Source organism: Schistocerca gregaria, chromosome 1, assembly GCF_023897955.1.
Source record: "Schistocerca gregaria isolate iqSchGreg1 chromosome 1, iqSchGreg1.2, whole genome shotgun sequence".
In the NCBI taxonomy this organism is placed as follows: Eukaryota; Metazoa; Arthropoda; class Insecta; order Orthoptera; family Acrididae; genus Schistocerca; species Schistocerca gregaria.
This window is the reverse complement of record NC_064920.1, coordinates 666,944,643-668,098,075: the sequence shown is the minus strand read 5'-3', so window position 1 is coordinate 668,098,075 and position 1,153,433 is coordinate 666,944,643. Positions and strand designations below refer to the sequence as shown.

General features: G+C 42.4%; 2 protein-coding genes and 2 pseudogenes across 11 annotated transcripts; 1 reads left to right on the top strand and 3 right to left on the bottom strand.

Moving 5' to 3' along the window:
• The first annotated feature begins 43,561 nt into the window (after positions 1-43,561).
• LOC126301277 (uncharacterized) lies at positions 43,562-122,465 on the top strand. The gene is made up of 3 exons (XM_049991705.1): positions 43,562-43,601; positions 101,750-101,902; positions 121,570-122,465. Exons 1-3 carry the CDS (start codon positions 43,590-43,592, stop codon positions 121,879-121,881), a joined length of 477 nt encoding a protein of 158 aa, XP_049847662.1. The 5' UTR covers positions 43,562-43,589; the 3' UTR covers positions 121,882-122,465.
• Positions 122,466-401,309: 278,844 nt separating this feature from the next.
• On the bottom strand, positions 401,310-1,132,670 carry LOC126362232 (protein piccolo-like). Of its 10 annotated transcripts, none has more exons than XM_050007864.1 (14): positions 1,132,553-1,132,670; positions 876,450-877,408; positions 533,175-533,236; positions 515,474-515,592; positions 492,384-492,590; positions 490,182-490,481; positions 489,356-489,691; positions 488,030-488,265; positions 482,051-482,181; positions 463,708-463,842; positions 456,388-456,480; positions 443,990-444,055; positions 436,060-436,185; positions 401,310-404,751 (listed from the first exon to the last, which is right to left on the bottom strand). In XM_050007864.1, exons 1-14 carry the CDS (start codon positions 1,132,661-1,132,663, stop codon positions 401,429-401,431), a joined length of 6,204 nt encoding a protein of 2,067 aa, XP_049863821.1. In that variant the 5' UTR covers positions 1,132,664-1,132,670; the 3' UTR covers positions 401,310-401,428. The 10 variants fall into 10 exon arrangements, with proteins under 10 accessions (XP_049863821.1, XP_049863819.1, XP_049863820.1 ...); XM_050007862.1 differs by lacking the exon at positions 456,388-456,480 and adding an exon at positions 455,997-456,116; XM_050007863.1 differs by lacking the exon at positions 456,388-456,480 and adding an exon at positions 455,997-456,116 and having other exon boundaries at positions 463,708-463,839.
• LOC126289165 (5S ribosomal RNA) lies at positions 605,840-605,957 on the bottom strand (annotated as a pseudogene).
• On the bottom strand, positions 1,057,004-1,057,121 carry LOC126288213 (5S ribosomal RNA; annotated as a pseudogene).
• Positions 1,132,671-1,153,433: the final 20,763 nt, after the last annotated feature.

Below are 1,153,433 nucleotides of genomic sequence, written 5' to 3'. Positions count from 1 at the left end.
AACATCACGCATTTGCAGTAGCGAAAACAAGACAGAGTTTAATTTCTATGAATTGTTGAAATCTAATGACACATAAGAGGTAAATCAAAAACCAAAGGCAATATTTTTAAAAGGAACGTATTATTGGGAAAACAGCGTTACAAGTAGCACCATTTCCCGCCAGCAGTGGTGGACGTGGGGAGAGAGATGGCGGAGTTTTGAAATTTGTAAGAATTGGTGTCATGAACTGATATATATATATATATATATATATATATATATATATATATATATATAATGATTATAAAGGTAAATACATTGTTTGTTCTCTATTAAAATCTTTCATTTGCTAACTGTGTCTATCAGTAGTTAGTGACTTCCGTAGTTTGAATCTTTTAGTTAGCTGGCAGTAGTGGCGCTCGCTATATTGCAGTAGTTCGAGTAACGAAGATTTTTGTGAGGTAAGTGATTTGTGAAACATATAGGTTAATGTTAGTCAGGGCCATTCTCTTGTAGGGATTATTGAAAGTCAGATTGCGTTGCGCTAAAAACTATTGTGTGACAGTTTAAGCACAGTCTTGTATAATTTTTCAAAGGGGACGTTTCAACTTGCTCCACCTTTGACGAGGTTCGCCGTGCAGGATTAGCCGAGCAGTGTAAGGCGCATTCAGTTCTGAGTGGAAGCATTCAATCGTTTTGCCATTGTGAAATCTGTTCCCGACAGCACTCTGTTTTAGCGCGCCTTCACTATTATTGCAGTTCTGCGATTTTCTGTCCTCCTGAGTTCAGCTTTCCATGTATGTTTATGAATCGGCATTTTCTTAATAGCGAACTTTCTGTCAGGACCAGAATCATAATGATGAAACGCTATGTAACGTGGGAAAGAAACAAAACATATGACTGGATAAAAAGTGACTCAAGATAAATTCATTGCGATGTACAGTACCTGCAATGACGACACATAGTATGAAACTATATCAAGTAAAGAATTATGACAAATGTTTCTCGCAAAAATACTTGTGACAAGTGACAGTAGCTGCTCAAGTCAGTGATTAAATTCCCAAACAATTAAACAGTTGTATATTATACAAGATGGTGCAGGGAACTATCCCTAATTTTTAAGTTGGTATTGCGAAGGAAGAGGGGGCAATGTAAGAGTGGGGATGAGCTCCAAGGTCACAGTGGCAGTGAACGTTTACTTCGTACCGCGTGGTCAAACGAACAACGTGCTTTTACTATCGGAACCTATTTTTCCTAAAGCCGTACTGTTGGTGTAGTGCAGTGTGCCATGTGCACTCGATATCAAATCCCCCCTCGAAACGGTGTGCCCGGCCGTAAATCGATTCTGTTATGGGTAGAGAAATTTCGTCGATGTGGCGGTGCAATGAAAAAGAGAACATAGAGGAACTTAGAGCTCTTTAAAAACAATGAGTGTGTAAGAAGGTCAGTGTTGCAGTTTCCTAAATGTTCTGCTCTCAAGTATGCGTCGTCGCTTGTACTGTCTAGCCTTACTGTGCGTCGGATTCTCAACGAATACGTTCAGTTTCATCCGTACAAAATGCTGATCGCTCAATAACTGTTACAACAGGAAAAGCAAAATCAACGACAAGCCTATGAAGACATGATTGAAAACGTTCCTCAAGACTCGCACATTTTCTTCAGTGAAGAGGGACACCTTCCCATTTCTGGATGTGTTAATAAACAAATGGTTCAAATGGCTCTAAGCGCTGTGAGACTTTACACCTGAGGTCATCAGTCCCCTAGACTTAGAACTACGTAAACCTAATTAACCTAAGGACATCACACACATCCATGCCCGAGGCAGGATTCGAAACTGCGAACGTAGCAGCCGCGTGGTTCCGGACTGAAGCGCCTAGAACCGCTCGAACATAGGGGCCGGCTGTTAATAAATAGAATATGTGTTATTGGAGTTGTGTAAAATCTGGAAAAATTCATTAGAGACCTCGCCACAGTGATAAGGTACAGTCTGCGTTACCGTCAATAGAGGACTGTATGTGAACGTGATCCAAAACGTTTTTCAACTAGCACTTCAACAAACGCATTGGGGGCTCGTTTGCTTTCAGCAGGATGGTGCCATGGCCGCACTGCTCAACATTCTATGAATGTTTTGAGGGAAATCTTTTATAGTCATTTGACCCCACGGCATGGCGACATTCCATGGCCTGCACGCTCGCGTGATTTAAGTCCGTGCTACTTCTTTCTTTGGGGTTATCTCAAAGCTGAAACACGACCCAAGGACCCTGGAATCCTTGTAGGATGCCATGCGCCTTGAAATAGGCCGTGTTCCACAACTGCCTTGAAATAGGCCGTGTTCCACAACAGATGTTCCACAGAGTGATGCAGAATTTCGGAAAACGGCTGCAGCTGTGATGGCAACGAGAGACGTCACTTGCAGGATTTGATGTTCAAAATTTAATAAAATTAAACTTCCAACTGTATTTTATTGAGATAGTAAATAAATATTTTCTAGCATTTTAGTTTCTTTTTTATCAACTTTTATAGTTAGGGATAATTCCCTGCCGCACCCTGTTTCGATAAATTTAAATAAAAAGTAATTCTTAGTTTATTTAAACATGGCCTTATAATGTACTACCGCTTATTAGCTTTTCAAAGCAACCAAACATCCACATTTAACGCAACAAGTACAAAAATTCGTATTTAAGGAAATCAATACATATTTTTTGAAAATACTTCAGTTTAAGAAATACACTTTTTATTCACCTCTGCTTGAAAGAAGAAACGTTATTTGTCTCCAAGGAACTAGGCAACCTTAGTCGTCCATGTATAACCGAAAAGGCTGAAAGAGTGTGCACCGAAGCCCTGGCACTTTACACCAACATTCATGTAAGTGCCGTAACTCTCAGAGACTTGTGAAACTACGCAAAGACGGAGAGCAAGTGAAAACATTCAGAGAATAGTTTCATTCGGTCGTTTCATTCTATTGAATAAAGCGACTGAGCGATAAAGCGATCAATTGACCAGTCGGTTGCCCCGTTACTGTGGATCTCATAAACGATTACCATGCGACTGAGACAGTCTCAAAACGCGAAAAATGTGATTTCGACATTCCCTAATGTTCGTCTTTGTGTTTGTCTGCCAGTTGCAGTGGTACCCAACTTTGTGATACATCAAAGATTCATTGGCGATTACAAATGCTGAACCGTGGGTAAAGTTCAACTCATGGACAATACCGTCGATCATGACGCTCCATACAGATCACGCGCTCAGCTGTTTCGATGTTCTTGTCCGTTTCCACATATGTCGCAGACAGGTACACGTTCACTTGTAAAGCGATTCATCATCTCGTTCTTTTTTAGTTTTATACAGCTATTTCCTTACGGCGTCTGCCTTCTGCATTCCGCAGCTGTATCCCCGGAAGAGAACAGAAAACGAATCACACTTCTCATTTCTTTCGTGATGTATATGGACAAAGAGCACCCATAATAAAATGTTCTAATATCACTACGAATAGAGCTATTATCTGAACTAACACGGTTGACACACGAGACACAGTGACGTAAAGGTACTTCGTTGTCGAGTCAGCAATATCAACGTAAGGAGGAGAAAAAATGCTTTTGCTGATTGACTTACACTCGTATAAATAAAGAAGTGCTACAAGCAACAGGAGAGTGCCTTCACGGCAGATTGTAGTGAGAGCTGGGCATCTTGTGAACTAGCGTACCAACATCGATATCTGTGACAGAACGGCAGCCGAAACACAGAGCGAAAGCGGCCGTTAATGCATTGTCCTGGTAGAATTAAAACCGCTAATGGGAAGAAGTAGTAGAACGGCCGTGCCTATCTTGCGTGTTGGCAGCCTTCACGTAAGCAGACAGTGCACTTTTCCCAGCACAACGGCTGTCAATAGGTCTAACAACGAGGCAACGTTTGAAAGATCTTTCAACTTGTGTACTCTCCCTTCAGACTCAATGAGCTGTTGCTCCACACAAAATCCTTCACTAGACACAGTTCTTTCTCCCTAGTTCCAACCGCCCAGTATTCCTGCCTCAATTTACATCTGCCATTTCCAAACAAGTAATAAAGAGATTCTAGAGTACAATTAGTGGTAAACTACATTTTAAAATCATTCGTCATTCTTTAACCCAATAATCCATTTAATCAACACTCGTAGATATACGCATGCTTTACAGAAAACAATTGTCTGGATGAAAATCGTGAAGCGCTCTTATTTGCAACCAGAATTCCAACGCTTTCCAAATAATTCGTCGTTCCTGAAGGCTCTCAAAACGCACATTTCGTGAATCCATCAAAGACACCCTCTATGTGTGGAGCTCTTACGGTGGTTGATATATTTCAATCTGTAACCGATACAGACGAAATGTCCAGTTACCCAACTCCGGCCACTTATTTGCATCGTTCGGTGCAATCTGCGCAGTACTACAGAGACATTATAAGAGTTGTAAATGCAACGATGTCACCCCTACTATCCTTTAAACAAGGGTAATGTGTACCTGTTGATCTCGTGTAGATATTAAACCAGTAACTCACCTCCCTCCCCCCCCCCCCCCTTTTTCCCGAAAGCCCCGATTCTATAAGGTGTCGACCTCTCATGTATACAACAGCTTCGAACATTCGACCACTTTGTAAACTAGTTAATGTGTTAAGGGTAGATGCAGGATAAAATTGGGAAAAATTCGAATTGTTTGGGCGCCTGCGCCTGTCATGCTCGCTCTTTCTTTCCACACCTTCTCTACGCCGGAAACTATTCGTGCGTTAATTTTTCGTTCACACAGTCGAAACGAACTGCAGATGAGTCTAGACGGCTGTGAGAAAGACTATCTTTGCTTGTTCCGTTTTACAACGAGGCTTTTTTTATTACTGCATGCTACACACTTATTTCAGTTTTAGTTTTGCATATATCAACCTGTTCTGCTCTAAATAGGCCCAACAGTGGACGTATATTAAAAAAGTGAAGAAATATCGAATTTGGCATGTAAAAGTTATAGGAAATATAAATAACAGTGTTTCAGATGCTGCTCCTAAGTGTGCAGAACAATTTTCGGCTAAGTCATTGAAGTTACCGAGGAAGAAAATTAGTGAAGGAGTTGATGACGCTGTGTACAGTGCCAATGGTGAGTTTTCCAGTGGGTTCAGTTTACAGTTTTCAGGCACCTAGCCAATCCTGAACTGCTGAAAAATGTGTACATGGGAAAACACAGAATACAAAGGAAAGCTACAATCACCTTATATGGGTGCGTTGTCCAAGAACAGCATTTGAGTTCTCAGTTGTTATGAAGACAGTTGCATGTGATGCCTGTCCAGTGCTCAGTAGTGAAACTGTAGGTAGGGTTAAGTCCCGTAGAGACTAAGATTCCATCCAGGTGAAGTTATTCAGCTGTATCGGTGAAGGACGACTGAACAAAGCTCAGGCAACAGAAGGAAAATGCAAAAGCTGACTAAGCAAAGGGGGCAGGGGAAGGGATTTCTCCAGAAAGACGAGGAGGGAGAAATTAAATATTATGGATATGGGTAGCATTACTCTCAAGAGGTATAGCAATACTGCCAAAAATTTAAACAAAAATTATAAATGTGAGTTGAAGTAAACTGAATTTTTTGAGCTACTTTTCCACAGGAACTATCAAAGTTAACATCCTGAAATTTCGCACAGTTCTTAAGAATTAGTTACTGAATAATCATGTGCGGCACTTTTCCGTTAGTTTTTCTCCGATAAAAGTTCTCCTTTAGAAATTGAGAAAAATAGGCAGTCCCGGGCAACACAAAACTGAAAAATTACTTTCAAAGCAACTATGACCTTACACAAAAATCTGTTCCACAGATTTTATTAGCCTCTTATGTAGATGTAAACTGTGAAATTGCAGTTTAATTGCTTGATTAGTTTACGAGGAAAGGTACCTTGTAGAAAAAAAGGTAATTAAAAATTTAGATCCTCATAAAATGTAAGCTGATGGGCATTTTCAAACAAAAATTGCACAGAATGTCGAGTATTATGTTTACATAATAATCTCAAGTTTTGCTTTTTTAGCTGTAATATTTGCCTAACGTCTGTTTAACCTTAAGTTTATGGTTGAAGACGCAAAACCCTAATTGTGTTAGTTTCATTAGTTGTGAATGACTCATCCATACCCTACGACAAAGTCAAAACCAAAACTTTTAGGAAAAGGTAATTTTCACATATCTCATTGTTTATGACGTCATATTTCCTGACCTGTGGGCACAATGTTATAATTTTTCAGGTGCATTCAGTGGTATATACGGATACCGCTTGCAAAATAAGTTGCGAATTTAGTTGGTACTAAACAATTAATAAATTAAAACGTCATGCCTGATGTTGAAGTTTTACTGCGTAAACAGCGAAAATGTTTCTTCATTTCATTGTTTTGCGTGGGGTTTCAGCGAGAAAAAGTTTCGAAAAGGTGTGAAATGATGTGTAAAGTTTGTTGGACGCCGCTACGTGCTCTCATTCTCAAATACTGGACGAATATAGTCCGGGTAGTTTGCGCGCTGTGGGCTACGCTGCGACAAGGTATGTACACGATTTGTAACTAATATTCTCATTGTTTTAAACAGTAATGTACGATTATACCTCGAAATGGGTGGGCAATGAAAGCATTTTAATTTTTAAATTCTGTCGATAATTACATGCAATATTGAAAATCAAATTTTAGCTGCTCCTGAAAGCCATTAGACAGGCAACCCACAACAGAGAATGGGTGACAGTTGCTTGTACATTAGTTTACTAACAAAGTTATAAAAGAAATTTAAAATTTCATTTATCTTAAGTTTTTCTATCACTTTACACGAAGCTGCGTTTCGTTCTACAATACGAATCGGATGACGAAGTAGTTTTCTTATCTTTAGTTGTACAACAAATTAAATACAATGCTTCAATATATTCTGAAAAGAATAACATTTCGGCCGTAATATAGTGCTTTGTGATGGTCAAAATAATTTTTGGAATGGTTTGATGTCTGGTACGATCATACAAAACTTTAAAGGAAATTACCTGTGGACCGATTTATTTTATCTGTAGTTTCGTGTTCTTACAACCCAATATCCGAAGAGAGGCCAAACCGACAGCTTCCACTTGCAATTTCTTGAGATTGTGTCGAGTAATAACCCATCCAAGTATGATCTTTTTGCTGACTCATTCGTTAACAAGTGACAAGTATCGTGTGTTCATCTAAAATTCATCTCCTTAAGTCAGGCTCATCTACTTTCGTTCAGTAGTAGATAAATCTCCCTCTTGATTTCAAGCATGTTTATATTTCAATACCGTTAACAGCTCGTATACTGCAGGAATTCCTCAAAGATTTCAGATCCATTCGCTGCTACAGCAGCTCCGTTGCTAGAGACGAGAACAAAGAGTCTAACAACAAATGTGAGGGAAGAACGTTTTAAGACGTATATTTCAATACATACAAGACATTCCCAGATCAGCCCCCGATAGAGTGCTTGTAGCACCAGGTCCGACATCAGCTCTGTCCCAGTGCCAATATCGAGTCCACCAAGGAGGACCAGCTACACTCATGCTCATAAATTAAGGATAATTGCAGAATGTGGTGCCACACAACGTGGCACTACACGAAACTGGCGCTAATAGCATAGCCACATAGGGAGCACACACGACACAGATCTGCAAGTCCACGGTATTGGTGATAAGTTGAGAAAACCGTCCTGAAACACATGTGCTACAAATCGCCACTGTTTCCTGCGCATGTACCCCGACATCAATATGGGATATGCTCACCATGCACACGTACACAGGCCGCACAACACGTTGGCATACTCTGGATCAGGTGGTCGAGCAACTGCTGGAATATACCCTCCCATTCTTGCACCAGTGCCTGCCGAGCTCTTGAAGTGTCCTAGGGGTTTGAAGACCTGCAGCGATACATCGACCGAGAGCATCGGCAGACATGCTCGATGGGATTTAGGTCTGGAGAACAGGCAGGCCACTCAATTCTCCTGATATCTTCTGTTTCAAGGTACTCCTCCACGATGGCAGCCCGGTGGGACCGTGCGTTATCATCCATTAGAAGGAAGGTGGGACCCACTGCACCCCAGAAATGGCGGACATACTGGTGCAAAATGACATCCCGATACACCTGACCTATTAAAGTTCCTCTGTCAAAGACATGCAGGGGTGTACGCGCACCAATCATAATTCCACCCCACACCATCAAACCACGACCTACATACAGGACCCTTTTAAGGAGACTAAGGGGTTGTTATCTGGTTCCTGGTTCACGCCAGATGAAAACCAGGCGAGAATCACTGTTCAGACTATACCTGGACTCGTCCATGAACATAATCTGGGACCACTGTTCCAATGAGCATGTACTGTATTCTTGACACCAGGCTTTACGGGCTCTCCTGTGACCAGGGGTTAGTAGAATGCACCTTGCAGATCTCCAGGCGAATAAACCATGCCTGTTCAGTCGTCTCTAGGCTGTGTGTCTGGAGACAACTGTTCAAGTGGCTGCAGTAAGGTCCAGAGCAAGGCTACGTGCAGTACTTCGTGTCCGTCTGCGGGCACTGATGGTGAGATATCGGTCTTCTTGTAGTGTTGTACACTGTGGACGTCCCGTAGTGTATCGCCTGGATACGTTTCTTGTCTGCTGGAATCGTTGCCATAATGTTGAGATCACAGTTTGTGGCACACGGAGGGCCCGTGCTACGACCGGCTGTGTTTGACCAGCCTCCAGTCGCCCTAGTATTCTACCCCCATAACGTCATCAATATGTGTTCTTTGAGCTATTTTCAACACACAGTCACCATTAGAACATCTGAAAACATCTGCACTCTTACTCGCTGCACCGAACTCTGACATGCACCAACACACCTCTGCGTATGTGGACTGCTACCAGCGCCACCGTGCGGCGACCGCAAGTCAAATGCACTGCATGGTCATACCCCAAGGTGATTAAACCTGCAAACTGCCCGCCAGAGCGGTGTTTCACCATTTATTAGCATTATCCTTAATTTATGAGCATGAGTGTAGTTGTGGGCCAGATAGCCTCAGGAGGTGACAACGGCTTTATGGCACCCTTCCCAATCGAATGAGTACATGCATCCAGGCCAGAGGGTGTGCAACGTCATACTGAGATGTGGGCTCATACTGCCAAATTCTTTGTAATTCTGACTCGATGCTGTAATCACTGAAATAACATCACATATCCTCTCTACCTTCTTCCTTTCTGGATGCTTCATTTTTTGTGAGGCAGTAGAATAATGAGGCAGCTAAGTGATAAACACATCAACAATGTAGATCTATAGGAAGGAGGAAGATTGAGCCAAACTCTGATATAATTGGAGGAGGAGGCTGTTGTAGAGTGTGAGATTCAACGTCAGGTAAAGATAATAGGAGGCAAGTCATGAAGGAAGGCCAATGTCCACAACTTATTACAATTTCTTTTGTCACTGTTCGTCTTTTGGCATTTCTTCTAATACATGTGTCACCTGAAAAAGACCTAATTACGCTTGATGTGAATTAATTTGACGATCATTAACTTACGAAATACAACAGAGGGCCCATTATTGAACCTTGCGGAATTTGGTTCCCTTCCGACGATTAGAAATATATCATCTGTCAGCAGTTGATGTATTATTAACTGCAACTTACAGCATTCGTTTTGTTAGGTGCAGCGTTAACCATCTGTGAGGTGTATCGTTCACTCCACAAAACTTCAATTTCATAACAAAATATTGTGGCTGACACAGCCACATGCCTTGGATAGGTTACAGAAACCGACTGGTACTAACTTGTTATTTATTTCTTGTAAACTCTGGTGAGTGAATGTATTCATAGAATTATCAGCTGAGCAACCCTTCTGAGACACAAATTGTGAGTTGATAATTATTTTATTAGTAATATATTGGGAACTGCTCTAGGGCATACAATTTCCTGAATTTTTTTAATGATAGAAGCATTGAAAGAGTTCAGTAATGATTGACATTAGACCTTCCATCTGTCTTGTAAAGTGGTTTAACAACTGCGTAGTTTAGTCTCGCTGAAAAACGTGCCTGGTTTAATGCTGTATTACATATTTCAGACAAGACGGTACATATTTCGTGACAGCAACTTCAGAATTTCATTGGAAACACCATAATCTCTATGTGTTCTCTTATTTTTGAGAGATATGTTGTTTCATTAATTTCAGATGTGTAGGTGGGTGAGAGTAGCTGATCATTGTATTTCGCAGAAGTTACTTCTTCAACATACTGCCTTTATTTTTCTATTGAACTGTTTGAGACTATTGTCTCTACAACATTTAAGAAATGAATATTAAAAACACTTGCTACCTCTGCAGTAATACTTACAACCTTCCACTGAAATCAACAGAGGTGATTTGTTCTGTGGCCTGTTCTCCTGACTTTTGTTTTACTATGTTGTGTATAACTTTAATTAAGTTATCCAGACAAGTAAATTCAGACATAATGTGCATAATTTAAGACTCTCAAACTATTTTTCTTAATAATGTAAAATAATTTTATGGTAATCAATTTCAGCAAGAGCGTTACTTCCTCTTGTTAACATGTAAATTTCCGATTTCTGTGCACCAATATATTCTAAGCCCATTAATGACCTATGTTTCTTGCGTGGCTTTTACATTTCCTTGCTAATGTGAAACGTGGGCGTAAGTAGAGACACGGGGGCTCCAGGGCAGCTACATAATGTGGACTCCCCTCCTAAATGTCTACCTCCACTCCTCCCCATTACCAGGTCAACAAGACGTCGCTCGCACATAGCCTTTGTCAGCCAGCCATTGGCAACCACCTTTCCTTTCACACCCACACACAATACAGTACACCATTAGGCCCTTTCCGCACCCCGCCCCCCACCCCCTCCCCAGCTGCTCTCCACCCATCTGCGTCCAAAAGCGAAAAAAGTAAGAAAAACTTAAGAAAGAAACAGTCTGTTTTATTTTAAACAGTTCGCTGAAGCGAAATACAATCTTAATAATTTTTCCATGATTTGTCCACATGTGAAAAGTTACATCATTACACACGGCAAATACTGCACATTAGCCCAGGTACATTTCAATTACATACAAAACCAAACTATTCCTTATGAGAATCTTTAATTAATAAGACAGACTTCTTACGTTCAGAATAAAAACGTAAATATTAATTAATTAAAAACTGAATAACTTCACAAAAAATAAAACAAAGCTAATGCTATATTGCAAGACGACACAAGGACGAGTAAATAATTTCAAAGAAGAACGTAAGTTTGACTGAGCATTTAAACATGTAAACCGCTAATAAAATGTATATGTTTTGTGACCTAATTTCTTGTTTTACTGGAATGAGTTTTTCCTCGTTATTTTATGTACAAAGTGGTCCATTATTTTGGAAAATAAATTTTTCGCACTCCTTCAGTTTCTACATAGATCCACACATCTACATCTTCTTTTATACTCTCTGTTACTATAAACTGCGTGGCAGATGGTACTTTTTTTATTGAACTTGGACTTAAAGTCTGTGTCTGTTCCATTCGCCAACGGAGCGTGTGAGGAATGGATGCCGATGCGCCTCGCTGCGAGCTGCTATTTCTATAACTTTATCTGCACGATCTTTAGAGGATGCTACATAGGGAGCTGAAGAGCATTCGCGGTTTCTACTTTGAAAGATGCTTCTCCTTCTTGAGAAATGTATGGCTTGTTGTTTCGAGTTCTGCCAGAAAAGATTTTTCAACATTTCTTTTAGACTCTCCCACCATTCAAACAAGCCTTCGACTATTCACGCGATCTTTTCCCTATTACTAGTGTTTACAAACCATGTACCCAACTCATTGTACTTAAAAAAATTAACTTGGAGAAAGAAGGGCCAGTTCTTGATAGAAACATAGACTGTGTTAGATAGGACAGGACAGCTTTCAAAAATGTTGTTATCAGTAACAGTTGTGCTAGAAACAGAAGGGAAATGTCACGAGAAAAAGTTATTGGAAAACTTAAGGGCCTCGCCACAGGTGGTAGATACGAACGTTTGCATCTGCAGGGTAATTCCGTGATGATGTTACAAATTTTCAGAGCTAGTGGAGAAGGACCCTGTACTAGAAACTACCGAGTCGAATGTTACCAATGAAAAACGTTCTGATACCTCTGATAGTCGAATACATGTACCGGTAGCGTTGGTGCTACGACTGTAGAGTAGACAAGTTCCAGAGGTGGTAGTATGGGAAGAAACAAGGAAAAAAAGGCTAATAAACATGGGCTCTAAATTAAATCCCTCGAGAGTTATGAGAACTTGCTCAGTACTAGAGAAGGTCTCACGGTAGCGAACGCAAACAATTTTTCGTAGCTCTTAAGGTATGCATTGTAGTGTCCGTGTTTACTAGAGTTTTTGTTTTTTTGTCTCCATTACACCACCTCTGAGAGCTGCCTTCCCTACAATCTGAGCAACAAGAGCATCGATACATGCGTTCCACTGTCAGAGGTATCAGAAAGCTTTGTGCTTACAATCTTCTCCTTGTTCGTTTCCGGACGAGGATCCCTTACTTCAAACTGATACATTTATCCTTCTTCATTATTCCCGAAAGTATGTAACATATAACAATATATTTACTTTTGTGCGTTAACATACAGCTATAATAGGCGGTGGAAATATATTTTCATAGAAAAGCACATAATGATATACATATATTGTATTTTAGGCCAATAGACATAACTAGTTACTGTAGTGGTTTTGAGTACCCTTCCTGGTCAGGTCTAAATGACTATTGAAAATATAATTGTTTTTGGATAGCTCAACATGAATTTCCTAAGGGATCGAAGTTTATCATGCATTTACCAGTAGAATAATGTGCGGAGAAACTATTTTGCCGTATGCAACTTCCGTCCGATATCGACGAAACAATTTGTGACTGTGAATCATCAAAATTTGCAGAAACATAACATATGGTCATGAAGTAGTGAGACATATGTTCTATGCTAAATAATTAGTCCATACACAAGTTCCATTTAACTTTGAATTTATGGCAGTCGATATATAACGAACTTACATCTTTTAACATTTCCAGATACACGTCGCACAATATAGTTTCTCACATTAATCTACTGCTATGCAGTACGGCACTTATACATTACACTAAAATAATATTTTTTAAACAATAATAATACGGTGGCAAGACATGCGTGTCCGACACAAATTACGAGAGGCAGAAGAATGAGTAACTGCTCATCGAGAATATCTCATACATCAAAAGAATGTGTAAAAATGTTCTACTTTTGTCCACCTTTCGGTTAGTGAATGATTTAAAATGGTAGGGCAATTACATAATGTTACAAACATCATCACCGAATCACCCCGTATAACATATTTCACTCCTTACATCCAGGTATTTGGTTGTAAACAAATGTTGGCAATCACTGGATGAAAAGGTATTACTTTCAGGCCACTTACTGAGTTTTGTCAGCCTCTCGTCCCCACTAAGCTCGTCGAAGGGCTTCTCTATAGCTTTAATACGTTTGTTAGGCACTTTACACTCAGTAGTTCATCTTTCACAGGTGTTGCAAGTTGGGTCTTGTAGTTTGCCGTACGATCCTTTGATGCTGGTTATTTTTGAAAGCAACCGACTGAGGTGGCATAATGGTATGATACTGGACTCGCATTCCGGAAGACAGAGACTGAAATTCTCCTCTGCCCATCCACATTGAGCTTTTCAGTGTTTTCGTGCCAAGCAGCTTGAGGGAATTGCCCTGATGGCGCCTCTGAAAAGGACAAGATCAGTTTTCTAACCCACCATTCACGCACCCGACTTGCGCTCCGTTTCTAATGACCAAACCGTCAACGGAACGATCTACCCTAATTATCCTTCCTTTACTTCCGATAGCGCCGTTCATATGACGTCATAATGCCATTGCAACGTCTGTACTCTCATAGTTCAGGGCTTAGGTGTCGTATTAATGATTTGTAGGGATTTACATTGAATCTTAAAACGATAAAATTATGATTTTAACTCTATGAATTATGCTTATTAGAGCTTAATAACGTCATTGAATCTCTCTTCAGCTATATAGATGGTTTCTTATCGACCAGCCCAAAATGTTGGATGTAGCGTTACCTTTGAGGTACCCACAGAACAAGTTTTTAAATCCTGTTAACTCAGGTGGTCAAAAGATTTGTAGATTTTCTCAGCTGTGTCTAAGAAAAGGGCTGCTTCTCGATTAACTAATTAACCTCTAGAGAGTCTTTAAGAACTAAATCTAATTGATCTAATTGGTGACTTGTTTCTTTTTTGCACACCATTGTGGAATTCACTCTTGGTGGACGCTCCATGATAGCCTTTACCGGAACACTTACTCACGGCTAGTCCCTTTGTTCAGTTAACTGATACACGAGTCCCATTGCAGATTGATCTCTGACCTGCGTAAAAGAGGGAAACGATTTGCATATCATTACGTCTGAATGGTCACCAAAACAATCTTTGATTAATTTAATATCGTAAAAGACATCTCTTGACTGCTGTTACTAATTTTTACACTTTTCCGTGCCATTATAAGTTGTCCTTTTCCTGAGTTTTCTTTCCATGCACATCTTACTGTCGGGGCCATTGCCCCGACTGCTCCAGCCTAGGTGAGTCCGTGATATTATCGCTGGATTATTTCCTTAATAGGGAGGTGTTTATTTTCTGCATACCTTCACAGAGTAAACAACATTTCGTGACGTGACGCAGTTCTCAACAATAGAAGGAGATCTCTCTGCAGCGGACCATGCCGTTGCTTAGCACGAGTTTGAGACGAAGCAACTAGCGGCCAACATGAATTTGTCCATCCTCAGTCAGCAAGATCTTAGGAAGATCGTGAAATGGAGTGAGAAAACGGAGCAACGATTGCAACCAGAAGGTAAAATGTCAACTTACATCTGAGTTCCCCAATCCATCGCACCCAAAACACTAACTTCAGATCCATTACATCTTTCTCTACATGCGTAACATAAATACTAACAGGCATGTTTAGTTCAGGAATATGGAGAGTTGTGACATTGCAGCTATAATCTGGCTAATTTGATTTTGCAAACGAGTCGTGCAGATGCTTATCGAGGCTTGTCCGATGCAGCTCCTATAGCAAAAGTATGAGTTTTCTAAATCTTGTACATAAGGATCTCTGTATTCGGTAGTATAGACACTGTTCGACAAGTCGAGCAACTCACCATTTTGTCTTGGAACACACATTTTTCGTACACGTACCGTAAGAAATACATTGTATGACAATTTCTAACGATTACAAACGAATTTAAAACATTACGTTAAATTTTTGCTACAAAACTAATTTGTCCCTTTAAATCATAAGTGTTTTATAAAAGGAATTCAATACGATCTGAAATTGTTCGTTTCTGTTTATGTATAATCAGATGAGGTGGGTCAGCTTTCGTCTTTGTACCAGACCAGTACAGTACAGTTGTAAACGGAGTGTGCCAGGATTAAGCTAGAAAATAAAGAAAGTAGTAAAAGTGTAAAATCAAAATTACGCAAAATGAGAGAAGTTTGCGCAAAATTCTGCTAGAAGCAAATTGTATAAATTATACTATTATGAGAGTTTTAGAAGTAGAATATTTGTATACTGAACTGGAGCTAACAGTAATTTCTTTTAAAATTAACTTTTACGTATATAGGTCCACGTATTCCATACCATATCTACATTAATGGAAACTGTCAGTATTTATTTGTATATTTTTCATTACATTATATCATGTCACATTACAGTACCTCGGTTTTTAAGCATACTCTACACACTGAACGCCTTTTCAGAATTGAAGTCATTGCGAGATGGTCCTTCAGTATTAATCATCAGAAGTTTACTAATACATTCCCCAGAAAGAAAGTTTCTGATTTCTGTTTTTATATTGTTCATGTTCGGCAAGTCTGCGAAGAAGAGTAATTTTGCGATACGTAAAGGCAAACCCGCTTCGGCTTATTGTGGGCTGCAAGGAAGCATATGATAGGCCTTTATTGTACATCTACGCGCAATTAATCTCCATGGCACACTTTACACATGTATCTAAAAATAAATTTGTGAAGTACTCTTGAAGACAGTTTATTGTAATTTTTGTAAACTGTTTCTTTCATGTTCTTTTTCACGAAATAATGTTGATCCCGTAGACGAAAATGTGGTCTCTTAAGACGACTAATACACGGTTCATTACAACCGAGTATAATTCTCTACTAACTACACTCCTGGAAATTGAAATAAGAACACCGTGAATTCATTGTCCCAGGAAGGGGAAACTTTATTGACACATTCCTGGGGTCAGATACATCACATGATCACACTCACAGAACCACAGGCACATAGACACAGGCAACAGAGCATGCACAATGTCGGCACTAGTACAGTGTATATCCACCTTTCGCAGCAATGCAGGCTGCTATTCTCCCATGGAGACGATCGTAGAGATGCTGGATGTAGTCCTGTGGAACGGCTTGCCATGCCATTTCCACCTGGCGCCTCAGTTGGACCAGCGTTCGTGCTGGACGTGCAGACCGCGTGAGACGACGCTTCATCCAGTCCCAAACATGCTCAATGGGGGACAGATCCGGAGATCTTGCTGGCCAGGGTAGTTGACTTACACCTTCTAGAGCACGTTGGGTGGCACGGGATACATGCGGACGTGCATTGTCCTGTTGGAACAGCAAGTTCCCTTGCCGGTCTAGGAATGGTAGAACGATGGGTTCGATGACGGTTTGGATGTACCGTGCACTATTCAGTGTCCCCTCGACGATCACCAGAGGTGTACGGCCAGTGTAGGAGATCGCTCCCCACACCATGATGCCGGGTGTTGGCCTTGTGTGCCTCGGTCGTATGCAGTCCTGATTGTGGCGCTCACCTGCACGGCGCCAAACACGCATACGACCATCATTGGCACCAAGGCAGAAGCGACTCTCATCGCTGAAGACGACACGTCTCCATTCGTCCCTCCATTCACGCCTGTCGCGACACCACTGGAGGCGGGCTGCACGATGTTGGGGCGTGAGCGGAAGACGGCCTAACGGTGTGCGGGACCGTAGCCCAGCTTCATGGAGACGGTTGCGAATGGTCCTCGCCGATACCCCAGGAGCAACAGTGTCCCTAATTTGCTGGGAAGTGGCGGTGCGGTCCCCTACGGCACTGCGTAGGATCCTACGGTCTTGGCGTGCATCCGTGCGTCGCTGCGGTCCGGTCCCAGGTCGACGGGCACGTGCACCTTCCGCCGACCACTGGCGACGACATCGATGTAGTGTGGAGACCTCACGCCCGACGTGTTGAGCAATTCGGCGGTACGTCCACCCGGCCTCCCGCATGCCCACTATACGCCCTCGCTCAAAGTCCGTCAACTGCACATACGGTTCACGTCCACGCTGTCGCGGCATGCTACCAGTGTTAAAGACTGTGATGGAGCTCCGTATGCCACGGCAAACTGGCTGACACTGACGGCGGCGGTGCACAAATGCTGCGCAGCTAGCGCCATTCGACGGCGAACACCGCGGTTCCTGGTGTGTCCGCTGTGCCGTGCGTGTGATCATTGCTTGTACAGCCCTCTCGCAGTGTCCGGAGCAAGTATGGTGGGTCTGACACACCGGTGTCAATGTGTTCTTTTTTCCATTTCCAGGAGTGTAGTAATCTCCACAGATTTGGAAAAACCTTTCCCATAAATCGTAGCTTGTGCCGAAATCTTTAGCCAGAGTACCTCTAACACCTAATTGCTCTTGCGAAAAATTCTCCACAAAATTCTCCACGTTTCGCTCAACAGAGGTGAATAAATCTGAGTTTACTTACTAGAAACACACACAAGGAGAAACATGGAAATCTTCATGTTGCATTATTTACGCCTTGGAACGTGTTTTGGCAAGGATCGACATGTGAGAATACAGCTGATGCCTTCGCATATCGACTACTCAGAGATGGAATGATGGCTTACCTACTTACCGTTACCCAAACATGACCGTATCCAGGTTTCTCAGCCGGCTCCACTTCCTACCAATTTGCTTTCATGTAACTTTAAAGTACTGCACTTCTTTTCTAGGTTTCTTTATGGCTGTCGATATATGTTCGATGTCTGTCACATTGCTCTGCCTCAAATATCGCATCAGACAACCACCATAAAATTCTGGCAGTTTTTTTTTCCTCGCAACAGGTCCACCTGCGGTATCCGAAGAAGAATCGCCAACAGAAATAAGGAACCAAAAAACTTTGGAGTCCATTGTCTCGGGACAGTCTCTACCTCAAGGCATTGAATATTTTTTCAGAAGAGTGATCGGGATTGGAAAGGCCTGCTTTCGAGTCACTAAATTATATGCTGCTTTAATTAGAGCACTACTTCCGACATCGCGTCAGACGTGATCGAAAGTACGCTCCTTCGAGTGACCTCGTTGTCAGCTGGGAAACAAGTTTTCGACGCTAATTTCTGTTTCTCCATTGATTGCCGTGACCATGGTCTGTGACATTATAAGGCAGAGCCCTTGGGAAATGACCAGTATTCAAGAAGTCATACTCTGTTTTGTGAAATATTCATTTTTTTTTCTTCTCTGTTATTTGAGGCAACAACAAGTGAATAAAAGTTCGAGTTCTGGATAACGAACATCTCAAAAGTATTAAAACATAATGTTTAGATCACAGGAAAAACAATAGCACTGCAGTTTATTACTAATTAAAGAGAGGCTACTTCTCAGCTCCAATGCGCAATTACATTTTAATTTATTTATTTGATCTTCTCAAAAGTTATCGTAATACACAAATGACTCACTCCTAAGTCGATATCTCAGCACAAAATACATCTATCTGTATCTTGGAAATGCCTCTGTGGGAGCTGTCGAATGTTGCTTCCTGCGCATACGAAGAGTCATACCAGAAAGATGAATACCGACGTAAGCACGAAAAAGGCAAACATTTGGCGGCGGATTCGCGTCAGCAATATATTTACAGTAGTAGCTTTTGATCTTCAACGATTACTTTACTGGATTAAAATTGCACAGATTTACATAAAAAATACTCATGAGTAATACACCACTCTCACACTGCAAAAGTAGTTACTTTTCAACGCGTCTTCGTAGTATTTGTACTTCATGTACTTCATCTGCTTCGTTACTTCATTTGTCTGTAGATAAAACATAATTTTCCCAAAACAATTGTCTCCTCACTTTCTACCTCAAATCTCTTCATACCGTGCTTTAATTCCTAACTTAATTTTCAACCTTCTTTTGCAGTGCCGTATAACTAGAAAACCTCCAGAACTCTCAATACCGACGGTTCACTTTCATAACTAACTTCTGAACATAACAGCGCGTGTAGCCGTACTCGATTTTTGACTTGGCAAGTGCTATAGTTTTTAAGCTGCTCTCTCTTCTTCACTAGTAACTGGTAGCCCCTCAGCACATTGGCTCTTCAATGGGATGGGGGTAGTAGCTAGTAAACTATAAAAATGACAAAGATGTTATTTAATTAACTCACATCAACACTACAAGCCGCACGAAAGAAGCCTTCGCTGTCCGAGAAGACATCAAGCATGAATGGATGACATGGTCCACAATAACGTTCATGTAGTCCGCAGCTGTCATAATGCCTTTGGTTACCACCATAGGTCCGATGGAAGCCCAGATGAAGATCATCCACAGCATAAAACTGCCCCCCCCCTCTCCCCCACCAGCGAAGTTTATGTTTCGAGCAGCGTTTCGCCTGGATGATGGCGTATCCGGGACACGAGTATCGATTTGCTGTAACGTATTTTAAGGACTATAATACGCTACGCATATAACACGCACCTCGATTTTAAGCAATTTTTAAAAAAAATACCATTTTTATTATTAGACTGCAAAACTAGACTAAAAGAATTCTTAGTTTATAAAACCTATCTGCCTTTTAAAATCCCTGAAAATTTTTGTCCTCTTCACCTGTAAGTGCCATCGAGAGCGTTACTTATGCTGCACTTCTTGAAAGATTCAACGATAATGTTTTATCCACTGACACACTTGTTTGATGGTAGGTCGTTTCAAGGCTACCTTTGGCGTGAATTCATGTTGGGTTTCATCCATCAACCATTTGTTCCATTCCTCTCTCATATACATCAAGAGATTGCAGTTGTGAAGTAGGTCCTCCCTAAATAACAGCAAGCTCTGTATTTCCCTGTCTCAGTTTTTCTCTCACAGAATTTTTCAAATGACTGCTAAACTGATCTAGCACAAGGAGGGAACTCTTCTTCGATAAAGCACCTTTCCTTGTCTCCCACACTCCGTTAATCCATAATTTCATACCAGCCTCATCCATCCAACCCTTGTCATGTACGTTAACAACAACATCTGGCGGAATTTCAAAAGGTTTTGGCATTGTTTTGCTTGAAAATGATAACTGGACTAAATTTAATACATTTAATAAATTTAATATGAAAGGACAACAGTATAGTTCATTTTTTCTCGTGTACTTGTTTTTATATTTACAATTTTACCACCTCTCATGGTAATAGAGGAGGTTCGGCCATATTCGCTATTTGGTTTACTTCCACACTAGTTTTCTTTCGATGTCGAATAATAAAGCGATAGAAAGATAATATTTTCTCCATACTCTTGTGGCATTTTCTGAAATATTTTTGTTTTGGTTGGCGTGCTAAGTTTACCACGCTTCATAAACCTGTAGCATCAACGAACTCCATCCTTAAAGTCTGTCAAATTCCACTATAGAGCTAGCTTACGAGCTGGTATTTGAATCATTTTTGTGTTAATTTCAGTGCCATTTTGACGATATCCTTGAATCCATTTCAATACGTCGTCTTCTCGTTTTGGTCATTTTGCATTCAGTCCTCTATCGCACATTTAGTCTTCCTCATTTATTCAGCTCTTGTTTACTATCCTGCCAATCGCGAATGGTTTTTTCTGTTGATGAAGGGCCGAAATGCCTCTCAGCCGATTTGTTCCATATTCTTCTGCAAGCGCTATTACTTTCAATTTATAGCCCTTATCTTATTCATACCTTTTATCTCTTTCCATTAAAGAAATAGCTACTATCAAAAATATTGTACGGTTCCCGAAAACACAAACCAATTCAAGCTTACTGGTACCGTAGACTGCAATGACGCATCACAGGCTAGACAGTGTTCTGGGTTTTTGATGACTGGGTGGGGAAAAGACAGTAGTAGCGAGCTTGTGAATTCCGTCAACTCATGTTCGACACATCAGTGTACTTCTGTTGCCAGATAAGAGATAGACTTCTCGCGGAAACGAATATATGGCTATTTTAAACCTGTCAGGAATCTTAAATCAAACACTGGACATTTTCACATTAATTTCGAGTATAAGGCGCACCTGAATTTTGGAGGCAAGTTTTCGAAGAAAAAAATGCAACTTATAGTCCACAAAATAAGGACAACAAAAATGATTCATGCGACATGTTTACAATGACCGACGGTCCATTCTCAATGTTGCTGTGCCCAGTGCAGTCGCGATGTCAATGTCGTTGGGTCAATATGTGAACTATCTGCAGCAGATCCCATGTTCGTTAATTTGCACTGAAAGGTGTGCTCCGAAACACTTGCATCTGTACAAGCACAGCACTCTGTCGTGATATTGAGTACAGATCGCCACCTGTCGTGCTTACAGAGCGGGAAGCCCTCCCACTTCTATGTTCATTGATCTGACGTGGGCGTCCAACGCCTTGTCGCCTACTCGTGAAGTCATCGTCCTTCAACCACTTTCCACAGACGCTCACGACACCAGCACAGCACACGTCTTCGCCATTTCCTAGGCGCTAGTTCCCAGGCTCTTTGCTAAAGTCGTTTATGTCAGTGGATTTCGACATTTGCGGCCTCTCTGCTCTCTAGAATGATTCCCCATTCGTCCTTGTCCCGTGTTTATGTTTTCCTTACCACATAACGTGCCCGGAACGCCACCGGGAGGCATTCGATCTCCCGGACGACACTGCTCATAACGTTTTGGTTAATCAGTATAGTACACTACATGTGCATTTTTCAGTACGATCTTATGCCTGAAAAAATTTCATTCGCAGTGCCCCGCCCGTCCTCTTTCCTCCTTGAATCCAAACATAATCTCCAGATAAACTCAGTATCAATGATACCCAAGGCTTTTCAAATCCTATTATTAAGCAATGCTTGATAAAATTACTTCGCTTGACTCAATTTAATTACTAAGGCGTGTCACAGGGGAGTGTTATGGGACCATTGCTTTTCACAATATATATAAATGACCTAGTAGATAATGTCGGAAGATCCATGCGGCTTTTCACGGATGATGTTGTAGTATACAGAGAAGTTGGAGCATTAGAAAATTGTAGCGAAATGCAGGAAGATCTGCAGCGGATAGGCACTTGGTTCAGGGAGTGGCGACTAACCCTTAACATAGACAAATGTAATGTATTGCGAATACATAGAAAGATGGGTCCTTTATTGTATGATTATATGATAGCGGAACAAACACTGGTAGCAGTTACTTCATTAAAATATCTGGGAGAATGCGTACGGATCGATTTGAAGTGGAATGATCATTTAAAATTAATTGTTGGTAAGGCGGGTACCAGGTTGAGATTCATTGCGAGGTCCTTAGAAAATGTAGTCCATCAAGAAAGGAGGTGGCTTACAAAACACTCGTTCGGTCTGTACTTGAGTATTGCTCATCAGTGTGGGATCCGTACCAGGTCAGTTTGACAGAGGAGATATAGAAGATCCAAAGAAGAGCGGCGCGTTTAATCACAGGGTTATTTAGTAAGCGTGGTAGCGTTACAGAGATGTTTAGCAAACTCAAGTGGCAGACTCTGCAAGAGAGGCGCTCTGCATAGCGGTGTAGCTTGCTGTCCAGGTTTCGAGAGGGTGCGTTTCTGGATGAGGTATCGAATATGTTGCTTTCCCCTACTTATACCTCCCGATGAGATGACGAATGTAAAATTAGAGAGATTAGAGCGCGCACGGAGGCTTTCCGGCAGTCGTTCTTCCCACGAACCATACGCGACTGGAACAGGAAAGGGGGGTAATAACAGTGGCACGTAAAGTGTCCTCCGTCACACACCGTTGTTTGGCTTGCGGAGTATAAATGTAGATGAAGATGTATATGTAAAAGCGAAAAATTTTGACGTCCGCTAACCGGTCAGAGACAAATTGTGATCACAGCGAATTCTCATTTATCTATTACAGTTTATTCACGAAGGACGATATGTTCATGAATATTTGGTAAGCTTCCATTGTGAAAGTTTGTCAATAGTGTCTCGGTAATGCTGTTCAGTTTCACCAATTACAGTCCCTTTTTTGTCGACAGCAAAATGAGGCAGGTGGACAGTCGCTCCTATGAGGCTAGCAAAACCACTGGCCAACTCTCAGAAGAACACGTTGTGCAACTTTCCATGGAATGTGGATCGTTACTTCGCAGCCCACCCACGCAGAGCTGTTACCGAATTCCGTCGCGATACTCGCTTTCACCGAGTCCATAAAAGTGTTACGACCTGACCACGTCTCTCTCCACCGCACAGTTTGGATGCTGTCATCCAACTAAACTGCAATACCGCTCAGCTGTAATTCCGTTCAGACGTTAAAAGTTAACTTCCCAAAAAATACCAAGTGTGGAGAAAAATAACCAATTAAATATTACTGTTTCGATCTTCAGTCGAAAGAGTCGTTTGATGCAGCTCTCCACGCAGTAATGCTGCATGCCCTCGGGAAAATAAACGTAGTTTCCCCTTTCTTTCAATCGTTCGCAGTAGGAGTATAGCAAGGCTCTGAAGGCTAATTTAAAAGACCAGGCAGTCAATCATACCGACTTTTTGCTGCCCCTGCAACTTCTGGAAGGGCTGCTGCCCCTCTTGACAGATCAAATGTTAGTGTGGCCTCTCTACGGATGCACCTTCGATTAGGTTGTACTTACGGTGCGACAATCTCACTGAATTCCGCAAGCTAACCTGACTCTGCAGAGCCCATAGTTCGTGGGGATGCACATTAAATAACATTTTCAAATAACGCACCTGTAGCTGAACGGTCAGTGTACGTGAATGCCACACACAAGATCCATTCACGGCACCTGTTTCCACCAGAGATTTCGCTCGTGGATCATAGCACACAGGCTCTTGACAATAGCTGTCTGACGGATGGAGCAGTAGCGGCGTAAGCTTTCTGTAAAAATGTATATCTAAATGAAAATACTGAATTTCCTGTTTTTCAAAAACTTTCTCCTCGTGTAACGTGTGCTCTAGATATCGTATTTAACTGCTGAGCAATACGGACTATTGGTTGGCCTGTGTTGCGCATGTGAACAGTGTCGTGTAACAAAACTTTAAACTTAGTGAAATATTGAATTTGAAATAATGTAAACTAATCTAATTAAATGCCAAAAATAACTAATAGTGTGCTCAGTGAAAACTATTTAACTGAAATTCAACACTGAAGTACGTTATGAAAGCTGCGTGGCATGAAGTGCAATTTCTGACTTGAAATGTTCACAAAAATAAAATACTGCTCTGCTAAGAAGAAAAATGCGTTTGCAGTTATTAGTACTGTTCACTGTAAGTTAATCTGTTTGCTTAGCACGACACTTGATAATTCTGACTGCTAACAGTTTTCTCATAACAATGCAAAGTGAGATCTGCCCTGAAATAAAAGTAACTTATGTCATGTTCAGCCTGTGGTTATATGTATGGTGTACAGACGTCGAAAGTAAATAAAAATCAACAAGGGTAGCAGCTAAAGAAAAGATTAACAAAAGGTAAAATGCGATTCTCGCTACTGGCTTCTGTAGCTGAAAATTTTAGCTTTGTGCCCTCTGATCTATTATGTGGTGACACGCACAACACTAAAAGATTTTCTGCTGTGAAGTATGGTCTTTAATTTGCAAGACTATGTTTTCATAATTCTGATCTGGCTTTTTAGAAATGGAACACTGTATCATTACTGTAGCTGATTACGAAATTAAACATGTATTCCTCTACTTTCGTGTCTGAAATGCACTGAAAATTACTCTTATTATATGACAGAAATTACGGTATGCAGTGTTTGTCAAACATAAAAGCTGCAGTGGATTTTTTAATATTTGAACACTACTGATTGCCACGGCTAACACGTGAGCATGAAACTAAAAATGAAAATTGATTTTAATATTGCTAGCCAGACCAGATTTCAGCACAGCAGTCTTCGATATTACACAAGTAAAGTTTTAACACTCTGTTTTACTTTAATTATTTACGTCACTGATATTGTACTAGCAGTTGCCCATGCCCGTGTGAAAATAACATAATAAAATCTACAATTTTCCTCTGAGGTCTCCGAGAAGCTGAAAGAAATAATTTTAATGTACCATTACCTGCCCGCTTAGTTGCGAAAAAACTGCTTTCATTCAGTTACGGTTAGAATTTGGCGCGGCAGCGGCTCCCGCGATCGTGGCGCAGCACTGCGTCACGGAAAATTCTAAATTCACTGAAAACGGCTAAAAATGTGGAATGAAATTCTGGGCAAGCTATCTACAAATTAATACAAGCATTTGAAACAATTTCTATATTCAAAATCAACATAAAATTCAAAGTACACGCCTTTTTGGTACATCAGTATCCAATGGCGCCTTTCTCGATAAAAGAACAAAAGGAAGATAACTAAGCGTTCGAGAGAGCGTCACAGGCTCTTACATCATTCACGGCAACAAGAAGACAGAGATAGTAATGTCTAATCCTCCACTAATTATAAGAAATTTAATATGCAAATATATATCTTTGTTATGTTTTTAATTATCATTGTCTGCAAGATGGGCATACATAATATTACACAAACATCTAAATGAAAAATAATTATTTCCTTTTTTACAGAATCCACATAATCGATAATTATTCATACAGAAATGAAATATAATAACGCAGATATTTTTTTTTTACATATATTAGACCGATTTTACAAATGTCTTGCCAGGAGACGTCATATACTGTTGTAACCTTTTTGAGACCAGAGACGTGGTTATTGAGTATGGGCAATGTGGAATTGGGTAAAGGTCTGGGTAAAGTTTGTCAGTAACCTACTTTGCAAACACAGTTAATTAAAGTCTTAATTGGTTTCTTTCATTTTTTTACACCATGTATGGTTTGTTGACCAGATCCCTCCTGATTATTCAATTTCTCTATAAAAAATATGGCAGTAGTTGTTGCGATTAACAGCATGCATTGCACTCTGCATGGATCCCAACATTACTTTTGAAATGTTTTTAACATGTTGTTGATCACGCAGTTGCAGTGGCAAGACGAGGTAAGTTGTTTGTTGCGTACAGGAGCTTTGCAGTTGTTAAGAGTTGTCAGAGGATATTTCAGAACTCGCAGTCATATACTTGAGAATTGATTTCTATATGATTTGTAATAAGAGTAATTAATTTCTGTTTCTTTTTGTTCTCAATCATAATTATATTATTGTCACATATTTCTGTACATCTTTCAACTTAGCAAACAATAATTATGAATATACCGAGTTTAAAAAATATTACAAATACAGTTTCAATGTTAAAGATGTGGCTGTGTTGAATTTTATAATTTTAAAGTCGCAGTACATTATTATTTTTTCAGGTTATACTGTGATTCTAAACTTTACGACATGGTTTATGTTATTCTTAAAGCTTTGTTTGTTTCTATGAAAATTCTGTTTTGGACATCGTTCAGACAAATACTGATTAATATCTATTAAACAGAGTTTTCTATTGAGACGCATTACTTACGTAGATGAATTTGTCAACTGGAAGTAGCTTTACTATGTAATAATTTTTATAATTTGTAGTGAAAGTGATTTCTAGTACTGGATGTAGATGTAGACGTAGACAGGTATTTCTGCTTCTCCAGACAATTTTCCTTGTGGACATTATATCAATATTTGTTCACTTTGTAGCTATTTGATTGTGTGCGTCTTATTTTTTTTTTTTTTTTTTTTTTGTTTGCAGCAGTTTCAAGAAGTTCTTCATATTTCTGTTACTTTGTTTGAAGCTCTCGACTAAACATCGTTGTGTGAATTGTGCATGTGCATATTGGTTTCATGAGAATAACATTTTTTCATTGTTTTTACTAGCTTCATAGCGTTGTTGCTATTAAATTTATGTGTAGTGCGTTCAGTTTCTATTTTTTATCATACAAGTATTGACCCTGGACCAATTGTAAACAAAGTCTAACAGAGTGAGATCTCCCTTTCTTATCATAGCGTGATCAGAAAATTTAGTTCCTGGTATTCCAAGTTTTCCCTGAAACATTTCATCATTGCAACACTCGATATAACTGGCGAACAGCAACATCAAGTTATTATTTTTGGACCCCTATTTTGCAATGACTTGCAGATAGGTTAACTCACTTTCTGACTTCGTACTTATCTCATTAGAAATAAATACCTTCTCCAAGGCAATAAAAGCATCGGTAGTATGCAGTCTCTTATGGTGATAAATTCTCTATTTGAAATTTAATATTACACCCATATTTATCATAGTTTTTAGGATTCTATTCCAAATATGATATAGGCGATACTAATTTCAACAGGTCAAAGTTATTCCGAGATGTTATCCTGAAAGCTTCTGCAGTTAACTAATATTAGCCTTATGTTTCCATTTCTAAAGACCGCGGAAGTCGTTACTACTCTATTAAAGAAAAACAGAAGTGATCACCTCTTGACCTATTACCCCAAAGCGCCCTATGAAATGAACAATTTCTCTAACTTGTTAAAAAGTACATCATGGCCAAGTCACGTCTAGTCTGCTACCAAGTAAAGTTTCGTGTAACGTGAACAATTCTAAGGCAGCTTGTAATTCTTACCCACGTGACTAACACCCGAAACGATAAACCTATTGTTGATCGGCCATGGATAATTGAGAATTGTACAGCCATGTCACGCACGTTGGGCCAGGAAGTGGGAGTGCTTGAAAGATGACAAGTGTCGACACGGACCTTACCACGGCGTGAAGACCACCATGGATTGTCAGCCCGGAGAACCTTTTTGCAGCTTCTCTTGACAAGGCAGTGGTGACCCTAACGATAACAATGGACGTTGGAGAATCACCGCGTCGTCTTTACAGACGAATCCTGGTTCAACGTACAGCATCACAACGGATGTTTAAGTGTGTGGAGGCTCCAAAGAGAATCAAGGTTTTCATGTTGCGATTATCATTATACTGGCCGAGCATCTGGCATGATGATATGGGGTACCATTGTTTATACAGTGAGATCACCTCTTTTTCACACAGCCGGTAATTTTGACTGAAACCGTTATATTTCTGATGTAAACCCAGCGACGTGCCCTCTGTTGGCTGTCTCCCTGACAGTATCTCTCAACATCTTCTGCAAGACTGCATGAACCTCGTGCTGTCCCGACCTGCCGTGATATAGAGTGAGTTTGAGTTTTGGATTGTTCTCTCACCCACTGTAAACGTCTGGTCATGGCTTACAGAGAAACTGGAACTAAGATTAACGAACTCTGGCACACAGCTGAAGCAGCAAGGAATAACGTGCTCCTTTGTTATCTGAGCTTAGTTCAACTTCACGCCTAGCCAGGATAGACCTGTTGTTGATGTCACGGGTGGCAACTCTGTGTACTACGTTTCGCGGCTTGTACACTCCAAAATTACCTTCAAATTTACTTATTACAGTTTATATGTACGATAAATAAAATTTCGTTATTTCGTATTCTTCCTGGTGTTGCAATTTCTGTTGTTAGCGGTACAGAAGACTTCAGTGAGGTTTGGGGGCTAATGTTAAAAATCGCAATGTTTGTCTCTATCTTGCAAGCAAGGATAGCTGTTTTCACCATTGTTAATTGTAGAAAGGAATAAAGACTGAAGCCTGGAAGCAGGTGATAACATCAGTGGTGGCAATGTGAAGCACTGCTTGCAGTTGGTTGAAACCTAAGCGTCCAAAATCTGTCAGAAGAGCCTTCTCTTTATTTCGGATGAGAGCCTCACAAACATAACGCACGTTTCTTCCCTGATTTCACTGAGGTTTGCATGGGAACTAGCCAGCCTTTCAACGGAGCACCAAGTAATAAGAAATCCCTCTATGAATTCAAGGACTATCCCTTGCTAGAAGATAGGCCCAATATGTGTTCTAAGACTCTCGAAATGGACATCAGCAATAACATCAAGAGATCTACATCCCTCACAAGACGTTTTGCCTAAGACTGCGTCTGACTATTGTTCCAATGACGGTTACTATTGTGCACTGTTACAATGATAACAACCGAAGGATCACAGATCTCTTAAAATGCCCGGCATAACTCTCAGTGTAACATTAGGAATTATATGCAACCCTGAAAGACAATAGCATATAATCATCTCGACAATTCCTGTATACACATCGGACAGTCACAAGTTTCACCAGTTGTGATGGCTCGGCCTGATGAAGGAGTGACATCAGCAACAATCAGGGTCACATGTCTGTTGTTAAGGTGAACAGCTTAAGCCAGGCGACTATACCCATGTTGACAGTCAGTTCAGAAGTACCGTACGTGAACCGCCGTTCACCGTGTTCGAGTATATGCGCAATACTAAGATATGACAGGTGATCCTAGCTATTGTAAACACACACACAAGTAAATAAATCGAGCTACCTTAAAGAAACACAAAATATGATAGGTACAACTATCTGTAATGCGCCAAAAAAACTTGTTGCAACTTTTTCACTTCGCATTACGTAATAGAGCCGACTCACCATAGTCTCGACAAGAAAATGGATGTTTAAACTTTGTAAAAGATGTGGTTTAATGTGTATTCCTTTGACATGTTACAGTATTTAGACCAAGAGAAAAAGCTGACGGAAGCCAGGTCGCAGTCAGAGATGCTCCATCACTAGAGCGAGTGGGTAGCAACACCAGTAAGCGACGCTATAACTGCTGCAGCTGGCCACCAGAAACGTTACCGAAGGCCACGAAGAATGGAATTAACATGTACAAGGGATAATCACCGTTCTAAGATCCTTCGAAAAATGGTTCTTAGTTCGATCCTTGAGGAAGGAAGCGTGAGTACTCGCGGTTATGACACAGACTGGTGACGTTTGGTCGTAGTCGTGTATAACAGGACACTAACGCTGTACCGATAAACGGTACAAAATATTTAATCATGTCACGACAAGTCAGATACAAAACAAAGTAAAATGAACACTGTAAAAAAAACTCTAAAACTGCGCGTCAAATTAGCTGTCATAACGGTACTTTATAATGAAGTGAAATAATAATGGTACAAACAGACGTTATAAGATAACTGTTGAAACGTTCCCTTAGAACAATTTATACACGACTGTGCTTAAACTGACACACAATATTTTTAGCGCAACGCAATCTGACTTTCAAAAATCCCTACAAAAGAATGGCCCTGACTAACAATAAACTATACCTTTCACAAATCACTTACCTCACAAAAATCTTCGTTACTCGAACTACTGCAATACAGCGAGCGCCACTACTGCCAGCTAACTAAAAGATTCAAACTACGGAAGTCACTAACTACTGATAGGCACAGTTAGCAAATGAAAGATTTTAATAGAGAACAAACAATGTATTTACCTTTATAGTCATAATATATATATCAGTTCATGACACATATTCTTACAAATTTCAAAACTCCGCCATCTCTCTCCCAACGTCCACCACTGCTGGCGGCTCACCTCCAACTGCGCAACGATACGTGCTGTTAACAGCCAATTGCCCAACACTACAATGGCGGACAACAATGCAAACTAGCCAAAGACTGCACACAGCACAGCCAATGATTTTCAAACAAAGCGCTACGTGCCATTACCAATAAAAAACGTAAAAAGCCTACTTACACTGTATAGGATCTTTGTGGTAACTAATCGTTTTTTTACTTGCTGGCGAGATAAACTAAAAAGACCAGCGTTATTACTCACTCTCTGTTCTAGTCTCGAAGCTTACGCACGCTACGGCGGCCATTTCGTATTGTAAGTTGTAAATTTTAAATAATATATGGTAATTTATGCTGATCGTGCATTTTTCTTTCATATGCCTAGTGACATTCATGAGGGAGTAAAAATGTTATTTGTAAGGTTTTGAGCACGCGAGATAAACAACAAGAACGGTCGAACAATCGATCAGTCTTGGCAGACATCTTGCGTGGGGAAACTTTCATTATAATTTCATTGCGTTCCGTCATCAACGGACGCTTGAAAAGACTCGCAACTAATAGTTAAGAAAAAAAAGTGAATATATTAATTTATGTTGTATTCAGTTAAAAACTAAGAACACTCAGTTAAGTTCAGGCATTGGCGGATTCTCGGCAACAGGAAGATTATTACGTTTTTTTAAAAAAACAAAAGGGGGAAATACTGTCTTTCCTTAAAAGATTTCTTTTAATTAAATTGCACCACAGTAAAGATATCATTCAGCAGTATTTCAATGTAATAAAACGAAATATAATGCCTGAGAGTACGTTTAGTTTTTTTGTCATTATGAACGCTCCACGTTGACATCAGTTTTAACCAATTCTAAAAGCGCCTCACGCAATCCTATATTAATAAGGCGGTGAGTCGCGCGCTGTTAAATAATCAGAGCTCAGAGAACTATTTTACGAAAGTATAGAATCCGGTCACCCATATTATCCTGATTCTTTCTTGTGTCCGCTTCGCCAAATAAGTGATCTCTTCACGCTCTAGCCGGGCGTAAATATCAGTGCAGTTAGGCGGTAAGATCTTCTAACACTCTTTTCGTCACATTTGTTTTGTACAACATAAGTATACTTGAGACGGTGTCCGGATCGGGGCTGTAGCGGTACAACGTGTCATAGTTTGATTCTGAATTCTCGTTCGTCATCAGTAATGATATACTCCGACATGTTAATTGAAATTAATTTGTTGAAGATTCGGCAGCCAGTCTTGAGGTCGGGATTAGTACTGAGAAGTGTTGGTGTCTGCGTGGCAGTCCAACGTGAATCCTGGAGCTCATGATAATTTAGATTTGGAAGATAGATAGGTTCGTTTAAATGGCTCTGAGCACTATGGAACTTAATGGGACTTAACATCTGAGGTCATCAGTCCCCTAGAACTTAGAACTACTTAAACCTAACTAACCTAAGAACAACACACACACACCCATGCCCAAGGCAGCATTCGAACCTGCGATCGTAGCAGTCACGCGGTTCCGGACTGAAGCGCCTAGAAACGCTCGGCCACCACGGCCGGCGATAGATAGGTGGGCGTCCGTGTAATGCTACGCATTGTGGATTATAAGTACGGAAACACCGTACGCGATTATATGATAGATCTGTTTATGAATTTTGAAGAATAGTTGGTCGTACCGCCTATTAGATTTGTAGAGGTTTCTTGTCTTTAGTTAGGGATTTATGTGAATGTTGGAGAACTCATCCGTTAACTATCCAATATTTTGGATACTTTGGAGTATTGGTCGCTTGCACCATAGAAGGTGACACAGCTGATATAATAGTGGTTGTAAAGTAATATGGGCTATTATTATTGCTTGTTCTAAGGTATTTGAACAACGCTTGAGAACCCCAAGACCACCTACTGAGGTGAGACTTGTAGTTTTGAGGTCTGGACGGCGCAACTTTGTCATTGTGTCCGCCTCTGGTAGATGAGTGGTCAGCGCGACGGAGTGCCATTCCTAACGGCCCGGGTTCGACTCCCGGCTGGGTCGGAGATTTTCTCCGCTCAGGGATTGGGTGTTGTGTTGTACTTACCATCATCATTTCATCCCCATCGACACGCAAGTCGCCGAAGTGGCGTCAACTCGAAAGACTTGCACCAGGCGAACGGTCTACCCGACGGGAGGCCCTAGCATTTACATTTATGTCATTGTACGTTAACATATATCGGGATTGTCTTTGGAAACATACTATCTTCCTATATTGTGGTAGAGCGAAGGCAGAAAACGATCCAATGAAGAACCATTTAAAGGAGGGACGAAAGGTGATTATCCTTTACGATTCAAGTCCTGTAATTGATTTAGTAACTTCAAAGTGTAGTGGGTATGCGAATGTCAACGACTGAAGAGGTCTGAATTTTACTAAAATCTTAAATTAGAATACAAAGTGGTGGTGACTCAAACACTATAAACTGTAACCATAGAGATTTTCAAGAACTGTTTTCTGCGTACGTCGTTACTAGTACAGAGAAAGTACTGAAGAAAGTTTTTATTCTTTTACTAAAGAAAAAGAACGAGATAAATAGACTAAGATAAAGAAAGCGGGAGAAAAGGCGATTTTTTCAGAGTTGCTTTAGGGAAAGTTAATTAAAATTAAGTTAATCCCATTTATTGGACTTCACAACGCCAAGAATATAATATTACGTAAAAACCGTAGTAAACCAAAGATTTAGCTATACTTTATTTGAGAAATAAATAATAATAACTGTATTAAGAAGAAAGAATCTTTGGAAAGCAAAAGATAGTACAAATACTTAAAGAGAAGCAACATTACGAAAGAATAGGTTCACAATAGATTTGGTACACTGGAATAAAATTGTGAATTCTCAGGCTGCGAATAATACAATCGCTGATTCGCAACGGAATGTATATAAGACGTAATAATAATACCATTGCGTCATCAGAAACTAATGGCATAAAAATGCATAATATTTCATGGAAGTATAATACGCCTGTAGGATTATTAAACAAGGTTGTGTGTGCTCATATTGAACTGGAATAGTACTCTACTGGTGTTTGCCAATTTAGTTTCGTACTAGAAGGACGTCATTGTTTTATTTGTGCGATTGCATATCATACAAGTAAGTTTAAGCAGACGACAGCAATGTGGTGGAATCAGTCACAGTGAAAGTTACATTTTGTGATCACCAGTAGTAGACGTTTGTTAGTGGTAGTGGTGGTTCATACTAAAACTCAGCATTGGCAGAAGGGTCGAGAGCTAATGAAAATGGACAAGTTACGATCCCACCTGATAGTGTAGTATAGCAGATTGATATTTCTCAACCGAGTATACAATCGTTGGGCGGACAAGAGAATGTCGAGAGCCCGAGAGAAATCAACTGCGAGAAAGCAAACGAAAGTGTCGCGCGCAGGTAGACTTTACAAATCCAAGCGATATGCTTGTAAAGCTATTCCGGAAATTAGAAATGATGGAACAGCAAAGAAAGAAAGAACAGGAATTAATGGAACAACAGAGGAAAAGAGAGCGCGAGGAGGATGTCCAACGCCAGAATGAGTTTTTCTAAAATGTTGAGACACCGAGCGAGGTGGCGCAGTGGTTAGCACACTGGACTCGCATTCGGGAGGACGACGGTTCAATCCCGTCTCCAGCCATCCTGATTTAGGTTTTCCGTGATTTCCCTAAATCGTTCCAGTCAAATGCCGGGATGGTTCCTTTGAAAGGGCACGGCCGCTTTCCTTCCCCATCCTTCCCTATCCCGAGCTCGCGCCCCGTCTCTAATGACCTCGTTGTGACGTTAAACAACACTAACCTAACCTAACCTAAAATGTTGAGACTAACCTGATAGCCAAAGTGGACGAGCGGTTAATCAAACGCGATAAGCGTTGATACAAAAACTGAATCGTGCTCTCGACGATAGGGATCAACGCATATTAAACATGTTAACAGCGAGACAGAAAAGGATGAATCTGAGGTATTGGAAGTGAACAGAAATTTACAGGATTTACCCGATAAAGTAAATACTTTGGACGGAGAGGTACCAGAGGTCAAAGAGGTGCAGGAATATCTCGATGCCAAAGTTAAGTAATTAACCAAAGGCATCAAGGAAATCTCTTTAACTATTGAGCGAAAGGTAGAAGCTGAAGTGAAGCTTGTAATGGTTCAAATGGCTCTGAGCACTATGGGACTTAACTTCTGAGGTCATCAGTCCCATAGAACTTAGAACTACTTAAACCTAATTAACCTAAGGACATCAACACATCCATGCCCGAGGCAGGGTTCGAACCTGCGACTGTAGCAGACGCGCAGCTCCAGACCGTAGCGCCTAGAACCGCTCCGGAAGCTTGTAATGCTTGACCATGTTGAACACAAGAGTCAGCAAGGTATGAACATTTGGGAAACTGACTACCGTAGCCGGCCCCTGGTGGCCGAGCTGTTCTAGGCGCTTCAGTCTGGAACCGCGCGAACGCTACGGTCGCAGGTTCGAATTCTGCCTCGGGCATGGATGTGTGTGATGTCCTTAGGTTAGTTAGGTTTAAGTGGTTCTGAGTTCTAGGGGACTGAAGACCTGAGATGTTAAGCCCATAGGGCTCAGAGCCGTTTGAACCTTTTTTTGGCTACCGTACGATGTGGTCCTACATAGGGCTCATACCACAGTTCCAAGTACAGCACAGTAAACGTTGCCCAGACGATCACTGTGGTCACCTGGCTACACATTACCGCAAGAAACAAAATTTAACCACCAAACCAGAAACCTTGAACTTTGGCGCTCCTTTGTCAGCCTGGTACAGGACCTGGATCACATCTCCAGAAAGTGAATCTTAAGAGAAACATATATAGAGTACCACGTGTTGTGGACACGACTGTTTGCCAGCACTGGAGGAGAATTTAACAGCAGTAACTGTTAAACAAAAACTATAGTACAAATGTATCGTACACTTCCTCTCTGAGGAAAAATATCATTAGTGAAAAACATGTTTAATGAAAAACATGTTTTCCTTTTTGAGTCATCATTGTCACGAAATTTGTGAAAAAATAAATAACACGCTAAAGCACAATAGCTATTGTAAATCTTATTGACAGTTTGGTCAAATCGATGATAATATTGCACTTTCTTTCGACAGATAATATTTGAAGAGGACAATGTACAGGATTTACCGATACGCTGTACAAAATATTAAATCGTGGGCCAACAAGTCGGACACAAAACGAAGTAAACGAAAATTGGAAAACTGTAATTTATTGAAAATATCGCGAGGGGACTCTGAAAATGCGCGAGTCAGAATGAGAATTTGTAATGAAACGAAATAATAAAAAAAGCGAAAGACCCTATAAAATAATTGTATAGAACCTATGCAGCAATGTATATGATCTTTTACTCGTTGTTGCAAGAAACCGCAAAGACCAGCATTATTATATACGCTCTCTGTTCTAGCCTCGAAGAAAACTCATGCTACGGCGGCCATTTCGCGTTGTAAGTTGTGAATTTTAAAGAATATATCGTAATTTGTGTTAATTGCACATTTTTCTTTCATGTATATAGTGACTTTCATGCAGAAGTAAAAATAAGGGTTATTTTTCAAGGTTTTTAATATGCTGGATAAACAACAAGAACGGCCGAACAATCGACCACTCTTGGCGGACATCTTGCGTAGGAATAATTTCTTTATAATACCATTGCGTTGCGTCATCAACGGACGCTTTAAAAGACTCGCAATCATAATTAGTGAAGAAGCGGAAGTGCATTATTCAATTTATTTCATTTTAAAGTAAAACTAAAAACTTTCAGTTAAGTATAGACATTGGCCGCTTCTCGGCGAAACAAAGAATATTTCTTTTAAAAAGGAAATACTTTCTTTAATTCAAAGGTTTCGTTTAATTTATTTTGATGCGGTAAAGATATCCTGCAGCAATATTTTAATGTGATAATACGAAATATAATCGCTGAGATTACGTCTACATATTCGTCTCTATGGACGCTTCACGGAGACATCAATTTTGTGACAGATTCTAAAAGCGCCTCACGCAGTCCTGTATTAACAAGGTGCTGAGTCGCGTGCTGTTAAATAATCAGAGCTCAGAGAACTATTTTACGAAAGTATAGATTCCGATCCGCCATATTAACATCATTCTTTCTTGTGTCCGCTCCCCCAAATAGTGCTCTATTCTCGCTCTGGCTGGCGTAAATATCAATTAAGTTAGGCGTTAAGATTGTCTTACATTCTTTTCGCCATATTCGTTGAGGTCACCGTAAGTATACTCGAGACGGTGTCCGGACCTGGGTGGTAGTGGTACAAGGACCTAGGCAGGAGTGACTGGAAGAACTCGGCGTTTACTCTCATCGTTTCTAATCTTACCTGACGTTAGCTCTGTCAAGAATGTGGCGAACTTTGTGGAACAGCGCACCCTGTAAATGGATATTTCCCCCGCCCATATACTGACATTCGAAGCTGTATACTGAGCAATGTTACGGATCTTTCCACCATACTACTGCCGACGAAGCTTTGAAACAATTGTACATTATACCGCTGCCGCTTGGAATTCAGACGAAGGAACTATGCGGTGATAAATAATTTTTAGCAAACCTGTGACCATAAAGAGAATGATCAGTTATTTCTCACACACAATTGTATTTGCATGCTACGAAGTAGTGTCCACACGACCAGATACTGCATCGATTCATTTATTATTTGAAATTTCTAGCGCATTTCGTCACGCATGTGCAGCTCGAAAAGCTTTCCATATCTTGTCATCTGTACTCACTGAGATTTTTCACAAAGACAGGTTTCGCAGCTCATCAGCAAAGAGTAACAGAATGTGTAGAGATGTGTTGTTTCATTTGTTAGTCCTGATACTAATTCATTAGTTCACAAAATAATATACATATAATAACTAACTGGAAATAAATAGAAAGATCAACTCCGCCCATCTTTGAAGTATTGAGCATTGGGTCGGTGCATAACTTCGTAGGGTTTTCCGTAAGTCCAACAAACAAAACAGATCAGATAACAGAGTCTTTAGTCATCAATAATGTATTCTTCTTCACTGTTTATAATAGACTTCCAATGCAGGGGTAACTTTTCGATTCCGCGATTGTAGAAATCACGTGGTTTTGAGGCAAAGAACTCGTCAAGGCATGTTCAGGAGCAGTTGTGGAGTTAGGTGTCGGAGTCGTTGGCGACCGCTGACGACCTCGCACCTGTGGAGGCCTCGCAAACAGTTGTTGAAGCTGTTACATTTTTAGCTGGCTTGTTGTCCGTCTCTATTTCCGTACGAATGTAGTAATATTTATCTAGGGTTGTCTGGCAACATTATGACAGTTAAGCTCCAAGACAACATACATCTAAGATGTACACGTATGCGGCAGCGCGCCAAGCATGTAAGTTTGGGACTGCACACTGGTTCTGGTAGGCCTATTACATTGCGCGATTCGTGCGAATCAGCTCATGCGCACTAGACAACAGCAACATATGTAACTTGAAGGAGACTGGCTGTAAAGTCGTTCACAAAGACTAAAAAAATTTTGTAAGATAAATTATAAATTACATACTTCGAGAGGAAGCTGATCTCCATATTAAAGAGAGCTGCATGTTAAACATAAAATACACTTACTTTTCTTTATACCATATTCACAGCCCGCTTGGTAGGCACAGAATTTCCGAACTGACACTTCGATCCAACAACGAGCAAATACAGCAATGGTCTGTGGAAGAGACAGTACAGGCACGAGTGTTGTCTTCGCGAGTAAAGGGCAGCTCTCTCAAACCAATCTTACTAAGTGACACTTCACACCTTTTTCAAGTTATTGAACTGGTACAGTTTTAGCCATACATACTAAAGGAACCCCATCCTATGGTAAGTCAGTGTAAAAATACATTTCTTGGCATATTTATTTGGCTGCTAACATATTGACAGACTGCAAGAAAAAAAATTCTGTCATGTATCATAATCCCGCCGCCTATTCGCTCTATACTATGACAATGAGCACTTTAATTACCCTACTGTACTTATCGAAGTACTTAGCACAAAATGTTTTTTAGGTCATCATGTCTTGAGGACCCTCAAGAGGCAGAGACCTAGAGAGAAAATGGAAATCCGGCGCATCAAAAAGAAAAAGAAAGGCTGAGACGATTATATCTAACCAAGGTATGAGTTCGAGTATGATGCATTTTTTTTAGAAAACTTAAGGTGTAACTGCTCCAGAGGCCTCCGATGAAGCTCTTATCCAAGTGTCTTTAGTATCTGAAACAGAACCAGCTTCAGGGTCGAAGGAACCGGTTACCCTTCCTGATACATCATCAGACTTGGGTGAAACTGCTCTGATCCGAGATTGCGAGCTGATTAAAGACTTCAAAAGTGATAATCAAGAGCAAATCATTTATATAAGAGTGTCATTTATAGAATTAGATCCGGGGAACTGGGCATGTCTAGTAACAGATTCACAGCGTCATGGTTAATTCTAAATGGTCCCCAACAAAACCTAGAGAAGCCTGATGGAAGTTACCGCAAAGATGCAAATAAAAGACATTTTACTAATTCGTGTTACTATAAAACTGAGTAACGTTGAAAAGCAACATCGCAGTTGGTTAGCTTACTCTATATCTCAAGGCAAAATTTATTGCTTTCCATGTCAATTTTTTTCTCATTTGCAGACACAGGCGGTAAAAGAAGGATGTTGTGACTGGAAAAATCTGAGTGGGATATTGCAAATGCATGAACAAAGTCAAGGACACATGGAGTGCATAGAATTCTGTAACGGAATCAAATACGGAAAAACAATAGATAATGAAAACGAGAGACTGATTAGGGAATCACAAAAGTATTTGTATAACTTGTTAGAAAGATTTATTGATGTTATAAAATACTTAGCTTGACACAATCTGGTGTTTAGGGGGCGTCGAGAGTACCTTAACCTGAATAGCAGAAACAGTGAAAATTTTATAGCCCTACCTAAATTGTTATCCAATATTCTTATACTAAAAGAACACATGCAACGTATTAACGAAAAGTAACTTTGTCAGCATACGAAATGGATTAATTACATTAATGTCCAAATTTGTTATCAACGAAATTATAAAGAGTCAAACAAGCAAAAAATTACGCTTTCATGCTCGATTGTACCAGGGATTCGAGCCTTGTGGAACAAATATCTATAATATTAAGATTTTGAAGAGCTTTTAACAAACGCCATTTTAAAGGAACTAGAAAATAATGAACAACACATCGAAAACTGTCGTGGACAGGGATATGATAATGGTGCCAATATGGCTGGGATTAATAAAGGTGTTAGAACAAGAACACCAAGTCGTATTAATCCACGAACTTTGTCACGCCTTGCGGATTCCATTGTTGGAATTTCCTTTTCCTAGATGCCGCTAACGCTTCTACAAAAGCTAAAACGTTTTGTGGCTCCATCAATAAAGTTTATATGATTTTTTCAAAATCAAGCAAGTATTGGGACCTTCTGAAAAGTAAACTGAAATGGCCATTGAAACCTTGCAATTTGATGATGTCATCGAACGTTTGAGTGACCTGAAAAATAGAACTGGTGATTCCGAAACTCTTAGAGACTGTGAAGTACTCTTCAAGTAAATGTTAACTTTTGAGTTTATTGTTGCAGTACACGTGTGATACAAGATTATACTACGTGTCAACAATATAAGTAAACTATAACAATCGGTTCAAATGAACTTGAAATTCGCTACTGATACTTTACGTTCATTTCGTGAGTGGATTCAAGAATTCCGTAACACAGAATTTGAAACAAACGTTGCAGAACAAAGTAGTTACGAAATTGAGTCTCAGTTAAAAAAAAGAGTGCACAGAAAAAACGAATGTTCGGTTATGAACAAATTGATAAACCTATACAATCTGCTGGAATGCAGAACAGAGTTATCTTTTTTAACAAAAGATAGACGCTGTAATAGTCTACACCGAAAGGAACGATTTGGTTATATTTATGATATTAATTATTTAAACTCGTTATCCAAGGACGACCTTCGCAAACATCGTAATGATTTAGGTACAATACTGCGAGAAGGCTAAAATAGCGACACACAGAAAAAAAAGGTTCAAATGGCTCTGAGTACTATGGGACTTAACAGCTGAGGTCCTCAATCCCCTAGAACTTAGAACTACTTCAACCTAACTAACCTAAGGACATTACAAACATCTCTGCCCGAGTCAGGATTCGAACCTGCGACCTTAACGGTCGCGCGGTTCCAGACTGAAGCGCCTAGAACCTCTCGGCCTCTCCGGCCGGTGACACACTGCCTTTCGAACTTTATGAGGAACTCCAATTTTAAAATCGTACTTACAGGACTCAATCAAGGACGCAAAACAACTTATTCAGTGCATGTTAGAAAATATGGAAGAAATATGTCAGAATAATTCTCACAGTTCCCGTCAGTACAGCTTCTGCCAAGAGAAGTATATCAAAGCAAAAATTGATTTAGACATACTTAAGAAGCAGGATGTGCCAAGAAAGACTAATCTGCGTTGTCAGTACTATTAACCGAAGCGGAGTTAGCGGCTGGTATTAACTACGTCGTAATCTTAAAAAAATTCAGTAAGGCAAAAATTTCTAAAGCTAAAACCTTCTGCCTTGTAACGCCGCGTCATATTTCCTTATGAAATAATCGACATTTGAGCTCCTCTGCTGGGACCTACTTCAGGATGTTTCAGTGTCCACTACTGCTAGAACACTATTGCTAGTGCCGAAACGTCGATTATTTTAGAAGGAAATATGACGCGGCCTAACAACCGAGAAGATTGTAACGGCCACGAAAGCCTGCAGACTTACCTAAGCTGGACGTTTCGTTTATTTTAATGTGTGTTTGTGGTATGTAATTTTTGTCATTAAAATTTTTGTATAATTATTATTAATGTATAATTCAGCTCATTCAATTTAACATTTTCTTTCAGACTGGAAAGTAAAAGGGGCCTCGCAAAGCTGATTCGTCGTCGGCGCTCAGTTTACGCCTAGCGCCGACACTGTTCTGGAGCACGTTTTCATCTGGAATGGAAGTTTCTCGTAGGCTGTTCGATAGAGAGCGGAAAAGGTGAAAATCTGAGGGCGGAAGGTCAGGTAAGTAAGGTGGGCGCGGAATGACTTCAGAACCCAGGTCCTGTATAGTGTTGTCTGTCAGTGTAGCAGAATGAGAGCGGTCGTTATCGTGGTATAGCATCACTTCATGCAGTCTTCCTGGTCGTTGTTCCTGGATTAAGGCTGTAAGACGTCTCATTTCAAAAAATGTTCAGATGTGTGTGAAATCTTAACTGCTAAGGTCACCAATCCCTAAATTATTCTAAGGACAAACACACACACCCATGCCCGAGGACGGACTCGAACCTCCGCCGGGACCAGCCACACAGTTCAAGACTGTAGCGCCCTAGACCGCTCGGCTAATCCCACGTGGCACGATTCATTTGTTGGTAATAATGTGAGCAGTGATGGTTACATCTCAGGGAAAGAATTCGTAGTACAACACACGTTCCTGTTCCACCAGATGCGTAACATTATCTTTTTTTGGATGCGCGCTCGTCTTGTACTGGAAGTTGCTGCTTTGTTTGGACTCAACCACTACTTTCTTTTCCTTATGTTAGCATAAAGATATCATTTCCCGTCACCAGTAACGATCCAGGATAGGAAAAGTCGGTGTTGTTCACGAGCCAATTGATCACGAGCCAGCAGAGATGGGTATATGGCCATCCGCTGATTTTTTGCTTTTGGCTTAGAGCACGCGATACCATACACTCTATTTTTCAACCTTCCCCATTGTACGCAAGTGTCGCACGATGGCGGAATGGTCAGAGTTCATCACATTCGGCAGTTCTACAATGCACTGACGTGGGTCATCGTGGATTAATGCTTCAAACGATCTTCATCAAATCCCGAATGTCTTCCTAGAGTCACTAATGTCAAAACAGTCCTCCATCAAAAAAGAAAACTACTTTCCTGCCATGCTCTCTGTCCAATGGCATTATCCTCATAGACGGAGCAAATGTTTCTGGCTTTCTCCGCTGCTGCCACCCCTCTATTGGCCCCAAACAGAATATGTCACATATATTCCAATTTCTCGATTTGACCCTCGTTTTTCTAGCGTCCGCGGCTCCACTCACTATCCCAAAATGACATGTAAAGTCAGGTAGCAACAGTGAACTGCAAATGAAAAATGAGAATCGAAAGAGAAACCCATAGCAACCGGAATACCAACATGCCAAACAAAAACGCTACCAACTTATGCACCAAACTAATAAAAATAGTTTTCTCTCTTGCTAATTGTACTTCAATGGCTATATGGTTGAATGGTACAATTTAATCTATTGTTTTAAAATATCATGGTCTAGAACATTGTACAATACATGCATCGGTACTTCAGCGGCAATATAGGCTGTAATGAAACAGTGGATACACCGGTTCCCGTGAGATCACTGAATTTAAGTGCTGTCGGTCGTTGTTGGCACTTGGATGGGTGACCATCCAGGCCGCCATGCGCTGTTGCCATTTTTTGGAGTGCGCTCAGCCTCGTGAGGCCAATTGAGGAGCTACTTGTCCGCATAGTAGCGGCTTATGTCAAGAATACCATCATAACGACCGGGAGAGCGGTGTGCTGACCCCACGCCCCTCCTATCTGCATCCGCCCCTGAAGATGATATGGCAGTCGGATGGTCCCGGTAGACCACTCGTGGCCTGACGACGGAATGCTTTTCTTTTTAAATATTGTGCTCTGCAACAGTGTACAATACATACACCGAACGAGGGACTGGGAACTGGGAGGAACGGGATTAAAAGTGATATACTGAGGCAACGATACCACATGCGTGGATGAGAAAACGATGCGTGTGTGTGTGTCCTGGTCTGGTAATTCCCGAAAGGCGGCCACAGCCAGGGGGAAAGAAAGTGGCGCCGTCAGCGATCGTGGGCGGCATTACAGCACGGGCAGCGGGCGGTCCATCGCGGGCTCTTGTGCAAGAACTGCATCTCCCACGCAGGCGGTGGGCGCGCTGGGTCACCAAACCGCGGGACCTGCGCACCTCTTCCGCCTCAGCCGCTATCAGTCCACAGACGGCCGCCACCATGGACGTTCGGGTGAGTACGCGCGACTGGTCCGCCACGGGGGCGCTTGTTAACGTCGTCGACTGTGCAGGCACTGGAAACTTCTAACATTTCAATCTTTTGGAGCAAATTAACGAACCTCGTCTCAGATTAGTAATAGTGCCCAACGTCTTCAGTAATTTGTTTGATGTATTCGAATGCGCTTTAGTTTTTACCATCTATAGCTTCTCTAATATGACGGACGTTATTCCCTGATGGCTTATAACATGTCCTATCATCCTGTCCCTCCTTCTTCCCAGTGTTTTTAATATATTACTTTCTCCGCCAACTGCGAGGAGAACCTCCTCAAGGCTTACCTTACCAGTTATTCTACTTTTTGAGTATCCATCTGTAGGACCACATCTCAAACATTTCGAGTCTCTTCTTCTTCGCCTTACCTACTGTGCTCCTAACGTACATTCATAGACATTTCTCCCTCAGATTAAGGTCGATGTTTGGTACTAGAATAGTTTTCTTGGTTAGGAATGCCTCTCTTACATATACTAGTCTGCTCATTATCTCCTATTTGCCTCGTCGCCCCGTGCGTTACTTTGCTGCGTGGGTAGCAGATTTCGTTCAAATGGTTCAAATGGCTCTGAGCACTTTGGGACTTAACTGCTGAGATCATTAGTCCCCTAGAACTTAGAACTACTTAAACCTAACTAACCTAAGGACATCACACACAACCATGCTCGAGGCAGGATTCGAAACTGTGACCGTAGCGGTCGCGCGGTTCCAGACTGTAGCGCCTAGAACCGCTCGGCCACCACGGCCGGCGGTTGCAGATTTGCTTTGAAGCCATATTCTGTAATCATTAGACTGTTCAGTCCATTCAACACGTCCTGTAATTCTTCTCCACTTACGCCGATGGTAGCAATGTCATCAGCAAATCTTACCATTGATATCCTTTCACCCAGAATTTTAATCCCACTCTTGAACCTTTCTTTCATTCCGTCTTTGCTTCTTCTATATGAGCATGAACAACAGGAGCGAGAAACCCTTGTCTCACATACTTTCTAATCCGAGTGCTTCGTCCTTGCTCTTCCATTCCACTTGTTTCCTCTTGGTTCTTGTACATACTGTACCCGAGCCGTCTTTCCCTATAGCTTACTACCATTTTTTTTCAGAATTTCGAGCTTCTTGTAACGTTTGTCGAACGCTTTTTCCAGGTCGACAGACACTATCAACTTGTTTTTATTTTTCTTAAGTATTGCTTCCATTATCAATCAAATGTCAGAATTGTCTCTCTGTCTGAAAGACAAAATGAGCATCATGTAACAAATCCTCAATTTTCTTCTCTGTTCTTCTGTATATCTTTATGGCTTATACCGACAAAATCTGCATACAACAGCATCTCTTTCCCGGTATCGGCAGGGAGATCTGACTTTAGGTTATGTAGAACTGTTTGTTTGTTGCACGAATTCGTGTTCCTTGGCGACGGTTTTTTATGTGAATAATAAACGGAAATTAATCAGTAGTATATTCTTCTCCTGTATGTATCCCCCTTTGTCTCTACCGAAATAGACTTTTCATTCCACTATTGAAGAAATTGTATGATTTTAGTCGTCACTACAAATTTGAGATTAATCTTCAATTCCCGGAATATTATTCGGTGAGAGGTTAGAAGAAGTTAAAGGTCGAAAATGCAAACATACGAAAGATTCGAATCACCTCTTGGGAAAGTTCCTGGATAGGTGCTTTCAGTGACACGTGCTCGTGTGTTATCGTGTTGTGCTTCACGTGCTCCAGTATTTTTGACCTTTTTTCAGTTATATTTTTCGTTACCAAACCAAAGTGTTGGAAACGTTTCGGGACCGTGAGGTGCGATTCCAAAGCAAGTCGCTACTAGACCATTTTCAAATCACTGTTCTAGAATACGAAGTCCTGGTAAAGTAGACATGAGAGCAGACAATCGAATGACTTCAGAGAAGCAGTGCGAGGATCAGCTCAGAACAACCTACACTGAAGTGTAAGAGAGATTCTCAGGAACTTAAAGGGGAAATTTTGGTAGATGGAAGCGATTATTCCCGCGAGACACTGTTGGGTAAATTTAAAGCACCGGTATTCGAGGACGACTGTGTAAATGTCTACTGTCTCCGTCGTGAATCACGTGCAGCGATCGTCAGGGTAAGATAAGAGACAATAGGACATGTATTGATAGTCATCCCTCCCCGTTCACAAGGCACAATCGAATGAAACAGGAAAGGAAGTCGGGTGATATATAGTTATGAAGACTCCCCCTGTTCCCTCTTCACGCAATGTGCAGTATCTGATGCTGTGGATAAACACTCAAAGAGAGATAAAAAGACGACGCACCACTAAGAAATTATCCGATTGGGACGGAAATAGGTAGAGGTGCTGTGCATACGCCCGCATCTCGTGGTCGTGCGGTAGCGTTCTCGCTTCCCACGCCCGGGTTCCCGGGTTCGATTCCCGGCGGGGTCAGGGATTTTCTCTGCCTCGTGATGGCTGGGTGTTGTGTGCTGTCCTTAGGTTAGTTAGGTTTAAGTAGTTCCAAGTTCTAGGGGACTGATGACCATAGATGTTAAGTCCCATAGCGCTCAGAGCCATTTGAACCATTTTTTTTGTGATGTGCATACACAGAAACACTTACAGCACAGCGGTACGTCGACGTATTTTACGCCGCGTTTTGTTGCCCTTCGTGGCAAGCCATCCTGCCCTTACATTTAGGCAAATAGTGTCAGCCAGCACACGGCTAGATTTTCTACTGCTTGTCCTCATGCTTGCCAGACCCTACCTTGGACAGCAAGGAGTCGCTGGATTTCTCCCCAATTAAGAACGATTGCAACATTATGGACTGGGCCCTCCAGTCAGCTCGGGATTTTGGCCATCTCACGCGCCAGATGGACAGATTTTGGCACGATATCCCTCACAAGGACATCCAATAACTCTGTCAATCAATGTTAGGCTGAATAACAGCTTGCGTAAGGGTCATAGGTGGACCAGCGCGTTATAGGCATGCTCAATTTGTGAAGCTCTTTCTCCTGAATAAAGCATCCAATTTTTCTGAAATTGTAATCATTTGTCTGTCTGCACATGTAAATCACATCTACCGATTTCCGTCTCATTCGGTTAATTTCTTCTTGATGCATCGTTTTATTTGACTTTTTTTCTTTGCTTGGAGTGTATATGTATGTGAGGCAGTTTAGACAGGCCATCGCAAGTATATCCATAAAGAGTAAGTATACCGAGGTGCTGTTTTCTAGAAGTTATAGCAAAGACATATGGCGAATTTCCTCACGATCGTAAGTAATTTTTATCGTTTATAGTCGCCGAATTACGACACCGACTTTGTTTTCTTCTAATGAGACTACATACTTTTTCTGTGGTATTTTAAATAAACTTCTAAGAGAACTTCAACTGTATAACTTGTACGGATGGGACTTGATCAAACAATATCAAGATAATAGCGCCACAAAACAGAAGAAGAGGTTGCACAAAGGTCTGTCTTATTATATCAAATATAAGCAGCCATGTACCACAGGTTCTGTTCGTGTGTTTGTTATCACGGCTGGTATACCAGGTGCTCAAAATGTTGACCTTAAGCATTGCTACACGCTGTAAAGTGATTCTGGAGAAACAATATTCCCTTTTCAATTTCATCTGGAGTTAATGGTAGCACAGGCCCGTGTTATGTGGTATTTCATACCTTCGGGAGTCGTCGGTGTTTCGTAGTAGACCGCTTGTTTTAATTCTTGCTCCAGATAAAAGTACTAACTGCTACTTTTGGAGTGTGCAGACCATTTTGCGTTTCCTGAACGATCGTTCCAATCCTCTCCAAATGTTCTCTTAATAAGGTCTGCCATTACACGTGCCGAAGGAGAGGAACACCTGCCATGTTGCTGCTACTCTGACTGTCCTGTGCACAGTGGGGCGCCTTGCAAAAACTGCGGCAGCAACAATTGTTAGGAACTCGAGATACTTGAGTAGATTTCCATAAATAAAATGTGGCCAATTGTGTGGGTCTTAAAAAAGACCCACCAATCGTTGCTATAACAAAATCGTTATTTTTATCCACTTCTGTTTGTCGGCACTGGTTTTCAACTGATGACTAATAAATGTTGCGAAGATTGACTTCTCCATGGTTTGTAAACAATACTTCTTCCTTAAACAAGATTTTGCATAGATGTGCCCCATCTCTTTGCACTTCTCGTAATTAACATTCGGAGAACTGTAATCAATTTTGCAAGTCATTGCCATGAAGCTGTAGATGCAGTGGAATGTGAAGAGGATGAAATACTTTGGAATGCAGCTTTCGCGGAACACTCGTTTGGTTGATCCCCCTCGTACTTCCGAGATGCCTGTTAGTGACATTTTCAGTGTGCGTTACTGCTGCTAAGATGTTAGTTTCATTTCTTTCAGAAGCTACTACTCTTTTTCCTTGGCGTATTTTACTCTCCACACTTCCGTTTTATAGAACTCTTTTTATAATGTTTGCAAAGACAGATCCTGGATTCTTTTCAGCATTCAACGGTACCACGTCTCCAATAGTTTGGTGACGTTCGCCATAAACGATATTCACTTTTTCGACTTTCATATGCATTGTGAATGTCTCAGTAGTAATTGCTGCAACAGCAAAACACAGACGGACAGGCTTCAGACACAAAGGCAACACAAGAACAATACCTGAGTCGTTAAAGAACAGACATTTGTGGAATCTCTTTTCCTGATCGCTGGACAATGGTTTGCGACGCAGTTATCTTGATACTATATAATCAGTTCCGTAAATATCATGTCGTTCAATTTCTCCTAGAAGCTTCTCTTAAATCCCACAGAAAAAATATACAGTTCCATTAGAAATATGAAGCCTGTCCTGTAATTCGGCGTCTACAAACGATAAAATTACTTGCCAACATCAGTAACTTTGCCATACTGTCCACTATAACTTGGCCAAAACCGCATCTCGTTATATTTATTCATTATGGATATACTTAGGGTTGCCTGTCTTAGCTGCCTCAAAGGGTGATTCAGCTGCTCCTACCAATGGGTTGTATGCAATCCACACCTTCAAAACCCTCGCGAAATTTTCATATTATCACACTCGCTGTTAATTATACAAAAAATGAATGGGACCGTTTGTAAGAAACTTATTGTAGATAAATTTTGTACGTGGATACAGTTTTCGAATTATTCAAGTAAAACGTACAAAAATGACCTTCAAACGCACATTCACCTCCACACTCGTCTCTCCCATGTTGTGGCACTCGCTCTTACCACTGTACAAAAATTTCCGACTGCACGAACTATTCCCAATATTCGAGGTTTTTCGGTCTCTACTCATTGTGCTGTTACACCACCAGCATACTCGGCTATTTCGTTAACATTATCGATGTAAATGTGCCCATTAGGGTAATGAAAGAAAAACGACTTTTGTAAACGTTATGACAAAACTAACTGCTATGACAATACGATACAAACTTAATCCTTGTAAGCATAGTAGTTTCGTAATGAGAATACCTGACGAATACAACGAAATAATTGTTTATTTTATGCTGCTATAGTTCACAAAACTGTTAGGTTAAATTCCCACAAACGCCAGTTTTACAATTTTTAAGTGCTCGATAAGCCGGTGGTGTAGTAAGACCAATCAAAGAAGACCAAAAAAGGGCGAAGTGGAAAATAATCCTGACCAGAGGGGACTGAGTGTGGGAGTGGGGGTAGATTTGAAGGTTGCGTTTGTTAGTTTTTCTTGAACAACGGGAAAATATGGCCTCCAGCGAAAATGTACGCCAGCATAATATTTAACTACATGAAATTTCCTACAAAAAGGTCCTGTTCAACTTTTCTATAGGATTAACAGTTTATGCATGGCGAACGAGAAATACCGAAATTTAGTGCATGATATTTGAAGGCGTTGCAAGTTCAAATGGCTCAAATGGCTCTGAGCACTATGGGACTTAAAATCTTAGGTCATCAGTCCCCTAGAACTTAGAACTACTTAAACCTAACTAACCTAAGGACATCACACAACACCCAGCCATCACGTGGCAGAGAAAATCACTGACCCCGCCGGGAATCGAACCCGGGCGTGGGAAGCGAGAACGCTACCGCACGACCACGAAATGCGGGCCGTTGGAGGTTCCACAAATCACATCGCTAGGGACCTTTATATATAACTCTGTTATTACAGAATTTGTACAGTTATAGATTGCTTTGAACCTAAGACAGTGGTGATCGTTTTCTTTTTATCTTTATCTTTATCTTTGGCTGACGGCCTGCCTCTATTCATTTGCTTTCACCTTTCTAGATTCAAGATTTTGTTGTTGGATACGAAATTTTGACGTTGATAGTAGCCTGAAATTTTTCTTGTCCTTTATGGCGTTTCCCGTGACTTTAAATTTTCTCCAATCCTTTCTTGTCTACTCTAGCCGTCCTGTGGGATTCTTTAATTTGGAAATGAAATTAAAAATTTTCTTCATTAGCCTGTTGTCACTCTTTCTGTCCATGTGACTATTAAACTTGAATCTCCTCTTCCTTGTTGTGGTTATGATTGTTTCTGTGTTTCTATATAGATCTCCTTTTCTCCTCCTCGATCAGTTGTTATCTTTATTGTCCCTTCTTTTATATGCCTAAGTCCACCTGCTTGCCTACCACGCTTCTGGCCCGGGTTCGATTTCCGGCCGAGTTAGAGATTTTCTCCACCCGTGGACTGAGTTTTCTGTTGCCCTCATCATCATCTCATCATCACCGACGCACAAGTCTCCAGGTGTGGCGTCATCTGAAATACGACCTGCACCCGGCGGCCGAGCTTCCTCGGACGGGGCCTCCCAGCCATCAATGCCCCACTATCATTTCATTTATGGTTGTAAAATTTTTCTGAGTATTTTCCTTTCTTTCTTTTCCGGCTCTTCTTTTCCTCTTTCAGTCAATGTTAAGCATTCATATCCGTATAATGCTTCTGGTTTAATTACTGATGCGTAGTGTTTAATTTTTTTGATAATCCCATTTTCTTCGATTTTTCTTTACTTGTTGTTATCTAATCCATGTGACTGAATCCATTTCCTCAAATACTTAAACTTATCAGTTTTTTTTTTTATTTTCACATGTTGTGTTTGTATACATTTTCCTCTGTTGTGTTTATGTTGATGTATTCCGTTTCCTCATACGATATTTGTAATCTGGTTTTAGCTGCAGTTTATCTTACCGTCTGTTTCGCCCTTAGAAGTTATTATAATATCGCCAGTAAAAGCGAGAATTTTGACGTCAACCTTCCTCTTCCTTGTTCTGGATAGATTCCTTTGATGGTTTGCTCTTTTATTTCTTTATTTCACTCTTTCATAATCTTGTCTAAGTCCAGATTGCAGAGAATCTGTGAGATCTCATGGCCCTTCCGAACACCTTTGTTAATTCGGAATGGTTCAGAAGCTTCTCCTAGGAATTTAACTTTTGAAGTTGAGTCTGTGAATGTCTGTTCGACTAACTGTCTGGTGGTTTTATCGATACCTCCCTTCTCCAGTGTCAGGAGTACTGTCTATCTGTCTACAGAATCGATGGCTTTTTTGAGACCAGTGACTGTAACGCGCGTGTTAAGGTTCTGCATTGTTCTGATCCTGATGATTGTTTTCAACTTAAAAATTTGTCCTGGACACGATCTATTTTTTCTGAGCCGCGCCTGGCACTCAATAATAGTGTGTCCTGCTTTGTCTTCTGTCTTATTCAGTAGAGTTTTAGATATAATTTTTTAGATTACTGGAAGTACAGATATGCCTCGGTAATTGTTGGAGCCTGTCCTTCTCCCTTCTTATGTAATGTATGAATTATGGCGTGTTTCCAATTGCCCAGCATTCTTCGTTTCTCCCAGTAATTTTTAATAATCTCTTAAATGGTTTGAGCTGCTCACTTCTCTCCCAGTCTCCACGTCTCAGCTAATATCCTACCTTCACATGGCTCTCTATTGTTTTTCACATGACCAATGTATTGTTCAGTTTGATATAGTGGAGGTGGTTCTGAAGGTAGGTTTTCATTTTTCATTTTGAGGCTGAAAATTAGTCGTTGTGTTGGTTCCTCGCAGTTTAAAAGAGCTCTGAAATATTTTGCTTATAACTAACAGTTGTCTTTATTGTTGGTAATCAGTTTCCTTGTTGCATCTTTAAAGTGAAATCTCGCCGGTTTGTACCCTGTTATTTCTCCTTTGAAAACTTTCAGAAGCCCCTTTTATTCTTCTGTCTGAAATTTGTATCTATTCCCACTAATCATTTTTTGTCACAGTTCTGTTTCTGCGTTCGAATAGTTTTTTTATGTCTATTTTCTGATCTCAATGAACGTGTTCCAGTTTCTTTCCTTTTTAAAGGAGTTCCATTTTGTCCAAGCTCTTAGTCTACGCTCTATCGCTTTATCACATATCGTATTCCACCATCTATGTTTCCTTCTTCTTCGTGGTTGTTCTCGTTCCTTCACCGTGTGTATAACTGATTCTCTGATCTCATTCCAATTTTTCATCATTTTGGGGTGAAGCTATTTAACGAATTCATCCCTGTTGTCTGACAGAAATTTTGTGGAAATTCTATCCCGTATTTTAATCTTTATGTTGAAATTTGGCTTTGATTTCTGTTTAAAAGTGGTCCGAATCTATGCCTAGTTCTCTACTGAGCAGTACGTTAATGATTTATCTACAGTTTGGTTGGCTATTGTCACATGATCCAGTTGATATGAATCCCAATGTCTATTAGGAGAAGACCAAGCCCTCTTTCTCCTTGTTAATTATCTGAAAAAGGTTGACATTAGCTTTAAGTCGAATTGTCTGTAGAAGTTTGTGAATCTTTCTTTATTCTTAATGACGCGCTTGTGTGCAGGAAAATTTCCTGCTATTGCCTTTTATCTCTTTCGTCTGCCGATCAGTGCGTTGAAGTCTCTTACAACTAGTTTTATGTGGTACTTTGGTATTTTTTATGACTAATTTCGTAGTGTTCCCAGAATTGTTGGACTTCTTCCGGACTTTTTCTCTTACCGTTGTTGATGGGTGTATGTGAATTTATGATGGAATAGCCCTTTTTTGCTGAGATAAGCGAGGTAAGTGATATTCGCTCAGACTGGGAAACAAAATTTGTCATTGATTCTAATAGGTTTCGTTGGACCAAGAAAGCTGTTCCAAGCATAGTGACTTTCTGTTTATTATTTATTGCTAGTCTTTCTTTAAAAATCCTGCATCCCAATGATTGAAATGTGTTTTCATCTCCGTATCTGGTTTCCTGAAGTTCTAGCATGATTATGTTACGTCTGTTTAATACACTCGCAATTGTTCAGGTTTCTCAGTCTTTCATAAAATATTGATATTCAATGTGCGCTGCAGAATTTTTTCCTTAGTCCGAATGCAAGAAGTTGCACGAAGATCCAAATCTTCCTCATATGATATCTTAGGCCCTCCAGAGTCCGATGGCCAAGTTGCATCACTGTTTCCATTGATGAAGGATTGTTTACCTAGAGGAGCGATTTTCCATTTAGTGTTTACCATCATGCCTTACTTGAAAGTAAATTAGGAAAGGGTGTTACATCTGTTATCGAATCACCAAACTGGTCTTAACAGGCCGCCAAATGTGGGGACAGACACCTTTCATAGACGACCACTTTTGTGACAGACGCTACTGATTTTTTAAGCCGCCGCGTAGAAGCTTGTTGCGCCAGACGCGACGTGAATTTTTGTTCTGCCTGGTGGGTTGCCTTTTCCTCTAGATCCGCCGTACTGAATTCCATCCTCTCCGTCTTTACTATCGTTGAGGAGAAACTGACACATCGGCCTTCTCTGACGTTGACATTAGTATCTCAGGAGTCAGTGTAGCTTAGTACGCGTGCAAGTCATCGGCGGGTATGTAAAAGATTATACCCGCAATTCTCTGTGTAAGGTGGAACAGCTACCAGAGTGCATTAGTGTTGTTCGTGCTTAGCGTTGTCACAAAGCCTGGTAGCGTATACAGGGTGTTTCAGGACCTCACCGAAAAACTTTGACGAAGGATAGGTCGCAGAAAGAACATCACTTTCTATCATGGAACATATAGTGTTAAGTGCGTTCTTAAGGTTATAATAACGAAAAATCACAACTGACAGAGATTACCGTTTATTATTATTCAACATACTGTGAGTAATTTACATCAGTGTTTCAAAAAGTTCGCCCGTGCCTCAATACATGCTGCACGATTTCGTATCAATGCCCGGACAACTCTGAAGAATACACCAGGATTCGCTCAGCAATGCTTTTGACACGTCCCTAAAAAAGGTAATCGAGGGGCGTGAAGTCAGGCCAAAGCACTGGCCACGCAACTGGTTCTCCTCGTCCTATCCAATGTTCCCCAAAATCGACAGCCGTGCTCGCACATCAACGCCGAAATGTGCTGGCGCTCCATCGTGCTGGAACCAGAGGCTTCTACGCAAAGAAATCGGCTAATATTCCAGCAGTTCGGGGTCTGCAGGAACTGTAAGTAAACCGCTCCAATAGGTGCCACTATCACAGGCCTTGAACAGTGTTCCACAACCTTTGTTAGACTATTACCCTGAGTGCAACAAAATCATACATCAGTGTTTCGCCAAGCTTTCTTAGATCATTATTCCTGAGTGCAACAAGATCTTAGATAGTACGCCCCCCCCCCCCCCCCCATCCCCTGACCGTCACCAACTTGAGCACCTAACTAAGCATCAGATTGAAAAAGAACTTTCTTAGAACAATTTTATTTTAAAAAGAGTGAAAGATGAATGATATTTTGTGTTGTGGGTGTTTTTATTAAGTTACAAACTAATGAGTCAATGAGACAATTGGTGCAGTTTCTCTCTAACAATCATTTTTACATTTGAGTTGTTTTCAGTAAAAGCACATCTTAAATCATGCTCCAGATCCATTCAGGTATATCAACAATATCATAATTCAGTCCTGGACTTTGCAATTACTTGTTTTTATTTTATTGCTATCATAGACAAAAATCTATTTTCACATCTACAAATCTTGAATCTCACATTTCTTTTCCACGTTTCATGTGTTGTGTTCAGGTAGCGAGAGAGAGAGAAAGAGAGAGAGAGAAAGAATGATGAAGCAATTCCGAGTGCATTTCCAGTACTAACTACTTCTCCTTCTCAGATAAGAAAGCTAACTAGTAACATTGAAGGTAGGCACTTGTTACAAAACATGCTTTCCCTGCACTACTACTTTCCCTAGTGGCACTTGCTTTACCTGAACCTCCATTTAAAATCAACGAAGATAAAATGTTTGCACTATACCTACTTTTCGTAAATAATTGGATTTCTGGAGTCTTTAATTCTGAATTTGTAGAAATTGGAAGATTTCGGACTGTTAACGCTTTGTGTCTGTCTATTCTAATAATTATTATTAATAATATTAATACTGTGTACAGCGCTATAATAGCCTTATATAAGATGTTGTAGAGGAATGGCCAATATTCAGGGATATGACAGGAACGATCATTCGAAGCAGAAAAGTCTAGTAAACATGAGGTCTGCCGTAAGAACTAAACCACTTCTTCATCTTCGATACTGAGGAACAAATATGTATACATGTTTTGGGAGGAGACAGTATGGACCAAAATAACAAAAAATTGTTTTGTCCACGAGAGCTCTAGAATGCATACCTTAAGCACTAAGGGCACTTGTTCACCAGGAGAGATGTGTTCACACTAGCAGAGATGAGCCAGTGTCATAGCTCATAAGGTATACTTTCAAAATATGGAAAGCAAAGAGCTTGAAGCGATGTGTTTCACAGCATCGAAGATGAAGAAGTGCTGATAGCTCTTAAGGTATGGACTTTAGAGACTCTGTTCAATAGACTTCCTTGTTTCAAACGGTTGTTCCTGTCATATCCCTAATTATTGACCATTCCTCCTGGGACACCCTGCGTACTGTTATCGTGCTGTCAATTAGTTTATTTATCTCTCTCTAAGAGAGCAATGAAGCAATTTACGATCTGCTGCGGAAACTATCCACAAAGTGGAGAAGACATTTTCATGAGACATTGCATTTGTTATATATATGTCATACTTTTACCACGATGAATGATTGGTACAAAGCACAAAGTATGTGCGTAGTAGCTGGCCTATGTGAGAAACCTGTAATCTCCACAATGCTAATAACTGAGAAAAAATTATTATTGATACCTTTTTTGTGGGGGCGTCAGTCTTCTGACTGGTTTGATGTGGCCTGCCACGAATTCCTCTTCTCGCTAACCTCTTCGTCCCACAGAAGCACTTGCAACCTACGTCCTCAGTTATTTGCTGGATGCATTGAAAACTTACATAGTCAATATTAATCTTAGAAAATTGTGGTAGTAATAAAGATCTTTTAAAAATAATTTAGTTTCATTACTGAATCACAATAAAATCCTTTTGTTTTTACCCATCAGCAAATTTCATTTGCCAGTCAGAGGGCAATTACCAGTAGGTTGGGAGTCATTGTCCTACAAGATGACTATCCACCATTCCCGCGCACACGTTTACGGAGAACTTTCATTGCTGGACTATTATCAGTAACTGCATGCGGGTTGTCATAGCCCCAGTTGTGCCCGTTGCTGCTGTCAATGACCCCGTCACGTCTACAAAAGGCTTTATATGTAAATAAAACATGTGTGTGGACTGCATCATTCACTCTTTAGTGGACAAACCACTGTACAAACTGCGTACCTTGTTGATAATCGGCTATGGCACGAAACTACCTGAAAATTCAATGCTAAATCTATGGATCGCTTCACCCTGGAAATGTAGTGTTCTCACGTCACGTCTGCTACCACCAATATACTGATGGCGCAGACTCCTTGTTTCTCGTAAGCGTCCAAGAATTGCAGCAAAGGTACTGTGATGTAGGTGTCTTTGTTAGGGAACCGATTTTCGTAAGTACGGAGAGCTGCTCCTTTCATCCCCCCCCCCCCCCCCCCCCCCCGCCTCACCGCCTCACCGCCTCACCGCCTCACCGCCTCACCGCAACACATAATCACGTTAGTAGTGATCTCATCAAATCCTTAATCCATATTTCGCTGAGAACTAACAGCAAGAAACCTGAATTCATGACTAGTAAGCTGCATGACAATGAAGATACCCTTTTACAACAACGCGAGCTGAATAAAGCACTGGTGGAACACTCGCCACTGAAGATACAGTATTACAACACAGTCTGAGTGACAAAATTGGCACAGATTAGAAAGCTCACTCGGACCGGCGCAGTTGGTCGCTAGGCGGCGGTGTGCAACATGACCATACATGTTATTCATAAACGACGGAGTAAACCGTACACAGGGCGTATCACCTAAACTTTGGACCTTAAGTATTGCGGAAATGCAAAGTGCTATTGGTGTGCGGCTTCTACAGAATGGGTTGGTAATCAGGGGCACCTGTTGTTAGCCAATAAACAGATTGTAATAATACCTAGAAGGTGTACTTTTGTGCAAAACATACACTTTTTTAAATGGAACAATGCCTGTTGACATTCACAGACTAAATGTAGGGTAAATTAGAATGTCAGTGGTGTTTGTTGCAGGATTCTACTACCAGTCGTTTACGTCATATCGTATTTTGAAAAGTTTCTATAGCCACACTTGTTGTGCTATTCAACCTGCTTGGTTGCTAGGTACGATGTTGTTACGTTTTCTTACAGTGCGCTTGTGTACCTTGAATGTATTGCGACTTGTTGGTCAGTTAATGTGTGACAGTCCTAGCGGTACGTCGTGAGTCGATGATGTGGTTTACCAATGCACAAAAAGCCGACATGCTCATGACGTACAGAGAGTTAGGAAGATGGTTCAAATGGCTCTGAGCACTATGGGACTTAACATCGGAGGTCATCAGTCCCCTAGAACTTAGAACTACTTAAACCTAACCAAGCTAAGGACATCACACATCCATGCCCGAGGCAGGATTCGAATCTGCGACCGTAGCGGTCGCGCGGTTCCAGACAAGTGACGACAGGAAAGAGGAAATTAATGCTCTTGCTGCTGTTACAGTTGATCCGCATGTGTCAGGCAAGTGTCATACAGATTATCCATCGACGTAGGTTCGATCCGTATCAGATCCCCCGCCGAGAAGAGCTGCATGGAAACGATAATGAGAATCGTGTTTACTTCCGCACATAGGCATTAAGACAGGGTACTCCTGAAGTACAGGTATCTTGTTTAGAGGTGAAGCCACATTTACCAATCATTGCCAGGTAAACCGCCGAAGTGTGTACTATTGGTCTGTTGTCAAACCCCGTTGGCTTCGTCAGATGGAACGTCAGCGTCCATGGAGTGTAAAAGTGTGGTGTGGGATAGTGAACCATCAGCTCATAGACTCTTCTTTCATAGATGAAACACTGAATGTGCACAAATGTTGCAGCCTCCTAACAGACCATCTTCCACGGATACAAGAAGACATTCCCCTACAGACTAGGAGAAACTTTGGTTCTAATACGATGGTTGTCCAGCCCATAGTGCACGAAGTACTACAGCAAGTCTTCACGAATTGTTCAGTTCGTTGGACTGGACGCAGAGGACCCGTACCTTGGCTGGCTCGTTCCCAAGATTTGACACCTGTAGACTTTCTTCTGTGGGGAAATGTGAAAGACACTGTCTACGAGGACATACAAACTACACCCGATGATATGCAACTACGTATTACTGCAGCCTGCTCCGACATCTCCGCTGAAATGCTGGCACGTGTGCAGCAGCCGTTCCACACCAGACTGGAAGCGTGTATTGCCGCCGGCAGTGATCATTGTCTCTTTACTGGACAGACTCCACATAAGTGTTGTTGATTTTTAGTGTGTAATACCACAGGTATTGTACAAGTGTCGGTGTGGAAACTCGTCGAAATACTATATATAGTAAATAAGTCGCACTGGAATCCTGCAACAAACACCACTGACATTCTAATTTACTCTACTTTTAGTTTGTTAATGTCAATAGGCATTGTTACATTAAAAATGTATGCTTTAAAAAATACATTTTTAAAGTATTATTACAATCGGTTAATGGGAAACAATACGAGCCCCTCACTACCAGTCCCTTCCATGAAAACCGCACGTCAATAGCACTTCCACTTCTACACTATTTGAGGTGCAAGTTTTACCTTATTCACACTGTATTTTTCTTAACAAAAAGTGACTAGTTCTGTGATCTATCATCCCTCAGAGTTTGTCGGTGAGTTCGTGAAACATCGTTTTCAAGGGACATGAACAGTGACAAATGTTGAGTGATCACTGTGAAGAACATGGAGACGGATACTCTTGTGAAACAACATTTTCGGCACGTGATAGAATTTGAAAGCGATTTCGTTGTAGGTCTCCATTTGGCCAGCCAGTCGAATCGTGTAATATTCATATTTGTGTGACATTCGGATGTGACAGCAGCCCGATATTGGAGTGCATGTGAAGGTGGGAGCTAGCATACTCGTCATCAAGATTCCGGTCGACGTCTTCTGACCAGCATAAGAGAGGACAGCCGTATTGTGCACAGAGCACGTCATAACCCATTGACATCTATGCCTACCAAGTAGTGGATTCCTTTCAACATTCCGTGCTATCCCACACCGTTGGTCGAAGACAAGCAGAAGCCAGATTAAGGAATTACCGTCCCATGCGTAGGCTGCAAATAGTACCACAACACAAACAGCTGTGCTGGAGTGAAGCCGTGACGCAGAGGCACGTACTGCTGGTGAACGGAGTAGCAATGTGTGCAGTGATGAATCATATTTTTGTACTACCCATGGTGACTACTGTCAGCGGATATTGTAGCGACCTGGCGAGAGGTGCCACTCATCCAATGTTTTGGATAGGCATAGCGGTGTTTTACCTGACGTCACGGTGTGGGAAGCCGTCATGTATGACGGCTGGAACTCTGAGAGGACAACGGTGTCGCAGTACTCATATTTAATGGATTTTTAATTGACTGGATTTGACTGATAACTCTTTCAACCTTCCATTCCCGAGCGCTTCGCAAATAATATCGTTATAGTGCGGGTGGGCCGTTAATGAAATAGAGGCCTAACATAAAATTCCCCCATAATTCGCAACAGAATATTACTGAAATGTCTTCCTGTGACTCTGAATGTGCACCTGACTGTCAACATACATGTAATTCCTACCATGACTGCAGTTCAAATGTCAAAGAGCAATACCACTTTCAAAGAGTAATAAATTCTCTGCCGGCCAGAGTGGCCGAGCGGTTCTAGGCGCTACAGTCTGGAACCGCGCGGCCGCTACGGTCGCAGGTTCGAATCCTGCCTCGAGCATGATTGTGTGTGATGTCCTTAGGTTGGTTAGGTTTAAGTAGTTCTAAGTTCTAGAGGACTGATGACCTTAGAAGTTAAGTCCCATAGTGCTCAGGGCCATTTGAACCATTCAATAAACTCTCTCCACTACGAAACATTCATTCAACAACAGAAAAACTGCATTATAGCGTAAATTAGTAAATTAATCATCACATCTACACATTGTCACTCAAATACTGTATTTCCATGAAGTGGAAGTCCTACATTCCAACACTACTTGTGACATATATTCTGAAATAAGAAATACACTCATTGCGCCTCCTAATCCTCAACCATCGTAGTATTAATAACAAACTGATTTTATTATTCTGGCCTGGCGCAACTAATGACGTTTCGTCAGTCTCGCAAGACTACAATACCATGACCGACGCACTGCAATGTTGCTCTTGAGTTATTTGTTTGAACAGCTAGCTTCTGTACTCTGTTTGTGGTTGGGCCGATTGTCAGATTGCCGCTTACTGTGCTCGTTAGAACATGTGTGGGACCATCTCGGACGTCAACTCTGCTCCATTGCCGGCATTCAGGTTATAAAGCACCAGTTATAACAATCGTGGGCCGGCTTCCCTCAGGACAGGACACAACGGTTTAATGACACGCTTTCCAACCGAAGCAGCACAGCATCCAGGCCAGAGGCAGTGCAACATCGTACTGATGAGTGGGCTCTTATTGCTGAGTTCTTTGTAAAACTGGCTAGATTTTGCAATCACGAACATCACATACCGTCTCTACTAGTGAAGTTTCATTTTGTTTCCTCCTGCACTTCTGCGTGCTTCACATTTTTTTGCCATGCGGTCTTTATCCGTTGTGGTTCATCTTGCGCATGTTTTGCGGTACTTCAGTTTCTTACAGATAATGCTATGAACTCTACTAGTACTAACTTGAACCTTGTCAATTATCATTTTAACAGTCACACGGCGGTCGGCACGAATTACGTCATCAATTCGACTTTCAAGTGAGGGAGTTGAAACTACATCTGGTCGGCGAGAACGGCGTTCGTTACTCAATGAGTCGCGACCATTTTTGAACTGCTCTACCCACTTGTAAAATTTACACGATTCATACAACCTTCATCATAAACTTCAGACATTCTAAAGTATATCTTCAATGGTTTCTCGCCTTCAGCAAGTAAAAAACGAATAACAGAACGTTGTTCAACTAATGTGGACGTTTCAAGCAGACTGGTCATCTTGAAATGTATTTTTGAGATTATAAACAAAACACTGTTGATACATCAGCTGATCAGGGATCATCCCAGTGATGCCAACTTAAAGCCATGTTGTTGTTGTTGTGGTCTTCAGTCCTGAGACTGGTTTGATGCAGCTCTCCATGCTACTCTATCCTGTGCAAGCTGCTTCTTCTCCCAGTACCTACTGCAACCTACATCCTTCTGAATCTGCTTTGTGTATTCATCTCTTGGTCTCCCTCTACGATTTTTACCCTCTACGCTGCCCTCCAATTCTAGATTGGTGATCCCTTGATGCCTCACAACATGTCCTACCAACCGATCCCTTCTTCTGGTCAAGTTGTGCCACAAACTTCTCTTTTACCCAATCCTATTCAGTACCTCCTCATTAGTTATGTGATGTATCCATCTAATTTTCAGCATTCTTCTGTAGCACCACATTTCGAAAGCTTCTATTCTCTTCTTGTCCAAACTATTTATCGTCCATGTTTCACTTCCATACATGGCTACACTCTATACGAATACTTTCAGAAACGACTTCCTAACACTTAAGTCTATACTCGATGTTAACAAATTTCTCTTCTTCAGAAATGCTTTTCTTGTCATTGCCAGTGTACGTTTTATATCCTCTCTACTTCGACCATCATCAGTTATTTTGATCCCCAAATAGCAAAACTCCTTTACTACTTTAAGTGTCTCACTTCCTAATCTACTTCCCTCAGCATCACCCGACTTAATTCGACTAAATTCCATTACCCTCGTTTTGCTTTTGTTGATGGTCATCTTATATCCTCCTTTCAAGACACTATCCATTCCATTCAACTGCTCTTCCAAGTCCTTTGCTGTCTCTGACAGAATTACGATGTCATCGGCGAACCTCATAGTTTTTAATTCTTCTCCATGGATATTAATACCTACTCCGAATTTTTCTTTTATTTCCTTTACTGCTTGCACAATATACAGATTGAATAACATCGGGGAGAGGCTACAATACTGTCTTACTTTCTTCCCAACCACTGCTTCCTTTCATGTCCCTCGACTCTTATAACTGCCATCTGGTTTCTGTACAAATTGTAAATAGCCTTTCGCTCCCTGTATTTTACCCCTGCCACCTTTAGAATTTGAGAGAGAGTATTCCAGTCAACATTGTCAAAAGCCGTCTCCAAGTCCACAAATGCTAGAAACGTAGGTTTGCCTTTCCTTAATCTTTCTTCTAAGATAAGGCATAAGGTCAGTATTGCCTCACATGTTCCAGTATTTCTACGGAATCCAAACTGGTCCTCCCCAAGGTCGGCCTCTACTAGTTTTTCCATTCGTCTGTAAAGAATTCGTGTTAGTATTTTGCAGCTGTGGCTTATTAAACTGATAGTTCGGTAATTTTCACATCTGCCAACACCTGCTTTCTTTGGGATTGGAATTATTATATTCTTTTTGAAGTCTGAGGGTATTTCGCCTGTTTCATACATCTTGCTCACCAGATGGTAGAGTTTTGTAAGGACTGGCTCTCCCAAGGCCGTCAGTAGTTCCAATGGAATGTTGTCTACTCCGGGGGCCTTGTTTCGACTCAGGTCTTTCAGTGCTCTGTCAAACTCTTCACGCAGTATCGTATCTGCCATTTCATCTTCATCTACATCCTCTTCCATTTCCATAATATTGTCCTCAAGTACATCGCCCTTGTATAGATCCTCTATATACTCCTTCCACCTTTCTGCTTTCCCTTCTTTGCTTAGAACTGGGTTTCCACCTGAGCTCTTGATGTTCATACGAGTGGTTCTCTTGTCTCCAAAGGTCTCTTTAATTTTCCTGTAGGCAATATCTATCTTACCCCTAATGAGATAAGCCTCTACATCCTTACATTTGTCCTCTAGCCATCCCTGTTTACCCATTTTGCACTTCCTGTCGATCTCATTTTTGAGACGTTTGTATTCCTTTTTGCCTGCTTCATTTATTGCATTTTTATATTTTTCTCCTTTCATCAATTAAATTCAATATTTTTTGTGTTACCCGAGGATTTGTACTAGCTCTCGTCTTTTTACCTACTTGATCCTCTGCTGCCTTCACTACTTCATCCCTGAAAGCTACCCATTCTTCTTCTATTGTATTTCTTTCCCCCATTCCTGTCAATTGCTCCCTTATGCTTCTTCTACTGTATTACTATCCCCTCTTCCTGTCATTTGTTCCCTTACGCTGTCCCTGAAACTCTGTACAACCTCTGGTTCTTTCAGTTTATCCAGGTCCCATGTCCTTAAATTCCCACCTTCTTGCAGTTTCTTCAGTTTTAATCCAATGGTCATAACCAACAGATTGTGATCAGAGTCCACATCTGCCCCTGGAAATGTCTTACAATTTAAAACCTGGTTCCTAAATCTCTGTCTTACCATTATATAATCTATCTGATACCTTTTAGTATCTCCAGGGTTTTTCCATGTATACAACCTTCTTTCATGATTCTTGAACCAAGTGTTAACTATGATTAAGTTATGCTCTGTGCAAAATTCTACCAGGCGGCTTCCTCTTTCATTTCTTAGCCCCAATCCATATCCACCTACTACGTTTCCTTCTCTCCCTTTTCCTACACTCGAATTCCAACCACCCATGACTATTAAATTTTGCCGGCGGGGTTGGCCGATCGTTTCTGGGCGTTACAGTCTGGAACCGCGCGACCGCTACGATTGCAGGTTCGAATTCTGCCTCGGTCATGGATGTGTGTGATGTCCTTAGGTTACTTAGGTTTAAGTAGTTCTAAGTTCTAGGGGACTGATGACGTTAGAAGTTAAGTCCCATAGAGCTCAGAGCCATTTGAACCATTTGACTATTAAATTTTCATCTCCCTTCACTATCTGGATAATTTAATTTTTTTCATCATACATTTCTTCAATTTCTTCGTCATCTGCATGCTAGTTGGCATATAAACTTGTACTACTTTAGTAGATGTGGGCTTCGTATCTAGCTTGGCCACAATAATGCGTTCACTATGCTGTTTGTAGTAGCTTACCCGCTTTCCTATTTTCCTATTCATTATTAAACCTATTCCAGCATTACCCCTATTTGATTTTGTGTTTATAACCCTGTAGTCACCTGACCAGAAGTCTCGTTCCTCCTGCCATCGAACTTCACTAATTCCCACTATATCTAACTTTAACCTATCCATTTCCCTTTTTAAATTTTCTAACCTACCTGCCCTATTAAGGGATCTGGCATTCCACGCTCCACTCCGTAGAACGACAGTTTTCTTTCTCCTGATAACGACATCCTCTTGAGTAGTCCCCGCCCGGAGATCCGAATGGGGGACTATTTTACCTCCGGAATATTTTACCCAAGAGGACGCCATCATAATTTAATCATACAATAAAGCTGAATGCCCTCGGGAAAAATTAGGGCTGTAGTTTCCCCTTGCTTTCAGCCGTTCGCAGTGCCAGCACAGCAAGGCCGTTTTGTTACAAGGCCAGATCAGTCAATCACCCAGACTGTTGCCCCTGCAACTACTGAAAAGGCTGCTGCCCCTCTTCAGGAACCACACGTTTGTCTGGCCTCTCAACAGATACCCCTCCGTTGTGGTTGCACCTACGGTACAGCTATCTGTATCGCTGAGGCTCGCAAGCCTCCCCACCAACGGCAAGGTCCATGGTTCATGGGGGGGGGGGGGGGGGGGGGGGGGGCTTATAGCCATAAACGTACCAAAATGACAATTTTTTCCCCGGTCCAATTTGTCTCTTTAATTATTGAATGAACCTTGTACTAAACGGAAACGAATGAATGTAGGCTGCAGTAGTTGGGAAGGGATAATAAGACTTGCGCAGGACAGACGAGATGGCAAACCTCTGAAAACCCCTTGCTCTCTGTGTTCACTCTCTGTCGAACTTGTAATTGCCTTCTGTGCCTCAGATCCAGCGTGAGGCCTCGAAGTTGTCACTTTGTCGGCCATTCAAAGCCGCCGAGACTGCTGTCTGCGTCTGCTCTTCCTCATCTCGTCCGAGAATCCTCCCTAGACAAAAAAAAAAAGCATTACTGGAGTTCTGTGGCAACAATTAAAACTTTGTCACGAAATATGTCTAAACACAGCTAAGGCATTACGGGTCTAATGCGTCGTTGTCTTATATCTTTGAATCACGTGGCTATCCAAAGTATCGGATACTTCCTTCCAAGATATAAACACGATTCAAAAATTTGAGCAACTCTTGTCGATGATTCGCACTGATTGCTCACTTTTCATCTTACCGCTCACATTTTAGTCTTTCAAGCGATACATACAGCAACCGTTAGTTCACATCAACTTTCCAAACAAAAGTTATTTATTTGTGCGTCACGTTGCATTCTCTTTTAAAGTCATCATGGATTAGTACAAAACAAAATTTTAATACGGGTTCTAGATTGTGTTTTTTATTCTAGTTTCCGTCTAGACTGCACATTCAGTTCATATAATTCAAAGGTGTTTAATTTCATTTGCCGTATCTGACGACGGCTGAACGCCGAAAAATGTTCTGTAACTGGAATTAAAAAAGTCAAAGATGCACTATAAACGGAAATAAGTGTTAATGGTTCTTTTGCATTTTGTGGTTTTTAATATTTTCACAATCGACATATTGGTTTTCGTGGTCAGTTATTAATAGAGTATTGCTAGGCCGTGTACATGATTAAAGGTATGAGTCGCCAATGCTGGCGTGCATAAAAATGCGTACAACAGCTTGTAATCAGACTTCGTAAATCATTAAAAGCTAATGAAGGTAGCTGCTATGAGTGATCATGCAAATTTACATATTGGCTGCTACAATGGCGGCCGATCAGTTGCATCACCTTATCAAGACTTCCACGTCTCCTCGTCTCAGTCTAATGCTGAAGCAGATCAATACCGGTTGGAACAAAGTAGATGCAATAAGAACATTTCAGAGTTTAACTGATATAATGACACAGAATCTCTACATTAAAATATCGGTTCTCCAAACAAAGCGTGCGTCTACAACGCAAGCTAAGCCAGAAAAGAGTGGGTGACACAAGCTCCCTCGCTAAATAAACTAGAATCATTTGTTTCAATAGACATTAGTTTGCATTTGAAGTGTCACAAATTACGTTTACATAATTTTCTTACTACGTCGCGCGTTCCACCTGCGGCGCGATAGGTTATGCAATTAATTTCGAAAAAGGGGTATCACACGGTGCATGATATATAATTAGAATTAAGTAAGATAAAGTTGAAATCTAGACCGGTAATTGGCATAAAGATTAGTACAACTGCTATGTGAAACCTTTTTTGTCAAACTGGCATGGCACAAATGTATGCTTGTGTATAATCGTATAGCGCCAATAACATTAAGCCACCAAAAATCTCACAAAACAGAATTAAAGCACAGGAAGAGCAATATGAAAACAGTATATCATAGAGACGTTCTCAGCATGTATAATACATGAATTGCGGCATGCATTTGTTGATGCAGAACATACGAGATCCTTAGTAAGATTGCTTTAAAATGATTGTCAAAAAATGTGTGTGAAATCTGATGGCACTTAACTGCTAAGGTCATCAGTCCCTAAGCTTACACACTACTTAACCTAAATTATAGTAAAGACAAACACACACCCATGCCCGAGGGAGGACTCGAACCTCCGCCGGGACCAGCGGCACAGTCCATGACTGCAGCGCCTGAGACCGTTCGGCTAATCCTGCGCGGCAAAATGATAGTCATTACTCTATTTCGTTGTCAGGAAGAGCTAAATCTTTGGTGCGTCTAAATTATTTATGGAGGCAAAAACACTTACACAACGTTTAGGGAAAAGGAATTTCTTCGTACCCCAGTGTTAAGCCCAGTTGGTACATATTTCTCTCATTCTGTGCTTTTCCTGCGGCTACGACGTCACATTGATCTAAGTGGATTTGTGTCGTCTGTGACGTGCGCAACTGCTTTCTTTGTGTTTAGTGATGTTTCGCTTAGATGCATCTGGTGAAGCTCAGAGTCACCAAGTCAGATTGGCCGACGTATCAGGCCATCCGTTGTTAGTCTGGCACACAGGTTCCATTCCAATCTTGATATTTACCCGACACCAAAGGTGAGCGTTTTGTGACTATGTTTGTTCGGGAGAATGATTACATAGTTAAATGTTCAACATTTTCGACCATGAGAAATAGCTATATACGAAACTTGATCAACAAATAATAGAAATTAAACTATTGTGTATTTTTCGGATTTTCCACGTTTGTTCGAAATTTTCTGACTGTTGTCAGGTTTATCGAACGAACGGGAGGATAAAAATATGGGATACTCCTGGTAGTGGTACGAATTTTAGATTTGGTTATCGCGAAACACCTAACTCAAATTCAAGAGCAAAAATTAGAAAATATCACTTTCAACATCATCTATCAACTCACAGCAAGTATAAGCGAAGTACTCTAGTGCATAACGGTGGCGCATTTCACATGAAGACAGGCGAACACTCAATCTTGTGTAAAAATCATTATTCGAACTCCATGTAAAAAATTCTAATAGGTCTACAACTGTGCTTCCACCGTTTTGCAGTAGACGGCATTAGTGCAAAAAATGTTCAAATTTTTGTGAAATCTTATGGGAATTAACTGCTAAGGTCATCAGTCCCTAAGTTTACACACTACTTAACCTAAATTATCCTAAGGACAAACACACACACCCATGCCCGAGGGAGGACTCGAACCTCCGCCGGGATCAACTGCACAGTCGATGACTGCAGCGCCTTAGGCCGCTCTGCTAATCCCGCGCGGCTTTAGTGGAAAGTGGTGGTGCAAGTCGTAGATCGTGAGTTTCATACAGTAAGCTTAGGCATTTGAGAACATAACGCCATCAGAATATTAATAAATTTTTGATTGCATCTTAAAGTTATTCTTGGCTGAATTTGTCAACTTACGAGTCCAATTCTCATCATCTGCTGGAGGTTTTAATTTTCAGCTTTGATATGAAGAAATCTGTGGCTGATCCTCATAAAAAGCTGGGTACGACCTATGATGAGACGCCTGATAGTGACAAAACTTTGCAGAAAATAATTTTCCATGCTTCAAGAACGGCGATTTTGACGTTGAAGACAGGCATGGTTGTGAAAGAGTGAAAGCTTCCGATTCTAGTACAGCCGACGAGAACAATCACAGGAGATCGTTATCAAAAGTAATTGATGTATTTGAGCCGAGCACTGGAAGACAAACGGCCACAGCGCAACGATATACATGAAAGGGTGATGTTTCAGCATGACAGTGCTCGAGCCCATGTCGCAAAACCCGCCAAAACATAACTGGAAACGTTGAAATGGGAAGTCCTACCCCACCCGCCGTATTCTCCAGACATTGTTACCTTTAACTAACAAAGTTTTAGTTCAATGGCACACGACTGGCTGCCCAGCGCTTCCTGTCATATGAACAATTGCAAAATTGGATCGATGCATGGATCTTCTCGAAAGACACCCAGTTCTTCCTCCGCCGGATTCGTATGCCGCCCGAAAGGTGGGAGAAAGTAGTGGCCAGCGATGGCCAATACTTTGAAACGTAAATTTTTTGTAAGATGCTCACAATAAAGCCTCAAACTTTGAGAAAAAACGGTGGAAGCAAAGTTGTAGCCCCAGTATATTTCTCTCTTTCTTCCTGTTTTGATTTGTGACAAGGTCGAGCTAAAAAACTGATTCAGTAGAAAGCCAGAAACTGTATTTGGGAGGAACAGAAAGGACACCATAGTCTGACAAAACTAAACGATTACATTACTAGAAATAATTATTAGAACAAATTATACATGTCAACAGGAGATGCGAGAGATTTAACGAGTTAAATTCCGCTATAAAAGTAAATTTTCTGCTGTTGGATCTAGTAACAGATTCCAACAATATTGTTTGACGGATATTTATTGACAATAGAATTTTCACAAGTTTTGCGAAGACAACACATATGTTATGAAATGTTCCCAGCAATGAGAAACTCAGCTCCACTGTCTTTACATAACTTTAGATGCATCATAACATTCCGTCGACCACATACATACTGATCGCGGAATGCTGTTAAAACGAGGTGTACACTTTCTGTGCAGTCTCACATCTTGGAAGATTTCGTTAGCGCAGGTACTGAAACTAAGCACTTCAGTATGTATTATTATAGTAATGTAGAGATAGAGGCCGTCAAGGCATAGGAAGACAACATCCGCGCAAATATTACGGACAGCTGGTCGGCTGCGGATGGTTGTAACATTGACCCTTCTTAACAGAAACTCATTCCATCACGTACTGTAGGAAGCGCTCGAATTTTCATAGAAGAAGGAGAGAAGGTACTTACTAGTACAGTGCATCTGCAGATCCGGTTTCAGACAGAAAGGAGAACCAGGATCTAGTTAAACGACTTTCTCCTTGGTTGCCCTGAACTCGCTCGCAGAATGGCCCGGAAACACCCGCCAGAGACGCCTTAGGTGGAGGAGTGAGCTCTATCAATGCATCTGAACGAGCTGCTTTTTTCGCCGAGTTTCTGCCCGTTCGCGTCGTAGCGACGGGCGCGTGACACATGATCTAGGTCTACTTTCTCTACAGGAAGGTGGTTCGGCTGCAGTTTCCGCGTGTATTTGCTTTCCCGACAGTCACTCTCTGCACGGACCGTGCGTGTGGTCACGGAAGCCGATTCGTTTGGTCATGACAGCGCGCTAGGAATTTTCCTTGCGTAATCGTGTGGACCAAGATTGCTGTAACACGTCTCTCGTTCCATGTCCATCCGAGTACTCTCTGAATAAAGCGTTCATATAGGCCGTAGGTGCATCACAATACTTCTGTACACGATGTCACTAAAGTCAAGGGATAGCGATTTGCACGTATACAGACGAAGGTAGTGTCGCGTACACAGGGTATAAGAGGACAGTGTACTGGAGGAGCTGTCATTTGTACTCAGGTGATTCACGTGAAAAGGTTTCCGGCATAATTATGGCCGCACGCCATAAATTAACAGACTCAATGCAGAATGGTATTTGGAGCTAGACGCATGGGACATTCCATTTCGGAGATTGCTAGGGGTTTCAGTATATCGATAGTGCGACGAGTGTGCCGAGAATACCAGATTTCAGGCATTTCCTCCCACCACGGACAAAGCAGAGGCCGACGGCCGTTTGTTAATGAGTGAGAGCAGCGGCGTTTGCGTAGAGTTGTCAGTGCTTACAGACAAGCAACACTGCGTGAAAACACAGGAGAAGTCAATATGGTATGTACGACAGATGCATCCTTTAGGACGATGTTGCGAAATTTGGCATTAATGGCAACAGATCTACGCGAGTGCCTTTGCTAACAGCATGACATCGCCTGCAGCTCCTTTTCTGTCCACCTAACATTTATGGGCGTAATTGAGAGGTCAGTTCGCGCACAAACTCTGCACCGGCAATACTTTCGCAATTATGTACGGCTATAGAGGCAGCTTGCTCAATATTTCTGTAGGGGACTCAAACGACTTGTTGGATCCATGCCACGTCGAGTTGCTGTACTACGCCGGGCGAAAGGAAGTCCGCCACGATAATAGGACGTTTCCCATGACTTTCCTCACTTCACTGTATTCAACCAATACTTTCTTCATAGTCTGTCATTCTCAGTAATAAGGTTTCCGAAAATAAAAGTAAAAGTGTTATACCTTTCATTGCCTTTATGAGGTGCACTGTGCCTTCAATAAATCTCTACAGCTCTGAATCTATATAAGCTAGACGGGAATTATCGTCTAATTAGACATGAGTTGATGAAAAAAAAAGCCTGGCATCGAAAAGACGAAATTTCTGTCATTTAAGCTTAAACCTTTGAGAGCCAGTTTCTCTTACAAAGAAGAACCTTCAAGCTAGAATTTTATAAGTGATTCTGACCGTGGATTTAGATATTTGTCAATGACTAAATCCAGGTTTACTTAAAGGTGAAGACGCTCAAATGGGACTTAACTTCTGAGGTCATCAGTCCCCTAGAACTTAGAACTACTTAATCCTAACCAACCTAAGAACATCACACACATCCATACCAGAGGCAGGATTCGAACCTGCGACCGTAGCGGTCGCGCGGTTCCAGACTGTACCGCCTAGAACTCTCGCCCACCACAGCGGTGAAGAGGGTAGAATGGTTTAAGAAGAAGACAGAATGATCACAAATGTGCGAACAAAAATCGTATTCAACATCTTAGATTTATAAATGAAATGAACAGCCTAGAACTCCTACTTCATAAAGATCCACAAACGTAATGGACACTCCTTTATTTACATCGCAGTTGTCTCAAAATGAAACAGTGCACTGACCAAACTGGCTTTTATGGGCTGCTGCAGACCGAAGGCAGCAGTGAGTAACAGCAAAGATAGCATTTGAACTACAACACCCAGTTCTGTTCCAGGGAGGCCAATATGTCAATATGAAAGTCACGGTACTTTTTTGAAACGCTTACAAAAAACTAACATAGATTCAGCCCTCTTTACAATAACTGATAGGAAGAGCATCACTTTTTGAGAGACGCGTAATGGTGCAGAGTCCAGCACGTGAATGTTGGTATTTTGTTCAGTTGATACGTTCCCTTGAATTAGTCTCAAGTACACCAAGAGCGGCCATCGTTGACGTCACTACAGATAAATACGATACATACAAAAGCCGGAAGTGTGTTGCTTCCAAGGAACTAAGAATCGAGCGGTACCCTCTATTGCAGCAAACTTCCGTCGTAATGACTCGTCACGCTTCATATACACTGGAAGGTAAGTATACGGCATTGGAAAAAATAAAAAATAACTACCCAGTCTCAATTGTAAAATCTCTTCACCACACGACAATCGCATTTTTTTGTTATTAGTATACGTAAAGTTCGGAACTCAAATATCAACAAATATCAGTCTGCAAAAGCAGTTAATGTGCAACTCTCAAGAATTCTCGATCAAACAGAATTTGTAGTTTTCCGAGCTTCTGTAATATTTTAAGGCCAGGTGTACTTTTCGACAAGTAGCGTGGCTCCGTAGCAGAATTTTCGCTAGCTACATACAATTCCCGGTTTCGATTATCGGCCAACGCAAATTTTTAAACAAAACTGTATGTTCTATGAGCATTTCCGTGAAGCATAAAATACATAAAGATGGAAAAAAGTCGGTAAAGCTCAAGGTTGATAATCGCTGGATCACTGGTTCGAGTATTACTTCGGTAATTATCTTTTTCGTATCCTCCGTTCAGCTTGAATACCTGCATCATTTAAATATATAATTAATCGAATATACGCTAATTAACGAATAGCCGTTTTTAAAAAAATTGAAAAATCGACGTCGTCTTATTAATAGTTACATAGTGCATACAAAAATCCAGTTTTCATTGCAAATATAAAATCTTAATTATCGGTCTTTTATAAAAGATTGTAATAAAGATTGTATAAATTAAAAACATTATAAATCTATTTTTTCATCCTTCTTCATAGGAAAGTTGGACAGCAGCAGAAATTATTAACGAACAAGTTAACACAGTAAACACAGGGGCTAGCCGGAGTGGCCGAGAGGTTCTAGGCGCTACAGTCTGAAACCGTGCGACCGCTACGGTCGCAGGTTCGAATCCTGCCTCGGGCATGTATGTGTGTGATGTCCTTAGGTTAGTTAGGTTTAAGTAGTTCTAAGTTCTAGGGGACTGATGACCTCAGAAGTTAAGTCCCATAGTGCTCAGAGCCATTTGATCCAGTAAACACAGTATTATTTCTCGAAGTATATGAAGACTCATTACAAATAATGCACCAAGAAACAGAGTCCAGCTCATGCAATAGTAACAACGATGAGCTCTCTCAACTGGAGCACGAACGATGGTGGTGGAGCCGTGACTGGGGCGGATGAGGAGGGGTGGATCAGGGGGTGGGGTGGGGTGGGGTGGGGGGAGCGTTTGCGTAGCGTCACGTAGCGAAGAGGCACCAAGTGCGAGTGGGCTGTCTGGCTGCCGCCGGCGTCCTATACATTTTTTTTTTTTAATTTGAAACTTTCATTTTCACCAGATGGGTGCAAGCGGGCTCATGGAGGGCTTAATCTCCTTTGGAACCTTAGCTTAAACTTACGTTTTGCTGTTGTGGCACTCCTTATTTGTTAGGTTGGGTAGGGAACTTCCTATTATCTGAACCTACTTCCCTCCTTATTCCCTACTTATTCCCTACTTTCCCTCTCTCTCTCTCTCTGCCAACTTTGACGCCCTTTGGGTGATATCGATACAAGATACCACGTTAAAGATGCTCAGAAGAGTTCAAAATAGATTTTTTGAGGTTTTTTGAGGGAGGTGCAAATTAATGCTTTCGCAATTAATTTACACTTCTCTCAAAAATTCTTAAGAATTTGACGTCGATTAATATTTCAGTTCCGAACTTCCCGTGCCATAAATATATAAAATTACAGAAATCCGATAGCCATGGTGTCTCCTTGTTAGACATAGATTGTTATGCAACCAGTTTATATATGTGACTGCTAACATGACACCTCTAGCAAAAGCTCATTTTTGTACGTTTTTGTATGGTAATATGAAAGTCTTTTCGTGTTGTGTAAGTCCTGGTTGACTGATTTCGATATTTTCTTTCATCACTTGAAGCAACGAAAGGTTTCCATTTTACACTATAAAAAATTATCAGAATCATATGTCAGGTTTGTGAGCTTGCTGTGATATTCTCGTGTGTCGTTAACATCGGCACCTCACTAGTGTGCACACCCTGCCATGCTTCCTGAACTTAGCGCTTGCTGAGCTTCTGACAGACGGTCGACGGAGTGTCTGTGTACTTGTCATGTTCCAGTAAGTGCCTTTAACGTTATTTGAGACAATTAGACGAAATATTTTCATTCAATAAAATTATGTTTATGAATAAAGTGAACTGTCAAGTCACTGAATAACCTGACAGAAGGCTCGCTGACGAATTAAAATCCCTTAACCCGTTTTTCTGTCTGTATTTGAAGGCTAATCTGAGGAACTACTGTAAAGATTTTGATACGATTTGCGCTAATAGATACACTGATTTACGACGCAGGTTTCTGTATGTAATTCATTACTGGTACGCCAGACAAGTCGTCCGTCAGTAGATGCTTAGTGGCAGCAGTGTGAAGCTGCGGCAGGTCGCTAGTTGCATTGTAAAGAAGGTTCTCTAGAATGCGAAAGTCTAGAGAATAGCTTAATAATCACAATAGATATAGTATTTTTGAGGTCTAACATTCGTCGCCATAATTATTACTTAAAACACGTCTGCATTTTACTGATCGGAATAAAAGTTGTTATTGCTTGCGCCAAAACATGTTTATGTGTTAGATGATAGTTGTTTGGATAACAGATGACCCGTATTTCTATAAAAGGTACACATGTTGGACAACGGCTTCTGTGCCACCCAATTATTATGTTATTCTGGATGGTAAGGTCGCATACCGGTTGTTGTTGTCCAGCAAAGGACTTAAAGAGACCAGTGCCTTCTTGCCCTCGGAAACGTACTTCACATACGACAGTTACCCACGGACTGGCTGAGGTCAGACACACTAATGTCGCGACTCTTGCCCATCCCCTATTCACCTGTCACTCCGACGGCCAGAAAAAGATCTGACGGCATCCAAGTCATCTAAAATATCTAACGGTTCCATTCATTATACCGATAGAAGTACTCTCTCTCCAACACGCAAGCTGTCTCTAATTCAGTTGACCTTGCAGAATAGTTTTTTTCCGGCTATATCAAAGGGCTGAAATTGGGAGTAGTACAGTAAAAGCGGAAGTGCTCAGCTCTCTTTTTAAAAGTTCCTTTTCCAAGAAAAACTCATGCATATTGCCCCAGTACCATTGAAAAGATGAATAAATAGATATCAGGGTCAGTTGAGTAGAGCAACAGCTAAAACATTTAAAACTGAACGAATTTCTAGGGCCTCATGGTATCCATATCAGATTTTTTACTGAATCTGCAAATCAGTTAGACTCTTTTTTAACTATAACCTACCGTAGACCCCTCGAACAAAAAACCGTGCCCATTAACTGAAAGGAAGCACTGGCCTATCCTTCTACGAGAATGGTAGAAGAAGTGATTTGCAAGACTACGTCCACTACTGTTGACCACCATTTGTTGTAAAATTTTAGAACATATTCCTAGCGCATACGTAAAGATGTATCTCGGACAAAATGACCTCCACCATGCCAACCGGCATGGATCCCTGAAACGCCAATCATGTGTAAGCCAGCCGGCATTTTTGGATGTAGGCACTCAGGTGGGTGTAGTATTTCTTGATATCCGAAGAGCATTTGACACGATACCACATCTCTGCTTATTATCAATGGTGCGATAAGCCAGATTTTGGTAGGGAGGACGCAGTAAGTTATCTTGGCTGGAGAGTCATCTACAAACGTAACTTCGGGTCTGTCCCAAGGGAAGTGTTTTGGGACCTTGCTGTTCATGTTGTACGGTAATGACCTGCAGGCGATATTAATAGTAAAGTCTGACTTCTTGCGGATGATCCAGTTATTTATAATGTACAGTCTGAAAAAAGCTGCACAAATATTCAGTCAGATCTTGATGAGATTTCAAAGTCGGGCTACTTTCTCTAAACGTTCAGAAACGTAAAATTATACACTTAGTGAAACGAAAGAAACGTAGTATCCTACGACTATAATATCAGTGATTCACAGTTGGATTCGATCATATGATGCAAACATCTTGGTGTAACAGTTTATATGGATATGAAATGAAATGATTACATCATTTCAGTCATTGTTGAAGCAGGTGGCAGACTGTAGTTTATTGGTTGGATACTAGCGATGTGCAATTCGCCTTCGAAGGAGACTGCATGCAAAACTCTCTTCCGACTTATCCTAGAATATTGTTCAAGTGTGTGGGAAATGTACCAAATAGGGCTAACAGGCGACATTGAACGGACACCAAGAAGGGAAACACGAATGGTCACAAGTTTGTTTGACTCGTGGGAGAATCTCATGAAGATGCTAAAAACCTGAACTGGCAGACGCTCGAAGATAGACGCAAACTATATGTGAAAACATACTTGGAAAGTTTCTAGAACCAACTTTAAGAGATGAACCTAGGAATGTTCTGCAAGCCTCCCTACGTGTCGCTCCCACATCACCGTGACTAGGGCTCACTTACTCATGTTACCCTGAACATGTACCAGGATGTTTGTTTTAATATCTAAGCAGTCATTCAACCTGCGCTCCATATTCGAATGGAACTGGAAATGTCTCTAATGGCAGGTACGAAGGGACGTACCCTCTGCCATCCACTTCATAGTGGGTTGCAGAATATAAATACAGATATAGATGTTGACAGAGCACAGACATTAATCACGTTCCTATAAAGTGTATTACAAAATACCTGATATAAACACTGTGCATTTACGCGAGTGGATTCTAACGTATTAGGTAATCCACTATTAGCAATAATTATCCCACCAGACAAAATATTAGTCACTACAATATAAGAGCACACTAGTTGCTTTGGAGCGCTGTGCATGCTGTAGACCTCGGACGATGCGGTCATGTGACTCTCCAACATTGACGTAAGTCAAGACAGTAAATGTGCGTGTCAGTAAGATGCTTCAGCGTGGAGAAGTGAGAGAATGGGAGAAAGGAACCATCATATTTGGACATGCCCATGCCCACCCAACAGGAACTGATGATGTCAGCGAAAGCGCGTCCATCTCAACTAATGTCATACCAGACAATGTGAAAGAAGGTGCATGATATTGATTGGACATGTGGAATCGTGTATATTGCAAAAAGACCTTGCTCACTTTGACACATGAAGCGAAACGTCTCCAGTGGGCCCACATTCACAGAAATTAGACGGTAGTTGACTTGAGGCATGAATTGTGGTCGGACGAGTCACGATGTTGGCTCTTTTTCTGTGATGTGTTTCCCCGAGTGCACCACTGGCTTGATTACGCTTTTAACCTGTAGTGTGTGGAGGCTATTCTCATGGTGCCCTAGACATCAGAAGATAATTCATGGTGTTGGTTGCAGCAAGCTCAGCCCCTACAGTTTAGGTGACACGGGACTTCGCAACTCTGTAACTCACTAGCCACGCCAGCAGAGGGCGCTCTGGCCAAGTCACCAGGAGGCAGGGTACACGGCATCTCTTCACGCACGCGCCTTGTACCGTGCGTGAAATACGCCCGCAAGTGTCCATGCGCGAGGCAGCTATTTAGGCTGGTACACGAGCTCTGGAGAGCAGTTACGTCGCTGCCAGCAACCTCATGTTCTCCACCGCCCCGCGCCAAGGACTGGGCCGTTTACTTTTGGAAAGCACTCCGCCTCCTCAGCTGGGACTCTATGTGATTAGCGACGTGCTCGATGACATTTTGTATGAATATTCTGTTCTTCTTCTATCCGTGAAGATAGTGTCAGACGGGAAGTTTCTATCCTTGTTGGATTTAGATATTTCCTTACTGTTAGCTCTCAGCCGGCCACGGTGGCCGAGCGGTTCTAGACAATTCAGTCGGGAACCGCGCGACTGCTACGGTCGCAGGTTCGAATCCTGCCTCGGGCATGGATGTGTGTGATGTCCTTAGGTTAGTTAGGTTTAAGTAGTTCTAAGTTCTAGGGGACTGATGACCTCAGATGTTATGTCCCATAGTGCTCAGAGCCATTTGAACCATTTTGTTAGCTCTCAATACTTCTGAAGGGCGTAGAACACCGAAAGAGCTGCTAACTGTTTATTTTTCTTGACTGAAGCTTTGGCTTGGAATTGGTTAAGCTGGATTGAGAAACTATTTTTTCATTTTAACCTGAAGTTATTAGTACTTCAAGACTCTTTCAAGTACCACTGAACTTATTTATTTACATTGTAATTCCTGCATTCTAAGTGGCCTTGTTATTTACGAACCATCATTTACTTTTTTCACTTATTGAAGGACTAGCATCCATTTTGTTTCACTTGCTGAAGAACTGTCCTTTCATTTGTTTCATCGGGAAGAATATTTTTGCGGAAATTATGTTGAATAAACTTTGATTTGTTCCCTTTACTGGGGCTGCTTACTTGTGCAGACGCATCAGATTTAGTTCAGGCCTGATGTCGTTCTGTGATTCAAATTCAAATGGTTCAAATGGCTCTAAGCACTATGGGACTTAACATCTGAGGTCATAACTCCCCTAGACTTAGAACTACTTAAACCTAACTAACGAAAGGACATCACACACATCCGTGCTCGAGGCAGGATTCGAACCTGCGACCGTAGCAGCAGCGCGGTTCCGGACTGAAGTGCCTAGAACCGCTCGGTCACAACGGCCGGCTCATTCTGTGATGTTTTGGGGATGTTTTTCGCACCTTGACTCGGGCCCACTTACTCGCGTTATCGTGAACATGTGCCCTATCTCCATGATGAGTAAGCTGTGAACTTTACTGTCTTCTAGCATAAAAGCCGAGTTAACAGGACTGGACTAACCAACAACCAGACTCGTTATTGCAGCTCGACTGGCCCGCTGCATCACCCGATCATAATCACATAGTCTGGGACTATTTGGAACAATGGGCAAAACTTGGATATCAATGACGCCGCATTCTGGTAACTCTAGGAAGCGTAATAATCAGTTAGTGACTTCAGCTGGATGTAGCGTACCCGGAAATATTTGTCGACTCTCTTTCTCGCTGAAACAAGATCATCATCAATGTTAGAGTATTTATGATGCGGTATTAGCGTGACATCTCCTGGGGATTAATAACATTTTGTCCAACGTGGGCATGTACAAACCGAATAGCTTATAGGGAAGTCTCGAATAATGATGACCTCTTCTACTGCTTCAGTCAATTAATTAGAGAAATCTGCAAGCGAAGTGTGGTTGCTACGATTACTCTCGTAACACAGCACTAACATGGTGTGGGATTAACCAATATAGAATCTGCAGAAAAAGTTACCAGAAATGACATAACATAGTTACCCTTGAATGATACCTTAGAAAGATATGTTGACAGTGTTTTAGTGATATCTTAAGGGCTGTCCACACCAGCCCCTTTACGTAATAAGAGTTCCCCGTTGGCTTTGCGCTGACACACTTATCAACAGGAAGTGGCCGCGTTTAGCGGCTATCCCATAATTCTGAATACGTAACCACTGGAGGCTGCCAGAGAGTGATTCATTGACTTGGTTGTCGGAGAGCCTGGAACATTTTCGTCCGTGAGTTACAAGCACAACCGGTACAGCCCTCACTTATGCAACAGGACTGTAAAAGTCACGCCTAGGTTCTGAACCGTTGCATTCGATACTGACTAACGATGCACCCGTTACAAAATTAATCAGTACTCCTTAGTTTCTTTACTGACAATCGTTACTCACTGCAACCCTGATATGTTGGTTTCGCGAAGCAGTGAGCGTGCAGATTTTTGTTGACTAAAGGAATCGTACGACCGGATAGCAAAGAGCTGGAAGAGCAGAGGTGTCCGCAAGTATACTCCATTTTAAAATGTTGTAGACAATAGGTGAGTTGTTTGCATACCTGCTGTGGCTGCTGTAAGTCATTAGAATTAAGGTTTTGCTACCAGTAACCATCAAGATTGAACACTATCTAGGCTGCTAAATCCTGCAGTAAATAGTAATCCAGTATTAAATTGTATTTATGGTCTGCTGCATCAAACCCTACAATAAAAACAGACTACATATGCGGCTCCATGCGCCTGGCTGACGCTTTCGACGTCTCTTGCTGTTAATGCCTACTGCTGCTATCTTCAAATATTTGCCAAAAGAGCTACAGTGTTATTTGAAACAAGACAACAGCCAATGTTTATGTATGGAACATACGATGGGCGCCCAACAAGTAACGCGACACATTTTTTTCTGAAAACAGGTTCTTTTTATTCAAGTTTCCAATACACCATATTAATCCCCAGTCTTTTGGCTACAAAAAACTATTTTTCAACGTAATTTCTGTTCGATGCGACGGCCTTACGCCAGCGTAATGGGTGGGCTTGTATTCCCGCATGGTGCTTCTCTACTGGTTGACTTCGCAGTCAACTTCTTCCTGCATCAATAACCTCGCCATCATTCGCGCCAGCAATTTCTCACAGAAGGTCTTTCGTTACTCTTAACGGTCTTCAATTAGGCGGCGAGGAGCCCAGCGTGCTCACACCTTTGAGTACCCCAGCTGGTGGACGAGTGTTTCAGCACTACCAACACAGACGTCTAGTTGTGCAGCGAGGAGTTTGATTGTGATCCGTCGATCACCTCGAATGAGAGTGTCGACACGTTCCAACATTTCAGGCGTCACAACTGTGTTGGGACGATCGGCACGCGGGAGATATGACCGGTTGGCGCGACCTCGTTGCGACGATGACAGACGTTTTGCCCAACGACTCACCGTGCTTCTGCTCACTGCCAGGTTTTCGTAGACATTCTGAAAGTGTCTATTAATGTATGTGATGCTCTGATTTTCCGTCAAGTAACTATGTCACTGCTTCCGTTACAGATGCCACTTCGAGGGTTACGTATAGCGCCGCCAGCTATCGGAACTTAAGGAAACTACAGTGGCTGAAGCAGCAATACTCCAGTTGTCCTTGTCCCATAGGAAAATCCGCATTTTTTTCAGCCGAAACTGACGGAGGAAAAAAGTGTTGCATTATTTATTGAACGCCGCTCGTATAAAACTCGAAAACGTACACGAATTAAAACCACTAACGAAATAAATCTACTTCCGATTACTGTATGAACAGAACTGCTATTTGTGATATATATATATATAAACCTCGAAAAAATGCTCTTAACAAGAAACGCGTTGTTATTTTACGTCTGGTGGCCAGGAATGCGCATTGCGAGAACTAATACAAGAGACGAAGGTAGCACATCTAACAGCAAAAAATTCGTGTAAAACCATTTTTTCATAGTGTGGAGGTGTTTCTGATTATGACTTGACACAGTGTGATAAATGTAAAAAATGGTGGCATGAGGATTATGAGGGGTTAGGATGATATCTCAGTGGTCACTTCCAAAGAATATCACGTGCGAACTTTTGTCCGTCTGAAAGCTTAGTCTTACCGGCTGTGCAGATAAGGGCACGCAGCTAACGCTTTTGTTCAAATAGTTCAAATGGCTCTGAGCACTATGGGACTTAAATTCTGAGGTCATCAGTCCCCTAGAACTTAGAACTACTTAAACCTAACCATCCTAAGGACATCACACACATCCGTGCCCGAGAGAGGATTCGAACCTACGACCGCAGCGGTCGGGCGGTTCCAGACTGTAGCGCCTAGAACCGCTCGGCCATTCCAGCCGGCCTTAACGCTTTTGTATTCTCGCTCTTATTGTGTCTGTCACAGGAGTAAAACGCATTCATTTTAAGGATGATTAAGATATGGGAACTTAAAAGAGACAGATTTGTGCAAAAATAGTTGTATGACGATAAAAGATTAAGTAGAAACCCGCACTTTTCCTTAATTGCGTACTGCACGGAGAGGTTAGCAAAAGTTGAACACATTGCAGAATTATTTCCTACCAGTTGTCAACTATTGTAGCTCTACATTCTCTTTTGTAAAAGTTTTCCGTTCTATTTGTTAGTGTATGATATTTTGAGAGCTTTAATTGGGTGAAATCCCTGAGTTTTTTTTCAAGTCGATAACAGCTGGAATTATTTGTGTGATTTCTGGTGAGGGACAGCGGGACTGGAAGCTGATACCCAGCAAGACGGCGCAGTGGTAACGCAAAGGACTCGTACACTAGGGTCCAAATTTAAAGCTGCAAACTGCTATTTCCCCGTCCGATACCTGATTCACGATATAATCATACAAACTGTCAAAAGATGTCGTTACGATCGTGTTCCGCACGGAAGACGGCGTTCCGATCAACGGGCAACCACGCCAGCAACGATTTCGGGCGCCTATCAAGCAGGCTAGTGTTTGCAGGGTAGTCCCACATCCACAATCGCTGTGTACAGTCACAAACAGTGCAGTATGGCACATAGAAGATGCCTACGGACTCTCTGGTGTAGAGGGCCACAGTAAGAATGGAAGTAGGAGAGTCGCAAACTGATGTGGCCCCATGGCTTAACCTGAATCGTTCTGTTGTTTCTCGAATGACACGACATTATAGCGGCCTAAACTTTCCCGGAGACCAAGATAGGGCCGAACACGTGTGGCGTCAGAAAGAGCTGTAAGGGCACGACGGTACTGCCTTAATATTGCACTAGAACTCGCAGCTGACCTCGCAGCATCTCCTGGACGTGTTGTATCGAGGCAAACGGTGTATAGGAGGCTTCGTCAGAGTGGCCTTCATTGTTGGAGACCTGCTGTCTGTTTACCTCTGGCGGGTCTTCACAGAAGGGAACGTCTAGAGTGGAGTCCTCAAAATGCCACCTGGACGATTGAACGGTGGGTCAATGTTCTTTTCACAGATGAGTCCCGATTTGGTCTGGAGAGTGATTCTCTATGGATTCGCATCTGGAGGGCACGTGGAATACGATTTCGGGATCCAGACATTGTGGAAAGAGACCCAAATCGAGGAGCAGTCCTAATGGCGTGGGCAAAGATTGTATTGCCCACTCCAACATCTCTTCATGAAACTGTACAAGTGAATCAGCAAGATTTAACTGCTGTCAGGTATGGTGAGGTGATCTTGGGATCTCATGCGCGGTTGTTGCGAGGTACTGTGGGCCGAGACTTCGCATTGACGACTATAATGTTCAAATGTTCAAATGTGTGTGAATTCTTAAGGGACCAAACTGCTGAGGTCATCGGTCCCTAGACTTACACACTACTTAAACTAACTTATGCTAAGAACAACACAAATACCCATGCACGACGCAGGACTCGAACCTTTGGCGAGAGGGAGTGCGCAATCCGTGACATGGCGCCTCAATGCGAGCGGCCACTCCTAGCGGTTGTTGACCATAATGTTCCACCTCATATAGCACGGGTGGTTGATTAAAAAAAAAAAAAAAAACTGAAGATAATGACGCATGGACTGGCCTGATCGCTCTCCAAATTTGAATCACAAAGAGCATATCCGGGATGCATTCGGAAGACGGGTTGCATCACTTCAGCATCCACCAACCACTCTCCAGGACTTGCGAGTAGCTCTGCAAGAAGAATGGGCGTTACTACCTCAACATTGTTGACATGATCGCAGCATGTCCTGTCGTTTTAATGCCTGTATTGGCACCAGAGGTGCTCATTTCCCATACTGAGCACATTAACCAGTTGTCAGAATATGTATGCAAATCCGTTAAGTTGAAAAAAAAAAAACAACAACCGAGGAACATTTGTGTCTACCGTTATGCATGTAACTACGTTCTGCATGCTTTACATTGTTTCTAGTTTACTATACTGTTTTGTGGCAAAATAAACGCAGCCTTGCAAAATTTCCGTTCGCTGCTCTAATTTTGGACACCATTGTATTTAGGAGCGTCCTTCTAGATATGTTCCACAAGGGTTTCCCTAAATCGCCTAAGGCAAATGCTGAGACAGATACTTTGTACAAGACGTGACCGATTTCTACCGTCATCCTTGCCCAACCCGAACTTGTGCTCTGCCTCTAATGACGTCATCATCGTTGGAGCGTTAAACACTAATCTTTCTTCATTCTTTCTCTCGATCATTAACCACGATCTCTATCACGAAGACGGACGTCTGATGTTCGCGTTGTTTGCGGTTCCAGGTGCTCCTACTAATGTGCTACTTAATAGAATCTTCATTTCGTTTTCTTCTCCTACACAAAAGGGTGAGCCAGAAGCAAGTTCTTGAAAAAGAAACACATTAACACTCGGCAACTCTAAACTCTGTCTGGAAGGAACAGCAACTTGCACTGAAGCACCAAACATTAACATTACTACCACTCTCTTAACAAGTTTTTGTATGTCAATCCTTGTGATTGGAGGTCTGAAGGACTTCGGCAGTTTTATGTATGTCCGTTCTTGTGATTGGAGATTTGAGGGATTTCGGCAGTTCACTTATGTAATTAGACTGAACACCTACAGTCGTCAATACGATGTTATTTTTCATATGACTACAAGTTTCAGTGCCTCTGCGCAGGATCTTCAGGACTTACCTGATGCTGAGGGGGTTAACACCAACCGTATACACGATTCATCTGTACCAGGTTTTCGCAGACTACCTGTAACAACCAACTACATCTACATCCATACCCCGCAAGCCACCTGACGGTGGCCACTATCGGTTCCCCCTTCTATTCCAGTCTCGTATTGTTCGTGGAAAGAAGGATTATCGGTATGCCTCTGTGTTGGCTCTAATCTCCCTGATTTTATCCTCGTGGTCTCTTCGCGAGATATACGTAGCAGGGAACAATATACTGCTTGACTCCTCGGTGAAGGTACGTTATCGCAACTTGAACGAAAGCCCGTACCGAGCTACTGAGGGTCTCTCCTGCAGAGTCTTCCACTGGAGTTTATCTATCGTCTCCGTAACGTTTTCGCGATTATTAAATGATCCTGTAACGAAGCGCGCTGCTCTCCGTTGGATCTTCTCTATCTACTTTCTCAATCCTATCTGGTACGGATCCCACACTGCTGAGCAGTATTCAAGCAGTGGGCGAACAAGAGTATTGTAATCTACTTCCTTTGTTTTCGGATTGCATTTCCTTAGGATTCTTCTAATGAATCTCAGTCTGGCGATCAACTTTATATGATCATTCCATTTTAAATCACTCCTAATGCGTACTCCCAGATAATTTATGGAATTAGCTGCTTCCAGTTGCTGACCTGCTATACTGTAGGTAAATGATAAGAGATCTTTCTTTCTATGTATTCGCAGCACATTACACTTGTCTACATTGAGATTCAATTGCCATTCCCTGCACCATGTGTCTATTCATTGCAGATCCTCCTGCATTTCAGTACAATTTTCCATTGTTACAACCTCTCGATATACCACAGCATCATCCGCAAAAAGCCTCAGTGAACTTCCGATGTCATCCACAAGGTCATTTATGTATATTGTGAATAGTAACGGTCCTACGACACTCCCCTGCGGCACACCTGAAATCACCCTTACTTCGGAAGACTTCTCTCCATTGAGAGTGACATGATGCGTTCTGTTATCTAGGAACTCTTCAATCCGATCACACAATTGGTCTTTTAGTCCATATGCTCTTACTTTGTTCATTAAACGACTGTGAGGAACTGTATGGAACGCCTTGCGGAAGTCAAGAAACACGGCATCTACCAGGGAAGCCGTGTCTATGTTCCTCTGAGTCTCGTGGACGAAGATCGCGAGCTGGGTTTCACACGATCGTCTTTTCCGAAACCCATGATGATTCCTACAGAGCAGATGTCTAGTCTCCAGAAAAGTCATTATACTCGAACATAATACGTGTTACAAAGTTCTACAACTGATCGACGTTAGAGATATAGGTCTATAGTTCTGCACATCTGTTCGACATCTCTTCTGGAAAACGCGGATGACCTGTGCCCTTTTCCAATCCTTTGGAACGCTATGCTCTTCTAGAGACCTACGGTACACCGCTACAAGAAGGGGGGCAAGTTCCTTCGCGTACTCTGTGTAAAATCGAACTGGTATCCCATCAGGTCAGGCGGCCTTTCCACTTCTGCGCGATTTTAATTGTTTCTCTATTTCTCTGTCGTCTATTTCGATATCTACCATTTTGTCATCTGTGCGACAATTTAGAGAAGGAACTACAGTGCAGTCTTCCTCTATGAAACAGCTTTGGAAAAAGACATTTAGTATTTCGGCCTTTAGTCTGTCATCCTCTGTTTCAGTGCCATTTTGGTCATAGAGTGTCTGGACATTTTGTTTTGACCCACCTACCGCTTTGACATAAGACAAAACTTTCTTAGTATTTTCTGCCAAGTCAGTACATAGAACTTTACTTTCGAATTCATTGAACGCCTCTCGCATAGCCCAACTCACACTACATTTCACTTCGCGTAATTTTTGTTTGTCTGCAAGGCTTTGGCTATGTTTATGTTTGCTGTGAAATTCCCTTTGCTTCCGCAGCAGTTTTCTAGCTCGGTTGTTGTACCACGGTGGCTCTTTTCCATCTCTTACGATCTTGCTTGGCACATACTCATCTAACGCATATTGTACGATGGTTTTGAACTTTGTCCACCAATCCTCAGCACTATCTGTACTTGAGACAAAACTTTTGTGTTGAGCCGTCAGGTACTCTGAAATCTGCTTTTTGTCACTTTTGCTAAACAGAAAAATCGTCCTACCTTTTTTAATATTTCTACTTACGGCTGAAATCATCGATGCAGCAACCGCTTTATGATCGCTGATTCTCTGTTCTGCGTTAACTGTTTCAAATAGTTCGGGTCTGTATGTCACCAGAAGGTCTAATATATTATCGCCACGAGTCTGGTCTCTGCTTAACCATGTTGTCTCTCCGACCATGCTGACTTTATAGTTGATGGTTCGAGAGGCAAATCGTTGTTACAGGTATATGTGAAAATAGTTATAGATGTTGGCCAGTGATGAATCGAGTAGGTGAATGGTATTAACGGTCTCAGTGTCAGTTAAGGCCTGAAGATGGAGCACTGAAGCTCCGAAACTGGTAGTCATATAACACACAGCATCGTAAGGACGGCTATAGGTGTTCCATTTCATTACCCTCTTAACAGGTTGCTGGTCCACCATTTTAACGCAATACAGAAGCGAAATTGCATTACACGTGTAGATAAATCCTCGGTAAGTTTCCAGAGGTATGTGGTTCCAGATGTGTATGCTCAGCTCCCGCAGTTCGCTTAAAATCCGGGCCAGTGGTCTGCGGGAGCGGAGTTGATGTCCGATAGAGTCCCAGACGTGTTCTATCGGGTACAGATCACGAAAATGTGGTGGCCAAGTTCGCGAAATGAATTCACTATCGTGCTCCTCAGACAACTGAGCTACGATTCTGGCCGGAGAATACATCAAGCAGGTAGGGACGCAGGTGATTCCCAATACTCTTCACGCCCTCCTGGATCTTTCAGTTACTGTCATAGGTCCCCCGGATGCCCAGGTGAATGTCTGCAATAGCATAATACTCCACCCACCGGCCTGCATCCATGGTGCACTGTATGTTTTGAACAGCCGTTTGCCTGGATGATGGCGTATTAGAAACGTGGTTCATCCCACCAGGCGACACGTCTACACTGATCGAAGGTCAATCTTGATGATCCCGTGGCCACCCCAATCGGTACTGACAACGTTGTTGGGCTTACACGGAAACACGCAGTGGCTGTCTTGCTGCAGAGTCCTGTGTTCGCCGTATGCTGAACGATGTGCTTCAAAGCGCACCAGCGTTGCACTCCGTCGTCAGATCTGTCACAGATTACCGCCTACCCTGCTTCACAGAGCGGACAAACCTCCGATTTCCACGTTCGGTGATGAGGCGTGAACGTCCAACGCCTTGTCACCTGGTCGTGTCTTCACCGTCTCTTTCAAAGTCGCTTATGTTATCGGATTTTCCATTTTGCGGTACATGCCGTCGCTAGAATATTTCGCATTCGTCTCTGCTCTGCTTATACAGGGTAGTCCATTGATAGTGACCGGGACAAATATCTAACAAAATAAGCATCAAACGAATAAACTACAAAGAACGAAACTCGTGTAGCTTCAAGGGGGAAACCAGATGGCGCTATGGTTGGCCCGCTAGATGACGCTGCCATAGGCCAAACGGATATCAACTGCGTCTTTTTAAAAATAAGAACCCCGACTTCTTATTACATATTCGTGTAGTACGTAAATAAATATGAATGTTTTAGTTGGACCACTTTTTTCGCTTTGTGACAGATGGCGCTGTAATAGTCACAAACGTATAAGTACGTGGTATCACGTAACATTCTGCTAGTGCGGACGGTATTTGCTTCGTGATACATTACCCGTGTTAAAATGGACCGTTTACCAATTGCGGAAAAGGTCGATATCGTGTTGATGTATGGCTATTGTGATCAAAATGCACATGGGGCGTGTGCTTTGTATGGTGCTCGGTATCCTGGACGACAACATCCAAGTGTCCGAACCGTTCGCCGGATAGTTACGTTATTTAAGGAAACAGGAAGTGTTCAGCCACATGTGAAACGTCAACCACGACTTGCAACAAATGATGATGCCCAAGCAGGTGTTTTAGCTGCTGTCGCGGCTAATCCGTACATCAGTAGCAAACAAATTGCGCGAGAATCGGGAATCTCAAAAACGTCGGTGTTGAGAATGCTACACAACATCGATTGCACGAGTACCATATTTCTACGCACCAGGAATTGCATGGCGACGACTTTGAACGTCGTGTACAGTTCTGCCACTGGGCTCAAGAGAAATTACAGAACGATGACAGAATTTTTGCACACGTTCTATTTAGCGACGAAGCGTCATTCACCAACAGCGGTAACGTAAACCGGCATGATATACGCTATTGGGCAACGGAAAATCCACGATGGCTGCGACAAGTGGAACATCAGCGACCTTGGCGGGTTAATGTATGATGCGGCATTATGGGAGGAAGGATAATTGGCTCCCATTTTATCGATGACAATCTAAATGGTGCAATGTATGCTGATTTCCTACGTAATGTATCAATGTTACTACAAGATGTTTCACTGCATGACAGAATGGCGATGTACTTCCAACATGATGGATGTCCGGCCCATGGTTCGCGTGCGGTTGAAGCGGTACTGAATAGCTTATTTCATGACAGGTGGATTGGCCCGCACGTTCACCGGGTCTGACGACCCCGGATTTCTTCCTGTGGGGAAAGGTGAAGGATATTTGGTATCCTGATCCACCGAAAACGCCTGACAACATGCGTCAGCGCATTGTCAATGCTTGTGCGAACATTACGGAAGGCGAACTACTGGCTGTTGAGAGGAATGTCGTTACACATATTGCCAAATGCAATGAGGTCGACGGACGTCATTTAGAGCATTTATTGCATTAATGTGGTATTCACAGGTAATTCAGCTGTAACAGCATGCGTTCTCAGAAATGATAAGTTCACAAAGGTACATGTATCTCATTGGAATAACCGAAATAAAATGATCAAACGTACCTACGTTCTCTATTTGAATTTAAAAAATCTATCTGTTACCAACTGTTCGTCTAAAATTGTGAGCCACGTGTTTGTGACTTTTACAGCGCCATCTATCACAAAGCGAAAAAAGTGGTCCAACTAAAACATTCATATTTCTTTACGTACTACACGTAAATGTAATAAGAACTGAGGGTTCCTATTTAAAAAAACGCAGTTGATATCCGTTTTACCTATGGCAGCGCTATATAGCGGGCCAACCATGGCGCCATCTGGTTTCCCCCTTCAAGCTAGACAAGTTTCGCTCTTTGTAGTTTCTCTTTTTTTTTTTTGTCGTCTCTAAAAAGGGCCATCACAGAAGTTGGGAAGGAAAACAGGTACAAAGAAGGTAGCTGCGAAGAAACCATGGGTAACAGAAGAAATACTTCAGTTTATTGATGAAAGGGGCAAGTACAAAATGTTCCGGGAAAATCAGGAATACAGAAATACAAGTCGCTGAGGAATGAAATAAATAGGAAGTGCAGGGAAGCTAAGACGAAATGGCTGCAGGAAAAATGTGAAGACATCGAAAAAGATATGATTGTCGGAAGGACAGACTCAGCATACAGGAAAATCAAAACAACCTTTGGTGACATTAAAAGCAACGGTGGTAACATTAAGAGTGCAACGGGAATTCCACTGTTAAATGCAGAGGAGAGAGCAGGTAGGTGGAAAGAATACATTGAAAGCCTCTATGAGGGTGAAGATTTGTGTGATGTGATGGAAGAAGAAACAGGAGTCGATTTAGAAGAGATAGGGGATCCAGTATTAGAATCGGAATTTAAAAGAGCTTTCGAGGACTTACGGCCAAATAAGGCAGAAGGGATAGATAACATTCCATCAGAATTTCTAAAATCATTAGGGGAAGTGGCAACAAAACGACTATTCACGTTGGTGTGTAGAATATATGAGTCTGGCGACATACCATCTGACTTTCGGAAAAGCATCATCCACACAATTACGAAGACGGAAAAAGCTGACATGTGCGAGAATTATCGCACAATCAGCTTAACAGCTCATGCATCGAAGCTGCTTACAAGAATAATATACAGAAGAATGGAAAAGAAAATTGAGAATGCGCTAGGTGACGATCAGTTTGGCTTTAGGAAAAGTAAAGGCACGAGAGAGGCAATTCTGACATTACGGCTAATAATGGAAGCAAGGCTAAGGAAAAATCAAGACACGTTCATAGGATTTGTCGACCTGGAAAAAGCGTTCGACAATATCTAATGGTGCAAGCTGTTCAGGATTCTGAAAAAAGTAGGGGTAAGCTACAGGGAGAGACGGGTCATATACAATATGTACAACAAGCAAGAGGGAATAATAAGAGTGGACGATCAAGAACGAAGTGCTCGTATTAAGAAGGGAGTAAGACAAGGCTGTAGCCTTTCGCCCCTACTCTTCAATCTGTACATCGAGGAAGCAATGATGGAAATAAAAGAAAGGCTCAGGAGTGTAATTAAAATACAAGGTGAAAGGATATCAATGCTACGATTCGCTGATGACATTGCTATCCTGAGTGAAAGTGAAGAAGAATTAAATGACCTGCTGAACGGAATGAACAGTCTAATGAGTACACAGTATGGTTTGAGAGTAAATCGGAGAAAGACGAAGGTAATGAAAAGTAGTAGAAATGAGAACAGCGAGAAACTTAACATCAGGATTGATGGTCACGAAGTCAATGAAGTTAAGGAATTCTGCTACCTAGGCAGTAAAATAACCAATGACGGACGGAGCAAGGAGGACATCAAAAGCGACTCGCTATGGCAAAAAAGGCATTTCTGGCGAAGAGAAGTCTACTAATATCAAATATCGGCCTTAATTTGAGGAAGAAATTTCTGAGGATGTACGTCTGGAGTACAGCATTGTATGGTAGTGAAACATGGACTGTGGGAAAACCGGAACAGAAGAGAATCGAAGCATTTGAGATGTGGTGCTATAGACGAATGTTGAAAATTAGGGGGACTGATAAGGTAAGGAATAAGGAGATTCTACGCAAAATCGGAGAGGAAAGGAATATGTGGAAAACACTGATAAGGAGAAGGGACAGGATGATAGGACATCTGCTAAGACATGAGGGAATGACTTCCATGGTACTAGAGGGAGCTGTAGAGGTCAAAAACTGTAGAGGAAGACAGAGATTGGAATATGCCAAGCAAAGAATTGAGGACGTAGGTTTCAAGTGCCACAAGTGCCACTCTGAGATGAAGAGGTTAGCACAGGAATTCGTGGCGGGCCGCATCAAACCAGACAGTAGACTGATGAAAAAAAAAAAAAAAGCCGCACGGTCTTAGGCGCCTTGCCATGGTTCGTGCGACTTCCCCCGTGGGAGATTCGAGTCCTCCTTCGGGCATGGGTGTGTGTGTTGTCTTTAGTATAAGTTAGTTTAAGTGAATTAGTAGTGTGTAAGCCTAGGGACCAAATGACCTCAGCAATTTGGTCCCATAGGAACTTAACAAATTTCAGTTTTCCTTAACCCGTCCGGCGTCCGCATCAGTTCCAGGTGGCATTCAATCTGCTACTGGTCGCAATTTTTGCCCCCTTAGCTGAGTGGAAGCCGGCACGGTAACTCAGCGTTTCAGTCAGAGGGTTAGCTGCCCTCTGTAATAAAAAAACTGAGTTAATCGATCAAGACGAACTGGCACCGGTGTCTTGCGACGTCCGCCCCGAGTAGATACAACGAACAAAAACGAACAAAAATGAGATTAATAATTTTTAAAAAGTGGTCAGAGCATCTGACTGCCATACCACGGGCCCGAGTTCGATTCCCGGATGGCGCAGAATTTTTTTCCCTTCGGGTACCGGGTGTTGTGTTGTCATTTACCATTCATCATTAACACGCACGTCGCCCAGTGTGACGTCAGCTGGAAAGACTTGCAACTCGGCCGCCGAGCTTCCTCACGTGGGGACTCCCAGCCATCTATGCCATACAATATTTCTGTGGTCATGCTGTTTAGGGTAACCAATGTATATTAAGGAGATGATAGGACTGATGAAAGAAGTAGATGGGAAGTGCGTTATTTCAACTATGGGTTTATTCTAACGGTCTGATGGGTCGAATTATCCTATGTTTGACGCCAACGCGCAATAACCACGTACAGACGACAGGTGGCAACACTAGCAGTTCCAGATACTTAAACGTGTCAGGGAGATGCGGAAAACAGTACTGTCATTGTCATAATGCGGAAAAGAAGCGATTTATGTGATTCCAAAAAGGGCATGCCCATTTGATTTCGTCTCAAGGTTATGCATTTCCGAAAGAGCTTAACTGTTCAATTGCCACCGTGGTAAAAAGAATAGCATAGATGGCAAAATGGCTCTATCCAAGACCAGTCCCGAGGTAACTGTGGTGCACCATGGGCCACAGATGACGGAAGTGAACGAGGGCTGTGGTGATGTGTACTGGCAAATAGACGTGTAGGAGTTGAGCACCTGACGCCCAGATGAGCCAAGGGGCTATCAACAGTTTCTCCTCAACGCCCGTGCAGCGAACGTTGTTGCATAAGAACTTCGCAGAAGTCAACTAGTTCATGTATCCAAGCTGACTTCTGTTCATTGGCGACGAAGGCTGGAATCTGCACGGGAATATCGCAACAGGACGTCCACTGAGTGGTGACAGGAGGCCTTTCCAGATGATTCACGTTTTGTGGTCCGTCGGACAGATAGCCGTTGTAAGGTGAGTAACGTCTGAAAGCAAACACCCTGTAACAATCGTCAGAAAGGTCCAGCCGGAGGGCATTCCCTGGGAGATCTCGTCATTCTAGAAGGCACAATGGACCAACACAAGCATGCATCTACCCTTGGGGACCATGTCCACACCTTCACCCAGTTTGTTTTTCCTCTTCACACTGTCACCTATCAGAAGGAAAATGTGCGTGTCACACAGCTCGCAGTGTTCATGCGTGGTTCGAAGAGTCCCAGGAAGGGTTTACAATACTCCATTGTCCACCAAACTCCCCACATTAGAACCGAATCGCGAATCTGTGGTACCACCTCTATCGTGCTGTCTGCGCCAAGGGTCTTCAACCCAGAAATAGGCATGGCTCAACATCCCTGTTGGTACCTTCCAGAACCCTACTGACTGACCTGCGCATCTCGCTGCTGTCCTCGCTGCAGACTTTTGGCAGGTGGTAAATTAATGTGACTGGACGGTGTAGCTGCCGCCACAAAAATAGGCAATAAGCTAGCTCTCTGTTATGTTGTGCAACGATCCTGACGCATATCTTACCAACCATATAGTGTATCTTCGAGGACTACTTGCCAGACATCTGCTTCATTTGTCTGGTCTCCAGCATGTGAGCGATCTTGGGACGCTCTGAACGTTCCCGCTCTCTTGTACAAGGTAGAATTGTTCTGACCAATGTCCATCCTAGTTCTGTGGCCGTTGTTCGAACATCGACAGGGGTGAACTTTGATTCCCAGGCAATACGAATGCTTGGAACATTCTAAGGAACAGAATACTTCAGGCAGGAGCAAACGTAGGACTCGGTGCTGGAATGAGAAGAGCCTGTGACTGCCTCCCTTCTCCTCCTGTAAATATTACTTGCGGTCGCCCAGATTTTGACGTGCCACAGATGCCTATTATTCTAATAATAAGAACAATAAACTACACAAAAAGTATAACGCAACAGTAATAATTTATGCTTACTCATTTTTTTGGCGTAACATCCAAGAAAGTAAAATTCAGAGAAATATACCATATGAAAATCACTCGTCAGAAAATTTGAGAATAGCTTGCGTCATGTAATTAATTTTAGAACTATAACAGTAAACAAAGTCTGACAACTTTGATAACGTCACTGTTTTCACAATACGAAATCGAAATGTGTACTCAGCGCTATCAGCATTTCACTTGGCACTGCGGCTGTACGTTGAGGTGACAAAAGTCACGGGATGCCTCCTAATACCGTGTCGGACCTCCTTTTACCTGGCGTAGTGCAGCAGCTCGATGTGGCATCGACCAAACAAGTCTTTGGAAGTTCTCTGCAGATATACTGAGCCGTCCTGCAACTATAACTGCCATAACTGCGAAGGTGTTGCCGATGCAGGATTTCGTGCACGAACTGACCTTCAGATCATGTCCCATAAATGTTCGATGGGATTTGTGTCGGGCGATCCGGGTGGGTAAATCGTTCGCTCCAACTATCCAGAATGTTCTTCAAGGCGGCACTGTCAGCCATAAAAATCCCATCATTATTTGGGTACATGGTGTGCATGAATTGACTTTAAATGGGCTCCAAGTAGACGAACATAACCATTTCCAGTCAATGATTGGGTCATTTGGACCAGAGGACCCAGTCCATGCGATGTAAACACGGCCTACACCATTATGGAGCCACTACCAGCTTGCAAAGTGCCTTGTTCACAACTTGGCCCCACGGTTTCTTAGGGTCCGCGCCACACTCGAATCGTACCATCAACGCTTACTAACTGAAACCGGGAGTCAACTGACCAGCCCACGGTTTTCCAGTTATCTAGGGTCCAACTCATAAGATCACGAGCTCTGGAAAAGCGCTGCGCCTATGTTGTGGTGTCAACAAAGGTAATCTCGTTGATCGTCTGCTGCCATAGCCCATTAATGCCAAATTTCACCTCGCTGTCCTAACAGATACGTTCCTCATATTGATTTCTGCTATTATTTCACGCAGTGCTGCGAGCCTTTTAGAATTAACAACTCTACGCAAACGCAGCTGCTATCGGTCGTTAAGTGAAGGCCGTCGGTTACAAGGTTGTCTGTGGTGATAGTTCATGCCTGAAATTTGGTATTTTCGGCATACAGTTGATCCTGTGGATCTCGGAATACAGAATTTCCTAACTGTTTTCCAAATGAAATGTCCCATGTGTCTAGCTCCTCCTACTATTTCACGTTCAGAGTGTGTTAATTCCCGTCGTGTGGCCATAACCACGTCTGATACCTTTTCGCGTAAATCACTTGAGTGCAAATGGCAACTTAGCCAATGCATTGCCCTTTTATACCTTGTGTTCGAGATACTACTGCCATCTGTATATGTGCACATCGACTTTTGTCACCTCAGTGTAAACACAGGTCCGAAGACTACGGCTAGTGGCCGTGTAAATTATCGGGATATTTTTTTCATTCAGTTGCTTCCATCAACTTCCGGGTAGTTAGACTTTCCGTTACTTTATTTTTCATAGTGGACGGTCTCACCCCGTTCTGTCCTGTCTTACTCAACTTCCTGTGTTTTTTTGGTTCTACCTGTGGACTCACGATCCAGGCTGCATTTGTTGTTGACAAGCAGGTATGATCAGCTTGTGAACGTGTGTCTTTAAACGGCTATAATGTTACTGGTCGGGTCGTAAGGCCGTCCACATGGGCAGACTATCACACAACCAGCTGAAAAGCATCCTCTGTTAAATGTAACTTGTAATTTATAGAATTCCTCGCTGTTTTCTGGACTCTCAGTTTTCACGCTTCTTTATTCCCAAAAGTTGGCTATGAAATTTGAATTTTTTAATTTTTATTTTTGGGAGTGGCAGGGGAGGGGGGGGGGGGGTTCGAGGGTGGTGGAAGGTCATGTCCGCAGTGACCTCTTCCCTCCATTGGATACGCATCTACCTGAGTTTTCGAGCCGCAAGATTCCTTGTCTCAGTGGTGTGGAAGGGGTTGCTTTCTGCGCCACAGGCGTCGTAGCTGTTTGCGGTCATTCTGTGGCATAAGTAGACTGTGCACCTTTCCTGACCGCAGTGCAGTGTCTTAACCTTTCAGAACAATTAACAGATGTTTTGGACACTCATAATCATGTGTCACTTCTTGTACCCTGTGAAAGTCGTCTGTGCATTTCAAACTTTCATATCTTGCCACTCTATTTTGCTTTCAGTAAATCATGGAAAGTGTCTTTACAATACTTTAAACGTTTCTACTCTAATCAGCTTTGATTAATCGATATAAGCTCTGTCACAATCTATTTTCGTGGTCGCTGAAGCGATTTCGCATCTTTGGAGACTCAATCTGTTTTTCGATCAAGGAGAAGCCTTCACGGGTTACAAGCCACGAAGCCGTGTTTGTTGTAAAGTACATTCGTCAATATGTTTCTGTTCTGTATTCTTACGTCGAGGAGTCCCGCTCTGTATTTCGAATTGCGAGGAATAATTCCTTTCCTTGCTAGTCATCTGCGCTGATGTGGACAATCTACGATGATGAAGGAATTGGGTGAGATCATTTCAATTATTTGCCGTGGAGAAGCTTAGGTAAAGTGGTTAGATTATTTCGGCATTGCTTACTCGTGATTAGGAATGAGGCAGTATTCTTGTATTTGGTAGAGTGGAAACTGGAAGATTGCTCATATTTGACGGAATGGAAGCTAATTATAGCGACACAATATTTTTTGAATTCGTTGCGCTGTAGATTCAGAGTTTTCACCCTGTCCTAAATAAACGAAAAAGTTACCGTTTTGTTTAGAGTGGTGTACCGGTAACGTAATCTTCTGATTATTAAATGTAAAAATTGAATTTTGTATCTACCATGTTACTTGTGTTTGGTAATAAGTAATAACATGCACTGATTAGCCAGAAAATTATGATTTACGTAATAGGCAATATGTCCCCCTTTGGCAGTGGTAACAGCGGAGACGCGTCGTGGTATGGCAGTAATGAGGTCTTGGCAGGTCGCTGGACGGAGGCACCACATCTACACACACGTCACTTAATTCCCGTAAATTCCAGGGAGAAGGACGGTGAGTTCTGATGCCACGTTCTATCACATCCCAGTCGTGTTCGATCGGGTTCAGATCTGACGAGTTGGGGGGGGGGGGGGCGGGGGCACATCAATTGGAACTCGTCATTCTGCTCCTCGTACCACTCCATCACAGTCCTGGTCTTGTGACATAGCGCATTATCTTGTTGAAAAATGCCACTGTCGTCGAGGAACGTGATCGTCATGCAGGCGTGTACGTGGTCTGCAACCAGTGTACGATACTCCTTGGCCGTGATGGTGCCTTGCACGAGTCCATTGGACCCATGGATGCCCATGTGAATGTTCCCCATAGCATAATGGAGCCGCCGCCAGCTTGCCTCCGTCCCGCAGTACAGATGTTAAGGAGCTGTTCCCTTGAAGACGACGGATTCGTACCCTTCCTGCAGCATGATTAAGAATGTATCAAGATTCATCGGAACATGCAATGCTCTGCCACTGCGCCAATGTCGCGTGCCGATGGTCACGTGCCCATTTCAGTTGTAGTTGCCGATGTCGTCGTTTTAACGTTAGCACATGCACGGGTCGTCGGCTGCGGAGGCCGTCGTTAGGAGTGTTCGGTGCACTGTGTGTTCAGTTACACCTATACTATGCTCAGCATTAAAGTCTGATGTTAGTTCCGTCGCACCTGTCCTGTTTACCAGTCTGCCCAGCCTACGACGGCCGGCATCTGTACTGAGGCGTTGCCGCTCAAACCCACAGCGTAAGGGCATGCTTTCACCTTGGTCTCGCCACGTGTTGAAGACGCTCACCACAGCACTCCTCGAACACCCGACAAGTCTTGCAGTTTACGAAATGCTCGAGCCGAGCCTCTGGGCCATTACAGCCTGCCCTCTCTCAAACTCATACAAATAGCGCGCCTTCCCCATTCTTACACATGGACAGCACTTCACTGATACTCCATGAACCGTGCGTGTGTCTGACTAGAGTCTTTCCTCACCACTTGCTGGACGGATTTATATCTATATTAAGTCGCTGGTCGTAATGATCTGGTTGATCTGTATACATGCTTATTCCCCCATTCTTTTGGAATTATATAGATATAAAACCAGATCATTCTTTGTTACTTGTTCACAATATAGTGCCACAGTGCATGGTCACCATCTTGTTTTATATCGTCCACGAATTTAACGGAAACCACATAATGAGCTGTAGTCATAAAACATGTGTAACAAGAAGAAGCTTCTCTGTACATGCTGCCAGGTTTCAGTTATATGTAAAGTAACTCGACAGGTTCTGTTTTGGGGCTGCTGCTTTCTAAGTATTGTGTGGAGTGATGTCACACATTACTGTGATGTCAGAGAGAAATGATACTCCCACATTCTCTGCTAATTTTGTCCTCCCCTATAGCTGAGTGGTCAGCGTGACGAATTGCCTTCCTACGGGCCCGGGTTCGATTCCCTGCTGGGCGAATGTAATAAGGCCTGCACCAAGGCGGCCAGACTGCCCCGTAAGGGGCCTCCTGGCCAATGACGCCAAACGCTCATTTCCATTTGTGCCAATTTTGATAGCTTAATTATTCTTTGTATTTAAAACCAGTAATTATAAAAGTGAGGAAACATCCTCAACTGCACAGCTAGGTTCTATAAGCAGAAAGCTAACACTTGTTCAATCTGAATCACTGTGTTGATGAATCATTACTTACGACTCCATACTCATTCGATAGCTGTGCTAAGCCCATTATGAATTGCGCTATATTATGTATGTGCGAGTGTGTGTGTATGTGTGTGTGCTACTATTTCTATTAAACAAAGAAGTCAGACTGTGCATGTAATTTTTTTCTGGAGCATAAGATTTAGACTCATTGCAGAGCTTAGGAGTTTAGAGCTTAACTCTCACTATTAGTTCACATTTTCCGTTTCGTCTTCACCACACTACTTGTTGTCTGCTCGCTGTAGGTCAATTTTGACAAACAACTGCCCCATCAGGTGTCCCTCTCAGCATTTGCCTGCACATGGACTACATCAGGTCTGAAGAGATGGGCAAAACCATTCTTTTCAGAGATCAGTACGGGTCCACTTACTCAATTGATTGAATTAGCTCTTTTTCGTGACTCATTCACAAAAATAAATGAAAGGAAGACACCTTGCATCTTTAATTTAGTTTACTGAACCACAACTTTATCTTATCTGCTCCTGTTTTAAAAGGACTTAGAACAAAGAATAATAAGTTTATGTTACATCCCAGTAGTTTTGAGTTTTAAACATTCTACATATCGCCTACTGTAAAAATTAAAAGTATTACAAAAAATTCTAAATATTTTTTATCAATTGGGAAAATTGTGAAAGTAAGACTGATTCTTGTTCTGTTTTCATACTTTTATTGGAATAAAATACAATAGAAGACTTATAACATAATTGTGATTAATCTATCTACAGCCATCATTTTCAATCAGTAGGACCATATACGTATCCAAGAACGAAAAATTAATATTATGATTTATAAATAAAATTTGACTTATTCTATTCGAAGTATTTTAGTTTTTTTGCATATTTGCTTTGCACAGGCCACTGATGTAGCTGGGATACATAATATTTTCTGGACCAATTGATGTAGCGTTGAGTACTGCAATTTTCTACTTTCCAACCAGTTTAAGGGATCGCTGTATCTAGACAAATCAGCCTCAGATATATATATTTGTCTAGTTCGACAATTGCGACACGACTCGATTCGTGACTTCCTTGGAGCTGAGAACACACTCCAAACGACTGTTCATATTTTATCTACAACAGCTGAGATATAATTTGTTGGTACCTCCATAGAAACCAGAAGTTATCTCTTTCAGAGGCCAGGGACAAATTCTAAGAAAAATAATAACAAATGATCAGAAAATATAAAGAGTAAACTCATTCGAATTAGGGAATACTACCTCACTCATGACAGAAACATCCATACGAAAGAGAGCAGAAAGCTTCAATTACATTAACAGAACAATCTATGGAACCATAAGAACTAAAGTAAGGAAGGAAACTCTACCTAAATACTACAAAACAATGTCAGTGCCAACTACGACAGTTGGGAGCAGATAATTGAATCGTGGAGAGTAACAAACAGAAATTTAAAAAAATTGCAGGCATTGGAGATGTGATTCTTTAGAAGAGTAGCTGGGACACACTATCTGACAGGAGGATGTGTGCTTGCATAAAAAAGAACTGGGAGTAAAAAGCTTAAATGAGCAGATCAAGGATCATAGGAACAACTGCAAGCACTGTATCACAAGAATCGAAGACGACAGAGTACCAGAATTAATGATGTGTTACTACCCAGTGGGCAGACGATATTTAGGAAGATCGAAGGAAAGGTATGAAGATCAACAATTTCGACCAAGAATGTGTAATAAACAAATGCATAATACATATAGAAAGTAGAAGGAGACATTTCATATTAAAACTATTATAAGTTTTTAAGTGATTGTGATTTAATAAGTACTGAAACTACATATAAAACCCTGGTCCAATGTAAGAGGGATCATGATCAGGTTAATTAAATAAATAAATAAAAGTAAATAATATATACATGGACTATCAAATATGTAAAAAGTAATTATATAAATATATGCCATTATTATTATAAAGTAGAGCCAATGTCGGGTGGATATACACTGAGTCAAGAAAGGGAGTGACTCAAATCAGCTGATGATGTGGACCAGCAGTGAGCTGTTGAGAGGGAAATGACTCCTGAATGGCTTCATGATTCACTCTATTCAAGCAGTGGCAGAAGATCACTGCTCACGAGACTCACATCATAGCTGATGTCACATTCCAACTACGATGCTCTTTTAAAGAATTAGAAGTAACTAACTACTCTCTCAAACATTTATTTGACTTATGAAATTTGAGATTTTCTTTTCAAATCTTTTCTAACTGTGTACAAAAAATTTAACACAACACACTTATGGTCTGTCAAGCCGAGAAACTGCCTCAATCTGGCCTACAAAAACTATCTAAGCTAGAGCTCAACGGTGTCACGTGAGATTTGCAGTATTCATTCACTCAATTTCTGCAAACTATTAGTTCTAGAGAAAAAAAACGAATAGTATCTTTTTTGTAGGAAATGTAATGTAGTTTAATTTCATACTGGGATATGTTTTCGCTAGAGGTCGCGTTTTTCGAGTGATTCAAGAAAAGCGTACAAACCCAACACTCACCACCCTCAGGACATCTAGTATGTAATTCATAGCATTTCCCCCTACCATTGTGGAACTACAAATTATTTCTCATACCTTTTTTAGTTTTCATTGTTTGAGCAATTAAGCAGACGGATTAGTCATCTATTTGTTAAAATTATTAATTACTAATAGTTTGCGCAAAAAGAGCAAGAGAATAATGAAAACCTCACGTGACGCACACACATTGTAGCTTAGGTAGTTTTTGTAGGCTAGTTTGAGGTAGTTTCCTGGCTTGATAGACCATAAGTTACTTACATCAAATCGTTCATGTTGACTTCCTCCACATCATTGTTGCAAACAGTTACCATTTGCACCCTACATCAAGTGGGAAAGTATCTTCTGCGTTAACGTAGTGCCCTGAAGAACAGATCTTTGCCGGCCAGGTGGCTGAGCGGTTGTAGGCGCTACAGTCTAGAACCGCGCGACCGGTACGGTCGCAGGTTCGAATCCTGCCTCGGGCAAGGATGTGTGTGATGTCCTTTGGTTAGTTAGGTTTAAGTAGTTCTAGAGGACTGATGACCTCAGAAGTTAAGTCCCATAGTGCTCAGCGACATTTGAACCATTTTTTGAACAGATCTTTCTTCCTTTTCTATTCTTTTCATGGTTGAGAATAGCAAGGTTTGCAAGACCATAAAGGCATATCGTCAATAGCTCGTTTTTTGCGGCTTCAGAAATGTTTCCTTCGGTGTGGAACATGGGTCTCTGTTGCAGCAGCCTCTCGCAGAATCTTCGTCATGCTCACTACTGTCACCAGACACTTAGGATCAGGTGAGCCACCGCTCCTTTTTTGCAGATCACTGATCGTTCACTCCTTGGAAGGATCTGGCTTTTTGAAGCAGTTCAGGAGCGTGCCGCCCACATCTACAACTCTGTAGGGCGTTACTGCAGATGCCAGCGCTAACTTGATGCACATGTGTGATTGTTGCAGGTGTTGTGGGCTGGTGTGCTGGTGGCGCTGCTGGTGGCAGAGCTCGTGCTGAGCGCACCTCAGTACAGTGGGGACCCAGGCGAGGGCCGCACATTTGGCCTGCTCCACAAGAAGAAGAAGAAAAAACTTGGATGCCGTGGACGCTCCTTGCAGGTGAGCCACGGTTGTATATCGCTAACCAAAGACTCGTAAAAGCTTCCGTTTTCAGCCCCATGCAGTTGTACTTATATCAATATTTCGAACTTTTTTTTTCCAAGGATCCTGACGAGAGCGGTTCTTAGAAAAATGTTGGGACACGTCAAAGTACTAGATTAATAGATGTAATACAGTTTTCAAGTGCGTCTGTAGCTAGGTGCTGTACATATGAACAAATCTATCTTAGCTGGAGTACCCTAAGGTTACAGTCGCGCGGGGTAGACGCCTGGTCTACGCGCCTTGCAAGGGTTTGAGAGGCTCCCCCATCGGAGGTTCGAGTCCTCCCTCGGCTATGGGTGTGTGTGTTGTCAGCGGAAGTTAGTTTAAGTTAGGTTGAGTAATGTATTAGCCTAGGGACCGATGACCTCAGCAGTTTGGTCTCATAGGTACTTACCACAAATTTTCACTTTCCTGATGTTACAAGAAACTCAGTATAGGTTTAGATCCCCATGTCTGAACAACAAACGTTCTTACACGCTGCCTGACAAAAATGTCAAGCATGTTTGAATGCCAATGTAGCATCGTACATGTACAAACCATTGGCAGGTGCGTAAATGATTACAGTAACAATTTTCCATGACAGCTAAAATGGCCACCAGAGTGCGTTAAAGTTCTTCGTATTGAGTATTGTTACCAGGTCTATTAAGGTAGGGCAAGCTGTCCTAAAATTGATACAGCTGAACCTTCCCAAAAAATGATACACCCAGTCTGTTCATAAGAAAACAATACCTATAACAAATATTACTACAGTTAATTAGGAATACTTAATCACAATTTCTTTTTCTGTTAGAAACTTCAGTTTGGAGTTAAATTTTAACGAACAGCACTTTTAGACTGAAAATAAACGTTCACACAGCTCTTGAATGTTTTCCACACTTAAGCATATACTGACCAAGTACTCACCAAATTTCTGTTATATACACAGAAAATTGTTCTGTGTCTACCGAGTTATTCATATTGTTACATTTATTACATGGAAATAATTTTAGGCGGTCAATATAATCCTTAAATATGAAACGCTCCATTCCAAAATATTGTACCGTAGATTCCCAAAAGTGATACACTGTCGCCTACAGCCCAACCACCATCCACACAGCGGCGTACCGCGGGTTACCACTCTTCCCATATGCCAACAACAGAACTGCCAGAGACCACACCTCCAGCACTAAACTCATTGCTGAAACAGAAAAGCCTCAAATAAAATAAAAAATAAATAAAAAAACGGAGTAGACCGAAAGCAGGAGAGGCAGAAAGCTATGACTGTGATCGAAACAGTCGGAAGAGCACAAAAAATGAAGTAAACTGAGCAGACAAATCTGTTTCCAGAACCTCTTTGAAGAGTTACAACAGCAAGGATGATGTCGATCCCTTTGGAGAGTCCACATTAGATCCTTTTGTAATGACTCAGTCAGTGCACGTAAGTGGAGGAGATTATATCTCCGCTAAATTTTGAGGAGGAAAGAGGAATTCATAGAGCTACAGATATGTCTGCAACTGCGACAAACGCTGGACTTTGACCTAGGAGTTATGTCTCTTACTTCTGTGCACAAGGACAAAACAGTTTTTTCCAGTTAAATGAGAAAGACATTTCTGTTATTAATAAGAGCGATGTGATAGGGAAACAAGCAATTCGGCATGCTGCCACTGGAATGGGAAATATCAAACGAGACATCTGCTGTGTATTTAAATGTTCTGGTGATCTTCATGAAAAATATGAGGTAGTCATTATCTTTGGCGTATCCCTTATTTTTGTATTAGTTTCAACAAATTAAGTATAACTGTAAACAGTTCCTACCCTTGCTGGTTGACTTTATAATATTAAAAATAGGAAAAAAAGAGGGAAAGAAATTTCTGCAGTTCTCTCTGACGTACATTTCATGCCGTAAATATCGTGGAAATATCCCCACAGAAAAACCCCAGTGATATATATGTATAGCTTTTTTTGTTCTCTAACTCATTTTAGCACCTTCTATCTTCAGTGTACATAACAATATCACATGTGTATGATATTTTGAACGAGCTGTATGATATTTTAAAGAATTAAATACAGTGTCAACTTAAATCAGCTTAAAATCTCTAACAATTACCGTTTTTTGCTAATGGTTCATCGTTTTCTTTCAAAAATACAGACTAATTTTTCAATTTTGTGTCGTTTTTAGGTCACTTTATCCTGTATAAGGAGCATGAACACCATCAGATGTTGAGGGATCATTGTGAATAACACGGAGATGCTGTGTGCAAGTGTCAGACTGTGTAATCAGCACCTCAAAGGGTTTGAAAGGCCGGCCGATGTGGCGCTTCAGTCCGGAGCCGCGCTGCTGTTACGGTCGCAGGTTCGAATCCTGACTTGTGCATGGATGTGTGTGTTGCCCTTACGTTAGTTAGGTTTTAGTAGTTCTAAGTCTAGGGGACTGATGACCTGAGATGTTAATTCCCATAGTGCTTGGAGCCATCTTTTTTTTTTAGTTTTAAAGAGGCCTCATTGTGAGTCTTTGTTTTGCCAGCTGACTAAATCGTGCATTAACCAGAGTTATGGGGCATTCTGAAATGACAAGGCCCGACTTTGGACTGATTAGGAACTGAGGACAGACATATAGTTGCCAAGGATTAGGTCGACCACGTCTGCATCTCCACAACGGAAGATCATTGTACCGAGCACCAAGCACGCTGCAAGCCTTTACATCTGCACCCGCCATCCGAAAACAAATAATAGACTCCCTGCAACATTCTGTGCCATCTTGCGCTATTGATGGGAGACTAGCAACAGCCACAGTAAGGAATTAACGTTCGAAACGTAGGTTGCAGTTTACACAACACAAACCTGTGCCCTTGGAGTGGTGTCGTGACTGGGAAACACGGACAGCTGATGAATAGCTTCACATTGTCTTCAGCGATGAATCACAGTTTTACACTACGCCGGATGATCATCGCCAGCGTGTATGGCAGTGGACCTTGGGAGAGGTCCCGTTCTTCCAGTGTTTTTGAGAGGCTAGGTGGTGGAACTCATGGTGTCATGGTGTTGGCAATCATGAGGTGTGAGTTCGTGCACCGACTGGTAGTGACTGAGGGAATTCTGATGGCTCAACAGGGCGTCATGGGCGTCCTGCGTCCTCATGTATTACTTCTCAGTATCATGGTGCCATTTTTCAACAGGACACTGCCCGTCCTCACCATGAATTGCCTATGTGATGTTGAGGTACTCCCGTCGCCCCCAAATACCCAGGTGTGTCCCCAATAGAGCACAGGTTGGACCTGTTTGGACGGCAACTCTTTCCCGCCCCAGTATCTAGGATATAACCATTTAATGAGAAACACGTTCTCAAAAGTGTGTATCTGCAGCACACAGGTTTATTGTAGCTGACAAAAAGACTGTAGAAACGGTAAAAGGAAGTAATTTGGAATCTACCAAGTTACAAAAAGATAAGTATGTAGAAAAGGTTATACAGTAGGAGAAAAACCATCTTAGCAAGAGACCAGTCTCGGAGGACAGACGAGTGGTGCGTCTGTGGAGGAAGGTGGAAAGCTAAAAATCGTATCCACAAAGTGGATTGCCCATAACACCAGAAGAGAAAAGTCTAACACTGAGGAAAACGAATGCGCATATGTCGAAGATCCAGGATTCGGCTCTAGTATTCGAGACTTTTCGACCATCGTTGTTGTGATTTCAGTCGACGATACTAAATTCTTCACCGGCTAACTGTAAGGTTCGGCAGGAAATACCGTACGTAAACACACGGATCGAAGTCCCTCATCAGCTCTATCTAGCGCACAAGTTAAGCGACATGAGAAAGAAGTTGACATGTTTCCAGTGACATCATGCTATTCAATTTTTCGTCACCAAGATCTACTCTGGCCGACAACCTACCATCAATAACAACCATGGCGAAATGTATGTCAGTGTATTATGGTTACGGATTGCAGAAGCCACTTCTGCATATTCAGTATCGGCAAAGATAGCAAGAGAAAAAAATGTAGATTAATCAAATTTCGCGAATACATTTTTCTAGGTAACATATTTAAGTGATTAACATTGCAACATCACAGGTTAAAGAAAGCGCGAGATATTCCATTGCAAATGTGAAATGCTGGTACATTAATAACCGATGTAACCTCCAGAATACTGAATAAAGCCTGCAAATGTGCATGCATTGTGTTGGACAGGTGCCAAATGTCAGTTTGTGAGATGGAGATCCATGCCTTTTTCACTTTGTTGGGCAATACAGCGACGGATAATGCTGTTTGTGGATGACGCTGTAGTTATCCGATGATGTCCAATATGTGCATGGTTGGAGACAAACATGGTGACTAAGCAGGCCAAGGCAACATGTCGACTCTCTGTAGAGCATGTTGTGTTACAATAGTGATATGAGGGCGAGCGTTATCCTGTTGGAAAACACCTCTAAGAATGCTGTTCATGAATGGCAACACAAGTTGAATCACCAGACTGAAGCACAAATTTACAATCATGGTACGTGCGATAACTACGAGAGTGCTCCTGCTGTCATAAAAATTGCACCCTAGAACATAACTCCAGGTGTAGGTTCAGCGTGTCAAGAAGGCAGACCGATTGGTTGGAGGTCCTCAAATGCCCTCTTTCTAAGCGGCACACTTTTTCATTGACACAGAGTCAGAACCAGCTTTCATCTGAAAACGCAACAGGCCTCAACTCTGCCCTCCAATGAGCTCTCGCTTGACACCACTGAACTCGAAAATGGCGGTGGTTTGGGGTCAGTGGAATGTATGTTACAGGGCGTCTGGCTTGGAGCTGTCCTTGACGTAACCGTTTGTAACAGTTCGTTGTGTCACGGTGGTGCCAATTGCTGCTCAAATTGCTGCTGCAGATGTAGTGCGATGGCTAACAGCTATAGGCCGAATACGATGGTCTTCCCTCTCGGCAGTGTCACGTGGCCGTCCACAGCCCGGTCTTCTTGAGACCGTACATTCTCGTCAGCAATCATGTACAGTAGCTGCGTTCCTGTCAAGTCTTTGTGCAGTGTTGCAGAAGGAACATCCAGCTTCTTGTAGCCCTATTACACGACCTCGTCCAAACTCAGTGAGGTGTTGATAATGGTGTCTCTGTCGCCTTAAAGGGATTCTTGGCTACATCAACCACCACATCTATCTCAAAGGTATCTAACTCCCACGACCGTACAGTATGTGTTTGAAGCAAACTTGATTTGAAACCTCGTAGTGCCGGTATTAGCGCCAGTCTTATCTAATTGGCGCGAAATTTTAATAGACATCGTCTTTTAGATGTAGAAACACACCAACTTTCGTTTATGTCGCACAACCCTTTCTTGGTGTTGTATTCTTTTTTTGCGTCAAGGTATACGATGATTTTTGTAGCTCTAACTTACCTTGAGTCGCCAGTTGTCTCGGGAATTGTATGTCATGTCGGTGACGGAGTCTCTGATAGCTAGACAGAAAAGTAAACACGTGGAACAGCACTGACATTTCTGCAGCAACACTTTGGTGACGGCGATCAGCTCTAGAATTTGATCATTACTGACGATTAAAGGTGGTCTGTTCACTTAGCGTTGGCAAATAAGCAGAAGTTGTGAACTGCTCATCTTACACCGGAAAAAAGAAGAAGTCAATCGTGTCGTCGTATTGAATATTCATGCAAGAACTGCTTCAGGCAAAGCACGTTGTTGCGGATCGATGTGGGTTACAGGGCAGAGAAGGGTCTTGGCTTCTTACTCAGAGATGCAGCAGTAAGCACTGAACGTTATTATAAAATCTGTAGGCTTTGTGAAGGGTCATTCATATGAGTAATGCACAGCGTAAGTATTGTGCAGACCCACAACACTCTTGTCCACATCGCTTGTATTTTTTTTATACCAGAGGAAATTCCCACTATTTGTTCAAGTTACTCATAGTGATAAGGAGGTTCCTATGGATGTCACTCTTGTTTCCAGTCCCAGGTGAATGACTTCTCTGGCCCAACAATACATATGTAGGTCCTTTGATAAGTGCTTTATTCTTCTAATGGACACGTTCAAAAACACGCTAACTTCTCTAACTGCATGGACAACTCTTTCCTCCAACTATTGTTTCTTCCTGCCTATGTTCCTGGGAACACTTTCTGCATAATCATCGAATACTGACGGGCACTGTGGTGATCAATGAAATCTACTTGTATTTATTTTCTGGCATATAATCGAGGTGCCAGCAGTAGAGACCCATATTTATAAGTCTGTTCGATGTACTCACCTCACGTAATGTAGTTTTGACAAGCGTTGCCGGTCCACGGCTTCAGTTGAGGTCTGAAATGATATTGAGGTTTGAAAAACAAACAAAATGTTAGATAATTTTTGCTTACTATCAGCACTCAGAATAAATAGAAATACACTCCTGGAAATGGAAAAAAGAACACATTGACACCGGTGTGTCAGACCCACCATACTTGCTCCGGACACTGCGAGAGGGCTGTACAAGCAATGATCACACGCACGGCACAGCGGACACACCAGGAACCGCGGAGTTGGCCGTCGAATGGCGCTAGCTGCGCAGCATTGGTGCACCGCCGCCGTCAGTGTCAGCCAGATTGCCGTGGCATACGGAGCTCCATCGCAGTCTTTAACACTGGTAGCATGCCGCGACAGCGTGGACGTGAACCGTATGTGCAGTTGACGGACTTTGAGCGAGGGCGTATAGTGGGCATGCGAGAGGCCGGGTGGACGTACTGCCGAATTGCTCAACACGTGGGGCGTGAGGTCTCCACAGTACATCGATGTAGTCGCCAGTCGTCGGCGGAAGGTGCACGTGCCCGTCGACCTGGGACCGGACCGCAGCGACGCACGGATGCACGCCAAGACCGTAGGATCCTACGCAGTGCCGTAGGGGACCGCACCGCCACTTCCCAGCAAATTAGGGACACTGTTGCTCCTGGGGTATCGGCGAGGACCATTCGCAAGCGTCTCATGACGCTGGACTACGGTCCCGCACACCGTTAGGCCGTCTTCCGCTCACGCCCCAACATCGTGCAGCCCGCCTCCAGTGGGGTCGCGACAGGCGTGAATTGAGGGACGAATGGAGACGTGTCGTCTTCAGCGATGAGAGTCGCTTCTGCCTTAGTGCCAATGATGGTCGTATGCGTGTTTGGCGCCGTGCAGGTGAGCGCCACAATCAGGACTGCATACGACCGAGGCACACAGGGCCAACACCCGGCATCATGATGTGGGGAGTGATCTCCTACACTGGCCGTACACCTCTGGTGATCGTCGAGGGGACACTGAGTAGTGCACGGTACATCCAAACCGTCATCGAACCCATCGTTCTACCATTCCTAGACCGGCAATGGAACTTGCTGTTCCAACAGGACAATGCACACCCGCATGTATCCCGTGCCACCCAACGTGCTCTAGAAGGTGTAAATCAACTACCTTTGGCCAGCAAGATCTCCGGATCTGTCCCCCATTGAGCATGTTTGGGACTGGATGAAGCGTCGTCTCACGCGGTCTGCACGTCCAGCACGAACGCTGGTCCAACTGAGGCGCCAGGTGGAAATGGCATGGCAAGCCGTTCCACAGGACTACATCCAGCATCTCTACGATCGTCTCCATGGGAGCATAGCAGCCTGCATTGCTGCGAAAGGTGGATATACACTGTACTAGTGCCGACATTGTGCATGCTCTGTTGCCTGTGTCTATGTGCCTGTGGTTCTGTCAGTGTGATCATGTGATGTATCTGACCCCAGGAATGTGTCAATAAAGTTTCCCCTTCCTGGGACAATGAATTCACGGTGTTCTTATTTCAATTTCCAGGAGTGTATATATCGAATGCATTCGAATATGTCCATCATTAGTGTTGCTATAATGCCGTTGGTCGAACACTAATGGCACCTGAAACTGTCAAATCAATCAACCCCCCTCCCCCTCACCCCACGGCTCCCGTCACTGCCAAATTTGCCCATAGCTTCCCACGTTAAATAGAGGCCGTTTATTTTATAATGGTTGCTTCTCGTGTCACTGTCATACTGCCAATCAAGTCATTCATCAAGGTTAGAAAGGGTTTTAGGTTCGAATGATGTTTTATACTATTTCAAATTATTCTAAAGGCCAAGACTAAGCAAGTTTCAGTACATCAGAATAGAATTTTGGAATCATCACGGACTGGCGGTTCTGTTCGCTTACAAATCATGTTTATGACATACTGATTTAATTATTCTCACACTGCGTTGGAAGGGCTGAAACGTTAAAAACATCTCCATAAAAAGCCAAAACAAAATCTGAACAGAATTTGGTTGCTATGTATGTCAAATAATTCCATTTAATTAGTAGAGTACAAATTTGAAGGATTTCGTCAAGGGAAAGTATTGTGAAACTTATGCACTTTCTTCGATGTTTTAGCTAGTTAATATTAATTAGCTCATGAATTTCAAGAAAAACCAGTTTTCTGAACTTAAGTATTTTGGCCATGTCCTCTGACTGACGCTCCCCAGCATCCCCAAAACGTTTTTAAAGAAAGAAAAGGAAAACCTGAGATGTGCTCAGTACCAGGCTTGGTGGGATTAGTCCACGGAAGCCGTCCGCCACAAAAACCTGTTATTTACCTGTTAATGAGAGCTGGTTTTGATTTTGAATAAGTGTTATTAATTACAGGCGTAATTTCCAAAAATAAAGGAGGATATTAGGGTTTAACGTTCCAAAAAGACAGCCAAAATCCAAAACACAAATCACAATACAGCCAAACAAAGCAATAATGAGACCCACACTTTCTTGTGAAATGCCGATTGTAAAACTGCTAATATAAAAAGAGGCGGAGCGTTTCACACAATTTTATCTTCTAGCCGAGATAGTCTGCTATGTATGTGACAGCCAGACCAACTTTTATGACATGAAAATTTGAAAAATGACAAACAAACAGCTTTATGTCTAATGGAATCGGTTAGCTACAGATCGAGTGCTTACATTCGAACTTAGACTCACAAAAAGAGCAGAGAATTCGATAGAATTACATCACAAAACGAATGGGTGGAACACGTAAAACGTATCGTTGTGGATATTAGATGTAACTGTTGTTAATGTATGAAGAGAGAGGGTTAGATTAATGTGGGAAATTAAAGACATAATGATATAAGTTCAAAAGCTGACTATTCAAAATACATCTTAAACTAACGATTATTAACTGAAGCTCTCACCCCATCTCACTACACTCAGGTTTGATTTAATAATGTGAAGTCTTTCAAATGAAGTGCAGCAAACATAGGCTGACCATACCTGCTACCAACAATAAATCTGACACTTTTCGTGAACCTACAAACCACAGGAAGTTGATGAAAGGCTATATAGGAGGGGAAAGATTGTCCAAAAATAAAAAATAACATCAATATTGACTTTATCGAATGTAGGTGGAAAGAACAGCAAGGCACAACGTCACCACCCCCACTCCTTCAATTTATATGGTCGCATAGCTGTAGTCTACTCTTCACAGCTATGTTTACTATCTTAGAGGTTGGTAAATACTAATACTCTGATATGACAAAAGTCACCAGATGGCGATATGCACATATAAAGGTGGCGGTGGTATCACATACACAAGGTACAGAGTGGCAGTGCAGTGGTGGAGCTGTCATTTGTACTTAGTTCATTAATGTGAAAAGATTTCCGACGTGATTATGGCCGGTTGATGGAAACTAACAGATTTTGAATGTGGGCTGTTTTGAACGTGGAATGGTAAAAAATGGTTCAGATGGCTCTAAGCACTATGGGACTTAACATCTGAGGTCATCGGTCCCCTAGACTTGGAACTATTTGAACCTAAATAACCTAAGGATATCACATACATCCATGCCCGAGGCTGGATTCGAACCTGCGACCGTAGCAGCAGCGCGGCTCCGGACTGAAGTGCCTAGAACCGAGCGCTTCACAACGGCCGGAGTGGAATGGTAGTTAGAGCTAGATATATGGGACATTCCATCTGAAAAATTGTTAGGAAATTCAGTATTCCGAGATCCACAGCGTCAAACGTGTTCCGAGCATACCAAATTTTTGGCCTAACCTCTCACCACGGACAACGCAGTGGCTGACGGCCTTCACTTAACGACCAAGAGCAGGAGCATATGTGTAGAGTTGTCAGTGCCAATAGACAAGCAAAACTGCGTGAAATAATCGCCAATGTCAACGTGGGACATACACCAAGCGTATCCGTTAGGACAGTGCGTCGAAATTTGGCGTTGTGGGCTATGGCAGTAGACGGCCGACGCGAGTGCCTTTGCTAACAGCACGACATCGTCTGCTGCGCCTCTCCTGGGCTCGTATCCATATCTGTTGTACCCTAGACGACTGGAAAACTGTGGTCTGATCAGATGAGTCCCGATTGCAGTTGGTAAGAGCTGATAGTAGAGTTCAAGTATGGTGCAGACCTAATGAAGTCATTGACCTAAGGGGTCAACAAAGCACTGTGCGAGCTGATGGTGACTCTATAAAGGTGTGGGCTGTTTTTACGCGAATGCAGTGGGTCCTCTGGTTTGTTCGGCTACTTGGAAACCATTTGCACCCATTCATAGGCGTCATGTTTCCAAAGGACGATGGAAGTTGTATGGGTGGCACTGCACCATGCGAGCGGCCCACGATTGTTCGCGAGTGATTTGAAGAACATACTTCACCATACGAGTGGAAGATTTGGCCACTCAGATCGCCCGACATGATTCCCATAGAACATTTGTGGGACATAATTGAGAGGTAAGGTGGTGTACAACTTCATGCACCGGCAACACTTTTGCAATTATGGAAGGCCGTAGAGGCAGCACGGCTCAATATTTCTGCAGGGGACTTTCGACGACTGGTTGAGTCCATGCCACGTTAAGCTTTTGCACTACGCTGCGCGAAAAGAGGTTCGCCACGATATTATTAGATATCCCATGACTTTTGTCACTTCAGTATAGTGGGCAATAGTTAATCGTGAGTGCACATTTCGATTTTATACGGTATAAATTATGAAGATGCCAACGTTAAGAAAGTTTGTTACCATCATAATTCTTAACCCATCTGCATGACATAGGTACGGGATGTTCAAAAAGTCTCTCCGCAGTGCTGTATGATAGTTAGCCGCAGGTGCCGTATGTCGCAGTGAATATACCGAAATGAAACTCAGTGAAATACAAGTTATTAATATACTGAATATTAACTTTTACTTGCAAATTTTCACGTTAAGTGTTGAAAGTTCTCGCCCTGTAGTTGAATACACAATTCAATTCGTCTAATCATGTTTCCAAACACTAGGTGTAACATTTCATCTGTAACAGAAGCAGAGAAAGTGGATATTGCAGTTTTCAATTCACCGGTGGATTGAACGGTTTTTATAGACATTTGCTTTCGCTGCATCCCAGAAGTAAACGTCAGACGGAGTTAGGTCAGGCGATCGTGGAGGCCAAAGTCCCTGTGAAATTATGCGATCACCAAAAACATCAACAAGCAGTGGCATTGAAACCGAGCTGTATGCACGGTCGCACCATCCTGTTGAAAATAACCGTTCAGTATTTCACTTCACACAAGTTCTCCTATGAATGGGTACAGAATATCACTGCAGTTGTGCGTTTATTGTTCCGAGACCAACAATCCGACGTCTAGAAAAAATGGTTCAAATGGCTCTGAGCACTATGGGACTCAACTTATGAGATCATCAGTCCCCTAGAACTTAGAACTACTTAAACATAACTAACCTAAGGACACCACACACATGCAAGCCCGAGGCAGGATTCGAACTTGCGACCGTAACGGTCTCGTGGTTTCAGACTGTAGCGCCTAGAACAGCACGGTCACTCCGGCCAGCCCGACGTCTAGAAATTGCAATTCAAACTCCTATTTTCACAGAATGAAGTGGTTCCTCACGAATACACAAAGGATATGCACTACTCCGCATAACAGAATTTTGCGACTTCATGTACCCGGATAAGTGAAACCTCGCCTCATCAGTGAAAAGCTTTTCATTAAAAATATCCCTTCCATTTTGTTGAAAGAAATGCTTGAACCATTGACAATAATGCACTTTCTTCCATTTTTCAGTTCTTGCACGACTGTCACTTCTATGGGAAAAGTTCTATTTTCTCCTTACAGCCGTGTGGGCCGTTGCGACACTGACATCGATTTCCAGGGCGGGTTTTCTTACTGACTTGTTCTGACTCATGGACATTTTATCGGAAATATCAAGTAGTTTATCCTCAGACAAAACGCTATGACGAACACTTCTCGGTGAATCTGTCACTAAACCCGTACTTCGAAATTTGTTAATCAAATCTCGCACAGTATCGCGATGTGGGAGTGTTGTCTCCTGGAAAACTGAACTAAATGTTTGACGAGCTGAAACTCTGTATTTATCGCCAGATTTGAATACTTGTTCGACTAAAAATACACGTTCTTCAATGGGTAGCATTTTAACAGTGACAAAAGCGAAATAAACGAACAAAGGAACTAAACTTGAACGTGCACGTAAACACGTAACGACACACACCAACGATACTACTGATGCTGGCTGAGATAAAGTGGAACAGTGGAATGTTGGGAGAGTCCAAGTGAAGGGAAGAAATCCAGGCAGGCGAACAATCATACGGAACACGCAACTAACAATCATACGGCACTGTGGAGAGACTTTTTGAACACCCCGTATATTTCAAAATCCTGGACAAATTCTTTTCGAACGATGCATGTAGCATGTTACTGAATTGCAAACTGAGTTATGTAACAAATAAAAAGTCAAATACACTACTGGCCATTAAAATTGCTACACCACGAAGATAACGTGCTATAGACGCGAAATTTAGCCGACAGGAAGTAGATGCTGTGATATGCAAACGATTAGCTTTTCACAGCATTCGCACAAGGTTGGCGCCGATGGCGACACCTACAACATGCTGACATGAGGCAAGTTTCCAACCGATTTCTCATACACAAACAGCAGTTGACCGGCATTGCCTGGTGAAACGTTGTTATGATGCCTCGTGTAAGGAGGAGAAATGCGTACCGTCACGTCGTATTGTAGCCTATCGCGATTGCAATTTATCGTATCGCAACATTGCTGTTCGCGTTGGTCGAGATCCAATGACTTAGCGGAATATGGAATAGGAGGGTTCAGGAGGGTAATACGGAACGCTGTGCTGGATCCCAACGGCCTCGTATCACTAGCAGTCTAGATGACAAGCATCTTATCCCTATGGCTATAACTGATCGTGCAGCCATGTCTCGATCCCTGCGTCAACAGATGGGGACGTTTGCAAGAAAAAAAAAAGAAAAGAATGGTTCAAATGGCTCTGAGCACTATGTGACTTAACATCTATGGTCATCAGTCCCCTAGAGCTTAGAACTACTTAAAGCTAACTAACCTAAGGACATCACACAACATCCAGCCATCAGCACGAACAGTTCGACGACGTTTGCAGCAGCATGGACTATGAGCTCGGAGATCATGGCTGCGGTTACCCTTGACGCTGCATCACAGACAGGAGCGCCTGCGATGGTGTACTCAGCGACGAACCTGGGTGCACGAATGGCAAAACGTCATTTTTTCGGATTAATCCAGGTTCTGTTTACAGCATCACGATGGTCGCATCCGTGTTTGGCGACATCGCCGTGAAAGCACATTGGAAGCGTGTATTCGTCATCGCCATACTGGTGTATCAACCGGCGTGATGGTATGGGATGCCATCGGTTACACGTCTCGGTCACCTCTTGTTCGCTTTGACTGCCCTTTGAAGAGTGAACGTTACATTTCAGATGTGTTACGACCAGTGGCTCTACCATTCATTCGATTCCTGCGAATCCCTACATTTCAGCAGGATAATGCACGACCGCATGTTGCAGGTCCTGTACGGGCCTTTCTGGATACAGAAAATGTTCGACTGCTGCCCTGGCCAGCACATTCTCCAGATCTCTCACCAATTGAAAACGTCTGGTCAATGATGGCCGAGCACTGGCTCGTCACAATACGCCAGTCACTACTCTGGTATCGTGTTGAGCTGAATGGGCAGCTGTACCTGCACACGCCATCCAAGCTCTGTTTGACTCAATGTCCAGGCGTATCAAGACCGTGGTTGGTTGTTCTGAGTACGGCCAGAGGTGGTTGTTCTATCTATGCACCAAAACTGCGTGAAAAAGTAATCGCATGTCAGTTCTAGTATAATATATTTGTCCAATGAATACTCGTTTGTCATCTGCATTTCTTCTTGGTGTAGAAATTTTAATGGGCAATAGTGTATTTTAAGAGAATGATAATAATAATGTATGATGGGTGGGGAGGCGGACCGCAGGAGCAGTAAACAGTTATTTTCCCTATTACCGAATCGCGCCTGCGAGTAGTGGGGCATCACGTCGGAAGGTGGGTCGTGTCAGAGGACAAACTGCAGAAGTGGGCAGACGCAGGAATGAAATTTGTCGCCATTGAATTATGACCGATGCGGTGGGCGCTCTGCAACAGAGCAGTCACACCAGCACGGTGCTACGGCAGGGCGACTAAAGGGAGACAATGTAACTGGACGCTAGCGGTTGCTGAAGGTGGTTTTCATGTCGGCCATCACACAGAAACGTGCGTCTGGTGACTTATGCAGAGCTGCGAACCTTTGGAACTCACAAGCTGAAGCGGTGGAACAGCGGTAGCACGAGGTGATAGAAGTGGAGACAGCCCAGGGAGCAAGAGAGGTGTCGAAGTAGATCGGCAGAACAACCGAAAACAGAAACAAGACAGTCGAAATGGTCCCAGCCCGTAGAGTCAAAAGAGAATTCTGACAGGGTAGTCTAGGATAATAATCCTGGCTCCTTTATACTGGAACTGATATGGCACATGATGAAGTTAATGTACAGACAGAAACTCCGGGACCTTAAAGCCTCTTTTCAGAGGTCACACATTGCTAGAGCCGGTGCGCTACAGGGCGCGTCTAACATACCCATCCCTAGAGCCTCGCGTAGAAGTGATTTGACGGCGCCGACTCGAAAATGGCTATGTCTTTGCCCCTGTGTTGATACCTGCCTTATAGAATACTTAAGCGGACGGACAGCTTAGATCAAAACTAGACCGCCTTTCGACTTGACTCGCCATTATGACTTAGTTTGCTTCACATAATTCCCATTCCCGAAAATTCAAATAGCTGTATCTCAGCTGCCGTTGACGGCGAACCGTGTGCTGATAATACGAGAGGTATTCCGAAAATAACGTCCGATCTGGCGAGAAACGGGAACCTCAGTGAAAGTCCCATGTAGATTTGCGCAGAAGTGTTGGACAGCGTCTCTAGCATGCCTGTCGATCGCGTCACGTCGCTCTTTTGAGTTCTGAGCGCACAGTGAGCTCGGAAAAATGTCATGCAGCCCACGTAATATAACTCTCATGAGTTTCCTTCTTCATCAGAAGTCTCGGACGATCTCTGCAGGGGCAATGAATAAGCTCCTGGCGCGATTTTGATGGGGAGTGTTTGATCACCAATAATACAGCTCGTAATTGGGTCTCACTGAGTTTCATCTTTACACACCTGAACCGCTGGCCATGAAGACATAGTTTATGCACAGACAATGAGCTGCAGCTGGGCTGGGTGGCCGAGTGGTTCTAGGCGCTACAGTCTGGAACCGCGCAACCACTACGATCGAAGGTTCGAATCCTGCCTCGGGCATGGTTGTGTGTGATGTCCTTAGGTTAGTTAAGTTTAAGTAGTTCTAAGTTCTAGGGGACTTATGACCTCAGTATTTGAGTTCCATAGTGGTCAGAGCCATTTGAATGAGCTGTAGACCAGTGTAGAGAACTGCCGGAAAGCACAAGCGGCTGCCTAATATGACGATGATATTGGAAAGCTACGACAAAAGCCTATGTCGGAGCGACGATTATGTAGAGAAGTAGATGGAAGGTGTAGCTAACTGTTACAAATAAAACATTTGAGATTTTCGGAATGGTTTCATTTCGCGACCGATCGGATCTTATTTTCCGAATAGCCATTAAAATCGTTCATAGTATCACCTGTTAACGTTTGCCCTTCGCCTCGTGAAATATCATTTAATCACCAAGTACGTATAACTCCGGATAGTCTCATTAAGTTATTTCGTGCGAATAGCCAATTGTGAAGGAAGCCGAAGAACATTACTATACACCGATGAAGAAAAACGTTATGACCACCGGCTTAATAGCGTGTTGTTCCACTGTTCAAACACAATACAGCAGAGATACTGCTTAGCATAGATTCTACAAGTCCTTGACAGCATTCCAGAAGTATGTGGCACCAGATGTCTACGTGCAGGTTAAGCAGTTCCCACAAATTACGTAATGATGGTTTACGGGCACGCAGCTGGAGCCCCATACGTGTTCAAACGGGTACAGATCAAGTACATTTGCTGGCCAAGACATCAATATGAGTTCGCTATAATGCCCTTCGAACCACTGTACCACGATTCTGACATTGTAACACGGACTGTTATCCTGCTGGAAGATGTCATCGCAGTATGGGGAGGCTTGGAGTATCAAGCTATACAAGCGATCCGCAACAATGCCCACATAGTTAACCGCTGTCATGATGCCTTCTATTACCACCGCAGATCCCATGGAAGCCCAACTCAATGAACCCCATAGCGTAATTCTGTTCTCACCTGTCCGCATCTGTGGCGCGGTGCTTGTTTCGTGCAGCCATTTGCCTGGATGACGACGTGTAAGGACCTAACCATTGACCTGACGAATAAGAAATGCGATTCATTCGACAGGCGACACGTTCCTATTGATCTGTTGTGAAAACTCAGTGAAGCTGTGCCCGCTGCAGTCATACCTGACGATATCGTCGGTTCAACGCAGAAACACCTAGGGGTCGTGCGAGGCCTACGAGAAAGACAGGCCGCGGCGCGTACGTCACGAAGGTAGTCCTGCTTCCGCTCGCTCGCTCAAATCAGCAGACAAAATGCGTTTCTACACCTGTTGACTCGTAACTAGGGATGTCCGTACAAACGAAAACTGAATCTTCTGCTGGAATCCGCTATTATGGAATCTTGCTGTTATTAGTCCTATAATGATGTGAAGTCCATGGGCCTACTTTTAATTTGTTACGGATGTACTGGCGTATAATAAAATAAAATCATGCTAAAGATGATTATCAGTTGGAATAAGGCACCACTTCCAGCATGTAATGAGTTCAGTTAAGCAGAAAAGATGAAATGCTATAAACAAGCCGTTATACCGTTTATATCGAGTGTTGGTCTAAAATTAAATTTTGTTGTAGTGCTGTTAATCAGTAAGACTTCATAATAGCAGGTTCCAGTGGAAGATGCAATTCACGTTAGTATTTACATACCCAGTTGCGAGTTAACAGGTTTAGAAACGCATTTTGTCTGCTGAGCTGAGCGAGTGAGTTCAGGACTACCTTCGTGACGTACGCGACGCGGCCTGTCTTTCTCGTGGGCCTCGGGTCGTGTGATGTGTAGCTCCATCTTCAATAATGGCCTTTGAACGGTGTCCTCCAGAACATCTGTGCCTGCACAAGCTTTGTACTCTGCCGTCAGATCTGCCACAGACTTCTACATGTCCTGGATTATACAGTGGGAATCCTCCGACCTCTATGCTTTGTGATGAGACGTTGTCTTCAAATACCATACAGCCTACTCGGTATTTCATCATCCCTCAACCACTTTCCACATGTGGTTACGACAGTAGTACGCGGCCAGCTTCGCCGTTTCAGAGATTCTCATTTCCAGCAGCAGAGTCACAACAATGTGCCCTCTTTCAAAACCGCTTATATCAATGGATTTCCGCATTTGCGAGCCGTATCTTTTCTATATTGACTGCCCATTCGTCTCTCTTCCGCTAACATTCCTTCCTTACTACATCACGTGCCGGCAACACCACCAGTAGGTATTCATCCTTGCGGTGAGTAGTTGCTCTGAGCACTATCGGACTTAACTTCTGAGGTCATCAGTCCCATAGAACTTAGAACTACTTAAACCTAACTAACCTAAGGGCATCACAAACATCCATGCTCGAGGCAGGATCCGAACCTGCGACCGTAGCGGTCGCGCGATTCCGGACTGTAGAGCCTACAATCGCTCGGCCACCCCGGCTGGCGGTGAGTAGTGGTCATAATGTTTTGCCTTATCAGTGTAATGTCCCAATGGCAAAAAGTGCCGACGAAATTGTTACTTTAACGTGGAAGACGTTGTCGCGACAAGTACTGCCTGCAGCCAGCCACTAGAGCGCTCTACTCTTCGCCGTCATAATTCAACTCCTGTCTCCTACAAAAATCTCGTAAAAGTCTGAAATTAATGTTTAGCTTAGATCTCAATAACATCTTTAAGAACGGTGAAAGTTTGCTCAACACTTTAATTAGGGCAAGGGGTAGGTTAATTTTTTTTTAACGAATGGTATTTTACGGTCTTGAAAACAGCTTCAAACGTATCACGCCATGTGTCGAAAGCTATGGAACTGCGTGATTTCTCATTTCGTTGATTACTGAATTATCCTGCTCGGCCATGGATTTTGTAAAGTAGTGCGTTGCATTACGTTTGCTATGCATATGCTTCGGAAAACGGCGTTCTTTGGAATTTTGTCAACGAAATATAAAGTGTCTAGCTCCTACAGGAAATACCGTAAAAATTTTCAAGTTCGGGTATGGTGTATATCTCTATAATGTTCCAAGTATGTTAAAAGCCTGAATGAAATTTTCACACAGAAGCGGAGTGTGCGCTGATATGAAACTTCCTGGCAAATTAAAATTGTGTGCCGGGCAGAGACTAGAACTCAGAACCTTTGCCTTTTGCAAAGGTCCCGAGTTCGAATCACGGTCCGGCACAAAGTTTTAATCTGCCAGTAAATTTCATGTTAAAAACCTTTACTTAATTTCAGTTAGGGCCGGAATTACTTTTTTTCTTAAAAAAAAGGCGAAATTTTTGCGTCCGGGAAAGTTTCATACTTGACGTGGTAAGTGTAAGACTTTGTATACAGCCAAATGGCAACACCCTAGGTAGGAGCTGACAGTACCAATCTCTCAGTGATGCACTGGTTGCAGGAGCTTCCCAGTCCTCCAGCTGTCAAATGCCAACTACGAGGGGCCTTCATTAAGTAATGCAACACATTTTTTCGGACATTTTCGGTTGAAAAATTGCGAATTTTTTTTGTGGGACATCGTGCAATATACTCGCTTCACATCCTATAGTTTCCCAATGTTCCGATAGGAGGCAGCGCTATACGTAGCCTCCAAAATGCTTACTCGAGAGGAGCTCACAAAAATTCACTGGGCTGTTCTTCTTCATCCTTGCTACAGCGCAGATATCGCACCTTCTGATCCTATCTGTTTGGTCCAGTGAAGGATGCACTCCACGGGAAGCAGAACGTGGACGATGGGAAGATTATTGATGCAGCAAGATGTAGGCTCTGACGTCAATCACTAGAATGGTACCATGCGGGCATAAAGGTCCCCCCAGTAAGGTGGCATAAGGCCGTCCCAGAGAACAGAGATTATGGTTAAAAACAGGGTTTTATAGCCGAAAGAGTAGGGACTAATATGGTATATTTGGATGCTGTGAAAACCAACCCGCTTTCAGAAAAAATATGTTTCGCATTACTTGTTGAACGTCCCTCGTACTTCAGATCGGACTACAGCGTTCCTCATCCAGTATCCGTGGAAATGATAATAATTTCGGTGCTTCTGGAACAAGCTGCCTGCTTGTTTGCAGGAGGGCCGCACGTTCGTGGTGGTGTACAACAACGTGAACAGCGGCGGAGGCGGCTACGGGGGCGGCGGTCACGGTGACGGAGGCGGCGGCGGCGACGACGGGGACGACGTGGACGAGGGCCCGGGGGACTACGGCGACCCCGCCGCCAGCAACGACGATTGCGACACGGGGAGCGGAGGCCTGTTCCACGGCGGCCTCCTCGGCGGCCTGCTGGGCGACCACGGCGGCGGCGGTGGGTCCCGGTACTTCAACGCCGACCGCTACCTGCGCTCCTTCTACCGCGCCCTCAGGCCCATCTACAGGCTGTTCTGACGGCGGGCACGGGAGGCGTAGCGTTCAACAGCATCTTACTTTCATCAGGATACTGATCTCAAACCTCACAGAGTAATTTGTTTCCTGTCCCATACATCATTTGCTCTACGTATCGTAATTATTTAAAATGATTCACTTTAGTGTCCAGCAACATAACTCATTTATGTAGATAGTACGCACTGCCCATTTACAAATAAATAAAGTCGCCATTATAAACCACTGTTTAGCAAACGCCAATGTTTATGCTATCTTTCACATTTTGTACGATAGATATTACCAAATAAAGATAATGTATTACGAAGAACTGTCGAAACGAAACACTTTCCTTTTGTATCCTAACGTAATATCTTCTTATTTAGTGTGTACTGGCAGCAGACATAAAATTTTTATCATACATTTTTATCATACATTTTATCATACATTTTCGAACCATTATCAACTTTCAAGGTAATTCGATTTGTAAAAAAATTACTCTTGTAATTGTTGACGTTATTCATTTGATTTTCGATGGGCCATTTACACGAAATTTCATAAGTAAAAATCGTAGTTCTTTACATAAATGTCCAAAAGATGATTGTGGATGAACACCACATGTTATATGTATATACAAATTAAAACTGCTTGGTAAGCATATGCGACATTAGCTAATAAAGGCACGCGAATGTATTGACTTACTGATTTGTTTCCATCAGAAACATACAACGCCTCGAAATAAGGATGGAAGATTAGCGTGTTAAGTGCCGCCGGCGAAAAGATCATTAGAGACAGAACACAGAGTTGGACTGGGCCAGTGAAGGGAAGCACATATGCTCCAGCCTTTCCAGAGAAACCATCCCCACCTTAGGCTTAAAATATTTGTGCAAACCACGACAAATAATTCACAATGGTCAGCCTCGACTATAAACGCTATTTCTCCTGAACGTAAGTCTGGTGTCTTTCTTACTGCTACGCCATCTCACGCGAACCAAAGTGTTAAACAAGATGTAGTGTAAACGTTGCACCGTACTTACAGGTAAAACATTGACTTTAGATGGTATACTAACCTGCTGTTGTAAATAAGAGAAGTCCTTCCAGTCAACAAGAAATGACACTAGATCCTTCAAACAAAATTTGGTTTACTCGTTTTAAATGTCTTTCAATAGATTGGATTAGAAACAGCTTAGGTTAACAGCCTTTAAAACAACTATTTTCATAACGCTTTGACTCACTTAAAAACTCTCCAGCAACGTGAAAAATAGCGACGACGGCGAAATCTTTTTAAGTATCGATATATCGGTATTCAAATAGATCGCTGGGTAGTAGCGATGCTAAGCGACAACATGAAATAAGAAACTACTGTTATTCATTTTAATGAAAGATCAGTCATTGTAGATTTATACACAGGTTTTGTTAAGAAATGAAAACTTTACTTACAAGTAATGAAAGTATTATTGTTGTTTACTTTCATCTTAACATTAATAGTGATATCAGGAAGATCCATCCAGATAACCAAATATGTCAACGCGTCGCGTCCAGGATATGGGAATGCACGTCAGTCCTGAGAATGTGCTTGACGGATTGACGACGGGAGCTAGTGTGCTGGTTTCGCACATTCGACTAAGTGAATACCGCGCTGGTACGCACATCCTGCCTCAATTACATGATATGCCAACAATTGAAAAACGTTCTCACACTTTCACACAGGATAACACTAGATGCAGACCTTCAGGGTACACAGACTCCGTCACTGGACGGAAGGTATGGCGACAGGAATGGCATTTGTGACCCTCTATCACTAACATTGATAATTACAGATTAACTCGTGGACCCTGTAAAGACATGAGATAATGTCAGGAAAAAGAACAAGAAGAAGAAGAGTAGAGGTATCAGAAATATTAGTTTTAAATTGGAAACATTATTTGGAAATTACAATTAACAATTTTTGTGGTACTATTTATGTAGTACAGCTACCAACTATCTGGCACACTTTGCACACCATTCACCTTGAAGAGTGATACGTGCTGGAGGCAAACGCTTCACATTAAAAGCCACACCCCCTTTTACCTACGACATCATCACCATCATTATCATCATCGTCATCATGTGACAAGCCTCACCCACTTTCTATGATGTCATCGCACTTCTCCCCAGCTCCTCCTCTTTCTCCCTGCCTTCCCTACCATCCCCCCTTCCTCTCCTTCAATTGTAGCCTAGTATTTTACTCACTATTAAAACGAAACAGTCACAGCCCAATATTTTATGACCTATTAAAATGAACATCCAATCACAATGTAGCTGACATGTTCACAAGTATCTGAATGTTTTGTACCTGGTTCAAAGATATGTGACAATGCAGTTTTTTTACCCCTCTATTGTTTAAGAAACATGTTTATGTCAGATACTGGATCTGTTATCTCATAAGCGCATCCACATTACAAAAAATTAATTAAGCTTCGCCTAAAATGAAGGGACAATGGCCCTCAAAATTAAATATTTTCACATCTGAATTGTTTATTGAAATACACGATGCTTGTCATGTGCCACAGTGTTATTTCCACATCTAAAATATCTGCAAAAATACGCTAAAAACAAAAATGCAATGTTTAGTCAAGCATCACAATCTTGTTTCCTCACACACACACACACACACACACACACACACACACACACACGCGCGCGCACACACAAAACACGTCAACATCGATCCCTAAAACATGACTGATTAAGTGCCCTCTGTGTTATTTTATCTCTAAATTGTGTGTGTCTGAATTACTGTCAGCTACTAGAATAATGCAGTTAATGTATGAATTACTCTTGTAAGTAGGCTGTTTAGGTTTTTTTATTGGTAACGCCGCCGCCACGTAGCGCTCTGTATAAAAATCACTGGCTGTGCCGTGTGCAGTCTGTGGCTGGTTTGCAATGTTGTCTGCCATTGTAGTGTTGGGCTGCGGCAGCTGGATGTGGACAGCGCGTAGCGTTGCGCCGTTGGAGGTGAGCCGCCAGCAGTGGTGGACGTGGGAAGAGAGATGGCGGAGTTTTGAAATTTGTAAGACTGGATGTCACGAACTGCTATATATATTATGACTATTAGGGTAAATACAGTGTTTGTTCTCTATTATTTCATTCGCCAACTATACCTATCAGTAGTTAGTGCCTTCCGTAGTTTGAATCTTTTATTTAGCTGGCAGTAGTGGTACTCGCTGTATTGCAGTAGTTCGAGTAACGAAGATTTTTGGTGAGGTAAGTGATTTGTGAAAGTTATAGGTTATAGTGAGTCAAGGCCATTCTTTTGTAGGGATTTTTGAAAGTCAGATTGCGTTGCGCTAAAATTTGTTGTGTGCCAGTTTAAGCACAGTCTTGTATAATTTTTCTAAGGGGACGTTTCACTCTTGATGTTTAAAACGTGACTGTTAGCCCTCAAATTAACTGTAATAATGCTAATTGAACCACTGAATTGTTTTGCAACTGTACAAAATGCAAGTGGCATGCTAAGCAGGAAGCTGACATTTCGTCCTATGCCTGATCAGAGGATGAACAAAAATAAACCTGAAAAAGCACCATTTTCTAGGAGGAGGGAGGGAAGTAATGCATCATTTTCAACAGTAGAAAAATATATCAATATTATTGACTCCCTAAACAGCACCCTCTAATAATTTTTTGATATATTGATCATGCACTCACGTTGCACTGTTGTAATATACACTGATGTCACATTATTCGACACTTTAGCTTTAATACCGGCATTTCCATCGTAAGCTCATTTGAGGCTACGTTACTCGTGGTACAAAGAGCAAACTGTTGCACAGCCGAATAGTAATCAAGTGATGGATAAAATGATCTTGAAACCGACTAGCACGATGCTAAATGGAGCGTGCCCATCGCGTCCACAGTGATAGCGTAACTGATTTCAACAGCCAGAAGAGCCAAAGTACAAATAAGCAGGGAATTTAGTGTCTCGGACTGTACTAGACAGAATGTCAGGAACATGTGAGTATTTAGACAACAGTGCACAGCAGACACAGTGATCTTCTGTAATGGGACTACGTACACCCAGTGGTGAATCAAGAACGCCTTCCGGCTGAAAACTTCGTATAAAGGCACTTTCTGAAATTAAACATTAGGCTAGCCAATGGGGCTGACAAGTTCTGAAAAGGGGAGCATATTTGGTCACCACTACGGGGGCATCAATCAAGCTATCAACTGCAGTGAAACCTTAGCCTTCCTTCCACTCATTCCCAAATTGTGGCCTCTCCATCAGCATCGCTGATGCCGCTCGAAGGGCATCTGTACTAGTAGCATGACCCGACGAATACGATGAAGTGTTACCAGCCGCCGCCTGTTTGAAGTCTACTGCTGCGAGTCAGAAGCCGTCCAGTTTTGGAGGGAACTCTGCGAGCTACATTCCTGCATGACACACCTATGATTACCCAAAGATAAAGGCAAGGCCGACCTTTCGTGAATGAAGAGCCAGTCTGCCCATCTGTGCGGTATTCAGCTTGGGAGCAGGGTGGCTGTGCCATCACTCCTGGACAGCAAAAATAGTGCCTTACCGGCTGTAGGCTGGGACCATCTCTCGAGTTGTTCTCTATGAAAGTGTTGGGTCATCTACCTAGATGCCATCACGGCAACCGACTATGGCGGCATGTAGATTTCCGGGGATGGGCGTAGCTACACTCAGTGAAAACACCGAGGCACCGACAGATGTCCACAGCCAAGTCAGGTTGCGTAGACATGCCGACTATTGTATGCTTCTACGACAAATCTGCAGCACTGACCTCAGACTACATCAGAGGCCACACTATCCGGTTCCTCACTGGGCTCAGACGCACTACCCTCCGCCTCCATCCAGTGGGGTGTGGAACGGTCGCCGCTATGCAGTACTGGGAAGAAGACACAGTCATTATAAAATTATCGGAAATAAATGACTGTTAACTGAATGATGTCTTATTGGCACATTTACACACCAAAGGATTATACCCCTGCTCTATCTTACACTCATGTATGAGGCCGCAGCTGGCAGCATCCTACGAAACCATGAGTACCTGATTTATACAAGTTTTTCAGTAATGCAGCACCTCAACAGCCTCCAATTCCGCGGGGAAGAAATAATGCACCATGTGCTACACTAGAAAAAGACACTCCTGGAAATTGTAATAAGAACACCGTGAATTCATTGTCCCAGGAAGGGGAAACTTTATTGACACATTCCTGGGGTCAGATACATCACATGATCACACTGACAGAACCACAGGCACATAGACACAGGCAACAGAGCATGCACAATGTCGGCACTAGTACAGTGTATATCCACCTTTCGCAGCAATGCAGGCTGCTATGCTCCCATGGAGACGATCGTAGAGATGCTGGATGTAGTCCTGTGGAACGGCTTGCCATGCCATTTCCACCTGGCGCCTCAGTTGGACCAGCGTTCGTGCTGGACGTGCAGACCGCGTGAGACGACGCTTCATCCAGTCCCAAACATGCTCAATGGGGGACAGATCCGGAGATCTTGCTGGCCAGGGTAGTTGACTTACACCTTCTAGAGCACGTTGGGTGGCACGGGATACATGCAGACGCGCATTGTCCTGTTGGAACAGCAAGTTCCCTTGCCGGTCTAGGAATGGTAGAACGATGGGTTCGATGACGGTTTGGATGTACCGTGCACTATTCAGTGTCCCCTCGACGATCACAAGAGGTGTACGGCCAGTGTAGGAGATCGCTCCCCACACCATGATGCCGGGTGTTGGCCCTGTGTGCCACGGTCGTATGCAGTCCTGATTGTGGCGCTCACCTGCAAGGCGCCAAACACGCATACAACCATCATTGGCACCAAGGAAGAAGTGACTCTCATCGCTGAAGACGACACGTCTCCATTCGTCCCTCCATTCACGCCTGTCGCGACACCACTGGAGGCGGGCTGCACGATGTTGGGGCGTGAGCGGAAGACGGCCTAACGGTGTGCGGGACCGTAGCCCAGCTTCATGGAGACGGTTGCGAATGGTCCTCGCCGATACCCCAGGAGCAACAGTGTCCCTAATTTGCTGGGAAGTGGCGGTGCGGTCCCCTACGGCACTGCGTAGGATCCTACGGTCTTGGCGTGCATCCGTGCGTCGCTGCGGTCCGGTCCCAGGTCGACGGGCACGTGCACCTTCCGCCGACCACTGGCGACTACATCGATGTACTGTGGAGACCTCACGCCCCACGTGTTGAGCAATTCGGCGGTACGTCCACCCGGCCTCCCGCATGCCCACTATACGCCCTCGCTCAAAGTCCGTCAACTGCACATACGGTTCACGTCCACGCTGTCGCGGCATGCTACCAGTGTCAAAGACTGCGATGGATCACCGTATGCCACGGCAATCTGGCTGACACTGTCGGCGGCGGTGCACAAATGCTGCGCAGCTAGCGCCATTCGACGGCCAACTCCGCGGTTCCTGGTGTGTCCGCTGTGCCGTGCGTGTGATCATTGCTTGTACAGCCCTCTCGCAGTGTCCGGAGCAAGTATGGTGGGTCTGACACACCGGTGTCAATGTGTTCTTTTTTCCATTTCCAGGAGTGTAGTAACCACAGGGTGCAACACATGACGCAGAGTACAGCGACAGAGTTCAGACATTACTTTGACGTGGCTGCTTTGCCATAGAAACATCTCACCGGGCGTCTTTATGTTACTCCTACGTTGCATTCAGATCAACTGTCGTCAGCCAAGCTCACGAATTAGACTCGGTTCTGGTAAAGCCATTTCTGGTAAGGTAGGACTTTGCGAGGAAAGGCAGCTGGACCTGATGGCATACCAGTCCGATTTTACACAGAGTACGCGAAGCAACTTGCCCCCCTTCTTGCAGCGGTGTACCGTAGGTCTCTAGAAGAGCGTAGCGTTCCAAAGGATTGAAAAAAGGCACAGGTCATCCCCGTTTTCAAGAAGGGACGTCGAACAGATGTGCAGAACTATAGACCTATATCTCTAACGTCGATCAGTTGTAGAATTTTGGAACACGTATTATGTTCGAGTATAATGACTTTTTTGGAGACTAGACATCTGCTCTGTAGGAATCATCATGGGTTTCGGAAAAGACGATCGTGTGAAACCCAGCTCGCGATCTTCGTCCACGAGACTCAGAGGAACATAGACACGGCTTCCCTGGTAGATGCCGTGTTTCTTGACTTCCGCAAGGCGTTCGGTACAGTTCCCCACAGTCGTTTAACGAACAAAGTAAGAGCATATGGACTATCAGACGAATTGTGTCATTGGACTGATGAGTTCCTAGATAACAGAGCGCAGCATGTCATTCTCAGTGGAGAGAAGTCTTCCGAAGTAAGAGTGATTTCAGGTGTGGCGCAGGGGAGTGTCATAGAACAGTTGCTATTCACAATATACATAAATGACCTGGTGGATGACATCGGAAGTTCACTGAGGCTTTTTGCAGATGATGCTGTGGTGTATCGAGAGGTTGTAACAATGAAAATTGTTACACTTAGAAGATGCAACAAGTCCACTAAAGAGACAGCTTACACTACACTCGTTCGTCCTCTGTTAGAATATTGCTGCGCGGTGTGGGATCCTTACCAGGTGGGATTGACGGAGGACATCGAGAGGGTGCAAAGAAGGGCAGCTCGTTTTGTATTATCGCGTTATAGGGGAGAGAGTGTGGCAGATATGATACACGAGTTGGGATGGAAGTCATTACAGCATAGACGTTTTTCGTCGCGGCGAGACCTTTTTACGAAATTTCAGTCACCAACTTTCTCTTCCGAATGTGAAAATATTTTGTTGAGCCCAACCTACATAGGTAGGAATGATCATCAAAATAAAATAAGAGAAATCAGAGCTCGAACAGAAAGGTTTAGGTGTTCGTTTTTCCCGCTCGCTGTTCGGGAGTGGAATAGTAGAGAGATAGTATGATTGTGGTTCGATGAACCCTCTGCCAAGCACTTAAATGTGAATTGCAGAGTAGTCATGTAGATGTAGATGTAGATGTAGATGTAGTAAAATGCAGGAGGATCTGTAGTTAATTGACGCATGGTGCAGGGAATGGCAGTTGAATCTCAATGTTGACAAGTGTAATGTACTGCGAATACATAGAAAGATAGATCCATTATCATTTAGCTACAAAATAGCTGGTCAGCAACTGGAAGCAGTTAATTCTATAAATTATCTGGGAGTACGGATTAGGAGTGATTTAAAATGGAATGATCATATAAAGTTGATCGTCGGTAAAGCAGATGCCAGACTGAGATTCATTGGAAGAATCCTAAGGAAATGCAATCCGAAAACAAAGGAAGTAGGTTACAGTACGCTTGTTCGCCCACTGCTTGAATACTGCTCAGCAGTGTGGGATCCGTACCAGATAGGCTTGATAGAAGAGATAGAGAAGATCCTATGGAGAGCAACGCGCTTCGTTACAGGATCATTTAGTAATCGCGAAAGCTTTACGGAGATGATAGTTAAACTCCAGTGGAAGACTCTGCAGGGGAGACGCTCAGTAGCTCGGTACGGGCTTTTGTTAAAGTTTCGAGAACATACCTTGTCCGAAGAGTCAAGCAGTATATTGCTCCCTCCTACGTATATCTCGCGAAGAGACCATGAGAATAAAATCAGAGAGATTAGAGCTCACACAGAGGCATACCGACAATCCTTCTTTCCACGAACAATACGAGACTGGAATAGAAGGTAGAACCGATAGAGGTAGTCAGGGTACCCTCTGCCACACACCGTCAGGTGGCTTGCGGAGTATGGATGTAGATGTAGATGTAGACGCGTGTCACACAAAACTCTTTCATCAGCAAGAACCAAATACTTACTAAACTGCTGCTCCGAGATGACGAAATACGACAGGATTTATGCTGTTTGTCATCAGAATTCACAAAAACGGCTATCAACTACTACAAGTGGAAAAATCTTAGATTATCAGTTCTGTCTTTCATTTTACGGAGTGATTGCCTCAGAAGTTGTACGTGTACCACGGAAGTGGGCCCAATTAACTAATACTATGTATCGGAATTAGTACTGTCGTGCGAGTGCTGATGTAAGAGACATTTTATGGACAGTTTACAGAATGGGGAATGGGTCTTTTACTATCAAAAAACTATACAGGTCTGTCGAATATTACAATTCAAAGAAAATTTCTGATAGTAACTTCATTAATTTCTAAGCATACGAGATGACGGAGTATTCTATGATATTCATCGAGATGAACGGAACTGCTTTCATACGTCTCTCCGCGCTTTCAAGTTAAGTTTTACACGAAAATAAAGCAGGAGTATGGAATAAAAATCGCTACTCGTTTCTCATTCCTTGTCAGGTATTCCTTCACAGTTTGAGTGGAAAAACAACAGCGCATCAGTGTCTGTTGTTTTCAACTTTGCCATTTGAAGCAACGAGGAGGAGTTTTAGCTACCCTGTTCGTTTGCACATTCTTTATTCTCCGTCAGAAACGTAAATCTGTTTTATGCATCCTCTTGTTGGTCGTGTGACAAGTACCTTCTTCGCATGTCCTATAGCGACTTATCCCACACGTTCTCCTTATAGCGTGTAAGCTCTACACGCTTGCAACTTATTGCATAGCGGCTGAGTCCAAAATAGTTGACGGTCATTAAACAGTAGCATTTTTCTGCATTTTATCTGTAATTGTGTCATCATGTATGTAAAAAGAGGTATTTGATACTACTGAATATGTTCAATTCCTAAACGCACGAAAATTAAGCTCTGTGTTATTCTTCCTGTGGGATTGCTCTAAAATCGTAGCTTTTTTATACGTTTCTTCCGCAGGTACGCAGGTGAGATGCTACGAGCCTAAGACAACCTCTTTTACTGATACACAAACAAAAAATGCTCATATCAAGCGGCTGGACGTGGCGGGGCACAAAATGTATGGGGAGCTAAGAGTCTATGCGTGGATGGACAGACAGAGGAGATACGACTGTCATTTTTGATATTTCAAATGGAGTAATGCTTTGATTTCTCTCCAAAATAACGTATCCCGATTAAACAAATTCAGTGACATTAATATTTCGTTTGTCTGAGAAGAAATCACAGAAGAAAAATGGATTTCAGACTGGAATTAGCAACACAAGCACGTATATTGCAGTAAATGTCAGTACGTGGTTGTTACACAGCTGTGGAACCAACAAGGAATTATATATGCTAACAGGTATGTGGATACAACGAAGATAAGTGCATTAGGAGACCCCCATACGCCCAATAGAACAGTAGTTCCTTAAATATTCTCTTGACTGCAATTTATCACGGAATAAGAAAAGAAACATCGACTGTTAATGTCACCCAAACAGGAATTCCCAGCGAATATTGCAGATTGTCAAGAACAAAATAAGTAAGTCCACTACTGGACATATGCCCCTCCAAACGCTTCACGTTTTCGTGTCCTAATCAGCTGAAATAGAATTTGAACAGCTGGTTTTGAGATCGTTCGTCCATGTCGTCAATTGTCTTCTCAGGTCGTTCTATAGTTTCTTAGTCACTACTCTAAGATTCGTTTTTCTGTGCAGCCATCTAATTCGATTTCCTTTTGAGGTCATCATTTCGTAATCGAAGTATTCATTTCTTCATGTTTTATGGATTACTTTCCGATAGAATAATTTAAATCTTTTGTGCTATAGATCTGTAGTGAGGAGTTCTTCAAAGATGTGGAGCATTTCACAAGAATTTGCAAAAAAAATTAGGTATCAAAATTCTCCTTCCACAGACTATAAGTGAAATTGTCCTCATAGACGTAGAATACTTCAAAATATCTTAAATATGTTCTATTTAAATATGTTATAACTTAAGAGATAATAACAAACGTATCATAGCGCATGTAAATATACATTATACTGAGGTAAATTTGATAATTCGTAGGCTTTTGTAGCCACGTATAATCCAACAGAAAATCTGTTTACTACATTTATTTACATTGATCATGTTGGTACACTGAGGATGGGCAGAAGCCTGATTTTACGCGAAACTCACGTTATTTGATTTCCTTAACTACTCGTACAACAGCCGATTCTACTAAGAAATTCGTCAATAGAGCGAAAGTAGTTGGCCACCAATAAATCCATTAGGCTCCTCTTAAAATGAATTTTATTAATAGTTGTACTTACTACTGCTGCAAGTTATTGAAAATGTGTATTTCTGAACACCTTTCTGGACCAAAACATGTGCTTTAAATCTTTATGAAGATCCTTCTTTTTTATGTTACTGATCCCAAAAACAGAGCTTTTGGTTTGAAAAGCGGATGTGTTACTTACGACCAATTTCATTGAACAATAAAATCATTGGGAAACAGTAGTTAGTATTCCTAGTTCCCTGAACAGGTGAACAGGCTTCTGTAGGACGTTTAAGAGTTCACACCACAAAATAATAATATTTTGTACTAGACGTCTTTGAACTCGCAAAACTTAAGCTTCGTTTGATGAGTTAACCCATAAAAAGCAATTTTTTGCAGTAGTGAATGTGAGAGTTGGACCGACTGCACTCATTGTTTGAAAACTTTTAATTTTGGAATTATCAGTTTAATAGTTTAGTAGACAATTTGTTATATGCTGATAATTTGTTGCTTATTCACCTGATAATTCACGTGCTTCGGTAACTACACTCATCAACGCGGTCGTTATGTTTAAATTTTTGAGCCATGTCTATTTTAGAACCATTGCTTTTGTTGAAAATGAGTGACGGTGCAAATCTGATCGATATCTTGTTAACAAAACGCGTATCTAGACAGTGTGCTATCAAGACAATGCAGAATGCCAGTCGGAAGTGTGTTCCGCTGTCTGAACTATCATGTCACATCTTTTGTTATACTACTAGTATGTTGTTTAGAGACATTCTGACATTAGTGTAAGCATTACGTAAGATTTTTGTATGTCTGTAATTTCCTTTTTGGTAGTTCACTAAATAGTGGGCTTCTGAAAAGGCTTCGACCCAGTTCCATGGTCTCGTCTTGAAAAAAATATTTGATCTTGAGAAGTATCACTTTAAATATGCGATTATCTTCTAGTACTTTATGCGACGACGGTCACGAAGGTATTTCAAAGTGCAGTTACCGGGTTCGAACATCAGTGATCATCATCAGACTGTCTATAAATTAAAAAAAAGAACAAGAATCATGCTAAAATCAATCAAATTTCTCAAGTAACTATTTACGTAATGATAAAACAAGGATAAAATTATACATACATGTGTATGCACAATAACTAAAGGTCAAGCTTTTATAGGCGAAGTGCAATCTCTTCGTTGTCTATTCACAGATGTCTTCATCCGCGAGAAGAATAGCCACTTCGACGGAATACATGCTTACACTCATGAGAGTGAAGTGATACGTTTTCACCCTTTTTTGAAAAAGCTTATGGCAGTGCATAGAATGATGTATTACTCTTGTGAGTTGTAGAGCAGAAATAATTAAGCACAGCAAAGCGATGTAGCATGGGATGTTAGAGATCATTACAGAAGATTCTAGAAACGGCACCGTTGACGTCGATGCAACTATATGCTCAATTTATCTGACGGTAAGACATGTGTAGCAGCTCTGCCTGAGGGACAGCAACAAATAGCGTTTTCATTGTTCTTCTGAGCTCTTCAAGTTACAAGTATAATTTAAGCGCACCGAGTCCTCAGTTTACCCACAGGTGAAAATCCCAGAGAGAGAGGTGGCCAGGAGATTGCACTCTTCAGCAACTTGTTCCTTTTCTAATTCAATAAATTTGAGGACCCTTGTGTTGTCATACACAACGATTTCAAAGCATTGAAAAAAGGTATTTTGAACAGAAGTAAAGAAATAATGATTGAGCTTGGTCAAACAGAAGAAATATCTTTCATGAGGTTTTTTTTCTTTTTTAGCAATGATAAAAGCTCAGGCTTACCTGAGTCTGCGCTAGCAAGCTGAACCAGTAATCTTAAGAGAGAATATAGAAAGACGGAAATGAATACTACGAAGTGTACTATTGTAAATAAAATATCTGTCAACAGAAATAACTGCTACAACATATGTAATCACACACTTTTTTCTAGTAGGCCGCTGTGACCGAGCGGTTCTAGGCGCTTCAGTCCGGATTCGCGATGCTGATACGGTCGTAGGTTCGAATCCTACCGCGGCCATGGATATGTGTGATGTCCTTAGGTTAGTTAGGTTTAAGTAATTCTAAGTCTAAGGGACTGATGACCTCAGATGTTAAGTCCCATAGTGCTTAGAGCCATTTGAACCATATGAAACATATCCACTGCTAGGGTAACGTACTAGTTACACAGCAAACATTGTTTCCTGGATAATATATTTCAGATGGTTCAAATGGCTCTAAGCACTATGGGACTTAACATCTGAGGTCATCAGTCCCCTAGACTTAGAACTACCTAGCCTAACTAACCTAAGGACAATACACACATCCGTGCCCGAGGCAGGATTCGAACCTGTGAATGTAGCAGCAGCGTGATTCCGGACTAAAGTGCCCAGAACCTCTCGGCCATAGCGACCGGTTAATATCTGCCCTCGATACGCATTTTACATAGTGCAGTGAAGTGATCGTTCCTATCAATCACTCCCTACTCTGTTTCTCACGTAAGTGGTGCCCAAATACGTACACGAGCGATATTCTTATTACGACCCACTTCATAATCTCTATGTCGCACGGCCACAGATATCGCTAGTCAGTGGAACGTATTTTAAAAAATACATGTTGTAATACGTGGACGCATGTAGCTGCATGAATTATAATTATTACGAACGATTGGCAGTACTCATAACTTTACATTCTGCTTATTGTCCTCTCGTCATCAAAAACCTCTTGTATTCGTGACATGGTTGTCAAGGCCCAATGCGCCTATCTTGCTGAAAATGAACTGGTTAAATGAATAGAGCCAAAACATATCTTTGCTACAGAATCAATAAAATAGAGTGGCATCGCTGAAAATATATGTCACTCTATTTTATTCATTCTGTAGCAAAGGTATGTTGTGTGACCATTAAGCTTGTCTATTTTACATTTATTTTAACAAAACTGTTTTATTTTGCTGTTTAATCTTTATACAGTTGTTTTAACATGTTTGCTTTACGTAAGTATTTTTTGTTGTACACTACCGTCCTTTTTTTTTTTTTTTTTTTTTTTTTTTTTTTTTTTTTTTTTTTTTTGGCGTTGGCGTAGCAATGGTTTGTAACAATATCACTTCTGATTCTGAAATGACTTTAAACTCTTGAAACCGGTAAAGAACAAGATAAAGGTTTTCTTGTGCAGCTGACGACTGACGTTTTATCTTTGTTGAAATATACTGTAGCCGTTGAACTACAGTTATGAACTAAATCATAAATGGAGAAGCTTAATATCAGACGGACTGAAACAGTTATCTACGAACGTTCCCAGTGTTACAAAGCAGAAGGTCTCTCTAACAACCAAGTGGTTTTCTCGTATCCATTGTGAGATCCAAGGTCGTCATGCGATGGCAAATAGCGTGGGGCACTTAAAGCTAGTTGCGGTGTTGAATATGTACGCAGAAGTATCCTGTCGGGCATTGTCAGATGTGCAGCCTGCGTGAAAATGAAACCGAGTACAGCAGTGCTGCGTAAGTGAGCGAACATTTCTGCATCCTAAGTGGAGTCATTAGCCAGGCAGTGGCGGCAGAACTCGCACGACAACAATTCCAGGAAGCTGCGCGCCGGCCCATCGTAAAGCGCGGCCCTGGAAGGTGTGTGGTCTCTCTGTGGGTTCTGTAGAGGCCGTTCTCGTATTCTGCCACCCGTGCCGCTGGTAACACACTGGTGACCAGCCCTAAAAATCCCAACACCAGGAAGAACAATTAATGGCGAAATTTTACTTATTATACGAATACACTACACGGGAAAAATCCACGATTCAGTATACAGAGCTGAAACCTGGTCTCTAACTCGCCTAGCTCGTTAGCCAAACTGACCTTGGATGACAGATACGGGGGCGTCTTCCCATTCTGTTTCAACTCCATACTAAAGTTCATCAATTGCAGTTTCTGGCGAGTGGTGGCCTGCCAATCTCTCGGCGCCTCATGACCAGATGTTTATAATGTATGAGAGATCTGGAGATCATACAGACCAGGCAATAGTCTAACACCATTGTATCGAGACAGACCAGGACAGAATGGGCAACATACAGTTTCACGTTATCTTGTTGTAAGACTATGTCACAGTGACCTCGTTGAAAGGGCACCGCCAACGGCCTTAATATGTCAGAAATGTATCGCCTGATGTACAAGTTACTGGCTATGCGAACCAGATGTGATCGTGTTGTGAACTCAAAGGCACCGCATACTACTACAGCTGGCCTTGTACTCATATAAGATGACAAATGCAGTTTGGTAACTCTCGTTCTCTCCAGAGTCTCCACAAATCGATACCTCCTGAGGCTGCAATGGACGCCAGAGAGTCGTCAGGAAACGAAACACACTGGCCAGTCACATTACTGCGCCCACCTGTCAAAACTTTAATAACCACTTTTTGCACCGAGGACAGCTGCGAAACATGCAGGAAGAGAGTCAGGGAGGTTATGGGAGATAGAGTCAGGTATGTGGAGCTATACTGACTCAAGTGCCATGGGAGTTGCGTTAGGTTTCTCGGTCGACGATCGAGGTGATCCCATAGGTACTCGATTGGTTTCTGGAGCTCTTCAAACCGCACACGCACACTGCGGACTGTGTGGCACATTGCATTGTCGTGATGGAAGATGCCATCAAGCTGAGGTAAAACGGACTGCTTGCAGGGGTGGACATAGTCCCCTAGGATAGAGGCATATTTCTGTTGATCAGTTGTGCCTTCCACGGTGACGAAATCACCCAGGAAATGCCACAAAAACAAGTCCCAGACCATAACGCTCTCTCCTACGGCCTGGGGCCACCCCCCCCCACCCCCACCCCCTGCCATGCAACTCGGTTTTTGAATGTAGATTACCCTCCTCCTCGACCCCCCCCCCCTCCCGCCCCACCACACATACACACTGCCTTATCCCCTTAGCGTGGATATAGGTAGCGCTGTAATGCCTATAGCTCACTGGATTACCCCATACGACTGCTTCAATTTAGACAAAAGAGAACAATGTACTGTTTCGCTTAACGACGACAAATTTCGTGATAATCGATGCGTTGACTCTATTCTCGTTCACAAAAGGTTCTTGGAAAATATTGTACCAAAACATGCACTGCCAGTAAATTTGTGGCTGTGCAACAAGGATTTCAATGACAAAGTCATTGCCCATTCATAGCTGCCTTCCACTATGTTGAAACAAATAATATTTAGTCCTGACATACGTACACAAAGAATAACCGAAAACTAATCCAACGCTAAGTCGATGTAGAATAAATTTTGTTATGCTTTCCTGGCGAAAACCATGATGTGTCAGTCTGGCTTCGTCCAACCTGCGGCGAATTGTCAAGTGAGGAGTGGTACGTGAAAAGATTGTAAGTGGAAATTTCATATTTGTCCGGAGAATGGAAAACAGTGTATTCCTCTCTGTACATAATTGATTTGTATCTAAAGAACTGTGAATGTATTCCGATACCACAAAAGTGTGATCCGCTCCGCATCACAGCAAAAAAGAATGAGACAAATTAGATGCCGGCCGCTGTGGCCGAGCGGTTCTAGGCGCTTCAGTCCGTAACCGAGCGACTGCTACAGTCGCAGGTTCGAATCCTGCCTCGGCCATGGATATGTGTGATGTCCTTAGGTTAGTTAGGTTTAAGTAGTTCTAAGTTCTAGGGGACTGATGACCTCAGATGTTAACTCCCATAGTGCTCAAAGCCATCTGAATTTGAACAAATTAGATAATTTAAAAAAATAAAAAATGTCGTGTGACTAGGGCCTCCCGTCGGGTAGACCGTTCACCGCGTGTAAGTCTTTTGATATGACGCCACTTCGGCGACTTGCGCGTCGATGAGGATGAAATGGTGATGACTAGCACAACACAACACCCAGTCCCTGAGGAGAGAAAATACCCGACCCAGCCGGGAATCCAACCCGGTCCTTAGGATTGTCAGTCAAACGGTTCAAATGGCTCTGAGCACTATGGGAGTTAACATCTCTGGTCATCAGTCCCCTAGAACTTAGAACTACTTAATCCTAACTAACGTAAGCACATTACACACACCCATGCCCGAGGCAGGATTCGAACCTGTAACCGTAGCAGTCACGCGGTTTCGGACTGAGCGCCTAGAACCGCTAGACCACCTCCGCGCTGACCACTCTGCTACCGGGGCCGGTCATTAGATAATAAACACGTTATTAAGAACATTCTAAGTGCCGTACCAAGAAACTGATAGGTTACAGGTACCGATAACAAACTTTTTATAAGCTGTATCTTGAAGAAAGAAACTGAACCAGCTACTGGTAACAATAATATTTATTTACTCAATTAGCGTCTTTTCCGATTTCGGACGGACTGGTTCGTCCTCAGACGGCTGTACACATTTATGTTATATTTGTTGCTTTTTACAAAGGTTGCTGACTATTTTTTTTTCAGACAAGCCCCCCTCCCCCTTCGCCAACGGCCTTCTGTCTGATGGAGCATAAAAGAACATGATTCAGCTGAAAAGGCCGCCTGCAGCCACTCAGCGAAAGTCCAGTAGCAGTATTGCTGTCCGAATTCCAGCTTTCGGCGCCCATTAACAGCTGTCAGTATGGGTGCATGAACTAGGTACCTGCTGTGGAGGCTCATACGCAGCAACTTTCGCTGAACGGTCGTTGGGGAGACGCTGTTGGTAGCCCCTTGATTCATCTGGGCAGTCCGTTGCTGAACAGCTGCGCTTCTGTTCGCCCATACACGTCTCGGTAGCCGTCGTTCACCATTAGCATCCATCTATAGTCCGTCGAGCACTGCAGTTACCTCGAAACTGGATTAGGATAGCGCCATGTTGCCATGCACGATCTACTTTAACCACTAAGGCACGCGAACCGTTTACAGACTTAGCCAAAAAAAAAAGGTTCAAATGGCTCTAAGCACTATGCATATTTGACATTGGCAGTCCCATAGACTTAGAACTACTTAAACCTAACTCACCTAAGGACATCACACACATCCATGCCCGAGGCAGAATTCGAAACTGCAACCGTAGCAGCAGCGCGGTTCCGGACTAAAGCGCCTAGAACCGCTCTGCCACAGCGGCCGGCAGACTTAGCCATTTCGAGAATATGTACCCCCGACACACTTTATATAACCTATACTGCTAGTGCTGCCACCGGCCGTCTGTGAGTGGTATTGTACGTTGACGTTTAACATAGATGCTAGTCAAATTTATCTGACTGGATCGTGTATAATGTCACGTTTCAATGACGGGGAGCTCATGTTAGACGCTGAACCCCTGGGCAGAACACGCACTCTCAACTTCCATGCATTTAGAACAATTAGTTAACATCAGATATGTAATAAAGCCTAAGGTTCAGCCTTTGTTTCAAACAACCCCAATGCTAAATCGGCAATACTATCCGCTGCTGTTTGTGGCGTACGTGGCGAGGAACGTGAGCGCCACTGCTTCGCTGACCACACATCTAGACGACGACCAAGGACCGTATTTGGGATTTTACGGTCGGTGACGTTTTCATCGTGGTTAGGAGACTCACGTAGAAACCACCCTGAGTGAGATGCACTCGTAATATACCCAGGTTCTCTTTGATTGCATGTATCAAAGAGCATACACAGTTCTGAAATCATGGTCATTTGTTTGCTAATGTGCACCAAATCTATTGCATAAAATCCATTTTCATTTTAGTCACAGGTATCATTCATGGTGTTGTAGTTTTCACAGTCATCGGATCTTTAAGGCACAGAGTTCGCTGTCGTTAGCTCTACATAAAATAATCTAAGTAGTTTTATCTAAAATCATTCTTGAATACATCCGTTTTAATACCAGTTTCACAGTACTGTGAACAATGTTGATTTCCCCGGACCTCTAATCCTCAACAGCGCCATGTTTCTCTCTCTTTTTTTTCAATTTTTGTCTGACTCAAATAAATTTTAATAAAATAGCTGCGAAATTCAGGAAGATACGCAGCTGAATAATGCTAGATGGGAAGGCTGGTATTTGACAACACAAGAAAATAAATGTGATGTCATGAGCGTAATTAAGCGACAATACTTGACGTCGTTTGATTGCACGATTACCCATCAATGGAACCAGCGACCACCACCAAATATCTGACGATACCCATAATAATGAAATATTAGTGAAATTATCGACGTTCGCGCTTATACTGAGATGTAACAGCACTTGTTCTTCCTGTATATCATCCGGGGAGGGAAAAAGAAAGGATAGGGGAGCGGTTGGAATACTATTTCATTGCATTGTTGCGTCATCTGGAGGGAGACAATTACCAGTGTTCTGCCATAAGGTACAGCGTAATGCATCACACCAAACCACTCGTTTTCAGCATCCACTGTCTAGTGTTGCTTATCATTTACTAGAGAAACGTTTGTCTTAGGAGGAGCTGCTCGACTACTGTGCGCCATTCTTTGTAACACTCACTGCAAGTCTTGATCTAGTCGGACTTCTGGTAGCACTCTTGTACTCAAGAGTGATTCCCTTCACTCATTTCATGTGATTGTTTACACCCAACCTCCGCAATGCTCGACGGTCCCTGTTCGTCAGTGCATGAGGTCTGGCTGGTCTTTGTCCAGCAGCCGACTAGGGCAGCTTTAGAAGGGGTGAAATGTCAGTGAGCACAGGTGATGTGGAATGAAGTATTTACGTTCAAAGTCACCTCGATCTCTTGACCGTCGGCAGTTAATGCTTGTCTACTGACAAGACGATAGTCCCCACTTCGTTGTGTAGTGATGGGTCCGCCTTTCGTGACATATGGTTGTCAATTCCGCATTACATAACAGTGGCCAGATACTACTCTTCAAATAGGGTGTGCCGTTTCCGCATACAAATTTCGACACAATCATTCTGGGACCAAGGTTCCCTATTTCAAATTGATATATTTGTCCTTCTCTGTCACACCTGAAAATATGTGTCATCATCTGGTGAAACTTTGTATTTGCACTCAGTTCCCAGCACTTATAGTGAAGCTACGCAGCTCATCCCATTTTCTGTTCTGAATCGAGTATTTGTTCCCATGTTTCTCTTAAGCTCTTCATCTATATTTATCAGATTTTCCAACACTTGTATATCGTTAGACTCCTTACCCTCGATGTTCCAGAAATTTGGAGGCACAACGTGATTAAAAAATAGATATATGATTTTCCAGTTAATGCTCCATAGACTAAACCCATAAACACCTCTGTTGTCTACTGAGATGAGGAGACGAAACCATTAAGAAAGTGGGCTCGGATTCGGAAGGGATGGTTTCCAAATCAACGTCTTACCAACCTTATTTAGGTGCTATTGATTCTGAGTGACTCATTTGCTCAAATAATTCCTTAAACAGTGCCACAGCCCTTTTCTCCCCGTCAGTTATCCAAACCGATCTTGTGCTCCATCCTCTACTAACATCGACATCGATGGCACGTTATACTCCGCCCTTGCTTCCCATCTGCCTCCCCAGCGCACAGCTTCAAAGTACGGACGCTTCTCTTCTGCGTTATCTACCCGTCTGAAACTGTGAATTAGGACGGGGATGTTAATTAACCGCGGTGTTCGATTTCTTGTCGTGTATGTTAACAGAGAAGTGAAGAATCTGCGAAAAGCTTCGGCAGCTAAACGTCTTAGCCATTTGGCACCCACTACCTGGAGCCATTCGCACTTTCACGTCCTTCTGGTTCAAGCAACTCAGTTTGTTTCTAGCCAACAAAAACAAGTGCTTATACATTGTCTAATTGGGTTTACAATTGCAGGTATTTGTATATGTGTAACACTAAAATGTAAACGCATCTGAGTGTTGGCGGCTTTTTTTTATGTGTCGAACAGTCTTCCCACCATCTCTAATATGGTGTAAGAAAGCCTTTGGCAATAGGTTTCAGTCATCTGGGAATGGATAAGTACAGGTCCTTTAAGGTTTCAGGCGGCGAATCTTACACTGTTGCTGCTGCAAAAATTGTAGTAGCAAGTTCTGGGAACAATGATAGAGATGGATAACGAATACGGCCCCTTATCTTCAAAGTTGACCACAAACGTTCAAAACTAGCCCTGGGCGAAGCGAGCTGTTAGGCACTGTCGACCTGGAACCCAGAATCACATTGAGGAACAAATACTGTGGCATGAGATTGACCTGATCAGCGAAAACGGCCCGTAACAGGGGAACGTGGTGCCGAAGTCATAACACTTGGATTATGGAACAGTAGAAGAAAGTCTTTTGGTCGGATGGGTTTTGTTGCACACTGTTTCCAACTTCTGGCCGAGTTTACGTCTGAAGACTGAAACATGGCAAGGGTTCGGTGACGATTTCGGCAGCCGCGTCGAGGCGTTCCATGGGCGCCATGGGTACTCTGTATGGTAGCATTACTGCCAAGGATTATGTGAGCATTTTGGCTGATCAGGTCAATCTCATGACACAGTGACATTGGAATTCTAGCTCGTCCGGCAATTCCTTATTTATAGAGCTCTCTTCCTGTTGTTTCGGCGGTTACATGTATCCCGGGTGCGTCTTTAGCAGTTATGTCCTTTATTTCTCGATACTGTCAGTCATAGTCACTCAACACAACCATTCATCCGTGTTGTGACTTAGCGGATGATGTTTTTCCTTTTTCTCTGTATGTGGCATAGAACTTAGATACGTTGCCTCTTGAAACACCAACCTCTTCTGCATTGTTAACGGAAGCACCCACAATACGAGCACCAACTATTTGCCCACGTTCGGCTTCACTCGGCTCCGACATAACGCACTCACAGCTACACGGAACACTGTTCTGTTTTGATTGACACTTGCAACCTGTTGAGGCCATTGCACAGGTGCCGTTCGTAGTCAAATACAACAGCGCATCCTGTATGCTTGCCTACCACCTGCATTTATCATGAAGCATACATTTCTCGCGGTGTTTCTGTATTTTAGCCCAATCTTTGCAACAGTACATCTAACCATGCGTTCTACATATCCTACTTTATGTTCACTTAACGGCACAGATGTAAAAAGACTTACGTTTAATATGGCATACAACATTTAGAAGTAAGTATAAGGTAAATAGCGGAACGCAGAAGTATCCGTTGTACAAAAAGCAATATTTATATTAGTTCATTGAAAGTAGAACTACAAAAACAAATTGCAGTTGGGTAGATTTGAACAGAAGATACTGCCAGAAATGGGCGTGACGGAAGGAGTGGAAGAGTAAGAGCAACGTGACATAAAAAAGTAATGAGCAGAGGGGGCAAGAACGTGGTGTCACTCTGGAGGGGTTACATGAAAATACTGACATGAGAATTCTATCTGAGAAACGAAAAGAGAAGCATGCGAAACTGGGAGAATATGAACACATTTGTTGTACTGTTCTACTCAGAGAAAACGGACCTTACGTGTTAAATTTCGGGGAAAAGTTTTGACTTGACATCAAGAGTGTTTCAGATTATTCTTAATTGGAACGGAGCACTGAAGTATGCGCAGATTGCAGGGTAGCTTGTCCCAGGAGCCGACAGTGACAGAGAAGTAGTCTGTGAGTGTTGTTTGTTTAATTGATGGGCTCAGCTGGAATACTGGGTAGGTGAGAGTGTTGCGATTATGCTGCGATGACAGGTAGTTAATCTCTGATGCGAGATCTTGGGTGCACGCACACTAAGGAGCCGTTGAAATGTATCATTTGGTGATTATGCAACCTGTCTCAACAAGACCATCCTAAATGAGCGTATCAGGCACTGACAGTGTCACAAAGACGGATGTGGCAGATGCAGTGCTGATGCTTTCATCACTTGTGCCGTGTTGGATTAAATGGAAATAGTAGATGTTCGACACAGAAATTTTGGAAGAAGCTGTAATATGCAAAAAGCATGACGCGTAATGAAAGAAAAAATCGCCCGCTCTATGTTACTAAAAAATAAAGATATATTACCTCAAAGAATGAACTCACTATAGGAGTTTCACGTCAAAAGTTTATTTAAAAAGTCTAATGCTCTGGAGACGTTACAAGAAAATACGAGGGTTGTCCAGAAGGCAATGCACAGTATCTTTTTCTTCAACAACTCTTTATTGAACATAGTGAGAATTACACACAAGAAAGAATGGTGTTTCATCTAAACACCCTATTTTTCCACGTTATCTCTCTCTCGTTCTATGGTCTTCCTCCAGTCCGAAACAAGGGTGTGTATGCTCTGCGGGTATCAATCCTTGTCCTGGTGGCGGAGCCAATGCTTCACTGGATGAATTATCTCCTCATCGTCCTCAAAATGTCTTCCACGAATGGCATCCTTTAATGAATGACAACATCAGCTCGCTGCAACATGTCAGGTGTGACAGCTGTGGATGTCCGACCGCAGCAAATCGTGGAGCTCCGCCGAACCGCCTTCTGGTGATCTCACCCTCCGTGCCCAGCAACTAACTGCGCTTCTGTCGACAGCCGATGCTCCACTGACTTTGCACAAGCGTTTGTGAATGTTCCCCACAGTTCCTTTCTCTGAAGAGCGAAATTCAATGACGGCACGTTGCTTGTAACGTACATCACCTACAGACGCTATTTTGATAGTATCCTGCAGCTACGCTATCTGTCGGAAGTGACAGAAACTTGGCGCGCTCACTCAGGCGGCTTCAAATAACACATACTTAACGTTTCGAATTTGTAGCGTTGTGAGGAAAAAAAATGCGCTGCATTACTTTCTAGGCAACCCTCGTACTAACATGAGAATTCTTAGCAGTTTATAATTAGTTCCGCAAATTACGAGAGGAATGTACCGCATCGTAGATATAGTGGCATCTACTCGTAGTTCAAGCTCGCCGAGAAAGCGAGGCGAGTGTTTTCCCTGTGTTGACACGTTAATTTCCGTCCGGTGTGCAGGGAAGTCCGTACACGGGCTGTAGCTTCGTTACAATCCGCTGGCGTACCGTGTCGCGTTTCATAAGCACAGAGCGGTGTTTGCCTCATGTAGGTGAAACGCGCTCTAAGCACGAGGCACCGCCCGACAGTCTGTTTCACCACAACGAGTCATAGAAGAACGTAGCGCAATGCATTCTATTTGTTTGCGGAACTGTGTCGACACCGTTTAATACCTTTCAAATATTTCTCGTTACTAGGAAACACGTAGGGTAAATATCTGTCTGTGCGACCTGGCAAGTGGTAAAAATGAAATATAAATGATTGGGTTGTAAATTAGAATAACCATTGAAAAAACTCTCACAAGGATGCAGGCTCTTAAGTATCAGTAAATCCCCACTCCCTATTCTTTAAAGAATCGAACTCCCTTGTATAAAACGTCAAATCTACCGAACTGTGTGTCGTATAATGATACAATTTTGCAGGTGCATTCAGCGTTATACGTGGATACGTCTGCGAAATTTGTTGTGAACAGAGTTAGTGGTAAGAAGTAATATATTAAAACGTCATGCCTGATGCTACAGTTTTACTCCATGAACAATGAAAATGGAGTAATCAGTAAGCTTTTTTCCTTCCTTCATTTAGTGGAGGTTTTCACCTAGAAAAAGTTTCGAGAGAGTTAGAAATTATATGTAAAGTTGTTGGAAATCGCTAAGTACCCTTATTCTCAAATACTAGATGAATATAGTTTGGGTAATTTGTGTGCTGTGAATTACGCTGCCTAAGTTTCTAACCATAATACTTGACTTATTGTGTTAAACATTTAGCTCTTAATAAGTAGATTAAGGAAGAGTTTTAAATTTTTCAATTCCATCGGTGACTGTATGAAACAGTGAAAATCATATTTTTGTTTCCCTGGAGTCCGTTAGACAGGCAAACTGCAACTGGGTCTATGCCCCTGGTTAGCCGTACAAAATATAGACATTTAAAAGAAAAATCAAAAAAATTTGCTGTTTTCTGTATCTGTATCATCGGTTTCAGCTTGAGTGACCTACCTAATCCATCTTTCGCTTGCCAGCAATACGTGTAATGTCTCTGTTAGGAAAGGTTTGAAAGCCTCATCTTCTTCTTCTTCTTATAAACTGCCTACGGGTAAGAGGGCATATTTCAGTGACAGTTGGGCCATGCCTGAAAATCTTGTGAGCTGTGGGAGACATACGATGCCTTGGATATAAATCAATATACAGTCTTGCTGATTCATCAGTATAAGCAGCAAATTTGTTTGTCTATTTTATGTCCACTGGAAATAGCTTCTAGCATAATCCTGAACAGATCAGTAGCAGATCTACAACTCTTATATTTGCTGATGTTTCAGGGTCTGCAAAAAATCTTCTACTGGTATTTCTATCATTTCTGTTTCCATAGCCTTGCTTGGCAACTTATACATTAACCCTATCGATTTCTAAACATTTCTTGTGTAACTTTATTCCTCTTTTGAACAAATTCCTTTTCCTTTTTTGAACGGATTTGCCACTTCTTGATATTTATTATATATAACGAACGCAACAAAAATTCGAAGCATCTAATTCGGGCATGGAGTGTGGACAAGGCGAGCTGAACAGCTTCTGTATTTACTACTTGGGCTTTGACAAGCTACTGAAGTTTTTTCAGTTAGCCTAACAAACGGGGCTTTGCACTGCCTGTGCTGTCTCTGTTCCTGTATTGCAGACCTTTGCATCTACCATAGTTGTCAACACTGCGTGTTTTATGGATAAATCTTCCTCTGATCTTTCAATTTTTATTTCTCGCAATGTTCCACTTTGCCTGTTGATATAAACAATTTCTCCACTAGTAAAATCATCTGTTTCATGAACAAATCTAATTCTTATTGGCCTGTAACAGCGATGAGATGATGTTGCAGGATGTTTCTAAACAGTCGAGCCTTTATTCGTGCGGCTAATAAGTTGGAGAGGCACTAAAGATGACTGAAACATGTTCGCAAGGGAATCATGGTTGTTTTCAGATTTTGGTTTGAACTGAATTCGCTGTGAAACATAACAACACCATTTATAGAAATGTTCCAATGAATTTAGGTCATCATTTGGAAGATCATTTAAAACCTCTTCCAAGCTTAATATTAATCGCTCACATGTGTGATTAATCAAGGCTACAAGCTGAATCTCCGAACATGTGGCAGTAACCTGGTACGATTCAGTCACAGGGTAGCACTGCCCTTTAACCTCTAGAAGGATACTATAACAGGGATAGACTTTCTTCTCAGCTGTTCAGATTATTCCACATTGTTTCCTTGTCGGCGAGGCTTCCACAAAGATTGACGAGGCTTGGATGTGTGAAAGTAGTTTTTGTGCTTTTAAGTCTCTACGACTTCGGTCTAACGTTCGTCTGCATTTACCTCCTGGTGTAGGAGATGAAGTAGCCTAATATATTTCAACTCCTGGGACCCTTCAACACTTCCAGATTCTCAGAGCTTAATTTGACTGTCATAAGTTACTTCTGTAGCTCCAAAATTGTTTCTAAATAACTCTTTTGCCTTTTATTGCGTTCGCTTAACTCTACGAACGACTTTGATGACCGATCAACTCGAGTTTTGCAACATAGAACTTTAATGGTACTTTTCAACCAAGTATTTTTTTCTTAAAAAGTTGCTTTCAGCTTTGTGAAGAGCAAGCCATCGCTTCATATACGGCAGTCTAAGTTTAAAACATTTATTTTCCTTATCAGGGAATGTAGTCTCGGATGATACATAATTTTCCGTAACGTACAATCTTTTTACAAACTCTTTTCCAGAATATCTCTTCATAAGGTCATAGAGGCCTTTTCTTATCATTATTTTGACTTTGTAAGGATATAGGATAAAAACAAAATGCTTTCAGAATTCATTACACAGGTGACATTGTTTATAGCTGGCATGACATTAATGTAAAACAGTGGTACAAAATCAATTTCCGGTATTCAGCAGCTACTTTTTTTAAATTTACAGTAGAGGAATGATTTTTTTTACGTTATATACACAAATATGCAGGTAAACACCCTGAACTGTAACAGAAAGGAAGATAAATAATAAAACTAATAAATAATATGAATGAAAATAATTGTAAATAACGTTACATATCCGGATCTTGGGAATCTATATTGCTTTTGACCACACTTGAAGTAAAAACATAGTTTAACACTTTCACAAACGTAGTGTGGCTTCAGGCCAGTAGAGAAGCTTCAGATGCAGTGTAAGCGAGATGTAAATACAAATTAGCTCTACCGTGTATCGGTTCACAATAAACAAATAACATACTGCCTGAGCAATGCCCCATCTATCAGTCTACTGCAGAAAGTTATGCATTCCATAAATCATTCGCATTTGAAAAGTGGCCCCTATGTTCAACGTCCCGAATGGTTTTAGCGTCAGACATACAACAATCATACTAGACTGCTGTTGTTGTTGTTTTGGTTTTCAGCCCAAGTGTTCGTCTGATGCAGCTCTCCATGCTACTGTATCCTGTCCAAGCCTCTTCACCTCCGAGTAACTACTGCAACATAGATCCTTCTAAATCTGCTTATCGTATTCATCTCTTACTCCCCACGCTTCCCTCCAGTACTAACTTGGCGATCCTTCGATGTTCCAGAATGTGTCCAAGTAAACGACCCCTTCTTCTAGTCAGGTTGTGCCACAAATTTCTTTTCGCGCCGATTCTATTAAGTATCTCCTCATTAGTTACGTTATCTACCCATCTAATCTTCAGCATTCTTCTGTAGCATCACATTTCAAAAGCTTCCATTCTTGTCTAAACTGTTTATTGTTCACGTTTCACTTTCATACATGGCTACAAGCCACTAAAATTCTTTCAGAATCATTACTCGATCTTAACAAATTTCTCTTCTTCAGGAACGCTTCTTGTACCATTACCAGTCTTCATTTTATACCTCCTCTACTTCTACCATCATCAGTTATTTTGCTGCCCAAATTCCCTCAGCATCATCTGATAATTCGACTATATACTATTATCTTCGTTTTGCTTTTGTTGATGTTCATTTTATATTCTCCTTCCAAGGCACTGTCCATTCTCTTAAGCTGCTCTTCCAAGTTCTTTGTGGTTCTGACAGAATTACAATGTTGTCGGGAAACTTACAAGTTTTTAGTTCTTTTCCCTGGACTTTAATTCCTACCCCAAATTTTTCGTTTGCTTCCGTTACTGCTTGCTCAGTGTACAGATTGGATAACATCGGGGGGTAGGCTACGACCCTGTCTCACTCCCTTCTCAACCAATGCTTCGCTTTCATGCCCCTCGACTCTTATAACTGTCATCTAGTTTCTGTACAACTTGTAAACAGCCCTTCGCTCCCCATATTTTATCCCTGCCACCTTCAGAATTTCAGAAGGGTGTATTCCAGTCAACATTGTCAAAAGCTATATCTAAGTTTACAAATGCTATACGTAGTACTTGCAAAATACCTACGGTCTTCTAAATCAGGCCAATCAAATAATAAGTATTGTAAACAATCTAGCATACTGACTGAGAAGAATAATTCATTGGTGTAATGCATATTGCAGTATGGCGTCTATAAGCGCCAATCGCACATACATCCGTGCTCATTTACTCTCGAAAGCAAAATGGTGGTGTTTCTGCAAGTAATTTAGTTTCATATATTTCATAATGCAACGAGATAAAGAAAAAGAGACTAAAAACCATGGAGGTAAAAAATGGGAGATGGCGCTACAGACTTACGCTGTATGTTGTTTTGAAGCCAGAGTAGGTGGAGCACTGCCGCCATTTTAAGTAGCCCAAAACATTAGCAGACTACGGTTTACCAGCGATCCTTGTTCATTATTTCTGTCGTGTGCGGGCACCAACTGATGTAAATAATGAAAAGTGCAGACCTTACATGAATAACATATTGTCAGGAAGGCAATTTTTAATGTTTTTTTGTTGTTGAATGTGTATTTGCTCTAGTAATGCGGGATAGAGTGATGTCACTGTGAAGCGTCACAGCAGTGAACTGCCGGCCGCGGTGGTCTAGCGGTTCAGGCGCTCAGTCCGGAACCGCGCGACTGCTACGGTCGCAGGTTCGAATCCTGCCTCGGGCATGGATGTGCGTGATGTCCTTAGGTTAGTTAGGTTTCATTAGTTCTAAGTTCTAGGGGACTGATGACCACAGATGTTAAGTCCCATAGTGCTGAGAGCCATTTTAACCATTTTTGAACAGCAGTGAACTATGGGGGTATGAATGCGGTGAACCTAATGTTTTGGGCTAGTTATAATGGCGCACATCGGCTTCAAGTTTGTGACATAATGCCTTTCACCTTCTTTTTTTACCTTCATGCTGAAAACCCGTGCGCGTAGCGTCTTTGTGCTATTACGGTCGCTACGGCATAGATTATTAGTGCCCACGAGCTTCCGATATTGAACTCAAGTGATACGTCAAGTTGTGATATCGCTGTTAGATGTAGTGCTTAAATTTTTAACAAATGTTTCAATGGAATATTCTATGCTCTTTTGTAAGTGCAAGGTGGTACAGTTATCGCAGGACGAGAGCAGTTAAAACGGTGAACCTACGTTTATACTTGTTGCGTGTCTTATTCATAAAGGAAATGTTTTTTAAACAACCATATTTCTGGGGAATTTGTGTCCCCATCCTTCAGTTTTTACAAAGTCCCAATTTTCTTAACCTACATCACATACGCATGTCTTCAGTAATATCGAAAATTCTGTAACATTCAATTTTCCACTCTCTTCCACGTTTACCTACAGCTCTTTGATCTCGTCTAGTGTCCTGTAGAATGTTTTGTATAGTGACCTTTTAAGACAATCTATTCATTCAGTAATTTAACTTATAGAATATCAATTCCGAGCCGTGCCCGACTGCTAGTGCTCATCCCTTTTGTGAACGGCAGTACCTGTTTTCCGGTTTCACTAAAAGTGCACCTACGGTGTCAGCAGCTGTGGCCTGAAGTGCAATTACTAATAACGGTTCTAAGAATAATGGGAAATGAGGACGGCCACTCGATCATCTGATGTTTATAGGTAGTGAGAATGTCGTCCTTAATTTCTTTCGGTTCATAAATAAATTTTGATGATGTTCTGTTACGCTCGTAGCGATTTAAAATTTAAGTTTTGATGTTATTAGTATGAACAATAGCGAAAGCCTCAAAAATCATGACATGTTTGGAAATGATAGCCAAATATATCTGAGAAACAACAAAGGAAATACAAAGAATCGTAAGTCAAATGTCGGCAGTCGTGAAAGTACAGCTGCAATGTGCGCGGCTTTTTCGCGGCATTAGATTTTTCAACATCGCTAGTGCATTTTTACTTAAATATTGCTACTCGTTCTACCTGCAGCAATTTAACGTGTATCTTATGTTGAACAGGTCCTTCTTGTCTGTTGTAGGTTTCAATAACGACTTTAGTATATAGAAGGTATTTGATGTCGTAAATCTTGTAGTTTTCATTTTGGGTGGCAACGTGACACAGTAAGCAGCTTGAGGTCGTAATTCCTTCGTGTTGTCGTCTCGATTTTTAAACTGGTGGACGTTGATGACAAGGAAACCCTTTTCTATCAGCGCATCTTTCAGTTCTTCCTCCGTAACTTCGGCAGGTAGACGTTTGACAACCACTTTGAGGTCCTTGTCCTCTGCGGCCTGATCTGTAAAAAAGTGGATGTCATTCGACACAAAGAAATTGATGGCCCGCCGTTGATCTTCATAGGAGTCAAAGTGATACTTGATCCTGTCTCGTTTGAAGATGGCCTTAAGACTGCAGTCAAAATTCGCTTGCAGCGCCTTGTTGTGTTCCATGTAGTTCTTGGTATGGTAAACAGTAACGGGCGGGACTTTACGTAGTAAGTTCCGGCCAGAGCCATCTGTCCCCTCTTTATCTGCTTCGAGACTGACGTCACTCGTCTGGTCCATACGGTCTGGAGCATCCGTAGTATCTGCCGTCGCAATAGCCGCATAACGGTTGGAAGTTTTCAGTTCTTCTGGACGTTGTCGCTTCCGAGAGTTGTTCTGCTTAGGAGAAGCGTTGAGTTGTTTTCTTTGGCGAACTTGTGTAAAATCGCCCTCTTCGTCGGTGGGCTGCATGGTCCCAACTTCTTCAGAGGAGACTCCCTCTATTTCGTCGTCGTCTTCTGGTGGAGAATATTGCTCCACGTCGTCTACTTGTTCTTCAGGCTGTGAAGTAGGAACTGTACTAGTGCGGTTGTCGCATACTTCCTGACTTTGCAGAATCGTGTGTTGTATTTCACGCCTTAGTTCCCGTTGTTGCCGATCGCTCTGTGTTAGCTGATGTCTCTCGTCATAGGAGTTTGACGTACGTTGTGCTCCGCTCTGCATTCGCGTAGCGCTCGTCGTGGTCCTGTCCTCATTATATTGCCTGTCAGAATCCGTTATCGTTGCAGGGGTCGTCGCCGTTGTATCCGTCGTGTGGGGAGCGGCCGCCGGGACGGACGGCGGGGCAGGCCCCCCGACCGGCTGCCTCGGACGCTTGCGCTTCATGTCCGCACTCATCGGCATCGCGCTCAACTGATATGGCTGGTGTGTCGCCTTTCGGAACAAGATCCTGGAAGTGCCGGGAGGTGGCAGCACCATACGCTACGACCACAATCCTTCGTCCACACATCGATGCGAACGCTAGCGCCAACACTGCCCAATAATTGTGGGACATGGCCCACACCTTGGAACCAACATTCAGTTGATTTCGTATACAGCCAACGTAAACATGTCTGACGCACAGATTGTGGCCAGTACATTTGCAGTTTTGAGCGTAAATCCTATTGCTCCACTGTTCCTGAGACATTTCGAAGAAAAAAACCTCAACTTGGAAATAGTATGATGACGACGACGAACGAGCTAAATAAACTCGGTTTCGAAACGATAAAGATAGAAAACGAACAAGGTTGGCGCCAATGAGCTGTTGGCTTGTTGATATTGGCCCAACGTTCTTTGATGTTTGGTTGGAATAATGACAAGCAATGGAGCTGTATCAACATTGGGGCAACGCTGGCTCCAATGCTATTTCATTGATCCACAAATTGGACCAACATTGTTGGCGCCAGTGTTAGTCCCAGTGTGTAGACCCGGCCAGAGCGCTAGTGGGAAGTGTCCGGTCGAAGTGTTCACGTTTCGCTAGGGGGGCCGACTGGAAGACGTGCATTTTAAAACAATTTCGTGGAGCTCGTCTAAGGAGGGTCAGCCGGTAGCCTCTGGATAGGACAGGGCTAGAGTCGTGGGCTGTATGTGTGTGTGTAGGGGGGCGGGAGGTTGAGGGTGGAAAAGAGATGGGGGAGGGGGAGATGGGGTGGGGGGGGGGAGCGAATAAGAAGCCATTAGTGAGTGATCCTCAGTGATCAAGAGAGTTGTTTTCCGGTTTTTATCAGAAGTGAAGCGACTTCATGAGCAGTCATTTGCTAGGTTGACTGAGGCATCATAGTAGAACGTGCAGACATCAACTAGCTGGATGTATTGTTTGTTCACAAACAGACAGATTTGCTCACTTGCAGAAGAGAATAAAATCGATTTGTTCCAGTGGAAACTTGTGATGTTAGTGTGTGCTTCTCTCTTTTAACTTTAAGATTATTATCCTGTTTTGTGAATGAACGAGATACTTGGAACCGGTTCAAGGCGGTATAGTGATTTCGTGCTTATATTTAAATCCAGTGGTCGGATTTGGGCGTGTTTGAAAGTACATTGTTCATTTGGTTTGTCATACTGTCGGTAATTGCTTTATAACTGTTGGAGGTATTTTAATTACATCTTTGCAACTACAAGAAACTGTCTTTTCGTCACCAAACACGTTTCGAGTTGTTGAAGAAAAGCATAATCAGTGGTATTTAATGAAAGATATTTATAATGAAAGACATTTACAAATTGGCTTTCTTTCTAGATCGAAAAACAGTTCTTTACATATGATGCTGATTTTTATTACATCAGGAACCACCTTCTATTTGTTCGTTTCTGAGTTTCCTTCGTCTGACACTGCTGGTTCTGTCCGAATCTCACTTCGGTTTGGGCAGAATTATCTACATGCACATCATGCTCCACAAGCCCGCTACGGGACGTGGCGGGGAGTACATCTGGTACCACTAACTTCAACTAACTGCCACTGACTTCCTTGTTCTACTCGGGTATGGTGCGTGGAAGAATGATTGTCGGCCCCTGTATTGGTTCTAATTTCTCGAATTTTCTCGTCATGGACATGACGAGAGATGTATGAGGGAGGAAATAATATGAGGTCCGACTCTTCCCGGAGACTGCTGTCTCGAAATTTCAATAGTAAACTTCTCCGTGCGTGATTCGCAACCTTCCAATGGAGTTTGCTGAGCATCTAGCTGATGCTCTTGTGTCGATTAAACAATACTGTGAAGAAGGGCGCTGCAGTTCTTGTTGTGAAACACACCACATCATAGCAACACTACTGTATGTATCTTTCTGGACACATATGCCTCCTGTGTTTTGTGTAGTACTGCCAACTTCACTGCCAACTTCTTCTTATTGATTCAGCGGAACTGTGTTATGTCATTTAATTATACAATTATATATTTATTTAATGTGTAAGAGAAATCGAGGTGTGGTGATGAAGATTTAAATGGTGAGGGGGTTGGTTGGGGGGAGGGGGGAGGGAAGAGAGGCGAGGAAAAAAAGAGGAAAGAATAGTGAATGTAAAATAGTGGAATAGAAACTGAGTTAGATTGGTGTAGCATCTGGTTTCCAACATTTATCTGGCCATTAGTAACTGTTTATTTTGTGTTAATGCTTTGTATGTATAGAAAGTTCCTTGGGAACGGAAAAGGTGTCTGTCTTTACTCGTATTTCTAATATTCATATCTAGTCCTATTCAGCAAGCCTATTGCATTCTTGTTTAAGGCGATCTGCAAATGTTGAGTGATTTGGTACGGTATTTCCATGTTCTGATGTGCTTTTTCTACCGCGCGTCAAATGTTTTGCCATCCATCTACACCGTCCCCAGTGAAATACTAAGAAAAGACTTAAAACAGTATTTATAAAGAAGAGACATTTTAAAATTGAATAATAAGTGGACACTAGCCGCTCAGGAGGACATGCACTTTTCTCATGTATCTGTATTATAATTATGATTTCTCTGTGTAAGTTTCGAGGTCAAATAAATATAAAGATGCACTCGAAACAAAATGATCTAAAGAGACGACAAGATGCGCTCTTTTGTTAATTTTTTTGTCGTCTTCACTTCTTCTCTTGTCTTGTTTGCGTGTAGACGGACATCTTGGGCGTGCTGGCAAATGTAAGCATTTTGTACTAATTAAGCAGATAATATATTGATTTAACATTATTGTTAACTTTTAATTTGTAAGAGATTATCCCGATTTCATGTCCGCCTTCCTTGAATTAACCTGCATTCGAGGAATTTACAGCGCAACAATCGCAGCGGCCGATGCAGCCAACGACGCCATTACGTGGCGTCATTAACTTATAAAAATTAGCCGAAGCAAAAAACTCACCAGCTATTAATATAAGATACATTTTTCTCCACAGCCGCCTACGTTGCAGAAACTACGTAGCTTTAAGATTCTTATTTTCAGTACAAGAGCCGACAGCCAGAGCCAGGACTCCGACTACAATGCAATGGTTAACGGAGGTAAGAAAAAATAAACTCACGCGTGTGTGGGCCGCAGTTGTAATTAATAACTAAAGATTTTTTGCTTTAAAGTGAACTGACTAGCTGAGGAAATTAATATGAAAAGATTATTCCATTTTTTTAATTTATATGCTCATGTTTTAAGATTCTATATCTACATCTACATTTATACTCCGCATGCCACCCAACGGTGTGTGGCGGAGGGCACTTTACGTGCCGCTGTCATTACCTCCCTTTCTTGTTCCAGTCGCGTCTGGTTCGCGGGAAGAACGACTGCCGGAAAGCCTCCGTGCGCCCTCGAATCTCTCAAATTTTACATTCGTGATCTCCTCGGGAGGTATAAGTAGGGGGAAGCAATATATTCGATACCTCATCCAGAAACGCACCCTCTAGAAACCTGGACAGCAAGCTAAGAGTCTGCCACTTGAGTTTGCTAAACATCTCCGTAAAGCTATCACGCTTACCAAATAACCCTGTGACGAAACGCGCCGCTCTTCTTTGGACCTTCTCTATTTCCTCCGTCAACCCGATCTGGTACGGATCCCACACTGATGATAAATACTCATGTAAAGGTCGAACGAGTGTTTTGTAAGCCACCTCCTTTGTTGATGGACAACATTTTCTAAGGACTCTCCCAATGAATCTCAACCTGGCACCCGCGATAACAACAATTAAATTTATATGGTCGTTCCATTTCAAATCGTCCCGTACGCATACTTCCAGATATTTTACCCGAAGTAACTGCTACCAGTGTTTGTTCCGCTATCATATAATTATACAATAAAGGCTTCTTCTTTCTATGTATTTGCAATACATTACATTTGTCTATGTTAAGGGTCAGTTGCCACTCTCTGCACCAAGTGCCTATCCGCTGCAGAACTTCCTGCATTTCGCTACAATTTTCTAATGCTGCAACTTCTCTGTATACTACAGCATCATCCGCGAAAAGCCGCATGGAACTTCCGACACCATCTACTAGGTCATTTATATATATTGTGAAAAGCAATGGTCCCATAACACTCCCCTGTGGCACGCCAGAGGTTACCTTAACGTCTGTAGACGTCTCTCCATTGATAACAACATGCTGTGTTGTGTTTGCTAAAAACTCTTCAATCCAGCCACACAGCTGGTCTGATATTCCGTAGGCTCTTACTTTGTTTATCAGGCGACGGTGCGGAACTGTAGCGAACGCCATCCGGAGGTCAAGGAAAATAGCATCTAGCTGGGAGCCTGTATCTAATATTTTCTGGGTCTCATGTACAAATAAAGCGAGTTGAGTCTCACACGTCATCAACGTAACAAATAATTATCATTGAAGATTAAAATTGTTAAAAAAGAGACAACTTCACAAAAGCATTTAATTGTAAATTAAAATAGAATGAAATATCATTTTGAATAAGGCCTACCACGTAAGTCGGCAACGATCACCATTACCAATCAATTTCTGTAGTAAATAATAAAGTAAAGTACGACGGCCGACGGACGCGAGACATCCCAAAGTAGTTACGTTGCTACGAGGCTACTACAGAACAAGTGACTGTTGTAATCTTTCTCGCAAGTCAAAGTGAAGCTGGCGACTGTCATTGACAATGGTAGTGTTTGCACGGTCCAGGCACATTAACGTGAGCACGGCCTATGTTCGACGTCAACTCACAGCCGACTGCTGGCAGCACTAGCAGTGGACGGTATATACAGCATGTTGAGGGGAACACAGAAAAACAGTGAAATAGTTGTACGGCGGAAACGGTGTCGTCCAAAAGGGCATGATCACTGGCTTTAGGACCAAGGGTGGAAGCATTTCCGAAGCGGCGAAGTGTATGAACTGTTGCGCGCCACCGTGATTGAAGTACAGGGTGATCAAAAAGTCAGTATAAATTTGAAAACTGAATAAATAACGGAATAATGCAGATAGAGAGGTACAAATTGACACACATGTTTGGAATGAAATGAGGTTTTATTAGAACCAAAAAAATACAAAAGTTCAAAAAAATGTCCGACAGATGGCGCTTCATCTGATCATAATATCAATAATTAGCATAAGAAAGTAAGACAAAGCAAAGATGATGTTCTCCACAGGAAATGCTCAATATGTCCACCATCATTCCTCAACAATAGCTGTAGTCGAGGAATAATGTTGTGAACAGCACCGTAAGGCATGTCCGGAGTTATGGTGAGGCACTGGCGACGGATGTTGTCTTTCAGCGTCCTTATAGATGTCGGTCGATCGCGATACACTTGCGACTTCAGGTAACCCCAAAGCCAATTATCACACGGACTGAGGTCTGGGGACCTGGGAGGCCAAGCATGACGAAAGTGGCGGCTGAACACACGATCATCACCAAACGACGCGCATCTGTCGGACATTTTGTGAACTTTGTTTTTTTTTTGTTCTAATAAAACCCCATATCATCCCAAGCATGCGTGTCAATTTTTACCTCTCTGTCTACATCAGTCCGTGGTTTATTAAGTTTTCAATTTTATACTGACTTTTTGATCACCCGGTGTATAACGCATGGCACGCTACTAAAAACAGGCTCCGCGGCAGCTATATTGCACCACGGGCGATTGAGGACAGTGGTGAAAGACGGCTACGGTCTAGTGTAGAGTGAATAGACGTGGAACTGTTGAGCTACTGAACGCCCAGATGAACCAAACGCCTACCAACAGTGTCTCGTCAACGAACGTTAGCGAACTTTGCTGTTTAAGGGCCTCCGCACCCACGCTGACAGCTGTTCACGGGCAATGAAGACTGGGATTTGCACGCCAATAATGCTACTGGACGTCAGCTGTGTGGCAACAGCTAGCCTTTTCAGGAGAACACGTTTTATGCTTTGTCGGACAGACGGCCGTTGCCGTGTATGGCCCTGCAACCGTTGTCGCAAGAGTCCAGGCCAGAGCAGGGAGCGTTATGGTCTGGGATGTGTGCTCATGACATTACCTGGGTCATCTCGTGATTATGGAAGGCACACTAGATCAATATAAAGATGCACCTACCCTCGCGGACCATGTCCACCCCTAGATGGTTTGTTTCTCCCCGGCCTGATGGCACCTACCAGCAGGACAAGGCAACATGTCATACAGCTCGCAGTGTTCGTGCGTGGTTCGAAGAACACAGAGATGAGTTTACCGAAATCCCCTGGCCACCAGACTCCCAGAATTTAAACCCGATCGAGAATCTGTAGGACCACCTGAATGGGGCTATAAGCGCCATGGATCCTCAACCGAGAAACCTAGCTCAGCTGCCCACGGCACTGGAGTCGGCGTGGTCAAAAACCCTGTCAGTACCTTCCAGAACCTCACTGACTCTGTTCCTGCACGTCCGCACTGTAGAAGTTGGATAGTCAGGCTTTTCGCAGGTGGTCACATTAATGACACTGGGCCGTGTGTATAGAGGCGTACGCAGAAGTAATCCAGGTAAGAGTGCGTGAACACTGGCCGCGTTGCTGCTCAGGCTGCGAGAGACGGAAAGCAACGTTTCAAATTCCCTACTTAAATTTTAAGATTCATTTTTTGAGCTCATGTTCCAAATGACTTTAATGTTCTTTTTGGCAGTCTTTTTAATCTCCCCGAACCATGTTTACAGAGTATGCTATTCCAAAACATCACAAATTTATTTCTTAGTTCAAGGAGGGTATTAATTATTAGAATTTAGACCTGAAATTGATATCTAGGCATTATATAAGCACATCTGTGCTGCAAATGCTGTACTGCATTTAGATTTCTGGCTGAAATGGGTAGCAGTCACAGGTGACACAAAACTGAAAGTGGAATAATGTCCAATAACCAGGTTTAACGTAAACAATATTGACTAATTTATTGTCAATATATTACACATAAGTTAAGCGCCCGCTGCTTCGCTCGTGTAGATTGTATAGTCAATATAGATTTTTTCCTTTAGTCGAATGTTTATGTTGTTCAAAAATCACATTTACTAAACGTTCCATGCTAATACAATTTTTTATAGATTTAACTTTAAAAATGTTTTGACATAACGAAACATTTTCATAAAAATTATCATCCCCTTAAGTTTTGAATTTCCAAAAAAATGCTGAAAAACTTAACTTTTATATCGAATTGAGAAACCAAGTACAAGTTTTCAGAGATTTAGTTTCAAAAACGTTTTCGTAATGAAATATTTCCGTAAAAACTTTCATCTCCTATTTTATCCTATTAGGAGTTGAATTTTCAAGAACATTGAAACACTTAATTTTATTTCCAACCAAGAAACCGAATACGAAATTTTCTTAAACTTACTTTAAAAATGCTTACATACACTACCGCTCATTAATTTCAATACACCCAATCAAATGACATCTAGTTCTCTGTAGATAAGGTTTAACACAGTGGGCACGTTTGAGTAAGCAAAGGAATAGTACAATAGTTGTACGCATGTCATGATTTTTGTTTGACGTCATCGAGATACAATAGTATCCAACAAACCATGTTGCGTATATAAACGTTATGTGCCTATCTGATATGTTTGTTTACCTATTTACCGACGGACGTCGCATTTGGTGCACCTGTGTTGTCCTCTGTAGTGATGTGATGTCCGCAGCGAATGGCAAGCATTGCTACGATACATAATATGTGGTTCCTGCACGTCAGTTCCTTCGTGACATTGAAGTGTGCACACGAGTGGAGTGGAGAAATCCATAGCAAAATGTGCTGCAATTGTAGCACTTAGCCAAGCGGGTTTCTCTATTCGCCAAATTGCGAAACAGTGTACTGTGTCTATACGGGGAGTGCAATACGCCCTTCACCGCCAGAAGACAACAGGTAGCAATAAGGACATACCATGACGAGGACGACCTCGTAAAACAGCTAAAAGTAGTGGTAAATATTTCAGAATTACCAGTAAAAGAAATAGATTTAAAGCAGCGCCCCAAATTGCTGCAGAATTGGTAGAAAAGAACACGACATCAATATCTGTTGCAACAGTAACAAGGAGACTGGCTGAAGCAAGCTTGAAAGGATGTGTCACAGCAAGAAAAGCCCTTCTAAGGCCCATAAATAAACAGAAGAGACTTGAATGGGCTAGAAAACATCGTAATTGGACATCGAAAGAGTGGACGAAGATGTTATTCCCCGATGAATCGAAGTTAGAGATTTTTGGAACCAGAAGGAGAATATTTGTTCGCCGATTTGTAGAGGAAAGGGTAGCCCAGGAGTGTGTTCTACCTACAGTTAAACACGGTAGAGGTTCTATTGTGGTTTGGTGATGTTTTGACGGAGATAGAGTTGGCGACATTGTGAAATTGGAATGATGTACGGATCAGAATCTGTACCACCGCATACTTCATTATCACGCAATACGAAGTGGATGGCGTTTAATAGGGTAAGGGTTCACCTTACAACAGAATAATGACCCAAAACATCGGTCGGCATACTGTACGAACAACACTGCATCAAAGGAAAAACAGAGATTACTGAATGATATGGTATGGCCGTCCCAAAGCCCCGATAGTAATCCCATTGCAAATGTCTGGGATGAAGTGGACAGCCGTATCAGGTAAGTTAATATATCCAGCAAGGAACATCTCTGGAATATTGTTAAGGATGTGTGGAATCATATAGATTCACGATACCTACAAAAACTGATTGACCACATGCCTCGAGTTTGTGACGTAGTCATTAAGTTCAAAAGAGGATACTTTGATGAAAGTGGAATATAATGGTTGTGATTGTATTATATATGTGGAATTTATTATAATTATATTTTGTGAGAAATAACGTTTGATTTGTGTTGTAAATCTGAAATACCAGGGTCTTTTGAAATTAAAGAGCGGTAGTGTAATCAAATATTATCACAAAACTTTTCATCCCCTCTTTCACCCCTTAGGGTTGAACCTCCGAAAATACTGAATCAAGAATTTTCTTATCGTTTACCGAGGATTCAAATATCAGTTTTCATAGGCATTGCTTTAAAAATACTTTAAAATTTATTGTACAAGGATTTATTTAAAAAATCTTTACCATTTCACCCCATAGTGATTAAATTTCCAAAATCATGAAATACGTATTTCCTTATTTCTGACCGAGAAATGGAATACCAATTTTTGTAGCTCTAGCTTCAAAACTATCTTAATAGTGACATATGTTCAAATAACTTTCCATTCTTTTCTTCACCCCCTCAGGGGTTGAATTTCGAAAAATCCCTTCTTAAAAGCTGCTTACAGGATAAGATCAACACCCTCTCCAAATTTCAAGTTTCTATCCTTTACGATTTGGCTTGAGTGGTCATGAGTCAGTCAGTCAATCAGTCAGGACATTGCCTTTTATAAATAGAGATTCATACATCTTCTGTATTTATGTCCTAAGAGTTAAATAAACGCTCGCTGATGATGCGAGAACTGTGATGACGCGTATCTGGAATAAAAGGAAGAGTCAATTTGTTCTTTCAAGAAGGAAAACTCTGTTAATTATACTTTTTTGCAAGTAATGTAATTGAGATAAAGTTAATGATACTCGTAAGTTCCTGGTTTCCTTTCTACTTTGAAAATTATCATCTATCAGGTACTCTAAGAGATACTGCTCTCAAAAACTTTAATAGATATAGGGAAAAGTGCCATTCAGAAATTCATGGTCAATGGCATGTGGAAAAATCCTCTTACAAGAATTACATTTCAATAAACATTTCATCGTGGCATTAAATTCTACTGTAATCTCTACTTAAGTGTTGTATTAGTGTGCTTTTTTTTTATATCTGTACGTAAAACGAAATGTCCTGAATGACTCACTGACTCATCACCCAGCCCAAAACTCTAAGGATAGAATGTTGAAACCTGGAGAGGGTGTTGATTTTGTACTGTACGCATCGTTTAAGAATGGATTTTTCGAATAGTGGATGAAAGGTTTTTTGAAAAAAGTGAAGCTAGATCTACGAAAATCGCTATTTGGTTTCTCGGTCAGAAACAAATTAATACGGTTTCAAAATTTTTGGAAATTCACCCCTATGAGGGTGAAATAAAATGAAAATTTTTATGACGATATTTCGTAATATTATAACATTTTAATGCTAAATCAGCGGAATTGGTATTTGACTTCTCGGTGAGAAATAAAGACATAGTTATAAGGGGATGAAAGTTTCTGCGGAACCATCACACAAGAACTCAAAAGGCAGTATTAAAAAATGTCCGACTCCAGCTACCAGAATTACTGTCTGGTCAGAAGTATATTCGGAAAAGATCAAGTTTCTATGGAGTTAATTCGCGTGGAAAGTTTAGAAGTTGTTGCAATTTATGAACTAAATCAAACAAAGCTATTTGATAGTCACCACGTTTAATCGTCTTTGTTAAAATTGCGTAAAAAAAGAAACGGCCTCCCGATAAGCGGTGGTGGCACTTATTGTTTAACGTCCCGTCGACAACGAGGTCATTAGAGACGGAGCGCAAGCTCGGGTTAGGGAAGGATTGGGAAGGAAATCGGCCGTGCCCTTTCAAAGGAACCATCTCGGCATTTGCCTGAAACGATTTAGGGAAGTCACGGAAAACCTAAATCAGGATGGCTGGAGACGGGATTGAACCGTCGTCCTCCCGAATGCGAGTCCAGTGTGCTAACCACTGCGCCACCTCACTCGGTTCGATAAGCCTAATATGTGTTTACAAATTTATTTTTGTACTAATTGCTGCACAAACTCGAGTGAAGTAGCGTGCGCTAAGCTAGTTGTGGGTAAAACTCATGTTATCAAGGACGAAACTAGTAACTAATGATTTTTGCTAATTTCAATAATTTTTTCTGGAATTTGTAGTTAAAAAACTTCAGAACCAACACAGCCAAAGAAACCTCTATATTCCTTACGGATACCAGCACTAGAAATGATGATCAAGGAAAAATGATTATTTAATTAATGGTTCTGTTTCCACAGTCTGCATATTTCTTCAGAATCCACAGGTGCCATACTTATCTATCGGTGTAAATGGATTGGCATTAAGAATCAGGAACGGATAATTTGAGATATCTGTACCATTACTGTGTAATTTTGAAGTGCATAAAGTTATTCAAAGTACCGTAAACTATAAATCACAGAATTATTGTTCATTCTAGTGCTATATTTAACAATAGTACAGAAGGGGCGTAAAAGTTAAGTAGTAAGGTGTTTAGTTATGTTTGTCAGAAAATCAGAGGCTGTCTTGTTAGCAAGGAAAACACACTTATAATAAAGATTACTTTATTTGAACCGTACTACATTTGAGCAAACTTATTTACTTTGAAAAGTGGCATTAAGGGTATTGTATAATTTAGGCCGTACAGTTAGAAGGAAAACACACAGAAGGTAGCTGTCAATAACAGAGTTCAAAGAAACCGGCTGCCTTAAGAGTATTGCATTCACTTTCGATGTTTTTATCTCTGTATTTCTGTTCTTTACTCTGTTTATGATTTGTTATTTTGAGACTGCCACTGTCTTGCCCTCGTGCCATTACATATTTCTGCTCACCGCGGAGAAGTGGCTGATACAGCAGCATTTATCAGCGATGAGTGTTGCATTTATCAGCGATGAGTGTTACCTTTGGAGTTGATAATGTATGGCATAGAAAAAAACTTTCACCATCTATGAAGGCTCAGCCCGGACGAGAAAAATGAATGGAGCTGATAAGCAAATACTGCAAGACAGACAGTTGGATATGGAGGTACGATTCGGGAAAAAATTACAAACCTTCGCAAGAAAGGTGTACCCAAAAGTATCTTAAACTTACTATGTAGAGACAGCATGCAGTTTGCTTTATCTTGGTTTATTGCTTCGACCTATTATTACTTCTAAATATATACGACTTAGATATAAAAGTTGCGTGTGAATGAATAAAAAACAGTAACCTCAGCATTTTGGACAAATCCAGATAAGAAACAAAGCTTATGTCTGTTGAAGAAAAATCTCACAAGAAAGCAAGATAATTCATCATAAGTCTACAGAGACAACAGGCATCCATACAACGTAGCACATGTAAAAGTTTATCTCCGTTGTAATTACATTTTTATCAATTTTGCAGCACAGCTTTAGAAATACTGCCCCACTGCAGAACGACTAGTCAAAATTACTAAATAAATACAGACAAAGAGTAACAAAGTACTGTTAAACACAGAGGCTGCACAAAAGCAAAATAAGCGTACTAATTATTTATTCACTTACTTTATTTAATTGTCATTTACAGGATTATTTTAAAATTTTCACATTTTTACACTACGACAAATGCTGCTACATTCAAATAAATTAAATATTTACATTTTTTTAATTTTTGCCGTCTGGTTACAGTTATTGCATTAGTTTAACATGTTTCTAAAACTCATTTTACTGACTAGCTTATCGGCCCCAGTGTTATTGCGGGCCACACTATCAATCACGAACACAGTCGCTGTAGTATATATATTTTAACAGGTGTTTTCACTTCGACTTAATGATAGATTTCCCTTGAGCTGATGCACGCACCCCTCTTGTGTTGGTAACCCTGAAAGTCACTAAGGTGTTAGGAAATATTGTAATATCAGAAAATAAGTATACTAGATCTATAAGAATAAACGTGTTCATGTTATTTTAATTAATATTTACAGTCGCTGCAAGTAAAGCTATTTTACTGTGGAAGATAGTGCGATTTTACACATTTAAATGCAAAACAATAAATCTGAATTTGTGGCGTGACATTCAAGTATGTCAGAGATACTAAGGCCTATTACGAAGTAGCAACTTGAGACGCTAGAAATAACAAAACAACAACGACAACACGGGATTATAAAGGTCAATAGTGTATCTTATAAGAACAAATAGCATATGAAACTAATAATGCTGCCACTCACAATCCTCAGTGTGCCCTCCAAACTATTCGATGACTGAGAATTCCTCAAGGCAGCCCACAAATCTGGCAAAGGTAGTTCTCAGTTGTCACACGATTACCCAGTAGATACAGCTAATATGAAGATCACAACTCCGTAGTTTTTTTAGTAGTACACTCACTGATATTTCTCATTTCCAGTAGTTCTAAAAGCGTTGAAAATATGGAAATAAGTTTCGAGGCAAATGATAAAACTTGAAGGGAGGAGTATTCTGTCGTTTTCTCGACACATCTTTTCTTTATCTACTGAGATACTGAAGCAAAAACGCGTTTGTCTGTCGAACTAAGCACTTTTTAACGGCATTCAGACAGGCTTTAGTGGTATCGTGTCATATTGGTTATAACAGCTACAAAGAACAAGATTGTGCATTCTGCATCCTCTTACTCGATGTTTAAATTGCAAATTGGTGCGGAATAGCGGTATACGGCAATCTACGCTTTAATTTTTTGAACACTGCCCCATCCGTTTGCTTCTTGTTACGTAATTTTATTGCAAACCGATAAACGTCAGAAGTGACAACATTTACGCCTTCGTCTGCAATTACTGTTTATTTTCCACTGTTGGCCGCTTTCCGCTATTACATCATTTTGGAGCGGTAGGTAGCGTGCGTGACGACAATTCACCAAGCTGTCGAAACACTAGCATGTGGCGGGCAAACATGGAACTTACGAGTAGTTAGGTGTACAATTGTGAGTTCTAAGTTGCCCGCCATATGCTAGTGTATCGACGGTTTGGTGCCTTTGATCTTACCACGTTAAGCACGAATTGAAAATGCCTTAATAGCGGAAATTGGCCAATAGTGGAAAATAAGCAATAATTTCAGTAGAAAGCGTAAATATAGTCATTTCAGAAATTTTGTGGAACTGTTGTACCAGTCCGAACAAAAGTAATCAAAGGAAATGGCCCATATCGTCACATTCTTCTTTATATCGATGGCCGTTAGGGAAGAACTTAGGGCTCTTTTTTTAATTAAAGATTTCAATGAAAAAAAAAAACATTCGAATATTGACTAAGAAGGAAGAAGAAAATACTCCCACCCCCCCCCCCCCCCCTTTTCATACCACTAGCGCATTCCTTACGGAAGTGCTCGAGTTTCGGTGTCTAGGTAAAAGACTTGTGCTCGGACTGCGCAGAACGACACGGCGCCCTCAGAGCAGGCCGAAGGTGCCGCCCAGGCCATGGGCGACGCCGGCCCCTGCGCTGGCGGCGCCGCCCACCGTGTAGTGGCTGACGTCATAGCCGGCGTCGGTGTGCATCAGGTGCAGCGGGCGGGCGCGCGGCGGGCAGCCGTAGCCCACGTCCAGGTTGTAGTGCTTGTACTTGTGCGCCGTGGAGCCCTGCAGGCCCTTCTGCGAGCCGTGGCCGTGCGCGTTGAAGAGCGCCACGTCGGCGCCGCCCTTGATCTTGCCCGGCATGGCCGGCAGCGGGGCCGGCGCCTCCCCGCCGCCCTTCTTGCCTTGGCCGGACTTCCACCCGAAGTAGTGCGGCTGGTACATGCCGTAGGCCGGGTACTGCGGTGGTACTGCCGACCTGCAACCGACACACAAGTCTGCTATAGTTAGCTGCTGCTTATGGGACCTGAATCACTGAATACGATATTGCAGTGCCTTTGTTGTTCAGAAGTACAATGCAATGTTCCTTCAGGCATCCGTGCACTTCCAGAACAACATTCCATCGTACAAATGAACAACACAAGCACTGCAATACCGCATTTATCCGCGGACACCAGGCAAGCGACTTTCAATTGAAATGTCTTCCCTGTACGAGAACATACATGATGAATGAACGAGTGCAGGTCGTAGAACCATAGCTGACAACATATGGATGTTTGGTTCAAATGGCTCTGAGCACTATGGGATTTAACTTCTGAGGTCGTTAGTCCCCTAGAACTTAGGACCATTTAAACCTAACTAAACGAAGGACAGCCGGCCGCGGTGGTCTAGCGGTTAAGGCGCTCAGTCCGGAACCGCGCGACTGCTGCGGTCGCAGATTCGAATCCTGCCTCGGGCATGGATGTGTGTGATGTCCTTAGGTTAGTTAGGTTTAAGTAGTTCTAAGTTCTAGGGGACTGATGACCACAGCAGTTAAGTCCCATAGTGCTCAGAGCCATTTGAACCAAACGAAGGACATCACAGACATCCATGCTAGAGGCAGGATTCGAACCTGCTACCGTAGCGGTAGCGTGGTTCCAGACTGTAGCGCCTAGAACCGTTCGGCCACTATGGATGTTTGGGTGGAGCAGCGCATCGTGCTTGGACAGCCTAATGGCGGAGGGTACTTATTTCCTGACTGCCAAGACTCACGCCCTCACGTAGTTTGAAGGCATGCCCAGTACTATTTATTCTACCGTGAAGAGAATATCGTACTTGACTATTGGCGATAACCCCAAGATAATCGTAGAATGCTTGAGCACAATCCTCGCTATCAACAATTCTTCGCAAATTACTTGCGCAGTGACTTTATAAAACCCCTTACCACTTGGGGTGTACCGGGCGGAAGACGACCCACGTAGTGGACCTTGAAACGAGGCGAAATCGTTATCGACTTGGTACCAATGAACATTGTCCACATATGGAAAGCGCGTGGAATAGCGCGCAGGATTTATTTTTCATCATCATTTTGATTTATTTTCTTTTGGCAGTGTGTTCGTTGTTTAAGAAATATAATTGTAGTAGTTTCTATTCTCTTATTTGTTATTGGATGGTTCGAGGTCACTCATTTGGTGGAAGATGGACGCAGGAAGTAAATGTGATTTTTTAAAATTATTTCATTTTGAGATGGTTTATGTTATTTAAGTTGTTTATAGTGGCTTTTTATTAACAGAAACAATATGTATTAAAATTATATTCCAAATTTTGAGTTGAAGAAAAAAGAAAGTAAGTGAATAAATAGATAAATAAATAAACAAAAATAAACAATATAAAAAATAAATAAATGAAAATAAAATTGGAGGGCGCACTCACGGACAAAGGAGGAGGCATTATGGTCAAGCCTCAGCTTTCGACACTTACCCTCCCTGTCTCCAAAGCCTACAGCTGGCCGCGTTTTATAGTTGAATACATTTTAAAAAAGTAGTCAGAGAATCTGCAAAAAAATTAGATAAAAATGGTAAAGTGGCCGCACGCGGAAAGCGAGAAAACCAGGATCCAGACCCAGTGCGGCACAAATTTTCACTACCGTCATTCCGTTATACAGATTATGGTTATCCATACTCGCAGCTGCGAATACATTTCATGAAAGACTGAAGGATGATACTGAGTAAATCAGGAATGCTACAAAAATTCAGAATACTCAGTAATAATTATAATGAAATCAATACCCCTAGCTGCATACAGGCGTTGATATAAGTCAACGGGGACGGTTGAAAATGTGTGTCCCGACCGGGACTCGAGCCCCGGATCTCCTGCTTACATGTGAGGCGCTCTACCCATCCGAGCCACCGAGGACACAGAGGATTGTGCGACTGCAGGGACTCATCTCTGGCACGCCTCCCGTGAGACCCACGTTCCCAACTTGGTTTATATCCAGGCTAAGCATGTCTCTCTGTGATGCGAACGTGTTGCTATATTTTGTTGCATTTCAGGTTAAAAAAATGTATAGTACTGCGAACCAACGTATAATTAGCTCAAAAACATCAGTGCCAAACGCAAGAGTAACTGGAAAAATGTGCAAGAAGACGACACTTCTATAAGTAAGCAGAAATCAGAGAAAAATGCTGCCACTGACGATATTTTAATTCAGTAAAACGAAACGCTTATGCTATATTTGTAAAGGCGAATTCTAAAATACATTTAATAATCTCTTCAGTCCAACAACATACATGCTACAACTCAATTTTTTTTTAGCTCAGGGAATAAACTAAATTCGTTATGTCTGATTCAACCATACACTCGTACTATAAACTATGTGCTTTCAGTGCATCACTTCGTTTCGTTTCTGCATGTTTCCATTAGGTGACAGTATCAGGTTGAAGAAAGATAGCCGCGCGGTCCAAGACACCTTGCCACCTTTCGCGCGGCTCCCGCCGTCGGAGGTTCGATTCTTCCTTCTGGCATGTGTGTGTCTGTGCGTGTGTGCGTGCGTGCGTGCGTGTGTGTGTGTGTGTGTGTGTGTGTGTGTGTGTGTGTGTGTGTGTGTGTGTTTTCCTTAGCGTAAGTTAGATTAAGTAGTGCGTAACCCTAGAGACCGACGACCGCAGCAGTTTGGTCCCAAAGGAAATTACCACAAAATTTGAAGAAAGATATCTACTGTACTGTCAGCAAGTCTTCGAAAAATATAGGTAATGTCTGCTCATTTTTTAGTAATTTTGGACCAGAATGTGTTTAAACATTTTGTAATTTGTTATGAAACTGCACACTATCTATTAAGTGATTATTTATTTCATCACAATCAATACAACGAAATTTTTATCGACGTAGCATTACGACTATATTCACAATGGAAACGATATGTGAGTCATTGCAAAGAGGAAAAATCGTATGAATTGTTACACATCATTACTGAAGCTAAATCCGGTTCCCGCCCATATCGAGCTTACTTCTGTAATAATTGCATACATTTCGTGCGGCTCAATGGTCAAGCGCAGGTCTTTCAACAGCACGCTACTCGGCAAGTTGCGGAAATATAATCTGCCCCAGTCATTCAACTGGGCAAAGAAGCCCCACAGCTTAGCGCAAAATCCGAACCACGTGTCGTTCGTGGCGACTCCTCAAATCCTTGAGAACTGCAGGCTAGGTTAAACGCAGAGTGCAAATTTCCATAATGCCATGAACTCTCAATTTTCAGGCACGCACATTATCGCTAGACCAGCGGACCCTGTGCTTTCTGTAATTCAAGATACCAAAGACATTACCTATCACTGGGCATTGATTTATATCAATGGGGCAAGTTGAAAATTCGTGCAGGACTGGGATTCTAACTGCTTACTAGGCAGATGCGCTGACTACTACCCCATCTGGACACACTGGTCACCACAATCGCACGGGCTACCCTAGGGTGCTTACTGTCAGATCAAAATTCTCAACTTACACCACACACCACTAATGTATTGCCCCCGCTCATTAGCCTTATAACTCACGGCATCTCGCCAATTCCCATAAGATTTCGAGCTTGTGTGCATCTCTCTTTCAGACAGACACCACATGCATAATACAGGCGATGATGGCCAATGATTCCTTCAGTGCAAGTACACCAAGCTCGAACTCTTATGGGATTCTGCGAAATGTGCGAGTAATGATGGTGATGGACAAGGGGCACTACGTCTGTAGTGTGTGGATAATCTGGGTCTGATGAGAACCCTGCTACGGTAGCCCGTACAGCTGCGGTGATAAATGTGTCTAGCTGGAGTAGTTCTCAGCGCATCTTCCTAGTAAGCAGGAAACACATGCTCGAATTGCACTTCGGCAAAAATTTTCAATTTGCGTCATTTATATAAATCGATGGCCACTGGCATCTAAAGTCTTTAATTCCGTTTTGGCCTGACTCCGAAAGAACATTCTGCTCCTACAGGGTGTTTCAAAAATGACCGGTATATTTGAAACGGCAATACAAACTAAACGAGCACCGATAGAAATACACCGTTGTTGCAATATGCTTGGGACAACAGTACATTTTCAGGCAGACAAACTTTCGAAATTACAGTAGTTACAATTGTCAACAACAGATGGCGCTGCGGTCTGGGAAACTCTATAGTACGATTTTTTCCACATATCCACCATGCGTAGCAATAATATGGCGTAGTCTCTGAATGAAATTACCCGAAACCTTTGACAACGTGTCTGGCGGAATGACTTCACATGCAGATGAGATGTACTGCTTCAGCTGTTCAATTGTTTCTGGATTCTGGCGGTACACCTGGTCTTTCAAGTGTCCCCACAGAAAGAAGTCACAGGGGTTCATGTCTGGCGAATAGGGAGGCCAATCCACGCCGCCTCCTGTATGTTTCGTATAGCCCAAAGCAATCACACGATCATCGAAATATTCATTCAGGAAATTAAAGACGTCGACCGTGCGATGTGGCCGGGCACCATCTTGCATAAACAACGAGGTGTTCGCAGTGTCGTCTAAGGCAGTTTGTACCGCCACATATTCACGAAGAATGTCCAGATAGCGTGATGCAGTAATCGTTTCGGATCTGAAAAATGGGCCAATGATTCCTTTGGAAGAAATGGCGGCTCAGACCAGTACTTTTTGAGGATGCAGGGACGATGGGACTGCAACATGGGGCTTTTCGGTTCCCCATATGCGCCAGTTCTGTTTATTGACGAAGCCGTCCAGGTAAAGATAAGCTTCGTCAGTAAACCAAATGCTGCCCACATGCATATCGCCGTCATCAATCCTGTGCACTATATCGTTAGCGAATGTCTCTCGTGCAGCAATGGTAGCGGCGCTGAGGGGTTGCCGCGTTTGAATTTTGTATGGATAGAGGTGTAAACTCTGGCGCATGAGACGATACGTGGACGTTGGCGTCATTTGGACCGCAGCTGCAACACGGCGAACGGAAACCCGAGGCCGCTGTTGGATCACCTGCTGCACTAGCTGCGCGTTGCCCTCTGTGGTTGCCGTACGCGGTCGCCCTACCTTTCCAGCACGTTCATCCGTCACGTTCCCAGTCCGTTGAAATTTTTCAAACAGGTCCTTTATTATATCGCTTTTCGGTCCTTTGGTTACATTAAACCTCCGTTGAAAACTTCGTCTTGTTGCAACAACACTGTGTTCTAGGCGGTGGAATTCCAACACCAGAAAAATCCTCTGTTTTAAGGAATAAACCATGTTGTACACAACACACTTGCACGTTGTGATCAGCACATGCTTACAGCAGAAAGACGACGTACAGAATGGCGCACCCACAGACTGCGTTGTCTTCTATATCTTTCACATCACTTGCAGCGCCATCTGTTGTTGACAATTGTAACTACTGTAATTTCGAAAGTTTGTCCGCCTGAAAATGTACTGTTGTCCCAAGCATATTGCAACAAACGGTGTATTTCTATCGCTGCTCGTTTAGTTTTTATTGCCGTTTCAAATATACCGGTCATTTTTGAAACACCCTGTAAGTCTCATTCGGCGAAAGGTATGAAGGTTAAAACAATTTTGTTTAACTGTTCGGAGTAAGTGAAACTGCGGAGTCGACCGATTGCCCTCCTGGGTGTGGGAGTCATGTTAGGGGCCCTTTGAAGCGGAGGAGATGTTTTACGTGTGTTGCGAATATCGCGTTGGGAGTGAGTGGCTGATATGCTAGTTCAGGAAGCTTCAAAGATTTCCGAACTCCGGTGCCACGCAATGGTGTTGAATTTCGCTTGTATGTGTTTATACATTAAACCGGGGGCATAGGAACAACTGAGGGGCTTCGTCCCGCCGTAGTCCTCAGTGGTTCACAACCCCACAACACGCCACAGTGGTCCACTCACCCCATCGCCGCCCCCCACCGAACCCAGGGTTATTGTAGGTTCGGTCCCCAGTGGACACCCCCCCCTCCCCCCGGGAAGGTCTCATACCTGATGAGTGTAACCCCAAAAGTTTGCGTGGTTGAATAATTATGGTGTACGAATACATGGAAACGGTATTTGCGCAGCAATCGCCGACGCAGCGTAACTGAGGCAGAATAAAGGGAACCAGCCTGCATTCGCCGAGATAGATGGAAAATCAGGACAAGACGTAACTGAAACTATTTTTCGGCTTGGCATTTATTGATAGAGTTGTTGGAGGCTTTCCTGAGGGATGTACTGCCAAATTGTGTCCAAATGGTGAATTATAACACCAAAATCGGGAACTGGTTGGATAACCCTGTCCATAATGCTCCAAAAGTTCTCAATTGGTGAGAGATCCGGCGACCTTGCTGGCCAAGGTAAGATTTGTGAAACACGAAGACAGACAGTGGACTCTCATCGTGTGCGAGTGGGCATTATCTTGCTGAAATGTAAGCCTAGGATGGCTTTCCATGGAGAGGAACAAAACGGGATTTAGAATATCGTCGAAGTACCTGCTATGAAAAGAAATGGCTCCCCAGACCATCATTCCTGGTTGTCGAGTCACATGGCGGGCGACAGTCAGGTTGGTATTCCAGCGTTGTCCGGAGCGTCTCCAGATATGTCTTCGGCCTGGTATCTCATTGAATGGAGTAAAACTTCCTCCAGTGATGGGTCCCGCTTCGAAGTGAGACTCAACGTCCAATGAAGACGTGTCTAGAGACACCCCGGACAGCCGTGGAGTACCAACCTGACTGTCACCCGTTTTACGGCTCGACGAAGTCACGGTTCACAGTACTACAGAAAAAATCGGAAAAGTGCTAATTTGCAATTATAACACCCGAAAAAGTTTTTTGCCAGTTAATATCCGACTGTCTGTCTGTGTGCTAAGAGCACATTTTCTCAGGAACGATTTGACATGTCGAGTTAAATACTAAGGTGTATGGTACCTTGGCGGAGTGATAAATGTAAGCTTTTAAGTCAATGCAAACAAAAGATACAGCCACTTGTGTCATATTTTGATACTCGCAAACTCAATTATCAAAAGCTATAGGATACTTCCTGTTGGCCTAGAATCAAGAAATTTGGGAAGGAACACGGTTTGAGGGTACAAATGAAGGGCAGTATCCAAAAGCTGTGAATTTGTAATTACATTACACGGAAAAAAAATTGTCGTTTGTCATTCGACTTCAAATACGAGGGCTATTCGGAAAGTAATAAACGATAGGTCGCGAAATGGAAACCACAGTGAAAATCAAAACTGTTTTATTTGCAGTAGTTAGCTACACCTTCGAGCTACTTCTCTACGCAGTCGCCACTCAGACTTAGACGTCTGTCACAGTGTTGTACCAACCTTTCAATTCAAAAATGGTTCAAATGGCTCTGAGCACTATGGGACTCAACTGCTGTGGTCATCAGTCCCCTAGAACTTAGAACTACTTAAAGCTAACTAACCTAAGGACATCACACACATCCATGCCCGAGACAGGATTCGAACCTGCGACCTTAGCTGTCCCGCGGTTCCGGACTGCGCGCCTAGAACCGCGAGACCACCGCGGCCGGCCCTTTCAATTCCCTCGTTATACAAGACAGCCTCCAGTGCTTTTCGACAATTTTCTACGCTGGACTGCAGCTCGTTGTTTGTGTCAAGATATTGTCTTCATAGCCAGCGCGGTTCATTTGAGCGGAAATGAACCTCAGGGGTAGCCAATTACGGGCTGTATTAAGGGTGATCAAACACTTCCCACCGAAAACGCCGCCGCAGCATCTTCATTCCCCCTGCAGAGTGCCGCCGAGAATTGTCGTGTAGAATGAACCGCATTATAGTTATGTTATGTGGATTGCATAACTTCAGGCGAAATCTTTCGCCAGGCCCCCATACTTGGCGGGAAACGCTAATTTCTAGACATCTCTACGTTCTCACTGTGAGCTCAGAACTTAAAAGAGTGGCATGATGCGGATGGGCGTACTAGACACAGTGCCCAATACATCTGTGCAAATCTACATCAGATTTTCACTGTATTTTCCATTTCACGACCGATCGCTCCTTACTTTCCGAATAACCCTCGTATTTTCGAAAGTCTTGAAATCCCTGGCACCAATATCTTGCCAGTATCAATGACGATAACAGGCAACAATCGTCGGAATCTCGACTCCCAGGATGGATGATCTACATACATAAATCAGGTTGTACGCAACCCTTAGAGCGCGAGTCTTACTCGCGCCTGCACAAAAAAATTTATACCCTTTTGACATTATATCCAGATATGCCTGTTCGAATAATGAACTGTTGTACAGTCACTGACTTTTCAGCCAAATAACAGGCAACGTATTAGCGGGGTAAATGGTGTCCCAGTTGGGAATATTTGAAAAGGGATTTCCGGTTCCAATATTTACAACCGAGAGAAACCTTCCGAAAATTGGGTCAGAATTTAATTCTCGAACCGTACGTCAACAACAAAAATTGTAAGTCTAGTTTATGTGAAGACAGAGGAAAGTGTATGACCTGCCCGACATTTGCAGTGTCGTATGTCAAAGTGGGAGTGGCACCGAGCTGCGGCACGTACCGCGCCGGTGTCGGCTGGGAGGCCGCGGCGTCCCTGGCGTGCAGCAGCAGGCCGCCGCCGTGCTTGCCGAGCAGGCCCAGTGGCGTCTTGATGAGCCCCCCGTGGTGCTGCGCCAGCCCGTGGTGGCCCTTGAGCAGCCCCCCGTGGTGCTCCACCAGCCCGCCGCGGAAGTTCTTGTAGAGCCCGCCGTGGTGGGCGGCCACGCCGTGCAGGCCCTTCACGACGCCTCCGTGGTGCGCTGCCAGCCCGTGCAGGCCCTTAATTTTCCCTCCGTGGTGAGCGACCAAGCCGTGGGGCCCGAGAATCGTTCCACCGTGATGAGCACCATACAGGCCCGGATGAAGGAAGTACCTACGTTCAAAAGTACAATTTCAAGCTCTCGAATACTGCGATGTTATACTTAAGAGGAAGAACTGCGGAACCAGTCACAGTAGAGTCACAAATACACAACTGAAAAGCCGGCTTGTAGTAAATGTCAAATTCATATCAAGCATACCAAATGACTGGATAAGAAGATGATTAGTATTTCAGCGCAACTGTACAAAGTAGACAGAAGTTAGAAGAGCAGCGCCGGTACAAGGACAAGTAAACATGGGGGGACACATCATTTCTAAAGCACTTCGACAGACATCGAGAAAAGTTGCAGGAACTCGCTAGCCAGTAGCCGCGTTTTCAGTACAGACAGAAGTTACGCCAGTAGAATAGCAGTGCCGGTATAGTACAGGTTAGCATTGGGCGATAAATCCTTTCTAGAGCACTTTCACAGACACCGAGAAAAGTTGCGGGATCTCGCTAGCCAGTAGCCGTGTTTTCAGTACAGTATTTTGAGATGATACTCCGCAGCTGATAAGTACTAGAACAGCAAGGAGAGTTCTTAACAGCTAGGCGTTCCTGACTTCTGGCGTTAGGTTTCCCATTTGGGCGACTTACATTAGAAGTCATACCCACTCCATCCCCTTAGCAAACCACTGGGATTTGATAACAGTCACCCAGGGAAGCCCCAAACCCCACCAGTGATCGGCAGTTGTGTGGGTTATATTCAAGCTCATGATGTAACTCTGCAGTGGTAAAGTGGTATAAAATTGGCAGGTAGGAAACCCGTTCCCTCCCATGGACCAATGAGGATCAAGCATCCCGGCTTTCTGCCCAACTTTATCTTTTACAACTGGGACATTAGTGGAGGCAGGGGGGAGGAGGATTCACTCTGGAGCTAGGCAGCATAGGAGAGGTTGTTGGCTGTGTCTTTTTGTTAATTACGAATTGTTATTAACAAACAGACCTACATCTACATCTACATTTATACTCTGAAGGCCACCCAACGGTGTGTGGCGGAGGGCACTTTACGTGCCACTGTCGTTACCTCCCTTTCCTGTATGGTTCGCGGGAAGAATGACTGCCGGAAAGCCTACGTACGCGCTCGAATCTCTCTAATTTTACATTCGTGATCTCCTCGGGTGGTATAAGTAAGGGGTAACAATATATTCGATACCTCATCCAGAAACGCACCCTATCGATACCTGGACAGCAAGCTAAGAGTCTGCCACTTGAGTTTGCTAAACATCTCCGTAACGCTATCAAGCTTACCAAATAACCCTGTGACGAAACGCGCCGCTCTTCTTTGGACCTTCTCTATTTCCTCCGTCAACCCGATCTGGTACGGATTCCACACTGGTGAGCAATACTCAAGTATAGGTCGAACGCGTGTTTTGTAAGCCACCTCCTTTGTTGAGGGACTACATTTTCTAAGGACTCTCTCAATCAATCTCAGCCTGGTACCCAAATTATCAACAATTAATTTTATATGATCATTCCACTTCAAATCGTTCCGCACGCATACTCCCAGATATATTACAGAAGTAACTGCTACAAGTGTTTGTTCCGCTATCGTATAATCATACAATAAAGGATCCTTGTTTCTATATATTTGCAATACATTACATTTGTCTATGTAAAGCCCTCGTGAGTTCAACTCGATTTCTAAACAGAAGGAAACACTGCACGGCATTAGCTTCAGAATTGCTACAAATTCGTCGGGCAATAGACCGCGCCGTTCGAACTTTCAACACAACTAGGATTGCTAAGAGTATTCTACGACTTCCACGCTGCTGGCAACGGGTTATACATAATGCTGGTGACTACTCTGAAGGTCAGTAAAACTTTGAAACACGTATCTATTTTATACGAGCTGTAAATAAATAGTTGCCTCCATTAAAGTTCCAACCCTCGTAGCTACCCAAAGATGATTACAATTTCATATTAATTGGATAATTTACTCAAGAGAAAGAGCTTCACATATTGAACAAGTTAATAACGCGTTGGTCCAAGCAGTTAATTCGTCTTGGCGTCGATTGATGGAGGTGTTGGATGTCCTCCTGAGAGATACTGAAGCTCTTTGTCTCGAATAAATCATCTATTTTTTCCGAAATTGTAATCATTTGTGTCCTGTACATGCACAATCACATCTATCGATTTCCGTCCCATTCCGATAATCCATTTGTGATGCGTCGTCCTTCATGCCTCAGAGTGTAGAATCACAATTAACCTAACTCAAACTTGATAAAATTTGCTGCCAATCTTTGAATAAATGCAGCAACCTGCTATTAGTCTATCTCGTTGGGTTGGGCTAGTGGACGATACTATTTAAGCACTGCATTCTTTTGCATCTGCCTGAATGTCTCTTTCCATATCACAAAATTTTTTCAGTCTTGAAGTACGGTAGTATAAATTCTGATCAAGAAAATTTTTTATTACTGCAAAATGGGGAAACGCTTGTGATATGGAAAGCCAAGACGGGAAGACGAAGCTCAGTGTAGCAGGGACTGCGGATGACTTACCCTCCATGGTGTCCCGCGACGACGCCGGCAACTCTGGGGGATGGACCGGCTTGCCGCCCCCAGGCAGGATGCGGCATCATAGCTGGCGCCACCACCGCTGGCGCCATCGCTGGCCACCCTGAAACAGTGCGGCCGCCACGGCACACATTCAGTGTAGGGTAGTGAGGTTCACTTTTTTTGCTGCTTCTCTAGTTCATCCAAAGAACGGAACCTTTAGACTAGAAGTGTAGTAGAGAGTCACTGAACCACTGCCTGCCTTTTCTCAAGTCGAATTCAGCTAGTGAACAAATAGGATTAATCGACCATGCCAGACGTATAAAATAGCTTTAAAATGCAGGCCACGTCCAATGTATACGTAGACGTTCAATTTCCATTACTCCAACAGGGAAGCTTGTTCCTCCAGTAGGGTCTAAGCAGAAGACTCCTAGAATAGAATAACGGAAAACGCAAAGAGCTATATGGTTTCGGAGCATTACATGATGTAGAAGGCAGTTGGCTAACAACCTTCACGAACTGAAGCGCGACAGGAAGTGCTGCATGGTTGTAATCAAAGTATAGCTACTCACAGAGATCGACTGTGGGCTGTAATTATCGGCCGGCCGGAGTAGCCGAGCGGTTCTAGGCGCCACAGTCTGGAACCGCACGACCGCTACGGTCGCAGGTTCGAGTCCTGCCTAGGGCATGGATGTCTGTGATGTCCTTAGGTTAGTTAGATTTAAGTAGTTCTAAGTTCTAGGGGACTGATGACCTCGGATGTTAAGTCCCATAGTGCTCAGAGGCATTTGAACCATTGTTTTGTAATTATCGTACGGGACAGAAGCTTGGTATATAACGTAAAACTGATCTACCTTGGAAAAAAATTAGTTCCAGTTATAGCCACAATGGGCAAATCTGGCGCTGTAGAGCATCTCGTCTATGTCCATGGTGCTCATATTTAACACACTGTGTAACCGGCGGTTAATAATATCGACATTACGCCTTCCTCATTTGTTTGACCTTTTCTGTCAACGTCCCGTTCCTAATCTATTACGTATGGGAAGTTTCTACATGTCTTTCTTGCATTCACAGCACCAGATACTCCCCTGGTAACCAAAATTGGAACTATTTTTTTTCTAGCGTAATTCGGTTCCCCATTAACGCATCAGAATATCTACCAAGTTTCGCTGCCATACGACAATTACAGCCCGCACTGAACCTCTAAAACTAACTGCATATTAATCATAATGACCTGGTACATTAGGTCCAGTGAGAGCGAACTTTGAACGTCATTTCGCTCTACGTGGTATACAGAACGTTCAACATCAGACTTGCAGATCACTATCACTCACGGATGTATCTCGTTTAGGTCTAAAGCAGCTGTGTCACAGGAAGAAAGGAAGGCTGAAGTTTAATACTATAAAATATCCTACGACACTCCTCTCCTTGTGCTCCAGCGTAGTTGGAAAACGATGATAAAGGAAACATTCCATACTTGATGAATGTTCCATACCTGGATTCACCTTAAGTGATTTAGGGACACAACAAAACGCCATGTTGCCCCCAAATACGGGTCCGGTGTCTGAGCCATCTCGGTCTGCACGTAACTGGATCAAATGGTCGCTAAACGTCTCCGCTTTCCCATCGCTACCAACACAACCACACTCTTTCATCGGTCTTGGGGGGAACACGGCCTAGACAGAACGTAGCTTGGAGCCTGTATCTATGGTAAATAACCTGGTTATGAGCAAACGGGTGACAGTTATGATACATCACCAAGAATGTCCTGCCAGCCCAGAAAGTCACGTTCTGGAAGGAGGCTTAAATCTTTCGCTCTGACACTCTTATGGCACGCGTATCAACGACCGGTACTTTCAAGTAAGTTTTTTTGAGCGGTTGTCGCTAGGGACGATCTCAAGTAATAAAGCGAAACATTCGGCTAAAAGTCGTAAGTATTGAATTTCCATTATCCGTAAACGACACATCATTTCTGTATATGTAACATGCATGTGTGGTTTTTTTTTTACAACAGCATTCAACTCACAGTTACTTTGCACTCAGAAATTGTTTAGAAGATTTTCAAAATCGCTTAGAATCTATTGTTAGATCCTTAAACATTTTAAGGCTCTGACTGCTGATCGGGCTTAGTAATGAACGTCTAGACTAGTCCGCCCTCCACTAACCTCTTCCTTTTACAGCTTGGATCTTTCGTGGAAGTAGATATCAAAATTTTAATATGATGGTAACATAAAAAATAAAACAAATTTATGTTACTGTAGTACAGTTTATTGCGAGGCAAAGGTACAGATCTAAAACTCCTCCTTCACGTACCGAAAATTAATGAACCAGTGACTGTCTAAACGTTCTCTCTGACGCTCATGTTACCATGTAAGAGAAACGTATGAGATGAAAATTACAGAATATTAATGCAATTTTCTATCGTTCTTCCTAGAATATGACCTTAAAAGAAACATGGCCTTTTTCATGTTGTAGAACACTTTAACATACATCTCGCCCTTTTAAAATTTCTTAGCTTCTTCCAGACAGTCAATGACAGTACGTTGCAAAATACAAGTTTCCAGTACGATTAAGAGTATACAGCGGCGTGCTGTCTTAAATAACTTTCATACATCGATTTGTGAACTACAACCTGAATGTGACGTAGAAAATATCAAACTGGATCGTTATATCGTGAAGTGCTGTACAAAATTTATAAAGAGCGTAACGCTGTGGACTTCCCATGTTAATAATGAAACATCATCGCCTTAACAGTAGTTCCTAAGTCTGACAACATTTTGTGTGAGATATGGCCCTAGAGCTCTCTCGTTGACTTTTTCGTTTGCTACTTCAAAGAGAGCCGAATATGGTACCGAAGTCTACCGTTCTGGTTACTGTTCAAACATACATACACACGAAGGAATAAAGAATCGTAACATTACACTGGCAGTCCAGCGACCAGTTGTGTATACTGTGCAACGGTAACGAATAGGGCAGCTTTAGGTGTATAATTAAAATCTCTACGCTAAGTCATCTATTCGTCCAGTAATCATATCCTACAAAGGACCAGTAATAAAATTTCTGAAGACCTATTTCCGACTCCGGCAGCTGGTAGCCGGTTAATTAAGCTGGTGAAGGGTCGGCAGCGCCTGGTCCTTTCTTTTCCATTATCTCCCGAGTACCAGTGCTAGTGTTGTTACCAGAGGTGGCTTTAACTCAAGTGAGGGAAAGTAAATTTGGGACTTGTGACAAAGTTTTCCTAGGTATGACTGAACTATCACTGTGAGGAACACTCTCCACTCCGAAACACCGGCGTATAGCTAACCGAATCTTAACAGATACACGTATCTGTTGCTCCCCGCTGTTAATGTTTAAGAAGTTTGAATTCTGTTTCTTCGGATTATAGGGCGGCATAACATTGCGCGTAGCTTGGGTCAGTGCTATGCATTTGGCGGAATTCAATCCGAATGAGACTCTGCGGCTCCTTAGCGGTTCTAGGATAAACATACAGTAGATCGATATTAATTGCATAAGAATACAAACAGCTGTATTGGTCCTATTATTTTTGCAGTTACTGCGTCAGGAAATTTGAATCAAACCACAGAGAACGCTTTACTGCTCATAAAATACCAGTTGCTGTAATGAGATCATTTTATTTTTTAATTGACACGATCACTCTACGTGATTTTAATGTCTTCACTGAACAATACAAAGACAGTACCAGATTCACGACACCTGCAATGTCAACGAAATAAATACAAATTTACGAGTGTCTTTCAATAAGAAATTCCCAATATTGTTTTCCAGAATATATTCATCCGTAAGAATTAGAGTTTGGTGGAAATAACAATCAACTTTTGTTTACATTAGTACAGGATTTTTCTACATGGTCTCCATGATGTTCTATGGCCTTACCGTAGCGTTGTGTAAGAGCAGATGTTGCCTACTGGTAAAAACTTTTGTCCCGTACTCATACCAATGTTTCCAATGCATGAATCACACTTTAATCATCTTCAAAGTGCTTCCCACGTAGAGAATTCCTAAGTGGTCAAATTACGAGGGCTGTTCGGAAAGAAAGGTTCGGTCTGTCTCGAAATGTAAACCACTGCTAAAATCGAAAATATTTTATTTGCAAAACTTACCTACACTTTCCAGCTACATCTCCACATAGTCACCGCTCAGACTTAGATATTTGTCGTGCCATTGTATCATCTTTCCAAACCCTCGTCATAGAAACCAACCTTCTCTGCTTTCCGCCAATTTTCTAACGAGGAGGAGGAGATTAGTGTCGAACGTCTTGTCGACAAAGAGGTCATTAGAGACGGAGCATAAGGTCGGATTAGGGAAGGATAGAGAAGGGAAGAGGCTGTGCCCTTTCGAAGAAATCATTCCAGCATTTGCCTTAAGCGGTTTAGGGAAATCACGGAAAACCTCAATCACGATAGTCTGATGAGGGTTTGAACCGTCGTCATTCCAAATGTGAGTCCGTCCAATTTGCTAATTACTGCGTCACCTCGCTCGGTACAAATTCTCTGCACTGGCCTACAGCTGGTTATCTGCACCAAAATGTTATCTTCACATTCAGCAGCTACAGGTGAGCAAAGACGAAAGGGGAAGCCGATTATGGACTGTATTGCGGGTGATCAAACACTTCCCATGGAAAACGCTGCAGAAGGATCTTCATTGCCTCTGCAGAGTGCGGCCGAGACTTTTATTGAAGAAGGAAAACATGACTTATGCGACGTCTTTAAGTGCTCACTGTGAGCTCAGAAGTGAAAAGAGCGATATGACACGGTCAACGGGTATACTAGAGACAGTGCCCAAATCATCGGCGCAAAGCTTCAGCTGATTTTCTCTGCGATTTATGTCTCGCGCCCGATTAGACCTGCTTTCCTAATACATTCACGTCCGACGACGACAGGTCTTGGCGATAGGGTGGATGAGGAAACGATGTGCAACCCCATTGGCGATGTGTTCCCGTATTCTGAGACTTGTGTGTGCGCGTGCATTGTGAGAGTAAGGTTTCTTTTGGATTCTTGTCAGATAGAACAGTTCAGAAACGGCTGTTGAGTTTATTCAGAGTCTTCACATATGCTTCTGAACTAACTGTTGATTCTTCTGGCAACACATTCACGAGAATGACACCAATACTATCTCAGAAGACTGTCGTCATGGCATTGCCAGCAAAAGGAGCTGCCTTAATTTTTTTTCTTTTTTTGTGATTGCGGATGGTTCCACTCCACTGACTACTTTTTTGTTTCTGGCTGAAACTGAAGCACTCAGGTTTCGTCACCTGTTACGATCCGTGAGAGAAAGACCTCTGCATTGCTCTCAAACGGCTCCAACAGTTCAGGTGAAATAGCTTTTGTTCTAAATCCGTGGTCGGTTGTGAGCATAAGTGGAATCTGTCCTAAGCGAACCATAAACTATGCAAGAGTCACAATCACTGCGTACGCACCTCCAACACTCGCCGATAGCTCTGGAGCCAAATGTCGAGTTGTGATGCGCAGGTCTGCACGAATAACGGAATCCGCGCTATTCACCGTGTCGCGAGGAGTGACTGCCACGATGCTCCGGGCGAGTCCAGTCACACAACTCAGTTTCTGAACTTCCTGACGCTTTAACTCTCTTTAAGCCACCGAGCGAGATGGTCCACACTGGACTTGCCTTCGGAAGGATGACGTTTCAAACCCGTGTCCGGCCGATCTGATTTAGGAGTTCCGTGATTTCCCTAAATCGCTTCAGGCAAATGCCGGGATGGTTCTTTTGAAAGAACCCGTCCGGTTTCCTTCCTTAGTCCGAGCTTGCGCTTCGTCCCTAATGACCTCGTTATCGCCGAGTCGTTAAACAGTAATCTCCGACTCCTATCTTTGACTATCGGCCAACAGTACTCCTATCGACTGCATCATTACAAAATGCGGCTTACAAACGTTTATGGATGTTCGGCACGGTTTCTTTTTCCACAGTTACAAATTCAGTTACAGCTCGTTACTCGAACGCGTGACCTGCGTAGGCGCCGTTTTGATAGTTCACTACGGCTCTGCCATTTGTAGGAATTGTTTGGAGCTTGAGGCACTCACAGAAGAAACCCCAGATTTAAATCACCTAAAAGGATGTTTTCTTACATATATTAACAAAAAATTGTAGCACTGTTTATTGAACGAGCCTCGTATAACTATTTAGAGTCGTTGTTCAAGTTTATAAATAACATTTTATATTTGCCGACTCTGATAATCAAAAAAAAATTGCTGTTCTTGGGTTCAAGTATGGCTTTCAAACTACTGTTTCTATTACGGAGGCATACTTGTGCTTTCCGGTAAGAAGCTTAATGGTAAGTGGCAAGCACCGGAAACAGAAAGCTCATCATTCGGGATTTTATCAACAGATGTACGATTCCGGCAACTCAGAATCAAGGCGTTGTACAACGGTGTAAGCCTTTCGATCGTCATTTAGATTAAACAATTATTTTACCTCGTAATCTTCCTTTTTTTCGGCGTTTGTTCCTCGGTAGCTAGACCTGCTGACGGTGGACAGTCATCAATCCACGACTCGCCTATTATTCCCTCCCTATAGCTCTAATTTACAGTTGCTGTGTGTGGCCCATCTGCATGTGAATCGTATAAATATTGTTCCGAGTAATACCATATTTTAGCTATTTGTGTTTTGTGTTTCTGTGACGAAAATTGGGGAGCTATCCCACACTTGCCTAAAAAAAACTGCCCAATACCGTTCTCAGAAAAGCCTGTGTAACATACCAACGATTATTAATAGGGTCAAGGATTCGATCCAAGTTTGGCTCACCCTGTACCACAAGATGGCGTGAAACTTCACAAGCTTCATCTTTAGTTTGAATCAGTTTATAATAAAATAACAGAGTGACCGAGTGAGAAGTGACAATGACAAACAGTATACTCGTATTCAAAATGTCATTAATTCAAATCTCAGACCAAAGTACCTGATTTGGGTTTATGAGGTTTTTATAGATGTTTTTACACAAAAGTTGCAGTGATTTCTCGGGAAACACTACAGTTAATTGAACCACTAAGCTTTTTAAATGGCCAAACATACACATAAAATTGACGAGAAAATTGTGTATCACTAGATACAGTCACGAAAAATGGTTCAAATGGCTCTGAGCACTATGGGACTTAACATCTGTGGTCATCAGTCCCCTAGTACTTAAAACTAATTAAACCTAACTAACCTAAGGACATCACACACATCCATGCCCGAGTCAGGGTTCGAATCTGCGACCGTAGCGGTCGCGCGGTTCCAGACTGTAGCGCCTGGAACCGCTCGGCCACCCCGGCAGGCAGATACAGTCACGGCGATTGGTTTAATACATGACGCACGTGCGGCTTGGGACCCATAAAAGTCTGCGGTGATCAGCGGAAGGGAACACCGTGGCAGAGGCCACTATCATAGCCTGTGACTATCGCAACCTGTGCGGTAGTGTTCGACTTGGAGGTAAGCCGCCTCGAATCCTAGTGACGGATGAAATTTTCATTGCCAGTATTTGGGCAGCAAGGGGGGGGGGGGGGGGGGGGGACAGGCGGTGAGGTATAGTTCCTGATCACCAGTCTTTGCGTCGCTGTCCTGAATGAAATTCCAGACCTCGCCGCAGTTTCTCATGGACAAAGAACATATTGACGGCGATCCGGAACGTTAAGTTCGGCAGCCCCCTTGGTGCTATTTCAGAGGAGAAGGCTGTTTGTCAACGCCTGATTTCGCCTTCTCCTTTTTCACATCATCAACACACAACGCAGATATAACACTACACTATAAACACAAAAATAACATTTCACTCATGAACATTCAACAAATACACATACGACACAGCTGTGGCATATCCTCAAGAAAAGAGGCCAATTTGCGCGGAGGAAGACCACTCTTTCCGACAGGCGCTTGGGATATCGCAGCCAACAACGCCAGACGACTTTTAATTTAACTGTATGGGGAGGGCACCAACTGCCTGTCGAGGTCACTGTGAACCATGTCTCTGAGCAGTACCGTGCTGTGAGCCTTCGCCTCACGAGAAGCCACGAGATGGCGACACGGAACTGGAGGAGCTGGCAGCGCCGCCTGTGCGCCCTAGACCAGAGGGGATTTGTATGGAATGCGGACTGCTACGCATCGAAGCGGCTACCCGCGAAGCCGAGCTGCTGGCGTGCTAGTGTCACGTTACGGAGCGAGCGGCAACACGGTGGGTCGCTACTTCTTCTGCAATCTGTACGTTGGCCTGCTGTGAGAGTGCACCTAAGTGTTTCATCGATGCGGAAGGACAGGCGCAGGCATCCTGAGCACATGTTGTCTCCTGTTACTAACGATGCTGTTGTTAGTTACGCCCCTGCTGGGACTGCTGGCAAGTGGTTCACCAACTGTTACATTAGTGTGGTCAAACGATAAGATTTTGTAGCACATTTTCGTAATGTGTCATTTTTAATTATGTAGTTGTGTAGCGGTTGTGTGAAATATTGTTGTCCTTCAACCTAAGAGTCGTGATCCCCGAGGGAGGGGGGGGGGGGGGGGGGAAGGAGGAGGGGTAGGTCTCAGTGTCTTTCTTGGGAAACCGCGATCGCAGGAGGAAGCAGTTGCAGTATGGCCGATGATGTATACTATGTGTCGAGTGTCTGCCTTCGTGAAACCACATTGTAAAATCGTTAACGTTCAGAGATGGTACTTATTTATAATAATGAATACGAATTTAAAACTATTGAAAACTTCCAATACGCCAAGATTTGCAGCAGTGAGAAATGATACGATGTCTGCGGAAGGAAGTAGAGCGGTGAGAGGGTCACAAAGTCCTGTACAGACTGCAACGAGTTCATCTCTGTGAGGTTTGCGTGGAGGGGAGAAAGGACCTTCTTAGCTCTCAGGTCGAACGGCAACACGGGGAATTCGTGAAAGCGTATTTAAAAGTTGCTCACGTTGAAATGTAACACAAAATGGTTGCTGCCAGAGACACACACATATCTCTTAACAAAGACTTCGCAACACGGTTACTACAATGCATTTCAGTATCCTTACTTCGAACTGGACAATAGAACGCTAACGTTTCTACCGAGCGGCTCCAGAGCGGTTTAGCTCACTGCAGATTGTACAGTATTTGACACACCGTGTGTTATTTCTATTTCCTCCATTCTGTGACTTCATCGGGATCCTCAAAAAAATCGTCGTTGCTTATCCCCTGTTTCATTTATCATTTGTTTTGTATTGTTAATTGTAATTGCCGTGAAGTGACTCATTCTTATTTTGATCGTGATTTATAAACGAATTGAAAAAATCTTCTAAAAACCTAATACAATGATTTTAACAGAATATACGGAACATTATCGCAATTAATTAAAACGAAATGTCTTATTTTGAAAGTGATTGAAAAAAAAATGAAACAGCCAGCCCAGTCCAGGTCTGAATACTAAGGGTTCTGTAAAAAAAAAAAAAAAAAAAAAAAAAAAAAAAAAAAAAAAAAAACTAAGAAAAGTAAAATTTATTTCTTATTAAAATTACACAGTTTCTTGTTAACATTAATTCTGTACTGAACGTAGATATATTTATAACAAATACACTGTGTTAATGATGGATAAACCTGAAAGCTGTTTCCAGGAACCGATCGATGACTAAATAAACAAAATCCAGTAACTTTGAGAAATTCGATAAATGATCTACTTTTAAGCAAATAGACATTAAATAGGATAATGTGTTCTAGACCCAAAAAATACTAAGTAAATTCTTTCCCACTCTTCAAATGAGTGTTAAGCACTCATCTAGAGGAATCGGAGTGATGTCAAGGATTAGCCTGGCTGCTCGCACCTATGACGACTTCACAGGTTGTCTCTATGAAGGCACATTTTTAAGATTCTCAATAAAGGTGCGCGCATGACGCCGAGGATTTTTCCGTGCTGGGGAGGGGCTCAGAGGGGTCCATTGTCGTTTTATTCACGCATGTGTCAAAGGAGGGTGGGAAACAAAGCCTCATAATATAAGTAGCCTTTTTTGCTGCGGGTCACTTTCAAATTTCGTCGAATGGTTTTGAATGGTGCCTAGTGGTTCCAACCTGACACGAGAGTAAAAATTGCGGTAGCATTGCATTCCAAAGAGGTGCGATCACGTTCAGTGGGGATGCAGTCCATAGTGAAGCGTTGTAACGTCTGGGGGATGTAAGCAGTTTCAGAGATCGTCAGGAACGTCGTGCTGTTGCTCACCTCGCTGAGGACTCATTTCCGACCGCGAAATGTGTCTGAAACGTCGTCCCAAGGGAAAGGGTAGTTTCACTGACGTCATTTTTGCCACATCCTGAGGGGTGTTCGTGTCGATTCTGGATGGCAGTGCTCTGAAATTCTTTAGTCTGCTACCCATAAGAAATCGCGTGATTCCAATACTGGGTGCCACGGTCCTGACCTCCATCGTAGAGTCAACAAAAGAAGGGGTGAAATGGATGTGAGAGGTGGTGTGACAACCTTCCCATCGCGTGACCTGCCCACAGTGCTTCTGGACAGAATTATGGTGAAATCTGTTGCCAAAGTGACATCATTAACCCACCTCATGCGTCACATGAACTTCTGAGCTGTGGCTTTTTTTTCGTATGTGTCGATACCTTGCTTTTTGAAGCGTTGTCAAGGCCGCGGTTGACGTGTCTGAGCTCCACGCTCTTACGACCATCACAGAGGAAGGTTGTAGGCACCTTTCAGCTTGTGTGTCGCATTGGGGCTTATTTATGGTGTTTCGAAAAAGTTATTCTCTAATTGCGTTGCGCAAGGTATCAAAAGGTGGTATGCTTTTTAGCTTTTTTGCCTCCTGTTCACCTAATATAATTTCAAACGCATCCAGACCTGCTGGCAAAATAAGATTTTGGGTATCTTTATACAGCTTCCCTCCTTTAGCGACACAGTATGCAACTCGGTAGCTAGCTAGTAATGCTATCTCGTTAACACTGGGTGCCTAAGATTAGTTGAAAATATCTTTAAATCAGAAAAACAAGTAAATAATCAATAACATAATACTATCTTAAATTAAGAAATAACAGTACTATTTTATTCCCTGAGTCATAGCAGTTAGCTGTTGGTTAAGGATTTTCAGTTTGCTTTCGAAGAAATTCAAAGGTTTATCAGCTACTTTACTATGTTTAGTTGAGAGATGAAGGATAAGCTTTGATGGTTTCATACACACGTGGCAATATTACGTGGCAAATTACACAGTGTGGTTTATTATTAATGACAGATGAAACCACACTTTAAGTAATTGACGTCATGAAGTCTACTTCTTTATACTTTGATGTTCTTTCGCCACTGCCGCTTGTGCCACTAGTGGAGAGCTGCAAAGATCTTTTACAAAACCTCTCCACCTTATGCTCTCTCGGAACGAAGCGCAAAGACACAATAACCGCGTCCCTAATCACTGGCGTACTCGGACGACGGACTGAAGTGAATGAAAACGCGTGCCTATGCGACCACGGACCACTTCTTCACCGTGGCACTGCTACTGCCTTACACAAGTGCATTTGATTTTCTGATCAGCGTAGTATCAAAATTAAATGCGTTACCTTTAAAATCACTGACATAGCTTCATTACGGGTCTCGGATGGGTGGGGGAGGGGATCGCAAGATTTTTTTTTTTTACTTCGAAAGGGGTACTCTGAAAGGGAAGGGGGGGCATACTCAAAAAGTTTGAAAAGCACTGTGGTACACTTATCAGGCTGCAAGTAAATGGTTGCTGTTTAGTTTTGCTACAAGTAAAAACAAGTGTGTTCCTTAAATTATAAAAACACATTCGATTAATTAATTTTTCAATTCAAAAGCAAGTTTATTTTTCTTATAGTGAAAGATAATAAGTAGAGGGGTTACTCATAATTACTCTACTCTTAACACAGTTTTCCAAGCCGCCAGTCATCTTGCTGGTTTGACGCCGGCGCCACAAAGTTCGCTCCTGTGCCAACCACTTCATCTCAGAGTAGCACTTGTACCCTACGCCCTGAGTTGTTTGTCAGATGTATTCCAGTCTCTGTCTTTCCCTACCGTCTTCATCCTCTACAGCTCCCTTTATTACCATGGAAGTTACTACCTGACGTCTCAATACATGTCCTACCATCCTGTCCCTTCTTCTAGTCAGTGTTCTCCACATATTCCTTTCTTCGCCGATTCGGCCGAGAACATCCGCTTTCCTTATCTTAACAGCATACCTAATTTTCAACATCATTCTACAGCAGCACATCTCAAATATTTCGATTCTCTTCTATTCGGATTTCTCCACAGTTCGTAGCTACTACCATACAATTCTGTCCTGCAAAATTACATCCTCAAAAATTTCTTACTCAAATTAAGGGCTATGTTTGATACTAGTAGATTCTTTTGGCCAGAGTGCCCCATCGCCTGAGGTAGTATATTTCTTATGTCCTCCTTGTTCCATCCGTCCTGTTTACCTTGCTTCCAAGGTAGCAGATTTCTTTAAATTCGTCTACTCCGCGGTCTCTGATTTAAATGTTAAGTTTATCGTTTCTCCCTTATCTACTGCTGCTCATTACTTCCGTCTTTCGTCGGTTTACTCTCAGTCCATGTTCTGTACTCCGACTGTTCATTAAACTCAGCAAGTCCTGTAAATCATCAGTTTCTCAAAGGATAGCAACGTCATCAGCGAATCTTATCATTTATATCACTTCACTTGGAATTTTAATATCACTCTTTAACCTTTCTTTTCTTTTCGCCATTGCTTCTTTGATGTATGGATTGAGCAGTAGAGGAGAAAGTCTGCATACCAGTCTTACATCCGTTTTAATCCAAGCACTTCGTTGTTGGTCTTCATATTCTCCCTTGGTTATTGTGTATTATCCTTCTTTATCTATAGCTTATACCTATTTCTCTCAGAATTTTGGACTTTTTATGCCATTTTACATAATCGAACGCTTTTTATAGGTAGACATGTCCTTTGAAAGTATCTTGATTTTTCTTAAGTCTTGCTTCCATTACCAGATCAATGTCAGAAGTGTCTCCCTGGTGCCTTTACCTTCCGTAAAGTAAAATTTATATACATCTAACAGATTCTCAGTTTTCATCTATCTGAGCCCAGCTTTAGCTCAGACTCGAACATTGTGGCCGTTTTAATGGGTACTGGTGGGATCTCCGTAGCACTGAGCGAGGCTTTCTGTCCTCTCCTCAGCGGAGTGTGTGAAGTGTGTCTCTGTTTCCTATATATGACCATGGTCAATGTTTGTACAGTGGAGTAATTTTATTGTTAAAGCTGGTGATGATTAAACTCGGCGGTAGCACATATCGTTCGTCTTCCGATAATCAAGAGGCTTCAAGAGACTACAAGTGGGATCCAAAAGTGGCTACAACTCCTTTCCTGTGGAAGGAGAGGCTTTGTAAACGGCCACTGCACACACTTTCTTTACGAATTGCTACGAATCAGTTGACTCATGGTGCAGATAAGTTAAACGTGCCAAACTCACTGCTGCATTTGCGAATATTGAGCCATTGTCATTGCCTATCAGCTGCCACCGTAGATTGCTACGTCGTCTGCTACATTTAAATGACACCGCACATTCAGACAATTAGGTTGACTCCCCTTGTAAGTTACAGGCAAATAATTTCCTTAATAAATATACATTTTCAATGGCTGAATGTTGACAACGTTGTTCTCATACTCATTTTAGCCACAAATCAAGCTCCATCTAGTACTTCATTTTCAGGAACAATTGTTATCATAGTGACTAACTCATAACATACACTATGTGATCAATAGTATCTGGTCACCTGGCTGACTTACAAGTTCGTGGCGACCTCCATCGGTAATGCTAGAATTCAGTATGGTGTTGGCCCCCATTAGCCTTGATGACAGCTTCCACTCCCGCAGGCATAAGTTCAGTCAGGTGCTGGAAGGTTTCTTGGGGAATGAGAGCCCATTCTTCACGAAGTGCTGCACTGAGGAGAGGTATCGATGTCGGTCGGTGAGGCCTGTTACGAAATCGGCGTTCCAAAACATTCCAAAGGTGTACTATAGAATTCAGGTCAGGACTCTGTGCAGGCCAGTCCATTACAGGGATGTTATTGTTGTGTAACCACTCCGCCATAGCCCGTGCAATATGAACAGGTGCTCGATCGTGTTGAAAGATGCAATCGCCATCCCCGAATTGCTCTTCAACAGTGGCAAGCAAGAAGGTGCTTAAAACATCAATGCAGGCCTGTGCTGTGATGATGCCACGCAAAACAAAAAGGGGTGCAAGCCCTCTCCCTGAAAAGCACGACCACATCATAACACCACCGCCTCCGAATTTTACTGTTGCCACTACACACTCTCGCAGATGACGTTCACCTGGAAATCGTCATACCCACCCCCTCCGGTCGGATCGCCACCTTGTGCACCGTGATTCGTCACTCCACGCAATGTTTTTCCACTGTTCAAGCATCCCATGTTTACGCTCCTTACACCAACTGAAGAGTCATTTGGCATTTATCCGACGTGATGTGTGGCTTATGAGCAGCCGCTCGACCATGAAATCCAAGTTTTCTCACCTCCCGCCTAACTGTTGCAGTACTTGCAGTGGACCCTGATGCAGCCTGGAATTCCTGTGTGATGGTCTGGATAGATGTCTGCCTATTACACATTACGATCCTCTTCAACTGTCAGCGGTCTCTGTTAGTCAACAGAGGAGGTTGGTCTGTACGCTTTTGTACTGTACGTGTCCCTACACGTTTCCATTTCACTGTCATCGAAAACAGAGGACCAACGGATGCTAAGGAGTGTGGAAATCTCGCGTAGAGACGCATGACCGAAGTGACACCCAATCACCTCAGCACGTTCGAAGTCCGTTGAGTTCCGCGGAGGGCCCATTCTGTCTCTCACAATGTTTAATGATTACTGAGGTCATTGATATGGAGTACCTGGCAGCAAAATGCACTTAATATGAAAAACGTATGTTTTTGGGAGTGTACGGATACTTTTGGTCACATAGTGTATAACCGCGCGAAGCGGCGAATGAGTTAAGATAGGCCTTTACGAGGGTAATCGCAAAAGTAAGGTCTCCTATTTTTTATAAGTACATAGACCTGTTTATTTCTACAATGATTTACATCAGTTTACAGCTTGAACGTTTAGCTATTTTTCGACATAATCACCATTTCTGTCGATGCATTTTTGTAGACGCTGTGGCAGTTTTTGTATGCCCATGTCACACCAGCTCGCCGTCATGCTGAAGAAGGATGCCGCCACTGGCGTGAGTGTTGCTTGGTCTCAGGTGTAAAATGGTATGCCCAGGTTTCGTCAATTGAGTCCAGAAAGTTGTCTTCTTCGGCTGCAAGGCGGTGAAGAAATGCGCGGAAGCATCAACTCGTTGCAGCATGTGGTCCTCAGTCAGCATGCGTGGCACCCATCTTCCGCACACCTTCCGGTAGTTCAATGTTTCCGTTAAAATTCTGTGAGCCGTGCTTCGGGAAACCTCAGGAACCAACGTGCAGAGATCATCCAGGTTGATCCAACGATCTTCACGCATGCTTTGCTAAACCTTCAACACTGTCTCCTCATAAATTGGTCTCCCGCTCCTTTGTTCGACGTGAATTTGGGTACGACAAGCTGCAAACTCTCTACACCACTTACGAACATTTTTGACATCCATGCGCGACGCACCATACACTTCCGTCAATTGCCGATGGATTTCAATTGAAAAACCGAGTAACTGCGCGCAGTTCGCACTTGGCGGTAACATCCAACAGGAGCTCCATTCTCAACGACTGCCAAGCCAAGACAGCGCTCAGCGCGGCGTGCGCATGTTTACACTCTTCATAACAGTGTGACCAACTGCCACACGAACAAATTTCTATACTTATAAAAGAAGTAGGAGACCTTACTTTTGGGATTACCCTCGTATAATATTTTTGGCTATCTGGCCTAATCTTGAGACCTGCTAAGTCTGAAACATAGTATTGAATGATTAGGAAACAATCATTCCAGCCGAATAGTGCGTGTGTGGAAACAGTAATATTGTGCAATACGGGAGAAACTCAACTGCGCGACACCTAATGCGTCCTGATAACGCACTTTGAAATGTGTGTGTGTGTGTGTGTGTGTGTGTGTGTGTGTGTGTGTGTGTGTGGTCAACACTTGAAAAGACTGCGAAATAGGTTTCTTGTTGCTTATGAAGAACACTCCCTTATAAGGAATCGTTGCATTTTCTACCTCTTATTGGCTATCATTCGACAGCAGAGACTTCAGAACAACCTAATGTGAACGGGTGGCCAGGCAGTCTGAGGGTGAACATTGATGAAGAAAGACGCACAGTGTGGGCGCGTGCTGTAAACAGTATTGATTTTAATTAAGTTTTACTTCAGTTGTGAACGACTGTTACTCACAGCTACTGTGAATACACATGGTGCGCATTCCACGAGTATAACTAATAAAAAAGAAGCATTTTGCAATCACTAAAATATGTTTGAATACACATTGCCGATAGCCAATCTGCCTATTAATCACTTATAGCTATCCTATTTGCTGGCATTGTGAGCCTATTAACGATCTACGACCGCATCACACATTCTGTGTAAGGCACACGTCTGCAGAAGACATGAGGTTAGTGGATACGATGTTCGCGACGTGCACCTTAAGTGTTCGTGCTCACCTGTAACGCTTTCGTGGAATGTTTGGCTCACACTATCACGTTTCCGCCACTAATGAAGAGAGCAGATCTGAGCCATGGATGAAGTACACTAAGGTGATAAGTAGTGGGGTAGGTCCTAATATCGAATCGGACCTTCCTATGCGCGGCGCAGTGCGGTGACTCGACGTGGCGTGGACTCAGCATGTCATTGGAAGCTCCCTCCAGATATATTGAGCCTCTCCTGCCGTCCATAATTGCATAAGTGTTGCCGGTGCAGAATTTTGTGCACGACCTGATCTCTAGACTTTGTCAAGTAATCTGGGTGGCTAAATAATTCGCTTAAATAGTCCAGAACGTTCTTCAAACCGGTGGCGTGACGCATTGTCGTCTATAAAAATTCGACTGTTGTTTGGGGGCATGAAGTCCAGGAGTGGCAGCAGACGGTCTCCAAGTAGCCGAACATAACCGCCGGCCGCTGTGGCCGAGCAGTTCTAGGCGCTTCAGTCCGGAACCGCGCTGCTGTTACGGTCGCAGGTTCGAATCCTGCCTCGGGCGTGGATATGTGTGATGTCTTTACGTCAGTTAGGCTTAAGTGGTTCTAAGTCTAGGGGACTAATGGCCTCAGATGTTAAGTCCCATAGTGCTTACAGCCATTTGAACCATTTTTGAACATAACTATTTAGAAACAATGATCGGTTCAGTTAGACCAGAGGACCCACTCCATTCCATATGACACTACCTACATCTGTATATGTGGAACCCATGACTGTCTCCTCAGTGTACTTTAGTTGTGTTTGATAATTACTCTGAATACGAGTGCTACATATTCCAGGAGTATTATTGTAATAAATAATAAGTGTGTTGGCAATACTAAAATATGACTTCTCATTGCCAATAGCCAATCTGCCTATTAATCCTTTGTAGCGATCCTCATTGCTCTCAATGTGAGTGCTATTAACGACCTACGACCGTGTGATATCTTCTGTCTATGGGAGGCATCCGTGGAAGACACAGTGTTGGTGGGTAGAACGTTCTTGGCGTGTACCTGAAGTCATGCAACGCTCTCGTGAAATGTTTGGATGTTACAAGAAGCCTACATCACCACATTTCCGGTGGTAATGACGAGAGCAGATTTGCACCTTGAATGGAATACAATCTTAGTTATATGACAACTTAATCAAAAAGTTTACATTTCTGTTAAATTTTTACTAACTACGATAGTATTTCACACTGATATCAGCGGTGACTTGTAATCATCGAATCACTATTACATCCCTAACGTTCATTTGCGGACGGAGGTTTACTGTTCAAAGTATTTTTTTGAGCCATGTGGTAGTTTTCGATATTAATTATGAATATACTCTGTAGATCCATGTGAGTGAAAATGGGAAGAGAGAAAACGATTTTAACTGACGAGGAGAACACGGCAAGAGCTGTTATCCGATTTCCGAAAAACTTCTCTCGGTGGAAAATCAGCAAACACGTGTGTCGGCTTATCCGTAGATATTTGACCCTCTCTGAGAAAATGACAGTCAATGTTTTCAAGGTACTTTCTGTACCCTTTCGAGAGCGGTGGCAGAGTGGCTAGCATCGCTGTTTCATACATTTTCGATCCGCGTTCGAAACCCGATTATTATTTTTGTTTTTGTTTTCCTTTTATCTCCCTATATCCGCAAAAGATTACTATGCGAATGTTCTGTCATGTGTGTTGAAATGACGTTGTCGTTATTCGTCTAAAATTGTGTGTCTGGTGAATGAATTTAAAAAATAACAATACATTAACGGAAAAACTAGCTAAAATTGTTTCTAGTGAAATTCCTGAAGTGTATTATGATTCATAATGAATTGCAACCACCAGTTTTCGGAAAGGTGATCTGTTAAGCGTGGTTAGTCACGAAATAATTGCCGACGTGTGAAATCTTCAGCAGTATTAACGATGTTTTTCTCCCGAGTGAGATTCATACGAAGAAATGTCACAGTGATTAAGCTGTCTTTGCGAGATAATTGTGGTGTTCGGAATGTCCATGTTTTGATTGTTACTGCAATCTATATCATCCAAGGGAACGCACCAAATCTTCCTGAAGAGTAAAAAAAAGAATACAATATAGGGTTTAAGGGAACATTGTATGACCTAACCCACCAATGTTAAATTATCGAATCTTGTGACCCATTATCTCGGAAACTTTTTAAGACACCAACTTACAATTTTCCATAACTATTGAATGCACCTCTCTAGATACACTGAACTAGAATTATTACCAAAATTGTATTGTGGGGCATGTTATCTTTTTTTTTAAACATTCAATTTTTTGACAGAATTTTGTAAATAAACGAACAGAAAACAAAACAACTCAGGATGTTTTCATACTCTAGTTCCATATGTGTTGAATCTCACACTTGGCATGCTCTGAAAATTTCATGTCTCTGCCATCAGTACTTTTTTAGAAAACGGGTCATTTATTGCAAAAAATGTAGTTCAGAGATATTGAGGTTTAAAACTTTTTTTATTACAAATCCGTACACAGACTTACATTTCTGCGTCTTTCATGCACTAGAACTGCCCTGGCCCATAGTCTGTGTCTTTTTCAGTGTCACAACAGCCCAGTGCTTGCCTCCTCCTTTCCTTTCTTGCTTCTTTGTCATTTTCTGAGCAGCTAAGTCTGCTTCACGTACACGAATATCATCCAGTTTCCGCAGTCATTTACCTGTGTTCTGTCCAGAACCTTAAGTCTTTCGTAATTCCCACCATTAAAAGTTATTACAGCGTCAGACACTGTTAACTTTACAGTCATAAGACCAACAAATACATTTTTAGGCACACGGCACCACACAACATTATTTAAGGACTCATTCTCATTCTGGGTCTTCCCATGTAAACACTTCTTTAGTAGCTCAGAGATTTCGCAAATCTCTGTCCGTCTCCGTAGCGCAGCGGTAGCGTTACCTCCTACCATGCAAGAGGGGGCCGGGTTCGATTCCCGGCAGGGGACTGGGTGTTGTGTGTCACATCACTTTCCTCATCACTGACAAGCAAGTCGCCGAAGTGTCGTCAACTAAAAAGACTTGCAATAAGGCGGCCGAACCCCGAAGGGGATATCCCGGCCAGTAAATGCCATACGATCATTTTATTTTCCCAAATCTCTGTAAATAGATTTGATTGCCTCCATTACTGCCAAAGGAAGAGAATGTTTATGTGCAAATTCATGTAGGGTGCCAGAAAATTCAGCTTGCCTATATTTACACCAAGTGTTTGGTGGAGGTAGACACAAAGCATGACATGGCTTTTCATCAGTTGATATTTGATGAAAGAAAATGCTCCACACAGCTCTTTTCATCTTCTCTAGTCACAGTTGTCTCTAATGGCCTTCCATAATATTCCTGTAATTCATCAGTTAGTTAGTCCATTAGCTTACTACAAAAATAGGCGGTAATAACACTACTTTCAACGAAAACTAGTATCAGAAACAAAGGACCGATTTGCTTATTCGTAATGCCAACTTCTGAGACGTAGCAGTGGGCACAAAACAACGCAATTCACAACCTTCTAGATTGTGTAGTTCCCAAGATATGACTGCTCAACTGTGCCAGTATATGTGTAGCCACAAAATTTGATAGTCACACGTCAACATTCAAAATATTATTTGAAGGTCTCACAACTGCCTGATTTTAAAGTATTATATACCAAAATGTTCAGGAAATCCTAAGTACGTTATGGAGTAGGAAACAGAAAATGTCAAATTTCAACGAATTTGACGTGCAATGTCCCCTTAAGAACAAGAATAAGAATGATATAAAAGAATTTGAGAAATGAAAAAGACTATAACCCCTGAAAATACCGTAGATACTTGTATTATAGAATAAGTATATGACACTTATTGTCAAATCCAGCTTTAATTTTACAATTAATATAACACCCTTGTATCCCCAAACTTAATAAGAAACTTTCATGTAGTAACCTTCTACAGATATGGGTAGATAAATTTAAAAAATAAAACAAAAAAAGCACCAATTGGATTTCCAACACAGGAGGCAAAAGTGAAATGCTGTGATGGTAGCCACTATGCCACCAGTACAGCTGAACTTATCATGCACTAAAAGGCATTAAAATTACGTTTAAAACTTTGACGACTGTTTTCTCATAAATGGTCGAGTACCTAGGGCTAACCCGAGACACTTGATCGCTTATTTTGGCTCCTCTCCGACTGGGCAAAGTTTCTGGGAAATAGGGTTGTGGCACTCGCCGTGTTCTCCTCGTGTGTATGAAATTCAAACCCTTTCAGTTGTACTTTTTAACCACATTCGTCTAGGATTATTTTAGCAAGGGCGGAAATGGCCTTGCAGTTGAGACATCTATCCACTCAGCGGCACACATCCGCATCCAGAAACCACCACTCCTTCCCCCGCCCCTCCCCCCGCCACACAGTAACATTAAGCCTAGTGCAGAGTGAATGTCAGTAAAAGATATTTGCATAGGAAATCGTGAAACGTTTCAACAGGTCCAGTATAGTACCACTGTGACATGGCGCTTGTTTTCAGCAAATACAGAAGGTTCCAGAAAAATGCAGACACTCTTTGATAGTCAAGATTAATGGAACAACATGAGGTACCGTTACAATTCTTGCGTGAAGGGAATGTTAATACAAGTGTTCAAAGTTATTCCCATTAGCAGGCAAACAACGTCGATGCCGCTGAATTGTCGACCCAACTACGGCTGTCAGTGTTGCCGGTGTGATAGCCGCACAGGATGCCTCCATGGTTTCTCGTAGCTCGTTCAGTGTCGCTGGCTTCTCTTGACAAACATTGTTCAAGACTGTCATAGGATAGAAGTCAAGAGGTGTAAAGTCTTGAGAACCTGATGAGCACTCAACAGCTCACCTTCGACCGTTCCATCGTCCAGGTAGATTTTCATCTAAGTAGGCGCTGTCATCTCTGTTGTAGTGAAGAGAAGCGCATTCTTGCTGTAGGTAAAATCTTTCATTTCCATACACGTCTCGGATGGCAGACAAATCGATGTTTGCTACATATGAAGATATACCTCAGAAGAATGGGCTAATCAGAGCGCGCGATGACGGACCGCACCAAGCATTAACACACAGTAGGTTAACATGTTGACGACTTGAACCTGAGGATTTTCAGAAGCCCTGTACACGCAGTTGTGGTAGTTTGAATTGCGCCTCGTTAGGCTAGATGACCATCCCTGCAAATTGTTCATCCTCGCAAAACATGCGTTCAAACCACGCTCAGTATTCCATCCTGCGATTCGGATCATCCTCGTCCAGAGCGTGCAGCGATCTTGGAACATACACTTTCCACTTTGCAGGCTTCAGAATTCGTTGTACACTTGATCGGCTTACCCCGCTTTCACGTGCACCCTGCTTCACACGATTCTGTGGTGACGTAGTAAAATGTTGCAACACAGCAGCGATGGAAGTTGGACTTGTTGATGTTTTTGGTCGACCAGACCTTTCCTTACGCTCATCCTGAAAAGCACTATCAGCTTCAAATTTATCCCGAATACGATAAATTGTTGTCTGTGTCGGTAGCTGAGTTCCGTACACATTACGCCACTGCCATTGTTCCTCCATCATGTTTTCGTACTTCCATTACCATTTCAATATGACCTTGCGTTTCTCAAACGACAATATTACTTCGTGCATTGCTGGAAAACGCACACCGTGAGCTCTGGAGAAAACAATAGGCTACGCTACCGCTCAAAATTGCAACGGTATCTGTCATTTTGTTCAAAGATGTTGAGAGGTTCCAGAGTATTTGTACTGAGAGCTCAAAAAAAAAATACTTTTCACTTGATTCCTAAACATGCTGGTTTACTTCCTTGGGTGGCCTGTGCGAAGCGATCATCGGAGGACGCAGCACACTGCGTTTCCGGCTGGGGGCTGCAATTCCCTGAATTCTGAGCGGTTCTTATAATAGGCTTAAGCGCCTTGAGTGTCGCTGCAGTTTATGTGTTTACCGTTCCGGAACGTTCGGAACGAAGACTCCTGGCACCAACTGACTGCAATGTCATCTTGATTCTGAAAATCCTTGTGGACTGTGGCCTGCTGGGTGCGACTGTCTCGCACCGGATGGCCGGTGGCAGGTTGTTTTCATAGCCGGTCAAACGGCAAGTTCAGTGTCCTCAGCTGAATAGCAGATGCATGATTGGTCAACTTAAACTGATGCTAGTTGACGTCATAAAGCGCTGCTCTAAATTGGAGGGAATGGTCGCTATTGGCGCAAATGATGTTCCGAGACAGTGTGGGGGAATTTTGGAATTAGCACTGAATGCTGATTCGCGGTTTTAGAGGAGAGTAGGGAGTTGAGCGATGCTGGCTTCGCTCTTGCATCGCATCACAGAGAAGATTCGGGATCTGATCTTCGTCGGCGTCGGACAGTCTTGCGACTTGGCCGCTCTTTTTCGGAAGAACTTAGAAAGCTTCGGACAGCCTCCGAGGCCAGGGGTTGACACAGAGTTGCTGCATGTCAGAAGTCGGCGCCTACATCACCAGAACGCTGCCTACCGACAACGTGCTGCAGATTTCAGTACTGGTACAGTATATTGCGGCTCCAGCATTGTAGGACCTTATCAGTTTTATACTGAATCCTCAGCAGCATGCGCGTCCGCTTTGCTACAAGTCCACCTTGCTTGTTTCTTCATGTGATCCCATTTGAGCTCTCACTACTAATTGCAATACTGCTATATAGTCGTGAGATTAATATTTGATTCATTAGGACCTCCAGTCATTATCGCCAGTGTATTGCATCACAAGAGAAGGAGCCCCTTGTTCTCGAGCCAACGCTTATTCTCATAATATTTCAGTTTACCCTAGCCTTTAACCTACTGTGTGTGTGTGTGTGTGTGTGTGTGTGTGTGTGTCGACAATTACGTGCATCTGTGTTCTGATATATACTATGTTGTTGTTGTTGTTGTTGTTGTTGTTGTTGTTGTGGTCTGCAGTCCTGAGACTGGTTTGATGCAGCTCTCCATGCTACTCTATCCTGTGCAAGATTCTTCATCTCCCAGTACCTACTGCAACCTACATCCTTCTGAATCTGCTTAGTGTATTCATCTCTTGGTCTCCCTCTACGATTTTTACCCTCCACACTGCCCTCCAATGCTAAATTGGTGATCCCTTGATGCCTCAAAACATGTCCTACCAACCGATCCCTTCTTCTAGTCAAGTTGTGCCACAAACTCCTCTTCTCCCCAATCCTATTCAGTACCTCCTCATTAGTTATGTGATCTACCCATCTAATCTTCAGCATTCTTCTGTAGCACCACATTTCGAAAGCTTCTATTCTCTTCTTGTCCAAACTATTTATCGTCCATGTTTCACTTCCATACATGGCTACACTCCATACAAATACTTTCAGAAAAGACTTCCTGACACTTAAATCTATACTCGATGTTAACAAATTTCTCTTCTTCAGAAACGATTTCCTTGCCATTGCCAGTCTACATTTTATATCTTCTCTACTTCGACCATCATCAGTTATTTTGCTCCCCAAATAGCAAAACTCATTTACTGCTTTATGTATGTCATTTCCAAATGTCATTCCCTCAGCGTCACCCGACTTAATTCGACTACATTCCATTATCCTCGTTTTGCTTTTGTTGATGTTCATCTTACATCCTCCTTTCAAGACAATGTTCATTCCGTTCAACTGCTCTTCCAAGTCTTTTGCCGTCTCTGACAGAATTACAATGTCATCGGCGAACCTCAAAGTTTTTACTTCTCCATGAATTTTAATACCTACTCCGAATTTTTCTTTTGTTTCCTTTACTGCTTGCTCAATATACAGATTGAATAACATCGGGGAGAGGCAACAACCCTGTCTCACTCCTTTCCCAACCACTGCTTCCCTTTCATGTCCCTCGACTCTTATAACTGCCATCTGGTTTCTACAAAAATTGTAAATAGCCTTTCGCTCCCTGTATTTTACCCCTGCCACCTTCAGAATTTGAAAGAGAGTATTCCAATCAACATTGTCAAAAGCTTTCTCTACGTCTACAAATGCTGGAAACGTAGGTTTGCCTTTTCATATTCTAGCTTCTAAGATAAGTCGTGGGGTCAGTATTTCCTCACGTGTTCCAATATTTCTACGGAATCCAAACTGATCTTCCCCGAGGTCGGCTTCTACCAGTTGTTCCATTCGTCTGTTAAGAATTCGCGTTAGTATCTTGCAGCCGTGACTTATTAAACTGATAGTTCGGTAATTTTCACAACTGTCAACAATTGTTTTCTTTGGGATTGGTATTATTATATTCTTGTTGAAGTACGAGGGTATTACGCTTGTTGCATACATTTTTCTCACCTGATGGTAGGGTTTTGTCAGGATTAGCTCTCCCAAGGCTGTCAGTAGTTCTAATGGAATGTTGTCTACTCCCGGGGCCGAGTTTCGACTTAGGTCTTTCAGTCCTATATATAATGTATCTCATTTTAATATTTAATCCGCTTATCATTACGTAGATAAAGGCAGAATCCCATTTTCAGTTGTTTATTATGATAAAGCTCTCTTTTTTTGAGTAGATTACCATTTTTATTTAATTATTGTGAGTGTGCAGTCCTTACTTTACCAACTAGCAGGGTCCACCATCATCTCCTTCTGTTACCGTTGTGCGCATAATTCATTAGCTGATAGATAAGGAGGGGGTCGAGTGCATGTCGCGTTCTCATGCAAAATTCCTCTGAATTAAAGAGGTACAAACTTGTAATAGGTCTATGATTAAGGAATTTGTGGCTAGTGCACTCGACCAGATGTAATTTCGATGGATTGCTCACGCGCTGCCTGCGATATGTAAGCTATAAGAGAATCGCAAACCAAAGAGCAGTGTTGTGTGCAGTAGGAACTGTGTAGCAGTAGGAGTAAGTACACTCCTGGAAATGGAAAAAAGAACACATTGACACCGGTGTGTCAGACCCACCATACTTGCTCCGGACACTGCGAGAGGGCTGTACAAGCAACGATCACACGCACGGCACAGCGGACACACCAGGAACCGCGGTGTTGGTCGTCGAATGGCGATAGCTGCGCAGCATTTGTGCACCGCCGCCGTCAGTGTCAGCCAGTTTGCCGTGGCATACGGAGCTCCATCGCAGTCTTTAACACTGGTAGCATGCCGCGACAGCGTGGACGTGAACCGTATGTGCAGTTGACGGACTTTGAGCGAGGGCGTATAGTGGGCATGCGGGAGGCCGGGTGGACGTACCGCCGAATTGCTCAACACGTGGGGCGTGAGGTCTCCACAATACATCGATGTTGTCGCCATTGGTCGGCGGAAGGTGCACGTGCCCGTCGACCTGGGACCGGACTGCAGCGACGCACGGATGCACGCCAAGACCGTAGGTTCCTACGCAGTGCCGTAGGGGACCGCACCGCCACTTCCAAGCAAATTAGGGACACTGTTGCTCCTGGGGTATCGGCGAGGACCATTCGCAACCGTCTCCATGAAGCTGGGCTACGGTCCCGCACACCGTTAGGCCGTCTTCCGCTCACGCCCCAACATCGTGCAGCCCGCCTCCAGTGGTGTCGCGACAGGCGTGAATGGAGGGACGAATGGAGACGTGTCGTCTTCAGCGATGAGAGTCGCTTCTGCCTTGGTGCCAATGATGGTCGTATGCGTGTTTGGCGCCGTGCAGGTGAGCGCCACAATCAGGACTGCATACGACCGAGGAACACAGGGCCAGCACCCGGCATCATGGTGTGGGGAGCGATCTCCTACACTGGCAGTACACCTCTGGTGATCGTCGAGGGGACACTGAATAGTGCACGGTACATCCAAACCGTCATCGAACCCATCGTTCTACCATTCCTAGACCGGCAAGGGAACTTGCTGTTCCTACAGGACAATGCACGTCCGCATGTATCCCGTTCCACCCAACGTGCTCTAGAAGGTGTAAGTCAACTACCCTGGCCAGCAAGATCTCCGGATCTGTCCCCCATTGAGCATGTTTGGGACTGGATGAAGCGTCGTCTCACGCGGTCTGCACGTCCAGCATGAGCGCTGGTCCAACTGAGGCGCCAGGTGGAAATGGCATGGCAAGCCGTTCCATAGGACTACATCCAGCATCTCTACGATCGTCTCCATGGGAGAATAGCAGCCTGCATTGCTGCGAAAGGTGGATATACACTGTACTAGTGCCGACATTGTGCATGCTCTGTTGCCTGTGTCTATGTGCCTGTGGTTCTGTCAGTGTGATCATGTGATGTATCTGACCCCAGGAATGTGTCAATGAAGTTTCCCCTTCCTGGGACAATGAATTCGAGGTGTTGTTATTTCAATTTCCAGGAGTGTAGTAGCTAGCAGTCTGGTGTATCGTGCTGGCTGGGCCAGTCGTGTGGAGCGATGGTGGTGCCTGAGCGTTGTAGTATAAGGTAAAAGCAGCCTCGCGCATATGTAGTATTGTTATATGAAGTCCCATGTAAATGCTTTTAAAAAGAAATCTCTTAATAATAATCTTTCTTATAAAAATTAACCTTTGACAATGATTCAACTCAATTTAAAGATTTTACTTTCTCCGTTTCATGTTCATCCTGATTATTGTGAAGAAAAATCTGGTGTTTCTTTTTATAAATGACTAATCTATCGGCCAGCATTGCACTGAGCTGTGGCAGAAAAATTTCTTATAGGAGCAGATAGATACGCGTTATCTGGCGACCTTATTGAGGTAAGAATTTTCAATTTATTCAGAATGAATTTCCAGGGCCATGACGGAGCAGTGCTGACGTCCAAAATTTACCAGTTTAAATCACAGTCAATTATTGAAAGGTTATAAGTGAGCCTCAATTTTATTGAGAGATTAGTTACATTGCATTATTGATAGGTCACGGAGTTTTTTATTGGTAGGTTACGCTGAATGTGAATGATATAATTATTTATTTTATTTTACTCTTCTCCACCCCGCCACCTCGCAATATTAACCATCAAATAGTTCTACATTTTTCTGGCTAAAATGGCTCTGAGCACTATGGGACTCAACTTATGAAGTCATCAGTCCCCTAGGACTGAGAACTACTTAAACCTAACTAACCTAAGGACATCACACACATCCATTCCCAAGGCAGGATTCGAAACTGCGACCGTAGCGGTCGCGCAGTTCCAGACTGTAGCGCCTAGAACGCTCGGTCACTGCGGCCGGCCACTTTTCTGGACCATTTGTACTGAATGGCATAGTGCAGGAGAAACAGAGGGACATCTGTAACGCAACTTACCTCCGTAGCCGTAGTATGGATAGGCGTGGTAGTAGACGGGGAGTTCCCTGTAGCTGGAGGTTCGCTGCTGGGCATCCGCTATCTGCATAGGGGACAGGGGCCCACCCGCCGGTTTCAGCGACGGGGCACGTGTGGCGGTGGGCGTCGGCGCTTCTGTCACTGCGGGGACGGCAGGCGCGGTGCCGGGGGCGGACACGGCGGCAGCTGCGGCGGCAAAAGCGGCGCCGGGGGCGGAGGGCCCGCCGGGCCCCGTGGCCAGCCCGCGCTGACCGCCAGCGCCACGGCCGCTGAAGGTCTCCTGGCTCTCGAGCTGCTGGCGCAGCGTGTACGAGTGGTAGAAGTCCTTGTAGCGGGGCGGCGGCGGCGCCGGCGGCTGGGCGGCGGCGGCCAGCGCGGCTGCGGCTGCGGCTGCGGCTGCGGCTGTGGCGCACAACACGGCCACAACTAAGCGCGTCATCTGAAACCGGGAAAACAATCAGGCACTCAGACTTGGCGCTGCTCACTGTCCTCTTCGCCTCCTTCTCCTCCCTTGCATTTCACGCCTTCGTACGAATCAGCTGCACAATGGCTGGAATTCACGATATCCAGTTTTATTTCGCTACTCGTTAAGTTCGTTGATTTGAAAAAAGCGTATAGAGACTGAAGATGGCAAAACGAATTGCCGAAACTGGTTGCTATCAGAATAAAATAAAAAGTCTTAAAGTGTACTGCTGTTGGTAAAGTTGAATTGAATTGAAATGAATTACAATGTTGTCGTCAAACATCAAAGTTTTAATTTCTTCTCCCTGGCTTTTAAATTCCTACTTCAAATTTTACACTACTGGCCATTACAATTGCTACACCAAGAAGAAATGCAGATGACAAACGGGTATTCATTGGACAAATATATTATACTAGAACTGACATGTGATTACATTTTCACGCAATTTGGGTGCATAGATCCTGAGAAATAAGTACTCAGAACAACCAACCACGGTCTTGATACTCCTGGGCATTGACTCAGACAGAGCTTGGATGGCGTGTACAGGTACAGCTGCCCAAGCAGCTTCAACACGATACCACAGTTCATCAAGAGTAGTGCCTGGCGTATTGTGACGAGCCCTTTGCTCGGCCACCATTGACCAGACGTTTTCAATTGGTAAGAGATCTGGAGAATGTGCTGGCAAGGGCAGCAGTCGAACATTTTCTGTATCCAGAAAGGTCCGTATAGGACCTGCAACATGCGGTCGTGCATTATCCTGCTGAAATGTAGGCTTTCGCAGGTATCGAATGAAGGGTAGAGACACGAGTCGTAACGCATCTGAAATGTAACGTCTACTGTTCAAAGTGCCGTCAGTGCGAATAAGAGGTGACCGAGACGTGTAACCAATGGCACCCCATACCGTCACGCCGGGTGATAACGCCAGTATGGCGAGGACGAATACACGCTTCCAACGTGCGTTCACCGCGATGTCGCCAAACACGGATGCGACCATCATGATGCTGTAAACACAACCTGGATTCATCCGAAAAAATGACGTTTTGCCAATGGTGCACCCTGGTTCGCCGTTGAGTACACCATCGCAGGCGCTCCTCTCTGTGATGCAGCGTCAAGGGTAACCGCAGCCATGGTCTCCGAGCTGATAGTCCATGCTGCTGAAAACGTCGTCGAAATGTTCGTGCACATGGTTTTTGTCTTGCAAACGTCCCCATCTGTTGACTCAGGGATCGAGATGTGGCTGCACGATCTGTTACAGGCATGCGGATAAGATGCCTGTCATCTCGACTGCTAGTGATACGAGGCCTTTGGGATCCAGCACGGCGTTCCGTATTACGATCCTGAACCCACTGATTCCATATTCTGCTAACAGTCATTGATCTCGACTAACGCGAGCAGCAATGTCACGATACGATAAACCGCAAACCCGATAGGCTACAATTATCTTCACCAAAGTCGGAAACGTGATGGTACGCACTTCTCCTCCTTACACGAGGCATCACAACAACGTTTCACCAAGCAACGTCGGTCAACTGCTGTTTGTGTATGAGAAATCGGTTGGAAACTTACCTCATGTCAGCACGTTGTAGGTGTCGCCACCGGCGCCATCCTTGTGTGAATGCTCTGATAAGCTAATCATTTGCATATCACAGCATTTTCTTCCTGTCGGTTAAATTTCGCATCTGTAGCATGTCATCTTCGTGGTGTAGCAATTTTAATGGGCAGTAGTGTAGTCTTTTGCTCCCTGTATTTCACCCTCGTCACCTTTAGAATTTGAAAGAGAGTTTTCCAATCAACATTGTCAAAAGCTTTCACTAAGTCTACAAATGCTTTTAACGTAGGTTTTTCTTTCCTTCTCCTATCTTCTATGAGAAGTTGCCTCACTTGTTACTACATTGCTCTGATCCAAACTGATCTTCCCCGATGCCGACTTCTACCAGTTTTGCCATTCTTCTGTTATGGATTCGTGTTAATATTTTGCAACCGCGACTTATTAAACTGACAGTTCGGTAATTTTCACACCTGTCAGCACCACTTTCATTGGAATTGGAATTATTACATTCTTCTTGATGTTTGCGGGTATTTCGCCTGTCTCATACATCGTGCTCATCAAATGGAAGAGTTTTGTCATGGCTAGCTCTCCCAAGGCTATCAGCAGCTCTAACGGATTGTTGTCTACTCCTGGGGTCTTGTTTCGACTTGAATCTTTGAGTGCTGGTTGTGTTATTCTTAGGTCCCGAAATACGTTGACAAAATAATTGGATTGCTGCAGTGCTCATTATCGAGACCGGCTTGACACCCTGAACAACACAAATAAGAGACAAATTGCACTTCGTACTTTTAAAAGTATTCCAAACCAACTAAATACATGAAATAAACACGAAGTGGCCGTTTTCGAACAATTGTAAGTCACCCTTTCTCATTCACAGCGTACCCTTGTGGTAGTAGTTAATCTATATCCCACGGTATTTTTATACAAATAATAAGTCACGGACCTAACAAATTTGGATGAAATTTCTCCTCGGGTTCCTAAGACCCGTTTCAGTGTCACTACCTTTTCATTCCCAACCCTGAGCGATGCAGGTGGCTCTTAATCCGCCAGCGCTTCTTTCCAGGTGGTGAGTAACCAGTGATTCTTTAATGAATCGAACTCCCCTCCATAAAAGGCTTCAAGCTTTAGATTACTTTACAGATGTGTCAATGTATTTAATGTTTGAGGTTAAGCATGTGAGCGAGAAAACTTCAGAAGAGATTTGAAATTACGTTTTAAGTTTGTTGGAAGTAACTAGGTGTTCTAACTGTCGAATACTGGATTAATATGGTCAAGACAGTGTATTACGCTTCTTTTTCACCTCCACCTGCGCCGGTTTGAGAGTTAGGTGGTCCTTACCCGACAGTGCTTCTTCCCAGATGCCAAGTTATATATGTACCAAGTTTGGTTGAAATCGATCCGGTAGTTTGGGATGACATGTTGAACACGCATTCACACATATTTTGCAGAATAAAGAGATTAGCAGAAGAGGGATTTTATGTTTGCCGGGAGAATTACTGCAAGGCATTATTTTGACTCTGTTCTTTTTGTAAACCGTTCCTTTCATGCGCTACAAGGTCCGAAGTACGTCTTCCGGTCACGATACGAAGTCACGCACCCTTTGACAATGTACGGTGTGTGAGGCAGATTACGCGACGTACTATGCCGCAGATTTAATTGAAAACCTCGCCAAGTGGCTCACTTTTCACTTATACCACTGTCGGATAGTTAATGGCTCCACGACCCGCTCTGAGGTCTCTCTCTTTACCAAACAAGTTCACGCTCAACAGTCCGCAACACTCGCCGAGAAAAACGCGAAACTGTCTAAGCAAAAATCCACGCACTTCATATTCTCTCTGCTACCGTAATGCAATAAATAACTCGATTGACGACAAATAACAGACTACTCCCAACTTCTGAAATGTGCAAATAAGACTCCATCGACGTCCAAATGGCATCCGACGTCTGCTCACCGCAGGTTGCGAGTAAATCCTCTACTTAGCAAGGTCCAGACCGGTGCACAAAATTACTTTACATTTAAACATTCTACTGCGTCCGCATCAGAAGCAGAATGTAGGCATTTTCACTGACCACTGCCCACTCCTGCTTTTAGCACTTCTGCAATGTGCTGTTTCTTGAAATGGTTCAAATGGCTCTAAGCACTATGGGACTTAACATCTGAAGTCATCAGTCCCCTAGACTTAGAACTACTTAAACCGATCTAACCTAAGGACATCACACACATCAGTGCCCGAGGCAGGATTCGAACCTGCGTCCGTAGCAGCAGCGCGGTTGCGGACTGAAGCCCTTAGAACCGCTCGGCCACAGCGGCCGGCTTCCTGCACAGGCTTTACAAGTTGTCTCCGATGGGTGTTGGAAACACCGGTCGTCCTGGGGAAGTCACTCGAGATTGAGCATGTATCAGATGCCCAGACCACTATCCGTTCAATAGAATAAAAATCAGCTTCAGTTGCCACTAATTTCTTATTCATTACACGACCGATTTCGGAACCTAAAGCTCCATCTGCAGGTGCCACGAAATAATTAATAAAATACGGATGTGTGCCAGTCCGGCCAGTCAGTCATGAGGGGTCACACGCACGCCAAACAAACCCACGGAGCGTAGGATCAACGACCAGGACGCCCGAATCGACAGCCGACAAGGAAGTCACTTCCTCGTATCGGAAATGCACTGAGGTATTTCTCGTGGCGTTATGGTGTGGGGATCGATCGAGTATGACTTCAAATCACCGCTGGTAGTGACTGAAAGGAGGAGGATTAGGTTTTAACGTTTCGTCTACATTGAGTCATTAGAGACGGAGCACAAGCTCAGAATGTTTGAAAGATGGGGAAGGAAATCGGTCGTGCCCTTTCGAAGGAACCATCCCAACATTTGCCTTGAGTGATTTATAGAGATCGCGGGAAACCTCTCATGCGGCGATATCGTGCGGGACAATGCTGGTTCAGACATTGCACCTGTCTCTATGATCTGCCTGCGTGGTGTTGAGGTATTCCTGTTGCCAGCCAGATCCCCAGACCCGTCACTGTGTGGGAACAGGTCGGATATGAACTCTCTCTGACTGCCGGTATCAAAGATATCAAGGACCAGTTACAACAGTTATGGGCCAGCTGCCACAGGACAGAATACAACGACTTTAGGACGTCTTTTCCAACTGAATCGGTGCGTGCACCCAGACTGGAGGTTATGAGAACAAACCGCGTCAAGAGCAGCAGAAACAAGAGCCACCGTGCTGACAGACAACAGTGCTCGAGGCGCCATCGCACTGTTCTAGTGCATACTTATATTCAGCGAACAATCGGACCGATAAACTAATATCTAGAAGGGCTAATGTCCTGCTGTTGTGAAATTACAACAGGTTATGGTAAACTTTTCGTGTTCTCAAAAGAGCCATAACTTGATAGTCTCACAAACAATCCGCTGCGTAACCTTTCCTTGTGTACATAATTTAGATGGCGGTACTCCTACTCTCGCTTTGGGTTTGCACTGGAATGCTAATCATTTGCACAGCCAAATATGTAGTAAACTTCATGCCAGTCTTGTGTTTGTTGCATGCCGCCTTCACTGTGTTTCAGTTTTAATGGCCAGAAGCATAGATACACCGCTCATGTCCGGTGAGTCTATGATGAACATGATTGTGAAACTATAAACGTAGAGGCTGTACAGGAATTCAGTGATGACATGATATCCGTTATATGCTGCCTCTATCGAAAGTTTTGTAATGAACTAAAATTTGGCAACTGCATACTTCGGAAAGACGTTCTGTCGAAACAACCTAGGTTTACTCTTGTAGCTTATCTCCTTTTTCATCAATAAGAGATACTTTCATCCTTAAACAACCGGCAGTATTCCGTAAATCCTTTAATTATAGTTCATGGGCAAAGTTTTACTGTTAATGGTAATGAGTTTGACATTAGTTTAGTTACGTATCTAGCAAAAGGGAAGAAGACTAGTCAGAAACAGAAATTGAGTACACTTTCAGTACCGGCGTTAAGCAAACGTACGAGAAGGAAGTGGGCTGTTCGTATGACTGCATCACATTGAAATAAGAGACACAGTGATCTCGCCGCGGTATCTTACGACAGAGAGTCAACGGCAAGAAAGATTCGTGATGAGAATCGTGCAATGTTTAAGTGACGCTGGCAATTAAACGTGAGTACAGCCTTCATAAAAGCTCACGTTTTCCACCTACGCCGTGTACTTCATGTTGGCTGTAATAATAATAAATATCTGCCCCTGAAAAGAACGGATTACATGGCACTGCTGACTGGGAGAGCTAAACGACAGTTCAGTCGACTGACTTAGAAGGAATTACTCAACTTTTTTTGGCACCTTTGCGAAGTTTGATTTGAGTACCCGACTGATGAAGGTAGATCATTACTAATTGTTGTTAATTTGAAAAACTGCAGCTGCATCTAGCTTGCTAATATTGCTGGCCTTTCATGTATTTAAAGTTCTGTTCCAGTTCTTCTAATAGCTTATCAAACTGATTTGTCGCCGAAAATTATACACCAGCACCCAGAACCACTCACTTCTGTAATCGATTAGTTAAGGTCGGATCCCTCTTGTAGACAGCGAGTAGCAGGCGGAAGTATTCTCGCAGCACTGGCGCTTCAGGGAAAACTTTCTGGCGGAATACTGTACACGTTTGACAGCACGTACAGGCGGAAACCCGAGGAGATCATAAACAAGCCTGATGTGGCTCTCATCACAGTGCAAGTCTTTCGATCTAACGCCACGTCAGCGACTTGTGTGTCGGTGTCCCTATTGTCATATGAAAGCTTCTCCTTAGCTTGAACTCGTGTGGCTACATTCGCATTTATGTTCGAGCACCCGACGATGAACACTATGAAGAAGAAACCAGAGTAGATCACCTGGAAGGAAACACAGGAACATTGATTCCGACACCAGTGTCATTAATTTGATCAATGTGAAGTTGCTGTAGCGTTCAGAAAGTGGATTCACATCGCTATGGCAGTCCTGTGGAGGACGCATCAGCAATAATCAGTGACAATGGAATATTCAGAAGCCAGTGGAAACTAGTGCATTAAAAACACTCAAAGTATCCACAAAAATGCAATCTACTGCAAGATTCTCTTGGTTGTCATTTCTTTTGTGAAACACTTTGGGAAGTAAACTAGTCTTCCCTTCGGATCTCCGTATAGCGACTCCTCAGGACGGAGTTGTCAGAAGAACGCAGAATAATGTTCTTTGAATCTGAGCGCAGAATGCCAGAAGCCTGTATGTCGTAGGTAAAACAGAGAATTTGAAATTAGGTGTGAACAGGCTGATGTTAGACTTGATAGTGATTAGTGAAGGGTAATGAAAAGAGGACAGTTTTCTAGTAAGATGACTGCAGGGTAATAACGACGTCATTAATAAATGGCATAACATAGTTAAGAACACAGACACTATGAGCAACATTAACTCAGCACCAAATACACCTGTACGTGTTTACGTGCTCATGTCACAATCTGATGGCGAGCAGACAGCGGCAACATATAAGTAAATGGAGGAACTGGCAGAATATGTCAGGAGATATTAAAATTCCATAGCCCTAACGTATTGTAAAATTGTTATAGGAGAGCTGGGGAATATGGACTACAGGAAAGAAATGAGATGAAAAAGAGGTTGTCAGCTTTCTGACAAATGTTTCCACCAGGAAATACAGGAAGACATCAACTGGAATACATTGTAGTGAGAGTTTAAGAAAACAACTTCTGGACGACAAAGCACACCCAGGTGCGGACCTAGACACAGATTATAACCTAGTAGTTATGAACATGATGTTGAAATTCAAGCGGACAGGAAAAAAAAGAAGTTACTATGAAATGTAATATCGAAAATTTAGCACCGATTGAGGTGAAGCAGCAATTGTCTGAGACAGTAACCAATAGCCGAAGTAAAAGGGACGCGACTGCTTGCATAGGAGATGAGTGGAATATACTAAATAAATACATAATCAAGGTTTCACAAGTACAGTAGTAACAAGAGGGCAGGATGCCATGTATACTCTTATCAAAAGTATCTGGGCACCTATTAGTCGACATTTATATGGGGCATGTTGACCCTTTTCCTTTATGACGGCTTGAACTCTGCTGGTGCACTTTGAGTGGGGCATCCGAAAGTCCGTGGAGGAATGGCAGCACATTCTTCCTCAAGACCCTAAACCAAAGAACGTAGTGATATTGGATGTTGCTGGCGGTCTGAAGTCGACGTTGCAACTCATGCCGACAGCGTTCCTTGGATTTAGGACGGAGCTCAAGAGAGACTAGTCAATTTCAGGGATGTTACTGTCTACAAACCAAATGGTTCAAATGGCTCTAAGCACTATGAGACTTAACATCTGAGGTCATTAGTTCCCTAGACTTAAAACTACTTAAACCTAACTGAACCTAAGGACATCACACACATCCATGCCCGAGGCAGGATTCGAACCTACGACCGTAGCAGCAGCGCGGTTCTGGACTTAGGCGCCTAGAACCGCTCGGCCACAGGGGCCGGCTGTCTACAAACTATTGCCTGACAGATGCTGCTTCATTACAACGTGTATTGCCATGTTGATACAAACAATAATCGTCTCCAAACTTCCACTACTAATAGCAGGACACAGTATGTTGATATCCTTACACATTGATCTTTATCTTAAGCACAATAAGGGGACTAAGCCAGCAACACAGAAAACACCTCCATACCATAATGTGTACTTCACTGATAGAACTACACACGGTGGCAGATAACGGCCTCCAGGGATTGACCACATACAAACCTTTGCATCGGATTCACACTGTGTAAAGCGTGATTCATCACTCCAGATCACTCGTTTCCAGTCATTCACGGTCCAGTGGCGTCGCTGTTTACACGTCCTCAAGTGTCACTCAGCACTGACTGCCGAAAAGTGTGTGTTGTGAGAAGGTGCTGGAGCACTGCGAGCCTAACTTTTTAACCCCCTAGGCACAGTCATTGTACTAGCTGGACTGTTGCTAGCAGTTTGGAACTACGGGTGATTCCTTTCTCTGATTTCATATTATTTGTATACATCCACCATCCGCTATGTTCGACGGTCCCTCTGTCAGAACGCGAGGTCTACCTGGTATGTGTTTAGGTATGGTTGTTTCTTCGCTTTTCCACATCACGGTCGCATCAGCAACAGTGAACGTCGGCGGATTTAGAAGGATTGAAATGTCTATGACAAATGTGTTACTCAGTTGACAATCATTGACTAATTCACGTTCAAAGTCAGTGAGTCCTCCTGACCGATCCATTATGCTTTGCGGCTTCTGACAACACAGTACTCTCCACCTCCTTTTATAATGGCTGGTTCGCTACCGTGGAATCAAGTAGCCAAATTCGCTTTACGTAAGAGTGCTGCGTACTTTTCATCAGATAATACACTACTGGCCATTAAATTTGCTACACCACGAAGATGACGTGCTACAGACGCGAAATTTAACCGACAGGAAGAAGATGCTGTGATATGCAAATGATTAGCTATTCAGAGCAATCACACGAGGTTGGCGAGGGTGGCGACACCTACAACATGCTGACATGAGGAAAGTTTCCAACCCATTTCTCATACACAAACAGCTGTTGACCGGCGTTGCCTGGTGAAACGTTGTTGTGATGCCTCGTGTAAGGAGGAGAAATGTGTGCCATCACGTTTCCGACTTTGATAAAGGTCGGATTCTAGCCTATCGTGATTGCGATTTATCGTATCGTGACATTGCTCCTCGCGTTGGTCGAGATCCAATGGCTGTTAGCAGAATATGGAATCAGTGGGTTCAGGAGTGTAATACGGAACGCCGTGCTGGATCCCAACAGCCTCGTATCACTAGCAGTCTTGATGACAAGCATCTTATCCGCATGGCTGTAACGGATCGTGCAGCCACGTCTCGATCCCTGAGTCAACAGTTGGGGACGTCTTAAAGACAAAAACCATCTGCACGAACAGTTCGACGACGTTTGCAGCAGCATGGACTATGAGCTCGGAGACCATGGCTGCAATTACCCTTGACGCTGCATGACAGACAGGAGCGCCTGCGAAGGTGTACTCAACGACGAACCTGGGTGCACAAATGGCAAAACGTCATTTTTGGGGATGAATCCAGGTTCCGTTTACAGCATCATGATGGTCGCACCCGTGTTTGGCAACATCGCGGTAAACGCACATTGGAAGCGTGTTTTCTTCGTCGCCAAACTGGTGTATCACCCTGCGTGATGGTATAGGGTGCCATTGGTTACACGTCTCGGTCACCTCTTGTTCGCAATGGTGGCACTTTAACAATGGACGTGACATTTCAGATGTGTTACGACCAGTGGCTATACCCTTAATTCGATCCCTGCGAAACCCTACATTTCAGCAGGATAATGCACGACCGCATGTTGCAGGTCCTGTACTGGCCGGATTATACAGTGGTATCTAGCAACAGTGTGTGATAGGGATAAGGCTGTGGATCTTTCTCCACATGGCAAAACGAACGTCTAACAATAAAACACGAACGGACATAAAATATGTGGAGTTAGGTCCGTGCTTAAAATCCACATAAAAGGTGTAAAGAGTAATAATGTGAAGTTCATAGCCTGGCAAAGTGAATAAAACACAGTGGTATAACATCCAGAACAAAAGCTTAAAAATAACCTCACATCTATAAATCGAAACCTTCCATCATGACAAAAAATTGAAACATAGCCGTAAGTGTAAGGTAATTAACAAAACAGTGACTATTAATTAAAACCTCCATAGCCGATAACACATCCGGAGTGGGATCTCCATGACGCCGTCTCCTTGCTTTTCTATATGAAGCAGTTCTTGTTTTCCTGCGGCAGAGCTTTCGGAAGAAGGCCCTGTCTCCTCGCCACTGGTGGCCGGCGCACACGACCGCACGCCGAGCTGTTGCGACGCTCGGCGTTGCTCAAACTAGTAGGTTTCCGATTACATCAAAATAAGCGTTCAGGTTAAACTCATGCTGTTCGTTAACCAGTAATTCTCGTTGCCGTTTTCTTTGTACATAAATTTAGATTTTATTCGAGAAGGTTCAGTAATAGTCCCTTTGGTGCCTTATGCAACACTTCCATATTGTCCTCTATAATTCTTGCTGCATATTTTTCTTAATTGTATGCAGTTCATGTTTTATTGTCAGACTCTCATTTTATAGTGTGAAGTAATTTTAATTAATGACAAGGCATACTGCCCGTTAATTATTAAATTTACGATACTGGTTACTCATGTACCCTAGCTACAGTGCCCTCTGCTGGCTGTAGTTAATATGTATAAAAACAATACGCATTCCAGATCATAACCAGCACTTACTATGTATTTAGATGTATAAATTTTGACGTTAATTCCTACATCAGAATATTTTATTGTATGTTTGGCTGGTATGAGGGCCGTTAATCATATAATTTTTTAAAAATTTTTCTTATGTATCACCAAGCCTGTTATAGATTTTGTTCCAGATAGTTGAATTTAGTTCATTGTACAGTATTTTTTATTTGTAAGTTCATTGTACAACTATTTTTTATTTGTATCGATCTGAAGATGACAGTAGCCGAAACAGGTAATACTGAAATGTGAAATTTGTGTGATTAAGGCGGACCTTCACTCATAAAGTCTCTCATTATGATCGCGGACTCATTTACGGACTTTATGTCTTCAATTGATATTCCAAGACTTTCATATGAAGGTATCTATGCCTCAACACGTTCTTAAATAAGTGCATCATTTAATTACCCTCCGCGTGACCTCCGGATGGTGCTAGCAAAACAACCTCTCGGTCAAAGGACACACAAGATATCAGAGTATCCTTTTCAGGCTCCATAGGTTTGTAGAATTGGGCCATATGTTTAGCAGATGCAAGACACAGGTTATGAATACTGAATAATGATGAATGCCGAATAATGACTTGTTTAACGGCAAAATTGGAAACTATACAGAGGAGTAGAACAAGTAAATGAATTTTTCCAGTCGAAAGTAAGGTTACACAGGATGATGGAAACACGGAATGAATCAGAAGGATATTACGACAGGGTAAGAAAGATTTTCTCAATATAAGAGCTCTACTGATATCAGATACTTATGCGGAAAAGAGGAGGAAGTTCCTGAAAGTGTGCGTCTGAAGCTCAACATTGTATGGATGTGGAACAAGAACCATCGGAAATCCAGATTAGAGGAAACTGGAAACATTTTAATATGGTGCTATTGAAATTGTTATAAATTAAGTGGACAGATACAGTACGAAGTGCGAAAGTACTACAAAGAACAAGTAAGAAAAGAAGTCTTACGAAGATCTTTATCAGAAGAAAGGACAAGTTACTGGGACGTCTTCTACAGAATCCATGAATAGTTAAATTGGTGCTGAAACGAGACGCAGAGGAATGAAACAATAGCGACAGACAAAACGGAAAACTGTTATAAAGGATACTGCACGTGAGAGGAATGTAAGGCTGAAAAGGTCAGCACAAGGTATTAAAAGCTGGAGGACAACATCAGATCAGTAGCAATACTGACGACTTAGAAAAAAAGGAAAAGAAGGACTGTCTAGTGTTTCACGCTGACTTTCCCACTCAATGCATTGAGCTATATGCGTAATAACGGGCTGTAGGAGCAGACTAACACAAAATGAATAATTCCTTTATAATGATAGTAGAGTTCTATTAACCAAAGTGAACATGCATATGTGTAAAGTATACTACGAACTTCCCTGTTTCAAAACATGAAGTAAATAATGGCTCCCACTGTTGATATAGATAAGCGCCACTAACAAATGGTTTAATTGGGAACTCTCCAGAATGGCTCTACAGAAAAACATCAAAAACTAACTACCAAATTAAGATAAACCAAGAAGAGTGCCCACCTTTATTTGAGTTACACTGACGGGTGTATCAAATTTCGAAATGACATACTGCTTGGTACTGCTATCGAACAACTTTCGTCTTGTCCAGTCATCTGCATCTACGTCCACATCAGTGTTTTGCAAAAAGCTGTAAAAGGCATTGTAGAGAGTATATTTTGTGTCATATGTTGGAGTTTGTTTCCGTTGGATTCACAGACGCAGCACTGTGAATATGTATATACGTTTCTGTACACACTATTTAGACTCGTGTTAGCTGTTTCTATGGGGGCGATATCTATTGAATTAAACAAAACTTGCAGATTTCAGCCTAAAAACCAGTCCTTGAAAATTTCTTTGCAGGTCTTCACCAGTTGTTAGCCCTCTTTATAGAATATCTACGTGTCAAAATTTTTCACACTTCGTTTACACTCTCTCACTTTTCAACAACGTATGACCATCAAACTATCTTTCTTTGTATGCGATCAATATCCTTTGTTAATGTGATGCGATATTGATATAACACATCTGAACAGGATTTCAGTATAGTCCGTCTTCTGCAGCATCCCAACTGCAACAAACTGTTTTTGAGACTGAAGGAATGTGTTTTCAGAAAATCTTATTTGGAGTGATTGTGGCAATCTGTGAGTCGGTCGGCAGACCTAGTGGGTATGTAAGACAAGTTATAGATCCTCTGAGACCCAAGGGCTACTGGCCTAATTACATGCTTCTGACGCTCAAAGTTAGTGGTTCACAGCTATCGACAAAGTTGTTCTTCTAATACAGAGAGGACACAGGTGTTCTGGAGTGCATTCCCGTGCACAAGCTTAGAATTCAGGTCAGATTCTTCCGAATTTTGTTGGCGAATGCGGGTGTGATTGGTAGGCCAACGCCTCGTATTAGTTTGTAAAGTTATTCGCTGTCTAGAGGAGGTGCTTGATAGAAGAGACGGACGTGGTAAAGTTTAAAAAACTGAATTTGTTTTATAGAAACTTGTTTTGATTTTGTTGTGACTCTCAACTTATGTAAGTCTGATCAGTTATGTTTTGTTTTTATGAAGATTTCAGCGGGAAGTGCAAGGAAAAAAATGAAAACGGTGTATTGACACAGCGGTGTACATTTTCAGCAATGCTTTCTACCTATAATGGATATCTAAGGGTAGTTGAGAGTAAAGGTCAAAGATTCTCGTACTTAATTTCTTACCCAGCTATCACATAGTGACCACGAAGTCTCACTAGAAAACAGAATAAAATATTTCCTGCTTCTGTGCCCGTGAGAGCCTGCACAAGTAACACAAACATCCAAGAAAGGAAACAGGAGTAATTCGCTGAATTACGACTCATATAACTAACGTCGATTTGCGGTAAGATTTTGAAATATATATTGAACTCGAAAATTATGAATCACCTCGAAGAAAACGATTTATTGACAAACAACCATTTACAAAACATTGTTCTTGTGAAATGAGGCTGTCGACAGGTGGTGTCGAATTGATACCATATATTGAGGTTTCCAGAATTCTTTTGAGACTGTTCACAAGCGACTTCTAATTAAATTGCGTCCTAAGGAGTATCATCTCAGTTGTGTGACTGGATTCATAATTCTTGTCAGGAAAATCACAGTTGGTAACAACTGACGGAAAAGTCATCGAGTGAAATGGAAGTACTACCTGGCGTTCTTCAAGGAAGTGTTATAGGCCCTCCGTTGTTCCAGATCTACAAAAACGATTTAAGAGACACTCTGAGCAGTACTCTTGGGTTGTTTGTAGACAATGTTGTCGTTTGCCACCATGTAATGTCAGCAGATCATCAAGACAAATTGCAATATGATTTAGACATGACGTCTATACGATGTGAAAAGTGGCAAGTGACTCTAAACAATGAAAAATATGAAGTCCGACACATGAGTCCCGAAAAGAATCCAACAAATTTCGGTGACAGGCCAACACACACAAATCTGAAGGCTGTAATCAACTAAATACCTAGGGACTACAATTAGGAATAACTTACATTGGGAAAAAAACACGTAGATAACGCTGTAGAGAAAACAAACAATAGACTTCAATTTATTGGCAGAACACTTACAAAATCCAAAAGTTTTACTAACGAGACTACTTAGTGCTTACACTATGCTTGTCCGCCCACTTCTGGAGTATTGCTGTGCAGTGTGGGATCCGCTTCGGACAGGATTGAGAGCACATCGTAAAGTTCAAAGACGGGCTGCGCATTTTAGTGTCACGAAATATGGGAGAGAGTGCCACGCATATGATACATGAACTGATGTGGCAGTCATTAAAACGAAGATTTTTTTGCTGCGACAGAACCTTCACATGAAATTCAATCACCAACTTTCTCCTCGGAGTGTGAAAATATGTTTTTGGCGCCACCTACATGGGGAGAAACCGTCATCATAAAAAGATAAGAGAAATCAGAGCTCACACAAAAAGATTTAAGTGTTCGTTTCTCCCGCGCGCTATTGTAGAGTCGAACGGTAGAGAAATTGCTTAAAGATGGTTCGATGAACCCCCTGCCAGACACGTAATTAGGAACTTCAGAGTAATCATGTAGATTTAGGTGCGGGTGTACATTGGATGTTCCAGATTTCGAGAGTAGACAAACCGAACTGTTTCAGAATTAGCGCAAAAAACGATGCCAGTATTTGGGACATTCCAGTCTCGTGCAAAACTGCCCAGTGAGATGCATGAGATAAATCAGGTACCATATTAGTCAAACCTATAGATAGGTGTAATTCGAAAAATCAGATGTAATAAGCAGTGCATATGCCTATTGAACGAAGCTGACAATATTTTCTTAGAGATGCTACTACAGGGTGTTTCAAAAATGACCGGTATATTTGAAACGGCAATACAAACTAAACGAGCAGCGATAGAAATACACCGTTTGTTGCAATATGCTTGGGACAACAGTACATTTTCAGGCAGACATCGCTGCTCGTTTAGTTTTTATTGCCGTTTCAAATATACCGGTCATTTTTGAAACACCCTGTACTAATGGTAAAAATTAAGGATGGGCTAAGTAAGTGGCGTACTACTTCAGTATAAATTGATATCTGCAAGAGCACCTACTTCTCAGTCCAACAAGTCATTAAACATCGAATTTTCAGGAAAATTAACTACACTTATGGAAACTATAAGTGGAGTATTTTCACAAGAGAGGTATTTGTACAAGGTGACACATAACGGATTTCGGGTGTATTGTTGCAAACGATTGTCAGTTTCTTACCTTGTGGTGATCAGACGTGGGTAGCCGGAACCTAGAGGACAAGTATGCCTCCGCTCACCTCACATACCCATTCGGTCAAATATCGGGCCACTGTCACGAATTGCCAAAAATCTGGATATTGCCTGATTCGACCAGCCGGCCAAATTGAGATCAATTAAGCCACTTTCACATTCTTTCAGGCGCTGATTACTGTTTCTCATATGAGTACGCGCCACCTGCATGTCCTTCACAGTGATCACTCGACGTCTGATGCTACTCGCGCCTCTTATATTCCCTACCAGGCCTGGTAACAATATTAAACACGAACAATACTAATGCACTCCGGCAACCGTTCTACCTGTTAGAGAGAATTGCAGCTCCACTCTTTGCATACCCCCCCCCCCCCCCCCCCGACTGAGTGTAAGTGCACCAAGTTACACTGATATCCCACCATGTCTTCTGGCTGCTTAACTTTCGTTGGCAGGCAGTGTAATTATGGAGAACTACATTTTGTTACCATTTGTAGAAACAAAGCAAGAGATGCTGTGAAATTCGTAGCTTTTATGATGGAAGGAATTACACTTATGATTGTGTGGGATTCTTCTGCTGAAACGTTACAATGTAGTGCTGATCTGCTGTTTCTTTGCGTCAGTGACGTAAGGAACACTTAATCATGTACATACCGAAAGTTGTTGCCTATTCACAACATGACGGACAATGTATACGATACGAATACAGTGTCTGATCAAAAGTATCCGAACATGTGGAACTGACTACTAGATGTCACAAGATAGAGAGAGAGAGAGAGAGAGAGACAGACAGAGACAGAGAGAGTATAAAAGGAGGTGGAGAGAACTGTGTGGTCAGCAATAGCATAACGTGTCGCTCAGGAATACTCAGTGACTTTGTACGTGGACTAGTCATTGGATGTCAGCTGACAGCAGGGACATTTCGAGTCTTCTGAAATTGCCAAAGTCGACGGTGATTGTAATGTGAAGTGATGAAGAGTAAAGGCAAGGGAGCGACCACAGCTAAACCAATACCAAGCAGGCGACCTCATGTAGTGACAGACAGGGACCGTCGAGCACTGTTGGGGTGAGGGGGGGGGGGGGGGGGGGGTTATGTTACGAAGTTCCTGACACATTTGTAACGTGCTGAAGAATAATTCTGGGTGGCGCCGAGGGCGTTGTCGAACTGGGTGGTCTTAGAAGCACACTTTGCCATTTTATTCACGCATGTAGGACGAAAAAAAGGGGGGATGAAAAAGCGTATAAACACTTTTGCAAAAATATCTGTCACACCACACTCCAGAGGGGGCGAGATCACGTTTAGTAGGGTTGCAGTCCCTCGATGTCCTTAGAGTCGGGTTGAAATGCCTAGGAGTGGCAGCAGTGGCCAGATTTGTCAGGAACGTCGTCCTGTTGCTCGTCGCACCACGAAATGTAACTTTCGACACTGAAATGTGATGGAATGAACGCTCCAGGAGGAGAGATGGTTTCATCGACGATCATCATGTCACCCCTTGAGGGCCCTTCATGTCGATTCTGAGCGGCGGTGTGTCTGAAATGTTTTCCTGGACCACCCACGCGAAAACCTCGTGACTGCAACGCAAGGTGCCGCGGTTCTGACGACCATCGCAGAGGAGTCAAAAGAAGGAGCTGAAATGTAGATAAAAGGCAGTGTGGTGGCCTTACCATGGTCTGACACGTCCAAGGGGGCGTTTGACAGAATTGTGGTGAAATTGTGTGCCAATGTGACATCATTAACCCACCTTACAGCTCACATGAACTTCTGAGCATGAGTCGCCACCTTGCTGTTTGAAGCGTCGTCGAACCGGAGGGTGAAGTTGCAGGGTGCCACTCTTTCGAACCAATACAGAGGAACATTGCAGGCTCCTTAGAGTCAAAATTCATACTTATGCGTTGCAATAATAAATAATCACAGAGTTTTGAAAAAAGTTACTCTTTAATTTTGTAGCGCAGTGTATTAGTGTCTGTTGTGTTCCTAGCGTGGATAGTAGCGCAAGAGATTGCTTAGCCTATATCAAAGATTTCGATCCTTACTACCGTTCCACTTCCAGTTCTTGTATCGGTCTCTTGCTCGGTTTTAGCAAATCAAACGAAGCATATGTTAGGTGACATCGTCTCTGGGGACAAAACATAGGCCGGAACTTCTGTATTTGGAAAGCAGTCTTAAAAAAGATTGGAAAGCCTCGCTTTCAACATAAGCCGCGATTAGTTAGCACCGAGTGGCAGCATTAGTGAAGAGAAATACGCACCGCAGGACGTGCAGAATCGTTGCAGGTTAGCTGGGAGCAAGGCTACATAATCAGTCCGGCAGAATAAAATAAAAACCGAACCTGCACGACCATGTGGTTGTGAGTTCGGGTGGAAAGATACTGCAGATATTACTTGTGTTTTTGTGAGTGGTACTCTATCCAACATAAAGTGCATGCCTTTGTCCTGTCAAGGAGCAACCAGTCCAGCTGGGGACGTAGAACGATATCCTCCACCAGCTTACAAGGAAAAGAATTAACACGAAACGAATGGGACTGAAAAGAACGTTTACATTCGATCTGCCCAAATTTCAATACAGTACAGAAAAACGATTTCATGCTAAGATTTGCTCTTGTAGATAACTACTTAATGAAAGTATGTATTCAGTACATTACTGGTTTTTGGAAGTAAAATCTGTTATTATATTTTGAATTGTCGTTTTCATCGCCTTTGCGACAATTTTCTCGATGTCATCCTTTGTTTTATTTCTTTTACTGTTTCAATGCGCATCTAAATAGCTGTGCGTACGTTTCCGACATAGCGGTGATAGGAAATATAATGTTAATTTCGTTATAACATTCATCGCCGTCGTCCTCTACATAGATGCGATCTTTTGAACTTTGAACGAATGTCCAAAACATTTTCGTCTGTCAAAATCAGCATTGTACAAACGTTAACATTGAATACCACAAATTCATCCAGTGGTACTGGCTCAAATGGCTGTGAGCACTATGGGATTCAACATCTGATGTCACCAGTCCCCTAGAACTTAGAACTACTTAAACCTAACTAACCTAAGAACATCACACACATCCATGCCCGAGGCAGGATTCGAACCTGCGACCGTAGCAGTCACGCGGTTCCGGACTGAAGTGCCTAGAACCGCTCGGCCACCGCTGCCCGCCATTCAGTGGTACCTTAGAACACTCTAATAAGGTGGAAACTCTCCATATTTCTCTGCCGTTGCGCGTGAAAAATAAATTCACATTACCTATTTTTAAAAACAAAAAATACAAAACGTTTAGGATACAAAACTTACTGATTTAGAAACAATTCACTGATTTCGACTCCCATTACCGAATTCGGGAAATGAAGTTATTTTCCAAGCGTAGTGCCCAAAGACAAACGCTGGCACAGCACCGGATAAGCTAAAGTATATATTGTTCGATGTAATGGAACAACTTAGCTAATAAATTTGGGGACGTCGAGACTGCAGAAAACAGGTACATTTATACATCCTGGTTGCGAAATTTTTACACATTTAAAAGATTTCTATTTCTGGGTAACGAGAAAAATGTATGAAAAGTACATATTATTGGCAATGAGACGAAAGATCCTGGGATTTGCAAAAACTCTGATTCCACTAGGTTACCTCTACACGTTGCAGTTTTTGTGCAATATAGAGTTGAATTGTAATTCGTGTGGTAGGCGTTTCCGTGATCCGCACTGTTTGTCATACGGAAGATAACTTTGCACCAGTTAGGTCATTGCATTCGAACTGAATACACTGAGGTGACGAAAGTCTTGGGGTAGCGACAGGCACATATACAGATCACGGCAGTGTCGCATACACACGGTATAAAACGGCAGTGTGTTGACAGAGCTGTCATTTGTACTTCGTTCATTCATGTGAAGAGGTTTCCGACGTGATGATGGTCGCACGACCGGAATTAACAAACTTCGAACGCGGAACGGTTGTTGGACCTAGACGGCGTGGGCCATTCCATTTCGGAAATAGTCAGGGAGTTCAATATTCCGAGATCCACAGCGGCAAGTTTGTGCCGAGAATACCAAATTTCAGGCATTACCTCTCACCACGCACACACTGCGGCAGTGGCCGACTCCCTTCAGTAACAAGAGCAGCGGCACCAGCGTACAGCGGTCACTACTGACAAGCAACACTGCGTGAAATAACCGCAGAAATGAATGCGGGACGTACAATGAACGTATCAGTTAGGACAGTGCAGCGATATGTGGCGTTAATTGGCTGTGGCAGCAGACATCTACATCTACATTTATACTCCGCAAGCCACCCAACGGTGTGTGGCGGAGGGCACTTTAGGTGCCACTGTCATTACTTCCCTTTTCTGTTCCAGTCGCGTATGGTTCGCGGGAAGAACGACTGTCTGAAAGCCTCCGTGGGCGCTCGAATCTCTCTAATTTTACATTCATGATCTCCTCGGGAGGTATAAGTAGGGGAGAAGCATTATATTCGATACCTCATCCAGAAACGCACCCTCTCGCAACCTGGCGAGCAAGCTACACCGCGATGCAGAGAGCCTCTCTTGCAGAGTCTGCCACTTGAGTTTGCTAAACATCTCTGTAACGCTATCATGCTTACCAAATAACCCTGTGACGAAACGCACCGCTCTTCTTTGGATCTTCTTTATCTCCTTTGTCAACCCGACCTGGTACGGATCCCACACTTATGGGCAGTACTCAAGTATAGGTGGAACGAGTGTTTTGTAAGCCACCTCCTTTGTTGATGGTCTACATTTTCGAAGGACTCTCCCAATGAATCTCAACCTGGTACCCGCCTTACCAACAATTAATTTTATACGATCATTCCACTTGAAATCGTTACGCATGCATACGCCCAGATATTTTACGGAAGTAACTGCTACCAGTGTTTGTTCCGCTATCATATAATCATACAATAAAGGATCATTCTTTCTATGTATTCGCAATACATTACATATTACTTGTGTCCATGTTAAGGGTCAGTTGCCACTCCCTGCACCCAGTGCCTATCCGCTGCAGATCTTCCTGCACTTCGCTACAATTTTCTAATGCTGCAATTTCTCTGTATACTACAGCATCATCCGCGAAAAGCCGCATGAAACTTCCGACACCATCTACTAGGTCATTTATATATATTGTGAAAAGCAATGGTCCCATAACACTCCCCTGTGGCACGCCAGAGGTTACTTTAACGTCTGTAGACGTCTCTCCATTGAGAACAACATGCTGTGTTCTTTTTGCTAAAACTCTTCAATCCAGCCACACAGCTGGCCTGATATTCCGTAGGCTCTTACTTTGTTTATCACGCGACAGTGCGGAACTGTATCGAACGCCTTCCGGAAGTCAAGGAAAATAGCATCTACCTGGAAGCCTGTATCTAATATTTTCTGGGTCTCATGAACAAATAAAGCGAGTTGGGTCTCACATGATCGCGGTTTCCGGAATCCATGTTGATTCCTACAGATTAGATTCTGGGTTTCCAAAAACGACATGATACTAGAGCAAAAAACATGTTGTAAAATTCTGCAACAGATCAACGTCAGAGATAGAGGTCTGATTCCGATTTCTGCACTTACAGACTCGAAAAGTTCCAAATTTTCTCTCAGTTGTTCTGCCACTAATGCTGCCGAGTCGAGAGGTCGGTAAAAGGGGCCAATTATTAACCTATCTCGGTTGTTGAGTGTAACCTCCACCCATAATAATTCACAGGAACTATCCTCTTCTACTTCACTACAGGATAAACTACTACTAACAGCGACAAAAACGCCACCACCGATTGCATGCAATCTATTCTTTCTAAACACCGTCTGTGCCTTTATAAAAATTTCGGCAGAATTTATCTCTTGCTTCAGCCAGCTTTCTGTATCTATAACGATTTCAGCTTCGGTTCTTTCTATCAGCGCTTGAAGTTCCGGTACTTTACCAATGCAGCTTCGACAGTTTACAGTTACAATACCGATTGATGCTTGGTCCCCGCATGTCCTGACTTTGCCCCGCACCCTTTGAGGCTGTTGCCCTTTCTGTACTTGCCCGAGGCCATCTAACCTAAAAAAAACCGCCCAGTCCACGCCACACAACCCCTGCTACCCGTGTAGCCGCTTGCTGCGTGTACTGGACTCCTGACCTATCCAGCGGAATCCGAAACCCCACCACCCTATGGCGCAAGTCGAGGAATCTGCAGCCCACACGGCCGCAGAACCGTCTCAGTCTCTGATTCAGACTCTCCACTCGGCTCTGTACCACAAGTCAGTGCCGCAGATGGTGAACTCTGCTTTCATCCCGCTATCGAGACTGGCAGTCTTCACCAAATCAGATAGCCGCCGGAAGCCAGAGAGGATTTCCTCCGATCCATAGCGACACACATCATTGTTGCCGACATGAGCGACCACCTGTAGATGGGTGCACCCTGTACCCTTCATGGCAACCGGAAGGACCCTTTCCACATCTGGAAAGACTCCCCCCCCGGTATGCACACGGCGTGCACATTGGTTTTCTTCCACTCTCTTGCTGCCATATTCCTAAGGGGCCCCATTACGCGCCTGACGTTGGAACTCCCAACTACCAGTATCAGCCCGAGACAGAGCCTGAAACCGGTTCGACAGTCAAACTGGAGAAGCCTTCCGTTCAGTCCTCCGGAATGTCTTTCGCCCCCTGCCACACCTCGAGACGACCTCCCACTCTACCACAGGTGAGGGATCAGCCTCAATGTGGGCAGTATCCCGGGCAGCCACAGTCATAGTCCGATCGGGGGATGCGTGGGACGAGCTCGCAGTCCCCGAAAAACCCCCATCCAGACCCCCACAGTGATGCCCATTGGCACCAGCCTCAAGCTGTGTGACTGAAGCCAACACTGCCTGAAGCTGGGAGCGAAGGGACGACCGACGCGAGAGCCTTGGCTAACAGCACTACATCGCCTGCAGCACCTCTTCTTGGCTCGTGATTTTATCGGGTTGTCTGATCAGATGACTCCCGATTTTAGGTGGTAAAAGCAGAGAGTACGTTTAGTGTGTGGCCCAGACCCGACAAAGCCCTAGGCCAGTGCTGTAGCTTGCATTAGAGAGGCCCTGTATCAAAATTTGTCGCGGGGCCCTTTTACCCGACTGCGGCGAATCTCAAATGGAGGGTAAAGAGTTTTCACGAAAAAAACAAAAACTCCCATTTTGAATAAAATAAATATTTTTTTCATTAAGTATAGTTTACATACGTAAGTAATTACTTACAATCGAGTCTTCTAGGAACCAAGCTAGTCAAACAACTCAAATGTAAACTTTTCTCGAATTATTTTCGGCAAACTTACCTATTAAGTCATCCATAGCGGAAGACTATTTTAGGTTTTCGAAATGTTCTGCCTCTATAGACAGCACTGACAAGTCTGAAATCCGTTCTTGGTTCCTAGATTCCTAAGATAGTGTTTAATCAATTTTAATTTCGAAAAACGTCTTTCATCTGTTGCAGTTGTTACAGGAAGGGTTGAAAATAGGAAACAATCTGTTATTACCTCCGGAAAATTGGTTTCAAGGCTATTGAATTTAATCAGTAATAATTCCGTGAGTTCTTTAATGGAATGGATTTTCTGAATTTCAGGTTTTAAGCACATTTTCAAAGAAATTAATTGTTCATACAGATCAAATGACATGTCTTTATTGTATTTAGCAGTCAGTTTTCCCGCTTCCTTTTTTATTATTTCATTTGAAAATGAAAAGAGTTTCTCCGGTTGCAACACTTCTAATGTATTACTCAAATAACACAGGCTATAAAATCTTTGCTTAGTTCGCGAAATTAATACACGTAAACGGCAGTAGCACACATTAACTTTGAAGTACGACTCCTGGTCTGAAATGTCTCATCTTCTCACAACTCAACAAAATATCACTTCGTCATCTTCCGTCGCTTATTTCTGAAAACAGTTGTAAGCCCCCACTCTTTTGCTAGGTGTCTGAACTCGTTTAACAAACCATGGAATGAATTTTGATTTATTATTTCGCTCAGTCTGTTCAAAACATTACTTAGTAAAATACTAGCTTTCTGTATATCATTGTTTACACGCTTAAGAGCCTTAGAAACAGAACTAATAATTTCAAATAATGAATTAAGAAAGGCGACAATCACTATATGCTCATAGTTCTCTAAAATATTAATTATTGTTTTACATTCGTCACGATTGTCTTTTTGGTGGAAATAAAATTTAACTGGTACAATTTTTTCATTATAAATGAATAATTTTTCTTTACAGCCGATAAAGCGTCGTGTCTTGAAAACCATCTAGTAGGACATATCTTCTATAGGGTAATTTTATATTTTAATTATTTTTCATTACTCGCATTGACCAGCGTTTTATACTGTTGACAAAAAAGATATATATATTTATCCAATTTTTTGAAAAAATGGACACTGCAGGAACACATTTCGCGGCATCACTTAAAATATAATTTGCTGTGTGTTCTTCACGCTGAATATAATCGGCATTTGGTGCATGTTCTTTTATAAGGGCTTGTAACATTTGCTCCATCGTAACACTGCACTCCACATTTGGACAAATCAAATCCGTATTCATTTAAAGTTTTAAAAATTTCAGTTTTAAGCCTTTCTGCACTCTGCACTACAATACAGATATAAATCGCAAAAAGGACTCACACATTTTTATTTCCTTAGACACACGATAATCATTTTCTGATATCGAGACTTATCGAAAAACTGCAGAAATTTGGTCAGTTTTTGACAGGTCTTGCGTTGTATCCAAAATAATCGCTTTAAGTGGAGCGTTTTTAATTTCTAAAATAATATTTTCTCTAACTGCGGTAGCAAGTAAATTAACAACCTAATTTTGAATCGTCGGACTTAAGTAATTTACACTCCTGGAAATTTAAATAAGAACACCGTGAATTCATTGTCCCAGGACGGCGAAACTTTATTGACACATTCCTGGGGTCAGATACATCACATGATCACACTGACAGAACCACAGGCACATAGACACAGGCAACAGAGCATGCACAATGTCGGCACTAGTACAGTGTATATCCACCTTTCGCAGCAATGCAGGCTGCTATTCTACCATGGAAACGATCGTAGAGATGCTGGATGTAGTCCTGTGGAACGGCTTGCCATGCCATTTCCACCTGGCGCCTCAGTTGGACCAGCGTTCGTGCTGGACGTGCAGACCGCGTGAGACGACGCTTCATCCAGTCCCAAACATGCTCAATGGGGGACAGATCCGGAGACCTTGCTGGCCAGGGTAGTTGACTTACACCTTCTAGAGCACGTTGGGTGGCACGGGATACGTGCGGACGTGCATTGTCCTGTTGGAACAGCAAGTTCCCTTGCCGGTCTAGGAATGGTAGAACGATGGGTTCGATGACGGTTTGGATGTACCGTGCACTATTCAGTGTCCCCTCGACGATCACCAGAGGTGTACGGCCAGTGTAGGAGATCGCTCCCCACACCATGATGCCGGGTGTTGGCCCTGTGTGCCTCGGTCGTCTGCAGTCCTGATTGTGGCGCTCACCTGCACGGCGCCAAACACGCATACGACCATCATTGGCACCAAGGCAGAAGCGACTCTCATCGCTGAAGACGACACGTCTCCATTTGTCCCTCCATTCACGCCTGTCGCGACACCACTGGAGGCGGGCTGCACGATGTTGGGGCGTGAGCGGAAGACGGCCTAACGGTGTGCGGGACCGTAGCCCAGCTTCATGGAGACGGTTGCGAATGGTCCTCGCCGATACCCCAGGAGCAACAGTGTCCCTAATTTGCTGGGAAGTGGCGGTGCGGTCCCCTACGGCACTGCGTAGGATCCTACGGTCTTGGCGTGCATCCGTGCGTCGCTGCGGTCCGGTCCCAGGTCGACGGGCACGTGCACCTTCCGCCGACCACTGGCGACAACATCGATGTACTGTGGAGACCTCACGCCCCACGTGTTGAGCAATTTGGCGGTACGTCCACCCGGCCTCCCGCATGCCCACTATACGCCCTCGCTCAAAGTCCGTCAACTGCACATACGGTTCACGTCCACGCTGTCGCGGCATGCTACCAGTGTTAGAGACTGCGATGGAGCTCCGTATGCCACGGCAAACTGGCTGACACTGACGGCGGCGGTGCAGCTAGCGCCATTCGACGGCCAACACCGCGGTTCCTGGTGTGTCCGCTGTGCCGTGCGTGTGATTATTGCTTGTACAGCCCTCTCGCAGTGTCCGGAGCAAGTATGGTGGGTCTGACACACCGGTGTCAATGTGTTCTTTTTTCCATTTCCAGGAGTGTATTTCATCATATCGCTTTAACAGAAGTTCTTTTAATATAGGCTCATATGCGATAGTGAACGTAAAATTGAAATGAAATTTTCAGGTTCAGAATTATGGCCTCATAAAGGTAAATTTCATAAAGCTAATGTAATTATGACATTAATAACGCAATGCAATACATATCGCCAGGAAGTAATTTTACTACTCATTTCACTTTACAGTAAAGTATCGATTGTATTACCTTGTAACCAATTACTGAAAGATAGACCCGCATTAATCTGCTGCCGTGAGTTTTAATTGTCAGACACACATTGTGTAAAAGTGCCTCTAACTGAAACACCATTAACCCATGCGGAGGAGTGTGATTTGCTTTGACCATCTGCAAGCAACCAACAGAAGTGACAATACGGTTTGTTTAAAATATTAGAAAAACATATCCAAAGCCTTGAAATTTTTACAGATGAATCCAAAAATAAAATGAAGTAAAATTAATATTGAGAATTTTTGGAACTTATTCAAAACTATAGGGTTAAAAACGTTAATAAAAATATTTAATTTTTAAATTAATCTTTAAATCAGATCCGATGAACCCAAAGTGTTTCACAGGCCTTCTTGATGACGTGGAACGTCAACGCGGGTCATATTTTAAATGCTGTTCAGTCTTAAGATCGCTGCAGTGTGGGGGGTGCAAGGTGCAGAAGATGGATGAACAACAGTGCCGTGGAAGGAGTGAAATAAATACACCAAATTTGCGCCATCTCATTCAGTGCAAGCAAAACGCAGATACACACACACACACACACATCATTTTCCTATCGTGCCGCGCGGCTGCTACGGTGGAGATCCGACGAATACAAGTGATATTGCGTGGAAACACTTTTTTTTGCAGAGTCTTTGCAACTCGTATGTGGTACATTTTTCTATCAAAGAATATGAAATTAAAATAAAGCCGGTTCTGATACAGATATTTCATGAGTAAGAGAAGACTGACATTTAAAATACGGTACTAATTAAACTTTTACGATCCTGTTACGTGCCTTGAGGCGTTGAAAAAGTAATAGACAATGTACCAGGAAAACTTTCCTTGCACATCTAGTAATATTAGAAATTCAACTTAGCGCTCAACAAAGCGATAATAACAGCAATAAAACTCACCTCGTAACTGATACTGTAGCGCAACGCAAATGATCACTGCATAGATTGGCTGATGTTTCGAAGCAGCACGAAAAGTTGTAAGCATCACGGGCATGATTCCTTCAGAACATAGGGGGATCGTCAAAATGTGAATAAAATAGTGAAGTATAGGGCTTAATTTGGGCCGGAACACGCCGGAACGCAGGCACCGGTGAACGTAGTAGTGATTGGCATATGTGTTAGGAAAGAGTCTTAGCGATTTGTTTGCAAAAACATTCTACACGAATATCAATTTGCGATAGCTGCAAAACTGCAACGTGCATTGATTGACCTCTCTGTATTTGTAATCCTCTGTGAGTCTAGTGTATAACGAGAGATATTTCTGATTACTCATGTTACACTTCTGTAAAGTGTTACTTATGTACTACACTATAGTGTTCCTGTTATTTTCCGATATAAAATATGTCTTTCTTTTCTTTGACGAGATATTTTTTAGTACTCTGCATTCGTGGCAACCGAATGTTGAAAAAAATACTATGCAAGCATATTGACCTATGATATTTTCCAAGGCCATCAAGATTAGAAGCTAACATTAGCTCCAGGACGAAAAAATGCTTGGGGAATATGTAACCAGTAAAGTCAACCCATCGAACATACCATTCTGCAATTTATATAGCTGGTTCAGACGTTTTCATCTAAACTATAATCCATAAACTCATCGATCTTACTCGAAAAATTCGATTATCTTCCTTACTTATAACGATTTTCCATCGGACCAGTTCTCCCAAGGAACTATTTTTTTGCTACTGCAGATATCAGCTTTTATTTTGTTTTCATTACGCGTGATAAAAGCGCTAATATCTCTAAACGAGCTTTTATAATCCTTGATTGAATGTACCGCACACACTGATAATCGCAGCTTCCGACATACAATACTTTAGAAAAGAGTGAACAATGGGTAGTTAGCTCTGTAGTTGTATTTCTTGCATTCATTTCGGAAAAAATTGCTGTAACATTGGAAGTACGTTAAAATGGAATTTAATTGCGTTTGGGACTGAAAAAGAGTTCGTAATTCGCCTTAACCGAAATTCATGTTAACCGATAAATTTTACTATTAGAACTAATGTATTCCTGTCTGGACCAAACGTTTTTCGCGTTAACCGTGAGTCCGTCTTGGGCGTTTTCGAGCTAACGAGGTTAAACAGTAATGTCGTACTATACTGATTACAATTTTATTTTATTAAATGTGTACTTAATAAATTCTGCAGTGACTGATTTTATTTTTCATCGCCCTTTCCGCACCAGATGAGTTGGCTGGAAGAGGTCTCTTCCTGATATAACCTCATTGTTGTTCACAAATTTAATGTATACCATCTTGTTAACTGTGTACGATAAAAAATTTATTTAATTAATACTTTCTGCACGAAGCACGTAAAATTAAACATCTACGTACATACGCCTAATGTGGGAAAACTTGTGTACGTAAAATTATGGAATGTATTTTCTTATAAAGGTGCGTACTGCGTATGTACAAATCTAGGGAACGCGCTGCTCGCGTGTATTTACTAGTGCAAATTGTTCGACTAGACGACAGAACTAGACGTAACTTTTCGCACGCCGCTGTTCTCAAGCGACATGCATCGCATGCGCACCCTTAATCTAATCCTATGATTTGTTACCATAATTCTAATAAAATTATGTACGTTGTACATTTCCGCGACGGCATTTACTGATACCTATGAGCCCTACGTTATACGCCGTGGAACGCTACGTAGCGTGACCTAAATTACAAACAAGAATTATTTTTTTCCGTGGTGATAGATACGTTTTTAGTACTTATCATTGCAAAGTAAATCTCTCACAGAAACTGATTCTGCAAAAAATGAAGAAATTTTGGGCAGTTTCCTTATAACTTCCTCCGTTTAGTTCTTCTTTTCATAGTTCCATCGGGGTAATCTCTCTTTCTTTCACTTATTTCTTTCACAATTAAACTTAATAACGAACAAATAATCACTTGATTTACGCTGTTTGAACGTCATGAACTGTGTGCACAGATAGAAATAAACGCATATATATTGTTCTCGTTCAACTGAAAATTGTAATTATAGTTGTTTGAGAAGTTCTGTGTTGTCAACATTTGGCCATCCGTTTACTTAAACGTTTAGGGTACGGCCTAAGACTTAGGCGCTCACCTTGAGTGAGATTGTAGAAAACATTTTACGAATTTTTGCAAACATATGTCGGGGCCCCTGTAGCCCGGGGTCCCCGTGTCACCGATATGGTTGATACAGCAGTAGCTACGCCCCTGCCTAGGCCCAAGTTGTCAACAATACACTGTGCAAACTGGTGGTGACGGTGGTGGCTCCGAAGTGGTGTGGGCTGTGTTTACATGGAATGGACTGGGTCCTCTGGTCCAACCGAACCGATGATTGGTAGCCGAACATGGTTATGGTCGACTTTTTGTTCCGAAACAAGGATGGAATTTCAAAATGGTTCAAATGGCTCTGAGCACTATGGGACTTAACATCTGAGGTCATCAGTCCCCTAGAACTTACAACTACTTAAACCTAACTAACCTAAAGACATCACACACATCCATGCCCAAGGCAGGATTCGAACCTGCGACCGTAGCGGTCTCGCTATTCCAGACTGTAGCGCCTAGAACAGCTCGGCCACTCCGGCCGGCGATGGAATTTCCATGGATGACAACACGCCCGGTCACCGGGCCACAGTAGTTTGCGATCGGTTTGAAGAACATTCTGGACAATTCGAGCAAGTGATATGGCTACCAAAAATGTGGAAATTTGTGTGAAATCTTATGGGACTTAACTGCTCAGGTCATCAGTCCTTAAGCTTACACACTACTTAACCTAAATTATCCTAAGGACAAACACACACACCCATGTCCAAGGGAGGACTGGAACCCCCGCCGGGACCAGCCGCACAGTCCCTGACTGCAGCGCCTCAGACCGCTCTGTTAATCCCGCGCGGCGATATGGCTACCCAGATGGCCCGACATAAATGCCATCAAACATCTGTGGGATAGAATCTAGAGGTTAGTTCCTGCAGAAAATCCTGCACCTGCAACACTTTCGATTATGGATAGCTAAAGAAGCGGCATGGCTCAATATTTCTGCATTGGACTTGCAGCGAGTTGTTGCGTAAATGTCGCGTCGATTTGCTGCACTGTACCTTACAAGCTGCACTGTACCTTACAAGCTTTTGACAACGTTGACTGGAATACTCTCTTTCAAATTCTAAAGGTGGCAGGGGTAAAATACAGAGAGCGAAAGGCTATTTACAATTTGTCAGAAACCAGATGGCATTTATGAGCCGAGGTGGCATGAAAGGGAAGCAGCGGTTGGGAAGGGAGTGAGACAGGGTTGTAGCCTCTCACCGATGTTATTCAATCTGTATAATGAGCAAGCAGTAAAGGAAACAAAAGAAAAATTCGGAGTAGGTATTAAAATACATGGAGAAGAAATAAAAACTTTGAGGTTTGCCGATGGCATCGTAATTCAGAGACAGTAAAGGACTTGGAAGAGCAGTTGAACAGAATGAACAGTGTCTTGAAAGGAGGGTATAAGATGAACATCAACAAAAGCAAAACGAGGATAATGGAATGTAGTCGAATTAAGTCGGGTAATCCTGAGGGAATTAGATTAGGAAATGAGACACTTAAAGTAGTAAAGGAGTTTTGCTATTTGGGGAGCAAAATAACTGATGATGGTCGAAGTAGAGAGGATATAAAATGTAGACTGGCAATGGCAAGGAAAGCGTTTCTGAAGAAGAGAAATTTGTTAACATCGAGCATAGATTTAAGTGTCAGGAAGTCGTTTCTGAAAGTATTTGTATGGAGTGTAGCCATGTATGCAAGTGAAACATTGACGATAAATAGTTTGGACAAGAAGAGAATAGAAGCTTTCGAAATGTGGTGCCACAGAAGAATGATGAAGATTAGATGGGTGGATCACATAACTAATGAGGAAGTATTGAATGGGATTGGGAAGAAGAGAAGTTTTTGGCACAACTTGACCAGAAGAATTTATCGGTTGGTAGGACATGTTCTGAGGCATCAAGGGATCACCAATTTAGTATTGGAGGGCAGCGTGGAGGGTAAAAATCGTAGAGAGAGACCAAGAGATGAATACACCAAGCAGATTCAGAAGGATGTGGGTTGCGGTAGGTACTGGGAGATGAAGAGGCTTGCACAGGATAGAGTAGCATGGAGAGCTGCATCAGACCAATCTCAGGACTGAAGACCACAACAACAACAACCTTACAAACCATATTTGGACGTATCCCAAGACTTCTCATCTCAGTGTGTATTACAGAATTATGCCAGAAATGGATATAACTGGTGTAGGATGGTACTTCTGCGAGTTAGGCGTGCTACCTGTTGCGTAAAAACCGTGCTCCTTTTTTTTAATGGTGTGAAAGACTGTTCCGCTCAAAAGATAGGCCGTAAATTGAGGTTAACAGAGGAGCTAATTCACTTGCAACTCGTCCTACGCGCCGTGGGAAATCATCACCTGGAATGCGCTTTTTGATTTGTGCCGCCATTTCGCAACAGTTGGAGTTTGCGCTAACGTCGGTTGGGCCATTGGCGAGAACAAGGAGGTGCGTACGCGGCGGAATCAGGCAGGCCTTTGTGCGGCCCGCGGCTCGAAAGGCACAAAGGGATGCCGCCCGGCGCGGGGCACTGTCCTCTCACAGCTGAGCCCGCGCTCTGGCCGGCCGCCTGCTTACGTCACGCTGCTCAGGACCGCGACTCGCTGCGCTGGACTCTTCGCGTGCCGCAAGCGGGTTTGGCGCGAGACGTGCGTGCGGCTTTCGCTTTCAAACCTGCGTAGACACTCTAGGGCTACCTCTACGCTCTGCAAAACCACGTACCGATATTTGGCGAAAGCAACATATACCATCTACGACTCTGCTATCTTTCTTTTTTTCAACACCCTATCGAGACATCTTACTCGATATTTCTCAGTCCTCTTTCATTCCACGTGCCTACGAGAATTTTATTAGAAGAAAGATTAAGGAAAGGCAAACCTAAGTTTCTAGCATTTGTAGACTTAGAGAAAGCTTTTGACAATGTTGGCTGGAATACTCTCTTCCAAATTCTAAAGGTGGCAGGGGTAAAATACAGGGAGCGAAAGGCTATTTACAATTTGTACAGAAACCAGATGGCAGTTATAAGAGTCGAGGGACATGAAAGGGAGCAGTGGTTGGGAAGGGAGTAAGACAGGGTTGTAGCCTCTCACCGATGTTATTCAATCTGTATATTGAGCAAGCAGTAAAGGAAACAAAAGAAAAATTCGGAGTAGGTATTAAAATCCATGGAGAAGAAATAAAAACTTTGAGGTTCGCCGATGACATTGTAATTCTGTCAGAGATAGCAAAGGACTTGGAAGAGCAGTTGAATGGAATGGACAGTGTCTTGAGAGGAGTAATAAGATGAACATCAACAAAAGCAAAATGAGGATAAGGGAATGTAGTAGAATTAAGTCGGGTAATCCTGAGGGAATTAGATTAGGAAATGAGACACTTAAAGTAGTAAAGGAGTTTTGCTATTTGGGGAACAAAATAACTGATGGTGGTCGAAGTAGAGAGAATATAAAATGTAGACTGGCAATGGCAAGGAAATCGTTTCTGAAGAAGAGAAATTTGTTAACATCGAGTATAGATTTAAGTGTCAGGAAGTCTTTTCTGAAAGTATTTGTATGGAGTGTAGCCATGTATGCAAGTGAAACATGGACGATAAATAGTTTGGACAAGAAGAGAATAGAAGCTTTCGAAGTGTGGTGCTACAGAAAAATGCTGAAGATTAGATGGGTAGATCACATATCTAATGAGGAAGTATTGAATAGGATTGGGGAAAAGAGAAGTTTGTGGCACAACTTGACCAGAAGAAGGGATCGGTTGACAGGACATGTTCTGAGGCATCAAGGGATCGCCAATTTAGTATAGGAGGGCAGCGTGGAGGGTAAAAATCGTAGAGAGAGACCAAGAGATGAATACACCAAGCAGATTCAGAAGGATGTGGGTTGCGGTAGGTACTGGGAGATGAAGAGGCTTGCACAGGATAGAGTAGCATGGAGAGCTGCATCAGACCAATCTCAGACTGAAGACCACAACAACAACAACATCAATTCGGTTATTCTCGTCACGTCTTTCAAGGGAAATGGCCTGTACGACGAAACGTTGTAATCTACATGGTGCACGAGATATATACGGGACAAATTGCAGGACACGTTCCTCACACGTAGACGAAGAAATTATGTTGTTACATAAATGGCCTGTACGACGAAAGGTTGTAATCTACAGGGTGCAACAGAAATGTACGGCACAAATTGCAGGACACTTTCCTCAGACGTAGACGAAGAAAGTATGTTGTTACATGAGCTTGAGTCCGGAAACGCATTTTACAGCTCATTTACTCCATGGGAAACACGCAAGAACAGAACATCAGAATCATGGGGAACATGCACGCTTGGTGATGTCTAGTTTACCTTGTGTTCTGCCGGTGCTCTGTTTTACATGTTACACGGTTTTTCGAAACTCCTTCATCAAAGAAGACGAAGTAAATATTCCTGAATTCCAATCAAGAACAACTGCCAAGATGAGAAACATAGAAGTAGATATCCTCGGTGTAACAAAGCAGCTTAAATCAGTTAGTAAAGGCAAGGCCACCGGTCCAGATTGTATACGAGTCAGGTTCCTCTGAGAGTATGCTGATAAAATAGCTCCATATTTAGCAGTTATATACAATTATTCGATCACAGAAAGATCCGTACCTAAACACTGGAAAACTGCTCAAGTCACACCAACACCCATAAAGGGAAGTAGGAGTAATCCGCTGAATTACAGGCCTATATCACTAACGTCGATTTGCAGTAGGGTTTTGGAAAATATACTCTATTCAGACATTATGAAGTACCTAGAAGAAAACGATTTATTGACACACAGTCAGCACGGTTTCAGAAAATATCGTTCTTGTGAAACACAACTAGCTCTTTATTCTCATGAAGTAATAAGTGCTATCGACAGGGTATGTCAAATTGATTCCATACTTTTATATTTCCAGAAGACTTTTGACACTGTTCCTCATAAGCGTCTTCTAACCAAACTGCGTGCCTACGAAGTATCGCCTCAGTTGTGCGACCGGATTCGTGATTTCCTGTCAGAAAGGTCACAGGTCGTAGTAATTGACGGAAAGTCATCGAGTAAAACAGAAATAATATCAGGCGTTCCCCAAGGAAGTGTTGTAGGCCCGCTGTTGTTCGTGATCTATATTAACGACATAGGAAACAATCTGAGTAGCCGTCTTAGATTGTTTGCAGATGATACTATCACTTACCGTCTTGTAAAGTCATGAGATGATCAAAGCGACTTGCAAAATGATTTAGATATCTGTGTGGTGCGAAAAGTGGCACTTGACCCTGAATAAAGAAAAGTGTGAAGTTATTCACATGAGTACTAAAAGAAATCAGCTAAATTTCGATTACACGATAAGTCACACAAATCTGAAGGCTGTAAATTCAAGTAAATCCTTAGGGTTTACAATTACAAATAACGTAAATTGGAACGATCACATAGATAATACTATGGATGAAGCAAACCAAAGACAGCGATTCATCGGCAAGTACACTTAGAAGGTTCAACAGGTCTACTAAAGAGACTGCTTACACCACGCTTGTCCGCCCTATTCTGGAGTATTGCTGTGCGGTGTGGGATCCACATCAGGTGGGACTGACGGATGACATCGAAAAAGTACAATGAAGGGCACCTCTTTTTGTATTATCGCGAAACAGGGGAGATAGTGTCACAGGCATGATACGTGAATTGGAGTGGCAACCATTAAAACAATGGCGTTTTTCGTTGCGACGGGATCTTCTTATGAAATTTCAATCACCAGTTTTCTCCTCCGATTGCGAAAACATTCTGTTGCCACCCACCTACATAGAGAGAAATGATCATCATGATAAGATAAGAGAACTCAGGGCTCGCACAGAAAACTTTAAGTGCTCGTTTTTCCTGCGCGCCGTTAGAGAATGGAACGGTAGAGAGACAGCTTGAAGGTGGTTCATTGATCCCTCTGTCAGGCACGTTATTGTGAATAGCAGAGCAATCACGTAGATGTAGATGTCCCTATTGCTATGCGACGTACGTCATTTGTAACATTAACTGTTCTCGACAACAGTACCACCATTGCAACTACGTGGAATTAATCACAGACTTGACTCGCGCAATGGCAGAGTACACAAATGCAGAAATGGCAGATGCCCATTTGATTTATGTTGATGTATGAATTAGCTGACGACAATGCCGCTCGAGCTCAACGTTTTTACTGGGAGAGATTTCCAGGACGAAGGTCCGACAGGAAAACGTTTGAAGCCATTGATCATCGTCTTAGGTAATATGAGGTATTTAAGCGGGATTCTCGGGACCTGGAAAGTCCTAGGACGAGTGCACCGCACGGAAGGTGCCAATTCTTCATCCAGTTGACGGCGACCTTATTATCGGTACAAGACATGTAGCTACAACACTGAATATTGGCCCCATGGCTGTGTGGCGAATGTTTCACGAGGACCAGCTGAATCCATACCATGTATAGCGTGTGCAGGCACTATCAGCAACGCACGAGTACTCTTCTGAAAATGGTTTATTCAATGAAGTGCCAACTCAGATTTTAGTGTAACAGTGCTGTCCACAGATATGGCGTTGTTTCAGCGTTATCAGATTGTAAATATGCGATTACACTACTGTCCAAAATTGTGGAATATGCGAAGTAGGTCATACTACCGATTTAATACCTGACACTTTCGAACATTCAATAATTTTCACAGATGCTCAACATACAAAACAAGCGAAATATTTTATGCAATCAACGTATGGTAAAAAAGAACCGACAAAAGAGGCACGATTATGTGGCACGTAAGACGTTCAATTGCAGCGCATTTAACTGAGTTTCTCTGATGGAAGTGGACTCACAGGCTCACAAAGGAAAAATCGGAAGCTGACTAAATGTATTTAGAGTGGGAGAAATACACAAAACAGCAACTAGCTTTATGACTCGAGAAGTATAGTGACACCTACTGCACTAGTGTGAGCATTTGAAGTTTGTGTGGTCCACATAAATTAGAAAACATACAGTGCTCTCACAATACGCCTTTTGTGCTTGGGAAACCTAATCCGCTGTGTACGTAACAGCAGCAACGCCCTCCCGCTCCATCTTACACATCCACCAAATGCTCTAGGGCCCTTGCAGAGTAAAGATAAAGATGAAAAATTCTTTCTGGTAGCGCTCTGAGTCCGTTCCTTTCCTCTCTCTGCAAAGTCTTTCGCTTTATGCTTCATTCATTCGCCGCACATGCATTCGTCCGCCGGCTTCAGAAATGCGGCGTGCAAGACTCTGTTCTGATCTGATTCAGGGTCGTTTTTCCATCAGTTCCATCTAAACTGAGTAATGTTATCAGGAGAATTAAAATATGGCGCTCCAGTCTTACAACGGTTAGTTGCTGTGGACCGTGCAAGTAAGCTACAAAAGAAAACAGATCATCTATAGTTAAAGATAAATTCGTTGGGGAAGCAAACAGCGTACACCACTAAAACTGCACAGCGATTGTAGAAGTAAGACACACGCTAACTGGAATCATTTTTGATCGTTAACGGTAGAGATATTCGTTAAGAGTAGGCCTATACCATATTCTAACTTGGAATACAATAGATTTCGCAGCATAGAACATATTGTAAGATACTTTATATTGGTATTACTAGTACCACTTCTAGTACTAATCGAAGACCATGTCACAGCCAGGACATTAATGTTGCTCATCATAGAGGTCAACAACATATAAGATGACGAAATATTTTGGCTCATAGGTGATAATTCGATGTAGTGACACTGGCGTCTTTCATGTCACACAAAATTGCCCAATTCTGATTCGTCTTCTGTACGATGTGAACGTAACTATCGACACATCCAGAAGAATATTCATTTTGCAAAAAGTTCTAAATCATTTTCAGATAACACCCAAAGTTGAACACAAACACAGTTATATGTTGATTTTGTGAAAACAAAGAGAAAAAATGATTTTAGAGAAAAAAATAAATCACTGTGATTGTTCCATCAACAACTTAAATTATTCGTAGAATGTGATGAGTGGAAAATACTAAATGACAGAGCACACGAAGTCTCAAAATAGCTGTTATGTAAGAAACGAAGAAGCTGTTTACTTGAAAAAAGCGATTTGTCGCAAGGAAATAAATTCGGTCATCTTTTATAAAAATGAAAAAGATGTACTTATCTTCTTGGATAGTCTGTCGCTAAAATAAAAGTTATCAACAGTGAATATGTAAAACACTTATGCTGGGTAATACTTGTAGATTTCTACAGATGCGATCAAGATATTTGTAGCAATAGTGGGTTCATTCGACTAAAAGGTTATCTTCGTAATTTATTCGGATAAGATAATACATTAGACGCTTAGAAAAATCTTATTACAGTTCACGAACTACAGCGAAGTCATCTGATGATAGCTCATACCTTACAGTAAGTAATAAGAGAATAAATATGGATATTCATATCGAAAGATTTGAAGAGATTATGTTATATGCAACAATACCGATATTATACCCGATGTGATAGTCCTAAAGGATTTTAGACTGTCAACCAATCATAGACTTGTAGGACGCTAAGTAAAGGCAGATACTATATTCGACAGAGACAGTCTAATTGTACAGAATATCACAATATCAAGAATGGAAATTATAAGAATGTTCAAGGATAGCGAGATACACTAAAAAGAGCAAGGTATACAAAAATTAAATGAGACAAGAAAGTGACGTATTGCTTGTTGGCTTTCGTCTCGTGAATATGTAAAACGGTGTAGGAACGAGAGTCCTTCAAAATACTAGCCACTCGCACCGGCGAAACGTCGGAAAAATTATCAATCTAACGTCCACTGAGGAACACCAGAAGAAAGCAAACAAAACGTCAACAGCTAGACAAGAGAACCTCAACATTGCTTTCAACAACTGAGGAACTGAAGTGTGGGTACAGCACAAGAGCGCAAGAGAAGGAAAAAAGGAAATGTTAAATGGTACGAGGCAAATATCGAAAGTAACGCCAAGAGTTTCGAGTAGCTGGTGATTGATACATGAAAGAAAGTGCTGAATTAAATTACCACTAAATGTCTTGTAGTGGATGAGAGACAACACAATGGAAAATTTTATTAGAGTAAAAATTAAAAACAATAATACTATAAAGAAAATGAAGCATACTTCTGTTGAGAAGACATTAAATTTCTTCAAATAAAATAGATGGAATCGTAACTAGCAGTAGAGAGAAACTTAATTAATGAAAACGCACCAGTTGCTTTTAGAGAGTTTCACTGGCAGATTTGTACGCTGAGGTGACAAAAGTCATGGGATAGCTATACACACATATACAGATGGCGGTAGTATCTTATACATATACACGGTATAAAAGGGCAACGCATTAGCGGAACTGTCATATGTACTCAGGTGATTCCTGTGAAAAGGTTTCCGACGTGATTGTGGCCGGACGATGGGGATTAACAGACTTTAAACGCAGAATGGTAGTTGCAGTTAGACGCATGGGACATACCATTTCAAATTGTTAGGGAATTCAGTATTCCGAGATCCACAGTCCCAAGAGTGAGTCGAGAATAAAAAATTTTAGGCCCCACCACGCGGCGTATGCATAGAGTTTTCAGTGCTAACAGACAAACAACACTGCATGAAATAACCGCAGAAACCGATTTGGTACTTACGACGAACATTTCCGTTAGGACAGTGCGGCGAAATGTGGCGTTAATTGGCTATGACAACAGACGATCGACGCGAGTGCCTTTGCTAACAGCACATCGTCTTCAACACCTCGCCTTGGCTCGTGACCATATCATTTGGATCCTCAACAACGGGAAAACCGTGGCCTGATAGATGAGTCCTGATTTCACTTAGTAAGAGCTGACAGTAGGGTTCGAGTGTGGCGCAGACCCGATGAAACCATGGACCCAAGTTGTCAACAAGGTACTGTCAAGCTGGTGTTGGCTTCATAATGGTGTGGGCTATGTTCACATGAAATGGACTGGGTCATTTGGTTATTTTCGGCTATTTGGAGACCATTGCAGTAATTCATGGACTTCCTATTCCCAAACAACGATGGAATTTTTATGGATGAAAACGCATCATGACACCAGGCCACAATTGTTCGCGATTGGTTTGAAGAAGATTCTGGACAATACGAGCGAACGGCTTGGACACCCAGATGGCCCTACTTGAATCCTATCGAACGCTTATGAGACATAATAGTGAGGTCGTTTGTGCACAAAATCCTTCACCGGCAACACTTTCGCTACTATGGACGGCTGTAGAGGTAGCACGGCTCAATATTTCTGCAGGGGACTTCCAGTGACTTGTTGAGTCCATGTTTCGTTGAGTTGCTGCACTTAGTCGGGCAAAAGCAGGTCTGACGTTCCGTTAGAAAGTATCCTATGGCTTTTGAGAACTCAGCGTAAATACTGTATATGAACAAAGATGAAAAACAAGGCTTACTTGTCTAAGGTATAAGTACAGATAGGGTAGAAAACTCACATTGTGATGTAGAAAAGCAACGTCAAATGATAAAAAAAGTTAGTCGTGTGTATTTAAAATGTTATGTGCTCAATGAGATAATGAGAAAAATAGATGCGCCATGCTATAAAAACTGTACAATTCAATGCATTAAAATATTGTATATTTGAAAGCTTTCTTTTTTTCATCTCCTGTTATGCACAATATTTATATATCTGTCATATTTATGGCAGTTCTCAGGAACACTTGAAAATGGTCTAATGAAAAGGCCGAAACCGGTTGTGTACTCAGAGAAAGTTATCAGCAACAGGAGTGGTTTTCATTGACGAAACAAACAGTAGCGGAATCAGCACACCCTCCGAACATGGAGAAACTAATAACACAGTGAAAACTGCACAAATTTTCGAAGATTTCTGTAAATATTCACGAGCCGAATCAAGAACATATACAGGCGATAGTAATGCCAGACGCACATAAAGTCACTCAACGTATCACGAAAGGAAAGACATTTGGTGATGATGATGTCCCAGTAGGAATGGTTTATGCTGAACGATGAGTAATATGGGAGTAAAATGGTAAAAGTGTTTACAAAATGTCTGAGGAAGAAGATATTCCTAAAATTGGGACACTTTGCTATAAACTCAACTTCACAATAAAAGAGGCAGGAAAAAAAATAACTATGGACCTATCAGTGTTCCCTTCGTAATGTACCAAACATTCACTAATACAGAAACTACATCGAGATAAAAACATATAATTTTATTCAGGCGATGGAATAAGCCGGCTGGAGAAGTGGGCATAGTACAGTTAACCATTTGCAATTCGTGAACAAAATCATAGAGCATAGCAGTGAGTATTACCTACCCATCTGTGTAACATTCTTTGAGAAACAGGACACTAATTCCACCTATGGTAGTATAATGAAGAATGTACGTTTTAACTTCATCCGGACAATGGGGAATTCAGACCCGAAAGAGGAGTGAGGCTAACTGATTCCATATCAGCAAAAATTGTCTCAACCGCGCTAGGGTAAGTTGATCAGGTTCCTAAAGAGGGAAGATGAAGAAGGGGTACGTAATATTAAAATATAGCTGAAACATTGTATTGTTTTCCTATAAGCAAATTTGACGAGAAAATTGAAGATTGTAATGGAGTGATTTTAAAAGTACGTTTGATTGCGCTGTAATAACACAAAATATAACTCACCGAAAATAAAGCAGAGCACGTTAACAGTGAAGTAACACAACCAGTTTGTGACTTTTGTACTTAGGTCAGCTGACGACGATTGGATGGAAAGCAAATTTTAAAAACAGAAGAATAAGCATAGTCTGCAACGCTTTTGATAAACCAAAAAACCTTTCAGAACTGTCTATCCTATTTTCCTGAAAATGAGAGTGTAAAGTCAACATCTTTATTACCAGTTCTGAATTGTGCAGGGAGATGCGGACTTCCAATCAGAAAATTATTCAAAAAGTGGCAATTATTCTGTCGGCAATGGACAGAGTCATGTTCAAAATCACTATGAGAGACGGGAAAGCAAGCATATTCGTATGAGTGAGGGAACAGATTGGAGTGGAAGTCATTATGGTCTCAACGAAAATTAAATGAGAGTGATCGGGAATACTACCTGGCGAATGGATGTTATAGGGGCAAAGGAAGGTCTTTGGTAGCTGTTGATACCTAATGGTTGTGCTGATAATGATGGTGGCGATACCGAGGTATGTGAGCAGTTATGTATTTATCATCTTAGTTTCATTAATACAAAGTCATCTTTGAATAAATATTTTTAATGTGAGAAATGTATCTTTCAACTATAAGCTCTCTTAATTAAATACTATTGGACTGTTTTTGTGTTTTCCAGGAGAATGTTATGGTTGTTTCTGACATCATATGGAACGAAGTAACCAAACATGTTAACATAAAACGATGGAATCCTGCTTGCTGTGTTGGGTCAGATGAAGCAGACTACGGCTTTTCTTCGTTACAACACACGGACGCAGGTTCGAATCCTGCCTTGGGCATGGATGTGTGTGATGTCCTTAGGTTAGTTAGGTTTAAGTAGTTATAAGTTCTAGGGGACTGATGACCTCAGATGTTAAGTCCCATAGTGCTCAGAGCCATTTGAACCATTTGAAGGTTTGGAATAGTCTGAATTACATTCCGTTTTCTCTTGTTCTGTGGTCGCTGTAATATTTACACAAATAGAGTATAATGCCGCCCATACACCTCTCTCGCTTTTAAGTTATTATTGTATGACATCAGTGCGATAGCACTTCTGTCTGAGTATTGTAAAGCTTTTAAACACTGAATACTGTCACGCGATGTGTAAGGGAATTCACGTCCTGAGCTCAGCTGATTTATAAAATAGGCAATATTCTGTACTGGCTAGGGCTGTACGTGAGTCCCTTTATTATATTTTATAAAGTTTAAATCATTAACGAGCGATTCTGGTAAAACTACGTTATCATCTTCTGTTAGACTCAAGCTCATCTGTTTTTCCACTCACTATTGTCTTAATATTCCACATACAGTAAATACCACGCAAAAGCAAGTTAAGGTGCGGAAATTTGGAACTGTTGAGGTCATCGGTCCCCCAAGTTAAGATGCAACGTTCTCAAGGAAACCTTATATTGCGTAATTGCAGGAGCGGTCATTCGTCACACAAAAACATGGCATTTGACTTTATGACGGATAAAAGGTTAGAAGGTGGACAACGAAACTCTTTCCTTCACCTTTCCGTCGTTTCATTGACAGTCGTAAGCCGCCAAGGAAACGGGGACAGATAATTATCACTCTTCCCCCCCCCCCCCCCCCCCCTGGATTCACAAGAGCAGTCTTTCTCGCATTTCTTGCAAGGCAGCAGTACTTATTATTGCATGCTCTAGGAATTATATCAAGACACACGCAGCTCACAACCGTGCAGAAGTCTCGAATAGAATAGAATTTTGTAGGTTTGCAGGCTTGAATGGGTACGGTTTTCCTAAAAAAGACGGCAGAGTAGACTTTGTCCATAAAAGACCAGTCTCTCTGAAAACGGTACTAGTTAAATTTTAATCGTTCATGGCCATAAAGGCTAAAATTAAGAAGGCAATTTTTGGTAATCTGGTTCTCTAAAATCAGACTTTAATTTTTTGTAGTCGTTGTAATCAATAGAAGTTGTCGCTATAATTCTGAATACAGAGTGAAATCTTGTGACTGACTGTAGATTCTGAACGCTTTTGCTACCTGACCAGCAAAATTGTAATTTTAAGTAGAGGCATTCGGACAGTGTTGGTGGTTGGGGAAAATATCGCCGGCCGGAGTGGCCGTGCGGTTCTAGGCACTACAGTCTGGAACTGCGAGACCGCTACGGTCGCAGGTTCGAATCCTGCCTCGGGCATGGATGTGTGTAATGTCCTTAGGTTAGTTAGGTTTAAGTAATTCTAAGTTCTAAGGGAACTGATTACCTCGGAAGATGAGTCCCATAGTGCTCAGAGCCATTTGAACCATTTTGAAAATATCGTCCAAACGCAGAATGTTGAAACTTCGATGGACAGCTCGAGTCACTAAATTAAACTCCGTCCGAACAGGCCTCGGAAGGCCCAACGGTACCGACCTGCCACCGTGTCATCCTGAGCCCACAGGCGCCACGGGATGCGATTATGGATGGGTATGTGGTCCGCACACCGCTCTCCCGGACGTATATCAATTTACGAGTCCAGAGCCGCTACTTCTCAAGTAAGTAGCTCCTCAGTTTGCCTGACAAGGGCACAGTGCACGCCGTTTGCCAACAGCGCTCAACAGACTGGATGGTCACCCGTCCAAATGCTAGCCCAGTCCGACAGCGCTTAACTTCGGTAATCTGACGGGAACCGGTGTTACCACTGCGGCAAAGCCGTTGGCCAATCGAGTCACGAAGGAAGAACTGTTGAACCGAATTGGGGAGAAAAGAGTTGTATGACACAAACTGAGTAAAAGACGGAATAGGTTAATAGGAGATATCTTGGACATGAAGGAATAGTTAATTTGTTAATGGAGAGAATCGTGTAAGTAAAAACTGCTGATGGAGAACAAGGTTTGAATAAAGTAAGCACTGTCAAGTTCATATAGAGTGTAGCAGTTGTCGAAGAGGCTTGCACAAAATACCGTAGCATAGAGAGCTGCGTCTTCGAACTGACGATTACAGTAACATGATGTGTTTACCTTGCAATTAACTTGCTGCTTTAATTCGGAATAGGATGTACAGGTCTTCGTTATCTGTAATTCTAAGGTGGAAATCTCATACGGAACAATTTAAACTCAGGTACTAAGAAGGAACAATTGCACTATTTGTTAATGCACTTCGTCTCTCGATGATGGACAAAACATTTTACTCAAAAAATGGATAACAAGCTTCTGGGTTATCTTTAATAGCCACGCGGGATAGCCATGCGGTCTCAGGCGCCTTGTAACGGTTCGCGTGGCTCTCCCCGTCGGAGGTTCGAGTCCTCCCTTGGGCATGGGTGTGTATGTTGTTCTTAGCGTGAGTTAGTTTAAGTCAGATTAAGTAGGGCGTAAGCCTAGGGACCGATGACCTCAGCAGTTTGGTCCCATAGTCCTTACCACAAATTTCCATTTTTATCTGTAATATCTGTTCGTAATGGTAAGCAATAAAATCAGTAAAGACAATTAACTGTTGAACAGGAAGTGACTTAGTCAGTGGATTATAATGGTTAATATCTGCCGGTACCTTCACGCAGGAGAAAAAAATGGTTCAAATGGCTCTCAGCACTATGGGATTCAACATCTGAGGTCATCAGTCCCTTAGAACTTAGAACTACTTAAACCTAACTAACCTAAGGACATCACACACATCCATGCCCGAGGCAGGATTCGAAGCTGCGACCGTAGCAGTCACGCGGTTCCGCACTGAAGTGCCTAGAATGGCACGGCCACCGCGGCCGGCTCACGCAGAAGAAAGGGAAAAGAGTTTAATGTCGTGTCGAATTAGAGATCATTGTAGTTCGGATATATCAAGGCCACAGGAAGGAAGAGACAGTGGCAGGCATTGGCCTGACGATTTCCGGAAAGGATGGCAGAGACAGAGGCAAAGCAACTAGAAAACGAACAAAAGTGAAAGCGGTGAAATGTTAAGATTGACTGCTTCGGATGTGAGTGACAAAGCAGCAATAAAAACATAAAAAATTGAATATTGTACTGTACATTAAAATTCGAGGAAGACTAGGGAGCTGAGGTGACAGTTCTCAAAAATACCTCTTCACAAGGTAGTCTAAGAAAGTAAGACTTAGTAAGAGAGAGGAAAGAGCTATGATATCCGTCATAACCTCGCTTAGTCAGCGTAAGAGCGTTACAGATTTGCAGCGGGAGATGTAGCAGGAAGGACGATATCAACCAGTAAACGTTTACCGCTGATTTTCCTAGAGTGTACGTTCGAGATGAGGTTACAAACAAATTACTTCCAGGCACAGACGTCTCATGTCACAATCAAGACTAGAGTCACTCAAGTTCCGACGTAGATAGGCGTACCGACTGCTGCTCCACACCCACCCTCGAATGCAAGAGAAAGAGGATAAGGCGATACTGGTAGACGCCACAAACTGGTAGACCGGAAGACTTAATTTAAGAGACATACGCGAAAGTGCCATGTAGGACGTTGTAGCAGCTTCAGACAAATCTGCAGAAAAACTTCGGAAATTATGTCTCCGTTGAAGTGTAAAACGTGAGACACGTACTATGTTCTACGTTCTTTGTACGCAAATCGTTACGTAATTATGCGATTACCGTCACAACGGTAAAAAAAAAATGTTGATCCTCCAGCGTGTAAGAATGAGGTGAAAGGCAGCGCGTAATCAGTGGAACAGGTGCAGTTCCGCAGTGAAACCAAACGGGACGGCGCGCGGTGCGGGAACAGGTTCTGTCCTTCCGGCTGCTTACCGTGTGGCAGGGCGTCGTGGGCGCGGTCGGTCGGCTGCGGTCCTGCGCGGCTGCCCAACTGCCCCTTGCCGCTGCCGCTGCGGCCACACTGGCCGGCCGCGTCAGCGGAAACGCAGCGCCCATTCACCCGCCGCTGCAGATTCCTCACCATAACAACATTCTTGCTGCGCCAGACGCGGCGTCTTTAAAGAATTCCGTGAGGAGACTTTCTACGAACTGTAGTACCACTGGCCTCCAAGAACACAGTCGGTCCTGGCTACTGACCAAATTCGATCACTGAGTTGCTTCTGAAGCGAATTTGGTTTCACCAAAATATTCAAAGTTATTCGAAAACAGGAGATTTTTACGTGCACTCTTAGGGTCAGTGTACCCGATGGAGATTCCAAAGATATGGCTTACCACTTTCAACATTGTCATTTAATGTCTAAACCAATGACCAACCACTTCCAGCGAACCAAAGAGTTTACTTTATGCTGTCAATTTGCCCTTAGCGAACCAAGGTTCAAAATGGCTCTCAGCACTATGGGACTTACCTTCTGAGGTCATCAGTCCCCTGGAACTTAGAACTACTTAAACCTAACTAACCTAAGGACATCACACACATCCATGCCCGAGGCAGGATTCTAACCTGCGGCCGTAGCGGTCGCGCGGTTCCATACTGTAGCGCCGTGAACCGATCGGCCACTCCGGCCGTCACGAATCAAGGGAAATCTTTTGAAGATGTTACAGCGCACCTGACAATTGCATCAAGACAGTTGAGTGATTATTACACTATCTATCATCTTCGTCTAAACCCAAATAAAACCCAACTGTTTGCGTTTAATATTAAGCACAACCAGACTCAACCTAAACTTAACATCACACGGCAAGGGATACAGTTAGTAAATATGCACTATCTAAAGTATGTGACAGTCACTCTGGATCATACTTTGACGTAGAAGCAGCGCTGTGTGAATACGAGAATAAAGATGGAAACCTGAAATATCCTTCTCAAGAAGGGGCTCTCGACCACAGACCCTGACAACCAAGGAAGTGGCAACACGTTACAGTGCTGCAGTGTATGCTTGCCCTGTCTCGTACAAATATGGCCACGCAAAAGTAGCTGACAAAGCGCTAACGAAACGCGTAGGCTTAATACAGTTTGTTTGAAACCTTAGCCACTTGTAAAACACCAGCACACTATCAGCTCCTAGGCATAGAACCACCAGTTATTCGATGTGAAATAACTACCAGTGGAATAACAATAAATCGGGATCATCTGGAAAATTCATTTCCTACACACATCGAAAAAAGTTTTGCATCACCTAGGTTCTAAGAGTTCCGGAACCTGTACAGAAAATTGGAGTAGAGAACAACATAAACATCATTTCCACCCTTTTTCTTACTCTTGAAAACCACACATGACATGTTGTACCACCATACAGCGAGACCTTCAGAGGTGGTGGTCCAGATTGCTGTACACACCGGTACCTCTGATACCCAGTAGCACGGCCTCTTGCGCTGATGCATGCCTGTATTCGTCGTGGCATACTATCAGTAAGTTCAGGAAAGCACTGTTGGTCCAGATTGTCACACTCCTCAATGGCGATTCAGCTTCGATCCCTCAGAGTGTTTGGTGGGTTACGTCGTCCATAAACAGCCCTTTTCAATCTATCCCAGTCATGTTCGATAGGGTTCATGTCTGGAGCACATTCTGTCCACTCTAGTCGAGCGATGTCGTTATCCTAAAGGAAGTCATTCGCAAGATGTGCACGATGGGGGCGCGAATTGTCGTCCATCAAGAGGAATGCCTCACCAATATGCTGCCTATATCGCCGCACTATCGGTCGGAGGATGGCATTCACGTATCGTACAGCCGTTACAGCGTCTTCCATGACCACCAGCGGCGTACGTCGGCCCCACATAATTCCACCCCAAAACAGCAGGGAACCTCCACCTTCCTACACTCGCTGGACAGTGTGTCTAAGGCGCTCAGCCTGGCCAGGTTGCCTCCAAACACGTCTCCGACGATTGGGTGGTTGAAGGCATATGCGACACTTGTCGGTGAAGAGAACGCGATGCCAATCCTGAGCGGTCCATTCGGCATGTTGTTGGGCCCATCTGTACCGCGCTGCATGGTGTCGTGGTTGCGAAGATGGATCTCGCCATGGACGTCGGGAGTGAAGTTGCGCATCATTCAGTGAGTCATAACACGACGTTGTGTGGTTGCACGAAAAGTATTATTCAACGTGGTGACGTTGCTGTCTGGGTTCCTCCGAGCCACAATCCGCAGGTAGCGGTCATCCACTACAGTAGTAGCCCTTGGCCGGCCTGAGCGAGGCATGTCGTCGACAGTTCCTGCCTCTCTGTATCTCCTCCATGTCCGAATAATATCGCTTTGGTTCACTCCGACACGCCTGGACACTTCTCTTGTTGAGAGTAAAAAAGTGGACGCGAACGAACCGCGGTATTGACCGTCTAGGCATGGTTGAACTAGAGACACGAGCAGTGTTCCCCCTTCCTGGTGGAACGACTGGAACTGATCGGCTGTCGGAACCCCTCCGTCTAATAGGCGCTGCTCGTGCATAGCTGTTTACATGTTTGGACGAGTTTAGTGACATCTCTGAACAGTCAAAGGAACTGAATCTGTGATACAATATCCACAGTCAAAGTCTATCTTCAGGAGTTCGGGGAACCGGGCTGATGAAAAAACTTTTTTTTGTTCCGCGTACATGAGAACGTTCCAGCGGTCTTAAGGTCGAGGTCCAGAAGAAGCTTCCTCAACACCACTTCAGCGTTGCGAACAGCAGCAACCACAGCAAGGCAACATTTGTGGATTTCTACCTGGCCTCTCCCTTCGGAAACGCTCCCACCTGGGCACAAACAGAATTGGGTCGTTTCGAAGTCGCTCAGCCACCTTCATGCTGAAGTTGGAAGATCCAGGAGTAACCTCCAGAAATGACACTTCCCTGTGTATACCACTAACTATGATAATGGAGAACCACAACCTACTGCGTCGTCAACTGTGCCCTGCATCTTGCACAGAGGAACAAATTCACTTTGCGACTGCGAGTGCAACTGAAATTGAAGCTTTTGGTCAAAAGTTATGTAACTTGATTATCCTTTCTTTCAGTTGCTTTTAATAGTAATAACCGTCTGTTTGCTTCTGACTCTGATAAAAAACCAAATTCTATTCAGTCGGCACCTCTCATGTACCGCCATGTGCAGGTGCAGATCCAGGGGGGAGGGGGTCATGGGAGTCTTGGAGCTGATGTCTGCCCCCTCACTTTACTAAAAGCTTTTATATTTTTATGTATGTCAATTTCCAAATTTCACAGCTAATCACAGGGGCATAAAGAAGCGTGACAACTAAGGATCTCGAAAATGTCGAGGAATTCCAAAAATAAATTACAAGCTAAATCTAATACATGATACTTTCGATTTGTTTGGATGAGACTCTGACCACGTACTGGAGCTTGCGGCCTGATCGCCTACAAAGAACGTTCCAACCAGGCAACAGTGCACATCACAGTCTGACAATAGCTGCTGACAGCAACAAATTCGGCACGGTTCTTGTGTATCGGGAAACTAAAGGAAGTTTAGTAAGACAAGACAGAAAACAGGAGACGCTATGTCAAGGAAGAAAGTACAGCAAGGCTGCCCTCCCGAATGCGACTGGAAGAAACAGCAGTTCTCCCAATTACATGCTCGCATAACCATTGTCTACACACCTGTGTTCACTGCCGTAGTGCCAAGTGAAAGCACACTTCTATTTAATGTTCTGTGAATTATTATTATTATTATTATTATTATTTTGTCATCAGTCTATCGACTGGTTTGATGCGGCCCGCCACGAATTCCTTTCCTGTGCTAACCTCTTCATCTCAGAGTAGCACTTGCAACCTACGTCCTCAATTATTTGCTTGACGTATTCCAATCTCTGTCTTCCTCTACAGTTTTTGCCCTCTACAGCTCCCTCTAGTACCATGGAAGTCATTCCCTCATGTCTTAGCAGATGTTCTATCATCCTGTCCCTTCTCCTTATCAGTGTTTACCACATATTCCTTTCCTCTCCGATTCTGCGTAGAACCTCCTCATTACTTACCTTATCAGTCCACCTAATTTTCAACATTCGTCTGTAGCACCACATCTCAAATGCTTCGATTCTCTTCTGTTCCGGTTTTCCCACAGTCCATGTTTCACTACCATACAATGCTGTACTCCAGACGTACATCCTCAGAAATTTCTTCCTCAAATTAAGGTCGGTATTTGATATTAGTAGACTTCTCTTGGCCAGAAATGCCTTTTTTGCCATATGTCCTCCTTTCTCCATCCGTCATTGGTTATTTTACTGCCTAGGTAGCAGAATTCCTTAACTTCATTGACTTCGTGACTATCAATCCTGATGTTAAGTTTCTCACCGTTCTCATTTCTACTACTTCTCATTACCTTCGTCTTTCTCCGATTTACTCTCAAACTATACTGTGTACTCATTAGACTGTTCATTCCGTTCAGCAGATCATTTAATTCTTCTTCACTTTCACTCAGGATAGCAATGTCATCAGCGAATCGCATCATTGATATCCTTTCACCTTGTATTTTAATTCCACGCCTGAACCTTTCTTTTAGTTCCATCATTGCTTCCTCGATGTACAGATCGAAGAGTAGGGGTGAAAGGCTACAGCCTTGTCTTACTCCCTTCTTAATACGAGCACTTCGTTCTTGATCGTCCACTCTTATTATTCCCTCTTGGTTGCTGTACATATTGTATATGACCCGTCTCTCCCTATAGCTTACCCCTACTTTTTTCAGAATCTTGAACAGCTTGCACCATTTTATATTGTCGAACGCTTTTTCCAGGTCGACAATTCCTATGAACGTGTCTTGATTTTTCTTGAGCCTTGCTTCCATTATTAGCCGTAACGTCAGAATTGCTTCTCTCGTGCCTTTACTTTTCCTAAAGCCAAACTGATCGTCACCTAGCGCATTCTCAATTTTCTTTTCCATTCTTCTGTATATTATTCTTGTAAGCAGCTTCAGCCGGCCGCGGTGGTCTCGCGGTTCTAGGCGCGCAGTCCGGAACCGTGCGACTGCTGCGGTCGCAGGTTCGAATCCTACCTCGGGTATGGATGTGTGTGATGTCCTTAGGTTAGTTAGGTTTAAGTAGTTCTAAGTTCTAGGGGACTAATGACCACAACAGTTGAGTCCCAAAGTGCTCAGAGCCATTTTTAAGCAGCTTCGATGCTTGAGCTGTTAAGCTGATTGTGCGATAATTCTCGCATTTGTCAGCTCTTGCCGTCTTCGGAATTGTGTGGATGATGCTTTTCCGAAAGTCAGATGGTATGTCGACAGACTCATATATTCTACACACCAACGTGAATAGTCGTTTTGTTGCCACTTCCCCTAATGATTTTAGAAATTCTGATGGAATGTTATCTATCCCTTCTGTCTTATTTGACCGTAAGTCCTCCAAAGCTCTTTTAAATTCCGATTCTAATACTGGATCCCCTATCTCTTCTAAATCGACTCCTGTTTCTTCTTCTATCACATCAGACAAATCTTCACCCTCATAGAGGCTTTCAATGTATTCTTTCCACCTATCTGCTCTCTCCTCTGCATTTAATAATGGAATTCCCGTTGCACTCTTAATGTTACCATCGTTGCTTTTAATGTCACCAAAGGTTGTTTTGACTTTCCTGTATGCTGAGTCTGTCCTTCCGACAATCATATCTTTTTCGATATCTTCACATTTTTCCTGCAGCCATTTCGTCTTAGCCTCCATGCACTTCCTATTTATTTCATCCCTCAGCGACTTGTATTTCTGTATTCCTGATTTTTCCGGAACATGTTTGTACTTCCTCCTTTCATCAATCAACTGAAGTATTTCTTCTGTTACCCATGGTTTCTTTGCAGCTACCTTCTTTGTACCTATGTTTTCCTTCCCAACTTCTGTGATGGCCCTTTTTAGAGATGTCCATTCCTCTTCAACTGTGCTGCCTACTGCGCTATTCCTTATTGCTGTATCTATAGCGTTAGAGAACTTCAAACGTATCTCGTCATTCGTTAGAACTTCCGTATCCCACTTCTTTGCGTATTGATTCTTCCTGACTAATGTCTTGAACTTCAGCCTATTCTTCATCACTACTATATTGTGATCTGAGTCTATATCTGCTCCTGGGTACGCCTTACAATCCAGTATCTGATTTCGGAATCTCTGTCTGACCATGATGTAGTCTAATTGAAATCTTCCCGTATCTCCCGTCCTTTTCCAAGTATACCTCCTCCTCTTGTGATTCTTGGACAGGGTATTCGCTATTACTAGCTGAAACTTGTTACAGAACTCAATTAGTCTTTCTCCTCTTTCATTCCTTGCCCCAAGCCCATATTCTCCTGTAGCCTTTTCTTCTACTCCTTTCCCTACAACTGCATTCCAGTCGCCCATGACTATTAAATTTTCGTCCCCCTTTACATACTGCATTACCCTTTCAATATCCTCATACACTTTCTCTATCTGTTCATCTTCAGCTTGCGACGTCGGCATGTATACCTGAACTATCGTTGTCGGTGTTGGTCTGCTGTCGATTCTGATTAGAACAACCCGGTCACTGAACTGTTCACAGTAACACACCCTCTGCCCTACTTTCCTATTCATAACAAATCCTACACCTGTTATACCATTTTCTGCTGCTGTTGATATTACCCGATACTCATCTGACCAGAAATCCTTGTCTTCCTTCCACTTCACTTCAATGACCCCTACTATATCTAGATTGAGCCTTTGCATTTCCCTTTTCAGAGTTTCTAGTTTCCCTACCAAGTTCAAGCTTCTGACATTCCACGCCCCGACTCGTAGAACATTATCCTTTCGTTGATTATTCAATCTTTTTCTCATGGTAACCTCCCCCTTGGCAGTCCCCTCCCAGAGATCCGAATGGGGGACTATTCCGGGATCTTTTGCCAATGGAGAGATCATCATGACACTTCTTCAACTGCAGCCACATGTCCTGTGGATACACGTTACGTGTCTTTAATGCAGTGGTTTCGATTGCCTTCTGCATCCTCATGTCGTTGATCATTGCTGATTCTTCCGCCTTTAGGGGCAATTTCCCACCCCTAGGACAAGAGAGTGCCCTGAACCTCTATCCGCTCCTCCGCCCTCTTTGACAAAGCCGTTGGCAGAATGAGGCTGACTTCTCATGCCGGAAGTCTTCGGCCGCCATTGTTGATAATTTATCAAAATTTAGTCAGTGGCGATGATCGAACCCGGGACCGAAGACGTTTTGATTATGAATCAAAGACGCTACCCCTTTTTTTTCTTTTTTTGTGTTTTCTTTTATTTTTTTATCATTATTTTTTTCAAAGCCAAACTCAAATTTCTTTTTCCTTTAAGAACAAATTATGAGGAATAAATAAGGAAAGTTTTTTTTTGTTTTTTTTTTTTTTGCAAAAGCAAACAAAGACTCCAATTATACCGGTTTCTCCTTCTAGTAAACAAAAATGAGTCTCCTTCGTCTTGTTGGCGAAGAAGCAATCTTTTGTAACAATTTTTTTTTTTCAAGCCAAATTCAAATTTTTTTAAGAACAAATTATGAGGAATAAATAAGGAAGAGTTTTTTTAAAAATACGTAAAGTCGTCGTGCGACTTGTAGTTAAAGTCCAGTTCTTTCAGGAGCTCCTGTAAGTGTCTCCGCCTACAGCGTGCCAGCTCGTCCACACGTGTCTTCTCATGGCGTAGGCGTGGGTTCTGGGTAGCAGATCTATTCAGTTCGGCTCGGTTTATACAGTTTTCAGCTTATCAGGGCTTGGACGTTCCAGCTACTAGGTGGGTCATCGAAAGTGCTCCGTAAGAAATTGGAAAAATATTGTTTATAGCGTGGGTTGCGTATCAGGACGCAGTGTCGTTCGTTGAGATAAGTCCAATATCCTAGCGTAGACTTGTCGCCAGAAGTAAAAAGATAGCGGATCGTGTGGCCACAGATCCAATTCGCAGAGTGAGTTTTGGCGGAGGGGTAGAAAGTCTTATCGGGGTACAAAAGCATGTGAACGTCGAACTGAGTCGGTGTCTGGCGAGTAAGAAACGCCAAAATTCGCCGCGCAAGTGTCCAGACGTCGAACGCTGTGCCACAGTGGAACCGGTGGGCATCCGTGTCATCCACTCCACAGTGGGTACAGAGGGATGAATCGGCGAGATGGATGCGGTGCAGACGATCTCGGTTACCTTGTTTGCCATTCACGGTGAAGTAAAACTACGATGATTAAACGTCTGATTCAAGAAAACGCGCATGGATCGCCTTCCATATTTGTCGCCACACGTACTGTGGATACTTACGTTTGATGGGGTTGGACGGGCGGCACTGTTGCAACAATTCGGAGACTGTTTTCGTGAGGTACAAACGTGTAAGTGGTAAGGACCGGTAGATGTAACTGAACTCCAGGAAAAATCGTTGGATGTAATAAAAGGGGGTTGGAATGGTCGATACCAGTACTGGGGCGGACAAGGAGGCCGGCGCAAAGTTGTGAAGCAGGAGGCTAGTAAGGCTCTGCCAAAGTTTTAGTTGAGAGCTGACGTGCAGTGCCTTGGCACGAGTCGGCACGTGGATGATCTCGTAGCAGTGCAAGGGATTCATACTGCACCTTGAATAACATCCCCGAGCTGACGAAGGAGCCGAGAGCCATCAACAGTCGTCTCGCCAGGAGATTTGGGACTGGTAGTACTTGAGCCACGTGTGGTATACGGGAAGCATTATACATGTTCACGTATTGCGCGCGTTGGATAACGTCGAGAGCTCGTAGCCGGTGATCTGCGAGATTTGCTCTGAGTGTCTGTAGCAAGTGTCTACCATTGATAGTCGCTGAGCGGCGCAGATCTGCTGTGAAATCAAGTCCAAGACACCGTATGGTGGCGGCGACACTAAGGGGGGCAACGCATCTCTCCCGCAAGCCCTCACCAATGAGTAGGACCTTGGCTTTTGACACGTTGAGGCAGCTCCCCGACGCTTCGCCGTAAGTCGCCACCCATGTCAGTGCTGCTCGTACTTCATCTTCACTGCGCAGATATAGTGCTGTGTCGTCTGCGTAGGCTGTACAACAAAAACGGTGACCGTGCACAGTCATACCTTCCAAACGTTGGCGCATGCCCTGGAGCAGGGGTTCCAAGGCGAAAGCATACAAAATCGTGGAAAGAGGGCAGCCTTGTAGTACAGATCGTGCGATGATCACGGTCGGTGTAAGGCGACAATTGTACATGATTTTAGAGGTTGCACTACTCAACAGGCGCATAACCACTGTGACAATACCGCCAGGAAAACCCATATGCTGAAGAACTGTCCGTAACTGGGAGAGTAGGCGTTACAGGAGGGGCGCCTGTTGCTGCCAGATCGCGTGACTGGGCGCAATGTGGGAGATCACCGTCAGACATCGGGTCGACATCTCGCGGGGCGTCATCGGAAGTCGTTCGTCGTCGTTTCCTGTGTTTATAAGGCGACCGCTGTTTTCTGATGTGGCCTTCTGAATCAGAATGTGGTCGCCCGTCGTCTGACACCGAACCCGTCTGGACAAAGGCAGACGTCGGCACGACACCGAAGTCGACGTCCATGGTTCCAACAGGAACATCGGTTTCGGTCTGCAACCCGGACGGTCCTGAGGCGAGCGCTGGAGGCGACGCCGTGCTGGTGTCGTCGGCGCGCTGTGCTGCGGCGGGTGGCGTTGACGATGCTGCTGGCGCAATCGGGAATGGCACGACGGGGTCCTGTCCAACCTTGGCGTAGGTGATGGGTAAGGACGTGACCGTCGAAGTCTGGGTTTCTTCACGTAACGGCGTCTCTATTAAACGGCGGTGTAAACATTCGGAACGTACATGTCCCTCCTGGCCACATCCTGCGCACGTTCGTGGCTGTCCATCGTACATGACGATGGCCCTCACACCGCCAATCAGCACGTACGATGGGACATGTTTCGTCAGCTCAATTTTTATTTGCCGGACGCCATTTAATACGGGGTAGGTTGTAAATGTTTGCCACTTCTCCGCGACGTGAGCCAAGACGGTGCCATATGGTTGGAAAGCGGCAATGACCACATCCTGAGGCACCTCGAGAGGGAGCTCAAACACCCGCAATGTCCGGAGACCGAATCCAGCATGGGCGACTGTCACAGCGCCCATATGTCCATCAGAGTGTTTAAATTTTAGTCCGGTGGCATCACGGTGAATTATGTCATTGTAAATTTCCTCCTTCAATATCTTGATGTAGACAACACTTCCAGTGATGGAGAAATGTATGCCGATTACGTCCTGGGGGTTCAAACGTAGATCCTCACGTATGAACTCTTCGACTTTGAAAGCTCTGGGTCGTGGATGATTGGCCTGAAACGTTACTTTGATCGTTGCACAAACACCGCGGAAGTAAACACCGCCGAGAGCGGAGCGTCGGACGGCGCGCGGAGCAGCTCCGCACGCTAGCACTTCACTTCACTGACCCCTACTGTATCTAGATTGAGCCTTTGCATTTCCCTTTTCAGATTTTCTAGTTTCCCTACCACGTTCAAGCTTCTGACATTCCACGCCCCGACTCGTAGAACATTATCCTTTCGTTGATTATTCAATCTTTTTCTCATGGTAACCTCTCCCTTGGCAGTCCCCTACCGGAGATCCGAATTGGGGACTATTCCGGAATCTTTTGCCAATGGAGAGATCATCATGACACTTCTTCAACTACAGGCCACATGTCCTGTGGATACACGTTACGTGTCTTTAATGTAATGGTTTCCATTGTCTTCTGCATCCTCATGTCGTTGATCATTGCTGATTCTTCCGCCTTTAGGGGCAATTTCGCACCTCTAAGACAAGAGAGTGCCCTGAACCTCTATCCGCTCCTCCGCCCTCTTTGACAAGGCCGTTGGCAGAATGAGGCTGACTTCTCATGCCGGAAGTCTTCGGCTGCCAATGCTGATAATTTATCAAAATTTAGTCAGTGGCGGGGATCGAACCCGGGACCGAAGACGTTTTGATTATCAATCAAAGACGCTACCCCCTTTTTTTTTTTAAACATGTGCACGGGAGCAGAGTATAATTTACTTAAAATTTTCGCCCGAACAGGGACTTGAACCCTGGACCCTTAGGTTAAAAGCCTAATGCTCTACCGACTTTTTTTTTTTTTTCAAAGCAACAGTTCTGCAAGGTACCAGTTAAACATATACAAATGAGTGTTAGTTAAACAAATTATTAGAATAACATTAAATACAACAAAATATAACATCCTTTTTTTGTTTCTTTTTTTGTAATAATTTGTATTGAAGAAACTAAAAGTACATATATATTCACTATGCAAGAGTTCTTCAAGGTACCATTCCATTTAAACATATACAAATAACTGTTAGTTAAGCAAAAAATAAATAAATACATTAAAAAGAAAAAAATTAAATACAACAAAGTATAACATATTCTGTCTTTTTGCTTTTTTTAATTATTTTTTTATTATTTTTATTTTATTTTATTTTATTTATTTATTTATTTATTTATTTTTTTGTCGATGCATGGGAACGTGGATAAGGGTGTTGCATCATGTGACAGGTATGCATGGTACACCCCAGCTTTGAGGGGGGTCAAGGAAGACGCTGCGGAGATAACCGGCAAAAGTTTGTCGGTAAGATGGTTTTCGGGTGAGGGTGCTATGTGAGGTCACAACTTTGTACCAGAAGTCAAGGACTGTATGCGGACCATTTTGAAAGAGGTATTCTAAAGCCAGTCCTCGAAACCAGATGAGAGTATGGTGCTTAGCAAGAGGGTAGTGAAATGTCTGGGGCAACAACAGGAAATCCGGGGTTACCGTCGTTGGCGGGGCACGGAGGTAAAAGCCCACGATTCGTTGGATGAGGAGCCATACCTTTTGTTTCAGGGGGCACGTAAGACGGTGCTCGTCGGTGTCTTCGAGCTGACAGTCAGGGCAGAGTGGGGAGGTGGCCAGTCCTATGCGATAAAGTCGACTGTTAGTCGGGAACTTTCCATAAACTAAAACATACCACAGTGCAGACACAGACGACGGTAAAAAGGTTGCATGCACACACCCCCAAACTGTGCGCCAGTTAATGTAAGGATGCCGTAGCACCATGGGGTCGCAAGAGTTGGACAGCATAAACAAACGATAATAATCTTTTGTACGGGGAGGACGGGCGACTGGAAGATCGGCCCGAACGTAGCTGAGTTCTATGAAACAATTGGCGACGTGGTACAATAATGGAGAAATAGGTGCCACATTGATCGGTGGATCGAGAGAAGCTGGTCGGAGGATATTTAAGAGACTGCGTGTTAAGGACGGAACCGTCCCCTGCCAGTGCCGCAACAGAGTGTGGACAAAGAGTGCAGAAGATCGTGCCCGCACGTTGACGAGTCCGAGGCCACCTTTTGCAGGAGGCAATGTTAAAGTGCTGTAGCGGACTTTGAAAAGTGCCCCTGCTGATACGAAATATCCAAAGGCTGATTGGATGCGGCGGCCAAGGAGTAACGGCATTGGGAGGATCTGGGCGACGTGTACCAGTTTAGGGGCTACATACATGTTGACATAGGACACACGTTGGAGTAGGTTTAAGTTACGGTGCACTTGACCGCGGACATGGTGCCGAATCGACTGCAAAAGCCGCCGGTATGCCAGGGCCATTGTGCGGTGTGTGGAGCTCGTAAATTCGATACCCAAGTAACGAAGGGTGGTACTGACTGGGAGGGGGTTCGGCACCATAGCCGGGAGGCCGCGCCCAATGTGCATCATAGTCGATTTACGGACATTAAGAATGCTACCAGAAAGATGTCCATACTGGTGGATCCATTGGATGCCGTCAATGAGTTCCGTGGAGGAGCAGGTGAGAAAGAGGAGATCGTCCGCATAAGCCCTACAGTGAAAAGTGTAGTCACGCAAAGTGAGGCCCTGCAGTCTAGAGGTAAGTCCAGTGATGAGGGGCTCAAGTGCAATGGCATATAGTAAAGTAGACATAGGGCATCCTTGACGTACAGAGCGGCGTATAGGAATCGGTCCTACAAGCCTCCCATTGACTTGTACCATCGAGACGGCGGGAAGTAGTAACCGGCGAATGGCATCGACAAAAAGTAATGGGAACCCCATACGTGTCGCCACCATGAGGAGGAATGGGTGTCGAACGCGATCAAAGGCACTCGTGAAATCGACGGATACCAGTGCTGCACGAAGGCGACAAACCGACGCCAGTGCAATGAGGTCACGGCATTCTCCAAGGGCTGTTTGTAAGGTGGCCCCACAACCACGTGCAGTCTGCTCAGATGAAAGGACCGTAGGTAAGACGGTGCGCATGTGCGCTGCTAAGAGCCGTGCATAGATTTTATAGTCTGCATTCAGGAGTGTAAGGGGGCGATATGCAGAGACATGAGACCCTCCCTTCGGTTTAGGCACAGGTAGAAGAATGCCAGTGACGAATTCAGGTGGAATTGGGAAGGATGGAGTAAAGAGTTCCTGAATCATTTCCGTCCAGCGAGGAAGCATCAACGTGGTGAACGCCCGGTAAAACTCCACTGGGAGACCATCTGGTCCTGGTGATTTGTTCTTGGCCCCTCTGTTGATCGCATCTACTACCTCTTCTGCGGTGATTGCAGACATCATGGACGTTGACTCCGCTACGGTGAGTGTCCGGTCAGGGGAAGGACGGAGATCATCAGGAATGGGCGTCGCCATCTGTTCATCATCATAAAATTGGCGATAATGTTCAGCAAAGGCAGACACCACCGCCGCCTGTGTTGTGTGGTGAACACCATCGGAGGTCGTGATGTGGGAGACGAAGAGTCGACGTCGACGACTGTGGTCGGATGCGGCATGGATTGTGGGTGGGGTTTCGTCGTGGAGGAGGTCTTGTCGTCGGGAACGCACCACGACACCATGCAGTCGTGGACGTTGAAGAGAAAGGAGACGAGCTTTGGTACGTTGTCGTTCCCTATGGGTGTCAGGTGATGGAGGGAGTGCATCGAGCTCACGGAGGACGGCGTAGTAAAAATTTGTGGTGTCTCGATGCCATGCTGCTGCTTCCTTGCCACATTGTATGAAGGCCTTTCTGATCGCAGGTTTGGCACATTTGAGCCACCAATGGAACGTGGATGTGTACTGCGGAAGGCGTCTTTCGCAAGACGCCCACGTAGTGGCAATACATTGTCGGCAGTGTGGATTATTAAGGAGGGAGGTATTAAGCTTCCAGTAACCTCTGCTGCGCCACACTGACTGAGGTGGCAGAGCCAGGGAGCAAATGATGGCGCAGTGGTCCGAGAATGCAAGGGGCCACCGTTCAGCTTGGGCGACGTCACTGCCAAGGTGGGCAGAGACATATAACCGGTCCAGTCTGCTCGCAGAATGTGCTGTATAATGGGTGAAACCGGGGGTATTGCCATGAATTTTCTCCCAAACGTCCACTAGGTGAAAATCTTCGATTAAGGTGAGAAGCGCCGGGCATGGCGAATAACCAGGCATTTGGTCCTGCGGATGGAGGACACAGTTGAAATCGCCTCCCATGATAAGGCGATCATAGCGTCCAGAAAACAGGGGCGCCACGTCATGTCCGAAGAAAGTGGACCGCTGCCGACGGTTCGTGGAGCCAGACGGAGCGTAGATATTGATGACGCGCGTGTCGAAGATGGTAACAGCCATGCCTCTTCCACAGGGAAGGATTGTCGTGTCCTTGAGTGGGATTCCTTCACGTATGTAGAAAGCTACTCCACGCCCTGATTGATCACATGTGGACGTGTATGAGTCGTAGCCGTAGACTGGTGGTAGTGTGGCAACGCGTACTTCCTGAAGAAGGGCGACGTCGACGTCAGAGGCCCGAAGCATGTCACATAGGAGTTGCAGCTTGGGTACAGTGCCGATCATGTTGATGTTCAGCGTGGCAAACCGATACGTTTGTTTCAGTGGTGGTGGACGCGCATCTACCATCACCAAGGCAAGTAAGAGGAGGGCACCGACAGGAAGTCCCGTCCCATCAGGTGCAGGGCCTCGCTTTTGATGTTAACAGGCAGCCTTGTCCGGCGGAGGCAACTCATCCGGAGGAGGGGGGGTATCTTCCTCAATCTCGTCGGCCCATGCTCCTATGCCATGGGTCCGTCCAATGTCCATGGGAATTGCGTCGTGGTGAGAGAGATCTGGAGTTGTCGGCGGGGAGACAGGCGTCTCAACCGGCGCACCGATCGTTACATTGTGCGTGGCGACCTCCATAGAGGTCCCGTCCTGCGAAATGTCTTGATCATCGTGAAAGTTGTCCGCCGACCTCTGCATGGAAATGTCGGTTGGTTGGGTGTCGTCTTCGTCGTTGCGGGTGGCGACGCTTTGAGAGCCCGTGGGTGAACGGCGACGGCGTTTGCGCCTACGTGGCGAGCGTTGTTTGCGCACGTGTTCCTCAGTGTCGGACGACGGCAAGGAAGAGCGTCGACCTGGTTCGAATGCGTCGGTGGGTACAATGAAATTGTCAAACAGGTGTTGTGAAGAAGTACTGTTCTCCTCAGCGTCCGGTGCGGGAGCCTTTTCGGCGGCAAGGTTGTCAGGTGGGACGTCCGCACCGTCCATAGGTGACTGGGACGGTGGGACGTGCCGATCGGAAGGAACGGGCGACGGACTGGACGAAACTGTAGACGTGGCAAGAGCCGCTGCGTAAGTGACCGGTAGGGCGGTCATAGTGGGTGTGACGGACGCTTCCGACAACGGGAGCTGCGCGACACGTCGTCGAATGCATTCAGACCGTAGGTGACCTTCTTTCCCGCAACCGGAACAGGTTCGAGGTTGGCCGTCGTACATTATAATGGCACGGCAGCCTCCGATACGTAGATAAGAAGGCACGTGTTTCTGCAACTCGATGCGGACCTGTCTAACACCGTTTAAAACGGGATAGGTCTGAAATTGTACCCATCGTTCGGCAACATGTTCTAGAACGTTGCCATAGGGACGGAGCGCCTCGATGACGACGTCTGCAGGTAGTTCGAACGGCAGTTCGAATATCCTTATCGTCCGTGTGCCGAGACCTGCGTGATCGACGGTAACGGGTCCGACGTTGCCGTCGGAATGGCAGAAGCGCAGTCCACGTTTTGCCTCTTGAAGCACCTTGTCGCACGCTGCATCGTTGATCATTTTGACGTAGACGGTACTGCTAACTATCGACAAGTGGATACCAATTAGATCCGTTGGTGGTATCTTAACTTCATCGCGAATAAATCGTTCTACCTCCAGGGCCTTGGGTCGGGCAAAGTCGGAACAAAAGTTGAAACGTAATGTCTTCTTCCGATTAGGGTTGTGCGCCATGGTGGTCTAGAAGGGAAAACGGCACTTACAGCGGCCGAAGTAAACACAAACACACCGTGCGCGCCTCGCCCGCAGCGCTCTGGCGCGTGACCGCCTCGCAGCACTGCCGGCGGCAGACTGCCAACTGTTTTTTTTAATGGTTCAAATGGCTCTAAGTACTATGGGACTCAACTGCTGTGGTTATCAGTCCCCTAGAACTTAGAACTACTTAAACCTAACTAACCTAAGGACATCACACACATCCATGCCCGAGGCAGGATTCGAACCTGCGACCGTAGCAGTCGCACGGTTCCGGACTGCGCGCCTAGAACCGCAAGACCACCGCGGCCGGCCCATCTGATAATTTATCAAAATTTAGGGAGTGGCGGGGATCGAACCCGGGACCGAAGAGGTTTTGATTATCAATCAAAGACGCTACCCCTAGACCACGGGTACAGACGTACGTGTGTGAATTATGGCGTATTAATGGTTGAAAAAGTTTATTGATATCATAGTTCTTAAATCAGTTTCAAGACACGATTACTTCTTGAAATTTAGACTAATAACTTGCAAGTGCTGTATTTCTCTGAGTAGCAATTCTTTGGTTGCTAAACAAATATACCAGCGATGTACCGGTGGAAAAATCATCTTCATTGTTATCTACGTCTACACTCCGGAGGCGGTGTGTTGCTGACGATACTGGTACATTGTGTACCACTGTCTCTTCCCATCTCTATGTGTTCCAGTCGCGAATGGTTCGCGGGAAGAATGGTTACTGGCAAACTTCCGTGTGAGCACGAAACTTTCTAATTTTACGCTTCTGGTGATGTAGAACGCCTCTCTTGCAGAGTCTGCCGCTGGAGTTGGTTGATTATCTCTGTGATGATTTCCTGCTCACTAAACGAACTTGTAACGAAACGTGTTGCCCTTCTTTGATCTTCTCTATTTCCTCTATCAATCCTATCTGCTACGAAGCAGTATTCAAATATAGACCGAACGAGGGTTTTGTAAGCCACCTCCTTTGCTGACGGACTAATTTCCTGGAGATTCTTCCAAAGCGTCTCATTCGCATCTGCCTTTCAAGCGATTTGTTTTATACGATCCTTTCAACTTTAAATCCCTCCGTATGCATACTACTAGATATTTTATGGGAATAACTGCTTCCAGTGGATTTCTGCAATAGTGTAATAACACAATAATGGGTCTTTCTATTTACACGCAATACGCTGCTTTTTTACGTTAGGGGTCAATTGTCGCTCCCTGCATCAAATGTCGATCCTCTGAAGGTTTTCCTGCATTTCGTTAAATTTTTCTAGCTTTACGGCTTCACTATGTACAAGAGCATTATCGCGAAAACTCGTGGAACTACCGATACTGTCTACTAAGTTATTTATATATACTGGGCAAAGTAATGGACTTGCAACGCTCCCTTTGGATAGGCCCAATGTTATTTTTATGTCTTAAGACTTTTTGTCCATTGGGGACGACACACCGTGTTCCTATTGCTAGAAGCTCTTCACTCCAATAATACAGTTGGTCTGATATTCCGTAGGCTCGTAGTTTGTTCATTAGGTGGCAGTGCGGACTTGTATCGAATGCCTTACGGAAGTCCAGGAACACAGTATCCACCTGGGTGCCTGTATCTACCGCCTTGTCGATCTCGTGGACGGACAAAGCCAGCTAGGTTTCACATGATCGTTGATTTCGGAACTTATACTGATAACGACAGAGGGGATTTTTAATCTCCAGGAATGACACAGTACGTGAGCATAAAACATGTTCTAAAATGCTACAACAGACCGAAGTCAGAGAGATAGGCCTACAGTATAGTGTGTCTGTTCGATGAGCTTTCTTGAAAACGGGGATGACACGTGCTTCTTTTCCGATTATCAGGAACACTTCACTCCTCCAGCCACATACGGTACACTGCTGCTAGTAGAAGGGCAAAACATTACAACAAATAATTTCGGTGTCAGATGGAATGTTATTATCTCTGTATTAAAACAGTAGATATGCTAAAGTTGATCTTGTTTTGCACATTCTGGTAGCTTCACTTTTTTTAGCGTTGAATAGAGTTTGGGCAGATTGGCGTGTGTTCGTTCATTATTTAATAATAACCATTCAAGTGAAGAAATTAGTGCACAAAATTATTATTTTCCTTTGGTACTTTTTACTGTAGAGAAGGCATAGGAGTTTAATCCTTCTTCGAAGCTGTAAAACGAAGTAAGCGAAAAAAGCTTATTCCTGGATAACTTCGACTTTTTTTCTGTATCCTAAAAACTAAAACTAAACTCCTCCCGAAAAGGCCATCAAGGCCCAACGGTACCTACCGGCCGCCGTGTCATTCTCAGCCCATAGGCGTCATGGATGCGGACATGGAGGGGCATGTGGTCAGCACACCGCTCTCCCGCCCCTATGTCAGTTTCCGGGACCGGAGCCGCCACTTCTCAATCAAGTAGCTCCTCAGTCTGCTTCACGAGGGCTGAGTGCACCCCACTTGCCAACAGCGGTCGGCAGACCGGATGGTGCTAGCCCAGTCCGATAGCGCTTAACTTCGGTGACCTGACAGGAACAGGTGTTACCACTGCGGTAAGCCCGTTGGCTCTATATCCTAAAACTAACCATAATCATGAAATACGGCACTAGGAAATAACCCGTTCGTACCTCTCTCGCTAATGTAAATCCGTTTTGCGTGTTTCGACTAACGATTCTATCGAGAACCATGCTCAAATTGTAGAGTGTCTGATTTTCAAAATTATTAAATAATTTTTCTTTCACTAAGCAGTCAGCAATTTTTCTATCCCTCTCAATAAACGTAAGACATACAGAAGGAGATTTTACAGGGTCAAGTTCTTTCGCACGCTGTATGTAGAATCGCAGTGGTATCCCGTCTGGTCCAGTGGCTTTTACTGTGTTCATCAATTTCAGTTGCTTTTCTATCCCATGGTCACTTATTTTGATACCAGTCATTTTGTCGTTCGTGCTTCGATTTACAGGAGGTACTCCAATACCATTTCCTTCCGCGAAACAGTTATGGAAACAGAAGTCCAGTTTTCCTCCTTTTCCGAGTCGTTCTCCATTGCAGTGCCATTATTATCACAAAGTGTCTGTACCGTTGGCTTTAATCATTTTACTGATTTAGTGCAAAACTGAAGCATCTTAAGATTTTCTTATAATTATTACTTAATCAAAACATGCATTTTCTTGTACTTAAACAGTTTCCTAATCTTTTTCTTTCGTCTTAATGGTCAACTAGGGACCACGTCAACTGACTGTTTCTTTCCGAGCTTTCACTGCAGCCCAACGCTCGTCCATTCGTTGGCGGTGATATTTTTTTCTCTCTTAGGTCTACACCTTCCTTTTTTTCAGTTTCGGATTTTTCTTAAGAGGATCTCGCTCCTGGATATCGTCAGGAGAAATTTCCAGTTCTCGTAGATCTTTTTCAACTTTTGTAAACAATGCAGATTTAGTTTTATTATTCTGAAAGTAATTTAATATCCTTTTAGATATCTTTCCTGGGCTCATTCGTGTCACGTGGCCATGGATGGAAGATATATTTTTCCGAATCGTTTTATTTATTTTCTCTATGTACTTGTAGTTTGTCGTTGTGACGCCTTATGTACTCGTTTTCTTTGATGCAACCCAGAATTTTTCTCAAAATCTTTCTTTCTTTGGCCTCAACTTTCTCCATTAGACATTTACTATTTTTTTATTTACACGTCAAGTAGGATCAAATTGAGAGGCAAATCTCCAAGCTCATGGAACGTGTCAGCACATGAAATTACAACATAAAAGTAACTGATAAAAATGAAACGTTTTTGAACCCAAAATAAGCCAGTCCATAAGTTTAAGTAAACGCAGTCAACAATATATAAGAATCAGCTTAATTTTTCAAGGAACTCCTGGACAGCATAGAAGGATTGAGTCAAGAGAAAACTCTTTTGTTTCGATCTGAAAGCGCGTAGATTACTGCTGAGACAGATTCGTGAACAGGAGTCGACAAGAGGTTCGTGTACTTACATCACTGATTGTCCGAACCACCCGTTTCTGAGCCAAAAATGTCCTTTTAGAATGGGAAGAGTTACCCCAAAATATAATACCATATGACACAAGCGAATGAAAATAAGCAACGTAGACTAAGATCAACACTGATCCCTGGGGCACCCCCAATTTGACCATATCCCACTCAGCCCCCATATCCTAGCCTTTGTTAATACTATGGAGAATGACCTTTTCCTGTCCGTTGCTGAAGTAAGAGGTGAACCAATTGTCTGCTACTCCTTGTATTGCGTAATGGTCCAACTTCTGGAGCAATATTTTGTGAACAACACAATTAAATGCCTTAGTCAACTAAAAAATATGCATAACGTTCGAAACCTTTTGTTTAACTTATCCAGTACCTCACTTCATATACCGTTCGAATAGTAAAAATTAAGTCTCTGAACAATATCTTGAACGTGGGGTTTCAATGACAGTTTACCATCTATTTGGACACCTAGAAATTTGAACTGTTCAGCTTCACTAATCATATGCTCATTGTGTGAAATTAAAACGTCAGGTGTTGTTGAATTGTGTGTTAGAAACTGTAAAAACTGAGTCTTACTGCGATTTAGCATTAGTTTGTTTCTCACAAACCATGACCTTATGTCATGAACTACACTGTTTGAAACCGAGTCAGTGTTGCACACTGTCATCAGCAATCAGAAATGTTTTAGAGTTACCCATAATACTAGAATGCATATCATTTATTTAAGTAAGGAATAGGAGTGGCCCCAACACTGATCCCTGGAGCACCCCCCCCCCCCCCCCGCCCATCCCATTTGACTGTACCCCACTCAAACCCCACACCATAGCCATTCTCAATACTATGGAGAATGACATTTTGCTGTCTGTTGCTAAAGTAAGAGATGAACCAATTGTGAGCTGCTCCCTGTATTCCATAATGATCCAACTTCTGGAGCAATATTTTGTGATCAACACAATCAAATGCCTCAGCCAATTAAAAAAATATGTCTAGCGTTCGAAAGCTTTTGTTTAACCCATCCAATACCTCACAGAGGAAAGACAAAATAGCATTTTCAGTTGTTAAACGACTTCTAAACCGAACTGTACATTTGGTAGCAAATCGTGTGATATAAAATGATCAATTATCCTTACAGACACAACTTTTCCAATACTTTAGCAAACACTGATGCCATAGAAATAGGTCTATAATCGTCTACATTATCCCTTTCTTCCTTTTTATAAAGCGGCTTTACTAATGAGTACTTTAATCGTTTAGGAAATTGACCATTCCTAAAGGAAAAATTACAAGTATGGCTAAATACAGGGCTAACATGTGCAGCACAGTACTTTAATATTCTGCTAGGCGCTCCATCAATACCGTGAAAGTCCTTAGTCTTCAGTGATTTAATTATTGACTCTATCTCCCCCTTGCCTGTATCACGGAAGAGTATTTCAGACATCAATTTCGTAAAGGCATTTGCCAAGAAAGTTATATGATTCCCTGTAGAAACTAAAATACTAACGCGAATTCTTTACAGACGAATGGAAAAACTGGTAGATGCAGACCTCGGGGAGGATCAGTTTGGATTCCGTCGAAATGTTGGAACACGTGAGGCAATACTGACCTTACGACTTATCTTAGAAGAAAGATTAAGAAAAGGCAAACCTACGTTTCTAGCATTTGTAGACTTAGAGAAAGCTTTTGACAATGTTGATTGGAATACTCTTTTTCAAATTCTAAAGGTGGCAGGGGTAAAATACAGGGAGCGAAAGGCTATTTACAATTTGTACAGAAACCAGATGGCAGTTATAAGAGTCGAGGGACATGAAAGGGAAGCAGTGGTTGGGAAAGGAGTGAGACAGGGTTGTAGCCTCTCCCCGATGTTATTCAATCTGTATATTGAGCAAGCAGTAAAGGAAACAAAACAAAAATTTGGAGTAGGTATTAAAATTCATGGAGACGAAGTAAAAACTTTGAGGTTCGCCGATGACATGGTAATTCTGTCAGAGACAGCAAAGGACTTGGAAGAGCAGTTGAACGGAATGGACAGTGTCTTGAAAGGAGGATATAAGATGAACATTAACAAAAGCAAAACGAGGATAATGGAATGTAGTCAAATTAAATCGGGTGATGCTGAGGGAATTAGATTAGGAAATGAGACACTTAAAGTAGTAAAGGAGTTTTGCTATTTAGGAAGTAAAATAACTGATGATGGTCGAAGTAGAGAGGATATAAAATGTAGACTGGCAATGGCAAGGAAAGCGTTTCTGAAGAAGAGAAATTTGTTAACATCGAATATAGATTTATGTATCAGGAAGTCGTTTCTGAAAGTATTTGTTTGGAGTGTAGCCATGTATGGAAGTGAAACATGGACGATAAATAGTTTGGACAAGAAGAGAATAGAAGCTTTCGAAATGTGGTGCTACAGAAGAATGCTGAAGACTAAATGGGTAGATCACATAACTAATGAGGAAGTATTGAATAGGATTGGGGAGAAGAGAAGTTTGTGGCACAACTTGACTAGAAGAAGGGATCGGTTGGTAGGACATGTTTTGAGGCATCAAGGGATCACAAATTTAGCATTGGAGGGCAGCGTGGTGGGTAAAAATCGTAGAGGGAGACCGAGAGATGAGTACACTAAGCAGATTCAGAAGGATGTAGGTTGCAGTACGTATTGGGAGATGAAGCAGCTTGCACAGGATAGAGTAGCATGGAGAGCTGCATCAAACCAGTCTCAGGACTGAAGACAACAACAACAACATACTCTTTGCCTTCCTGATAAGATTTTAAGCACCTTACAATACTGTTTGCAATGGGCTACTGTAGCTTGATTGTTTCTACTTCTAACATTTTGATATAATTCCCACTTTGTCCTACATGATATCCTTATCCCACTAGTCAGCCACCAGGGCTCGCTATTACTGCTAGTACCCAGTTTAGAACGTTCTAATGAAAAGAAACTCTCAAAGAGCATGAGAAATGTGTTAAGGAAAGCATTATATTTATCATCGTATGTTATCGGTACTATAAATATCCAGCCACTCTTGTTCCTTAACAAGGTTTAAAAAACCCTCTATTGCTATTTGATTAACTTTTCTACATAGTTTGTAATTATATGTGACATTTGTTTGAGTACAAAAGCCTTTTAGTGTTAAAATTTGTGCATCATGGTCTGAAAGGCCATTCATCCTTTTACTAACAGAATGCCCATCTAGTAACGAAGAATGAAAAAAAAAATATTGTCTATGTCTGTACTACTCAAAAAACGGTTCAAATGGCTCGGAGCACTAAGGGATTTAACATCTGAGGTCATCAGTCCCCTAGAACTTATAACTTCTTAAACCTAACTAACCTAAGGACATCACACACATCCATGTCCGAGGCTGGATTCGAACCTGAGAGCGTAGCGGTGGCGCGGTTGCAGACTGACGCGCCTGGAACCTCTCGGTCACATCGCCCGGTGGCTGTGCTACTGTTCCCCTACACCCTAGTTGGAAAAATCACAGTCTGCATCAGATAATATGAATTTGGGAGATCTACCAACACCCTTTTTCTTGCACCATCATACACAAAATTTATACTGAGGTCACCATGTAATTAATTTCTGGTACTTCCTACAAAGTGAATCAAGAACCCTCTCTAGTTTGAGCAGAAATGCTCTGAAGTCAGAGTTATGGGACCTACACTCCTGGAAATGGAAAAAAGAACACAAGCAATGATCACACGCACGGCACAGCGGACACACCAGGAACCGCGGTGTTGGCCGTCGAATGGCGCTAGCTGCGCAGCATTTGTGCACCGCCGCCGTCAACACGTGCGGCGTGAGGTCTCCACAGTACATCGATGTTGTCGCCAGTGGTCGGCGGAAGGTGCACGTGCCCGTCGATCTGGGACCGGCCCGTAGCGACGCACGGATGCACACCAAGACCGTAGGATCCTACGCAGTGCCGTAGGGGACCACACCGCCACTTCCCAGCAAATTATGGACACTGTTGCTCCTGGGGTATCGGCGAGGACCATTCGCAACCGTCTCCATGAAGCTGGGCTACGGTCCCGCACACCGTTAGGCCGTCTTCCGCTCACGCCCCAACATCGTGCAGCCCGCCTCCAGTGGTGTCGCGACAGGCGTGAATGGAGGGACGAATGGAGACGTGTCGTCTTCAGCGATGAGAGTCGCTTCTGCCTTGGTGCCAATGATGGTCGTATGCGTGTTTGGCGCCGTGCAGGTGAGCGCCACAATGAGGACTGCATACGACCGAGGCACACAGGGCCAACACCCGGCATCATGGTGTGGGGAGCGATCTCCTACACTGGCCGTACACCTCTGGTGATCGTACTAGTGCCGACATTGTGCATGCTCTGTTGCCTGTGTCTATGTGCCTGTGGTTCTGTCAGTGTGATCATGTGATGTATCTGACCCCAGGAATGTGTCAATAAAGTTTCCCCTTCCTGGGACAATGAATTCACTTTGTTGTTATTTCAATTTCCAGGAGTGTATAAACAACAACAATTAGAAGTTTACTTTCACTAAATTTAACAGCCCCTTCACGACATTCAAATACCTGTTCAGCGCAATGCAGTGATAGGTCTATGGGCTCAAAAAGAATACTGTTTTTTACGTATATAGCCATTCCCCCTCCCCGCAAGGAAACCCTTGTAAAACATTTGTTTTTCATTGTAAGAGTGTCTGCCGTATATAGAGCCTTCAATAGAATTGACACGAAGGCTTCTTTCTAGGGTTAGGCTCTATCTTTCACATAGATATTTAAACTTCTCTGCCTGCTAATTTATTTTCGCATTTTAGTCCGACCTCCAGTTCTCTTGGCGCTGATTTTATGTTCGTCACAAAGAGTGCCTTCAGCTGGTTAAGCTGTTTTGCTGCCGTACGTATGTAGACTGACAAAATCATGTGGATTATTTATGACGAATTTCTTTAGCGAATATGTCTATTGTAACAGCACAGTTGAAAAGCCTAGCACCTTGAAGAGGTACCTACATGACGTCCATCGGTGAACACCATATATTATTCGTACTTCCCGCTTTTGTGCAATCAATACTTTCTCTTCAAGTGATGAGTTACTTCAGAAAATTATTTCGTAAGAGATTACTGAGTGGAAATATCTGTTTGTGAGACCTGGGAGTTATTGTAGAGAGGAATTTACAGCTGATATATTTCCGTCCCAGATTCGGAGGTTTTTTTTCCAATATGTAGGGCATTTGTTATTGGACCCTCAGTGTTGGTTAGACCATTAATGAGGCAGGACCTTCCGCTGTTGTTGCATACTCCGTCTGTTTGCAGATTACATTCCGCTGTTGTTGTGTACTCCGTTTGTTTGCAGATTACATTAACGAGCTTCAAACAGGAGTGACTTATTGCCAGTTGTCTGTGTGGATACTAGTTTAGTTTCTTAATTTCTTGCATGTTTGTGTACTTACCAGGCACAGTCTAGCGTTCTAATAACTCTATAGTGTACAGTTTTCCCGTCTTTGGTATGGTTAAGGAATGTGATTACTATGTTCAGCTGCGAGCTAAGTTGGTGACCTTTCACAGACTCCAGGTGGTGGTGTTTCGGTCACAATGGTCGAGGCTGTTGCCAATGAGCGTCACGGTGAGGGGCGATTTGAAAAACGTCCAGTGCGTTCCACTTGTGCACAGATCGGTCCAATACTGTGGCCGCCCCGGATACAGTCCACACTGAAGTTGACTCCTCACCCTTAGTCGAGTGGGTGGTCGTTCCAAGGTGTGGCAGGCAGCAAAAGACTTTCCGAGGGGCCCAGTCGGAGAGCCTCCCCAGTTCATCTGACGGGTAGGTTTCGGGCGCAATCTATGGCTAACGAAATCCCTCAACCAAATGCATAGCTTGCCCTGTTCCAGAGGAGGCATCTACCAACAAGGTCTGGGCATTCACAGAGAACACGTATATCTCTTAGGGGTATAGCTGAGAAGGAGGAAAAGGAATCTAGTTTCCACTAGTGTGCGTACCAGGAGGATTCATTTCAGGTTTGGAAAGGCTACTTCGGGATTCCATGAAGATCACAGGGCGCAACACCCAACCTCAAGTCGGAACTAAAAATGTGTGTCTCTTTGCAACAGGAGAGATGCTCTCTGGTTTCGGCAGCTAGCTGAAGTGGTAAAGATTGCCAGTCTTGCTTATGAGATGAAGGCGGAGCTCACTGTCTACAGCATGGCTGACACAGCTGACGGTGGTCCTTTGGTAAAGACCCGAGTGGAGGGACTGAATCAGAGGTTCAGATGGTTCTGCGATGTACTTGTGGCAACAAGGTTGTTGTAGCGAGACTAAATACTGTAACTTCCAAACCCACCCAAAATAAACGCAAACTACATCTGTTTAAATAAGCAGAAAAAATTCGCTTGAAGCCTTCCTAAGAGACAGTCTCCACTACCTCCAATCTGCCTGTGTGAGCGTAGATCATTTGTGGTTGGGAATCAAAGGAATGGTATCGACGGCAATTGAGAGGTCTGTACCAAATAAACTACACTCCTGGAAATTGAAATACGAACACCGTGAATTCATTGTCCCAGGAAGGGGAAACTTTATTGACACATTCCTGGGGTCAGATACATCACATGATCACACTGACAGAACCACAGGCACATAGACACAGGCAACAGAGCATGCACAATGTCGGCACTAGTACAGTGTATATCCACCTTTCGCAGCAATGCAGGCTGCTATTCTCCCATGGAGACGATCGTAGAGATGCTGGATGTAGTCCTGTGGAACGGCTTGCCATGCCATTTCCACCTGGCGCCTCACTTGGACGAGCGTTCGTGCTGGACGTGCAGACCGCGTGAGACGACGCTTCATCCAGTCCCAAACATGCTCAATGGGGGACAGATCCGGAGATCTTGCTGGCCAGGGTAGTTGACTTATACCTTCTAGAGCACGTTGGGTGGCACGGGATACATGCGGACGTGCATTGTCCTGTTGGAACAGCAAGTTCCATTCCCGGTCTAGGAATGGTAGAACGATGGGTTCAATGACGGTTTGGATGTACTGTGCACTATTCAGTGTCCCCTCGACGATCACCAGAGGTGTACGGCCAGTGTAGGAGATCGCTCCCCACACCATGATGCCGGGTGTTGGCCCTGTGTGCCTCGGTCGTATGCAGTCCTGATTGTGGCGCTCACCTGCACGGCGCCAAACACGCATACGACCATCATTGGCACCAAGGCAGAAGCGACTCTCATCGCTGAAGACGACACGTCTCCATTCGTCCCTCCATTCATGCCTGTTGCGACAACACTGGAGGCGGGCTGCACGATGTTGGGGCGTGAGCGGAAGACGGCCTAACGGTGTGCGGGACCGTAGCCCAGCTTCATGGAGACGGTTGCGAATGGTCCTCGCCGATACCCCAGGAGCAACAGTGTCCCTAATTTGCTGGGAAGTGGCGGTGCGGTCCCCTACGGCACTGCGTAGGATCCTACGGTCTTGGCGTGCACCCGTGCGTCGCTGCTGTCCGGTCCCAGGTCGACGGGCACGTGCACCTTCCGCCGACCACTGGTGACAACATCGATGTACTGTGGAGACCTCACGCCCCACGTGCTGAGCAATTCGGCGGTACGTCCACCCGGCCTCCCGCATGCCCACTATACTCCCTCGCTCAAAGTCCGTTAACTGCACATACGGTTCACGTCCACGCTGTCGCGGCATGCTACCAGTGTTAAAGACTGCGATGGAGCTCCGTATTCCACGGCAAACTGGCTGACACTGACGGCGGCGGTGCACAAATGCTGCGCAGCTAGCGCCATTCGACGGCCAACACCGCGGTTCCTGGTGTGTCCGCTGTGCCGTGCGTGTGATCATTGGTTGTACAGCCCTCTCGCAGTGTCCGGAGCAAGTATGGTGGGTCTGACACACCGGTGTCAATGTGTTCTTTTTTCCATTTCCAGGAGTGTAGTAAGAGATGGTACACAAAACATGTCAGAACACTGTTGCAGAAGTAACGAAATAAGCTTGACACGTTTTAAAGAACGCAAAGCCCCCAAGTTTGGCGAAGCTGAACATAAACTCGAAATTTTAGTGCGAAGAGATGCTTTTAATAGTTTCCATAACGAAACTCTGTCTCCAAATCAAGCAGAAAATTTAAAGGGATTCTACTCGTACGTAAATTACACCAGTGGCAAAACGCAATAATACCTTCACTGGTGATGATTTTGATAACAGTGCCACTAACACAGATACTGAAGACGGTTTTCCAAAATTCCCTCACAAAAGGAGACAAAGTAAATATTCCAGAATGCGAATCAAGAACAACTGCACCGCGCGGTGTAGCCACGCGGTCTGGGGCGTCTTGTCACGGTCCGCACGGCCCTTTCCTCGTCGGAGGTTCGAGTCCTCCCTCGGGCATGGGTGTGTGTGTTGTAGGTTAAGTAGTGTGTAGGCTTAGGGACCGATAACCTCAGCAGTTTGGTCCCGAAAGTCCTTACCACAACCAGAACAACTGCCAACATGAGGCGGTCGCAGGTTCGAATCCTGCCTCGGGCATGGATGTGCGTGATTTCCTTAGGTAAGTTAGCTTTAAGTAGTTATAAGTTCTAGGACTGATGACCTGAGAAGTTAAGTCCCATAGTGCTCAGAGCCATTTGAACCTTTTTTTTCTTTCTTTTTTTCCAACATGAGTAACATAGAAGCAGATATACTCGGTGTAGTGAAGCAGCTTCAGACACAGTAGCACCATACTTCGCAATTATATGCAACCGCTCGCTTTTCGAAAGATCCGTACCCAAGGACTGGAAAGATGCACAAGTCACACCAATACTCAAGAAAGGAAATAGGAATAATCTGCTGAGTTACAGACCCATATCTCTAACGGTGATTTGGAGTAGAATTCTGGAACATATTCTGTGTTCGAACATTTCGAGTTACCCCCGAAGAAAACGATTTACTGACAAACAATAAATATGGATTCAGAAAATATCGTTCTTGTGAAACACAACTGGCTCGTTATTCTCAGAAAGTAATGAGTGCTATCACAGGGGATGTCAAATTGATTCTATATTTTTAGATTTTCAGAAGGCTTTTGACACCATTCCTCACAAGCGACTACTAATAAAACTGCATGCCAGTTGTGCGACTGGATTCGTGATTTCCTGTCAGAAGGGTCACAGTTCGTAGTAACTGACGGAAAGTCATCGAGTAAATCAGAAGTAATATCTGGCGTTCCCAATAAAGTGTTATGGGCCCTCTGCTGTTTCTGATCTACATATAAGATTTAGAAGACAATCTAAGCAGCCCTCTTAGATTGTTTTCGGTTGATGCTATCATTTTCCGTCTTACAAAGTCATCAGATGATCAAAAGAAATTGAAAAATGATTGCGACAAGATATCACTATTGTAAGAAAAGTGGAAATTGTTTCTAAATAAGGAAAATTGTGAATTCATCCACATGAGAACTAAAAGGTGTCCGGTAAACTTCGCTTACACGATAAATCAAACAAATCTAAAGGAATTACAATTACGAATAACTTATATTCGGACAACCACGTAGATAATGTTGTGGAAAAATCCAACCAAAGACTGCGATTTATTGGCAGAATACGTAGAAAATGCAACAGGTCTACTAAATAGACTGCTTATATCAAGCCTATCCATCCCTTTCCGGAGTACTGCTATGCAGTCTGAGATCCGCGCCAGATAGGGTTGACAGAGGGCATCACGAAAGTTCAAAGAAGGACAGCTCGTTTTTCGAAATAGGGGAGAGAGTGCCAAGGATGTGATACATGAATTGGCGTGGCAATCATTAATGACAAAGCGCTGTTCGTTTCTGCAGAGTCTTCTCGTGTAATTTCAATCACAACTTCCTCCTCAGAGTGTGAAAATATTTTATGGGCACTCACTAACAAATGAAGGAATGATCATCATAGTAAAATAAGAGAAATTTGAATGTGGTGATGACCTTTCTTCTCAGTGAAGCTTCGAGGACGTAAACAGGGTACCAAGATTTTGAAATTTTGTAGCTAATACAGGAATCACCACATTGTTATAAACGCTGAAGGTGTCCATGTATACAGAGCTAATTCATCCATGCATTCACTTGCACACTGTATTCTTCAAATCCTGGTGATGTGATCATGCCTTATACACATTTTGAACCCTCCAGTGGTGATGAGTATTGGTATCATGTGAAACCATTATTAATAAATTTCATTAGTTCATGCACGACAATTTATATTTTATGTGACTAGGATAATTTATAGTTTTAACACGTAAATATAACAATTTATTTTCTCTAACTTTCGTTAAATATATCAGTTGATTCAAATAATATCTTTACCAGAGATGTAAATAATTAATTTCTTTGTATTTATACGTAGTCTTTGTTCTCTTGCGTAGTTGACGAGAAGAGTGGTAGAAATTATTGGAATTTTTCTTAATTTAATTATTTTTATAAAATTTTTATTTGAATTACTTGAAGATAAGGTTCCATCTTAGATGTTATAGAAAGAGTTAGGTTTTACTTTTTGTAGGAAACAATCAAGTTCAGTTGTAGATGTTGTAAAGAGTAGTCACGTTTTATATGAATTTAAATTTTGTGAATTAATTATTGTAAATTTTGTCAATCGATCCAATGAAATGTTTTAGAATATATAAGCTGAAAGTGTGAAATTTTTCATTCCTTAATCAATGACTTGACAAATATCTACAATCCTGAAAAGTTGGATTTCTTTGTACAAAAGTATCTACATCTACATCTACATTTATACTCCGCAAACCACCCAACGGTGTGTGGCGGAGGGCACTTTACGTGCCACTGTTATTACTTCCCTTTTCTGTTGCAGTCGCGTATGGTTCGCGGGAAGAACGACTGTCTGAAAGTCTCCGTGGGCGCTCGAATCTCTCTAATTTTACATTCGTGCTCTCCTCGGGAGATATAAGTAGGGGGCAGCATTATATTCGATACGCCATCCAGAAACGCACCCTCTCGAAACCTGGCGAGCAAGCTACACCGCTATGCAGAGCGCCTCTCTTGCAGAGTCTGCCACTTGAGTTTGCTAAACATCTCCGTTACGCTATCACGGTTACCAAATAACCCTGTGACGAAACGCGCCGCTCTTCTTTGGATCTTCTCTACCTCCTCCGTCACCCGATCTGGTACGGATCCCACACTGATGAGCAATACTCAAGTATAGGTCAAACGAGTGTTTTGTAAGCCACCTCCTTTGTTGATGGTCTACATTCTCGAAGGACTCTCCCAATGATTCACAACCTGGTACCCGCCTTACCAACAATTAATTTTATACGATCATTCCACTTCAAATCGTTACGCATGCATACGCCTAGATATTTTACGGAAGTAACTGCTACCAGTGTTTGTTCCGCTATCATATAATCATACAATAAAGGATCCTTCTTTCTATGTATTCGGAATACATTACATATTACTTGTGTCCATGTTAAGGGTCAGCTGCCACTCCCTGCACCAAGTGCCTATCCGCTGCAGATCTTCCTGCATTTCGCTACAATTTTCTAATGCTGCAACTTCTCTGTATACTACAGCATCATCCGCGAAAAGCCGCATGGAACTTCCGACACCATCTACTAGGTCATTTATATATATTTTGAAAAGCAATGGTCCCATAACACTCCCCTGTGGCACGCCAGAGGTTACTTTAACGTCTGTAGATGTCTCTCCATTGATAACAACATGCTGTGTTCTGTTTGCTAAAAACTCTTCAATCCAGCCACACAGCTGGTCTGATATTCCGTAGTCTCTTACTTTGTTTATCACGCGACAGTGCGGAACTGTATCGAACGCCTTCCGGAAGTCAGGGAAAATAGCATCTACCTGGGAGCCTGTACCCAATATTTTCTGGGTCTCATGAACAAATAAAGCGAGTTGGGTCTCACACGATCGTTGTTTCCAGAATCCATGTTGATTCCTACAGATTAGATTCTGGGTTTCCAAAAACGACATGATACTCGAGCAAAAAACATGTTCTAAAATTCTACAACAGATCGACGTCAGAGATATAGGTCTATAGTTTTGCGCATCTGCCCAACGACCCTTCTTGAAGACTGGGACTAGCTGTGCTCTTTTCTAATCATTTGGAACCTTCCGTTCCTCTAGAGACCTGCGGTACACGGCTGTTAGAAGGGGGGCCTTTCGCGTTTTCTGTGTAGAAACGAATTGGTATCCCGTCAGGTCCAGTGGACGTTCCTCTGTTGAGTGATTCCAGTTGCTTTTCTATTCCTTGGACACTTATTTCGATGTCACCCATTTTTTTGTTTGTGCGAGAATTTAGAGAAGGAACTGCAGTGCGGTCTGCCTCTGTGAAACAGCTTTGGAAAAAGGTGTTTAGTATTTCAGCTTTACGCGTGTCATCCTCTGTTTTAGTGCCACTATCATCCCGGAGTGTCTGGATATGCTGTTTCGAGCCACTTACTGATTTAACGTAAGACCAGAACTTCCTAGGATTTTCTGTCAAGTCGGTACATAGAATTTTACTTTCGAATTCACTGAACTCTTCACCCATTGCCCTCCTTACGCTAACTTTGACATCGTTTAGGTTCTGTTTGTCTGAGAGGATTTGGCTGCGTTTAAACTTGGAGTGAAGCTGTCTTTCCTTTCGCAGTAGTTTCCTAACTTTGTTGTTGAACCACGGTGGGTTTTTCCCGTCCTTCTCCGTTTTACTCGGCACGTACCTGTCTAAAACGCATTTTACAATTGCCTTAAACTTTTTCCATAAACACTGAACATTGTCAGTGTCGGAACAGAAATTTTCGTTTAGATCTGTTAGGTAGTCTGAAATCTGCCTTCTATTACTCTTGCTAAACAGATAAACCTTCCTCCCTTTTTTTATATTCGTATTAACTTCCATATTCAGGAATGCTGCAACGGCCTTATGATCACTGATTCCCTGATCTGCACTTACAGAATCGAAAAGTTCGGGTCTGTTTGTTATCAGTAGGTCCAAGATGTTATCTCCACGAGTCGTTTCTCTGTTTAATTGCTCGAGGTAATTTTCGGATAGTGCACTCAGTATAATGTCCCTCGATGCTCTGTCCCTACCACCCGTCCTAAACATCTGAGTGTCCCAGTCTATATCCGGTAAATTGAAATCTCGACCTAAGACTATAATATGCTGAGAAAATTTATGTGCAATGTGTTCCATCTTTCTCTCAGTTGTTCTGCCACTAATGCTGCTGAGTCGGGAGGTCGGTAAGAGGAGCCAATTCTTAACCTAGCTCGGTTGTTGAGTTTAACCTCCACCCATAATATTTCACAGGAACTATCCTCTTCTACTTCACTACAGGATAAACTACTACTAACAGCGACAAACACGCCACCACCGGTTGCATGCAATCTATACTTTCTAAACACCGTCTGTGCCTTTGTATAAATTACGGCTGAATTTATCTCTGGCTTCAGCCAGCTTTCTGTACCTATAACGATTTCAGCTTCGGTGCTTTCTATCAGCGCTTGAAGTTCCGGTACTTTACCAATGCAGCTTCGACAGTTTACAATTACAATACCAAATGCTGCTTGTTCCCCGCATGTCCTGACTTGGCCCCGCACCCTTTGAGGCTGTTGCCCTTTCTGTACTTGTCCGAGGCCGTCTAACCTAAAATACCGCCCAGTCCACGCCACACAACCCCTGCTACCCGTGTAGCCGCTTGCTGCGTGTAGTGGACTCCTGACCTATTCAGCGGAACCCGAAACCCCATCACCCTATGGCGAAAGTCGAGGAATCTTTAGCCCACACGGTCGCAGAACCGTCTCAGCCTGTGATTCAGACCCTCCACTCGGCTCTGTACCAAAAGTCAGTGCTGCAGATGGTGAACTCTGCTTTCATCCCGCTAGCGAGACTGGCAGTCTTCACCAAATCAGATAGCCGCCGGAAGCCAGAGAGGATTTCCTCCGATCCATAGCGACACACATCATTGGTGCCGACATGAGCGACCACCTGCAGATGGGTGCACCCTGTACCCTTCATGGCATCCGGAAGGATGTCGCTTCTCTGTGTTCATTTAAGATATCTGGAATCGACTCTTTGGTCGCTTTAAGGCTATTTAAGCGCAAGACGCTATGGGGAGAGGGCTGTGCGTCTAATGAGAGGCCGATGGTCTCGTCTGTGCTGCTAAACGATGTGAAAATGGCTTTGGAATGTAGCAGCCTGCAACCGGATACGCTACAGCATCAAACGTTAACCGCTCTGCCTGTGTTTGGACGCCCATGTTATCTGTTTCGTATTGACCACTGGTACACAACTTATTGAACAGTGGTTACCTGTGTGAATGAGATTTGCCTGTTTTGGTCGCACTTGAGATACGGGCAAGGAGTGTATATCTAAGTGCGTGTCTGTTGGTTTGTTGGTTTATTGGCTCTGAGCACTATGGGACTTAACATCTATGGTCATCAGTCCCCTAGAACTTAGAACTACTTAAACCTAAATAACCAAGGACAGCACAGAACACCCAGTCATCACGAGGCAGAGAAAATCCCTGACCCCGCCGGGAATCGAACCCGGGTACCCGGGCGTGGGAAGCGAGAACGCTACCGCACGACCACGAGCTGCGGACTGCGTGTCTGTGTACTCCTAAATAACCACAGGTACGATTTTCTGGCTGTCTGCTGTTACTTAGGTAATGTGTTCAGAGGTAAACGAATGGGGGCTTAATGATGAAAAATTTATTGTGTGCTACAGTCATGTCTTGTGGTAATTATTGAGTGTGTGTTTATGGAATATATATGACTAATCGGCTCTGGGGATGTGTTATGAGTTAAGTTACGAGGGCGTGATTTAGTATTATGACCATCTAGTTTTTAGTATATTATCACTTCCTGTTCTGGCAGTAATAAGCCTGTCTGCACAGATTATTAATCAGAAGTAGTGCAGATATTTAAACTGGTTAATTCTGAATGTGAATGGCTTGTGTGTCCCTTGTGGCTATATTAGTGTTTTGGAATTTTTCTAATGTTTTAAGGATTGTCTTTCTCTGGATACCGCCCAGTTGCTGTGTGGCTTTATGTTGTTGTTTCAGTGATACAATCAGTGGTGCGTGTCGTCCGTGTCTTTAAACGGGGGGGGGGGGGGGGGGGGGGGGGCTACGCCTTGGTGGCGGCAGTTCGAATTATAACATATAGGGCGGTCGCTGTGTTTGTCAGTAGACTCGAGTTATTCGACGAATTTGAGTTATTTGCACCTGGTGACGCCGAGGTGTCCAACTTTATTTCTTCAGCACTCTTTTCAGCTTTCATTTAGGCTCGATCTGAGGTGTAGCTTCCGCGCACCTCTGATGTGCCACTATTTGTCGCTGAAATTTTGTAATACCTGAAAGATGCCTTTCATTGTACTGGGTTTTTAATATCTTATTCAGAAAGAGAAATTGTAAGTTGTTTCTGCTATTATAACGTAAAAGGGTGTCCTGCTTCTAAGGGAGTTTTTCAAAGTAAACCATTTACAGTTTGTATGGTTCTTAAGATTTACGTAAAGAGGGTTTTAAAAGTATTCATTGTTTGGGGTGGGCTTTGACACCCGTAGACATCTTGTCTGTTTAGTAATGTTTCAAGTTCTAGGGCAATTATGAATATTATTCTGGGGTAGCAGTAGATTGCTGTTGTCATGCTATTGTTAAATAAAATCTGTTGGAAATTACAAGCCAGAGTTTGTGTTTGATTGGTAATTATTTCCTTGTCTTTATTGAGTTGAAGTATCCTTGAGCATGTGTCCCACGTACCACTGTCAACTTGCGTGATCTGAAATTCCCCGTCAAGTCTTCAGTAAAAATCACAACGCAAACAAGACATCATTCGACTGACATTTGACAACAGTAAAACGTATCAGACACGACACTGATCTCGTACAACACAGGCAACAACTCACCATTGACTGTACGACATTGCTTGATTAGTTTTTGTAAAGGAGGAAGTCTACAAATGTGAAGATGCTTGTCATATCACTGATAATCGAGCAGGGAGGTGTCCCTACCCGAGTCAAGTAACCACATATTGGCTCATGGTTTAAAACAGCAAAACGAAATGGTAATTTGAGCTAGAAAAAGCCTTTATTATATCCATTGAGTGGCCCCCGGCACTTCTTACCATGAGCCGCCACCCTATGGCGTCAGCTCCATTTTACCCTGTCTCAGAGTACAGAACAATCTTGCACTCCATAACCTGACTGATCACACCGAAAACATATTGTGCTATCAAATGCTAGCTGTTTATATTTATTATCAGGAGGTATGTTTTTAGCCGCAAAGGACTCCAACATAAAATCATGAATGTCACAAGTGTTGTCGCTAAATCAAAGGTTTCTTATACTCGCCACTACTTTATCGAACTTAGTAAAAGTTTGTGGTTTATTTGTGAAGCGAATATGTCATCGATCTTCTGGATGCATACCTTCTTTCTTTCTTTCATTTGCTTGTGCCGTTTTTCCCGCGGATACGAAGGGTCAGCATGGTTAATCGGATGTGGCAATGTTAGTTGAAGGGGTGGCCGTATGCTCGTCCTGCCGCCACCCCGTACCCCCCCGGAAGGAATTAGTGTACCCCAACTGCCTCACTAGTGGAATCCAATGAATAGAGCGGAAGTGTTCATATGTCTGAGAGCCGTGTAACTGAGGCGGGACGTGGGGAGCAGCCCGGTATTCACCTAGGGGGATGTGGAAAACCGCCTAAAAACCACATCCAGGGTGGCCGGCACACCGGCCCTCGTCGCTAATCCGCCGGGTGGATTCGATCCGAGGCCGGCGCGCCTACCCGAGTCCAGGAAGCAGCGCGCTCGGCTAAACCGGCAGGTTCTCGATGCATACCTTTTAGAATATTATTTACTGCCTCAATTTCGGTAACTCTAAAGGAAAGAAGTGTCATGGGTAAGCGAACATCCTTAGTATATCCGACGAGTAGCTCGCTATGGTTTTGAACATGATAGAAATGTTTATCGCAAACTGCTAATAAAAGGCCTCATCTACAGTGCTGCTCAATTTACCACAGGTTAACGGCTAAATAATTTGAAATATGACTGAACTGGTAATTTGTGGAACTTTGGCCTGATTCTGCAAACAAACGGTTCACCACAAAAGATAAACAGTTTCCTTACTAATATCTATTGATAACTTATCAATTCTCTGTACTATAGGCAAAAGCGAATTAGTTAATTTGTTGTACAATTTCCAACTTCCCTCCTTTTCGTACAATTCGATCCAAAGGTTCCAAACCCCGCACTGTAAATACTGTAGTTGGATCAGGAAGAGGATCATCATCTTTATCCTGGCCAGAGGCATCTTGCCGGCTCACCAAACTGGCATTGAGCTGTAAGTCAATGATTTTTACTGTGAAGTTCTTCAAACAGAGGCGCCCATTTAGAGTAGAATTTTACCGTACTTGAATCCTGAGGCATGAACACACATGTGCCTGACTCCTAAGCACCATTGAATGTGAAGGTACAGTTCCCAGACATAACTCAGCTTTCACTTCCACGACAGACAGCGCAGCAAACTACCGTACACTATGCGCAAGTGTAGACTTAACTCATCTGTGCTGCCTTTTACTTTTAGACCACATACTTTGAGCTCGTATTGGAGTTGGTTTTTAGTCACGTCGGATATCGCCAGCACAGCTCGCCCGTCCAGTGCGGATTCCATCGTTGCAGCCACCTGAAATGAACAAAACAAATATTACACTTTGCCTGCACTAGGCAACCTTATTCTTTATCAAAAATCCTTAATTTAATTATAACATCAGCACACTATTAGAACCACGCTCTGCTAGCACTTAAATGGGAGAGAGCTTTGATCTGGGTGTAATAAAGTACCGAACATACTCATTTGTCACAGAGGACAAATTTAATATAAACGATAATGAACAATATTTATTTGCCATGGAGGCCAAATTTAATATAAACAATGACAAACAATCAAACTCAATGGATCATCACAATACACCACAGTAAGTTAGCAAAATTTTAAATTTCTGTCCTTTGAGTATTTCAGAGAATTTCCTACTTCATTTATAAAAAATCAAAACCCTTGAACTTGATAAACATTAAAAAAACTCCCAAAGTGGCATGCAATGGATTTAGCAATTATTTTGGCTACTTGAAAATCAATATTACAATAACACAATACGAATAACACTTCCAAACAACTTTTAAAAAGTTTTGAAGACAGCAGAATATGTGACATCTACATTTCTTTTAAAATAAGAAATGGGACATCGGAAAACCAACAAGCACAAACAATTATTCTCAAGAAAACCAAGAACAAATTCAAAGCAAATAAAGAGGCTGAAAACCGTGGATCAGTTAACACACAGTAACTAGCTTGAGCTAGGCCGGCACCCGAAACGATTGTTTGATTCAGTACAGATTCAAAACACACACTGGAAATGGCCAAAATAATCGCCGTTAGTATAAGCCTAACCAGATTACGGTAAAACCACTAAACGAAACTCAGTAGAAGAAGCACAGGGGTTTTAACGAGCTGCAGCGAACACTTTATCGCACACAAGACATGGTGCTTCCCATTGATTCCTGCATCAGGTATTGGATATTTAAATACGGCGTATGTGGCCATGTCTGCCATTCAAGGCAGCAAGAAACACGCGTAATCGAACTCCAAAATATGACTCACTGCTGCAAAGGCAGAGGGAATAGACGACCATCCGGTATGTATAAGCAAACTCCCCAAAGTAGAACATCCACCAGGCAAATGCGGCGAGCGGACCTGCACAGCTATCAAGTTTAGGCTGTGACCCACGCAGACTCCTTCACTGATAGTCAAACCCTAGCAGACATCTACTGTGAGCTGCACATGCACTTAAATCCTACTAGAGGCGCTGCTAGGCCGCCACCTGATGTGATGCAAAAGAAGCCGTAGCTAGGTAACTAAACGCAAAGAAGTTCTGCAAGCAAAAAAATCAATACAAGTATCTGCATATGGCTCAGAAGCAATGTCAATTATACATACTGTAAATGGTTAGGAATTGGAAACGAATAACCTGCATTATCGCTTATTTTTAAAGATTGTTCAGGAAATACAACACGAATTCTAGTTTAAATGGCATTGTTGTGAGATTGGTATGAAAATGGCCCCACGCTGTCAGAAATATAATAAAAGTATTTGAGGAATTAAATTACAACATTTGTCGTAGCTGCATCCATTTTCTGGTAGCACTCCTTTAAAATGCCACAAGTCACATAATTTTATAGATCGACGGAATACAGTAATGTCTGAACGTCCTGTTGGACGATGTTATGTAGGTCCTCTGTGATAATACACTGAAACGCCAAAGAAACTGCTATAGGCATGAGTATTCAAATACAGAGATATATGAATAGGCAGAATACGGCGCAGCGGTCGGCGACGTCTATATAAGACAACAAGTGTCTGGCGCAGTTGTTAGATCTGTTACTGCTGCTAAAATGGCAGGTTATCAAGATTTAAGCGAGTCTGAACGTGATGTTGTAGTCGGCGCAAAAGCGATGACACATAGAAACTCTGAGGTAGCGATCAAGTGGGGATTATCCCATACGGCCATTTCGCGAGTGTACCGTGAATATCAGGAATCCGACATCGCTGCAGCCGGAAAAAGACCCTGCAAGAACGGGACCAACGACGACCGAAGAGAATCGTTCAACATAACAGAAGCGCAACCCTTCCGCAAATTGCTGCAGATTTCAATGCTGGACCATCAACAAATGTCAGCTTGCGAAACATTCAACGAAACATCATCGATATGGGCTTTTGGAGCAAAAGGCCCCCTCGTGTACTCTTCATGACTGCACGACACGAAGCTTTACGCCTCTCCTGGGCCCGTCAACACCGGCGATGGACTGTTGATGACTGGAAACATGTTGTCTGCTCGGACGAGTCTTATTTCAAATTGCATCGAACGGATGGACGTGTTTGGGTATGGAGACTACCTCACGAATCCATGGACCGTGCATGTCAGCAGGGGACTGTTTAAGCTGGTGCATGCTCTGCAATGGTGTGGAGCATATGCATTTGGAGTGATATGGGACCCCTGATACGTCTAGATAGGATCCTGACGGGTGACACGTACGTAAACATCCTGTCTGATCACCTGCATATCCATTGGGCATTCCGACTTGGGTAGTTCGAACAGGACAATGCGACACCCGACACGTCCAGCATTGCTACAGAGTAGCTCCAGGAACACTCTTCTCAGTTTAAACACTTTCGCTGCCCACCAAACTCCCGGACATGAACATTATTGAGCATATCTGGAATGCCTTGCAACGTGCTGTTCAGAAGAGATCTCCACGCCTTCATACTCTTCAGGAGTCATGGACAACCCTGCAGGATTCATGGCGTCAATTCCCTCCAGCACTACTTAAGACATTAATGGAGTCCATGCCACGTCGTGTTAGACACTTCTACGTGTTCACAGAGGCTCTACACGATATAGGGCAGGTGTACAAGTTTCTCTGGCTCTTCAGAATATTACATTACTGGTGTATAGGCAGAAGGAAACTGAGATTGTTGTTTACAAGTACAGCAGCCTCAGTTTGTGTAATATACTAGAAATACTATTGTAAACTAACTAATCTTCTTTCTTCCTATGTAGCAGGAATAAAGGCTTTATAAACTAAAAAATGGCTTCTCATTTGTTTCTGCTAAGTCTTATTAGTACCCTCTATAACCACTGCACTCAAATAGCTATTCAGTTCAATAATACAATTACAGCAGCTTAGTACACGGGTCTTCAGCCTACAGAATTGTTGTTAAAAAAAGAGAATAATAAATAATATTTGCAGGCCATAAAATCAGTGACATAAATGGTAAAATGGCGGAAAATTGTGAAACTTAAAACATAAAACAAAGGGTTGGCAATGCTAATAAAATACACAGGAAGCAGATAGGTAAAATAATAGACAGACAATTAAAAAAACACTGCAACAGTCCGGTTTCTGTACACAAGAGATATAAAAATCACACCCAGCGACAGCATGATTTCTGTTCACAACACTTTGGAAAAGACGCACAACACTGAACACTCATTTGCACACTGCACTAAAAAGTTGGCACAAATATGACACACTACAGCCAAGGGCAGATGAGGGGAACCTGGACAGATGATGGGAGAGAAAAGGGGGCAGGAGACGAAAAACGAAAGTGGGGGGAGGGGGGAAGGAGCCAACGGAGAACAAGGACTCATACAGGTGATGCTGATGCTCCACACAGCGATCGGCCACAGTTATTATAGACTGGCCCACACTGTTTTTGCCACACTCGCAAGGAATGCTGTAAATTCCTGGTACTCTCAGGCCGAGATTGTCTTTCACGGGTCACAACATTTCCTTAACCTTCCTGGGTGACCGGAAGACTGGTCTGATTCCCTGCTGGCTCAGGACTCTACCGGTCTTGCTGGTCGTTGCATCGCAGAATGGTAGCAGCCCGATGTGCTGGTCCTCTTGATCTGTTCGAACAGCGTCCTTCCTAGATTTCTTCGCTAAAGTAGATCTGATATCACGATCAGAACATCCATTTTTCTGAGTACCGTCGTCAGATGGTTCATCTCGGAGCCGAGATGATTCTTGTCCGAAATAGTCCTTGCTCTGTCTACCAAAGTATTCAGCATTGCTCTCTTCTGAGCTGGGTGGCGAAAACTACGCGCCTTTAGATATAAATCTGTATGCGTCGGTTTTCTGTACACATAATGTCCGATACGTCCATCTGATTTTCGCTCCGCTCCACTAGCACATCTTTTCCACCTCCACTGTAAATCTTATGTTCTAGTGTATACCATTCAAATGATCAACAAACTGCTGCAGTGCCTCATTGCCTCAAGCTCGGGATTTTATCCAAATTTGACGTGGCAAGTAAACCGAGAACTTTTTATGCGATCACTTAAATATGTTACTAAGACAAATGTATTAAAAAAATCATTATTAATTACTTTGCTGTTGCGATTTTGTTTTTCATCAGTGAAATTGAGCTTATGGAGAGCGACTTTATTGCACTGTTCATATATATATATATATATATATATATATATATATATATATATATATATATATATATATATATATACTCTCTTTATCCTTAAATTACTGTTACGTAAATGTAATAGCAACTTGAACCCATCTAGGTGCATCTATTCAATTTCTTTGGCTTCCAAATGATATACCATCATGCAGAACTCGTAGGTATTTCTGTTTTATGTAGTAAGGTGAAGAGCTCAATTTTCGTATTTAATGAGCTTCGTACGTTTTGATGGTAAATTGCAAATGCATTACGAATGTTAGGTTTAGTCCTGGCCATGCTGACGTATTTCGTTTGCTGTTTACTGTCGCTAAAATTGAGCTGAGTGCTGGTCTCGATCCCTGCCAAAGCTTTTTGTGCCCTGTCCTCTTCTGAAATCTATTTGACCCTTAGGAATGGTGTTCTGCCTTTCCAGCCGCCATTGTAACATATGTTCCAGTTTTTGTTCTAAAATCTTATGCACACAGAAATGCAACAAACCCGTATGGAGATGTAACATCTGGTGACTTACGTGCCTTAAGCTGTGTAACAAGACATGTTGATTTCATTTCTGATGTATCTACTTCCCTACACAAGACATCATTTATTATTTGGAATCTCGCTTAATTCTATCGATGGTAAGGGAACATCATTTGGCCAACGCGCTGTGCTCTTATCTCGTGCTGTTGCCCTGACGATTTCTGCAACAATGAATTTTTTATTTAAATAATGTTGCAGTTGGTCGTCACTGTTCCCTACGATGTTTAGTGTGTCCAGTGTGGCTGAGTGGTTTACTCCAGCAAGTTTCTGGGCTAAAGACAGGAATTATTCTCTCCGTTTTTAGGTCGACGTAATTTCTTTATTTTGTTCCAGACTGTGGTCATTAGGCCTGTGTGTTTACTGGGTCTCTCCACGTCTTCCTCTTGTTATTTTTGAGAGGGCGTTTAACTTTGGCTTATACATTAAGGAGGCTGAGAATTAATTGTAGCTCCTACCTTCTACGTGGCTCCCTGCGTTCCATAACTACTGCCTTACCTTCTCTTTCCCATGATACATATTGATGCTCTGGTGACGCACTTAGTAAAGTTAGTTGGGTGTGTCTGCTCTTGAACATTACAATTATATTATTTTGGACGTTCCGGTATCTGTTTAGTGTACACAGCACATCCAATTTTTCTAATATTCCATTTATATTGCGAGAAGACTGTGCCCCTGTGATAGGACTTTTCTTTTTTCTTTTTTACGCCTTATTAATGTAGGTAAATAATCTGCCTCCAGCAGTTCTCAATTCAGACGACGAAATGCAATGATGGCTTACGAGGTACTAGCATACTTCTCTCTTGGATTATGCTAATTGTGTTTATGTTTAATTGTTTAAAATAACGAGGTTGCACTCTTTTCTTTTGTTTTTATTTAGCAACAATTCTGCCTAATCCGTTATGGGACTGATCTCAGATCGCACGAGGAGCAATTTAATACTAAACAGTAATTTTTGGCTCTTCGACTGCATTTTTTTTTTTTTTTTTTTGTGGTTGAGCACTGCTGATGTCTCAGTTCGTCGATTTCTAAAGAGAAAGGTATAACGGTACTATGCGGGCAGGCGTGTCAATTAGCATCATATTAATTAAAATGGGGGATAAGTAATATTTTGGAAGAATTAAAAGGGGAAAGTAATACGAAACTTTAATAACTGCACAGTATTACTAAGAAGCAATATAATGAAAAGTAATAAAAAGCAAAGTAGGAAAGACCAAGCGTGACAGATAGATATAGGGGCGCGTTTGTTTTTTAATACATATAAAAGAACATGTAACACACTATTGAGCTCTCTACCTTCAGTTGTCGCGATCGGGCTAGTCGATGAAAAAGTGGTACGATTCCTTAAGGAGATAATTTAAAGACTCTTCAAGCACGTTTAAAATACATTACATGTGACGAAGTGATCAGAGACGTTTATTGTCGGGCGAAGTGAAAATGATTCCGACAACAATTCGAATTAACTTTGTGTTAGCTGGGAAAAATACTCTTGGGAAACTATTATGTTTGTGGAACCCACGAAAGTTGTACGCAACGGAAAAGCTATAGCATTTTATAAAATTGTGAAACGCGTGTGCGCGGAACATTAAGAGAATCTTATCCTTGGGCGGTTGCGGGGGTAACTGATACAAACAACGCGCCAGCATAAAAATAGTTCTCTTATTAACTGCCAGATATTAATTAACGGGAACCTAAAATACTAAAAACAGCGCATACACCGTTAAATTGAACCCTGCGTGTGAAAGACAATCACATCAAACATTTCGAGAGCGAAGAATAGACATTTAAGTGCCGAATTGAGAGCCTGGGTCGTGTCGATATTTGGACATTATATGACACGCGTTATTCAGAACACGATATCGACCATTCTAATACTAAAAAGAAGGATAGGATCATCACCTGCAATCCCGATTCATATTTCATATTTAGTTAGTGAAAAGAAAAGTGTTAATAAACAAACTACATTTCAATTTTATCCACGATTTTGGCTTCATTACGTAGTCTTGACTACATGATAAACAATACCTAAGGACGTTGTATACAACGTATCGTCATAATATTTAGCCAACCAATATTGTGGGACACAAAAAATGTAAATACTTGGAATTGTCCTTACGGCGGATGTATAATGTATGAGTGCGACGAACTATATTGGGAAACTGAACATCCATTACGTACTTGCATGTTTATCTGCGAAAATGGTCCATAGAGTTCGAATAGAATCTCTGGAACATTGCAAACCATTCAGATTAATCGAACATCTAAATACACATAATGCTGGTATCACCAGGATGTATTCTTTCTCCTCACCCCCGTGACATTAATTGAATTAAGAGTCAGCCGGGAATAACATTTAAATCAATTGACGACCATTGAGCTAGCGTCACGAATTTTCAAACGTCCACTGCCATGTATGAAGGCGAGTGACACCACGAGTGCTAACGTCGATCGAGGGGTGTCGTCATGATGGTATTGAATGACATTGAGCGGTTACAAAGGCTATCCAACATCCTAAACATAGCCAGTAATGGAACTGTCCATATGAAATGTGACAGATTTATATTCTATGCCATGATTGTAGAAAATAGAGCTTCCACACTGATTCATCATTTTCCTGTTATGAAAAAATACTTCCAGGCATATGCTGCTATTCAGGGTATATATTAACAAAATGAAGTCTCAATTAGACTCTGTGGTAACAATTACCAGTCGTTAAACAACTATAAACAATTTGTTTTTATTCAAGCTGAATTGAGCTCAGTCAAAGAAGGACCACCAGCCACGTGGAACAAGTCAAGGCGTATGTTAATATCGTGGAGCAGCTATTAGACTCAGCAGTTATAATTACCAAACGTTAAACGACTATAAACTATATGTGCTTACTCAGTCTAAATTGACACTGTAAAGGAAGAACCTTCAGCCATATGGAACGAATCAAGGTATACATTAACAACATGAAGCAGTTATTAGACTCTGCAGTAATAATTGCCAGTCATTAAACAACGGTAAAGCATTTGTGCTTCCTTGAAGTACACTGAACATAGCAAAATTGACAGGAAAGCAGCAACCTTAGAAAAAAGCTGGAGCTTCCTCAGTTAAAGGAAGCAGATGCTGTTTATCTTATACAGCTAGCTTATTATCACCAGGGCTATACTGGTACCACAGAACCAGTAGTTACCTGTGTAGAATGAGACTAGAGACCTGTTTACATTCTTGCCGAAGCCTTCCCGGAAGAATTGGCATTTGTGCATTGGCAAAAACAGTCTGACCCTAAACATTTTTCAAGATGGTTTATAGAGACATCAGGCATTAGTTTGTCAAGCACCTTATCATTATTCTACATCCATAGTATGATAAATAAAGGAGCTTTATTAAAACATCCAACATATCGTTCAGAAAATTTTTGAACGTGGGGCCAATCTGTGAAAATTTTAAATCGTTGGAATACTTTTGAGCAATCGCAAAATTCAGATACTTTTGTACACAACAGGCTGTGTTACTTTTCCGGTGAGGCGGTAGTCAGTGTATTTCGCAGTGTGCCACCAAGCACAATCCTAGCTGTGCGCCAGTCAGCTGTTTCGTTTCAAAGACGCTGCCAGGCGCGCACCTCGCTGCGGCCTTCTGTGTACAATGCCAATGCTGTCGATGTGAGAAACAATCTTTTCTAGAAATACCCTTCCAAAATCAATGCACTCCCAAAGTATAAACGGAAGTGTATTTTATATTATTGTGAGAAGTGTCACAGTTCAGATAGCAATATTATTTACATTAAAGGGAAAGGAAACAAAACCACTGCAATTTTTTTGGATATTGTACAGCACTTTATCTATTACCGGGTATCCATGTCAATAAATTTCCTTCCACTAACCATCTTTAATTGTTAAATTTCCCCAACTTGATGACGCCATGCATTCAAGGTCATTGATGATATCTCGTATGCACGTGACTGGATCATTGTCGAAGTCATGTGTCCAACATCAATGATCATGTGTGATGTCACCAGGGTTCAAGGTCGGTAAAAATGATCCAAAGGACCCATAGATATACTACTTTCGAAATCTATATTTTATGAATTGCTGCTGCAGCAACCTCATTGCCTGTTCTGTATTTGGCTGCCACAAATAAATCAATTGTTCTTGTCTCGTAACAAAACCCTTAAGGATATATTATTTTTTGGAGCTTTTGCAGTGATTTTTGGATGAAAGAACATGAAGCTATGCACTCTTTTGGCGAAAGTAAAGCACCTCAAACACTGAGACCTGAACGTCCAGTACTACCTGCGCTGTTCTAAAAAATCTGACAACGTTGGAAGGAGGCAGATAGCTCTGCAATTAAGAGGTAACTTACTTAACCCACTTTTATGAATGTATATCACAAATGGTTACTTCAGTCTTTCTTTCGTACACCCTGACCAGTGGTGACCAAGTATTCTTTAGTGGGTCAAGCAAACCCATTCATGGACAGTTAGGGGTTGAGGAGGGGGGCGGGGACAAAGACAGGCCTATCCACTGATTTCGTCTATTATGAATTAGAAATAGATCTTTCAGCACATCCGTTAAGCAAATATCTATACCCATAATGAGATTTTCACTCTGCAGCGGAGTGTGCGCTGATATGAAACTTCCTAGCACGAGAACTTCTGTAAAGTTTGGAAGGTAGGAGACGAGGTACTGGCAGAAGTAAAGCTGTGAGGACGGGCCGTGAGTCGTGCTTGGGTAGCTCAGTTGGGAGAGCACTTGCCCGCGAAAGGCAAAGATCCCGAGTTCGAGTCTCGGTCTGGCACACAGTTTTAATCTGCCAGGAAGTTTCATCTATACCCATAGTTTGGACAGGTGTACTAAGCAGTCAGTTCTGTGTTATTCTACAAAGAGAAATCGTTCGTTAATATTAAAAGCCGTAACAAATCAATAGCTGGCTTTTTCCCGACCATGCTGACAAACGTAATATGGTTGCTGTAACGTTCAAAGAAATCTTGAGTCTCATTTCGAGTAAATACCGTACTCATGCAATTATACCCTGCGCAACAAAGTTCAAGGATCACATTTTTTGAAATCACGTAATTGTCTCCAACTGCGCCGCATTGGTTTAAAATTTGGCTCAAAAGTGCCTACAATCTTCTTGTGTAATGGTGCAAAAGCTTGGCGCCCTGCGACATTACACTCGAGCTCTGCGCCGCATCAAACAGCAAGGTATCGACACATTGAAAAAAATGAAGAAGGAGGAGGAGGAGGACGGGCCACAGCTCGGAAGTTCACTTGAGCTGTAAGGCGAGTTAATGATGTCGCATTGGCACCAAATTTCACCACAATTCTACCCAACACCACCGTGGACGTGTCAAACGATGAGAAGATCTTCCCAACCCATGTTACCCAGATTTCACCTCTTCTTTTGATGTCTCTGCGATAGAGACCAGAAACGCGGCAGCTAGCCTTAAAATCACGCGGTTTTCTTTCAGGTGGCCAGGGAAAACATTTCAGATATACGGTCACTCAGAATCGACGTGAAAAGGCTTCACGGGATGGCATAAAAAGCGTCAATGAAACCACCCTTTTCCGTTGTGCAGTGACCCTCACACACTTCGCAGTTGAAAACGAAAGATCGCAGCGCGATGAGTAACGGGAAGATGTTCTTGACGACCTTTGACTTTGCTTACATCCGCGGGCATTTCATCGCTTCTTTAAGGACGCTGTGATGTTGCATTCCAACTGACAGTGATCGCACCCCTTTGGAGAGTGCAATTTCTGCTCTCACGTACAGGTTGAAGCCACTAGGGATCGTTCAGAGCCATTCGACGAAATCTGAACGTCATCCAAAGCAGTAAAGGGTACTTACGCTTTTTCAGCCCTCCTGTTTCGCGCCCTCCTCTGGCGTAGTCACGCCAGAGTAAACCTTAACATGCGCCTGAATAAAACGGCAGAGGGTCGTTCTAAGACCCCACAATTCGGCAACGTCCTCAGTGTCACTCACACAACTTTGTTGAGCGCGTTACAATAATTGCATAAGTATCCTTTACTGCTTCTGATGACGTTTAAAAAAAAAAAAAAAAAAAAAAAGGTTCAAATGGCTCTGAGCACTATGGGACTTAACATCTGAGGTCATCAGTCCCCTAGAACTTAGAACTACTTAAACCTGACTAACCTAAGGACATCACACACATCCATGCCCGAGGCAGGATTCGAACCTGCGACCGTATCGGTCGCGCGGTTGCAGTCTGAAGCGCCTAGAACCGCTCGCTCACTTCGGCCGGCGGATGACGTTTAATTTTCGTCGACTGGTATCACGATCACTAGATACAATTTTTGTATCTGTCAGAAACGTCGCCCCCTATTCACCTGCGAGGCCACTCTGGCGCCTCAGGGTTAGACAACACCCTCCCATAGTGTGTCTGCAGCTACAACTGACTCAGCAGTCGACAGAGTCCCACGCACAGCTAACACACAATCAAGGTTTGCCTGTCTGAACTCACCGCGCTGTGGATGAAGGAGAGACGCCACAAACAAACAAAAATACACACACAACTATATATAATCTATGGCCAGAGGTTCATCTAACTATTCTGCATACACTCGCACTCACACCATCTAGTTACAAATAAATAGACAGCCAACACTCAGTCACTCAGTGAGTAGTGTGAGTCTGGGAGGGTCCCAATCACGTCCCCACACATTAACCATATGTCGTCATACTGTACTGCTTTCAGCTGCAGTGCAGTATGTACACTCAATAGCAAAAGAAACTGGGCAGCTCTAGGCAAAACGGCTGAAAAATAGGACCATTTCGCAATAACAGCAGAAAAACACGACCAGGACGTGACGTCCGTCAGAGAATGAAGGTCTCTGATTTAGAAAGTGCGACATATCCGACTCTCATTTTGAATACACCCATGCCTACTATGCTAAGAAATACTTACTTTATAACTGAATGTTCGAATCGCTGGGACAGCACCTAGATACGAACAGATGTGAGGGACAGAGGCTACAATACTTTTAACCAAGCACTGATAAGGAGCACTATCAGCCATTCAGGCTTAACTAAGATTGGAACGCCAATTGTACCAACCTTTTTTTTTTTTAGAAAACCGGTTATCTTCGTCTTTTGCTGCGTGAAATGATAACTTCACACGTTTTGGAATGAAGGTTGAAGCCACAACATTATCTTCCATGAGCGTATGGACTTATTGGTTTTGGCGTAACCACAAACACCGGAACGAAGATGAGAATCGAAAGACCAGAGAAGGCTGTGAAGTAACGGCGGCCAGCGGTGCGCGGAGTCGGACCGCGCCACTGAACACGCCCCTTGCAAAAGCTGCATATAAACGCAGCCCCTGCTAGCCTCGGCCGCACATGATCAGCCCGAGTCTGCAACGTGATTAGTGCTATGCTGTCAGATTAAGTGTCTTCTTGGATTCTGCGTATACCAAGAAATTCACTGTTTTCACGTCGCCTCTCGCTAGCAACATTTGCGGAAAAGAAAGTTAAGTGTTGTCAGTTTGCTTTCTGGAAATAAAACTACTGCTTTTATTTGTTTGAAATTGTTATATAGCATTCCGAGAACGCTGCATCCCGTAGGCACCCTATTAGCGACGAGTGGGCAAGACCCCACATCATATATTCAATGAGGCCAATATATGTATGTTTCTGTGTAACACAGACAAACACTCAGCGAAGTAAGGGTACAGAAAAAGAAATGTCGGGTACGGCCTTTCTGCCATACATTCCCAGAGTGACGGACAGAATCGGCTGTATATTGCGCAAACATGGCGTAAAGACGATTTTCAAACCGACAAGGAAGATCAAAGACTGTCTTAGATCGGCAAAGGAGAAAAGGGACCCACTTCCAATGTAGGGAATATACCATATACCATGCACGCGCGGAAAAGTTTATGTCGGAATGACTGGAAGATCAATGAACATCGGGATCAAAGTATATAAGAGACGTTGCAGGTTGTGGCAGGTGGAGAAATCGGTCGTGGCAGAGCACGCACTGAGTGAGACCGACCACGTAATAAAATTCGCCGACACGAAAGTTCTGGCTGTAGAGAAGCACTAACACACGCGCTTGTTCAGAGAAGCTGTAGAAATACAAAAACAAGTGAACAGTTTCAACAAGAAAGAGGAAAGTCTTGAGGTAAACGGATCCTGGCTTCCCGTACTGCAGCGAACGACCGTCGCAGGTAGCAAGAGGATGACCCCACCGGAAATAACCGAGGAGCAGCTCTCGGACGTCGGTGCGCCATGTACATACAGTCTGCGGCCGCGATCTCGGCTCCAGTTCACCACCGGAAATGGAGGGAGAAGCTTTGACAATGTCAGCCACTCGTGCTGGCGAAACGTCAGTAAAATCATTAGAAGAACGTCGTCCGAAGAACCCGATACAGAAGCCAATAGGCAGTTTGTCAACAAGTGGCCAAGAAAGGCTTAACAATTTTGTAAGTGGAGACCATTAAGTGGACCTCAGTAGCGATGTATGTTTTTGGTTCAGTTGTAAGAATATGGAACTCAGCATAATGTAATTAGGGGGGCTACAGAGCTGATAGTATTACGTAGGTGGTAACGTTTTTCTCTGCGTCTCGTGGGTCAAGGGGAGGCTCATTAATACTTTTATAAACTATTTTGGAAGTATTCAAGTGTTGAGAGTTGATCCGGGTCCGCTGATAAATATATCTTGCAATGGTATAACTGCCTCTTGTAGTGAGAGTGCGCATGTTATCATACTGGGACTGCGTTGACGCTAGGCACCGCGATCATAAGCTGCAGAAAATAAGAAAATGGCTATGACGAGGATTTAGTCGTTGTTCGTCACTTAGGGATAAATCAACAACAGATGCAACATACTTTCTTTGGTGCCTGAATGAATAATCTGTTCCATTCTCACATCATCTAAAAACGTTACTTTAGCAGTTTTCGAGTTCTTAATGACTTTGTCAAGTTCTTCCATGGCGATCCCAATTTTTGACACAGTTTTTCAGTTAAGCAAGAGCTAATCAGGAACAGAGAAAGGAGACAGGTCGATTTTCCCCAGGACCTATCTTGGATAGGAATATCCTCCAAGAGTTTTGATTAGTTCAGGGCATGTCGAACATGATTTTGTTTATCTACCGTTAAATATTTCAGCTACATTTCTCTACCAGAGGATTTAATTTAATCAGAGAACGATACTCACATAACAAAGCGTTAGATTAGGTCCAAGAACATAATTATGTTCTGTCCACATGTTCAAGGTGATGTTATCGTCTGGAACCGTTGTTTATCGCTTCTGTGACAAGGTATCAGTCTTCTGCAGACGAAATTAAGTTGTAGATTTACTTAAAAAATTATTCAATGCCACTCAGTATTTAATCAAAATACGTATTCACCAAAAATTTGAATTTTGTGGGATGAATTAGAGAAATGTGGCTAATAACAAGTTTATAATTGAGGAATTTCATAAATCTTTCACTTTCAAATCTAAAACGCACTGCATCAGGTATATGAGTAGACTCAAAATGCAGAGGATTTCTAAAGGTTTCATTGGCCATTTTCCATATGGCAGTTTAAAGAAGAGAAAAAACTCGGATGCAATATAGTATTCTTCCAACCAGCTTGGAACCAACATCGCTTCAGACGGCAGTCACACCACCAGTGCTAGCAAGCCACTGCCGTAGTCTCTGCTCTGTCATTATCATAGTGATGCCTAATATAGATAATTTGTAACGTAAAAGATGAGATTCGTTATGTTTCCTCCGTGGAATGACCTTTCTGGACTCGAAATCGTAAATTTGATAACCCAGAGGCTTCACACCGTACGCGAAAATCACTCAGATTATTTAACACACAAGGAAACAGCAAATGAATTTAGCTGGATAATTCTGCGCCACTGCAGGAAGTAACTTTGGCTGGTTCTGAGCACTATGGGACTTAACATCTATGGTCATCAGTCCCCTAGAACGTAGAACTACTTAAACCTAACTAACCTAAGGACATCACACAACACCCAGCCATCACGAGGCAGAGAAAAATCCCTGACCCCGCCGGGAATCGAACCCAGGAACCCGGGCGTGGGAAGCGAGAACGCTACCGCATGACCACGAGATGTGGGAAAGTAACTTTGATCACGGGTTTATGAAGCATGCTATGCGACGTTGCCAATTGTACTAGCCATAACAATAAAACGTTTGCACTGCAGATGGTTTCCATGGGCGGACTTGAAAGTGATGAGCAGAGCACATGTCTCAACGTTTCGCCACTAAGTTGACCCAGGAAAAAGTATCAGGAGTAATGGCTTACTCTCATTTCTGTAACTAGGCTTAGAGGCTACAATGAAAATCGTAAATCAATAGCTGTAGCCGTTATTGTTTTTCTTCCTCAAACATACTGCAATCTGAAAAGCTCATTCATCAGACGAGATTCATTTTTTTTAGTATCTATAATGGTTGCTATGTAAGCATTACGCGAACTTAACACGTCTTTTGATCTTTACATACATAAAAAAATTATTTCCTGAGAACACTGTCACTGGCGTTACCCCCAAAACAGAGCAACGCAAATGAGAAGACAACAACAATGTGAGAATCCACAAAGAAATTCCGTAAGCTATAAACATTAAGCACCATATCATTGAAGTGAACTGTTGAAAGAAACAGTGCGACTATTCCGAAAAAGCGTTGCAAAGGCATAAAGAAATTAGAGTAGGAGGTGTAAACGGGAACACAATACGCTAACAGTCTATAGCACTACAGTTCTGTAGTGATTTTTTTGTATATATACGGGTGTGTAGATTCGTTGTAGTGTCTTCTACGTGTGTGTACGTATTGCCACAGGATGCCTCAAACCAACTCCCACAGACATTATTTATCCCATTATAGGCATAGCACCACCCACTATCCGCAGACAAGTAGCCGCCGAGATCGAAAGATCAAAACAAAAGAATGATCCACGACACCCGATGCATATGCACGAGAACAACGTGTCCGGCTGAAATCCCGCAGGAGTTTCGTTGAAACTACTGAAGAGCTCGCCACCAAGCCCGTCGCAAGGCGGCTATCTCTTTGGGAAGAAATGGTGCCACACTCCACAATGGAACTACTTGAGGAGGGATCTGCAGGATTTCAACTACCTTTTACAACTTGGAGGTCATTAAACCGGCTGCGTACTGGAGTAACTGGGTGCAAATCAAACCTATTTAAATGGGGTTACAGTGATAGCGATAGGTGTGAATGCGGAGCAATACAGGACTTGGACCACCCACTGATTTGCCCAGATATGTCTATAACATGCACTAAAGATGATATTTTGGAAGTCAATGACAAAGCAAACTACGTTGCTAATTAGTGGGAAGGGAAGATATAATTGGTGCATCCGGATACGGAAGAAGAAGAATACGCGTGTGTGTATCCTATGTTGGCACCAGTCGCTGAGCAATATGTGTGAATACACTTGTGCTGTTAATAAAAATTTAAGATAACATGAGGCTGTGTACAACATATTCACCACAGTTTCTTTCCATGGACAAGAAATTCTATCTTTGATATTGTTAAGGCTTTCTACATTCAAATCGCTTTAGAATGTCTGTATAAACATAAAATAAATTAGAAACAGATCGGTGTGAAGCAACTTAATCGAAGTATCTCAGGGTTGAAATGGAATGCCTTATAGCATAAATCATATAATTTATACTTCCGAAAATTCGCGTGGAGAAACACCTTTTGCGGGGTATACTTATTATTAATTTAAAGCTGAGCACTTTAAGTGTGAAAAATCCCATCACTTGAACAAGAGATAGCCGTGAAGCGGAAACCACAAGAACCTCTTTTGATATGGATACTACTCTTTACAACATGTATGAAATTAATGACTTTAGTCTGTTTATTGAAGAAATTAATTATAACCCATCTCCTTTTGGCTTGAAGCCACATAATGTTGGAGTAATTTGAAAAAGAATCTGCCTTCTTGTAAATGGCGACAAGCAATACTAATTACAACTCAGTCTGTACCGTGCGTAATTAATCTCTGAAAAATATGCAACTAATTTTTCATACATGCTACTGAAATAAGTGGTTTGGTTACAAATCACAGTATACATTTACCAGAAATACGTTACAAGATACATACGTCTTCATCCACGTCATTCTCGTAGGAAGCTTCGAACCAGAGGAAAAATACGAAAATCTATTTCTGTTGTTTTCATTGTTCTCAGTATCTTTACTGCAAAACATAGATTATCATTAGACATCGATACAGTTTTGCATTGACATCATGGTGAGATAATTAATATTTTTATGTACTCTTTTGTACACAGAAGCCAGTCCAGTTTTTTCTTAATTTATAGCCAGATGGTTTGATATAAACTACTTGCATAGGCCATCACAATATTTATTTGAGAGTCAGCGAGGAGCAGTTGCTAGAGCACACTGCCACGTTATGTGGCAACCTGTAAAATCCGGTAGTGCTCATTGTTTTATCCAGCCCTTGGAGCGTTTGAAACGTCCCACAACAGTCGTAAGCCCTGCACACTATTGTATGGATTTAATAACGCCTTCAACACAGCTCTTGTGCACATTTACTTGTCTGCAGATACGTTGTACACCAACTGTTTTTTAACCGAAAAAATTTGTGTATGCAACCAGCGCAAAACTAGGGCCACTATAAGACATGGAAAATAACGATCTCCCAGATGAAATTACCGTGGACAAACATGAAAAGTCATTGGGTAATCGAAATATGAAACAGAAATACAGAAACTTCAGCAAAACGTAAAACCAATTCAAACGAAATAAAATGGTTTAGTCCCCATTTAACGAGTGTCATAACGACCATTAACTCCCATCGCCACTGATCTGCACTACTAGGATGTCTTCGGTTAGTTATTCAGTCTTCTTCTGTCTCCGTACAATATACTTTGAGGAATAACACTGCGGATTACCAATCAACACCGGAAGCTCCCATCGTCAAATCAAACACTTGTGCGCTAAATAACAACACTCGCCATCAAATGTCGAATATTGACGGTAAAACTCAACGTAGATATAGAAGTAGATATAGAAGTTATTCTTGTAGTTTTTTCGTAACCGAAATGAGTTGGCCACTTCCTATGGTTCCCAAATGTCAGATCTGATAAATTGATACGAGTATACTACCAAAATAAATCTGTGTCCACTCTGCCACTAGGACCTCCCTTCTGCCCCCAACTGGGAACAAAAACCGACTCCTCGTTGCCACGAGTTCTTAGCTTCCAATGAAATATTTTAAGACCTATGCATTTTCGATAGACAGCGCTCTAGCTACCGTTTACTTGACAGTCATCACTATCGGGAGCTACCGCCATAATACCTCGCACCTCTGCATTTAATCATGATTTCAGAAGGCAGAAACTATCGAAGAACATCCATGCTCTGGTACAAGGACATAACTTATAGTTATTTCAGCCCTTCCCTAAGCGAAATATAGCTTGTCCAATCTCCATATAGCGTTCTCGCTTCCAACGCCCGGGTTCCCGGATTCGATTCCCGGCGGGGTCAGGGATTTTCTCTGCCTCGTGATGACTGGGTGTTGTGTGATGTCCTTAGGTTAGTTAGGTTTAAGTAGTTCTAAGTCCTAGGGGACTGATGATCATAGATGTTAAGTCCCATAGTGCTCAGAGCCATTTGAACCAGCCAATCTCCATAGAGAAACTGGTATGCTACTGAAATTAGTCACTGTGTCCTGATATTCTCTGGATGCTAAGACGTTTGTGTGTGTGTGTGTGTGTGTGTGTGTGTGTGTGTGTGTGTGTGTGTGTGTGTGTGTGTGTGTCTGTATGTGTGAGAGAGAGAGAGAGGGAAAGAGAGAATGTAAATCTTACAGAAAAGTAGATCCCAGTTGCTTTTGTCTTAAGGAAGAGAGAAAAGGAATAAGGCAAGAATGTTTCAGAATACAGAACGGGAGTGTCACTCCAGAGAGAATGAGAGAGATAGTGAGAAGTGAGAGGGGAAATTAAGGATGACTAAAAGTTTTAAAAAACTATTTACATATTTTTACGAGGCTGCAAGGAGTAGCAATAGAAGGGAAAAGAGAGGCGAAGCCCTCCCCCCTCCCCCAATAATTTAAGAAAATTATTAGTTACATTATGAAATTACAATGAAATGAACACTCTTAGCTGCTTACAAGCGTTGACGTACGTCAACGGGGACAGATGAATATGTGTGCCCCGACTGGGACTCGAACCCGGGATCTCCTGCGTACATGGCAGACGCTCTATCCATTTTTTTTTTTTTTAGTGTCATTTTGTTCGCTTTTGTTCGTCGCGTTTGCTCGGGGCGGACGTCGTAAGACATCCATGTAAGTTCGTTGATGATGGATTAACTCATTTTACATTAACACATTTTCATCTCTCCCCGTTTGACGTATGTCAACGCCTGTAAGCAGCTAAGAGTGTTCATTTCATTGTAATTTCATTCTAACTAGCTGCTTGGTCATCGATAGTATCTGTTCTTTCGGACATGCCCGAAATAACATATACCATATTAGTAAATATATATATAGTTACATTATGCTTTGTAAAACCTCAAAATTATGTTGGAATTTGCATTTTTCTTGTTTGATGATAGTTACCTTTTAACATACATTCAGCAATGTATTAAAACAAATAATTAATACCGTAGTAAGCAGGTTAACCGAAAACGAGTGGTGTGAATCATGATAGCATTACGGTGCTGCGGTCACACTTACAATTTGTCACGGTGCGCGAACCCTCGGATAAAGTCAGGCGCCGGTGGGCCAGCGCTGCGTCCGCGGCGACATCAAACGGACTGTAGCAGAAGCGCCTAGAACCCTTCGCCTCGCGCCGCCTTGACGCTTCGAGACATTACGACGCCGCAGCTATATAAAGCCCACCCTGCTGTCGCAGTCATTCAGTGTGGATAGTGTCGTTCAGTGCATGCTGCAGACGTGTTTAGTGTTCCGACATTAGTGTCGAGTGGACTATTTTATATGACTATATTTTATTCGTTTACTTTAGTCTCTTAGTGTATTGTGAATTAAGTTTGCAATGGATTAATTTGTTACCAAAAAGACGCGCTTGGAACTCGATGATACTGCAAGTCAATCTCCAACAATTATTTGTCGTCAATTGCTTCGTCGTCTTCAAGCAAGAACTGTTCACAGCCGAAGGGAAGACCATTTCAGATGTCTTGGTTGATCAAATACACATAGCTAGAATATGAAGCATCTACTGAAAAAGTTTTTTACAAAACCTGCAAAGAGGCAGATTTTTCAAAACTACAAAGACCCAAATGCTAAAAATCTGCTACAATTTTCTTAAAAAAAAAAAAAAGAATATGCATTACTTCCGTAGGATTTTCTAAATGGAAAAAGGCTTTGGAAAAATTCCGTCTTCATGAAAATACGTTTACGCATAAATAAGGCGTTCTGAAACTAAATTCTATCACTAACCGAAGTGTGGCCTCCCAATTGGATGAACAGTTAGATAGTGGATACGAAGAAAGTCCGTTTAGCGTTTGAGACAATTTTTACTAACGTGCAAATTTTATGCCGACAAGGACTAGCAATTAGGGGACACGAAGGTGAAAACTCAAATTTTTTTCAATTGTTGGAACTCCGAAAGAATAACATACCTAAGTTTAAAGATTGGTTAGGGCGTTCGGGGTATAAGTGGACGTCCCACGATATTCACATCATTGTTCTACTAGGAAAGTCTATGTTGAGAAAGGTATTGGCTTCGATCAAGAAGGCTGAAAATTTTTCTATTATGGTTGACGAAACAAGTGATTCTTCGATTCACGAACAAGTGTCATTTTGTATTTGTACTGTCGATGATTCCTTAATCATCAACGAAGACGTTATTGGCTTATACGTGACCCCCAACACTGAATCGCAAACTCTGGTTAGCATTTTAAAAGACGTTTTTGCTCTTCTTGATTTTCCGATGGATAACTTAAGAGGACAGTGCGATGATGATTCCTCGAATATTACAGGTAAGTTCCAAGGACTAAAAAAAGGTAGTTTTGGATATACAACCAAAAGCACGTTATGTACACTGCATTGCTCACAGTTTAAACTTGGCAGTTGTAGACAGTCTCCGCCATCTTACGTCTATGAGAGATATTATGGCTTTGGCCAAGGACTTTATAAACACCGTAAGGGAATCCAACAATAGTATGGGACTTTACAGAAGGATACGCTGTGAGAGTACCAATGATCAAGCTGATCTATGACCCCTTTGCCCGACTCAGTGCACTATGCGAGCTTCTAGTATCTTGAGAATAACGAAAAACTTTGAAGAACTTCTAGAGTTTTTCTACACATTTTCTGCAGGGGACGAAACAGAGGCAGGTTACAAATGTGAGGGCTACCTTGAGTCAGCCGATGTTATTCAATCTGTATATTGAGCAAGCAGTAAAGGAAACAAAAGAAAAATTCGGAGTAGGTATTAAAATCCATGGAGAAGAAATAAAAACTTTGAGGTTCGCCGATGACATTGTAATTCTGTCAGAGACAGTAAAGGACTTGGAAGAGCAGTTGAATGGAATGGACAGTGTCTTGAGAGAAGTATATAAGATGAACATCAACAAAAGCAAAACGAGGATAATGGAATGTAGTCGAATTAAGTCGGGCGATGCTGAGGAAATTAGATTAGGAAATGAGACACTTAAAGTAGTAAAGGAGTTTTGCTATTTGGGGATCAAAATAACTGATGATGGTCGAAGTAGAGAGGATATAAAATGTAGACTTACAATGGCAAGGAAATCGTTTCTGAAGAAGAGAAATTTCTTAACATCGAGTATAGATTTAAGTGTAAGGAAGCCTTTTCTGAAAGTGTTTGTATGGAGTGCAGCCATGTATGGAAGTGAAACATGGACGATAAATAGTTTGGACAAGAAGAGAATAGAAGATTTCGAAATGTGGTGCTACAGAAGAGTGCTGAAGATTATATGGGTAGATCACATAACTAATGAGGAAGTATTGAATAGGATTGGGGAGAAGTATGTGGCACAACTTGACTAGAAGAAGGGATCGGTTGGTAGGACATGTTCTGAGGCATCAAGGGATCACCAATTTACTATTGGAGGGCAGCGTGGAGGGTAAAAATCGTAGAGGGAGACCAAGAGATGAATACACTAAGCAGATTCAGAAGGCTGTAGGTTGCAGTAGGTACTGGGAGATGAAGAAGCTTGCACAGGATAGAGTGGTATGGAGAGCTGCATCAAACCAGTCTCAGGACTTAAGACCACAACAACAACAACAACAACAACAACCTTGAGTCAATGTTACAATTCAAGACATTTGTTTTTACGTCTTTATTGCCATGCAATGAACCCAGTAGAGGATGCCAATGAAAAAATTCGAAGCCCTCATCTAAGTGTTGCTGATCTGGAAAAAATATCTGAGGACTTGATTTGTAAATTGAATGGAAGGCGTGATAGTTTTGAACGCTTTTGGGAAAAACCTTCACAAGTTGACGATCCTTCGCTTCCTCGGAATCGAAGTATACCAAAGAAGTATGAAAACAATGAAGCCAGCTGACCGCACATTTTCAAAACCGCAAAAGAATACTGCAAAGCTATTTACATTGACGTTTGTGAAACGGTGCAATCTTGCATTACTGTGCGGTTTACTTCAACTGGACTCACACAGGTCATTGCAGTTGAACAAGAGTGCTTGCTTTTAGTAAACAGAGGTGAAACAAATTTGGAAAAATCAACTACATCTACATCTACATTTATACTCCGCAAGCCACCCAACGGTGTGTGGCGGAGGGCACTTTACGTGCCATTGTCATTACCTGTCTTTCCTGTTCCAGTCTCGTATGGTTAACTGAGTTTTTCAAAAATGACCTAGACACTGGGAGACTGCGATTACACTTGAATATATTAGCCGATATCGCTAGTAAAAAATGACTGGTCTTCAAAAGCACTCATGATGTAAGAACGTACATTACACAAGAGCCTACAGTAGGAGAAATGTTGTGTGAAGTAGTGAAGTGCACTAAGCTTCTCCAAATAGTTCCAATCATAACAGCAACAGCAGAATGGTCATTTAGCGCCCTTAGACGTCTGAAGTCATATCTCCGATCAACAACGAGACAGGAGCAATTGAATAGTTTGGCTGTTCTTCATGCCCAACGAGATGTTTTGGATGCATTGGGTATCCAATCAGTCATCAACGACTTCATATTCAGTAATCAAGTCAGCCGGTCGACATTTGCACTTTTCTGAAGACACTCTAGCCCTAACAATGGCATTTAGAGCAACATTAACCCTTAACCGGAACTGTTGGTCATTTTGGACCAGTCGACAACAATGAAACCGTCTAACACAGGAACCGCGCGGAGTTTCAGTTTCGTGAGCCAGTTTAATCTCAGTGCATTGTGAGGTGCACCAGGGAGCGGGAGCTCGCTACTTGAAATTTACTGGAAGTGGAGGTAAGCGCCACCCCTGGGTCCAATTTGACCCGCGATTCCAGATACGGGATGTTTTTAGTCAGTATATACTGTCTTATTTTGTGGTGTTTCGGGTACTTAATTGCCACAATGCAGCGGAGTCTCACTGAAAAAGAAATCTGTGAACTATTTTTAGACGAAAATTATTCAGTCACGGAATCTTTAAGTGATTTTCAACCTTATGACGAAGAGAACATAAGTGACAATGAAAATACACAACAAGAAATTTCTACTTATTCAAGTAATTCATCGTCAGATGATACAGTAGAGAGAGATAGCTGGCTGTCAAGTACTGTGTATTTTCGAGGAAAAAAGAAATCGATACAAGTGGTCTACTCATCCACCAGCTAGGTCCAGAGTCAGAAGCCGCAGCATCACCACTCGCCTGCCTGGTGTCATCTGTACAGCTCGTGAAAAACGGGACATGTCACCAATTTCATCATTGCTGTTGCCGATATCAGATGAAATGATAGCACATATTTGCACTCATACTAATAAGAAAATAACAGAATATTCAGAAAAATATAAAACTAATGCTACTTAACACTAACCGTGTGAGTATTGTGGAAATTAAAGCATACTTTAGTTGTTGCTAGTATCAGGCGTATTCAGATCTGACCATGAAGATGTAGAAAGTTTATGGGCAACTGATGGAACAGGATGAGATAAATTCAGAATAACGGTGTCAGTAAGGCGATTTATGTTCCTGTTATCTGCTTTGAGATTTCATTATGTGAATTCTAGGGACAAAAGAAGAACTAATGATCAGGCTGTTCTCATCTCATAAATATTTGGAAATTTCATTCAGAACTGCCAAAAAAATTACAGTTGCTTAGAAAATTTGACAGTTGATGAAATGCTTTGCCCTTTTAGAGAGAAATGTTTTTTTTTTTTTTGTTTAAGCTTTATATGAAATCGAAGCATGCTAAATATGGTATCAAGATTATGTGCCTTTGCGACGCTAAAACACACTGTTTATACAATATTTTTATCTATATGGGCAAAGCAATCACTAATAAAACAAGTCAACTTTCAGTTCCAACACAGAATGTACAGCAGCTTGCAGAACATTTATTTGAAAGAAACAAAAATATAACTGCTGATAACTGGCTCTCCTCTGTGAAGCTAGTTGACAAACTGATTGAAAATTGTCTGACTGACGTTGGAACGATGCGCAAAAATAAAAGGGAAATACCACCAGAATTTTTAACCAATAAACAATGGGTAGTAGAATCTACGTTATTTGGTTTCGTGAAGGATAAAACATAGGCATCTTATGAGCCGAAAAAGAATCGAAGCGTAGTGTTGATCTCATCAATGCACCATGACAGTTCTGTCAATGAAAACAATGGAAAACCTGAGATAATTGAATTTTACAGCAGAAAAAAGGTGGTGGTGATACATTAGATCAGAAACGCGCCAGTTATTCAGTCTGTAGAAGAACTCAACGATGACCACGTGTAGTTTTTCCAGCAATATTGAATGTTGCGAGTGCAAATGGACTCATATAATGAAAGGCATCAAATGCTGGAAAACGTATGAAACGTATTCATTACATAAAAGAAATGGACTAAATTTGATAAGGCCATTTATCACAGAAAGAAATGTGGAATATTCTTCATTTTCAGTAGGTTTGAAGAGTAGAATAGATAATTTTCTAAGGGCTACTGATGAACCACAAAATGACCTACGACTAGAAGTTCACCTTATAGTCAAAGTGGCTCACAAAAAGAGGAAGATGTTATTTATGTGGTCCAAAAACTGACAGCAAACTATCACAAAAATACAACAGATTTTTTTTAAGTTCACCTGTAATCGACACTTAAGATGTAAGAATTTTATTCACCGTAGTTCATTTTACAATGATATTGGCTTCGTCATACAAGATGTACTAGTACATACAGAATAATAAAATAAATTTATGTCAATACATTATAGAATACATTTGAAGCATGGCAGTGTACCAAATTACAAAGGATAGCTTTTAAAAGTTAACGCAACAAGCTATCTTATAATCCAATATAATATGGTATTTTATTGTTTATAGTATAAACTTTGTAATTACATACGATTAACCACAGCACAAAATAATATGTTTAACTACAGACATCTTTTAAATGCTTATATTCTCCTCAGGCATCTCAAAGAATTCTTTAATGTCGTAGAATGGATGGTCTGACAACCAGCTGTACCACCTAATTTTAAAAGAATTTATATCCATAGACTGAACATGAACTGGCATTTTATTGAACATTTTGAGTGGGTTAACTTTGTGGAAATTTCCTGTTCTCGCTAATATGTGGCGCGATATGTGTAAATTACCGTTAGCCCTAGTGTTATGTTCGTGTATTTCCCTTCTGGCAATAAATTCTGAAATATTATTTTTAATATAGAGTACAGACACATAGATGCATAAATTTAGTTTTGTAAGTATTCTGAGTCTGGAAAAAAGAGGACGACAGTGCTCCCTATGGCCTCTTTTACATATTATACGTATGACTTTTTTTGTAATTTCAATAAGTTTTTGATGTGAGGGGAGTGCCCCGATATAATCAGACCATATGAAATATGTGACTGGAATAGCTCAAAATATGTCACCCTGAGCTACTCCAAGCTCACTAGCTCCCTTAGTTTCAAGAGAAGGTATGCCACCTGAGATATTTTTTCACATACATGATTGACATGTTCCTCTTAATATAGTTTTGAGTCAATGTGAATACCTAAGAGTTTTACCGACTTATTGCCTACTTCATTTGATGTTCCCATTAAAAAGTTGTTGTGTTTTGTCAGGGTTGCATAGGAGCTTATTGGCTGCAAACCAGTCTAGGGCCATACCTAGTGTTTCTTTTGTTAGGTCATTCAGATCTGAAATGTTCTGATGTGTGGTAAGTAGTGTTGTATCGTTAGCATAACACACAACAGGGTGAGCTATATTTTTAGGTAAATCATTAATAGCGACAATGAAGAAGAAGGGTCCAAGGATAGACCTTTGTGGTACACCTGTGCTGATTTCCATGATGGAAGAATTTAAATTTCTGACTAAAACGAATTGTTTTCGGTTACTAAAATAACAATTTATCACAGATAAAGTGCTCCCTCTCACCCCATAAAACTCTAGTTTCCCCAGTAGTATGTCAACAGGAATGCAATCGAAAGCTTTGCTTAGGTTACATAATACCATGTTATTATTTTCAAAAGCTGTTAAGGTTTGGTCAATGATTTCCAAGATGGCCCCTGTTGTGTTCTTCCCCTTTCGAAAGCCAAACTGATTGTTACATAGGATATTGTGTTTTTCAAAGAAGTTGCTTATTTGTGTGTGTATCAGCGCCTCAAATAACTTTGAGAATATTGGAACAATGGAGACTAGCCTGTAGCTTTGGGGGAGATGTTTGTCTCCTTTTTTAAAAACTGGGACAACTTTTGATACCTTGAGTGCATCCGGAAAAACTCCAAATTCTACACATTTATTAAAAATATAAGCTAATGGTTTGGCCATTAAGTGTATCGTCTTTTTAATTATGTTATTTGATAACCAATAACAGTCCATACTTTCAGAACCTGAAAATTTGGATACAGCTTTTATAACATCAGCAGGTGTGACAGCCCTCCATTGAAATGCCAGGTTAACAGGCAGTGGTGTTCCAACAAGGTTCATTGCAGATGAATTTGTTGCTTTGATACTGTTACTTATTTCTTTAACTGAGTTTAAAAAGCACTCATTTAATTCTTCAGGATCAAGGAGAGCTGTTTCTGTGCATTTCGGTGCATTCTCTTGTTTTATTATTTGCCAGGCTGCCTTGCATTTATTGGGAGCTCTTTCTATATAGTTCTCCACTGCTTGCTTTTTTGCCAGAGGAAGTTTAGCTTTATATTATTTTTTGCATTTCAAAAATGACCTATGAATGTTCACACTCTCTTCTGCCCCTTAGTCAGAGGCCTGTTTATGCATCTGGTACAGCATACACAAGTTTCGTCTAATTTCTTCTAGCTCTTGTGTGAACCAGTTCAGAATTATTTTTTTTTCATTTCATTTTGATATCTAATTTTTTTACTGGTGAGCAAGAATACTATAAATCTGTGTACTTTTTAACCCTCTATTGCACTGTGTATATTTAAATATACATATTTTCAGAACTCTGTACTGGCTCATGTAATGTAACTGTGTCACTGACGTGCAGTGTATACACAGATATACATCTGTGTTTTTCGTGTATCACGTCAGATGGCAGCACCTGCTTATGGCAGTTGAGTAAAAGTTCGCAGAACTGTTGGTATGTCTAGAAGGCTGTGGGTCTCTGGGCGTGCGATTGTTGGAATTTATTTATTCGTGAGTGACGTGTCTTTTGAGCTTTTCTTTCGCCGTGTTTCTATTGGAAGAATCCACAAAAGCTATAAACGTATTGTTTCTTTCGAAATAATTGTTTCTTTGCTTTTCATTCAAACTTTTGTGTGTGTGTGTATTTGAATGAACAGTGTGCAGTAAAGGTAAAAGTGGACAATACGTGAAGGAAACATGGATACCCGTTTATTTTACGGAAAAAAGACAAGGGAGAAGCTACATTCCTCCATAAAGCAGTGACGAGGACTGTTTTGACAGTGATGACAGTGATCTGGATAAAACCTACGTTCCTGAACGGTTTACAGGTGAGTTAGAAATTGACTAGCAATTTTCATTAAAAAAAATCATGTTACATCAATATGAGAAGTTGATTGGATTTTCGCTACAGTGCCAACATTTACTTGATCTAATATACAACTCTTTACAGTTCTTTTCATGTGTGTTCTTTTTCTCGTGACAATATATCAATTGTTGATGTCCCAAATGTGTTCCATGCTTTTTATCTAAAAAATCGTGGCTGTGACTTAGACCAGCATTGTAGCCTAGTCAGCTTCGTATAGTTTCCCAGCACCATCTCTTGTTCAGTTTCTGATGACAAGTAATTCACACTCTACTTTTCAGGCTCACAATCAGGTGACAGTAGCAGCAATGAAGAAAACTGTGATGAGCCAGATGAAGTGGTATCGCCTTGTGTTCCAAACACAGAGCAGATAGTTGAACCTGAAGTTGATGATAATCTTCCTCAGGCACAATCTCCATCTCATTGTAATGTGCCGAAATTGAACCTTATTTGGAAGACGAACACGGTAAAATCCGTATTTCCTTCTTCTGTTCGGACTGGAGAAATTCCACCATCTACAGAAGTATTTTCACCACTAACGTACTTCAAAAAGATTTTTGACTCAAGTATCATTGACTACATATGTCAACAAACAAATCTGTATTCGAAGCAGTGTGATGTGGCCAACACCATCAGTGTTACCTCTACTGAAATTGAACAATTTATTGGTATTGCATTCTACATGTCACTGATTGCTATACCTGGGAACAGAAGATACTGGAACAAGAAATGTGGTGTGAAACAAGTGTCTGATGTAGTGACGCTACGCAGATGGGAACAAATAAAGAGATATTTACATTTTGCTGACATTGTGCACCTGACAGACTGTTCAAGGTTAGAATGCTACGCAAGACGCTGCGAAAAAATTTATGAAAAATACCAGTTGAAGAATACCTTGCAGTGGACGAACAAATTGTGCCATTCAAAGGTCACAGTAGCTTGAAACACTATAATCCCAAGAAACCAAAGAAGTGGGGCTACAAAATATATTGCATAGCAGGTGCCAGTGGTATTATTTATGATTTTGAAGTCTATTCTGGACCCGTCAATCAACCCAGTCATCTTCCTAATGTAAACGCCAGTGGAAATGTAGTGCTTAGATTGGCTGAAAGAATACCAAAGTACAAACATCATAAACTGTTCTATGATAACTGGTTCTGCAGTCCAGAGCTTCAAGTTGAGCTGCTAAAATGTGGTATTCGCAGTCTGGGAACAGTACAGTTGAACAGAGTGAGAAACAATAAGATGCCATCTGATGCTGAAATGAAAAAGCGGGGAAGAGGCACATCTGTTGAATCCACTGCATCAGTTTCCGGATATGACCCGATTCTTGTGAAATGGTAAGACAGCAGGTGTGTCAGGCTTCTGGGCACCTTTCCAGGTACACACCCAGAAAGCCAGGTTGCAAGATATGACAAAAAAACAAAGCAACACATCCAAATAAAATGCCCAAAGATTGTGAAGGAGTACAAACAAGTTTATGGGAGGTGTTGACACTATTGACTCCTTATTAGCTCTGTACAGAACGAAAATCAGGTCAAAGAAATATTATATGAGACTATTCTTCCATTTATTGGACATGAGTTGTGTTGTTGCTTGGCTACTTTACAAGAGAGCCTGTCATGAAAATAGTATTGAAGAGAAAACCCAGATGGCTTTGTTTGATTTCAAGATTGATATTGCTGAATCCTTATGCTGGTCAGGAAAACCATCCAAGAGACAATCGCTGGATAGCTCACCAGGCAGTGGCACCAAAGAGAGAAGGCAGCCAAATACAGCGAATGCTGACATCAGGAAGGACAGAATCGATCACTGGCCTAGCTACTGTGAAAAATCTGCCAGATGTAAATATAATAAATGTCAAAAAATAACAAAAGTAATGTGTACCAAATGTAACACCTATTTGTGTTTTGTACCAGATAGAAATTGTTAATACAATTTTCACAATATATAAATTCTGGAAATATGTAACTGTGTAGTACTGACATTTTGCTAACTGATCTATACCCAACTTTTATAATGTTTTTTATTTTCGTTTTTTAAATAAAATTTCCTTTAAAGTCTTAATTTGTTGATGTAGCATCTATTTTGAACTCTGTTCTCCAAAAGTGTAGTACCTTATACAAAGTAATATGTATGTACTCATTACATCCGTATTTGTGCAGTGTATATTTGAACATACAGACTGATATTTTCCAAAATATATGTATATACTAGAAAGTTTATCATCATCTATTTTTCATTCATGGGCACTATGAAGTATAATTCCAAAGTTGTTATTGCAAAATTCTTAGTTTTACTGTTCTTGTGCAATAGAGGGTTAAAGAAGTTACCAAATCTAATTTCAGCTTCCCTTTTTCCAGATTGACAATTATATATAAAGTGCCAATCTGCACTTGCTAATCTATCAACAAACATATTTATGTACTCTTCCTTCTGTCTACTCCTTCAGATTCTTCGGTTTTAACTGGCTGCCTCTTACAGAGTGTGAGGAGTAGTGGCTCATGATCTGCAAGCCCACTTCCGTAAGTCTAACTGTAAAATCCTCCCTATGGAAATTCACAATAATATTGTCTATACAGGCATTCTTACGTGTGGCACAGTTATTTGTACAATAGAGGTCTAATGATCTTAGCATATTCAAAAATGTTGTAGCAACTGGTCTCTGTGTGTTTACCATTTCTATGTTGAAACCACCACATACAGCAATTCTCGTTTTACTCTTCTATATTTTTTAAATTATGAATTCACATTTTTCAATAAACAAATTTACATCTCCATCTGGTGATCTATATAGATTAACTTACATTATATTTTCATTCATTAGTTTTACACAACTAAACTCCCCATCTAGCTCTGTGGAGTATGTAGAAACATCAGTTCTGGAAAACATTACTCTTTCTTTGACAAAAATTCCCACCCAACCATTCTTTCTCTGTTTTCTACATATCATGTCTCGCACAACATACCCTTGGGGAATGAACATATTTACTTGTTCTTGTGTTAACCAGTGCTCAGATACACCTATAACATCTACATGTTCAGTGTTACATAAATGGTCTAATTCTAAAATTTTATTTCTGATACAACATATGTTAACTTGTAGAAAAGTAAGTAGTTTGTCTCTGTCTGTATTCCTCTGAGAGCAATTTGACTTTATATTTGAAGTTTTAGGTTCCGTTAATGTCTTTAATCTTGATGCACTGTGATTATATGTGTTATGATAGTCACATACCAGTTCATCCACTTGATGACTCACTTTGTTAACCACTTTTTTCTGTGAAACCACTGCTGATCCCACCAAAAATCCTGGTCCCTCGGTTGTGGTTTCTTTTTTCAGGAGGACTGCCATACTCCACGTGTTGGTATGCTCATCCCTTGAGCTTGATTTGCTGTTCTTTTTGCAAGTAGCCTTGCCTTCTTTCCTGCCACCTCATTTGCTGCTTCTTCAAACTTTTGCACTGTCCTCTTGGGTAACTTTATTGCTTGAGTAATTGTCCTCTCCACACAAACAGAGTTTACTTTTAAGGATTCGGTTGTTATTTGTGCTGGAGTTGTGCCAGTAACAATTCTCACTGATTCTTTATCTGAGACTTCAGTATCCTTCGATTTAAGTTCTATTGCTGTTTTGTACACTTTCCTGTTTGCGCAAAAAAGGTTTTCTGTACCAAGTGCCATTCTTAGTTCAGGTACTGATATAGATTACATTTGGACACTTCAGTGTTTCATTTTCATTGTTTTTGTTTCTGATTGAGCGTGTAAAGAGTCCCTATCTCTGTCAAAGGGAAGTTCTGAAAATCTCCATAGTATATCTTGGTTTTTAATCTAAGCCTTTTTTGTAATCATGTAGCATTCCAAAGTAAGGTACTAAAATTGTTGTAAAATGTGACATGGGACTTGAAGTTAAAAAAATAACACTATGTAAAATTTTTGCTCAATAAAAGTTGATTTATATTTGAAAAAAAAACTTATTTTAATACAATCATTACGCATTTTCATAAGATGTAAGTAGGCTCTTTAGATTTTTATGCTGGTAACGCCATGAAGAGCTCTATATGAAAACCACTGACTGTGCTGTGTGAAGGCTGTGGTTGGTTTGCATTGTTGGAATTTGCTATTGTAGTGTTGGGCAGTTGGCTGTTAACAGTGCATAGCGTTGCGCAGTAGGAGGTGAGTCGCCAGCAGTGGTGGACGTGGGGAGAGAGATGGCGGAGTTTTGAGAGCGGATGATATGTATGCATGTACATCAGAGACAGTAAAATTGTAAGACTGGGTGCCATGAACTGCTATATATATTACGACTTTTGAACACTATTAAGGTAAATACATTGTTTGTTCTCTATCAAAATCTTTCGTTTGCTAACTATGCCTATCAGTAGTTAGTGCCTTCAGTAGTTAGAATCTTTTATTTAGCTGGCAGCATTGGTGCTCGCTGTATTGCAGTAGTTCGAGTAACGAAGATTTTTGTGAGGTAAGTGATTTGCGAGAGGTATAGGTTAATGTTAGTCATGGCAATTCTTTTGCAGGGATTATTGAAAGTCAGATTGCATTGCGCTAAAAATATTGTGTGTCAGTTTAGTGTTGATCAGAATAGGTAAAAAGCGAAATGTCTGAGTACATTCAGTTCTGCTCAGCTGTTTGAAAATCAAATAGTGTAAGAGGTTTATCAGCACAGTATTTCATTAATTTTTCTCAGGGGACATTTCATATGTCGGCCCTTAGCCAAGCATACCTCACTGGAATATCCTGATTATTTTCTTGTAGTTTGTGTAATTAATGTAGCTACTGTTTATTGCTAGCATATAATTTTAGAGAGAATTTCCTTTGTAGTAGTAGTTTTTCATTGTTGTACAGTAAAACAGTTGTGTCATGCATGTAGATTTGTACCAAGTATTTCGCAGCTGTGCTTGCAATTAACTAGATATTATTTTCAGTGCTATGCTAATGTGTTCTCAGTTTTTGCTCTTCAAATTGTGCTTTTCTTGTTATCGTGTGAAATACGTGATCATTATGGCGTGTGCAAAACGTAACACTAGGCTCCAAAGCAAACTGAGAAATTATAGTGACGACGATTGTAGCTTATCAGCACCACCGTGTAATGAATTAACAGACATTCAACATAGTAATCTGGTAATTGTGCATAGGGAAATGGAGCGGGAGGTAAATAATGGTGTAGACAGTGAAACAATTAGTGAACAGGGAAGCATTATCGATTGATCTGTCAGCAACAGCCTCAGGAATCCGAAATGACAGGACACAATCTTACATATACTGTACATTCAGGTTTTGTGTCCTGACCGTATTCTCAAAAAACAACCCCTTGAGAAAAATTCCAGTATTCTTTACCGACATATACCGCATGATAATAAGGGTTCAAATTGAAACTCTGAGTACTAGGAAGAGAAAAGGTTTGCACCACAATTCATATGTAAAACCGTTTATTGACAGATAATCTGCTTTTTAACTTAGTCTTTGTTACCAAATTTTTCACTTCACATTACTAATACGCTTTGTCACACTTAGAAACTGGTAATAAGCAACAATGTTTTGAAGTTAACTATCCAGTCTAGAACCTAGGGAACATATTTAAACAGAAATTACGAAAGCAGTCTTATAGTGAACAGACGACACAGTATTATTATTCGTACATTCTTGCTTGTTAGTTGCACGATTACATAACGAATATACGGCTTACATACTTAAAACATATGCTGCTAATGAGATTTTAATGCATCATTTTGGTTTACTTGAAAAGATATTCTTTATTTGAAGTACATTCTGTGAGATTAAAGATGACTTAGCATTTGGATTCTTTGACAGCTACACGACTATATCACGACGCTACTAATATGTGACATAATTTACATTGTTGGTTTTGCGGTGTGTCTGTTTTATATCTGCACAGTTTTTCTGAATTCTTCTGGAAAGCAAAACATGTTTTAGTAGTAACTTCTGTGGTAGCTTACAATGAGTAACCCTTTTTCGTAGCACAACAATACATTAACTACGATATCTATACGCAAAGCATTTCGCTTTTGTTTATTACGAGGTAAGTACATTGACTTCCACAGAAATTTGCTTATGGACGACGATAATTACGACACTTGACACATTTTCTACCCTTAAGTATTGACAGAGATTATGTTACAGCAAGACGCACAATTTAGCGCGGCAGTACACTATTTGAGTGACTAATTTTGTACTTAAAACATTTCTTTTTAAAGACTTTTGAATTACAAAGAAAGCGTTACTTTGTGTACCATGTGTTTGGCAACCACAAGGAGCCCTAGCTAATATGGTATTTGCTTATACAACTTTACACATAGGTACCATATTTCTCTAACAGAATTACACAGCTATCTGATTATTTAACAGAGAAACAAACATTTTTTTACTACATCAGTGACAGATGTTTACGTTATTACACAGTTGGATAACTTCACACTTATGAATTGTACTTTGTCTGTACTTTGTGAACTCTTCATATTTTTTCGGAACCATTGTGACACTATGAGAGCTTTGAATGTCATATTTGGTAAGGGATCATGATTTTTGAAGTACATTTTTAGGTAGATGACTTTATTGAAGGTCTTGAAATTATTGAAAGACGCTGCAACGATTTTGATATATGATAGATCTGTTATGATATTATTACGACAATGATGTATATTATGCTGTTAAAGGTATGTTTATGATCCATAAGATGATGCTATATGAGGCATTTGATTATGCTACGTATTTATTATGATGAAATATTGAAGAAGTGTTGATGAATATGCATATGTGTAATAAGGCAAGGAATAATGAGTAGTGGTTAGGGACTCTGATTTGTGAAAATGGATGTTGGAAACCAAGAATCGTACTTTAAGAGTTATGAAATGTGTGTACATGCGTGAATGTTTCACAATGCCGGTGAAAATTTTTTGGACACTGTTCTATTTATAGGATTTTGTTTCTACACATTTGTAGAAATGTGAAATTTTTTTGTGAGACTGTCACTGTAGCGCAAACTGCTGTAATAAACATTTCGGTAAGAAAGCTATGTGACCTTCACGTAATGCGTCGTGGGCGCCCAGCTGTGCCACCTGCCTGGTGAAAAAGCCATTAGGTGGGAAAAAAAGGAGACCATTAACCTCGATATTGACATTCCTTTGTATAACGCATCGCAAATACGACAATTTATGATATTTACTAAAATGCCTAATGAAATGTTTAGGTATAAGTAATAGCATTTGCTGCTGTTGTTTGCCAGGCATACGTCTACTGAATTTTACATTGTATTAAGCCAGTTTTATGACTGATTTATTTTTATTTTTACTGCACATTGGCTCATATTAGTGGTAATGTTGCATTTGCTATGCTAATTTAGATATACTGCTGTTTTCTTTGCCAATTTCCATTTTTTTGCCATTGCTGTTTGTGTTAATTTGTTATGTGTGTTGCTGCACTGCCTTGTCCCTTAGTTTAGCATCTGAGCTCAGTAGATTTAAGTTACCTTAAGAGGGGGTAGGCTATATAAGAGAGTGAGTTGTGATGTATAGGAAGAAATGCATTAACAAGGTATGAAAAAAAGTGAAATAAGAGGAAACATCTATGAAATGAAGTTTTGGATTGGACTGCAGTACCAAATGTCACACTGAAAACAAACCCTGACCTGTCCTTTTGTGTCATTCCGCTATGTGTCTGTGTACCTTGTGTATTTGTGTTCTTCCTGTCTTTATGTGTTTAGCTGATAAGAGTTATGTTGTAGAATTTTTCTAATAATATTTTTACTTTGTAAAGATGTTTAGACATTATTTATTCTGTTTTGTTTTAATGCTCATGTGTGAAGTTGATTATTCTTATCTTTTATGTGTGTACTTATGACATAATTCCTGTAACACTGATGTATATGTTATTTCTATTCTATTGTAAAGTCCGTATTACTACAAATGTTATCTGTATTGTGATGTTCTTTAATGATGTATATTGTACCTTTGTAATTGTATTCTTATGTTGTAAATTTATAATTGTATAGACACCAGTTCTTCAAATTAAGTTACATTTCACTGCACATGTTTCTGTTGGTCATAGTATATGCACAGTAGATGAGAAGTTGTGACTGTTAGTGTGTTCGTGTTTGCATGTGTGTTGATAATTCAGCAAGGGACTGGTTAACAGCATTGCTGGTTCTAAGGACATACCAAACAGTTTGTTATTTGCACAAGTGGTGGATTATGGACTTGCTATATTGTCTGCAAGAGTCTTTGATGGTGATTGTGCACCTGCACAGTTGTAACAGATGGCTGCTGGCTGTCTCTGCAAGGACTACAGTGGGTCTGCACCTTCGACGGCCCACCAATACCATAATTTCTACAAGGATTACAGTGGGTCTACACCTTTGCTGAGTCACCAGTACCATTACTTCTACAAGGACCGCAGTGGGCCTGCACCTCTGGTGGTCTCACCAATACCGTAATCTCTAACGGGACTACAGTAGTCTGCTCTGTGATGACCTACTGATCAATATTCTCCAAAACTTCGACTGACTCTGCTGTGGGTTTGCTCTGTTGTGGCCCATAACCTGTCTGCATGTCAAGAGTCAGCATTGTCTTTCCATTAGAAGGACAACACTACTTCTTCAAGACTACATGGAAATCCACTACTTCCATGTGCGTTTTCTTTTCCTGCTCAGACTTAGAGAAAAAAAACTGTAATTACTATTATGATAAATGGTCAGGACTGTCTTTATGAGAACAATTTTTGCTTTTGACCAGCAGTGTATCAATAAGTGTGTCAATTTGCTATCTTTGTTATTGTAATTACGAAAATTTTATTCAAATCTGTATTGGCCACTGCCCAAAACAACTTGTAAATTTTTTTGTGGGGAGCATGGGGGCTATGCAAGTAGGCTGTTTAGATTTTTATGTGGGTAACGCCACGAAGAGCTCTATATGAAAACCACTGACTGTGCTGTGTGAAGGCTGTGGTTGGTTTGCATTCTTAGAATTTGCTATTGTAGTGTTGGGCAGTTGGCTGTTAACAGTGCATTGCGTTGCGCAGTAGGAGGTGAGCTGCCAGCAGTGGTGGACGTGGGGAGGGAGATGGCGGAGTGTTGAGAGTGGATGATCTGGACGCGTGTTCATAAGAAACAGTAATTTTGTAAGACTGGATGCCATGAACTGCTATATATATTATGACTTTTGAACACTATTAAGGTAAATACATTGTTTGTTCTCTATCAAAATCTTTCATTTGGTAACTATGCCTATCAGTAGTTAGTCCCTTCAGTAGTTAGAATCTTTTATTTAGCTGGCAGCATTGGTGCTCGATGTATTGCAGTAGTTCGAGTAACGAAGATTTTTGTGAGGTAAGTGATTTGTGAAAGGTATAGGTTAATGTTAGTCACGGCCATTCTTTTGCAGGGATTATTGAAAGTCAGATTGCGTTGTGCTAAAAATATTGTGTGTCAGTTTAGTGTTGATCAGAATAGGTAAAAAGCGAAATGTCTGAGTACATTCAGTTCTGCTCAGCTGTTTGAAAATCAAATAGTGTAAGAGGTTTATCAGCACAGTATTTCATTAATTTTTCTAAGGAGACGTTTCAATGAAATTGGTTTAAGAATCATGAAAGAAGGTTGTATACATGGAAGAACTCTGGAAATACTAAAAGGTATCAGATAGATTATATAATGGTAAGACAGAGATTTAGGAACATGGTTTTAAATAGTAAGACATTTCCAGGGGCAGATGTGGACTCTGACCACAGTCTGGTGGTTATGAAATGTAGATTAAAACTGAAGAAACTGCAAATAGGTGGGAATTTAAGGAGATGGGACCTGGATAAACTGACTAAACCAGAGGTTGTACAGATTTTCAGGGAGAGCATAAGGGAACAATTGACAGGAATGGGGGAGAGAAATACAGTAGAAGAAGAATGAGTAGCTTTGAGGGATGAAACAGTGAAGGCAGCAAAGGATCAAATTGGTAAAAAGATGAGGGCTGGTAGAAACCCTTGGGTAACAGAAGAAATATTGAATTTAATTGATGAAAGGAGAAAATATAAAGATGCAGTAAATGAAGCAGGCAAAAAGGAATACTTACGTGTCAAAAATTATATCGACAGGAAGTGCAAAATGGCTAAGCAGCGATGGCTAGAGGACAAATGTAAGGATGTAGAGGCTTATCTCATGAGGAGTGAGACAGATACTGCCTACAGAAAAATTAAATAGACCTTAGGAGAACCACTTGCATTAATATCAAGAGCTTTGATGGAAACCCAGTTCTAAGCAAAGAAGGGAAAGCAGAAAGGTGGAAGGAGTATGTAGAGGGTCTATACAAGGGCTATGTACTTTGAGGACAATATTATGGAAATGGAAGTGGATGTACATGAAGATGAAATGGGAGACATGATACTGCGTGAAGAGCTTGACAGAGTACTGAAAGCCCTGAGTTGAAACAAGGCCCCCGGAGTAGACAACATTCCATTAGAACTACTGACAGCCTTGGGAGAGCCAGTCTTAACAAAACTCTGCCATCTGGTGAGCAATATGTATGAGACAGGCGAAATACCCCCAGACTTAGAGAAGAATATAATAATTCCAGTCCCAAAGAAAGCAGGTGTTGACAGATGTGAAAATTACTGAACTATTAGTTTAATAAGCCACAGCTGCAAAATACTAACACGAATTCTTTACAGATGATTGGAAAAACTGATAGAAGCCGACCTCAGGGAAGATCAGTTTGGATTCCATAGAAATTTTAGAACACGTGGAGCAATACTGACCCTACGACTTATCTAAGAAGAAAGATTAAGGAAAGGCAAACCTACATTTCTAGCATTTGTAGACTCAGAGAATTCTTTTGACAATGTTGACTGGAATACTCTCTTTCAAATTCTGAAGGTGGCAGGAGTAAGATACAGGGAGCGAAAGGCTATTTACAATTTGTACAGAAACCAGATGGCAGTCATATGAGTTGAGGGGTATGAAAGGGAAGCAGTGGTTGGGAAGGGAGTGAGACAGGGTTTTAGCCTATCACTGATGTTATTCAATATTGAGCAAGCAATAAAGGAAACAAAAGAAAAATTCAGAGTAGGTATTAAAATCCATGGAGAAGAAATAAAATCTTTGAGGTTCGCCAATGACATTGTAATTCTGTCAGAGACAGCAAAGGACTTGAAAGAGCAGTTGAACAGAATGGACAGTGTCTTGAAAGGAGAGTATAATATGAACATCAACAAAAGCAAAACGAGGATAATGGAATGTAGTCGAATTAAGTCGGGTGACGCTAAGGGAATTACATTTGGAAATGACACACATAAAGCAGTAAATGAGTTTTGCTACTTGGGGAGCAAAATAACTGATGATGGTCGAAGTAGAGAGGATATAAAATATAGACTGGCAATGGCAAGGAAAGCGTTTCTGAAGAAGAGAAATTTGTTAACATCGAGTATAGATTTAAGTGTCAGGAAATCATTTCTGAAAGTATTTGTGTGGGGTGTAGCCAGTATGGAAGTGAAATGTGGACGTTAAATAGTTTAGACAAGAAGAGAATAGAAGCTTTTGAAATGTGGTGCTACAGAAGAATGCTAAAGATTAGATGGGTAGATCACATAACTAATGAGGAGGTATTGAATAGAATTGGGGGGAAAAGGAGCTTGTGGCACAACTTGACTAGAAAAAGGGATCGGTTGGTAGGACATGTTCTGAGACATTGAGGGTTCACCAGTTTACTATTGGAGGGCAGTGTGGAGGGTAAAAATCGTAGAGGGAGACCAAGAGATGAGTACACTGAGCGGATTCAGAAGGATGTAGGCTGTAGTAGGTACTGGGAGATGAAGAAGCTTACACAGGATAGAGTAGCATGGAGAGCTGCATCAAACCAGTCTCAGAACTGAAGACCACAACAACAACTATATCACTCTGAAAAGAGTTACATATTCACTGATCTATAATAGTCTATAAGCACGATTATTATTGTAAATTAAATAAGTTTCTATGAAAATACCATGCATGTTTATGTTTTGTTTCTTTTCCAAAGCCAAAAAATGAGTCAGGCTTGTCAAGTTTCCCGGAGTGTCGAGTTATCGAGAGTCCAGTTTTTGGGGTTCTAATGTTGATAATATGACTTTAAAATGCTTAAAAAAACTTTAAAACTCAATGTTTTTCATCTAAAATTTAAAAAATTTCCTGTGCCAAGACCACCAGTATTGCCACCCCTTCCTCCTCCTCCCAATATTTTTTCTAAGTCTGCACCTCTGGTACTGCCTGTTGACAAGAGTTTCCTCAATTCTGTGAAGTACTTATGCTCTTCTCCCAGAAATCCAACCCAAGTAGGAAACCCATAGCTGTCCATTTCTTCTTCTCCCTGCTACATACTGTTTTCGACGTCTTGTCTGTCATGATATGTTAATCAATTTTAGACTGTCTTTGATTGTGGAAAACATCTTCTAATCAATGAAAATTATGTTTTCCCACACTGTGATCAGATGAAGTTCTGGAATAAAACAGTTTTCTTTCAGTCTTCCTGTTCCACAGTGGATCTTCGTGAATGCAGTCCAGCTTTCTTTAGCAGTCAGTGAACTATTGTCAGATGTTTAATCCCAGATACTGACCATATCACTTCTGGTGTCATGTTACACATCCAGTGTCAGAATATCCACTTCGGCGACTTATATTCAAGGTCAAGGTCACTCTCACTCCCACTCCCCGGAGGAATAACCTCCCCTCCTTCCCCCAAACAATTGTTTGATTTACATTCAAGGTCATGATTTATCTCTACAGTGGCCATGTGACATAAAATTGGCGGAAACAGTGAGAAAGCTCTCCTCTCCCCCCTGAACCAATGAGGATCAAGCGCCCACTCCTTCCCCTCCCATCTTCATCTTTTATAACTTGCACACTTAGGTGGGTGGAGTTTATTCAGGAGCTGGGCAGCAAAGGAAGGGGTTGTAGGCTGTGTTTCTGACAGGTGCATTTGCAAAATGCTGAATAAAGTTGCATGGCTGGCACTGAGGGTGTTGCTGAAATAGAGGGTCTTAGAATGATCATTTGCCATTTTATTCTTGCACATGTGGATGTTTCACTCCCATGTATCATGCCACAGGAGGATTAAAAAGAGTAAGTACCATTTACTGCTTCGGATCATGTTCAGATTTTGTCGAATGTTTTTGAATGGTTACAACCTGTACAAGAGAGCATAAATAGTGATCAGGCTGCACTCCAGAGGGGTGTGATCATGGTCAGTAGGGATGCAGCCCCAAAATGGCCTGAGGGAAGCGTTGAATCATCCGAGGGCGTCAGCAAGGTCAAAGGTTGTCAAGAACATCTTCCTGTTGCGCATCACATTCCGAGCTGTTGTTTCTGACGGTGAAATGTTTGGGAAGCAACGCCTCAGGGGTGTTTTCACTGACGCCCCATTGTGCCACCCCGTGAGGTCGTTTCAGTTCTGAGCGTCGGTATATCTGAAATGTTTTCCTGGGCCACCCATAAGAAAATCGCGGTATTTCAATGTTGGGTGCCACGTTTCTGATCTCCATCGCAAAGCCGTCAAAAGAAAGAGTGAAATTTAGGTTTGAGGGGCTCTGTCGACCTTCTCATCGCCTGACACATCCACAGTAGCGTTGGACAGGATTTTGATGAAATTAGGTGCCAATGTGATATCATTAACCCACCTTGCAGCTCAAATGAACTTCTGAACTGTAGTCTTTTTTCCGCATGTGTCGAAGCCTTGCGGTTTGAAGATTCGCCGAGCCCATGGGTGACTATTACAGAGGAAGGTTGTAGACACCTTTGAGATAAATTTCAAACAACTTGCAGCAGTGAAGGAAAATGCCAAAGTTTCAAAGACGCGATACTTTAATTCTTTGCACAGTGGAGACTGTCACAGAAATGAAATGATTCCGGAAAGTGGCCCTTCAGTACTGTTGCGCAACACAGCTTTTCAGTTGTTGCTGGAGAAAACCTGTTTCTAATTTACTCTGGATCCTTTCATGCACCGATCACTTGCGCTCGGCCGGCAGCGGTGGTCTAGCGGTTCTAGGCGCTCAGTCCGGAACCACGCGACTGCTACGGTCGCAGATTCGAATCCTGCCTCGGGCATGGATGTTTGTGATTTCCTTAGGTTAGTTAGGTTTAAGTAGTTCTAAGTTCTAGGGGACTGATGACCACAGATGTTAAGTCCCATAGTGCTCAGAGCCATTTGAAACACTTGCACTCGCTTACAGCTGTTGGTAGTACACTGAGAAGTTTGCAGGCGAGATAGCTCAGCGACTAACTGTTACGGAATCCTTCCACCAGGTAAAAGGAGAACCATTTTCAGCAGCAGCCCACGCACCATCTAAAGAGAAGAAACCACCGCAATTTCAGAGACATTAGCTAGAGTACGTACTTTTCCATATAGCAACAATCAACACAAGGAGCTGATGAACTCGAATGCGTGGTTTTCATATTCAGCATTCAGACTAGTGCTTTTATACTGCGGGTCTAACAGATTTCCTGCAGCATAGATAGACCTGCAGGTGGATTTTGATCTGTTTGTATTTGCAGATATAACACATAGTTGGTCTTTTGGAGATAGCACTGAGCTATTGTTTTTTAAAAGGTCCACCTCTACTGCAATTTTACCCTCGAAACTTCACAGAAGTTCTCCTGTGAAACTTCTGGGACTAACACTCCTGAAAGAATGAATACTGCGGAGACATGGCTTATCCACAGCCTGGGTGATGTTTCCAGAACGAAATTTTCTCTCCATGGCAGAATGTACGCTGATACGAAACTTGCTGACAGATTAAAACTGTGTGCCGAACCGTGACTTGAATATGGGGCCTTTACCTTTCCGGGCAAGTACTGTTCCAACTGACTTAACTAAGCATGACGCAACACGTTCTCACAGCTTTACTTCCACCAGTATCTCGTCTCTTGCTCTGCTGCAGAGTGAAAATTTCGTTCTGGAAATGTCTTACTGTGTTGTCGAAACGAACTGAAGGGAGAACAATGGATTCTAGATGATCTCTTCTTTTTTTATCAGACTCTCAAAACTTATTAAATCTCCAGCCCAAGGAGTTGATGACGAAGGTCTCAAAGTTGAAGCCTAATTTCCAGATTTTTCAGTCTGCTTTGGTTCTAACAGAGCATGAGGTACATCAATGAATTTGAATGCTTTTATTATTTTCTTACCGAGCTGCAATAATCCCTGTACTACTGGTACAGCCATGATGTCTTCGATGAGGAGCCTGATATGAGCAGCACATTCTACACACATATTTTTCTTCCACCATTCTCCACGCAGCCCAGATATTTCTTGCACTGGCACCATTGCGAACATGTCTTCCCCTATCTTTTGAACTACTGTGATAAGGCTGAGGCGATTAAGTTGGCCTGTTTCTCTGCATCCATCAGTATGAATTTTCTTGAAGAAAATTGGTTCTGGTATCGTGACAACAAAATTAATAATTTTGTATCTGTAAACATTTGTCCATCCACCAGAAATTAAAGCGAGGGCATTTGATCGTTTATCTTGTCTGTGACATCGACTTGAACACTTCGATATTCAGCGTTGAGCAACATTGTCGCAATAGCATGGTGGTTATTTGCCTCGTAGCTAGGACGAATTAAATGAAAAGCTTTCCTCCAGTATTGGGTCTCCAGCATTCATAAAGAGCTCCTGAAGTGTAAACAGCTCTAGTGGCGACTTTGCCTGAACCTCTCTCAGAAATTGTAAGAGTGCGCGATGAAACTGATGAAGTGACGCTCGAGAGACTAGATTGATCATCAGGTGAAGTTGCAGAGGTAGTAGACATCGACGTTGCACTAGTTGTTTGAGAAGTGGAACTCGAAATTTTTTATGATCTCTGTAAGACTCCAGAGCCACACATTTGATAGGTTGTGGACGGAGTCTAGACTTCTGAAGGTGATCTCATAGGCGAGTAACCAGTGCATTATGCTATATGGTTCTGCAGTTCTTACACGTGGATCCGTCTAGTTTTTGATGGTCCCATTTTACAATTCCCGCATTTCTGTACGACGCCACATGCTGAAGAACACTGTTCCCATACAAACTTTCCTTGTTTTGCATGGCCTTTTATATCCCCATTCAGTTCCTAGACTATACAGCATCTCCAGTTTCTGGAGGAATCCAGTAAAACACTGATCACATATGTAAACAAAACGAACGAAATGAGATGACGCCCGAAAGGTATGCAACACTCCAATTGTAAAGGTAAAACAATCGCATGTGAATGTTGTTTATTTGTGAGAAGAAGTAGACATATCTATCAGCTTTGTTAATCTGGATTTGCCTCTTTGGTCTCATTGCTGTTTTTCTCGGTGTTTGGTTGCTGGCTGTAAACCGGTCTTATAACAATTTAGAAATTGTGTACACAACACTGAATTACTTATGCCTGCTGTTTCAACATAACAGTGAACGTGCAATATAATCACTTTGCCATTAGCTAAAAGTAACCACCCCTGTCACATCCCACCGGAGGTAGACGTTGTCTCTGCTGTGCGATGGCGATGCACATGAACTCTCCCACACAAGGAGACTGTCTCAACTTGGGGTCATGAGTTTTAGAGCCCTTCCAGGATGAGGAAGGACTCGTTATAAATAGACTAAAGACCCCCACCCCTCCATCCACCTATCGCCGCTTCTGGGTGCCAACGCTCAGCCATTTCCGAGGAAAATCGGTTTGAATAACGTGACGCGATTCATAATCGGAACTGTTGCACAATCAATCACTGGTAATATTTTTTACGACTGTCACAGTAAAGCATACTTCGTTGGCATTTAAAAGTTCAGGCCCCTGTTCAGTCAAATTGGCGACAAACATATTTTGAAATATTGTTAGGCTCAATTGATTCATAATCGAGGTATGTATTTTGATAGAATCTTCGTGCAATGATGTTTCCCTCTGGTCTTTTATTAAAACTGGAACGTTTTCCAAGTGCTTGATCAAAAGTTTCACCTTTGTCAAATTTTATTTATACATTTTTACCATTGCTCACTTATTTCGTAGTGTTTTTATAGTGGCTCATTGCTGGTTCTGATCTGATGTTTATTGATGCTGGATTTGTTATTATCGAGCAGTTGTTAATTGAAACATTTTGCAGTCTGTTCTATTAATATCTGAGCTCATACTGTGCTTTATTTAATTTATGTTGAAATAGAATTACTGGGGTGGTGTGAGGCCCTATGCAGCGACAAGACTGGAGTAATTTTAAAATAAATTTTTTTCCCAATTGAGATGCTACGGGTTTTTTTTTACTTCTTATAACTCCCAACTCCGCATTTGCTAAGGTTTTTTAATTCTATCAGAGTTTGGTTGCGGGATGAGTGAAGCATTATACCACAAATGTCATAAAAGTGAAATTTATTTTGTAAGTTTTTTGTGTACTGTGTATTTTCCAGTGTCTTTTTGTTTCTAGATAATTCTGTTATCAATGATGATTGCAAAGGAGGCAGTTGGAATTGGACACCTCAAGAAAGACCAATTAGTTTATGAATCACAAATACACAGCCATCTGGTAGAAGTCAGTGTTAGCGAATTAGCGCAGCATCTCTGTGGCGTCTGCTGCAGCTAAGCCTCACTATACCTGGCAACGTAAATCAAACTATCGCTGTTTGTCTCGGGTCTCTTACCAGTGTACAACATAATATGGTATTTACTCGCTTCAAGATAGTTGTCCCTTGCAGTCTCATTTATTTTGGATAGAAGTTCGTTAGATTTACATGAAATTAATACTGTTATAAAGCAGGGAACGGAAAATGAAGAGTTCCAATGAAATGTTAGGGGACTCACCTCATTGTTTTCTGTAATCTAGTCAGGAAGAGAAACTCAGTGACATAATTTATGGCTTGTTTATGGCCACTTGCATGCACCAAAATTGACAATAAGTATATTTTTGTTCACTCTGTTTGTATGGCTTGTCATAAGTAGGGTTTGACAGTTCAGTGTCTTGATAAATATTTTCTTACTTTGGCACTCTCAAGTTATTAGTGATGATGCACCCTCCTTTACTTCTATAGAATTTAAGAAATTTTGTTTCATAAGTGTTGCACTATCACCATGATCTCGTGCTATCCTCAACCATCATTTGCCAAATGTGTTAATCAGAACGTTCAATCAGTGCAGATTACTTATCATAGGCAAGCTAAGAATAACTGAGATAAATCTATCAACTGGCTTGATTTTGCTTTCAGTTCCACTGTGCATGAGGTGCATATGTCCACCTTGAAAAATTAATGCTTGCCTACCTGATTAACTGTCTGATATCCAATCTTTGGTCCATCAGTGACAACCTTCCCAAGGAAACTGATTATGACACCATTAAAGGAATTGGAGTAACGCTATTGATAACATTCATTTTACTCACAGGAGGTAGGCCTGTGGATATAATGATTTTAGGCAACCTGTCTCAAAGTGATCAAGGATCCTGTTTTGGAAAGAACTTTTAGGGAGGGATATGAAAGCAAAAGTGCAAAATAACCACTTTGCTCGTGGTTAAGTAAGCACCTGCTTTGCATCCCAACAGGGGCAGGCACTCTCTCTGCCACGTCAACTTAAGGGTAATCCACATAAACTCACTCTCAGTGATTTACCATCAATACTTGCAGAATGGTCACCCAGGGACAAATGAAGGAATTTATGTATCACATGAACAAAAAGGTGGGAATTTAAGGAGATGGGACCTGAATAAAATGAAAGAACCAGAGGTTGTACAGAGTTTTAGGGAGAGCATACGGGAACGATTGACAGGAATGGGGGAAAGAAATACTGTAGAAGAAGAATGGGTAGCTTTGAGGGATGAAGTAGTGAAGGCAGCAGTGAATCAAATAGGTAAAACGATGAGGGCTAGTAAAAATCCTTGGGTAACAGAAGAAATATTGAATTTAATTGATGAAAGAAGAAAATATAAAAATGCAGTAAATGAAGCAGGCAAACAGGAATACAAATGTCTCAAAAACGACATCGACAGGAAGTGCAAAATGGCTAAGCAGGGATGGCTAGAGGACAAATGTAAGGATGTAGAGGGTTATCTCACTAGGGATAAGATAGATACTGCCTACAGGAAAATTAAAGAGACCTTTGGAGATAAGAGAACGACTTGTATGAACATCAAGAGCTCAGATGGAAACCCAGTTCTAAGCAAAGAAGGGAAAGCATATAGATGGAAAGAGTATATAGAGGGTCTATACAAAGGCGATGTACTTGAGGACAGTATTATGGAAATGGAAGAGGATGTAGATGAAGATGAAATGGGAGATACGGTAGTGCATGAAGAGTTTGACAGAGCACTGAAAGACCTGGGTCGAAACAAGGCCCCCGGAGTAGACAACATTCCATTGGAACTACTGACGGCCTTGGGAGAGCCAGTCCTGACAAAACTCTACCATCTGGTGTGCCAGATGCAGGAAACAGGCGAAATACCCTCAGACTTCAAGAAGAATATAATAATTCCAATCTCAAAGAAAGCAAGTGTTGACAGATGTGAAAATTACCGAACAATCAGTTTAATAAGCCACAGCTGCAAAATACTAATGCAAATTCTTTACAGACGAATGGAAAAACTAGTAGAAGCCAATCTCGGGGAAGATCAGTTTGGATTCCGTAGAAATACTGGAACACGTGAGGCAATACTGACCTTACGACTTATCTTAGAAGAAAGATCAAGGAAAGGCAAACCTACGTTTCTAGCATTTGTAGACTTAGAAGAAGCTTTTGACAATGTTGACTGGAATACTCTCTTTCAAATTCTAAAGGTGGCAGAGGTAAAATGCAGGGAGCGAAAGGCTATTTACAATTTGTACAGAAACCAAATGGCAGTTATAAGAGTCGAGGGGCATGAAAGGGAAGCAGTGGTTGGAAAGGGAGTAAGACAGGGTTGTAGTCTCTCCCCGATGCTATTCAATGTGTATATTGAGCAAGCAGTAAAGGAAACAAAAGAAAAATTGAGAGTAGGTATTAAAATCCATGGAGAAGAAATAAAATATTTGTGGTTCGCCAATGACATTGTAATTCTGTCAGAGACAGCAAAGGGCCTGGAAGAGCAGTTGAATGGAATGGACAGTGTCTTGAAAGAAGGATATAAGATGACCATCAACAAAAGCAAAATGAGGATAATGGAATGTAGTTGGATTAAGTCGGGTGATGCTGAGGGAATTAGATTAGCAAATGAGACACTTAAAGTAGTAAAGGAGTTTTGCTGTTTGGGGAGCAAAATAACTGATGATGGTCAAAGTAGAGAGGATATAAAATGTAGACTGGCAATGGCAAGGAAAGCGTTTCTGAAGAAGAGAAATTTGTTAACATCGAATATAGATTTAAATGTCAAGAAGTCATTTCTGTAAAAATTTGTATGGAGTGTAGCCATGTATGGAAGTGAAACATGGACGATAAATAGTTTAGACAAGAAGAGAATAGAAGCTTTTGAAATGTGGTGCTACAGAAGAATGCTGAAGATTAGATGGGTAGATTATATAACTAATGAGGAAGTATCTCCTGGTAAACCTTCTGGGATGTAAGGTCGTGGTCCATGAAACTCTTTAGCTCCTAACGTTTCATCCAGAGCTGCGCTGGACATCTTCAGAGGGGTGTTTCTCCTCTGGTGAGTCTTGTCTACTGACGGATCGGACGTCTGAGAGCGACTTGTATGTCGTAGAAAGTGGGCGTGGCCGGCGTTACACGTGATATGCAGAGATAATCTTTGCTGTTAATATACTTTTCGGGATGTGAGGTCGTGGTCCAGGACTGCGCTGGACTTCCTCAGAGGCGATGCTCCGCTGAGTCTTGCCGACCTGATTTTCAAATATTAAATTGTGTTGACTCAGGAATGTCATTAGTGTAATATAAATAACTTTCTCAGCTACATTAGAAATTGCAGGTAAGATTGAAATGGGGCAGTAGTTTTAAATTTTAGATTTATCACCTTTCTTGTAAATCGGGATTACTTGTGCTATCTTTAGACTATCTAGGAAACAGCCTGATGCAATTACGTCATTTACTGCTGTGGCCGTGGCATCAGATATGTTGTCTATGCATCTTTTCAGTGTACTGATAGACAATCCATCATAGCCTGCTGATTTTGTATTTTTTAATGACATTACTATGTTTTTGACTTCCTTGCTGTTGGTTGGGGCCAAGTATATGCTTTGTTTGATTGGAATGCTTTTATATCTATGCTGAAGATTCTTAAAATGGTCATTGACAGATTTTTCAACAGAAGAAAAGTACTCATTAAAATCCTTTGCAATCTGACATTGACATTTCATGATATGCCCTTTATGGTTTATAGTAAAATCACTTGTTGATCTGTCCTTACAATCCCTAAAGCTATTTGTTACTTTCCAAACAGCTAAACCAGTGTTAGTAGAGTTTCTTAACATTGTGGCTACCTATTTACTCTTAGTTTCTAGCAGAAGATCTTTATAGTAACCCTGATAATTCTTAAATTCTACATTTAGTCTATTATTATTGTTATTATTTATCATTGCATATTGGAAAAGTCTAAGTTTCTCTCTTGCTGTTTTTACTTCATGATTTATCCAGTTTTTTTATCTTTTTGCGGTTATTTACTGTAAAGGTCATTTCTAGGCAACTAGACATTGAAGCAATAATAAAAATCTGATGAAAAATCACTGAAAGTAATACTATTTTTTTTCACCCCATTGTAAGCTGTTCAGCAAACTGTGGAAATCTTTAACATTGTCGTCATTGGTAATTCTTTTTGTCACATATTGTTTCTCTTTTCTATTGACATGAAGATTTTCAGCTTCTATCAATACCTGTATTGCATGGTGGTCAGAAACGGCAAGCTTCAGAACTGATGCACTGCATGTAAAGTGGGACATGTTAGTTATAATGTTGTCAATGCATGATTTTACACTATTGACCTCTCTAGTGGGCTCATTTATCAAAAATGTTAAATTAAATTGAGCTAGTATTAGCATTAGTTTTTTAGATACAGAGTCATTGGACAGCAAGTCAATGTTTATATCTCCAGTTAGTATTATGTTAAACCAGCCATTTTTATTGCAGTGTTTACTGTCAATATCAACAAGCAGGTCATTAAAAACATCAAAGAAACTATCTAGGCTACCAGATGGAGCTCTGTACAGGCCTATAATAATTAAGTTGTCTTTCCCCCACTTATAAATAATTGCTGCTAGTTCTATTACACCCTCAATGCTGAAATCACTTACATCTATTACACTATAATTACTACCACTGGCTGCAAAGATAGCTATCCCACCACCACGTTTCTCTTTACTTCTGAAGGCAGAGCAAAAGATCACAGAGGTTGGCTTACATACACTAATCTGTCATGGGACACGTTATGCCATGCCTCCTTGAGCTGTATACGTAGTTCTGTAAGACTTGTTGGTTGACTAGTCACATGAGTCACCTCTCGTCCCATTGTATCCCACACATGCTCGACTGGAGACAAATCCGGAGACTGTGTTGGAGAGGGACCTTGCTGAATGTCTTGTAGAGCACATTGAGTTTTACAGGCAGTGTTTGGCCGAGCATTATCACATTGGAACAACATATCCCCTTCCTGTTGCAAGAATGGCAAAAGAACTTGTTGGTTGACTAGTCGCATGAGTCACCTCTCGTCCCATTGTATCCCACACATGCTCGACTGGAGACAAATCCGGAGACTGTGTTGGAGAGGGACCTTGCTGAATGTCTTGTAGAGCACATTGAGTTTCACAGGCAGTGTTTGGGCGAGCATTATCACATTGGAACAACATATCCCCTTCCTGTTGCAAGAATGGCAAAAGAACAGGTTTAACAACATTCTGCATGTACTGAGCACTTGTTAACATCCCCTCCAAACACACCAAAGTTGAACAATAGTTATAGCTTATCGCACCTCAGATCATAAGTCCTGGGGTACATCTAGAGTGTGTTGGACGAATGCACCTATGAGATGGCACTTTGCAAATCTACATCGAACACGCAAACGACAATCACTTACGTGCAGGCATCCATCTTCCAATTGATTCTTTGACAGCACCAATAGAGGTGTGTGCGCAATTTATGTAACATCAGTGGAAGACTGGCTAGAGGTGTGTTGTCCTAGTCCCAGTTATAATAACCAGATCACAAAAGTTCATGTTGATAAGTCTGAGTTCACAAGCCCTCTTATCCCTGCTGCGTTAAGTGTAGGGTCTGCCACTGCTGTCCTTACAATATGATGATCCTGGTGGGCGTCTGTGCTGGGTGGGCATCCAGAACATTGTCTATGAGTGTGAGAATGCTCATATGGCCACTGGTACCAGAACTGTTGCACAGCTAATGCAGTACATCCAGTGTGTGTGGCAATTCTCCAACAGGACCGTTCCACCACTCGGAAGGCCACAATTTGACCCTTTTCAGACTCAGTTGGCTGTAGGCACCATGAATGCATCTCCATGGCATGCATGGTTGCCTGCTTGCTTCAACTCCTTGCACCACACTGAACCTTCTGTTTGTGAGCATTCTGTGTTAAAGGGAAGACACAGATGGTGCTATGGTGACTATGTCACTACGCTCTCTGCTGGCGGATGCCGTTGAAACCATTATCAGTACATCTACTATCCCCAGCTAGTGTATGCTGTCATCAGATCAAAATCGACTTTGTCTTTCCGAGTGTACCAATTTTTTTCTGGCACTGTACATGCGAAGCCGATAAACTCCTTGAAGACAAACTGTAACCATGCTATGTGGCTGATTAAACTTTGGTTGTGTGCTTTGAATGTAATAATGATGATTTTTAATTCAAATGTAATGAAATATTACTTTCATCCTAAAGTACATTCGACAAATTGAAATACTGAAACACAAATTTATAAAATCCTTACAGTAACACCTATCAGTTATTTCCATTCAGTTTAATGAGAAAACAGGAAACACGTTAGCTATGCGATCTGACGTATAATTAAATTGTTATTTGGTCTTTTAAATTATGAATTATTGTGACGCCAAATTTTCTGTGTTCTGAGTGTGTACATATATTCTGGAATGCTTGTCCTGTTTTGTTAATCCAAATGTTGTAAGTTATTTTACATATATTCGAACTATTTGTTATTCTAGAATGATGTCCTGCTTTATTAATTCAATTTATCATCCATTTTATCATATACATGACATAGGAATTATCACAGGGAGAAAGAGAGCGAGCGAGAGAGAGAGAGAGAGAGAGAGAGAGAGAGAGAGAGAGCATAATTTATATTTTTAACCATCAAGTGAAATAACAATTTCGTAATTACACTTTAAGATTTTCTTAATTACACTTTACATATTTTGTCTTATTTTTGCATGCAAGTTTGAAAAAAAAAAAATCAAAGGTTTATACGAAGAAATCAAAAGATGAGCAGTTTCTATTTAGATAGCAAAGAAATTCATCAGCATTATAGAAGCTTTGACCTAATAGTAGCCTCTTTAATTCTTCTTTAAATATATGTGAATTTTGTATGTTTTTGATTCCTTTTGGTAGGGTATTGAATGTTATTTTGGGTACATACATCACACTATTTTGGTACAGGGCTTTTGAATGTATGTTTATATGTAAATCATGAATGTTTCTCGTTTTATAGTTGTGTACTTCACATGAATATTCTTGATTTGACTTGAGGAAACATACTGATTCATAGATGGATAAACCTATGAGAGTCAAATTTTCAACTACTTAAAGAGTCCTCTATATGGATCTCTGCAGGCAACACCCTTCAGAATACTAATTGCTCGCTTTTGGAGCTGAAAGCAACTTTTTGTGAAATCTGTTTTCACCCAAAACATAACAGCATATCTTACAATGAAAAATTGAGTATGGAATCTAACAATATTATGAGAAGGAAAGTTGTCACTCACCACATAGCAGAGATGCTGAGTTGCAGATAGGCACAACGAAAATATTTTCACACTTAAAGCTTTCGGCCAATGGTATTTGTCAACAGTAGACACATATAAGCACACACACACACTTATGGTCATGCAAACCCAACTCATACACATGATTTCAGTCTCAGGCAACTGAAACCACACTGCGAGCAGTAGCACCAAAACCTGCTGGGAGTGGCGACTGGGTGGGGGAAAGGAGGAGGCTGGGGCAGGGAAGCGAAGGATGGTATGTTGGGGATGGCGGACAGTGAAGTGCTGCAGGTTGGGAAGAAGGCACGGGAGAGGTGGGGAGGGGGGAGGAAGTAGTGGAAAAGGAGAGAAATAGAGAGAAATAAATTAATAACATAAAATATAATACATAAATAAAAAATTCTGCGTGTGGTGGTGGAATGATGGCTGTGTAGTGCTGGAGTGGGAGTAGGAAAGTGGCTGGATGGGTGAGAACAGTGACTAATGAAGGTTGAGGCCAGGAGGGTTGTGGGAACGTAGGATATATTGCAGGGAAAGTTCCCACCTGCTCAATTCAGAAAAGCTGGTGTTGGTGGGCAGTATCCACATGCCACAGGCTGTGAAGCAGTCATTGAAATGAAGGATATCATGTCTGACAGCGTGTTCAGCAACAGGGTGGTCCACTTGTTTCTTGGCCACAGTTTGTCGGTGGCCATTCATGTGGACAGACAGCTTTTTGGTTATGCCTACACAGAATTCAGCACAGTGATTGCAGCTTAGCTTGTAGACCACATGACTGGTTTCACAGGTAGCTTCACTAACTCTCTTAATAATAAGGATCGTATTGTCTGCAAAAATTACTGATTCTGCTCTTGTTAGGCATGGGGTACACCACAGTTTACTTTCTGATATGTTGACTAATATTTTGTGCCATTATGTATTATTTCAACACTTTGATATCTGTTGCACAGGTATGATTGAAACCAGCTGTATGCTTTTCAATGGAATCCATAGCAATACAGTTTCCCTAGCAAAATATCATGGTCAATGATGCCAAATGCCTTGGATTGATCTAAAATATTCCACAGTTTAAGTCCTCATTATCCACTGCAGTTAAAACTTGTTCCAAGAAGTGACACATAGCTCTTTCTGTAGACCTGTTTTTTGTTAACCCATTCTGTGCATTTGTTAGAATTTTGCATTTTTTTAGTAAACTCAACAGTCTCTAATACACAGTCCTCTCAATTACTTTAACAAAACCTGATAGTTGTGAGAATGGTCAAGAATTTTGTATGGTATATGGACAGTATTTTTTATAAAGTGGCTTTATTATCGACTGTTTTAAGTGCAGAAGGGAATTCACCAGTTTTAAATGATGTATCAATAATTTCAACTAGTTCAGTTGTTTTGTTTGCACTACGTTTTATGATCTTATCAGGAATACCGTCACAGCCACAGGACATTTATTTTATTTTTCAGCTTATTAATTGCATTTCTTTCTTCTGAATGCTGGGTACAAAAACATTGTCTTTTCGTTTGTGGGAACTTTCGACTTATGAAATTTTGAGTTTCCCAGGTTCTTGATAAGATTTTGAGAAGTGTTGATGTAGCAGCCATTGAACATATTGGCAACATATAGAGGGTCTTTATGGAAATCAGGTCGCTTAGCTGCCGTAATAACCTGAACACCACTTGTATGAAACTCGTATTCATTCTAACTGCACAATTACATATATACAGACATAAACAAGCCTCACGAGCGTCACCGTTCGAAACGTAAAACCACACTGCACAAAGGTGCACGCCAAGACCCGCATCCTAAGAGCGTGTCAGTGCGCAGATATACCACTCTGCTCTATTCTGGTGGTCGATGACAGCCACAGAACCCCCCACCCCCCCTTCCAGTGTGGAGCATGATGAGAAGAGGAGATGAAGTTTGGCGTGGTGATCAGTCTGTTGGGTTGAAGTCGCGGTGCACACCGGTGGCCGTAGTGGGTGCCCAAAACGGGAAACTGGGATCAAGTCGCCCAGCGATGCAGGGGTGTGGTGTGCCACGACTGGTACGCAAATGCAGAGGTGGCCGTCATCGTCGATTCAAGCAGTGATTGCCGCCTCCTCCACGCCTGTCAGTACCGCAAACGTGTGTAAGGTAAGAGCGTAACCTGGGTGGCTGAATCATCAAATGTGCGGATGTGCGGTGGGGGGGGGGGGGGAAGGGGGGGGACGTGCAGGACGAACAGTGTCCCATCTCATAGCTGCAGAGACATGTTCTCGACCGGAAAAGGTGACACGTCGACGTGGTAAACGGCGACGCTGGCGTTGTCGGTCTGCATTGGCAGGTCGACGGAAACACTAAGGTGAGGGGAGGGAGGAGTGAAACCAACACACCTGACCTGGTGTCACATGCATCATCTCACGCATCGTCACACACGTCATGGGTAACGGAGGGGGGGTTCGGCATGTTTGAGGTATTAGAGATGGAAAGTGGCACAAGAGTGTGGTCGGGGTGGAAGTTGTTTTCTGAAGTTGTCTCATTGTTGAGGTGCCAAGGTGGTTTAAGGCACAAGACGAACACTGTTGTATTCTACTGTTGCACAGAATGTCAAAGGTCTGCGGCGAGCGGCTTATCACTTTGTGTGGGCCCGAGTAGGGAGGGTGTAGTGCGGGTCATACCGTATCATCGCAAACATGTAGGTCTTTGTGCACGAAGACACGAGGGACCGTGTGTCCTCGTGGAGGCGGGGGGGGGGGGGGGGGCATACATTCGCAGCGAAGTATTGGATGCGTTCTATAAGCGTCGGAAGTTCTGACTGCGGGGGAGGACTGGAATCCTCGACAAATTGTGCTGGGAGGATGAGGGGTTCCCCATACAACAATTCCACTAGGGAGGCTTGCAAATCGTCTTTTTAAGCCAAACGGACACCTAGTAGTACCTAGGGAAGGACTTCGGACTAAGATCTGTTGTGGCTCATTAGTGCTGCTTTTAATGTGGGGTGCCAGCGCTCGACCAACCCATTGCATTGTGGGTGGTAGGCAGTTGTACGTAATTTGTTTGCACCACATAGATCACATAATTTGCCAAAGAGCACAGCTTCAAATTCTTGTCCTTGGTCCGTCGTGACCGAAGATGGGCAACCGAACTGCGCAATCCAGGAGGCGATGAAGGCCCATGCAACAGAGTCAGTGGTAATGTCTGTTATTGAAATCGCCTCCACCCACCGACTAACACGGTTGATGATAGATAAAATGTATTGGAAACTCTCAGAAGGAGGGAGCGGTCTGACCAGGTCAAGATGGACGTGACAGAACCTGCCTTTCGGTACCTCAAACAAGCCCAATGGTAGGTACGCGTGACAGCCGACCTTAGCAAATTGGCAAGCTATGCCTGTCCATGTCCAGTTTTTGCAGCCTGCTCTAACCCCAGTCCATACAAATCACTCAGTTATGAGGCGTGTGGTAGCCCAAATACCGTGATGTGCTAGGTCATAGATAGCGGCAAATAACTTAAAGCACTAGGGTGTGGGCAGCACCTGTGGACACGTCACAGAGGACTGGTAAAGCTGAACCTGGAATTCGGTGGGGCTCAATTGAGAGCAAGGTACACTTGCTATTCAGTAACGATTGAATGTCGTCATCCACTTGTTGCTGGGCAGCTAGGTGGTCGAAGTCCTAAGAAAATGAAATTGTACCAACCCGTGACATGTAGTCAGCAACTCGATTGTAGGATTACACACAGCGTCTGCCAACGGCTTGTGGTCTGTATATATGGTCACTGACCCACTCTCAATGTCCTCTCGGAAATGCTGAACTGCCTCGTAAATAGCAAAGAGTACTCGGATGAAAGTGGACCACTTACGCTGGGAGGCTGACAACTTCCGCGAGAAGAAACGTAGCGGTTGTGTGGAGCCTGCCATGTGTTGCACGAGCACAGCGCTGATAGAAGCATCGCTTGCATCAGCTGTGATTGATATTGGGGCATCAGATACTGGGCGCGAGAGCATGACAGCATTCGCTAGTGCCTATTTTAGTGCGACAAACTTGCGTCGCATGTCGTCGCCCCACGGGACGTTGCGGAACCCTGAAGTATTCTTTCCGATGGGTGCGTCGGTTAACAGAGCCGGTAGGAATGCAGCGTGCGGGATGTGCCGCCGAAAAAAAAAGTATCATCCCTAAGAAATGACGTCGGTTGCAGTAAGTCTCGAGCAGGGGGTGGTCGCGTATAAAGCCGAATCTGCCTGATGTGGGGCGGGTCCCTTCTGCGGAAACAGTATAGCCCAAAAATGTCACACTAGGCGACCGCAACTGAGATTTATTATCGTGGATTTGGACTCCATTCTCGGCAAGAATACTAAGAACTCTAGATATGTACTGTTTGTGTTCCTTGAGGATAGCTGATGAAATGAGGATGTCATCCAAATACGCGAACAGTATGGGAGTAAAGGATGGAGTCGATAGATCATTGCCAAGTCTGTGCAGCATTTTTGAGGCCGTACGGCATGTAACAGTATTCGTACAGTCTGAAAGGGGTGAGAATTACTGTTTTAGGGATATTGTACTGGTACATGGGGATCTGACGGTACGGTTTTTGGTAATCAAGTACATTGAAAACTCATGCACCATGGAGTTGTTGGGAGAAATCTTGTATGTTTGGTATAGGGTAGCTGTCTAAAATCGTTTGGCGTTCAGCTGTCGGTGGTCGCCACACAAACGAAATTAACCATCCTTCTTGGGCACTAGATGGATTGCTCTTGGATGGACGGACAATGCCTGAATCTAACAGCTCCTGTACAGCGGTTTTTGCATGCTGTAATTTGGTGGCATTAAGGCGTCGAGCCTTATTGTGTACTGGGGGGGGGGGGGGGGGGGGCCTTCCGTGGTGTTTAAACGGTGACAGGTACCGTTAGTAATCGCGCCTATCACCTGCAGGACACCCTGGGGAAACATGCTGGGACTGTGTGGGGTAACACGCACTACGTTAGAGGTAAGAATGTCTCTGACCTGCCGGAAAATGCATCATTGCGGAGGTATGTGCGCCTCTGTGGAGTTCTCGTGGGTGTATCCCTGCGGTGTGGAAGCATCCCCTGCTGCCTCCCATGTGTGTGACAGTTCGGCTGATGTGGCGGTGATCAACTGTTGCAGGCACGCGTTTTCGGCGCGAAGGTCGGTGATCTCAAGGCACTGGATTGTCAGGCACGACAGAGCGGCAGAGAGCTCTGTCGTGAGATGGGCGCATTCAGCTGTCATGGTGGGCAAGATATCATAGTGTGTGGCAGGGGGTGGGGGGTAGGTGGCGAAAATCCCTTGTATCCTGTTGCTGGAAGCGTGATGCAGGAGGGCTGCTGCGTTGAGGTCTGGCGAGAGCCCGAAGTTATGCAGGAAATCCATACCGGCAACGGGGCAGTCGACATCCGTGACGCAAAATGTCTAGGTGTAGCGTAAATCAGGCGAGAGATTTAGTTGGAGTTCGGCTGAACCATGGACGCGAATTGCGGAATTGTTGGCTGCTCATAGCAGCATGGCGGGCGTCAATGTCGAAGATGGGGCGCTCGACTTAGGAATGATGCTAGCATTGGCACCCGTGTCCACGAGGAAATAGAGTACGCTCGTCCTGTTGAGGAGGTACAGTCTGCTGGCATGGTGGGCAGCGGAGGTGATCAGTCGATAATGTTTTTGGCGCACTAAACTGCCGGTGCGAGCCATGGCGCCTATTCTGACTCACACCTCCCATTTGGGTAGTTGGAGGGTGCGCGACAGGAACGTGCGGCGTCACTGAACGTGATGTGATACCAGCATAGTGCGTAGTGTATAGCGGGAGGAGCAACCGGTCAAGGAACCGTAACAAGTATGGCCGTCTGGCCACCAGGGGGCTCCATCGGCTGTTGCTGTGAGCTGCGCGGCCATCCTCTGCCGGCCGGCCGGTGAAACATAGTAGACGTGACGGCAGTGTCGCCAACATTCAGAGTGTTGGAAAAACTGGAGGACGTTATCTGGCGATGTTTGATGATGGAATATGCCTGGTCCGCCAGTCATTTTTTTTCCTCCAGAGCAGCGTTTTGGTAAGCCAACAGGTGTAGTTGGAGGTCTGGCGGTAATTTCACAAGCCACAACACACAGTGTGCGAGGTCAGGGAGTTGCTCCTTGCTCACCTGGGCCCTTAAATGGTGCCAAAGTTGTGAAGGCATACGGTCCCCTATTGGCACATCGTGAATTATGTAGTGGATAGCTTCTGCTGGAGGGTGCGATAAGCGCTCGATGATGTGAGCTCTTAGGATGGCATATTTGTGCTCCCTTGGTGGCTAGAGCAATAGGTCACTGACCAGGTCAGGTTCGTCGTGGAGGTGAGTAATTAAACAAATGCAACATGTGTCATCTCCCCACACTCTGTGAATGTCCAGAATATTGTCCACTAACATAAACCATGTTATAGTGTTGTCCTTCTGTAGTTGTGGCAGCTTTTGAAACCGCCCTACAGGTGGCAGCTGTAGGGTCGAGTGTCTGTACTGTAGCGCAATTAGGTCTCTGACCACATGACACACATGGTGCGGCACCAAATGCAGTAGGCGTGGAAGTCGCGGCTGCTGTAAACACGGTCGCATGCTTTTGGTATGTTGGGAAGGTAGCAGTATGCGCTTCGGATGGAAGTTCCTGGTCGTGTGTTGGGCTGGTATGTAACATATTCATACGGGATGTTGCTGAGGACTGTGGTGAGGGAAGTTCTTGTTTCACCTGTGGTATGAAGTCCGGAAACTGCCACGCGTTTTGGTGCACTGCAACATATGTGGGCCACGGTGCGTGAACTGTACTAGAGGGTTGTGTTGTGCACACAGGTTTAACACTGTAATCAGAGCCATTGATGGCTGAATTACCAGCAATTCATCCATGAATGAAATTGTAGACAAACTCATGGCGAGCTCCAGGTCACAAATCACGTGGTGGTTCATAGGTGCGTAACGGTGGCAGGAGGAAAGATGAGAAACGCGTGTACTGTGGTCGTATCTAAAAATTCCGGGGTAACCACTATGGGAATCAGGTCGCTTAGCTGCCGTAATAACCTGAACGCCACTTGTATGAAACTCGTATTTATTCTAACTGCACAATTACACTTATACACACATAAACAAGCCTCGCGAGCATCACTGGCCGAAACGTAAAACCACACTGTACAAAGGTGCGCGCCAAGACCCGCGTCCTAAGAGAGTGTCAGAGTGCAGAGATACCACTCTGCTTTATTCCGGTGGTCGATGAATGCCACATCTTCAACAATGTTTCCTGCCTTTTTTATGATAAGTTTATTTTTTGTCACTTTGGATTTACCTATGTTTTGGTTTATGGCATTCCAAACTAATATGGTTTTATTGCTGCCTTTTCTGATATTTAAATCGTTGTTCAGCTTTTTGGTGCATGAATAATTTTTCTGTAGACTTTTCTATAGCAACTAAGATATGGCTTTAATGCTGCATTAAGGTTTGAATGCCAACCCAGATTTCTAAGAGTACCTGCAGATTTCTTAATTCCTGCAGTTAACCATGAATTACATTTGAGCAGATTTGTACTTTTCTAAGGGGGAAAGCGACATCAAAGCAGTATTTATAATTGCAGAAAAGTGACTCATATTTAGAGTCTACAGTGTTGTTTGGTCTCTGTTCCATTCAATGCTGCCAACATGCTATGAAAATTCCTAAGGCTACTTTCATTAATGTATCTTGTTTCTATATAGCAGAGATGGGCAACAGGCGGACCGCGGTCCGTATAAACGTGTCTGAAAAACAAAAACTTAATTTCTCGGCAAGTAGCGCCTCCCACCACGCGTCACTGCTCACTCGTTCAGTTGTAAACTAAACAAGGCCGAACCTGTCGTTTTAGTCAAAAAGAGCACAGTGGGCGGTAGGTCTTTACTTCTTTTCGTCAATCGCACGCAGGCCGCAGAGCAATTATTCACTTGTTTTACAATTTGTCGCGTGGAAAATCTTTCCCTACATATATACTTACATTAATAATGGGTCCTAAAAATCGAAAAGTGGACACTGAAAATAGGAGATTTTTGACTGAATGTGCTGAACAATATTGTTTTACGCTGCTTGATGGACCTCAAGCGGTTCCAGTTTGCTTAATATGAAATTAAACTGTCGCTGTAATTAAAAGTGGCAATTTAGAGCGACACTATGAGACAACTCATCAGCAATTCGACAAAAATTTCATCTTAGCAGTGAGGCTCGTAAAGAAAAACTACAGGTAATATAATTCTATTAGATAACATATAAATGTGATAGGTATAACTGCTTTGTAAACTTATCACTATAAAATTAAAATTTAAATTACAGGAATATATCACTTCGTACGAAAAAAGCACGAAATTTCTGGTTCACTGCATGAGTGAGCAAGAAAAATCGGCAGAAGCAGCGTTACGTGTGTGCTTGACACTTATTAAACACCAAAAACCATTTTCAGATTCTTAAATAATGAAAGAATGTACGTATGTTGGAAGTAGCCTCGGCACTTTTTGAAGAAAAAAAGGATGTTGTCGCTGCAATACAAAGTATTCTAATGTCGGCAAGAAGTAATACAAGAAGAACGTAAATTTTATCTACTGATATTAAAAGCACTATGCTTGAACTTTTGGAAAATGCACCATGGAACGCCATTAAACTTGACGAATCATGTGACATTGTTGATGATGAACATATATCTATTTTCATGAGATTTTCCGACATTGAAAATAAGATATTCTGGGAAGAATTGCTCACAATATTGCCTTTGGAAGGTAACACTCGAGAGGAAGATTTATTTAAAGCTATTGACGAATTTATTAATAATTCCAACATTCGTTGTGATAAAATAGTGTCATTTTCGACTGACGGCGCCCTAATAATAATAATTTTACTATCATTCGGCCGTCACAGCAACAGACAACGTCATATACATACTAAAATACAATTAATAGTTTGAAAGAAACAACAGGTTTGTTGTTAACATTAAAGTATTATATTACAGTTGATAAATTCTCTTATATCATAGAATGGGTGGAGGGCTAGCCAGTCATGAATTGTTTGTTTAAATAATTGTTCAGGTAATCCTTGAACAGATTGAGGAAGATTATTAAATAATTTGTACCCCATGATTTCGTAGCTGTTGAGTGACTTTGACAATCTGTGGTAAGAAAAATAGAGGCACCTATTCCTTCCTGTATTGTGGCTATGTACATTTTCTCTGGTTTTTGTTTCTGGTAATTTCTTCTTCGTATAAATTAGGACATAGTATATGTACAAGTTTATAACAGTCATGATTTTCTGTTCACAGAACAATGGTTTACAGTGTGCCTTTTACGCAGAACCAGTAATTATCCTAATAGCTTTTTTTTTGCAGTATTAATATGTCATGTACACAGCTAGAGTTCCCCCACAAAATAATTCCACATACGTTGTTATACTTTGAAAGAATGAAAAATAGGATGTTCCAACATATTTTTGAGGAACACAATCCATAAGTCGCCTTAACAGGTAAATAACTCTTGACAAGTTACCACTAATATATTGTACATGTTGACCCCAAGATAATTTATCATCAATGTATACCCCCAAAAATTTGGCATAACTTGGATCATCTGACAGAAGCTTGTCTCTAAGACTACAGACCATCTGCTGTGTTTTGTTTTCATTCAGCAGGAGTCCATTTGCCTTGAACCAATAGGATGCTTGGTCAATTGTCTTTGCTGCACTAGTTTAAAGGCTATTGAAATCATCACTAGTATGAAGAAATGTTGTATCATCTGCATACAACACAGTGGTGGACTTGATAAATGACAGCAGATCATTTATCATTATCAGAAACAAAAAGGGGCCCAGCACAGATCCCTGTGGAACACCTACCTTGACTTGTTCTATACGCAACATTTCCCTCCCTACACAAACAACCTGCTTACGATTCTGAAGATATGGTTTTATTAATTTAAGGCTGTTATGTCTAATTCCACATAATTCCAGTTTTTCTAGGAGTGGCTTATGCTTTACACAGTTAAGAGCTTTGCTTAGAGCACAAAATGTGAGTTGAGCATAGCCCTTATCCTCAAACACTTGATGTAAGTATTTGACTACAAAGTCTATAGCATCCACAGTAGACAACTTTTTCCTAAAACCATACTGAGATTCACTAATTATTCCTAATTTTTCAAAATAGACAGATAGCTGTTGGTAAATTACACATTCCAGTATTTTAGAAAAAGCTGAGACTATGGAGATTGGTCTGTAACTGGAAAGTGAGTCCATATCTCCCTTTTTTATATTGGAACTACCCTAGCCACTTTGAGTTTTTCGGGAAAATGTCCATCAGATATGCATTTATTTATACAGAATGTTAAGGGGTACACAATATAGTCTATTACTTTCTTTAGTAAATTACAGGATATGTCATATATATCTACACTGTCTGAAGATTTCATCTGTTTTACAATGCTTAGGAAATGACTAGATGAGACCTCGGAGAACATAAACATACCTGTGTCTGTTGGCGTTCTGCAAACATTTTTAGAAAGTAACTCTGATGAACTGATATCAGGTTTCATTATAGTATTTCCTACATCTTCAACAGATTTAATAAAGAAATCATTGAGTTTTTGGGGACTTATATTAATTTTTTTGCTTCTTACATCTTTAGCAACACCATTTATTTATTTCCATGCAGCTTTACACTTATTTGCGGAGTTATCAATGGTATTGAAATTATGTGCTTTTTTGGCTTCCACAATGGCTTTTTTATACTCATTCCTGCATTTTATGTAGGCTAATCTGGCATGTTCTGTTTTCTGATTGCTACATATATTGTGCAACACCATAACTTGGTTTTTCATATTTGATAATTGTTTAGCGAACCATGAATTTTGTCTGTTTGTAGCCCTGTTTGTAAAGCCTTTGTCAGTTAAATTGCATTTCTTTATGGGGATGTTGTCATTAAATTGTGTTAGAAATGTTTTAAAAAATCTCTCAAATAATTGTTTCCCTGACAAATCAACACTAAGACTATAACCTGTGTCACCATGACATTGATTGAACCAGTCTCTCTCAGCAAGGGACTTACAGAGCTGAACAATTTTGTCATCTATGACAGGTCTGGTGATTATAACTTTTGGGACAGGCTTAGGAATATTACTATTATCAATACAGAACCTGCTTGTATAGTTTAAAGATACAGAGTCATGATCTGGAAATGGAAACACTGTAACATCACATGATTCTTCTGTAGTTTTAACGTTGACAAAAATATTGTCAAGACATGCTTTATCTCTTATGGGCCTGTTATTGACTGAGTGCAAATTGCACTGTCTTAGAGTGTTTTTCAACTCAGTCACAGTACATTTATGTGTTGTTATATCAAAATCTGCATTCAGATCTCCACCAATTACTATGTCATAATGCAACCATCTGGTCCCTCTTAGTACATCTAACAGCATGTCCAATTTTTCCAGAAATACATTGATGATACTCTTAGGTGACCTGTAAAGGGATACTATTACTAACTTAAGACTGTCCATAACTATACCAGTGGCTTCAAAGTTCTGTTCCTCACATAAATAATCTAGGTCCAACTTAACAATGGAGCATCTGAATGACTGATTAATATATATTGCCACACCACCTCTTATATGCAATTTCTACGGTAACTATTTGCTACATTATAGTTATCAAGTTTGACAACTGGAAGTACATTCTCAGTAACCCAATGTTCACTCAGACAGAAAATATCAAATTTGTTATCTAGTCCAAAACGGTTTACAATAAATAGTCCTTGAACATTCAGGTAGCAAATTTTAAGATCATAATTGTGGTTTATTTTAGACTGAACGTTTTGGTGTGGTGTTATGAAATTTGTTACACTACTTATCTCGTGGGCTTCTTCATCTTGCTGCCTTCCACTAAAAAATCTTTTAGACGGACAGGAGGTGCTGTTTTCTGTCTATCCCTAACACTTGATGCTGCTTCTCCTGCTGCAATTCTCTTTTCTCCTTTTAGATGATTGGCAAAGAAAAAGTTGTGGTAAAGAAAATCAGGGATCAGAATCCAGGTCTAATATTGTATCAGTGTATAATTCATCAAACTGCCCTTTGTGGAAAACTCAATGCTACACTGAAAGAAGTGATGGACAGCTTGGTGCAGTTGATTAATTTTATGAGATCTCATTCTTCTTTTCAACACCAAAAGTTCAAGAAGTTTCTTTCAGACTGTGATACAGTGTATTCTGACTCATTGCAATACAACAATATTTGTTGATTAAGTAAAGGTCAAGTTGTTGAACGTTTCTGGTTAATAAAGGAAGAAGTAACCTTCTTCTTGCAGATATTGGATACGCAGGGAGCAAAGAAGCACTTAGAATTCATAACAAACCAGCGTGATATGCTATCTGTGGCTTTTCTGAAGGATATTCTGAAATATTTAAATTCGCTTAACATTCAAGTTACAAAGGAGTGGGAAATTAATATGTAATCTGATACAAAGCGTGTCTGCTTTTCATCGCAAGCTGGAAATTTTTGAAAAAGATATTGCAAGGCACGAATTTACTCATTTCCCAACAATTCAAATGAGTATAAAAAAGAGAACTGAAGAAGACATTGGAGTGTTTGTACGATTTGTGCCCAATCTAAGGGACGAATTTGCTACAAGATTTCAAGACTTTGCAGAAATTGGAAAGCTGTCTCAATTCCTAGAATTTCCTTATGTAGTTGATGCATCGGCAGAATGGACTGATGTGCCTGCTAAGTTGTTCAGCGTTTCAAAGTCTTCACTTCAAGTGGAGATAATCGACTTGCAAGAAGATATTTCTTTGCAAATGTATAAAACTGTATCCACTGAAGAATTTTGGGGTAAACATGTTTCAGAAAAATATGAAAATTGTGAGAAAGTAGCCATCAATCTGGCCACTATGTTTGGTTCGACATATATTTGCGAATTGTCATTCTCGAAAACGAATTTTTTGAAGAACACATGTTGACAGACGCCCACCTCGAAGACATACTTCGCATTTGCTGTACTACTCGTACACCGAACTTTAAAAAACTTGCTCAAGACCGTCGATGTAATTTCTCACATTCAATATATTACAATATTAACAGAGAACTACTTGTTTTACTTGGTTTACCCTTTTTTTGGAAACTATCTCGTCTTGAAAACAAAATAAAAAACAGTATCTTTTAAGTATTAGTTTTCTTTCTGGACCTCCATAAAAAAATTTAGACTGAATCCGTACCCCACCGAAAACTACTTGCCGACCCCTGCTATACTGTTTCCACTGCTATGTTTTTCCCTGCCATATTTTTTAGTAAGAGCTTGATTGCCATGTGGTCAGAGAAACCAGTTTCTGTTCTTGAACCTCATAGCTACATGTCTCTTTGTTAATAAACACCTGATCAATTGTTGTCTCACACCCATCTCCAGATCTGGTGATATTAGTTACTGTGGCTTTTAAATTATATGAGGTGAAGACATTTAGCAATTGAACCTTGGGTATATTATTATTACTTCTAAAGTTGACACTGAAATCGCTCAGTACAACTGTTGATTTTGACTCATGTCTCAAGTTATTCATTAGATCTTCAAGATTTTTTAAAAATAAAGGAATATTCCCAGAAGGTGATCTATTTGTACAGACAATTACCAAGCCACAGTCAGTCAGTTTACAGATACAGTACTCAAATTCTTTTCTATAACTGTACATTGCTTAACTTTACTTCTTTAGAACTAAGATTGTCTCTAACATAAATACATTTACTTCCACATCTGTACTTTTCTCTCCAAAAACTGCTTATGATTTTAAATTTGGGAAGAACTGCTGTACATATTTGAGAGTTTTGCAACCAGTGTTCACTGGCATGTACAACAGATACTTGGTTAAAACTGTTACTTAACAATACTTAAAGTTCATCCAACTTACTGCATAAACCTTGTGCATTATGATATAGGAGTGAAAACTGATTATGAGATACAAAGTTAATTTATTTATTTATTACTTATTTTATTATTATTTATTTATTACTTATCTTAATGCTGCTTTTTTTAGGTTCTTTGACACTAAAAAATTCTTGAGGTGATTTGGTGCCTCACACTTCTTCTAATTGGTAGTCTAGAAATTGTTGCTGCTGCTGTTGTTGGTTACTGTGGTGAAGTGGTTACTAAAGGTGGTTGTGGTGTTGGTTGACCTTCTGCTGTTGTTGCTAGGACTGTTGTGGTGGTTCCTGGAATACTCAATGCTGAAACTGTTGGTGGTGCTGTCGATGAAGCTAGTTGTAGTGTTGGTTGGGTTTGTAGTGTTGGTTGGGTTTCTACTGTTGTTTGTGCTATTACTGAACTGGGTACTGCTGCTGATGTTGGAGTACCCACTACAGTTATGGTCTTTTTATTCTTTTTTTTATCTAGCAAATGTACAATTTTATGTCGAAGGAGTGACTTTCCACTTGCATGCAAATGCAAACCATGTTTAATAAAGTCTTCTCTCTGCAAGAAATCGACAGATAATAAATGCATGTTTATGAATGATTTACATGTTTTTTGAACTGTCTCTTTGCTCTAGCAATTTCTACATTCACAAAAGAACTTTCTATCAGGTCATGTCTGTGTGGAATTGCAACGACTGCTACTGATGCATTCTTGTTGCAACTCAGGGTTTCTTTCAAGTTATTTGTGGCTTCTATTACTTCATTTCTGTGTAGCTCATTGGCACCCCCAATTATTACACTACATTGTTTAGAATTAGATGTTTTTGCACCTTTAAGTTTCTAGTTCCTTCAGCCAAATATTGTAACTCATTCATAAAACTCTGTAACTTTCAATTGAAATTATTGCAATTACCTTCTTAAACAATGTAAACAACTAAATTGTGATTGTTAAAAACCATATCAGGAGATGCTGCAAAAGCCATAAAGAGGTCAGTTCTACAAAGCTCAGTGTCATGCAGTTTGTGATGCAAATAAATAATTTTTCTATAAAATTTCACATTTTGTCTACATCACTTCTGTAAAAAATTACTAGCTACGACAAAGATAGTCTGAATATGATGGCCAGTACAGGATCTAATTCACAGGTGAAGCAGAATGCAGCGAACCAATACCCTGATTTCTTGAAACATCAAGAATTTAATTGGAGTGTAAACTCACCCAACAAGGTAGTTATATTTTAATCTGGTGGGGAACTGGAATCCCTTGAAATTAGTCAGGATAGTCATATTAATCACTTCTAAGTTACAGGTACCATCACATGAGAAAATACTAAATTGAAAGTCAGGCATAACATTGGCAATAAGGACCATAAGTGAACTAGGTGGGTGGATATAAAAGAATGACGAGCCACTTATCAGTACATAAAATTATTTATGTCATCAGCACTGAAGATATAAAAAGCTTAAGTGCAGTAGTCTACTCTAATATTGTAGTGAAAGAAATATGTTGTAGGTCATGCGAAAAACTTTTTGTATTCATTTGTGAAGTGTTATTCTTCTTAGTAATCAATATGGCAAACCAGGATGAACATATTAAGAATGAGTTAGTTTAAAATGACAGTGCTGAACGTAATGATAGCCACAGTGAAGGAGAATTTATCATAGACAGTAATAATGAACATAATCAAGTTGTAAAAAGAAGAAACCGTAAACAGAAAGGCTAGCAGAACAGTAGGTATTTGCAGTCCATTTTGAGGTTTTGAACACGAGGAACTTTTGAGACCAAATGTTGATGTTATGGAACAATTTAAGAATCAAAGCAAAGAATTAGCAAATGAACTAAATAGCAGTTTGGGAGAGAGGTTAGAATAAATGCATCAAATAATGACTTGGGCAGTAAAGTTGAAGCAACCCACAGTAAACTATATGACACAAATTCAGAAATAAAAGAACTAAGAAACAAACTTATAAACACTAAAGTTAAAATTATCAAAACAGAAAAAGACCTCAGAATCTATAAATCAGTTGTAAAATTGGTACACAAATGGACCAATGCATGAATAAGTACTGTAGAAGGCCACGTATCTGAGGTGCAATGAATTTCACAAGTTGGGCAAATAAATGAAAATTTTGGAATTTTGCATAGTATCCTAAATCAAGAAAGGGAGATGTTAAGATCAGAAATTTGTCAATATGATAAAAATCTTGAGTGTAAAATTAACATACAGAAAATGAAACCAAAAATTGATTAGTTACAATTAACAGTAAAGTTGCTGAAGTGAAAAAAATTGTATCTATAGCAGTATGGATGCATGTAATAGTAATGTGGTTATTGTTTGCAAAACACTAACGGAACTGGAAGAATATTTTGCTACAAAATTTTTTAACAATAACTATATCATAATGTGGGCTATCAAACCAAAGATTTTCCCAGTTGTCATAAACTTCACTGTGTTGATTGTCTACAAAATTTGCAAGAAAACGTTGTTAGTGGTATAAATGATGTGATCAAAATTAAGTTTTTAAAAATGTTTTTTGATGGCAAGCATTCTCATGGGCTAATAAATATTTTAATGTAAATGTTGCTGACAGTTATCTTGCGAAAAGTTTTTTAAGTAAATTTTGGTCAGTACTTGAACAAGCTAGGAATAAAAGCAATTTTTTAAATGAAACATGTTACAAAGAAGCAGATGGCAGTATGAAAAATTTCACATTCAGATATATGGTTTGATGAGCTTATGCAGATAAATGTATTAAACAGGAGCTTACCAAGAAAAATTCAGAGGGGATTAGTGTATGGACCAGACAATTCCATCGAACAATTTTTAAAGTGTGTAGTTCAGATAGACAGAGCCTTAAAACAAACAGAGGACATGACTGTAATCAGAATGGATTTAGTGGCACTCAGATAAAGGGGCTGGAATTGGAACTATAATGACATTGGTATAGGTCAGGAGTGCACGGTGCATCAGAGGCTGTTACTCATGTAGCTGACTATGGTGGGGTGCACACAAGGGTTTTTTAGATTAGGCAACTCTACATCCAATATACATAATGACAGGAAACCCAGAGGTATCAGTGCAAGATCAAAAGAAATGCCTCCCATAGGTGAAAGTATAAATATTCTAACGGTAAGTTGCCAATTCATTTGCAACAAAGTGACAGAGTTTGAAGTGCTCATGAAAAGCAGTGAAGGTCACATAATACTAGGTTCAGAAAGTTGGTTAAGACCTGAGATTGATAGCAGTGAGATTTTTGGTGAAAATTTAAATGTGTATCAAAAGGTGGGAATTTAAGGAGATGGGACCTGGATAAATGAAAAGAACCAGAGGTTGTACGGAGTTTCAAGGAGAGCATAAGGGAGCAATTGACAGGAATGGGGGAAAGAAATACAGTAGAAGAAGAATGGGTAGCTTTGAGGGATGAAGTAGTGAAGGCAGTAGAGGATCAAGTAGGTAAAAAGACGAGGGCTTGTAGAAATCCTTGGGTAACAGAAGAAATATTGAATTTAATTGATGAAAGGAGAAAATATAAAAATGCAGAAAATGAAGCAGGCAAAAAGGAATACAAACGTCTCAAAAATGACATCAACAGGAAGTGCAAAATGGCTGAGCAGGGATGGCTAGAGGACAAATGTAAGGATGTAGAGGCTTATCTCACTAGGGGTAAGATAGATACTGCCTACAGGAAAATTAAAGAGACCTTTGGAGAAAAGAGGACCACTTGTATGAATATTAAGAGCTCAGATGGAAACCCAGTTCTAAGCAAAGAAGGGAAAGCAGAAAGGTGGAAGCAGTATATAGAGGGTCTATACAATGGTGATGTACTTGAGGACAATATTATGGAAATGGAAGAGGATGTAGACAAAGATGAAATGGGAGATACGATACTGTGTGAAGAGTTTGACAGAGCACTGAAGGACCTGAGTTGAAACAAGGCCCCCGGAGTAGACAACATTCCATTAGAACTGCTGACAGCTTTGGGAGAGCCACTCCTGACAAAACTCTACCATCTGGTGAGCAAGATGTATGAGACAGGCGAAATACCCTCGGACTTCAAGAAGAATATAATAATTCCAATCCCAAAGAAAGCAGGTGTTGACAGATATGAAAATTACCGAACTATGAGTTTAATAAATCACAGCTGCAAAATACTAACGTGAATTCTTTACAGACGAATGGAAAAACTGGTAGAAGTTGACCTCGGGGTAGATCAGTATGGATTCCGTAGAAATGTTGGAACACGTGAGGCAATGCTGACCCTATGACTTATCTTAGAAGAAAGATTAAGGAAAGGTAAACCTACATTTCTATCATTTTTAGACTTAGAGAAATCTTTTGACAATGTTGACTGGAATACTCTCTTTCAAATTCTGAAGGTGGCAGGGCTAAAATACAGGGAGCAAAAGGCTATTTACAATTTGCACAGAAAGCAGATGGCAGTTGTAAGAGTCGAGGAGTATGAAAGGGAAGCAGTGGTTGGAAAGGGAGTGAGACAGGGTTGTAGCCTATCCCCAATGTTATTCAATCTGTATATGGAGCAAGCAATAAAGGAAGCAAAAGAAAAGTTCGGAGTAGCTATTAAAATCCATGGAGAAGAAATAAAAACTTTGAGGTTCGCCGATGACATTGTAATTCTGTCAGAGACAGCAAAGGACTTGGAAGAGCAGTTGAACAGAATGGAGAGTGTCTTGAAAGGAGGGTATAAGATGAACATCAACAAAAGCAAAACGAGGATAATGGAATGTAGTCAAATTAAGTAAGGTGATGCTGAGGGAATTAGATTTGGAAATGAGACACTTAAAGTAGTAAAGGAGTTTTGCTATTTGGGGAGCAAAGTAACTGATGATGGTTGAAGTAGAGAGGATATAAAATGTAGACTGGCAATGGCAAGGAAAGCATTTCCGAAGAAGAAAAATTTGTTAACATCGGCTACAATTTTAAATGTCAGGAAGTCGTTTCTTAAAATATTTGTATGGAGTGTAGCCATGTTTGGAAGTGAAATGTGGACGATAAATAGTTTAGACAAAAAGAGAATAGAAGCTTTCGAAATGTGGTGCTACAGAAGAATGCTGAAGGTTAGATGGATAAATCACATAACTAATGAGGAGGTATTGAATAGAATTGGGGAGGAGAGGAGCTAGTGGCACAACTTGACTAGAAGAAGGGATCAGTTGGTAGGACATGTTCTGAGACATCGAGGGATCGCCAATTTAATACTGGAGGGCAGCGTGGAGGGTAAAAATTGTAGAGGGAGACCAAGAGATGAATACAGGGGTTGTGTTCGGGGAAGGAGACCAGGCAGCAAGGTCATCGGTCTCATCGGATTAGGGAAGGATGGGGAAGGAAGTCGGCTGTGCCCTTTCAGAGGAACCATCCTGGCATTTGCCTGAAGTGATTTAGAGAAATCACGGAAAGCCTAAATCAAGTTGGACAGACACGGGATTGAACAGTTGTCCACCCGAATGCAAGTCCAGTGTCTAACCACTGCGCCACCTCACTCGGTCTAGATGAATACACTAAGCAGATTCAGAAGAATGTAGGTTGCAGTAGGTACTGGGAGATGAAGCTTGCACAGGATCGAGTAGCATGGAGAGCTGCATCAAACCAGTCTCAGGACTGAAGACTACAACAACAACATCGAAAGGGTAGCAAATGGGAAATGCAGGTGGCATGTTAATTGCAGTAGACAAGAAACTCAAAACCCACTTGGATAGAAATTGAAGCTGCATTTGAGATTGCTTGGGCAAGACCAAGTGTCAGAGGTAGGCATAAAATGATAATTGAATCCTTCTGTCGCCCACTGGACTTACCTCCTGATGTAACCAAAATGTATAGAGAAAATCTCCATGCACTTGTACATAATTTCCCTAATCACACTGTAATCATTGTTGGAGACTTTAATCATCCAACAATTAATTGTGAAAATTACACTTAAGTTACTGGTGGGTGTGATGAGATATCCTGTGAAAATTCGCTAAATGCCCTTCTCAGAAAACAACTTAGAACAAATAGTTAGGAACACCATTCATTATGGAAATATGTTGGATGTAATGGCAACAAACAGACCTGATCTCTTTGAGGATGTCCACATCCAAACTGGTCTTAGTGACCATGTCATGGTTGTGGCAAAAATGATTACCAAAGTACAGAGGACAGGTGTACAGTCACTGTAAAGAAACTTCTAAAGGAACAGAATTACTGCATAATAAGTGTAAAACAAAGTTTAGGGCCATAGATAGAGAGATGCTGAATGAAATGTATTTGGCTGTTGCAAGCAATGTTTAATGCCTTCTGTGACTACCATAGCAGAATATTGTCAAGCGATCTTTCACAGAACCCAAAGAAGTTTTGGTCATATTTAAAGGCTGTTAGTGACACCGAGGTTCATGTCCAGTCGCAAATGAATGAGAGACTAATTGTAATTGAGGGTAGCAAATCAAAAGCTGGACTGCTTAATTCCATTTTCAAATATTCCTTTACAAAGGAAAGCCCAGGAGAACTGCTCCAATTTAATCCTTGTACCACTGAAAAGATGAATGAAATAAGTGCTAGTTTCAGTGGTTTTGTGAAACAGTTGAAATCTGAAATATGGGGTGTCAAGTGAAATTTGTGATTGGATTGAGGTCTTTCTGGTAGGGAGGACACAGAATGTTATCTTGAAATGGAGAGTCATTGTCAGATGTGGAAGTAACTGTGGGTGTGCCCCAGGGAAGTGTGTTGGGACCTTTGCTGCTCATATTATGTATTAATGACCTTGCAAACAATATTATTAGTAAAATCAGGCTCTTTGCAGATGATGCTGTTTTGTATGGGGTGTTTCCATAAGAGCATCTGAGAATTTAACAGGACATAAAGGATGCTCCACTGAACAGTTTGAAGTAGGGGAACCTGGGGTCCAAGAAGCCAGCTTAAGGAGATATGGAAGTAAACTTGTCTACCGCTTTGTGTAGCGTAACTGTTTTCCAGCTTATTTACAACTAACATGTGTAAACGTTTACAAATACTGTGTTGTTCAATTACATGCACATACTTTTCTTCCTGCAAGAAAACAAGGAGGATGAGCCATATGTTCTACCTGGCCATCTGAATGACCACCTGTACTTGAGGTTGAAGCAAAGAGTTCTACCTGAGTTGTTGGAGAGTGTACCCTTGGCTGTTTGTGACAGAAAGTGGATACAACATGATGGTGCACGACCTCACTGCAGTAAGGATGTCCCTGCCCATTTCACTGCTGTATTTCCTGGTCACTGGATTGGAAGGGGAGGTCCTATTCCATGACCTGTGAAGTCACCAGACCTGAATCCCTTTGGTTACTTCTAAAGTCATTGCATATGAGACCCCAGTGGATTTGGAGATGGAATAGTTAGCAGAATTGTAGCTGCCTGTGATTTGGTTTGAAACACATTAGGAATATTTGTCGGGATGCATCAGAGTCTTGTTCACCGATGTCATGCTTGCATTGAGGTTGAAGGCCATCAGTTTCAGCAAATTTTGTTAGGTACAAAAGGTACATTTACTGTGTCAATGATAGTAATTGCAGTTAACTGTAAATAATGTAAATAAAAAAGTACACATAATGTGATTTTATTCCTATCATCTCCTTAAGCACCAGAAAGCAGTGCAACAGACTTGGTGCAGTTTTCATGGATTTGAATAAATTTACCAGTGATAAATGCGTAGGACAAGATGGGCTGCATCTAACCAGGCTAGGATTAGCAACATTCAGCAATATGTACAGTGATATTTGTAAGATCATTCTTAGTAAGGGAAATTAGTATGCAGAGACGGGGGTGTAAAAATTGATAACAAAGTTGAAATAAAAATACACAAACAGCATTTTGAAACATATGTGATCAGGAATATTCAAAAAAGTAACAATATGTTTGTAATGCACTTGAACATAAATGGGTTAAGTTCAAACTATAGAAATGGCGGAGAAACAAAATTTAATGACTTGCATATCATTTTGTCAGAAATACCAAATGTCAAGGTTGTATGCTTGAACAAACACTGGATTACAAAGAATAGTATCAAAATCTTAAATAACCTTGATAAATTTTATATTGCCAGCAACTTTTTAACACTAGGAGGTTTGTGCGTACTTGTGGGAAAATCAATGGAATATGTAGAGCAAGATTCGATTTTGATTCCCTTAATGAAGAATGTATATTTGAAAACTGCTGTGTAGGCTTACGGCAAAATGTTGTAATTTTATCTGTGTACAGAATTCCAGGCACAGAAATAACAAAACATTTTTTGTCAAAATTTCAGTGTCTATTGTGAAGACTTCAAAAAGAAACCAAGAAAAGATTCATAATAACTGCTGATTTCAACATAGATCTAGCCAATGAAGCCAATAACTCAACAAAATCCACTGATATGATTAAAATATCAGGTTTCAGTGCAAATTTCACTGATTGTACACGCGTAATCAAAATGTCTCCAATAGATATAGATAACATTTTATCCAATTATTCTCATATTGAGGCAAATAAGTTTTGTTTTGATTTAGGACTTTCTGATCACTGAGCTCCATTTATGCATTACCAAAACCCATAGAACCTTGCTCAAAAAAACCTGCACCAAATGCCAGTTGAGCAAAGAAAATATGAACTTATTCTATCGCAGATTAAATAACGTGGAGTGGGCTGTAGACCATAGTATTTCATGCTCTGAAAATTTTGGTACTTTCTTGAAAAACATCCTACACTTTTTTAATGAAAATTTCCCCTTTATTGTACATCATAAAAAAGTTGGAAATAAAGTAAAGTGGATAACTGAAGGAATAAAAATCTCTAGTGCAAGAAAAATACAGCTACATGGGAAACTAAAAAATAACAAAAGTCCTGATTTTGTTACCTATGTAAAAAACTACAAAAATATTTTAAAAAAGCTGTAAAGGCAGCCAAAAAACTGGCATATAATAGATTTATGTTGGACAGTGTAAACAAATCAGAGGCATTATGGTCAGCGATCAAAGTTGAAAAGGTGCCACAAGTAGAGGCCACGGTATTTCTGAAATCAAGATAGAGAATGAAACTGTTGTAAATCCTGCTCACGTTTCAGATTTATTTAATAACTTCTTTATAAATGTAAACAAATCTAACATAAATGTAGAACATTAACCAGGCAAGGAAAATTTCTTCAAAACTGAGCCATTTTGGAGGTGAATTTTTTAGTACATTTGCCAAAACTACCATAAAAGATATAGAAAATGTGATACTATCTCTAAAAAGTGAAAAAAATCAGCAGATGGGATGGGATATCAACAAAAGTGTTAAAAACAGTCTCTAAAATAATTGCTCAGCCACTACCTCCAATAATTAACCAGTCCCTTCAATAAGGTTATTTTCCAGACACACTGATGTATGCAGTAGTTTAGCTACTATTCAAAAACGGCACAAAAGAACATAGGAGAAACCATTGCCCAGTCTCTCTTCTTCTATCACTATTAAAAATATTTGAAAAGGTAGTCACCACACAAATTCAAAATTTCATACAAAAATTTAAAATAATCTCAAAAAATCAGTATGGATTTCAAAAAGGCAAAACCACATTATCTGTTATAAATCATTATGTTGATAAAATTAGCTCATCTGAATGCCACAGGAATTTTTTTTGTGACCTATCAAAGGTCTTTGATAGTGTGAATCTCTCCTTGCTACTCTGTAAACTGGAGAAGTATGGAATTAGGGGCATGGCATTAGAATGGTTTAAGTCCTAGAATAAAAAAAAAGTATGGAATTAGGGGCATGGCATTAGAATGGTTTAAGTCCTAGAATCAACCAAAGAGAAAGAGTGGTTATATCATCTGAGAGAGGAACTTGTACTTCAAAATGGAAAACCATTTCACATGGAGTACCCCAAGGTTCTGTCTTAGATCCCATTCTGTTTCTGTTTCACATAAATGATCAGCCACTTAATATTAAGTATCATTCATCTTTATTTGCAGATGACTCATCTGTAATCATTGGAAGTAACAGTACTGATCAAATTCCACATACTGTTTTAAATACTTTAGAAAAATTAGATACCTGGCTTTTTTTAAAACGGGTTAAAATTAAACATGGAAAAGACTCAGTTAATGCAGTTTAAACAAAACAAGCAGAATTAAATGATATTCAGGTCACTCACAGGAAACAGGATTTGCAGGAACCTAGCTGTGTGAAATTCCTAGGAATGCAACTAGATAAAAATCTGTAATGGGGATCACATATACAGTACCTTGCAAATAAATTAAATAGCCTAGCATTTGCAGTTAGGATATTGTACATGCCACCAGTATGAGCATAAGAAAAATAGTATATCACAGCTACTTTGATTCAGTAATAAAGTATGGAATTGTATTTTTGGGTAACTCAAACCTTATGTGTCGAATACTAAAACTTCAAAAAACCATCATCAGAAATATGTACAATGCATAGCAAAAGAATCATATCACCCACTTCTAAAAAATATAAGTATATTAAGTGTTTCCTCACTATACATATATGAGTTGATTATCTTTGTACACAATAACCCTGATTTATTTGCAGCAAATCATTTTCAACATGATTAGAACACCAGAAATCAAAATAATTTTATGCTGTCCACCCACCCTTTAAAACTTTATGCTCAATCTCCACAGTACATGGATATGAAAATTTATAACAAAGTGAAAGTAAGAGACATGCTCAGCATAAATTTAGAAACACTGAAAAAATCCTTAAGGAGAAACTTGTGCAGAAATGTTGCTATTCAGTAGAAGAATTAATAAATGAGAACCTGAACATTTGAGCAGGAGAGAGCAAGTATTTAGGACTGTTAATTTTTAAAAGTTTGTTACTTTTGAAGACAAATTATCAATTGCTTATTTAACTTATTATTCAGTACCAAATATTATATTACTGATATTATAAGGCAAATTGTAAACCTGTTTTTGTGTTTTGATGAGTCTCCTGTACATTAAGTCAATGGCTTGAAATTATATGTTATGAGGCAATAAACTTCTCTTCCCTTCTCTTCTATTCTATTATAAGCTGGGCTCTCTGATTCCAGGTTCCCTACCTCAAATTGCTAAATGGAGCACCCTCTATGTCCTGTTGAATTTTTGCACGCTGTTATAGAAACACCTGATATAATGAAATACTATCTGAGAGAAGCTGCATAAATATTCAGTCAAATCTTGATGACATTTCAACGAGGAGCAGATATTGACAACTTGCTCTAAATGTTTAGAAATGTTAAATTTTGCACTTCACAAACTGAAAAAATGTAGTATCCTATGACTATAATATTAGTCACTGTTGCTGCTGGCCAACTCATACAACTACCTGAGTGTAACACTTTGTAGGGGTATGAAAGGGAATGATCACGTAGGTTCAGTCATGGGTAACGCAGGTGGCAGACTTTGATTTATTGGTAGAATACTGGGGAAATGCAATCAGTCTATGAAGGAAATCACTTACAAATCATGCATATGACTGGTTCTAGAATATTGCCCAAGTTTGTGGGACCCATACCAGATAGGAGTAACAGGGTGACACTGAACACATACAGAGAAGGGCAGCACGAATGGTCACAGGTTTGTTTAATCTGTGGGAGATTGTCACAGAAGTACTGAAGGAACTGACATGGAAGACTCTTGGAGATAGACATAAACTATCCTGAGAAAGTCTATTAACAAAGTTTCAAGCACCAGCTTCAAATGATTACTCTAGGGATATACATATCACTCACATAGGGGTCATGAGAGTAAGATTAGAATAATTAGTGAATGCACACAGGCACTCAAATAATCATTCTTCCTGTGCTCCATATGTGAATGGACAGGAAGAAACCTTGATATCTGGTACAGTGGGATGTACCCTCTGCCATGCACCTCACAGTGGTTTGCAGAGTGTAGATGTAGATTTCAGGAATAGGGGAGGAGCTCTGAAACAATAATTTTTGTGGAAGAGGGTAGAGAACTCCACCATAATGGAATGATAGAAATAGGAATGGTAATAGGCTACATAAAAGTAGACACAGACATTGGAAAGGGAAAAATAGACCATTCAATCATAATAAGTATGAAAATAGAGGTAATGATTCAGTAAACAAATGAATGTTCCAGTGGAAGCCTGTCCATTTAGGGTGAGGAAAAAAGAAAAAGACATGCAAAGTATTTTAACAGGAATTGTGAGAGAAGGGAATTTTGGTGAATTTGTTGCTTAGCATGTTGATGCTGATGCAGTTGATAATCGTGTTCATAGGGGGAAAATTAGTATTAAATATTAGTAATAAGGGAAGTGAAGAGGATGTATTAGGTTGTTGTACTGAGATTAGTGAGGAAGATGGAACTGTTATTAGTAGAGACTCTGGGCATTGTAGAAGATGTTTATGTGGCAGTAAACAACGTAGGGAAAAATAGATTGCTACTTACCGTAAAGAAGACACATCAAGCTATAGACAGACACAATTAAAAAGACACTTACATAAAGCCTTTGTCTGCAGCCTTTATCAGTAAAGACACACACCCACCCACCCACTCACCCACCCACCCACCCACACACACACACACACACACACACACACACACACACACACACAAGCACACCTCATGCACACATGACTGCCAACTCGAGCATCTCAGACCATAATGTAACATCATGTGGGATGCAGGCAACAATCTGGAGGGGATGGGAAAGGGACATTAGTGCATGGGCGGGGAGAGAAACAAATGCTGTCTGGTGGAATGTGCAGGGACTAGACTTCCAACCATTGCAGAATGTTGGGCAGGGAGGTGGGTGAAAAAAAGGAAAGGAGTGGGGAAAGATGGGCAGATGTATCAGCAGAGAGCTGCAAATAAAGATGGGAGATGATAATGGAGAGGAGATGATAGGACAGAGGGGGTGAAAACTGTTTGGTGGAGGATGTGGGGACAGTATGTTACTGTAGATTTAGTTCACGATAATTATGGGAGTGGAGAATTTGATGTAAGGATAACTCCCACCTGTAAATTTCAGAAAAGCTGTTGGTGGAAGGAAGGATCTAGATGGCTTGGGTAGTGAAGCAGCTTAATGGCTTCAAACAGCATTATTCTATTACGCATCACAGTATTTCACTCTGTGGAATTCAAATGTCTATATTTTGTAATGGAAGCCATCAAACCTATGTTTGAGACAGTGGAAATTAGAATGTCCTATGATGCCTCTCCTGGTGCCTCTCCTACTCACAGTCAACTGGTTTGACATCCTACTTCACTTTAAAAAAGTCACAATTAATACGGGATGGGATTATTTGTAACCAGGAAAATAAGAACTCTTCAGGAAATTTGTGCTCTTTATTGCATGTTTTTTTTTTTAATTTTCCTATTTGAAACTGAAACATTTGGGGGGTTTAGATCTGGAGCTGTTACCTCCGACGAACTGTCAATATAAACCCATCCAAGCAATAGCAGTGTCACCTGGCGAGGAGTGGCTGCTAGTCAGACACATGCATGGATGCATGCTGCATGTAGGATCAGTGAGTGTGCTGTCCATGTGTAGAATGGAGAAGGTGCACAATCTATCTGAGTTTGACTGAGGGCAGACTGTGAAACTGCATGACTTGTCAGGTGTTTGAGGAGGGCTGTGGTGAGTGCCTTCAGCATGTGGCAAAACCAAGGAGAAACCATGTTGACATGTCATAGGGTTGGCCAACTGCTCCTCATTACCGATGCCGGACATCATATACTGGGCAGACTGATAAAACAGGACAGGCAGCAAGCTGTGGGGTAACTAGAATCAGGCTTGGGCAGAGTACAAGTGTATCCGGACACACAATGCACTGAACACTCCTAATAATGGGCCTCTGCAGCTGACAACCACTGCATGTGCCAATGTTAACAGCACCAAGAAATCGGCAACTAGGACTGAAATGGATACGTGACCGTTGGCGCTGGACATTGACACAGGGGCCAGAGTGTAGCATGATCTGATGAATCCTGATACTTTCTTTATCATGCAGATTGGAGGATGTGAATCTGTCATCTTCAGACAAACAGCTCCTTGACATCTGTACTGCAGGACAGAGACAAGCTGACAGTGGCTCCATTATGCATGAGGGAACAATCATGTGGGCATCCATGGAGCCAGTGGAGCTGGCGCAAGGTAGCATAATGGCCAAGGAATATTGTACACTGGTTGCAGACCATGTTCATCCCTTAATGACTATCATCTTTCAACAATATAATGCGCCACGTCAAAAGGCCAAGAGTGCAATGGAGTGGTTTGAGGAACTTAGTGATGAGTTCCAGTTGACTTTCTTGCCCTCCAACTCACTGGATCTGTACCCAACCGAACACATCTCAGATGTGTTCGATTGTGGCATCAGAGTTCGTAATCGCCCTCCCCAGAATTTATGCAAATGTGACACGTGTGCAGATGTGGTGTCAGCTCTCTCCAGTGACCTAGAAAGGCCTCATTGCTTCAATCCATGATGTGTTTCTGCTGTTATATATGCCTATTAGGTAGGTGGTCACAATTTTCTGGCCGATCAGCATATGTACAGTCGTGGACAAAATGAGTGAGACCCCTTCGCCTTGATGCTAATGATACACTGATTATGAGTTCTCATTGTACTAGTTATTCTATGGAGAAGAATTTGTATGTGGAGGAAGTGCTTCTGTAAAACTATTATTTAATAACCTGTATAGCTACATTATATATGCATACAGCTGTATAAACTGTTCTCTGTTAAATACGCTCATGTAATACGACTGGTTCATTATACTCACCACCAACTTGCAGCAAAAAACAAGAATAATGTTTCACCCACAGTTCTTATGGGAAATACTATTTGGCGGGAAGGGGGAAGGGGGGGGGGGGGGGGTGAAATGTAGCAAAATGGAAAATGGGGCAACACATAATGCAGAGAATGATATCTGATCTGGAAAACTTTATACTAAGTTGCAACATATATAAGCAAATGGGTAAACTCAATGTAATGTAACCATGTTATGTGGCTGATTTAACCTTGTTTGCATACTTTCAATGCAATAATGATGATTTGTGACTGAAATGTAGTGAAATATGGTTTTTATCCAAAAGTACACTCAACAAACATAAACAAATGCTTAAACACTCATTTATAAAATTCTTGTAGTCAAGCATGTTAGTTATTTGATTCAGATCAATGAAAAGACCCGAAAGTCATATTATCAACCAAATCTGACCTGTAAATGAAGTGTTATTTTATCTTTTAAATTATGTATTATTGTCAAAACCAAGGTTTCTGTATGTTAAATCTTTTATTTGGAACTATTTGTTACTCTGGAATGTTTATCCTGTTTTGTTAATCAAAATACTGTAACTCATTCATAAACATTCTGTAACTTTTAATTGAAATGTAAATAATTAAACTCTGTTTGTTAAAAACTGTATATGGAAAAGATTCAGTAGTCAGATAGAGGTCAGTCATTGGTTTCATTTTCTCAAGCTCAGTGTGAGATGACTTTTGATGCAAATAAACAACTTTTTGACAAAATTTCACATTTCAGCTACACCATTTTTGGAGAAGTCTGGTGAGTCTAGGATCTAATTTACAGGTGAAGCAGAGTGTAGCAAATAGATATCCAGATTTCTTCAGACATCAAGAATCTAAGTTGAGCATTAACTCATGTAGCCCAACAAAGTGGTTATGTTTTGAGTATTGAGTTCTATTGATTATAAAAATAATTTGAGTTGGTCCTGTAATTTATTGTGTATTCAGGGTAAGCCCAAGTTTCATTTTACCATCTGCTATTTTAGTTGAAGCCATGTGAGCATTCTCATCCAAATTTTACTTGTATATGCTTTTATGGAACTAGCTTCAGTATGTCCATTTCAAATCAAGCTATGTATATTGCTAAAGGTTTCTGTCAGCCTATGCTACAGTTATTCCTGTTTATTAAGCTTGCGCCTGATTTGTAAATTTCTCATTGTTATTTGTGCTGGCTTTGTTTAACTTATTTTGGTACTCATATTTAATTTTACTGTTGTTAAAGCCAAGTGGGCACTGTCCTTTAAATTTTATTTGTACATTCTATATCATTATCTATTTATTTCACCGTGTTTTATAGGGGCACATTCGCTGTTCTGATTTGATGTTTAATGATGTTGGATTTATTATTATTGAGTATTTGTTAACTAAAACATTTTTCTCTCTGATCTAGTAATACCAGAATTCATGCTCTGCTTTACTTTATGGCGCAGCACGGGATTAGCTGAGCGGTCTAGGGCACTGCAGTCATGGACTGTGTGGCTGGTCCTGATGGAGGTTCAAGTCCTCCCTCGGGCATGGGTGTTTGTATTTGTCCTTCGGATAATTTAGGTTAAGTAGTGTGTAAGATTAGGGACTGATGAATTTAGCAGTTAAGTCTCATAAGATTACACATACATTTGAACATTTTACTTTGTGGCAGTTATCGACTGCAAGAGTCGACCGCTTCATCTTTGAGAATGAACTTCTTTGAAAACTGTTGATCTTAGTGTGTTCTGAACTCTGTATTCGAGCGGATGTGTTCGTACTGACTGATCAAAATAAAGTTAATTCATTATAAATGAGCGAATACTTAATGCTAGGTTTGATATTACCATACGTAACATCTCGATTCCCACACTTGTGACCCCGATGCTCATGAATGCCGCTTATGATGCCAGAAATGTGCATTGGAACATCACCATGGACAAACAATGCAACAACCCTTTGTCGGATTTCTACGTCCATCAACTTCGCATCTCGCCACATCTGGATCCAGTGTACAGGGAGTGTAAATTCCTGACTCTTGTGTGAATCATGCTTTTTGGTAACTTTCGTCACCTTCTCACACATCGACAATGCGACCGAGGATCACACGTCGTCCGTCGAAACCTGCTCAACGCGTCGGTAATTTCACTTCTGGACAGTGCAGTGCACCTTTGACGATTAATTTGGACTATTTTGACTTGCTTTTGTGTAATGAATTAACTTTGTGCAGTGCTTCAACATCAGACAATCATGCCAAACAATGGACTGCAACAAACGGGGACTATGTTGCAAATCCCAATTCGCACGATCTCCGAACTACACCCAAATCACATGCCTGGTCCAATTCACAAATGCCTGTCATGGCTAACCGCATCTTCCACACCATGTGCAAATTCATTCAACCTGGTTTCCACACAGCCCGTCTTCCAGAGTTCGAATGTTCGCGCCAACTTTTCCTCCACTTCTCCACACTTGTACACCAGAGCGAAAGCTGCTTTAATTCAGTGCCTGTCACCAGCATGAGGAAGAATTTCATCAAGAACATCCTACCGATCAACGACCGTGCACCGATTTCACCAATGACAATGCCAGCTGTTTCTCAGTGCAACACTGAACATGCCATGCCTCCCTCTACGAGCATCCGAGCCGCATCGACTCTGCTCGACCATTACCGACAGTGATGTCATGGCCGCCACCTGCTGGCCCACTGACCTCAACCCAGTCAAAACAAACAGCTGCGCCACATACAACTCCGCCATGGCTACCGCACCCGCATCTTGTCCACAACTCGCCGACACTACACACGCTTACCGCCCGGCCGCACATTATTCAATCATGCCTACAACTTGTTCACCCACCCCAGAAGACGATTTCAGCCATATCAATGCTTCATACAGCAGTGAATGTGTTCTCACTCTGCCGCTGCCAACTACTCAGTTTCACATTTGCGATCGCACAAACGATCTCTTCTACTCAAACTGTTACGTCAATACTGTGCCGCCGACCTTGTCTTGTACACCAGGTTACCCTTTTATAGAGACAGATTCTGATTTCAACCCCATCTTACTCAGTGATACACAGCAGACTGCTTTACAACATACATTTTCACCTTAAAAACTGCGACAGTTACGTGAGCAAATTGTGACATACAGCTTGTTGGCCCAAGATCAGTTACACATGCTGCAGCTGACACCAACCGAGCACGACATGCAACAAGATGCATTTTCACCTGAACAACTGCAACAGCTACATCAGCAAATTGCGACCTACAACTTGTTGGCACAAGATCAGTTACACATGCTGCAGCCGACACCGACTGAGCACGACATGCAACGAGATGCTCCTGTCATTGTTCTGCCTCTGACTGCTGATGATCCTTCGCCGTTACTACCAGCTACAACTAATACTCTGACGATCATGCTACAGGCATCTATGTCCCATATGTGACAACTGTCATCAACACGCTGCCTCAAGTGGATTTTCTACGTTACTGATGTGATACAAGCAACTTATTTACGCCGCTGCCACCTTTCCTTCGTAGTTCCAGACACTTCGTTTATGTACCACGGCATAACCAGCCGAATTCCAGTGTCGCTTGCTTTGCTGCTCTCTTCACTACCTCCGCAATGCATGACCAACAAATCTGCCATTTCTGCTTCGACAAGTGAGCATGTTTCCGCTCAGACACATGACCGTGCAGCAGTTTCACGTGAGCAACTTGCAGCTTTACGACTTGACCACAGCGCTGACAGCGACAGCACACATGCAGCTCCAGTTCCATCGAACTGTGTCGCCTCTCCCCCATGGACCAGTAGTTCATCCGCCGATTTGACTTCTTCATGTTCACACTATGTCTCATCGCCTTCCTGCTCCGACCATGGTTTCGCCGACCACATGTGCCTTCCACCACCTGTCGCCATCGCCATGCCTCGTGCACAGGGCTCACGGCCACACCCCCCAACCTTCAATCACAGGTGTTTCGCACATCAAAACACCGACTCTGTCAACTCCACTTGGAACATCCTGCCATCTACTGCTGTAACACACTCACCATCCACGGGCTCTGAGGTGACGCTTCCATCTACACCGAAGTCATCCGCTGCCAAGGTTGCTGTTTTCTCCCTTGCTGCGGCATCAAGTGCCTCTATAACTCCATCGTTACCACGAGTGTTGCTCATCTGGCATCTCTTACGCAACCTGTTAAGCCACAGCATGCTTGCTCCTTTATGTCATACGGCCAATAACAAACTGTTACTGGACACGTTGGACTTACCGTGGCACTCAACAGCAAATACTTTGGCAATACATTGCACCGCATCTTCGACACACTCCGCGCCTCTGATCAGATCAAAACTCCCTTATCCAGTATGCTGAGGGACTCACCAGGGCTTCACAGACAGGCACTAACTATCCTCCAGGCATAATCCACAAACAGACCACCCTTACCACTTCCTCACACATCCCCAGTTCTCCCACCACCCTCTGGAAACAGCCAAAAAGGAGTGTACCCTTCATCACCCAATACTGCCCAGGATGGGAACAAGTGAACCAAATTATTCACCAGGGATTTGATTACCTATCATCATGCCCTGAAATGAGGTACATCCTAACCGAGATCCTTCGCACCCCTCCTAAAAGGGCGTTCCATCACCCACCCAGCCTCCACAACCTTCTAGTCCTCCCCTGTGCTACTTCTAGTCCCAGACCCTTGCCACAAGGATCCTATCTGTGTGGAAGACCCAAGTGCAAGACCTGCCAAATCAATCCACTCAGCAATTCCTATTCCAGTCCTGTTACAGGCTTATCCTACCCCATCAGAGGCTGGAGCCATGTCATATACCAGCTCTGCTGCAATTATTGCACAGTATTTTATATTGGTATTAGTACCAACCAGCTATCCACCAGGATGAATGGCCACTGCCTAACTGTGGCCAAGAGCTAAGAACATCACCCTGTGGTACAACATGCAGGTGAACATAAAACACTTGATTTCGATGCCTGCTTCACTACCTGATCCATGTGGATACTCCCCACCACCAGCAGCTTTTTGAATTACGCAGACAGAGTTATCCTTACAACAAATTCTCGGTTCCCAAAATTATTCTGGCCTCAAGCCAAGTAATATACTGTCCCCACACCTGCCACCCAACAGTTTCCACTCCTCTGTCTATCACCTCCTTTGTATTTCATCTCCCACATTCTTTGTGTGCCACCCTCTGCCAAAACACCCACTCATCTTCTACCACTCCTCTCCTTCTTGCTCTATTTTCCCAACTTCTTGCCCCACAGCCTCCCAACCCTGTGCCTGTTGGCAGTCTAGCCCCTGCATCATTAAGAAATTTGATTGATAATTTAAAATCCAATAGAGAAATAAATTGCAGTGAGAAGTATTTCCTCATATATCACCAGAATACCCAGCAGTCACAAAGAAGGTTTTAGACCTTGAGGTTTTGCTAGATCATCAATTTCATTTTGTCAGTGTTCTATGTTTCTTGGAACACTGATTAAAGGCATATCAGATTGTTTTATTTCCAGTACCAGGCTACACACTAACAAACTAATGCTGCAGCAGAAATCACAAAAAATGAGGTACAGCTGTTTTAATTAAAACTTCATTGAAATTCAAAACTATTGACAGTTTTTGGTACATCAGTGCAAAAGGAGACTTTGAAGCAGCAGTTGTAGAAATCAGTGGTGCAAATAGAGTTGTTGTGCGTAGCTATCACTCTCAAAATGGAAACTTTTGGGCATATATCAATAAACCTGAAACATATATAAATAGGATACAAGTAGGAAAGAAATCAGTAGGCCTTTGTGGGGATTTCAACATCGACTTTCTTGCAACAAGTAGGGGAAAAGAACTGTTGCTCAACCGAACAGATACTTTCAATTCAAAACAAACAATTACAACCCCAAGAATTACAAAAACTTCTGCCACTGTTGTGGACCAAATATTTGTTAACAAACCCTATATACAGCAAACTGTGCAAATACAAATTTTAGTGATCATGAAGCCCAATTGGTAATCCTCCCAGGATGTTTACCACCCAGCCAAGACCATAAAACAACTGTGACTGCAAGAAGGCTCAACACACAGAGCATAGAAACACTCAGTCACTTATTATCAAGAGAAAGGTGGGAAGAAGTTTCTCAAGAGCATGACAACAATAAAAAACAAATCTGAAAGTAAACTCACAGATAACAGAAAGTATAAAAGTCTCAAGCAACACAAAATGAAAATTGCTCAATTACTGGAAAAACTACAACATATCCCTTCTCCTCAACAGTTATGTAGAATGTGTAGTATATAGTGTATGGATACATCATGTACCAGGCAAAAATAAAGGCTAATGATGAGTTTATATCAGAGTCATAGCGTAAAAGCAAAGCAATCTGTAAAATAATAAAGCAGGAAGGGAATATTACAAAGGAAAATGTCACCCAGGACTGTGACAGCAAGGGAATTACTGACCTACAGCAGATTGAAAATCTCTTGAGTATGAAGACAATAGAAAAAATCCAATAATTAATAACAAGAGTGGTAGGTAGCCCAAACAGCTAACAGGAAAAAGTAAATTCTTGATTGATCTCTCTCTATGAAACATCACCATATGAAATCATTAACATAGCAAAAACTTTCACAAAAATGTAATTGATGGTATCCAAGACTTCACCATAAAGGAATGTGTTATTGACATTGCAACACCCCATAAGGAGATAATTAACTCATCCTTCTCTACAGGAAACTGTCCTGATAGTCTTAAAATTGACAAAGTGACCCCTGTTCATAAAAAAAGGTGACAAAGCAAATTTGGAAAACCACAGACTAATCTCATTATTATCAGTTTCTGCCAAACTCATTGAGGGAATCATGCAATGAAGAACCAAAGAAACTGGTACACCTGCCTAATATTGTGTAGGGCCCTGTGAGCATGCAGAAGTGCCACTCAAGTGGACTCAACAATGACTGAAGTAGTGTTGGAGGGTGTTGACACCACGAATCATGCAGGGCTGCCTATAAATCCATAAGAGTATGAGGAAGTGGAGACATCTGTCAGAATGCACAATGGACATTAAGTGATGCTGCATTGTCCTGCTGGAATTGCCAAAGTCTGTCAGAATGCACAATGGATATCAATGGCTGCAGATGATGAGACAGAATACAAACATACATGTCATCTATCAGAGTTGTATCTAGACATATCAGGGGTCCGATATCACTTCAACTGCATATGCCCCATGCCATTACAGAGCCCTCATAAGCTTGAACAGTCCCCCACTGACATGCAGAGTCCATGGATCCATGAGGATGTCTCCCTACCTGTACATGTCCATCCACTTGACACAATTTGAAATGAGACTCGTCAGATCAAGCAACATGTTTCAAGTCATCAACCATCCAATGTCAGTGTTGGCAGGCCCAAGCAAGGTGTAAAGCTTTGTGTCATGCAGTCAGCAAGGGTACATGTATGGGCATTCGGCTCCAAAAGCGCATCATTGAAATCTGCAGCAATTTGTGGAAGGGTTGCACTTAAGTCACATTGAATGATTCTCTTCAGGCATCATTGGTTCTGTTCTTGGAGGATCTTTTTCTGGCCGCAGCGATGTCAGAGATTTGATGTTTTACCTGATGGTACACTTGTGAAAAGGTCATATGGGAAAATCCCCACTTCATTGCCACTTCAGAGATGCTATGTCCCATAGCTCATACACTGAGTATAACACCACATTCAAACTCACTTAAATCTTGATAACCTGCCATTGTAGTGGCAGTAACTGATCTACCAACTGTGTCAGATGTTTGATGTGTTGTATAGACAATGCCGACCACAGCACTGTATTCTGCCTGTTTATATATCTCTGTATTTGAATACACATACCTATACCAGTTTATTTTGGCAATTAAGTGTATATAACAGATTAATGGAATTTCTGGATAAGAACCAAATCCTCGCTGATGCCCAGCATGGTTTCTGGAAAAATAAATCTACCACATATAATTTCTTATGAAATCCTCTAGAAGCACTCGATTAGTTGCTGGGTTTTGTCAGATCCAAGCAAACGTTTTGACATCTTGGACACCAAATTGTGTTGGAAGAATTCCAAAAGTATGGCATGAGAGGCACCGCACTAAGATGGTTCTCCTCATACTCTACAAATTGGGAACAGAAGGTAGTAATAACACATGAACTAAATGGGAGCACTAGTACAAGTTTTTCAGATGCAATAATACTCAAAAGTGGAGTCCCTCAAGGATCGATGCTTGGGCCTATCCTTTTCCTTCTATTCATAAATGACCTTGATCTAAGCATAGAATTGCAAATAAATACCTTGTTTGCATATGACATTAGCATCCTTCATACAGGGAAAATACTAACATAGATTTAAAAAAAAAAAAATAAAGTTACAGATCAGCTAAATGACTGGTTGGAGGAAATAAACTAATCATAAACACATCCAAAACAACTATGCTTATTTTCTATTTAAAAGGGGAAGCCTGCAACACCTCTGTGACAATAAGCACCAGAAGATTGGGTTGGTTTGGTGGAAGAGACCAAAAACGAGGTCATCAGTCTCATCAGATTAGGGAAGGAAGTCAGCCGTGCCCTTTCAAAGGAACCATCCTGGCATTTGCCTGAAGCGACTTAGGAATATCATGGAAAACTTAAATCATGATGGCTGGATGCGGAATTGAACTGTCATCCTCCTGAATGCAAGTCCAGTGTGGTAACCACTGTGCCACCTCACTCTGTAGCACCAGTGGAATTACTCTCTCAGTGGAAACAAAATTTATAGCTTATGGCTTCAACATGATTTTAAATGACACACACATATAACAAAAACAAATACAACACTAAGAAAAGTATGCCACAGCCTACGTTTACTTGCACACAAAACAAGCTTTCACACTGTTCGAATTGCTTACATTGAATAGTTCCACAGTATTGTGCAATACGGAATTATATCTGGGGTTGCACATTGGCCAACTCAGTCATCTTCTTGATCCAAAGAAGAACTATAAGAGCAATGCACCATGCACAGCAGACTGACTCCTGCAGGAACCTCTTTCAGAAGTTTTCAAGTGCCCCCCTCTCACCTGTCTTTATATTCTAGAACCTTGTAAGTATGTGAGGAAGAATTTCAAAAGGATGGATAAAAACTTTAATGTACATGAACATAATACCAGGCAAAATGACAAGCTCTGCATCCAGTCAGTAATGACAACAGCCTTTAAAACCTCCACCAAAAATATACGATAGTGTGCCATGCAAAATGAAATTTATTGTTTCATTTCCACTGTTTCATACATTGCTAAGAGCATTCTTATTACATCACTCCTTCCTTTCAGTGCCAGAATTTTTCAACCATCTTAAGTACAATAGTCTTAAAGCAAGAATGTGCAAAAATTGCTACTGCTGATAAAGTAGGATCAAATAGAATCAATTTATTGTATTGTTAAAATAAATGTTGATGTTATACGTAACTTGTATTTGTGTGTTTGTGACTGTGTGCATTCTCATGTGCAAATAACATCCCATACTTTGTAGAGATTTACTGGATGAATAAATAAATTTAAAAAAAATAAATTTTATGTTAGCATTTGGTTCATTTTAAATTATATCCCTGCCATCTCCTGTAAACTATTTTTAACAACATTTGTCCTGAAGTCAGTAACTATTTTAACTGATTGCCACTGAGACATATCCGTACTGTAAGGTGCTATGTTATTTATCCCAACTAACTGTGCATTCCAATAAATAAGAAAAGACTGAGGTGATAAACTATTGGAATTTGAGCACGTGAAATTAAAAACATGCAGGAGCAAGATGGATGAACAAGGTCGGTTCAAAAAATTCCAGAACATTCGTAACTTCTCGCCAATGATGTGTTTGAGCAAAATGCACTTGGCATCCCTCCACACACCTGTGTTTAATGTGTAACTGCTGAAAGATTCATTGATATATATCTGTTAGTTATTGGTCACACAGCTTGCAAATTTCAAGAGAGATAGAGGAGCAACTTATCTGTATTAAATTTTGCATGAAACTCAAGAAAACCTTTACAGATACTCACCTATTGATGGTGAAGGCCTACAGGAATGAGTGCTTAAGCTGTAGTCAGTGTTATGAATTTTTCATGTCGTTTATAAATGGCTGGAGGCTGGACGGAAGTTAAAGATGATCCTCGTTCAGAAGGTCCTTCAATGTCTATCGAAAATGCTCATGTCTGGAATGTCAATGAAACTGTGAATGCCAATTGAAGATTTACTGTCCCAGAAGTTGTAGAAGAATGTAACATTTCAGATAGATCATGTCATGAACTTGGAATGCATAGTGTTGCTGCCAAGTTTGTCCCATGCCTCATGAGTCAAGACCAAAAAGATCTTTGTCTTGCAGTCGGTGAAGAACTTTCGAATTGCACAAATGAAAATGAGATGTTCCTTAAGAGAATCATAACTGGGGATGTGACATGGATCTATGGTTATGATGCTGAGACCAAGGTTCAGTCTTCACAATGGGTTGGGAAAGGTTCTCCAAGACTAAAGAAAACTCCTCAGCTCAGGTCAAATATCAAAGCCGTGTTGATCCTTTCTTTGCCTTTGAACAATTAGTTCATCATGAATTCATGCCACAGGGACAAACTGTTAACTGATGGTATTATTGGGATGTGTTGTGACACCTGTGAGAATACATGAGAAGGCAATGGCTTAAAATGTGGCAAGACACTTCATGGCTATTGCACCATGATAACGCATCTACACATTCATCTCTGTTGTTGTGTGACTATTACACAATGAGCAAAATCACTGTGCTGCTTCAACCTCTGTCCTCTCCAGACCTGGTGCCTGCAGATCTTTCTTCACTTCCAAAGTTGAAAACCCCCATTAAAGGATGAAGATTTGCAATGATAGACAAGATGAAAGAAAATTCGCAGATGGAGCTTTACGTGGTACAGCATGAGGCATACCAAAACTGCTTCCAGAAGTGGAAACAGCATAGGGAGCAGTGCATCAGTTGCGGAGGAGAGTATTTCAAAGGAGACTATGCACAATAAGTAAAAGGTACACACACAAAAATTTTGTGGAGTAAGTTCCAGATTTTTTGAACAGATGTCATATATGGTTGATGACTAATGAGTGGAAGTCTAGTTGCTGATAGTGATGAATCCTCCTGGATAAACCGTGTGAACATAGCAACTAAAAGACTATGACAATTTCAAGCTACTAAAATAAAAGATTTTTTTCTTATAAACAAACACCAATTACTGCAGAAGATAATTATTTGCATAAGAAAAATCAGAATGTGTTTTATTTGAAGATGTATCATAAAAGTAATGAAGTTTGTACATTGATGTGTCAACAATTGCAGATTGTTAGTTTGTAATGAATTGCTTGTGAGGACACAAATGTCTCTAACATGCATTATGGGTGCTATACAATTTAGAATTTTGAAATGAATACATGTTAAAAAAGCTTTATAATGAGTGTTTCTAAGTTTTGATACATTCATTCCTTTTGGAAGTTATAGATGATGTTATATAATTGTAATAATCTCTGAGGTGAAATATTGTCTTTGAATTACTTCTGAAAAATGTTTTTTTTGTTTTTGAAAGAAGGAAAACACACATTAATTACTAAAATAAAAACAAAAGTTTTATTGTGACTTAAAATCCACATTATACAGAGCAATGTTTTGTTCTTTAACAATAAAAGAAGCAGTTTCATGTGTGTATAATTCATATTTGACATTACCCAAATTTTGTCAACTTTCATAATACAAAAACCCTACCTCAAGGCTCTGACAATGTAATCCTGCTTATTGTCATTATATTGTCCTACAAATAATTTATTCCTGTGTTAATACTCAACGGCATAAAATAGTCCAGTAAGAAAATTGATTTTTCATCTACTCCTGCCTACACAGTATGAAATAACTGGAGAAAACTATCTACTTCCTTGGATTTAATATGTAACAGAACTTTACAGCAGATGTTGCAACACTACTCACTGATAAAATATACTACCAATAGTGCCTGTCATGTTTCTCCAACAGATTTTAAGACAACTAAATTGCATTCAGTCACAGCCTTCTCTGATATGTCTATATCTTTCACCCTGAATAAAACTAAATGTTGCTAAATTTACTTGAAAAATAATATTTTCATGGAAAAGTATCACTGTGGATAAGTATAATGAATAACTTAGCATTGGGAGTAGAGCAAAAATTAAAGAGAAAACACAGTTTTCTAAAAACCTAATGTTTTATGGGAGACTGGACTATGATGCTATTTTATTGCAGATTTTACAAAGGTATATTACTAAATTTCTGTTGTACAACATCATATGACATGTCATTACAAGTGTCTGAGCTCCTCAATGTCCTCATACGAGTCTCACAAGTTTTGAAGCATCAGAGGGACCAGTATCTGAGGATATCATCCCTTACAAATATGTGATGTTAGGAAGACTTTCATCTGAGTAAAAATAGATAAAACTGCATTTTCTGCATTTTTATCTAAGAACATGTTGTGACATAAATATTATATATCATTCTGAAACTAAAAAGATAGCAAATAAAAATTTTACACAAACGTATATACATGTATATAATGTAAAACCAAATTGAGGGATAGGTTTTTCTTCTCACACTGTGGCTCACTGCAGCTCAGTGTCAGAGATGTAGTATATCATGGACTGATCCAAATTTACAATTTCTTAGCAGAGTTGAACATTCGTTACACTTTTTTTAAGAAAAAGAAAGGAAATAGCTCTAAAAGTTTTCTATGTTCTGAGCAATCTCTTTCTTTCTTTGCAACATTTTTGTTAGTAAGGAACTGAATTCTTCTTATATTATGGCTATACACACACTCTGGACTACATTACAAAGCATTTTACTACAGGAGAAACAACAAAATGATAGTGTTATGTTTATCACTAATAGCAATCACAGTTTTTCCTTCCACTCCTTTTACATGAGTATCATAAATTTGAGGTGACAGTAAATGTCAATTTTTTTTGGTGCACTGATCTGCCCTTTATACAAGTTCAAACTGTCTAACATGCTGTTCCCTGCAATCTGCAGATCAAAGCAAAATTCAAAGTCTTTATTGAGTTATCTTATAAATTTATCTCAAAATTTATGTAGCATTTGTTTATTTCTTATGGATAGTATATTAAATACAATACACTCTATAAGTGATTTCTCATAGAATTTCACTTTATGTTATTTCATCATGTAACTATCCACAGCAGTCAGAATGATGTCCTTGTTCTGACAATTACGTTTATAATGACTGTGTTTGGCTGTCCTCATAGTTGGTAAACTGTAAAGTATTTACACAGAAAATTTTCCTTCATTGAGTGCACAGATTATAGCAAGTGCTTCACACATAACTCATGAGTTATAAACCCCTGAACGATGCTCAGACAAGAAGCTTTTCATATGTAAAGTTTAAACAACATCCTTATTCAAGCATTATGGTACAAGAAATAATAAAAAGTCAAACAAGTGAAAAGCATTATTGTGGTAAGTACACTTCAGTACAACATCCTTAGATAACTTAAAATATGCTAACAAGCAACAATTTGTTCCAGTGGATGTTGATAACTACCATGTTTCACTTCAGACACGATTCCAATGTCATTCCTATCTTACATATCAGATTGCCCGGGACCTGCAACATTCAGATTGCAAAATTAGTTTATACACTTCTTTAGATTATAGAAAACTAAAGAAAGAGATAACTATAAATTAAAATCATATTTTTTTCTGAAATAAAATTTGTTTTTGGGAAATACTGAGTGATAAACCTCTGTAAATGAGTTCAAATTATTTTAATAACATATGTTTGACTGTTAAAAAAAATGCAGCAAGAAAACTTGAAATTCACCCACAAGAACTAGCAAAAAACAAAACTCAAAGAATGATTCAGTTAGTTTGATGATTAACTTTAGATGGTAGCTACTGAAATCAGAGCATGCATCCAAATCACTACACATATCAGACCACAAATACATGCTAGATATTGACAGTAAAATCCTCGTAGCCTATACCTCGCCTAATGTAACATTAAAAGTATCTATCTAGTGTCACTTCTTACAAAAAACTAAGAATATATCACATCCAAAGAGCAACTTTGAACTGCCAAAAGCAGTTAACAGTTGCCCTACGTTAAATATGTAACTGCACTTAACTGCATGTACTTAATAGGGCTGCATTAAGGAATTGTCGTGTGTCTTATATACATAACAATTGTATCACCACAATTTGTGCATAATGGATTTCCTGCCTTACTAATATTACAGAAAGAATTTTTGTATGTGTTGGACGGAGGGATGTCAACGGCAATGGATCTAAAGGAAGGAAAATGGTTCAAACAAAGTTAGGTCTCAGAAAAACAGCAACTGTCTTGAGGGTTAACTATAATGGTGCAGGGAATTATCATTCACTGCTTTTACTGTACCACGATCGTAGTATAATCAACAGAACAGAAACTCCAGTGGTCCACGTAGATGACATTTTTGAGAAAACTTAAGTTATAGTCCTTTTGAACCTAATAATTAACTGCTTTACAAAAGTTTTTCACATGACATTTTTCTCTGTAAGTGCCTCTGGTTTGAAAATACTACTTTAGATCTGTTATGTGTTTTGTTCTTTTATAATTCTTAAGTGAACATAATATGTAGGACCTATATATATTCAGTGACAAACATAATAGGTAGGATTTACATATTCAGGGACTGCTTCTCATCAAGATTGAAAATTATGTACTTCACGGCTGCATGGTTAATATTTTATTAAACATCATTGAAATTTCTTTGGACTCCCTCTCTTTATTAATTAAACATGTTTACTAAATTATGCTATTATCTTATTTATAAGAACAGCTAAAAGTAAATAATCCATGAATTGACTCCAGAAAAGCAGAGATAACTTATAAGTATTATTTGAAACTATATGCTGTGAAATTTTGTACCATTTCACCAAGAAATTAGAAATTCATAAATACTACACTCTAGTGGAACAGTGTGTGATCATTTATAAAATCAGAAAATTAAAATTACTGGAGGACCAATCAGCAAAGCAGTCTAATGACATATTAAACATAAGTCTTTGAATCAGATGGTCTAGAAATACCATTCTGATTAGTGGACACATATTGGCCAGACAAATCAACAAGCTCTGTTTTTTAATGACAGTTTATCTGCCATCATAGTTGCATGTTATTTCTAAGACAAAGTGTTTCCAGTTACTCAATCATCTTCTAAATCTGTTGTCTTGACAACCTCATCTATTACAGTCGCAATTCTACTGTATCACCTCATAGTGAAAATTGACCTGAAAATGGTTGTGTACACTGAAATAGGCTATCTCTCAATTTACATGCAACTGTGTCAGCAAATAATACGTCACTAAAATGGCAATCCTTAAAACTATTGAGCTTGAATAATTTTACGCCATGTACGGCAATTAATGTGACCTCATTTTCACAATGTAAGATGAAGAACATCAAAATATGTTAATATCTATGCCTGTTGTTCAGAGATCTTTCTACCTGTTTCTTCCTTCTTCCACATTAAAAACCAAAGGAATATTACAGCTTACAATCTAAGGATATTCTCAAACTAGCCAATATTGTATTTAGAGATGTGTTCACAATTACTTGGTACATCAATTGTCTTCCATTAACTGGTTCATCCCCTATTTTAAGAAAGTGAAAGACTCACTATATACAACATAAAAAATTCTCACAAAATAGAACATTTCTTCGTGGTTCAAACAAAATTGCATGTATTAACAAATTAAATTATTTCCCATTAATGTACAAAAATATCAACTCGATAAGAAAAGCCAGCATGGCCCCAGGAATTCTAATGAAGATGTGTAAAGCTTAAATCATCACCCATAATAGTATTGATTAAGTGGAAAGATTGTGGAGTATTTTGGTAATACTTCTAGAGATAATATCACTCATGGTTCATGCATGTATATTTATGGTGTTTATATAAACCCACAGGGTACTTATATTTCTAGTTGTTGTTTCAAAAAGTGTATTGAGACTTCAGTTTAATGTCTTAAGACGGATATTACTGTGTCTCTTAATTTTTTGTGGTCGAATATGGATGCCAAAGGATAGTGTCTAACTTCCAAATCTGTCTAAGTATAACTAAATATTTCATATTGATCAGGATACTGGGTAAAGACAAAATTCTACTGGAAGTAAAATAAATTATTATTCATTTTACTTTTTTGAAGAAGTAATGCTTGAACAAATTACTTATTACATCAAAAACATAAACCAGTTTGATAGATTTAGATCATTAGAGATCATTAAGGCAAATTGATATTTATCTTAGTAAGTGTTCCAGGATATACAATAATGGAAGTAGAATTTCAATGAATGAATAAATTACTTTACCACAAATTAAGAGTCTTAACTTACTTTCATGGATAAAATACTTCTAATTATTGCCATCAGAAACAGAAAGAGATGAAATAATCATTCTTAGTTTCAGAACTTTTAGTTCCTTCCTCACTAAGGAAGAGGGTTAGGCTGTGAAAGGTTAGAAAGAAGGGCCATGCCAAGTAGCTACCCATTAGTTGTGAAATATTTTGACCTGAATATGTGCCTTCCATGAGCACTTCTCACTTAATTTTCATATCTTCCCTAAACATCTTCTTGGTTTCCTTTACTACAAGAACACATGTAACATAAAATCACATTACATTCTCTTAGCACAGCTGCCACATCTTGACTGAAATAAAGCAGTACTAATGTGCAGGGGGTGGTCAGAAATACGGAAACATCAAAAACACATCACCATACTTAATACAGTGTAGGAAACCTATTGACATTCACAACAGCTTGCACTCGTCTCAGAATAAATAAATACAGATCATCTATAGTTTTCAATGGAATCTTACACCATTCTTCCTGCAAAATAGTGACAAGTTCAGGTAACAATGAGAGTGGTGGATAGCAATCAGATTTCCTTCTCTCCGAAGTAGACCACAAAGGCTCAATATTATTGAGATCTTGTGGCTCTGCTGGCCAGGGGAGAGGCAACAATTCATCTTCATGCTCACAAAACAAGTCTTGGACAACACAGGTTGTGTGAACAGGGACTCTGTCATCTTGGAATACAGCACCACCACCGGGGACAAACATTGTACCGTGGGATGGACCTGGTCAACCAAAACAGTCACATAATACTTGGCAGTAATGTGACTTTGCAGAGTAACCATGGAACCCATGCAATACCATGATATAACTGCCACAATCATTGGTAAGCCCCCAGTGTACTTCACTCTTGTGACATAACTTCAGTATGAAACAGTTATGAAACAAGCCTCATTCAACCAAACGACTTTCTTCCATAGCTTCGTAGTCCAGATATTATAGCTTCAGCACCATGTTTTCCTGTTATGGACATTTGCATCACTGATGAGCAGTTTTGCAATTCCTGCTCGCCCTGCTTACAGATCTCCATTTGTGTTGTTCTGGTGCTCATTGGATTTGTAAGTGTAGCATTTGGTTCTGCAGTGACTTTGCAGCTGCCATACTCATTTTTCATCACAAATCCTCTTCAATGACTGTCCATCATGTTCACTCAACAAGCACTTTCATCCACACCATAACTTAGGAGATGATTTTTTTCCAGTTTTGGTGTAGGCAGTATAACTCTTCAATACAGTGACTGTCAAAACACCAAACATTTTGGTTACCTTGATTATGGAAGCAGTCACTATACAAGCACTATCAATTTGTGTATGTTCGAATGCACTGAGCTACAACCTAATGCACTCACAACTACACAGAACATTGTGCTGACCACAATGGCACTCGCAACATATTGAGAACATTGCACAGGTGCCATTTGTCCTCAAATTCAGCACTGCAACCTGCAGGCTTGGCTACCATCTGCAGTAATCTTCAAGTATGCATTTCTCCTGGTGTTTGCATGTTTTTGTCCACCTCTTGTATTAGTGCCTGGTGTACAATGTATGCCTGCACAATCCACTTAATGTAAATTATTTGTACGTATTGTGTCTGAGTTGTAAATCACATCATATGCACTGTATTCAAGTGGTTTATAGTGAAATGGGCATTAATTTTAAAACTTAGTGTAAGTTACAATATTTTTGTCAATTACATTGGAATTTAGCCCAAGTTAAAACAGATATCAAGCATATTATGTCATTTGTGAATGAATATCCAACAGTTAACAGTAGCCTTTTGATTCATATTCGGTCATAAATAATGTCTATATATCAGTGTCAAACACTATATTAAGTGGCCCGTTAGTCGCAAAACAAGTGAAACAATAATGAATGAATCTCAGAAAGTACAAGAAAGTAATATTATTTGGTATTTAAAACAGAAAAAGACTTGATCATTTTACTGTAAATCACTGTATGTATGTGATCAACAGCAGTTCGGCATTTGATTTCAAGGCTTTGGAGAAAAAATACTACTTTCAATGTACTGTAATTTATTACGAGAGAACTTAAAGGTTCCAATATTCCCACTTCAGTTTAGCCATTTGTTTTGCTACATGAAGCTGAAAAATGTACTGCTTGAAATTGAGTCCAAATAAATTCATGGTCCAGCAATGAATTCCAGTGCCATATTTCATAAGCATAGGATGTCATAAATAAAATTGCTATTATGCTGTTCTAATATTTGAGGACTGATTTGTAACAATGGGCTCATTATATCACTTCATTCCTAAGTAGTTATTCATAAACAGTATGTTGCTCTATGGGTGAAGTCAGGAAAGTTGACTGCACAATTTTTGAAACTAAGTTGTGTCATGTTATACCCATATCAGACATCATCTTCTGAGGGTCAAGCAAACAATACAAAATATCAAAATATTTTGTTGGCTCTCACATACATACACAAAATAAAACAAGAGAAATCAAAGCTCCCACAGAGAGATTTAACTGTTCAATTTTTCCACATGCAGTTCACGAGTGAAATGATTGAGAAATAGTCTGAAAGAGGTTTCATGAACCCTCTGTCAAACTCTCAAGTGTGAACTGTAGAGTAATCATAATGATATAAGGTAAGTGTGAATAGAAATACTCTGCATGTTGGGCATATTTGGCAGGAAACTCATCTTGCCAAAATGCCCATCATGTATCAATTGCTGGTGCAACCTCAGTCAGATGATAGTCTAATCTCTTATCACAGTAGAATCTAGTTAGGACTATCCATATTACACAAATATGGTAGTCTCATTTTAGAATCTGCATCCAAAAGGTGCCTTCAACACTGACCAACATTCTGCTTTTGGGAACAGCAGAAATGCCTCTTGGTAACTGATACCATTTCCTGATGGATAAATATACAGTGTGTCGCAGAGGATCCAGACTCTGGGGCCAGATGATACCTATAAATCATCTCATCTTCAGTAGCTTCTTTGGGAAAATTATTCCTCTGTTCAAACAAAAAGCAAGCTACTAAATTGATTCTTCTATGTGGCAAGAAAATGTCCTGAGTATCCAATTTACTGTATGTCTTTTCATGTGATTGGTACTGTGATCAGCAAGTTACTTCATGCAAGGTACTAAATGAGATGAAAAAATTGTTTTCTGCTCTCATTGTCATTATATTTAAATCAAAAAATATACCATCTTACAAAATTAACGGGAACTAAGAAATTCTGACCTTCACATATAACTGAGTGTATTCTAATGGAGAGCTTATGTACTATCTTATTGATGGTCAGGCTGTAACATTATATTCATGCATTGTGTAATATTTACCTTGTGGAAGCCACAGCATAATCATGAGATTATCTCACAGTATCACTTTCAACCAAATTAATAGTTGAAACTTCCTAGCAGTTTGAAACTGTTTCCAAACTGGGGCTCCATCCAAAATGTGAAAGGTAAGTTCCTGGTCTGGCATGCAGCTTTAATCTGCCAAGAAGTTTCATAAGAGTGCACATTCCACTGTAGAGTGATAATTCATTCTGGAAATTAAGAGCTGTACTATTCTTTACCATTTCTTCCCTCAATAATGATCTGTTACCAGTTACTATTATCTGTTACCTATTATTACATGTCTGTAAAACCTTACACTCACTCCTCGCCCCCCTCCCCACCCCTTCCATACACATACCCTGCCCCCCTAAAATACATAATTGTTGCTGTAGATAGTAAGTTGGTAAATTTCTGTCTGCACCATTAGTTCAGTAAATTCCAATAGAATAAAAAAATGAAACTAAAATAACCATTCCATCACAATATATCTTAAACATTCTCCTGAATTACAATTCAAGGACTATCTCAAATAAAAATATATGTAAATATCATCTTAAGTAGAGCAGATCCAAAGTAAAAGTCTTAAAAGAAAACACATTGTAAGTAGAAAAATGCTAATGAGTTTCGTCTTTTGCAACCTACCACCTGGAATTCGCATAGAGTCTATTGTGTTATCACTGTTGCTTTTTGTTATAATGGAAATTGAAAATGCAGACTATTGGACTGAAGATATATGTTTATGGTGTGTTACAGTTTATATTACATTTTTATCAATAGTACATAGAAGCACTTGGCCTGGGAGGAGAACAAACATACATGCATTTCTGAATGCGGTGGTGGTGGTGCAGAAACCAGTTGTGAAATCAATGTCTATTTCAATTTCTAGATTAATAAGATAAGGATTTAAGTTAATGAATAAAAGAAATACTTTAATCAAAACATTACAGAATTTCTTGAAAGGATTCATAAACAAAAGTACTATTACAATTTGGGAATGTTCTTTGTCCATTCTATTTAAATGATAGGGAAGAGAATACCCGTACTTACTGGAAATGTAAAATATGAAAGAAATTGTAATCTGCCCCAGAAACTTAAACATTTGTTTACAAATCTAAAAGTATATGTTTAACATGGCATATATACTATATCCTAATGCATTATAAAATCTACCACAAATTATGACTAAAGCATTATTTTCATTGCAGGGAAAGAACTGTATTAAACAGAAAAATTCTGTAACATGCTTACTTTTGCAATTAAAAAGAAAAAAAACGAATTACAGCTAGAAAACAGAATTATTATGCATGTGTCTATATATAATCTCTTCTTGGCATATGTTGCAGGAAAAGTGCAGTAGCGTCTACTCTTGATTTCGTTAATTGCATTCTCTGGATGTCACACTAAGTGATACCTTTATGGATTTACACCGGGTCATATTATACATAAAAGACAACATTAGCTGTAAAAAACTACTTGTGTAGGCAGTCGTTTAGAAAGTTCATAAAGATGCCTCTTATACAATTCATAGAAATGCTGCTGTTTTCAAAACTGATGTTATACAACATAGCTGCCATTTATCTATTTCCTTTTGCTTAGTATGTATCAAAATTTATTAGCAAGTGTAAAAAGATAACAGTCATCTATATGCTATTACAATAGAGCACAGTAACCCATAACAGAAAACAGCTTCCACCCCAGCTTTCAGTCACATGTTCTTTTTCAGTAACAGAAAACATTCACGCACACAACTACACAGAAAACCAAATACACATTCCTGTGGCCACAGCAAGACTTGCCATGATTATAGGAATGTCTGTTGAATGTCTGTCTGGTTGTGTGTGCAAATGTGTGTACTATTGTTGGAAAATGAGCTAGTCTCAAAAACTAGCTTGAATGCTGTTTTCTTTCCTGTCTTACTGTGCTCTACATATTGACCCACTACAGGTGAGTGGTTACCTATCCCTTATTTCACACATTGCTCTATCCAGAAATAGCCACTGTTGTCATTAGAACAGAGGTTTTATTTAAAGTGAATACTACGCTACTATAGGGATTTCCAGTCTCTATATACAAATAAACTGACAATTTGTAGAATAATGGCTAATATATGTTTTTTTTTTTCCTTTGGATTTTTGTTTGTTCCCAATTTCATGCCTTGCATTTGTAAGAGACCTTGGCACCCTAGAGATGGAGATGAAAGCTACATGAAAACCGTTTCCGTACCTTGTATTTGTGTGAAAGGTAATTAATATGAAACTGGCTTTTATCAATAGAGACAAATGCTATTAAGGAAGAAGTGGACTGAAGACATCGTAAGAATTCCAGTAATTTGGTGAGGCTACTTTCAAATATCAGTTTTTTACAACATTCTTGTTACTTGCCTCTGTAGATGTAATACTTCACTACTTTTTCTGCATCACTCCACATGACAACAATGAGTATGCAGAATAAACTACAATTTTATCTGCACACTAACATAAAGGAAGATAATTCTGAATCCAAAATACTGAAAATGGAGCATTTTACTAACCACAGCAATGTGATCCCTTTCTGGTCCTTACCAAAATGTGTACATAGAGATTTTCTACACATTTACTTACAACACTGGTTTATTATTTATGCTGAAGCAGCTTGAGAAACTGAAGTAAATCATCAGCAATAATTTTATGTAAGAATATGTGCTCCAATAGGATTTAGTGCTAGACAGAGATTTAATTAAATTAAGTCCAGTGCAGTACAACTTCATAAATGAGCTCATTAAAGTGCATTGTCCTAGTTGTCCTTACTTTCATTTTAGCTGTTTTAAATCCAACAGTAGGTAGCAAATATGGGGACAATTAATTCTCAATAGGCCTACTATGCACTATTATTCTATTTCAAATCCTATACTTACACTACTGGCCACTAAAATTGCTACACCACGAAGATGACATGCTACAGATGTGAAATTTAACCAACAAAAAGAAGATGCTGTGATATGCAAATGATTAGCTTTTCAGAGCATTCACACAAGGTTGGCACTGGTGGTGACACCTACAACGTGCTGACATGAGGAAAATTTCCAACCAATTTCTCATACACAAACAACTTTTCACAGGCGTTGCCTGGTGAAACGTTGTTGTGATGCCTCGTGTAAGGAGGAGAAATGCGTACCATCACGTTTCCGACTTTGATAAAGGTCGGGTTGTAGCCTATCGCTACTGTGGTTTATCGTATCGCTACATTGCTGCTTGCACTGGTCAAGATCCAATGACTGTTAGCAGAATATGAAATTGGTGGGTTCAGGAGGGTAATTCGGAACACGATGCTGGATCTCAATGGCCTCGTATCACTAGCAGTCAAGATGACAGGCATCTTATCTACATGGCTGTAATGGATCGTGCAGCCACATCTTGATCCCTGAGTCAACAGATGAGGACGTTTGCAAGACACCAACCATCTGCACGAACAGTTGATTGACGTTTGGAGCAGCATGGGCTATCAGCTCGGAGACCATGGCTGCGGTTACCCTTGATGCTGCATCACAGACAGGAGCGCCTACGATGGTGTACTCAACGATGAACCTGGGTGCACAAATGGCAAAACATCATTTTTTTTGGATGAATCCAGATTCTGTTTACAGCATCATGATGATCACATCCGTGTTTGGCAACATCACGGTGAATACACATTGGAAGTGTGTGTTCGTCATCGCCATACTGGCGTATCATCCGGCATGCTGGTATGGGGTGCCATTGGTTACACGTCTCGGTCACCTCTTGTTCACATTGACGGCGCTTTGAACAGTGGACATTACATTTCAGATGTGTTACAACCCATGGCTCTACACTTCATTTGATCCCTGTGAAACCCTACATTTCAGCAGGATAGTGCACGACTGCAAGTTGCAGGTCCTGTGCGGGCCTTTCTGGATACAGAAAATGTTCAACTGCTGCCCTGGCCAGCACATTCTCCAGATCTCTCACCAATTGAAAATGTCTGGTCAATGGTGGCCAAGCAACTGGCTCATCACAATATGCCAGTCACTACTCTTGATGAACTGTGGTATCGTGTTGAAGCTGTGTGGGCAGCTGTACCTGTACACGCCATTCAAGCTCTGTTTGACTCAATGCCCAGTCGTATCAAGGCCGTTATTACGGCCAGAGGTGGTTGTTCTTGGTACTGATTTCTCAGGATCTATGCATCCAAATTACGTCAAAATGTAATCATATGTCAGTTCTAGTATAATACATTTGTCCAATGAATATCCGTTTATCATCTGCATTTCTTCTTGGTGTAGCAATTTTAAAGGCAAGTATTGTATTTGCAATCTTCTGTGTAGTAAGGGCCGCAGTTACCATTAATGTCAGTCATTCATCTGGTGGAGAGTCTGCTTTTCAGCTAGATGAGAACTACAGTCCTGAGCTGCTATGAGGTGTTTTTTTTAAGTAAGTACTGTTTTGAAATTTAAAAAAAAAGACGTGCTAAGATATCTCAATAATTTTATTTTTATATGAAAGTCTTTCCCTTAATCTACGCACTGATGCCATTACAGTTTGATTCTTCCTTGCTTACGTTGTGCACTGAGTGTTTAAGATGCCTCCAATAATCGTGAGTCCCGCCGACTGTGAAGTACGGGCTGTTATAAGATTTCTTAGTGCTAAAGGCCTAAAAGTGATTGATATTCATTGTGAGATCTGTGCAGTTTACAGGAAAAACATTATGAGTGATGGAATGGTATGAAAGTGGGTGAGAGCATTTAAAGATGGCCGCACAAATGCGGATGATGAACAACGGAGTGGGCGTCCTTCGATCATTAATGAAAGTTTGGTGCAGGAAGTAAACAATAAGGTGAGAGAAAACAGACGCTTTACGATTTCCTCCTTGCGGGATGACTTTCCTAATGTTTCTCATAGTGTTTTGTATGGCATTGTGACCGAGTACTTGAATTACCAAAAATTGTGCGCACATTGGGTACAGAAAATGTTGACGGATGTGCACAAAACCAAACATTTAGACAGGGAATTGACTTTCCTTGAGCAGTACCACAATGACGGTGATGATTTCTTAAGCCAAATTGTTATGGGCGATGAAACATGGGTGGCGTATGTCACACCAGAATCAAAGCAACAGTCCATGGAAGTTGGGCAAGGGAATTGTTTTGCTGCAAGACAATGCCCGTCCGCATGTGGCGAATCAGACCAAAGATCTCATCATATCTTTTCAAAGGGAAACTCTAGATCATCCTCTGTACAGCCCTGATCTTGTGCCCAGTGACTACCATCTGTTCCTGCACTTGAAGAAACACCAGGGCAGTCAGCGTCTCAAGATGATGATGATGAAGTCAAAACAGTGGTGATGCGGTGGTTAACAAGTCAGGTGGCAGACTTCTGTGAGAAAGGTATTCAAAAACTGGTACAGCGTTATGACAAGTGCCTCAGTACTGATGGAAATAATGTAGAAAAGTAGATTAAGGTACAGGCTTTCATGTGAAAATAAAATTATTGAGATATATTAGCATGCCTTTTTTTAAATTTCAAAACGGTACTTACTTAAAAAACACACTTCATATTTCGTTTTTATTTATATTCGTTCCCAATAGCAGAAATATTATGATGCACTTCATTGTTGCTCTTCATAGAAAATGTAGGAATACAGTAAAAACTATTTCACTAAATCATTTATGATGATGATGACGATAATTACTACCATGAGTGTGACACTATTCCCCTCCTAGAGGTAACACTCACAGCTTTAAGACAAGAATCCATCATCTCAGATTTAGATTACTTTAGCTGTGAAATGTATAAGGAAAATTATCTGTACCACCACACACTGACTGACATGGATGGTATTAACAATTAAATCCATGTAGCTCCATTAAGGAATTTAACAGCCCAAGCAGGAGGGTCACAAAGGAGACACTACAAAGCTCTTAACTTCAAGATACTCCAATAGTTTTACCGTATTACATTATAAAAGCTACAAGAAATTTTACATCAGAGATATATTTGACAAGGCAGAGGTTGGTGAAATATACTATGGAAAGTAAATGATAAACTGATAACACAAAACTTATATAACAGTATTAATAATGACAACTACTCACCAAGTAAGGAAACTTCAAGCAGTTTATAGTCACATAAACAATAAGGTGGTCATTGTGGGTCACATTTTGAACTGAACAACCTTCTTCAGAGTGCACATGGGCATGTGCATGACCACCCACCCACTCATTCCCATTCTCCCTCCTAAGAATCCTTAAGTGCATTTTCTCTGATGTTTGAGCATATATTTGCAATTTTGTTTTTGTAATGTATAGCTGGAATCAGCCCAAATAAATACTGGTCATCACGTCTTTTCTGTGATGCCCAGTATCAATGGAAAGTGTGGTTTGTTTCCCAATACAAACAAATTGATTTTTTATGCATAATTTTGCATGAACATTGAATAGAGCAATCCCAGATTAGTCTACTGTGATATCTGTTTTATCAATATGTGTTAACAAGGACAGTAGAACATGAAGAATAGCCTGTATTCCAGTAGTAACTGAGCAGCACTGCTACATGTTGGTAGCAGTCAGCACAGGCTGGGACAGTGTTGTAGCAGCTTGAGTAAAAGTTATTCTTCAAGTTTTACTGTCCCTGTGTATACTTGTCAAAAAGCAAATATCACACTAAACTAATCTGGAGACACTCAATCAAATTGACACATAAAATTCTGCTTTAAAAATAATTTTGTTTGTAATGGGAAACAACACTGGGCATTGCATGAAAGACATGATGAGCAGTATTTGTTTTGGCTGACTACCACTACACACTGCAAAACTAATTGCTAATATCTGCTGCTGAAACACAAGTGGAGATTCATCTGATGACTATTTGGAAGAACACCAGAGGGAGAGGGGGAGAGAGAGAAGAGAGAGAGAGAGAGAGAGAGAGAGAGAGAGAGAGAGAGATTTTTGATCCATTACTGAAGATCATAACCTCAAAATTTGAGTAATAACATTCAACTTCTTGTTGATTCATATCTATATTGACTATTCAATACTTCCTTCACATAGTGCATTGTTGTCTTTATTAACACTATTTTTTTATCTTTCACAAAGGTTTTCCATTATCATAAAAATTAGGTAATATTTGCTTCCTTATGTTTAAACTCACTAATAACAAACAAATGACATTATTAATACCACAATTAATCAGATCCTATAAAACAATTGTCCAATAGAAATTCAAGCAGACTCTAGTATATTCAGTCACTGTGATATAACTCACTTATCTGTCTGAGTGCAGATATTTACTGTTAGTTAATTACTATATCAAACTAGTTTACTATACAGTCTGACAATTACCCATTCTTATCATAAAGAGGATGGCACACTATGAAATTTTATGTCTGGCATATTGTGATATACATACTGAAAAACATAGCAATAAATGTTTAAGAACATTGTTTAGTAATGACCAACGAAACAAAATTGCCATGTGTTATAAAGGATGAAAGAACAATAGTAAAATATATCTTTCATGGTCCAAAGGTTGTGTAAGTGGGTCTCAGAAAAGAAATTAGAGAGAGGGGGGATTGAAATCAATCTGCAGTCACTGAAAAAAGTAGACCTACACCAGAGCAACCTGACTTCTAAAAACTTAATGCAATATGTTATCCAAAATTAAACTATTGGTGATAATAATATTTTTATATGTGTAATGGAGATATTCTTGTGCAGTTTTTACATTGTTACTGATGTTTTTGTGAGTAAAGTAAAAATAACTTTAATCATTGCCATGTATTTCATGTATGTTACAGTCCAATACTTTAAAATGGAGGTATTTTTGTCTCAGCCAGCAACAAATAATACTAGCAATGTCTTTTTAAATGTGTTCCTACTTTCATTACTATAATATAATTATTAGCCATTTGTGTGATTCTCTATTACGTTTGGGCACTGCAATGCTTATTCCAACTACAATTCAAATCACTGTACATTATTAGACAAACAGCAAGCATGGTAGCTCTCAGATCATCTAAGTGTTTAAATGTAAGTGGTGACAAAAACTGTTACAGAATTTCAGAAAAATTGCACTCATTGTCACCTGCCTGGTGTTGCTTATGCTATTTTTCAAATCACATGCTGATTGTGGTAATGTACCATAAGATCCTAAATCTCTGAATTCCCACGTCACAATAGCTTCACTAGCAATAACTAGCAAGGTAGACTAGCAGCTGCTAAGAGCAATAATTGTAACAATGAATAATTTTCCTTTCCCTCTTTTCATCTCTAATCTTTGACTGAGAAAACTGAAGCATTACCTCAATGTAGTACAATTTGACTTCCTGGTTGTCCATATTGTCCAAGGAAACCAAGATGACACTTGACAGCAGTGCCTGAGAGTGACTATAAATGCATTTCCCATTTATGGTCAGTCTCATCAGCCTTCACACAAGCATCATCTTGGTCTGTACAGACAATAGTTTGTCCCTGTTTAAGCAAATGACTATAACTTATTGGTTTACTAAATATATTTTCACTCCTGATACTCTCTACAAAAGTCATGCAGTTGTTTTCTACTTTTGTTAGTATTATATTTCAACAAATGAAAAAATGAAGCTCATGGTAACCATATTGATTAGCCTTATAACACAGTCTACTGTCAAGAGTTGTCATTGACTTTCACTACATTTTATTTCAAGGAGAAAGGTTAAGCTTTAGAATTCAAATTGACCATGAACTTCATACATGCTTCTGAATGTCAAAGGCATCCAATGTTATGCAGCTATTATGTACTGTAATAAAAATGAAAGTAATAGTTCACACAATATGACACACACACTAGTTGTTAGAGTCAGTGCAAGGGTAAATGCAAACATCTCTTTGAAGCAAACTGCACCTTTGCAAGCATTTTATGTGTCAGTTAAAGTTCAGAATAAAATCTGATGCCATCATAGAATGAAGAACACTGACTAACACCAGTTAATGATTATTTAGTTTATCTGTGCTCAAAAATGCAGGGTGCAGAGACAGTGAGTTGATTTCTCTGTTTATTGGTGTACAAATTTTGTAACTCATGATTATGAGTTAAAGAGAAAGTAGTTACAACATGGTTATTTGTACTTCTCCCAACTTTCTGAACTGATTTTGTGCAAATATTATGAATGCTTATTATTTTGAATGTCATTATTGTTATGACAATTTTTGTAAAAGGGAGCATCAATTATGAAATTTTAGAAGGAACTCTAAAACAGTAATTGTGTGTCTTAATAAATAAAAGTTTTGTTCCACATTAAAAAGCTCCCCATTTTTCTCTTTTTTTCATTTCTGAAAGGTGGAGTTTACTCCAGAGAGACAAAGTTCATAGGCTTTTCAAATTCAGATTACGTCTAACAAAAATTTTAAAATGCAGTCCAAAATTACCAAGAAATAATTAATAAGTGATTAACTACAGTACGCATCAAAATTATTAGAAGACTAAAGTCACAAAATTTATAAATGAGGGTGATGCCGAGTACCTCCTGGGTATGACCCAGCTGGTCGACCTGCTACAGACATCTCAAATGTCTACCAAAAGCTCGAACGTTTGAACAAGTGATCACCCTCTGTTCACAGTCTGCCTGTCTCATCTCTTTCACATCATGAAGCTTGGGCTGAGGCAGGGGTCACTGCACTGGACTCATTTTCTGGAATTACAGGAGCTTCAGGTAGGGGATCACTCTGAGACCCAGCCTTGTTCTCTTTTGAAGTCTCTGCTGATGCAAGATCCTTTGGCAGGTTTTTTGAGCTTGGTATCCTGGGACACTTAGCCCACAGTCCATTTATAAGACCTGTGCTGAAACCATGCGGTTGGGTGTGTTCTTGTAAAAGCTTAAATGCTTTTGAAGGAACAACATCATATTCAAAAGTTTGGTCAGTTCCATAATATGCATTTTGATTCCCCCACGAATCATAATAATTGCAATAATCATAATAATTTGCACCATACATGGCATGTGTTGGGGGCATCACTGGGTTGGCAATGTTGCTATTGGCAGTGTTGGCATTATTATTATTATAATTAATGGAATGTTGAGTCTGAAAACAAGATTGGTTTGAAGGCAAGCAAAACCCATTGCTTTCTTCTGAACCAGGGGAACTGACTGTGTCATATGGATCCATATCTTCTTGCAGTATACGTAGTGCAGCTGCATGTAGTTTTGCCAGAGGTAATTTCTTCAGACGTTTACCTTTTTTCTTTTGCAACAAACTTCGTATAAGCTCTTTTACTAAACGATCAGTAATAGTTGGAGAAGCAGGAGACCCAATGCCTGAAGAAGATGATAGACTATCTGGATCACTTGAACTATTCTGACGCAGTGGTAGTGTAAGTTGATCTTTCCTTGATTTCAGGGTCCCAACTGATTCTGCGTGTAAATCTTCTGCTTTATCATCATCCTCATCATTTTCTTCATCTTCTTTCCCACATTCATCCTGGAGAAGTTTGAAAAGACGAGAATGTGTAGCTGCTCTCTGACATTTGCTTAACAGCTGTAACTCATTTAAATTTAATTCAGACTCTGTGTCTGCATCCGATATGGGACGACTTAAGTCAGATGTTACTCCAGAATCATCTTCTTCACTTTCTTCCTGAGATTTTGAATTACTGGTTCTCATCTCATTTCTTCCTTGACTATTTGTTTCTGTGGAGTCTCTTCTCTGATTACCTCTATGTGTCCCACTGGCAGTTATTGGCTGTGTTTGGGAATTTTCTAATTTGTTAAAAGTTTCATTATTGGAAATAATTTTACTATCAGTAACAATATTAAGAATCTTATCTGTTATGTCACTGCTGTCATTATTATTTGTATTTTCTGACTTGCTGTTTCTCTCAGAAACATAGTTTGTTGCAGGACTTTCAACTTTTTCTTTTGGTTTTATTGATATATTCCTCTCTCTTGTACTACTACTGGAACTGATGCTACTTATACTCTCAGAATTAGAGGAACTCTCATCTTCACTTGTATCTGTGTCTTCCAACTCATGATTAGCAGTATTAACCATGGCATGTTCATCCTCTTTGTCACACCGTTGTTCGTAAGTTGATATTTCTTGAATTTTATTACTGCTCTGTACCTTCCTATTCTGTTCACCTTTGTCTTTTGTTTCTTTTGTTGTTACACCTTTAGCTTCTGAAGTCTTGTTACTCTTTTCATCATCAGTATTAGACCCAATCAGTTTTTTAGTATGTGGAGCAAGTTTTACAGTTTGAATACTTGTACTACTGGAATCATCTTCCCAGTGACTGAAAGCACAGTCGCTATCATCACCCTTCACTTTTCCATCATCATCATCCTCTTCAGATACATTATTCAAATTCTCTGATGTAATATGTGACTTTGGAGGTTGTGGCTTTTTGTTGTTTGTTTTCTTCAGAGGCAGTGACAGACAAACAGATATATCAGAGTCAGACTCAGCAGTTTCATATACATCTAAATCTGATGCACTCCTTTGCCTGTTTAAATTATCCTCTAAACTCCCATGTCTTGAAAGCTTTGATATTTCAGATTCTTCTTTTTTGGTTATATCATCTTGCTGGTTAAAATGTTTATCCACATCTTGCTTCCACTGTTCTACTTTATCATTAGAACTAGATCGTGCTGTCAGACAAACAGTTACTGATACATCAGCTTCTTTTTGAGCTGTTGCCTTATTATTCACATTTGGTTTCAGCTCTCTTAACTTTGTGTCACCAAGAACTTCATCTTCCTTGGGAATCCTTTTCACCTGACTATCTCCAACGATCAGTGTTGTTACCTCTTCATCATTTTCTGATCTACTGAATTTGAGTTTTAGTGGCAAGCGTACTGTTACTGTTGATGAACCAGGATCCATTGCATCATAATCAACGTCACTGTCATCTTCACAATTATCCAGCGTTGCTGTTGAACTGTCACCATCTTCGCTTAAGTTATGAACATCAGCTTTCTCAGCTGAGTGAATGCGCTTAGTAGACTCTACATCACTGCATTCACTTTCTTCAAAAATCACACTTAGCTGGTGTGGAAGGCAAGTCTCTTCTTCATTGTTATAATGTCCTCTGTCACTAACCTCTTCAAATTCATCATCTCCATCTGAATCTTCTTCTCTTTCTGTTTCATCATCATTCGTTTCAGAGCTATGAGAAAGAACATCTGAACCAGAGTTATTGTTATACACATTTATATCAGAAACAGACCGAATCATTTGCAGACTGTTACTACTACTTTTAGCTGATTCATCTGCTTCATTTCTATTCTCATCCTCCACCTCAGTATCTGAATCACTAGTATCATCTTCTTCAGAGCTACTACTATCATTTTCATTGGTTGATTCTTTCTTGCCATTGGCTTCATTACATTTTGGTGTGACGCTCTCAGAAGTCTTGTCTGGTTCAGTTACAATTTTATGCAAATTTTCTTTTTCATTTTTACAAATCTCATTTGTGTTTCCTTCTGGTACATTACGTGGATTTCCTGATGGATGATTCATGTGCGGAAGCATTACTGGAGGATGTCCCTGGGGAATTCCATGTGCAAAATTTGCCCCATAATATGCCATTTCATCAGTGGATGAATATCCAGAACATTCATCAGAATCACTTCCACTATGTGGGTATCTAAATTGTCTTGATGGAGCAAAATGATGAGGTGAATAGACTGGAGGATATGGTGGAGGAGGATAACCATATGCAGCCATTTCTGCCATGTAAGCATACATAGCTGAATATGGGTCCCAGTAGTGTGGAGAAGGAGCTTGTGAATTCTTCTGTCCTTCCAAATTAGAAACAGGGTAGTATCTCCACCAGGCCTCAGGACCCCAGTAAGGAGGTACAGGTGACATATTAGGATCATAAGGATACCACTGCCCAGCAGCATTCTCATCATAGCCTTGATGTGAGACAGAGACAGGTGCCTCACATTCGTCTGATGACGGGGCACTAGCTACAACAAATAAAAATCAGAAAGGGAAGATATAATCTGTTCCTTTTATTTAGTATGCAATTTGCCATCGAATAAAAACAGCTAATTAAAAATATCTGAACAAAAATCCAAAACCTATCTCTGATAATAATTCATTGTCTCTCTATTATAACAAAATAATGTAGTTAGATATTTACATTAGTGAAGCTAAATCTGGGACACTGAAATACCTTTATATCTATGATGATAAATCACAAGGTATCATTTATATTATTATTTACTTCTGGAGTGTTTATAGATTGGTCTATCAATGATGGTAGTCACAGTTCTCTTAAATTTTTTAAAGAATTATGTTAACAGGTGCAAACCTCATGTTATTAAATGTATGAATTATATCAAATTAAGAACTACAATATAATTCTTGCAGCGATTACAGATTCACAGTACTCCAGTAGCAGATTGTGGTCATAAGTATTAACATATTTATATATCAATGGAGAAACAAGATTAAAGAAGAATATTCAACAACTCCTTGCCTATTCTTAAAAATTATTTATACAGCAAGCACACTGTGTACTGAAAGTAATTTCCAAAATAATATGTTTGATATATTATTAATCTTATTGTTCCCAAAAATAAAAAATAAACTCTGTATTTAGGAGATATATGAATGATACAGTTTATTGAAGCACTTTATTAAACAAGTGCAAAAAATATTTTTATGTGACATAGCTTCAGTTTTATTTTGTCATACGCAAAATATGACTTTCAACTTAAAATTTTCTTCAGTGGTGTGGAATAAAATGTAGCAGCCTAGAAATATTCTTCTAATTAATCTAAACACATTCAGTTATAGAGAGAATAAATTGCTTTGAAGAATGTCGCAATATATTAGAATGTCGCAATATATTAGTTTGTAAAAACAGTGTTATATGAAAAAGAAGTTAAAGATTAATTTAGATACTGATAATTGCTATGCCTTTATACAGAACACATTTGATGAAATTTATCAGATCCCTTGCACCAATAATGAATCCCAAGTATACATATGAGGTGGTATTCAACATTAGGAACAACTGAGAGATAAATTGGATGGAGAAATTACATAGTAGAAATGTAAGAAAGGTGAGAGAGAGAGAGAGAGAGAGAGAGAGAGAGAGAGAGAGAGAGAGAGAGAGAGAGAGAGAGAGAGAGAGAGAGAGGAGAGAGAGAGAGAGAGAGAGAGTGTGTGTGTGTGTGTGTGTGTGTGTGTGTGTGTGTGTGTGTGTATGAGTGCGTGCATGCATTGTTGCATGATCAGTTCTCCAATTCAGTACTGATATTTCGTAAAACAATTGTTTGATAAGAGATACAGATTAAATGTGTAATTTAATAACTTTGTCAGTTCAGCACTGAAGACAAAAGAGATAATGGTTATGCAACCTGTACATTCATGTGAGCAAGAGCAATAGAAGATAAAGGGCGTAAGTATAGAAAGCCAAATACCGAAGGTAGGTATTACCTTATGTTTAGACTTTGTGCATGTCACTTCTGGTAGAATTTGCTATAGATTTCTCTGTCAGTCAAATACGATGTGAAAAATTTAAATGTGAAACTGAGGAATGATTTGCCTCTTAAATTTGCATAGATTAATGTAACAAAAAATAAATGAAGATGGAGAATAACCTCACTGTCGAACAAGCCATTGAATTTAACTTGATATTTAAATTAAGTGGAACTTTAAAAATACAACAAAATGTTCAATATCAACATTATTCATATAGTGTAGCTGCAAGCTACAAAACATTGGCATGCTTAGTCAAATTTCAAACAGTGAGGATTTAAAAGCCCAAAAATATATTTTCCTGGTTGTGTCTTTTAACATCAAATTTCAGAAATAAACTTGCAATATGTATTTGAAGGTAATTTTCACCAATTATAATTGACTTTTTTCCAAACTTCTTTCATTGAGTATGAAACAGACTCACAGGTATTTGCTGAAAAGATGTTTTTAGAAATTTAAGTTATGGTTTCCTGTAAAACAAGATGAGTTTCTTCTAGTTTCTTCAACATGAGAATATAAATTTAAAAGCCACTTTCCTGTAAAATAAGATCCCTCTGTTCTATTATACTTGATGTGAGAATATTTAATGATGTGAAAACTTTTACCTGGCTAGACAAATATCTTACTTTCTGCCTTTCTGAGCCCCCTATTCTCTCCAACCTAGTAAGAATTGGAAAATGCTCAGGACTGAATGCACAGGTACTCTACAACTCAGTATAAGTCATTTAGGATTAGAATTGTTTGCATACTCATTTCATAAATCATATCAATCAGTAACAATGCGAAGTTCTTCATAATTGTACCAAAAAACTGATACTGTATTGTTTGCCCTTCACATCAGTTACCTGATCTATTTATCCCAATTAGAAGTATTTGAATAGTCTCCTCAAATTATTTGATACGTGTGAATCATTTTCTTGTGACATGTTTTTGGCTTCATCATATTTTTTGTGACATCTCTCTGGCTAAACTGAAGTTCTGGATAATGTCAACAACCTAAATCCCATCACAAACCTGTTCCAGTACTCTCTAACTATGGGTTTTCTATTAACTGGCAAGGAATAAATAAACTTGGTATTCATTTCAGCACCACTTCTATGATGTGATGAATGTCAAAGGAAGCCTGTTAGGTATTTTGAACTGTTCTTCATAACATTCCGTTTGGTTTATACAGCACAGTTGTTTAACCTCAGTGAAAGCCTCCACGTTTGATAAGAAAAATTTCCAATACTCCAAACTGACATCAGTGATATAGATTCACAGTTCATTTACTTTTACATTTTGACCCTTAACAAAAATTGTCACTATTTAGCAATTTTCTTAGATGATTTGGATGCATCATTACTGCTGTAGTGTAACTGTTGCAAAGAATAAATTCGTTGGTCTACATCAACTATATGCACTATCCTCAAAGACAACTAAAACATTAAGGAGATAGATGCGTTAAAGAGAATGACAAACAGTATCTAAACAATGGTTCCATATTCTGGATGACATCAAAGTAATGGCATGGTGACACTATTAATGAGAACATCATTTGTGAGAATGCAAGAATGATTTTTGCTGGCCTCATTAAGAAGACGCCAGGATCATCAGTGGCCGAAGAAGTGTTTAAGGGAAGCCATAGGTAATTCGAGCAGTTTAAGAGAAGAACTGGCATCCACAGCAATGTGAGGCATAGTGAAGCAGCCAGCTCCAACACAAAGGCAGCAGAGAACTTCATCAGCAACTTCAAGATGCTCATAGACTCTGATGATTATCTGCCGCAACAGGTTTTTAATTGTAACAAGATGGGTCTATTCTGGAAAAAGATGCTGAAGTGTTCCTTTATAACAGTAGAGGAGGATACTTTGCCCTGTCACAAGCCAATGAAAGTCCATCTCACACTCCTGTTTTGTGCCAATGCCAGTGGTGATCTGAAAATTAAACTGCTGCTTGTTTAACATTCAGAGCCCTCAAGAAATGTAAAGTCCAGAAGAGCAGGTTAAATGTGATGTGGAGGTCCAACAACAAGGTTTGGCTGACATGTGGTTTTTTTGTGATTGGACCAATGTAGTGTTTGGTCCTTCAGTGAAAAAATATTTGCTGAGATGAATCTGCCACTTCATGTCTTGCTTGTTATGGACAATGCTCCTGCCCATTTCCAGGCCTACAAGACCACCTCCTTGAAGAATTTCAATTCATCAGGATCACTTTCTGCCTCCCAACACCACTCCATTACTCTATCCTATGGACAATAGATTATTTCTAACTTTAAGGAACTCTATATTAAAGCACTCTTTGAATTGACTGAAGCTATCAATCTCACTCTCAGAGAGTTTTGTAAATATCACTTCAGCATCACTGCCTGCATCAAGACGATCAAAAAGGTGTGAGAAGTGGTTACCAAGAGAACTCTCACTTCTGATTCAACGAAGCTTTGGCTGGAGTGAATTGTCGAATGCAGCTCTGAGGCATTTGAGTCAGTACCTGTGTAGCCTGTAGTCAATGAGACTGTGTCTTTAGCCAAGAGCATGGGACTAGAAGTGATAACAATGATACTGATGAGCTTGTGGATGATCATAGCCAAGAAATGACCACCGAAGAGCTTATGGAGTTGCAGTGCATTTCACAACTAGAATATGTGGAGAGGAGTTGTTCAGGGGAGGAGGAGGAGGAGGAGGAGGAGGAGGAGGAGGAGGAAATAACAGCACAGCAGCAATCTTCTGGTGCAATAAGAGAAATGCTGAAAGCATGGGAATTAGTTGCATCATACACTGAAAATCATCACTCCAATAAAGAAGAGGCTACATGTGCTACAAATTTACTTGATGATAATGCTGTGTCTCATTTTCGCCAAGTGTTGAATCATCTACAGAAACAAATGGCTATAGATAGCTTCCTTGTAAAAAAGAATAACTTCTGTATCATGAATAATTAAGTACATGATACTGTACATACAATTTTCTTTGAATAACTGACTTGAATAATATAAAATGTTTAGTACTTTTTCAGCGTAGAATGCATTATTGTATTTTACATTAATTTATGTGGGATAAATTGTTTTGCTTAATGAGTGTTATGTGCTAAGAATAAGATTCTGGAACGAGTTATGCTCACTATGCGAGGTTCCACTGTATACAAATCTCTCATTGCAAGTTGATCCTGTAATCGGCAGGTACATTTTGTAAATCAGTACACGGAAGGAAGGTCACTGCAGTTGCCAGTTCATGGGGTAGTGTGGCTTTAAATATACAAGGGACTAGAAAATGAAAATATTTAATGGCTGAAAAGAAATGTAAAGCTGAAATACTCAGTTACTGTCTTTTGACAGAGGATAATGTACTGGCATATGTTAGTCCAAGGGCACATTTTGGAGCAAGGGGGGGGGGGGGGGGGGGGGGGGGGGGGGGGATCTCGTGTAATTGTTGGACTCTAGTAAAAAATATTTTATTAATAAAGAAAGCTATTATCATCTCTTATATCAATGAACAGTTAGCTGGCTCAGTAGCAGCTGATTACATGAAATTAAGATGCAAAAATAAGTATATATTTTTCACTGTCTATCAAATGCTAAGTCACAGAACATATTAAAAATTATAAAAGCACCTTGGGTGATTGTACAGTAAATAATAACTGCAGCTAAATAGGAAGTAATATGTAATTGTCAACAAAATGTTGAACTGAGCAATCAGCAATAACTAGAATTTGTTGAAGTGGAGAATGCAGTTATTAAGATTGAGCAAGGGACCTAAAATACTTGTGAGGTTGGACTGAAAGGACAATATTCTGCAAATTACTTAAGATTAGCTGACATAATTTAAAATGATTAACTTTATATAATTTAATATAGCTATGTTAATCAGTGAATTTCTGATGGTAACTTGGCTGGTCACGATAAAATACAAACAATGACATCAAAGCAAAAATAACATTTTCAAGTAATTGGTCTTGGCAGAAATAGGCCTACTGAAAATTATGAGAGTTTATTACTGCATTCTCCATAAAAAGGATTGGTTTTACAAGAAGTTGGATTAACTGATAGGAAAAACACTGAAAATCACTTGTGACAGGTCTGAAAACAAATGTGTCTATAGTGTAAAGAAAAACAAAAAATATCTTTTCAGTACCTGTCAAATTAAGCAATAAAACTGATAATTATGAAAAAGGAAAAGAGAGCTGACATGCATGACTCAGTAATGAAAACAGGAGGAGATGGCAGACAGCAAAATCAAAATATTTCAAGACAAATGATCAAAAATTTTAGACAATTGGCCATTCAGAGGTGTTAAGAAATATATGTGAAGGGTAGAAGATTATAATAAACTCTGAGACAGATGAACTTATTTTCATTATGATGATAAAAAGATAGTCTACATACTGTAGTCTATATACAAAACAACAACATGATTTTTATAAACTTGTAAACCTTCAACACGTAAGAAGGGAAATGTGAAACAAAATGTGGTTGAAATCTGTAAGCAAAGTAAAAATTTTAACCATTCAATTTCTATGCTAAACCAACTGAAAAACTCAAACTGAATTAAATATTGAAAAATATTATTTTTGCAACTACATGAAAGGGAAGTTACAGTTTAACATTCTACCTGTAGGGTAGAAGAGGCCATTAAATACACAGCACACACTTAGATTACATTAGGTTGAGTATGAAAAAGTACCTATGTCATTTTGAAAGAAACCATATTAGCATGTGCTATGTGATTTAGAGAAACTACAGAAAAAAAAAAGTAAAACAGTGTGAGAATTTGGAGCCAACCCTCCAGCCAAAGTGCCTTAATCACTATATCATATCACTTGATTTTTGTAACCTAAACCCATGAGCATCAATATATACACCCTCTGCCTGCTATGCCATTTAATGGTAAATTACATATGCTGAGTACTGCATCAGAAAGTTGAAGAGGTATTAGATAAACATGCATTTTATTTTTATAAAAGTTTGGGTACTGCAAAAAGTTAATTTATATGGATTTATATCTCATAAATACGGTTCAAAAAAAAAAAAAAAAAAAAAAAAAAACTTTGACCTACCAATGTGGCATAAATCCCTTGAAATATGGAAATGTATAGAATGATATTATAAAAATAACTGCTGTATTTGAAAGCACTAAGAACCCATAAGAAATTGAACATGATTAAAAACAAAACTATCTTGGGAGAGGCATATCTATAATTGTCTCCTGGTCCTACAAACAGTATTGAGAAAGGCATATCTATAACTGTCCCCCAGCCCTGCACAGAGCAAGAAACAACAGAAATTAAAACACTAGTTGAATGTAAAAGGGAAAACTCTGAATGTCTCATAGATATAACAAAGTGAAAGGAAAATGTGTGATAATTTTTTGCAATAATGATGAAATAAAACTGAAAGCATCTATCTTGTCACTGACAGTAAGTGTAATTTATCCAGTACCTGGATACAGTGTTTCCAGATGTGATCACCTAGAATCAGAGTTATACACTATGAATGAAGGGATAAAAAATTAAAAAATAAAGACTGTTGGGGAATTACAGTGTTGGAATGTAAACCAGTGAATTTTTTTGTGCAAAAATACACCAAGTAATTACATCAGTCATTGACAGGAATATCACTCAAATTGCTGTTATAATGAATTACATTTGAGGAAGCATTACAATAAATTTGCATGAACTTTATATTATCATGTGTGATGTCCGGAATTAAAAAAAAAAGGGGGATTGTTATTTTTTTGTTTTTTGTTTTGTTGAAAGGAAAGAAAGAAAAAAGGGTGAATAAAGGTGAAGGGAAGTGGTTCTATTTTTACTGGAATGAACTTATTGATGGACATCACAAAAATTTATTTTACCTTTTTTTTTTTTTTTTTTACTTATCGAAGAAGACAACACAACACATATAAAAGAAATCGTTTCACAAGACACTTTCTAGCTCGACTGACTCTTAAGACTGAACAAGACTCGACTGACTCTACTCTCTCTCTGGACCACAGCCTCTTCACGTCCCTCTGGACCAGAGATTTCAACTGTGATTCGCACGCCGATTATTTAATTAATCGTACAGCCGCTGGGCACGTGCTTGGCGCGTCATTTAAATGGGGTTAAACGCACACCGCGAGAGGCGTGGGCTAGCGGTGTCTTACAGGTATCGCCACACATGAAATGAAAGACATACTAATCAGCAGGAGATATTTGTAGTTTTCAACTTTCTTCTGAGTAGCAACCCTGCCAACAATCCAACAAAGATGATGTTATGCTTTGCTCAACACAAGAGCATTTTGTGTTTTTTTTTTTTTACATGCAGCCCATGGTTCAGTCTTTTTTCTCCAGAAAATGAACGATGCTAAATCATCAGACAGTAAACTTGCATGGACTACCAGGAATTTATAAATATGTGAAATTAGTAAATATCTTATGTTACAGCGTCTATGATAAAAAGAACTGTATATCGATATGTATGCAAAACAGAAATGAGTAAGCTCCTTTGGAGAAAGCTAAATCATACATTGTAAGCAGTATATTCAATTGAGAAACTAGAACTGTATCTATTACATTTCTAAAATTCTAGTCAAGGGTACTAAAAGAGTTATCTGAATAATTTTCAAATCAGAACATTTTATGTAAGAAAATAAGTCTGTGTGTTGAGGACTTGCCTGTGTAGACAAGGCTGGCTTATTTAATTGGTGAAATGGGAATTCTGTTTAGCAACACGAAAAGTGATAAAACATGTCATATGAATCCAATTTCAATATTCTAAGCTGACAACAATTAAACTCATCGTTGTATATTATATTATAAAGCTATTTTAAAGGAATTAATCAAACTGATTCATTCAAGATTTGTGATTTCAACACTCATGCTCAAAAGGATTACATAAGCAATCAGCAATCACATTTATTAAAAAGATCACATTTCTTACACACAATCCATGGTAAAATGTAATTTTCTTCATTAAATGAAAATTCTGGCCTTTAAACAACAACTCATAATGCTTGAAATACCATGAATTTGAATTTCCTTCCATGGATATTACATTTATAGAAATGTATCTTTAAAATTTATAATGGCAACTGTGTTTCAGTCATCTTTACTACCATATAGCTAGCAATGTATAGCTCTAGTATGACCAAAGATAAAATTTCATGTTGTCCATCCTCAGTAACCACTTTTCTAAAACTAAAAACCCAAAAAATATAGTTGTTTAGCAATGAAACTAAATATATATATATATCAATTCTAAGTAAATTAACTCTGGAAACTAAACTAAAAAGTGAACATTGAAATTCATAAAAGAATTTTTGATCAAACAATGGCATTAAACTCTGATCTCAAATTACATTGTATGATGCGACTCAGTCAGATCACGTTTGCATTTATTAAAGTAAATATGACAGCACAACATGCTCTTCCACGTAACAGGCAAAAAACTTAAGTTTCTCTTTCAAAATATTCAGCACCCTATTCTGCAGTTCCATATAGATGCACATATTTTCCTTAAAAATGTCCCAGACAATTATGGGAAATACATTTCATTTAACACTTGGTGATAACATATAAATGACTTCATACTATCCATCATACACCATTTTCCATGATACACTAGTAATGAAGTAAGTTCAGAAACAAAATTTCTCATGATGTGTGTCTCATCAAATGTGACACCTGGCATAAAGCATTTCTTGCAAATCTCAAAAATATGGAATTACATTGCATTAATATGAATGTCTGGCTCTGTAATGAATTTTGTCAGTTATATGTAATGAATCTAAACAGTATGATTTTATAAAAATAGTAGAGTGGGAACAAAATTATAACTGCATTTGTTATGTACAGTTATAAATTCCAGAATTTACTGTAAAATAATTGCTGCTCCACATCTGGCTAAATTTCATGAATAACTTGTTCAGATTACAAAGCTTTATATATCATTCCTTTAAGCTAAGTTTTTCTGTCAAGTCAATGGTATTTAGAATATAAACAAAGGCAAAATTCAGCAGGATATCATACTCACAATGTATCTGAATTCAAATGTAAGTCTGCCATCACAATTGCACTCAGAGGTACATCAAATCTCTAAAGTTTACATTGTAGTCTAGTTGCTTTGCTCCCCTTATAATTTTCCAGTGGAACTTGATAGTATTTTTTTCCTTCAAATTTCAAGTTGGTTTGACATTCAGAATGTCACATTAAGGAATCCACACTCATTCTACTCACAATAAAACACACTGTTCAGTCTGTCACACACCATGACCCAAATCAGTCTTAAAAAAAATAGAAGAAATCTGTTTAATCAGTCATTGCATTAGAAAACACTTAATGAAACATGAAGAGAAATTTAGTAGAAGGGCTATCATATAAAAAAGTGTTGATTTAGTGTACCTCAGCTATCAAACTTGTGTTTTTTATCAGAGTACAGAGACACTCATTTCTACAAATGCTACAACTTGACTGGTGTGTGTGTGAGGGGGGGGGGGGGGGGGGTAGAATACAGTAGGCTAGAGCTGTTTAGTGTTGTCACTTTTGCCACTCCTTGTGCAATTTATCACTGCATTTTGCAGCTGACCAGGTCAACTTGTCCAGTATAATCTGCTCCATCTCTAAAGCTCTGACTGCATCTGGTCCATGAGCAGATGTTTATCTCATCCTAATAAGCTCTGCAGTTAGTAGAACACCTTGTTTATCACTATCTGAGGTAATAAATGTCTTTTTTGTATTAATTTCTTGTGGTGTATTACTTGAGTGAAAAGAAGGGGAAGGCAGTTGTGCCCTCTCACATTACACACTCATAACAGAAGAGTGCCAACAGAAGACCATAGGCGTAAAAGTGAACAGTTGCTTACAACATTCACTACCATTTTTTAATGGGCCCGTCTACTCCTCAACACTTCTTTCTCTATACAGTGACTAGTTACCTTTCATAATAATTTCCCATAATTACAGCAATGCTTTTATACTGATAAAAACAATGTTTTTTCACTCTGTAATTTCTTTCCTTCTTTTCTTTGTGCTGCAAGCAAAAACACTGGTTTAATGATCTGAAAGGAGTTCTGAACTCAGTAATATTGTGAATGTGGCTTTGTTGTTGTAATGGAAAACATTTATTGCAAAAACTGACTTAGGAGTTAGTTCTCATTTGTAAAATACGTCCTATGGATAAAAATAAAATAAACTAAAAAATTAATTCTAATCTTGCATTAACAAGGACAGCAAACAGACGTACTCTATTCAGTGGTCACAAAATGAGTATTCTAGGGGACTCTGTTACTTACATGTGAAGTGGAAACAACTGAGAACCAATTCATGACATGGAAGAAAGGATGGCTGAGAGGATGGTCTACTTAGTGAAGTAAAGAAGGACACACAACATGGAAAAAGAACATTATTGTGATAACACATATTGGAGGTTTAACATGGTTCTCTTGGGCACAACAGGAATATTGTAAGGCACTAGTGAAGTTCAAGACAATCAGTAAACAAAAAAATAAAGGAATGACATAAAATGGAAAAATTGGATTTGACAACAACAAATAAAAATTCAAGAAGAAACTGATTGCTTTTCAATCTAAAATAAGAGAATCTGCTCCAACCACAATGCTTTGATCAAAAACAAATTACAATGGCAAAGAATATTAGTGTTTAGCATTCTGTCAACAATGATGTCATTAGAGAAGGAGCACAAGTTCAGATTAGGAAAGGATGTGGATGGAAATCAGTTGTGCCCTTTCAAAGAATCGATCCTGGCATTTGCCATAAGTGATTTAGAGGAATCACAGAAAACCTAAATATGGATGCCCAGACAGTGATTTGAACCATCATCCTGCCAAACGCAAGTCCAGCGTGCTAAAAAATGTGCTACCTTGCTCGGTACAAATTACAACTAAAACACAAAAAGTGATACACAAAATTTTAGAAATGACAGATTATTAGCAAATTTCCTGATGAAAGGACAATCAAAATACGTGAGTAGTGGTGTGTGCTGATGATTCATTGTCTTTATAGTTAGTGTCCTCTCTCCTGAAAGCCAAAGCTAACTGCTCTTAAGAAAGTAAATAAGTTTATCCCATAGTAGGACCACAATAATGCAATGTCCATTCACTGTCCTAGAATTGCTTCTGAACTGTGTTCCAATAATGACCTTACTATGTGAAACAAAAATGACAGGGGGTTTCTCTATTATTAAGTATTGTTCTCTTGGGTCTAAGAAAACTGGTTTTAACACAAATATTTTAAAGGCTGATTTCAGCCCATGTTGACTAATTCATTTTCAAAAATGAGACCTTTTCATACTTTCCCTCTCACCCTCTCTGCATGAGTTTTTTTCCCCATTAATCAGTCTTCTGACTAGTTTGATGCATCCCACCATGAACTTCTCTCCAGCACTTTCCTCTTCATCTCAGAGTAGGAATTACACCCTACTCCTCGATTGTTTGCTGGATGTATTCCAATCTTTGTCTTCCCCTACAATTTTTATCCTCTACAGCCCCCTCTAGTACCACGGAAGGTATTCCCTGATGTCTTAAAACATATCTTATCACCTTGTCCCCCCTTCTTGCCAGTGTTTTCCAAATGTTCCTTTTTCTGATGATTCTGCAAAGAATCTTCTAATTCCTTATCTTATCAGTCCACCTTATTTTCAACATTCTTCTGCAGCATCACATCTCCAATGCTTTGATTCTCTATTGTTCCAGTTTCCCCACTGTCCATGATTCACTATGTGCACAAGGCTGTGTGCCAGATGAACATTCTCAGAAATTTCTCCCTCATATTAAGGCATATGTTTGATACCAGTAGACTTCTCTTGGCCACAAACGCCCTCTTTGATTGTCCTAGTCTGCTTTTTTGTTCTCCTTGCTTTGTCTGTCATGGGTTATTTTGTTTCCAACATAGCCAAATTCCTTAACTTCATCTCGGTCATGATCACCATTTTTGATATTAAGCTTTCCATTATTCTCATTTCTGCTGCTTTTCATTTCTTTTTTCTTTTCCTGGTTTACTATCTGTCCATATTCTGTACTCACTGGACTGTACATTCTGTTCAACAGATCCTGTAATTCTCCTTCACTTTCATTGAAGATAGCAATGTCATCAGCGAATCTGTATTGATATCCTTTCACCCTGTATCTGACTTCCAGTCTTGAGCCTTTCTTTTATTTCTGTCATTGCTTCTTCTATGCATAGATTGAACAATAGGGGTGAAATATGGCAACTTTGTCTTATATCCTTTTTAATCTAAGCATTTTGTTTTGGGTCTTCCAATCATATTGTTCGCATATGGTTCTTGTACATACTGCATATTACCTTCAGCTTACTCCTATTTTTCTCAGAATTTTGCATATCTTGATCTATTTTACATTGTTGAGTGCTTTTGCTAGGTTGACAAATCCTATGAGAATATCTAGATTTTTCTTCAGTCTTGCTTATCAAGTGCAATGTCAGAACTGTCTCTCTTGTGACTTTACCTTTCCTTCAGCCAATCTTTTCATCATCTAATAGATCCTCAGTTTTCTTGTCTATTATTCTTGTCAGCAGCTTGTATGCATGAGCTGCTAAGCTTATTGTGTGATTGTTCTCACCCTTATCTGCCCTTGCTATCTTTGGAATTTTGTGGATGCTATTTTTCTGAAAGTGTGATGATACATTACCAGTGTAATGGACTATACACACCAACTTGAATTTTTGCCACTTCTCCCAATGACTTTAGGAATTCTGGCAGAATGTTATCTATCACTTCTGCCTTATTTGATGTCAAGAGAGCAACTTTGAATTCTGACTGTAATACAGGGTCTACCGCACTTTCCACATCACCTCCAATTTCTTCTTCTGTCACATTCTTCCATGTCGACTGCAGTTTCTTTTTCTACCACATCATCAAGCAAGTCCTTCAATGTGTTCTTTCCACCAGTCCACTCTCTGCTCTGTGGAATGTGCGTTCACCATCCTTTCTTTTAACTTCACCAAAGGTTATTTTGACTTTTATATATGCTGAGTGTCTGTCCTCCTGATACACGTTTCCCTTTTGAATTCCTGCAGCCATTTCCCCTTGGCTACCCTAGTTTGCTATTCATTTCATTCCTGAGTGATTTATATTGCTTTATTCCTGTCTTTCCTTGAACATTTTTGTACTTCTTTCTTTTGTAAATCAACTGAAGTGTTTCCTCCCGTGCCCAAGTTTTCTTCACAGTTACCTTCCTTGTACCTATGTTTGTCTGTCCAACATCTGTGATTGCCCTTTTCAGTGATGTCCATTCCTCTTTAAATGAACTGCTTACTCTTGGTATTCCTTATCACAGAATCCACATCCTTAGAAAACATCAAATGTGTCCCATTATTCCTCAGAACTAATTCTTCCAGATGATTCTCTTAAATTTCACTTTACTCTTCATCATTACTAAATTGTGATCTGAGTCTATATCTGGACCTGGGTATGCTTTAAATCCAGTATCTGATTTTAGAATCTGCCTGACCATGATGTAATCAAGCTTGAAGGTTCCCTCCCATATCTCCAAGTCTTTTCCAGGTATGCTTCCTCTTACTGTGATTTTTGAACAGAGTATTTGATGTTACCATCAGAAATTTATTGCAGAACTTGATTAGTCTTTCTCCTCTCTTAATACTACTGCCAAGCCAACATTCTCCCATAATCCTTTCTTCTATTCCTTCCCCTACAACAGCATTCCAGCCTCAAATGACTGTCAGATTTTCATCTCCCTTTACAAACTGAATTACACATTCCATATCCTCAAATGCTTTCTCTGGCTCTTCATCTTCTGCTAGCAACACTGGAATGTATATCTGAACTATTGGTGTTGCTACTGGTTCACTGCTGAATCTTATAAGAACAACCCTGTTATTGAACTCTTTACAGCAACTCACTCTCTGCCCTACTTTCCTATGCATAATATGTCCTACTCCAATTATACCATTTTTTGCTGCTACTGATATTATCCCTTATTAACCCAACTGGAAATCCCTATCTTCTTTCCATTCCACTTCACTGACCCTCACTAGATTCAGATTGAGCCATTGCATTTTCTCTTTTCAGATTTTCTAGCTTTCCTGCTACTTACAAACTTCTGACATTCCATGCTCCAACTTGTAGAGTGTTATCCTGTTGTCAGTTATTCCACCTTTTTCTCATGACCAACTTACTCTTGACAGTTGCCTCCCAGAGATCGAAATGTGAGACTAATCAGGAACCGTTTGCCAATGAAGGGATCATCATGACATTTTTCCAATTACAGGTCGTATGTCTCGTGGGTATACATTATGTGTCTTTAATGCAGTTGTTTCCATTGTCTTTTACATTCTCATGCTGATGCTCACTGATGATTTTTCTGCCTTTAAGTATAGTTTACCATCCCAAGAGCAAGAGGTTGTCCTGAACCTCTGTCCATTACTCTGCCCTCTTTGACAAGGCCAATGGTAGAACAAGGATGACTTCTTATGACAGAAGTCTTTGGCTGCCATTGTGATGAATTTTATTCAGAATTTAAGCAGTGGCTGTGTTTGATCAAGAACCCAGGACATTTTTGATGACTAATCAAAGGCACTACTCCTAGACCACTGGACCAAGGACAAACTTACTAAGGAATAACTGATTACATAAATGTATCAGCACTTTAAAGGAAAAACAGCCTACTTACACCTATCTAAATAGCAAGCAACTCATTGTTACAGCTTACTGTCTGCAGGATGCATGTGGATTACCATTCTCGAGTGTTAATTGCTCAGCTTTCCCTAAGAGACTTTTCCCCATAGGTATGGGCAATATTTAACATAACTATTAAGATAACACTGAGTCACAACAATTGGGCAAATAAAAAGTTCCAAATTGACCTCTATTAAATTTTCAGTAGGGTACAATCCATTAGGAGAAAATAAGTTTTCAGCTTTCACCTCATTCCTGGATAGATATCAGGAAAGTACTCAGTTTTTTGTGCTCTGTGTTTCTTCTTTCTGTTTAAATTTAAGTAATTTTTAACAAATAACTATCATTTGTGTCTTATTACTGTAATAGCCAGCCTCAGAGTTCTATCTCACAACTTGTTATGCACAGATAACTCCATGGGATCAGAGTATTATTTGTATATCTGCAATGTATTTGTTCCTTCAGAATGTTCAGTCACTGCTGTTCTGTGTTGCAGCCATGACTCATTAATAGGTCAGCTTGAACAAGGTTTATTCACAGCTATAAAATATTCATTTCTTAGGTAACAGTTATCAGGGACAGACTGTCAAACATAGAGTCTTTCCACAGTGCAAGCAGTACCACTATCCCAACACAGAAGCCATGACATGTTTACTGCTCCAACTACATTGTGCATTCTTGACTGCAGTATTGTGGTTGTAAATGTGTTATGCAACTGTGATATACCATGGGAAAGTATAATATAAAAAATTAAGTTGGTGACTCTTCGATGTCAATGTGATATTTGTGATCATCAAAATGACTAAGTATCCTGAGGAAACATCTGGAGCAAAGTGATCCAACAACTCACAATTAACATTATACTCACATAACCATGAAATCTGTAGAAAAGGTTATGTTTCTAAAGTATAGTTTGTCACTGAATGCACCATAAATACATTGTTTAGAATCTTAATCATAATGATTTTCTTAACCATATAAAACACTCAGAAAACACAGTTACAATAAAGTGAACTCTTTTGTTGTATTCAGTGCACTTCATGGCACTTATGGGACATATTAAATAATTAACAGATTTCTGGAACCTATTACCTGGTAGGAAATGGAATGTTATAACCTATTATTCATAATTAATAGTTTAGCCCATCCCTACCTCCACATCCCTCATGCTCACACAAAATGGCTGCAAGTTGTTTAATTACTTGGAGTGCTGTTGGTGTGAAAGGTTTAAGAAGTTTACAAAAAAAAAAAAAAAAAAAAAAAAAAAAAAAAAAAAAAAAAACAGTTGTGTGCCCACCAAAAATAGCTTTCAATGGACCAGCATTTGTACATTGCTGCACTGTCATAAAATAAGCATAACAATGAATTATATTTAATATTCATAATAAGAGACACTTGCCACAGAAGTAGAACAGTTTGAAATTTCACTGACAAATCACACGTTTAGCATACAAAATGCATTAGTTCTACAAGGGTTATCTTGCAAAGAATCAATTATTTGACAAAGATTGAATCATAGAGAAGAAATCACATTGCTTAATAAATGTATGTACTGTAACTGTAATGATATGTTACCTGCATAAAGCAATAGTTTGTCTGCTGGGAAAATTAATCAAAAAGTAACAATCTAGTAAATAAAAATGTGTCTGTCATATGATTCAAGATTCTTTACTCCAGAGAATCCTCAAAAATGTGGCAACCAGATCAGTATTTTAGTTCAGGGAAAGTAACTGTATCAAAATGAAGCTGTTCTGAATTTCCAAATAACTCAGTCTGTTGATCTTGGTTTAAAAATTCCATGATTGTGCTAATAGAAAATTTAGAATGAAATAACAACAATGTGACAAGAATAGATAACTACTCACCACATAAGGGAGGCATTGACTGGCAGACAGGCACAGTGAAAAAAGATTGCTAGATATTATTAGCTATCAGAGTAAGTCCTTCATCAGGTGTAGATAAAACACACACACACACACACACACACACACACACACATATATTCACACTTGCGTATCATAACACACATAAACATCTCCACTGTCACCTCCATGCTCTAAGGCCCTCTCCATTATGCTCTCCAACCCTTCCAACCCTCATACAAAGGTTTTCTGCTACTCACCCAACCAACACAATATCCTCCTCTGTTCTTATTTCACCCCTACTTCTAATCAATTGCCCCAAGGCTTACATCCCTGCATGTGAATGTCCAGGGTGGAAGAACAACAATATGAAAAGCATAGCATGCCACTCACCACATAGAGGAGCCAGGTAGGTTCAATCAAAAGACACTGTGCCAGTATGCCCCATTGGGGCCAAGAAACAACTGGACCACCAGTTGCTAAGTATGTTGCGCAGTTGAATGTGCTTGACATCAATGATTGCTCCACAGTCTGTGCTTTCTGGTTTATTTCTACCAACTCCACTTTATTTGAAATGCACAGATTAATGGAATCAAAGGGGCTCATTTTTTTTTTAGGTTAGAGTCAGGTTACAAACAAACAGTATTGAAAGAATAATCTTGTGAGCTGTTATTGCAAAATACTTCTCTGATGATTGTAACAGTCTACAGAGGAGAAATATAGACGTGTTATCGAGCTACCTGTTAGACAAGAAGAAGTGTGTAGATTTCAATGTAAATGAAAAAATGAAAAATTAAGTAGAACTATTATTATTTGGGCATTTCAATCTAATTTCTGTAATCAGTTTTCCAACTTGTGGCCAGCAAAATAGTAAGACACTGATTGACAACTTTTTTACAGGCAGTGCTCAGGCTGAAAGAATTAATGTGTACCTAGCTACTAATGGACTATCTGATCATGGTGCACAATTAATGGACAGAAACAGTACGGTATCTTACAACTCTGAGACAAGTTCACACAAGGCAGTGAGGCTTATTTAATGAAACAGGATACAATGTAAGCTGAAAGGGATGGTAAGCTGAATGGGACAGTAAGCTAAAAGGAATGGTATGGGATGGGGTGGATGTGGGAAGAGATGCTACTGTCAAATTCAGAATTTTATAGTAATTTTTTGTCAATATTTGAAAGTTGCTTTCCTAAAATATTATCCAGAAGATCCATTAAAAAAAGTAAGCCATGGATAACTAAGGGAATTATGTAATGGCCAGAGTAAGTCAAGATCCAATATTACTTGCATGCTACAAAAAATGCTGTATTACTTTGAAGAAAGACATTAAAATGTCCAGAAGTAGGCATTCCCTGACAGAAATAAATAATGCAGATACTAAGATTAAAACTAGTGCACAAGATTCCTCAACAATTAAACTAAATGACAATGTTGGGACTGATAATAGTTCACAGGTTGCAAATACTTTAAACAATAACTTTCTAAACATAGCAGGAAATATGATTCAGTTAAAGAAGCAAGGGAATATATCAAAAATATAATTCCACAAAACCTTAAGCAACTAGAAGTAGCATCAACATCTTTCACTGAAATTAATACAATTATAAAAATTTTGAAAAAAAAGTTCATATGGAGTTGATGCAATTTCAGACAGAATTCTGAAAAGTTGTTCCAACTTCATCCTATCACTTGTAAATGTGAGTGACCTTCAACTTATCATTCAACAAGCAAAATTTATACGTTTTGCAGATAATACTAGTGTTATTGCAACTCCAATTAGAGAGGTAGCAACAGAAGAGGTGGTAAATGATGTTATCCAAAGAATTATTAAGTGGTTCTCTGAAAATGGACTCCCCTTAAATTTTGAAAAAAACACACTACATTCAGTTCTGTACAACAAATAGAGTCATGCCAAAAATTGATGTAGCACATGAGCAAGAGTCAGTAAATAGGGTAGAATGCTCAAGATTTTTTGGTGAACAAACTGATGAAAGCTTCTGGAACAAGCATATTACTGAGCTTCTCGATTAAGTTCAGTTACTTTTGGAAACAAACAATTCAACCTCCTCATATACATAGCATATTTCCACAAAGTAATGTCTTACTGAAGAATTTTCCATGGTGGCTCATCAGTTAGGAAGAAAGTATTGATTGCACAACAGTGAGCAGTAGGAATAACATATGATGTTAACCCATAGATGTCATGTAGGTACCTCTTCAAAGAGCAAGACATTTTAACAGTGCTATCACAGTAGATATGTTTACTAATGAACAAGTCATAAATAATCCATCACAATTTGAGAAGTACATTGATGTCCATACCCACAACACTAGAGGGAAAATGACCTTTATTATCTACTTTCAAAGCTGTTAGTGGTTCAGAAACAAGTTCAATATGCTGCAACAAAAATTTTTGATCTACTCAATAACATAAAAATGTCTGACAGACAGCAAAGCATGTTTTAAATCTAACTTTAAATCATTTTTCCCACACAAATCCTTCTATTTGCATGACAAACTTCTACTTAAAAACTGCCAGAAAAAACATTCAAATGATCTATGGAACATGTAACTAACTGACAGATGGGAACTCACCCTGCAACATATCCTTCATTCCCATAAGTCCCGTCTTCAAACTTTGCTAGTCTCAGTTCTACAACTGACTAACCATTCACTATTCACACTCCATCCCTAAATATGCCTTGATTCCTAGCAGTACACCTGCACAGTTATCTCCCCTTTTCTACTTCTCCCTTCTCCATTTTGGCTCCAAATCACAGCCTGCAAATACTGCATCTAGCCACCCACTACTCTGCTCCACAGCCTCCTTGCAAGCTCCCACAGGCAGCAATATCATCTTCCCACATCCTTACCCTGCTATCCCCAGATGGGGTCCTCATCTCATACCTCTTCATTTCCCCTCTCCCATCTCAACCAAGTTCACAGTAAGTCAGGTCTTAAGTGTCCCAAAACAACATTGATCATTTGTATGTGAATTGTATGTGAATGTGTGTGTGTTTTGTTTTGTGTTTGTATGATAAAGGACTTAGGCCAATAGCTATTAATCTCTACCAGAAACAGAGAAATAAATTTATGAGTAATAAGATGATTAATGTCACACTTAAAGTTAGTATAAACCAATGTGGAGCTCCAAATTTGTAAATCTTACTTTTACATTGTTACTGTAACTGTTTCCATATACCATTAGAAACATGTGAAATACATATGCATGATGATGTTAGGTCAATATCCTTCATGCATAAAGAGTGTTTCATAAACAGTATTTATTTTCATTATTAATTATATTGTGGTCTAAGACAGCTGCAATGTAGATTCTTCAGAGTAATTGTATATTTAACTTCTAAATTAATAGTCAATCTATAAATGGACATACCTATGAAAATATTGTGACAATACCAACTGTAAGGACTACAATAAAATTAAATCATTCACAAAAATGGGGTGAGAAATTGCCCCTAAAGGTGGATGAAACAACACATCCTGGTCAATGGCATAGAATAGAGAAGGCAATGGGAAACATTCCCTTGTGTTAAGGATATCCCAAGTAGAATGCAGCCATAAAAGTTGGCATTAATTAGGATTTAACTACTGATCATGGATCTTGGAAGCCAAGGTCTGGCAGAGGAGATAAGAGGAAACTTAGGTCATCATCAAGCAATATCTCTCTAAAATGGAGATGAAAATGGGAACATGGAATGTATGAATGCTACTGAAAGTGTGAAAACTGGACGACGTGAAAGATGCAATGAGGAAGAAGAGACAGATACATTATGTCTATGTGAAACAACGTGGGAGAGAAACGGAGATTTCTACTGTGATGAGTTAAAAGTAATTTATAGTGGTGATAAGAAAAGAGGAAAGTATGGAGTGACAGTTGTAATATGAGGAAAATTATTAAATAATGTTTGTGGTACTTACCATGTCATCGACTGTTCGATGCTGATACAAAAAGAAATAGTGCACCTGTGTACTTGTTAATATTTTCCAACATCGGATCATGACTTGGAAGATGCAGAGACTATGTATGAAGATACTGAAGAACTGACAAAAGGAAAAGATAATGTTGCAATAATGGGTGATTTTAATGTCATATTAGGATCCCATGCAGGCAATACAACAGCAGGAAATTTTGGCTTGGGGAAGCAAATGAAATAGGTGAAAATTTGGTAGATTTCTGTAATCAAAATGATATGATTATTACAAACACACTATTTGAAGTCCCTCTTAGAAGGTGTACATGGGAGGTACCAAACAAAAGGCAATTGCAGTTAGATTATATTAAGGAAGCAAAGGTAGAGAAACCAGATAAAATCATGACACAGTTATCTAGGTCCAGACATAGATAGTGACCTCACACCAGTGCTAGCCAAGAGCAACATTAGATATAAAAGAACCTAGAGATCTGTCAAAAATAAATTGAGAATAGAAGGATTGAAAGAAGAAGCAATAATCATAGTTTTGGAGGGGAAAAAAAACAATAAAATAGCTAATGAGTGATGAGCCATACAGTGGAAGAATAAGAAGATGAGGAAAACAGAAGCAACAAATGAGGATTTAGAAACAAAGAAACTGGAGCTCAGAAAACTTTGGATGACAGAAGAAATACTAAATCTAATTTGGGAATAGAAAAAGCTTGGAAAGAAAAACAATTTAGATGACTACAAAAGAATCAGAAATTACATCAAAACCAAATGGAAAGAAGAAACTGAGAAATGAACAAAAAGCATTGCTGAAGAGATAGAAAAAGGGAAAAGATGACAAATTTTATAAGAAAATCGGAGCCCTTCAGTACAAACATACAAGTAAATCAGTGGGCCTAACAGTTAAAAACAAAGAGAGAATATTACTGATAGACAATGACGAGTATGTGTTCATTAGAAAGAGTGCATAGAAGAGATGTTTTATGATAAGGACTTCAAGAATGAAAGTAATCTAATTGAAGGCATTAATGAGTGTAAAAAAGATGTGGAAGATCCTACTATCATGAAACATAAATTTGAACATGCACTCTGGAGTCTCAAAGAAGGAAAAGCAACTAGTGTTGATGACATTCCTGCAGATTTGCTGAAAAATTTCAGTAACAACATGAAAAAAACCAATTATTCAGAACAGTAATTGAAAGCTATGAAAGAGGAATCATGCCAGAAGACCTGTCCTTTTTTTCCCCCCAAGGGAAGTCTTTCCGCTCCCGGGATTGGAATGACTCCTTGACTCCTTACCCTCTCCCTTAAAACCCACTTCCTTTCGTCTTTCCCTCTCCTTCCTGAAGAAGCAACCATCGGTTGCGAAAGCTAGTAATTCTGTGTGTGTGTTTATGTGTTTTGTTCATTGTGCCTGTCTGCCGGCACTTTCCCGCTTGGTAAGTCTTGGAATCTTTGTTTTTAATATATATATATATATATATATATATATATATATATATATATATATATATATATAAAATAGAAAGAAACTTCCACATGGGAAAAATATATTAAAAACAAAGATTCCAAGACTTACCAAGCGGGAAAGCGCCGGCAGACAGGCACATGAACAAAACACACAAACACACACACAGAATTACTAGCTTTCGCAACCGATGGTTGCTTCTTCAGGAAGGAGAGGGAAAGACGAAAGGATGTGGGTTTTAAGGGAGAGGGTAAGGAGTCATTCCAATCCCGGGAGCGGAAAGACTTCCCTTAGGGGAAAAAAAGGACAGGTGTACACTCACACACACACACACACACACACACACACACACACACACACACACACACACACATCCATCCGCACATACACAGACACAAGCAGGTGCGGATGGATGTGTGTGTGTGTGTGTGTGTGTGTGTGTGTGTGTGTGTGTGTGTGTGTGTGTGCGCGCGCACGAGTGTACACCTGTCCTTTTTTCCCCCTAAGGGAAGTCTTTCCGCTCCCGGGATTGGAATGACTCCTTACCCTCTCCCTTAAAACCCACATCCTTTCGTCTTTCCCTCTCCTTCCTGAAGAAGCAACCATCGGTTGTGAAAGCTAGTAATTCTGTGTGTGTGTTTGTGTGTTTTGTTCATGTGCCTATCTGCCGGCGCTTTCCCGCTTGGTAAGTCTTGGAATCTTTGTTTTTAATATATATGAGGACAACAGATGCTTAATGGAAGTGGAGACAAGGGTAGCACTGGCAAACCAGTCATTATTATTAAGAAAAATATTTTAACCAGCAAACATACAAACACAGATGTCAGAAGACCCCTTGCAAAATCATCTGTATGAAGTATACTGCTGCACGGAGGTGGAAGTCGGACTCTGGGTAAATTGGAAAGGAATTAACATGAAGCTGCTGAATGTTAATGTGGGGGAAAATGACAAGAATGAGCTGGATAGAAAGAAAAGCCAACATGGAACCTGGAAATCTTAATGGAAGTAAATGAAGAGAGAAGATTATATTAAAGGAAACAGAAAAGAGATAAATAAAATTTATTGGACATATCATTAGGAAGAATACCTTTATCATTATCGAGTGAGGTGGCAACAATTGTACATGCATCTGGGAGGAAGATTGTTCAAACCCGCATCCGGTCATCCTGACTTAGGTTTTCTGTGATTTCCCTAAATCATTCAAGCATATGCTGTGATGGGCCCCTTGAAAGGGCATGGCTGACTTCTTTCCCTATCCTTCCTAATTCAAAGAGACCAATGATCTTACTATTTGGTACCCTCTCCCACATCAACCAACCAAACTTTATCATTAATATTCTTTAAGGGTAAGTGCTAGAAAAGAAAGGAAGAGGACAGCCTTGGATGAATTATAATGCACCAAGAAGAGATAGGATGTAACAGCACATAGAAATGAAATGGCCAGTCATTGACAGCGAGAGTGGTTGCACCAGCAAGGTATTAACCTTTAGAATACGTGTGTCACAAAAAGTTAAAGGTAGAACTTTACAAATTTACAACACTGAATGTAGACAGAATATAACTCAAAGGACCAAGAAAAGCAATAATTATTATGAACAAGCCACAGTACAGAATCAAGTGAATAAATCTGAAATATTATCATTTTCTTTTGTGAGATGCCAGGACAAGAGCATTTGCAGGATCTGAGCTGGAAAAAGAGGGAGGAGGGTGAGGGTGGGGGTCTCACATTAATTTCATGGTGAATTACACCGGTCCACAAATTTCCACTTTTTATTCTTCTTCTTCTTCTTCTCTCTCTCTCTCTCTCTCTCTCTTTTTTTTCTTTCCAGTGCAAAAGCATTGTGACAAGGACCCCTCTGCCACAAGTGAATGAAGTGGGCACTTCTGGAACAATTTGGCAACACTCGTTTACACCATGACTCATGTTTGAACTATCCAGTCACATGAGCACTGTCAAATATAGAAACCAGATGCTATTTCAGTTGTAATTTGTCACAGATGCATACTCTTGTGCTGGATTAGTTCACTTGTTACTTGAATGAGTGACATGATGATTGACAGAGAGTGTATGTGAGGTGAAGTGTTTCAAACTGAAGAATTGTGTTACTGTGCACCAGTGTGCTTTCATAAAAAATGCCCTACATCATCAGTAACAAATCTGATAACTTTTGTTATGCTTGTGCAGATGTTATTTGTGGTTTATGAAGGTGACAATTGACTAAAGCAGTGAAAGAAGCATATTCCTTGTATTTTCCGTGTTGTGTTGGAGGCCAAGATAAATTATGAGCTTCACAAGTGTGTTTCACTTTATCTTCTTGTACACTGAATGCTTCGATTGATGGAAAAAAGTTTCCACTGAGTTTGATATGGCTGCATTGGATTTGTTACTTCTGTATGGTAGCTCCCTTGAGGAAGGGAGACAATACCAAGAGGAAGATGAATATTCAGTACCCTGCATGCCACCTTTCATTCGCCCTGTGGCTCATGATAAAGGATTGCCATTTCCTGTTCCCTCATGTGTACTGCAAGCGGTGATAGCAATGATGCTGAGCTGACACATATAGCCAAAAAAAATGCAATCATTTCTACATTTACAACAACATCACAATCTGGAGAACCACACAAAATCCCACAGTGTGAACTCAGTTATCTGATTAGGGATTTAGATCTTCCAAAGTGTAAAGCTGAACTCTTGCCTCATGACCGCAGCAGTGGAATCTCCTATGACAGAGTGTGTCTGTGTTTTGACAGCATCAGAAAAAGCTTGAGTAATACTTTAATGCTGAAGGTGACATTAACTCTCCCCTCGTCTGCTGTGACACTGACGTTTTGCTGGGAGACCTAAACATTACACACAAAGCAGACAAGTGGAGAGACTTTATAGATGGCTCTCAAACAACACTGAAGGAAGCAAGCACTGTTGCACAACAGCAATGAAAGACCATTCTTCCTTGTTGCATGTGCTGCCTCAGCTAAAAACGTTATACTACATTGAACTCCGTTGAAAACTTTGTTAATTAAAATAAGCATGAATGGCTTGTATGTGGATATTTCAAATTTATTGTGATGCTGTTGGCTTTGCAAAGGGGTTACAGTAAGTATTGTTGCTACTTGTATGACTAGGACAGTTGCACAAGAGAAAGAAATCACACAAAGGGGGAATGGCTTCCACAAACAGATCTGGTGCCAGGTCAAAAAATATTGCTGAAGAACCTCTAGTGAGTCAAACAAAATTGACCTCTCCACCTCCTCCGATTGCATGTTAAGTTTGGAAACATCACAGCATTTGTTAAGACTGTGCATATGAATGAAGCCACATTTCGTTATTTTTGTAAGAAGTTTCCACTATTGAATACAGAGAAGATCACGGAGGGGACATCCACTGGCTCACAGATATGCCAACAATTGGGCAACACACAGTTTGCGTTCATCCTAAGTCCTGATTAGCCGCATGAGTGTCATTTTTTCTATGATGTGACAACTTTATTCTTGGGAAACAGGAGAGCCCAAAATTAAAACGACCTTGTGGATGAACTCATTCACACTTACAAGATTGTTAGCTGCTACAAGATCATTAGCTGAACATAGTCCTGAATATGCAGTTCCTTACCCCCACCTCAATGTGTTCCCACAGAACTGTGGTGCATTCAGTGATGAGCACCAGGAAATTTCTCTCATCAAGCAGCAGTACACAGGGTAGTGGACTACTGCTGTATTTGTTGATTTCTGATGAATGCTACAGAGAGATGCTCAATGGTGCGAATAAACCAGGTAAGTTCAATTAATGTACATATCCTACTGATTACACTAGCACAATACATAAAACATAAAGTCCCAACTTACTTGTACCATCGAGCAAGGAGATAATTTTAATCATGATATTCATGTTCAGTGGATGAAAATCTTTAAAAACCATTTACTTTGGTTTCTACAAAAAAATCCACTGTGGACCAGTGTTATGAAATATTTGAGATTTCATGACAAATGACTTTGGATATTCCAGGTGGTATTCTATACCAGCTATTTGTTTTGGCTTTATTTAAAACTGATACCTGATACTGGATATCTGTTGGTGCAGGATGCAAGGGAGCCTGGTTTACAATGAATTCTTTTTCTGGGGGCAGGGGGCAGCAGTTGCACTTTGCTGGAAATACGCGTGGAACAGAAATATGGTATATGATTTCTAGCCCCTATTCTGAAAAGTAGCTCTTTCGAAACCAAATTTGATACTCCAGTAAAAGATTAAGAGGAATAATTACTGGCTAAGTTAATTAGGCAAAGTAATTACAGGCATTATAGAAAAGAAACAAACTCACATTGCAATATAACAAATAGAACTTACATCAGTTAATATGTGCAGTGCTATCATTCACTGATACTAGGGTGAGAACTTAAGAAAACACTGGATGTACAAAAGTGAAGGTGTTGGGTACCAGTATGTTGCAATGAAAACATGAGCCAGTAATGAGGTTATATAAAAGCTTGGCCCAAAGCAACAGCAAGAACAATATGTTTTCCTGAATGGGGTGACTTCAATAACAACAAGTGTAACTTCAGGGGCGCCCCAGGGCAGCATAATAGGTCCGCTGCTTTTAACACTTGGTATTGACAGTGGCACTAGACTGTTTGCCAATGATGCTATAATCTACAGGAAAGTAGTATCACACGAAAGTTGTGAACAAATCAGTGAGGATTTGCAGAAAATAAATGCTTGGTGTAATGACTGGCAGTTATCTTTCAATATTATTAAGTGTAACCTACTGCATCTAACAAGGCAAAAATCCCCATTAATGTACGAGTACAAGATAAATGCCCAGTCTTTGGAAGCAGTAACATCCATCAAGTATATGGGTGTGACTATTTGAAATGATCTCAAATGTACTGATCAAATTACACAAGTAACAGGAAAGGTGAAGTCTAGATTGAAGTTTATTGGTAGAATCCCAAAGCGATGCAGTCCTTCAACAAAGGAAATTGCTTACAATATGTTAGTTCGTCCAGTCTTAGAGTATTGTTTGTCTGCATGGGATCCTGACCAGTTGTGTCTGATTCAAGAGATTGAGAAGGTCCAAAGAATAGTGACGAGATTCACAACTGGTACATTTAGCCATCGTGAGAGTGTTACAAATCTAATTGAAAGTTTGAAGTGGGACACACTTGCAGATAGATGACGCGCTATACAGTGGAGACTGCTCACTAAATTCTGAAATCTGATCTTCGCTGAGGCTGTAGAGCACATATTATTACCACCAACCTTCAAATCGTGCAATGATCACCATTCAAAGATAAGGGAAATTAGAGCTCATACTGAGGCATTCAGACAGTCGTTTTTCCCTTGCGCGATCTGCGAGTGGAACAGAGGGGGTGAAATACGACTTTCGCACAAATTGTGCCCTCCATCACACACCGCTTGGTGGCTAGTGGAGTATTTATGTAGATGTATGTAGATGTATTCATTTTAAGATAAAAAAAAAAAAAAAAAAATGAGGATTTGTATCAAATGAGGAAACCTACCTACGAATCTCAAGTTTTTCAAGGGAATAATAACCAATAGTTCACCATGCACACTTAGTTCTGTCTAAAATTTTACATATCTGAAAAATAATGCACAGCAGAAAGTCTAAGTTCAAAAAAAGATGAAAAGGTACTGAGAAGAGATTAAACTGTAAGGTGGAAATATTTTAATTTTTACATACTGTTACCTGACCAGTTGTGTCTGATTCAAGAGATTGAGAAGGTCCAAAGAAGAGTGACAAGATTCACAACTGGTACATTTAGCCATCGTGAGAGTGTTACAAATCTAATTGAAAGTTTGAAGTGGGACACACTTGCAGATAGATGACGCGCTATACAGTGGAGACTGCTCACTAAATTCTGAAATCTGATCTTCGCTGAGGCTGTAGAGCACATATTATTACCACCAACCTTCAAATCGTGCATTGATCACCATTCAAAGATAAGGGAAATTAGAGCTCATACTGAGGCATTCAGACAGTTGTTTTTCCCATGCGTGATCTGCGAGTGGAACAGAGGGGGTGAAATATGACTTTTGCACAAATAGTGCCCTCCATCACCCACCGCTTGGTGGCTAGTGGAGTATTTATGTAGATGTATGTAGGATGTAGATGTATTCATTTTTAGATACAAAAAAAAAAAAAAAAAAAAAAAAAAAAAAAAAAAAAAAAATGAGGATTTGTATCAAATGAGGAAACCTACCTACCAATCTCAAGTTTTTCAAGGGAATAATAACCAATAGTTCACCATGCACACTTAGTTCTGTCTAAAATTTTACATATCTGAAAAATAATGCACAGCAGAAAGTCTAAGTTCAAAAAAAGATGAAAAGGTACTGAGAAGAGATGAAACTGTAAGGTGGAAATATTTTAATTTTTACATACTGTTAATGATTTCACAGTAGGTTCAAAAGATCCCTATGACAAATCAAAAAACAGAACATAGAACAACTGCTGGCACATAGCTAGAAAATATAATGAAGTAATGACCCTATGCTGCTAAGCTAATGAGAAAGAAGAACCTCAATTTTTTACATGTAAATAGCTTTCTATCTGAATAAGAAACAAATATAAAAAATGCTGATATTTGCAATGAAAGAGCACGAAAATTGTGGGATATAAAACAAGTGATACATAATCAAAAAGACAAGTCGATAGTTAATTTAAAAAGGAAACTGTAAAAACTTGAGTTGGTTAAAAGAAATCATAACAAGATCACTACGAAATTTTCTATTTGTACTAAGAATATGACAAAAACAAATGAACTTGGTAAATCTCTGTGGACTGAAATATCCTGGACCAAAGCACAAGTTTTAAACTGGATACCTCATACTACTGAATTGAAGTGAGGAGAGATCCCCAAGTGGATTAGGAAGTTCCTTCAACATGAGCACAGAGGCTGGAGGTGAACCGGAAATACCATATACAGGCCAGACTACTTGAAGAATACCACAGTACTTCAGTTCATAACACACTTTCAGCTTTACACATATAAAAAATGCATCACAACTGGGCAAGGTGGCACAGTGGAGGGACAGTGACTTGATACATGGGAGGAGTATATTTTAAATCCTTTGTGACAACTCTTCTTTATGTTCCCTACATTTTTCCTTAAATCAGCTGAGGTGAATATTGGAATGGCTTCTCTAACAGCTTGATGGTCAATTCCTTTTCCACTCAACCAAGTTAGGCTTTTTTTTCATTTACACCCACTGTAATCTCTGTTTCTCCTCTTATTCTCACCAACAAATGATATAATAAATGTTATTACATTTCTTGCCATTTGGAAAAACATTAAGAGAAATAGAAGATACCTGGGGGCCACAGAACAACAATATAGTTAAGTATCTAATGAATAGATTCAGTGGACAAACAGGATCAGGTATGGATATGTGAGTGGGTTATGTGCACAGATATTGAGAAAAGTGTTAGTCTTCTGAAGTCAGTATGTTACTATTTTGCAATAGAGAATTCTGCATAATGGGTGAATATTGGGGCTCAGTTTCATAGCATAGCATCCATAATTATTGTGTTAGGAAGTAAGTCCTTTTGGTCATCCATTATAGAAGAGGTATCTTTAACAAATACTGTACAACAACAAGCAGCAACACCAAAAATTTAAAGAAACACAACTGTTTCAAAAGACATTGACACCTTCGTCTCATCTTCTCATACTGCTTCAGTTTCTGTGTCTGGAAACAACTGATATTACAATTGGAAAACCTGAATGGTAAAACATCAAGCAGAGTTACATCAGAATTCAATTTATAGATAACTTTTTATACAAAATGGACTATATATATTTCAGTGTGGTACTCTGACTTCACAAACTGGGCCTGGTTGTGGTGGAACGTGTACTAAAAAACATAGGTATGTGACAAACATAAAAACTGCTGTTAAAAATAATTGATAATGAGAAAGATAAATTATGAACTAAATTCAGTTTTTGGCATCCACTAATTTTCTTTAATGAACCATGTATTACTAGTAACAGGAGTTACTTCTTTTTGGAAATCTTTCTTTATTAAGTTGTAACTCCTCATTATTTTGAGATAATTAATTCCCATGAGACAGATGTGAACAGAAATACAAAAATATGAGTATAGAGACTGAGAGAAATCTTTTTCTTTAAGCTATATGTAAAACTGTTTTATTTTAAAATATGAACTCGAGGCTTTCTTCCATATAACATTATTTTAAGCACCAGTATCTCAAGAAAAGAATGTTTTATTGGTAGCAAAGCAGTGTCTTGACACTGTCAGTGAATTTAAGGTGATTATAATATGACACTGCAAGGTCCTGGTTGGGATACAAATAATGAAAGGAGTAAACGTAATTACACAACATATAGTCAAGGCACTAAGCAGTTGCAGGGAGCTGTGTGGGATTAGCCAAGCAGTCTAAGGCGCTACCATCATGGACTGTGCGGCTGGTCCTGGCGGAGATTCGAGACCTCCCTCAGGTATGGATGTGAGTGTTTGTCCTTAGGATAATTTAGGTTAAGTAGTGTGTAAGCTTAGGGACTGATGACCTTAGCAGTTAAGTCCCATAAGATTCCACACACATTTGAACATTTGAGTTGCAGGGACACAAACAGTAACGAAGATGTTGCTGAGCCTATGTTACTTAGGTTCAAATAATGACTGTGCCTGAAAGTTCAGCATCATTGTCAATCTTGTTTACATACCTTTTGATCACTCAATGCCTTAAGTGCACACTATTTACATTACTCAAAATGATTATAGAGATAATAAGAAATTTTGTGTCATAAACACTATAACATAATAAATTAATTGAAGATCCACATTGTTAGGCTGCATCATATTCCCTGCAGACCCACATATAAACTAATTGTTGTAATTTATTTTACTTACCACAGTTCTCGGGTGCTGTCATTGCCTGCAGCATCCTAAATGAACGAGAAGGAATACAACCTCCAGTATATTTCTTAGGCTCCTGAACTTGTTGCTCAGATGGTGGAATATATGGCTGAGGAGATTCTGCAGAAGCACACAGATGAAATGTATAGTATATCTGGTATTTATAAAAGATAATCATTTTATTTTATTTTAAGGCAAATTAAGATTAAAGAAATTAATTTCTTAATCTGTGGCAAAACCAGCACTGATGATTAAACAGTGGCGCGTAATTACATCCATCCTAAACAATGTACAACACACCTGTTGCCACAGACCAACACCTACCACTGATCTTATTTCAGGACTCTGCTTGATGATATAATACCTGCTTGACTACAGCCTATCAGAAAGAATTGGCTATATCCCTCTACAGACACCCAACATCCAGCAGAGCTACAGCTGCCACGAAAAAAAGAAGCTCTACCTATGTTATAGTAAGCTGCTGAAAATATTCTATAACAGGTAACTTACTACATTTTAAAGTATATACTTCAGTACTTTTGAAATCATGAACAGCTGTGTTGATAAAACACCAAATGGCATTTTGAAATGAAACATTTATTTGAAAAACCACAAAAGCGTGGCAATACCCCAATACTGTCTGTGTAAAACAAAAACACACTTACATCACAGAAAATATATATATAAATAAATAAAATAGAAAGAAACTTCCACATGGGAAAATATATTAAAAACAAAGATTCCAAGACTTACCAAGCGGGAAAGCGCCGGTAGACAGGCACAATAAAATAACACACAAAAACACACACACAAAATTTCGAGCTTTTGCAACCGGCGGCTGCTTCATCAGGAATGAGGGAAGGAAAAGGAAACATGAAAGGATGTGGGTTTTAAGGGAGAGGGTAAGGAGTCATTCCAATCCCGGGATTGGAATATATATATATGCGAGTGTATACCTGTCCCTTTTTCCCTCTAAGGTAAGTCTTTCCACGCCCGGGGTTGGAATGACTCCTTACCCTCTCCCTTAAAACCCACATCCTTTCGTCTTTCCCTCTCCTTTCCTCTTTCCTGATGAAGCAACCTTTGGTTGCGAAAGCTTGAATTTTGTGTGTGGGTTTGTGTTTGTTAGTGTCTCTATCAACATACCAATGCTTTTGTTACATCATCTTTGTTTTTTAAATAAAATAGGAACTAATGACTCATCAACAGTTGCAAAGAGCAACACACTGCTGCAATTTACTTTTCCACACGTTCGGCCCTCCATGGAACTAGAGTAAATGCACCTGCTGATCGTCTTGTGCTTCTGTCCCTACCATTATCAGCATGACTATAAGCTTCAGTATGGGAATTGGCATGGGTTTCAAAAAAGACGATTGTGTGAAACCCAGCTCGCGCTGGTCGTCCACGAGACTCAGAGGGCCACAGACACGAGTTCCCAGGTAAATGCCCTGTTTCTTGACTTCCGCAAGGCATTTGATACAGTTCCTCATAGACATTAAATGAACAAAGTAAGAGCATATGGACTATCAGATCAATTGTGTGATTGTATTGAAGAGCTCCTAGATAACAGAATGCAGCATGTCACTCTCAATGGTGAGAAGTCTGCTGAAGTAAGAGTGATTTCAGTGATTGTCAGTGTCATAGGACCATTGCTATTCACATTATACATAAATGACCTTGTGGATAACATCAGAAGTTCACTGCGGCTTTTTGTGGATGATGCTGTAGCATATCCAGAGGTTGTAACAATGGAAAATTGTACTGAAATGCAGGAGGATATACAATGAATTGATGCATGGTGCGGGGATGGCAATTGAGTGTCAATGTGTAATGTGCTGCAAATACATAGAAAGAAAGATCCTTTATCATTTATCTACAATATTGCAGGTCAGCAACTGGAAGCAGTTAATTCCATAAATTATCTGGGAGTAGGCATTAGGAGTGATTTAAAATGGAATGACCATATAAAATTAATCATCAGTAAAGTGGATGCCAGACTGAGATTCATTGGAAGAATCCTAAGGAGATGCAATCCGAAAACAAAGGAAGTAGGTTGCAGTACACTTGATCACCCATTGCTTGAATACTGCTCACCGGTGTGGGATCTGCACCAGATAGAGCCGATAGAGGAGATAGAGAAGATCCAATGGAGAGCAGCGTGCTTCATTAAAGGATCATTTAGTAATCACGAAAGCATTACGGAGATGATAGATAAACTCCAGTGGAAGACTCTGCAAGAGAGACACTCCGTAGTTCAGTATGGGCTTTTCTTGAAGTTTCAAGAACATACCTTCACCGAGAAGTCAAGCAGTATATTGCTCCCTCCTTTGTATATCTTGCGAAGAGACCATGAGGATAAAATTAGAGAGATTGGAGCCCACACAGATGCACACTGACAATCTTTCTTTCTACGAACAACACAAGACTGAAATAGAAGGGAGAACAAATAGAGGTACTCTAAGTACCCTCTGCCACACATCGTTGGATGGCTTATGGAGTATGGAAGTAGATAATAATTTTTAGATCAATAAGAATATAACACTAAAATGATGTCCTTCAAAGAAATATGACGGATATGCATCAAGTTGCATCCAGCTCAATTACCAGTTCATCTTGCCTAAATTCATTTGCTGAGTATCGCATACTAAAGATACAAACCATCCTGTTTCTACTTAGATCCATACTCATCACAGTGGATGGCATCTCCCTATAAATCAATGTTCCACATTCCAATGGCCCAGCTGCCATCAAGCACTACCTCTCACAATGTCCTTCCAATTCCAAACCCACTACCCCATTTCTCACACATCTAACCAGTTATATCCTCACACACAACTACTTCTCCTGTGAGGGAAAGATATGTAAACAAACTTGTGGCTCAGCCATGAACACTTGCATGGCACCTTCCTATGTTCTTTTGTTTATGAGTCACCTAGAAGAAAACTTCTAGGATCCCAAAATTCCAAACTCCTTGCTGGTTCATGTTAATTCCACTTCATGGTCTAGGCCCAGGGCTAAGACATTCCTCACTCATTCCTCCAAAGGCCCATTTGCTTCACCTGGTCTCCTCAGCCAATTTGTCACCATCCTGGATAATAACCTTCACCTCTCTGATGGCCCCATCCACAGTTCCAAACCTCTGCTTATATCAAGCCCACCAGCCACCAACAGTACCTGCAATTTGACAGCTGTCATCACCTTCACACCAAAAATTCACTCCCATATATCCTGGTTGTTCGCAGCTCGTGGTTTCGCAGTAGCATTCTCGCTTCCCAAGCATGGGATCCCAGGTTTGATTCCTGGTGGGGTCAGAGATTTTCCCTGCCTCAAGATGACTGAGTGGTGTTGTGTCGTCTTCATTATCATTATTCATCCCCATTACGGTCGTTGGAAAGCAACGGCAAACCACCTCCACTAGGACCTTGCCTAGTACGGCAGTGCGGGTCTTCTGCATTGTTCCCCTATGCTTTGTCAAGGAGTATGGGACTTCATCATCATCATATCCTGGTTATTTGTAGACAGCATATCTGCAGTGACCAAAATTTCCTTGTCCACTATTCTGAAGGTGTCAAAAGGGCCTTCATGGACAGGTGCTATCCCCCAAAACTAGTCCGCAAAGAGATATTCCTCACCACATTATCAGACATCCCTAATTCTCCCACCATCCCCAAAAACTGGCTGCAAAGGAGCACCCCTCCCCCCCCCCCCTTCCAGCCACCAATTACCCAATATAATCCCAGACTGGAGCAAATGAATCAAAACTTTCGCAAGGGCTTGAACTGCCTATTATCTCAATCAAAAAATAGGGACAACCTATTCACAATTCTTCTCCAGTCCTTTTAAAGTGGTATTCCCCCACCAAAACTAACTACACAACATCCTGGTCCATTGCTGTGCTATTCCACTCTCACTAACAATCCTTTACCATCATGATCACGCCCCAGCAAAGATCTAAGAGCATAAACTGCACAATTCACTTGTCCAGCATGTCCTACTCTAGTCCTGTTCCAGGCTTATCCTACCCAGTCAGATGCAGTGCCACCTGTGAAAGCAGCAATGTTAGTTATTTGGGAATGGTATAAATAGGAAGTGAAAGGAAGACAAGGCAAAATAGATGTAGGAAAAATGTGAAGATATTGAAAAAGAAATAGTCATTAGAAAGACAGATGCAGTGTATAGGAAAGCCGAAATAAACTTTGGTGAAATAAAAAGCAAGAACATCAATATTAAGAATGCAATGGAAATTCCATTGTTAAATGCAGAGAAGGGGATGGATAAGTGGGAAGAGTATAAGGTCTTAATGAGAATGAGGATTTGTTTGACGGTATGGTAGAGATGGGAACTGGTATGGAAGACATGGGTAATCCAGTATTATAGTCAAAGATCAACAGAGCTCTGGAAGATTTGTGATCAATAAGACAGGGCAGATAGACTAAAACCATCAGGAGAACTGGCAACAAAATTACTAAAAAATTAGAAACCTATCAACACAATCCTGAAGACAGCACAGGCAGGTAAGTATGAGAACTATTGTACAGTCAGTGTAATGTCTCATGTAGCCAGGTTATTGACAACAGTAATATACAGAAAATGGACAAGAAAATCCAGGAGCTGCTAAATGTTTATCACTTTGGTTTTAGGAAAGATAAAGTCACCAGAGAGTCAGTTCTGCTGCTATGCTTGATAATTAAGAAAAATCAAGACACATTCATTGAGTTTGTTAACCTAGAAAAAGAGTTCAACAATGTAAAAGGGTTCAAGATGTTTAAAAATATGAGAAAAATAGGAATACGTAATATGGAAAGACAGGTAATATACAAATTTACAAGGAACAAGAGGGAATAATAAGAATGGAAGACAAAGAATGAAGTGCTCAGACATTTCAATTTGTACATCAAACAAGCAATGACAGAACTAAAAGAAAGGTTTAAGAGTTGATGAAAGGAAATCAATAATATCACTGATGATATTGCTATCCTCAGTGAAAAAGAATAGGAACTGCAGACTTGCTGAATGGAATGAGCAGTCTAATGAGCACACATTATGGATTGAGAGTAAATCAAAGCAAAACAAAAGTTATGTGGAGTCATATAAATGAGACCAGGTGATAATTAACACCAAAATTGGATACCGCAGAGTAGACAGGCTAAAGGAATTCTGTTACCTTGGAAGCCAAATAACACATGATGGATGAAGAACATAAAAACAGAGTAGTACAGGCAAAGAGGGCACTCCTGGTCAAAAAGAGTCTACTAGAATCGAAAGTAGGCCTTAGTTTGAGGAAGAAATTTTTGAGAAAATACATTTTGAGCACAGAATTGTATAGTAGTGAATCATAGACTAAGGGAACTCAAGAACAGAAGAGAATTGATGTGTTTGAGATGTTGTGCTACAGAAGGACTGAAAATTAGCAACTGAGAAGAATTGAGGAAGTCCTCCATAGGATCTCCAAAGAAAGGAACATAAACCGCTGACAAGATGACAGAACAGGACAACAGGACATGTTCAGACATCAGGGAATAATTTCCATGGCACCTGAAGCAGCTTTAGATGGCAAAATTTGTAAGGAAAGACAAAGATTGGACGACAGCTAGCAAATAATTGAATAGTAGGGTGCAAGTACTACTCTGGGGTGAAGAATTGCACAGCAGAGGGGAAAAATGTGCTTCATAGGAATGAGATCAGATGACCTTGTGTAGGAAGGGGTGTGGGGGCTGGGGCAGAGGGACACAACACTCATGTTCAGTGAGTGTTCTTTAGAGAGTTCTTACACTATTTCAGACTGATGGAGTGATTCATTGACTTGTTGGTGGTACAAATCACAAGTAGCTTCCAGAATTGTTTACTGGTAAGCGACAATGGCTGATATATGAGCCAACCTCATTTCATCCCACTTAAACATTCCCAGCACAGGAATACCTCCACTACCTGACTGAATAGTATGCTGTTGTCAAGGTGGGTGCATCATAACATGTGGATTACAACATACTTGTTCCCACAGCCCACCAACCCGGTGAGTTTTTCCCATGTGTCGTCTATTCAGTGGTGGTGTTACCACATCAGTGCTAACCTCTGTGCCTTGTGACAGGTGGGAAGCAGAGTCACATATGTGGAGTGGTGGCATCTGTACCTCATATTAAGGCTCTTCTTCCAGATGATTCAGCTATTCATTGGTTGTTACTAAGAGATGAACTGATGACAGATTTACTGGACTGTGGCCTCTTCTCTTAAAATCTGTTACAGTGAAAGGCAAATACTGTCATTGTGACTTTATTACCCACAGCCGCCATCTTTGGTTGCAGCAGTTTTTGCTAAATTGAAAAGCCCAGTGCTTGCACAAAACAGCACACAACTCTCACAGAAAACAACAAAGCTACTGCCTCAAATTAAATGGCTAGCAATTGACAGCAGGCAGTTGCTGCCTACGAGTAAGTGTAAATGACTTTTTGCTGTAGTTTGTCTACTGGTAAATTATCTCATAATAAACAACAAATAATTTCATGTTCCAAAACCATAAAAACTATCTCAGGGGTCACACAAACAAGAGTACATATTCTTTGAAAATCACAGAGGTATGCTGGTCTTTATCATACGACTGAGGAATATGATGATTCTCTCCTCAAAAATTAAAGTGATGAAGCTCATGCTATTATCTCTCTATCACTCATGAGATCTTACTCTATGGATCAGCCATTAAAAAAGCCAAAATCATTACCATTTTTTTGCTAGCAAATGAGAGAAAAGTGACATGTTATGTTTACAGTGTACTTCATCAGTCACTGAAAAAGGCAGGTGCCCTTTATAATTACTCTTATTCCTGTTCCCTTTCTTTCTTATAATGCATATTATTCAACTGAAACACTTTCACATCTTATCTTTTCTTCAAAGCAAAATTTCCAGTCTGCAGTGATGCATGCGATGTGGTATGTACTACACTTAGCATGCAGGTTTCATTCTGACACCAACTCCTAAGCTGTGACTAACATTTTGTCACAAGAGACTGGTGAACACCTAAGTAGACAGGCACATGATAAATTTTTAAACAGCATGGCAGATGTTGTCTGCTTACATTTTGTCCCTATCTCATTCCATATTCTCTGTCTCTGAACAACTGGCAGAGCTGGCGTTTGTTCATACTGCCACAACCACTCATAAAATTAATATACGATATATGCAACCCAATCATTCTCATTTTTAGTCTAATATGTGTCGAGCTTCTTTTACATTATCCATATCAAGCATCAAAAAGGCAAAATAGCCATCACCAACACAAATATCAACATTAAATGTACAACAGAATCCTAAATTGCACACAACAAATAGAACTGGTATAATAATAATATTGGCTGGTATGTTATGTGGTACATTTTCTGTTGTTGAGTATGCATCTTCCCACAGTTCATCTTTGTGCGTGCTCTATTCTTGGAGCTTGAAAATAGTGGTGAGTAGGTAGTATTGAGTGATTGGAGCTGTGTATGTAAAGGCTATTTGTGTGTGTGTGTGTGAGTGAGAGAGAGAGAGAGAGAGGAGAGAGAGAGAGAGAGAGAGAGATGGGGGGAGGTCAGTCATAAACACACACAGACACACACACACACACACACACACACACACACACACACACACACACACACACATGCACCAGACAACATGCATGCAACTGAAATTCAGAGACAGTGCTACAAAGATCAACTATGATCTGTCTGTCTATAAGATGAATGGTTGACTTTACTCATATGATCAGTTATTTAAATGCAAGTGTATTTTCATTATCCAATACAAAGCAGATTTATGTTAAATAAACTTCAGGTTACTTTATAAAATATCTTACATAATTAAAAATAATTGCTTTCATCGCACCTGTCATGATACTTTCCACACATGGAGGTCTGGAAAAAATATTTGACAGTAAATATTTACTATGTACCTGTAGCTGGCTGTACACTGGCTGGCCTTTGTGGAGGTCCTCGAGATGGGGCTGGAGCAGGAGGAACTGTAGACAGATATGTTGCATATGCATCACCTATCTAGAAAGTAGTATAACATTTACATGCAGTCCAAGGCAGTTACTGAATTGTTGGAATAAGTAATTGAAAGCTGTCCTTTTGGAGTCTTTTAGTTTCCTGTAGTATTTACTGTAATATGACTGAGCATTATTTGCTGAAAAATGCTAACTTTGAGAACTTAATTTTGTTCTTACATAAAATTTAACACTGTAATTCAACAGTGTACACAACAGAAGATATTTCAGATACAGAACACAGTGGAAACTGCATAACAGCAAATGACTGACAGAAAACTCATGGAAAAATATTATTAAAAAGTAGATTCTATATATTGTGCTGGTGATAACTAAATGATACTCTATGTTAAGCTGATGGTGCCCATTACTGACTCAAAATCAGAATTATACACAGCCAAAGATAATAATGACAGCTTTATTTTCATAAGTGAAGCTCAGATGAAGTGGCCTAATCGCATGAATGAGAGAATATAATATTGTAACATACAGCACAACACATACAATGTAGAATGTCTAAAGTGAAACCTGGTGCTCAACATATTTTACAATTTTGAATCCTTTTCTCTCTTTTTTATTTGCATCTGCATACATCTGTTAAGTATTCGAGTTTAGTTTTACCTTCAGGTGCAAGCTCCATTTTACACTCAAGTTTATGGTATTCTGTGATAAATGGTTATACACTCCTGGAAATGGAAAAAAGAACACATTGACACCGGTGTGTCAGACCCACCATACTTGCTCTGGACACTGCGAGAGGGCTGTACAAGCAATGATCACATGCACGGCACAGCGGACACACCAGGAACCGCGGTGTTGGCCGTCGAATGGCGCTAGCTGCGCAGCATTTGTGCACCACCGCCGTCAGTGTCAGCCAGTTTGCCGTGGCATACGGAGCTCCATCGCAGTCTTTAACACTGGTAGCATGCCGCGACAGCGTGGACGTGAACCGTATGTGCAGTTGACAGACTTTGAGCGAGGGCGTATAGTGGGCATGCGGGAGGCCGGGTGGACGTACCGCCAAATTGCTCAACACGTGGGGCGTGAGGTCTCCACAGTACATCGATGTTGTCGCCAGTGGTCGGCGGAAGGTACACGTGCCCATCGACCTGGGACCGGACCGCAGTGAGGCACGGATGCACGCCAAGACCGTAGGATCCTACGCAGTGCCATAGGGGACCGCACCACCACTTCCCAGCAAATTAGGGACACTGTTGCTCCTGGGGTATCGGCGAAGACCATTCGCAACCGTCTCCATGAAGCTGGGCTACGGTCCCGCACACCGTTAGGCCGTCTTCCGCTCACGTCCCAACATCGTGCAGCCCGCCTCCAGTGGTGTCGCGACAGGCGTGAATGGAGGGACGAATGGAGACGTGTCATCTTCAGCGATGAGAGTTGCTTCTGCCTTGGTGCCAATGATGGTCGTATGCGTGTTTGGCACCGTGCAGGTGAGCACCACAATCAGGACTGCATACGACCGAGGCACACAGGGCCAACACCCGGCATCATGGTGTGGGGAGCGATCTCTTACACTGGCCGTACACCTCTGGTGATCATCGAGGGGACACTGAATAGTGCACGGTACATCCAAACCGTCATCGAACCCATCGTTCTACCATTCCTAGACCGGCAAGGGAACTTGCTGTTCCAACAGGACAATGCAAGTCCGCATGTATCCCGTGCCACCCAACGTGCTCTAGAAGGTGTAAGTCAACTACCCTGGCCAGCAAGATCTCCGGATCTGTCCCCCATTGAGCATGTTTGGGACTGGATGAAGCGTCGTTTCATGCGGTCTGCACGTCCAGCATGAACGCTGGTCCAACTGAGGCGCCAGGTGGAAATGGCATGGCAAGCCGTTCCACATGACTACATCCAGCATCTCTACGATCGTCTCCATGGGAGAATAGCAGCCTGCATTGCTGCGAAAGGTGGATATACACTGTACTAGTGCTGACATTGTGCATGCTCTGTTGCCTGTGTCTATGTGCCTGTGGTTCTGTCAGTGTGATCATGTGATGTATCTGACCCCAGGAATGTGTCAATAAAGTTTCCCCTTCCTGGGACAATGAATTCACGGTGTTCTTATTTCAATTTCCAGGTGTGTATTTCCTGTCATGAACAATGATAATAAATTTTGACTATTATCAGCCAGTATACTGTCCCTAGTATACTTAGTATAAGCAAAAATTTCAAACCTATAATCAGATACTTTTCTCAAAAACTTAATAAAAAGATACCTTCTGGAAGCAGAGGCAACTTAAAAGTTCTGCTGTCCCTTTTAGCACTCATACAAAAAGATGCAAAAACATGGTATAAAATGTTAATCCAGATATTTGGTACTTGGCCTCATGAGACAGAACACTCATTGACGGAATACTGATTGCCTTCTCAAGAAAACATGAAAACTAAGAAAGTACAAAAAAACATGGTTATGCAGCATAGGTTAGTACGGTTGCAGCTAATCATGTACATTGCCATGCATAATCCAAAACTAATGAAACAAAATAATTTTTATTGCAACTTTAAATCAGAAAATTAGCACTAACACATGCAAATTCTGTAGTTATATCTTCCTAAGGTGGCATATTTTGTTAGTAGTTAACAGAAAATAAAGTAAAGATTTTCTCTGAGTAAAGCCCTAGCATTGCTATAAATTTCTTGCATTTTATGACAATTACAGTACATCTAAATATGTGGTGTTTTCATGTTTTGTAAACTATTACTTCATCAGATAGATCACAGTGTCAAGTGTTTTGTTTGTTTAAGAGAATATTAAAAATAGAATGAGAAGCTCCAACATTACTTTAGTTCCTAAAAAATAAGGAAAAACAAAACTGGTTTTGACTTTACAGAAATACAAGCATACAAAAGCAAAAGCATTTGCAAGTTTTCACAGAGACTTAATTGATACGGTGAAAAGGGATGCATGGAGAGGAAGCATATCATCCTTTCCTTTTAACTGAGGTGTAGGTCATAACTATACTTTTCTTCCAAAACATTACTGCTTCTTCAACTCAAGACAGTAAAAGTCTGTGTAACTCCTAGGTTCTGGCTGGTTGGTTGATTTGGGGGAGGGGACTAAACAGCAAGGTCATTGATCCCTAGGTTTTGTTGCTGGGTAAATGCTATACATTTTTTCTTTTTCTTTAACATATCTCAGTAATTGGCTGAGAACAGTGCTGTATTCAAACAATAAAATTAAGATGTAATTGTTTGTAGAATTTTTTATCCATTTGAAAATATGTTTCCTGGAAATCTGATTGCCTTGTGGATGGAATCATGTGAAGTGTGGCTACAAAATAATAGGACTGATTCTTTCACAGAGTACAAATGTGCCAAAGATGAATGACCAATAGCTGTGAGGCCTTCTCAGTTGAATGCAGTGTCTGTGGTGTCTGTAAATAAATCAGTGTGGCCAAGGCCATATTATTATTTTGTTTTGACAGAAAAATGATAAGTTAATAATAGAGCAACAAATTCTCATGAAGTTTCACATTGAATTTGGAAAAACTGCCACTAAAACCTATTGTTTGCTAAAAGAAGTGTATGGCAAAGACTGTTTATCCTGTATGCGAGTTTTTGAGTGGCTCAAGCATTTCCAAGGTGGCCAAGAAAATGCTGAAGAAGACTCACACCCAGGACGTCCTTCAACAACAGAAACAGATGAAAATATCTCAAGAGTAGGTAATCTGATCAAGCTGACCATCAGCTGAGTATTTGATCGATTGCTAAAACAGTAGGAATTGACAATGAATGCACAAGGCAAATTTTACATAGCCAATTTACCATGACAAAATTGTCAAGATTTGACAAAAAGAAGCTAATGAAAATGTTTGTACTGACACTTTGATTACCACTGAAAATGATCCTAATTTCTTGGAAAGAGAGATAACGTGTAGCAAACTAGATTTTTCACTTGTGATCAATTAAATAAGTGTCAATACATGCACTAGAGGGGCCTGGCTTCACTAAGAGCAAAGAAAGGCTGCAAGAGCAAATCTAAATTCAATATTCAAGGTATTGTGTAACTACACTGGGTTCCTGAAGGTCAAGCTATTAATCAACATTACTATTTTGAGGTTCTTGCTCAACTCCATGAGAAAATAAGGAAAAAAGGACTTGAATTATGGAAGAACAAGTCATGGACTCTTACCAAGACAACACACTTGCTCATACTGCATTGTATAGTTAGAGGTTTCTAGCAGATTACAGCATCCCAGTATGAAACAGCCCATCTCTTTCACCTGACCTAGCACCATGTGACTTTTATCTATTCCCAAAGGTTACATCTGTCTTAAATGGAACAACATTTCAGTCCACTGAAGCAGTGAAAGAAAAACTGGCATGTGCCATCAAGCAGCTCACATAGGAAGACTTCCAGTACTGTTTCCATCAATTGAAAATTTGCATGGTACATTGTAGGGATACAGGAGGGGAGTATATTGACAGTGACAGTAAATAAATAAATATGTATGTGTTTGAAATAAAGTGTTTTACAGCAGTAGTTCTGTTATTTTATAGCCACATCCCATAAGAGGTGCATACAACACTTTCATGACATTGAATTTTATTTGAACTCAGAATCACCCAATTCTGTATCAAAAGCTGAAAAAGTGACAGGACAAACATGTACTCTGTTTTGTTGCTATATGTGAACTAGAGCATTTAGCATTTTTATGTAATGAAAGGAGGAAAGGAAACTAGGGTTTCATGTCCTACCACCTGATAGGTTATACAGGGTGTATACGTGGACAAGGATAAGAAATTCCCGGATATCCCGTTTAAAAAATATGCTATTTTCCGGGCTAAAATACACTTTTTCCGTGCTAAGCAACAGTACATTTGCCGTAGATTGTCCCTCGGAACTGTAAAACTTATCAATCCTATGAATGGTTAACGTTTTATAAAATCGCGTAGTACTTCTTGGGGAAAAAAAAGAAAAGACGGGGCAGAGAAGTTTTGGACAGACCTTTGATTTACAGCAACATATACGCTGCATATTTTCGTATTACGAAAGTATAAATTGGAATTGCACCAAACACAGCGCCAGACGATGACAGCAGCTATTCAGAGCATAGGACACGTGTTTTAGTGAGCCAATAGTAACTTCACTTGTTACATAGGGCGAACACACGAGAGGAAAAGTTAACGGTTTACATTAATGTACACAGTACCATATATCTACAAGAAAAGCTAAGCTTTCACATATAATATTGGTCTCTAAGATTAACACGCTACAACAGAAGCTAAGCTTTCACATGTAATATTGATCTTTTTTTTATGTGTGTTACACTTTTAGATGCATCACGCAAATGTGCCAGTAAATTTAAAATTATGACATAAATGTCTTGCGGCTCGAAATTTTTTATAAGTGGCTGGTCCTCAAACTGTTCAGTTTTGTACGCTCTGTGATTTAGATATCCATCCCACTTTCTCACACGTAACATAATTCATCTTGAGTAAAAAGAAATTTACTTTGAAAGTAACGCTTATCTAACCACCGTTCGCAATACTATCTGGAGACTTTTAGAAATAGGTTCGATTTACCAGTTGCCAGAGAGCGCCAGGAAACAGACATTATTGTACGTGTGCAACTGCAGTGGTGTAGGAAGCCCACATGTTAGTGTGTATAAAGCACTAAGAGAGCTTAGATTACACCGTAAAAGAAATAGGGCATCAGAGGATACTCCAAAGAGCATCGGAATTTCGTAAACCATACTAAAATGAAGGGTGACGAAAATTTAATAGTCATGGGTGACTGGAATTTGGAAGTAGGAAAAGGGAGAGAAGGAAATGTAGTAGGTGAATATGGACTGGGGCAAAGAAATGAAAGAGGAAGCCGCCTGGTAGAATTTTGCACAGAGCACAACTTAATCATAGGTAACGTTTGGTTCAAGAATCATAAAAGAAGGCTGTATACATGGAAGAAGCCTGGAGATACTGACAGGTTTCAGATAGATTATATAATGGTACGACAGAGATTTAGGAATCAGGTTTTAAATTGTAAGACATTTCCAGGGGAAGATGTGGACTCTGACCACAATCTATTGGTTATGACCCGTAGATTAAAACTGAAGAAACTGCAAAAAGGTGGGAATTTAAGGAGATGGGACCTGGATAAACTAAAAGAACCAGAGGTTGTACGGAGTTTCAAGGAGAGCATAAGGGAGCAATGGACAGGAATGGGGGAAAGAAATACAGTAGAAGAAGAATGGGTAGCTTTGAGGGATGAAGTAGTGAAGGGAGCAGAGGATGAAGTAGGTAAAAAGACGAGGGCTAGTAGAAATCCTTGGGTAATAGAAGAAATATTGAATTTAATTGATGAAAGGAGAAAATATAAAAATGCAGTAAATGAAGCAGGCAAAAAGGAATACAAACGTCTCAAAAATGACATTGACAGGAAGTGCAAAATGGCTGAGCAGGGATGGCTAGAGGACAAATGTAAGGATGTAGAGGCTTATCTCACTAGGGGTAAGATAGATACTGCCTACAGGAAAATTAAAGAGACCTTTGGAGAAAAGAGGACCACTTGTATGAATATTAAGAGCTCAGATGGAAACCCAGTTCTAAGCAAAGAAGGGAAAGCAGAAAGGTGGAAGAAGTATATAGAGGGTCTATACAAGGGCGATGTACTTAAGGACAATATTATGGAAATGGAAGAGGATGTAGATGAAGATGAAATGGGAGATACGATACTGCGTGAAGAGTTTGACAGAGCACTGAAAGACCTGAGTCAAAACAAGGCCCCTGGAGTAGACAACATTCCATTAGAACTACTGACAGCCTTGGGAGAGCCAGTCCTGACAAAACTCTACCATCTGGTGAGCAAGATGTATGAGACAGGCGAAATACCCTCAGATGTCAAGAAGAATATAAAAATTCCAATTCCAAAGAAAGCAGGTGTTGACAGATGTGAAAATTACCAAACTATCAGTTTAATGAGTCACAGCTGCAAAATACTAACGCGAATTCTTTGCAGACGAATGGAAAAAACTAGTAGAAGCCGACCTCGGGGAAGATCAGTTTGGATTCCGTAGAAATGTTGGAACACGTGAGGCAATACTGACCCTACGACTTATCTTAGAAGCTAGATTAAGGAAGGGCAAACCTACGTTTCTAGCATTTGTAGACTTAGAGAAAACTTTTGACAATGTCGACTGGAATACTCCCTTTCAAATTCTGAAGGTGGCAGGGGTAAAATACAGGGAGCAAAAGGCTATTTACGATTTGTACAGAAACCAGATGGCAGTTATAAGAGTCGAGGGACATGAAAGGGAAGCAGTGGTTGGGAAGGGAGTGAGACAGGGCTGTAGTCTATCCCCGAAGTTATTCAATCTGTATATTGAGCAAGCAGTAAAGGAAACAAAAGAAAAATTCGGAGTAGGTATTAAAGTCCATGGAGAAGAAATAAAAAGTTTGAGGTTCGCCGATGACATCGTAATTCTGTCAGAGACAGCAAAGGACTTGGAAGAGCAGTTGAATGGAATGGACAGTGTCTTGAGAGGAGTATATAAGATGAACATCAACGAAAAGCAAAACGAGGATAATGGAATGTAGTCGAATTAAGTCAGGTGATGCTGAGTAAATTAGATTAGGAAATGAGACACTTAAAGTAGTAAAGGAGTTTTGCTATTTGGGGAGCAAAATAACTGATGATGGTCCAAGTAGAGAGGATATAAAATGTAGACTGGCAATGGCAAGGAAAGCGTTTCTGAAGAAGAGAAGTATGTTAACATCGAGTATAGATTTAAGTGTCAGGAAGTCATTTCTGAAAGTATTTATATGGAGTGTAGCCATGTATGGAAGTGAATCATGGACGATAAATAGTTTGGACAAGAAGAGAATAGAAGCTTTCGAAATGTGGTGCTACAGAAGAATGCTGAAGATTAGATGGGTAGATCACATAACTAATGAGGAAGTATTGAATCGGATTGAGGAGAAGAGAAGTTTGTGGCACAACTTGACCAGAAGAAGGGATCGGTTGGTAGGACATGTTCTGAGGCATCAAGGGATCACCAATTTAGTATTGGAGGGCAATGTGGAGGGTAAAAATCATAGAGGGAGACCAAGAGATGACTACACTAAGCAGATTCAGAAGGATGTAGGTTGCAGTAGGTACTGGGATATGAAGAAGCTTGCACAGGATAGAGTAGCATGGAGAGCTGCATCAAACCAGTTTCAGGACTGAAGACCACAACAACAACAACTAAAATGCATAATTCAGCTTGAAGTGCAAATTGGCTTTTTCCAGATTCACAATGAAGCAGGTCCCATCTGATATTAACCTTTTCAGTGTTGTTTTTGGGATGTAAATTTCCTTGGAGTACCAGTACTATACGATCTCATTTTTGGTTCTTTATTATGGTTTAATGCCATACATGGCAAAAGATGATAAGGTGCACTTGAAATTCAGCGAACAGTTGGAACTAGCCAATACTGTAGAATGAATCACTTCGTTTCAAATATAATGATCGCCACGGCGGAAAGATTAATCAAGCCAAATTTCTTTAGCAAACTTGCAAAAATAACTTCATTGTTCTGCAAGGCAATTAATGCTTGACTGCTACTAACTTGGAAATAAAATAAAATCAGAAAACTGAAATTAAAAATATATTTTTGCCCCCTGTTATTATGTGAATGTATTTTAATTCACTTGATAGCTTACGGCCACAGAAATCCATTTTGTTTTCATTTGACGTGGGAGCTGTAAACGAAGAGAAGCAGCGAAATCACTTAACGTAAACACCGGTCACGTGCAGGTTAATCCCCTCCCCACTACAACTCAGAAAACTCAGTGCAAGCGCGAATCTGACAGCTAGGCGCATGAGTAAAATTTTTTTCGTTTGCATCTGGGGGCTTGCTGCTACTACCGATACAGCTAACAGCCAAACTACAAGTAGCGGGAGAAGGTACTGCTTATACCCGAGTCAAATGCGCATGCGCAACAGACCGCTGGGAATTGGGCAAACGAACCTAAGGTGAACAGTTGTGACGTCATGCTCATAGCAAGCAGTTCATTGTTACGAAAAATTACAGTCGGCGCCCTATGGCCTTTGACATATTTTTGGTATTTGCTTGTGCGTGCACGGGGTTTCATTGTAAATTGCACATTTCCTTTGCCACTAAAGTTTTATTTTTTTCCCTCTCATTTATATTTTATTGCTGCCGTGTCATTCTCCAGTAGCAGGATACAATAACGTTCTTTGATAGAAAATCAATTCTGCAGTAAAAATTACAAAAATTTAACCGAAAGCTAAAACAACGAAAAATTCCCGGAATTCAGAAAACTTCCCGGGTTTTTACCGGTTTTCTCCCGGATGAAAAAATTCCCAGGTTTTTCCCAGATTTCCCGGTTGTCCCAGGTCATATACACCCTGTTATATGCTTCATTTAGGAAAGGATGAGAGCAGAAGGCAGCAGTGGAAAATTAAACCTGCTACTTCTGAATGCAAATATAGTATTTCGTCCACTCCCCCACCTCACTTTGGTGATGTGATATATCATGCTGGAGAGAAATGGAAGACAATGAATCATAGTTAGTGAATAAAGTAGCAGGATTGATAATGGAAAAATGAAAATTCCAAATTTATCTCATTAAAGAAATGAAAAGATAGAAACAGAATATATGTAAGTGCAAGGAGTTACAGAAACTGAAATAAGAAGGGACACCAACATTAAAGGGAATCCTAAAGATTAAATTAAGTAAAAGACAATTGAATGGGAGCAGAAATGAATGAAATATTAGACAATGTTCATAATAAATTTTCACTTCTACTGTGAGTTAATTTCAATGTAATTATAACCCTTTTACTTTCATAATCAAACTTCTCTTTTTTCCTAATTTGTTTTACATTACTCCCTCCCCATTAACATTCTTATGACTGTGTCACATTCTCTGCTTTCTCTTTCTCTATGCCCCCTCCTTCCTACAACCTTTTCAACAGATTTCTTCTCCATCTATCTATATCATTCTCCTCTCTCTATCCTTCTCACTGTTGCTTTCCTGTGGGCAATTTTGTTAGCTCTCCATATGCTGCCTTTACTTTTTCCCCAGTGGTATAGTATATCCTCAAACAGGAGGATTAATGTCTTGTCCATCAACTTTTTCAACTTTGAGAAAGAACTGATTGACTCAAAAACTAAAGAAACCCTTGTGTTTTCTTTACTAGTTGCTTATAAGCCTTGATAACTTCGGCATTTGGTGCTATTAGCCTTCATATATTGCCAAAAATGCTCGGTGCCAATTTAAAATGAAACTACTTCTGATGAGATGTTTATGACTGCATTAAAATTGTTAAAAATATCACCTAAAATGTAAAATGGAATAGGTAATGTTGGTTTTCATTTGTTTCAAGTGATTAGTGTGAAGCACTCCTTCTTGTGTGGATGCAAGTACAAATCAACATCATTTGGATACTATGAGCTGTGTAGAAGTTGTATCCCCTCTCCAATTAGTTTCCTGTTGACAGATACAACTGGGTGTTGACATCACAAAAATCAACGAAGGCTCAGAAATAACACATAAATTTATCTGCCACGTATTTTGCCAGGGTTTTTCAAACATTGGCCACATTATGAAAATGCTTTACATAAGGCAAGAAGTCTATAAAGCTACGGAGATGTTTTTGAAAGAATGGCTTAGTTGAAAGGTGAGTATGATGCAGCATTGGAAAGAAAACATGATGACGCTGGATTTCCATGTTGTGTTGAATGAATCCCAATGCCATATTGTCAGGATTAATGTTGATTTATTATTTCACAGTACTGGAAGAAGAAATTTCTTGTATCTTGAAACCAGTCATATCTAAATACAATAATTCTGTACAAATTCTAAAAATGATGTGGCACATTGTCAATCCAAATTTAGCCATCTGCATCCTAATATATGTGTAGAGAACTTGTAATCTTTTTTATAGTTAATTACCAGTGTTACAGTCTGGCATTGGACTTTGTAATCAGCTCAATGCCTGTATTTTGGAGCTAGGTACATAAGTCACCACACAATATGACAATGTCACTTGTTGTGATCAAACCAGATCAACTGGAACCTGTATGACATGTGTAAGTAACCTGGAATACACTATGGACCCACCATTACTCCATCATGATACTGGAATATTCGAGATACATGACATTTCTACAATTCATTCTGGGTCTTTAAGCAAACCATGCAGAAGCTCGTAGTTCTGAGTAACCCACCAATGAGGTTTCTCCATGATCTTTTGATATAGTGATTAATTGCTTAAAGCTTTGTACATGCTTTATTAAAACTGTAGGGCTAGTCACATAATTGGCTTGTGACAACAGTGCAAACAGATGCTCATAGTCCCTCAGTTCAAGGGAATTTTAACCATTAATATAACAACCATAGATGTTTGTGTGTGTGTGTGTGTGTGTGTGTGTGTGTGTGTGTGTGTGTGTGTGTGTGTGTGTTGGACAATTTCTTCTAGGTGTGTAATTTTTTTCTGTTGTTCACTGAATATTCTGAGCTGGACTTCCAGTTGTTATGTTAAGATACAACTGAAATACAGTGTTTATATAATGATTTTTGTGCTGTCTCATATTCATGTTTTCCATATAAAACAAAACTTTTACACAATTTGTATCATTACAATTATATTTCAAGATTTCATTGTTGCAGAGTTGTCGTGTGGTAAGGGTTTTCTGAAACAATTTTATTTAAGCCCCTCCATTTTTAATAGTCTTCTCTAACACACTGCACCAACATTCCATTAGAAAGGAGAATACTACCATATCAACTTTCTCATTATCTCACTTTACTACTTTTTTATTACTTGTTTTTACTATGCATGGATTCATGCATGGGAATGTCACACTTGAAACATTTGTCTCTCATAACTATGAAAACACATGCAGGGATTTCCAGCAAACACCATCTATCATGTCCCCTCACCAAAGTCTGAACCACTTGCTCCATCAGTCATGCTTTGAAGCATACGAAAAGCACGCGAGGGAATTGCTGGCCCTCTGTATCTGGGATCTGATTCATTGTGCAGAAAAGAGTCCTCGTCCACTAAAGGAAACAGCAAAATTAAATGTTTTCAGCAGTAGCTCATGAAAATATAATGTATAAATATGCAAAGAGCCTGAAAGGTTTACCAAAAACCATTCCCCACAAGAAATTTCTATTAGCTGCAATATAAATACATTGTAATACAGTGTTAAAGACCAACAAGTCTGCCATCTACTGTCTGCAGAAGCTTGTGCTGAAAGAGGAGGTATATTTACTTCCATCACCGGTTTTCATCTGCCTGAAAGCTAATACTAAATTTAATTTTTTATACCACTTTCATCCAACATCTTGAAGACTCTCGAAGGGATATGACCACCTCTGTACCTTGGATTCTCTTCTTCCAACAAATGGCTTTCTTCTGCAACTGTCATTAAGTAAAAACAGAAAGTACTATACCTGAATATCACTCTCAGTGAGAAAATTACAAATGTAATCACAGTATTTCAGTTTCATGTTATTCTAAAGCTAGGATCCAGGTGAGTAGTTTTCAGTTGGACTAGAATCTCATTAAATGTACTCTCATTATCTGACAGTAAAATAAAAATTTCAGCTAGTTTTTATGTTATTTATGTCACTAAATGTGGCTCAGCAAGTAGTAGTCCTGATTTATTCAACCAGTAATAAAAGATTAAAGTTGAAACAAGATGATGACACTTTTGACAGTAGGAAGATGAGCATGTTTTTGTCACATACAATTAGCAGGAAAGTTTAGTAATAGGTTAGAAACAAATATAATATTTTACCTATTGGTCTTATCTATGAACAGTTGACTTATTTATAAAAAAATACTGATATATTTGATATACTTGGCTGCTGAGGAGATGAATATATATTTTTTTCGGTATTCTTACATCTAAGTGCAATTTCTTCAACATTATAATGGATAAACTGTAAAAACAATTAAGCACCAAATAAATAATTTAGGAGTAAATGAGACCACTCACTAAATTGTAAAAATGTTGAGATGCTGACAGGCTCACACAGAACAGATTGGAAAACTGCTAGTTTTCAGAAGAAATCATTTGACAATCTAGCATTCACACACACACACACACACACACACACACACACACACACACACACACCATGTGTACATACTTCACCTCTGCTCCTACACCAAGCTGTCTCGGCACACAATTCTGTGTATGTTGCCGGCACACATGCGTGTTTGTGTGTGTGGGTTAGGGGGAAGAGGGGGGGGGGGGGGGGGGGAGGCACCCCCTTGCGTGCCCATGATTGTGTATTTGTACCCTAACCCATCAAAGGATTTCTTCCACTACCTAACAAGTTTTCATTCCCTTTGGAGCGTGACTGTCAATAACTCAACGTTCCTGCCGTCTGGTGAGTGGTGTTCTTTACTTATAAATTATTAATGTTTTGCCATAAATTTCCTTACTATATCAATAAAGCACTAATAAATTTGCTGTTTGTTAATTTATTTAGAAAAGTCAGAAACATAATTGTATTGGATCTTACTGGCTGATAGGGTCTCATTATACTAAAAAGTTTCTGGTTATGTCTAACACATATTTTATAACAATAGAGTTTGAAATATTATATTTTTCTTTTAAGATATTTGCCCTGACAATAATAAAAGTAAGGATACTCTGTTTGTTCTAAAACCTTTGAAAGCAGTTATTAGCTGATGGACCCAACATGTACTCATAATAACTTTGAATCAGCCAATAGCTTAACATAGCACCTGTGGAAATGTTAGCTTATACGAAGTCATGAATTCCATGGCAGTAATACACCCTATGTGTCATGATGAATGAAGCACCAACAGTTACTTAACAATTTATTTTATTGCAGTATATGACTGACTCAGTCATATCCTTGAAAGACAGAGAACAAATGTCAGATAGGTGGCAAGATTACATTGAATGTATGCACAATGGACAATAACTGTCCAGTTGTGTGAGGGAAGTCAGGTAGAATGTTTTATGGAAGAATTAACTGACTCTGTATTTATGTTGCATAGGCACAGCTCTAGGTTTCCATACTGGGGAAGGGTGTGACATTTAACATTCGGAACTAACTTAGGCCTCTGTCTATGCTACAGATCAGTCCAACACTTTATCACAACAAATCACACTAAAATACACATTTTGGAGATAGCTTCAATGCAGTGAATGTTAGCTTCACTCTATGCTTAATATTGTTCATCTTTTCAATTCTAAATTTGAGATATTTAATGTTTTGTATGTTGCAAGATTAAACAAAGATGTTTGCATGAAGTCATGGGTCTTGTGCTGTTATTTAGTGATAGATACAAGCTGAGCAACTGCCATGCTTATTTAACTGTTAGAGGAACTAACAGACATTACTGCATTTGTTGGTTATTATATTTACGTGAGTATATTATGAAAATACGTAAATGATTTATGCAATAAAGCACTCCGTCTTCAGGCCACAAGTGGCCCATTGGGACCATCCAACCACCATGTCATCCCCAGTTGAGGATGCGGATAGGAATGGCATGTGGTCAGCACACCGCTCTCCCGGTCGTTATGATGGTTTTCTTTGAATGGAGCCGCTACTATTCAGTCGAGTAACTCCTCAATTGGCATCACGAGGCTGAGTGCACCCGGAAAAAAATTACAACAGCGGATGGCGGCTGGATGGTCACCCATCCAAGTGCCGGCCACATCCGACAATGCTTAACTTTGGTGATCTCACAGGAACCGGTGTATCCACTGTGGCAAAGCCATTGCTGCTTCATGCAATACACCACATTAAAGATGACATCAAAGTGCAGATTTTTAAAACGGTTTGTTGTGGTAAAGTGCTGGAAAATGTTATGTTGCTGGGAAAACATGTTAACCCCCTTCTTAGGTAATTACAAAGGGAAATTGCTTCCTATCATCTAATAACCCATGTTTTGCTTACCTTAATTCACTTATTCATAGGTGAAAAGAACTTGTCTCCTTACGTGCGCAGCAAAATGGGCTATGACCATTTCATTGAAATTTGGAAGCGTTAACAGTTCTTTTTCAAGAGAGCACACCACGAGCATCATTATTCATAGTATTTATCATGACTGTTTTCACCAGTTATAGCATCCACTGAGAAGCAGTATTCTGCCTCTCTAGTCATCATTGTGATGATCACTATTATCGGTAGCAGGTTAACACTTTCAGGAAAAGTTTTTACCAAGTTTTTTTTTTCATAAAGAAATTCATTAAGGTCACCTGGTGCTTTCATGAATCCTATTGTCTTTACAACAAATTCAGTTCATGACATAAGTCTGAAGGCTATAATTAAAACAAATTAACAAATGCCTTAAGTTCTTTTTTAGGAACAAAAATTGATATTTTGAAAACATATCAGTTCTAACAGCTGTGCAGTTGACAAGTGACCATTAAAATTGAATCAGTCAGTGATCTGAGTCATGATGAAGCCAAAGGTGTCTCAAGCGCATATCTTTCTTGATTCTGTGAAATATTGGTTCTTAATGCTCCCATTGATGGTCAATGTCAAGTGAGGTCCTAATATAACATGCTAGATACTTGCTGCAAAGTGAAAGACGTATTCAGTAGTTTTCAGTGCATCAGTATTCCTTTGCTGCAGTTCATGGAACAAAATGTCACAATGAGGTATGACTTTATTTAAAAAATGTAACCAGAAGAGCAAATATTTGTCTTGAAGAAAACCTTTCAGTTCCATAGTTTTGTTTATTGACCTGTAACCATTTTCACAGTTGTCAGTAATTTGTTCCCTGCACTTAGCAATTTCGTTTTGGTATTTGTATGGAGCAGTTACAATCTGTAATTTGAAATTCCATGTGGTGGACTGAGGACAGGTAGGAATACGTTTCTCACTATTTTATCAAGAACAGCTGTGCATCTCAGAGACTGGGTAAAAAAATACTTGCTTACTGCCTGTCACATAATGTTCAATTCTTAAATTTGAATGATGTGTGTGACAGTGAATGAAGTGAGCTTTTTCATATACAACTTTAATCCTAGTCAGAACTCCACTTTTGTGGTCACTCATATCGGGAGAACCATCGTAACACTACCGGTAACCTATCATGTTTTTTCTGGTGCCTCATTTACCTGCTGAGAAGAGCTACAGCTCCACCATCTGGTGGAAATCTTTCATTTATATTCCCCAGTATCTTATATCAAATTATTAGGGCCAGCTGTGATAAATTTGCACAGGCTGTGGTTTCATTAACTTTGATTGTGAGAATTTGTTCACTCCTGATAAGATTAAGGCATACCCCATAAACTCATTACAGCAGTTCATTGTGTTGCTTCAATATACTATCCAGTTTTTACATTAGACCATCTAGCCCTCAAAAAATTCCTGGATTCTTGGAATTTTCTGTTTCATCATGGCCCCTTAAGGCAAGCATGGATTTACCACAAAATTTAAAACAGTTTTCCCAGTACATGCAGATTCCTTGACACATTTTCCTTGTCTTTATATTAAGCAAGTAATCACTATCTACTTGGCACACTTTTTCTACAATGAAAATTTCATAAAGCAATTTTAATGTTGTTTCCTGGAATTATGTTTCTCTTTCTTACTTTCTTTTCTTCCCATTGTGTAAAATTTCCACTCTCAGTCCAAGCACTATCACTACAATTTCTAACAAGATAAGTGACATGGGAAAATGCAGTTCTCACTTCCCAAACACACAACCACTCAGCTGCATTGGACATTGCTCTATTAAAATTGTGTATATACATCCTTGCCTGGGTGTACACCTAATAAACTGCACACTGAATTCATATTGTGCTGTTTTCAGACTTACAGTATGCTGCAATAATTCACAAGGAAATTAAACCCACTGGGACTCAAGCACAATACACTCTCAAAGAGAAGTTTGATAATAATGTGCTTTATCCCACAAACACAATCAGCAAGCAAGAAAACGAAGTAACAGGAGACTTTTTGCATGTTTATTTCTTCTTTATATTTGTGAAAATCTTGCTTAGGTGGTGACACTTGTATTACCATATTATATCACATTCTATAAGACATTTACAAACTTATTCCTACAGCATATGGAACTGCCAATGCCAGAAAGAACAAAACTATCTGAAACACCATCAAAACATTAATACTAAACATTGATCAATGATGATACAAAGCATAATTGAGGTATAAAGATAAGATACAAAGAGATAAGAATCCAATAGAGAAGTTTCAGCCACTTTATTCATTCCATTTTGATGTAAGCAGTGGAACACGAAAATCATGTGGATGGTGGTAGGACCCCTTAGGCTGAATGGACAGATTCTTTGGGATCCCATAAGAGCTATACTACATAACAGCCATGCCCCTGAGGTCTACAGCACAGAACTATCCAATATTTCAAGGTGCAGCTGTAAGACCAGTTACTATATGTTTGAAAACATTATTTGATATCAACAGTTCAAAAAATTCTGGTGGTTATTTTTTAAATCTAAATGGGGAAACATGCAAAATGCAGCCTGATAATTTAAATTCTGTAATAAATTATTGAGCATGGCTCAGATTCTTTAACTAAGAGCTGTATCTGGTCTATAGTGTGACAGAACACTACGTATCTGAACGCAAATAAGTCAGCAGGGGACAACAACAAACTACCATAGTTGTTATAGTCAGTCAGAGATACAATAACTAGATTACTACATGTGATGAACAGAATATGTGAAAGCAGACACATACCATCAAGTTTCAAGCAAACCATTATCGTCAAACTACCAGTGAAGGTGAAAATGTTACACAGAAAACCTAAGTAAAATTGGAGAAGTACTGAATGGCAAACATTTTGACTCTATAAAAGGTAAACATTCCAATGAAGCATATCTAATCTTGTACTTACTAATAAAAGGAAGCATAACGGAAAAGCAGGAGACTTCCATTCTATTTGTGGACCTCAGTAAACATCTGAACAATGCAAAGTGAAATACCAGTATTATGAAAAAGACAGATTGCTACTCGTCATACAGCGGTCATGCTGTGTCGCAGACAGGCACAACAAAAAGACTACTAAGCACATAAGCCTTTGACCAGAAGGTGGTCTACTAAACACGTAAGCTTTTGGCGAGAAGGAAGTCTAGATGTTTGAAACCCTCACAACAATAGGCATAAGACACAGAGAGAAATAAACAATTACTAAAATCTGCAGTTTGTGCCCTCTCTAATAAGCTTAAAGTTGAAGGTATTTTAAATTTAATCTTCATTTCTTCCAAATTGTCACACTTCAGTACAAGTGTCAACACTCTGAATGATCCCTGCTTAATTACTTCCATCAAACTTTCTTTTCAAAATTCTCATTATTTCACATCCAACAGTCACCTCTCCTTTGCCTTTTGTTATGAGAAGTTTTGTTGTCCTGTTTTTGAAGAGGAATTATTAAATGCTACGATCTTGATATGTATGAGACCAATAACAACTATTTTATGTTGTAAGTGAAATAAGTGATTTTAAGTCTCTACTCAGAATCAAATATAGCTATTAATGTGAAATGCATGATTAATTGCTAAATTTATAGCATATTTACAAATACAAATGTATTGTCAAATCATACAGCATGTTTAGATCCCTTCCACTATTTTATCCCCATGTAGTTTCTCCAATCAGTATACGTCATCTATCTTTTGTCAAATTCTTCCTAGTTAAAAAATCTCAAAGACTGCATGCCATTACTATCCAAATTGTTGAGCAAGTAACGAATTTCAGTTATATTGTATAGTACATACAGGTACAGACAAACAACTCTCCATACCTTATTTATGATTCTTTTTTCCCTAGTCAGTCTCCTCTCCCTTTACTCTTTCTCCATATCTGCTCTCCCTTTCTCTCTTTGTCAGAACAGACGAAAGACAGTTTGTCATGGACAGGGAGATGAAGTCATTTTTGTTAATTGCTCTCGCATTATGCTAGTCCCATTTATTATCTCTCTCTTCTCACTATTTACTTCCCCTTTCTCTCTGGCTGTCTTTCCTCTCTGTTATCCATGTGTCTCTTCCTTCAAGCAAAGCATTTGTTGTGGAGACACTCCACTTTTCAATCTGCTTCTGGTACTTGCTGCTCTTCAAGTATAAGTTGTAACACCCTGTTAATTTCTTATGTAGTTTAGTTCAATGTATAATTTTTTTCTCCTGTGGCTCATGTTTTGTATGGTTCAAAATGACTCTGAGCACTAGGGGATTTAACTTCGGATATTGTCAGTCCCCTAGAACTTAGAACTACTTAAACCTAACTAATCTAAGGACATCACACACATCCATGCCCGAGGCAGTATTCGAACCTGCGAGCACAGCGGTCGCGCGATTCCAGACTGTAGCGCCTAGAACCGCTCGGCCACTCCGGCTGGCATGTTTTGTATGTTTTTGTCAACATTTCTTGTTTGGCTTGGCCATATATCCTGAATTTGTATTGAGCTTTGTGTTCCTCCTTGCCTCTAACCTTGTCCACTGAAGGAAAAATTTTGTTTTGGTTTGTGTGTAAATCAATATTCATTTTATATGCTGTTGGTTCTTCACTGATATTTATTCTTGTTCAATAACAGAACAGTTACTATATTCCAAACTATTGAGTATTTGATGGCAATTATATTATATAATCAGTTGAGAATGTTTCCAACTCTTACCCTGAGCTTTGAATCTGTTCATAAGTGCACGATCATCCTCACTCAGCTGAAGTTTTCTCAGTTGCTGCACTGGCACGCCTTGTGTTGACTGATTGCCATAAGGATACTCCATATGCTGACTATTCTCATTGCCTGCTGACAAATTCAATGTGATATGTGTTATTTACAAATTTCTTGACATCCACACATTAACATACATGTAGAATATTTTTTAAGTATTAGTTAGCAGCTGTGTATTAAACTTAAATCTGTAAGTGTTGTAAGATATTTTCAGTTTGCAATAAAAAATGTATAAATGCCTCTGATTAGTAAGTGTTTTAATCTTAATGAACATCAGTCAGTGTAAAGTTCAACAAACTGGTTTTAAATGTGTGAAAATCTATACTAATCTATAGATACATGCACCCTGATGTTCCTTGTTCAGCATTTCGGAGAGTGTGTGTATGTATAGCAATAATTAATCTTTCTTTGCCATTAATGAATATAGCACAGGAAAATGCTCAGATTCCTCTGTATGATGTCTTGTCTTATCCTTAAGATCACCAAAGTGTAATCTGATATACTATAAGTATTCTTGATTTTGTTAGTACATTTCTTGAAGTATTCATGATCTTCCTTCAGCACATTACCTTTTCCCAAACAACAATATCAAGAGATAAAAATGCAGACTATGCTCTTTTATCACAAACATTGTTGCTTTAGGAGTTTCAAACATTTCTGTTTGAGTCTTTCATGTACCAAATAAGACTGCAGTTATACATAATACAGTTTTGATAAAACTAGTTATTTTAGTCCAGTGTGAACTGAATTCCATGTAACAGAAATATTCTACTATGTGTTGTACAAGCACATAAAAAACTCTCTTTCAAAGAGAAATTCCATTTTCCAATAGTCCTTCCAATTAACTGAATCTCACCACTTGTTGGCTGTTTTTAATGTATTCATTCATCTTCTAGCATTTTACATGCTATGAGTGTTGTCATTGTTTGTACACAGTAAACAATATCAGTTCTAAGGAAAACAATGTAAACTAGATAACATAATACTAAAGACAACACTCAGTCAAGCCAGATAACCATAAAATACAGTAAAAGGGGTAACAATATAGACATGTTAGTTGGCATACAAATTCACAGTAAGATAAGAGTCAGAATATAAGGTCTTCCTTCACACAATGAAGGAACTTCTCAATGGCATAAAATGCATTTTCGTCAATACTGTATGTCATCCCTAGATATCTTTAATGAGACAGTGCATCCGGACTGAATTCTGAAAACAATCCCCAAGGCTATGGCTAAGTCATGTCTCCATGATATCCTTTCTAGGACTGCTAATTCTGCAAGGTATGCAGGAGAACTGCTGTGAAGTTTCAAAGGTAGTAGATGAGGTACATCTGGTAGTAATGCTCTGAGGGTGGGCCATAAGTCTTGCATAGATAGATCAGTTTGTAGAGCACTTGTCAATGAGAGGCACATGTCTCAAGTTTGTATCCCAGTTTAGCATACAGTTTTAACCTGCCCGGAAGTTACAAGATAGTAAATTGAAATGTTTAATACCAAGGTATCTTTAATAATTTTTTTATTTTTGTTTAGTGTACCAGTGGGCTGGTCAATCATTTGATTGTGACAAGTATTATGCTGAGGTAATGATCATCATAATTTATAGTTCTGTCAATTTTCTTCTATGTGCAGAAGAAATTTGAGAACAAATACTGTGGAAACCACTGTAATAGTCACCAATGGCATAAGTGACCTACAGGATGTGCTGTTTTTAAGACACCTACTATACAACTCACTGCTTTCTTTTGCCACACAAAAATATTTTTTTTTGTCACAGATGACTTGCCCAACAACAGTATACAGTATGCTTAAAGACTGTCTATAATGTCTGTGAAAAACAGATAACATACAGCCTGCATTCTATATATCAAGGATGTCTCAATTTTTACCCCACATCTTGAAAGACCTTTTTCATACTGGGCTCTATGGAACATGTTATGTAAATGAATGATTTTTTATAAACTAAACATTGGTTCACATCCAAACTTGTTCACTTTTTACCATCACCAACTTACGCATAATACACTGTTGTATTGTAACATGTCTTTTGCTTGTATAATTAGAGATACTGAGGGTGTATATGATTTTAAAATGTCACCCGACAAATGTACAGAGGATGTACAACTACATTTAGGTGACATGGACAAAAACTGAAATCTTCACTCAGCTGTGGGATGTCTGTTCCACTGAATGCAGAAGAATCTATGAAACTACTCAAAGAACATGGCAGTGCTTCTCAATTGATAAACGAGTTTAGGAATTGGATATAAGTACTAATCTTCTTCTGCCCCTAATCTCTGTCCATCTCTTCCTCCCATTCTCTTTATCTGTCTCCTCATCCTCCCACCTCTCTCTGTCCATTTCCTGCTCCTCCCTCCCTCTCCCTCCAACTCCTCCTCCACTCTGTCCATCTCCTCCTCCACTCTGCTCATCTCCTCCTCTCCCGACCTAAGTCCATTTCCTACCCCCACCCTTTCCTGCCCATCTACTCCCCTCCCCCACCCCACCTCTGATCTTCAGCCTCATTTATTGTTATTGCAAATTCAGACGTAGCAGTAGTAGTATTCTGATCATAAGCTGATAAGCCATAGATACAACTTTTCTGTTTCCTGCAAAAAAAACAAAGGCAACAAAACAGTACATTACTGTGTATACAATTTTTGTTTGAAAATATATATAATGAGGAAGAATATGCATGGAAGAAAGAGTTTTTCCAACTCTTTAAATGCCCTTCTATCAAGATTAAACCCAACTGTGAGAAAGAAAACAAAACTGCAAAGACTGGCAGCAGAGCATAGGCCAGCATTTTCTTTCTTGTGGCCAGTTTTAACAGAAAACCTATACTTTGCTCTTTAAAAAAATATGTAGTCTCTGTCCATATGAATATTTGTTACAGTATCCCGTAAAAATTTTAAGTAAATTACTCAACAACTTTCCGAGATTTTTGCGAACAACATTTCCCTGCTACACTTGTATATTATATACATTAAAAAATATAAATAATATAATAGAGGGAAACATTCCACGTGGGAAAAATATATCTAAAAACAAAGATGATGGGACTTACCAAACAAAAGCGCTGGCAGGTCGATAGACACACAAACAAACACAAACATACACACAAAATTCTAGCTTTCGCAACCAACGGTTGCTTCTTCAGGAAAGAGGGATGAGGCTGTGGCATTACCAGTGCCGCCCCGGTGGCACCTTTGCAGAGCTGACTGGACACTTTTCAGCCAACTGGCTGTTTTGGAACACCGTGCCAGCGTCCACGAATGGGTAGACCATGTTGCAGCCGTGATCTCACATGCTGCTGAATTGTCAATCCCACGGTCATCCGGTCATCCCAAGAGGCGTTCTGTCCCTTGGTGGACCACTGAGTGCCACTCAGCCATCCGCGCCCGCCGTGCAGCACTGCGCTGCTTCAAGTGCCGTCCCTCAGCTGACAATCTTGCGGCCTTTCGGGTGGCAAGGGCCAGAGCGCGGCGAGTGATTAAAGAGAGCAAACGACGGGCATGGCAATCGTTCTTGAATGCCATCTCTCGCTCCACTAGTTCTACGAAAGTATGGGAAGCCATCAGGAGGATTTCCGGGAAACTCAGCCAGCTACCTGTCACGGCATTGCTGCATCAGGGATGTCTCCTCACGGCGCCGAGAGACATTGCCCAGACACTGGCCATGCATTTTGCGGAATCTACCGCCACTATTAACTGTGATCCAGATTTCTGCCGCTACCGCACTGCCATCGAAAGGGGTCACTTGGACTTCCGGTCTCTAAATTCTGAACCCTATAACTGCCCCTTCACAATGTGGGAACTGGATTCTGCGCTGTCTGTGGCTCATGATACTGCGCCTGGTCATGATCAAATCCGGTACAGCATGCTGCGGCACCTGTTGCTGCCATCCAAGGAAGTTCTCCTGAACTGTTTCAATATGATATGGTTATCTGGCACGTACCCTGACTCGTGGAGGGAGGCAATTTTGATTCCCCTCCTCAAACCAGGGAAGGACCGAACACATCCCAGTAGTTATCGGAGTATTGCCTTGACGAGCTGTGTTGGGAAGACGTTGGAACGCATGGTCAACCGCCGCCTGGTTTGGCTGCTCGAGACCAGGCAGCTCCTTAGCTCCTCTCAGTGTGGCTTTAGGAGATGTCGTTCCACTATAGACAACTTGACCCTGCTTGAGGCCGCCATCCAGCAGGCCTTTCTACGTAACCAGCATTGTCTAGGGGTCTTCTTTGACATTAATAAGGCGTATGACACTACTTGGCGCCGCCTTATCCTCAATCAACTCCATGAGTGGGGCTTTCGTGGCCGTCTCCCCATCTTCATTCGGTCCTTTCTTTCTCACCGCCTCTTTCGGTATCGGGTTGGTAATGTGCTATCGGATTTGTACGTGCAGGAGAATGGTGTTCCTCAGGGCAGCGTTTTAAGTGTCACCCTCTTTGCCGTTGCTATTAACAGTATCACGTCCACTATCCGGAGTCCTGCCCAATGCTCCTTGTTTGTGGACGATTTTGCTGTTTTCTGTTCTTCCTCCAGTCTTGTCAGTGCTAGTCGGCAGTTACAGCTTACGATAAAGCGCTTAGAGGCATGGACTGCAAAGACGGGTTTTACCTTTTCTGCAGACAAATCTGTGTGTGTTCATTTTAATCGTTCTCGGCGTCTTTTTACCTCCCCTGAATTGCGTCTGAGGGACACCGTTCTTCCTTTTAGAGACACTGTGAGGTTCCTGGGCCTCACTTTTGATTACAAGTTGTCGTGGTTGCCTCACCTTAAAGACCTCAAGGTGCGGGCCCTGAAGGCACTGAATATTTTGAAGTGTCTGAGCCATCGGTCCTGGGGAGCAGATCGGGCGCGTCTGCTGCAGTTTTATAGGGCTTTCGTCCGATCGCATCTTGACTATGCTTGCACCGTGTATGGGTCAGCAAGGCCTTCGTATCTGAAGATCCTTGACGCAGTACACCATGAGGGTATCAGGCTGGCCACTGGTGCCTTCCGTACCAGCCCCATCCCCAGCCTGTGTGCTGAGGCAGGGGAACCGCCGCTCTCCATCCGGCGGAAACTCCTCATGGTGCGACGGGTGTGTCATTTCCTTGCCTGTCCTACCTCCCCTGCGTACCCTACCGTTGCCCGACCGCCTATGGAACGTCTCTTTTCCAGTCGTCCCAGGGCAACAAAACCATTTGGGATTCGTGCCAAGCATTTGCTTGAGTCCCTTGGTGTGGAGCGTGTGGGCCCCCCAACGACAAGGTTTTACTCGCCTGCCTCCCTGGTTGCTCCAGAGGCCCAGCATCCTTTTAGACTTGTCGGAGAACCGGAGGAACTGCACTCCGGCGTTTGTTTTTACCTCCTTATTTTACGATATTTTAAACCAGCATCCGGACCATGTACCTGTATTTACAGATGGCTCTAAACAGGGGGACACTGTTGGTTCTGCTGTTGTTTTCCCTGATCGAGTCGTCAAGTTACGGCTTCCTGCGGCGTTTACCATCCTCGATGCCGAATTGTTTGCAATCTTGCGGGCATTGGAGCAGATGAGATGTGTTACCAGTCTTAAGTTCCTCATCTTTTCTGACTCCCTGAGTGCCCTTCAGACCATGCAACACTTGTACCCAGCGGATACGGTCGTCCAGAACATCCATGATGCCCTACTCCACCTGCAACGGCGGGGGAAGGAGGTTTCTTTCTGCTGGGTGCTGGGGCACGTGGGTATTAGGGGAAACGAACTGGCGGATGTGGCTGCCAAAGATGCATGTTCCCTCCCTCACACTGTTGAATGTGCCGTTCCCCTCCATGCTGTAACCTCCCTTTTGCGTTTTCGTGTTATGCATCAATGGGAAGAGGAGTGGTTGGCAGTTTCTGACAATAAGCTGCGTCTGGTAAAGGCCACTACGCAACCATGGCGTACGTCCTACCAGTCATACAGGCGGGATGAGGTTCTCCTCACTCGCCTCCGCATTGGACACAGTCCCTTCACGCATGGTTTTTTACTCCGGCGGGAGGACCCCCCAATCTGCAGTGCTTGTGGCATCCAGATTACTGTCCGCCACATTTTACTTGACTGTCTTTTATTCTCTGACCAGAGGGCGGTGGTTTCCTTGCCACCGGATGTGCCCTCTATTTTGCAAAACGACGCAGCGACTGTGGTTAAGGTCTTACGGTTTTGTGTCCTGTCCAATCTGTTGCCTCGGATTTTAGGGAGAAGGTTTTAATGTGCTGCTGGGTGACTGGCTCACCCAGGTTTTAGGTAAGAGGTCCGCCAGTCACGATTACCTCCTTGTTTCCCTTCGGTATCTGTTCTCTTTTCCTTGTGTTTCCTTTCCTTTTTTAGTGTGTTTCTTCTCCTCTTGTTTTGCCTCTGTATGTGCGCATTTGGAACTGCGTCAGGCCTGTGTCTTTTAGCCGTTCTCCTTGTTTGGCGTCCGTCTTCGTCCCTTCGCCGCTTGTGTTCCTGTTTCTATGCGTTTGGGCGCTGATGACCACGCTGTTTAGCGCCCGTAAACCTCAAACACACACACAAGAGGGAAGGAGAGGATGTGGGTTTTAAGGGAGAGGGTAAGGAGTCATTCCAATCCCGGGAGCGGAAAGACTTACCTTAGGGGGTAAAAAGGACAGGTGTACACTCGCACACACACACACACACACACACACATATCCATTCGCACATACACAGACACAAGCAGGCATTTGTAAAGGCAAAGAGTTCGAGCAGAGATGTCAGTCGAGGTGTAAGTACAGAGGCAAAGAAGTTGTTGAAAGACAGGTGTCTGACATTTGGTATTACCCCCAAAGGCCTCACACTTAAAGTTCCCATCTCTGGCTGCAATCCTTCTTTCCATCAGTCCTTATACCAGTTCCAAACAGCACAATCCGTAGCCCTCACCCGGCTAATCCTTCACCTATACATCGACTCGGCCAATGAACACACCCGTCAACTCCTATCCCAAATCAAAGTCCTCAATCTTTCCTCTCCCACATCCACACCGGCTGTTCATAGAATCCTCCTACAGGCCAACCACAAATTAGAACAACATGCCACCCTCCACCTCAAAAAACTATCCAATCTCCTGGTTTCCCACCTCCGGAAAGGCAACTCACTCACCCTTCACAACCTTTCCAGCAAACGTCAACCTCCTCTCATTGCACACAAACCCAGTCTCTCCCATCTCCTCAATCTCCCACTTCCAGCTCCACTCCCTCCAAAACCTCAAAATTCCAATCAACACAATCTGGAACCACAAAACCCTAATTCAGTAGTTAACCTTTCCTCCAAACGTCTCTCCCAATCCGAAACCTCTGTCCTATCCAAAGGCCTCACCTTCAGCCCCACTCCCAGATTCAACCAAACAGCCCTCGTCAAAGATTTACTGTCCTACACTCATACTCTCTGCTGGAAATATCACTTTGCCACGAAGAGAAATGATCCTAATCCTACTCCTAATGATCCAGCTCTCCAAGACACTGTCCAAATTGAACCCTGCCTGGAACAGTTCCATCCTCCATCACAGCAGGACCCACCTCCTCTTCCTCAAAATCACCCTCTCCCAACCTTCCAGGAATTTCTGACTTCCAAGCCTTGCCTCTCAATCCTTCTTAAAAAACCTTAATCCTACTCCCAACATCACCACTGCTGAAGCCCAAGCTATCCGTGATCTGAAGGCTGACCAATCCACCGTCATTCTTCCGGCGGACAAGGGTTCCACGACCATGGTACTTGATCGTCAGGAGTATGTGGCTGAGGGACTGCGTCAGCTTTCAGACAACACCACATACAAAGTTTGCCAAGGTAATCCCATTCCTGATGTCCAGGCGGAGCTTCAAGGAATCCTCAGAACCTTAGGCCCCCTACAAAACCTTTCACCTGATTCCATCAACCTCCTGACCCCACCGACACCCCGTACCCCTACTTTCTACCTTCTTCCTAAAATTCACAAACCCGATCATCCCGGCCGCCCCATTGTAGCTGGTTACCAAGCACCCACACAACGTATCTCTGCCTACGTAGATCAACACCTTCAACCCATTACATACAGTCTCCCATCCTTCATCAAGGACACCAACCACTTTCTCGAACGCCTGGAATCCTTACCCAATCTGTTACCCCCGGAAACCATCCTTGTTACCATTGATGCCACTTCCTTATACACAAATATTCCACACATCCAGGGCCTCGCTGCGATGGAGTACTTCCTTTCACGCCGATCACCTGCCACCCTACCTAAAACCTCTTTCCTCATTACCTTAGCCAGCTTCATCCTGACCCACAACTTCTTCACTTTTGAAGGCCAGACATACCAACAATTACAGGGAACAGCCATGGGTACCAGGATGGCCCCCTCGTACGCCAACCTATTCATGGGTCGCTTAGAGGAAGCCTTCTTGGTTACCCAGGACTGCCAACCCAAAGTTTGGTACAGATTTATTGATGACATCTTCATGATCTGGACTCACAGTGAAGAACAACTCCAGAATTTCCTCTCCAACCTCAACTCCTTTGGTTCCATCAGATTCACCTGGTCCTACTTCAAAACCCACGACACTTTCCTTGACGTTGACCTCCATCTGTCCAATCGCCAGCTTCACATGTCTGTCTACATCAAACCCCCCAACAAGCAACAGTACCTCCATTATGACAGCTGCCACCCGTTCCACATCAAACGGTCCGTTCCCTACAGCCTAGATCTTCGTGGCAAACGAATCTGCTCCAGTCCAGAATCCTTGAACCATTACACCAACAACCTGAAAACAGCTTTCGCGTCCCGCAACAACCCTCCCGACCTGGTACAGAAGCAAATAACCAGAGCCACTTCCTCATCCCCTCAAACCCAGAACCTCCCACAGAAGAACCACAAAAGTGCCCCACTTGTGACAGGATACTTTCCAGGACTGGACCAAACTCTGAATGTGGCTCTCCAGCAGGGATACAACTTTCTCAAATCCTGTCCTGAAATGAGATCCATCCTTCATGAAATCCTCCCCACTCCACCAAGAGTGTCTTTCCGCCGTCCACCTAACCTTCGTAACCTCTTACTTCATCCCTATGAAATCCCCAAACCACCTTCCCTACCCTCTGGCTCCTACACTTGTAAATGCCCCCGGTGTAAAACCTGTCCCGTGCACCCTCCCACCACCACCTACTCCAGTCCAGTAACCCGGAAGGTGTACACAATCAAAGGCAGAGCCACGTGTGAAAGCACCCACGTGATTTACCAACTGACCTGCCTACACTGTGAAGCTTTCTATGTGGGAATGACCAGCAACAAACTGCCCATTCGCATGAATGGACACAGGCAGACAGTGTTTGTTGGTAATGAGGATCACCCTGTGGCTAAACATGCCTTGGTGCACGGCCAGCACTTCTTGGCACAGTGTTACACCGTCCGAGTTATCTGGATACTTCCCACTAACACCAACCTGTCAGAACTCCGGGGATGGGAACTTGCCCTTCAGTATATCCTCTCTTCTCGATATCCGCCAGGCCTCAACCTCCGCTAATTTCACTCCTCACCTGCCTTTCAACAACTTCTTTGCCTCTGTACTTACACCTCGACTGACATCTCTGCCCGAACTCTTTGCCTTTACAAATGTCTGCTTGTGTCTGTGTATGTGCGGATGGATATGTGTGTGTGTGTGTGTGCGAGTGTACAACTGTCCTTTCTACCCCCTAAGGTAAGTCTTTCCGCTCCCGGGATTGGAATGACTCCTTACCCTCTCCCTTAAAACCCACGTCCTTTCGTCTTTCCCTCTCCTACCTGAAGAAGCAACCGTTGGTTGCGAAAGCTAGAATTTTGTGTGTATGTTTGTGTTTGCTTGTGTGTCTATCGACCTGTCGGCGCTTTTGTTTGGTAAGTCCCATCATCTTTGTTTTTAGATATATTAAAAAATATACAGATACAGCCCACATCCCTCTACACATTTATTAGAGTAACATTTAAAAATTTGAAGTAAATTTGTCAACAACTTTTTGAGATTTTTGGTAACTATATTTCCACTTTATATATTATGTAGATATTTGCATGTGAAGTAAACTGGGTACAAACTTTTTAAGATTTTTGGTAACAGCATTTCTTTTTTATATATTATATATGTTCATATATTTAAAAACACATAGCCTATGTCTGTCCTAATGTTCAGTAGAATGTCAAGTAAAAATCAGACATAAATCAGTCAAGTACTTTTCTAGATTTTTGTTAACAACATTCTCCCTTTCCATTGAAGTGCCAAATAAACTGGTCTAGGCAAGCGTTTTCAAATACAGAGATATGTAAACAGGTAGAATACGGTGCTGTGGTCGGCAATGTCTATGTAAGACAGAAAGTGTCTAGCGCACTTGTTACACTGGTTACTGCTGCTACAATGGCAGATTATCAAGACTTAAGTGAGTTTGAGCGTGATGTTATTGTCGGCACATGAGTGATGGGACACAGCATTTCTGAGCTAACAATGAAGAGGGGATTTTCCCATATGACCACTTCACAAATGTACCATGAATATCAGGAATCCAGTAAAACTTTAAATCTCCGACATCGCTGTGTCTGGAGAAAGATCCTGCAACAATGGGACCAATGACTACTGATAAGAATGTTCAACATGACAGAAGTGTAATTTTATCATAAATTGCTGCAAATTTCAATGCTGGGCCATCAAGAAGTGTCAGCACGCAAACTATTCAACAAAAAATCATCAATATGGGTTCTCAGAGTCGAAGACCTACTTGTGTACCCTTGATGGCTACATGAGACTAAGTTTTACACCATGCCTAGGTCTGTCAACACCAACATTGGAGTTCTGGTAACTGTAAACAAGTTACCTCGTTGGACGAGTGTAGTTTCAAATTGTATCAAGCAGATGGACGTGTACAGGTATGAAAACAACTTCATACGTCCATGGACCTTGCATCTCAAGAGGGGACTGTTGGAGGTGGTGCAGGCTCTGTAATGGAGTGCGGCATGTGTAGTTGGAGTGATATGGCACCCCTGATATGTCTAGATACGACTCTGACAGGTGACCTGGATGTAAGCATCATGTCTGATCAGCTGCATCCATTCATGCCCATTGTGCATTCTGATGGACTTGGGCAATTCCAGCAGCACAATGCAACACCCCACATATCCAAAATTTTCACAGAGTGGCTCCAGGAACAGTCATCTGAATATAAACGCTTCCACTGGCCACCAAACTCCCTAAACCTGAACACTATTAAGCATATCTGGGATGCCTTGCAACATGCTGTTCAGAAGAAATCTCCTCCCCCCTCATACTCTTATGGATTTATTGACAGCCCTGCAGGTTTCATGGTGTAAACTCCCTCCAGCACTATTTCAGACATTAGTCAAATCCATGGCATGTCGTGTTGTGGCACTTCTACCTGCTCTTGGGAGCCCTACATGATACTAGGCAGGTGTACCAGTTTCGTTGGCTCTTCAGAGTATAAAAACGTGTGTACTGAAAAGTAACATTGTGTCAAAATTTCAAAGAAACTGTTGAAGAACTTTTAGATATTTAAGACTTTGAACAAATGAACATTTACATTTTTATTTATATAGATAACTGGAGATAAGGTACAAAATGTGTACCCCAGATGAGAAATAGATTGGGTATTTTCCTTAACAGAACAAGTGCAATACAGAATTTTGAACTTAAAAATCAAATCCATTGCTAAAAGAAAATTTGCTTAATACAGTTTGTAGATAGTGTCACAATTTAATTGTGGTATGGAGTCCAAATTCATTAAGACTGAAATGGAGTCATAATCTTTTTCAGTGATGTGCCCATTTATGCAGCATGTATACATGTCGCAAAAATTAGTTCGTATGAAAGACTGTCTAAGTTTTAGTGTGAATTCAGTGCCAAGTATCTCTTCATATAAGACATTAGTTTGGATATTCCATGGGTTGAAACTAACACAGGGGACATGAACTGAGTAACCAACAAACCTGATGAATGATTTCACCTTTATAATTTGAAAATGCAGTTTCATAATAAAATAATGCTTCATGACTGTGTGAAATAGCAGTATAGTTCCAACCCATTCCGGAATCTTGGTCAGTTTATCATGAACTGTTTTTGAATTTTACTTGTTCAGACAACAATAATAAGTACATAAGGCCCAAAAAATGTTTGCCAGTATAGTAACTACAGTAGTGCTATGCCGTCTTCCAAAACGTTGATTCCATAAGATCTTCATATGATTTTTTGAGTCCATTACTCAACAGCTCCTCTTGAAATGAGAAAAATTAAACAACTTATCAGATAAACACTGTAAAGAGACACCCTCCTCTAGCATTACTTTTCCTCAACAGAAGAAGTCAATACCAGAACTAATTTTCAAATTTTTGACACGTCAGTATTACCTCAACTGTTTATCTGAAAAATTTCATATAATTTTATGCACAACATGTTATATTTCAAGTTAAAAACACTTGTTTTCATTGTTACAATTCATGTGTACTAGCTCTGTATGTACAGTTAATTTTATTTTTTAAAGAAATGTTTGAAATAACAAAATACTTGACACACTTAAAATTTCCATTATCAGATGCCTAGGCATGAAAAACTGGAGCCAACTACAAGAAAAGAAGACAAGTAAAAAGCTTATGGTAAATCTTACTCCTCTTGTATTTTTTTTTTTAAAAAAAAAAAAAAAAAGTCTTTACCATCGAAAATATTGTGACAACAACAAACCAGGGAGGGGTAGATTACGACACAAACACAGCAATTTGGACACAGTCAGATATTCCATTTTTAGCTAATATTCTCATCAAAACAGAAAGATGATAAAAATTAACAGCACAGAAAACTTACAGGGGTACAAGACAATGATCCAAATTTGAAGACCTCTCTTCACTACATGTCTTTTGGCACCACATTCCTATTAAGAAGTGTACTGAATACTATTGTTTGAGGATAATATACAAATGAGAAATGTTGCTAGCATAAATCTTGAAAAGTTCTTGCCCAAATCACTACAAATTTCTGCATGCTACTCTAATAAATGTTCTGACAAGCATAGGTTTGTTTTAAACAACAATGTCCAAGTTTTCAGTTAAATCCAACTGTGAGAAAGAAAATGCTGTGCTGTGAACAGGTGCGCTTTCATTTTCTTTCTTGCAGTTAGTTTCAACTATGATAGCAGGATATTTAAACAAGTTGTCTTCCCATATGTTCTGTTTCTCCAGATATATAATTTTAAACAAAAATTGTATACATAACAATGTACTGTTTTTTCCTTCCTCACAGCGATTAACAGAAAACTGTATATTAGAAAATTTCCATTTATGGCTTATTATATTATGACTAGAATATCACTATGGAACTTGCATCGACCAAAATTCTGTAATGCTTCTGAAATAAACAATATTATTTTGGAAAAAAATTGTAGAAACACATAAGGAATACCAATCAATCAATACCATGGTCACCACTGAACATGCAGTTCAGTACCACAAAAATGTCTTAAATTCACTGACGCAGAATCCAGCTGGCTTTCCACCACATAGAATGTAAAACAGGGCTGCTCCTACTGTTCAATCTGTATGTCAAAGGACCAACAAAAGAAATAAAAGGAAAAATCAGGACTAAAATTTGGGGTGAGAGGATATCAATGATTCACTATCCTCATTGGAGGTGAAGAAGAATTAATGGATTTATTGAAAGGAATGACAGTCTAATGAGCACATAATACAGACTGAGAGTAAACTGAAGAAAGACAAAGGTGATGAGAAGTAGAAGGTATGAGAATTGTGAGTAACTTATTGTTAAAATTGGTGATCACAAAGTAGAAAAAAATTAACGTATTATGCTGCCTTGGAAACAAAATTTCTATAGAAAAACAAACTTTGTATAAATTCACAGAAGGTTCTCTCTCGTAGCACAATTTTTGATCAAACCTTGCATAACACATCATTTCGTCAAATATTGATGAGGGTAACTAGTGATGTGCAGTGGATTATATTTTGGTGCAATCTTCTGTGGATGCAATTTGTTATTTTCTCTCTCAATGAGACAAGTGTGGTTTTGAAGCTTTTTGATCGAATTATTTAACTGATGATGCAGGATTGCACTTGCAGAGTGCATTTTGTGAGAGTCACTTTAATACGCATAGCGGCAGTCTGTCTTCAACATGAAAAATCCTATCCTATCAGTGTGGATTTGTTTCTTCTCTCTTTGGAGTAGGTAAACACATTGTTCCGCTCTACCTTGTAGTCAATAAAACAGGAAGATTTCTAAGTGAGAGAAATTTGTTGGCATCGAATATAAATTTCACTTTCAGGCTTTGAGTGTAGCCCCGTATTGAAGTAAATTGTGAACGATAAACATTTCAGGCAAGAAGAGAATAGAAAGTTTAGAAATGTTGTGCAACATTGAATGCTAAAGATTAGGTGAGTGGTTCGGACAGCTAGTGAATTGAATTGTGGAAAAAAACAATGTATTATACAACTTGACTAAAAGAAGAGGTCGGTTGGTAGAATACATCTTCAGTCATCAAGGAAATGACAGTTTGGAAATGTTTGGAAGTGTGAGGCATACAGAGACCAATGCCAGACTACAGTCAGCAGCTTCAAAAGGATATAGGCTATGCAGAGGTGAAGAGGCTGGCGTAGGATAGTCTAACGTGGAGCGCTGAATCAAACCAGCCTTTGCACTGAAGATCACCACAAAATCAACAGTAAGTTACTACTTACCGCTGTTCAAAGATTCTTTAATAAGCTGTCAAGACTTTAAAACCCCAAATGAAACCATTTAGCATTTTATTTCTGCGAGTAGATGCTCAGTGAGATTTGCCACTGTGTCCTTTGGGGGTCAGTTCAAAAACCCTGTGTACTGCACACCGTTACGGTCAGGCAAAAAATTGAAATGCATGCCAGTTGTGAGCGAGACTTCAGGCGTGACGGCCGTGTATGTGTTTGCTGGTTCGCGTGGCTGTGTCTTGAGTAATTCTATTTTGAAATGGAAGCTGAAACCGAGTCAGGTCGGATTACACGTAGTGACCGGCGTTCCGACATCAAAATCGAATCCCTGCCTGGAGAGAACCAAACGGAAATGTACAACGCTTTGAGAGAGGTGTGTGGGAATAATGTAGAGGATCTTAGCGTAGCATCATGGCAGTCTGCTCGTTTCCGTAAACGTCCCGAAAGCACTGAGGACAGTCCATGAAGTGGAAGACCATCAACTGCAACAGCCGGGAGAGCGGTGTGCTGACCACATGCCCCTCCATATTCGCATCCAATGACGCATAAGAACTGAGGACGACACGGCAGCTTGATTTACTCAAGCTCTCTCTTGACACTGAACATTTTTGGATTCAGAGGTGTGACTGTAGGTTCTATTGATTGAGCCTGAGGAAGCACTAACTCTGAGCAAGCACTATACTCTGACAAATCAGTCTATATATTTTTCAAAAAATAAAAGAAGAATTGAGCCACAGACTGAGAGTAAACTGAAGAAAGACAAAGGTGATGAGAAGTAGAAGGTATGAGAATTGTGAGTAACTTATTGTTAAAATTGGTGATCACAAAGTAGAAAAAAATTAACGTATTATGCTGCCTTGGAAACAAAATAACCCATGACAAATAATATACAATGACCATAAAAGCCCAAGAAAAAATGGCATTCTTGGCCAAGAGAAATCTACTAATATCAAACATAGGGCTTCAGTCTGAGGAAGAAATATGAGGGATATTGATAAGTAATGCAACACATGTTTTTCTCATCCAGTTTTAGTTTAAAGCTATGGAATTTGTTGTGGGACACCATGGAATATTCCCACTTTAGCCTCTTTAGTTTCATGAAGTTCCAATAGGTGGCAGTGCTAGATGTAGCCTTAAAACTGGCATCTGTAATGGAGTGGCACTTCAAGCAGAGAGCTGTAATTGAGTTTCTTTTGGGAGAAAAGAAGAGCATCATAGATACTCAAAGGTGCTTGCAGAATGTTTACCGGGATGTGCCAGTGAACAAAAGCACAGTAAGTTCTTGGATGAGGCATCTGTCATCATCACAACTAGGTTGTGCAAACCTGTGGGATCTCCAATGTGCCAGCTGCCTGCACACAGGTGTGGCTCCTGCAGAGTTGGAACATGCAGATACTCTCATTCAAGGTGACCGATGGCCCACAGTCACACACCTCCCTGTTCAACTGGATGTCTCTGTTGACAGTGCTGACACACTCATCCACCAATTGGGGCATTCAGAGGTGTGTGCCTGCTGGGTTCCTCAATGCCTAACAGAAGACTTCCATCTGTTTGCCCCAATGAAGGACGCACCCTACAGGAAGCAGTAAATGGATGCTGGAGAGGTTATTGATGCAGCAAGATTTTGGCTCTGACTTCAACAAGTAGAGTGGTACCATGCAGGTGTACTAGCCCAGCCAGTAATGTGGTGGAAGGCCATCACATTGAATGGAGATTATGTTGCAAAAATATGGTGAATAATATGGTATGTTGGAATCCTGAATAAAACCAACCTGCTTTCATAAAAAGAATGTGTTGCATTACTTACTGAATGCTACATGTATCTGAGACTGCACATCTGAAGCACAGGTTTGTATGGTAGTGAATCATGCATGGATTGTGGGGAAACTGGAACAAAAGCAAACTGAAGAATTTGAGATGTGATGCTACAGAAGAATGTTGATATTAGATGGCCTGTAAGATAAAGACTCATTGAAGGGAGGAAGGTAAGGAAATACTCTGACAAGAAGAAAGGACAGGACGATAGAACATGTCCTAAGACATCAGGGAATAAACTTGATGGCACAAGAGGGAGAGCTGTAGAGGGTAAAAAATATAGAGGAAGACAAAAATTGGAATACAACAACAAATACTTGAGAATGTAGGTGGCAAGTGCTGCTCTGAGATGAGGAGGTTGACACAGGAGTGGAATTTGTGGCAGCTCACATCAAAGCAGTTAAAAGACTACTACCTCAGAAAAGCCGAAAAAATAAAAACTTATCCCAACTAATTTACCAATTCATTTTAAGTAATTGGCTTTCCCAATCAAGGTTTTATTTACAATAACAAAAACCAAGGATCAAAGTCAGACGCTCAAATATATCGGGACTCATTTACAGTCAGATCGTTTCTCCCATGGTCAGTTGTATGTTGATCTTTCATGAAGCAGTAGTTCAGAGAATCAGTTCATACTCTTACCACAGAATATCAAAAAAATGAAAAACAGTGTGTATTCTCCAGTTCTGTAATTGCATTTTGCACAAAAAGTTTTTCAAAAAAAACTGTAAAAACCAAAAATGAAAAAAGGAAGTCTTTTTCATTCCTACCATACATACTTTATTATAATTTCGAGTTCTGTATGTTCAAAGTGGGTGAAGTCACAATTTATATCCTGACACAATTCCCAGGGATAGCCCGGATTAGGATGTATATCTGGTTCCCATATATATTTAGCAATTGCTTACACTGTCAGGTGCACCTGGAGAGCCACGGAACTACATATATGAAATACTACATATACTACTACTGTATGTAATACTACATACATGGAATACTTTGAAATACTTCAGTTACAAATTCATGAAGAAATTCAATACAACCATTTGCAGTAAGTGTGGAACTGCATACACAGATAATTTAAACCAACTGCAACAAGCAATTTGCAACTGTGCTCAGATGCAGTAATTTCAATATGTCTATGTTGTCAGTAGATTAATATGGAACATTTTCAGTAATTTCAGCATGTCTGTATTGTCAACAGATTAATCTGGAACAATGCTTTGTCATTATGACTATAAAACATGCTGCCTTATTCTTACTGCAATATCCAATACAAGGGAAAACGTACAAAGATAAATCCCATGTTGTTAATACAATCAAGAACAGGTGTTGAGAGGTAGCTACATTAACAAAAATATTTAAAAATTTGCAGAGGCTGGTATGTTAACAGATAATTTTCTTTGGAAAATTTAATTTTAAGTATGTCAAAATAAATTTTGAATTTTCCATTAGAAAATTATCCAACATCTTGAAAAATAAAAATGATCTCTTCAAATATGCCATACTTGAACATTATTGAGAGAGGAAAATGATGTGTCACATTATGATCCAAATTTAGTCCAGTGCACAGCCTTCACATGTCATATGCTTCACCACACATAATATAGGTATTATATACTTGTTATATTACAGCAACTACCTATTTTGAAGTCTTTTTTTTTCATTTATAATTTTATCTTAAAAATTTCTCTCATAACAATTCATGCTACTGGAGACATCATATGATGTTTTTTTCCACTCTACACCATTTCTATACACATAGATCACTCACCATCAGTATTGTCAGTATCTGTTATTTTTTGCAGCACTCTGAATGATCGAGACTGGATTGGAGCCCCATTTGCACCAGGAGGGCCCCAGCTCTGCTGCTGTTGTAACTGCCTAGGATTGTGCTCAGCCACACTGAAGAGACATAAACTGCATGTAAGTTTGTTAATTTTCAAAACTGGAGGGGTTAGATATCAAAAATTAACACACAGGATGTGATTACTAAGCTAAAAATGGAAGTATGAAATCGGTATGGCACAGATGAAAATAAATATCAGGCTGAAATTCTGCACCTAAATGGTCTCTGTAGGTGAGTGGCAATAATAGGAAACAAAAGTTTGCTACAAATTCTTTGTAAAATAGTGAGAAATATATCACAAATTCTCTAAAAAGATTTAGTGACTCAGTTGTTAAGAAAGTTTTTTTTAATGAGTTTGCTACGATCATTTCTACTTTGTCTTTTTGTTCTACTAGGGGTATCTGTCTGAAACAAGTTGAAATTTTCTGTCAGAAATTCTAGTTTTACTTTGCTAATATTTATCAGTCAAAGTTGAAAATTACACACAACACAGCAGTGTAGCAACTTCATTTTTTGTGCTGTTAAAATAGTTTCTACATTCTTCATAGATTTGAAAATTACACGAGTTGGAGGGAGAATCAGTAGAAATCAGATATCATAACTGTTGACAGAGTTATTAATACACAACATTTATTTTAATTATCTAGTCACACAGAGTATTTCAGATAAGAAGATAATATTGTCTGTATATCCAAAAGGCAAAATACCAAATACCACTTACAGGCACTTTTAAAAGTAGAAAAACATATACCTAACCTTTTGATCTGTTACTTCCTTCCTCAAAGAGGATAGAGGGATAGTTGGAGATCTTTGGAAAGAAAGAACAGATCATTCAAACCCTAGATAGAGAGGTACCCGCACCTCCTGGGACAACAATATGTCTTTGTTTCCATCCTGGGTCCCTCTTAATGTGGGCTCTGATGTGTCACATTATGATTCAAATTTAGTCAAGTGCATAGCCTTCACATGTCATATGCTTCACCATACATAATATAGATATTATATACTTGTTATATTACAGCAACTATTTCTCTTACTTTCTAAAACTCACCTGAAGAGAGAACTAACAGAGTTCCTTTCATTTTGACACTGTTAAATTTGTCTACTGGCAGTCTGTGGAATTTCACCACATGTGATAAGAACTGGCAGATCGTTTTGTCGCATTGAAATTTTATGGTTTTTATTCTATGTACAATATTTTTTCAAGTTATACTAAATCAGTAATCATTTTTGTTGCTGACAGTCAAAATCGCTATCAGCTGAATAGTGATCTACATAATCACAACACAATACAGAGAAATAATTTTCACATAGACTGTCTCCACGTCTATGGCTCAGAGTGAGTTATGTACTCTGGTGCAAAGTAATTCAACGAGTTTGTGTTTAACATAGAGCAAGAAACTGAGAATAATAATTAGTCCAAAAGAAAATTAGAAGCATCTACTATTTCTACAAATTATCTGAATGCTAATATTTAAAGATTAAAGTTCTATTAACTACATGGTGAATACCAAAGTTGATTGTAAAATTACATGACAAGTAGTAATGCACTGTAAACATGAATCAGTATTTACAGATGTAGATAACTATTTTCTTTGAAAAATACCGTTGCAATATTAACAAACCAATAGGAAATAAACAGTAACTATTTAAAGTAAATTACAAAAGAAGAACTTTTTATTTGATTAAATTTAGCGGACGTAAGTACGAATGGCATTAAACTGTATACCAAAAGATATGGTTAATATGCATGTGGAGTAAGTTTCTGTTCTATGTTTGTCCTTTCTTGATACTTACCTTAACTCATTCCCTATTTCTAGGGGATCTCCTTCTTTATGAGATCTACAGAACATAGTGAATAAATGAATGGAGCTTTTGCTCAGACTGGACAAGGTTGGGTGTAAAAAGCAATACACTTCATACCAAATGTATGCTTATTATCAAAAATATGATCATATGGGTTGTCAAGTGAAAGTTGTGACTGGGTTGAGGATTTTTTGGTAAGAGGGCTGCAGCAAGTTAACTTGGACAGAGAGTTGCTGACAGGTGTGGAACTAACTTCAGGCATGCCTCAGGAAAGTGTGTGAGGACCCTGGCTGGCCATCTTGCCTATTAATGACCTTGTGGACAATATTAAGAGTCTCCTGAGACTTTTCACAGATGATGCAGTTATTTATAACAAATTGGTATGTGAAAGAAGATGCACAAATATTCAGTTATATTTGATAAGATTTCAAGTGGTGCAAAAATTGGCAATTTGCTTCAAATGTTCAAAAATGAATAATTGTGAACTTTATCAATGAGTGACAGGTGGAATCAGTTAATTTATACAAATACTTGGGTGTAACAATTTGTAGGGATATGAAATGGAGCAATCAAATAGACTCAGCTGTATGTACTGCAAGCGGAAGACTGCTGTTCATTGGTGGAATACCAAGGAAATACAGTTTACCAAACAGACTGCTTGAAAACACTCCTGTGATCCATCCTAAAATATTGCTCAAATGTGTGGGACCTGTACCAAATAGGACTAACAGGGGATTCAGGAAGGGTACGTAGAAGGGACGGATGAATGGTCACAGGTTTGCTTGACCCTTGGAAGAGTGTTATAAAGATGTTAAGATTCATAAGTCTAGATTCTTTATTGCCATTGACCACATACAGTAGAATAGGCTTTTACAATGATAGTAAAGTACCAATATTGATCACATTACATGTAAAAATTAAATATCTTATATACCACTACAATCTTAATTATTAATATCAATATTGTCAATATCATAGAACTCTTTTATATGATAACATGGGTTTTTTGCTAGCCAGTCATATAATTTTGTTTTGAACGTTTTAAAAGGCAAGGATTGAGCGGCAAGAGGAAATTTGTTAAAAATTTTGAGGGCATTTACTTTATGGGAGTTCCCTGTTATTGCTAGCCTGTGCCTTGGAATGTCAATATTTGCCTTACTTCTAGTATCGTGCTTGTGAATTGTTTCCCTGATGATACGTTCTTTAATGTTATTCCTGACAAAGAGTGCAGCCTCATAGATATACAGATTCACCACTGTTAGTAACCTAAGCCTGGTAAAAAGAGGGCGACAGTGTTCTACAGGATCAGCATTACACATTATACGAACAATTTTTTTTCGGACTTTTAAGATGTTACTGATATGAGGAGAATGTCCCCATATGAGTAGGCCATATGATATATGTGACTGAAAGAGTCCAAAATATGCTACATGGAGATTATTATTACTGACCATATCTCTCAGTTTCCACATGAGGTAGGTCACTCTTGAGATTTTTTTTGCAGATTTGGCTTATATGCTCTTCCCAAGTTAGTTTGGCATCAATATGTATTCCTAAGAGCTTGACACTTTTATTTTCTATATTTTTAGATAATCCTAACAGAAGCTTTTGGGTTTTGTCTGGATTACATACAAGTTTATTGGCTGCAAACCGTTTTAATGCAGAGTCAAGAGTTTCTTGTGTAATCTTATCAAGGGTTGGGATGTCATGGTGTGAAGTAAGCAGGGTTGTATCATCTGCATAGCAGATTACAGACTGTGATACAGAATGGGGCAGGTCATTGATAGCCACAATGAAAAAGAAGGGGCCAAGGACAGAGCCCTGTGGCACACCTGTACCAATTTCTACTAAGGGGGAATGCTCATTTCTAATTGAGACAAACTGTCTTCTGTTGGTCAAATAGGAAGAAATTATTGCTAATGAAGATTTTTGTATACCATAATACTCCAGTTTTGTTAATAATATGTTCAAAGGAATGCAATCAAAAGCTTTACTTAGATCACATAATACAAGTGACACCATCTTCTTATTTTCAAAGGCCATTAAAGTCTGATCAACAATTTCCAGAACAGCTGCAGTGGTATTTTTACCTGGTCTAAATCCATATTGATTGTTGCAAAACAGATCATGCTTTTCAAAATAACTGCTTAATTGAAAGTACATGAGTGATTCAATTATTTTTGAAAATATTGGCACAATAGATACGGCTCGGTAGTTTTGGGGGAGTTGTTTATCACCCTTTTTGAATACGGGGATAATTTTAGAGATTTTTAGCAAATGGAACTGGCAGACACTTGAATATAGACATGAACTATCCACGAAGACTCAATTAGATGGTTTCTAGAACCAACTTTAAGTGATGAATCTACGAATATATTACAATCTCCTATATATGGTTTCTAAGAAGTAGTTATGCCTGTACATCAAATATGACAGGAACAGGAGAAAGTCCTAATATCTAGTACAATGGGCTGTATCCTCTGCCATGCACTTTACGGTTGCTGAGTGTGGATGTAGAGGTAGATAAAGATGTAGATTTAAAAAATGGTGTGGTATGGCTAAGGAGATAATCCTGACATTCACTTGAATGTGGTTTAGGCTGAGATGTAACTTGCTTGTTAGGAGATCTGCATAATGAAATATTCAGTAACAGATTCATATAGGAGCAGTTGATACACTTTTCAAGTAAATTATTCAAATTTTTCATGTTGTATGTAATGTACACCAGGAGATGCATTCAATACCTTCACTGCCCAATAATGATGATGATTTTATTGATGACAGCACCCCTAAAACAGAGTTACTAAACACAGTTTTCTGAAATTCCTTCACAAAAGAAGATGAAGTAAATATTGCAGAATTCTAATCAAGAACAATTGGCAACATGAGTAACTTAGAAGTAGATATCCTCGGTGTAGTGAAGCAATGTAAAACAATTAAGAAAGGTAAGGCCTCCAGTCTAGACTATACATCTTCAGACTATGTTGATACAGTAGCACCATACTTTGCAATCATATACAACCACTTGCTCATAGCAAGATCTGTGCCCTAAGACTGGAAAGTTTCACAAGTCACACTTATAACCAAGAAGGGAAATAGGAATAATCCACTGAATTACAGACCTATATCAATAACATGTATTTGCTGTAGGATTATGGAACATACACTGTGCTCGATCATTATGAATTCAGAGTTACCTACAATAAAACGATCAATTGAAAAATAGCCAAAAAGGATTCAGAAAATATAATTCTTCTGAAACACAACGAGCTCTTTATTCTCAGGAAGTAATGAGTGCTATTGACAGGGGATGTCAAACTGATTCCATATTTTTATATTTCCAGAAGGCTTTTGACACAGTTCCTCACAATCGACTTCTAATTAAATTGTGTGCCTATGGAGTATTATCTAAGTTGTATGACTGATTTCATGATTTCCCATCAGAAAGGTCAAAGTTCATAATAACTGATGGAAAGTCATAAAGTAAAACAGAAGTTTTATCTAGCATTCCGTAAGGAAGTGTTGAATGCCATCTGTTGTTCCTGACCTATATAAACATTGTAGGAGACAATCTGAGCAGCCCTCTTAAATTGTTTCCAAATAATGCTGTCATTTACAACCTTAATCTTTGGGATAACAATTACAAATAACTTAAACTGAAAAGTGAATAACTTGAATTGGAACAATCACATAGATAATGTTGTGGGGAAGGCAAACCAAAGACTGTGATTTATTGGCGGATCTCTTATAAAATGTAACAGGTCTACTGAAGAGACTGCTTACACTATACTTGTCTGCTCTCTTCTGGAGTGTTGCTGTGTGGTGTGGGATCCAAATCAGATAGGACTGATGGAGGACATCAGAAACGTTCAAAGAAAGGCAGCTCATTTTGTATGATTGTGATACGGTAGAGAGTGCCATCGACAAGGATACATAAATTGGGTTTCTGGACATGATTAGGTCAAGGAATTTACCTGGGAGGACCAAGCATAATGGTGGGCTAGAATGGATCCAAGTAATCAATTACTGTTAATTGTTGTTAGGGTTTGTGAGGTAAGTAGTCATTAAAAGAGATTTGCAGTACATTTATCAACTTACATTTCACTGGTTCCAGGACCGCTTGGAGTTGGGCTTGTTGGTGACACTGAAGGATTAAATTTATTGTGAACATAGACTGGCTGTCTCTGTTGCACATGTTGTTGTGCTGATGGCTTTGATTGGCTGGGTGCTGGTTCACCTTCAATTTGGATTGGTATGATTCTCGTGTTTGTCTGCTGATTTGTTGCTGAAGGGGTTGACTTATTTGCCTGAACTGGAGCATCCCGTCCCTCCACCTGAAAGAAAGGTTTTTAAAACCTCACAATAGTCATCACTTCAGGTTTTTCATCAAAAAATGTGCAAAACCCACAGTAAATGTACAAAATATGAATGTTAATAACTTTTTGGTCCATAGAGTGTACACTTACCAGTTGGCAAAATAGAAATGACAGAAGAAGCCTAACAAATACAAATTTTTGAGCTCCACATCAGCTTGAAATAATGCAATCCATGAAGTTGTAAATGAATCTCAGTATTTCTCTTCTTTTACTAATAATACAGAAGATGAAATGATAGGTGATTAACAAACTAAATGAAAAGCTCTGATATTCCAGAAGATTCAAATATGATAGAAAAGAGAAATCAGACTATAGTAATATATTCAGTGTATGTAATTACTTCATACTAGCTTGTGGGAGTAAGCACAGAAACTTTTATTATGTTTCAATCAGTCCTTCTACGTGACCAGCTCTTTCACAGAGTCAGAATATGTATTCAGTCCAAGATATTGTGCTATAATTATGTTCCTTGAAACTCTTGTACCTTCAAAACATGTACAAACAAATAAGAAATTTTAATTTATTTGAAGTGCACTTTCTTGTCCTCTCCCTTATGGGCTCAAATCAAAACTTTACACTCTCAGTATTGTTTTTCATAGCATAATCTATTTCTAATCAACTATTTAATTAGTACTAATCTATTATTTTGCCACAAGTAAAAATTCAAGTAAATAGATAGGGTGACATGCCAAGTAGTGCTCTCAGAAACAAGTGAAGTGCAAAATACTATTCCTGGCTCAAGTTTGTGTGTTCCTTTCTCACAAAGGAATAAGGAATTGATTGAAACATGTCACCCCCCCCCCCCCCCCCCCCCCCCGTCTTTCCAGGCTTCCAGAACTTGGATCTTCATCTCCTGAAGATGAGCATTGACTTCCAACTTGTTCCTCTAGTTATGTACAGTTTTCTCAACAAAAATTTCCTCTTCATACAACTAAACAACTTTTTCAAAAAGTCTGTGTTTATTTATTTTTAAAACTGCTGCTATGTGGTACAGATAATGTTTCACAAGAAAACTTGTGATGTGGCATTGGGGAGTAATCACACTTACTTGTATGGGTATGATCCGTGTACCGCTTGGTGCGGGTGTGGGTGTGGGTGTAGGTGTTGGTGCTGCTGCTGCTGAGGGTTGTCTCTGCACAGGAGTTTCATCACGGTTGACCCAAGTTGGCACTTGTTGCTGCTGGGGGCGCTGACTCATCCATGGTGTTGGTGCTTTGTTCAGTGAAACAGGAGACAATGGACTGGCAGTCTTCTGCTGATCTTGCTGCTGCTGTTGCACAGGAGGTATGTAAATGGAGCCCACTTGAGCTCTTCCACCTTGTGGCTGTACAACAGGTGGGATGTAGATGCTTCCAGGTTCACTTTGTGGCGATGCAGGTTTTGCCTGTAAACATGAGGATTTTATACATGCTATCGAGTCTAGCAGTTCTTTTACACTTTCAGGTTTAGTGAAAAGAACTAATGAAACTGAATATTACCTGAACAGGATATATATTATTTTTATTGAATGGGAAGTAAAACCCAATTGTTAGTTGTCTAATCATATGGCTGTCAACAATAATTCACAGAACATCAACACATTCTCAACTGTACATTGTTGAACACAGAAGAAATTAAATTGTGATTTGAATATGACAAGAAATATGAAACTTATAACTGGAGTGCAGCTATATTATCACAATATGTCTGTTTTGGACCAAACATCAATAAGACAATCTACTGTTTATTGTATATGACATACCAGAATGATGTTTATTGTTGAGACTTTATTAAATCTTACTCCACTATAGTTTCTGAAGTTACTTTTATAAAAACTGTCTGTATAACTGTATGATTAATTTTACTCCATCCATACAAATGAAGGGTCACCTTACCTGTGTTTGAGACCATTGTGGTGGCTGTGTTGTGGCTTGATTCTGATTAACTGGCTGAGGCTGAGGAGGTGGAACTGGAACTTTCTGCACTTGTGGTTGTGAGTGAGGTGGAGAAACTGGTGCCTTCTGCACTTGTGGTTGTGTCTGTACCTGTGGCTGTGGAGGAGGAGGTGGGGGAACTGGTGGTGACATTTGTTGGTTGCCTGTTGGAAAGACAGCAACTGGCATCTGAGGTTGCATAGCAGCCAAAGCTGATGGTGGGAGCTGACCATGTGCCAGTGGTGATGTTTTTTGTTGTACCTGGAAAAGAAATTTGGCATTTTGATGGTAATGTAGTTAAAATATGTGGAAAATAATTTATACAGAAAAATCTGTACAATCCAGAATTCACACGAGATGAAAACCTACGTACATGGATAAATACCCAGAACAGATCCACATTAGTTCAAAACAAAGGTAAGGAATAAGCAAGAAATGTTATCTAACATACAGATAAATATATAGGGCTATGTTACTGAATAAGGAATAAAAAGAAATTTTTAAATTCATCAATGTGATTTGTAAATCTGTAAGTGGCACAATCACTCATGTTCAGTATCAAAGGACTAATCATCCATCAAAAGAGGGACTGTTTCGAAATCACACTGGACCTGCCATATATTCCTTGTAATGTTTCTTGACACAGCAGTCTACATTCCTATTAAATTTCTAAATGGGCCCATTGTTCAAACATTTTATTTTGTTAAATAAATAAACATGTGGACTGAAAGCTAGTGTTTTTGGTGACTTTCATTCATATTACCTGTCACTTACTAAGAAGACATTTTGTTGCTATTTATTTGATCATAATTTCATTTTGAAGATATTGCTCTTGATAGTTGTCTTTATCAAGACAATTAGGTCTTACCTGATAATAAACATAACCACCAAAATGGATATTTCCGGGATGTGAACAAAAAATGAGATCATACAAGCACTCTTCTGCTGATTAAAAGGGATGGCATATAAGTGCACTTAAAAATGAGAAAATCATCTTATGAAAAATTACTTTTGTGTATTGGCATATTCTTTCAAAAGAAAGACTTTACTTAATCTAGTGCTGTACAGATAATAATATTTATTCAGCTACCAAGCTTTCATTTGGCAAACATTCCTGTCACAAAAAAACTGAAATCATTTCCACTGACAATATAGAATAAATGTGATCTAGAATCAGTCAGTGTACATTTTCTTCACACATCCTGTGTATTTGTATATTATTAAATTTTAATTAGAGTAAATGGTTTATGTTTTCCTTTTTCTCACTGCTGATAAACATATGCTAAACACTTCTCCAATAACACTCAGTTGAATGTTATCAGTTGTGACATATAAATTAGATAAGGTCTTTCACATAATGTGAAAGTGAATGCCACTGTGATAACTGAATATCACAGTATGGAAGTATGATTAAAGCTGGGCTTCTACAAAAAAAAGAGTGATGAGTGGGTATACATGATACCATTAACCACTTCACAGAAAAATAATTTAGGAAAAGAAACGATATTTTAACACAATCACCGTAGTGGACAGCATTACAGCACCATATGAAAAGTTTCTTTTTTAGCTCTGAACTAAAGATCAGCAGGCAGCAACATTCTGCCACAAACAACTGTTTTTGTACATCAGATTGATATCCATTCATGTCATCTCAAAATACTTGTTTTCCACTTTTGTTTTATCTGTGTTCCCTCTCTCTTCATTTCGATTCTCCCATTCACAAAAATTATTAATCACTACCCTACACATCCTGTATTTATTCTGACCTCAAGTCTTCTCCACTTTCTTCTGCCTCCCCCCCCCCCACCCTCCCTCACCATTTACAACCTCAACCTCAACCCCCTTACAACCCCACCCTCCATCCAGCCCCTCTACACACAACACTTTTCTAGCTTCTTGTTATTTCCTCTCATTTCAATATGACTGAAACTCCAATCTAATTTTTAATATGCATCTCTGATGAAGACTGTAACTGCAATATCTTTGTAGACATAGTGCCTTACATTTAAAAAAATTGTATTTTGTCCCCACCAAGCAGAAAATTTTTTACTCATGTGAAAATAATGCAATTAAATTTCTGAGACATTTAGTAGGCAACAAGTCACTTTTACAGTAAATTATTAAATTTGTTTACTTGTAGAAAATGCATTCCAAGTTACTCACTGGCTGTTCTGGTACACCTTCTGCATTAGCATTTCGTGTTATGCGTCTCTGCATCCTGGGGCTTCGAATCTGTGACAGGTCGAGGCCCCCTGGTGTGTAAGTGAAGGGCTTCTTATCCTTGGTCATCATTGCATTCTGAATGGCAGCAGGTGGCTCATAGGTGTTGCCTGTCTGCCCTATACGTCCACCTGTGCGTGTATCTGGAATCTTGAATATGGAAAAAAAAGGTTAGCTTGCAAAGGCTGTCAAATAGAAAGTGTACATATTAACTAGTTAGACAAATAAGTAGATGTATTAAAACATAGACAGTTTTGTTCACAGTACGGTACTGTGAATTATAAGATCCACATTTTTTCATCTGAGAGTGTAAATCAACTATATGTTATAATCAGGATGAGTTTTACTTGGTAACAAGTGGAATGAAAGCATCTAGAACAAAATTCAAAAAACTCATTCTTTTAATAATGACAGACACTGTGTCCGTTGGCTGCAATGCAATTGATCAAGCAGAATCCTTTTTTTTATTTCATCTGAGAAGAAATTTGTAATTTGTTTCATATACATCTCTGGAGAACATATTCATTCAAGTAAAATTTTCTCCCTCCAACACATTTTTGAGGTTAGGTAACAAAATAGTTACATGGGGACACATCAGATCCAGCCTGTGCACACAGAAGTTCCCATTTCCTTCAGTGGCTTCTCATCTTTGTAAACACACAGATTTGCCTGCAATGTGTCGTGAGGTGGCTTCTTTTCATCTTCAATTATATAAGAACACCAGAAGTTCTTTGATTTGTGTTTCCACATTTCCAAACACAATTTTGCAATTTCCTCCTTCAATCCTGTTTCTCTGGAGACAATGAATGTGACAGCTATAGTGAACTCTTCATGCAGATGTTCTATGTGTATTCATTCTTCTACATGTACACACACACACACACACACACACACACACACACACACACACACACACACACACACACACCAAAAGCCAGAGTAAAATGCATGAAGGAAGGTATGTTGTACCAAAAATAGAGACTTTCTGTCATCCTTCATCTGTAACTTACTTTTTGTTGATGCATTTCTCAATCAGTTGGTAACCTTGACTCACAGTGGAGACAAATTTTTAAATTCTTTACAGAGAAACTGAAGAAGAAGCAACTCTGCACAAGTTAAACATGGTTAAATAAAAAGTGTAAATACCACTTCAATTTAACCCATTAGCTGTTACATGTCACAATGTAAATCACACTTTAGTCATGTGGCAGGCCTACATTAATAATTATTGCTACAGATCTCTAGAATACTAACTGATTCATAGGTCCTGTCAGTATATGAAAAACACATGAGTGAATACTGTGCAGTTACATGCACAGAAGAAGAATATATTTATATGGGTTCTCAATCACTGTCCCTGGACTATCAAAAGTCAGTTAATTTTTGCTTATTATTGTTATTGGTATAGTATCATCAGCTTCAGAGTAAGTTCAGCTTCACCTTTTTAAACATTTTTTCATATATAAACATCTATGGCTGATTCTAAGAAGGTCCAAAGTGATATTGCAGCTACAGTTGGCCCTAAGGATGCCAATAATTTGTTACACTCATTGCTGGCATTGAATTTTTAATAGAAAATGCACATGACATGTTGGAAGGTAACGGCAGCAAAGTTTTGAAAGCAGTGTCAACCATGTTGTGGTGAATTATGCATTGATAAGAAAAGGAAGCTTAAGGCTGCCCCAAAGACTGGGAGAAAAACACCAATGAGATTGCATTGACAGGCATACACTGGTTGCAAAGAAGTAGAAGTGGCAAAGTTACTCAGTGTTCTGTAGGAGCCAAAAAACTATGTTTGACATTTACTTCAAATATGTGTCAGAAATTCATCCAAAGAAAGTGTTATACATTTTTACTGATGATAGGCAGTCAATGCTTAACACATTTTGTTAAATGATGCCACTGGATTAGAGGAAGACTTATTTAACCAGTCTTGTGGACATTATTCCACCAAAATGTCCTGGGAAGATCACTAAGAAATCCTAGAGAAATTATATGGAAAAATAAAGCATGCGGAAAATAAAATTCTAACTACTCTTTTGATGCCCGATCTAGAGTGAAAAATATTGCAAATAGAAGGATGAGTTCTGATTCAGAAACACTGCGCATTTTTGAATAAAATGAGAAAGGAAAAATGATGAGAAGGACTTCATAAAAGAATTTCTTAACAGTCTTCCAACCTTGTTATAGCAACACTGCAAGAAATCCTTCTCCAAGCTTTACTACTACACAATCCAAATTACTGTTTTACAGATTCTATAAGAAAAAATGCAATATGGAAGAAAGTTTCACAACACACATGGTTTATGAACACACTAACACTAGCTTATTTTCTCCCTAAAAAGATCAGTGTGACTTGTGTTGCAGTTACAGGCTCAGAAACTTGAGTGAAGGTGGCTCAAAGCACTACAAAGAACAGAGGGAGTGTGCAGGGCTGCAAAGAGAGACAAATAAAAATTATGGCCAGCAGAAGCTCTGCTGAGAGTATACCATGAATGCAGGGGTCATTAATTTAGCTCCAATTTTTTACAGACAAGCATATTTTACCATAAAACAAAATTTGCTGTTTGCAACTTTACATTGTATAATTCAGAAATCCATTATGTAGTATGAGACTGGATTGATGAAACTACAGATTAAAAAGCTGCAGTAAGTTTGTGTCCTGTTTCACGAACATTCTGTGCAGAAGGATTAAGGGATATCCTGACAATATCTATAGAATTCAGTTCATTGTATGTATCAGAATAGAAAGGTGGTATTAGGAACTGATCTTTTAAGATTAGCAACTGATACAGGAGCACTGATTACACAGACATTTCTGGAGAAATGTCATTCTCACAGCTAATGCAGCGCAGTCCATAGTTCCATCTAGTGCAAACTTAGGCAGTGCACCCACTGGAGTGATGTGGCAATAGCTTGCAACATAAGATAGAACTGTCTTAATGAAGCAGCATGTACTGGACTGACTGACTGTTGAGTTGCATGGGATGCACATCACTGCCAGATGAGTGCAGAGTACTCCTTTTTTGTCATGTCCGGGATAGTGAGAATTTATGAATGTTTCTGCTTTGGTTGTCTCAATACCCAGGAAAATGATAAATGAACTTGGGTTCAATAATAATTTTTGTTGATCTAGTGCTAAAGTATCCATGCATTTATGATCACAGCAGTGTGGAATACAGCAACATGAATGCTCTAATTAAAGCATTGGAAGGAACTGCAGGTGAAATATATTAGACAGGTAAATTTAACTGAACAATGTCTGAACAGACCCCAGAAGACCCAACAGTACCAACTGACCACTGTGTCATCCTCAGCTGATAGGCATCATTGCATGCAATTATGGAAGCTTATGTGGTCAGCACACTGCTCACGGCCATTGTCAGTTTTCGTGACTGGAGCCTACTTTTCAATCAAGTAACTCCTAATGTCACCTCCTAAAGGCTGAGTGCAGCCTATTTGGAAATAACACTTGTCAGACACATGTGGTCAACCCATCCAAGTTCTAGCCAATCCCAACAATGCTTAACTTCAGAAATCTGACAGGAACTGGTATTACCAGTGTGGCAAGGGTGTTGGCTAGACACATACAGTAACTGAAATTAATTTAGTTTGTTTGTCAAAGAGAAGAGAATAACTAAACAGAATTACATAAGGCTTTTTTATACATAAAACATGATTGAAATCTTGTTACTGATTTACAATATAATGTAATCAATTCATTTCATTTTCCAGCTACATACACACTTCATTCTGAATAGACAATAGAGAACCATTTGTCGGTCATTTTTGGTTTTCTGACTTTTGATGTGAATTCTCAATATGGTGGCCTACACTGTTCGGCACAGATGACTTACAATATATACCATCATGAATCTGTATAAAGTTGCTAACGAAAAAAATAGGTTGAACTATCACATTGATTTTATTCATGTCACAGTTTACTGAAGTATCCAGTTCCCAGGTCTTTGATATTAACAAACACCAAAAACACAGACAAAAAGTCCATAATTAAATATATCTTTCATTAGGTGATTTTCTATGAGGATGGGGACTCATTGAGCATTTTATAAGAGGTAAAGTGTCATCCATTGGGGAAAAAAAAACTGAGGTTTCGTTTCCAAAAGATATTTGCATTTTAATACAGCTAACAATACTATGAACTGGAATTATAAGATGCTGATACATATTTAGCAAGATCATTAACCTTGATGTTCTTACTGTCGAAGCTACTAATACAATTCTGTAGATTCCTTAGTTTCCAGTAATGGTAAGCCATTTCCATACAGGATTACTGATTAGGTATTTGTAAATACTCAGACTGCAGAAGTTCTCATATTGCCTTTAAGGTTTCGACCATAATTCTTCAAATCTAGTCTGCCCTCGAATTAAAAAGGAAGTGGGATACATATTCAACAATTTATGCACCTTACCACCACGTTCACATGAGTAGAATGTTATCAGAATATGAATTGTGTGTCAAAGGTTTAAAAGACTCCTATATTTAAAGTTTTTAGAAACCTTTACACTTCTCTTATTTTTGACATGTTTCATCATGCTTCTTCTGATAAAAATTAAAAAAGAGAAAAATTCGTTTTCAATTATAATGGAATCCAATAACACATATTTTAACATGCAGCTTAGGACAAGATAGTTCAAATAATTACAAAAATTCAAAATTGTGTGATTTCTGAAGTACACAACAGGTCGATGGTTGGATACCAGGAAACAAGTCTAAAGTAGTTACTGTTGATGTGAAGATAACCACCTAATTTATTAATTATTCATTTTATTATGTTTTAGAAGAATTTACCTATACAATTACCAAAAATAACAATCAAGACAGAACAATGAAATTAACAAAACTGTACATGTAAAGGGAAATACATATGGCAGCTCACATTCTGAATGCTTTAACACTGTACAGTATAACTCTATAGTTTAACCAACAGGTGGCATTGGTTTACCACAAATATAGTATAATATACTATGTCCACAAACAAAGTTGAGACACAGCATAGTGGCTGCTGGGAGTGCCCGTAAAGGGATTTGCCATATTCAGTCACTCCCATCAGACACCATGCCGAGTGTCAACTTCGTTTGCATGTTTAACACCTAGCAACCTAAAATTTTAAAAATTCCCACTAAATAGCACCATGTTCCTAGGTGTTTGCAACTGGGTTTGGGATGTATTGGAATCTGTGGCAAACAATTGTAACAATGTGGATAGCCATATTGCGCTTTCACTCTGCAGTTATAGCAGTTTAAAATGGAAATGGTGGCTGCAGGCAGTGGGTACACATGCTGATCTGGTGGATTTCAAAGTATGTATGCAGTAAAGACTGAAAAAAATTAATGTTTGAAGATTGTCTCAATTAACAAAAAGATGTCTACAATTTAAAATATCTGTGTGGCAGGGAGGTCATAATGATGGAGTACAGTGCACAATATTTCAGGCATGTAGTACCAACTCTTCCAACTCCAGGCATGTAGTACCAACTCTTCCAACTCTTGCAAATTTCACTCTTCTGCACTTTGTTTTCTCTCTCTCTCTCTCTCTCTCTTACACACACACACACACACACACACACACACACACACACACACAGAGAGAGAGAGAGAGAGAGAGAGAGAGAGAGAGAGAGAGAGAGGGGGGGGGGGGGGGTGCAATATTTTAAATTCGTAATTACTATGTATTTAATGTGGCGGAGGTGCTGGGGTACTTGTTGTCACTGGAAGGCTCTGACAGTCAGCTTTCAGATTTGGATAATGATGGTCCTATTCTTGGTAACAGTACACATATTAATAGTGACAGGGAAGAAGATGCCAACAATGACTTATTAAATGAGGTAAATATTCTTAATAATGTTATGAGCTAAATCTGTACTGAAGATCGTTCAGTTATAATGAAAAAATGGAAATCAGAAACAATTATGCATTTAGCTGCAATGACAGTCAGATATTTTTGTCATTGTGCATCTTGGATGGAACATAATACTGTGATATATTTTGTCTAGGATGCTACAGAAGTTGTAAACAACCAAAAATCTTGGAAGTGGAGGCATTACACCAAATCCTTCACAACCACAACCTTATCCATAGATTAGCTCTCAACAATGGGCAGGTCTTCACTATTTTTCACAGTACATAGATTTGTCTATGTTAAGAGAAAATGAAATCAGACATGCCCTGCTGTATACTAAGTATCTTGAAACATATCAAGAAGAGGTGTAACAGCAGTGAAGGCCTGCTTAAAATAAGGATGGATTGCAAAAGCAGTGGGATGTATGTATTATAGCAGATGCTCTGTCTGGAGATAGTTGTATTCATTTAAGAAAGTCCCTAAGAGTTGTATTTGACAATGATTTACCTGAGAATGAGAGACAAACAGATTGACCAGGGAAAGTGCATCCATTCCTGGAAAAAGTCAGAAGATGCTGTTTCCAATAACCTAGATATTTCTACATTTCTGTTGATGAAATGAGGTTCTCTTTCAAAGGCCACTGTGGTTTCAAACAGTATTTTAGAGGGAAACCAAATCTATTAAGTATAAAAAAAATATTTGCCTTGGGAAATCCTAATAGAATAGTGTCTGATTCTATTTGTCACCTACATAAAACATCATTTTGCCAGGAGTTGCTTGTGCATGGCATCAGAAATGCTTCAGCCTTGCTACTTGCAAGATCAATATATCCTGCCCCTACAATTTCTGCAATAAGATTTTTGTGTCCATGAAACTAGCTGATTTGCTGTGAGAAATGCTTTGGTTCTTCAAGGATAATTATGAATAATGACACTGACAGGCGTGCCCTGCTAATATCAGATAAATTCTACAGAAAGAGGGATGATGGTCAAGTGAATGGTGGTAAGAAATTATCAAAAGTTCTCAATTACAACATGGATGAACAACAAAAATATTCTGGTGCTTTCTACTGCACAATGTTTTGAGCCCAGTGACACATGCCAAAGGTGGTCCAAGAGAGAAAGAAAATATTTATATCTTCAGAGGTGCAGTGTAACCAAAATTATAATCTCAACATAGGTGATGTGCCTCTTATAGCGGTTAATATGTGCATTTGTAAAACTTGTGCCTTGAACTTTGTACTTTTTCAACTGGTATTAAATAATAAAAAAACAACTACTACAACCCTTTAGATTACATTAAAAATTATTTCCTGCTGTCATGAATGGAAAAGATCCCCAACAACATCTACTTTTTTTAAAATTAAGGGACATCTCTGAATTTACTAGGCTCCAAAGTACATTATACTACGTCAGGTTATAACTGATCATCTTAGCAACAAACTAAAGCAAAGTATAGAGGAAGAAACCTAAAGCCGTAGCTGCCTTTGAAATAAACGGTTGTAGTTTCGTCATAAGTTGCACTGAGAAGTGTTTATTTTTTATTTGTTGATGGGACTATTTTCGGGCACCTGTGTCCATTTTCAAACCATCCGTGCTTTTTCAACTGGTATTAAATAATAAAAAAACAACTACTACAACCCTTTAGATTACATTAAAAATTATTTCCTGCTGTCATGAATGGAAAAGATCCCCAACAACATCTACTTTTTTTTTAAAATTAAGGGACATCTCTGAATTTACTAGGCTCCAAAGTACATTATACTACATTTTCATTTATGCCCAAAGACCAACATAGGAACCTTTTCACGATTTTTATTTAACTTAGTGAATTTTTTTCCATATATGAACTCAGGAGGCTATGTAAGACCTCATATTTTGATGTCCTGCCATAAGACAGGACAATATTGCTTGCAAAATAATTATCCACCGTGTCTCTGTTTCTTATTGCTGGCAACTTTCTCCATTTTCCACCAAATTTGTGGCAGACTCAAATCCTTTCACACTAAAAACATCTTCAAGGCAGTGACACATCTCTCTTGCATACACAATTATGCAAAACACAATGCACTAAATTTATATCAATTGCAAAATCCAATTTCAGATTCATTGCTTACTGGAACATATGCCATATGTTCATATGTAAAGAAAAACAGTTACTGAATGTTATGTGAATGATTCTATTGCTGCAGACAAGAAAAATTGATGCCTACAGTTTATAGCTACACCTGACACTAGATCTTCAGTTGTCTGTCTGTAGCTTTAAAATGGAAATAATTCTTAATGCAATGTTAATTTAGATTGTGACTGTAACAGATTTCACTGACCACATAAAAAAAAGGAACGTGAGCCACAACTTCACATAAAGCATGGCAATAGTGTTGCGTGTGGCACTTTGTAGTCCATAGTGTCCAACTACCAGTGTACAGCACTTGGACGAAAATATGGAATAAACATGAGAAATGCTTGCTTGAACATAAATGCAAAAGCTAGCCAAGCCAGCAGGTTGCATGTTGTATGTGACCATGAACAGCACACGTGGAATGTCCTCATATTCTGCATGTGTCATTTGTGGTCAGAATAGTGTTCTGTGTAGTTGTGAGTCCATTATGTTGGAGCTAAGTGACTAAATTGTTGGTGCTCGTATTTTGGGTGCTTCCATTACCAGCATAGTCAAAGTGCTTGTACTGCATACAAGGAAGTGGTGAAAAATCTTCTGCTAACTCACAATGCTGACGAAAGTGTATGTTGAGTGATCATGACAGATGGCCACTGAAGAGGATTGTGACAAAAAATAAGAGGACAACAGCTGCAAAAGTCATTTCAGAATTGACTGTCATACTCATGAATCCTTCCAGCACCAAAACAACTCTCAAAGAGAGCTCCATGTGCAGGGAACTGCAGGGTGAAATGGAATTCCAAAACCAATCATCAGAGATGCAAACACCCACAACAGGAAAAAGTGGTGTAGAGGCCGTAAAATCTGTACTATGGAACAATGGTGAAAAGTTGTTTGATCGGATGATTCCTGCTGCATACTCTTTCCAACTTTTGGCAATATTATGTCCAAAGAGTCAAATGTAGTGGATTCAATGATGATCTGGACAGCCATATCATGACAGTCCAAGGGCCCCATGGGTGCTCTGCAAGACTGCATTACAGCCAGGGATTGTATAACCATTTTGGCAGATCAGGTCCCTCCCATGGTTCAATATTTGTTCCCCAAAGATGATGCTGTGTTCCAAGATGACAGGGACCCCTATTCAGCTTGCATTGTCCAGGACTGGTTTCGGGTGCACAAGGATAGATTGTTGCATCTCCTCTGGCCACTACGGTCACCAGAACAGAATATTATTGAGCGTTTGAAGTGTACTTTGGACAGAAGTTTGTGTTAGTCGTTATGCATCTCTGTCATCATTACTTGTACTTGCCACTATTTTTCAGGAAGAGTGGTATAAAATTCTCTTGAAAACACCTTACAGGACCTATATTTCTCCATTCCAAGACGACAAGAATCAGTTTTTAATGTCAACTGTTTTCCTACACAATATTAGGAATTGTAATGTGTTATGTTTTTGGTATTTCCCTGTTTTTGTCCACGACCTATATATCACCTGTTTACTAGACACTGGAAAGAAATATGTCTCCCCTTTCAGCTTTAAAAACAATATCAATAAGTTTGCTACATTTCACATGCAGCAATATGCACTAGATGATCAAAAGTAACTGATCTCTTATCTGTGGACATTAATGTGTAGTGTGTCCATCCTTCACTTTATGGTGGTGTGCACTCTACTAAGTCATTAATTCTTCAGGCCCAATTGACATTTTTGTAAGATTAGATTACTGCACTAACTTTATGGAAAGATGATGTTGAGCAGTCAACAAAAATATTTTGTGAGAGCCTCTTTTGTAGTTTCAGCCCATTCTCTTTCCCATTTTTCTTTTGAAGGGCACCTTAACTTTTTCTGATCACAGGTGAAGGGACTCTGCTGTAGCTTTCTTTTGCATTTTCTGGAGCTGCTTGTTTCGCAAGCTTGTAAGCCAACTCATTCCCATGAGTTCCTACAAGTGTCCTCATCCCTTTGAAGTTAATATGCCATTTTCTCTGATGCAAATGCATAATTTTGTTTCTGATCTCAATCTGTCTGTATTACAGCTACCATTTTAACATTTATTTCTCATAAGTTCTCTAGTTTCTTCTAGGCTCAAAAGACTGCCAATGCTCTGCTTGGTTATGATGCACCCATTTTTAGTGTGTACTTCAACTGATAGGCAGGTGTGCCATTATGGTTACTACCACTCCAGAACCTGTTTTGTTCTCTGAATAGTTCCCATCATTATAAACATCTACTGCCTATTCCTTGAGTTTGTAATTTTCTCCTAAAGTTACTGTACATGCTGGATGGGACCACTGTTTGTAATATAAAGGAGTGTCTATGAAATGGGCCGTGTGTTCAGTTTTTATATTCTTTAGCTATTGCCTAAAATTTAATAGCTAGAGGTGTAATGCTAGTTAGAATGCACAATGCTACATTTGATGTCATTCCTTGTGCCATAGCACTTTTTATGTTGATCAATTTCTGGATTCTTCATGCAATTATATTTTGTTCTTAGTGTATGACTCCAAACAGAAGCTACATATGCCAATATTGGTATTATAGTGCCATTGTAAATTATTTCCATTGCTCCAGAACCAAGTTCCGAGATGGGCCTAGCTGATTTAGGTAAAGAGTAAGTAAGTTTCATGCATTTTTCAGTCACATACTGTATGTGCTCAATAAACAAATTTAGAATCAATAATTATACCAAAGTATCATAACCTTTCAACTTGTTGCAAATCATTATTGTGCAAAACAATACTAACTCTTGCTGTGTCTTTTGCCTTCTCCTTGTTAATGACATTACTTTCAACTTTTGATCAATAAACACGGATTTTTTGTTTTGGGTCCAAGCTGAGAGTTTTTTCCATTTCTCTATGCAAAGCTCCTCAGTATTAGTGACAGTTTCTGCTTTGGTCAATATGATTAAGTCATATGCAAGTGCTACTATGCTTGTGTCAGCTGTGTAATGCAAATACAGCAGAGAATTATACTGGATATTCCAAAAATCTGGGCCACAGCAAGCTTTCTGAACATCAAGACTGGCTATTATTACGTACTGTCCTTGTATTGTGCTTTCCTCTACGAAGTTCTTAACAGCCAACATGCATTTACTATCCCTTTCTGTGGAGTAAATCCATACTTATAGTTGCCTAGGATATCCTTAGAGGAGACACGGTGCATACTCTGTTATTGCTTTTCCCTCTATATACAGAATGATGATGGAACAAAATTTGAACATTTCCATACTGTTTTCTTGACAAGGTTTGAGAATTGGTACTATTTTGGCTCTTTTTCACCATCTCAGAAAGCAAGCTTTCTTCCACAACTATTATATAAAGAGGCAAGATAGTTGGGAAAGCACTATACAACTGAAGAAGAATCTTACTAGTAACACCATTTTCATCAGGCATCTTCTTTGCAGACAAGTTCGTTATTATTTACTCTATCTTTGTCTCTGTAAAAGCTACATCATCTACTGTTCCGTTTGGTTGTCATGTTTGAATTTTTATTAGTGTATGATATTTCATGTCTTTTATTATATGGTCCTCAGGCACAAAATATTTGAGCATGTAGGTTGCAGTTTTGATTAAATCTATTGTTGTCATGTTGTCATTTTTCCTTAGAATTGTCATGGGAGTATTATCTCTGATTTTCCCTGGAGCAATTTTAAGAGACAGACTGCATTCCAAGATGTTATTTTTTGGGGTCAAGCTGCAGTATTGCTTTCAGGACTATGCTTTTGCTTTCTGAATAGCTGTGCTGTTCCTTCTTTTCTTTACAATACTGTTGGCGCCATAGCCTCCCCCCCCCCCCCCCCCCAAATTCTGGCCTGTTTCTTTCAAGTTGTGTACCAATTCTTAAATTCAATAAGGAGGCCACACTGAACCATGAAATACACTTCCATATCATAGCACCACCTCCTCCACACTACACTGTTGGCACTACACATGTAAGCAGGTAATGTTCTCCAGGCATCTGCCAAACCCAGATGCTTTCATTGGATTGCCAAAGGGTATAACATGACTGATTACTCCAAACCACTCATTTCCAGTTACATGCAGCCCAGGAGCATCACTTCCTATATCACCACATGTGTCGTTTAATATTAACTACAGAAATGTGGTGGCTTATGAGGAGCTGCTCGACCACTATACTTCATTTTTTTAACTTCCTGCATGCAGTCATTGTGCTAGCTGCACTGCTGTTAGCACCTAGGATCTTGCCAGTGATTCCTTCCATTGATTTCATAGAATTTTGTACAAACATCCTCCACAATGCTCGTCGGTCCCTGACCATCACTACTTGAGGTCAGCTGGTCTTGGCTTAGCTGTAATCGTTTTTTAATGGTTCCACATCACAGTCACGTCATAGACAATCGACTTGGTCAGCTTGAGGAGGGTATAATTGTCCCTGATGGATTTTTTACTCAGGTGATACTCAATGACCAGTCCATGTTCAGAGTCATGAGCTCTCCTGACTGCCCCATGCCACTGTTACTGCTTCTATACTGGCAACACAGCGTTACCCACCTCCTTTTCACTGGTTGGTCTCCCTCTTGTGATATTTAGTGGTCAGTTTCACATTATATTGGGGTATACAGACACTTTTCATCACACAATTTATGACGTAACATGCACCAAAGGTGTTAGCCAGCAACTACATTTTTCACTAAAAGCTTTTCGGGGTGTATGATGGATTACTTATTTTCGAACTGCCACAGTAACTATAATCAATAATGAAAAGAGAGCAAGTTCAATTGTCAAGTTGCAATGTGAGACTATAAGGTACGAAAGAATCAAATGCTTTTATCAAAAAGTTTTCTCAAAATTAAGTGAGAAAAACTTCATGCTACCATTACTGCCGGTAATCCTATCATTTATTACCTCATTCATGTACTGTATCAAAACTGCCGAACCGTGGTTTTGGTGGAGCGCAACGTTGTACGGGTTCTTACATCTGTTTGTTGCTCGTTTCTGTCGGCATTGTTATTAAATTAGCACTGATCGCTTTTCCCATTTTCTATTATGACATAGTATTTCTAAGCAATGGGAATTTTACGAATACCAATTTCTTGTTTTTTTTGTTTTTTCTTTTTTTTTAAAAAAAAAAAGATTTATGTGAAAGCCAAATTTTAGTGCTGCTGCTACAGCTAATTGATATTTCTGTTCTTACCCAATTATTAATACAAAATTTAATTAAGAACACATGTTATAACCGAGGCAAAAAAATAACGGTATCGGTTTTTAACAGGTCGGTTTTTCCTATCCCTAGTCCATTACCTGCACTACTACTTCTTCAGTATGCTGATAAACTTTTCTGCCTGTACTACTCAAACCTGGAAAACCGAGTCTACAGTTACGAACCTGACAGGGACAGCGTATCGTCTGGTTGCTATTTACTACGAGCTCGGTTTCCTCGAAGAGTGGCAACAAATCTCGAGACGTCCAACAAAAATTTCTTACAGAATGCTAGTTCACGAAGCTATTCAAAGAAAAATGGGAAATCAAGAAACCTATTTGAGGTCATTTACAGGAACTTGCAACGATTCTCTCCAAGGACAGTCAAGGTTGTTATACGACGGCATCTCTTACGAATGGATCTCTTCCTGGAAATTACTGTCTCAGCCATGTCGTGTTTTGTTGCTGCTTAAAGGGATTGCTGGAGCATTTGAGCTCATTTTATTATCTTGAACGAGCAGTAACTGGTATAGCACATTTTTCTTTTTTAAAAAGAGGGCACGGTAGAAATAATATCAGGCTTATAGGAATAAAATTATGTTATTTCTTTGAAGCTACTCGATTAAAAATAATCTTTCAAAAAGTTTTGTCACACCGGAAAAGAAGTAAGTCGTGCAGGACACATTGACAAACGAACACGGTGTAACATACCCTACATCAATATAGCGTACCTAACATAAAGTCTTTCCCTTGTTTGTTTTGCTGAGAACCGAAATTTCATTACAGCTCTAAAGCGCAAATTTTGCACTTCTATGAACGGTTCTATGCATTTTAGACAAGTTTTTCTCTCTCCAGTGAAAATCATGTTTTGCTACTTAACGAAGTATTATTTCTTCAGCCTCTAATTATGGAGCTGAGAGGGCGATGGTGGGGGATGTCTGTCGGTAAGCGTCCTTGTCTAACTGTCATAATCTCTGCGGGAGATACGATGGAAGCAGTGAATTATTGTTGAATCGACTTCCTTAAATAAAGGGTCTCTAAATTTACTCAACATCATTTCGCAGACTAACGTTGCCTTTCTTCCAAAGATTTCCATTAAAGTTTTTTGAACATCATTAGATTAGATTAGATTAATACTTGTTCCATAGATCATGAATACGACACTTCGTAATGATGTGGAACGTGTCAGGTTAATAAAAGATGTCTGTACAAGAAATTACATTACACAAAATATTGCATGACACTAATGATTAAGTTTTTTTTTTTTTTTTTTTTTTTTTTTTACTTTATATCTAAAAATTCAGCCAATGAGTAGAAGGAGTTGTCATCTAGAAATTCTTTTAATTTATTTTTAAATGTTAGTTGGCTATCTGTCAGGCTTTTGATGCTGTTTGGTAGGTGCCCAAAGACTTTTGTGGCAGCATAATTTACCCCTTTCTGTGCCAAAGTCAGATTTAACCCTGCATAGTGAAGATCATCCTTTCTCCTGGTGTTATAGGTATGCACACTGCTATTACTTTTGAATTGGGTTGGATTATTATCAACAAATTTCATAAGGGAATATATATACTGTGAGGTTACTGTGAGGATCCCTAGATCCTTAAATAGATGTCTGCAGGATGACCGTGGGTGGGCTCCAGCAATTATTCTGATTACACGTTTTTGTGCAATGAATTACCCCAGAATATGATGCCATACGAAAGCAGTGAATGAAAGTAGGCATAGTAAGCTAATTTACTGAGATTCTTATCACCAAAATTTGCAATAACCCTAATAGCATACGTAGCTGAACTCAGACGTTTCAGCAGACCATCAATGTGTTGCTTCCAGTTTAACCTCTCATCAATGGACACACCTAAAAATTTTGAAAATTCTACCTTAGCTACAGACTTCTGTTCAAATTCTATATTTATTACTGGAGTTTTGCCATTTACTGTACGGAACTGTATATACTGTGTTTTATCAAAATTTAAAGAGAGTCCGTTTGCTGAGAACCACTTAATAATTTTGTGAAAAACATCATTTACAATTACATCACTTAGTTCTTGGTTTTTGGATGTTATTACTATACTTGTATCATCAGCAAAAAGAACTAACTTTGCATCTTCATCAATGTGGAATGGTAAGTCATTAATGTATATCAAGAACAGTAAAGGACCTAAGACCGAACCCTGTGGGACCCCGTGCTTGATAGCACCCCAGTTTGAGGAATCAGCTGTTTTAACATTACACGAACCACTTATTTCAACTTTCTGCATTCTTCCAGTTAAGTATGAATTAAACCATTTGTGCACTGCCCCACTCAAACCATAATGATTTAGCTTATCTAAAAGAATTCCATGATTTACACAATCAAAGGCCTTTGAGAGATCACAAAAAATACCAATGGGTGATGTCCGGTTATTCAGAGCATTTAATATTTGATCAGTGAAAGCATATATAGCATTTTCTGTTGAAAAGCCTTTCTGAAAACCAAACTGACATTTTGTTAGTACTTTATTTTTACAAATATGGGAGGCTACTCTTGAATACATTACTTTCTCAAAAATTTTTGATAGAGCTGTCAGAAGAGAGATTGGGCGGTAGTTGTTGACATCCGACATATCCCCCTTTTTATGCAATGGTTTTACAATGGCATATTTCAGTCTATCAGGGAAAACACCCTGCTCCAAAGAGCTATTACATACGTGGCTGAGAATTCTACTTATCTGTGGGGAACAAGCTTTAAGTACTTTGCTGGAAATGCCATCAATTCCGTAAGAGCTTTTACTTTTCAGTGAGTTTATTATTTTACTGATTTCAGAGGGAGAGGTTGGTGGAATTACAGCTGTTTCAAACTGTGCAGGTATCGCCTCTTCTATTAATAGCCTTGCCTCTTCTAGTGAAGATCTAGATCCTATTTTCTCCACAACATTTAAAAAATGATTATTCAAAATATTTTCAATTTCTGATTGTTTGTTAGTGCACTTGTCATTCAATTTTATTGCACTAAAGTCTTCCTGTGCTCTTGGTTGCCCTGTTTCCCTTTCAATAATATTCCAAATTGCTTTAATTTTATTATCAGAGTTACTGATCTCAGACATGATACACATGCTTCTGGACTTTTTAATAACTTTTCTTAGTACCGCACAATAGTTTTTATGATATTGAACAATTTCGGGGTCAGTACTCCATCTTGCTGTTAGATACAGTTCTCTTTTGCGGTTGCAAGATATTCTTATTCCTTTAGTTAGCCAAGGTTTATTATATGTTTTCTTGGAATTATGTTTAACTATTTTCTTGGGAAAACAATTTTCAAATACCCTTAAAAATGTATTGTGAAATAAGTTATATTTCAAGTTTGCATCGGGTTCCTTATACACTTCATCCCAGTCTAGCTGCTGTAGGCTTTCCCTAAAGTTTGCAACATTTATATTGTTAATTGAACGCACTGCTTTGAAAGTCTGATTTATTATACTGCATGGAGCTATGTCATGTACTGTAACAAGCTGTGCACTATGATCTGAAAGACCATTCTCAACAGGATAAGCATTTATGTCCTTAAACTTATCTTGGTCTATAAAAAAGTTATCTATCAATGTACTGCTGTTCTTTGTTATCCGAGTAGGAAAATCAATGACGGAGCTCAAATTGAAAGAACTGAGTAATACTAAAAGGTCATTCTTCCTATTACACTCTTTCAGGGAATCAACATTGAAATCCCCACAAATGATAATTTGCTTCCCCCTGTCTGACAGATAGCACAACAAAGCATCCAAGTTTTCCAGAAATAGCTGGAAATTCCCTGAGGGGGACCTATACACTGTTACAATTATGAAAGTGCCATCCTTTAGTTTAAGTTCAGTGGCACATGCTTCCATATGTTGCTCTACACAAAATTTTTTAGTTTCTAAATTTTTTGCACTGTGGAAGCTTTTGACATATATGGCAACTCCTCCTCTCATCATATTATCTCTACTTACATGTGCAGCTAATTTGTACCCATTGATGCTAACCTTTTGCATATCAGTGACAATGTGATGCTCAGACAGGCATAGTACATCTATTACATTCTCAGTTTCTATATCTTCTAAACAAAGCAGAAGCTCATCAATTTTATTGTTCAATCCCCCAATATTTTGATGAAATATACTAACATTTTTCATTTTACTTTTGCAACTATCTTGAACTTTTTTGACATCTTTAGTACTTGCATGGCTGAGTTTCCCACTGGACACTGATCTTACACTAAAAAAGAGTTTCCACCATGAGATGTAGTTCCTCCCCCCTTTAAATTTCCTGCTATCAGCCCAGCCAGTTTACCCTTCCCTTTCCTCCGTTACATGCTGTTTCCATTACAAATGCATCGCACTTTCCAAGGACATGCTCAACAGAGATAAGTCATTCGTGCTGCGCTTTCCTTGTTAATCTCATTTCATAGTATTTCGTCGTAGATCACATAACTAATGAGGAGGTATTGAATAGAATTGGGGAGAAGAGGAGCTTGTGGCACAACTTGACTAGAAGAAGGGATCGGTTGGTAGGATATGTTTTGAGACATCGAGGGATCATCAATTTATTATTGGATGGCAGCGTGGAGGGTAAAAATCGTAGAGGGAGACCAAGAGATGAATACACTTAGCATATTCAGAAGGATGTAGGCTGCACTAGGTACTGGTAGATGAAGAAGCTTGCACAGGACAGAGTAGCATGGAGAGCTCCATCAAACCAGTCTCAGGACTGAAGATCACAACAACAACAACAACAGTGTTTCGTCGTATACGCCTTAGACGATATGGTTGACTCCAAAAGATTGCAAATTATTTTGTAATCGGATACCGTCTCCTTTCTCATTTCATATTCAATTACTACCAACATTGTATCACAAATCTCAAAGCGACAGTTTTCTATCACGATGTCACGGAGTTTAGATATTCGGTTCAAAATGCTCTGAGCACTATGGGACTTAACATCTATGGTCACCAGTCCCTAGAACTTAGAACTACTTAAACGTAACTAACCTAAGGCCATCACACAATACCCAGTCATCACGAGGCAGAGAAAATCCCTGACCCCGCCGGGAATAGAACCGGGGCGCGGGAAGCGAGAACGCTACCGCACGACCACGAGCTGCGGACTTAGATATTCGGAAGAAATCTAAAATACAAAGTGTGTTAAAAAAAGAAATTTTGCTGTGTCAGCTTTATTGTTTATAGTACAACATTTAAAGCACTGTCCCTTCAAAACAGTCTCCTCTACTGGCAATATACCGCTCCCAACGTTTCTTCCAGTTTTGGAGCGCCTCCTGGAACACATTTTGTGGGATGGCGCGCAGATTTCTCATCGCATTGCTCCTCTATGCTTTGGAAATGACGTCCTTTTAACCTATTTTTCAGTTTGGGAAACAGGAAAAAGTCTGCTAGGGCTAGCTCTGGAGAATACGTTGTATGGGGCTCAACGGGAATGTGGTGTTTTGCAAGATAGATCCAGCCAAGGAGTGACGCGTGAACTGGCGCAGTGCCATGATGCTACATCCAATTCTGGTTTTTTCATAGTTCAGGCCTCTTCTTGCTCACAACATCCCTCATGCGCACTGGGATTCTCTGGTAGACTTCCTTGTTTACCATCTGACCACGTGGCACAAATTCATAATGGATATTACCTTTGTATTCAAAAAACACAATCAACCTCACCTTGATCTTTAACCGACTCATGCGTGCTTTTTCGGACGAGGTGACCCCTTGCCCACCCACTGCGCCGACTGCATCGTCGTTTCAGCATCATAGACGTAAACCCATGTCTCATCGCCCGTTATGATGTTCTTAACAACGTTTTGCTTGTCATTAACAGCGGCAAACAGTTCCTCGCACATTTCAACCCGGGTCTCTTTCTGATCTTCAGTCATCAAACGCGGTACGAATTTTGCCCTGACGACGCATTCGTTTGTCACTCAAATGTTGATGGTATGATCCCCCTCTCCTCAGCAACTTCCCGAACAGTTAAACGAAAATTTCCGCGAATCACAGCACGAACACTATCCACATGGCCAACATCATCTGTTGTCGTGGAAGGCCGTCCAGATTTGAAATCGTCACAGGCCGAAACTCTGCACTGTTGGAAGCGTTTAAACCACTCGTAACACTGTGTGCGACTCATACAGTCCTCCATGTAGGCTTCGCTAAGCATTTGGAACGTCCCTGTGAAAGTTTTGCCAATTTTGTATCAGAATTTAACACACACACTTTGTGCTTCAAGTTCCTTCATTGCACAAACCCGACGAGCAGGCTGTACACGTACTTACTTCAGAGGCTGTGGTTCGCTTGCTAATTGTCAGAGCGACACGAAGCAAATAGCAGTTTGTTATCCAAACCTGACGCTAGATGCGCTCAGTAGCCGGCACTCTCTCTGCTGCTTATCTCAGTATTTCAAAAGTCCGGTTTCTTTTTGAACGCACCTCGTATGCGTTTAGAACGCGACAAGTTTGCAACGTCCATGCGACCACGTTTAAATTCATCTATTCAATAACACTGATCAACTTGTTTTCTCTCTCACGAGCACCAGTAGTTATATTCAATGCAGTTTTTATTGTGTTTTCCAATATGTGTTCGGAATTTTTCCATTACCTGCAGGTTGTTTTTAGTTCACCTGTTTAAAATAAACGTTCTTTTTCGTCCTTTTATCTATTGTCAAACAAAGGCTCCTGGAGCATTGTAAATATGGTGGAATAAATGAGCTAACTCAAATGTTACCGGTGCATCCACGGACGGTGTACAGTTATGTGCAAATGTGATCTAGTGTAGCAAGCATTTATCAGATCGGTGACAGTTGTGAGATAAACGTTGAATTGATTTGTCCATTGACTTTCCTATGGCATTCTGTATCGTTCTGTACTGTCATTTACTGACAAAATACCAGCTTACCGAGTATCGGACTAGATTTGTGACGGGATTCAGAATTTTCATGCCGATAGAAGTCAGCACAAGTAATTTCGGGAGCACCTCAATGGAGTATTATGGGGCCGTTACTGTTCAGTTTACAGTGGACACACACACACACACACAGCTTCTTGCCTGCAGCATCGTCCATGTATGCTTATGTCACATATTGCATAAAGATAGGGCTCTGCTGTTTTACACGATACGACTTAAGAAAGGATGTTAAAATTATCTTTGATATTCAGCCGTGTGCCATGCCGTTGGTCCCGAAACACGTTGACAAATGAATCATGTATATATCAAATTTTGTTGAAGTGATTTCATTAAAATAATCACGAAAAATTCAAATCTCGCACTTACTCTCCCTTCCCCCTTCAGTTCCTTTCCCCTCTCTTCCACCTTCTTCATCACACTCTGTCCCTTTTCCAACTGTCTTCTCACACCCTGTACATCTTCCACCTGCCTCCTCTTAATCTGTCCCTCTTCTGCCTGGTTCCTCAAACCCCCTCTGACTTCCATCTGTCTCTTCACACTGTCTCTCTATTCCATTTACATACTTTTCCTCTTCCACCTCACACTCTCTCCCTCTTCCACCCTATTCCTTTTCAACGTGCCAACTACCCCCTCTCCATCTTCCATCTGCTTCATAAACCACCACCCCTCACTCTGTTCATCTCCTTCTGTCCCTCAGTCCATTTCTTTCTCTTCCTCTCTCTCTGTCTGTCTCCTCCCCCCTCACTCTGTGCATCGCCTCCTCCCCTTCCCTCTGTCCACTTCCCCTCCCTCCTCTCTGTCCATCCCCTTCTCCCCCCTCTGTCTATCTCCAACCATCTACTTGTCCCACCTGACACTGCCCCCCCCTCCCCCCACCCCACCGCTTCCACACAGCCGAGGCCGTCCACCCATATACGGCCTGCAGTGTATTCCAATACTGTCAGCACAACACGCCGGTCCTGTCGGAAATCCAATTGGACACACGGTCCTCTGGGTATTTCACAGAGAAGAAACACTATTTTTCCACCCTCACCTCCACCTCTGTAGGCGGCAGGTTACCTTATCCTCATAATGCTTCTTTACAGACATTAAGTGATATGTGTACCATGTATGAGTGAAATTGATCCATTGGTTTAGGAAGAGAGGTTGAAAATGGTTCAAACGGCTCTAAGCACTATGGGACTCAACATCTGAGGTCCCCTAGACTTAGAACTACTTAAACCAAACTAACCTAAGGACATCACACACATCCATGCCCAAGGCAGGATTCGAACCTGCGAGCGCAGCAGCAGCGTGGTTCCGGACTGAAGCGACTACAACCGCTTGGTCACAGCGGCCAGCAAGAGAGGTTGAATATATACAAAGATACGATACAGCTTATAGATACATAAATGACCAAATGGTTAACGTTAGAAAAACTGTGAAGCTACTCTACTGGCCATTAAAATTGCTACACCAAGAACAAATGCAGATGATAAACGTGTATTCATTGGACAAATATATTATACTAAAACTGACGTGTGATTACATTTTCACGCAATTTGGGTGCATAGATCCTGAGAAATCAGTATCCAGAACAACCACCTCTGGCCGTAATAACGGCCTTCATACGCCTGGGCATTGAGTCGAACAGAGCTCGGATGACGCGTACAGTTACAGCTGCCCATGCAGCTTCAACACGATACCACAGTTCATCAAGAGTAGTGACTGGCGTATTGTGACGAGCCAGATGCTCGGCCACCATTCACCACACGTTTTCAATTGGTGAGAGATCTGGAGAATTTGCTGGCCAGCGCAGCAGTCGAACATTTTCTGTATCCAGAAAGGCCCGTACAGGACCTGCAACATACGGTCGTGCATTATCCTGCTGAAATGTAGGGTTTCGCAGGGATCGAATGAATGGTAGAGCCACGGGTCGTAACACATCTGAAATGTAACGTCCACTGTTCAAAGTGCCGTCAATGGGAACAAGAGGTGACCGAGACGTGTAACCAATGGCACTCCATACCATCACGCTGGGTGATACGCCAGTACGGCGATGACGAATACACGCTTCCAATGTGCGTTCACCGCGATGTCGCCAAACATGGATGCGACCATCATGATGCTGTAAACAGAACCTGGATTCATCCGAAAAAATGACGTTTTACCATTCGTCCACCCAGGTTCGTCGAGTACACCATCGCAGGCGCTCCTGTCTGTGATGCAGCGTCAAGGGTAACCGCAGCCATGGTCTCCGAGCTGATAGCCCATGCTGCTGCAAACGTCGTCGAATTGTTCGTGCAGATGGTTGCTGTCTTACAAACGTCCCCATCAGTTGACTCAGGGATCGAGACGTGGCTGCACGATCCGTTACAGCCATGCGGATAAGATGCCTGTCATCTCCACTGCTAGTGATACGAGGCCGTTGGGATCCAGCACGGCGTTCCGTATTACCCTCCTGAACCCACGGATTCCATATTCTGCTAACAGTCATTGGATCTCGGCCAACGCGAGCAGCAATGTCGCCATACGATAAACCGCAATCGCGATAGACTACAATACGACCTTTATGAAAGTCGGAAACGTGATGGCACGCATTTCTCCTCCTTACACGTGGCATCACAGCAACGTTTCACTAGGCAACGCCGGTCAATTGCTGTTTGTGTATGAGAAATCGGTTGGAAACTTTCCTCATGTCAGCACGGTGCAGGTGTCTCCACCGGCGCCTACATTGTGTGAATGCTCTGTAAAGCTAATCATTTGCATATCACAGCATCTTCTTCCTGTCGGTTAAATTTCGCGTCATCTTCGTGGTGTAGCAATTTTAATGGCCAGTAGTGTAAGAGAAAAATTTCCTGCTCTTTTATAGAATTAAAGAGGCATATCAATCCAACTTTATAATAACTTGGATCACATAGATGATACATTACTAGTAACATTTTGCGAATTAAGTAAACATTCAGAGAGAGAGAGTGCACAACCTGCTTTGAGAGACTTACCTCAGTGGCAATACGAACGGCAGGCAAGGCTCCAGCACCTGGAGGCGGCGGTGGGGGTGGCGCTGGCGGTGCAGGGGCGGGGAAGGGCGGTGGCGCTGGCGCTGCGCTCACTCCATCACCTGCGTGTAAACACAAGGCACGTAAGACGACACGAGCGATCTGGAAACAAGTGTGCGACTTCCGATGACTGGCCAAAAGATTTGCGCAGCGTCAACTGGTATAATGTGACAGCAAATACAAACAAATTATCATCTGAGGCATAGCTAGGTAGTTTGGCACCAAATGGGGACTTTTAATTTGACACCCTCTTTCCTCCCCCCCCCCCCCCAAACCACACAAAAACGCGAAATAATTTTTTGGAGGATTCAGTTTTTTGGTGGAAGTGGTTAAGTAAGCAGAGTACAATGTTAACTATTTTGTAAACAGTTCTTATCGTTGAAAACAAGTAAAACACATTTTTGTAAATAACAGAGTTTAACTGGTTGTTAATGAGGCAATATAAATAACCAAAAATCGATGCCTATAGTTACACTGTTTTTCGACGAAACTGCCAAAATACACTCCTGGAAATGGAAAAAAGAACACATTGACACCGGTGTGTCAGACCCACCATACTTGCTCCGGACACTGCGAGAGGGCTGTACAAGCAATGATCACACGCACGGCACAGCGGACACACCAGGAACCACGGTGTTGGCCGTCGAATGGCGCTAGCTGCGCAGCATTTGTGCACCGCCGCCGTCAGTGTCAGCCAGTTTGCCGTGGCACACGGAGCTCCATCGCAGTCTTTAACACTGGTAGCATGCCGCGACAGCGTGGACGTGAACCGTATGTGCAGTTGACGGACTTTGAGAGAGGGCGTATCGTGGGCATGCGGGAGGCCGGGTGGACATACCGCCGAATTGTTCAACACGTGGGGCGTGCGGTCTCCACAGTACATCGATGTTGTCGCCAGTGGTCGGCGGAAGGTGCACGTGCCCGTCGACCTGGGACCGGACCGCAGCGACGCACGGATGCACGCCAAGACCGTAGGATCCTACGCAGTGCCGTAGGGGACCGCACCGCCACTTCCCAGCAAATTAGGGACACTGTTGCTCCTGGGGTATCGGCGAGGACCATTCGCAACCGTCTCCATGAAGCTGGGCTACGGTCCCGCACACCGTTAGGCCGTCTTCCGCTCACGCCCCAACATCGTGCAGCCCGCCTCCAGTGGTGTCGCGACAGGCGTGAATGGGGGGACGAATGGAGACGTGTCGTCTTCAGCGATGAGAGTCGCTTCTGCCTTGGTGCCAATGATGGTCGTATGCGTGTTTGGCGCCGTGCAGGTGAGCGCCACAATCAGGACTGCATACGACCGAGGCACACAGGGCCAACACCCGGCATCATGGTGTGGGGAGCGATCTCCTACACTGGCCGTACACCTCTGGTGATCGTCGAGGGGACACTGAATAGTGCACGGTACATCCAAACCGTCATCGAACCCATCGTTCTACCACTCCTAGACCGGCAAGGGAACTTGCTGTTCCAACAGGACAATGCACGTCCGCATTTATCCCGTCCCACCCAACGTGCTCTAGAAGGTGTAAGTCAACTACCCTGGCCAGCAAGATCTCCGGATCTGTCCCCCATTGAGCATGTTTGGAACTGGATGAAGCGTCGTCTCACGCGGTCTGCACGTCCAGCACGAACGCTGATCCAACTGAGGCGCCAGGTGGAAATGGCATGGCAAGCCGTTCCACAGGACTACATCCAGCCTCTCTACGATCGTCTCCATGGGAGAATAGCAGCCTGCATTGCTGCGAAAGGTGGATATACACTGTACTAGTGCCGACATTGTGCATGCTCTGTTGCCTGTGTCTATGTGCCTGTGGTTCTGTCAGTGTGATCATGTGATGTATCTGACCCCAGGAATGTGTCAATAAAGTTTCCCCTTCCTGGGACAATGAATTCACGGTGTTCTTATTTCAATTTCCAGGAGTGTAGAAAGTCGTGCATGTTTCGTAGTGGACCTACAGTAATTCTTAATTAGTTTCAGTTTTGAAAAAATCCTCTCATTTGACGCTACCTAAACAATGTTGAGAAAAACCTTAATGCCAAAATGAGACAGGCAAGAGAATCGGAAAATTCATATTCAGCTACGAACTATAAGAACCTTAAAGGTTTCCAACCCTGAGACTCTTCTTTTGGAATTTTGGCAACTTGTAAATTACTGCTCAGCTTACTTGTTATTAATACACATTCCGAAGCTTAGTGATTCTTCTATGACAATTCTCCATAAACAAAAAGAACACAAAACCAGAAATTACACAGTGAAGGAAACATAGTTTAAGCATATAAGTGCTGTTGTTATTTTGTGCTAAGTAGAGATATTAACTGCAAAATGTACAAATGTTCAAATGTGTGTGAAATCTTATGGGACTTAACTGCTAAGGTCATCAGCCCCTAAGCTTACCCACTACTTAACCTAAATTATCCTGAGGACAAACACACACACCCATGCCCGAGGTAGGACTCGAACCTCTGCCGGGACCAGCCGCACAGCCGATGACTGCAGCCCCTAGACCGCTCGGCTAATCCCGCGTGGCTATTAATTTCAAAATTAAATTTAATTTAAAATCCAATATCTCTACTTAACACAAAATAACAACATCATGATAGCTTCCACAGCCAAACAAAATCGTAAAACAGTTTAGTTCAAAATGGTTCAAATGGCTCTGAGCACTATGGGACTCAACTGCTGTGGTTATCAGTCCCCTAGAACTTAGAACTACTTAAACCTAACTAACCTAAGGACATCACACACATCCACGCCCGAGGCAGGATTCGAACCTGCGACCGTAGCAGTCGCATAACAGTTTAGTGACTGATAAGCAATCTTAGCAATGCCCCCTTGACAAAAAATATATTATACCAAACCAAATCATTTCCATCGTCGGCTCAAATAATGTGTGAGAATAATTTTTGTTTACGCGCTATTTTAGAGGTAAAATTTGTGTAAGCATGCGAAAGGGCCAAGCCCAGTCCATAAGCCCTCGAGCTGCTTTCCCGCTTTCCTCAGTATCAAGAATGAAACAACGAATATATATATATATATATATAGGTTGTATATATATATATATATATATATATATATATATATATATATATATATATATATATACACAACCTAGCAAGCTTTTTCACACCACAGGTCTGATATTCGTCGAATAACTTCTGGTGCTTCAGTATCAAGTATCACACTGTGCACCCTTGTGATTAAAACCCTGTCTTCTGTGGATTGTGCAACTGGATTGTGCAGCTGGATTGTGCAGTCTTTGAATTAGAGACTAAATGGTTGCCTGGGTGTGTTGCACAAAAGGCATTCATGAAGTGGGGTTGTCACTAATTTATTATGGAATTAGTTGATGCTCATTTGTGTCTGGATGTTCATTAATTACCCAGGTAAAGACCGTTGTGGTATCAAGTGGCTGCAGTCGAAGCTATTTGACTTCCAAAAATTACTGTTGTTTCTGTTTTCTGGTACTAAACTGTTTCAGATGATAAAGTTGACATTCTCCTATATGCATCTGGGGCTCAGGAAGATGGATGGAGAGCATATCATTGTACAAGGTGTGTGGTGGAGCAGCGGGCGTGACACAATCAGATGTTACTAAAAGAGAAGCAATGTTCCATTTATATCAAAAGCAATGTTAATGAATATAAAGATCATTTGGTTACCACTGAGTCTTCTATAAGTCGCAAACAAAATTTGTATACCCATTTATGTCTTCATTGTATATACTCTTAAGTTTAAAGATTTTGTAGTTGATTTGGTTATGCTTATTCTGCCTTGTGAGAAAGTGTCGAAGGGAGACAGTTGATTACTGGTTTGAATAAGATTGAGGTAATTGAAATTCCTAAGAAAGAACAATAATTCAAAGACGTGCGTAAAAGGTTCCATTTTTAAGAAGTTAAATTGTAAATTTTACTGTCAGTACTGATATGATTGTGGCATATTCTTTTACACATTGGTTCCATTAAGGAAATAATTTAATTGCAAGTTTTTACACTGTATAGGATAACTGTATTTAGTATTGTTGTTGGGTTATCAGTGAGAAGTTTTGTGTGAGTTTGAAACTTTAAAATTAATATTTGAAGTGTTAATGTTCTCCCCACTCCATCAATCGCTCCAGTCTTTTCCATTGTGGCCCATCTACCTGTTAAAACAGGTTTTCACAAGATTTTTTATCGTATTGTATCACAGTGTATGTACGATGCACCAAATGATTTTGATGTGCTCAAAGCGTGAAAAGCGTATGGCATATTCTCCAACGTCTTAAATTGATTTCCTTCACCCTATGGCAGTTTGGTCTTTCTTTCCTGCAGGTTCTAGCAATTTACAAAAAATTCAACGCCTCTCAGTTTAAAGGTACACATACTTCACCTTACATTTCCATCCACAGAGTCATCAGCTAACATTGTATTCTACATTTCTCGCCCATAACGGGCAGACCATGAATCAAGCCCATTGCTTGTCTCTCGGTTATCATTAGTAAAGACAGGCCCCTCTTGCGACAACTGATTCATCTTACTATCTTGTTTCTCGTGACGTATAGGCAACTGTTGAAATAATTTTGTCAACAGTACTTTGTCCTGTCAGCTTCTACCCATATGAAACCAACCGGCAGCATACCTTGTTTGTTGACATCGCTGTCACCGCTGGAAGAAAACCAAGCAGAGAACTGCTTATACTTGGTCATTCACTACTAACTCATATGATTGTAAGGAGATGTTACAGTGTTTTTAGTACCTTATCTCATCAAATTACTAACCGTGTGAATACAGGTATAATTACTGATGGTTACAAGGTCTCTGTTTATACAGCGTCCGTATCTTCACATCACAATTCCCTTCAGACTGGCATGCATGTGTGTAGGAACAGGCACTATTATGACGGTTACAGCTGTGGTAAATAATACGAAAGCGATTAACTTTTTGCGAATACGGATTGACGTCAGCTGTTTGTGACTGATGAAAATTTGTGCCTGACCGAGACTCAAACGCCGGCCCGAGTGGATGCCGGCACAGTAGCTCAGCGTGTTCGGTCAGAGGGTTAGCTGCCCTCTGTAATAAAAAAACTGAGTGACTGGATCAGTAACGAACTTCAATGGGCGTCAGGTGACGTCCGCCAAGTGGCCGAGCGGTTCTAGGCGCTACAGTCCGGAACCGCGCGACCGCTACGGTCGCAGGTTCGAATCCTGCCGCGTGCATGGATGTGTGTGATATCCTTAGGTTAGTTAGGTTTAAGTAGTTCTAAGTTCTAGGGGACTGATGACATCAGAAGTTAAGTCCCATAGTGCTCAGAACCATTTGAACCACTTTTGAGACTCAAACCCGATTTCCCGCATATCGTGAGCGGTCGCCTGAACTTGTATTTGTTAGTCATAACAGTACTGTGTACAAATCCCAGTGTACGCGAAGAGAAATAGTGAAACGTTGTGCAGCGTCTGACTGTACGAATGAATTGGGGAAATGAACCAATATCCAAGGTACGTGAATACCTTTAGATATTTTACTCACAGTCACAGCACTCGCATTTTCATAGGGTACGCATTACTGACTACATTTTTCTTTAACAGTAGCTGCTGTTTTTGAAGGTACAGGCGAACACGAGTGTCAAGACGTTTCTTTTTATGGTGCTGTAAAATGTTGCTGAGAATACCACACAGTCCGATATGAAATTCAGCTGCATACCTCATGTGGCATAAAACGCTAGTAATGTAGTGTACCAGATACTGGAAAAAATCATGTGATGTCAAATATATTTCTTCTCTGTCCGGGGACTGGGTGTTTGTGTTGTCCTCATCATTTCATCATCATCATCATCATCATCATCATCATCAACATCATCATCATCATCATTCGTGACAGTGGCTAGACTGGAATGAGAAAAGGACTGTGTACAAATTGGGACTTTGTACGGGCGCTGATGACCGCGCAGTTGAGCGCCCCACAAACCAAAACATCATCATCATCAAATATATTTCAGCACTAAACAACTAAATGCTACAGTTCGCTCTCGTGCTAACGTGATAAGTTGCATTTAGTTGTGAACAAACAGTTATGGCAAATTTCTTGCAGTACGTAAAAAAATGGCCGTTTGTTCATAAGTTAAATTGCTATCTTGTAATTACATACTTAAATGAGACGTTATGTTTGAGACGTAATTCAGAGATGTGTTATAACCAAAGGAGCGTAAGTTTACCACCACAATGGCTACCGAGGCGCCTTTCAAATTGTCTGCTGTTCACAACAGACCACTTATGGGACTGTGAGGCCTTGTTCTCGATACTCTAATGAGCCCGAGAAATCGCTACACACAGACACCTGTGTGACGGAAGTAGAAGTAAACCAGCATTCTCAGTGCAGTTCATCAAAGCGCGTGGTCTCTCCAATCGCACACTGGATGGTGCGGCTTGTTTACTCTGTGCAGTCTGCCCACGTGCCTCGAAGGCCGCCACACACGTAACTGCATACTTGACAAGCACACATGCACAAGCGTGCTAGCGCAAGCATGCTTGAGGGTGTGTAGGATAAATCTGCGTAAGCGTCGCGACTGTACAAGCAGCTTCATGCTTGATCGATTTTCGATTACGCATGCCAGTCCAAGCATTCAAGCGTGTGCATCCTTGACGTGTGTGCCAAGAATAGCCAGGCTCTTGCAAGCATTTGGCAGTAATTTTATTTGATTTAGCTATTGTCTGACCCTGTTAAATTACATTCTATAGAAAGGTTGTCCTGTATTATAGGACAAGTTAAAGAATTCATTATTACATGAAAAAAAAAGCAGGGGAGAACAGTAATGCTGTCAAACAACTTTTGTCCCATGGCTAACGCGAGCAGTTACCATGGGAATAATACCGAGTGATCAAAAAGTCAATATAAATTTGAAAACTGAATAAATAACGGAATAATGTAGATAGAGAGGTACAAATTGACACACATGCTTGGAATGACATGGGGTTTTATTAGAAGCAAAAAATTACAAAAGTTCAAAAAATTGTTCGACAGATGGGCTTCATCTGATCAGAATAGCAATAACTACATAACACAGTAAGACAAAGCAAAGATAATGTTCTTTGCAGGAAATGCTCAATATGTCCACCATCATTCCTCAACAATAGCTGTAGTCGAGAATAATGTTGTAAACAGCACTGTAAGGCATGTCCGGAGTTATGGTGAGGCATTGGCCTCGGATGTTGTCTTTCAGCAGCCCTAGAGATGTCGGTCGATCACGATACCCTTGCGACTTCAGGTAACCCCAAAGCCAATAATCGCACGGACTGAGGTCTGGGGGACCTGGGAGGCCAAGCATGACGAAAGTGGCGTCTGAGCACACGATCATCACTAAACGACGCGCGCAAGAGATCTTTCACGCGCCTAACAATATGGGGTGGAGCGCCATCCTGCATTTTGGTTCTAATAAAACCCCATATCATTCCAAGCGCGTGTGTCAATTTTTACCTCTCTATCTACATTATTCCGTGGTTTATTAAGTTTTCAAATTTATACTGACTTTTTGATCACCCAGTATTTTCGGTTCTTCACACACTATCCACTCCACATATCAAATTTCCTCTTTCTTTGTATTTCTTTGTAATAGAAGAAAAAAGGCTGCCTAGGCCATAGCATCGTCGTCTGAAGTCGATATTTTCTGACAAACAAACTGATGCTTGTACAAGCCTTGTGGAGACGCGAGGAATTTGTGCATGCTTGCGCAAGCACTCTTGATTTTACGCGTGGGGCCTTAAGAGTCATTTCATGCTTTAGACGGTGCACGCATTCTCACTTTACGTCAAGAAAGGTTGTCAGAGCGGGAAGTTGACCGCTGAATTGGCGTACACCACAGCGATGACATTCGAACATTCAGTTAGTATCGTGTCTCTCGAAATATTGAAGATCTGCCTCGCAGTCGTCGCTCACGCTCAACAACACTATCTGATGACCACTACCTACAAAATATGGCGCACAGATACCTTGAGAAGAATGCAACAGAACTGCGCGCTATCTTCATGCACGCAACTGGGAGGGCTGTATCGACCGACCGCACTCAAATGTCACCACACGATCAGTAGCCTCTTGGCGTCCATATAACTTTTCCCTCCTCCCCCCCCCTCCACCCACCCGCTCCCCGAGCACAGTGTTCAACGGAGAAGGTGGATAACGGAACACTTGGATCAATGACGTCAGTTCTGCTTCACCGACGAGTGCAGGTTGTGTCTGACAGCTGATGATCGTCTTAGAGGAGTGTGGAGGCAACCAAATACATGTGCACGGCTCAGGAATGCGGACCCATGGGTTCACCAAGCCAGGTGGATCAGTTGCGTTGTGGACCGGTATCACGTAAGGGTGTGGGATCCTCTCATCGTTATCGAGGGTAAATACATGGCTATTCAGTATCGGCACAGGACCGTCCAACCTGTTGTCCAGCCTGCAGTCAATGTGTCGACGATGCGTTGTCTTTCACAACAATAGTGCACGAGCATAGCGCTACCAGCTCATAAACATTTGAATGTAAGCCCTCGCACGTTCGTAGACACGAGAGTGCTGCCTTTCCTTTCTTGGGCAATATTTTTTGTTTATTATCATGTCTCTCGGTTCATAATTAGATAATAGTTATCATAACTGCAATGTGCTGATATGAATGACTCGTGTGTATCACACAACCGCTGATGCTGATCTACTTCAGTCACAGTGATAAAGAGTAAATAAAGTGACTAAATTACTTCACATTGGTCCATTCACATACACAACTTCGCATGAATATACTACTCAGGATTCAGTAAGTTTGTATCGATGTGTTTATTAATGGCAGCTATACTGACCCCGGTGACGAGTAACAGAACCTTGGCCTATTTTCCTCGGAGCATTTTCTTCCCACTCTGTAGCTCAGTAATTCTATTTTGACACACCAGTAGCATGAGTTATGATTTTCTTAAGCTCCTGTAGTTTTCTTTTATAGCTGTGACGTCCAGGCTCTTATTTCTTCTCTAGGTTCATAATATATTATATACGTTCACAGTGGTTTTTCCACTATTTTATTGTAACACTTAAGTTTGGCATCTTCCTTTTTCTGCTGTTTTCAGCCGCTTCATGGTCTATAACGACACACTGACGTGACAAAAGTCATGGGATACCCTCTAATATCGTGTCGGACCTACTTCTACACGGCGTAGTGCAGCAGCTCGACGTGGCGTGGACTCAACAAGTCGTTGGAAGTCCCCTGCCGAAATACTGAGCCATGCTGCCTCTACAGCCCTCCATAACTGCGAAAGCGTTGGCGTTGCAGGTTTTTGTACGCGAGCTGACCTCTCGGTTACGTTCCATAAAAGTTCGATGGTATTCGTGTCGGGTGATGTGGGTGGCCAAATCATTCGGTCGAATGTCCAAAACGTTCTTCAAACCAATCGAGAACAATTATGTCCCGATGACATGGTGCATTGTCATCCATAAGAATTCCATCGTTGTTTGGGAACATGAAGTCCGAACGCAACCACTTCCAGTCAATGATCGGTTCAGTTGGTCCAGATGACTCAGTCCATTCCATGTAAACACAGCTAACACCACTAAGGAGCCACCACCAGCTTGCACAGTGTCTAGTTGACAGCTTGGATCCATGGCTTGATGGGGTCTGCGTCAAACTCGAACCCTACCATCAGCTCTTACCAACTGAAATCTGGACTCATCTGACCAGTTCATGGTTTTCCAGTCGTCTAGGGTCTAACCGGTATGGTCAAGAGCCCAGGGGGGGGGGGGGGGGGGGGCGCTGCAGGCGATGTCGAACTGTCAGCAAAGTACTAGCTCAGCTGTCCTAACGGATACATTCGTCGTACGTTCTCACATTGATTTCTGCGATTATTTCATGCAGTGTTGCTTGGCAGCTCCATGCAAACTCCGCTGCTCTCGGTCGTTAAGTGAAGGCCGTCGGCTACTGCGTTGTCCGTGGTGAGAGGTAATGCCTGAAATCTGGTATTCTCGGCACACCTCTGACATTGTGGATCTTTGAATACTGAATCCACAAACGATTTCCTAAACCGAATGTGTCATGCGTCTATCTCCATCTACCATTCCGCGTTCAAAGTGCGTTAATTCACATCGTGCAGCCATAACCTTTTCGTCAGGCGGGCCGGAAGCCTTTTCAAAAGAATCACCTGAGTACAAATGACAGCTCCGTCAATGCACTGCCCTCATGTACTTTGTGTACGCGATACTACGGCCACCTGTACATGTGCATATCGCTATGTCCTGACGTTTGTCGCATCTGTTTTGTGTAATGGTGATAAAACCTCCCACGACGATGGAAGAGGGCACATGTACAACTTTAGATTTGGGACACAGATTCGGAAAGGCTAAGTACTGAAGAACAACTTGTTCTGGGAAATATGTAAGTGAAGTAAGAGAACTTACGAATCGTTATTTGTACACTTTAGTAAACTTATTCATATATATCTAGTTGCTAATGTTGTAAGGAAGAAAAACCTGATCAAAAATCGTTCAAATGGCTCTGAGCGCTATGGGACTTAATTGCTCAGGTCATCAGTCCCCTAGAACTTAGAACTACTTAAACCTAACTAACCTGAGAACATCACACACATCCATGCCCGAGGCAGGATTCGAACCTGCGACCGTAGCGGTCCAGACTGTAGCGCCTAGAACCGCTCGGCCTCTCCGGCCGGCAAAACCTGATCAACATGTGGCGTTTCATCTTGAGGGTTGGTAACATGAAATTCCATTAGCACGCGGCATATGGCTCTCATGGGCGAGGAATCTTCAATCAGTACTATATCAATTGCACGTGCAATTATGTTCGGGAAGTAATAAGCTAACAGCAAATAGACCACCATCACTCACAGAAAGTGCAAGCAACTCACGTCATGCTGGAACAATGGGTGCTGCGGCGATGTATGTTCGACCCTCTCTTAACTGCCTATGTGCCTGAAACGGATGAAGCCTGTTTTACCACAGGCAGAATCCTGAGTAATAGCTGTGGTCATTTATAAGCCTTGTGTGTCTCCACTATAGTTGTCTAGGGTCAGTACAGTTGAGCACAGAACTTGTATTTGGACACCGTCAGAGGTTGGTTAACAGTTGTAAGATAGGCACAAATTTCAAGAATGTAGATGTTGCATGTAGGAAGTTAGGAAGATAAGTGTTTAACATACCATCAACGATTACATGATTAGGGAGGAACACAAGCTAGGGGTAGGCGTCCTTTTAAAGAAACCATCCAGTAATTTTTAGTAATTTTTGAGAATATTTGTCGTGAAGAACAGCGGTTTATCTGTTCGAGTTGCATTTGACGTTCGTGGAATTCATAACACGTGCTCCGTTCACCGCCTACCAACATAGTATCAAGTGTAAATATGGTCAGTAACTGACCGAAACGGGTGAAAAAAAAATAAAGGTTTACTGAGGTCGAGACTGTTTATGCTGATTTTAAATTTACTTTAAGCAATTTAGGGAAACCCGGAACAGCTGAATCTGAACGTGTGGACGGTAATTTCAAGCTCCATCCTTCCGAATGTGAGTCCAGAGTCTTATCATCACAGTGCCACAAAGCTCGAGGCAAGATCTACACAAGCTCGAAAATGAAATTTAAAAATTGGAAGAGTTTCATCAGATTCTGTGAAGACTGAATTATTGCGCTTTCGGATAAAACAAGGACGAAGGACGTATAGATGTGAAAACAGACAAGCAATCTATTATCACAGGCGTTAAAGATTCTGAAGAATGTTTTATCAAATAACGGAACGATAAACTGAAAGTAAATTATCAGAGCAGTAGTTTTGCTTAAGGGAAGGTAGGGGGCACTCGAGGAGTAATTCTAGCGCTGTGGTTAATAACAGAAGGCAGATTTATGAGAAACAAGGAAACATATGACTACATTGTACCGTGCTGGGATACATGCCCTTGTTCAAAGATGGACCAAAACTGTAGAGATGGGCGGAGATTACATTGAAAAATGACAAAATGATCCTCAATGTTGTGGTTTTCAACCTATGTAATTGCATTTAAATTTCCTGACAATTAAACGTAGAAAAAAAATAGGAGGCATTACTTTTTGACTGACCCTCGTATTTGTAGATTCAGAGAAGTCTTTTGATAATACGGAATACAATACATATTTTCCATTCTTAGCTAATGTGGTGTCCAACTACAAGGACAGAGCGCTAATCAATTTCATTTTGTAAAGCAGACTGACGTAGTCAGTATTGACCGAAACGTACAAGAGACCAAAATTAAGACATCAGTAAGGCAGGGTTGATCACAATTTGTGTACTTCATTTATTTATTTATTTATCGTACCGTTACAAGAACAAATAGTAAGAAGTAAATATAGTGAACATTCGTGTAGAGAAGAGTCAGAGTGAGAAGGATGTCGTTGTGAGAGTTGTTTGTAATCATCAGTAGGATGACATAGCAGTGGTCACTGAAAATGTAAGGGAATTCAGTTATGTGCTCAGTCAAATGGAACTTGTGCTAGCTGGTCGCTGTAACATGTGCTCAAGCAAAACAAAAACTAAGGTAATGACGTGTGCAGCTGGTGAATAGTTAAATGTTAATCTTGGACAAGATACTCTTGAAGAGTTGGATGAAATTTGGAATCTCGTTAGTATAATGGATAAAAGAAGGAAGATGCAAGAAAGAAGTAGAAGTGGGTGTTACACAAACCAGTAGTCCTTGCCATAAAAAGACAGCTGCTGAAAATCAGGACTATAAACACTGAGATAAAAAAAAGATGGATTAAAAGTCATGTTTGAGGTCAATGGGCGCAAATGTTGACTATGATGAAGACAGAAATGAAATGATTACAAGCGTTTAAAATGTGATGCCATAGGAGGCTGTTGGAGATGGGTGGGAAATGAATACTTTCTGCCGTCAGTCAGAGAGAAGAAACGCTTAATATAGACCATAATAAACCGAGACAGAAAATCAACAAAAGTTTTGCATCACCTCTTTATTTATAAATTCAAAAAGTGCTTGTGAGGCATTTTCAGTGTGTCCACATCCACCCATGGGAGTGGCGGGAGGCGTGTTTTCACAGTACTTCTGAGCAACGTCAGTACCTGATAGAGCGTCCCCTGGCTCGGATGCAGGCTTAAATCCATCGTGGCTTACCATGGATAAGATCATGATCCAAATTGTCCCACTCGTCAATGGCGAGTCCCGCAGAGTACATGGTCGTTGTCGACGTCCAAAACCACTTCGTTCCATCGATCCCACACATGTTCGATTGGGTTCTTGTCCGGGAAATAGACAGATCACTCCTTTCTGGCGATACTAGAATGCTGAAGCAACGTGTTCAAGAGAACAGCACGGTGAGTACGCGAGTTATCATCGAGGTGAAAATCTCACCAAACGTTTGGCGATATCGTCCCACAGTTGGTCACAGTATCTCGTCCTTGTACCGTAAAGCAGTGAGACTGCCTTCAACAACCACGAGAGATGTACCGTGACCCTTGTTGCACATGTCGGACAGTGTTGGAAGCTTTCGATATTATCGGGCTGTCTCCATGCACGTCTGCGATTATCAGGGTACAAAAAGATCCGAGTTTCGTCCGTAAATAACACAAGCGTCAATCCCGGGGCGCCCAGTGAGCATGGTGTCTTTCTAATCTGTAACGGAGCCGTGGTGTTACGGAGTACGGCGTGGTACTCGCTTCATGCTATCGTCTCTTACCAGTTTGACGCGATACGAATACGTGACGTACCATAGCCCCTTCGAAAGTCAAATTCAATTCTGGAGCACTCATACAATGGTTTCTTTGATTCAGAAGTTGTAGATATCCATCATCCAATGCGTCCGTCGAATTTGGACGGTCTGTGCGATGTAAGTTCTTAATACTACCTGTCAATTGGAGCCCATTCCACGTTAACACCATATCGCTCACTCCAGTGCACAAGTCGAGCAATTCCCCTGGTTGACAGTAATTCCGCGCGTAACTTTAAATCCGATCACTGGTCGCGGCTGTTCTACGTGGGATCATGGCAGTTCACTCTACTGTTCCACAGACGTCGCTAATGCGACCCTACTGGTGCTTTACATTCAACTGAAATGCTGCAATCCATTCGACTGCAGCGTGCTATCCCTAGGCAGCGCTCAGCTAGGCATGGCTCTCGTGGCCACTTGTTGACAAACTGCCTATTGGTGTCTGTCTCGGGTTCTTCGGCCGACGTTCATCTAATGATTTTACTGACTTTTCGCTAGCACGAGTGGCTGGCATTGTCAAACCTTTACCTTCCATTGCCGGTGGCGAACTGGAGCCGAGCTCGCGGTCGCAGACTATATGTACCCGGCACGCCAACGTCCGAGGGCTTCTCCGCGGTCATTTCTGGTGCGGTTCTCCTCTTCCTACCTGCGACGGTCCTTCGCTGCAGTACGAAAAGCCAGGATCCGTTTACCTTAAGGCTTTCTTCTTTCTTGTTGAAACTGTTGGTGAGTTTTTGTATTTCTACAGCCTCTCTGAACAAGTTCGTGTGATAGTGCTTCTCTACGGCCAGAACTTCCGTGTCGGCAAATTTTATTAGGTGGTCGGTCTCACTCAGTGCGTGCTCTGCCATGGACGATTTCTCCACCTGCCCCAACCTGCAATGTCGCTTATGTTCTTTGATCCTGGGCATCGCGTTGAATTGAACTTGGATGGCCGGCCGCGGTGGTCTCGCGGTTCTAGGCGCGCAGTCCGGAACTGTGAGACTGCTACGGTCGCAGGTTCGAATCCTGCCTCGGGCATGGATGTGTGTGATGTCCTTAGGTTAGTTAGGTTTAAGTAGTTCTAAGTTCTAGGGGACTGATGACCACAGCAGTTGAGTCCCATAGTGCTCAGATCCATTTGAACCATTTTTTGAACTTGGATGAGAGAAGCGAGTACGTCATTCCATGCTGCTTCAAATCTACGCCAGGCTTGATCGGTCATATTGGGTGGCGAGCTATGGTGTGCCAGTCTGTCGACAACCCATGGAAAGATGTTCCGATTGGCAGAGAGACCTTGAAATGCGCGAGCAGGTCAACAGCCGAACAACCTCTGTATGGAGACAGGTCATGACAGAGAGAGCAACATGCGATCTTTGGTAACGTTGTTGAAAGATGACGTCACGGAAAGCTTGAAAAGAAGGCACATCTGTCGCCCATACCTTCTCGGAAACGTAACCGCTGTTTTCCGGGTCACCGATTATGTGACCGAGAGATGATTGTGTTGTGTGTCAAGTGGCACAGCATTATCATCACAACAGGTGCTGGGCGCTGTATGACTGTGACCACTACTTCCTGGCAATGTTCATACTACTCGGAGCCTCCTCACAGGAATCTGTCTATTGGGATATTGAACGCAGATTTGGGACTTGTCTGAAAAGCCATTCCTGTGTCCAGTGCTGCTGGCTGCACGACATCGGCAAGCCTCTCTCTGGTTGCGCTAAAGGAAAGCTGCATCAGTGGCCGTCATGTTGGCAGTCCATATTGCCCCAGACGTTATCGCTCTGTCTGTTCGGGGGGCCGGGAGCGGGTGAGGGGGGGGGGGGGGGCGAAAAGTAACGCCTCCCAATTTTTATTCTGTTGTCGCATTAGGTTGAGGTGTTACATGCCATGCATATTACACATGGACTGCCTCACTTCGCTAGGAGGTGTTCCAACTTGAAGTGTGTAACAAGACGGCGTGAAGAAAATACGTCTGTGCGTAAGAAATCTGTGCCTGAGAAACAGCGTGCTCTAATCGAGTTTCTTACTGCAGAAAACGCGCCACACTCGAAGCACCCTCTCCTTCAGCATGACAATGGCAGATCTCACACGAACGCTGCGACATCTGTAACCTTCCGACGCCTTGTGTCCACGGTCATCGATCATCCTCGATACAGTAACAACATGGCCCCATCCGATTTTCACCTGTTTCCAAAAATTGAAGAACGTCTTCGAGGATTTCACTTTGATAGTAATGAAGCTATGCAAGCAGAGGTGAGTCAGCAGGCATTGTGCACCATAGTAAACGTTCCATGGTTCGTTAGGAACACAACGATTCACAATGACTTAAAATAGACACTGTCGCAGAAGAGATTCGATCCATGCCGGATAGCTTTTATGCCAGATTTCCTTCCTCTAGCAACAACATTCGTTCGTGAATTATCTATATGAAACACCACAAACATAAAGGTCCTAAATTTATACTATTACCGCTTCTGGAATCCAGACTGGGGCTGACATCCGGCATGCAGTGAAGTAACCATTGTTCGAACATATTGTATTTATGTATGCTGCCCGTCACACATCATTGTAAATAGTGTACTGTAACACTGTAAATTGTAATGTTTAAATTGCAATACTGTGCATCGTAAACAATGTTTTGCTCTTTTTATTTCAAATGTCATGCTGCCCTATTGTTACATATAACGTTAAAATTATTTGTAAATCTTCTGTTATTTATAGTTACTAAGGACCTAGTCCTTGTAACTCAAAACTTGAATCCACGTTCTATACTCGTTTGTATTTTGTCATTTTGTGGGGTTTTTATTGCCTACATGGCAACTGTTTTGCCCCATTACTGTCATTTTCAGCTAGATAAACGAAATATTATGTAATTGGGTGGAAAAATCCGCGGGTCGGGACTCTACAAAATAAAAACCGAGTTTATGGCTTCATTAACAATGTCAGACATTCTACAGTGATAGTATCTACAATACTGGTCTCACGCTTGGAGAAATGTGTTCGTCGCCAAGGTTACTACATTGAGAAATTAATATGTAGACATGAAGTATGGAGTTGTAGAATGCTAATAACGTTTGTTTTATTTCAAAAAGCATTCAGGGTTTTCATATAAAATATTCGGAGGCATTACTTTTGAGCAGGTCCTCGTATTTGTTTTGCTTCAAGCAAGTCCATTTCCGGATACGGTGTATGTAACGTGACTGCACGATACTGCACGACCGAGCGAACTATGGGTCCGCCTTCTCGGACACTAGTCCCGTAGGGACGTTGAGGTCCTGCATGTATTGAGTATGGTTCTCCTGTGGTCTATATTCACACAGCAGACCTAGGATTCCAACCAACGCGATCTGGAATAGCGCGGAGCGACAGACCGCAGTCTTGAAACGCCGCTTTCGAATTGTAACCCACCTTGGTAGACTTTTCTCCTTCTTAAACGAGACATAAGACGATGATCTAACAAACAACCAACACTGAAATGAGAGTTTTGAACGAGAAACCCACTGTCTAGCCCTTCCTTATGTAGAAAATGCGATTGCCGATAATCTTACATACTTTGTGCGAACGATCTGATATGTTAACCATTTGCGTAGTCAAGCAAGAAGTACACTTCCTGCTAATCTGACGCTTGTGGCACATCCACCGTGTTTATGGTGTTGCTGCTTGAACACACGACAGTGTAGTTGATACTTCTTTCACTTTCTATTTCGTATATGGTGTTTAGTCCGGCACTAGCCCTATTAAAAATACTTTAGTGTTTGTAATATCAATTATCGGAGTACAGCCTTTTGACGTACAGAGCCTTATAAACCGAGAGTCACTTGTAACTCTTCAGAATTGTTAGTTTTCTTATGTTTCTGCTTTGTCTCCGTGCGTCATTGCTCCAGCATCAGGAGGAGTTGGGGAGAAATATCAACCTTACCTGGAAAGAAAATACAGAGAGTAAGCTTGGAAGGGCTAGGCAGAACTTACCCGCAGGTGTCCCTGGTCCTGGGCTGGGTGAGCCTCCTCCGGAAATCTGACTCGACTGTCGTCTGCAAAACAAGAGAGAACAAATTTTACCTCACATATTAAAATGCTGCACTTTATAAAATATGACAACAAAATGTAAGAAACAGAGCTGTTCTCAATGGCCGGCCGCTGTGACCGAGCGGTTCTAGGCGCTTCAGTCCGGAACCGCGCTGCTGCTGTGCTCCAGGTTCAAATCCTGCCTCAGGCATGGATGTGTGTGATGTCCTTAGGTTAGTTAGGTTTAGGTAGTTCTATGTCTAGGGGACTGATGACCTCACATGTTAAGTCTCACAGTGCTTACAGCCATTTGATATTTTTGTCCTCAATGACCATTTTTTTTCCGGCGCATTCATTGCTCCATCAGATTTCTGGCGTGCAGCCCTACCGACTCCATTTGTTCCATTGATATTCGGACTGTGTACCATCCGGCCATCTTCCGAGTGAGTTATGCGACTCAAGCTAAAGCCTTATATCGTCTTTGTGGTTGATTGTAGTTTCTTGGGTTTCTTTTTTATTATATTCTCGATCTTCCTTCTTGTATTCTTCATTCGATGAGTGGTTTAACCCTTAAATATGTGACTAACGACAATGTACATGTTTCCGCCTCTTTGAAGCTGACTTTTGCGCGGGGGTGCATATGGTCACAAACATTAAATAAGAAACACAATTTAACCGTCTTAGTTCCTCTGGGATCAACATAGGCCTATAAGCACATTGGAAAATCATATCTCACTTATTTTCAAAGTTTTTTTTTCAGAATATCTAACTTCCTCTCTCTCTCTCTCTCTCTCTCTCTCTCTCTCTCTCTCTCTCTCTCTATCTCTCTGAGTCAACTATGTCCAATGACTTTTTGTTTAATTTTATATTTACTGACGTTTTGTTCAATTTTATATTTACTGACGTTTTGTTCAATTTTATATTTACAACACATTAAAATTTATTAATTATTTTGCACTAAGTACCACCTCAATCTAAATTTCATTTTTGTTTCTTGAGTGTAATGTTTATGAAAATAGAATCATTATTGTTACATTGAACAAATTTAGTGTATCTTTTTGCGTTAATTCGTTAAATAACTGCCAATATATCCTGAGCAAATTACTTGGGATCGATAGGACCCCAGCTGCACTCAGTGAGAGAAAAAACACCTGGTAGTAGGCCGGTTAAATGCGTAATGCCTTTTTTGCATGACAGAGTGGAAGAGAAGAGTCCTCTTGTAAGGTTTAGCGAAGCAGCACGACAACGGAGAGAGAAAGAAAGAATGAGAGACAGCGCTCTTCGGAGTTTCGCGCGACCAGGAGCGTCTAGATTTGTCAACGTCTTGTTGCCATCCTCGGCGAGAGGATGGGCCTTGTAACAGCGCTGACCTTCCATCTAACTTACTCACTCGACGGAAGAAACATCGCCTGAAACGAGCCCACGCTATGTCTACAAACGACGGCGTGCCACAGTTCAACGACCGAGACAAATTACTGGTACCAGATTTTATTTTGATTTACGAGGGAGACAGCGATAAACTGTTGATCGCTGCCTCTTTTTTAAATCGAAATAAAATCAGATTAATTCGATAAATTATAAACAATGGATCCAACAGTACACACAATTGTAACTGAAAAAAAACAGGTCTGTGTTCAAATCAGTTTTCATTATATGTTTGTTACAATGGGTTATAATGATAGGTTACCTGAACGTAGGAGAAGTTGAAAATTAAGAGAGGAAGATTCAGGTTTTTTCGATCATCTTTTAACAGAAAACCACTCATACGGTATAGAATTTACATTCTGTAAAGAAAAGTAGAAAAGTGCCCCTGTTAGAAATACTTGAAATCAACAAACATGACACAGAATGCCAGCTTAGTACTAAATGCTCAAACTTAATTTTCTTTCTCCCCTCTTTTAAATTAAGTTTCAATTACAAAGAACAGAGTGAAATTGTAAATTCAGAATAATTTTTCATCAATTGTTAAATGTATCTCTACAAAAAACCTTGTATCCTTTTTTGGTTAATGTAATTACTTCTACGCAATAAAAAAATGCAATATTTTCCTATGTAAACACTCCACAAGTCAGGTTCGTATCTTCTGTGTAAATAAAATCCGTGTAAGTAGCACTTCACTGTTTCTGTGTTCACGACACACAGTTGTCACCTGAAGAGGCCTAAGAAGCCTAAAGGAAGTGGGTGACCAAATAAACTAATTTTGTAGAACATCAATAAGTGTTTCTTATTTAATATAATAATGGCTTTAATAGAAAGCACAGAATCTAATAAAACATCCTCTGGTCAATTTTACGACAAAAGTAAGGAAAGACTTAATCAAGCCTGATACAATAGATAAGTGGTTAAAGAATATTTGGAATAGAATTCATTTACAAAACGGAGCAGCGTTTACGTTTCTTTTCATTATTGAATCGTTGTGTTCTGGGGTTTACAACAGCATTTTGCAATACGTAACTGACGATGAATATTGGTAGTCACAATGGCACTTAAGTACTTTGGCTTAAGTAATATCAAAAAGTAGAGTGGCAGTCTGGGGCATGCGTTATGGGTGTTGAATTCTAGTTAAAGAATGGAAGGATGAAGAATAATATTTAACAGCTCGTCAACGACCACTGATCGGAACTGATCAAAGATGGAGAAGGAAATGCCATGACCTTGCTGAAGTAAACATTAGGATTTCATTAGAAACGATTTAGGGAATCCACGGAAAAACAAAAGCAGGACGACCAGACGGAGATTTTAACCCTCGCGTAGCCAATTCTTACTCTAGTGACTTCATGGCACAGCTATTTTGAATGTGGTAGGAACGATACTAGCCTGGTGAAACAGTGTGTACGGAAGAACTTGACGGACGGATGATCAGATTAGATTAGATTAGTACTTGTTCCACAGATCATGAATACGACACTTCGTAATGATGTGGAACGTGTCAGGTTAATAAAAGGTGTCTATACAAGATATTACATTAGACAAAATATTACAAGACACTCAATATTTTTTTTTGTGGAGGTAGGGAAATTACAGACTTACTATATCCAAAAATTCATCTAATGAATAGAAGGAGTTGCCATTAAGAAATTCTTTTAATTCCCTTTTAAATGCTATATGGCTATCTGTCAGACTTTTGATGCTATTAGGTAAGTGACCAAAGACTTTTGTGGCATCATAATTTACCCCCTTCTGAGCCAAAGTTAGATTTAACGTTGATTAGTGAAGTAGCCATGTACACTGCCATTACTTTTGAATTCGTTAGGATTGTTAATAACAAATTTCATAAGTGAATATATATGTTGTGAGGCTACAGTGAAGATATCTAGCTCTTTAAATAAGTGTCTGCAGGATGACCTTGGATGAGCTCCAGCAATTATTCTGATTGCACGCTTTTGTGCAGTGAACACTCTTTTACTCAATGATGAGTTACCCCAGAATATGATGACGATTGGCAAACAGATTCAGAATTGTATAGTGGATGCATCTAGCAGGAGAGCTCCACGTTTGAGAAAAGAAAGAGAATTTGTCTTATTTAAATTCATTCATCATAATCGATGTTTTTCGAAAGACTATAACTGTAATGAAACATTTCACCAGTTACTTTTTTCATGCAAGCACGACGCCTTTAAGGAATTTATTACCATTTTCAAATGCAACTATTTACACTGGTATTGTACGTGACGTCTGAGGGTGTTATTTTACTTCGCTTGCCAGGCAGCCGTCTTTTTATGATCTTACTGTGATCGCAAAATATAAATGTGGAACTTTTTACGCACTAATGTTAAAGAATAGTTAGAAAATAGTATTTTCTAAGTTCGTGTAAAAAATTCCAAGATTTATATTTTCCGATACAGTAAAAATAGAAAAGTCTATTGCAGGGCAAGAAAAGCAAAACATCACACGCGCAGGCATCACATGCAATAAATAGTTGCACTTGAAAACAGGAATAAATTCATGAAACTCGTCGTGCTATACTTGCAGTGTTCTATTTAAATCGAAATTTCTGTAGCTTGTAGTTATATGTAGCACAGTAGAGGCAGTACGCGAACTGGCTTGTGAGACATGACGCAGTTTCCGTCTCGAGTGCACGTGCTGAGAGGAAAGACGGCAGCGGACCTTGCCCACATGGTCTGCCTTGGCCGGCCATACTGGGCAGAGACCCGAGGCCACGTGAGCTCTAGTTATCACAGGTCGCGTCATCATTTATACACAGCTACCTGCTATCAGCAACGTGCAACCCGCGTAAAATACTTTCATTTCTAATCCAGGAAGGTATTCATAAAATGAAAAGTAATGTGTTCAAAAAATGGTTCAAATGGCTCTGAGCGCTAAGGGACTTAACATCTGTGGTCTTCAGTCCCGTTGAACTAGGAACTACTTAAACCTAACTAACCTAAGGACATCACACACATCCAAACCGGAGGCAGGATTCGAACCTGCTACCGTAGCTGTCACGCGGTTCCAGACTGAAGCGCCTAGAACCGCACGGCCACACCGGCCGGCTAATGTGTTCACAGGCTCACACAAAATTACATGGCGCCGAAACCTTAAGAGAACAATAGAAGCATTGTTTAACAGGTAGGAGGAAGTTGACAGTAATTATATGCATAAAAGAATTAATGTACAGAACACTACACAATAAAGATATTACTTATAACGTTACTGAAGATTGATGTTTCCGAAATCAGCAACTTTGTGGTAAGTATCAGAAAAGCCGTTCGGGGAACCGTGAAGCGCATTCATAAGAAGAATAAAATTGTCGATGCAGACGCGTACAGCTGGGTTCACATCGATTTAAATGGCGAGAGGTACGCTATTACACCATAAGTTTAAAGAGATAGCTACACATTAGAACCTATCACACACCTTTTTCCATACATGAGTGTGCTAGACTAAGCTTATTAGATTGGAGCAGATGCGTCCGAGCAACAAAAGATAAATTAAGTACAAATGTACTGTTCTGAGCAAAATATTTGTAAAATTTCCGTTAGCCGCAAGGCAAATTCTAGAAGTAGAAGTCTGTTCCCATATATTCCTAACTGGTATTCAACTTGCCTCGCTTCGATCTTTTTCTCTGCCTCGTGATGACTGGGTGTTGTGTGATGTCCTTAGGTTAGTTAGATTTAAGTAGTTCTAAGTTCTAGGGGACTGATGACCATAGATATTAAGTCCCATAGTGCTTAGACCCATTTGAACCATTTGAACCCTTCGATCTTTTCTTTGGTGTATGGATGGCAAAACAGAGATTTTCATCATACCCTGTTGAAATTACGTTGGCTGTGAATAATAGTTGAATAGTCGATTGGCCATATTTTAGCTTTATGACAGCGTCCATTCTCGTAATCACATTTCCAAACAATTCAGTTTTCGGAAATATAGTGGTCCATTTGTCAGTGAAAGCTGCAAACAAGCAGGAGTGGTATGGATTCTCAGTCACAAAGTCGACGTTCCAAAACTTCCACAAATATTCACTCTGATTGGAATCATTAGTACTTCGGTGTCATGAGGCGAATTGAAGGTGTCATCATACCCAGAAGATAAAACTGCAATAGAAGCGATATTGGAGTGTCTAGCTCTTAGCCAATCTTCGTAACACGGGACGCAACGCTTGTAGCGGATACTTGCGTGGACGTAAGCTAGCGCCTTCACGACATTGTACGTAGGGGCTGTCACGGCTGATGAGGCAGACTAGGAAGCTACCGAACGTAGACCTAAAACATTCGTTCGCTGCCAGCATCATCATACTTTCCTGAAACAAGGTTGCCATGTGCCACCTACAGCACCCCTCCCCCTCACTCACCCAGTTTCCCCATTTTCGGATTCTAGGGTCGCATGCAACTTAATTGGTTCAATAGAATCAGAGGATCGATGCCTTTAGATTTACAAACAGTAGCCGACAGAAATATTTTCGTCGCCTCATCCGAGAGTTAGCTATCCCTCTTACTTCTGTACGACGTATTTTGCGCCGTAGTTTGTATTTCAAGCCATACGGTATTCAGTTAGTACAAGCCGTTCATGAATATGATATACAAAACGTGTTAAGTTCTGTAGCCGGCCATTGTGTCCGCGTAGTTCTAGGGGCTTCAGTCTGGAACCGCGCGACCGCTACGGTCGCAGGTTCGAATCCTACCTCGGGCATGGATTTGTGTGATGTCCTTAGGTTAGTTAGGTTTAAGTAGTTCTAAGTTCTAGGGGACTGTCCCATAGTGCTCAGAGCCATTTTTTTTTTTTTGTAAAGTTCTGTGAATTCATTCTGAGGGTGGAGACTGAAGATAACAATTTTTTTTCACGTTTAGAGTCCAGTAATGAGGCAACATTCCATTTAAGTGGAACAGTGAAGCACTACACCAGCCATGTATCACAGCGGAACACGAGAAAGCCTCTCCTTAGCTCCACGTATTTTGCGCCTCACGTATTTTACGGCTCACTTTTTTGGGGGAGAAAAGATGGTTACAGAAGTCGCGTACTTGAATATATTGGTCTGGCTTTTCCCACAGCTGCGAGAACATGACAAAAACCTTAGTTTTCAGCAGGACGGAGCACCACCATACTGGTATAGCTATGTAAGAGCATTTCTTAATAATGAGCTGTTCCAACGACGGATCGACTGTAAAGGGAGTACGGATCTCGCATTGCACCACTGACCTCCAAAGTTTCACGTTATGTGAATCTTTTGGAAGTTTGTGAAAGACTCCTCTTATGTGCCAACCCCCCCCCCCCCCCCCCCCCCCCCCAATGTACTTTGAGTGAACTCAGTGATGCCGAAAAGAAAAGCAGTAAACGTGGTAACTCCAGACATGCTCGCAAAAGTATGGGACCATTTTGACACTCATCTGGATGATGGTACATGTATCCGGTGGAGGCCAAAAGTAGGGGACGATTTTGACAGTCATCTGGATGATGGTCGTGTGTCCGGTGGATGGTAAATATTTGATTAAACTTTTTGCAGCACTGTGTAGACTTTTTGAGTAGGTGGCATTTGCCTGATCAGTTTGCTTGTCTTCCTGCTGAGCACTGCGTTGAGCGACACTGATTGGCTGCAGGCAGCAGCGTTGGCGGCCATGTGTTCGCCACAGCCAAGGTCGTCGGTGCCAGGCGAGGCCGCGGCGTTCTGTTTGTAGCCTACATGGCTCTGCCCGCTGCCGGGCCTTAGCCTATTCCGCACACCCGCACTTCCATTCCTGTCATCCGCAAGGCCGCGCGCCCCTGGGAGACCTGTCTCAGCGGCGTGATCTATTGCCGGCCCTTGCGAGGGAGCAAAGATTTTCGTTACGCGCAGCACCTGCTCTCCGCGTCTTTCTCCCTTTTATAGACAATGAGGTCCGTGTCACGTAAGGAATGTTTCGGTTTCACTGTCCGTGAGAGTGGAGTATGAGACAACTGGGTGACGGTCACGTATTTCGTGCAGAAGCAACCTCAGTCGAGAAACGTGAAAGCCTGCGTATCTGGATCTGGAGATTATGAAGCATTTTAATGTAGTGTAAAATGATTGCATCAGAAACATACCATACTTCAAGTACATTTTGTGTCGATATTCTCCAGATTTTGCAAACGTCATAAAGTTAATGAAAGCTGGTACTACATTACTACTGAAACAAAGAGCAACATCAGTTTTCACATGCTTAAAGTATTGACTGAAGTCGCATCCATTTGTGACTGGTTATACAGGATGGTCAGAAATAGTCTGAAAAGCTCGTATGGGTGTTTCAGGGTAGGTAGTGCTGAAAAATAATTGTTAAGAAAAAATTCGTTACGCTGTGTTAATTAGCATTGAAGTTAGTCAATAACGCCGCTGTACGCAAAAATTCAAGCTTGTTCTTTGTTTGGTTTCCCAAGAGAGCAATTCAAAAATTTGACATGAGACGTAAGTAAGGATCGAACCCGAGCCAAAGGCTGAGCAGTCTCGTGCGCTATCATCTACGCTATGAGAACAACTGACATTAATTGTATATTTTGGGCCATTTGAATTTACGCACGCTACGGCCTGATTGCTAACTTCAATGTTAACTAACTCAGAAACGGCTGAAGGTCTGGATTTTTTTTTTTTTTCCAACGATTACTTCTAAGCACAACATATCCTGCAACGCCCTTAGAAACTTTTCATACTGTTTCTCACCACCCTGTACAATTATAAAAGTTTTACAATTATAAAAGTTTCCTTGCTTCAGTACATGCCATATAAACTGAACCTCGTGGAGCCATGAAAAGTACAGGAAGCCTTCCTATATTTCACAGCACTACACACCCTTTACTTGTAATTATTTTATTTGGATATGTAAGAATGCAGTAACAAGCTGTATTTTATTTGTGAAAACAAATAGCTTCACATGCAATCGAAGAGCCCCAATTTGAAAAATCGTAGGAAACTCACTCCATAGCCCACTTTGGTAGCTGTGTTGCATTAAAAATGTATGGCAGGATTGACGTTCATTAGCATGAGGTCCTCAGTAATGAAATAGATCCGATCCGACCTTTCAGCTGAAAGGCACCTTACAAATCCTTCATGGAAGCAACTTCGATGAGGAGGGCTTGGGAGGTATTTTACCTTAAGAAACTTCCTTACCGTTGTAAAATAAACTCGTGGACATTTAGGAGCAGTTTCAGGAGTGAATACTGCATCTTCACATTCATGATAATAATTTTGTGAATAATAACGCGCTCCTGGTCTGAATGCTAATTCTAATTGTTTTAACTGTTAAAAAGCATGAACTCGTTAGAGGTTTAGTCGCTGCTAGAGACTGTGGGTATTGGTATGAGAATGTGAGCGCCCATCTACCAGTGGCAGGAATTAAAACCAACGTTACGAGATGGTTGCTTTTGACGTTGTTATGGTCTTCAGTCTTAGGACTGGTTTGATGCAGCTATCCATGCTACTCTATCCTGTCCAAGCCTCTTCGTTTCTGAATAACTAGTGCAACTTACATCCTTCTGAATCTACTTACTGTACTCTTGGTCTCCCTCTACGATTTTCAGCTCCCACACTTCCCTCCTGTACTAAATTGGTGATCCCTTGATGTCTCAGAAAGTGTCCTATCAACGGATCCCTTCTTTTATTCTTTTCTCCTCAATTCTATTCAGCACCTCCTAATTAGTTATGGGATCTACCACATTTCGAAAACTTGAATTCTCTTCTTGTCTAAACTGTTTATCGTCCATGTTTCACTTCCATACATGGTTACACTCCTCTCAAATACTTTCAGAAAAGACTTCCTAAGACTTAAATTTATATTCGATATCAACAAATTTCTTTTCTTCAGAAACGTTTTTCTTGTCGTTGCCAGTCTACATTTTATTTCCTCTCTACTTCCGCCATCGTCAGTTATTTTACTGCCCAAATAGCAAAACTCATCTACTGCTTTAAGTGTCTCGTTTCCTATTCTAATCTCCTCGGCATCACCTGACTTATTTCGGCTACATTTCATGATCATTGTTTTGCTTTTGTTGATGTTCATCTGGTACCCACGTTTCAAGACGCTGTCCATTCATTTCAGCTGGTCTTCTAACTCCTTTTTTGTCTCTGACAAAATTACAGTGTCATCGGCAAACCACAGTTTTTTTTTTGTCCCTGGACCTTAATTCCTACGCCAAATTTTTCTTTTATTTCCTTTTTTGCCAGCTCAGTGTACAGACTATATTAAAATTAGAAATTTGTACATCGCTTTTAGCAGGTACTGCACAACAGTAGTGCAGTCTGTTTCAGTACATAGGGAACTTTCTGTAATCTGGAAGCATATAAAAGAAATGAGTTTTGTGAAATACCACAGAGTATATTTCAATAGCGTTGCTAATATGCTTTCCTAGCGATGCGCAACTAGCACGTTTCCTAGAGAGCTGCAAACTAGCGCCACCGAAACTGTGCATATCACGACTAGGTGACTGTGACTTGTGCAGGTGGAGCTGCATGCAGCGTTTGTGGTTTATAGAGGATATCTGACAGCGCGGGCACGATGGACAGTGTAGTTCCCTCCAAAAGCATCGAGGGATCTGTTCGCTTATATTTCATCTAATGGGCCGACTGCCATTAGTGTTCTCTTGTGCTCCCACTCCACGGATCATTACGGAGAACATTGTCATTTAAGCCGAGATGTTAGCATATGGTCAGCACAAGCTGAATTGCACGTGTCACGATGTCGTTGATAAAGCCCACAGCCATGCGGATTCAAATCTCTGCGTGATCACGATGTAACGTCCCCAAACATAGAGGTCGGTAGTGTTTGTACGAGATGGGAAAAATAAAACTGGCCCTGACGAGTGGGTACCATTGGACGTGGAAAAAAAAAGTTCAGATGTGTGTGAAATCTTATGGGACTTAACTGCTAAGGTCATCAATCCCTAAGCTTACACACTACTTAACCTAAATCATCCTAAGGACAAACACACACACCCATGCCCGAGGGAGGACTCGAACCTCCGCCGGGACCAGCCGCACAGCCCATGACTGCAGCGCCCTATTTTTTTTTCTTTTTCATTTTGTTTATTTTAGTTCGTTGCATCTGATCAGGGCGGACGTCGTAAGACGCCCTTTTAAGTTCGTTGTTGAGCTATTAACTCAGTTTTTTTTTTATTACAGAGGGCAACTAACCCTTTGACCAAACACGCTGAGCTACCGTGCCGGCAGCCAAGACCGCTCGGCTAATCCCGCGCGGCTTGGACGTGAATCTGTGGTAGCATTAACGGAGGAGGAAAGGATCTAAAGTTACTTCCAATAGGAGGGAGCAACTGCCCACACAGCCCGCCAAACCTACGAGCACATTTACACAATATTCACGCTTGACAGAGTTGTAAGCAGACGTCAGGCTGGTTGCGTTCCTAGCTGGCAACTAACGTCACTTGATCTAACAGTGTGCGATCACTTTGTGTGGGGAGACCTCTACATCTACATCTACATCTACATCCATATTCCGCAAGCCACCTGACGGTGTGTGGCGGAGGGTACCCTGAGTACCTCTATCGGTTCTCCCTTCTATTTCAGTCTCGTATTGTACGTGGAAAGAAGGATTGTCGGTATGCTTCTGTGTGGGCTCTAATCTCTCTGATTTTATCCTCATGGTCTCTTCGCGAGATATACGTAGGAGGGAGCAATATACTGCTTGACTCTTCGGTGAAAGTATGTTCTCGAAACTTTAACAAAAGCCCATACCGAGCTACTGAGCGTCTCTCCTGCAGAGTCTTCCACTGGAGTTTATCTATCATCTCCGTAACGCTTTCGCAATTACTAAATGATCCTGTAACGAAGCGCGCTGCTCTCCGTTGGATCTCAAGTCTAAGGTGTATCGCAACAATCCTCACAGTCTTCAAGAAGTGCAGCAGAACATTTCGGATGAGACTGCAGAAAATTCGGCAGTCCAACTTCGATCCGCCTTCAGCTACTTGCTGACCAGGGCCCAAAAGTGCAATGAGATGAATGATGGTCACTTTCAACATCTGCTACAGTCAGGTTAGTACTGTACTTCCTTTCCTCTGCTGCGTTTCTTTGTACCCTGGTGCTCATTTCCCCGTGTCACTCTTATTTGCCCCACCCTGTATGTATAGATAATTTGATTTCTCATACATAAATTGTGAAACAAAGCTTTAATTAGGTAAAAAAATTTCTTTATCAGTGTTCTCGCCTGACATGACTTACGAAGCAACGGTAAAGGGAGTTTGGTACTGTGTGCTGTGAGAGTCCTGGTGCCGACTGGTGCCCTAATAACGAAAGTCACCAGTTCATATTCATTATCACCAAGACGCGCCTTATCAGCACTCTAATGGTAAGCCATAGGAGGTCAGAATTTGATATGGGAAGTTAAATTGTCGCCTGGTGTTACGTGAATCAGAATAAGGTGCTTATTCAAAAATAGTGCCTGTTCATTATGGGAAGAAACGACCAGTTAGTTACGTTATGTGGGTACTATTGAAACTTCTCGAGAAGTACTGCGGCCGTTTGCATTGCAACCAATTTCTTTTCGAATACTTTTGTAGTTCGGGATAAGTCCTTAATATTTGCCTTTTTGAAAACCACTCTCACATAGCACTTAGTCACTTCAATACCAATGTCCAGTGAAACCGTTGGTAACATCAATACGAAAAATATACAGACACAGTGGCGTATAAGGTGGTAATCTAAATTAAGAAGCAGAGCGCAATGAATCAGCTGACCACGACTACATGTTTGGCTTGTGAGAGATTAGAAGTTTGTAAAAAGGCACAGCAGTGACATGATGAGAAGGAAAACAAAAACACCAAGTGACATAGGTGTTTTGTATCACTAGGCTGGTAAATAACAAAATATTATATGCTTCGTACGTTCTACTGTTCCTATGACTTGAGAAAACGTTTCTACTCTCCCAGTATTCTCAAATGAACAAAACACGCACGCAGACACACACACACACGCAGACACACACACACACACACACACACACACACACACACACACACCACACCACACCACACCACACCACACACACACACACACACACACACACACACACACACACATACACACATGCTTCTATACATACACTTTCAAGAAACTAACCAAATTACAAGAACAAGTGCACTGAATTAATCACAGATGATTCCGACACGGTTATTCTTAACGTATTAAAAAAAAAAAAAAAGGGTCAGACTTAAAATGAACCATAGGAAATTAAAATAACTATTTCCTGCAAAATCTTGTTGTTACAAAATATTTTCACCTCACTTTACGATCGCAAGATTAAAGCCGAGACACTGCTGAAGATTTTAACTGTAGCAAATAATGACGAAAACTGTGCACCTAATGATCTTTCCTCATAGAAATTTGGGATGATAGTCACAAGATTTAACCTGTGTATTCGACCGACAGTGAAAGGAGGCGTCGATAGGGAACACGACGACACGCCAGGGGCTGGAGGAACGCCCACCTGTTGCTGAACTGCTGGAGCGCGTTTCCCGGCTGAGGTCCGCGCTGGAGGCTGCTTCGGAGATCACTAGCTCCAGCGCGGAGTCACCGTCGGCAGCGTGGCCACGCTCTGTGATCCACTTTCTTTCCAGCAGTAGAGGGGGCGAGGACAACAACGTCTGTGTCTGTGGATGCGCCGCCTGCCGACCTTGGGCGATTACCATGACGTACTGGATTGCATGGCCTCGAACACCTGTCACTCGGCTTTAAGAAAAATCAATCGCCTCTGGCGCTATCGATACATTTAAGACTTCTCAGTGATCCACTGGTGTCAAAAGGTGGAAGTGAAGAATCATGCAATTTTCTATAGAAGTTGCGCTATGATATCGAGGGTAAAAGAGAGGAGAAAGGATCTAGAGTTTAGCGTCTGTCGACATTGAGATAATTATAGGTGGAATGCTGAAATAGGGGAAGATGGGGAAAGAAACTACCTTTGGTGTTTTTAAAGCACCTGTCCCAGGATTCGCCTGAACTGATTTAGGGAGACCACTGAGCTACTCTTATTAAAAAAATAAACTTAAACTGTGGTAAAAATTATCTTGGCAGAAGTATGTTAAAGTGCACGAACACTTAAGGTAGCGATACAGAACGTCAAGGGCAGCAAAATGAACAAATAGCATGTAACACAGGGACGCATCAGCTGAATTACTTAATGTTACACTAAGATTCATAAACCACATTTCGTACACTGCTATATTTCGTAAAAGCAACAATACAGCGAGGGCCTGTGCCCAGCAGTAGTTACGAAATATCCTACTGTAATTAGGGACTCGATACTCTTCATCCCTAAACTGTAATTCTGTGAGATCACTCTTCAAGAGTTGTACTGTAAATCGTTGTGCGGAACGCATCGGGCAAAATAAAAACGGAATCGTGACTGATGGCAGGAAAATTATTTCATAAAGAAATCCACTGTTTCGACATTCGCTGGCTTTGACCAACTCTTTCTATTGGATCAAATGAATATTGTAAAAATTATTATGATCTTGCTATTGGTTATACTGATCAAATGTTTATTTGAGTTTTTAATTCTGCAATCGCTAGACATTTAATGAAACGTGAGTAATTATCATTACTATCAACATTCGTCAAGATTATATTCAGTTTATGATATAAATATCAGAAATTATTTAAAATATATTAATATCAGAAAATTATTGTAAACGAAACCGAAAGGCATAAAATTTCATCTTCTCAGTAAAGGAGATGGACCTATAACGGTCTTTATCAATAAGGTAGAATTCTACTAGACTTCTTCGCTGTTTGAGAGGAAATGTGGCTTCAAATAGTAGCAATTAATCCAAGCTAATGATATTTAGCTATCCCACTTTTCGCTGAGTAGCAAAAACGTAAACATATTTGTGATACCAACTACTCATAACTAACTGATAATAGAAAAAAACTTGTCAAGAAAAAGAGCATTGAGAACTCGGAGATGGAAACGTTAAGGCGAAAGAATAAAAGATTGCGGACATTGTCATTCACGTAAAGACTGATGAAGTAAAGAAGCTATTTTTTAAAAAAGTTGAGATCGCTATTCCTGGTTAAAAAGACAACTAAAAGTGATGGAAACGTTGCTCAAATGTTATCCCTGGTCAGTATTACAGTACGAAGCAGGTATCCAGTTCCCAACATCCTGAATACGCTTGAGACCATCGAAATGTGATTTGTAAAATTATGTTACCGATAAAAAATGACTGATTCCTCAAAAGAGCTCGTAAAAGTAGAGGAAAAATAAAAATCATATAAGTATATCAAAAGACTCTACACCTCGTCTAAGGTAAGACACACAGCTAATACTACACAGCAAAATAAAGGGCGACGACAGAACTGACGGACTACAGATATTTCGGCTTAAGGTATCAGAAAACAGAAAAGTATTCAGAAAGGAGACTAGCAGATATACGACAGCACTAGTAGCGGGGTTAATGCGATTCAAGTGCAGTTTAGGTCCCACCTATATCAGTACTGTGAGTGTACAACACCTCCCCCCTCAAGGTCATCATCATCTTTCCCACCCTATTCGCCCCCTCCCAACCAGTTTCGGATGAACCGCGTCATGAGTGAAACACACCTGCCAATTTTTCCATACAGCCACCTTAGCTGAAAAGAAGAACTGCATATTGGAGGGTGGTCATTGTGTTGCATACTGATGAGGTGCCAGTGTAGGGCGCATAGTAATAAGTCAGGCGTGTTTGGTGTTGCGGTTTCTAGGTGAGCTGGATCGTGTTGTGGGTGTTGTGTTGTTCGGTTTTATAATAATGAGCAGTCCTGGGCACTCGGTCCTGCTGTTCATGTCCCTAGCGGACCCTGCCTGAACATTTTTGTCGTCTAATATGAAAATGAGGTTTGCGGAAAAATTAATATCGTGGGATTTTGCCTATCATACTGCATGTATTGGCCATTGGGAACACATGGCACATAACTGTAGCCGTTTCCATAAACTTAAGACATGTGCAAATTTTTGTATCCTGAACAGAATGTGTATCACAGAAGTCATAGTTGTGGAAAATTTTATTCAAAAGTAATGTGATATTTAAGTAAATTATTGTTTTTGTCATTTTTCTCTCGATGTATTTAGAGCATATAGGGCTCCATTTAATATTATGTGTGGCTTTTTCCTCGCAAAGAATGAAGAGGTTGTCCGATCTTTGATGCGATAGCATGAAGCAGATCACTGATGTAAGAAATCTGTTGTTAACAAACTGTAAAAGTGCTTCAGCCAATGATAAGTCAGACATATAGTAGTAGGTCCACATCATTTTTTCTGAAACTGTTTCGTTCATACTCATTTCTGGTGGTTCCAAACAACATGAAAAGATATTTTGTGAAATGTCAGCACTACATATTATTTCCAGTTTCATGATTGCCTTTTATAAGAAAATTGCCAGAGCATAAGAGGGATTGCTGTACGCAGAAACCAGTACATATCAACTGAGCAGAAAAGTTCATGAAATTTAAAAGTTTTTCATATAAAGATCAGTAAGTATCGTTTGTCGTGTACATGGACTTTGAATGGCTCCTCGTCCCTGTGACTGGCTGTGATGGTGACTACAAAAACAACTCCCATGTACCATTTGCTGCAGCATCATTCCTCTAGCCACATCAGATGATATAAAGAAACTCATAAATGCCTGTTTGACGATATAGTTTGCTACCTAACTGGGGTATTGTACACAACTTACCGACTCCCATCGCATTTAGCCATTAACTTGAGTGAGTGCGATATACGTGATGAAAACGAAATAGCAAGTCTCCAGCCGGTGCGCATTGAGATATTTTATTTTCGCAAGCAGTATTACGCAATATGTCTTAGATTCGGGTAGGCATCACTCGAGACTTCGCTTCAGTTGAATATGCATCTCTCACGTTCGATGATGTGTAATTTCAAGTGTGGTTATGAATATCTGGATTCATGGGATACACTCTTCTATACTACGCTCTGCGTATCCAATATACTTACGGTGGACGCGGAATGTGAGCATGTGCATACGAGGCACGAGGTACGAATTTAATACAGAATTATGCAAGGACACAAAGGTATGAATTATTGCAGCTGTATTTGAGCAACATACAGTCTGCGTCCTGGGTCAGAGTGGCAAACAATGCTCAAAAGCACAACCCGAGGCAAATAATCAACGACTAAGTGAACTGTTCAACTACAGTTTTTACCAATTCATTGGACAGCGATTTCTGTGTATTACAGTCTGACCCAATCATAAAGATTTTTAACGCACGTTTCTGGTGTAGGATATGTCTTGGCATGTCTTAACAGTTTGTTGCTACTAAGTTATGTGGTTGCCGACGTATACTGTTACTCTCTCTTGGGGAATACTGAAAGCATCTTGTTATTGAGCAAATGTGGTGTCGTATATTTATTAAGTGAACATGATTACAGATATGTAGCGTATTTAGGCATCCACACGTTTTTTCCTTTCCCTCTTAATGTTGTTGTGTGATCTGATTTGACAGCTAATGTCCGTATCGTAATTTAGTGATTTAGTGCATAACTTACCTTCAACAGATTGTTTCGTCTTTCCTCTGTTGTAAAGATTTAGACATGTTGGTGCTACCGCAAGATCTTACAAAGCAGGTGCTTCAATGGTGTGCAATGAGTTTGTACAAGAGTGTGGATAATTTTGTACGCTACAGACTGCATCGACAATCTGAGAACTATTGTTCCTGATAATTTTACCTAAGCTTTGTTGCCTGTGGCATCCCAAGTTAGCATGTTCTGAAAATCTTCTCTAGGGCCTGTGGTAATTACACTGCATGTCACAATTAAAGGGTCACTTTTTCGTAATTCTGTGGTTGTCTCTGGTTGCGATGCATAAGTTTTCATCGTAAACTGTGAAAAAGTATTGCGCTCTACAACGTCTCTTGGGCAAGCTGTCGACACATAAGAAAAGAAGACCAGAACTCAGAAGTTCATATGAGGTGTAAGATGATTTACTGATGACACACTGGTACCAAATTTCACCATAATTCTGCCGAACGCCACCGTGAAACTGTCACACGATGGGAAGATCGTCACACCAGCTCTTACCCACATTTCAGCCGCTGTTTTGACGCCTCTGCGGTGGAGGTTAGAATCACGACGCCCAACACTGAATTCACGCGGTTTCCTTACGGGTGGCAGAGTAACACATTACAGACACACCGCTGCCTAGACCCAATCCAAAAAGGCCTCGGGAGGTGGCATATAGGGCGTCAATGGAACCACACCTTTCCTTGCGGCGATTATTCCCACACATGTCGTATTGGGATAAGCAACAACGTTCTTCACAGCATTTAACATTGCTTATACCCCCAGACATTTCAATTCTTCTTTGAGACATAGTGGGACTTCGTTCCCATTAAACGTGACTACAGTTTTTTTCCCCGCCTACCGACTGGAATCACTAGGAATCGTTCAAAACCATTCCACGAAATTTCAACGTGATCGAAGCAGAAAAGCGTGCTTATGCTTTTTCAGCCCTCCTGTTTCACGCCTTCCTGTGGCGTGATCACGGAGGGGTGCGACATTAACACATGTGTAAACAGCTGCAAAAAGTCCCTATAAGACCACCCCATTCAGCAATAACCTCGGAGGCACATGCCCACTTTTATTTAGAATTTTAAAAATGCGCCTTTGCAGAGAAAATCTATAGAGTAGCCCTAGGCACCTACAAGCAGGCAACCACTTGACACTCCTCTCTAAAATTACTTCACAGGTTTTCTCCGTAAATGCACATTTTTAAACTTCTCAGTAAATGTGAGTGGGTGCCACTGAGGGTATTGCTGAAATCGAGGGTCTTAGAGGGACTCTTCCTGTTGTTCATACATGTGTCAATGTCTCACGCCTCCATGATAATGCCACAGGAGGGTGTGAAACAGGACAGCTGAAAAAGAATAAGCACACTTTGCTGTTTAAGATCACATTCAAATTTCGTCAAATGGTTTTGAACCGTCCGTAGTGGTTCCAACTTACACACAAAAGCAAAAGTTGTGATTGTGCTGCACACATTCAATGGGGATGCAGCTCCAGTGTTCTCAGAGAAGGGCTGAAATATCTGGTGGTGTCAGCAGTGTCAAAGGTTGTCAAGAACATCGCCTTGTTGCTCTTCACAACTGTCGTTTCCGACCGTGAAATGTACGGGAATTAACGCCTCAAGGAAAGGGATGGTTTCATTGATCCCCTTTATGCCCTCCCCCCCCCCTCCCCCCCCCCCCCCGCCCCCCCGCCTGGCCTTTTCGTTTCGATTCTGAGCATTGGTGGGTCTGAAACGGTCGACCACTCTGCCCTGGGCGTCGTAGTTCTGACCTCTATCGCTGAAGCGTGAAACGGAGGGGTGAAATTTGGGTAAGAGGGGATTTGAAGATATTCTCATCGTGTGACAGGTCCATGGTGACCCTCAGCAGAATTGTGACGAAATTTGGTGCCAATGTGAAATCATTCAAATGGTTCAAATGGCTCTAAGCACTATGGTACTTAACATCTGAGGTCATCACTCAACTAGACTTAGAACTACTTAAACCTAACTAACCTAAGAACATCACACACATCCATGGCTGAGGCAGGATTCTAACCTGAGAGTGTAGCAGCAGCGCGGTTCCGGACTGAAGCGCCTAGAACCGCTCGGCCACAAGGAGCGCCTTATGACATCATTAACCCACCTCATACGTCACATGACCTTCTGAGAGCTCTGGTCTTTTTTTTCGCATGTGTCAATACCTTGCTGCTCGAAGCGTCGTCGAGCCAGAGGATGACGTCCCAGGGTTCAAATGGTTCAAATGGCTCTGAGCACTATGGGACTTAACATCTGTGTTCGTTAGTCCCCTAGAATTTAGAACTAATTAAACCTAACTAACCTAAGGACATCACACACATCCATACCCGCGGCAGGATTCGAACCTGCGACCGTAGCAGTCTCGCGGTTCCGGACTGAAGCGCCTAGAACCGCTTGGTCACCGCGGCCGGTGACGTCCCAGGGCGCCATGCTTTTTCAGAGGAAAGTTGTAGAAACATTTGAGAGGAATTTCAGACTTCTATGTCGCAATGGAATAAAATCTCGGGGTTTCGAGAAAGTGACCATTTAACAGTGTTGCGCAGTGTATTTAGTAAACAAATTTATGTAACTCCTCCCTTAATTACCGAAGACTGTAAAGTCTGCACTTTCTTAATGTACTTATTCCCCATTTGGGGGAAATTAAATGAAACTGCAGGGATAAAGACTGACGAAAAGGATCCACAATTGATGTTTGGTAAACCACTGAACGAGTTACGCTGTCTGGGACAAGATGGCCAGTCTACCGGATCGCGTGCACTGTTAATCGCCGTATCGGAGACGGATATTTGTTTTAATGACGGCTGTCGCCAGCACGGCTGCTACTTGGCACGTGTCTAATCTGTCCTCACTTCCAGCTGGCGAGTCCTGCCGTCGATACAGCACACGTGCCGAGAGGATGCGGCTGGCTGCTCTTATTAGCTGAGACTTCTCCACTGCCGTGACGTTAAGTTCTACGAGTAGCATCTCAATGCATGACAGTCTTATTTTCTAAGTTCACGTCTTGGTCTTTAAAGTGTTCCATGGAGTTTCGGTGCCATTTGCGGATAACACACTACATTCTCTGAGAGTAACATTTTACATGCCGAAGGAGCTGTAACTTTTTGTCAGCACTCAAAAGTCATTAAATTGGGATTTTGTCACAAATTCTTGGCAGGTGTTTAATATTGTCGTCTGAAAAACACTTCAATGATACAACGAAGTATTTCACGCAAATTTTTCAAAGTAGTTTCGGCTGCCTTTTAATATCCAAGATGTTCGGATGCCTGAAGTAGGCATGCGTACGTGAAATTCGATGCATATATACAATTAATTGTTCCTTGCAACAGGTTTTAAAAGTTGAGCGAATGGTCTCATATGTCACCACTGCCAGTTCCCACAGTATGATGACTATGTCAGCGTAACGATAACAGGGGTAGGACCAAAAATTAAAGTTGCAAGAAAGGGGAAGAAACACTTAAAAATGCGTATAAAGTAGGACAGGAAGTGACGTCTGAACTGGGAGTTGTCAGACTTCTATGAGCAACCCATCTACTAACACAGCTTAGAGTCTTCTCCTGTTTTACACTGAATAAGATTTCATGTTCTTATAACACTGACAAATTTAAATATGTTTACAAGAATCTTGTATCTCAAGATTCTGTGTTACATCCATATCTACAGTATAAAACTGCCATCAATGAGAGTTGATTTCAGCACCACAGTGCTTTACTAGGCGTGCTGCTATTGGAGGCGGAAGGCCCTTGCCTTCATCGATCTTTGAACTGACTCAGCTTCTTGTACGGAAGATTTTCAGTGTAACGTGGGCTCCAAATACTGATTCCTATTTTGTTTCATTTAGTCGAGTTTTTTCTTCTGTTGTGATCAGCGACTTCTCGTATTTCTATGGGAAGCATTTCACATTGCATAAATACTTTTGGGTTTGGACATAAGTCATTTCACTTTCGTAGAAATATCATAGCAAAAGCTTTGGTTGCCATTTCGGAATCCGTATACAGTATTCTTGATTCACTTTACACGCATATTATAGAAGTAGAGGATTGTATACGGAAGCAAAACACGTTCAGATGAAATTAAGAGAAGGATACCGAGTTTTGCTCAAGTCAGAACAGACTTCAATCCTCTAAGTGTGTATTTTTCGTGTGCGCTCCTCTGCCTCAGTGTACAATTTCTCCCAGGGCCACGTACCTTGCATTATCATTAAAATATTCCTTTGTCGATTTTAGTTTATTGAGCATAACTAAAGTGGATTAGGATCGATAGAGTGGAACTTCGCGTATTCCCCCCTATAAGATGTCTATTTTCGAATATCTCTTCTTGTGCATACTCTACACTACCTTGTTGGTCTTTTCTTCGTTGTGCTTGGCAAGAACTCTGGAAAATATGAGGCTTTGAGAGGAGTCGCGTTTGGTGTCCGAGGTGTGCGTCCAATTGACCCTAGTTGTGGAGAGGATACGGCCAACGGTTGCGCAAGATTAATCATGAATTGTAATCTGCTGTTTTTTTGGTGAACAGAATGTATGCACTAAAGTGTGCAACGTCCAACAAGTGGCGAAAAATGTTTTTTCAGTGCGCTCTTGGCCACTTGGTGGCTTTGTAACTGGGAATTGCTCCTATTCAAACCTTTCATATTTTTTTTGTTGCCCTTGATAACACTTCGTTTTTGCAGGATGTCAATCTTTGAATTTACTTTTGGAAAGGTGTGTTCAGTGAACATGTTCACCATCACGAAATCTCCCTTGTCCTTCCATTTTATCAACATCTGCTTGTTTCTGTGCACCGTTAAGTATTCGCGGTTCTTTTTGGTGAAGTCTGGGAATTCCTTTCTCTTTTTCTGCAGTGAACCAACAACGTCGGTGTTCTTATTCTGTAGTTTGTCAGCTAAATCTGGACTAGAATACTAACTGTCGAGGGAAACACACGGCTCAATTTCGGCCGGAACGTGTAGGAACGGCATTCCGACACCACAGAGGCAATTTTTTTTTTTTTTAGTTCATCGGAACAAGCCGGCACCGGAGATGCACGTTTATTAAATTATACAGCAACTGTATATCATAAATTACCATTGCGCCCGCACCAGTGAAGATGACAGGCGCGTGGGGCGAAGTACAGTGTGTGTGTGTGGCAGGGGGGGGGGGGGGGGGGGGGGTACACAGTATATTCAAGACAATTGGAGCATCATTCTCAAGTTGTGATTGCTATATACCGAAACCATCGTGTCGACTGTCTTTTGTTTAGGGTTGTTTAAGGTTGTCAACAACCTCAGAGATCTACAGTATAAACAGGATAAGATGAGCTTCATTCCAGAGTCGTGTTCGGTACAATGCGCTTTTTGTTTACGACTGCCAGCAACCTCAGCGATTTAGTAGTATGGTGACGTGTTATGTTTTCAAAAATATAAACTCTTGGTTCTTATTGCTGTACGGCTGGTGGTGGTGATGGGAGCGGGGGTTTGTGCGGTTGAAGAGATGCCTTTCGGCCTCTAACATGTTAGAAATTAAGCGCTGGGTAAATACATTTTACTAGCAAATCGCAAGCAAGCTTAAACATAATTTGACATTTCTTTTCTTTTCAGGTTACGACTGCCACAATTTGTGTTCTTACCAATATAAAAAATGAAAAATACAACTATATTATCTTGACTGGCGAGTGGTACCCTGTAGAAGAGATAGTATTAACTAGTAGCAATATACCACCTGCCTGCCTGAACTCGTCGTTACCATTAGCTACAAGCTACAGAATGCTGTGGAGTGTTTAAACAGTCGAATCTATTGAAAACGAGCATTTAAAATAAAAGTTTGTTTCCAGTATTGTAGATTGTTTTCTTTTAGTGTTTAGCCCTGAGATTGGTTTGCAGCAGAGCGCCATTCCTCCCTTCTGTCTGCATTCCTCTTTATTTCCACGTATGTGTTACATCCAACACCACTCATGATCTGTTGCATGTATGATATCCTTGGTCGACCCCGGCCGATTCCTTCCCTCAATAGCTCCTTCTGCTATTGTTCCAATGATGTTGTTGTGTCGTAGGAAGTTTGTCTCTTCTTGTTTGGATGTGCCTCCACAGAGATCTGGTTTCCTGTACTCTTCTAAGCACCTCTTCATTTGTTACTTTCTCTCTCCAGCTGATCTTCATCATCCTTCTACAGCACCACATCTCCAGGGCCTCTAGCCTCTTCTCTCTTCTCTTCCAATTGTTCAAGTTTCACATCCGTATAGGGCCACACTCCAAACGAAACCTTTCATGATACGTTTCCTTATTTTCAGACTGATGTTGTTGCTGGTGAGTAAGTTCCTTCTCCGATTAAACGTAATTTTGGCCTTTTGTATTCTGGTCGCAATTACTTTCCGGCTTCTACCACCTCTTGTGATTTTGCTTCCCAGGTAAGTAAATTCCTCGATTACTTCCAGCTCCTCTTTTCCAATTCTCATGCTCAGAAGTTCATATTCTGCTCCTGCACTGCATACCATAACTTTAGTCTTTTTCTTGTTTATTCTCATTCCACACTGATTGTATAGAATTTTTTACATTTCTCTGAGGACTTCCTCTAGATCTTCTTTTGTCTCCGTGACTATAGCAATATCATCTGCATAACGTAGCATGTCTATCTTCTGCCCATTAATTTTGATCCCCACTTCAGTAGTTTCTCGAACTTTGTCTATAGCTTCCTGAGTGTAAGCATTAAATATACGAGGAGAGAGCACATCCTCTCATTACCCCTTTTCTAATATTTGCTTGTTCATCGTGACGCTACCTAATCACTGCCACCTCATTCTTATAGAAACTGAGTATCACAGGGATGTCTTTGTACTTTATTCCACTTTTCCTCACTTTTGTAAATTAGAGGTCGTTTTAAGTCAAACATGGAGTGATTACTTCATATATTCTATTTTGGTCTAGGAATACATTTCTTTCGCAGAATCTATGCCATACTGTTTAGTGTGCCTCCAGACACTGACAATCCCGACGTGTGCTGTTACGCGCGATAACCATACAGAACGAAGCAGTAGGACGGATCAAGTTTGTACTCCCAGTTATATTTCAGAACTTACGGGTCTTGCTTCCCTGCTTAAACAAAAAAAGAAAGAACGACTTTTTATCCGCGTACTCGCGGAGGTGCCAGCTGTCCGATGGTTGAAACTGTGAGCGCGATTGGTCGCAGGACTCAATTTGAGACGCGGCACACGTTTGTAAAAATAAACATGTGCGCTGGGAGGTCGGAGAGAAGCGATTTCGGCGCAGCGGGGCGTGCGGCCCGCTTTTAGAACAAAGACGCCGCTTTGCCGTAACGGAGGCACAGCCTCATTACTCGCTGGCCGTACTCCTCTGCGCCGCGCATTTATTTAAAAATAAGCCCGACGGCGTTCTTCGCATTCGCACGGAGCCGCCGAGCGACGCACCAGTCATTAACCTACTTAGGCTACAGACATTGTTCCTCATCGAGTGCAAAGGAGACGAGGAGGTTGGTTAGTTGGTTGGTGCCACGTCGTCTTGGCGCCTCCTAGAACAAACTAAACTGCGATCAACAACATCCGGACATGTGCCTCACATCATTATTAAAATTTTTCTCGCATTCATGTCTAACGTAATTTTGGGTCATTCTTTATCTTTATTAGAAACAACCCCACTATCAAATGCCGGCCGGGTTGGCCGAGCGGTTCTAGGCGCTTCAGTCTGGAACCGCGCGATTGCTACGGTCGCAGGTTCGAATCCTTCCTCGGGCATGGATGTGTGTGATGTCCTTTGGTTAGTTAGGTTTAAGTAGTTCTAAGTTATAGGGGACTGATGACCTCAGAAGTTAAGTCCCATAGTGCTCTGAGGCCATTTGAACCACTATCAAATGCATGTTTATGTTTGGATGACCAACGGGACTTCTACCCAATTTACCATAACTGGCACTCTTCCAGTGTCCATCTATTCCCACATTTGAAATTAAAGAAAAAATGAATGACTCATGCGCTACTCAGTTTAAGGCTATATTCAGTCGAAACTTCCTCCAACATAAGTCCATGGCGTGTAAACTAGAAGAATCAGAGCTCATGGGGAGGTTTATCGACAGACGTTCTTGCCAGCCACCATCAGCGATAGCAACAGGGAAATGAAAGAAAATGATAATGGTACAAGAAATACCCTCCGCCACATACCATAAGATGACTCGCAGAGAATGGAAAGATGTAGATATTTTATTCACGAATAATTTCATCCATAATGAGTATAACTCCCTGGCTGTAACAGCAACGTCATTAACTACTTGCCATTTTTAACTATTTCTTCCCTTTCTCATTAGCTGTTTTCAGTGAGGGTCATCATCAGATCGTGTTGTGTTCCTGCCTGGTAAACTATGAGCGCACGCTGAATAGTAATGTCTCCATTTTTTAAATGTGAGAACTCAACTAAAACAAACGTTGTTAACATTGAACATTCTTACACTTCACATCTACGTATTTGTCACAACATAGTTCTGGCCACGAATACATTTCTCGCCACGAGAGACCGGCTTGTTGATACTGTCACTGCAGAATGTTTGACTTTGTTGACGGAGCTACCACTCCATCTCTGCTTGCAGCGCCTCGGCACTGTCAAAGTGAAGTACACAAAGGTGTTCTTTAAGTTTTGGAAACGAATGACAATCTAATGGGGCCAAATAGGGACTGCATGGAGGGTGATCAATGACAGTGAACGCAAGGCGTCGGACTGTTCCTGATGTCGCAGCGCTCGCGTGTGGACTGGCGTTGTCATGCAGAGGGAGAGGAGGTTCCATGCGTGGACAAACTCTCGCAATTCGAAACTCGACTACTGCGCGCTGTTTCTCACGCACCGACATAATTCGTTACAAGTCGCCATGCTAGACGCTACAATTCGGATTCCTCTAGCTGCAAATGTGTACACACTAAGAATACAGACGTAGAATGTCAATGACGTTTGTTTTATTTGAAAAGCTTTAAGAGATTTCACATTCAAAACCTGGAGGCGTTACTTTGCAGCTCGTCCTCGTATGTGTCATATGGCGTTAGCAAGTAACTGGATTCCGCGTGAAGTACGATGCAAAATGTATGACGATTTTTTTGTGTTTGCGGCAGGTGTTGAAACTTATGAGGTAGTTTTACCGTCGCACGACTTACTTCGCATTTAATGTTAGACTACACTATGCATACGCCCATCACAGTTACGTACCCGAGGCAGACTTAAGGCATCTCACACGTATGCCATCCGAGTGTTATCCGTCAGATAGGCTTACACTAGGGCACGAGCCACACAAACTAAGTTAAATAAAAAGCAGCATTCACCTATTTTCGATAGCTCAGTTTTGTGTTATTTCACTGACTCTGCCTACATACGACTCTGCTGCCTTGACACATGCATTGCTATGACTGCCTAGTACCATCTTTCGTGCTATTTTAACAGTTAAATATATTTTTTGTGCACAATATGATCCCTCCACATTTGTTTATTCAAATCATTACGGTCAATATTTACGTTGTAGAACATATGTCTTGATGCAGCAAAAATATATCAAGAATAAAATAAAACGAAGTAAATAAGTAATTTAATGTCAACCAACCATAAACTTTTCCAGCTAATCTGCTGGCGTTACAAACTGTACAAAGTTCTTGCCAACTTGCAACTAGCTGTCAAAACAAAAATCTATACTCAAGCATGTTTGTGCAGCTCTCGCCGGTTTAAAAATGAAGAAAACAAGTAATACACTGTACTCCGTAAGGCTCTAACGAGATCGGGACTTATATTGATAACTTAGTACAAATTTCGTGTCAACCGTCTTCCTGTTACCAGCGCCATTATTACAGTGTGAGTTCTTTTAGTAACCACATTCACGTCGAGCAGCAAAATGTGACATTATTGTGAAACGATCGAACTAGTTTCACTCTGAAGTGCACTAAAAATGGACTGTGGTCCTCTGTTGGATGCTGTGACTTCGAAAAAGGACGAACGTGATTAAATGGTTCGAAGAGCGACGATTGCCTTTCCATGGTTCGGGTGCTACAAATGAGGCTGTTTTCATACGAGGCCGTCTTTTTTTTTTTTTTTTTTTTTTAAAAAAGGATCGGTGGTAACTGTGGTGTGTGTCTACACGGTGCTGTGTGTTTACCATATGATGCATGTTGGTGCTTTCGCTGTTCATTCGCTTGGCATTCTCTTATGACGCATTAATATCAAAAATGTAGTACGTACTGTATTACCAGTTGATATTTATTCCATCCTCTTGTGAAAGAAAAACAGAAGTTTAGCATTATCTTCGTTCATTCGGGACAATTCGTTGGTTGCATGACATGTCAGATAAATTTTTGGAGTTAGCTATTTTTTTGCCCTTTACGTTCTATAGTGCACTCAAATCTCATAAGGGATTGGTAAGCCAGTATTAAGTTCCGCCGCTGTACAGCTAGTGCGAATTTGTCAATTAATTGTCAAAAAATTTCATCAGCTTCATATCTCGGTCATTATTAATATCAATCTCTATTTTTAAAGTCCCACGATTTGTCACGGAACCAAGATTTGAAATGTTTCTTCAGCTTGGGAAATATACCTTGCTTTATTCGTGACATTTCGTCACAGGGGAGTGTTATGGGACCATTGCTTTACACAATATATATAAATGACCTAGTAGATAGTGTCGGAAGTTCCATGCGGCTTTTCGCGGATGATGCTGTAGTATACAGAGAAGTTGCAGCATTAGAAAATTGTAGCGAAATGCAGCAAGATCTGCAGCGGATAGGCACTTGGTGTAGGGAGTGGCAACTGACCCTTAATATAGACAAATGTAATGTATTGCGAATACATAGAAAGAAGGATCCTTTATTGTATGATTATATGATAGCGGAACAAACACTGGTAGCAGTTACTTCTGTAAAATATCTGGGAGTATGCGTGCGGAACGATTTGAAATGAATGATCATATAAAATTAATTGTTGGTAAGGCGGGTACCAGGTTGAGATTCATTGGGAGAGTCCTTAAAAATTTAGACCTTCAACAAAGGATGTGGCTTACAAAACACTCGTTCGACCTATACTTGAGTATTGCTCATCAGTGTGGGATCCGTACCAGATCGGGTTGACGGAGGAGATAGAGAAGATCCAAAGAAGAGCGGCGCGTTTCGTCACAGAGTTATTTGGTAACCGTGATAGCGTTACGGAGATGTTTAGCAAACTCAAATGGCAGACTCTGCAAGAGAGGCGCTCTGCATCGCGGTGTAGCTTGCTCGCCAGGTTTCGAGAGGGTGCGTTTCTGGATGAGGTATCGAATATACTGCTTCCCCCTACTTGTACCTCCCGTGGAGATCACGAATGTAAAATTAGAGAGATTCGAACGCGCACGGAGGCTTTCAGACAGTCGTTCTTCCCGCGAACCATACGCGACTGGAACAGACAAGGGAGGTAATGACAGTGGCACGTAAAGTGCCCTCCGCCATACACCGTTGGGTGGCTTGCGGAGTATGAATGTAGATGTAGAAATAGTAGCTCTCATGAGAAACAGATGTAACCTTTTAAAACTAACAGCATGTGAAATACTTTCTCGCTCTTGTAAGTATCTGTCCCATGGTACAGAAAGTGAATATTTATTTCGTTTCTAATTTTCTGTTTCATTTAACTAAGTTGTAGGGTGCTAGCGACCGGCTCTGTCCTTCCATCGCGTCGGTGCTTCAGGCTTTCAGCGACGCAGCCGTATTAGTTGGTACGAAACTTCCTATGCCGCACCGGAACTCAAACCCGGGATCCCTGGTTGGTGACCGCTGCTGCACGTGAATGGCCACATATTCTATGCATTGTAACTCTAACGTATGATACTATAAACGATCTGGCAAAAATACCTCGGCGCCGTGTGAATGCTACCACAGATCTACCTGTTTTCATAAATGTTAGCAGCAGCGCCTTAATTGCTTTATTCTGGTAAAGTCTGTACTTGGTTGACATCTTCCGAACTATAGACAACATGTCTTGTGTGTAACTGTGTCATGTGGGTAAGTGGCACCTGTTTGTGGATGAGTATGCAATGAACGGAATAGAGTGAAACCCAGTGCCTCTCAAAAGGCACCCTGTGAGCAGTCGAGTTTAATGTGTTCTTCCAATGGACGGTTCTTCGCATACAGAACCTTGTGCACTAGCTGTAAGAGTATGAGTCACTTTGGAAAAATGCAACCCATGGTATTGGCGGGTAGTATAATGATGATGATGATGATCATATAAGCAGCTCTCTTCCACCAACAGGCCAATTCCATTTCTCCCTCTAGTAACCTTGCAAACGGTTACTTTCAGATTAAACGCAATCACATAATGACAGCCAATAATAAATAATGCCAATCAAAAACAAGATTTGTTCTGTCTCTAAAAGGTTAAGTGGTTATATAACCGAATGGAAGACTGAATTTCGTTCTAGAAGTAAAAAGTCTGCGAGTACCCAGAAAGAACATTTTTATTTCTTAATACATGCATTTCTCGATATAGTCCCAGCAGCTGGTAAAGATTTGTGTAATCTTGTTTTAAATTACAAAATAAACTATCTGTAAGGGGCGATCAAAAAGCTTCCGTTATAAGGCCATACAGTTCAGAAACGGTATGCCAGTGAGGCAAAATCGCTGATCAGGTTGAAGATACCAGTTCGGTAAACCACCGTGTCCTGCTGCGTGAAGAAGGTCGCAAGTGCCTGCTGCATATCCTCGTCCGACAGAAATCGTCGATCGTTCAAGGCCTTTTTTTAATAGACCGAAAGCGTGATAATCGCATGAGGAGAGATCAAGACCGTAGGTCAGAGTCTCTCACCTGATTTGGTGCAACTTCTGCGTTACGTATTTGGTATATGGATACTTGCGTTATCATGGAGCAGCAGTAACCCTTGGCTCAGTTTTCCCGGAAGTTTCGCCTTAACTGCATGACGTAATTCCTCCAGATCTCTCTTCGATCCTAGACACTCACAGGAGACGTGTTGTTGTTCGCTGTCTTCTTCCCTCAGCTCTTAATGAGCTCAACTTTGCACGAAGAATACCGTATTCTCTGTCGGGTATAAAGACACCGTGATTAACAGCATTGCACATCGTGGCGCGTGTTTTATTGCTTGTAGAGGCAACCTCAATCCGTATTAGGAAGGACTTATTAACAGAAAGAATGGAAATTCATTCTTAACTGGACGAAATCGATAGAAGTACGTACAATTCTTAACTATTGCTCCTCAGTATTACGGGCGAGATAGAGAAGTACCAAAGAATAGCGGCGAGTTTCGTCACTCGTTGGTTTAGTAAGCATTACCCAGATCCGCGTCAAACTCCATTGGCAGACCTGCCAAGACAGGCGTTGTGCGTCAACGTTAAGTTCCGAGAGCGTTCGTTCCAAGAAAAGTCAGGCAAGATACTACTTCCTGTCGCGCACATGTCCTGCAATGAACACAACAGGAAAAACAGAGAAAACGATAAGTTACCGACGACGAGTTTATTATAGGCAGCGCTGAAGCTCTATTGGGGGAAATGGTGGGGAAGAGAGACGGCCGTGTCCTGTCAAAGAGAACCACTCCGGTATTTGCCTCTAGCGATTTAGGGAAAACAAGGAAACTTATACCTGGAAGGCGGGGCGGGGATTTGGAGTTCTGTCCTCTGTAATACGAGTCCCGTGCCTTGCCTTCCCACTGCACCACCTTGTCGATCTGTACTCGCCGACAGTTGGTCTTCCCACCGAACGGGAAAGGAGGTAACAGGCAGTGGTGCCAGAAATGCCCTACACCACACACAGTCAGGAGGCGTGCATAGAACTAGATGCATTTGCGATGTACGATCTGCATATTCAATTTGTTCATTTCAAGAACTTTGTTAATTGGAGCTAAGTATCTTTTTAGTGAACACCGTTTTTATGTTTCGATTATGCCGTGTCCAATGGTTTAGATATTTCCTAGGTTCGATCACGCTTGACCCACAACTTCCTCTGTTTTCGTTTGCATTGCTTTTCCTTAATTTATGGAAACCAGGGAAACTAGGTAGCTATCTACGCATACCCGAAAGCTTGTGAGCTCTGCTAAATAAAAAAATTCACATGAGGTGGAATATTCGGTAAAATATCGGCAGTGACAATTGATCGCTGTCCTGCTTCTCTTGGGAAATCCCACAATAATGCACATCGTGTGAAAATTTAGCTGCGCGCTGACGGCTACTGTTAGGCGTGGATCACCTCCCCCCCCCCCCCCCCCTCCGTCCCTCCCTCCTCCCCCCACCCTCGGAACATAACTTGCCGACGTCCTCAGATTTAACATGAGATGGATGCCTATGATTTTGGTAACAACAACAATAAATATATAATGTGTTTTAGTATTTCAATAATAATAATAATTTGTTTAAGCAGCGCTTAGAACAAAGCGTTAATATAACTCCCAAGAAAATGCTATTCAGACGATTGCATAGTTATAAAAGCATTCGTTCGAAAAATTCAAATTACACGTCTTGTGCAATTAATTTAACAACCATAATAGCAACAAACTGTCTCAAATCTAACAACGTCATAATTTATATGATATAAAATCGAAGCATGTACTCACCATGATCAGTATTAAGCGGAAAGTTTAACGTAGCAGTTTTAGGGGGGAATTGTTCCGAACTACAGATGCTTAAGATACCGGCGCAGATCGAGCGCTGGCCGCTGGGACCGAGCGATTCTAAGCGCTTCAGTCTGGAGCTGCGCGACCGCTACGATCGCAGGTTCCAACCCTACCTTGGACATGGATGTGTGTGATGTCCTTAGTTCTAAGTTCTAGGGGACTGATGACCTCAGAAGTTAAGTCCCATAGTGCTCAGAGCCATTTGAACCATTTTGAGCAGATCGAGCAGGACCGACCACATTTACGATCTTGTGAAGCTCAGTAAGTAATTGAGTGATAGGCATTGCCAGTGCATTGTGCACTCCGTTTTGCTTTGGGTTGTGGTTTGCCCGTTGCATACTTTCCTTATTTTGAAAACAAGTGAAGAGACCAAACGTGGTCCATGAAGGGGTTAGAATATGGTTCTCACAACACCAGGAGGGATCGACGTGTCAGTTCTAGTTTTGCAGAAGCGTAGGCTGGCAGTCTTTGCTCCACCGTACCTCTCCTCACTCCTCGAGAGGTCAGAGTTCTTGTTTGTTTACGCTAATGGCCGACTGCCACGTTACAGGGTCCGCACAGCATCTAAATTAGCAGCTATGACTGAAGAGATAATAATAGATCAAGTCATCAGACAATGATGTAGCTTGAATGAGGTTTTCACTCTGCAGCGGCGTGTGCGCTGATATGAAACTTCCTGGCAGATTAAAACTGTGTGCCGGGCCGAGACTCTAACTCGGGACCTATGCCTTTCGCGGGCAAGTGGTCTACCAGCTGAGCTTTGGAAGGTAGGAGACGAGGTACTGGCAGAAGTAAAGCTGTGAGGACGGGGCGTGAGTCGTGCTTGGGTAGCTCAATTGGTAGAGCACTTACCCGCGAAAGGCAAAGGTCCCGAGTTCGAGTCTCGGCCCAGCACACAGTTTTAATCTGCCAGGAAGTTTCAATGATGTAGTTTGTCACCGACATTCTTTAAATTCTATATTGAAGATCTCAGAAGAAAATGGAAGAATGTAGTACATGACAGTATGCAATGGAAAAGAAGCCGTCATCTCAGCGCTATACTATATGCAAATGATGTAGTCTCAACACAGCGTAGGGAAGCAGACTTGTAACATTCGGTGTATACATTATATGAAAACACCGGCAAGCCCCCGATCCTTTAAAGGATCGAACTGAGATGTATAAAGCAGCTTCAGGTATTTGATTACTTTACAAATGAGTTAATGTGTTAAATATTTGACTTTAAGCATGTAAGCGAGAAGAGGTTTCTTACAAGTCTGTTGGAAACCGGTGAGAGATCTCATTGTGAAACACTAAATGAATATAGCCAGGGTAATTATCTCTCTTTTTTAAGTAGAAGCTAGTTTTTGACGAATCTCAGTATTTATGTCATATCTCCTGAAGTGTTTGATGTGTTTGTCGTACAATGATAAAATCTCCTGAAGCGCTTGTCGTATAATGATACAATCTCCTGAAGTGCGTGTCGCGCAATGACTCAATTTTGGGTGATTCAGCGGTATATGTACACACTATCTACAAACAGTGTTGCGACTAGAGTCGGTAGTTAAGATGTAACAAATTAAAACGCAACGCCTGACGCTGAAGTTTTACTGCGTTAATGCTAAAGTTCAGTAAGCGATACATTTTTTCCTATCATCATTTTGTGTGGGGAACTGTCAACGAGAAAAAGTTTCGTCAGAGTTTTAAATTATGTGTAAAGTTTGTTAGAAGTCAGTAAGTGCTCCCATTCTCAAATACTGGATGAATATAATCGCTATATTTGCACGCAGTCAGTTAAGCTGGCTCAAGACTATCACACAGTTGCTAACTGTAATAATTGACTTACTGCGTTAAACTTTTATCATAAGACCATATCTCTAATAGAATTTTAAATTTCTAAATTCGGTTTATAATTACTCAAAAACATTGAAAATATTTTTTCCCTTGAAGCCATTAGGCAGGCAACCTGTAACTAGGACTGGTTTCCGGGATAGCAGTTCAGTAATACAGATTCGCCATTGAAAATAATCTTTCGAAAATACCCAGCCTGATTAAAAATGTATTGGAACAAGTCTCCAGTTTTAGAAGCTTAGGGCGCAGTATAAATTTCAATAACGGTAATGATGTGCAGAATAAACTCAGTAAATTTCAGCACTTACAAATATGTAGAACGATACGTAAATCTTAAAGACTAGACAGACAAACTTAAATTTTAACAAAGGAACAGCTCTGCCTGTCTTTCTCTATGGTAGTGAATCTTGGAATGAGAAAAGGAAAAAAGAAACGCAGAATACGCTCTGCTGAAGCGAGATCTTAAAGATCTGTCAAAGGTTGCTCACGGGGGATGAGAAATGAGAATACACGAGAAGAATTAAATATATTTGTCTAGAACGACAAGTGGAAGCATACAGGGAGAAATAGAGGCAACATCTTATACTCGTGGAAGACGACAGAATTCCAGTCGTCGTAAACAAGTAGAAGCCCTCACGGAAAAGAGTCTTCACTCCGTCTCCAGGCCGCGAGTGGCCTACCAGGACCATCCGACCGCCGTGTCATCCTCGGTGGAGGATGCGGATAGGAGGGGCGTGGGGTCAGCACACCGCTCTCCCGGTCGTTAGGATGGTATTCTTGACCGAAGCCGCTACCATTCGGTCGAGTAGCTCCTCAGTTGGTACCAAGAGGCTGAGTGCACCCTGAAAAATGGCAACAGCGCAAGGCGGCATGGATGGTCACCCATCCAAGTGCCGACCACGCCCGACAGCGCTTAACTTCGGCGACCTCACGGGTACCGGTGTATCCACTGCGGCAAGGCCGTTGCCAAAAAGAGTCTTCGGAAGACAGAAAAAATAGTATCGCACTGTGAAGTAGGATCAGGTATATTGCCTAAGCCTTCAAGTGAAAAAGAGAAAAAGAATTATGTAAAAATAGGTCTGTAGACTATGGCTATGCGAGCGCGTAAAGTTTGAGGAACGCTGTTTTTCTTTCTCTCATTCCTTTCCATCTTCAATCGGGAAAGTCTGTTGCGGTTACTTTTTGTCTTATTGTAGCGTCTTCCCCCTTTTTTTTGGTACTATTCAACAACACACGCTTTGCCGATTCTACTTGTGGAATCACGAACGTTGTCGGATTTGTTGCTGTCAGTGGCCGTGGTCAGCCTGTGAATGGGCGCATTCTCCTGCAGCCGGTCAAGATGTAAGACCATCCGCGTGAAATAGCCCCTAGCCGATCTACTAGGAAGTCTCGTGTGTTAAGCAAAGCCTGTAATTTTATAGAGTGCTTGTCATTTTAGGAATTCTGGGGCTCTCAGTTTTCATGTAAAACTTGCCGAGAAATTTGGTTATTGATACAAGTAATTGGCCAGGGTGGCCGTGCGGTTCTAGGCGGTTCAGTCTGGAACCGCGCGACCGCTACAGTCGCAGGTTCGAATCCTACCTCGGGCATGGATGTGTGTGATGTTCTTAGGTTAGTTAGGTTTAAGTAGTTCTAAGTTTTAAGGAACTGATGACATCAGAAGTTAAGTCCCATAGTGCTCAGAACCATTTGACACAAGTAAACATATAAACGCCTTTAGTAAAATGTTCTTTGGTGGAAGAAGGGCTGTAACCCTCATAAATTCCCGGTCTTGGATCCGCTCTCGGCTGCTGCTATGGGCAGTGCGGCGGTGCGGTGCAGCGTGCAGCGCAGACAATGCAGCGCAGCGGCCTTCGGGGAGCCCACTTGCCCGGCCCGTCCGCCGAAGGCGACCAACAAAACTGGAGTCCGGTTTTCCGAGCGAGCGGACGGTGCCTTGGCAGCGGGCGTCGCGACGCCAGAGCGTTGCACCGCGGGAGAACACGGCAAGGCGCCAGCTGACTAAATTTGGACAGAGCCGCCGCCGTACGTCACGAGCGGGGCCCACGCGCCGCCTGCGCCGCTTCCACCCGCCGCCGCAGACGCCGGCCGGCCGCCAGCCGCGCCTTTCCCACTGCGAACGGCCATCGACGTACAAACATATTTACTAAGTGAACGACAAAATTATGGCTCTCGCTCAGGGATATTTTCTATGTTGTTCTGGTCTTCAGTCCTCAGACTGGTTTGATGCAGCTCCCCATGCTACTCTATCCTGTGCAAGCTTCTTCATCTGCCCGTACCTACTGCAACCTATATCCTTCTGAATCTGCTTAGCGTATTCATCTCTTGGTCTCCCTCTACGATTTTTACCCTCCAGTACTAAATTGGTGATCCCTTGATACCTCAGAACATGTCCTACCTACTGTTCCGTTCTTTTTGTCAAGTTGTGCCACAAACGCCTCCCCAATTCTATTCAATACCTCCTCATTAGTTATGTGATCTACCCATCTAACCTTCAGCATTCTTCTGCAGCACCACATTTCGAAAGCTTCTATTCTCTTCTTGTCCAAACTACTTATCGTCCATGTTTCACTTCCATACATGTCTACACTCCATTCGAATACTTTCAGAAACGACTTCCTGACGCTTAAATCGATACTCGATTTTAATAAATTTCTCTTCTTCAGAATTGCTTTCCTTGCCATTGCCAGTCTACATTTTACATCCTCTCTACCTCGATCATCATCAGTTGTTTTGCTCCCCAAATAGCAAAACTTCTTTCCTACTTCAAGTGTCTCATTTCCTAATCTAATTCCCTCAGCATCACCGACTCAATTCGACTACATTCAATTATCCTCGTTTTGCTTTTGTTCATGTTCACCTTATAATCTCCTTTCAAGACACTGTCCATTCCGTTCAACTGCTCTTCCAAATCCTTTGCTGTCTCTGACAGAATTACAATGTCATCGGCGAACCTCAAGGTTTTTTTTTTCTTCTCCATGGATTTTAATACCAACTCCGAACTTTTCTTTTGTTTCCTTTACTGCTTCCTCAATATACAGATTGAAAACCATCGGGGAGAGGCTACAATGCTGTCTCACTCCCTTACCAACCACTGCTTCTCTTTCATGTCCCTCGACTCTTATAACTGACATCTGCTTTCTGTACAAACAGCCTTTCGCTTCCTGTATTTTACCCCTGCCACCTTCAGAATTTGAAAGAAAATATTCCAGGCAACATTGTCAAAAGCTTTCTCTTAAGTCTACAATTGCTAGAAACGTAGGTTTGCCTTTCCTTAATCTTTCTTCTAAGATAATATTTTCTATAGTCTCTATAAAATAGTACACACACTGAAGAGCCAAAGAAACTGGTACACCTGCCTAATATCGTGTAATTCCGCAAAACGACGTCACATGCACTCGACTAATCTATGAGGTACTGCTGGAGGGAACTCACACCATAAATCCTGCAGGAGTGTCCATAAATCCGTAAGAGTACGAGGGGTGGAGGATTCTGAACAGCACGTTGGAACACATCCCAAATATGCCCAATAACGTTCCTGTCTGGCGAGTTTGGTGGCCAGCGGAACTGTTAAACCCAGAAGAGTGTTCCTAGAGCTACTCTGCAGCAATTCCGGACATCTGGGGTGTCGCTTTGTCCTGCTGGAATTTCCCAAGTCCGTCGGAATGCATAATAGACATGAATGGATTGCAGGTGACCAGAGAGGATGCTTAGGAACGTGTCACCTCTCAGGGTATTGTCTAGACGTATTAGAGGTACGATATCACTCCAACTGCACACGCCCCACACCATTACAGAGCCTCCACCAACTTGAACAGTGCCCTGCTGACATGCAGGGCCCACGGATTCATGAGGTTGTCTTCATACCCGTACACGTCCATCCGCTAGATACAATTTCAAACGAGACTCGTTCGACCAAGCAACAAGTTTCCAGTCATCAACAGTCCCGTGTCGGTGTTGACGGGCCCAGGCGAGGGGTAAAGCTTTGTGTCGTGCAGTCATCAAGGGTACACGAGTGGGCATTCGGCTCCGAAAGCCCGTAGCGATGATGTTCCGTTGAGTGATTTGCACGCTGACACTTGTTGATGGCCCAGCATTGAAATTTGCAGCAATTTCCGGAAGGTTTGCACTTCTGTCACGTTGGACGATTCTCTTAAGTCGTCGTTGGTCCCGTTCTTGCACGGTCTTTTTCCGGCCACTGCGATGTCGGGGATTTGATGTTTTATCGGTATCCTGATATTCACGATACACTCGCGGAATGGTCGTTCAGGAAAATCACCACTTCACCGCCACCTCGGAGATGCTGTGTTCCATCGCTGATGCACCCACTATAACACGTTCAAACTCACTTAAATCTTGAAAACCTTCCATTGTAGCAAGCAGCAGTAACCTATGTAGCAACTGCACCAGACACTTGTTGTCCTATACATGCGTTGCCGACCTTAGTGCCTTCTTCTACCTGTTTACATATCTCTGTATTTGAATTCGCATGCCTATACCAGTTTCTTTGGCGCTTAGTGTATACAGTTACCTGTCTCCTTATATATATATATATATATATATATATATATATATATATATATATATATATATGTGTGTGTGTGTGTGTGTGTGTGTATACAAGGTCTGTAGGTCTGTTCAAAAGCCTGTGTTTAATGTGTAACTGCCGGAAGTTCCATTGCTGCATATCTGTTATTTATTGTTCAGTGCTGTATTGCGTAGAACGTCGTGTCGCACAATTTGCAAATTTTGAGATGGCAAGAGTTAAAGGAGCAGCGCGTGTGCTTTAAATTTTGCAAAAATGTTCACTCTCAAAGTGAAATCCTCGAAAGTGTCCAAAGTTGCGGAAAGAGATGAAATCTGATTGAACCAAGTCGGGACTGTGTGGAGGATGATCGATGACAGTGAACACAAGGCATCCAATCGCTGCAGATGTCGCAGAATTGTCATGCTGAAGGAGAGGGTGTTGTGTTCCATGTGCGGACCACTCTTCGAATTCGAAACTCGATTACAGCATGCTGTTTCTCACGCACCGACATAGTTACGATACACACCCCCTTATTACACGCTGCAATTCGGAACCCACTAGAGGCAGTGGGCTACAAATATGTAGACATTAAGAGTAAAGAAGTATAGTATTAATAACGTTTGTTTTATTTAAAAAGTGTAAAGAGTTTTCACGCAAAATTTATGAGACATCAATATTCATCACGCCCTCGTATATGTCGCTGCCTATAACTGAGCTATCTGATTAGCAATTCAATTAAACCTTAGATCACTTCGCGTGACCAACTCTCTTCGAATCATTTCAAGGTCATATTCTCGCCATCGGCCCGTACACTACGGCAGTTTGCCAGTGACACTGCCGGCCGATCGCCACTGCCCGCGGGACTAAATATAGATCAAACAAACCTATTATTGTGACCGAATATACGGTTTTATTTATTTTCACACATACCATATATAACAAACCGCGCATGTCCCTATCTCTGGCGTGTTAAGGCTTGAAACCAATATCTAAGTCACGAGACTCTGGGCAGAAAGCCGAGTGCCTGTCTTCACTCGCTCTGTGAAGTGGAGATGACAGTTACAGTTTTACTCATATATAGCTGAAATCAAGCATTGATTTTGACAATTCAACGAATTGTAGTGCTACTATTATACATGTAGTAGTGCAGTTAACGTAGTTTCTCCGAAATAACATAAGAAAGCAATGATTATCGTTTTTAGATCTGATCAAGTTGAGAAGTATTGCCAGTTCTTTTTAAAAGCCACAGAATAATTGTTGTTTAGTGAATACTCTTTTTTGGCACCGTGAATTCTTGTCGTTCATCATTTCCACAGGAGTGGTAGACAAAATAATAATTCCGCACACAGCATTAGTTTTTCTAACGATTCCACAAGAATGTGTGTGGGAGAAATGTTACATGCTTTTGTAAGAAAGGAAATTCGTTTATGTGCATAATGTCAGGTATTTACACAAAATAAACGCATATAATTTCTTACTTTTTCTCAATCCATTACAGATATCGAAACGATATCAAAATAGGAAGCGAAATATATACAAAACGTTGATTATACTTGTGTAGTGAGCTAGATACTAACGATATGTCGTATTAAAATCTTAGCTATTCATCAAGTTTTGCGTCCAAGAACCAACACCCATCCTAACTTTCAACTCATGGAAATAGCTCTGCAGGTATTTTGAAATAGCTCCGTTTCATAATTGAGATTTTCATCAGTTTGTGAAGTGTGTAGGGTCAAAACACGATTTCTCTGGGCATATATTCACTGGGGAACTGTAATTTTGTTGCTTGTAAACGGGAATGTCAGTACGTTTCACCTGGTCACATTTAAAAACGATAACCATTGCACGAATGTTAAGAACTTCGGAGAAATCAGATTAACTGCACAACTACATAAGGCAAATTATTTTCCTGTTGAAATCAATGCTTCATTTCAGCTGTAAATGAGAAAAACTGTATCAACTCCACGCCATACAGTGCGTGATAGCAGAAACTCGGCATCCTGCTCCGAGTCACGTGATTTAGATGTTGGTTTCAATCGAGGCCTACGAGAGAGATAGGCAGCGGCGCGCACGTCACGAAGGTAGGCCTGCGCTCGCTCAACTCAGCAGACAAACCTCGTTTCTACACCTTTTAACCCATATTCAATTGTGTGTGAAATCTTATAGGACTTAACTGCTAAGGTCATCAGTCCCTAAGCTTACACAGTACTCAACCTAAATTATCCTAAGGACAAACACACAAACACCCATGCCCGAGGGAGGACTCGAACCTCCGCCGGGACCAGCCGCACAGTCCATGACTGCAGTGCCTTAGACCGGGCGGCTATTAACCCATAATTAGGTGTGTACGTACAAACGAGAATTGCATCTTCTACTGGAATCCGCTATTGTAGAGTCTTACTGTTATTAGTCCTACAATGATTGGAAGTCCATAAGCGTAATTACAATTTGTTGCTGTTGTACTTGGGTGAAATAAAATTAAAATCACACCAAAATGATTATAGTTGCATAAGGCACCACTTCTTGTATGAAATGAAGACTGCTAAACAGAAGAGTGTAAATGCTACAAGTAAGCCGTTACACCATTTATATCGAGTAATGATGTAAATTTTGATGTAATACTTTTAATCATTAAGACGTCATAATAGCAGATTGCAGTAGAAGAAGCAATTCTCGTTAGTACGTACATGATCAGCTGCGAGTTAACAGGTCTAGAAACGCATTTTGCCTGCTGAGCTCAGCGAGCGATGGAGTTCAGGCCTACCTTCGCGACGTACGCGCCGCGGCCTGTCTTTCTTGTGGGCCTCTGTTTCAATGTAATGACGTCACTCGCTGTCTATGTTATCTGTGATCTATTTATTTTCACAGTTCGACAATGATGTCGCCCACTAGCTCTTTTGCACATATCGATATTCGGACGATGTGCAAGAACAGTAGACTTACGAACTGAACATTCCGAAAAAAACAAATCTCATTTGAACTGACTTGAAGCGCACGTAAGGCGGGTGCATCAGTATGTGATTCGAAAAGACCGAAAGTAATCTCAACCAGTTATCGCGTAAAACGTACTGTCAGAAGAGAAGGTGTTGACCAACATAATTCTGATTCGCTACGTTTTTATACTGCCAGCATCAATTACTTTCGACTGGCTTCGAGAAGCGCTCAGGCGCATGCATTATCATGCTGTGCGCAGACGAATTGCAATCGAGTTGCCAGTAACGCGCGCACTGCCGACAAAACGTCGCTTCGATCCGCTGTGAATGTGCTGGGCATTCTAAGACCTTGCGTTCGTTGTGCGTATCTGCAGGTTACGGAATAATACCGGCACCTGTTCTAATTTTTTTTCTTTTTTGGGAGTTTTTGGGACTTGCTATTGTTGCCTATGTTTCTTTTTTTTACATCCATACTCTCTAAAATAATAATATAGCGCATGCTATCACTCACTTGTCAACACAGATGTTACTACGAAGGAATACGACCGATATAGCTGAGTGTTCTGCCGCCACACCTGCATTTTAATGCATTAACAGAGATGAGACTTCTGCTAACAATTAACAGACTCATGCCGTATCATTTGGTTTTCGTAACAAACGCACATTGGTGCGATTTGTAAATCGATTACCGTCCTTACGTCTCCCTCGTAAATACACAGTTTATATGAGGATGTATTGTTACTGTTCGTCTTGTTAACGCTGTAGGAAGAAGAGAGCGTGAAGTGCAGTGTGCACTTCAGCTAGGGTAGCAAATGGGGCGTCATCTTTATTGCTCCCAGACAACGCAAGAATAACTATGAAGTGTCCTGTTGCTTTTCGATTTAGTCTCTAAATTAAATTCAGGACACTGAGGAGTACACATCTCTTCTCGCCTTGTAATTTGTAATCAGACAAAAACTGTTTTGTCACGACGATTCGAATCTTCCGAGTTCGTGCTGAGAGTCGCACCAACGTAGAGAGATCGCCCATAGAACTATTTGTAGCCAGTTGACTGGTACGAAGGTATAGGGTCTAATCTTATTTAAAGTACATCTGCATCTACATCTACATCTACATCCATACTACGCAAGCCACCTGACGGTGTGTGGCGGAGGGTACCTTGAGTACCTCTATCAGTTCTCCCTTCTATTCCAGTCACGTATTGTTCGTGGAAAGAAGGATTGTTGTCTTCAACTGGAGTTTATCTATCATCTCCGTAACGCTTTCGCGATTACTAAATGATCCTGTAACGAAGCGCCCTGCTCTCCGTTGGATCTTCTCTATCTCTTCCAACAACCCTATCTGCTACGGATCCCACACTGCTGAGCAGTATTCAAGCAGTGGGCGAACAAGCGTACTGTAACCTACTTCCTTTTTTTCGGATTACATTTCCTTAGGATTCTTCCAATGAATCTCAGTCTGGCATCTGCTTTACCAACGATCAACTTTATATGATCATTCCATTTTAAATCACTCCTAATGCGTACTCCAAGATAATTTATGGAATTAACTGCTTTCAGTTGCTGACCTGCTATTTTGTAGCTAAATGATAAGGGATCTATCTTTCTATGTATTCGCAACACATTACACTTGTCTACATTGAGATTCAATTGCCATTCCCTGCATTTCAGTACAATTTTCCATTGTTACAACCTCTCGATACACCACAGCATCATCTGCAAAAAGCCTCAGTGAACTTCCGATGTCATCCACAAGTTCATTTATGTATATTGTGGATAGCAACGGTCCTACGACGGGAAGAGGCTGGCTGAACCCATACAAATAAAGGAACAAGAAATCAGGTCCTATGGAACTACTGTTCGCAAGCAACTCGAACATAAACGAAAACTCATCGAAAGATGGAAATAGATGACTACTTCAGGTGTTGTAGGAGGCGTTACCCATGTTTTCTTTGCGATTCGAGGTATGTAAATTGGCCAGATTTCCAGTTTGTAAAGCTTTGGTAAATATCATATATTGTCGATTATACTTACGTCCAATCGAATTACAAAGGTTTAAAAATTCGAACAAGAGAAATTATCACGATATTTCATTAATGATGTGCACTAAGTCAGCCAAGTCATCCGGCTAGTAATCGCCACAGAAATCATTTGCAGATATCGTTACTGCTCGGAGAGTAACTCGCATCCTGTCGCGAAAGCTTTGCTCCTGTCGCTACATGGCCGCACTTGCCCTCGGTCAACACGCGGGCCCGAGCCCAGCGGATGCCGGGGCGCGTGTCGGAGACGCCTTCCGGCGTGGGTCACGGTATGGATATAATTAGCGGGCACAGCCCGTGGCGCCGGTGATTCAGCAGTGACGTCAGCGGCCGGCCAGCCTGAGTCCATGCACGGGCTTTATCAACATCCGGAAGCTGCCCTCTGCCACCAGACGATCTTACATCATGCCCTCGAATACCACCCACTAACAAGCGTTTCACTTTGGTTCCTGCACTGAATCACTAACCGAGACACGAGAAGATGAGGCAAAGCGTAGGTGTTGAGGGTGCGGAACTTAATCGAAACTGCACGGCTTGTTACTAAAATAGCATAGCGGTAGGGTGTAGCACCAACTCAGATCTGGATACTTCGCGATGCATTTTTAGAACAAAGTCGTTTTGCTTTCTGTTGAGATAAGAGATCACAGCTGTAGGCGATCCTCTGTCTTCATCTGCATGCATCTTCTAACAGCATCTTCAAAGAGCTCGTTATTGGTAGAAAATTTCGTCGGTCTGACGCGCACACATGATCCGTATTTTGCCTATCTGTGACTCCTGTCGTCTTTGATAATACATTAGCAAAGAGCTGTTGATCATGAAGCACAGAATTCAGACATATTCGCCTTGAAACTGGAGTACAACGAGCAAGGCAGTGTTTCATTTCTGGTTCAAATAGAACCGAATATTACTGGTAAGACTGATGGTATAATAATGTGAACAGAGCATCACTTTTCGCGTAATTTAAATACCAAAGTACGAAATATTTTAAGCGAATTACTGAAAAATGTCTTGAAAGAGGCTTCGAAAACTTCTCATGTACGTATGTGCAGCTACAAATGAAAACTGTAAACAGAAAACTGTATATAGAAGCAGTTTTCACTATGTGTTCCTGCGAACTTAAAATTTACCTGTCTTTCATGATGTAAAATTTGTCTCAGGTCTCATACTAAGTAAGCCTCGTATAGTCGTCGGCTTTCAGTTAGCAGGTTTTAAATTGATCCCATTTTTAATGTGTTCCTTTAGGACTACTGCTGCTAGCTATTAATTGGTGTGGCAGTTTTTGACAGTGTTGACTGAAAGATTTTGCTACTTTCCATTTTTTCCAGTAATGAAATGCTTTTTAATAGGAGTAGCACTTGTGTATGTTCTTTTAATTCATGACAGTGGCGCGTTGGCCCACATCGCCATATACGTATATTCCCACTAAATTAAAAACTTCCATGACATGGAACGGGATAAATTTTCATTGTGTTTTACATTTTACACATAACTTTCATGTCGCCGGTTTCCAGTTAGTTTTACTGCAGTTCTGTACTACAGTTCTGTACTGCTCCTGTTCAATATCTTCCTTTACCACTCATTATGTACTTTTAACGTTTTCCATGTAACTTTCTATGTGATGTTTTTTTCATTTTGAATGTAAACCATTAATTCAAATTGTGAATGGCCGGGCTAGTTGCCCCGCATTCTTCTTCCAGTCAACACTTGGCAATACTTTTACCGCTCTGGTTTAGCAATTTACTTCCCCGTTTGTGAACGGTACTCCGTGCTCTGCGCTCGCTGGTGATACACCGTCCTGTACACGTTCACCGCGGTGCTCTGGGTCACAGCACAGAGTGTAAGTGTCCCTGTGTTTGCTGCATATTTCTGTGCCCAGGCAGTCGTCCACAGCATTGTCTGGTGCCACTGCGCCATTGACTTAGGCTTTACCACACCTAGCCCGACTGCTGCTTTCTAAAGTGGTGTATGGAACTTCTTTTTTGCTTTTTTATGTGTACTATTGTGTGTAAAAACTATTATTAACTCCGGTCTCTTGTTTGTTTTGTGAATAACGCCTGACGATGCGCATATAAGAGCCAGAAACCGGTCGTGTTTTAAACAAGAAATGAAGCGGTATTTTCAACCTCCGCTACTCTTCAGTGGAGTGTGCGCAGCTTTGAAACTTCCTGGCAGACCAATACTGCGTGCTGGACCTGGACTTGAACCAGGAACCTAGACAGCGGAGTCGACAGAGCATTTGCCGTGAAAAGCAAGGTTCCGCGTTCGAGTGTCAGGCCGACACAGAGTTCTAATCTGCCAGGAACTTTCACAACACTTTATAGTTAGAACATTACTGAATTTAAATGGTACAACCTATTGCCAAGGACTACTGCGACATAAAACACAAAGCAATGTATATGCTAACGTAACACTGTTATTATGGGAAATTTATAACATTTTCTGACAGATTCTTTTCGACAGGAAAAGAAAACTTACCCGCTGCAGTTTTGTCCACTTGGTTCAGGGTTAGCTTTGCCATAGAGATTTGATTTAGCCGTACGCTTAATCGCGTCAGCAATTGACCTTAATTCCTTAAGGTACACTCCTTTTGCCTTGGAATATTCACTTGCTAATAATGAGTCATTTACGATTCGGGGGGAGGGGCGGAAGGGGGGGTTAATTGATTTCCTCGTTCAGCTTTAATACCGTTCATCGTAAATGGATTTGAACCGACGCTGCTTGAATGGCGACAGATTTTATTCAGACATATTGTCAAAATACTACTAGAACGCTCTGTACGTTCCGAACTTGCAAAATGAACAAAAGTTGTAAGTAGGCTGTTTAGGTTTTTATGTTGGTAACGCCACGTAGCGCTCTGTATGAAAATCACTGACGGTGCTGTGTGCAGTCTGTGGCTAATTTGCATTGTTGGAACATTGTTATTGTAGTGTCGGGCAGTTGGATGTGAACAGCGCGTAGCGTTGCGCAGTTGGAGGTGAGCCGCCAGCAGTGGTGGATGTGGGGAGAGAGATGCGGAGTTTTGAGAGCGGATGATCTGGACGTGTGTACGCCAGAAAAAGGAAATTTGTAAGACTGGATGTCATGAACTGATATATAAGGTAAATACGTTGTTTGTTCTCTATCAAAATCTTTCATTTGCTGACTATGCCTATCAGTAGTTAGTGCCTTCAGTAGTTTGAATTTTTTATTTGGCTGGCAGTACTGGCGCTCGCTGTATTGCAGTAGTTTGAGTAAAGAAGATTTTTGTGAGGTAAGTGATTTGTGAAAGGTATAGGTTAATGTTAGTCAGGGCCATTCTTTTGTAGGGATTATTGAAAGTCAGATTGCGTAGCGCTAAAAATATTGTGTGTCAGTTTAGTGTTGATCAGAATAAGTAGGAGACTAATGTCTGAATACGTTCAGTTTTGCTCAGCTGTTTGCAAATTACATAACGTAGAGGTTTAACAGCACAGTCATTCATAAATATTTATAAGGAATTGTTTCAAAGCTATGTGATCAAGTAGTGGAACACGACAGAATGCTGTATTTCACACATTCTTTCAAGACTCCTCTGTTTCGTCACATGACAAAATCTTATCAAGAAGCGTACTTAAAGGTAGACCATGCCTCTTGCCGTCAAGGGCACTCGCTACGTAAGGGGTTAATAAATGTGGCTTCTGTCTTGCTTCATGTGACTGTGTTTTTTCTGTAGTCGGTGCTGAGGCTAGTGGAAGAGAGTCATCAGAAAACCACACCTTTTCTTTATCTCTAAACAAATTGCCACAACAAATATTGTGCACTTTGACTTGAGCCCTTGTAGAAATTCTGGATTAGGCCACTTTTTAAGTATATATAGCTGCTGCATCACTTCTACCTTCAAATTCAGTTCACGAGAGGAACACATTTTTTATCGACGTCTGGAGTTTCGTTTTTTAACGAATCTCTCATTATTTAATTTCAAATCTACGTTAACAATCCGCAAGCCACCTTATGGTGTGTGATGGAAGGTGCGTTAGTACCAATGTCACTTCCGCCGTTTCCTGTTCCAACCGCGAATGATGCGCCCGAAGAACGATTGTTGGTAAGTCCTCGTTCGTGCTCGAATCCGTCTATTATTGCCTTCACAGTCTTTTCGCAAAATGTACGTGGGTGGAAGCAATATAGTAGTTGACTGCTCTAGGAAAAGTACGCTTTCGAAATTTTAGTAGTAAACCATCTCGTGATGCACAACACCTTTCTTGGCCAGACGTTTCAAGATGGAGAATTCCTCCCTTGTGCGGTTGTCCTTCACTTGTTGCCTATCGCCGATGGATTTGTCTACGTGAGGGCAGCGGACGAGTGGGTGGTGGCGCCCGTAGAGTGTGTCAGCGCGTTGTGTGAGGACGGGGCGGCGTGATTCAGTCGGCTGTCGGTCGGCCGTGTCCCGGTTTCTCTCCCCAGTCCCCAGCCGCGGATAAGAGAGCGGCCTCTTGACACTGACCCACACTACGTGGCCGGCTGATCCTCTCCTCTCTTATCCTAACACCTCGCTCTCTCACACACATTTCTTCCGGATTCTAAACGCTACTATGCTTATCGAACATTACGACGAAATCAATAACACAAGTAATTGCCGAGTCTTCCTCGTATCTGCATCTACATCTACATTCTTACTCCGCAGGCCACCATACGGTGCACGGCGGGGGGTAGCTCGTACACTGGTAGCCATTCCCTTCCTGCTCAACTCGCAAGTGGAGAGAGGAAGAAACGAGCGTCTGTAGGTACATTCTGTGATGATGATACAAACGCTCAAAAATGATAGAGAAGGGTAAAAGTATCAATTTGGGGTAAGGAATCCAGATCCGGAAACGACGTATTCGAAACTTATAAACGAAAATCGTTGCGATACCTACACACATACTACACACGTTCCAGGAACATATCTCACATGTTATTCGCCATCGAATTTGTTTTCAACATGATGGACCCCACGTCACTTTGGACTGTGGGCTTGTGAATACCTAGATCAGACATTCACTGAAAAGTCGATAGATACAGGAGGTCCTTTTTCGTGGTTACCGCACTTGATATCTTTTTGTGGGGCAATGTGAAAGGTCTGGTGCACGATGCGCCTGTCGAGACTGAAGAGTATCTCCTGGCAAGAATTCTCGCTGCCTTCGCCGCTGTTCAAAAGGCAGGTACGACAGACATTTGTGCGACGATCCCTTGCCTGCATTGACGCTGGAGGACGCCATTTTGAACAACTATTATAAATGTAGCAGCTTATGAAACCAGTGCAGGCAAACTGAATTCAGGCCGGCCGGGGTGGCCGAGCGGTTCTAGGCGCTACTGTCTGGAACTGCGCGACCGCTACGGTCGCAGGTTCGAATCCTGCTTCGGGCAGGGGTGTGTGTGACGTCCTTCGGTTATTTAGGTTTAAGTAGTTCTAAGTTCTAAGGGCCTGATGACCTCAGAAGTTAAGTCCTATAGTGTTCAGAGCCATTTGAACCAAACTGAATTCATAATTACGGTACTGTAGACGTGCAGTTTTCTGATATTAAGTTACGGGGAAATTATCTGAAGGTATTGGGGAGTATTCAGTAGGAATTCTGTACCTCATGGTCAGGGTTCGGAAGTTGGGGCCCCTAGTTTGAACGTTGCGCGAAGTTATGGTGGAACTTGAATAAATTTTCGATTATACCTTTCGACTCAATCGTTTGCGGACTAGAGCCCCTTTCCTCATACTGATAAATTCACACTTCTCCACCGTCCCTGAAAGTTTGTAACATCTGTGCGCACACTCTGTAGACGTCGTGCTAGAAGCCAAGACAATGGTATTCAGGCATTCTCAACGATTAAGAAAAGATGTAACGTCACCTTCTCTTGATACAACATCTAAGACGACACATGAGACAGAACTGGTAGTGGTGCTGAGTCTTGTGAATCAGCACAAGATTCCTTACGCGAGCATGAAGTAACGTAACTATATACACTATGGCAGACAGCGCCGTGTGAGTTCTCATCTAAGCAGTAATTACAGCATTGCTCACACAAAAGCGTCTTTGGCGACCTGCCACCATTGAATCTGGCCGACAAAGAGACAAATGTTTTAGTAATGCCAAGATCGGTTTCTGGAGAAGCATACACTACGACGTGACGCAATGGAAGGGACGACTGAGAAACATTCTTAAAAGGCAAGGACATTCATTACCAATGCTGTGGGCGCTTTAGAATAGATAATTACGGATGTGAGTAGTCTTGCTAGTAGACTTCCATATGTGGTTAGTTCCGTGCCGCATGTTTACCCTTCCCTCTTTGGTTCATTGCCAAATCAGTTAATGCTTGCGTATGTTCCCATTCAAAATGAGTAGACTGGTTCCTACGTTACGTGTTGGGAGCAACTTCCATTTACCACACCTATAAAGTGATACACCTTGATTTCTTTTCAGAGGTATTTTTGTTACCCTGCCCGTTTTTTCTTTTCAAATCGTAGTTTCGCGTTGGTAACAGGAATAATTTTTCGACGTCCAATTTTCTGATTGCTACCTCTTTATCTTGTTTTGGCATCTGAACTGTAATGAATTAATTACAATGACTTTTGTGGGAGAATAAGTTTAATGTCGAACTGTAGGTGTAATGCCTAATTCATCAAAAACCTGTGTACAAGATGATTGTTGATGAGCACTGTTTATTCATGTTGTAGACAGTTGTTTCAGTTTGCCATTTTAGCCACAGTTTCACAGTACTTTTTATGAAAATTGTTTTGAATACTCTACTACAGTTAAGAAATAATAATGACGCCCATAAGACACTACATTGTACACTGGTGCATAAGCAACAAGAATAGGTCCCCCATGACGTACTGTATTTAGAGGAGAGAGAGAAATATGTGATGGTTTGCGACACCTTCTGAAGTTAACGAGCTGAGCTGTCTGTTTCTCGACTGCTGTCAGGCAGTTTCATTCCATTTCCATTGAACTTCATCGTGTTCTCCTACAGTCCACATGACGGTCGCTATTAACGTCGGCCTTCAGTAGACTCTGCATTGCACAGTCTGTCAGTCTCTGAGATTGAAACGCCATTTTCGTGTGCAGTGAACTGAACTATCTCCGACATTCTATCCGAGCTGTGTAACTCGCCGCTCCTGACGCAAACAGCGATCTTGCATCAGATCTGGAGGTTGCGGTTATGCATGCCGTACGAGACACGCGCGAGGTAACACATATCGGGACATGTTGCTCAAACTGTGTCAGTATAGCATGCAAAGCGAATGTGTTTTTTCTGATTGCTGCATATAAGTAAGAATTATCTTGATAAAAGAAAGGAAGAGATCGCATGACATTATTCACGGATAAATACCACTGCACTGTAAGTCGCTGAATTGGTAAAGAACGAATTAGAGTTTAACGTCTCGTAGACAAGATCGTTAAGAGACGGACCGCAAGCACGGATTAGGGAAGAGCGGGAGGGAAATGGACCCTGCTTATTCAATGGATCCAACCCGGCATTCTTCTTTAGTGATTAACCCCTTAATGCCGAATGTCGTGAATCCACATCATACGAAAGCGACGCTAATAAATGGTAGGTTAATGTTTTTGAGCGCCACTGACGGTAGGAGCAGATTCTACACGAAGCTACCAACGGTTCTGACGTGTACTTCAGTGTTCGTAGCGTTTTAGGTACTTCTACAGCGACTTGCTGTTCACACCTTTGATCACACACACACACACACACACACACACACACACACACACACACACACACACACACACACACATACGAGATGCCTTCGTCATTCGCTGGACAATTACAGCTAGATACACAAGGTAAGTTCAGTTCATAAAATTATTTGTTTGTTTCATAATATCTGTGACGCGTCTTACATTACATTTTGACGTGATAAAATAGTCACACCACTTGTATGAATATCAAGAGCTCAGATGGAAACCCAGTTCTAAGCAAAGAAGGGAAAGCAGAAAGGTGGAAGGAGTATATAGAGGGTCTATACAAGGGCGACGTACTTGAGGACAATATTATGGAATTGGAAGAGGATGTAGATGAAGATGAAATGGGAGATACGATACTGCGTGAAGAGTTTGACAGAGCACTGAAAGACCTGAGTCGAAACAAGGCTCCCGCAGTAGACAACATTCCATTGGAACTACTGACGGCCTTGGTAGAGCCAGTCCTGACAAATCTCTACCATCTAGTGACAAGATGTATGAGACAGGCGAAATACCCTCAGACTTAGAGAAGAATATAATAATTCCAATCCCAAAGAAAGCAGATGTTGACAGATGTGAAAATTACTGAACTATCAGTTTAATAAGTCACAGCTGCAAAATACTAACGCGAATTCTTTACAGCCGAATGGAAAAAACTAGTAGAAGCCGACCTCGGGGAAGATCAGTTTGGATTCCGTAGAAATGTTGGAACACGTGAGGCAATACTGACCCTACGACTTATCTTAGAAGCTAGATTAAGGAAGGGCAAACCTACGTTTCTAGCATTTGTAGACTTAAAGAAAGCTTTTGACAATGTTGAATATCTCTTTCAAATTCTGAAGGTGGCAGGGCTAAAATACAGGGAGCGAAAGGCTATTTACAATTTGTACAGAAACCAGATGGCAGTTATAAAGAGTCGAGGGACATGAAAGGGAAGCAGTGGTTGGGAAGGGAGTGAGACAGGGTTGTAGTCTCTCCCCGATGTTATTCAATCTGTATATTGAGCAAGCAGTGAAGGAAACAAAAGAAAGATTCGAAGTAGGTATTAAAATTGATGGAGAAGAAATAAAAACTTTGAGGTTCGCCGATGACATCGTAATTCTGTCAGAGACAGCAAAGGACTTGGAAAAGCAGTTGAACGGAATGGATAGTGTCTTGAAAGGAGGATATAAGATGAACATCAACAAAAGTAAAACGAGGATAATGGAATGTAGTCAAATTAAGTCGGGTGATGCTGACGGAATTAGATTAGGAAATGAGACACTTAAAGTAGTAAAGGAGTTTTGCTATTTAGGAAGTAAAATAACTGATGATGGTCGAAGTAGAGAGGATATAAAATATAGACTGGCAATGGCAAGGAAAGCGTTTCTGAAGAAGAGAAATTTGTTAACATCGAATATAGATTTATGTATCAGGAAGTCGTTTCTGAAAGTATTTGTTTGGAGTGTAGCCATGTATGGAAGTGAAACATGGACGATAACTAGTTTGGACAAGAAGAGAATAGAAGCTTTCGAAATGTGGTGCTGCAGAAGAATGCTGAAGATTAGATGGGTAGATCACATAACTAATGAGGAAGTATTGAATAGGATTAGGGAGAAGAGATGTTTGTGGCACAACTTGACCAGAAGAAGGGATCGGTTGGTAGGACATGTTCTGAGGCATCAAGGGATCACCAATTTAGTATTGGAGGGCAGCGTGGAGAGTAAAAATCGTAGAGGGAGACCAAGAGATGACTACACTAAGCAGATTCAGAAGGATGTAGGTTGCAGTAGGTACTGGGAGATGAAGAAGCTTGCACAGGATAGAGTAGCATGGAGAGCTGCATCAAACCAGTCTCAGGACTGAAGACCACAACAACAACAACAACAACAGCAACAACAAAATAGTCACACGTGGAAGTGGAAATAGAGTTTGTAAAACACATTCTTAGGTGCTTGTGTACGTTTCGGGGCACATGCAAGAGATGCAATCAAAGAAGTGAAAGTAATCTATAACACCGGAATACTTCAGTGGCCAATTGTGTCCATTATATGCGTATATATTCTTTAAGTTTCCAATAATTAGTGTGAACATCCGACCTCAAGAACTATTTTGATTGATTACGTTTCACTTTTATTGCGATGTGGAAATTCTGAGTAATTGCCAATACTCTGAAGCTTTCACTTTATTGGCGATGGAGTCCCGAGGTTTTATGCTCCAGGAAACGGAAATGGAGATTTTAGAATTCCCTGTAATAAGCAAAATGATCTACTGGAAGTCAAATCCATAACAACAGAGGCACTGTGCCAGCAGGAAAAAGACTTGACAAGCATAAAGGGAGATTAGCCTTCAAACAGGATAGAAGCAGAACTTCTATGCAAGAAGCATCAGCGCCCAACAAAACGGATTTCAGGTACGTCTACCCAAAATGACGCAATCGACCATTGGCTTCAGGTTATAGACACAATATAAATGTATAAAAGACCAAATTGTCAGTGAGAGACCGTATTATTGTGTAGTAAGTGTAACGTTCGTTTTTTCCTAAACAACTGTCAAGGTGTGGGTGTCGAATGGATAAAGATGATAAATTCTGGTGTTAAGCGCTGTTATAACACAGAACAAGCTGATGAATAAACAATTTAACACTGGTATCAATTATCGCATCGACGTTTTAGCGTAATGTAGACTTGTGCGTTCGTTATCCCACACAGTAATAGTTAAATACCGGGGATGTTTGCCGCAGATTGCACAGAATTTTCTAATAATCGTGGTACAAACTCGGTGGTGTCACCTTTCCTAGAACTTACATCGCTCCAGAGGCTGAGAGGCGAGAGTGACCGATTTCCACTCTTCGCTTCTTCAGTGAAAATTAAAATGATTCATAAATCGCAAATAATCAGTAAATAATGTAGATTATATGTAATATAACTGTAAGAGAGCAAAACATCGCATCACTTCATGACACTGTCATTTCTCTAGGAGACGATCTATAATAATTACCAGTGTTACAGTCTTCCTGTGGGAACACTTTATAAACCAAGTTCGCAAATATTCGTGCAGTGATAACTAGGTTTAGCAAATTAAACCGCCACGTTCGGATCTGAAAAATATTTAAGGGGCAGGTTGCACGGCAGTATGCAAATGAAAAAGAATACATATAAAGAGACTACATAGTCTGCTTCTTAAATATTTTTCAGGTCTGAAGATGGCAAATTAATTTTCTGAAACTAGTTATCAGTATCGAAATATTTGCTATTTTGGCTAACAAAGTGTTCCCACATGAAGACTACTGCTGCACTGAAATAGAATACAGTTCGAGAACAGTACGTTACGAACACAGAATCATTACTTTGCAAAGCACTCACAGGCTGTACGAGCAGTACTCGTATGAGTATCTGTACGTAGCGCGTCGAACAAATGTCTTGCTTGATGTTTTCATGTTGTGTCACTTGCTGTGCTTCTCGGATCTCAGTCAGTTACTCATTTGTACTGAATGTTGGAGTACACTGGTAGGCCGGTCTCAGACTAGTCACGATAACAGAGGCTGGTACCTCCGGCGCAGGTCAAAGTCGTGTCTTGCTACATCGTCAACACACTTGTTGTTTCAGATGTTTCACTCGCTCAGCCGCAGACGGGTATGGAAACTATCAATATACGTCTTATGCAAACAGTCCTGCTAGAATATTGTGGTACAGGGAGTACCGCACCACAATCGATTAGCAGCGCTCAAAACACTCGTAGAGCAGCAGCTGTATGGGTTGGAAGTACAAACTGTACCAAGGTCCCCCAGCGGCGCAGCTGCTAACTCACTGGCATCGCGTGTGTCGATAGCGACCAGTCGCTGTCTGGTTAAATACCGGACCACTGCGCTACGGCGTACAGTTCTATTCAGTGGGCCGAGCCGTGTACAGTCTCCAGTCACCGCCGAGTCTACACGCTGCAGTGTTCATCCGTAGTTTGGGCTCTGCGAAGACATCTCTCAGAGGCATAGTGATAGGGCTTAAATATTTTGGAGGACTAGTAATAATTGTATTGGACACTCCACAAGAAGAATGCTTTGAGTATCTCTTCATATTTAATAAATATCATTTTATTACGAATTGTTGGGAAGCTTTCTGACTGAAGATAACTTATGCCGTCCTTCTGCGTTCCCAACAAATGCACCAGAACTAATTTAGATCGCTCTGGAGTCTGGAGTATAAGGTTGTCAACTAAAGACACCTCCTTCCGACTGTAAATATGTACAGTGCTTTATCACAGAGCTGCCTGCATATGTACACCGCTTTATCTCAGCGCCACCATCATATGGGCAATGCTTTATCTCGGCGCCAACTTCCTGGGTGCCATGCGTCTCGTTCAGAGGAGTCCCGATGTTTCTACAGAGTCTGCGCAAGGAGACGGACGATTGTACTCCAGAAGTCGCAGACACATGCGAGTTGACGCGCTCAGAAGCATGACCCGCTTTATGATAGCAACATGCCTTGAAAACATACATCTGCACACTCCTGATGTTATATTTCAGCACGAGAATATCCTACCTAATGTTTCACGGAATGCGCAAGAACTTCATGCAACTTTCCCCTCCCTCTAAAGAGCCATTCAGCAGGCATGTCTAAGGCGAGGGGCATACAGCGAGGTAATTATGGAATTGCCTAGTACACATCCGCACTTGACTTGTTTGGTTTGACGACACAACGATTGGAAATAATTGCTACATTTCATACGATTCATGAAAAATTAATTACATAATAAACAGAGATGAATTAACACTTTAAGTGCCACTGGAAAAAAATATATACCACTGGTCTCAAATGCGGTTTATTACTTTATTTATTACAAACAATCGATTTTAGTGGCATTAATATATTCACAGCTAAGGTGACGACGGGGCGTGAGTCGTGCTTGGGTAGCTCAGTTGGTAGAGCACTTGTCCGCGAAAGGCAAAGGTCTCGAGTTCGACTCTCGGTCCGGCGCACAGTTTTAATCTGCCACGAAGTTTCAGTATGAATATCATTTGTATATTTCTAAGCCGTTGTGCTTGAGATACAAGCAAACAAGTGAATAGCGGTAGGAATATTTACTGACGATCCTTGAGAGACTTGTCTTCCGAGTTGGTTTTGTGTTCAGTTAGCGCCTGTGGATTTACTAGTTGTCTCATATAAAAGTTAAATACTTGAAGTTCATCAGGACTTTTCTTACGGTATAAAGTATAAAATCAGTCAAGCGAACCTGGGGGGAGGAGAGGGGGGGGGGTGGTGGTCGTGTGTAAGCATATTTACGGCTAGTTTTCTTCCGTGTTGTTCATGGAAGCATACTGATTGCCATTATTCACTATCTAGCTACACCCAATTGTTCTGATTATATGCTGTAATATGGAATGCTGTAATATGAAATGCTGTTTCTAAATAAGGGTGAACTTTGCATATAATATTGCTTTCACAAATTGTCTAGAAGTCTTAGCCGCTGAGTTATTATAAATTATTTCCGCTGACGCGAACATGCCGGATGAGTACTGAAACATGTAACACGACGAAAATAGTTTATGTACATACTCGAATGTAATGGACACGCTATTTATTCACTTTTGGTTCGTTTGTATAATTAGAGATATGATATCGACATTAGTTAATTTTTGTTTTAGATCTATAAGAATGACATCATGGAGGGGCAGGTGAAATTCTGGCTCATAGTGTAATGCACTGCTCGGGAGAGGTTACAGAAGAGCACGAAGAAGATACAGCATTTGGAGGAGACTCTGATGCAGATGATGTAGTTGCTATCTCTGCCGTTTCAAACACTACTATAGTAACGATGGTAGTCCGGGTAGCACGGTGTCAAGTGGATCAGTGGGTGAAATGTATAGTACAGATTCAGTAGGTAGCGTAGAATGTTCGCCTCTGCTTGAAGAATCATTTCGTGAAATGCGTGAAACACTGTGATACTGAAGTGGCTGCAAATATGGATTCATATACATGACCTAAAGTTGGTTGTGAAACGCAGGCCTTTGGGATATGTTTTCCTTCTGAGCGCATATGTGTAGTAACGAAAGTTGACATTGGTAATTTCCTGCAGATGTTTTCGAACTTACCACTGAAACTTTCGTCTATGATTTCGTGTTCCTGATCCACTGATATGGATATTTAGTACCCCATAAATCTTGGTGAACATGAAAATCTATATAAGTAGAAATGTTTGTTTGTTTAAAATATTAAATCTCCAAAAGTTCTTCACCGATTACTTTGAAATTTTGACACAACGTTCCATTAGAATACGCGCGTGTTTTATGTACTTACTGAAGACCCATCTGTAATATACAAATACTTATGTAATCTGTAAACGGAAATGTTGTCACTAAAAATCTCGAAGGGTTCTTGACCGCATTACTTCAAATTTTTACACGATACGCAAATAAACATTCAGACAGAAGTAGGCTACATATTTGTTAAACGACAGTCTTGTGCTTGTGGCTCATGAGCTTGTAATTATAATACTACGACAGAGTCTGAATCGTTCGAAACTTTGTAATCCTACCGATTTGCTGATTAAAACTATGCGAAATACTAACACTGAAGCTACTATCCTCTCAAATACAGCTGCTGGAGAGGTCATTCTCATACCCCGTATACCAATCACCCAAACCAATTTACCTCTTAATTTTAAGCGACTTCAGTTCCCAATCATGGTTTCGTTTGCAGTGACAATAACCAAAGATCAAGGTTAGAGACAGGGGTAAGAGGACAGAGAAGGGTGAGGAGGAAATGGACGTAGAGAGGGCGGAGTAGGGGATGACAGAGAGGGGGGAGAAGGAGATGCACAGAGAAACAAAGAGAGGGGAAAGAGGGCATGGACAAATAGGGGGAAGGCGAGGAACTTTGACGTAATTCCAATACCCATATTTAGGAATTCCGAATCACTGCCCAGTTTCAGGAAATCACTTTGACATCTGCTGCTAATATGCCAGCAACCAAGGTAGCATTGTGAAGTTGAACATATTAGAAACGTGTGCTTTCGCTTTTTTTCTTTTCCATTTCAGCAGACAGTGCCACAGCATCTTGCAGTCGGGTACAGTTGGTACGTAACAGATCGAGCAATTTTCTGATTAGAGTACACACGGACGTGTATTTTATTGTTCTGCTGGCTAGGTCATTTCGACACTCGAAGGGTTAATCCGAATTTTAATCAGTGTGCTACGTAACGCTGAACGTATTTTCAAGTGTGCGGAACTTGGTGAGCTGAGCCGGCGATGCGGCCTGTGAGGGAGCGCGGTGGCCGGTACGCCGTAACCCGAGCGGGCGTCCGCGGTTGCGCCGCTCTGCCTGGCGAGGCCGTCGCCAGGTGGCAGCACCGTCAAGCTCCCGCAGCGCCGCCCTCCACGCGTTATTGTTTACTCGTGGTCGCTGCTCTGCGTCACCAGCATCCGAACAATACTTCCTTCTTATTCATGAACCGAATCACCACTACGGAGGCGCCAATGTGGGACGACTCCCCACACGCTTAGTCACCTCGCGGCTAGAAATGATCCATTCTCTGCTCTGCAGCAACAAACAAATGAGAAATGGTCAGACTAACTTGCTGTCGAAGACGAGGCTGCTGGAATGCGAACATCGGCCGCGTCCTTATAACATTTGCCGTAATAAGATTCCTCTGCATCGATTAGGGAAAGCATAAAGTACCTAAATCTAAATGGCCGGATGGGATGTGACTGTCTTAGCTCCCAAAGTTGCCTCCAGTGCACTACATGTTAACAAAGCTCTAGAATTATTTGAACAACACTTTGATTAGTAGTCGTCAAACGGCGGACCGCGGGCCGCATGCGAACCGTATCGTGCCGCCAGCGGTCCTACCAATTAAAAGACGAATCCAAAACCATCAAGTAACGTTAAGATTTACGAGCGTAGTTTTCCCGCTCATAAGAAACAAGTACTTAGCGACAGCAGTATTTTAATATGTGCTTAATTTTATTTGACGTTGGTGAATTCGACCACGAGCTAACTTTGCCCCTTATGTGTGCGGGGGAATGTTATATTGTTTGTCTCCCAGTACTGACAACTCATGGGAGTGTGTGACTCGAACCGATCACCTGCTATAGTATAAATTTCAAGCGGAAGTGACATGGACGCGTAATTGCGCATTATACAAGCGGCCATCTTCAAATGCGGTACATATTTTTAGCAAAAAATATGAAATTAAGTTAATGATGTGACAGTTGTGAAATGATGAAGGAAAATAACATTCAAAACACTCAGTAAAAACTCGTGATAGTGTCTCATATTTAATCATGTATTTAGGTAGGAGTACAATTACTGTTATCAATCAGTCCGTTATCCGCTCACAGAGACAACACAACACCACTTCGCCGGGCAACTGGCGTCACAGCTTTGGGATCGCTGAAGGTGGCAGCAGTCTGATACAGAGAACAGTCGACACGAAGTATTCCGAATGGCGCCAACAAAATGGCTCTGAGCACTATGGGACTTAACTTCTGAGGTCATCAGTCCCCTAGAACTTAGAACTACTTAAACCTAACTAACCTAAGGACATCACACACATCCATGCCCGAGGCAGGATTGGAACCTGCGACCGTAGCGGCCGCGCGGTTCCAGACTGTAGCGCCTAGAACCGCTCGGCCACACCGACCGGCCTGGCGCCAACATTTAACAATTAGTGAATATGGGCGAGTGCCAACTCGTCGCACCCTTACTATAGCAAGTCTGTTAGGGGCTCATAACATACTGATTGATGTAGTTTGCCAACAAATAATGAGATCGGTATATATGTGATCCGAGATGATGGCCCACAATTGGATTCTTCGCACTTGGTCACAAATGTTTGACAACCACTGTTCTAAATGGTCAACATGTGTTGCTGCGGCGGGACAAGAAAGCATAGTCGAGGAGTAGCTGCTTCATATCCATCCATGACGTCAACAAGAAGACCACACGGCACTTACATTTTTCTAATATTTTATCCTTATGGAATGTGAAGTTGAGAATTCAAATATCAGTCACACAAGGCAATTACATGCAACTCTCAATAATTCTCGAGAAAATCACTTTGAAGTTTTGAAGTTTTCCCAATGCCTTTAGTAACCTACCGCAACTCTGATTTTGCAGTTTGACTCTGTGGTAGAATGAGTGTCTGCTCTATGGACACAGTCTGGGCTCGATTCCCGGCAGATTCAAATTTTTATTCAAAGATGTGTGTTCTACGAGCATTTATGTAAAGCATAAAATGCGTAAAGGTGGAAAAATTCGTAGCGCTCGAAACGTGAAATCGCTGGTTCGAGTCTTGTTTCGTTTATTATTTTTTTCGTTTCTTTTTTATTCAGTTCTGTTTAAATATAGAGCTCATCAAATATATGCAATAATTGGCATTTTATGAAAAATGCATGTCTTCTCGTTTCTAATTACATATTACACAGAAAAATCAATTTTCACTACAAATATAAATTCTTACTTACGGATTGTTTGTAAAATATTGTTAATAGAGGTTGCTTTCATTAAATAAAAACATTACAAATAAAATTTTTTATCTTTATTTATTTTACTATTCATGGTGAGCGCGTAGAAAATGCACCTTTGGTTAAAAATTTACCACAGCTAAGAATCGAACTCGTGCCTCCCACACGGAGGGCAAGTGCTCTACCACAACGCCGTGTTTCCTTTCCAAAAGTTTGTCTTACTTTAGGATGTTAAATTCACCCTGACGAACTTGGAAGTCGATTTTCTAGAGAATTGTTGAGACCAGCGTCTCATTGCTTTGTAGGATTGACATCTGAGTTCTGAACTTTACGTACTAAAAATATAAAAAATTTCAAAAATCCGATTGCCGATTGATCTCCCAGCAAGTATAAGTTTTCTCCGACACCTACTTTTTTTCTGATTTACAGTGTCGTCCTTCAGCGGGAGCCATGTGTGGCGCTGCCGGTACAGCCATCATGTTTTAACAATAATGCAGTGTCTGGCACCAATTTCGAGACGCAGAGTGGCTTCCATGGAAATAGCGACCTATACGACTGTTAAAGAATAATTATTATTGTCATTAGTTCCTCAGAAACACATCTAAAAAAGACGCAATCTGCAAACAATGGTCGCTATTTTTTCTGAGTGACCGTTGTCCTTAAAAAATACATTTGATGAGGTTGCAGCAAGGAAGGGAGGAATAGAGGGTCAACGCCCAGTCAAGTACGAGAGAATTAGAGACAGAGCCGATGCTCAGGCTGGATGAGAATTTGGAAGAAAATTATCTGTGTCTTTTCGAAAGAACCATCCTGTCATTTGCCTTAAGTCGCCAGAGAAACCACGGAAATCACAAATGTCACTGGCCGGACGGGCGTCTGAATCCGACTTGACGCTGCAATAACCATTGCGCCATATGGCTCTCTGCAGCTTCCCATGTTTTGTATTGTAATGCCTGTAGAGCAACTGCAAAATCTTTTTTGAACGAGTGACAGTGTCCGCCTGCAGAACAACTAAGACGAATACCATTGCGAAGTAGTGAAGCAAATCGAACGTACCAACCCATGTTAGCTCTACAATGCATGTCTCCGCGATTCTCATGAAGTGACTATAAATTTACAGTTCAAGTTCTCTCTCACGAAAGTATATGTCCAAAAAACTTTATTAAATTTATCAAATACGAAATTAGGTGTTCCATTGGACATATAATGATTATTTCTGCTGATAGTTGCTGTGGTCCTCGTTTTACGTTAGCGTAACATTCTGTTCCGTTTCTGTCAGTTGCGGAACTATGAACGTCATTTTCGCAGTGGTGCCGAGTGCCAAAGCAAGGCTGTTACCTCGCAACATACCTACCAGAAAAGATAGTGGCTGCAAGATGCGCTAACGAATAAACGACACCGGCATAGCCATACCCAGAACTGTTACCGCTACGCCGCCGTATCGGCTCTTTTACTTACGACCGAACGCAGGACCGTTCAGCCTGTCTGCAATCATCGACTGTGACGACGGCATCGTCTTCCAGTAGGCCAGTTGTGTGAACAATTTATTAGGATGTAACTCAACGTGGAAATTATTGTTAAGCGTACTCCGTGTGAGAGAATTATATTTTGTCTGTATCAAGTGATAGTTAATGTTCAGAGACAGCTGTAACTACTCATGAAATTCCTGTGGAAATGGATTATATAAATTTATTTTTGTAACAAAATCACTCCGCCTGGAGGCCACAAGTGGCCCATCGGACCATCCGACCGCCGTGTCATCCTCAGATGATGATGCGGATCGGACAGGCGTGTGGTCAGCACGCCGCTCTCCCGGTCGTTACGATGGGTTTCTTTGACGCTACTTTTCGGTCGAGTAGCTCCTCAGTTTGAATCACGAGGCATTTTTGCAACAAAGTGAACTAATATTTTATGTGTTGTAGTAGCCACTCGATATCCTCCTGTAGCAAACTAAAGAACCCATTGTTGTACCGACAAGTGTACTTAAAACATGTAGAACATTCTGTGCTGTGCACGGCCAGTTGAGGCCCAAGAGACAAAGGTGGTCACTTGGGATACCAAAGGCGCCGCTAATCAAGAATATGTGCACGGAGTGTATCACAATTAACTGCAGAAATAGCCCGTTTCCACGCTCAAGTTTATTTTTAAAGACCGTACTAAGATCCCAAAGAATGGCAGCAAACGTGTGTGCGAGAGAGCAAAGGGGGCGTCGAATGAAATGCCACTTGTGTGGAAAAAATGTTCTTCGACCAGCTCTCTGGATTGAAACGAATGATGTCTGCAACAGTGAATAACCGATTAGGAATAATCATGGCTTCGAGTATCTATTGGCTGCGAGTATTATGTTTATTTTTCTCATTCATGTACCTAATGTCCTACACAGTCTTCTAACGGCAGCTGTGAATCAAACCAACGGAACAACTGTAAAGGTGAGGGAGCAACATGAAGCAGTGGTGAGACACTGAATTTGTATTTGGGAGGACGATGATTCAAATTCCCGTGTGGCCATCTGGATTCAGATTTTCATCGGTTTTCCTAAATCACTCAAGGCGAATGGTGAGGTTTTCCGTTTGAAAGCACACCTCCCGCCGATTGCATTCATCTTTCCCGACTTTGAGATTGTGACCTGTCACTAATGATATCGTCGTCGACAGGACGTTAATCTTTAACCTTTCCTCTTTCCTTTCACCTCTATGTTGGTACATAGCCTGGTTGAAGAAGATCCTGATGCAATGAATGAATACCAAGTTACTGTTTACAGTCTCGGTACACATATTACACTACGTACTAGACTCCTGTGCAGTCGTATTTTGCGAGGATATTGTTGACAGGTCTTACATGCTGGAATCTGTCCCATCTCCAAAGTAATAACCGCCGTGACGTCAAAGGTGCACCAATGCGCTACTTTTCCGATATGCGATATTTTCTGTTCATCAACAGACTTTGCTTCAGTAGGTGGATTACGTTATAAACCTCTCAGCTGAGTCTCACTGTAGGGACGTGTGACACGTTGATGGCTGTCCATTCGTTAAATTGACACTCTAAGCTTCCCATGTGGCGGAAGAGTAAAGAAAAGATCGCCAACAATAAGCCAGAGCGTCCCTATTACGGCGCATTCTAAAGGAATGTGTGCTTCAAGCAACAAGGGAGCACTATTGAGGTGAAACCTTATGATGGAGCAAGACTAACCTGACCGGGCTGCGTAGGTTGTTATGCCCAACAATTAGTACTCCGTGGAAGCTGCAGAAAAAGGCGCTGCAAGCGACAGGAAAAGGCGCGATGTTCATTGTCCTGAGGCACTTACGTTCATCTTTGTTCTACACGTAGGAGAATAATGTCGACAAACCATTTTCCCTTTGCAACCGTCGATTAGAGTGCACTGTAGCACGACAGCGCCCTGCCATTAAAGACTCGCACGCCTGTCACTCGACCACGGTACGTTACTGCACTCGTGACACAAAGTATCGATCCTCAACGTTTGGGGCCCAATTCACACAACAAAACTACTTTTGCTGGTACTGTTAGACCGAGTTCCGCTCTAGGGATGTTAAATCATTAATGAGATATCGACATAAGGTATAATAGAACACTAACGCAAATGTATCAAGATAAAGAAAGAGTTACCTGATTTAAGGAATCGTCCAGAAATTTGTCGGAGTAGAACTGTATCAGGTAGGCTACACGGAGTTTGAACAGTACTTCACTCAAATATGAAAATTAAGGAAAGGAGATTAAATTATAACGAATCATTGACGACGACGTCATTAGGGACAGTACGACGATTCTCTAGAGAAGCAAAGACAAATAATTAGGCAAACGGTAGACAAATATTCAAGGTTATTCATTAGCTCTCCAACATTATATTGTACATTCCGATGATCGCAACTGGGAGAATAACCATTGGCGACAAGTGTTCCCTACAGCAGAAAGGAGCACAGGTATTGTTTTTTTCGCCCTCAAATGGCGATCATGCGCCTTCAGAGGAATGCTCTGACTCGGTTTCCTGTGACCTAGGCCGTGCAGGGCATTGTGTATAGAAACAAAGGCAGATGACGACGCGGCTCTTGTTTACATTCATGGCGCGCGAAGCGTGTGCGTGTCGCCACTTTGTGCAAAAAAACCGCAAGAAGGGACGCGTGTTTTTCGCGTGAGGAACAGGGCGTTTATTGTTGAGCAGGTGTGCCGAGTCCACAGTGAGTGTACACGGCAAACACGGGGCCGAGCAGCCTGGGCTCGGAAATCCCGCGATGCGCCCTCCGCCGGCGCGTCCGACAGCGCATCGTGTCTGCGTCACTGCGTTGGTCTGCCTCCAAGAGACGGGCAAAAGGAAACCAACGTTCACAAACGGTATGTATGAATATGGCTTTCTGCAGTCACTTAATTAGTTCGTTATTCCAGTGTTATGGCTATTTTCTCTGTACCTAAAAATTAAGCGTAGTTCATGAGATCTTGGTGTAAGAACTCAGCCAACAATTAGATATGACCTACGCAATAATAATACTGTTCGATTTTCATCTCGCTTAATCGCTTTGTCAGAGTATTAAAGCTTATTGTTTCATAATATAATATTCGTGAAAAGTAAAGCAGGAGAAAAGATTTTCAACGGAGAAAGAACCGCACCACATACATTTCTAGAAAGAACGTGACCAGTCTTTAAAATCAAATATCAACTAAAACTGAATACATAAAACATCAAATTTCTTTAGTCAGTTGGCAAAGTTCTTGAGCAAGGAATGGGGAGAATTTAGAATTTTACGTCTCATAAACGCTCAGACTATTGGAGATGAATGGAAAATAAGTCCTTCGCAAAAGTGATTCAAAGAAACCAGGAGAGCTAAGACGGAATGGTGAGCCTGGGATCCAAGCCCTGTCTCAACCAAACATGAATTATGCTGGCGGCGCACGTAATTTCAGGCAACGATTCGATACTCGGTTGCTAAAAGTGTTTTTCTGGCAGTTAACATGCGTTTCATCTCTAGCAACGTTTTATGCCTTTCCGTGGTTCAGATTCCAAGTTAACATCCAGCTCTCCATCCTATACCTGACTGAATGGAATGTTTTCCATATCGGAGTACAGATACGCCATTTTCTAACAGTACCACCTCCAGTAAAAGCACTGTGGTCTCCAAACTAGGGCCTTAAACACAGTGCTACCTCTGTAGGTAAACTCTTGAGACATAAAACCTTCTACGGCTTCTTCTCAGTTATGGCCTTCGCAAGATGTGCTAGCCGCCTTGAGGTTCTTTGGCTCCGACCGCCACCTCTAGGCGGTTGGTCTAAGACCACACGGACCGGCCGGGGCAGGCAGTGGGCTTTCAGCCTTCTACCAGGTGGGTACCGGAGTACTTGTAAACTGCCGGGTGCAGTCAGCTGACGGAACAGCGGGGAGTGAGCTGTGCTAGTGGTTTGATTCTTGGCCACGTTTCCCGTAGCATGTTATTAGGTGACACTTCTGCTGGAATCCGGATTAGCGCCCAGAACTATAAAAACAGTTGTTATTTGCAATGCATTGAAGTATATTCGGTTTCTTTAAGTCGCTTGTTTAATCCAGGATTGTGAATTTCATACAGACTGTTTTGAGTTTCCGTTTCTGAACTCATTTGGTTGGTTTTAAATAAGGAAATTTGTCCAGAGTACAGAGGCGGTGCCTGCGTTTTAGTAGTGGCCGTTACTGACATGGGCTGGGGCTTGTGTTTATGAAGTTGTTACCACTATGGCTCCTGCGCGTTAATACTGTAGCACCCAGTTGTAAGAAGTGTATTCCTGGCGTAAGTTTCACGGTGTTGCATTCTATAGTAAACGGATTTCATATCCTGGACTACATATGGTGTCATGAAGTGCGGTACAAAAAGAAAGTTATGTATTATATTTTAAGAAGTATCATGTAATGATTATTAGTTCGGTCTTATAAGTTATTTTACGTCTGTGGGGTTTCTTTGTGGTTTTAGGATGTAAGTTGGGCTACTCATTAAAGTCGTTTAATGATGTTTTATTTTACGTTATTTTATTGAAAGGTTTGTTAAATGTTGAGCCTTAATGTGAGTAAGCTTTGTTTTAAGGCATATTCTATAGTATATAATGATTTTTTGCGGGGTATGGTTTCTGGACTTGTTCATGTTTTCAGAAGAGTTTAACTTAAGTGTTGTGACTGTGTTACGGTATCCATCTGGGGCGGACCTGCATGGAAGTAAAGAAACACAGGTGCAAGCTTGTTCGACAAGATTGTGACCTTATGTCTCGACCGTGCTATCATTGTTTATTTTTCAGGTGATCAGAGTTATTTTCTTTATAAAATGCAACTTAGTGGCCAGTATGGAACTTTTTGACGCTTAAATAGCTCCCGGTGCTACTCTCTATATTGCGGTATTCCTGCAAACTGTTCTCCTCTGTTCCACGGCTTCGCTTCTTATATTTTCTATTAAAATGGTATGTGTTTTATTAATAAATATTATTAATTGTTATTCTGCGCTTCAGTAACTCAGATCTCGTTCCACTACATGCGGTGGTACAACAGGTACACAACCAGAACTGAAAGGCGGTAATTGATTTCATTGCAGCGTAGAACCAAAACCTCAAGAACAGTAGGCTATAACCAGAACTTAAATTAATGGTGAACAAGTTGGAATCAGTGTGTATCTGCTATTGAAATTAAAGGCAGAAGCACAATGCGATGCGATTGGAAGGACAATGAAAAACACCAGCACATCAGTCGAGTGAACGGAAATGGAAGTACGTCAGTGAAAGATCAAGGTGACGACTGTTGGAGCTAATACAATTGGAAGCAGGCTGAGGAGGTCTAACATGGGAAGAATGTAGACAACAACATAACAATTATAAGAAGTGTTAAACAATTGCATATCACGCTGTGGAAACTGTAGTTGATAAATGATGATGATTTGTTCCACATCACCGAACTGCGAACATCGCATTTTAATTATATGCCTTTATTCAGTCTACGATATTGTTCACTGTAAGAAATGGCCATCTCCCTCATATACAGTCCCAATTACTGAATATCTAAACCTAGCCAGAAACATAAAGGTGTTCTGTTCTTGAAGATTTAGAGGAAATATGACGTGTTATCTTCTTGTGACTAAGACGAACAAGAAATAATTCAGGAATCTCTACAATTTTCTTTCACATGAAACATAAAGCTGCTCTGTTCTGGAAAATTTAGACGTTATCTTCATGTGAGACTAAGATGAACAAGAAATAATTCAGGAATCTCTTTAGTCTTCGTTCACATGAAAATATAAAACCACCAAATAACAACAGGAGGAGCGACCAATAATTGCATAGAAACCCCATAGGAAACTTTATTAGACACACGAAAAGTATCCCTACCGTGTTCCATCCGCAAATAGGTCGAGGTAAAACATCACTTAATTAAAAAATCACATAATTTCTCTGTACGCGCCCTAGTTGCTCTGCTCTTGTGGTTTCCCTGCAAGAGCCGGCCGCTGTAGCCGAGCGGTTCTAGGAACTTCAGTCCGGAACCGCGCTGTTGCTACGGTCGCAGGTTCGAATCCTGCCTCGGGCATGGATGTGTGTGATGTCCTTAGGTTAGTTAGGTTTAAGTAGTTCTGAGTCTAGGGGACTGATGACCTCAGATGTTAAGTCCCATAACGCTTAGAGCCATTTGAGCCATCCCCCCCCCCCCCCCTCGCAAAATATACGACAGAGTAATCTGACTCAAACAGCTCAGCAAAGTTATCCGAAAAGGAAACAAGAGGTTCCTAAGCACTCTTTCGAACTAACTGGCAACAAATTAGAACCCAGTGTCTGAAGACCTTAGAGCTGTTCCTGAATTGACATGGCGAAGATCCCACTCACTTGAAAAATGCTTCGGATCACACTAAGGTTTGTATACGCTGCCTTTTAGAGCTGGAGCTGCGTATCATTTTGTTGCACGTAACGTAACGGCTGATAGCTTGGACTGTTCTGATGGATTGATTCTCTTGCTGTTAATATGTGCTAAGATGTTCCCCCCCAGAAGAAAACAAACCGGAAGAGCGCGTTGGAGTTCTCTAAATTCATTTTGCACTACGTAACACGAAGAACGGCTTCCTTTCTCACAGAGGCGCAATTGAAAGAGAGCTCTCGTTTCATAAATCAACATCTGTGAAGACGGATTTCCAGAAACAGTAATCTGTGGAGATGCTGTCCCTTGTCACCAGACAGGCCACAACCCCGATCTGTGGCACTTATGTTCGTCCTTGCATGAGCTTCGTACATGACTAGGAGAGGTGCCAAGTGAGTCAGCTTTCTTCGCTCTGTCCTCCATCCAGTGAGGCGCGGAATGAAGCCAAGGCGCTGTCACTGCAACCAGGCGACGCATCTGAAGAACAGGAAAAGCTGTGTTCCCCCGGTCGCGAAAGTACATGGTGGGTCTGGGGTATACCGTTACTCAAAAATTTGGAAGCTAGTGTCTAAGAACAGTCCCTATCTTACTCTGACACAGTATGCGAGTAACATTTGTATGACTGCAGAAGCATTGTTAATGTATGTATGACAAAATAGAAACAACAACAACAAGAACAACACCTGCAGTGGAGAAAATTCTTTCCCTCACTCATAGCACTTCTCAGTTTGATTCACGATAGAGCCGTTCGTTAGTTCATGACAGTTAGAGTAACCAATGATCTCGTCTTATTATTTTTCTTATGGTATTACTTTCCTGTCTCGTACAAACCCCTCATTCGTCGTTTGCCGTGACAATGGTTCTTACGGAGTGCGAAAGTGTACGAAGCAGAGACGCCCTCTAAATGTGAGTTGGTGTCCGGGAGAAGTGCGAAAATGTGGTAAAGTATGGTGGTCGCGGAATGTTCAATGTCATGCGTCTCTCATAGGGACAGAAGTTTAGTTTCGTGTCTTGGTGTTTCCCGTCAGTGGATGCCACGTAGAGTTGCTCTCGGTGGACAGAGATGTTTGCTGGAACGCATCTGCTGCAAATGATGCTGAACGTTCGGTCAGCAGAGATTGTACGGAGATAGAATTGGATCGACCCTTAATAAAAAGTTTCCAATATTAGGGATAATAATTTTAGTAATTTTCGTTCATACAGTGATTACAAAACTGAAACAAGCAGTAAGTAAATGAAGTTGAGTTCTAATATCGATCTGCTTAATAGACAACGTAATTCTATAGTACTTAAAGAATTTCTATACAAAAAATTACATTAGACTTCGGAAATAAATTAAAAATAATTAAAGGACTAAGATATAGCAATCGTTATTCTCTATTCTAATTTAAAAGAAGGAATTCAGTAGAAAGAAACAACAGATGATAACAGCACATCTGTGTCCTCCTCAGAAGATACTAAACCACACCGATAATAAATGGGCCGTCATGCTCTAAGTAGGTAGGAAGCCACGGGTACGTGCTAGACTCAAATACAGATTCTGTTCAACAGTAAAGACAACGTTCGACCTTTAGAATAGAGTACAATTTATAGTATATTTTGCAATCTATGTGGCAGATTATATGTAGGTTAATCTGGTAGAGCTATATCTACTAGGCTGCCTGAGCACAAAAGGAGTTGGAGACTGAAGAAGAAAGATTTCACCTTGGTTGAACATGCTCTGAATGAATGTGATTGGGGTGGTTTTCAACGTAATGTTCTCCACAAAAGGACTAAAGGCAGAAAACTGATATTACTCAAAATTCTGGATATTAATAAACACCAGTCAAAGAATCCTGACAGAGTTCTTAATGATCAATCACAGTTTCATTATTAACACTTACTGAAATAGCGTCAACCAGCTAATATTTTTTTCTCTCTCACGTACGCGTGCTATAATCGATACACGCCCACATTTCATAGACTCCTTTCTCTCCCCTGCCCACACCACCTCTCTTCGGCCATTCACAAGTTGTTTTCAGTTATTTAATGCATGTAACACAGCAGGCTGTGCTAATACTCACTTGTACGCCGTTTCTGGCTTATACTTCCTACATTTTTAATCTATGACTATAAATTAATAAAAGATTTATATGTTCAAGTCTTCTTTGTGAATTTCATTATGCTTGTGTTTTTGTATAGACATATAATTGTAAAACGTCACATCTGTTTGGAAAAATAATCTTTGCATAGCCATAAGCTCTCGCAAAGTGTTGCGTGAACCATCTGTATAGTCTTAAGTTAACTGAGGATGGCCTAGAAATCCGGAGGCCGGTTATGAAGCGATAAATCGGAGCCCTGGTGAAATAGTACAAAGGGCAACGGAAGCTTTTGCTTGCTGGCACTGCACATTTTGGCAGCTGTTGGAAGGGAAAATGGCGGGGGAGGCCGGGGGTGGGCGAATCAAAACAACATATGCCGTATGCGTTAGTGACGTACAGATCGTGTATTTCAGTATTCGTGTTGAGTTGGCTGAGTGAAATTTCAGGTCAACCAGTGGATATATTTTTGGGGTGATGGGATCTTCAAATGGGCTGGACATCGGAAAACACAACGTCTCATTACATGTAGTGAATCTTACACAAAAAAGATGACTTTCCATAGGTCTATAATCATAAGCTAGATGAGATGAGAAAATTGCCGGAAGTCATAACCGTCTCCTTTAACAGTTGGCACGCATTCTGTCCACATATAGAGTATACTATTATAAAAGAAAGTAATTAACAACCATGAAAAAATTTAATAACGAAAATTGTCTACTTCTTTTTCATAATATTTTCACTTCGTCAATATATATGCTACCAAATAAAAAAAGTGAAGCACCCAGAACGGGAGGAAGAAATGAAATGAGACTGAGATGGTAGTGATTATAAAATTGAATCAAATTTACGAAGAACTTGGCTGTATGAGCAAATTTGTCAGTATGAACTTATGTCCCCTGGACCGAATGCATGTACTGGTTCGATTGGGAACGGTGTCATAAAATCGATGCATCCTTTTCTACAGCAAGCCGGCCCACAACTGTTGTGATTGTTCCTTGATATCCTGTACAGTGGAAAAGGGATGGAGTTCACGTCGGAGCTGGTCACACATTAAGTTCGTTGGGGAACAAAGGGACAGAAGAGGGACATTGCTGGCCACGGAAGTACGTCAACAGACAGTCATAGACACATGGAATATGTAGAAGAGTACTGTCCTGTTGGAAAATGGTACGGCAATATTATCGCATGAGACGTAAGACATGAGAACGTAGGATGTCCGTGACCGTTGTGCCGACAGAGTTCCCTCAAGCACCTGCAGCCGTGCACCTCACACCATGACTCCAGGAGTCCAAAACATTGGAAGAATGGATTCTCGTCATCGTACTCCCCGACGATGGTCATCCAGCGCCGTGCAGAAACGCAATTATTTGCCAAACACAATGCCATGCTACTCATCAGCAGTCCATGATCCCAGTCAAGGCACCACTCCAAACTCAGCTGTTTGTGTTATAGTTTTAACAGAAATATTCCCCATACAGTTGCTGCAAGTCTCTGACCAGTGGTATGGGATGACACAGAATATTGCAGGGAGTCAATTACTTGTTTTCAGATATGAAGGTTTTATGACATGCTTGGTACACAATAAGGAGTTCCTAGCTTGTGATGGTCAGACGAGGTCGATCGGAACATTTACAATGAGTCTGTCAACCCTCAGGTTCCAAACCGGTCATATGAAGACCCACAGTGATGCCCCGTTTCAAACTCTGTCAGGTGCTGATAAATCATACGAGCATGCTGCATCTCAACATGTGATAGTCGTCGCACCGCGTGACGGGACTGCGTCTTATCTCGATTGTTGGTGGCGTCTGACAACTGAGAGTTGTGTCTCCAGTCTGTGGTGTGTTTCTTGTACTGATGTTCCGGATGCCCTAGTTGTGGTTTCCAGTCTTCCTTAGACCATTACCTTTGAGTGCAATCAGTTATTAGGTAGTGGCATTGCCCTCCCCCCTCTCCTCCTCCCCCCCCCCCCCCCCCCCCACCGAATTATCACCAACTTTAGCACCTAACTAAACTGCAGAATGAAAGCCTTTTCTTGGAACATCTTTATTTTTAAAATGATGAAAGATCAATGATATTTAGATTGTGTTTGTCTCTGTGTGTGTGTGTGTGTGTGTGTGTGTGTGTATTCTTGTGTGGGTGGGTGTGTGTGGGGGGGGGGGGGGGGGTGTTTGTTTGAGGAAAGAATTCGTGGTGCATCGAAAGTGCTACCCACAACTCCTTCTCAGATAAGAAAGCTAACTATTCACAGTGAGGGTAAATAGATGTTGCGAAACATACTTCCCCTGCATCACTCCCCACCATTGTGGCACTTGTTTGACCTGTACACTGCAACCCTATTTTAAATCAAACAGATTCAAATGTATGTACTAGATTTAGTATTTGTAATGACTTGATTGCTGCATTCCGTGCTTCTGAACTGGCAGAAATTGGACAACTTCAGCCTGTTAGTGCGTTGTATCTAACCACTCTAATAAAAACTAAACGAAAATCCGCCCGAACAGGCCATGAAGGCCCAACGGTACCAATCGGCCGCCGTGTCATCCTCGGCCTACAGACTTAATTGGATGCAGATATGGAAGGGAGTTTGGTCAGCACACCGTTCTCCCGTCAGTTTACGAGACTAAAGCCGCTAATTCTCAATCAAGTAACTCCTTAGTTCGCCTCACAAGGGCTGAGTGCATCCCGCTTGCCAACAGCGCTCGGAAGACTGGATGGTTACTCATCCAAGTTCTAGCCCAGTCCGACAGCGCTTAACTTCGGTGATCTGATGGGAACCGGTGTTATCACTGCTGTAAGGCCATTGGCCAAGCACTCTAATAATAATAATAATAATAATAATAATAATAATAATGACACTGTGTACAGCACTATAGTAGCCCTTATGTAGTTACTGTTGTGTCGTGTTGTCGATTAATTCATTTTTCTGTCTAGAAGCGAGTAATGAAGGAATTTGTGGACTACTGCAGTTACAGTCTACAACATTTTCTTGAGATATTTAGTATTTGTTACGTATATGTCGCACTTTTATCATCAGCGATGTACAGAACAAAGCATAACCTATGTGTGTAGAGGGTGAACTATGTGAGAAACTTTAACCTCCACCACATTAATGCTGTTAACTGAGAAAAAGTGATTATTGATACCTCATATAATCAATATTAGAGTCTTACAAAATAGTGATAATAGTAATGATCTTTTGAAAATAATTTAGTTTCGTGACTGAAATAGGATCTGATCGTTTAGTTTTTGCCCCTCAGAAAATTCCATGTAACCCCTCAGGGGGTAATTACCCCCATGTTGGGAACCACTATGCTAGGTGTGGTTGCATTTGTCTAGTCGTATTCTGGCACTAGCGAGACAGTCGCACAGTAGACGTGGCTAACGAGTGTTGTGCAATCGCTGCAGCCCCGTGCCAAGAGCACGGATGCTCGAGATGTGGACTATGCTGTCTTCCTACGCAAGAGTCGCAGTCTCGCGGTACCTCGTGAAGGGTGGGTATTTCACTGGTCGGTTGGAAAGCGCTTCGGCATGTGGACGGACAAGCGAAGAGCACGGTTTGGAAGCCTCTGCAGACCGTCCATGTGCGTGTTCGCCAAATACTCGAAGATGGGTCGAAACAGCGTAAAGTACATGGCGACGCCCAGCTGAGGTAGAAGTGTTGTCTCAAGATTCAAACACTGGGTAGAGAACCCCTATCCTTACAGAGACCATGTGGAAGTAGTTCTCGATGTGTTGTTCCCATTTTAATCTTCTGTCTGCGGTGATGCCCAGCTACATTACTGTGGTGCCCCATGGCACAGCTGTTCCTCGGATGGTAATAGGCGGCAGAGCTGCTGGCACTGGTTATCTCGCAATCGTTATGGCTTGGGTCTTCTCACCATTGAATTTTCGATTTCATTTGGTGACCCTCTGCGCCATTTATTCGAGTGCTTGCTGTAAGCAGCGACATAGGTGAGCGAAAAAAAAAAGTGTGCGCTATGTACAGGGTATACAGCATCGGTCCCACGACGGATCCCAGAGGTACGCCAGTACAGTTAGGACGTTCCGATTCTTCCCCTCTGCCCGCACGTGGCATGTGATCCTAGCTCTATAAACTCTATCAGGTCTGGTGACAATAAGATACAGGAACAACACGAATGGACTCTGATGCCCGTTCGACCCGTCACAGATAGTTGCAACTCTAGTAATATACACATATATCCTCACATGATGCGTACGTGTAGCAGTAAACTTTAATCTACACTAAGGTGACAAAAGTCTTTGAATACCTCACAATATAGCGTCAGACCTCCTCTAGCCAGAAGTAATGCAGTAACTCGACGTGGCATGGACTCAACAAGTCGCTGGAAGTCCCCCCTACAGAAACACAGAGCCATGCTGCCTTTATTGCCACCCGTGATTGCGAAAGCGTCGCCGGTGCAGAATTTTGTGCGAGAATAGACCTTTTGATTATGTCCCATAAATGTTCGATAGGATTCATGTAGAGCGATCTGGGTGGCCAAATCATTCGCTCAAAATGTCCAGAATGTTGTTTGAACCAATCGCGAAAAGCGTTGGCCCAGTGACATGTCGAATTACCATCCACAAAAATCCATCGTTGTTTGTGAGCATGAAATCCATGAATGGCTACAGATGGTCTCCACGTGATCTAACACACTCATTTCCAGGCAACGATCGGTTCATTTGGACCAGAGGACACAGTCCATTCCATGTAAACACAGCCCACACCGCCACGGAGCAACCACCAGCTTGCACAGTCCCTTGTTGACAACTTGAGGCATTGCTTTGGGGGGTGTGCGCCACACTCGAATCCTACCATCAGAGTAGTGAAATTGGGACTCATCTGACCAGGCCACAGTTTTCCAGTCGATTAGGGTCCAAAAGATATTGTCACGAGCCCAGGAGAGCCGCTGCAGGCGATGGACTCGCATCGGTCGTCTGCTGCCACAGCGCATTAGTGCCAAATTTCGCGCCCTGTCGTAACAGTCGTACGTCCCACATTGACTCCTGCGGTTATTTCACAAAGTGTTGCCCATCTGTTAGAACTGACAGCTCTCTGCAATCGCCGCTCCTCTCAGCCGTTAAGGCGTTGTCCGTGGTGAGAACAGTACCCTAAATCTGACATTCTCGACACTCTCTTGACACTGTGGATCTAAGAATATTGAATTCTCTAACGATTTCCAAAATGAAATGACCCACGCGTTTAGCTCCAGCTACCATTCCGCGTTCAGAGTCTGTTAATTTCTCTCGTGCGGAAACCTTTTCACATGGATCACCGAGTTCAAATGACATCTCCGCCAGTGCAGTGCCATTTTATATCTTGTGTAAGCGATATTACCGCCATCTGTATATGTACACACCGCTGTCCCATGACATTATCACCTTAGTGTGAATCAAACAATCGGGCAGGCAACGGCAGGTTCAACATATCGTCCCACGCGGTCGTCGGACGGAGCAGAACAAGAGAATCCTGCCTCTTCTCACCCTGTTGCACGCCGGAGAGAGCGTGCTGTGGTCCGTGTTATGGAGCGCGGCGGTCCGGGACATGCGTGTGGTAACCGAAGCCGTGGCAGCGTGAGTCATTAGGGAAGACCGGTTCCCACGCCGCCAGCCCCCATCCGGTACGACACAGACAGGCGCAAGGCGCCGGCCCCCACAGAATTCCTGTGACAGAGGAGGATGCACAAAGCTGACCCGGCGCACGCCTGTCGTCTTCGAAACCTGTTGCTGGTATCGTTTCAGCACAGGTGGTAGCAAACCCTACGTAACTGCGCTTGAATATCTGTAAGAAGCAAACCAATGCAAATCACCTTGCTGTCTCGTAGGAGAGTTGTTTTGGCTTCGGCAAAGGATGGATCTGTTGTTGCGTCACAAAATTTAATCAGTTCTGTAACACAAACGTTGAACTGCGCAATTGCCGCAGGAACAGTCAGCGCTTTCCGGTAATGTTAGCTACAGGAACTACGTTTCCTAGGAGAAGGCACTCCTTTGTGTTTCTACCAAGCTGATAAAACTCAGAGGGCCCTTCTCTGTGTCCATGAGGAAACAGCTATACAGATATCTGATGGAGCAGCTCATGGGCAAAATCTTTTTGGTCGTTAGCGCGGAAATTGTCTTCTTCTTAAATAATGTCAACTGGCATCCATTATTTTGGAATCAGTCGTGTGTTATATGACGTCGGTAGAATTACGGTCGCGCCACGGGAGTATACAAGCGCCTGACTAGCCTTCTGCAATTGCGAGAGCACACCGCGTGCACTGTGAGCTGACTGCAGAACTTTCACTTCTATTTTAGTGTGGTTCAGATTTCCGCGCTTACCGTTCTTCCTATTCATATCTCGCATCTCTCACGGTCAGTTACTACATATTCTGGGTGTTACTTTTCATGATTTCTCACGTTCCACTCTACGATTTGCACTATCTGTTATCTTGTACCATTGTTTTTCTCTTGTTACTCGTTGCTTGTAAGAAGGGAACGGCTATACGACGAGAAATATAGAATAGTCCACTGATGTCCTGTACTGTAACAACGCTATCTCCCTTTCAACTGTGTTTTCAGTAGTTCAGTATATAATTGTGCCACTAATTACTGCTTGTCTATCCCTGGTTTGTGGCTTCCCAGTGTGCATTATCATATAACCCAGTCTGGTCGAAACACTTGTCTTAAGGACGTCATCAAATGCTGGCACGATCAATGTAATTGCTCTCCTCTTCTTCGACAATTTCAATTTTTTGTATTGCTACATTCGTTTCAGGATAAATCACAATCAAGAGAACTGGGGCTTGAACCTTGTTCTACTTGTTGATCACCAGTTTTTATCTTGGTTCTAATGTGGTGTTCTCCTCATCATGCCATAACTTCTGTTTTTGACATGTTGTTGTTGTTGTTGTCTTCAGTCCTGAGACTGGTTTGATGCAGCTCTCCATGCTACTCTATCCTGTGCAAGCTGCTTCATCTCCCAGTACCTACTGCAACCTACATCCTTCTGAATCTGCTTAGTATATTCATCTCTTGGTCTCCCTCTACGATTTTTACCCTCCACGCTGCCCTCCAATGCTAAATTTGTGATCCCTTGATGCCTCAAACATATCTCAAAATCATAGCTTTTGCAAATGATGTTTAGTATCTGTATTGATTTCTGAACCTTACATTCATCATTCGATAGGATGAACTGATCATCTGCGAGAAGTTCGTCATCATTTTACTAACTTAACCACTCACTTAACCACTTCAATAAACTATTCTATTGGCTTTGTGCCTGAGCAGTGGCGACTTTAATGTTGTCACGCATGACACTCCGCTGGCGCCATTAACTACTTGGGCTGCGGATATCAATTCTGATCATATGTAGGGGGGCGAGGGTCTTTGGTCGAAGGGTGTGTTGTTTGTTTCTGGGGGGCCGTGGTACGGACATTTAGCTGGAGGGCACGTGACTGGCAAGTGGCGTCGGGCATGGATGTGTGTGATGTCCTTAGGTTAGTTAGGTTTAAGTAGTTCTAAGTTCTAGGGGACTAATGACCAAAGCAGTTGAGTCCCATAGTGCTCAGAGCCATTTGAACCAACTGGCAAGTGGTTGGTTTTGGGGACTCCTGCTGTCCGGTTTGGGCCTTTAGAAGCCGCGAGTGGTTAAATCGGTCGGTGGCAAGCTTTGCTGGCTGGATTAAGGATTAATATCGACGAGTTGCGGGAAGAGCAGCGGACCCTGCGTACAACCTGGTCACCGAGTTCCGGCCAACTCTGCAAGCTTGAATTTTACGGCACCTGGAAGATCACCAGTACCGATTGTAGGCAATATCACCCTTGCGTGTAATTCTGGAAGTCATCTCTCCTTCACACCTGAGTTGAGTTAAGTGTTATTTTTTATTGGCACTTGTTATCGTAAGGCCACGACTGTGTTAATGTGGAATTAGATCTGTCATTAATGCGCCTCCAGGTGATTATGTGGATAGCCGTTGGTCCGTGTAACTGATAACAGTTCGTTATTCCAGCCCATATTGCTTGCAAGTGCACGAGCGTTCTTTGATGTAAATTGAATTAATGAAATTTAAATTGCAACATAGTATGTGTCTAGTAATTGGATTTTCAGACGCTAATGCTTCACGTTGTTAACTTTCAAATAATTTTAAGGAGTGTTAAACGTGTAACTTGTATGCGTAGCCACTTCTGGAATCTACATCTAGATCCATACTCAGCATGCAACCTGACGGTGTGTGGCGGAGGGTACTTTGAGTACCTCTGTCGGTTCTCCTTTCTATTCCAGTCTCGTATTGTTCGTGGAAAGAAAGACTGTTGGTATGCCTCTGTGTGGGCTCTGATCTCTCTGATTTTATCCTCATTGTCTCTTCGCGAGATGTATGTAGGAGGGAGCAATATACTGCTTGACTCCTCGGTGAAGGTAAGGTCTCGAAATTTCAACAAAAGCCCGTACCGAGCTACTGAGCGTCTCTCCTGCAAAGTCTTCCACTGGAGTTTATCTATCATCGCCGTAACGCTTTCGCGATTACTAAGTGATCCTGTAACGAAGTGCGCTGCTCTCCGTTGGATCTTCTCTCTCTCTTCTATGTACCCTTACCGTTGCCTATCTCTTAGACATTCTCGTTTGCAGCCTTACTTGGGTAAATTGCTGTTTCGTTCTGATGTGTGTTGTCACAGTAGGACGCGTTCCTGTTTCCTTGGCCCCGAACAGGGACGTGTTTTCTTCCTGCTGCGGCGACACCTCCGTTGTCGCACGACTTCTAGGTTGGCCCGCAATCAGACGCCTCTACCAGCCGCCTCATCTTGGCTCAAGTTAAGGAAAACTGATCGTTTGATGCGTGTCACTGCGGAATGTCACCAGTTAATTCCGGAACTCTTGATTTATTCAATATTGTGAATTCAGTAAGCACATAAGCTTTAAAGCGAGTTCTGCAAGTCCAGAGTTCTTTGTCAATATATTTGCTCTTTTATTCAAAAAATGGTTCAAATGGCTCTGAGCACTATGGGACTCAACTGCTGTGGTCATTAGTCCCCTAGAACTTAGAACTACTTAAACCTAACGACATCACACACATCCATGCCCAAGGCTGCTCTTTTATTACTTGTTTAAACCTTGCACCCTTATTGCTAGTTCTGGAGTGCCTTAAATTTTAAAGCCTTTACTTTTGCGTACGAACTGTTGAGTTTCCTGTTTTTGTCTACAGTCATTAGGTAATTCATTCATTGTGAACTTTACTGTGTATTGCCGTTGGCTGTGAAAGCCATTTTCTGTAATTTGTCACCGTTCTTGTATTTTGAGGGACTGTATTTTTATGTAAGAGTAATTATTAATGTTGCTGCTGGTGTGTACCAGCTGGGAGTCGCGTTTAAATTGTATGCCTTCCCAGCTCTTCTTGTGTTTTTGGGGATTGTGTATTTTATTGCTTAAGGGATTTTGTGAAGGCTTATAAATTGCTAAGGGCTTTCCAACAGTAAAAATCTGTGGCGTGACTTATTATCCTTTCTGTATTTTGCGTGGGCGTTGCCTATTTGTTTAAAGTCTCATCCATGCTTGGGAATTGTTAGTGCCTTCAGTGGCAGTCATTCGTAACTCATTTTACTGGTAAAACTCAGTTTGTTGAACCAGCTTGCCGTCACATCTAGTTCGTGTGACTTCTTACTTGTATTTGGAGACTTATGTATATTCCTGGGTTAAGCCCTGCTCTTAACAGTATAAATTGTTAAAGATTTATATTAATGAGTTGTTGTTAAGCAATAAAGTGTATTCCTTGAAATGACAAATGAGGAAACATGTGGGTCCACCTTCAATGCGTTATTCCTTAAAATTATCCCAATCCTTGTTGTGAGGTATCCGTTGATAGCAGAGCTAATGTCCCGGATTAAATTCGAAACTTCACTGCAGCATCTCATGCAATGGGGGCATGTGACACTGTTGAGCCGGCCGGAGTGGCCGAGCGGTTCTATGCGCTACAGTCTAGAGCCGCGAGACCGCTGCGATCGCAGGTTCGAATCCTGCCTCGGGCATGGATGTGTGTGATGTCCCTAGGTTAGTTAGGTTTAAGTAGTTCTAAGTTCTAGTGGACTGATCACCTCAGAAGTTGAGTCACATAGTGCTCAGAGCCATTTGAACCATTTGACACTGTTGATGACGTTGCATGGGGACGATAGGCCCAGACGTCCCCTTGGTGTTGTTTGAAAAGAGTAGGCTATGTGCTGGCTTGACCCCCTTCCTTCCCTCATCATCACAAAACACAAACACGATACCACATTACACACACACACCGTTTCAGTCATCTGTACATGTGAGGTACCCTTAACACACAAATCTCATACTTCGCGAAGGAAAGGTGCTAGTGTGCGCGAATAGGGAGAACCTTTCCAATGAGGCGGTTGAACTTGTTCTTCGTGGCGGCCTCCCAGCCAAGCATGCCATACGAGTTTTCTTCTTACTTTTATCATTGCGAGCTGTACCACACCCCTATGACCTCTCTTTTACAACTCTCAACAACTGATTTCCTTTCGTTTGTGCCAATAAGGCTACAGCTCAATGAAAAGTCTGTAGCTCGTGGTCTATTGGCTAGCGTTGCTGCCTCTGGATCAAGGGGTCCCGAGTTCGATTCTCGGCCGCGTTGGGGATTTTCTCCGCCCTGGGACTGGGTGTTTATGTTGTCCTCAATTTTTAATCATCATTCGTGAAACTGGCAAGATTAGACTGTGTAAAGACTCGGAATTTGTACGGGCGCTGATAACCGCGCAGTTGAGCGCCGCACTAACCAAACATCATCATCTCAATTAAAAGAATGTTAGTTGTCTCACAGTATTTGATTCTAATGAAGTATTCGCTAAACGTAACCCCTGGGTTGCTCTGCCATCATTTGGAACCGCGCCTGCATTTAAACAGCTCGTCACACATGACGTACATCGACCCTGGCTCTTAGTATTCCAGCTGGAAGCTTCAGCGTCCATTAGATACGGGAAGCGTGATTCACCACTGGAGGACCCAAGCAAGAACACGCCTCAGTTCTTCTGCCGAGAGTTGCTGTCGGCATTCCATAAGCTGCTTCCTGAAGAAGCGACAAGCTTCATATCTGCGCAGAAGCATTTCGATTCTGATCACAGCCATAAATAATGTGCGAGTGCATTGTTGCTTGTAGGGGTTACTATTAGGGCGTTTAAAACGTGCTATTACGGGTACCGCACTATTGTGTTCGCAGTTAACTGATTCTCCACGTATATGATAATGTTACTATCTGTTAGCTACGATAGAAGTCTCTCATGTGTGTAACAGTGAATGTAGGGGGACTTTCACGGTTATGCGTGCAGCAGTATACACCGAAATATCAGAGCTGTAGAAAATTGGTTAATGTTTAGAATGTGGAAGCAAAATAAAGGAAAATCCTTTTCGATAAGACTGATTATTTGAAATAATGGTAATTCGTTTTTACGATTGTTATTTTGCTGGCTTACACCTCTTCCTAACATGATAGTTTTGGAAGAAGCAACGAACTTGAATTCAACATTGCTACTGAGTTAATACGTTTCACATATTCTTACCTAACCTGCCTCTACTGTTGGTGTTCCTCCATTGTCCCTTCTTGTGCCTAGGTGTCTTACTTCAGTTACATTTATAATACCGTACCTCTTCTCTTCGTAATTTATCCGTTCACTGAAGGTTTTACATCTTTCTATAATGCTACGCCTCAAGACTAGTAACCGAATACTAAAGGTGAAAGAGATTCTCAATGGTAGTGCTGCTTTTGAACTGTAATGGATGGATATAAAACGAAGGAAGGACATCACTAAACTTCTCTCGAAAATTGGTAGCTGGAGAGTAGGGCCTGAGAGGAATGATCATCTGTACCACGAATGCACATCGAACCAAGCAGTGGTAAAATTTATAACATACTTCATGAACTCTCAAGTCAACCTGGCGACGAGGAACTTTGTGAAGCGGCATTTTTTTCTCCTTGTCGGTAAAATTATGGCGATGTACATCTTAGCACCACCAGAATACGAGTGGGCAGCCTTTGAGTTGACCAGCAGCGCACCACAGAGATCTAGTTTCCACAGTCGTTGATGTCTCGAACACTTCTTTCTTTATGCATGACAGAATTCGACGAAGAAAACGACTTCGAAAAGGAAGGAGAAATGAAGATTGGAACTTGACGCCCCGCTTCTTCTAGGTGCCAGTCCCGTGTCTTCGCCACTGCAGTAGGTCGCTCGCTGAAAATGAAAGTGGCGGTGCGACAGCCGTGCCCGTGGCCATCGCCATGACTCACGAGACAGGTCGATCAGCGGGCACTCTCAGCCACTGCTGTTCTCAGGCACGAACATGGGTGACTCATCCCAAAGGGAAGCCCTATGACGTTTACTGAGAATCACAACGCATGTCTGGGAAATACAAAAATGTTCTCATAACAGAAGCAGAAGGGGGGGTGTAGGGAGGGAGGAAGAGAGAGAGAGAGAGAGAGAGAGAGAGAGAGAGAGAGAGAGAGAGAGAGACAGAGAGAGTATATTCCTGATGCAGCAGATGAACGGTGATAAACAGAGTTATTTCTTACGATATAGGAAATCGGGAAGATGGTGAAGTGTCCACTACTATTGGGCAGGATCAGCAGAACCTGCAAGCAGTTAACGTATGTCACGTACTCCAGTATCTCTATTTGGAGTTGTTTTCTACACATAACTGATGTTATCTGGAGCATCCGCTGACCGATGCATAAACAGAATTAATTGGAAAAATAGGACCAACTTTCGTAACAAGTTGCTCATTGTTTTTGTGGACGGAATTATGCCTGATGATGGGGAAAAAAGATTGTAAATTGTGATAACAGAGTTTCCTTTCAAAATTATTTAATGCCTCCGAATTTTTTACTTGAAAACTGTTACAGCTTAAATAAAACAATCTACGGCTCTATTCTGCTTGTCTACTGTTTCGTTTCTCAACATAGTCATCGTGGCGACGAACACGTTTCTGCTAACGAGAGACCAATTTATATATACCGTCACTGTAGAATGTTTGACTCTGTTGACAGAGCCACAACTTCACCTGTGCTTATATCGCTTCATCACTATAAAAGTGAAGTCCTCGAAGGTGTTCTTGAAGTTTTGAAAACAGATGACAATCGGATGGGGCCAAGTCGGGAATGTATGGAGGATCATCGATAACAGTGCTTTTAAGGCGTCGAATTGCTGTAGATGTCGCAGCGCTCGTGTGTGGCCTGGCATTGTCATTCTGTAGGACAAGATCTCCTTGTGTGGACGAACTCTTCGAATTCGAAACTCGATGACATCAGGCTTTTTCTCATGCATCGACATAGTTACGTTCCACATCGCCATGTTACAACTACAGGTCGTAGCCCTCTATCGGCAAAGGGCTGTAAATATGAAGACATGTAGAATAAAGATGTAAAATGTCAATAATGTTTGTTTTATTTAAAAAGTTCTAAGAGTTTTCACGTGAAAAGTTCGGAGGCGTTGCTTTCCTGCACACCCTTGTACGATTCTCGGTGGGTCTTTCCGGTGCGGTACCTGGGAAACCTTTAAGCTTCGGCCTTCCTAGGGCATCAGGAATATGAAATGTCGAGCAAGAGGGAATACACTATGTCCTAATCAAGAAATGTGGAATGTACGAGGACACATGGCCGTAATTTGACTTTTACGAGTGGAGGAACTGGTATCATTTCCAAGTTGGTGGAATCTCGTTTATATATATAAAAGATTTAGAAGACAATCTGAGCAGTCGTCTTACGTTCTTTGCATGTGACGCTGTCCTTTATGTCTAGTAAAGTCATTAGAAGTTCAAAACAAATTGCAAAAAGATTTAGAAAAGATATCTGAATGGTGCGAAAATTGGCAATTGACCCTAAATGATGAAAAGTGTTTGGTCATCCACATGGTTGCTAGACGGAATCCGTTAAACTTCGGTTACACGATACATCAGTCAAACCTAAAGGCCTTAAATTCAACTATATACCTAGGAATTACAATTACGAATAATTGAAATTGGAGAGAACAGGTAGAAAACGTTGTGTGGAAGTAAAACTAAAGACTACGTTTTATTGGCAGAACACTAAGAAAATGCAACAGATCTATTAAAGAGATTCCATACTTACACTTGCCCACACTGTTTCAGAGTACTGCTGTGTGATCTCGGATCCTTACCAGATAGGATTAGCGGAGTACATCGAGAAAGTTCATGGAAGAGCAGCACGTTTTGTATTATTGCGAAATAGGGGAGAGAGTGTTACGGACATGATAAACAATCTCCAATCTCCCCTCAAATCATTAGGACCATCGTAGAATCTCTCCCCTGAGCATGCCTGTATCCTCACTCCTACCAATCCCCACAGTCCTACCTTCTACCCTCTTCCTGAAGTACATGAACCCAACCACCCAGGACCCCCATTGTTACCGGTTACTGTGTCCAACCTCTGGGATGGACACCATTAAAACAAAGGCATTTTTCTTTGTGGCGGAATCTCCTCACGAAATCGTAGTCACCAATTTTCTACATAGAATGCGAAAATATTTTGTAGTCGCCGATCTACATAGGAAGAAACGATCATCATAATAAAATAAGAGAAATCAGAGCTCGCACAAGAAAACATAGGTGTTTGTTTTTCCGCGCGCTGTTCGAGAGTGGAATAATAGAGAATTATTGAAGGTGGTTCAATGAACCTTCTGCCAGGCACTTCAGTATGATTTGCAGAATATCCATGTAGATGTAGATGTGGGGAATAGTTGGGATCGGCATCGAAGGTATCTGAACTTTATGGTCGCTTTGACTGCTTGATTGGTGGAGCAGTATGTTGATGTCGTTCCTGTCCTCAGTAGCTAAGAGTTTAAAATGCCTGGATATTGCTTAACCTAATATAACTGCTTTGGTAACATTCACCTTTCATTAAATCTTATGTCCTCTTCAAACGGCGGGTTAAAACTTACTGTTGCCGACATTTTTGTCTTCTTCTGCTTGACGTTTCTGGTGTCGGCTAAAGCAGCAACGTCTTGTTATACTACGACTTGTGAAAAACACAAAGAAGTAATGAGATGTATGCCACACACTTCACATGGATGTAATTGCAATGTGCATCGGAAGCAAGGAATGTACAATAGTTAGACTATGCAGAGCTTCGTGATAGAGAAGACAATGTGCTTCAGAGTCACATGCGTTTCGTGCCACTAGACCTCATGGTTCTGAGATGGAGGTGAGCCTGGCCTACGACGCCGGCCGCTTCGAGGACACAAACCTACACGACAACAACACTAGAGACGTCATCATTTAAGACAAGGACACGCCGCTTGACGTCGCGCTTGAGCTTACACGGTCACTTCATCTAAAAGAAAACAGCCCCATCACAACGACTTATATCACATGTCGCCGTTAGGGAAAATAGACGAAATCACGGCAGCAAAAATTATTGTATTTGTCAGCCATAATTATTTGTTGCTTGATAAGAGTGGGAGTTAAGTGTCACGGAAAACGAAAATCGAAGGGATGACTTAGCTGGAAAGGAAATGCGTACTAATTGCTGACGGAAAAGGCCTGCTGTGAACAGATTTACAGAGACTTTAAGGGAACAGACAGTTTTTATGTTAAATTCCTGAACAAAATAAACGTGTATCCGTAGAGAACAAACTCTAGATTTCACTCATGGAACATCACATTAGTTATTAACAGAGTGAACTCGCATACGGAGAAGAGAGCTCCGGTCTCTGTGTGACAGTCGTGGCTAATGCATCAGTTTTCCTTAAATAATTTCAGGCGAATGTCATGGCGGTACCTTAAAGAGATTAGACACAGTTGGGGCGCTCAGTCTTTTTCAACTGAATGACTGTTGTGTAAAGACTGCAGTGTTGACGGATGTTTTTTTTTAGAATGCACTCATTGCATAAATACTGTTTTTTATCCAGCGTCGAAATTATTTCGAGCAGTTGAAATTCGCCGTTCCCTTCTCAGCTAACAAAGCAAATAAAATGTAAGTGAAATAACCATTGCGCTTCTCAGGAAAAAAATTGGAATACCTAGTCTTGTTTTCTTTGCTGATACTCACGGACGAAGGAGAAAGAACGGAAAACAGTGACTCGCCGAAAGCAATTCTAATGGATCAGTCACCAAGCTCCTTGTTGAGCAGGTGCTGCCCAAACGATACTAAAAACGCTCATTACGACATAGGCTTATTTACAATGTCGTCTTGATCTCTATATATGGACTAGATGGACTAAACAAAAACAAAAAAAAGATGTACATCTTTTCCGAGGGTTCTGAACAAACGTAATTATGTGTATCACAGTTAGGTGCAAGATCCATCCCAAGAAGCGAAAAACACGACGAGTTTTGGCTGCTATCGATATCGATGCTGGAAAGACATTCGTCATAGGCTTTCCAAGACTTCCGAGAATGTTTTAATTTTAAGTCTGAAAAATTCAATAGCGAATGCGAAATTACACAAGAAATTAATAAAAATAAATTAAAAACTACAATAGCGAATGCGAAATTACAGAAAAATGTGTTTATTTCATTAATTTTGGAATTATATCAGCTTTCTATGCTAATTGGCAATTGCAGATGCGTTAACTTCGTCTGATGTCGTCCCGGTTGCAAACACTGGTAAGATCTGATGGAAGAGAGGTTAATGGTACATCTGGCCATAGGTCTATTGTTGTTGCGCAGATGTCGAAATATTGTGGAATACACGAATGGATATTGGAACTTCATATCAAATTATAGGAGTGCAATCCTGCATCATTTACCGTATTGCTTTGAAACATTACAGATGTTGCACATGTCGTAAGCATAGACTGTCAGGGAATGTTTGTATATGGAAAGAGCAATTCGAAAATTACCTGCAACGCTAAGACCGGCGTGATGTGATAGTTTGGGGATCTTACACCTATCACCTCTTGATTACAAACATATTGTTTTCACAGTACATCGTAGCTCAACCAGTTAGCAATAAGTATTTGTAAATTGTATACATAACCCTCCCTCATGAATCAGTCTATTACTGATAATCAAATCAAAATCCGTATAGTAGTTCCTGAGATTTTTGATAGATTACGAATGTATTGGAAGTTCGTAATGGCGAGAAATACACTGAAGCGCCAAAGAAACTGGTACAGGCTTGGTTATTCAAATACAGAGATATGTAGACAGGAAGAATACGGCGCTGTGGTTGGCAACGCGTATATAAGACAACAAGTGCCTGGTGTAGTTGTTAGATCGGTTACTGCTGCTACAATGGCAGGTTATCAAGATTTAAGTGATTTTGAACGTGGTGCTATAGTCGGCGCACGAGCGATGGGTCACAGCATCTCTGAGATACCGATGAAGTGGGGATTTTCCTGTATGAACATTTTTCGAGTGCACTGTGAATATCAGAAATCCGGTAAAACATTAAAACATCAAATCTCCGACATCGCAGCGGACAAAAAGATTCAGCAAGAACGGAACCAATGACGACTAAAGATTATCGTTCATTGTGACAGAAGTGCAGCCCTTCCGCTGCAAATTGCTGCAGATTTCAATGCTGGGCCATCAAAAAGTGTCATCGTGCAAACCATTCAACCAAACATAATCGATATGGGCTTTCGGAGCCGAAGGCCCACTCGTGTACCATTGATGACTACACGATATTATGCTTTTCGCCTCGCCTGTGCCCGTCAACACAGACATTGGACTGTTGATGACTGGAAACATGTTGCATGGTCGGACGAGTCTCGTTTCATATTGTATTGAGCGGATGAACCTGTAAGGATATGGAGACAAGTTCATGAATGCATGGGCCCTTGGCAGCAGGGGACTGTTCAAGCTGGTGGAGACTCTGTAATGGTGCCCACGTGCAGTTGGAGTGATATGGGACCCCTAATGCGTCTAGATACAACTCTGACAGCTGAGACGTACGTAAGCATCCTGTCTGATCACCTGCGTCCAGCCATGCGCATTTTGCATCCCGACGGACTTGGCCAATTCCAGCAGAACAATGCGACATCCCACACGTCCAGAATTGCTACAGAGTCGCTCCAGGAACACACTTCTGAGTTTAAACAGTTCCGCTGGCCACCAAATTCCCCAGACATGAACATTACTGAGCATATCTGGGATGCCTTGAAACGTGCTGTTCAGAAGTGGTCTCCACGCTCTCGTACTCTTATGGCTTTATGGACAGCTCTACAGGATTCATGGTGTCAGTTCGCTCCAGCACTACTTCAGACATTAGTCGAGTCCACGCCACGTCGTGCTGCGGCACTTCTGCGTGCTCGCAGGGGCCCTACACGGTATTAGGCAAGCGCATCAGTTTCTTTGGCCCCTCAGGGTATAATTACAAATTAACCATTTCCGAACTTTTTTTCCTTTACTTACACTGTGAAACCTTACTTCTTTCCAAGTCTCAAGATCCTTAGTCTGTGGGATGTATCCTGACACCATGAATCCTGCAAGGCTGTCCATAAATCCGTAAGAATGGTTCAAATGGCTCTGAGCACTATGGGACTCAACTGCTGTGGTCATCAGTCCCCTAGAACTTAGAACTACCTAAACCTAACTAACCTAAGGACATCACACACACCCATGCCCGAGACAGGATTCGAACCTGCGACCGTAGCAGTCGCACGGTTCCTGACTGCGCGCCTAGAACCGCGAGACCACCGCGGCCGGCAAATCCGTAAGAGTACGAGAGAGTGGAGACCTCTTCTGAACAGTATGTTGCAAGGCATCCCAGATATGCTCAGTAATGTTCATGTCTGGGTAGTTTAGTGACCAGCGGAAGTGTTTAAACTCAAAAGAGTGTTCCTGGAGCCACTCTGTAGCAATTCTGGAGGTGTCCTGTTGGTATTGATGACTGACTCTGCAAATATGAAAAAGATGCCCGTCTCTTGCACTCACATAGCAATTCAAATGTTCTACACCGCCAAGACACCACTGTCGCAAGTACACGATATAAATTTCAAGTTTTTACCTTAGTGTTTCCCGAGAGAAAGAGCTCTTAACAGTCGGACAGACAACGAAGCGATTCTATAATAGTGTCATGTTAACCGATTGAGGTACGAAACCTTAAACATGCGATGACGTCGGCAGGGGACAGGGGTTGGGCGGGAGGGGGGAGGGTCAGAAGGAGGGCGGGGCTGGGTTCCAGCAGATCTAGTTAACCCTTTGAGTGTCCTAATCGTCGAACTAGTAAGGTCGCCAATCCGTAAATGCTACTTCGTCGAGCTGTTGCGTTTCATTTAGTTGTGAATTGCCCTTCGTAAGTCTCGCCACGCACGGAGGAGACGAGCCGGACGCGAAAGTAGGCGGAGCGCTGCGGCGCGGCGGTGCAGTGCGCTGACAGCTATGGAAAGCAGACGCTCTCCCGACAGCCGAGCCGGCCCCGTAAATCACGTCGGCTGCACCGGACCGCGGCGGCGGGCCGGCCACTGCCAGGGCAGCGCAGCGCCGCGTGTCCGCCTAGACTGGCTCCGTTTACACGCCGGCCGCCGACTGTGTGCGGGCTGCGGCGACCACCGTGCAGCTCCAATCTTCTCCTTATTTTCAGTGTCTAGCAGTAAACGACGGGCCAGAATTGTGACTCTCTTTCTTTCGAAAACTACACCGTATCGATCGGACTGTCTTGTGTCTAGTCAGCCGTCTCCATTTCCACACCACTACCAGCAGAGCGGTAATACACGGGATTACCTGGTGTGGCTTTTCGGCAAATAGTTAACTGCATGTTGCGTAAATCAGCTGCACGATTTGTATCGAAATGACATTCTGAACATCATTTTCAAATGTTCTTTACCCGCCTCCGTGACCGAGGTCGCTAACACACACTTACGCGGTGGTTCAAAAATGGTTCAAATGGCTCTGAGCACTATGGACTTAACATCTGAGGTCATCAGTCCCCTAGAACTTAGAACCACTTAGACCTAACTAACCCAAGGACATCACACACATCCATGCCCGAGGCAGGATTCGAACCTGCGACCGTAGCGGGCGCGCGGTTCCAGACTGAAGCGCCTAGAACCGCTCCGCCACCCCGTACGCGGTGGCGCTCGAGTCACAGAGTAACCGATTCGAATCCTGGTAGTGGATGAAATTTTCATTGCCAGCATTTCGCCGGTAAGGGGAGGAGAGGCGGTGGCGTAGAGTTTTTGACCACCATACTTTTTGTTCCAATATCATGGATGAAATTCCAGACTTTTCCGCACTGTCTCACGGAGTGACGATATGTGACACTGTTGATAGTGACATATCCGGTGGCAGAGCGGATCTAGGCGCTACAGTCTGGAGCTGCGCGACCGCTACGGTCGCAGGTTCGAATCCTGCCTCGAGCATGGATGTGTGTGATGTCCTTGGGTTAGTTAGGTTTAAATAGTTCTAAGTCTAGGGGACTGATGACGTCAGATGTTAAATCCCATAGTGCTTAGAGCGATTTGAACATTTTTTTTGTATAAACTTTGTTTTCAAAGATTTTGTATTAAGTTCCTCGCAGCGGGTTTATCGAACCACCTTCGAGCTCTTTCTCCACCGTTCCGCTCTCGAAGAGCACGCGCGGAAATCATTCCGTGCGAGCTCTGATCTGTCTTATTTTATTATGTATCTGGGCGCCGACAAAATGTTTTCAAACTCTGATGAGTAAGTTGGTGATCGAAATTTCATGAGAAGATCCCGCTGCAACGAAAACCGACTTTGTTTTAAAAACTGCCAACCCAAAATTCTAGTATCATATATGCGGAACTCTCTCCGCTATTTCGCGGTAATACAAAACGAGCGGTCGTTCTTTGAACTTTCTCGGTGTTCTCCGTCAATCCTATCTGATACGGATCCTATACCGCACAGCAAAATTCCAGAAGAGAGCGGACAAGCGTGATGTAGGCAGTCTCTTTAGTAGGCCTGTTGAATTTTCTAAGAGTTTTGCCAATAAATCGCAGTTTTTGGTTTGCTTTTCCCATACATAATTTGTGTGGTCGTTCCACTTTAAGTTATTCGTGATTGTAATCCTTTGCTGAGGTCATCAATCCCTACAATTACAAATTACTTAAACTACCTTACACTAAGTACAACACAAGCACCCATGCCCGAGGGAGGACTCAAACATCTGGCGGGAGAGCCTCGCAATCCGTGACGTGGCGCTTCAAACCGCGTGACCATCCCGCGCAGCTAATCCCTAAGTATTGATCTGAATTTTGTGTTTTATTGCATCGAAATTTAGCTGATTCCTTTTAGCATTCATGTGGATAACTTCACACTTTTCATGATTTAGAGTAATTGCCACTTTTCGCACCATACAGATATCCTGTCTAAATCATTTTGCATTTTCATTTTTGTATTAACAGTTGACTACAAGCGATGTCATTTCTAAACTTTTGGTCTGACGAGGTAACGCAGTGATCAAAATCAGTTAAATTTATAAATTTGGGGGGAAGGGTGATATTGCTCAGGGACTAATCCTCTCTCATGGATGACGTAGCACATTAATAAAGCTGGTGAGAACCGACAATTCCATTATTTTGAACTTCATTCACTGTGATCTACGCAAGTCGTTGCCAACTGGAATCAACAATTTAGGAGACGAGAGATGAAAACATGGAAAGCGTATATCCTGACTACTTTGGTCACTAAGGCGGTCTAGGCAATACTCCTCTGTATACTGATTATGGCTGAAAGGCCAGACACGTCTCTAATCAGCTGCAGTCAGTTCCATCTATACAGATCATCGGTTACTACAGGTTCTAAACTTACGATACGTGCTATACACCTGAAAAGCACACGTTGGTCGAACATCTTGACATTAGCACACCTAGCTGGTTTCACCATTTTGCACCGGTGATGTCGCGAATGCAAGTTACGTAATAGAAATAAATGCACACAAAACCACCGCACAATTCAATTACTCTTTTTCATTCACTGATAACCCCACTATATTTTTCTTTAAGACACCCATTCTTCCCTGCAAGGTCGCGGGAGTGTGTTACATATAAAGAAATTCTGCTCTCTGCATTATTACATTGCGATTCACACTTAAGTATTTCGCAAAAGGTTTACAGAATCACTTTCAGTGTATTTCTTGGTAGAGGCTTCATAGAACCACTTTCAGATTATTCAAATTCAACTAGCACATGGGAAAAATGAATACCTAAATGCCTGATTTCTTTTGTTTATTAAGAAGATTATTTCTGCGCCTGTAGGTAGATGTCAAAAAAATATTTTGGCTTTTGGAGGAGGAAGTTGTTGACTGAAAGTTCGTGAAAAGACTTCGGCGTAATGAAAATGCATTTATTTCTTTAATTGCCACCTTGAACTCGCTTGTCATATCGTTGATTCTCTCTACCTCATTTCGCGATAGTACAGAACGAGATGCCCTTGTTTGTTTTTGATGTCTTCCGTGAGTCCAGTCTGGTAAGGATTTTGTACCGCGCAGCAATTCACCAAAGGAGGATGGACAAGCGTGGTGTAGGCAGTCTAGTAGATTTGTACAGAGCGCTTCCGTGTCCGCTAATGGTGTTACCAGCTAGAGAGTACTCGCAAGTACGTTATTCAAGTCTGAACTTTCGTCATTTTGAAAACACGTTTGCATTACAGACACCATAAAAGTAGCACTATCTTTTTCTTGCAGTGGTAGGACATATCTACATATATTTGTCGCAACCTACCTTACGGTGTGTCCCGGAGGGGACTTTGTGTACTACAGTCACCTCTTCACTTTCTTGTCCCAGTCACGAATAATTCACGGGTACGATGTGGAATGCAACAAAATTCTGAGACGTGGTACAAATGACACACGCCTGCTATTTCTTGAAACTGCGGATCTACGAATTACGTAAATTTCTAGGGAAAAAAAAGTGTTTGTTTCCAGTGCATTTGACCGTGTCCGCTCTTGTAATCGGGATTCTCAGTGTGATGTAACTTTCTAAATAAACTGATAGGAGCGGTCGCCCTGCATCCGTATTTTTATCGGACAGACGTTGGAAGTCCTCAGAAGTAAATACTGATAAAAGAACGGCCAGCTACAACAGTGACATCAAGTTCCGGCACAGAAGAAGAAAAGCACTCTATCTAGGTTTTCAAGGAAGTGTGGGGCATCGCTCGGCTGCAAAGTTTTCGCTACATCCCGAAGTTTTTGTATGTGACCAAGAAACTAGCAACCAGAAAATAATTTTTGTAATATGATTCTAATGGCGTTGTCTTCGTTTCTCTGAGGACTGGTAACCCAGCCAGTTAGATGAAGAACATACAGTTTTATGTGAATTATCGATCACAACACGATACCCTCTTTCTTTTACCTGCTTGAACTGAAAGCCACAGTAAATGATCGGAAACAGGTATGTGCCACGCGGTCTGGGGCGCCTTGCCACAGTTCGCGTGGCTCCCCCCGTGGGAGGTTCGAGTCCTCCCTCGGGCATGGCTGTGTGTGCGTGTGTTGTCCTTAGCGTAAGTTAGTTTAAGTAGTGTGTAAGCTTAGGGACTGATGATCTCAGCAGTTTGGTTCCACAGGAACTTATCACAAATTTACAAACTTAGGGAACAAGCCTGACACATCAGGAACTGAAGTAGTGTGATGCACTTCATATTACAAATTATGAAACAATTTATTCTTCATATTATTGTATGATACGTTACCAACAATTTCGAACGTGAAATGTTCATCGTCCCACTTTTTCTTTTTTTCGCTTTTTTGCAATATGACATTATAAATACAATCTTAAATTCTAGACTCCGACTAAGGAAATTGTTGTGATGCCTACTTGATAATGATTCCAAACGCTCCAACAATTCTTTTGATAAACACATGTCTCCAAAGGTGGAGGGTAACATGAGTGAACCTCGAATCTGCTGCACTCTGGTAGAGTTCGATTTCCTTTCAGGCAGTTTTTTTACTTTTATTTAATGTGATTATATGCAAGAAACACGATACTGAAACGTCACACGACGCATTTCGCACATGTAACGCATGTTTCTTATTTGCACTTGCAGTCGATGTGTATGCGCCGTAACAGTTCTGGTAACTGTTAGACGAGGAGAGCAAGCAATGTGGAGGTGCTAGTTGTTAAATGTTATGGAAATGGGTAGGAAGGGAAGAAACGCGATGATTAACCTGGTAGTTCAGTATGCGCAATAATCAAGTCAATTCTTACATTCTTCGAAAGAAGACGATAACCTGTTAGCCTATTTAAAAAAAATTCTTGGATATGTCTGAATCGTTTCTGGGCTGTATCGTACGCATCACACAGAAGGCGTGAAAATAATAACAAATTTAGTAGAGTTTGATGAGGTACACCAGTAATTATTGTCCCTAATGGGGTATACTGGACACTTAAGATGTACCTGAATGTAATATAAGCAGCATTATGAACCACTTATTAAAAATTAAGTACATAGTTGTGAATGACGTACTTCAGTTTCTGTTTCATGTTACCTGACAGCTTGTGACTGAAGAAGCGGTTCTCCAGCAACTCAGTAGTCTACTATGTTCATGCGTACATTTCAGTCGTAATGTAAAATATTTTGTTGCACCGTAGTTATATAGTAAAATTAATTCAAGTGCAGCATATTTTAATCTAGCTCTAATAAGAATGGATTGAGATCTAGCAGAAAGTTGCATCTGTGAAATCAATTAGTTTCAGTGTCAGATTGACAAAGACAATCAGAGAGTTGCGTATTTCTTTCTCAGAAATATTGTATTTGGCAGCAGTGCAACTTCCTGTTAGCAATTACTGGTACGGTTGCCCTGCCGCGTTTCGTGATGGCTTGTAGAATATAAAAGTGGGTCAAAACAGTTACCAAGAAAGACAACTGACTTCACACCTAGTTGTGAGTATTCTGTCATAATTGAATAGTGCCTGTATACAGCACAACGAGACGAAGTCTGTACAAATTACATTTCGCTCAGTGAGAAGCAAGGAGGACAGCGGCCGCCTTTGTGTTGAATGGCCCGCCACGTCTCGCATCGTCATTAAACTTCTTTCGGAGGCACTGCATAATGGCTAGCATTCGACACGCCTTTGAACCCCGACATGGTACACTCGCCCGGATCTTTACGCATGCTTGCTCGTATAAAGGCCGCGTCGACATTTTGCATGGTCTGCTAGCCATAAATCATGAGAGGACGGCGCCGTGATACGAAAAGAGAAACGAAGGAATACAAACCCGTCGTGTCTGAAATGAACGACCTAAGCTCTCTAGTTGAATACCCTCGTCACAGCTCGTTGCTCTTTCGTGGAGAACAACAGCAATAATTACAAAAACGATGCAGATTGTTCAGAACCTCGGCAGTACTTTAATGCCATTTCTCTTCTAAGACGAGAGCAGTTCTCGTGAGTAACAGCTTCGTTTCAATACTGTCAAAGGTTCCGCAATCAAACGTCTTGGACACAGACGCTTACTTGTGTCAGTCTGCAACATTATGTCGCGAGGAAGAGCACTACTTGCTGTCTGACACAAATCATTCGAGTGTGTTTGTCATAGGCGCCTAGGGAACACCACCTATGTAACGACAATAGTATTGATGTATGTGATTTGAATCAAATATGTCTACTGACTGAAAGTTGCAGAAGATTTCATCGTGATGGAAATCTATGAACTAATAATGACGACAAGGCAAGTGAAAAGAGGAATGGACGCTTCACTAGTTAAGTAACAAAGAGAGCGCTGATTACTCTTTGATACTGCTTAAGCGTCACAATGTAGATAGATTAATATCACCTGCTGCTAGGGGCGACGCCATCCAGCTCCATAGTAGTAAATAATCCCAGTATCAGAAGGTATAAGCAACAGAAACGCGCCTTGGTGCCATTCGCAGTATAAAATAGCTCATCCCAGACCACATGCATATAAGAAAATGCATCAGTCTTACTCATATTGGTGCTACAGACGGTGGCAATAGCAGAACAATGCCATGTTCACCACAACATATTGTAACTGATTACGTAACCGCCGGAAATTGTCCAAAGCGTATCATATCACTCCCTTTGTTGCCATATCCCGCAGTTCAGGCCGATTTGCCACCTCTCATCGCATTATTGCGTCAGTTATATATGATGCTAAATTTATTAAGAGACGGTCACACGAATTGCGGTCATCTGAATCCGGTCACCGTTATTGTGGCGGTTCGAGTGAGAGTTATAAATGTGAAAGCATGGGTCTTATACATAGCGTAGATAATGACTGGAGAATGGCTTCTCTGACATATACAAATATACACTCAATAGAAGTTAAACTACAAAAATTGAGTCTAATAAAAGACTGAGACAAGATGAAAACCAGAACTGCAATGATTTCTTTGGAGAAACTGATGTCTATATATGGGTAGTGTGTCAGAAAGCTAATACATGTACCACTTTTATTTATCCAAGACAGAAAGGAGATCAGCATCGATCGTAATATTATCTCTCTTTTTTATTGTATTGCAAATCTATATTTCAACAGACACTGAAGCTATCATCAGTGCTATAGTTACACATAATACAAGAATACGGCACACAATCAACATGTTGATCAAACTCCATGTTACAATTGTACACAAGTACAATTCCACGTTATAATTGTGCACAGTTGTGACGTGGCTTTTGATCAATGTGCTGATTCTATGCCTGATTCTTGTATTATTTTCATTTGTAGCAGTGATGATAGCTGCAAAAAGATAGATGCTACTACGACGGACGCTGAACTTTCTGTCCTGTATTACATCACGGTCGAGGGTGTAATCATACCTATGCAATCGAATATGACTGTTATTTATACCATAGGTCACTATTCAATTATTAAATGACGGGACAAACCGGTTCCGTCATACTACGCGGTGAAATGTCAGTGGCATATTGTTCTCGTGTCTGCGTAGGCAAATAGTTCCCTTTAAGAAATTTAAAAAATAGTAAATTGTTATCATAGACTACTTTTTCTTATCCATCGTGTAATTTTTAATAACTGTTACTCTTATTGCTCTCGTTATAACAAGGAAATTTCCCCTACTAACAACTGTAAGCACATTTTGCATCGGCGTGATACTCAAGCTGAGTAAAACTTGCATCAATCATTAAGGTTAGTTTGAACACCACAGCGCTTTACTAGACATGTTTCTGTTCGAGAAGGTACGCCAGTGCCTTCCTCCGACGTTCGAACCGAGCTACTCCGCCAGCGATAAGGGGTCTCACAGTTTAACGTGGTCTCCGATCATGATGCAACTCGGCCTTTTGCAGTCATAGTAGCACCAATCAAACGACTGACGAGACCTTCTCTGCTTCATTTGTTTCAATTTCACCAAACGTGACAGCGCGAATTCAGGATGAAACGCTTCTGATTTCCATTCTAGCCATCGTTGTCTCGATTTTCTGTGATTGACGTTGATCAGTCAAGACATTAAGTTTATCCGTGTCACGTGGGTGTTGTTTGAGTGCTACGACTGTACTGAAAGATTTTTATGAACTAATAAATGCTGGAATAGTCAGTTGTTAATAATATTTTATTAGCACGACGCGTTTCGGCAGCTTACTGCCGTCATCAGGTGCATTTACAGTTACTTTTAAGGTGTAATTAAAATGAAGTGAGGTTAAAGAGAATGTGGCACGACGTAACTACATCCAGATATAATGTTTCATCTTCAAAATGGTTCAAATGGCTCTGAGCACTATGCGATAAAACTTCTGAGGTCATCAGTCTCCTAGAACTTAGAACTAATTAAACCTAACAAACCTAAGGACATTAAACACATCCATGCCCGAGGCAGAATTCGAACCTGCGACCGTAGCGGTCGCTCGGCTCCAGACTGTAGCGCCTAGTACCTCACGGCCACTCCGGCTGGAGTTTCATCTTCACTGTATGCTACTGTTTTAACAATAGTACAATATTTGTAGCTAGTTTATCTCAGCTTTTAAGAATCTTTGGACTGACTGGTGTTCTTGCTACTTTTCGCTGAGTGCTAGACAACGAAACTGCCAAAAAAAAATGTAAGTAAATGCAGTTACAAAATGACTTAATCATGCCTATCACTTAATGTACACATTATAACATATTTATTTTCCTGAAGAGGCGTCGTTTTCGATATATAACCTCACTAGAAAACACTGCAAAGGAAACTAACTTCACTTCATTTTAATTACAATGTGGAAAATAACTGTTAACGTAACTGATGACGGCAGCATGTTGCAGAAACGCGTCGTGCTAATGAAATGTTAGTAACAAGTGACTGTTGAAGCTTATATTATTTCATATATAAAACAAGATATTGTAGGGATTGCTAAAGACCGTTGAAATAAAAATTTTAAAAAAGCAAGATAGAAATAGATCATATAGGAGAATACTACATGCCTACACCGAATATGGTGGGTACTCAAACTGGTAGATTGATCGAGGCTCGGAATGGTACTCATAGAGACTTCTTCAATGCAATATCAGCAATGATGACGAATTGAGAAGTATGGGACAGGACACCACGATAGTTGCAGGTAGCAGTCAGTCGGCGCGGCACGAGATTCGGGGCAAGTGCAGACGGGTAGAAATAAGAAAGAGGACTCACATCATGCTCTCGAGCTTGTCTGCGATGCCCTGGTCCTCGCGGACGCGCTCCTGCGGCATGGTGCTGAGCAGAGCGTTCGCCTTGTCGTTGTAGGTGCCCAGCATGCCGCGGTACATGTTGTACACCAGCTTCCGCACGTGCGGGTCCGAAGGGTCCACTTTAGCGGCCATGCTACCGGCGGCGGCTCCTTCCGGAGGCATTCGAGAGCGAGGAGGCGGCGCTGCGACCGTTGGGACGCGGTGGGTCGTGTGCTGCTGCTGCTGCTGCTGCCGCCTGCTGCCTTCACGACGCGCGACCGGCCGGCGACTGGCGGCCGCTGGAGGCCGCTCCGCCGCGCCGCCGCTGATGACGTCACGCGCCGGCTGGCCCGCGTTTCCTTCCGTTACCGCTTCCCAATAACTACTCCTCTTCCTGCTGGTAACGCGTGTTATCTCTCCGCAATGTGGAGGGTGTCTAGCGTGTTCGTCAGTCACTGAAAACTGTTCACTGCCACCATTAAAACCGTATAACTACCGTAGGCTATCGCAAGGATGCGCAGACTACGGTAATTTTCCTAGTAACTTTTGTCGGTTAAGATCGTAATCGCGTTACCTAAATGTTAGGTGTGTTGCATACCTATCGGGCGTTATCTCGTTTCGATCACTTTGCGCAAGCGATCAATGTCTTACTAGAGTCTCCTGATCACTGGAAGCGGTGAACCGTCTAGAAACAGAGTGTGGATATGAAAAGGGCCGTGGAACCTACGGAATATCTTTGTTCTACATAGTTGTCCTCTTGTTACTTAAAAATAAACAGTATTTATAGCAAAGTTGAAACTGTCAATGTTTAATTTAGATTTTTTTCGAAAGTTGTTGATTTGTTATGTGAAACAGAGAGATGTTTACTAAAAAAAAAGAAATACAGATTTATTAGCCGGCCGCTGTGGCAGAGCGGTTCTAGGCGCTTCAGTCTGGAACCGCGCGACCGCTACGGTTGCAGGTTCGAATCCTGCCTCGGGCATTGATGTGTTTGATGTCCTTAGGTTAGTAGTTCTAAGTTCTAGGGGACTGATGACCTCAGTAGTTACGTCCCATAGTGCTCAGAGTCATTTGAACCATTTTTGAACAGATTTATTATACAGTGCTAGAAAAGGCTAGTTCCTGAAAGAAATTAAAATTAGGAATGGAAAATGAAAGCATATCAAACATCGATTCAATACTTCATCCAGCTTATCTAAAACATGCTTCTGTTATTCATAAACAACTTTCGCGCTTATCAGTTATAACAGGAATCTTTGCCTCTGATCATGAAAAAAGACGTTCTATTGAGTGCATGTAAAGTCTACTCCCATCAAAAGATACTGTTTTGGTTACAGAAAAGCGCCAAAGTTCCGCGAGTAGCTAGTTTTCTTTCATTCAGTTTTTGTTTTATAAGGATATAAAATACACTCTCGATTAACACTGAACGTTGTGCGTTCCTAATTATGTGCAAAAATGGTTCAAATGGCTGTGAGCACTACGAGACTTAACTTCTGAGGTCATCAGTCCCCTAGAACTTGGAACTACTTAAACCTGACTAACCTAAAGACATCAAACACATCCATGCCCGAGGCAGGATTCGAACCTGCGAAAGTAGCGGTCGCGCGTTCCAGACCGTAGCGCCTAGAACCTCTCGGCCACCCCGGCCGGCAATGTGCAAAACATACAAGCAAAAAACAATGAGAATTCGTTGGTTCCCAGTTATTTTCTCACAAATTCATTTACGTTTCATTCCCTACCAATGCTACCAATACTAGCGGTAATCCCACCATTTACTACGTCATCTATGGTCTGTAACTCAACTACAAAACCGTAGTTTTGACAGAGCGCAGCTCTAGCCACCACGCCACCCTCTGACAGTTCTCACTTGCATAGCAGGTTATAAACTCACTGGACAAAATACTAGTCACTCCTACAAACGACCACACTGATCATTTTGGAACATGGTACACGATGCAGAACTTTTACCACGTAGTCATTTCTCACTCCACGGTCGTGGCAGTGGTGTGTGCTGTATGTAGCAGTCGTGCGTATGGAATCAATGGAGTGAGATTGGTTGACGTGGAGACGTGAAGAAAGCCAGAGAGGAACTGTCGCGTCTGGACGAGCCCTTGACTAAACCGTCAATGTAACTGGCAGATTTTTCGTTGTATCAACGAAGACTCTCCGACGTTTCGGCAAGGATTCGTGTACCATTCTGAGCCAGACGATGGGGTGCAACAACTGTGGTAGTAAAAACGTCGTAACTGACAGGCTTGTCAATTACAATCTGTTCCAAACACGACAATAACTGCTGCTATCAGTGAATACAAGTCCATCTGAAAACACATCCCGAGTGAGCATTGCTATCTGATGGGCATTTGGGTAGATATCTCTCTAAAGGCCATTGCCCCCAACTACATATAAAGCTAAACGAGTTCTGCGTGAAAAACAATACATAAAACAGACAGCAACTGACTGTATGCAAGAAGTGCGATCCGAAGAATCGCGATTCGGCCTCTTTGCAATTGATTGAATGTCGAGTGCTTTGATCGCCAAATGAGTCGTTTTAACAACAGTGTGTGGAGGGTATCGTTTAGGATGTAAGTGATTATTTGATGTTTTACGAAGTGTTTTTCGTATTCATTTTGAGTTACCGCCAACATGACTTGCGATGTTTATTTCAGTGTTCACAATGACGAAGTGTTGACCTTTCTCCCACATCTTCATGATGTGTTTGCTGCGTATGTTCTCAGCGCCGCATGCACACATTCCTGGTCAGACGGAACATTCAGACGTCCTATCACAGCTCGACTGGTTCGCTAAATCATCTAACACTAATTGCATAGAAAATTTGTGGGATTGTTTGGAACAAAAGATGAAACGTAAGACTACGGAATCTAAATGTCACTTACTGCCATCAACTTGATATGGCCTATCTGAAGCAATTTGTTTACTCTTTTTGATGTCCAATTTGATGCCATTATCACAGCTAGAGGTGATGCTGCACTGTATTAGTGTCGTACTTCCTGGAGGTGGTTAATTTTTTGTCCAGCGGCGCTATGTGTGACAAGTGGAACAAGCGTTAAGGAGGTTAATTTGACAAGAGCGAATCAAAATCACCCTCTGGTCATTCGTATTATATTGACCGATGTTCCTCCAAATGAATGCAGTCGATACTTGATAGTTTGCCTGAACAAAGATAAGCTTCGAGCAGTAACCTCTCCGACGACATGGCGGTAAATTTTAATCACCGATCTTCTATTTTTCTACCCCCCAGTTTATTGAATTATAAAACTTTATATATCTCCTTCCGCATGTTTGTCAGAGTGGATGTACAAGAAGGAATATAGAGCAGTGATCCTTCTCCACAACAAACAAAGAACACATTGTGTGCACGAGAAAGATTTATCAGCCTATAGTGTTGGACTGTATGCCTCATACATGCGAAACAGGATGCTAGAAGTACACTGTCTGATTAGCGCTATATGAACACCCCTATGTAACCTGGAATTGACCACTAGGTGTTACGAGAGGCCAGTATGAAAGGAGTTGGGCAGTAGAGAAGCACTAACAGCAAAGTGGGTGCATCAGCAGAGCTCAGTGACATCGAACATGGACTAATCGCTGGATGTCATCTGAGTAACAAAACCATCAGGGAGATTTCAACCCTTCTAAAGCTGCACAGGTCCACTGTTCATGGTATGGTTGTGAAGTGCAAACATGAAGTGACAACCACCGCTAAGCCTGCTTCTTGTATTGACAGCTACCAACCGTCGAACATTGCGGAGGGTGGTTGAAAAGATCGCACGAAATAAGCACAAGACTCATTGCAAGTATCATGCCCAATTACTTGCGTATAAAGTAAGAGGGAAGATGGATATTGGCTCAAATGGCTCTGAGCACTATGGGAATTGACATCTCAGGTCATCAGACTCCTAGAACGTAGAACTACTTAAACCTAACTAACCTAAGGACATCACACACATCCATGCCCGAGGCAGGATTCGAACCTGCGACCGTAGAGGTCGCGCGGTTCCAGACTGAAGCGCCTAGAGCCTCTCGGCCAACAGCGGCCGGCGCAGATGGATATCATTACAGAAACATCACAAAGAGGAAGTTGCTGTACAGTACTTTTTCCACCAGAATTCTTATAATAGACGAGGTCTATATTCATCATATCGATCCAGATAGGTATTCGATTCTCTGTTAACAAAAATGGCGAAGTTATATGTCTCTGACCAGAGGGTAGTGTTATCAGATTCTAGAACGAAATGGTGTACTGACGAATTTATGTCAGTGGTCTTACTTCATTATTGTAAAATATTAGGCTTTTAAGTCAGTGTAATGATTTTAGCTTTAGCTTTACAAAAATTGTTTTAAAAGAGTACCTCTGATACCTGACAAGATTTCATCCATGCATGAGTGTAAGCCTGCTGAATCGTTCAAATCATGCGTCTTCTGATTGAATCCTCTTCTAAATAAGACGACAGTTTGAGCATTTACAATGTGGCACTTTCAAACACATCAAAAAATTCTGTGTCTAAAGGAAGACTTTAATACATATTAGAAAGACAGTAATCGTAATTCCTTGGTACTAGATCGCTGTGGTTGGTGAATAAACAGAAAGCAGATAATCTCTACGTTCAAGAATGGGGGCAATTGGCCTTCCTCAATTTTACGTGCTGTATGATAGACTTCAAATTCTACAAACCTGAAAATCTTTCGTTATTTATTTAGTTTGCATTTCCCCTCCGAAAATGTCACCGTCTGTACCAGAAGAAATCGTTTCTCCCCTCCGAAAATGTCACCGTCTGTACCAGAAGATACGTGATACTGTAGTGCGATAATTTTAAGCAGTTTCTTTTTAGCGTTCCCACACTATAAAATAACTGTGTGAATATTTACTAGTTGACTTGTAAGGCGGCAACAGAAAATAAATGTCAACTTAAAACTAGTCATTTCGGCTAGCAACAACGACAACAACAACAACATAGATCGCTAGTAACTATTCACTCACTTAAAAGGAAAGGCTTTGCCAGCTGTAGTAGTAGTAGTAGTAGTAGCAGCAGCTTTATTCATCGATAGTTCTCTTTTTACAAGAATATATGACATGTCAAAGTATTTACAAGTTTAGACCAATTTAAAATAAGCTAATTCGTATATATATACATTTACAGACTTCAAGATAAAGGCAATCATAAGATTTACTCCTGGAATACAGTATAATACTTTTTTTATACAAATAACTTATTACATAATGTAATGCCTGACTGTTCACTCATATCTCACTATCAGCCGCTGGACACACTATACACACATAGTTTCATAACACTTCACACACTATACACACACACACACACACACACACACACACACACACACACACACACACAGGTGATCCCTGGGCCATTTTCTGTAATTCCCATTCGATGTTGAAAATTGTTTACAAAAACCTCGTCACGTCAGCTCCTTTCCAGGAGCAGATAAACATCTGACTGCACCTGACGCAATATGTTCTTCTTGAAGTTCGGCATGTATATTCATTCCATCGAATTAGCTATCGTTGTGAGTCACCAACGAACGATGCGTCGAATGACAAAGAGCTTCAGAAACAGATGACGTAAGCACAGAAGCCAAGACCGCGGCACGGATGTATGCTTCCTCTGTTTGCAGCACGCATGGGACGTGCGCTGCTGTCTGCAACATATTCCGCCTGGTTGACGTATTTTAGAGATGCCGTCCACACAGTCAGATTTCGCCGTTTTTGGAAAAACACAGTGTCAACTCAATACAACGTCATCACTATAACAGGCAGTTGTTATTCGTGTCAGTGGTACAGTATATTGCCAACTTCAAATTTTATAATTGAGTTATTACTACCGGCAAAACCGAGAGAATAGTTACACTTCGCATGTACTGCGATACCTGTGCTGAAGCTTTTCGAAAATATCAGTATCGTAATAGGCCAATGAGATAAAAATGTCTTTGTTTTATTCTCTTTGGTTTTGCATAACGTATAATACGCCGTACACGGCAGATTATCTCTTCATCAAACGCCTGCATCTTCAGAGGCACTCGACGAGCGCACTGTACTCCTTTCCATGTTCCTCGTTAAGTAGCTCAAACATTTAATAACCTAGTTAATCTTATCTGATAAAATGCAGTCTTCTACTCTGTCAAGTTTCGTAAACAAAGAACCATTTTATGACATTTTATTTCCGTGAAAGATAAACAAAGGCTTTCCGCTTCGGAGCACTTCTGTACCTCACCTGATATTTTTATGGAAAAATAAATTTTGTTGAGGAACTCCCTTCTTTCTGTATGGTGTACGGAGTTTGCGTTCTTGATGTACTATGTCATTTAAGAAAATGTTGTTTTGTGTTTGTAATAGTAGTATTTTAAATATTCTTTTACAGGAGCTCACTATGTCATTAACATGCTTGTTATTTAACTGTAGTGTGAATGGCAATGTAATTTGCGCACACTCAGCTTCCGAACTTAGAAACCACATTCAAATTGCCGTGACACGACAATCAGAGTTACGATACAGCTTCTGCAAGTGGAAAGGAAATTAGGTGATGATTTAGCGACGTAGCACACTAACGACATAAATTATCTTGTGAGCTCTTTGTCTCACGCCAAAGGAGAGACCCTAAGGGCCGCCTTGTTACATATTTCGAGTGCAACACGAGACGCCGTATCTGTCATACCGTAGGAACTCTCTCACACTGGGGTTTCTTTCACGCTGTGTAACTCAACCGTTGTAATGTAGCTGGTAGCTCTTAGGCTTCAACGAAGCCTTTCAACCTATCTATAAAGTGAAGTCGATTGAGCTACAATCGCATCTGAGACCATACTCGGTAATTTGGTTGGTACGTCACAGGTTGGAAATAATAGTACTTGAGCAGCAGATGAAAATACGAAATTTCCAATGCATGTGTAAGATCAACATTACATAGAAAATTTATGTAAGATATTTCAGTTTTGGTCTTTGCTGTCAAAGTACCATGAACAAATTTATGAGACGCTCCGGACTGTTGATGCAAATGAACTCAAAATGAAGTGCAATGCTCAGCTGTAATTTCTACAAGAAGTATGTAAGTAGTCTCGTGGTAGAAGCGTTTACTTTTGACATTCCAACCGCTAAGATCGAAAGAAAGCAGGAAAAAATTAACTTCCTTTGGTGTAATTGATGCATGCTGCAATCCTGTCTTCACTGTTTGATCCCTTTCTGGCGCAGCGTGCTGGTGATCAAACACGACGTGATCACTATAATAATCGGACAGTCAACAGCGTGTTGTTATATTCCTCCTCGTCTTCTTTGTATCTTCTCCGTCATTCTCCTTCTTGTAATACGTGCATGACGAGCAACAGCCCGTCCTGGATTTAACAGTTACTGTAAATCTGTCGTCAGGTGCCTCTCCGGTTACCGCACGGTTTGCCCCTAAAATGGGAAGGAAAGTTATGTCCATTCTCTGCCTCCGATCAGGGAAATTTTGTTTTTCTCGTCGTCGTGTTTTAAATGTTCGTGCGCCGTTTTTATTTGGCGGAAACAGTGACTCAATTTATTCGTAGAAATGGATGTGCGAAACAGTGTAAAACCTGCAGCTAAGCTGGTAAGTTTATCAGACGAACGACCATTAATTTACTGGGCTAAAGCCAGGACTCAAGAACGATACGCCATTTTCTGCTCCATCTAAACAACATTCCATTAACCATACAATCACTAATTTTCTCGAATGAGACGAGACTAATAAAGCCAGGACTCAAGAAAGATACGCCATTTTCTGCTCCATCTAAACAACATTCCATTAACCATACAATCACTAATTTTCTCGAGTGAGACGAGACTAATAAACTAATACTTCCATCATACAACACTTAAGAGCATTTTAATGTTTATGGCTGTCGTTTTAACAGGAAGACAACATCGTCGCTTTTGTCCCCTGGCTCGTTCCTTCGTAGTGCATTTGCCGACATTCTAGAGAAGTGTGACGCTGAGAACGATGGGCATTAAGCTAGCAGAACGGCCTTGAGGTGGTGGCCACAGGCTGCAGCATTACTCGTGGCTGCTGGCTACGTGGGTGGCGCGGCTAAACGCGAGGTGTCAGCCGGCCGTGGGACGCAAAGGCAGCTGCGCGTTGGAGCCTTGTACTGCACAACGAACAACATACTTAGCCCTGCATAACACCGCACATGCTTCTTGCACAACAGCTTCTCATGTCGCGCAAATGTCGCCTCACAAATGCAATTCACTGTAAACTCTCAGTTGATGTTCTGGAATTTGCTCATTCAGCGTGTAAACATGAACGATACAACGCTACCAGCCAAGTAGCGTACTTCGTAGCGTAAGCCTGGAGATTACCGTTCTCCCGGTCCGTGATGATGACATTCTAAACTGAGGTTGTTGCTTCTCCTACGGTAGCTCCACAATTGTCCTTACAAGGCACAGTAGCTCCTGTTCCAGTCCTCTCAATAAGTTAAATTATTTGGCGGCAGGATCGAGTCGGTATGCGACAAAGAATCAACTGATCATCTTCCCATGGAAGGCAATCCTTTTTGTCATCAGTCGACTTGTTTGATGCAGCCCGCCACGAATTCCTCTCCTGTGCCAACATCTTCATCTCAGAGTAACACTTGCAACCTACGTCCTTAACTATTTCCTGGATACATTCCAATCTCTGTCTCCGTCTACAGTTTGTACCCTTAAATGCTCTCTCTAGTGCCATTGAGTTTATTTACCGATTTAACACATGCCCCTTCTTGCACAGTTGCCACTTTCCCAAATGATTTAAAATTCCAAAGAAATGTTGTGTATTTCTTCTGCCTTATTTGAGCGTAAGTCTTCTTGGGATCTTTTAAATTCTGACTCTAATACGTCATCAGACAAATCGTCCTCCTTATAAACATCATCAATGCACTCTTACCACCTATCCGCTCTCTCCTCTGCGCTCAACAGTGAAATTCCCACTGCACTGTTAATGTTGCCACTCTTGCTTTTAATTTCATCAAAAGTAGTTTTAGCTTATATACACGATGAATCTGTTCTAGAAACAACCATTTCTTTGTCGATTTCCTCACATTTTTCCTGCACCCATTTCACTTTGGTTCCCCTGCATTTCGTACTCATTTCATTCCTAAGTGATTTATATTGCTTTATTCCTGAATTTCCTTGAACATTTTTGATTCATATTGCCGTATTTCTCAATTTCCTTAACATGTTTGCACTTCCTTGTTTGGTCGATCAATTGAAACATTTCTCCTGTTACCCATGGTTTATTCGCAGTTAACTTCCTCGTACTTACTTTTCTCTCTCCGACTTCTGTGATTGCCCTTTTTAGTGATGTAAATTCCTCTACGACTGTACTGCCTACTGAGCTAATCCTTATAGCCTCAGCGAACTTGAAGCGTATCTCGTCATTCCTTAGTACCTCCGTATCCCACTTATTTGCATACTGATTCTTCCTGGCTAATCTCTTAAACTTCAGCCTACTCTTCATCATTAATACATTGTGATCTGAGTCCACATCTGCTCCTGGGTGCACCTTACACTCCAGTACCTGATTTCGGAATCTCTGCCTGACCATGATGTAATCTTACTAGGATTTTCCCGTATCTCCAGGACTTTTCCAAGTACACCTCCTCCTCTTGTGATTCTTGAACAGAGTATTCGTTTTTACTAGTTGATATTTACTGCAGAGCTCAATTATACTTTGTCTTCTCTCATTACTAATACCAACCTCACGTTCTCTCATAACCCTTCTTTCTGTTCCTTTCCCTACTGGCGCATTATAATCTCCCAAGATTATTAGATTATAATTTCCTTTTACATACTGAATTGCCCTTTCAGTATTCGCGTATGCTTTCTCTATCTCTCCACGTCCTGCTTATGGTGACGGCATACTTAGCCGAACTGTTGTCGTCAGCGTGGTCTGCTGTCGATTGTGTTGAAAAGTTCAAAAATGGTTCAAATGGCTCTGAGCACTATGGGACTTAACATCAATGGTCATCAGTTCCCTAGAACGTAGAACTACTTAAACCTAATTAACCTAAGAACAACACACAACACCCAGCCATCACGAGGCAGAGAAAATACCTGACCCCGCCGGGAATTGAGAACGCTACCGCAGGACCAGGAGATTGTTGAGAAGTACCTTATCTCTCAATGACTGTTCGCAGTAATTCGCTCTCTGTCCTACTTTCCCATTTATAACGAATCCTACTCCCTCTATGCCATTTTCCGCACCTGTCGATACTACCCTAGATTCTTCTGACAAGGAATCCGTATTTTCTTTCCATTTCTCTTCCCGCTACATCTAGACTGAGCCTTTGCATTTCCATTTTCCGATGTTTTAGCTTGCCTACCACTTTCCACCACCTGACATTCCACGCTCTGACTCACAGAACTTTACCCTTTCGTTGCTTATTCAATATTTTCCTCGAAGTTACCTCCCCTTTAAGGCACCCCCACGGGCATCCAAATGAGGGAGTAATCAGGAATTTTTTGTCTGTGCAGAGATCATCGCGACACTTTTTAATTACTGGGCATATATATTGTGAATACAATTTATTTGTCTTTGATGCAAAGCTTTCCACTGCCTTTTGCAGCTTCATGCTGTTGATCATTGCTGATTCTTCAGCCTTTTACGGGTAGTTTCGCACCCCCAAGGGCAAGAAGCTGCTCTGAAACCCTCTCCGTCCTTCCGCTCACTTGGACAAGGTCGTTGGCATCAGAGAATCTTCGGCAGCCATTGCTCGTGATTTTTATTCCGATTTTAAGCAGTGGCTGCGCTCGAACCCGGCACCCACAGCGTTTTGATTATTAGTTGAAGACGCTATCGCTAGTGGAGAGAAATACAAAATTGCATTTAAAAGTCGGAAATCTGCGAATCTTATGCCATGGATTCTATGAATATGTGACAAGAAGATACGTTACGTAAAACAGAACGCCACTAACTTCACAAAACTGAAGTTTTCGAACTATTTAAAGCTTCATACCCAATAAAATGAAGTTTTTCGCAAGAATTCTCAAGAAGTGTCGACATACGATACTTTAAAAGTGGATACTAGTGTTTAACGTTTCATTTTTCGTATTTTATAGATATAAATATTACTGTTAACAGAAATGAACTTAAGTGATGGTGTCAGAAAATGTACCACTTTTAAAAAGCATTTCAGCAATTACTAATACCTCCAGCACTACAGAAAGATAATTCTTTGAAAAATATGTATTGTTTCTAAACATTCGGACTGTGAGTGTGGGCGTTTAATGGTAGCCATAGAGCCAACTTGAGCAAATGCCCTCTGGCCGTGGCGCGACTTGGCTCGCCTCACACAGAACGAGGGTCGAACGCACAAAGCAGGACTCTGTGATTGCGGAAGGCAGCCTGCTGAGAGATAGGGCACACGCCGGCAGCTGCGACCCCGCCGTCTGGACACGTACGAGTCGTGAAAGAGAGCACGTTTGACGTGGCTGGCGCGTCGCAGGTGACAACCCAACAAATTTATGTTCCGGATCCGAAAAATCTGAGTTCGCCGGTTATGTCATTTTGTCGGTTGTCTGCAAAATATCTGGAGGTCAAAGTTGCTCTTAAAAACATTGATTATAAGACAACGAATGGAACAAATATTTTTTGGATTGGGAGTGAGCCCTTAGTGGTTTTTTTCCGCAGTTGAATTAACGTGTCAATTTAACACGTTGTCGGCTTAAAGCTGTTGGTATAGTCCTTCTACGTAGTATAATAATATCTATAATAAAACGCTTGTAATGTGAGAAAAATTTAGAATGCGGTCCATCCTGTTCATTTGTCCCGAATCCCTCAATGTATCAGTAAACGACGAATTGATTACGTCTTTCTCACAAAAAGATCCCCTTACCAAGGAATCTAGGCTTGCGCTTTTGCCCCCAGAGTGGTCCTGTTGGCTTTGGAAGAATACGTTGCAGGTCGCAGCTTCTATTCGCTCGCTAGGCCCTTTAGGGCAGTTCGAATGGAAGAGGAATTATGAGTCGATTCTCGGAAGGGTACAGGTTGAATATATTACATTTTTAAGCCTTTGTAGATGGATATGCCACCAGAATAAATCACAACCTGACGATGAATTTATAAAACCAGGAAAGTTGAGTGCTTTAAGCTAATCATAAAGCTTACTAATCTGTTCTACGGCAAACAGATAGGTGGACTGGCAGAATGCTACATCCGCACTATATCTCCAAAGTGCAGGAACTCAAAAACGAGGCCATTTACTGTGGGATGGCCGTTGTCACCCACAAAAATGAAGTTCAAACGGAAAATTAAAACATACCTCTTCACTATCTGGGACACCATTCCACTGTGGCCCTGCTGCGATGATATGCTGTGGTGACCTTGCATTGATTATGGTACCCGACGACGTCATGACTCCACAACCAAAAGTTTTGGGAATGTAACATTTCATTCGTTTGCGTTTTTCGTAGCGATCGCTCATTTTATTGAGCCAAGAGTAATCTTAGGGATATTACCCCAGCCCACTTCTGTCACTTTCAATCTTCTTTAGACCACTGCAGTCGGGCCAGTGGGTGACGGGAGCCGAAAGATCTGACGGCGCTGGATTCATACACGGCAGCGTGACACAGTGTAGTTGTCGTGATTCAGGAATAAATATGATTGCCTAAAACGGTAGCAACATCCCAAAACATTTTGGCAGATCTGTTGCTTTCACCGCGCCCTGTACTGAACCTATCTAATCGTTGTACACGTTCCACAGCCTACACGCTAAATATACGGAATTGTCTGTCTCATTACAGTAGAATTATTCAGTGATCATCACACTCTCTTAAGCTTTTATTACACTCTCTAGAGATACTTCGTCTCGTATTGGTCCATTCATCTTCTAGGATTATTATAAATGTACATCAGTTCTTCTAGTCGTCAATAAATTAGATTATTCACTGTGTCTAGTACTGTCATGCTGTGACTGACTGCCACTGCTTTCGTCATTGTTCTGGAATGGCAGCCGGAAGATACTATTGACTCTGTTCTTTAAGAAAGTTTTGAAGGAGAGTTGCGATGGAGAAATTTGGAAAGTGAATTAAACTTTAAGGAGAAAATATTAAAAGTTAAAGTCTTACTCACAACGCTGAAATTCTGTCATAAACGCCAAAGAATTTGGAAGAGCAGTTGAACGGAATAGTCTGAGATGACAAAAGTCAATGGGAACCTCCTAATATCGTGTTGCACATCCGTTTGCCCGGCAGAGTGAGGAGTTCCACGTAACATGGTCTCAACAAGTCACTGGAAGTCCCCCACAGAAATACTGAGCCATGCTGGCTCTATACCTGTCCATAACTGCTAAACTGTTGCAGGTGCAGGATTTTGTGCACCAAATTAGCTCTCGATTATGTTCCGTAAATGTTCGGTGGATTAATGTCGGGAGATCTGGGTAGTGAAACCATTCGCTCGAACTTTCCAGAATGTCCTTCAAACCAATCACGATCAACTGTGGCCTTGTTACATGGGCATTGCCATCCACAAAAATTCAATCTTTGTTTGGGAACATGAAGTTCATGAATGGATACAAATGGTGTCCAAGTAGCCGAAACATAACCATTTCCAGTGAATGATTGGACCAGAAGCCCCAGTCAATTCCACGTAGACACAGTCCACACCATAATGTAGCCAGCACACAGTCTTGTTGACAACTTGGATCCATGACTTCGCGGGGTCCGCGTCACATTTGAAGACTACCATCAGCTCTTACCAACTGAACTGGGGACTCATTTGACCAAGTCAGCAGTCTAGGGTACAACCAATATGTTCGTGAGCCCAGGAGAGAAGATGAAGGCGATGTCGTGTTGTTAGCAAAGGCACTCGTCTCGGTCGTCGGCTGCCACAGCCCATTAATACTAACTCTCGCCGCATTGTCCTAACGGATACATTCACCTTACGTCCCACATTGATTTCTGCGGTTATTTCAGACAGTGTTGCATGTATGCTACCACTGAAAACTCTATGCAATCGCCAATGCTCTCAGACAAGTGAAGGCCGCCGGCCACTGCGTTGTCCCTCGTGAGATAGGATGTCTGAAATTTGGTATTTCGACACAGTCATGACACTATGCGTCGCGGAATACTTAATTGCCTCACGATTTCCGAAATGGAATGTACTTATCCGTCTAGTTCCAACTACCACCCCGCATTCAAAGTATATTTATTCCCCTCGTGCAGCCATAACCACAACAGAAACATTTTCACACCTGAGTGCAAATGACAGCTCCGCCAATACAACGCCCTTTGGTATCCTGTATACTTTATATTACCGCCGTTTGTATTTGTGCATGTCGCTATCGCGTGACTTCTGTCTCCTTAGCGTAGTTAGCGCCTTGAAAAGAGCTTATAGGATGAGCGTTATCAAAAGTAAAACAAGGATAATGGAACGTAGTCAAATTAAATCAGGCGATACTGACAAAATTAAATTATAAAATGAGACGCTAAGATAAGTTGAGTTTTCCTATCTGGACAGAAAAATGAGTGACTGTACTCGAAGCACAGATGACACAAAATGCTACAGTAGCAGCAACGAATTTAAGTCCTCGGAAGTCTTTTAGGAGGGTATTTTTGTGTGGTGTAGCCTTCCACAGAAGTGAAACATGGACAATAAACAAATTGGGGTGAATCGAACAGAGGAGCGAAGAAATTTGTGACACGACTGAAAGAAAGGGTCAGGTGATAGGACACGTCCTGAGACATCAACAAATCTTTAGTTTCGTACTGGAGGGTAGTGTGTTTGTATGTGTGCGGAGGGGGAGAGGAGGGGAGGCTTAGCTACAGTAAGTTGGTTCAGACCGATGTAGGTTGCAGTCGTTATGTAGCGACGAAGACGCTTGCACAGGATGGACTAGCGTCAAAGGCTGCGCGAAACCAGTCTTCGGACTGAAGTCCACAGCAACAACACTTAGTTGTAAAACTCCGCCGAACGTGGAAAGTTTTTGATCCTGTTAGTACCAAAGCAGTAGGTAGATGTAGGTTGCAGTCTGCTCATTCGAGGCGAAAATTCCTGAGGCAGTCGTGGATGGGAGAGAAGGAGAGGGTGGGAGTGCGGGCCTGCGGCGGCGCGCGGGTCCTGGGTCCTGGTCGGGACGGCCGGCCTGCATTCCAGCGTCTGGGCCGCCAGCTGCGGCGTCTGGCGGAGAAAGCCGGCGCGCCTGCCTGCCCTCTGCCACCTTTCGCCGCTTCCTGACCACCTCAACGGCTCGCCGGCCTGCCCCGGAACGCACCCGCAAGACCACGCCTGCCCCACAAACTGCCATCAGCCTGATGCTTTCCACCTAAGTCGCTTTACGGCTCGATTCTTGCACCAACTAGCCACAGTTTTCTTCTTTGCAAGAATCAACATACGAGGGGCGTTTAGTATATAACATTTTTCTTTTCTGAAGGCAGGCTGGTTCTATTCAGGTTTCAAATACACCATTATTAGCCACTCTTTTCGCTAAAAATCCCTACTTTTCAACACAGTCTCCGTTCGGTGTGATAGCCTTGCGTCTCCTTACTGGAACGGCCTCCATAGCCGCATGGTACCACTCTACTGCTCGACGTCAATAACATCCCTATCATCCACGTACTGCTTCCCCTAGTCCAAACGGATGGAAGTCGGAAGGTGCGGGATCCGGGCTGTAGGGTGGATGATGACCAGTTCATTGAAGTTTTGTGAGCTCCTATCGGGTGCACAGACTCGTGTGAGGTGTTGCTTTCTCATGGAGAAGTGTGAGGTCTTGCTCTCTCGTGGAGAAGGAAACGATCGTTCGCAATTTTGTAGCGAAGAACACACTGCAGATTGTGTGCGGCCGACCGGCGTGCGGGAGATCGGACGGATTTGCGCGACCTTGCTGTGATGATGACAGACATCTGGCCCAACGACTCACCGTGCTTTTGTTCACTCCCATGTCTCCGCTGACACCTATGAATATCTCTGATGCTGTGTTTTTCCGCCAAGCAACCCAATGACAGGACACTGCCTGGAACGCATCTCAAGTCAGTTTGTGAGCTACATACAGCACCTTCAGCTATCAGAGCTTCATGAAACGATAGGATCTGAAGCAGGTATATTCCACGATGTCCCACAACAAATTTCTCATTTTTTTCAATCCAAATTGATCGAAATACAGAATGTGTTGTATTCTTCACTTAAAACTTCCGGGCTGATAGGCCGTGGCCGATGTATAAAACTCCCCTCTGACGTTTCGTCCCGGACTTCGGGAGACATCTTCCGAGGTAAAGCTGCGAACTGCAAGGAGAACTCGAGGAAGTGCTGATTGTGTAGAGGGTGCCACCGTCCATCACGTGGCGTCGGCTATGAGACTGTCTCTGACAATGCCAACATTCTCGATTGAAAGTAATCGATCGTCACGCTTCCGATGTAACGCTGACATCCAAATTTCATCCAGTTTAACACCTTCCTCTTTCCTGTTAAAATTATTACGGTGTTTATCGATCTCGATAGTATCTCTATACAAGCGCTCATAATAATGCGAGGTTGTAGATATAGCGGTCGTCTCGCTGAATTTTATTTCATGATTACCTTGCTGGTAAACATGTTCTGCTACGGTCGACTTATCCGTGTTCCCCAGGCGGGAATTCCTCTTATGTTCAGCAAGACGGGTATTGACACTTCTCTTTGTGGTACCTATATAAACCTGTCCACAACTACAAGGAATTTTACGTACCCCGGTGTAGCCAAAGGATGTCGTGCATCTTTTGCCGATCTTAAATATTATTTTCCTGGTGGGTCTAAAAATAGTATCCACACCATATTTGCTTAACGCTTTCCCAATGCGATCTGTGACCTTACTAATGAACGGAAGAAAAACCTTGCCGTTGGGCGGCTGTTGTTCATCGTTGCTCTGATTCTCTGCCTAGAGCGAAGTGCTCCATCTATCTCTTTGCTAGAATAGCCATTCTTGCATTATTTACTCAACGCCCCTTAGATTTTGTACACTGTCACAGTCTGAAAAAGTAGTTTCCGAGAAAATAGCATAAAGTCGCATCTTGAACGTAACTTGCTAAAAGACAAGGAATGTCACTCGGAAAACATGTATAAATATGAGTCCTCTTTGCCTTTGTTGCGCAGCGTTGCCCTCCGGTGTGTTGTTATTGATGGTCTACCCAACTCCTGAGCTTGAGCATACGACTGCAAGAACTGGTAACCACTAGAAGGAAGGAAGGAAGGATCCAGCTTAGCCTGCTCTAGACAACAAAGACGTTAGACGGGGTCCTTCTTCCGTTGTCCAAGAAGTACTTCCGTTGGCCAAGGATAGGATAGAAATCATCCACGATGACGTTCAAAAAACCATCACGACCTTTGGATGTGATTACACAGAGAAACGCGAAATCCTAAGTTTTGATGAGCGGACGGCGAACTGAACCGCGAATGTTCCATAATACAAGGTCAATTTGTCACCGTCTGTATCAGCTCAATCGATACTAGGCACAAGGGTTGTGCAACACGATTACACGTAGAAGCGCAGGATTCTTTGAACAACTTATAACGTTAATGCGGATGAGTGGGAAAAACAAACCCATAATGTTCGGATACAGCATTAGTAGTGTCCTGCTTGACACAGCCACGTTGTTTAAATATCTGGCCGTAAGTTTGTAAAGCGATACGAAATGGAGCGAGCATGCGAGGACTGTGGTAGGGATGGCGAATGGTCGAATTCGGCGCATTGGAAGAGTTTTAGGAAAGAGTTGTTCACCTGTGTGGAAGACTGCATGTAGGACGCTAGTGCGACCTATTTTTGAGCACTCCTTGAGTGTTTGGGATCCGTACCAGTTCGCATTAAAGGAAGACATCGAAACAATACAGAGGCAGACTGCTAGTTTTTTTTTTACCGGTAGGTTCGAACAATACGTCAGTGTTATGGAGATGCTTCAGGAACTCAAATAGGAATACCTGTAGAGAATGCGACGATCTTTTCGAGAAACACTATTCAAAAAATTTAGAGAGCTGACATTTGAAGCTGACTGCCTAACGATGCTACTGCCGCCAAGGATCACAAAGATAAGAGAAATTAGGACACATACGGAGGCATAAGACATTCGTTTTTCACTCACTATATTTGCGAGTGGAACAGGGAAGGAATTGATTGGTAGTGGTTTACAGTACCCTCCGCCACGCGCCACATAATGGCTTGCGGAATACGTGTGGATACTAACTTTTGTAAAAACTGTCACATCCGGAAAGAATTTTCCTGAATGAATCAAAACCTGGATGACATGTGAAATAATTCTGCTCCAACAAGTGTTGAAAGCACGTCGTTCTCCTTTTTCTTGTGCCTTTACTCCGCAACTGCGCAGTCTCAGTACGGTTGTTAACGGATCTGGCATGGTTAATTTTTACTCTCCCCACCCCTGTCCCCTGGACGCAATGTGTCTATCCCAACCGCCTGTGTGTAGTGTTACTCATGTGAAAGAATGCGAAAGTTTCCTAAATGTTTGCAGATTGTACAACACGGGACTTGGTACCAGCCCCATATTCAGATAGCTGCATGTGAGAAACCGCCTAGAAACTAGATCCATGGTGGGCCGGCAAACCTACCCTCGCCGGCGCACATCCTCGTTGTGGAAGCCGCCCTTCAGTGTGCACGGCTGTCGTGGCGTGTAAGTTCAAATGGCTCTGAGCACTATGGGACTTAACAGCTGTGGTCATCAGTCCCCTAGAACTTAGAACTACTTAAACCTAACTAACCTAAGGACATCACACACATCCATGCCCGAGGCAGGATTCGAACCTGCGACCGTAGCAGTCGGCGTGTAAGTGATTAAAATCGCACGTAGATGGCACGCGCCTAGCAGCACTTGCTCCCTCCTTGTGCGTCTAGAAAGGTCAGTGTTACGCCGATCTCAGTTAATCGATACCCGCCAAACAGAGAGAAAATGTGGAAGCTGTTGCCCATATACCTCCTCGATATCAAGGAGCGCAATATCAGCACGTGAGTTCCACGGCAGCAGAACGACTGTTCTCTGGGTCTGCCACATCATCAAATATCGGGTCCTAAAGGGCACAGCGTGAACTGTTTGTACGGCAGTGACGCGATTGAGGATGCAGTGGGTAAGAAACCATAGCGTGACGCGACAAGCGACGTGACCACAGCTCGCCTTCTGCCCGTATGACTAACGGAACGTATGCCCACAATTTGTCGAGCGCTGAAGCACTGAAACAAGTGTGAATACGTCTTTGTCAACAGTTTGACGCTGTCTCCTGGTGGCACTCATACTACTGTATCGTCTTCCATTATCCAGAACAAAGTCACAGATTATAATGTTAACGCGAAATCTGTCGCCCTAGCGTGCTTGAAGCGGTAACAGGAAACCAATCTGACATTAGCCTCAATAGGAGAGCGATGCAACCTTTGTACGAGACCAATAATAATCGCTAGTTTCGCGCACGGCTTGAGGGCAACAGCAAGTCCGGCAAGCTCTCGCTCTCCCTGTTTAGCCACAGGGGAATGGCCTGATATCAGTCATTTCGTGTGAAACGCGATGTCTTGGTCTTGTCTTCTTGTTACCTCAGGCAGAGCGTCGACTCTTAACGGGACTATCTGATGGCTTTTAGTCAGTCGAATTCCTTCTGATGAGATATCTCACAACGATTATAATGGGTTTTTAATGGCAAAATTCCATATGAACGAAGAACGAGCTAACTGTCTCAGCTCCGGGAACCTACATCATGTGTTCCAAATTAAAAACGTGTATTCTACGAAGTAGTAAAACTATTGGTCACAGTAACTATTAGAAAACATGGTTATATTGTAAGAACAGCAGAGCAGTATGTGGGTTGAAGAAACGCAACAAGCCGAGAAAAATCATGTATTTACTGGAGGAATATTTGTGTCTTGGAGTAGTTTTTCTTATTCTAGTGCGTTTAAAGAGGTTCCCACTGACGAAGGGCTGAACTGGGCTGTCACAAAGCTAGAAAATTTTGGGATGAGTTGGTACTTTCATAGAATTTGTTTGAAAGAAAGATCTTTGTTGGTCATTAACAATTCAGATGAGATTGAGCTCAATAGGTCCCAGATTCAAAACTACTAAAGATCACTGACTCACTGGGGAAAATACTGAGTATTTCAAAAAAGGTTTTGTTTATATGACGAACAACTAATGTATCGCAACGCCATGAGTAGAGTTTTGTTGCTTTTATATTTAACTAAAGTAAAATGGAACAACAAAAAGTTTCATTATGACCTGCATTGGGATATTCGTAGTCATCATGGAAAGTTTACAGTTTTGTTTCCAAGACAGACGTGGTTAAAACATCACTCTTACAAATCCGATAGTGTTTCCTAGTAACTAACGACGTTAAGCATCACCCTAAATAGCTAAAACAGACCACAGGGCTCGATGGAGTTTCACGTTCTACGCGGAAGCTCCGAGTGAATTTAAAGCAGATCTCCTCAGCAAAGATGTGTTCCCCGTGATTGGAAAACAGAGCTGGTCACATCCACCTACAAAAACATGAAGTAGAACTGATCCACAGAATTCTCGCCCTTGCATCATCCACATCTATTTGTAGCAGAGTAATAAAACGCTCTCTCAGTTCAAACATTAGACTATTACCTATCTGGGACGAAACAACCTTCTGCGTGGAAATCCGCAAGGTTCTGAAAACACTGATCACGCGAGACGCAACTCGCACTCTTCTCACGCTGTGGATGGAGCTAACAAGTTGATTCGGTGTTTCTAGAATTTCGAAAACATTTTGATTCAGCACCATACGAAAGAAAATCTAAAGAAAGTATATAAACAAAATACGTACCTATGGATCACGTAATCAGGTTTGATACTGGATCGAAATTTTCTGACGGGGAAAGAGCTGTAAATTATTCTGGATGGAAAGTCATCTACACACACTGAAATAATAACTAATGTACCCGTAGCGTAATATGCTCTTGGCTGTTCATGTTATACATTGACTTGGTAGATAATATTAGTTTCCATCTCAGACATTTAGTAGATTGTGTAGTTACCCACAAGGAAAGTCTGTGCGGTAAAAATTACAGTAAAATAAAGTTAGATCTCGCCAGCATATCAGTAAAGAAACGGCTTGCTCTTAACGCAGAGTTGTACGAACTTACGCAGTTGAAGAAATGTGTAATATATGGAAGTTTTGACTACCGAGTCAGAAATGGCGTCAAAGAAATCGTATAAATACAAGGGTTAGAACTTTAATAGTGGCAACTATTTATTTAGAGCTCGTGCAAAATAGATACGTGTTTCAAAGTTTTACTGGCCTTCGAAGTAGACACCAGCATTGTGTAAAACCCGTTGCCAGCGATGTGGAAGTCGCAGGATACTCTTAGCAGTGCCAGTTGTGTTGACGGTTAGAGCGGCGCAGTCTATTGCCCGAGGAATTTGTAGCAGTCGTGAAGCGAATGCCGTGAAGCGTTTCCTTCAGTTTACAAATCGTGTTGAACTCACGAGAGTTTAAGTCAGGGAAGTGCAGTAGGTGGTATAGCACCTAGCAGCCCCATCAGTCAAACAAATCGGCATTGTCCTGCAAAATGATGGTTAGGTCCTGCAAGAAATTGTCATTACTTCTGTCTCTAATCTGGTCATAGGTTGTGTTCCAACAATGAACAGCATAGAGACAGCTGGCAGTGCTAAGAGCATCCTACGACTTCCACATCACTGGCAATGGGTTATACACATCGATGTTGACTACTTTGAAGGTCAACAAAACTTTGAAACACGTATCCATTTTGTAGGAGTTGTAAATAAATAGTTGCCGCTATTAAAGTTCCAACCCTCGCATTTTGGATTAACTTGATGTAGAAATATGAAGTACGTCTTCGTAAAAAAAAAAAAAGTAGCAGGCACGACTCATTGGTAGGGTACTTCCAAACTGCAATTTGTCTGCAAAAGAGATTCCATACAAAGAAACTTGCACGCCAGTAATTGACTATTGTTCCACTGCACGGGGCCCATACTAGGCTGGAATGACGCTAGAGTGGCTTAGAACTTCAAGATAGACTTTCAGGGCAGAAACTACTGATATTGATGATATTCAGCAGCCCCTATGTGTCTATCCTGTAGAGATGCCGCGGATGTAATAGGCAAGTAACAGCTCGCACGCTCTATCCGGAATGGAGCGCACTGAAACCTTCAGTACATAGTACAGCAGAGTGTACCCTCTACTTCGCGGTGAAACGTTCCTTCAGACCCTGCCTCGAGGCTTCCGTAGGGTCGCGCCCGATCACATTCGCAGCCGCTGACTGAATCCACATATCCCTGGCGATGTGCGGCACGCTAGACAAAGCACGCATTGCTCCGGAAATGATTATTATCGGAATGAGATTAATCCTTCGCTCTGTTACACTATAAAAACGATCTAAATAAGGGTCGCCAGCCTCGCTTTCACCCACGTGATAGGGTTAAACTTGTCACTGCTCCAATGTCAATAATCGAAGCCCTGTAGCAACCCAACCATTTTCAAAGGGATTTTGAGATCCGACTACTGCACTGGAAATGTTCACAACTAACAGCGTTATACTCCGTCTCCAACTGACTACTAACAATTCCGTTGATAATATGAACATAAGAAAAGAGTAATATAGGTAAATATCAAAAGGGATAAACCCTCACTCAAATTCGCATGGCAACAAACGAAATTTATTTGGTAATAATTAACCCTAACCAAGTCCGTCCCTTTTGACCTACACCACCACCAGCATGCTAATAGCTCAAATCTCTGCTCCGAAATTTCTCTCATTACCGAATAAGTACAAGCTCACTATTCATCAACACTGGCCGAGAAAAACAAGGAAGTGTCAAGTACAACTTCACTCCCGTAACCGCACCTCATATTCTCTCGGTATCCTGTACTGCATTAAGTAACTTGGTTCACCACGTGAGGTCACCTATTACCGACTTATACTATACACAATGAAAACACTACATCCGTCTTAGAGGGCCCACGACCTCTCCATCCATGAGAACTGCCGGCCGACTCTTCGATTTCATCAGCTCCAGATAGCTCAACTAAATTATTTGACCTTCAGGCATTCCACCCAAACTGAATCAAGAGCAGGAAGTAGGACTACATTGGAAATTTCATGCTTCTGCCTGTAGCGTTTCTGTAATGTGCTGTCTCCTGGCAGGACACTGAGAAACTTTTCTGTAGCGGATGTTTGAAACACGATCATCCTAGGAAAAATAATCACTCTTAAAACCCGCTTAGTCGTCTCCGACCACCACCCATTTAGGAGGACTAGGAAAAAACCGGCCCACCATCTTCAGGCCGACCAAAAAACCCCTTCCACTAACCAACCGGAAACATGCTGAGGCTACTTCAAAAGCGGCTAGGAAATGATACGTGACACTTCGCAGTGATTCGCAGAGTGTAGGCGTCGAAATGTTGGAACACGTGAGGCAATACTGACCTTACGACTTATCTTAGAAGAAAGATTAAGAAAAGGCAAACCTACGTTTCTAGCATTTGTAGACTTAGAGAAAGCTTTTGACAATGTTGACTGGAGTACTCTTTTTCAAATTCTAAAGGTGGCAGGGGTAAAATACAGGGAGCGAAAGGCTATTTATAATTTGTACAGAAACCAGATGGCAGTAATAAGAGTCGAGGGGCATGAAAGGGAAGCAGTGGTTGGGAAAGGAGTGAGACAGGGTTGTAGCCTCTCCCCGATGTTATTCAATCTGTATATTGAGCAAGCAGTAAAGGAAACAAAAGAAAAATTTGGAGTAGGTATTAAAATTCATGGAGACGAAGTAAAAACCTTGAGGTTCGCCGATGACATTGTAATTCTGTCAGAGACGGCAAAGGAGTTGGAAGAGCAGTTGAACGGAATGGACAGTGTCTTGAAAGGAGGATATAAGATGAACATTAACAAAAGCAAAACGAGGATAATGGAATGTAGTCAAATTAAATCGGGTGATGCTGAGGGAATTAGATTAGGAAATGAGACACTTAAAGTAGTAAAGGAGTTTTGCTATTTAGGAAGTAAAATAACTGATGATGGTCGAAGTAGAGAGGATATAAAATGTAGACTGGCAATGGCAAGGAAAGCGTTTCTGAAGAAGAGAAATTTGTTAACATCGAATATAGATTTATGTATCAGGAAGTCGTTTCTGAAAGTATTTGTTTGGAGTGTAGCCATGTATGGAAGTGAAACATGGACGATAACTAGTTTGGACAAGAAGAGAATAGAAGCTTTCGAAATGTGGTGCTACAGAAGAATACTGAAGATAAGGTGGATAGATCACGTAACTAATGAGGAGGTATTGAATAGGATTGGGGAGAAGAGAAATTTGTGGCACAGCTTGACTAGAAGAAGGGATCGGTTGGTAGGACATGTTTTGAGGCATCAAGGGATCACAAATTTAGCATTGAAGGGCAGCGTGGAGGGTAAAAATCGTAGAGGGAGACCGAGAGATGAGTACACTAAGCAGATTCAGAAGGATGTAGGTTGCAGTAGGTACTGGGAGATGAAGCAGCTTGCACAGGATAGAGTAGCATGGAGAGCTGCATCAAACCAGTCTCAGGACTGAAGACAACAACAACAACAACAACAACAGGTGTAGAAGTAGGCTGGGAGCCGCACAACGTCACCTTATCGACAGGTAACAATGCCTGTAACGCCCTGTAAGCTCAGTGTAATCAGGAACCGGGCCGCGGTAGTTCAGGTAGCATAGAAGTACGTCCAAGGCTTTCTCCCACACCAGTCCGGTTCCCATACCCACGTTACTTCATGGGCAGCAAGGTCAGTAGAAAATAGCCGGCATCTCGCCTCGTGACGCCAGCTTCGCCGCCTTCTACGGCAGTTCTCCGCTTGCGCTGCCGCACCTTTCTAATCTGTCTCGTTCTTCACTTCAAGTAGTCGGTGGCCTTCTCAGTGATACAAACGTACCTTTTTAAACAGCAGGCGGATCAGGTAAAGTGCATTAGAAAGCTCAGAAAATTGACAAACATTGATGGCTGTCTGCTAATGGCTTCCTATTCACCTTAGGTAGTCGTGTGCAAGGGAAACGTGCAAATCGGATATGTGGCCGTTTGTGACACCCAACCTCGACAACGACATCTCTTGTAACAAGCAGATAGCGAACAGCTAGTGAAGTATGACTTTAGCCAATCAGAATATTGGCTTTACGTTACATTTTCACTAGCTGCAGTTTGTCTGCAAAAGAGTATCCGTACAAGAAACTTGTACGTTCCTTTACTACCATTCCTCCTCCTTTTGCGTGTGAACGTAAAGGACCAGCGGGTAGGGAACGGAAGCTTGCAGTGGCTAAATTCTTAATTTGTGTGCCCATATTGTCCATAGTTCCTTTACAGTTCTTGAGGGTATTTTTATTTTGTCGTTGCAACTACAAAAATGCGTGATTTTTCATTTACCTCAATAAAGCGAAACGCGTCAGGTGAAAAAATTCACGCATTTTTATAGTTCCAACGACAGAAGAAATACCCTCTAGAATTACAATGGCTAGTCTGAAGTCGCGTTCATGAAAGACAGTGGGAGAAGAATGGGAAAATGATGAGACGCGCGCGCGCCTGTTTGTGTGTGTGTGTGTGTGTGTGTGTGTGTGTGTGTGTGTGTGTGTTTTGGGGAGAGGGGAACTGGCCGGTATTCGCTGGAAATATTTTCAGGGAAATAACGTGAAAAGTAAATTATAATGTGTACACAAAATTCAAGCCTAACATCACTATAACAATGGCGAATACCTTAAACTGCTCATTGCATTCACAGCGGATGTGTGTAAACAGTGATATAATTTATTCTCTGTGTCACGTAATGAAATGTGTTTAGACAGTATTAGTGGCTTACGCTTGAAATGCTACGGCATTAATTCAGTGAATATTACACAAAGAAGAACGGAGTGATACGTTGTGGCCAGGCAACCGTTATTTTGCTTGTTATCTGTGTTAATACTTTCATCTGCAATGGCAATGAAGAATAACATTTCTAGGAATTCTTCTTCTATGAAAGCCACTCATGCAACCTTTCTGATACGCGGAAACTCACAAATGAGTATCTGAAATCCATCATTCTCAATCATGATGTAAGGATATCGTAAACACTAACAGATAAAGCGTGTTATCTAAATGAAGAGCATTGGAGACAACATTGCTGACATAAGGAATGGGTGATTTTTTGCTGAAAAGCTGATGTTTACCCCTGCCAACCTGTAAAGGAATTGTGAAGCTTCGCATACATAAATCCTGTGAATGCAGCAACTAATATATTGACAGCTGTCTTCATGGCCATCGTTTTTATTATTCGCAGGCAGAAATCCTTCGCAATATTGCCACTTTTCAAGTGATATAAGAATGTCGTTTCATGTGTTAGATCTCGTAATATATCTTTTGTATGTGAAACTATCTGTTGCAGTACTCACATTAAAAATCCATTGTCAGTGCCGGAGCGTACCTACTCTCGAAGTGAAAGTTGTTAACAACTTACCTGAAACAGAAAGAAAATCATAATTAAATAGTGTTGTCATTCGTATCTCAGACGTTATCATGCTAATACGCGCTATCAGCTAATTCTAACACTGAAAAGTCCTTCTTTTCTTTCGAGAAAATAACATAATCCAACGCAAAAAGATTTATACGCGAATTCCATAGAACTTATAGACTTTTTAAAAAGCTATGCATTCGGAAAAAGAAAACAAATGAACAAAAACTCAACATGTTTTAAACTCACAGAGACTCAAATGTGTATTGAAAACAATGCGTAATTATAGAATTTCTGCATCGATTCTGATCTTGTTACTTTTTAATTGCTACCTATCACATCGAGATCACGTGCTACTGGACACAACATTGCACTATATGAAGTGTCGAACATTTTGACTTTCTGATGATAGTAAACGTAACACGAAAAAAACAAGAAAAATATTTTGCAACATTAAGCTGCAGGTGGATGCATAAAGCTTGCTTATTCGCGTGCTCACACATTTCGGTGCAAGCCCTGAACCAAGATCTCCGACTCTTCTTAACAGTTTTGCCACAGGCGTTGAACAGTAAAAATCAAGAGGTATCACAAATTGCACTAAGAAGAGTGGTGAGAGCACATAGCGTTATAAGTTTTCTCAAGGTCCGACAATGGTCAGTAGTTCAAACAAATTTCTCCGTGCTTGGATAAACAGTCTCCATAATTCTCAAATATTCGAATTATAGGGAGTGTGACACTTGGTTTAAGAATCATGAAAGAAGGTTGTATACGTGGAAGAATCCTGGAGATACTAAAAGGTATCAGATAGATTATATAATGGTAAGACAGAGATTTAGGAACCAGGTTTTAAGTTGTAAGACATTTCCAGGGGCAGATGTGGACTCTGACCACAATCTATTGGTTATGACCTGTAGAGTAAAACTGAAGAAACTGCAAAAATGTGGGAAATTAAGGAGATGGGACCTGGATAAACTGAAAGAACCAGAGGTTGTACAGAGTTTCAGAGACAGCATAAGGGAACAATTGACAGGAATAGGGGAAAGAAATACAGTAGAAGAAGAATGGGTAGCTCTGAGGGATGTAGTAGTGAAGGCAGCAGAGGATAAAGTAGGTACAAAGACGAGGGCTGCTAGAAATCCTTGGGTAACAGAAGAAATATTGAATTTAATTGATGAAAGGAGAAAATATAAAAATGCAGTAAATGAAGCAGGCAAAAAGGAATACAAACGTCTCAAAAATGAGATCGACAGGAAGTGCAAAATGGCTAAACAGGGATGGCTAGAGGACAAATGTAAGGATGTAGAAGCTTATCTCACTAGGGGTAAGATAGATACTGCCTACAGGAAAATTAAAGAGACCTTTGGAGAGAAGAGAACCACGTGTATGAATATCAAGAGCTCAGATGGCAGCCCAGTTCTAAGCAAAGAAGGGAAGGCAGAAAGGTGGAAGGAGTATATAGAAGGTTTATACAAGGGCGATGTACTTGAGGACAATATTATGGAAATAGAAGAGGATGTAGATGAAGACGAAATGGGAGATACGATACTGCGTGAAGAGTTTGACAGAGCACTGAAAGGCCTGAGTCGAAACAAGGCCCCCGGAGTAGACAACATTCCATTAGAACTACTTACGGCCTTGGGAGAGCCAGTCATGACAAAACTCTACGAGCTGGTGAGCAAGATTTATGAGACAGGCGAAATACCCTCAGACTTCAAGAAGAATATAATAATTCCAATCCCAAAGAAAGCAGGTGCTGACAGATGTGAAAATTACCGAACTGTCAGTTTAATAAGCCACGGCTGCAAAATACTAAAGCGAATTCTTTACAGACGAATGGAAAAACTGGTAGATGCAGACCTCGGGGAAGATCAGTTTGGATTCCGTCGAAATGTTGGAACACGCGAGGCAATACTGACCTTACGACTTATCTTAGAAGAAAGATTAAGAAAAGGCAAACCTACGTTTCTAGCATTTGTAGACTTAGAGAAAGCTTTTGACAATGTTGACTGGAATACTCTTTTTCAAATTCTAAAGGTGGCAGGGGTAAAATACAGGGAGCGAAAGGCTATTTATAATTTGTACAGAAACCAGATGGCAGTAATAAGAGTCGAGGGGCATGAAAGGGAAGCAGTGGTTGGGAAAGGAGTGAAACGGGTTGTAGCCTCTCCCCGATGTTATTCAATCTGTATATTGAGCAAGCAGTAAAGGAAACAAAAGAAAAATTTGGAGTAGGTATTAAAATTCATGGAGACGAAGTAAAAACTTTGAGGTTCGCCGATGACATTGTAATTCTGTCAGAGACGGCAAAGGACTTGGAAGAGCAGTTGAACGGAATGGACAGTGTCTTGAAAGGAGGATATAAGATGAACATTAACAAAAGCAAAACGAGGATAATGGAATGTAGTCAAATTAAATCGGGTGATGCTGAGGGAATTAGATTAGGAAATGAGACACTTAAAGTAGTAAAGGAGTTTTGCTATTTAGGAAGTAAAATAACTGATGATGGTCGAAGTAGAGAGGATATAAAATGTAGACTGGCAATGGCAAGGAAAGCGTTTCTGAAGAAGAGAAATTTGTTAACATCGAATATAGATTTATGTATCAGGAAGTTGTTTCTGAAAGTATTTGTTTGGAGTGTAGCCATGTATGGAAGTGAAACACGGACGATAACTAGTTTGGACAAGAAGAGAATAGAAGCTTTCGAAATGTGGTGCTACAGAAGAATACTGAAGATAAGGTGGATAGATCACGTAACTAATGAGGAGGTATTGAATAGGATTGGGGAGAAGAGAAGTTTGTGGCACAACTTGACTAGAAGAAGGGATCGGTTGGTAGGACATGTTTTGAGGCATCAAGGGATCACAAATTTAGCATTGGAGGGCAGCGTGGAGGGTAAAAATCGTAGAGGGAGACCGAGAGATGAGTACACTAAGCAGATTCAGAAGGATGTAGGTTGCAGTAGGTACTGGGAGATGAAGCAGCTTGCACAGGATAGAGTAGCATGGAGAGCTGCATCAAACCAGTCTCAGGACTGAAGACAACAACAACAACAGGGAGTGTGAAATGATAATTAGTCGAAACCCTCAGCTGCCAACAGGCGTTGTTGATATACCTCGACGAGGACAGTTGAAAATGTGTGCCCCGACTGGGACCCGAACCCGTGATCTCCTGCTTACGTGTCAGACACACTATCCAACATTTTTTTTTAATCCCATTTTGTTCGCTTTTGTTCGTTGCGTCTGTTCGGGGCGGACGTCGTACGACATCCGTTTAAGTTCGTTGATGATCGATTAACTCAGTTTTTTTATTACAGAGGGCGCATAGCCCTCTGACCGAACACGCTGAGCTACCGTGCCGGCTATTTTTGTTCGCTTTTGTTCGTTGAATCTGCTCGGGGTGGACGTCGTAAGACATCCGTTTAAGTTCGTTGTTGATCGATTAACTCAGTTTTTTGTTACAGAGGGCTGCTAATCCTCTGACCGAACACGCTGAGCTACCGTGCCGGCTGATCTCATTTTGCTCTATATTGGTCGATGAATCTGTTCGTGGCGGACGTCCGATGACAGCCGTTCAGGTTCTTTGTTGATCCATTCACTCAGTTTTTTATTACAGAGGGTAGCTAACCCTCTGACCGAGCACGCTGAGCTACCGTGCTGGCGATTTTCTCATTTTGTTCGTTTTCGTTCGTTGTATCTGCCCGGGGCGGACGTCGAAAGACACCCGTCTCAGTTCGATGTTGATCCATTAACTCAGTTTTTTTTTTATTACAGAAGGTAGCTAAGCTTCTGACCGAAGACGCTGAGCTACCGTGCCGGCAATCCATCTGAGCCACCGAGGGCGCAGAGAATAGTGTGACTGCAGGGCCTTATCTCTTCTACATCTACATCCATACTCCAATAGCCACCTGACGGTGTGTGGCGGAGGGTACCCTGAGTACCTCTATCGGTTCTCCCTTCTATTCCAGTCTCGTATTGTACGTGGAAAGAAGGATTGTCGGTATGCTTCTGTGTGGGCTCTAATCTCTCTGATTTTATCCTCATGGTCTCTACGCGAGGTATACGTAGGAGGTAGCAATATACTGCTTGACTCATCGGTGAAGGTATGTTCTCGAAACTTTAACAAAAGCCCGTACCGAGCTACTGAGCTTCTCTCCTGCAGAGTCTTCCACTGGAGTTTATTTATCATCTCCGTAACGCTTTCGCGATTACTAAATGATCCTGTAACGAAGCGCGCTGCTCTCCGTTGGATCCTCTCTATCTCTTCTATCGACCCTATCTGGTGCGGATCCCACACTGCTGAGCAGTATTCAAGCAGTGGGCGAACAAGCGTACTGTAACCTACTTCCTTTGTTGTCCCTTGCACGCTTCCCGTGAGATGTACAGCCCAACTGTCCACAACATACATTCGTAATATTCCTAAACGATATTTGCCCATTTACTCATTACTCGCGCCAGCCAAGGTGACGATTCCCGTAAGAGTTCGGGCAAAGTGAGCGCATTCGCACAGAAGAAGGTCAATGGCCGGGTAGCCTTTATATATGAAGATACTAAGTGTTCCAAAAGAACAGATTACCAATGATAACCATGCAGCTTCTCGAGAAAGAAATGATAATTAATCGACACCCTCAGAAGTCAACAGGTGTTGTTGATATACCTCGATGGGGACAGTTGAAAATGTGTGCCCCCATCTGGAGTCGAACCTGGGATCACCTGCTAACATGGCAGACGCTCTATCCATGGGAGCCACGGAGGGCACAGAAGATAGCGCGACTGCAGGGACTTATCCCTTGCACACTTCCCGTGAGATCCACATTCCCAACTTTCTTTCTTTCTGCATGGTCATCATTCATGTGTGTTCTTTCGGAACAGTTGCTATCTTCATAAGTTAAAAGGCTACCCGACCATTGACCTCCTTCTGTGCGAATGCGCACACTTTTCCCGAATTCTAGCAGGAATCGTCACCTTAGTTGGTGCGAGTAATGAGTGAATGAGTAAATATCCTTTAGGAACATTACGAATATAGGTTGTGGACAGTTGGGAATGTGGATCTCACGGGAAGCGTGAAAGGGAAGAGTTCCTGCAGTCGCGCTGTCCTCTGTGCCCTCGGTGGCTCAGCTGGATAGAGCATCTGACAAGCAAGTAGGAGATCCCGGGTTTGAGTCCTGGTCGGGGCACACATTTACAACTGTCCTCATCGAGGTATATCAACAACACCTGTTGGCAGCTGAGGGTTTCGATTATTTATCATTTATTTCTAGAGAAGCTGCATGGTCATCGTCGGTATCTGTTCTTACGGAAACAGTTACTATCTTCATATAGAGGGAGAGTTTTGGATTACTAACATCAGTCTTTGGATGATTCCCATTTACACCTGATCTTCGTTGAAGCAACACAGAAACTACGGGAGCTCTATGACATACAAACAAAGATGATTTCTTGAGCTATAAAGAAAAAAAAAGCAGCGACGACAACCAACTTACACAGCTAAGATGGGTGTTAATGACAAAATTTCGTGTGTCACAGTTCGAAAGATCAATCATCAGAGAGAGAAATTTGGTATAAAAATTAAAACGTGTTTACCGGGAGGCGGTGGATGGAACAATGCATGCCTTAAGTTGCAGAAGTATTTCGTTCCTTTCCTCGGCGGATATGACGTTTATTCTTTCATTAACAACGGACGCAGTTCCAGTTTGTACGGATGAAGATTCTACCGCTGTGAGATGTTTCATGTTCTCGTTGTCAGAAAGCTGGTTATTTCAAGAAATAAAATAAATATATGGGATGTATCTCAAATCTATCGTGTTACCGTCTGAATAAATGGTTATGTTTGGAAAGACCTTTCTCAGAATTTGAGATTCTGAGTGTACTTGGTAGCGACCAGGAGTAACAGTAATTTTCGCGGCTGTAGAGGAGCAGCGTCGGTCGGCACCGAGCTCGTTTTTTCCCCGTGTCAGAGGGGTCGTGGAATGTGACGTTTTTGTGGCCCGTGGCAGTGACCGATGCGATATCCGGAGCGGGAGCGCGCTGGCGGGAACCCCCACCCTCCCTTGAGGACAGGCCAAGCCGCCCAGTAGCCTTGCCAGACTGCGCAGAGTCCTCATGTCGCCCTCCTGGGAACCTGATTTCTAGCCACACTTTTACGTACGTTTCCTTTTCTTTCACTTTTACAGTGTGTAACGAACCAAAATACGGCAGCAATATATTTTAATATATTCTAGCTTATTGTCTGTTTACCAAAGTATAGCTGTTACGTATTTTGACATTATACATATTATTCGCTGTATGCTGCTCTGTATATTATTGTGATGTTTACTGTAAAGTACAGAAATTAAGTCTGCTATTGGATGTGTGCAACTCTAGTCGTCTATCGCTAGACATTTTTACACAAAATCTCATGAATTACTTTCACTTTTCTGCCGCCTTCAGAATAGTAACTCAGGCCATTGACATACTCATAAGAAATATTATAAAACTGATAGAAGAATCATTCCTTGAAATTTTAAATGTGCTCAGTTAAAAGAACGGTATGTACAAGAAAGTGAGAAAACTAATTGCGATAATGGGAAGAACCCAAAAAGCTATTATTGGCCGAAGGACCCAGACGATTGATAGATCAGTTGTTTAACAAGGTCACAGGTAATTTCCTCTCCCATTTTTCATCCATTGTGACAAAATAAAACAACTACAGCCGTTCTTATGATTTTATTTTATTTTGTTGCACCCAGTTTCAACGCTTCAATGCGTCATTCTCAGGCTGTTTTCTTATTTTCACTCCGTTATGTCATATGGTATCATATTTTGGGGTAACCCACAAACAGAGAAAATTTTTTTAGAGTACAGAAGCGTATAATAAGACTAATGCGTAGTGTAAATCCAAGAACATCATGTCGAAACCTATTCAAAGAATTGGGCATATTAACCACAGCTTCTCAGTATATTTATTCCTTAATGAAGTTTGTTGTAAATAATACATGTCTTTTTCCAGCAGTATCCATACTAGGAATAAGAACAATATACATAAACATTTAAAATCACTTACTCTTGCCCGGAAAGGAGTCCAGTATTCAGCAACGCATATTTTCACTAAGTTACCAGCAACCACTAAGAGTTCCAACTCCTTCTATTCCATCCATGCGTTTCTCAACAAGTGCAGTAGACCATTTTAATGAAAGTTTATTATACTTTAATTTTTGACAATACTTGGTTGTAACAGCCGAGTAACTACCTACTGTGTGAATGATGGATGTATGGAAAGCAGATGTAAGTCTTAAGTCTAAATAGTGGAAGTTTAATTTTAAATCTTGTACATAATGTGTGTTCTTAACTGAGGATCACTGAAATGAATAATTTACTTTAATTTTTGACAATACTTCGTTGTAGTAGCCAAGAAACTAGCAAATGTCTAAATGATGGATTTAATGAAAGCAGATGTAAGTATTAAACCTGTAAATATTAGAAGTTTAAATTTAATTCATGTACATAATTTTACTGTTTATTGACTGAGGATCATTAAAATTAATGAAACTCAAGTTTTTCTATTTACATTTTTGTAAAGTGTTTATCTGACATGTTCCACACCCAGGAGGATTCCCTCTTTTATGGGTCTATGGAATGAATAATTAATCTAATCTAATCTAATCTGTCGTTGACGCGGTACGGGTTGATATGATCCCTATATGTATGACATCAGTTGCCAGCATACGCAGATAACCTGAACCTTGCGTGTCAGCACTCCAATCATAAACTGGGCAGTTGATGGTTGGAGTGCTGACACGCAAGGTTCAGGTTATCTGCATATCCAGTAATTCTGGCAACTGATGTGACGTATATAGAAATCATATCAACCTGTACCGCATCAAAAACAGCCTGAAGCGTTGAAACTGGTTGCAACAAAATAAAAGAAAACCATAAGAACGGCTGTAGATGTTTTATTTTGTCACAATAGTACACTTCCTTCGTCCCAGAGACCTCCTGCCAAAAGGATTGACATACAAAAAATTTTCATTCAATCCAAACTTACTCTCAGTGTGCATTGACGGGAAAGTAATGTCCAACCTCCATTTCTTTCACTTGCACTACAGTATAGTCGCAACAATGGTTGCATGTTTCCGCTGATAACTGCATTCAGACTGCCGAGTAAGTACAGGGATGTCGTGAAAACTGACGGATCGGCTCCGTATGCAGACGTTGTTCGCCTATTGGTGATTCACTGTGTTTCCCCAACAGCACGCAGCACTCGTACTTCGATTCGCAAGTGCTAATCGTTCGCCCAGTTTCGCCAACGTAGACGTCGCCGCACTCAAGTTAAAGTAAGTAAACACCAGCGGCGTAGAGAGCATGGACGGAATTCTTCTTGGGGCTCAATAATTAGGAATGGCGGTTACCGCTGAAACAACTGGTTTTTGGTTACATCTGCTTTATTACACACCAGTCTAATCTGACTATTAAGCTCGCTCAAAATAACCGGTCACTGAAACAACCGGGTTTCAATCTTTTATTGCTATTATTTCATCTAACAAAGGCAGAAATCGAATAAAGATCGAAAAATTTGGACTCGATCAGTTTCAAGATACTTACACTCAAAATATTAAATCCAATAGCAAATAAAAGAAAAAGTGGCTGAATACTACAAAACACCCTCCGATCTCCTATTGATTCTAATTTTTTGAATTCTGCTCAAAAATCATGTTGTAATTGGAGATCATATCACTATTTGGGCATTTCGAATATTTAATAATATTAAAGGGTGAAAACTGAGGTTGAAGAACTCTTTTTTTTCGTGTTGTTTGTCCGTTTTCAAGGGCTACAAGCAGATAAAGGCATATTATGTCGACACATGCAGCCGATAAGCTAGTTTCTATTTTTATTGTATATTATGAACGTATTATTTTTAAGCTTTTAATTTATTAACGTTACCATAATTTCTTTTCTCTTTTATTATTTCATAGAAATGGCAGACAAACCATTAAACTTTTAAAACAAATCAAGTATTGTACTTCTTCGCTATGTCACTTCGTAAAATATTTCCAGACTAGGGATGGTGCCACTGTGCAGTACGACAGATGCCCGGCGACAGCAGCGATGAAGTACCGTATAGACTATGTGAGAGTACGTACACGAAACACGGCAAAAGCAAGGGTGTGCTAGTTTTTATGCCACATGTTTGTTGTTCGTTTCTGTACGCATTGTTACTATAATAGCACTAATTGATTTTCCCATTTTCTATAATAACGAAATATTTCAAACCAATCTAAGTTTCACACATAAAAATTAGTCCTTTTTTAAAAGCGGTTAATTTCTGAGCAGCTGCAATGGCTAATTGATAGTTTGGTTTTTAATCCTGTTATTGACAAAAATACACCTGTTATAAACAAGACCATAGGAATACCCACAAATACCGGATATTCAGAACATCCCTAAAATGGATCTCGAACGTGTGACCGGCCTTAAATATCAGCTTAACTTCTCCGCGGTGTAGCAGCTGAACAGTATGAACAAGGCGGATGGCTGGAAGTTGCCGATGGCTTGGTTGCCAGCGATTCCAGTCCAACAAGTCTCAAGTATTCGCCGGCCAGCAGCTCCTCAGGTCCAGGGTTTACCAGCATAAACGAGAAGCCGCAGTAGAGATACCGCCGAGCATCGACCCCTTACTGTAGCCCCTAGCTACAAGATGCCGATTCGCCGATTCGCTGTTATCTGCTAATCACCTCCCAGAGTAGCACGAGAATAGCCCTCCGTTTATTCCACCACTCCCCCCCCCCCCCCCCACACACCCGCACCCGCCCCCCGCCCTCCACAGGCATCTAGACTTTGATCTGTCAGGCGACAAACCACCATCTGACTTCGATTATCACGTGACAACTGATATAGGACGGTGCACAGGAAAGAGCATTCCCGGAAACCGGCAGCTTAGTCATCCTGAAGAGCATGGCTGCAAAGACGGTTTGTAACGTAGTGTTTTATACTGGTTTTTAGTTCTTTTTTTCTTTTTTACACTGCTGGCCATTAAAATTGCTATACCAAGAAGAAATGCAGATGATAAACGGGTATTCATTGGACAAATATATTATACTAGAACTGACATGTGATTACATTTTCACGCAATTTAGGTGCATAGATCCTGAGGAATCAGTACCAATAACAACCACCTCTGGCCGTAATAACAGCCTTGATACGCCTGGGCATTGAGTCAAACAGAGCTTGGATGGCGTGTACAGGTACAACTGCCCATGCAGCTTCAACACGATACCACAGCTCATCAAGAGTAGTGACTGGCGTATTGTGACGAGCCAGTTGCTCGGCCACCATTGACCAGACGTTTTCAATTGGTGAGAGATCTGGAGAATGTGCTGGCCAGAACAGCAGTCGAACATTTTCTGTATCCAGAAAGGACCGTACAGGACCCGCAACATGCGGTCGTGCATTATGCTGCTGAAATGTAGGGTTTCCTAGGGATCGAATGAAGGGTAGAGCCACGGGTCGTCACACATCTAAAATGTAACGTCCACTGTTCAAAGTGCCGTCAATGCGCACAAGAGGTGACCCAGACGTGTAACCGATGGCACCCCATACCATCACGCCGAGTGATACGCCATTATGGCGATGACGAATACACGCTTCCAATGTGCGTTCACCGCGATCCGACCATCATGATGCTGCAAACAGAACCTGAATCATCCGAAAAAATGACGTTTTACCATTCGTGCACCCAGGTTCGTCGTTGAGTACACCATTGCAGGCGCTCCTGTTTGTGATGCAGCGTCAAGGGTAACCGCAGCCATGCTCTCCGAGCTGATAGCCCATGCTGCTGCAAACGTCGTCGAACTGTTCGTGCAGATAGTTGTTGTCTTGCAAACGTCCCCATCTGTTGACTCAGGAATCGAGACTTGGCTGCACGATCCGTTACAGCCATGCGGATGAGATGCCTATCGTCTCGACTGCTAGTGATACGAGGCCTTTGGGATCCAGCACGGCGTTCCGTATTACTCTCCTGAACCCACCGATTCCATATTCTGCTAACAGTCATTGGACCTCGACCAACGAGAGCAGCAATGTCGCGATACGATGAACCGCAATCGCGATAGGCTACAATCCGACGTTTATCAAAGTCGGAAACGTGATGTTACGCATTTCTCCTCCTTACACCAGGCATCACAACAACGTTTCACCAGGCAACACCGGTCAACTGCTGTTTGTGTATGATAAATCGGTTGGAAACTTTCCTCATGTCAGCACGTTGTAGGTGTCGCCACCGGCGCCAACCTTGTGTGAATGCTCTGAAAAGCTAATCATTTGCATATCACAGCATCTTCTTCCTGTTGGTTAAATTTCGCGTCTGTAGCACGTCATCTTCGTGGTGTAGGAGTAGTGTAAAATAACATGGTCTGATGCCCAATAAGTATTTTATTCACATTGATACTGGCTGTGGGAGCCTAAGCACTTTTACAATGTCATTGATTACGACTATGTCGCTGATAAGTGACTGTTGCGTTGAGGCAATAACGTGAATGTCGTCGGTGTCGGGCAGCGGCAGAGCCCCTGCCTACGGGACGATCCCTGGCAGGCGGAGCGGCAACGGAAGGCAGGAGGCGGCGGGCGGCGGGCGGCCAGTCTGAAGGTCAGGGCTTCAAGGCCTGCCGGACCATCACCCGCCAGCGCAGCCGAATCCCACGCCGACCGATCAGCAGCACCGGGCTAAAGCGCACACTACCTAGCTTTAAAACTCGCTTATTTACTAACTGAAAATATAATTCCATGAAGGAACTATCAGCAGTGCTTAAAGTTAGTGGCACCCGTGACGAACAGCGTCAATGATTAAAAATCGTAAGATTAATAGGTATCTACGTAGCTTAGTGCGCGCTGTATAAGGTTACACTCACGACAAAGCAAAGAGGTATTTTGTATGTTTCTGGCACCCAGGTCACCAATGGCTTCTGGAGGACACTAATGGTACTGTTGTCGAGTCACCTATTCATTACTTTTTAATCGACAACCTGTCGGAGCAACTGTGAGGTTAATTGTATATGAATCTACATACTCCTAAAGTACGGTATAGTGCATCGGCGGAGTGCATGTCTCTTCAGTACTATCGAATTTATTTTCTGTTCCATTCACCTATTGACGAAGGGGAAAATGACCAGCTGTTGGTGCCCAAATCTCTCTTATACTCTCATTGTGCCCGCACGAGCTATACGCTTATGACAGCATAATAGTCGGAAAATATCTTTCGATACTGTTTCGCTACATTTACCCAACAGGATTTCGTGAGAGCTGTATATAGTCTCTCTTCCAATATTCCCAACTTAATCAAGTTCCTCGGATATTGTTGTTACAGTTTCGTGAAGACCATAGCAATACGACGATCCTACGAGCGTGTCTCTGAATTCGGTTCTAGGCGCTATAGTCTGGAACCGCGCGACCGCTACGGTCGCAGGTTCGATTCCTGCCTCGGGCATGGATGTGTGTGATGTCCTTAGGTTAGTTAGGTTTAAGTAGTTCTAAGTTCTAGGGGACTGATGACCTCAGAAGCTAAGTCCCATGGTGCACAGAGCCATTTGAACCTTTTTGTCTTCCCTGATATTTATTTTGTGGGAGATACACAGAGGAACCTACAGGAAAATTAAAGAGATCTTTGGAGATAAGAGAACCACATGTATGAATATCAAGAGCTTAGATGGAAACCCAGTTCTAAGCAAAGAAGGGAAAGCAGAAAGGTGGAAGAAGTATATAGAGGGTCTATACAAGGGCGATGTACTTGAGGACAATATTATGGAAATGGAAGAGAATTAGATGAAGATGAAATGGGAGATACGATACTGCGTGAAGAGTTTGACAGAGCACTGAAAGACCTGAGTCAAAACAAGGCCCCCGGAGTAGACAACATTCCATTGGAAATACTGAAGGCCTTGGGAGAGCCAGTCCTGACAAAACTCTACCATCTGGTGAGCAAGATGTATGAGACAGGCGAAATACCCTCAGATGTCAAGAAGAATATAAAAATTCCAATTCCAAAGAAAGCAGGTGTTGACAGATGTGAAAATTACCAAACTATCAGTTTAATAAGTCACAGCTGCAAAATACTAACGCGAATTCTTTGCAGACGAATGGAAAAAACTAGTAGAAGCCGACCTCGGGGAAGATCAGTTTGGATTCCGTAGAAATGTTGGAACACGTGAGGCAATACTGTCCCTACGACTTACCTTAGAAGCTAGATTAAGGAAGGGCAAACCTATGTTTCTAGCATTTGTAGACTTAGAGAAAGCTTTTGACAATGTTGAATACTCTCTTTCAAATTCTGAAGGTGGCAGGGGTAAAATACAGGGAAAGAAAGGCTATTTACAATTTGTACAGAAACCAGATGGCAGTTATAAAGAGTCGAGGGACATGAAAGGGAAGCAGTGGTTGGGAAGGAAGTGAGACAGGGTTGTAGTCTCTCCCCGATGTTATTCAATCTGTATATTGAGCAAGCAGTGAAGGAAACAAAAGAATAATTCGCAGTAGGTACTAAAATCCATGGAGAAGAAATAAAAATGTTGAGGTTCGCCGATGACATTGTAATTCTGTCAGAGACAGCAAAGGACTTGGAAGAGCAGCTGAACGGAATGGATACTGTCTTGAAAGGAGGATATAAGATGAACATCAACAAAAGCAAAACGTGGATAATGGAATGTAGTCGAATTAAGTCGGGTGATGCTGAGGGAATTAGATTAGGAAATGAGACACTTAAAGTAGTAAATTAGTTTTGCTATTTGGGGAGCAAAATAACTGCTGATGGTCGAAGTAGAGAGGATATAAAATGTAGACTGGTAATGGGAAGGAAAGCGTTTCTGAAGAAGAGAAATTTGTTAACATCGAGTATAGATTTAAGTGTCAGGAAGTCATTTCTGAAAGTATTTGTATGGAGTGAGCTATGTATGGAAGTGAAACATGGACGATAAGTAGTTTGGATAAGAAGAGAATAGAAGCTTTCGAAATGTGGTGCTGCAGAAGAATGCTGAAGATTAGATGAGTAGATCACATAACTAATGAGGAAGTATTGTAGGATTGGGGAGAAGAGAAGTTTGTTGCACATCTTGACCAGAAGAAGGGATCGGTTGGTAGGACATGTTCTGAGGCATCAAGGGATCACCAATTTAGTATTGGAGGGCAGCGTGGAGGGTAAAAATCGTAGAGGGAGACCAAGAGATGACTACACTCAGCAGATTCAGAAGGATGTAGGTTGCAGTAGGTACTGGGAGATGAAGAAGCTTGCACAGGATAGAGTAGCATGGAGAGCTGCATGAAACCAGTCTCAGGACTGAAGACCACAACAATAACTCAGAGGAAACGACAAAAATAGCTCGTTGTATTGTAGAAGAGACTCAGGAATGTGCTGTGTGGAGCGTTAAGTACATGCTGTTGCGGCTCTGCCTGCGATTTGACACCATTTCGATGTTTAGCGTATCGCCATAAATATTTATTCGCGTAGTCTCTTAGGTAACGACATGAAGTGAGTGTAGGCCGAGCCGGCCGCTGTGTCTCGCGGTTGAGGCGCTCAGTCCGGAGCGTGACTGCTACCGTCGCAAGTTCGAATCCTGCCTCGGGCATGGTTGTGTGTGATGTCCTTAGGTTAAATAGGTTTAAGTAGTTCTAAGTTCTAGGGGACTGATGACGACAGATTTTGAGTCCCATAGTGCTCAGAGCCATTTGAATCATTTTTGAGTGTAGGCCGATAACATTTCATAAAAGAAAAATCCGAGGTTGTCACCACGAATCGCACTGTGAACCTTCGACTCTGAAGTCAACAATGGCAGAAAACTCAAACGCTCTGCTACTGTATAGATTTCGGCTGTTGGCGTCATCCTCAATACGTAGAAGCGTATTTCCTGAAATTCAACGATCACCGTATCTTCAAAACCACCAGCTGTTTAGTGACACGGTCCACAGTCTAAACGACAAGTAGTCGCAATCAGGAGCGATTGTGATCAGCATATTTAGCGAGGATGCGCAATGTCTGTCTCGCAACGCCACCAGTTCCCTGCACATCACTGATTGCATTCATGTGTCAACTGTACGCTTCGATCAGGTTCTGCAGTCTGTAGAATGAACATCGGGATGTGTTATGAAGCGCTAAGCGGAGCTGTGAGTGACAATAACCACTATCTTAAGGAAATTTCTTCATGCCATATCATCCTTTCAATAGACTCATGGCAGTGAATTTAAAAGACAAAACATCACAATACATTTGCAAGTAGTCTGTTTAGGTTTTTTTTTATTGGTAACGCCACGTAGTGCTCTGTATGAAGATCACTGGCTGTGCTGTGTGCAGTCTGTGGCTGGTTGGCATTGTTGTAATACTCGCCATGGTAGTGTTGGGCAGCGGCAGCTGGATGCTAACAGCGCGTAGCGTTGTGCAGTTGGAGGTGAGCCGCCAGCGGTGGTGGACGTGGGGAGAGAGATGGCGGAGTTTTGAAATTTGTAAGAATTGGTGTCATGAACTGATATATATATATATATATATATATATATATATATATATATATATATATATATATATATATATATATATATTATGACTATAAAGGTAAATACATTGTTTGTTCTCTATTAAAATCTTTCATTTGCTAACCATCCCTATCAGTAGTTAGTGCCTTCCGTAGTTTGAATCTTTTATTCAGCTGGCAGTATTGGCGCTCGCTGTATTGCAGTAGTTCGAGTAACCAAGATTTTGTGAGGTAAGTGATTTGTGAAACGTATAGGTTAATGTTAGTCAGGGCCATTCTTTGTAGCGATTACTGAAAGTCAGATTGCGTTGCGCTAAGAATATTGTGTGTCAGTTTAAGCACAGTCTTGTATAATTTTTCTAAGGGGAAGTTTCACATTATACTCTGAATATCTGCGTCTTCTGCGCAAGGAAGTTCTCCTTGGCCTGTCTTATCCTTCAGTAACTCTAGAGTGAGGTAGCCCGATTCTAGTAACCAATATTTCTTGGAAAAGTATAGTTTACATACGCCAATATGACAACACTGCGCTGCAGACGGCATAACTATCAGTCCACGCACCGTCGTCTGTCACCCAGCGATCGAGACCACGCCCATCTAGTTGACTGCCAGAGCGATACCGTTATGGCACGAGCAGGAGAAAGTGCATAGCTCCTGCAGTAGCAGTTGACAGTTGACACTAATCAACAACGTGAGATCGTATCACAAAGTGGAGTCAAATAAATGTCTCGTGGGAGCTGGCTTGATCTTATGAACAATTTATTAAACGTGATATTATTTCCCCAAGCAGCTCTGGGGAACACGCCTCCATTGAATGGCATTGTTTATAACAAAGAATTAGCACAGTACCAGAGAAGGAAAGTTGCTACTCACCATATAGCGGAGATGCTGAGTCGCGATAGGCACAACGAAAAGATTCACACAATTAAAGCTTTCGGCTATTAAGGCGTTTGTCAGCAGTAGACACTCACACACACACTCCCATAAACGCAACTTACACACTCGTCTGCAGTCTCAGAGAGCTGAGACCTCTCAGTAGCAACTTTCCTTGTCTGGTATTGTTACATTCCATCCTGGATTTTCCACTGTCTGATCAAACAATTACCACAGAATCCGTAAAGTTAACGATAATAGCAAGAAAAGAAGTCACTTTATCTTACAGCAATATTGGGAATTAGACTGCGAGAATTGTATTTTTTAGCGGTTCAACACCACTCATATGGTGCTATCGCTTGTACTATAGTGCCATGATAATTATTATCCTTCACTGAATACGTGAATTTCCCCCTGAACTCAGAAGAGTTCTGAGTACCGGCAGAAAGCACAGGCCCCGTCCACGAGCAAAGAATGCAGCGTAATGTATTCGCAGAAATCGCCTCCGCATCCTTTCCATCTCTCTATAGCAGAGTATCAGGCTCACCATGCAACGGCTTACCTGGCGAAGACTGACAGAATATCTTTGTAGAAAAAAATGCGCAATCGTTGCTTTTAAAACAGGTTTATTATCTACATCTACATCTACATCCATACTCCGCAAGCCACCTGACGGTGTGTGGCGGAGGGTACCCTGAGTACCTCTATCGGTTCTCCCTTCTATTCCAGTCTCGTATTGTACGTGGAAAGAAGGATGTCGGTATGCTTCTGTGTGGGCTCTAATCTCTCTGATTTTATCCTCATGGTCTCTTCGCGAGATATACGTAGGAGGGAGCAATATACTGCTTGACTCTTCGGTGAAGGTATGTTCTCGAAACTTTAACAAAAGCCCGTACCGAGCTACTGAGCGTCTCTCCTGCAGAGTCTTCCACTGGAGTTTATCTATCATCTCCGTAACGCTTTCGCAATTACTAAATGATCCTGTACCGAAGCGCGCTGCTCTCCGTTGAATCTTCTCTATCTCTTCTATCAACCCTACCTGGTGCGGATCCCACACTGCTGAGCAGTATTCAAGCAGTGGGCGAACAAGCGTACTGTAACCTACTTCCTTTGTTGTCGGATTGCATTTCCTTAAGATTCTTCCAATGAGTCTCAGTCTGGCATCTGCTTTACCGACGATCAACTTTATATGATCATTCCATTTTAAATCACTCCTAATGAGTACTCCCAGATAATTTATGGAATTAACTACTTCCAGTTGCTGACCTGCTATTTTGTAGCTAAATGATAAGGGACCTATCTTTCTATGTATTCGCATCACATTACACTTGTCTACATTGAGATTCAATTGCCATTCCGTGCACCATGCGTCAATTCGCTGCAGATCCTCCTGCATTTCAGTACAATTTTCCATTGTTGCAACCTCTCGATACACCACAGCATCATCTGCAAAAAGCCTCAGTGAACTTCCGATGTCATCCACCAGGTCATTTATGTATATTGTGAATAGCAACGGTCCTATGACACGATCCGCGATGATTGCATTAATTTTTTAAGGTTATGGATTTCGGTTCGGCATGTATCATCCTCGAGTTACTCTTGTAACCGATACATTCATATCTGAGGATGGTTCACCTCGAACCGAAACCGGTCATTTAAAAAAAGTCAGTGCAATAAAGACGGATAATAAATCTGTTTATGAAAATATACTTCTCCATAACAACTAGCGTTAAGAAACTTCCTGGCAGATTAAAACTGTGTGCCCGACCGAGACTCGAAATCGGGACCTTTGCCTTTCGCGAGCCAGTCTCGGTCGGGCACACAGTTTTAATCTGCCAGGAAGTTTCATATCAGCGCACACTCCGCTGCAGAGTGAAAATCTCATTCTGGAACCAGCATTAACTCTGAAAGCTATCGCTCGGAAGTCAGTTCCCAATCTTCACTGATGGTACTCTAAGGAGCATGCATTTAAGTAATCTGGTGCAATGTGTACTTTCGAAAGGTTTACATTCAGTGAACCAGCAATGTCTACTGAAGAAAATAGGTTTGTACAAATGTTTGACTGCTCTGAGGACTGATTGACAGGAAGAAAAGGGCACGTTGTGTAGAAGGATAGCTCTCTATCAGCGGATAATGTTTATTGCTCCCGACGAATTTTCACACACGACGCGCTTATACGTCAAGATATGAGAACCAGGTAGCACCTGAAGAAAACAGCGAGGCACGCTGTTGAAATATCATGCGAGAACGACGCGAACATGCGGCTGGATTCCCGGATATCCAAGATGTCAACAGATCGCCGGGAAAGCATGAAGAATTACTATAAAATTGTAGTTAATATGTGATTATACTTCGGCAAGATACAGAAATTGTACCTAAAATTGGATGCTAGCATTTTATTTGGATACCACATGTAGGGTTACACTTCTCGAAATGTAGTTGACATTAACTATACGATTCTTAAGTCAGTAAGTTCGGTCAAATATCTGGAAATTACAACTCTGTCCGTCCAAACAGGCCTCACAAGGCTCAAAGGTACTACCGACCGCCGTGTCATCATCAGACGATAAGCGTAATTGGATTCGGATCAGGAGGGGCATACCCTCACCACACGGCTCTTGCGGAGGTTGTCAGTTTTCGTGATGGGGGCCGCTACGTCTCAGTGAAGGAGCACTTCAAATGACCTCACAAGGGCTGAGTGCACCCCGCTTGTCAACAGCGCTTAGCAGTCCCGGAGAAGATCACCCATCCACGGGCTGGCCAAGCCTGAAAGCACATAACTTTGATAGCCAAGCCAAGCTGCACTTAACTTCGGTGATCTAACGGGAACCGGTGTGATCAGTTAGGCAAGTCTGTTAGCTTATGAATTACGATGCGAGGGAAATAGTGTGTGAAAAGAATGCTTAGGTTTTTCTAAGCGTAAATGGTGAGCATCGGATCAGTGATGGAGTACTGGAAAACTGCGCATTTCTTACCTAAGTGGATGCGAGTGTAACACATTTTGACTGCCTATTCTGGAATACAATTCTACTGTGTCTGTTTTATTTTAGGGCGCTGTACTAAATCAAGATACGGAATTGTACATAGTGCGGAATAGCTAATGACTCGCTGCAGAATGTGTCTGAAATGATTAAAAATTTGAAATAGTATCGAAGAAAGGCGTTTAATATCTCGATAAAACTTTGTTGTTGTTGTTGTGGTCTTCAGTCCAGAGACTGGTTTGATGCAGCTGTCCATGCTACTCTATGCTGTGCACGTTTCTTCATCTCCCAGTACCTACTGCAACTACATCCTTCTGAATGTGTTTAGTGTATTCATCTCTTGGTCTCCCTCTACTATTTTTACCCTGCGCGCTGTCCTCCAATATTAAATTGGTGATCCCTTGATGCCTCAGAATATGTCCTACCAAGCGATCCCTTCTTCTAGTCAGTTTGTGCCACAAGCTCCTCTTCTCCCCAATTCCATTCAATACCTCCTCATTAGTTATGTGATCTACTCATCTAATCTTCAGCATTCTTCTGCAGCACCACATTTCGAAAGCTCCTATTCTCTTCTTGTCTAAACTATTTATCGCCCACGTTTCACTTCCATACATGGCTACACTCCATACAAATACTTTCAGGAACGACTTCCTGGCGCTTAAATCTATACTCGATGTTAACAAATTTCTCTTCTTCAGAAACGCTTTTCTTGCCATTGCGAGTGTACATTTTATATCCTCTCTACTTCGACCATCATCAGTTATTTTGCTCCCCAAATAGCAAAACTCCTTTACTACTTTAAGTGTCTCATTTCCTAATCTAATTCCCTCAGCATCACCCGACTTAATTTGACTACATTCCATTATCCTCGTTTTACTATTGTTGATGTTCATCTTCTATCCTCCTTTCAAGACACTGTCCATTTCGTTCAGCTGCTCTTCCAGGTCCTTTGCTACCTCTGACAAAATTACAATGTCATCGGCGAACCTCAAAGGTTTTATTTCTTCTCCATGGATTCTATTAATTTCTAATCCGAATTTTTCTTTTGTTTCCTTTACTGCTTGCTCAATATACAGATTGAATAACATCGGGCATAGGATACAACCCTGCCTCACTCTCTTCTCAACCACTGCTTCCCTTTCATGCCCCTCTACTCTTATAACTGCCGTCTGGTTTCCGAATAATTTGTAAATAGCCTTTCGCTCCCTGTATTTTACCCCTGCCACCTTCAGAACTTGAAAGAGAGTATTCCAGTCAACATTGTTAAAAGCTTTCTCTAAGTCTACAAATGCTAGAAACGTAGGTTTGCCCTTCCTTAATCTAGCTTCTAAGATAAGTCGTAGGGTCAGTATTGCCTCACGTGTTCCATTATTTCTATGGAATCGAAACTGATCTTCCCCGAGGTCGGCTTCTGCCAGGTTTTCCATTGTGTAAAGAATTCATGTTAGTATTTTGCAGCCGTGGCTTATTAAACTGATAGTTCCGTAATTTTCACATCTGTCAACACCTGATTTCTTTGGAACTGAAATTTTTATATTCTTTTTGAAGTCTGAGGGTGTTTCGCCTGTCTCGTACACCTTGTTCACCAGATGGTAGAGTTTTGTTAGGGCTGGCCCTCCCAAGGCTATGAGTAGTTCTAATGGAATGCTGTCAACTCCCGGGGCCTCGTTTCGACTCAGTTCTTTCAGTGCTTTGTCAAACTCTTCACGTAGCATCACATCCCCCATTTCATCTTCATCTACATCCTCTTCCATTTCCATAATATTGTCCTCAAGTACACCGCCCTTGTATAGACCCTCTATCTACTCCTTCCACCTTTCTGCTTTCCCTTCTTTGCTTAAACTGGGTTTCCATCTGAGCTCTTGATTTTCATGCAAGTGGTTCTCTTTTCTTCAAAAGTCTCTTTAATTTTCGTGTAGGCAGTATCTATCTTACCCCAAGTGATATATGCTTCTACATCCTTACATTTGTCCTGTAGCCATCCCTGCTTAGCCATTTCGCACTTCCTGTTGATCTCATTTTTGAGACGTTTGTATTCCTTTTTGCCTGCTTCATTTAATGCTTTGTTATAAAATTGTAAGAACCAATTTTCAAGAGGAATCTGGAAACTCGAATATATTGTACTGTCAAAATTACACTCTGTCATTGTCTCTGTGCTTTACGTGTTAGATGTAGATTATATGAAGGGAAGTAATATTGTGTTAATTGCCTCCTCGAAAAAAAAATAGTGACGTAATTATTTTTTGTTTGTTTACAGGTATATGCTTGCAGGTATATGCATGCAGCCATGCCTGCGACATATCGTTTTGAGTCCTGTAGCGGTGTGCTACGGTTCTACAGCGCGGGTATTCAATGGCTACTACAAATGCAAGCATATACCTGTAAACAAACAAATAATAACATATAACTCTGCTTTTTCGAGGTGTTAATTGAAACTTTGGACTACCACCTGTAGAGCCCACAGCAGGCGAAACGCTTGGTGCCGTAGCTACGCTGTCCAGCCCGTCCCCTGCGTAGTCGTGGGAAAGGAGAGAAGGCGCCGAGGTGCGGATTCGCCGGAAGTGGAAGGCGAGCTGAGCTGTTGCGAGAGCGGCCGCCGCCTGTTGCGCGCCAGCGTCAGCGCGAGATACGAGAGCGCCTCCCGTTATGTCACCGCGCGCTGCCCGCCGGCCGTGACTTCGTTTAATCCGAGTTGATCCGCCTTAGGAGCCCGATGAGGCGTTACGACATGCTGCACTCGCCGGTATATGCGAATCGTCGTGCGGGGAGTCTGCTCAAGCGCTTTACAGAACCGATACCTCTGATGGTACAACGGTGAGCAACTCACATTTTTCTAAAAGTGACAGATTGGGTATCGTAGAGAAAGGATCATTAAGCAAGTGGTCCAGGCAATATCCAGAAGGTAAACGTTATTCTTGAAAATCACAGTGGATTCAGTGATCAGTATTTCTTGCCAGTGTCTACATGCGAAGCAACTCCCATGTAGAAAAGAATCTTTAATCTTGTTGAAAACACTGGCAGTTGTTGAAACATGCAGACAAGCAAACGAGCGTATTTGAAAACTTGAAAGTGAAACTCAGAACTAGTACAAGCACCCAAGAGATAATTTGTGTTATTATTTATTAATACAGGCAGACCCGTGTGAAACTTTCCTACTTTTATAGTTTTAAATGGTGACAGTATTTGGCGTAATGTATCGTTGGGATAAGGATAGTAGTGGGAATAAAAAACATCTTTAAAAATGAACCGACGACGTGAAATAGTAATTCTGAAATCATGGTACATCCTTGTATACATTTCTGTGTGTCTAAAAATGTGTCTTCCATTGTTTCGGCTGGTACAACGGGCAGAGACCAGGGACTGTTAATAGGACCATATTACCTGTAACTTTCACTCGACAAACATTTTCAGTTACAATAAGCACATTAGGAAGTAGTAGCAACAGGTAAATCGCAAAAAAATGGCTCAAATGGCTCTGAGCACTATGGGACTTAACTTCTGAGGGCATCAGTCCCCTGGAACTTAGTACTACTTAAACCTAACTAACCTAAGGACACCACACACATCCATGCCCGAGGCAGGATTCGAACCTGCGACCTAGCGGTCGCGCGATTTCAGGCTGAAACGCCTAGAACCGCTCGGCCACTCCGGCCGGCGGTAAATCGCAGTTCAAGGCAACAATGACAAATATGTTTGTCGTTTCTGAAACTATATTCGTTTAGAAAAGACAGCTTGTACGACGGGCAGAGAGAACTGACTCCCGTAGTGGCCACGATTGTTATCTATGCTGTATACAAATTATCAACTTAATAAATATGTTAAAACAAATAAAATAGTGTTTGTAACCTCTATCTATAAATGGCAATGTCCTGACTGACTGACTCGTCATCGCCCATCCAAAACCGCTAATGATAGAAACTTGGAATTTGGCAAAGGTGTGGATCTTATTCTGTAGACATCATTGAAGATGGATTTTCTGAAATTTCAACCTTAAGGGGGTGAACTAGAGAATTAAGGATTTTGTTTTAAATTCTCTATTTAGGCAAATTTGAAGATAGACTTACGACAATCGGTGTATGGTTTCTCAGTCAGAAATAAAGAAATACATCTTTGAGCATTTTTTGAAATTGAACCCTATGGGGGTGAAATAGTGGGTGAAATCTTTTTTTTTTCAAAATATACCATTATTAAAGAATTATTGAAGTATTTTCAAAGCTACATCTATAAACATTGGTACTTGACTTCTCGGTTACAAATAAAAAATACGTGCCCCAGTGTTTTTTGAAGTTGGGCCATTAAGGGGGTGAAGTAGAGGATGAGATTTTTTAGGAAAATTTTATTATGAAAGCATTTTTAAAGCTATATCTATGAAAATTTGTATTTGACTTCTCTGTTAGAAAAAAAAACACACGTATGTCACTGTTTTTGTAAATAGGGTCAGACTGAGTCACTGACTCATCATCGCCCAGCCCAAACCTCTGAGAATGAAATTTGAATTTTGGAGAAGGTGTTGATTTGATACTACAGGCATTATTTAAGAAGGGATCGCCCGAAATTCCACTCCTAAGGGAATGAAATAGAGGATGAAAGGCTTTTTGAAAGGAGGTCGCTATTAAGGGAAATTTGAAGATAAAACTACGAAAACTGGTATTTGGTTTCTCTGCCAGAAAATAAAAAATAAGTGTTTCGGTACTTTTGGAAATTCAACCACTAAGAAGGTAAAATAGCAGGTGAAATTTTTTCCAAAATAAGTAATTTCCAAAGAACTACTAAATGATTTTTAAGGCCACACCTATGACAATTGGTATTTGTCGGTGAGAAATAAAAAGAAGTACATGTTTCAGTGTTTCTGCAAATTCAACCCCTAAGGGAAAGCAATAGGGGATGAAAATTTTCAAGAAAATAATTCGTTACACTAAAAAAATTTAAAGCTTAATTTATATAAATTGGGATTTCACTTCTTGGTTAGATACAAAGAAATATTTGTTAGGGATGAAAGTTGCTATGCTTTATTAACGAAAACTTTGGATAGCGCTTTTTGGTCAGAAGTGCACTCGGAAGAAACCGTGCTTATATGGCCTTAATCAGCCTGAAAAGCTTAGAAGGTGTCGCAATATGTAAACAACATTAAAATTCAATCAAATAAAAACAAACAAAAGATATCTGTAGGCCATATAGTGTACGCTAGCGAATCAGCGGCCGCTAAACTAGTACGATAATATGAAAAGAGACTCTTTTATTCGTGATTAATAAGTTAGCGCCGTAAGGAAAAGGTATGAAGCTGGGCATCCATGATACCCTTTTGCCTAAGATAGTTAAAAGTCTCTTTTATTTAAAGGTGCCTGTGATCTCCGCTAGCTCGTCACAGAGTACTTGCAATTCGTTTCATTTCTTACCCCTATTTGTCTCTGTACCCCAAGCTCACTGAAAACATTTGCACAGTGTAAATGTCACCGATGTAAGGTAATTTGTTTCCATTTACTCATGACACTTGCATTTGACAACAGTAAATCAACTTTATTCTTTGTCCTCAAGCTTGCATTCAGTACTGCTCGGTCTTATCTCGGATTTGATTTTCTGGCAGTGTTACTCGTGCGATAACAGTGTGACAGAGCAGCATGGGTAAATTATACTGATAACGAATTACTGACCGATATGCACCTCATTTGTGGGTTCACAGAATGCAATAGAAGAGTTACACGACAAGTCTATGCTGGACTGTTCCCGCATAGACGGCAGTCTCATCACAGTCCACGTATTTCGTCTGAGCGTTGTTCCACTACCCTGTGTTTTGTATTGTACATTTTAATCACTGCACACTACAGGCTTCTTCTGCGTTGTGAACTAATTTTCACAGAACCATAGATAAATGGGGTTACAAACCGAATAAGTGGTAAATAAATTGTTTACTCTGCAACGACGGGTCCCTACATCAACATACTTCGAAAATTTCCCTCAACAACCACAAGAAATTTTGTCTGTGAAGTTGGGGCTCATCCTGCATACGATGCTCAAGTGATCTGTATTAACAGAAACAAAAATTCGTGTAATTTTGCTCTTTCATTAACTGTGAATTCTTGTGTTATGTTCGAAATAACTCGTGAATTTCTACTTGCATACTTTGTAAGTTTGCAGTCAATTGTTTAAAGGAAAGGAAAAGCTTATTACGACTTCGTTTGCCTACTTTCATTACGTAACAGTCCTGATCGCAACAATTACGTTAGCCGGCCGCGGTGGTCTCGCGGTTCTAGGCGCGCAGTCCGGAACCGTGCGACTGCTACGGTCGCAGGTTCGAATCCTGCCTCAGACATGGATGTGTGTGATGTCCTTAGTTAGGTTTAAGTAGTTCTAAGTTCTAGGGGGCTAATGACCACAGCAGTTGAGTCCCATAGTACTCAGAGCCATTTAAACCATTTTGAACTATTACATTATAAAGTGCGGTCTCACATTGGCGTCGTTTATAAACAACGACCATCTTCGAACAGGATTAATTGCAACTTCAAGCTCCTGAGGCTATCTGGTTAGTGAAGTTTAGCACATAATTATGTGAGAAGTATGCATCCTGCAGGGCATGGAGTGACATGCGCCAAACAATTGCTTTCCTGAATGTATCCACATGGATGAAAATGCAACAACAAACATAATTTATGTAGTTTGTTACGCCGAATAATTTTACCTTTGAAACACAATTATTTTTTGTCGTACTACAATCACTAGAAACCATTGTTACTGCTTCTCACTATTACCCGCCGATCGCTATTTGTAACTCATAGAGTACTACCTATAACACTCATCTTGCTAATAGACGTACGGCAACTGAAAAATAACTCCTTTATATTCTATGCCGTTCTTGTAATTCGAGACACAAACACAGATTAAATTCCAGGTTTTTGGAAACAGTTGCAACGATTCTAGTTTCGTGAATGTGTACCAGTCCGACACTCTTATTGATGTTGAGCACATCTGTATAAGCACTACCGCTACGCAGACTAGGAATCAAAGTTCAATTTTAACCAAATAATGAAAGAGATCTCTTCATGTTAGACTAGATGAGAACGACCGGCTGCACTGCCTCCCCCCTCCCCCCTCCCCCCTCCCCCCTTCCCCACCGCTTGCATCACGCTCCACACTTGCTATTAATAATAATGTGCGAGTTGTCGTCTCTTTATCAGATTGACTTCCTCCAGTTGACTTACTTCCTGCTGGTCCCATGTACGTTTCAGGCTCAACCGGTTCCACACATTGGAGCTATTACTGGGTAATCTCGATTGTCGCTTCAGCTTATTAACATGTCACCGCTCTCGACGCCCTTCTCGACCTTATTAAACAATAGGATATTCTCGTTCAAATGGAATGGTAAGCCAGTGATGCAGTACAATAAGAAGAAATACGTAAAAAGTAGAAATGGTGTATCATGTTGTGCGGCACAGAAACCATAAATATATATATAAAAATATTAACACGCTCTCTTGCTCGATTCCACTTTAAATGACTGGTTATTCTCCGTTATTGGTACGTTGGAGCAGCTCATAGGTCTTACCTCTGACAGGGACATTATGGATGATGCAAATCTGTATTTGGATTTGTACGCCAAAGTACTTCACTAAACTTGATGTAAATTTTGAAGCTGTTGTGTTCATCCGACCTGTGACACCATTCATCTAACCACTGATAATCTATTCACGCCAAATCCTATCAACGCTGCCACTTGACACATTTCTTTGCACGTGGAAGGAAGTCTTTTGGAAAGAGACAAACATTTAAGCGACTATTATTGGTCAGAAAACGTCTCAGACAGGAAGAGTTATGGGCGAAGGTTGAGTTCGCTCAGTAATATTAAGCTTTCCCATTCCTTTCTCTGTCGTCTGTGTTTCTCTTATTTCAAATACAAATACCGCGGTGCAGTTGTTGAATTTCCGCACATTACAAATGTGACACTTTCTTTTGTGGTCGATAGCCTTTCCTTGTTGTACAACGCCACCTTAATTGTGGAGACGAATGTGGATTATGCCACATGTTTACAAAGCATGTAAATTTGTGTTCTGTGTGTGCTTGGTGTATTAGCCACTTGCGTGTTCCTGAGGCGGAAATGGTGCAACAGATCGGTATCGCCAAAGGTGTGATACTTGAGATGTCATACGAAAATATGAAACTGATCACATAAGATAAAAGGGATCCATGGATGAAAGAAAATCAAATTCGGAACTAATTAATAGACTTCAGAAGTGGATATAGCCAACAGTAGGGATACCATTAAGATTAGCCTGTACAAAAACTTAATGAACACCGAAACGCTATACTAATTACACAGAAATGTCCCACTCAACAGGAAACGTCTCCTTGAGAATGTAAAAGAAGGAGAGAGGAAGTCTTGTAGAGCATATTAGGACATAGAAAGAGTCATAATAGATTACAAGAAGTCGAAAAAAATGCAGTCTTGAAAAGGGAATACTATAGATTGTGTTTACAAATCATTCAGGGGGTTTCGATGTTTTATAGCTTCAAATACATAATTCCCACCCGGGTATACTAATAACCGACGAAGAGCGCAAATTTTTAAGTTTTGTTTTTGTCACTGCATGTCTCACTGGGTACAATTTACCTTCTCATCTTGCAATATTGATTGTTCCTAATCTTATAACTAGTATCGTATACTGCATATTCCAACAAATCAGAGCTCCACCTCATTGGGACGGGGTATTTAGTCACCATCCGAACGAGGAACGTCGGAGCCGGTGGATTGGTCGCCGCTTTCAAGAAGATTTGGCGCTCTTCAGGTGGACCCGAATGTCTCCTGGCCTTACAGTTTGCGATTTTTATTTCTGAAAGACGGTGTTTACGTACCACCTTTGCCGACAGCACTGACTGAACTTCAGGATCGCGTCATTGCTGCAATGGTGTTCATTGACAAGGACATGCTCGAATATGTATGGATCGAAATTGACTACTGTATAGATATTTGTCGTGTAACACGAGGAAAGCATACTGAACATTTGTAATGAAGGGTAAGAAACTTGAAAATGAACTTTTCGATGCAATGCATCATTCATTACTTTGTATGTAATTCTTTGTGAAATATGCTTATCAAAAACCTGTTGAATCACTCCTAAACATCCTTTATATTTATTGACTATTAGAACATTCCCAGAAAGAAAAAGCAGGAGAACTCTAAAGTACACAGAAGGTTACAAATGAGCGGCTAAGAGGTTCTAGGCCGTTGCGGAAGAACAGTATAGAGCAGAAAATAGTGTGAAATAGAGAGGATTATAGGAATATCAACGAAATCGGGGTATCCGAGCGCGAAATGGATACGTAGTACAACAACGGAGTGATTTAAAGAGGAAAATCAATCTCAATGGTACCTTATGTGGTTCATAATACTCGTAAAACCGACACAAATAAATAATGATATCTAAAGCGCCGAATGAGTATTATATGTCGAATGAGTATTAAATCTTTATCGATTTTCAATGTCTGTTAGACTGTTAATTTTAAGAGAAGGCAGCTTGAAACGGGAGCATAGTAAAAGTGATGTGTCGTAGTAAAGATGGCTAATAAAGACAGTCAGAAATCCAAGAAAAGATAACACATAAATAAGTTTATTTACAATATATACACTTAATAACTGAATGAGAGTACTGAGAAATCGCACATGTCTATTTCTTGACGAAACTGGGTTTCCTGTGATTTTTTACTTTAAATGTACAGGCCGATAACGATTCAAAGAAACCCCGTATGTTCAAATAGCTCTGAGCACTATGGGACTCAACATCTTAGGTCATAAGTCCCCTAGAACCTAACTAACCACACGGCCACCGCGGCCGGCAAAACCCCGTATGTCGTGGCATTTTCTTTGTCGTTGTGCAGTCATTGTATCGCCTAGATCAAAGAGAAACCCCCAACATGTACAAAAGATAGAGGTTTTGTCAAAATTGTTGTAGCCACTATTTTAAACAGAGAGAATAATCGATATGTGCCTATAAATGACAATAAAATACTTGACCATTTCTATCATTCCTGCCAAAAGATGAAATCATCCAGAACTTCTTCACTGACATTTACAATTGGCCAACTTGTGTCAAAGAATGAACCATGTGTGGAGTACAATTACGAAGAGAATGAAAATTGGCGTAATTTGTTTGATTTTTGTCCATACGAGCAATAACGTAAGGTTAAGTAATGATTTACGCTTGTTTATTACAAAATATTGAGAAAGCTCGCATGCTCACTAAATTAATTTTAACTTAACGTCAAGGAAATGCATCATGACTGCCTACAATGCATTGGCATACATACCTCTACATTCATTTTAACGAAAAATGAGAAGAAAAGCGGAATTTTGATGCTTGTCATGTTTTTTCTTTTTCTTTTTTTTGTATCTCGTGAAAATTTTAGTTTTTCGACATTGGGGTTTCTCAATATTCCCATTCAACTGAGTTCCCGGGTTCGATTCCCGGCGGGGTCAGAGATTTTCTCTGCCTCGTGATAACTGGGTGTCTTGTGATGTCCTTAGGTTAGTTAAGTTTAACTAGTTCTAAGTTCTAGGGGACTGATGACCATAGATGTTAAGTCCCATAGTGCTCAGAGCCATTTGAACCACTTGAACCCATTCAACTGAGATATACATAACTTTATACAAGTGTAGATTCTTTTATTTTGCTAAAACACATATAGAGAGAGTGAAGTTCTTGATTTTCAAAAAACGGACTTGAACGATGGTACACTTGGGTAGTTTCTGAGTATTAGTAACGTTTAGCAGCCTCGTGCTACGTCGATGTATTGGCCCTACTGGAGTCTTCCAGGTTCAAAATGGTTCAAATGGCTCTGAGCCCTATGGAACCTAACATCTGAGATCATCAGTCACCTAGAACTTAGAACTACTTAAACCTAACTAACCTAAGGACATCACACACATCCATGCCCGAGGCAGGATTCGAACTTGCGACCGTAGCAGTCACGCGGTTCCGGACTGAAGTGGCTAGAGCCGCTCGGCTACCGCGGCCGGCAGTCGTCCGTAATAATGATGATAAATTTATAGATGCATTGAAGCTGGGTGCGAAGTTCTGAGTGGGGTTGCTTAAAAAGACGCGCCGACCAGTCCGAGCAGCAAACAGTGAGATCACGTAAACTGTGCGACCTCTGGTGGCGCACATGCGTGGCGCTCCCCATCGGAGATTGCGAGCGGTGGAACAGGGAACTCGCCCGGCGACGCGCTGGCGGGAGATTCAAAAGTGCCGTTTCTTCTATTTCGTAGCTCTGAGCGGCGCGCGGCGCATCGGGTGCGGTCGAAGGAGATGCCATCGATACTGCAGAATGTGGCTTTAAACAATGGGGCTAATGAGCGCACGCACTTTACACTCTGGTGCGCCCTGTGTGTGTGTGGGCGGTAAGCCGGCGAGAGGAGCTGGGCGCGCGCTAATAGCGGCCGGGGGCAGGGACCCGCGCCGGCGTTTATCAGGAGGCTGCGTAAATATAGCGCCAGCCCGCCTCGCCCCGCCTGGGTCACCGGCCGCCGGCTAACAGCCCCCTCCTCAAATCTGACGGTCTCCGCCCATTCCCACAGGAAAACCTGAAAGCACTCCAGCAGCAGCATAACAGCCGACATGGTGACAGTGCCTCTTACAGCCAGCTGCTTGTTGACTGAGCCCGAACTCCATCGACAAAATTTTGCAGGCTGTTCGGGGGAATGAGGGTTTCGCTGTAAGGGACTTATCTCCGGTGGCTCGTTACTGAGTAATAATGTAATTGTGATTTATTCGGTTTGTTGCCCCTGTTACTCTTGTTTCTGTGAAAATATGTTCACGACAGCGAAAAAGCCTGTAGTGGACAATCACCATAATGCATCACGGAAGTATCCGGTTTGACAGGGAGGCCTATGAGCAGATGCGAAAGTACTGTGAAGCTATGCACCTAGAGGGAACAGCTCAGCATTGAGTGTTGCGCCGCTCTTCCACTGTATTCAGTGAACCCACACACGATGTGCATGCCGGCCAACTCTTCTCCACGAAACATATCCATACTTCCTTGTATGACGTTTAATGTACAGCTAATACTAGGGAAATAAATTAGAGACAGAATCGAAGCTTGATAATGAGAATAAGATGGACATAACTGTTGCCAACTGCAAGTGAGTTAATGGAACAACTTCGTTTACAAACAAGAAAAACTGCATTCCGTCGTCATTTGCACTGTTGCGCAGATATTTTCATTGTCATACAGGTACGAAGATAAATGCGGGCAAAAATAACAGGAAAAAGCATTTACTCTGTAATGAGTCATCGGAGATCACGGGTCTCTATAGCAAAATCCTCAGAAAATATCTGTGACCAATCTTCGAAGTTTTGTTGGTGGTGTCCGCGTTCACCCTGTATAATAAAACACTGAGAACAAATACAGGTCAACGAGTGACAACACAGACATCAACAGGACATGTATCACACACATACACACACACACACGCACACGCACACGCACACGCACGCACGTACTTAGACGCAATGTTTTGTTTTTGTCTGGGATAATGAGAAACATTAATTTGATTAAAGCACCTATGCCTGGGTTTCAGGCAGAATCCCCCATTTAGTTCATGCAGAGCTGCTATTCGAATAACGTTGGAGAGGGTCTGCAATGCTGTTCAGGGTAAAGGGAGTCCTAAGTGGGCTAAGGAGTGAATGGGAATTTGGATTGAGAATGGAAGTGTGCTAAGGTAGCCAGAGTGGCGTAGTGGTTATCGCAGCTGCCTCATGAGCAGGAGACCCGGATTCAAATCTCGGCCTTAACACAAATTTTCATTCGTCGTTTCCGTCTGAATATGTCCATCAACAAATTAAAATTACTTCAAATCCCCCCGTCGATGCCAGTGTTTTCGGCAGGTTTACCTTGATTGTAATGCAAATATCCTTCATTCATTCTCAATTGGGAAGCCTTCCGCCTCGTTACGATTGGTATTTGAAAAGATCTGATGTTTTGTAGTTTACCCTTGATGTAAATGAAAAGCTCAACCCTTACCCCCGCCCCCCCCCCCCCACCCCCACACACACAAAACATACGACCACTCCCGAACATCTACCTATGCCCTTAGTTCTTGGTCTTGGACAAATCTCAAACGGTTCACTGTACTTTCCAATACTAAAAAAAATAAGTCATTGCGACTGAAGACCCTTTCTCTGATACCTTCAAATTAAAGATGGGATTTCACATTGATAGAACTATATAGCATTTCTCATTGATTATGACATTTTTGCCACCAACAAGAATTAGTGCAGACTTACTACATCTTGCGTGATCATAAAGGTGATGCAATAGAGGTGATGACGTAATACCGTTGCAGTGCTAACATTTCTTGCTGTGACTGAAGCTGAGGCATGCGATACCAATCCCTAACCTCCTTCAGCAGCAGCTCTTGTAATAAGTTAAATTAAAAGGAGTTGGAGCTGTGGTGGTGATGGTTAGTGTTTAACGTCCCGTCGAGAACGAGGTCATTACAGCCGGAGCGCAAGCTCACGTTAGGGAAGGATTGGGAAGGAAATCGGCCGTGCCCTTTCAAAGGAGCCATCCCGGCATTTGCCTGAAACGATTTAGGGAAATCACGGAAAACCTAAATCACGATGGCTGGAGACAGGATTGAACCGTCGTTCTCCCGAATGCGAGTCCAGTGTGCTAACCACTGCTGGAGCTGTTAGTAATTTGAGTAAATTCTATAAGTCTGTTGGCTCGATGCCTCTTATCTATTACTTAAAACACAAACGCTGGCAATGACTAGCAATACCCCGAATCATAATGCGAACATCTCATTCGAAACGAACTTGCTGCTTTATTAACTGACACTGAAAGTACAAAGGCCAATCTTCATGAATATAATAAAGTCTAATTATTGTTTTTGCATGCTTAGTAGATAATCTTATTTCCCTTGAAACTTGTAGGAAAGTGTCAAAAATATTAAGAATTTGTAAACCTTGCTAGTCAGTGCAAACTGACCGTATTAGTGCATGGTGTGCGGTCATTTCAGTCAGGATATTAGCAATGAGTATTCTACAAACCTAATCCTAATTGCAGGAGGTTCTTCGTTCATCGGTAAATGTTTAAATTACTGTTGAACTATGTTATGTACGGCAGCAGCAAAAGGTGATGTGCGGCTAATTGCGAGGTTAAATGAAGAAGGGGGTGGGGGGTGTGGGGGTGGGGGCCTAGACAACACTTGTGGTAATGGAAGTGAACTTAGTCTCTATAGCAAGGAAACAATAAACATACCTCTAATGCAACCAAATTTAGAGAGAATTTAATGCATGAGATACATATAAATAAGCTTTATTGTCTGTATAAGGAGAAAGAAATCATTGGCCGAGGCTAGCTCTGCAACCGTTCATGAAATGAAATCAAAAACTTCTCGAAAATTAATGGTGGCTCGGCATAACACTAAATGGGACTATTAGCAGATCAAAGCCGACGGTAAAGCTACGAGAAGAACTTTGCTCTCAAGGGCTTTACTCGGTCACTAAGTTTCATCAGAGAGTGCTCTCACAGGCTAGTCGATGTAAACGTGACAGAATAACGAAGACTATTTGTCACTGAGAAATCGATGAAAGATGACAAGAACAATGTCCGTCCCTTATCTTGTTGCTCATCTGTTATCAGTCCGTAATAAGAAACAACGATATACAAAAAATGAAAACAAGAATTTGTGTGTCCGTTCATAGCAGTCATATGGTTAGCCTGGGTCTAAAGCTCATATTGACGGCCAAAAGCCCTTCTTAACCGCACGAAGTAATTTATTTTTTTCTAAGGCAAAGCTATGAATTAATTTGGTTCAAATGGATCTGAGCACTATGGGACTTAACATCTTAGGTCATCAGTCCCCTAGAACTTAGAACTACTTAAACCTAACTAACCTAAGGACATTACACAACACCCAGCCATCACGAGGCAGAGAAAATCCCTGACCCCGCCGGGAATCGAACCCCGGAAGCCGGGTGTGGGAAGCGAGAACGCTACCGCACGACCACGAGATGCGGGCTATGAATTAATTTGCACCATCAATCTTTAAGTTGTGTAAAATCTGTTGACTACTATTTTAACTGCCTTTTTGTGTAGTTGAGCCAGTGAAGAAGAATTATCCCGATAGCTGTTTCGAAAACGATATAGGAAACATCCTAAACTCAAGTACGCAGGCCGGCCGGAGTGGCCGAGCGGTTCTAGGCGCTACAGTCGCTACTGTCGCACGTTCGAATCCTGCCTCAGGCAAGGATGTGTGTGATGTCCTTAGGTTAGTTAGGTTTAAGTAGTTCCAAGTTCTAGGGGACTGATGACCTCAGAAGTTAAGTCCCATAGTCCTCAGAACCATTTGAACCATTCAGTACGCAGACTCACCGGTGTGCAACCGGAAAATTCAACGTACAGCATTGGTCGGGGTACGTCGCACGCAAACTATTGTTCCACTCGTTTCAGTATGCGAATATCGTTCACCACAGTAGTGAACTTTTTCTCAAGAAGTTTTTCACTGCTAAACTTTTGACATGACTGCAACGAAACATAGGTGTCACGAATGTTAGCGATCAAGTTGTCTGGTCAAACATCACCGCTTTCCACAAAATTGGAAATAACGTCAAATTCACCTATACGTAATGCAACTGGCTCGAATATTGAGCATCTTGTTTACACAGCAGTGCAGCACACAATTACCACTTGCAAAACAGCAGCGCCACATACTAATTGCGTCATCTGTACACAGCTGGCAGCTGCACGATCTATGTCCCTCAGAGTGAGATTACACATGTGGGGTAGGCTAACTGATAGAATACCGTTAACGTATTACCGAACATGAAGGCGCACTGGCAAATTGGGAGCAGTTTGATCTCAGAGATGGAAAGATCGTTAACGTCATCCACCTTGTTGTTTAAAGAATGTGCCAAAGATTTCTAATCGCAGGTTCTACATTCAGAATGTTCGACCAAGGATACCGAAGGATTGTATGCCCGTCGATGATCGCAATTTTCTAATATACTTCTTTCACCTCTACTAATGCATGCTAATGTTCGCAGTCCACGTTACACTATAGTTCCCCTTGGAGAAGTCAGTTCAAAGGTCGGAGAAGGCAACAGCATCCCATCTCTAATAGGTCATCCCTACTAAAGAACTGTGATGTTCAAGCGAATCTTCGTGTTAATGTCAGATTTACATTACGACTACGGTAGGTCAGTGCACAGCTGCTTAGAGCAGTGATGATATTGATTGTTTGAGCGTACGCTTGCAGAATATGATACGCGTGCCTAAACGGGAACGATCTTTCGTATATACCTCTCAATGCTCGGCAAGGGAGAAAGCATTTGCAGTGGGAAGGCCATTTTCATCCGGTCAGCATAGCAGCGGTTCGCCCCCCGGCAGCTGAGTGGTTAGCGCGACCGACTGTCAATCTTAAGGGCCCGGGTTCCATTCCCAGCTGGGTCGGAGAGTTTCTCCGCTCAGGGACTGGGTGTTGTGTTGTCCTAATCATTATCATTTCATCCCCACCGAGGCGCAAGTCGTCGAAGTGACGTCAAATTGAAACACTTGCATCCGCCGAACGGTCTACCCGACGGGAGGCCCTAGTCACGAGACACTTGCTTAGCATAGCAGCGGAGAATCTTTCTACTCACGGCTGAGTCCCAGTTAAGCTTGCAACGTGTCATGCAGTGAGGAAAAAAACAGAAATCGTTACAAAGTAAAGCCCATGAAAGGGATGCAGTCGCACGAGCTCTGTCTGCGAGTAAGTGGCATATCTTTGAATCTTATGGAAGTGCTATGCCGATTCATGTAGACGTTTTCCACAGTGCATATGTATGTCCTTACGTCGGTAGGTATAAAATTAAAGTGATGATTTCATCGTTTTATCGTAGGGAAGTCACCTATTGGCTGGAAGTATCCAGAGCAAACAATATATCACAAAGTGTGTGAGTCGGTCTGCCGACCTGAGCCTCGTGGAGGAACTTCAGGTCCTCTGGGGAGCCATTTGCTACTCGCAGATCACCTCTCCAACCTTTACCGTTTTGGGAAGATCTTTTGAAGAAGAGTGCCATTTGTTTCCAATAATGATCGTGGATCTGTAACATCATCAAACGTCGTGCTGCTTTGCCGCTCCGAGTAACTACATGTCGTATTCACTCTACTGGTGGTATATTATGAACTGACAAGTCTATTCTGTGCATTTCAGGCTTCTTATAAACTCTTTATCTGGAGCTGTTTCTAGGTGTTCTACTTCAGCTGTGTCAATTGTTCAATAGCGTGGAGAGGTTTAATAGCACTGAATACATTGCTCTTTTAAGTGGTCGTTATTTTTGTGATTCCCTAGTTATAGAAGACAGACAGAGTGAGAGAAGGCACTCTTCCTCAGCAGAACAGCAATTAGTGGTTTGTAAACAAAGCGTGGGCAGGGGCCAGGGGACAGGCGAGGAGGCTGTATCGGCGCTGCACTTGGCAGCGGGCTACCGGCGCTGATGCAACAGCCTGCGCCGCCTCTGCCAGCGCGCGTGCCTCAGGCGTGGGCGACTTCATTGCAGTACTGTATCTCGGCCCTGGTTCCTCGCAGAGACCTTGGTCAGTCAGAGACGGCAAACGTAATCAAGTAATAGTTTCTGATACGAAACTCCAACCAACGTCAGTATACTTCCGATAAAACAGAAATCTACATACTATAAAGTAAGATGCCACGTTTTTGTTTGTCTGTATGTGAAGACTAATCTGATACTGGTTTCACTAATAGATACACTGATTCACGAGGAACGTTTCTGCGCATGATGATTCCTTGATGATGTTATAGACGTTCAGGGATGATGGAGAACGGTAAATGTATCAATTTGAGGTCAGGAACCTGGATTGGAAACTACCGGGTCGAAAGTTGTAGGAGAAAATCGTCCTGACTCCTCTGACAGTAGGATACATGTTCTAGTACAGTAGTGGTAAGACTGCATCGTAGGCGGCTTTCAGAGGTGGTAGTAGCGACCAAAACAAGAAAAAATATCTATTAAACAAGGGTTTTAAAATGCATACCTTAAGAGTTACGTACAGTTGTTTATCTTCGCTGCTGTGAAAATCTCTTCTATTGAACAAAAACCCATAGCTTTTAGGATACGCATTTTAGAGTCGATATTTCATGGACAGGTTTCTCTTGTTATGGTCCACACTACACCCATCACTCCCAAAAAAAAAAAGAAATGGAAACCAGAGAGCTTACGATAGAAGAGATGTGTTTCACAGTATCTAAAATGAACAAATGCTCACAGTTCTCAAGATATGCATTTTGGAGCTCATACTTACCAGACATTCTTTTCTTGTTTTGGTATTTACTACCCATCTTTGGAAGTTGTATACCCTACGTTCTTAGCAAGAACAGTACCAGTGCATGTACTACAAAGTCAGAGGTTGCTTATAACTTTCGATTTGGTCATTTCTGGACCAGGGTCCCTCACCTCAAACGGATACGTTTACCCCTCTCCATCATCCCTGGGAGTTTGTAACATCATCACGGAACTACCCTGTATGTATTTTATTACCACTACGCCAGACTAGTCTTCCGACTGTAGGTTAACCGTGAAAAGCTGGAACAGGTCGCTAGTACAAAATAAAAATGAAATAAGATTCTCACAAGATTACAAGAACATTTGGTTTTCCTTTTAATGTTTTTATTAACCTTTCCTCTTCTTTTTCCTGGACTTTAACCCGTATCTGTACGAGGTTGGCAATGTTAGAAGCAGAGAGCGGCCGGATGCCCATCCCAACATCCTTCACCCCCTCTACTGACACAACATCCGCCGCAGAGTCATAATATGCGCAAGGTTTTCCACTATTGTCATTGTTTGACGGCGTTCAGCTGATGAAATGACATCACAGGAAGGAACGGTGCGTGTTTAAGCGGTGATGTATATGCTTTTCTGTGAGAGTACGTCATCACTTACGTTCTTTTAAAGTACATCATATCCATGGATGTGCTAAACCAGGTGCCAATCAGATAAAAACGGTGCAGTCGTCACTGTACCACAGTGTGTGCGTCACAAAAGAAGGATCCTACAAAACTGACGTAGTCTTGTGTCGCCTTGAGAGACCGCTTGTGTCCTTTGCAGTTGCAGGGTTTTCTTATCTCGCTTACCATACACGCACTTTTCCCCATAATTCAAGTCCTCACAGCTTTTTCGGTGTACCATTCCATATTTGACGCTATTTTATCTATACTGAACTCAACTCCCTGTTCTGAGTCGTTTTAGGTTTTGGGATTTGTCTCGATTTGGAAGAAACAATTACGCTCTTGTTAGGGAGCCAGGATCGTGTAAATTCTTCCCATTTCTTGTGGTTGCTTGCTGTCGTGTTCATGGTCGAAGGCTAATATTGCTAACAATGTGAAGCCAGGGCTTGTTAGTTTACTTATTGTTACTTATTACTGTCTTTAAATCAGGATGATATCTCTCTTCCGAACTAGACTTACTCATAGAATAAGCTTCGAGTCTTTACTCTAGATGCTCGAGACGTCATCCTATGATTTCCATCTAATGAAGCTGAAAATAAATAAGAAAAATCGTTTCACAGAAAGTGTAACTTTGGTTTCGGTCTTATAACTTCTGTTGCGTAAGTCGCATATCGAAGAAGAAAGAAGGGAGTGAAAGGTGCGGGTTACGAATAAAAGTGCAATGGGAACAGCTGAGAATACGAAGATTCACTAACGGCACAGTCCTTATTTGACAAAGTAACAAACATGCTCATCCAGCTCTAGTGACAAAAACTACGATGGAGCATGATGGTGTGGTTTAGGGTTAAAATTTCGAGAGCGTACGTTCCTGGAAGCGTCGACCAATTTGTTCCTTCCTTCCACGTATACTTCGATAATAGGCAACGAAAGTAAAGGTAAGAGATTCCAGGTCATAAGGAGATTTATCAACAACCTTTCTCGCCACAGACCTTTCGTGACTGGAACAGAAAAGGAAGGCAGTGACAGTGAAACAGAAAGTACTGTCCGCCATTTTTCGAGTGTAGGTGTTGATGCAAGGAAAAGATAGAACTTCTGCTTAGCATTTAATTTGGATTAATGACAAACCATCAAATACGGAAGTGAGGAATAGAAGTTGGAAAGGCTAGCACTAGTTAAAAAAAAACAACAGTTAAGATATAATGAAACAAATGAAAGAATTTTTCTATATGGTAACGAGTTTACACAGGGTTTCTAAGCAAGAAAGATTACAGGAACAGATTGAAACGGGTAAAGAAAGCTTTCTTCAGCGGGAGAGCTCCGCTTTCGGCAAATATTAACATGGGGTTGAGCGCGATGTTGCTGAAAACTTATATTTGGCACAGTGCACTGTATGGAAGTGAAAAAGTGCTTTATAAAATATGAAAGAATAAACTGGAATCACTATAAATGTGCTCCAACAAAGGAATGTGAAAAAATCGGTACGCTGATAATGAAGGAAAGGGGCTTCCAGAAGAAGGTACTTGTGGAATGTGTGTTCAAGCACCTACAGATAACTGACCTGTGACTGGAATGGGACAGTAGAGAACAAGAATTGTAGGGACAGGGCACAATGCAATACAAAAAAAATAGAATACATAGGAAGTGGGTGTAGTGGAAAGCACAGATGAAAACACTAGCACATTCTACTGAAAGAGTTGGCGACGTAAATTAGTGCCAAGAATAATGACTATTGAAAAGAAAACCTATTTTTCCGATGATTTTTGTATTTAATAAATATGATAAAAATTAACAGCTCACTTTAACACAGAACGGTTGTTTCTTAGTCTGTTGAATGAGTGGAATTAATACCCTTCTGCGTGCTATCAATCAGGAGATTTCTGCTCTTCTTCAGTTCAGTAGTCCTACTTCTTGAAGCTTTCCAACTTGTACGGCTAATGTCGGAATGTCATTAGCGAAGGCGAGTTTCTTCTGTGGAAAATCGGTATTGTCAGTCTGGAGCAGCCTTTTAGGAGGGAGTCAGAGCAGTAGCTTTCCGGGAAGAGCTGGCTTTTGTCAGCCACAGTAGGAAAAATGTTGTCTCGATTCTTGAAGGGAATTTGAATAAGTGGTACATCTGATAGGTCTTAGATCCCTCATTCAGGCAACGCCACTTCGATACGTCATCAGGGCAATGCACAGTCTGACGTGAAGAGGAAGCGTGCAAGCAAAGAATTCAAGAAATCTTTGTGCGTATTTCACAGACATTTCAAAATATTACTTTTAAAATTCTTGGGAATTCAGGAAACGTAGCATAATTTCACTTGTGGCTTCAGACATGGGTCCCGTGGACAGGTCTGCCAGGTCGCGCGCTAGGCGAGTCGGCTGCAGTTTGTGCGTGGCGCCCGCGTCAGCTCTGGCGACGCGCTTTATGGCCACGCTTTCCAATTCAGCGGTCATTAGGCGGTCGTTACGCTCTGCCACAAAGTCTTCGGCGGAAATTAGTTTTATGGTGCAGGCACGCGTCTTGGACACTCGGGCCGTTTAAATCGCTTCTTCGCGCTCCGCCTGCCCGCTCGTGTCCGTGACGCGAGTTCTCACTGGTTTAAACGATCTATTGTACGCAGACACAGAAGCTAAGACGCTCGACACATTTATTTATCACGGCCCTTTTAACTACCATTAGCTTTCCACAGGCGTTAAAAGGCAGCAGCTTTTTCAGGCCGTGTTGGTGTAAGATCGCGCAGAAGAACTTCAGGAACCCCGAACGCAAGTGATTTGTTGCATTACGACTAATTTGATTTATACCACTAAGGAAGAGGGCACATACCAGCCCTGTTGATATATTAGCCTAGTCTCACAATTCACCAAACGTTGATTTATTCAATACTTTTATCTCGACGAAAGTACACCTCCCATCATCTCTAAGGTTGCCGGAATACCACAGTATTTTTCTATATTTGGTCTTCATTGAGGTAGTATGTTGTTCTCGTCCTGCAGCACCAGGACTGGCTCATCCAGCTAGTTATTAAGGGAACCTGTAGTTTAGCGTATAATCCGATCTTCATAGTTTTACATTCACAAAGCTTTTACGCTGGTGACAGTTAAGTTGGGATCTAGAGGGGACCAAACCTTTGGATATGAAAACACCACACCAAGGTACACCACTTTACTGTGTAAGACATATCACCCCTTTTATTTCGTGAAAGGTTTCAGATATTGAAACGAGGTTTTTCGGCAAGCGACAGTACACTAAGAGGCACGTACTTTGGTATGAAATAAAGAACCTTAACTCTTGTATCGATGGAGGTACTGAGGAAAGATTTTTTTAAATAGGATGATATACTTTTCTAACGACATTCGAAAAGGCTTGTAAAGATGAGTGCAGGTTGAGGTTGAAGCTCTTCGCAGAAGAATCCGAGAAATATTCTAAAACTGGGAAGCAAATCGGCCGCTGAATTGTAAATACGCTCATGGCAAGTGAAAAGCTATTTATAATTTATTCAGAAACCAGATGGCAGTTATAAGAGTAGAGGGGCATGAAAGGGAAGCAGTGGTTGGGAAGGGAGTGAGACAGGGTTGTAGCTTATCCCCGATGTTATTCAATCTGTATACTGAGCAAGCAGTGAAGGAAACAAAAGAAAAATTTAGAGCAGGAATTTAAATCCATGGAGAAGAAATAAAAACTTTGAGCTTTGCCGATGACATTGTAATTCTGTCAGAGACAGCAAAGGATCTGGAAGATCAGTTGAACGGAAATTTACAGTCAGGATATAAGATGAACATCAACAAAAGCAAAACGAAGATAATGGAATGTAGTCGAATGAAGTCAGGCGATGCTGAGAGGATTAGATTAGGAAATGAGACAAAGTAGTGGATGAGTTTTGTACTTGGGGAGCAAAATAACTGATGATGGTCGAAGTAGAGAGGATATAAAATGTAGACCGGCTATGGCGAGGAAAGCGTTTTTGAAGAAGAGAAATTTGTTTACCTCGTGTATAGATTTAAGTGTCAGGAAGTATTTCCTGAAAGTATTTGTATGGAGTGTAGCCATGTATGGAAGTGAAACATGGACGATAAATAGTTCAGACAAGAAGAGAGTAGTAGCTTTCGAAATGTGGTGCTACAGAAGAATGCGAAGATTAGATGGGTCGATCACGTAAGTAATGAGGAGTTACTGAATAGAATTGGGAAGAAGAGGAAATTGTGGCAAAACCTGACTAAAAGGAGGTACCGGTTGGTAGAACACGTTCTGAGGCGTCAAAGGATCACCAATTTAGTATTGGAGGGTATTGTGTAGGGTAAAAATAGTAGAGGTAGACCAAGAGATGAGTACACTAAGGAGATTCAGAAGGATGTAGGTTGCGGTAGTTGTATTGTATGGAACTGGGGACATAGAAACGATGGAGAGGCTTCGTCCCCGCCGTAGCCCTCAATGCTACACAACCCTACAACAGTCTACAGCAGTCCACTCACGCCACTGCCGCCCCACACCGAACCCAGGGTTATTGTGCTGTTCGGCCCCCAGTGGACCCCCGGCAACGTCTCACACCAGGCGAGTGTAGCCCCAATGTTTGCGTGGTAGAGTAATTATGGTGTACGCGTACGTGGAGAAAGTGTTTGCGCAGTAATCGCCGACATAGTGTAACTGAGGCGGAATAAGGGGAGCCAGCCAGCATTCGCCGAGGCAGGTGGAAAATCGCCTTAAAAACCATCCACAGACTGGCCGGCACAGCGGACCTCGACACTAATCTGTTGAGCGGATTCGTGCCAGGTACCGGTACGCTTTCCCGCCCGGAAAGCAGTGCGCTAGACCGCACGGCTAACCGGGCGGGCTTGCAGCAGTTACTCAGAGATGAAGAAGCTTGCCCAAGATAGAGCAGTATGGAGAGCTGCATCAAACCAGTCTGTGGAGTGAAGATCACCACCACAACAACAGTGTAGGCCCGTCTTGCTGCACATAACTACGGAGCCTGGCGTAAGAGCTCTGCTTGGTGCAATAGACGACTCTCACCGTATTGCTTTCCAATTTTAGGCCATTTCTAGGACTCTTTTGAGAAATGTTTCAACGTGTGCTAACAGGGGCTATATCACTGTAATTGTCTTTCCAAGAGCCATTAAACTCAATTATGAAAAGTATACTATTCCATTTAAAACACACCACACTTGTTACTATATCTTGATTGATACCCGAGTTGAGAGCGTTACCCATAAGAAACATTACGTGCCCCTCAGTATACTGTCAGTTGCGGAAAATCTCGTTTCGATATCTGGAACGGTCCAGGAAATAAAAAGGAATTTAAGTCTTACGTGACTCACACTGTCCACGTGGGTTTCAAAGATAAGACTTTTGACACCAAGATGCGCAATCACATGACATCCTAGAGAAGGTCTCGTTAACGTGTTTAGCATTACTTGCTGAGAAGTGGAATCTGACTGGCTAATCTGTAATAGAATAATTACTAATTGAAGAGAGACAGAAATTGAGCCATCGGCACACTCGGAAAAAAGGGGTTTAATATCTCGTCGACATCACGCTCATTAGAGACGGAGCATCCACTCAGTGGAAAAGGGAAATCAGATCGTCAGTGGCCTTACGAAAGGATCCGTCCTGGCGGTTACCTTATTTGATTTAAGAAAACCACCGATATCCTAAACCAGAATTGCAGGGACGAAATTTGGAACTACTTCCTGCGACGAGGCCATTGTGTGAACCAATGCGCCACGCGGCAGGGTACATTCCGCAGAAAAATGCACTGCCAATATTCGAGGCGGATTGTGGTATATTTACTTCAACGACGTTGTCGTAGCCCAATTCAGCTACCTATGCACTTTTTCATGTCTTCGATGTTGACGATTCTGCGAAAAAGTCCTTTAAATGTTCTTTAAATACTAAGTTGACCGCGAAATACGTATTTTTACTGACCTAAGTGGGACCTAAAACGTAACTGCAATTCGGTGCCAGAAAATGGCCTGCTCTTGGCCCAAAGTGCCGAGAAAAGCCTAGCTGACCCATTAACAACAGTCTGTTTGCTTAATCCACATATGCTCCAGATGCATTAGGAAATTTAGCAGTTGTGATGACACCAAGTACGATATAACCAGCCATACACACCCAATAACGTACCCAATATAAAAAGCTCTTTCGACCCTTAAATTCATCAATAAAAAGTTGGCATCAAATAATGTGCCCGACTATCTATGCAAAAGAAAAATTTATCGGCTATATCGGATGAGTCAAGTCTTTAGGCTATACGAAAACGTTTTGAAGTTATTAGCTACGGTTATCGTTTGCTCAAGATCAAAGAGAAGCAAGTATTGAACGTTAGACGGCTACGCACTAATTTTTTGTGTATACTCTGGCGTGGGTAAGGGATGGAGGAATTGACCGCGGTATCACAAAAAAAACTTACTTAGAAGTTGCTGGACGCCGTTTAGGACTAATATGACAAATCCAGTGGCTACTTATTTCATGTTCTAATAATGATATCCTGTCACATTGAAGATGCGTAGCATTACATTCTGGAGTAGTCTATAGCGAAAGACCGCTCTTACTGCTGATAGCCTTCTTTTGTCTTCGCCTCAAAATCTCATTGTTCATGTTTTGGGGGTAGAAGTGATGGTATCGATAATCGGTTGCAACACTCACTGTAGATACACCAATGATAATGCAGAGTGTTGTATCTTCTGGAAAACTACTAATTTCCCACCAGCTCTGCTTTGAGTCAACTAACAGCTTGATGAGAACCGCTTCTCTTTCTCGCACTTTAAAACTGCAATGTAAGTTTGTCGGGTAACCATGTTACGAATAATGTAGGGTTCTTTATTAGCTAATGCAATCTGTACGCGAATTTGTCTATGGCACTCATGCTATGAGAAAATTCTTAGCAGCATATTCACGGTAACAGGGGCCATTACTGATTGTTGCGCGGTTGGGATGGAGTGGGTATAGAAGGAATCGGAACGGCTGGCGTTTATCTGTCTGTAAAGAGAGGGATAAATGTAAGGACATATGTTTGCTATCTCGGGTAGTTCGCCACTTTGGTCAGCAATTCTTTCCCCTGTGTTCTGGGACAGGGTACAATCAAAATTTAACAACAGTCTTTATTTCGCTGGTTACACGCAGAAGTAAGAGGGGTTAGTAGAGGATGCTAGCTTATGAGGGAGAAGATGGCAGCTACGTTTCCTATCTTACGGCATTTTTTATATTAAGGGAGATGCGGTTGACGTCCAGGTGCTGGGAGGAACTTCCGAAGAGCAGAAAACGTCGAGCTTCGCATTGGGTGTAGGTAAGAAATCTCAGTGGGCGAAAATCCCTCTTAAATCCTAAGAGCTTAGGAGACTTACGGCACGAATAGTATGTGGTGAGAGGCTGCGCTCAAGATCTGGCGTAGCTTGCAATAGATGGTTTTGTCTAAGAATGCAGACTGAGTATTGTATGGCGCCAACTGCAAAGAATAATTGTTTGGTAGTTCACAGAAATAAGGTCATATCCAATTAGCCGAGGACTTTGGTTATTCAAATAGGTGTCAATGAACTTGACGAGGGATAGTCTAAAAAACTTTGATCCGCCATTATTTTACACTTTATAACGTATCCTTCTGGCTAAAACGCGGTGTGTGTGTGTGTGTGTGTGTGTGTGTGTGTATGTGTGTGTGTGTGTGTGTGTGTGTGAAGGGAATGTTACGTCGTAGGAATAAGTTGTGAAAATTATTTTACTCCTTGTTTTGTGTTTTATGTTATTGTAAAAAGATTGCGGTTTGTTCTTCGAGGAATTTCGTGAGCCAATTTTGTGCATAAAATCAAAAAGCCAAATCCTATGATTTTAGTTATAAACATTAAATAGTAGACTTGCAGTGGTAAGAGGTACCCGCCGCCACGTAGGATACGGTGGCTCCTGGAGTGCGCACTTGTATGTAGATACATATGTACCGGGGCGTGCTAAAAAAGTAATGCCTCTGATTTTTTATGTGAAAACTCTTAATGCTTTTGAAATAACACAAAAGTCATTGAATTCCACATCTTTATTCTTCATATCTTCGTATTTATTTCTCAACATAGTGTTCCTGGCGACGAACAAATTTCTTCCAACGAGAGACCAGTTTCTGTATATCGTTATTGTCGAATGTTTGACTTTGTTGGCGGAACCACAACCTTACCTCTGCTTCATTACGCTAAAGTTCTCGAAGGCGTTCTTTAAATCTGGAAACAGATGGAAAACGGATGGGGCCATGTGGCGACAGTATGTAGGATGATCGATACCGTGAGTCCAAGGCGCCGGGTGTTACGGATATCACACCGCTCGTTTGTGTTCTGGTATTGTCATGCTGGAGAGGAGGGTGCTACAGGCGTGGACGAACTCTTCGACTTCAAAAAGCTATTAAAGCACGCTATTTCTCACGCGCCGACATGGTTACGTTACACACCACCATGTTACAAGCAACAATCCGGAGACCTCTAGCGGCAGACGTTGCAATTTGCTTGAGCGAAACGCTAATTCTGAGTGCGTAATACGCTTGACAAGTAATATCTTAAATGATATTGAGAACAGAATTCGGGGACATTACTTTTCAGAGCGCTCTCGTAGATGTAGATATTCCTCGACTCCTCGCTGAATACAGGTTCTCCAATCTTTGTAACTAAGTTGGAAATATTTCTGCTATTAATACGCCGTCTTCAATCATAATATTTAATTCTTTCCGTTTTGCTTCAATGCGTTTCCAAGCTACACCTCTGTTCTCAAGGATTACATTAACGTTTTTGGCCGTTACATCTTATTCAGTTTATCACCTTCATTTTGCCACGAGATGTTTATTTTCTGCACGGTTGCAAACCTTCCACATTTACATCGCCGCGCGGAGTGGCCTAGCGGTTCGAGGCGTCATGTCACGGATTGCCCGGCCCCTCCCGCCAGAGGTTAGAGTCCTCCCTCGGGTATGGGTGTGTGTTGTTCTTAGCATAAGTTATTTAAGTAGTGTATAAGTCTAGGGGCCGATGACCTCAGCAGTTTGGTTCCTTAGGAAATCACACACTTTTGAACATCAACATTAGCACTTTAACTTTCGAAGTGTAAGTGTAAATTTCGTGGCGAAATTCAGGTGATAAATTGAAGCAGATGTAAGTCAAATAATTCCTTGAGGACACTACGAAAAGCGTTGGACTAAAACAGAAAAATAAAATATTGTTACTCAATATGGCGTTTTACTGTCAAAAATATTCCTAACCCATAAGTTACAGTCACAGAGAAAGAAGTCTTTCACGGGGCCATTGTTGTATAAAACATTCTCAGACTTCTTGCCATTTCAGTGCAAAACCTCAAGCTTTCGACGATTATCTCCATCGTCTTCGTCAGGAAAAATGGTTCAAATGGCTCTGAGCACTATGGGACTTAACAGCTGAGGTCATCAGTCCCCTAGAACTTAGAACTAATTAAATCTAACTAACCTAAGGACATCACACACATCCATGCCCGAGGCAGGAATCGAACCTGTGACTGTAGCGGTCGCGCGGTTCCATACTGAGGCGCCTAGAACCGCTCGGCCACCACGGCCGGCTTCTTCGTCAGGAGCACAGTTCAGTTGCTGCTGACGAAGATGATGGAGGTAACCGTCGAAAGCTTGAGGTTTTGCACTGAAATGACGTGGCAAGAAGTCTAAGAATGTTTTTTTACATATGTTTGTAAGTAAAACCACCTAAGTAGGCTTTCAGACGATAGTTAACCTTTTGACTATCTGTCTTTTGTCGTAAGTGTGCTCAAGGATGCATCAGTCAGAACCACATGCAGGGACGACGTGCAGGTTTTTGAAATCTCCCGCAAAAGTCAGAGTTAGCGGGGCAGAGCGGGCAGAGACGGCTGTGGGTCCGTGTCGGTGTCCGGGGCCAGACGGCTGAGGACAAAGACGCCACTGAGGCCGCCGCCGCCGCCAGGAAAAACTGGGCGCGCAGTAATGGAAGGCAGCGTCTGCTAGCCGGCGCGCTGGACACGGCCCACGACGCACCGCAGCTCCTCCGTGCCAGAGCGCCAGTTATCGGCGACTCGTCATCACCGCATTTGCCGTAACCACCGACGGGGCATACAGTGCAGTCAGGCCGTACCGTTAGCGAGCGCAATGGGTCTCGAAAGTTTTTAATATAAGGTAGGGTACGGTTGTGAAAAATGCGTCCGCGTGCAAAACCGCCCAAACAGGAAGAAGCAACGTAGGGCAGAACATACAGAGGTTTAGAAATCATTGAACCATAAGCTGGCACCATAAATGTCGCCATGACAGTTGTAAACGTCAAAGACTAGTACGCGGCAAATCTGAGTTGGGGAACGACATCTTTTTGACTGCCCCCTTTTATTGGCATGTGAGCTGTGTATAATGCGAAAGGTATAAAGCACTCCGTCTTCAGGCCACGAGTGGCCTACCGGGACCATCCGACCGCCGTGTCGTCCTCAGTGGTGGATGCGGATAGGAGGGGCGTGGAGTCAGCACACCGCTCTCCCGGTCCTTATGATGGTGGTCTTGACCGATGCCGCTACTATTCGGTCGAATAACTCCTCAATTGGCATCACGAGGCTGAGTGCACCCCGAAAAATGGCAACAGCGCATGGCGTCCTGGATGGTCATCCATCCAAGTGCCGACCACCCCCGACAGCGCTTAACTAGGGCGATCTCACGGGAACCGGTGTATCCACTGCGACAAGGCCGTTGCCCATTGCGAAAGTATCTGTTCTTTCAGACACGTCCGAAAGAACAGATACCATCCTCATATCAAGATATATATAGTTAAAGCTCACCGGCCATTTGACCTTCTTCTTCTTCAGTGCGGGTGCACAAACAGTGCCCGAACTCTTACGGGAATCGGCTACAAGCCGCGAGGAATGAGTATAATGGGCAGGGGCACTATGAATATAGTGCGGGACATTAAGTTGGGAATGTGGGTCTCACGGGGAGCGTGCCAGAGATAAATCCGTGCAGTCGCACTATCCTCTGCGTCCTCGGTGGCTCAGACGGACAGCCGGCACGGTAGCTCAGCACCTTCGGTCATAGGGCTGCTCGCCCTCTGTAATAAAAAACCGAGTAAAGGTATCAACGATCAACTTGAACGGATGTCTTGTGACGTCCGCCCAACAAACAATACAGAACAAAACGAAAAAAAAAGATGGATAGAGCATCTGCCATGTAAGCAGGACATCCCGGGTTCGAGTCCCGGTAGAGGCGCACATTTTCAACTCTCCCCGTTAACTTATATCAATGCCTGTATGCAGCTAAGGGTTTTCATTTCATTATATCTTATTTAGCAGATTTTGACATAGAATTGAAACAACTTTGAATGATGTACCCCAATCTGTCACACAACTCGGTTCAGCATGATGCCATACCTGGTTCGTCATTTACCTACAAAAGGTGTCGGCCTGTGTACCAAATTTCGCAGCCTTTGTATCCCAAATTTAATCATATATACTTATTACTGCACTGCATAAGCACAATAAGCAAAATTTAGATATTACTTATTACTACACTGCATAAGCACAATAAGCAAAATTTTGATATTACTTATTACTACACTGCATAAGCACAATAAGCAAAATTTTGATATTTACTGTCCTTCCATTTGTTGAAAATGTAATGACTGGCACAAACAGTATCTTTCTCAGATGTCAGTTCGCTGCATCAGACAGTTACGATGTTGAAGTGTGAAGACGTCGTAAGGTATGCCCGTCTCGTGAAAGTTTACAGCGTACCACAGTTGCAACCGGCGAAGTGGAATGCAATTATTGCTAAACGCAGCGAGTGTGCGAAGCCACAAGAAACGACCTAATTAGTATTCACGAGGTATGAGAAGCAAGTCGAGTCACATAATTACTACAAGCGAGAGCAGACCACTGTCTGCCCGAATCACGCCTCTTTCGTTACAAACTACAGTCCTCTGCTACAAGACAGTGCTACCACAACTCTTTTCCGTTGCTACTGTTCAGTCTCCGGTCTTCCACATGCAGTCGTTGCGTCTAAGAAATAAATTCTTTTCGTCACTATGATTTTCCCTACAAAATAAAAGGCATAAAGCAGATAAGTGCTCAAACAGCTTAATGTTTTACGTGTATGTGTGCTGAAACGCAGAAAGCGCATCCCTGCAAGGTTGACACATTAGCCTTTCTCTGGTTAAACACACGTGCCGTATTAATGACCTTCAGCCTGGCACACTGACCGGCGTAAGTGTCGTTTTAGAAGACTTCTTTCTTAGGACGGAAATAATCTGGATTTCAGTTGCATCCCACGAAGTTGCTACTGTTACTCATAATGTATCGTGGTAGGCGACTCCCCTCAGGTCTAACGCTAGCAAATTTCTTTTGCTTCTGCGATTAAAAGTGAAATTAGAAACGCAAAGATATGAGAAGTTCGATGAATAATACATGCCCTTCAATGCAGCTCTTTTAAATCTGTTCATGCAGCGCAACGTGTTGGGCAGTGTCGCGAGACGGGGAGATGAGTCACAACCGGATCGAAGTTACGCGCCAAATTAACGACTACTGGATGCTCTGATACACCTGTGGTTTTCTCATATACATACAGACGAATGTCTAGCTTGTTTGCCGATGTATACCTGGGATACTAAGATGCGGTTGTGGTATCAGGCACTTGGCCGCGGCCAATAAGTACCACAAACAATGAGTAAGAACTCATCGGGTATGCATCCCGCAATAAGGGCCTGATAACGACAGGAAAAGAAGTTTAGAATAGTATGTTTTCATTCGTTTACGTTTTCTGTTACTTTCATTTCTGGTTAATGGGAACATATTTGGACGTTTTGAGATGAGAATAATACTAAAGGGGATTGTTGATACGAAGGTTCATTTGAGAGTACATTCTGCAGCAGACTTAGTGACGCAACATCCAAAGCTGCTTTGAAAAACAACGCGAACGACCTAGGGTATCTATGACACTATCGTAAACAGAGTGACAAAGCATCTTGGACTATACGAGGATAATCTAATTGGTGTAATTAGGGTATCTGAATACTCATCCCAACTCATAATAATGAATGTAAAGTCGTTCATTGTTTTACAGCGAGAGAGTTATTACGAAGCGAGGCGCAGTGATAAGCTAAATTAAATAACTCTACTCGTAGTTTATCTCTTATACTTAGGTTCGACCAAGTTTCTCTTCGAACCCTATGTAGGAAGCGCCAAATACGCATGTTTCTTTATTACTGTGTATGCGCTGGAGTGTCTATACCAGTGAAAAATAGTGTTTTGTGTTCCAGTCATGTAGCTGCAGTTCTACAGTTTGTTACAAAAAGTAGTTTCAATCAGAAAGATGATAAGAAACAATTATTTTCTCAGAAAGACGTAGGTGCGCCAGTTCTACACCATGGGTTCTGGTCACAAAGTTGGAGTGGTGCCTGAGGTCGGCCCTTTGCATGTCTGAAAGTTGATGACGTATACCAATGCCCAGTCCGTTTCTCTTCTAAGACGATCAGCACCTACTGTCTGGCAACGTACAGCATAAAATATTAAATAAATGTCAACCTCGATGTTGCACTAAAATGAAATGTGTATAACAGAGTGCATTACGTCGTAAATGTGAAGAGTTAGCTAGTTAATTTTATTAGATATTAAACGACCGTGCGACTTTCTTCCGCCGTCGTAATGTTCACACACATGCCTCCCGCTTACGGAACGACTAGAGGTAATGGCCTTGTTGTCAGGCATCTGTGCGCTATCTCTTCTTGAATAAAAAAAAGGAGTGGAAGGTAAGGCGTTGCATAGTGACTTGCGCAGTATATATGTAGACGTAGGGAGATGTTGGATCAATCGTGCAAGAACACTATTTTATTTTAAAAGAAAAGAAAGTTTGCTCCTGACCACCTTGAAAAGTCGGATAATCAATTAAACAGCCTTTGGTCGGAGAATGTGGAACACTGGCCTCTTGGCATTAAGGCAGTTTCGTTAAGGTTGATGTTTCCAGACTATAGCAGTAAAAAATGAGGCAAGGACGCCTGAAGAACGTAACAGTCATATTCAGGTGTAAAGCTACTCTGTTTCCTTAGTTATCCAGAACTGATCAGCTGACGCAGAAGCGACGAGTTTGCCAGACTCGTAGTAGTATGCCTAACTCGAGAGGGAACGTCACAGGTTTGTGTCCTGCCTCGAGGTAGGGTACCATTTCTGTGTATTCCTGTGTATAGATCAGAGCAATACTCATCATCTACGCCGGCCGGAGTGGCCGTGCGGTTCTAGGCGCTACAGTCTGGAGCCGCGCGACCGCTACCGTCGCAGGTTCGATCCTGCCTCGGGCATGGATGTGTGTGATGTCCTTAGGTTAGTTAGGTTTAATTAGTTCTAAGTTCTAGGCGAGTGATGACCTCAGCAGTTAAGTCGCATACTGCTCAGTGCCATTGGAACCACCACAATCTACATTTGATCATAGACGCATGTAACACTAGAATGCAAATAAAATTAACGACATCAAATATCACCATAGCCTATGTTCTCGTATATCAATTGCGATAAGAGAAATACGATGTGGACCGAGGAAAACATGTGACCTCCATACTAAATTGCTGTTAAAGATTTGTACACAAATCAAAAATGTTTTGCATCACTTCGGTTCCGAGAGATCTGGAACCAGTACAGAAAACTGGAATAGAGATAAACATGAACATCATTTTCGCCCTTTTTATTGCTCATGAAAACCACACATTGCATGTTGTACCACCTTACAACGAGACCTTCAGAGGTGATGGTCCAGATTGCTGTACACACCGGTACCTCTAATACCCAGTAGCACGTCCTCTTGCATTGATGCATGCCTGTACTCGTCGTGGCATACTATCCACAACAAGTTCATCAATGGAATGTTTGTCGAGATTGTCCCACCCCTCAACGGCGATTCGGCGTAGATCCATCAGAGTGGTTGGTGGGTCACGTCGTCCATTAACAGCCCTTTTCAATCTATCCCAGGCTTGTTCGATAGGGTTCAGGTCTGGAGAACATGCTGCCCACTCCAGTCGAGTGATGTCGTTATCCTGAAGGAAGTCATTTATAAAATGTGCACGATGGGTGCGCGGATTGTCGTCCATGAAGACGAATGCCTCGCCAATGTGCTGCCGCTATGGTTGCACTATCGGTCGGAGGATAGCATTCACATATCGTACAGCCGTTACGACGCCTTGTGTGACCACCTGCGGCGTACGTCGGCCCCACATAATGCCACTCCAAAACAGCAGGGAACCTCCACCTCGCTGCACTGGCTGGACAGTGTGTATAAGGCGCTCACCCTGACCGGGCTGCCTCCAAACATGTTCCTGACGATTGTCTGGTTGAAGGCATATGCGATTCTCATCGGTGAAGAGAACTGGATGCCAATCCTGAGTGGTCCAGTCGGCATATTGTTGGGCCCATCTGTAACGCGCTGCTTGGTGTCGTGGTTGCAAAAATGGACCTCGCCATGGATGTTGGGAGTGAAGTTGCGCTTCATGCAGCCTACTGCGCACAGTTTGAGTTGTAACAAGACGTCCTGTGGCTACACGAAAAGCATTATTCAACGTGTTGGCGTTGTTTTCGGGGTTCCTCCGAGCCATAATCTGTAGGTAGCGGTTATCCCTTGAGCGGCCTGAGCGAGGCATATCATCGACAGTTCCTGTCTTTTTGTATCTCCTCAATGTTCGAACAACATCGCTTTGGTTCACTCCGAAACGCCTGGAGTGGACACTTCCCTTGTTGAGAGCCCTTCCTGGCACAAAGTAACAATGCGGACGCGATTGAACCACGGTATTGACCGTCTTGGCATGGTTGAACTACAGACAACACGAGCCGTGTACCTCCTTCCTGGTGGAAGGACTGGAACTGATCGGCTGTCGGACCCCCTCCGTCTAATAGGCGCTGCTCATGCATGGTTGTTTACATCTTTCGGCAAGTTTAGTGACATCTGTGAACAGTCAAAGTGACTGCGTCTGTGATACAATATCCACAGTCAACGTCTATATTCGAGAGTTCTAGGAACCGTGGTGATGCAAAACTGTTTTTGATGTGTATTTGCCGTCTGCTGTGTAAAAATATATTTATGCAAAATGATAATGTGTGCCAGTTTTGCCATATCAGATGTCGGTGACTTATATATGGCGTATTCTGTTAAATGAAAACTATATTAACTGTACCGTACATGTCAGTAATGATGTAGTGTAAATCCGCAGCCCTCTTATTGAATGTTAACAGAGACAATGCGACAAACAAATGAAACACTGCCCACCAGAACCGTCCATGGATGTACTGCCGGTTCAAAGTGTCTAACGGGCACAATATTTCGGCGATGATGTATGTCACCATCGTTATGTTTACAATTAGAAAGACTCTCAGCAAAGAAAACGATTTGGCGACACCAGAGAGGACACATATCTTATATCAACGCCATCACAGACGCTGACGCCAGCGTCTTTGCGATCGCTGACCCCGAAGCGCAGCCGTGGGCGCCGACCGCGGACGGAGCGGCTTGCGGGGGCAGGGGATGTTAGTCGACCACGCGCCCTCAGGAGCTCAAATGGCTCTGAGCACTATGGGACTTAACATCTATGGTCATCAGTCCCCTAGAACTTAGAACTACTTAAACCTAACTAACCAAGGACAGCACACACATCCACGACCGAGGCAGGATTCGAACCTGCGACCGTAGCAGTCGCGCGGTTACGGACTGAGCGCCTAGAACCGCGAGACCACCGCGGCCGGCCTCAGGAGCTCTGATCGCCGAAATATTGTGCCCGTTGGACACTGTGAACCGGTAATACACAAGTGGACTGTTCGATCAACAAATAAGCCGGCAGAAACTGAAGAATCAGATTACCCACCTGGATTGTACTTCTGCCCTCGACTTTCCTTATCCGAATGTCACTGTAACCTAAAAATATAGACGTCACAAAATTTCATTTATGTTATTAATCAAATCAATACCCCTAGCTGCATACAGGCGTTGATATAAGTCAACGGGGACCGTTGAAAATGTGTGCCACTAACAAGACTCGAATTCGGGATCTCCTGCTTACAGGGCAGACTCTATCCATCATTTTTTAATCTCATTTTGGTCTATATTGTTCGTTGAATTTGTTTGTGGCGTACGTCCGATGACACCCGTTCAGGTGTTCGTTGATCCGTTCACTCAGCTTTTTTTTTTATTATAGAGGGTAGCTAAACCCTCTGACTAAACACGCTGAGCTACCGTGACGGCGTCCATCTGAGACACCTAGGACACAGAGAATAGTGCGACTGCAGGGACTTATCTCTGGCACGCCTCCCGCGAGACCCACATTCCCAACTTGTTGTCCCGCACTATATTCATAGTGCCCCTGCCCATAATACTCACTACTCGCTGTTTTTTGCCGATTCTCGTAAGAGTTCGGGCACTGTTTGTGCATCCGCACAGAAGAAGAAGATGGTCAAATGGCCAGTGAGCCGTAACCATATATATATATATATATATATTCTTTCAGACATGTCTGAAAGAACAGATACCAGTGAATTAAAAGACGGCTGAACATTCTCTGGATTGACATCGCCGATATCCTTTTTACCATATAAAATCTTTGGCGCAGAATGTCAGCTAACATCCTTACTTACAGTCAAAGTTACTTAAACTTCGAATTGGTTCAATTTGACGTGTCACTTATGATCTAAGACAAAAAGTCAGTGCGTATTTAATTTGCCATATACTCTGTTCCCTCTAATGTTCAGTTACAGAACATTAAAAAAAAAAAAAAAACAGTGATAAATAATTGCTGCTTTGAATAGAAAAACATTTATGTCTATTGCTGCACAGTGAACTTCTGTAACGTGAATACTCCTGTAGTTGGTGATTATAATTACAGGTTACTTCCACGTCGGCTCTTGCCCACTTTCAAAATTATCAAATGTAGTAACGTAGGTATCCTTTTCGTGTCAGGCAAAGAAACAGCCCAGTACAATGTGGAAGCATGTTTAAATTGCGACTTGCACCTGAGGGTAGACCCACACTATTCGTGTGGCGTTGTGCAGTAATAGAAAGATGTTTTTTGGTCGAAGAGAACATTTATTTAGCACCGAATGTGAGACACATCGGTACTGAAGTTACCATTTCCTTTTCGCTTCACAGCTTTTGAACACCGAATGCATTCCGTGTAACAACTTCTTCGCAGAGACACAGTAATGGCGGCAAGCCCTCTGAGAAGAGGTACTGGGCGAGCACGGTGCCGAATTTGATAGGGGCCTGTGCCGCGGAGCGCGCATTCCTGGCGCCTGTGTCACGTCGCGCCTTTGTGGCGGCCGCACGGGCTGACTCAGCAGCCTTGGGCCTCCCGCCCCTGCCAACCTTATTACCTGCGCCTTATTAACTGGTCGCCGGGGCCGTAGGCGGCGGTCGGCAGCTGTCGCAGCAGAGTTTTCTGCTGTTCACTGATGAGACGTATTGGGCTGATGAATAATTCCTAACTTCTTTGTTTTGCATGTTGGTATTCCAGTTACTATGGGTTTATTAATCGACTGTCATTTTTTATTTGTAGTTGTTATTTGAGTTTACATATTGTCATTTGGACGTAGTGAGTGGAGCTGTGGACGCTAGAGAATGGAGTGACAAGTGGAGAAATCGGAACATTTCAGGCATATTCTCCTGCTAGAGTTGAGTAGAGGCCGAGGCAGCCAGAAATAATTGCGCCATGTATGGGGATAATGCCATTGGACGAAGTACGGCGAGAAAGTTGTTTACTCGTCTTAAGGAGGATCACATTGACATTAGTGACTCTCCTTGTTCAGAAAGACCTCGGGTTCTGTGAAGATCGTTTTAACACGTTAGTCGACAATGAGCCACGTCAGTGCACACGATAACTGACAAATATGATGAACTGTGATCAATCCGCCATCGTGCATAGGGTTGTTGTTGTTGTGGTCTTCAGTCCAGAGACTGGTTTCATGCAGCTCTCCATGCTACTCTATCCTGTTCAAGATTCTTCATCTCCCAGTACCTACTGCAGCCTACATCCTTCTGAATCTGCTTAGTCTATTCATCTCTTGGTCTCCCTCTACGATTTTTACCCTCCACAGTGCCCTCCAAGAACATGTCCTACCAACCGGGCCCTTCTTCTAGTCAAGTTGTGCCACAAACTTCTCTTCTCCCCAATCCTTCAATACTTCCTCATTAGTTATGTGATCTACTCATCTAATCTTCAGCATTCTTCTGTAGCACCACATTTCGAAAGCTTCTATTCTCTTCTTGTCCAAACTATTTATCGTCCATGTTTCACTTCCATACATGGCTACAGTCCATACAAACACTTTCAGAAACGACTTCCTTACACTTAAATCTATAGTCGATGTTAACAAATTTCTCTTCTTCAGAAACGTTTTCCTTGCCATTGCCAGTCTACATTTTATGTCCTCTCTACTTCGACCATCATCAGTTATTTTGCTCCCCAAATAGCAAAACTCCTTTACTACTTTAAGTGTCTCATTTCCTAATCTAATTCCCTCAGCATCACCCGACTTAATTCGACTACATTCCATTATCCTCGTTTTGCTTTTGTTGATGTTAATCTTATATCCTCCTTTCAAGACACTGTCCATTCCGTTCAACTGCTCTTCCAAGTCCTTTGCTGTCTCTGACAGAATTACAATGTCATCGGCGAACCTCAAAGTTTTTATTTCTTCTCCATGTATTTTAATACCTACTCCGAACTTTTCTTTTGTTTCCTTTACTGCTTGCTCAATATACAGATTGAATAGCATCGGGGAGAGGCTACAATCCTGTCTCACTCCCTTCCCAACCACTGCTTCCCTTTCATGTCCCTCGACTCTTATAACTGCCATCTGGTTTCTGTACAAATTATAAATAACATAATGAAAAGAAAGGAATGATAGAGCCCAAACAAAGCAGCAACTCCACGTACAGGGACTTGCGCGCATCCACAAAAGATAACGTTATACTTCTAGTGGAACAGTGACGGTGTGGTGCGCTACGAATTGCTTCCCCGACATGTAACCATCACTGCTGACATTTACTATCAACAACTAAGATGTCTTGCAGACGCAATCCAAGAGCAACGACCAAGAAGAGTGGATGAAGTGCTGCTACTCCACGGTAACGTCCGCCCGCCTTCCGCTAAATCGACAAAAAAAAAAAAAAAATACTACACACGAACTGAGTTGGAAAGCCATTCCGCACCCACCTTATTCGCCTGATCTTGCATCCTCAGATTTTCACCTTTTCCGCTCTCTAACAGCCTTCAAGGAACCTCCTTTCCGTCTGATAGTGCGCACCGATCATGTTTCAACGAGTTCTTCGCCTCAAAACCATGTGATTTCTGAAGTGGCTGAATCGAAAAGTTACTCCATCTTTGGCGGACTGTTCTAAATAGTGAAGGAGAATATGTTATTGATGAATAAAGTCTCTGTTATGTGTATCTCTCGTGTTTCTTAACTTATGAAAAAACGCTACGAACTAATGCACCTAACCAGTATTAAAGGCACATATAGGGATATCTTTAAGCAGAGTATGCCTTAAAAAAGTGAGGATTACTCGCAGAAAAAAGCTTGTTGTAAAGTTACAAATCTTTTGAATCGACGTTCTGATACTACACTGTCTGCTAGTATAAAACGCCTTACGCCAGTAACGATGTTGTTTGCGGGTTTCCTGTAACAACATTGCGTTGCAGACAAAATAATAATTTGATAATAAAATTGCTGTAGTTAAAGTTCGATTAATCAGCGATTATGTTTGTTGTGTGTTGTTCTCAGGCCGGCCGGAGTGGCCGAGCGGTTCTAGGCGATACATACTGGAACCGCGCCACCGCTGCGGTAGCAGGTTCGAATCCTGCCTCGGGCAGGGATGTGTGTGATGTCATTAGGGTAGTTAGGTTTAAGTAGTTCTGAGTTCTAGGGGACTGATGACCTAAGAAGTTAACTCCCATAGTGCTCAGAGCCATTTGAACCATTTTTTGTTGTTCTCATTGTTGTTATGCTCTTCAGGAGGAAGACTGGTTTGATGCAGCTCTACACCCTAATCTCTCCTCTGCAAAACTTTTCATCTCCGAATAACTGCTGCAACTTACATTCATTTGATTCTGTTTACTGTATTAATCCCTTAGTCTCCCTCTAGAATTTGCACCCACTATTCTTCCCTCCACTACCAAATTGACGATTCCTTGATGAGACGTTCTATCAACCGATTCTATTCATTAGTGAACTACAGCAGTTTGACAACGTATGGACATGTGTTCAGTGTATGCCGCCTTTAGAATTTGAAGATGGTCATTGCATAGCCGAAACCGGTTATGACTGTGTCATAAGAATGTGATTGCGTCTATAAACAAACAAAACATTTTTTACAAATTTATCAGTCACTCGCTGGCCGCAGTGGCCGAGCTGTTCTAGGCTCTTCAGTCTGGAACCGCGCGACCGTTAAGTTTTAGGTTCGAATCCGGCCTTGGGCATGGGTGTCTGTGATGTCCTTAGATTAGTTAGGTTTAAGTAGTTCTAAATTCTAGGGGACAGATGACCTCAGATGTTAAGTCCCATAGTGCTCAGAGCCATTTCAACCACTTGCATCAATAACTCACTCCACTGACAAAATATCGTTTTTTCCAAAATCGTTGCCTAGTGAAGTTGTGCTATAAATTTCTTTTTTCCCCGATTCGCTACTGTATCTTTTCATTAGTTGCTGTATCTACCTAACTGATCTTCACCATTCTTCTAAAGCATAACAGTTCAAAAAATCCTATTGTCTTTCGTCTGAACTGATAATCATCCGTATTTCGCTTCCGTACCTGCACTTCCGGACAAATACCTTCAGAAAAGACTTCCTAATACTCGAGATTTATAATAAATAGATTCCTTTTCTTAGAAATGCTGTTTGACGCGAGTGTAACGACATCTGAACAGTGCGCTACAGACACGTATGGAGTGAAAATGACAGTACGCCGCGAGTTAACCGACTTTTGACGTGGGAGGACAATCGGTAAAGATGCGTAGACCATACAGCATATCGGAAATTACGAAAGAATTCTGATCGACGAGATCAAGAGCATCTTCGGGTCGATCACCAATATCGCAGAGACAATTTTTCGAGACAATTAGTCACAGAGGACGGTCACAAATGTTTAATGAACAGACGCGAGCGACGCCTGCTACGGCGCCTAACATATCTTGTGCCTTCCCGTAACTTGCCACTGAATATATTCTCTGCAGGACACTAAATGCTGTACTTTGGGGTTATTTCCTACCAATAGCGGCCGCTCTCTGACATTTACGAACCGAGCGAGGGAAATGGGTAATATGCCTCCATACACGGCCTCATCTCTTATCTTATCCTCAGGGACACTACACGAGTTACAGCAGAGAGGTTTCAAAGCCAAGGGCGTCTGTGCAAGATCAGATAAATCTGGAACTTCGTACCGCCACCTCTCCTCCCTCCATCAACCCAATACTGGCGAATAACTTACCTTCGGGTTGATAGCCATTACGTGCGTTAGCGCCCTCGGTGTGGAGGGGATTAATTATTTGGGTTACGTATTTACCTTTGTAACTGCAATTTATACAACTGTTCTCAGCTGTAGTTATATGAATGCCGCATGTACACATTTCCTTATTGATATGGAGTACACTAAGAAACGAAAGTTCTCTGTGTCTGTTCAGGAAGGATTTAGGTTCTTCAGCTTGCGGCAGACTTGATCGGGAAACGTGTGTAGTGCTGCATCAAACATTAATACTAGTTAAACGGGCGTCCACCACCCTTGTAAGTAGGCTGTTTAGGTTTTTTTTATTGGTAACGCCACATAGCGCTCTGTTTGAAAAATCACTGGCTGTGCTGTGTGCAGTCAGTGGCTGATTGGCATTGTTGTAATACTCGCCATTGTAGTGTTGGGCGGCTGGATGTTAACAGCGCGTAGCGTTGCGCAGTTGGAGGTGAGCCGCCAGCAGTGGTGGACGTGAGGAGAGAGATGGCGGAGTTTTGAAATTTGTAAGAATTGATGTCATGAATATATATATATATATATATATATATATATATATATATATATATAATGACTATTAAGGTAAATACATTGTTTTTTCTCTATTAAAATCTTTCATTTGCTAACTGTGCCTATCAGTAGTTAGTGCCTTCAGTAGTTTTGAATCTTTTATTTAGCTGGCAGTAGTGGCGCTCGCTGTATTGCAGTAGCTTAAGTAACGAAGATTTTTGTGAGGTAAGTGATTTGTGAAACTTATAGGTTAATGTTAGTCAGTGCTATTCTCTTGTAGGGATTATTGAAAGTCAGATTGCGTTGCGCTAAAAAAAATATTGTGTGTCAGTTTTAGCAGTCTTGTATAATATTTCTAAGGGGACGTTTCACCCTTAGATGTCATAACCAAGGCAGTAGCAGATGTGTACTAAGGCATTTATGCAGACGAACAGCAGAAACCTTTGTATCGAAGTGTCAGTCAATGAAACTTTCCTCATTCGTGAGGCTTCTTGCCTAACCAGTTGTTCGAGTTTGTGAGTGGAGCAACGTTTTGTGTACATTTCAAATAAACGAGTCCGCTCAGGTGACGAGAGAGTTTGGAGATCGTGGAGATAATGAAACAAAAACTACGTACAAACAAGGATATCACAGAATGTCTCGGTGAATTCCCTGCAACACTGGGGATTCGTACGAGTTAACGGGTAACACGACGTTGTGCTTCCGAGCATATAACAAAATTTCCAAGAACACAGGATGGCACGCAGAAAACAAACAGAACTACATAAGCGTCTCAAGTGTTCTTCTTTACCTACTGTGGTATTTTTCTCCAGAATGTAGGCGTGTAAAGAGAAAAACATGCAACTGTTTCAAGAATGCAACTCTTACGTGAAGTAAGAATACGGGGGGGGGGAAACTATTCTTTGTTGTATTCTTGAGAAATACTGCTTTTGTTGAAAAATGGTCTCACATCTCATGTGTAAATAGTGTCGACAATGCTGTTCGTTGCTATGTGACACGCATAAAGTAAGAGGAGCATCTGGACATTTCATTTCCTAATGAGACTAAAAAACTGCAAGCTGACTGTCGCAGATAGGAAGGGCGTGGAAGTTACAGGTATGAGAGATGCAGATGCCGGAAGCATTTTGAGAGTTGAACTCCTTTCTGATTTTGGACGACGCGTTGAGCTCTGAGGGTACTTAACTACCCAGAAGCATTAGTTGCATGCGGTTATAACAGTTTTATGAAAAGGCAGGCGCTACTTCAGCTGTGTCTTTTTCATGAACTTTGAGAGTAGCGTCACAGCTCGAACTAATGATTACCTTGTTTTGTAACTCGTAGCAACGACAGCATATTTTCAGTCGCTAATGCTGGAGGGGTGGCTTCATCCCGGAGGTAGCCAGTTCGAATCCTGGTTCTGGTGAGGAAGAGTTCCTGACCATAAGACTGTTACCCTGTGCATTCAACATAGAATTTGCGTTGCATTTTCCTCGTAATACCGTAATTGAGACATCAATATATATGCTAAACATATCTCCCATAATGAGGGTATATAACTCCTAATTATGATCTGTCTGTCGGAAGGTGAACGTTAGGTTCAGAAACCTGCTTAGACTACTCAGGAGAAGTACGCTTTGTATTTGTACTCCTGTGTGTTTCATCTTGCGTCAACAACGTATTAGTAACACTTCGAATGTCCGTACATATTTCGACCATTTAAAAAAAAATGTAGCTATGAAGCATGAATTACTCTATTATAATCAGAAGCAATACTTTCGTTCAGAATAGAAATCTGTAGTTTTGAAGATTTAAATGACAAAAACATTTTCGCTTAACTAAATGGCGAAGCCTATGAACACGAATTTGAGCAGGAGCTTGATTTTATCGCTGTTCTAATTCGCCGGAAAACAAGAACCTACCAGGAAAAATAGTGAATGAAAAACGGGAGCAGAGAAAACTGGACGATTATTTTGGAAAGTGAACTAAAAGCAAGTGATACGAAATGCAATGTGATTTAAGTGAAGTTTTATATATAAGTTAGTTTCCGGCAAATAGCGCATAGCCAAATGTTATATGTACAATGTTTTGTGAATATAGTAAATAGAAGTTTTTGGTGAACATATTGTACTTTGGATAGTCCATATTTTTCGGTTCACTTGTTTATTCTCTTGAGCCCTTCATTTATTGGATGAGTTCTGCGATCTGAATGTTTGCTAAATAGTTGAAGCAATAAATGTAGAAGACTCCGAAAATATGTCACACTGATATCAACAGTGATTATCTGTAACCAGTTGCTTACAATTAAACACGTTATAACACGGAAACTAGTTACTGTCCGAGTACCAGACATGGCATTAATGTCAAGAACATAGGGAACAGAAATAATTCAGAATCAATTGAATTGAAACACTTTTAACGTGCTGCTGTGGTATGTCATACAACTAACAGGGCCATTACTGCTACAAAAGGGGTCAATATGGCGTTAGTGTCCAGAAGAGTCTGAAAGCGCAGGATTACATTCTACACAGCAGAACGAAGCATGTCCGTAGGTATTCTGGCTACCTCTCTTGATACACTGCGTTTCAGGTAAGAACATGTGTGAATGTTCCCCTGGTAAACGCTGTCCGCCAGGTAGTCCCGTAGCCAGAAATCACAGGTGATCGTACCGGCCAAGCATTTGGAAACGAAAAGCTGATAATGCGATCGTTTACAAATGTGTGTCGGAGAATCAGGTGAACTTCACGAGCAATGTGCGGTGGGGCCCCATCTTGCACTAAAACTATTGAGTTCAATGCGTCTGTCCTGCAGGGCGGGTATGACATGCTGGCGGAGCATATCGTAGTAACGCTGGCCGGTCACTCTGCACGTCTTTGGTCCATGAGCGCCTACCTGCTCAGAAAAAAATGGGCCAATGCTGAACGTAGACGTGAAGCCACGCCTTACGGTGACACGTTCACCATACAGAGGAACATCATGCACAGTGACTGGAGGTGAGGATCCCCACACTGAGCAATTCTGTGTGTTCACCTCACCCGTCAGAGAAAAATGAGTTTCGTCTGTCCATCGTATGGTCCAGGGCCAGCCCTCGTCAATTTAAGTCCTTGGAAGAAAGTGGAGAGCGAAATCAACACTTCGTTGTGCGTCCCTGTGGTGCGAGCTGCTGCACGATATGGATTTTTTTTTTGTTAAGTCTCCTTTTGACAGGTGGTCTTTGGGACGACGGTGGTTTACTGTTGTAAGGAAAGTAAAGGACTAGCAGTGGTACAGGCTAACGGAGTATGTGTGTAGATGTAGAGGTGCACTGATCAGCCAGAATATTATGACCATCGACCTGCTGTCGATATAAACCCAAACCTGGCGAGAAATAACTGCTAGTCAGACACATGCACAGCACATGTAAGCCGCGCGGTATTAGCCGAGCGGTCTTGGGCGCTGCAGTCATGGACTGTGCGGCTGGTCCCGGCGGAGGTTCGAGTCCTCCCTCGGGCATGGGTGTGTGTGTTTGTCCTTAGGATAATTTGGGTTAAGTAGTGTGTAAGCTTAGGGACTGGTGACCTTAGCAGTTAAATCCCATAAGATTTCACACACATTTTTTGGTACATGTAGTAATAGCGAGAGTGCTGTCCGTGTCTAAGATGGAAAGGCGTGCAATCTATCCAAGTTTGACCCAGGGCAGACTGTGATGGCCCCGTAGGCTTGGCACGAGCATTTTGGTAACTGCACGACCTGTCGGGTGTTCGAGGAATGCTGTGGTGTCTTCAAGACGTCGCTTAACGAAGGTGAAACCACGTCCAGACGTCGTGGGGTTGGTCGACCACCCCTCATTACAAATGTCGGACGTCGTAGTCTAAGAAGGCGGCGAACTGTGGCGCAACCCTCACACTTTAATGCTGATCAGAGAGCAAGTATGTTTGAACACACTGTGCAGCGAACGTACCTAACGATGGGCCTCCGCAGTCAACGGTCTATGCATGTGCCAATGTTAACACCACGACATCGGCAATTACGATTGAAATGAGTATGTGACCATCAGCATTGGACGTTGGCGCAGTGGCAAGAGTTGTATGATGTGATGACACCCGACACGTTCTTCATTATGCCGATGGGATGGGGCGAATCTGTCTTCTTCCAGGGAAACAGCTCCTTTACTGCTGGACGGAGACCAGCTGTCGGGGACTACATTATGCCCTGTAGAACATTCTCGTGGGCGTCCATGGGTCCAGTGGAGCTCGTAAAGCTACGCTGATCAGCCAGAACATTATGACCATCGACCTGCTATCGATATAAACCCATCCAGAGGATAGCAGCGTCACCTGGCGAGGAATGACTGCTAGTCAGACATACCCACGATGCACGTAGTATTAGTGAGCGTGCCAAAGAGTATCTTACACTTGTTGCAGGCCAGGTACACCCCTACATGACGATCACGTTTCTCGACGGTACTAGTATTTTCCAGCAAGATAACGCGCCATGTCACAGAGCCAGGAGTGTGACGGAGTGGTTCAGGAACACAGTAGGGAGTTTCAATTGAAGTGCTGCCTCCCCCCTCCCCCAAATCGCCACATCTGACCATCTGAGCCCGATCGAACATGTCTGAGATGTGACTGAACGTGGCGTCATAGCTCATCGGCCCCCACCCCGGAGTTAAAGGCAATTGAGGGACCTGTGCGGCGCCGGCCGGGGTGGCCGAACGGTTCTAGGTGCTACAGTCTGGAACAGCGCGACCGCTACGGTCACAGGTTCGAATCCTGCCTCGGGCATGGCTGCGTGTGATGTCCTTAGGTCAGTTAGGTTTAAGTAGTTCTAAGTTCTAGGGAACTAATGACCTCAGAAGTTAAGTCCAATAGTGCTCAGAGCCATTTGATCCAATTTTGAACCTATGCGGTTGGTTCCGGTGGAGGTTCGAGTCCTCCCTCGGGCATGTGTGTGTGTGTGTTTGTCCTTAGGATAATTTAGGTTAAGTAGTGTGTAAGCTTAGGGACTGATGACCTTAGCAGTTAAGTCCCATAAGATTTCACACAGACATTTTTTTAATTTAGTGACGTGTGTGTGTGTGTGTGTGTGTGTGTGCAAATGTGGTGTCAACTCCGTCCAGCGATCTACGAAGGACTCATTGCTTCCATGCCACGAAGCGTCGCCACTGTTATCCGCACCAAAGGCGGACGTACCGGCTACTGTGTAGGTGGTGGTAGTGTTCCGACTGATCATTGTAGATATAACATGTAAAAATACAAGTACTCCTGAAGATAAGACGTAAAGACGAACTGGCACTTTTCATTGTCAAGCGTAGGAGAAGATAGCCACTGGGGATAAGAATGTGTGGGTTGTATTCCACCGGAAGACAGTGGACAAGCAGCGAAAGCTTGGGAGGCGCCTGCGCACGCCAGGTGGGTTGAGCTGACGAGCCTCGCGCAGGTCCCGAGCCTCGCGCTATAGTCCATTAGTGGCGAGATGGGAGCTGCCCGTCTGGGTGGCATCCCACTCGCAGCTCGTATTTCTTCATTAAGCCGCCTTCCAGCCGGGCCGACGGTGATTTATGTAAACAAGCGCATAAATATATCAATGAGCGGCGGGGCAGGGCGCGCGCACGGAGCAGCATAATTAGAGAGCCAGAGGGCAATTGCCCCATTACGGCGTTACGGCCAAGTATGCGCCTTCCAGTCGACACGTCGCCGCTCTGAGCGCTGATTTCCACGCACGCTGGCGCTCTCCGCTATTGTCAGCCTCTGCAGGAAACGTGAGACGCCCCGTCTGCATATAAATAAGAGTCTGAATAGCGACTGTGTGACTGCGGGCCATTTTCACGCCCTCAAGTGTGAATGGTACTACTGCGGTTAGGTAACACTTGAAACACTGGCGCCCTACATTCAATCGCACATCTCACCTTAGGAGTAAATGTGGTAGTGATATCAACCGCCTTAAAATCTTAGCGGACATTTAAACGTCACAAAAACACTGCCAGATTTTATATTCTTTCATTTGAGCAGGTCTTTCAGGGGGAAATAATGGCCCTGAGCACTATGCGACTTAACTTCTGAGGTCATCAGTCGCCTAGAACTTAGAACTAATTAAACCTAACTAACATAAGGACATCACACACATCGGTGGCCGAGGCAGGATTCGAACCTGCGAGCGTAGCGGTCGCTCGGTTCCAGACTGCAGTGCCTTTCGGAAGCTAGTGGCTCTACGTGCAAATATTAGATGTTCAGTGCCCAGCCAGTACTATATTTTCATCTTTCCTGGCATCCAACGTAACTTACGACAATGCTTTGTGTATCAGAAAGTTGTTGCATCGTGGTTCAGATTACACGCTGAACTAACGGGCATGTTTCGTTTGTGTGTACTGGGATACTGAACTATACTAATTTTTGTGCTATGTACTATTACCAAGTGTCCATGTCATGGACCATCCAGACAATATCGACAGATATCGATTCAGTATGACTTTGAAGAATAGTAAAGCACGTAAAGGATAAGGACATTTAGTAGCGGACCTACCTTGTGCTGGTACTCAGACCTATCTCACTGTGGATTTTGTTACTTTGGCAGCAAGTGCTGAGCTGATTAATCCTCTATCTACACATAATCACGTTTAAGGTATTTTTGCGTAAATTGTGCTTATCTTGTATATAAAAATAAATATATCCATCTTTTGCACCTGAACGTTCATTATTGTTTTCAAACAAACATATTTTCAAAGAATGGCTCAAATGGCTCTGTGCACTATGGGACTTAACATCTGCGGTCATCACTCCCCTAGAACTTAGAACTACTTAAACCTAACTAACCTAAGGACATCACACACATCCATGCCCGAGGCAGGATTCGAACCTGCGACCGTAGCGGTCACGCGGTTCCAGACTGAAGCGCCTAGAACCGCACGGCCACACTGGCCGGCCAAACATATTTTACCAGTTAGTTGTTAAAAATGATAACAAACTTTCAGTTTCAGAAGATGGATGACATTCATTCATGTCTAAATGATAGAAATAATTCAGGTAAGTACTAGAACGAATGGGACAAAGAAGTGGCACTTATTGCTTCATATCTTTAAGGAAAATGTTTCAGTACCCTGTCTCAAGACCCATTCCATGTCGATGTGACTACAGTCTTTAGCATGAAGAGTTTTGTGCTGTTTCACATCTCACACTGGCAGCTCCAGATATCTAAGTGTTATGCTTCCGCAAAATATAGCCGCTGAACAATTTGAGTTAGGAAATGTGGAATGTGCGCTTTGAAGTCGTGAAATTATTGGCTGAATTATGGTAACTAATAATGCAAACAGTTTGCAGCGTTAGGCAGTCACCTCAATTTTTTACTAATTTAGATTTGTATGGTACTGGGCTCTACTCGATATTTGAATGATTCATGAGCGTCTGTTTATAAGAGATAATAAAAGTAACTGCTTCAGTCAATATGATAAAAACTCTTTCACTTTTTTCCCGGAACAAAACTCTGTCACCTAGTGCAGCAAAATTCATTACGAATTTGTCCCTCGTTCCTACTAGTTCATACCCATGCATTCAAACTCCCGCCTGCAACTGATGACATTGGGAGATGGCCGCCATCTCTGTATGTCACGAGTAGCGCCGTGTTCCACCTTCCGTTGATTGTAACAGGCGACTCCCGTTATATGGTAGAAATGTTCGAAAATACCGTGCGATCGAAAAGTCGCCCACATCAAAAAGTAATGAAGTTTATTGTAATATGTTTTTTATTTCATTAAGTTAACACTTTATTAAACCATGGTCAAAATGGTTGCACGAACTCATTTTACTACGTGTGAGGCCACTTCGCGGAGCATGTTGGCACGGACGTTAATCTCCGTTGTTACGTTAGTCTTTAGATCCGTCAGTGTGTGCAACATCATTTTTTAGACCGCTTCCTTTAACGTAGTACTACGGAAAGAAGTCTGGAGACGTTAAACAGGGACAACCCCTAAGAAATGAATTCTTTCGTTGAATGTGTTACACGTGTTACCGTCCTGCTACACCCAACAATGGCGTTGATTTACCTCAAGAAACGAAATAAATATGTGCTGATATCTTGTTACAAAAACTGTTCACTGTAGCTTAAAAGAAAAATAAGCTCACTATTTGATGACGCAATACCTTACACCACAGTCCAATTTTATGACGCTAGATGATTTTATTAAAAACATGGATTTTCGATTGAGAAAATTCTTGTGTTTTGCCTATTAACGTATTCATTAAGGTGAAAGCACACTTCATTAGTGGAGAAAACATTATCCATCTCTTCGACGCTATGAATATCAATATAAAACCGAAACTGTGTACACTGCGTTAGGTACTTTTCTTTACCTGGCACCAGTTCGTGCATGCTACCAGCAAAATCCGCTCGAAATTTTAAGTTCTGCATTGCGTTCTGTGTTGTACCATATGCAATCTGAACTTGGACAGATAGACATCTCAAATTTTTTGAAAGCGAAGGTATCATCATATCTTTCTCCTCAGCCACTTTAGGGTCCGTCAAAATGGCCTGTCTCGCTGTTCTCTTCATGTCTGCAAATGATCCGCGTTCCCATTAACGGGCGATTATCTCGATAATGTTGAATTGTTCGGTACTGTGGCATCTGGATATTTCCCACGAAATGCGTTTACAACACATGCAGACGAATGACTTGCAAAATATTGTTCAACTATGATAATTCGTTTCTCTTCAGAAAACGACGTCTTTACTAAGGAAACAGTTGTTGTGACCTGTAGCCATTAAATTGCCGGTGAAATCTGTGGCACTCTCTTGGGGTGGCTGATAGTACGAATGCATTGCAGCTCCTATTTACACACACATTTATTACCAAGTGCGTGAATTTTCTATCGCGCTGTATCTATACTTCTGTACATGAAGCCACATCTCACACTGGTTCCTAGACAGTTTCAACTGTAACACTGACAGTATATTATTGTCGTTGTTTTAGAAAACTTATCTGACTTTGAAAGTCTAAAATAATTTCAGAGAGGCACAGTAAACTTAATGGAATACAGATGTCATATCATTCGGCGCCTTTGAGAAAAAGTGATTCTCTATGGAGGAAACTTACATCAGTTACGGTGTCCGCAACCATGCCACTGCTTCACTGAAGTGGAAGGAAAAGCTCTATTCTCTGACTTGTCAGGTCTCAGAATTATTCTTTATAATTTCCCGTTAGAATATTTACAACCATTTATGAGATGATTGGACAAGTATGTGAAATTAGTTGCCATGATTGTTGCGGCAACTGGTGAGATACAGAACGTTTCTCACAAAATCGACAGTAATGTTGCTATAGACACAGTCTTGTGTTTGGATGGTGCGTATGAAATGACCAAATAATACAACCTCCATTTCACTTGGACTGGTGAGGACGTCTGGAAACAGTTCTCCCTTCGTGAATGTCACAAGTATCCCTCAATGAAAAACTAATTTTATAACGACTTATGTCGTGAACGATAAATACGATGGGGAAACTTGTCCACTAATACTCTGTTTCTCTTAGGCTAGTGACTGATATTTTGAGAAGATGCTCTGAAGTACCTTAGGGCTATGAATATCGTGACTAGTTTGTAAAAACATACAACTTGTAATCATGTGTATCAACCGTAGTCGAATGGCTGGGGTCTCTGTCTTCGATGCGGAAGGACCCGGGTTCGACACCAGGTACCCCCTCAGATTTTTCTGTGGTAGAATGATGTTTAACGTATCCACTTAGCCTCCTGAGGCCAAATGAGGAGCTGCTTAAATAAAGATCATAGATCGCTCCTCATACCACCTTGTAGGCAGCAGTCGGCCAGTTGGAATAGTCCTAAGACGTAATGCGTTGGCGGTGTTTACCTTAACATTTTAATTATGTTTACGAATCAAAGAGGTTGACCGTAACGATCAGCTGATCACAAACATTCCGCTTGAAGCGATTATCTTTTTTCTTCTTCTCTAATATGGTATTATGAGGAGGAAGGCAACACGAGGCAAGCGCGTTCAGTGACCAGAACATTGGAACGTGGAACATAGGCCCTCCATTCTGGATTGATTAAGGGTTCTTACCCCAATGCTTGGACTAGGAAGCGCACACAGTGTGATGCAGTCCACGTCGTCATACCCAGACCAACACAAGAGTGGATCAGTCAGCAGCCTCGTGGTCCTGTGGTTGGCGTAGCTGACACTGCGCTCTTGGTTCGATTACGGCTGCGTCGAGGATTTTTTCCGTTGGGCTTTTCTTTTGTTCCACTATTTCATCATCATCGACGCGTAAGTCGCTGAAGTGCACCAGGCGACCGAAATTTCTCGAAGGGGACTCCTGGCCAAATATGTCCACCCATATTTTATTTGAGGAGTGGCTCGTCTGATCAGTTGCCAGTACATCGAACTGCTTCACTACCCGTTTAGAGGTGCCAACGTCATTTCACCGCTCAGTGTCACTCCAAGCATTATTAGGATCCTAGTTAAATGTGTCCCGACTTCAATTTCGTAGCGTGCCACCGACCTTCACAGTCTCACCGTTAAATTTTCAATCGTGTCGCGAAAGGGCGCACTAGGTTTGCACCAGACTTCGTACGGGTTGTGTTTAGCAACGACATCAGGGCCTGTTTGTGCTCGGTTAACGGCTATGTGCTCATCAGGAGACCTTGTGGTGAAAACCTCAATCTTGGGTTTGCAGCAGAACAATATTGAGGTCCACTGGTTGTGTGGTGGACCGAGCAGCGCTTGCATTGCACACGCGATCACCGCTAAAACTAATAAAGGAGGGGTGACAGCCGGTGCTTTGTGTAGCAAATTGTCTCATTGCAGAGATGTTACAGCGAGACAGCGGGCGGTCGCACACGGAGAAGATATCATAATAAAAAATTTGCAACATTCCCGAAACCTTGTAGCATCCAATGTCGGTCGATCTCTTGTAAATCAGGGCTAAGCTGAATCGCTGGTTAAGGAATTGCAGTGATCTTGGAGTATAAACAATCTAGAGTTTCAATTCTAGCAAATACGATGGAGCGGCCGCATATTATTTCCAACATGTATGTGTTCAAGTACATTCGTATGACATTCTGCCCCTCACGATGTACAGCCTCAATTTGTCTGTATAACTTTACTAGAATAATTTTACTACATTTTTCTGTGATATGAAGTTACACACGAGGTGTAGTCATGCAATTTTATTTATCACGTCGAAAAAATATAGTTGCGTATCAATCTTTTGTTTGTTTGCAGATATACGTATGTCAGCATTCCTGCTAAACATTGCCACAGTAACGTAGCTTGCCGCTAGAGGAACCAGTATATAATGGCACAGGCCATTAATAATATGGAGTACCGTGCGGTAATTCGTTTTCGGCAGCAGGGGAAACGATGTGGCAGACAGCTAAAGAAGTGATCTGAAATTCCCTGTCACAGATGCAACGTTTTCGTTGCTACGTTAAACGAATTACCGCACGATACTCGATACCATCAGTGGGTTGTGCCATTATGTGTTTCGTCCTCCAGCTACATGCTTCGGTACTGTGGAGCGTGGATTTTAGTGTATAGCAGGATTTCAGGCGTTTAACTGCAAACAAATAAAAAATACGCAATTATATTTTTTTGAAGTGACAAAGGAAATTTTATGAATAGTCCTCGTATCTATAGGAAGGTACTTAGTATTTTATAGTATAAATAAAGTATTTGGTGTTTACAAGCAGGTTGGAATAAGAGGATTATGCATGAGCTTCGATGGAAAGGTACCATTTTTTAGTGTTGGTTAAGAGTATTACTCTGTTCTTCGTCCGTCCGTTTGTCAGCCTGCTTGTCTGCCTGTCCAGCTATCCAAAAACATTTTTCTCAGGAACGGACCATTTTTCTCAAGAAAGGGAAGACGTATCAAGCTGAAATTTGTGTCACATCTTAATGTCTGTAGTCTCTTAGCGGTGCAATAAATATAGCCTCTAAGTCAATACAACCAAAAGATACGGCCATTTGTGTCATGTGTTTTGACACTTGCAAGCTAACTCATCAAAATCTAAAGGGTACTTTCCATTGACCTAGAATTATGAAAGTTGTCAAAAGCAAGGTTTCAGTCTACAACCAAAAGAAAAAAAATCGGGAAACTGTTAATTTATAATTATATCAAAGAAACTTTTTATCATTTGTTATCAAACTGTCTGTCCATCCGAGTGTTAAGACATGTAAGTTTGAAATTTATATCATGTACTAAGATTTATGGTCCCTTGGCGGTAAAATATACGCCAGCTTATAGGTCAATGCAATCACAAGATACGGCAATTGTGTCACATGTTTTTGTAAGGTGTCAGGCAAATCCAACACCTTCCATGAAAACCCTGACATGATAAGCAAATCCAGTAGTATGTCACATAGCTCCGAATAAATCGTGACATTAAATTAACCAAAGTAATACGAGTAATGAGTGAGCAAATGGAATACCACAGACTAACACAAGAATACCTAAATGCATGTCGTACCTTCCCACCGAGAGAGCGACGCAGTTCCGAGGGGAGAAACGAGGACAGAAGCCGAGAGCAGAACCGTGTTAAGCTAGAAGGCCCTACGATAAGGGACGGACTGGACACCCACGTCGTCAGCCTTCCCCTAAGATCACCACCCGCACGTTTTAGCGTGAGACTTTTTCGCGTCTCAGGTATGTCAAGTACCACCCCCCAGCCCATGTTAAAAGATAGAGCCCTCCAGAAGAACAGTATAGATCTTACGATAACGCTAAAAGGACCACACCAGCTGTAGGTTTTAGCGTGAGACTTTTTAGCGTCTCTGTTACGTTGCAAACTTTAAAAACATTGCCCCACCGCGAAAAGTATAACGTTTCTCATTGGATAGACAGAATCTTTGTAGGCGGAGCTTTAGGTTAACATTGAGACCCTGATTGGTCAGATGAAAACACAGCCAGATAGTTTTTTTTTTAAACAAACTTCGGTAAATTGTAGTACGGAGAAGTTAAGAGAGTTGCTTCCGAGACGGCGAGATGGATGGCTGGTGCGCCGGCCGCTGTCGCCCTGATGCTGCCAAAACACCGACAAGGTAATGAACGCACGCGATGCCGCATTTTTGAGCGCATAAGGCTTCACTCAGAACTGCAGAAGACTCATCTGTTACACCCCTTTTTTGCGTAATACTAGTGCCGATCGTTAATTAAAACTCATGGTGTTCACATTTGCCACTTGAAGAACAGATCTGAAACGCGATGATTTTTCTTTTATATAGTTATTGAGAAGCCACATCAGCCACTGTAATTTACGACAAGTTAGAAAAGTAATTAAAGATAATTGAGGGTCACTGTAGACCATTTTGATAGTTTTCTTTTTTGTGAAACTTAAATTAAACCTAGATTATAGATGTGATATGGCATAGGTCATCCTTCGATCCATTATAGAACTTGGAAACCCATTCAGGGAATATTCGTTCACATTTTTGTTGAACGCAGTTGGTTTTTACCATCCTGTATTAAAACATCTCTTTTATCAATAGTGCAATTTATAAACAATGTTTTGTGAGTAGAATAAAATTTCCAATGGTAAACTTAACTGCTTTTTCGACGTTATTTTACCAGCTAACTAAAAATAGGAAAGCCTTGAACCCCTTCCACTAAATTTAGTTAGTATTAAGATTCTTTTACAGGAAGTGCAGTGGAGCTGACGCTGAGATCATCAAGTATTTGGTTATATCATCGCTAGTCTCACTGAACTCTTCTGAATTCTACATGTCATGTGTGGTCTGGCGTCTCCTTACCAGCAACAGGTCCCAGGTTCAAACTAGTTAATTCCCTAAAAAACACGCTCAGAGCGTCGTTGCGCGAAAGTGGTAGGGAGACACCACCATGAATGTTTAAATTTTGATATTTGCAAACTAACTCACCAAAACCTGTAAGGGCTTCTTGTTGGTCTAGAATCATGAAATTTGGCAAGAAGAGGGGTTTCACAGTACAGGGAAAGGAAAAATCCGAAATTGTTAGAGTGTAATTATATCACACGAAAAAATTGTCATTTGTTATCCGACTTCAAACTTGGAAATTAAAACATTCTCGAAAGTTTTTGAATCCCTGGGACTGATATCTTGCCAGTATCAGCGTTGATAAAAGGCAAAAATCGCCTAGATCCTCGATGTCCAAAAATGTCTGAACTGTCTGTACACATAATTAAGTGTGTACGGAACTCGCAGTGTGCAAGTTCTGACCAGGTTGGACGATCTGTCAGTGCCGTGAGTTGCACTGATGCCTTTGACTGTGAGGTTGTATAGCATCTGCTTAGCTCATTCGTGGGAGTTCCGATTATTGACAGCTGTTATATGTAAGATTTTCTTGTGTTTTCTTTGCAGCTGGCGAAGCAGTGTGACCGATGATATTGTTTTTTCTTGCGCGGGTAAGTTTAGTGAAGAATCCGGCAGTAAAATGTGATATTCCCTTTAGTAACCTTGTAAAACTAAACAATGAGGTCTGTTCTAAGTATAACACCCTGGGATTTAGCGTCCTATTCAAGACGATGGAATAAAAGACAAATCGAATACTGTGTTAGAAGAAAACATGGCAAGGGTAGTATTACGCCGAATCAGTAAACGATTTGTTTTGTCCGATCTATTTAAAGCAGAATGACTGCGAAGTAACAACGCTGACTGTTTAATATTTCATGACAATTCTGTACTTGGAAGAGGAAACACTTAAAGGAAATTTTTTCAGGTACCGACATGGAGTATATTTCAAGGCCTGAGTTGCAGCTCTTTAGTGGTAAAATGAAATGACCAATTAAAAAGAGAAGGTTCCCTTTTATGACAGCGTTTAAAGTTGAAGAGGTATGCAAGGACAAGTGAGCGCTATTTTATGTCTAGTCATATTCTTCATGGTTCCTGAAAGCTATTGTCGAACGCAAAGATAACACTTCGAACGAAAATAATTACCAGTTTTACTCACAAGCAGACGGTCTCAGCCACGTGACATTTCTCTGACTATTGTAATAACGAAGAGGTTAAACGTTAAACATTGCTCTCACCAAATAATTGCAAGGCATCTTTCTCTGATGCTACCACAAATTCTCGGTGACGACTCGTTATACAAGGAGGACTGATGCAGACCTGAGTTCCATTACCCATGCTATCACCACGATTTGCATATACCCATGATGCTCGTACGAAGTTTTATTAGATTTCTAAGGCACTTAAGTTAAGAGGCACGTCGTATGTGTCTTATTTCCTTCCGTTCCCCTAAAAATCCCTTCTAGCAGGATCTTCGTCGGAACAGGAGCCTTGACATACTGACTTCAGAAAGAGGTACTTAATAACTTGGGTCACTGCAGTTTCACTTTCATAGACGCTAAATGCGCTGGAGATCAATAGTGCAATTACGCGATGACCTGTTACGCGGAGGCGCCGAATTGGCTTAGACCCCGACAATATCGTGGGTCAGAGGGAGCAGCTCTGTGGTTCCAGACACGCTGCGTCCTATATCTGCCGTCGCCTTCCATATGCAAGGTTAATTTCTTCTGTTGCTGCGGACGTCACATATCACTTAATTGATTTCAGGATACGGCAGATGTCGGCTCCGGACGTAAGAACGAGTGTCCCAATTGGAAGAGTGCATTCAAGAGAGAGAGAGAGAGAGAGAGAGAGAGAGAGAGAGAGAGAGAGAGAGAGTGAGAGGGTTCTAGGCGCCTTTCTCTGACTGCGGCAGAAATATTTAGTCCTCTTGTTTTCCAGTATATAGTGGATCCATTCGTTTGATATCGAACAAGTAGCTGTTGCACGAGGCTAATTGATTGGTATGTTGCGATAGATTTGCATTCCAAAGAGGAGTGATGTACTGTTGGTTCTACCAGTCACACTTGGTATCACATCTGCGATATGAAGGAGGTATCCGGCCATGTTGAGAATATGTGCATACAGGGAACCGATGAATAGGTCTTTGACGAAAAAGACATTGATTGGATGCAAGCTGACTTTATTATTTTGGTATTACGTGTTTCGGACATTGCCGTCATCAAATATCCTGGGACATCATGTTGCACATAAATATAAAAGTTATATGTATGACACAGTAACTCCTTCAACGTCCCAGCCCAATGATTACCGAAATTAACATGTCCCTAATTCAGACAACCGTAGTTCTACGATCTCTTCCAAGTGGTACAATATACAGCATGTCATTCGATTCCTCCGTGTAATAATTTAATGTATATGTTCAACAGAGGAAGATAAAAACTCAGTTGGGCAAGCAAAGAAAGTAAAATATTCTTTTTTGCAAATATGGACTTCGAATAAAGTCAGAATTTCCGTAACCCATACGCAATAACGCATGGCTGCAAATGGGGTGGATGGAAAACCTGAAAATACTTGATGTTGTATTATGGAATTAGCCCTTAGAAATTAAGCGACCAGATGAAAAAAATGTAAGGCATAATAAGCGCACAAACAACTTCGTGTCCGGTCTCTAAATGAGGAAAGAATAGTTATTAGGAAAAATTATTGTAGCAGTAGAGAAAGCAGTAGAGAGTACTAAGTACGTAGAACGACAAAGACTACTTAACAACAGGGTGATTGTGAAGTTTGAAGGAAGTTGCTAAGGACAGGAAAAAATAAAATATCACGTTTATTACAAAGGTATTCAACTGAAATGAAGTAACATTTAATTTCTCTCACGCCGACCATGTTGCAGTTGTTTGAAAAATGTTTGAATAACACAATAATCCTTGTTAAAATCGGCTATCGCTGTTCTGCTATCAGCCTTTTGCGAAGGAGAAATTTTTACTGTTCTGAAAGATACTAGGCTGTTCACTGTGCCGGCACCCCGAATGTTAAAGACAACAAACGCTACATCTACACCGGTTCCTAGTTATTTTACCTTAAAAATTATTACAGTACTTCACTTACTTGTCAGTAACGTGACTGAAACGCTTATTTCTGTACATTCTCTGTGATTTGCTCGTGAAGATTACTTTATATTACGTTTAGTATTGGTTACCGATTATAACCCAGAGGGCAAAGCCTTTTTGTAGGTTGTTTTAGAATGTGTTAAGACTCCACGTGACATCTAAGAACTGTGCCATCGTCAACAAACAATTATGGGATTATTGCACTTTGTTTGTGAAAAATGATGTGATAAAATACTGCAGTTGGTCATCGCTTTTCGTTTGATGTGTACCACGCGTTGCCGTATGTATTGGAGACTGTAGTATTATATTCAACACTAGAAGCAATCATTTTCCCAGACATGTATCACTGCAGATATCTCACTACAGAAATTTCCTACGTCCTTGCTACAAGAAATCATTTTGGAGGATGGTAAATTTCGAGAGAGAGTATATTATGTACAGTCAATCACTGATATAGTTTATAACTTGTTCAGTGTACACTGTTTGACGTCAAGCAGCAACCTTCGCTAAGAGGTACGAAGTTGAGGTCGTTTGCATGTTATCTGTCTATAGTAATTTTCCAAGTTTATTTTATAACTGATGATGCATTTGGTTACTCTTGGCCACGCGTGCGCCATTGATTTGCCTTAAATGCCAGACCGGGATTTAAACCCGGACGCCTGCTTATCTCACGCAGCGTTCAAGGCGAGCAAATATAGGACCACTGACTGGCCACAGAGACAGGTGTCAAAGTCCGATACAGTTTTAACTTGTCACAAATGATCATACTGCATATACTCTAACAAGACTTAAAAAATTCCGTCTTTTTACAGTTCTTTGGACTTTCATGAAGTCACACACGCCGCTATTTCAGAGCTGTTTCGAATAAAAGCTTCTAACTGTAGCAGCCGGCCGCTCTGGCCGAGCGGTTCTAGGCACTTCAGTCCGGAACCGCGCTGCTGCTGCCGTCGCAGGTTCGAATCCTGCCTCGGGCACGGATGTGTGTAAGGTCCTTAGGTTAGTTAGCTTCAAGTAGTTCTAAGTGTAGGGGACTGATGACCTCAGATGTTCAGTCCCGTAGTGCTTAGAGCCATTTGAGCCATTTGAACCATCTGTAGCCATTAGCACACTACTCATATTCGCAGTCGACTCGAATTAATTGATCCTGAAGAAGAGTTAATGCACAAAATTTTACACAGTTCCTTACAAAAGAACAGCATGTCGTTATTAGTGATGTAAGAAATTATCAGCGTCACCTCTCACAATGCAGTTCCCACCTCCAACATTATACACAAATGGCACGAAGGCAATGGAAAATCATCTGTGGTTAAACTATGATCGAAATTCATTACAACGATCAAATATTCAGCGACTACAGTTCTGTTTTTATTTTTGCTCCAAAATAGGACACACTATAGAATATGAAAGATGTCGAAATACCGAACCTAAACTGGTTAAAATACTTTTATGCATGGACATGCATCTAATAAGTTTGCTTTTATAACACAACAGCTTCTTAATTAACATCGTGAGTTTAATTCATTTAACTGCTCTTTATTTTTAGTGAATTACCGCTGGACCTGATGGGATACCAGTTCGATTTTACACAGAGTACGCGAAGGAACTTGCCCCCCTTCTTGCAGCGGTGTACCGTAGGTCTCTAGAAGAGCGAAGCGTTCCAAAGGATTGGAAAAGGGCACAGGTCAACCCCGTTTTCAAGAAGGGACGTCGAACAGATGTGCAGAACTATAGACCTATATCTCTAACGTCGATCAGTTGTAGAATTTTGGAACACGTATTATGTTCCAGTATAATGACTTTTCTGGAGACTAGAAATCTACTCTGTAGGAATCAGCATGGGTTTCGAAAGAGACGGTCGTGTGAAACCCAGCTCGCGCTATTCGTCCACGAGACTCAGAGGGCCATAGACACGGATTCACAGGTAGATGCCGTGTTTCTTGACTTCCGCAAGGCGTTTGACACAGTTCCCCACAGTCGTTTAATGAACAAAGTAAGAGCATACGGACTATCAGACCAATTGTGTGATTGGATTGAGGAGTTCCTAGATAACAGAGCGCAGCATGTCATTCTCAATGGAGAGGAGTCTTCCAAAGTAAGAGTGATTTCAGGTGTGCCGCAGGGGAGTGTCATAGGACCGTTGCTATTCACAATATACATAAATGACCTAGTGGATGACATCGGAAGTTCACTGAGGCTTTTTGCAGATGATGCTGTGGTGTATCGAGAGGTTGCAACAATGAAAAATTGTACTGAAATGCAGGAGGATCTGCAGCGAATTGACGCATGGTGCAGGGAATGGCAATTGAATGTCAATGTAGACAAGTGTAATGTGCTGCGAATACATAGAAAGATAGATCCCTTATCATTTAGCTACAAAATAGCAGGTCAGCAACTGGAAGCAGTTAATTCCATAAATTATCTGGGAATACGCATTCGGAGTGATTTAAAATGGAATGATCATATTAAGTTGATCGTCGGTAAAGCAGATGCCAGACTGAGATTCACTGGAAGAATCCTAAGGAAATGCAATCCGAAAGCAAAGGAAGTAGGTTACAGTACGCGTGTTCGCCCACTGCTTGAATACTGCTCAACAGTGTGGGATCCGTACCAGATAGGGTTGATAGAAGAGATAGAGAAGATCCAACGGAGAGCAGTGCGCTTCGTTACAGGATCATTTAGTAATCGCGAAAGCGTTACGGAGATGATAGATAAACTCCAGTGGAAGACTCTGCAGGAGAGACGCTCAGTAGCTCGGTACGGGCTTTTGTTAAAGTTTCGAGAACATACCTTCACCGAAGAGTCAAGCAGTATATTGCTCCCTCCTACATATATCTCGCGAAGAGACCATGAGGATAAAATCAGAGAGATTAGAGCCCACACAGAAGCATACCGACAATCCTTCTTTCCACGAACAATACGAGACTAGAATAGAAGGGAGAACCGATAGAGGTACTCAGGGTACCCTCCGCCACACACCGTCAGGTGGCTTGCGGAATATGGATGTAGATGTAGATGTAGATGTCAGCATATTCCTGGCGACCAATACATTGTGGGAGAGTTATTGCATCACCTATCTGAAAATGAAATATTATAAAACTAATCACGTTGTCGTAATAAACATACGATATTAAGGACAAGAAAGGAATTTTGCACTGTAATTCCTCACCGTTGTGAAAGCTGTCGAGGTACGTGGCGCAGTAGTTATGGAACTGCATTCTTATTCGCAGAGATCGGGGTTCACCTCCGTGCTAGCAATCCATCTCAAATAACTGCGATCGCAAATAAATTAAATGGTCTTCGAGTTTAACCACCGTCGATGTCCGTAGCACTGGCGATAGAGAGAAAGAACGGTTAACCGTTGCATTTAGAAAAAGTGCGCCAGGTTGACTGGGAGACAGATCCTCTTACTCGTGAATACGAATGCAGTGTCCTAAACAGTCCGTCATCCCGCTCATTATATCAGTATCAGTGTGCGTTCGTGGTTTCTCCAACATACTGTAGTAACCCAGTGACTGAGCATCTTGGTAGACACCATATTGCATCGAAGGTACTGCCGTAACCACTACAGTCTGTGTTGTTTCGTGTGGACTTCAACGTTTGTCAGTCGTATCTGATAGACAACTACAGTAGAATATGTGTGTCAACTAATTTTACTTTTTGTACTTGTATTGAGTAAGAACAGCGTCTACACGTTTGCAAATTGTTTGTGGTGTCTATTAGGAAACAAAATAATAAAATAAAAAAATAAATTTAGTAAGATAAAGAATTGAAGTGGAAGAAGCTTGAAGACAATATTATTGTTGATCAAAATTTTGAGAAGTACCTCCACGAAAACCGAAATTTTGGAAAAAATGTGTCTCTGAAGAGAAACAAGGCGAAAATTTGTTCTGATTCCCATGCTCTCTTTTCGAAGACATACCAGAGGCAGCCCACCAAAAATTCTTGAAGAAATAAAATTTTAGTGACCGGCCGAGAGTTGTCACCAACTGTAAGGAAATTCAACGTATTGAAGCACTTCATGATAAACAGCCAGGAAAACGAAGAAGGAGACAACAAATGAATTGTGTGCAATGTTTGTTAAGACTCCATTAGAAATGTTTCTGCAAGTGGTTTGCCGCGTTAATTGGAATAAAATATCTAATGTGAACACTCTGATTTAGGATTTCCGTAGTTTCCGCAAATTACTTCATGCAAATGCTGGGTTGGATACTAGTGTAAGACCATTACCGGCTACCCGCCAAATCCGTGTCAAACTAGATCCGTAAGTACATCAAGTTCTTGTCGGGTCATCACACTGATGAAACAGCCATTTGCACACAATATTTCCACGGTCCACCTGGCCGCTATCGTCAGGTTACAAAAGCTAAGCTGCTCTCGCCGATAACTGGTACAAACCGCGAACGACGGAACCTTCACAATGCAGTGAAAATATGAAGGCGCATGCACTAAGGCAAAATGCGCAAGCACTCAATCGTTGTTGCTGCCCGCTGGCGCAAGAAGAGCTGCAGCGCCTGAATACCGTCGAAAATCACTATATCGTTAAAAATTGTTACTCACAGCCGGCCGATTCAGATGCCGTTGCTTCTTCGTATCTGGTAAAACAAGATTCCAAGTTTTACCTAGCCGGTATCCGTTATCACGGTTAATGATATTATATGATTTGGACGGCTTCTTTTAAAACACAATCCCCGTAGCGAGAGGCGTTTCAACCAGTTGTGTCTCATTGTACAGCAACCTACGTCCCTCTACAAGACAGTGCTCAGCCACTGCAAATTTGTCAGGTTGTAATAATCGCGTATGTCTATGATGTTCAACACATCTGGCATTGACGGTACGAATAATCTGGCTAATGTAGACTTGACCGCACTCACGTTTTTTTTTGTAAACGAAACGCCAGGTTTCCTCAAACCTAAATCGTCCTTAACAGAGCCAGGAAGTGCTCTAATCTTAGATGGCGGGCGGAATACACGTCTGATTTTTTGTTTCGTCGAAAGCATACCTATCTGGGCATAAAGTGTCTTCAGCTGGTTTAGGCAGCTGTCCAAACTCAAAAGCACGTCGAAACTGTCTGCTCGTATAGTTGTTATGATTTTACACACGCTTGAGATGTTGCAGCTCCTGTGGCAAATTCTCAACATCCGAGCTAGCATATGCTCTTTTACCATGGAGGATGATACCTGGTAGCACCTATCAATATGTGTCGACTTCCAATGAACTCTGTGTCCAAGAGTTACGTCATATTTTTATAAACCAATACATTCAAAAATGACACTTCCATACTTTTCAATTTCCATTGTGAATTTGATGTGCGGATGGAGACAGTTAAAACGGACCAATAACTGGTGCAAAGAATATATTCCATGTGGTCAAACAAGAAACTAATCGTCAACGTACCTCAGAAAAAGAGTAGGCTTCAAAAAAGATGTTTCCAGGGCCATATCCTCAAAGTCCACCATAAAAAGATTAGCGACTATGAGGGATCTGCAGGTGTGTAAATGACTGTGCACAGGTTGTGTAAAAATTTTTCACAAATTGCTATACAGGATAGCATTGATGAAAACTAGAAGAAAATTTCCCATCATGGTATGCCTGGAAACAAATACCTCTTGAGATATGGGCCAGTCTGTCACGTAGAAGTAGACACTATAGGGACTGCTGCTTGTGGTTGCCAGGTACCTTGTCACATCCTCAGCACTTCTTCGCAGTTCAAATGGTTCAAATGGCTCTGAGCACTATGGGACTCAACTGCTGTGGTCATTAGTCCCCTAGAACTTAGAACTACTTAAATCTAACGAGGCAGGATTCGAACCTGCGACCGTAGCAGTCGCACGGTTACGGACTGCGCGCCTAGAACTGCGAGACCACCGCGGCCGGCTTCTTCGCAGTGAATCACGTACTCTATCCATTGCGCCTGACTCAATTTGAAACGCCTCACATGGGGTGGTCACACGCTCCTGTGACGCTTCCACGTTGTCGATGGTTGGGCGTACCCCCTTGCCTTTAAATGTCCTCATAGCTATAAGGCCAACGGATTCAGGTCCGGTGAACGGGAAGACCATTCTACCGAACTCCCACGACCAGTCCTTCACCCGTGGAACTTTGCTTTGTGCTACGGTTGAACGATCCGTAGAAAATGTGTGGTACACCGTCCTGCACAAACCACAGTTCTTATGTTTCTGCAAGGGCAACGACCTCCAATAGCTGGTAATGCATCGCGAAAAATCTGTGAATCACTGCATCTACTATCCGCTTGGTAAAGTGTATAGCCCTATGAGCATGTCACCGACAGTTCCTGCCCACTGACACTGAAGCGATCCTGGTGCATCACCTCCATATTTGCTTGAGGATTTGCATCTGCTTATACGAGCATACTGTGAAAATTTAGTGTGTCATCTTTTGCGAATCCTGTCTGTACCACTGAATACTACTGATAACTCATCTCATGTAAATCGGCCCATATCTCAATAGGTGTTGGTTTCCAGCCATATAATTATAGGAACTTTTCTTCTAGTTCTGGCCAATACTGCCCTCTTTAGGAAATGGTGATGCCTTTTTTAAACACCTTTTATATGCAGTTTTCTTTTTTCCCTTTGTTCTGAAATTGTCCAGCAGCACTGTAAAAAGGATCCATGAATGAATAAAACTACTAATACTAAAACTTCCAACGGAGAAAGTGAGGGATTGCTTGTGTGAGTGGCTTTTAGGGTGTTTCTATGACGGCTGTGAAGTCCACGCCAGCCTGGCGGTTTTCCAAGCGCTGATACGGTCACTTTCCCGGAAGACGACACCGCGCTGTCCGGTACATTGTTCCTGGATTTCGCAATACTAAGACCATACTTTAAAGACAGCTCCAATGGACGATATCTTACTGCTCTCCGTAGCTCTATTCCTTACTGCAGATTTTCTAAAATTTATGCCTTGCAGTAAATTCATCTACCTGTAGCGTCGTGATCCTTAACGATTCGTGTCTGTTTTTGAACAATTGTAACCTACTATTCCATTCCGTCTCAAGCTTAGATACTCCACACTATTTTCCATTTCCACGCGGCTTGATGAACATCGAAAGCTCCTCTGTCTCAGTCCTGTAATAGGATTTCAGTACCATTGAAAGTCAGAGGTTTGTCATAGAACAGTTCGCTGAAAAACTGCTGCTTCATCTACGTTCATAGGAATGAATACAGCACTGCGTACAAAATTGTGTAGAATACATTGACAACCAATTCACGAGCTGTACAGACCCATTCCCATACAGATCTCATCACTATGGCAAGTCTTCACCATATCAATCATGATTCTCCTGATATTTCTACTATCTGGTAATCAACAGTACCCACGTTCGTAGGCGAGCTCAGTATTGCACTTCATTACTATAGCAGGTAACAGAAGAAGTCGTTTCGAATACTGATAAAGCACAGAATTCTCACCATTCTATTTGATCGCTGAAGGGAAGAAAAAGGTTGGCATAAAGTTTCTGATATCAGCTCTCGTGCTAACCTTCTGTCTCCGCAGAATTTCATGGTGTAATGGCAGCTGATACCACTGACAATGATTAGTTCGTCGCTTGGAATAAGAATCTTGGCAGCGGCCTTGACAATTTTAGAATGTGCTATATGCAAATGCCGTACTTCAGCCAATTCCTTCTGTCTCAGCGTCACTAGCAACTCGGACATGGGATTACTCTTTCTACTTTACAGCCTACAATAAGCACTCACACATAAGATACAGAATTCAAGGGAAGATGCCAAAAGCTATTTTACACTCTGGCAGGGTCTTCTAATAAAGTATACCATTCGCCCGTATTTATTTCTACCACTAGATTGTGACATTTGCTTTTGTGTCATATTTCTTATTCGCTGGAATATTTGCGTTACACAATTCATTCTGGTTTTCTTTTAATAGACTGTGCGTGGTAAAGGAAAAGGTCCTATAGTCATTTCATAACTTCTGTCACACTGCTGTATTTGTTTCTGTGGTGTACGAAGTTCTGAGAGGAACTGATCACATGGGGCTTGTATTTACGTTCACCAGTGACAGCGCATCCGACCTCCGTAACAAATATCTGAGAAGAAAACATGTCACTGGTTTGCGTAACAATGCTACACAGTTATCTATAGAGTCACGCTGACGAAACAGCCAGAGGCGCAGAGACGTCAGTTAGATCGCCGACTGACTCAGAAAGCAGACAGTAGGCCAAAATGCACAGCCTGTAGGACTTACCCGCAGCTGCTGCTACGGTAAATATTTGTATGAAGCAGTTCTCGAAATAATATTACTTGCAGACACACGCAGTAACCTTGCTTCAAATATTTTGAAAGTACAGATTGGCTATAATTGAACTTTCGCTACTTCAGAGAGCTCCCACGAAAAAAGGGTCGTCGTAGGACAATTAAACCCTCTGGAAACATTTGAAAGGACATGCGGAAGAGAATAAACTATCAAACACTCTTTAATTTCCAATTGAGAGGGTAACATTTGTTAATTATGTACCCTGTTTACTTTCTAGATTACAAATGGTACTCAGTGTGACGGCCATCTGCACACACGACAATCTGGAACAGCACTAGAGACACCATTTCACAGTTGTTCGCAGCACTTTTCGAACAATGGACCATGGAATGTTCTGGTGTCGTGGCACAACTCGTACACTGCTTGCAGAGCGCACACTGAATCCAGCATTCTCAGCCATGGTAACAGCTACTTCTTCAACATATTGTTGCGCTATTGACTGTCGGGCTCTCCCAGGAACAATTCCCAAATCGCCAGTTAATTCGAGCTTCTGAATCATTTTCTTCAACCCCGATTCAGAAAGAGAACTTCTCTGTATACCTTTAATGCGTCGGTACCCCTGAAGAGAAGCACCTGTTGTTTTGATAATACAGCGGTACTAGTAAAGGCCTGCTCACATTGCCCTGATCCATGTTGATTGTCTTCATACTGATGCTACGTCGCCGCACCATTAGCGGCACCTAACGGCAAGTTTTGGCACTAACACTACTAACAGCGCAATTCCAACAGCGAACAGTCTGAACCTCGTTCCTATAAAACGGGGAACCCATATGGTAAATAGACACTGGTTCAAGCAACGAAAGTTTAATTATAACCACCCTGAATATTCGAGACTGGTGTATAAAATTAAATAATTAGAGTACTGTTTCGTAACAGGTGAAGAATCTGTGAAGATCGATTTATAAGGAGATTGAGGATGGGCTAACAAGAACTGACATGCATTGTGCGCATGAGTGATCATGAACCCCAAATTTTCTGACGGAGTTGTGATTGAAACAAAGACAAAAGAAAGACTGCGAAGGAATTATCCGAATGGAATGGAAATCGGTAGCTGTTGTGTACATGTACAGATAAATAAATCATTACAATTTCAGAAAAAATAGATGATTTATTCAAGAGGGAGAGCTTCACAAGAGCAGGTCAAAAACTCATTGCTCCAATTCTGGCTCTTATGGAAGCATTTATTCGGCGTGCCATTGACAAGTCGTTGGATGTCCACTTGAGAGATATCGTTCCAAATTCTGTCCAAGTGGCGTGTTAGATAGTCGAAATCCTGAGATGGTTGTAGGGCGCTGCGCATAATGGTCCAAGCGTTCTCAGTTTGGAGAGATCTGGCAACTTTGCTGGCCAAGGTAGGATTTGGCAAGCACGAAGCAAGTAGTAGAAATGCTCGCCGTGTGTCGGCGGGCATTGCGTTGCTGAACCATAAGCCCAAGATGGCTGGCCATGAAGTGCACCAACATTGGGCGTAGAATGTTGTCGGCGTACTGCTGTGCTGTAAGGGTGTCGCGGATGACAAGCAGAGGGGTCCATGATCATTTGGTTGTCGGGCAGTATAGCGGGCGACTGTCTAGTTGGTATTCGGTCTGTAATTGCATTGACTTGAACAGAATTGAGCCCCGATCACCTGCGAATATGTGTCTAGAGACGCCCCAGACAGATACCAAACTGACTCGCCTGCCATATACGGCCCGACAACCAAGAGTGATGACCTCGAGTGCCACTTCATTTCATAGCAGAACCCCTTTGAATGTCATCCACAGCATCCTTACACCGCACCGGTACGCCGACGACGTTCTACGCTCCGTTACGTTGCCCTTTATGGCATGCCAGCCTGTGTGTACATTTCAACATGATGATGCCCTCCCTCACACGACGAAAGTTTCTGCTGCTTGTCTTAGTGCTGCCCAATTCCTGCCTCGGCCAGCAATGTCACAGGATCTCCCCCAAATTGAGAACGTTGGAATTTTGGGTAGAGCCGTGCAACCAGCTCGGAATTTGACGATCTATTATGTCAGTTAGACAGAATGCGGCACGATGTTCCTCAGGAGGACATCCAGAAACTCTGTAATTCATTTACAAACCGAACAACGGATTACGAGGGTCACTCCAAAAGAAACGCACACTATTTTTTTAAAATCAACCTTTTACTCTACATGTTTGAAAGTCTTACAGTGTGTAGATACATCCTTTAGGAACAATATTTTCATTTCCCCACATAATTTCCATCCCTCTCAACTGCCTTACACCATCTTGGAAACAGCACCTGTATACCCGCACGGTAAAATTCTGGACCAGCCTGTTGGAGCCACTGTTTGACAGCGTGCACAAGGGTGTAATCATCCTCATCCTTGTTCCACGAAGAGAGTCTTTCAGTTTCCCAAAGAGATGATAGTCACATAGGCCTGTAAGGCGGGTGCTTCAGTGTTGTTCATCCGTGTTTTGTGATTGCTTCCATGGTTTTTTGACATGTGCCCGTGCATTGTCGAGCAACAGCAAAACATCCTGCTTTTGCCGATGTGGTCGAACACGACTCAGTCGAGCTTGAAGTTTCTTCAGTGTCGTCACATATGCATCAGAATTTATGGTTGTTCCACTTGGCATGATGTCCACAAGAACGGGTCCTTCGGAATCGAAAACCACCGTAGCCTAAGTTTTCCAGCGAAGGTGTGGTTTTGAATATTTTTTTTTGGGTGAATTTGCATGATGCCACTCCATTGATTGCCTCTTCGTCTCTGGTGAAAAATGATGGAGCCATGTTTCATCACCTGTCACAATTCTTCCAAGAAATTCATCTCCACCATTCTCGTACTATTCCAAAAGTTCGCTGAAAACCGTTTTTCTTGTTTCCTTGTGAGCCGCTGTCAGCATCCCGGGAACCCGTCTGGCACAAACCTTTTTTAACGCCAACACTTTCAGTATTCTGCAAACACTTCCTTCCCCTATCCCAACGTAGCGTGACAATTCGTTCACTGTGATGCGTCTGGACATTGTCTGGAGTGTGTGCAGTACGAGGCCTGCCGCTGCGAGGACAATCCTCAATATTGCAGTGCCCGCTTTCATCACGTAACCTGCTAACCTACCGACTAATTGTTCTGCGATCAACAGCAGCATCCCCATACACGTTTTTCAACCTCTTGTGGATGTCTCGTTTTCACAGCACAGGAATTCTATGACAGCACGTTGCTTCTGACGAACGTCAAGTGTGACAGCCATGTTGAAGATATGCTGTGACGGCGCCACTCTCGGGAACAGGTTGAACTAAATTTGAAACTATACACTGTAAAACTTGCGCACATGCAGAATGAAAACTTTATTTTTACAAAAATAGAGTGCATTTCTTTCGGAGTGACCCTCGTACAAAGGGGCCAAAAGTGGACCAAAGCGTTATTGACTTGCTTAATTTGTGAAGCTGTTTCTCTTGAATAAAGCATCCAATTTTTCTGAAATTGTAATCATTTGTGTCTGTACGTGTATAGCACATGTACAAAGTCCCGTCCCATTCGGATAGTTCCTTCGTGGTGCATCGTTTCTCGTTGTATTACGGTGTGTTTCCGTTACGACAAAATGAAATGTACTTTTATCTCGCTCGAAAATGTATTTTACTCCGCTGTCAGTTTGGACCTTGAATTCATCTAACATTACGCTATAAAAAAAAAGAGATGTAATGGATCGTGAAGCTCGATATGGCATGTACGTTTAGTGCTACCGTACTATTGTTCGTGCTCTACAAGCTCGCAGCTATGAATAATGGAACGGTATAAATAAATCATGCAACGAGTTGCTCCTCTCTGAAGCTGGCTGCACCGTTACCGGACTTGGATGTTTTCTTATTTACAGCCGACAGTAGTGAGCAGTGGCGACGGCGACGACGATGACGGCGGCGTGTGCCCGTCGTGAGTTAGGTGAGAAGACTGGCCGGGAGAAAGCGCGGTGCGCCCCGCCAGAGAAAGCCTGCCGCCTCGCCAGGACCTCCTGTCGGAATTCCCGACAACTGCCGCGTCAGTTCTCTGCTGCTTTCTGAGAAACCTTTACTGTTTCCCTTGGCTTCTGGGCGGGTTAGTCTGAAAGAAAACTGATTCCATCCCGATGGCTTGTCCAACGCGCGGCACATTCGAGAGAGGCTATTTTGCCAAGTATGTGGGTGGAGAGTTACAAAGGAGACAATCTAACACCTAATGGGATAGCGGGATACGTTCAACGGACCCCATGGAATGCCGGAATGGCTTAGGCGGCAGACGGGCCTACAACCACAACTGAGTCACTTAATGGTCCCCTTTCTACGACTCACCGTCCCCATTCACGATATAACTGTTAAATCCTGTTCGTTGGAACAGAGGAAAATGACACCTTACCTTGCCACTCTAACTTTTAGCCTAGAAACTGTTATGTACTGATGAAGATTCATCTTGAATTTACCTATATTTGTTCCCTTTAGTGTTTACAAAATGCATCTGATATTGTATGTCGACTTTTATGTGTCAGAAAAAGCCGGAGACTGGACCCAGAATTTTTCACCATACCAATATTGAAATAACTTCTCACTATACGCTGAGTAAACAGGTCAGGAGCATAAAACAATGTCAGAAAATAAGACGTTTTATCGAAGCCTGTCTAGAAGACAGAGGCCGCGCGGGATTAGCCGAGCGGTCTTAGGCGCAGCACATATGGACTGTGCAGCTGGTTCCGGCGGAGGTTCGAGTCCTCCCTCGGGCATGGGTGTGTGTGTTTGTCCTTAGGATAATTTAGGTTAAGTAGTGTGTAAGCTTAGGGACTGATGACCTTAGCAGCTAAGTCTCATAAGATTTCACACACATTTGAACTTTTACAACTAGAAGACAGAATTCAGTATTAGATCGAGGGATCGCTATATCTTACTGTAGTTATGTAAGGGGAAGCTGAGTCCAAAAAACATTTGCATCATAGCTACCAATAAAGTTTCAGCTTTTTGCATAATTTCAGAAAGAATGGCAGCAACCTGCATTTAATAATAGCACGCTTTCAGCGAGAACCTAATCTTAGCAAACACTGGCAGTGCCAGAATACTTTGGCAACGCAGCGGAGGTTGAATTGTCGAAGTTCGAAAACCTGAGTAGCATAGATGAAATAAAAACGGCTGCGGAATTAATTATGAGTTCATTATTGAGACAGTGAAGTGGTTTTGGTGGGCAGGGAGACCATCAACTGTCGCTGAGGATAAAGAGAGGCAGTCGACCGCCCGCGCACGCAGCCAGGTTGGGAACACGGCCAGTGGGCAGCTACTGGTGCCGCTGCTGTCGCTGCTGCTACCTGCCAGCCCCACAGCCCGGTCTAGGTCAAGCGCGTAGTCTCATTTTCAATGTGGTACGGCGACCCGTAGACATCGCGATCGATAAGAGGGGATTTCGGACATAAATAAATCGCTCATACTACAGCGGATTATGAGTTTACGTCCCCAGAAATTAACATGCCAAGTACGTGCTCGATACAATATACCCGTCTTCTCTCTCTCTCTCTCTCTCTCTCTTTTTCTTTGGCAGGGCTCTTCCAAATAGCGTACGTCAGTGGATCAGGAAGACAGACAATCCACCTCCATTTCAGCACCTCCATTCCCATGCAACATGGGCTCTTCCGTTCCGTTGCTAGACAAAAACTACTCCGACCTGTCCCGGTCAAAGCCTAGGAAAAAATTGCAGTTTTTGGCAGCACTGAACTCATCTTAAAATACACATACATGGTTACCTTAACAGTCATTAAAGGCAGAATGACGTCGTAGGATGCATGTGCATACCTCAAGAGATCCACTTAATAGGTACGCAAACGGTATGTCCATTTCTCTTTCTTAGTTATAGTGATGTCTCTACGTTACGCTAGCGTCTAAAGTAAACGTACTGCACTTATGAGCTCACTTACAGAATACGCTTTTCCAATCGGTGTGAGAGAGTCTTAATTGTAGTAGGTTGTATTATTACACATTTATTGTGTTACATTCTGGTTTCGTTCGTTGAATATTTTCGTATTGACGAGTCGTGCTACCTGAAGATGTTCAACGAACGAAACCGGTCGTAACACAATAAATGTGTAATAATGCAGCTGAAATGCTGCACAAGTAATAGTCCTTGGATAAATTACTTGCGCAGTATCTTCTTAAGGTGGTGCATGACTTTTGCGGTCAGATTCCTTGTTCGTAGAAAGGATGTCATTCGAATTCGATATGTTTAGTGTTTCAGTGCGTCCATAACAGTTGCTAAAATAATCCCCTGTCTTCTATCTTCTTCATGATAATGTGTCAAATGTACATCTGCGTATATGGAGTACTGATGAATGACTGTTCATTCATAATGTAATTTGTGTGCTGTTGTAAATGATTATGAAAATGAAAGGAAGCGGATTTTAAAACCTGGCAGCGATACACGGTCCACTCCCGATGAACAGCATCAAGGGGCTCGCCGAGTTTAACGTTCCCAGAGAAGGGACGGATCACCGTTAGTATCACACATCTTACCTCCATGTTCCCTCACAATGATGTTCGTAATATAATCCAGAACATTAGTACACAGTTTGATGACAATGAACTAATGATTAATAAAAACCACCTCAGCTGCAATATTACACATTAATTGTGTTAATCCTGGTTTCGTTCGTTGAATATCTTCGGATTGCCGAGTAGTGCTGTCTGAAGATATTCAACGAACGAAACCGGTCGTAACACAATAAATGTGTAATAATGCAGCTGAAGTAGTTTTTATTAGTCATTAACATTGTTTGCTCTGCTGTCCAACATGATCAAAATGATGAACTATGGTAAGCTGCTAGCAAACTACTGATGAAACGTTCCTACATTATCACTCGAAACAGCTGTATCTCTTCGTTACCAATATCGCTTACGGAGATAGTAAGTGCAGCAATAAAATCAACACGTTTTCATATTGAAGCAAGACTCGCATGCTGCCCTAAGATATCATTTACTCGCAATACCTTGATGTTGCAGACACTTTAACCTGGAGCAAAGAATGAAATCAGTCGCTCTTACACACGCGTTAATTATAGCTGTTGTCATCAATTTTTCCTTGTTTCTTTATTTTTATAAACAGATAAATTAAAAAAATTATAAACAGATAAATTAATCTAGGATTTGTTACAAGTTGTATGCTATATGGCAATGATAAGCTAATGTTTTGTCACAAAGAGACATACACTTTAGGCAACCAGGTGATGAAACGATGTTCACTTACAAAATAAATAAACAAGAAAAGAAAGTCGATTCGAGGATGGATTTTTAATGCGTTTGTCTTCTCAGCTGATGAATTTTTCACGGGTTATAAGCTACTGACAATGTTGATCCAAAATATTTTCGCATAATTTAAGACACGCCCAAGGAAATTATTAAATATAACTTTACTCATCTTTCCCACACCCTCCGTTGAATTGACTTTCCGTGATTGTCTTAGATAATGGACTCCATCGCCTAAGGGCGGAGGAGGTGGGGGGGGGGGTGGGGAGGAAGGGAGGTTTCGTAGATTCGAGTACTGTATCAGCACGGAGATCTGAGAGTAAATTATTTCAAAATAAACTAATGTGTGCCAGATGATGACATAAAATGTCGAAACTAGCACAATAAAGATTTTATAGCAGATTTTTGGGTGCTATACATAAGAACGTCTTTTATAAAAGGCATGGAGCGCAGTGCAAGAAAGACTGACATATTAAATTCATTTACAGCTTTTTGTTACTGCTGTACATTTCTCGGCAGTAATATAGCGGTTCATAAGTCATCAAGTAATTAGTCGGGCGTGTATCCAGAATGAATTTTCTCTCTGCAGCGGAGTGTGCGCTGATTTATTTTCTGTGAGGTTAAAACTGTCTGCCCGGCCGGGGACGCACACGGAATCCTTTCCTTTTGCAGCTAAATACTCTACCGACGGAGCGATTCATCTAGCTTGGCTAGTTCAGTCGGCTAAGCATTTGACCACGAAAGGTAATGGTTCGTGGTTCGACACCCAGTCGGGCGCACTGTTTTAAATTGCCAGGAAGTCTCATTTTTTTACGTTACACTACACTTTTGTACGTTACACGGAAAATTTCGGCATGTTTTCGAAAAAGCTCAATATGCTCGCAGTCAAATGATTGTACTTTCAGATTCTGAGGGGAAAGGGTTTTCGTTCTGAATGGCGCCTTCTCTCCTCCCCTTGCCAGTCAAATACTGTCGTAGAAAATTTCTTCCACCGTCAAAATTCTAAATGGGTACCTCTAAGTCGGGCATCCCCACACAACAGTAAGTCAGTGACCTCAGCTACAAACTATGAAATTTACATAGTATATACGCAGCTAAAGCATGTAACATTACACAGTGTACCTAGTTATTTACTCGCAGATGACAACGATACAGCTGACAAGAAAGTATTCCGTGTCTGGTTCTGCATCATATTGTAGCTAACCGTCACTGATGAAACCATCCTTTCGGTCACGTTTATAGTGGTCTTCTTCTGCGTCTATTGTAAGTAAGTGTACTGGTGAAACAAATTTTTCGTCAGCGGTTACAGTGGTCTTCATCTAGTTCAGACCCACAAGAGACAACTGTAACTGTGGCCGAAACGTTGGCTTCATCAGTCCAGTTATATTTAATATGGCGCTGTACCAGACCCAGGAATCTTTCGCGTCAACTGACTCTGGCCGCGGAAACCTATGTAGTGACACAACGGCACAGTCTCTGAATACCATTGTAGAATCCTTCTTATTGGGTGTACTTTGAAATGTGAATTACCAGAAACTGGGTGGTATCCGGTACAGCACATAGCTTACCCCTCTCGAATAACTCCCGGTGCGTCACCTAGCTTTACCTTCGTGTTCGGTGGCTGGATCACCATCAAAAGTGTCCCATGCCCTCACCTCACGAGATGCTCTAGAGACATTTGGGAGCTAACTCAAGGCACAAAGTCTGATTCAGTAAGAGTGGGTAGCACTGAAGTAGGAAAACTGAACATTAATGCAGCGAGCAGGGGAAGCACTTCAACTTGTGTACACGTCTGCATATAATAAGCTTTTATTCTTAGATTTCATAGATTGGAAGCTTCTACCTAACAATGAATTTTGTGGAGTTCCTTTCGTTTGCGTCAGTTTCTGGATCCCTCTGTCTAAACTGCAACGTATCGATGACACTGAGTCTGCTTATGTAGAATACTAGTTTAGGGAATATAATGGACAACAGTTGTAAGCTTCTCATGAAAAACCTTCAGTTTTCAGCAAATTTAAAGTGTAACAACATTTATCGGAGAAATAAAGCAAGTATCTACTGCAAACCCCTTCAGTCAGACTTTTACGTACATTATGCAAACATTCACAAATGGACTTGGGATGTGTACAATTGGAGGAGAGTGCGTTGTGTGTAGCGAAAGGGAGTCATTTATTAATATCGTTTGTCCCTACTCCAGTCCCAATTTCATATGGTCTCTAAAAAGAAAGATAACACGAAGGCTTCTGAGTGCTCCTTGTTTTGTTTAATTCGACATTGACATCCTTACCTATCAACACTTCGCAACAACAATTTTCTCGGTATCGCTGCCTGCATACACTCTCACACTTGAAGGGAGCAAACTCTCTACTGCAAACGACGAACCGCATAGCATCTTCAACGTAACTGAGACCATTGCTTCTCAGTCATTCCATAAACATGTCTTTAAATAGAGACAATGAGTAAATGTACCCAAGACTTTACAGAAACCCACACTCAGCAACATGCAGTGGTGACTAAAAAAACAGTTCAGATCTCCTACCATCCAGATCTGCATTATCCGTGCTTTCCTTACGTCACTTCCGGAAGGAACAGCTTCCGTATCGCCTCTGTTAGCTTCGATGTAGAAGAGGCATTAATCCATAAACATTCTTTTCAGAAGGCAATTAGGTAACAAGTGAGCGGCATTATCTAACCCCTTCTTTATTCTGCTGAATCAACTGAAAAGAGACTGCGCTAGACGAGTTAGCAATTTTTCTGCTATTCTGCTCACGCTGAAACAGAAAACATTTAGTATGGTTAGGACTAAGAGCCATCAGGTCTCAACGCTCTTTTGAAACAGGTGTATGGCAATGTGATAGCCAAAGCGTAGGAACTTTATGTCTGCGTCTTGTGCCATGAGAAAGTGTGCGGAGGGACATTATTCGCCGACTCCTTTTGTTGCTGGCTAACACATATCAAACGCAACGGTGAACATTAAGTGTCGCCTGTGAAACTATAATGACAGTAATTTAAGATCGTCTCTCTAGTCGCTAAAATACCGCAAGATAAGAAAGCGCGGGCCGCATTTGCATGGAAACTACTTAAAGAGTACGTCTAGCGTTTAAAGACTTTCACGCAAGAGCCTGTATATCTTCTCTGGTCTCAGACTGTCCTGCTTTATTACGGCGCGCGTAACACATTAGGGAACGAGTTCCCGGCCGCCATTAAGGATCTCAAGATTCGTGATGTGAATTTAGTCGAGGAGAAACCTGGGGAGCAGCCAGGTTCCCAATTTAATCCCCAGTCTGCTGTCGCCTTTCATTTGATTTTTGCTTTAATCACTGCAGACGACTTTTGTATGCTAAACAGATCTCTATTTAGTCCTGTTGCTATGCTGCTAAAAGCCAGAGGAGACGTGTGCGTTAAATTTTCAGTACCGGTTTGGTCAGACTAAAACTACGAAGATATAGGCATCGTCTTAGCTTTATTTCTGACACTTAACATTACTTTTCTTCTAGCAGTCCTCCGTATTGTTGCGAATTGCAAATCTGCAGTATGATTATGACTGCATGTTGAACTCTTGGTCTGCTATCAGCGATTGGGTGAGCCAGTTCACGTACTGGAGGAGGGCAAAAGGCAGTAAGCTCGAGCCTAATGTTTTAATCAACCTGCAAACTGGAGGAAGTTGTACTGAGTACTACTACAAGTGATACCTACATATCTTTACATAAGTAAAGCGACGTTAAAAATCCGAGGAATAGTAGTAGGACGTATTGTCCAGCGGGAATATGTGGCGAGATTGTTTCTCATCTACTGCGCAAGGAATGGTTGCTGACTGCACTTATACTGAAATATATTTTATGTAAATCTCTTGTATTTAAATTTACTTTTTGCTTCCTTATAAGAACAAATGACGCACCGCTTATTTCAGTGTCGAAATTTGACGGTACATTAATTAACTGTATAACAGAAAAACTCCTGTGTTACAGACTAATGAAAGTACTTCGAAATGAGGTAACTTGTGGTTTTATGGACAAAAATGCTGCATATTTATCACGCAGGAGGTGAATGAGGCTCAAGAGACCCAGAGACTCTTGCGAAAGAAACATGAATGTGCTTAATTGTATTTTGAACAAACGTGAAACTGAACTACTTGGTTAAGAGTCGAGGTAAAGTTAGTTCCCATTCAGGCTACATATTTAGTAAAATTAAGGAACTTACGGTGAATTATGACGAGTGGAGAAACTAGATTCAATAGCGTAGCCGATTTAAATTATTATATTCAAGAAGAACAAATGCATAAACGCACTCTCTTTCTCGACACGTTAATGCTTGCGGCTTGTTACATAGTTAGTGATGTTGAGTGTAGATAGATTATAACGGCACACGTCTAAAAGAGGTCAATAGGAAATAAATGCAATTGTGTCGATCCGGTTAGCGATGTTCGACAAACTGAACTGTCGTAAATTTGTTGGTCTCGAATCAAAACCAACAACAAGCGCGAGCGTGTATGAAATGAGCAATGGAGGTGATTACGCTCGGTGCTGATGGCTTTCCTGTAGAGCTCGTAAAAATTGTGTAAAAGTTAATATATTGGTAACTCGATCCCTTTTAATTGTTACCTTAGGTTATATTATATTAGGTTAGATTAGATTAGGTTTTCACTCTATTGACGCAAAATGAGATGATTCCCGTTGGTTTGGAACATGTTGGAAAGTATAACATAAAACATTTGAATACAGTACTAACCTTCCTGATCATTTGTCAGGAGATTGTCAAGATGTAAGAATGCATTACAGTAAACTGGAATTTCTAATATTTATAGAATTAATACACCGTCAAAATGAAACATATTACTCGTTAATCTTGACTGTTTTGATCAAGTTCTGTCAAAACTGAAATCTAACAGACATTTTTACGTAATCTGGTCTATAGATATTTGTCTACGATAACGTTTTTAAAACTCTGTTTAATCTGTGATTTATATGAATCCAGTTTTTTAATGGTTGCTTGCAGTTTATTGAAAATGTATGTTGCTGAATATTGGACCTCTTTTTGGACCAAGGTAAGTGATTTTAGTCTTTATGCAAAGTGTTCTTACTCCTAGATTTGACACTATGTATTGAGCTGTTGGTTGGAAACAGAGACACATTATTTGCAATGAATTTCTTCAAGGAATAAAGATACTCTGAATCAGTGGTTAGAATACCCATTCCTTGAACAGGTTTCTACATGATGTTCTTGAATTTACCCCACAAATGAGTCTTCTTAGACGATTTGGTACTCTAAAAACTTGTTATCGGGTTGATTAGTTACCTCAGAATCTGATCCCATATGACATAATAGAATGAAATTAAGCAAAGTATGGAAGTTTTTTTTATATTTATACCTCCTACATCTGACATCATTCGCATTTCAGATACAGACTTGCTTAGGGGATTCAGGAATTCTGTGTTATTCTCTTCCGAACTGTATTTCGTTGTTCAGTTGTATTTTTATGATATACACATGCTGAAAGGAAATCTCTTACAGGTTGTGAACTGCATATAGTGAATCTTTTCAAAGTTTAATGACAGTGAATTAATTTTAAACAATTTATTAAAGTCAGTGAAAATTTGATTAGCAGCCGTTTCTAGATCTATACTTGACTTGCTGTTTATTGCAATGTTTGTATTATCTGCAAACAAAACTAACTTAGCGTCTGGCAATGTAACAGACGAGAGGTCATTAATGTACACAAGAAAAAGCAACAGATCCGAGATGGAACCTTGAGGAACACCATATGTAATTAATTACCATTCAGATGAAGACAGATTGTTTACTTCACAGGTAAGTCACAACGACACACTTAGTTAGGCAAGACTCAAACCATTTCGCAGTACTGCCGGTGTCACCACAATATTCTAATTTATTTAAGATAATGCTGTGATTCACACAGTCAAAGGTTTTTGACAGGTTATAGAAAATGCCAGTAGCCTTTAATTTGTTGTCTAATGAATTAAGTACGTTCTCACTCTATGTGTAAATAGTCTTCTGTACATCGGAACCCTTAAGGAGCCCAGACTGTGACTTGGCCAATATATTATTTGCAGTCAGATGATTCAGAAGACACTTGAACACAGCCTTATCAAATGTGAAATGGTTCGATAGTTTGATGATAGCTCTTTATCCCCCTTCTTGTAAAGAAGCTTAACTTAAGCATATTTTAGATGGTTTGGAAATAGTCTGCTGATAAGAGACTGATTACACAAATAACTTAAGGCAGAACTCAACTCACACGAGCACTCTTTGATTAACTTCGTTGATATGATATCATAACCACCAGAATACTTACATAAGGATTTTATAATGTATGCTACTTCTTTGGGAGGAATGAGTGTCATTTCCATTTTACTGAAGTTATTTGTAGAGACTGGTCTCAGATATTCCCTTGCACTGTTTATTCAACCTGGTAACTCTAAGCTGTCAGGAACAGAAACGAAGTACTTTTTTAAGAGGTTTGCAGCATTACATGCACTTGCTACCTATGTCTCAATTATTTTTAGAGCCATCTGATCCTCATGCTTTCTGGCCACACCTGTCTCTTTTTTCACTATATCCCGTATAGTTTTTTTGGCTGACATATCTTTTCCTTATAACAAAGCTGCTTAGATTTCTGGATTACTTGGTTCAATATCTTGCAGTAGTCTTTGGAATGTCGTACTCTTATTTAAAAACGATGCTATGATAACCAGAAATACTACTAACATCCAAAAAGTGGAGTATTCCATTGAAGATTAGCCTGCATGACTGCTCCCAATATTTGTTTTTAATCTTTCCCTACTAAACAACCCCTCCACCCTACATCCATGCCGGAGGAAAAGCCACTTTTAAACGTCATTCAAGCTAGAATAGGATTATCATTCTACAATCGCACGTTGGAAGATCATAGTTTGAATCTTTGCAGGGCCTCTTTAATTTAATGTTGTAGTTCTGTGCCGCATGCTTTGATGAATTCCGACGAAAAGTCTAAATAATGTACGTCATCACCAATATTGCATAATATCAAGACAATATGAAAACAAGGTTCGCGTAACTGCAGATTAGTTATGTATATGCTGTAAAGCCAGACCAAAAAGTGTAACTTTTTATTTATTATTTCCTAATAATGATGTGGCTGCACTTACGTCTCAGAAACATGTGAAGGCATAGTTTTCAGGAGAGAACATATACTATGGGTCCCTTTACGTTAATTTGCGTGGGATGCATTTTCCCTTTTAGTAAATTTCAAAGGTAATACCATCGGTGTCAGTTAGCCAGTGTATGGCATTCTTAACTGACACCGTTAGTAAGAGGTAAGTGCGGTAGTCTTTGTGCCTTGAAGAGCGATAATATGTTTGTGGAACGACTGATCTGATCGGAACATCTGAACATTAGTCACACCAGAGACGCAAAAGGATGACATAAAAGATAGCCACTGTTAGCGAATAAAACAGTATATTTTGAGATTTTATCTTAAATTTTCATATTGGATTATCAATCCCGATAGTGAACAAGAAACTTTAATCCTTCCTGCCAATATTGTGCTCGGAAACTGATGAAACAATACCAGGCATAGGCCGGGCGCGGTGGTCTAGCGGTTCTAGGCGCTGAGTCCGGAACGGCGCGACTGCTACGGTCGCAGGTTCGAATCCTGCCTCGGGCATGGATGTGTGTGACGTCCTTAGGTTAGTTAGGTTTAAGTAGTTCTAAGTTCTAGTGGACTTATGACCACAGCAGTTGAGTTCCATAGTGCTCAGAGCCATTTGAACCATTTTTGAACCAGGCATAGGGAAATTTCCCTTGTTATGCCTAAGTTTAATCTGCTCCACTTCATAGAACAGCAACTAAGCGCTGTGTGTGTGTCAATGTGCACAGGAGTACTTTCTTTCGAATTTATAATAAAAATCTTCAGTGTATGTCCCTTATTCATTATTTAGTGTGAGTATCAGTGCCCGCAAACTGAAGCGCATAAAAATACAGGCTGATTTCTCATCGATGCCTTGGGTATCACTTTTCCGTAATAGGGATTCGTCATTGTTTGGAGGGCTCATATTCCTGCAAGGACGCATGCTTCGTGAACCACCTGAAAACTAATAGTCTCTTCAGAATGAATGTCCATATGTATAACTTATTTATTGGTGTCAATTATAACATAACAAATACATTATTTAATTTTTATAACCTAACTGTAACTTTCACCTAATGCCATTTCTGTCGTATCTTTATTTAAAATTGTCGATTCGATTCTGGCTTTCTGTCTCCAGTTTGTTTCTCGTGCAAATGTGTCTGGAAAGTTGTCAATGATTGTAGTTGACGTGTAATATATCCAATTGCCACCCACTTCTCTTGCCTCCTTTGCTTAGTTTCTTAATATGGTGTAAGAAGATCTTTTGGAAGCAGAAATGGGAGATTATAATACGCCTAAGGAACTATAACGAACCTAAAGATAGATGCAAGACTCCGCACGAAATATACCTAAAAATGTATAATCACTACTTACACAGTAATGCTATTGAGTCGAACATTGGCTAGGGCTGTGCTTGAATCTTCCGCCACTACCCATAGCGCCTATTGCAGCGGCCGCACTCTCAACTACACTGTACGGTGTGTTGCGGACCAAAAGGGGCAAGCGCATGTCATTTCTGCTCGATACACTGACGACATAGAAATTCAGCCTTCATTCTGTGGAATATAAACAATTCTAATCACAGATTTGTCGAGCAGTAAAGATGAATCAACTGTTTACTTGTTAACAATGGAATTAGCTATTACAGTTCCCTGAAAGACACAATTATTCCTATGACAAGAGTCTGATGGACTGTACTAGTCATTAAAACGAAACAAAAATTTAAAAACTATTATATATTATTTAAAGCTATTTATTTTTCCCACTTCCACATTACTGCACTAGCGGGTATTGTTGTGTTCTTTACATTCACATACTTAATTAAGGAACAGAATTAAAACATTTAAAATGAAAGGAATATAACATGGAGATTATATTTGTTGTTAATATTTTTTTTCTCTACTTAATTTATTTCGTACTTCAAAGGCGAGTGTATACTTCACAACTGCAACATTTTTAGCCATTTTAAGGTGGTTGAAGTGATTAAATAAGGAATCCGCGATCTCAGTGTTGTCATAATTTAAAATACTGTAAAACGTTAGCGTCGCGTCTTTTTATATCTGTTCTTCATCTGTAACCTGTAAGCCACCGTAAAGTGCATATTGGAGGGTACATATACTAAATTAATTTCGTTCGATGCTTGCAACATACAATCGAGTAGGAAGCCAGCGACCATAATGTGTATCGAGAGCACTTCTTATAAATGGTGTTACAAAAAGGTACGGCCAAACTTTCAGGAAACATTCCTCACACACAAAGAAAGAAAATATGTTATGTGGACATGTGTTCGGAAACGCTTACTTTCCATGTTAGAGCTCATTTTATTACTTCTCTTCAAATCACATTAATCATGGAATGGAAACACACAGCAACAGAACGTACCAGTGCGACTTCAAACACTTTGTTACAGGAAATGTTCAAAATGTCCTCTGTTAGCGAGGATACATCCATCCGCCCTCCGTCGCATGAAATCCCTGATGCGCTGATGCAGCCCTGGAGAATGGCGTATTGTATCACAGCCGTCCACAATACTAGCACGAAGAGTCTCTACATTTGGTACCGGGGTTGCGTAGACAAGAGCTTTCAAATGCCCCCATAAATGAAAGTCAACAGGATTGAGGTCCGGAGAGCGTGGAGGCCATGGAATTGGTCCGCCTCTACCAATCCATCTGTCACCGAATCTGTTGTTGAGAAGCGTATGAACACTTCGACTGAAATGTACAGGAGCTCCATCGTGCATGAACCACGTGTTGTGTCGTACTTGTAAAGGCACATGTTCTAGCAGCACAGGTAGAGTATCCCGTATGAAATCATAATAACGTGCTCCATTGAGCGCAGGTGGACGAAACTAAAATGAACTCTAACATGGTAACTAAGCGTTTCCGGACACATGTCCACATAACATCTTTTCTTTATTTGTGTGTGAGGAATGTTTCCTGAAAGTCTGACCGTATCCTTTTGTAACACACTGTATATCGCTGCTGAATAGGTCGCTTGAAATGTACAGATCAGTTGTTCTTCACCAAATTATGTTTGACGCGTTTCGGTCGCATCTCATCTTCAGAATATCTGCCAAACGGCATACAAAAGAGGAGAACACAAATATACTGCACAATGATCGTTAAGAGTTAAGATATTAAAGGTGTTACAAAAACTTTCAAGATAAAATATACATCCCATAGTAAATGCCTTCATACAAAGTGTAGCGTCACACACGTACTTTCTCACCATCAGTGGTCAACCATAGGTGAGTTGCCGTTATTTTTCGATAGTTATATCAGACATAATTTGTTGAACACGTGATTCGTTCATTTCAAGCGACCGATTCAGTAGTGATATAAGAAGTGCTCTTTATTTTATTTCTTCCTCTTCTTATTGCATTGGAAGGAGGTACAGGAGTGTAAAGACTATCTGTTCCCCTGTGTGTTACCCTCAGTTTTCAAAGTTTCTTTCATTGTTATTACGTGAGATGCATGTTGGCGGAGGTCATGTGTTTGTTACTCGTTTGGGGAAGCGGGCCCACAGAATTTTGAGTGTGACGTTCTCCGAGGTTCACAGTGCTTTACTTGTAGCTTCTCATACCCCCAGACTACTGAAGTTTTTGGACATTTTTGTGATTCGTACTGGTTAAACGATGCCATGATTAACGTACAGCTCTTTTTTTATTCTTCTCTCTTTTCTTAATCCAACTCAGAATGGCTCGCATATCGTCAAATGAAATTGCCAAATTTTTCAAAAGAGGGCGTTGTAAGCAACCTCCTCAGGATTCAACCAATAATTACGAGTCTGACATCGACCGTTCTAAAGCTATATTTATGAGACCTAAAGTCGCTCCGCATAGATACTCCTCGATGCTCAACGGCTGTGACTGTTTCCAGTGATTAATTGTGGATTATGTAGTCAAACAACATACGATTTCTTTTTCTGTTTACGCATATAGTATTTATTTATGTGAGATATCAGTTATGGCTCCTTGCACCAATCGCACCATCCTAAAGTTCCTCTGCATTTCGTAACAATTTCCTAACTGTGCCACCTCTCCGAGCACAGCTGCTTGCCTGCCAAAAGCTTGGGAAAGCTACATACGTTACATGCCAGGTCATTCAACATCGTGAGCAGTAGTGGTCCCATCTGAAGTACTTTGGGCCTTACTTTCGATTCTGACGACGGCTCCCTGTTAAGAACGACGCACAGATACTTCTCTGTTTTCTATCTAGTAGCATATCTTTTCCAATACTCAGTATGCATTTCTTTTAACAGGCGACGGTGCTGAGGTGAGCACGTGTATTTGGATCTCACGAACAAACAGTGTATTTCACGTGATAGGTGCATGAGGAAATCGTTTTGAGTGCTAATATACTACAGAATCATTATTCGGCTTCTAGAAAATTTCACCATACGCTATCTGGTCCAACGTGTCCGCACAACACTACGTAATGCTGAATAGGTCACTAGATGTCACTGACTGGAAGATTCGTCAATGTAAAACGGTAATATCACGTTGTCACTGACTCGAAAGTGAAAACGCATGATTTGCAGCGATTAATCACATTATATCTGGAGTCTGATGGAAGGGTCTGAGTGTGACGAATGCTCGGAGAACTTTACTTTCCATCACATATAGTGCCAACAGTAAAATATAGAAGAGATGGTGTTAAGGTTTGGGAGTGTTTTTGGTGGTTTGGGTGCGGTTCCCTTATTGCGCACAAGAAAATGCTAAATGCGGCAGGATATGAACGCATTTTAGAGTGTTTTGTACTGCGTACAGTAGAGGAACAGCTCGGAGACGATAACTGTATGCATTAGCGTGACAGTGCATCGTGTCACAAAGCGGAATCCGCGAGGCAATTGTTTGTGGAAAATAACATTCCTCAGTCGGACTTTCCTGCTCAGAGCCCCCAGATGAAGCCATTGCAACATCTTTGGGATGAGCTAGAATATTGACCTCCTTCCACATCCTAGCGTCCAACACTGCTACTCTCTCTGGTTTCATCACGTGAGAGAGAATCGGTTGCCATTCCTTCATAGACATTCGGAACCCTCGTTGAAAGTCTTTCCAGCAGAGTTCAGGTCGTGATAAAGGCAAAGGGTGGACACACCGCATAGTAATTTCCACCAACGGGTATCGGGATACTTTTGATCACATAATCTACGTGAGTAAACATTACGTCTTATTATTCTAGAATACTGGCAATCAGATAGCTCTATAGTTTCGCGTATCTGTCCTGTGATTTTTCTCAGAGATGGCCTGCGTATCTTTCTAGGACGGGTAATTGCACTCATACACTTCTACATACGTTCTGTTCTTGGACAGCTCCACCGACTGAGGTTAAGAACTGTGCAGGTAAGATACTGCTTTCGAATTCATCGAATGCTTGCCACCTATGTGCATTTAATATTGTTCAGATTTCGTTCACATTTTATGTGTTTATAAGAATACAGCCTGCCCTCGTAAAATAATATCTTGTCCTGTTACCTGGAAAGATGAAGGTAAGAAATTTCATAAGAAGTGTGTTGAGGGAGATCTCTCTCGAAGGTGCAGAAAACAGTTCGTCTTGTCAGCAGTCAGTGATATGTCTGCCACTCAAGAGTGCTACGGGAATTAATTGATAGTGTATTCCACTAAAGAAATACGAAGATAATATAATTTACTGAAATAATACTCAATGTAGCACGTGAAAACTTCCAACCACAATGCATCAGGCTTTACAATAGTCAATAGCGCAACCACAAACAATACCTTACGTGGGAATTAACATCCTTCAGAATTAAATCGATTCCTACCAAAAGGCTGCAGAAAATCTTATACATATATAAAGTCTCCCAGAAACTACTGTAGGGATTTTCATGTGGTTTCCACTAATAGGCTGATTCACGAGGAATGTTTGTATATACAATTTATAAATATTTCGTTCAAACTGCCTGAACTATGGTTATTAAAATCTCTTGCTGCTGTGAGAACGAAGTCATTGCCATCTGTAGGTGAATGTCAGATGGTAGTGCCAGACCGGCGCGAATTGACACAACCGGGAGGGCGGTGAGAGCTACCGCAGACATCTAAACGACTTTCAGTGGATGAGGTATCCGATATTAAGCTGATAACAGATTTTTTTGGTATAGAGTTAATGTGCAAGAGTTGGGAAATGCGGTTTCAATCACATTAGGAAAACTGTGGCCGTGGTTTCTGAAAATTCCAAACACGTAAGTAATCCTTGGATACAAAATTAGGAAATAAAACGTCTGATTGAGGGCGACTGATAGAGACTGTGATGAAGGCACTTTACAATGGGGTGTGACAGATTGCCTTAGTAGTGGCATGACGGCCCCAGTGGTGTTTTTGTGATCGCAATTATGAATTGACATCGTAATGCCAGCTGATCTGACTGTCACAACTAGAGAGCCACTATATAATTAACTCTGAGCAGGTTTAGGATGTTTGGTTCGTTTGGCATGGGGAAAAAGAGAGAGGATGCTTCTGGGATTAAGGCTAAGGAGAGAAAGATATTTCACATTTTGCTCTTGGAACTAGTAGCCAGCACTTTTTCGACTCAAGGGCGGCGCTGTGGCCATCTGTGGGAGCAGGCAGGGACGAGCAACGAGCGTGGCGACCGGCGTGCGGCCCAAAATAAGCAGCGGACGCTAATAACCGGCGATTCGGCTCCGCTGGCCTTCAGCTGCCCAACACCCGATTTAATGTCTAGCCAAGCTATCTTTAACTTCGCTTAGCAAAGTCAAGAAAACTGCCTCCCCAGAAGTTATCTTTCTACTAAAACTCCGAAGACCTGAGGACATCGTACTGCCTCGCCACTAAAACGATATTCATACGACACCGTGCTCCAACGATGAGGAAACACGAGAGAAATAAATAAAGTTTATTTAAGTATACAGTCTCGCAGAAGAATGACAAATTGTACTTGTTGCGCAAAAATCTACACTACTGGCCATTAAAATTGCTACACCAGCAAGAAATGTAGATGATAAACGGGTATTCATTGGACAAACACATTATACTAGAACTGACATGTGACTACATTTTCACGCAGTTTGGGTGCGTAGATCCTGAGAAATCAGTACCCAGAACAACCACCTCTGGCCGTAATAACGTCCTTGATACGCCTGGGCATTGAGTCAAACAGAGCTTGGATGGCGTGTACAGGTACAGCTGCCCATACAGCTTCAACACGATACCACAGTTCATCAAGAGTAGTGACTGGCGTATTGTGACGAGCCAGTTGCTCGGCTACCATTGACCAGACGTTTTCAATTGGTGAGAGATCTGGAGAATGTGCTGGCCAGGGTAGCACTCGAACATTTCCTGTATCGAGAAAGGCCCGTACATGACCTGCAACATGCGGTCGTGCATTATCCTGCTGAAATGTAGGGTGTCTTAGGGATCGAATGAAGGGTAGAGGCACGGTCGCAACACATCTGAAATGTAACGTCCACTGTTCGAAGTGCCATCAATGCGAACAAGAGGTGACCGAGCCGTTTAACCAATGGCAGCCCATACCGTCGCGCCGGGTGATAAGCCAGTATGGTGATGACGAATAAACGCTTCCAATGTGCGTTCACCGCGATGACGCCAAACACGGATGCGACCAACACGATGCTGTAAACAGAACCTGGGTTCATCCGAAAAAATGACGTTTTGCCATACGTGCACCCAGGTTCGTTGTCGAGTACACCATCGCAGGCGCTCCTGTCTGTGATGCAGCTTCAAGGGTAACCGCAGCCATGCTCTCCGAGCTGATAGCCCATGCTGCTGTAAACGTCGTCGAACTGTTCGTGCAGATAGTTGTTGTCTTGCAATCGTCCCCATCTGTTGACTCTGGGATCGAGACGTGCTTGCACGATCCGTTACAGCCATGCGGATAAGATGCCTGTCATCTCGACTGCTAGTGATACGAGGCCGTTGAGATCCAGCACGGCGTTCCGTATTACCCTCCTGAACCCACCGATTCCATATTCTGCTAACAGTCATTGGATCTCGACTAACGCAAGCAGCAACGTCGCGATACGATAAACCGCAGTTGCAATAGGCTACAATTCGACCTTTATCAAAGTCGGAAAGATGATGGTACGCAATCCTCCTCCTTACATGAGGCATCACAACGACGTTTCACCATGCAAAGCCAGTCAACTGCTGTTTGTGTATGAGAAATCGGTTGGAAACTTTCCTCATGTCAGCACGTTGTAGGTGTCGCCACCGGCGCCAACCCTGTGTGAATGCTCTGAAAAGCTAATCATCTGCATATCACAGCATGTTTTTCCTGTCGGTGAAATTTCGCGTCTGTAACACGTCTTATTCGTGGTGTAGCAATTTTAATGAGCAGTAGTGTACAAACTTCATGCGAACATAAAATTATAACGCTCGATAGAAACATCTGTGCTACAATTCCTAGCATAAAGTGAATGACTGAGTTCGACCTAGTAACAGGCCTTTTCCCAGTGCTAATTATTTACGAATGGCTGTAATGGCTGTCCATCGGCCGGAAGATTAGATGACTGGAAGCAGTGTTAAGCTTGCAACAGCATACTCATACTCAGGGTCAGCACATTTCTTAGAAAACCGAGCTATCTTAGTGCTGGAGACGGACATCCATTTGCTTGTGTTCGATGACATCTTGGGATATGCTACCATGAACAATTTCTTTCCCGTAATGAAAAATGAGTTAACGAAACGTGTGGACTGCGGAGAGCTAAAGGACGGATGCTTTGTGACCCTCTCGTTTGGTTGAGGCCAAATAAAACTTTTTTTTGCCGTTAAAGATGTCACATTATTCAGTTATAATCCAGTTATCAGGTGTCAAGCTATCAAGGAAGGTTTTTGAGATTACGTTAAGCTGCTCGAATTAAGATTTAACTCACCAGTAAATCAGAACTATTGTAATAATTTTAAAAATGCAAAGACCGAAGATAATTGATGGGGAATAAAATGGGAGTGAAAGGATATTTATAAGACAGAATGATGCGACAAATTAAGTTGGACGATAAGTCTGATGAAGGAAAGAGGTGAAACAGATAGAAGAGTACTAAACAAGAAACGAAACGGTATTTACGATTAGAAAACGAATGACAAGCTAAATAGTGAAGTTGTTGGGAAATCATTTTTAAATAATTACCTCTATCCCCTTACGAGTTTCTAATACTTATCCACCTTAGCGCTAAGAATCTGGTCTGCAGTTTCTGGATATGAATTAAATATGAATAGAAACTTTTTTTTTAGACTGAGGAATTAACGTAGGGTATTTATCGGTGCAAATAAAAGAACTGAATTTTAGATATTACAAATCATATTTGGAGGACTGCACTGTTTACCAATGCGTAGTTGTGTGATTCGTTATACTTTTCCAGTATACATTCTTCCATCTTCGGTAGGAAGATAAATTATTTTAAAGCCATCGTAAATGATATGAATCTGTACAGGTGCTCCAAATACGAAAGCTTTGTGTCGAAACAAAATAGTATTTAGTTCCAATTTATCAGAAGAATTTGCCAAAGCTTTGTGTTGATTTCGCAGTGATTTCAGTTTTTTTTTTTATACACGATATAGTTACAAAAATAGCTACAGTCTTTTGTTCCCTATACTTCGGCCATCGTTTTCTTCCTCATGCCTTGACATTGATACTGTTCTTCTCTATGTCGTATTTTTGTCTTCACTTCTTGGTAATTTTGATCTTCAGATCTCTCCAAAATTCAATTGTGTTCTGATGTGGCCTATTCTGAACTTTGTTAGTCAGTACTATTTCCACCAAAATATTTGTTAACGATGTGGACATATCACAAAAAAACGGAGAAGATTTTTTCTAATCAGCTTCACTTAATAATCAGTTTTGTCCTACTGCAAATACAAAATATACGCTGATGTCTGCCAATTGTATCTAAGCGCAAAACCAATAAACGTGAATACAGCTATCGAGAATCTAAATATTGATCTGTGTGCTCTATCGAAATGGGCGCAGAATATAGGGTTGAAGCTCAACCAGTCCAAAATCCAAGCGGTATTCGTTGGTCATGCTAGGCCCATTAGCCCGAATTATCAGGAACCACCATACTCTTTAATGACAGGTAGGACAAATATCAACTTCTCTTCTTCAGAAAAGAGTCTAGGAATAATAAGATATGAAAATCTAAACTGGAATGAACACTACAGTGTGCAAGAAAGTATTAGCATCTCTCAGTTACCTACAGAAATATAGAAAGCTCTTTCCTCTTGACCTGAAAAAGAAACTTGTACCAACAATTACACTTCCAGTTATTGATTACAAAGATATTATCCTGAAAGGTCTTTCTCAGGAAATCTCACGGCCCCAGGAACTGATTATGAATGCCTGCGTACGATATATTTGTGATGTTAGACTGTTTCATCATATTTCACCATCATATGTGCGGATACCTTGGCTGCGTGCACACGAGCGCAGAAATTTCCATACTCTCTGTCTTTTCTACTGTTTTATCAACGTACACTGTCCCTCATATCTTTCATCGACTTAAACAATGTTGTCTGAACAACAGTGTAGAAACACCTGTTTAGTGCACAATCCTTTCTGTCCAACTCCAAAGTTCAGCTATTTACTCTAAGTCCTTCTCAGTAGCAGGAACCGGACTCCGAAATAACCTCCCGCATTATATTAGAGAACTAAACAACATCTCCAGCAGACATATACTGACGAATCTACTGAAGCTTCAACGACTACCAGTGTCCCTGCACGCACTCGTTACCGTTGTACTTCCTTCTTTCCTGCCAGATATTCCTCATTTCCCAATGTTCTTAGCTGGTGAATTCTCCTTAAATTTCCTTCCCCAGAACTCACTGTAACAGAAAAATCTATTTTGTACACATACCGATATCGCTATCGTTATTATTGTCATTATTATTATCATAAGTGGCAGCACGATCGGCAATAGCAGAAGTACTTACAGTGTTAACTTAATTAGCTTGCAGTCAGAATTATTTGGTTACATTGCCTCTGTAGACATATTGAAACTGTTATTTCTTAGTTAATTATGATGTAAAACCGGTAGCTTGTATGTGTGAAACCTTGGTCCGATGTAAGAGAGGGCCTGGTGGCCGCAACCAGATCAGCTTAAGGAGTTAAAGTGTGATACGTAAGAGCATATTTTCTAGCTTTGAAATGTATACATTATATCTCTAATGCCATTTCTATGTTAGCCATTCTAGAAATGCTTCACTTTCCTTCTGATGAGGAGAAAAACATTTTGTTCCCGTGGAATAAATGAAACAATGTGGATTATTCTAAATAAAAGTTGTGTTCGTGGTCATTAGAAACTTCATTTCTGTTTATCTAACCTGCCACTACTGTAAGTGCGTGCCCCCGGTGCAACCTACTTACAACAGCGGGAGAACCGTTCGATCTGCAAGCAATGTGAGGGCGCCGTCGTATTACCAGTGCGCCAAAGGTGACAAGATTTTGTTTTAGTTGGCATCACACCGCTTCTTTGAGTCGCTGGGCAGAGATGGTGTTTGCTCCCTCTGGTGGGAACGGTGGTATCTTGCGGCACCGGGGTGATCGAGAGGCTTCGCTGTGAGCCGTACAGAGACTTGTTGCCGACTGCGGACTGGGTGCGGCATCGGCCGTCAGCAGCGCCGTGTCGTACCGGTCGGTCTACGGACTTGGCTTTCTGGAACGTGTGGCCCGCTGGAGTTATACCGCAGTTCCGGTTTTGAGTTCTGTTGGACTAGGAAACGAATCGAGAGACCCGCCACTAAATTTGTTTGGCATGTGACTAGAGAGCTGTGCTTCGATTAGATATTCTAAGTTGATGAGGTGCTAACTCCGCTCTCCCTTAGGCGCAGTTTTGTTTCCATGGAAACTGATGACAGGTTATATGACGCAGGTTGCCTTGCATGTTGAAAGGTGTAACATTTCGGGATCAGTTATTATTTAAATTTATTGCAGCTGATTTTGTAGCTGCGTGGTCTGAGGTCTCTTGTCACGGCACAGGCACGGTCCGCCCCCCCCCCCCCCCCCCCCCCCCCCCCCCCCCGCCCGTCGGATGTCGGAGGAGGTCGAAGGTTGGAGGTTTCGAGTCCTCCCTCGGGCTCGGGCACGTGTGTGTGTGTGTGTGTGTCGTCCTTAGCGTAAGTTAGTTTATGTTAGATTAAGCAATGTGGAAACTTAGGAACCGATGACCCCCGTAAGACCTTACCACAAATTTCCAAATGTTCTGATTTTGTATCATTTGTTGTGTCTTGTAGCTAATTCTGAGTTGCTGCAAGCAAAGATTTTAGTGGTTAATTATAACGTAAATTACACATGCTAAAGATGAATGATTGTTTACCATTGCACATGTTTGGATCGAAGAGGATGACAGCAGGCTGGTTTTGAGCAGCATTGTCCAGGAGCAAAACCCGGGACTAGTAAAGTTCATTATAAAAGGGAAGATTCAAATGTTTGATAGTGAAGTTCTGTAAATTTTGATTTTAGCTTTGTTTTTACAGTGGCTCGTAAATTTGGACAACATGGTCCCAGTTGTTTACAATTGTTCACCCCTTTAATGTTATCTCTGTTTACTTGAACCAAATGAAAAATGTTTATTGTGGTTCTCTGTGGAGCGATCTGAAGTGATTTGTTATGTATTTTATTCTAAGTTGTCATTTACTAAACGTACAAAATTTATTATTGATAATTCAGATCAGTCAGTGGACCCCAACCTTTCATCCTGCTGCCAGTTAAGGCTTCCCCGGAAACATTTTACTGAAGACGACATCGGGCCCAGAAACCTACGTTTGCGCATTATGGTAAAATATTTGATACTATTGATTTAAAGAACTCAGAAACTACTGGAATCAATAGGCCCATATTCATATATAGATTCGCTATAGAACGGATGTTTCACACGTATGTTATCAATGAATGAAGATGAAATGGGTTTACAAAAAAATTAACTTGCAGAGAAAATTTCTAGTGCATTGCAAACCACGGTCAAGTCAGTTGCCACAACAATGCTACTTATTATTTCACGTTTCCTCAAAGACCATGTTTTGCACACTAGACTTTTGTTATGGTCAATCACGAAGATCGTTCTTTTTTGTTGTCGTCAAGATCCGGCGAAATACTCTAGCTGATCAAAAGTATCCTATTAATGAACATTAATGTGGAGTATGTGTATCATTCGCCTTTATAGCGGCTTGAACTTCGCTGTGGACACTTTCAGTGAGGTGTCTGAATGTCAGTCCCATTCTTCATCAAGAGCTGAAATCACAGAAGGTCGTGATGTTGGAGCAGGATCGATGTTCTAACTTACCCAAAGGTTTTCCTCCAGGTTCAGATCAGGACTGCGCAGACCAGTTCTTTTTCAGGATTCTTAGTGCCCGAAGTCCATTGCGTCACAGATGCTGCTTTTTGACATTGTCACACTGACAAAAACAGTCAGTGTCTCCGAACTGTTCTTCTACCTGCACACAACAAGGATATCACACCCTACACACAACAAGGATATCACACCCTAATCATCCAAAACGCTCCCACGCTGTGACTCCACCACCACCGTACTTCATTGTTAGCACTACCCATGGTGGCTGGTAACGTTCTCTAGGCATGCGCCAGTCCCAAAATCTTTCACTGGCACGCCTCAAGTTATAGCATGATTCATCACTCCAAAACAATCATTTCCAGTCGTCTACTGTCCAGTGGCGTTGCTCTTTGCAGCTCCTGAATCGTCGCTTAGCACTGACTACAGAAAGGTGTGGCTTGTGAGGAGCTGCTCCATCATTGTACCCCACTCTTCGTAACACGGTAAGCACAGTCATTATGCTAGATGGACTGCTGGTAGCACTTTCGAACTCAGCCGTGATGATCCCTTACGCTGGCTTCACGCAAATTTTTCAACCACCCTCTGCAATATCTCGAAGGTCCCTGTTCGTCAGTAACATCTATGGGTCTGCCCAGGCTTGGTTTAGGTGTGGCTGTTCCTTCGTGTTTCCACGCCGCAGTCGCGGTACCGACAGTCGACTTGAGCAGCTTTAGCTGGGTTCAAATGTTCCTGGTGGACTTGTTCCTCAGGTGATATGAAATGAGTAGCACACATTCGACGTCACTGCAATTTCCTGTCGTACACATTCTGCAGTTGCTTCTGTGCTGATAACACAATACTACCCGCCTCCTTTTATACTACGCGCTCCGTCTGTCGAGATGTCTAGTGGTGCAACGCATTTCTTCTCCTCTGTAGTTGGAGCATAGGGCGACGTGAGTTGTTTTCTGCGTGACCCAGGCATGACACCTCACGCTCTATGTTTGAGATCGCTTGCATCTATTATTTTATTATTTTCTGGGCTCTGTTGTTCCCAATATCTCGCACTAAGTAAGGCTGCAACGACAAACACGTTAATACATGGAAACATTAACGGGTCGCCACCAGACTCCATCTGGAAATATTATCTATTATTTTACAAATGATAGACTGATACAGCTACAAAATAGTTGAATTATATTATTTCACCAGCCCATTTTGTCGACTAGTAGTGGCCAAACAACGCTTAATAATGTATTAACAATGTATCAACTATTAATAGCTCTGACTTAAATTATGCACTTTGTACTATGTTCAGCAAAGTAAATAAATTCGTCCTATAACTTCCGCACTCCACCTTATGTCAACACTGATAGACAACATCGGAAAAGCGTATCGTTAAAAGTCTGTTTTCTTATCTGGTTCGTAACGAAGTGCCAAGTTTTGGATCGTATCTCTACATGCGTAAGTGCGGTGTAAAGTGCAAGATTCTGATCAATGACCAGCCTAGCTTCTTGTTGTCGTTTGAATTTCGATAATGGTGCCTTACGATTCGTATAGAAATTGGTACGCAAACGTTTGATTTTCAACAGAACTGAATCGCGTCAAGTGGAGGCTTCTCGCTTCAGTGGCCATTTAAAAAGACGGGAAACTGCCATGTCCCGGTGTGTGTGGGATGGGGCGCCAGCCACCTCAGTCCTTCAGATATCATCGTTTTAATAGCCCGCTCTCTCACCTTTCAATGTGGAGGAGTTTTTCCTCCGGCCGTGCAATATCACTTCGACGAACATTCCGAGACTCAAAATTTGCTGGCCTGTAATACTCAGTTTACGCCAATTCCATACTATTTCTTTCCACCATCTCATCATCTACCCCTTCTACATTATTCAGTGCATATTTCTTTACGGTTCTAGGCGCTTCAGTCCGGAACCGCGTGACTGCTACGGTCGCAGGTTCGAATCCTGCCTCGGCATGGATGTGTGTGATGTCCTTAGGTTAGTTAGGTTTACGTTATTCTAAGTTATAGGGGACTGATGACCCCAGATGTTAAGTCCCATAGTGCTCAGAGCCATTTGAACCATTTTAATTCCTTTAAATAAGCTATGTGTTCCGTCTCATTATCTCCTCTCCCCATTCCGGAATTAGGTTTCAAATCGAGGGTCCCGGAATGACGTTCTCAATTCAATTCCGCATTACATAAGGGTGGCCAGTTGCTTCTCGAAGCAATCGCAAAACGTGCGATCTATGAGATCCACGTATAGCAGGTAAAGCCGCCAGTGATACTTTCAGGGTTCCGTGTCTTCTCGTCCCACGGACGTTCGAATATATTCTACAACGACGGTTTCAATTAAAACTTCGCAAGAATCCGCAGGCCCCTCGATTCACAGCGCCTCTCTGTGGCCCTGCAACTGACTTATCCGTAACTGCACGGGAGCCTGGCCTCACCGTTCGTACCCACGCGGCGCTATGCCAGACTGCCCCACGCGACCGCAGCCGACCGGCCACCATAGATCTTCAGCCGAGCCCTGGCACACTGAAGTAACTGTCTGCAGTGTCGTCGCTGACGCATTCGAACACTGGCCAGTACGTCGTGTCGCCAGTTTTATAGCTCATATTCCAGTCAAAGTGAAATCAGTTTTCTGTCCGTGATTGCCCTATCTTATCTCCCAGTGCCAGCATAAACAATTCACACACCGTATTAAACTTCCAAAGCAGTCATAACAGTTTCTGACACTACGCACGGCACACATGTAAGTTGTTAAAGTGCTCTCTAGTCGAAAGGCTCGCAACAGAATAGAAGGCGCAGCAGTACCTCTCACAGCAAAGGATGTGGAGCTGAACTTATGTCGACATTGATATGGAATGGTTTGGAGAAAGCACAAAAAGAAGTAAATCAGTAAGACTAAATAGAAATTTAACTGCTGTTCCGTTTCGTAATTCTAGTGACACATTAAATCTACTGGAGGGCTAGGTAATACCTCTAGCCTCACCCACCCCAGTTCCAATTCTTCAGTCCACCCAGCAGATTATACAGCCACATCACTGCCAAAATTGTTTACGTTAGGGATTGTGAGGTAGCAAGTATGCTCGACGTAAGGAGGTGCAGGAGTGCTGAGACAGTGGGGTCGCAGTTTAACCACCGGCAACGTTTGCTTGAAAGACAGTCCTCTTCATTTCCGCTGGTCTTCTCACAACTTCTCTGTCACTACTCTGGTCCAATTTTCTCCTGTTTTCCGAATGCTTTCTTCGACTTGTGAAGTTGACCCTTGGTCTTTTCCTCAGTCCCTTGCCTCCTTCTTCATGTCGTGCATCTTCGTAAGCATTTCTTCTCTTTACATGTAGTTTTAATAAATTTCCTGAGTCTCCTGTTATAGGCGCTCCTAATGCGTTATCTCCGTAAATCTTTCATTTATCATCTGTTCCAGTTTCGTTACTTCTATCCGTCGCTCGTGCAATACTTTGGCCGCTTACTTCACGGCCTAGGTTTCTGCAGCGTACGATATTGTTGTACAATACCTTTGTTGTAATACCTTCTATCTTTTTTAGAGGGACTATTTTGTTCCATATAATTCACCTCATATTCACTAAGCCATCAGATTGACGTGCACGTACACTTACCCATTTGTCATTCCTTCCACTTTCCTGGATTATACTCTGTAGGTTAGTTGCCACGTGTAGTTGGAGACGAAAGTTCAAATCCCTTCTGGACATTCAAATTTAAGTTTTCAGTGGTTTCACTAAATCGTCATCTTCCTGAACAATTTCCATTCCCAGGCTAGGTCTGTTTGGAATAAAAACCTCTCCATCTAGTCCTGTTTTCCCACCATCTTTCTGTGTTCACTCTGGTCCAGCCCACGCCTCTTTTTTCAACACACTCCTTCCCAGCTCTCAGCCACCTATCCCTCAGTCTTCCTCTTGCTCGTTTCCCTCGCGTCTTCATTTCATGTATCTTCTTGGGAACCCTCTCCATTCTCTTTAAGTGCCTGTACCATCTTAGCCTTGATGTTTCTATCCTACTCTGCAATGGTTCATCTTTCACTATTTCCATTGCCCTTTCATTCCTCATCCTACCTCTCTTTGGTACTCCTATCGCACTTCCGTATATTACTCCAATTTAATGGGACGTATTCCAAACCAGGCTAGTAACACGTGTCAGGAATGCTCTTGACTGTTTGTCATGTTCAATGATCTTTCTCGTTTCTTCCAGTTTCTTGTATCACACTTCCGAAGTACGTGACATTTTCCACCTTCAATTGCTCATCTCTATTCCTTGTTCTCCCAATTGGTATATTTTTCCAGAATGAGATTTTCACTTTGCAGCGGAGTGTGCTCTGATATGAAACTTCCTGGCAGATTAAAACTGTGTGCCGGACCGAGACTCGAACTCGGGACCTTTGGACTATTTTTCTATCTACAGTAGTTGTAAATAGGATCTCACGTTTGTTTGCATTAAACTGCCTCGCAGAAGACCAACCTCTTGTCCAAGTAGAGAGAGACGGGGAACGCCGCAGAGTAAGAGATGGCCTGCAGGATTGAACTGCAGTAGGGGCTTCGAGTACCCCCAGACTGACGTGGTAGCTGTCAAGGCCCTGTGGGAACTCCGAAAAGTGGCAGCTGACCGTGGACCAATAACCACTTTTTAGTAGGGAAATAGTCCTCAGAAAGGATGGTTTCCCTAAATGGTTTAAGGCAAATGTAGGACACGGGCGGGTCTCTTCCCCATCCCGAGTTAGTGCTCCGTCCTTAATGATCTCGTCGCCCACGGGCCATTAAACACAAGCTTCCTCTTTATCTTCCTTTCTTTCTTTGACGTACAATTTAAGCCGGCGGTGTACCGATAAATACCTCATCGCCGTACTTTCGAACTGGTGAGCGCGTTGGAGAGCCAGCGAGTGCGACGGAGGACCTTAAGTGGTGGAGCCACCTGTGAACGGAAGCGCGGCCGACCTTCTGGGCCGAGTGCGGGGCGGCGCGGCCGAGGCCAGGATTAGCAGGCAGCGAGCGGCATCACATGTCGCGCTATACTTAGCGCCCACCTTAGGTCGATGACTGCCCGCCGATCGCCGATCGGCTCCCTCACTTCCCGCGTCTCGCTGCTGCCGTGTGCCAGTGAAAGCTGCACGTCATTACTTCTGCTCTTTCTTTAGAAGAATCCAGTGGTCAGGCGCAGTGGCTAACATGGTGACCTTGTGTCTCATTACTTCTGCTCATTCTCAAAACGAATACGGTCAGATTACTCTTCATTCCGAAGCAAGCACCCCCAATGGTTCCAGATGTCATTCGATTCTTCTAACAGAACCTTCATCTTGCCACGATGCGCTTTAAGCGCTTTAACATGAGGGCGTTTTTTTCAAGGTCCGATCGGTCGCGAAATGGAAAACCACCGTGAAAACGAAACTGTTTTTGATTTGTAACATTTAGCTATATCTTCCAACTACTTATCTGTATACTCGCCGCTCCTACTTAGACATTTGTCGTAGCGTGTTACCAGCTGGGGATCCGGATACTCTCGTCATAGACTAGACATTAGGAGCCTGAGATTCGAGATTAAACTTCTCGTACATACCTTCTAAGCGGGCGATCAACAGCGGCATGAGACACAGCATGAGGAAGAGGTCCCATGAACGTGACACTGTAACTAGTTTTTAGCCGTCCACTTTTTCTTTAATTTTATTGCCGGCCGGAGTGGCCATGCGGTTCTAGGCGATACAGTCTGGAGCCGAGCGACCGCTACGGTCGCAGGTTCGGATCCTGCCTCGGGCATGGATGTGTATGATGTCCTTAGGTTAGTCAGGTTTAACTAGTTCAAAGTTCTAGGCGACTGATGACCTCAGGGCCATTTGCTCAGAGCCATTTGAACCATTTTAATTTTATTCTCAAGTTTTGGAGTCACCGTATAACCGACCTCCATTCAGTCAGGAATTGGTATTATTACGAGGAACGTTTCATAACAATACAACACATTGAAAGCAGGTTGATTTTATTCAAAATTTCAGTACGGCAAATTATTCCCTACACTTTTGGCTACGAAGCCCTATTTTTCAAGATAATCTCTGTTCAGTGTGAAGGTCTTACGCTATCTTACTGGGAGGACCTATATGCTCGCATGGTACCTGTTTACTGCTCGGCGACGGAGCTAACATCTTGCTGCATCGATAACCCTCTCGTCATCCGCGTACTGTTTTCGGTGGATTGCATCCTTCATTGGGCCATACAGATGAATGTCGCAAGATGCGAAATCCGGGCTGTAAAGTGGATGAGGAAGAACAGTGTAATGAAGATTTGTGAGCTGCTCTCGGGTGCGCAGAGAGGTGTGAAGGCTTTCGTTGTCATATTTTCATGGAGAAGGAGAAGTTCTTTTGCATTTTTGTGGCGACGAACACGCGGAAGTCGTTTGTTCAGTTTCCTGAGGGTAGATCAGTACACTTCAGAGTTGATCGTTGCACCACGAGAGAGGACATCAAACAAAATATCCCGCTCGGAGTACCAGAAAGACCTTACTAACCGGGGATCCGGATTTGAACTTTTTCTTCGGAGTAGAGGTGGGTGGCGCCATCCCAGGGATTGCCGTTTTGTTTCCGGTTCGAAGTGATGAACCCCTGTTTCATCGTCTGTGACGTTGTTCGATAAAAAATTGTCACGATCAGCCTCGTAACGCGCTAACAACTCTGCACAGATGGCCCTTCGGTGTTCTTTGTGGCCTTCTGTTAGGCGGCGAGGAATCCAGCGGGCACACACCTTTGAGAACTGGTTGAGGAGTGGGTCAGCACTACCAACAGAGACGTGCACCTGTGCAGCGAAGTGTTTGTTTGTGATCCGTCGATCCCCTAGAAATAAAGTGTCCGGGCGTTCCAGCACTGCAGGAGTCACAGCCGTGTGCGGACGGGCGGAGCGTACATATTTGCTCGACTTTCTTGCGACGATGAGAGACCCGTCGCCCAACGATTCATCGTGCTTTTGTTCCCTGCCAGGTCTCCGTAGACATTCTGTAAGTGCTTATGAATATCTGTGATGCTCTGGTTTCCCGCCAAAAGAAACCCAATGACACTTCTCTGCTTGTAACGGACCTCCGTTACACATGTCTACCGGAACTTCATGAAACTATAAGTACTGTACACCTTACTACATCTATATACGTATTTCGCAAGGCAGCTTGTGATGTGTGGCGGAATGAACTGTGTTTACCATTGTCACTTACCCCCTTTGCTTGTTGCAGTCGCAAATAGTTCGCGATTTCCGGTAAGCCTCCGAGTGAGATCGGATCTCTCCAATATTTTCATAGTCTTTTCGCGAGATATGCGTAGGAGGAAGCAATATGTTTGTTGATTTTTCTAAGAATCGTACTTTAACTATAAACCTCACCGTGAGGCAGAGCGCTTCTCTTGCAACGTCTGCCATTTGAGTTGCTATCGTGCTTACTAAATGAACCTGTGACGAACGCGGTGCTCTCCTCTGGATCTTCTCTATCTCCTCTATCAATTCGATCTGGAACAGATCCCATACTGACGAGCAACATTCAAGTAGACCAGTGGTTCACAACCTTTCTAAGAGCATTGCTCCTGAGTGGAATCAGATATTAGTACACTGTACACACTCCTCCTTCCCTCATCTTTATCAACATTACCGTATAACTAAATTTTAGAAATAATAAGAATTTTGCTTTTTAAAGTGATGAAACATTAATGATATTTAGTTTTTGTAGATGTTTCATTAAACCAGGAACTAATGAATCAGTGGCATAATTGATACCCCTTACTTCTAACAATTTTTTTTTCTTTTTAGACTGGTGAAGCAATTCTCAGTGCATCGCGAGTGGTACCTACAACTCGTTTTCTGAAAGGAAAGCTTACTTTTCACACTGAGGGTACACAATTTTTACAAAGCACGAGTCCTCTGCAGCAATCCCTTCCCTAACCATCCACATTCAAGTTAAAACGCGTACTCTTCGTAAATTATTTGATTGCTAGACTCCTTACTTCTGAACTGACAGAAATAGAGCTCCAGGCTGTCATGGCTTAAAATTAAATGTATGGTAAGTTCCTATGGGACCAAACTGCTAAGGTCATCGGTCCCTAGGCTTACACACTACTTAAACTAGCTTACGCTAAGGACAACACACACATTCATGCCCGAGGGAGGACTCGAACCTCCGTTGAGGGGAGTCGCGCGGACCGTGACAAGGCGCCATGGCTTATGGCTTTGTCTCCAACCACTGCCAATAATGACAACAACAATAAATAACAATTATTATAATAAAGAGAGGACCCTACAGTAGGTTACAATCTTTGTATATTTACTATTGTGTTGTTGCGAAGTGAATAATGAAGCAATTTCTGGTCTATTTCGCAAACTACATAAACTCGGAGAACTCATTTTCATGAGATAATTAACCATATGCGATGCATGTGTCTCCATTATACTACCACAGTTGAATCTATGGGCTAGCGGTGTCGGCACAATAGCTAAGCGTGTTCGGTCAGAGGGATAGCTGCCATCTGTAATAAGAAAAACTGAGTAAATGCATCGACGATGAACTTGAACAGGTGTCATGGGACGTTCGCCCCGAACAAATGTAACGATCACAAACGGACAAAATGGGATAAGAAAAGGGGGTGACGTCTTCGATTAGTAATGAAAACGTCATCGGCCCCGTCTTCGAAACCCGCCACCGCTAAAATTTTGAATAAAAACCTTCAGCAATGGCAGCCAAAGATTTCCGGCATATGAAGTCAACCTCATTCAGCCAACGGCCTTGTCAAATATGATGAAGGAGCGGATATAAGTTCAGGACACTTTCTTGCCTTTGGGGTGGGAAACTGCTCCTCAAGGCGGAAGAATCAGGAAATGATCAACGGCATGAGGATGCAGAAGGCAATGGAAGCCACTACATTAAAGACATATAATGTATATCCACAGGACACGTGGCCTGTAAATGATAAAGTGTCATAATGATCTTTCCATTGGCAAAAGATCCCGGTCTAGTCCCTCTTTCCGATCTCCACGGGTACTGTCAAGGGGGAGGAGACCACGAGAAAACGATTGAATAACAAATGAAGGAATAACGTTCTGTGAGTCGTGGTGTGGAATTCCAGAAGTTTGAACGTAGTGGGGAAGCTAGGAAATCCGAAAAGGGAAATGCTAAGGCTCAATCTACATACAGTAGGGATGAGTGGAGTGAAATGGAAAGAAGACAAGGATTTCTAGTCAGCTGAGTAGAGGGTAACATCAACAGCAGCAGAAAATGGTTCAACGGGAGTAGGATTCTTATGAATAGGAAGGTTTTACAGAGGGTAAGTTACTGTAAACAGTTCAGTGACAGGGTTGTTCTCACCAGAATTGACAGCAAACCAACACCGACAACGATAGTTCAGGTACACGTGCCGACGTCGCAAACAGAATATGAAGAGATGAAGTATATGAGAATTCCGAACGGGTAATTCAGTACGAAAGGAAGACGGAAATCTAGAAGATATGGGGGACTGTAATGTGGCCGGGAGGTACGGGAAGATTTCAGTTAGATTACGTCATGGTCAGGTAGACTTTTCGAAACCAGATACTGGATTGTAAGGCGTACTCAGGAGCTGATATGGACTCAGATCACAATTTAGCAGTGATTAAAAGCCGGCTGAAGTTTGAAGAAATTAGTCATGAAAAATCAATGCTCAAAGAAGTGCAGTACGGTAGTATAAAGGAACGCGGAGATACGCTTGAAGGTCTCTAAGGGTATAGACACAGTCGTACAGAATAGCTGAGTAGGCAGTTCAGTTGAGAATGAATGGGAATTTCTAAAAACGGAAATCATAGTAGTTGGAGAGAAAAATATATGTATGAGAAAGGTAACTGCGAAGAAATCTTGGGTAACAGAAGGAATACTTAAGTTGATTGCCGAAAGAAGGAAGTGCTAAAATGTGAGGGATATTAAGGCATACTGAAATACAAGTCATTTAGGAATTAAATAAATAGGAAGTGCAGGGGAGCTAAGGCGAAATAGCTGCGTGACGAATGTCGAAAAAGAAATGAATGTCGGAAGGACTGACTCAGCATGTAGAAAAGTCAAAACAGCCTTCGGTGAAATTAAAAGCAAGGATGGTAACATTTAGTGTGCAATAGGAATTCCACTGCAGAGGAGAGATAGCATAGGTGGCTGAAGGCCTTTATGAGGAGGAAGGCTTGTCCGATGACGTGATAGAAGAAGAAACACGAATCGGTGTACAAGAGACAGGGGAGCCAGTATTACAACTGGAATTCAAGAGAGCTTTGGGGGCCTTAGGGTCAAATAAGGCAGAAGGGATAGATAACATTCTATCAGAATTTCTAAAATCTTTGGGGGAAGTGGCAACAAAATGACTATTCCCGATGGTGTGTATATTGTTATGAATCTGGCGACATACGATCTGACTTTCGGAAAAATATCATCCAAACAATTCCAAAGACTGCAAGAGCTGACAAGTGCGAGAACTATCGCGCAATCAGCTTACCAGATCAGGTATCCAAGTTGCTGACAAGAATAATATACAGAAGAATGGGAAAGAAAATTGAGGACATGTTAGGTGATGATCAGAGTGGCTTTAGGAAAGGTATCGGCAACAGAGGGGCAATTCTCACGCTGTGGTTTGTAATGGAAGCAAGACTAAAGAAGAATGAAGACACGTTCATAGGATTTTTTTCGACCTGGAAAAAGCATTCGACAATTAAAATGGCGCAATATGTTGGAAGTCCTGAGAAAAATATGGATAACCTATAGGGAAAGATGGGTAGTACACAAAATGTACCAGAGTCAAGAGGGAACAACGAGACTGAAAGATAAGGAACGTGTTCGGATTAAAAATGGTGTAAGACAGGGATGTAGTCTTTCACCTCAACTGTTGAATATACAAGGTGGTCTATTGATAGTGACTGCGACAAATATCTCACGAAATAAGCATCAAACGAAAAAACTACAAAGAACGAAACTCGTCTAGCTTGAAGGGGGAAACCAGATGACGCTATGGTTGGCCCGCTAGATGGCGCTGCCATAGGTCAAAAGGATATCAACTACGTTTTTTTTAAAATTAGGAACCTCAATTTTTTTATTACAAATTCGTGTAGTACGTAAAGAAATATGAATGTTTTAGTTGGACCACTTTTTTTCGCTTTGTGATAGATGGCTCTGTAATAGTCACAAACGTGTAAGTACGTGGTATCACATAACATTCCACCAGTGCGGACGGTATTTGCTTCGTGATATATTACCCGTGTTAAAATACATATTTACCAATTGCGGAAAAAGTCGGTATCGTATTGATGTATGGCTATTGTGATCAAAATGCCCGACGGGCGTGTGCTATGTATGCTGCTCGGTATCCTGGACGACATCATCCAAGTGTCTGGACCATCGCCGAATAGTTACGTTATTTAAGGAAACGGGAAGTGTTCAGCCACATGTGAAACGTCAACCACTACCTGCAACAAATGATGATGCCCAAGTAGGTGTTTTAGCTGCTGTCGCGGCTAAGCCGCATATCAGTAGCAGACAAACTGCGTGAGAATCGTGAATCTCAAAAACGTCAGTGTTGAGAATGCTACATCAACACCTATTGCACCTGTACCATATTTCTATGCGCCAGGAATTGCACGGCGACGACTGTGAACATCGTGTCCAGTTCTGCCACTGGGCACAAGAGAAAATACGGGACGATGACAGATTTTTTGCACGATTCTATTTAGCTACAAAGCGTCATTCACCAACAGCGGTAACGTAAACCGGCATAATATGCACTATTGGGCAACGGAAAATCCACGATGGCCGCGACAAATGGAACATCAGCGACCTTGGCGAGTTAATGTATGGTGCGGCATTATGGGAGAGAGGATAATTGGCCCACATTTTATTGATGACAATCTAAATGGTGCAATGTATGCTGATTTCCTACGTAATGTTCTACCGATGTTACTACAAGATGTTTCACTGCATGACAGAATGGCGATGTACTTCGAACATGATGGATGTCCGGCACATAGCGCGCGTGTGGTTGAAGCTGTACTGAATAGCATATTTAATGGCAGGTGAATTGGTCGAAGAAACACCTTACCATGGCCCGCACGTTCACCGGATTTGACGTCCCCGGATTTCTTTCTGTGGGGAATGTTGAAGGATATTTGCTAACGTGATCCACCGACAACGCCTGACAACATGCGTCAGCGCATTGTCAATGCGTGTGCGAACATTACGGAAGGCGAACTACTCGATGTTGAGAGGAATGTCGTTACACGTATTGCCAAATGCATTGAGGTCCACAGACATCATTTTGAGCATTTATTGCTTTAACGTGGTATTTACAGGTAATCACGCTGTAACAGCATGCGTTCTCAGAAATGATGAGCTCAGAGAGGTACATGTATCACATTGGAATAACCGAAATAAAATGTTCAAACGTACCTACGTTCTGTATTTTAATTTAAATAACATACCTGTTACCAACTGTTCGTCTAAAATTGTGAGCCATATGTTTGTGACTATTACAGCGCCATATATCACAAAGCGAAAAAAGTGGTCCAACTAAAACTTTCATATTTCTTTACGTACTAGACGAATATGTAATAAAAAATGGGGGTCCTATTTTAAAAAACGCAGTTGATATCCGTTTGACGCATGGCAGCTCCATCTAACGGGTCAACCATGGCGCCATCTGGTTTCCCCCGTCAAGCTAGACAAGTTTAGTTCTGTGTGTTTTTTTCGTTTGACACTTGTTTCGTGAGATATTTGGCCCAGTCACGATCAATGGGCCACCCTGTATATGTTTGACAAGCAATGACGGATATAACAGAAAGGTTCAAGAGTGGAATTAAAATTCATGGTGAAGGGATACCAACAATATGATTCGCCGATGATATTGCTAACCTCAGTGAAACTAAAGAATAATTACGGGAGATGTTGAATGAAAAGAACAGTGTAATGAGTACAGAATATGAATTGAGAATAAATCAAAGAAAGACGAAAGTAATGAGAAGTAGCAGAAATGGGAACAGCGTGAAACTTACCACCAGGGATAGCTTGGCAGCAAAATAGCCCATGACGACGGAGCAAGGAGGACATACAGGGTGTTTAAAAAATAACCGGTATATTTGAAACGGCAATAAAAACTAAACGAGCAGCGATAGAAATACACCATTTGTTGCAATATGCTTGGGACAACAGTACATTTTCAGGTGGACAAACTTTCGAAATTACAGTAGTTACAATTTTCAACAACAAATGGCGCTGCAAGTGATGTGAAAGATATAAAAGAAAACGCAGTCTGTGGGTGCGCCATTCTGCACGTCGTCTTTCTGCTGTAAGCGTGTGCTGTTCATAACGTGCAAGTGTGCTGTGGACAACATGGTTTATTCCTTAGAACAGAGGATTTTTCTAGTGTTGGAATTCCACCGCCTAGAACACAGTGTTGTTGCAACAAGACGAAGTTTTCAACGGAGGTTTAATGTAACCAAAGGACCGCAAAGCGATACAATAAAGGATCTGTTTGAAAAATTTCAACGGACTGGCAACGTGACGGATGAACGTGCTGGAAAGGTAGGGCGACCGCGTACGGCAACCACAGATGGCAACGCGCAGCTAGTGCAGCAGGTGATCCAACAGCGGCCTCGGGTTTCCGTTCGCCGTGTTGCAGCTGCGGTTCAAATGACGCCAACGTCCACGTATCGTCTCATGCGCCAGAGTTTACACCTCTATCCATACAAAATTCAAACGCGGCAACCCCTCAGCGCCGCTACCATTGCTGCACGAGAGACATTCGCTAACGATATAGTGCACAGGATTGATGACGGCGATCTGCATGTGGGCAGCATTTGGTTTACTGACGAAGCTTATTTTTACCTGGACGGCTTCGTCAATAAACAGAACTGGCGCATATGGGGAACCGAAAAGCCCCATGTTGCAGTCCCATCGTCCCTGCATCCTCAAAAAGTACTGGTCTGGGCCGCCATTTCTTCCAAAGGAATCATTGGCCCATTTTTCAGATCCGAAACGATTACTACATCACGCTATCTGGAAATACTTCATGAATTTGTGGCGGTACAAACTGCCTTAGACGACACTGCGAACACCTCGTGGTTTATGCAAGATGGTGCCCGGCCACATCGCACGGCCGACGTCTTTGATTTCCTGAATAAATATTTCGATGATTGTGTGATTGCTTTGGGCTATCCGAAACATACAGGAGGCGGCGTGGATTGGCCTCCCTATTCGCCAGACATGAACCCCGGTGACTTCTTTCTGTGGGGACTCTTGAAAGACCAGGTGTACCACCAGAATCCAGAAACAATTGAACAGCTGAAGCAGTACATCTCATCTGCATGTGAAGCCATTCCGCCAGACACGTTGTCAAATGTTTCGGGTAATTTCATTCAGAGACTACGCCATATTATTGCTACGCATGGTGGATATGTGGAAAATATCGTACTATAGAGTTTCCCAGACCGCAGCGCCATCTGTTGTTGACAATTGTAACTACTGTAATTTCGAAAGTTTGTCTGCCATAAAATGTACTGTTGTCCCAAGTATATTGCAACAAACGGTGTATTTCTATCGCTGCTCGTTTAGTTTGTATTTCCGTTTCAAATATACCGGTCACTTTTGAAACACCCTGTAAAAGGCAGGCTAGTACTGCCAAGTAGGGCATTCCTGGCAAAGAGGAGTCTACTAGTATGAAACGTAAGCCTTAATTTGAAGAAGAAATTTGTTAGAATGTACCTTTGGAATGCAGCATTGTATGGTAGTGAAACATGGACTGTGTGAAAACCGGAACAGAAGAGAACCGATTCATGTCAGTTGTGGTGCTACAGAAAAATGTTGAAAGTTAGGTGGAGTAGTCAGGTAAGGAATGAGTTGGTTCTCCAGAGAACAGGTGAAGAAAGAAGTGGTCGGAAAGCACCGTCAAGATGAGGGTATTGGATGGCAGGACATGTGTTTTGACATCCAGGAATAATAGTGGGATCTGCAGAGGGTAAAAACTGTAGAGGAAGACAGAGACTGGAATACATCCAGCAAATTATTGAGGTCGTAGTTTGCAAGTGGGTTGGCACAGGAGAGGAAATCGTAGAAGGCCGCTTCAGATCAGTCAGAAGATTGAGCATTCTCAAAAAAATAAGGATAAGGCGCGTCATACAAACTACAAAGTATGTATTTTGTCCTTGGACTACGTGATCAAGATGATGTTCACACATTCTTTTCACAGGTTGTAGCCCCCACCACATTGAGTCGCACCCAAGTACTCGAAAAAATAATGTAATAATTGCTAATTTACGAAATCAGTGTTACAGACTCAAGAAGTAGTCATAATAGTAAGTATTGAACCCTTATGCTTTTACGACTCAGAAAATTTCATTTTATCTGTCAGGGGAATTACCTTCAGGTCAGGTATCACTGTTCTAGACGATTTGAGAACTACATTCAGATCTATGTCAGCTCCCTCTCTTGCAAGCCAGCGATCTACACCATGTGTTATGACAACAGGTGCGGCAAGCTTAGGCCTAATGTGGAGAGATTGGTGAGCCGGCCGGTGTGGCCGAGCGGTTCTAGGCGCTTCAGTCCCGAACTGTGTTGTTTCTTACACCATTTGTTATAGCAAACGACTGTTTGGACCCCCTGCGACAAGTGAAAATGTAGTCACTCCGGCCGTAAATACACTACTGGCCATTAAATTTCCTACACCACGAAAATGACGTGCTACAGACGCGAAAATTAACCGACAGGAAGAAGATGCTGTGATATGCAAATGATTAGCTTTACAGGGCATTCACACAAGGTTGGCGCCGGTGACGACACCTACAACGTGCTGACTTGAGGAAAGTTTCCAGCCGATTTCTCATACACAAACAGCAGTTGACCGGCGTTGCCTGGTGAAACGTTGTTGTGATGCGTCGTGTAAGGAGGAGAAATGAGTACCATCACGTTTCCGACTTTGATAAAGGTCGGATTGAAGCCTATCGCGATTGCGGTTTATCGTATCGCGACATTGCTGCTGGCGTTGATCGAGATCCAATGACTGTTAGCAGAATATGGAATCGATGGGTTCAGGAGGGTAATACGGAACGCCGTGCTGGATCCCAACGGCCTCGTATCACCATCAGTCGAGATGACAGCCATCTTATCCGCATGGCTGTAAGAGATCGTGCAGCCACGTCTCGATCCCTGAGTCAACATATGTGGACGTTTGCAAGACAACAACCATCTGCGCGAATAGTTTGACGACGTTTTCAGCAACATGGACTATCAGCTCGGAAACATGACTGCGGTTACCCCTGGCGCTGCATCACAGGCTGGAGCGCCTGCGATAATGTACTCAACGACGAACCTGGGTGCACGAATGGCAAAACGTCATTTTTTCGGATGAATTCAGGTTCTGTTTACAGCATCATGATGGTCGCATCCGTGTTTGGCGATATTGAGGTGAACGCACGTTAGACGCGTGTATTCGTCATCGCCATACTGGCGTATCACCCGGCGTGATGGTATGGGGTGCCACTGGTTACACGTCTCGGTCACCTCTTGCTCGCATTGACGGCACTTTGAAAAGTCGACATTACATTTCATATGTGTTACGACCCGTGGCTTTACCCTTCATTCGATGCCTGCGAAACCCTACATTTCAGCAGGATAATGCACGACCGCATGTTGCAGGTCATGTACTGGATACAGGAAATGTTCGACTGCTGCCCTGGCCAGCACATTCTCCAGATCTCTCACCAACTGAAAACGTCTGGTCAATGGTGGCCGAGCAACTGGATCGACAAAACGCCAGTAACTACTCTTGAAGAACTGTGGTATCGTGTTGAAGCTGCATGGACAGCTGTATCTGTAAACGCCATCCAAGCTCTGTTTGACTCAATGCCCAGGCGTATCAAGGCCGTTATTACGTCCAGAGGTGGTTGTTCTGGGGACTGATTTCTCAAGTTCTATGCACCCAAATTGTGTGAAAATGTAATCATATGTCAGTCCTAGTATATTTGTCCAATGAATACCCGTTTATCATCTGTATTTGTTCCTGGTGTAGCAATTTTAATGGTTAGTAGTGTCGTTTTAAGCTCTAGGGGACTGCTGACCTCAGATGTTAAGACCCATAGTGTTCAGAGCCTTTTGGAAAGATCAGAGCAGCGCCGAATAGCTGTGGGAGGACGTCGGAGGGGGGAGGCAGGTTGACAGCTGGCTCCTGGCGCCGCCCCCGCCGTGACCCGCCGCCAGCACGTGCTGCGCCGTCGCGTGGGCGGCGACTTGCGAATCGGAATGGGGACGGCACGCGAAAAAAGCCCGCCGCGTGGCCGCCGCTGTAAAAATACCGGGCCTGGCGGCGCGTCGCGTCGTGTGCCCGCCGGCCAGGTGCTCACCCGGAACACGGCTGTTTGTTTTCGGACGCAGTAATTCTGCTCACGCGGAAGGCGGCGGTGCTTGGCGCTTGGCTCCTCTCGTGGGACGCCCTCGCCCTCTCGCTTAATGCTCCGGGGAAACGATCGCTTGGGTAAACACACCAAGTGTAAATGCGTTCGATGAGAAACTGGCGCAGCTGCCTTTTGGCCCTATCCCAGCTGTTTCCGGACGTGGACGATACGCTTTATTTGTGTTAGTGGATTATTTTACTCCTGTTCTCGTAATTAGATAATGAACGTTATTCAGTAACGAGAGAGACGCTTCGAAATTAGATACAGGGAACAAGGTGGAAGTGCTTCATGCAAAGATAGGACGGTAGCATAGCACAAAATAGAGAAATAGGGTTAACTACCCCGTGAGAGATGAAATGAAATTCTCTGAAGGGTCAAAACAAAACGGTTCCGCTGTGTTTAGTTCATAAGACTAAATTATTTTTAAAATAGCATCATTAAAGGTCCATTCACAGTAAGCCGACCACCACCTATGTTCTACGTCAACGTGCAATAATCACTCACAGACCGCAGGTGGCAGCACCAACAGTGGAATGTACAAAATGCATGTTGCGGGGGACGCGGAAATCAGTGCATTCGTCGTCGTAATTCGGAAACGGAACGATTTATCTGACGTCCAAAAGGGCCTGATCATTAGCTTTCAGGCCAAGGATGGAAGCATTTCCGAAACGGTGAAGTTTGTAAACTACTCGCTTGTCCCCGTTATTAAAGTATACCGTGCATGGAAAAATAGCGCTACCCAAAGCTGACGCAGTGACACCTGTGGTGCACCATAGCCCACAATGACCGGGTGAACGACGGTTGCCGGCGGCGGTGGTCTTGCGGTTCTAGGCGCGCAATCCGGAACCGTGCGACTGCTACGGTCGCAGGTTCGAATCCTGCCTCGGGCATGGATGTGTGTAATGTCCTTAGGTTAGTTAGGTTTAAGTAGTTCTAAGTCCTAGGAGACTAATGACCACAGCAGTTGAGTCCCATAGTGCTCAGAGCCATTTTGAACGACGGTTGCGGAAATGTGTACGGGCAGATACATGTGAAACTGTTGAGCAACTGACAGTCCAGATGAACCAAGGAGCTGCCAACAATGTCTCCTCAGCGACTGTTCAGCGAACGTTGTCACATATGGGCCTCAGCAGCAGGCGCCTGGTTCATGCACCCATACTGACTTCTGTTCATCGGCGACGAACGTTAGAATTCCCACGCCAGAACCGCAACCGGACGTCCACTGGGTGGCGACAGGTGGCCTTTCCATATGAAATACATTTTATCTTCCATCGGCGTGAAAAGTCTGGAAGCAAACGGTAAAGGCCGGAGGACGAAGCGTTATGGCCTGGGGAATGTTTTCATGGGATTCCCTGGATGATCTCATCATTCCAGAACCCACTATGGCTCAACACAAGTATGCATCTATTCTTGGAGACCATTTAAGCCCTACATTCAGTTTGTTTCTCCTCGTCACGATGGCATCTACCAGCAGGACAATGTAACGTGTCACCTAGCTCACAGTTTTAATCTGCCAAGAAGTCACACTCCGCTACAGGGTGAAAATTTCATTATGTAACTAAAGATTGAAGGAAATTAAGAATTACAATATTTGTAATTTTTTCGTATATTCAATGAGAAGTGCCTAAAACTTGCCTGAAACTGTCGTTAAACATATTCTTCAGTTCCGAAGTAGTTAACTGTTTAGCTAGCATCAAGAATAATTATTAAGCAATACACATCACGAAAAAGTAAAAGAGTAAGGTTGAAGATACAAGTTCAGCTTTATAGCTTAACATACGCATCACATGACATACATCAGAGTATAAAGCATTAAGCATATCAAGCTAAAAAGGGGAAAAAAATTATTCTTGAAGTCATCTCAGTTTTCTAGTGGTGCTCTCAGTATACCTTCCTAGGCTTCTGCTGGACGTCAGTTCAGCGCTCACTTGTCCCATCACCGCAGCAACTATTCACATCTATCGAACTCTGCTTTAGTGTCGAGACTTGTAGGAAAATCATGGACACTGAAGGGTTGGTGCAGGAAGCAAACGGTAAGAGCATTTCTTAGGGGACTGGGGGAATTCAGCTCTTTCAGATACCAAACAAACTAAAAAATATACATGTAAGTTACGGCCGTATCTCTCTATCATCCAATAAATCAAATTCTCCTATTTTATTCCAATCGTGTTTTCTTTCTCGGTAACTCGTGCCGTTTCCTTCGGCCCACTCTTCACTATGCCGGCCGGGATGGCCGAGCGGTTCTAGGCGCTACAGTCCGGAACCGCGCGACCGCTACGGTCTCAGGTTCGAATCCTGCCTTGGGCATTGATGTGTGTGATGTCCTTAGGTTAGTTAGGTTTAAGTAGTTATAAGTTCCAGGGGACTGATGACAGAAGTTGTCTTAGTGCTCAGAGCCTTTTGATCCCCTCTTCACTACATGTATTCCATCACGTTCCTCTTTCTCACCCTCTCACATCCCTTATTTCAGATTCACTGCCTGATGGTACCACAGCTGGATTCCAACTGCAAAAAATTTGTTACTGCTGTTCCAGTTTTAATGAACGAATATTAATTTTTTTCTGCTATAGCTACTGCTGTTTTCACAGTTTATGTCATAATTATGTCTGCACGTTGAATTGCTTATTAGATGTAATTAATGTAAAGTTAAAGCAATTACAGTCCTCGGTCACAAAATTTAAATCTTTTGGCCAGGTTTGGACACTTCTATTAATGCCTTCATCAGAAATTAAATATTCATATTGGCATGTCACATATTAGATAAATATCAAGCTATAAGGCTTTAGTGTTGGTTACAAACAGTCTTGGTTGCAATTTTTTTTTAATTTTTCAACGACGCCTTTCGCCTTATTTAGGCATCTACAGGTTATCTTTTCTAGATGAACGCGGGAGGCACCAAGATCTGCATAACGCGTTCCCGTTCACAGGAGCGAGTAACAGTAGCCTGAGCCCCCATCTTACTGTTACTCGAAAGGCGTCGTTGAAAAATAAAAAAAACTAAAATTGCAACCAAGACTGTTTTTAACCAATACTGTTAAGCACTGGTTTGCTGAATGCCACATATGGATTGGAAGAATTTCTGTAAGGCTTTAGTCACAAAAATGTAAAAAAAGAATGTATTAGTCACAAAAATTTAAAAAATAATGTATTCTTTTTTAAATTTTTGTGACTAAAGACTTATCGCTTGATATTTATCTTATACGTGACATGCCAATTTGAATATTTAATTTCTGATGAAGGCACTCATAGAAGAGTCGAAACGTGCTCAAAAGACTTAAATTTTGTGACCGATGACTGTAATTGCTTTAACTTTAATTTGCAAACGGTCGCTGACTACGCAGCTATGTTAAAAAAAAAAAATGGTGCAAATGGCTCTGAGCACTATGGGAGTTAACATCTATGGTCATCAGTCCCCTAGAACTTAGAACTACTTAAACCTAACTAACCTTAGGACCTCACACAACACCCAGCCATCACGAGGCAGAGAAAATCCCTGACCCCGCCGGGAATCGAACCCAGGAACCCGGGCGTGGGAAACGATACCGCACGATCACGAGATGCGGGCAGCTATGTTTAAAACTTTAACTAATTAATGTAGTTTAAAATACGTAGGGTGTGTTATTAGATATCAGGATAATAATACAATCATCCGTCGATATCTTCAGTGCTTGTCCGAGATGCCTGTCATGCCAGGCATAAAGCACATACAGGACTGGAGCGCGTGGGCCGCACAGATAAATAGCACAAGCTGTAGCAATTGCAGTAAATCGCGCAGGCGACCGCAGGCGGGCAGGCAGACAAAGTGTGCGCGCCGGCGGCAGGTGCCCTCCTGGCTGGCGATCCGGCCGGCATTCCTGCCCGCGCTCTTCTCATACGTTGACCTCCGGACCCACCGCACCGTCTCCATTTGTTGCTTCCTCATTCCTCGGAGACCTGCCCCTATCTGAAGATGCTGTGAGGCTTCCAGCTTTCCCAGGCGCTCCATTAATACGTCGGCGTCGTCGGCGGATATCGATAAATCTCGCAAGTAAAGAACAATGACTCGGCCGGGCAATTCCGCTGCGCCGCGCCCTGCCAGCGGCGAATACCTCGAGAGGCGCCCAGCTCTGACTCTGGTTCGGGGTCACTCACACTGCAGCGCACACTGGGAACAACTCACTAAACGATTAGTGTCGCACATAGCAAGGTGTGCGCCGCGGCTGTCTACACATATTCGTAATAAAAGAAATGATAAAATACAAAAAAAAAAAAAAATATGTGATCAGTCAGTTACATGTGGATCGAGCAATTCAGTTCCGTCTCGTTAACGCACTTACTCGCAACAGCAACTGCCACTTTGTTTTCTGCTACGAGTCATCAGCTTGAGAAGTATTCCGTCACTTCACTACGTCGACGGAGTCAGTACCGACTTGTTTTTGGGAGCTGTGCTACAGGACAGGGAATAACAGAGTGGCTAAACTACGTGATAACGCAGAAGATTACACGGTTTAATTTCAGCAATTTTTCCTAAATGTATCAGTTCGCCGCCTAAAACAGTACCAGAATCAGCAATTTGTTTGACGAACTTATAGTAAGCCAAGATTATGATTCGCCGAACAACTATTCGCGAGCCTTAATAGCTTCTGTGACTTTCTGGGTCGAGTTACGGATTAAACCGTACTTTGTTGTGGTCCATTAATCAAAGTCTTCAGTAGAATACCTTTCTACACACTGTCACCAACGGGCTTCGTATGAGTTGGTGTTTTGCAGCCAAGTTAAGAAAGTGAGGTACCGTGAAGTAAGATCCACTAATTCGACAAAAAATCCCTGTCAGATGAAAAGAAATATCAACAATATCTCTCTTCGTCGCGTTGGTGGCAACTGTCTGTCCGACTTCAGTGTGATTTTCTCTGAATAGTATCCACACTTGTGTTGAAGTGCTGACACTGTTCGTTTGTTTATGCTATATATATAATGCACGATCTGATGCACGAGCTAACAGAGGCTACCGTCTCGCAGTCTGAAGGAACATAACGGTGTAATGAACCAGCGATAACGACATTATTAGGAACTGAGCAAGCGTTTCAACTGGGGAATTTATCCGCCCTTGGACTTTTCAAAAAAACTATCTCGTCGAGAAACTAAAATCTGAATGGATGATTGGAACTTGAAGCCCACTCCACCCAAATCGTAGCCACTAAACAATCTCTCTCGATAAAAATTCTTATTCAGGCGGATTTCGATAAGAGCATCAGCAGGAGATAGCTGCTGCGCTTAAATAAGGGCTTTCTTATCTATGTTATACGACAGCTTTCTGGGTAGGTGTACAATATTTAAATACAAATCGTAAAGAGAGGATATTAAAGCAATACAAAGATCAAACACTCACAAGTTATCCACAATTTAGATATAATGTTACTTGTCAGCATTAAATTACAATCTAGACACAGAATGACGCGAAGAGCGGCACACTCAGGCTGAAACGGTGTTCAGGAGATAGTGGTGGCAATGGTATGGGGTAAGGTGGAGAGAGAGAGAGAGAGAGAGAGAGAGAGAGAGAGAGAGAGAGAGAGAGAGAGAGAGAGACAGACAGATAAATAAACAGAGGCCCAGTAGATGAAACACACAGAATCTACTCAGGGCTGTTCCCCGCACCGAATTTACAAATGTAAAATTCTTGTCAAAATAATTTTACTGTAATTCTTAACAGTTTCAACAAATTGTGGCTGGTGGTAATATTTGTGTTCAGGACGCACTCATTAGGTATCAGTAAATTAGCACATTAGGAGGCAAGATAGTGATTAACAGATGAAAGGTTCAACTCTGAGTCCGCGACTCTGTCACCTTTTTCTTATTGCATTGGCAAGGAGGACAGGATTTGATTGCCGCAATGTAAATAGCTTTTTCTGTCTTGTTCGCTGCCAACCACCCTTATTTATTTGCTGGTTTTCCTAGCAGTGTTGTTGCTGCGCTATAGTAAGAACTCAATTGCAACACAGATTTTGTCCTCAATGGCCCAACAAAAATGCGGTTAGCATACTTATCTTACCAAATACACAACCGAGAAAAAAATGCAAGAAACTGGACGAAGGACACGAGAGCAATAAGTTTATTCATAATGCTGCGTGTCCTGATATTTGGTTTTCACCCTTCGTCACTTGAAGTGCGAGATGCTTAGCGTCGTTGGCGGCTATAAACGGCTGTGTATGCGGATTCAAGAGTTGTATGTATGAAATCACTGAGTCGAGTGAAAACTTGTATCAAAGTTGTAATACTTTACCTTCATTTTTTTCTGTTTTTGTTGTTTAAGTGTAAGTGTTCTCAAGAAAATCATAGAAAATTCCCATAAATCATTTCAGGGAAACGATGGGCTGGATAAAAGACGTAATGCCAGGGGTGCAAGGTAATATAAATTCATTATTAGATACTAAAGGATAAATATTAGTGGAGTCGAAGATGAAACACTGGATTAAGACTTACTCGATATCTGCATATTTTGTGTATCAACTGAAGAAAGGGCAGAAGATTAAGATTATCTTTGAGACTTCAATATTTCCCTACTGTTTCGCGTTTTCACGGCACAAACCCCGAAATAATTCGTCTGACCTTTTGAGAAAAACAGGAATGGATGGTTTAACACTTTGTTCTAAAGATTCGCCAGTAACACAGCTAGGAATAATTCAAAATACTAGTTTTACATAGCTAGTGCTGTAAACATTTTGTTCATTTTACGCTTGCACGTGGAAACGCAGTTTCCTAATCTTTCAAAACTTTACGCAACTTCCAAACAACTGTATTGATCACTAATCGGTGGTGTATGAAAGGACACCACATATATTTCTGGGGATTACAGCCAATGATCCCTTCAGTGTCGATGCACACCAAGCTCGGACTCTTATGGGAAGCTGTGAGATTCCGCGAGTGATGTGGCTAATGAGCAGCAGCACTGCATCAGTAGTCTGTGGTATAAATTGAGAATTAGCGCCTGACGGGAGACGTGCTAGGGGAGTCCACGTGGTTTTGGTGCCAACTGTATCTGAATGGCGTAGTGGTCAGAGCATCAGTCTAGTAAGCAGAAGAACCAGGTTCGAATCCCAGTCCAAAACAAATTTTCATCTTGCTCCACTAATATAAATCAATGCCCAGTGGCAGCTCATTTTAATTCTTTTGTGTCTAGTCCCGTATTTTAGAAACTCCAGAAGATTTGTTTTAATATTCAGCCGTTTCTGTTATTCTCACTCAGGAAACGCTAGCAGCATTCTTCAACAAAGAGCTGCTTCCTGAGTGCCCTTTTAAAAGTTTATTTCCAACAGCTGCTCGAGAACACGAGAATAGCAGACCCTGACCACATCCCACACCATCCCCATACTGGACAAAGTTCTCTGCCAATGGGTACAGGAAACCCATTATGGCGTCCACAACTGCTAGAATAAGGAACACACGGGCGGGACTAGGAATGGTATGTTACAAAGCTAGAAGATAATGCACAGACCAAATTTTAAGCATTTAGCAGCGTTACAAGTAACCTTGATCCCTTACACATACGTAAACAAGAATGTGCTAATAACTCCGTAGAACACATTCCGAAGCTGTGGAGATATCCTCATACGGATGATTCAAATAGTGGTCATGCAGTATAACTTACGTTATATAGCTGCAGCATCAGCCGTCACATTGCGGAATCGTACTTGGAGAGCTGAGACCACCTAGGAACTCGTCGCCTCCACTTAGCCTCTGATAAAGCTCTCCGAAGGCAGAGTGTGTTGCGGTTGGTGCACAGGAAGAAGCACTGTTTGGGCGTGCCAGCGGCAACTAGCCAGTGCGGCGATCGGCGGTCGTTATATAGCTGCCCGCCATCCGCGGGGAAGCGGGGCGGCACGCCGCGTGCAGCCAAGGCCGGGTCACCCGCCACAGCCACGGGGGAGGCGCCGCGCACGGCTGCTATTTCGGGGGCGCCGGCCAGCAAGTCACTCAACCCGACCCAGCGCCGAACGGTAAAAATACCCAATGATGCCGCGCCATCAATTCCGCGTATGACGTAGCAGAGCACGTGCGCACCTCCGTCGCCTTGAGGGTTGTCCGCCGTCCGCTCGCCAGTACACGCGCTGCTCTTGGGCGGCACGACCAAAAAAGCTGATCGTGAGGCAGAACTCGTTGCGTATGTAGAGACTACTCAGTGATATGGTAAGGGAAATATTTCAGAAATTTGTTTCAACGGCGGCCAGATTGGTGGTGCTCGTCGAATGGAGCACTTTTCTGTCGAGCGCTGATGTCTTCGTCTGCTACACGGGTGAAGATTGCTTATCCGCTGCCTGAGTTCAGAACCTCTCTTTATGGGGAAATACTCGAGGACTATTCTGTCAACTGGAGATTACCCTTCAGTTTCGCAGTAAACGTGCCCTCACTCTAGCTCATAATCCTGGGCTCGTCAGGGTGAGGTTGCACATTTGCAGCTACACACTATAACATTGCAAACGGATGCTGTAGAGCTAGTTTAAGCTTGTGGCAACGCTACCTCCACCTATCGCCCTCCAAGTTCCGACTTAGTAACTAACTGGTCGCTAATGGGGTAAAGAGCTCCACATGCATTTTCAGACAATCTCATCCTTTAACAATTACGTTGACAATCTCTTTTGGCTAGCCTTTGTAAATGCTAAAAAGGCAAGTAGCATCACCGTCAAGATGCTATACTAATCTGTGGGTCGCCTCGCAACTGGATGTATCAGACCACGAATCAATGGAATTAAATAGTACACTGTCTCCAACAGAACGGTCTAAAAGACCGCAACCTACAAGTCCTTCAGCTCCTTGCGGAGTGTGTGAAATGCTGGAGTGGTCCAGGAGGCACGCTGAAGCTTTGAATCACTCTGATGCGCATTTGGATGGCGTCTGCCCATGTTGGGAGAGTGTCTAGGTTCCAGTCCTAGATTGGCAAACTGTATTAACAGCTCACGTATAAAAGGCCCGGTGGTGTTGAAACAAACCTTTACGTGACGAGTATTACGAACAAAGTGAAGACACAAAGTACTGTTCTTAACTTCAAGTCAGCTTGTTGATCCATGTTTCGTACAGGACTAGAGTTATTGGTCCTTATAATCTGCACTGCTGTTTGTTAGAAGAACACGAGGATGTGCTTCGTCTGTAATGACCTTGTGGGCGCGACATTAAACTTCCTTTCTTTGTAGTAACAGTTTATTTAGACAGAACACTTGGTTTTGGACTGCTCTGTAGTTTGGGATGGAGTAGTATAAGTTAGAACCTTAGGATACTAAGGAACCGCTGGACGCCTGCTTGGCAACAAGATCAACTGTACTTCTTCCCACAGGAGCGACCCCATTTCCGTCGAGAAGGAAGATGATCTTTCGCTTCATTCAGGCACAGTTTACACCTTTTTATAATTCTGTATTGTGGGTGGCTGTTGGTGGATATTGACAAGAGAGCCTCCGTCATCTTGAGCACTAACACGTTACGTCAAGGCTCAGGATTGCCTTTTAAACTATTGGAAGGTGCCAACCCCTATTTAATGCTGAATATAACTACACTTTGTGTGATAACTCGACTGTTGAACGCTTGCCTCTGTGACGCTTTTAGTTGTTTCAAAACTGTACCCATTTCATCGTTGCATATATACGAGGTGCGACAATAAAGTAATGAGACTGATATCCTTTGCAAAATGTCGCAACCTGCAGACTTGCGTAGGCACAATATCTTTGACCTTCGTCTATAAGCTGCTTCTAGTCCAAGCGGCACATCGATGCAACTGCTCAGTCGAGGGTTGTTAACACGGGTTTGTGTCTCACGTCACGGAAATGGAACCGAATAATACTGCGCAACGGTATGCCATTTTTTTGCGTTAAATTAGGTGAAAAAGTGACGACAACTTACGGTAAGCTTCAGAAGGCTTTTGTAGAGGAGGTTATGTCAAGAGCTCAAGTTTTTCGTTGGCATAACATGTTTAGTGAAGGCAGAACGAATGTTGAAGACGAGGACCGCAGTGGACGACCATCAACCTCACGGACGGATGTCAACTTGGCCAAGGTGGGTGAACTCGTACGATCTGATCGAAGATTATCCGTGAAAATGATTGCAGAAGAAATGAACATCAATCGAGAAATGGTTCGTCTAGTAATAACGTTGCTGATAATTTGATTCTGCATCACGATAATGCGCCATCCCATACTGCTTTGTCAGTACAGCAACTTTTAACCTGAAAACAAATTTCAGTACTACCACAGCGTCCCTATTCACCAGATATCGCGACGTGCGACTTTTTTCTGTTTCCAAGAGTCAAAACAGCGGTCAAGGGACGCCATTTTCCAACAACACAAGATGTTCAAAAAGCTGTGACGAGGGTCTTGGAGGATATTACAGAAGATGAGTTCCAGAAATGTTACCATCAATGACCGAAGCGCTGGAAAAAGTGTTTGCAATCAGAAGGGAGCTACTTTGAAGGAGACTACACCAAACTTGACTAAAACGGTAAGCAACTTTTTTTTTCACATCAGTCTCATTACTTTATTGTCGCACCTCATATGAGTCACCCTGTATTCAGTATTGTTCGTGAAAATGTCGTTATCATCTACTGCGATAATGATATGACGAATATATGATGCTGAACGCCCTGTATGAGTTGTCAAATATCAAATTTACATCGGCCGAACCGCGCCAATGTACGATCTTATTTTAAGTACGTATAAAACCGGGTAGAGAAGTACTAAATGTTATTTCCTTACTGATAGCCATAAACTTTGTATGCGACATTAGTAAGCCTCAGTAATCTAAAGTTCTAGAGATGTTGTGAAACTGTAGCGAGTAGTGTAAAGATTGTAAAGTACTGCGTGTGCGGAACACGTGGATTGAAGAGAAATTTACGACTCATAATTGTATCTCTGGATTACGAAATGAGACAGTCACTCCTCATCCGTGCGATGGTGACAGACAATAGAGTTTCGCTCGAAAGCTGACGAACGAAGCCCTGTTACATATGCGTCATTGTCTCCCCCCGCTAACGCTTATGTTATCCAGTGGGCAGATCGCAAATATTCCTATGTGCAGAATAGATGCCAAACGGTGATGACTGCAATTCGGTGGACTTGGCATTACAGGTTACTTGTCAATACGCAACAAACCGTATGCTTTAATTCGGATTTCGGTGATTGACTAATACATGTCAGATGCCATTCGGGTAAAACGTTATCCGAATGCACACCATTCAGAGTCACACTAGACGAACACCTGACGTACGATCTGAGGGCCGTTGTAAGCCGTGGACATTTGATTCGAAGCCGCTACGTGAAGAGCGCCTATATAGTCGCATAAATACTGAGCAGGAAAAGTCATATTGGTTTTTACATTCTTGTCTATTGTTTTGTGGATTAACCACACTTTCTATGGCTAAGGATCCCTGTACGGTGTTGCAGTTTGCGCAAACAATAATGAATTTCATTTATTCGCTCATGATGTGGAGCAGGTCTTTCCGGTTGACGCCATTTCAGCTGTTTATATGGCGCTTCAAGTGCAGCTCATTATCCAAGGCGACTGGCGAGGTATGGCTTCTAGTCAGCCACATTGCATGTGGAATCAGTGAACGTGCTGCCCCTGTGCAGAATGGGGAGAGCGCGCGATCTTCTGAGTTCGACCGAGGGCAGATTGTGACGGCCGGAAGGCTCGACACGAGCATTTCGGAAACTGCACGACTTTCGGGTGTTCAAGGAGTGCGGTGGTGTGGATCTTCGACACGTGGCGAATACAAAGTGAAACCACGTCCAGACGCCGTGGGGTCGGACGGCCGCTAGTGATTACAGATGACGGACGTCGTAGGCTGGGCAGATTGGTAAAACAGGACAGGCGGAGAACTGTGGTGGAACTAATATCAGACTATAATGCTGGGCAGAGTACAAGTGTGTCTAAACACACAGCGTACCAAGGGCCTCCGCAGCTGACAAACCATGCATGTGCCATGTTAACACCACGACATCGGCAAATGCAACTGAAATGGGCACGTGACCAACGGCACTGGACGTTGGCGCAGTGGCAGAGCGCTGCATGGTCTGATGAATCCCGATACCTTCTTCATAATGCCGATGGGAGGGCGCCGGATCTGTAGTCGCCCAGGGGAACAGCTCTTAAGACACCTGTACTGCGGGACAGAGACAACCTGGCGGCGGCTCCATTACGCTCTGGGGAAAATTCACTTGGGTATCCATGGCTCCAGTGGAGATCGTACAAGCCACCATGAAGTCCAAGGAGTATCGTACACTGGTTGCAGACATTGGATACCCCTTCATGACGATCATATTTCCCAACAGCAATAGCGTTTTCCAACAAGATAATGCGCCATGTCAAACGGCCAAGAGTTTGTTGAAGTGCTTCGACGAACACAGTGACGAGTTCCAATCGATGTGCTGGCTCGCCAACTCGCTAAATCTGGACCGGATCGAACACATCTGGGATGTGATTGAACGTGGCGTCAAAGTTCATCGGCCCCCTCCGCTCCTCGAAATGTACGGGAATTAGGTAACTTGTGTCTGCAGATGCACTGCCAAATGCTCCCGCGACGTACGAAGGTCTAATTGTTTCCGTGCCATGACGTGTCGCCACAGCTATCCGCACCAAAGGTGGACGTAACCGCTATTAGGTAGGTGGTCTTAATGTTCTGGCCCAGCAGTGTACAGCGCATTTCTTTTAACAAGGTTCAGGGACGCAGCCAAGCCTAACGTCTTCCTCGTAACAGCATCAAATATTCTCACGAAACGAGAAATCGTGGGGAGATGAGGAGTGTAGCACAAGCAGTAGTGCAAGGTACATCCACGGCACGTGCTTTCTTCGACATAGCCGACAGATGCTAGAGAATTTTTTCGCTCGTCAGTATTCGTATCACGATTATGGTTGCAGCCGCGTGTTCGCCCGATATCGTGCTCTTTATAACTATGCAAGCGTTTCTCGATATATTGTGATGCATAATCTGATTCCTGCCGGTGGATCAAGATTTCACGGTATTGGCTTCTTATTTCTATAAAATTTGTACACTGGTACCTAGAATTAACGTAATTTTGAAATTATTACGAAGATGAGAAGAGCTTCAAACAGTTTATTCGGCAGAGTTGTATAAGTTTAAAACATAATTAAAGAATGCTAGCTTTATTTTGAACTCTGTGACAAAAGTGTATGTTCATTGATGTTCGTTATCTTCTAAGTATAGTGGTATCGAGCTCGTCCCAGCACCAACTACCTGTGTGATGCTCTTTTCCCCTTTCAGAACAGTCCACTGGTTCTCTGACGCGATCATCTGCGCCTCTGAGTGCACAGCGTGGGCGATGTTGTCCCATAAAACGGGCTCGAGGCGCACTGCCATTTTTCCGAGCCGTTTACGCTACCTGATATATAAGGCACAGGAAACATGCGACTAAAATGTACAGTGTCTCCCAAATACAGTTAATAGTACCACTGTTACAGTGAAGTATTTGCCTATGTATATTATCCAAAACTGGCTCATAACACAGTTTATATACTGAAAGAGAAAAATGCGCCAGATTAATATCCTCACATTGCACTTTTGCGTCAAGAATGATGAAGCCTACAACGTTATCTCCAATAGAAAGCGAGAATTTTTTCGTAGTTATTCGACTCAAGTCCACGTTCGAAATGTTTTTGAGTAATTCATCTGAAAATAATAAGAAGTATTTAAATAATTTTCTGACAAACACGTGAGTCTGTCATACGTTATATATGTCTGCAGTACTGAGAAAATAAACACCTTAACAAAAAGGCCGTCTCTGAAACGTGATCAAGACACGGTATTTCACTAAAAAATAACACTAAAAAATTAATTTTTTTTATTTGTATTAGCACCGGCACTACAGTCAAAAGCTGTAGAATGAACATATATTCTCCAACAACTGAAGCCATTATATGACAGAGCAAAAAAACAAACCGCGAAATAGGATCAATTTCATTCAAGACAAAATCACTTAGGGCAAAAACACACAGCAGTTGCAGCTGAAAACTGTAACGACAAAAATCTTCGAGCGCGAGTAAGTTGAGGAGACGATAAGTCCTTTACAGGAGATACGGGTAAACAGTGCCAGACGCACGCTAGATACTCATGCCTAAACGGTCGTGTCGTGTTTGCCTTGGAAGCAGCTCTCGGTGAGCATCCCGGCTCCACACACTCCTTATATCCTCACGCTCTCAATTGGAAGTGTGTGCTAATGGTATAGCCGTCACCAAGTAGCCTCAACCATTTGTTGTAAAAGGAATTTTAAGTGATTCAGACTAGTTGTTGTAAGTCCATGTTCTAAAATTAGATTATATTACACAACGCCTCTTCGAATAGCAGAAAGCGCACTTGTGTCCAATCACATTAAAAACAACACAGGCAAGATGAATGGTTAAGGCACTGAAATTGTATTCGCGAGGAGTAAAGTTAAAATCCTGTCTGAACAGATTGATTCAGCTTTGCCATGGTTTTCGTAACTCCACCTTGACGAATGATGGTATAATTCTTTCAACACATTCAGTGACGATACTTTTCTCAATCGTTGTCCGAACGTGCTAGGTCAATGTCTCTAATAAACTCGAAATAGACGAGAAGTTAAGTCTAACTAATAAAGAAGTTCATTTAAACTGTAAGGGTAATATAATCTGAATAGTACAACTATGGAGCTACGGTCTCTCACCTCGATGGTATTGGTGTATCATGTATCGTTCTGAGGATGCAGTATAAGCTGATTCCTAACGACAGTCTTTCAAAAACAATTTGTGTGAAGCTATACGAACTAATTGCTCGTGACTACAGGCGAAAGGAGGATGGTACATCCTGACTGCCTGCAGAGGTGCTTGCAGAGTTCGTTGATGCACCAAAGTGCAATGTAAATCTGTCGTAAAGAATGTACTGAATCACCGAAAATTATATAAAGTCACTTTAGTCAAGAATCACTAATCAGTATGTGGAAATAACACGAAGATTTTTGCATTCAACAGCATATTTTATCTGCCGCAGTCTTCGACCATTAACAGAAAGTAGTAAGAGGACAGTAAGGCCTATGTACTTAACGGTGGAATCGCTCGGCCCTACGTTCTCTACGTCCGAGAGTGGTAAAAGCCCCAAAGCAGGGACACTGACAGGGACAGAGGGGCGCCGGTGCCGTACTGACCTCCAGGGCGCCGTTTCCGCACTCATGACCTTGACCTGGTGTCCTGCGGGCTGCTTCCCTTCCCCGGGCTGGGCTTGCGAGACGCACTGACCGCGTGAGCCTTGCGGGAACTGGCCTCTGGCCTACGGCCGGCGCTGGGCGTCGCGACGCCCCCTCCTCTGCCCCCTCCCCCGCCCGTCCCATCCCACTCGCCAGGCCCCCACCACCTGCCCCGGACGACGCCGACGCGTCTTCTAGAATATCTCACCAGCCGCAGTCTGTTGTCCATTTTTTTTCGTTTTTCTTTCTTAGCGAACTAATACAGATCGGAGACAATCTCGTTCTCCTATTAACTAAGAATCATTTGTTACAAGTCTAAGGTGTCTATTACTTCGAGAGTCGAACTCGGATACCTGAATCTGGTAGGGAGTGCTCCTCCGATCCGTGTATTAGAAACACCCTAATGGTTCGACTGAGTGCTTTGCTTGTAACTGACTGCTCTTCTGTAGGCTATCGACTCCCGGCCGCGGTGGCCGAGCGGCTCTAGGCACTCCAGTCCGGAACCGCGCGACTGCTACGGTCGCAGGTTCGAATCATGCCTCGGGCACGGATGTGTAATGTCCTTAGGTTAGTTAGGTTTAAGTAGTTCTAAGTTCTAGGGGACTGATGACCCCAGCTGTTAAGTCGCATAGTGCTCAGAGCCATTTAAACCATTTGAACCAGCTTTCGATTCTCGACCCAGCACACGGTTTCAACTTGTTACAAATAATGAATAACCTATGAACAGTACAAGACCAAGTGGAGAACGTGAACGTCTGTTCAGTAGGCCGTGGATAAATATTTCATGTAATTACTTAGATTAGCCGTCAATCGAAAATCACCGCCGCCCTTTCTTTTCGAATGAAATCTGTATTTCGATCCAGATTTAACACAACGCCCCTGTCTCTGTCAGGGCTTCTCTCTTCCTCAGCCTGTTCTTCTCTTATCAAACCTTGATTCGGCATCTTGTTCAAAGTCACCTAATCCCTTTACTCTCTCAAACAATCTTTCACATATATCTCACACTAAGTTTTTAACAAATCCACACATCACAGCCCAAAAGTCAACGGAATATATTTTTACCCCTCATAAAAATCGCTTTCCCCTACCACAGCCAACAGGACTGAAGCAGCCCAATTCGAGCTTCTCGTAAATTAGCAAGAGAATCGCCTCTTTTATTTTTTAAGTACAAAGCTGGCTATTTGTATTTTCCCTTTAATATTGAAGTATATTAAAGTGTTTTAGGTTATGAATCTGCCTGTACGTGTTTTAAAGTACTTGTCTGAAGAGCGGGTATAAATGTCAAGGATGACAACCCAACCACCTTCTGTAGGTTCTTATGCCGCGCAGGGTTAAACTGTTCAAATGTCTCTGGGCACTATGGGACTCAACATCTGAGGTCATCAGTCCCCTAGAACTTAGAACTACCTAAACCTAACTAACCTAAGGACATCACACGCATCCATGCCCGAGGCAGGATTCGAACCTGCGACCGTAGCGGTCTCGCTGTTCCAGAGCGCGCGTTTAGCCGAACAGTCTAGGCGCTGCAGTCACGGGCTGTGCGGCTGGTCCCGGCGGAGGTTCGACTCCTCCCTCGGGCATGGGTGTGTGTGTTTGTCCTTAGGATAATTTAGCTTAAGTAGTGTGTAAGCTTAGGGACTGATGACTTTAGCAGTTACGTCCCATAAGATTTCACACACATTTGAATATTTTTTGTAGGTTGTTATGAAGGAGAGGAAACAACACTAAAGAAGAGAAAACAAAGAGCAGAAATATGCGTTCGGGCTGCTCTGATCCTGAAAAACGTTTTCAGTTCAGTTGCCAAGTGCTGTAACTTTCATTATTGACAATAATTTTTAAAGCTTTCAACTCGAGGGACCACTGATCATATACCGCGTTTAGTGTTTGATTGAAGCAGAGAGACATGAGCCATAATCGAATGAAATCCGTGAGCGAACGGATGGCCGAAGACCTGGTACACTTGCTAGACGAGGTATCATTTTTGACGACAAACACCTTAGACTTAGTATTTGTATCATGTGCCCAACACATAGCAAATCTAAAAGAAGGGAAATTCTCTATGGTGTTGTGGCTATACCGTTTATTCAAATTATTCGCTAGCCTTTCTGTAAGATGGGGATACACGGCAAATTCTTGTCTTGTGTGCAGGGCTCTTTGTTTATAGTACTTGTGAAATATCAAAAATGAAATTTCCTAAGAATTCTATTGATTATGACAGGGTAAAAAAAGCTAAAACGACGTAGACATCAATACCAGATTTTACAGGCGCATGAGCCATTCTTGAGGCTTTAGTAGTATCCAATATTTCCGTAGGATTGAGCTGATTTCCCTGAAATTACGACCGGGAGCGCAGTACTGCATGAAAGTGGAAATAGGGGCCTAAGAAAACCTAAGAGTGCGGAGAGAGAAAGATTAAGACGTAGGACAGACAACTGCATCTCGCATTAGATGAGTAGAAATGAAAATGTTGGTTGGTTCGGAGGAGGGTACCAAACAGCGAGGTCATAGGTCCCATCGGATTAGGGAAGGATGGGGAAGGAAGTTGGCCGTGCCCTTTCAATGGAACCATCCCAGCGTTTGCCTGAAGCGATTTAGGAAAATCACGGAAAACCTAAATCAGGATGGCCGGATGCGGGTTTGAAACGTCGTCCTCCCGACTGCGAGTCCAGTGTGCTAACCACTACGCCACCTCGCTCGGTCTGAGATGAAAAATTAGCACAAGTAGGGAAGACCCAATAAGGATCCATCTCTAAACCCTATAATCTTGTTCTGAAGAGTTGCACTGCCACTGAGGGTTCGAAACTGAATGTAAAGCTCCGGTATACACTGTGCACTGTGCACTGAGCTTTCACATTTCCATTCGGAAGGAAGTCAGAGTGGAGAAGGCAACTTGCTGTAACAACAAATGTAGTATGTGTAAGTTCAACGGACAAAACAATACTCTCTCCTTTAAAAAAGCATACTAACCACTTTGGATCGCTTTGTGACCCTCCTCATCTTGCGTAATTCATGACGGCTAAGTGTTGTGTATGTTACAGTATTTTTATGAATTCACCTCGGTACGATTGGTCGGCTTCGAGGTGTGACAGAAGGGCAGATAGAAATTATTGTGTTCGGATGTGCCCACGACCAAACCGTGAATGAGAATTCCCTGGTGTATAACCGCGGACGGTACAAGTGTCTGCAAGGAATGGTATATCACACACAGCTTTGTAACGTGGCGTGAAAAGAGTGGTTATAGAAGATCCTAACCAACGCAGAACGGAGACGAGGGTAACGCCTTGTCAATGGGAATCTGTTCCGAGCCCGATAGGAACTACTGCAAATCGATCTCAGTCAGTTAGCGACAACTGCGAAGGAAACGGCACGCAATGGACATTTGGAGTCGGGTACCACACGGAGGCCATTGCTCACCAGCGGCACAAAAACCTACACGTCTTCAGTGGGTAAAACAAGACAGAAATTGGACAGTTTTCGACTGGTGGCTTACAGTGTGACCTGGCGAACTGCGATTTTGTCTCTTCTCGAATGATGCAAGGCATCGAGTGCACCTAAGGCTCAGTATGAGATTTAACCCGAAATATGGGCTGCAATTTACCTCAAGCTGGAGGTCGTTCTGTGACGTTTGTAGAGTGTTTTTCATACCATGGTTTCGGCCAACTTATTCAGGTCACTGTCAACATGAACCAGATTGTTTGTTAGAACATACTCGGTGACCAATTGTTGCCATTTAGATTACAATATGCTGATGATTATTCTGTGACCACTGACATATGAAGGGCTTATTTCAGTAATGGTACAAGTCCATTACCTCCACTTTTCTGCCTATAATGCTTCTGTCATTAATGATACAAACAAACAAAAAGAAAGGTTCATCTTTAGGAAGAAGCCATATGCTTGAATATTTCTGGTATCTCAAATGCAGATTTTTCAGCGCTCATTTAACTTTAGGACTCTGTATCTCAAAATGAACAAAAATGGACTTGTACCACTATTGAAATAAGCTCTTCAAATGAGGGGCACTCAAATGGAAACCGAACACCAGACTCAACAATATCATGAAATGGTTCCGTTCACAAGTTATCACCACAGCTTTAAGACGTTTATCCCACGGAGAGACGAGACGATCAATTCCTGCTTCGTAGAACGCGGTCGGCCGCCGGCCGATTCACAAACGCACCCACTTTTGCACTTCCTCGTCCGACCGAAACCGACGTCCAAGCAAGTCTTTCTTCGGGTCGCCAAAGATGAGAAAATCACACAGTGAATAACCCGGGCTGTGCGGAAAACTTTGCAGTGTTTCCCAGCCAAATCACTGAAGCGTAGCCTTCGTCCGATCGGCAGTGTGTGGGTGGACGTTGTCATGGAACAAGATGATTCCGTCCAGCATCATTTATGGGCTTTTTCTGCAGAGTATCTTCATAGCGCTGGCATTACTGTGCTTCTATGCTCGAGGAGCACGAGGAGCAGAGGTCCCCTGCAATCCATGAAGGAGGTTATCATGACATTACCGGAACTTGTGTGAACAACTGGGTATTTCTTTTCGGATTAGATGTGGGAATTTTCCACTGTTGACTTTGCCATCTGCCCTCAGATTCGAAATGGTGGAGTCACGTAAGGTCACGATGGTCTTCTTCCCCTACTTCAGGGACCCTCTAGAGTTCCTCGAGTTTGCAACCATAGTCAATGACCAGCGGTATGAAAAATATTTTGCAAAAACTGCGAGGTGCCATAAAGTCAAAACGTCCAGGAATCCTCTCAGATGGAATCATCCTGTTGCAGTATAACGCCTACCCCAACACTGCCAATCGCACGAAGGCTGTACTTCAGAGAAAACCCTGCAACCACCTCCGTACAGTTCAGGTCTTTTCCCGTGTGATTTTCCCATCTTTGGCGACCTGATGGAAGACGAACATGGACGTCGATTTCAGTCGGACGAGCAAGTGCAGGAGTGGGTGTGGCTGTGATCTGTCAGCGGCTGACGGCGTTCTACGAATAAGGAATTGATCGTCTCGTCTCCCAGTAGGATAGATATCTCAATGCGTGTGGTGATTACTTCTAAATGGAACCATTCCATGGTCCTGTTGTGACGGGTGTTCATTTTTCATTTGACTGCCCTTTATATTTACAAGGCTGGAAGCATTTGAACCTGTTTTGACGAACGCTCAGGTACGCTATCGCACCTTCACTACGCAGGTAAATCACCCATATCTTAGTCCCACATATCTGAGAGTATTCGGAACATCAGCTGAAAAGTAGCTGTCAAAATCTAAGCAGTTTTGTAGCTCTACGGGATCTAATCGTTAGTGACTGTTTCTTGTGAGATATGGCATTGCATTTATTGAGTTGTTTTAACACACCATCTTCAGGTTTTCATTTCATCCTTTCGACGCCATTGCAGGAACATTCTTTACGGTGTACTTGCTTTGGAACTTTCTTCCATCTGTTGAACCAAATAAGTCGGCCTCGAAAGTGTACACAATTCGACTGTCGCATTTTGCGAAAGGATTGGGTTAAATGCCGGGAAGATGTAGTGGCCGCTCGGAGACAGCAGTGAGGACAGCGTAAGGAGCGACGTGGCCTTTCTGCGGCATGCTGGGAGCGCGGCCCTAGCGTTCCCCGACGCGCGCCGCTGCCGCCGTCTAATTATTCCCTGCCTAGTCAGCGCGCGCTGCAACGTTCAGCATACGGCTTTAAACGTAGCTGCCTGGGATGCTACGAGCCACACAGTGTAAGGCACGGACAGCGGCCACAGATGACATCAGTGGAGAACTACTCGGGCAAGTCACACTAATGTTACCACCGCTTATGTTCGATGTCAATATGCAATGACCACTCAGCGTGGAGCGTACGGAAAGCGTTGGGGATGGGGGGCGGAAAACACTGCAGTCGTTATCATACTGAGGAAACGGAGCGATTTATCTGACGCGTCAAAAGTGGACTTTGGACATGGGTGGAAGCGTTTCCAAAGTGACGAAGTTTGTGCTCTGAAGTTACGGAACACTGTCAAAACGAAGCGTCGTGAAAAACTGTCCAAGGGTTGTATTTGCTCCACGACGACGCCCCAATTCATTTCGCACGAGACACAGTCACTCGCGCTCCTTCTCTAGGCTACCCTGACATGCTACTCAGTGATTTCTTGCTCTTTCCTGGAATGAAGAAACGATAGCGTACCAGGCATCTGCAGGTTGGCGACGAGCTGTTTTTCGAGAGGTAGAACGTTTCCTCAGCAGCCAAAAGACCCGCTTCAACAACCAAGGTGTCTCCCAAGCCAGCAGAAAACATTTGCGCCGGCCGAGGTGGCCCAGTGGTTCTAGGCGCTACAGTCTGGAAACGCGCGACCGCTACGGTCGCAGGTTCGGACCCTGCCACGGGCATGGATGTGTGTTATGTCCTTAGGTTAGTTAGGTTTAAGTAGTTCTAAGTTCTAGGGGACTGATGACCTCAGAAGTTAAGTCCCATAGTGCTCAGAGCCATTTGATCCATTTTTGAACTGTGATGCAGCACAGACCATAGAACTCAAGGATGAGCGACCGCTTCGGAGATGTTTACGGACGAAGTGACGTGCAACAGTTGAAAATGTGACTGCACAGATGAACCAAGGGGCTACCCTTCAGAGAGTGTTGTGGAATATGAGCCTCCACAGCAATTGCATAGTTCGTGCACTCATGCTGACTGCTGTTCATTGCCGATGCAGACTGGAATTTGTACGTTAATACCGCAACCGGACGAAGTGGCGACAACTGGACTTCCCAGATGAATAACCTTTTATGCTTCGTCGGACAGTTGGCCGTTGGCTCCTACGGCGTGAAATATCTTAAAGCAAACGAGGAATGAGTTTTATAGACTGGGGATGTTTTCTAGCATTCCCTGCGTGATTTAGTGACTCTGGAAGGCACAGTGGATAACGCGCATCGATCCTTGGGGACCATGTCCTCCACTACATGCAGTTCGTTTTCTCTCGGTACGATGGAATCTATTGGTAAGACAATGCAACGTGTCAAACAGCTCGCAATGTACGTGCGTGGTACTTACACCACCAAACTCCCCGGTTTAAAACCCAATAGAGAAACTGTGCGACCACCTCGAATGGGCTGTTCGTACCATGGGTCCTCAACCGAGAAATCTAGCGCAACTGTCTACTGGACTGGAGTCTGCATGGTTCCACATCCCTACCGGTATCTTTCAGAACATCTTTGATTCTCGTCCTACACGTTTCTCAGCGGTCCGCAAAGCAAAAGGTGTTTATTCGGGCTCTTGACTGGTGGTCCCATTAATGTGACTGGTCAGTGTAGAAGTGCAGTCGTTTGATGTGGAGCAGTAGATTACCAGAGATGTCACTCGATGCTTACCGGAAAACAGTTCTCACGAAAGACGAATTCTCTGCCACTGAGTACAATAAGTAAAAGATTGTTTTCTTTTCGATGTTAAGCAGCTACATGCAACAGTACTGTGGTAAAATTAGCTGCCATAGACCTACCCAAAGAGGTACCATGTTCGTACGTTACGTGAATCCCACTCCATAACAAATTGTGCTGGATGCTGGTGGACATGGATTTCACAATTTCAAGTCTTAGGATGGTATGAAATAGCTATCGTTGTACAGAGTTCTCTAAAGTGAACTTCTTTTTTGTCTGGTTACTCAATAATATCCTTTCAGGAAAGACAAAATGTAAGGCCGAATTTAGGAGGCATGACGGTGCTGCCAGCAGCAGAGATACTTTGGCGCATCCGAGTGCATCAAGATGACCACGGCTATAAGTATTACAACGAGAAAAGCATTTTGAACAACTCTTGCAGTAAATCTAAAGTAGATGAATATGTGCTTTCGTAATAATTTCTATACCCAAAGTTTATTTATAACATAAAACTTATGAAATGTTTTAATTTAAAACTTATCATACAAAGTGGGCAAGCCTCCGGCCTCCACGCTGTATGATGAGGCGTGGACGCCCAACACGTTGTGGTATCACCGTGCCTCAACCAGTTTCCTTAGATGCTCACGATAGTAGCACGCGAAGAGCCGACTACCTTGGTCGTTTCGGGGATGCTCGTTTCCAGTCGCCCAGCCTTAATAATCTCTGTTTTGTCAAAATCACGTATGTCAGTAGATTTCCTAATTTTCAGCCCATATCGTCGCTAGAATTATTTCCCATTCTCTTTTTGTTCTTCTTTGTTATTTTAACTCCTCACGGAGTAGGGAACTGGTAGCGGACAAAAAAAAAAGTTCTTAACTAAAGCTTTTACATATTTAAAAGACTTTTGTTATATATTCGACAATATTTATACTTTTTAAAGAAACACGTTGATTTTAAATTACTCTTACAATTTAATTCCTGATAATGTTGAAATGGCTCTGAGTACTATGGGACTTCTGAGGTCATCAGTCCCCTAGAACTTAGAACTACTTAAACCTAAGTAACCTAAGGACATCACACACATCCATGCCCGAGCCAGGGTACGGACCTGCGACTGTAGCGGTCGCGCGTTCCAGACTGTAGCGCCTAGAACCGCTCGGCCACTCCGGCCGGCTGCTGATAATGTTAATTATGGTATAATGGTGATGTTGCCGAGGCATGAAAATTATCATTGTCGTGATGAAAGTGGAGTAATGAGCTAGACTATGGAGCCCTATGGTTGTGACTGAAAGTATGTGAGGCGGAGGAAAGGGGTGGGAGGAAGATAAGGGGATAGTGTGAGATGGAGCGTTGTGACTAGGGATGGAAGGGGACTCTTCTCAGTATGTATTTCATCTCGGAGTAGTGGAAGCTGGTTTTGGGTTCCAGTAAGACAAGGTGGATGACGCACGAAGGTGTAATGTGGAATGTGAGTGTAGTGCCGCGACAGTTCTGGATTCTTGGTTAGTGGTGCGATATTGGGTGCTAGGACTGGGTTTTGCGATTAATGTGCTGGATACGAAGGTTCTCTAAGAAGAACAGACGGTGAGAGAAGCAGATGAATTGGTATAGGACGAGAGTTGGGGAAGACAGGCGGATGCGGAAGGCGAAGTTCCCATTCACCTCTGCTAGTCACATACACACTTTCTGTAGTGGGACAGTTGCCTCCAAATCCATCAGGCGATTTTTATTCTCACTGTGGGAAGTGGTCCTAATGTTTCATCTCATAGTGTATCTTATTTGCCTTACTAAATCATAGCATTATGTGATTTGAGATCTACCAAAGCAAAAGTCACTGTAAAACTTGTTGGAGTAATTCTGCCATAAAAATAGAGACGAGACCTGTTCAGTTTATGGAGTGAGAAGTAGAGGTGAGGGGGGAAAAACTAGGAAGCGGAACGCTTGGCCATTGTCAGTAATACATGTGAGACGATGTTGTAGTCCAAGATTTGGCTGCTTGGAGGCGTTGCTTGCAGTGCCATGTCAACGCCACGTCAAAGGTGAATGTGTGACTCCACTTCTCAACACTACCGCGAAGAACAATGTGTATACGCTTTTTGTGCCTCACACTCCTCGGGGCCCTCTACTTCCTGCTGTGCTGGCGCGCTTGTTTACGAATATTCTTCCTGCGAGAAGGCTGTCTACACGGTATTTTAAGCCGTTCGTCCGAGGCTCCGCGCATGCGCTCATGCGCCGCCAAATCTCTCTCTGGTCCTGTTTTGCTGGCACGCGAAACGACCGACCTTCCGTCCACGCGCTTATAGCCGCCAACGGTCGTTTTGGTTACCTCGTGGAACGTTCAACACTATTTCACTGCCATTAAATGAACTCGTTTTGAAAATCTGACATTCTAAGCGCCAAAATCACCTCATGTCAATATTTAGCGTCCAACAATTTTTTACGCTTTAATCTCTGTTCAAACAATTTCTTTCCAAAAAGGGTCAAATTGCTAAAGTATTTGATTATGATTTCATACTTATTTGACGCTGGTGTGCTGCACGCATGACGGTCGCCGCCCGCTGTCCCGATACAGGTAGCGAATTTACACCTAGCATATACTCGCTCTTCTTACGTTAACATGTTTCAATCATTTTTTACAATTACACTTGTCATCCTGTGATGATGATGCGGTCCCATACTCTGAGGAGCGTAGGTGAAGTTACAGGAGACACGCACCGCTGTACTAGGCAAGGTGCTTGTGGTGGTGATTTGCCGTTGCCTTCCTCCGATCGTAGTGGGTATGAATGAGCACGGTGAATACGATGACACAACAAAACCCAGTCATCACGAGGCAGGAAAAAATTCCTGACCCCGTCGGGAATCGAACCCGGGACCTCGTGCGCGGGTAGCGAGAACGCTAATGCAAGACCACGGTTGTCATCCTGTAAGTAGCGTCATTTCTTGCAGAGAATATCTATTTTACGTTGTTATTACTTTTCTCTTATGCGTTCAGTTATATTGTTTCTCTACATTTATCGTTCATTTGATATACAGGCTACCTTTGAAGGTAGATCACAAGGGCAACATTTGCTTTCTTTTATTTCCTTCTTTCTTTGATAAGTGAAAGTATTTCTTCTGTGTCAACTGTCTTTACTGTACTGTGTGCTGATATGTCCTGCTTTAATTACTACACCGAGCGTGACAATAATTAATACACTTACTTGCAGTCAAGAAGAATAAGTTTCCGTCTCGTCGTGTAATATTGATTTAAGCTTTTCTTGGTGCCACTAAATGGTTTAACCTATTCCTTCCATATCTTTCACCATATGTACAATTGCATAGCGTTTCTAATAATCTCGCCGGCGACATGACGTCTAATCTATCCTTCGCTTTTCTTGTTATATATTTTTGTTTCTTCCATAGTTATTTCTTTGTTTGTTAGGCTGTATACCGGTCTTCTCCTTTTGAACTCCGTCAGCACTTCTATCGAACCCAGTGACGCCTCAGATAATTTCCATTTTGCGATATTCTTTTTTATTTCCAGCCTACCACTAAACGATGTGATCCTTTTCTACATTTGAATTTGCGAGACTGCGTATCATCGTTTAGTTAAGATTCGATTTGACGTCTGCACTTGTGTATGTTCCGTAATGCATAATATGGTTCCTAAATACTTATCATTATGTAATCCATATTATATATTTCTGTGAAAGTAGACCTGACTGTATGTGATTAATTTTTGTGGCGATCTATAAAAGACTTTGTTTATGTGCCTCCGTTACCAACAATGAATGAACTAAGACGTCGCATAATAGCAGCTGTGGAAGCTGTAACTCAAGACATGTTACCTGCAGATTGGGAATAATTTGAATAGCGAATTAACATATGCCGTGCATCTCAAGGGGGACATGTTTAACACTTATGAAAAGGTACGAAAAAAAACTTTATTAGTTTCAGAAATACAGACGTTCCAAATCGGATGTAGGCAAGGGGTTAGTGTGGCCGTCGAACGGAAACCTTTTGATCGCCCCTTACATTACATCCCGCATCACAACCATAATTTTTCTTGACGTTCAAAAAGTACAGGTTATATCGACAAAGCAGAAAGCTGACGGAAGGTGGAAGCTTTACATCCCGTCGACAAAGGGGTCGTTAGAGATGGAACAAAAGATCAGATAGGACAAAAATTAGGAAGAAAATTGACACTGTACCTTTGAAAGAGACCATCCTAGCAAGAGATTTAGGGAAACCGCAGAAAAGATAAATATGAAAGGCCTGATGTGGATTTGAATATTGCTGCTGCCGAATGAGAGTCCAAAACTAGACATAGCGAGAAAGTGTAGTACCAAATTATATGTCCACCTCACACAGCTAGACGTAGGTTTCCCACCGTTATCTTAAAGCGCTTATACCAACTGCCCGAATTGTTCCTTTGGAAATGGTACGACCAACTATCATCATTTTGACTAATTCATTCATATAGTGTTTAATATTCGACAGACAACCTCGCTGGCAGTAACAAAATAGGAGGACTAATGGAATTTAACATCCCTTCTATGTGAGTGTCATTTGGAATGTAAAGCACACTTAGATGGAACAAGAAGGATGATTCAAAGAAATGTTACAAACTGACACTGCACATCGCGCATACACCAAGGACCGAGCGAGGTGGCGCAGTGGTTAGACACTGGACTCTCATTTGGGAGGACGACGGTTCAATCCCGCGTCCGGCCATACTGACCTAGGATTTCCGTGATTTCCCTAAATCGCACCAGGCAAATGCCGGGATGGTTCCTTTGAAAGGGCGCGGCCGACTTCCTTCCCCTTCCTTCCCTAATCCGATGAGACCGATGACCTCGCTGTCTGGTCCCCTTCCCCAAACAACCCAACCCATACACCAAGGATCAGTAACCACATAGGAACCAGGGCTGCAAATGTCATCCAGTGCTACTAAATGGGATTACAATTATTTAGTCACATGCTATAAAAGGGCGCCCACTACAGGAGATGCTCAAAGTGTTGTCCACACGCGCTGAGTCACTCCTGACATCGTATCGAGCCACGCCTGACATCGACGCTGTATTGAACGGCGCGCTCTAATACCTGGTGCATCTCTAAGACATCCTGCTTCTGCACCAATCTTTCCCGATAGATACTCCGGCGATTCATACACAAGGCCCTTCAGCTACTCCCACAGGAAAAAATCGATTGGGGACAGGTCGGGCGACCGTGGTGACTATGCGACTGGCCCACCGCGACCAAACCACCGGTCGAGAAAGGTTACCTGCGGATGTGCCCCCATCCATTAGGAACTGATGTCGGTCATCATCAGCACGAGATGTGATCTTTCCGCAGGCATGAATTCATTCTTGTACTCATTGTGACAAGGACGTCAACAGCTACCGAATGTATTCTTGAGGATGTTCGTGCCATGCCCGAAATAAATACTGTGTCAGTTCATGAAGAGTGGTTGCTGAGACTGTTACGAACGTATATGTGTACCTATCGCATTCCGGACTTGCTCTGTGGGAGACAAATAGAAGGACCGGGCATGCCAGTCCTCCAGGCGTTTGGAGTGTGAACTGTTGCGTGCGGTCTTGCGTTACATTGGTGGAATATGTTGTTTCAAAAAAATGGTTCAAATGGCTCTGAGCACTATGGGACTTAACATCTATGAGCATCAGTCCCTTAGAACTTAGAACTACTTAAACCTAACTAACCTAAGGACAGCATACAACACCCAGCCATCACGAGACAGAGAAAGTCCCTGACCCCGCCGGGAATCGAACCCGGGAACCCGGGCGTGGGAAGCGAGAACGCTACCGCACGACCACGAGATGCGGGCTATGTTGTTTCACACCGTGGTCATGAAAGGTAGGACAATAGGTTTTACCATTCTTGCCAAATACTGGCGAGCATTCAGACTTCCTTCAACAGCTACCAAATCAGTCTTGTTGTCATATCAAACAGCTATCCATGTAATGATATCAGGAGTTGGACTATGAGTCATGAATGTGTACTCTTTAGATTTATTTCGATGTCAGCTGAAGAAAAGCGTAAAAAGATCTCCTGTTTCCTGGTCACATGAGCCTGTACTATAAAAAAAGTCATTGGCTTCATGGTCACAATGCCATCGCAAAAGCAGCGACCTGCTTTGTGACATAGTCTCACTTAGTATATCTCTTCACAGACAAGAAAGCGAAATGATGTACCTTAAACGGAGCATTAGCTCTGATGCGCAAGAATGGGATGAAGAAATAGGCCGTGTACTAGATGACCAACGACTCCAGTGTTCCCTTGAAGCAACATGAGAGACAACGAGGAGACCTACATCATTACAGGCCTACTCGTCGAGCGAGAAGCTTATCTTCGCCCCTCACAAACAGATATCTTGAGTATGAAACCACTGAGTCAAAGCTGGCGGTGTGAGCTGAACAAGCAAAGCGCTAACAAATCATTATTTTGAAACAAAATAGTATCTGAATAAGAAAATCTACTATCTACATTCCAAGCGAACTTGATATTTGAGGGGCTTAGTTGCGAAATGGGCCAGTTCCCTCTTTTGAAGTTTGAGTTCCTATCAATTAGACGAGACACGTAATTAGTTAGTCATGGAAACCCTTCTTCACAGTTATCTAAAAACATGCCATAAACAACAATTACTTTCAGGCGCAGACTCGTTCGGAGACAATTTCTTTCAAAAACGGACAAGGCAAATTTATTTACATGCGTGTATCACAGATACTATCATTTTCTGTGTCTAAATGTGTTCCGACAAAATAAAAGTGTATAACACGGTTAGTGTAAGTCTTATGCTCTTATAATCTAGTTTTAAATATTTGTTAACAATTTTCGGTCTCTACAGAAAAAAAGTTGAAGTTGCATGGAACTGAATTTGCGTTGTATTAAATTTTCCTCAAACAACCTGCAAAACCCATTATACTTCCATCATGAGAAGGAAAATGAGATGCTTGAATTGTTACAAGCGCATTTCAGTCAAAGGTCGCAGTAGCTATCAAACATGCCCTTAAGGTGCTTTGAGACGGTCCATATTTTGCGGCAACGTTCGACCGTCATGGTATTTTCATCAAAATTATTGCAGTGTGGCTTCAACAAAGAACAATATTCCGGTACGGTCAGGCAGTATTACTGATGTACGTTGCTGCCGAGATATAGCCGAGCTGTTGCCGGTATCGTGCATCAAACGTTAACAACAATTCGTACGGCCGAGCAATATCTGTTTCTGTTCTTGTATGTATAACCTTCCCTCTCCTTTGAGTCTTGCCTCCTTTGGGACTTGCTTCCTCTTCTTACGTCGACAGTGCCTCAGTAATAATGTAAGTGAAACAATATTATTCCGCGTCAGTTCGAAAGCATGTGCGCATAAAGGCATACGAATTTTTATCGACGACAACGCACAACTGGGAAATCGAGAGAATCATGAATTTCATAAACGTGACAGCCAATTGTGGTAACAGCTAAGAAATATAGGAAGTAATGTATACGAAGACAACAATCTGAGAACAATACATTTGCATTGCTGCTGTCGTAGTAGAACGAAATCTGCAGCAGTGGTACATAATTGTATTCTTAAGACCTTTAAATTTTTTTAAAGCATAGATGAAAATAAAAGAAAGATTGAAGAGTAGGATTACAATTCACTGTGAAAGGATATCAGTGACAATATTCGCTTGACGGCATTGTTTGTGCCTGAAGATGAAGAAGAATTACAGGCACTGTGTAATGGAATGAACAGTCTAATGGATAGAAAATATAGAATTAGTGTAGACTGAGGAAAGACGAAACTAGTGAGGAACAACAGAAAGGAGTTTAGGAAAAACTTTAACACTGAAACTGGTGACCACGAAGAACACGCAGTGAAGGAATTCTGCTACCTCAGACGCAAAATAGCACGTGCCAGACGAAACGAGAAGAACATAAAAAGCAGTCTAGAATAGGCAAAGAGAGTGTTCCTGGACGAAAGAACTTCACTAGTATTAAACATAGACCTCAATCTGAGGAAGAAATTTGTGAGAATGTACGCTTGGAGCACAGCATTGTATGGAAATGAAACAAAGACTGTGGGGAAACCGGAAATGAAGAGAATCGAAACGTTTGAAAAAAAAATGGTTCAAATGGCTCTGAGCACTATGGGACTTAACATCTTAGGTCATCAGTCCCCTAGAACTTAGAACTAGTTAAACCTAACTAACCTAAAGACATCACACACATCCATGCCCGAGGCAGGATTCGAACGTGCGACCGTAGCAGTCGCGCGGTTCCGGACTGCGCGCCTAGAACCGCGAGACCACCGCGTCCGGCCGAAGCGTTTGAGATGTGGTGCTCTAGAAAAGTGTTAAAAATTAGGTGGACTGATAAGAAATGAAATTTTTTACAGAAACAGCTAAGAAGGGAACGTATGGAAAACACTGACAAGAAAATGAGACAGAGTGCTAGGATACGCATTAATAAATCAGGAATAACTTACGTGGTGGTAGAGGGGGCTGCATGGGGTAAAAACTGCGGGAGAAAACAGAGATTGGAATACATTCAACAAATAATTGAGGACGTAGGGTGTAAGTGCTACACTGAGATGAAGAGTTTTATATAAGAAGATAATTCGTGGCGGCCTGCATCAAAGAGTCGGAAGATTGATCAATCATCACTTCTATTTTCCATTTCATCGTCCTTTTCTTATTACGATAGTTCTAAACATTACTTGTTCCCCCACTTTACAGTGGTTGTTGAACGGCATTCAAAAAAATTATAGTTTTCTCACTGTACTGGTTAACTCAATGAAATATTAATATAAGCATTTACATCAAAGCGTTGCAAACGTCTTGCATTAAAAGATTGATTGATGAAAAGCGAACTTGTATGTCAAAATATGAATCACCAGTAGCCAAAAACAGAAGGGTTATCACAATCGTGGTTGTAAACGCATAGTCTTTCACGCTGATATTGGTTGTAACAATAACCCGACCAATTGTTTTTACGGTATATTCGTAACCACGGTTCAGTATTCTGGGAGAGATATGTATCCAGCACCAGTCCACGATTGAAGTTTCGAAAGCAGTTACTTGAAAAAAAAAAACAACGCATCCACAAAGCCCGTTTTTTGGCCGGCCGGAGTGGCCATGCGGTTCTGGGCGCTACAGTTTGGAGCCCAGCCACCGCTACGGTCGCAGGTTGAATCCTGCCTCGGGCATGGAAGTGTGTGATGTCCTTAGGTTAGTTAGGTTTAATTAGTTCTAAGTTCTAGGCGACTGATTACCTCAGAAGTTAAATCGCATAGTGCTCAGAGCCATTTTTTTGAAAGCTCGATTTTTCTGGCTAATTTTTATCCTTGTGGAATTTTAATACCGCGCTTGCTTCCAGTAGTTTTCTTTCGTTCAGTTCGCAGCAACAGTATGGTCTGTGTAAACGCTACTGCCACGCAAATGTATTGGTACATGAGGGGCACAGTGGCTGGTAATGTTGCTGAAAATGTAGCTGTAATTCTTGTGACCAACAATATTGCTTGGCAACATTTCTGAGCTATATTGTCGAGTAGCTGCAATTTCTGAGACGTAACTTTGAAGAAGCGAGTCTCGAATTCTCCGCTCCTGCTTACTGGTGGACTGGAGTAAGAGTGGCGGTGAGCGCGTGTGGGTTCTGCTGTCGGCACTGGTCACGTCCATGTCCATGGTGTTTCCAGGCTAGGGCTCGGCAAAGTTAGTCGCGCTAATCTTAGCCACGGTGTTACGTCACACAGTGAATTGTTCTATTTCTGCGGAGGCTGCAAGTGAGGAGGGAGGCCGCTGACAACTGGCGCACGCACATGGCACACGACAGCAGTCTCGCTGCGGCCTTGCGACTTCTGATCGGGCCGGAGCGTCATGACCTCAGTCTACGTCTGACCACAAAACTGTTCTGTCCAGTATGCAATGTGAACCAGGTAGGTATTTCAGAAATTTTTTTACGGAATTTTTTTGTTGCATTTCTCAGTTTCGACTTGGTATGATATCACGTTGAAATATTCGATAAGAGAATTTAGTTTACAAGACGATTACTATATTCTTCTAACGCGGTGTGCCAGGCCTGTCTGCAATTTTTACGCTCGTGTTGGTGTTAGGTGATACATGTGTGCAACAGTAGCACTTCATGTTATATTTTATCTGTGGCAGTGACACTTGCAGTTCTTCTATAACGCTATTGTGTTATACCATACCTGCAATGTGCACACATTACGTTTTAGTATTAGCTTGAATGTATCGTCCCAGAAATAAATAAAAAATGGTTTCCATACACCGTTTCTCACCAAGATATTTGGGAGAACTCCCTTAGTTGTAGGACAAACGCTGAACCTGGCAATCCCCTCCTAAATATGTCCAAATGGGGCTCCCTTTATCCCCAGGTCGCCCGATATGTGGCCGCAAAATCCCTGACTCTCGAATGGTTCCTTAACTGAACAGTCCACTCTACTTTTCGGAATAGGAAATGACAAGTATTTAAAAATACGTGCGCAGGCCCATACAGTTTCAATCAAATGGTTCAGATGGCTCTGAGCACTATGGGACTTAACTTCTGAGATCATCTGTCCCCTAGAACGTAGAACTACTTAAACCTAACTAATCTTAGGACATCACACACATCCATGCCCGATGCAGGATTCGAATCTGCGACCGTAGCGGCAGTTTCAATCAGTCAGTCACACACGACGATACTGATCGAAACACTTCCACACACACACACACACAGTCACACACACACACATACACACAACAGACATACATATGTACACATACACTATATGTTAATTTTTGATTGGGACAATGTTACATATTGTCAAGCAGTACCAACACCAGTTCGTGACCAAGGCCTGCTGGAGGTTCTCTTGGTTGTAAGCCAAATTACGGAACTGATAATCTCCTCCCACTTTTACCCAATAAATACCCTTTCTACATCTCTCCCAGCTCGCACGTATTTGGGTGTAAAAATTTGAGCTTCACAATTGACTGGAGCTGTAACACACCCCCCTACCCATTAATGGTAGGGAATGAAACAGAAAAAAAGTATCTATTTTGTTCACTGCAGCACATGTCAAGCAAGTCAAACCGTTTCAATCTTCTGGTTCTGAGGAAGTTTTGCGCGAAGTTGCCATCGTTATTAGGCAAATTCCGACGGTTGTAATCTACCCCCAAATATTCCCAATTTTAACACTTCCAATTCGATAGAGTTTGAGTGAAAAGAACCGAGAAATCCACAGGGCTCCACACTGTTACTTGTAAGTGCAAAAAAAGGCTTATTTTATCTCCTTACAACAATCAAAATTAAACTGAATCTGGTCGTCTTCAACTCTGAATCCAGTGCCGACTCTTTCCCACGAGTTGTAAATCAGGCATATTTCACCATATAAAGCTGAATCAGTCATATAAATTCTGCACGCTCTAATCAGAGCTATGTTCAAATAAATCCAGTCAAAATTTCGTTCAATGAATGATTCATTTAGCAGTAATTAGTTTCTGGATTACACCCATCTACGGTGCGTTGTGTTCATTTCTTGCGATAATTTTATGTTGGTTTCTTTTTATTATGAACACGTAAGCATGCTTAATACTATAAATACGTAACATATCTGTCGACATTTTCTGATTCTAAAAGATTTCAGAGTATAGAATGTCTTTTGTGGACGATAGTGGTTTAATGTATGTTTCGTGTATTATTAAGCATTTACAGTTGTTCAAAATACAGGATTGCGGAAGAAATGAGTGTCACTGAGGATGAACTTAGTCACGAATAAATACATTATTCATAAGATGTTGTGTTGTTTCCGTATAGTTATGATTCTTCTAATTTAGCGATGGTTATATTACAGTAAAAACTACAAAAATATATAAAATGGTTAGTTATGCTTTAAGAAAGCTGGAAATACTAAAGATATAAATGTACTCCCATGTTTAGAAACGGTAGAGTGTATTAAATACAATCAAAGTGCCTGAACACTATGTTTACCCTAAGAGAGTATTTTGAGTACTCACGTGGGCAAAAAATATATCTGACATCTTAAATGACATAGTAAATACGAAAAATCGTGAGTAACGAGCACTCACTACCGAAGGAGAATGATAGTAAGAACAGATTATAGCTCTTTCTGATTAATTTATACGAAGAAGAGGTTATGACAACCTCATAAATACGATTTAACGTAGTTATTATTTGTTACTCCGTTGTCATTGTGTTGTCGTCTGAATAACTACCGTAGTGGTATTTATTACACTGCCGCGAGATATAATCAATTGCGGCCATTGGCAGGAACAATGGTCCATTTGAAACGTTGACGTACATTACAGGCCCTTGTGCGTAACAGTGTTGTCTTGGGGCCAACGCTGCTGCCTGCGTCAGTGTGGCAGCACGTGTTCTAGCTACTGCTTGCGTTGCCAATGTTGTACCATGGCCTCTGCTCAGTAAAGTCATTATGCAATAAGCTTTAGATCGACCTAATTTTCCTTGCAAAGTGATACCTTTACATTAACTTTCAAAATCGCTTGATCTATTTTATAATTCGAGAGGAAATAGGAAAATTAAAAAGGAACGATATGAAAAATTTTAGAAACAATTAAATATAACGTACAGGCTTTAACAGACAGCGTGGAGATAGCTTCCTACTATGTAAAATACGATCCGAATTCCAAGGCTGTATAAGGCTTTGTCTCGATCCTAAATAGATGCCAACGTAATAAATGAATTTAGATTTATCACTCTAAAACTACTTAATCAGAGTCAGCGTGTGAGCATGGACACTGATGTATTCTGTAATATAAAATAAACAATTTTGCGCGTCAGGAGTATAACAGCTAATGGAAAGGGATAACTGACAACAAAAAATCCTTAGAAGAATGGACTAAAACATCTGGTTTGGTACATTTTTCGACAATAAACTTATTTGTAAGTTGTAAGGCTTACTTAAACAAATTAAGAAATATAGAAATACATTTGTGAAACAAACCTGTTGGATCAGTGGACAGACTCCTTGGTCCACGACAACGAAGTCTATGATGGGAGATGCAACTGATTTTTAAATTGTACCAGGAAAGAGAAGCTGAAAGATGGAATGTATAACTCGGTTTCTTTATGCCACTGGTCTAATTAAAATGAGACTGTGGAACAAAATGAACACTGGACTAAACTAACCACAACGCCTATGTTCGACTTTCATACTACGACCAGCAGGAATGACGATGTTTGAGAAAGCGATCATTATGGTGGGCTGTGTTTTAGTTCATTTTCGAAAAAGATTGTGCGATTAACTTTTTTAAAAATTTTAAAACTCATGACTTTTGGAATGAGGGCCATACATTCTTTATGCTGACCCGTCTTCCGAAAGGACCATAAGTGGTTCGACGGCCCCCAACACTTCCTTCTGTGTAGATGCAAACATGCGCTGGAACTCATACGGGAACCTGCGAATGCGGCGAGTTTAGAGGCTTAATGGACGGGGACACTACATCAGTAGTGCGAGGATAAGTGGGAAGCTTTTCGTCGGTCAGGGATTGTGTCCGAGTGGCCGAAGCGATTATGACCGCTCATGAGATGCGGTAAATCCGGGTTCGAGCTCCGGTCAGGCACACTTTTTCATTTTTCCCCACCGAATTATTTCAATGTCCACTATCAGCCGTTGTCTGTTTTCCTTTGATGTTTAGTTACATTTAATGCGTATAACGCAGTAATCATTTCTGATTTTCGTGGTCGGGACCAGCAGGCACTCTATGATATTGAAATTTTTTCAGTATTGTATCCCTCCAGCCCTCCCCCCCCCCCCCCCCCTCCGCCACGCCGCCTTGTATTTTATACGTGAGAATGAGAAACAATAATTTTTCTCTGAGGATCCTCAAGATTTAGAACATTTTATACATATTACATTTTAAACGTGAACGTTTTAGGCTAGGTTTGACCTTGACTGTTAGTGATATAATCTGAAAATACAAACCGCTGTAACCAGTCACTTTTATTAGTCTTTCTTTAATGACTTTCGGAAGGTTATACCTACATTCTCAAGGTCGTATATGTTAACTAATAGGGAATGGACGATTTGAAAGTACGATTTTTTTGTGCGCAGCTTATGAACTGGTGTTTCAGTGGCCACAAGTTTCTTTTCCAGTCATTTCACATCACATGCACTTTCGGTATAGGGAATGGATCAGAAATAGCCTAATACCTCCCAGTAGATGTCAAAGTGCCTCTCTTTAGACCTCGTAGAAAAGTATTCCACAGTAGGAGTATCATGCCCCTGCGTCGCCGTTGGTGTTTGTTACTATTTAAGTAGCAAGATTGGACCCATTTTTTTTTATTTATTACTTACTTTAATTTCTATTATGTAACGCATTTCTCAACGCTAAAACACTTTGGCAATAGTGTTCGTCTAAAGGCATTACGTCTAACGCTTAGTTTGCCAATATCTGCGAAACTCCGTGTCCTGTGGAATTGTATATCTTCCTAAAGCACAATAGTGCCCGAGATAAAATTTTCCAGCACGTGTGTCGTCCACATCCTGCGTTCTCTGGGTCAACCACTCTCTCCGACGCCGAGACACACTACACTATTAAAAGTTGAGTGTTGTCAGCATTGTATTTCCCCATTCAGATTATGTCATACAGGCGAACTCTGAAAGTCAAAGCCAAGACAGATATAGCTTGTAAACACGCCCACATCAGAGGCGCGCTCTTTGGTTCAAATGGCTCTGAGCACTATGGGACTTAACATCTATGAGCATCAGTCCCCTAGAACTTAGAAGTACTTAAACCTAACTAACCTAAGGACATCACACAACACCCAGCCATCACGAGGCAGAGAAAATTCCTGACCCCGCCGGGAATCGAAACCGGGAACCCGGGCGTGGGAAGCGAGAACGCTACCGCACGACCACGAGATGCGAGCGGTGGGCTCTTTATGGTGTGCACATTGAATGGACTATTTTCTGTGTATATAATTTGTATATGAAAACATATTACAGTGTAATGTACACTAAACGTCATCATGTTAAGCCAAAATGTGAATTTTATTTTAAATTCGATCACTAGGACTTGTAGGTGTAGACTATATACTTCAGTGTCATAAATAGAGACTCATCCAAATTGCACCTGGAAGATAATATCTATCTTCGTGGTCTGCTTCGAGGTCTCCCTGTCCTTTGCTGTAATGGCGTAACAGTGGGCGTGGCACCCGTAGGTGGATGCGAAGAGTAATTGAAAATTTGTGGTAAGGTCTTATGGGACCAAAGTGCTGAGGTCATCGGTCCCTAAGCTTACACACTACGTAACCTAACTGAAACTAACTTTCGCTAAAGACGGCACACACATCCATGCCTGAGGGAGGACTCGAACCTCAGACGAGGAAAGCCACGCAGACCGCTCGGCTACCCCGCCCAGCTGAACGGTAATTAAGTGAATTTGAGTGTATTCTCTACCTCTAAATCCGTGGATTACAGTGAGTTAGGCATTGTTGTGAAAAAACTCGTAACAAATTTTCGTATTCCTCTGCGCAGAAGCAAACTGTTTCAATGAACCAGACATATCATCACGAAGAAAAATCATCTTCGTCGTCTTCAGCATTATCTGCATAAGAACTATGGTTTAGATAGACTGTAGATTAGTGTGGCAGTCCCACTGATTGGTTTTTCGATTTCAATACACTGTATTTTACAGCTGTAATTTGTGGTCACCTTAAAACGTTGCTAACGCATTGTTATCTAACATAAACCACCGTTCCTATTTACTGATTGTCTTCCGAGGAAAAAAAGTAAGAACTGATTCGTGCATGAACCAAGAGTTTTTTATTTGCAATTTTTGTGAATCATATAGTCCATTAAGTCGAGGTTCTATAATGACAACAGAACTTTAGCGTAAAAAATGATTCAAAAGGCTCTGAGCACTATGGGACTTAACATCTGAGGTCATCAGTCCGCTAGAACTTAGAACTACTTAAATCGAACTAACCTAAGGACATCACACACATCCACGCTCGAGGCAGGATTCGAACCTGCGGCCGTAGCAGTCTCGCGGTTCCGGACTGAAGCGCCTAGAACCGCACGGCCACCGCGGCCGGCCTTTAGCCTAAACACTATTAGAATGATCAAATGCCGTTTCGATACAATTAAAGTGTTAACTAATCATTTGCGGCACAGCTAAGAAAGTTGTTGATCTATACGTTTTATTTTGTGTGTCCTTACAGTCTTTGTGTTAGCATCCAGTATTCAGGGGTTGTATTTGGTGTATGTTTAAGCCGTAAACATATAAGATGCATTTAAATCACTCTTGGTCAAGTTACGGCAGTACAATATGTGTTGTGACGCGATTCATTGTTGTACGTGACTACTAACTTAAGCAATTATCATACAGTTATTTCACTACGCATATCTTTATAAATTTCTAAACAAAGAGTTTTACTTGAGCTGAACATCTAATTTTATTGTTAGCCAATATATGTTGTGAGTTTCCGCATGTGTCATTAGGAAGGACAATCATAAACAACAATTAGCACCACAAAAAAATAAAAATGTGGGATTAATTTTTTGTTAGCAGGTACCTGTTTGTGGTACTGGTACACACTGAAATCTCAACACCACAATACCGTAACACGTCGACAGAGAAGCCGATACGAAAGGGCACAGCCCATTGATGAAATGGAGTGTCGTACGGTAATTAGTTTTCTGTATTTGAAGGGGGACAAGAACAACGCTACAGCACTCAGTGCTGATTTGATGAAACTGTATGACAACAGTGCACTATCATACGACAGAAGTTGGGTGGCGGAGACGCTTCTAGTGCTATGCGACAAGTCTGAATGACGGAGAAAGAAGTGGCAGACCATCTCCTCGTGAAAAACAGGGAATCGGAAGAAAAGCTGAGACTCTAGTGCTCTAATGCCGGCGTACCACAAATGCGATAGTGAAAAAAGTGAGAATTAGTGCGTGGTTTTCAACACCTTGCACGGATTTTGGAGAAAAGGTCGTTTACCGCTTGGTTATGCGAATGGCTCCCGAATCGAAGCAGCAGCAGAAAAAAATGGTTCAAATGACTCTAAGCACTACGGGACTCAACATCTGAGGTCACCAGTCCCCTAGACATAGAACTATTTAAACCTAACTAATGTAAGGACAACACACACATGCATGCCCGAGGCAGGATTCGAACTTGCGACCGTAGCAGCAGCGCGGTTCCGGACTGAAGAACCTAGAACCGTTCGGCCACGGCGGCCTTCTCAGAAGCAGAAACACTGTAGCTGTATCACGCCAATATAGGTTACTTCTTTAGCCACCTAATCGCCAAAGACAAGTGCGGGGTGTATCTGTATGAAACAGAGACAGGCACAAAGCAAGCAGTGCAACCATGTAGATTCATCACCGCTGAAAAAGCCTAAGAGTCAACCATCATCGGGTTATGTGATACGATGTGTCTTTTGGGACTGTCATGGTGTGGTGCTAATACACGGTCAAGTCACATTAGTTTGACCATCGCCTGTGTTAGAAGTCAACGAGCAATAGTCACTCACAAACGGCATATGCACAAGCAACGGATAATGGTTCAAATGACTCTGAGCACTATGGGACTCAACATCTGAGGTCATCAGTCCCCTAGAAATGGTTCAAATGGCTCTGGGCACTATGGGACTCAACATCTATGGGCATCAGTCCCCTAGAACTTAGAACTACTTAAACCTAACTAACCTAAGGACATCACACAACACCCAGCTATCACGAGGCAGAGAAAATTCCTGACTCCGCCGGGAATCGAACCCGGGAACCCGGGCGTGGGAAGCGAGAACACTACTGCACGACCACGAGATGCGGGCTCAGTCCCCTAGAACTTAGAACTATTTAAATCTAACTAACCTAAGGACATCACACACATCCATGCCTGAGGCAGGATTCTAACCTGCGACAGTAGCGGTCGCGCGGTTCCAGGTTCCAGACTGAAGCGCCTAGAACCTCTCGGTCACACCGGCCGGCCAACGGAGAATTTTTAAACCGTGTCGGGGGGACTCGGAAATCAGTGCAGCCAATGTCGTAATGCGGAAACGGAGCGATTTATTTGACGTCCTAAATGGCATGATCATTGACTTTCGGGCCAAGTGTGAAATCATTTGCGAAACGGCTAAGTTTCTAAACTGTTCGTGTACCGCTGTGAGTAAAGTATGAGGTGCATGACAAAATGGCCATATCCAAAATCGGCACCGAGGCAACTGTTGTACACCACGAGGCAACTGTTGTACACCACGGGCATAAATTACAGGGGTGAACGACGTCTAAGGAGATGTGTACGGGCGAATAGACGTGCAAATGTTAAACGACTGATCCTCGAGATGAACCAAGGGGCTCAGCGCCCCTTCAGCGAGCAGGTGTCTGGTCTATGCACACTGTTGTTCATCGGTGATGAAAGCTGGAATTTGCGTGCCATCACCGCAACTGGATGTTCACTGAGTGGCGATAAGTTAACTGTGTTCTTCTGCGCACCAAAGTCCCCAGATTTACACCCGTTCGTGAATCTGTGGAAACACCTCTATCGAAGAGTTCTTGCCACGGATCCTCAACCGAAAAGCCCAGCGCAGCATGGTGTCAGCATGGCTCCACATCCCTCTGGTTATCTTTCAGAACATCATCGACTCTCTTTCTGCACGTCTCTCGGTGCAAAATATGGTTATATAGTCTTGTGGCAAGTGATTACATTGGCTTGAGTGGACAGTGTAAATTATGTTTATAAGGGACGATGTGTCATAGGAGCTAACTAACAAAAGCTCCAGACGAAGTTACGGAATGCTGTCAAAATGAAGCGTCGTGAAAAACTGTCCAAGGGGTGTATTTGCTCCACGACGACGCCCCAGATCATTCTGCACGAGATACAGTCACTCGAACTGCTTCTTTGGGCTACCCTGACATGCTTCTCAGTGATTTCTTCCTCTTTCCTGGTATGAAGAAACGACAGCGTACCAGGCATCTGCAGGTTGGCGACGAGGTGTTTTTCGAGAGGTAGAACGTTTCCTCAGCAGCCAAAAGACCGACTTCTACAACCAAGGTGTCTCCGAAGCCAGCAGAGAATATTTGCAAGCCGATCGATGTGGCCGAGCGGTTCTAGGCGCTACAGTCTGGCACAGCGCGACCGCTACGGTCGCCGGTTCGAATCCTGCCTCGGGCTTGGGTGGGTGTGATGTCCTTAGGTTAGTTAGGTTTAAGTAGTTCTAACTTCTAGGGGACTGATCACCTCAGAAGTTATGTCCCATAGTGCTCAGAGCCATTCGAACCATTTTTGAACATTTGCATCTGCCTCACTGGCACCATCTTCAGCTGCCTCTACACTAAACGTGATAACCCGTCCAGTCGTTCGTGCGTAGCAAAGGAATCACTATATCTAACTGGTTTCCGTACATATCTTCACAATAGACGTGGACAATTCACACAAAAAATGGTTCAAATGGCTCTGAGCACTATGGGACTTAACATCTATGGTCATCAGTCCCATAAAACTTAGAACTACTTAAACCTAACTAACCCAAGGACAGCACACAACACCCAGTCATCACGAGGCAGAGAAAATCCCTGACCCCACCGGGAATCGAACCCGGGCGTGGGAAGCGAGAACACTACCGCACGACCACGAGCTGCGGACACCATTCGCACATTTAACGCAACAGCCTCAATAAAGGAACGCTATACCAAACTGGTGTGAGTAGGGATCTTCACAATAGACGATGAATCTCCACACATCTAATGAGAAATGTTGTAAGATGTGTGAATGATTCGTCTATTGGGAAGATAACTATGGACACCGGCGGTTCCTTCATTTTATTTAGTCCGCACGACTAAATGGCTTAATCCTGTTTCGTGTATAGGGCCTGAAGATTGTGCCAACGAGGCACCAAAACTGGTAGAATATTCCAAATTTACTGTTGTTGGATATCTGTGTTCTGCGAGAATGTATCTCTCCTTGCGTCTGGTCTCTGCACGTGATCGAAGCTCTTGTCAGCAGCTACTTGGCCGCAGGACCGGGTGAGCGGGTCTTTGCTGGACAACCTCCAACAAGCCGCGTCGGATCTGAGCGCGGCTGGGATTCCCCGCAATGTACGCAGAAAAAGAAATCAAAGCGGAGGCGAAGCGCGGCCGACGCTATCTTCTGCCGGCTGCTGGCCACTAGCACGGCGACGCGTGTGCGTCGGCCGCCCGGCCCGCAACCGACACCAGGAATACTACCGCCGCCCACGCGCCCCCGCCGCTCCCCTCCAGCCACCGGCACTCATCCTTCTACACGTCTAAAGCTGTTGGTGCTACCAGTACTGCTAAAGGCATAAAACTTGAGGGCTCTCAGCAGCACCGAATGCACGTTGTTTCGGAATCGGTGCAAAAACTTGATAGTGGCATCCCCTCCTGCCCCCCTCCCCCCGCCCCACACTCTCAAGCGTTTGAGACTGGACGACAAATATTTAAAAGAAAATCGATTTTCAAAAAATATGTTCATTTTGCGGCGCTCATCTTTCTAAATAGTTCTATATATAAAACTTACATCTTCGAGGAAATGTAAGAATGTTGTTCGGTCTTAAGTGTGACAAAGTGCAATGCCACGCCTTTTCACACAGCATTCTTCTATCGTAAATCACTGTATTTCGCTCTGTGGATTTCAAACGTGTGCATTTTGTAATGGAGGCCATCAAGCCTATACTCAGACACTGGAAATGAAAATGATCTGTCGTGCCTCTCCCCTCAGCCGGTTTGACATCCTGCACCCGCCCCCCCCCCCCCCTCCTTAAAAAAACTCACAAAGAAAAGTTTGGAAGGTAGGAGACGAGATACTGGCAGAAGTAAAGCTGTGACTCGGGCTTCGGTAGCTCAGTTGCTATAGCCGGCACGGTATCTCAGCGTGTTCGGTCAGAGGGTTAGCTGCCCTCTGTAATAAAAAAACTGAGCTAAAAAAAGTTGCTATACCCGGCACGGTATCTCAGCGTGTTCGGTCAGTGGGTTAGCTGCCCTCTGTAATAAAAAAAAAACTGAGTTAATGGATCAACAACGAACTAAAACGGGTGTCTTGCGACGTCCGCCCCGAGCAGATGCAATGAACGAAAGCGAACAAAATGAGACCTAAAAAAAAAAAAAAGTTGGTAGACCACTTGCCCGCGAAATGCAAAGGTCCCGAGTTCGAGTCTCGGTCGGGCCACAGTTTTAATCTGCCAGGAAGTTTCATATCAGCGCACACTCCGCTGTAGAGTGAAAATCTCATTCTGAATACACCAAATAATACTTTGTAGGATTATTTGTAACTGGGAGAATAAGAACTCTTCAAGAAATTTGCACTCTTTATGTCCTATTAGCTAATATGGATCTGAGCACTATGCGACTTAACTTCTGAGGTAATCAGTCGCCTAGAACTTTAGAATTAATTAAACCTAACTAACCTAAGGACATCACAAACATCCACGCCCGAGGCAGGATTCGAGCCTGCGACCGTAGCGGTCACTCGGTTCCAGACTGTAGCGCCTAGAACCGCACGGCCAATCCGGCCGGCCTATTAGCTAATACCTTTCTCTTTTGTGTGACACAAAAGTAAATATGGGAAGCATAAAACTAGTAAAGAGAAGAGAGAAGTAAGAAAGTGCACATTTCTTCAATCCTTAGGTTCCAGTATTTTTTTCTCTCTAGTCTTGCTACAGCTTAACACAACGTACTTTTCTTTCTGCGAAAGAATCTGTTGCCTTGTCAAAATTATTCAAACGTTTTGCAGCATGAAAAATCAAAATGTAGTTATCTAATACGGAAAAAGCTTTTAATACGAATACTACCCAAGACTGGTGTGGTTACTTGAATTGATTACGTTTATTTTGTCACTGCTAGATAAACCGAAATAGGCCTTTCTCAAACTTCAGCAGTTGTAACACACACCAAAGAAGCGAGACTGTTTCGACATATATGTTTTTTTTTTATGAACCTCATTAACACAAATAACACGACAGAACATAATCCACGAAGTACCAATATCAAACGCCTACTAGGCCTACTCAAGAAAAAAGTTTTATGTCAGTAAATAGTTTCACATTTCCAGAATGAGATTTTCACTCTGCAGCGGAGTGTGCGCTGATATGAAGCTTCGTGGCAGGGTCCGGCACACACGTTTAATCTGCCAGGAAGTTTCAGTTTCACATTTCATTCATAAGCTCCAGTTTATCAAGCATGAGATCGAAAAGTATTAGTACGAAATTTTTATACAAATTTGAAATCGTCATATACTTCCATATAACTTATATGGGGTGGCGTTTCTTCTCAATCTTCGTTTTAACACGTAATCTTGTCATCAGTAATTCTGTAACTATTCTGGCTAACTTCCCTAACCCTCCCAGAATCAAAAGTTCAGTTATCTCGTATTTATTCTGGGCTATTCTAAGAACAGAAGCCCGCATCTCGTGGTCGTGCGGTAGCGTTCTTGCTTCCCACGCCCGGCTTCCCGGGTTCGATTCCCGGCGGGGTCAGGGATTTTCTCTGCCTCGTGATGGCTGGGTGTTGTGTGATGTCTTTAGGTTAGTTAGGTTGAAGTAGTTCTACGTTCTAGGGGACTGATGACCATAGATGTTAAGTCCCATAGTGCTCAGAGCCATTTGAACCATTTTTTTTTTATAACAGAACTTACATGAGCTGCTAAACGGGAACAATAAAGCTGGTAGTGTAGCGACCTGCAAAACATTTCTGTCAAAATTTCATTTTCTTAGATATACCTATAACATAATAAATGAGTATATCTTGAAAGTTTGGAAGATAGGAGACGAGATATTGGCAGAAGTAAAGCTGTGAGGACTTGCCGTGAGTCGTGCTTTGGTAGCTCAGATGGTAGAGCACTTGCCCGCGAGAGGCAAAGGTCCCAAATTAGAGTCTCGGTCGGGCACACAGTTTTAATCTGCCAGGAAGTTTCGAGTATAATCTTATTTACCTGTTATTCCTGTTGGTGGTTTACATCCACTCTGATATTCTGAATCTACGGATTTTGGTAGTAATTGTAGTAACGTATCATTCGCACACCCAATCAACCACACAAAAAACGATTGGCATTCAATGGTTCCGGTTTAAACGGCTCAGCTTGTATAGCCCCGTCCCATTTTGTCAGCAGGAAAGTTTTTTTTACTTCTAGATGCAACTGGTATTCCCCTGCCAGAGATATTATGTACACTATTCACGCGTTCAAAAATCAACTTAGAATATGTTGAAATATATTTTAAAACCAACAGGGATGCGTTTCAAAATCATATTAATAATCGATAGGACAACGTGCGCTCGATGCTAGGCGCTTTGTTAAACAATGTTGTTTTCTTAAAGAATGAATATGAATTTGGCGCCCCCTAAAACTGTCGCCCAGGGCACAGACCCCGGTTTATCCCCCGTTTCCTCACCTCCCCCCCCCCCCCCCCCCCCCCGGTTCTCAGTTAAGATCAAAACTCGCAAGCTATGCTTGTTTTACTATCTGCATCTGGATCTTGATTTCTTTTATTTTTATCTGAAGACAAAAAGATTGTGGTAAAACATCACCACGTTCGGATGCTATCAACCTCATTCACAATATAACTGTTGAGGCATACTTCTACATCTACAATGACGGAAAAATAGCCACAAAACCCAGGAGGAACCGTACGAAATAAAAGAAAGTTGGTAGACGTGTTTATTCATAAAATTTCATGCCAGTTGCACAAGAGCGGCGCTAGTGGAGCCTCAATGTGGATGCAAATCACATTAGCTTTAAATACACGCTGTAACGATCGTGAGAGTTGCTTATCCTTGAGATTGGACGTGGTGAGTTGATGTTAGTCAAGAATGCCTGAAAGGCACCAAAGGAGCCATTATTAACACCTCACTGAGTTTGAACGAGGTAGGGTAGTAGGGCTACGAAAAGCTGGATGTTTCTTCTGCGATATTGCAGAGATTGGCAGGAATGTAGGGTAGCTACTGTACATTATTGCTCGTAGCGGTCGCAGGAAGATCGGGTTTCGGACCACCATGTGGCACTACCGAGACGGAAGAACATAGTGTCCGGCGTATGGCTCTGACGCATCGTACTGCATCTGCAGCAGCAATCTGACCAGCAGTTGACACCACAACGGCGCAACGGGCTGTAACAAATCGGTTACTTCAAGGACAGCTCCGAACCAAATGCTCTGTAACGTGCATTCCATCAACCCTAAACCAACGCGTTTATGTCTTCACCGGTGACAAGCAAGAGCACATTGGAGGGCAGGGTGGAGATCTGTTGTGTTTTCTGACGAAAGCTGGCTGGTTAACCGACGCACCCACACTGGAAAATTGTACGTCGGTCTGGTGATTCGACCTGTTGTGTTGCCATTCATGAACGGCATCCCACAGGGTGTTTTACAAAAGGAGACCACACGCAAATACTCCGCTGCTATAACCCAACATACTGTACAGTGTCGACATGTTGTCTTGGTCTGCTCAGTCACCATATCTGTCACCATTCGAGCACATATTGTCAGATCATATCGGAATTTCCTTATTAGGCAGAGGTTTTAACCACACTGACAATGAACCTTGTTTTAGAAGTTGTAAAGTTTGATCTGATGACGGCAGTATCCGAAATGACGTATATATTAAGTTACCTAGACGGTTTTATTCACAAAATATCGACTGCACGGTTACAAAGTAGTAGTGTTTGTCATTTTGTCCTCAACGTGAAGTGACTAATTCATTGGAAGAGGACTTCATATTTACGGGGATATGCTGAAAAGTAATGCCTCCGTTTTTTTGTGTGAAAACTCTTAAATCTATTTAAAAAAAACCATTATTAACATTCTACATCTATAAGGTGGATAGATCACGTAACTAATGAGGAGGTATTGAATAGGATTGGGGAGAAGAGAAGTTTGTGGCACAACTTGACTAGAAGAAGGGATCGGTTGGTAGGACATGTTTTGAGGCATCAAGGGATCACAAATTTAGCATTGGAGGGCAGCGTGGAGGGTAAAAATCGTAGAGGGAGACCGAGAAATGAGTACACTAAGCAGATTCAGAAGGATGTAGGTTGCAGTAGGTACTGGGAGATGAAGCAGCTTGCACAGGACAGAGTAGCATGGAGAGCTGCATCAAACCAGTCTCAGGACTGAAGACAACAACAACAACATCTATGTTCTTAGTATCTACATACTTATTTCTCAATTAGTCATCCTGGTAACGTACACATTTTTCCAAACGAAAGACCAGTTTGTTGATTCCGTCATTGCGGAATGTTTGCCTTTGTTGAGGGAACCACTAATCTCACGTCTCCTTGGACTTCTTCAACGCTATGGAAGTGAAGTCCTTGAAGGTATTCTTTAAGCTTTGGAAATAGATGAAAATGAATGGAGCCAAGTCGAGACTATGTGGAGGTTGATCGATGAGAATGAACCCACGGCATTGGCTTGTCATAGATGTCGCAGCGCTCGCAACTGGTTTGGCATTTTCACGCTGAAGGTGAGGGTGCTCCATGTGTGAAAGAACGCTTCGAACTCGAAACTCGATTACAGCACACTGTTTCTCATGCACCAACATAGTTATGTACATACCGCCATGTTTCATGCTACACTTGGGGGGGGGGGGGGGGGGGGGCTAGCAGTGGAGGGCTGTGAATATGTAGAAATGATGAATTAAGATACAGAATGTTAATAACGTTTGTTTTATCTAAGGACTTTTAAGAGGTTTCACATAAAAAATTCGGAAAAATAATGTCTCACATTTTTCACTTACTATATGCTTGTTCATCGGTACCACTTTCGTTCTGTAACCAACATGCGATGGCGATTTATTATATGCATGGAAAAAATATGAAAATTATTACGAGAAGAAGAGCATACTTGCGGCACGTCTGATAAGGTATCGAAGATGAAATAATTTGGAGAGGAAGTGTGCTTGAGAGGGTAAAATAGTCAGGAATAGGATACGTGGCTTGGAATTCGGAAGTCGTTACTTTTCTTGGTTGCAAAACGTTTCATGTCGATGAGTGAAATAGTGATATGAAGGAAAAGCAGTGTCCGCGTAGCGTTCTGACACTGCATGAGTACTGTGAAGAACTCAAGTGCAACTCGATTCTTAAATGATGGTTAATACTACTCGAGGCTTACATTTACATTGGAACGAAGCAGATTAGTATAAAATGATGTGAACATTATGTAATAATTTAAATAAATTACTTTGAAGACTGATCATCTCAAACATACTAAGTAATCGCTGGAAACCAAAAATATGTGTGTAATACTAAACCAAGAATGCAGGCACGAGCTACGAGCAGAACAGGATAGAACTTAAAGAAGGGAACAGTAAGGCGATCGACGACTGACGAGGAGAACACTCCAAGTGCCGTATCCGATTTCCCAGAAAATGCGCTTAATTGATGACGGGTCAAAATTAGAGAATACTTTTCTCAGCTTATCCGTCTATCCTCATTATTTTCTGAAAAAATCACGGTCAATGTTTTTGAGGTACTTTATGGGCCTTTTAGCGACTAAGTAGTTCAATCGAAGCGGTGGAGCAGTGATTAGCATTACGTTTTCACACATTTGCGCCCCGTGTTCGAAAACCAGTTATTACTTTTTATTTTTGTTTTCCATTTATCTATTCATATTTGTTTTCCGTTTGCGTACTCATGTGCATAGAAGATTACTACACAAATGTTTCTCAGTGGATATTGGAATAACATTGTCTTTATTCGTCTGCTAATTGGGTGGTGTACGAATTAAAAAGACAATAAATGAATGGAAAAATTATTTAAAATTGTTGGTGGTAACATTTCTGTGGCTATCTTGACTGAAAACCAAAGGAAAGCTACTCGTGGTTTGCCGGGAAACCATTAGAACGCGTGAAATCTTCAGCTATGTTAACAACGTTTCTTTGCCGACTGAGACTCATACCAAGAAATGTCGCTGTGGCAAACATGCCTTCGGGCTATGCTCGTACTGTTCAGAATTTATATCTTTCGAATGTTTCTACTTTCGGTATCATCCAAGAAAATCCACCAATCTTCCTGAAGATTAAACATTAGAGTAAAATATTAAGAACTGACATACGAATGAAATACAAAAATACGAGAAATTTAAAAGATTGTAACCACTGAAAATACCGTGACACAGGATGTATAATAAATGTATAGCCTTTATTTTGAAACGCAGTTGCAATTTTGCAATTAATATAGTGTCCTTGTATTTCCTGACTTGTTAAGGAACATCTGTGTAGTAATCTTATACGGACATGGGTAGATAAATGAAAAAAATGAAATAAAATTAGTAAAAACAATAACTGAGTTTCGAACATGGGACGTCAAAGCAGTGGTGCTCGTGACTAGATTTTTAGATTCAGATAAATTTGAGAATGTTAAATTAATAGCATCTGCTGTAGTTATGCGTATAAACAAGTTTATACAGTTACAGCCACTGCCAATAACAATAACAACAGTAACCATAACAATAAAATGATAATAATAAGATGGACAACTTCTCTGACAAAAGAAATAGTCTTTTGCGGAATTTTGGTATTTTGTACATAATTAAGTACAGTTTAGGGCAGTAACGAAATGATGTGTAAGCTTTGCCAACTCTCCATTTCGCATTTTTGTGTTTGTGGGAATTTTCGTGCTTTTCCATGTTTTCAGACAACTGAGTCCCTAACAGATGTATTAGTTCACAAATTTACTTCAGGGCTGAAAATGTAATATTTTTACGCTGTACGCACAAAACAACTTATGCTAACTGTACACTTCCTTGTTAAATATTCGCCTGTAGTCACGCTTACATGATTTCGTCACTCACTCAGTAAAAGGATCTGTCCTCGGAGGTCACAGTTCCTTTGCAGCTAACTTTTCCTGACTATTTAGTTTTCAGTTCCCACAACGTGATTTTCACTCTGCAGCGAAGTGTGCACTGACACGAAACTTCCTGGCAGATTAAAACTGTGTACTATACCGAATCTCTATCGTCTGAGCTATCCAAGCACGACTCACAACTTCTCCTCACAGCTTTACTTCTCTGTTACCATTCAAAATAGATTTAGCATAGTTCATGTTTACACTCCACAGAAAAACCGAGTCCCATACAGTAAACAACCAACGCCAAACACTAAGTGCCGTTTGTGGAAACGATGAAACTCAAGTAGTAATGTCTATCAACATGGTCACTTGTCTAGAATACAGATGAGGCTCTTGATACAGTTTTTTTTTGTGAGTTTTCGTATATAGAGTGTGGGCCTACATCACACATAAACCTGACTCATCACAGGATCAACAGATTTTAAAAGCATGAATAAATACTACAATCTCACAACCGACGGCGATGTGCTTTAGGCCCATATGATTCTCAGCGCCTCAAATGGATTACTGCGTGATAAAATTCATACATTAATATACTATTACCCATTCAGAAATTCACAAAATAGGTTTACTACCAGTAGAACTTTAACATGTACTGATGTCCAATCTAATTTTACTACAGTATATAGTGAGTGAATTAGCATGTATGAGGAGTATGCTATCATCTAACAGCATTTTTGCCGAGCGAATGGGGATAAGAGTCTGCCGCACTGTGCTGCCACGTGGTGGCAATGGTGTAAACTTCTAATTGAGTGGCATGTTGTTTATTAAATCCGTATGTATTCGGCCCGTAATGCTAATACAGAATGCGACTTGTGTATGTCCAAAAGCTCCTTAAAACGTGCACAATTGAATGTGTGCTCGCGATCCATATATATCAAATCGCAGCATCTATGTTACGTATAACACGATTCAAAGAAAAATAACAAATAAATTCACGAGGTGTCGAAAATTAGGGTGTTCACGTGTTCTTGTGCTCTTACATAGCAGCCGCCACTGCGCAAAAGTGAGAGGCTGCGACGCTATATATGTCGCTTAGGTTCATCATATTGGGCTCTGAAAGGCATATACACTGTGTGATCAAAAGTATCCGGACACCTGGCTGAAAATAACTTACAAGTTCGTGGCGCCCTCCATCGGAAACGCTGGAATTCAGTATGGTGTCGGCCCACCCTTAGTCAAGATGACAGCTTCCATTCTCGCAGGCATACGTTCAATCAGCTGCTGGAAGATTTCTTGGCGAATGGCAGCCCTTCTTCACGGTGTGCTGCACTGAGGAGAGGAATCGATGTCGGTCGATGAGGCCTGGCACGAAGTTGGCGTTCCAAAACATCCCAAAGGTATTCTGTGGGATTCAGGTCAGAGCTCTGTGCAGCCATTCAATTACAAGGATGTTATTGTCGTGTAACCACTCCGCCAAAGGCTGTGCATTATGTGGACAGGTGCTCGATCGTGTTAAAAGATGGAATCACCATCTTCGATTTGCTCTTCAACAGTGGGAAGCAAGAAGGTGCTTAAAACATCAATGTAGGCCTGTACTGTGGTGGTGCCACACACATCAGCAAGGGGTGCAAGCCCCCTCCACGAAAAACACGACCTCACCATAACACAACCGCCTCCAAATTTCAGTGTTGGCACTACATACGCTGGCAGATGACGTTCACCGGGCATTCGCCATTTCCACACACTGCTATCGGATCGCCACATTGTGTACCGTGATTCGTCACTCCACACAACGTTTCTCCGCTGTTCAATAGTCCAATATTTACGCTCGTTACATCAAGCGAGGCGTCGTTTGGCATTTATAAGCGTGATGTGTGGCTTTTGAGCAGGCACTCGACAATCATATCCAAGTTTTCTCACCTCCCGCCTGTCATAGCACCTGCAGTGGATCCTGATAGAGTTTGGAATTCCTGTGTGTTGGTGTGGATAGATGTCTGCCTATTGCACATTACCACCTTCTTCAACTGTCGGCGGTCTCGCCAGTCGAGGTCGGCCTGTACGCTTTTGTGCTGTACGTGTCCTTTCACATTCCCACTTCACCATCACATCCGAAACAGTGGACCTTGGGATGTTTAGGAGTGTGGAAATCTCGCGTATAGACTTATGACACTAGTGACCCCCAGTCACCTCACCAAGTTCGAAGTCCGTAAGTTCCGCGGAGCGCCTCATTCTGCTGTCTCACAATGTCTAATGAGTAATAAGGTCGCTGATATGAAGTACCTGACAGTAGGTGGCAGCGCAATGCACCCAATATGAAAAACGTATGTTTTTGGGGGTGTCAGAAAACTTCTGATTCCATTGTTTTTTGAGAAACGATCGAATATCTACGCACAAGCCGAATTATGCGTTCGCTTATATTTACTCCTCTTACGCGGAGCCAAGTTGCTGGAAAATCAGGTTACAGCAATTGCCGTGTTCTCATCGTGAGAGCTTAAATGAAGGGATAATTATCATCAGTGAGCTCCTCGCAGTTAATACACGCATCCTGTGTCTTGGTATTTATATCAGTTTTGCGGAGATCTGATGTAATTAGTTGTGCCTAACCTGTGCCAGTAGCCGGCCGCGGTGGCCGAGCGGTTCTAGGCGATTCAGTCCGGAACCGCACGACTGCTACGGTCGCACGTTCGAATCCTGCCTCGGGCATGGATGTGTGTGATGTCCTTAGGTTAGTTAGGTTTAAGTAGTTCAAAGTTCTAGGGGACTGATGACCTCAGATGTTAAGTCCCGTAGTGCTCAGGGCCATTTGAACCTGTGCCAGTAGTCTATTCGTTGTTGTCGGGCGACAACAAAGAGTACAGGCGAATTTCTGCTCGTCGTGCTGCCAGACGCCGGCAGCGAATTAGGGCGCTGACAGCTGATTCGGCCTGCGGGACAGAATGGGGGCAGCCTGGCGCGTTCCCACTTGTTGCAGCTAGTCGCATACTGCTCCATGTAGCGGTGCGTGTCGAACAGGGTGGGAGGGCTTTCGGGCCAGGCCTTCACGAACGACGGTTCACAGCCGGCGCGCCACGTTGTAAACTCCGTTCCCTGCCAACCGACACGTCCCTGTCGCTGCTGTGTTCTGCTCTGAGACGGTTCCGCGAATGCTGTGGAAACCGTGCCAATTGTTGGAATAGCCACACTGCGACTCGCCCTACCTGCACGCCCGTCGATAGACTAAGGAGGTTCTTGTCATAGGAAGAGTTGCTGGGGACATCGTGAGCTGATATGAACACACCGATATGGCGTTAGTGTAATTGTGAGAGTTATTATGACAGTTCAGTGATTTGTCGGTATGCGGGTTCCGAGTCAAAGGCAACGAAAAAATATTATGGAAAACTTCACTGCCGGAAAAAAATCGCAAAACATAGTTGTCCGATACAAACGGAAGTCGGTAGGTATGCTACTTCATCTGAAAGGTGATGTCTATTCAGATTTTGCACCAGTCGTACAAGAGTAGCGCTAGCAGCGCCGGTACGAGAATGCAAATCATGTTTGCTTTAAGTACACGCTGTTAACCGTAGGGTTGCCATCAGTCCCGATATATCCGGACCGTCACCGTTATGGGACTTATTGTGCCGACATCCCAACAAAACCGAACTATGCAAAATACTGTTACGAGCTTGGCTCAAGTAACGCCATCTGTTAGCGCAATATGTAAATGTAGCATCTGTTAACTTTATTTATGTCAGCAAATTTATAGTGACAAGGTAGTCTCACAGATGGCGCTGCATGTTGCGTATCCTGTATCGACTATGCAAGCACGTTCTTCGAGAAAATACCAGACTGCTCCAATAGTACGAGGCTGCAACTATTTAATCAGCGCCACGTGGAAGAATCGGGCAGTTCGCATTTGAACAGCGATCTGATAAGACAGTATTTCCAAACGTAGTACGAACAACGAGTGCAAGTCAGTGATACTTTAAGTGTTTACCGAGGGTATAGAGGATGTGAAGAGTATAGTGCAGTGAACTTCGATGAATAAAGTGTTATGGTCGACTGTTTATAGTCTAATAAACGTAGCTTATCGTAGCATACGAAAATTAGTAAGGATGGAAAGAGAAACGGTCACTTTTCGGATGATTAGACAAAAGAGGGGTCTTTTGTCGAAAACGACTTACGGATCAGGGAGGGCTTTGTAAGGTTTGTTGCTGTTTCATCACAGTTCAGTACAGTTCATCACAGTAGAGTAGCGGTAGCGTTAACGCCTACAACGCAGGGGGCCTGGGTTCGGTTTCCGGCAGGGGACTGGGTGATGTGTGTCCATCATCACTGATCCGCAAGTCACCGACGTGGCGTCAACAAAAAAGGACTTGCAATACGGCGGCCGAACTCCCCCAAATGGGGCCTCCTAGCCAACTATACCATGCGACCATTCCCATTTTTTTCCCACGGTGGGAAGGCATATGCGATGCATCACATTTTTACGAAGAATCATCCAAATAGAATCGCGGCAGCATCGATATCAAAGCCGATATACACATCCATGATTAAAGCAGATACCCAGGAAGAATTGCTCTTTGCTGCTGCAGAACTCTCGAAGTTGTCAAGCATCATCAGTCCTTCAGTTCTCTTCACTATGTAGTAAAACTGAATGCCGCAGTGTTTCCTAAGTGCCGCAAAATAGTCTACAGCAAGGACCAAAGTTACAACACCACACTCGGTGACCGAAAGCATGAAAGAATTGCAAGAAGTTTCATTTTACGGCATAGGCACCGACGCATCGAACAACTGGCCGAAAAGAAGTTTCCTTTAATTGTTCATTACCTTACTGAAACTGACGGAATCCAACAGAAGCTATTGAAGTTTGATTCGAGTAACGAAAATCAGAGACAATTGCAAAGTTTTGTCTACATACTTTAAGACTACAACAGATTCCATTAGATAAATTATTCGCTTTTTGTGGAGACACTACCAGTACTAACTTCGGAGGGCTTCAGGATGTCCTGTCCATATTCTCCACAATACTATATCAAGAGCTACCAGAGTCTTAACTGTGGACATTGAAATAATCGGCTTGAAAATTATTATTTTTCAACATACGCGTAAAGGACAGAGAAAAAAAAAAAGGTTCAGATGGCTCTGAGCACTATGCGACTTAACTTCTGAGGTCATCAGTCGCCTAGAACTTAGAACTAATTAAACCTAACTAACTTAAGGACCCCCCCCCCCCCTCCCTAAAACATGGACCTTGCCGTTGTTGGGGAGGCTTGCGTGCCTCAGCGATACAGATAGCAGTACCGTAGGTACAACTACAGCGGAGGGGTATCTATTGAGAGGCCAGACAAACGTGTGGTTCCTGAAGAGGGGCAGCAGCCTTTTCAGTAGTTGCAAGGGCAACAGTCTGGATGATCGACTGATCTGGCCTTCTAACAATAACCAAAACGGCCTTCCTGTGCTGGTACTGCGAACGGCTGAAGGCAAGGGGAAACTACGGCCGTAATTTTTCCCGAGGGCATGCAGCTTTACTGTATGATTAAATGATGATGGCGTCCTCTTGAGTAAAATATTCCGGAGGTAAAATAGTCCCCCATTTGGATCTCCGGACGGAGACTACTCAAGAGGAAGTCGTTATCAGGAGAAAGAAAACTGGCCTTCTACGGATCGGAGCGTGGAATGTCAGATCCCTTAATCGGGCACGTAGGTTAGAAAATTTAAAAAGGGAAATGGATAGGTTAATGTTCGATATAGTGGGAATTAGTGAAGTTCGGTGGCAGGATGAACGAGACTTTTGGTCAGGCGAATACAGGGTTATAAATACAAAATCAAATAGGGGTAATGCAGGAGTAGGTTTAATAATGAATAGGAAAATAGGAATGCGGGTAAGCTACTACAAACAGCATAGTGAACGCATTATTGTGGCCAAGATAGATACGAAGCCCACGCCTACTACAGTAGTACAAGTTTATATGCCAACTAGCTCTGCAGATGACGAAGAAATTGAAGAAATGTATGATAAAATAAAAGAAATTATTCAGATAGTGAAGGGAGACGAAAATTTAATAGTCATGGGTGACTGGAATTCGAGTGTAGGAAACGGGAGAGAAGGAAACGTAGTAGGTGACTATGGATTGGGGCTAAGAAATGAAAGAGGAAGCCGTCTGGTAGAATTTTGCAGAGAGCACAACTTAATCACAGCTAAGACTTGGTTTAAGAATCATGAAAGAAGGTTGTATACATGGAAGAACCCTGCAGATACTAAAAGGTATCAGATAGATTATATAATGGTAAGACAGAGATCTAGGAACCAGGTTTTAAATTGTAAGACATTTCCAGGGGCCGATGTGGACTCTGATCACAATCTATTGGTTATGACCTGTAGATTAAAACTGAAGAAACTGCAAAAAGGTGGAAATTTAAGAAGATGGGACGTGGATAAACTGAAAGAGTACAGAGTTTCAGGGAGAGCATAAGGGAAAAATTGACAGGAATGGGGGAAAGAAATAAAGTAGAAGAAGAATGGGTAGCTTTGAGGGACGAAGTAGTGAAGGCAGCCGAGGATCAAGTAGGTAAAAAGACGAGGGCTAGTATAAATCCTTGGGTAACAGAAGAAATATTGAATTTAATTGATGAAAGGAGAAAATATAAAAATGCAGTAAATGAAGCAGGCAAAAAGGAATACAAACGTCTCAAAAATGAGATCGACAGGAAGTGCGAAATGGCTAAGCAGGGATGACTAGAGGACAAATGTAAGGATGTAGAGGCTTATCTCACGAGGGGTAAGATAGATACTGCCTACAGGAAAATTAAATAGAGCTTTGGAGAAAAGACAACCACTTGTATGAACATCAAGAGCTCAGATGGAAACCCAGTTCTAAGCAAAGAAGGGAAAGCAGAAAGTTGGAAGGAGTATATAGAGGGTCTATACAATGGCGATGTACTTGAGGACAATATTATGGAAATGGAAGAGGATGTAGATGAAGATGAAATGGGAGATATGATACTGCGTGAAGAATTTGACAGAGCACTGAAAGACCTGAGTCGAAACAAGGCCCCCGGAGTAGACAACATTCCACTGGAACTACTGACGGCCTTGGGAGAGCAGGTGCTGACAAAACTCTACCATCTGGTGAGCAAGATGTATGAAACAGGCGAAATAGCCTCAGACTTCAAGAAGAATATAATAATTCCAATCCCAAAGAAAGCAGGTATTGACAGATGTGAAAATTACCGAACTATCAGTTTAATAAGCCACAGCTGCAAACTACTAACACGAATTCTTTACAGATGAATGGAAAAACTAATAGAAGCCAACCTCGGGGAAGATCAGTTTGGATTCCGTAGAAATACTGGAACACGTGAGGCAATATTGACCTTACGACTTATCTTAGAAGAAAGATTAAGGAAAGGCAAACCTACGTTTCTAGCATTTGTAGACTTAGAGAAAGCTTTTGACAATGTTGACTGGAATACTCTCTTTCAAATTCTAAAGGTGGTAGGGGTAAAATACAGGGAGCGAAAGGCTATTTACAATTTGTACAGAAACCAGATGGCAGTTATAAGAGTTGAGGGACATGAAAGGGAGACAGTGTTTGGGAAGGGAGTGAGACAGGGTTGTAGCCTATCCCCGATGTTATTCAATCTGTATATTGAGCAAGAAGTAAAGTAAACAAAAGAAAAATTCGGATTAGGTATTAAAATCCATGGAGAAGAAATAAAAACTTTGAGGTTCGCCGATGGCATCGTAATTCTGTCAGAGACAACAAAGGACCTGGAAGAGCAGTTGAATGGAATGGATAGTGTCTTGAAAGGAGGATATAAGATGAACATCAACAAAAGTAAAACGAGGATAATGGAATGTAGTCAAATTAAGTCGGGTGATGCTCAGGGAATTAGATTAGGAAATGAGACACTTAAAGTAGTAAAGGAGTTTTACTATTTAGGGAGCAAAATAACTGATGATGGTCGAAGAAGAGAGGATATAAAATGTAGACTGGCAGTGACAAGGAAAGTGCTTCTGAAGAAGAGAAATTTGTTAACATCGAATATAGATTTAAATGTCAGGAAGTCATTTCTGAAAGTATATGTAAGGATTGTAGCCATGTATGGAAGTGAAACATGGACGATAAATAGTTTGGACAAGAAGAGAATAGAAGCTTTCGAAATGTGGTGCTACAGAATAATGGTGAAGATTAGATGGGTAGATCACATAAATAATGAGGAAGTATTGAATAGGACTGGGGAGAAGAGGTGTTTGTAGCACAACTTGACCAGAAGAAGGGATCGGTTGGTAGGACATGTTCTGAGGCATCAGGGGATCACCAATTTAGTATTGGAGGACAGCGTGGTGGGGAAAAATCGTAGAGGGAGACCAAGAGATGTATACACTAAGCAGATTCATAATGATGTAGGTTGCAGAATAATCTCGATAATTTGAATAAGAAATATATTAATCTACACTCAAAGATATCTGAATGGAAGAAAGACTGCTGGCTTTATTTGCCTGCAAACCAAGACGATTTTGAAAAAATTAAAGAATAAGGACCCTAATCAAGAAATAATAAATTTGATTTCGAAACGCGAGGAAAAAATAATAGATACTTTTATCATAGTATTTGGTTACTTAGAGATATGGGCTATTTATTTTAATAAATATCAAGTATTTGATTGTATGACGCTATCTGAAATCCCAGATTGGATGATGGTTGAAAATACTATTATATTCCTCGCTAAAATGTGTGAAGATTTCAGGCGGCCATTGTTTTCAGGAAGCGCTCTTCAGAAACTAAGCGTGAGTCGGAAGAATGGAAGTTTAAACAAACACTCCGAGGAAGGAAGGTGGATTTACTTTCATAAGGAAAACAAAAATCCTGAACGCAAATGCCAAGTGCTAAAACCGGGCGAGTATTTGTTTTGTATTTCCGCACACAACGCCACTACGGAAGAGTGTTTTCGTTGACGTCGGCCCAGTGCACAGATGAAAGAAATCGGCTGCTGCCAGGGACTGTGGAATCAATCTTACAGTGTCAGTTTAACTACAAGCTGACTTGCATGGCATTTTGTAAGTACATAAAAGGAAAAAAAGACTTGCTGAAAGAGGTGAAATCTTCAAAGTACGGTGTACCAACCAGTTCTGCCGCAACATTTTCCATGTAATTGTGTTCGAAGTCAAAAGTAATTTTATTAAACAATTTTTACTTCATTTCTACACCCCTATCTCAGAGTGTCCCAACGAGGTCCCAGCTAGATACGGCAAACATATGTAATGGTCGTGAGCGTTAGCTATGTTTGAGTTAGGACGTGGTTAATTGATTTTAGTTAAGTAAGCCTTTCAAGCGGATAAGTCGCCAATATCAACGGCTCAATGAGTTTGAACGAAGTCTGGCGCACAGTACTGTATTTGCAGCAGCAATTTAAACAGTGGGTGGCACCACAGTGACATAATGAACTATCAAAACTCGGTTACTTCAAGGACGGCTCCGAAACAGATATTCTGTAACGTGGATTCCACTGACCACGGCCACCATTTGTGACTTCAGAGGTGCCAAGTGAGAGCTCACTGGAGGGCAGGGTGGAGGTCTGTTGTGTTTCCTGATGAAAGCCGGTTCTGCCTCGGTGCCGGTGATGATGAGAAGAAGTGTTGATTAGAAGCAGGCCAGATGAGGGCCTGCAACGAAGCTGTTTGCGTGCAATGTGTGCTAGAGAGACCGGACCTCTACCTAGCGTTATGGTCTGGGGTGCGATTTCGTATGACAGCAGCACCACTCTCGTCGTTCTTCCAAGTAGCCTGACTACTAATTTGCACATCAATCTGGTGCTTCTATCTTTGTGCTAGTTACTATTCATATGAAGCATTCCAGGTTTTTTTACCAACAGGATAACATTCACCCTCATACAGCTGGTGTAACCCAACAAGCTCTACAGAGCGTCGAGACGTTGCCTTGCCCTGCACAATCCCCAGATGTGTCTCTAATCGATTCATCATCGGATGAAAACTACAGCGTTATCCACAAACAGCATTAACCGTCGCTGTATTGAGCGACCAAGTGCATCAGGTATGGAACTTCATCCCAGAAACTGACGTCCGGCACCTGTACAAAACAACGCATGCACGTTTGTACGCTTGCATTCAACATTCTGGCGGTTACACCGGTTATTAACGTTCCAGCGTTTCACATTTGCAATGTATTATCTCGCGCTTACATTGACCTGTGATGTTACAATGTTATTCACCTAAATATGTTACCTAGAAAAAGTATTCCCGAAATTAATAAATAAAGTAATTAATCATTTTTTGGCGTTGAGACTTTTTCTGTCAGTGTATCTACATTTACTTCTGTGTTCTCAACCTCACTATAACCTTCAGAACGTACTTGTACTATGTAATTATTAAGTTCTCTTCTTTCTCGTGCACTTGTATACGTCTTTTGTGGGCTATTATTGTTTTTATCTGCACAGAGTCTACAGGAACGATATACAGGACATGATGACAGTTTGTAGATTCGGCCTGACACCATTAGTTCTTTTATTTTATGAACAGCCTTTTCCTTTGAGTGTATCCAGACTTTTATAATCACAGCAGCAGTCTCTCTGGAGGCTAACATCTCGGCCATGCGGCCTTTCTTCTTTTAACACTATTAACATTGCTTGTTAGTCCAACTGAATATGTATCCTAAGGACTCGAGAGGTATCTAAATGGAAAATGAACCACCAAAAGCTGATGTTTAAGAAAACTTTTTACTTGTTTAGGCTGTAACCTGTTTTTAGCAGTGTAGCACCCCAAGAAACCCGAAAATCCAAATAAAAATGTCATGATAATTTAAAGCAGGGAAAAGTGTTATCCCGACAGGTACGACTACTTTGACAAGAATATAACACCTTAAAGTTTTGATGAACGCCAATTTCAATAATTACTGAGTATGTCGTGATATAAAGGTAGAAAGAAAGAAAGGTCATTTTTAATTAGCGATCAAACATCTCAGTAATAACTGCAAATCAGTACGACGAAAGTTAAGTCCAAAGTAATATGTCGGTCAGAGATAACATTTATTGTGAAAGAGAGTTGTAAACGCGGCGAAAAGGAAATTTAATGCGTCTACAATGCTCGAGCATGGAAATGTTAGTCACTTGTTAGCTTGCTTGCTATCAAATTGTTGGACTCAACCTTCATCAAAGTGAACAGTTACAACGAAGAATGGACATAGTATCGATGACTGCAATCCCTAATTAGCCTTGAGTAGGAAACATTAATACGACCACACGAAGATAATACAAATACGCCGATTGTAAAAGTTGTCGTAATTGTCACGGTCACCGAACTGATAAGAATGGTAATTGATCTGATCCATCAGTATGCGTGTGGTGTGATTATTATAAAGTAACTGGTAAGAAGGAACAATCAAAATCGTTCGTCAGTAATGGAAATCTCACGTGTTGGCTCCGCCATTAATTGAACTGTGTGATAGTTGATGATCAAAATTAATTAACTGTGAACATTTTAATTGAAAGAGTGACTTAATGAACATTGAGTATTGAAAGGAGTGTTTCCCGAAATAATATTACGACACACGACAGCAAACTAGCATTATAGATTATCTGTGGATTTGCGTCGTGCCGTAGTGAACAATTCTGCCTAGTAACGTAACAACAACTACTGATACTGACCTGCAAATGAATTTTTTCTCGCTGCAGTGGTGTGAGACGACGCCGGTGATGAATGATTCAGTCAATAAGGCAATAACTAACTAAACGGGCATAGCGAATCATCATAAGACCATAACAGACGATTAAAATCAGCAGTTCGCATCGCTGAGAAGACTGTGCGGACTCGCAAACGGACTTTCTTACATTAGGCGAGGAACAATTTTCTGTAGAGAGTTTCAGGTGCTTCTCCACGTTATCCGACGGGGGGCAACCATCACAGCGCGTCGGGTCTCCATTCCACCGACCGGGCTGTAGCAGTAGCGGCTCAACGTCAACAGAGACAACAAACGGGGAGACGGGACGTCACAGCAGCTATACCACCATCAGATGGTTGCAGTCGATTCTTAGATACGTTGCAGACGGTGTTGATGGTACAAGTAATGACTTTTATGATATAATGATTATGAGCTCTTTATTGTATCGTGACATGCGACAAATAAAACAACAAAGGACGACACAGTGAATGAGAAAATGTTATGACCAGGCATAATTACTTTCGTCCGGCCACAACTGTGGATTCTTTGATAGCTCTGGAGAAGGCTCTTCAAATATTAGTTCACTTCATTACATGATTAAAAGATTTACACTGACACACTTCTTTGCAACATGATTAACAAAATGTTCTCTTGCAGTAGAAAATGCAACATTAAAACAGTACAAATTCATCCGAAACTTAAACTACTCATTGGTCCAGACGATGATGTGGACTACTGTAGCTGAGGTCTTGAACTGAACTGAGCTCTTTTAAGCAGGACACTATATTGACCTCAGTGTGAGGGCGCTGCTGTATTGCGACGGAGGGCGTAGGTTGTGAAGTGCCTCCCATTGCTTGTTGCAGACTGCACCGAGCCGTCGCTAATGCCTGTGGTATCGATTAGCGTGGCCAACTTTGGTGTGGCACCACAATATCTGAACGGTACCATAGGAAAAAATCATGTATCTTATGTTTTTCTTTATTTTCATACTTTTTTATAACCTTAAAGGGATAAGATCGGTTGGTAGAAAACGTAAAAAAAATGGAAATGAGCACTTCTATGACGAAACGTAGAAACACCTCATTCGCGTGGCCAGCATACTGTAAAGTACCGACAGTGACTTAAAGTGTCGTACTGTCGGAGGGTCCACCCGTTGTATGAGACCTCTGAGCACTAAGGAAGTGTACGTGACTTACAGAATACCCGTCTGTTGTTTTAGACACCATATTATAATGTCAGAACGACAATAACTGGTACAGTTCATGCAATTAATGGATTCGGTGAGGATATATTGTGAGCTTGCGGGTGTACAAAAGGTAGACAGCGATCCAGATCCACGCAGAGTTATGGGAAGTCCATAAGTTCTCTGTATCAGCACAGTAGATTCAGTACGACAGCACCTTCGTCAACCGCACCCAGTGCTCACAGCTACGCGAGAGAAGAGCCGCCACTTTTGAACCACACTCAGAGCTTTTCTCGCAAAATTCAGTGCTCCTACAGGTTTGTCAACATTAGTACGGAAGACTGCTCTGAGGAAGAATTCATCGGCGTAGCACGACGGTACTACACTTTACCAATATTCGGAGACTTTTGACGTGTGTCAGCATTGAAGACTATTTGTTACAGACAAGTTTACCCTCTTTCTATGTAACTCAGCAACAAAGAAGAACCTACAGCACTTCAAAGTTATCTCTATCTCAATTATTAAGTGTACATAGAGCAAATAAAATTATTAATCTGTTATCTTTTAATAGATGCTTGATTGTTTTTCCTACTCACCTCTACTATCGACACATCAGTAGAAAGTTTGTTACTTGATAATGCAAACTTAGCCACAGAAGGTCTTCATTTTTGCACGGTCCAATCTCACTTCTTTCTTTTTGTGGTTTGTTCTACAGACAACGTCGATGTAAGTACTGGTAAGGTGTTGAATGAAAATCACCTCAAGATTCGTTTTTGGATAATATACATTTCATATGAACGGGTACACAATATCATGTTTGAAGTACCACCTATAAGGAGATGAGAGCGCGGGAGATACCACGTTTGATTGACTCGAGACCGAATGGCTACGTAGGAAATTTCCAAATCTGACTAGGAGAAATTGATGCATAATTCGGAGGATGTCTAGCGTTACTGCGTGACTTAAGGTGAAATTTAGATCCACTGCCCCATTGTGAACAGTAAACTGAGAGGGTGAAAGTGCACCAAAAATGATGAATACCTGTTTGTTGGAAAATTATGGCGAATGTTTCTTAGACTAATAGGATATCATTATAACTGAATGTTTGGTAAATGTAAAACGTTACTGTTCATTATTATTACTATGCAATGTTTACAACCATTTATCTAGAGACTTGAAGCAGGAGCGACCTGGATTGACGAAAAGATAGTGCTCTCTTACCAGGACAGATGGCTTGTTCAAGCTTCGTCCGTTTCTGTGGCAACATTTAGCAATCTTGGTTTCAAAGCGTCTCCTCGCTTTCTTCTATAAGACATCCTTCCTCTGTGCGCGTCATTTGTTCGTTTCTTGTCTCCCCATAAAACTATTTAAGGTAATGAAATTATCATAGAATGAATTAGTTACCTCTACTGTTCACTAAAATTATGCAAATTTGTAAGCAAATTTTGTTTCTGACGAATTAAAAAATTTGGAGTCTTTTTGAACGAAATAGATTGTACTCCATGGAGATAATTTAGGGGAACAAATCTGAATGTTCTCAATAAAAGTTATATACCAAGTTTCCAACCAAATGGTTCTTCCAAACTCACAAGTACTCGCTATAGCTGTAAAATTTCGTTTCTGCACCGCTCCTGTTCGTTTGTTTCGGGGAATACTGCGTACAACAGAGAAAGAGGCTTCCTTCTGCCTGGAAGTCTTGGGCTGGTCTTACCTAATCCCACAAAATGGGTACAGATCGAGAAGAAGTGATCTCCCCATGACTGTCGGAGCCCCGGCCACAGGCAGCACTTTACGGCAGCGCTGTAAAGAGGAGCAGATATTGGCCAATGAGAACGTCTGCATTCCTGATTACGACTGACTGAAAGGCTGTATGTTAAATAATTCCGAGTAATGGTGTGGGGCTGGCGAAATCGAGGAGTCGGGTGGAAACCTCCATGGTGTTGGGCGGAGTTTGCGTTGTTACGTGCTCATCACTTCGGAAGTCTGAAATTAGTGATCCTCTATTATCAATGAAGTTACTTTTCCAGTACGGGAAGGCTACGAAATATTTGAAAGTGTGTTCTCGCGCGGGCGTCCAATTTTGCTAGGCATTTCCCTCTTTTTGTCTGCGACTGCTGCGGGCTTTTGAGTGTAGACTTGTCGCTAGAAGAAGGCTTCAGAGCAGAGAGTGGAGACACCATCTAGCTGGAGGAGTTTTCGAATAAAAGTAACGGACTTGGCTAGAGTTAACTGATACTAATAAATTTCATTTGTTTCCGTGAAAATTTGAGCGTGGTGTTTTCGAGTGACGTCTTCCCTACCGACTGTGAACTGTGTTCCTGTTTACCTGTTATGGACAGTATCAACCGATAACTAAAGCCAGTTGACAGTGGTGCACCGAAAATTCGCGGTGAACATATTACAGTCCAATAGAAAGATATCAGAAAGTTTCCTGAAAATACATACATGTTGTTTAATACTACTACAGTCTATTATACTTGTTTTGCTTTTGTTGGTGTTCATCTTATATCCTCCTTTCAAGACACTGTCCATTCCTTTCAACTGCTCTTCGAAGTCCTTTGCTATCTCTGGCAGAATTACAGAGTCATTGGCAGACCTCAAACTTTAATTCCTTCTGCAAATTTTTATTTGGTTTCCTTTACGACTTACTCATTGAACACATTGAATAACATCGGGTACTGGCTACAGCCCTGTCTCACTCCCTTCTCAACCACTCCTTCCCTTTCATGGCCCTCTATCTTATTATCTGTTTTCGCCTCTGGTAGCTTCAGAATATCAAATGTGGTATTCCACGTAAAATAGTGAAATTCTAGGTCTACAATTGTTATAAAAGTACCTATGCCTTTCTGTAGCCTATGTTGTAAGATAAGTCGTATGATCAGTACTGCCTGGCATGTTCCCACATTTCTCCGATAGCTACAGCACTTTTTAATTAATGACCTTTGAGTTGTGAAGTTTAGCCTGTCTCGCGGATGAAAGCTATTAAAGCTTTCCAGTCACATCGCAGGAACAACACGTCGGGTCATCGGTCTTGCGCATCGCACATCGCCCAGAGTGCGTGCATTCAGGTCGCAGGCGCGAGTACGATCTCGTGCTACACCTCTGGAGTTCCTTAAAGTGGACGAAAGAAACGTTTGATAGTGGGTGGAGTCCTTTTTTTTGAGTCATCAATCACTCTTCTGTTGGTTTGTTGCGGTCCGTCACGAATTCCTCTCCTGTGCCAACCTCTTCATCTCACTGTAGCATTTTCAACCTATATCCTCAATTATTTGCTGGATTTATTCCAATCTTTGTTTTCCTCTACGGTCATTACAGTCTAAAGCTCTCTATAGTGCTATAGAAGTTATTCCCTGATGTGGCAACAGATGTGCTATCATCCTGTCTCTTCTTAGATGCCCTACCATTCTATTAGTTCTTGTCAGAGTTTTCATACATTCCTTTACTTGCCGATTCTGCAGAGAACCTCTTCATTCCCTACCTTATCAGTCCATCCAGTTTTCAACATTCTTCTGTAACAACACATCTCAAATTCTTCGATTCTCTTCTTTTCCTGTTTTCCCATTGTCTATCTTCCACTACCGTTGAAAGCTGCAGTCCAAACGTATATTCTCAGAAATTTCTTCCTCAAATTGAAGACTATGTTTGATACTAGTAGACTTCTCTTCGCCACGAATGCCCTTCTTGCCAGTGCTAGTCTACTTTTTATGTCCTCCTCGCTCCGTCCGTTATTTTGCTGTCTAGGTAGCAGAATTCCTTGACTTCATCTACATCATGATCACTAACCCTGATGGTAAGTTTCACGCGGTTCTCATTTCTGTTGCTTCTCACTACTTTCGTCTTTCTTCGATTTACTCTATATCCATATTCTGTACTCATTACACTGTCCATCCATTCAGCGGATCCCGAAATTCTTCTGCGCTTTCACTGAGGTTAGCAATATCATTGGTGAATCTTCTTGTAAGTATCCCTTCACCACGAATTTTAATTCCACTCTTGAACCTTTCTGTTATATCCGTCATTGCTTGTTAGATGTATATATTGGGGCGAAAGACTACACCCCTTTTTAATCTGAGCACTTCTTTCTTCATCTTGCACCCTACGTCTTGACTCTTGTACATATCGTATACCACCCGCCTTTCTCTACAGCTGACCCCTATTTTTCTCAGAATTTCCAACATGTTGCACCATCTGACGCTGTCGAATCCTTTTCCCAGGTCGACAAATCCTACGAACGTGTCCCGTTTCTTCTTTAGTCTTGCTTCCATTATCAACCGCAGCCTCAGGACTGCGCCTCAGGTGCCTTCACGTTTCCTAAAGCTAAACTCATCGTCACATAACACATCCTGAATTTTCTTTTCCACTCTTATATACACTGAAGCGTCAAAGCAACTGGTATAGGCATGTGCATTCAACTACAGAGATACATAAACAGGCAGAATACGGCGCTGCGGTCGGCAACGCCTATTTAAGACAACAAGCGTCTGGTGCAGTTGTTACATCGGTTGCTGCTGCTACAATGGCAGCCCATCGAGATTTAAGAAATTCTAGACGTTGTGTTATAGTTGGTGCTCGAGAGATGGGACACAGCATTTCCGAGGTAGCGATGAAATGGGGTTTTTGCCGTACGATCATTTCACGAGTGTACTGTGAATATCAGGAATCTGGTAAAACATCAAATCTCCGAGATCGCTGAGGACGGAAAAAGATCCTGCAAGAACGGGACCAGCGACGACTCAAGAGAATCGTTTAACGTGACACAAGTGCGCCCTTTCCTTAAATTGCTGCAGATTTCAACGCTGGTCCATCAACAAGTGCCAGCATGCGAATCATCCAACGAAACATCATCGATGTGGCCTTTCGGAGCCGAAGGCCCACTTCTGTACCCTTGATGACAGCACGACACAGAGCTTTACGCCTCACCTCGGTCCGTCAACACTGACATTGGACTGTTGACGACTGGAAAAATGTTGCCTGGTCGGAAGAGTCTCGTTTCAAATGATATCGAGCAGATCGACGAGTACGGGTATGGAGACAACCTCATGAATCCGTGGACCCTGCATGTCAGAAGGGGACTGTTCAAGCTGGTGAGGGCTCTGTAATGATGTGGGGCGTTGCAGTTGGAGTGATGTGGGACCCCGATACGTCTTGATACGACTCTGACAGATGATACGTACGTAAGCATCCTGTATGATCAACTGCATCCCTTCATGTCCGTTGTGCATTCCGACGGACTTGGGCAATTCCAGCAGGACAATGCGACCGACCCCCCCCCCCCCCCCCCCTCCACGTCCGAAATTGCTACAGAGTGGCTCCAGGAACGCTCTTGAGTTTAAACACTTCCGCTGTCTTCCAAACTCCCCAGACATGAACATTTTTGAACGTATCTGGGATGCCTAGCAACGTACTGTTCAAAAGAGATCTCCACCCCCCCCCCCCCCCATACTCTCACGAATTTATGGACAGCCCTGCAGGATTCACAGTATCAGTTCCCTCCAGCACTACTTCAGACGTTAGTCGAGTCCATGCCACGTCGAGTTTCGGCACTTCTCCCTGTTCACGGCGGCCCTACATGATATTAGGCATGTGTACCAGTTTCTTTGGCTCTTGCTTTGTCAGCAACTTGGATGCTTCAGCTGCGAAGCTGACTGTGAGGTAATTCTCGAACTTGTCGGGTCTTTTAGTCTTCCGAATTGTGTAGACGATGTTTTCTTAAAGTCAGATGGTATATCGTCAGACTCGTACATCCTACACACCAATGTTAACAACGATATTTCAAGATTTATGGGCAGTAGAAGAAGGAAGAGCGCTACTCCGCGCAAAGAGATTATTCGGCCACTGCAACTACTCTGCATCTTCGAACATATGTTTTCACGGGAAAAGAAAGATAGGATTTAACGTCCTGTCGACGACGAATACATTACAGACTAAGTACGTGCTTAGAAGAATGGGGTAGAAAATCGGCCGTAATCTTTGAAAGGGATTTTCCTACGTCTTAGGTGATTTAATGAAATCGAACCGGCATTGTCCATAATACGAATCCAGTACCTCTCTACACCGATTCCTAGCTCGGTGCGATAAAGGTTTCAGAAACTCACGGAATGCACAATGGTCCGCGCTGTGCTACTTTCCAACTACTCGGCAGCTCACGTTTATGGGACTATGTCTTGTACTTTGGATTCTGCTGCCATAAAATGGCCGACCATACTTACAAACAGACTTACCAGCTCCACGAGCGCAGCGGTTACTACAGATTTTTATCGCGGTCGCAACTACGTACGGCCCCTGGCGCGACCGGCAGGCCTCGAAGCCCGGCCCGGTGGTGTGGGCTACGGCGCGTGGTCTATGTCTGGAGGCTGACTCACCAGCCGGGCACGCATCTCCTCGGGCGCAAACATTTCAGCCCGGACAGCCGGCGCAGCAGAACAAACAGGCCGTCTGCCGGCAGGACCACTGCCACTACGGGCTCTCTTCCTGCTTCCCAGCTACTCCACAGTACGTGCCTTGCTGAGACCTCATGCCACGAGTGAATAACACTGGAAAATGCACGTTCATATCCAAACGCTGATTGTACTTACTGTATCATCTATTTAGCTACAATGAGAACAGTACCGTTACCGCCTAATCTTTGCAAAAATCTTTTTCGATCAAAGTGAGAGGTCTGCAAGTTATTAACGGTTCACGCAATTTAACCATGCTTACCTACCATGGTCGTTATTTCGGTCTTTTACAACAGCCACAGCGTTTCTACTTTGTATCAGTTCCAAGTCTCGGAATAGTTGTCAGTCCTTCTACATATACGTACTTTTTATCAAGCAATGTGCCGAAGTGGTAATACAATGACCATGCATTCGCAAGGAAGGAGGTTGGCCATTCTCATTTATGTTTCCTAGTTTTCCTTAACTAGCATACGAGAAATCATTCAGTGTTTTTTGAGTTAACTTAATGTTCTGCCTTAGCCTTACATCTAATCATCGTTGCTTGTAATCTCACAGAAGACTGGTATACCGAAGAGGCTAGGTTCAAATTACTGCTTCAACGAGACCACAGTCTACTTCCTACTGCCCAACCATTACAGTGTTTCGACTCTAATGAACTTGTCGTCGACTAGAAGTTTCATTTTAAGCTTTGTATTTAGGGACAAGCTAGATAATGTAACATAACGCATCCTCTGCTCGGTGGAAATGAATGAAAGTGCGGGATCATGTTGCCAGTCGTTTCACAGTCGCGTACATAAAGTTTGACGTCATATAAAGTGACTACAGTGGAATGGGGCTGCACCCTCCCCCCCGACACGAGGCAGTTGAAGGAACGGGAAAAGACAGTGTCTGTCAATCAGCGAGCCATTACAGTGGACTGTGGTGGTGTTCCTCAGTACATCACGGAACAGAGACAACATCTGGATGATTTCACACAAGGAGGAATCATCGGGAAATTGGAACAATGGCGACGTGTGACGGGTGTATCCCAGAAGTTTGGTATTACAGCTCTTTTCAAGTGCCAGGGGAGCATTACGAACCACAGGCACTGCTACCGTAGGGAGAGGAGTTGGTAGACCACGGTCAACGACAGCTACAATGTGTAACAGGCAAGAGAGGGCCCACGTCAAGCAGAACAGCGGATGCCGTTTCAACCATATACGGGCCGTTCAAAAACAAACTAGCCGGAGTCTGGTATGCGCAAACCGGTGACAGGAGGGTAATATCGTGGCGTGTGTAACGAGGTGTGGTTCCGACCAGAGCGTGGAAGTTCACAGCCCGTCGCTACAGGGCACGCATGCACGTCACGTGGCTACACAAATCTAACAGCAGCGTGCATCAATCGTCCAACGCTGCCAGTCGCATTGCAAGCAGTGACATGGAAACGTCAAAAGAAGAGCAAAGAGGTGTTGTTCGTTTTCTGAAAGCGGAAGCAGTAGGAGGAACGGACATTCACAGACGAATGTCACAAATGTACGGCGAACAGTGCATGTCCCTTGCAAGGGACAAGACGTGGCACAAGCGCTTCGGGGAAGAACGGGTGTCGTTAGCCGATGATGCACGCTCTGGAGCACCACACTGCATTACCGATGACATCGTGCAGCTGGTGGATTGCACTCTTTCCCCAGGACCGCCGAGTGACAGTGAAAGCCATAGCCGCTGTGGTCGGATTGAGCGTGGGAAGTATTCACACTATCATGAAGGAATGATGGCACATGCGCAAAGTGTGTGTCCAATGGGTGAACCACAGTCTTCAACCACACCAGGAAGCATTTCGAATGGCCCACTGTTTTGCATCTGCAGCGCTATTCTCGGGAAGGGAATGCGTTCGTGGCACGAATGGTGGCTGGAGATGAGTCATGGTGTCATCACTTCGAACCAGAATCAAAACGACAAAGTTTTGGAAGCATCCAAGGTCACCACCACCAAAACAAGCCAAGGCCATCCACACCATTGCAGGGAAGGTTATGCTGACGTTCCTCTTTGACCAAGATGGCCTCTTTCTGATTCACTTCCTGCAGCACGGGTCAACAGTGAACGCCCAGTGTTACTCGCAAACCTTGACCACCCTTCGCCAAGCGATCAAATTAAAACGACCAGGAGCTCTCACCCGAGGGTCATTCTGCTCCACGACAGTGCAAAGCCTCATACTGCCAACACAGTCGCGGCACTCCTGTAGAAATTCAAATGGAAGATTCTCGGCCACCCTACATGCAATCCGGACCTCTCTTCCTGTGATTATGCCATTTTTGGCCACCTTAAAAGGGCTCTGAGGGGCAAAAGAGTCACTTCGGACGACGACGTCCAGCTGTACTTGCGGAACTGGTTAACATCGCAGCCCTGGGAATTTTATGAGACAGCCATTCACCGCCTTGTGTCACAGTGGGACAAGTGTCTCAACAGCCAGGATCATTACTTCTAATATTCAGGCACTGGTTTCTGTAATTATGCCTCCGGCTCGTTTCCTTCTGAACACCCTTTATATTTCACAGTACCGCATGGCACGCAGTCACGCGCCCCGAAGTGTCAGGTGATTGCACTGCGCTCGTATCTTTGCCTGCCGACCAGTACGTTGTGTTCCGTTGACACCTGCACGTAGGCAGCAACGTTTGCTATGGCGCCAAGAGCATACGAACTACACCAGCGACGGGTGTGGTCGAGTGCTCTTCTCGGATGAGAGCAAACTCAGTCTGAGTTGTTATTCTGGGTGTGTCCTCATATAGCGAGAGGCAAGAACAGGTAACGTACTCTGGAACACTGTCGAACACGATCGTTTTGGTGGTGTAAGTGCTACGGTTTGGGGAGGCATAGAGTTGCACGGACGTACTGACCTCCAAGTCTTTGAACACGGTACACTCACCGCTCACCGGTCATCGTTATTGTGACACTGTACTCCTTACCCATGTGCGTCTTTTCTGAGGTGCATTCGGTCCTGACTTCATGTTCATGGATAGCAATGCGCGACCGCATCGAACAGTCGTGGTGGAGCAGATCTTGGAACGAGAAAACGGTTCAAATGGCTCTGAGCACTATGGGGCTTAACATCTGAGGTCACCAGTCCCCTAGAACGTAGAACTACTTAAACCTAACTAACCTAAGGACGACACACACATCCATGCCCGAGGCAGGATGCGAACCCGCGACCGTAGCGGTCCCGCGGTTCCACACTGATGCGCCTAGAACCGTTCAGCCATTCTGGCCGGCACTTGGAACGAGAGTTTATTTGTTCCAATGGACTGGCCTGCTAGTTCCCTCGAGTCAGATCCCGTCGAGCACATGTGGGATGTGTTGGGGAGAAGTATTGTAGTATGTCCACAAGCACCAATGACCACCCAGCATTTGCCAACTGCACTGGTGTAAGAATGGAATGCTGTCACAAGAACAACTTATCAACGCTGTGGGCCAGCATGGAAGCACGTTGCAGAGCATGCATGCACTTCTGTCTGCGGTGACCACACACCCTATCAGTAACCATGTCCCACCTTTTGCAATATCCAGGAAACCATCATAAATCACAGTGACTCCAGTCTAATTATTGTCATTGAATAAAAGTGTCATTTCTGTTTGTCTCATCGCGTATTTCTTGGTTGCCTTCTGTACTGTGCCGTAGCAGTTCTTCCTACGTATCGTCCAAGTTTAATCGAACTATGTTACTTGGTAGTGACGAAACTTACAATTGATCTTCAGTTTTTCTCACCAGCGTAGTTGGAACTAAGTAAACAACTTGTAAGTCATATACTTTTCTTCCACGACGCAATATCTTTTGGCCTCGTTAATACGCTAGTATGAATTTCTGTAGGTTCCTCCAAAGAAATCGTAGTCTATTTATTTTCAAGTCAAATAAAATAATATGGATGAAAATGTAGTGTTAGCTTGTTGAAAGAAGGCTAAATCACAGGAAAAAAAATTTACTTACAAGGGTACTCTTATTGTTCTATTAAACCATTTACTCTTTTTGTGCAGTAATTTGGTTGAACAGGGATTTTATTTTATTTAACTGTCAAGTTCCGTTGGACCAAATTAAGGAGCAAATCGCCAAGGTCATGGAACGTGTCAGTACATGAACTTACAACATAAAAAGTAATAACAGATAAAAATAAATGTTCATGAACATGAATGAAAATCAGTCCATAAGTTTAAGCAAACGCTATCAGTAATACAATGAAAATCAGCTTAATTTTTCAAGGAACTCCTCGACAGAATAGAAGGAGTGACCCATGAGGAAACTCTTCAGCGCGTGGATTACTGCTAAGATTTTTGAATTCGAGTGGCAGCTTATTGAAAATGGATGCAGTAGTATACTGCACACCTTTTTGCACAAGAGTTAAGGAAGTCCGATCCAAATGGAGGTTTGATTTCTGCCTAGTATTAACCGAGTGAAAGCTGCTTATTGTTGGAAATAAACTAATATTGGTAACAAGAAATGTCAATAAGAAATATACGTATTGCGAGGCCAATGTCAAGATAACCAGACTCGTGAAAAGAGGTCAACAAGAGGTTCGTGAACTCACACCACTTATTGCCTGAACCGCTCGTTTCTGAGCCAAAAATATCCTTCTAGAATGGGAAGAGTTACCCCAAAACATAACACCATATGACATAAGTGAATGAAAATAAGCAAAGTAGACTAATTTACGTGTCGAAATATCACTCACTTTCGATACCGTTCGAATAGTGAAAATGGCGGTATTAAGTCTCTGAACAAGATCCTGAACGTGGGCTTTCCACGACAGCTTACTATCTATCTGAACACCTAGGAATTTGAACTGTTCAGTTTCACTAATCATATGCCCGTTCTGTGAGATTAAAACGTCAGGCTTTGTTGAATTGTGTGTTAGGAACTGTAAAAACCGAGTCTTACTGTGATTTCATTTTAGTTTATTTTCTACAAGCCATGAACTGAGGTCATGTACTGCTCTACTTGAAACCGAGTCAATGTTGCACACAACATCCTTTACTACCAAGCTAGTGTCATCAGCAAACAGAAATATTTTAGAGTTACCTATAATACTAGAGGGCATATCATTTACATAAATAAGGAACAGGAGCGGCCCCAACACTGATCCCTGGGACACCCACCACTTGACAGTACCACATCACAGCCGTTATCAACATTGTGAGTAATGACCTTTTGCTGCCTGTTGCTAAAGTAAGAGGTGAACCAATTGTGAGCTACTCCCCTTATTCCGTAATGTTCCAACTTCTGGAGCAATATTGTGTGATCAACACAGTCAAATGCCTTTGTTAAATCAAAAAATACTCCACGCGTTCGAAACTTTTTGTTTAACCCATCCAATACCTCACAGAGAAAAGAGAATATAGCGTTTTCAGTTGTCAAACGACTTCTAAAGCCGAACTGTACATTTGATAGCAAATCGTGTGATATAAAATGATCAATTAACCTTACATACACAGCCTTTTCGATAACTTTTGCAAACACTGATGGCATAGAAATAGGTGTAAAATTATCTACATTATCCCTTCCTCCTTTTTTATAAAGCGGCTTTACTACTGAGTACTTTAATCGCTCATGAAACTGACCATTCCTAAAGGAAAAATTACAAATATGGCTAAATACAGGGCTAACATGTGGAGCACAGTACTTTAATATTCTACTACACACTCCATCATAACCATGAGAGTCCTTAGTCTTCAGTGATATGATTATTGTCTCGATCTCCCTCTTGTCTGTATCACAGAGGAGTATTTCAGACGTCAATCTCGGAAAGGCATTTGCTAAGAAATTTATATGATTTCCTGTAGATACTAAATTTTTATTTAATTCACCAGCAATGATCAGAAAATGGTTGTTAAATACTGTACATATATCTGATTTATCAGTAACAGAAATATTATTACTGCAAACTGACTTTATATCGTCAACCTTGTGCTGCTGACCAGACACTTCCTTCTCAACTGACCATATGGCTTTAATTTTATCCTGCGAATTAGCTATTCTATTTGCATACCACATACTTTTTGCCTTGCTAATAACATTTTTAAGCACCTTACAATGCTGTTTGTAATGGGCTACTGTAGCTTGATTGTGACTACTTCTAACATTTTGATATAATTCCCGCTTTGTTCTACATGATATCCTTATCCCACTAGTCAGCCAACCGGGCTGTCCATTACTGCTAGTACACCGTTTAGAATGTTCTAATGGAAAGCAACTCTCAAAGAGCATGAGAAATGTGTTATGGAAAACATTGTATTTATCTTCTATATTATCGACACTATAAACATCTTGCCACTCTTGTTCCTCGACAAGTTTTGAAAAACTCTCTATTGCTGTTGGCTTAACTTTCCTACGTAGTTCGTAATTAAATACGACATTGGTTAGAGTACAAAAACCTTTTAGTGTTAAAATTTGTGCGTCATGGTCTGAAAGGCCATTCACCCTTTTACTAACAGAATGCCCATCTAGTAATGAAGAATGAATAAAAATATTGTCTATGACTGTGCTACAGTTCCCCTGCACCCTATTTGGAAAAACACAGTTTGCATCAAATCATATGAATTTAGGAGATCTACCACCATCCTTTTTCTTGCACAATGATGTACAAAATTAATATTGAAGTCACTACATAGAACTACTTTTTGGTACTTCCTACAAAGTGAATCAAGAACCCTCTCTAACTTAAGCAAAATGCTCTGAAGTCGGAGTTAGGGGACCTATAAACAATAGCAATTAGAAGTTTAGTTTCACTAAATTCAAGTAATGCTGCACAACTTTCAAATATCTGTTCAGTGCAGTGTCGTGATACGTCTATGGACTCAAATGAAATACTGTTTTTTACGTACAGAGCCACTCCCCCACCCCGCAATGAACTCCTTGAGAAACAGCCAGCTAATCTGTAGCCTGGTAAAGGAAGCCTCTGAATTATCAAATTATTTAAGTGGTGCTCCGATATACCAATAATTTCAGAGCAGGAATCGAGCAGGAATGCACTGTGCCATATATAATGAAAGTATTCCAGCATTTTATTTGGGTGATGTAGAGTAATCTAGAAAATCTGAAATCTGGATGGTAACATATCGATTTCAAAACCGACACTGTCAAGTACGAACCCATTACCTTTAGTACAACGCCAGCTCACTTGATGAAATAGGAAGCCACAAGCAGAATCAGATGTGTAGACTGCTGACGACCAAACATTTGTGTAACTGTGCGATCGACAACTCAAAAATCCTATCCATTACATTGCAGATATAGTTTCCGAAACAACTTAGGTTACATTTTTTGCAGTCTAAAGTGGGAAAGAATTCATTATTTTCGCAGTGGTTATGATTGATTAGGGCCAAAGGAGAAGAGACATTACGACCTGTTACTCGATCTTTCCTGTGGCTCGGGCCCCTATTGCTGTTTACATCACCATTATTTGTCATGTCTGAAGCAGGGTAAGTTCAGACCATAGCAAAAAGCTGCAAAAGTTCATCCTTATTCATTTTCTTATTGCTTTCTTTTACACTAGTCCACAATGACAAACACGATAGCCTTTCTTACAATTTAAACCTGTAGAATTCTCCACCTCACGACTCCGATCTTTTAAGATTCGGTTTAGCACTTGAATTTCTATGTAAGTTCATGTAGTTCGAACAACTGTCTAAGATTTAAAAACTTTATGTACCAACAACAAACTGTCAAGAATTAAGTGCTAAGTACAGAATCGATTTTAGTTTACTGAATATTTGGAATCTCCCATGTTTTTCAGTCTGTACAGTGAGCAAACAATTAAACAAACCGCAGAGAAGGTTAAGCGAATTAAATTCTCAGAGAAGAAATAAAAAAGTTTGGGTTTAGCGGTACATTGTAGTCCTACTAGGGATTGTAGCTTCTTGAATAGAGAGCTTATAAGAGGAACATTAAGAAAAGTAAAACAAAGCTGATGGATTGTAGTAACATTAAGTCGGATGGTGCTTAGGGAATTGCATTAGGAAATCAGACACTGAAAGTTGCAGATGAGTTTGGCTATATAGGCAATAAAATATCCGACTATGACCAAAATAGAAACGATATAATATGCAGACTGTAAAAGTAAGAAAAGAATTTCTGAAATAGATGAATTTGTTGACGTTTAATTTAAATTTAACTGTTAGGAAATCTTTTCTGAAGGTATTTGTCTCGAATTAAGACTTTTATGGGAGTGAACAGTGGACGATAGACAATTCAGACGATAGGAGAACATCGTTTGGAATGTGGTGTTAAAGCAGAATGCTGTCTTAGATGCGTATATCGAGTCGCTAACGAACAGCTACTGCATCGAGCTGGGGACAGACGGAATTTGTGGCCTTGATTAAAGGAAAGGGTCGTTTGGAATGATACATCTTAAACCGCGCATGGTATATGGAATCTTTTTAGACCCCAATGCTCGTTTAACTACAAACAGTTTTAACACAGTTTTAACGTGGATGTAGACTTCTCGTCCTCCAGATATGCTTTCCATGAAATTTTTGCTGTGGGATCAGAAAATACACCAGGTATAGAATATGTGATTATCGACGTTACATTTCAGCTTTATTACGAAAATAAAAACTTGTCAGCAATGCACCTTCAAAACAGAAGTTTATATGTCCATTGTTGTTAACAATTTTTAGAAAATAAATACACGTGGATTGTGACGACAAATTCACAGTTAGGAACTGCATTTTGCTGAAGTAACATGTGATATTATAGTTGACCTGTCATCGGTGGTGATATACGTTTCGAAAGGGGCTATAGTCTCCAGCCGGCTTTAGCAGATTTACAGATGAGTGATAATGATAACGAATGTTTTTGGACATGAGGATGAGAGTGACAATAATGCAGGTATGGCAGAGGAAGATATACAGGTCGGAGATAAAGTGGATGTCAGTGAACATGAAAAAGATGATAATGGTATTCAGCAAACTAGTGTAACTATTCTTGTATTTATAAGTGTACAGATAACGTATGACACAGTACGATCTGACGTACGCAAGCAGGTTTCAAGGAATGTAATGCGTGAAACTGCACATATTCCCCGTCATCTTAGACCACAGTTACAGACAAGGGCAGATTATCTCAGACATTTTATCACCAATCACATGCAGAGTGTAATAGTAATGCATACCAGTAACCCTGTAGATGACAGTAAAATTCTACACTCACACCTTCAACACTGGATTGAACATGACTCTAAAGAACTGCAGGCATTCTTCGGTCTGCCAACAATAGCTAGCTTACACAGAGCACATAAGAAATCTTTGAGAGAATTTTGGTCAGATAAGTATAGCTTACTTATTTCTCGAGCCAAAATGAACTTTTTCAGTATCAATTAGTTACAGTGCTGCTAAATAGTGTGCGGTATATGAATTTCTTGTGTTTAAATAAATTTTTGAACTAAACAAACTAAACTATATGTATGTTTTAAAATTTCAAACATAGCTAGTACATAATTGTATAAGATATACATAACTTAATTATAGAAGGCAACAATGGAGTTGTAATTTCAACAATGTGCTTGGGCGTGTCAATAAATAATTATTATTTTGGTGGAAATATTTTATATATCATCGCCGTAAAGTTGTCAGAATCACTTTGGGATCAAAAATGACCCCAGACATATATTTATCCAGAGCTGACACCATGTAAGGGTTAAACCATCAGGGAATTATCAGTTAGGTTATGAATGAAAGCGAGGGACGAAAAAATTATATAGGAAGAATAAGGACAGACTAGAATGGTGCCTCTGACTGAATATCATTACGTGGTGAAATACAGAGTCATGTAATACTGTTACAACGCACGTTATGATACATAATATGTAAATAAAATGTTCTGTTTTCTAAATGACGTCATGTTCGCTTTTAGCCGTGACTGTTTACTTTGTTATTTCAGTTTCGGCATTTACGTCTTTTTCAAGCATGTAGAAAGACATAATACAAAGTCTTAAGAAAAAAGAGAAAGAGATTAACAGTATATAGCCGGCCGCGGTAGCCGAGAGGTTCTAGGCACTCAGTCCGGAACCGCGCTACTGCTACAGTCGCAGGTTCGAATCCTGCCTCGGGCATGGATGTGTGTGATGTCCTTAGGTTAGTTAGGGTTAATTAGTTCTAAATTCTAGGGGACTGATGACCACAGATGTTAAGTCCCATAGTGCTCAGAGCCATTTGAACCATTAATAGTATATACAACCAATTCCTTGGTTTATAAACTTTTACATACTTACAATACCTGATGTTAAGTCATAGAAATAGGGTAAAATTAATGGTCTCGCAGGACTGTGTTACTCTTAAGGGTAGTATAGTCATTAGTTGTTATTAATGACACGAGTAGATTTGTTACTGACATGTAGCTTGTTGCCAGTCATGTAGAGAACCTATTCTTTGAAAAATTGCTAATGCAGCTAGCAAGATTTTTTAAGAACAAGTGGAATGCTCATGAAAAGCTTATTCTCTTTAACGGCATGAGAGCTGAAATTGAGAGTTTTCTATTACAATTTAACCGTATGCATCCAAATATTGTTTTTACAATGTAACTAGGGAAACAACATTCCATTAATTTTGTGCGTTTTATGATAAAGAACAACAATGGCACCCGTAAATTCGGAATGGATCGGAAACCGAACTGCCTGACAGAATAATGCATAACAGTTTGTGCTACCCAGACGTACATATGAAAGCACTTTTTACACTCAACGATCAACAGAATCATTAAGCTTCTCTATAACAAAACAAAGTTACCGAAATATTATGTATATTAAAAGATTAAAGCTTGCTAATAACAGCTTCGTCCCTGAATGATAGATAAAGTGCGTACTACAAAATTACAGAACAAGAAATCACATTGACACAAGAAAGAGATCCAGATAAAATTAAGTACGTTGATTCGCCTTATCATGATACTACTTCAAATAGAACAGCCCTTACTGAAGCGTGGATATTAAACGCGAAGCTGTACGCCAGTCATCAAGCTATACTTTACATAATCTGCTTACAACTCGACAAGGTCCTAGTATGTACCGACTCGATGAGTCCTTACGAGGGCACCCGAAGGAAAAACTGTTAATCCTTTGGGACACGACATACTGCGAAGTCTCAGTCGAACAAAGGAGCTGCGGAAACGGATTAATCTTGAATGGATACCGGGATGTGTTGGAATTAGGGGAAACGAGCGGTGGGCATCAACTGGCGAAAATGGTGCAGCGTCTACTTCCCATCGGCAGACCCCTACCATACAGTGATTTGCGTACTGAACCTGCCAGAAAAAAAACACCGGTTCGGATAAAGTGAAGGAGACGTAAAACATAATATCAAAGACACATGGTTTAGGCTGTAGTACGATTCAACAACAGATACCACGCAATTCTTGGTTTCTCAACTTTGTACTCACGATAATAGAAATTATTACTCTTAAGAAACTAAGAGCAAGTCATACGAATACCAATAAAACGAGAAATTTGTTAAAATTCATTTCTTCATCAAACTGTGATTCCTTCAGCATCGTCGAGGACATTGTACATATATTCGTAGAATGTGATAAATACCTTCATCCAGGAAGAACTACACTGTACAGTATTTTAAAAATTAAGGACTATTTTTCTCTTAGGGTAGCTCTTAGTCCCGTGAATATGTGCGCTATCAAATGTATTTGCTATTTCATTAATCTTTGTAAAATGTAACTTTAAAATGTAAGGATACCTTTACGTTAGCTTATGCATGCACATAACTGGACTGTATAATACAATTTCGTAGCTTTTATTCTAACGGTGCAGTCACATTGATTTATTTTGTTGTCTCCTTATTTAGTTTAATTTTGTTTTATGTTTTGTTGTAAAAGTAGACCAATGACCTGTTTGTATCATTATGTGTAATAATTGTATAGGTGAAATGGACTCCATCTGAAACCAAATAAAATAAAATATAAATAGCCCGCAATTTTCGTGAAACTAATGTGCGAGTCAGGTTCCTCGCCGACAACAAGGCAGGGAAAATATTCAGGCACACCACAACTTGCCCACTCAAGAATTCGTAAATTGAAATGTGGCGAATGTGGAAGTTTCTACACTCCTGGAAATTGAAATAAGAACACCGTGAATTCATTGTCCCAGGAAGGGGAAACTTTATTGACACATTCCTGGGGTCAGATACATCACATGATCACACTGACAGAACCACAGGCACATAGACACAGGCAACAGAGCATGCACAATGTCGGCACTAGTACAGTGTATATCCACCTTTCGCAGCAATGCAGGCTGCTATTCTCCAATGGAGACGATCGTAGAGATGCTGGATGTAGTCCTGTGGAACGGCTTGCCATGCCATTTCCAGTTGGACCAGCGTTCTTGCTGGACGTGCAGACCGCGTGAGACGACGCTTCATCCAGTCCCAAACATGCTCAATGGGGGACAGATACGGGGATCTTGATGGCCAGGGTAGTTGATTTACACCTTCTAGAGCACGTTGGGTGGCACGGGATACATGCGGACGTGCATTGTCCTGTTGGAACAGCAAGTTCCCTTGCCGGTCTAGGAATGGTAGAACGATGTACCGATGTACCGTGCACTATTCAGTGTCCCCTCGACCATCACCAGAGGTGTACAGCCAGTGTAGGAGATCGCTCCCCACACCATGATGCCGGGTGTTGGCCCTGTGTGCCTCGGTCGTATGCAGTCCTGATTGTGGCGCTCACCTGCACGGCGCCAAACACGCATACGATCATCATTGGCACCAAGGCAGAAGCGACTCTCATCGCTGAAGACGACACGTCTCCATTCGTCCCTCCATTCACGCCTGTCGCGACACCACTGGAGGCGGGCTGCACGATGTTGGGGCGTGAGCGGAAGACGGCCTAACGGTGTGCGGGACCGTAGCCCAGCTTCATGGAGGCGGTTGCGAATGGTCCTCGCCGATACCCCAGGAGCAACAGTGTCCCTAATTTGCTGGGAAGTGGCGGTGCGGTCCCCTACGGCACTGTGTAGGATCCTACGGTCTTGGCGTGCATCCGTGCGTCGCTGCGGTCTGGTCCCAGGTCGACGGGCACGTGCACCTTCCGCCGACCACTGGCGACAACATCGATGTACTGTGGAGACCTCACGCCCCACGTGTTGAGCAATTCGGCGGTACGTCCACCCGGCCTCCCGCATGCCCACTATACGCCCTCGCTCGGAGTCCGTCAACTGCACATACGGTTCACGTCCACGCTGTCGCGGCATGCTACCAGTGTTAAAGACTGCGATGGAGCTCCGTATGCCACGGCAAACTGACTGACACTGACGGAGGCGGTGCACAAATGCTGCGCAGCTAGCGCCATTCGACGGCCAACACCGCGGTTCCTGGTGTGTCCGCTGTGCCGTGCGTGTGATCATTGCTTGTACAGCCCTCTCGCAGTGTCCGGAGCAAGTATGGTGGGTCTGACACACCGGTGTCAATGTGTTCTTTTTTCCATTTCGAGGAGTGTATGTGCACCAAAGAGGTAGATGTTTCACTTCAAGATTCAGATCAGACTGCTGTATTAATTGCCGCTCAAAATTTTCAAAGAAGCATTATTTTTATCGAAAATTTCATTGCCATTCAACTGAGCAGACTTTATGTAATCTTCGATAAACCCATTGCTATAGGATTGGCCACTTCGGATATTTCGAAAGCGCTTCTTTTCGACTTCCACTATGAACATAAACGACAAAAAATGGCAACAACAAAAAAATTATTGATGTTGAGTAATGAAATGTCGGGAACACATTTGTCTTGGTAAAATATGCGAGTGGTTAAATTGCAAGGCCATAGGTTAATATAAGTGCGAGATAAGCCATTGCAAATATGAAATGCTAGTGCATTAATAACAGGTCTAACAGCCAGTATGTTGAATGCAAGCCTGTAAAAGTTCCATGCATTGTGTTCCACAGATGCCGAGTGTCCGTTTGAGGCAGGGAGTTCCATGCCTGTTGCACTTGCTCAGTCAATAAAGGGACAGTTAATGCTTCTTGTGGATGACGCTGGACTTGTCCGATGATTCCCCTTTATGTGCTCGATTGGCTACATATATGGTTATCGAGCAGGCCGAGACAACATGCCGACGCTTCGTAGAGCATATTGCGCTGCAACAGCGGCACGTGTGTGAGCATTATCCTGTTGAAAAACACCCCCTGGAATGCTATTCATGAATGGTAACATAACAGGTCGAACCACCAGAATGATGTACAAATTTGCAGTCAGGATGCTTGGGATGACTACAGGAGTGCTCCCGCTGTTATACAAAATCGCACCCCAGACTATAGCTACAAATGTAGGTCCAGTGTTTCTAATATGCAGACAAGTTGCTTACAGGCCCTCGGTTGGCCTCTTTCTAACCAAAACCCGGCCGTCACTGGCACCGATGTATAACCAGCTTTCATCAGAAAACAGAACAGACCTCCACCCCACCCTCCAACGAGCTCTCCCTTGGCACCACTGAGGTCATTCATAAACAGTTATGGGTTGTTAGTGATAGCAGTGTTTGTCGTGCAAATAAACCGTACAAAAACAACTGTAGTACAAATAATTGTAGGTTATTTAATTGTTCAGACCCAAGTTCCTCAACCATATTTAGCCCACAATATGCACACGGGCATCATTCCAAAGAAAGTTACATACTGCGAACGTACGAATCTTAATAGAACAATTTGCTGCCTAAGACTGGTTTCAGGGAAGCTGGTAAGGAAAGTTTCTGTAGTCAGTATCTTTCCCAAATCAGAGCCAGCAGAATCAAATCACTGTAATACTTTCGTGACATTTTATTAGTTAGGTGTGGTTTGGCTCTTTGGAGTCTTAGTTTCTATGGGAAACAGATGAAAATGTTTTTGGTGGCCACCTCGTGATTCACTCACATCATAGAGTATTCCAAGAGGTCAGAACTCTTCTACTATTTTAACTCACAGTTCCCTCGGTTTTCAGCACAGACTTGAGTTAGATCTTCCTTGCACTGGGTGTGTAAAGCAGGCGCTCGGATATAACGTCCCCTCAAGTTTTCTGACGTCCCAGACGAATTTATCTCTGGAAGCAGTCCAAGCGACTTAGTAATTGGAAAGACACGTTACTGAAGGACGTCTATACATAATGAGAAGTACTGGCAGAACACAAAACAAAGCTCCTATTCACATCATTAACACTGCAGTGATTAAGCGGGTATTATGGAAATGTCACCACGAAGAGGTCTTTTTCCTAAATTCCGTTCCAGAAGCATAGTATTGAGTTCTAAAATGTCCGAAAAATAGTTTGCGGAGCTACATCATCACTGTAGGAGCTCCAAAACCTAAGAAGAATATTATTCTGTCCGACGATCAAGGCCTTTCATTATTTAACGCCGCAACTCGAGATACCAATCACCTATTGTACCTGGCAACATGTACAGCACTGTCATACGAACTGTATACTAGAGAATGGTATGGGATTAATTACCTGTTAAGCATGGAGAGATGTTTCGTCATTGGCCCAAATTATGTAATTTTTAAACATGTCTTAATACGAAACTTATCAACGGATTAAAACTGTCTGCTGGTCCTGACCTTTCCATCGGAGGGCAAGAGTCTAAACCGATTAGGATATTCATACACGCCTCACGCCTTTTCTAACAGCTTCATTCTATCAATATTTCTTTTCTACTTTACTAATTTCTACAGAGATTCTCCTGTATGCCTACCTAGCTGCGACATAGTTACTTTCCTTTTGTGACCTATCTGCACAAGCTTCATTCCCCGCCAAACAGCTTCACGCCACTAATACGTTTCTCATACGTTACTGCCCCCACGAAGCTTCTCTTGTATACCCACGTAACTCTTGGAACTCGTTATAGAAAGGATATGGCAAAGAATCTACCGAATCACATGCTGTGTGTACTTTCCAGGACGATATTTCACTGCACAGTGGAGTGTGTATTGTTATTGTGAGTCGGATGGGGACCCAAACCCAGAAATGTTATGTTGACCGAAGCGCTTACCTGTACGGCTGTGTCTAAGCCTTTTCTCCACCACGTCATTTCTTCCAGGAATGACTGTCCAGACAGTCATGCAGGAGACCTTACGAGAACCTGCCGAATGCTGAAATTGAGAAACAGGATGTTCCACAACAGATCGGAGTGTCTCTGGGGTGTCGTTAAGAATGCGTTGCGAATACGTGCCCCCATTTCAGCTACGTTTGTAATCGAAGCACTGAACACAGTATCTTTCAGCTAACTCCGCAGCCTAAAGTCACACGGATTAAGATAAAGTGATCTGGATGGCCAGGCTGTAGAAAAATGACGGCTGGTAGTTCTAGCATTTCCAAAACACCTCTGCAGTAGCTGCTTCACTGGCTGTGCAATGTGTGGATGAGCGCCGCCGTACATAAAAATGATCCTACCCACACATCCAAATCCTACAAAAACTACGATAAACGATGCCGTCACCCCGCACCACACTGTTATCTCTGCAGAATGAAGTGGTACCAGCGATGTGCGTGCCAATTTTCCTTTCCCATATTCTGGTATTCTGTGTATTGACATGTGCATGGAGATGGAAATGGGCTTCATCTGTCTACAGAATGTCCCATGGCCGTTCATTGTCTACTTCCACGTGAACGAGAAATTCTAGAGGGAACGTTTGTTTTATTGACACGTCGGCATGAAGCAATTTCCGAACATGTTTAATTTTGTGTGGGTAGAAATGCAGGATGTTTCATAGAATTTTATACTCCGAGTGAAGATTTCCAGAGTTCGAACAACTCCCAGTGCACTGCATGTTTCCACACCAACGCTAGACATCTCCTGCAACGCTGTGCTCACATCTTCTGCTGATGTCAGATCAGTTGTTTACCACTGCCACTTTGCACTTCAAAATAATCGTTTTTAAATGTTTTTTATTCCAGTCTTTGATCACAATATCAATTTTTAGACGATGACCGGTTTCAGTCGGTAATTGCCATCCTCAGATATTTTTTACACGTCAAAACGATGCCTGCCATTATGGTCTTATCTTTACCAACAGTGCTCAACCTTTCATTGCAACGGCTATGCTGAGCATCTCAGACGGAAACCGGGAAACAGTCGCGTACCACACGTCTTTTATTTTGCATATTCTGCCCCTTACATCAACATCTAGTGGAAAAATTTTTGTTAAATTTTTTTGATTGCGTAACGTTCACCCCCTCTTTGATAACATTCCGTTCACATTTGACGCCATTTTGAGCAGTGGTTCGTTTTGTACATCGTTTTGAAACTGGAAACTGGAATTTTAATTACAATCGCTCTGTATTTCTTACTATCCGATCAGTTATGGAATGAAAAGTCTTATTTGTTATGCAATCTAATTACGAAAATACCTATTGAAGATGCAAGTGAGAGGAATTTTTGTAAACAGACAGACTTGAACTGCCCTGTCATGTAATCTACTTTTTCCAGTTATATTGTATCCTATGACGAAGGCTATCCCATCAGAAATTTGCCACAATACAATCCTGACATTGTTTACAGAAGTTTTAGAGTACTTACCCATTTTCTTCTAATGACGGCTGTTGAACAGGGAAGATTTCTTGCAGTGATTTCCTGGAACGAGTCCTCTGCAAGGACCCAGGTGCAGCTCCAGAATCCGCCTCGCTGGAGCCGAAGTCTGCGTGGCGGTCGTCTTGCTGAGACACGGGAGATATTTTTCTGCCCCGACTGCCTGGTGGCTTCGTCTTAGGGACGCCAAGAGGTAGGTGATCTTCTTCTGGGTTCCATTGAGTACCATTTTCGTTTGGCATGTGATTGCCATTTGTCGTTGCCAGTGACTGATAGAAAACGTCATCGTTCTTTTCGTCAATCAAGGCTTCGGCAAATTTTATACGTCTTTCTGAAAGGTCGTTCGGAGTGGCCGGCGTTTCTTGTACCTCGTCTTGCCAAAAGCCTTTGGACAGAATGCCGTCGGCGCTGTTTCTGTAGCCGTTCGCCGGTGGACTGGTTGTTGTCAGACCGACCTTCCCGTCGCTGTACGTCCTGAGCGAGCGCTGAGTCACGTCTTGAAACTCCGACGTCTTCCGAGGAACTCCCAGCGAGGTCTGTCTGCGCAGACTGTGGTGTTGGGTGGCGCCGCCGCCGGCGACTGCGGTCTGCTCGAACATCTCCCGCAGGAAGGCCGTCTGTGAGCTCCTCCTGGAGGGAGTGCCGCGCTGGAAGTACGAACCAGAGCTACTCGCGTCAACGGAGGGAAGGCGGTACCGCGGGAATGTCCCGGTCATGGGACTGGAGGCGGGGCTGGATACGGGGCTGGAGACGCCGGAACTGGAGACGCTGGAGCTGCGCGAGAGCCGACTGCGCGGCGCCTTCATGACGAGCAGCTCGAGGCTGGTTCCCGGCTCGGCCACCGCGGCGTCCACTTCGTCCTGCGACAGCTCGGCCGGGTCGCGCCCGCCCAGCCGCAGGATGACGTCCCCGGGCGCCAGGTAGTGGGCCCCCACCGTGCCATTGCTCACCTGCCGACAGACGCAAGCATTAATCAGCAATAGCGAGTCTATACCACACAGAGAGGTAAGGCGCAATGCTTAGAGGCCTGAGCGGATAAAAGAAACGATATCCGCATCCGCGAGTCCTTTGTCGGCACCCGCAGCCCCTAACGTTAGAGTTCCGTAAAGAACTTTAACCCTTACTGTACATCACAGCTCTGATGATAATTTCGGAAGTAAGCGTTCAACTTGCACTTTATTATTATGATTTTGTTAATTTATTAATCGACAGAAAGTGCAAAATGGCTAAGCAGGAATCGCTAGAGGACAAATGCGCTTTTAGAAGTATGAATCACTCGTGGAAAGATAAATACTGCTTACAGGAAAATTAAAGAGGCCGTTGGAGGAAAGAGAACCAGCTGTATGAATATCAAGAGCTAAGATGGAAAACTATTCTTAAGCAAAGATGGGAAAGCTGAAAAGTGGAAGGAGAATATAGACGGTCTGTACAAGGGAGATGTACTTGAGGGTAATATTATAGAAATGGAAGAGGACGTAGATGAGATGGAAGATACGATATTGTAAGAAGAATTTGACAGAGCACTGAAAGACCTAAATCGAAACAAGGCACCGGGAGCAGACAACATTCAAGTAGAATTGCTGATAGCTTTGGGAGAACCAGGCATATGGTGTGCAAGATGTGTGAGAAAGGCGAAATACCCCTGGAGTTCAAGAAGAATAAAATAACTCTAATTCCAAAGACAGACGATGTCGACAGATGTGAATTTTATCGAACTATCAGTTTAATAAGTCATGGTTTGCAAGATACTAACACGAAATCTTTACATAAGCCAGTTAGGATTCCAGGGAAATGTGGGAACACGCGAGACAACACTGACCCTAAGACTTCTCTTAGACGATATATTAAGGAAAGGCAATCCTACGTTTATAGCATTTCTGGGCTTAGAGAAAACTTTTTGACAATGTTGATTGGAGGATATTAACTTCCATTGAAACCCAGCAAACAAATCATGTTCTTCGTATAGTAATAATGATGCTGTCCTTTAACTTTAAACCACAAAGTAATTATTATTAGCGGAAAAATAGTCCTATCGCAGCAAAAAAATGCGAATATGCTCCAGTTTGAAAGATTCTGAATGAAAGGTGCGGTACCAGCTGCCTCGTTCTCCCTTTGTCAGAACCTTTAAAAATCCTCCCAAAAATTCTGGCAAGCGAACGTATTCGCGCTCTTTTAAAAGGCGACTTACTTCTCATTCCCACAATCACCCCTAACTGTAACACGCCCATTCTCACTAGTCGATCGCTGTAGGTCCCTCACACCCATCCGTATCCCGTTGCCTGTTATCACTCACTCATTTAGCCCAGCTCATTGTCATTATCTCTTTGTGTCTGTTACTGTCTCTTCTCTCACGCCCAGTCTCGTTTGTTTTGTCTTTCTGTTGCTTTCCCATTCCCACTATCTCCCTCTTGATCTCTCTTACTGCTACTATCTCATTCACTTCTTCCCACTGCTGCTGCCTCTTCTCACTGTCATTATCTCTTTCTTCATGTTGTCGTTGTCATAGACTCTGTCTCTCATTATCAGTGGCTCTCACCCACTTACCTTTTCTCCTTCTCTTTATCCCTCTACCCATGGCACTGTCTTCTTAATGCCTTTCCTAGCTCTGTTCTGTCACTGTCAACAATGCCTCACTGCCACTTGTCTCTTTCTCTCACACTGCTATTGTTTCCTTCGTTCTTTGTATATAACAGCAGCAGCCTACTCCCTTCCAGTATTTATTACATTTCCCTCCTTTCCCACTTCAACTGTTTCTTTCTCTCTCAGCATAACAAAGTGCGAATGTGTTTACATGCCAAAACTTTCGGGAAGACTTTTAAAGGTGTTGAGGAAGGTAGAATGAAGCAGCTGGTATCGCAATTTTCAGTCAGAGTCTTTTAAATAAATAGGGATATATTCGCCTTTTTTGTGCTCCTATAGAAGCATTTTTCCAGTGGTTCACTTCTTTTCCCTGCCAGAGCAGGGCATGACACTCATATGAGAAGAACTTTATGGGTCAATAAAATTTTGGTAGTGAATCTGAAATAACGTAAAACTAATTTTACACTTCCACCGGATTTTACGTGCACAAAAATATTGCATGCGCTTCAGTACTACAATGATGATATTGGAAACACTTTACAGCGTATTCTTCCGTGCTACGTCACTTTACAAACTATGTTTCCGCCTCATATCGCATTCTACTTGTGTATTTTACGTGTACAAGCAGCGTAACTTTAAACCTCTGCACCTCGGAAACGGATAAATATATTAATATAATTTTCAAGGCTGTCAGAGAACAGGATCTCAGGAATATATAGCAAATATTTCAGACATATACCTTGCATAGCCGCCTTGGAATCCGCGGCCCGGTTTTGGTAAGAAAAACGGCAAAAAATGCTTCTCTTGGTGTTTTCTTAGGAACTGCCCGTGAATTAATAGAGATTTTTGAAAATGGGAAGATGACACTTCTATATAAATGCCTAGAGAATATAGTGTCAAAATTGGAGCAATCTTAGGCGGTTTTTTATTATTTATATTTTGCCTCATACCAGATTTTACGTGCTTATTTTATTTGTATAAGAAGGGCAATTTTCAGTATCTTTGAAACAGATAAAGATATAACTAAAATTTTCAAGGTTGTTTGAGGTCTGGATCTTAGGAATACATCGAAGAAATTTCAGTCATTTGCCGTGTATAACCGTCTTAAAATCCGCGGCCACGTTTTGGAACAAAAAACAGGTAAAAAAACATTTTTTTTTCCTAAGGAACCGCCCATGAGATAATGGCACCTCCATAACCCCCTTAAGACTCACCGTAGAGCACATGAAATGCAGAAAGAGCCAACTGATTTGTTCCATTTTCCTACACAGGAGGAAGTGTGTAATATTCATATTATGTCCCTATACTGTAGGATATGGACATCCGAGTGGCCCTCTTTTCTCTCTCCCTCTCTCTCTCTCTCTTCTTTCTTCGTCTGTCTTTTGACTGGTTTGATGCAGCCCGTCACGAATTCCTCTCCTGTGCTAACCTCTTCATCTCAGAGTAGCAATTGCAACCTACGTCCTCAATTATTTGCTGGATGTGTTCCAACCTCTGTCTTCTTCTACAATTTTTGTCCTCTACAGCACCATCTAGTACCATGAAAGTCATTCCCTCATGTCTTAACAGATGTCCTATCATCCTGTCCCTTCTCCTTATCAGTGTTTTCCACATATTCCTTTCCTCTTCGCCTCTGCCCAGTACCTCCTCATTCCTTATCTTGTCAGTCCATCTAATTTTCAACGTTCGTCAGTACAACCACATCTCAAATGCTTGGATACTCTCCTGTTCCATGCTTCACTACCAAACAATGCTGTACTCCAGACATACATTCTCAGAAATTTCTTCCTCACATTAAGGCCGATATTTGATATTAGTAGAATTCTCATGGCGAGAAATGCCCTTTTGCCATTGCTAGTCTGCTTTTGATGTCCTCCTTGCTCCGCCCGTCTTCGGTTATTTTACTGCCTAGGTATCAGAATTCCTTAACTTCATTGACTTCGTGACCAATCCTGATGTTAAGTTCCTCGCTGTTCTCATTAGTACTACTTCTCATTACCTTCGTCTTTCTACGATTTACTCTCAATCCATACTCTGTACTCAGTAGACTGTTCATTCCGTTCAGCAGATCATTTAATTCTTCTTCACTTTCACTCAGGATAGCAATGTCATCAGCGAGTCGTATCATTGATATCCTTCCACCTTGAATATTAATTCCACTCCTGAACCTTTCTTTTGTTTCCATCATTGCTTCTTCGATGTTCAGATTGAAGAGTAGGGGCGAAAGGCTACAGCCTCGTCTTACACCCTTCTTAATACGATCATTTCGTTCTTGGTCGTCCACTCTTATTATTCCCTCTTGGTTGTTGTACATATTGTATATGACCCGTCTCTCCCTATAGCTTACCCCTACTTTTTTCAGTATGTCGAACAGCTTGCACCATTTTATATTGTCGAACGCTTTTTCCAGGTCGACAAATCCTATGAATGTGTCTTGATGTTTCTTCCATTATTAACCGCAAAGTCAGAATTGCCTCTCTTGTGCCTTTACCTTTTCTAAAGCCAAACTGATCGTCATCTAGCGCATTCTCAATTTTCTTTTCCATTCTTCTGTATATTATTCTTGTAAGCAGTTTCGATGCATGAGCTGTTAAGCTGATTGTGCGATAATTCTCGCACTTGTCAGCTGTTGCCGTCTTCGGAATTGTGTGGATGATGCTTTTCCGAAAGTCAGATGGTATGTTGCCAGACTCATACATTCTACACACCAACGCGAATAGTAGTTTTGTTGATCCCCCCCCCCCAATGATTTTAGGAATTCTGATGGAAAGTTATCTAACCCTTCTGCCTGATTTTATCTTAAGTCCTCCAAAGCTATTTTAAATTCTGATTGTAATACTTGATCCCCTATCTCTTCTAAATCGACTCCTGGCTCTTGTTCTATCACATCAGACATGTCTTCCCCCCCCCCCCCCCCCTCCATAGAGGTTTTCAATGTATTGTTTTCTCCTCTGCATTTAACACTAGAATTCCCGTTGCACCCTTAATGTTAGCACCCTTGCTTTTAATGTCACCAAAGGTTGTTTTGACCTTCCTGTAGGCTGCGTCTGTCCTTCCGACAATCATTTCTTTTTCGATACTTTCACATTTTTCCTGCAGCCATTTCGTCTTAGCTTCCCTGCACTTCCTATTTACTTATTCCCGAGTTTCCCGGAACATTTTTGTACCTCCTCCTTTCATCGATATACTGATAGAGATGTCCATTTCTCTTCAACTGTATTGACTACTGGGCTATTCCTTATTGCTTTATCTATAGCCTCAGAGAATTTCAACCGTATCTCGTCATTCCGAAGTACTTCCAACTTCTTTGCGTATTGATTCTTCCTCACTAATGACTTAAAATTCAGCCTACTCTTCATCACTACTATATTGCGATCTGAGTCCATATCTGCTCCTGGGTACGCCTTACAATCCAGTGTCTGATTTCGGAATCTGTCTATGATGTAATCTAATTGAAATCTTCCCGTATCGCCCGGCTTTTTCCAAGTATACCTTCTTTTCTTGTGTTTCTTGAACAGAGTATTCCCTATTACTAGCTGAAACTTGTTGCAGAAGTCAAATTAGTCTTTCTCCTCTCTCATTCCTTGTCCCAAACCCAAATTCTCCTGTAACCTTTTCTTCTGCTCCTTCACCTACAACTGCATTTCAGTCCGCCATGACTATTAGATTTTCACCCCCTTCTGCATACTGTAATACCCTTTCAATATCCTCATGCACTTTTTCTAGCACTTCATCTTGAGCTTGCGAGGTCGGCATGTATACCTGAACTATCGTTGTCTGTGTTGGTTTGTTGCTGATTCTGATAAAAACAACCCTGCCACTGAACTGTTCACAGTAACACACTCCCTGCCCTACCTTCCTATTCATAACGAATCCTACACCTGTTATACCATTTCTGCTGCTGTTGATATTACCCTATACTCATCTGACTAGAAATCCTTGTCATCTGTCCACTTCACTTCACTGACTCCTACTATATCTAGACTGAACCTTTGCATTTCCCTTTTCAGATTTTGTAGTTTCCCTACCACGTGCAAGCTTCTGACATTCCACGCCCCGACTCGTAGAACGTTATCCTTTCGTTGATTATTCAACTTTTTTCTCATGGTAACCTCCCCCTTGGCAGTCTCCTCCCGGAGCGAGGTGTCCTGTGGATACGCGTTACGTGTCCTTAATGCAGTGGTTTCCATTGCCTTCTGCATCCTCAGGCCGTTAATCATTGCTGATTCTTGCCACTTCTAGGACAAAAGAGTGCCCTCAACCTCTGTCCGCTCATCCGCCCTCTTTAACAAGGCCGTTGGCAGAATGAGGGTGACTTCTTACGCCGGAAGTCTTCGGCCGCCATTGCTGACTATTAATCAAAATTTAAGCAGCGGCGGGATTCAAACCCGAGACCGAAGATGTTTAGATTATGAATCAAAGACGCTACCCCTTTCTAGTTTTCCTTGTTCGGTATTGTTCATTTCTTTTGGTCTGGGCGGATGTCACATGACATCCGTCCAAGTTGATCGTTGAATCCTTTAGTCAGTCTTTTGGTTACGGAAGACAACCGGCCCTCTGACCGAACACGCTGAGCTACCATGCCGGCGCCCTTAGATCCTCCTACTGCGTATAAAAAATGCTCCCTAGTTCATGGGCTAACCAAAACACTTGATCTTGCCTTTCTATCACCAACAAAACCCGAAGTGTGAGGCACGGAGAAGTCCCGTTTTTATGTGCGGTGTTTCTGTTCCGGCGTAACGAAAAGCGTCGACACGACGATCAAGAACGGCAGAACAGAGTGGGCTGTGAGACGACGTCAGCCAATAGCACGCTGACGAACCCCTCTCTAGGATGACAGTAAGACAGGAGCGGCCTCTACACCAAGTGAACACAAGCGCCAGGCCGCCTAGCAGCGGCGGAGTGGAAGACGAGCCGTCATACAAACGCTACAGCATTGACTTCTGAACTGTACTGTTTTGCTTGCAATGCAATTTTATATTTCGAAGGACATTGATTATTTACATGTTTACATTTCGTTGCGACACACCTTTGTGAGTACCCAAAGATAAGTATTGTCAATTTAACTTACAGTAATAAACACCATTAACACGATTTGCTGGACTTGTTGTCTAGCAATCCGAGAACACAGCTTCCTAGGCACCCTGTATTAGACGAGTCGGCAGTACACAAAAGTTTCGTAACACGTAAGGTAGCGCATGCTGTCACATGTGTAACGACTGTGGATATCAACAGATACATCCACGGACATCTAGAGGTGCACAGACCACCAGCTATGGTTTACAAGGTATATTCTTCCAGGTGGTATTCCCCTACATCTTTCCGACCTTTAAACTGACGTCCAGCTGGCTACAGTGGACCATAGAGTGTAATGTAAACCTTGAAGCAGCGGGAGGATTTGGCATTTTTCATATATGGGGTGTTTCAAGATACCTGTTACATGTTTCTAGGATTTTTAGAGGATAGTTAATAGTTAAGGTTTTGATAACAATCCCATGTCCGGAAATGTTCCGATTGGACACAAAATTCTGAAGATCGGGTCACTTTCAAATCCCTGCTACGTGGTACACACACTAACTAAACAATTGTCGCCATCGTCTGTCCAAGTTGTAAAATTAATTATGACCTCAAATACCATTTCGTCCGATTACAAGGTGACACAGTGGTTAGGTCACTGACAGCACCGAAGGGTGACACAGTGATTAGTTCACTGGAGAGGAAGACGATGGTTCACATCCGCGTCATCCATCCAGGTTTAGGATCTGCGCGATTTCCCTAAATCGCTTCAGGTAAATGGCGGGATGGTTTCTTCGAAACGGCATCACTGATTTCCTTCCCCATTCTTGAAACAATCACAGCTTGTGCCCCGTCTCCAATACATCGTCGTCGACCGGACGTAAAACCCCAATCTCCCCCTCCCTTTATTTATTTTTTACAACAGTGACTGTGAGAAACCGGTACTTTCGCAGCTAGGAAGGTTGGATGTGAAGATACACGGACGCGCTGCCCTCTCGATTTTGCAGAGGATGTCCTTTGCTACATAGAAGAGATCCCAGCACTTAAAACTTTGACATGCCATGGCCTCCTGTAGAGCACATAGGTCAGAGCCCACTGTTTGCTCTGTGTGCATACAGTCAAGTGGGAGAGCCGAAAGTAGTCCGATCTTCAAATTTATTTTATGTCCAAGTGGTACGTTTCTGGATCTAAGCCTAAGTACCCTCTATAGCCTGTAACAGGAACTGTGAACACCCTTTATACAAATCATTGACAGACGTTACTGGTAGGATAATTGACAGAAAAATACCTATGACTGAGCAAAAAGTTAATCCTCCACCTTTGGATTTGCAGCCTGGCTCATTTACACACTTTTAAATTTTTCGTTTTTCTGTTTTCTTGTGTACTACATAAAAATTAATTTCCTTGTCTCTAAACGCTAACATTCTTATCTTTCAAGAATTTTTTTCCTCATTCGTCAAGTGATGCTCTCAAGCAGAACATCATCTACTTCAAAACGCTCCCGTGATGCGCTGTAGCGAGTCCAGTTCGTCATCAGACATCGTGTGAACTGTTTTCGTAGTTGACAAAATGTTAGGAAGCAAATTTTCAGAAATAAGGCTCAATATACACCAACGATTAAAGATATGAAGTTTATGAAGTAAAAGAGTAGTAGATCGGTACGTATTGCTCTATTTTTGGCTATGGATACAAATGGTTGTGTTGTTATATTGTGACGTCAAAGATGGGCATGTCTGGCATTATGGAATACCGCTGTTACATAAAACCCACCTTCACTGTGAAAGTGCTGAGAACGAAGATTAGATTTGTGCTTATGCAAATAGATGAAAAAAGGAATAACTGTTTCAGAACTGCGTTTTTAAGTAAATGAACTTAACAGAGTATTATTGAATCAAGTTATTTTTCATGTTACCGGTAAGTAATTCATTCAAGAGTTTAAATTAGGAGCAAAACTCAGAAATGAATTTCGTGTACATAAAATATATTTTCCCCCAAGTTTAAATGATTATTTACATTTTTACAACCCTGTTACATATTTCCTGAGTATTCTATTTTAGCCTCCAAGTGCACGTCTTTTTAAAACATTTTTTTCGGGGGTTAAGGTTTACAAATTTTTCATCATTTGTTTAGAGAAATACTTGAAGTTTATGATAAACTATGAGAGCTAAGAATGAGTTCAATATGGAGATACAAGTTCAAAAGTAAATGGTACTCCGTAAAGCCCGAAAATCATCTAAATCTTTTTCGGTAAAAACGAAGTGATTTTATATACGATCAAAACTTGTATACTTTAGGAATGTCTATAATAAGGAACACAAACTATCATACAGTGTGATTCTCTGTATTACTAGTAAGATCATAAGCCTCATTCTGAATAAGTAAGAACGGGAAGAATTTTTCCTTCATCCGTTTTACAGGGAACAAGCTGTAGTTAAACACAATTGACGGGCACAGTTTCTGTGCGCACTAGCCCTGGCTGTATAGGCAACCCAACACACACCACCGCTCTGCTGGCAGACATTTCGGGGGAATACTTTCGCCAACATGAATGAAACAGACAATTATCGCAAAACTGAGAGGACTCCTACTCGAAGGTAATTTTAATTTCTGGTAAAAGCGCTGTCAATGGTGACCGAATTGTAACATCAACAGGCGGATTTCAGGTCTCTTCCATCTTATGTGGGAACTACGCCTGTTACTTTTACGTGTATTTATCCAAAAGATTTAAAAAAATGTACAGCTTCGCACTCGTATATGTGTTGCAACTGTTTTTCTTCCAGCCTAGTAAGCAAGTATCATACAATGACACTGTAAATAAGCAACAGACTTTAAATAGCTATCATTGAAATTCCCGCTAGTGCCGCTTATGTCAGAGCAGGTAAACAAGCATAACAGCACATAGTTTACGTTATGTAATTGGGGTGGGGAAATCATGCGCAGTTGCTGAGGGTCTGAGGTTACAAAGTAGTTCCCTTTTGTTTCGTTCTTTGTAAATACGTCTCTCGTTCCTTTCTTGATCAGGCATCTGATACAGATTTGGCATTTCTACCCTCTGAATGATAATGATGACATCGATTTGTTTTTGGTGTTCTACGTCTTCGTCTTAGGCAGATGATATGAATAATTAAACCAAATAACAAAAATAAAAAATGTCAGCAAAATGAATGTAAAATATCTCCCTAAACTGCACGGAATAACACCTGCTCTCTCTCTCTCTCTCTCTCTCTCTCTCTCTCTTTCTCTTTCTCTCTCTCACCACACACAAACACACACACACACACACACACACACACACACACACACACACACACACAATAAAACCATGCACTACATAAATTCTCAAAACCTACTAGTTAATAAGGAAAGTAATTGATAGCGAGGAGATGTAAATGCTGTTGCAAATTTGCCTGGCTGTATCGCCCCTAAACTACAAAGGGGTGATGGTTCAGTCTCTCTGCAAAACACTATACTATCTAACCTAAAAACTTTGGGTGGAGTCGAGGCAGTAAACAGTATTTTGTCATAAGCGTTACACTTGTCTCATCATCAACTAAAATAGTTTAAACGTACTGTTGCTCTGTCGTTATAATAAAAAATACACCCAACTGGAACGTAGCCTATTGATATGTGTGAGCGACATACGCCACAATGAAGTGAATGCTCATGGATAAGGGGGACGGCATGGATCAGAGGACAATGCTCAACCAGTAGTAGGGTGAGTGCCACTTCATCTCGTAGCCGTTACTGGAAGGAGACCAGCCACAGCCGAAGAGTTAATTTTAGCGGTCGCAGCTTATTGTCCGACATTTCTAGTCACCAAATCCTACTGGAGTATGATCTTCTCGCTCAGTAGAGAGAAACGTCAATGACACAATATTCCAGAATGTGTCCGCTGCAAGACTGCTTGGCTGCTGTGTTAGCTGACACACTAGTCCGGGTAGCGACGTGCGCTAATACGAAACAGTACCCTCCTCTACTTTTGCAGCAGGGGAAAGGAGCCCTGAATCATTGGGCCATTTGCTCAGCTGGGTACATTCGCTCAGGAGCTTAGAGAACACTAAGTAAGTCGAAGCGTATGAGAAATTCTTTTGAGACAACACCCGATTTGCCCAATTGCCAAGACTACTTGTGCAGCAAAGGATGGAGCTTTTTTTCTCAAATTTATGGCCAGCAAATTTTTCCCAGTTTCGAGAAAAACGTGTTAAAAAACATTGGGTAAATTGTATTTTTGGGTTTTATTGAGTTTTGGGATTTTTTTCGTATTGACGATCAAATAGTTCAGTTTCAATTCCTTTGATTAATTTATTCAAAACACTAACCCAACCTTACATCTGTTGTATTAGTGTCTTTTTTATTGCCCTACCTGAGAGAAATTTCTCCATCTACCGGATTATTTGGTCAAAATTACGCGTACGATATAATTTTTGGAGAGGAAAGACCCGAGAAATTAGTGAAGATCTATAAATTTCTACATTTAAATTGAATTGAGCTATACAGTCATTATGATTCTATACCAAGTTCAATCTTTTTTTATTGTAGATATTATTTAACTGGTTTCTTATATTACGAGAAAGATTAAATTACAATTTTAATAAAATAAATTCTTGTGACAGTAAATAGTTGCTTTCAATAAATATGATGTTTCTTTTCAGTTTGTGTAAGGGTATGTAACATTAAACATGTTAAGTACATTTTCATGGTTAAATATATAACTGGGTTCTACTCTCCTTTTTGGCAGCATTTTTAAAATTCTTTTAAACTCACGTGGATTTTTTTGGGTCGAGTTTAATAACAACCACCCTGCTTTCTCCACAATGAATTCACGTCAGTAGTATCCTTACAAACGCGTGTCTAAAATTAATTCGCTATGAGAAATGCATCTTCGTAAACTCCCTTGTCAAGCCAATAACGAACGAACACATCGTGGTAAATTGCAATAGCATGAAAATTGAGGGCAGAGTTGCATTCAACAGACACTTGCTTCTTCTTACCCACAAAGTGGCCTTGTTACAGAACACGAAGTCACATCAAGGACCGAAAATACTTTTATGATCTGAGCAATCTCATTTCTACCGGTATGTGTACCACTCCCTGTGTCGTATTCAATGCAATCTCAGGAGGACTTCGGTGAGGTTTGTGTATAAGAAGTGATGAAAGCTGAAAGGAAACTGTATCGTGATCATGTTCCAGGGATATGTTAACTGCCACAAATTAATTCTTTGGTTAAGAAGGGAGGTGTTGACAAACAGCACGGCCACAATGATCTGCATAACAACTAGACTTGTACTTCGCACATCATCTTAACGAACTGAAGTATTAGGAAACTTGCTTTCTGAATCACAGTTTTCGCTTCCACTGAACTAAACGTGTGATTAACTATTCGGAAGCGATCAGACGTCTGTACTGATCTGTAAAGCCCTCTGTTGAAAAATCTAGTTGAGCCTAGAACAGTGAATGGGACATAGGGGCCGGCATTTAAGCCATCTGGCCAAAATACGCAGACTCTGTATCAGGAGTGGTTTCACATGGACGTCTCCTGCATTTTCAACCTTATCTCGTCGCCTTAGCGAAGCGCAGGATGTTAAATGGAGTTAGGGCGGAAGTGACTAGTTGTCCTGTCCGATGAGAAAATGTCGTCTTGGTGAAACCATATGAACAGGAGCGACGTCTGTTTCTGTAGCCCAACATTCAGGTCCTTGGATATTATTTTGCTTCACTAAGACTGTTACCTCAGCGTTGGTAAGGCGGAACAAAAGGACAGCTGCTACTTGTTTCTCTAACACGGTATGCTTATCGCACGCTGGAAAGTTCTATAATGTGAAAGCCTTCAAAATATCATCAAAAATCATTGTCTGTCGAGACTCAATGTCTATGCATTACATTGGCTAAATTACGTTTTCCAACTTTCGCAAAGGAAAATCACAGAGTATTTCCACAATTCAGTTGCATATCACTAACCATTGGAAGTATTGTCAGTTTCAAGACGGAATTTGCAAACGCATTTCGTCCGCGGTTAACAATAATTTATCACAGACCTATCAACTACCTACCAAAAATTCTCAAGAGGTAATTCATGTAACTATCACCCTATGTTTCTCTCGAGTATGTGTAGAAACATTATAGAACACGGTGTTTTTCTTGGCTGCTAGCATGAATTTTGAATGAAATCGAAATGCAGAACCTAACTCGCGTATTTCACAATTGTTATCAAAAACAGCATATGGTGTTTCTTGTTTCTAAGCTTCCGAAATGCTATCGATTCAGAACAACATGAGCACTTACGAAAATTCATTCGTATGGTAATTCTAACTAAATATGTAACAGAGTTGCGAGCTTCTTAAAAGACATTTCACATCATGGTTTCCTGAACGAAGATATTGACATGCTAGTGATCTCAACCGTGCACCTGGCCAATTTAATAACGCCATTCCTGTTCAAGAAAGGCTTAGTAAATAGTTGTTAATGGACATCTTGTAAACACCGCGATCTGCTTTTAAAATAATTAATAGGCAAACCGGTATTCGGGCGCAGAACCGTCGTGAATGGCATACATGGGTTGGGCGAAAATACGGAGACACCAAAAGCACTACACATTACCAAGCCTAAAAAAGTGTAGCGTCCACGTTGGCATTCAAAACAGTTACTTGAAGTCTCGGAACGGATAAATACAAGTCCTGTAAGGTGTTATTAATCGTGCAAAACAGTGGCAATTTTAGGTAACGGTAATAGGGCTGCATAGCGATTACGCACCCTTCTCTTCAAACTAGACCACGAAAGGTTCGGTAATATTAAGAGCTGGTGACTGTGGTGCCCAAGGGAAGATGCGACAGTTCATCCTGGTGCTCAAAAAACCAGTCCTGGAAGCTGCGAGCTGTCGTTTTGGAACACGCCATCATCAGTGCGGATGAAATATAGTATCATGGGATGTAGTTGGGCAGTGAAAACAGACACATAATCGTTGGCAGTGATGCTATCCTGCAGAATTACTCGAATCATCACTCTGCTTGATAACAATGGAGATACTATCGAAGACAGTGCTGCCAAAGCAGATTAATAAACACAACCTTCCGAAATGCCTTCACAAAAGAAGACGAAGTAAATATTCCAGAATTCGAATCGAGAACAGCTGCCAACATGAGTAACGTAGAAGTAAATATCCTCGGAGTAATGTAGCAACTCAAATCACTTAATAAAATCAAATCTTCTGCTCCAGAATGTATACCAATTAGGTTCCTTTCGGAGTATGCTGATATATCATCTCCATGCTTAACAATCATATACAACCATTCGCTCGACGAAAGATCCGTACCAAAAGACTGGAAAGTTGCATAGGTTACACCAATATTCAAGAAAGATAGTAGGAGTAATCCACTAAATTATAGGCCCACAACGTTAACGTCGATATGCAGCAGGATTTTAGAACATATATTGTGTTCGAACATTATGAATTACCTCGAAGGAAACGGTCTATTGACACACACAGTCAACATTGGTTTTGAAAATATCATTCCTGTGAAACACAACTAGCTCTTTATTCACATGAAGTGCTGAGTGCTATTGACAAGGGATTTCAGATCGATTCCGTATTCCTGGATTTCTGGAAGGCTTTTGACACTGTACGACACAAGCGGCTCGTAGTAAAATTGTGTGCTTATGGAATATCGTCTCAGTTATGTGACTGGATTTGCAATTTCCTGTCAGAGAGGTCACAGTTCGTAGTAATTGAAGGAAAGTCATCGACTAAAAAAGAAGTGATTTCAGGCGTCCCACAAGGTAGTATTATAGGCGCTTTGCTGTTCCTAATCTATAAAAACGATTTGGGAGACAATCTGAGCAGCCGTCTTCGGTTGTTTGCAGATGACGCTGTCGTTTATCGACTAATAAAGTCATCACAAGATCAAAGCAAACTGCAAAACGATTTAGAAAAGATATCTGAATGGTGCGAAAAGTAGCAGTTGACCCTAAATAACGAAAAGTGTGCCTGAGTACTAAAAGGAACTCGTTAAACTTCGGTTACACGATAAATCAGTCTAACCCAAAAGCCGTAAATTCATCTAAATACCTAAGTATTACAATTACGAACAACTTAAATTGGGAAGAACACATAGAAAATGTTGTGGGGAAGGCTAACCAAAGGCTGAGTTTTATTGGCAGGACACTTAGCAAATGTAACAGACCTACTAATGAGACTGCCTACACTACGCTTGTCCGTCCTCTTTTAGTATACTGCTGCGCGGTGTGGGATCCTTACCAGGTAGCACTGACGGAGTACATCGAAAAAGTTCAAAGAAAGGCAGCACGTTTTGTATTATCGCGAAATATGGGAGAGAGTGTCACAGAAATGATACGGGATTTGAGCTGGAAATCATTAGAAGAAAGGCGTTTTTCGTTGCGACGTAATCTTCTCACGAAATTCCAATCACCAACTTTCTCCTCCGAATGCGAAAGTATTTTGTTGACAATGACCTACATAGGGGCGGAACGATCACCACGATAAAATAAGGGAAATCTGAGCCGTACGGAAGGATATAGGTGTTCTTTTTCCGCGCTCTATACGAGATTGGAATAATAGATAATTGTGAAGATGGTCGATGAACTCTCTGTCAAGCACTTAAATGTGATTTGCAAAGTATCCGTGTAGATGTAGAACCATCCCTCTCCCCAAGTTTTACTATTGAGAAGGTAAATACGGCCAGCAGCTGGGATGGAATAAGTGATAAACAAGCCACATCTGACCCAGTCCACCATTTCGACAACACGTTTTCCCTTTATGGGCATTTGCATCACTGATGGGCGGTTTTTGAATTCCAGCTTGCCCTGCGATTCCCCGTTTATGGAGCTCACTTCGTGTTGTTTTGGTGCTGACCGGGTTCGCTAGTGCAACATTCAGTTCTGCAGTGACTTTTTCAGCTGTCGTCCCCTTATTTTTCATCACAATGCTCTTCAATGACCGCCTGTCACGATCGCTCCACATACGCTTTCATCCGAATTGTGACTTAGCGGATGTTGTTTTTCCGCTTACCCCGTACGCGATATTAATCTTCGATACGGTGCCTCTTGAAACGCCAAACATTTCGGCTCACTTTGTTAAGGAAGCACCTACCATGTGATTACCAACAATTTAGCCATGTTCGAATTCACTTGTCACCGACATAATGAACTCAGCAACTACACAGGACACGGTTATGGCCACGACCGACACCAGCAACATATTGAGAACACTCCACAGGTGCCGTTCGTGGTAAAACACAGCAGCGTACCCTGCAGGCTCGTCTAGCATCTGGATTTATGTTCAGTCATGATTTTGTCGCGATGTTTCCCTGTTTTTGTCCGACCTCTGTATGTTGTGTATTTCTGTTTCAACGACATGTGTATTACTTATAAATTATTTGTGATGTTCAAATCGATGTTCATCTCACGGTACACAGGTTATCGTGTATGTTACTGTTGTCAAATCTTAAATGTTAACATTTCCTGGTCACATTCGACACAACTGTCCAAGTTTTAACAGCAGGAACAGGCACGATAACCTGTATACTGTGAAATGAACATGAATTTTGACATCACAATGAATTTGTAATGAACACACATGCTGCTGTTAGAGAGATACATGATATATGCCACTGACGATGGGCTCAACACCCGAATACCGGTTACATTTTAAACATTTTAAATGCAGCTCATGATATTTACAAAATGTCTTTTAATAAATATTTGAAATCTGGAGAGCACCAAGCATTCAAGATTTTTAGTAAATACACTCCTGGAAATGGAAAAAAGAACACATTTACACCGGTGTGTCAGACCCACCATACTTGCTCCGGACACTGCGAGAGGGCTGTACAAGCAATGATCACACGTACGGCACAGCGGACACACCAGGAACCGCGGTGTTGGCCGTCGAATGGCGCTAGCTGCGCAGCATTTGTGAACCGCCGCCGTCAGTGTCAGCCAGTTTCCGTGGCATACGGAGCTCCATCGCAGTCTTTAACACTGGTAGCATGCCGCGACAGCGTGGACGTGAACCGTATATGCAGTTGACGGACTTTGAGCGAGGGCGTATAGTGGGCATGCGGGAGGCCGGGTGGACGTACCGCCGAATTGCTCAACACGTGGGGCGTGAGGTCTCCACAGTACATCGATGTTGTCGCCAGTGGTCGGCGGAAGGTGCACGTGCCCGTCGACCTGGGACCGGACCACAGCGACGCACGGATGCACGCCAAGACCGTAGGATCCTACGCAGTGCCGTAGGGGACCGCACCGCCACTTCCCAGCAAATTAGGGACACTGTTGCTCCTGGGGTATCGGCGAGGACCATTCGCAACCGTCTCCATGAAGCTGGGCTACGGTCCCGCACACCGTTAGGCCGTCTTCCGCTCACGCCCCAACATCGTGCAGCCCGCCTCCAGTGGTGACGCGACAGGCGTGAATGGAGGGACGAATGGAGAAGTGTCGTCTTCAGCGATGAGAGTCGCTTCTGCCTTGGTGCCAATGATGGTCGTATGCGTGTTTGGCGCCGTGCAGGTGAGCGCCACAATCAGGACTGCATACGACTGAGGCACACAGGGCCAACACCCGGCATCATGGTGTGGGGAGCGATCTCCTACACTGGCCGTACACCTCTGGTGATCGTCGAGGGGACACTGAATAGTGCACGGTACATCCAAACCGTCATCGAACCGATCGTTCTACAATTCCTAGACCGGCAAGGGAACTTTCTGTTCCAACAGAACAATGCACGTCCTCATGTATCCCGTGCCACCCAACGTGCTCTAGAAGGTGTAAGTCAACTACCCTGGCCAGCAAGATCTCCGGATCTGTCCCCCATTGAGCATGTTTGGGACTGGATGAAGCGTCGTCTCACGCGGTCTGCACGTCCAGCACGAACGCTGGTCCAACTGAGGCGCCAGGTGGAAATGGCATGGCAAGCCGTTCCACAGGACTACATCCAGCATCTCTACGATCGTCTCCATAGGAGAACAGCAGCCTGCATTGCTGCGAAAGGTGGATATACACTATACTGGTGCCGACATTGTGCATGCTCTGTTGCCTGTGTCTATGTGCCTGTGGTTCTGTCAGTGTGATCATGTGATGTATCTGACCCCAGGAATGTGTCAATAAAGTTTCCCCTTCCTGGGACAATGAATTCACGGTGTTCTTATTTCAATTTCCAGGAGTGTAGTTAGGATACGATGTACTATCTCTGAAATGAGTTATCTAAATAAATTTTAGTGTTATTCTGTCTGATGTTGATATGGCAACCACAAAAAAAACTAGTACTTGGGTACAAATATTGAGAAACGCACAGAAACGTTAAGTTGCGCAGTTTACAAAACTTGAAAGGTACTACTGGCTGAACATACGATTAACGGATAACATGTGAAAGCTCTTTTCTCAGAAAATAAATAGGCCAACAATGCGTTGGGGCGCCATCTACTACTAAACAATTGCATTGCTATGGTACTGGGAAAATGATTTGTCTCTATGAGAGGAATTGATGTATAGTACTTGCGGGACATTTTAAAAGTACAGCTCAAGTGAAATATGGATTTAAGGAGTATTAAACATCGGACACCGAAATTATACAGTACTGGCCATTAAAATTGCTACACGACGAAGATGACGTGATACAGACGCGAAATTTAATCGTCAGGAATAAGATACTGTGATATGCAAATGATTAGCTTTTCAGAGGATTCACAAAAGGTTGGCGCCGGTGGCGACACCTACAACGTGCTGACATGAGGAAAGTTTCCAAACGATTTCTCATACACAAACAGCAGTTGACCGGCGTTGCCTGGTGAAACGTTGTTGTGATGCCTCGTGTAAGGAGGAGAAATGCGTACCATCACGTTTCCGACTTTGATAAAGGTCGGATTGTAGCCTATCGCGATTGCGGTTTATCGTATCGCGACATTACTGCTCGCGTTGGTCGAGATCCAATGACTGTTAGCGGAATATGGAATCGGTGGGTTCAGGAGGGTAATACGGAACGCCGTGCTGGATCCCAGCGGCCTCGTATCACTAGCAGTCGAGATGACAGGCATCTTATCCGCATGGCTATAACGGATCGTGCAGCCACGTCTCGATCCCTGAGTCAACAGATGGGGACGTTTGCAAGACAAGAACCATCTGCACGAACAGTTCGACGACGTTTGCAGCACAATGGACTATCAGTTCGGTGACAATGGCTTCGGTTACCCTTGACGATGCATCACAGACAAGAGCGCCTGCGATAATTTACTCAACGACGAACCTGCGTGCACGAAGGGCAAAACGTCATTTTTCGGATGAATCCAGGTTCTGTTTACAGCATCATGATGGTTGCATCTGTGTTTGGCGGTGAACGCACATTGGAAGCGTGTATTCGTCATCACCATACTGGCGTACCACCCGGCGTGATGGCATGGGGTGCCATTGGTTAAACGTCTCGCTCACCTCTTGTTCGCGTTGACGGCACTTTGAACATTGGACGTCACATTTCAGATGTGTTACGACCGGTGGCTCTACCCTTCATTCGATCCCTGCCAAAGCCTACATTTCAGCAGGATAATGCATGACCGCATGTTTCAGTTCCTGTACGGGCCTTTCTGGATACAGAAAATGTTTGACTGTTGCCCTGGCCAGCATGTTCTCCAGATCTATCACCAATTGAAAACGTCTGGTCAATGGTGGCCGAGCGACTGGCTCGTCACAATAAGCCAGTGACTACTCTTGATGAACTGTGGTACCGTGTTGAAGCTGCATGGGCAACTGTACCTGTACACGCCATCCAAGCTCTGTTTGACTCTACGCCCAGGCGTATAAAGGCCGTTATTACGGCCAGAGGTGGTTGTTCTGGGTACTGATTTCTCAGGATCTATGCACCCAAATTGCGTGAAAATATAATCACATGTCAGTTCTAGCTTAATATATTTGTTCAATGAATACCCGTTTATCATCTGCATTTCTTCTTGGTGTAGCAATTTTAATGGCCAGTGGTGTACACATAAGGGCGGCATGAGTGGGCCACAGCTAGTCCTCGATTCACTTACGAATCTTTCGAATTTCTGATTAAATTAAACTGTCAGGTACTCAGGGATATTTCACATATCGGTAAACAATTTTTGCAGAATTCAAGAACGCTCTTTCATGGCCTCTGTTCTGTTCCATATATACATATTATTCGTGCAAGCAAAGTTGACACTCGGCTCATTCACCGACGGGAGCGACCGTAAAGTCATTTTCCATTTGCGATCGCTACCATCAGCCACCACGCAGAGTCAACTTAGCTCGCGCGTATAGTATCCAACTGCGTAGCGCATTTGACTGTACTAGCTTCCTGAGAAGAGGAGCCGGTGTTGCCAACTTTTGGAGTTTCCCACTAAATTTCGGGGGAGGGGGAGGGGGGAACAGGGGGGGGGGGGCATTTAGAGGTATAAATACTTCAGAAGAAAATGTAGTAGGAAGTGTGCTTTGTGAGGAATTTGTTGTGGCTTCCTGAGCATGAATAACCATATCAATTAAAAATTATTTTGCATAGCTAACACTGAAATGTTTCATTCTTAATTTTTTAAATTGCCAAACCTCCTTTACGACAGCTTCCGCAACTTAAGCTGTTCTCGAATTGAGGATTACCACGATTACCAGAGAAAGAGTAGAGGTCAGATGAGTTAGCAGCAGTCAATCAGTAAAAAGGAAAGGTACAGTAAAGCTTGTGAACTGTAGTTTAAAAACTGTTTAAATGTGTTTGTATGTATGAAATGGACATGTCATCAGAGAGAAAGCGTATTTTCAGAGAGACACAAAGACATGGGAATCAGATACCTTGCTGAGAGGTACGTTTATCTCCATTTTGTTTGATTTTACGTGCATAGCTAAGCAGTGACGATGTTTATACATCTTGTCCTGTGGCGCATACGTATGCGACGGTTTACATCTTGGCATGTCATATGGAAACTACTGCTTTTTTTTAGGAAACAGGAAGGGGTAGAATATGCAGAATTTGTATTTTTCCCTAAAGGAGATTTGAAATAAATCCTTGCATACGTCGCTCGACATGAAGGGTTGTAATAAAAGGTTCCATCAGTGAAAATAAATACTAATTACTGGTCATTATGTGTTTAATGTGTGTTATAAAGGGCTGCTATTAATTAGTAACTGACCCTCCGTCCTCGTTGCTTTTCATATACGTTGGTCCCTGACCCGTCTGATCAAGAATGTAGAACCTTTTGGAAAAAGCCGTTCTAAGCTTAAAGCTCATAAAAACGAAATGTTAGACAATGCAAAAAGTAAAAAGTACAAAGAAAAACATAAAATGAAAAAACAGCAAAATCATGCCAAAAATAAAGCCGCTATAAGTCAACAATCATATTAAAAAGTTGATGTTTATGTTGCTATACACTCCTCCATTAAAAATGGATGTCACCTGGGAGAATGTTAGGACCTTCGGCTGGGGTCAAAAGATATATCACACAAAATTAAAATCGTAATCAGTGCCAATTCGCAAGAGGATTTAATCTTTAAAATAGGAAATTCTTCGTATTCTTTCATTATTGATGAAAGCACAGACGTAAGGACTCAGAGCAATTTTGCATTTTATCTTCATCTTTTGAAGAAATGCATCATAACTATACTTTATGCATTCCGTAATTAACTGCTTGCTATGCTCACATCATTTACAATGTCCAAATTAAAATTGGAAAGCGATGGTTTTAAAGTGGTAAAGTTGATATGAATTGATATGAAACATGATGCAAGTCTAACAGTAAGAATACATAGATCTGTAACAGCTCTTTTCAAAGAAATAGTTCCTGACTTAGTTGTTGGTAAGTGTGTTAGTCATTTTCATCATCTTTGTGTATAAAAAGCTGCAGCAGCCCACACAGGCAAATTGGTATTGCTTGTTACACGCGCATACAATTGATTTTCTTACAGTCCTAAGAGACTGGACCAGTGCGAACAGTTATGCAAAATTGTGAATGAGAGTTGCAATAAAAGAAAAGTGAGAAAGTCTTGGAAGACGTCTTGAGGTTCTTCAGATCTTTACTCAGAAAGATTCTTGTTCCCCTTCAGCTAGAAAAACTAAAGGATGATAAAATCACAAATTTTCATTCTGAAAATCACCTAATCCATACTCAAGCCTTGTACTTGGGTTACGAATTCAAATCCATAGCATACGATCGGAAGCCAGACGAACGTTCCGATATCCATGAGAGATGCAAACGTTTCTACTAGAATTTGGTAGGGAATTTCAGATGCGATTGTCAGAAAAGATAGCAGTTTTGCAAAAGATGACTGTACTTAACCTTTCCACTGCAGCTTCCCAGAACTGACTAGATACTGTTCCATTTGCCTCCAACATTGAAGTACAAAGATAACTGGTAAAATAGATGGCATCATCTCAGAATGGAACGCCCTGCGAAATAAACAGGCCGGCCGCGGTTGTCTCGCGGTTCTAGGTGCGCAGTCCGGAACCGTGCGACTGCTACGGTCGCAGGTTCGAATCCTGCCTCGGGCATGGATGTGTGTGATGTCTTTAGGTTAGTTAGGTTTAAGTAGTTCTAAGTTCTAGGGGACTGATGACCTCAGCAGTTGAGTCCCATAGTCCTCAGAGTCCTTTAAACCATTTTTGAAATAAACAGTAGAGAAAGGTTTCAGACACAGTAGATTTCTGGAAAGAAGGTTTTACAAGATACGATGCATCTGGTACTACCCGGTTTTCCAATATTGGCAGTTTTGCAGCTGGGTTTCTGCCACGGATTTTCTTGCATAAAAAAATAAACTCAGGAGTAGGTTCTCTATAGCGTTAGTAAATGCTTTTCTAACCATTTAAAACGGGAAAATATGCTGTATTCGTTCTGAACCATCGTCTAAAATTGTGAAGGAGTTCAACGTATCCATGTAAGACCAAGCAAAGAAGTTCTGGAAGATCTTGGAGACGTCTAGAGACTACCAACTTCTTTTATGAGCTATATAAAAAGAAAATGCTTTGTAAGTAGTTTCAAATATTATTAAAATCGTTGTATGAATAATGCATGAACAGAACGTGGCAGTAGTCTTCGAATATTGACAAACGATACTCAAAACACCTCAGGTCTCTGAGAAAGAATACAAGCATGACAGTTCTGTTGAGATGTCCACCTTAGAATAATATATTACAATTCTTTGCTGAAACTTACACATTACTGATGTCGTTGCTATCATATTGTTTCTTGCCACTCCAACACGCTGGCACTTTTAGAGAGTGAGAGAGCCAGCGAGTTAGGATTTGCATAATATATTATATATCGTGGATATTAACACAGGTATTACTCCACCTCGACGGAGTGGGCGTAGTCCTGCTCAAAGCACTACATTTTATACTTCCTGCGGAGAAACCGCCCTTACTGGAAACTTCACGATTCGCGAATGGAATCTTGCTTATTCTTTTCGGAGTTTATCTATAATATAACAGAAACCCAAGGCATATTAACACTGTAACATTACTTGAAAAACTTCATGCAAATGCAAGTTCTTCTTAATTTAAACACTAGAAAGTTCATGGCATTTTCTGTCAAAATTGCAGGGAACAGTTGCGCCGTCTAAAGTGTTATAAGTTATTTGGATGATTCCGGATCCACCCACCCGCTCATCTGCCCAAGAATCAAAATTTAATAATATAGGTATTTAGTTTGATAAACTATTTAGAGGATTTTGGCCATATGTAGGATGATTTCAAATGCGATATAGGGTGAATTGTGTTTCAGAGTTGGGCAAATCGTTGACAGTTGTGTAATAAAGTTTCTATTGCATTTGTATAACTTATTTTTGTGCTTTATGAAATGTTACTAGTGTACTCGACATTTACTTAAAACTGCTGCATCTGTTGCAAATGAGGAGCATATATTGTCGAGAAACCAATAAATACTACGAGAAATGAATTTAACTCTGAAATCCACAACGAAAGTATTTTGAGCAAATGAATTAGTATTCGTACTATTTCCGCAGATCGTTTTCATAAAAAAACGAAAGTGCACAAAACAGCGCAGAAAGATCTTTAACATTGATGTAACTGTTATTTATGAGACGTTATATGTCCGCCTTGCTGCAGGATATGTTTGCCCGATATGGAGCAGTCATCGTGCAGTAACCTTTCTATTCAGAAAAGGTTACCAGGATTCTGATATCTCTTTGTATTTGCAGACAAAATAAAACAACGATATTTGATAAATGTCTGACATGCCTCTGAATTCAACAAAAACGTGAAGCAGTAATAGCGAAATGAGGCTGCTGTTTTCTCTTGAAATATTTTTGCTTGTAAAACAACATAAAATAGCAAAATAGCTGGTGCTGACGTGGGCTGTAATGCAATCACATAGCATCTCAATACATTTCTCGCAGAAAAATAATTCCTCGCAACGCCTGTAAATTACTACTGCCGCCAAAGCAACTGTTTCTGAATTTTTGAAAAAAAAAAGCTAGTAGTGTGACCTCTCCATATGAATGTGGAATAGCAGTGCGTTGTTTCTAGTCTCGTCAGGTATAATACAAACAACCGAAATCTTTGCTACGAGCCACAAATACAAAATAAACATAAAATAATACAAAGAACAAGAAAATCACTTCATTTACCTGATTTCTGATTGTCGAGAGCTCCTTCTGAAGGAATAGCTTGAGCATGTAACATTGTTACGTACTTTTTACGTACTACAGACGGAAATTTACACTGACTGATTGTTGTTTAATGCTTACCTTAATTCATTACTTTGTTGACAAATAATTTCTATGGAAGACAAAATGTGATGTTCGACGCAGTATTATCTCTGATGGCGCACTTCGCGTAGTGTTTCTGATCTTTGCATGTCGTTTATATCTTCCACGTTTTGTCCTAAACCATATGTTCCTTCTACATCAGTAAGAATCGTGTTAATAATTATGACACACACAAAAAGGCGACATTTCGTTCAAAAACTGCATTTCAAAATTTGCTTTCTTAATAATGAATAAAGAAATATGAACACACATGCAGTGTCGTGAACTCATGCTTCATGATGAGAAGTATCAACTGTCTTCAAGTGCAGGTCCGTATACCAGATATAAGAAACTTTTGTCACATATGTTTCGACGCAGTAGGTACGTGAATACAGCAGAAAACTGTAATGTAACAATACAATTATGGATGTGTCACCATTTGAGTTTGATCATGCACGGATCTGCACATCACCTATTTAAATTTTCCCTTAAGTAAGGATAAATTCGTTATTTTGATCTCACTTTTCTCCAAACTGAGCATCTGTGCCAATTTTTGCTCTATAAAGTTAAAAAAAAACGTTAATCTACGTACTGAACAAAATGAACAGTTTTAGACCTCGTGCTGCGATCTAACGGCGTCCTCTTGAACCCTCTTCTTGCACTGTTGGCACTTAGCCCAGAACGGTGCCAATGGCTACGCTGTGTTCTCTCTGTAACGTGGAAGATGAATGTCTGTTTATCTGTCTCTTAATAGAGCTGTTTACTTGTTGCATTAGCAGAATAGTACTCAGTGTGCACTTTCGTTACTACTAACAGTGCTCTCCCATTATCGCTATTTTGAACTGAGATGTCTCAAATATTTCGGCTGTAGCTCTGTGGTAACTATGACACATTTTCTCTGTCGTATATGAGCAAGCGAAATATGAGGAGGTGAACTATGAAGGGTTTCGTTAACTGTTCCTGGTGATTTAGGTCTAGCTGTGATCGACATATTCACTCGAGAAATACCAATAGGAGGCACAAGATCACGAGCTACACATCTAGTTTAGGTGTAACTACCTAATATTCAACATAAAATAGCAGAATATACGAACTATTCAGAGAAAACAAGTAAAACGTTTGGTGATGCAATAACTATTCAATATGGACATTGCTACTCCACATTATCGTTCAACACAGGTCTCCATTTATTGTGGAGTAGATTTGCGAGTAACTGCCTACTTCCCACGTCCGTGACAGAGCACTTCATCTCTCAGATACAAGAGCTCATATACGATAGTTATTAGGGGGAGAGGGCCGAGATCTGTGGTATGGAGTGTTTTAAATATTTCATAGATGAATGTCGATTGCTAAGAAACCATAAAATTTTTCCAGCTTTAACTCTATTAAAAGGAAGAAAAACACCTGACTGCACTGTATTTTTCCTTCCTCTGAGACATAAGTGTGTGGAGAGGGGTGGAGGGAGGAGGGGGGGGGGGCGGGCAGCGGGAGAGAGATTATATGTTGCTACATTAAAATTGCTATACCACGAAAGGGAACTGTATGGAGGTCGTGGTTTGATGGTGTGGGGTGGAATTATGATTGTTGCACGTACACCCCTGCACATCTTTCACAGAGGAATTGTAACAGGTCAGGTGTATCGGGAAGCCTTTTCAGGGGTTCAGTGGGTCCCACCTTCCTCCTGATGGATGATAACGCACGGACCCACCGAGCTGCCATCTTGGAAGAGTACCTTGAAACAGAAGGTATCAGGCGAATGGAGTGGCCTGCTCGGTCTCCAAACCTAAAACCCATCGAGCACGTCTGGGATGCTCTTGGTCGACGTATCGCTGCACGTCTTCAAACCCCTACTACACTTCAGGAGCTCCGACATGCACTGGTACAAGAATGGGATGCTATACCCCAGCAGCTGCTCGACCACCTGATCCAGAGTATGCCAACCCGTTGTGCAGCCTGTGTACGTGCACATGGTGATCATATCCCATACTGATGTCGGGGTACATGCGCAGGAAACAGTGGCGTTTTATAGCAAATGTGTTTCGGGACGATTTTCTCAACTTATCACCAATACCGTGGACTTACAGGTCTGTGTCGTGTGTGTTCCCTAAGTGCCTATGCTATTAGCGCCAATTTTGTGTAGTGCCACGTTGTGTGGCACCACATTCTGCAGTTATCCTTAATTTATGAGGATGAGTGTAGAACAATATGTTGTACTGAATCCAGTGGCGGCTCCAACCACAATTATCTAGCAAAGGTCTAGGCTGGGAACCCATAATTACTGGAACATTTTGCTTCGATTAACACATATTTTACTCCGTGTGGCATTCTGCCGTTAATTATGATACTTCTTGTGTCAAGTTATATCAGAATGAGAGCTTTCGCAAAAACAATGATTCCGCGAAGAAGATGAGCGGTTAGGCAGTTTCTCACACAATGGTTGATTTGCCGGCCCTTGGCGCCGTCTGTGCTGGGAAAACAGCGTCCTTCCTTTCGCATCCGGCACGTGCAGCGGCGCCTGGCAGCCGCGGCAGTCCTGCGGCCCACTATACAAATGGCAGCCGACACCTGTCGCCACCTGCATGCGAAGTGGAGCGGCTGCTGCCCAACGCTCTGCGGTTCCCAAGGCAACGCGCGCTGCGTTGCCCGGCGCTACAACGGCGTGCCCGGCCCCCTACGAAAGTGTGGGCCTTGCACACAACGTAACATGTAATCTGAGGCAATGTATTTATGGCCGGAGAGACTGCATTTTCGCTTGAGGTACAGGGTCCAAACAACCGTTTGATACAACAAATGTATGGTTCCCCCCCTTTTTTTTAATGGCAATAATCTGTTGCTAACTGTTATGCGAGGTGGTCACAAACAACCCGAAAAGCTTGTAAGTGTGCTTCAGGGTAGGCTATGCTGAGAAACAATTGTTAAGAAAAAAATTCGATACGTTGCGCCGTTTCCGAGTTACCTAGTGTTGAAGTTAGGCCGGTATCAAATTTCTTTGTCAAAGATTTGATCAAAGATGTGATCAAATATTCCGTCAAAGATATTTTAAATAGATCTTTGACGTAGCGCTAGAAGGGGTATTAGACTGTCATCAGATTTTCAAGATGGCTGACAACAACTTGTTATTAACTGCAGCAGTTGCATGTACCACAATTGCACTGTGTGCACATGCGGAAGAGAGCGGGAGAAGAAAAGGAAACATACCTGGGTGAAGCCGTGGGTTTTACGACGACACGATAAAAGCATTCAACAAAACTTGTTACGTGAGCTAGTAGTGGAGGACGTCAAGTCGTACATCAATTACTGAAGAATGGATGAGCATACATTTCTGTATGTGCTCAGTGAAGTGTATCCTCATATCACAAAGCACAATATTCACTTAAGAACTGCTACATCTTCAGAAGACAGGCTCACTGTAACACTCGGATTCCTTGCTACAGGAGAGAGTTAGGTTAGGTTACGTTACGTTAGGTCAGGTCAGGTCTCCAATCTTCTTTATCTATTTTTGTATTTAGCGTGCCAAATCAGCTTCATACATCTCTATTAATTTTGTAGTCATCAGCACACACCAATTGTATTTACCGGCAATGTTTATAAAAACACTACAGACGACAGAACGCTGCAGCGATGCTAACGCTCCATGTCGTAACGTGTCACATTGCAGTGAACAGAAGACAAGCGACTTCTTTGATCAAATCTACAGCAAGGCCTTAGATTTGATCAAATATTGGACGACATTTGACAAAGTACCCTGTCACACCATCAAATATCTTAGACAAAGATTTTTGACAAAGATATTTGACAAAGAAATTTGATAGTGTAATACTGTCCTTAGCCAATCAGGCCCTTGCGCATGCGGCCTGCCAGATACGAGTAGTGTAAGTCGTTCTCATAGCACGGATGATAATGAACGTAATTGCTCAGCCCTTAGCTCGGGGTCAAGCCTTACTACAGTCTCATATCTAATTTTTGTATCACCCTTTTGTTCGGTTTTAGGAAAGCAAATAAATAACACACTTGGCGACATTGTCTTTGGTGGACTGCTCGAATTTCTGCACACAGTGGCCTGATTCAATGCATATTAATTCAGAAAAAGCACAATGTATCAAATATTTTGCTTTAATTATTTCTCGACACAACCTGCACTGCAACACCCTTACAAGCTTACACGTTGGGTGCAAGAAATGGTTTCCATGCTCTGACATACAGGCTGCCCTGCATGACAGGTGTGTTGTGGTGGAGAAGTTTTGCCTCATCTGCCTGCTGAGCATGGCAGTCTGTATTCCAGGAGGAAATAAATGATATTCGAGCCCTGGTGTGCAGTCTTAGAGGGAGGCCTAGGCAGGAATACATGAATGTGGTTCAAATGGATGTAGGTTGTAGTAGAAATTATGGTGACATATAGAGGTTAAAATGGTTCAAATGGCTCTGAGCACTATGGGACTTAACTTCTGAGGTCATCAGTCTCCTAGAACTTGGAACTACTTAAACCTATCTAACCTAAGGACATCACACACATCCATGCCCGAGGCAGGATTCGAACCTGCGACCATAGCGGTCGCGCGGTTTGCAGACTGTAACGCGTAGAACCGCTCAGCTACCCTGGCCTGCTGACATGCAGAGGCTCGCACGGGATGGACTAGCGTGAATAACGGCTTCAAAACAACTTTCGGCAACAACAATAACAAAGGTTATTAATTCAAGGATAATGTACATATTCAGGGTACGATCACTGTGCTTCGATGAGGTTTTGCTAATTCTGCTCTCGCATAGATGCAGCGATTATACTGTTTTAGTTCTCTGGAAAGAGTTGTACTTTATGTTCCAGATGAACTGGCTGTTAGTAGTCACGTTACGTACCGCACTGAATGAAGTTTTTTTGCCTCTTAGTGGGTGTAGATTTTCAGAATCAGTTATTACTTAAATTCATTTAAACTAATGTTAACATGTTGTTGTCTTTCGTGTCTTGAGCCGTTCGCTCTTTAGAAATATAATTGAAAGCGCGAGAGCTCTGATGATATCGCCGCTTAACGACTAAAACACCTAGACACTATCATCAACGTCATCGTCAGCAACAACAACAACTTCATCGAAAGCACGATACAGCCATCTAGCTAACAGCTTGCTTAGCATCCCGCCGCGAGTACGCGCGCGGTCTGCCGTATCTACTTAACGCCGCCACGATCAGCTCAGCATCAGTTGTCGCCGACAAATAACAGGAGGATACCCAACCAGCGGCAGCAGCTGGCGGTTACGTGGGATATGAACGCTGCAAGCAACTTCCGGAATCGCGTAGCACTTTGAACGAATGCCTGCATTACAAATCTGTCAAATGCCCAAAACATGGGAAGCACACCGCTCGCATATGGAGGAAGATGACGTTTCTGTAACGTCTGCTGCTTGGTATCTACGGAAGTGGAAGCAAAGTGAAATAGCCAGAGTTGTAAAACTACCACAGGCCACAGTAGACTACAGTAATTAAGTGTAGACTACGGTAGCTTTCCTAGCAGCTTTGGTCAGTTAAAATCGTAACCTCTTTACCTGGCACATTATGTATGTTGCATACCTATCTGGCGTCAGTTCATTTCTATCGCTTTGTTTGTGACCAGTGTCTTACTGGATTCCCCTAGAAACCGAAAGTGGCGAACCACTAGAAACTGAGTGAGGATATATAAAGAGCCGCATAACCTACTGAACATTTTTGTTCCATGTGATTAACATTCTATCTGTTACTTAAAAGTAAACAGTATTTACAACAAAATTGAAACTATCATTGCTTGACTCAGGTTTATTCGAAAATTGTTGATTTGTAACGTGTAACAGAGGAATGTTACTGTAAAAGAAAAAAACAGATTTATCATAAAGCGCTAAAAAAGGCAATTTCCTCAAAAAACAGACAAAATTAAAAAAAAATCAAATGGTGCTTCAGTACTTCGTCGAGCTTGTAGAAATCTTATTTCTGTTACTGCTGAACAACTTTCGCACGTATCAGTTACAAAAGTTAACTCTTGTCTTTTATAGTGATGAAAAATGTTCCATTAAGTGTAAAGTAACAACAATAATCATGTACATTTTTTGTGTTGTGCATGTAAACTGCACTTGCATCAAAAATGATTGATTTCGTTGCATAAAAGCGCACAAGATACTCGGGCAGCAAATAATTTTTTTTACTCATAAGATGCACCTAATATTTTGTAAGGATGCTACCAATACTACTGTTAATGCTACCATTCACTGTGTCATTTATGTACTGTACCAAAACTACCCAACCGTAATTTTGGTAGAGAGCAACTGTAGGAACAGCTGAGCCATCTAGGCTTCCTTGGTGAGCATCTTAAAGTGTAAACTGTACTAGAAGCTAGTGGTAGTTATCCAGTGTGCTGTGGTGTTATTATACTGTGTGTTTTGAGGCTTCGGTTAACCACAGTGCTGTTAAGACGCGTCTACCGATAGTTATGCTGATAAACTTGGTTGGTCTTCACGCTTGTTTCTGTCTATTGGCTTTGCGTGCTCTTTAAAATTCATGAATATTATAGGTTTTCCCTGTAATGTGTACTGAGCGTAAAGGTAAGTCTAATTTTCCGCTTATTTTCAGCCTCGTGGGCGTTCTGGTTCAAATTTTATATTTATATATCCTCTGGGTGGAATTTGAAATCAAGACATGCACATGCTACTGGTCTCTGTTTGTTCATGTTACAAATATTCCTGTTTATTGGGTATGTGCCTAGTTTGTAATTTAGGAGTGTTATTTACGTTGGCTTGGACACGTGGGGTTAAATATATTACTTGCCGTTGAAGCCAACTGGACGCTCTTTTCAAATTTTATTGAAACGTCACTCATCATTGTCCACTTGTTTGACAATGTTCTTTAATAGCGGCTCATTGCCTGTTCTCAGCTGAAAAGTAAATGTCCATACTAGTTAGTTTTATTGGTGTGTAATATTTGCTAGCGGTAATGTCTTTCTCTCTGTTTTAGTTCACATTTGCTTGTTTAATCTGTGATGGAACAGAAATAATAAAGAGGCTAAACTCAGCATTTGGATATCCAGAGTTAAATTATTCAGTTTATAATTATAAAATTGCATTATTCATTTTGTTGCAGTTATTGAAGATTCTCAGAATTACTACAGACGCGCTATAGTGCAAACACACATTTATAAGGAGTTCCGTTTTACAAGTAATTTGTCTCTAGTGGTTAAAATGCAATTTTTTGAAACCGAGCAACTTGGCACTCCCTATTCCTCGCTAGCTACAGTATTTCATATCTAACACTTAACTGTTTCAGGTAAAAATTTGAGTAGTGGTTAATTTTTATGTAAACTGTATGTGCGGAAGAGGATTGATTTTTTTACTCAAAATTATTACTTAATGGAACCAGACGTTTGTTAACAGCAACCAAGTTTGAGCAAGACTGTCTGGGATCAAAACCCAGAACCATCGGAGTTCTTTCTCAAACGGAAGCACTCTTTCTTAATCATTTGGAAATTATCTTTTTAAGATTTGTTTTACTATCGTTAAGCTGTATTTTTTAGGAACGCTCTGGTTGTTAAGTGTGGTGTTTTAATAATTATCAAGTTGCTTTCAGTTTTTTAAGAACCTAAGTTATATTGCTTGTGAGCCTTGTTTTTACACTTTTTAATGAGTTTAATATTGTCACTGTTTACGTTGTTAGTTAAGTGACCTCAAGTTAGATTTCGAGAATAAAACTGTGTTTTGTTTTGAGCTACAAAGGTTGTTATTTGTGTAAAGGTATCAGTTATTATCAGTTATCGTATTTTGTAACACGACTCAATGAATCTGTCCCAGCCTTGTATCCTACTGTCCAGTTGAGCCACATCATTATAATCTGTCTTTTATAATTGACTCTATTATTTTTGGGAATGAAAACTGCAGAGAAATGGACTGGTGTTTTCTGCGTCTTCTGTATTACATTCCTTTAGCAGAGGCCCAACTCTTTCCCGTCTTAAATATTGTGGAAATTTCCCTGGTGCAATTGACCCTTTTATTATGTTTCTTAGAGGACCTTGTATACTTACATACCGGTAGACCTAAGCTTGCTGACTTTTTATTTTTTGGGTTTTGTGCTGTTTTTTAGAGGCTGGCGCCTGTTTCAGTCGTTAGGCAGATATGAAGAGACTTACACGATAGACTAGCTTGGAGAACTGCATCACATCTGTCTTTAGACTGAAGACGAGAACGACAACAGCTTCTGAACTGAGTTCTTTATTTATCATAAGTAAAACTGGCTCAAAATTTTTATTCAAAAAGATGAGAGGTAGATGCTAAGGATGTTAGAAAAAATCAAACAAGTGTTAAGAAATAGAATAACGGTACCAGTAAATTACTTGAATACTTTGCATTTTCAGCAGACAAAAACGAGAAAGATGACATAGTGTAAGCCAGCAATATTTTCCCGCTAAACTGTGTTCCGCGCCTTGTTTCTACCCTGGACTAGCAACTTTGGCAATGGTCCACGCACAGCATGTAGTTACCACGGCAGGCGCCAGGCGGCGACTGCACGCAGCTGCCACGGCTTTACATCCGAGTATCGGTCGAGTAAACGAATCTCATACAGCTTCAATATTGAGACCTTGCCTGAGGATGTACATTGCTTATTCAATTTTGTGTAGTTTTATTTGCCTACATTTTCAGTTGAATTTCTTTTTATTATGACATTGCGTAATGGTGATAATTCTAATTATTCATTAACCGTTTTTGCAGAAAATTCATGTCAAAGAAGCAAATCGTTCCCAATTTTATATGTAGTCTATCTTTAAGCAAGTAAATGTATGCCATACTTCTATTATGCTCTACAAGTTACTGATGCCGTATGCGTTCTATTGTAAAAGGGTTAGAAAATGAGTACTTAAAAAAATGTGAAATATTTCTGTTCATCGACAAAGAGCATTAAATGGCACATTTGTTCCACGATCATCTAGCATTTAATGATAGCAACGCAAACTGAAACCCGTGACCTTTACCAATTTCCTTTGGTCATATTGTACTACATGTCTCATGGTTCAATACATCTTCAGTAACATTTAGTTTAGTATTTTGTTATTTGTTATTTGTCCATGCATCCGACGATGATGTCCCATATGCTTTTCGAAGGTGTGTTTTTACGGCAACATCTGTATCTAAAACGTGGTCGAATTTAATCAGCAACAGCAACTGATAAACAAGTGTTCCAGAATATTCTTACTGCTTTCAGTATATTTAGCAGTTATTGCGAGTTAACGCACAAGCATAACAGACGTTTGTAACTGTGATTAGTGCCAAACGTATTCCAGCAACTGAAACTCAGACAAGATCAGACAAATTGTCACCAATAAGGCAAGGCGAGGGCGGTGGCACACCATAGCCTATAATAGAAACAGTGATACTTGGGAAACCCGTAATAAAATCTGTGAATAATTAAATAATAATTTAATACCGTTCAGCGAGAGAAAACTGCGTCAAGTAATGCTGCTAGTAACCGAAACATGTTAATCTGTGTGAATTATAAATATAAGTGTAGCCAAATTTTCGACCAGCAAAAACGCAGTAACTAACCAGATTGCGAAAATAAATTAACGTGCAGAATTAGACAATAGAATGACAGATGAATCTACTTCCACTGAATCAATTTATACAGGATCTAGTCCAAATCTGCCGGGTAAGTACACTCAGAAAAGTCAAGATTATACAGGACGATAGATCTTAGCTCACATGTGATTGTTTTATTGGAGACAAGGAGGGAAACGTGAGCAGGCTACGGCCTGCGTTAACTGGTACAATACTGTAACTAGTACATTACTGTCTCGAGAGATTATGAAATTGTGTAATCGAATTCTCAACATTGCACTAACAGGGAGAAATAGATTAAAGATCGAGTGAAGTTCAGCGACGGCAGCTTATGACGTAATGACGTCAGGCGTTGTAAAAATGGAACGCAACTTGAAGCATATACCGCACATCATAGAAGGTTTTTATACGTGAAGTGTCAACAGATATTGAGATTAAACAGGACATTGAGCCCACAAAAAATGGTTCAAATGGCTCTGAGCACTGTGGGACTCAATTGCTGTGGTCATGAGTCCCCTAGAACTTAGAACTACTTAAACCTAACTAACCTAAGGACATCACACACATCCATGCCCGAGGCAGGATTCGAACCTGCGACCGTAGCGGTCGCACGGTTCCGGACTGCGCGCCTAGAATTGCGAGACCACCGCGCATTGAGCCCACAGTAAAACTGTTTGAAGTAACGACTCTTACTACATGCGAGCTACACAAAAGTGTGGAGACTGAATTTAAATTACAGACTAGCATTCTCATTTTTGACAGACAAGCACAGCTGCATTTGGTTAACTCTTACGGCACCACTTAATTTAACAGCGCCTGGCCCTGTATATCTGCTGCAACTGCTTAGGCTTCCGGCTGTGCAACAGAAGGCCGCTACATGAGCAGTGTGGTCACGTTCACACGATGGTGAACTTCAAGTCGCACACAGTGTCGCGAAATGAGACCGTTTGTTCCTCATGAGGAGACCAGTGATTCTCTAGCGGGTTAGACTATAAAAGTCTGTGTGTTGGTAACGTAATAATTTATTAAAGTTGATCGGTTTTGATAAAATATTACGTGATCAAGACATCGAAATATATAATCAAGTCGAACACAATAAGTTGTAACAACAGAGTTCCCACAACGGAAATATCCAACAATGTAACAAACATAATTTGCAAAAGGTATGAACAGTGCGAGCAAGGACAAGAGCTATCTATTCGGTACACTATATTCATAAAGAAGCAAATGATTGGCTTTAAATTCAAGCATATACCCATACGGTGAGATGACAACGGGAGTATACAAGCAATCCTGGAGAACTATTATCTACAGTATATGAAACACTGTCCCCGACTTACAATCAAAGGGCTAATTTCCAGAAATGACATTGCAAAATAGATCCAAGCCCAGTAATTTATGACTGAAATAAAGGCCAGTGATTTATGATCGAAATGAATTGAACAGACGCAGATAGCATTAGATACACAGTCTACACCATACTCACAAACGACAAAAAAGCAGATCTCATGCACAACAGGACATTGGGGAGACATGTGGTGACTTTCAATAACACAGCAAAATTTGTTGCAATGCATCAAAATGCACAAAGCCCTCTGGGATTTGCGGGGAGTTAGTTGGGTGTTAGTATTGGCCAGTAAGTAATATATAACATACGCAAAGAGATGGAAATGTGATACACTATCTAATTTAAGAGATAACCAGAAGTACTAGAACAAATTCAAGGGGACGGGCAGGATAATCCAACGGTTGGCCTCAGCATGGCTGAAGCAAAATGTCGAAGAAAACAGTAGCGTCAGAATACTATCTTCCATTTAATATTATGTTTAATGCCATACAGTGGGCCGCAAGGTATGTAAAATGTAATAAAATAAGGCATTAGTTTTCTAAAAATCGCCATCTGCGCTATCAGTGAAACATAGCTTGCAGATGATTTTATGTTTCCCAGGTAACATAACGATCGTCACACAGTATAATATTTAAAAAGGATTATAAGGTTTCGAGGCAATGCTAGAAAATTCTGGATCGGAATTTACAAAATCAGCGTTGAAGACAATAGACAATAACAGACTGCCAGTGGATGAACTGTGTGGTACACATGGACTCTTTAAAATACCTGTTCTGAAATTGTGGTATTTCCACGCGGAACAAACAGTTTTGTGGACAACTAAGTTTTATATCACTGAAACCAGTAGAAAGATGTTGTTGTTGTTGTTGTTGTTGTTGTGGTCTTCAGTCCAGAGACTGTTTTGATGCAGCTCTCCATGCAGTAGGAAGATACATGCGCAAAATAATGTTATTGGCAGATAATCACACGTGGTAGCATCAAAGGCATTCTGCACAAGAACATATTTCAGTTATGTAATGCCGGCCGTCGTGGCCGAGCGGTTCTAGGCGCTTCAGTCTGGAACCGAGCGACCGCTACGGTCGCAGGTTCAAATCCTGCCTCGAGCATGGATGTGTGTGATGTCATTAGGTTAGTTAGGTTTAAGTAGTTCTAAGTTCTAGGGGACTGATGACCTCAGATGTTAAGTCCCATAGTGCTCAGAGCCATTTGAACCATTTAAAGTTCTGTAATCTCAGTTGGTTCGGTAGGAAATGATGTTATACACATGTTCGAAGAGCATATACTAATACAAGAGACTGACCTTATCAGATACTCCTCATTCATACGTGTTTGCTTCAAGTTGTAGTGCGTGAGTTCCTTCCATAACAGCTGGTCTTACTTTATTGGAATGTGAACTCGATAAGGAAGTCCGGGACGCTGTCACGTGTGGTCTATCCCCGTGCAACATTATTCTGCACTCGTTTCTGGGAACTGATTCCAATAATTATGCGGTTACTTCGTGTTACTTCTCGTCGGTTTTCGTTACCTGCTATACTGGCCGTTACTAATGTATATGACACATGGTGAAGAATTCGAACTTTGCATTAAGGTCTTGTAAAGTATGCATAATCTCAGTGAAAACAAGCGAAGCGGAGGAGAATGCACATGGCCACAGCACGGAGTTCGCAAAAAAGGTTGAGAAGTTTACAGCTTTCCTTGTGCAGCTCTATCACTAAGTAACTCCATAAAGCACTTGGATGCACAGTTTAAACCAGTGTATTGACGCACAGCGTGACAATCAGGAAATGATGCCGGCCAAATTCTGGCAATGAAATGTTTTCTTTCTAGCAGGCTTGAAATTGACATCCTATGGGCCACACTCACAGCTCCGTCCATCACGGCAGATGTTAGCTAAATGAGAAGTGGCAACTGAGTCAATGAGTCTGATAGTGAATCCGATATCAGTACTCCTAACGTTTAAAGAATAATTGTTGGCGTTTTCCAACTCGCTTTAGTACCTCTTTAGAGAAACCCACAAATGAGCTTACATGCACATGCGGCATACCTGTTTTTTCTTTGCGTTTATATGTCTATGAATAATTAATCAATATTCAATGCAGCTATTGTTGTAGTAAATGTTACAAGTAAACGTGGGATATCAATTCTTCTAACTGCGGCTGAATACAGGGTATCTAAGAACGAATAGTCAGTATTCGGAGATATGACAGTGACGATCATTCGAAGCAAAAATATCCGTTAAACATAGGCTCTGAAATGCATGACTTACAAGCTATGAGACCTTGTTCAGTGGAAGAGATATGTTTCACAGGAGCGAATATGAAGTGCTCATAGGTCTTAACGTATGCACTTTAGAGCTCATGTTTAGTAGACTTTTTACCTTAAAATGATCGTTACTGTGACATCCCTGAACACTGACCCTTCGTCCTTAGATACCATGTATATCATATGAAAGAACAACAGTAAGAAAGAGAGGAAAAGAGTTCTCAGATCAGTATTAATTATCGGCTATTTTGTTTGCTCTGAACCGAGTGGTTGTGATACACCTCTTTTAGGTGGGAAGCATCTTCGTTGGATACCAGGTTAAGGCAATGACTTCAGCGAAAATGTGAGTTGAAGAGTTCAATTTAGCCGACCGGGCGATTAGAGCTGCATTTATTTCTGTAACTGCAACGACTGAATTATTTACTGTTCCACCATTGACCAATTTCTGAGTAATACCGTTTGCAAGTGGTCACTGCAATATACGCAAGAACAACGTAATAAGCATCTAGCAGTACAGAATGCAGTGCAAGTACAAAGTTGATCACATTAAACGTATGATGGTTACACAACGAAATAATAATATAGATGTATCACATTAGTCACCTTATTACTTTGGTATGATGTGTACAATGTATATTTATATAAAGGTTACGTGGGTTGACCGGATAGCCTTGTATGTGAAACGCTGACGATAAGCAATTCGGTAAAGAAGATAATAGAAACCTTTGAAGTATGGTGCTAGAGAAGAATACTGAAGGTTAGGCCTTATGGGTAGGTCGAGTAACAGGTGAAAGGGTTCTAAACCGAATCGAAAAAAAAAGTGGAAGCTGACTAAAAGAAGAGATCGGTTGATATGACACATCCAGAGGCATAAAGGAATTACCAGTTTCGTAGTGGAGGAAACTGTGAGGGCAAAAACTATAGAGGGATACCAAGACTTGACTGCAGCAAACAGGTTGAAATTAATACAGGTGGCAGTTACGCGGTACGAAGAGCCTGCGCTGGGTACAACAGCCTGGAGAGCTGCAAAATGAAATCTTCGGATCTTAGACAGTGTGAACATACACTGTGGGGCCAAAGAGTCACAGGATGGTGAAACGCAGATATAAGTATGGTGCTAGTATCGCGTATACAAGGTATAAAAGAATACTGCATTGGCTGAATTTCCATCTGTACTCGCGTGATTCATGTGAAAAGGTTTCCGGCGTGATTATGGCCGCACGATGCGAATTAGCAGACTCTGAACGCAGAATGGTAGTTGGAGCTAGAAGCTTGGGACATTCAGTCTCGGAAACGGCTAGGGAATTCAATATTCCGAGATCCACAGGGTTAAGAGTGTGCTGAAAATACACTTCAGGCATTACCTCTCAGCACGAACAACGCATTGGCCGACAGCGTTCAGTTAACGATCGAGATCAGCGACGGTTGCGCAGAGTTGTCAGCGCTAATAGACAAACAACAATGTGTGAAACAACGCAGAGATCAATGTGGGCTGTACGGCGAACGTATCCGTTAGGACAGGATGGTGAAATCTGGCGTTAATGGTCTATGCCAAGAGAGGAGCACCGCGAGTGCCTTTGCAACACGATATCGCCTGCAGCGCCTCTGCTGGACTCGTGTCATATCGGCTGGATCTAGACGACTGGAAAACAGTGGCCTGGTCAAATGACTCCCGATTTCAGTTAGTAGAAGCTGATAGTATAGTTAGAGTGTGGTGGAGACCCCGCGAAGCCATGGACCCAAGCTGTCAACTAGGTAAGTGCAAGCTGTTGGTGGTTCCATAATGAAGTGGGTTGTGTTTATATGGAAGGGGTTGGGTCCTCCGGTCCAACAGGACCGACCATTGACTGGAAATGGTTATGTTCGGCTACAAGCAGACCATTTGCAGCCATTAACGGACTTCATGTCCCCAAAAAAACGATGTCCCATATCACCAGGACACAATCGTCCGCGACTTATTTGAAGAAAATTCTGGACATTTCGAACAAATGATTTGGTCCTTCAGATCGCCCAACATTCGAGCTGATTCGTTTGTTCGCACGATTAGCAATTATACGAGAGCAAAAGTAGTTGAACTTAGTTATTTGAGAAGCTCAACAGCATGCTTCTTCAAGTTCAAGTTTTCATCAGTGTGTACACCCAAAAATTTGGAGAATACTATCATGTTTACTGGCTCTTGCTCGTGAGCTACACTAATTTTTGGTATGGCTTTGTTTGATCTGCAGAACTTAAAATAGTGTTTTTTTCCCTCCAAGAATTTAAGAAGGGTATATTTTTTGAGAACCACTTTATATTTCTTTGAAAAATCGCTTACAATCTCTTCCTTAGCTATGTCTCTAACGGTATTCGTTTTAACAGTAGTACTGTGTGGGTGACAGAAGCCTTTCTGCAATCATATGGTCCAGGACCATGTCCTCCCTGTGAGTGCACAAGAGGCCGTCGCGCAGATGTGGCTCTCCTCTGTGGAAGTCGCAGGTTACAGAGACTACCAAGGACGCAGTAACAACGCCAGAGGACGTTGGTGGCGTGGAAGTAGCTTGCATGGGCTGTCAAGGAGCGGAACGCTTTGGTGTACGCTTATGGTAGGGGTTGGGCACGTCGAAAATCACACTGTATGGTTCATTATTGTCGGTATGTCTGATGTGGGACACTTTCTGGGAATGAAATGTGTACCTGCCACCAGTTCTCTCCGAAGGATACTGTAGAAACCTAGTGTCCCATCATGTACATCTGTTTATTGCCTACAGCATCGCACAGGTAGCTTGTGCCTTGAGCAAGATACTGCACCATCCGTTAGTCTAGGGTTGTTACTGGTTTTTAGAGCTCTGCACGAACGTGTGGGTGTTTGTGCGCCCTCCGTTCCCACTGCCATACGTCATATCAACCCAGTTCTATTGTGCTCTTCTAAGACGACATTCAGAGCGGTGCCTGCGACTTGTGACTAGCGGCGACCGTTGTCTCTGAGTTGTGGGTGGTGGCTGATCGGTCATGGTTCAGGCGATTTCCTCATGCTTTTGGTGTATCGTTGAGTCCGCTGCAAGAGGGATTGCACCTAGGGTTCTCGGTTGGTGTTCGCAACTGAACTGCTCATCAGCGTTCCCGTGGGCAGTTAAGTCCCCTTGGTTCTGTACGAGTAGAGTGTGCTCTGTGTCGACACAGAGTTTCACCCTCCAGTTTCCTTTCACACTTCATCCACAACGACTACACAAACAGAACATCGCAGTCATCCACACGATACAGATACGCATCTGTTACGTCTTAACAGAAATTTACTTCCTTAGGGGTTAACTCTTACAATAGAGTAACAACGGCATCAAGACACGGTTAATAACCCTATTGATTAAGAACAGAGATAACGCTGTTACCGATTTCACACAGCCACGGTCTCAGCATCTCAATTGTCGATATACCGTTTATTTTCCTTATTAATACAACGGAGACGCTGAAAAATTTTTCAGTACCGTGGTTCTAAAAACAAACGAATTTTTTAAATATTTGGCAACCACTTACTAATGTCTCACCAGTTGATTGCTGTGTGGTTCGTACAATTTGCTCCAATAATTAGTTAATTATCTTCATTCAAAGATTTTATGTGTACAATAAGATGAACTTTACTAGACAACACTTCCGGGCTGTGATTCTTTTACGATTTTATCTCGCCATTATGCCTGAACAATGTGAAGATCGGCTTACAAGTGCATTTAGCGAAGAAGACCCATCCAAGGCAACAATTTTTAATTGGTATAGCAAATTCAAGAGGTGTATGTTTTTTGTTAGTGATGAATACTGGTAGAAATTTTGCCGCTGTTCGAGCAATGTTTGAAGAACATCGACGGACATCCATTGAATTTATTCGGGTGACACGGACATTGGTACGAGACAAATTCAAAATAGTTGGCATCAACAGTCAGACGTGAGGAAACTTTGTTGTCAATGAATTCCACTTAAACTGAAGCCAAAAAAAACACAACAGCACACTGACTGGTGCAGAAAACTTTGGAAAAATTCCAAATCGGAACTTCAAATGTGGCTTGCAGTATCGCTAATGGTGAAGAATCTTGCATTTATTGTCATGGTCTTGAAAAGTTAATGAGCTCAATGGGTCCTTCAAATAGAACCAAACGGCCGGCAAATTCGTAGGGCTGGTTAGAAGATGGTTGCTACTTTTCTTCTAAAACGGGCCATATTACTAATACAGCATTAGAAGAGAGACGTACCCTTATAGCCGATTGGTGCACCAATGTTTTTTTATACCGCAGATTTTTCAAAAGTTTACGAAAACGTCCAAAATGAAAAATAATATTATATTGCGACAACGCATCGTCGCATACAGCACAACTAACATTTGAGTATCAGCTGAGCACCATGGACTATCCACCATACAATCCTGACATACAGCCGTATGATTTCTCTTTGTTGCCAAAAATTGAAGATAAATGCGTGGTATCACTTTTTCGTCACGTGAAACACTGAAACATTAAACACTCCTGGTCTCAGAAGTGCCTCGGGATGAGCGGCATCATTGTTTTACGGGCTGATTTTATGGAATGCAAAAATATGTTCATGACGAAGAGAAATATTTTATAAAAACAATAAAAAAGTAATGCTTCTTTGATTTGATAAAAATTTTCCGTGTCGCCCACTTCTCAAAATGTCGAAGGAAGACTCTGGCAAATATTTTGACGAGAATTTTGCAAAACCCTGTGTCACATCAATTTCCAGCCCCAGAGCCACATTACTGTCTATGTGATAGACTAATTTTTATCATCGTACAAACCTTTTCGAACACAAAGTCTGAAATATTTGCACTCTTACTTAATATTTTTTTCTAGTCGAATACACGATAGATTATATGCCATCATCAGCGAGATTTGTACCCGAGAGAGCCGGTGGGGACTCGTAGCTTTCTTGTAGAGAGGAGTATTTTACTACACTATAAATTTACAAAGCCATAATGTCGTTCAACATTACGAATTCACTTGCACCAACGCCATGAGCACGTTGCATGATGTGAAGGTTAGCAAGTGCCGTGAAGCAAGAGCCGAGTCTGGAAGAGGACGTCGCTATCCGAATCGACACAAAAGTTTCGTCGTCTCGCAGAGGAACGGGTCGCGTGCTCGCTTCCCATGACGGCAACGCCCAAAGACTGCGCCCACTGCCAACAGACACTGCCCTACCCCCACCATCCGCCGGAGAATGGCTCCTCCATAGAAACAACGCGAGTACCGCTTGGTGCACTATTTCTTTACTTCTACGTCACGCAGGGACATATTCGTATACAGGTATTTCCTTCAGAGACTAGACAATTTAGTACATGCATTCTTGCTTGTCGTACGTCATACGTTTTAATCTCACCATTCCTCTTTCAAACATTTTTCCTGATTGCGAGGTTTTAAAGGGATTTCGTATTGTACCTTTCGAAGAACGTCATACACGATCATTAGGCTTCTAAGTTCAGTGTAACATGCAGTGTGCTTATGTACTCACTCGCTGGCTTTACACCACTATTTTAAAAGTGGCATTTCCCGCGTCTTTCCTTCGAAAGGGCACGGTAGCCTTTCTTCCCCATCCTTCGATAATCCGATAGGACCGATGGCCTCGCAGTTTGGTTCCCTTCCCCCAACCAACCAAAATTGACATTTAACAATTACATTATGATAAAATAATTTATAAAGAGAAACGTGTTTAATTATCTGGAATAAACATGCAAAACTCTTGAAATTATCACTTTCATGATCCTATCTTGGCGGAAGAAAATATCTGCATTGCCACAGACATTGACTTGCATTTTTGCTAAGTCGTGTCATGTATAAGACGTGAGGACAACTTGGTGCGTTCACAGATAATATTCTCAGGCTAGAAACAGGTAGTTTACGTAGCGATATTTGTGCTTGCCGATGTTCATATATCTCCGAACTTTAACTTTACCATGTAAATGTACATTTCAAATATACTCCCTCGTTAGATTCATGATCGGCAACATAAAGTTATTCGTGTGGTCCTACAGAATCCGCGGAAAAAAGAATTATGAAATTATAGAGCTATTTGCCACCAATGAATAATGCAAAAGTCGGTAGGGATGATTTTAGTAAGGTGCTTAGCCTGAAATTAACTGTGGGTCAGTTTTCCGAATCAGCACATATGAAGCTCGGACTTTTTCACTCTTCATCCACGGATCCAAGAAGAAGCACATCAAAACAGGCCCATCCTCTGCAAGTTATATATAACACATCTTACATACGTTATCGCTGAAACAACGGGTTTTCCGTTATATTGTTCCTTTTTTTACGTCAGTTTATTCTGAGTGATAAAAGCGATCAAAATAACTTGTTTCTGAAATAACTGTTTTTCGGTCTTTTATTTTTCGCTATTTCTTGTACCAAACGTAGAAATGCAACACAGACTGAAAAATTTTGTCTCCTTCATTTTGAAGATAAACAGAATCAAAATATCAAATTAAATAGTCAAATAAAAGAAAACAGCCTTCCAACGTTGGCTGCTTTTCCCGAAAAGTCATAGGTGCCTGAATAATACAAACAAACACCAGTATTCTCTTATCAGTTCCAATTTTTTGAAACTCTGTTTAAAAATCGTGTTGTAGTCGTGGATCCTACCACTATTTGCTCATTACGAATAGTCAGTGTTACAGGGCGAAAACAGCTTGGAGGACCCTGTTTTTCGTGTGAATTTGTCCTTTTTCAACGAATACAAGCAGATAAAGGCATAGTATGTAGACACAGCCAACAGATCAGCTACTTTCTACTTTTATTTGAAAATGTGAATGAATTGTTAACTTTCAAGTTTTCTCCTTATATGAGGTAGCGAGTTTGTTATGGCTCCTCAATATAGTAATCTTCTAAAGCAAATAGAGCATTGTACTTCACTGACAGCGCACTTCGTAAAATACTTTTCAGACTAGGGATGGTGCCATTTTGTAATAAAACTAATATTGGAGAACAGCGAGAAACTACCATATAGACTAGATAGTGCAGGTCTCGCGCACTGCATGTTAATGCGTACTATCCAACAGACTACTCCACAGAGCGCCACAGGGAACAAGGTACACCATTGTCTTAGCAGTCCTGCACCAGTCCATGTGTTTGTTGATCGTTCGAGGCAGCATTGTTATTAAGATAGGACTGATCGCTTTTCCCATTTTCTCCATAACGTCATCTTTCAAAGCAATGGCAATTTTACGAATAAAAGTTACTCGTTTATTAAAAAAGATTTATTGAAAAATCAAAAATTTTACCACTGCTGCTGTGGCTAATTGATAGTTTGGTTTTCTACCCGGTTACCAGTTAAAAATAAAATAAAAACCTGTTATAAGAGAAACCAAACAAATATCGAAAAATTCTTGTTATTCACAAGTACTGTGCCGGTACCGGTTTTCGACAGAAAGTTTTTGCCATCCCTACACTGAGATGACAAAAGTTATGGGTTAACGATATACACACGTATCGCGTACATAATTTATAAAAGGGTAGTGCATTGGCAGAGATCTCAGTTGTACTCAGTTGACTCATGTGACAATTTTCCGAGATGATTACGGTCACACGACGGAAATTAACAGACTCTGAACACGGAATGACGCCTGGTACATTCCATTTCGCAAATCGTTAGAAAATTCAATATTCCGAGATCCCCAGGGTTAAGAGTGTGCCAAGAACACCAAACATCATGCATTACCTCTCACCGCGTATTGGCCGACGGCGTTCACTTAACGACCGACTGTACCGGCGTCTGTGTAGAGTTGTCAGCGCTAAGAGGCAAGCAACACTGCGTCAAATAACCGCCGAAATCAACGTGGGACGAACGACTGACGTATCAATTAGGAAAGTGCGGCGAAATTTGGGGTTAATAGGCTATGATAACAGAGGGCTGACGCGAATGGCTTTGATAACAACACGACATCGCCTGCAGCTCCTCTCCTGGGCTAGTGACCATATCGGTTGAACCCTAGACATATGGAAAATCGTGGCTTGGTCGGATGTGTCTCGATTTTAATTGGTAAGAGCTTCTGCTAAAGTTACAGTGCGGTGCAGACCACACGAACACCTGGACCCAAGTTGTCTGGAAACATTTATGCTCGGCTACCTTTAGACCATTTGGGAGTCATTCTCGAACTTCATCCCACAGATCGCCCGTCACGAATTCCGTCGAACATTTATGGGACGTAGTCTAGAGGTCAGTTCACGCATAAAAATCTGCTTCGGAAAATATTTTCGAAATTATGTACGGCTATGGAGGCAGCTTGGCTTAATATTTCTGCAGGGAACTGCCAACGGCTTGTTGACTCCATGGCACGTCGAGCTGCTGCACTAAGCCGGGCAAAAGGAGGTGCGAAAACTTATAAAGAGGTGTCCCATGGCTTTTGCCACCTCAGTGTAAGTCTGTGGTATGATTTCATAACATAATGAATCAGTGTTAAGAAACGAGTGAACAATATGTGCAGCACCACAGATTGCATTTGATCGTGACACAAATGAAATAAATAATTGTTACGAACGTCGCTGGAAGGTCTAATTAGTGTTAAAATGGCTCAAATGGCTCTGAGCACTATTCGACTTAACTTCTGAGGTCATCAGTCGCCTAGAACTTAGAACTAATTAAACCTAACTAACCTAAGAACATCACACACATCCATGCCCGAGGCAGGATTCGAACCTGCGACCGTAGCGGTAGCTCGGCTCCAGACTGTAGCGCCTAGAACCGCACGGCCACTCCGGCCGGCTTAGTGTTAAAGTAACAAAGTTGAGGTGTTGGGGGAGTCTAGGAAGTTGACTCTTGAGGTTATACGCCGATGACAGGCTGGTGGCTAAAATTACTCGCACTTGAAACAAAAGGCGTGTCTCACCAGAATAACTCAAGTTATTTTACGTGGAAACTTTCAGAACATATCATGTTGTTTTTTGGCTATTACCGCCAAAGCTGTTATGCAACAGTGAATGGGATAGAAATCGGAGGAGGGAGGTGAATAGTAATCCTGAAAATTATTGGATACGATTCTAGCCACTGTCAGATGCCAAGACGAAAGTGTTCTATAAATGTACTAAGTACACGACAAATAAAATTCCACATAAAACATTAGATGGTTAAACAAGATACATCAAGAGAGCAAGTTGGAGCAGAAGGGGTCATCACTGGATGATACTGCTACCTATCAAGGGATGCGTCAAACGATAGCCTAAAAATTCGAAGCTAGAAATAAACCTCAACATTGAATTCTGTCTAGACTGGGAAATATTGCATGAATTATTTCTATCGATGCCCATGCTTCCACCAAGACGTTAAAAGGATATGAACCATTAAAGCTGCAAAGAATCTCTTCGCGCTAATACAGATAGAACTATTCCTTAAGACGCCAGCGTTCTCACGCCTAACCATGGAAAAAACTGCTGTCGCTAATTTGCACTCGTCAGCATCCATCAGCGGATAAACGGAAAATGAACATAGATGATGGCAGGTGGGATTACCACTAAACTGTAAGTAGTGCAGAATAACGAGTGTCTAAATGAAACCCTAACCTTGAAATGCAAGTAGTATGGAAGTGAAGAGCAGAGAGGGGCGTACGGATTGATGGCTTGCATTACTGAACTGAGGTATATGACAAAGCAATTTTGATCGTAACTGAATTGTACGTTGTTACAGCCATAAGGACATATTAATGGAAGAAATGTCAGTCCAACAAACGATTTACTACAGTGGGACTGCAAGGACAAGCGCCCAATTTAATTTCCTCGTCAATCATGTCAAGATGTTTCACAAATTCGGCTTGTCGTCTGTAGGAAGACAGCTTTATTGCATGATTGATCTGCCTGGTGTTATGGGTCACTAAGTCGTTGTGATATCTTATAGTGGCGCCCCCTTATCGCACTCTCTCTGTTTGGAGCATTTTCAAGATTAAGGGTAGATTATGCCCGCTCGTTGTATGGCATAGCTTCCAGGCAGCTCCTGTAGACACTAGACTTAGTATCAATACAAAGTACTGCGATTACGCTTAGAAGCTCTAGGATCCACTCTGAAAAATGCACTGCTACTGGAAACAATGGAAGCACACTTATCAGTACAGTGAATATACCCATAAGCAGGTTCAAATGGTTCTGAGCACTATGGGACTTAACTTCTGAGGTCATCAGTCCTCTAGAACTTAGAACTACTTAAACCTAACTAACCTAAGGACATCACACACATCCATGCCCGAGGCAGGATTCGAACCTGCGACCGTAGCGGTCGCGCGGTTCCAGACTGAAGCGCCTAGAACCGCTTGGCCACTCCGGCCGACTCCTCAGCAGGAAACATCTGCAACGCTTTGGGGATGAGTTTACAAATAAAACTTACAACCTTATACTACCTTAGCCAATAGTCAACCCACTGCAAATTCCAGAACCTCATTCGAAGAACGCGGCTACTATCTTACTTCTGGCAAAAGTACGGACGTATCAACCATGCATGGTAAATAACGGATTCAAATCGACTACTTGAGGACTCTAGTAATTAATAACAACAATTTAGGAATCCTCTCACAATCGCCAAGTGCTGCGTGTCCAAATACAATGTCGACTACACTTACACAGAGTTAAACATGAAAAGAGTGAACTATTTCGCCCACTGAAAAAGGGTCAATTTACACGGCTCAACTAATGACTAAGCTGTAGCATGTCCATCACTGATAACCAGATCGTAATAATCACAGACTCCAACTACATAGTCCAGACACTGACATCAGTTGGTCAAGACACAAGGGAGAGTTGTTATTTTCCATATCAAAAGGCTGCCACTGTATCAGAGCTACAAACAAACGGTACACAGCCGGCAATGGTGGCCGAGCGGTTCTAGGCACTTCAGTCCAGAATCACGCTGCTACTACGGTCGCAGGTTCGAATCCTGCCTCGGGCATGGATGTGTGTGATGTCCTTAGGTTAGTTAGGTTTAAGTAGTTCTAAGTTCTAGAGGACTGATGACCTCAGAAGTTAAGTCCCATAGTGCTCAGAGTTATTTGAACCATTTGAACTCAATCGGCCAATTCGATGGCCATTGGTGAAGTGTAAATACCACGTACGCTGGCAGCGAGTGCAGCAGGGGTGTTCCCCGGCGCTTTGCGTGCCGCATTGTTTACGCGGCGTCGCTGGCTGGCGCTTGGCCCGGGCTGCGCCTGGGGCGGCAGTTCCCAGGTCGCCGGTGTTCCCCGCGGGTTGCGCCAGCTGCCAGCTGCCAGCCACCGCTGCAAGAATAGCCGAGACTCGCGCCACTGCGGTCGCGGCCGCAGCCGCCACCGACCCGCGGCCGCCTTCCGAAGAGCCAGGTGACCAGCGACAGCCAGTCGGTGCTCGGGTGTCTGTCCTCTGCAACTGCCGTGTAGGGGCGAAGGCACACTGCTTCGTAGGACAACGCCTTAATCTGCCGTCCTTCTATCTTTTGACCATCATCGTTCTAATAACACAAATATGTTTCACCCCTGTGAGCCTTGTTAGCGGCTGTGTTATACTGTAGGTCCTCGTCGTATGAGACAGCAATGTCCATCCGCTCCTGCCACAACTGTCACATGTCGGTCAGATGGCGTGATTACAGTCTCTGATATCATGCGCTTTATTCCATAGATCTATATTAAAACTTTACCGTCAGCACGTCTCGTACAAATTTATTCGTTTGGCGCCGGCAGCGCTAAGTCGTATTACTTGGCTTGTCGCCGGTCGCTTGTCACCTTTCCGTTGATTACAAGCTTCAAACACAATGGCATTTCAACGCTTTAATTTTCCGGATATCCTCTACTTTGCCGTATCGTTCCACAAACTCGAATTTTCAAGTAACTTCTCTGCAAGTTCTACACTGTTATAATAACTATCCATGGAGAGGTGTTGCCACTTTCCATCAGAAGGTGTCAATAGGTCAGTCACTGTTTTTGCTAAAGGCTGTCCAGCGCCGGAACATATCTTGAATGAGGAAATGTATCCCGTACTCTAATCACACAGCATCCGAATCAGTATGCCGTATTTCGTAATTTTCGAACGACTGTAAACTTTAAAATTTAACCGTGCAGGCCACGATATCATTCCTTCATCAATTGAGACGTTTTGACGATGATTAAAAGTTTCTTTAAACTTTTTGGAAAGGTAATGAATTACGAATTGCACTTTGACAAGCCGGTCGGCACTGAAAACCATTCTACTCCAGTCAGTGATGTTTCAGGCCTCGATGACCAGAGAAGCCCTGTCTGGGGACACTCCGAACAGCGGTGGGGTGCCAACCTGTCACCCGCCGTACCGCCCGACAACAAGGTGTGATTGTCTGGGGTGCCATTTCACTCCACGCGAGGACCCCTTTGGTTTTCATCTGCGACACACTAACAACACAGCGGTTTATCGACGATATCAAAAGTCAACATATTTAACCTTTTTTGTGCATCTGGTTTGTAAATGGGAGGATTTATCTAATTTTTAGGTACCAAATTCACTGGAAAAATCAGCTTTTCTTTATCATGTCACATTTCGTAATTACACGGCAGAATCAGAAGCAGTACTGGTGAACACTGACAGAATTAAAGAAAATGAGAACTATATATTCAGAACTTTAGACCTCAGCACTAACATGTATATATGGGAGAAGGTCTACATTATTTAACGACATCTTTTGAACTTCATTCCTTTCTGTATTCGAAAAATGTGCCAACGACGCTCTTTTATTGTTTGCCTTGCAAATGGTTCAAATGGCTCTGAGCACTATGGGACTTAACATCTGAGGTCATCAGTGCCCTATAACTTAGAACTACTTAAACCCAACTAACCTAAGGGCGTCACAAACATCCATTGCCGAGGCAGGATTCGAACCTGCGACCATAGCAGCAGCGCGGTTCCGGACTGAAGCGCCTAGAACCGCGGCCGGCTTGTTTGCCTTTTCTTTATCGTTCCGCCCGTCTAGTGACGATTTCTAGATCTTATAGCACCCCTGTACCAAAATAAACAAAAATAAAAAATTAGGTATCTAAACAAAAGAACAGTAAACAACGAAATATAGCAAATAAACAATAAAAATACTTAAAAACTCAAGAACCTTACGTGATAGAACATTTTGAAAGGTGGATTCCGAGTTTATACGCCAAACTATATACTAACTGACACTCGTATGTAGTATCTCAGATGCTCAAATGGCTGTTGACCAGTGTATTTTACGCCGTGTTTTGTTGCACTTATGGCAAGATATCCTCGACTTACATTTCAGCAAGATAACTCTCGTCCGTACACGGCGAGAGTTTCTACTGCTTGTCTTCGTGTTTGTCAAACCAACCTTGGCCAGAAACGTCCTTGGTTCTATTCCCAATTGAGAGCGTTTGGACCATTATGGGCAACCGATTTCCGTCCCATTCGAATATTTCCTTCTTATTTTTCTTTTAACTATCATATCTGTCTGTTTGAACTATTAGAAGAATTTGCATGTGGTTTTCAAGGTAATATGAACATAGCTTGGGGCAACGCATTGGCTTTTTTCATCAAAATCGTATAAAGGAAAAAAAGATATCGTAACTGAAAGTGTTCTCCATACTAATGTTATAAACGCGGAAGTACTCCGTCGTTTACGTTTTGACGACTAACTTGCGGAACCGATTTCTATGAAAATTGGTATGGAGATACAATGAACCCTACAGGTAAACGTAAGTCTCTATAGAAACTGTATAGTACAAGGTACTTATTGAATTGAAGAATATTACATGTATCAGTGGAAAATACCTACTCATTGATAAAGCTGTTTGCTCTTTGACTTTTGATCTTTATCAGATTTGTGAAAATGCTTTTATTGATTGCTATGTGCTACCTGACACGACCCTAAGTACTGAATACAGTGCTTACACAATCCTCAACGTGTTTAATAGATACTTACACACTATTTGTTGCATAATGTACACGTTGTATAACGTATAGCTACTTTAATAGCACGCCATATGCTGTGCACTGCCACCGACGCTCGTCTTTACGTGCTGCTCAAACTACTGATATGCGAGCACAGCTGTGGGTAACTGCTAGTGTGCTAGTTTACAGTACAGTTGCGGTACCTCCCATTTTTCCTCTTAGCAAGTGGGCAGACCTTCTGGTAAGATTTGCTGTATACATTTAACGACCTTTCTTGTTTTCAGTACAATTCCAACCTCTGAAAACAGACTTAAACTTGAGACTACTTACCCATATTTAAATGGTTCATCCAACAAACACAGTTGCAGATTGAGGCTACTTCTCACGCAAAAACTTAAAAACGAACTGTATAGTGTCCCATTATCCATGTTTCAGCGCATTTCACTAGTCCATGCCGTCACAAAGCAATTTTAGTTGTCAGAATACTATGGTAATGGCAGTCATCAAAGCAGCAATTCGAAAATTATTTAAACAACTGGATAGAATTATTAATTAATACCACCACGAAGAATTCTGTAGAGCAGTGTTTTAGCGTCCGTCTTCAAGTGCCCACATGTAACATCTGTTATGACGTAATCACAAACTTCCTGATTCGTGTGTTACATCTCTTATCTTTCCAGTCAGATACACATAAAGCTTCGAATCTACGTACAAATACCCATCGTGGATGATGCAGGTAACTGGGGATTTACAACGTATTTATTATGATCAAATACCTTCTTCTGGAAATACACTCCTGGAAATTGAAATAAGAACACCGTGAATTCATTGTCCCAGGAAGGGGAAACTTTATTGACACATTCCTGGGGTCAGATACATCACATGATCACACTGACAGAACCACAGGCACATAGACACAGGCAACAGAGCATGCACAATGTCGGCACTAGTACAGTGTATATCCACCTTTCGCAGCAATGCAGGCTGCTATTCTCCCATGGAGACGATCGTAGAGATGCTGGATGTAGTCCTGTGGAACGGCTTGCCATGCCATTTCCACCTGGCGCCTCAGTTGGACCAGCGTTCGTGCTGGACGTGCAGACCGCGTGAGACGACGCTTCATCCAGTCCCAAACATGCTCAATGGGGCACAGATCCGGAGATCTTGCTGGCCAGGGTAGTTGACTTACACCTTCTAGAGCACGTTGGGTGGCACGGGATACATGCGGACGTGCATTGTCCTGTTGGAACAGCAAGTTCCCTTGCCGGTCTAGGAATGGTAGAACGATGGGTTCGATGACGGTTTGGATGTACCGTGCACTATTCAGTGTCCCCTCGACGATCACCAGAGGTGTACGGCCAGTGTAGGAGATCGCTCCCCACACCATGATGCCGGGTGTTGGCCCTGTGTGCCTCGGTCGTATGCAGTCCTGATTGTGGCGCTCACCTGCACGGCGCCAAACACGCATACGACCATCATTGGCACCAAGGCAGAAGCGACTCTCATCGCTGAAGACGACACGTCTCCATTCGTTCCTCCATTCACGCCCGTCGCGACACCACTGGAGGCGGGCTGCACGATGTTGGGGCGTGAGCGGAAGACGGCCTAACGGTGTGCGGGACCGTAGCCCAGCTTCATGGAGACGGTTGCGAATGGTCCTCGCCGATACCCCAGGAGCAACAGTGTCCCTAATTTGCTGGGAAGTGGCGGTGCGGTCCCCTACGGCACTGCGTAGGATCCTACGGTCTTGGCGTGCATCCGTCCGTCGCTGCGGTCCGGTCCCAGGTCGACGGTCACGTGCACCTTCCGCCGACCACTGGCGACAACATCGATGTACTGTGGAGACCTCACGCCCCACGTGTTGAGCAATTCGGCGATACGTCCACCCGGCCTCCAGCATGCCCACTATACGCCCTCGCCCAAAGTCCGTCAACTGCACATACGGTTCACGTCCACGCTGTCGCGGCATGCTACCAGTGTTAAAGACTGCGATGGAGCTCCGTATGCCACGGCAAAGTGGCTGACACTGACGGCGGCGGTGCACAAATGCTGCGCAGCTAGCGCCATTCGACGGCCAACACCGCGGTTCCTGGTGTGTCCGCTGTGCCGTGCGTGTGATCGTTGCTTGTACAGCCCTCTCGCAGTGTCCGGAGCAAGTATGGTGGGTCTGACACACCGGTGTCAATGTGTTCTTTTTTCCATTTCCAGGAGTGTATATTGTAAATGAGTCTCCGAGTGATAAATGAGATAGTCTAAAATTGTTTCAGATCGTTCCACTGAAACAAATAGAATTCCTGTCGCTTATTCTGTTTCCAGAGTTACGCATTTAGTAGGATCGCAGTAACATAAAGTTGCTATAACGTGAAATCGCAAAACTTAAAAGTGGTACACAGAGCGAGGTGGCGCAGTGGCGAGAACAACGTTTGAAACCCGCGTCCAGCTATCCAGATTAGGCTTCTCCCTGATTTCCCTTCATCGTTCCAGTCAAAGCCGCGATGGTTCCTTTGAAAGTGCACCACCAATTACCTTCCCTATCCTTAACACCACGTGAGCCAGTGCTCCGTCCGTAATGACGTCGGTGTCGACGGAACGTTAAACCCAGTCTTCCTTTCTTTTAAAAGTGGGAAGTGTAGTAACACTTCCACAGGCAACTGCCTTAATGTTTTACAATTTCATGATCAAATTACTTTGTGTACCATAGGTCATTTTCAAGCAATACGAGTACCTCGAAATGCTGTGCTGGGAGAGTGACGACACATAGAAAATACATTATGTGATCAAAACTATCCGGACTACTCCAAAAAAAACAAAAATCCGTTTTTCATATTAGGTGTATTGCGCTGCCACCTACTGCCAGGTACTCCATATCAGCGACTTCAATAGTTATTAAACTTCGTGAGGGAGCAGAATGGGGCCCTCTGCGGAACTCACGGACTTCGAACATGGTCAGATGATCGAGTGTCACTTGTGTCATACGTCTGTACGCGAGATTTCCACACACCTAAACATCCCTAGGTCCACTGTTTCCGATGCAACAGTGAAGTGGAAACGTTAAGGGACACGTACAGCACAAAAGACTACAGGCCGACCTCGTCTGTTGACTGACGAGACCGCCGATAGTTGAAGAGGGTCGTAATGTGTAACAGGCAGACATCTATCCAGACCATCACACAGAAATTCCAGACTGCATGAGGATCCATTGCAAGTGCTATGTCAGTTAGGATTTCATCGTTGAGCGGCTACTCTTAAGCCACATATCACGCCGGTAAATGCCAAACGACACCTCGCTTGTTGTAAGGAGCGTAAACTTTGTACGACTGAACAGTGGAAAAACGTTATGTGGAGTGGCGAATCACGGTACACGATGTGGCGATCCGATAGCAGGGTGTGGGTATGGCGAATGCCCGGTGAACGTCAGCATGTGTAGTGCTAACAGTGAAATTTGGAGGCGGTGATGTTATGGTGAGGTCGTGTTTTTCGTGGAGCGGGCTTGCACCCCTTGTTGTTTTGCGTAGCACTATCACAGCACAGGCCTTCATTGATGTTTTAAGCCCCTTCTTGTTTCCCACTGTTGAATAGCAATTCGGGGATGGAGATTGCATCTTTGAATACTATCGAGCACCTATTCAAAATGCACGGCCTGTGGCGGAGTGGTTACACGACAATAATACCCCTGTAATGGGCTGGCCTGAACAGAGTCCTGACCTGAATCCTATAGAATACCTTTGGGATGTTTCGGAACGCCTACTTCGTGCCAGGCCTCACCGACTGATATCGATACCTCTCCTTGGTGGAGCACTCCGTGAAGAATGGGCTGCCATTCCCCAAGAAACCTTCCAGCACCTGATTGAACGTATGCCTGCGAGAGTGGAAGCTGTCATCAAGGCTAAGCGTGGGCCAACACCATACTGAATTCCAGCATTACCTATGGAAGGCGCCACGGACGTGTAAGTCATTTTCAGCCAGATGTCCGGATGCTTTTGATTTTTCCGTACACCGTATTTAATATGTAAACGACGTTGATAGCTGTAAATTTCTTTTAAATGGCGTTTCCATGTCTGCGTTGCTTAATGTCAGTAGATAAACGCAATGAAGTGCCAGTATGTAACGGTTTTCCAGGGACAGTTTTTCAGGAACTGGAATTATGCCCGCGCCCTTTCAGAAATAATTTTTTGGTGCTCTGAATGTCATTACCAAAATTATTTCGCTAGTCTGTTGGTTTCTGCTAAGTGAACTGAAATTTAGACAACCACGTCAACCCTGTTGGTGGAATACCGATGATGAAATTTCTTTTCTAGGTGCAGGGAAGCTGTTGTGCTGTCTATGGATGAGATATGAGAATTGCAGGTCTAGTGTCCAGCGGCGACTACTTCATCAAAGCTCATCTCGGATAGGACACATATTAGTTTACAAGTGAACCATCCCGGCATTCACATTTATTTGTTTCGGAAACACGGTAAACGTAAATCTTTATGCCTAGCACTCGCTTTCAGCAAACACGAGCCAGTGATGTTGCGATAATTCACTGCATATCACTGGTCTCGCCTTGCATGTCACTGTTTGCAGCTATCTGAATCATTCCTCTCTATTGTGAAAGAGTAGGCTGTTTAAAGTGTGAAAGAGTAGGGTGTTTAACGTCGGATTAAATCGCACGTAAATATTTCCAAGTAGAAGTAAAGCTACTGGGATGGGGCTCCGTTGTTACGAGAGATTTGCGCTTCATGTGATTTCTTACACAGACGTACGAGCACACAGAGGCAGTTATTAGTCCGGACAACGTTACCCCGTGGTTTGTGTGTATTGTACGTTTTTGACATGCTGTTGGCAGAGGTACTGATGTGAGGCGATTTCTTGTGCATGCCACAACGACGAGACGGTTCTACATGACACATCTTGCTATTGTCCGGTTTTCAGTTGATGACACTTTGTTTTCTTCAGAATGGGCCTTTCATTCTCTGTTAGGAAGAGAGCTAGCCGACGGTGATTTGTATCTATAAATTGTTGCATTGTTGATGGTTACAATGTCTGTGTTTATACAGTGCCTGCATCGACACAATACAATGTCCTTCAGATGTGCATGCATGTCTGAAGGAACAAACTCTATCATTGACGATTACAGCTGTAGTAAACATTACAAAATAGACTCGCATTCTGCGAATTTGCATTGCCATCAGCTGTTTGCGCCACATGAAAATTTGTACCGGAACAGAATTCGAACCAGGATTTCCCGCTTATCACGAGCGGTCGCCTTAACAACTTTGGCTATCCGAGCCTGCCTCCAGGGCCGATCCCAACTTTCACCTGTGCTCGCACAATTCGTGACGAGACAAATATTATACGGTCATTTTAGCCCGACGATGCATGCATGCATGTTTGAAGGACATAGTTTTGTGAAGATACAGGCACTATATAAACACAGACGTTGTAACCGTCAATGATGTATCCATGCCTCGAAGGGCTAAAATGACGATATAACATTTGCGGGATCACGAATTGTGCGAGCGTAAGTGTTGTGACTGCGTCACAGATGGAAGTTTGGATCGGTCCTGGAGGCTTCCTCAGACAGTCAAAGTTGTTAAGGCGACCGCTCACGTTAACTGGGAAATACCGGTTCGAGTTCTGGTCTGGCACAAATTTTCATGTGTCGCAAACAGCTCACGTCAATGCAAAGCCACGGAGTGCGAATCTATTGAGTAATTTAAATACTGTTGTTCATTGCTGTATTCCTTCTTGCCAGAGACGCTCCCTGATAGCTGTGAGCTCTGCTACCAGGTTTCAAGGGCAAGACAATGTCTTCACTACTGCCTGAAAGCTATGAGCACCTAGAACAGCAGCAACGCTGAGGTGTTGGCATAGGAACGCAAACAAGGGGATGCCGCGTGTTCAGTCATGGTAGACGCACGAAGCAGGCCGCACACACCATAACTAAGGAGGCCACCGTAGTACTTGACAGGTAGTCTACGAAAAATTCCATCATCCATAACTACTTAACATCAGACCCCGATGATTTTTTTCTAATCAAGCGCTCGGAGGTGAAGCGACTTTTCCACCCAGTGAGATCGCCTCTCTGATATCCAGAACAAGGACTCATAACCTCGCGGTCACGTGTTACAAAGGGCTGTTTCAATCGAAGGGACGAAAAGAAGGAAAAATTAAGCCTCTCCTCTTCTTCGAGGTGATTAGAAGCGGAGGATCAGCTCAGTTGACGAAATTACGTTGTTTTTGGTCATCATTCGTCTGACTGGTTTGATGCGACTCACATGCCCGTATCTCGTGGTCGTGCGGTAGCGTTCTCGCTTCCCACCCCCGGGTTCCCGGGTTCGATTCCCGGCGGGGTCAGGGATTTTCTCTGCCTCGTGATGGCTGGGTGTTGTGTGATGTCCTTAGGTTAGGTAGGTTCAAGTAGTTCTAACTTCTAGGGGACTGATGACCTCAGAAGTTAAGTCCCATAGTGCTCAGAGCCATTTGAACCATTTTTTTTTTTATGCTACCCACTACAACTTCCTCTCCATGTCAGTGTAGCACTGCATCCAACGCCTCAGTCATTTGTCGGAAAGACCCCAATCTCTATCTTCCTCTGCAGTTTTTATCCTTTGCAGGTCCCTCAATAACACAGGAGCTATACGCTGATTTTTAAACTCATGTACTGTCTTTCTACCTCTTCTTCTAGTCAGTGTTTTCCACACATTTGTTTCTTCACGAATTCTGCGGAGAACCTACTCATTTCTTATCACTCCGTACAATTTTCAACATTCTTCTAGAACACAGCATCTCAAAACTCTCCGCTGCTCTTATTTTTCTGTTTTTCCACAGTCCATGATTCACTTTCATGCAATGAAAATGAAAATGAGCGTTTGGAATCATTGGCCGAGGGCCCCTTGCGTGGCCACATTGGTCCAGGTCTTATTACATTCGATGCCACATTGGGTGACCTGCGCGCCGGATGGGGATGAAATAATTATGAAGACAGCACGATACCCAGTCCTTGAGCGGAGAAAATCCCCGACCTAGCCGGGAATCTAGCCCGGAACCGTAGGAAGGCAATCCGTCACGCTGACCACTCATCTATCGAGGCTTCCATGCAATGCTGTGCTGTAATAGTACAGTCTCAGAAATCTTCTCCTATTTTCACGCTAGCAGACTTCTTTTAGCGGGAAATACCCTCTCACACTAGACGGGGCTTGTACCCACTGTCTTAACCACTATCACATTTCGCTTGAAGTGAAGCTATAGGAAAACTCGAAATTGCGTAATCATATGTTCAAATTATCCACCATTGACACCCTCACTTATATTTATGATGTTTACTAATTCCTTCTGTGCCGAATTTCTTGTGAATACGTCTACTTTTCGACATCAGTGAGATAACTAAGTTATGTAAAGATATAAAATGATATTACGTTGATCCTTTAAGTCACTGATACGCGTGTCCATGGCAAAGATGATAGCGCCGGCTGACTCAGGAGCTCTCTTCTTGAGATATGACCATAATGACGTATCAGATTATCATCTCAAAAAATTTTCTAAGTAAGAGAAGAAGAACTGGTGGTATACAGAGGGATCTCCAAAGCCCGGATCGTTGTTTCACTTAGAAGCCCTATCTTTTCATGTGGAAAGAGATCGTACTATAGACAGTGACTCGTCCATATGATTGAGAGATTAAGCTAGACGTTTTACATGATGGATTTAGAAGCGTGCAGACGACGAACCAAAGCGCAATCTTCTTTTCACTCTATGTTCTTTCACAAACTTGGAGACTTTGCTGCTTCCGTCGGTTCTCTTTCAAAAGAACAAACGTGATGAAAGGAGTGGTAGAAATTAAAATGACAGCCTGACTTCCGATTCCTAACTAAGAGGTTCATTTGTCCTGTTAATCTTCTGCTCTCTTGACCGTGGCCTCATTTCTTCTATTAGGGGTTTCCGATTATAAATTAAAAGATTTTAGGAGGCAACAGGCGAAATCTACAGACCAGAAGTCAGACAGATCTGGTACACACACATGGAAATGCGAGGTAGCCTGTTAAATTAAAACATCGGATGCTACACACTTAGGAACCGCACAAAGCTGACAAAAGTCTTGCTGCAGGATAAGACAAAGGAAACAATTTGCAGCATAAACGAGCGTTCTGCAACTCGTCCAGACCTTGATCGAAGGAGAAGAGAGAGAGAGAGAGAGAGAGAGAGAGAGAGAGAGAGAGAGAGAGAGAGAGAGTGTACACTGAAAGATAAATGGTAATGAATATTATGGATGAGAAAGAATGAACTGAAACTCAGGCAGGTGCAGTACAAAGCACTATCCTGCAAGCATGGTTCCCTTCGTAACACCCGTCGTTCGACATGCAAACCGTTCCATGTGCTCTATAATCGAAACTATAGCGATTGCTTTATTTTTAATACGAAACAAAACTAACCATAGTTGTAAGGTCGATGGTTGCTACTGAGAACACTAACCAAGGACAAAGACTTAGAAACAGTGGCAACTTCTGCCCTACAGAACTCCGCGGATCTACTCCACGAACATCTGCAAGCCACAGAGGACCTCTCCCGTCAGTTTTGTTACTAATAGAGTATCGCAACCCAGTAGTGTCCGCCGGCAGAAAGAGCAGCCCGTAGCTAGCCTACCAGAGCGACGGTCGAGTTTTGTTCTGGCGTACAAGGCCTGGTCTTTACGATTCCGAAATTGGGTTCCCTGGTGTGGCAGCAAGTCGTTTAAAGTGGACGGTTCTCCCGTGCGCCTCGAAGAATACAGAGTTTTGAATTCGAAATAACGGTTCGAGCAGCCTTTGTGGCTGTTCACCATATTGCAAATTACTAGAAATACTCAAACCAAGGCTCGGAAAATTACTCCGCCCCCACGAGACAACAGTGGTCTGGTTAGGTAAGCCTACTATTATATCTGACTACTGGGGAAAATTAGTTTGATATGGTTATCAATCGGATCGGCCTTGGTGATATTTCGATTTTTTTGTAAATTGGAGTATAGTATAAATCTAGCGTCAGAAAAATGAAATGTATTTTGTTATAATACTGTCAGGAAGGGGCTCCACCACAGCTGGTCCCAAGCCCGAGGCCTCATCTGGTAAGTGATGTGGAAGGAGATGGGGGAGGAGTAACACCCCGCAAAAAACCTGGGTCTATCTGGCTCCGGATGGTAACACCCTGTGAGGGCCCCTGCCTAGGGTTACGGTTGAAACCCGGTCAACGGTCTCAGAGGCGGAAGAGGAATCCTAACTCCCAACGGCAGAGAGAGCGGAAGAACCTAACGGAGAAAACAAAACCAAATCCACTTTGCATCTGTCTTGTAGCAAGCGGCGAAATGGTCAGCGTCAGTTCACCAGTGGTGCGGAAGAAATTTATATTCTGGAACAAACCCTTCCATTCTTAACATTCTGAGTTCTCAATGAGTCTAATCAACCCCACCTGATACCTGGTACAATCATCATGGAGCATTTTGATAATCACAATATTAGCCCAGGTGGTCAATCCACCGAGGATATTACTGGCATAACGGGTTGTTCGAATTCTGGGGCGGCCAGTCTAAAATGCAATATGACTCAGCAGAGGAAGTCGGAGTCCTATGGCGAACTTAAAACCAAAACAAATATATTTTTTGCAACACTTAACATACAAACACTTTTGCAACCAGGTAAACATAGGTTGGGTGATACATTGAAAGACCAGAAGGTTGAAGTTTTGGCACTTCAAGAAACACGAATGACGGACAATAACATCATGGATATCGGCAATTACCGTCTTTTTAAAAGTAAAACTGGTATAAGAATACTTTATAATGCGTCACATCTGGGAGTTGCTTTTCAAGTCTCCAAAATATTTTAAACTCAATAACGGAGGTAAAACCCATTAATAATAGACTAATGATAATTTCTCTTAAATGCGCAAATAAAGCATACACTAAAATTAATGCTCATATGCCAGTCAATGAGGATAAGCGTAAAAAACCTGATGAAGTTAATGAAGCATGGGAAACAATAGAAAGCATCATCCCGAAAACACCCTCAAACCATGCTAAAATTTTAATGGGTGATTTTTAATGCTCAGTTAGCTAAAGAGAAAAAATTATAAGAAAACGGTGGGTCGATTTCCTGTGCATACGTGGACAAACCATGATGGCCAAAGACTTTTTGAAACATGCAAAAATTTTAACCTTAAAATTATGTCAACATATTTTAAAAAGAACCTTCCAAACAAAAAACCTGGCAGGCACCCAATACATGTATGGGGAATTTCAGATCTATCACGTAGCAGTTTCATACCCTAGCTAGAAAGGGGCTACTATTAATTCTGATCTTTATTTAACGCGATTAAAAGTGGAACTTCAGCCTCAGAAAGTCTTCAAAACAAAAAAAGTTATCCCAGAATTTGACACTTCTAAAATAACCCCAAGTCTAACAAGTGAAATGACAAAAAATGATCCAACAATTGGCAAAGCCTAACAGAAAAGTTCATCAGAATAGCACGAAATTTAATTCCACTTCGGGAACGCGGATTGTGAAACAGCAGTTAAGTCTAGGCACTAGGCATTAAAAATTTGGAATAGTAACAAAACTGAAAAAAAGCACAACACCTTTCTGTGAGAAAATTAATCCGACAGACTTAAAGAAACTACGAAAATGCGCAGCTTTTGGAAGTCGAAAAAGATTCCCAAACTTTTATAAGACATTCAAAACAATACTAACTGGTTACCAACTTCAAAGTCTTTGCTTCAAAAATGAAAATGGCAGTTTGGCTCTTAACAACTAGGAAAATTGTAAGGTACTTGCTAATTATTTTGCAAAACTATTGAACTGTCCAGAACCAGCGAATAAATTCCAACCACAGTAAATTAACAAAATCAACCCTAACTCTAAAGCACCCAATGAAATCGAAATAACTAAACAAATTAAGAGACTTAAAAACAATAAAGCATCGGGAGAAGACGGTATAATCCCAGAATTACTAAAGTCAGCTGGCCCTAACGCTATAAGAGAGTTCACTCAACTAATAGGACATATCTGGCAAACTGAGAAAATGCCTGAGGACTGGAAAACTGCCCTAATTCATCAATTTCATGACAAAGGGGATAGGACCTATGTTAATAATTACCATGGAAGCTCTCTCCTCCCAGTCACATACAAAATTCAATCGCAGTGTTTACTTGATCGAGCCCAAGGACGACTAGAACCTAAAATTGGTGAATACCAAGAAGGCTTTAGACCAAACAGATCCTGTCAGGAACAAATTCTTGCTTTAAAATTAATCTTCAGACACCAATGGATTTCTAGTTACAATATTGTATGTACATTTGTGGATTTTAAAAAGTCTTACGACTCAGTTGATCGTGGTTCTCTTTACTAAATTTTAAAGGAACAAGGGTTTGGTAATAAAACTCTAACATTGATTAAGGAAACGTTAACCGACACTAGATCTAAAGTTAAATTCACGGGAGAGATTTCTGAACCATGGACGGGGAGATGGACTCTCTCCATTACTGTTTAACTGTGTTTTGGAAAAGGTAATTACAGAATGGCGAGAGCAAAAGTCGATTCAAAATATAGACAAATCAATCAAGTTATGTGGAAGTGATATTAGAGTAGATTGCCTCGCCTTTGCAGATGTTGTGGCAGTTTTAGCTAGAGATGTTACCACAGCTCAAAAACAAATTGAAATTCTTAAAGAAGTCTCGGAAACCAACAAGCACCAAAGTTTTTGAACACGAAATATGGAAAAATAAAAAGGGTGCCCCAGTTTAAATACTTGGGGGAAAATCATACATGAAAACGGTCTGGAAAGTGCTGCAACTGAAGTTCGCTGTCAAAAGATGGCAACTGCATTCAGATTAACACAAAATATTTATAACAAAAAATCACTTTCTAAATTCAGTTAACTTAGACATTAGAGCACTGTAACCAAACTTGAGTGTCTTTATGGAGAACGAATTTTAATTTTAAATAGGAAGAGGGATACCGAATAAATTCAGAAGAAAGATAAAAAGATATTGGGAAAATATTAGGCCCCAAAATTACTGATGGAGAAACTTATAGGCTGAGAAGTAATAAGGAAATAGTAGAATGCACAGACATACATGGTGACATGAGAAAACGAAGAGTTAAATTTTATGGGCACATTAAAAGAATGGCACCCACCAGGTTGACAAAACAAATAGTAGGATTCCAAGGAAAGAGAAGTAAGACCAAAACTGAGCCAATGAAATGGATTGCTGGGACTGATGAGAATCTTAAAGCAGCCGGCATCTCAGGCAGACCTTACAAATACGAAAACAGTCAGACATAAGATATTTGATTCGAAAATTTTTCGGAGGGAAATTAGGAAACGGACTGTAACACCATGGTCTGATGAAAGAAAGAGACTTCATTATGAAAGGATGAAACAAATTTGGGCACAAAGGAAGGCCAACCATGAAATGTGACATCGTCGGATTGTGCCTCGTGTGGTCCTGCTGGGCCCAAACGTGAATAATAATACTGTCAAGAAGGCTAAACAGAGTGGGAGTCGTTCCTACTGTATACCTCGTGGTAGGCTAGAGAAATGTTTCTGCTGTACAATCTCTTCTACAACTATCATTGCACTTCACAAACACCAATTCTATGATGTTCACGACACGGGCTAATTAGCAGCTGATACAACACCAAGTACTTGCAAGAAGATGTGAAAACCAGCAAGAACAGGGCCCTCCAGGTAATGCGGTGCTTGGAATTTACATCGATACTGATATTAAAAAGAGCGTCGAAAACAAATAATTAGGAAAAATCTAAATTTGAAGAAACAAATTAGAAAAAACAACAACAAATTCAGAAATCTCTGCGGCAACATGAAAATATTTGGCGGTATACCCTAGCATACCAAGACAGAGCTTAGTACAATTCCTTTCGCCTCCTTTGAGACATTTTACAGCAGAGTAACTGAGAGGAGAATTGGAGCGAAGGAACGTCTGTTCGATAGTTACAAAAGCTCCGCGGAAATCGTCGTGAGAATGTCAGCAGATTAGGCTATTGTTCGTGAAAGCAAACACTTTATCTGGCAGTTACCGCCGTTAAGGTGGAAGATTGTATTTAGGAAGAGGGCCCGTCGTGACCACAGCGGCTCGTGGCCGGGCCGAGATAAACGCGGCGGCCCTGCCCGGCCACACAGCCGCCACGAACTCGTAAAGGCGCTGGGGGTCGATGTGTATCACTTCTCTGTGGGGAGAGGGCGGCACTCGGATCAGCAAGATGAGACAGACATTTCAGGCATTACGTTCGTAGAAGCGCTGTGGGTCGACCACCAGAAAATTGAAGACCAGTATACGGGGGCGGGCTGAAACGTAATGCCAATGAACTTTTTGTGTGACGACACCCAGCATTATAAACATTCTTCATCTTTATTCTTCACGTCTACATATTTATTTCTCAACATTATCATTCTGACGGTGAACACATTTCTTCCAGCAAGAAACCTGTTTGTTGATACCGTCACTGTAGAATGATTGACTTTCTTGATAGAGCCACAGCTAGGGATGGCGGATATCTCTGAAACATCTGGTTTTCAGTTACATCGTTTTTTAACTCCAGTTTAACCGGTCTGTGAAAACCACTTGAAAAAACCGGTTTGTGAAATAACCGATTTTCGGATCTTTATTCCTATTATTTCCTGTAATGGCTCTGAGCACTATGGGACTTAACATCTTAGGTTATCAGTCCCCTAGAACTTAGAACTACTTAAACATAACTAACCTAAGGACATCACACAACACCCAGCCATCACGAGGCAGAGAAAATCCCTGACCCCGCCGGGAATTGAACCCGGGTACCCGGGCGTGGGAAGCGGGAACGCTACCACATGACGACGAGATGCGGGCATTTCCTGTAATAAACGCACAACTCGAACAAAGGCTCAAAAATTATGACTCCCTCAGCTTCAAGAAACGTAGAAACAAAATATCAAATTACATAACTAAATAAAAGAAAACTTAACCTGTCTGCCACTTGCTACTTTTCTCTAAAAGTGATGAGTGTTTAACTGCTACAGAATATCACCTGTATTCTCCTATTGACTCTAATTTTTTGAAACTCGGCTCAAAAATCATGATGTAATAGTGATCTTACCACTATTTGGACATTACGAATATTCAGCTCTAAAGGGTAAAAATAGAGATTGAAGAACCCTACTTTTCGTGTCATTTTGTTCGTTTTCAAGGGCTAAAAGCAGATAAACACATGTTGTGTAGATACAGGCAGTAGCAAACTGCTTTCTATTTTCATTGTAAATCATCAATAAACTGTTTTTTAGGTTTCCCCTTATATTATGTTGCAATTTGTAGTGGATTTTTCGGTTTTAACCTTTTAAAGTAAATCGAGCGTTGTGCTTCATTGATTTCTCACTTCTTAAAATACTACTAGACTAGGAATGGTGCCATTCTGTAGTAAAACTATTGTCCTAGGACAACAGGGTGCAAGTCTGACACACTACATGCACATACGTACCATGGCTAATGGCTCTGAGCACTATGGGACTTAACTTCTGAGGTCATCAGTCCCCTAGAACTTAGAACTACTTAAATCTAACTAACCTGAGGACATCATACACACCCATGCCCGAGGCAGGATTCGAACCTGTGACCGTAGCGGTCGCGCGGTTCCAGACTGTAGCGCCTAGAACCGCTCGGCCACCCCGATCGCATACGTACCACCTAGCAGGCCACGCCACATGGTAACAGGTACGTTATTGTTTCAGCAACGCTGCACCACGTGCCATGTGTCCGTTGCTCGTTTCGTCGGCTTTATTATTAACATAGCACTGATCGCTTTTACTCATTTTCTATAATAAACCAAAATTTCAAAGCAACTCAATTTTACGAATAAAAATTACTCGTACTTGAAAAAAGTTTATTTAGAAACGAAATCCATTAACGCTGCTGCTATGGCTAAAACAAAAACCTTTAACGCTGCTGCTATGGCTAACTGATATTTCGGTTTTTTACCCGACTGTTATTAGTAAATTAAAACACCTGCTATTACGGAGAACAAACAAATTCCGAAAAAAGCAATTATTCAGAACTAAAATACCGGTATCGGTTCTTCCCATTCGTAGCGTCATCTTCACCTCTGCTTGAACCGTTTCACCACTAACAAAGTAAAGTCCTCAAAGGTGTTCTTTAAGTTTTACCTACACTGGTATTAGTGCTAGTTACTATAATCAGAAACTGTTTAAGACACCAAATCTGTTAATAAATTGTACATTCATAACTGAAAGTTTCCAATTAGTCATTGATATGGGACCCCATCTGCCGTACGGAGTGGCCGCGTGGTTTGAGGCGACATGTCACGGATTGCGCGGCCTCTCCCGCAGGAGATACGATTCTTCCCTCGCTCATGGGCGTGTGAATTGTTCTCAGCATAAGTTAGTTTACTTAGTGTGTAAGTCTAGGGACCGATTACCTCAGCAGTTTGGACCCTTAGGAATTCACACACATCTGAACATTTTGAACCCCATCTCATATGATTGAGGAAGCCAGGGAAGAAACTGCATGTGACAAGATGAGAAGAAGAAGTTTCGAATGTTCCTTGCTGCATGTGCTTTACCGCTGCGATATAGATTCAGGAATACACTGATGTAATGATGTACTCTTCAGAGCGTGGCTCGGTGGGTGTTGAGATTACGCGCCATTCGCAGCTGCCACAATCGACCTCTATGCCCAGCGGTGCTCCTGGCCAAGACGCCAGATGATCAACCGGTATCACTCTCTTTAATGCACTATGGGAGAAGACGTTTAGCTGTGTGGTGTGTCGTCTGTACTTGATGGTTATCGCCTAAAATGCATGAAAGACAGTGATAATCCTCGGGGCTGCACTGTCGTGATGAGAACATCGTGGATAGAAGCTTCTCCTTCTGGGTGTTTTACACAGGCAAATACGTGCATATAGTCAATACCCAGAAGACAGCGTCGCGTTACAGGAACGTAGATGAGTTTCTGTCCCCTGTGCTCCAACATCGGTTGGGCACTCAGTTATCTCTTCAGCACTTTTCTCGACCCGCTGGCGACTGAAACACTCACCGATTTTTTTTTTCCGGCCAATGTCTTCCACGTAAGTACCGCTATTATATGCGTATAGTCTTTCACATATCACTGTAATACCCATATACTCTTTCACGTATCACTGTAATATGCTTACACTTTTCACTGCTTGCAAGTTCACATTATGTACAATTACATTCAGTAAGGTCGACTCATTTAACATTCGTAATTTAGTCATCTCGCGTCCTTTATTAAGGAGAGGCGCAATGACGTTTCATGGAGAAATTTAGCCCCAATACTTCAACGTTTATAGGACTGTTCAGAGAGCTCCTTAGACCAAGGTTCTATCTATTTATTACACATCACACTCTATCTCTGTCATATTACCTGCATGACGGTTCAGTTTCCTTAAACTGTAATTTTATTACCATTTTAATAATTCAGAGGTACATCATTGTAATGTGTTGGTATCATAATGTTAACCCTATTGTCTGCTGCTTTAGTCCAGAACACATTAACACTCCAAGCCGTACTAAAAAAAAGACCTTATGGTGGTCGAAGATTTTTAACAGTATCTTCCTATTCTGTCCTGCACGAAATCAGCGATCAGATACCGGCTCGACCTGCAGTCAGTAGTGACCACTAGCGTGATAATGCGCCTCAGTCTGTAAAGAAGCCTACTATCATGATGCGCACCTGTGGTGAGGGGAGCAAGAGATGGAGTGGCAGTAATACACTTTGTGCCTCTCCGTCTCTCCCCAGTCACCGTGTGGCCACCTGCCCTGTAAAGCACAATGTTCACGCAGTAAGCTACCCCCCCAATACAATCTGGGTTTACGACTGAATACTCCTCTGTTACTGAGAAGAAGAATATACAGAGGAATGGGAGAGAAAACTGACGATCAGTTAGATGAGGATCGGTTTGCCTTTAGGAAAGGTAAAGCCACCAGAGAGGCAGTTACGACGTTGTGATTGATAATGGAAGCAAGACACTTTAGTAAGATTTGTAGAGCTGGAAAAAGCACTCGACATTGTGAAATGGTGCAGGATGTTCAAAATCCTCAGGACAAAAGGGTAAGTACAGTATCCGTCGCGCATGGGTGCGTGTGTTTGTCCTTAGGATAATTTAGGTTAAGTAGTGTGTAAGCTTAGGGACTGATGACCTTAGCAGTTAAGTCCCATAAGATTTCACACACATTTCAATATTTGAGAACAGTAACACTGGAAGATCAAGAAAGAAGTGCTCGGAGTAAAAGGAGTATAAGACAGCGATGTAGTCTTTCGCCCCATCTGTTCAATCTGTACGTCGAAAAAGCAATGACGGGAATAAAAGTGAGGTTCAGGAGTGGGGTTAAAATTCAGAGTGAAAGGATATCGACGATAAGAGTCGGTGATGACACTACTATTCTCAGTGAAAGTGAAGAAGAACTACACGATCTGCTGAATAGAAGGACGAATCTAATGAGAACATAATATCGATTGAGAGTAAGTTGAAAGTTACGAGAAGTAGACGAAATAAGAACAACGAGCAACTCAGCATCAGCATTGGTGTTCATAAAGTAGATGAAGTTAAGGAATATTGCTACTTAGAACGCAAAATAACCCATGACGGACGGAGTAAGGACGACATCAAAAGCAGACTAATACTGGAAATGAATGGGAGTTGTAATGTCAGACTGTGGGTCATGATTACTGTTTCTAGAAACAGGTAAATCTGCTACCTCTGCCAAAATAGGTCCATGGCTTGCAATGCCCATATGAACCTGGCTAAGAGAAGTCTACTGGCATCACACATAGACCTTAATTTGCGGAAGAAATATCTGAGAATCTACATTTGGAGCACAGCGTTGTATGGTAGTGAAACATGGATTGTGGGAAAACCGGAATAGAAGAGAATCGAAGCGTTTGAAAAATGGTGCTACAGAAGAAAGCTGAAATTTAGATGATCTATAAAGTAAGAAATAAGGAGGTTCTCCGCAAACTCGGTGAGGAAATGAATATATCGAAAACATTGACAAGAAGAAGGAACAGTATGATAGGACACCTGTTAACATATCAAGAAATCGAATCGATTGAAATGTGGTGCTACAGAAGGATGCTGAAAATTAGGTAAACTGACAAGGTAAGAAATGTGGAGGCTCAAGTAGGAACAGGATGATAGGATATCTGTTAAAGGGAATAACTAGCATGACACTAAAGGGGCCTGTAGAGTAGGTTAAAATCAACAGTGGAGACAGTAAAAATATTAGTTTAATTACCGGTTTCGGCGTATATTAAAGCCATCTTCAGAATATTTGGCCGCCTATGGCTGGTGCTGGTGGCTCCCCGGTTTTCCCGTGATACCACTTTCGTACACTGTCGTACAGTGTATTCTGAAGACGGCTTTGACATAAGCCGAAACAGGTAAATAAACAAAAATTATTGCGATCTCGACTGTTGATTTTAACCTAAATATAGCACGAGGTCGCTGCACTCCATAGGTATTGTTGTCCAAATTTATGGAGCTGTGGAGGATAAAAATTTTTGAGCTTGGAATACAACCAGGAAGCAATCGAGAACACTGGTTGCAAGTTCTATCCTGAGGTGAAAAGGTTGGCACAGAAGAGGAATTCGTGGCGGGCTGCATCAAACCAGTAAGAAGACTGATGATGCAAAATAAATAAACGAATAAATAAATAAATAAAAGAAACTGCGCAAGAGAAGATTATGTGCGAGACAATAAATAAGGTCAACAGTGGAGACAGTAATGGGAGTTCTAAAGGGTCATGATCACTGTTTCTGGAATAAGTAAATCTGCCGCCCATCCGAAAATAGGTGCATGGCATGCAGTGCTCATATGAACCTGTGTAAGTAATGCAACATCTAACTTTGGAAGAGAATGAAAAAATCGAAAAACCTCTATGATGATGAAGCAGCAATGTGAACCATGTCGGGATGAGGAAATAATAAATGTTTCGAGTAAGCGTCCCTGACTTTCATCGTAGTAGTACATTAGGCCGCTGTGGCCGAGCGTTTCTAGGCGCTTCAGTTCGGAACCGCGATGCTGTTACGGACGCAGGTGCGAATCCTGCCTCGGGAATGGATGTGTGTGATGTCCTTAGGTTAGTCAGGTTTAAGTAGTTCTAAGTCTAGGGGACTGATGACTTCAGATGTTAAGCCCCATGGTACTCAGACCCATTAGAACCATTTGAACGCTATGCAAGAAACTAAGCATAATGAAGTTTCACGGAAAGTGTAGCGAATCAAAGCTAGAAATAATTGTGCCGAAAATAACTGAAAGTTTTCGTGACACGGTGATGCGATAAGATTCTCTTGAGAAACTAACCACATCGTTCCGCAGAGTTCCCGCAACGTTTTGGGAAGCACAAACTTCGATTAACGTGGTTCATATCAGGAAATTGTTGTTGCAAATTGCAGGAAAAGAAAATAGATGACATGGCATAATTGGAATTTACAGTACGTGAAAATATGTCAAAAGTTTATAAATCACATGAAAATCCGTTGATAATTGTTCCCCCTGCATCCTAAACAATTTATTATGGTAAAGGACAAATAACGTAATTCTTACACGACGATAGCAGCTCCAGTGGTTACGTAAATTACACTGAGAATGCTGCGGGACCAGAGCTTATCACTAATGTGGACAGACATACAGATAGTGCCGCTGCGTGGGCTGCACTTACGGCGATGACTTAACCGGCTCTGCCCAAACACTGCAGGCGCGACCGGAAGGCTAAACACGGCGCGGATCTGGCAGTGATCGCGTCACTTCCTCTGCACGCGGCCTCATCTGCGAGGCCAGTTGTGCTGCCAGCATCCGCTGCCCCTGTGGCGCGTTGACCCACTGCCTGCCCACCGCCAGTTCCTGTTCAGCCCTCGTGGAAAATTTGGTTAGCCGGAGCTGCACCAGTCCTACGAAATATTCTCCCGTCCGCATACACAGAATAAGTCCAACCATTATTTCTCATTGTCTACGTTTTATCGACTGATGTAATATGGCCTTTCATTTCTACACGCAGAAAAGATTGCATCACCAAGTTGTGCGACAGAAACCAAAGTTGAAAAGACTGAACCACCAAGAAGGAGTTGTGCGACAGAAACCACATTTTATAGGCGCTTTTCTACATACGAAAGATGATGTCTTTGCAGATTTCGCGCCAGTCACATAAGAGTTGAGGTAGTAGCGCCACTATGAGGATGCAAATCAGGTTTGCTTTAAACATACGCTATAACGGTCGTGAGATTTCGTTGCCTTTGATACTGGACGTGGTGCGTTGATATTAGTCAAGAATACCTTTGGGGCGACAAAGAAGCCATTATCAACACCTTACTGAGTTTGAACGAAGTCGTGTAACAAGTCCACCAGAAACTGAATGACCCTTCTGCGATATTGCAGGAAACTGTGGCAGGAACATGGCCACTGTATATGACTGCTATCAGCGGTGGTCACGAGAATGTGTAGTTGCAAGAAGACTGGTGTCCGGACGGCCATGCGGCAATACCGAGAGGGAAGACCATCGTGTTCTGCGTATGGCTCTGGCGCATCGTACTGCATCTGCAGCAGCAATCTGAGCAGCAGCCAGCACACAGTGGCACAATGAATCGTTACAAGCAGGTCCCTTCAAGGGTAGCTCCATGCCAGACGCCCTGTAGAGTGCATTCCATTGACCCCAAACCACCGCTGTTTGCGAATTCAGTGGTCTCAAGCGAGAGCTCATTGGAGGGCAGGGTGGAGCTCTGTTGTGTTTTCTGATGAGAGCTGGTTCCGCCTCGGTGCCTATGTTGGCTGGGAGGAGGCCGTTTCAGGGGATATGATCAACCTGCCAGCGTGCTATATACACTACTGGAATTACATCTGGAGTTATGGTCTGGAGTGCGATTTACCATGACAGCAGGAGTAATCTCGTGGTTATCCCACTAACCCTGACTGCAGTCTGTGCTGCCATTCATGAACAGCATTACAGGGGGTGTTTTCGAACATGATACCGCTCGCCCACATATCGCTGCGTAACCCAACATGCTCTGCAGTGTCGACATGTTGCCTTGGCCTGCTCGGTCGCCATATCTGTCTTCAGTCGAGCACGTGTGGGGGACATCATCGATCTACAACACCAGCGTCATCCACATCCAATATTAACCGTCCCCGTATTGACCGATGTAGAGCAATAGGCATGGAACTGCATCCCACAAACTGACATACAGCACCTGTTCAACTCAATGAACGCACGTCTGCATGATTACATTCAACATTCTGACGGTTACATAGGTTATTGATGTACCAGCATTTCACATTTGCAATGGCTTATCTCGCACTTACATTAACCCACGATCTTGCAATTTTAATCACTTACATATGTTACGTAGACAAAAGTATTCCAGAAAATTCATTACTCTACGTAAATTATTTTTTTTGGTGTTGCGATTACTTTTACGTCAGTGCACATAACCGGTTTTTTCAATGTCTGTCCTCATATCCACGACACTCATAGTCCTTGACAAGTAGTGCTTTATATTCCACTCTATTTCTTTCCTACTATTTTTAATATTGTCTCCTTGTCCCTTTGTTACACAGGTGGGTAATGAAACTCCCTTCGTGACAGTTTTTCATATAATTCACACCTGATACAGTTCTGACTTGTACTCTGAAAGTACTGGCAAACGTCGGGAGGACTGCCGCGCGGGATTAGCCGAGCGGTCTAGGCGCTGCAGTCATGGACTGTGCGGCTGGTCCCGACGGAGGTTCGAGTCCTCCCTCGGGCATGGGTGTGTGTGTTCGTCCTTAGGATAATTTAGGTTAAGTAGTGTGTAAACTTAGGGACTGATGACCTTGGCAGTTAAGTCCCATAAGATTTAACACCTTGGAACATTTTTTTCGGGTGGAATAAATAGTAGTAGACGATGTCCAAGATACTGGAAAATGATTATCATAACAGTACCGAAGAGATTATGATAACTGAAGTATTAAACAGCATACGATAGTTACGGCGGAGGCTTTGCTCCTTTAAGTAGTTAAATTGTTAGAGTTAGTTACTAGATGTTCTCTACAATTCTCAGACGATGCTCATTACGAAAATCTTATTTTAATGGGTAATTAATAGAGTAAAGAAGCGACACGAGACTCTGATGAGACAGGTTTCTGTTGAATATTAGTCTAGAACACTGTTTCAGACTGGAACGTATTTCCATGCTGTTCTTTACTTTCTTACTCCCAAATTTCTTCAAATTCCTTTAGAAATCCAACTGTGGTAATAATAGTCAAGATGCTGTCTTGCCATGAGGTATAAAAAACAACATCGACGTGTGATGACAAAAGTATGGAACCTTAATAACATAAAATCACTCGCTTCAAACCGAATCTTACAGAGTAGAGTACGTCTTCTTTCTTCAGTATGAAGTGTTGCTTGGATGTCTGCGATAAGATGTGGTCCATTGCTCCTCTTGTTTGCTGAACATGAAACCCTGCGTCGCGTCATCTCCTATTCTTACCGAACATCACCAAAGGGGTCACCAGGTTACACGTAATCAACCATCAAGAATGTGACACGCCCTGGCCGGATGTGACACTGCCGACAAGCCTGTGATTTTAGGCAAAACTATGTTGCCATATATTAGTTGCGACACGTTCATTACCTGGACACCTCCTCATACCGACCATCTTACGTTGATGACCACAGCTACGAAGAAGAATCAGTCTGTCATTTACTAATGCATTAACATGCATATATTGAGCAAGCGTAAGCATCCGTTGACGTGCGACTAGAGCTGTAAAACTACCGTAGGCTAATGCAGACTGTAAGAAGTAAGCGTAGACTGCGGTAGATTTCTTAGTAGCTTTGGTCAGTTAAGGTCGTATTCGTGTTACCCTACGTTAGGTGTGTTGCATACCTATCGGACATTAACTCTTAACGAACGCTTTCTTTACGTATGCGATCATTTTCTTACTAGATTCCTCTAAAAAATGGAAGCGGTGAATCATCTAGAAACTTAGTATATTACCGATGGATGGCGCCACTAACTTGTAGTCATTTTCAGCCAAGTGTCCGGATACTTTTGATCACATAGTGTATATACTGATCTGTGGATCGACAGGGGCCCGCTTGGCTAGGTCGCCGGATTTGACGTCGCCAGATTTCTTTTTGTTGGTATACCTAGCCAAGCGAGCCCCTGTCGATCCACAGATCAGTATATACCAACAAAAAGAAATCTGGCGACGTCAACTCCGGGGACCTAGCCAAGCGGGCCCCTGTCGAACCACAGATCAGTATATACACTATATGATCAAAAGTATCCGGACACTTGCCTGAAAATGACTACAAGTTAGTGGCGCCCTCCATCGGTAATGCTGGAATTCAATATAGTGTTCGGCCACCCTTTGCCGCGACGACAGCTTTCACTCACGCAATCATACGTTAAATCAGTTAAATCAGGTACTGGAAGGTTTCTTGGGGAATGGCATCCCATTCTTCACGGAGTGCTGCACTGACGAGAGGTATCGATGTCGGTGAGGCCTCTCACGAAGTCGGCTTTCCGAAACATCCCACAGGTGTTCTACAGGACTAAGGTCAGGGCTCTGTGTTGGCCAGTCCATTACAGGGATGTTACTGTCGTGTAACCGCTCCGCCACATGCCGTGCATTATGAACAGGTGCACGATCGTGTTGAAAGATGCAGTCGCATTCCCGAATTGCTATTCAACCTTGGGAAGCAAAAGGTGCTTAAAACATCAATGTAGGCCTGTGCTGTGATAGTTCCAAGCAAAACAACAAGGGGTGCAAGCCCCCTCCATGAAAAACGCAACCACGCCATTACACGACCGCCTCCGAATTTTACTGTTGGCACTACACATGCTGGCAGATGACGTTCACTGGGCATTTGCCCTACCCACACTCTGCCATCAGATCGCCACATTGTGTACCGTGATTCGTCACTCCATGCAACGTTCTTCCATTGATAAATGGTCCAATGTTTACGCTTCTTATACCAAGCGAGGCGTCGTTTGGCATTTACCGGCGTGATGTTTGGCTTATGAGCAGCCACTCGACCGTGGAATTCAAGTTTTCTCACCTCCCACCTAACTGTCATAGTACTTGCGGTGGATCCTGATTCAGTTTGGAATTCCTGTGTGATGGTCTGGATGGATGGCTGCCTGTTACACATTTCGATCCCCTTCAACTGTCGGCGGTCTCTGTCAGTCAACACACGAGGTTGGCCTGTACGTTTTGTGCTGTACATGTCCCTTCGCGTTTCCACTTCACTTTCACATCGGAAACAGTGGACCTAGGTATGCTTAGGAATATGGAAATCTCGCGTACAGACGAATGATACAAGTGACTCCTAATCACCTGACCAATTTCGAAGTTCGTGACTTCCGCGGAGCGCCTCATTCTGCTCTCTCACAATGTCTAATGACTACTGAGGTCGCTGATATGGAGTACCTGGCAGCGGGTGGCAGCACAACGCACCTAATATGAAAAACGTAAGTTTTGGGGGGTATCGGGAAACTTTTAATCACATGCTGTGTAATATACTCAATAGAACATTCTTCATCAGGATCAAAGGCAAGAATTTTCTGATAATATTGATAAATGGGAAAGTTGTTTATGAATAACGGAAACATATTTTATATAACTTCGTTGAATTATTGAAGAGATGTTTCACATATTTTTGTTTTGCATTTTTTTAAATTTTACCTTTTCGTTGAGTCAATTGCGTTTCCTAGCGCTTTATGATAAATCTGTACTATTTTCTTTATTTTTACTGCAGCATCCCCGTGTTTCACTTTACAGATCAACAGTTTTCGAATAAAACCTAAATTAAACATTGACAATTTCAATTTTGCTATAAATAATGTTTACCATAAAGTAACAAACAGAAGAATAAGTATGCAGAACTAAATTTCCTTTATGTTGCCAGGTCCTTTATGTTAAAAGATAAGGTGTACTAGTAAGTGCCAACAGGCCACGAAGACATAGTGGATCGCATCAGAAACGCCTGTGCCGACATTTTCGCAGATGTGCTTCTGTCCTGTATATAGTCATTTGAAATGCGGATCACTAAGTGAGTTGAAGTTGGCTTTATCATGCTTGAACACTTAAACTGGAAAAGTAGAGAAGCGTTCGCTTCGAGCCATGGTCACACTGGTGCGTCGAGCAGTCCTCTGTTCGATGTTCGACATGTTGGAGGAATACAACTTTGAGAATGGGGTTGCCAATTAGAAGTTATGAAATGCTCGCCTGTCCTACCTTCGCAGCTTGGAAGACTGGTCCCACGTGCCATTAGATATTCAAGGGGAATTGAGTAGTATGTCACAAATTACGATTGTGTACGCATTTCTATTCCTCCGATTACCTCACCATCTGTGGCGAAACGAAGAAAATGCTTCAGACAAAACATATGTAGCTTTTGCTATAGAATTGTAATCTGCAAGAAAAAACGACGCTTCCCACTGAAGAGTTTAATGTTGCCCCCGCCCAGCTATGCACGTGGTGGAATGGCGTGGCGCATCGAATGTGATATCGTTGGATGTCACCTTCCGAGACAAACAAATTGGAATTGTAACTCTTTTTGATCCAATGTATAGTATTAGAGGTATTTCAAAGTCTTCCGTTAAAATAAACGCCAATGTTCGTGCATGTGAACTGTACTTGCATCAAAAGTAATTGCTTTGGTTACATAAATGCACATAGGTTTCACGATCGACTGATTTTTATTACTTATAAAATGCAATTTGTTTTCTATAAGGATATAAAATACACAATGGACTAACGGTGAATGATGTGAGGTTTCCATTGTGCGCAAAACAAACAACCAATAAACAAAAACAAAAAGAAATCGTCGGCTCCCAGTTTCTCCTTTACACATTCATTTATGTTTCTATTCCTACCAATGCTACCAATACTAGCGGAAATCCTACCATTCACTACGTCATTTATATGGTGTACCACGAATCGTAGTTTTGGTAGAGAGCAACTTTACATACGACGCTCAACTGTCAACAGTGAATTCTTGTGAACAGCACTGGTAATGCATCATCTCGAGCAATCCTTTCATCCTGACCTTGGGAAACTACGATCACAGCCATAGGTGGAAGCACAAGCGACCAAAGACACTACTAGCGAGGGAATAGCCACCTATGGTAAATTAACATACACCACCAAGCGACAAACGTCGGTAAGCCCCTGCATATCAGCAACACTGACTGGTAACTACCAGCTGCTATTAGAGCCGATCAACAGGCCACAGCAGGGACACCGACGAGCTCGCCCACAGACGCACAAACAATCCGCCAACATTCCCTCACACTGTGCTTCCGGTATATGACCTATCGGACACAAAAACGATAATATACCTAACTGTTGCATGTCGCTGACGCTGAACGAGAGCGCATCACCGGCACCCAGCTGCAGCCGCCGAACAACACCACCTCTCAACGCCAGAGGTATCGACATCCATTATACCCACTACTAACAAAGCCTACCCTTGCACGACCTATCGCAGACAGCAAGACATCCGCTACTGCTCTTACCACCCGACATAACTATCGCACAGGTATTTTTCCCTTGGCTCTTGCCTTGGCACTTTTTTTCCTCTGCCCTTCAAACCGTTACCCATCGTTCGACTTCGACCCAATCTATCTCCAGATGAGCGCCTATTAATGGTTAACTTTAACCAGACGTACGCAAACATCGCAGTACCCACATCAAGCGACACCTAACTTTAGTGAAAACTGACCCTCATGCAGAGATGGTAGTAGACCTTTTGAGTTGGCCATCATGTGGGTGTGAGCGTGGAGGGGCTCCACCTGTGACAACATGTGAACAGTTACCGTCAACATCGTGAAAGACAATTTGGCGATTTATGGGAAATTAGACAATGCATCGACAAAGAAGAACCACGTGTTCCCCCCCCCCCCCCCCCCACCCCAAAAAAAAAGCCTGTAATGTCGACATTCACTCTGTCCAAAGGGTGCTGTGATACTGGCCAAGGGAAAAACCGATGCAGCTGCACAGCCTGTTTTTGTATACAGGCTGTGTAAAACCATACAAAATGCCCAATATCGCCGTCAGTCACTAGCCAGTAGGTGTGATGGCACGACAAAACCTTTATGCAGGTCATACTCCAGAGCAACACATGTAGGACCTAGAGTATGCATGGATGCGGACCTGAATATCGCAGAGGTTGTTCCCTTGGCTCTTGCCTTGGCACTTTTTTCTTCTGGCCTTCAAACCGCTGCGCTTCGTTCGACTTCGACCCAATCTATCTCCAGATGAGCGCGTGTTGATGGTTAACCTTAGCCAGACGTACGCAAACATCGCAGTACCCACATCCTGCGACACCTCGTTTAGTGAAAACTAACCCTTATGCAGAGATCGCAGTAGATCTATTGAGTTGGCCATCCTGCCGGTGTGGGCGTGGAGGGGCTCCACCTCTTAAAAAAAAAAAAATCGTATGTTCTTACATGTGTCCTCCAGAGTCGACTGTGGTTCAAAATGGCTCTGAGCGCTATGGAACTTAACATCTGTGGTCATCAGTCCCCTAGAACTTAGAACTACTTAAACCTAACTAACCTAAGGACATCACACACATCCATGCCCGAGGCAGGATTCGAACCTGCGACCGTAGCGGTCACGCGGTGCCAGAGTGAAGTGCCTAGAACCGCACGGCAACACCGGCCGGCAGTCGACTGTGTTCCACTTTCTTTCGAACTACTGTTTTCCGGCGTTAGTGCTGCAAAGCGTGACAGTGGCGACGTTACTTAACGAATGCTGTCTGGAATAAAGATGTAACTTTGACTAATGAGGTATTTCATGGCAGGTGAAAGATGATGGCAACTATGCAGCTTAACGAATATCACTGTACGGCCGACACTGCTTTTGCTCTCTGCTTAAGCGCGAATGCCATATTCCTTAGAACCAGATGGCGCCTCGGGCGAATGGAATGGCAGAGAGCCGCGTACGCCCGCCGCTGACCGGTCCGGGCGCTTCGTGCGCCAGTGAATGGGTGACGTCAGCTGGGTCACGCCGCGCTCCCGGTTCACGGCCGCCGCAGCGCAGCGCGCGCACCGCCCTTCCTGTGGCATCCACCATTCTGGGAGCTGGAGGAGACGTCTGTGTGTGCGGCCGTCGACCGGCTAGAGGCCACCAGCTCCGTGGGTACGGCATACAAGCGGCGTCCAACACCTGCGTGTGTGTGTGTGTCGCGACGGCAGGGCGGAAACAATGGGCACCATAATCTTGTTTTGAAGGAGGAAGAGAAAAGTTAGTATGTCCCGTCGGCTTTAAGACGGAAAACCAACTCTAATGCAGAAGCTTATGGGAAATAACATCCGTGTCAGAGTTCTACAAACTATCAATCATTTGCTTAGTGACTTCGGAAATTCTTTAAATACGAAGGCTCTTCGGAAAATAAGGTCCAAAAGGTAGCAAAATGGAAACGATAGCGAAAATCCGATGAAGCAAATGTATTGGCGAGGAACTCTAGTATGTCTGTCGATCGCGTCACGTCGCTCTTTTCAGTTCTGAGAGCAGGGTGAGCATGTAAAGGTTCCTACAACAATAGTGTCTCCCGCAAAGTATGGGCGATCGCTGCGAGGTTTTTAGCCTGGTTTCATGCAACTCACATAACGTAACTGTTATCCATTTCGTCCCTCATGAAAATTCTCCGCAGCACACTGCAGAGGTAATGGGGATGCGCCTGCAGTGTTTTCGATGGCAACTGTTGGATTACCCACCACAAAGTCCGCACTTGGCTCCCTCTGATGTTCATTTGTGCTGACATGAACCGCTGTCTATGAAAACAGTTTGGCACAGACAACGAACTGCACACCAGCGTAGAGAAGTGGCGGAAAGCACGTGTCTCGAGCACGTTGGTCACTTCGTATTTGTAGTGACTCCAAGGCCTCAATCAATGCACAGTCCGTCATGTCAGCTACCCGATTCCAAGTCAACGACATTATGGTACGACTCACAGGAGACAAGATTTTCACCAAGACTGATTTGCGGAATGCTTACCTTCAGCTCCCTCTAGACTAGGCATCACTGAACATTCTACTCATTAACACTCTGTCTGGACTACTCCACTACAATAGGCTTCCATTTATCTTGCCGGTTCCGCAGCTGTTTTCAATGGTATTTGGAATAGTTGACTCGGGATGTACCCGGAACGGCGAATTATTTGGACGACCTTCTCATCAACAGTAAAAAACGCCCAGGAGTTGGCATCCAACGTTGATGCCTTCTCAGCTGTTCTCAAACAAACCGATCTCAAGTGCAGTATGGCCAAAGTTTTTTTTTCTCCCCTCAAGTCGAATATCTTGGTCCTGTTCTCAATTCATCAGGAATACGATCTACACCACAGTATGTCCTGGTTGCCCGTCAACTTCCAATCCTGAGGGACATTAACCAATTACAGTCTATGCTCAGCCAACTTAATGATTATCACAATTTCACCCCATACATCGTGGTCTTTGTGGAACTACTCCATCGGTTGTTACACAAAAATGTGAAGTGGAATTGGACTCTCACCTGTAATAAAGTCTTCAGAGAACTCAACCAAGCCTTGCTCCGTTAGACACATCTTTTGGCCCACAATCCGTCAAATCTTTTAATAGTAGCAGTTGATACTTCTGATTATGGCTTGGCCACAGTGTTACCTCAAAGTAAATGGTGTGGAACATCCTATTGCGTTCATATCCAGAATTCTGATTCAGGCCCAACTCAGCTGCAGAGTAATAGAAGAGTGTGGTCCGGTTATGGTGTTTGGATTCAAGAAATTCCACGACCATGTGTACGGCCGACGTTCCACGTTACTGACGGGCCATAAACCCTTATCCAAGGCAACTCCAATACTCTGAGCAAATCAGCAAGTGGCCTCCAGAGAAGGGCATTGCTTTTTCTAGCAGATATCGCTTAACAGCTCAATGTGCCAATGCCGACATACTCCCTGAGTTACCACTGGGACACGACACACAACCCGAATGGACACAGAAGTGGAAGAAACTACAGCCACCGTTTTCTTGGATGAAAAGGTAATCGCCCATCGACGCAGATTTGCTGACATGGTTGCGGCAACCACTCCCAGATGCTTCCGCTCTCCAGATATCTCATCACCCTGAATGGGGTTCCATTTAGACTATACAGGCCCCTTTGTTGGCTATTCTTGGTTTATCGTGGTCGACGTCAGAACCGGATTCTCAAGAATTTTTCGAACATCTTTAACGTGCGCGAGACAGACTATCCAGGTTCCAACACGGATTTTCACTATAGGACTCCAGGAAACTATAGTTACCGATAACGGCCCTCGATTCGCATCTTCCGAATTTACCTCTCTGTTATTCGAACGGCAACGATATGACCCACACAGAACCTTTTCATACCACATTCATTTACACTGCCATCATATTTTAGCTGAAGCTTCACTCTGTTTTCGGTTATTTATCGCTTCACGCCTCAGGAGCAGCATCAGCTTCGCCAAGCTAGACCAAACTCACCATCTCTCATCCCGCAAGCATCCGACGTCTTGACGCCAAAGTTATTCTGTCGACGATGACTTTCGGGCATTGGTTTTCTCCAAAAATCGCCGCCAATGGGCTCCGGCAGCAATAACCCATTTGTTGGGAAAAGCCATGGTGGAAGTAATACTACAAGAGAGCTCGATTTGTCACAACCATGCCTATCACCTGCGCTCACGGAAAACGGAGAAGCATCCTAGCAGGGGATTATCATAATCTTTCGTTCCCGAGTCGGACCTCCCGCCTGCCCAAAACTTGGACAACACAGCACAACCACCACAGCCACAGAGTCCATTGCCTTCCGCCTCTACTGAGGTGTCAGCCCCCCTATGCTCCCGCGGTTCAGGCACGATCTCAGCCCACCTGGCTCTCCAGTTCCATCGGCGGTCAACGAAGAAGCACCAGGTTCCTCAGACATCGAGACGTGTTACACCCTCTCGTCCTTCTCACAGCAACGGCCTAGCCTCGCATGGGTTGCATTAGCAGACGCCAGAGCTCAACCATGCATTCTGCCTAGGCCAGCAGCCGGCACTGCGGGAGCCGCCAGAGGTCACTGCCTAGCGGACCTGTTTGCCCCTGCGGGCAACGCGATTGGAAGGAGTGCCTCTGGTATATGCGGCCTCTATATTTTTACTGCAGCACAAAGCCGCTTCGAGGCACCTTCCGCCGACTGCACCCGCAGTTCCTCAAACAGAGCTTTAGTCGGAACCTTCGCTACTTACGAGTCCGCCACACCAGCCGCCCCCCCCCCCCCCCCCCCCCCCCCCCCCCCCCCGACGGGGCTGCTAACACCTGGCTTCACGATGGCCTGAACTTGGCCTTTGCATCGCAGACATCCATGGACTCGGTGTCGTCCGTCGATCTGCAACCCGTTATTTTGTCCTACTTCCGAGTGAACGTTAACTTTGACTGTTTCATCATTGTGGCATTCAGTCTAAGCTGGACTTCGACAAATTCAGTGATGATCACGAACTATGAAAAACCTGCAGTGATTAACTTTTCTGTAAAGCAAGGAGTATTTTGCTTACATACTTTCCACTGAAACTGTTATACACGTCTGGTCATTAAAATTGCTACACCACGAAGATGACGTGCTACAGACGCGAAATTTAACCTACAGGAAGAAGATGCTGTGATACGCAAATGATTAGCTTTTCAGAGCATTCACACAAGGTTGGCGCCGGTGGCGACACCTACAACGTGCTGACATGAGGAAAGTTTCCAGCCGATTTCTCATACACAAACAGCAGTTGACCGGCGTTGCCTGGTGAAACGTTGTTGTGGTGCGTCGTGTAAGGAGGAGAAATGCGTACCATCACGTTTCCGACATTGATAAAGGTCGGATTGTAGCCTATCACGATTGCGCTTTATCGTATCGCGACATTGCCGCTCGCGTTGGTCGAGATCCAATGACTATTAGCAAACTATGGAATCGGTGGTTTCAGAAGATCTCTCACCAATTGAAAACGGCTGGTCAATGGTGGCTGAGCAACAGGCTCGTCGCAATACGCCAGTCACTACTCTTGATGAACTGTGGTATCGTGTTGAACCTGCATGGGCAGCTGCACCTGTACACGGCATCCAAGCTCGGTTTGACTCAATGCCCAGACGTATCAAGGCCGTTATTACTGCCAGACGTGGTTATTCTGAATACTGTTTCTGTCAGGATCTATGCACCCAAGTTTCGTGAACATGTTATCACATGTCAGTTCTAGTATAATATATTTGTCCAATGAATACTCGTTTATCATCTGCATTTCTTCTTGGTGTAGCAATTTTAATGGCCAGTAGCGTACTTTTCTTTACCTTGGCTGCACTTCAACCGGCATAAAGTTTAGGAGTTATCATAGATTCATTTTCAGTAAAGCATTGATCCTAGTGTTCAATGCTCGAGAGTCATTTTCTGCAAGAGAGTATGTGCCTGCAAGAGAACATCTTACACTATCTCGTCAAAAAAATAAACCAGGAGCATACCACATGCCAAGGTAATGATTACAGTTTGCACGGGCATGTGAGATTCCTTGGATATTTGTCCATAGCAGATAACATGAGTCTGCAGGCTCCGTGGCCTTAGTCATTGAATGTAAAATCTCCTCGGTTGTTAGACCGCGTCATGCTCCTCTTCACACTATTTCTTCACAAAGTGACGTTTCGAATCACTATTGAGGTAATCATGAGCACTCTTCTAGTGTTAAACTACGCTTGTGCGCCCACTGCTTGAATACTGCTCAGCAGTGTGGGATCCGCACCAGATGGGGTTGATAGAAGAGATAGAGAAGATCCAACGGAGAGCAGCGCGCTTCGTTACAGGATCATTTAGTAATCGCGAAAGCGTTACGGAGATGATAGATAAACTCCAGTGGAAGACTCTGCATGAGAGACGCTCAGTAGCTCGGTACGGGCTTTTGTTAAAGTTTCGAGAACATACCTTCACAGAAGAATCAAGCAGTATATTGCTCCCTCCTACGTATATCTCGCGAAGAGACCATGAGGATAAAATCAGAGAGATTAGAGCTCACACAGAAGCATACCGACAATCTTTCTTTCCACGTACAATACGAGACTGGAATAGAAGGGAGAACCGATAGAGGTACTCAGGGTACCCCCCGCCACACACTGTCAGGTGGCTTGCGGAGTATGGATGTAGATGTAGATGTAGATGTTCTCGGTTAGCTGTTCAGTTAACTGGACAGTCTAACAACCTAGAAGATTTCACCTCTTACAGCAGACAAATATTTTGCAGATTTCGGCTAACGGCGTAGGGGTAGGTTAACCTAAGCACGACGTGTAAGTTGAAGGTATTATCTATGCTTGGAAGAGCGCAGTTTGTATATCATGTCAGCGAGGGTGGCGGTTAGCGTCAGTTACCAGCGTCGGTCCCCAGGTAGCAATAACCTAGCGCCGGATGTCTGCGCTGGGCGAGCCGACTGGACCACTTCACCTGGTTGTTGTGACTGGACCAATAAACGAGCTGATTTAAATCTGGTTTAAAACGGATGACGGATTTGTGATAGCTTGAGTTATCAGCAAGGGCGAGCCACTGGCTGACGGCTCACATCCACATCGCACCCTCTAGCTGCGAACCGAGAACGGCCTCTCGACACGACAGAAAATACTGTGGCAAGCAAGTCAAGTTTACGACGACGACGTCTTGGTGCACGATACAGGAAACGATTTTGGCGGTCCTGCACGTCTTGTATCGTTATCTCACACGAAACTGAACTTAAAATAATGAGACCGCAACATATAACATATACGAAGACGACAGCATGAAGCCCAAAGAACACTAAATGCAGTGGGTCATCAACTGTGAGGAAAATATCCCTGTTGTCCATTTGTTTGGGAAGTGTACACCTCCATATGCGTGGAATGAAGAGTCTTCGTGGATCTTCGAAGCAGCATTGTTCCGACTATCCAGTTACCGAGTGAGTTACTGGGAGGGCTTGTGAACGCCCTTCACGTGATGTCGGTTAACGCAGTAATTTATGAGCAGAGCAAGCAGCCCGCAGCAGGTTGGACAGGTCATAAACTTGTAACGTGAGGTGGGCATGCCGCAGCGAACAACCAATAAACCCTCTCATCTCCCGAGAGGCCGTAGAAGGGATGCTGATGGTCCTTGATAACACGATACTGAAGTCAATAACATGTTTCTATTCAAGAGTTCTACGTTTTTACTCTACTCTATAATGGACACTGGAGGGCTTTGTAAACAATCCAAGTTGCATTTTACACAGTTCTTCAACTTGTTGCAAAAAAGAGGAATAATGTGGATTTTTCTCATAACTTTTTTTTTCTAGGATGCACCTCAGAGACTATATGATGTTGAAGTTTCGTTTTTAATGCTTTCAGTTATACGCCAAGTTTCCAGTAGACTTATCGTTGCTATCGACAGTCACGTTGTTTTGATGCGCAAGCGGTGCAGTTAACGCCTAACGAGGGAGAGTGAGTGTCGGTGGATGTCTGTGGCTGGTTCGCTTATAGGAGCCATGGAGCGGAATGTGACGGTAGGAAGGTTGAAACTGTGTTTAAAAAACAGAATTTATTGATGGTGCGTTTGTGCTGTGTATAGTGAAATAGTGTCGATGGTACGCGTAGTACAGAAATTAAGCCGAATCGTACGTGATACAAGTTCACATCCGGGTACAACTACCGCGCTACGTGGACAGAACCAGTAAGATATTAATTACCTTCAGAATCAGTCGACATGGCTGGCTCTGAGCACTGTGGGACTTAACATCTATGGTCATCAGTCCCCTAGAACTTAGAACTACTTAAACCTAACTAACCTAAGGACATCACACAACACCCAGTCATCTCGAGGCAGAAAAAATTCCTGGCCCCGCCGGGAATCGAACCGATGAACCCAGGCGCGGGAAGCGAGAACGCTACCGCACGACCACGAGCTGCGGACTCAGTCGACATGTTGCATGTTTAAAAGCAGCATGTGAACAGTACAACCCTGACAACGAACTACATAAGAGAATAGCTCTTTGGAGGAGGAGATTAGTGTTTAACGTCCCGTCGACAACGAGGTCATTAGAGACGGAGCGCAAGCTCGGGTGAGGGAAGGATTGGGAAGGAAATCGGCCGTGCCCTTTCAAAGCAACCATCCCGGCATTTGCCTGAAGCGATTTAGGGAAATTACGGAAAACCTCAGGATGGCCGGAGACGGGATTGAACCGTCGTCCTCCCGAATGCGAGTCCAGTGTGCTAACCACTGCGCCACCTCGCTCGGTAGAATAGCTCTTTGGAACTGTGTCAATTTAACTGATATTTAGCATCCACTCATTACCTCCCTATTGAACCTTATGTTGATTGAAACATTACAGCACAGCTGCTGTCAGGCTTCTACGGAAGAAGGAGCGGCCTGAACTGTACCTGGCAGGTAGATGGGAGAGGTACACGTTCGTAAAAAATAATCTCTGTCACCACATAGTACCACCAAATATTCCAGCCGGACTGCTTGCAGGCTATGAACCAAAATTAATTGATCATGGGAGTAACTACTAATTTATTTGCAAAATGCTAATGAAACACACAAATAACTATAATTTTGCCGTAGTACCTAATACCTAACAGCGGCCGGTTACGATTAAAGGGCACGTACTAGCGCTGGTTCAGCGTGGGCTGTAATTACCATATGGCACCGCAACTTCGTTATTGGCCACCAGGTGCAAATTTGGAGCAGTACAGCATCACGTCTACGTCTCTGGTGCTCGTATTAAACAAACTGTTTCAATGGCTGTTAATAATAAAATCAGCAGTATGCTTTTCTTACTTGTTTCACCTTTTCTGTCCACGGCCCATTTCTAATCCGTTACTTACGGAAACATTGCTATACATCTTTCTTGCTTTCATAGCGCCAGATTTGCACCTGGTGGCCAAAATTCGAACTATTTTTTTCCAGCTTAAATCGGTTCCTCATTGATGCATTAGAATATCTGCCATACGATAATTACAGCCCACACTGGACGTCTCGGAATAGCTGCACTTTAATTATAAGCAACCAGTATGAGCTGAATAATGAAATGAAATGGCCTAAACTACAGCGAGGAAACGAAAAGTGCGTACTGCAAGGAAGCCAGGGGGTTGTCTTCCAAATAGTACGTTTAGGTTGGGAGTATACAGGAAATGAAACTTTGCAGAATAGTACGTACCAAAATGTTAGGGTAGTGTTATCCAACTCTAAATCGCGTATGTGCCGAGTGGTTGCAGAAAGCTCCTGGTCCGTTTCAATAAGTTCTTATTATTAACCACAAAACGTATGACGACAACAGTACTCCTAAAACTTGAACAACGGAGCTAGTATGGAAGAAATATAGTGTTTGATTCTAAATTGAGAAAAAATCACGCTACTTTCTCAAGTTCGTGAAACGGAAGGCGCCATTAGTTCACAACGAACAAATACGCTCTTAACGAATTTGTACGATAGTAATGGTGGACAACAAATCAAGGAGGCTTGAAAAGCCAGAACCGAGTAGTCTAACTGATATAAGGGTCGGAATGAAAATAACAGAAATGAACCGTGCTTAAGTGCTTGTTCTTGGATACCAAATGACAAAAATTATATTCAGAGCATTCTAAGAAGCAAAAGAGTTCAACTGAATGATGCATGTTTGTAGTGAGTGGAACAACAAAGCTCGTGGACATAACAGAGACTCAACCAGATGCTCTCTCAGAGCCAGTAAATGGCAGAAACGAAATACCCCGGAAGTCTGAGCTCTTCGTGCAGTACGCTGTCGTCACCCTCGCGTCGTTGAACATGTTTAGCCAGCGAACTAACGACAAACAACTGTCAGCGTGAAAGCAAAAAGATGCTGATCGACACATCCCAAACGACCACTCTCGGTAGCTTGAGTGTGCTGCAGAACGAGAATATTTTTCTTTTTATAATCATTGTTTGTTTCACATAGCTTTCCATCCTTATCCTAGCCATCCTTTGGATCTCCCTTCTCTTCTGAGTACCCGCTACACCAGATATCGATCCCCATAGTTACTCACATCTCGTACCCCACACTAGCCCCAACAATAACACATAGATCGCTGCACACATTTGCACCCAACTCCAGCTTTGTAGCCGCAAGAGCATGAGCTCTAGTTCTCATATACCATCATTATGAGTTCTGTCCCCGTATCTAATGTTATCACAGTACGGCATTACGACTGAAATAGCTCCGGTTCATTTTTCCACATTTGCCACAGAGTTTGTCTCAGTCGTATTTGGTGCTGTCCATCAAACGTTTAGTTTCAAAAGCCCCTTTCCTAAACACAGGGCAGAGCTTGGGACCTAAAGAACATCTTTTTTGAACCATGTCGTTTTAGACCATTGTAGAATATATTAAACTGTTTCTTACCCTGCTCGTTTCTTATGATCTTACTCTGATGTTACTACATCGCTGAAGATTCCCAGTTTTAATCGTAAATTAATGTTATTCTCTTTTCCGGTGATATCCGACTTATGTGTTAATTACGGTAGGTCTCGTAACTCTTCCGTACTTTCAGGCACCTTTATCTGGAAGCGGCAGCATTGTTACATGTCCAACATTCACTTATACACCTATTCTGAAATTTCGTTTCACTTCCTTAGTTATCTCCTGGTGTACGGGTTAAGCAACAGCTGCAATGTGCTTCTTCCATAAGAGCTTTTCGATATTGCTTACCCATTTTTACTAAATCACCTTTGGTTTTGGCAAGTATGTTATACGTTTTGTGTATCGTCACTTTCAGCTCAGAGTTCCTATAGTCTTTATCCACATTCCAAGAGACATTGGCTGCATATGTATGTTTGGAATTCTCCTATTTACTACGAAGTCATAGTAGTTTCTTGGGTCACTTTATCAGTATGTGTCCTACGTCAAGCTGATCTCAATCTACTACGTCTTGCCTTCAAACTTTCTTTATATTATTCTGTACTCTACGAGCATTGTAGACAGTATTTTGGAGGATAGTATCTCAAACCTTTCGAACCAGTCGTATGATGGTTACAAGCATATGCCCGAGCTACGCTCAGCTTTCCTAGGAAATCTATTTCTTCTATGTTTCACACATTTTATATTCGCCTGAAAAGTAATGAGATGAATTCAGTTACTCGATTACACAGGGTCTCCGACGAGATATGGTCACTGTTCAGGGATATGAGAGGAACGATCATTTGAAGTAAGTAACTTCATATGGATATATATCGTACTCCGAACTATTTCCGAAATATGACACATTTAATGTACAGTCTTATGTATGTTATGTATTATTCAATACAATGTCAGGTTTATACATGTACATATGTACAAAAGTTAGTAAATATTAAACCCTGCGTTTTACCAAGTATCAGTTGAAAAATACGTATTTTTAACTCATTCACATCTAAACATTATCTAACATGTCACATTGCAACCATCGTACGGTTCACAATAAATATTCCAACACGCCATAGTCAACATCAGTGTTTCGTGCACTCTGGGGAGAGCATGTGTGTTGCTTGTCTGAATACCTTTGCACGTTCGCTCGTCCTCAAGATGTTCAACAAATGAATTTTCCAAAAAAATGCAAGTAGTTCTGTCATCATCCGCTCTTCTAAAATGATCGGACCTACCAACATGTTACCAACCACGCCGCAACTAACATTGACCGAAGAACAGATTTGTAAATTGGTTTCCACTACATCGTGTGAATTTTCCTTCGACCATCGATGATTATTATGTGCGTTGTTGATTTCATTTCATGTAAACGTAGCTTCATCAATGACTAGTATTAATGAAAGCAAATGACGGTTTTTATTTTTTCCAGTGACAAAATTCGTGTAGCATTATCGCCGACGTGAAGATTGTGGACAAGCAGTATGTGGAACGGCTACATGTCTTCCCGCATGCGGTGTTCGTCACATACGTGTTCGTCGTCGGACACAGATACGTGCAGAATGTCACCATGTGCTGGTGGTAGGACCGCACAGCACCATTTAATAATGTGTTGCCGTTCCCGCACAGATTGGCGAGGGTTGTCGAAGTACATATTCAGGAGGTAAATGGGAAGTCGGGACAAAACCTGCTTCACGCAGGGTACTGAAAAGTATGGTAAACACTCTACGAACGAGAATTCGACGTGCCAGAAGTCGTCGACAGTATCCGACAGGAGCAGGAGCGACTCATTGCAGAATCCGTAAACATACGATACATCTGCATGTTCTTTATTAGTGTAGATGTGTGACATTTTAGCCAGCGCGTGTACAGACACATTTAACCAACGCCTCTCTCTGATACAGTCTCAGTCCCTCGTAGTACTTTATTGGCAACTCATCACGGACAACTATGCGTTCAAGGTGCTAGTTGGCAAGAAGTCATCCCGAGCAAAGAGGTTGTCAGCGACGAGACGGAGTGGGCTAGAATAAAATGCAGAAGGGATGGGATCGATAAGGCACATACGTGTACACCATCAGACTAAAAACAAGTGTTCATTGACCATTCGGAATAGGTGAATGTCTGTTTGAAGTTTCTTGTTTGAAATGAGCCTTCCTGTCATATCTCTGAATATTGACCTTTCCCCCTGGGACACTTGAATATAAATATTAACTTTTGGTTGCCCCTGGCTTCTTACATAGAAGGGTATATTTTCACATACTGTGTAGTCTATTTGGAGCAATCTTCGGTTGATTGTACTTCTTGTTATTTGGTATTTCATACAAAGGAGTCAGAGACTAGATACGATTTAAAAAAAGACAAAAATACAAAATTTCCTTTCAGTTGTTGTGGTAAGTTGGTAAGTTTCATAATTACTCGTTTCAGAAATATGCTCCAATACCTAGGCGATTTTTTATATACAGGTAAGTCAATGCGGAAGGTGTTACACTTCGTCACACCGGGCTGAGGCCTAGTGTCTCATTCCACTTGACTGTGGAAATATGCTTAGCCATGGAAATTGTAGTTTTTATTGCAACCTCCGCAGTCACCAAACACGGATCACATTACGAGTTGAACACAAAGCCCACTTGCTTCGTCCCAAGGGCGCCCCACCCTCTAGGTCTTAGAAAAAGGAAAAAAAGATAATGATACAAAAGTCATTATTACGTAGCTTTTTAAGAGGAGCAGAACGAACTCTTTTGTGGCTGTTTGGAAGCCGCCATTCGTCTTCCAAAATATTAAAAATCCTCCGTATCCTCGAGTCTAGCCCCCTCCCCCCCTCTACAGACAATCGTACACATCTTCCTGTAGTAATGTTGAGCGCTTATTATGAAAGCTGTCCAGACCTACCCTGAGTGTTTACTCTAACAATTGCGTTTGCGGTGTCAAAACAGCTTATTTTCAACAAGGATGTGTATCGTGTGTCAAACTGCGTTTCTTCTGCTTTCGGGAACAGATGGGGAATATTTAGTCACTAAAATGATGGCACTAGGAATACTTGCGCTGTGGCACCCGACCCAAACATAGCTGGTTCGAATTCTGGTGGGAGAAGAAATTTTTTTGTCCACTGAGTGTCTGATTACCAGAGTCTGTTCTCTGCTGGATCTCAAACCTCATCAAAATCACCTGTCGGCTAATAGCATTCTACAATGTTAGTAGTGATCCGGCCGTGCTACTGTAGAGCATCAGGAAGGTGTTTTGCGACTGTAATTAATAAAGTCTTATTTGGAGCAGACGCGTTTCGTTTTGTTTCTGGTCCATATAGTATTTTATTACAGTCACAAAAGAAGGACAAACCTCTGTATCACTCGTAAAATTGCAACTGCGGTAGAAAGGCCTCTGAAAAAAAGAGACAACATGTAGGTACGTGTAGCATCTAACGACTCATCAACAATGAGGTCATTGAAGCACCTGCTCGTATTGGGGATGCGGAATAAAATCCTCGGAACGCTTTCAAAGCACCCATCCCTTATTCGTCTTTCACGATTTAGGGAAATAACGGGAAACCTAAATTTTGATGGCTGCAAGACGATTTGAGCCTCTCGAGGCTACATGTTGCTGACAGGCTTCAGTTTCTTGTATTGTCTCATTAGTAATGCATCCGTAAAACACACGCACAGTACTACACTGCGCAGATATACATCAGTTATCTACACGAAACAGATAAACACTTAATACTCCTTAGGGAGAAAGGCAACGAGAAGTTGCCGTCGGCAGTACCTTATACAAGACAGCACTGTGGTATTCTGCCATCGTCCTGAACGTGGACTGCCTGAGAATCGAGATGGATTTGATTTTATGACAGCAACATAATACACTGCTTGGCCGTTCCTAAGTAACAGAGACATTATTGGGCAGGAATAATCAAAGGCATGATGAGCGACTTGAAAGACAGTATTACGGTAAATAAGAGAGAGGAAATGGCATATTTCTAACGAGAAATGGTACAGATTTCACCACGCGGGAAAGCAGGATAGCAGACGTAAGTAACGTTCATGTTTGACACACGTCAGACTTCCAGCATAAAGTTTTTATATGTCCATTCTTTTCGCAGGAGGTCTCTGGGACGATGGCCGTTTACTATTGTGACAAAATAAAACACCTACAGCCGTCAACTGATGGTTTGGGTGTTGACACATTATCTGCGTATCCAGTAATGCTGGCAACTGATATACACTCCTGGAAATGGAAAAAAGAACACATTGACACCGGTGTGTCAGACTCACCATACTTGCTCCGGACACTGCGAGAGGGCTGTACAAGCAATGATCACACGCACGGCACAGCGGACACACCAGGAACCGCGGTGTTGGCCGTCGAATGGCGCTAGCTGCGCAGCATTTGTGCACCGCCGCCGTCAGTGTCAGCCAGTTTGCCGTGGCATACGGAGCTCCATCGCAGTCTTTAACACTGGTAGCATGCCGCGACAGCGTGGACGTGAACCGTATGTGCAGTTGACGGACTTTGAGCGAGGGCGTATAGTGGGCATGCGGGAGGCCGGGTGGACGTACCGCCGAATTGCTCAACACGTGGGGCGTGAGGTCTCCACAGTACATCGATGTTGTCGCCAGTGGTCGGCGGAAGGTGCACGTGCCTGTCGACCTGGGACCGGACCGCAGCGACGCACGGATGCACGCCAAGACCGTAGGATTTTACGCAGTGCCGTAGGAGACCGCACCGCCACTTCCCAGCAAATTAGGGACACTGTTGCTCCTGGGGTATCGGCGAGGACCACTCGCAACCGTCTCCATGAGGCTGGGCTACGATCCCGCACACCGTTAGGCCGTCTTCCGCTCACGGCCCAACATCGTGCAGCCCGCCTCCAGTGGTGTCGCGACAGGAGTGAATGGAGGGACGAATGGAGACGTGTCGTCTTCAGCGATGAGAGTCGCTTCTGCCTTGGTGCCAATGATGGTCGTATGCGTGTTTGGCGCCGTGCAGGTGAGCGCCACAACCAGGACTGCATACGACCGAGACACAGAGGGCCAACACCCGGCATCATGATGTGGGGAGCGATCTCCTACACTGGCCGTACACCTCTGGTGATCATCGAGGGGACACTGAATAGTGCACGGTACATCCAAACCGTCATCGAACCCATCGTTCTACCATTCCTAGACCGGCAAGGGAACTTGCTGTTCCAACAGGACAATGCACGTCCGCATGTATCCCGTGCTACCCAACGTGCTCTAGAAGGTGTAAGTCAACTATCCTGGCCAGGAAAATCTCCGGATCTGTCCCCCATTGAGCATGTTTGGGACTGAATGAAGCGTCGTCTCACGCGGTCTGCACGCCCAGCACGAACGCTGGTCCAACTGAGGCGCCAGGTGGAAATGGCATGGCAAGCCGTTCCACAGGACTACATCCAGCATCTCTACGATCGTCTCCATGGGAGAATAGCAGCCTGCATTGCTGCGAAAGGTGGATATACACTGTACTAGTGCCGACATTGTGCATGCTCTGTTGCCTGTGTCTATGTGCCTGTGGTTCTGTCAGTGTGATCATGTGATGTATCTGACCCCAGGAATGTGTCAATAAAGTTTCCCCTTCCTGAGACAATGAATTCACGGTGTTCTTATTTCAATTTCCAGGAGTGTATATACAGGGATCATATCAACCCGTCACGCATCGGCAACAGCTTGAAGATGAAGCACTGAAGCGTTGAAACTGCTCGCAATAAAACAATATCATAAGGACGGCTGTAGGTCGATATCGGACTCTCAGTAAGGAATGTGCCGTCCTCGGGCACTAGTTCACATTTTGTAGCTGTTAACACTGCTGGCTACCAAAGTACTGAAGAGTCCTTGGGACTGTTTTCAGTTGGGAAAGGGATGTTCGTAGAGAAACATGTGTATCAAGAATGTCCCAGGCGTGCTCTGTAGGGTTTAGGTCTCGGAATATGCAGGCCATTCTATTCGTTCAATATATTCACTTTCCAGTGTGTCCGGCATTTCAGTGGTGCTGTGTGGGAGAGAACTGTCGTTCATAAACGGAAAGTCAGGACCTACCACACACTTAAACAGACGAATATGAGGCAGAACGGTACCTCGCGCAAAATATCAAGCGGTGTTCGGCCATTGTATCTAATGCTTGCCCTTATTATAACACCTAGGCCATATCAATGACGTTAATGAACATTCTGTGGTGTGTAACTGTCCCCCTCTCTCTCCACACTAACTTGTGGCCAGAATCACTTGCCACAGTGAAGCGGAATTCGTCGGACCACTATAGCTGACCCCAACCAGCATGCTCGCTACACCAACGAATTTTTCTTCGACGATGGCGTGGCTGATGTGGGATGTATTTAATGGGCTTCCGAGCGTTAATCAGCCTGATTTAATCGCTGCAAAATGGTCTGGCAAGGACCGGTGTGCTGGTGGCCGTTGCAGGGTCTGCAGCCATCTGCCTAGTAGTGAGATGACTATTTCTTTCTGCCACTAAGTCTATGTATCGATCGTCTTTCGGTGTGGTGGTCCGTCTACAACCACCAAATGCTTTCACGAAGCATTTCCAGCTTGAGCGGCCTTTTTTAAACGCAAGATGTCACTTTTGGACACGCCCATCACCGTGACTACAGTTGTGACGCTTTGACCGGCTCCGAGCCGTCCAACTGCTCGTCCACGATCGTAAGAACTCAAATTATATCTTGCAGACATATTTCCGTACAACACGGAGTGTTCCACTAATAATCCTACAACAGTGTTCGTCAAACACTGTACTGCATGAACTGTCGAATGCATGCAGAGAGTCCGTTCTGAGTCTTCCATGTAGTTAAAACGTCCCTTCATGTACATTAGCTTTCACTGTTATCAGTCGGGTGTTCAGTAGCAATTGTCGGTTGCTCCGTAGCAGTTGGCTTTGATAGACAATCTTTTCCAGATAGTTGGCAACAACCGATTAACTCCTTCTTTTTTATCGTATTCTACTTAGTCCTCATATAGTGTCGGTATTTCTCCGAAGAGTTAGCTGATGGAGTATTTTGAAATGGTTCGAAATGCTCTTGCAATCAGTTATATACGAAATTGAGTAGCAAACGTTTAACTTGTCGCTTTTTGTCTAACAGTAGCGATGCTTCCAATGAAAGCATCTTTGCACCTTAGGCATCCGTACATGTTTTAAAAACAAGAGCGAGCTGTGCTGCGGCTCGCGTTGGTGCTGTTTGTAGGTTTCCGTCGTTTGTTGGAGGACAGACTGTATCGTTTAGTTGACATGTTGTGGTTGTTTGTCTTCTTGTCGTGTTGACTGGCGCCCTTGGTCTCGCAAGCGTTGCCTGTCGGCTAGGGCAGCAGCGGTCGTTATCAATATGTGTGGCCCAATCTTTGGGGCGACGTGTTGTTCTTCCGGATCGTGTGATTGTGCATTTCGGTAGGGGGTCTAGGGAAGAGCCAGATCCGCACAGGGCGCGAACACGCCAGGACCGCTGGCGGCGCGCATGGACTGCTGGTTCAAATGGTTCAAATGGCTCAGAGCACTATGGGACTTAACATCTAAGATCATCAGTCCCCTAGAAGTTATAAATACTTAAACCTAACTAACCTAAGGACATCACACACATCCATGGCCGAGGCAGGATACGAACCTGCGACTCTAGTGGTCTCGCGGTTCCAGACTGAAGTGGACTGACGGATCGAAGGCCTGTAGTCACGAGGGTGCACGACCTCGTGGTAAAGCAGATTCTGCAAGCCTTAAGTTAAGTGCGTTTGGATTCAAATAGAGAAATCTCCATCATTGTGAGATCTTGCAATTATTCATCTTGTGAACTAAATGCAACTCTTGCCTGCCTACCTCATCGATCGAGATGCTCGATTCCTGGTACACTGTCTGTGACTGACCCTTGTGTTTTATTATTGTATTTGCTGTTTTATTGTGTGTTTCTAATTTTTTTATGATTGCCATTCTTGGCGTTACAGCACGTTTAAATTGTTGTGCTGCCAAGTTTACCATCATTTTGTCTCACCCGTTTGGTGATCAGTTGTCTGTCTTTTTTTAAATTAACCTTTGCTATTGCAATGCTGTTTTACAGTATGTTTGTTAATTTTTTATAATTGCCGTTCTTGGCGTTAATGGCCTTCAGCCGTGACTGTGGTTACTTGCCTTAAAATTCTAATTGGGATCACATTGGCTTGTTTTTAAAACATTATTTGCTGTGTCTGTATTTTATGCTCATTTGGTAAATTGTAACGCACTGAAACCACTATTAGTCACACAGTTGTTTATTCCTTCATTAATAATGTATGATATGTATGTTTTTGGATAGGGACCGCCTTTAGCAAAACACATTTTTGTTTTTTAACCCAAACATGTTTCACTGCAATTGCAGCATCTTCAGTGGGCTTTTATTTTCCATCTTTTTACCACATGGTGTGGTTTTTCTGATGTGTTGTGTTTCTACAGTGGCCGTTTTTTTGCACAGTTCGTCATCTGCAATCACTTATGACAAACCGTGCAAAAAACGGACACTGTAGAAACACAACAAATCATAAAAACCACACCATGTGGTAAAAAGATGGAAAATAAAAGCCCACTGAAGATGCTGCAACTGCAGTGAAACATGTTTGGGTTAAAAAACAAAAATGTGTTTTGCTGAAGGCGGACCCTATCCAAAAACATACATATTGTTAAAGCAAACACGGAAGAAAAGAGCTTCAACCCCAAGATGATTAATGTGATGTCCCCCTCCACACACAGACACACACACACACACACACACACACACACACACACACACACACACACACACACACAGTTGGCGTTTAGCTGTCACTCCACTTCTCTTAAGTTTCCACATCATATGTCTCTGTAAAATTAGTAGCCGGCTTTATCTGACAATTTGTTTCAAGAAACGACGTTTTGTCCCAATTATGGAAACACGAAAGCTGGTATCTCGGGGTACGAGGCGCGTCTGGTGAAGATAACCCTGGCAGCGCCGACGTCGCCTCAGCGACCCGCAGGCGGCGGCGCCGGCTGCAACTGGAGCCCGTCCATCGTCCAGCGTCCAGCGTGGCCGGCCGGCCTGTGGGCTGCTGGCTGACGCGCCGGGATCCCTCCTCGTGCCAGCCTCCGGGAGGGCCCTGCGTTCGCTGAATGCTGCGCAGCCGAGGAATCACTAACGTGTTGCTGAATGCTGTGAGTAAAATAAAACTGGCCCGAAAAAAATATATAGGACTTGACATGGAACTGACACTCGTTGATGAAGAAAATTGTGATGTAGATGCACCAGTCTATTGTTGTCGCATGTCAATCATGCCCTTTTACCGAATGCTCTGACACGAAATCTCGTTTGATTGGGTGAGAGGAGCAACGTGTTTTGTGTATTAGTGACCATCTGAATGCGGCACAAAATGGTGCTCGCGATAAAGCAGCGCTTGTTCATTGTCGAATTTTATGCGAAGCACAGTTCACGGAGAACGGGTAAGGAACTGTTTACGCAGCATTGTGAGGCTGGAGGTATTTAGGCAAGGCCTCCAGCAAAGACTGCAATGCAAAACTTAGAAGCAAAATAGCGCGAAACGGGCCCTGCATCGAATAAAAACCGTAACTGTCCGAAAAGAGTTCGAACACCATTAAAAAAAATTGTTCGAGAGAAGCAAAGCCGGAAACAAAAGTATGACGAAATCTGAATGCCGTTTATCTGTCCAAATGGGGTTTAAGATATCGGAGAATAGGAACATTATAACATCGCAAAACTATCGATACGTAGCCCTAATGGCGGAAAGGATCAGGCATCTCACCTCTCGGCAGATCGCTGCAGACCCTGCAATCGCCAGCAGTACACGTGTCTGTGCCAGACCATATCGTGAAGATTAAATCATGCTCGGAACCACGTTAAATATACCCCATATCAGCTACGTCAACGGTGGCCACTTCCAGCACCTTCTGTGATGTTCACTAGCAAGGGTAAATCCCAAGCCAGTGTTATTGTAAGTAATTAACAGGAGAGTTCACTTTTGCCCACCCTGTGTAACGACTTTTTCTTACAGATTAAGAAGCATAGCGTTAGTATGTCAATCCTGGACCCAAACTGCACATCTCTTTTCAGTGTCCTTTTACGCAAACACCACGCTAATTTCTCGTCGTCTCAGGAGTCTACCATGTTTTCAACTGCTCACCCATTATCAGACACTGCTGTTCCACAATGCTGTTACATATTTCGCCATCTTTGTTCTGGAAACTTGACTCCAACTTTTTAAAAGTCTTCATTCACACCTGTCGGTTATATTACTTCGAAGTAGCACAACGTTACCGAAAAACAGCTCAACTTTAGTGAAAATCACTAGACTAATAAAAACATGCAATCACTGAAAAACTTTTTTCCACATATTATAAACAATAAACTACATAAATGGTTAGCATTACAAATTTCTTGAACTTTGAGAATCCAACATAATATGCCTCAATTGGAGCCTCTGAAGATTGTGGCGTGGAATCAGAGAGGGCCTAGGTGTTCCCAATATCTCTGCCTCCATGTAGTTGTCCACGACGAATGAATAGATTGCTGTTAAGCTATACTCGAAATTTTGATTTTAATTATCTTTAATACCAGTGGTTGACTGCAAACGTACATCACTTGGTTGTCGTTTTCTGTCTGTGATGACCATATACAGACCTGTTTTAATATACAGATAAATGTGCGACATAAACTGGATAAGAAAACATAATAGCAACAATGCTTCCACATGAACATATACGGGGCGTCGCGGAGATGTTGCTACAGACTTTGAGGGGTTGTAGAGAGTGCGTTGAGAAACAAATCTAGGAGAGAGTGTCGAAACTATAGGCGCCGGCAACTGCCCCTGGCCCACTCCTTCGGCAGCAAGCATGACTTTATACGCTGACGGACCGTAGACGGAATGTCTCAAAAAGTTGTTTGCTATTCAGTGATCGTAACTGATTGCCAGGATCGTCAGTGGAGAAGATGGAGTTGGCTGCTGCATAAACAGGCCTTGTCTCCTATGAATGCGATGCTCTACTCCGTTGGTGAATGACGCTATCGGACATGGGTTTCCATCTGCAGTTTGTTTTTCTCCTGTATACCGAACAAGATTGCAAATTTTAGAGGGTTCCAGGAGGAAAATAAACTATGAAGAAAAACCTGTGTCTGAAACAGTCACCACATTGACAACAAAACATTGCATTCATAGGCGACAAGGCCTTTCTACGCAGGCGCTAGCCACATCTTCTCCACTGGCGATCGTAGCAATCACTCGCCATCACTGAATAACAAACAACATTCCCAAAGTTTCTACCTATTGTCCGTGAATGTACAAAGTCACATTTGCCGCTGGAGGGGTTGCCTAATGTCAGGCGCCGGTATCTACAACTTCAACACTCTGTAACGTCGTTGGAATACGTTTCCGGTCAAACGTTCCTAACCTCGATTTGTTCCTCAAGGCACTCTCTAAAGCCCATACAGACAGTACATTTCCGTACACGAAGAACATAGCACATAAAGATGTTAAGCAAGAGACGCTAATATACGTAAAACAGGAAACGATTCTATCCCTCTCTGAGCAGAGGACAAGTAAAAGAGATTATGCTCAATTCTTAAAACAGGCAGCAGTCGCCAGATCGCCTACCATGTCCCTCACGAATTGCAAAGATTTTTCGTGTACAACCTTTGCTAATAACGAAAGCACAGCCTATCGACTTCAAAACATGTAAAAAGAATAAGGCTTTAAGTACACTGTACACCACATTCATAAACAAAAATCTTTTCTAATCTGTATCAGAATGTAGAGACGTATTATGATTGCTGTATTTATGGAACCACAAGTGATGACGCTTCGTAAATAAAAGCGAACCGTGTCTCTTGTAACACTCTCTTAAATTCCAGTAAGTTTAAGACAGCGAGAAAAAAAATTGAAAATTAGTATACGAAGCATATTTAGTTTGTTCGTTTTTTGAGGGCTGGCAACACTGAGTGGTAGAGGGGGATCTGCTGACCACAGAGAGGATCGTAGAAACATCTTAGTACGTAAACTCACGTTGTACTGTTCAACTGCGTGAAAGATGTCGGTAAGAAATCCCGCCAAGTGTGAACCAAGTGCTGTGATTCGCATCCTACTCACGGAAGGAATAACACCTGCAGAAATCTTTCTGGTGAATCAAAACGATTTACGGCGAAGGTAATATGAACAGAACGAGAGTCTTTAAGCAGTACAAATGTTCATGACGAACAGAGGAATGAAAGACCTTCCGTTTGGAACAGAAAATCGAGGAAGCTGCTCGTAAATACTGCCAATTGACAGTGGATGAAATTTCTGCGATGTTTCCAGAACTCTTCAGAACTCCCTTATACGAGACACTCATAGAAACGCTGGGATACCGCAAACTGCGCGATGGGTCCCAAAACAGCTGACAGAGCGCCGCAAGAAAAATGTGGTCAGTAGCACCCACGAGTTTCTTGACAGACTTGAATTGGAATGTGAGGATTTTCTGAGGTCTGTTTTGACTGGAGATGAAACTTGGACGGCTGATTAAAAGCCTGAGACACAAAGAATTCATAACAGTGGTGTCACATCAATTCCTCATCTGCCAAAAATCCGAAACCACAATCTCGGGCCTCATTATTTTGCGACAGAAAAGGTATCATTTTGGTCGACTTTCTGCCTCAGTGGAGACCATCAATGCACAAAGGTATTATGAGACTCTAAAAAAACTCAGAAGGAGCGTTCAAAACAAAAGGAGAGGAATACTGATGAGAGGAGCGTTCTTGTTGCACAACAACGCCCGTCCTCACAAAGCCTTAACCACGAAAGCGTTCTTGGACTCATTTGTTTGGGATGTTTCGAAAACCGCCCCCCCCCCCCCCCCGACCCCACCGTACTCCCTTGAATTGCAGCCTTCAGATTACCATCTTTTAACCTCCCTAAAGGAACACATGAGAGTTCTTTAACTTTCAATCCACGAACAGGGGAAGAAAGAGGTTCTGACGTGAGGGAAGGAGCTTGGGTGATAGTTCTTCGCATAAAGTAGCATGTGCCACGGCTCACCAAATACATTGAAAGGGGTGGCAATTAAGTGGAAATATGGTCAACGAGTGTATCAACAGTACCCTGTAAAAATTGCTACACCACGATGATGACATGCTACGGACGCGAAATTTAACCGACAGGAAGCCCATGCTGTGATATGCAAATTATTAGCTTTACAGAGCATTCACACAAGGTTGGCGCCGGTGGCGACACCGACAACGTGCTGACATGAGGAAAGTTTCCAACCGATTTCTCATACACAAACAGCAGTTGACTTGCGTTGCCTGGTGAAACGTTGTTGTGATGCCTCTTGTAAGGAGGAGAAGTGCGTACCATCACGTTTCCGACTTTGATAAAGGTCGGATTGTAGCCTATCGCGATTGCGGTTTATCGTATCGCGACATTGCTGCTCGAATAGGTCGAGATCCAAAAACTGTTAGCAGAATATGGAATCGGTGGTTTCAGGAGGGTAATACGGAACGCCGTGCTGGATCCCAACCGCCTCGTATCACTGGCAGTAGAGATGATAGACATCTTATCCGCATGGCTGTAACGGATCGTGCAGCCACGTCTCGATCCCTGAGTCAACAGATGGGGACGTTTGCAAGACAACAACCATCTGCACGAACAGTTCTACGACGTTTGCAGCAGCATGGACTATCAGCTCGGAGACCATGGCTGCCGTTACCCTTGACGCTGCATCACAGACAGGAGCGCCTGCAGCGGTGTACTCAAGGACGAACCTGGCTGCACGAATGGCAAAACGTCACTTTTTCGGATGAATCCAGGTTCTGTTTACAGCATCATGATGGTCGCATCAGTGTTTGGCAACATCGCGGGGAACGCACGTTGGAAGCGTGTATTTGTCATCGCCATACTGGCGTATCACCCGGCGTGATGGTATGGGGTGCCGTTGGTTACACGTCTCCGTCACCTCTTGTTCGCATAGTCGGCACTTTCAACAGTGGACGCTCTACCCTTCATTGGATCCCTGCGAAACCCTACATTTCAGCAGGATAATGCACGACCGCATGTTGCAGGACCTGAGTGGGCCTTTCTGGCTACAGAAAATGTTCGACTGTCCTGGCCAGCACATTTTCCAGATCTCTCACCAATTGAAAACGTCTGGTCAATGGTGGCCGAGCAACTGGTTCGTCACAATACGCCAGTCACTACTCTTAAAGAACTGTGGTATCGTGTTGAAGCTGCGTGGGCAGCTGTACACGCCATTCAAGCTCTGTTCCACTCAATGCCCAGTCGTATCAAGGCCGTTATTACGGCCAGAGATGGTGGTTCTGGGTACTGATTTCTCAGGACCTATGCACCCAAATTGCTTGAAAATGTAATCACATGTCAGTTCTAGTATAATATTATTGTCCAATGAATACCCGTTTATCATCTGCATTTCTTCTTGGTGTAGCAATCTTAATAGCCAGTAGTGTAAATGTAAACATCTATTTCCTCTAATTTCTGAACATGCCTCGTGATTTACCGATCACAGAGGTGCGTAGTGGTACAATTGTCGTGGCTTATGACAAGTGTTTTGGCAGTCGCGAATTTTCAGTCATAATCAGGTCCGCCACATCTATAGAATAATACTGCTAATAAACTTGCAGGCTCTAGTATGTTGGTTACCTTGCGTTAGCGAGATATGTATCCAGCCTTTCTGGACTCACGACGTGTTTGACAACGCTGGTCAGTGCCCACAGAGCATCGGGAAGGCCTCGCCCAGCGAGAGGCGCGCCGCGGCTGTGGTGGGCGGACTGCATCCTCGAGTTTACGAGCGCCCCGCCGGAGTGGGCTGTTGCCGGCCCGGACGCGCCGCCGTCCGCGCTGTGTATGCCATACGGAGCGTTCGCCCGAAATAGCGATGCTTTTCACCGGGTCCGCGGCCTGACAGCTCGCGTCGTGCCCTCGCCGCTCGTAAAGTGACGGCTTTATTTTCTCTCTTTCCGTGTGGTTTGGTGTAGTCTGCACCGCGGCTTTGTGGTCGCGTTCCGCCCTCCGGACCCCTGAACTCAGCACGCTGCGCGTCCGCACCACTGTAGCGTGCTGGCAACGTCCACCTTACCCACCTCTGCCACACAGTAAATAACTTTTACTGCGGATGGAGATGTTTGCATTAAAGATTCTTATCTGCCTAGTGAGTGTGTCAAAGAAGGATATTTTCGGTCTTCCGCGCAACGGATGCCTACATTAGAAATCGAGACTGCAAAAAGATTATTATAAGGAACAAGACGTATCTCCGGAAATGTCGCTCTTACTTTCGTTACGGAAGGCAAAAAGAAAAAATGTACTGTGCCCCTCCCCCTCCCCGTGTTCTGCAGATGTAACTACTAAATGAATTACCGCGAAACTGACTGATATCTGTCCGCTGTAGGATTTTGGAACATACACTGTGCTCGAACATTGTGGATTACCTCTAAGAAAACAATCTCCTGATACACATTCGGCACTGATTCGTAAAACATCATTCTTGTGAAAGACAGCTAGCTCATTGTTCACGCGAAGTAATAGCCGCAATCTACAGAGATCTCGAATGTACACTCCTGGAAATGGAAAAAAGAACACATAGACACCGGTGTGTCAGACCCACCATACTTGCTCCGGACACTGCGAGAGGGCTGTACAAGCAATGATCACACGCACGGCACAGCGGACACACCAGGAACCGCGGTGTTGGCCGTCGAATGGCGCTAGCTGCGCAGCATTTGTGCACCGCCGCCGTCAGTGTCAGCCAGTTTGCCGTGGCATACGGAGCTCCATCGCAGTCTTTAACACTGGTAGCATGCCGCGACAGCGTGGACGTGAACCGTATGTGCAGTTGACGGACTTTGAGCGAGGGCGTATAGTGGGCATGCGGGAGGCCGGGTGGACGTACCGCCGAATTGCTCAACACGTGGGGCGGGAGGTCTCCACAGTACATCGATGTTGTCGCCAGTGGTCGGCGGAAGGTGCACGTGCCCGTCGACCTGGGACCGGACCGCAGCGACGCACGGATGCACGCCAAGACCGTAGGATCCTACGCAGTGCCGTAGGGGACCGCACCGCCACTTCCCAGCAAATTAGGGACACTGTTGCTCCTGGGGTATCGGCGAGGACCATTCGCAACCGTCTCCATGAAGCTGGGCTACGGTCCCGCACACCGTTAGGCCGTCTTCCGCACACGCCCCAACATCGTGCAGCCCGCCTCCAGTGGTGTCGCGACAGGCGTGAATGGAGGGACGAATGGAGACGTGTCGTCTTCAGCGATGAGAGTCGCTTCTGCCTTGGTGCCAATGATGGTCGTATGCGTGTTTGGCGCCGTGCAGGTGAGCGCCACAATCAGGACTGCATACGACCGAGGCACACAGGGCCAACACCCGGCATCATGGTGTGGGGAGCGATCTCCTACACTGGCCGTACACCTCTGGTGATCGCAGAGGGGACACTGAATAGTGCACGGTACATCCAAACCGTCATCGAACCCATCGTTCTACCATTCCTAGACTGGCAAGGGAACTTGCTGTTCCAACAGGACAATGCACGTCCGCATGTATCCCGTGCCACCCAACGTGCTCTAGAAGGTGTAAGTCAACTACCCTGGCCAGCAAGATCTCCGGATCTGTCCCCCATTGAGCATGTTTGGGACTGGATGAAGCGTCGTCTCACGCGGTCTGCACGCCCAGCACGAGCGCCGGTCCAACTGAGGCGCCAGGTGGAAATGGCATGGCAAGCCGTTCCACAGGACTACATCCAGCATCTCTACGATCGTCTCCATGGGAGAATAGCAGCCTGCATTGCTGCGAAAGGTGGATATACACTGTACTAGTGCCGACATTGTGCATTCTCTGTTGCCTGTGTCTATGTACCTGTGGTTCTGTCAGTGTGATCATGTGATGTATCTGACCCCAGGAATGTGTCAATAAAGTTTCCCCTTCCTGGGGCAATGAATTCACGGTGTTCTTATTTCAATTTCCAGGAGTGTATTCCATAATTTCGGATTTCCAGAAGGCTTTTGACTCGGTTTGTCGCAAGCGTCTTCCAATCAACCGGCGTGCGTATGGAATATCGTCTCAGTTACGCGACTGAATGCGTATCAGAGAGGCTAACAGTAGAGGCAAAGCCATCTAGTAAAACAGAAGTGATACCTGGCATTCCCCAAAAAACTGTGCTGTAAGCCCTCTGCTCTTCGTTATCTATATAAACGATGTAGGACACAAGCTGAGTGTCCCTTTTATGTTGCTTTCAGATGATTTCATCATTTACCTTCCAGTTCATATGATCAAAATCCAGTCTCGGAAACTGACATACGGCCGGAAGAGCGGTGTGCTGACCACAAGCCCCTCTATATCCGCATCCAATGACGCCCATGGTCTGCCGGCCACTGTGGCCGAGCGGTTCTAGGCGCTTCAGTCTGGAACCGCGCGACCACTACGGTTCGACCACTACGGTTCGAATCCTGCCCAAGGCATGGATGTGTGTGATGTCCTTACGTTAGTTAGGTTTAAGTAGTTCTAAGTCCCATAGTGCTCAGAGCCATTTGAACGCCCATGGTCTGTGGATGACACGGTGGCCGGTCGGTCCCGTTGGGCCTTCATGGCCTGTTCTGCAGGAGTTTAGTTTAGTTTTTAGCTCATATGACCAAAACCCACTGAAATAATGATTTAGACAGATGACCGAATGCCTATTCACGCCCGCCCGGTTAGCTGTGCGGTATAACGGACGGCTTTCCGGATTGGGAAGGAGCGCCTGGTCCCCGGCACGAATCCACCAGGCGGATTGTGTCGAGGTCCGGTGAGTCGTCCAGTCTGTGGATGGTTTTTAGGCGGTTTTCCATCTGCCTCGGCGAATGCGGGCTGGCTCCCCTTATTCCGCCTCAGCTACACTGTGTCGGCGATTGCTGCGCAAACAAGTTCTCCACGTACGCGTACACCACCATTACTCTACCACGCAAACATAGGGGTTACACTCGTTTGGTGTTAGACGTTCCCTGGCGGGGGTCTATCGGGGGCCGAACCGCACAATAACCCTGAAAGAGTGGTTCGGTGTGGAGCGGCGGAGGGGTGAAGTGGACTGCGGCAGACGTCGTGGGGTTGTGGACCACTGCGGCTGCGGTGGGGACGGAGCCTCTCCGTCGCTTCTAGGCCCCCGGTTAACATACAATACAACACAATAAATGGCTGTTCACCCTCAATAGTTAAAAGAGTGAGGTGATCCGCATGAGTAAAAAAATGAATCCGCCAAATTTCAACTAGCCAATAAAATACACTAATCTAAAGGATTTCAATTCAACTAAATGCTTAGGGGTACAGTTACCAATAGCTTAAATTCGAACCATCAGGTAGATAATGTTGAGGGGAAGGCAAAGCAAAGACTGCGTTACTGGCAAAACATTTAGAAAATACAATAGATCTAGTAAAGAGACCTCCTATTCTGGAGTATTGCTGCGTGGTATAGAATCTGCACTACATAGGATTTACAGAGGAAATCGAAAAACTTCAAAGAAGGGCAGTTCGTTCTGTATTATCGCGAAGTACGGGAGAGAATGTCATTGATACGATACCCGAATTGTGGTGGCAGCTTTCGAAACAAAGTCGCTTCTGTTTGTGCACCATCTTTTCATCTCTCCTCCGAAACCGAGAATATTTTGTTGGCGCTCACCTACAAAGGGTGAAATGATCATCGAAATACAAAACGAGAAATCAAAGCTTGCACAGAAAGATTTAAATGTCCTCTCTTCCCGGGCGCCGTTTGATAGTGGAGTATTAGAGATAGAGTTTGAAAATGCTACGATAAGCCCTTGTCAGGCACTTGACTGTGAATTGCAGAGTAACCATGAAGATGTAGATGTAGAATGATAAATTCTAACCATAACATCGAGCACAACACAGGTAGTGACCGTTGACCATTTTAACACTATAACACATACTCAATCCAAACTGCACAAAGAGTATAAAACGTGTTGGCTGAGTCTGAACAGTGCTGACAGATTTGCAGGGTGAACAGTAATTCTTTTGATGTAGGTGACACTTGGCCTCCAGTGGACCGTCGCAGAACAATTCGTTTCAATTCGATACTTCAACTATCTTTGAGAGCGGTTTGTTCTAAAAGCAACTTTACTCTAGTGAAAAAGCACTTGATAAGGGATGAGTGTTGTGTTCGTATTGAAAGCTTCTCCTTTGACTCGTGGTTATCGTTGTTAGCACCAAGTAAATGGCCTCTTCCCCTTTCGCCCTCAAGTATCTCTATCCTGTCTTAGGTTTTGTCCCGGCAGTTTTGCTGCTTAAGCCTTCATATAGTGAAGGCAGGCTGGCTTACTCTAGGGAGTACTGAGCTTTTAGGGAAGGAAGATTAGGATTTAACATCCCTTCGACGACGAGTTAGAGCCCGAGCTCATACTGGGCTACAATGGAGAAGAAAATCAAATACGTTATTTCCAAAGGAATCACCCTGCCACGCCATCTTACGTGATGTACGGTAGCAGCATAAAACCTATATGCTACGCCCTGCATGTCATTTGAATGACGGCAATCCACATTTCGTGACCGATTGATTCTCTACGTTTCTTTCTTTCTTTTCTGGTGACCTACATGAAGGATGGGTTGACGCGGTCACCACGAATCCCATTCCTGTGCCAACCCTTAATCTTAGGGTAGCACTTGCACCCATCGTCCTCTGTCGTTTGTTGTTTATATTCCAACCTGTGTCTTCCCTCACAGTTTCTACCCTGTACAGCTTCCTCACGTACCATGGAGTTAGTCATCGACGTCTTAACACTTGTTCCATCGTCCTGCCTTTTCTTCCAGATAGTGCTTCCACATGTCAGTTTCCTCGCCCGTTCCGCGGAGCAGCTCAATCTGTTTAATTTCCAGTATTCTTTTCTAACGTCACATTTCCAACGCTTCGATTCTCTTCTTTACTAGTTCTTTCATAGTCCATCGTTTTGTCTACAACAATAACATTTTCTGAAGTTTCTCCTCAAGAAAGACGCACGTGCATTTCATACTAGTGGAAACGAGCGTTTGGCGTAATTGGCCGAGGGGCCCGTTAGGGGCAGGTCCGGACGCGTTGGTGCAGGTCTTATTACTTTCGACGCCACATTGGGCAACCTGCGCGCTGGATGGGGATGAAATGATGATGAAGACAACACAACACCCAGTTCCTGAGCGTAGAAAATCAATGATCCAGCTGGGAATCGAACCCGGGCCCCTGAGGACGGCAGTCCGTCACGCTGACCATTCAGCTATCGAGGCGGACTTCGTACTAGTAGATTCCTGTTAGCGACGAATTCCCTCTTTGTCTCTTAACTTCTTTCTGTCTGCCTCAGGCTTTATTTTACCAGACTGAAAATAATGGCTTTCAGTGTATATCCTCATCTACTGCATAGTTGCTTACCCCACACTGACCTTTAAGGATACGAATGTCCAGCTGTTTCACGGGTACAGATTTAAAAAAAAAACTGACGTATTCTTCTGCGATTAAGTGAAAAATCAATTGTTGGTGATGATGATAATAAGCATCTTATCGCTGACCACTTTTTTCCAAGCAAGCAAAAATTGTTTGTGACATTTCTGGTCCAGTGCGTCAGATAAAGACCAGCATGTTTTGTGTAACATCGCGGACGATATGACTTCTTACGGCACCGCCTTATCAGACTGACCCTGCTTTCCCAAATGTCAAATCTGTGGCTGACAGCTCAACATTTCTTCGAAATAGCGCGTGCTCTAGAATTCGTTTAAGAACGTCGCAGAGAGCCTGTAGTACAAACATCTTACACATTCTAAAAGTGGCGTAATTTATTGCCATTCGAACGAGTGGAATTTATTAACCGTCAGCAAAGTTTTTGGATCCTAACATTTACGCTTATATTTCAGCGTCCTAACGTAAAACAAAAAAAAAAAACAAAAAAAACTTGTATAAGAAAGACAGCTTAGTGTGGGATATACACACATAATAGTTTAAGTTAACTGTACCACCACATAAACATAGCAGCACGTTATTTCTAACAGTTTTCCAGAAAATAATTTATACACCAGTTGCTAAAAAACAAGGAAGAAATACATATATGATGAGGTTGCAAAAGTTATGCAAGAAATGTAATGAGACCTAACGAAAGCGCACATGAAATGACATAGAAAAACAACTTCCTCACTCAGTATTACTAAGTTGAAAAATAGCAAATAAACAGCAAAATTTACGTATTAAATTGCATTAGAAGGTGTATTCTGAGCTAAACTATACAATGATACTGTGAGATGTAGTGCTTTGGGTCTGTGTTCTATTATTAAGAAGGCTTATGTTCGCCGCGTCCGTAGCGATTTTATGGCAACATCTGGGTAATGGCAAATGGTGAATATGAGAAGGGCATCACGCTAACATTGACCTCGGGTTTGATGAAGACATGTTCACCGAAAGGTGGACTGATCCGTACCACCGGTTCTCCACTGCCGGAAGGCCTACTCCGTCAGTCAAAAAAGTTTCGAGAGTTGATTAATAAAAAATAGAAAAGAGTTAAGATGGTGATTTAAGTTCAATTACTCTACGTATTCCCCCCCCCCCCCCCGCCCAACTTGAGTGCGATGCACAAAACGTTCATAAAAAACGGATGAAACTGCCAGAAAAGTCCTGCTGTGGAATGTTGTCCAGCTCGCGTTCCTCATTCGCTTCAATATTGGTTATGTCGTCAAAGCGTTAACCCTTCATGCGAATTTTCTGCACTTCGTTGTTTTTTGGTTGTAATAACACCAATTCTCGTCACCCGTGATGATTTTTTCGAGATGAGGTTTGCTTGCTAGATAATAGTGGTTAACCTTCAACTGTTAACCAACCACCTACCTAAAGCGAAAAGTGTACATCGATAAAGATGTGGACTTCGACATAAAACGACGGTAGTTTAAGGTTGTTATGAGTCCGTTTCATACCGAGTGGAATCGCTCCTGAAAGAAACTGAGGTAGTTATGCCTTTGACATACGACAGGCTTTTATACTCGTTCTTCCGTTAATGATATGTAAAACTCCAAAAAGACGACTTTATAGTTCTATTCGAAGTACCCTGCCTTGCGATACTAGCGTACTTGAAATTTGAAAATTCTAGCATACCTGATCACAAAATGAGGTAATTGGTGGCATTTAAACTGAGCAGCAGAATTAAAGTAGTATGCTGACGGCCGTTCCTACTATTATTACAAGCTGTTACTGCTGTCGTCGGAGACATCCGGCATAGTGCAACATGGCGGATGTCGCTCAAACTGTGTGTTATTGGTGCGTGAAATTACTGAGCTGGTCATTGCCTGAGAAGACTACACGCTATTTTGCGAGGTGTGGCACATTTAACGGAACAGGAAATGGTTACAAGCCACGCTGATTTATACGGAGGCGCGCTCATTACATCGACCGCGGTGTTGTTAAAGTTAATTAGATACGCCAATTACAGGAGCCATAGGTTGCTCTTCACTTCATACGAATAGCCACATACTGCTAACTCTACAACATGCTGGCAGTCATTAGCGATAGAATTGCATACCTCGGATGAACAGTGCAGAATATGATAAATATGATAACGCCAGAGGAGAAAACATTGGGAACATTTTTAATTTGGTTGTACATAAGTATTTCAATAATATGTAGAAAGATAAACTACGAAGTGAAGAAAGAATAGAAATAATTGGCAGGGGAAAGTAGACACCTTGCCAGATAAAGGCAAGGCTTAATAGGAGCTAAAATGTAGAAACCTTGTCACTATAAGGATGATTAAAGAAAAAAACTGTTACGGGGAAACAAGGCAGCCATCAAACATAAAGCGAGATTTTTCGGAAAAATATAGTACGAACATGATAGATTATTCTGCATAAGCAAAACTATCCTTGAATATTTTCACGAGGATGAGTGAACGTATGATTAAAATTTCGTTCGATAAACAACTGAAACCCATAAAAGCACAAAAAAACAGAAAGTCGAATTATTAGATTCTTCCGTCACTTCTTGGTAGAACACTCTCACATTGAAAATAAACAAACTGTGTTTTGTTTCACTAATATTCCTTCATTACTAACCGATTCAGCGTCATCTGATACTGGCTTAATGAGCCGAAATGCAGACCGCAGTGAAAAGTTTAGAGGAAGGAAACGCAATTTGTTTATTTTTCGACCTTAAGGAAACTAAATCAGCAAATTAGTAGGGTTGACATCATATTTCATCGACTAAGGTGGCAACGAGACTAACAACAGAGATAAAAATGACCAAGCGTTCAAGAATTTCCTTGAATCAATTGAAGTAATTTCGCTGACATGGAATTCATGGGGGTAACTCGTATTAAATAAATGAAATTTCAATTATACGAAAGGCTATCAGTTAAATAAGTCAGAAATGCTGAACCGTCTCCTAACGGACCATCTCCGAACGCAGTTTCGACCGACGGCTGGTGCCAGGCTATGAAATCATCCACGATATTTATCCATCCTGTCAGCTACAACGACTGCCTCCCTATCCTACACCACATCAGGGCTTTCCCCACTCGCTTCTTCCTCATACCAGACAGCGGTCCACACACTAGTCCCCTACGATATTTTCGTCTCCTCTCATCCACATCCTACTTGCTCTAACCTTCACAATTATTTACAACTTAATGGAGCCCTTTATTTACACTCAAACCATATGATCCTAAAAAACACCAAACCTTCCCTGTTTTCCAGGGAAGGTCTTTCAACTTTTAACAAATGTGCACTATTTTTTTAAACTTTTTAAACTTTTCTGCCCCTATATTTTGGAATGGAGAACTATTTATGTTTGTACAAAAATAATGCTAAGAGACCCAGTTTGCAATGAAAGTTTGAGTCAGGGCTGGAAGCATGCTCAGAAAGTCTAATGGCTAAGGTGACTAACGGGGAAAAGCAGAAATCCTGTTTTGTGGCCAGCTCTGGTACAAATTTCTATTAGTCACGGAATGTTTATCTCATTAAATATCCGTATGGTGCATGAGATGAATAAGAAACAGATAACGACCCGGCGGAGGTTCGAGTCCTCCCTCGGACATGGGTGTGTGTGTTTGTCATTAGGACAATTTAGGTTAAGAAGTGTGTAAGCTTAGGGACTGATGACCTTAGCAGTTAAGTCCCATAAGATTTCACACACATGTGAACATTTTGAACAGATAATGACATTCCGGAAGTAACGCCAAATTAGGTGTTAGAACTATTCAAAGCATGTAGGCTACTGTGGACGGTTACTCGATAGCAAAGTAGCGAGGCAAAGTATTAAGAAGAAAGGAATTTCTGATCTGCTCAAGCATTACGTTGGACAGTGCCTTGGAAACTACACAATATTTCAACGAGTCAGTTGCTCGTCATCTTCAGGAGTGACTGAGAAGACGATCAGTTGCCCTTTTCAAATATTTTGTAGTTTCCACGGCGCAGTTCGACGCAACCCCTCAGAACCTCGCAAGCAGTTATTACGCCTGGAAAGCCTCTAAGACAAAAAGGTTTGCAGAGATTTTACAAAAGAACATAATTTCCCAAAAGCGGGAAAAGCAGTAACGGTACTTACTTTACTACAAAGGGGACAAACAAAACATTGAAGAACGATGGGCCCATCAGTCTCCCCTACGTAATGTTCAAGATATTCTCTAAAATTACTACCAACCACGTAGATAAAGCACTAGATTTTTATCAGGGGAAGGAACAAGCTCTTTATACTAATGGATGTAGTGAATTGAATCATTTTCACATCATGAATGGGACGATAATGAGCGTGTGTACCACTTACTCTAACTTTCATAGATTTTGACAAAGCTTTTGATATGGTTTCAACGATATCTATACGAACAGCCCTTGAGAAACTGAGGATTGATCCAATCTTAGGTACTATACTTAAGATTGTATACATCAATGCTATTCTTTCCGTCATACTGGCAGTGGATAGAGATTCAGAGCCACTTCTCCCCATTTGAGGGTCTTCACGCACCAAAATCTACTGCGAGATATTTTTCCTCTTGAGTGCACAAAATGTTCCGCAACAGCAATTGTTCCTGTAATCTGACTCTCCGATCTGTGGAAGTTATCATATTTGTGTGTAAAACAATAGGCGTCCTTTGCTGTAGTCATATATGACAAATAATTTTATTCCCTGCAGGTCTTCAATACCAGAAGCTGCGACTTTAACCACTAATTTGATAAAACCGGACGCCTTGAAACCGGCTAGAAGACGCTGTACCCAACATGTGCAGGTATGCTTCGGTACGTCAATCCAGCTTCCCTCAGGCCCAGAACGCGATCCCGTTCAAGTGGCTGAGGCTATTGAACGGGTACAGTGTATCGGTGGTGTGTCGCTGCCTTGAACTGTGGAGCGTGAAACATTCCCACACCTGTAGACCGGGTTCTGCACGTACAGGCGCACGTCAAGATCGATGCATTGTGTGTGGACAACCTAACGTCTTCGAGAGACGAAATCCGGGCACATGTTGCACCTTGTGTGTAATCAGGGGCCATTGGGAATCGCGTGCTTGCAGCAGGATTGACGATGTGTGCTTGTGTTAGGCTGCCACAGACACCACGAAATCGTCGAGCACAGTTATTCGATGTCATGGAGAGTTTACTGGAGAAAGAAATAGCGCTCTGTTGTCTTCATTGATGAGATTCGGTTCTCTCTGCATGCGAATGACGTACGTAGACGTGTATGGAGTGGGCCTTGTGAGATTCTTATCCCAGCACAGGCCCATCCCAGGTTTCATGGTTACGACTCGAGGTCATATTTGCTTTTCCGCAGCTTAAAGTAACCAGTGCCCGCTATATAGCGCAGCATGTTACCCGCATGCTACTGCCAATAGTTCGATAGGAAGGTGATGTCCCATTTCAGCAGGACAATGCACGTCCACATACGGCTGCTGCGACGTAACGTGCTCTTCGTGGCCCACAACTGCTGGCCAGCAAGATCGCTAGATTTCTTGCCTATTAACACGTATGAAGCGGGAATTTATACATTACCCAGGGCCTGCAAGATCTATTGCCGAATAACAAGAGGAGCAATGTGATTAGGAGAAACTTTCGCAGGATCCAATTCATCATTTTATGACCGTTTGCATGCGAGAATACATAGCTGCGTTGCCCCCAGAGGGGGACACACTGTATTGATGCGACTGTTTTGGCACCCTTCACTGTGACGTGTGTTTCATTTTGTCTGAATTTATTGTCATATACTCCTACAATGATGAACTACATGCCGCCTCATTTGTCAATGAAATGATCTTGTCCTTGGGTGTTTTTCTTCCGCATATATATAGCAGCTGTCACTCATTGAGAAACAAAGAACAATAGCATATGTGGAAAACAGAATATGCATATGAAAATATTCCATAAGAATGGAAGCAATGACAGAGAGCATCAAACCAGTCGACTGAGACTTAATAAAAAACCTAGAATCGTTGAATAATGCATCCCACGGATATATATTTTTCCTTTTTTGCACTTCTGAAGTGGTCGACAGATGCACTACACTGACAGAAAATCGCGATGCTACAACAAAAGTACTGAATGCGGAATGGGCGTTGCTGATGTGTCATACTGTAAAGGGAGAGAAGGAGAGAGAGAAAGAGATTGAGAGAGATAGAGATAGAGAGAGGAAAGGGGGTGCAGCTGTGGGGGGGGGGGGGAGGAGGGGGGCTAGCAAGGGAGAGCTGTTCCCAAGACATTAATACTATAACGTCGCTTTCATTGTAATGAAACAATGGCATGAAGAGGGCTGCCGCAATGTTCTTTTTTTATGGTCGCCGACAGCGTGCGACCGCTGACTGTCTCATTCACCCAGCTAGTTGACGTGCTACGGGCAAAAACTCTGCAACAGAATTGAAGTCTGTGTGTACTCTATTAGGTACAATTGACCTTGCAATTACCTCAGGAGCATCTGCCATATAAGGATGGAGCTAAGACCAAAAGTGACATAGATGTTGAGTCATTCTGGAACAGAGTCGGTTTTTTATTCAGTTCATTTACGTTTTTGTAAGAACTGATTTTACAGATGTGTCTACTGGCATATTTATTAGTCATGGACACGTACATATTGCGCATAGAGCGTAATGACATACTTGTGCATAAATGGTCATCGTTTTGTCTCCATATCTTACAAAAACGGAAGAAGAAATGGGGGAGGGGGGGGGGGGGAGTGTGGAGTTCAAACGACTTAGATACAATATAAACAATCACGTAAACAGCAATTACACTTCCCTGATGAAAGAATGCTTCAATGTAAAAAAAACCCTAGGTCGCTTGAACCAGAGTGAATCATACTACCTGTTTTACCACTAGTTTTTCAGATCCTCGAATATTTCCACAACGATTTTCTATAGGACTGATTTTGTGAATAAAATTTCTTCAGAGAGAATGATGTAGAAAAGGAGAGATTGGATTATCAAATGCTACCCTTCATCTCTACCATTCTGTTGCTTTTAAGCATACTGGGGCACTAGTTAAGAAACCGGGCTAGTTTTCGTTCCAATTCATGTGGAATTTCCGCTTCGCCCATATGTGTGAGGTCTTGCATGATACCCTTATTTCTTGTGCAGCTCAACATATATTCCGTCTTTTATCACGTGGACAGAACGTTGGACTTTAAAATTCCTTCCTTCCTCCCAACCTCTTTTGTTCTGTATATTGACTACATTCCACACTTTTAATCTGTCGGTGCAGACAGTTTTCACCGTCCACTACTCCCACCTTTTCTTTATCTCCTTCTTCACACCGCTTACTCAATTAATACTTCACGTCTTCACTTCATTTTTAATATCCTTTCGATATCTGTCGGCCCATCATCATCATCATCATCATCATCATCATTTAAGACTGATTATGCCTTTCAGCGTTCAGTCTGGAGCATAGCCCCCTTATAAAATTCCTCCATGATCCCCTATTCAGTGCTAACATTGGTGCCTCTTCTGATGTTAAACCTATTACTTCAAAATCTTTCTTAACCGAATCCAGGTACCTTTTCCTTGGTCTGCCCCGACTCCTCCTACCCTCTACTGCTGAACCCATGAGTCTATTGGGTAACCTTGCTTCTCCCATGCGTGTAACATGATCCCACCATCTAAGCCTGTTCGCTCTGACTGCTCCATCTATAGAATTCATTCCCAGTTTTTCTTTGATTTCCTTATTGTAGACACCCTCCTGCCATTGTTCCCATCTACTAGTACCTGCAATCATCCTAGCTACTTTCATATCCGTAACCTCAACCTTGTTGATAAGGTAACCTGAATCCACCCAGCTTTCGCTCCCATACAACAATGTTGGTCGCAAGATTGAACGGTGCACAGATAACTTAGTCTTGGTACTGATTTCCTTCTTGCAGAAGAGAGTAGATCCTAGCTGAGCGCTCACTGCATTAGCTTTGCTACACCTCGCTTCCAGTTCTTTCACTATGTTGCCATCCTGTGAGAATATGCATTCCAAGTACTTGAAACTGTCCACCTGTTCTAACTTTGTTCCTCCTATTTGGCACTCAAGCCGTTTATATTTCTTTCCCACTGACATTACTTTCGTTTTGGAGATGCTAATCTTCATACCATAGTTCTTACATTTTGATCTAGCTCTGAAATATTACTTTGCAAACTTTCAATCGAATCTGCCATCACAACTAAGTCATCCGCATATGCAAGACTGCTTATTTTGTGTTCACATGTCTTGATCTCACCTAGCCAGTCTATTGTTTTCAACATATGATCCATAAATAATATGAACAACAGTGGAGACAGGTTGCAGCCTTGTCTTACCCCTGAAACTTCTCTGAACCATGAACTCAATTTACCGTCAACTCTAACTGCTGCCTGGCTATCCATGTAAAGACCTTTAATTGCTTGCAAAAGTTTGCCTCCTATTCCATAATCTCGTAGAACAGACAATAACTTCCTCCTAGGAAACCGGTCATATGCCTTTTCTAGATCTATAAAGCATGGATACAATTCCCTGTTCCACTCATAACACTTCTCCTCTAAGAGGCCTAAACCCACACTGATTTTCATACAATTGGTCCTCAACTAATACTCGCACAACAATACTTGAGAAGATTTTACCCACAACGCTGATTAAAGAGATACCTCTGTAGTTGTTACAATCTTTTCTGTTTCCATGTTTAAAGATTGGTGCGATTACTGCTTTTGTCCAGTCAGATGGAACCTGTCCCGACTCCCAGGCCATTTCAATTATCCTGTGTAGCCATTTAAGACCTGACGTTCCACTGTATTTGATGAGTTCCGACTTAATTTCATCCACCCCAGATGCTTTATTGCACTGCAATCCATTGACCATTTTCTCCACTTCCTCAAATGTGATCCTATTTCCATCATCATTCCTATCCCATTCTACCTCGAAATCTGAAACATTGCTGATCGTATTTTCACCTACATTGAGCAACTCTTCAAAATATTCCCTCCATCTGCCCAAGGCATCCACAGGATTCACCAGCAGTTTTCCTGACCTGTCCAAAATACTTTTCATTTCCGTCTTACTTCCCTTTCGAAGACTGCTAATTACACTCCAGAATGGTTTTCCAGCATTTTGACCCATAGTCTCCAACCTGTTTCCAAAGTCTTCCCAAGATTTCTTCTTGGATGCTGCAATTATCTGTTTGGCTTTGTTTCTTTCTTCAACATAACTTTCTCTGTCTACCTGAGTTCTAGTATGTAGCCAATTTTGATACGCCTTCTTTTTCCTTTTACAGGCTGCCTTGACTGTGTCATTCCACCAAGCTGTTTGCTTCATCCTACTTTTACACACTACTGTTCCAAGACATTCTTTAGCTACTTCTAGTACTGTGTCCCTGTACCTTGTCCATTCCTTTTCCAATGACTGTAATTGACTACATTCAACTAACTGGTACCTTTCTGAGATCGCTGTTATGTACTTGTTCCTTATTTCCTTATCCTGAAGTTTCTCCACTCTTATCCTCCTACATATGGACCTGACCTCCTGCACTTTCGGCCTCACAATCCCAATTTCACTGCAGATTAAATAATGATCAGTGTCATCAAAGAATCCCCTGAATACACGTGTGTCCCTCACAGCCTTCCTGAATTCCTGATCTGTTATTATATAGTCAATGACAGATCTGGTTCCCCTGCCTTCCCAAGTATACCGGTGAATGTTCTTATGTTTAACAAATGAGTTTGTGATTACTAAGCCCATACTGGCACAGAAATCCAAGAGCTGTTTCCCGTTCCTGTTGGCCTCCATATCCTCTCCAAATTTACCCATAACCTTTTCAGACCCTTCTGTTCGATTTCCAATCCTGGCATTAAAATTACCCATGAGCAGAACGCTGTCCTTGTCCTTTACTCTAACAACTACATCACTGAGTGCCTCATAAAAACTATCCATCTTATCTTGATCTGTCCCTTCATAATGCGAATATACTGACACAATCCTAATTTTCTTGCTAGACACTGTCAAATCTATCCACATCAGTCGTTCGTTTACTTACCTTACTGCAACTACGCTGGGTTCCATTTCTTTCCTGATGTAAAGCCCTACACCCCATTGTGCTATTCCTGCTTTGACTCCTGACACGTAGACCTTGTATTCTCCCACTTCCTCTTCTTTCTCACCCCTTACCCGAATGTCACTAACAGCTAAAACGTCCAGCCCCATCTTACTTGCAGCCTCTGCCAGCTCTACCTTCTTCCCAGAGTAGCCCCCATTGATATTAATAGGTCCCCATCTCATTATCATTTGTTTGCCAAGTCGTATCTTAGGATCCCTGGTTTGTCAGTTAGAGGTGGGACTCCGTCACCTCCAAAGGTCCGAGGCATTTTTCTATGATTATTGCCAGCATCATATTTAAAGTATCGGGGAAGCGGGTTGCTAGCCTTACTTGCCCCGAGTCCCATTGAGTTTTACCCCTAACGGTTGAGGGGCTAACCGATGGCTTTGGTAGTCTTTGTCGTATGAGCACAAAGGTGACCCCGACTCAGAATATGTCCGAGATGCCCATCCTTATTCCAAAGTAACTGGTATCCCGACTGTCAGGACCACTTACTTGGCCACTCATACGTTGCCCGTGGTTCATGAACTAGGACATGACTACAGGAACCCACACCAGGAACCACCTGGGCCATATTTAAAAAAATTCTTTTTTTCTTCTCCGTTTATTCCACAGGCCGCATTTCATTTTTACACAATGCTCCCTTCAAGAGATATTGTTTCTCAAAGGTTTTTATAATTTCCGAACTTAAGTTTGATTAAGCAACCACTTGTAACTTCCATTGCTCATTGCTTTGTTACTTTTTTTCATTTGCAGTTCTTGTACGTTGCTACAGAATAATGTTTCATTGCCTTCTGCGTCTTCCCAAATTTTGCTATAACATAATTATCGTATATTCTCATTATTTTCGTATTTATTTTGTTTATAATTAACTGAATTCTGTTTGTATAGCCCAGTCCATTTAAGAGTTTTTTCAGTTGTAAGGGTTAGGGCGTCTTCAACCGTCAGCTGTAGTACCTATTTCTCTTGATTTGTTTAAATTTCTTTTCTCAACACACAGTGTTTCCGTGTTGGTGACAGAAACTTTCACGGCTGATGCAAAATAGCAAATGTATGGATAGGAACACCGGTCCGGAAACGACTCAGGCGGAAGCTACGAAAAGCGTCGCGAGATACGTCTGGCAGTGCAATACGAAAACGTACGATTACTCAAACGATCCGTCAGTCAATACAAACGATCCACTATAAAGGACAAAATTGTACGTCTAAGACTGCACAACTATCAACCTATGACAAAGAACATATTTGATTATGTGAAACAGTTAGGTGAGTAGGAACTTATCAGAGATCACAGAATTTTCAAAGTACATTATTCAGGCTTTTGCTATAAACGGGAAATAGAGAAGAAAATAAAAAGGTCATCGGCTATATTCACATAGAATTTTCGAATTTCACGGATGTTCAGTGTAAAAGCACGAACATTTCTTGCATTACTTTCGAACTAAGTCATGCATCCCTGTGCCGTGGGATAAGGCAGGCGCGGATCGATGTTTCGGTGCCGAAGGAGGCGAGGGCGGGGCAGTTTCCGTTTGATGCTGTCTGTCTACCAGCCACCCAAGTGTAACTTGAAATGTCGCTCACTTGTAGCTTAGCAACAGGTGCCTACGATTTCAATGATAATAAGTATCAAATAGATGAAATGCTTTAATATAATAATAATGATGATAATTTGTTCACATCTGAACTTAGTTCAGTAAAACGTAGAATTTGAAATGCATTCATCCGAAAATCTAAAACATATATTTGTCATGCAGTTGATTAAGAATTGTAATAGCAACAAATTCTCACAGCTCTGACAATGTCATAATTTACACGCTATAAAATGGCAGTGTGTACTCACCGTTACCAGTATTACACTTACCGCAGCAGTTGTGAACACAGTTCTGTAGGCTATGTTTATCTGACAGTAAAGAAGTAGTCAAATGTTTGAGCTGCTCGAAAACAAGACTCCATATAAATAACACAATGTGTTTTTGTCCGAACTTTCACAGCCAAAGGAAGAGTGGGAAATGGGATAACAAATCGACCGGGTTGAGGTCTGGATATTAAATTGACCTGGATGAGGTCTAGTATTGTAACACATTACTTGATTAGTAGCTTGAAAGAAATTGAAGTATTTCACGAACAGCTTCTGATAGTTACGTAAATGAAGTTTCAAAATGTTCGTCTGCTCAAGGCCTACCTATTTCGCACAAGAAGTTACAGTGGCGTGACATTTAACTGTCAAAACATATTCCTTCTAATTAAGCTCAAAATTCAGAACATTTTGAGAACAGAAAGACCAGGAATGGAAATGAGATGTCAATACAATCACGTATTCTGAATAAAACTTAAAAAGAAAAGAAAGATCTGTCAAAGTTTTTGTGAAATAATTTGTCTAAAAGTAAGAAATAAATTAGTTTAGAGAAACATTTGAATCACCTTCCACTGATGCACGAAATCATGTAAAGCAAATGAGTTGTTTCAAATGTTAGTCTAAATAATTTTATTTTTTATTTGTAAACATATCATTCGACAAAACTTTTAACCGATATTTTTCACGATTTTTCTTTTAATTTTTCGTGGAGGGCCTTCCCATTTTGTCTTTTCTGTGATTTAAGGTTCCACTTATGGACACACGAATTGTACCGGATTTGTTATTGACATCTAGTATGAATTTGCGCCATTACTTTACCTAGCTGGAACGTTACCGGTCAGACCGAAAGCCCATCGAATGGGGAACGGCCTCATTCAAACAACTGAAAAGTATCCTGTGTTAAATGCAGCTTGCAAGTGGCAGAATTCCTTTCCATTTACGAGACAACTTAGGTTTCGAACATGCTACTGTATTCTCCGAAAGTTAGCTGTGACATTTGGAAATTGGTGTATGTAAAAAACGTTACTACTGAACTGTATTTGAATAGTGTCAAGATCTCCATGTTTTCTCCCCCCACTTCCCCCCCTCCCCCTTCAGATATTGCTTTGATTCGTGCCTATGACAGAGAACATGAAAACGAAACGAGAGGCGAGCGAAAAACAAATGATAGTCCAGGCGGAAGATCAGTATAAAGTGCAGACGAGACAATAATTCTGTGGTCACATACGTCACTGACCGCCGGCACAGGTCACCAGAGCAAGCGAGCTGGATGTATGATGGAACCAAGGCTAAGGCCAGTGACTCAGTGGGCGGCCATCACGCGTCTACGTCATTGTTTGTATAGCGGCGCTCAGGAGCTGACCTGCAGCGTCACCGCCACTGCGCGCGCAATGGCATCTTCGAAAACTGCTCTTCACCATCGAGATAAAACCAAATCGTTTTGTGAGCACATTGATTGTACACTTTCATACTGCAGATCTGATTCTGTACCAATGGCGTCCTCACTTGTCACGCTAATATTCGGAACTCCCATGTTCATTATATTCTACTATAGCAGTGTGAATCCTGCCTTCAAAATCTGTACAGATACTCATTGAGTACTTTCACAAAACAGTGTTCAAAATACAATGTATAACAGGTGTAAGTGTAGATACTTGTAATGGTGACTGAAGATGGTGTAACTTTACATTTGTGTTTACTTCATTACTAGAATAACAATCACTGCCATTACAAGTCATATGTTCTTAGGTTGGGTAGTTGTAGTTCCAAGTGCATGTAGTAGGAGCAAGCCATCAATGCTTACTTTCTCCAAGGCAGCAGAACAGGGGTTCAAGTGTGGACACATGGATGCAAAACGGTTGCTATATACTGACAGGCGTAGTCCACGTAGTGCTGCAGAGCAACCGTGCACAAAAATCAGGACCTAAAATAACGTGTTTATGGGAAGATTGTTTGACACAGAGAAACAACAACTACAACACTGATGTGTGTTCATATTAAGGTACTACATTGGAAAATATCTGTACTTGTACCCAATATACCCTGCATATCGAAAAGTGAAGTAGTGACACGATACTGAATATATACGCAAAGCAAAATGTGGAACAAAACAAATGCATGCTATTGACTGGAGAAACTCCAAAAACTAAGCATTTCGCGCAAGCAATTGTTGCTCCCAGGAGACATAACCCTGATACCCTTTAACACCTCCTTTAGCCTTAATAATGAGATCAATTTGGAGGAGAGGGAAGAACACAAGTTTCTTCAGATATGCCATAGCCTGCCGAAGGCGCTCAATAACGATTAGGTACCATAGAGCTACCAAATTATGAGATTGATTGCTACAATTCACCACCTGTGCCATATAGTCTGGGACATCTTCTGTGGGATTATGATCGGCTGATTAAGTGGGCCATTCAAGCTGCCATAGGGTGGCCTGAGATCTCGTCAAACAAGGAATGTATGTGTGCTGCCCTGCGAATACGGCTGTTGTTAGCTTGGAAGATGGTGGTGTTCACAGCAGACTTGTCATGAAAACGTAGATGAAAGGGGAACACTTTGTCAACGGAATGTTGAAATAAACACCCTATTTCATGTTCACAGCAATATGAGTGTATCCAAGTCATGGTGCGAAATACATTACCGCCTTCGACTTAGCTACAGATTTCACACACAGCGTTGTTAAACATCTCGTCGGGCACTTGATGCACTCGACGTTCCTTCGTTGATTCGGGAGAGGGGACCAAACAGCGAGGTCATAGGTCCTATCGGATTAGGGAAGGATGGGGAAGGAAGCCGCCAGCGCTCTTTCAAAGGTCCCATCCCGGCATTTGTCTGAAGCGATTTAGGGAAATCACGGAAAACCTAAATCAGTATGGCCAGAGGCGGGTCTGAACCGTCGTTCTCCCGAATGTTAGTCCAGTGTGCTATCCACTGCGCTACCTCGCTTAGTTTGTGCACTCGACGCCTCACAGTATTTGAAAACGAGACGAATTTGCAAGCTGTCACACCATAGCATATGCCTCCAATTATTAACAACCCAGTTTCTCTTTGGCTTGGTCCATTGAAGTCGTGCAGCTGCATGTGCCGCTGTAAGCAGTGGCGTTTTATGAGGTACCAACTTCAGAGGTCCGTCGTATGCAATATGTCTTCGCAAAGTTAATTGGGAAACTTACTGAAGTGGATTTCCATCCACTGAAAGAAGCAATTACTGTCGGATCTGGAACCTATTGTCACTGACAGCGCATCGTCTCTGGTCGCTGTCGGTTGGAATATTTTTACGACCATTGTTCTTACGCCATGTTAGGGCTGCGTGTGTTACACCATTGCTTGTGGCCACACTCGGGGTTGTGTTAATACAGCAACAGACCCAGCAACTCTATTCACGGCGTAGTTGTGGGCTCGTCCATTATAGCTCCCTTCCGTCATCCTGTCACGTCTCTACGACTTATTATTCTGATTCTATAAAACTGATTGGCACAGACCGATCACTTCCCTGTCATCACGTAGGTCAGATGTGGTGAGTCTCACATGACACTACCAATAGCGCTTCACGGCACTCATCTGTCCTAAGAGGTTGACAATCATATTTCCAACTGAAACAACTTCTTTCACTGAAGACAGCAGTCACGTTTCACAGCCGTGCGGGGTAGCCGCGTGGTCTTAGAGGCCTTGCCACGGTTCGCGCTGCACCTCCCGCCGGAAGTTCGAGTCCTCCCTCGGGCATGGATATGTGTGCTGTGCTTATCGTAAGTTAGTTTAAGTAGTTTGCAAGACTAGGGACCGTGACCTTAGCGGGTTGATCCCATAGGAACTTAACACCACCACGCGCGTTTCACAGTACCGACACCAGAACACAGAAATCGTTGGGAAACCACACTGATTCACGATCACTCGAACATCGCCAACAAAGTAGCGAAATTCTCAGAGTCGCTCACTTAGCTTGATGTCAGGTAACATGGAAAGTCAGGCAAGTACCTTTACGAGGGAAAAAAGCCAAAATTGTTAATCTGTTATCATATCAGACGAAAAAAAAATTTTTTCATTTGTTATCCGATTTTCTGTCCGTCTCAACACCTCTTTTTCTCAGGAACGAGTAAATTTATAAATCTGAAATTTACGTCAGCTATACCTACTAATATATGTACTTCCATGGTGCAATAAAAAGATAGGCGATTTGCGTCACATATTTTGATATTCGCAGATTCACCTATCAAAACCTATGGCGTACTCCCCGCTGATCTAGAATAATGAAACTTGGCAAGCAGCAAGCTTTCACAGTAAAAATAAAGGAAAAAAATCCTAAATGTCTTAATTTTTAATAATGTCACACGGAAAAAAAATATTTTATGTCATATATTCTTCGGCTGTCCGTTAAGACCCCTTTTTCTCAGAAACGATAAAATGTTAATATTTGGCAACCAGTGCTGTAAAATCGTAATAAAGCCATGAGATGTTCAATTGACTCTTTTATTAGAACATGTTACGCGTCTCGGGATTACACCCATCTTCAGACATCACAAACTTCAACTCCTTCCAAACCAATCAGGCGTACAGCCTTGACAACTCAAAGAATATGTCTAATAACATGTGACTATAACTGCGACACAAGCAGTCTTGAAGGAGAGCCTGGTTGATTAGGAAGGAGTTGAAATTTGTGATGTCTGTAGGCGGATGTAATCCCGAAACGCGTAACATGTTCTAATAAAGAAGGCAATTGAACATCTCATGACTATACTACGATTTTACAGCATTGGTTGCCAATTATTAGCATAAAAATGATTGCAGGCCTCAGACGGGATTTTATGTCCTGTATATCACGTGAAAATGTATCATGTCGAAATCTGTATCATCTACTAAGGTCTATGGTGTTTTGGTGGTTAAAAAATGTGAGCTTGTGAGTCAATGCAGTAAACAGATACGGCTAATGGCTATGGCTCAAATGGCTCTGAGCACTATGGGACTTAACTTCTGAGGTCATCAGTTCCCTAGAACTTAGAACTACTTAAACCTAACTAACCTAAGGACATCACACACATCCATGCCCGAGGCAGGATACGAACCTGCGACCGTAGCGGTCCCGCGGTTCCAGACTGTAGCGCCTAGAACCGCTCGGTCACTCCGGCCGGCAGATATGGCTATTTATGTCATATATTTTGATACTCGCTGCTCACTAATCAAAACGTGTGAGGTACTTCCTGTTGATCTATATTCATGACATTTGGAAGTGAGCAAGCTTTCACAGTACAACAATTGGAAAAAATCTGAATATCTATTAGTTTGTAATTATATAACATGAAAGAAATTGTGATTTATCTGATAGTCTGTCTGGCCGCTCGTCTGTAACGGTGTCTTTTTCTCGGGAACGGGTAGACGTATCAAGTTCAAATGTATGTCACATATTAAGGTCTACCACCCCTTGACGGTGTAAAAAATTCAAACTACGTTGTCAGTTCAGTCGAAAGATACGGCAATTTATGTCATATATGTCGACATCTTTTTTGTTTTTGGGCGTACGTCACCTGCAGAACGTTGAAAGGGAGAAAGGAATGTACATGATCAAACACTATATTCCTGCATCGTTTGCCAGCGAAAAGCGATGGCCCACTCCGTTCCGTGTAAACAGGAGAAAAAAGCCACCACCTGCCTGAGCGGCGTGCTGGTGGCACCTAGGCTGCTCTGCCTGTTGTGAATTCCGACTCACGTTCACACTGCGACTCGCCACTGCCGATCACTATGACCCACGCATCGAGCGTTCATTGGTGGTGCTCCTTCGAACAAGCTAATTCCGTACGTTGTTGACGTGCGTTGAGTAGAGGTACACGTCTAGGCGGAGGCTGCTCTACTTCGTAACTAGAAGGGGGTTCTAGAGTCTTCGGTTGCTTACGGACCGCTGTTTCCCAACATCAAATAGCCTTGTGACTTGCTGGACTGTCTCCTGCACTGTAATCAGTCTTCGTTAGCCGTACCAGCAGGAACGCGCTCTCTCTCCAGCCTTGCAATTAATGGATTTCTCACGGGTATAAGAAGAGGAGGAACACAGGCGGTGAGCATTAAAACATGTGTTCCGATCTAGATATGGCGAATCGAACAAAATTGTAGCTATTCAAACGCAGTTCGTGGACGCACAACGTCAAAGCCCTCGAGTGTCTGACATGCACAATCTCTCCTATACGGGAGTGAAACTTGTGTTTTATCTATTAGGAAAGCAAAGACGATCCATACCGTAAAATAAGTAAATTTCACCCAATCATGTCGTTTCTGGTCACAGTACATATTTTCAGCGAAGTCTGCTGTGAACAACTGTGTATTTAAATACTTTCAAAGATATTTATTTGTCAGTACCTTTACTGTAATAGCCATTAACACCTAGAAAGAATCTTAGCTTAAAAAAACACCACAATAAAGAGATTTGAGCATTGTCTACGTATACAAAATGTAGTGCTATGTTGGATCAATAACATTTAATTGTTTTTGTTGTTGTCGTCTTCAGTCCGCAGATTGCTATGATCCAGCTCTCCACATTAGTGTATTTTCTACAAGCCTCCTCAAATCCGAATAGCTATAGTAACCTACGTCCATTTCAAATTGGTTACTGTATTCAACCCTTCGCCTCCCCCTACAATTTTAGCTCTTCCCCCTCCCCACATACACACAATTCCCTCCTTTACCAAACTGAAGATTTCATCATACCTCAGGATGTGTCCTATCAACCGGTCCCTTCTTTTAGTCAAGTCTTGTCATAAATTTCTTTTTTTTCCCACTTCGGTTCAGTGCCTCTCCATCAATTCCTCGATCTACTTATCTAACTGCCAACATTCTTCTGTAGAACCAAACTACATAAGATTATATTCTCTTCTTGTCTGAACTACTTATCGTCTATACTTTCATACGGGGCTTCACTCCAGACAGATACCATCAGACATGATTCCTAACTCTTACAATTATATCTATGTTAATAAATTTCTCCCTTTCAGAAATATGTTATGTGCTATGTCCACTTTGCGTTTTACACTGTCCAGTCACATTAATGTCATCACCTGCCAGAAGCCCGATTGACCAATTTTTGTAGAGCTGACCGCTGCGAGAGGTGCAGGAAAAGAGTCATTGAGGTTCTGGAAGGTATCGAGAGGGATGTGAAGTCATGCCGACTCCAGTGCCTTGCCCAGCTGTATTAGGTTTCTCGGTTGAAGATCTATGGCGCGAACAGGATCTATGGCGTGGTGGTCCCACAGATTCTCGACTGAATTTAAGTCAGGGAAAACTGGTGGCCAGCGGAGTATGGTAAAATCGTGGTGCTCGTCTGGCCACGCTCGTACTCTGCAAGCTGTGTAACACGTTGCATTGTCATGTTGGTAGATGCCATTGAAGAGGAGAAACAAACTGCATGTGAAGGATTGTGTTGATCCATCGTGACTTCCAAAGTGACAAGACCACTCGGGGAATGCCTCCGGCCTGGACCCTTCCGACGATTGTTGCAGGGTGTTTGCATTCACGCCGTACGCGCCAACGTCCGTCTGTCTGAAGGAGCATTGAAAGTGATTGTCTGAAAAGACTACCTACCACCACTCAATGGACGTCCAGATGCGGTACTGGCGGGCAAATTCCAGTCTTCGTCGCCGATAAACAGCAGTCAGCATGCGCGCAGCATGAACCAGGCACCCTCTGTGGTAGCCCGTACGCAACAGTATTCGCTGAATGGTTGTTGGTGAGACACTGTTGGCAGCCCCTTGTCAGTTGCTCGTCTATTCGCCCACACACACCTCCGCAGCCGTCGTTCACCACTGTCATCTATGGCCGCTGGTGTACCACAGTTGCCACGACGGCGGTTTTGTATAGCACCATTTTGCAAAGCACAGTACACTTTAACCACTGTGGCACGCGAGTACTTTACCAACTTAGTCCAGAAAATGCTCCGAACCTTGGCTCAAAAGTCAATGATCATGTAGTTTTGGACGTCTGATAAATCCTTTCTTTTTCGCACTACGACAATGACTGCACTGTTTTCCGCGTCTCCCCGACACGCGTTATGAACTCCAGCGCTGCCACCTGCCGTCTGTGAGCGGTTATTGCACGCTGACTGTGGTGGCGTTAATGTGACTGGACCGTGTATATATTTTCCATTTCGGCCATCATCAGATATTTTGCATACACGTTAAACGCTGTCGTTGTGCCAACAATTTCAAAACGGTTCAAATGGCTCTAAGCACAGGTTGATACGATCCCCATGCATAACCCATCAGTTGCCAGCATTACTGTATTCGCAGATAATGTGTCAGCACTCCAACCATCAACTGTCAACCTGTACCGCATCAAAACAGCTTGAAGATGACGCAATGAAGCGTCGAAACTGGTAGCGACAAAATAAAATAAAATCATAAGGACGGCTGTAGGTGTTTTTATTTTTTGTCACTAAATTTGGATGGCTGCAAGAGGATTTGAGCTTCTCGAGACTTCATGTTGCTGACAGCCTTCAACTTCTTATATTGTTTCATTAGAAATGAATCCGTAAAACACATGCACAGTACTACACTGTGCAGGTATTCATCAGTTATCTACACGAAACAGATAAACACTAAATACTCCTTAGCGAGAAAGACAACTAGAAGTTCCCTTGAGCAGTACCTTCCACAAGACAGCACTATTGTATTCTGCCATAGTCCTGAACGTGGGATGCCTGAAAATCGAGACGGATTTGACTTTATGACAGCAACATAATACACTGCTTGAGCGTTGCTAAGGAACAGAGACACTATTGGACAGAAATAATCAGAGGCATGATAGACGACTTGAAACACAGTATTATACACTCCTGGAAATTGAAATAAGAACACCGTGAATTCATTGTTCCAGGAAGGGGAAACTTTATTGACACATTCCTGGGGTCAGATACATCACATGATCACACTGACAGAACCACAGGCACATAGACACAGGCAACAGAGCATGCACAATGTCGGCACTAATACAGTCTATATCCACCTTTCGCAGCAATGCAGGCTGCTATTCTCCCATGGAGACGATCGTAGAGATGCTGGATGTAGTCCTGTGGAACGGCTTGCCATGCCATTTCCACCTGGCGCCTCAGTTGGACCAGCGTTCGTGCTGGACGTGCAGACCGCGTGAGACGACGCTTCATCCAGTCCCAAACATGCTCAATGGGGGACAGATCCGGAGATCTTGCTGGCCAGGGTAGTTGACTTACACCTTCTAGAGCACGTTGGGTGGCACGATCACCAGAGGTGTACGGCCAGTGTAGGAGATCGCTCCCCACACCATGATGCCGGGTGTTGGCCCTGTGTGCTTCGGTCGTATGCAGTCCTGATTGTGGCGCTCACCTGCACGGCGCCAAACACGCATACGACCATCATTGGCACCAAGGCAGAAGCGACTCTCATCGCTGAAGACGACACGTCTTCATTCGTCCCTCCATTCACGCCTGTCGCGACACCACTGGAGGCGGGCTGCACGATGTTGGGGCGTGAGTGGAAGACGGTCTAATGGTGTGCGGGACCGTAGCCCAGCTTCATGGAGACGGTTGCGAATGGTCCTCGCCGATACCCCAGGAGCAACAGTGTCCCTAATTTGCTGGGAAGTGGCGGTGCGGTCCACTACGGCATTGCGTAGGATCCTACGGTATTGGCGTGCATCCGTGCGTCGCTGCGGTCCGGTCCCAGGTCGACGGGCACGTGCACCTTCCGCCGACCACTGGCGACAACATCGATGTACTGTGGAGACCTCACGCCCCACGTGTTGAGCAATTCGGCGGTACGTCCACCCGGCCTCCCGCATGCCCACTATACACCCTCGCTCAAAGTCCGTCAACTGCACATACGGTTCACGTCCACGCTGTCGCGGCATGCTACCAGTGTTAAAGACTGCGATGGAGCTCCGTATGCCACGGCAAACTAGCTGACACTGACGGCGGCGGTGCACAAATGCTGCGCAGCTAGCGCCATTCGACGGCCAACACCGCGGTTCCTGGTGTGTCCGCTGTGCCGTGCGTGTGATCATTGCTTGTACAGCCCTCTCGCAATCTCCGGAGCAAGTATGGTGGGTCTGACACACCGGTGTCAATGTGTTCTTTTTTCCATTTCCAGGAGTGTATATTACGTAAATAAGGGAGAGGAAATGGCACGTTTCTAACGAGAAAAATGGTTCAGGTGGCTCTGAGCACTATAGGACTTTACATCTGGGGTCATCAGTCCTCTAGACTTACAACAACTTAGACCTAACTAAGTACATCGCACACATCCATGCCCGAGGCAGGATTCCAACTTGCGACCGTAGCAGCCACGTGGTTCCGGACTGAGCAACCTAGAACCACTCGACTACAGCGGCTGGCTACCCACAATTTCCCAGTGTGCATTGTTGCGGAGCCTAGCAGACAAACATGAAGTGAGAAGTGTGCCATAGGATAGAAGAGGCGCTCTTAAAAGTGGAACGCAATCTGAACAGCAACACTACTTCTGGGGAGTTTGAGACACCCAGGTACTGGCCTCCTTCACGCAGTTTAATATGTCATGTTCGAGCAGGATAATTCGACGCGGGACACGATGGCATTCTTGGAAATGTCGAGTACCACTGCTTCCCTGGCCTGTGCGTTCACGACTCACATCTACCACCACACGTATCTTGGACATGGTCGATCGGCAAATTGTTGTTACGGACCTTCTGTTGACACTTCTAGATTTGTCTACAAGCCGCTTGGCGAGATGTGTCTCAGGAACATATTGCCCGTACCTTGATTTTAGATGCTCTAACTGCAGCCTGTTGAAACTTGGCGGTAACGTGAGTTCTCCTATATCTAAATCATTTACTGTGTTCCAATCCTTATTAATTTATTGTCAATAATCTAATACGTTGTCTATAGATCAGTCATATCCTTATCGCTGTGTAACTTTCACAAGCGTTAGTGGGTATAACTGTCCCTTTCTGCGTGGAAAAAATTATTTCTATACGCTGAAAGCAGCCAATAAAACATTACTCTGCATTTGAACCTATGCCACGAAAGAACAAGATAACACTTGACTGTAACACTACAACACACACAACCGCGACGGGACCCACGCCATGTGCTACAAAACGATGCTACGCAGAATTCGCTAACGAGCAGCTGTAAATGTTTAGACTTTTTTGCTGACGGCGTGCACGCATTATTTTTAGACCGATTCTAAAGGCCTCATTCTCGGTCGTACAGCAGCTGCTGGTGGCCGTTGTTCTTGCTGTAAACAAGTTTCTATCCTTCAGCACATCTAAATCTGTACCAGCATTCTAGTTCTCACCTAGAGAACTGCACTGCATCTTCAGCAAATAACGGGGAAACGCAGTTATTACTCGACAACTCCGTACAGAGATTCGTCCATTGCACGTGGTCAACTGAGATAGTACAGTCGTACACAAGCATAAAGTGGTGTATATTGTTGTGGTGAAATACAGTAGAAATACAGTACAAACAAAAAGGGAGAAAATGGCAAAGCGGTTACGGGCTCGTGTGACAGTTCCCTGTATACGCTGTTAAGTTTATAAGACGACCAGAAGAAAGAAAACCAATGAAAATATTTATGAAATGTTTAAGTTTTATAACAATACGGAGTAATGGATAGCAAGGATGATGTGTAAAGCTACAATTTATTCTCCTGAGAGGAAAATGAACATTACATATGTCATGTCTGTTCTTACGGAAATGTGCGATAGGACAGATAACATTTTTGATCCAGCAACCAGTAGGAATCAAGACACAAAGGAGTTATAGACATTGGCTGCGAGTGGGCATCGATTTAAATCAGTGGGGAAAGCTGTGCCGGTCTGGGATTCCAGTCAGGGTCTGCTGCAGATGCTCTGAGCACTGCGCCGTCACAACTACACGGACTGCCGTAGCACGCCTCGCGTTAGACCCAAATTCTCAACCTATCCACACACTACGAATGAAGTGCCTCTTGCCCATTATTCTCATCACTCGTGGCGTTTCGCTGATTCCCGTAAGAGTTAGAGCGCGGAGTGTCTCCGCACTGAAGCTATTGTGCTCCTGATCTGAAACCGACGGCACACACATGTGACACGCTGTAGGACGCCAGCTCTGCTCCCACAAACCATCGACCCGTCACTTACGGAGATTTCGTGATCTGTACGTAGATATCTGGTGCCACATACCTCCGGGATCTTACCCGGAAACTGTCGGATACATTCCATTCAAAATCTCTGTTCCAAAGATGGACCAACAGACTATTAAGCAATACGTCATAATGCTTTGCCTCATCAGCGTAAATCTGCATACACGGCCACTGCAGTACTTCCAAAACGGCGTACATCTTCTCTCATCAACTGTTCAATCGTTTGAGACTATTGAAGTGGTGAGAGGCCTCGGTCATGTAGTTGAAAGTGCCTGTTCGACCAGCTGCCTTTCATGATTTCAAAACGGTTTGTCAGAAAATTTATTCTTTGGGATGTGTTTGGAAATCTTTGTTTTGCGGAGCATTGCCTCTGATATTTCGAACCATTGAGTCTCAAAAGAAATACACTATATCATCAAGATCCTTCCGAGTGCGCAATGGGCACTGCTACACGAATAACCACGTTTCGTGTTCTGAGAATGGCTGAAGCGGAACGATTTATTCTTAAATATAGGTTCAGAGCCAGGAATTCTGCCAACATTTATGTCTGATTGCGAAATTTAGGAATCGACATTATTCTAGCTGCTGATGAAACATCACAGTACTATATGAGTGTAATAATTACAATCATTTGCTGTTGAGTTTTTACTATCTAGATTTCGTTGCATATCCATTTTCAAGTTCAGTGGTAAAAAAAGGTCTGTATGGTTCTACAATCGAAATAGCGAACTTGAAAGAAATAAACAATAAAAACTTACAGTCAAAAGGCGGCAATCATTTCATTCCACAAGTGTATTATGATTGTGATCCCCAACCAAAGAAAAATGGTGGCAGTAATAATTTACCAACGAGACGACGCATTAATTTTGCTAGAGGATCTTCCTGAATAATACTTATCCTTGATAATAAATACACCAAGGATTGAGTACAAATGAGTGACATAAATGCATTTTCTATTTCTTTGGCCGAATCTCATCTGAAGGGGGCCCAAATACATACGCTATAGTTCCGAATCCACCATACAATTCATATTTAGCCGCATGTGACTTTTTTTCCTTTTCTCTACAAAACCAAAAGAAGTCAATCATAAGCTATGCTCATAGCACCAGGAAGTAGCGATGAGCTGACCGCTAAGGATTTAAGGCCCAAGTGACACGAGCCACCGCTTGGGGCGCCAAGCTGAAAGGAAGAACGCAACTCCACTGAGATCATCGTAAGACTAAACCAGATGTAAACATTACACTACGCGTTCTTCCGCGTTTGCTGGAATCTCATTGGATTTCGTTTCACGTGGAGTGGAAACCAAGCTGTTTCGAGTACAGTCAAGTACAATAATAAGGACTGTTTTTATGCTCTCCGTTGCGCGCACATCGAATGAAATGCGATAATACTGGGTAACAGATTTATCGGTGCATTTAACGTTTTAACCCGACAGCACAGGCCCACCAGCTGATCCAACTAACCTGCAGTGATGTGACCACCTGCAGCTAAGATGCGAAAGGAGACGAGCAGAGGAACACTATAGCATCGAGTATCATTTTGTGTTTAAAGAGGATGAAATAATATTCAGCAGATCTCTAGCAATACCGCTTGCATCTTACGGGAGCAGACAGAAAGTATACATTTCCTCGTTCTTAGTTAACATAGTATTTTACTTAAAAAACATTGATAGAAATTCCTAACGTAGACACAGTGTAATTTTTCTAAGCGTCCCATGTGTGACACAGATGCCCCAAATGCGTGTTGCAGGGATTCCACCGAATAATCAAATATTGGAGCCACGGAAGGTATTACTTACAGTCAGTTGGCTGGTAATCTTTGAACTCCGTCCGCATTACCGTCTGCTACGTTGATAAGTTGATAACGAGACGATCAATAAAAGAATCACGATACGATCCAAGCGACATATTTTCTCCTTTTGGTGTGCCGTTCTGTATCCCGTCAGCGTTTAACAGCGACGTTTGACGAAGCTTTGAGCATTACTTCCAGAACGTCTGGAAGCTTAAATGGCTACTTCTCTCTCACGACGGATCTCTTAACTTGACTCTAGATTAGTTCTGTTGGGTTCATATTGCAATCGTACAGTGGCAACTGTAAAAGTGCAGAATTTGTGTGGTTTGCCACATGCTGCGAAAATTATTGTTTTCCTGTTTCTACAAGGCTTATTATTCTGGCGTGTATGAGACCTCGTCTGTGGTAAAAAAAAGAAAGGAGGTAGTCCAGATAAGGAGTATTTGATTTTTCATTTTTGTCTTGAAAATATTATTTGTCATGTTTTTTTTTTTTTTAATTTGAACAATCTTTATTAAGAATCTTTTATAAAATATAAATAATGAAGAATTATATTTACAACGAAATTTGTGTGAAATAGGCAATTAGAAACAAGACGACGTTCATTTTTCATTAAAAAGTGATGATCACATATGTGTTAAGTAGCACAAATTTATTGATTTTCACATTAAAAACATTTAAGTATTCCATATTGAATAAAACAAAAGAAAGACCTCAGCAAAACTTGAACCATCGATTCTTGGACTTTACCTTTTCAGTTATGCATACTATTTGAGAAAAACTACAGTTCCTCGTGAAACCTCAAAGCAGTTTTTTTCTGTAGAATTTTGAAAACCATTAAGGACAATCTGTATCTCGCTTCTTTTCAACGGTGCTCCAAGCACGTGTTTCACTACGAAGCAAGAAACTGCGTTGGCCTTTTTTACATTGCTTATTAACAGCACGACAGTCGGAGCGCAACAGTACAGAGACTGCGACTATATACCATTTTTGAAATGAAAACTACATAACTAAAGAGTGATCAAGAAAAACAATGTTGGCTGTTAACACAGTATAATACCTTAAAATTTCATTGACCATCACTTAGTTACACGATATCTGTGAGAATCACAACTAGTAGCGAAAACTGATCCTTATGATAGAGTACGAGGGAAAATGGGCGGGGGTGGGGAGGGGGAAAGGAGGGCAACCAAATTATGCCGCTTGTGTGGAATAATGCTACGGAAACGGCCCTAGCAAAGTAGCTGATAGATTCCAGCTCCTAGCTACCGGCCGTTCGAAACGTTAACAGTTGTCGTTTATCGCGTTGGTGTAGAATTACTGCACATTCGTTTGTTCATCGTTAGGGTAAAACTCCTTAAAACTATTGACATTAAGTTTAATGCCTGGATAAACGCTTTGTGAAATATGAGAGTACAAGTGATTTTATCTTTCTAAATGATGTAAAGTTGAAGCAATAGATACGTTTAAGAAACTGCTTGTGCAACACCCTTTGCTAACAACTTCTCGAATCTTTTATTCGGTATAACATACAATTTTGCTACAGGATTATTTGAAACAGTGTTTCAAGTTATAGAACGAAATGCGTAAAGCTGATATTTTAGTGAATTCAATAAAGAATTAGTTGCCCTGCAGCATTCAATAAACGATATTTCTTTCAGAGGCTAGTGTTTACACTGTTTAACCGCTTGCCCAAGGCCGTGCTTTTTACAAGTATTAATTCTTTACAGTTGTTATCTTAAATGTATTTTTCTTAACGCTAGCATTTCATTGAAACAATTTTAAGAACTTGTCTCCCTCACATTTAGTATTGCAACTAGTAACCTTCATCTATGACAAAGTGCAGCATAAATAGATTTTTTAAGAGACTGGAGGCCGATAATTATGTAACCAAATGGGGATCGTACAAAGGCAAACATTTTCTCTTCGTTTAGTGTTTCTTGCCTTCATCGTAGGTTAGTTGAACATAGTTTCGGGTAGGATATCATTTATGGCTTCTATTACTTTGGCAGGTGAGATTTTTCTTTGGAATAGACCGAGTATTTATAATAAATTTTCTTTTTACTATATGTTTTCAGGAATTTTTCTCACTTGTATTTTAGTGTAAGTATGTGTATTTGGTAGGTAGCATAGGGTATCGACTGAAACTGGTAGACAGATACTTTCCAGAACTTGCACCCTCCTTTTGGTATCTACAGCTTGAGAACAAATTTCAAAGCCGAATGTCTAAACTGTGAGATCAAAGACAATGAAAAATTTTAATGTAGTCTTAGTATTAATGCTACTGAATTTCATTAATGCACATGAGAGGGCTATTTTTGTTCCAGACTCTGATGGGTCGTGAGATCGAACCCACAGTGAAAATTAAAAATGTTTCATGCACAACATTTAGCTATACCTTCCAGCTACTTCTCTACATGGTCACTGCTCCGACTTAACTATCATAGAGTGATACAAACTTTCCAATACCCTTTTCAAAGAAGGCAGTGCATGTGCTTTCCGCCAATTCCCTACGATAATCTGCAGTTCGCTGTGTGTGTCGGAAAAGAGATGAAAATCAGACAGAACCAAGTCCGGGCTGTATGATCGGTGGTCAAACACTTCCCATCGAAAAGGCTGCAGAAACGTTTTTGTTACACCTGCAATAGGCGGCCGAGCATTGTCATGAAGGAAGACACGCATGTCAGTTACGTTACGAGGGCTGCATGAAACCAGACGGAACCCTCCAGCATGAAGAAATCGAATGGGAGCACTTGGTGGGAGATTCTACTCCTCTAGGCATCTTTACATGCTTTACAGAACCGAAAACAGCGACGTAACGCGATCGACAGATGTATTATACTCTGTTCATCATAAGAATAAACCTGTTGTAAACAAACACCAACGCGATGATTGGTCAGAAGCCGTAGCACGCGTACGCTGTGGTGTTGTTACGGTCTTGGAACTAGGTCCTATTATGGAGTAGATATTTCATTACTAAGTTACGTTAAACGAAACGTTAAGACATTCTAACGCAATAATAGCCATCAACGTTGTTCTTAATCATGTTTTAGCTATGTAGTTTTTATTTTAAAACTCATGTACGGTCGTAGTCTCTCTACTGTTGTGCTGTGATTGTCGCGCAATTAATATGCAGTATGAAAATGGCTGAGGCTGCTTCCTGCTCCGTAGTGAAACACGCGCGTAGAATGGAATTAAAAGGTGCTGACAAACTTGTTGTTTGGAATGTGTTTCATAAATTTACAGAAAAAAATTGAGGTTGAAGTATACACTGGATGAACAGCGGAATCGGTAGCGTAGTAGATAGATGTGATGCTGTAGTTCGTGGATCGCTGGTTCAAGTCTCGCTTTGGTCATCTTTTTTTCGATTTGAAATATCTGTATCTCGTTATTGTGAAATTCATCATCATTTTTATGAATAATGCACGTCTTCTATTTACATATTGCACGCGAAATTCCATGAAAGCCCCCAGCTGTACGCATTAGTGGGAAATACCAAAATGGTTCAAATGGCTGTGAGAACTATGGGACTTAACATCTGTGGTCATCAGTCCCCTAGAACTTATAACAACTTAAACCTAACTAACCTAAGGACATCACACACATCCATGCCCAAGGCAGGATTCGAACCTGCGACCGGAGCGGTCACGCGGTTCCAGACTGAAGCGCCTAGAACGCACGGCCACACCGGCCGGCTGGGAAATACCATTTGCGTTCCAATTCATGATAGCAGTCGATCTATTTATAATTGTTTCTGGGGTGCATAGATCGAAGATACATATATGACCCACATTAGTCTCAAAATGAATGATAAAGAGGGGCATGGGTTAGTTTTCAGAATCGTTTTCACATGGCCTGGTGGCTTTAACGACCTCCTCTCTGGTTATGAATACATCACAGGCCATTCCTAAATTGTTTCAATTATCAGGTTTCTTATAGCAAGATTTAAGTATTTTACAGGGGTATAATCCCTCAGTGTAAAACTCAATATGTCCACCTATTAGGAGAGCGCAGTGCGTACGGATATCTTTCTCGCCCTGAACTTAGGAGCTGCTTCTATTGCCGGTTTGTCGATTTGAGTGAGCCATTGGAAAAGTTTACAATTATTCTAAGAAAGAGCAAAGTAGTACGTGGTGCTCTCTCTGTTTCCGAATTTCAACTAATAACGACAATTTTGTTATGGGTATGTTATGACGTGATCAAGTGAACAAACTTCCTATCTGCGTGCAAACCGAAGCGCAGAAACTGGCCAACAAGACCATAGACGCAGAAGAACCAACAAACTTAGTGGACAGTTTACACGCCTTCTGTCGTGTACAGCAAAGAGACTTATTTGTTCTTTCCTTCATTAGCGTACCAAGTGTGAGTTACGTAAAACTGGCACTTGTCCACCAAATGCTGTTTATTAAAAGCTTGTGATACAGCATTACCACAAGCCAGTATTGTTGATGTCATAATGAAATCACTGATCAAATAACGGCAGAGTTCACGGTTCCTATCCCTCCTTTAAAATGTAACCACACCGAACAGAAAATTAGTCACCTACAAGGAACACCATACAAATACTTTGTAATACAGCTTCGAGCCTTGATAACGGTGTCTTCGGCGAGGGTTCAAAAATGCTTCAAATGGCTCTGAGCACTATGGGACTTAACATCTGAGGTCATCAGTCCCCTAGAACTTAGAACTATTTAAACCTAACTAACCCAAGGACATCACACACATCCATGCCCGAAGCAGGATTCGAACCTGCGACCGTAGCGGTCACGCGATTCCAGACTGTAGCGACTATAACCGCTCGGCCATCCCAGCCGGCTTCGGCGAGGGAATGTGTACACAAGTTTCTTCAGGTATTCTATATCCAGCCGAAGACACTTATCGATTATAAGATTCGGTATAACTATCAAAATGCGGGGGTGTTTATTGCTACGTTCCACCCACTGTTTCAAATAGTCCGACAGTTTCTGTGGGACTATGATCAGAAGACTCAGCGAGGTGCGATAGATGCCTCGAAAGCATGAAGGCGGCTGTTGTTATCTTGGAAGACGGGAGTGGAGACAGCTTACTGACTGTGAAGATGTAGAAGATAAGTCAACATTTGGTCGTCGAGAATACTGAAATGAACATCCTTGTTCATGGTCGCTGTAATCTGAATAACTGGGCCCAAGTCGTGGTACGAAAAAGTTCTCAAAACGTCACAGAACCACCATCAGCCTGGGCTACACCCCCCACACGTTGACAGTTAAACGCCTCATTGACTCATCGGTACACTATACCCTGTAACGTTACATGTATGTGGGCGAGCTAATCGGCCACCTAGAATTAGTGCAAGGTAATGTGAATTTGTTTCCGAAGCTGTACGGCTTCAGGTCCGATATAACGACTCGACCGGAGAAGACTGCAGGAGAGTCAAGTGCTTTAGCAAAGGACCGGATGTGAGAAAAATCCCGAAGTTGGGAATTTGGACGGTTGTTACTCACGTGTCATTTATGCAGGAGATGCTCCAGAAAATGGCCCAGTGTCAGAATATCTTAAAGACGGCTAAGTTACAGCTCTTTGAGATTCGACAGTGGCTCACAGTCGGATACTAGCGCAAATCTGAATACATCTGTGATCTCAGAAAAATGAGGTGCATACAATGACAAAATAATATCTCAATACCTTTAAAACTACAGAAGTCAGTATCTCACAGCGAATATCTATTTTGACAACAACCCTCCACATTATCAAATTTTAATCGTTTGTAGCGATTTCAATAAACGGTATCTCAGACGATAGCGCTGCACTATAGCTATCATCCCTGAAAGCTGCTTAATTGCATCTCTTTTATTTATTGATTTACGACGTTTTTTACATCTTTTTCATTATGCAAATGTTTGTCAGAACACTATCTTCTACACACTTACACAGCAAACCAATGCAGCATGAATACCTCATATTTTGTTATACTTGTGTTTTTATTTAATGATTAGTTTACTAGTTTTCCAAAAATTTTTATTTAAATGTTGATTGCAAGAGCTATTCAAAAAACTGTGCTAATTTAAAAGTGGTCAATCGCATGTGCTAGCGGACACCACCTTTGAGAAAGAATGACGCTTCCGAAAAGCAGGCCTAAATAACTGTTTAAACTATAATTAACGACAATTCGTTGTCATTTAACATCAGCACACACGTACAATAATTCTACCTCATTTATTTATGAACCAATAATTAATTTTATTTATTGTAAACGCTCTGATTGTAACCGAATGTTTATAATATTTCTCTTATTTAAATGTTGTTATAATAGTTAAGTGCGGGAAAGTGGTCAACTGAGTCAAATCATGCCTGCAGAGCTTGATAACGATATGTTTTTGGTGGAGATGGTCTTCAGCCAATGAGCATTGGACGGCAGTGGATCACTGCTGGAGTCAAGTGAAGGGGAGGGGGGAGGGGGGGGGCGCTCATGGGAGTGATTCTGGACACTTTGTGACGAGTTATGGAGGAAGGAAGGCCTGTGTAGAATATCGTGCGCTATTCGTTGGTATAGGTGATTGATTCTGGGGGTGAACGGTCGCTACAATACTCTAACTTCTGAAGGGACTTTAACTCATGAGAGACCTGAATGTCCTCTGCTTATGTTACCGAAATGAGGACAGAGTATGAGCTGCTGCTCTTTGTATGGCTTATGTTAATTTGTGAATCATCATGTTGAACTCTGTACTATTTTGAGCTGATGGATATTTCGTACACTGCGACAAGCAATGGACTTAGTTATTGCGAGTCTTTGATGACTGTTTAGTTTGGGCATTTTGCTACCATTCTTTTAATGCTCTCGTCGTAACTTCACTGTCTGTGTTTTAACTGTATATTGTAGGATCACTTCCAGTTTATTTGAGATGTCCTTTTCTTGAAAAACATAATTCAACATAATTCTGTCGTATACATCAGTAACAGGCGTTAGAATAGAACCGTTGTTATTAAATTAATAATTTATTTTTTATTGCTGCGTAATTATAGCCAATGCATAGACTATCTGATGCTGGATCACAGCTACAGGTTATTATTTGCAGTGAATTAGCTGTGGGGCATGAAAGCAGTCGTGCTCGCCTCGACCGTATGACTACATCGAACTATTCTTTTTAAACAAAACCGTGCATAGCTCCAGTATGTAACCACAGGTAAAGATGCAACTGGTTTGCTCGTAGGACTGCTGTTTCGAAGAGCACCTACTACCAAGCAGTAAAACCGTTAAGTGCCGTCGCAACCCCCTTCCATAATTTTGAATCTGTCACGTTTCTGTGTTCTCAGGCGCATTGATGACGTGCCGTTTTATGTCCCGCTGTGACCAAATAAAGAGCTTTTGCTACGTACCCAACTCCGAAAATGGGCTACATGCCGTTCAGTTCGCAATGTTCGCTTGGAAAATCATTGTGATGGATCTGCATTCACTGACCGCAGCAATGCCATCGGGTTGGAAACCGATTGTCATAGACAATATGGCAGCTTCTATGTTCTGCTCGTGACGGAAAGCGGTGTCGCGTCTCATTGACCACTTTCCTCCCCACGAGGCAAAAATCTGGCACGCCAGATTATTTATTTCACGCCCCGTCCATTATTGGAGCATGAAATTCTACACTGTTACGTCACCAGCTCCTCGTCCACGTGCGTTTTCACCCATCACCCTCGTCCTTGAGGGGACGTCTTTAGTGTACTGTGCGAATGTGTACAATGTAATCTCGTCTTAAGCCATTGCGCAAATTATTTATATTGCGATTTCTCTCCACATATGATTCCATATGTAGTAGCATCCTGTTGGTACTATGGTTCAATAATATACGAAGACTGGCGCACACCTCCTTCACTGTCATGATTTATGTCAGCGCTTGAGGGTCATCCCAGTTCTACACGCTCCAAACCGACAAGTGTGATCTTTTGATGGAATGGCTAGTATTATTTCTGGCGGGCTTGAGTACCCCTCTTGGAAGTACTGTCTAAGAGACTGCTATCCGGGCGGGAAGGCTTGCCGGTCCCCGGTACGAATCCACCCGGCGGATTATTGTCGAGGTCCGGTGTGCCGGTTAGTCTGTGGATGGTTTTTGAGGCGGTTTTCCATCTGCCTCTGCGAATGTGGGATGGTTTCCCTTATTCCGCCTCAGTTACACTATGTCGGCGATTGCTGCGCAAAAATTTTATCCACGTACGCTCACACCATAATTACTCTACCGCACAAACATTGGGGTCACACTCGTCTGGTGTGAGACATTCCCGGGGGGGAGGGGGGGTGGGGGTGGAGGGGTCCACTGAGGGCCGAACTGCACAATAACCCTGGATTCGCCGTGGGGTGGCGGTGGGCTGAGTGGACTGCTGTAGCCTGTTGTGGGGTTTTGAACCACTACGGGCTACGGCGGGAACGGAGCCTCTCCGTCGTTTCTAGGTCCGGAGTTCAATACACCACAATACAATATCCCTCTTGGAAGTGCCCTAGATTACACTACAATGAGCGCCAAAGAAACTGGTATAGGAATGTTATTCACATTTAGAGATAAGTAAACAGGCAGAATACTGCGCAGCGGTCGGCAACGCCTGTATAAGAAAAGTGTCTGGCGCAGCTGTTAAATGGCTTACTGGTGCTACAATGGCAGGCTGTCGTCGTGTAACTAGGGCCTCCCGTCGGGTACACCGTTGGCCGAGTGCAAATCTTCCGATTCGACGCCACTTCGGCGACTTGAGCGTCAATGGGGATGAAATGATGATGAGGAGGAGAACACAACACCCAGTGCCTGAGCGGAGAAAAATCTCCAATGCTGCTGGGAATCGAAGCCCTTAAGATTGACATTCTGTCACGCTGACCACTCAGCTACCGGGGGCGGACAATGGCAGATTATCAAGATTTAAGTGAGTTTGAACGTGGTGTTATAGTCGGCGCACGAACGATGGGACACAGCATCTCGGAGGCAGCGATATAGTTGGGATTTTCCCTTACGACCATTTCACGATTGTACCGTGAATATCAGGAATCCGGTATAACATCAAATCTCCGACATCGCTGCGGCTAGAAAAAGGTCCTGCAAGTACGGGACCAAAGACGTCTTGACAAGTCCAACCCTTCCGCAAAGAGCTGCAGATTTCAACGCTGAGCCATCAACAAGCGTCTCCGTGCGAACCATTCAAAGAAACATCATCGACATAGGCTTTCGGAGCCGAAGGCCCACTCGAGTGTCCTTGATGACTGCACGACACAAAGATTTGCGATTCGCCTGGGCCCGTCAACACCGACATCGGACTGTTGATGACTGGAAACATTTTAACTCGTCAGAAGAGTCCGGCTTGAAATTCTGTCGAGCGGATGGACGTGTACCAGATGGCGACAATCTCAGGAATCCATAGACCCTGCATCTCAGCAGGGGACTGTTCAAGCTGGTGGATGCTCTATGATGGTGTGGGATGTGTGCTGTTGGAGTAATATGGGACCCTTGATACGTCAAGATACGACTCTGACAGGTGACACGTACGTAAGTATCCTGTCTGATCGCCTGTATCCATTCATGTCCGTTGCGGACTTGGGCAATTCCAGCAGGAAACTGCGAAACTCCACACGTCCATAATTGTTGCGGAGTGGCTCCAGGAACACTCTTCTGAGTATAAACACTTCCGCTGTCCACCGTACTCCCCAGACATGAACATTATTGAGAATATATGAGATGCCTTGCAAAGTCCCGTTCGGAAGAGATCTGTACCCCCTCGTAATCATGCGGATTTATGCACCGCCCTTCAGGATTCATGGTGTCAGTCATTCCAGCACTGCCTCAGACATTAGTCGAATCAGTGCCACTTCGTGTTGCGGCACTTCTGAGTGCTCGCGGGGACGCTATACGATAATAGGCAAATTCTTTGGCTCTTCAGTGAAGAAACGTACATATCAAAGATAACGGCATAAAAGTGCAGTACTGGCCATTAAAATTGCTACACCACGAAGATGACGTGCTACAGTCGTGAAATTTAACCGACAGGAAGAAGATGCTGTGATATGCAAATGATTAGCTTTTCAGAGTATACACAAAGGTTGGCGCCGGTGGCGATACCTACAACGTGCTGACATGAGGAAAATGTCCAACCGATCTCTTATACACAAAAAGCTGTTGACCGGTGAAACGTTGTTACGATACCTCGTGTAAGGAGGAGAAATGGGTACCATCACGTTTCCGACTTTGATAAAGGTAGGATTGTAGCCTATCGCGATTGCGGTTTATCGTATCGCGACATTGCTGCTCGCGTTGGTCGAGATCCGATGACTGTTAGCAGAATATGGAATCGGTGAGTTCAGGAGGGCAATACGAAACACCGTGCTGGACCCCAACGGCCTCGTATCACTAGCAGGCATCTTATCCGTATGGCTGTAACGGATCGTGCAGCCACGTCTCGATCCCTGAGTCAACAGATGGGGACGTTTGCAAGTCAACAACCATCTGCACGAACAGTTCGACGACATTTGCAGCAGCATGGACTATCAGCTCTGAGACCATGGCTGCGGTTACCCTTGACGCTGCATCACAGACAGGAGTGCCTGCGATGGTGAACTCAACAACGAACTTGGGTCCACGAATGGCAAACGTCATTTTTTCGGATGAATCCAGGTTCTGTTTACAGTATCATGATGATCGCATCCGTGTATGACGACATCGCAGTGAACGCACATTGAAAGCGTATATTCGTCATCGCCATACTGGCGTATCACCCGGCGTGACGGTATGGGGTGCCATAGGTCACACGTCTCGGTCACCTGTTGTTCCCATTGACAGCACATTGAACGGTGGACGTTACATTTCAGATGTGTTACGACCCGTGGCTCTACCCTTCATTCAATCCCTGCGAAACCCTGCATTTTAGCAGGATAATGCACGAGCGCATGTTGCAGGTCCTGTACGGGACTTTCTGGATACAGAAAATGTTCGACCCTTGCCCTGGCCAGCACGTTCTCCAGATCTCTCACCAATTGAAAACGTCTGGTGAATGGTGGCCGAGCAACTGGTTCGTCACAATACGCCAGTCACTACTCTTGATCAACTGGGGTATCGTGTTGGAGCTGCACTGGCAGCTGTACACGGCATCCAAGCTCTGTTTGACTCAATGCCCAGGCGTATCATGGTCGTTATTACGGCCAGATGTGGTAGTTCTGGGTACTGATTTCTCAGGATCTATGCACCCAAATTGCGTGAAAATGTAATCACATGTCAGTTCTAGTATAACATATTTGTCCAATGAATACCCGTTTATCATCTGCATTTCTTCTTGGTGTAGCAATTGTAATGGCCAGTAGTGTAGATGTTGCGCCTTGCTGCATGAAGGAGTCCTGCAGTACGCGCACGTGTAGCAGTCTGCGGCCGCGGTTCCGGCCCGCCGCGCGCAGGCGCAGGTCGCGTGCTGTGCTCGCGAGCCCCGAGCCCTGCCACGCGGAACACGGCGCGTGTCGCCAACAAAGGGCTGCCCGCCGTTCAGACAACCCGACACCGCAGGTGCCAGCTGCCCGTCTCCTATCTGCCTGCCGGGCTCGTCGACCTCCCTTGTAAACACAACTGGCAGAGTGGTACAATGTTGCTGACCGGTAACTGTGCAAACAGTTCACCACTTTCTGCGGTTGCACTTTCAGGAAACGCTGTAAAATTATCGAATAAGATAGTGCCCATGTCGACATGGCTGACGCTATATTTATGTGACACCTTTTATCGGCTGACCACAGAATAATTTAACTCGACACAATAAAGCGAAGTTATCGATAATGCTGGCGCCTTAGGCTCACAAGGAACCCCTTGAGCCGGCCGCGGTGGCCGAGCGGTTCTGGGCGCTTCAGACGGGAACCGTGCGACTGCTACGGTCGCAGGTTCGAATACTGCCTCAGGCATGGATGTATGTGATGTCCTTAGGTTAGTTAGGTTTAAGTAGTTCTAAGTTATAGGGGACTGATGACCTCAGATGTTAAGTCCCATAGTGCTCAGAGCCATTTGAGCCATTTTCTTTTGAACCCCTTGAGTGCGAGATCGGAAGATCAATCTATAGTAAATCTCATATGAAAGCATTATGTTAACAGTTTCGACATGAAATATATTGACAGTTTATGACTCACCATAACAGTTTAGACAAAGAAGAGAATAGTTGTTGTTGTCTTCAGTCCTGAGACTGGTTTGATGCAGCTCTCCATGCTACTCTATCCTGTGCAAGCTGCTTCATCTCCCAGTACCTACTGCAACCTACATCCTTCTGAATCTGCTTAGTGTACTGATCTCTCGGTCTCCCTCTACGATTTTTACCCTCCACGCTGCCCTCCAATGCTAAATTTGTGATCCCTTGATGCCTCAAAACATGTCCTACCAACCGATCCCTTCTTCTAGTCAAGTTGTGCCACAAACTTCTCTTCTCCCCAATCCTATTCAATACCTCCTCATTAGTTACGTGATCTATCCACCTTATCTTCAGTATTCTTCTGTAGCACCACATTTCGAAAGCTTCTATTCTCTTCTTGTCCAAACTAGTTATCGTCCATGTTTCACTTCCATACATGGCTACACTCCAAACAAAATACTTTCAGAAACGACTTCCTGATACATAAATCTATATTTGATGTTAACAAATTTCTCTTCTTCAGAAACGCTTTCCTTGCCATTCCCAGTCTACATTTTACATCCTCTCTACTTCGACCATCATCAGTTATTTTACTTCCTAAATAGCAAAACTCCTTTACTACTTTAAGTGTCTCATTTCCTAATCTAATTCCCTCAGCATCACCCGATTTAATTTGACTACATTCCATTATCCTCGTTTTGCTTTTGTTAATGTTCATATTATATCCTCCTTTCAAGACACTGTCCATTCCGTTCAACTGCTCTTCCAAGTCCTTTGCCGTCTCTGACAGAATTACAATGTCATCGGCGAACCTCAAAGTTTTTACTTCGTCTCCATGAATTTTAATACCTACTCCAAATTTTTCTTTTGTTTCCTTTACTGCTTGCTCAATATACAGATTGAATAACATTGGGGAGAGGCTACAACCCTGTCTCACTCCTTTCCCAACCACTGCTTCCCTTTCATGCCCCTCGACTCTTATTACTGCCATCTGGTTTCTGTACAAATTATAAATAGCCTTTCGCTCCCTGTATTTTACCCCTGCCACCTTTAGAATTTGAAAAAGAGTATTCCAGTCAACATTGTCAAAAGCTTTCTCTAAGTCTACAAATGCTAGAAACGTAGGTTTGCCTTTTCTTAATCTTTCTTCTAAGATAAGTCGTAAGGTCAGTATTGCCTCACGTGTTCCAACATTTCGACGGAATCCAAACTGATCCTCCCCGAGGTCTGCATCTACCAGTTTTTCCATTCGTCTGTAAAGAATTCGCGTTAGTATTTTGCAGCCGTGGCTTATTAAACTGATAGTTCGGTAATTTTCACATCTGTCAGCACCTGCTTTCTTTGGGATTGGAATTATTATATTCTTCTTGAAGTCTGAGGGTATTTCGCCTGTCTCATACATCTTGCTCACCAGCTGGTAGAGTTTTGTCATGACTGGCTCTCCCAAGGCCGTCAGTAGTTCTAATGGAATGTTGTCTACTCCGGGGGCCTTGTTTCGACTCAGGTCTTTCAGTGCTCTGTCAAACTCTTCACGCAGTATTGTATCTCCCATTTCGTCTTCATCTACATCCTCTTCTATTTCCATAATATTGTCCTCAAGTACATCGCCCTTGTATAAACCTTCTATATACTCCTTCCACCTTTCTGCCTTCCCTTCTTTGCTTAGAACTGGGCTGCCATCTGAGCTCTTGATATTCATACACGTGGTTCTCTTCTCTCCAAAGGTCTCTTTAATTTTCCTGTAGGCAGTATCTATCTTACCCCTAGTGAGATAAGCTTCTACATCCTTACATTTGTCCTCTAGCCATCCCTGTTTAGCCATTTTGCACTTCCTGTCGATCTCATTTTTGAGACGTTTGTATTCCTTTTTGCCTGCTTCATTTACTGCATTTTTATATTTTCTCCTTTCATCAATTAAATTCAATATTTCTTCTGTTACCCAAGGATTTCTAGCAGCCCTCGTCTTTGTACCTACTTTATCCTCTGCTGCCTTCACTACTACATCCCTCAGAGCTACCCATTCTTCTTCTACTGTATTTCTTTCCCCTATTCCTGTCAATTGTTCCCTTATGCTCTCTCTGAAACTCTGTACAACCTCTGGTTCTTTCAGTTTATCCAGGTCCCATCTCCTTAATTTCTCACATTTTTGCAGTTTCTTCAGTTTTAATCTACAGGTCATAACCAATAGATTGTGGTCAGAGTCCACATCTGCCCCTGGAAATGTCTTACAACTTAAAACCTGGTTCCTAAATCTCTGTCTTACCATTATATAATCTATCTGATACCTTTTAGTATCTCCAGGGTTCTTCCACGTATACAACCTTCTTTCATGATTCTTAAACCAAGTGTTAGCTATGATTAAGTTGTGCTCTGTGCAAAATTCTACTAGGCGGCTTCCTCTTTCATTTCTTAGCCCCAATCCATATTCACCTACTATGTTTCCTTCTCTCCCTTTTCCTACACTCGAATTCCAGTCACCCATTACTATTAAATTTTCGTCTCCCTTCACTATCTGAATAATTTCTTTTATTTCATCGTACATTTCTTCAATTTCTTCATCATCTGCAGAGCTAGTTGGCATATACACTTGTACTACTGTAGTAGGTGTGGGCTTTGTATCTATCTTGGCCACAATAATGCGTTCACTATGCTGTTTGTAGTAGCTTACCCGCATTCCTATTTTCCTATTCATTATTAAACCTACTCCTGCATTACCCCTATTTGATTTTGTGTTTATAACCCTGTAGTCACCTGACCAGAAGTCTTGTTCCTCCTGCCACCGGACTTCACTAATTCCCACTATATCTAACTTTAACCTATCCATTTCCCTTTTTAAATTTTCTAACCTACCTGCCCGATTAAGGGATCTGACATTCCACGCTCCGATCCGTAGAACGCCAGTTTTCTTTCTCCTGATAACGACATCCTCCTGAGTAGTCCCCGCCCGGAGATCCGAATGGGGGACTATTTTACCTCCGGAATATTTTACCCAAGAGGATGCCATCATCATTTAATCATACAGTAAAGCTGCATGTCCTCGGGAAAAATTACGGCTGTAGTTTCCCCTTGCTTTCAGCCGTTCGCAGTACCAGCACAGCAAGGCCGTTTTGGTTAATGTTGCAAGGCCAGATCAGTCAATCATCCAGACTGTTGCCCCTGCAACTACTGAAAAGGCTGCTGCCCCTCTTCAGGAACCACACGTTTGTCTGGCCTCTCAACAGATACCCCTCCGTTGTGGTTGCACCTACGGTACGGCCATCTGTATCGCTGAGGCACGCAAGCCTCCCCACCAACGGCAAGGTCCATGGTTCATGGGGGGGGGAAGAGAATAGAAGCTTTCGAAATGTGGTGCTACGAAAGAATACTGAAGGAGAGAGAGTTGGGTAGATCACATAACTAATGAGAAGGTATTGAATAGAATTGAAGAGAAGAGAAATTTGTGGCACAACTTGACTAGAAGAAGGGATCGGTTGGTAGGACATATTCTGAGGCATCAAGGGATCACCAATTTAGTGTAGGAGGGCAGCACGGAGGGTAAAAATCGTGGAGGGAAACCAAGGGATGAATACACTATACAGATTCAGAAGGATGTAGGTTGCAGTAGGTACTGGGAGATGAAGAGTCTTGCACAGGATAGAGTAGCATGCAGAGCTGCATCAAACCAGTCTCAGGACTGAAGACCACAACAACAACAACATGACTCACCATGTCATCAGGAAGGCAACAGAAAACGAGTGTCTGGGATGTGCACAGATCAACCTTCTGTGGGCTGTGTGTACTACACTTCACAAAATGGACGTCGTCGACATTCAAGAAATGTTCAAAACAAACCATTAACTTGCACCGTGAACACTGCATGAGAAATAGCGTACCATTGTGACCACGAAGGTTTGCACCATAAAGATCGAAGGCGAACTCCTTGGGAGTTACAAACCGTGCAGGACGTTCAGCTAAATATCCACTCTTAAAGAATGCATATAGAATGATATTGGTGTAACGGGCTGATGAGAACTGATGGAATGTGATGGCATGCAGCCGAATACAAGAGGGTCTGTTGTGGAGCTTATCATGAAACTGGCTATCATTTAAGCGTAGTTGCAGATAGCGCAAAAAAAACAAACATCCAGGGGTTAAATTTGTCCAACGGTTCCAGATGGTATGAACTGCCACGGCTCACATTTGTCAGGAGGAATACTTTGCCGTAAAGGACTGATTCGCAGACCAGGAATCAAGGAAAAGCTAGTTATTTTGACCAGATATTGGCCTAAAGCAGTGCTCACACCATAGTTGTACTTCACGTACGCCCATTTCTCCACTCTTGCTTGCTGTGACGCAAATATTCCCTACTGCGCTTCCAAGATCACGCAAACGAAAAAGAATCGTCGGGGACAAAGCACCTCCAGCTTCTCAGAGCACAATAAATAATTTTCCAGCCAGTTAACCATCTAGATTAACAGTCAGCATAATTGTATACGAATGAGTTCAGTCATTGACGTTAGTTGATCCTTATACAACTCACTTCGTACCTTCAATTTACAGCGTTACTTTCATTTGCATTCCCTCTTCAAATCCCGCTTGGTCGGAGTTGAACACACAATTCTCACTCAACGATGGGATAAGTTATGTCATTTACAAATTTTCGAGCCGATTCCGCATTTTCTATGCATCGTTAATTCAACAATTTCTTTGAAATTCCGTTATCTTGTGCCTTCCAATTCTGTAAAACTGAACGTATGCAACCCGCCAGTATAATCTATGTCGCGTGGAATTTAATGTGCATAGTGTATTAGGTCACTATCATCTATATCTTGTAAATTGTAGGGAGTATCCTTGAAACGCGCAAACACCACTTTTTGCCAAAAGTACGCCTTGTCCACACTTGAATATTCGTAGTTTCTCTTATGCATTACACTGTCATATTGCTGCTGACTTATTCGAAACCTGTACATGTGGATGATCTCCCTGTCCGATGAGGATGAAGACCTACATGGCTTGGCACCTGTTTCAACGTAACTTTCATTTGTTAGACACGTATCGTCGTCCTTGAGTTTCTCACGTGCATTGTCCACTCAGTCAAGCGTATACGACACCACACACTCCACTGACCCATTTTGCAGAAACGACAATATTTCACCTGCCACTTCTTTCTCAGTCAGAGAAGTCCACGCACTCCCGGGTACAATCGTGGTTCCTCAGGCAACGGCAAACAATTTTGCATGAAGCCACCGAACGTGCTGTCTCTCAGTGGGATAAATTTATTAACATTTATACCGATTAATTTTGAAATAATAAACAGTTTACATACTTTTTGCGTCTGTCCCGTTTTTATTTGAGTGCTCCTTAAAAAATAAAAATGTTCGGCTTAAAATCTCGTAGGAAATAGACGTATATTCCGGGTTGTCTGATTGAATATGTAATATTGTTGTATTCTGAACACCGATACACCCCGAAAATCTCGCATGTCAGCTACGTTTTTAACATGATCGCTACGTAGCGCCGCCCATGTCTGATCCCCTTGTTTGCTTGAAACCACCTGAGCCAGTATCCGACTGTAGAGCGGCGTGGATTTTTCTTCGGCTTGGAGCTGATGGTATCTTCCAGATCCTCTTAAACCGATGTGGCTGGAACCTACATGGCGGGCTTACAGAGAGAGTAATTTCCCCATGGTTGTGGCCGACCGGTTCTAAGCGCTTCAGTCCGGAACCGTGCTGCTGCTGTGATCACAGGTTCGAACCCTGCCTCGGGTATGGATGTGTGTGATGTCCTTAGGTTAGTTAGGTTTAAGTAGTTCTAAGTCTAGAGGACTTATGACCTCAGATGTTAAGTCCCATAGTGCTCAGAGCCATAATTTCCCCATGACAGGTGCTGCTTCCAATATCCGTTGCGGAAAAGATTCTTAATGTCCTGCCAGGTGTCGGCACCTTAGAGAAGCGCTGCAAGCAGGGACAGGAAATCGTCAGTGACATTGTCTACATTCTGCTGCTGAGTTACGTATACTCTTCTTCCGCGGGAAGCGGAACGACAACTTGTCACTATGAGTAGATTGATGGTATTACCTTGTACCTTCACAGTGCTGAAGGTGTTCACATTTCGTTCCTGATTCCAACTGGCTGAAAGGCCAGTGTGTCAGATAATTTCATGTAGCAGTCTGGAGCTGAGAAAAGCGAGAAGTCGGCAGACAGCCTCGAGGGTTGAATCCGCCCGTTTCGGGCGGATGTCATGTTTATAACAGAAGTCTAGAGTAGACGATCCTTCTTGGAAGGATCGTCTGACCAACGTCCTTCGACTGTAGGCGGCTGCTCAGTCTCACGGATTAGCACTGCTCTTCTCTGCGTTATCCGGATACGTAATAACGTTTATCTGTTAGTGGAGGCTTTAAGCATCCTGCAATGATACTATCGGTCTCTTTGACGGCTGCAGTCAGATGGCATAATATCACCTCTAGAATACCAAGGCAAAACGTTTCGCAGAAAGACAACATATCGATGTTGATGTATGGATTGTCGAACCTCTGATTCGGCGATTCAGATTCTTTAGAGTGAAGATTTTGATTTTGGATCTCCGTACTGTCGTTTTCAAGGTTAGCTTTACGTATGCATGATCGTCACAGTGAGGTAGCTAGTTTCCTGACCATTCTATGTGTGATCCATGCCGATTTTTTCACTTGTGGATGAAAGACTCCTACTTGAAAGACGTGATTTCAGCTGGTTCCACTGAAATAAAGCAACCGTTATCTACGGATGAAGACTATATTTCTCTCGTATGATTAAGATCTTCTTCTTGTGCAGTAGGGCCCATCCCTTCTGCATACAGGAAGCTTCACTCATTTGGATTTGATGGCTGGTTATTGGCGAATATTAGGGAAGAATTTACCCTAAAAGACTTCTCCTCGATAGGCTACTTCTTCGTACTATGCAGCGATTGTACTGTCCTCGGAAGTCAAGAGAAAAGCTGCAGTATTGAAAAAGAGTGGTCATAAGTTTATTGTAACAGAAGTCGTCGATAAGGTCGTACAATTTCATATATAGTAATGGAAGATTAACAAAGTCACTAGCTGCTGTCAGGTCCACAGAAGTCAAACCAAAATCATTGCAGCTGTCACAAAATTACTTAAAAAATTATTCTGAAACATTTAATGTATTCCCTCTCCCGACTGAAAAGAAAAAAATAATGTTTCCGTTACATTGATAAAAATAACTCAGCGTCGCTTTCATAAAAGTTGTTTGTTATTGTCTGAGATAAATGGAACACTGACAGGCAGACTGTTTTTCAGATATTAGTGCATTTCACTACCCGGCACTGCTTGTCGGTGTGTCAAACGGGGTCAGACATTTGCAGTCAATGATTCTGTCACTCCGACTGAATTGCTTACGCATAGAACCAATGAGTTAAGCGACCACCTAGCAGAAGCTGAAGTGCCTCACATCAGGCCTACGAGCAAATCGTCCCACACTACAAGAATCTACTACCTGTCACCCTTTCTCACCAGGCGTTCTGCAAAATTCTCCCTTGGCACATCTTTACATTTGATTGGAGACAGATTCTTGGTAGCACCAAACGAATTATATGTTAGCGGTTTTCGTGTCACTTTAGTTACACTCTTCGTGCTGAAGGTACATAGCCCGAAAAATGCGCGATCTAAAAGCAATCCAGAACAAAGCTTAGTTTGCTGGTATCTCCCAGAATCTGCAACTTCCCTGTCTTGGTGAGTCACAAATCTTCTCAGATCTCTTAGACTTTGTCCTCCCATTGGGTATTATCGTACTGACGTACAGGAGAAACCTACCCATACAATTACACTGACTGTAAAAAAACATATCAACATCAAGAAGGGGTTATGCGAGATAAACTAATGTTGGTAGGTGTATTGCCACATTTGAAATAGCTTCTATTCAAATTTTGTGCCAGTCGCCTAAGAGTGGTGCTAGCAGCACCATTATGAGTATGCAAATGAAGTTTGCTCTAAATACGCGCTGTAATGGTCGTGAGCGTTAGCTAGCTTCGAGACTGGACTTGGTGAGATGATGACAGTCAAGAACGCCTTTAAGATGACGAAGACAACTTATAAACAGCTCAACAAGTTTGAACGAGGTCGTATAATAGGGCTACGAGAAGCTGGAGGTTACTCCTATGATACTGCAAAAGGAAGGTAGACATACTACGTGATTGCTCGCAGCATTGATCAAGGGAATGTACGGTCGCGAGAAGACCGGGCTTCGGATGGCCATATGGCAGCATCGAGAAGGAAGACCATCGTGTTCAACGTATGGTTCTGGTGCATCGTACTCCGTCTGCAGCAGCAATATGAGCAGCAGTTGGCACCACAGAGACACAACGAACTGTTCCAAATCAATTATTTCAAGGAAGCTCTGAGTCAGATGCGCCTTAGTGTGCATTCCACTGGCCCCAAAGCCGCCGCCATTGGCAACTTCGTGGTGTCAAGTGAGAGCTCATTGGAGGTTACGGTAGAAGCTTACTGAGTTTTCCAATGAAAGCTAGTTCTGCCTCGATGCCAGTGATGGGCTGATTAGAAGGACGCCATGTGAATATCTACAACCAGCCTATCTGAATGCTAGACAAGCTGGATTTACAGCTGGAGTTATCGTCTGGGTGCGAATTCGTATGACGTGAGGAACACTCTCGTGGTTATGCCACGCACCCTGACTGCAAATATCTACGTCAATCTCATGAAGCTGGTGATTCGACTTGTCGTGCTGGCACTCGTGATCAGCATTCCAGGGGGTGTTTTCGAACAGGATAACGCTCGACCATATGACGCTGTTGTAATCCAACGTGCTAACAGAGCGTCGACATGTTGCCAGATCACTAGATCTGTCTGTAATCGAGTGCATTTGTGTCATCATAGGACGACAACTCCAGCGTCATCCACAGCCAGTATTAACTTCCCTGTATTGACCGAGTTAGTGCAACAGCCATAGAACTCCGTCCTACAGACTGACATCCGACGCCTGTACTACACAATCCACGGATGAATGCATGCTTGCATTCAACGCTCTGGCGGTTACACCGGTTGTTACTGTGCCAGCATTCCCCGTTTGCAATAACTTTTCTCGCACTTACATTAACCTGTGATTTTCAATGATTGTCATTTAAATATGTTACCTAGATAAATGTATTTTCGAAATTTCATTACTCTACATTATTTCTTGGTGTTGGAATTTTTTCCGTCAGTGTAGTTTGGGAGTCAGATCCACCCTTGGCATCAGTGTAGAGCGAGTCCCTGTGCCTTTGGATGCCTTCGTATTTTTTCCAGTATGAAGCACTGTTTGCTTGGATGTGAGCCGAGGGTCAAATATGGGTAAGGCTCTATTCACAATTGGATTATGAAAGTGGCTTAATCTTTCCGTTGCAAATAACATTTGAGATCTATTCAGTACCGTAGTTGACTATCGTTTCAAGTAATTTGAGCTGTTTTTGTAACTAGTCAGACACAGATACATCCAGTGTACAGTCTCCCGCTGTTGGACTGTGCGTTGCAAACATAGGGTGATACATCTCAATGACGGTGAATCAGTTGGGTGTGGATGTCCGCTGGCGAATAACAAGTACAGGATAGTGGAGTGAAAAAGATATTTTCGAAAATAGAACTACGGCAGTATATTCGCGAATGGAATATGGTGGCGCATCTACAGTTGGCGACTTCATGTTGCTGAAGTACAGGGATTAACAGTAGTTAATATTTTTGTTAATTAGATTAGATGCACAGATCACGTAACTAATGAGGAGGTACTGAATAGAATCGGGGAGAAGAGAAGTTCGTGGTACAACCTGACTAAAAGAAGGGTTCGGTTGGTAGGACACGTTGTGAGGCATCAAGGGATCTCCAGTTTAGTAGTGGAGGGAAGTGTAGGGTTCCAGATGGTGGAGGGAGACCCGGAGATGAATACAGTAAGCAGACTCACAAGGATGTAAGTTGCAGTAGTTAGACGGAGATGAAGAGGCTTGCACAGGGGCCGGCCGCTGTGACCGAGCGGTTCTAGGCGGTTCGGTCCGGAACCGAGCTGCTGCTACGGTCGCCGGTTAGAATACTGCCTCGGGCATGAATGTGTGTGATGTCCTTAGGTTAGTTAGGGTTAAGTAGTTCCAAGTCTAGGGGACTGATGACCTCAAATGTTAAGTCCTATAGTGCTTAGAGTCATTTGAACCATTTTTTTTTGTTTTGTTAATATGTGTTTGCAGTATCACTGTGGACATTCCCCAGAACCAGTAAGACTGGGAAGAAGAGCTGAAACGGAAAACAGCGTACCGATTTCATTTGGATATTGCAGTTTTTTTAAAATAAAGAAATATTTCATTGCGGTTTTTCATGTCTTATTCTACTAGAAGAGTTTGACCATTGCAGGTGATTATTGACTTCAATCTCTTAGAGATTTCTGTTTCGAATAGTGATAGTCCAATGGGCCATAATCGCTACAAGGCAGTGGAACATACACTGTGATGCTCGTTATTGTCCACTATCATGCTTTGAAGTATGTGCTGCAATATTTTGCTCTCTACAGTCTTTCAAATACTTATGAGGCTGATAACTAATGCAATAATTAAATACTTGTTTGCTGTGACAAGATAACGGTAACCTATTCGAAAGTGTAACACTGGTTCTCAGGAAACTTAAATAGGAATTATTTCGAAGAAAGTTGTTCCAAGGAATACTGTTGGATGAATTTAGATAACCGGTTTCTGAGAAAGACCGCATCGCAAATTTGTTACCTTCATCGTATACATGGTGTAGCAACAGTGGGAATAAGAGAGACTGGTACATCTATAAGGGCATATTCATACTCATTTTTATCTCGCTCAGTAGACGAATAGAACACAATAGAATGTCTCTAATATCAATATGAAGCACGCTCCACCACGCACTATGCAGGCACTAGTAGAGTAAAAAAAGTACGGTGTCCGACAGGTCTCAAAGTTGGCCTGGAGATAACTTGATACTATTGCTGAGGGGTTGGCTATATGTGGCAACGGATGCTAAGTGTTTCTTTCTCTCACCTCCACTGCCAATTACACATCTCTGGATTCCATGTGTAATCGTCGCAATTGCTTACAGTGAATACCTAGACGGAAGACACAACACTCATATTTCATTGGTGATGGAACAACGTCAGCGATTTAAGAATAACTTAAAAATGCAGCGGCTGAGCTCAGGGGGACTCAAATGCATCAATCAATACCTGAAACGACCCACGTCACCGCGCTTTCATCTAATCCTACGTTTCTTTATTAACATTAGGTACGTGTGTTGTAGGGGAGCTGGTGAAATTGAATGAGTTTCCGCAAGGGCGAAACAGCGAAGGTCATGGTCACATTTCAATAATAGTTCGGTACGTAACAGGAAAGGATGAAGTCATATTTGTTGGTGAAGCATCTGATCATAATTTGAGGTTTTGGAAGTGACAAATTAATACCTTTTTTATGTTAATACATCAGACATTATTAATCCAATCTGGAATACTAAGTGAAGAACGTAGCGAAAACTGCGCCAGTCATACATCAAATTGTCCTGACGGTAATTTTTCAAAAACACCATTCTTGCGCAAAGATCTAATAAAGTGACGGAGATAACGCTACAGCAATATGCACTCCCAGCAGTGATCAGACGGTCCGTTAAGATAAAGACGGCTATAACGCACGACATCCATTAGTAAAAGCAGCATAAGACTTGTTGAAAGCACTGTAGCAAAACGTGTCGACGTAACAAACGAGTTCGGAAATGTCGAAAATAACCGTCTGACGCTTGTTCCAATGCCTTGTAGTTCTGTAATCTTCAGAGTCGTGTCTGCCGTCTGAACGATGACATTTATTTCGAAAGGAAGCAATATAGCTGCGGCAGTTTAGATAACAGTCCAACAAAGACGGCTTTCATCGAAAGCCTTCGAGTTAGGCCCGTGATTGCGACATGTCAACTTCAAGACAGAAATGTCGTCAGCAACTGACGGAATAAGAGCCAAGATTAGAAAGAAACTGTGATTTTCGCGTAGGACTGGAAATTTTCTGTCGTGTCTCATTACGTAAACTACGCCCTGGAGAAAAACTTGTGGAGGATTTTTCTCCTTGGAACATTTCAAATGGTTCAAATGGCTCTGAGCACTATGGGACTTAACATCTTAAGTCATCAGTCCCCTAGAACTTAGAACTACGTAAACCTAACTAACCTAAGGGCATCACACAACACCCAGCGATCACGAGGCAGAGAAAATCCCTGACCCCGCCGGGAATCGAACCCTGGAACCCGGGCGTGGGAAGCGAGAACGCTACCGCACGACCACGAGATGCGGGCTTGGAACATTTGAATGAAAAGAACAATACGGGATGATTTGAATGTTCGAGAGCTTTTGCGGTTATTCCGATAATTTTAGTGCTGTCATCAGCATATTGCACACAATTCTTGAACATTGCTTGACGCGGGAAGATTTTTTCTTCATTGTATAATGCAAATTATTGATAAATTCTTAAATTCTTACTTTTCGCTTTAAATTAGGAACGTTCAATAGAATTCAGAAATCATTTGTATCTGTTCTTCTCTGTTCTTTCTCACTCCCACTCTAACCCAGTCAAGTGAATCCGATTATCCATATTATCCTAAGCAGGAGGCCGATAACAAAATAATGATCCCTAAGACTCAATTCAGACATTAACGCTTTGCAATATCGTTAAGTGTCAACACCTAATCCCGCCGTCATGCCACCTCATGAGCAGACGTGTCATGAAGACTGTGACCATTCACTGTGCTACAGTCAGTGTTACATTTAACCTTTTTTCTGTTTACAACAGAGCCACAGACGTTTGTTTATATTTTCGCAATCTTCTACTCTCTACCATAACCATCTACATGATAAACTCAAAACGGCTGTAAGGAACACAAAACAGGAAAACGTTCGGTTTTAATATGAGCTTTGTACCGTCCAATGTGAAAAGATGGGGTTACTGCTGCAGAATTTGGGTCTGTTTGATATTGATGATTAAATATCTAAAAAAAAGATCTGGAATTTAATAGGATTCAGTTAACATTGCAATATAAAATATAATGTCCTAACTAATAACCAGGAAATTAAAACTGCATGTATGTAAAGTCTATCATATGTAGTAGTGCGCTTATTAAGTAACATTCTTTTCTGGTATTGGATGTTACACCCAAGATTTCTGCAGCCTGGAGAAATGAGTCTTCTGCTGCCCGACGTCTCGCTGATAAGTTCGTCGTAGGCTACATCTTAGGAGTAGATTAAACTGTTCGTAATAATCTGTTTGGACGTTGTTCATGAAATGACAGGATTCTAGATTGGATTCTGGTAAAAAATATCAGCCCTAGGAAAGCCTTAAAAAAGGTGGCAAACACATTCATGATGAACAAAATTCTCGGCTTAAAGTTCTGACCATGCCCAGCCTCTTGAATTGCTACTTAAGTTCATCCGTCCGAAGACCTGTTCCGATAAACAACTCGACGGCATTTATTTATGTTGTATCATTTTAAAATAAAATTCGTAGTTTCCTTTTCATATTAAGAAGTGGTGTATTTTCCTATATTCTTTTTACACAACAACTAATCTAGTTTGTATCTATTACTACTTTAGCAAATCATTAAATTTTCTGAACAAATTTAACAAGATGGCTAACTTTCAACACTGCATCAAATCAGCTTCCGACAAGAAATCATTACTCAATTGAAGAACAAGTATGAGTCCCCTTTCATAATTCGTTAATCGCTTGTTAGCCAAGTCCAGAGACAAGTGCTGCGTGCCACACAAAGCAAATCTTCTCTTTCGCAGTCAGAAAACAGAGTGTCGATTATGTGGAAACTGTGATTATATTGAATCTGTATTATTGCAAGGATACTTACAGTATGTCTACACAGAGAAGCCAGGTGCAGTTCATATCTTTAAAACAAAGCTGGTTTCCTATTTCTGCCCCAAACGGTCGCTCCACAAATTGTTTCTCGTAAAGAAACAGGAAAAAATCACAGTTCACATATAGATCTGGAACATTGTGAGATGCTGAAAGCGTAGGCAAGCTGTCACAAACAGATGCCAAGGATTGTCAGAAAAAACCTCTTTGTATGAAATAGGAAGCACAAAAATTAAAAACTACCACGATCCAATAGCAGAAACATCACATTGCAGCATGTTTTCCCATTAGTGACACAATTTTTTATTTATTAGTGGTAAGAAATGCTTCGTGAATTATCTGCCATAAAGCACTCTAAATAGTAAGATATTATCAAAATTATAACGCGAGAACCTCAACCAAAGCAGCTGTAAGGGGCACAGGTCGAGTGAACCTCTTTATTAGTGATAAACTTTGTATCCGGTCACAGTATTGACACATGCGATAACAGACAGCCTTGCAGACGTGTACTGCATAAAGATAACGTAAGTTATCTTAAATAGAAAACTATCTGGGAATTTGAAACTGAAACTTATCTGAGAATTTATCGTTAAAAGTGATACATTCCGCCACACAACTCGTGCGTCTGAACAGTTAGCCTGAAACTGTACAATTAGTTACGTTTACTAGTTTCATTCCATTGTTAATCTGCTACGAGGACTTGTAAAGCTTATAGAATAGTCGAAGGTATGATGTAAACTGACATAGACATTGAGTGTCAAATCATTCATAAGCGATGCACAGTCACATATATTAATAGCTAATAAATGACTTATCAACACAACAGTTTGGTATAAAACTGAAAGACTGAATTTCTTGAATATTTGAATACTATAAGAAAGTTACTTTCGCACCGGACGTAATAACTTGCGCTAAAACATAATTTAAAAAATTTAATTTCAAAGTTTTGTTGATCTATAAACTAGACAGAAATCTCTGTAGGTGTAATTTTTATTTTAAGGATAAGAACCTACGTCAGTTTGGATACCCAAGGTTATGTATGAGGTGTTTACAATAAACATTAATTTGTGGTGAAAAGCTCAATTGAAGTGTTAATATCACAATTTTCGTCTCCCTCCATTGCAAGAAATGGATAATGCTACTAACCATTGTTTAAGTCACTGTTGTTGCCCTTTCGGTACGGGGTGCCCCTGGCCTACATTGGCTTATTGGCTTGAATTTCCCTTAACAAAAGTCACGTAGCTACTAAAAGCAGGCAAAAAAAAGACACAGAAAGATGTTCTAGGGTACTCTAGCCATTGGAATTTTTGCTTCATGGCCTCACTCTTGTTTGTCTATCACTGACGATACAAATAATGTTTGGTATAAAACCAACGCATTTCCCAACAACCCTCTTAATTAAAGTTACAAGTACACCAAATGACGCTTATTAGATTGATAAGTGTAGCACATTACCAGTAGCACATTATTGTGAATTAACGTTCAGTTGCTAAACACACTATATGATAATAAGCAACAATACTCAAGACGTTACGATAGATTGTAACACAACTCCATTAAACCTCTCAATACTGAGCGAATATTTCAGGGAAAATTTGAAAAATGTGTTTCAATAATGACAGAAGAAAGTTGTAAGTTGAGGAATGGACCAGTACTATGGCAGGCTAGATCGCATTTATTAGTCATAGTCGACATCTACGTTCTTAATCAGTTGAAGGCCTGATTTCAGAAGATGCAAATTCAAGTTTGGAGAAACCAACTGCCAGAGTTTCGGCGTACCGAACGGGTCAAGTGGTTTACAAAATTTCAGTGTTCGCAGATGTGGATGACGGACTCGTGGATGAGCTGCGGACAGAATAGCATTTATTTTATCCACGTAGGTCATAGACACAATTGAAAACAAAAATGAGCTAAATTAAGAAATTTCTGAGATCTGAAGTTCTGATATTTAATATCAATTAATGCTCTGTTTTTTTTAATAAATAATGTAGGTAAATGATGCATGCACCTACGAAACATATTTTGTTTCAGAACCGATATTTATGTAATATAGCTGTTACTGAAAAATCAAGTAGAAAATTTAGTTTCGGGCTAACATTCTGTGCTGTTACCGCCTTATATGGATGAGGTCACTTGATGTGAAGAAAGCGCAACCTTAGTAATTTTTTTTTAAATTTTGTAATTTTTTTTCCATTCTCATCAGACAAACCATATTATACCTGAATTATGTAATGGCATTTCTCTGAATATTGACTGCTGGAATGTGTGGCTCTTTTTTCCCTCTTTTCTTGCTTGATAAGCGCTGTTACTAAAAAGAGGTCTCTGCCGATGAGTCAATCTGACACGTGTAGAAATGAGTTAAAATAGCTGCAAGAATGCCGTCTTTCACTGAAAAGTGCTACATCCCTTAAAATATTTTTTTCGGATAATTTGCGACAGTTCAAAGCTGCCAGATCGGAACATTTAGCGGGCAGGTCGCTGCTGAGTTTTAGTTTGCGACTACAGTTCTCATAAATGCAGAGCTTTTCATGCTGCCCTGTCCTTTGTCTACGGACCGGATGAGATGGCGCAGAGATTAACTGCCCGACATTCGAGAGGACAGCTGCTCAAATCAGGGTCTGGCCTTCCACGTATAGATATTACGTAGTTTCCAAAAATTGCTTAAGGCCGTGTTCGCACATTGGGTCCAACGTTGGCACGAACAGTGTTCATCCAATGTCCGGATCGATGAAACTTCATTGGAACCAACGTTGACTCAAATGTTGGTACGACTGCGTCGCTTGTCGGTATTTTTCCCAAATATCAAAGGACGTTGGGACAGTATCGATAGCCGATCACACAATGGTGTCAACGTTATTTTGTTTTCTCTCTTTGCCTTTCCGAAACCGAGTTTGTTCGTTCGTCGTCGTCGAGGTCGTCGTCTTCGTCGTCGTCATGATCGTCGTATTTATTTCCAGGTTAAGTTTTTCGAAATGTCTCATGAACAGTCGACCAATATTATTCACTGTCAAAACTACAAATGCTCCTCAGCGGTTGTGCGTCAGACAAGTTTAAGTTGAGTCTATACGAATTCAACTTAATTTTGGCTTCAGTGTGTGGGCGCTGTCCCATTAAAATTGGCCAATGTTGGCGCCATCTTTGGCATCAATATGTGGACAAAAGGGTAGGAACAAGAGAGGGTAACATTTGTTAATTGTGTACCACGCTTACGTTCCAGACTACAAACACTGTTCATTGTGACGGCCCTCTGCATCCACGACGGCCTTGGACCGCTCTAGAGATATCATTTCACAAATGATCGCAGCACTTTTCGAATAATGGGCCACGGAATGTTCAGCTGTCCTGACATAGCTCGTCCACTACCTGAGGGTGGCACATTGCGTTTAGCATTCTCAGTTATGGCAACAGTAACTTCTTCAACAATTTATGGCGTAATTGGCAGTCGACCTCTCCCACTATCAATTCGAAAATTGTCAGCTAATTCGAATATACGAATTATCTTCAAAGCCGGTAAGAAAAAATGATTTCTCCAGATTACTTTAATGCGTCAATATTAGCGAAGATGAACTGCGGTGTTGCTGTTGTTTCCATACAACAACGTTATGAGAATGCCCTGCTTACCTTCTCCAGGCTCATGTTGACTGTCTATAACTGTAGTGCACACTGGCGAATATTTTTCAGCCCTACATCGCAGTACCAGTACAAACTCTTAGCGGCAAGTCGTGACACTAACACTACTAACAACGCAAATCTCTCAACGCACGCTTTGAACATCATTTCTATAACGTTGGTTATCCATACGGTATAGAATTTTCCATCTATACTGGCTCAAATAGCGGAAGTTTAATTATGATCACCCTGTAGTACTGATACCCTGCAAGGCAAAAAAAGAGTTCAATTTAATGAGTAGTACACAGCGGTCTTGTTACAATATTTTGTTGACAATGTACTGTTTCGTAGAAACAGCTCAGCCTTTGGCAGACATTGAATGAATTCTATAGAAAGAACCGAATTAAACTTGACAAATAGTGCGATAGGAAAAAAGATAAACTAACTCTTATGAATATTTCGGACATTAGAGATTGTATTATGAGGGCTGCGACTGTTGATCAATACCAACGAAACAGTTTCTGCGTCAGATAGATCAACAGTCGCAGTGCTCATAATAGCATCCGTTATGGACGAAATATTCACTCATATGCCAAGCTGGGCAACGAAAGAGGACAGAAATTGCGAGACAGTAAGGGTAAACTTCTGAAAACCAACGCTAGTATTGATTTTAACACAGACTGCAGGACATGTGGAAGTATCCAAAATTACATCAAGAATTCGTGATCCGGTAATACCGTCAGAAAGTCAAGAAAATGTGGCTATATACCGAAATTAGAGTACTCCAGAGAAAGAAAAACTTCCGAAATAGACTATTCCAACTAATTGTGGCACAAAATAAATGACAGTATTAACAAGGAGTACGTCACTAACAATAAACAGACACAAAAGCGAGGTATCCAGAAGCAAAACAAAAGCTATCTAAAACCTAAAACGTCCAGTTGACATCAAACCATATAAATAACGATTCAGGGATGCAACATAAATTCCATAGCAAACATCACTAAAAATCGAATTCAGTGATGAAGAACTTGACCTACTTAATAAAGGTCTGAAACACAACATACAACCACCACTCAACATTATGAATATTAAAGAATCAATAGTAGCTACTAAGAATACAAAGGATGCCGCTAAGTTAGACAACAACATTAAAACTGTTGTAGTAGAACAAGTTAAAAATCTGGCTCAGAAAGAAACCAGAAGACAAACAGAAACATCACCACCATTAACGTCACAAAGGCACACAGAGGAAATTCAGTCGTTATTTATAAGAAAATTAATTCATCCAGAAAACCTTAACGTTCTTTGAAGAAAATGTCTTACACTTAGACAAAGACCCTACCAACAAATTCCAAACTGAACTTAAGGCCCTTCTCAAATCACTAACTTCCTGCTTACCGAAAGGGAAAATCAACAATGTACATGCATGATACCAACAGCACCACGCCTTAGATCTCATTCAAAGGATTGCAAAAAAGAAGGCTCTACACGACCAATATCAAACTCAATAAATTACCATGGGTACAAAATTCAACAGAAACTCAACAAGATCCTACAGGATAGCTTTGTGTTGGAAAGTAATAGCCTCTCATTTCCTAGTGATCTGAATACATACACCGTACTAACAAATACCAAATGATCTCTCTAGATGCAACAAATCTGTATACTAACATCCTCATTCATGATGTTTTAGCTGTTATTAAACAAAACCTAATAAAATACCAGAAGCTCTCCCCGGCAGAAATCACCTTCTGGAACTGGTATCGAAATATAATTATTTCTCTTTCAACGGAAAAAAGTACAAACAAACAAATGGGCTAGATATGGATGACAGCATATCAGGAACTACAGCCGAAATATTCCTCAACTACCTAGAGCACAAACTTTTCACAAAAACCAACATGAATTTAAAAAGCTCAATACACCGAAGATATGTAGATGATAGATTTCTGCCCATTGATGGGAAAACAAAGATGATGTCCAAGACATCCCTCAAACATTCAACAAAATGCGCAAAAATGTTAAATTGCCTGTTAACGGAAAACAAATAACACTATTAATATCCTCTATTTAACCGTCTGCAAACAAGATAACAAATATTTCTTCCAAATTTACAGGAAACAAGCCACTAGAGAAATGAGCGTATATGCATCCTCGTGTCATCCCAAAAAGCACAAACTAGCAGCTTATCGCCTGATCATCCATAGAGCTCTAAAAATTCCGCTAAGTGAAGAGAGCCTCCAGAATGAAATAAAAATCGTGAAACGAAAAGCTGTAGGTAATGGATATAAAAGCACACTGACAATTTAGTTAAAAAATAAAAAATAAAATGAACGAAATAGCCACCAGGAACTAATAAAATACAATAACAACGTGCATCTCCTTCCTCGGTAACTTCTCCCAAACAGTTGCCAGTATGTTCAAGCGACACAAAATGAGAATTGAATTTCAAATAAACAATTAAATTTGTCAAAGACTTCCTCATAACTTAAAAACAGCCAATAAATTCTCATCCTCTGGCATATAAAAACTAATATGTTGTAAATGTTCGGCTCAGTACATAGGTTAAACAGGTCGTAACTTCCACACCAGATTCAAAGAACGAATCAACGCCTTCCGATATAACACACCACACAAATCTGCAATAGCCTCCCATATAAAAGATAATTTGACAATGTAGAAAGCAACCCTGAAATACTTCCTAAGCTGAGGAAAGGACATAGAATGTCTCTATACGAAGGACTAGAAAGCTATATAACCAGAAAGAAACTTGGGGTTATCTACTCTACAATAGTGAAATAAGCTCAACCGATTTTTTCAAAAGCTTTGACAAAGTACTTAAACCGTTTTCATAATTTACAGATTCAATGCACAGCAATTAATGTAACCACTCCCACTCATCCCCCAATAAGTTCAACCTAGAATGCGTGTGCATGATCTGCTGCAAGATTTTCATATATAAGAAATTAATACAATAATTGAAGTGTTCACATTTCTATATTCAATTGCAGCCCATTGACATTTTTTAAAACAAAAGGAAAACATATTTATGTTCATAACCATTTAATCATTATATTTGTATTCCAATGCTGCAGTATATTCACATTTCTTTTTAAAAAAATGTATACATAACTATCTACTATAACTGAGTTGTGTACATGCCAGTATTCTGGTGCAGCCCATTCAAATAGTTAAAAAGGAAAAATATATTTTTTTAGAAACCATTCTCTCTCTTATCTTTGTATCCATGTACAACATATTTGAAATAACAGTGTAAACGTAATTTGTAGTGTAGAGGCAATAGAACGCAGATCTTTACAGATCTGCCGTCCCTGTAAGTACAATTTACTGTCAGAAAATCATGTTTTTTAACCTCTAAGGAAGCTTTTCTAAATAAACAATTTTTATCATTATCAAAAGGCGCAAAATAGACTACACTGCCTTTGGTCTGCGACTGTAAAAGGATGTCTGTACTCTTTACCAACAATTGCCACATAAATAAACCACCCTCCACCTGAAGATGATGGCGTGAACCATAGAAACGCGTAGTGGTCAAATAAACAAGCGACTGACGCAGAAATTGTTTTATTTATACTGTACTTTACGTTTGATAAGAGATCAGAAGTCGCGTGTAAAAAGAGCTTTTTCCAGGAATATACGAAGAAACCAGCGATGCCAGGTCAGTAAATCGCAGATAGAGGAAAAAATGTAGATCAGTTTCTTACCGGCAGTGCGCTCTGTACGTCACGCATTTCTCCGTTTCGTTTTCATAACACTAACTGAATTGCTATCCAAATGACAGAGAAAGACGGAGAAAATGTTAAGCAGATCAATTTCCTTTGGACACAGGTCTTCGTTACGACTTTTGCGACCAGCTGGTACGCCTCCGCTGACAGGCGGACAGAATGTGGGCAGCCGTCACTATCGATCCCAATATAAACGTCCAGCCCGATGTCGCAAGGCTCAGGCCAGAATTATCTTCACGGGGACTCGACTCTGCTGCCTTCTGAAGTTCGTGGTACTACATATGTGTCCCCTGATGCTCTTATCTCTCCTCATCAGAAAAGGTGCAGCGTTCATCATCGTTTCTATCCACTTGCTGAAGTCTTCTTCACGATAATTGGTTATGCTATGATGAAGAAAATCGCAGTGTCTTTCTTAAAAGGCAATTTTGTAAATATTCCTCGTTAGGAGTTGGCAGATTGCTGAAGGTGAAGATCTTGTTTCCTTCCTATGTCATATCCGACTTTGAATTTATAATCTATGGCACCTTTGATAAATAAGCACCAATGGCCTGAGAAATAAGGTGCAATGCAGCAGGTTTCTTTCTACTCTTCAGGTGGTTCTGACATAACGAAGGCTTTTCATACCATTCAATTTAAAACAGAAGGTGGGAACACTGGTACATAAAACCCAATACCAGTTCGATCATCTGCAAATTAAGCACGGTACGTTCAGTATTTCACGTAAGGAAGTTTCAGATCAGCGGACACTGCACTGCACAGTCAAAATTCATTATCTAAATCGTTCCCTACGCTGTAGCTATTTGTGAGCCATTTCTTCGCAGGTAGTTATCTTCCACGTGTTCTATAAAGGGGCGATCAAAAAATTTTCGTTCAAAGGTCCTACAGTCCTGAATCGGTATTCCAAATAAACAAAATCGCCAGAGGAATTGAAGCTATCATTCCACGGACGCACCTGGTTGAGGATACCCGTTTGGTAAATCACCGTGTCTTGCTGCGTGAGGAAGTCTCTAATTGCCTGCTGCACATTCTCTTCCCACAGGAATCGTCGATCGTTTAAAGCCTTTTTTAAGGGACCGGAAGTGTGATAACCGCATGGCGAGAAATCAGGGTTATATAGGGGGGTTCTCGAATGTCTCCTGCTTGAGTTGCGCAATTTCTACGATATGGGGATACGCGTTATCATGAGACAGCAGTACCCTTTGTTGACAACGGTGGTTTTCGATACACATGATGCCCCATACGCGTTTTTCACTCTCCGATGGATGTCTACCGGTGTTTGTACTTCAGCAGCCAAGAAACGAATAACAACACATTGGTCCTGTTAGGATGTACTTAGTAATAACATTGCCATAGTTCACGTTTCCGAATTTACCACACGAACTTCGAAAATACACGAATGCCACTCTAATCCCTTGCCTTATACACCTGCATCAAAATATACGCTACAGCAACACCCTCAAACGGAAACTTTGTGATTGCCTGTTATATTACAGCGACGATTGCAGGAGAACTTTTGCGAAGTTTAGAAAATAGAAGAAAGGTATCATCGGAATTAAAGCTGCGTGGTACCGGAATTAAAGCTCTGTGGCCGAGTTGTGAGTCATAATTGGATAGCTCAGTTCGAAAAGCAGTTGCCCGCGAAAGGCAAAGGTCCCAGTTTCGAGTACCGTCCCGACACACGGATTTAATCTTCTAGGAAGTTCCGTATCAGCGTACATTGTGGTGCAGAGTGAAAATTAATTCAGTTTGTGATTCGTTAGTAGTTAAATATAAGGAATTTTGTATGTGTGATAGATCCTTGTCTTACCTACAGTTCATAGGGTAACTAGTAGACAAATAATGACGTACAATAGCAGACTCTCCAGGGCTATCTCAGTTGTGAAAGTTGCTGCTTTTCAGACATCTAGTACACTACTTACTTCCAGAGGCCGAAGTTTGAATTTCTTTTATACTACACAACAGGCTGTCTTTTATTATTATATTATAATTTGGCTGGCAAACTAATAGCCATTCTCAAGTTGAGTCACTAGTAAGATTTTTAACGCACTATGTACTGTAAAATAAACACGCATCCGTCAAAGTTAATAATATTGGTAACAAGAGCGTCAGTCACAGGTAAAACTTGACGCCTCTAAGAGCAAAACAAAGCAAACACAGAGTCAGCGAATCCACAGTGCTTACTAAGCACTTGATTTGTTATGGATGGCTTACATTGTAGTGTCAGTCAGTGGAGTCGTAGAACAATACTTCTTTTGAAACAGTAGACGTGAAATAAGGGGTCTCCACGATTTGTCGAACTGTAAATTCTCATATGAATTGAGTAGGTTGTCTGCTAATTGTATTTCCACCGCTTTCTTGACCATTGAATCCCAGTAGTTCGAGACTGTGACCAGTATCTTAAATTTCCTTAATCAAAGGAATGCAATCGTGGAAACTCATTTCAAGTCTGCGCTCCCAAAGAAAATATTGTTCTAGGTCTCCACTGCCCCACGTTACAACATCAGCCACCCATAGTAGTCAATCAAATAGTTCGTAAATACTATGGATTCTATGAATCTGCGCTTGCTTTTTTTTTAGTCTTAGAGGCGTAAAATTTTCTCTTTCACAGACGCTCTTATTACCACTACCTTTGACGCAAGTGCGTTTACTCCTCAGTGTAAAGTGCATCAAAAATCTTGCTAGCGACTAACCTTGAGAACAGCTGAAACGTTGTCAGGCGAAACATCGGTACACGAGTTAATACCCCGGAGAATTAATAATATCCCGGACGCACTACCGAAAAATTATGGAGTATTCCATCTTCTGGGAAAAAACACGGCACACCTGGTATGAATACGTCATTAAGCCTGCTCAATAAAGGACCAGCGTAAACTTTCATCTCTAGTGTGAAAATTGCGTGGAAGGACACATATTTTCTGATTCACCACGGTACGCGAGTGGCACGGAAGATATCTTAAGTGTCTGTACTTTCTTTTGTTTGTCGAATTTTGCCTTTATTGCCGTTACTGAAACAATATGTAAGCACTGTGGAATCTTCGTCGTGAAAATTTCTGAGTAAGCTTGGACGAGTCATGGACCGTTTGTGTGTGTGTGTGTGTGTGTGTGTGTGCGCGTGCTTCCGTAACACCCTCCCAGGAGTGAAACCCAACCTTTCATGAAGTCCTACATGATTGATATGCCGCATACCTATAACGGAATAGGGCGTATAACGTTTTGTGAGCAATCCCCTTCGTAAACAAAATGCAGTTTCCACGAAATCTACAGATGAGTCTAAGCCTACCGCATTCTTCACCCATAAATGAGAATTGGAAATCTGTGGTAAGTTCCTATGGGACCAAACTACTGATGTCATCGGTCTCTAAGCTTACACACTACTTAATCTAACTTAAACTAACTTAAGCTAAGGACAACACACACACCCATCCCCGAGGGAGGACTCAAACCTCCGACGGGGGGAGCCACGCGGACCGTGACAAGAAGCCTGAGACCGCGCGGCTTAAACTATGATAACATGCACAATTACTGAGAGTGAGAGCACGGAAGGGAAGACGATTTTTGGTGCCACCTGTTCCCCCTCGGTTGAAGCTGTGAGAAGAGAACGTATTCAAGTCTACAAGAACAGATGCGCTCGCTGATGACAACTCTGTCTGCAATCTAAAACTAGCACATGTAAACCATTACGATGTGACTGTTCGCCTAAGAACTCTTCCTATATGCACGGCGAGAAAAAATGGAAACGTACAATGACAGAATCTATTTTGTGTATGTCATGTCTCGCACTTCCTAAATACTTGAGAAAAGACCATACTTCAGAACAACAACAGTTTCTTACGAAATAAGCCGTCGTTATCTACCAGTTTCGATGTACCAATAAAATTATTAACAACACCCAACATTACAGCTTCCTTACTGCTGTGTGAAAAATATAGCAAAAAACTCGTTCCGCGGGATGGTTTTGTATTTTGTTTCTGAGGCCATGGTCAGAATGTTGTCCTACAGGTAAAACAGTTCACTGTATCAGTCACTTTTTTATTTTCCCTCCAAGCGTTTCGACGGGTTCACATGATATTCAGGTGGAGAGTTGTGCTGTTACATTCTTGGTTTAGTGTAAATCACAGACAAAGTGCAAGGTAAGTTATGTTTCGCCTTTTGCTGGTGCTAAAATTGGATTTCGAAAAAGGTACTGTAAAAGAAAAATGGATTTGTAATCAGAGATGTAGAATCGAAAAGATAGTGCATACTTCTACCTGTTGCATGAGCTTTGCCGGTCGCGGTGGTCTCGCGGTTCTAGGCGCGCAGTCAGGAACCGTGAGACTGCTACGGTCGCAGGTTCGAATCCTGCCTCGGGCATGGATGTGTGTGATGTCCTTAGGTTAGTTAGGTTTAAGTAGTTCTAAGTTCTAGGGGACTGATGACCACAGCAGTTGAGTCCCATAGTGCTCAGAGCCATTTGAACCATTTTGCATGAGCTTTTCACTGTACATTATCTTTACACTGTCGGTTCAGACACTTGGATATATATGACATCTCTGTGTCGGCAGTCCTCATAAAGGCATCCTATTCATGTTGTCATATACACTGAAGAGCCAAAGAAGCTAGTACACGTGCCTAATATCGTGGAGGTCCCCCGCGAGCACGCAGAAGCGCCGCAACAGGACGTGGCAAGGATTCAACTAACGTCTGAAGTAGTGATGAAGTGAATTGACACCATTAATCCTGCAGAGCTGTCTATAAATCATAAGAGTAGGAGGGGTGGAGATCTCTTCTGAACAGCGCGTTGCAAGGCATCCCAGATATGCTCTGTAATGTTCATGTCTGGGATGTTTGGTGGCCGGTAGAGGTGTTTACACTCAAAAGAATGTTCCTGAAGCCACTCTGTAGCAATTCGGGATGTGTGGAGCGTCGCATTGTCCTGCTGGAATTGCCCAAGTCCGTCGGCATGCACAATGGACATGAATGGAGGCAGGTGATCAGACAGGACGCTTACGTAGCTGACACCTGTCAGAGTCACATCTAGGCGTATCAGGGGTACCACACCACTCCAACTCCACACGGCCCACACCATCACACAGCCCCCACCAGCTTGAACAGTCCCCTGCTGACATGCAGTGCCAATGGATTTCTGGGGCTGTCCCCATACCGTTACATGTCCATCCGTTCGATACAATTTGAAACGAGACGCGTCCGAGCAGGCAACGTCCAGTCATCAACAGTCCAACGCCGGTGTTGAGGAGCGCAGGCGAGGCTTAAAAATTTGTGTTCTGCAGTCAACAATGGTACACCAGAGGGCCTTCGGCTCCGAAAGCCCATATTGACGATATTTTATTGATTGGTTAGACGCTGACACTTGTTGATGGCCCGGCCTTGAAATGTGCAACAATTTGCGGGAGGGTTGCTCTTCTGTTACGCTGAACGATTCTCATCAGTCATTGTTGGCTCCGATTGTTTTGATGTTTTTCCGGATTCCTGATAAATGGTTCAAATGGCTGTGAGCACTATGGGACTTAACATCTGAGGTCATCAGTCCCGTAGAACTTAGAACTAGTTAAACCTAACGACATCACACACATCCAAACCGGAGGCAGGATTCGAACCTGCGACCGTAGCAGTCGCTCAGTTCCACACTGAAGCGCCTAGAACCGCTCGGCCACATCGCCGGCGATTCCTGATATTCACGGTACACTCGTGAAATAGTCGTACGAGAAAACCCCCACTTCATCGCCACCTCGGAGACGCTGTGTCCCACCGGTCGTGCGCCGACCATAACACCGCGTTCAAACTCACTTAAATCTTGATAACCTGCCATTGCAGCAGCAGTGATCGATCTTACAACTGATCAGATACTTGTCTTATATTGCGTTGCCGACCGCGGCGCCGTATTCTGCCTTTTCACATAACTCTGAGTCTGAATACGCATGCCTATACCAATTTCTTTGGCGCTGCAGTCTAGTGTGATGCAAGGTACTTTCATTGTACGCGATGAGGATCGTAACTGACAGTTAATAAATGTCTATTTCACGAGCTACTCTTGATGGTGTTTCAGAGATATGGCTTTCCACGCTGTGTTTGAAGCGTCATCGGACGGTGCTGGCGGTGGGAAGCAGGAAACACGTGGCGACCGGCAGTGTTTACACGGCGAGAGCGGGGCGACAGTTGCGACACTTGGCGAACGGCCCGGCGTTAATTGCAGCGCGCCTCGCACGGCGGTTCCCCGAGATTGGCCGAGAGGCGGGAAAGAGCGCGTGTGTGGCCGCGTTGCCAGCTGTGACGTCACGTCGCCTGACAGCCGCTGCACGCGAAGAGTTTTGCTTGTTCGGTACAGGTAAAGCACAAACGAATGGCGCAGTTCCAAAAGTAAATAAAGCGTGTCAGATGGTTGCCACATACATCGTCAGTAGCAGCAGCTGTCCAAGTTTCCGAATCTCTGTTTACAGTTTGCAACTAATGCTCTCTGTTTTGGTTCTGGCACTGGTTTTCAAGATGGCTTTCCAGTTCGTAAGAGCAGTAAGTACGGGAAGCTCGGGGAGAGTTATTAACTTAACGCATTGCGACAAAAAGTCTAAATGGCTCTGAGCACTATGGGACTTAACATCTATGGTCATCAGTCCCCTAGAATTTAGAACTACTTAAACCTAACTAACATAAGGACATCACACAACACCCAGCCATCACGAGGCAGAGAAAATCCCTGACCCCGCCGGGAATCGAACCCGGGAACCCGGGCGTCGGAAGCGAGAACGCTACCGCACGACCACGAGATGCGGGCACAAAAAGTCTACTTTCGTGCCAGTTGTAAGTTGCCGGTTCACATATTTCTCCAGCGCAGCTAGCTCAAATGGTTCAAATGGCTCTGAGCACTGTGGGACTTCTGAGGTCATCAGTCCCTAGAACTTAGAACTACTTAAACCTAACTAAACTAAGGACATCACACACATCCATGCCCGAGGCAGGATTCGATCCTGCGACCGTAGCGGTCGCACGGTTCCAGACTATAGCGCCTAGTCCCGGGTTCGATTCCCGGCGGGGTCAGGGACTTTCGCTGCCTCGTGACAAGGCGTTGTGTGATGTCCTTAGGTTAGTTAAGTTTAAGTAGTTCTAAGTTCTAGGGGACTGATGACCATAGATGTTAAGTCCCATAGCCATAGTGCTCAGACCAATTTGAACCTTTTTTTTTACCCCCAGATTCTACTTTCAGTCCTATGGAAGATATAGTTTTGTAAAGTCGAATTAATATTTTTTAAACACCATGTATTGGCATCGTCCCCGACCGGAGCACAGCGGTCAGAGTGGCTTACTGCCATGCGGAAGATTCGATTTCAAATTGTTCAAATGGCTCTGAACACTATGGGAGGTCATCTGAGGTCAGCAGTCCCCTAGAACTTGGAACCACTTAAACCTAACTAACCTAAGGACACACATCCATGACCGAGGCAGGATTAGAACCTGCGACCGCAACAGCAGCGCGGTTCAGGACTGAAGCGCCTAGAAATGCTCGGCCCCAACGGCCGGCTCACAAGACCACGCAAACATGTCCGATATCCCGCGTGCCGGCCGGCTGTACACAGCTGTGACTCCTGCAATCTTGGAAACTGAAGAAACGACTTCAGCGTGTTCGCCGCCACAGAAATTGAAGTGAAAATCTCCTTCTCCATGACAGTGCAAGGCATTACACAGGTCTGCGCAGCATGGATTTCGCATCTTCCGACTTTAATCTGTTTGGCCCAATGAAGGATGCACTCCGGGGAAGCAGTACTTGGATAATTCACAGGTTATTAACGCAGCAAAATGTTGGCTTCGATGTCGATCAGTGGAAAATGTAAAATGTCAGATCAGACATAGACAGCTGAAGGTGTTTTGGTTCGTCATTTCATACTGAACAGCCGAGGTCCAGCAACCATCTGTATAAAGATAGACTTACAGGGACTCGATCAGTAGAGTATTACCATGCAGGTCCACTCAGTCAGGTGGCTTAAGGGCGTCGTATTGAACTGAGATTGTGTTGAAAAACAGGATTTAGTGGCCAAAAAAATGGGGAATAATGTGATGTTTTGTAATCCTGAATAAAACCAACCTCCTTTCAGAATAAAATGTGTTGCATTACTTACAGAAAGCCACTTGTACTATGTGTGTATTTTATTTTGCCTCTCTCTTCAGGCGTCTTTTTATATCCAAAATACTATAGAAAATATACGCAAAACTTAATAAGTATCTTGGAAAATTATATAATTATCTATGATATAGTACATTTTTAGGAGTCATCGTGCAGAAATTCACACAAACGCAACACATTGTACACCAATGCAAATGAAAAACAATGTAATTCACTAAATAAACATTGACTGAGTTTTTGGCAAACAATGTGTGTGCGTTTCTACGCGACGAATGGAAATTTTCCAAGGTATCCATTCAGATTATCTTGTTATCCCAACAGTAGTGAGAACACAAAAAGACGCCTACAAGTGGAGAGAAGCAGAATAAGACAGACGCAGACTTAGTATTAAACAATCGTGATAACTTCCACAGCACTTGACAGCGAGAGTAACTTCCTGTGCGACACATGGCCGATAAGAGCAACTACAGTAATTTAAATCATAAAATTTCACTCAGTCATGTTCTGTTATTAGCCTTTTACTTTCAATTTAGATGCGAAAACGGAGGTTTGTGGTTGCGTCATCGTGTCAGTCGTGTGTGCATGTGAGTGTGTGTGTGTGTGTGTGTGTGTGTATGTGTGTGTGTGTGCGTGTTTGCCCATTTGCAGCTATTTGAGAATGAGGTTTTTGACTCTGAGCAAAACTCATTAAACGTAGTTATACGAGAAAAGGCTGTGCTGATGTTATACACGCTCCCCTGTAATCGAGGTTGTATCTAAAGAATCTGCGACGTATATGAAACGGTGTCGGAGAATATTACAAGCCATCCATTTAGATTTTCTCAAAGATATGAAAACAGCGAGTAACTGTACAGATGCGAGAACGTGAGTGCTTCCAGGTTATTGACTTAGCCCTGTGCCGCAGTTATTAGCTCCGGCACTTGTTCCACAGATACAGACATTGTAGTTTTGTTCCTTCAGCTTCACACACTATTATTCCAGAAGGTACTTTAAGACATTCCTTTTGGATTATTGCAGTCTTCCATGTAACCGGTAAGCATTCTCGCTGTTGGACAAGTTGATAAGAAGTAGTCACGTACAAAGGCTTTAATCGGGTTTTTATTCATATCTTTTTGGTTCAATAAATTTTGTGCTAGGTAAATCGAGTCTTACGTAGCAGGTATTTGCAATTACTCGCCAATTCTGATGTTGAAATCTAAGTCTGGAAAGGAATTCCCAGCTACATTTAATTACATCTGGGAAGAAATTGCATGACTCTAGTACTTAGAGATCTCATTTATTATTTTGTCGTTCTAAAAGGTTGCATTGATTGTTGAGCTACTAATAAAGGAAGACCGTCTCAAATCACCGTCATTCGCAATATATATTTTCTAATACAGCTCTGAACCATCTTGGACGAGTGCCGGACAATTCCTTCCACAAAACCGTAACAGCATTTAACTGTGTCATGTTTCTCCAACAAAGTTAGTATACATCCTTGTACTTGATCTCAATCTCCATGTCGCAGCGCGTCAAATCCTAAACATCCTTCTTTAAATTTATCCACGACGGCTTCCAATCGAACGATAGTAGCCTTGTGACAGAACAGTGAAATACAGCAGTTTTATTATCCTGTGCTACTTATTCGTCCGCAACATCATAGATTACAACAGAATGCTTCCGGTAAACCGTATGATCAAAATAATTTCGTTATCAGAAAGCTTTACAAGGTCCCGGTATCAAATTATGTTGTCTCCACAGAGGAAAAGTACAATTTTTGACACTCTGTTCTCAAGGGAGCAAACATACATCACCTCCTCGTCAATTAGGTACACACGAAATTATTTACTTTCTAAAAATTCCGAAGGACACACCCATAAAATTATTTGGTTTAAATAATTAGTCTATAACAATTGTTTGTGTTCGGCCCTAAATTCTTAGCCAAGCAAAGAGAGGCTCTTGAAAACCATTGTTTGGGTGTCTCGAAATGTTCTCTCTGCCATCCTTGTGCATATACACCATCAAAAATTTTTGTTGTTGAGAATACTGACACTCTCAGAAGGTTCTTCAACATTCATTTAGTTAGCAATAGACAGAAAAATGATTTTCACTTAGTTAACACTTCTTTAAGCACTCCACAGAAAGATGACCACTTTTCAGCAAATCTAATTTTCAATAGGCTTCCAACAGAACCGAAAAAATTTAGTGATACACCATAAGTTTTCAAATCCACGTTGTAAGGTTTCCTTCAGGAACACTCCTTCTATTCCTTAAAGAAGTTGCTCATAGTAGCTGAGAACTTTTCACTGTAATATGTTATTTATTCGTACACTCTCTCACAGTTTTTTTTCTGTTTTATTAATTCGTTAGTTTCATTGGTTTATAAATATTCTAATTAACATTCTGTAAACTAGGGTATTGAGTCGTTCCACGATCTAGAAGCTTTAGCTCTCATGTTGCAACGGAACGTGTGATAAATAACGGATCATTAATAATCAATTTTTGACCTGGAGGTAAATCCTGCTAATGGATATACATAACATATCGTGAAACCGAAACAAATCAGTCTCTCTAAAGCTCCTAAGGATAAAATTGAAGACCTAATTTCGAAACACACAAACCAAATGAATATTTTCAATACGTGTATTTTAAGAGGTGAATGTTCTGCGATGGCTTCTGGCAGAGAACAACAGAATGACCTATACAAAATGAAATAGCACCACATTGCCGGCACCGGGTGCAGATTCATCGATGACATCGTCCCAAAATAGACCAATGGCGCTCGTTTTACGCGTACTAATCGATGATCGGCAACTCTAATAAAGCACTGCACGCGTGATCGTGTCTCAGCCGTACAAATGTGCACAATAAAGTGGTTCCTTTTTTGTGTAAAAATAACTGTATTCTTTTACTACCGTGTTGTCTAAGAATGTTGTAGCAGAGAAATTAAAAACTAAACAAAACTCCTCCCGCACAGGCCATGAACGCCGAACGGTACCGATCGGCCGCCGTGCCATCCTCAGCCCACAGGCGTCTCTCGATGCGGATACAAAGGGACATGTGGTCAGTAAACCGCTCTCTCGGCCGTTTTGTCAGTTTACGAGACCTGAGCCGCTTCTTCTCAGTCAAGGAGCTTCTCATTTGGCACCACAAGGGCTGAGTGCACCCGCTTGCCAACAGCGCTCGGTAGGCCGTATGGTCACCCCTCCATGTGCTAGCCCAGCCCGACAGCGCTTAACTTCGGTGATCTGACGGGAACCGGTGCTACCACTGCGGCAAGGCCGTTGGCGGCAGAGAAACTACTTGACAGAAACTCTAACAGCACGTGGTGAGTCCACCAAAGGCTGGAGAAAGTAGGATTTGGTATCATTTTGGTGTTTCAGCTTATGCTGACATGTAAAATGGAATTCAGAGCAAGTACCTTGCATTTACGGTAAAATTTTCTTACGGTAGGAGTCAACTGTCCAACAAATAACAGTCAGCAGAAAACTGACACATCCTATACAGGGATTACGTTGGTCTCATACGTAATTTATGGTCAGATTTTTCCTCAAGCGCAGTTCTTTGAAAACGAATAGCTTTAAATATAGGAAATAACAGTATTAGAGTAATCATCACATAAATCTGAACGAGCGCACTAACGAGCAATAAAGCAGTGCCACCGGGGCAATGATTCGGATTCTACTGAGGAGAGGAACGAAAACTTTCTAACAGATTACAAACACGTGCTAGAAAAAGAATCAAGCTCTCACTCATTCCTTTCGTGATTATTGGTTGTTAATGGCTTAGCCACAGCATGGTACGAAAGCTGTTGATAATTTTCCTATCAGAGCAGTCTGTTATGGCACTTATTTTTACAACGATCATCGGTTTTGCTCTTCACTGAACACGTGAAAACAGACTACTAAAAGACATTACAGAATGTCGTGCACTGGAGGTATGAATTAAAAAACGCCTTCAGTCACAAATTTTCTTGCTTTATTAAATACACGATGCATTTCGGACCCTGTGGGTCCATTGTCAGGCGTAATTTGTCAAAATGTTGTTTTATTTCTTCTCCTGAATGAGGTGAAATGCATGTTCCTATCACGAAAAGTTTTAATGTTAGGTTTTGAATTTCGTAAGTCGAACGCGGAAAATAGGTGCCAGATAGTGGAAAAGATAAACAGTGTAAACTTACCACTTGCACCTTTTCGTGACGGGAATATGCATTTCACCTCATTCAAGAGAAGAAATAAAACATGTATTCAGACAAATTACACCTCACGATGGACCCACAGGGTCCGAAATGCATCGTGTATTTAATAAAACACGAAAAGTTGTGACTGAAGGCGTTTTTTAATTCATACCTCCAGTGTATTGAACAAACTCACGTTTGACGTTGAAAAGTATGGATAAAATTAAATAGAATGTCATGCTTTCATTGAAAACAACTCTTTCCTTTCTCACGAAATAAATTGTCATCATAATTTGTCAAACGTGAGGAAGAGGTCCAGAGGTATGAAATTCGGAGTTACCAGGCAGTACGAAAAAGTGCTAAACTGCATTCCAGACCATTCTGCACGGTCACACGAAATAACATCTACACTACTGGCCATTAAAACCAGTGCGCCAAGAAGAAATGCAGATGATAAACGGGTATTCATTGGACAAATATGTTATACTAGAACTGACATGTGATTACATTTTCACGCAATTTGGGTGCATAGATCCTGAGAATCAATACTCAGAACAACCACCTCTGGCCGTAATTACGGGCTTCATACGCCTGGGCATTGAGTCAAACACAGCTTGGATGGCGTGTACAGGTACAGCTGCCCATGCAGCTTCAATACGATACCACAGTTCATCAAGAGAAGTGACTAGCGTATTGTGACGAGCCAGTTGCTCAGCCACCATTGACCAGACGTTTTCAATTGGTGAGAGATCTGGAGAATGTGTTGGCCAGGGCAACAGTCGAACATTTTCTCTATCCAGAAAGACCCATACAGGACCTGCAACATGCGGTAGTGCATTGTCCTGCTAAAATGTAGGGTTTCGCAGGGATCGAATGAAGGGTAGAGCCACGGGTCATAACACATCTGAAATGTAACGTCCACCGTTCAAAGTGCTGTCAATGCGAACAACAGGTGACCGAGACGTTTAACCAATGGTCCCCATACCATCACGCCGGGTGATACGCAAGTATGGCGATGAAGAATACATGCTTGCAGTGTGCGTTCACCGCGATGTCAACAAACACGGATGCGACCAACATGATGCCGTAAACAGAACCCGGATTCATCCGAAAAAATGACGTTTTGCCATTCGAGCACCCAGGTTCGTCGTTGAGTACACCATCGCAAGCGCTCCTGTCTGTGATGCAGCGTCAAGGGTAACCGCAGCCATGGCCTCCGAGCTGGTAGTCAATGCTGCTGCAAACGTCGTCGAACTGTTCGTGCAGATGGTTGTTGTCTTGCAAACGTCCCCATCTGTTCACTCAGGGATAGAGACGTGGCTGCACGATCCGTTACAGCCATGCGGATAAGATGCCTGTCATCTCGACTGCTAGTGATACGTGGCCGTTGGGATGCAGCACGGCGTTCCGTATTATCCTCCTGAACCACCGATTTCATATTGTGCGAACAGCCATTGGATCTCGACCAACGCGAGCAGCAATGTCACGATACGATGAATCCAAATCGCGATAGGCTACAATCCGACCTTTATCAAAGTCGGAAACGTGATGGTTCGCATTTCTCCTCCTTACACGAGGCATCACAACAACGTTTCACCAGGCAACGCCGGTCATTTGCTTTTTGTGTAATAGAAATTGGTTGGAAACTTACCTCATGTCAGCACGTTGTAGTTGTCGCCACCGGCGCCAACCTTGTGTGAATGCTCTGAAAAGCTAATCATTTGCATATCACAGCATCTTCTTCCTGTCGGTTAAATTTCGTGTCTGTAGCACATCTTCGTGGTGTGGCAAATTTTAATGGCCAATAGTGTAGTTGGCGCACTTAAGGACCAATACGTGCGAAAAATGTAAGCTTTGCAAGTGGACAGTTCAATTTTTATTTCGTGTCTCGCAGCAATAACGCCATACGACTGCTTTACTTTTCACCCTTTCAACTCCTTAGGGCGTAAGTTCGTGGAAGGCCTTCGTTCGTCAAGAAACATCACGTTCTGCAGCAATGAACCCATTCCAGCATCTAGCATACAGCCCTCTTGACTAACTGTAAGTAATACAGTGCATAAACCAACAATTGTTCGAGTTTCAGTAAAGTTCTTCTGATGTATAACTTATGTTATAATGTTAAATGAAAAGTAACTGTTGGGCTGCTCTTACAGGCAGCTTTCGTCCAGGTGGCCATGATGAAGGCAGGCCCTAAAAGTAACCGAACCGAACTTTCATTTAACATCGTGGCTTTTTTCTATTTTACTCCGTGATCACGCGCCCGGAAGAATTTTATCGAAACTCACTTCCAAGGTGAAACAATAGTGGATATCGTCCTACAAGGCTACCCTTAAGGAACTCTCAGTATTACAAATGACGAAAGAATTCATCATTTGAAGAAAATGTGCGCTCCGTTCCAGTGGTGTCACATACATGTTTAATATACATTGGGTTTTTCGCTACCACCTCGCGGGTTTTATTGCGACGCAGAACTGCTTAATTTTTTTGGAAAATGCGTTTGCTGGACAGATGGCGATCCGCTGGATCGTGTGTCATGGCGCAGAGGTTAAGGCAATAAACATGCATTAGGAAGTAACTGGGATCAAAACTTCGTCCAGACAACTAAATTTAAGTTTTCCGTGGTTTTCCTAATTCGATTTGCTTGAAAAAGGGAATTCCTTTTTCTTTCCAAGCTTGTGCTCCGTGTAACCAAACGAAGACAGAAAAGTATAGAAGAGAAGGTGAGCACGCAAGGTGAAGCGTTGCTCGCTTTATGGAAGCAGCTGCCCTCAGATGTTTAGAGATGTGCTGTGCAAGAAACACAACACGTTCTGGTGTGAGTATAAGCGCACATCGTGCTGATGGTGGACTGGGAACTAAACAGAACTCACAGCATGTAAGTGTACATTTTTGCCATACCTTTCCTTCCCAAATTTCTCCTGTCAACTTGGACACTTGGTATAGCACAGGGAATGTTGCTGATGGCGCGGTTGGTGTAAATTCCCCACCAACGCACAGCGAATATCTTACAGTTGCCACGCTTAATCTGAAGCTGGACACGTCAGTTTTTCCAAGTGTTGTAGCTCAATGCCAGCTCAATTTTTCTTGTGTGCATCTTAACCGAGTTGCTGACAAGACGTTTCTTGAAGGCTCTGTCCACATTAACTTAATTTTTGTAGTACCCTAATTTCTAAGCATCATGAAAATGGACCTTCGATTTTTAGTTGGTACTCAGATTAAAAGATATACACACCACTTGAATGAGACTTTCACTCTGCAGCGGAGTGTGCGCTGATATGAAACTTCCTGGCAGATTAAAACTGTGTGCCCGACCGAGACTCGAACTCGGGACCTTTGCCTCTCGTGGGCAAGTGCTCTACCAACTGAGCTACCGAAGCACGACTCACGTCCGGATACTGGAAGAAGTAAAGCTGTGAGTACCGGACGTGAGGCGTGCTTCGGTAGCTCAGTTGGTAGAGCACTTGCCCGCGAGAGGCAAAGGTCCCGAGTTCGAGTCTCGGTCGGGCACACAGTTTTAATCTGCCAGGAAGTTTCATACACACCACTTGCTTGGGTTTGTCCACTTACTACAAAATTTCCTCATTGTTCGCTGATACATAATGTTTCCCATGACTCACAGATTTCACTGCTAAAACTACGTCGTCAGCCTAAGTTAATTGTTTTGGTACGGTTTCTGGTATGCCAGCGAATAAACAGATGGAACAGGAGTGGGGCCAGGAGGCATTTCGTTCTGTAGATGTCCTATTTTACCGGTTTGGTCTCCCCCGACCTCTTGAAATAGTTGTGCCATATTTAATATGTATTCGCGAGTCTTTTTTTTTCTTCACTGGACAGAACGTCTCACACACGTAGTATTACACAACAAGAGATATAACAAGGACACTCTTGTCCGAACATACGATCATACGCTTATTTTCAGGTAGAACATTTGGAAAAGCTAATAGATTCGCTATCGGACTTGTCCCTCAGAATTAGCTCTCCTAACTTCCTGTTGCCCTTTTTAAGCTACAATTCCTCCGTAAGTTATTATACGGCTTTTTTAAACGATTTAGTAAATTAACCCGCAAGCACACGTGCGTATTTTTATGACGTTTCTACACGCGTGGGGTACTTTTACCCCAGGTAGAAAAAAAAAATATTTTCATGAAACTATCCAGAACATTGAAATATACGCTTATACATGACAACTTTAGCGTATTTTAAAGATACACTGACAAAAATTAAATTTCAAAGAGGCTGTCTATTCTGGAGAGTTTGTCTTTTGTATCTAATTAGAATAATTTCCAATAAATTCATCCCAAACTGAAAATTATTGTTCCTTACATATTAACCTAGAGCAAGTATTGAAGGTAGTTTTGTTTTTCTGGTCTTTTTCCGAAACGAGTTTCATGTCTCCCGAAGATGATTTAATTTTCTTCTGTGTTGGTCCTACCACTCCAGTGATGAATTTCACAGCTGATTCGACAAGTGAGAAAAAGGTTTCTTGGTGGCGCAGATGTTGTCCACAGGGTGCCATCCTTTCCTTCATAGCTTATCTGAAGATACTGCCACAACCTCTGAATCATCACTATCTACCTGTTACTCACTATCTGTATTACGACGACTCTCTCTCAAAAGCGGTTATTTTCGCTCTGTTCTACATAGAATTCCATGTCTTTATCATGTTTCGAATTTTCGATCTATTCCCACAGTTCAGTGGCTACAGTGCATACATTTTCTATCACAGTCGCGGGATATCTTTTACCCAGACACACCTCTACCCAAAAAGACGATGAGTGAAACTGAAGAATTTGCACATTGCTGTAAGGAGGAGGAATTGGTTGGAAGGTAAAAGGTACATGCAGGATCACAGTTGTAGAATTTATCTAACAAAGCTACCAACTATCAAAGCTACAGCGGGGCATAGTTTACTCCAAGGGTGTGCTTGCGGTTTTTATAACAATTTTTATGCTTTTCAATCAGTGTCCAGAGTTTTCTAAATGCGTAGTTGTGACTGATTTCATGATAAGCCTATCAACCTAATATTTGATGCTTACCGAATATCTAGAGTGGAAATACTTGGCTAACATTGCACGACTATATTACTACTGACATCTCTACTATTAAACTTTACCACGTCTATGCAGTTAAAATGTACCAGAACTCAAGAGAAAGCGTTGTTGTTGTACTTGGTCCACTCAGTCAAGATTTCATGCACAAAGTGCCTCAACTCGGAAGGTAGACTTTAATAGCCCAGTGACAAAGAAGTCATTAAAGACGAAATGCGCCCGAACTACAGAGTTTACATGCTGTACACAAAGATAGAATTATTTGTTTTTATGATCATGACACTTTCTAGCTTCCACATTTTTGTGTCCGTACGTTTGTTCCAGCGGTGATGAAATGTTAAATGGCGTGGACGAAACTTCCGAGTTACTGTTATTACGCGAATGAACTTCTAGTTTAGTGTTGTTATCTGCGTCATGGCGGCGATTCGCTCCTGTCGTGTTACTGTTGAAAGTGTTTTATGTTGGTCGTAATGTCGAAGTTATATCTGAATTATATTTGTTGCTGTTGCTTAAGAACGAGTGGAGACACAGGACTGGAAATACCACGTGTACTGCAGTGATCTTACTGGAGGGTCTAAACAAGTCTGCTAGAACTCGGTAGAACAGTAACATATTCCAGTCATTAAAAGAAAAATTTACCACAAAACCGACTTACTTCAACTTTTTCTAAAATTCCTACTATATGGAAGAGGTGGAAGAAATATTTTACAGAGAAAGTAATTTAGTACAAGGAGATCAAAACAAAGAAAACTTTGAGCGCAAATTGGCGCATCCTCAAAAACAGAACAAGAAAGCTTTCTTCAAAATAGGAATCTGTTGTTGTGAACCATTTGACCAGCACTGGAGAAGTCTGAGACTGTATCTGCGGACCAGGGAAATCTGAATGTTCGGAAAATTGGTAAAGAAAAACTTGCTGTAGGAAGTCTTTAAAAGTTTTAGTCGACAGATGAACAAAGTGGCGAAATACTCGAAAAAATAGGCAAAATAAGAAAGTATGAAAACTGCTTACTTGAAGAAGTGGCATATAAGTTTGACGAGTGTAAGATACCTAGGATTAGGAAATTTAGTTCGGAAGGAAGCTAGACAGACAAATGTGTGTAGAACAAGACCGAAGGAACTGTGTGATCCTGAAATATTGCTATCGAAAAAGGTTTCCCGGAAGGACATCTATAGTTGATGCCACATTGCCACATAACCACATTATTTACAATCCAGCTGATTTAACTGCCATACATATATGCCACCCCCCCCCCCCCCCGCCCCCTTCAATTCCCCCTTCTCCACCAAAAATTTACACCATCCTTACGCAAAGACTGTCTAAAGACTGACTACATCTCCAGCGCTACCACCACAACCTTTTCTCTGAAAAACTTTCTGACGTCGATTGCCAGTTGTTTGATATGGCTTCATTGCTGAATCGAACATTCTCGTCTTCGCAGTCTTCTGTGAACATTCACAGATCTAGTAATAACGCCCAGATGACCCATAAGAAGTTCATATCTCGTTTTACTACTTACAAAATGAAATTCCCTTAATGGAACGATAGAGACAGTTCGACAGATTCCACTGATGTACACACATTAAAAAAAGTTTTGCATCGCCCCGGTTCACAGAACTCCTGAAGACAGACGGTGACTGTGAATATTGTATCACAGACACAGTCCCTTTGACTGTTCAGACATGTCACTAAACCCACCCAAAGATGTAAACCACCATGCATGAGCAGCGCCTATTAGACCGAGGGGTTCGACAGCCGATCAATTTCAGTCATTCCACCAGAAAAGAGGTACACGGCCCGTGTTGTTTTTGGTCAGCCATAACTAGAAGGTCAATACCGAGGTTCGATCTCGTCCGCATTGTTACTTTGTGCCAGGAAGAGCTCCCAACAAGGCAAGTGTCTAGGCGTCTCCGAGTGAACCAAAGCGATGTTGTTCGGACATGGAGGAGCTACAGAGAGACAGGAACTGTCGATGATAGGCCGCGCTCAGGCTGCCCAAGGGTTATTACTGCAGTGGATGACCGCTAACTATGGATTATGGCTCGGAGGAACCCTGACACCAACGCCATCATGTTGAATAATGCCTTTGATGCAGCCACAGGACGTCGTGTTACAACTCAAACTGTGCGCAACAGGCTTCATGATGCGCAAGTTCACTCCCGACGTCTATGGTGAGGACCATTTTTGCAACCATGAAACCATGCAGCGCGGTACAGACGGGCCCAACAACATGCCGAATGGACCGCTCAGGATTGGCATCACGTTCTCTTCACCGTCGAGTGTCGCATATGCCTTCAGCTAGACAATCGTAAAAGACTTGTCTGGGAGCAACCTGGTCAGGCTGAACGCCTTAGACACACTGTCCAGCGAGTGTAGCAAGGTGGAGGTTCCCTGCTGTTTTGGGGTGGCACTATGTGTGGCCGACGTACGCCGCTGGTGGTCATGGAAGGCGCCGTAACGGTTGTGCGATAGGTGAATGCCATCCTCTGGCCGATAGTGCAACCATATCGGCAGCATATTGGCGAGGCATTCGTTTTCAGTGACGACAATTTGTGCATTCATCGTGCACATCTTGTGAATGACTTCCTTCAGGTTAACGACATCGCTCGACTAGAGTGGCCAGCATGTTCTCCAGGCATGAACCCTATCGAACATGCCTGGGTTAGAGTGAAAAGTGGTGTATATAGACGACGTGACCCACCAGCCACTCTCAGGGATCTACACCGAATCGCCGCTGAGGAGTGGACAATCTGGACCACCAGTGCCTTGATGAACTTGTGGATAGTATGCCACGACGAATACAGGCATTCGTCAATACAGGAAGACGTACTACTGGGTATTAGAGGTACCGCTGTGTACAGCAATCTGGACCACCACCTGTGAATGTCTCGCTGTACGATGGTACAACATGCAATGTGTTGTTGTCATGATCAATAAAAAGGGCGGAAATGATGTCTACGTTGATCTGTATTCCAATTTTATGTACAGGTACCGGAACTCTCGGGACCCAGGTGATGCAAAACTTTTATTGATGTGTGTATAATATCTCTGGACATGCGGATAAGTTCACCCAGCAATTCTAGTCAACTAGGAACTGCTCATCCGTTACCCAGTGATGGTATCGCCGACACGGGTGAATGTGGCGACCTCTGCGTCTACTGGCCGCTTGAGTGGTCGCTGTGCTGTGTACACACAAACTGGTTCCACAGCTGGGCGTTCAGCGCTTGGTGTTTAGGCAGCGCAGCTGCGACCAGTGGCCACTCAGCGCCAAGTAAACCTTTTTCCCGCCTCTAATGAATACGTTTGGTGTTTATCCCTTTGGTGCCAAAGTGATTGTCGATTTTCACTGCGATTATTGTGTATTTCTGTCCACAGGCAAGCAATATTTTAGGAAAGAGAAGATCTTCCGCGTGGTATGTTATTAAATTTATTTGGCTAGCACATAATCTCAAAACTCAATACAAAGCATTATTTGGGAGAGAAGCAACAAAAAACGTGAAGTCGAGATTCGCCACTGTGGAACACAGTAAGACAAAATATGGAAATTTCAGAAAACTAATAACTACAAAAGTTAGGTAACCTAAATTAGGGATTCAAATGGCTCTGAGCACTATGGGACTCAACTGCTGTGGTCATTAGTCCCCTACAACTTAGAACTACTTAAACCTAACTAACCTAAGGACATCACACACATCCATGCCCGAGGCAGGATTCGAACCTGCGACCGTAGCAATTAGGGATTAGCTTCCACACCAATAATGCTATAAAAAAGAAAATTAGACATAATGCTATCAAAGAGAGGAGACTGGGAGACGAGTTCAAAGTGCAGCACTGGTTGCATTTGCTGTCGCGTTTATAGAACGTTTGTAAATAACCGACAGAAACACACCAGCTTTTACAGCCTATTTGGAAGAGACAGAGCACAAAGTATCAGATATCGGAAAGTCTCTTACGCTCCTGAATGAAGCAAAGAAAGGTTAAATGGTTATCGTTTTGGAGGAAATAGAGATTTGTGATTAGGTGAAGAAGTTACCAGATATACGTTTAAATGAACAAATAGAATTAGTTAGCGAAAGGTACGTAGATAATTTTAATTGCTGTTGTAAAGAGATAGATGCTGGAAAGTAACGCTAAGTTGGTAACTTTGACACTGAACCGCTTACTTATGGACTTACTTAAAGTAACAACGAACTTAAATTACAAACGACATATGTACATACATGTTATACAAAATTATAGATTATTGTTTTCAGCAAGATTTTTATTGCTATGTAACATTTATCTAATAACGAAGCGTTTGCATTCCACAGTGTTTGTTTATATAGTGTTTTTAGCACTGCGAATGTTGTTGAGATGTAATACCATAATTAATCTGCGAAATCGTGTTGCGTGTATACCAACGATTTTATTTGCGTATGTCATTAGTGCTGTAAGTGTCAAAGAATACATAAGATGTCCGTCTCCGTAGCTGAGTGGTCAGCGTAGATGGCTGCCATGCGAGGGACCCGGTTTCGATTCCAGATGCTGACAAAGGTTTTTTCTTGGTGGGACGACTGGTACGGCGTGCTTTCAGCCTATCGAGGAGCTGCTTGATCGACTACTGGCGGCTCCACTGTCTGCAAAATCCCCAAAACGGTCGGGAGGGCGGTGTGCTCACCACATGCAATTCTACGCCACATCCACATGAAATTCGCGTAATAGAGGGCTTACAAAACAGGGAAACTGTATCTCTAGCACTAAACTTAGGACCCTTGGTAGTAACAACCAGCACAACAAGTATGGTGTGTACAAGACGTCGAGTGAATTCATCCTCCTACGTACCGGTTCAACAGTAGAGAAAGCAGGTCTCAAACTTTTGATATGATATTGCAAAACCGTAATCAACAAAGAAGATTATGTTCGAGTATAATGTCTTTTCTGGAGACTAGAAATCTACTCTGTAGGAATCAGCATGGGTTTCGAAAAAGACGATCGTGTGAAACCCAGCTCGCGCTATTCGTCCACGAGACTCAGAGGGCCTTAGACACGGGTTCACAGGTAGATGCCGTGTTTCTTGACTTCCGCAAGGCGTTTGACACAGTTCCCCATAGTCGTTTAATGAACAAAGTAAGAGCATACGGACTATCAGAACAATTGTGTGATTGGATTGAGGAGTTCCTAGATAACAGAACGCAGCACGTCATTCTCAATGGAGAGAAGTCTTCCGAAGTAAGAGTGATTTCAGGTGTGCCGCAGGGGAGTGTCATCGGACCGTTGCTATTCACAATATACATAAATGACCTGGTGGATGACATCGGAAGTTCACTGAGGATTTTTGCAGATGATGCTGTGGTGTATCGAGAGGTTGCAACAATGGAAAATTGTACTGAAATGCAGAAGGATCTGCAGCGAATTGACGCATGGTGCACGGAATGGCAATTGAATCTCAATGTAGACAAGTGTAATGTGATGCGAATACATAGAAAGATAGGTCGCTTATCATTTAGCTACAAAATAGCAGGTCAGCAACTGGAAGCAGTTAATTCCATAAATTATCTGGGAGTACGCATTAGGAGTGATTTAAAATGGAATGATCATATAAAGTTGATCGTCGGTAAAGCAGATGCCAGACTGAGATTCATTGGAAGAATCCTAAGGAAATGCAATCCGACAACAAAGGAAGTAGGTTACAGTACGCTTGTTCGCCCAATGCTTGAATACTGCTCAGCAGTGTGGGATCCGCACCAGGTAGGGTTGATAGAAGAGATAGAGAAGATCCAACGGAGAGCAGCGCGCTTCGTTACAGGATCATTTAGTAATTGCGAAAGCGTTACGGAGATGATAGATAAACTCCAGTGGAAGACTCTGCAGGAGAGACGCTCAGTAGCTCGGTACGGGCTTTTGTTGAAGTTTCGAGAACATACCTTCACCGAAGAGTCAAGCAGTATATTGCTCCCTCCTACGTATATCTCGCGAAGAGACCATGAGGATAAAATCAGAGAGATTAGAGCCCACACAGAAGCATACCGACAGTCCTTCTTTCCACGTACAATACGAGATTGGAATAGAAGGGAGAACCGATAGAGGTACTCAGGGTACCCTCCGCCGCACACCGTCAGGTGGCTTGCGGAGTACGGATGTAGATGTAGATGTAGATGTAGAAGATGCTTGCAAAACACTCTTGCGAATAATTCCAGAATATTCCTCATGTGTGTCGGATCCATATCGAAAATGGGTAACAGGGGTTGTTGAACGTGTTATAAGATGAGCAACACGAATTTTCACTGATTTGTGTAATCCGTGGGAGAGTGTCACGGAAATTTTGAAAAAGTCCTCGGATACAGTGTCTACTACCCCAGTAATGCCTACTTACAGAGCTTCGAGAGCCAGTATTTATTGAGAAATCGACAAATATACAACAACCCTTTCTGCATCTCTCCCGTAAGGAGTGAGAAGACAATATTCACTAATTAAAAGACTGAGCGAGGTGGCGCCGTGCTTAGACACGGTACTCGCATTCGGGAAGACGACGGTTCAATCCCGCGTCCGGCCATCCTGATTTAGGTTTTCCGTGATTTCCTTAAATCACTCCAGGAGAATGCCGGGATGGTTCCTCTGAAAGGGCACTCCCGACTACCTTCCCCATCCTCCCCTAATTCTATGAGACCGATGACCTCGCTGTCTGGTCTCCTTCCGCAAAAAGCAACACAATATAACTAATTAAAAGCGCACAAGCTGTCATCCTTCCCCCGCTACACACGTGGCACGATGTGAAATACCCTTCGTCATACTCTTCACAGTCGTTTGCAGAGTGGATGGGTCAAATGGCTCTGAGCACTATGGGACTTAACTTCGGAGGTCATCAGTACCATAGAACATAGAAATACTTCAACCCAACTAACCTAAAGACATCACACACATCCACGCCCGAGGCAGGATTCGAACCTGCGACCAAAACGGTCACGCGGTTCCAGACTGTAGCACCTAGAACCGCTCGGCCACACCGGCTGGCTGCAGTGTGGACGTAGATGCAATTAGCATTATGCATAAAACGATTCACGGTTCTACATCTACATCTACGTCCCTACTTCGCAAGCCACCGGACGGTGTGTGACGGAGGGTAACCTTAGTACCTCTATCGGTTCTCCCTTATATTCCAGTCTCGTATTGTACGTGGAAAGAAGGATTGTCGGTATGCTTCTGTGTGGGCTCCAATCTCTCTGATTTTATCCTCATGGTCTCTTCGCGAGATATACGTAGGAGGGAGCAATATACTTCTTGACTCTTCGGTGAAGGCATGTTCTCGAAACTTTAACAAAAGCCCGTACCTAGCTACTGAGCGTCTCTTCTGCAGTCTACTTCCTTTGTTTTCGGATTGCATTTCCTTAGGATCCTTCCAATGAATCTCAGTCTGGCATCTGATTTACCTACGATCAACTTTATACGATCATTCCATTTTAAATCACTCCTAATGCGTACTCCCAGATAATTTATGGAATTAACTGCTTCCAGTTGCTGAGCTGCTATTTTGTAGCTAAATGATAAGGGATCTATCTTTCTATGTATTCGCAGCGCATTACACTTGTCTACATTGAGATTCAATTGCCATTCCCTGCACCATGCGTCAGTTCGCTGCAGATCCTCCTGCATTTCAGTGCCATTTTCCATTGTTACAACCCCTCGATACACAACAGCATCATCCGCAAAAAGCGTCAGTGAACTTCCGATGTCATTTATGTACATTGTGAATAGCAACGGTCCTATGACACTCCCCTACGGCACACCTGAAATCACTCTTACTTCGGAAGACTTTTCTCCATTGAGAATGACATGCTGCATTCCGTTATCTAGGAACTCTTCAATCCAATCACACATTCTGATTTCAGAAGTTAAGTCCCATAGTGCTCAGAGCCATTTGACCCAACCACTCTGCAAACGACTGTGAAGAGAATGACGAAGGGTATTTCCCATCGTGCCACGTGTGTAGCGGAGGAAGGATGACTGCTTGTGCGAACACATTCTAATTTCCTTCTCGTAATTCACTACGCAATATTTTCGTGATATCGGCGTACTGCATTGGTAATCAACATTGCTCAGAGAGCGCCTTAGAACAAACGCGCCACCCCTTACAAAATTCTGTACTATTATACGTCTCCTGGAATTCAATGACATCGATAGTTCTGATACTCAAATTATAGCCACCGCATCACAGAGACGATGAGGCAAGGGCTGAACAGACCGAATAGACCATATCAGATCACTATAATGGCGGAAAGTTGACATTGAGATCATTGGACACGATGCCCTAATTCAGTCTTTTTTGTGTGTTGGTTGTTAGTCGGGTAGAATGAAATGCTGTTTGATCGCTTTTCAACTATCCTGTAACACTGAAATATAGAAATAACCATAAGCTCCCGTAGTAAAGTGATGGTGACAATTTCTATCATGACCAAGCCTCTGGCCGGCTATCTTCATACGCTGCTCCACTTGATAAACGGGTATTAGTAGCTACTTAGAAGTTGATGGGACTGTCAAGCCTATCGCATATTGGTCACCCCATTATTACCTGTGATTACTGTGGACCGTAAAACTTTGCAGGAACACTTGCGGCAAAAGAAACATGATGATTGTCTGGGGAATGGTAGATAAACAGACACGGTTAATACGTCAATTACGAACATAATTTTTGTATAAAAAATCGAATTTTATGCACGCAAATGATGCACTAGCGTGGTTAGACATTTATTCATGTTGCGTAGGACAAGGCTGTCGCTGCAGTGAGAGCATTACAACTGGGCTGTTGGGACAAGTGGTCTGTCGCCGGGCAACAGAATACTCGAAACATTTAAGGGACCGAAACTCGCCACTTATTAGTGGTTCTGGAAACACTTGGTGAGGATAGAGAGAAAGCACGTACGTGTAATTACAGCCCGAGTTTAGAATGAGCAGTAATTAGCGAGGAAGTCACGCGTGATTTGCTCATAGCAGAATACGAATTGTAGGATGTTTTATGGAGTAATTAGAGGTAGAGGCACATAAAAGTGTTTGCTACAGAAAAAGCCCCGAGTATACATCTTACAACTGCAGTCCTTTCAGCAAGAGCTACCTCATTCATCCAGGACTGCGAATCAACTGCTATATGACACTGAGCTGCTTGGAGGGGTCGCGTGGTTTGAGGCGCCATGTCACGGATTGCGCGGCCCCTCACGCCGGAGGTTCGAGTCCCCCCTCGGGCATGGGTGTGTGTGTTGTTCTCAGCATGAGTTAGTTTAAGTAGTGTGTAAGTCTAGGGACCGATGACCTCAGCGGTTTGGTCCCTTAGGAATTCACACACATTTGAACATGACACTGTTTTATTAACTCAATAAACTAGCTGCAAAGTCCATTTGCACTCATTTTAGTTGAACAATTGTCGAATACTAGGCCCATTATCACGGCAGAGCAACGGCAGAATTGATGCCACACCGAATTTTATTTCAGGGGTACAGGAATATTTGTACCAGATCACCGTAGCAACTGGAATATGTATACTTCTAGCTATTGTTACTACAATTAAGCCGTTCGAAGACTCATCGAAAATCACACATTTTCAACGTTCTAGAGCCAGCCCCTGGTAGCTGAGTGGTCAGCGCGACGTAATGTCATACCTAACGGCCCGGTTTCGATTCCTGGCTGGATCGGAGATTTTCTCCGGTCAGGGACTGGGTGTTGTGTTGTCCTTATCATCATCATTTCATCCCCACCGATGCGCAAGTCGCCGGATTGGTGTCCACTCGAAAGACTTGCACCAGGCGAAAGGTCTACCCGACGGAAGGCCCTAGCCACACGGAATTTCCATTTCCAACGTTCTAGAAACTAAAATTTTAATCTTCACGGAACCTCTTGCTCGCACGGTACAGGATAAATATATTTACGAAATATTTTGTAGTGGAAGATCGATTCTGCAGCAGGAGATAAAAATACTAACAGATGAGGTAGGACAGTGGTCGGCACACTGCACACGTATTCGGGAGAACGACGGTTCACGTCCCCGCACTGTCTCCCGTGATTTTCCAGAATCACTCAAGGCAAATGCCGGGATGGTTCCTCTAACAGGGCACGGCCAATTTCCTTCCCCATCCTTCCCTAATCCGAGCTTGTGCTCCTTCTCTAATGACTTAGCCGTCGACGGCACGTTAACCGGCAGTCTTCTTTCCCTGAAGCGAGCTGCGATGCATGCTGGTAGAGCAAGAGAGGGACATAGACAAGTTGAAGGTCTGTGTTGGTCGGTGATAAGATTTGTGTCGGTCGAAGAGCACTTGCGACATATCGTTCAGAAACATTGTGCACACGAACGTAAATTAGGGCCGTCATGTACAACCGCGGAAGTTCGAGTGGAACTGTCGTATCAGTGAGCTGAGTGGAGCACCAGCTGAATGACGTCGAAATGCTACGGAACCGTAAGCACCTGGGATGCTCCTTTCGACAGTAGTATTTAATGATGATGGTTTCCCTAAGTGCGCTGCCGGTGCCTCTTGTAAGAATTAGTGGAGACTCCTGCTTGTCAGTGGTTTCCCAGGAATTTGCGACACCAGGGAAATCTTTATGAAGATTTTGCTAGTTATTAGTAGTAGGAGACCTCCCACCAGCAGCCAGCATTCTACATAGCGGACACGACAATGTCAATGAAAGTGGCAAAAGCCAATCATATAGTGGCTAAGATGACCACTAGCTCCGAAGTGGAAGTGTTTATCAGTTTTGTGAAGTCACTCCAATCTGCATTTGAGGTCAACGGAGTACAAGTTTCTACAGAGCGAAGTGAGTTTCTGAGATGTCCTGTACAGCGCGTAACAGAGACTGTAACCGTGGTCTAGAGAAGTCGGCAGACTTACTACCCAAACGTGTTCAAAAATGGTTCAAATGGCTCTGAGCACTATGGGACTTAACATCTGAGGCCATCAGTCTCCTAGAACTTAGAACTACTTAAACCTAACTAACCTAAGAACATCACACACATCCATGCCCGAAGCAGGATTCGAACCTGCGGTCGTAGTGGTCGCGCGGTTCCAGACTGAAGCGCCTAGAACCGCTCAGCCACAACGGCCGTCCCCAAATGTGTGGAGGAAGGGTAATGTAAAAGAAACATTTAGAGTGCCTTGTTTATAACCTAATAGTGCGAGACTTCCCATTGGCAGGCACTTGTCAGTGTAGTTTTCAATAACGAGTTCAAGAAATCTTAAATAAAAAAGCACAGACTTCTTAAACAGCATAAAAAGTGTACTTTCCACAGGAAGTACGAAAGTAAATGATTCGAAGTGACTGTTTGAGCCTCGTAACGTTTTACGTACAGACATTTCCAATCCAAGAGTTTCATATTCGTTTTCATAGTCGTTTTGTAGGACACCAATAGACAATCAGGTGGGGGCGACAATCAGTGTTCTTATCTTCTTATTTATTGGTCCGATCTGTGGCGTTTACTGACTGCTGCCCGCCTCCGTAGCAATGGTAATGCGGTTCGAATCCAAGTGGTGGAAAATTTTCGCTGCCAGTATTTGGCCGCAAGGGGCGGTGTGGTGGTGGTGTAGCCTTCCTAATCACCAGTCTTCTCGCCAGTGCCCTGGATTAATTTCTAAAACCTCTCCACAGTGTCTCATGATGCCTGGCCGCGTGGCGCTGTTGGTGGTGATCCGTCTGTCGGATGGGGACATTAACCTCTCTGGATCGCTTGGTGCCGTTCGAGAGAAGTAGGCTGCATGTGGCACCGGGTTTCACCCTCTCCATTCCCTTTATCTATAACAGCACAAATCCAACCCTATGCCGTACAAGCAATCATCACTACCATCCATACGACACAGGTTCGCACAAATTTCATAACACGTCGCAGGATCTTAATTTCAAACCACCTTCACTATGACTCTGTGACTTTGCCCAGAAGGAAGATGACAGATTTCCTCCGTATCTGCTAGCCCCCCCCCCCCCCCCCCCCTCGGCCACCACCTATGCTCATTCCCCGTGTATGGGACTACTCATCTTACTGTAGGGCTCATATAAGTAGGATATGGGTTGTAAGCTTGTCTCCCAGGTCTAAGGGCCATACACACAGCAAGTGCTCGATTATCCTGGGTACCCGAGACTGTATGGATAACGGAAAAAACACCAATAATCAAAAACACACATCCAGAATGAGATTTTCACTCTGCAGCGGAGTGTACGCTGATATGAAACTTCCTGGCAGATTAAAACTGTGTGCCCGACCGAGACTCGAACTCGGGACCTTGGCCTTTCGCGGGCAAGTGCTCTACCAACTGAGCTACCGAAGCACGACTCTCGGTCGGGCACACAGTTTTAATCTGCCAGGAAGTTTCATATCAGCGTACACTCCGCTGCAGAGTGAAAATCTCATTCTGGAAACATCCCCCAGGCTGTGGCTAAGCCATGTCTCCACAGTATCCTTTCTTTCAGGAGTGCTAGTTCTGCAAGTTTCGCAGAAGAGCTTCTGTAAAGTTTGGAAGGTAGGAGACGGATACTGGCAGAAGTAAAGCTGTGGGTACCGGGCGTGAGTCGTGCTTCGGTAGCTCAGTTGGTAGAGCACTTGCCCGCGAAAGGCAAAGGTCCCGAGTTCGAGTCTCGGTCGGGCACACAGTTTTAATCTGCCAGGAAGTTTCAAAAACACACATGTTTTCTACCGTAATCTGCTTTCTACTGAATAAAATATTCTCGGGCGTCCAGCCATTTTAACCACTTAACGCAGCCGAAAGTCCGAAAACATTTTATTCAATGTTACCGCTGCGAGACTCAGCATTTTTAAATTGTTATGTATTATATTTATAAAAGCCATTTGAAACCCCACTGCAACAGTTAAGCGTACGCGCCTGAAACGATGGGTTGGAAATTGCCGAACTTCAGCTGCTATGGAAAGGACAGGAAACAGTGGACTGGAAATTATCGACTTTTAGCTGCTATGGAAGGGACAGGAAATCAGCCGTGGACATCTTATCTGGGTATCGGCCCCACATTTATCTTCGGGTGAAATGGGAAGCAACTGAAAAATGTTTAGGAGATGTCCGATAGTGGAAGTGGATTGGGTGGTTTTGGGGAAGGGGACCAAACAGCGATCCCATGGGGTTAGGGAAGGATGGAGAAAGAAGTCGGCCGTGCCTTTTCAAAGGAACCATCCCGGCATTTGCCTGAAGTGATTTAGGAAAATCACGGAAAACCTAAATCAGGATGGCCGGACTTGGGATTGAACCGTCGTCCACTCGAATGAGAGTCCAGTGTGCTAGCCACTGCGCCACCTCGCTCGGCGTGGAATTTGGGTACGCATTGTGTTCCGGCGGTAAAATAACAGATTACTTCAACTTCGTCTTTTTTAAATTTTCAACTATGCAGGGATAATCCGTACCAGAATATCCACAACCTTTCTGTGTAGGTGTGTAGGAATTTGATTCTGACCCATCCACAAAATTCCCGTCGCCGGCAGCAGTGACTAAACGACTGACGACGTATTTTGGGTCCATGCGGACCGCAATGCGCCTGGAACAGTGGACCGCGGCAGCGGAAGCTACATTTTACATCACACAGAGGTAAGGTACAGTACAGATGGTCCGCGACGGACACGTATTAAGGCTAGATTTTTTCCGTTGTATACTGTACTAACATTTCACCATCGTTCATCAGTATATCACACTTTTCCCCAAATCTCTCGAGTGAAAGAGGAACGTCTCAGACAACGAGAAAACAACCGACTGCATTCACACAAATTCCGACATGTCTCCTCCAGATTTCTTGTAGGGACAAATGGAGGAGAGAAAGCCACTTTCGCAGAAAGCCAGAGCGCCGGGCCCGGCCAGCGGCGGCCGTGACCCCTGACCTTGGCGGCAAACGGCGCCGGTAATTACGCGAAGGCGTGTGTCGCCCGACCTGGCGCGGCAGAGCCCTTTGTCCGAGCTCGCCGCTACCCGCGGACGCTACGCTGTCTTGCTTTGTAGGTCGGCGAAAGTCACAAATTTCGTACTCCCTCAGAGCTCCACCTTTCTCGCCTTATGAGCGTCTATGTTTTCATTAAGGCTCCGCAGTAACCGCACTCAAATACACAAATCCGGATGAATCCGAATTCAGATGATGCGTACAGTAGTGAATAAATCTGCAGGGTGTAGTAATACACTCATGCTCATAAATTAAGGATATTGCTGGCACATGGTGAAACAACTCTCTGGTGGGCGGTTTGCGGTTCAAATTACCTCAGGGTATGACAATGTGGTGCATTTGACCTGCGGTCTTCGCACAGTGGCGCTGGCAGCAGTCCACATACGCAGAGGTGTGTTGGCGCATGCCAGAGTACAGTGCAGCGAGTAAGTGTGCAGACGTTTTCAGACGTGCTAATGGTGACTGTGTATTGAATATAGCTAAAAAAAAAACCTTTTTAATGACGTTATGAGGGGTAGATAATAGGCGACTGGAGGCTGGTCAAACACAGCAGGTCGTAGCACTGGCCCTCCGTGTGCCACAAAGTGTGATCTCAAGATTATGGCAACGATTCCAGCAGACACGAAACGTGTCCAGAAGCTACAGTACGGGACGTCCACAATGTACAACACCACAAGAAGACCTATATCTCACCATCAGTGCTCTCAGACGGCCACGGAGTACTGCAGGTAGCCTTGTTCGGGACCTTACCGTAGCCACTGGAACAGTTGTCTCCAGAAACACAGTCTACAGACGATGGAACAGACATGGTTTATTCGCCCGGAGACCTGCAAGGTGAATTCCACTGACCCCTGGTCACAGGAGCTCCCGTAAAACCTGGTGTCAAGAATACAGTATATGGTCATTGGAACAGTGGTCCCAGGTTATGTTCACGGACGAGTCCAGGTATAATCTGAACAGTGATTCTCACCGGGTTTTCATCTGGAGTAAAACCAGGAACCAGATACCAAATCGTTAATGTCATTGAAAGGAACCTGTATGGAGGTCGTGGTTTGATGGTGGGGTGGGATTATGATTGGTGCACGTACACCCCTGCATGTCTTTGACAGAGGAACTGTAACAGGTCAGGTGTACCGGGGCGTCATTTTGCACCAGTATGTCCACGTTTTCAGGGGTGCAGTGGGTCCCACCTTCCTCCTGATGGATGATAACGCACAGCCCCACCGAGCTGCCATCGTGGAGGAGTACTTTGTAACAGAAGATATCGGACGAATGGAGTGACCTGCCTGTTCTCCAGCCCGAAACCTCATCGAGCATGTTTGGGATGCTCTCGGTCGATGTATCGCTGCACGTCTTCAAACCCCTACTACACTTCAGGAGCTCCGACAGGCACTGGTTTAAGAATGGGAGGCTATACTCCAGCAGCTGCTCGACTACCTGATCCAGAGTATGCCAACCCGTTGTGCGGCCTGTGTACGTGTGCATGGTGATCATATCCCATACTGATGTCGAGGTACATGCGCATGAAACAGCGGCTTTTTGTAGCAATGTGTTTCAGGACGGTTTTCTCAATTTATCACCAATACCGTGGGCTTACAGATCTGTCATGTGTTTCCCCTATGTGCCTATGCTTTTAGCGCCAGTTTTGTGTAGTGCCACGTTGTGTGGCACCACATTGTGCAATTATCCTTAATTTATGAGCATGAGTGTATATACGTGATGGATTTCTTGTACCGAGACAGTTCTGATGTTATGACAGGATGTGTGCACTGATTGAGTAGATGGAAGAGAATAGGATAACGTTATCCGCATGGCTTTAACGTACCGCAGAGCTTCGACCACATATTTCAACAGATACTGAAACGTCGCAATCGATGTGAAAGGTCTGCAGACACCAGAATCGTCAAAATTACACCACAAGGCCGTCATTGGATGAAGAAAAATTTCCCTTTATTTTGTTTCCGTTACTATACACTTCAACTGTGAAACCATCTTCAAATCGATGCATAAGTACAACCCATCAGAATAGGTATGCGAGCCGTACTATCGATAACTTTTAGCTGGCGTCTCAGCAGGGGGCGCGGCTGTCACTGCCTCGCCTAGTCTTCACAAGCGGCATCTAGGGACGAGCCTACGGGAAAGAGAGCCCTCCGGAGAGCGCGGCGCAGGCAATTGGCGTGAGTTTCCTCCCAGTATTAAGCTGGGGGTAGCGGCAGTGTTTGGAGCAACGGACAAACCATCGGCACGACGTCATTTCCGGGTCGTCGATCACTCTTCTTCACCAGGACTTTGCAGAAGGCAAAGGTATGGATCGCTAATGTTGTGCGCAACTAATTGTTCAGCTCTGTGCACCGATTTCCCACTCCACAAACTGTTTGAAACAGATGTTCGTGTTTAAGTTCATTGAGTAGTCTCGCACGCCCTGTTATTCAGCTCCAGACCCCAGAGTCGTACTCTCTCCTTGAGGAAGAATGGGCTGGCATTCCCCCATAGACATTCAGACACCTCACTGAAAGGCTCCCCAGCAGCGATCGTCACAGAGGCGGAAACGGCCACACACATGTCAATGTCCACTAATAGGTGGCCGGATCACATAGCGTACTTGCCTCACTGGTTCGACAGCGTCTGCTGCGTTCTTCGGCTTGGAACATCCAGAACACTAAAAATAGTTCCAACTGCAGAGACCATATGATCAGCATCGCTGACGTCCTGAGGAGCAAAATGTAAAGTTTTCGCATGAGACTCTGTTTAACCTATCCTACAAAATTGGTTGTTTACATGTCAAATGGTAACTGTAACGTTGAACAACTTAGTGGCAAAACTGAACATTCTATTCGTGTCGTTCTTGCAGCTTCTGTAGTACTCTATGAATTCTCAATCGGGGCAAAAAATCCCAGCGCTCATGGTACTTGAGACGTACGCAATACATTTCCCAGAAGGTTAACTGGGAAACATTTATTGGTGAACTCAAATCAATTCAGCCGCCCGTTCCATTGGGATATTCATTTTCACACATTTCGACGTCGAAAACGACAGTTTGCAGTCCTATGTTCAAGAGGACAACATTCTTGTCAGTTGTTGACGCTGCTGACACCCACCCGGACGATTTAACCCTTCTGTATAAACATCGCGGGTCTGCAACGACATTGATTGTGTTCTAACCTTTTGGTGTGTATAGTGACTGCAGTCTTTTCCCTGGTATACAACTGAACAACTAGGGAAAGTTCTAAACCATTTTACGAAATCTGAACTTGATCCAAAGCAAAGAAGGGTGTGTATGCTTCTTTATCCCTCCTTTTTCGCGCCCTCCTGTGGCGTCTTAATGACGGATTGTGACTTTGAAACGCGCGTGAGTAAAATCGTAAATAGTCCCTTTGGGACACATCAGTTCGACAATATCCTCAGTGACACATTAAAAAGTCTCTGTACAGAGTTAACAACCCACCTACCCCTATTCGCCAACATGACAGACAACCCTCTACACAGAAGCGCCTATTGGCGGCATGCAAACTCAGAGGAATTTCTAAAGGGTTGCCTATCCTGCCGGTGTGTAGGTTCAAAAAATGGCTCTGAGCACTATGGGACTTAACTGCTGAGGTCATTAGTCATCTAGAAATTAGAACTACTTAAACCTAACTAACCTAAGGACGTCACAGACATCCAAGCCCGAGGCAGGATTCGAACCTGCGACCGTAGTGGTCGCGCGGTTCCAGACTGTCTCGCCTAGAACTGCTCGGCCACCCCGGGCGGCCCGGTGTGTAGGGATTGATGGATAGGGCCTTCGTACAGACATTTTCGAAGTCCCAACAAAGGTGCAGAGTGGCACTGACGGTATTGTCGAAATGGGGGGAGGGGGTCTTACAGGGACTCTATTCACGCTCGTTTTAATCTCCCGTGCAATCGCCACAGAAGCCCGCGAGAAAGGAGCGATGAATATGCATAAACACCCTTTTCTGCTTCAGATCATGTTCATATTTCGTCGAAAGGTTTTGAACTGTCATTAGTGGTTCCATACAATACACCAGAGACATAACTGCGTTCGCCCTACACTTCAAATAGATGATATCACGTTCAATGAGGTATGATGTACTTAGAGACACGTTGGATCATGTAGAAGTTGACGAGAAGGTCGTCCTGTTGCACACTGCACCGCAAACTGTCGTTTTCGATCACTAAATGTCTGAGAATGAACGTCTCAAGGAAAGGTATCGTTTTATTCTTGTCTTTTACCATACCTTCTGAGGCCTTTTCATGTTGATCTTGAGCAGCAGTGTATCAGAAATGTTTTCATCGAGTAGTCATATATAACCACGTGATTTGAACTCTGGACATTACGGTTCTGACCTCTGTCTTAGTCGGCCGAGACAAGGGGTAATATCCTGGTAAGGGGAAGAGTGACGACCTTCTTGTGGTGTGATAAGTCCACGATGACGTTGGTCAGACATTTGGTAAACCTGGTGCCAGTGTGAAAAAATTCATCTACCTTACACGTTTCTTTTTTCTCTGCACGTGTTGCTGTATGCAGCGTCGCCGAGCCCAAGGCTGATGTCGCATGGTACAACGCTTCTGTATAATTATAGAGGAATATAGTAGTCTCCTTCCAGCCAAATTCCGAGCTTTTGGTCGCACTGAGAGAAAAAGAGGTGCATTGAAAAAAAAAATGACCCTTTAATTTTGTAGTGCAATGTAGTTGTCGCTGCTTCAATAAATGATTTCAACTAGAACATAAGGGTAACTCGTCATTCTTTGGTAATGTCAGGGCAATAAGCTTCGGTAGCGTTCTGTATAAGCCGTTTCTGTAACAAATTCTCTCATTCACACTAATGATCTAACCTGACATATTCTGTAAAAATTCACGTAATTGAAGAACGTGTCATGGCCATAATTTGTTTGGCAGTGGGGAAGAAGAGAGTAGCACGGAGTTAGATTTTGTGTTAATGTCCTGAAACCCGCACGAAGACCCTTGGTAATGTTTGATGTATGGTGGCATGTAACACTGCTGACAGTTGTCAAATTCTGCGGCCGCTGCTTCTCGACCAATGGACTCCATGTGCCGGCAGTGGTTGCTTCTCTCCCTGTTCTTACTCTCTCATCGTCGTCACCAAATACAATCAAAAAAAAGTTTTGCATCACCTCGGTTCAGAGAGTTCCGGAACCTGTACAGAAAATTGGAATAGAGATCTATGTAAACATCATTGCCGCACTTTTTATTGATCATGAAAACCACACATTGCATGTTCTACCACCATACAGCGTGACCTTCAGAGGTCCAGATTGCTGTACACACCAGTACCTTCAATATCCAGTAGCACGTCCCCTTGCATTGAAGCATGTCTGTATTCGTCGTGGCATACTATCCACAAGTTCATCACGGCGCTGTTGGTCCACATTGTCCCACCCTTCTGCGGCGATTCGGCGTAGATACCTGAGAGTGCCTGGGGGGTCTGGTCATCCATGAACAGCTCTTTTCAATCTAACCCAGGCATTTTCGTTAGGGTTCAGGTCCGGAGAACATGCTGGCCACTCTAGTCGAGCGATGTCGTTATCCTGAAGGAAGTCATTCACAAGATGTACACGATGAGTGCGCGAATTATCGTCCATGAAGACGAATGCCTCGCCAATATGCTGCCGATCTGGTTGCACTATCGGTCAGAGGATGGCATTCACGTTTCACACAGCCGTTACGGCGCCTTCCATGACCACCAGCGGCTTACGTCGGCAGCACATAGTGCCACCCCAAAACAGCAGGGAACCTCCACCTTGCTGCACTCGCTGGACAATTGGACAATGTGTTTAAGGCATTCAGCCTGACCAGGTTGCCTCCAAACACGTTCCCGACGATTGTCTGGTTGAAGGTATAGGCGACACTCATCAGTGAAGAGAACGCGATGCCAATCCTGAGCGGTCCATTCAGCATGTTGTTGGGTCCATCTGTACCGCGCTGCATGGTTTCGTGGTTGCAAAGATGGACCTCGCCATGGACGTCGGGAATGAATTTGCGCATCTTGAAGCCTGTTGCGCACAGTTTGAGTGGTAACACGACGTCCTGTGATTGCACGAGAAGCATTATTCAACATGGTGGCTTTGCTGTCACGGTTCCTCCCAGCCATAATCCGTAGGTAGCGGTCATCCACAGCAGTAGTAGCCCTTGGGTGGCCTGAGCAAAGCCTGTCATCAACAGTTCTTGTCTCTCTGTATCTCCTCCATGTCCGAACATCATCGCATTGCTTCACTCCAAGACGCCCGGACACTTCCCTTGTTGGAAGCCCTTACTGGCACAAAGTAACACTGCGGACGCGATTGAACCTCGGTATTGATCTTCTAGTCATGGCTGAAATACAGACAAGACGAGCCGTGTACCTCCTTCCGATCGGCTGTTGGGCCCCCTCCCTCTAATAAGCACTGCCCATGCATGGTTGTTTACATCTTTGGATGGGTTTAGTGAAATCTCTGAACAGTCAAAGGGACTGTTTCTATGATACAACATCCACACTCAACGTCTATCTTCAGTTCTGGGAACTCGGGTGATGCAAAGATTTTTGATGTGTGTACAATTAACTCTCTCTCTCTCTCTCTCTCTCTCTCTCTCTCTCTCTAACAGATGAGTACAGACACACACACACACACACACACACACACAGAGAGAGAGAGAGAGAGAGAGAGAGAGAGAGAAGACATTGTAAATACCCAACAGTCTCCATGATGGAAAGAAGCCATTCTATAACAAGGAAGTGAACATTCCTACTCATTCAACTGTTCTTACTATCATGCTGCAGTTTTGGGGAACAAATCGATGATACAAACGCATGTCTTGAAATTTCATTCAATGACGCTACCGAGTGTCGAACTTATACACAACTGTGCCTGCCACTTGGCTACCCCTTCAGCGGCATACGTGACCTTGTACGCTTACGGACCGCAGGCGAAACGTCACTCAATGGTATTTGTTATTCAGTGATGGAAACTAATTGCCAGTGTCACCAGTGGAAAAGGTGGAGCTGGCTGCTACATACAAAGGCCTTGTTTCCTATGAATGCGATGCTCTATTGCCTCGGTCGATTACGGTTTCTACACTGGTCTTCAGCCACAGATAATTTTCTCCTAGAACTCTCTAAAATCTGCAATGGTTGTCGATATACAGGAGAAAAATAATCCGAGAGTGAAAACCCGTGTATGAAACGGTCATCCACGGAGACAACAGAGTATCAGATTCAAAGCAGACAAAGCCTATCATCGTAGCAGCTAGCTCCATCTTCCCCGCTGGCGATTGTGCACTGATTAACAAATAGCATTGCGAGGCGTTCCGCCTATGGTCTGTCAGCATACAAAGCCGCATTTGCTGCTGAAGGGATGGCGTAGTGGCCATCTCCGTAGCGTCGCTGGATGATATTTTCTTACACGGATTCCTATCCTCTATTTGTTCCTCAAGACCATCTCTGTAGCCCCCCGAAGTTTATCGCTATATTTATGGGACACTATGTGTACAGGGTGAACATTAATAAAACCGACAAACTGCAGGGAGAGATTCCTGGCTGGAAATTGAGGAAAAAAGGCCCTATGAACATGTGTAGACAAATGCATCTTTGCCATAATAGATGTCGCTGACGAATGAAAGCTCCTCTGACAATGTGCCATGAGCTGCCTGTATCTTGCAGCTTGTGTGATTGGCGCAGCGTACTGTAGGTAGTGGAATGGTCCGGCATTCACGTCGGTAACAAGCCGAGATGGTGTCGGTGTATGGCCTAGTATATGAATACGGTCGAGAGGCAGCACAACTGTACTAAAATAAGTACCCTCACTTACACAAACCACATCATACAACATTTCAAACCCTTTCTGGGCGTTTGTGCGATCATGTGTCCTTTCAGACAGACGAACGTGCCGGGAGGTGGCAGAGTGTGAGTACACGAGATTTGGAGGAGGGGGTGCTGCAGGATATTTAGACGAACTCTAGTACAAGCTCCAGGGACGTGGCTCGCCAACATAGTGTAAGCCAAAGTACGATTATGTGTAACCTGCATGACAGCCGGTACTATTCCTATCATTTGAAACGAGTACAAGGATTATCGGCAGCGGATTTCCCTCTACAGGAAGGATTTTGTCGATGGTTTTTGCACCAGACCATCACAATTATAAGATATGTCACCAGTCCTCTTTACAACGAATTAATCTTTACCAGAACGGGCATCATCAATCTACATAATCGTCATCTGTGGCTACAGACACGACACGGGATCAGAGGAACTTCCGTTCGTCAGCGCCATCTACTTTGGCAAGACACATGTTCATAGCACCTATTTTCCTCCATTTCCAGTCACAAATCCCTCCCTACAGTTTGCCGGTTTTATTAATTTTCACCATTATACGGAACCTTAAAACCATACTACACATCAGACGATGCCGGAACAGTACAGTGATCTTTCTGAATTTCAAAAAAGTTGTGATTCTGTTGACAGGCAAGATCGCGAACAGACAGAAAAACGAGGGTAATTACTAACGAAACGTTATTAGGTACCAACTCAAAAGTAAATTGCATGTGTGAAGCCTGAAACGCATTGGAAAGTCACACAGGAGTCCGCCAAGAAGATGGCTTATCGCCTCTCCCGTCCATGGTATTGGAAAAAAAACAATCCGAGAAAGGGAAAATCACGTCAAAGGTATCCAAATTGGAAAGAAGAAAGGATAAAGTCACTGAAAATGATTCATCTTTGCAGATGACTTGTATGTATTGAAGTAAAACAAAGATGAAGCAAAACTAGCCCTAGGTAAGTGACTGGAATCTCCTGCAAACTCGGACTCCAAATTTCCTATAAAAAAATTCAGCATATGGACGCCAAATCAATCGGAAAACTCCCACTGAAAACAGAGTATGGAGAAATCTTACAGATCTTTCACTTCAAGTACTTAGGAGAAATGATTCAACTCACAGGGCTGAAGACGATCTCCAACGCAGAAAGAATATTCAGAATGCAAAACGCATATAATCTGACATGGAATCACTACAACAAACAAGCCAAGTAAAGATGCGAGGTGATGAACTTCATCGCGTTTGGTATGTCGTTTTTATACACTCCTGGAAATGGAAAAAAGAACACATTGACACCGGTGTGTCAGACCCACCATACTTGCTCCGGACACTGCGAGAGGGCTGTACAAGCAATGATCACACGCACGGCACAGCGGACACACCAGGAACCGCGGTGTTGGCCGTCGAATGGCGCTAGCTGCGCAGCATTTGTGCTTCGCCGCCATCAGTGTCAGCCAGTTTGCCGTGGCATACGGAGCTCCATCGCAGTCTTTAACACTGGTAGCATGCCGCGACAGCGTGGACGTGAACCGTATGTGCAGTTGACGGACTTTGAGCGAGGGCGTATAGTGGGCATGCGGGAGGCCGGGTGGATGTACCGCCGAATTGCTCAACACGTGGGGCGTGAGGTCTCCACAGTACATCGATGTTGTCGCCAGTGGTCGGCGGAAGGTGCACGTGCCCGTCGACCTGGGACCGGACCGCAGCGACGCACGGATGCACGCCAAGACCGTAGGATCCTACGCAGTGCCGTAGGGGACCGCACCGCCACTTCCCAGCAAATTAGGGACACTGTTGCTCCTGGGGTATCGGCGAGGACCATTCGCAACCGTCTCCATGAAGCTGGGCTACGGTCCCGCACACCGTTAGGCCGTCTTCCGCTCACTCCCCAACATCGTGCAGCCCGCCTCCAGTGGTGTCGCGACAGGTGTGAATGGAGGGACGAATGGAGACGTGTCGTCTTCAGCGACGAGAGTCGCTTCTGCCTTGGTGCCAATGATGGTCGTATGCGTGTTTGGCGCCGTGCAGGTGAGCGCCACAATCAGGACTGCATACGACCGAGGCACACAGGGCCAACACCCGGCATCATGGTGTGGGGAGCGATCTCCTACACTGGCCGTACACCTCTGGTGATCGTCGAGGGGACACTGAATAGTGCACGGTACATCCAAACCGTCATCGAACCCATCGTTCTACCATTCCTAGACCGGCAAGGGAACTTGCTGTTCCAACAGGACAATGCACGTCCGCATGTATCCCGTGCCACCCAACGAGCTCTAGAAGGTGTAAGTCAACTACCCTGGCCAGCAAGATCTCCGGATCTGTCCCCCATTGAGCATGTTTGGGACTGGATGAAGCGTCGTCTCACGCGGTCTGCTCGTCCAGCACGAACGCTGGTCCAACTGAGGCGCCAGATGGAAATGGCATGGCAAGCCGTTCCACAGGACTACATCCAGCATCTCTACGATCGTCTCCATGGGAGAATAGCAGCCTGCATTGCTGCGAAAAGTGGATATACACTGTACTAGTGCCGACATTGTGCATGCTCTGTTGCCTGTGTCTATGTGCCTGTGGTTCTGTCAGTGTGATCACGTGATGCATCTGACCCCAGGAATGTGTCAATAAAGTTTCCCCTTCCTGGGATAATGAATTCACGGTGTTCTTATTTCAATTTCCAGGAGTGTAATAGGGGAATGCAGGATCCCATAACGAATTCCTTTCGCGAAATTTTTCAGTTTATCGGTATTATCTTTCGTCCACACCATCTTCACGGACTGTTAGTCAGTGTATTCAATTGATCACTTGCACTCAAGATGCAACACCAGGAGTGTATCAGGGACTTGTACGGTGTTTTCGATGAGCGAGCGGACACAGGCGCATTGTGCCAGAACAGAGTATTTCTCAGAATTCTAGCGTCCATGTCACAGGATCTTATAACTCGTGCCCAACTCATCGGCCACGTGCGCCGGGCACAAGTCTACGTGACACATCGCTCATAGTGAATGTAGCTTCACCCTGACAAAACGTCACTCATAAAGAATTCTGAGACAATAATGTAACTCCACGAATATATTGCACGACCCACGTGTCAAATATACAGGGTGTTTCAAAAACGGCCGGTATATTTGAAACGGCAATACAAACTAAACGAGCAGCGATAGAAATACACCGTTTGTTGCAATATGCTTGGGACAACAGTACATTTTCAGGCAGACAAACTTTCGAAATTACAGTAGTTACAATTGTCAACAACAGATGGCGCTGTGGTCTGGGAAACTCTATAGTACGATATTTTCCACATATCCACCATGCGTAGCAATAATATGGCGTAGTCTCTGAATGAAATTACCCGAAACCTTTGACAACGTGTCTGGCGGAATGGCTTCACATGCAGATGAGATGTACTGCTTCAGCTGTTCAATTGTTTCTGAATTCTGGCGGTACACCTGGTCTTTCAAGTGTACCCACAGAAAGAAGTCACAGGGGTTCATGTCTGGCGAATAGGGAGGCCAATCCGCGCCGCCTCCTGTACTTTTCGGATAGCCCAAAGCAATCACACGATCATCGAAATATTCATTCAGGAAATTAAAGACGTCGGCCGTGCGATGTGTCCGGGCACCATCTTGCATAAACCACGAGGTGTTCGCAGTGTCGTCTAAGGCAGTTTGTACCGCCACAAATTCACGAAGAATGTCCAGATAGCGTGATGCAGTAATCGTTTCGGATCTGAAAAATGGGCCAATGAATCCTTTGGAAGAAATGGCGACCCAGACCAGTACTCTTTGAGGATGCAGGGACGATGGGACAGCAACATGGGGCTTTTCGGTTCCCCATATGCGCCAGTTCTGTTTATTGACGAAGCCGTCCAGGTAAAAATAAGCTTCGTCAGTAAACCAAATGCTGCCCACATGCACATCGCCGTCATCAATCCTGTGCACTATATCGTTAGCGAACGTCTCTCGTGCAGCAATGGTAACGGCGCTGAGGGGTTGCCGCGTTTGAATTTTGTATGGATAGAGGTGTAAACTCTGGCGCATGAGACTATACGTGGACGTTGGCGTCATTTACTGCAGCTGCAACACGGCGGACAGAAACCCGAGGCCGCTGTTGGATCACCTGCTGCACTAGCTGCGCGTTGCCCTCTGTGGTTGCCGTACGTGGTCGCCCTACCTTTCCAGCACGTTCATCCGTCACGTTCCCAGTCCGTTGAAATTTTTCAAACAGATCCTTTATTGTATCGCTTTTCGGTCCTTTGGTTACATTAAACCTCCGTTGAAAACTTCGTCTTGCTGCAACAACACTGTGTTCTAGGCGGTGGAATTCCAACACCAGAAAAATCCTCTGTTCTAAGGAATAAACCATGTTGTCCACAGCACACTTGCACGTTGTGAACAGCACACGCTTACAGCAGAAAGACGACGTACAGAATGGCGCAACCACAGACTGCGTTGTCTTCTTTATCTTTCACATCACTTGCAGCGCCATCTGTTGTTGAAAATAGTAACTACTGTAATTTAGAAAGTTTGTCCGCCTCAAAATGTACTGTTGTCCCAAGCATATTGCAACAAACGGTGTATTTCTATCGCTGCTCGTTTAGTTTTTATTGCCGTTTCAAATATACCGGTCATTTTTGAAACACCCTGTACATGAACAACGGGTCGTCGGAGCGTCTTTCAAAATCTCATTGACATGTTACTTCTTCAATTCAAAGCTCACGTTCTGTGCCCTGTACAATACATTTTTCCTGGATTGTCTATTCGTGTTGGAGAAGTAACGAGGCTTTTTTCAGGTTGTGATTTTGTTGAGAAGAGTGCGTTGCCGTCACAACAAGGCGGAAAACGCTGCTGCCTGAGAGGACTTTCATTTGGGCATTCTGTATGGACGGAAGAGGAAACTGCAACAGAGCGTGTTTTATTGCCATCGCGCGGACGGACAACGTGTTCAGACTTGGGAGCGCGGCTTGCTTGTTAGGAGCACGGCGAGTTTCCCTGTCGTCCCGCTGGTCGGCATCGCACCGCAAGGCAGTAAAGGGGAAAGCGCCCAGCAGCCGCGTCGTACATCTCATGTTGCGGGGAAACTCCTCTTTGTAGCTGATGCTAATGAAGACAGGCGATACAAGCAAGTTTTCACTTGGCTCGGCTATTGTAAGTCATTTCTGAGAAATTGAAAAAGGGCGAGAAAGGAAAACTGCTGTGTGGACTTCGTAGTGAACTTAACAGAGCATCGTCGTGGAGTCTAAGTGTCTCCGAGTTGGAAATGATTTAATACCTATTATTTACTATGCATATTTACGTGTTGACAGTAATTCCAGTTGCTTCTTTCCAATGGGAGTAGCCAACAGAAGAGAGTCTTTTTTATCTTCGTAAAAATAAGGGAGTATATCGCGACTTCGAATTATTGACTGAACGCTAGGGGACGATGGATTACTGGTCAACACATAGTTTTTTTTTTTTTTTGCAAGGTTCCATGAAGAAAGTGTGTTGTAATATTTCGAAATGGAGATTCAAAGTATTTCAGTAAAAAACCTACTTTCGATTGGAAAGAAATCGCATTACATACTCATATGAAGTTTATAATTTTGTTTTCAAGTAAGGATTACACTTACGTCAAGGGCTATGGTCTGAAAATGGACGTGATGGTCCGAAAATAGCCAGCACAAAGAAACGACTATTATCGCAACTGTGATGTACTGGAAGAAAATGGAAATGGAAATGAAGTCCCATACTACTTGACAGAGCGTAGGGGAACGATGCAGGAGACCCGAACCGCCGTACTGGGCAAGGTCCTAGTGGAAGTGGTTTGCCGTTGCCTTCCTCCGAATGGGGATGAATTATGGTGATGAAGACGACACAACAACACCCAGTCATCTCGGGGCAGGTGAAAATCCCTGGTCCCGCCGGGTGTACACAATCATAACATGAAATTGCATATCTGATTTTAAGAAGTCTCACAAAAGTATAAATCTCGTATTGAAAGCGAAAGAATTTCAAGAACAAGATTTTGCCTGTAGACGTATTGCTAGCGCAATTATATGAGTAGACTGAACCTAACATGGCATTTCATTCGAAGGCGAGATATTAACGATCCGTACAATACATGGAGTTGTGTACCACGCCTAGCAGAATAGTTAATAAGTAAGCAAAAATGTTCAAATGTGTGTGAAGTCTTATGGGACTTAACTACTAAGGTCATCAGTCCCTAAGCTTACACACTACTTAACTTAAATTATCCGAAGGACAAACACACAGACACACACACACATTCCCGAGGGAGGACAAGAACCTCCGCTGGGACCAATGAGTACGCAGATTGTCGACTTCAGCAAATAGGAACTTCATGCATAAAACTATTGGCACTGTTCCGTACGTGATTAACCATGCAAATAACCCTCTATCAAAGCCCATAATGTAATGTGAGACAGGAAATTGCGGACAAGACAGAGTAGCAGACAAATGATTGGCATTAAATTTTTTTTCTTCAGAAAAGCAAAAAAGGACAGTGAAATAAACAGTCATGGAAAGAAACCGTCCTTCATTTTCATCACCTGGGCCAGAAAATTAAAATGTGGACATGGCGCTCGAAAAAGAGAACCAATGACGGAAATCTGAAATTGTTCACATATTTCGAGGCTTTCCAGTTCGTAGATAAATCAATATAAAGAGAGATGTGTTCTTACTTCACTGAGGTAACTGTAAACCTCTTTGACCACCAGACTACCAATAAATTGTGCGATTACACATAGAAGAAATAGTAAATTTTTGTACTCCAAGGCGATAGCAACAGCTGAACACGAGCACAACATCTTGTATCATCAGCACTGTCTGACTTACGTCTTACGAGTATCGTTCATCTGTGCAGACGATCTGGCCTTGGCCACCCCGCAGAGAACTCTTGCAGCTGGTGACGAGATCCTATCAGCAGACCTAAGCACAATAAATGAATACTTCAAAAAGTGGAGACTGATACCAAATCCAACGAAGACTGAAGTCAACTGCTTTCACATTAACAACAGAATGGCCAGTGCGAAGTTGAATGTCACCAATAATGGTCAGGTCCTTCACCACCAAGACCCTCCAAAATATCTAGGAGTGCCTCTTGATAGAACCCTTTCTTACAGGAAGCACATAAAAACACCACAGCAAAGCTGAGATCACGCAGCAACATCATACAGAAGCTGAGTGGTACCTCATGTGGCGCAAGATCTAGGATACTGCAATGCGCTGCTTTACATCTATATCTACATCTACATTTATACTCCGCAAGCCACCCAACGATGTGTGGCGGAGGGCACTTTACGTGCCACTGTCATTACCTCCCTTTTCTGTTCCAGTCCCGTATGGTTTGCGGGAAGCACGACTGTCTGAAAGCCTCCGTGTGCGCTCGAATATCTCTGATTTTACATTCGTGATCTCCTCGGGAGGTATAAGTAGGGGGAAGCAATATATTCGATACCTCATCCAGAAACGCATCCTCTCGAAACCTGGCGAGCAAGCTACACCGCGATGCAGAGGGCCTCTCTTGCAGAGTCTGCCATTTGGGTTTGCTAAACATCTCCGTAACGCTATCACGGTTACCAAATAACCCTGTGACGAAACGCGCCGCTCTTCTTTGGATCCTCTCTATCTCCTCCGTCAACCCAATCTGGTACGGATCCCACACTGATGAGCAATATTCAAGTATAGGTCGAACGAGTGTTTTGTAAGCCACCTCCTTTGTTGATGGACTACAGTTTCTAAGGCCTCTCCCAATGAATCTCAACCTGGTACCCGCCTTACCAACCATTAATTTTACATGATCATTCTACTTCAAATCGTTCCGTACGCATACTCCCAGATATTTTACAGAAGTAACTGCTACCAGTGTTTGTTCCGCTATCATATAATCATACAATTAAGGATCCTTCTTTCTATGTATTCGCAATACATTACATTTGTCTATGTAAGGGTCAGTTGCCACTCGCTGCACCAAGTGCCTATCCCCTGCAGATCTTCCTGCATTTCGCTACAATTTTCTAATGTTGCAACTTCTCTGTACACTACAGCATCATCCGCGAAAAGCCGCATAGAACTTCCAACACTATCTACTAGGTCATTTATATACACTCCTGGAAATTGAAATAAGAACACCGTGAATTCATTGTCCCGGGAAGGGGAAACTTTATTGACACATTCCTGGGGTCAGATACATCACATGATCAACTCTGACAGAACCACAGGCACATAGACACAGGCAACAGAGCATGCACAATGTCGGCACTAGTACAGTGTATATCCACCTTTCGCAGCAATGCAGGCTGCTATTCTCCCATGGAGACGATCGTAGAGATGCTGGATGTAGTCCTGTGGAAAGGCTTGCCATGCCATTTCCACCTGGCGCCTCAGTTGGACCAGCGTTCGTGCTGGACGTGCAGACCGCGTGAGACGACGCTTCAACCAGTCCCAAACATGCTCAATGGGGGACAGATCCGGAGATCTTGCTGGCCAGGGTAGTTGACTTACACCTTCTAGAGCACATTGGGTGGCTCGGGATACATGCGGACGTGCATTGTCCTGTTGGAACAGCAAGTTCCCTTGCCGGTCTAGAAATGGTAGAACGATGGGTTCGATGACGGTTTGGATGTACTGTGCACTATTCAGTGTCCCCTCGACGATCACCAGAGGTGTACGGCCAGTGTAGGAGATCGCTCCCCACACCATGATGCCGGGTGTTGGCCCTGTGTGCCTCGGTCGTATGCAGTCCTGATTGTGGCGCTCACCTGCACTGCGCCAAACACGCATACGACCATCATTGGCACCAAGGCAGAAGCGACTCTCATCGCTGAAGACGACACGTCTCCATTCGTCCCTCCATTCACGCCTGTCGCGACACCACTGGAGGCGGGCTGCACAATGTTGGGGCGTGAGCGGAAGACGGCCTAACGGTGTGCGGGACCGTAGCCCAGCTTCATGGAGACGGTTGCGAATGGTCCTCGTCGATACCCCAGGAGCAACAGTGTCCCTAATTTGATGGGAAGTGGCGGTGCGGTCCCCTACGGCACTGCGTAGGATCCTACGGTCTTGGTGTGCATCCGTGCGTCGCTGCGGTCCGGTCCCAGGTCGACGGGCACGTGAACCTTCCGCCGACCACTGGCGACAACATCGATGTACTGTGGAGACCTCACGCCCCACGTGTTGAGCAATTCGGCGGTACGTCCACTCGGCCTCCCGCATGCCCACTATACGCCCTCGCTCAAAGTCCGTCAACTGCACATACGGTTCACGTCCACGCTGTCGCGGCATGCTACCAGTGTTAAAGACTGCGATGGAGCTCCGTATGCCACGGCAAACTGGCTGACACTGACGGCGGCGGTGCACAAATGCTGCGCAGCTAGCGCCATTCGACGGCCAACACCGCGGTTCCTGGTGTGTCCGCTGTGCCATGCGTGTTATCATTGCTTGTACAGCCCTCTCGCAGTGTCCGGAGCAAGTATGGTGGGTCTGACACACCGGTGTCAATGTGTTCTTTTTTCCATTTCCAGGAGTGTATATTGTGAAAAGCAATGGTCCCACAACACCCCCCAGTGGCACGCCAGAGGTTACTTTAACGTCTGTAGACGTCTCTCCATTGATAACAACATGCTGTGTTCTGTTTGCTAAAAACTGTTCAACCCAGCCACAGGGCTGGTCTATGCTGTTGCTGAATACTGTGCCCCAGTGTTGCTCAATAGCAAACATGTGAGAAAAATGGACGTGGCGCTAAATGCAGCAATGAGGACAATAACAGGCTGCATTAAATCTACTCCTCTATAGTGGTTACGACCTCTGAGCAACATTGTGCCACCAGACCTCCGAATACAGAACGCCAACTTCAAGGAATACCAAAAATTCCCCGAGCTTCCCATGCACTCTGACGTTCCTGCACACCGAATGAACGGATTAAAATCTAGGCAGCCATCTGTCCTACCGGCAGAACCGCTACAGGCAGCTACTTTCAGTATCAACAAAAAGTGGACAGAAATGTGGAACACTAGTGCCCATGAGGAACATCAGACCCTCCACAGACCTGACACAAGATCAGGCGGTATGGAACTAACACGGCGTGCCTGGAAAACAATTTATCGGATCCGCACAGGCCACAGCATCTGTGCTGAAAACCTCTACCGATGGGGGAGGGTTCCATCTTCTCAGTGTGGCTGTGGAAATGGACACCAGACGATCCATCACATGGTAACAAGCTGTAGCAGAAGATCTTACCATGGGAACTTGGAAGATTTCTCTGAAGTGACAGAGGCAGCCCTTGAATGGATCCACAAATTAGATATTTAATTTATGACAGTAATATATTTTTGTAAAATTTTGTAAAACTATGTAATCCACAATTGCTAGTCGCTGTTCACATGTAATGCCATACGCTAAATAAATAATAATGCCATACGCTGCATAAATAATAATCAGTAAGAAATTCTCAAAAGAAACTAACACACAGCGGCCAGACAGCTCATGTTAGCCTCGTGTGTCAAGTATATATACCACCGTCGTCCTCCTAGAGTCTGTGGAAATCTCAGATTCTAGGATGCACCAATCACTAGGACACTGAGGATAAAGCGTTTTTGTCACAGCTTACTTTCACTCAAAAGCAAGTGATTTAGAGCATTTTCTCTCTGAGAGTGTCGGCGCAGAGATAGGAGACGCTAGTGCGTTTTGGCCAGGTAGCCTAATAGGTGATATGACTTGCAGTGCTTGTAGCATTAATGTTCTACCAACTGCAGCATTTTAAAAACGCTGTCTAGTTACGTTTCAGAGGATTGATGTGTTAGTAAAAAATGTACATTTTATTTTCGCGGAAAGTCTGGTGGACTGATATCTGTCAAATACAAAAATAAAATACACTACTGGACATGAAAATTGCTACACCACGAAGATGAAGAGCTACAGACGCGAAATTTAACCGACAGGAAGAAGATGCTGTGATATGCAAATGATTAGCTTTTCAGAGCATTCACACAAGGTTGGCGCCGGTGGCGACACCTACAAAGTGCTGACATGAGGAAAGTTTCCAACAGATTTTTCATACACAAACGGTAGTTGATCGGCGTTGCCTGGTGAAACGCTGTTGTGATGCCTCGTGTAAAGAGGAGAAATGCGTACCATCATGTTTCCGACTTTGATAAAGGTCTGACTGGAGCCTCTCGCGATTGCGGTTTATCGTATCGCGACACTGCTGCTCGCGTTGGTCGAGATCCAATGACTGTTAACAGAATATGGAATCAGCGGGTTCAGGAGGATTGTAACGGGTCGTGCAGCCACGTCTCGATCCCTGAGTCAACAGATGAGGTTGTTTGCAAGACAACAACCATTTGTACGAACAGTTCGACGACGTTTGCAGCTGCATGGACTATCAGCTCGGAGACCATGGCTGCAGTTACCCTTGACGCTGAATCACAGACAGGAGCGCCTGCGATGGTGTACTCAACGACGAACTTGGGTGCACGAATGACAAAACGTCAATTTTTCGGATAAATCCAGGTTCTGTTTACAGCATAGTGATGGTCGTATCCGTGTTTGGCGACATCACGCTGAACGCACATTAGAAGCGTGTATTCGTCATCGCCATACTGGCTTGTCACCTGGCGCGATTGTATGGGGTGCCATTGGTTACACGTCTCGGTCACCTCTTGTTCGCATTGACGTTACATTTCAGATATGTTACGACCCGTGGCTCTATCCTTCATTCGATCCCTGCGAAACCCTACATTTCAGCTGGATAATGCACGACCGCATGTTGCAGGTCCTGTACGGGCCTTTCTGGGTACAGAAAATGTTCGACTGATGCCCTGGCCAGCACATTCTCCATATCTCTCACCAATTGAAAGCGTCTGGTCAATGATGGCCGAGCAACTGGCTCGTCACAATACGCCAGTCACTACTCTTAATGAACTGTGGCATCGTGATGAAGCTGCATGGGCAGCTGTACCTGTACACGCCATCCAAGCTTTGTTTGATTCAATACCCAGGCTTATCAAGGCGGTTATTACGGGCAGAAGTGGTTGTTCTGGGTACTGATTTCTCACGATCTATGCACCCAAATTGCGTGAAAATGTGATCACATGTCAGTTCTAGTATAATATATTTGTCCAATGAATACCCGTTTATCGTCTGCATTTCTTCTTGGTGTAGCAATTTTAATGGCCAGTAGTGTACATAGCTATTAGGCTGCTAAATCGTTGTGTTCAAAACACGATCCACGAGTAATCTACAGCCATGGAAAGTATTATTCAGATGTTTCCCAACTTGAACGTCTATGTGTGTAGGGTTCCCGTCGTATCTGAACATAATCGATTTACAATAGTTAACAGGACGTTCTAAAATCGATTTTAGTCACATTCAAGTAGAGATACATAATAACTTTCAGTTACCATAATAGATAATTGGTTCACTCTGTCTGGCCTTATATATTGCCAGCACACAGTTCAGAACAACTTTGCGGGGACGGTGTCATAAAAGTGCTGCGCTAGCACTTTAACAGTGCCAAGGGAAGCAGTTGTTTTTTATGTCTCTTTCCTTCCGACAGCAATCTCATCAGTAAACAGATTACACGTTGGCAAATTGGTGTTTGTAAGAAGCCACTGTTAAAACCCCACGCATCACGGAAGCCGTAGTATGAGAGGTGTTAAGTGTTCTGCACAGCCATCAATACTACCTTGTCTGTTGCTGCTCGACCAGCTTCCGGCTCGTATCACCGTTCTGCGATGCCTTGATTTTAATTATGGACTACTGCTTTTAGCGTGCTATTTGTTTATAACTTGATTTGAATGATGGGAAGTGGCTTCGAGGCAGCTACCTCTCCGCCATGACTTGTTAAAAAGAATCTTTATTACAGGAGGAAACGTCTTCAGTGGACGTAAAACCAATAATGACAATTAATAAAAAGTATTTCACAGCCGTTGTGGATAATTTCATTCAAAATGTGGATCTCTTTTGACCGATGCTACTCTTGTAACTGGAGCCAATGATTCTGCGCTCTTTTTTTTCCAGTTCTTCGAGGGAGCCTCTATTTGCATTTAGTGTTAGGGTTTCCGCCGCATACATAACTATTGGTCTCAGAAAGTTTAATAGCGATGTATCTTAGTGTGTTGTGAAAATTATTTATTGTTGTAAATTGCGGAGACTTTTCGTAGGCTATTTCAAATTTACGTAACAGTTCCTTAAATGCTTCCTTAGCCAGTCCGTTTCTTGATAATGATCTCACCCACGTACTTAAATTTTTCTACTCTGCTGATGAGTTTTGGGTGCCAATGCTGATGACAATCATTATTTCTGTTCTTTAAATCATATGTCGAGACCACTTTGTTCGGCAGTTTCCTTTAGCAGATTTGAACCATAGCACTTCCTACGTATTTTTGCAGAATGTCTATATTACAGGCGAAAACCAGTCCGCCACGATTCCCTTGGATTTAGTTTCCATTCTCATCGGGATATAGTCGGTTTCCATCAGTTTAGATCGCCGGGACCTGATGATTTTTTTCAAGAACACAGCTGAAAACTATCGGAAACAACCTATCGCATTGTCTGACTCCAGTTTTGACCTGAAAGGAAATTGGGGAGGCTTCCTAGGAACTTTATCTGAGAACTCGCATCCCTTCAGGGTGGCTCTAATTAACGCTAGCAGCTTAAGGTCAACCCCGAATTCATTAAAGATGTAATTACATTAGAAACTGAAGAAATAAAAGTATGAAGGGATTGAAACTCCGATTGGATACAAACAATCCTGTTGGCAGAACATCCACAACTGAGCATTTCAGCAGAGGTTGAAAATACCGCTTCGCTTCGAAATTATTTTCACACGGTCGATGTGCCCATAGGCTGCACACCGCGCCTGATACACGCAGCGATCGGGGACCACAGCACAGCTACGACACCTGAGGATGGGCTTATAACAGTACGAAACCGGTCGTGTGAAAATAAAGTAATTTACACCTTAAGCGGTATTTTCAACCTCTGATTTGATTGGATAGGTTACTTTTTATGACCATAGATCGATAACTGGAATACTCTCTTTCAAATTCTGAAGGTGGCAGGGGTAAAATACAGGGAGCGTAAGGCTATTTACAATTTGTACAGAAACCAGTTGGCAGTTATAAGAGTCGAGGGGCATGAAAGGGAAGCAGTGGTTGGGAAGGGAGTGAGACAGGGTTGTAGCCTCTCCCCGATGTTATTCAATCTGTATATTGAGCAAGCAGTGAAGGAAACAAAAGAAAAATTTGGAGTAGGTATTAAAATTCATGGAGAAGAAATAAAAACTTTGAGGTTCGCCGATGACATTGTAATTCTGTCAGAGACAGCAAAGGACTTGGAAGAGCAGTTGAACGGAATGGACAGTGTCTTGAAAGGAGGATATAAGATGAACATCAACAAAAGCAAACGATGATAATGGAATGTAGTCAAATTAAATCGGCTGATGCTGAGGGAATTAGATTAGGAAATGAGACACTTAAAGTAGTAAAGGAGTTTTGCTATTTAGGGAGTAAAATAACTGAAGATGGTCGAAGTAGAGAGGATATAAAATGTAGATTGGCAATGGCAATGAAAGCATTTCTGAAGAAGAGAAATTTGTTAACATCAAATATAGATTTATGTATCAGGAAGTCGTTTCTGAAAGTATTTGTATGGAGTGTAGCCATGTATGGAAGTGAAACATGGATGATAAATAGTTTGGACAAGAGGAGAATAGAAGCTTTCGAAATGTGGTGCTACAGAAGAATGCTGGAGATTAGATGGGTAGATCACATAACTAATGAGGAGGTACTGAATAGAATTGGGGAGAACAGGAGTTTGTGGCACAACTTGACAAAAAGGAAGGGACCGGGTCGTAGGACATGTTTTGAGGCATCAAGGGATCACAAATTTAGCATTGGAGGGCAGCGTGGAGGGTAAAAATCGTAGAGGGAGACCAAGAGATGAATACACTAAGCAGATTCAGAAGGATGTAGGTTGCAGTAAGTACTGGAAGATGAAGAAGCTTGCACAGGATAGAGTACCATGGAAAGCTGCATCAAACGAGTCTCAGGACTGAAGACCACAACAACAACATCGATAATACTGAACAGCATAAATTTTTGTTCGTCCCGTAGTGAAGACATACTGTCGTTGATTTGTCACACAGTGGGTGTCGGAGTTAAGGATTAAAAATGACTGGTACGCACAGAACGCGTAATCTGAGTGTGACAGTTCTTATGCAGATTAGGCAGTCTTTTACGTCCGTAAGTAAGGTCTTATGAAGACCAATCACGTTTCGCATTATTCTAAATGATCGTCAGTGCTCACCGTAGCATGGCTTCTATTGCAATTTTGTTTGCTAGGATCACGAACAGTTCTCTTGCTTTCACTAACTACTATAAGCAATACTAAATTATCATCGTCACTCACGTTTTCTTTGTTTCTTACGTCATTGTTCACGTTCTTCCACACGTATGAGAAGGGTTTAGTACAGAGCACTTTCACTGATACTAAATATATTCACGTTTTTTGTTGTAAATGTCCACTGCCATCTCACCATTTCATATACTTTGTTTTGATATTGCAGGATGCGTTTACCTTTTTTTTTGTTTTGGTGGTGGTAGGACCATCCGCTACTGCTCCGTTTGTGTGTGTGTGTGTGTGTGTGTGTGTGTGTGTGTGTGTATGTGTGTTTGTGTAAGGAGTGCTGATATGTCTAATACGCATAACTTCTGCGTGGATAAACTATTGCTTTACTGTGGTAGGGAAGTGGGTGATCTAGGATTGGTGTTCACAAATGACACACACACACACACACACACACACACACACACACACACACACACGCACGCACGCACGCACGCACGCACGCACAAATACAAACAAGGGCATATCATAACTTCAACTACACCTATACACCCATCCACGCACGCACGCACACACACACACACACACACACACACACACACACACACACACACACACACACCAGTCGAAAAGTGAAGACCTACCCAGAGCAGCAACATATTCTATTACTACCACCAAAACAAAACAAAAGACGAACGCATCCCGCAATATCCAAACAAAGTACACGAAATGGCGACATGTCAGGAGACCTTCATAACAAAAAAAAAAAAAACACATGCATATATTTAGTGTCAGTGGAACTGCTGTGTACTAAAACCTACCACATATGTGTAGATGGACTTGAAGAATGATCTAAGAAACAAAAAACCTAGATTAATTACGATAATTTAAAACTGTTTATAGCAGTCAGTAGTAGAACTGTGCATGACACTAGCAAACAAAATTATTAGACAAGCCTTATTGTTCCAATGACCACAGAAGATGCTTTCGTATAAAGCGAAACGCGTTTGGTCTTAATAAGACTTTTATTACAGTCATAAAGGGCGGTATAACCTATAAAACTGGTAATACCGCGAGTGTAGAAAAAATAGGCCATAAAACAAAATGACAATTGCGTTACAGATGAGGCGACTTTCAGAAGAGGCCGCATTACGGGGCGAACACATAGTGTGCGTTGTTGCGAGCGCCTTATCTCGCGAGATAAGCGGCCCCTGTCTGGTGTCGCCGTATCTCAGCTGCGGATCGCCCGCCGACCATTGTCCACTTGACCCCGGCACCGCTTCCTTCCGAGCGTCCGTTAACTCAATTACACCGGCCGCGACGGCCGTGATGACGACTCCGCTGAACTGTTCACTTACGCGAGCTCTCTGCCTCTTGATTGACCGACGCCTTTTATGTCCTGCCTGTTATATTACTTGCCCTTCTAACGCAATACTGGAGACAAAAAAACTTACAGTGCCCATTTTCTCAACAAACCCACGCCTAACCTGCTCATTGTCCGTCCACACGGTCCAGTGAAACAGCTAGGCCGCTACGGCTTGGAAAAGGGAAATGAGTCACATTCGCACCGCTGCCGGAATAAATGTGCAGCTCTAAGCTTAAAGACACGACATTGGTGGCAATTGGTCAAGCGCCCTGCTCTTGCGGCGGTCTAAGATTCTATTCAGAAATGTCACCCAACCCCTACAAAAATCCGCGTCCGTTGCTGAGATCGCATCGCACACCTGTGCGGTGGTACTAGACTTGGTAGGTAGCTGGTGTGGTGGCGCAAGAAATATTTAGCACCAGTATTTGGCTGGCAAGAGGAGCAGAGGTAGTGGCTTGAAATTCTCGATCACTCAAATTTGCGCCAATGTTCTGGACTAAATTCTAAATCTCTTCGCAGTAAAGTGATGGTGACGCCTCTGTGAGACGGGGGTGTTAAGCCTCTCGAACCGATTTGTGTTATTAGAGAATAGCAAGCTACGTGTCGCCACCATGTTTCGCCCTCTCTTTCGTCTAATCATCATGCAACAGAAAGTTGATTCCATACTATATATATATATATATATATATATATATATATATATATATATATATATATATATATATATAAGTTACAGTGCTCTATAGACGACAGATACACCCGTACATCTCGTGGAACGGAGACATTGTGCCAAAAGGAAGAAAATCCATTTCCCGTTAGGAGGCCCAACAAGTCCTCAGTCTCCTCAACTAGCAATCCCGTAGACTCATTACTTACATGTATACAACTGACGAAAGTCTGCAAAAGTTGCATAATTTCTAAACTAGACTTTTAAAGTAATCCTCATTAACAAATGCTTATTCAGTTTAGATCGCCAGAAGATAACATCACATTACCAGTTTCGACCACCTTTGCCTATCAGCTGATATGGTGGTATATTACAATCAAGAACGGAGTAGTCATGAACGTAAATGCCAATTTTCATGACGTGAACAGAAACTGGATGAAGGCCACAGCGGGAAATGGGCCAATATTGAGGACTGACTAGCTGAGTGGGGTCACACTCCCGCACACGCTACAGGAAGAGGGCAGGCGGAAGCAGAGCCACAAGGTGTGAGGGCTCTAGACCGGTAGCTGCGCAGTGAAAACCTTTGCGACCGGCAGTTAGAAACTGTGGAGGCACAGTGCCTGCAAGGCGGCCACGCTTCTACAAGTGGCTCGTGGCATTACAAGTTGCCGTTCCTCGGGTAGCCTAAACGCAAACAAATGACACCACCATGCCCTTACATTATGTTAAGATTGTTCCAGTTGCAGCCTGTTTCGTGTGTTTCAATCACACTTTGTCATACATGAAAATTTAAACTTTATATGTGGTTTGAAAATATTGGGATTTTGTTTTCCAGCCGGCCGCTGTGGCCGAGTGCTTCTAGGCGCTCCAGTCTGGAACCGAGCTGCTGCTACGGTCGCAGGTTCGAATCCTGCCTCGGACATGGATGTCTATGACGTCCTTAGGTTAGCTAGGTTTTAGTTCTAAGTTCTAGGGGACTGATGAACTCAGATGTTAAGTCCCATAGTGCTCAGAGCCATTTGAACCATTTTTTTAAACGGCTCCTATGCTGTATTTTATTTTGCTAAAATTTTAAAGTCGAAAATGTAAAGGTCCTTTAACACAGTCCGCTGAGCAACTCACCTAAAACTTCCACAAGCTCCGCTAACTGTAAGGGACTAACACTCGCTAGTCCAGCGCTGTAAGTCGCACACGTCTGTCCACTCCCTTTTTCCCTTTCTCAGTCACTGTTCAATCCAACTGATTGTCATTATCTCTTTGTGTCTCTCTCTGCCATCGTCTCTTGTGTCACAACCTCAGTCCCCTTCTCTGTTCGACTACTTCACTGAACTCTCACTGTCACTATCTCCCTCTTGCTAATATTTCATTCTAACCTACCGCTGCTATCTCTTCCCAGTGTCACTGTCTCTCTCTTCCTCGTTGTCATTGTCATACACTCTGTCATTATCACTGGGTATCAACACGTCCACTTTCTCTTTATTTCCCCCTCCCTCCCCCGCCCTCCTCCCTCCAGCATTGTCCCCTTCACTCTTTTTCTAGCACTGTTCTGTCAGTGTCCACTGCCACTGTGTCCCTCTGTCTCCCTCGCACTTTCATTATTTCTTTTGCTCTTTCTATAACACAACCGCTGTATTTATCGCTTTCCGTATCTTTGTCACTGCCATTGTCTTATTTTCTCTCGGTTCTCTCAGCATACAAAAGGGCAAATATGTTCGCAAGCCTAATTTTTTTGGAAAAGTTTTAAAGGTCCTGAGGAAGGTAGAATGAGGCAGCTGATACCCCACTGGAACTGCGTGATCTGTGCGTAGAAACCTGGTGCCCCATACCCTCTGGAACCTACCAAGAAATTGTCGAATCCATGCAAGGCAGAAACGCTGCTGTTTTGCGCTCCAAAGGTGGACCAACATACTATTAGACAGGCGGTCATAATGTTTTGGCTCATCAGTGCATGTTCCAACAGATTTAAGTTGTAAAGTTAAAGTTTCACCATTTCACTGCGTAAATATTAACGTTGAATATACACTCCTGGAAATGGAAAAAAGAACACATTGACACCGGTGTGTCAGACCCACCATATTTGCTCCGGACACTGCGAGAGGGCTGTACAAGCAATGATCACACGCACGGCACAGCGGACACACCAGGAACCGGGTTGTTGGCCGTCGAATGGCGCTAGCTGCGCAGCATTTGTGCACCGCCGCTGTCAGTGTCAGCCAGTTTGCCGTGGCATACGGAGCTCCATCGCAGTCTTTAACACTGGTAGCATGCCGCGACAGCGTGGACGTGAACCGTATGTGCAGTTGACGGACTTTGAGCGAGGGCGTATAGTGGGCATGCGGGAGGCCGGGTGGACGTACCGCCGAATTGCTCAACACGTGGGGCGTGAGGTCTCCACAGTACATCGATGTTGTCGCCAGTGGTCGGCGGAAGGTGCACGTGCCCATCGACCTGGGACCGGACCGCAGCGACGCACGGATGCACGCCAAGACCGTAGGATCCTACGCAGTGCCGTAGGAGACCGCACCGCCACTTCCCAGCAAATTAGGGACACTGTTGCTCCTGGGGTATCGGCGAGGACCATTCGCAACCGTCTCCATGAAGCTGGGCTACGGTCCCGCACACCGTTAGGCCGTCTTCCGCTCACGCCCCAACATTGTGCAGCCCGCCTCCAGTGGTGTCGCGACAGGCGTGAATGGAGGGACGAATGGAGACGTGTCGTCTTCAGCGATGAGAGTCGCTTCTGCCTTGGTGCCAATGATGGTCGTATGCGTGTTTGGCGCCGTGCAGGTGAGCGCCACAATCAGGACTGCATACGACAGAGGCACACAGGGCCAACACCCGGCATCATGGTGTGGGGAGCGATCTCCTACACTGGCCGTACACCTCTGGTGATCGTCGAGGGGACGCTGAATAGTGCACGGTACATCCAAACCGTCATCGAACCCATCGTTCTACCATTCCTAGACCGGCAAGGGAACTTGCTGTTCCAACAGGACAATGCACGTCCGCATGTATCCCGTGCCACCCAACGTGCTCTAGAAGGTGTCGTCTCACGCGGTCTGCACGTCCAGCACGAACGCTGGTCCAGCTGAGGCGCCAGGTGGAAATGGCATGGCAAGCCGTTCCACAGGACTACATCCAGCATCTCTACGATCGTCTGCATGGGAGAATAGCAGCCTGCATTGTTGCGAAAGGTGGATATACACTGTACTAGTGCCGACATTGTGCATGCTCTGTTGCCTGTGTCTATGTGCCTGTGGTTCTGTCAGTGTGATCATGTGATGTATCTGACCCCAGGAATGTGTCAATAAAGTTTCCCCTTCCCGGGACAATGAATTCACGGTGTTCTTATTTCAATTTCCAGGACTGTAATAATTGCTGTAGACCTGTACTAGTAGAATATGTTCTGACTGTTGAATGTACCAGGAGCTTATTACAGAAAGCGCTCATCTTTTTCCCTGCTCCTCTGCTCGCAGCTTACTGTGTATAGCGAGCACGGTCGCAAGAGCTCGTATCAGCACTGCACGGTAACAAATAGTGAACTTGATCAAACTTGTAAAACGCATTTTGTACACTGATGGCTTGTAACAAACATCAAATTGGCAAGGAGTGCGGTACATGCTTGAATATGAAAATAACTGGTATTTCAGCGGAAACATACAACTTAGGTTTGATTAACTCCATCAGCATTCCGTACATAAAAAAAGATAACACAGAGCAGTTCTCAACCAGTAATCGTACATGTCGGAATTTGACCGCGGCAGTATCGTAGCTTGTCGAGAATACAGTTCATCGATCCGCGATACTGCCGCTCGCAGTGGTCAAGACCCCGCTATGTAATGTGGATACAGAATAGATGCGTTCAGAAGGGCCATATTCAACACTATGGCAAATCTCAATGATGCAACGCGACTAGCGCCCGAAAGACTAGACATGTTGTTTGTACACACTCGCAGGACCGTCCAGCCACGTCATATTCCTTGAGTCAGGAAACTGGTTTTCTTAAGGCATCAAAAGTATCCACACGGATAGTGCGACGACGTCTGGTATACCAGCACCACTAGTTAGACCCGTACCACTTCTGCATGCAACATGACGCTAGATTCATCCGTGTGAAGAGGCTCTGAGGAGAACGAACGTTGCCGGATTGAATTCGTCATACTCGCCCAGCACCTGGCGTCGTGGTATGGGGTGCCAATCGGTACACATCACCATCACCATCACCTCTGGTATTCATAGTCGGTAATCTGGACAGCAGGTGTTGCGTTTATGACGTCTTAAAGCCAATAGTTGCGACCTATCATCAAAGTCTCTTTGACGTGTTCTGTTAACAAGTTAATGCAAGATCGCATGATGATCGTGCCGTGCTGACATACTTCGATACAGAGTGTTCAAAAGCTGCAGCGGTCAACGTGTTCCGAGATCTCTCATCAAGGGAAAACATCAATCTGGTATATTCTTTCTATTATTTTTAAGGCAAATTTCGTCATCCGCAATCCTGTTTTGGCGTTTCAGCTTTTATGATCAGCGATGTATACTGTGAACCTGCATTAACTCACGTAATAGTTTTTAGATGTCTTGCAACTTTAAAATATTCACATGGGGCGAGGAGCGCCGTAAAACTAACTCACAAATACCCTCCGTGTCGGAGGAATGAAATTATCGACGAAGAAAACAGAAATATTAGCAGTGCTACTCAGAGGAACGAGCGTATGGCCGTCGTTTCACAAGCATAGATGAGATTAAAAACTCTTAGCTGAGAGAACTGAAAGCTGTTCCAAAGATCCAGTTCTAGAATTGTCTCGGGAACTGAAAAAAGTGCTGGCGAAGGTGTATAATATGTAATTGAGTCTATTTTGTAGGGGTTGACATCGATGTACACGAATAAATATAATCTTTTTTTTTAATGGAAAATTCCTCTTACTTTTTGGACACATCTCATATTTCTCTGTGCTGTCTCACGAAATTTATATGTGTAAACTGGTATTTGAAAATCACCATTGTATATAACACACTTCATCAATTACGCTAGTTCTGTTGAACAGGGTAGGGAAGCAATTTAGCCGTCGCTTGTCGTGGAGAGATCTCAGGAGATCACAGGATGGAGAAATTTCAGTCTCAGTCCCGGAATGGGGCTCTAAACACCACCGCTCCTAAATGCGGTTCCCGTGAGATACCCCTTCTTCTCATTCTACTCGTTAATGAAATGACAGTGTGAGTAAAATTAAGGTAACTAATAGATTTATATTTACAAATAAATGTCAACATCGCAGCGCCTGGAAGGTACAGCTCATCGTTCTACAAGTATGACAAAATGTGCAAGAACATTTAAAATATTCAGAATGGTGCGGGCTTTTCAGCTAAATACGTCACGAAGTCGAAAAAATAATATAAGCAAAGAAGCACGCTTTCCATGAAAACCAGTGTGTGAAACGAAATGATATTGATAGTCGTAGGGGAATCAGTGCAACGCAACACACCAAGGAGAAGATACAAGGGGCGACCAAAAACTTCCCGTTTCAGGGCGTTGTTGCAGCGCATATGCAACCCAGTGCGACTCCGATGCGAGCAAACAGGCACCGAAATGTTGGTAAGCAGTTAGTGTGGCCTTCGAATGGAAATATTCGAAAGCCGTGCAATACGGAAGCCTACGTGTCACACTAGTGTGTAAGTGAGATGGGTAAACCTTGTAAAAAATGGAAAACGAAGAATGTGTGGCCCGAAGAGGGTCATATCTTTCTGTTCCTACGACTCGATGCTTTCTCTTGTTGGCTAGGCTGGCGGCACGTATGCCACTGGGGTCGCTTCCATTCTCCAGAAACGACAGCCACTTCATACTAAGTTATTTCGTGGGGGCCGCAGTCTCGAAGACGCATCGCCGGCCGCGGTGGTCTTGTGGTTCTAAGCGCTGCAGTCCGGAACCGCGGGACTGCTACAGTCGCAGGTTCGAATCCTGCTTCGGGCATGGATGTGTGTGATGTCCTTAGATTAGTTAGGTTTAAGTAGTTCTAAGTTCTGGGGGACTGATGACCTAAGATGTTAAGTCCCATAGTGCTCAGAGCCATTTGAACCATTTTGAAGACGCATCTGGAGGGAAATACACTAAACTTGGCCAAAGGACGACGTGTACAACTTCTTTCCTGGCCAGCACATTGACATGACGTGACGTGCATGCCGGCCGTTCTGGCCGAGCGGTTCTAGCCGCTTCAGTTTGGAGCCACGCGACCGCTACGGTCGCAGGTTCGAATCTTGCCTTGAGCATCGATGTGTGTGATGTGCTTAGGTTAGTTAGGTTTAAGTAGTAAGTTCTACGGGACTTATGTTAAGTACCATAGTGCTCAGAGCCATTTGAACCATTTATGACGTCCGTGGAACATGAGTGTGTGTTGTTGGTCGGCGAATTGTTCCTCTACGTCCCTCCTCAGTCAAAGGTTCCCTGGCGCCGCGTGAAGCCGTCCTCTTGTCTGAAGCCAGAATCCATACACTCTTAAGCGACGAGAAAGCTACGCAAAGTATCGACATACTGCTCCGCTGATGTACACAGAAACGTTTTTTTGCACACGCGGTTTAATCTTCTGTACTGTTACACTGTCAAATAAGACTCGCTTTCACCCGTTACATAGGTTTAAAATTTTCATTCCTTCTATGCCACTAATAAATGCCATGTATTCGTTTAACTAATTTCAGAAAGATTCCGATATCCGGTCTCTGACTGAAAAACGTACAGTGCTAATAGTTAATGCACCACTTACAGTTGACTTCTTACAACTTTCTCCGATAATTTTAACACAGGCAAAAAAAGAATACAGTTCGAAGTCGTTAGGTCAAAAGATACAAAAAAACACCACACTTCAAATTTCCTCGGAACAAATGGAATTTATTGATTTCAATATGACCTCCTTAACTACGCCACGTCCATTAAACAGCACTCCTAGCTCACGAAAGGGCAACACTCGTCTAGATAATTGTGACGTGATTCATTGAAATTATATTCCTCCACACAGCAAGCCACTCTCAGCATTGAAGAAAATAACTGTATGGATGATGAAAGGTTACTCACTCGCGACGTGACACACGTAGTGTCCAAAAACATCCCATCCGACCCACTAGGCCCTCGACTTGCTTCCTACACAAGTGAGGGCTGCCAACCGAAGTCCCAATATTCCGAGCCCCACAAAACTCCCCTAAATGCTTCAACATTCAGGTCTTTCAACCAATCAACCTCCAGAACAGACTGTAGGCACTTCTACTGTCAGCAGCGCAGAGTGGCCGCTCGGTTTGAGGCACCTCGTCACGTACTGCGCAGCGTCTCCCGCTGGAGGTTCGAGTCCTCCCTCGGCCGGCCGGAGTGGTCGAGCGGTTCTAGGAGCTTCAGTCTGGGACCGTGCGACCGCTACGGTCGCAGGTTCGAATTTTGCCTCGGACATGGATGTGTGTGATGTCCTTCGGTTAGTTAGGTTTAACCAGTTCTAAATCTAGGGGACTGATGACCTCCGATGTGTGTGGTGTCGTTAGGTTAGTTAGGTTTAAATAGTCCTAAGTTCTAGGGGACTGATGACCTCAGCAGTTAAGTCCCATAGTGCTCAGACCCATTTTGAGTCCTCCCCCTGTCATGTGCGTGCGTGTGTTGTGTGTGTGTGTGTGTGTGTGTGTGTGTGTGTGTGTTGTTCTTAGTATAAGTTAGTTTAAGTAGTATATAAGTCTAGGGATCGATAACCTTAGCAGTTTGATCCCGTAGGAATTCACAAATATTTGAACATTTTTTGAACTTTTACTGCCCATATCCTGTTCGCACTAATAGCATTCCCGTGTAAATTGATGTTTCATGACAGGACTTTCGGAAGTTTGTTTCCAACTGCTGGAAAATTATCTGCCATAAGGGAAAACTAGGCCCTGAACACAACCCAGTTGGAAGGATTGTGGAAAGGCCGACTCGTCACCTCCACGCTGGACAAATCCTCCCTTCCTCTGGACGCTGGAAACCCAGCACTGGCGTCCACGCTAGCCGAGGATGCTGACTGACGCAACCAGGAATGATAAATCACATATATCCTAGCTCTCACAGATTCTATGCTATGAAGTTCAGTTACTGTGAATGATGCCCTTGCGGAGTTCACATCAATTATCTCGTAGTCAGAGACCATTTACAACAGTATCATCTCAATTATTTGTCACACATCTGATATGTGCTATAAGGATCATTTCGCTCATACGTATCATGCAATTTTCACAAACGTTAATGTAGAGAGAGAAGCAATTTTTATAGCAGTTTCTTGTAGAATTCGTTGATGCTAGCAAACAGTTGAAGAGAGAATCAGTGGTTGTTACAGTGAGATCCCACTTTCGATTTCCGGCCGGGTCGGACATTTCTTTACTAGGGAACGGGATGTTCATGTTATCCTAATCATTTCATCCCATCATCACCGACACGCAAGTCATCGAAGTGGCATCAAATACAAAGACTTGCACGAGGCAGCTGGACTACCCCAGACGAGTTCACCCGGCCAATAAAGCCATAGGGTCATTTCATTTCAATGAAGCACTGTGACAAATGCTCTTCCACAAATCTGATTGCGCGGGTACCAGACCATGTCGGCGGTAAGGGCAAAGAAAGCGCTTTTCAGCGAGCAATTACTCGCACCCACTGAAATGTCCCAACCGCACTGTGATTACTATTGACGACTTGCCGTTAGAACAAAAGGAGACAGGTCATCATTATGTGATGAGTATATGAACTTGAAAGGAAGTTCGTACTGGCATATCTATCAGCTTATACTCCACGGTTTCCCAATCCTGCTCTTAAACAGAATGAAAGACAAACCAGAAATGATACCAGGTGATCCCGGAGGAAATGTTGTAGGCAAACTGATGTTTCTTATCTAAATAAACGATTTTAGAGACAACCTGGGTAGCCCTCTTACATTTGATTACAGATGATGCTTTCATTTACTATTTGGTAAATAAATGTTCTCCACTACGCTTGTCCGTCCTCTTCTAGAACACTGCTACGTGTATGGAATAGTACCAGATAGATTTGACGGAGGACATTGGAAAAGTTCAAAGAAGTGCAACTCGTTTTGTATTACCGTGACATAGGGGAGAGAATGTCACAGATGATAAGCAAGTTGAGATCGAAACATTAAAAAAAAAAGCTCTTCCGTTCCACGGAAATCTTTTTACGAAATTTGAATCACCAACTTTCTCCTCTGAATGCGGAAATATTTTATTGGGGCCAACCTGCATGGCGAGAAACGATCGTCTTAATAAAATAAAAGAAATTACAGCACGCACGGAAATGTTTAAGTGTCAGCTTTTCCCGGGCGGTATTCGAGAATGGAAGGATAGAGAAATAGTTTACAAGTGGTTCGATGGACCCTCTGCCAACGCGTATATGTACGTGTACATCGTTATGGATTAAGAACACACTACATGGGAGCTTACAAGACAGGTGAGCTGTCACAACTAATACCCTCTCCACGTTGCTATTATTGCGCAAGTGGCGATGACGTATTGCCTATTTTATTGGAATGTGTAAAATAATAAAGTCCTTCGGAGAAAATACTGTACAGGCAACTGGTAAAGCACTTGCCCGCGAAAGGCAAAGGTCCCGAGTTCGAGTCTCGGTCGGGCACACAGTTTTAATCTGCCAGGAAGTTTCATATCAGCGCACACTCCGCTGCAGAGTGAAAATCTCATTCTGGAAACATCCCCCAGGCTGTGGCTAAGCCATGTCTCCGCAATATCCTTTCTTTCAGGAGTGCTAGTTCTGCAAGTTTCGCAGAAGAGCTTCTGTAAAGTTTGGAAGGTAGGAGACGGATACTGGCAGAAGTAAAGCTGTGAGTACCGGACGTGAGTCGTGCTTCGGTAGCTCAGTTGGTAGAGCACTTGCCAGCGAAAGGCAAAGGTCCCGAGTTCGAGTCTCGGTCGGGCACACAGTTTTAATCTGCCAGGAAGTTTCATATCAGCGCACACTCCGCTGCAGAGTGAAAATCTCATTCTGGAAACATCCCCCAGGCTGTGGCTAAGCCATGTCTCCGCAATATCCTTTCTTTCAGGAGTGCTAGTTCTGCAAGTTTCGCAGAAGAGCTTCTGTAAAGTTTGGAAGGTAGGAGACGGATACTGGCAGAAGTAAAGCTGTGAGTACCGGACGTGAGTCGTGCTTCGGTAGCTCAGTTGGTAGAGCACTTGCCCGCGAAAGGCAAAGGTCCCGAGTTCGAGTCTCGGTCGGGCACACAGTTTTAATCTGCCAGGAAGTTTCATATCAGCGCACACTCCGCTGCAGAGTGAAAATCTCATTCTGGAAACATCCCCCAGGCTGTGGCTAAGCCATGTCTCCGCAATATCCTTTCTTTCAGGAGTGCTAGTTCTGCAAGTTTCGCAGAAGAGCTTCTGTAAAGTTTGGAAGGTAGGAGACGGATACTGGCAGAAGTAAAGCTGTGAGTACCGGACGTGAGTCGTGCTTCGGTAGCTCAGTTGGTAGAGCACTTGCCCGCGAAAGGCAAAGGTCCCGAGTTCGAGTCTCGGTCGGGCACACAGTTTTAATCTGCCAGGAAGTTTCATATCAGCGCACACTCCGCTGCAGAGTGAAAATCTCATTCTGGAAACATCCCCCAGGCTGTGGCTAAGCCATGTCTCCGCAATATCCTTTCTTTCAGGAGTGCTAGTTCTGCAAGTTTCGCAGAAGAGCTTCTGTAAAGTTTGGAAGGTAGGAGACGGATACTGGCAGAAGTAAAGCTGTGAGTACCGGACGTGAGTCGTGCTTCGGTAGCTCAGTTGGTAGAGCACTTGCCCGCGAAAGGCAAAGGTCCCGAGTTCGAGTCTCGGTCGGGCACACAGTTTTAATCTGCCAGGAAGTTTCATATCAGCGCACACTCCGCTGCAGAGTGAAAATCTCATTCTGGAAACATCCCCCAGGCTGTGGCTAAGCCATGTCTCCGCAATATCCTTTCTTTCAGGAGTGCTAGTTCTGCAAGTTTCGCAGAAGAGCTTCTGTAAAGTTTGGAAGGTAGGAGACGGATACTGGCAGAAGTAAAGCTGTGAGTACCGGACGTGAGTCGTGCTTCGGTAGCTCAGTTGGTAGAGCACTTGCCCGCGAAAGGCAAAGGTCCCGAGTTCGAGTCTCGGTCGGGCACACACTTTTAATCTGCCAGGAAGTTTCATATCAGCGCACACTCCGCTGCAGAGTGAAAATCTCATTCTGGAACTGAAACATTGTTGATTGCTTCTCACTCCGATTAGTTCTAAGTCCTTTGAACTGCCACAGCTGGAAAAATATTAATAAATTTATTAAACTTAGTAACCGAGACCTGTAATGATACTTTATACTTGATTGATTAGTTTATAGGAAAGCTTAACTTTGATAGTCTGTACAATGTCTTTATCTTCATGAAAACAAAACGTACAACTATTAATTTTAAAAATTTTACTATGTTCATTTCTTACGTTTAAGGCAGTGGTTCCCAACTTCTGTGAGAGTAAAATTGAGATATATACATCACATATGCTTAAATATCTCATGAAAATGCCATCTCCAAGTTGTACTAGCTTCCCACAATAAGACAGAAATTGCTTCATTATTCACATGTCAACAGTATCTGGTGTAGGGCCCACACAATATTATTATTCAAATGGTTCAAATGGCTCTGAGCACTATGCGACTTAACTTCTGAGGTCATCAGTCCCTAGAACTTAGAACTTCTTAAATATAACTAACCTAAGGACATCACACACATCCATGCTCGATTCAGGATTCGATCCTGCGACAGTAGCGGTCGCGCGGTTGGAGACTGTAGTGCCTAGTACCGCTCGGCAACCGCAGTCGGCAATGTTATTATTATTATTATTGTCGTCGTTGTTGTTGTTTGCGCCAGTGTTGCGATACAAAGCATTTGTGGTCTGAAGCCTTGCAGTTACCACTAGATCAGAATTTACAGCTGGTTCAGAAGCAAGGGGGTCAGTAGTCAAGTGGTTTACAAACAATTGGCCAAGGTATAGCGACAACATTTTGATTGGTTTTAAATTAATTTTTAACTGAAGTGCCGGACGGAGTGGCAGAGCCGTTCTAGGCGCTACAGTCTGGTACCGCGCGACCGCTACGGTCGCAGGTTCGAATCCTGCCTCGGGCATGGATGTGTGTGATGTCCTTGGGTTAGTTAGTTTTAAGTAGTTCTAAGTTCTAGGGGACTGATGACCTCAGATGTTAAGTCCCATAGTGCTCAGAGCCACTTCAGTCACTTTAACTGAAGTAAATATCGTTAGAGAGAGAAGTGGTGCACAGAAATTATGTTTTGTAACAAGTGTCTACCCTCAAAGTGGACGGTTAGGTTTTATTTCAGAGAAGGAGTTCTAGGTAGGACTACTGATGCACTGAGAATTGTTTCATTATTCGGTAAATAAAGGTTGTTAGAAATAAGCAGTGCTAATTGTTTCATTGACTCATTAGTTGGCGATTTAACAAAAGAATTTTAGAAATGAAAGTGTTCGAAGAAAATTATTTTCGTTTTAAAGTTTAGCTAGGCGTTAATGTTGAGAATGTGGTAAGGGGAGGTGGAGTACTATCTAACATCTGATTACACTCAGAAAGATTGGGAACGTGTGGTGTAAATTATCCACAATTTAATTTTCCAGCATGCTTCTGGCCTTTGTTGTATAAGCCATTCCTATACCCATTAGCAAAAAGACAGAGGAACACAGAAAAGTACGTGAATCATCAGTGGCCCTAAAGTTGTCGGATGGCTTCGCCAGAGCGCGGGAGGACGAGAGCAGCCGATGAGCACAGGGCAGGCGGGCCCTGTTCTGAGAGGCGCGGCACGCATGCGGGCAGGCAGCGCCGGTATCCCGGGTCAGAGGCCCGCCGCCGCGGGGAGATAAGCTTTGGCGCGCCCGCCGGGACCCGCGAGCTCTGTGCCCGCCGCCAAACTCACTGTGCGTCCGACGAGGTCGAGTGGCGACCGTGCTTGCAAGCGGATTCGAATGTTATGAGACACAGGTTGTGGTGTCACTAGAGTATGACCGATTCCGTAGGAGTGCAGTTTTGTGACAGGCCAGTAAACATACACTACTGGCCATCAAAATTTCTACACCAAGAAGAAATGCTTATGATAAACGGGTATTCATTAGACAGATATATTATACTAAAAATGACATGTGATTACATTTTCACTCAATTTGGGTGCATAGATCCTGAGAAATCAGTACATAGAACAACCAACTCTGGCCGTAATAAAGGCCTTAATACGCCTAGGCATTGAGTCAGAGCTTGGATGGCGTGTACAGGTACATCTGCCCATGCAGCTTCCACACGATACCACAGTTCATCAAAAGTAGTGACTGGCGCATTGTGACGAGCCAGTTGCTCGGCCACCATTGACCAGACGTTTTCAATTGGTGAGAGATCTGGAAAATGCGCTGGCCAGGCAGCAGTCGAACATTTTCTGTGTCCAGAAAGGCCCGTACAGGAGCTGCAACATGCGGTCGTGCATTATCCTGCTGAAATGTAAGGTTTCCCAAGGATCGACTGAAGGGTAGAGCCACGGGTCGTAACACATCTGAAATGTAACGTCCACTGTTCAACGTGCCGTCAATGTGAACAAGAGGTGACCGAGACGTGTAACCAATGGCACCCCATCCCATCACGCCGGGTGATACGCCAGTATGGCGATGACAAATACAGGCTTCCAATGTGCGTTCACCGCGATGTCGCCAAACACGGATGCGACCATCATGATGCTGTAAACAGAACCTGGATTTATCCGAAAAATTGACGTTTTGCCATTCGTGCACCCAGGTTCGTCGTTGAGTACACCATCGCAGGCGCTCCTGACTGTGATGAAGCGTCAAGGGTAACGGCAACCATGGTCTCCGAGCTGACAGTCCATGCTGCTGCAAACGTCGTCGAATTGTTCGTGCAGATGGTTGTTGTCTTGCAAACGTCCCCATCTATTGATTCAGGGATCGAGACGTGGCTTCACGATCTGTTACAGCCATGCGGATAAGATGCCTGTCATCTCGACTGCTACTGATACGATGCCATTGGGATCCAACACGGCTTTCCGTATTACCCTCCTGAATCCACCGATTCCATATTCTGCTAACAGTCATTGGATCTCGACCAACGCGAGCAGCAATGTCGCGATACGATAAACCGCAATCGCGATAGGCTACAATCGGACCTTTATCGAAGTCGGAAACGTGATGGTATGCGTTTCTCCTCCTTACACGAGGCATCACAACAACGTTTCACCAGGCAACGTCGGTCAACTGCTGTTTGTGTATGAGAAATCGGTTGGAAACTTTCCTCATGTTGTAGGTGCCGCCACCTGTGCCAACCTTGTGTGAATGCTCTGAAAAGCTAATCATTTGCATATCACAGTATCTGTTCCTGTCGGTTAAATTTCGCGTCTGTAGCACGTCATCTTCCTGGTGTAGCAACTTTAATGGCGAGTAGTGTATAAGAAAAGGAAATGGTAGAGAGAGTGAAGCAGGAGGCTGAAGAAGAAATACACTAGTATGCAAAACTTGACAAAAGAAACTTTCGTATTATGCGTTAGTGCCGTGGAACATAGCACGATGAAAGTTGCACTGTACGTAAATAGAACTGCTACAGCATAGTACAGAGTCTAAGTGGAAGAAAGACGGAATTAGACAATTAGAAAAGACTCTTTCATTCACAGACGTAGAAGTCACCACGATTTATGACGTTCCCCTTGACATCACAAATAGCAGGATACGGTTCTTATGATGCCATATTTCTCAACTTTCGAAAGGCGTTCGACTCAGTTTCGCACTGTCGCTTGCTACAAAAAGTGTGTGCTTACGGTCTATCTAATGATATATGCGGTTGGGTAGAAAGTTTTCTATCAGACTGGGAGCAGTATATCGTACTGAACGGGGTAAACAAGAGTAACTTCAAGTGTGCCCCAGGGTAGCGTAATAGGCCCTTTGCTTTTTACCAATTTGCATAAGCGATCTGGTTGATAGTATTGACAGCGGTCTTAGACTGTTTGCAAATCAATGAGGATCTGCAGAAAATAAATGCGTGGTGTAATGACTGGCAGTTATCTCTCAATATCAGTAAGTGTAATCTACTGCGTATAACAAGGCGAAAATCCCCATTAATGTATGAGTACAAAATAAATGATCAGTCTTTGGATGCGTAACATCAGTCAAGTATCTGGGTGTGACTATTCGAAATGATCTCAAATGGAATGATCAGATTACACAAGTAACGGGTAAGGCGAACTCTAGATTGCGGTTCATTGGTAGAATCCTGAAGCGATGCAGTCCTTCAACAAAAGAAATAGCTTACAATACATTAGTTCGTCCAGTCTCAGAGTATTGTTCGTCTATATAGAACCCTTACCAGTTGGGTCTGATTCAAGAGATTGAGAAGGTCCAAAGAAGAGCGGCAAGATTCGTGACTGGTACATTTATCCATCGCGAGAGCGTTACAAATCTCATAGAAAATTTGATGTGGGACACACTTGCAGATAGACGACGCGCTAAACAGAAGGGGCTGCTCTCTAAATTTCGAAATACAATCTTCACCGAGGATGTAGAGCGCCGACTGAGGTGGCCGAGCGGTTCTAGGCGCTACAGTCTGGAACCGCGCGACAGCTACTGTAGCAGGTTCGAATCCTGACTCGGGCAAGTTGGTTAGGTTTAAGTAGTTCTAAGTTCTACGGGACTGATGACCTCAGAAGTTAAGTCCCATAGGGCTCAGAGCCATTTAAACCATTTGACGTAGAGCATATATTATTACCACCAACTTTGAAATCGCGTAATGATCATCATTCAAAGATAAGGTAAATAAGAGCTCGTACTGAGGCGTTCAGACAGTCGTTTTTCCCTCGCGCGATCCGCGAGTGGAAAAGAGGGGGGTAAATATGACTTTGGCGCGAATTGTGCCCTCCACCACACCCCGCTTGGTGGCTAGTGGAGTATCTATGTAGATCTAGATGTAGATGTAATAGGGAGTGCCATCACCATGGTCGACAGTCCATGACGTGTAGCGTGCTCCCCTGCTGACCACGAGGTTGGTAAGGAATGGTAGGGTGTTCCAATCCTCAACCAGCGAGCTTGTCAAGAGCTGGATGATCATTATCGCACGTGGAATTGACGCAATACATCTCCCCCACGCATCCCACATGTGCTCAATGTGACTTAAGTCGGTGAAACGGGCAGGCGAACCCATTTGCCGAATACTCTCTCCTTTCAAGAGCTGCTTCACCTGCGCTGTTCGATGCGGTCATGGACTGTTATCCATAAAAATGAAGTCGGTCCAAAAGCACCCCTGAGCACGCACATGGGGAAGCAGTGTCACAACGACGTTGAGTGCTGAGTGTGCCGTGCTCATAGATCATTAGGTCGGTACAGCTATGAAACACTGTGCCTCCCCACAGCACAGCACCTGCATAACCAAAACGATCATGCTAGCCATGCTGCACGTACTCACATGTGGCGAGAGGTGGGAACACTGATGCAGCCGGGGTCATTGTCGAATATGATAGTTTTGGTGCTCCGTGTGCTACGGTGTAGTGCGGGATAATAGTGCATGGGTGTACTGAACTCCAAATCTTTGAAGACGGTACACTCGCAGCCAGCGTTATTGTGACACTGCACTCCTTTGCCACTCCCTCCTTTTCAGCGGCGCATTCGCCCCTGACTTTCATTTTACATATGACTACAAGCAACGCGTCGAATGGTACAGCTGTAAGATCTCTTGGAACGAGTGGAGCAGCAGTTCCACGAGACCTGTTTTTTCGTACTAGATAATCTTCTCTTGTTCTCCCTCGTCTGTAGCTATACAGTTCATTGTGATCCTTCGCTTCTTTAACACTTCTCCACGAGTCATCACGATCCAGTACTCGGGCTCTCCATCCCCACTTCCCATTTTCCATCTTCCCATCTAATTCTCTGTTGACCAGTGTCCTTTGACCCATAGATTCCCATCAAATATCCTCTTAACCTCTTCCGCACCATTCATCCGAACCATTTTCCATGCCCGTTGTGTTCGGGTGACACCATTGTCCTTCTAATAGGTGGATTTTATACACAGTGGTCAGCTTATGCTTGTATCTGCTCTTAAATTCAAATGGCTCTGAGCACTAACGAACTTAACACTCTGAGGTCATCAGTCCCCTAGACTTAGAACTACTTAAACCTAACTAACCTAGGGACATCACACGCATCGATGCCCGAGGCAGGATTCGAACCTGCGACCGTAGCGGTCGTGCAGTTCCAGACTGAAGTGTCTAGAACCGCTCGCCCACACCGGCCGACATCTGCTCTTACTCTTTCATAGATTGAGCTAACGATTCTTCGAAGCACCCTTCTCTCAAAGTCATTTAGCAGTCCAGTATCTTGGTTAACTGACTGGTTTCCTAGGTATGTGTATGTACTAGTCTCAGGGGTGTTTCATAAATGGTTAATTTGATGATACGGGTTACGAGCTTTCAAGAAAACGGTTTTTTAAATGCAAAATAGGCTCTGTTGGATGATAGTAATCTCTAGTTTCATAAGAGATGTCCTGGGTGATATTCGATTGCAACTATTTAAAGTGTTCAACTCTTTCAGAAGTGTAATTGCCTAAAGTTATTGGGGCTGGCATATTTTTTTCCCAACAGCGACTTATTTTTTCTATGCTGATTGATATTCAGTCGCATAATATATTACTAGTCTGCTCAACTGTGATGACTGTTTCTTCCTTTGCCTTAAGACCTCTGTTAGATTGAGTCACTACTGTTATTTCAATTGAGCCGTGACAATGGAAGTTGTTTGTTACTCTCCTGGATCAATCAGTAATAAAACAAGGATAAATGAATTGATTAATTTATGCAAGCAGTGCGACTGTAAACGGTGTGTTGTTCTATGTTTTGATCTGAACCGTACAAGAAACAAGTACTGAATTGTGGGTATTTTACTTCATTATGAAGTCATGATTATCTTCATAGTTGAATAAACAAGTTAAGTAGCTGTGGGGATTAAATCGAAAAGGGATCAGCCCAAGGAAGAGAAGGGGAGGAGTGCGGGGGAGTTGGAAATTCGAAGTTTAGCCAAGGCACCAGCTACCCTACTTACAGCAGGGGACACCGCTGTGTAAGCTTTCTCAGCATCACTTCCGGCGAAGTTAATGGCAGGTTTTATGCTCACTGACCGAAACACACTTAAGTCCCACTCTGCGCTAATATGCGAAATCAGACTGGACCTCAAGGTCACTACTTTATCACTCTCAGTTATCTGAGCAGTTCATCTATGCATCCATTCCACTCCACTGTGGAGAGTTTTTGTCTTACATTCACACAATAAAACACATGGCAGAAAACGCTCCGTTTTCTTTTTCTGGCTGTCTCGACGAGCTATCTGCTTTCCTCTTCTTCAGCATGCCTCAGATAAATTTCATTCAACACTACTCTTGACACATTTTCTGTATGATGCCATACGAGTCACAACCCACGCTCGGTAGTATAATACACGCAGATTTACAGTTATTTTCACTGAAACCCCTATGAATGTTGGTCTTTCCACTTACCATTGTAACACCAGTATGTCGCCTATAAGTTAGCAGAGTGGGTAGCGACGGAAGAAGGAGGAACGCCGGAAAGTTAGAGACTAGCGTCCTTTCGACGTCAGATCACTTGAAGCGGAGTGCTAGCTCAAGCAACTGAGGGAGGAAATCGTCTGTTGTCTAGACGACGGATTCGGGGATTCGAACCCATTTTTTCCTAATATGGGTACAGTATCCTGGCCATCGTGACACTTCACTCAATGAATGAACACCGAGCGACTTGATAAAACGTTGAACACCTATTCAGTAGGAGTTGAACTCAAAAATAACCTGCTGTCTCTCTAAGGCACTCCAAGTGGAGCGGCAAAACGTCACAATGGTTCCTCGGGAAAGACTATTGTCTTCCGGGTTCGGGTCCTGGTAAGGCACAAATTTTCATTGTCGTCATTCCATTATACAGCTGATGGTTGTCCACAATTTGCAACTGCGAATACATTTGATATATAGGCTATTGTAACTTCGTTTGATTCTGACAAGCCTGGCGTCCACAAAGTCTATCTTTCTGTATAAAAATAAAACAGTAATGCCAAAGACAATAACGAAAAATAGAAAGACAGTACGGTTTTTGTTTATTCTTTTATTGAATTTTTTGTGAAATGTAACATGTACTGCCTAATTTGTTTCTGAAGCATTCCACACCCTTTACTGAAATGAGCCTTGATTAATTTGAAGGGTGGCCTATACTAATTCGAATATTGCTAAATAAACCTGTACTCATACCAATCTGCTGCTCTTCGTAATCCCTGCCATACATGTAGTCTCTCTTGTAGATGGTTCAAATGGCTCTGAGCACTATGGGACTTAGCATCTAAGGTCATCGGTGCCCTAGAACTTAGAACTACTTAAACCTAACTAACCTAAGGACATCACACACATCCATGCCCGAAGCAGGATTCGAACCTGCGACCGTAGTGGTCGCGCGGTTTCCTGACTGTAGCGCCTAGAACCGCTGGCTCTCCTGTAGATAATCTTAACTCTTGCGTTTAACACTTTCACTATAGTTGCTACCAGGGGACAAACTTTTCTTTGTTATTGTGAAACTAATACATTATTAATAACAAGCAAAACATAGATTCCATATAAGAACTGTAATAAGACAAGAATATTTTCTCTTTGTAACGTGCGAACATTTATCTAAAAAGAGAGTATGGTGGCCTGTTGCATTGTATAACTGTAACAAGAAAGGAGGACAAAATTCTCGCAGCTCCTAGGAACGGAGATCGCAGTTGTCAGGTTTCGGGGAAGATATTCGATATGAGAGCTCTTCCTGTCTACTGTTACAGGACAGCCAGCGGACTCGGAGTCACAGTGGCTACCCATTCATGTCACGGCGGCGGTCAGACCCGAGTCCGCAAACTTAGTGCAAAATCTTTCATCTTTCTTCCGTTAGTGTTACTGTGCTTTTTAGTGACGAATACACTCCTGGAAATGGAAAAAAGAACACATTGACACCGGTGTGTCAGACCCACCATACTTGCTCCGGACACTGCGAGAGGGCTGTACAAGCAATGATCACACGCACGGCACAGCGGACACACCAGGAACCGCGGTGTTGGCCGTCGAATGGCGCTAGCTGCGCAGCATTTGTGCACCGCCGCCGTCAGTGTCAGCCAGTTTGCCGTCGCATACGGAGCTCCATCGCAGTCTTTAACACTGGTAGCATGCCGCGACAGCGTGGACGTGAACCGTATGTGCAGTTGACGGACTTTGAGCGAGGGCGTATAGTGGGCATGCGGGAGGCCGGGTGGACGTACCGCCGAATTGCTCAACACGTGGGGCGTGAGGTCTCCACAGTACATCGATGTTGTCGCCAGTGGTCGGCACGTGCCCGTCGACCTGGGAGCGGACCGCAGCGACGCACGGATGCACGCCAAGACCGTAGGATCCTACGAAGTGCCGTACGGGACCGCACCGCCACTTCCCAGCAAATTAGGGACACTGTTGCTCCTGGGGTATCGGCGAGGACCATTCGCAACCGTCTCCATGAAGCTGGGCTACGGTCCCGCACACCGTTAGGCCGTCTTCCGCTCACGCCCCAACATCGTGCAGCCGGCCTCCAGTGGTGTCGCGACAGGCGTGAATGGAGGGACGAATGGAGACGTGTCGTCTTCAGCGATGAGAGTCGCTTCTGCCTTGGTGCCAATGATGGTCGTATGCGTGTTTGGCGCCGTGCAGGTGAGCGCCACAATCAGGACTGCATACGACCGAGGCACACGGGGCCAACACCCGGCATCATGGTGTGGGGAGCGATCTCCTACACTGGCCGTACACCTCTCGTGATCGTCGAGGGGACACTGAATAGTGCACGGTACATCCAAACCGTCATCGAACCCATCGTTCTACCATTTCTAGACCGGCAAGGGAACTTGCTGTTCCAACAGGACAATGCACGTCCGCATGTATCCCGTGCTACCCAACGTGCTCTAGAAGGTGTAAGTCAACTACCCTGGCCAGCAAGATCTCCGGATCTGTCCCCCATTGAGCATGTTTGGGACTGGATGAAGCGTCGTCTCACGCGGTCTGCACGTCCAGCACGAACGCTGGTCCAACTGAGGCGCCAGGTGGAAATGGCATGGCAAGCCGTTCCACAGGACTACATCCAGCATCTCTACGATCGTCTCCATGGGAGAATAGCAGCCTGCATTGCTGCAAAAGGTGGATATACACTGTACTAGTGCCGACATTGTGCATGCTCTGTTGCCTGTGTCTATGTGCCTGTGGTTCTGTCAGTGTGATCATGTGATGTATCTGACCCCAGGAATGTGTCAATAAAGTTTCCCCTTCCTGGGACAATGAATTCACGGTGTTCTTATTTCAATTTCCAGGAGTGTATAAAAAGAAAAACGAAGGAAGTTTTTACACCCGTCATAAGAGACGCAGCACGGATAACGCCGGAGGAAGGAATCAGCCTCAGCCCTTTTGAAGATAGTATCCCAGTACTTCCATACAGTGATTCAAAGGAACGACAGCAGACATAGAACTGGATTGTAAGCAATGGATGCCATCCGTAAACGAGTCCAGCGCTTTAAGTACCGCGCCTCGGAAAATATGTTGCCCTATCCCACTCAAGATAGCACCTGTGATAATAATTCCCCATCCTTCTTCTGCAGGTTATCCGCTAATCCTTTTATGTTCCTTTCAGTTTTTGGCGTGAATCTTAAGTCCCAATAATCCATCAAGTCATTATCTACCCGACGACATAAGCAACTCAGCTCTTTAACTTACTTCTTCATGTTTCAGCTTACAGTGAATATGTTGATGTAAGCCAGAGGATTCCAGCTGTTCTACGTCGAAAATTTTTCTTTATCTCGTTACTTAGGCCATTAATGCACAAGCGGAACGGTTAAGAGCGAGAACTTTCATTTTTGTATTCACGGAATACACAGCCTCTTCTAGTTTCGAAATATGAATATCTATTTTCCACATACCAACAAAAGTTTTGTATCATCCGCTAATTTCGAAATTCATTGCACTCAAAACAAAAACTGGCTCAGAGGCATTCGTATACGCACAGAATCTTTTACCGAGCGTGGTGGCGCAGTGGCTAGCATACTGGACTCGCATTCGGGAGGACGACGGTTCAATCCCGCGTCCAGCCATCCTAATTTAGGTTTTCCGTGATTTCCCTAAATCGCTCCAAGCAAATGGCGGGATGGTTCCTTTGAAACGGAACGGCCTTCCTTCCCCGTTTTTCCCTAATCCGATGAGACCTATGACCTTGCTGTCTGATCTCCTCCCCCAAACAAAACAAACCCAACCCAGAAGCTCCAAATAAAAAATAAAATCGTCTGTTTCCCAATAGGGGCTTTTCTCAGCACTCCTGAACAAAGTCAATACGTGGCGCAACGTCCCCTTGCTCGTACACAGGCTTGAATCCATCGTGGCATACCATCAATGACGTCATCAAGCCAGTTCTAGTCCAAATCGTTCCATTCTGGAATGGTGATTCTGCGTAAGCCGCGCAACGTACATGGTCGTTGTTGACGCCCAAAAACAGCTCGTTTCAATCGATAGACATATGCTCGATTGTGTTCATGCCCGAGGAACAGGCAGGCTATTCTGTTCTACTGATTCTAGCATGCTGAAGGAACGAGTTCACGAAAACGACACGACGATCACGCGAATTATGATCCAGCAATATGAAACTGTCACCAAAATGTTGGCAGAATCTCATCGGTGTACCGTAAAGCAGTAAAACTTCCTTCAACAACTACAAGAGGTGTACGGTGGCCCGATGTGATGCTATCCCGGCACATCGCCCCACGACCAGCATTTTGTTGCACATGTGGGACACAGCGCGCAGGCGTTCGATATTACCGGGTTGTTGCCGGACACTTCGCGATTATTAGCGCACAAACACACCCGAGTTGCGTCCGTAAACAATGCCCGATGCCAATCCTGTGGAGTCCATTCTGCGTGATTTCTTGCCCATCTGTAACAGAGTTCATGGTGTTGTTATGTGCAATGTGGTGCTCGCCATGGTCGTTGAGAATGGATTTTCGCATCATGCAGCCGTCTTCCAACAGTTTCATGATGATATAGACATGTATATAAACGCCTAATTCAGATCTGGAGCACTCAGCCCACGGTTATTTTGAGTGAAAGATCGTAGTTATCGAACATCGTGTGCACCTGTCAACGGCCTGTGCGACGCAAATTCTCAACACAACCTGTCTATTGGAATCTACTCCATGTCCACATCATTTTGGCTCCATTGCACACATCAACCAACTTCACTGGCTGACTAGCCTTCTGCGCTTAGCGTGATGATGAAGCTATTGTCCTTCGTGAAATGATGTGTAATCCTTCTACTATTCCACAGATGTCTCTAACGCGTCCCTACCTAGTGGTACTTTACTTTCAACTGAAATGGCCGGCTGGGTTGACCAAGCGGTTCTAGGCGCTACAGTCTGGAAGCGCGCGATCGCTACAGTCGCAGTTTCGAATCCTGCCACGAGCATGGATGTGTGATGTCCTTAGGGTAGTTAGGTTTAAGTAGTTCTAAGTTCTAGGGGACTGATGACCTCAGAAGTTAAGTCCCATAGTGCTCAGAGCCGTTTGAACCATTTGAACTGAAATGCTGCAATCAATTAGTGTGTGGCGTTATAACTACAACTAACGCTTATGGTAAAAGTGCGTAAATTTGCAATCATATTTAGGGTCACTCCCTTCCGATCGGTTCAAAAAAATGGTTCAAAAGGCTTTAAGCACTATAGGACTTAACATCTGAGGTTTCAGTCCCCTAGTCTTAGGACTACTCAAACCTAACTAACCTAAGGACATCACACACATCTATGCCCGAGGCAGGATTCGAACCTGCGACCGTAGCAGCAGCGCGGTTCCGGATTGAAGCGTCTAGAACAGCTCGGCCACAACGGCCGGTTGCCGATCGGTACAGGAGCAGTCACAGTACAAACACGAACGCACGACACGTCGATATGATGATGTTTGTAGTTTATAGCTTTCACTGGAACTCACTGTCATAAAATCGCACATTACTGGAGGAAAGAAACACCATCAACTCAGTTTTCCGTAGCCGCTGCATACTTCTTCAAGGCCGTGCGTGATATCTTCACGTACACTTGTCAAGAGTTGGCCTCTATATCGACAAAAGATTAATTAAACAGGCGCCCTTAAGGTCACGCATAGCCATTGAGTGCAAAATCTGCAACGTCAGCTGTACAAGCGTCACTGCCAAAAAATGCGACATGTCTCCACTATGCTACGTTGAACTTCTACTGAGTCTACAACATAGGTTTATGATTGTTTTGGAAGTAAGTGACGGCGATACACCCGTCTCATATTATGATATAGCTGTTATTTGAAGTAGCCTATTCTCGCATATCACTGTAAGCGAAGCGAGTACGCTAACGATGTGTGCAAGACGAACACGAATCCGAGCAACATAATTTTCTATTTTGGTACAAAGGACCCGTGGACTCTGGCGCTTCGTCAGAGACTAATAATGTCATGCTGATGTATTCGGTTTGTTACCCCAGTTACGTACGTTTCTGTGAAAATATTTTCACGTCCGTGAAAAAGCATGTAATATGCAATCACCATGACACGTATTGATACGGTTTCTCAAAGATGACTACGTGCAGATGCAGAAGTACTGTAATGGGGCTACCGTCACTGTGAGATCAGCTCAGAATATCGTCTCTGCGCCGCTCCTCCAGTATTTTCAGTGAACACATACACCATGTGCATATCGGCCGATTCTCATCAGTAAACCTATCCATACTGCTGTACCCCGCTTTTAACGTATAACTAACACTGCTGGAAACACAAACCTGAAACGGAACACAGCAGTACTGAAAGCAAGCTCGAAGGAGAAAAGTAAAGTGGGCACATCTGTTGTCGACAACACATACCGCAGCTGAATGAAAGAAGGTTTTTTTTGTTTCTTTTTTTCCTCAGAAAAGATGCTCAGCGCAGACATACTCAGCGAATTTCATCAATGTTTGCACATTCGTTCAAATGTTTTCATTATAATGCAGTTACTAAGATAAACGAATGTAAGCGATTACTCTGTAACTGGTCTCTAGACACCATTGGTCCCTTGCTGCAAAATATTAAAAAAAAATTCTTGAACAATCTTTGAAATGTTGTCGGTGGAATTCGTGTTCACCTTGTATATATGATTTCTCCCTCCCCCTCCTCCACCTCCTCCTCCTCCTCCTCCTCCTCCCCCCCCCTCTCTCTCTCTCTCTCTCTCTCTCTCTCTCTCTCTCTCTCTCTCTCTCTCTCTCTCTCTCTCTGTGTGTGTGTGTGTGTGTGTGTGTGTGTGTGTGTGTGTGTGTGTGTGTGTATATGTGTGTGTATGTGTGTGCATGCATGCGCATGCATGCGTGCGAGGGAGTGAGAGAGAGAGAGAGAGAGAGAGAGAGTGACGGACGATAAGAGAGGGACTTCAGAGCATGTTTTAGACGATGCGACTACTGAACTTCAGAGAGCAATAAAATCGTCTGAATACATGCGTCTCTACATTTGACATCCGGACGGCCTCTTCACTTCCGCTGGCACTCCAGTTTAGATTATGCAAGTCATGTCATTGTGTGCTCGCTGCTGTTGAGGGCAGTTAACGACTCCGAATGTGACACGTCACCCAACCAGCCCTCTTTATTTTCTCGCTTGTCACTCAGGCCATCCGACATTCAAATAGACTGCCGTGTGTTAAGCCGAGCAATCCATTCTGAAATGTGTACCACTATAGCGGCATTGTAGATAACCAAATATGAATCGTGTAAGCGAAGTTCTTGCGCTATAGAAAAGAATGGATGCCGTTCACCTTGATATCTGTATCCATTACTTAAAAATCTACATCTACAGCTACATGCTTAGATAATTTAGAATTTAGTGCCTGGGAGAGTGTTCATCGAATCGTCTACCGTTTCACTGTCGAACAGCACGCGGGAAAAACGAACACACAGATCTTTCAGTGTAAGCTCTGATTCTCTTATTTTATTATGATTTTCTCTCATTCCTAAGTAGGTGGGCACCCATAAAATGTTTTTACACTTTGAGGAGAAAGTTGGTGATCCAAATTTCATGAGAAGTTCCTGCGCAACGAAAAACACCTTTGTTTTGTGAGAATGATATTTTCACTCTACAGCGGAGTGTGCGCTGATATGAAACTTCCTGGCAGATTAAAACTGTGTGCTCGACCGAGACTCGAACTAGGGAGTTCGAGTCTCGGTCGGGCACACAGTTTTAATCTGCCAGGGAGTTTCAACTTTGTTTTGTGACTGTCTTTCAAACTCGCCTATCATATGCGTAACACTCCTCCACTATTTCGTGATAATACGAAACGAGCTGCCCTTCTTTGAACTCTGTCAATGCTATCCCACACCGCACAACAATACTCCAGGAAATAAGGAAGAAAATCATCGACTTAACGAAAATAACAGACCTTTGCCTTCTGTTCTCTTTCCTTACTCTTCTATTGCCGATTTAAGGCCGATATGACTCTTCTGCAGACGATTAGGCTATTTACAGCGTTGAAACACACGCTCCACGTATAAACCAGCCCCAAAAGTAAAATACTTCCTATTCACGTTGCGAAGTAATGAGTATTTGAAGACTCTTGAAACCAGTGCTTGGAGGATAGACAAATAAAATGGAAATTGACTGGTTGTGGTGTTCTTCAAGGTGTATTGCCTCGAATAGCCAAAGAAGTTCAAAGTGGAAAGATAAAGAAAAACAAAGATAACGACGTAAAAAAATTTCACACAGTAGATTGGTCTGTTCATAAAAACACCTGGCCTATTAAGTGCTCTTAGTATTTCTGAAAGACTTCCTTTTTGCAATCAAGAGATCGTGACTATCACAAAGGTATGCTACAACGAGGCCATTTCAAAACTACGACTGGTGCCTGATTTTGCCTAACGCAAATCGCGTTGCTGCATAACCTTTTCCTGCCAAAAGGCTCCAAACTGTTTTATATTAACATCGTAATAAAGTATTAATTCTAACAGCACTTACTTAGTCCACAAAGACGAGCTTTAGGAAGTGTTGTATTCAGAATGTCTCCCATGAAATGACCGTATGGCAGCATTTGTGTAACAGACACAGTTGAAAGTGCCATACTTTTGTAAACGGAAAACCTATTTATCTAAAAACAGTGTCTGCGACATATGGAATACTGTAGAGAAATGGCCAACAGGGCAGTGCAGTGTGACACATTGTCTTTCAGATAGTGCCAGGAAGGTAACAGCATTGGTACGCAAGGCTACACACTCCTTCGTACAATGATCAGCACTAACAGTGGAAGCTGATATCTTATCTAACTTTGATCCTCTAGATCGCGACTAACTCTCCGACGATATGAAAGACCTTTGAGCTCTGCGGAACGTTCACTGAAAGCAAAATATACCTACAGTGGCATGTTCGTTAAAAAAGCGTTTTCTCCTATGAAAATACTTTCACATAGCGATAACAGATTAACAATAGCGGTAACGTTTATGTAATTAGTCAGAAATATTGCGCTGTGAAATAGAAAATTACTCTAGACCCTCCGAGGGACAAGAGAAAATCGTAAAAACAGGGGTTTGTGAAGAAACTTCAAGTGGCAGAATCAGCTGCAAGAGGTAAAGCTCTGCTTACGTATCAGCTAGGCGGTTGAGGAATCGCTCTATCCCGGAATGCTGGAGGGGCTACGTGCAAAATAGTGTTCGTACTAATAACTACTTTGCATAAACTGGAACCGTTCGTCCAATGACATGCAGGCTGCAGACTGACAATGCCAGTTGAGAAAATCCTCTGGTACACTCTATGAAGTTTGTTACGAGTAAATAATAAACATAACAGATGATTAATTGGAATGCCTCTTAAGACGTAGTTTCTTCAGTCTGAGGTAAATTTGAGTGACCTATACGATTGTGTGCTTAATTAAGTAATAGGTGTCTTCAGTCGTTGCTTAATACAATGATTTCATGTTAACCATTAATTTATCCACATTAACGGTTGTTGAGCTCCTTGGTTGTGGATCAAATTACTTGGAGCAATATAGCAACCAGACAATTTTTATACAACTTTATTTATATAGGGAACGCGTTTCGTTTGGGCTTAACTTGGCGTAATGCATTTATAATTTCCATTAGTAGTACTTTTTTGTGGACTGCGTTTTGAACGCGGTAGCTGCCTTTTGTTCCGTAGCTTACACTTCCTCGTTTCTTATTTACATGCACAACACACGCACTTTTAGCATCGTTGGTTCGTTGGTGCAGTTTATTATTCGCGAGATGCCTCTTGGCATTAATAAAATTATATAAAAAGTTACCAGTTGTTGTAGTTGTTCAAATAATATATGAGAAACGCTAAATGTGACAGTCAGTGCTGTAGCAACTGGTTATTTTCGTTTATCTTGCTGGGCGACTGTCACTCATAAGCAAATCAGGATTTACAGTTATGTAGAAAATATTGTTTGCAGAAACTCCCCGGCCCCTCCTTACGGCTAATTACGCCTTGGCAATGGTGTTAGTCGCAGCGTTCGAGGTGCTTTGATTGACGGTTCTCTTCGTGGCGCAAGCGTTAGCAAATTGCAACGTGCCGCCCTTTTCGTTGGTGTCCGTCAGAAAGTCAGTATTCCCTACTCTGAAGGCGATCTAAACACGAAACTTGATGTGCAGGAGAATAAACAAATTATAAAAACCGAAGTTACTGTAAACATCATCTTCCGAGACTGTTCAATTCTTCTTCTGTAGAAACAGCGTGCATTACGGCTGCGTTTCCTGCAATTTCGATGCCCCTAGCCTTGGCGACTAAAATGCAAATTCCGCTCCTTGTGGTGGTTTAGTAAACTCATAGTAAATGGTCGACCGGGGTTTTGAAAGCCACACATTCCGAATAAGAGGGTACTGTGTTAAACAGTGAAACATCACGATCGAAGTTAGCATTCATAGTAGTTTTAATACAGCACAGTCATACTAAACGTTATCGTCGAGTTAAAATATGTTTGTCATTTTGAAAAACAAATATTTGAAACGCTTATTGGCTATGTACAGGACGTCTTAATGTTTATAATGAATTGTATAATTTATTGCGATCCATAGTTTCCGCTAGATATTTGCTTTGACATAATCGAGGATATGATTTAATGATTAGGAAAAGAGAGAAAGAGAAGTCGTGATGAATAAATCAGGTTTAAAACAGAACTAACTATTTTGCATGTTTTAATACGTGCGAAAAGCTAGATTTACTGTAAGGATGTTAAGATAAAATTGTAATTAATTTTTGTGCTAAGAACGCCCAAACCGTAACCAACCAATTTTTGGTACTTCATACTGTAGATATAATACTGAAATGGCAGGCAAAGTTGAAATTAGTCACTTATATAACAAGAAACCGACCAGCTAGATTGCATTTAAGTACTGCACCTCGCCAACAAGAAAATTGCGTGTGTTAAACAGTTGTGATCTAGATAAATAAGCGCAGTCAAATGGAAATGAGGCAGATAGAAAAAAAGTAAGTATACTGTTTATTAGTTCAAATATAATCATCATCGCCGTAACTGACAATACATTTGTCCCACTGTGAAACAAGGCGGTCGAAGCCTTCACAGGAAAATGTTGGCGGTTGTCTCGGGACCGATGATTGTACCCTAGTGAGTACCCTTTCATCGGAAACAAACCGACAGCAACGAATGTCTTTCTTCAGGGCTCTAAAAACTATGTGATCGAATAGGCAGAGAACGGGACTGTGTGAAGGACCTGCAAGGGCTTCCCAGCGAAACTTCTACAGAGTAATCGAAACAACCTCGGCAACATATAGACCTGGCCACGTGTTCGATTTGCTCCCGACGAAGAGATGCACGTCTAGCTACAGTCATGCTTTCGTTGGCAGTGGCAAACGTTTTTCCATCAAAGCATTGACCGTCTTGTGTCCCAGTGGGATAAATATATTAACAGTTATACCGATTACTTTTGAAGTACTAAACCATTTTTTTTTCATCTGTCCAGTTTCCATTTAACTGTTCTTATAGCTCACTCATTTGTTTGTCAAGTAACTCTGGCGTGAGAATGGAAGTAATGAAAACATTGTTTTCACGTTTCACTCGGCACTCGTGACTTCTAGAATAGCGTAATTTTAGCTTTACACCACTGCTGAGAGTACGCTATATGCCTTGTTTATAGCGCTGATGACGTCCGTACAAGCGTTCAAAACGTTAGAGGTCGCTGTATGCCCCTGCTTGCTTCGACGCCAGCACTACAACACATGTTGTACTTTCAAGAGTTTTCAGGGCAGAGAGACGTCGATATGGAGTTTTACGATGTCACAAGTACTGCACGCCGTCGTTTGCTGCAGGGGAGGAGAGTGGCGGGAAGGGTGCGGAATGGCAGCCGCAGCAACAGGTGTGTGCGAGTTACCTGCTGGACTGTGAGCGCGGCACCGGCTTTGACGGCGGCGAAGCCCCAGGCGTTGGAGGCGTCCCCGCGCTGCAGCAGCAGGCTCAACAGCTGCTGCGGCTGGCCCGCCATGGCCGCTACTGGCGCGAGGCGCGCCGGCCACAGCCGCGCCGAGCAGGCGGTCCCCTCCACAGGCCGCCGCCGCAGCCGCTGCACAGGTACGCACCGCCAGATAAACGGCACCCGTCCCCCCACCCCACATTACGGTCACTCCTGCCGCCTGGTCCAGCGACGGCCGATACAGCGGAGCAACGGCAGCTCTGCTCGGACCCATTGGGCTTTACTTGCCCCTTCATACACTCATGCTCATAAATTAAGGATAATGCTGATACATGGTGAAAAAACGCTCTGGTGGGCGGTTTGCGGGTTTAAATCACCTCGGGGTATGACCATGCGCTGCATTTGACCTAATGTCGTCGTACGGTGGCCTTGGCAGCAGTCCACATACGTAGAGGTGTGTTGGTGCATGTCGTACGGTGCAGCGGGTAAATGTGCAGACGTGCTAATGATGACTGTGTGTCGAAAATAGCTCAAAGAAAACATATTACTGACGTTATGAGGGGTAGAATACTAGGGCGATTGGAGGCTGGTCAAATACAGCACGCCGTAGCACGGGCCCTCTGAGTGCCACAGAGTGTGATCTCAAGATTATGGCAACGATTCCAGCACACAGGAAACGCACCCAGGCGCTACAGTACGGGACGTCCACATTGTATATCACCACAAGAAGACCGATATCTTACCATCAGTCTCGCAGACGGCCACGGAGTACTGCAGGTAGCCTTGCTCGGGACCTTACCTCACCCATTGGAACAGTTGTCTCCAGACACACACTCTACAGATGACTAAACAGACATGGTTCATTCGCCCAGAGACCTGCAATATGCATTTCACTGACCCCTGGTCACAGAAGATCCCGTAAAGCCTGATGTCAAGAATACAGTACATGGTCATTGGAACAGTGGTTCCAGATTATGTTCACGTACGAGTCCAGATATTCTCGCCGGGTTTCCATCTGGAGCGAACCAGGAACCAGATACCAACGCCTTAATGTCCTTGAAAGGGACCTGTATGGAGGTCGTGTTTTGATGGTGTGGGATGGGATTATGATTGGTGCACGTACACCCCTGCATGTCTTTTACAGAGGAACTGTAACAGGTCAGGTGTATCGGGACGTCATTTTGCACTAGTATGTCCGCCTTTTCAGGGGTGCCATGGGTCCCACCTTCCTCCTGATGGATGATAACGCACGGCCCCACAGAGCTGCCATGGTGGAGGAATACCTTGAAACAGAAGAAATCATGCGAATGGAGTGGCCTGCCTGTTCTCCAGAGCCGGCCGTGGTGTCCGAGCGGTTCTAGGCGCAACAGTCTGGAACCGCACGACCGCTACGGCCGCAGGTTCGAATCCTGCCTCGGCCATGGATGTGAGTGATGTCCATAGGTTATTTAGGTTTTAAGCAGTTCTACGTTCTAGGGGACAGATGACTTCAGATGTTACGTCCCATAGTGCTCAGAGCCATTTGAACCATTTTTGTTCTCCAGACCTAAACCCCATCGATTACGTCTGGGATGCTCTCGGTCGACGTATCGCTGCACGTCTTCAAACCCCTACGACACTTCAGGAGCTCCTACAGGCACTGGTGCAAGAATGGAAGGCTAGCAGCTGCTCGACCATCTTATCCAGAGTATTCCAACCCGTTGTACGGCCTATGTACGTCTGCATGGTGATCATATCCCGTACTGATGTCGGGGTACTTGCGCAGGAAACAGTGGCGTTTTGTAGCACATGTGTTTCCGGGCGGTTTTCTCAACTTATCAGCAATACCGTAGACTTACAGATCTGTGTCGTGTGTTTTCCCTACGTGCCTATGCAATTAGCGCTAGTTTTGTGTAGTGCCACGTTGTACGGCACCACATTTTGCAATTATCCTTAATTTATGAGCATGAGTGTAGTAACAAACGGCCGGCCGGATCGACCGAGTGGTTCTAGGCGCTACAGTCTGGAGCCGTGTGACCGCTACGGTCGCAGGTTCGAATCTGCCTCGGGTATGGATGTGTGTGATGTCCTTAGGTTAGTTAGGTTTAATTAGTTCTAAGTTCTAGGCGACTAATAACCTCAGAAGTTAAGTCGCATAGTGCTCAGAGCCATTTTTGTAGTAACAAACACTTAGAGGAAAAAATCTCAACGCCAAAAAATAATTAATGTAGAGTAACGGATTTTCGGAAATACATTTGTGTAGATAATATATTTAAGTTATTAACATTGCAAAATCACAAGTTAATGTAAGTGCGTGATAAGCCATTGCACATGTGAAATGCTACTACGTTAATAGCTGGTATAACCCCACTATGTTGAATGCAAACATGCGAACGTTCACTGTGTTGTACAGGTGTCGGATATCAGTCTGTGGGATGGATTTCTATGGCTGCTTCATTCAGTCGGTCAATACAGGGGCGGTTAAAGTTGGTTTTTGGATGAAAATGTTGTTGTCGACCCATGATGTCCCATACGTGCTCGATTGTACACAGATTCGGTGAACGAGTAGGCCAAGGCAAAACGTCGACACTCTGTAGAGACATGCTGGGCTACAATAGCAGTATGAGGCCGAACTTTATCCTGTTGGTTAACACTGCTGCTGCTGCTGCAGACGTTGTATGATGCCGTACAGCCTTACACTGAACACAATAGACTTCACTCTCAGCGGAGCCAGGTAGCATTCCGGAGGCTGTCTTGTTGCAACAGTACATTCTCGTGACCACCGCTGCTAGTAACCATGTACAGTCGCTACGGTCCTGACAGGTTTTCTGTAATACCGCAGAAGGAACATCCAGCTTATAGTAGCCCTATTACGCGACCTCGTTCAAAGTGAGTGACCGAGCTAGGTGGCGCAGTGGTTAGCACACTGGACTCGCATTCGGGAGGACGACGGTTCAATCCTGCGTCCGGCCATCCTGATTTAGGTTTTCCGTGACTTCCTTAAATCGCTCCAGGCAAATGCCGGGATGGTTCCTTTGAAAGGGCCAAACAACCCAACCCCAAAGTCAGGGAGGTACTGATAATGCCGTCTTTGTCGGCTTAAAATCATTAGTGACTAACATTAACTTACCACATCCAATCTCAAAGGTAACTAACGCTCACCACCGTTACAGCATGTGTTTAAAAGAAATCTGAATATCATCTTCATAGAAGATGGCGCGAAATTTGAATACACATCATGTTATTTTAGTTTATGCCGCTTGGAGTTGCAATATTTTTCGTCAGTATATTCTCAACTGAAACATCTCGAACAGAATGACTCCTCCGTACCAACGAGCACAGATTTCGAAAAAGTCGGTCCTGCGAAACCAAAAATGCGTCTTTGTTACCCACCAAACCGAAAGCCATGAATAGAGGTAATCAGGTGGATGCAGTATCTATTAACGTAAGAAAGGTGTCAACGCAGCACCACAACAGCGTTTACCGCAACAACGATCGTAATATATTTTATCAAACGAGATTTTTGACTGTACTGAGCATTTACCTCGTTTCAAGAGTGTGGTGAGATGCAGATCACAATTATGCTGTTATTCTGCTGTTAATATACAGGAGTCTAACCCATCTTCTATCTATTCCTCTTCTAACAAATATAAATTGACATCTTTCGCAGCTCTGCTGTCTAATCTCAGGAACTACCGTAGGGATTTTGACGCGGTTTTTGCTAACAGATAGATCGATATACGGGGAAGGTATGTGCGTACTGGGTGCTCAGAAACGATCTCAAAAACTTGTAAATGGGCCGCAGGGTCGGCTGTCTTGACGAGTAATTTTGAAGAAAATATTCGATACGTTGCCCCGTTTCTGCGATAATTAGCATTGAAGTTAGCCAACCAGGCCGTAGCGCAGGCAGATTCAAGTGGCCTGCCAGACAAAATTAGTGTCACTTGCTCTCTTAGTATAGGTGATAGCGCACGAGAACGGCTTTGATCCTTACGATCATCCCATTCCAATACTTGTAGCGTTCTCTCGTTCTGTTTTACGAAACCAAATAAAGAACACTTTTGGCGACACCGTCTCTGACAGGCTGCATGAATCACGCAGCGGCCTGATTGGCTACCTCCAACGCTCATTTACTCGGGAACGGCGCAACGTATTGATTTTTTTTCTTAACAATTACTTCCCAGCACAACCTATCTTGCAACTCCTTTAGGAGCTTTGCAGACTATCTCTGGCCACCCCTTGCAATTTATAAACATTCCTTCAAAATGGGTGAACTATGATGAAATATGTCACCACTGTGAAAACGATGCCATTGTCATATAACAGTGAATGGGAGAACCCCTTGCAGTGACAGCCGCTCGCGCAGTGCTCTGTACCGTTGACACAGTATGCTCTGTACTGACGTTATCTGGCAAAAGACGATTTATACCTGTGTTACGTGGCGAAGGATGCTACATACCGATGTTGCATGGCAGAGGGTGCTCTGTACCAACGTTGAATAGCAAAGCGTGCTTCTTACCAATATTACGTGGCAGCCGCTGCTTCGCACCACACTGCGAGTCAGAGAACGCTTCATATGAATTTTTCGTGGAAGAGGATGCATTCTACTTATGTTTCGTGGCAGAGGGTGGTTCGTAGGATGTTACATTGGGACATGCGGGAAAAAAGCAAAGAGAATGTACACTATGTGATCAAAAGTATCCGGACACCCCCAAAAACAGATGTTTTTCATATTAGGTGCGTTGTGCTGGCACCTACAGCCAGTTACTCCATATCAGCGACCTCAGTAGTAATTAGACATCGTGAGAGAGCAGAATGGGGCGCACCGCGGAACTCACGGACGTGGTCAGGTGATCGGGTGTCACTTGTGTCACACGTCTGTACGCAATATTTCCACACTCCTAAACATCCCTAGGCCCACTGTTTCCGATGTGATAATGAAGTGGAAACTTGAAGGGACACGTACTGCACAAAAGCGTGCAGGCTGACCTCGTCTGTTTACTGGCAGACACCACCGATAGTTGAAGAGGGTCGTAATGAGTAATAGGCACACATCTATCCAGACCATCACACAAAAATTAAAAACTGCAGCAGGATCCACTGCAAGTACTATGACAGTTAGGGGGGAGGTGAGTAAACTTGGATTTCATGGTCAAGCGGCTGCTCATAAGCCACACATCACGATGCCAAACGACGCTTCGCTTGGGTAAGGAGCGTAAACATTGTACTACTCAACAGTGGGAAAACGTTGTGTGGAGTGACGAATCACGGTACACAATGTAGAGATAAGACGATAAGATGCAGGGTCTGGGTATGGCGAATGCCCGGTGAATGTCTTCTGCCAACGTGTGTAGTGCCAACAGTAAAATTCGGAGGCGGGGGTGTTATGGTGTGGTCGTGGTTCCATAGAGGAGACTTGCACCCCTTGTTGTTTTGCGTGGCACTATCACAGCACAGGCCTACACTGATGTTTGAAGCATCTTCTTGCTCCCCACTGTTGAAGAGCATCCTTCAACACGATCGAGCACCTTTCACAACGCACGGCCTGTGGTGGAGTGGTTACACGACAATAACATCCCTGTAACGGACTGGCTTGCACAGAGTCTGACCTGAATCGTATAGAACACCTCTGCGATGTTTCGGAACGCCGACTTCGTGCCAGGCCTCACCGATCGACATCGATACCTCTCCTCAGTGCAGCACTCCGTGATGAATTGGCTGCCATTCTCCAGGAAACCTTCCAGCACCTTGATTCAATGTATGCCTGCGAGAGCGGAAGCTGTCATCAAGGCTAAGGGCCAGCAACGTATTAAATTCTAGCATTATACACTCCTGGAAATGGAAAAAAGAACACATTGACACCGGTGTGTCAGACCCACCATACTTGCTCCGGACACTGCGAGAGGGCTGTACAAGCAATGATCACGCGCACGGCACAGCGGACACACCAGGAACCGCGGTGTTGGCCGTCGAATGGCGCTAGCTGCGCAGCATTTGTGCACCGCCGCCGTCAGTGTCAGCCCGTTTGCCGATGCATACGGAGCTCCATCGCAGTCTTTAACTCTGGTAGCATGCCGCGACAGTGTGGACGTGAACCGTATGTGCAGTTGACGGACTTTGAGCGAGGGCGTATAGTGGGCATGCGGGAGGCCGGGTGAACGTACCGCCGAATTGCTCAACACGTGGGGCGTGAGGTCTCCACAGTACATCGATGTTGTCGACAGTGGTCGGCGGAAGGTGCACGTGCCCGTCGACCTGGGACGGACCGCAGCGACGCACGGATGCACGCCAAGACCGTAGGATCCTACGAAGTGCCGTACGGGACCGCACCGCCACTTCCCAGCAATTTAGGGACACTGTTGCTCCTGGGGTATCGGCGAGGACCATTCGCAACCGTCTCCATGAAGCTGGGCTACGGTCCCGCACACCGTTGGGCCGTCTTCCGCTCACGCCCCAACATCGTACAGCCCGCCTCCAGTGGTGTCGCGACAGGCGTGAATGGAGGGACGAATGGAGACTTGTCGTCTTCAGCGATGAGAGTCGCTTCTGCCTTGGTGCCAATGACGGTCGTATGCGTGTTTGGCGCCGTGCAGGTGAGCGCCACAATCAGGACTGCATACGACCGAGGCACACAGGGCCAACACCCGGCATCATGGTGTGGGAGCGATCTCCTACACTGGCCGTACACCTCTGGTGATCGTCGAGGGGACACTGAATAGTGCACGGTACATCCAAACCGTCATCGAACCCATCGTTCTACCATTCCTAGACCGGCAAGGGAACTTGCTGTTCCAACAGGACAATGCACGTCCGCATGTATCCCGTGCCACCCAACGTGCTCTAGAAGGTGTATGTCAACTACCCTGGCCAGCAAGATCTCCGGATCTGTCCCCCATTGAGCATGTTTGGGACTGGATGAAGCGTTGTCTCACGCGGTCTGCACGTCCAGCACGAACGCTGGTCCAACTGAGGCGCCAGGTGGAAATGGCATGGCAAGCCGTTCCACAGGACTACATCCAGCATCTCTACGATCGTCTCCATGGGAGAATAGCAGCCTGCATTGCTGCAAAAGGTGGATATACACTGTACTAGTGCCGACATTGTGCATGCTCTGTTGCCTGTGTCTATGTGCCTGTGGTTCTGTCAGTGTGATCATCTGATGTATCTGACCCCAGGAATGTGTCAATAAAGTTTCCCCTTCCTGGGACAATGAATTCACGGTGTTATTTCAATTTCCAGGAGTGTAGATGGAGGGCGCCTCGAACTTGTAAGTCATTTTCAGCCAGGCGTCCGGGTACTTTTGATCACATAGTGTAGCTTGTTCCGCACTGGCGCTGTAGTCGGATGATCGGTAAGTGGTTGTAGCTCGCGCTGAATTGGCATTGCAGTCGGCGGACCAGGCGGCGGGGTAGCTCGTAGCTCCCATCATTGCCACGAGTCGTCATTCCAGACGCCACTTCAATATGGAACACATAACGTTCGTGCCTCCTGAGAACTTTTTTTGTTTAATACGTTTTTATTTGAAAGTGAAAATATTCTGTTCTCCTCTGAATTTTAATCATAACTCTGTGCAGTGGCCTCTTAACGTTACCACAACGTCAGATACATCCTCTGGCCGTAGGTATTTAGAGCTACACGTGCAAAGCTGCGGAGGGTTGCTAGTAAGGTCTAAAATGTCGTTCCGCAGAGGCAACAGGAAATCAATTTCGAAACTAGAAGAAAATAGAGGTCAGCTGAATCTGGGTTGATCTGAGAGTTGTATGTTCCACGCCAACAAACTGATTGTTGGAAAAAGCTGCAGAAATGCCCAACGCTCCACCGAATGACAGAATGACAGACATATTTCTCCTCAAAATAATTTCTCCAGTTGACCGGCCACTAATGTAGAACGCCGAGAAATTGTTTATTGAGAAATGAATGGACAAAGCAGAAATACTGCCCAAAATTCGGAAATATGTACAAACTTCACAGAAAAATAATAGCAGCAGCCCGAAATTTCTGCTTTCCAATGGAAACATTCGCCGAAGCAGAGCAGTTAGTAAAAATCTGCACTGCTGATAATTGCTCAATGTATCATCAGATACACAATAAAGGCTCCAAAACTACCGGTAATGACAGAGTGTGGTGCGCCTTCCCGTGTCCAAACGGATGTTGCAAGGAATGATTTGGTTTCCCAGTGAGACTTCTCGTTTTCGGAGCAGAAGCCACAGCTATGCTTCCAGCTTTACTTTACTTGCCTTAATATACACTGAGGTGACAAAAAGTCATGGCACACCTCCGAGAATCGTGTCGGACCTCCTTTTGGTTAGCGTAGTGCGGCAACCCGGCGTGGCATGTACTCAACAAGTCCCTGCAGGAATATTGAGCCATGCTGTCACTATGTTGTTGTGGTCTTCAGTCCAAAAAAATTGTTCAAATGGGCACTATGGGACTTAACATCTGTGGTCATCAGTCCCCTAGAACTGAGAACTACTTAAAGCTAACTAACCTAAGGACATCACACACATCCATGCCCGAGGCAGGATTCGAACCTGCGACCGTAGCGGTCACGCGGTTCCGGACTGAAGCGCCTAGAACCGCACGGCCACACCGGCCGGCCTTCAGTCCAAAGACTGATTTGACGCAGTTCTCCATGCATATCTATCCTGTGCAAGTCTCTTTATCTCCGAGCAACTACTGCAACCTACGTCCTTCTGAGTCTGATTACTGTATTCATCTCCTGGTCTCCCTCTACCTTTTTTAACCCCACGCTTCCTTCCACTACTAAACTGGCGATCCCTTGGTGCCTCAGAATGTGTCCTATCAACCGGACCCTTCTCTTAGATTGTACCACGAATTTCTCTACTCCCCCCTTCTATTCAGTATCTCCTCATTAGTTACACGATCTGTCCATCTAATCTTCAGCATTCTTCTCTAGCACCACATCCCAATAGCTTCTATTCTCTTTATGTCTAAATTGTTTATCGTCCATGTTTCACTTCCATACGTGGCTACACTCTATACAAATACTTTCAGAAAGGACTTCCCAACATGTAAATTTATACTCAGAGTTAAAAAATTTCTTCTCTTCAGAAACGCTTTTCTTGCCATTGCAGGTCCACATTTTATATTCTCCCTACTTCGACCATCAGCAGTTATTTTGCTTACCAAATAGCAAAACTCATTTACTACTTTAAGTGTCTCATTTCTTAATCTAATTCCCTCAGCATCATATGGTTTAATTCGGCTCCATTCCATTATGCTCGTTTTGCTTTTGTCGGCGTTCATCTTACATCCTCCTTTCAAGACACTGTCCATTCCGTTCAATTACTCTTCCAAGTCCTTTGCTCTCTCTGACAGAATTACAATATCATCGGCAAACGTCAAAGTTTTTTTGTTTCTTCTCCCTGTGCTTTAATTCCTGCTCCAAATTTTTCTTTTGTTTCCCTTACTGCATGCTCAATATATAGATTAAACAGAATTGGGGATAGGCTGCAACCCTATCTCATACCCTTCCCAACCACGTCTACCCTTTCGCGCCCCTCGTCTCTTATAACTGCCATCTGGTTTCTGTGGAAATTATAAATAGCCTTCCGCTCCCTGTATTTTACCCCTAACACCTTTAGAATTTGAAAGAGAAGTATTCCAGTCAACATTGTCAAAAGCTTTCTCTTAATCTACAAATGCTACAAACGTAGGTTTATTTTTCCTTAACCTATCTTCTACGACAAGCTGTAGGTTCAGTATTGCCTCGCGCGTTCCTACATTTCTACGGAATCCAAACTGATCGTCCCCAAGGTCGGCTTCTGCCAGCTTTTCCATTCTTCTGTAAAGGATTCGTGTTCGTATTTTGCAACAGTGAGTTATTAAACTGATAGTTCTGTAATTTTCACACTTGTCGGCAGCTTCTTTCTTTGGAATTGGAATTACTGTATTCTTCCTGAATTCTGTGGGTATTTCACCTGTCCCATACATCTTCCTCACCAGGTCGAAGAGTTTTGTTATGGCTGGCTCTCACAAGGCTATCAGTAGCTCTATCGGAATATTGTCTACTCCCGGGGCTTGTTTCGACTTAGGTCCTTCAGTATTTTGTCAAATTCTTCACGCAGTATATCTCCTTTCTCATCTTCACCACGTTCTCTTCCATTTTCATAATGTTGCACTGAAGTACATCTCCCTGTATAGACCCTCTCTACACTCATCCAACTTTCCGCTTTCCCTTCTTTGCTTAGGACTGGTTTTCCACCTGAGCTGTATTCATACTGGTGGTTCCTCTTTCTCCAAAGATCTCTTTAATTTTCTGTGTGCAACATCCATCTTGCCACTAGTGAGACATGCTTCCATATCCCTACATTTGTCCTCTGACCATTCTTGCTTAGCCATTTCGAGCTCCCTATCGATCTCATTGTTTAGACATTTCTATTCCCCTTCATCTACCTTATTTACTGCATTTTTATATTTTCTCCCTTCTACGATTAAATTCAAAATCTTTTGTGTTACCCAAGGATTTCTATTAGCCACGTCTAGTTTACGTTCTTGATCCTACGGTGCCTTTACTATTTCATTTCTCAAACCTACCCATTTTTCTTCTACTGTATTCCTTTAACCTGTTCTTGTCAACTGTTCGCTAATGCTCCTTTTGAAATTCTCTACAATCTCAGGTTCTTTCAGTTTATCCAGGCCCCATCTTCTTAAATTCCTGCCTTTTTGCAGTTTCTTGAGTTTAAATCTGCAGTTTATAACCAATAAATTGTGGCCAGAGTCCACATCTGTCTCTGGAAATGTCTTACAAATTAAAACCTTGTTCCTAAATCTTTGTCTTACCATTATATAATCAACCTGAAACCCTGCTGTGTCTGCAGACCTCTACCACGTATACAACCTTCTTTCATGATTCTTAAACCAAGTGTTAGTTATGATTAAATCACGCTTCATGCAAAATTCTACCAGGCGTCTTCCCCTTTCGTTTCTTTCTCCCAATCCATATTCACATACTACTTTTCCCTTTCTTCATTTTCCTACCATAGAATTCTAATCCACGATAACCATTAAATTTTCGTCTCCCTTAACTATCTGAATAATTTCTTTTATCTCACCATATATTTCCTCAATCTCCTCCTCATCTGTGGAGTTAGCGGTCATATAAACTTGTACTGTTGTGGTGAGTGTGGGCTTCGTTTCTAACTTGGCTACAATAATGCATTCACTATGCTGTTCTAGTAGCTTACCCGTGTTCCTATTTTGTTATTCACTTCAGCAGTCCGTAATGGGGAAAGTGTTGCCGATACAGGATTTTGTGTATGAACTGACGTCTCGATTATCTCCCATAAATGTTCCATAGGATTCATGTCGGGCGATCTGAGTGGCAAAATCATTCTCTTAAACTGTTAGAAGTCTCTTCAAACCAATCACAAACAGCTGTGGTCCGAGGGCATGGTGCACTGTCATCCATAAAAATCTCATCGTTGTTTGGGAAAATGAAGTCGGTGAATGGCTACAAATGGTCTCCAAATGGTCGGAAATAATCATTTCCAGTCAATGATCGGTTCACTTGTTCCAGAAGACATAGTCCATTCCATGTAAACACAGACCACATCATTATGGAGAGAACAGCTTGCACAGTGCCTTTTTAAGTACTTGGGTCCATTGTTTCGTAGGCTCTGCCACATTCTAATCCTGCCAACAGCTCTTTTCAACTGAAATCGGAGCTCAACTGACCAGGCCACGGGTTCTCAGTTTCTCAGTCGTCCAGGGTTCAACCGATGTGGTTATGGGCCAAGGAGGGGCGCTGCAGGTGGTATCGTGCTGTTAGCAAAGGAACTCGCGTAGGTCGTTTCCTGCCATAGCCCACTGACCATATGCTGGTGATGGTGAAGGCAGACACTGACAGCTCCCTTTTCAGCCGTGGCTGGTTCAACATGGCGTAGTACGTAGCTAAGCCTCCGATCGAGACATTGATTGTAGAACTGCGGCTGCAGTCGGCGCCTGGCCCAGAGCTCGATGGAAGATGTCTCAGAGTGGCTTCGCACCGCACTAAATACCCAGACTGTGTAGTGGTAAAAGAGAAACTATTTGCCTAGGCAGCATTCACGATTGAAATTCTGTTGTTTACTGATGTGACGCCTTCGATATTCGGCCGCTGGTGCACCAGTGCTGTGAGAAGGGTTGCCGATCTGCATGGCATACAGCCCTTACGCAGCAATTCCCCAGACATCTCCACCGAATACACGTTTGTAATAATCCTTACTGTGAATGTGACGACGTAACAGTAACTGATGGAAATCACATTTTCTGCCGAATGTAAATTGTATACAAGCCATCAAATTCATTTGACACAACTATTAATCACATCTCATCGTTACCAAGTAACATAGCAGCTCACCTTCAACAAAATGATATATATAACTTTTAATACTATTTCGGAATTTTTAAATAAATTTACGTTGACGTGTGAAATCCTAGAAAGCACCTAAACACTGAAACATGGTTGTATACCCTTCAGGTCCAAGGCAAAAAGAAAAAAAAAGAAAGCGATAACGGATTGAGGACATTGGTAGGGAACGTGCAGCATGTTTTCTGGATGGAGAGTCATCTGCAGCAGTATCAGTAGCTTCAAGTATTCTCCAGGGAATTATGGACACTTACTCTCCATGTTGTTGCTTAATGATAAGGTGGACACTATTTATAGTAATCTCGGACTCTTTGTTGATCTTCAGTTATGTTCAAAATGGTTCAAATGGCTCTGAGCACTATTGGACTTAACATCTGTGCTCATCAGTCCCCTAGAACTTAGAACTACTTCAGCCTAACTACCCTAAGGACATCACACACATCCATGCCCGAGGCAGGATTCGATCCTGCGACCGTAGCAGTCGCGCGGTTCCGGACTGAGCGCCTGGACCGCTAGACCACCGCGGCCGGCCTTCAATTATGTCTAATGAGTACTATCTGAAAAAAAAATTGCTCGGACATCCAATCAAATCTTGATAAGATTTCAATGTGATGAAAAGAGTGGTAACTTGTTTTGAATGTTCAAAAATGTAAAATTGTGCACTTCACAAAACTAAAAAAAACGTAATATCAATGAATCACATTTGAAAGCAGTCAACTCATACGAATGCCTGGGTATAAAACTTTATAGGGATATGAAATGGAAAGCACTACTACAATAATTTTTCTCATAGTGAGAATATAGTTATTAAAGAAATTGAAGAAGGAAGGAAGATTGCTTTTAACGTCCCGTCGCCATTGAGGTCATTAGAGACGGAGCACAAGCACGGACTGTATCGAGGATGTGGGGGGAAATCAGCCGTGCCTTTTCCAAACGAACCATCCTGGCATTTTCCTACAGCGATTTAGGGAAATCATGGAAAACCTAAATCTGAATGGCCGGACGCGGGTTTGAACCATCATTCTCCCGAATTTTAAAGGAAAAGGCCCTGTTCATTCCAAAATCGAAATGTTTATGTTTTAGAAGAAGTCTCCCACTATAACCTCTTATGTTGCGACGTAAACTGACAGCTTGAAAACGACATAAAGACTAAATAAAATAATGATCAGATGCTTTGTGGTACAAAACGAAGAACACCGAGTAACGTGTGGAAAGAAACAAAAATAAAATGTCTGCACTTGTTTCGACATACAGCTCAGGAATTTGGACATTACGAAAGCAAGACGAAACCCGTATACAGGCTCTTGAAACGAAAATTGTGGAACGAAAAAAAAAAGGTTACAGTCTGGTGGATCATTCATTTAGGAACGGTCAGTTTCTTGATCGATTAAAGTACTTAGTAGTAAAGCCGCTTTGTAAAAAGGGAGAAAGGGATAATGTAGATATTTTAGACCTATTTCTATGCCATCAGTGTTTGCTAAAGTTATTGAAAAGGCTGCGTATGTAAGGATAATTTACCATTTTATATCACACGATTTGCTATCAAATGTACACTTCGGCTTTAGAAGTCGTTTAACAACCGAAAATGGTATATTCTCTTTTCTCTGTGAGGTACTGGGTGCGCTAAACAAAAGGTTTCGAACGCTTGACATATTTTTTGATTTAACTAAGGCATTTGATTGTGTTAATCACAAAATATTGCCCCAGACGTTGGACCATTACGGAATACTGGGAGTAGCTCACAATTGGTTCATCTCTTACTTTAGCAACAAGCAGCAAAAGGTCATTATTCACAATGTTGATAACGGCTGTGATGTGGGGTCTGAGTGGGGTACTGTCAAGTGGGAGGTGCTCCAGGGATCAGTGTGGGGGTCACCCCTGTTCCTTATCTATATAAATGATATGCCCTGTGGTATTATGGGTAACTCTAAAATAAAAAAACTGAAGAGTTTCCTCATGACTCACTCTTCCTATTCTGTCGATGAGTTCCTTGAAAAATTAAGCTCATTCTTATTGTACTGTTTATTGCGTTTACTTAAACTTATGACTGACTTTTTTCGGGTTCATAATCATTTTTTTTTATCTGGCTTACTTTTATGTTGTAATTTCATGTACTGACACGTTCCATGACCTTGGAGATTTGCTACTCAATTTGGTCCTACGGAACTTGACGTGTAAATAAATGAATAAATAAATAGAAACGAAGTCATCAAACCTGTACTGGTAATTCATTTAGTTACCTAAGTAATAATGCAAAAGAGAGTAAAATGGCTAGAACTTATCGATACGATGCCAGACAAAAGAAAAGCAAAACAAATATTGAACTACATACACTAGGAAAACAAGATCCAGGAGGATCACGGAAGAGATGGCGGGACTGAGATTAGAATAGGTGAGTGGTATACTCCTTGAGGTGAAGAAGAAATGAAAAAGGAGAAGAAAAAAAAGGACAAGAAGGCGTTAAAGTAAATGAGCAGGTTCGTGGCAACTTCGGTTGATTGATAAGATACTGAGAAAATGGAGTCAGTCTACGAACGAGATTTCTTACAAAACACCCGTCCGACCTATTCTTGAATATTGTTCAAGTGTGTAGAACCCGTGTAAGATAGGAATAGCAGGGTAAACTGAGTGTACACAAGAAAGAGCAGCAAGAATGGATACAAGTTCGCTGGAGCCATTGGAGAAAGTCTAAGAGTTGCTGAAACAACTAAATTGGCAGACGCTTCAAAATAGAAGCAAATTATGTAAAGGTTTTTTTTAAATTACTGCTTCCATCGCAAACTTTGTCAGCTATTGTATCACTTATTTATTTAGCGACATGTTTCGAGGGAATACCTCATCTTCAGGCTAAATGGCATTATAAAAACAACTTTACATAAGGTCATACTGATGTAACATAGTCTTTTCGTAAATGCTGTGGTAATCTTTGTTCTTCTGACGTGGCAGTCTCGTTGTGATGCGCTGAGGTGTTTCCATTTCCATGGCTGTCTTGGTCACTGTTCACAAATTGGCACCAACATAGCAGTAACTTGGAAACACGATCACAAACAGTTCTGTAGTTTGTTTGTAGGCAATGGCCTACATTGATGTTTGAACCACCATCTTGCTTCCCACTGTTGAAGAGAAATTCAGGGATGCCGACTGCACCTTTGAACAATCGAGCACCTCTTCATAATGCACGGCCTGTGGCGGAGTGGTCACACGACAATAGCATCCCTGTAACGGACTGGCCTGCACATAATCCTGACCTGAATCCTATAAAACACCTTTGGGATGTTTTGGGGCTCCGACTTCGTGCCAGGCCTCACGGACCGATATAGATACTTCTCCTCGATGGAGCATTCCGTGAAGATTGGGCTGCCAATCCCCAAGAAACCTTCCAGCATCTGATTGAAGGTATGCCTGCGAGAGTGGAAGCTGTCATCAAGGCTAATGGGGGCCAACACCATACTGAATTCTAGCATTACCGATGGAGGTCGCCACGAATTTGCAAGTCATTTTCAGCCAGGTGTCCGGATACTTTTGGTTACATAGTGTACCAATAATTCCTTCAAAATACGTGCAGCTAAAATTTTGAGCCTTTATTGTCGTGATTATGTGTTACTAGGAAAAAATAGTCAAAAATAATCTCTGGCGTTATACATTCACTTTCTTCTACCATTCTGGAATTAGGCCCCAAAAGAAAAAAATTGCAGTTTTCGCCTCGTGTTAACCGACCTTAACAGTTTGATTTCTTGAAGAAGATCATCCACGGAAGTTCGTAAAAGTAATTTTTCTGTACCTTGCAAACTTTGTACTGATTTTAATGCCTTGTTACTGCCATGATAGCTTCATATACCACAAACGGTTCTGTTCTCCAATTACCACCAGAAATCTGCTAGGAAAGGTTGCTATTCAGAGTAAAATTTAATGTGTGTACCCGATAAGCTAGCACTGGTGTTGAGAAGTTGGCAACACTGTATACAGTTTTTAGAAGTCTGGGCCTACGTTTAGCCTGTGTTTATGGCGAGAGATGGCGTTACCGCTTGATGCTGTCTAGGGATAAAAAGAGGAGGAACGTTTGTTGCTACTATAGAGGAAAATACAAACATCGGACAAAAAGCGCAGGCCTCCTCGTTACTGTAAAGCATCCATCTGCCTGACAAGAGCTTACGTTTTTATCTGTCCATTACGAACGCCACATTAATCTTTTATCATATCTCGCCACGGGACTTACGAATTTCAAACTTGCAAAGTAGGTTTCCAGATTTGTTCAGCGTTACATTCTCCCAAATATACTGTTTCCGAAACAGAAGTATTTCTTACTATTTTCATACTAACTGAGGTACCCGGCTTCACTCAGGGGGTTGACACGAAACTGTGTGGTAGTTGGAATAAAAGGATAAACTTGAAAGTATAAGAGGTACTCCTGTTTCCGGTGGTTTGTTTCACATTAAAGTGATATCCGTCCTCTCCTTGCAGAAATATTAACGTACATTGGAGGGAACCATATGAACGGCGTGTGTCTACAGTGTGTTGTAGTCGCTTTCTTCGTTGCTCAGTTATGCAACGGTTTGTGTTTTCTCTGTCCACAATTACGGTCATCACGTCGTCTACCTGGGGTGCATTAAATCGACGTTCGTGATCTCCATGTGGTCTGTTGTCGGCTCGAATTATAACTTTACAGTCATCCAGAAACTATTCTGTCTAGCGCTATTTTGAGTATGTGAATCAGTTGACTGTATTCATGTAAGATCCTCTGTATATCTCGGACTACTACTCGTCTCAATCCACTGATTTTTGTGCATCGTTGATTAATTTCTGTTTTTTGCAGAAATGTATGGTGTTCGTTCGGTAGTGGTAGTAATGATCCCATTTTGTGATAGATTTATCCATGGATGGAGAAAACATAATCGACTTCATCTCCGCTAGTGTTGTTCGAACTGGCACCGAAAGAAGTCATTTGGAAGTAAGGATTATACGCTTTTATATTTTGAAGAAAGTGTTTTGATTCTGGAGTTCCCCCAGTCAAGTAATGTAAAAATTCCTGCGGAGGTGCTTCCACTAGTGGTAATCGAATTTTTCCATTCATATAATAGAATCTTGGTATTTAGCTACTGAATTTTTTCACGAGGCAAAATTGGCAGTGTCATCCATTTTTTTTCGATTACGACGTGTTTGTGTTTGTTATATTCTTTCATCGGGTCGTAGTGGAATACTTCATCTGTCTTAACAAACTGTACTGTTTACTAGTCCTCATACACGATTCTCCTAGGGTGATATTTGCATGACTGGCATCAGTTCGCAGTCTTTTATTGTACGATTGTCTCGCAATTCTTGATTCTTCAATCCGTTCATTTCGTCGTTCTTCGGTTCCTCTGATTCTCGCAGTGCTCATTCTCGTTCGTTGGGGACTTAAACGTGCTTCCCGCTCTTCGTCTGTTTTGTTTTTTCGCTGTGCTTTTTGTCTTCGCCGCTTATCTTCACAACTGCTAAAATCTTTTACGTATGGGCATTGCCTAAAACATAAATTTAATCAACGTTTTATTTACAAACACACTAAATACACTTTACACACTTTTCGCACTTCATTTTCGATTTGTATTGTCACTTTATGACTTTCACTACTCACACTTCACTGTTTCTGTTCACTCACTGCACTACTTTTTCGGTTCCTCCTTTCGTCACTGATAAGAAACTGACGTTCGAACACACGACGGGTCTTGATTTATATGCTCCGATCAATGGGTAACCCCGCCAGAACATCCTAAAGAGGCTTTGAATGGTCGATCATGTTCCAGAAATTCCACAACATTCGAGGGCGCTGTGGAATGTTTCCAATTATTCCAAAACACCCCGGATCATTGTGGAATATTCCGAAACTTTCTGGGATGTTGTGGAATGCTCTGGAATACTCTCGGATGTTTTGAAATGATCTAAACATTTCTAAAAGGCGAAACTTATCAGCGCTTATATCTTCAAAAGCACACCCTTCAGGTAAAAATGGGAAACTTCTTCGTGATTGGGGGACAGAGGGCTACCACACATATAATTCCCTTGATCGTACTAGGACCCGTTTCTGTATTTTAGCGGAACGACTATTGTACACTTACTATTATAATATATAGGTTACACCATTCACATTTTTTTTACAGTCGCTTCAGCTACTGTGAGTAATCAACCATTTCTTTTTCAAGTTACTTAAGCTTTATGGAAAACCGGTACATTAGGTGCAACCATCTTTGAAGTACCATGTGGTTATAGTTATAGTGCAGCTACTGACGGATGTCCAGCATGGGCTGTAATTATCGCATGGCAATAAAACTTGGTAAATATGCTAATGCGCTGATGTAGAACCGGTTTACTCTGGAAAAAGTACTTCCAATTTCGGCCACCAGAGGCAAATCTGGTGCTGTACATTGTGTGTATGAAGGTATGACATCCACACCGTCATTTGACAAACCATAACGTGAGTGAGCAGTATCGCCATCCAGAAGAGAGACTGTTTTATGTGAAAAGCAGCAATTACACTGCTGCACTGAGGGAGTATCGCCGACTGAAATATGTGTCGAGAAACCCAGGGTCATTAAACGGTTAAAAGATGATGATACTGAAATTCGGAAACACGGGTGAGCTTGGTGTGGCCTCTGGAAGGGGAAGGCGTTCTGTACCAGTGGAAGTCATTGATGAGGTTGCGGTTGCTGTAACTGACCATGCAGCACATGTCTCGTGTAGTGCTAGTGCTCTTTAGAATATTGCTGCGCGGTGTGGGATCCTTACCAGATAGGACTGACGGAGTACATCGAAAAAGTTCGAAGAAGGGCAGCATGTTTTGTATTATCGCAAAATATGGGAAAGAGTGTCATTGAAATGATACAGAATTTGGCTGGACATCATTAAAAGAAAGACGTTTTTCGTTGCGACGGAATCTTCTCACGAAATTCCAATCATCAACTTTCTCCTCCGAATGCGAAAATATTCTGTTGACATCGATCTACATAGGTAGAAACAATCACCACTATGAAATAAGGGAAATCAGAGCACTTACGGGAAGATGTAGGTGTTCGTTCTTTCAGCGTGCTACACGAGAATGGAATAATAGAGAATTGTGAAGGTGGTTCGATGAACCCTCTGCCAAGCACTTGAATGTGATTTGCAGAGTATCCATGTAGATATGGCCATGCAATGTCTACGGAGTGACGCTGGACATGTTTCTCTACAGGGTGCAATGTATACACAATGGTTAAAATGGCTCTGAGCACTATGGGACTTAACTTCTGACGTCATCAGCCCCCTAGAACTTAGAACTACTTAAACCTAACTATCCTAAGGACATCACACACATCCATGCCCGAGGCAGGATTCTAACCTGCGACCGTAGCGGTCGCGCGGTTCCAGACTGTAGCGCCTAGAACCGCTCGGCCACCTCGTCCGGCCAGTGAATACACAGAGCTGCCGAATCTGTGGTCCTGTTTAACCGTGTGTTGTGCACGAAGAGGCACTGCACTCGCCGTGTGTGACTGTGTGGTTTGGATTCACAAGCACGTTTACTCTCGATCTGTTCTGCTTTCAAGAGAACACAACCAGAAGGCCTCTCAGGTGTACCGTGAGGTCCGCACCTTATGGAAACCTCCATGTACAGCGTGTGATTCCTGCTTTGGACTGCGCAATTGTGTGGAAACCGTTGTTTTCATGCAGGAGGGGCAACACCTCATGCCGCTCGACCAGTAAAGATCTGCTTAACGCAACTTTCCAGACGAACGGCCTTCAACATCACCTGACCTGAATCCACGTGACTTTTGGCTCTGGGGTATTCTCAAGAGTGTGTTTACCAGGATCACGTTCGGTCTCTGCTTGATCTGAATGGCAGTATACAGAAACATTTTTCTGATATTCCACCGGAACTGCTGCAAGCAACTGTTGATCACGTCTTTTGAAGACTGCAGCATCTCGTCTGCGTCTCCGTTTCACATATTGAACAAATTGTGTAAGCTGTGTTTCATAATAAAATTAACATTATGCCTTTTTCACTTGTTTGACCTTTTCTGCCCACATTCCCTTCCTAACCCATTACATATAGAAACATTTCCATACATCTTTCCTCTATTCGCAGCGACACATTTCCGCCTAGGTGCCAAAATTTTAACTAATTTTCTCCAACGTAAATCGGTTCTGCATTAGCATATCTTTCAAATTTCTCTGTCATACGATAATTACAGCTAACACTGGACCTCTGTGCATAGCTTCACTCTGATTATAACCTGCTGGTACAACGTATTGAATGCGCTGCAAATTCAGTTTTGCCCAGTCCGCCGAACCATATATGCTATCCGTTATATTAACAATGGAAATCATTTTGTCCTGTTTGACTTTATTATATATATATATATATATATATATATATATATATATATATATATATATATATATATATATATATATCGAATGTGATCTCTGAAACAAGGTTGCCTAGCTACGAGAAGGGATAAGTACCTTTTTTCAATGTTCCGTCGT

Bases quoted from the DNA above. Each gene is read 5' to 3' on its own strand.
- LOC126301277 (XM_049991705.1), top strand. The intron at 101,903-121,569 runs GTGAGCCACGGT...GCTTGTTTGCAG, and splicing joins GCCGTGGACGCTCCTTGCAG to GAGGGCCGCACGTTCGTGGT.
- LOC126362232 (XM_050007862.1), bottom strand. From the start codon at position 1,132,663: ATGGCGGGCCAGCCGCAGCAGCTGTTGAGCCTGCTGCTGCAGCGCGGG. The intron at 877,409-1,132,552 runs GTAACTCGCACA...GTCTGTCGGCAG, and splicing joins CCGCGCTCACAGTCCAGCAG to GTGAGCAATGGCACGGTGGG. The intron at 456,117-463,707 runs GTAAGAGTTGGA...TGTTTCCTTTAG, and splicing joins GAACAGATTCAAAGCTCAGG to TGGACGAGGACTCTTTTCTG.